Consider the following 986,122-nt stretch of genomic DNA (forward strand, 5'->3'; position numbering starts at 1 on the left):
CCTCTGACCCACTCACTACCATCCAAAACAAAATCTCTACTATTACCTCGCAGGCACTTCACCAGGATATCATCAATAAGAAGGAACATTCTTTCCTTAATAACCCACATCCTAGGACACCGGTGATATACACCTTACCGAAAATTCATAAAAATGCCTCTACACCACCTGGCCGACCAATAGTATCTGGTTGTGGCTCTGTGCTCGAACCCTTGGGCAAATACATTGATTCCATCCTCAAGGTTTTTGTCCCCTTAACGGATACCTTTGTCAAAGACAGTACCCATTTAATCAATATCGTAGAGGATCTACCGTTTGACCTAGAGTTAGATCTTATGGCAAGCCTAGACATTGAATCGTTGTACACCAACATTCCCCAGTCTGACGCACTCAGAGTCATAGAAGATTTACTGAACACAAGACCAAGGCCTACACGTATTCCAACTAATTTCATAATTGAGCTTCTAGACGTAGCCTTGACTAACAACTATTTTTTGTACAAAAACACTTATTATCTACAGACAAAAGGAGTCTCTATGGGTTCTTGTTTTGCCCCTAATTTTGCTGTCCTTTATGTTTATCATCTGGAAAAAACTATCATTTTATCGACTCAAACCACTTCATTACTAACATCATTCTATGGCGAAGGTACATAGATGATATTCTTTTGCTATGGCGCGGCACCCAAGATGCCCCAGTTGCCTTTGTTACTTGGCTTAACAATTCCCAACCACATTTGACCTTTACTTCAGACATCCGTAAGAATGACCTCCCCTTTCTGGACCTCACCCTGCACGTTGAAGATGGTACCATTGGTACTACTCTATACCGGAAACCCACAGAACGGAACACTCTCCTTCTGTATTCCAGCTTTCACCCACGTGGCCTACGCGATGGATTACCATATGGACAATTCCTTCGGATCCGACGTCATTGTAAATGGCGTAAGGATTATTTTCGGGAGGCTGCTATCCTCTCTCAAAAATTAACCAACCGTGGCTATCCTAAACATTTGGTTAAGAGAGCTCTCAAGCGGGCCTAGTATAGTCATAGAGATGTTATCTTGGCACCGACTATCAGACGTAGCAAAACACGGATTCCTTTTGTCTCAACCTTTAGTCCATCGAGCAATAAAGTTGGGAGAATAATCAAAAGAAATTGGACACTGCTCCGTACCTTCCATCACTTCGCAGATCCCCCGTTACTTCCATATAAAAGGGGTGACAACCTCTCGGATAAATTGGTCCATGCCATCACTTGGCCATCTAGAGAAAAACATGACCAATCAGTGACTACCTTGTGGGGTCTCCCCCTGTAATAGGTCATTTTAAATGTCAGAATTGTAATGTTTGTGATCTTACATTTAACACCAAAGTATTTGTCACACCGGACCATACTTATCCACTCAAACAATTTTCTAACTGTCGTACCAACAATGTGATTTATGTTATTCGCTGCCCCTGTAATTTATTTTACATCGGTCAGACCACACAGATGATTAAACAACGCATTTCACAACATAAGAGCCGCATCAGATGCAATGTCACCACCGCACCTCTGGTAACACACTACAGAGACTGTAACCATTCCGAGAATGACATGACATGGCAAGTCATAGACCGACCACAACTACCTATACGTGGCGGCAATCTCCAACTCCTACTTAACAAATGTGAATGTAGATGGATCACTCGCTGTAACTCTGTGACACATGGTCTAAATTCCCTTGATGAGTGGAACGCAGCTATTACGTACACTTAGATAATGGTCCTTTCAAGTTATTCCATTCATCTTGTATATTACTGTTCTCCTTCCCTCCTTCGCCTCTATCCCTCCCCCTGCCTTATATGGAATCCATGAGTATGTTTGGCACTCTGTGTTATTTGAAATTATTGCAACTTCGCTGACCTCATGTTTAATGTTTCTTAGAAGATGGTTCCTTTATTGACCTTTCATGCATCCTTTTTTTCCCTTCCCCCCCTTCCTTTGTCTCTTCCCTTTCCCCTTTCATCCTCCCCTCCTTCCCCTTGTCAACCGTCATAGCCAATGTTACTACAGCCCTAGGCTTATTGTGAATTGTTCGCTTATTTTGTAATTCGCTTTGTCATAATGAAGTACATTATTGTGTTTGTTCGTCAATCATTGTCGATGCCTGGGTATGATGTTTTCATATCTATATATTTTATTCTCCCCTTTTTCAATTTTTCATTGACAATGTTGTACTATTTATAATATGTTTAAGGATATAAGTCTCCAAATATCGCATTTCCGTCTCTTCTTGGCCGGCCATCTATCTAAGGCCATCCACGCTTTCAATATTCCCCCTGGGGTACCGACGTGGTGTCTACCCCCTCTAGTTGTTAATCCCATTTCCTCTCACGTGACACCGGCTACCGCTGGTTATACTCCTATCTCCACGCCCCCAGCCAAAGACGCTTCATTCGTCTCCCTTGCAACCAACACACCGGACTTATCCCGGCTTTTGCTTCCCCGGATAATTTAACTGAAGCCTGTTGCCCGATACTTGGATTTACTTCCAGTTGGTAAGCGTTTCTCTGACACCCTTCTTGATCAAGTAGCGCTTACCTTAAAACGCACGCGTCTGCCCGGCGCTTTTCGTGATACTTTTGGGTTGCTAACGGTGCCCATTCCTTGTCCCCTTGTTATTTCAGAGAGCCGCTGTTTTTCAGAGATTTAACCACAGCACGTACTTTAACTACAGCACGTACTTACAGTCCTTCTTTCCTTCATTGGTAAGCACCCTCCTATGTACCTTGGCCTCCCTGTCGCCTTTGTATTTGGGTATACCATTAATCCATTGCCGTTTGCTCTTTAGAATCATTCTAATCACGCCCAGATGCCTCCTCCTCGCTGAGACTGATCCAGCGCTTTTTCTCCTTCGTTGACATCAGGTATTTCCTGCCCTAGTTGTCCCCCATTTTAGAATCCATTCCTCTGGGTCCTTCCACTTATTTTTCCTTTCTTTCCTTTTCCTCTTACCTTTTAGAAGTACCTATTGATGCATATGTAACCGTAGTCCTGATGATGAACTCAAGTTAACGAGTTTGAAACGCCGTCGACTCCACAACGTTATTTGCGGCTGTGAAAAGGGTCATGCAAATATCATGAAAATAATGTTGCAATGATCAATGTTTTGTAAATATTGTGCCTGACCCTTATTGTTCATTTATCCTGCGCCGCCTCACGTTGCTCCTGCACCTTTGTGTCTCTGCGCCGTTTTCACTCAACACTTCACTCCCAGTGTTCACATGGTTGTTATGGTTACTGTAATTTAGTTTTGTTTCTGTACTTCTATCTACAAATAACAACCTTTAATCTCTTCTTGGTCTCCCTTGTCCTGTTTGTTATGATTAAGTTAAATTTTCTAATGGTCCTTTTTACATGATTGACCAGTTGAGACATTGTTCTTCTGTTGGCACCGCCCCACAACACCGCCAGCCAGGCGGTTTACTCATAATGTGGTGGTCGGAATGCCGCTGACTTGGCGGCGCACTTCCGCCCACCGAAATGGCAGTCCGGTGGTCGTACCGACAAATCCAGAATCAAGGCCAAATTGTGATGTGAATTGAACGTCCTCCCATTGTCAGTAAGGTAATTGCCCCGTCATTGCTACGTCCCTTCTGCCCTCTGCGCCATGAAACCGCTCGGTGTACGTGCGCTTAAGAAATTCCTTTAACATAACATAACAACATAACACATAACATGGTGCAAGAGTGAGCTAGGGAGGGTCTATTTGCCCTTTGGACCCACTGGTCTCTCATTTCAGTTCAGGTGAGAAATGCTACTGCATGAGAACTTTAGGACTATCCATGGCTAAAACTGTGTGATTGCTGGTGGCCCAGTCACCAGCTACAATTGCTGTGATCACAGTAGGCCTGCCCAGTTGAGGGCTATAACTACTGAGATTGCTGTGTGTCGTTAAGGGGGCTACAAGTGCTGTGATTAATGTAGACCCAACCAGAATTGCACTTAACACTGGTCCGATCAGAACCGCAACCGTCATGACCACCCTTGGCTCAATCCAGACTGTGTCTGTCTCAACCCAAAAATGATTGCATCATTGCAACTTTGGGAGACCGTTGCTGCATGCCTGACGCAGCACCACAGGCTCCAGAGCTTGAGGTTGGGCTAGCGCACTGACAGAAGTAACCTGCGCTCTGCCTCCCACGCAGCCCTTTGAGTTTTGGCTCGCCATACCCCACACAGAAGACATATGGGAGGACCACGACTTCAAAGAGAGGTGAACAAGACCTCAGAATGTACCACCTGTATCAAGAGGGGGTAGGACTAAAAGACTGAGTGCACATTTGACTGTAGATCTAGAAGCTGCACCTATGCTTGATTGACACTATCTATTGACATCTAAATAATGGGAGGTGACAAAATTAGTGGGTCCACTGGGGAGGGAGCAGTGTTGGGATTGGGGAGGGTGGGGTGCTTTGAAGAAGAAAAGCAGTCAAGGACACTGCCTTGTAGTATTATTGAGATTTTACAGTAGTTAGCACAACTGTGTGAATAAAGTAATTTGGACCTGATGTACAATATATCCATTTGGAAAAAGTGGCCACAAATTGAGCATTGTCTTTTGTGAATGGAATAGTATATTATGGGCTGACCTATGTATAAAGAGTTAAGTTCACAAAATACAGAATCATAGAATTGTGACTCACTACTATCAAATACCACCACGAGGATGGTGGCCTGCTGGGGTCAGCAGACCAATATGTAATTTTAATAAAGAAAACTTTTTTTGAATGCAGCCTACATTTCTTCAAGGAAGTGGGACTGTATTTACATAGAAAGATTTGCAATTTCTGTTAAAGTTTGCTTCAGAGTTGGCCTTTCCACCTTGAAACTTTTTTTTGCATTCACAAAGGGGAAAGGTCTCAAGAGGACCCCATCCATTTTGGGAATGTGTTACCAACCGAGCTCAAGGGCTGTAAACTTTCCAATGCTTTGTGACTGGATTATGGTTGCAAAACTGATACATTCCCTAATGAATCACTGTTAGGAAGGGACGTCCTAAACATGAACCTTCCAAATAGCAATTTGTTGTAGGTTGCAAAACTAATTTTTCAATTTGCTAACCTGTCACTAAATCGCAAAATTGGTTTAGTACAGAACAATTTTTCAGGTGCAAACTTTGTAATTTCGTGAATCGCAGGCTTTGCAACCACAAAATTGCTTTGTATATCAGGACATTTCTTCTTTGAAAACCAAACACTTGGCTGTACACTGAAATTAATTGCGTCTGTTGGCTGACTGTTGAGTGCGGAACTTGAGCACCCCACACTACCTCACTGAGAAACCTGTGACTGCTTGCCCTCTGTACCATGAGATTCAGATGCAGAAATGCAATGTAGTTGGTACAGTTTGCAGAACCATCAGAGGCCACGTCCCAGGACATCAGTGAACAAAACAACCTCAACCCCCAAAATTGAGGCCTATTAGCCTCCACCTGCTCTCCTGCCCCCCAAAAGGGTTCTGATCAGGCGCAGCCGGTCCATTGTGGCTGAGGGGCCACGCCCTCCACCTTTTGCCCCTCACAAACAGTATCTGTCAGGCTACACAAAGGTCAGCCTGACAGACACTGTTTAGTTTCAGTTCAAGCAGCCAGGAGCCAGACATGTGCAAAATGAGCAGGCTCCTGGCTGCCTGAGCTGAACTTTGCTGGGCTGAAGATGTCACAGCTCCTGTGGGCGTGACATCCTCAGCTTAGCAAAGGTCCATGAGGCCCTCCTCTCAGTGACGAGGGGTACAGTCACTGATTGCCTCGCACCTGGGCGCTTCAATTTTAATCTCTGAAGCGCCCAGGGTCGAGTGTCAATCAGTGACACTTTATCACAGAGTGGGGTGGGGTCAGCAGTCTCACTGATCCCATCCCACTCTGTGACCTCATGTCAGCCAATGAGGGAAGGCAGAAGTCCCAAGCCTCCTAGAACCTCTGAGGCAGAGCTGGCTGCAGGTAAGTGTGCTTTTTTTATTTTAAATTAATGTTTGGTGCGTGCGTGTATGTATGAATGTTTGGTAAAGAGTGTTGTGAATGGATGTGTTGGTGTGTGTGCACGTGTGTAAATGCATGGCTGTGGGTGTTATGTGTATGTATGCGTGTTTGTGTCCCGCCCCCCTCCCTCCAAAACTTACCGACCGCCACTGGTTCTGCTAAAGAAAGATGAAAAGAAAGGAGATATCTATGGCAACCCGTATATTCTGCGCAGACTATTGGTCAGTTAAAGGATTATACATTTGTTATATATTCTCATTCTGAACTACAAAAATACTGATTCTGAGCTATGCATTTTTTAATGTAACTTACATTAAATTGATTGTAATATCTTTTTGGGAATAAATTACTAAATGCTTTTTGATGTGTCTAGTTTCACACTACAGATTCTGGCTCTATTCTTCAAGTCTACAACCATATTATCTCTTTCATATAAAATAGCAAGACATCAAGGTTTTAAGTGGTTAGCGTGAAGGGCGATGGTATGGCCATGTATTATAAGGAATAAAATATTCTCTATGGCATGGTAAAAGAGTATTACAAGTCATCTTCGTGCTCCATGACTTTATAAAGGAATTCAGCTTTCAGATGATTCATTACTCTGTAGGGCCACAGAACTCCTCCTTAGGTTGCAATAGCCTTACAATATATGGCAGAAGCAATTTTATTTCATATATAATACCTGAATGACTGTAAAACTGCCTTCTTGATACTTAGGGCTTGATTTCGAGTTTGGCAGTGTGGCGCCTGGTCCACCCCGCCGCCACACTGCCAAAGCCGTAGTGGGGCCACCTGCCAGATTAGGAGTTTCCTCCTGGTGGGCTTTTTTTTTTACGTTCCCACAGCAGTGCCTCTAAAAATGGGCACCGCAATGGGAACACCAAAACAGTTCCTGCACGGCATGGACTGTTAAGTGCTTCTTAACTTAACAGTTAAGACTGTTTCTCCCCCCCATAAATATGTTCTCAAGTGGATGAAAGATTATCGTGACTGCTAGATTTTCCACCAGTAGATAATCCTCCAGGTTAGAGTTATGTGTGCATTGATGGAGCAGGTAAAACAAAATTTTGTATACCTCTTCTAATTTGCATGGAATTAATTATATAATCATATTAAAAATTCATTTACCTAACCTGTTTGAAGTGGAAGTGTTACTAATCAACCTTTACACCTTGATAAACATAAATACACGTGGGACTAAATTGCTAATTGCATGGCAAAGTTAAATAATTAACAATGGTACGCAAACTATCATTAGATTGTGTTAAAATAGTGAAATTGCATGGTTTGTATTGCTTGGTGATTGTCCTGTGGCTTAAAGTTATTCTGTGGTAAGTATTATCGCTTTAAATGTTGCTGCAGCCCGGAAAATACTAATATTATTGGGATTAGTGTGGGTTTTAAACATTAGAACTTTAATTTCTACATTTTAATTGCTGTTATGTTTATTTTTGCTTAAGTTAACATTCGGGCCTACTAGGCCGCAGTACTCAAGATGGCGTTCTCTGAAGCAGATGCCACCATGTGCCACCTGTCAATAGGACCCTTTACCTTGAGAAGATACATTTGCCGTTCTCGCCTGAGAAAACAGAAAATTAACTTTTGATTCGTGGCCCTTTGTGCCAAGTCACCATGGAGAACCAGTTTGCACTGGGAAAAGTGTAATGAACTATTGATAACCCCGAACTGTCCAATCAGAACATTTAGTTTTCCCCTAAGGTTGTCATATCATGTATGAAGTAAGGCGGAAAAAGGGTATAAAGAGCCCTCATCGGACATTATTGTGGGTGCGTGCGTTTGGAGTAGCGGTTGCAGTTAGTGTCGCAGTTGGCGTTGAATTGGGGAAATAACTTTGAGGTTGCGTTTGTCTTTGGGTTAAAATTTTCTTTGAGAAGGAGTTCTTGTTGGGTGGTGGTTCCGCTTTCAACAATCCAAATTTTATTCTATGCAATCAGTCTGAGTGTGGGATTGATCTGTACTGCAGATTGATGTATGGACTTTGCTGAATTTCTGAACTTTATTACGCCGCATCCTGTAATTTGCGAGGGAGTCTTCACCTGAGAATGCAGATAACTCCCTATTTGATCTGAAGCTATCGTCACCTATCTATGGGTAAATGATTTACTGTATTTTTCGAAAATCCATGTCTAAGAGCAATTCCTAAATGTTTATCTTCTTTTTAATAAATCTAAAATTTTAATAACGAGCTCTAATCTGTAAATGCAAGATTTAAAAGTTTGATTAATGTTTAGATAAACAATATTGAAATAATAAGAAACAAGTTTGTGGTTCTTAATTAATTAATGAAAATATATTTTTTTTCCTAGGCTTTAAATGTGTTTTAGCTGGTTCTAATTCACCATCAACCAGTCCAACTAGTTGATCCACCGACCAAACAGTGGAGTGCCTTGATGATAAAGTCAGGATTTTGGAAATTGTATAAAATGTGTACATAAAAGTAGTAAGAAGTTAATCCTGATAGGTAATAAGGTACCCACTTGTCCAGCAGCCCCTTTCTCCTGTGAACAGATTCAAGTGAGAGTGAATGAATGTAGAGTGAATTGGTGTTATGGGCCCCACCAATGAATGTATGAATTGACCTTTTGTGAATAAGAATCTGTGACATAAGGAGAATATGTAAAATGTACCCCTTTGCGCTGGATCAGTGTGCACAAGAATTCTATGAATGTTGTGGAATACCAAGCACAGACAGGTGATGTTTGTATCTGTCAAAAAAAGAGTGAATTTACAAAAAATCTAAGGCGTACGCGTATAAGCTATACAGGTAATGTTTTAGTTCATAAAAAAAGTGTAAATTTACATCTAGACATTTAGGAAACCATTAGGACTCGCTATTTGAAATGTGTGTGTTGAGGGCGTCCCTTCCAAATACATTTTCCTTATGGCATCTGTTAGTGTTTTGCTTCCAAATTCCAGTCACATAACATTCATATTTCACCACCAACTCAAAGGAGGTGGTAACCCATTCACAGACTGGATGGGGTGCCTTTGTGAATGTTGATTAAAAACGTGTTTTAGGAGTAGGTAGTGGTTCATGACCCCAGCGTCTAATCCTAAAAAAGTTTTGTGTAACTTTTCATTTTTTATAAAGTATCCCATTTGACTTTAGGATTAAAAAAAATAGTTGCTTTCAGAGTAACAGTAATCTGCTGACCTCAGCAGGCAACTATCCCAGTGATTGTGGCCAATCACAGTGGGTCGCAATTTGCAACCAATCTCATGCGTATTAATGAGACCAACTGCAATTTGGTATTTTAAGAACTGACCTATTAGTAGATAGGTCGGTTTGTAAAATATATCAGTGCATTGGGTAGAAGCTAGTGCGCAAAATGCGACCACTTTACTGAATCCATTTTAATACATTCCAAATAAGAAGTCGCAAACTGTAAATAGTTATTAGTCACAATTTAGGATTTCTTTACTTTAAATCTCAGTGGCCCTAACCTTCAATCTATTCCAGGGTGCCAAAGAGCTGATAACATAGTTGAGTACCAAGATTCAGAAGGCTGTGGGTTTGCACATATCTTCCGCAGCATCCACACCCCGGAACGTCCACTCCTTCAGTGGAACCTCGGAGTCTAAATGGCACAATACACAAGATGATGGACGGAATGTTGCACATTGGCAAAACATTCACCCCCAGTCACAGATCTGGGTTTAATCCATCGTTATTTTGCTCACCACGCCACCCCAGTTCAGACATGGCCATATGCAAATCAGTCTTGACCCTGTGCCTCATAGGAACAGTCCAGCCCGAAACCGGTCCTAGGATGCTTGGTTCCAGTCCAGGGAGGACCTGGCTTGGCAGTTCTGACTGGACTGTTCTCATGAGGCACAGGGTCAAGACTGATTTGCATATGGCTGGGTTCAAACTGGTATGGCATGGTGAGCAGAAAAACGATGGATTTAGGCCCAGATCTCTGTACTGGGGTGAATGTATGACATTGTTCTGCATTCTGTCCATCAACTGTTGTTTTTGCATTTAAAAATGGCACCCCAAATGGTTTTGTTTTCTTACTTGCCAGACAGTCGTTTAGGGACTTAAATGTATGTTTCACAGTTAATATTTAATTGTAGACCTACATCCATGTTGGCTTTTGATAGCAGTCCTGTTTGCAATTTTGCAACAAAATAAGTCCTGTTTGGCTAGCCAAATTTTTAGAAGTTTCGATTAATTGATGTTGCTTGATTGAGGGTCACAATATGTTCTTTTGCTTTCAGTCTTTTCACCACACACCTCCTGTTTCAGCCCAGTGGGGCTCGGTTCACCCACGGGGGAAGCTGGGAAGCTCTCTGAGTTACACCATGGAAATGTCAGGATGCCTCAGAGATAAGCAAACATTCCTTAGATGCCTGATAGCACAGAGCGCCCTCATGGACCTCTGACGTGACACAGCAGCAGGAGCACCGCGAGACACCAAGCTGACTTGTGAGCAGGTTGGAGCAAGCGTTGGTAAAGCCAATCGTTCTGGCTTCTGTGTACTGAAAGGGTTTTAGCTAGCATCCGCAAGAACACAGAAAAGTGAGTAGAGATGAGTCCACCTTGGTCTGACTCAAACACACGGACACTGAGCAGCACGACAAGGACCAGCGCCTTTACCACGCATGCCGTTACTCCGCAATCTTTACAATGAATACGTCTTTACCACGCATTCCTTTACCATGCATACCATTACAACATGGAAAGCAATGGATTTGGAGCGGTGTAATTTACTATTCCAACTCCAGTCTGCGCAACAGTACAAAAACCGTTGGACTTTAAAGTCCAACGCCGCTTTCCCCAAGGCATGTAGTTGTAAAGATATACGTGGTAAAGGAATGCGTGGTAAAGTTGCATTTATTGTAATGCCTGCGTTGTAATGGCAGCTCGTGGTTTGCACCACGTTGTAAATGCCATGTCCCCTGCACACCATTATCCTCTGGGCAAATCTGTGATGAACTATATGCTTTACACAGCTGCCTGCAGGATGCGCATTGATCCCCTGCGCTATCTTTCCAGGATTCCGAGCCATAACCTTCAGGATGCCTCCTTCTCTGCGGTTGTCCATTAACCCTCTGAGCTCTCTCACCAGTGATAGCATGCACATATATAACAGTGGTGCCTACATTAGCCCCATGAGTTATCCTGCCTTCCAGAAGATGTGCGTCGCCAAGCGACAAGTAGAAGGAGCCAATAAGAGTTTTGTTAGGTAACTGTGAAGGGTCCTGAGGGATCAGAGCCCTGAGAGTGAAAAAAGACTACAGATGTTCAGAAAGGTCCAAGCCCAGATTTTGATGGCATCCACTCACAATAAAAAATTGGTAGCCAGCCACCGGCCTCCGTCCCCCAAAAACAATAAAATCCGAGTACAAGTAACACTGACTGTTATTGTAATTTGGGGTCGCTTGGGGCTGCTTCTTCAGAGAGGCTTCAATGCAGCTTATCATAACCGCCCTCAGTAGCATCTCTAAAGCTGAAATGCTTCCAAAGCTGATTTAGCCGCACATCTGTGCTGCAGCTGTTTCAGTCCATTACCTCAGCACCGCATGAGTAGATGCTGCCCTCTACAGGTAGGGAACATCAATACAAATGGCCCTAGTGAACACAATGTTAAATCAGTTTTGTAACAGCACCTGTATAATTAATTCAAAAACAATTTTGCATAAGTTTAGCACATTTATTCACACAGAACACGTATTCTCATGTTCGTTTTAAATGCAAAAAAATGCATGTTCAAGAAATTCAAACATTTGTTTTCAGAATGGTGCCCCAGTGAGAAGGGAAAGGTAAGTGCAGCATTGTGCAGACGTGAGGGTACGTGAGAGAGGGAGGGCACTGAGCAATATGCACATCAAACTCATATAAGATGCCAATCTAGCCTACAACACATGGCCAATCCGTTCATAACACCATGTTAAATAGACACTTGGAGGGCCTAATACTGTTGTCCACAATGGTAAATGGAATGTGTAGCTGTCGACGTTTCGACCCTGGAGGGTAAATGTAGACAGCTGCAGTTCTTACAAAAGGTTCTTCATCAGGACCAAATATGGGACACCCTAGAACCACCAGGAGCATATGGTGGTTAGTAGAGAATGGATGGGCCCTTGGGCTACAAGGACAGGAAGGGACCTGGAATTGTGTTTGTAGAAGCACAGTAATTTATTTAAGATCTTAGGCTCGATCTTAGGCTTAGGAGAGCGACTAGCATCCGTCTCAGTTTACAGGTAGAACTGAGCACCTTCGTTTCCCATCATTCCAGGCTTAAAGAGGACCATTAAGACGCCCTAATGTATCCACAGCAAGAGCAGTCAATAGTGCAGCACATGCAGTGACACCAGGGACCAGGGAGGTCAGGGGCCCACTACACTGTAATTATAACTTTATGTTACTACCTAGCCAGGGGGAAAAGGTCCCACTTTCATTGCATTAGGGTCAGGACACACTTGCTAAGCCAATGAGTCTGCCCTTGCTTGAAGGTCATGCCCGGCTAACTTTGGATGGGGGGGTTTGGTTGGGTGAACAAAGCATTTATCATGTGACATTGGGGACCAGAGGGGTGAGGAGAGAGAACCAGGAGGATGAGGAGGAAGGCCATACAGAGGTGGAGGGCCAGATATATTTTTTTGTTTTCATATTTTTCAAATCTCCAATAATGGTATTGTATTCTCTCAGTTATAAGAACAGTAATTAATATTTGTACACCAGTTTAAAAAACATAGCTCAGACGATTTTTGTGACACTCTCAGTTGTGCATTGGACTGGAGAGCTAAAATTGTGGTTCCGCATGCAGTATTCTGAACATCCAACAGTTTCCTTCCAGCTTCCATAATAATGAGCAAAATGTGGGCCTCATAGGTGACATCAGTTTATGATCCTGAAATTTAATTTTAAATTCTAGCATTCCTGAGTCAGTTCTTCGCCCTTCAATGGCAACTAAATTGAGTACCATTAAACTAGGTGGGATCATCCAGATTGGAATAGTGCACCCAGGTTTCTGCATTATTTCATCATCATCAAAAGTATCTTTATTCGGATATTAAAACATCCATAAAAGAACAATATATTTACACATTTCAAATACAATAATGTGAACAATTCATCTTTAAATATTTAAAAAAAACATATCTGATGGACCATTCCAGGATATCAGTAGCAAAATTGGGCACAGGATTTAAACTAAATTCCAAATTCAAAAAATGTTTTTTTTTTTTTTTTTTATAAAGTGCAGTGAGATGACATCTGTACAGGTAGGGGATACCAACCTTATGACAGTGAATAAAATACAAGATCGTAGTTTACATAAGATCAATCACGTTAAAAATAAGCCGTAGCCTAATTAAAACAAGCTTCTTATAACATCCCAAGTACTGTAAACATTGCAGTTCAACATTTGTGTAAACTCCATGAATCATCTCCTGTTCTGTGTACAATGTAAAACTATCATACGGGGGGGCCTTTTAATCCGGATGCCTACAGCGCCCGGCAATCAAACTCACTTACACCTCCCTTCTAGATTTCCTCAGTTTCACGGCTAGTCTTAAAAAATTTACAGTACAGAACAATGTGAAGGGTTCCACGGCCAGTTTTAAGTATAAGAGGGCTACTCTAACCTGGGTAAATTTATTCGCTCTTAGGATGGTTTTTAAAAAAAGAGCCCGCGGATATTCATAAAAAGGACAAAAGAATACAAAATGTAGGGTATCCTGTGGAGATCCCAGATCGCAGCCACAGGGACCCTTTATACCAATTTCTTTCGTGTACCCCGCAGGAACTGCTAAAATATGATGTAAAAGATCCAGTCTGAATCTGGTCATTAAAAATCTATCATTTTTGTTATAGATCAGTGCCAGGTAGGGTTCGAGACCTACAACAGATTTAGTTAATATATGAGATCTCACTGACCCTTTTAGAATTTCACTATCTTCCCGGGCACAGGCTATCCGCCTCATGTATTCTGCTTTTAACGTGACCTTTAGCTGCGGTGTTAGTGCCAATGGTTCCCTGAAGTATTTTGCACAACCCAGCCACTCCAGTTTATCCTGAACATATTTAAGCCATGGGATCTTATGACCTTTGTCCCTGTTAATGCAGTCTGTTATTATTTCTCTGCTTAGGCTTGCTTCGGGGTTGGTCCAGATTTTAATCCAACACAGTAACGGCCTAAAACTTAATCTGTCAGAGATATACGGGATCCCTAGCTCCTCGTGAATAATATGGGCCGGTGTGCTTTGGGGAACCTGCAAGATCCTCCTAAGGAACTTGTTTTCCTCTAGTTGTATAGAGTCCACATTTCTAAATCCCCAAACCTCACTCCCATACATAATTTTAGAACAACAAATTGAGTTATATAAATTCAATATTTCCAGCACTGACCATCTACCTAATCTCGTGGCACGATTCATGATTGAGCCCATAATGCTCACGTGCTGTTTGCATTTTTCAGTGGTTAGTGCACTAAAATTGAGATGTTTGTCGAAGGTAATCCCTAAATAATTGAAGACCTCGACCTTCTCTAATTTGTGTCCCCCAATTTTAAAAGTAAAATTCTTGGTCGGTCTTTTTCCTACTTCCATAATATAGGATTTTGTGAGGTTAGGGGATAAATCTAGATTTGCCATAAACTCGCAGAAGCCATCAATAAGAGATTGCAGACCCCTCCCTGTACGCGAGAGGAGTACTGCATCATCTGCATACAATAAGACCGGGATACTTCTATTTGCAACTCTCGGGCAATCAACTCCCAGTGTGCGCAGAGCATTGTCCAAACCATTTATGTATAATGTAAATAAAAAAGGCGCCAGGATGCAACCTTGTCTCACACCCCCTGTACAAGAAAAGTGGTCGGTTAGATTCCCCTCGTTACTATACCGGACCTGGGCTGTGGTGCTAAAGTGCAATGATTTTAAAATGAATAACAAGCTCGAATCTACCCCTAGCATCTCCAGAATCTCCCATAATTTCCCTGCATTATTTCGATTGCACTTTTTTAAGTACACTTGCATAATAACTTTTGCTGCACCTTATGAGTAAAACACATCTGCACATAATGAGCAGTGTAAAAATTAAAAGCTCGCAACACTTAGGGCCTCATTACGATTGCGGGCGGAAAGTTTCCACCCAACACATTCTCAGATTCGGAAACAAACCGACTCGTGGTCGTCGGTTCCGCCCAACCGATTATGATGCAACCGAACACTGGTCGGTCAGAGTCCCTTTGTTCCTTTTGGGAGCCTGTGTTCAAACTGACAGCACAGGTTTGTATGGGGAAATGGTGTGTGTGTGTAAAACTCTGCACCCTGTGGCAGGCACCCCATGGTGCCAGCCACACAGTGCAGGGTTTTAAAGGGGAGTCCCTTAGGTACCCCTCGGCCCCCAACCGGAGGCCACAGGATGAAGGGGGCCCTGCTACGGGCCCCCAAAGTCACTTTCTGACAGCCTTTTCATGTCAGACAGGCCGACTCGGAAAGGCTGTTGGAAATAGACATCATAATCGGTCGGAAACGCTGTACGTATAGCTGCCTGATGCAGTTCCGACCGACATGACTTCTCTGAGAGCCAGTCAGAACCGATTCGGAAGGACTGCAAGGTTTACAATCCAACCGGGAACATTGTAATCGGTCAGAGTCGGAACGGTTCTGACATGGTGTAGGACATTCCGACAGTCGGGTGAGGGCTTTCTGCCCAACATCGTAATGAGGCCATAAGTATCACATTTCAAGAAGTTATTAAATGTTGCCACATCAGACTCTACTTTCAAACCTGTACTGAAATATGCAGTATGACTTACATTTGAACTTTTCAGTCCTCCAACACCTTTTGTCATCTTTTTCATCTTGTGAGATGATCTATCAACTTCAAATCATACTATAAAACCCTCAGCAATCATGGTTCACCCCCCCTGCACATACCTTCTCTTGTCTATGTCCAGTCACCTCCAGAGACGTTTTAAGGCATGGGCAAAGTGGGCTCTGGCCCAAGGCCCCAGCCTTTCAGGGGCCCCCGACAGAGCCAGCTCGGCTCTGCAGAAAGTCATGCCTGATGACCTTGAATCATTTTTAAACATTGATTGAAATACCATTTTCCTTTAATTTATTTTTAATGTGGGTGATTTGTGAGAGTCTATTGCAGAGAAACGCTGTGTTTGTTTCATGAAACATCCATAAAAATGTTTCTTTTAGATCAAAACAGGACCTGACATAATGAGAAATTGGAGGGTGTCACAGCGATTATTTGCAGTAATGTTAGTGAGCTGCTGCTGTTACAGTATTGAAAACACACATCACTATCCCTGAATATTACATGTAAACACATTTAGAATTTGGATGAGTGTGACCTGGTCAAACAGGGCATGAAAGAGCTGAAATTGGATCATAAATTTAAAACTGTTCCAAACAGGGGGCCCCCAAAATAGGTTTGGTCCAGGGCCCCTAAAATTCTTGAGCTGTCCCTGGTCACTGCTATATCCACACAGGCCAGATTTACCCAACTTAGGATACATTCTTCTGCCAACTGCTGAGGCAATCTCTTCTACAACAATTTACCTCTCCTATATAGGACAACAATTTACCTCTCCTATATAGGACAACAATTTACCTATCCTATATAGGACTACAATGTACCTCTCCGGTAGGTTTACCAGATAAGCTTGACATTTGAACAATTTTCTTGCCTCCTTACAGTTACCCACACCCTTGGCTTCATTATTTATTTTACTAAACAAGATCTCATCTTTGTTGCTTAAAGAGGCAGCATTTTTAAAAAGTTCAGTTCAAATTACTCAGTGCTGGGTTGACAACGGACACTCCCAGTGAATAACTAATTATCGGTGACTATAGACAAGATCATTCTGAAATATCTCTATAGAAAATGTTATCATTACTAATAATTTCCATTGTCAAGGGAGATTTTTAATTGAGTAGAACTTTGATTTCTCTTGACCTACTTTAACTAGCACTAGCAAAGTCAATATGTTTGGGCTCAATGTGCTAAACATGCAGTGTTGGCACTTGGTTTTAAAGTGCTCAGCGTACATCGTTAGCACATCAGGGTCATACAGATGAGAGGGAACCATCGGAGAGGGCTATAGTTGTAAAGTAGTCCCCTTTAAGTTCAGAACAAGTACTCAATTGGAGGTGGAAGGACACATTCAAAAGCTAATGGCATTGTGTGAAAGACTAATACTCCATTGAGTCAAGTCAAGACATGTTTAACAACAAGTCTCCAGCCAATGGGTGAAAGACACTGGTTGAAAAAAGTCAGTGGTTGAAAGAGGCAGATCCAAATTCCACTCTTTGAAAACTGACAGCAATAGGCTGTTATTGTTAGGTAGCTTGTGAGTAGATAGTCAACTTGTTGGAAAGGTGCATTTTGCCTTCTTTGCTGAACACTTTTTTGCTGGCTCTAAGACTTTGCACACTTGACTCTTTCCAACCAGTGGTAAAATGCATGTAATTGTCCTTCTAAGCATAGTTAAATGGGTGCACACCAAATTGGCACATTTGAATTGACTTGTAAGTCCCAAGTATGTGGTACTACATGTACCTAGGAGCCATACATTAAATACTATAAGTGGGCTGCAGCACTCATTGTGCCACCCACTACAGTATCACTGTAAAACATGTCTCATGATAGTCTCTGCAACCTGTATATGCATTTCCACCTGGCAAATTAAACATTCTGACAGACACAAACCTTCCTTTTTAATACCTGTAAGTCAACTCTAAGTATGATCCTAAATGACCATATGGCAGCGTGCATGGCATTTAAAAAGTAGGACATGTATATGAAGGTTTACATGTCTTGGTAGTGAAAAGCCGAATGAGTCATTTTTCACCTTGGCAAGGCTAACCCTCCTATAGGAAAACACTAGGCTACATTATATCAATGTATAATGCTTAACTTCCATTTGGGAGCAACTAGAACCATGATTCAAGGACTTACGTTAATGGAAATTTAAAATCCAACTTCATTGTTAAGTCGTATTTTACATTACTATTTTAGAAATGACACTTTTAGAAAGTTGTCATTTCTCTGCTTAAGACAACTGTGCCTTTCTGTCAGTGTCCAATGTCACCCTGACTGTTAATGGCTCTCCTATGGTGTTATGTGTATTGCTCCCAGACCGTGGTCTAAAGGCTTGGGAGTGAAGAGCGTTCTTCTCCATGAGCAAGATGGCCCAAGGACTGTGGGTGATGGGAGACTTCAACTGCATCATGGACTATGGGATAGATACTACAAGGCTTTCCAAAGGATGCGGAAGACCCGGGCTGCAATCGGGGAGCTGGGTCGGTTACATGTAATCAAGGATGTCTGGAGGACACTATACCCTAATCTAGCGGGTTACACGTACTATTCTGCTCCTCATAAGCTCCACTCTAGAATTGACATGGCTTGGACGTCAGATAAAATCCTATGGTCCAGTACTATGGAAATCTGTCCGAGAGTCACCTCTGATCACAATCCCATTCTCCTCTCATTTAAGATCTCTTCTGAAAATAAAAGTCCTAGATCATTCTCCTTTCCCAGGTATCTTTTAACTGAAGAAGATTTTGTGACTCAGACTAGGGAACATCTTAAGGAATTTTTCAAAATAAACATAGGGTCAGCCCCCCCCTATAGTGGTGTGGGACACATTCAAGGCAACTATCAGGGGTTCACCCAACAAGACATCTGGAGGCAAAATAAGAAACGGACTAAGGCAATGAAAGCAACTATTACAGCTATATGTACAATAGAAAATCAACATTTAGAGGCAGTCACTAGAGGTCTTCAAAATATAGAAGAACTGGGCCACACCCTAGTCGATCTCAGATCAGAGCTGAAGAGGACATTTAGGGAGAGAAGTATAATGAAACTAATTAGTATCGACTTTCTCAATATGAGTGTGGTAAAACAATAAATACGATTCTAGCATTCAAGGTCGCAGCTGATAGGGATAAGACCACTATAAAGATGATCAAGGGGTCTAATAATAAACTATACGAGCGCCCGCATCAGATAATGGAACAATTTGCGGCTTATTACCAAGAGCTGTATACTCCAGAGACTCAGCCAAAACGAGAGGACATACTCAAATATATACAAGACAGGTGTCTGATAAGTTTGGAGGATAAAACAACTCACTCTCTGGCAAGAGATATTACAGTAGAAGAAATAAAACTTGCAATTAGCTCTCTACCAACAGGCAAAGCATCGGGTGATGACACCGTACCTCTGGAATTTTATAAGATCTTTATAGATGATCTGCTTCTACCATTCAGTCAGGTCATAAGATCTATTGGAGAAGAGGGTAGGGCCCCCGACTCATGGAATGTGACACAAATTGTCTTTTTCCTAAAAAAAAAAAACACTGCGGATGAGTGTGGGTCGTATTGACCTATATCACTCATTATTGCCGACGCAAACATTTTTGCTAAGATTCTTGCGAATCGTTTATCTCCAGTATTACCTAGCCTGGTGTCGCCTCATCAACATGGTTTCATCCAAGGGAGGGACACTACTGCACATGTAAATACGACTGTCACTGCCTTCGATGTGGCAAAGGTAGATCAATCCCACTTGGTATGATTCTGTTAGACGCTGAAAAGGCGTTCGACCGAGTGGGGTGGGACTTTCTGTGGGTCATACTAATAGCTTTTGGCATCAAAGGGCAATTTAGGACCTGGATACAAGCCTTATATGGCAAACCTTGTGCTAAAATAATGTATGCTGGACTGCAGTCCACCATCTTTCCGATTCTTCGGGGCACCCGTCAAGGATGCCCCTTATCACCACTCTTATTTGCCCTCTATATAGAGCCTTTTGTCTCGGCTTTGCAAAACCAGCAGCTAATTTACCCCTTTATGTCAGGAGAAAACTCTCTTAAAGTCATTGCATATGCTGATGACATTGCAGTGTTCTCAACGGATCCGGGGGTGCGCTGCAAGTGATAACAAAAGAAGCATGGGAGTTTGGGGCGATCTCTGGGTATAAACTAAACATCAATAAAACCCAAGTTCTCCTTAATCATGAATCTACGATCCCAATGCAGGGGGTGTGCTCGGCTGCTACATATTTGGGAGTTAAGATGGCCGCACAGATCGATAGGATAGTTCCTCTAAATTACGAAACACTGCTGAAAGAGACAGCCAAGTCACTTAAGAATTGACACAAACTACCTATAGGTATTATTGGGCGTATAAATATTATAAAAATGAAGATACTGCCTACATTTCTCTACTTGTTCAGGTCTATCCCACTGCGGGTGACCACTTCCTTCTTTGCGGCTAGAGGGGATCCTCAGTAGCTTCATATGGGGCTACAAGAAGGCGCGAAAAGCATTAGATTTGCTGAAACTTCCCTTCAATCAAGGCGGTTTTGATTTCTCTGATTTTAAAATTTATTTTTGGACAGCTTTTTTTGGCCGTCTTTGCAGCCTTATCAATCCTGTGAGTAGTACTTTCTTTCATAAATGTATGTTGGGGGGAGAGAGTAATCTGTTTCTGTTCAGAACTAATGATCCAAACTACTACAAAAGGATCAAATTCAAGACTGCTCGAGATAGTATATTTATATGGCTCGCTATTTCACTTAAGTACAATGTGTCACTTTTACATGATAAATTTCCCCTCTGGTACAATCCGGGCCTGCCAGGGATATTCCATGATCCTCTGGGTAAACTTTGGATTAGCCATGGGGTAGTATGCTTAGGTGACCTCTATGATCATAGCAGCTTTATTACTTTTGGGAAAATGCAGACATTTTATAAATTACCAGATAATATGCAGATCAAATATATGCAGATTCGCGATTATTTTATTTAGCACTTAAATTTGACAAACATTTCTGATTTCGACATATGGAACTGTTTACATGCTACTAATGAAAAATCTTTGATCTGCAGAGCGTATAAAAGCCTTTGCATTCACAGATTGGACGATTGTCTAAGAATAGCTGACCGCTGGACTGGAATCATGGGTACACCGGTCTCGGCTAATAATATATATCACACACTCTTAGCACAATAGTTAAAGCAGTACATTCTTCCAATTTGCGAATGCAGCAGTTCGGTACAATATGTCTATTATATTGTACGCCAGATCGGATAGCAAAGTGGTCACCTAACAACCATGTCAGTGACCGGACAAAATACCCCAGATGCGGTCTTTTTGCGGCGGACATAAAACATATATTCGTTACATGTCCAGAACTCTTCATATTCTGGCAGAAGGTGGCCAAAATTCTATCTCAAAAGTTGGGGATTGAAGTACCCTTAACGACCATGGCAATAATGATGGGAAGAAGGAACTCGGGATCTGCTACTGAAGATTTATTAATTATTTTGCTGGTTGCTGCAAGACTGACAATAGCCCGGGTCTGGATCTCACCCAAATCTCCTACGGTAATGGATTGGTGGACATTACTTAGACAAATATATGATATGGAACAAGCGTTATCTAAATCAAAGGGAGCTTGCTCTATACGTAAATTTAATATGATCTGGGGATCATTGTTCTAAATTCTAATCAATGATATTTGAAATGTACTCGGTTCTCTCCCTTTTTTTTCTTTCTCTTCCTCATTTTACAAGTAAATAATCTAATTTTATATTGTAATCATTTCTCAGAGATGTCTATGTGCTGATTATGTTGATTCAATTTATTTTTATTGTTTTCTTTCTCTCTTGTGTTGACAAATAAAAATGTATTAAAAAAAAAGACATCCTTTGTGCCCTTTCTTTATGCCAACTGCCTTTTCCACCAAGTAAGCACTTCATATGTCAGCAGAACAACCTGCTGAGCACCTGCCACACGTGTGCCAGCTGGGCAGTGCAGTGTAAAACTCTACATTCAAAGATACACTCTCTTCTTCTTGAAAGCCAAGGAGCTAAGTGAACATGCAGCAGGCTCCAGGGAGACTTGTTCAGAGCCATAACAGGTACTCTAAGTGCAATAAGTATGCCCTGACGTGGGCCTCACAATCACTGTGCCATAAGACTTAAGCTGTACCCTACTGATGATTTCCAAAGTAGGCTAAAACTAGTCTGAATTGTTTATGCTGCAGTCTAATGAGGAGAGAGAGAGGCTGTTCAGGTTGAACTGTTCCCATTGGAGCGGGAGCCTGATTTTTTTTTTTTTAAATATCTTTATTTAAATTTTCAACAATTTCGCAATACAGACCAAGCAATCATAGTCCAATTCTGCACTGATATACAATGTTCTTGTCACTGCGACAATGTTAGCATAGTTATGACTCATTTTATTTATCAAGTGCATCGCATAATGGTATCAGCTGTTCCCCGTCAGTGGAAATGTAATAATGATTTGGTATGAGTATGCAGTACCCGCATATACCGTCACATCCAATTGAGGGGTAGGACACTCTTATCTTATATATCTGCTGTTTGTCATTATTAATATTTGTGCAAATATGTCTATCAATATTTATATATATGCTGCATGTACGGTACAATTTCTGTAGAACGATAATCAAGAAAGCATATATTTTAGCAGGGTAATTAACATCGTTGGTTTGCCGGATGTCTACATCGTCCGTCCTAAAATAACTCATAACCAATAATTATAAAGAAAAATAAAGCAAACTGTGAGAAGCCAAATGTAAAGTATTGTGTGCCATGCAGGTGAAGTCACATTGGGGGCCATGCTTAACTCGTCATGTATAGGTTGTTATCCCTAGTGTATGTACAGTTGTGTGGTGTCCAGTGTGACCCTTGTTAGGGGTCACGTCTATGTTGTAATATAAAGGAAAGTGGAGTCGTTACCCGCCCCTGCAGCCCTTCCCAAGGGTGTCCCGTCTACGCTGTCCTCCCGGCCCCCCCGGGCATTCTCTTCAAACCTCTTCACCCACTGGCCGCGCCTGGGGAGTGCTTGTTTCCCCATTCGCCCGCGTGAAAGCTTTCAACATGTCATCCCAGACTTGTGCGATAGGGAACTTACGGAGCCCCGCTGTTTCTTCTCTGTGAAGATTGGTGCTCTCCGCTTGCGCCCAGTTTGCTACAGATTTTAGCCAGTAGGATACCTCTGGTGGGTCCCTGTGCCTCCATCGTTTAGTTATTAATCGTTTTGCGGTGACGAGGCCTAAATCGCAGAATCTGGAGCTCACTGTGTTAGTTTTGGTACGTTTATAGAACCCCAGGATGCAAACCTCCCATGTGCGTGGTAGTTCAGCGTTGGTGCTGCGGGTTAGAATTTCCGTTATTGCACGCCAGTAGGTATGCAGCAGGGAGCAGGACCACAACATATGTAGCAAATCAGCGCCTAATAAATGGCATCTCGGACAGGCCGAGGTTGTGATGTTAAAGTATCTGTTGATCTTGTCTGGCGAAAGGTACGCTCTGTGTAAGATATATGTTTGTGTAAGCTTAAAGTGTGAATTACGCGGTATGTGCGTGGCGCTAGCTAAGACACATTCCCAATCTTTGTCTGTCCAGGGTTAACCTCTGTCCTCAGCCCAGTTCGCCCTAAGTTTCTGCAGCGGGTTCGATACATGTGTTAGGAGGGCCTGCACTGGCCAATGAATCACATGTGTTTCCTCCCCCATCACATGTAGATACTGTAGCAGCTGATGCGTTTGCAGTTCGGTCGACAGATCCCCCCATGTTCGTGTTAATGTCTGTGTGATGGCTGCGTACAGGAGAAACTGTCCTGCCGGCAAGCCGGTGTCTTCTGAAAGGGATGCAAAGGGCAATAAGACACCATCCGCATATAGATGTCCCAAGGTCTCCACTCCCGCCTCCGTCCAGGCCGCCAGCTCTATGTCGGTCACGGCTTCTCTGCTTTGGGGTGTGCCCACCAACGGCAATATCGGAGCGTAAGGGACAGTGCCTTTTGTGAGCTGAAGACTCCTACGGTAGCATCTGTAAGCCACCTCAAGGTGTATCTGTGTCGGGCGGGGAGAGCTCGCCAGTGGGTGAAATAGGCCACAGATTTGTGTCTGTGTCCATGAGTGTGCCTCCGTAGCGGTATCCGCTAGGTTCTTACCGCTGAGCCACTTCGCGATGCACTGCAACTGTGCGGCCAAAAATTATAAATCTAGATGGGGGACCGCTAACCCCCCTCATTCCGGTGGTGCGTATAGTTTCTGCAGTGCTATCCTGGGCCGTCCCGTGTTCCAGATTAGGCCTCTGACCAACCCCTCCAGCTCCCGGAACAGCCGCACCAGGACATATACTGGCAAGTTTGCAAAATAATACAAAAGTCTGGGCAACACTATCATTTTAGTGAGGGTGACACGGCTCATTACGTTTAGCAACAGAGTTTTCCAGAATTGCATCTGCGCCCGTATAGAAGTAATGGCGCACACCAAGTTGCCTTCCAGTATGTCCACAGGGGACCTGTAAATGCATATGCCCAGATATCTGAACAATGTCGGTGCCTGGCGAGCGCCGATCCATTGATTGTTATCCCAATCATGTGCACGTTTTCGTTAAAAGGATAAGCGCCCAACTTGGCCCAGTTCACCTTAAGTCCCGAGATTTCCTCGAACCTGCGGAATATATCGGATACCGCCAGCGGTATCTCCTGCAGATCTTTCATATACAACAACAGGTCATCGGCATACAGGGGCACCGTATGAAGCCCATCCTCCAGAGGTATGCCCCGGTCTTCTCCGCCCTCTCTTAGCATGTTTGCCAAGGGCTCCATGGCGAGGGAGAAGAGCAGCGGAGGCAACGGGCACCCCTGTCTAGTTCCACGCCTGACCCTGACTGCATCCGATACGAGTCTGCCTGTGCGAACGCGTACTGTGGGACGCTGATACAATAACTGTATCATTTGTAAGTACCCATCTCCTAGCTCATATTTACGCAGCACTGCTGCAAGGTAAGGCCACTCCACTGAGTCAAAGGCCTTCTCCAGGTCGAGTACTAGGCAGCCAGATCGTGGCCACCGCTTTGCTGCATATTTCTGAACTCTGAACAACCTGCGGATGTTAAGGGAGGTATTCCTGGCCGGGACAAAGTCGTTTTGGTCTCCATGAACCAGGGCCGGCACGAACGGGGACAGACACCTGGCCAGGGTGGAAGCCAGGATTTTGTAATCCATGTTTAACAAGGCCAGTGGGCGATAAGAGGCTAACTGTACAGGGTCTCTACCTGGTTTCAGGAGGGAGACTAGCGTGGCCTCATTTTGTGTTCGTGCGAGAGTGGAGTCCTCCAGGGATGCCGCATACACTCGCAGCAGCTCTGGTATTAATATATCAGAGTATGCTTTAAAACATTCGGCCGGCAGTCCATCTGGACCCGGTGATTTGCCGTTCGATAGCGAGAAAATACCCTTGCGCAGTTCGTCTGGTAGCAGAGGGGCCCCCAGTTCGTCCTGCTGATGCTCCGCCAGGCTCGGCAACGTCAGTGGCAAGAGAAACTCCTGTATATCTGTGTCCGAGGCCCGCAAGCAAGACTGATACAGTGCAGCATAGTGCTCTACAAATGCCTTGTGTATACCTGCCTGTGTATGGACCATGACGCCATGTACGGTTCCTATAGACATCACAGGCGCAGTGATTGTGTCTTGCCATATTAGCCATGATAACAGCTTGCCAGGCTTGTCTCCCGTGTGATGGGTGCGCGCCGAGTGTGCTGCGTAGTTCAGATTTCGAAGGTGGTCTGGTATGTTCCTCTTTGGCTCGCATTAGAGACCCGTCTCCGCTCTCTGTGGCCTCCCGCTCTCCCTGAAGCAAAGTGTTTTCGATTCGTGTGAGTTCAGTCTCTATTTGCTTTCGCATACCTGCCCGCATTCCAAGACATTCGCCTCTTACCACTACTTTGAACGCGTCCCATTCTACTTGGGGCGTCGTAGCAGTACCAGCGTTTTCTTCAAAGTAGTGTGCTATTTGTGTGGCCAGCAGATTCCGGAAGGGCGCATCCAATAGCATGTCTGGTTGCATCCGCCAGGTCGGAATCGGCGACTGGGGGGGTTCCCACTGCATTTCTAATAAGTGTGGATTGTGATCTGAATGCGTTCTACCTAAATAATAGACCGCAGACATGTGTGGAAGCAATTCCTCGGAGAGCAAGTACCTGTCCAGTTGCGCATGCAGAACGTAAGCACCAGAATAATAAGAATACACCCTATCTTGAGGGTAGCGGTGCCTCCAAACATCTCTGAGGCGCCAATGTTCCGCCCAGGTGTTCAGCGCCTTCATGGCAGTGTGCGTGGCTGTGCCCGGCAGGGGGGGGGAAAGAGCGATCCAGTGTGGCATCGAGTACACTATTATAGTCTCCCCCCAGCAGCAGGGGTATGTCATGCCATGGCACCAGGATACGCGACAGCTCATCAAAGAAAACAGCCTGGTCAGTGTTGGGAGCATACAATGATGCAATCACAACCTATTTGCCATCCAGTGTGCCCCTCACCACCACATATCTTCCCTCTGTGTCTGTCAATGATTGTGTGACCGCGAAGGGGACCCTAGGCCGCACCCAGACTAGTGCCCCTCGGGCATATGCGGAGTATCCCGTAGCATATAATTGACCTCGCCAACGACGATGTAAGGGCTGTATTTCTGCTGCAGCCAAGTGTGTCTCTTGCAAAAGAGCTATCTGTATATGATGCCGCCTGAGGTATGAGTACACCTGATACCTGCGGGATGGTGTGTGCATGCCTCGCACGTTCCATGTGCCAACTCTAACTGTAGTCATAGTTTCTATAGTACACAGACTTCTTGTCTATCCTCTTCCACCCATCAGGATCCCACCGCATTTGTGTCCTTGTGAAACCCTGCTTTCCCTGCATGAGACCCCATAGCAATGTGTGTCGAATAGGAGCAGAGTGTGTTAAAAGACTTCTCACAGCAAACCAACAAAACAACATAAACTTTGAAATAATGCCAAAAGGGCGATAATGCAACAGGCAATCGTCCAAACCCTCAGCAGAGGTAATAGTCAAAACGACCTGGGGGTGTGTGCTACGCGTCGAATACCAATGATATATTATATACGTGTCTCAGGTTCCAGAGGCCCCCCATCTACAGGCTGAGTACTATGTAATGTGTGCCAGCTGTATGTTCGGACCCGGGGTCTCCAGTCAAGGCAGTGGCCTATTCTAGCGCCAACATATACATGACAGAGCTGGAGGTCAAACCCCTCCCTCTCCTCTAGTGGCCCGTCCGCATCTCCCACCCCGCACCCAAAGTGACGATCAACCTGTGACCCCCCACACGGACACACCCTCGACAATTAAATACTCCTGCATATACCGCACAGTACCTCCACTTGAAGACCAAACAAATGTAGTGTCTCACAGTGTTCATATGATGTGATCTGCTGTCTGTGGAGTGACATCCGGCTGCTCAGTTGAGTCCTGTGAGGTGTGCAGCCCATATGTCAGTTCATCATCATCTCCGGACAGGCCATGCTGACTCGTGATTGACACTCCCTCAGCCCCCAGAGAGCCACTGATCTCCGTCACCGCATGCAAGGCATCCTGCTGTCCACTGAGAATCAGATCCGCATGTGGTCCCATCGCCGCGAGAGCGGCGACCGGGTCCCCGGCAATCTTCTCTCTCTCCTGCGACGGCGGGAGGGGCCCCTCAGTTTGGGCATGGTGGCCGCCACAAGGTCGCCTCGGGGTTGCGCGGTCGTGAAGGTGTCCAGCCAGTCCTCTGCTTCCACAGGCGTGGCAAAGAAGTGCGTTTTGTCATTTGCCACTACTCGCAATCGCGCCGGGAAGAGCAGGGAGAATTTCAAGTTATGCTGCCGCAGTCGAGTCGCCTCTTCACCGCCTTGAAGGAGTATCGTTGCCGCTGTACTTGGATGGTGTAATCCGGAAAAAACATTATTTTGTGGTTGTCTATCTGGGTATCTGGCAGCTTCCTGGTTTCCTGCAGGATGGAGTCATGGTCCCGATAGTTGAGAAGCCTGAGGAGCATAGGTCGTGGGTTAGATCCCGCGGGGGGGGGGGGGGGGGACGCAGGCACTCTATGAGCCTGCTCAATCACGAACTGGGGCGAAAGGGTCCCCTCCGGCAGGAGATCTTTGAGCCATTTTTCCATGTGTGGCATAGGGTCTTTACCCTCCCAGCGTTCCGGAATTCCCACTATGCGTACATTATTTCTTTGTGCGTGCCCTTCAGTGTCCTCAACTCCATCCTCCAAGAACCCCACACGGTTGAGCAGATCTTGGACTCGCTTGTCCGTCAGGGCTACCTGCGGTTTGTTGTCGGTAAGTGAAGATTCCAGGACCGTGGTGCGATCAGTTATTTTCCGGTGGACTGCGTGAAGGTGAGTAAGGTCAATCGCCAGCTTATCTATCTTAGATTCCAAGGAGGTGCGGGTCTGGTTGATGTTTTCCTCCAGCCGCTCCATTGCCACAAGCATTGCGTCTAATTTATTCGCCATTTGATCTGTGATTCCGTGCTTCGCCATCTTGTCCACCTTCGCCTTAGCCAGATTCTGTGGGGTCTGTGTTCCCCCCGCGCCAGCCCACGCCTGCGTGCCTCCCGACATGTGCCCTCCTCTCCGCGCTTCGATGCCGCTTCGTATGTCGCTGGGTCAGCGGGCGATGCCTCCGGAACGTGCAGTGTACAGTAGGGCTGTCTACGGGGACAGGGCAGCACTGACACCCACAGCAGTCACCTCCTAGCCTCCAATCGTTGGAACAGGGCAACGCCGTCTCTCCCAGGCGTGCCAGCTACGGCTGGATTGCCGTCTCGACCATTAATGCTACGTCTTGCCCTTGATGACGGTACCAACGCATGTCCTAGTGGGCAGGTCGCTTTGCCCACGTCGATGGTGCAAGTCGTCTCCCTCGTTTTTGTTAACTGGATTTCCCAGCAAGCCACCTCCTGGAGGCATTATTTGCAGTCTTGTGCAGCGTGCCGCAGCTATGCAAGTCCATGCCAAAATCAATTGTGAACCCCCCTGCCTGGGCCACAGCACACGTCCACAGTATGGACCTAGAGGGGGCACATCGATCGTCCACATCCAGAGCGACAGTTCCTATAGCACTGCAGGCCCGTAGCAGGCAGCTACTCGGCAGGAGGGCCCCCTGCCATCAGGGCACTTGGTAGACACGGAGGCAGACAGGGGTTACCAGCTTCAGGACGCTCCCCAGGATCGCGCACGGGAGAGGCCAAGTAGGTCACCGCCGCTCCCGGTTCACCAGCAGAGGGCCGGGCATCCCCAAGCGCATCACGGCAGCCGCCGCAAGCGGAGCAGCCCCGGCTTTAAGGACGGAAGGGGCAGAAGAGGTTCACTCCTCACTCGCGCCTCCTTGACGGCCACAGCACAGGCGGACCAGGTGCATCATTCCGCCTTCGTGACGCTCCTGCCGCCTCCCGGCCTCACGGGTGCGGGGACCAGGTCACCACGGGCAGCACCAGCGGTCACTCCTGGTAACAGCAGATGTTGGAGGGGGGCAGATACATATGGCAAAGCGGGCGTTGGCTGACCCGTACTGACCGTCAAAGGCCGATCTCATCTCCGCCCGGGTCGGCGACCTCACGGGCCGCAGGGACCCCGCCGCTTCGTATCTTCACTCCACTGCAACGAAGAGTGGATGGCTTTATTCTGTGGAGGCGGGGGCGAACACACAGCACAATGGGGTCCCATTCACTCAGCAGCCCCGAGCAGCAGCTATCAGCGGGCAGCGGAAACCCCGTCCGCGGGTTCGCGCTAGTCCTTGTGCAACTGCGCCATGTTCTGTGGCCTGGTGGGTGGAGCCAGACCACGGGCTCCCGTAGCTGTAGTGAGCGCTGCCGAGTCCGAGCAGCGGACGGCACCATGAGCCGACGTCGGCACCATGGGGCTCCGATAAGTTCTGGACGGTGGCCCCACATTCAGGGCAGCGGTGCTTACACTCTCTGTTCGGCCGTTACCATCCCCAGCGGCTACATGCAGAGATATTAGCATGTTTAGGGGAGCCTCGTACTGAGCTCTACCTAAACACGTCCTCTCGATCATAGCCACACCCCCTTGGAGCAGGAGCCTGATTACGACTTTGGCTGTGTGGGAGCGGGCTTTGGCAGTCCCACGGCGGTGCCATGCCAAGGTTCATATGTGAGCCTTAGCAAGGAAGTGCTTTGGACATGCCAAAGCCCGTTCCTGCAAGGCACGGACAGGAGCAGTCCATGCCGTACAGGAACCTGGTGCATGCACACTGTGGTGGCACAACATGTATCCCCCCCTGCATGCAACCAATGGCCCTGAGGCAATAGGGCCCCCTTAGTTTCCTCACTGCCACAGTTTTCATGGCTGGCTCACTGCTGTGAAAACTGTGGCTGTGAGGAAACTCAGAATATGCTTGGCGGTGTGTCAGTTGCACCGCCAGCATCTTGCTGGGCCAGACCGCCGTGCCACCGCCGAGGGATCATGGATTCCCAGTGGTTGCAGCTATCCTGTGGTGGTGAGACATCCGCACTCGTAATGCGGCAGTTGGACCACCAGTACAACGGTTCCCGCCACACCACCGCAATGTTGGTGTTCCGATGGACCGTCAAATTCGTAATCAGCCCCTAAGTCTGATTTACATTTAGCTGATCTCTGTGTGGAGTAACATAGTGGACAAAAAACAATAGGCTGGAATGCGACCTGAATAATTATAAGTGGGTGAAATTAATCCATGCATTCTAGCCATCACTTCTTTGTTTCTCTAAGCCAATTAAGTGGCCTCTATGACGTCAGATCCTTGGTCCACCCAATTGAAACCATTATAGACGGATATTGAAAACAGGGCGGTCCAAGAGAGAAAAACTTAAAAATGTCCCTCATGCCCTTGCATAAAACGTCTAGAGCAAGGGGAACATTGCATATGTGAAACCAGAAGCTGGAGCCATGCTTTAGAGGTGTGTCCCTGGGAATCACCATAGGTGAATGTAGTTACGCAGTAGTGACGTCGGCACCATGATGCTTTGGGGTGGCTTAAAAGCCTTCCACCCCCAATGATTAGTCACTGCGTCTAGAAACGCAATACATATAACTATTTGAACAGAAATGTTTCCTCTTTAAGGCACAATCTAATTTGATTATAAGTACGAACATTATTGGCATTACACTTTATTCTGTTGTCATATGTAGGTTCCTATACTGCAAAGATATTGGTGCTCGCTTAGGACGTATCCGCCTTCTTACCTATCGCCTGTAATGCCTCGGTTGGCCAAAGGACGCTTTCTTTGTAATTTCCAAGGTTAACATGTGGGTTCACTGTTGTAATGCAGATGTGCAAGCATCCGAGTGAGGGCGGTGGTACCCAGCTGCATTCCAGGATGTATTTGCCGTTTCCCAGAATTGGACGCCTCGCACCTCGTGCCCAATCGATGCCCAGGTGTGGGGAACGGAAGTGAGCCAGCACAGGTCGCAGTGTTTACAAATATTAAAATACATAAAAGGGGGCGGAGGTTTCGAAGGGTGTGATGCGGCTGGGGCCGGTGCTGAGCGCCTGGAACGACAGAGCGATCCTTCCGCTCATCATCTGCGCTGAGCGGCCGCCCCCACCCTCCCGATGCCGCCGCTGAGCCCCGCCCAGGAAGCACAGACAGCCGCCGAACTCTCTACCCGAGGCCGGCTCCTCCGCGTCTCCGAGGCCGCGCAGCCAGAGCGCCTGGACCCCGTCATGTCTCCTCGCAGCCCGGCCCCTGCTCGCCCCTAGAGCCGCGCCGGCCTCTTGGAAGGAAGCGCGCCGGACCCGGAGGAGGGGCACCGTGCCCGCCGCGGACGCACCTCAACGCAGGGGTCAAGGCGTTGAAGACCCAAGGGGGGCAAGTTTCTTGCTCTGTTTTTTCCTCGCCATCTAGGAGTCATCATGGCGAGCGACTCCCCGGCTCGCAGCCTGGATGAGATCGACCTGTCTGCGCTCAGGGTAAGGACTGTCACTTGCTGCTGCTGGAAGCCACCAATGCTATGTGCATTGTCTGTATTCACTGTGCGCCAGGCGCATCCCAGCCCTGCACCTGCTATGTATATAAATATATTCTGTGCTCGGTCCCGGCTGCAGGAATATATTGTAGCCCATATAGGCGTGTTACATATTTTAATGAATCGATTCTTATGTGCTGTGTTTTTTTAATCAATGCTGCCTCAGCTTTGAGGCATCGAGCGTTCCTATGCAACCCTGTCACTTGTTCATTGTGCCTGCTGCTTCTGTTTGCAACGCTCTCTTGTCTCCGAATCCTTGCTTCTGATAATACAGAGGTTGGTGTGTGTATTTTTATCCCGCATGCTGCTGCACGCCGGGGTTTGCAGCCTCGGTGTGCCCTGCAGCCTGTCACCGCTCGCTGCCATGGCTGATTAGCGTTTGCCTTTCCTCCAGTCAATGGCTCGCTGTCTCCTTTCCGTCTCCCTGTGAATTTTTCGGTGCCTCGGCAACCTGGGGGGGAAATCTTCCCCCATTCATTGCGGCACGAGGCCAGGTGGAGCGGTGCTATGTGAGTGACTGGCGGTGCTATGGGAGTGACTGGCTGTGGAAGGGGTTCACGGTGGCCGTTTTTTGTGTGCGTCTCAGACGTTTGACATTTCGTGGCACGCCAGGGTCATCCGCCACAAAGCTGCCTCGAGAGATCAGAGTGCCCGGACTCCGCCGCGAGCCGGGCCAGCTGCTGTAACACTAGATAAAACAGCACATGTCTTGCTGGAGAGTCCATTTTGATGCTGCATTCATATCAAATTAAAACCGCACGAGCCGGGCTCCTTCAGAAATAAAGACCCCCGCTGCCGGGGGAGGGTGGGCGCTGTTCTCCTACCCATCAGCCACGTCGCTGGCCCTTTTGGTGCTCTGCTAAAAAAAAAAAACACTCTTCAATTTCTATATTTTTCTGTGTTATCCTGTGATTTAAATATATTTTCAATAGAAGCTGAATAGTGTTCCGGGGTGGCCTAGTTATAAATAGAACCTTAATGCAGCCCCCACCCGAGTTAATTTAATTTTCATTGACATTTAAATCCATTGTTGAATTTTCCTCCATCCTTTCAAATATCAAGCATGTGTTTTTATTTTTTTTTCATTTATTTAGTGAAACTTGCTTTGCTTTTGTGTTTTTATTTCAATTTAACGTGTTTTATATCATTCCCCATAAAAGGCTCTGGGTGGGGCTCCCCATAGGCTCATGTGAAGTCCGCGTCTCAGTCAGACTCCGGGGAAAACAGCAGCTGAGATTGAATGAAACCCTCATGCATGCTTTGTGACAGCCGGGCAGCTCCCTGAAAGCCACAGGCGTGATTCAAGCCTGCCCCCTGCACCCCTTCAGAGGTGCCATCCGATCGCCATCCCTTGCGGCGCATGTGCCACTCAGCGGTGTGTGGGCTGCTTGGCTTTCTGATATTTTATCAATGGTTTCCTGCCGCAGGTCACATTTCTGACTTTTATTAGCGAATTTGATTTTTACTAGTATTTTCCTGGCCCGCGCCCTCGTTTAGAGGGAGCTCCCTGCCCGAGGTAAACTTCGATGAAAGACTGCACAAATCTCTCTCTTGGGCCATAAATTAATCTAATGTGTCGATTTGACTGAATCCTTCCACGGCGTCTGATTCACAAATCGATACCAAATTTGCTGCCTGGGCGGAAAACATGGCCGTGTTGAGTAATTTCATAACATTTCTAACCTGACTTTAATTTGGAAAGCAGAAAATTGAGCACACAGTTGTACAGCAGTGTGTGTGTGTGTGTGTGTGTGTGTGTGTGTGTGTGTGTGTGTGGGTGGGTAAACGTCAAACTGCTGGTGACGAGTGAGTGCGATAACAATCTGAGAAGCAGGTGATAACATCGATACACACCTTTTCCCGAGTACTAGGCGTTAATGTAAAAACATTGGTGCATTCTGGGAATTGTAGTCTTGGTTCTGGCCAATTGTACCAGTTGGACTAACACACTTGAAAAACAGTCATTTGTGAAAGGAAACCCCAGGCCGGTGTTGCTGATGACATGGAGTCACACGGTACCCACTTCTACTGGTATTAGAAACCTGTTCATTTTGTCTGCACCCTCTTGGGTTAAGTGATGGGATGTTGCATGGAGTACCAGGGTCAGACACCAGAGGATGCTATAAAATGTCCTAAGAAGTTGCTGCTTCTTAAAAGCCTCTAGGACGTTGGAAGAGTCATTCTTGCAGGTTCCTGGGCTCTTCTCCAATCCTTCTGGCCTTAAATCTTTTGATGCAAAAAGCAACAATTGATGGACAGAATGCAGAACAATGTCGTACATTCACCCTAGTTCAGAGATCTGGGCCTAAATCCATCGTTTTTTTGCTCACCATGCCATTCCAGTTTGGACCCAGCCATATGCAAATCAGTCTTGACCCTGCACCCAATGGGAACAGTCCAGCCCGAACTGCCAGGCCAGGTCCACCCTGGACTGGAAGCAAGCTTCCTAGGACCGGTTTCGGGGTTTCACCCCTCTTCAGCCAGGATAGCTTGACTCCAGTGGCATGGAGAGCACGGTACCCACGTCTGGGCATACCTGTCCCACTCGGGGTGACAAATGCAAAAAACAACAATCGTTGGACAGAATGCAGAACAATGTCATACGTTCACCCCAGTACAGAGATCTAGGCATAAATCCATCCAAACTTGGGTGGCATGGTGAGCAAAATAATGATGGATTTAACCCAGATCTCTTGACTGGGGGTGAATGTTTTGATTTGTTCTGCATTCCGTCCATCAATTGTGTGTCTTTTGCTTTCTCGCGCAAAGTGCGCCAGGTATGCCCAGACGTGGGTCCTGGGCTCACTGAGCCACTGGAATCAAGGTATCCTGGCTGAAGAGGGGTAAATCCCCGAAACCGGTCCTAGGATGCTTGTTTCCGGTCCAGGGAGGACCTGGATTGGCAGTTCGGGCTGGACTGTTCCCATGCGGCACAGGGTCAAGACTGATTTGCATATGGCCAGGTCTAAACTTGGGTGGGATGGTGAGCAAAAGAATGATGGATTTAACCCAGAGCTCTTGACTGGGGGTGAATGTTTTGATTTGTTCTGCATTCCGTCCATCATTTGTGTGTCTTTGCTTAAATCTTTTGATGGCACTGCTGTCCAGCAATCCTCTTATCAAGCATATATTGCACCCCTGTCCTTTGGCATTATTAGGGTTTAGCTCTGCTAATAACATAGCTGATGAGTCTTAAAAAAACATTTCATTTGGAAACCTCTTTCTGCAAAAAAAACAATTACAACCACTGAATATACTGGTTCTTTAATGTTGTCATTAAAATTAATTTATCCAAACAGTGCTGGACTTGGTAAGCTAAATGGGCACTACATGCCAAGGCTCAGAAGTATTAAGGTTTTGCATCTGGTAAATGTGGCGCTGTTCAGCTCTCTGTCATCCATCCAACGCAGAAACGTGCCTTGCAACACTGCATGAACTACTAGTGAATATGCCACTAAGTGTTGAAATACTTACATAGATGAGTGATTGGTAAAATATAAAGAGTGCTTCCCGTATAAATTACTTTTTTTAGTAGACGGTCTTGGGCATGTGAGCTAACTTGATTTGCCAGCATTACACGCTGTTTGGACCCTGCTGAAGCCCAGGATGGAAACCAGGTCTTCTGGCTCACATCATAGCCAATAGACTATGGACCATATACATGAACACATTTTCCCATAGACACAGAATAGGCAAAACCCTGTGATGCATCTGGCCCTATATTTCCTGCTGATTACACCATGTCCAAATGCTTTGCCTCGTGTCAGCATAGACAGTCAAAAAATGCATTGATCAAGAACTATATCCTTTTTCTAGTCCCTTGTTAAAAACCCATATTAGAACTTTGTAATGTTGGGAGCCCCATTGAAGACAATGGAGTGCTCCGGGCTTCTAATGGCCGGTAGAAGCCCAGAGCATAGACATTCTAATGTTTGTTCACAGCTGTTGCTGTGAACAAAGGCTTCACAGAGCCGAGGGTATTTCATCCCCTCGGGCTCTGTGAGGCCCTTGTTTTACAAATTAGAACATTCTGACCTCTAGGGGTGGAATGTTCTACTTTCCTTAGAGCCCTCCATAGCAGGCTCCTTTTTTTTATTTTAAGGGCCCTCTCCTTCAGCTCGGGCCTTTAACGCTGGAGCAGTCCTTCAGCGGCCGGTAGAGGCTATATTAGGTACTCTTCATTGTTGATAGTAACTATCTACAACGCTTCTTCCCCGGGATCTTTCCTGTGGGCATGCAGCTTGTCAGAGGCCTCTGTGATATTGAAATTGAAGACCGTTTCTTGACTGTGGGAAACAGTGGCAGGTAGTTTCTTTGGTAGATTATTAAGAAGGTTTCCGGGTAGTGTTTCAAGAAGCAAGAGAATCTATCCAAAAACTGGCGTTTTTGAATGTGTGTAATACATACCAGAAGGAACAGTTGATCGAACACCATGTGCACTTCCGAAAACTTGTTTTCAAACAGCTTTCTCAGAAAAGGCTTGGCTTGTTCACGCGTAGGCCAGGCTGCGCTGCTGCACATGTTGCACAGTAAGGAGCTATTGTCACTCCTAAAATATCCCAGTCATTAAGGTAAGCGGGAAACTGCTAAAAATAATTTGGCGTTGCAGTACGTAATAGCTGATGATTGCTGCTAATTTGCAATATGTTTTTTCAGATTATCTTTTTCTAGGTATATTGGGGCCTGCTACTCACCTCCCAAACACTGATGGTTTGAGACATAGAAGACCCAGCAGTAGAACTGGGTTGAAAGCAAAACATTCTGTTCACTCAAATGAACCTTTAGATGGTCTCTGGATGACCGCATAGCTTGGCATCGTGCTCCTAGCAGACTATGCTTAGGAGCACTGTTGAGCAAAGAGAACAACCCTGCTTTATTCTTGATGGCACTTTTTTGCCTTTTTTGTTATTTTGCACCTAGGGGGAGGCATATAGCACATGTGCCCATTCGTACATTTGCTCCATCCAATAAGCAAACCAATGCGGAAGCAATGATTAATGGCATTTTTAATGGGTCCTTCCAAAACTGCAGCGTCATCAGTGCAAATTATGTAATCTGGAAATGTTGGTGCAAAATTAAAGTCAGTGGTGCCATCCATCGGTTGCAAAGGAAAGCCTGTTGTTAAAATTATCTAGTCGGTGTGTATCGGCATGCCCCATAAGAGAACCTGAAGGGATATGAAGACGACTTATTCGCCCTACTAGGAGTGCCACTCACTTTCACTTGCCCATTCACAGTGTAGGGAGGGACCCCACAATACTAATGTTAGCCTGGATCTTTTTATCTAATCAGATATCCCTTTCTATCCATTTTCTAAAACATGGGTGTCTGAAGAAGGTCCTCTGGGGCAGATCTATGCCAAATTATCACACTGTTGTTACACAGAGGTATTGGAAAGCCTCCACAGCCCCTTTGTGAGTCATGTTATGAGTGTGCGTTTAGATCCCTACCATTGGTAGATGAAAATATTGTCCCTCAACCACAATTAGTGGCATACTTTATAACTTACATCCTGACATTGGTTCTGTCATGATAGGCTCAACCACCAACAATGAGAGCACTTAAGATTTTGCCTTAGGGATTTGAGGTAACTGTTGCTGGAAATACAAATGTCTGGGAGAAAAAGTCAATATTTCATTGCTTCTTTTTTTTAATAGAAAAAGATTAAAAATATATGGGTGGGAAAGGGAAATTAGTATCCCACCATGCCAATCTTTAGTCGACATGGTACCAGCAAGATTACAGAGACGTGAATGACTGAGACATCTGTCCATTGACTAATGTGTGACTAAAGGGAAATGTTCTCTCTCCTCAACTAAGGGGTCTTTCGCCCCTGCGTGTAGGAAAAAGACTGAGAACAGACATTGAGTGAAAATCTTTGTTTGTGTTTGTGTTGCTTTGCTTGTATATGTATTGACAGTCAATATGAGACAGATATGGATCGTTTAGTCCGGATGAAAGCCTTCTAAAATCTTAGGCTTTCAAGAAGGCTGAAACATGTTGACTAGGATGTTGGGATATTAATTTCTCTTTCACATTCATATGTTTAGTCTTGTCTGACTAAGGAAATCCCCAAATCAATAAAAGTTTGACTTCTATTCAAGATACTTTTATTTCCAGTAGCACAGGTTCCTCAGAACTCTCACACAAAATATTAAGTGCTCACATTCGAGTGGTTAATCCCATCCCAACAGAACCAATGTCGGGAGATGGAGCCCAGTGATGAAGCAAGCCACTAATTATGGGTGAGGGCCGCTACTTGCAACAACCAATTGCTGTGATCTAAACATAGACTCATAACAAGCCTCGGCATTGGGCTGTAGAAGCTCAGCTATACTTTTGTGTCACTATCATATTCCACGGAAGAAGTATTAGCAAGCAAATTTCCTCCCTCCCCTTCTTTTGATTATGCACAAACTGTCAGACTAGCCATCAACGTAGAAATAAGCTCTATTTAGACTAATTTTATTAATTATTTTTTTGATATCTAGAAACTTTGTCAGCCCCTGTCATATAGTGCCAAGAGCAACCCTTTGGGGGATGGGCTTGCCCTTTACAAATTCATATGTTTTTATATAAATAAACGCTGGATAATACTTTCTTTCAATTCCATTGCGGTAGTTAGAACACCTAGATCTTCTGTCTTTATCGTTTTATTTTCAGTAATTATTTTATTTGTATTGATTGTCTTTTAACGAATGGGGTGCTTCCTCTAAAAGACCCAATATGCACATTGACTCTGGATACTGGCAGAGGCCAATGTGCTATTGCTGTTAAACGTTCGCACATAACCTTTTGGACGAACTTGGATTCCATTTTACTGGCTACCGCTGATACCTGAAATTGATACACTTTTTTAATATGTCTGTCCTTGTATTCTTTGGTGAATTCAGCTTGTCAAACCTCTACCAGAAAGCCATAATCTAGTAAATTAATCTCATAATTGATATTTTCCAAGTTTAGTTACAGAAATATTTTTTGGGATTGTTATGTTTACTGCTAATATCCTTAGTAGGCTACTACAGCTTTTTATTTTCTATAAATAAAACACATTGCATAATCTCATAATTGCAACTGCCATTAATTCCACCCTTTCCTTGAGGATTAACAGGGTTGAGCAAGAATTGCTGTTGTTTAACGTCATGAAATTCCAGTTACACGAATGTCTTAGGGTTTCGTGTAATCCAGGAGCGTTTTCACATATCTCTGGGAGGGTTGCATTTGTTCTAAATGTTCAAGATAGCCATACACTGGTCAATGAGTTCCTTATGAAACCATTGTGCAAAAATGTATGCTATATGGATATCCTGAAAATCTGGCTTGGATCCGGTCCTCCTATGCTAAGTTGGATAACCCTACTCCACAGTGTAGTACTAAGACTAGATTTTATTTTAATTGATTTCTATTGTGCAAGGGACTATTGCCTGCTAGTGGGGATTGATCTGTTCAGCAAGAAATGGTCACAACATAGCAGGTAGTCAAGGAAACTGTTAGGCTTTTTTTCTGATGGTTACGTGTTCGGGGTCTTGAGTTCGGCATGCTGTACTGGAGTGTTCAGCCTGGACTTTGACCAGAACAAGCCAAGAACTCTCTTGTTCACATCAGTATGGGAATCAAGCTTAATTATGTAGTCAGTCACGCAACAGCAATTGTGTGCACTAAAATATCAGATTAACGTTTTAATTTTATTTTACTCTCTTAAGTACAGTTTCTAGCCTGGAAACATTTGACTTTTTTTCCTGCTTCTGTCACTTGACCATCAACAGGTTTGGATACAGTACCACTACAGTAGTGGAGATGTTATTGATTTTGTATTTAACTTTTTAAAGTTTTTGCCACCCCCCCCCCCTTAATACCAGCACCAATAATGAAGATCATGGTGATCATTTTGTTATACTAAATGTTGTGCACCAGCATCCTTTCCTTGTTCACACTTGGTAAATATCTTTAACAGTACAAAATAGAAAGGTACTAAGCGTATAATCTAGAATACAGCCTTGGTCATCTCTCTCTGCACCATGGCTATTTATGTCATGTGTTGCAGGGGTGACATGTTGTAATATTTGACAGAAGAGTCTCCTGCATTTGCTTGTTTGGCATTGGGACTGAAAGCTTGTTTGACGCTTTAGGGTTCTGCATTGTTCCTGAGGGCCAGAATGTGTATGGTAGCTGAATGGTTAGTGGATGTGAGCTCTCTTGGTGAGGTGGATTGGTGCATAAATATATTCATCCCAAACAGGTTGTCTTGTGTTGAAGGATTACTAGTAGCTTGGTTCTTGCTTTCCTTTGTGAGTTGAGGTTTGTTTAAAGGAAATTGGTTTTTAGCCATAAAAGCATTTCTATTGTGCACAATGGTTAGTGGATAACACAAGTACTCATTTTAATTCATTGCTAAATTTTGGAGCTCCCGCAACTGGGAACTAGTTTGCGATAGATGGTCATCCAACCTGATAGTGCCTTCAAATCACATACTAAGTTCCATGCACATTAAGTCTCATGTGCACCAATGCCACACAAGTTTAAATTGAATAACTACACAATTTGCATAAATTATAATTACTGCTCCCGGTTTTATGGTATTTATTTTTTTCACATTTCTGTCTGTATTTATCCATATTTATTATGGGTTTGAAAAAAATAAAGCTGAAACTGGTATATTTCCGCATTTATTCAACCAATAAATATGCAATCACGCTTGAATGCCTGCCAGGTTTCAGGGATATGAGCACCTGCAGAAGATAAATTAATGCACTTATATGAAAGTATGCACATTTCAGTATCAGCCTAGTGCATATCTACTGCTGTTTAAGCCTCTTTACTAAAATTCCTTTTATTTTTAACCCCCTTACCTATCATTCCACACAGCTATTGGCCTGACAGTCAGGGCAAAGTGTATTTAGAATCACTCAAAGCACCCAATTTCCTTTTTTGTCCACATTTAAAAATAAATACAGACAAGAAATTAAATGGTTTTCTGTCTGTATTTATCTGTAAAAATCAATAAAAACGGAAAACAGGGAGCCTTAATTATAAATATCAGCATGGAATGTGCGCACCAAATGTGATCATGCTTATGTGCATTTTTAAATGTTTATCCTTGAATTTCAGTTGATCAACAATAATTCTCTGCACATCTTGAGAATAGCTAAGCGGGGTGAGGGAGGGGACCATATACTCTACAAGATTTTAAATAGAATATTTTCTGTCTTAGCATCCAGAGAGATATTCTCTAGATAACTCTACTTTCTCTTATCACTTCGAACACCTCAATAGAAAACTTGTTATTGTTAAGATATTGTCTGCACTTCTGTAATCTATCAGGCAGTGGGAAGTGAGTACTTTTTAATTTACCTAATAAACACATTGCCCTATCCTTCAATCATGATGGTGAAAGGTGGGGGACAAGATTTACGTCTCATCGTTTCTCTTTCAAGTATTACATTGTTATTTAGTGATTATTGGGATTGGAGCCAGACCTTTACTTGACAATATGTTCTATTTTTGGCTTGTTACTTATTGTTCCAATCTCCTTTTATTCAACACATTGCAGACATTTATAAGTTATGTTTGTAATTGAACTGGGGATCACTGGTTCCTTCATTCAATTGCCACATACATTGCAATTGTAAGTTCAAGGTGTTCTCCCATGCTAGATAAATCAAGGCACATAATAGTAAGTTAAGTAAACAAAGTTAGAAGGAAGGTGTTTGTTTTAAGATACTGGTGAGGTGACCGTGTAGCAAAGAACTCTCTATAGGGAATTTGCTTCACAACAAGAAGTTTCTCTGATAAGATGCCATATAAGTTCCTGCAATTGTGAGGGGAGGGTTATGGATACTTCAATAACTATTACTATACCTTGAAGCACAAGCAACTTCCAATACAATGGTGACCTTTTGGCTGATATTGCATGATTTATGGGATATATGACAACCAAACAATACACTGTTTAGAATTCAAGGTTTCTGCATGATGACTTTGCTTGCTGTCAGTGAATATTCTCAAAAATCCTCTGCAGTGAGAGTGAAGCAAGTAAATGCACATTAAAAGGGGCAGTCTTAACCAACAGGGTCAGGAGTTCAGTAGACCTATAGTTACACAATAGAGAGTGAGAGTCTGCTAGCCCAAAGCAATGTACAAAAGGGATTACTTTGTAGGCTCCAGTCCTAATTAGTGGAATGGTATTCAGTGCTTCTGTTACAGCGAAGAAGGGAAACTGAACTGTGACAGTAAAGTTTTGTCATGTATGGAGATATCAATGCAGCAACCTCAGATCTTTTGTGCGAGTTAGCTGCAGGGGGGGGGGAGCTGCGCGGGGGAGATGAGGTTTGACTTATTCTGAATATTGAGGGATCACAAGGTGTAAAGTCTGTACGAGTCATTTTGGTTATAAGTACCAATCATTCATTTAGTGTAATAAGCAGTCGAGCCACCACTGACTCTCTTGCACTCCGGAACATTAGATGAGGGTGGAGCAAGGGAGAGGAATTGAATATAACACAATTCATAAAATCCCTCCAGATTTAATATATATTCAACAATCCAAGGTTCCACGCCGCACTAGGGAGCCCAATCTCAGGGCAAATTTGTCAATAATAAACTGGAGCCCAATTCTCTTTAAAAGATGTATAAAAAATATATCCTTTATTTATTAAATCAAAATGAAGATCTCATGGCAGCATTTTTCCTGCCGACACGTTCCGAGCTCAGAACTGGCCCTTCTACAGGGGCTTACGGACTGCCACTCCTACAAAAGTGGAATCAAGTATTCTACTAACATTCAGCTGTCCCGTAGACATCTGCTTGCTGCCCTTGAGGCTTCTCAGCATGATTGCCAAAGGGGAATCTATCCACTGGATATAACTGCCCCTTTAGAAATCAGTTACCATCCCCTCTGAGGTGTCCGTAAGGTCACAACCGCAATTGCTCTCCGTTGATACCATTGCAAATCACAATTGGGCGGTTATGAAACATTTCATGTTAAATTTGGACATCCTGGTTCCATATTACGTAAAGTGATTAACACGGTCTCCTTAAGAGCTCATATCTATACTTCTGGGACACATGCAGTTACATTGCCAATTTACAAGAAAGGCTTCCTGAATTATATGCCCAGTTCACTACTGAATGTACCAGGAAACATGTGTACAAAGTTCTACTTTAAGAAGGTACTTGTGTAAATGCAGAAAAAGTCCATCCTGAGTGATGCTCAAGCTGAGTACAGGAACAGTGCCTGAACAATAGATAATCCGGTCTGCTCTTTATTTTAGCAAAGTATTCCAGGCTATACACATCACCTTCATAGATTAAAAAAACTTGTTCAATTTGGTCAACAGTGAAACTTTGTGGGCGAAGTAAAATAGTCTAGATATGGCCATGGACTTATGCAAGAACCTCATGCTGGTATGTCAGCAGTCACGGACTGTAATAAGATGGGTGATCTAGTACATTCACTTTACATCCCTGCAAGTGTTGGGCAAGTTTCCTAATTAAATATCCCGAGCTGTCTTTGGGACTGACGTTTAATTATCCAAGTATGAGCGGAGTGCCTCCATCTATCATCCTGCTCATTGATGGCACTCTCTTTACTTTGAATGAAGTCTCCATGTCTGTGCTTCTGGAGGCTTTCTCCCAGCATTATATAGTGGTAAAGGTCTAACTGTAAATGTTGGGGAGACCAATTTTATGATTGGTTGTTTTAGAAATGGGGTCTCTAGTTGGCAATGGTCTACACCCTGTCCAAGTACAGACGCACACTCTAGTCAGGGTAAATGCACTACACACTAAAAGTTTACCTGTGCTCACCCTCGGGTAGCTGGGTCCAAACTGGGGTGGCGTAGTGGGCAAAAGAACGATGGATTTAACCCAGATCTTTTTTGTTCTGGGGGAGAATGTTTGCATTGTCAGCATTCCGTCCATCATTTGTTTGCTGTAACACTTTTTGCCCTAAGTGGGATGGGTATGCCCAGATGTGGGTCCCTTGCTCACTGTGCCACTGGATTCAAGCTAGCCTGGCTGAAGAAGGGTGACCTACCCTGAAACCGGTCCCAGGATGCTTGTTTCCGGTCCAGGGAGGACCCAGCCTGGCAGTTCGGTCTGGACTGTTCCCATGGGGCACAGGGACAAGACTGAATTGCATATGGCTGGGTCCAAACTGGGGTGGCGTAGTGGGCAAAAGAATGATGGATTTAACCCAGATCTTTTGACTGGGTGAGAATGTTTGCATTGTTAGCATTCCGTCCATCATTTGTTTGCTGTAACACCCTCGGGTAGCTTGGCACGGACCAGTCAGGCTAAACTAAAGAGGTACTGTGTTAAGAATTTGTGCACAAACTCACACCGCAACACAGTGAAAACACCACAAAAGTATTCCATACCAGTCTAGAAAAATAGCCAATATTTATCCGAGTAAAACTTGATAAAAATCCAACATACACAGGTCAAGATATGAATCCTTAAATATTAAATGAAGTTATAGCAGTTAGAAAAAATAGCTCTAGCTGGGGATAGTTGGTCGCGCGTGATAGATCCACAAGGTCAGTCCGACCGCTAAGGAGCGCGGGCTGGCTACAGGAGTAGAGTGGACCCCAGTACAGTATCTAAGATGCTTTACAAAGTCAAAGATGGTGCAATGTGCATAGGTGAAGTGGAGCAAAAGCAGATGATTCATTGGTTCCTTACTGCTATGCAGGTCACTGTCACTCGGGGACGATGCAGTGCACAAAGGAGGTTAGATGACAATGTAGCAAAGTGACGTGTCAGTTCCTGGAGGTGGTACATGGTTGTTAAGCCGCTAACGCCAAGGGGGTAGCAGGGAAGGTGATGTGTCTGTTGCAGGTGTGAGACCTTGGGTCCTGAAGACAATTTGGTGTTGATGGTGCATCGATGCCACAGCACGGTGCATCGATTCCACGGCATTGATGTGGAACCACCAGGCCACAGGCGCGGCGTCGGAGCTGTGCGTCCCGAACTTCGGTGAAGCGGTGCTCGAGATTCACCCTGCTGCGGTACTTCGGAGGCACTGCGGCATCATTAGGGCTTGCATTGTAAGTTGGTGTCATTGCGTTCCGTACTCAGCGAGCGGGGACCAAAGTTTTTAGGTAGATGACTGCAATGCATTATATTAGCAGGGATGCACTGGCTCCGAAGTGACAATTGGAGTTGATGCATCGATTTTCTTAGTTGCAGCACCAGACTCCCCTCCAAGGGTCCAGGACTGGGTTTGGCACCACTTGGCAGGTCAGGACTCCCAGCAGAGGAGCACAGGTGTTGGCAGTAAGATGCATGTGTTGTCTTTGGCCATGGGACTTCCAACTGGAGCAAAGCTCAACTCCAACCCTTGGAGAAACTTTGGAGCGCAGGATGTAGAGAGCAAAGTCCAGTCCTCCCACTTCCAGGCAAGAAGTAGCAGACAGCAGGCCAACATTGCAAAGCAAGTATCAAAGTGGCTGTCCCTCCTGGCAGTCCAACAGCTCTTCTTCCTGGCAGAATGTCCTCAGTCCAGAAGTGTTTCTTCTGTTATGGTGTCAGAGGCCCAGTACTCATGCCCAAATGGTTGAAGTAAGAAAATGCCAACTTTCTAAAGTAGCATTTTAAGACCTGCAATTAAAAAAAACTATTTCACTTAAAGGTGTGTTTTTATACTGTGAGTTCAGAGACATCAAACTCCAAGTATGTAGTGTGCAAAATCCCTTGGAAATGTCCTGCACTTCATAATAAATATAGTGAAAAAAACGCAAAATGTGGATTGTGTCAACAATTGCTTTGCACGTACCTCACGGGTGAAGTGTCGCTACACATGCACACCGTGGTGCTTTACTAATGCGAAACACATTAATAAAAGTAGTGTTTACAGACTAACTATCGGGATCGGAGCATGTGAATCCAAATTCCGGCTTCTCTTTCAGTTTCTAGACTATTCGACTCACTCTCCTGCGTCTTGGTTATCCCCCAAACACTGGGAGGCAATGAAGTTTGCCAAGGGGGCGGGGGGGCAGGGGGGCTTCGGGGGTACATGAAAATGTATTCATTGCCTAGTTGTCAAAGGTCGCACGGTGCTATTAGTTAAAAGTCTGCAGATTTCATTAAGATATTAAGAGTACTTTACTCGCATCTATGAGAAAATCGACATTAACTAAACAAAACACCAGAATGCGTGTCAGTTTTAACAGTGTTTTAGACAGTACTGGTTGCTTAGTTTCATTGCATTAATTTTTGTATTTACTCTTTTACACAGCATCCAAAGTAGGTTATCTAAGCCCAAAGCCCTGAGTTGTTAAATGACCCATAGAAGGGAGGATTTTAATGTTGAGCAAATGTGTCCAAATGTAATTTTGGTAGTGCCATGGAATGATCGGCCAATGAGGTACTCGATGAGCAGGTATTTAACTACACGTTCAAAACGTACGTTATTGTGGCTGTTGTTTGTTTGTACACAACCACCTCCCTGAATGTGTTTATTATCACAGAGCTTCATCTACCAGACAGTGCTCACAGAGGGGTGACTAAAGCACAAAGCATAATGTATTCATTTATCCTGAGTGTGAAGGCACCCGGAAGGCTTAGGTGCCTGCCCGGAGAGGCTAGTGATCGCAGCGCTTCTACAGACTCTGCCGTGCTCCTCTGCACCAGCAGGGCACAGCTCAGAATCTGCCGCTTCTACTAAGAATAGGTGAGGCGGATGAGGTTGGGGCATGCGGGTGTTGGCGGCAGATTTCCAGGTTATTGAAAGTGATGATTCTGATGTGAGGCAATGGAGACTGACTTTGTCTGTACCAGTCGATTTCTCTACCATCTACCGGGCTCACTGTCATGTATCCATTCATCTCTTTATTAGAGGTGCGCGAGCCAATATATTTATTAACAGGTAGAGCCAGCCGGAGATGAACCAAGCGTATACGATACAGTGGGCGAGCCGTGAAAATGATCAGCATATTAATCCTACAGTAAACATGATGTAAATGTGCGATAATGTCTCTTCAGAATTAAAAAAAGTGCATTTCTTAAGCGCACCACCTCCAGTACACAAGATTATAGCACTGAATTGAGAGGAAGTTATAAAAAGTGCTCGTTTTAAGCATGAGTTAAAACACTGCCGCTCTTCCCACTGACAACAATGCCATTTGTGAACTAAGAGGCGACAGTTGCCATGCATACCCCGAATGTTGCCTAGAGTCTTATTATATTTAGAGTAACATTAAAATCTAGTTAATTAAACACAAGAAGTTTTTGTACGGCACGCATCTTGAACTCGCATATTTCAAGGTGGCAATAATAAAGATGAAAACGGAAGTGCCGGCAGGCAAGAAAACACGAACGGGAGTGGGGGGGCGGTGGGGGGAGGGTGAGAAGTCAGACTGAGGGAGGGGGCGGTGGGGTGGGGAGACAGGGAAGAAAATAGTGTTAGGAGTAAATGGGCCAATAGCTGTGGAAGGATACAAATGATGAATGAGTCGGGAGTAACAAGCCTCAAACCAATCGGAAGGCAGCATTTAAGACAAAAGCCAATGGGCATAGAGTGGGCGGAGCTTCCATGAAGCTTCCACACTACAGTATAGAGTGCATGTCTACAAAGCGAAGGCAGCGCATTCGCGCTGCAATGCTAGGCAAGACCTAAAAGAAAATAGTGTCAAGAGTAAAGGGGCCAATAGCCCTGGAAGGATACAAATGATGAATGAGGAGGGACTAACAAGCCTCAAACCAATCGCCAATGGGCAGAGAGTGGGCGGAGCTTCCAGAAAGCTTCCACACTACAGTATCTACTGCATGCCTCGCAAAGCGATGGCAGAGCATTCGCGCTGCAACACTAGGCAAGACCTAAAAAGTATAGTGGAGGGGCTGAAAAATCTTTTTGAAAATAGTTTGATTTACACAGAGTAGACATCAGAAAGCCTGGCTATTCGAAGGTTACAGATAAGAGGAAAAAAAGATCAGATGTAGCGTTTTTGAAATGTGCTGTACTTTGAGAGAGGGCAGAGCTGTAAAATGTGATCTGTGTGGAGGGAGGAAAGCAGGGAGGTCAGAATGCTAACTAGACGGGACTTGAAATTGGGTGATCTATAGTGAAATATACAGTGTTGAGAGAAGGTATTAGGGTGCAGAATTTTATATACAGCAGAAGTGTAGGAGTAGGAAAATTGGACTTGAATCAGAGATTTTTGGTGGAAAACATTGCAAGAGGGATGCTGAAAAACAAATTGGAGGTGGCAACGTAACTAAAAGATGAGAAAGAAGCTGGTGAACATAAGATGTGGTTGTCGAAGTTTCAGTTTCTTCGGCTGAGAGAAAAGTCATAGTAAAACCGAATTGCAGAGAGTATATTTCTTATGAACAATGTTGCATATGAAATTTTAGAAGAGATGGTTGCATGAACATTACAGAGTTGTGGAAGTTGTCTGAACAGAAAAATAGGAAAAGTGGATTCGAAGCAAGGGATGGTTTTGAACTTGAGTGTGTTGCATTGTGAATAAGATGCGATTAGGAAGCGAGTTATGCAAATGGGAAGAATGAAAAGCTGACTTTGAGATAGATCAGCACAAATGTAAACCATTCTTAATAAAGCTACTTGATGTAGTGCAGCATTCTGTGTCAGCTTTGGTAATGTTTTGATAGAGTTGATAACGCTGAAGCAAGAGGATGAGAGAAAGGACCTGATATCCCCTGGTGTAGAAGGGGACATCAACATGCATCTCAATACGTCAGTGATTGAAACATCAATGCAGAACATTTGTTTAGAGCACCTGGTAATGAAGTTCCTAGATTCTGCTCTGCTGTCACTTTGTTTGAAGTGGAAGCATTTAAGGTGTGATCTGAAAATGTGTGAGATTATACTGTAGAGAGGCATTCCACATCATGGCACCGATAGCCGACATGTAGGTGTACCTGTATTATTGTCTGACATCACTTGTTTCAGTATGAGGGTCTCCATATTCTTGAAGCTTCATTTGTTGGTATTGGGAACCTTTTATTTCAGGGTGCATGTGTGCACTGAACCAAGGCACATGGATCTTGCTGTGGCCTTGACTGAAATCCAGTGAAGAGGTTTCATTGCTTTAGAGGCCACATAGGGGTCCTAATGTGGTAACCATTATCAGGACCAGGAAATGATCTGGAAATTCTGTGTCATGTCATGACTGGCGTTGACTGGTAAATGTCTTGCAAATGTGTGTAGTAATTACAAAATGTTAGCAAATCCCTATAGGGACCATGATGATTTTCTGGCCCTTGAGTTAAGTAAGACCAGGGCCTCATGATTACCAATCTGATTTCTTATTCTAAAATGCAAGTCTGTACAAATACTTTTTATGTGCCTTATCATTATCACCCTAATAAATGTGATAAGCCCTTAGTCATATTCAAATTACCCCTCTTCGCCTAACACTTGCACATATGTAATATATTATAATAAAGAGCTGAATGTAAGGAATTAAATCTGAAATTAAAAATGTTGAAAGTTTAGCGTTCTTCACCTGCTTTGACTAGGTGTTCAGAATTTGGATGTACAGATCAGCAATCTTTCTGTTTTCAGGGGGTTTAAGTGAAATTGCAGTGATTAATCCGGTACTGAATATATTTGAGAATTTGATTCGGGAACATGAGACGTGCTGTTGTTACTGTACTTGGCGTTTGCATAGTAATGATGATCAACAACTTCAGCAGTGGTTAGTCTTAGAAGAAGTAAGTTCACGGGTATTTAAAGGATGGGATTGAAGTATGACAACAGAATTAAAGTGTGCAAAAACAAACCTGGATAAATACTTAACACAGGGGGTAACTTTGTTACTGCCGGTAGTTCCTCTTGCACTTCCTTAAAACTCTCATTCTTGAAGTAACACTGAAGGCTTCTGTGTATTATGTCCTACTTATGCACAGGCCTCCAAATGTGCCTTCTGTATTATTTTCAATTTTAGATATTTATTTTCACTTGCCAACGACTACCCAGTTACACTTTTTTTGTATTTTCAGGACGTATTAAGTAATAACTAATTTTTCCCCAAAAATCACCAAACATTGTAAAGTCGAAAAATCAACAAATCTGATCCCATAGCATGTGCACGCCAAATTTGTTAAATATGTTTAAGCCCTCATTGGCCTGCAACCTGTCTCTTAGCGCTGGGAAGCCCTAGGGCAGCTGCGCGCTCTACAACTCCAAAATAATAATAGTCGATTTATTTTCAATCCCTACTTGAATATTGCACGAATGCAGTTGCACGGTTTAGCACATTGTTTCCCATACTTTCTAGTTCACTAAAATATTGCAAACTTTTGTATCGATGCTTAGTTAATTTCCTGTTGAGGTGACTATTTTCTCTTATGCCTGCAGGTGTATTTTTTTTTCTTGAAACTGTTTCATTGGCCTGTGTGGTAGCATTCCTGGTGATACCGTGGCCACTGTATCATGTGTTAAACTTGGATCCAACTTTCCACAAACTTTCATGTGGATACATGCCCTTCCCCGGCTACAGTGATTGGTCCTTGATACACTGTTTCAGGTAGTAGAGCTTGGGAACTGCAATGAGCATGGATTCGGACATAGAAAAACGACTGCTCAAACTTCTGGAGCTGCACAAAAACATAGTGAAAACTTAAAGCAGAAGAAGTGATAAGCACTTGGTGCGTGGACATTAGTGATTGTTAGAATACACTCTAGACTGAGATGAAACTAAAAATCAAAGAAAAACTTATAGATACACGATTGCACCTCTTTGTTGAAATATTTGCACTACACATTCATTCCTAATTTTAGGACAGCTGTATTAAAAATGAACTCCTCTGCTTTACAGTTTTTTTAGCAGTGGCAGGCCTTCTTCAGAGTGGGTAGCACAGGGCAAATAGTTCTGATGTGAGAGCCTATGACTCCATCTGCCATAACAGCTTATATCTAGGGCCAGATGTACGACTATTTCTGCGTGCGCCAATGGGTTTTAGACCCGTTTGCATCTGCAAAAAATCTATGGCCCATGTACTAACCCAATTTTGCTAGTCGCTATTTAAATAGCAACTTGCAAAATAGGGTTAGCGACTTGCTATTAGGAAGGCGCATGCCAAGGGCGTCCCTTCCTAATAGCGAGTCTCTACCCTATGTAGGAATGTCTTGCAACCGCAATTGCGGTGGCAACACACTTGCGGTTTACCACCCTCTTCAAGAGGGTGGGAAAGCACTTGCAAACGGGAAGGGGGTCACCAGGGGGCGCTTCCTCTTTGGGAATGCATGCGAAAATATATTTTAGGGACAGGCTTCCTTCAAGGAAAGTGGGCTGCATTAAAAAAAAATAAAAAAAAAAAAAAAAAAAAAACCAGCTTTATTTAAAAGCGGCCCCAGACATGGAGGTCTGCTGATCCCAGCAGGCCACCATCCCTAGGAGGTCCAGCCATTCCCAATGGGGTTGCAAATTGCGACTGCCTCATTAATATTCATGAGGCATGCAACTTGCGACTCCATGTGGAATCGCAAACCGTGTCTCAGACACTCTTGTACATTGGAAATTGCAACTCGCAAATTGCTGAGTCACAATTCCCAATGGTCGTACATCTGGCCCCTATTTGGGCAAAACACAACTTGGGACAGAGAAGGGTTAAGTATGTTATTTGTGTTTTGAGTACACCAGTTCCTTCAGTTCTGTATAGCTCTGTTGCAGGGATTCTGCTGATACACAGAACTATGCGAAGAACCCCAGGACCTCAGTGAATTGTGGTGTACCAGAAACTCACCTCAGAACCCAGAACCCAGTATCCGGCTAGCATAAGTGTCCCATTCGTTATCCGAGATTTAGCTCGGCGGTCCCAATGTGTAGACAACCCAGAACAAGCGACTCAGTACATACTCAGGAATGGTGGGAATCGGAAATACCTGTTCGTATATTATTCTCACATCAGTCCACAACAATAATCAACAGAGACACGTTGTAAATAAAAGGGGTTTATTTTTATAGACCACGTGTCCTAAGATGCAGTACTTTGGCTAATACAAGCAGACAAATGATTAATATCAAAACCAGCAACATAGTTACAATACCATAGAATATAAAAGGGGTGATCATATTATAATGACAGTGGATACTACCACCTTCCCTTTACTAAGAAGCTAATATTATTATTATGCTAATAGAAGGTCTCTTAGGCTTGAATAGGGGACCCCATACCTCAAAGATCAGCTTAGTGAAATCACATCACAGGAGCATCAGGAGACTTCTCGCAGGAAGGCTCGTCTTCGGTCTGAATAATAAACATGATGTCTGTGATACTAAAAGCACTAATTTTCAGGCATTTGCAGCTGCGCGTGTGTTATGGCTAAATAGTGGGCCGATCAACCTAGAGTGAAAAACATGCATTGTGTAATACCCCAGACTGTTTGTCACACCATGTACAGACCAAGGTCGCTGCGCAGAGCTTGGGATAGTAACAACAGATCGCGCTTGTGTGAAGCAAGTCTCGAGTCAACAGTCTGTTTTAAGAAATAACATGTAAACGCAGTGCCGTGTGCAAAAGTAAAAAGATGGCTTTCTAACATCTAACGTGGTTATGCTAACTTAACAATGCCTGTACGTATTCAGAGAGAACTCACTACACGCCCCCTTGATCGAAGCACTATTTAGTAGGCAAGAAAAGAGAGAACGCAGAGTTCAGTTTCGTCAGAGCAGAACAAGGCGTAACCAATCCAAAGGTTCAGAATGAGTTAAAGTCTGAAACGAAAAAAATTGAAAAGCAACAGGGGAAACTGTGTAGTCCGGAAAAAAAAATATAATCAATTATATAAAAAAAAACTCAAAACCACCATCCGGGAGAAAGCAAAAAGTGTATATGCCGCGGCAGGGTGCTGTCCAGGAGCGACAGGCGCCAAGGACGATAGTTCAGTCAATCCATGAATGTATATGCAGCATATGTGGCAACCGCTTCCAACAAAAAATCATTTGCAGGGCCAGCGAAAGTCTCAGCCATCCAATCCATCAACGAGAAGGAACACACGTGTTCTTCAATCAGCGGAGCTTCCAGCACGATCAGAGGGCACCCGGAATGTTCCTCCAAATAGCTCATAGCCAAGAAGTTGTAGGCAGCTGTAGAGATGTCCCAATTACCCAGGATCCCATGTGCTGCTCCACAAGCCATTATCCGGACACCAGAACAGGTCAACTCGTGAGACACTAAGGGCCTCATTAGTCGATCGAAATCCGGCACCGGAGACACCAGGCTGGTCAAGCACAAATCCAAAGGCCATTCAAAGGGGCAATCCAGGCAGTGAAGCACAGGCTGCACGCAGGTGAAGTAGCAATACCGGAAGGATAATCCATATGCCAGGCTTAATGTCGCCAACGGCAGAGTTCCATAAAAGTCAAGCATCCTATCCCGAAGAAGCTGCAGGCGGGACAGGTGCACGAGTGGCACAGATGGAGCAGCCATTTCGAAGTATGAAAAGGAAAAGCAGCACACCTGCCACTAGCGCCAGAAGTAGCGGAACACCTCCAAAGATGCTCGAGAAAAGGGAATGAAAAAAGCCCGGAACCACACCAAAAATAGTTTGGAAAGAGGTCACGAGACCCGAGCCCACAAGTTTAAAAAAATGAACCAGGCCGGTCGTGGACGAGGCATTGAAAATAGTTTGGATCAAAGAGCCGAAATGTAGGGGGAGGTCAGTATTCAGAAGCGCCTGTACCTCTGTGCGCGTATTAGCAACGTGAAGGTCGAATGTTTCACGAGAGGAAGTCAAAGACACCTCTTTTTGGGACAATAAGGCTCTTATTCTGCTCAACTTGTTGAACTCTGCTTTCAAGGTTGGAATCGAAGGCCAGATAGAAACATCCAGCCGCCCATGCGGGGGTGGAAAGAGAACATTATTGCAGCAGACAACTTTCTGCGAGACAGTTACTATGTATGGGATTCCCACTAACATCCCACAGCAAGCTTCATTATTCAAAATTAAATAACTACCGTTAGCAAGCAGCGTGAAAGAAGGGGTAATCACAGGCACTGGGATACCCCGCAGAACGCAGGCCAAATTCGGGGCTTGTACATTGCACGCGCCGTGTAATTGAATGTGCCTACAAACCAAGGAATGGTCTGGTGACGTGGTGCATTCCTCGCCTTTCAAATAAACCTCAGTTCCGTCCCTAGTACATCTATACGTAAAGGGGAGGGACCAAACCTCGTGTATGAAAGCGGTGCCTAGCGGTTCATATCTACCTAAAGCATAATGTTTCATACAAGACGTAAACTTAAAAAGCGCAAAAGGGAGAGTTATCAATCCGTGTGCTAGCCACGTAGCCGAATTGATCTCCGCTACTGAGAAGGGCAATGGCTCTAATTTTTCAATATGTAACAATGAATATGTAGCATCCTTCATGGACATAAAGCGCTGCTTGTCAGTAAGGTTAAAGGGAAGGAATAACGATGTAGTGTTCAAATAGTCCCAAGGGACCCTCCCTGCCTTTAACGTCTGCAATGTCCACGCAAACTGCATAACAGAACGCAATTGGTCTTGACCATGATATAACACAGACATATCATCATGCACAATATCAACAACTGACGAAACAATATTATCTAATGTATAAATCCTAGAAGAGAGAGTGCTAATGCTATTATCTATAACGGCTAAAACCTTCTCCATGTTTGCTTGGTCAATAGCTCTCAATCTGGAAGCCGCCTCAATCTGTGACAACTTCCAGACTTCGTTGTAAATAGCATACGCCCACCTTTTGGTTCTGCCGCCCACAGGACCCATAACAAAATCATTCAAATCTATTCTGTCATGTAATTGTGATAAGTGATCCTTGACAGACGCCAAAGTGGAATGTCGCAGCCAAGATTGACATAACTTGCCCACAGAGTATGTAGTGACAGTATGTGACGACTCAAACCGAGGGTCTACACGTTCTTGAGTATACCCCGGTTTCAGTCCCAGGAAACGTCGTTGACAGATATCTGAACTGCTTTGCCAAATTAACCAACCCTCACTATTAACTTTCGAAATATTGAAAGATGTATTTGAAACTAAGGAGTGCAAAGCAGCAAGGGACAGATCTGTGTGGTTATCCCAATTGGGATAAGCGCCCAGATCCGGCACAGAAGGTGATTTTAATTGTTTAGAAGTGGCCAATCCAAAACAGGTGGTTTGGAAGATGGATGAATTCAAAAATAAAATATGATTTGGTATAAGACAGGCACGATGTAAAGCCTCTGTACCCTGTACCTGCCACGGCTTGGAACCCCAAACCGACTTTAGATCAATAGTAGCCTTCCATACATCATAACCTTTGATTGACAACTCGTCCATAAAGGACGTGGAATAAAGCAACTTTGTGTGTGTCAGTCTAACCTTTGTGGCAGACTCAGGCAGCACCTTAAAATAAAACGCTGCCGGGTTGGAAACACTGAAATTGGTAAAATATGAGTACTTGTTAACAAGTGTTTGTGAACTTCCGAATTCGGGAGTAGGACAGTGTTCCCATTGGGTAAAATTTACAAAATTTCTAAATGTATTTGCTTTGTGCAGGAAATGATTGCCATAATGTTGAAAACAATACTGTTCCGCATAATTAGCCGCATTTTCGTATAAATCTTCAGCATCAAAAGCGGCATAATATTTCAAATCAGAAAACAGTGATTCAATGGCGTGTACATCCCAATCATCAGAACGTATGTTCTGCCTAACCACATCACCCATAGAAACACGAAATACATTAGGTACATTAATGACCTCTGTAGGCCCATGAATTTGGAATTTAACAGCATCCCATGCGATTCCATCCAAGACTGGCCAGGCAGTAATATTCACAAAAGTCTGGTCCCTCTTCATGATGTGGGACGAGGAGTGGGGGGCCAAAGTTCCATTGATAAGTCTAATTGTCGATCTCTCCCTCAGATAGTGGCCATCCACAAGACGAAAAAAAACTATTACAAATCCAATGGACATAAACAAAAAAACACTGAAAAGCAACAGCCAAATGTATGTCCAAGGGGCAATCAAAAAATGTCTCTTAAACCAGCTGAAAAAAACTGCAATGTTCGATGGGGGGCTTGAGGGCAATGAGTTAGTGTCAAAGGAGAAACGGGACTGTCCAAGCGCCGTAGATTGTAAAACAGGTGAGGGACCACGTGTAGGATAAGCATACTCCGTCTCTTCAGGCAAACCACCAGCCGATGGTATCAACAAGGGATCAGTAACCGATTGCATCTCGATGGCAACATCAGGCAAGGTGTTAGAAGCAAGAGTCAACATTGAATTTCTTTGCATCGTCTGGCATGAAACTGCTGGAGTCACACTAAGAAGTATCGGCCACTCGCTGAAGTTTGACATTGTCAATAGAGATGTACCTGTTTTCTTTGCGACCAGGAAGTGGAGGTAAAATGACTGTTCTTGTACCCTGCACTCCAAGCACTGGAACTGGTGCACGATAAGAGGGGCCGAACTCCTTCTTGTTCTCCACCTTCTCACGGACCAGATCACCAACTCGGGGTAGCCAGCCGACTACCGGAATCTGAACTTCAGCTTCAGATGTGGAGGGCATGTGTTCCTTCGATAGAGTGTCTCTGGCTTCTTGCAGAGTCTGTAAAACAGCACAGTGATCATCTACGTCAAAGGGTGCGGTCGACGCCGCCATGTCTAGACCATCAAGGTCTGGTACAAACATTCTGATTCCGAAGAGCATCATGTACGGGGTCCGCCCACCCAGAGACCTTCTAGGGAGATTATTAAGTGCACGTTGGACGTTATACAAATGGGCTAGCCAGTTTCGGCCTGTGCCTAAAACACGGGCTGTCAATGATTGCTTTAAGTCACGGTTCATTCGCTCCACCACACTATTACCCTCAGGTCGGTAGGGGGACGAAAATTTGACTAGGACCCCCAAATTTCTCATAGCCTCCTTGTAAGCCTTAGAGGCAAACGCAGGGCCCTGATCAGAATGGAAGGTACCACACGCAAAAGTTCCCACAAAGACACGCAAATCTCTGATGACAGTCCGCGAGTCAGCACTCCTTTGTGGCCATACCCACAGAAAACGTGTGCACGAATCCACTGCAACCAAGATGTACTTGTACGCAGTATCAGAAGAAAAAGGACCGCAGTGATCCAAATAAACACAACCAAATGGTTTATTGGATATGTACAACTGTGTTTGTGATGGGCGCGCAACAGTAGAAGGTTTAATCTGCTGGCAAATGTCACAATCGAGAACATAAGCGCGCGCCTGTTTATATAAACCGAACCACCAGTAACGTTGTTGTAGCAGAGATATAGTGGCTGACACTCCGGCGTGGGCTGACGCCAACCCCTCATGAGCAGCCAGAATCAGTGCGGGTCTGCAGTCCGCGTTGGGAATAATTCTGTCACCAACGTCGTTAATCCTCACTAATGGGACATTATCAGGACTTAAATGGTAAATGTAACGAGAAGGAAAACCCTTCGGGTAATCGCCTCCCTTTTCTGTAGCAGCAATAGCTGCCAAGATGTCATCATCAATCTTACTCTTTGATCTGGTTACTGCTGCCACTAAGTATGTAGCCACTGCTGTTTTTGCTGCCTCGTCAGCCAAGCCGTTGCCGACAGCATGGACACCAAGTCGTTGGTGACCAAGAGTGTGAATTACATTCACGAGTGGGAGACGTTCTTTAAAGTCTGCCACTCGAACCCAAAGCGTTTTATGCTTAATTGTGCCACCTTTTGTGTCTCGATAATCATTCTGAGACCAGAAGTGTAAATTGTCATTATAGGACTGGACACAGTAGAAAGAATCACTCACAATTAGAGTAGTGACTCGGGGATCGGCAAACTCCAGTGCAAGCACTAGAGCCCGAAGCTCCGCCAATTGCGCGGTACAATCGCCCAATGACTGCGTATGCACTGCATCAGATTGGAATTCACCATTTACGAAAGTACCTACGACAATTGCGCAAGCCGCTGAGTAGGCGTGCTTTGATCCAATTGCGGGCTGCGCAGACCCGTCAGTGTATATGACACAATGGTATTCTTCGAGCGGGCGCAAAGACAGAGGAGCCGGATGAACGAATTCATACTGCAAGAACTCTTGAGTCTGTAATGAGGCATCAAAGATGTAGGTGACGTCTGGCGACGTCAGTGTTGTGGCCCATTGTATCCACCGAGGATGCAAAGCTTTAGAATTTGGTACACTTGCCTTTGTCACCGCTTCTAAGGCGGGATAGGGTGTTACAACCAGAATCTGTTTCCCATGTGACAGTGCGCGTTCTTTAAGGATCGCCATCTGTACAGCAGTCAGAACTTTTTCGACCGCGGAAAAACGTAATTCAGCAGAGGTGTACAAGTGGGATTTGTACGCAATGGGGACTGTATCGCCCTCATTAAACGTCAAATACGTGAAACCCACGGCCCCTGGCACTATTCTTATTACCAGGTTGGTGCGGTTATCACGTGTCAGCAGATATTGTGAAGCAAGAAGGTCAGCCTGTAAAGACTGTAAAATTTTAGAATGTTCCAGCTGCCAGCTAGACTTCGAAAATGTGGGTTGTACCAAGGCGTAAAGCGGCTTGATACGCTGGGCATAATCAGGAATGTACGTACGGCCGAAATTCAGAAAGCCCAGTAGAGATTGTAATTTCTTTAGTGTCGTTGGCGCACTCAAGCATGCGCACTTCTCCAGAAAGTGGGGAGCTAACCCCTTTCCTTCATTATTGAGCTCGTAGCCCAAAAACAACACTGTATATTCCGCGATGTGAGACTTCGCAAAATTGAATTTGTAGCCATAGTCAGCAAAACTCACTACAATATTGTCGACTCGAGACAGATGCGGCAACAGCTCGTCATCCGTGAGGTAGATATCGTCAACATAGGAGTATGCCTCGGGGTCTATTCTTTCTAAGAGGGAAACCACGCGAGCGGAAAAGACGCCAGGGCTATTTTTGTAGCCCATGGCTAATCTCGTAAACTGTTTTTGTTTACCGCCCGAAGTAAACGCTGTCCACTGGCTACTCAGTGTGGACAGGTTATGGCTAAAAAAGCCATTGGAAATGTCAAGTGTCGTTTTAAATCGTTTACGCACGAGACTGTCGACTAGAGCCGAGCTATGGGTATTTTGTACCGCGCAGGTCCGGCAATGGGAGTTTAGGTGCCGGTAATCCAAAACTAAACGGTACGAGCCGTCAGGCTTCGTCACAGTGAATAAAGGGTTATTCATAGGGGACACACATGTTTCAATTACTCCCTGATATTCCAATTGTTCAAGGATCGCCGCGACGTGAGGTCTAGCCTCACGACGCATGGGATATTGGGGCTGAGGCTGGGGCATAGACCGCAATGGAATCTCATGGCAGGGGGACAACCGGTCCCAACCCACCTGAGTACGATATACCGCTGGCGCAAGCGCCAGCGCCCACTCACCAGCGTACATTTCAGCTTGGTCCTTAGGCACCGTGTGCGCAAAGGACGGGAGGATTTTCTCCTCCCCTCTAGGAGCTTCCAAAATGAAGGCCGGGGGCCAATCTGCCTCCGCTAGGAGGATATCATAGGTGGTGGTCAGATTATCCCAAAAAATCCCTTTTATAGTACGTTGTATGTCACCCTCTATTAATAAGACTATTTCATAAAGTCTATCAGGGGGAGCCACTCTGGTGTCAGCTGTTTCAACAGTAACCAATACATCAGTTGCTGTCGCCGCCAGAAATGGACGCAGAGCTTGACGGACTATGGTAATTTCCGCTGCGCTGTCTAGTAGCGTCAGCGCCCATGTCCGGTTCTGAAGCTGTGTCCGCACTATCTGAGGCATATGTTGCCGTCAGAGCCGCCACTTTCTTCTTCTGAAACGGGGGTCTTTGTCGAGCAAACTCGTCCTGCTTGCCTTTACCCTCAGTCTGTCGGGGTTGGTCACGCTGTTGTGGAGCACCCCGACCTTTGCCACCGCCTCCGCCACCAGACTGTGTAGCCGATGTTTCCTGTGAAGAACGAGGAGAACGCGGTTCAGAAACCTGAAATCTATCAGGAGACTTAATAGTAGCACGATCTCGCAGATCATAAGTGCGTTCACTACTTGACTGTACGGGAGAGGCAGGCCGAGAGCCCTGTTTCTGCTGCTGCTTGCCCTGTTGTTTAAACGGCCACTTTTGTTTTGGAAAAAAGGGTCGTTCATCCTTACCAGAAGTTCCTGCCTTACCCTGCTGCTTAGAATCGGGATTCTTGATCACAGGCTTAACTCCTAAAGAGCTACGACCCAAATCACGATATGCTTCTGCTATTATTTTAGCAAATTCCTGCGGCTTGTCCTCTTCAGCAACCTTCTTCAGTTCATTACGAACCTGAAAGTGCAACGCATCACCCTTAAGGTTTCCCATTATCATGGTAGCCACCAGGCCAAAATCTCCGAGGAGCCGCATCCCCAATTCTATCGCAGACTCCGCTCCATGGTCCTCCTGAACCTGTTTAATTATGGAGGGCAGCTGTAACATAGACGGAGTGCCAAAGCACTGCGCGTACGTCGCAGCAAAAATCTTACCCCAGGATACACAATCATCTATATGGGGAACTAAGTCTTTAGGCAAACTAATGGTGAGGATCCTGTGTTTTTCCACAGGAGTTGTATGCGGATAAACCGCCTCTATTTGGTCAAATTTTTCAGCAAGCCAAAAAGGATAATCATCCCTTGTGAGGGGGCGCTTGCCCACAACAGAATTGACCATAACAGGACTAATGACCACCGCGTGACGATCACTAGGTTGTCCCGCACTAACAGGCGCCCCCGCCTGTACAGTGCGCGACACATACTGCACTAACGCCCTATATACTGTTATAAGGGCAGTGTGTAGTACACGCAATTCATCCACCGTCACCGTGAGGTAACGGGGATGAGGCGTAAATCCGGCTAGTACCGGCCAAGTGGCCCCCGCAATTGATAAAGGGCCCATTCTCGGCGGTATAACCACATGGGGAAGGGCGCCATTAAACCAAATCTGATGTTGCCAAGCAGATATTGGTATCTCCTGTGTCCTATAAGGCGCATAGGCGGCAGGCACGGCAGTGGCAGTGTAAGAATGAAATGTATTATCATTACCACTGACTGCCGGAATCGTCACCCAAGAGTAGAACAACTCAAAGGGGTGAGCCGCATCGGCTCCCACCACAAAGATGACGTCCATGCCCGCGTCCGGCACCCCATACTGCGTCAAGTGACGTTTCAGGGCCGCACGGCTATGCGCCGCAATATTAATTGCCATAAGGACAAGCTACACTTCAAGTATTCAGTAGCACAAGGGTTCAATAACCTTTTTAATAATCAAGCTTGAAGGAACCTATATCAATAGAACTAGGTAGGTTTGAAATCCGTCAGACTTGTTATCCGGAAACAAGAATGAGGGTGCTGTGGACTAAATGTAAGCACTACTAAGGCGTTTCAACTCATAGACCAAACGTTAGGTGCGCCATGTTGCAGGGATTCTGCTGATACACAGAACTATGCGAAGAACCCCAGGACCTCAGTGAATTGTGGTGTACCAGAAACTCACCTCAGAACCCAGAACCCAGTATCCGGCTAGCATAAGTGTCCCATTCGTTATCCGAGATTTAGCTCGGCGGTCCCAATGTGTAGACAACCCAGAACAAGCGACTCAGTACATACTCAGGAATGGTGGGAATCGGAAATACCTGTTCGTATATTATTCTCACATCAGTCCACAACAATAATCAACAGAGACACGTTGTAAATAAAAGGGGTTTATTTTTATAGACCACGTGTCCTAAGATGCAGTACTTTGGCTAATACAAGCAGACAAATGATTAATATCAAAACCAGCAACATAGTTACAATACCATAGAATATAAAAGGGGTGATCATATTATAATGACAGTGGATACTACCACCTTCCCTTTACTAAGAAGCTAATATTATTATTATGCTAATAGAAGGTCTCTTAGGCTTGAATAGGGGACCCCATACCTCAAAGATCAGCTTAGTGAAATCACATCACAGGAGCATCAGGAGACTTCTCGCAGGAAGGCTCGTCTTCGGTCTGAATAATAAACATGATGTCTGTGATACTAAAAGCACTAATTTTCAGGCATTTGCAGCTGCGCGTGTGTTATGGCTAAATAGTGGGCCGATCAACCTAGAGTGAAAAACATGCATTGTGTAATACCCCAGACTGTTTGTCACACCATGTACAGACCAAGGTCGCTGCGCAGAGCTTGGGATAGTAACAACAGATCGCGCTTGTGTGAAGCAAGTCTCGAGTCAACAGTCTGTTTTAAGAAATAACATGTAAACGCAGTGCCGTGTGCAAAAGTAAAAAGATGGCTTTCTAACATCTAACGTGGTTATGCTAACTTAACAATGCCTGTACGTATTCAGAGAGAACTCACTACAGCTCTGCAACATAATATATAAGCAACAAAACAACAGAAAACAACCATCTCTTCATCAAATATATCCAAGCAGGAGTGATTTAGGGTTTTCTACGCTTTTTTAAAACCAAGTAAATTGCTATTTTTATTTCAGTTTGTAAGGCGGGAAATCCCAAAATCCTGGTGTAGGATATCTTAAAGAGCATTGATCTGAGGATTCTTTGCTAAAATGGGGGAAATGCTAAATTTGAGTTGATTCTCTGTATAAAAGGATCAATTAAGAGAAGAATTGTAGCAATTTTAGCAAGCCTTCAGTTCCAATTTTATTCTGCAGAAGAGAGCAATGTGTACACTCTAGGGGCATTTAAATTAGATCCTTTGCTTGACCACCAGCCAGTGACAGGTTATGCAAGCTTCAGAGATCTGATCATGTTTTCGATGTTAAACTCCTTGACCAGTAAAGTTTTGCGTTCGCTTCGAGATCCCACAAGCGTATGCACAAAACCCAAGGACCAGGGTGGTGGTAGTAATCTAATTTAGATATAACCTAGATTACAGCAACACCCCATGTCTTTTCCAGGGGAAGAAATGTTTTTAAAAGATGGTAGGTAAGACTGCAGAAACTTACCACTATCTTGACCTGGGTGGAAAGCGGGGCTTTATGTTCTAGGATAATTACCCAAGATTTTCAATCGTCAGCTGTTTTTTGTGGAGGGCATATGGAATGTGGCCAAGCACATCACCTTTTATTTTTTTTTATTTTTTTAATCTCTTGGACCATAGTTTGAGCATATTTTAACCAAGACCGAGCTACACAATTCTCAGTCTCTCTGGTTCATTACAAACACACAATGCAAACAGTTAGTGAAAACACGAAATGGACATTGACAGTACATTGCACATATGCATTTTCTGTACATAAGTGTCCAACTAAAACACTTTTTTGTTCTCATTAAGTGCCTTCATTTTTTATTGTTCTGTGTGTTTGTAATGTATCAAGCTTATTGTAAATATGTCATTATTGTATTTTTTTTAAAATGTGTTTATTAAACAGCAGGCACATACAAATCATACATCGCCCCCAAGCACAGGGGAAACAAAGCATTGAATACAATAGTTCAGTGCAAGCCGACTTTTCCTTAGTGTTCCAACAGAAAGTAAACCTTGAACCTCAAGAAAACAAGCCTCCACCGACCCCCCCCCCCCCCCCCCCCCCGAACCGAAGCCCGGCATGGTTGCATAGAATTATTACATCTTCAGACAGTACATTGCTATTATAACATTTCTATTTATCAAGCTTCATAGTCCTTTCACACCTTAGTACTAGGAACGTACAGCGCGTCACTGCAAGTCTGGATTCCCAAGGAGATACCCTGTCAGTGGGGCAAGCACATCACCTCAATGAGAGATGTGTTGCCTATGCGCAAAAGCTCAGTTTTTATGGCATTCATCTGTAGATGATTGAGGTCCATCGATTGTTTGCCAAAAGATTATATTGTATTTCCTTTTAATCTCCACCACCAAAGATTGTCCCAACATAGTCTGTTGCTGTTAATAAGGCAGATTCCGTTTTTCCACTGAATTAAAACTTGTCTACCAAGATGTATGTTATCTTTCTCCTAATAGCTGGAGAAGGTGTATAGCATCTATGTCTCCAAAATATTGCCCAAGCCCCAGTAATATAAGAGGTCCATAGTTGCTTTGTATAATGGTGATCCCAGCCAATACCAGGCTATGTTTTCAGTTTTCCAAAGATTAGAAACCACCAGTACTTGCAATAAAAAGCCGTGTGCTGATGTAGTGATGGTGGGCGCTGTGACCATAAAAATGGCTGCTACACAAAGAGCCTCTGGATATCAAGACATACGATTAGGAAGGAGGGCTTTCACTTCCTTATGCGGCATGTAGTTCTGAAACAACTGCCCAAGATCATTCAGATCCCCGCAAGAGAGTTAGATTCCTGGTTTTATCCAGAAGATGGAGTCTCAGGTAGTTGCATGAATCTGCTCCACTTTTTCAGAGAGCGAGCGACAGCAAGTCTGTCACAAAATTCATTTGCACTGGGAAAAGTATTTGCTATGCATGCTATGCATGCAAACTGTGGTGAAATTTGCAAAAATTATGAGTTCGCAAAAACATTTTTGTTTCTGTCGATGCTATCAAACTGGCCTTTTCAAACATTTTTCACGTTTCAACCTATTTTTTAAATTAAAAACTGGTTTACCTATTAACACTCGTTCTCGAGTGCAAGTGCACCCTAGCTTTTAAATGTAACCCGCCATCCTACTCTCTGCATTCCACATTATCACAAAGTCTATTGGTTTAAGCAGTTTGTGATTTCAGCCAATTAGAGTGGCTGCCCTTTGACCCATTAGCATTGGCGTCTGTATTTCGAACATTCTTGTCCTTATTAATAGTTAAGGGAGCCTGCATGCCCCATGTTTTTTGTAAAATAGACCCATATGATCTAAGCCTTAGCCTTTAAATTTTTCCTAATCATCTAAAGAATTCTAAATGGATATGTATTGTGGTAGCCATGCAAAAGAGTTCTTACTGTGAAACTTAAACTACATCAGATTTAAAAAGAGGCTATTTACAAGGCTGCTGGCCAAATAGTACATAATCTCTGCCATTTAACCAGCGGCTGGCAAATTGGTATATAATCACTGCTGTTTAGCTGGCCATGGGCTCAATAGTAGAGATGATGTACAATCTGACCGGCAGCCGGATAAATATTGTGTATGAAGTTTTGTTTAGCTGCCCATGAAGAAAAAAGGGTGTCCTGGCAATGGCAGAGTGGTGGCCATCTTGTAATGGGGATGCAACATGTATGAAGTATTTGAAAATAGGGGACTATACAAATGTACAATAGTTTCTACAAAAGTTAAGTTCATGGATTAAGCTAAACTGCTTATAGATGAAAATGGTAAAATCAATTTTGAATAACATTTATGATTGATATTTAAATAAAAAAATGCAGGAATCAAACGTCTGTTTTAGGAGCTTCAAAATATAGCACACAGATATTTTGCGCTTCAGTCTAGGAGTATCTAGCTGTGCAAAGAATGAGTATGGATTTAAAGCATGTTACATAGCCCTTTTATTTACTCATGGAAATATATTGGTTTTTTTTTAATGTTCATGGTCCTCCTTTTGATGCTTTTTGAGGGCTGGGCTCTTCTGAGGCTTATGGATGGCCTTGTGCTAGCTGTAGGCTTCTTTTCAAAGGGGATTGTGCTTGCTTAGTATTTCAAACCTAGCAAAACAAAAGCAGTTGGCAAGCGGGAGCAAAAAGGGAATTCAGACACATAGGTTGTATCTGGGCCACGCAGGGAGGGATAGTTATAGTAGACAATTAGTGCTTGGGGGCACAGGGCTTTGGTACACTTGCAGGAGGTAAATTGAGTAAGACACAGTAATGGGACTTCTGTGGAATGGGGAAGTGAAAGTTGGAGGCGAGTAAGTAATGCCTTAGGGTAGTTCACTCAGCTGCCTTCTGAATAAACACACCTTTGCATACCATTCATCCAGCAACGTGGGTATTGACATAGTTATTGGTCTCATGTCATGAGTGGCCATTTACCTACCCTGATATTTTAGTAACATTCACAATGTATCTTGGGAATGGTAATTTAGATTTTGTTTTAATGCTAAGCAGTGTTTAAAGTGGGAAAGGTTATGTGTCTCCTGAGCCCTCATTTCTGTCCTTGACCGCGCTGTCTGTAATCAAGAAATCTGGAAGGCAATACAAAAAATAAATTGAATGGCAAGCTTGAAGTCTGTACCTAACTAAAGTCTTTGTGGAGGGGTCTGGAGAAGGAAGCAATTGGAGGAGGGTGATGGCCAGAAGGACAAGGGCCAGGAGGTGGACCACCAGAAGGGCTAGGATTACCAGAGCCACAAGGATTAGGACAAGAAGAACTAGGTCCATGGAGACCTAATTCAAGGTTACCAAGGTGCTGATAGTTAAGGAGAAATAGGGCTAGGGAAAATAGGACTAGGGATACAGGAACAGGATAAGGAAGGCGGGGGAGAGCCCGGAGTATGTAGAACTTGGGAATCTGGACCCAGTGGACAAGGGCCTGAAGGAAAAAGGACGGACCAAGGATAGGAGGAACAGATGCCTTGGACCATAAGAAGGAGGAGGGCTAGAACTCCTATGTACACAGGTCAGGACCAGAGGGACAAGGATAACCAAAGCAAGAAGAAGGAGAAGCATACCCATGTAGACAGACCAAAGAGGACCAGTACCAGGAGACCAGTGGAAAGAAGGATCCAACACTAGAGCCAAAACCATAGAGATCAGATAAAAGTGGACCAAGAGGACAGAAGCTATTGGACCAGGGCTGAGGAGACCACAACTGAAAAGGACTAAGACTAGCAGGTCCACGACTCCTTCGATCAGAATGAACCAGGAAAGCTATAAAGAATTAGGAAGTCCAGCCCAGTGGGACTAGAGTCAGAAAGTCTATGAGGAGCAGCCTCTTGGGGATCCTAAACCAGGGTTGCCAGGTCTACATGAACCTGGGTGACATGCAGCATGGGAACTAGGATGACCAGTGCCACAGAGATGAGGAAGACTAGAAGAAGAAGGACCATTACTAGGAGGACCATGGTCAGATGAACAGCATCAAGGTAGAACAGGCAAATCGGGAGACAAGGTGGACTAGTAGGACCAGGACGGGGCAGATGGACTGGGGAACAATGCATATATCGGTTTGCAAAATATTTCATTTGGAAAATGTATGTGTGGAATTTGTCACCACTTTTTACAAATGAAATGATAATAATCGGAATCCTAATTTTTATAAGGAGATGTGCCAATTTTATTCACTCCTGGTTTGCAGTTCTACCTTGCATAAGTACCTTTTGAAATCTGCATAAGGCAAGATACAATTTAAGCTGTTTAGACAGGAGCCAGGGAAATGCTGAAGTTCATTTGATGCTGGCCAAGTTGTGAACACTGCCTCATATTTAGCAAGCCTCTTAGTAAATAATGAAGTTTCTTTTCAAGTTATTTGCAAGTCCACCGAAAATATAGTACATCAATTCTATTTTTTAGCCACCTGATAGGTGGTAAATATTGCAATTTCTTAGCTACTGGTCAAATAATATATAATTTCTGCTATTTATCCAGCAGCCAAATAAACAATGACGTTTATGTGCTATTTTCATGGCTGCTGGTGTGATTGTACAAAAAATCTGCCATTTTGCTAGCAGCCAGGTAAATATTGAAGTGTTCTTGTTATTCATACTGCTGCCACCTAAACAATGCAGAATCTCTTCTATTTAGCCAGTGGCCAGGTAAATAGCAGAGAAAACTCACTGTTTACCTAGTGGACAGGTAAATAGCTGCTACCTTAAGAGTCCAAACGCCAGTAACTCTGCTAAACAGTTGTGAACCTTTTAGTACATCTAGGCATTCAGACATTTCAATATATTAAGATGTATTAGGTATTTAGTGTAAAATTGAAGATCAACCATTTAATAATGTGAGATATTTTTCCTAAGTCAATTTTAGTGAACATCTGTCTTAATGTTCACCCTCCCGACGGATGGTGTTTTTGTATTTCAATTATGTTGTTTCTTCAGCAAGGTTCTTTTAATGTAATTACTTGGTTTCTTTAAGTTACATAATTTACTTTTCAGAGGTTTTTTTTAAGTCCAAAACCACATGCATGAGTGAGCTCAAGTGGCACTCACTCATACTATTTATTATATGAAAAGATGCTTCCCCTCTGTATATTCATTGCTGAGGGGTTCAGCCAGTGCAGTCCCCAACCTTTGTTTGGGATTGACTGCACCCCTATTTTCAGAGCAGCTTTGAGCTTGGCCAACAACCCTCAAAGTTCTAGTTGTACTAGTTCATACTTGCAACCTAAGGCCAGACAGTGTATCCCCTGATAACATTGACTCTGTGCTTTCTAGTTAGTCATCACTTTGCATATAGGGAGGAGGAATCCTTTTTACAGAACCTGCCTATGTGCTTCGAATAAACCAGTACAAGTTCTGAATTAGGGACCCTTTTTGAAACCCACCTTAAACTGGTGATCATGTTGAGAGCTAAATGAAGTTGTAGTGGGCATACACTGCCCAACAGTGCACCCACTATTCACTATATTTAATAGAGAAGTCAAAAGTGTTCTGTACTCTATTTTCTTAGCCACGGCCAAAGTGATTTTCCTGGTATACTGATCAGCTGAAAACCATGTTGCAGCAGCTGTGCATTGTGCTATGATCAGTGCTTAATTTGAGCCTGTGGTTTCCCGTACTTGGCACCATCACTTAATTGTCAACATCGGTACTTATGACCGTCTGCCATCTGGTGGCGCTATTTGTCTAAATTAGACATGAACACAACAACAGTTGTTTATTAGCTCAATCTACATTAAAATTGACAAATCCTTGCCGCCAACCTATCCTTATAGCTTTGGGGGCTTCGAATAGCCTGAATTGTTACACTTGTAGGGTGTGATGTGTTGGTCCTGTCATTGATGGCGCTGGAAGAGGCAACGGGTGGAGTGGCCTCCTGACGAGGGCTCTGGCACTTAATTTTTTGGACAAATGAAGCACTAGCTAGAATGTAATTTACAAGTTGCATATAGGTATTGTAGCAATCTGTTTTTTGCGTCTGACTAAATGAGGGTGGACATAAGTTAACTAAAACTCTCAAATCAAATGACCACAAATGTGATTTGTATTGAAACGATTGCCTATGATGTCTTCATAACGTCTTCCCTATGAGTTGTGTTACTGGGTATATTTAAAGATTGTTGAGCAATGGAAATGGTCAAGCAGCTACACTGGTAGCAAATCTTTGACCTCTTCAAGGGACTTCATTTAAATGGCTTAGACAGTTTCACTGTTAGTGATTCGTGCCTGTCGATTCTTTGGTTGGATCTTCTACCAGATGACTCTCGTTTTCCACCGTCCACACACGTGCTTTTTATGGGCGAGCATTCTGAATTCGATTGTAAAATGTGACCATTAAATCCTAGCCCTAGATTTGTAGTTTGAACTTGATGAAAAATATTATGGCTGGTATAGTGTTAATTTGTGAAAGAAAGGGTGCTAGTGCCTGAAGCCATGCTTAGACATCTGCTGTCGGTGCAATTAAATGTTGGTGCTTCGAAAGCTAAGGCTGGTTGTTTTTTAATCCACTACCAGACACTCCCTGCCCCTTTTACTCTCACTTGCAGGTTCCTGCTTTCTCCCTATGAGACAGTTTCGCTGTCGTCCTCTTCCACTGTCTTTCTGATCTGTGTATTTTCCCTCTCTTGCGCTCATTAAATAATTGAACGAAGATGTGCCAGTGGACCCCACCGGCAACCGTCGGATCAAATTAAGCATTGTGGCTTGATCATCCAGGTGCTGATGCTACATACCGCCATCACAATGGCGAGAGAATGATGGGCTTTTTCCATTTGGGAGGCTCCTGCAGGTATAGTGAGAACCTGTCCTGGGGCATGAGATTCAGCTACATAAATTACACCATCTTTGTGGGACATAGTGGTATATTTGTCAATTAATGTGGTTACTGGAAATGTACCACATCTAGAATAAGTGTATAAATGGTATCCATATTAGAAGTGCCCCCAATGTGATTGGATTTTTCTCCCTATATGTCAGTGGCATGTTTTGTCCATTTCCCTGGAAGACCGCGGTGGGTTATGTGGCCGTCCTGCACAGAATTGGTGCGACTAAAATTGCTGGTGGTCTTGAAATATAAATAGCTTTTTCTCGCAGCATTGCAACTGCTCAATGGTATTTTCTACGTTGGTACTTAATCATCTCTGCCATAGGGAAAGTTGCTTTTCCCCTTTCTTAACATAGAGAGGTGGGGTGATGGGACTTGCATCATAAGATGGCAGAAGTTAGTTTACTTGATGAAAAGAAAAAAAGCGATAGGTGAAAAGCTTGAATTAATTTAGACCAAGCATAATTATTTGTGGCTGCATTCCATTCCATCTTATTTACCCACTAGGCCATCCCAGACAGGAACTAACTATATGCCTAATAGCCCTGGCCAGTAGGAACAGCCTGGCACAAACTGCCAGGCCAGGCCGTCTTCAAGGGGAATCGCAAGCAACGCAAGGCTAGTTTCGGCCTCTTTGTCCTCTTCAGTGACATCAACTTTCTGGCACACAACTAACTGACCATGGAACCTGTTATGCCCAAGTTCTTAGACTGCCAGTCCCATCCCTCTGTTCCAGGGTGATTCATGATTAGTAAACCTGCAACCTGTAAATAGCTTAGCAGGTATTTTACAACCCCTCGTGAGTATTGCAGTGGAATACACTCTGTAGTACTCCACTGTTTTAACCTAAGATGTGTGCTTTATATGTGCACAAATAAATACCAAGGGCCCCTCTCTGGGTTTTCCTTGTCATCTGTTTCTGTATACATCATACCAAAAAGCCTGCCATCTCAAGAGTTCCTCTCTTTTGGAACTCAGGCCTCCTCCAGCCATATAGACTTGGTGTCCTAAGATGGGGCACTAGAGCACTTTTACATAGTATACAGAGACTTGATTTCATCAAAATCTGAGGCGAGAGAGGAAGTGACATCACACACCCTTTGCTTGAAAAACTCCACAGAAAGTGAAGCCATACAGTCTTCAATACGTTGATGGACACATCAGGCATACATACTTTCAAAACACCAAATGGAATAAAAGCAACGTGTTCCATTTTGCTATTTGGGGAATATAAACCGCAACGTGGCGGTAGCAAGTGCACCCATTCGCAACTGGCTCCAGATACTGCTGTAGAAAATGTCAGTCATAACTGTAGTCTGTTGGGCAGTTGCATATAAGCGTAAATTACAATGGCATCTCTGCCTTAGGGTGCTACAGCTGATACTGCAACTTGACCAACTTAAGCCACATTCAAATCTATCTGATGCACTTTGGTCATGTAAACTGCAGAGCAATGGATGTCCCTGATCAATTCTGCAGTCAGTGTCAACAAATGCACAAAACATCATTGTGCTTCTTTCTAGGCCTCCCCTACAGACCTCTTTAGTCATCTGTTATCAGATGGTCATTTGTGAACAATACCAATACTTGCCACAGGCTTTGGGCAGTGGCGGTTTCTCTGTGTGGGCGTCGGGGCTCCGCCCCAGGTAATTTCCCAGTTAATTAATTTAACAAGTTTCCTTTGATTTAAAAAATAAATAAATACCAGTACGTTTCTTTTTTATTAAGAAAATAAAAAAACGCAAAGAAAAAGAACACATCGCCGCAAACTTTAACATGGGGCACTGTCGTCAGTCTGCTGCCTCCCACTGTCAATACCCCCGCGCTGCACCACCTGCTATGTCTTTGCCGGCTGAGAACCTCACAGCCCTGAAGGCTGTGACGCCATCAGCAGGCAAAGACATAGCCTGGAGGCCCAGTCTCCACCCCCTGATGGCGTGGAGATTAAGTTAGCCCCGGGCGTTTTTTACACAAGCCCGGGATTGCTAACATCTCCACGTCAATCAGAGAGTGGAGGAGACAGGAGAGTGTGAGATTCACCCCCACCCCCTCCCAACTCGTCACAGGGCGTGGTGAGAAGTGAACCACCTGTCCCTGTGACGAGTGGATAGGACCCTCTGCGCAGACTCGGAGTAGTTCTTCCCGCGCATGTAGCAGCAGCCGCCATTTTCGGGACGGACTGTGTCGTGTCAGGAGCGGTGGAGACTGACTAGTGAGTCAAGGTCGGGGCCTTTGAAAAAAGAAAGCGGACCGGTCGTGCTCTGTAGCAGCAGCCAGCCTAGTCCACCATCCATCCATTTGGTTGCACTTGCAGGAGGTTGCTGTCAGGAGGACCGAGAGTGAGACGTGTGTGAACTCGGGCAGGTAGGGCCTACCGGACCGTTCTCTAGACTCCCATATGTGGACGCCATGGCTCGTGCTAATGACATCAGAGATTAATCTAAGCCTACCCATGGGGAGCAGGGCGGAAGAACCAGCACAGAGCATACGAATCACCGCGGGGTATGAGAAGGAGACTGTGAGCGATGCTAGCACGCTGCATTACAGAGACATTTATGAGGCCTTCCTTCCCGCGCGAAACGTAATTAAATACAGCTGCGAGGTTTCGCTAGCATGGAATCCAGCCTAATTGAGGGTTCTCACTGGTAACCTACAGTAACATTCTATACATTTTTGTTTAGGGAGTATTTTAACGTTTGTATGAGGCATATTATGTTACATTTGTTTCCAGGAATTTAGACATAAGTATGTTGTGAGCAGTAACATATTGTATTTCACAAGTAGCGCGTTTGTGTGCATGTTTGCTTTTCAACCCTCCTCCTTCGCTTGAGTGTCTGTTTTTTGGTCGCGTTCCGTTGGAAGCCTCTGCTAGGTAATCTTTTTAAGTCTGGCAAAACAAGTCGGTTTCTATGGGTGAGCCTAGGGGCATTGTCGTTATCGGTATGAAGTGACTTGGCGGCTGCCTTGACTCCTAAAGCAAATTGATACATCTAGATGTGACATCGTTTCGAATTCAACTAGGAGTCCTACAAGAGTAACATAAAACAGAGCCGGACTCAGACAGAAAATTGGGCGGGGCACCAAAAACAAAGTAGTCCTTTCTAGCGAATCCGATATCTAAAAAAAAAGTAGTCCACATTTGCAACTGAAGCCAGTTTTGAACTTGTAGCTGTATATGTGTTTTTCCAAGATATCTGTAATTGCATTCACATGTGCTTGCTGCAGGCAATGTTTGTGGTATTACCAAATAACAATTCAGCCACAAGACTATTAAAACAGGCAACCCACAAACAGCCAATGAAACGGCCAGCCCATCTGGCGCTGACAGAGTTCGCTATAGGCCAGTCCGACTGTGACATACAATGAAACCCACACTGGAACTTTTAGATGCATCAAAACCTTTTACAATCAGGTTTTAAATCCATTCATGCTGTGGTAGGAATGTACATCTGTGTTTGGGTCCCATAGCCTTCACAAACGTTCTTGAAATAATTGTTTTACAAGATATTGCAATCCAAAGCAACTTGAATTGAAGTCTGTTTAGTAGAGATGGCCCATTTCTGTTCATTACACATTGTTTTAGACCACTGTCTGCGGTGAGCATGAGCATTGATTCACTAAAATGTCTGGGGTAACGGAAGTGATATCATATACCCTTTGACCCTAATGATGTCAAAGGAAGTGACAACACAGGACCTTTGACTCTGAATCTTCCTAGGGAGTGATGTCACATGACATTAATCCTGATGACATCACATTAATTAACATTTCTGAAATTCCAAAATATTTGCATGATTAATGTAACAACACACCACAAACAAATGTCTGTTTTGACTGTCATCTATATAAAGGTGTGGACATGATATGTCAAGAGAGCAGGCACCTGAATTGTAGTAATCAGGTGGGTGTTTCTCTCCTTTTGAGAAACATTGGAAAAAATGGGCACTAATAGTGAATTTTAAAGCACAATTTTCACATAATTTTAAACTTTCTCCCATAGTAGCCTGTGAAATTAAATTTTAGAAATGTATGCTATTTCATTGTTGTGCCTGTTTTAAGACCACTTATTGCACACCTACATGATTTTCGATGAGTTTCCATTTTGTGAACCTGTGCTGTAAATACAAACCTTTTTTCCTCGTCATCTACCCTTCTGCGTGCAATCATTCCACTTGGTCAGTAGGCAGATCCAACCTATTTATGCAACATTGTTAAAATTAATTGTGGTTTATTGCAATTTAGAATGGTTTATTCATGAGGCCTTGGAACTGATGATAGTTTTAGGGGAGGCAGTGGCCTGTTTCTGTTAAGCACAATGGCTTCCGAAAGTCTTGAAAATCCACCATTTGGCTGCTAATTTTTCAAAATTTTCTCGGGGGGGGAACCCCCCCGAACCCTCCGTAGGTGGTTCGGGCTCGCTCGCTGCGCTCGCTCGCGCGCCATTCGACAACAAAAATTTTCAGCCCCACCACTTTAAAATCTCACCAGCCGCCACTGGCTTTGGGTCAGCCCATCGCTTACCATTAGTTTGGCTTTCTTGTCAATCTTATTTGCATGCTTCTTGTTTGAGTGGCTTTCCTTCATGTTCTTGTGGTTGTCCATCCTCTGGGGCATACCGTCCTTGCAATCCTTTCAATTGGATGACTTGTATCCTTCCACTTATATGCAGGGACCTATCTTTTTTCCTGCTGTTCTCAGCAACCATTGGGAATGCAGGTTTTTTCTTGCTGTCTTTCCACTCTTTCCTTTATTCTGCTTTCCTCTTCATACTCCCCTTGCTATCCATGTTGCTCTCCAATCTTTCTTTCTTTTTAAAAACTTTATTCGGCAGCATTGTGGCAGCCATAAAAGTTAGTCACGAAAAGAAAATAAGAACGTTATGTATCATAACAATTTAAATTTAACCAATACAGAAAATGCCTCCGCTAGAGAGAGAAAATATCTTGTACAGTTCCAAATTGCAGCAGCATATCTCATCAGTGGATCGAAGTTCGTGCCCATATGCAGCCTTTAAAAATGCGCCTACATTAAAAGACACTTCATCATTATGTAAGAGTAATAAGATTCTAAGAGTGGGTCTCCATTGATTTAGGCCATATCAGTACTTCTTTAAAATAGGGGTTAAAAACAACTTGGAATATTGTGAATAAAACTTACAGAAAAAGATAAAATGAAGCATAGTCTGTTTAGAAGCATCATCACACGGGCAAGATATGGAATCAAGATGCTGTGTATAGCCCAGGGGAAAGCACAACCGGTACTTAACGGTGCCTGATTTAAAACGAAATAAGCGTGAACGTTCCCAGTCCATAGATTATTAGTGATGTTATCAGTGTCGTATAAGCCCAAATATTTTATGACCGTTGGACTTGTCTGGAGACTCCTGAGCCACTGGGACTCCAAGCTGGAAAAATCCTCTGTCACGCTTCTTTTACTTGGTGAAACACAGGTCAAGCGAGCCCGGAAAAAGGATTCCATCCCTATACGACTATACACGGTCTTAACATAACCAATCCAGCTGATTTGCAAACCTTTATCAAGGGAAAGGTTAGGGCAGGCTCAGGGATTTTCCATATTGATAACCAGACCAGGACTGGCTGGACGAGGATCAAATCTTCCTAGTATCGCAGCCCCAGTTTCATATGATTGATGTAATTGGCTGCAGAGATGTGAAGTGCAAGCAGTCTCCTTAGAAATCTGTTTTTCTTCTTTCTGGATTACCTTACAGTCGGAAATACCCCATAACTCTGCACCGCACATAGCCATTGAATGGCACTGGGGTTTATACATTTTTAATAATACGTCTAGGAATCCACCACCCTGGTTTTGGAGAAGAGACCATAGGGACCCATTGGCTAAAGAATATTTAATTGTACGACGAGAGATGTTGAAAGACCATGACCTTTGGGCAGACAAATACTGAGGTAAGGTGTGGAGCTTGTACTGGTCAGAGTGTTTGGGCCAATTGACAGGGGCCTGCACTTGGGGCCACAAGACATGACATGGGACTTGGCAAAAATGGTTTGGAGGTCAAGGGAGACCAGGAAGTTGGTACAGGCGTGTACTAGGGGACGCAGTGCCCTAGGTGTACGTGCTATGAGCACTGTGTCATCGCGTACAAGAGGGCTGGAAGTAGGTTAGCGCTAATTACTGGGAAATCCTGAGTTGCATCTAGGAGTGAGGGATGGAAATCATTCACATACAGAATAAATAAAAGAGGGGCTAACGCACACCGAATTTTTATTTCTCCTGTGACTTTTGCCTGTTGACTAATGCAGACTCAAGCCTTCGTTTCCTCATGGTAAAGGGCCAATAGATGGACCAAAACTGTATCAAGCACATATGAAATAAGAATGAGTCATAATTTCTCCCTGTCTACAAAGTGTCTCTCTCTTTTTCTCTTTCTCTCTTTATCTCTTTATCTCTTTCTCTCTTTCTCTCTTTCTCTCTTTCTCTCTTTCTCTCTTTCTCTCTTTCTCTCTTTCTCTCTTTCTCTCTTTCTCTCTTTTTCTCTTTTTCTCTTTTTCTCTTTTTCTCTTTCTCTCTTTCTCTCTTTCTCTCTTTTTTCTTTCAATCTTTTTTTTCTCTCTTTTTTTTCTCTCTCTTTTTTTTCTTTCAATCTTTTTTTTCTCTCTCTTTTTTTTTTTTTCTCTCTCTCTTTTTTCTCTCTCTCCCCCTTATTTCCATTTTGGATTGGATAACTAAAAGAAAATATATGCTGCAATGGCTGTCGCACCATGCCACGTACCTGGTGACACATACGCCATCATTCTTTGGCCTTTCTTTTTTCTTTTTTGCGAATAATGAAAAATATTGACGTATAGGTTTTTGATCTGTGTTTCTACCTGCGGTTTTATTTTGTGTTATCTTCTAGCCATAATGGTAGCGTCCAGACAAAGAAGCCAAGACAGATTGTCACATTGGCTAAGTCCATTTCCCCTAAGGGTAAGAACTCTGGATCCATCACAACTCATCCCATAGTGTAATGGAACTTGACACTGTGTAGGTCTTGAAAATCTTTCTGGCAGAGAGCGAGACATAGTATGTTGCAATACTACATGGGGGTTATTCATAGTCGGTGAACAAACTTTACAGGTGCAGTGAACAGGGAAAATTGACCACACCCCTTCAGCATCATGGCTACCACCCTATTCTGCACTTGGTAATTCGAGCAGCAGCAAGTGTAGCTCTGATCATCATGTGTCAAGGATCTCTGGCACCAGTGTGTAAGCAATGCTTTTAAAGGAAGCTTCCTACCTCTTGATCAATGCCAGTGACAGGCTGTCTATCACCACACCACTTGGCGATGTAAGTTCTCTACATTTCATGGAGTTAAAGGCCCGCCATCTTAAAAAGGGTTTTTAATACCTTCACTGGAAATCCTCATTCTGAGATGGCCACCATTTATCCTTGCAACTGCTCATAGTTTTCATCACCGGGGTGTGTGGAGAACTGCTGCCTTTCACTGTTAGCTGCTCTTTGCTTCCTGGAAGCATACCACAGTTGTAGAGCACATAAGGGTGGTGTTCGGTGTCTCCTGCCTATTGCTGCATGCTGAAAGACCTTGCCAGCCGCCTCCAGTAGGAAACTGTGCAATACTCCTGTGTGCTTGTTCAAAATTTGAAAATCCCCTCAAGCAAGCAATGGCTGAAGGAAGCTGACCCAAACAAGTCAAGGACTGGAAATGCATTTTATTTATATTGTTATCAAATGTTCTTGGCTGCATTGAACCTAAACAAGGGCATGCAAAACTGAAACGAAGATCTACATATTGTGTGCATAAAAAAAGACAAGACACCCAAAGAAGGTGTTAATTGATGCAATAGGAGTAGTTCAGCAGACAAAAGAACAGGACCTATCTTCAAACCTTATGGAACATGGAGTGTCCTTTTCTCTATATTGTGGGGTGGTCTCTGATTATAGAGCGTTGTGCACGGCTGATGCTACCAGAGCTGTCCAGGACCTTCGATACTTTTGTACACCAGTCTCCTAACCAAGTTTCTCAATTTTGCAGCTCTCTGCAGACTGCTTTAGTTGTCTGTTGCTGGCAGCAGTGCGATCAATCCCGCTTACAGTGGGCTTCAAATTTACCCATGATTCAATGACTTTATCTATTTTCCTTTGCTGCTGCTGATTTGATGGCTTCGGTTCCTAATATTGTTTGTCCCGTCTCTGAAGCATTTAGACCATACCCTTGTTCTTGATAGGTTGAATGTGTCCTTGCAGTGCTATCGGAGAATATAGTTTTTTCTTATTTTGCCACAATTTGCTATTTTGCTCTGCATTTAAATGCATGCCCTGCTTTTCTCTCTCCTTCTTTCCCTTTCCCTGTCCCTTCCTATATGAGCTTGAATTCTCTCTCTATCTCTCTCTCTCTCTCTCTCTCTCTTTGTCTTTGTCTTTGTCTTTCTCTTTCTCCCCCCCCCCCCCTCCCCTGTCTCTCTGTTCTGAACCAAGGCATCTTTTTTCTCATCTTTTGATACTGAGAACTGCTATGCTTTGGTGTTCCGCTCTTTTCCCCGCTGGTGTCTTTCTCTTTGGCTTTTCTCTAGTTTCCCCCCCCCCCCCCCCCCCCCCCCCCCCGTCATTCTGCCTCGAATTGTCCTGATTAGTTTTATCGGGTCCAGATGCTTTTAAAATTGCACAGGCAGTGGCTAAGCCAATAGTGGTGGCCAGCCATCTTGGAAGTGTATTTTTATAATTCCAAGATGGCCACCAAGTTGTGCTTCTGAAACTGCATTTTTCTGGCCAAATATTATTCTCCATACTTGCTCTAAAACAGTCACGTTGAATCTACACGTAATACGACAGTCATCTTTGAAGAATAGAGAATACACTTTGAAGATGGCTGTCTACTGCAGTATCTGCTCAATTTGACCGGGATTATGAAAGCCAATCACAGTAAAGAACAAGCATTACCAGAGAGAGGCTGATGGGTATCAAAGGGAGTAGCCTGGGTGCGCTCACAAGAGGTTCAATCACTGTAACATACAAGCAATTCTACTCAATGTCCAGAAGGAGCTATGCCTTTTCAAAAGAAAACCTTTTTTATTTACATACAGAAAATACTGCACTTAAAATAAAAAACATAAACATTTCACAGGTTTTACAAGCTTATCGGGTCCCAGGCGGAATATGTATGTAGTAAGGTTCTTAATGCAGTTATAATTTAAGACCCTCATACCTGTGTTGCACAATGAGGACAGTTAGACTCAGTGGCATAAAGAAACTTGAGGGGCCCCCTGTAAAGTGCATAGAATGGGCACCCCATGCTCCAGACCCAGTCAGGAGCTCTCTGGCCCACCCGTGCACAGTGCCAGAGAGGGCCCCCTGGAGCTCAGGGGCCCCCCTTCACCGCGAGGGCTATTGTTACGCAACTTGATTGACAGCTAGTTTCAGAAACTGTTTGTATTTGTCTTTTAATATGGCTTTTGTTTACAAATCAGTACACTGGGGGAAAATGCCATAAAGATGCTAAAGCCATTTACCCTTTCTATGTGTCTGACATTTGCTCTACTTTGAAATCTCCAAAAATAATTCACCCAAAAACCTACCACTCAACTCTTTGTAGATATGACACATTTCTTCATGCAAAGCAGGTCAGCAAGTTCCCTTGCTGTGTTGAGAGAAACAATAGTAAACCTGGGACTTGGGAGTACATGTAACCGGGATCCGATGCTATGCATCTTGGGCGCCGAACGCATTTCAAGGGAGAACCGTTATGGGCCCAACTAGTCTCAAAGTTAAACATAATGTGGGGGAACCGGGGATTACTAGTACTGGCGTATGTGACCTAGTGCACCAAAGTTCTTTCAAACATGTTCACTCACAGTCTGTGTTTACAAAACTGGGACCACTCCTGGGATAGGGGCTACTACTGGGCCAACTAGGTTACTCCTTGCCATTGGGCAACAAGGCATTTAGGGTTGTCCACCAACTAACATCATAGCGCAATTCCTCTTCTTCCACAAGGGCTAGAATGTGAATCAGCCGCCCAGTCTAGTGTTGCACACCGTTTAATAGAGACTGAAATTTATGGAAATCCCACATATCCAAAGGATTTGATTATTCTTGCAAATAGGGTATCTGAGATTGAAAGCACAAGTGTACTGCTGCCGATTGATAGTCACCAACCTGGGTTCATAGACCTAGCTCATTGACGAACTAGGCTTGCGGTTAACATAAGGCCCTCTGCTAACCTGATCAGGAATACTTGGACTGGCACAACTGCCAGTCCTGGCATGATAGCAAGGCTCAGCCCCAGTAAGAGGGCAGTCCATCAGTACCATATGGCATAGAAAGACTGAGGAATGTATTACATTGCTTCCACCTGAAGTTACAATACCATTCTAGATGCTGGAAAAAGGTTTTTGTTTTCTCCCAAAAGTACGGTCTCAGAGCTTTCCTGAAGAAGGTGAAATGAGTAGTCGCATAAAATTTGATCAAATATTTTATTATGATGAGCCAGTTTGGGTAATATTTTTGGGGGAGGAATTGAATCTGAATTGTAGAGACTGTTTCCCTGCCGGGTGTACTGTGGGAGGAGCTCAGGTTTTCTTCTGGGTCTATCTTTGGTTTTGAATTTTTTTGTCTTTTGTGTGAGTATGAGATGACCGACACATGACAAGACCTACAATACCATGTTAAAATTAATCCTTGTTTAGAGATGGTATGGTCAATTTGTTGGGTGAAAGGAAGGTCTTTGAGATACTATGGGGGATTTGTTGGTCCAATGAAGTTCTTGGCTAGAGTTTTCAGTCTGTGACTCACAATCTCTAGAAATAATTAAAAAAGCGGACCATATTATTCTTGGGTGTCCTGCGTAAACAGTTATCTGCACTGGTGTAAGTTGCACCCAGAGAGTACACACCTATAACCTGTCTATATATAAGCCTGCTTAGGAAAGGATCTGAATAGATTAATTCCTGAATGAGTCTACGATGAACCTTCACACTGCACTAGTCCAGTCAGATACTTTGTGATACTAGTATTAAAAGAGACTAAGAGTAGAAGCGATGGAAAAGTTGAAACCATTGATCCAAAACTGTTGTGTGGCTGTCCAAGAGAATAAATGGGCCAACTGATCAATAGCCTAGCCAGACAGATGGAATATCAGTGACCGCTGTAGCCACATGCTGGAAGGTAGCATGCATAGGCTTTGGCACAAGGACTTAACTTATTTTATTGGGATGTGACATATGTTTTTTCACGTCTGCTGAAACACTTGTGAAACAAAGATATTTGAATCATTATTTGCCTCCATTGTAAGCCCCTGCAGTCAGGATAGACCCAGGCTACTGCCCCACCCCATTCTGAGCCAGGTGAAGATTTGTGAGGTGTTTTTATTCATTTTAGCAACACGTAGGTACACACCATTCCTATCATCCAATTTGGCGTTTATGATGACCCCATAGTGTAATATTTTAACACCAGTGTGACATAGTGGATTCCATTACTAGACAGGCATGTTAAAAAAAGAAATGTTGATACTTCTTGAGACTCTGTAGTAAGATTATTTCTGAAGAAGTGTCCAAGGAGAATGTCATATGCCATATATTGATGTTGTGAGGTAGGCAGAAGGATGCCCTTTATAACCCTGTACTTTTGTCTGACAAGGATTGTTGTTTTCTTTTTCTCCTAAAACATTTTTATAGTATTTCTCTTTAGCCAGACTAGTTGCAATAACTCAAGCAATCCTTCTTTCACGTTGGAGGGCAGTGCCATCCAAAAGGTTCAGTCCTCTTTGTGATACACGGGGACAGGCTCTGAGTCCTACAACGGTCGAACTCACTACCAGCAGGAAGATGCAGTTCCATTCTACTTTGGTGGAATGACTCCTGGGGAGTGAAGGGATCCATGAATCAACCACTGCTTTGATGACCACTACAGTTCATAGTTGGTGCAGCGGAATTGGATGCTCCAACGTCTGGCAAACACGTCCAAGAGGACTAAACTCAACACTGTATTCATGATGTCAAGTAGTTGTGTATCTGTTAAGAGTATTTGTCAGAAATTAAACCAGGCCTAGTTCCTAAACTGAATGTTACTTGTGTAGCTCAGAAACTTTTTGATAATACTCTGGTCTAATACATTTGAAGTGAGAGATGGTTTAACCCTGCAGTACCGCTACAGCTGTAGCATTCAATGGCCTGGAGTCCAGATTATTATTGCATTGTTGTCTCCAAATCTTTCTTCAGGGACTCCAGATGTGAAGCTTCAGAAAAGGAGGCCTTTACAATTTTACCGGCAAAAGGGTGTAAAAACTGAGGCCGTTTTTGCTAATGTCTCCCCCAAGGAATTGCACCTCATGAAAAGTCTGTTGATTTGACTGAACCCAGAATTAAGATGGTCTTCTCGTTGGACTCTGATGACAACGTAAATGTCTTCCAAGGTCTAGATGAACGTACTTTAAATATTAGATGGTGCGGAACAAAAATAGATTGACATGTAATAGCAAAACTTTTGTCCAAAAGAAGTTAAGCAGATACAAATATCTCAGTCAAGCAGATACAAATATCTCAGTCAATGTTTTCTTGGTAGAACAAGTAGTATATGAAGAAACCTAGAAGCAGTGTCACATATATATAATTTGTTTTTGCCCGTCCATTTTCATTTTAGCTTGCAAGCTCTTTGTGTCATTACTTATTTATACTTTTTTTTTTTTTTTTTTAGCTCAAGACTTTAACAAGCATTTGCTTGAGCCTGATATCTAAATTTCTTTCTGGGGCGAGAATGTCTAGAGCTCGGGTGCAAGACGTTTGGTGTTTATTAGTTTATCTACTTGACACATAGGGAGGTCTGACTACACCGAGAGACCGCTCTTCTGTTGTAATGAAATTGCATTGAAACGGGTATCAAAGTTTCAGAAAACCTGCCACTAATACACCATGACAGGAGAGCACCATGCTTTAAAAGCTGCTGTGCTCTCACCTCATGAATACTTTAGGCCCTGCTCTGACACACCCAGCTGCTGGAACAGGCATTGCACGTGAGCCTGATGCATGCTGGTTAGGAACTGGTGAACAAAGTATCGAAAGGAGATATTCATGCACTCCTAGGTAATAGCCGGCTCTAAAGTGTGGATCTTGGTGTCCCTTGTTTGTGGGAAAGAGGATTCTATTGGAGGCATTAGACGGGGGATTGCATCCCGGTGAAAAAATAAATATCGGAGGTTCATGGTGTTATCCCCAATATAACTAAAACGAAAAAAATTCAATGTGTAGAGACATTACGAGTTGGAATAGCTACACCACAGTGGGCAATATTAACCTTTGCCATTTTTGGGAGTAGTGATAATGCATAAATGCTGCTTACATTGTTCAGGTTTTTTTTCCATGGTTACCCATGAATGCAGAGAGATGTTATCTGCAGAGATTACGTTTAAGGTGAACATAATGGCTAAAGGTAATGTCATGGTGTGAACTGGCACACAGCTTCAGGCATAGCACTCTGATCAATTTCTTAGTTTATATTTGATCATCAGTTAATAAGGTGTGCATAGTCCACAATCTGTATAAAGTTATTGTCAAGCATTATGGAAAAGATGGGTGAAGTGATACTGTGGTTGACAAAATTATGTACCATATGTCCCACTAATTGGTTACGGCAAGGGCCCCATTTTTCAAGAGTCTACGAATTTAAACTAATTTAACATGAGTGTGGTTGAATTCTAATCTCCAAACAGAGTGAAATTCCCCGAGTGATTTCCATCAAGTGATTAAAATGATTCTCCTCAATTCATCTGGTCTGTTGGCCAAAACAAAGGCTTACTTTGTGCAAAAAGGAAAGACTGACAATATTTTGAGATCAATGGTTTCTGAGTGCGGATTCAGTGAGGAAAGGGGAATAAAGACCTCAAGTCTTTGCCGGCCTTCTACCTCCGGTTCTCATCAAGATGAAAAATATTATATTTGCAGGTCTTTATCTTTCTTCTCACAGACCAGTTCATTAGTGGGTGGCAAAGAAGAACTTGAATATTTATAAACTTGTAAATTTTGATAGCAAGTTGAGGAAATATGAATTTTGTGACCAGTTATGTCCCCTATCGTAGACCCCAACGGCTCCATGTGCATGCTATAAGTACATGTATGTTCCCTCCTACTCCAGTTTTGAAGACGCAAATATATGTGCGTCCACCGTCAACATGTCCTCTTTCAGATCCGCCATGAATGGGTCAGATAGTCCATTCCTAAGTATGAAAAGCAACCGACTTTATGTGGTTCACTTTCCACATTTTACAGATTCAGGCGAGTAGGCCCTGAATTCTGTCATCAAGCCTTTTCCTGCCTTCTGCCTCTGAAAGCTCCAGTCTGAGCCTGCATTTGTATCCATGAACTTTGTCCTACTCCCTGCGCGGCTAACGGTGCCTGATCCAGCATATTGCCTGCCAAAAACTGTATTTCACCTTCAAGATTATCTACTCCGCTCCTCATCCGATGCATTCCTGTCTAGCAGTTTAGGTAAACATTCCTTCAGCTACCGTGCAAAGGGGCCAGGCCTCGCTGTCCTCATGCAAGTAATTCATAGCTCCGTTACCATGGAATATTCCTACCCCCTCGCATCTCATGTAGACACTTAGACGCTTGTACACGCACTAACAGTCAGTATAGAATAGATTCTATCCTAGAGACCTTTCCTTTTGGATAACCCAGTTCTTTAAACATAGGATATTAGATATGATTTGGGATTAGGTTGACATAACCCCCAGACTTCTGTCTCCACATGTAGAGCTAAATGTCAAGTCTCCTTCACCCTCTAGTTGCACGTCAATCACACGTCATGCGGCTGCGCGCGCATCTCTGCCAAATATTTCTGCTGACATTGCAGGATTCTTTTATGGATCCACCTACTCGTGACATCATGTATAATGACGTTTATTAAATTACGCCCATATGACTGCCTCTATTAGTTACGTATGCACAGTTTATCTGTATTATCAGCTGTTACGCCTCTTGCATCTGTTTCACTGTAATGCATTTTCTATAAAACTGCTTATCTGTCAATAATATATGCCCCTTCCTTCCTGAACTTTCGTGGTGATGGAATAGAAGGCCCACAATTCGAATTGTATTCCTTTGTATAGGAATAAAGCCTTTTAAAACCTCTAATACCACGGATTCTGCCTCTTATATTTACTGAGTTATTCTTAATAGACTTTACCGCATAAAAATAGTACCGGTAATTAAATATTTACCACATAAATTGGCGCCCGAACAGGGACACTTTCTCATCTCACGCGCCGGAGGTGCGTTGCAGGCCCGGTCTCCTGCTACAGCTGAACGGACAAAAACGCGTACCCGCAGGATTTCCTGTATCTCCCTCCGGCCAAGCGGGGGCGACTGAGGCTGCGATCAACACCCAGACGAGGCGGTGAGAAGTGCGAAGTATCCCGACCAGAGCCTAGCTGAGAGAGCAAGATCCGAGGTATACAGAGGCCCACCAGGTTCCGAAGTTCCGAGTCCAGTCGAGTCGAGTCCAGTCCGGTCCAGTTTCAGTTCCGCTCCGAGGCCTTCCGTTCCGAGCTACCCGGTGAGTACCATTACCGGGGAGGCATTTTACGCGCACATAGTCTGTGCCGGTCAAGACGGGTTTGGGTACACAAATCCGGTCTGCACTGTTTCAGCAGTGTATCTGTACTGTTTAGCAGTATATATAGTATGCCTTGCATATAAATAAGTATTATCTAGTGTCAGTATTATGTCAGTAACTAGTTTTCTATTAGTTATCATTGTTCGTTAAAACTGTTAAATGTTAAATGTTTTAATACGTTCTATACATTGTGGTTTGAATGACTGTTCATTATTGTGTTTATTTGTATTAAGTGTGTTTAAGATTAAGTAACCAGATCTAAAAATGCCGCTCTTTTCGAAATTAAGACAGATCAAAACTAGAAAAGGGGTACTCGAAGAAGCTGTTCCCATTCCACCTAGGGACACTCCAGGATACTTTATGTATCATAAGCATGGCCTAGATGCCGTATTATTTCTTGATTTATGGGTGGACTACACCAAAGAATTACCAGAGAGTCAGAGATGGCCCGCAGCGGGGACCTGGGATGCAGATTGCATCATGAGAGTAGAAGAAGAATTATGGAAAAAGAAAGCCAGACAGTCACAGAAAGATGCCATTGAATTATGGCGTAAAGAATCATACAGACGTACAGAAAAAGCACTCAGACAGGAAGAGAAAGGTAGAGAAAATTCAAATAAAACTCGAGAAAATCTATTACTTGAGGAAGGTACCCGAGTAAACTCAGAACAAGTAGATAGACAAAGAAACACTCTTATGAATGGTATGTATCCTCTTTTGGCCGAAGGGTTACCTAAGGCTATCCCGGAAATACCAAAAGACTTAACTCCTCCATTGTTCCCGATAAAAACACATCCCAAAACAGCAAAGGACGTTTTCCTTTCCTCCTATTTAGATGACGTAGCTCCTGAGTATGCTAATACCATACCACACATACCGCTTGCCGATGGTGTTCAACACCAAGAGCATCCGTCTGTATCCCCGCAACTACAAACTCCTACACAAGCTCCCACAGGTCCGTCCGTTTCTACAGTTTTTCCCGCATCCACAATCTCTATCCTACGTCCAACGAATCCTTTCGTGCCTAGCACCTCAGATGGTGCTACAGGAGGTACGACAGACATGTTTGCCACCCCGCCTCGAAATAAACAGACCCTTAGAGATTTAGCACTCCAACGTACACCCCAACTAGCGACATCCGACATGTTTAAAGAACAGCTTGTGGATTGTAGATACGACCCAGTACCAGGTAGACAGGATAAATTGCTCATATCATCACTACGTATAAGACGAGCTACATTATATTTAATGACAATACCAGGAATGGGTGAACACCTAGACGAAATATATCGCTTTGTCCAAACAGGGCGAGGTCCAGAAAGTATTAACGAAGCTATGGAATACCAGAAAGTGGATGTCCAAAGACAACTACTACGTTTTTTCATAAATTGTGTAATTAGGAATCAAGACAGGCCCGGGGCAGATCACGATACCATGCAAAGACTTGTCAAATGGGGTCAGAACATATCAGAAGAGAAACATGATAGACAGGCGTGTATAATCGCCATGTGTCGAAAGATCCGCAAGGAAGTAGAACGAATACATAAAGAAAGACGAGAAACAGACAGAGTAGAATCAGAAGAGGAGGAGGAGCAAGAATCAGAACAATTAGAAACGATAGCTTATGTAGGTAGAGGAAGACCCCATAATAATACTAGAGGCTTTAATGATCAGATACGTCCACTACGTCCAGAATATAATAGACATTTTCCAAACCCTATGTTAAATACAAAGTCCCCCGAACATCTATTCCAAGCCGCTGATAAATTACTCCGAGATCGAAGGGGGTACCATATGCTCGATTCCATGGACGAACAAGAATTAGCCAGGTCAGCAGTACAATGGGCTGACAGTCCCAGCGACTACAATGATGATGTACTTGCACACACGTTTCTGAATCTTGACCCATACGAACAGCGTTTAGCTAGTATATACATGATTCAACACCTCCTTATATTATATAAAAGCCAACACTCCGATCCAGGACCCTTACCTGACATATTGACAGAACTGCTCACGAATATATGGAGAGGGTCAGGTACTGATTTGATCAAAGAAATTCTAGAATTCCGAAACCAATATTTAAATTTCGTATGCCCAGAACACGTTCCAGTTCCCATCATAGGAAGAAAAATGTATCACATAGATAGACAGAACCCGTTACGCGAAGTACACCCAATCAGAGGTGACGGTAATAACTTTACACGCGTGTTTGTGTACACGCCTATAACTAAACTGGAATTATTAGAAATGAAGAAAGTAGTACCCAGCCATGACCAGGACCCAGCAGGTTTCCACCGCGAGATAAAGGACATGTTACTCATGGGAGAGTATACCTACCCCGACATTATGAAAATATTAAAAGTTCTATTACCCGCCGGTGTTTATGAGAAACTCAAAGAAAAGGAATGGGAGGTGGGAGACCAAAAGATAGATTGGACAGCATTGGAAAACGAAGAAAGGGCCCGAGCTGCAGGAGCAGGACTTGGGGAAAAGACTACAGCACTAGCAGGACTACTAGTGCAGGTACTGCCACGTTTATTAACTACGAAAAAGGAAGACTGGGGTGCAATCTCAGCCTGTAAACAAAAGCCAGATGAAGACACTAGTGATTTCTATTCCCGATTTGAAAAATGTTTTGGTATAAATAGTGGTATAAAAGCCAGTAGTGAGTCATATCCACATCTGTTTGTGACAAAATTAGTTGAAAATTCTCTGCTACAAGTCAAAAATAGAGTATTGAAATTCGAAAGTACCTGGCAAGGTAATACCCCATCACAGATGTTACAGATGTTACAATATCATCACAATAGAATTAGAGAAGAACAAGAACACGAACAAAGACGTATGAAAGATACAAAAATGAAAATGCTTGTTGCACAGTCAGTTCCAGCTGATGGTCATCAAAAGGGTAATTCCGCAGGTCCTACGAAAGGGACATGCAACTATTGTAAACAACAAGGTCATTATATACACGATTGTCCAGTCCTGAAACATAATATTGCTACAGGTAGAACCCAGGAGAGACCACGTCCACCTAGACAGGATCAGAATCAACAACAAATCTCTCCGCATGCACAACCTAGGTTAGCTCCGCAACAACTAGCTCCGCAACAGGGAGCTCCACAACAGACCATAGCACCACCACCAGCGCAGCCTATTGCTGCAACACAAGCAACAACACAACAGATGTATCAGTATGCACAAGCAGATTATCCCGATTATCAGCGATATACATGACATAGCCTAGAGAGGGAAGTTGGCTTACCTCTTATTGAGGTTCCTGTAGACCAAGAGGGACCTTATGTACATAGTGAACTATTAGGGGAAGACAGAAAGTTTTTACTTGATACAGGGGCAAGCAGAACGACTATACGACGCAGTGAAGTTCCAGGGGCACCCCTCTCAGGCTCACAAAATATTTCCCTTGGATTCTCAGGAAAACCTATAATAAATGACGTAACACAACCTCTTCCACTCACGATTGGTCCATTGACACGTACTACAGATTTATTGCTTACTAAATCATGTCCAGAAAACTTGCTAGGTATAAAAACATTGAAAGCTCTAGGAGCTATAATATGTTGTTCTCCGGAAGGAGTACGACTATTTCTACGTGACTTCAAAGGTCACTACGTGTCCAGAGACATGGATCACCGACTGCAGAATTTACCTACACATTTATGGGCACAAGGCCCCACTGATGTTGGTTGCATGAATATTACACCATATCGTGTCACACTAAAAACAGGAGTAATACTACCACGAATACGACAATACAAGTTACCACCCGATGCTGTTGTGGCTTTGCTGCAAATCATTGACGAGCTCATTGCACAAGGAGTGGTTGTCGAAACCGACTCCAATGTATGTAATTCCCCGATAATTCCGATTCTTAAAAGAACGGATCCAGAAGTACCACCAGTATATCGATTAGTTATTGATCTGCGCGAATTAAATAAATGTATTGTACCACAATACCCTGTGGTCCCAGATATCTCTTCATTACTAACAGCTATTGACTCAGAAGCAACGTTCTTCACTGTAATTGACCTCAAAAATGCTTTCTTTAGCGTCCCAATCGATCCGGAAAGTCAATACTTGTTCGGGTTCAGTTTAAATGGACGAAGTTTTAAATTCACACGCGCACCTCAAGGATTTACAGAAAGCCCCAGCATCTATAGCCAAGCACTGAAACGAGAACTTGACAGTATCCACATGCCAGTTAACACTGCCTTGCTTCAATATGTCGATGATCTGCTGATCACCGCCCGAAGCGAACTTGAATGTGAAACTGCGTCACTGACGGTTTTAAAATTTTTGGCTAACAAGGGACACAAGGTGTCCCCTTCTAAGCTGCAATTCTGTGTCCAGCGAGTTGTTTACCTTGGGCACTCGCTGTCCAAGGAGGGAAGGCAGCTTACACCCGACCGCATCCAGTTAATCGCTAACATGCCACCACCCAAGACACAAAAGGAGGTGCGGGCATTCATAGGCCTCACTTCATACTGTAGGCAGTGGATCCCTCAATATGCATTTCTAGTAAAACCACTCATCCAGTTGACAACACAGGAGGCAGCCACATTAACTGTCCTCCCTTGGACTCAAGAACATACACACGCCTTTGAAAGCTTAAAGAAAGCTTTATGCCAAGCACCTGTTTTAGCAACACCATGTTACAGTAAACAGTTTACACTCTTTGTTACAGAACGCGAAGGTACTGCCTTGTCAGTACTCACTCAGGAACAAGCAGGATCACACAAACCATGTGCTTATTTCTCTAGTACATTAGATCCAGTAGCTCAGGCTCTTCCTGCGTGCCTGAAATCGGTGGCAGCAACAGCTTTAGCAATCAGACAAAGCGATGCCATAGTGTTAGGACATCAATTGACAGTACAAGTACCACATGCAGTAGAGGTTCTCCTGAACCGCACACAAACACAACACTTGACTATAGCGAGACTCACTGGTTACGAACTGACATTGTTTCAGCCACACATAGAAATCAGACGTTGCAATACGTTAAACCCTGCCACACTGTTACCAGTGGGCGGAACAGATCCATTGGCACATGATTGTGTCGAAGTCATTACTATCACGACGAAACCCAGACAAGACTTGACAGATATCCCTTTGTCAGATCCAGACTTGACATTGTATGTAGATGGGTCATGTATGAGAACAAGTACAGGAGAGTTAGTGGCCGCTTACGCAGTCACAACAGACACTGAAGTCATTGAAACAAATCGTATTAACACTTTGTCAGCTCAAGCAGCAGAGCTCATTGCTCTGACACAAGCCTGTATTCAAGCCACAAATAAGAAAGTCAATATATACACAGATTCACGTTATGCATTCGGAGTCGTCCATGACTTCGGCGTACTGTGGCGAGAGAGAGGTTATTTAACTTCTCACGGTGCCCACATCCAACACGGACCCCTCATTCAAGCTCTATTAGACGCGATTCATCTACCTACTGCAATATCGATTATGAAATGCAAAGCCCATACAAAAGTTACCGATATCATTTCTCAGGGTAATGACCTAGCTGACAGAACAGCTAAACAGACTGCTCAGAATCAGACTCTCACAACTGACATGACAAAGACAATAGTTCAGACACTAACACATTGCATGACAGTTAAGGATCCCGCCCTTGATGTAATTGACATACAGACACATGCTACACCAGAAGAAATAAAGAAATGGACTGAATTAGGAGGGATCCAAACGGATCAAGGATGGATGACGAAGGAAAAATCTATATGGTTTCTTCCCGACTCTATGGTTCAAGTCATCATTAATACAATACATAGTCCAGCGCACGTAGGAGAAAAAGCTATGCTAGACAGCATTCAACACATTTGGTTCAACAAACACTTGCGAGCAGCAGCTAAACAAAAAGTTCGTACCTGTAGGATATGTTGTCAGTTTAATCCAGGTAAAAGCATCCCCGTAGAGCAGGGTGGATTTCAACCTCCCGATCATGCTTTTGAAGTCCTCCAGATGGATTATATCCAGATGGAACGATGTCGAGGATTCAAATATGTTCTCGTAGTTGTCTGTGCTCTTTCCCGTTGGACAGAAGCATACCCGGTTTCAGATTACACTGCTCCGACTACTGCCAAACAGTTAGTTCGAGAATTCTTCCCACGATACGGTTTACCACGTGTTGTCTACTCAGATAACGGCCAGCCGTTCTCATCCGAACTAATGAAACACGTTTCCCTTTTGTTAGGCTACCAATGGAAATTCCACTGTGTCCGGCATCCCGAGGCCGCAGGTCTCGTGGAACGCCATAATCAAACTCTGAAAATTAGATTGTCCAAAATATGTAGGGAAAAAGGTGTCGATTGGATAGTAGCCTTACCAGTTGCACTCTTTTACATGAGAATGGTAGCACATTCTCGAACAGGGCTATCCTCGTACGAGGTGATCTTCGGTAGACCACCAAATATGTGGGGGACGCCTATACCTCGCAAAATAACTGATGTCGACTGTAATATGCTGACAGATTACCTGGCTTCCTTGATGTCTGCACTACAATCTTGTCGTTCACAGGTAGCCGCAGCTTTTCCCGATAATACTGAGGTGAAGCCCCATGACGTGGTTCCTGGTGACCTGGTTTTGGTCAGGAATTTCGACCGGAAGACCCAACTGGATCCTAGGTGGAAGTCGCCTAAGTTGGTTCTACTGACTACAAGGACTGCCGTGAAGATTGAGGGTCGCAAAGGGTGGTTGCACTCGAGTCATATCAAGAAATTTTATGGACTACCATCCAGTGTAAATACTCAACCCTGTATTCCCTCACAGACAGACTCAAAGCTCCCCTTGGTTGAGCAATCAAAACCAGAACTGTACAAACTGAAATTGAGGTCTAGCAAGTCAGACAATTTGATTGTTTAAGTCCTCTCCGAGGTGAATCGGTTGAATTTGTCTCTGACATGTATCCTCTAGACCGGAATAGAGAAAGAAATCAACAGATGCAGCTGAAAAAGCATGCGTATTGTAAATCACTTCGTAGTCACTGCACAGTAACATTATTAATTTTGTTTTTTCTGAGTCTTCTGATCATTATTTTCAGCATACTATTGCATATGTATTACCCTATTCTTAAGCGTGCTTACAACATAACTGCAGAACATTCTTTTAGCGAATTACCTCCGCATGAGTTGTCCTATAGATTTGCGCTGCGCAACAACACATTCATTAGTATGTTACATCATTCCCATCAGACCAGCAATGCCACAAATTGTTGGATATGTGGCCGACTCCCTCCCTATCAGAACTATAAGGGAGTTTTGCCCCTCTTTCCCTATCCGTTCACACACAATGGCTCCTGTGGAGCATGGTTTAGTTTGATTAATTCCCTAGATTCAAATTCCGCAGTTTATCAAGACAACTGGGTATGGGGAAACCTGAACCTAGTTTTGCTTAAAGTCTGCTACCCTAACAAGGAGGGACTTCCCAAAAGAACAGGAACTGATCTAGAAAATGAAGTATATGGATTAGGTAATTTTACACTTAACCTCATGATCCTGAACGTTGAATCTGAAGCTACACCAATCTTGCCCGCCATGTCAGTATTCCCAGTAAAAGGGGAATTATGTATAAGAAAGAATGGTTCCATACACATGGGCCATAGTAAATGCACCACTGTAATAAAATTCAGTGATCAAGGCAAGTCTACATTTAGAGCTTCCCATCATTCCTATTTCATATGTGGCCAGACCGCATATATATGTCTACCTTTAGATTGGGATGGTACATGTTACATAGCATTCCTTCTGCCACCTGTTTTCCTAGCTCCTCCTGATTATCATAGAAATACTCATTTAGTACACAATAGACAACAGAGAGATCTCCCAATTGTTGAGTACACTGAAACAGCATGGGAAAAATACACAGATTTCAATAAAGGATTCTTTCCCTATATAGGTACAGTCACTAATAGTAAGCTGATACGTAGATTAACCAGAACCCTTGAAGCAGTAGTGAACGAGACTATTTCCGCCTTAGGCAATTTAACAGAAGAACAGTCTGCTATGCGGATTGTTGTGCTTCAAAATCGTCTTGTCCTTGACGTCATCCTGGCCGATAGGGGCGGAGCTTGTAGGGTCATCGGATCAAGTTGCTGCATTTTCATACCAGAAAATTCGCCGTCAGTATATAAAGCCATAACCCGCCTTCATAAGATTATAAGCCAGATACACCAGAGTCCAGGCACCTGGACTTTGTCCGGTTGGTTCTGGGGCGTGTTGTCAGCCTGGGGATGGAGAATCCTATCCTTCCTAGGTATTGGCTTTCTCATACTATTCAGTTGCTGTTTATGTCTACAATGTGGGCCAGCGATTTGTGGTCTGTGTGCCACATCGTGTATCCCACATCCAAGTTTTCGTTCAAGATCTCGGAAGAAGAAAGAAGAACAAATGATGCTATATGAACAGATCGATGGATTGATGAAGATCGAGATCTCCTGAGGGCCCGTAGGGGACAAGGAGGGAATGAGGAAATATGAATTTTGTGACCAGTTATATCCCCTATCGTAGACCCCAACGGCTCCATGTGCATGCTATAAGTACATGTATGTTCCCTCCTACTCCAGTTTTGAAGACGCAAATATATGTGCGTCCACCGTCAACATGTCCTCTTTCAGATCCGCCATGAATGGGTCAGATAGTCCATTCCTAAGTATGAAAGGCCACCGACTTTATGTGGTTCACTTTCCACATTTTACAGATTCAGGCGAGTAGGCCCTGAATTCTGTCATCAAGCCTTTTCCTGCCTTCTGCCTCTGAAAGCTCCAGTCTGAGCCTGCATTTGTATCCATGAACTTTGTCCTACTCCCTGCGCGGCTAACGGTGCCTGATCCAGCATATTGCCTGCCAAAAACTGTATTTCACCTTCAAGATTATCTACTCCGCTCCTCATCCGATGCATTCCTGTCTAGCAGTTTAGGTAAACATTCCTTCAGCTACCGTGCAAAGGGGCCAGGCCTCGCTGTCCTCATGCAAGTAATTCATAGCTCCGTTACCATGGAATATTCCTACCCCCTCGCATCTCATGTAGACACTTAGACGCTTGTACACGCACTAACAGTCAGTATAGAATAGATTCTATCCTAGAGACCTTTCCTTTTGGATAACCCAGTTCTTTAAACATAGGATATTAGATATGATTTGGGATTAGGTTGACATAACCCCCAGACTTCTGTCTCCACATGTAGAGCTAAATGTCAAGTCTCCTTCACCCTCTAGTTGCACGTCAATCACACGTCATGCGGCTGCGCGCGCATCTCTGCCAAATATTTCTGCTGACATTGCAGGATTCTTTTATGGATCCACCTACTCGTGACATCATGTATAATGACGTTTATTAAATTACGCCCATATGACTGCCTCTATTAGTTACGTATGCACAGTTTATCTGTATTATCAGCTGTTACGCCTCTTGCATCTGTTTCACTGTAGTGCATTTTCTATAAAACTGCTTATCTGTCAATAATATATGCCCCTTCCTTCCTGAACTTTCGTGGTGATGGAATAGAAGGCCCACAATTCGAATTGTATTCCTTTGTATAGGAATAAAGCCTTTTAAAACCTCTAATACCACGGATTCTGCCTCTTATATTTACTGAGTTATTCTTAATAGACTTTACCGCATAAAAATAGTACCGGTAATTAAATATTTACCACAAAGTGGAACCACTTGTCCTCCATTTCCCAAGGCACAAAACCGAAAAAGGCCTTGAATATTGAGTTGAAATGGAAGATAGGCACTCTAGGCTAGTTGAGTAGTTTACATTTATAGTCCATTCATGATACAAGAGTAAGATTTCTTTCCCAAACAAACCTGTAATAAAGCAGGAGAGTATCAGATTCGCACAACACCGGTTTGCCCGACTAGGACGATGGCGCTTATGATGGAGACAACCTTCCAAGCTCTTCCCTTAAATTGATCCAAGCAAGTGGTAGGTGAAAGACGCTTGATGACATCAGAAGTGTCCACTACAAGAAGGCAGAACAAGAAACTGCCAGTGTGTCCGGCTGAACAGGGGCAACATAGTTTTTTTAAAATTTTCTGCATGCCTACATGCACCCTTCGTGGTCGCCTTTCTTGGGAGATGATGTCCTAATGACAAGGGGACTCATTTCAGTCTTGCTAGGCATCTGTCAAGGTACAAATCATTTACCCAGCATTGCAAACATACCTCTTAAGTGGCCAATATGACTTGTGCTGTGTAGCAAAATGCCCATAGAAGGATTGGCTCAAAAGAGGGAGAACCATATCGGGCCTAAGAGGGGAAAAAAATCCCTATTTGAATTTTTATTTTTCTCGTAGATCAATAAATTGGACATTTAAAGCCAATAACGTAGATCTAGCTTTCACCATCACTCTCTTCTTCTCCTCAAGGTTGAATCCGGATGTTTCTGCAGATCCTCTTTGTCTTGAGATGTCTTCACATATTCATAAGATGCAGCCTGAGTTGGGTCCAGATGTGATTGGTTGTTCAGCATATTGTGGTGATGGTGTAATTTCTGAACTTCCAAGCTGAGGGTCAGGACAGCCTGACTCCCACATTTCATGGCAGATTAACTTTATTGCAATGTTTATAAGAAAGAGATTTGTTCCATTCTTTGAATTCTTTAGTTGCTACCAAAGCCTTACTCAGTGGTTATGTAAACTCCTAAATATATTGCGAAGTGCTGTATGAGTTTTTCATGCCAGTGAAAGTAAATGTGACCCAATTACACGAGCATGGCTATACATAGCTCATTCATTCAGTCATTCATTACGACTCTGGAAAGCACAAATTCCATATTATTACCATTTTTTTTAAGTTTAAAGAGAAGTTTATTGGATATAAAAAGGAAATATAACAATTCGAAATACATCATATAATGTAATATAAAACCAAAATTGATTATAAAACAAGAAAGGTGAAAAAGAAAAGATGAGAAAGAAAGAATGGAAGGGAGAGACGGGAAAAAGGGGAGGATCATACGGTAAACACTGGTATCCTAGCTACCATATTATTACCATAATACAGCGTAACCAACAATAGAAAAAACTGCCTACTTTCTCAGAGTGCAGTTTACACTGACTTTACTGAGGAAAACAACTTTTATAAAAGTCAAGAGGTTTATTTACTGTGAGTTTTACTTCATTGCATTAATTAACCCCTTATATCCTGGTTCTAGTCAATAACTTCTAACCCTGCACAATTCCTTATACTATGGCCAAAGTTATTAAACTATTACGCAATGCAGCAAGAGGACTTGCGCTGTATTGTGTCACATGGGGAGCAGAAATGCACGCTATGTACTAAGGTAGGCTGGACTCCTGCTCTCTCTCGCTTGTGGGTGCCTAGCGCTAACGCAGGCGTCCTCACGTCATATCACTAGGGTGCCGGCGCTCAGGATAGTTTTTGTGAAGGAAGGATATCTTCCTGCACAAAAAGTATTCTTTGAGGCTGTCTACCTGTGTATATGTGCAGCACACATGCAAAGACGAAGTAACGTGAACGAAAGAAATTTCTCTCACTAACAGCCTCGGGTAAGTGCACCATTTTGGTGCAAAGCTAGGTTTACAGATTCAAGAAAATCTGGGCTTGTGTTAAAATCCATGGTGGATGCATTGAAACATCCATGCTCCATCCATGGAACTCCCCCCCCCCCCCCCCCTCCACCCCAGCACACGGAACTGAAGGGCTGCGCTTTGCGTGACGTAGTAAATCCCAAAATACATTTTGTGTCATCTGTCAAAAAAGTGACCTAATCCTCCGCAAAATGTTAGCAAATCTAGGCCTAGGTATGTTGATGAAGAAAGGTTTATTTTGAGTGCGAAATTGACCTGTACAAGCGGACTTGTATGTCACCTGATCAGATCTTGCAGCCTTATTCCCTGCCGCAGACCGATGCATTTGAAGTATCGATCAGCCTCCAAGAACCAGGAAGCTGTCTGGTTTTAGGTTTCATGCTGCGCGCGCCAAGTCCAGAAGGGCGCGTGGCCTCAGCCGAGGGGATTCCCGGAACCCAACCCTTTTAAAATGGTGTCTACGGCGAAATTTAGCCACGTTGTCTGCAGTCCTGTCTCCAGGTGGGGGTAAAAAAAACACAAATCAGGCTCCCCATTCACAATGGGCACGGAACGAGCACTTCTGCGGCCTGCGAGATACGGCACGCGCACGCAGAGTGTGCAAACGTAATTAATGCAATGCGCTTTTCAGCTATTTACAGGCAGGCGCACCTGTCAAAAGGAACGGATGCTGCACTTTTATGGACATGATTGGTGCGGCGGAGGGAGGGAGGGAGGGGGCAAGAATAGGAATGAGATGGAGGAGCCAGGGAGACGTAATTGGACAACAAATCAGAGTTGCTTTTTGTAAACCGACAAGAGGAAGCCGGTGCAGAATTCCGACGGGTGGCGTCGTCAATCTCTGACAGGAACCTGGCATCTCTTCCCTCCATTTGCATGTAAGAGCTTCTGCTTAAATAGTCCGCCTTTTAGTGCAGTCCATTCGTCATGATCTGTGTGGCTTCGAAGACTATTTTTCATTTTGGGTTTCTTTGTGTTTTCATGGAATGTGGCACTAGCGGCGGAAATGCTCCCCTTGGACATTAATCGGCAGGTCTGGTTCGAATGCGTCAATGTTTATATTCCAGAGCTTGCTGCTGTGCTGCCTGAGAAATATGCCACTAACTCACCCCGCTGTGTGAGCAACGGCAATTGCTGTACCCCATAGATAGCAGTGGGCGCTAGCAGATAGCAGTGGGCGCTAGCAGATAGCAGTGGGCGCTAGTTAGCGACTGGTCCTAGTTAGCGACGAGCCCTAGATACCATGGGCCCTAGATACCATTGGCCCTAGATACCATTGGGCGCAAGATAGCAATGGGCGCAAGATAGCATTGGGCGCAAGATAGCATTGGGCGCAAGATAGCATTGGGCGCAAGATAGCATTGGGCGCAAGATAGCATTGGGCGCAAGATAGCAATGGGCGCTAGTAGATAGCATTGGGCGCTAGCAGATAGCAATGGGCGCTAGTAGATAGCATTGGGCGCTAGCAGATAGCAGTGGGCGCTAGTTAGCGACGAGCCCTAGATACCATGGGCCCTAGATAGCAATGGGCCCTAGATAGCAATGGGCCCTGGATAGCACTGGTGATGGATAGCAATGGGCCCAAATTCACTTTGGTGATGGATAGCAATTCACTTTGGTGATGGATACCAATGGGCCTTAGCTCACACTGGTGATGGCTAGCAATGGAGGGGCTCCTCTGCTAAGGCGGGGGAGAGTCACCCCACTGCGTTGCAGTTGCTGTGGCAGCATGGGGGCGGGGCTGCTCTGCTTGCAGGGGAGTAGTGGTGGGCACACTGAAGTGCGCATGATGCTTTGGCCAGCCGTCACAGGGTTGACCAAACTGTCATGCTCACTTAGCATGTTTTCCCACTCAGGCTGGATTACAGCCTGGGTGAAGAACAAGCCCAGGTCCCCAGTCCCCATCTGAGCACCAAATTACAGAGCTCAGACCAATTGCAGCGCTGCATTGCAGTGTTGTGATTGGCTCAGGGGAGCCTGGCTGTTTCCTTGTCGGCCGACGGAGTAGAGATGACATGGGAGATGAGCAGCGAGGAGGTAAGTGTATTTTTCTTTTTTTTACACCCCTTGCCCCCCCGCCACCCCAGATCCGTTCTGGCTGCCACTGGCCCTAGATAGCACTGGTGACAGCAAGCACTGGTGAGAGATAGCAATGGACCTGAGGTAGCAATGATAGCTAGAAATGGGCACTAGATGGCACTGGTGACAGATGGCACTGGTGATAGCAATGGACCCTAGATCGCAATGGTAATGGATACCAATGGGCCCTAAATAGCACTTATGACAGATAGCATTGGTGATAGATAGCAATGGACCGTAGGTAGCACTGGTGATAGACCGCAGTGAGCAATTGACAGTACTGGGTTTCACTGCATTTCCAGAGTAGGACCGGCAACCTTTTAATGACGCCTGCGTAGCTGGACAAATTTGACATGGTGTAGCAGTGTGAACTGAGGTTCCCTGAGGATGCTTTACATAGTTCAGTTAAAATTCCTCTGCAAACTCCTCTGTTGGACACCAGGCTGCAAGGAACTATTTTGGCTGTGCTCTGCTCCTTCCAAATCCCCTAATCCTGGAACTCTTCTGAACTCCCATTGGAGAGTACCTTGATACATACGTTCCAAATGGGTGAGGGGGGGTGAAGTCAATCCAGGGCACTCCAGGATTGGGAAATGGAAAAGGAGCATGGTGTGAGAAAACAGTAGTCTGCTGCCGCTCCTTTTCCTGCAGAGCTGCTGTCAAGTTCCCACTGCAAATCAGGGTCCCTTTTTAGGTCGAGCCTGGGCAGCTCATGCGCTGCTCTGCGAGCCATGTTGTATTGAGTTAGGGATTTGAAGCCTCGCCCACTCTCCACCCATATTTGTAATTGGCTTGTGTCATTGCCCTTCGTAAATACTGGCTTTTGATTTGTTAATAGGCTTGTTAATCCCTCCTCAGTACCACCTTGTCTTTATTTGAAACCACCCATGGCGACTGGCCCTTTTACTTCTGTTGCAACACCGTTTGCTTTAATTAGTCTGTAAGCACTATTCTGTAGTAGGGGATCTGTGTGTATAGTCATAATCTAGTGAATAGTCCCGCCCATTGCGTGGACCCCGGAGCAATAAAAAATAATCTCTAAAGGTGACAAATCATGCAGACCTGCATACACCTTTAAGAGAGAATTTAATTTAAAGACAGATAATGCAGCCTATACCCACAGGCTACACTGTCCAGTACTTCAACTAGAATTCCACCAACATCCACAAACAGCACTGCCTGTCCAGCTTTTCTCCACATAGGAAAAAACCCTGCCTCTACCAGCAAAAGCCTCTGGAATGATAGAGAGGAAGGAGTGGACAGACAAGCCCCATAGGCTGCCATTATGTGGCTTAGAACAGGATACTGTGCCTTTAAGAAAACTTTCCAGAACTTTCCCCAGTATCCCAGAATGCCCAGCAGGTCCCATTTACTTTCAGTTCTTTTTTCCGGCTCCTGCTAGCAGGACCCTGGAGCATTGAGCTCTCCCCTTTTCAAGGGTTTATTGTAGTTTTTGTCAATTGTTGTCACTTTTTCAAGTGCTTAGTGGCTGGTACTGTCAACATGCCTGGCTTGTTCGACAAGTGCCCGGAATGTGGTAGAAAAAAAGGCTAAAACAGATCCACACGAGGTGTGTATAGGTTGCCTTCCCCAGTCCCACGTGCCTGAAGACTGTGATATCTGCCACTCGTTCTCAGCCAGGACCCTGAGGGACAGAATGAAGATCAGGCTTCAAGTCCTGGAGGAGAGGAGGCTGAAGGCACCAGGTGGGTCTGGAGGGGCTGATTTGGCCCATACTGAGGCCTCTGGGGGGCTCCCCAGGGGCAGGAAGACCAGTAAGCGTCCCCACTCCCCGGCGGCGTCGAGGAGGATGACTACCATCTGTTCGCCGTCTCCCCAGGGCTCTGGGGAGAAGCGGCGTCGACGGTCGACGTCGAGGGACCTGAACAGGCCGCCGTCGACTACATCGGCATCTTCGGCGACGACGTCGCCGTCCAGCAGTCGGCGTCGAGATCGGACCCGGCGTCGGCGCTCGCCGTCGAGGGGAGATCGCCGTCGGTGAAGAAGAGACGGTCGACGTCGCCGTCGTCGAGACGATCGACGTCGAGACGATCGCCGCCGAGGCGCAGATCGCCGTCGAGGCGCAGATCGCCGTCGAGGCGAAGATCGCCGTCGAGGAAGAGAGTCATCGGGATCGGTGTACTCTGTGGTGTATACGCCTCCTCGGATGCCTACGTCACCGCCTCCTCCACCACCACCGCCAACACCACCGCCGCCACCACCACCGCCTCCACCGCCACCACTGCCTCCACATCCGCAGCCACTGCCTCCGCCGTCCCCACCTCGGTCGTTACCACGCACTCCATTGGGGCTGCCGGCGGTTCCCCCGCGGTCGGTTTCCCTTCCGAGGTGCCCGACTCCGCCGCAGGGGACTCCGAAGCCGCAACGCCCGCGGTCGCCGGGACCGGCTAGACCGGCGGGCAGACCGAAGCCGAAGAGGTCGCGCTCCTGCTCTCTCAGGAGGAGAAGATCACGGAGCCATGGACGGTCATCGTCGGACTCAGGACGACGCTGTAGGAGGCACAGGTCCAGGTCGCACACGCGATCCTCGACCAGAGACTTTTCCCCGACGCTGTCGGACTCGCCGGGGACTAGGGTGTCTCCGGTGGACGATTTGGTCTCTTTCCAAGAGGTGCTGTTGAGAGGGGCAGCAAAGTTGGGTATCACGGTGACAGTTCCAACACCCACGACGTCCGTGATATTCGAGACACTTCATAAGAAACATCTGTCTCGCCCTCTACTGCCCCTTGTACCAGGTCTGGTGGAACCCGCGTTGGAGCTGTTCCTCACTCCCGTGGTGACGAAGGCCGCCCCCTCCAGGCTCATGAAAAAGTATAGGGCCCCGGAGTCTGACCCTACCTTTTTGAGGGTGGAGCCGAAGCCGGATTCGGTCATCGTGACGGCAGCGAGGAAACAGCATGCGACCGCCCCTTCATCGATGGTCCCGCCTGACAAAGAAAGCCGCTGGCTGGATTCTGCGGGCAGGAAGGTGTGTGGGACCGCCGCCACCACCATGAAGGTGGCGAGTGCAGGGGCTTTGTTGGGCCGTTACGACCGGGCCCTGTGGGAGTCCCTGCAGCAGTATGCGGACCTGCTTCCCCGGGACAGGAAGGAGGACTTCTTGGAAACCGTGCGCGAAGGCATGCTGGTTTCTAATCAGGTGATCGGCGCGGCGGCGGTTGTCTCCTTGTTGGCCGCCCACGCCTACTGTCATGGCGTCCACCAGAGGCGGCATTCGTGGCTGCGCCTGACGTCCCTCAAACCAGAGGCGCAGCACAGAGTGGCCAACCTGCCCTTCTCGGGGGAAACCCTGTTCGGAAAACATGCGGATGATGAGATGGCCCGCATGAAGGCGGAGGCGGAAACCCTGACGGCCGTCGGGTTGGAGAAGGCCGAGAAGAAGAAGCGCTCATTCCAGAGGCGGTTCGGGTCTTCGGGCAGAGGGCGTGGGCAGGGTTCGGGACAGCAGCAGCACCAACAGCAGCAGTTCCGGAAGCCCTTCCAGAAACGCCAGAGGGGTAGAGGAGGCCAGCAGGCGACTACCACTACCAAGGGCCCGGCCGGGTCTCGGCCCTGAGCGGCTACTTCCCCCTCAACCGTTACCCACTCCAGTGGGGGGAAGCATTCAACTTTTTCCGGCAGAGTGGAGAAAAATTACTCCGGACAAGTGGGTGCTGAATATTGTTTGCAATGGATACAGTCTTCGGTTTATCAGCCCGCCTCCAGCGATTCCACCGGTCAGCTCTCAGTTCCAGCTGAGAGAGCTCCAGGCGGAGGCAGACATCTTGTTGAGAAAAAAGGCGGTAGAAGAGGTACCTCTGTCTCAAAGGGGAAGAGGTCTGTACTCTCGGTTCTTCCTTGTTCGCAAGAAGGACAAGAACGAGTTCAGGCCCATTCTGGATTTGCGACAGGCAAACAAATGGATTCGCAGAGAGAAGTTTTGCATGCTATCGTTGCACCAGATTTACCCTCAGCTGCAACGGGGAGACTGGCTCTGTGCCATAGATCTACAGGATGCGTACTTCCATGTGCCCATAGCACGGAAGCACAGGAAGTTCCTGCGATTCCAAGCCGGCGCCAATCACTATCAATACACAGTACTGCCATTCGGGCTAAAGTCTGCGCCCAGGACCTTTTCGAAGTGCATGGCGATGGTGGCGGCACATCTGCGAAGGAACAAGGTGTTTGTCTACCCGTATCTGGACGATTGGCTGATCAAGGCTTCATCCTTCTCGGAAGCGCAAGATCACTTCCGATGGACGTGCGCTCTCTTGCACAAGCTGGGGTTACACGTCAACATGTCCAAATCGGTCCCGACTCCGGTCCAGTGCATACAGTACCTGGGAGCCTCCATCGATACGCGGTCAGCAAGCGTGTCTCCTTCGGAGGAGAGACGGTTATCACTCCTTCGGAAGGCTCAGGACCTCAGGACTGCTCCATCGACGACAGTGAGGAAGGTGTCTTCTCTACTGGGATCGATGGCCTCCTGTATCTTCCTCACGCCTCACGCACGGCTACACATGAGACCACTGCAGGAGTGCTTGGAGGATCAGTGGGATCAGAAGTTAGGCTCTTGGGACGACAAGATACGACTGTCGCTGCATGCTCTTCAGTCTCTGAAGTGGTGGTGTTCGGCGGAAAACCTCCTCAAGGGGGTTCCCTTCCACAAGGACATTCCCACGACGAGTGTCGTGACGGATGCGTCTCTCCAGGGCTGGGGAGCGCATTCCGGGGACTTGCAGATTCAAGGAAAGTGGTCTCCTTTGGAATCGACGTACCACATCAATTTAATGGAACTCAGATCTGTCTTCCTGGCACTGAAGGCCTTCCTTCCGTCCTTCCAGACCAACTCGCTGCTGATACAGACGGACAATACAACCACGATGTATTACCTCAACAAGCAGGGGTGGTCGAGATTGCGCACTCTGTCGCAGGAGGCGCAGGCGATCTGGCACTGGCTGCTGGCCCGAGGACTGACGATTACGGCCACGCATCTGCCAGGGGTGCAGAATGCTCAGGCGGACGCCTTGAGCAGGCTGATTCAGGAAAACCACGAATGGGTCATAAACGACGAAGTACTAGGAGAAGTCTTCGCAAGGTGGGGGACTCCAGACGTAGATCTGTTAGCCACCGCCGAAAACAGCAAATGCCGAGACTTCGCATCCAGGTACTACCAGCGGGGGACGCTGGGGAATGCGCTATGGATCGATTGGTCGAACAGCTTTCTGTACGCTTTTCCACCGATTCCCCTGATTCCGGCAGTGCTCATCAAGCTGTCCCAGTCCAGGGCGCGGATGATCCTGATCGCCCCGGAGTGGCCCAGGCAGTGGTGGTTCACGGACCTACTTCACCGGTCTCTCCTTCCTCACATGCGGTTGCTGTGCAGGCCGGACCTTCTCACGAAGTTCGGGGGGGCGGATGGTGCACCCCAACCTCTCGTCTTTGAGTTTGGCGGCATGGCTCCTGAAATAGTGCAATATGGCCATCTGAATCTACCAGACGATTGTATGGACATACTGAAGGAGTCTAAATGACCTTCCACTAGGACATCCTATGCTTACAAGTGGAAGAGGTTCTGTATCTGGTGTAAGTCCAAGAACTTTGATCCGACGACATGTAAGGAAGATGTCATCCTTCCGTACCTTTTACATCTGGCGCAGTCTGGCCTTAATTTCCATTCCATTAAGGTTCATCTGGCTGCTTTGTCTGCTTACAGGAAATGCCCTTCACAGACTTCCTTCTTTCAGATCCCTGTGGTCAAGGATTTTTTGGAAGGCTTGAAGAAAGTGTTTCCTCCCGTCAGACTTCCCTCACCTTCCTGGGACTTGAATGTGGTGCTGTCCAGACTGATGAAGGGCCTTTTAAACCCATTCACAAGGCTTCATTGCAGCACCTATCCTGGAAGGCGGCGTTCCTAGTGGCCATTACATCGGCCCGCAGGGTGAGTGAAATTCAGGCATTATGTTATCAAGAACCTTATACTGTATTTCATGCTGCTAAGGTTGTGATGCGTACTCACCCTAAATTTCTTCCTAAGGTTATCTCTAACTTTCATGTCAACCAGACCATAACTTTACCTACGTTCTTTCAGAATCCCTCTTCGCCAGCGGAAAGGTCTCTCCATTCCCTGGATGTTCGGAGGGTGTTGAAATTTTATCTGGATAAGACCAAGGATATTCGTAGGTCTGACCAATTGTTTGTTAATTATGGATCAGTCAGGACTGGTCTTGCGACCTCTAAGCAGTCCATTTCTCGGTGGATTGTGTCCTGCATACAATTGTGTTATCGAAAGGCTAATAAGACCTTAGGGGGTAAACCTAAGGCTCATTCCACCAGGGGCAAAGCTGCCACGACGGCTTTGCTGCGTAATGTGCCTATTGCGGAAATCTGCAAGGCGGCCACTTGGAAGTCGGTCCATACCTTTGCTGCGCATTACTGTCTGGACTCGGATGCCAGGGCAGATGCTCAGGTTGGGCAGGCTTCGCTGCGAAATTTGTTCGCACAGTAGTGGTTTTGTCTTGTTGTTCTCCACCGCTGTTGTTGTGTGGGGATGGGCTTGCCATTCTATTCACTAGATTATGACTATACACAGAGATCCCCTACTACAGAAGGAGTAGTTTCTTTTCTGTAACTCCAGTTCTGTAGTAGGGGTATCTCTGTTATAGTCATAAGCGCCCGCCCTCCTCCCCGGTGGAGAGATAATTATTCATATGTAGAATGCTACAGGTCTGGCGTGCTACGCCTTCAAAAAGAACTGAAAGTAAATGGGACCTGCTGGGCATTCTGGGATACTGGGGAAAGTTCTGGAAATCTGGAAAATTTTCTTAAAGGCACAGTATCCTGTTCTAAGCCACATAATGGCAGCCTATGGGGCTTGTCTGTCCACTCCTTCCTCTCTATCATTCCAGAGGATTTTGCTGGTAGAGGCAGGGTTTTTTCCTATGTGGAGAAAAGCTGGACAGGCAGTGCTGTTTGTGGATGTTGGTGGAATTCTAGTTGAAGTACTGGACAGTGTAGCCTGTGGGTATAGGCTGCATTATCTGTCTTTAAATTAAATTCTCTCTTAAAGGTGTATGCAGGTCTGCATGATTTGTCACCTTTAGAGATTATTTTTTATTGCTCCGGGGTCCACGCACATGGGCGGGACTATTCACTAGATTATGACTATCACAGAGATACCCCTACTACAGAACTGGAGTTACAGAAAAGAAACTACTCCTTTGCTTTAATGGGTTTTACCCTACTGCAGGCACAACGTGCTTTCCTTGCATTCAGCGCGCAACGCATGCTTTCACTTTTCAAGCAGCCGGGACAATGGCGGCCGCAACTTTGCAAGGACCTAGTTCTCTCATTTACAAGCGTTTGAGCTATGCCAAAAGCTTAAACTCTCGCAAATGCGAGACCTATGGCATTGCAATTTTTTTTTTTCCTCAAAGCCCTGATGCCACACTTTCACGTGCATGAAGGCCGCTCCCCTTTCTTTAGAAGAGCCGTGTTTTAAGGAAAGGTGTGCAGCTGCTATTAAAGTGAAACCGCGGCATGGGGGCTTTTACAAAAAAAAAATAGTTTGACGATAAGATGCCTTTTTTTTAAAAGCCACTATGCCACGTTTACATTTTAATAGCTGCCGCACACCTTTTGTGTGAGAAAGCTTTTTTAAAGAAAGGGGTGCAGCCTTCATGCACGTGAAAGTGCAGCATGAGGGCTTTAACAACAAATAAAATATTTGCAGTGCCATAGGTCTCGCATTTGCAAGAGTTTAAGCAGTTGGCATTTACAATGCCAATGGCTCGAGCTCTTGTAAATGCAAGACCTATTGCATTGCAAATGCTTGTTAGACTTGGTTACAGACTTCTTTAGCTCTGCAGAAGAGCTAATGTTATCAACTCCAACAAATACACAGAAATTAACTTTGGGTCCGAATTCTTAAGCCAATAGCTTGTTTGGGTGAGGCCGCCTTTGACAAATGTTTGTGAAGTGTCATTTATATTTTGAATCGGTCCACAAAATGTCATTAATGTATACATTTTTCATATTCCTTTTTTCATAGGTGATTGGCTAAAAAAAGTAATTCCACACAGTGTCTACTACTACACCAAGCTCAGATGCAGTTCTCAAAACTGCACACTGCAGTGGAAAATAGCTTTCAGCTTTTGAAGGCCATGGCTATCCTTGGAATCCTACCTGATTTTCTTCCAGTTGTGTTAAAGGCCAATCGTCCCACATAAAAGATGAGCCTCTCAACACTGATCAAAGGAAGCTTACTATCGTAAATATTATATGGAACCACCTATACATAATGAGTGACAATTTTGATGCTCGCTACATAAAATTTCAGTGCTTCAATTATTATCGTGGAAATTTCCAGTCAGCTCTACCCTGCTACTAATATCTATGACAAAGTACAGGGCGAGAAACGCATGTTGGCTGATCCAATCTCTCTTGAAACAAAAGATTCAAACTCTAAAATACGTCGGAATATGAAAAACTAGGCAACCATTTCTTTCCGAATTTTAAGCAACCATGTAACATTTGGTAATTATACTCTTCTGTAGAGGTACACTGATGACCTATTTCTACAATCCCACATACTCCCACTTGCAGGGTCATGTAAGATGGATGCCACATCAACTTCTTAATGCAATGGCCATCTTCATGGTGGTGTGGGTGGGGAATAACTTAGTCAATGAACAACATTTGGTTCTGAGGGTATCCACTCATCTAAGATGGCTGCCACGTCAGCGATGTGATGCAGCGGCTATCTTAGAAAAGGGATACCTCTTGTCTTTACTCATGGAGATATCCCTTATCTGTGCAATGCTTATGGGAACTTACCTTGTCTGCCCCATACTTCCAAGACACAAAAGTATTACTCCTTCTGAGTCCCACATTCATGCCACACTTTGCACTGTGGTGACGGAGTGCCTGCTGCTAACCTCCTCCACCAGCAGTATCTCCGCTTACGTGTATATTCTGAAAGCAATTCCCTCCCTTTAGATGGCCACGGAGTCAATTTCGTGACAAATTGACCATCTTAAATGAGGGGATTTAATTTATTTTTCAGTCCTCATTTAGGATGAAGTCCTCACTACTCACTGGTGCAAATCAGCATATCAACTGTCTTCAGTTTGGAGCAATAAACAATTTCAGTCCACTAAACAACCAAGCATCAACTGAATAAAGTGAGCGAGAAAACAGCAACTTCTCTAGAGATGAGGAATAAAGTTGTGAGCCTCACCAAAGGATGAGGCATGTGCATAAACCGCAAAAGTAAATGGCAGAAAGGCCAGACCAATGAATGGAAATCAAAGGAGTTAAGATAAAGAGCTAGAGCGCTAACTTAAGTCACCAAATACACTTCCCCAGCGCCTCTCTGCTCGACCAAAAATGATTTAGTATCTATCTCTCTACTATACATCAGCTAGACCTTGCATGTGACAAATAGTTTGTGTGTCTGTTGTCAGCTAAAGTAGTAAATGAGCTACATGAAAACCAATCTGTATCAGGGTGTATGTTAGACCTAAACATCTAAGGAGGGCTCAGTGTGGAAGGTATTTTAAAGTGCAGACTCCATTACAGTTTTCACGGTGGTCAGCCAACTGATGACCATACAATACACAGGAAAGACTTCACTGCTGACCTGGCTGCCAGATAAGTAACAGTGGCTGTATTATTTGGTCAGTGGCCAAATGAATAGTGTTACAAAAGGGGGTGGTGATGGACGGAGCATCAGAACCAAACGCTCACACCCAGTCAACAGATCTGGGTTTGATCCATCACTGTTCTTTAGCCCACTCTGCCACCCCAGTTCAGACATGGCCATATGCAAATCAGTCTGACCCTGTGCCTCATGGGAACAGTCCAGCCCGAACTGCCAAGCCATGGCACAGGGTCAGACTGATTTGCATATGGGGTGGCAGAGTGGGCTAAAGAACGGTGATGGATCAAACCCAGATCTGTTGACTGGGTGTGAGTGTTTGATTGGTTCTGATGCTCCGTCCATCACCACCCCCTTTTGTACCGCTTTGTTCGCCATAAGTTGGCAGGGTATGCTCAGACGCAAGTCCCTTGCTCACTTTGCCACTGGATTCAAGCAAGCCTGGCTGAAGACAGCTGAAATGCCATAAACCGGTCCTAGGAAGCTTGTTTCCGGTCCAGGGAAGGCATGGCTTGGCAGTTCGGGCTGGACTGTTCCCATGAGGCACAGGGTCAGACTCATTTGCATATGGTCATGTCTGAACTGGGGTGGCAGAGTGGGCTGAAGAACGGTGATGGATCAAACCCAGATCTGTTGACTGGGTGTGAGTGTTTGATTGGTTCTGATGCTCCGTCCATCACCACCCCCTTTCATACCGCAAATGAATAGTGTGACGGAGGATTTCTTGATTTCTTTTTGATTTGTTTAAATTTTTTAAATTAAATACAGTTTATCATCCATAATAAGCGAAACAAACATTGACTTACCCTAAAGGTTTGGCCTTGATGTTCACATGTTTCCATCTGTTAGCACATTAAAGCCAGTTTTATTGGTTTTTCCCTATTGTCTTTTTTTTATTTGCTAACTTTGCTTTTAAGGAATCTGGTAAATTTTATTGATAAAGAGTGTAAACGTTTAGGCATATTTTCAGGGCCCTAGTCCAGACATCTTCAGACAGTGGTTTGAATTCTAGTAGGGCGAACGCTGCCTGATATTTGATGTAAGGAGAAAAGAAATCTATTCACTTGAATGAACTCCAAAAATCAACCATCTAAAATCAGTTCAGAATGCGGGGCGCACTATATGCAAAATCATTATAATAAAAGACATGTTCTGAAAAGAACTACCTGAACTTTGGGCATGTATGAAATGGTCTGACGTGCAGCTCAATAAGAAGTTGATAGGAGATGCATGTCCAAGCCTCACGCTCTCTCCACGTTACTTAGAAATGTAGCACGTTCTAACTGCACACAGCAGGTGGGTGAGTGTAATACCATGGAACAGAATTAACCTGGGCTTTTACACAGCTCCACATAATTCACAATCACCACAAAACTAGACATTTTACAGAATCCACCTTGAGTTGTCCTGGTGTGACACATTATAATTTTGTAGACATGCTGATCATAAGTAGAGCATGTGTAGAACCAGGAGATTGTAATTAAGAGTTTGGCATTTAATTACAGTATACCGATAGATTGCACTAGCTATGCAGTGAAACTGGTGGTTCGGCATGTAATGACGTACCAAATGCCACGAATATTTAGATGAAGCTAATCTCATTCATGTGTGACTTGATGTGAACAAGGCTCCTGAGGCTTGAGACGGGAGTGTGCACGATTGTTTTCTGGCATTTCGCTTTTTTTAAAACAACTTTCTCAAAATCTATAGCGCGTCGTTTTTATAACTTACCTTCTCTCTGCATTGTTGGGGAATTGCGGGAGGCATTGAGCTTCAGCGGGTGGTGGGCAAGGCACTAGGCTGTAGCTCTCCCGGGGCGGCTGGAGTGTTTCCGCCATCTTGGAGGGAGTGTAAGGTTAGCGGTACAGTTGTGGTTGCCTTGATTGCCCAGGACTGCTTAAATGCAGGCACAGCTGCGACCGCGCAGCGGGCGCACCTAAGGCAAGCCCGTCTGCGCCGGTCCATCGCCAGTAGCCAGGACACCTGCATATCTTTCTGCGGATTCTATAAGGTACTCGTGGGAAGAGCTCCTGGCTTTGGCATCCAATTGCCCTTCTCTACCTTGGTCCTCTCAGGATCGATCCTTCCACTGAGCAATCAGGCTGGCCCCAGTGGAGAGGGTCCCATGCCCACCAGGCCACAAGGAGTATAAGTTCCTCAGCCTGAACTGCCGCTCACTGGCGAAACATCATGCCGAGGTGCATGACCTCTTAGCTGACGAGTCCCCTGATGCCCTATTCCTAACAGAGAATTGGCTTACCCAAGACTCAGTGGCAGAGCCTTGGTTGGCTCTTCCTCAAGGCTATGTGTTAGAGACCATTAATAGAGGGGGGGAGAGGGGGTGGTATTGCAGTAGTTGTTAAGGAAGCTTATACCTTCAGCCTGTGTAAGGAGAGCATAGTGGACTGCGAAAGAGCTTAATTCAAAATCAGGTTAAACCACAACATTTATAGTATCTGGCCTCCTAATCTATAGGCTCCCCCGGCCCTCGAGTGGTTTTAGGGAAGACCTACTGAGTAAAGTGGAACAATTTGCCAGTAAGGCGGCAAATTTTACTATTCTAGCAGATCTCAATCTCCACCTTGAGAATGATGGGAAAGCTGAGATTGTCAGCTTCTTGGCTGATTTAGAGGCCTTCCAGCTGATGCAACACGTTCGCGAGGGTACACACGTGGCCGTCCATTTGTTGGACCCGATTTTTTTTTTTCCAACCTTAATCCTATAAAAATCTACCCGCCAGTCCTGCAGTCCTGGACTGACCACTTTTTTGTTTCATTCTCTCTGCAGTTGCAGGGCAAAGCTGATATGATTTGCCCAGCCCAAGTTCTCAAACACCTCTTTCACAAGTTGGACTTGGATCTCTTCTCTGCCTGGCTATCTGGGCATAGGCCTCAGCTACCACCAGACGTGGATGCGGCAAATTCGTGTTTCCAAGAATGGCTGACAGCTTGCCTGGATAGCTGTATCCCGGCCAAACGGGGAGGAAAGGGGCGAGGGCCATCTAATCCGTGGTTCAATGATTCACTAACCCTAGCAAAGAAGAGCTGCAAGCAACTAGAGCATGCCTGGAGACGCTCTTACGATGCGGTAGCAAAGTCAGAATACAGGCGGCTGTTAAGCAGTACCATAAGGGCATTCGGAGAGCACGAGCGGAGTTTGTGGCCGATAAAATCTTGGTCAGCCCTAATCCCGCTAAGACTCTCTTCTCCCTGCTTAAAGGTATGAAGAGCGCGGGTGTCACTAGGGTTTCTCCCATCGCCTCCAACCATCAGTGCGATGAGCTGGCGCAGTATTTTGTTAACAAAGTAGAGCAGATCTATCTGGTTCTACCAAAGGCGGCTTTCTCTAAGGAGGGGGAGGCGCCAGGAGGGGGAAGACCTTGGGGGGGCAATAGCTTGTCATCATTCCCTCCCTTGACGCCCTCGGAATTTGAGGCCCTGTGTTTAAAAATTAAATCTGGCTCCCCGGCCGACCCTGTGACACCTGCCCACTTTCGCCAGTTTCACACACTGATCTCTCCTGAGAGCTTAGACCTGGCCAACTTGTCTTTGATGTCAGCCTTTGTACCACGGGCGTGGAAATACACTGAAGTCATCCCATTGTTAAAAAAAACCCTCTCTGGGCCCGGCCGTACCCAGCAACTATCGGCCCATTTCCCAGCTGCCTTTTCTGGCTAAGATGGTGGAATCACACGTGAATTCTATTCTATCTAAATTCATTGAGCAGAATGCCATTCTTGATCCATCACAACATGGTTTCCGACCTCGGCATAGTACTGAGTCCGCGTTATTGGTAGTGTCGGGAGCCATTAGGGGCAGTTTGGATGTAGGGAACTCCACAGCCTTGGTCCTTTTGGACTTCAGTGCCGAGTTTGATACCATGTCCCACAAGATACTTCTCAAACGCCTTCAGGAAATTGGGATCAGGGATTTGGCCTTGGATTGGATCCGGTCTTTTCGAGAGGAGAGGTCCTTCCAGGTTTTAGTACCACCTTTTTACTCTCAGGAGCTTGCTTTGCATCAGGGGGTGCCGCAGGGCTGAATATTAAGCCCACGCTTGTTCAAACTATATGTTAGACCCCTGGCGGAGGTGGCAAAGGGCAGGGGGGCTGTCCTTTGTGTCGTATACCAACCTGGGTAAGTTTTTGGAGGCTCTCCTGGCCATCTCCGATTGGATGGCGGCTAACTGCTTACAGTTAAATGCCAGAAAATCGGAGATTCTGCTGTTTGGGAAGGACCGAGAGTTATGGTCTGAGCAGTGCTGGCCGGATCGCCTCAAACCCGCCACTCTCCCTAAGGAGGTTGTGAAGAACTTGGGCGTGTGGTTTGATAATGGCTTGACTTTCGATGAACAAACGAAAGCCGTCGCTGGGGTCTGTTTCGGGCTCCTGCGAAGCCTGAAACCTTTGCTCGGCTTCTTCCCTCCCAAGGTGCGCCAGACCATAGTCCAGGTGTCCGTTCTGTCCAGACTGGACTACGGAAATTCCCTCTACTTGGGCGCTAATAAGGCTAGCATCAAGCGCCTGCAGAGGGTTCAGAATGCGGCGGCATGGATTCTGGTTGCACTGCCTAGATCCTGCTCAGTGGCGCATGTGCTCCCCAAACTCCACTGGCTGCCTGTCGAAGCGTATTCAGTAAAAGGCGCTGTGCATTTCACATAAGATCTTGACACCCCAGGCTCCATCGGGGCTATCCCATTTGTTGGAGCCCTATGTGCCTGGGCGTTCGTTGAGATCTGCTGACCTTGCACTGGTCTGCACTCCAAGTCTGGAGAGCGAGGGCCGGGGGCGCTCTTTCCGCTGTATTGCGGCGAAACTTTGGAACCCGCTCCCGGCTCATATTAGAGCTACTCCAAACCATCTGGCATTTCGAAAGGCCTTAAAGATATGGCTTTTTCCTACCTTTGCTGTTTAATCACTCTGTTGCTCTCCCAGGCTCTTGTCTTCGGTCACTGGTTGCACTGGGACGCATCGTCGCTGAGGCGGCCATGCGCGTTACAAATCCGAAGTAAATAAAATAAATAAATAAATGGTAAATGTAGTTGCCAAACTTGATTCTTAGAAATTTGAAGATTCAAGATCCTCCTCGCTGGTGTGGACCCGTAATGCTAAATGTGCCTGCATTTGTTGAAAGACTCATGCAGGCGGACAGGGTGTAGCACTTTAAGACATGGTGCACCTTTCTGGTGTGGGCCTGGTTCACATGTATTCATCTACCTTCACCAATAGTACACATCTGCTAAAAAACCGTGGAATAGAATGGCATTCTTGATGGAAAAGATTGACTCAAGCATTCATATTGCTTGCTGCAGCCTCAGTGGGTCTTCCTACGTTGGATGGCTATGCTCAGACATGGGCTTCGCTTCACTGTGGAGGACAATGAGTATGACCCAGAAGTAGGCGTTTGTGTCTTGCTACTCAAAGTGGAAAAGGTCTATCAGTTTCCAGCCCTTCTTTTGAAGGGAGGACCAATGGTTATTGGCAGATGGTGGTCCTGCAATTGCTCAGTTGAGCTACACATTTGAGGCAATTCATGCTGTGCAGAGGAATTACTATGGATTGACTGGAAGCAAGTATCTCCATCCATTTAATAAAAATTTGGAGTCTGTTTTGACACTCGCTTCAGAGCTTGTTGGTCGCTGCTGTCCTGACAGGACACTTGAGAGAAAGATATAAGACAATACATTTGAATGTATGTGTTACACACTTCTAGTAGTCCTTAAACATTCATTGGAGTCAGAATTTAGAAGTCACACATTAATTACACTTGTTTCCTGGCTTTTTACATTCTGCTGGACCATGACTAACATTTGGTACCTTCAGGCCTAGAAAATGCCACCACTCCATTTCCAAGGGCTTTTTGCTCCTTGCAGGTGTGCAGAGCGGCCTTGTGTTTCTCACAGTTGTGCAGTCTGTTCTAAAGAATCTACTCCACTGTGAGAAGTAGAGACAATTTATGATATTGTGGCTGAGTGTATAATTGCAGTTGTCAGTTTTGCTATCCACATAAAACGGATATTTAATCCTTGCCTTTGAATTTCCCCCCAAAAGGTTATCCAATTGGCAAAATATAAGATTGGTGAAAGTAATAAACTGGGGTTTAGTGGTTATAGGATAAAATGTGCATTTATTCATCTGATTCTATCTTCTGTGCAATAGGAAAGAGTGTAGCCATTTTACAGGGATATATTTTTCCTTCAGCCCGCATTCCAGTTTGCGGATAAGAATTTTGTGTTCTGTAGCGTGAAAAATCATTTCTGAACCATAACCTATTTCTGTGCTTGCTTTTATGCCCGTATAAACCCGATCATTTTCCTACTGTGACACTATCACTAAATTGCACGTGAATAAACATTGTGGGTCCTATTCAATATGAAGTTTGTGGAGAATGAGGTTATGTACAAATAGAAACACCCACCCACAAAGATGTAAGCCGATTGCTTTTAACAAACTACACTGTTACTACAGCCATAAAGGTCCTTAAACAGTAGTATCTATGATCCAGTCCAACCTTGGAGTAAGTTTAGTACCCCACATGGCCACTCAGATATTCCAACACACTCCCATAGAAAACAGTGTAGCAGACTAGTTAAAATAACACCCAATAGGAAATAATGTTGCAAAAATGAAATGATTTCTATTTTAAAATAAAAATGATATATACTTTTGTTTTATTTATATGTGTATATATATATGTGTGTGTGTGTATATTTGTTTTATGCTCACACAGAGTATAGAGTAGCGCAAGAAGAACAAATGAAATAGGAACAGAAGGTGGGGAGACTCCAGGTGTTTGGACGAGAACCCTCACTCACCCAAGGGTGACCTGCTTCATCATTGGGTCCCTCCACACACTGGGACCGCAAGGTACCCAGTGTGGATTACAACTTTCCTGCCGGAAAGGAGCAGGAGTGTTTTTTAAAGAGCACGCCTCTGTGTTTAATCCCTCTAGGGTAAAAGTGAGGGGCAGAGTGCAACAGAAAAAGTGGCTTAAACCTATCTCAATGATAACAAAACAACTTTATTTTTATGTCCTAATGGATAGAGGTGAAAAGCATAGTGAGACAGCGTTATGGATATGTACCCTGTATATGGTCAACATGTTTCTGCCATATGTGACTTAGATGTTCTAGGCATTCTTCAGAATGTAGTGTCACTCTGCTACATAAACGTGTGGAAATAATATCACAATATACTCAAGCCTATATCTTGACCAACAGGGCACAGTGGCAACGCATTGATGAGTAGGTCAAATGGCCCCAAGAGCAATGTGTAAGGTCCAACTCTACCTTCTACAGAGTCTCTTCACATGTAGAGCTCTCTTACGTGTGGGGAACAGGGGTCCATGTAGACTCAGGAGGGAGTGTGTATATATACATTTAATTAATTTATATTATTATTTCTATTAGATGTAATGGTTAATTTAATATTAAAATACAAATAAATTGAACGTTTCTTTAAAATGATTTAATAGACAAAACGTATTAAAGAAATTCTTAACAATTCATTATATTGGGATATATTACTTGATACACATTTATTTTAATTTGCTATAACATTTTATATCATTCTAATTTTATAATAAATATATACAATTATTTTATATTATTTTATATTAAAATAGTTACTTTTTATGAAAGAATAATAAACTTGAATACTTTTCCAATACTTTCCTATAGGGAGATCTCTGCTCTGTGTGGAAAGTTATGAATAGTAACTTTACATTCATAGAAACTAGTGTAGGAGCCTCTACCAGAGCATGGAGAGGCGTATCTCTGTGCCTAAGAGGAACTTTACACTCAAATGGTGACTACTAAAAACATGCAAAGTTACTACATGTGTAAAATCATGTTTGTGAATGGGCAACTGTGACTACAACCACTATAGGTATAGAAGGTTGGCATGCTGTACATTGATGAGTGTGCAAAATCCAGAATGCAGAATTTATCTGCATATGAGGCATTCTGTGTACTTTTAATGAGGCCAGTAGTGTAGTTAGATGCACGTTTTTCAGTATGCCAAATAACGACTAGAGAAAATAAGGCTAAATCCACTTTTTAAAAAAAAATTATGTGAGGTCCTTTCTGAATGCACAGTGCCCCTGAAATGAATTATATTCTGTTTGAAAAAGCCTGGAAGACAAAATACATATCACTATATTTGCATTTGACGAGTATTGCTGATTATTTTATAGCGGCATAAAATATGCTTTGATGAAGTCATTATGCCTTTGGTTTAATAATGTTACTGCTAGAATCCATTCTCTCAGCTTACCGCCAAAAATCATTAGTATTGATGATCTAATTTGCAGTTCCTCTTCAAAGGAAATGTGCTTCTATTGCTTAGTGGCTCATCACAGACCTACAAATTTATAGAAATAGGATGCAGTTGTACAGTCACAAATACAGAGGCTTCCACTCAACAGGAATGAACTTTAAGACCTACGCAGAAGAGAGGAGGTCATTACTATGCAAAGGCTCAAACTTCGCCATTTAAATGGCCTCACATCTAGCAAGCACAAATGATCTGAATCATGCTGTTCAGTAATTCTGCAGAAGCTGTTAACTTCTCAAGCAAATTTTCTCAATTGGTTTCTTTTAATTTTGTGATTGTGTATACTGTCATCTACTGCAAATGAATCAATTTATACTGAGAAATCAAATATTTGAAAATGGGTTTTATATTTTATATGAAATTAAAAGCAAACAACAAGATACTAAACTTGAGTAATCAAAAGTTAATTTGTACATAGCTTAACAAACATTCTTTTTGTACACAACCACATAAGACATCCCCTCTAATATGGGCAAAGAGAAATAATACAAACAAAAAGAAAGAAGGCTTGGATAATATGAAGATGGCAGGAAAGGGCAATGAACAGGTGATACTTCTGCCTTTAGTTAAACTAAGGGCCATACAGATTAACTTTTTTACTCCATCCTTTTTTGTTGTTAAAATTTTACATATTACTTTCAAATACTTTCTAAAAATCTCAAAGACCTGTAACATCCCAGGCCATCTCCTCCGCTGGTACCATTCGTAAACCATGTCTCTCTAAGTTAACTTCAATCCTGGTACTGCTTCTCATGTGGGTTTCCTATCCCTGTTGGATCATCATCAGTGAATTGTTTAATCTCTTCACATACATCGATACATCTGGAAGTGCCCATGTTCTGGCTGCATGCTGCAATACAAATGGAAAAGCTTCATAAACCCACTAAATGTTTGTATACAATTGAGCATATGCTTCTCTTAAATGGTAGGATTGGTTATAATTTGGCTTTGTACTCTTTGGAAAAAAAACAGTACAGATCATTGTCACCAGCACTTATTTAATAAACAGATAAAGAATACTTTCTCCTGGTCTCAGGATCCACCTTGTGTTCTCAGTTGTCCTCTCCTTCTTGTTTTTAATTCCTAATCGGCCCTGATATTACAATTGCTTTAACCGTCTCTTGTTGCCCTTTGTGCCAGTTGTGCTTTATCTCCCGATTATCCGCTCGCTGTGTGAATTGCAAAGGCCTGTACCAATTTTTTCCCCAACAAACCGCTAAATACTAATTTTAAAAGCTGCTTTGGGTTCAGGATATTTAATAACACTTCACTATTCATGTGGTGCTGTATGCATAATGTAGACCTATAGGACACAGATTGCCCCAGAGCAGTGTTTTATAACCCCATGCATCGCCGATAGCTGATTACGACTCCCTACGGCCTTGCTGTTAGGTGGTGGCAATCCATGCATTGTAAAGAAGCAAACGAAGATCTATTTGAAAGGAATGCTAATGCAGACTGGATCTGCAAGGGTCTTCTGAAAGAATTATCATTCGGGGGGGTTATACTCGCTACTGAAGAGCAAAGACGCAACTCCAAAGAGGCTTGAGAGACTATGTGTATTCTATACGGAGGAACTTCATATAGAGTATTTTGGTGGTGTCCAGTTCAAAACAGATTATAGAGGTCAGGTTGTGCTTGGAAGATGTAAACCTACCATTCAATTATTTGTTAGGTATTTTTGCATAAGGTCCATTTACAATTTAGCACTTGGAGATGTAAAGATTTTGGCCTCCATCTTGCTGTTATTGTTGAATTATTGTAGCATAGATTAGGTCCTGGTTCTTGATGTTGCATGGTTTGCAATTTAGCCTCTAGACCACATATCCTTCCATATTAATACACGTGTTGTTTATGATCAAAAGTGCATTAATGATCCGGGCATTCAGGTACCTGTTATTCAATTTGTACTCCCCCACCTTGCCACCCAAAAGTTCCTTCACCAAGTCTTGTCTGACCTAGGAAGAGCAGTAAAATGGCGTGTTGCACTGTGGCATTAACCACACTCACACAATCTCTCCAGCTTTCAATGGTCTCTGCAGATACATTGGAGAACTTCAAATCATTTATCCTCTGCATCAGCTCTGGCAAACCTGATGTCTGTGCAATGCTTCCTTCCTCTAGAGCACGGACACTGGCCATCAAGGAGCAAGTTAGAAAATAGCAGTTGTGGGCAATTAGTCCCCTCCTAATGTTTTTCCCAATTTATTTTATTTTTCAATAGCTTATGTGTGACAAGTCATTTTGCAAATATATCTTCTTCCTCACTTAGTGAAGGTGCAGAATTGTTAAGAAGGGTATGTCTGTTTATGTTCTCTACACTGATTTTCTTATGTAAAAACATGTTATGCACCCCGTACTTCTTTATTATGTTCTATTTAGAAGTCTGTTTTGCCAACATAGCAGCATGAGGGTAGAAGCAAATCAGGACAGGGAAGAAAGCATGAGCTAGATTACAGAGTGTAATAAGCTGAAGCAGAAATATAGTGTGAGGATAGGTTCTCCAAAATGCCCAGGTACATGGGAAACTGTGCTCTTAACAAGAGCAAAGCAAGCTGTTCCTGGTCGCCAACGTTCTATAGACCAAGTCCGCAGCCCAAAGTGGAACTCAATGAAGTGCTTTAATTCTTTGATTCTTCAGATACACATGGGCGAGCATTCCTAGGCTTAACTCAGACAGCAATGTGAATTGAATCTAGGAGCAGTGCAACACATTATATATATATATACATATGCATTTACTGAAAATGCAAAAAATTTAAGTAACGTTACAATTCAGTATGCTAATAAGATTTTAGCTTTTGTTTTAAAAGAAATCACAAATTCACTGAAAAATCAAGGATCAAATTGACATTATAGTTTGGTGTTAAAATGAGATAAGAACCAATATTTAAAACATGGAAAAACACTGAAGTTTGTCAGTTACAGTTTAGTGAACTAACTATAACTTAAACCTTGGTCATGTACTGCTTATGACCTTACATATAATATCACTCATGACATGAGTAAAGTTCTAGCTTTTTGCCACACTTGGTTTAATTCAGTTCTGCAATTTTTTTTGTATCGGAGAGAAAACTTTCTTATAAGAATTCATGCAGGAAATTACACTTTTGGGACTCCTCCCCTTATTCTTGGCGCGGTTTGATAGACCTTCACAAAAACTCCCATGAAGTGGCCAGAGTAGATAAACCTTTTTGGAAAGGTTTGTGCAAATTTGTTAAAGTGCACCAAAGTTAAACAAACCATGTCTTTTGTATAGAAACTATAACATAACTATAACTACACATTGGCAAGTGCCACTTTAATAAATGTATATAGTTCCACAGCATATCTCCAGCTACAACAAAGCGCTCACACTCCTTCAATCAGCAACGCCTTTCAACCTCCTGATATTCTTCAAGGCTCAAAACCACTTTCAGTGCTCTATCACCTTTTAAAACATGCGGCGAACCATAGACATAGGAACATACTCTTATGGTCCGCTGTAACATGTTTTGCATTTTTCTGATTTTTTGAAGTTCTTTATGCCATTTCATAAACCATATACAATTGAATTAAATTGACAATGAAGGGAAAGAAATCACAAAATGTCTTTTCTGTCTATCACCTCTAAATACAAGTGTGACAGTAATTCTTACATGATAAACGTTAATTGAACGCCATGTGGCTATTTATTCACTCCTTATTAATTCAAGACAGAGTAAATATAAAAGTAAAATATTAAACCAAAATATAATGTAATAGCAGCCAAGTGGCAGCTGTTACAAAGCTGAAAAGCAGAGCACATAAATAGGATATATGTGACTCCTACCAAAAAAGGAGACACATAAACAAGCATTTAACATGCATCCGTTCATCTCTAAATGTTGTACTAGGGAAACTAATCAAAAACACGTGATAATAGTGAAATGTATGTATCATTTGGCAAGCTACTGTTGCATCTGGTGAAGTGCCAATACAAGGGAAAGTATGCATGATCCAGCAAGACTCACAATCCATATTTATTTGGTTGTTTTTCAAGAACCAAGGGATGCAGGTCTGCTGCTATAGGTTTTGCAGAATAAACAATGGTGAGGGAATGCTGGGAAAGTGAACACTGGATCCGTGTATAAGACTTATTTGTAGTTTTTAGGGAGGAGCCGAGTCTGTGTTGCTCAGGATTGGAATTAGTTTCCCTCACTGTCAAAATGCAATGGTAAATTACTCCAGGGACACTGCCCTCAAACACTGAGGCCTCAAACCCCTTTCTTAATAGGTTCTCAATTTAACAGGTAAAACGAAGATCTTCACCAGAAGAGTTGTATGTCATCTTGAAGAACTAGACTGCTTGTGTGATAATTGACTTGTAAACTTAGAAAGTATCTCTATGGAAACCATACTTCCCAAAAATGTAATGTGCAGTACTTAATAGAGGTTACACATTCTGCATATTGTGTAGTATCTAGAAGTAACATTCAGGTATACAAGGGGTCAAAGGTAATGTTAGACCACTGTCCTAGGACAGCAATTAATCAATCAAACATCATTTGTAAAGTACAGTACGGTCACCCCTAGGGGTATATGGGGCTGTGTCTCTGTCAAAGAGCCAGGTCTTGAGTCTCTTTCTGAAGTCTAACAACGAGGGGGAGTACAGAGCTGGGGGAAAGGCCATTCCAGGTCTTGGCAGCGATGTAGAAGGAGCAACCACCAGTGCTACAGATGCTGGGGTATGTGTGAGGGTGAGTGAAGAGGAGCAAAGGTGTCTAGCGGGTTGGTGGAAGTTCAGTCAATGGTTGAGGTAGGCAGGTCATAGGTTGTGGAGGGCGTTGCATGTGTGCATGAAGATCCTGAACTGGCATATTTTCTGAATGGGGAACCAATCGAGGTCTCTCCGGTAGGGGCAATGCAAGATCATTCAGGATGAGTCTGACTGCAGTCTTTTGTATGGTTTGTAGTGTGAGAAGGTGGGTGGAGATGCTGGCATAAAGGGCGTTGCCGTCGTCTAGGTGGCTGGTGACGAGGGCCTGAGTGACGGTCTTTGTGGTGTTAGTTGGGATCCATCTTAAGATTCTGTGGCGCATGTGAAGTGTAGATATTGAATAGGTTGGGGCTGAAGGATGATCCTTGTAGCACACCACAAATGATGTCTTTGGGTGTGGAAATGAAGGGAGACAGTCAGATTCTCTGTGTGTGTCCTTTAAGGAAGGAGGCGATCCACTTGTGGGCATCTTGCTGTATGCCTATGTTGTAGACTCTTTTGATGAGGGTGTTGTGGGAGACTGTTGAACACTGCGGAGAGGTAAAGGAGGATCAGAGCCACAGTTTATCCATGGTCTGAGTGTGCTGACGTTGTCTGTGGCAACCATCACCGCGGTCTCAGTGCTGTGGTTGGCATGGAATCCTGATTGAGAGACGTCCAGTAGGTGGTTTTGTTCCAGGTATTTGGTGAGCTGGTGGTTGATGGTTTCCTCGAGAACTTGGGCTGGGTAGGGGAGCAGGGAGACTGGATGATAATTTTTGAGATTATTGGGGTCAGCAGAGGCTTTCTTAAGAAGGGGTCTGACATCCGTGTGTTTCCATCTATCCGGGAAGGTTGCTGTAGAGATGGAGGTGTTGAGGATGCTGGTGAGTTGTGTACTGATTGAGTTCGCTGCAAGGTTGTAGAGGTGGTGGGGGCAGGGGTTGGTGGGCGGCCCGGAATAGATGAAAGACACGATGGCTGAGGTGGTTAGGGCGGGAGCGGTGACCAGGTGATGATGGTTTGCCTGGTGTTCGCTGGTTGGCTGAGGTCGTCTGGGTTGAGGGTGGTGGGTTGAATGTTGAAATTGTTGTAGATGTTGGTGAAGTTGGACAGCATCCCATTAGGCATTTTAATTTTGTAAAAATGCGCTAGGAAAAATGAGAATATAAGGTGCAGTTGGTAGAACTATTAATGTTAAATGGGCAGTATCATGCTTTATTACTTTAGCTGAACACCTGTGACAGCCGCACAAAAGCATGTAAGGCTTACACAAATATGTGCACACACTATTGCAATACTAAACTTATGTTGAATAAATAGCAAAGGCGAATCGTAAATCATCTGTCTCTCCTGTAGGCTGAACAACCATAGTTATGAAACTTCTGCAATAGCTCCTGGCGAAGGGTACCAGTGATAAGTGATAGAAGAGGGAAGAGCTTACTGTGATTTTGAAGACTAGCGTTTATAGGGTGTTGCTATAAGGTACTCCAATATCTTTTTCAAATTTTATCAGATGGGAGATCCCCTTAGTGTCATTAAAGGAAAAATGAAAAGAAATAATCTAGATCATTTTTAGAGTTAACAATTTGAAGCATAGTAGCCAAGGATCTATTACCAGAATAAAATGTTGCAATATCAACCAAATATATTTACTCCAGAATATCGACAGCCACTATATTGTCAAGGTAAACCCAATTCATTTTTTTTGTTTTTTTACCTGCACAGCTATATACCCGGATTTTGTTTTTTATTATACATATATGTTCAACGTTTTTAATTATGATGAGAATATTAAATGTATAGTTTCCTATATAGATTTATCTTTATGATAATGTGGAAGTCCTTATTCAACATTTTTAAAATAAATATTCTAACATAGAGCCAGAGCTGAGTATTAAAGTTGAAAAGGTTGAATACAAAGAATGGTGTAGAAACATACTGCCCGTTCCACCTTGAAAGGGCTCTCTGTCCTTTCGCAGAGATCAGGTTACCCGACCCTTGTGTGATGAGGGTGGCTCATATGGGATGTTTATGTATCCAATTCAATGTCAATTAAAATTCAAAGCCACTTGAACAAAAGGAGGCTAAAGTTGGTGGTCCAATGCTTCGTGCTTGTATAGCACTTGGGATAATTGCATGGTTTTGTGCACTAATAGAGTACATTGCCCTCTAACTTGGAACTTGAGCAAAAACAATGTAGACAATCGGGTTTCGAAATTGTGCGTCTACAGTGATGTTTCACCTAGCACGGTTTCCATTTCAAACCATACAAGCATTCTGGAGAATATCATCTCATCCTGAGGCTTGATGAAAGAAGTCCTCTCATACTCACAAAATGCTGGTGCCACCTTCGAGGAACATCATTTGCTACATAATTGCTCGTTAGAACAGTGACACATTCATTTTTTTTTTTGTGTTCAGAATATTTTATTGAATTTTTTGATCATATACAACTAAAGAAAAAAGACAACACATAAAATATTATGATTCAGCAATAATACCTAGATAACATTGTATATCGTAACCAAAGTCATAGAAAAAATTATATTAGGTAATGAATACATATTCAAAAGATACATAAAGGAAGAAGGGGGAGGGAGGGGACAAATATAACAACTAACGCATAAGATGCAAACAGAGCTACAATATGTCATAATAAGAATAATCCCGTTGAGTACAAATCTGAATTGAAACAGTGACACATTCTAAGCAAAGAAAAATTATTTTAGTGAAAGAATTTAATTAACTCAAAGATCTGTTTAGTTTCCTGTCACATAATGTGTCACTGTTGAAGGACATTGATGTCAACTTTCACAGAGAGATATCATCTTTCACTTTAAGTATTTAGGGCATGGGCCTATAGTGCATTTTAAGTTACTTTTCATTGTAAAGGTGTTGATGGAGCATTGCTAATGTAAAAACCAAAGGAAATGATGGACGGAGTGTTGAACATTGCAAGCACTCACCCCCAGTCAACTGATCTGGATTAATCCATCATCGTTCTTTAGCTCACTCTGCCACCCCAGTTCAGACATGGCCATATGCAAATCAGTCTGACCCTGTGCCTCATGGGAACAGTCCAGCCCGAACTGCCAAGCCATGTCTTCCCTGGACCGGTTGCTGGCATTTCAGCCGTCTTCAGCCAGGCTTGCTTGAATCCAGTGGCAAAGTGAACAAGGGACTCACGTCTGAGCATTCCCTGCCAACTTATGGCGTACAAAGCAAAAACCAAGAAATTTCTAAGGTATCCACTCAAAACTCTAACCTAAGATAATTGCTTTAAAAAATGTACTAGTGATCCATTCTTCATACTTCCAATATTAAAGAAATATTTGACTTCTCCCTCACTGCTCTTCTATACTCCTTAATGATATCATTGTTTTTGTCTGGTATCAAACGACTGGAGCGGGTTCTCTCCACTACCCCCCTTCCATACTCCACTTTATTCGTCTTTGAATTCTTCCCTTGCCTAGTTTCTCCTCATTTGAATCTCCTCAATCCCACATATTGATTTTCTTAACCTCCTCACCACGGCACTCTTTTTATCCAAGCCTGTTTTCCCAGTGTGTCCTTGTGTCCTCCATACCGGTTTTATTTGTAGGGTCTTGGCAGAAATAGAAAAAGCCTTCCATGGCACTAAACTTATTTTACTTACTTTATGATGCCAGTGTGGAGACTTTCCATGTAGGAATCGAAAATACTGATCAATAGGTAAAAAGAATTACTTGGCCGTGCACGCCATTGGTGGTGGGGGGAGGTAAGGGCTATGGACTGACAAGTAGTAAATGTGTAATAAATAAAAATATTCCTATAACACTTCCGCTGAGTGACACTACATGAAAAAGGGTAAGCTATATGTTACATATACTGATACAATTGTCCTCTTTTTACATCCAGCATTAATGAATGGGATTTTGTATAGTAGACACTACATATAAAGCCACTTATAGATGCTATCATCCGGCTGGGACATAAACCCAGTCCACGTTTAAAGAGAACGATGTTCAGGGCTTATCAAGTTACACGGCGCAGGGAGAGACGATTGAAGTGGACACGGCTCACCTTGACGAAAGTGTGACTATAGGGAGCTGTCCTCGCTCCCCGGCCAGTTCAAGTTTAGATTTTATATGAACTCGGTTCCACTTTGGAGAGCAAGGCGCTCTACCTCAAAGTGTTCGGAGTAAGTTACTCAACAAGGTTGTTTTCCCTCTGTCCCTGAATAAAGGTGGTAGGGTGAGTACCTTTGGGGTCATTCAGTAATGAAGTCCTGATGAAAGCTGGGCAATTTGACTTCTCCGGCTGAAACATGTCGACATCTTTTGCAGAGTGGAGTGGTTAGTAACTCATTACAGGTTTTCTAGACCACCATCCACAGGTCCAGAAGTGACCACTTTGTATTCTGGACAGGGTACCTGATATTAAAACTAGAATAGGAACTCCCTGGAGACAGTTTTTAAATTCACTATTTCTGCTTCTATTTTCACTTGTGATCCCCACGTTATTTGTTGTGGTTTGTTGTATTGTCTTCCCCCTCCCTATTGCTCCACCTCCAGCGTTGGTCGGCGCGGGGGTGTTATCAGCCCTATGATGAAGCATGACATAGATTTCTGTGTGAGAGGACAGTTTTAACACCTGTGTGTGATTTCCCCCAGTCTTCTAACTTTTAGCATTCACTTTATACACAGTCCCTCTTCTATGTTGTGGTTTCATAGTTGCTGACGGAGGTCGAAGTGGGACTTGATCCTCCTGCCCCTCTTTTCTGTGAGTTATATACTTATCAAGTTACCGACAAGCCTCTAAAGCTGCAGGGACCATGGGAGAACTGGCCACTTCCAAGAGAGGAGGAGCGTGTCCTCCTTCGTCTGTTGAAAATCTGTTTATCCCTACATTATATTGCTTATCGTTGATTCGGGAAAGAAGCAGGTTCTACCTTTAGGTGAGGAAATTGGTGAAACCTCTTGTTACCTTTGTTGTACCTGCATTGGATTCTTAGAGAGGCAAAATATTGTTTTCAATCTATGATATGTGGATAGAAAACTGGGCAATTTTCACTGTTTCCACATCAGCCTGAGACAGCTTGGGAAAAAAAATTGGAATACAAGCAGAATGTCCTGCAGACCAAGACTCCTTAATTCCATGCACGAGGTGATGCATGGGATGAGGAATTATTGCGCTGTCCAGCACTGTCAGGGTCCTTGATGGTAAATACATATGGTCAATTACACTGGACGCCTTTGATAGTGCTCTTCAAAGCAACTTCCTGAGCAGGAGAACTTGTGTGTGCTGCCTGCCTGCTACAGCCCTAAGAGGACCCTGCAGGCAGGTGTGGCACAAAGACTTCCCTGCCTGAGAAGGTCCTTTGATGTGCGTTGACAGGGGTCCCAGTAATTTATTTACTCTAATGCAGTTAGGATTAAGTTAAATAAATCGTGCTGGCACCCTAAAGTGCTTTTGGCTTTGGCCTTTTTTGTCCACCTGTGGAGCAGTGGCTCGGCCCCAATTCTTATCCATGGGAAGATGAAAAAAAAATAAAAACAAGCATATTTTGTTTGTTTTGAGATCTGCCTGATGTTTTTGCCCATCCCTATTGGATACTACTTGCCAGGCCTGCTGCATTGCTTCTAGCAAATGCCCAGTCTTTATTCTGTACTTTTGCCCTATTGATATGTTCATGGCACTAATCAATAATCCAGTAGTAAATAAAACCCTAAATGACAGTTACCTTCTCCTTGGCTGATTGTGCTGGTACCCAGTGAATTTAAGATGCCAATGACTCGGACCAATCCTGGAGAGTAGGACTAACACAGACCACAGTCTTAACTTGTAAATTATAATCTGCTCCAGACATAGACAGGCACATGGACAGAGCCTGCCTTCATCTTGGACCTGGATGATGGAGGATAGCCAATGTAGCCCCTCTGCCCTGATTTTGCCAAACCCATCTATGGTATCTGATACAGTTGATCGCATGATTTTGTTTGACCATCTTTCAGAGAGGACCAACGGGACCACGCATTTTGCGCATGTCTGTTCGACTCTCTCGTTAATAAGAAGTTTATATTGCATCTTTTAAGTTTGTCATCAAGGAAGCTAGCTATGGGGTACCACATAGATGTGTATTCTCCACTCTATTTTCAGTGGGCATCATGTACCCCCTTTTCATCATCATCGATCGCTCTGAATGGCTGAGGGCACCCGGTGCATGGAAAAGCTCTTCAGTCAAAGGATCCGCGAAACCTGAATGTCTTCTGTTCTACCTGAGGACCATCAATATGTGGCTTAGGGCACACACCCAATAATTAAACCATCTGCGCAATGGGGCTCAGCACTCTACTGAGGTCTGTGATCCAGCACTCTCATCTTTGCCTATCGGTTAATACTTCAGATCAGACGATATGGTAAGGAGCTAAGGGTTTTCCCTTCGAAAGAATGCTTAGTGGCTATGGTCACCACGCAGTGCTTAATTTGTAAAAAGTGCCTGGGCCCTCATCACGAGGCGACTTCAGCTTGCACCACCCATTGCCCCTGACACCACTCTCAATGACCTCAACACAACAACTAACTGTCACACTCCTATGATGGTGACAATTCTGACTAATCCAGTGCCCCAAAGCTAGAAGAATGGCTTGGACGGAAGGTATTAGTCATTTTTAACTTGCATTGAAATAATAAACAACTGTTGCTGTGCTTATCTAAACTAGACAAATAGCACCACCATGTGGCGCACTGCCATAAGTGGTGGTGCTGACAATTTGGTGCCGAGCACCGGACACCACCGGCTCAAATTAAGCACTGCTCAACAGCACAACCAACCTGGCTTTTATCACCTGTGGCAGCTGTTTCCCTGTGTGTTTGTGCTCCTCTGCCACATATGAACCATACGAAAGGGCGTCCTCAGACCTCAGGTTTTCTTAGTCTTCATTAAGTGTTAGCACCTAAAAGGATCAAAGGTAATGTAGTCTGCCGGGGCCATGTTAACGACCACTGTTAATCCAAATAAAACTGCTGCACTATGTCCAGATCAGACAACCAAGGTCAACTCATGCCTTCCTTACCACACCACATGCAAAGATTGCACACCGGGATAACACATCTTTCCATTTCCTGATTTATACACTCTGGGATGTCCTTTACTTCTGCAACATCTCACATTTCGTGCTATCCTAGACAATTTGCACCCTTTCTTTTCTGGTAGGATTTGGTGACAGAAACCAGGAGGCTTCAATCCACAAACCAGCATTTCAAGCACCATTTCCACAGAAAATCTGTCCCTACTGTGTGGCATCAGGACCCTAGGGGACTCAGACCTGTGAGGCATGACGTCATTCCGCCAGAAATGTTGAGGTCAAACCTGGGAGCTCTCGGTCGAAGGAGGAGCATCAGGTCCGCAATCGCCTTCATTTGACACTTTATAAAAATGTAAAGGCGTGGGTATATCTGTACATATTAATGAACTGGTAAAGGTAATCTGTTCCGTGCACCTCTCCCCATTTTATGCATGTATCATGGTAATACGTTTAAATCCAGGCAAGGGGGAAAATACGTTTCAGTAATTGTATATACATTTTAAAAAACAGTCGGATGTACAGATATATTTCCAAATAAAAGGTTACAAAAAGAATTTGCAATAAATAAATCATAAATGTTTCCCAAATAGGCACCCGCACGCTTTGGCAGCATACCAATAGGTGTCATTACACACGGTCCACACTGCTTTTATATGTCAGTCCAAACTGTTATTACATGCATGAATACATACATAGACTCTCTGAGGCCTGAAGGCAGTTTCCAAAGTGCTGGGCTGACTTGAACAGTGTGATCTTTGGCAGGCGCGCCTGACGCCCGTGACAGATGCTGTCCACAGCAGCTGCATGCCAGTCCCTTAAAATGGGCCTGCTCTGGTAGTTTCTGTTGTAGGGGATGGCAGAGGTATGTGGTGGCGTTTACATGTAGATTAATAAAACCTTGTAATACACTGGAGCCTACATTTTTTCCCTCCAAAGCAGTGAGTCATTCATGTGACTGTGAGAGGTTTCAGTGGACGAGAGAAAACAGTGGGCGCACAGAAAGCAAATATGTGTAATTCATGATGAGAAATTCCCCGACTTGTGCAGAATTCAGGAGAAGAAAGCTCCCCGTGAAAATCCTACACAAGGGGAAATGACGCTATGCCAGAACACACTGCCATATTCACGTGCCAGGTAATAGACTATCAGGGTTCCCTTTCCTAAAAATGAAATACCCCGAGTATTAATACCGGTATATGCCAGGGCACTTCATATGTTTGCCTGAGCGTTGCACAAATATTTCAGAGTGCTACTTAACATATGGTGCTGAGCATGCCAGCATGGCAGAGCTGGTCTCCAAACAAACGCTGCTCACTGCGGTAGTGGGTAGTGGGTAAAGGAATGGTGCAGAGTCCATTTTCTCCCTAGGTTTCGGACCGCACTGACCCAGTCATTTAGGAAACGACAACTCAAGATAATATCAATGATAGTGGTCACCTTGCCCCAGTAAATTACTGTTACCAAGACCGTGTTTGCTTTAAATCCCCCCCACCAGTGTGTGATGCTTCATTGCTAGCATTCTCTGCTTCCCACACCCCCTCCCTCATCAGCACCGGGGTGGGTTCTCACAACAAGGTTAAAGCAATATATTTCCTATAATACTTTGCATATAGCACAGCAAGCTTATGTGCTTTTTAGGTCAAGCCTGGGCAGCGCATGCGCTGCTCTGCGAGGCATGCTGTATTCAGGTATGGACTTGAAGCTTCGCCCACTCTCCGCCCATATTTTTCATTGGCTTGTATCATCGTCCCCTGTAAAATGTGTTTTTTAATTGGTCAATCAGTTTAGTAGTCCCTCCTTAGTACCGCCTTGTCTTATTTTGTAACCTCTCCTGAGGACACCCCCTTTTATCAGTGCTGTTACTCTCTAGGCTTTGATTACAGCCTCCGAGAACTATTTTCTCAAATAGCTTTGTCCAGGAAGGACACTTTTTCTCCTAAAGCTTTAAAAACTTTATTCCACGGGCACCAAACGCATTTGCACTGCAATAGGTCTCGCATTTGCGAGAGTTTAAGCTATGGGCATTGTAAATGACAATGCCTTTTATCTATTTAAAAACAACACTTAAAGGGCATTGTCATTAACAATGCCAATAGCTCAAACTCTCGTAAATGGGAGACCTTATTGCTTTGGAAATGCTTTTTTCAGGAATGCTTGAGGTCTAGACCCAGGAATAATACAATATTCATAAAGAAACCTTCAAGTTGCTGTATTTAAACCTTCGAGTTACTGTACTTTATCTCTTTCCGACATTCTCTTTTAACCATGGCCACGTTTACGGGATGTTTATGGTGACTTTTAAGCCACCAGACTTGTTACTGTTTTGCTGGCAAAACACTCAAAGCCCAGCTTCCTGTTCCCCCTACAGCATCTTTTAGCGTTTCAGTGTCCCCAGGTTGTCTGAGCCCATTTTAGACTGTCGCCATGTTTTTGCCCAGCGCACTCAGCTAACTATTTCTTATGATGCGCGCAGAACCAAGAGTCCCTGGCATGCAAGGCACTGTTAGATAAAAAGCAAGGACGGACTTAAGGTGCTACACTCAAAATAATTCTATTTTTTTTTTTAATACTCACAGCCTGGTAACACTTGTCAGCCATGCTTTTGCTCTGTTTAATGTTTAGTCATTTTTTTATTTTATTTCAAAGTATTTTATTAGTTTTATACAAAAGAAAAAGAATACAATAGCGTTCTGCCAGAAGTAATATGTATGCATTGGTTACATGTACTTTATGGTAAGATATCTGTTTTAGCTAATCCCCTCTTACATAGGCTTGCCTTGAAATCTAGGCAAAGGCTAATAGAAAGAGAGAGACAGGAAAAAAAGAGGTAAGAGTAAGGTATGAGAGAGGTTCTGTAGCCCTGAGTCTAATAGGGGTTTTAGTCCTGTGACAAAGCGGACACCTCACCAGTTGACCTATGGCGGGAGAGGTGGTCAAATCAGACAGTCCAACAGCCCCCCCCCCCCGATGTCCCTTCGGCCCGAGATGTTAACCTCTGATTCGCTCTGTCCTCCCCCATAGGGGAGGGGAGGAGGGAGCCAGACTGTCTTCAAGGGGGTTCGTAAGAGTCGAAGTACGCATCGAGTGACCTCCACATCCCCTGGTCTCCAGGGCGAGTTCTGCAACGCAATGTTATCCGCGCCTCTGAGGTACGTCACCCAGTTGAGCCAGCCCTTGTATGAGTTCTTAGTCGTGTCCTTCCAATTGGTGAGGACCGTTTTCACTGCCTAATATGTTAAGAAAGTTATATATGGCAAGAAAACGGCATCCTCGCAGATTGCAAGCTGTAGAAGTAGCGCAGTGGGGGCAATGATGCACAGTATAAAAATATTGACTATTTATATCAAACTGCGTCCCGCTGGCTCCTTTTATAACCTGTGTAACTATTGCCTAATTCCATATTTTTCTTTTCATCGACACTGCAAGGTTGAAAGTCTCTTTTGGCCCGGTAGGCACTGTAGTCCTTGTGCTAATGCCTTCTGCCTAGATCTCTGTACATCCTTCCTGCCACAGTAAACCCCTGTGAAGACAACTCTTCCCTTCAAGGAGCATTACAAGCTTCCAAGGCGCTTGAGTATCATAAGGAGAGTTTACTTTGCAGTTTCAGTGCACCTTATTATAAAACCTGCCTCCGGAATATTTGTCTAGCAGAAGATTCCCAGAAAACAGACCGCCACTCCGCTTAGGGGTTACCAGTCTGCACAAGAGCAGCAGGCCCACCCCTGCATATTTACTAAGTTACACCCATTTCGTGTGTAACGTCTTTCGTCGATCCCGACTTTCCCTCAACTGCACTCTGCGTGCTGAGACAAGTAGGTACATCTTTAAGAGAAATGCTAAACCATGAATCCGTGTCAAAAGTGCCTTCGGCTAAAAACAAATGCCCCAAAAAAAAATCGCAACTGTCTGAAGGTGTCGACCATGATATGGAACCAATTCTAAATATTTTAAATACAGAGCCCAATAACAAATTATACTGGCCTCACACCCTCCCAGCACAGAGTACCCCTAACATAAACCTATTTTTAGTTTGCAAGATTACCAACCTTGGCACTGATTACAGATGTTTTGCTGTTACCCAACTTAATGGTTCTCGTTTTATCAGCTGGAGAAGGCTGAAAGTCTGAGTGGGCCCATCTGAATGTGAACCTGGGGTTGCACAGTGAAACAGTGGCCCCTGAAGTAAGCTGTAAGGGTGCAGCTACCACTGGTACTGAACTTATAGGGGCACCGGGGCCCAGGGTGGGGCCCCCTGTAGTCAAATTATAGCTAGTTTTACCCCTAAGAGGAATAAGAAGGCATTCCCATGCTTAATTAATACAAAAGGAAAGTTTGTGAACAGCCAAAAGTAGTAAACTTACTCCAAAGTGCAGTTTATGAATCAGGTGAGAATGCCCACGAGATGAAGATTTAAGTGAGGTTTACTTATGATTGGGTATGTTATTTAAATATCAGCACAGTTGGGGAAACAGCCACCACAACGCGGGCATCACATCGCGATGCCCTTACAACGTGGTCGTTACAATGACCGCGTTGTTACCACGCACTGCCATTACTACGCAAGTCATTACATCGTTTTGCGGTAGATGGTGTGCTAACATTAGAAATAGTATAGTTTACTATTCCAACACCTTCCATACTGTTGCGTAGGCTGGAGTTGGAATAGTAAATTTTACATTTCTAATGTCGGCACGCCATCTACTGCAAGTCGATGTAATGACTTGCGTAGTAATGGCTTTGCGTGTTAACGATGCGGTCATTGTAACGACCGCGTTGTTATGGAACACGTTGTGATGACTCTCGTTGTAACAAGTCATATTCAGCACAGTGTAACCTCATGTTCAGTCAGCCTCTCGCTAGTGTACAGAAAACATTCTCAACTGGTAATTCCTAATTCTTAAATATTCTTGTTGCAGGGTTTATAGGCTTGCCTCCTCGGGTACGGATTGCTTTAAGGGCACCCCAAAACTTCTTATTTTCTCCAGTACAACAGGAATTAAATGAGTGGACTTCAACAGCCGGGCTCACCCTCAGTAGATCAGAAATCATACCAAGTTTGCACATAAGCTATAGGCCTTGCAATTCCTTGAAAAATAAGTCTACAGCTGTTTGGCACTTGGGCAGAGGCATAGAACAAATTTGTGATACGGCCAATCAGAAGCGCATTTCAACAGAGGAACGGTCGGAACAATGCAGGCAGAGCCACGCGTGTTCCAACTTCGCAATCGCTACCATGCTTGCCTTAACCACGCATTTGCCTTAACCATGCATATGCGTGGTTAAGGCAGTGCACGGTGTAGCTGCTGGCTGGCGGAAGCAGGAAGCATGAATGATCAGGAAAGGAGGCGACGCGGTGAGGTAAGTGGAGCTGGGGCTGAGTTTCGGGGAGGGTTGCAGTAGTTTTCAGGGATGGTGGGGTCTGGGTAGTTTTCAGGGATGGTGGGGTCTTGGTCGTTTTTAAGGCTTAGGGGAGGGCATGGTAGTTTTTAGGGCTTAGGGGAGGGCATGGCAGTTTTTAGGGCTCAGGGGGTGGGTTGGGGTAGTTTTTAGGGCTTTAGGGAGGGAGGGGTAGTCTTTAGGACTGGAGCAGAGAAGCTTTTAGGGCTCGAGGGACTGGCTTTCAGGTGGGAGGGGCTAGTTTTAGAACTCTGGGCGGGGACAGGGGTCGGGAGGTTAAGACTTATCTGTCAAGTCTTAACCACGGATATGTCTTTACCATACATGCCTTAACAACACATTTGTGGTTAAGGCATATTCGTCGTTAAGGCTTGCATTGTTGAGACTGCGTGGAACCGGCATGCGTGGTGCCATCACACAACCCAATCAAATCAGACCTTGTTAGCACTAGATTCAGAATTAGACATTTTGCAGTTTTATATAACAAAGACTTGACCCAAAGCTATTGGAGTGCTTTACATGAGCACAGGTTACATCACACATTCATTTTTGGTAGGCACAGAGATTAAGTGGTTTGCTCAGAATCACAGGGTGTGTAACTGACACCTAGTTCCCCAGTTCCAAAGCTGGAAACTCTGGCTCTTACGCCACATCCTCTTCCCATTATCAGTAGATGTCAGATCAATAATAGCCACAACAAGAATACAACTTTAACCTCCTAGGTAGCAGATTTCAGGGCAAGGTTCAGGGGTATACATCTCTGATCAAATCCTGTGAATGGGTGATCACCGCCCAGGCCTTTTGTCTACATAGTTCAGGCCAGATTTCTTTAGTTGTTGATCCCAGACCCGATCCCACCCCCTTCAGATCACACATTGGAAATGTATAGCTCAGTATGTGATTGGGCCTCATCCACAGGAGATATCAGATATGGGGCACTACAAGCCAGGTCGTAGGTCGAGTCGCATCAGCTGCAAATATCTTGCCTCATGAATTGTAAATTCTGCAGATCTCAAACCATGGGTCATTGCTGATTTTGAGCTGATCGAGTCGCCAATGCAGGCCTATCAGCCTCTTAATCATCGATTACTCTGAGATTCATGGTTCCATTGTTTTTGTAGGTAGCCAGGACCAAAATAATAAACAAACCAACAAAAGTTTGACTGGGAGTATGGGAAATAATAATACATCTATTCTCTGCTCTTGTTCAGTTCTACAATTTGCCAGCAGTCCATTATTTCCCACCTTGCCACATGGGCCTCTTCTCACCAATGTTCTGGCTGGCTGTTGTTCAATAGCTCTAATTAATGACTGGGACTATTTTTCTACTCTGCACAGGTCTCTGTGTCTGCAGCCCGGACACAGCTGAGACGCCACTGCAGCGGAGACCAAGGCTTTTTTGCAGGCCCTTTGGTCCTGAAGAGGCCACTCATGAACCCCTGCTCTGCTTGTACACACCATGTGCATATATATGAGCACAAGCTGATCAAAAGCACTGTAAATGTCACCTTGATATTTAGAGAGTGCTGGAATATAAAGTTTTTGTTTCTTGGGAGAACAGATGACCATGGATGGGCTACCACTGATCAGTAAGGTGCGGACATTGCCTTAAACTCTAAAGGACACACCCATCCTGCTCTAAAGGCAGCGACCGAGCTGCAGTCCATGCTGGAATGACTGGTGCTTCTATTTACAGTCCACTACAACAAACCACAAAGTGATAGAAATAATCTTAGCTGCTGCAATCACTCCGGCCACATCCCAGCCCATTGGTTTGGACCACTATGTTGCTCTTGAAGGAGACCAGCCACTTACAAGTCAACAATATCCCTGCTCCAATAGGAACCACCCAGCGCAAACCGTCAGGCTGGGTCCACTCAAGATTGGGAACCCCAGTCCAGTTTCAGCCCACTTAGGCCTCATCAGTGAAGCAAAGCCTGGTTTTTACGGCACAGTGAACAGATGACCCACTTCACAATAAGGACACCTCCTGCAACAAACAACAAAGTGATGAAACAAATGCTTGAATTAATCTCAGCCACTAGTGAACTTTAAGGGCCACATTCCAGTCCATTGCTTTTTCCCCCACTGTGAGCCTCAAGGTAGAGGCAAGCCATATGTAAATCAGCATGGATCTGGCTCAAATAGGAACAAAGTCGCAACCAAATTTCTAGATCAGGTCCCCTCCAGAAGACAACATGAGCAACATTAGATCTTTTTCAGTCTACTTAGGACTCATCGCTGTGGTACATCTTGTTTCCCCTGGCACAGTGAGCTCTGGCCCTGTGCCACAAGGCTCTATTTACACCTCTCATTTGAGGCCTCAGTAGGACGGAAATGGTCTGTTGGTTTCTCTGTTCCTGTATGGAGGGGGCTTTGTCTGGAAGTTTGGGCTGGACATTTCCTACTGGAACTGGACCAAGATTGTTTTGCATGTGGCAAGCCTCTTTCTCAAATCAGATAGTGAGTGAAACCTAATGGGTTGGAATGAAGCCAGAAGCGCTTGTTGTTGGCCGACATTAATTCAAGCATTCTTCCATCACACTGCTGGTTATTCCTATTGGCTGGCCAGCATGGGCTGCAAGCAGCCTATTCTCCTGTAGCTGTTAGTTCGCTAGCACTGGTTCGCAGAGTGACTCTGCAGCTGACGCAACAAGCATATCAAAGCCATGACCCATATTTCTATGTATTAAATACCATAACTAGGGTTATGGAGTCCATAGAGAAATAGTTGATGCTGGCACTGAAGTGAGGAAATCTGATAATGTTTTCAGCATCTGATGCGTATATTCATCAAAAGCAATTCCTGGCCACTTGGGCTAATTATATTTTGTGGGCAGTTCTTGATAGTTGGAATATAATTTGTATATGAGAGTAAAATAGCCTAAACTGTTGAATAGTTTAGACTAATATTTTACGATCATACCTCCTAATCTACCTCATTTATCTGTTTATTACTGCATACTACATGCATACAATAACAGTATTGGATGTCTTTGTTGGATCAATAATTCCTGCAACCATTCATGAAATTTCAACAAATTTACATCATATAATAAGATATTAATGTTCCTGTGATAGCAGCCACAGTTTTGATTACAACCTGAAATTAATAGTTCTATCAGTGTATCGAATTTACAAATGCCCTGTAAAATAGTACACTACTTTGGAGGGCTCTTAATCTGTTTTCCTGAAAGATAATTGAGCAATCATTGATTTTCATCACCTTAATTTCCAACTATCCTGCATGATATTACTACAGCGAATCGCTTCTCATTACACATGCAGCTCAGGTGCAGCTCGGGGTGCCTTCACGATTCAGTGCTTTGGAAGTCATTCTGAAAAATTAAATAGTAAGGGATTTCAAATTCTATTTCTATGCCAAGAACTCGAAAGAACATTTCTCAATTATTCAATCCTGCTCCAAGTTTTGCAAAATGCAGCATTGTACTGACCTCAAATATGTTAAGTTAGATGAAAACAGGTGTGCTGTGCGGTTGAAGGGGAGCTTTAATTTTGAGAATATTAGTGTTATGAGTTTTCAGTGGGGAAGGGAACCTCGTCTGTCCATCTGAACCTGGTTAACAGTAAGACTTCTGCTTCAATTTCTTTTCCAGTGTGGTTTTCGGTAGCAGGTGGAATTTGCAGATACGGTGGGACCTGCACCCCATGATTTTGTTGTGTAGTGTGCATTAGAACATTGCAATAATGCACGCCATTAATGACAATGGGGTAGCAGCAGGCTATTAACATTGGTCTAGGCCTGCTGCTTCAATATTTCCATAGTCTTATAGCCCGCAGTAGCAGGCTATACCGGCCAATAAAGGTCCGCTCCAGCTTTGGAGGCCCGAGTCGAAGGCAAGTGCTTTTTGCAAGGAAGAGGACCTTTAATGGTTGATATTGCCTGCTATGGAGGGCTATAAGTCTATTAGAACGTTCCGCCCCTAGAGGGCAGAATGTTTGAATTTATGAAACAAAGGCCTCATGGAGCCTGAAGGGGCTGAAATCCTCTCGGCTCCGTGAGACCTTTGTTCACAGCAACAGCTTTGAACGACAAACATTGGGATGTTAGAGCTGTGGGCTTTTACGGCCATTGGAAGCCCGGAGCACTCCATTGTCTTCAATTGAGCTCCCAACGTTCCAGCGTTCTAACGAACAGCCTCTACCTGTCTCTCGACTCTCCTAAAGCTATGTGGCGTTGTGCAAGGGTAACAGTGGCTGTGCTGCGCTCGAGGGAAATGAGCAGATGCTTCCCCTTCTCGTCATGCTTCTTCATGCGTCGCAGAGTCATGAAAAGTGGGATGGTGAAGCCTCGCCAGCCCATGCCTGCCCCTTGGCACGCAAATGGAAGCAATTTGGCAGAGCCAAGAGGTAAGCTGAGGCTCCGGATGCCTCCCACTCACTTCTTCCACAGCTGGTGCTCTTCCTGCCGCGCTGCTTTTGCAGCGCCTGCTGTTCATTCAAGTCAGTTGGGGCATTGCCTCGCACTAACTGAGCAGTAACTAATAGGAGCTGTAAAAGTGGCGAGATGAAAGTATCGGTGATGGGAGTGGTCAACCCCGGAGCCAGCGTTGGTCTGAGGAATGCAACCTCTTGTGTTCAATACATGGAGCAGGATTTGGGTGAGCCCTGTTCAGACCGTTGGATTACTTGGTGACCTTCATCAGCCATTGGCTTGAAATCAGTGCTTAATTTGAGCCGGTGCTCATAGAGCGAACTCGACCCAAAGGTATTGGAGCGCTTTTCATAAGCACCAGTTAAGGACTTATTCATTTTTTGTAGGCATGGAGAGGATAAGTGATTTGCACAAAATCACAGAATGTTGAGCCCTAGCTGATACTCAAACCTGATTGCCCAGCTCCAAAGTCAGCAACTCTGGCCATTACGCCACATCCTCTCCCTTGTAGGGTTTCATGGTTAGTAGTTAGTTCAGTTATAGGCGGCGCTAATTGGAGCAATGGGCCACGGCAGGCTGCCTCTCGATGAGAGTCCCGGCGCCTATTTTTTTCAAAAATTCACCACTGCTGGAAATGTTGCCAATCCCATCTTGGATCAGCCCATAGGAGCATTTAGTTTCACTATCATATTATTGGCTGCTTGTGTGTATTCTTCCATCTGCTAGAAGTGCACGAAGGACTATTTTACATATGAAAAGTACACTTAATCATCACATTTTTCTTACATTCATTTAGTCATCTCATACGTGCATCATACAAAATGCAATTTTTTATGTCTCGCCTGACCCAGCGCATGTGCTGGTCTGGCGAGACTTATTGAGAGGGCTCCAAAAAGTGTTACCAGGCCAGCCTAGAGCTACAGTGCATGAGCGCGTGCGCCTCGTTTTACCGCGATTACTTTCACTTTCGGCCGCCTTGATGTTTGATCGCGATCGGATCGCGATCACTTTCACTTTTGCGGCCCCACGGCCGCTTTGCATAGCCAATAGGTCTCGCTTTTGGGACCTTATAAGTATTTAGTTACGCAACTGTTGCATGGCTAAACAGTTATAAGGTCCCAAAGGCGAGACCTATTGGCTATGCCAATGCTTGTTTTTTTGTGCTATTTGTTTCACTGCAAGCCTTTGTGATTCACTTTAAGTCAAAACAAATTAATTTCGGGACGACTTAGGATGTTCTTCTAGGAACGCCACTTTAGCGTCCGTAGCAACTGTATTCTGCTGGGGAGTTGCTGCTGACGAGATTCAGCACACCCGTCCGCATTCCTGCTAAAATAGAAATTCATTGTGCCCAACAGCTTTGGCAAAGCCAATCGTTCGGACTAATTTTATAAATGAAACCCAAACCTATTGGCTTTGCCAAGGCTTTTTTTGTTATTGTTTGTTCTCATAGCTTTCATTCCTGGTGCAGCTGCTATGCCAGCCTTTTAACTCCCACTCGTGCTCTCGGTCATCACCCTTGGCTTGAATGCTGGAGCGGGCCTTTAATGACTTATAAAGCCCACAAGGTTACTGTAAGTGTAAGTACAATGTACGAGTGGCATGGATTAAAAGGATTCTTTAGAATGACTCTTTAGAAATGCCCTAAAAGTTAAATAATAAAGTTGATGTGCTACTAGGATTAATGAATAGTGCTGGTGTAAAGAAATCACTTTTCTGCTTCCACTTAAAAAAGAGTTAGGTATGTACCCAATTACTAACATGCAACAACATTGCCTTTAATTTATTTTAAAGTACTCCATTTAATGTACTTGATTTATATTTGCTGTAAAGAATCAACACCACTAATCGAGTCTGAACTGAAAGACCTGATGAATATAAAGAGAGGCATTAAGGATTCCCAAAATCGTTTCCATCCAAAGGCCGACAGAATTAATTGTATTGTAATTGCATGTATAGAGCGCATACTACCCCTGACGAGGCGTGGAAGCGCTTTTCGGCAAGTAGCACACTACTCCAGAACCCAAGAAGGATTAGTGGTGAATTAGTATTGGGAGATATGAAATTAATAGTAGAACCCAATCGCTTTTGTCATTTCCAAAACCAATGCAACGGTGGCTTGGTAACACTGGCGCACACTTATATTATCAAACAAAAGGTTATGTTATAGACTTTTATCTCAATTGCGGTGCTCCAAAGGAAGGGTGGTCGCCTAACACCCTTTCAACTTTTGGCATTTACCAAAAAGATATAGTGATCTGAACTAAGCCTGGGTATAATTTCCCTTGCACTGTTATAATATTGCATAATGTTGGTAATTTCATATTGCGCTATTACTCCACATCATGTAATAACGCGCCGTTAACAGAAAAAAAATTAGTGAGTGTGCGTGGGAACATCACGAACAACCAGAATGGGAAGAGATGCATTTTCCAACACATCTGCTTTTGCGCTTTTTTTTTTGTGTGGCAAATATAGGCTTCTGTTGAATGGCTACAAGGATGCATTTTGCATTCAACAATAGTGGCAAATGCTTGTTCTGCTTTTCACATCGTTTCATGTCCTTTTTTGGAAATTTTTGGATAATTACGCAAAAACAAATTACACGACTTTTGCACACCTCTAATTTGAACCTTATTGTAACGGGAAGGTATTGCAACTGGAACAGATGTAAAGCATATCGCGATGTGTGTATGAGCCTGGACCAGTTTTAGATTTTGAAATTAAGCAAAGTTTAGGTATGTAAAAATAATTGTCAATAAGGTGTATATCTAAACAACCAGTTTACACTATAGATACTGACTACCATTAAAGAAACAGGGCCCTGACCTGAAATGCCCTGGGGGATGAGAGGTCATTATAACCTTAAGTTGAATGAGACCATAAAACTCTTATTTGTGTGACCAAGTTAGATCAATTAAAAATGTTCACACTAGTATTAGAACAAATTTATGGTTGTGTCACAGCTAAAATATTATTAGCATAGGTGACAACCGTGCATAAATGGTAATGTTTTTATGTGATTTTGGTACTCCGGTTCAATAGTTTTAAACTGTTTCAAATCTAACTAGAATGGGGGGCATCCATTTCACAAAGCTCTGGGTCCTGGGGCAAACCAGGTAAATGAGAACGTTGCCCCGAGACCTGATCTTGGGTGGCACATAATCTGCCGTATCCCTTCGAAGATTTCTGGAAGAGACAAAACCTCTCAGAAAGAAACATTAACTAAAAGTAAAAACTAAAATGTATTACCATTTTATGTTTTTGCTTCTCGCACTGCTAGAAAACAGCGGGGCAGCGCTCCTCCCCCATAGCGGAGGAGCCACCACTGGGATAATGGATTGTGAGGTGTGCTTAGAACAATGGTTAGTTTACAAAATACTGTGTTTTAAGACCTTCAAAATGGAGACAAGTGTGCGCGCGTGTCAGTGGCATAGCAAGGGGGGGGCAGGGCGGTCTGCCCAGGCGGCGTGGGTTTTGTGGGAAGCACCCCCCGTTCTTAGCTGCGGCTGTTGCAGGAATTGCCAGCACCGCCCCCCCCCCCCCGCTCTTACATGCGGCCGCCGTGGGCAGCAGAAGCAGGGACCGCCATGGGTGGCACAAGTTCTAGCTATGCCACAAAGGTAGGTGGAGCGGGTGTGTGGTGTGTTTGTCTGAGTAAGTATTTAAAAATCCCAGGTGAAATCCGACAGACACCTTATCGTACCCCACGGAAAGATCCTGGACCCAACTATTTATGAAATAGAACATTTATTCGGGGGTGTAACACCCCCCTGAAGCAGCGCCCCGCACTCATAGCATACAAGCCCATCCACGTTGAGGTAGTCTGGATGCCATCCATTGGTTAGTCAATTAACCGTTTGAGCTGCAGTTTTTTAGCGCGAGACATGTGGCGCTGATGACCGCACCCAGTCCTGCTCCTTTGGCTCCACGTCTGAGCAGGAGGCTGGGGAAAAACCACTGCTCTCGTGAATGGTCCATTTAACTGGTGGACATTCCCCTACATGGACTATCTCTACCTGTCTGGGAGGCATGGCTCAGACCCCTTCATCAGTGTTGGGTCCTTTTCACAAATCTCATTTTTATAACTCTAACAGAGCACCCCAATGTTCAGTTCCAGGCTTTGTGAGTCCTCCTGGGAGAGAACTACTATACTGGAAGTGTCTCATTCCTTTTTTGTGAGAGCAGAGTTCATTGTAAAGGGGGGGAAAAAAGTTTTCTTTCTAGGATGTTTTTAGGTCGAGCCTGGGCAGCGCATGCGCTGCAGTGAGGCATGCAGTATGAAGTATGGCTTTCCGCCCATATTTTTAATTGGCTTGTGTCATTGTCCTTCTTAAACGCTGGCTTCCGAGTTGTTATGAGGCTTGTTAGTCTCTCCTTGGTACCGCCTTGTCTGCGTTTGTTACCTCGCATAACAACTGGACCTTTTACTTGTCTTGTTACACAGTCTGGTTTATCTTGGCTGTGAGCACTATTTTGTTTATTGATTTGCTCCCTCTTTTATTTTCTTTTATTAATGGCGGTCCGCTAAACTGTAGCGCCCGTGTTACTTTCTTTATTTAAGCAGCACAGTCCACTTTAAGTATAGCGGCCGCGTTTACTTATTATTATTTTTTTGTTTACTAGCGCCCATGCGGCGCTTTCACATTCATGGAGGCCGCGCCCCTTTCTTTAGAGAAGCTGCATCTAATAAAGTGCATGGCCGCTATTAAAGTGAAAGCGCAGCATGAGTGCTTTTACAAAAACAAAAAATCTCTGTCAACTAGACAAACAGATGCTTTTTTGTCAAAGCGCGCCCCTTGCCGCGGTTTACCTTTAATGTCGGTCATGCTCCTTTCTTTAGATGCAGCTTGTCTAAAGAAAGGGGCGCGGCCTCCATGAATGTGAAAGCGCAGCATAGACGCTAGTAATTTGTAATGGAATAGGTCTTGCATTTGCCAGAGTTTAAGCTAATGGATTGCCAATACTCACAAATGCGAGACCTATTGCATTGCAAATGCTTGTTAAAGTAGGTAATCTGGGTACATTCCTCGAGCATGCCAACACATCACGAATTAAGGGACTATGACATAGATGTAGGACTCGGGTAAAACATATTGCCCTTCCTCCTTTAATTTCTCTAAATTATCTTCGTTTTAATTAGTGACCAGAAATTACTTTCATGTTTTGTCTTTTTTTTTTTACCTCATGCAGGATAGTGAATTTTGTACCCACTTGTTTTCTCACCATCACTACAGCTCCCAATGCCCTTTAACGCTGCCAAAAACATGGTATAAAGAAAAAGTTAATTGTCCATTTAAAGTTTATATTTAGGCTGAAGTCGCGGTTCCTGATCTAGAGTGGACAGAAGCATTCCTTGGATGTGTCTTGGTTTAAGCCGGGGTGGGGGAAGAGGAGGGGTGGGCTTCATGGGCACGCCAAGAGGCAAGTGAAATTGCTCGGGTTTGTGAAAGCCGGGACCTGACGCGTTGCTGAATACCTCGCATTCCAGTGACGTTTCTATGGCTCTGTTGATTGTGGAGTGCTATCCAGCAGCTTCATGAGGAATGCAGCGCCGTCCGCGTGGCCCCAGGTTCGCACGAGCTGTAGGTGGACTCGCCATACGTAAACAACAAAACCCGGAAGGAACGCGGGGATGAAACATCCTCTTAACAGTGGCAATGAAAGTGTGCTGAATTCCATTCATTGATTAATAATTAAGTCATCTCTCTGCGGTCCTTAAAGTGATGAGTTGTGTGTATTTTTTTTTTTTTTAACTCCATCGCATTGAGCCGGTGTTTTACAACTTTCTTTGTTTTGTCTAATACACTCCGGTTTCGCAGTTCAGTTGGATGTACCACCGACGAGAATCTAGCTCTGTCCTGTGTGACTGGGGATTTTCATTGTAGAACTTGTAGGCTTGAATTTACAATATGGAAAGAAAAGCTACTGGTACCAGAATGCAGAGGGAGAAACAATGATTGGATTGGCGACTCACACCGGACAAGGGGAAGCACTGATAGCGTGGCAGCGATGCAATGTATTTTTAAACTCCATTTACAAAGAAAAAGTGAGGAAAAACCCATGGTTGACTGTCTGCTTTCGAGGTGGATTGCAAAAAGGACTCTTTTGCTCAGGTGCAATGTAGGCATTTAATATAAGAGTGTTCTTTCGAGTTAAAGGAGTTAACTTTTCATGAATCAATTAAAATAGTTATTTTTACTGTATATTGAATTAATAATTAACTGTTATTGTTGTCAGCTCTAAATTAGCCGGACAGTGGCACCTTGTGGCAGACTACCCCAAGCGCCAGTGTTGAAAAGTAAGTGCGGGTGCTGAGCACTGGAAACCACCGGCTCAAATTAAGCACTGATAAATAACTTTATTTCAATAGCTGTGAGAATTGTAGTAGTGCATAATAATAATTATAATTGTAGCAGTGCAGGGAAGGTTAGGTTTTGCAGTTAGCCTGGTTTTGTAAACTTTGCAGACTTTTAGCAAAGTTAATAACTTGTGTGCATTGTCTTTGTTCTTGTTCAGTGAATGTCAATAAACCCTTATTCTCACTGCCCTATTGGGCAGGGAGAAAAAACCTCTGGTCTCACTGATAGCACGCAGGTGCAGATCTACTGACTAATCAAATAACAAAAATATCCTACGCCAAATATAAATGAATCTGCAGCAATAATAAAAAAAAAAAAAAAGTTTAAAGGGGCAAGAAAGGCTGTGCTTGCAGCTGGTTAGCGTGGTTGATTTACCTTGCAGTATGGCTTAATTTGTGCTGGTGCTTGCAGGTGTTGGGCACTAGCACTCAGTTTTGAAACCAGGACCTAATTTTCTTCATCAGTATTGGCCCAGATGAAGAAAGGGAAGATAGAAAATGGGCTAAGGAAAATGGTGACAAAGGGAGATAACGGGGATGAAAAAGAAACCAGAAGAGTGGCATAAAGAGACAGGTCGTGTAGGGTGGAGGAAGAAAGAGGCATGAGGTGGAATCCAGACTAGGTAGCCTTGTTTTCTGGAAGGCCCGTCATTCAGTCGCTCTGGTGGTGTACTCCTTAGAAGTACTTTAGCACCCTGCACTTTTTTCTTTTTCAATAAATTAAACCATGCATGTCGCTCTGTGATCCTGCGATGCGGATGGAGGAGGCGGTACAGTCTGTTCTGAGACTTTCGTGGCCTGTTAATTGCTCTCTTGATGAATGTGACATGATCTGTTTTTGTGCTGTGTTGGTAACATTTGATTAGAGATTTAAAACTTAGGTTTTTCGTATTCGCTTTTTAATGCAACATACTGATCTCAAATAGTTATCATTTTGTAATTTGATTGAAACTGTCTCAGTGATTGGTTACCGTGAACATACAGTGGAACCCTGCTTAATTAATGGAATGCAGATTAAGGTGCTGGCTGTTTCCTTGGTGCTCTATCATTTTTGTTTATTTTTTTATTATCAATCTTATATTTATAACTAAATTTTCGACTTCTTCATCAAAGTTTTTTTTGTATATATTTTTATTGTTGAACAAATCGACATTACAGATCACTTTTCAACATGAGCAGGGGATCATATACCATTCAAATTTCCAATCTGGGTTACAGAAGCGCAAATCACATTAAGCAATACATGATTATCAGGGGGTTACTAGAGTCTCATCCTCATTTAGGGAAACTGGTGGGGCACAAATATTTCCTCTATAGGTGTTCCAAGGCCCCCAAACTTTGTTCGATTTTTCCATGAACATGCACTAATCCAAATCCTCCTTCCATTTCACAAACTCTGGGGTTTTTTGCCCCCCCCCCCCCAAGCTTGTGCTATGTTCCTTTTAGCCACCATGACGGCCAGTGTTACCCATTGCTTCGCATAAGAGGTAAGGTCCGTAGGCTCCCAAATGTCCAGGAGGCTCCTACGTGCTACGGGTTGTAAATCGAATGCAAGTACCTCTCGGAGTGTGCGATGCAGAGCACACCAGTATGTTTGTATGCGATCACTTTCCCGTATAATATGTATGAACGTACCCCCTCCCCACAACCACGTCTACACTCTCCACAATCTGCTCTACCCATGCGGACCAGGCCCGGCCCAGTAATATAAATTCTGTGTAGAATTTTCTATTGCACTAAATGCAGCCTTGTTTGGATCGCCACTTCCCTAGGGGAGGCGACTGCCTCTCGCCAGTCCTCTTCATCTAGTTCCAGGCCGTCTTTAACCCATCCGTCCTTCAGGGTCTGGAGTGGGTCATCCATATTGTTTATTAGCTTTTTGTAGATTAGAGAAATAGCTTTCTCAGGAAGGTGACCGTCAAGTATTCTATCTTCGAGGGGGGATGCGTCAGGAAGGAAGAACTCACTTGTTATGTGGATGCGAAGTGAGTGCCGGACTTGTAGATACCTATAGTACTCGGTGTCCGCCAGGCTATACTGCCGTTGAAGGGAAGCGAAGGAAAGGACCTCGCCTTTGACCCAGAGGTTCTTGACCTGGGAAATACCAATTGGATCCCATTTGTCAAACCCTTGAGTTTGCCAAAGGTTCCCCAGACGTTCGGAGTTCCAAAGGGGCGTTACCGACATGAGCCTACGGTCCCATCCCAGGTGTTTGTTAACCTCATGCCATACTTGGACTGTGTGTGCCGTCGGATCAGTGAGTGGGTATTTACGAGGTTTAGAATAGAGTGCCCTAAGATAGTCTTCCCCCGGGAGGAGCCATCTATCCATGGCGTATCCTGGATCATCCGGACGACCATACATCCCCTGATTTATCGCGGTCAGATGGGCCGCCCAATAATATTTCCTAATGTCTGGAAGACTGATGCCACTGTCATACTAGTTGAGGGCGAGTTTAGCCAGGGCGATCCGAGGTTTGCCATCCCACAAGAGATCTTTGTAAGGTTTCTACCTCTTTAAAAAATGATTTGGGGACTGGATCCATGGAATTCTGATGGGCATAGAGGAAACTGGGCAGAGCCATCATTTTAAAAAGGACAGCTTTGCCCAATAAGGAGGGAGGCAAGGACTTCCAGTGCTTTACATCATTTCTTAACCTCTGAATTGGTGGTAAGAGATTCAGAGTAAAGCGGAGTGCTGAGTCTGATGTGGTGAATATGCCGAGGTAACGAAAGCCATCTGAAGCTATCTGTATCTGGCAGCCTTTTGGAAGGACTGGCGGCTTACCCTGCAGGACATAAAGCACGGATTTAGACCAGTTTATGGTAAATCCGGAGTATCTGCCAAATATTGCAAGGATGTCAAGTAGGCAAATCAAAGAGGCCTTCGGGGAAGTGAGCTACAACAGAACGTCATCTGCATACAATGATATCCTATCTTCCCTGTCTGGGGACCATCGCATACCACGGATCATGGGGTCTCTGTGGATGCACGCCGCCAGGGGTTCCAGTGCCAAGGCAAAGAGAAGCGGTGATAGGGGGCACACCTCAGGCGTTCCACGGCTGAGTTCAAACACCGCTGACTTACGATTGTTTACTACAACTTGGGCCAGGGGTTTGGAATATAGCAGCCAGACCCAGCTCACAAATTGGTGTCCAAATCCCAGTTTGTGCAATAGCGCAAAGAGATACGGCCACTCCACCATGTCAAATGCCATGGTGACGTCTAGTGACACCAGGACTTCCATGCTCCAAGATGGTTGTAGCTCTGTCTAACACTCCGTGCAGCCTGCGCAGGTTTAAGGCAGTGTTGCGGTGCGGCATAAAACCAGATTGGTCAGGGTGAACCAGAGTGTCTATTACTTTTACAAGGTGCCTAGCCAATATTTTGGCCAGGATCTTGGGCTCTGCATTAAGTAGCGTTATCGGTCTATATGACATGCAACAGGTTTTGGGTTTACCTTCTTTATGGATGACCAATATGTTAGCAATTCTCTGATCCATAGGAAGTGTTCCTTTCTCTCTGCTATCTGCAAACATTGAAAGAATGGAGGAGCTATTTTTTCTGGTCTCAGCTTGTAGAGCTCGATCAGAATGCCGTTAGGGCCTGAAGCTTTCCCGGATTTAATCAATCGTATCGCCTGAGTCACCTCGTCAGTTGAGGGATCAGACTCAAGGTACTCACGATTTTCATCGGACAGGGTGGGTAGCGCAATATCGCGAAGCAGGGCAACATTATCTTCCTCCGTGTAGCGCCCCTCCGTTTTGTAGACTTTCTGATAGTGATCTGCAAATTGGTCGGTTATGCGTTGTGGGTCTGTGATCGGATCAGTGCCGTCCCCATCTAGCTCGGGTACCAGGCGGGCTGCCCACTCCTTCCTATCCAGCCATGCTATCAATTTCCCTGCTTTGTCACCATGTTCATAGAGTCTACTCTGCGTTTCCCGCCCCAACGCCCTGGCTCTATCTGTTGCTATACCTTTAAATTCTTCTTGCTTTAGGCTTAGGAGGTGCACCTTCTCAGGTGTCACCCCATGTTCCAGTTCTTCCTCCAGTTTAAGCACTTCATCCTCTACTGTCCCCAAGTCTTTTTGCGTATCTTTTTTCCTGCCCGTAAAAAGGGAGATGGCCTCCCCACGAATAACCGATTTGTATGCTTCCCTCAGCGTCTGGGTTGATTGCACCGTTCCCACATTTTCCGGGAAATAATAATCTGTGGACTGGGCTATCGTCTTACGAATGTCAGGATCCCGTTAGTACCACAGGTTAATGGGAGCAATTCTCCCTGCATTAGCGCAGCCCAGGACCATGTGCATCCAAACCGGGTAGTGGTGCGAAATGCCTCTGCCCAAATGGCAGACATCCCAGATATCACCCACCTGCGTCACCGGACTAAGACATAATCGATACGGGATAGAGTTTGATGAGCACCGGACCGAAAGGTGTACTGGTCCCTGTCTGGGTTATGTAGCCTCCAACTATCTTCCAGTCCCGCAGCCTCAAAAAAGTTAGATAGCCACTGCTGTGCGGGTCTGATGTCTCGCGGGGGGTGACGGTCCAGGGCTCCGGACACCACTGCGTTGAAATCTCCCCCTACAATGAGAAGGCCTGGCGGGAAGGACAACAGCTCTGTATTCATCAAAGTTAAATATATATTCGTAAAAGAAAGGGATTGGTCGTAAACCTGAAGCAACGGGTAATTCACAAACATTTCCAACTTGCGCACTTCCCAATTTCTCAATTCTATAAAATTCCATTTCCTGACCCAGGTTATACCCCAAATACCACACTTCCTTCTCAATGTCCAAGATGGGTGTAACGACCATTGTGGGCCACGCTTTGCACATTTCTTGTGAATAACCACATATCAATAACTATGCCATTTATTTTTTTAATTATAAAGTTTTGTATAACACGTACATGACCTCAAAAGGTATCAGAGTGCTTCACATCATGGAAGGGAAGAACATAGTAAGAGGGGAGATTACAAGAGGGTAACAGAGAATGCCTTTCTTTCTAAGGAGACTGGTAACCTCTGGTGTTTATCTTTGGGTAATGCCATCACCGCCTACTAATTATATTTGCACTGCAATATGTGTTGCTTATCCTGAGTTCCTGAGAGGGAATGGGGAATAACGTGTAATACTTTTATTTTCAATTAGGAATTCTACAGGCTATTTCGCTTTTTGCACGAATTTAGGCAGGCCGATTCCTCCAAGTATCACCTGGGGCAAACGGTTCATTAAAAATCTCTTGATTGTGTGCAGTTTGTAGATTAAAACTGGACACTAACAGTGTTCATGCCTGATTTCGTATTTAGTGTGGCCCTTCTGATGAGGCCGGATGTGGGCAATAGCACAGGGCATTCCAAAGAAAGGCTCATGATGGACACATTTGACTGGTTGAGTTCCATGTTATTATGAATGAATGCATTGATAAATATATTGTGTCTATCACGCCTGAGCAGAGCCTTACTTTCCTAGTGGTTGTGTGGTACTCACTCCCTTCTGCCACTGCATCCGAGCTAGGGCTTGAATGCCACTAAAAAGGATGGTCGGCAGTAATTTATTTATAAAGTTTTGTATAGCGTGAACATGTCCTGTGAGGGTATCAAAGAGCTTTACAGGGGGGAGGAGTGAAACACCAGTAAAGACACAGTAATAAAACGCAGATACAACATAAATACAATAATGGAAGAATAACAAATTGAAGGACGAGACCTCCCTTGGAGATCAGAAGGATAGTAGTCCTGATCAACAAATAAGAATACACACTTTTGATCAGTGTATCCTAGCATGTGCATGGACATCTGTATAGACCTACTTGAGAAAGCCCACTTAGCTGGCCTGTGGATGACAATGATCCATGGCCTAGCGTTGATCTACAAACTCCCATTGAGGTCATGACCCATGTTGACCAATCACATTATGTGAGAAAGTGCCATCTCTCTTGCATGGTATGCCCCCACTTTTTGCTGAAATGCTGAATGTACTTTGACTGAGTGTGCCCTGGACTCCTGCCAATCAGGTGCCCAGGGCCTATGTTCCTTCCCTAAACAAACACCTCAAAACAAAATTGGCAAGCCCTTGGTAAATGGTACCCTAGGTACCCAGGGCCTTGTGACCAGGGAAGGCCTCTGAGGGCTGCAGCACTCATTGTGCCACCCTTAGAGGCCCTGTACCCTAACACCCACACACTGCCCTGGCAGACTGAGTGTCTGGGTACAAGACAAAACAGAGAGTCGACATGGCACACATCCCTGTGTGCCATGCCCACAAACTACACTGCCCTGGCATACATCAGCCACCCCACTAGCTGGGTGCCCTATGCCAGTGGTGTGGGCACAGAGGCAGGAGCCCTGTGCCCCTACAGTACCCAGGTCCATTCCTGGGCCCTGTAAGTGCAGTGCTGCCATTTAAGAGTACATGGTGCTGGGAGCTTGTCAAACACGAACTCCACAGCACCATAATGGCAGCACTGAAGCCTGAGAAGTTTGGTATCAAACTGCTCAGCACATTAAATCCACACTGATGCCAGTGTGGGATTTAATGTACCAAGCACCACAGAGGGCATCTTAGAGAGGCCCCCTGAAACGTAACCCACAATCCACGTCTGGTCTGAGACTGCCTAGGCTGCCACACAGCAGACAGGTTGCTGGACCCCTGGGTAGGAGAGCCCCTGCTCTCCTGGGCCTGCAACAATGCACATCCTGGGCGAGGTGCTAAATCTCCTCCCCCAGGATGGGCAGGGGGAAGCTTCAAAAGCATGCTGCCTCTGTGAGCTTCCCCAGGCCACTGCAAACCCCCACTCTGGCGGGAAGCTTGACCGGAAACCCCAAATAAGGACAGGGGATGTGCCAGCCTGCCAACCCCACCCCTCAGGTGGTGGAGGCGAGGTTAAGCACATCCCCAGGCTCTCGCCATCTTGAAGATGGGAAGCCCTACCCAATCAGGACTAGGCTACTGCCCCCTCCCCCAGGAGAGAGGCAGGATAGGGGGTGTACCCACCCCAGGACAGGGACCCATTGGTCCCTGCCCTTCACCTACCTGTAACGCCCCTAAATCTAGTATTTAGGGGCACCCTGAACCTTCCTTCCCCAGATTCCAGATTCCAAAAGAGCTAGAAGAAAGAAGACCTGCCCTGCAGCTGCTAAAAAGAGGAAGACACAAACTGCTTTTGCCCCAGCCCTACCGGCCTGTCGACCCTCGAACCTGCTCCTGCTCCAAACCGCCATCTCTTGTGGCCAGCAACCTCACAAACCTCAGAGGACCTGGCTACCTTTTGACTCTAAGCCCCTGGGACTCCCATGAGTAGAGGCTCTTCTCAAAATCTACTTCTAATCCCTGGCAGCAGCCCGGAACCGCGAACCCAGCACACTCTGCACCAGCCAAGCCTTGCCTGTGCCGGAGTGAACAAAGACCACGAGGACGACCCCACGGCGACTGTGACCCCGAGTCCGGCACCCAAGGACCTCCCTCGACACTCCTGAAGAAGCCTGCAGCCTCAGAACAAGGTGCCCCCCCCCCAACCGCGATCAACAGAGGGTAAGATTTCCCGACACCAAAAGGCACCCCTGCACCCTGCGCCCCCCTGTGCCCAATCCCGGGGTACCTACCTATCCTCCAACTACCCAACTTACCTCTCGAAGTGGTGGTGGCACCTGAAGAATCCTTGTCCCCGAGCTTGTAGTCTTTTTCTAAACCGGAGATTTCCCATTGAAATCAATTGAGCGCCCGAAGGCTCAAAAGCACCCTGCACCCAGCCGCCCCAGTGGCCCTGGCAGTGCAACCTCTACACCTATCTACTTCCCCACTTGCCCTGAGTAAGTGACCAGAAGCCCAGCTCCCACAGCCGCGTGGCCGCCGTGTGGCCTGCTAGTCAGCAGCCACCAACCAAGGCCCTCCTATCCCTCATAGGATAACATTGGGCCTAACTCTCTCTGCACCCAGCCGCACTAGTGGTGAACCAACTGTACCTACCTGACCCTGGGGGTCCCCTGAGTCTATGCCCAGAACCTCAACTCTGCCAGTCGAGTACTTACCTTTAAACCGATAACTCAATTTTCTTCATAGGTTAACATTGACTGGCTTTTTCCTGAAATTTCTTCTGTGGACTTTTCAAATCTTAAAATATTCACCAAAAATCAGCCGAGTAACAAACGAAAAAACTCACCTGCTTTTAGGTGAGCTCCCAGTGCTGGATCTTGGTGCCCAGCACTGACTTAAAATACTTACAACTGTACTTACCAATAACCCAATTTTCTCCCATAGGAAATCATTGACTGTTTTTCTGTGAAATTTCTTCTAAGTGTCAATTTCTGCAAACTTTAAATATTCTTTAAAAATCGTATAACTTCTGAAAACGTAATTGCTTACCTGTTTTGGCTAAAGGTCCCAGTACTGAGTCTAGGTACCCAGTCCTGGATTACAAAAGTAACGAGAACATACTATACCTGCAACTTGAATTTTCTTCCATAGGCAATCATTGACTGTTTTCTATGAAATATTTTCTGTCAACTTTTAAAATAGCAAAATATTGTCTAAAAATCATCACGGTAATTAAGTCGACTTTTATCACTTGATTCAAAGTACTGACCTAGGCCTGAATCTAGGATCCAGTCCTGGAATTCCAAAAGTAATCCTAAAAGTAATCTGTGGCAAATAACTTGAAACTTCCATTGAACTCAATGCATTATTGTGTTTAAAATAGTGTTGCCTATTGCAACCACTTGTAACTGTTTATAAAAGTCTATTGCATATTGCAAAAGTATTTATATAAAGCATCTCATTCTGAGAAAGTGTATTTTAATTCCAATTGTTGGTTCTAAAATAAAACAAGCATATATTTTTTTATATATAAACCATTAGCCTAGAGTTCAGTTATTGAGTGTGTGAGACCATTTGCTGACTGAGTGTGTAGAACAAATGCTTTACACTGTCCTCTGATACTGCCTTACTGCTCGACCAAGCTACCACTTTAGAGAGTAGGTTATATCTAACTTTAGCCTCTGCCAAACCTCTGGGGGACTGTGGGCTCTGTACACCCTGTACCTATTTGGGAACAGTATATACAGAGCAACTTTCTCACACATTACCCTAGTTGCATCCCAAAATGTCTACTTACAGCTCCATTATAAGCAACCCCTTCTATTCCTCTTTGAATCCCACTTCCTGACTAGCCACCAGAAACCTTTCCAGTTCTTTATCCAGATCATTCGAAATTGGGCCAAAAAAGCCATATTTTCAACCTCCTCTAAACTTCTTTACGTAGGCAAACCCGATTCCTCGAAGCATCCTTGCTAAGGCACCTTCATCTCCTCAGGCCTCAGTAATAGACAATTTCACAGGTAGTATCCATATCTTTCTGAAATATAAATATTTTGCAGTTTTCTCCACCCTAGTTATTTGTTAAACGGCACAACTTGTTCATAACTCCAACTGTGCAGCACACACGTACCGCCTTGAAAACGTCACTAGCATTTATTTAATCATTTAGAGCTTGTATGTAGTCCTGTGTGTCACTCCGTTATCCTGGGTCCTGAGGGTCTCTATAACCCGGCAACTTCATGCAAGGAATGGGGAATCTTTGAGCCGAGGGATATTGGATGTGAACCATGTATGGTATTCTTAAACCACATCTCCTCTTTTGTTCAGGGTTCCATTGAAAGAACATCTAAACCGCTCACTTTTCTGAAGTTGTAGTGTGGTTCAGCTTTCAGAGTTGGGGCATTTTCACATTATGTAACTTATACTCCCTGGGATCTAGTGGCATGTTTGTCTCTTAATGGTTTGCTGGTTGATAAAGTGTACAGTTTCTGACCGAAGATGTTGAACTGGGGCACGTTGTGATGCTAGATTTAGGGTCAGCGGCCTAGGATTTGTGAAACCTCAAAGGACCTTGAGCATGATTTTCAGATTCAACTGAAGGCACTTGAGTACTTTAATGGCATGTTTGATGTGGTCATGCATACAACGTTATAAGCAAATACTGACTGCTGGTTCTATTGCCTTTCTAGTAAGTTTTATTAGTGAGACCCGAGTCGTTGATGGTGCTATTGTCATGACCGCACCATGACAAAGGCACTGGTCAGTTCCACTTGGTAGTAAATTTGGAACAGAGAGAGCTGCAGATATTGACACTGTTGACCACTGGGTTGATTTGAGGAGCAATTAATAGTTTTGGTGAGCTTGTTAACGGGGCTCGAAGGCCTGGGGGCATTCTCCTCTTTCTGCAATCTCTCTACTGGTCTCTCCGTGGCCGTTTTTATGTATTAGAACCCTCCGAGTTCCCTGGTCTAATTTCTAATCAAAATTGGATTGGAGTGTCTTCATTGAACATCATTAGGAAGTTTACCTGTTGCTGCTCAAAACGTTTTGCCTCCGGGTGCAAGTGGATGTAAGAGAAGACGGGGATGGGGTGGTGTCTCATCTTTGAGGTATCTCACATGAAACTGGCCATGTGGTCAACTCCAGTTCCCTAGTCCTGATTTGATATTTGGTTGCAGGTGGCAAGAAATTATTAAATCCATGGCACAGCAGTTGCAAATATTGCATTTGTTATTCCGGCCTTTGTAGAAAATTATGAGGTGAGCAGTGCTGGAAGGTGGAGGGGGTGAAGAGTACTCAAGCAGTTTTCTTGTTTTTATCCATGGCAAATGTGATTTCATAATTTCCCGCAGACTGAACCATGAATCATGCTCATGAAGGAGATGGTTTATCTTCAGATGGTTTTGCGGTTGTCTCATAACTTCCTGTTCCACAATGCCGCTAGAGCAGAGATCATAGAGTGCTTGTCATTGGCCATGGCCTACAACTCTTCAGATGTGTTAAGAGGGAATCCATTATGGTGTGTTTCAAATAGCTTGGGTGACCTCCCCTCAGTTGGACTGGCCATTTGTCAAGTTTGTGTTCTCTGTCAAAGGAGAGGGAAACAATTGTTTGAAGCATTCAACCCAGCATGGAATGGGTACTTTTGTTGTGATGTCCAGTTTCATCACATCGTCAGACTGAAAGTGTCTCCATGTGGTAAAAGTATACTGCCCCCTTGTGGATTAGAGGAAGGGTAGTGTTTTTGTTAACAGATTTAGAAGATTCATTCATTTTGGTAGTTTTGGACTTGAGGAACTCAAGTGGGTCTTAAGGGTTTTGAAAAATATGGGTTTCTCCTTAGGGCATTTGAGTTAGACGTTTCCTTGAACATCTTGAAAATGTTCTCAATTTGGTGGTAGCCCTCACGTATTTAGCAAAGTAGTCGTTTTTGCTCTCTATATGGCTATGTGCTATTTTTCCCCACAGTCCCTGCTTGCATTCCAGGTTCCTGTTGGCACCTTTCAGCACTGCTAATTCCCCTTTCTAATGGGATGGAGAACAAAGCATTAGCACAATGTATCCAAGCATGTACAGCATCTGCTCTAAGCTATTCTCACACACACAGATGAATGAAAGCCTCTCTGAAGTACCCATTTCTTCCTGTGATGGTAGCTTCATTGATATCCAAGGATAATCATGCAGGACGTAATGTCCAATCAAAATTCACTTTATTGCAAACTATCACTGATCAAAAACAAGCCGTAGAGCCCAAAAAAAGATAAAACGGAGTGAACATCCTACTAGTGATTTAGGGGCCTACAGTAGAGATTTCTTGATGGGAGCAATTAACGCCCATTGGTTTAGAAAAATATTGAAGGGAAGGTCTGTGTCAATTACATTCTTTAATGGTGCAAGGCTCTCCAACAGGCAGAGACTGGATCTGCTGCATATAGCACGTGACAGAAGTTAAGGCTGATGAGCAAAGTTAATATAACCCTTTGGCCCTAATTACAATGTTGGTCGGAGTTGCCTCTGACCGACATCGCTGCGGATTGGGGACCGACCGACCGACCTAAGGTCAGCAGTTCCGACCCCACAATGAGGATGCGATTGCACATGGTGTGGTCACAAACTCCCATTTTACAATGCGAGATTTTGCGGCGGGCCGAACCCACCTGCAGCAGAAGCTCCCATTGAAAAATGGAAGTTTTTAAACATCCCTGCACCGTGTGGCAGGCACCTCATGGTACCATAGGTGCCCCCCAGGGCCATATGTGGAGGGTCAGGGGGAGAGGGGCCCTGCTTGGGGTCCCCAAAGTCACTTTCTGACAGCCTTTCCATGTCGGAAAGGCCGGCATGTAAAGGCTGCCGGAAACCGATATCATTATCCTGATGGCGGAAACCCGTCCTTAAGGGATTATGAGGTCTTTCCGACTGACTGACTGGTTCCTTGAGCCCGTCCGAATGTGTCAGTCGGTCCCTCGGACTGCTGCCTCCGACTACACACTTCGTAATGCATCGGTCGGACCACAGCAGTAGATGCGGTTCGGACCATAACCAACAAGCCGTCGATTGCTAGCCGACCGCATTGTAATGAGGCCATTAGAGTTTCACGTTGAGTACAGTTCTCTTATATGGGAGATTCTTATACCTGAGCCAGAGAAGATGAGGGCCTGCCGGATAATCTTGTTCTCGAAGCCTGAGTTTGGAGAAAATGTTTGGCTGGGTTCTGCGGTTGTATGGAGGACCCCCTATCGACTCAGCAGTATATCCAGGTCAGATTTATAGGGTCTTTAAGGCTGTAATGAGTACCTCTAAGTGGGAAGAAATTGCTCGGATGTGTGCCCTAACTGATTGTGCCCTGGCAGTCTGGTACATCACTTATAACTCCCCACCCTAGGGGGTCATTACAATTTCAAACCTTTCAAAATGATGCTGACTCTGTCGACCCCAAGCTCTGGCTGGAAAACATTTTCTTCAAATACCCTTGTTTTTACAAATCCCTCACCAAGGGTTCCTTACCAGCTAATCTTAAAGTGTAAAGATTATTTTGACGTTTTGCGAGGCCAGTGACTGCTTGGGTTAACTTCGTTTCAGGGTACCATTTTCCAATGGACCCACCAATGAAGATTGTACCCTCTTTTAGAATCCTACTGAAATGGCCTGTGTAAACCTTTTCAACAATTCAACCTATCCTAGACTTTTATTGGGCCATAGAATTTATCTTTATTACAGAACTCTGATCCTAAACCCAAATGAATTATCTACTTAATCCATATTCTGACTTCTCCTATTTCCACACATTTTATCAGAAATAGCTAAGGTAATAACATTTTACACTTTTTATGGACTTTTTTCGGACCTTAAGTTTATTTTCTCTTAAACATGTCAGTAGCAGCTGATGTTGTGTTTGAATGGCCGGGCAGAGAGGGGTCAGGGAGGACAAAATAGAAAACCTATCTGCAGCCAGCCGCCTCGCGCTCTTCTGCTCCTCTTCTCGCAGGCACAGGATCCCAGACTCCACGGCGGCCAATCCTGAGGCTGCTCTCATGTCTTGAGAGCCTCATCAGGACTGGCCTGATTGCTGTGGATTTCCACTCCCAGGGAGACTGGGAGCCTGTGCCTGCTCTCTCCAACCCGGCAACGCAGCTCGTGTTGGAGAGCGCTTCAGTGCGCATGACAGTTTGGCCGGCCTGAGACGGCGGGCCAAACCGCCATGCGCACTGATCCTAGTGCACCACCACTCCTCCTGCGCCTGTCGTCCCCCATGGTCCCGCCCCCAAAGATTCGGCAGGAATGGAAAAATAAAACAATAGTAACAAGTGTTTATTATCTTTTTATTTGTCCTCTCCTGACGTTCTGGGGCAGTTGGCGGAGGGGTGGGCGGGGGGGGCGCCATAGAGGAAGAGCCGCGGCTGAAGCATGTTGCATTGTTTTTCTGTGTTTTGTTAATCCACCGACATTGCTGGCAGGGTTTTGCCTTGAGGTCATCTACACACCAAAGAGAAAGTCTTGGAAAATCATGGACAACCTTTAGTAAACTTCCATTTGTGACTAGCTTGAGTTGGGTCTAACAAAAATCCTGTGCACTCATACAATATTATAGTACATCATGTTGACGTGTCTTGAAAGTGAATGGGAACAATCCAGTGTTGATGTCTTTCATTCTTTTAATTAGTCATCATATAAACCGAACACAGCCAGCCGACACGTGTTTCATCAGAGAAACAGTAATCTCTGACTCTTCAGGGCTGGGAATGAAACCGAAGTAACCTGAGAACAAGGCATACAGAATAATAACGTCTCAAAACCAAAATCTTCCCATGATGTGACAAATGAGCATCACCCAACACTTATGGAAACCACGAAACAATTAAATGAAAAGAAAAACACACCAATAAGTGCAATGAGGAACCCCTGAACAAATGACAACTCATATAAAAAAAATCTATATAAAAATATCCATCCAACAATCTGTGAAAAGAAAAAGGAAGATAAGAAGACAAAATTCAAAACACCCTAACTTAGTGAAGATTTTACCAAACGTAATTAAAAGTGACCACCCTAGCTAAAAAATAAGGAGTAGACAAAAAAACATGAGCATAACTCGGACTAAACATAATTAGGCAATCTATAATAAAACAAGGCAGGTCGTGTAGAAGTCAATAAAAAAGAAGCCAATTGATCTATCTGGCAGAAAAAACCAAGTGAATCCTGGAATAAATAGATACCTTAATAGCTGTATCCAAAATATGTAGCATTCCCAAGTCGGTGAAAATTCCAACCCGGTGGGGTATGATAAACCACTTGATAAGTACAGAAGGGCGAAGAGTTCAACTGGCACTCTTGTCAGTAAGAGGTAAACTTAAGCTGCGGTATTGTTCTAAAAATCTGAAAACCACACAGAAGTGCCAATATGAATAAAAGTCAAAAAATGCTCCTACAGGAGTATCAAAAACACAGCAAATTATCTTAGTCCATGTAAATCATCTCAAAATTGTAAATAAAAACCTCACCTATTCAGAGTAATAGTAACAGTCTCGACGCCAGTACGGGCCCACAAAGGGAAAATCTTCCCAAATCACACAATTACCTAATGAATGTGACAAGAAAAAATATAAAACAAAAACTATTGAGCTCATATACACGTGTAGCGTGTAACCAAGAATCCGCGTATTAAGCAATAACGGTAGAGACTTGCGTATCCAAAAGGAAATGTTCCATAAAAGTCCTATTGAAACACGTGTGTGTGTTTCAAATTAATCTGTAAAATAAAGCACAAGGCAAGGGAAAAAAAATAAAGAAAATTGTATGAATAAGGTGTCACCAGCGAAACCAACTATGTTCAACAGCGTCCTAACGTATCAAAAAGCGGGGTGTCAGGAGCCGAAGCATAATGTGGGACTTACTATAATCACAAGGCAGTCCTGGCGTATACAATTCAAACGGGAGTAAAGAAGAAAGAAATTTCAGACGTTTGCATTGTTTTTCTGTGTTTTGTTGATCCACCGCCATTGCTGGCAGGGTTTAGCCTTGAGGTCATCTACACACCAAAGAGAAAGTCTTGGAAAATCATGGACAACCTTTAGTAAACTTCCACTTGTGAATAGCTTGAGTTGGGTGTTGTGAAAGCTTAATTAGAGCAGATTGGACATGTTCCTCAATACATCTTCCCCATGGCCACCTGTGGGTGACAAACTTATATTACTCACGCGCTGATTTATAAACCAAACCTGCACTGCAGGTGCCTAAAAGTGTCTTCAACCTGCAAATGTGGCAGAGTACACATTTTGCTTCTGGTGCCAGTGGTAAGACAGCCTCATCTCAGGGCATCCCTTATTTTTAAAGGAATGTTGCGTTCATGCGCAAAGGGACATGTGGCAAAAATGGCCCCATGCAGACCACCACTCTTGCAGGTCATGAGCAGAGGGGTGCAGAATTACATTTCTGCTCCTCAATTAGGGAAATGCCTATCATGTATTGCTTTAGCAGGCCAGTGTCCTTTATGGCCTGTAAATGTCAATGCTGCTACTTCTTGAGCGAGGGGCGGCTCCTCTGACTGAACCACGTGGCTCGTGAAAGCGAATCCTTTTCGAGCAGCTGCTGAGTGTCCCTGCTCTAAACTGCAAGCGGAGCAGGCTATGAAATGCAAGCCCGACCCTGCTCACACCATTAGGTTCAGGAATTATACCTACATTTGTGTTTTTCCCTTGCACACGTCTGCACGTATTTATTTTAATCTGGTCCAAAGCCTCTGTCATATCTCTTTCTGCTAGCATGAACGTGGCTGTTGCAGGGGCTCATATATATTTTTGATGGGTTTGTATATAAATAACTACATTTAAGGTGATTTTCTCGAAATTTTGCGGATCATTTTAAGCTAGTATAAAGGGCCTCATCCGGCATTTGTTTGATACATATTTGTGTTCTTTGCTAGCATGTAACTCTAAACCTTTGTTACCACTTTAATATATGCACAATTGTTTATTTCTCGGCCATTTGGCTATTCTTTTTATTTGAGCTGTGTTTTCAGAGCACTTCCGGTTGGGCCACCACTATAGCTTTTTTAATGATGCGCACATATCACATCTCAGCTAACGGCTAGATCGCTCGATCTCGAAGCTGGAGAACCGGGTTCGAGTCTCGGCAGGGACGCTCAACATCCTTTGATTCTGGGCAAATGACTTAATCTCCCTGTGCCTAACAAAATGAACTCTGTAAAGCAACTGGTGCTCATGTAAAGCTCTCTGATAACTTCGGGTCGAGTCTGCGCTGTATAACAACACCCCCCCACCCCCCCCCCCCCATCCCCACCCACAAAAAGGTATAATAACCGAAAAGAGGTGGGTAATCCAACAACACAGAATATTTTCTGCTGTCATCCCCCGATTGTCGGTGCAACCCAGCCCACTATACTGTAAATGCACAGTTTAGAATAATAGCTTTATCTCTCCTGAGTTAACTGTTATTTTTTCATAACATGCTTACTTCACTCTCTGCTGTGAGCAATACAGGACCCAATGAAATACATTTATTGAACTGGGCAGTGGGCGGAGGACTAGATGTAAAAGAGTCATGCAACCATGTTTATCAGGTTGCGTGACGGAGCAACGCATTCCGTTGCAACACATGCCTTTACCATGCATTACCTTTCAATGTATTTTCTAACAACGAATATGCCTTTACCATGCATGCTTTCACAACAAACTTTGTTGTAAAAGCATGAATGTTAAAGCCATAGGCGTAGTAAAGGTTTTCCTTGACCCCTCCCTGAGCCCTAAAACTGGTTTATCAACAAAGGTAGGGACAGAGGGGTAAGTTTAATGAGGTCCAGTGTACATACCCCATCAAGGATGTGGCAAGAAAAGGTACAGAGTTCCTCTAAAGAAAACAAGAAAAAGAAGGATGTACTGTCATGTGTCAAAGGTATCAGATGGGCCTGGCTGTAAGCAAAGCAGGTCTAAAGAAGGGGAGAGTCCCTTGTTGGAACTAGGGCTCTCACACACCCAGCAAGCTAGGTGTCATGCTTCATCATTTGAGCCTACCCCTCGTCAGGTCGGCGCTGCAATACCTGACGGGCACCCAATATTGGGGCTCTTTGGCGGGGATCTTTTGTTCCTGCTGATGGGTGCAGTGGGGGTAAGAGGCCCTAGCGTGTATAGATGTGAGTAAAAAATGAAGTGAATATAAAATAGGTTCTGTTAGTCCACAAATACACTTTTATTATAGTGGTAAACAGCCTAAATAAAAAATGGTTGAGGTGGGTATTAAAACTAGGAATAATGAAATTAGTTGTGTATGCCCTACTCTCAATGAGATCTACATGTTTCGTGCCATAGAACTGGTTCCCATCGCGATGGCCCCCTGGTCCGAGCCCTTTTTACAAAACCCAACCCCTGCCCTGTGCCCTAAAAGTGGACCAGTGCACGATTTCCCCCCCCCCCCCCCAAGACCTTTTTAAAAAATAAACTAAAACTGCCCCCCTGCTGCCTTAAGCCCTAAAACTATCGCCCCCCTGCCCCAGGCCAAATCCCTTTTACTTGGCTCACAATGAGGCTGAGGCATCTCTTCGTGCGCGGTGCAGTTCGTAAAGAGAATGTGGAAGGGTCTCTCCATTTCCTTTAACGATGCATATGGCCGTACCGCACGCCTTCACCTTTACCACGCATGTGCCCTTAACACCACTGCTATGCATTGTCGTGGATTTTCTAGGAATCCCCAGGACCTGCGCGTCTTGGATGACCTAAACTGAGGGCTTGGTGTCCCAGCCTCTTCCGGACACCCCCACAGGATATATCAGCCGTTAGACCAGCTAGCTCCACAGTGCCACTGCAACCCCCGTGCATTCTACAGTGGTGTTGGTAGTTTCTGGCAACCACTGAACATGACAGCCCTCATTCCTCAGGGTCTTGGAAAACAGTACAGTACTTTTCGCTCAGTCACTCGTGCTCACTTGTTCTCAGAAAATACACAGGAGGGCGATTAGGACGTTTCAATAAGTATTTATTGGTCCAGTGTCTGTCTTGTGTAAAACATATTTGCGGCGACAGAAGCATACGAAAGAGATTGCCAATACCAATATACTAAATAGTAGATACATTTCTACCATAGTGCTAATAAGATGAACGTAAGCAGTTCAGATGAAAACAGTAGCACTTTCATATTTCTAAAATGCGCACCCTAAGTAATATGCCTAAATGGACCTAGCCTAGATCTATATGTGTAGCATGTATATGCGTGTGTATGTAGCCAAGAAACCCCTAGGGAAGAACCGACTCCCTCACCTGATGGTTGATGAATGAAGGAGCCCATCTCTGCTTGGAGGATGACACCCTGCAAGGGATGTCAGACTGCTGCGTGTCGAAGATTCAGCACACAGGACCCCGGGTCAGCTTGGAAGGAATTCTCCTCTAATTTGCAGGGGGAAATAAGGGTCTTATGTACTAGAGTGGTCACTCCAGGGTTTCTTTTAGAATCAATATGTTTTGGAAACAGTCATAAATGTTTGTCCAAACAAATGCGATCATGCACAGCTGGCTGTTGACCAAGGATGAAAAAAAGTGGTGACCCTTATACAAAATAATTATTCTGTGCCTGAGGACATGTTTATGTACGTCAGGTACAGGGATTATGATAGAATGATGAGCCTGGTGTCGAAGAGACAGGAGCAAGCTACTAGGTAAAAGGTCACCTGTTTAGAATCGTTATTGTTGTGTGCATGGGAAAAATGTATGTAATAGTGGTATACATGACGGGACTAGCTTAAAAGACATGACAGCATATGCCCTTACCATGCATACTGTTGCAACGTTAATTCGTTGTAAAGGCATGCGGATTAAAGGCATATACATTGTAAAAATACGTGGTAAAGGCTATGCATGGTAAAGGTGAATGCGTTGCAATGCATGCAAGGTAACAGCTGCGTTGTTATTGCGGTTTCCCCTTTTATTATTGATTGAAATGCATTTATATTGCATTGTCGATTAATAGTATGTTGTCTGTTCCAGGATATAAAACACAGTAGTCAGATGTCATATAACACTTTTTGATTATAATCACATTTGGGAGTCTTGTTCATTCTCTGATATATTGGAGCTTCAGACCACATCCATCCCAATCATGTTTTCTTTCTTTCCTCAGGATCCTGCAGGCATTTTTGAACTGGTGGAATTAGTCGGAAATGGCACTTACGGGCAAGTCTATAAGGTAAGCCTCTCTGAGATGCAATATAAGCTGTATTTAATTCCGATCTCTACAGAGTTGGATATTCTCATTGAAAAGTTATCTAAATGTACATTTACTATGTCCCTTTGATATTTCCTTTGACTCTTAGAATGAGTCCTTTAAGTCTGCTCTTTAAATGTTGTTAATCTGCCTTTCTGACTTTAATAACTCACTTGTTCCTTGTGGAAGTGCTGGAATACACTCTTGGTTTAGTTTTTGATGTGCAATTTGTGTGCCAGGAACTGGAATTGCCTCACAAGGTGGAGTTCACAGTGAATTGCTTGGTTGTTTCGCGGTGTACGAAATTATGATCCCTCAGTGAAGATGTAAAGTTTGTCACTTTTACAAACGTACTCTCCAGGACAAATTTAGTGTAAAGCTTTTTTCTTTTTTCATTTGCGGTAGATTTTTCCTGCAATTTTGTTAGGTTGTTTTCCTACTAAATCTAATTTTTGAAGGATTTTCCATCCATTATTTGTTCTTTAGAATGTCAAAAAGTCTGTGAAGTAGACTGAGTTGGGAATAAACTTTGCCAATTTTTTCCCACTATGCACATTTCATGCCCCCCAAGTTTCCAGGGCGCTTTTTTCACTCATTTGTTCTTGAAGACAGCAATGCAATACGGAGTAGAATTAAAAAAACACGAGGCCCAGCCTGAGTCACTTATTGGCATTAACAAATTTTCAAAATGCACCTTACAGATGACCCTCATGGGATGTTACTGTATGAATGTATCCCTATGATCTGTATTCCTCATTTGAAGAGATGAGAACCAAAACCAAGATGTACATTTTTGGGGGTCATGTATTTCCTCCAGAGAACCACAAGCGACAATTGTGCATTTAATTGTGTGTAACAATAGACACATTTAAGTCTTGTACCAACCTGTGGGCTCCTATATTGACACTGGTGTGTAATACTTCAGCTAGAGGACATCTGCCCTTTTCTTGGACAGAGAGCGTCATGGTCCTGATTTTTAAAAAGGGGCCGCAAAGTGTTACCGCCTAATACCCCTCCTGGACTCTTTGGCTAAACTAATGAGCAGAGTCCTACTAGAGAAGCTGGAATACTGGGTGATAGAAAATCAGATCCTAACAGACTCCCTAAGTGGGTTTAGAAAGGATGTGAGCACTACGGAACAATGTGTCGCCCTCCACCTACACATTAGAAAATACACCTTGGCTAAAGAGGGATATATCCAATTATGCTTTGCTGACCTGTGCAGCACATATGATTTAGTAAACCACACTAAGATGTGGCACCCATCGACCAAGATGGGTGCCCCTATTGAAATCATTACTTTCCTGTCACAGTTATATGCACAGTTAACTACACGGGTATGTTATGGGCTAAGGGTAGAAGTTACTCCACATTTCAAAGCAACACAAGAGATCCATCCTTGCCCCACATTATACTTTAATGGGGTGGACGAATCCCTGCAAATGATTATGGCAGGTGCCCTCAAAGTTGGGTAACGCCCAACTCCGGTCCTCCTGTATGCAGACGATGCCATATTGAACTAGAACTGCCAATGGCCTCCAGCTTTTGATCTACTGCTTCGTCTTGTAAATGGAGGACAGGGACATGAACATCAACCTAAAGAAAGCATTTACCATGACATAGGGCAATGGGAAATGGACCCCATTAGGGAGAAGCACTTGCCGAAACAGAAAGTTTTAGTTACTTAGGGGCTCACTTCTCTCATAATGGACAATGGTGTACACATCTGAAAGCATCAAAACTGAAATTCATAAGATCCTCGGAGCCCGTTTAGATCCATAACCAACATTGGGAATAAGCCAATTAGAGAGCTCTTGGTCCTATTTAAAGTAAATGTATACCCAGTGTTAACTATGGGGCCCTCATTGTGGGAATCGACAAAGTGCCCCCTCTTATAGACACCGGTACATCTCTTCCAATGTGAATTGCTGCCAGTGCCTTATTCAACCTCCTCTTAAATAGCCCACAGTGAATTGGCAGTTCCTTATTTAGAGGATGCATTGCATATATCTCAATCACCCTCTGGCATAGTATATGGAGCAAAGTTGGCCCTAAATTCACCAGAGAAGTGATAGCAGACTGCCTTGCGATGACGTACAGATAGACAATTCCATGGCTGGCCTACGTGGACAGTCTTTTAAAGAAAGTGGATTGGAACATGAGTATTGAGGAACCTGCTAGTGTGTTGCAATACAGTAAGAAATATCTAAAAGCTATCCTCATGGGGGAAAAGGATTGCCGATAGGGAATCTAGAGTGCCTCAAATCTACAGTGTCAATATATCTCTCAGGACCTGTGCAACCAAGTGTTCAGAGTTATCTTATTCTAGTATCGAACATCCAACACAGATTTTATCTTACTAGATTGCGAATTGGCACTTTGCACTTTATGGTTGCCTTTCCCAAAGTGGAATTTTGCTCCCAAAAGCTACCCAAGCGATAAGTTAAACCAGTCCATGTAGCACTTTATTTTTTTTTTGTAATTTTACAGGAACCTGAGGAAACCATTACTATGACCAATGTTTTAACAGGAAAGATTTATTTATTACAAAGATGCTTTTAACTTCATTCATAATCTTGATAATGTGGTTTTATGTTATAGACTAGGTTTACATCTCGCAAGCCATTTGCAGAAGGAAACCCCTTTTCACACCTAGATGCTTTAACATATGAGGTAGAATAATGAGGATATCCGATTTTTAAACAATCTGTTGCCACCGACTATTATTTCAGTTTTTATTATTCCCCATTGTTATTATTTTACTCTTAATTAAACATCCAAAGCTTATTGAAGATGAGTAATGAGGGTTGTAGATCTGTATCACCATAGAAGAGTCATTTTGATGGATGGGGATAACACTAGGTAAATAACCTTTACCTATTTGATATTACATGACAATGACTTTTCTTCTGCTGGCTACTGACCATTACATTTAAATTTGCACTTGTTCATCTAAACGGAGAATGTTTGGCGACTAATTTGTATGAAGTTTATCTTCCTATTTGAAATTTGTCAATGTTCTGTTACTTACTCATATTAATTTTATCTGTGTCTCTTTTATGGATATTTTTATCCGAATGAAGATTTGTTTGACCTTGTTTGAGATGAGAACCAAAACCAAGGATGTCAATGTTTGGGGGTCATGCATTTCCTCCAGGGGAACCACAAGAGACAATTTTGCATCTATTTGCAATAATGCTTCATATAATATAGAATGCATGTACTTCTTATTCTTGTAGCACAAGACACAAATAATGGCAGTGAACTTAAAAAAATAAAACCTGCTGCTATTGTTACATTTCCTCTTTTGTGATGTACTGTTTAGACAGTGAGAGATCAAAAGTCTATATACCAGAAGGAATACTAACCAGCAGAATCTTTTTAACCTTTTATATTAGGCAGCAAAATAACCATAAAAACATAAACCCTTTATAATCGGTAGTGAGGTTCATCCGGGACATTGATAGTTGTGTATGCGGCATTGTATTTCGTTCTAAAGGTGAATCGAGTTTTTTGTGATTGGAGAAGTTCTTTGGAAAATCTACATGGGTATCACTCTAAAACACACAAACCTCTATTTCAGAGGGTGATTTCATCAACCGTTTAGAAACTAGCCTTTTAGCTGAAAGGTTACATTCTGGTCTCTCCCTTGAAATTCAACCATTTCAGAAGTTGTATTGGGCTTGGAACATCAAGTATAAAAGGCAAACGTGAAATAGGAACACAAATCATAGAGTACACAAACCCCTTTTTTGTTCTTTCTGTTTTTTCATAGGAATTATTCCCTACCTCAATTTCCCTGGTGTTTTTTGCTAAAGTTTTCATAGGAATCTCAGATATGATTTTCATCTCGTTTTAAGGGAAATCTATGGAAACAATGGTGCATCTTTTTAGCTGAGCTAGGACCTCCTAAAGAGTTGCCATGACTCCATACTTACAGCACACCCTTATATGAGAAGTATGTGAGATTTTGGTCTGTAGCAGAGTGAGGTACTCCAGGATGTCTTGGCACACAATTCTCCCTATTATCCCGGGTGAATAACTAGTATTTCCCTGCTTGGTGTCTTGCACATATGTTCTGTGTTTACGTGCTTTAGGAATTATCTCCATAGACTTCATCTGGGAGTCCCGTGCCAGCCGTACACCACCCAATGACATTGTAGGTCACTCTTTCTTTCACCACTTCATTTATAGGACCATTCTCCTTTTTGAGATTTTAATAGCAAACTGTTTCTTGAGATTATCCATTACATTAACACACTGCAATGATCTAAAACTGCATCCTTTTTCTTAGCTTGATATAATAACCTATTTTCCCATTGTTCATAAATAACGCAACAAATGCTCTGTTTCAGGCAAATGTATCATCCTGTTGAAATAAGCATGCATTATTTATGCATGCAGCGGAGCTCGTGGTTAGCGGAGCAGAATTTGTCACTGGGCTGTTGAGACCTGTTGCTGTCACTTTGATAACGTTGAGTGCTCATGGGTCGCTGCTTTTCATGTCCTTAACCTGTCTAGTATACATGTAGTTACCAGACTTAAGGTGATGCATTTGAGGAACTTCATACAAAGAATATGTCAGCAACACAAGTTTTTAATCTGTAAGCAAACCTTTCCCTTATATACAATTAGAGACACCAAACTAAATGTTATGGGATGAAAAAACCCACATTTTGTTAACATTGGAGTTATTAAAGAATTTATTTAAGTTACAGATTGTGATTTTTGTTCTTCTTTTCAGATTTTGTAGATCTAAGAATACTGTCTGAAAATGGTAAATGTTGTAAAAAAAAAAAAAACTTTGTACCAAATCAACCACATATGCTGATTTTAAACATAAAAAGAGTAATAAACTAAATGTGAGAAACTGAACATTCTCCCAAATCCTCATTTTCTTTTCTATTTCAGCAACAATAAATCCAATAGTAATATTCAGTTGTAGTTAAAATTTATTTAGACTTCACTGGGCAGGAGTCACAGCTATACAACTGAAGTAAAGACAGTGAGGACTTTAAGAAGTATTGGAGGAAACTTCTCCTAGGTTAAAATAAATCCCGAGACTGCCAACTTTGGGAGAAAACCTTTTGGATTTTTTAAATGCAGAATCTAAAATTGTTTACTTACTGTAAATGAGGTCATTATATTCTTTAGGTTTGCTACACTTTCAAACCTTGAAATATTTGTGATTTAGAAAAATTCCTAACTTGAGATAGGACATTTTTGTGACCATTCTTTGGAGTAATTCATAGTAGGTAAAAAGGATGTCATAAGACACAACCTTGTTTATCTGAGGATTATCAGTTAAAATACTAATTCATACTATGTGTTATACAGCTGAAAATGCAAGGATTTAGAATTAGACTAACACAGGTTACTAAGGATACCTTCGATAAATAAATGTACTCATGAACCCTATGGCCTAAGAATAGATGTTTGCATTTGGTTTTGTTTGACCTAAACCAGTGCTTAATTTGTAAAATATTAGGTGCCAGGGCCCTCATCAGGAGGTCACTGCAGCCTACACCACTCATTGCCCCTGCTAGTGCGACCAATGATCACACCAAACCAGCTACTAACCATCACACTCCTGCAAGTGTGACAGTTCAGACTATGCCAGGCCCCCAAAGCTATAAGATTAGCAATACGGCAGGTATTGGTACTTTTTAATGTATATTGAATTGGTAACAACTGTTGTTGTGTTCACTCTAAATCAAACAAACAGCCCGGCATGTGGCAGATGGCCATAAGTGCTGGTGCTGAGCACTGGAAACCACTGGCTCAAATTAAGCACTGACCATGACTGATTGATGAACAAGTTGTAGCTGCTAAAGCACTTTGAATGATGTCCAACCCTGCCTAAGCTTTTATGATAGCGTTGATGCTTTCAGTCTCGTATTTATTTATATATTTATTCAATGGCTTCATATAGCGCATTTTCCATCAGATCGGTATCGAGGTGCTTTGCAGAGAACAATGAGAGGTACAAAAATATAGGTATAATAGTGCAACAAGCCATATGTCGGTTTACCAGTCGATACCAAAGGGAAATAACACATAACCGCATCGTGAAGCAATTATGGGTGTGGGAAGGGAACCAGGAAGAGGAAAGAAGAGAAATCAAAGGCACGCAGGAGTAAACTATATCAGCGGGCAAGAGGAGGAGATCTTCACAATCTGGTTCCAAGAGCTGTGAGTAGAAGGCCTGCCCTAAGGCTAGTAAGAAAGGACTCATTGTACAGTAGTCCTGTTCTCTCATGCATTAGCCCATATTTTGATTAAACCTCGGCCCGTCATCTCCATAGTAGCTGCCTCCATAATGCTTCACCCACTTAGTGGCTAAAATTAAGAATTAAGTAGTCAAATTCAATAAGAACCCTTGTGTAGCAATACAAGTGTTCCATAACAGATATGCAGCCTGTCACTTGTCCCATTGTAATGCAGATATTGTACACTCTTTCCATTTTGGTGATCTTCATCTTCCAGATCCCTTCCTTTTCTGTCCTTGTGTATGTATCTTAAAATCATTCCTTTGCAATTGTGGCATTGAAATTTGGTTCCCAGCTCCAAATCCCTTCCTCATTCTTTTATTATTTGCTAGCATTTTCTTCTTCTCGCCTGAGGTACTTGGCCCATGGCAGACCTTGCGTTGAATTGAAAGCAGAATCTTCACCATCGGCTCCTGGGCAGTGCCCAATATGAATGAGCTGAAACAAACCAACCAGGAAGGTTCTGAATGTGCCACTTTTATTTGGATGCAATCATTTCACCAGCACTTTAAAACTAAGTCTAGCAAAACGGATCTCATCCAAAGGATGTTTGATGACCAGTCTTCTGGGTGAAACATTTTTACAGATTTTACTGAAGTCTAGTAAATCATATCGTTCAATAGTTCCTGATCTCATTAATGACCTAGATGGCACTAGACATGCCTTCACTACCTCTCCACAACTTCCTGATCTCATTAATTGCCAAGCAAATAATTCCAGTTGGATTTGTCTGGTTTCACCTTTTAGGTAAACATCACTGCTGAGGCGTCTTTCACACCATTAATCTGGCAAGATGGCTCAGCAAGTTAAGTGATTGCTGCTATGCTAAATTGAGTGTATGGGTTTGAATCGTGACCGGTTCAAGTCAGTCTTTCTTGAGTACTGTTTAGTTAGGTTATTATTGACTTCTATTTCCTTGCAGTGCTTGGAAATGGCAAACACTGTGATGTCAAGGGAGATATAAGAACTTGTTATTAACTCTTCCTGTTGTCCACCCCCACTGCGATCCTCACCACCATTGCATTGTTGTGTTTAATTGCACGCATTCCCCTAACCATACAGAAGGAACACTTTGAATGCTACAAGCCTCTAGACTGCTCTTATTTATGGAGTAGGACTGGACAATCCCTGTGCCAACCCCCCCTAACCTTTCCTAGTGCTAGCCTGCTGATTGTTGGTAGTCATGACATCATCTTTCAGGTTTCTTTTTTGTTTAAACTTTTATTGAAGTTCAGAGCTATTTACTATTAGTATTACTCTGCAGTGTTTTTTCAATTTATTTCACCAATCCAAATATTCCTACTGAAAAAACAATTACATAGACTTATGTTCACATGCTAGTTTCCACAATATTGTTTGCTACCCAGGCCCAGAATAACTTGTGTTTATGGTTGTTCACTTGAACGCAATGCTCTTGTAAACATTTGGAGTGTAATACATGGTGTGCATCTGTCCTTAATGTAATCACAATAGATTTAGTTTCTACCAAAATTTAACCCACTGTCATTGTAAGCCTATCAATGCGTTGTAAATCCAAAGTCGAGCTCTCCGGTCTGTCATATCCTCCCCTTCTGGCTTTGTTTACTCTATTTGTAATTACTATGGTATTATTGCAGCAGCGGCATGTGAAAGATGGTCGCCTGTCTTGGGAAATAACAAATAATGTTTTTTCAGTGGTTATTGCTCCATCATGTGAGTCACTGTTGATCAAATGAGGAGAAACCAATATAACATTTCTAGAGAGTGACATATTATAATAGACTATTCATCAGCATGTGAAATTACCAGGGATTAGCTTTGTTTTGAGCCACCCACAACCCATAGATTGATGAAACAATCCTCTCAGTAGCTCATGTCCTTACTGGATATTCTAGGAAAGTGTCTAGCTGAGACAGGCTGCTATGTTGCATTTTTCAGTCATGCAACCCCTGATTGTTACTGGCTTTTGGCAACTTCACAATTGCAAAACGAGTTGTTACACCATCGTGTTTGTCTTTCGAGTCGCAATTGTCTGTGGTTTTATGAAGTTAAAAATTGTGTATAAAGGACCCTGATAATAAGATGATTGAAAAAGATTGGTTTCCTGCTTTTCTTTGATTGCTAGTGGTAAAGTTGCTAGAATGATTGAAAAACTTTGGCTGTCATTTCAAACCTAGTGCTAATCCCTCACATTTTAGATAAACTGGGACTACATAAAACGAAATAGCAATCTCAGCAATTGTTCTACACAACCATTGCTAGTTAAGAACTGGAACAAATCATGCGGACAAACTGCACAAAATCTGACTTTGCATATAGGGCAAAAACACATGAGGTTAGCCTAGTATCCATCTTTCTGAGGTCTGAAGCTCAGATTGCTGCACAAATTGTGCACCTGTAAAATAAATCGCCACACAATATCTGTAGTTACTGTGTGCTCCCAGTATTTTGGTGAACTTCAAATAATCTGCTTTCTGTAAATGAGAGTGCATCTCCCAGTTGTATATGTTGTTGTGCCATAGGGTACAATGTTGCGTGGAGCATGAATGATTAGTTATGGTTGGAGTTAAACTTGTCATATATGCCAACATTCTTTCAAGCTGAATGGGTATGGATGGCTGAGGCAAATGGTGCATATTCACTATTAACTATTACCAATTACAGTAGGATAATAGGTGCTGTAAATTCTGTCACATAGTCCAGCAAAAAGATTAAAGGTACTAGTCCTAGAAATTTCCATGCAGAAGTGAACCATACTGCCATAATCTAAACCTGATTCATGGTTTGGTTGCATGGCTAAGTCAAAAGCTTATCATATTAGTATTTGATATAGGTGAAGATCCACTGCACAAAGTGATGAAAAGATGAAGAACCCAATGGCGAGAGAACAAATTGTATAAAATCTATTCCTAAAAAAATAGTATCCCAAGTGGGTTTCAGTTTTTTTTAAATGGCTGTAGAATTAGTGTTATTGACTTTAACTTAAATTTGTATTGAACTGCAAACTTTTATGATTCTTTCTATGAATCGAATAAAGTTAAATTGAATTGACTTTAACTAAATGTTATTGTATGCATTAGTTCAAGACTAGACTCAATAGGAAAATGTCTCAAAAAGGACTGCCTTCATGGCAGTCTTAATATGTATAGAGTTAGGCAAGAATGGAACCTGTATTGCTGGCAGAAAACTGAACCCTCTCAATAATATTATTGCCATAATTAGTTATTTAAGACTGTAGAGGTTCTTCCAATCGAGAGTTGACACTCAGAGCATCTGAACATTGTAGTCTGTTTAGGTGCTTTCAGTCTGTAAGCTCCTATGTTTGGTAGAAAGTTCTAGTGCAAAAATCCATCCCAGAAGCAAATTTTGTATTCTTCATTTAGAAACTCTCAATGAATTTATTCTCCTGGGTTTCATGTAAGGGTTAAAAAGATCAATGAAGCTCGGGCACTTCTGTTGAGTGCTCGCCTGGCTACCAGAGTGGCTAGACAACTGGAGTGGACACAGAGCAAAGACTTGGTACAAAGAGTACCCCAAATACTCTGGAGCAGGGATTCCAGGGATTCCAGGTGCTCTAAATAGGTTGGCCGCCACTTACATTGTTTTCACCAGTGTGGCGGAAAAAAGTAAGATCAGTTTGTGCACATGTTGGGAGCCCAAATTTTACAGAAGCTCTGGAACCTTATGAAAGACCTTCCTTAAGTGCTAGAGGCAGAAATGCAGGTGTCTGATGCTGAAAATACAAACTTTTGCCCCAATGTGTAGGATATCTTTGCCCCCATTTTATTCAGTGTACTAATTTTCTCCTATTGTTCCATAGTTTGCTGAATTCTGATTTTCTTTCTTGTTAGTTTCTACCAATTATTATCTATGTTGAGATTCCATGGCTATTATTTCAGAAGACACTAAATCGTAATTCGGAGACGTGATGTAACACAGCAACCGTTTGTACTTTGAATCATATTATGATTCCATAACATTGTACACGCCCTAGAACCTCACAACAGACCCTTCTTTAGCAGTGTGGACAGAACAGTGATGTGACATTAAAATACAGTCTTGGACACTATTGCAGAGGGGTGCTTTGTTTATATTGTACTGAATGACCATATTATTCACTATTACCATGAACAATTGAGGTCACATCATGGAAACAGTAGGGCCACCAGAGCCTGGTTTTCTTACCTTTATGTATTTGTATTGTATAGCAGCTTTGAAAGAAATTATACAGGTTAAATGAGATACCATATCTTAACCACATCAACATCCAGGTCGAACGATAGCACTCACAAATATGTTCCGGAGAGTGGCTGGCAATGAAACCTGATCTCTTGCAGTACACTCCCCAGAACTAGGCAAAAACTTTGTTCCCAACGTATATCACCCTAAACACACTTCGTGGGACAACTAACAAATCACTACCCACAGATGTAGGTTCCAAATAGGGCACTTTATGGCAACGCACAATCCTTCGTATATGATGCACACACCCCAGTTCAGAAGAGGTTCACAACATCCTCCTCTTTTACAGATATTCACTAAAAACTCCCCAGGGCACACAAACTGGTAGAACACACTTTAAGAGCCAGATGGAAGATTCTAATGCGCCTAATGCTTGTTATGGCCTTTCCGGTTCAGTCCCACCGCTGGCACACAGAGCCCACCACTCATTGCCTATGTTTGTGTATTGCCTAGTAGAACACCAAAAGTGCCACCAAGTAGCAACTGGGTTTAGCACCCAGTGATGCTGTTCCCCTCAATATATGAGAGCCAGTAATGCTAACTAAAGCTAATCTGTCAGATGTGAATGCGACCTAAATATATCTGTGACCTTGTGCCCACCCCTTGTAAAAATGATTCTTTGTTAGTAAAATTTAGGGAAAACGAATGCTAAGTCCTGCAAACTCCCTGCCAAACCTAGCGAGTAGCCATGACCGCAATGAAAGCTGATCAAATGTAGCAAGAGGACTAGAAACTCCCTAGTTTACCATTTCCCAGGAACCGGGCCTTGATCTTGACATGTCACGCAAAGGATGAGGTGGTTTGGGGGACTTTAGTATTCCAAGAGTTCTGTGCTCTATTTGCTCAAATGTAATCACATTTTGGCTAGTGTAGGAGACGAATGAATCACATGCTTGCATCATTGTGGGATACCCCACATATTCTGGCTTGTGAATTTTATAAACCACATACGTTTATTTTGTAATCACAATTCCCAAATTACCTCCCACGCCAACTTCATGAATGCACAATTTACAATTAATAATTGATGACTGTGCCCTCCTTCTCAGTAACGATATTGGTCAATTCTTGAAAGACTTGTAGAAGACTATCTCACAGAAACCAGGAGCATTGTGGAGGCAAAGTCACCTCTAATCTAACATGAAGAAGGCTTTATAGGGACACTGATCTTCCGCTCCAGAGACGATGGTGATATCAAGCCAGGATCCCATTGAAAGAGCGCCTACAACTGGATTGCACCAGACATGGAGCTGCCTATGTGTTTACTGGCTGGGGTGCAATGATTGCTATCCAAGCTCTTACCGAACTCGATTAAAAGTAATCCTGTTTCCCAAGAGAAAGCTGAGAGTTGCTAGGAAGAGACATGGGAGATCTGAAGACATCATCCAGGTGGAGAAAACAGAAAGTTATCTCCTTGAGGTAGCACATCTGGGTGGTATCATGAACAAGGCACATAGGCATGAATGCAATCAGGATATGTATAGAGGCATATGCTATATGGTAACTGTACAAGATGGAGCATGAGCTGCAGACAGCGCAGCTCGGAAACACGGAGCTGTGATTCCTGCGCTGTGTTTACAAGTTGCGCTGCCCACTGCTCATGTAGAAACTTGAAGCATTTCCAAGTTAACTTAGGAGTATGTCCAGAAACTGGCGCACAGCTCCGTTCTGCACCTGCACATACACCCACACAGCCCAGATGTAATTCTGCCACTGAACCCCCTCCCCCCCAATCCAGAGAACAGTGCTGCCCCCCCCCCCCCCCCCCGAGATGGAATCCAGGAAAGAAGTGAATGTCCAAGTATTTTTCATGTCTTAACAGAAATGTATACAAACCATTAGCACTAGGGTGAGGTGCCACTGTGCCCTTTTCTTTTGCACTGTTGTGTTAACCCATGAACGGTTGCTTGCACATTAGAACATTTCTGTTCTACATCTACTGAGGTAACATCATAATTGGGATCTCTTCATACTTAAGTATTTGTCCTGTGTCTCATCTGAAGGGTCGACCCTGAACCTTGGGCTTGTGTGTCCAGTCTCGTTGTTTCTGATTCAGATACCACTTTGTGCACACTTTTCCCCACAGCTTGTCTCTTCTGCAGACTCTGGAATTTCTGCCTGAGGCACTTTATTTGCAGCTTTGGAAACCAGCTGAAGGGCGTACAGCAGTGCCGGCATGTAGAAACATGTCTTACACACTGCAAGAAGCTTCTTATGTTATGGTGTCAGTAGTTTAGCGTGGGTGGGGAATGTCTCTTCTGTGGAAGTACGGGTTGCGCCACCCCAGCTCAATGGCAGCATTCATTCATGGACACATGCCACAGCAAGACACGTCAAAACACATAAATGCTTCCATGTAATCAAGTCAATGATACTCTTATCCGGCTAAAAAAGCATTTGAATGCACACAGTGAAATATGCAACAGGTGCAATATACAAATGGATGGCTCTGACAAGTCAAATGCAACATTTTTGAAAAAGGTTATTCTAAAATATCCTTTGAGGATCAGTTAGTTGCAGTTGTCTATAAAGGCTTTTGTGTGATTGAAAGATCTGCAGGTAATATTTTGAGATCACAAACTCCACAGCTGAAATTATTGCATAATGACATTTCAGGCTGAGTGAAGGCACCTTTCAAAATCCTAAATTGTGATATTTAAAATATGCATTAGCAATCTTAGGAAAACAGAAGCCACTGCATTTTACCTGTATCAATGTATATATTATTTTATCCTAATCTTTTTTGTGGCACTTTAAATTGTCAAGCCCCACTAACTCCACAGGCCAGTGTTCAAGTGTGTAGTCATGGTCGCGACAGTGCATTCGCTGCATAGTACTGTAGTAACATTTTTTGGTATATTTGTGTTGGCTTTCTGTAAGGCGAGTTATTTTATAACGTACTATGTTGAAACCGCCTTAAAAATTAATTTTTAGCTTTTGAGGCATATTTTAAAAATATTCTATATGATCTTATTTCATTGAAAGATTCCACAGTTGTCAAGCACCCTTCCATTTTCAAAACGCTTAGGGTCGTAATTTCTAAATCTTGAGACACAGAATCACATTTGATGGTTTTTTTACCACTATAAATGCCACTTACATTTTCCTTTGTCATATGAGATTGTATCAAGAATGTTCTCAAGAGAAATTGGGTAAGAGGGCATTAAAATGTTTTGAATTCGTAAAAGGTTACAACTTTCTGGATATTCTCAAACATTTTCCAACTCACTTAAGTTTTAGGGTAAAGAAATGAGGCCGTGAGTATGGGAACCTGTTGGTTAACTGCTCCAGGAACCTCCACATTTTGAAGCAGTGCAGGGGAAGACATTTCTGAATCTTGGGCAGTATTATACAATTCATGATTTAAAAAAAAAATGTTTTATAACTGAGTCAAGCTCAGACAATTTTCTTATATTTAGCAGGTAGGGCTGCTATAAAGTTTTGTTTTAACACTGTAGTGTAGCCTGTTCCTGCTGAGGGTCATCCCGATGAGAAATTGGTGCTAATTCGGTGAAAGGACAAAGATTTTTAACATCCGCAATAGTAAGCAACTGGCATGGGGACACAAAAACTCAGATTGGGTGTACTAGAAAGCCTAAACGTTATATTTCTATGTACCAAACCCATGTGGGCGGGTAAACTGTTGCTGAACCCTAAAATGGGCTTGCAACTAGATATCACATCACAATTTGGATCTTTTGTGGGTGTCCCTTCCAAATTGGGATTCACTCTCTTATGTATAAATAGCTGGCAACCAGAATTCCCATTGCAAACCTTTGAAAAGTTTGCGACTTTCTAGCCGAGGCGGTAATCTATTTGCAAAAGGGAAGGGATCCTCTTTGAACCTCTTTCGCTTTAGAATTTGAGATACTACTTTCAGGAGGAGTAGGCAGTGGTCCAGAGGACAACTGGCAACTCTCACTGAAAAAAAGATCTCTGTTTGAAGCAGCCCTGTTTCCTTTAGGAAAATCAGTCTGCTTAAAAAAGCCTGTTTCTTAAAAGCAGTCACAGGAATTGTGTGGTCTGTTGACCGCTGCCAGCCACCAGCCCTATAATTTTTGCCAATCGCAGAGAGTCTAATTTCAACCTAATTAATATTAATAAGGAATGTTGGACTGCTACCCTTTCCAATTCCTTATTCTGCAAATGGTCTTATTAGTACATAGGTTGGTTCACAAAATAATATTCAGTTCACATAAAGATTGCTGACAAATTTTGACTGAAGCTTGTGACCTGAATACTAGTACAACGGACATTAAGTTATTGGTACGGGAGTAAAACCTAATGGCACTGTGATTATTACCAATGACTTATTCACTGGTTAATTGTGAAACCTGGAATACACTTTGTTTATTGCAAAGCAAATGCATACCTTTGCCTCATCTACTTTGCTTGTGTAGGACTAGTATGGTCTGCGCCTTACCTTTCCTATTACCCCCCACAACTTGCTTGTTTTATAAACCTTTAAGGGAAAGACAAAAGTGGTTGAGACAACATTGGGGTTCAAATAGTTGAGTTCCTTGTTTTTATTTATTGTTAATGACTCTGAGGAGATATCACACCAATCAAAAATATTGTCGGTAATGAAATTCTGACCATTAAATATTTGGCCACCGAACCGCTGTAGGATGGGAATAATTACAAAAGGGGACTGTAAAACCTCCCCATAAAGGTGGGATGAATCTCAGCCTTGTATTAATGCACATTTAATTCCTCCCCCATTGTTAAATAGGCAGTCCACATTTGATTGACAGTCAGGATAAATCTCCTCTTGATCTTGGGGCTTAAGCCTCTGTTGGATGTTGTTATTGGCACATTCCACCCTACAGGAAACTGGTATCTCCTACTTGGGGCCAACTTTACTGTTGAGCGTGACTGTGTCTTAGGGCCAGTAGACCATCCTGCCTGCATCCCCATGTCTATGTACTGCATGGGGAGGTCAACCTGAGGCAGAATGTGCAATTTCAATCAGACAACACCTTGCATCAGTCTGATGAAACTGCATGCACCATCTTACTTTGGGAAACTGGGTAGCCGGGACAGCCCCAACCTGCCACACAGCAATCACCCGGCCTTTCGCCTGCACCAATTGTTGCAACCTTTCCTTTACAAACCATAATCCCATAACGGGCCCAACACCGGTACAAAATATAATTTAGGACAGTTTTCACATTTGTGCATGTACTGGAGCAAATCATTACTCCACTGTGCAACAATAGAGATTTCAAGGGTCTCTCCAGTGTGGAGAGAAAGCTGTTCTCTTTACCCAGTCCTGCATTACTAAAAATCATTACCCAGAATTCCAGAATGTACTTTTGTTTGATGATATGTGTTCGGTTTTGAGAACTGTATAACAGCCTTCACTGGATAACCCTTTTAATAGCGACAACCACATCTCAACATATAATCAAATCATGGTTAACTGTGCGGCTGATTAAGAGTGCAGCGGTCTTCTGATCGCTGCACTCACAGTGGCGCAGCAGTGGCGGTCCACCATCTGCCGGAATAAGGCTTTCAAAGTCGTACCAGCAGTGGAACGCCTCCTGCGCCAGGAAGCTGCCATTAACTGGCGGTGGCTCGGCGGAGGGCCAATGTAGTAAGCTGAGTGTGACAGGGGTGCCCCGCTGAGTATATTACGTGTTCCCTCGATCGCCAGCCATTTCAAGGCAGGCTTCCTGCCATGAAAAGTTTGGCGGTGGAGGAACAAATGGGGTCCTATTGGTCCCCCATCCCCCCTGCCATGGAGATGCATTCAGGGGGGCACAACATGTGCACCCCCACTTCCAGCATGACACGGACATCACCGTCTGTGCCGTGCGGGAACGTTTTTGCTGCTCCCATTGCGTCACCTGTTATTCTGGCACCTCCATAGGAAATGCAAAATGATCGTCCACCTGCATTAGTTGAATTAGGCCGGTGGTCCTTGTGCGGCTTTTTCGCAGCCGTGCCGGCGGAGAGCTGTCGCAACTGCGTCAAAGCCGTAATCGGGTCCTGTGTATCTTGCTCACTGCAGGATAAGTATTACTCCAGAATTTCTTTTTTGCTGCGTGCCTCTCAGTCATCCTTCTTTGGACAGTGTAATTGGTCCCAAGCTCTGATGTAGAGCGTCCGCGACAGGATTGTGCGATGTACACAATAACAATGCTATTATCATTATATGCATTGTACTAAGTAATGATAGCTGTGAGCAATCAGGTGCTCATTCTCAAACTTTTATGTATCTTGACTTAGCTTGTTCCATCCTGAAGCACATCCCATTATGATTAACATGATCACTGCCTCATAAGATGATAGTATTTTTAATGGAACGTATGAATGATCTTTCGGCTCTAAAGCGAGGGGTTGCTCATTTCTAAATTCTGCCTTTGAGTAATGTTGCACGTTGAATGGATCTCCAATCCCTCTCCCACCTACATTGCAATTTTCATGTCTTCTTTTACCAGAATGTGATCCTTTTTCTTGCAACCCACCTTCTTGCCATTTATTTCTCAGTGTTCACATTTTCAAATCCAAACATTTGCTGTGAAAACAATAATCTAACTGGATGTTCAAACGGCCATCTTCAAAGCAAAGGTTTAAAGAGCATGAAGTAGATTTTGACTCCCATGTAAAGGGCCATTCAGAGCAGGGTAAAAAGCTTGTCCTCCTACCCAGTCTTACATCATTCACCATCAGCAATAAGAGTTCTGGATTTTTTTTTTTATGACGTCAGGCTGGGTTGTAGACAGCGGCGGCTCCTCCGCAATGGCAAAGGATGTCTCCCTACTGCCTGGCTCAGAGCAGGCAGATGAAAAATAAAACTATGTTCTACGTTAGTTTTATTTTTCATTTGCTGTCTCTGAACGAGCTTGTGCTGGGAGAGTCGGGCAGGTCAAGGGAGGAGGAGTGCTATATGCACTCCTTAGGTGCGCATATGTGTTTGGCCGGCCGTCTCAGGCCAGCCAAAAACACATGTGCGCTTCGGTTTCTCCAGCCCGGCGGCATTGAATAGCTGGGCTGGAGAAACCCCACAGACTCCCTGGTCTGAGCGGAGCGTCTTTCCAGCCCATTCAGGCCAATCACTGTGCTGCTGTCATCGCATGAGAGCAGCACAGGGATTGGATGGAAGTGTGTCCCAGGGGCTACTGGGACCAGGAAGGGACAGGAGGCACGACGAGGGAGGCTGTTGGTGGATTTAGGTGAGTTCTTGTTTTACTATATATTACACCCGCGTCACTGCCATCTGCCCCACCACCCTTTGTTTGTGGCGGGCACCACTGATTGTAGAACCTATTGTGACCTCATTCACTGGCTGGCCCTTTAAATATGGGTGTGGTGAAGTAGGGGGGAGTGAAGTTGTGAGCTTCCCGTGGTGGACAAATTGAAGATCTGTTTTGTTCTAGAAAATTATGAAGGTTTCAGCGTGACCACACAGAAAATGTGACCCTCGAGTAGGGGCGGGCGGAATTTGCGTAGTCTCGCTCCGCAAAGCTCCGCGAAACAGTAAAAAATCTCAGTGAGAACGCAAAAATTCCCCGCGAGCACGCAAAAATTCTGCGAACACGTGGAATTACTTGTTTGCGATGCTTTTTTCCTGTTCGCAAACGCTGTTTGCGTGCTCGGGGGAAATATCTCACAAGCATGCATTTTGAAAGAGCGAACAACTAAAAAATCCCGCTAAGCCGCAGATCGCGTTCTCCGCGCAACGCCAAATTACCCAAATTCTGCAAGCGGAACGGAATTTACCGCCCAGGCCTACCCTCGAGCACTAGCAAACCCCATTTCGCTTAAACGTAATTAGGCATACGTTTGCAAAATTTTAATGGAATTTCGTAAAACTTCGTAAGAAAAAAATACCGAATTTCACACACTTAGTCACATATAAAAACCTAAAGGTTTGCACAAGGTGTATGATTTAAAAAAAAATGTTTTTGCATGAATGGGAAGCAGTAAAATACTTTGTTGAAAAGCAGACCCAGGTCATGTAACACACAAGTTAACTAATCCTGGCTGTTAAGTACCCTGTATTCTGAGACTTGCTTTTCATCTTTTAATGTATACGTTCAAAAATGTCAACATGCAAAGTGATGTTTCTTGAAAAGCCATGACTGCCTCATGAACTAATACTTATATTCTAAAATGTATCCGCTTTCCAGTGATGCTCACCTTCCTGCAAAACCAATGGGTTGTCTCACTTCTTCTATGAAAAGCACACTTAGGAACCACTATCTTTAATAATCTCAAAATAGAGAAATTACTACCCAAACTCCCAAGTAGCACAAACCTCTGAAGGTCAACCTGATTAAAGTACACCTTTCTTTAAAATGCAGTTGTGTGATGTCTGAATTCTGACATCTCACCTAATGTTTAAATATGTGAATTGTGAGTTAAAGGGCTCTTGATTTACAATTTAAAACCAGACTGGAAACCATTGCAGTTTGTATATGAACCCACACATCTTTTTTTTGTTTATGTTCTTTTCTTTGACCCTGCAGACAGTAACCATCTCTAGTGGAGACAACGGTCTTGTGCAATACTGCAAGAAGTTGTGTTTTTAACAGAAGTAGTTTGCTTCACATACCTTCAGCATGTATGGACCTGATCGGGATGCTCGCTGTAGGAATCATTTTATTGGATTCATGCCAAGCCACACACTCGTAGTCCAATCACATTTCAGAAAAATACACACATTCACAAAAAAGTGTGTTTGATGTTTTTGGTTTATTGGTGGTTGTCATTCTGCTGGGGGGAGAAAAGGGAGGGACCTGTAGAGGAAACAAAATGCAAGGGCAGTAATCAGTAATCACAATCTTGAAATCCTGCCCGAACAGTAACACTGAAATGCCTTTCTGCACACGCCATGCAATTATTTTTATTCAGACAGTCACAGGCCATAGCAACAAGGTGTTTACTGCTGATGAACAAAGCATCTTATTTAATTGCTAAAAATAAAACGTAGAACAATTAAGATAGGAAAGACATACTCCCTGGCTTTGATCTGGCTTTGGGGTTTCAGATTACCACACTATGCATGCGGGGATTCCTAGTACATACAATGCTTAATTTGAGCCAGTGGTTTCCGTTTCCGGACCTTAATTGTCAACAGCAGCTCCTATGACAGTCTGCCACATGATGGTGCTGTTGGTCTAATTAGAGATGAGCACAACAACTGTTGTTTTTTAATTCATCAAATATTGAAATGACTAATACGTGCCACCCAAGCCATTTTTAAAGGTTTGGTGGCCTGAAATTGTATGATTTGTCACAATTGTAGGGGTGTGATGGTCAGAATTTGTATTGGTGTTGTCTTTGGACGTGCAGGTAGGGGTATTGGGTGGTGCAAGCTCCATTGGCCTCCTAATAAGCCCTGGCACTTACATTTTTATTAATTAAGCATAATGGGAGAAATCAAAGCAAATGTTCAAAGCCTGGATGATGCGGTAGGCTCTGCCTTAGTTCATCCAACAGCGATTAATCATTCCATGGATACCTCTCAATCTCTGGAATCCTAGAGAAATCAAGGGGTTTTAGACCCCATTAAAATCAGTGGAGGTGAAACATTTTTTACAGGAGGAGAAGGTTGTCTGGACGGATGATCCCACTGAGGTCCATCAGAGGGGTTTAGCTTATTTCAAGAAGTGAAGATGGGTCCAAGGAGGATGGTACTTCCACACGAGTGTGACCATGGCATCAAACCTGAATCTGACTCCTTTTCAGAAAAAGTACGAACAGCCCAAGATAATTGACATTTAAATAAGGCATTTTGTTTTTACAAAATCCCCACTATGTTGTATTTACTGCTTGAACTTTGCATCATTTTCTTCAGTATATTTGTGTTTGTATGGAGAAAAACCTGTCGTTTCCCAATTTTATTCTTTGTCATTTGCTTACAAGTGATTTTTTTTTTTTTTTGCTATTGAATGTTTACGATAATGCCTCATTTCCCCCACATGGTGACAGATGAAGATTTTGTTCAATGGACAGTGTAGTAGTTTTGATAACTTTTTAACATTTTCATGACTTATTTGCAAAATAATCCTTTGGCTGATGTGTTGTACTACTATGAATTTTCCTACTCCAAACTGAGTTACTTCTGACTTCAGAGCCTATGCTCTAGATGGCTTATGTGTCTTGACCCCGTTAAATATTTACTTTGTACGATTTAATTAACTGGAGAGAGTTCAGTCTATTACATGATCATTTTCCTGTAGTTATTATTATGGAAGCGGGCGGCATTACTCTTTAATCACTTACACCAGGCGGTACTAACTAATTGTGCTAAATTCTTGTGAAATAATATGTTCCTTTGGTAGCGACATTATTGCGTAGAAATTGGTTCAGACATGGAGTTTGATCCACAAAACACTTCCTCTTAAGTAAGCACAACAGGATGCATAAATCCTTTTAAATTCATACATTTTCTAACACACACTGAAGAATCGGAGGAAGCCAGCTGATTTTGGGGATTTTAATCAGTTGATTTTAGAAAATAAATAAATGTGTCCTCATGTAACGCAACTGGTGCTATGTAAAGCGCTCTGATACCCGATACCGGATCAAGTTCACGCTATATAACACTCCGTAAAAGAAAAAAACTAAAAAAAAAAAACACATCATATTTTCATGCTTCTCCAGGAGACACATTCAACAAAATGAATGAAAGATACCCAGTATACTTGTCCCAGACAAAAGGCCTGCAAGTAATTGCCAATTCAGTTCCTTGGCCGAATAAATATGGTTGAAAGTAACCATTTGCTGTATTTCTTTTCAAAAGATCACTCTTTGCCTTTATTTGCAGTATTCTATGACCTGGACTAAAACGGGTAGGATTAGAGGAAGTCATTTATATTTTAGATGCTTCCTTGAAATTAATGATAAAGTAATCCATTTTAAAGTGGTCTTGCCTAAAAGATGGTCGTTATTTGGAACCCAAGATATTTGGGATCAAGATAATCGGAGTAGTTGGGTGAGTGAAAAGTTTCTCTTGGATTGTATTTTACTATTTTACCTTTTGGAGTTAACATATTAATGATATTTTGCTTCAATTAGTTGAACTTTTGGATGTTGTAGGATCTTGGCATGGACTTTCTGTAGACCAAAAACTGTATAAGTTTTCTCAGCTGGGAATAGAATCTCTCAAGTATATTACTGAGCTGCAAATTTTAAGAAAACCAATCTGTTTCTACTTTGTTTTTATTTTTAGAACCTTTTCCAGTACTGGAGTGTTAAATGTGTAAAAGTGTATGTGTTACACCTGACAGCCTTAGGGTGGTTGTCCCCTATCTTTTTGCCTTCCTCCTCCACTGTTTCTGATCTCATGTTTTCTGGTATTAGGACTCTGTGCACTTTACCACTGCTAAAGTGTTTGCTCTGTCTTCCCTAAACATGGTAATTTTGGTTCATCCCCAATTAGTATATTTAAATTACTTATAAATCCCTAGTAAAGTGCACTACATGGGCCCAAGGGCATATAAATTAAATGCTACTAGTTGTCCTGCAGCACTTGTTGTGCCACACATTTAAGTAGCCCTCTAACCATGGCTCAGGCCTGCCATTGCAGAGCCTGTGTGTGCAGTTTACACTGCCATTTCGACCTGGCAAAATAAACCTTTTGCCAGGCACACACCTTCCCTATTTATATATATGAGTTACCCCTAATGTAGGCCCATGATAACCCAGAGGGCAGGGTGCAATGTATTTAAAAGGCAGGACATGTACTTTAAAATGTTGCATGTCCTGGTAGTGATGAAAAACACTTACAAATGTTTTTCCCTACTACAAGGCCTATCCCTCCCATAGGATAACATTGAGATTAACTTATTACATTTTATACGTGTAATTCTAAATTCTGAAGCAATAGGCTTTTCGAGTTTGATGTCTCTGGAATTACAATTTAAAATCCAAATTGATGGTGAAGTCTGATTTTAAATTGCAGTTCGGAAAATGCCACTTTTAGAATGTTAAGCAAGAAGAGTAGAATGTTAGCATTTTCTTACTTTAGCCATCTAGTCCCTGCTGCCTGTCCCTGATCACATGCCCGGTATGGGTGACAGTTGGGTTTTGTGTATTCCCCCTAGACAGACACACACAAGGCGAGCTTAGGTGCGACTTGATGGGCTATCCTGGCAGGATGGGAGGGAGGAGCTGGACCCAGCGCATACTGCAGGAGGGCTGCATACCCTCCTGTAATGAGTCTGGAGCCAGGGCAGGAAGGGAGTACCCCTGTGCACTGCAAAGGCATGTCTTTGAAGTCTCCCCACTTCAAAGGCACAACTGGGTATAAGTACTGGACCTCAGCACCACCACTTTAGTACAGTTTTGGACCTGTGAAGACTCTGCCAGGAAGAAGGACTGTTGTGCTGCTGAAAAGACTGACACTCCGCTGTACTGCTGCTTTGCTGCCTCCTGCTTTGCTGTGATACCTGCTGCCCTCCTGCCTGGGTGAGAAGGACTGGACCTGCATTACTTGAGCCCAGAGTGACTACAAAGGCTATCTGGCTTGCCTCCTGATTTGAAGTGTCTCAGGGACTTAAAGACTTCCAACCTGCCTCTGTACCTAGTCCTACCCCCTTGGAAGTGGGCCTAAGTTGCGGAACCAACTCAACGTCTGCTGATGACGCACCTCCGAGCAAAACCAACATATCTCCTCGGATGAGCAGTGCATCTTTGAGCAGAAGCACTGCATCACCGCTGTTGAATGGATTGGACCTTTCGCAAAAGACTCCCATCGCTGCAGCATCCCGCATCTGGGGCTCACTCATCACCTTCAGAACCGTAGCTGCCGATGCACTACCCGCCCCAAGCTCGCCTCACCCGCCTCACATGCCTCATCAATGGCAGCCTCGATGATGATACTGGATTCCTGCATTGCAGCCTCACCGCTCAGCGGAACCAACGCATTGCCCCTGCTGCGTCTCACACCCTAGACACCAACGTTCGCATTGCAAGCCTTCTCGACGGATCCTCTAAAACAATGCATCAGGACCTTGTGCTGCAGCCTCACTGCACTTCTGAATTGACGCATTACCTCGGCTGGGCAACGCATTTCTGATTCAGATCCACACAAGCAATCCGCAAACAGGATTAAGGTGCTTTGGTCTGGCAGGCCCAATGGGGTGCAAAACACAGGACAGGGCCCCCCCCCCCCCCTGTTCTCCGCACGTACACTCTTGCAAACCCTGCACATCACAATCGGATGGTTGGCATATGTACCTTTGGCTTAAAGCCCAGGAGAGATGCGGAAAATTCCCTGACTGTTGTAGGTTCCATCGACTAATCTACTGAACAACAGGACAACTGGTGTGGGATCACATACCGGTGTCCATTGTGTTTTTCACACACTTTTGTACATATTCACTCTCTGCAGTAGCTGAAATGTGATCCTGAGGAAGGCCATGACACTTTTATAGATCTATAGTCCGAAACATGTTGATCATTTCTGAATGCAGCTGTCTAACGCTGGCAGCTACACTACAAGCTATCTGTTTTGAATCCTGTCACACGGTAGTAGAATAAAGTTTGCCTTAGCTATCCTTGTAGGCAGTTCTAAAGCATTAAATCACTATTCACTATAGCACTGCACCTCACCTTAAACACACCAAGTTCATGTTCATGTTTTAGGACCATCCTCTTTCACAAAAAACATCCCTGAGCTCCTCCCTCGCAGTGAAGGGGTTGTAGCCCACGTCACGACTAGGCTGTGGATGCAAGGAGGCACCCCTATGATGAAGCATGACACCTCTGGTGTGTGAACGGATCCCCTCCATAGCTTGGTAGGCACAATCCACACGCCCAATAGGACCCGTGGGCTCTTTTTATGTGTTTTGCATTGATTAAGTGGGGAGTCTGCCCATGCAGGTCCTTTAAATCTCCTCATAGCCCCCCCTTGTGTGAATCTCGGGCCTAATGGGGTCCCTGTAACCGGCCTGTGCTCAATCTCGGTCAGCCTGCACTTTTGACTTTGTCCCGGTCTGGCGCAACCAGGTATCCCACATAGTGCTTTTTGCTTTTTTATGCGCTATATTTCCGCAGACATTTTAAAATTCAATATCTCAATTTCTATGGATTGGATTTTTGTCGTTTTGGTCTTGCTTTATTTATTAAGTTCTATCTCTCTAACCCTTTACCAAATCTTTTTGTGTTGTGTTTGCACTGTTTTACAGTTTGGAGTTTTGCTCAAATATTTTACACATTGCTTCTGAGTTAAGCCTGAGTGCTGTGTACTAAGCCAACAGAAGGTGGTTAATTTAGGGTTTGCCTGCTTCTTTCCCTGACTAGGATTGTGGTTGCTGCTTGACTAGGGCTCATACTCCAGTGAACCTACAACCCAATTTCTAACAGCATGAAAATAAGGATATGCTTTTCAGTACTGCAAATGTTTATATAATGTGTTGTTAAAAATGTAATTGTTGAATATCACACATTTTATATCTCTTTCGTCTGTAAAGGTTATTATAAGCCACATAAACTATTAATAAAAATTTGGGGAGTTAGTGATAAAATAGATTTTTGGATATTCATTTTGTTCATCCAATGAGAAGAGTACCTTTTCTTGCTCTTGGGTAAATGCTCTGATGTGAACATAAAGTCTGTTGTTGTGTTGCTTGGAAGCTGGCATTCAGCAAAGGTTATCTTTACTTTATTGTACGTGCCTCTAAGTGAAACAACTGTGTTTGGGAAGAACTGTGGATGCCAAAAGGAGGATGTTACACTTTTCCAGACTCTGATACAAGAGGTTTCAAATTAGCAATTGTCATGGGTTTGCATAATGTTAACAACCTAATGTTGCATAGCCTGTTTGAGATCTGGTGATAAAATGGTTTGAAAAAAATCATCTCAATTTGCACTACTCTTTATAGACATTATTTATAAATAAGTAAAGTTTCATATCTTCACTTAATGTAACCTATGGTAGTGGGACATTACATTTTGCATCACCTTTAGGATGCAACTAAAGCTCATCTCAACATCAAACATGTAAACAAACTGCTTCCCAGTACTCAATATCTCACTCTTTATTAGATATTGATCAAACTAGTTTTCATCCCTCTACAGCACAGAAACCACCTTAATGCCTGTCTACGATGACCTTAAATAATTGTCAGATCAAGGCAGTTCTGCAACACTGGTTCTGTTGGACCTTTCTGCTGCATTTGATATCCTGTCTTTCCCCTACACTGATCCCTAGTCTCTTTCAAATAGACTAGACAGCTTGCTCAGAGATACCTCTTTTCTTTTGGCTAGATCTCAAACTCTCTCTTGCACCATCCTGCTCTTTTTCTGTTCCCATTTCCAGAGAAGTCTCCCAGGGTTTATCTTTACGCCCCACGCTGTTTAACAGATACGTCTCTTCTTTGGCCTCCTTAGTTCACTCTTTTGGCTTTATCATCCTGTCCTATAGGCATGATTCTTAAATCATCATGAACATCTCGGCCAAACCTCTGCCATTCAGGATGCTTTTCAGACATGTAGGTCATCCGTCGAGGACTGGATGAACAGCAACTATTTAGAACTGAACAGTGATAAAACAGATTTATTTTTGGTAAATAGCCCTCACCTGGGTCTTCAGCCTTGTGACTCCCTGAATTAGGCTCCCCTCCCCTCCACTTTGTTACTGCTGCTCAATCTTTCTCCTATCAAGTTAACTAAGTGGCAGCAATCCGCGTGCCCTTGCAAAGAATGTCTTGCTTCTTTCACTCTCTGCTTGCAGGGCAGTAGCAGCGGCGTTATACACAGGTTTGCGCCGTGGGGCGCGACTGGGGGTGTCAGGGGGAAGCCGACAGACGACGGAATACGTATAATTAAATAAATAAATAGCACCTATTCCATCATCTGTCGGCTTCCCTCCCCTGCAGCGCCCTGCCGTTCCCACTGCCCTTACTTGTGCTTGCTGCCGCTGGGCAGTAGTTCATGCCTTGATCGCGGTCAGGCTAGATCCTGGGCTGTCCTACCTACCCAATGCACCACCTGCTAATCATTCAAAACATAGCAGCATGCATGATTCTCAATCTTTTGTCCGGCACCTCTATCACTTCTCACCACAGGGAACTCCACTGGCTACTTATTCAAAAGGCCTCATTTTCAAATCTCCTAAACTGGTTTATAAAACCATTTGCAACTCACGGAGGGTCTATCTTAAATGTAAGTTAATTCGCTATTGACCTTAAAGTTCTTGCTGTTCACCATCCGAGCATCTACTGGTGGATCTACGCTTTCAGTGCTGCGGGTCAGGCTGGTCAGGTGTATTCTACTACTAAAATGTGGAACTTTATACCTAAAGAAATGAAAATCATCTCCTACTGCAATATGCTTGAAACAGTAGCTTAACACAAAGCTCTTCGTCCTTTATTGAGTGTTACAGCCTAAGTCTGTCCTTTCTTTCTAGAACCGCGGTGTCTGTTTACCAGGTGAAGTCACGCTTTATAAACTGAGTAACATATCCTATCTTCTCTACCCTTGTTACTGGAGTAATTCGAAGCTTCACCGGGTCCATGTATCACTGGCTCTAGCCCTTATTCTACCCCTGACCCCCTTAAAGTCTATCTCAGTGCTTACCCATCTATGTCTCATTCAACTATTCTATGGATCACCGTTCTTTTTAGTTACTGTAAAAGGTGAACCTGTTACATATAAGTGATCCCTTTTAGTTGTAAAGTGCCAGTAGGACACTGGATGCTACACCGCTGTATAAAAACAAATATTCGGTGCCTTTGACCGGTTCTGCTGTCTTTGAGGTGGATTAGCTGGTGAGGTTTCTTTTACCAGTCTTCTTTGACTTGGATGAGAAACTGAGGGTTTTAATAATGTCATAATGCTGGTTAGTCTTTGCACCTCTATGCTATTGTGTAAGACATGTTTCATCTTTGTATAAGCATCACATAAAAGGATCTGTGAAAAAAGGTCTTGCATCAAAAAATGAATGGTGTTTTTAGGCTGTTGATAAGCGCACTTGAAACCATTCTATTAAAATTGTGACATTGTTAGACTGTTTGTGATAATACATAGGTGTCAATATATGTATCGTAGAAAGCAGACTTCCCCCACCTGTGGATATTGGATTAACATTGGTGGTTTTGTGCGGACAGACCACGCACAGTATGGTGTGTGCGTTACAGAGTAGGATACTGTGCTTCGGGGTCTTCCGAAGAAGGGGATATTTCTTAGGACCCTATCCCATTTGTGTGGGAAATGTACGTTTATAGGATCCAACAAAGTGGAGGTGCAGGTCTCTGAGTCTTCTCCTGTGTGTCAGGTGTGTGTCACCTATCCATGTTATCGAACACCAACATGTATGGTCTACACCTGCATTTTCCTAGTTTTTAATAGTAACAATGGCTGTGATTTGGTTAATGTGTGGTTGTTTTGGATTGATTTGTGCATCTTAATGTGGAGTCTAGAATCTGGTTAACAGATCATTTTCACCATAATTGTCAATGAACAGGACCTTGTTTTTAGTGCTCTACCTCAAGCCGAAGTCCCCTCATTCTTTGTCGACCTGCTCTCGTATAGCTAATATGCAGAGTCCCCATTGCAATATATAAAATTGTGGTGATGGAAGATGTTTTGGTGTGCATCTGAAGAGCTCATTTTTTCCCAAATCGTTTTGATTTGTATCAAGAATCTGTAAAAATACATTAAAGGTTTCCATTAAGGACCAAAATCTTCTCACTCTACCTCAATTTCCATCTCATTAGCTGATACTGTCACACAGCATTTGCAGGCTGGGCACACCTGGTATCTCACACAGCCTTTCTCCACATAAAGGGACTTTCAATCAAACATGGGACATTAGTTTTAGCCCAGATGGCCTTCTAGGTGCATCAGAAGGGAGCCACCCATTTAGTGCCTGTCCTGACACCACTGATTTCTCTTAATTTGATAGTTGAGAAGAATCTCTTTGCATACGACAGTGAAGAACATTCTTGCCGCATTAACTTCTAACACTGCAAAAATTCCTTCAGAGAGAACCAGAAAAACGTTTCAATTCTTTCTATACATAAGAGTAGAACATTAGCGTGTGATGCTGCACGCTGTTACTTAAATTTTCAATTCCAACCGCTCACAATTACCAACAATACCTCAATTTATTATATTTTGACAATTTTCACCACATTTAAACTAAGGGCGGGTGAATAATTCGTATCGCCGAATGAGTTTGCGGAGTTTTGCCCATTCCATGTTCCCGAAAACCTCTGCCAACTGCTGCATTTTTTCTCACACGTAGCTCACCAACGTTAAGTTGGCAAAGGAGAATTTGGCGAGATTTCTCAACACGGGCGGTCGAAGCCGATCATGACCGTTCATGGTGAATAGGCTGCTGCTCGAGTAGAAAAAAGCTAAACGAGCGGCAGAAAGAAGCGTCGCCCTTTGGTGCATTGCATGGTGCCGTTCATACTTATTTTACAGTGTGGAACAAGGTCCCAACGCTAAAAAGTTGCTCATGCCAAATGCGGAACTCTGTGGAATCTCGCTGAGTTTTTATGCAAGTCTGAGAGTTCCACCCACCCCTAATCTAAACAAATGACATATATTTGTAATGTTGATTGCTGACCACGCCCCGATTTTAGCATTTGCGTGTATACCCGTACAATGCCTGTAGGTGCTTGCCTCATTCCTTCAAATTGGCACCATATGCAATTGTATTTTTTTGTATGTTTTCAATGATTGCAGAGTGCACATACATTCTAAATGCAATGTATTTCATATAAATGCCACTGAGCTTCAGCCAAAGTATTTCTACACCATTTTATCTGTACTTGCTGAAGCTTCATGGTTTGAAGCACCTACTAAGCCTGAAAATGTGTTATTTATTTATTTCCATTTGATTGCTGTATTGCGCAATATAAATTATATGATGTAAAGGTTCTAAAGTTTTAGTTCACAATAGATGTCCTTTGGTTAGAGTTGGGTGTACTATAACGATGCTAGTTGGTCACACTATAGAAAACATGATGGTACTAATGCCAAATATGCGGCCAATACATTTAAATGTACGCGTAATGAGTCAGATCACTGTGGAGTAATGGTGGATCTCAGGCCTGCATGCTATGACCTTAATCCATTCCACTTTGTACATCACTTTACGATGAGGAACCAAAGATCACCGCAGAGCTTTGCATCGCACTGCGGGCCGCACGGGTATTTATGCACTAAGTCCCTTTAACAATGTGTGCAAAATGAAACCGTTAATACCTCAAACCAGTTGGAAGGTCTAATTGAACAAGGTTTTAATGGGAGTCGAGCATCTGCTAGATGCCTGTTTCTACTACTGGTTTCCTGGATTTTTTTCAATTTGGAATGTAAATTAAGGCAAGCGAAGCTCATCCTTTTTCTCCAGCGTGTAGCTGTGATCCCCGGGGATTTCATGCAGATCAGTCTGTAAATATCCGCAAAAGCCCTGGGTCTGCCTCGGGGTTTGAATGAGCCCGAGAGCCTTGCTTTTCTAGCTTCTCTTCCATTGGCAGTAGATGCTTATTGCTGGGACTCTGAGTGTCACTGTCGGTAGCCAATTTGGATATATAGTTTCCATCTTCTTTGCCGGAACCTCAGGCATAAAAACCACTGCCATGCCCTACTTGTTTCCTCCTTTCTTGTTATGTTTCCTCCACCTCTCTTCTTTTCCCTCTCAGTGCTGTGAACTGGCTTTAGTTCAGCATAGCACAGTGGCGGGTGGTGACCCTCAACAATGGAGAGGCATTGAGGAGACTAAGAGCCAAGCAAACCCAGTGGGGGCCAAAAAGATAAAAAATAAATAAAAAATGCTCTTGCACACGTTCCGCGGTCCTCCGTCCTTTTCTTCTTTCTCCGCGCGAAGGCACCTCACGGAGCCTCAGGCAACCAGATTCTGCAAATCCCGACGCTGCTCTCATGCTGCAGATGAGCAGCATGACCGTAGTGTCAAGACTGGTTGGAGCGGGCTGCCTCGACGCTCCAGCAGGCACAGGAAGCTTGTGCCTGCTCTCCACCCAGCTGTCCAAGACAGCTAGGTGGAGAGCTTTACACTACGCATGTCAGGCTGGCCGTCAGAAGACGGCCGTCCAAAGTGACATGCGCAGTGTAAACTGGTGCAGTGAGCCCCGCTCCACTTCCTTCTCGCTCCCTTGTACCCAGCTTCCCTCCTTCACTCGTCACTTTTCCCTGCCTCCTTTATCCCCAGTGCTTTGAAGCAGCTTACAGAATTGATTAACATTATTAAATGGCATGTGGGAAACAGTTAACATAAGGGGGTATACTACAGAAAGCGCAAATACAGTGGATCAAAGACTACATTTGTAATTATGATGTCTCCCAATAAGATGGAATTTATTTTATAGAAAAGTTACTGAAGTGCTCTTAATGATGGACAGCATGCCTTGGTCACACGGTCAACTTGGGATCAAAAAAGAACCATCAGAACCAAGATGCATCTAACATACGCAGCCGTGCCCCACCGCTCTTACCTGCACGGGCCGCCGCTGAACATAAGTAAGAATACACAGGGATTGCAGAAATTTTGCAGTAGTAAGTTTAGGGCGCGACGTGGGTATTTGGGGAGTTGCATGCATTGCTATTGAGAAGAGAACATGCAAAACGTGTAATTCTGTACATATTCACAAAACTTCTCATTGTATGGTAAATCTACACCAAATTGGCCAAAAGTGTTGGCTAAGCGTGGAAAAAAAGAAAAAAATCTGTTTTCTGGTGGTATAGGGATTATTCCACCTTTATGGGAGTGCTGCCACCTTTAGAACTAGAGAAACAGATTCATGTCTCACCTTCGGTTCATGTCCTTTCTGGGGAAATCCTTAATCTCCCTGGGCCTTATCAAAATGTATCTGACATTGTGTAGTGTAATCTGCTGTAATGTAAGACACTCTTGTGCATTTGGCCCTATTCACTACAAAAAATGAAGAAAAAGAAATACTGCTGAAGGAAAAAAAGAAAAAAACTGAAGACAAAAATAACGTTTATCTTGTCTTTCTACTGACCCAACAGCCTCCTTTTAAAGGAAAATCTAAAGTTTTCATAGATTTCTGTAGAAACACCATGGCATTTTTGTGAATTCTAAAAACAATAGTTACTTTTCAAAAATGGGGGGGGCTCAAGCCAAAGGGAGTAGCCAGAAAAATAAAATAGCCCCCCCTTTCAACCAAAGCAGTTATGGCAACAAGCAAGTCATCACGGCCCTCCTTGTTCCTTTCATCCACGCTTCCATTCATTCTTCCTTTTGCCCACCTGCTGATGTCAACCATTTCCCCTTCACATTCTGTCATTCATTCAATCTTTCATTCATCCATCATTCATTCTGTCACCATACCGTCCGTCCATCAGTCCATCCATCTATATCCAAACCTATCTATCCATCTTCAAACCTATCCATCAATTCTTCCATCCACCCTTTCACTCAGTTATCCATTCTTTCACGTATTCACGCTCATCATCCATCCTTTCAATCATCCATCCTTTTGTTCCTTCATCCACCCTTTCACTCCATCCATCCACCCATCGACTGATTCATCAATCCCTCCTCGATCCATCCATTTACCCTTTCACTATTTCATCCAATCACATTTGTCATTTATCCTCCCATTCACTTATCTGTACATCTATTCACCCTGTCACTCATCCATTCACCCTTTCATCCAGCCATCCATCTACCCTCCCTTTTATTCATCCACCCTTTTGCTCATCCATCCACCCTTTTGCTCATCCATCCACCCTTTTGCTCATCCATCCACCCTTTTGCTCATCCATCCACCCTTTTGCTCATCCATCCACCCTTTTGCTCATCCATCCACCCTTTTGCTCATCCATCCACCCTTTTGCTCATCCATCCACCCTTTTGCTCATCCATCCACCCTTTTGCTCATCCATCCACCCTTTTGCTCATCCATCCACCCTTTTGCTCATCCATCCACCCTTTTGCTCATCCATCCACCCTTTTGCTCATCCATCCACCCTTTTGCTCATCCATCCACCCTTTTGCTCATCCATCCACCCTTTCGCTCATCCATCCACCCTTTGACCTATCCATCCACTCATGCATCCATTTACCCTTTCATTCATTCATCCATCCTTTCACTCACTAACCATCCTTTTACCCCTTCATCCATCCATTCATCCTTTGACTCTTTCATTCATTCATCCATCTACCCAACCACCTACCCTCCTTTTCACTCATCCATTCACCCTTCCACTCTGTCCATCCTTTCACTCCATCCATTCATCCATCCATTTTGCCTTTTTCTCATCCATCCACCCTTTTTATCGTACTCCATCCACCTTTTCACTCATCCATCCACCCTTTCACTCATCCACCCACCCTTCCTCCTTTTCACCCATCTACCCTTTCACTCATTCATCCATGCATCTGACCATCCAGCCTCAGCCTTTCACTCATTCACACATCCATCTACTCTTTCACTCGCCCATCCATCAGCCACAAATCCGTTCTTTCACTCACTCACCCTTCCGCCCTTTCACGTTGATTATGAGCCTTTGTCTGCGGAGTTGCAGACAGAAGAGGTCCATTGTGAACCCCACCCCAGCTGTAGCTGCTAAAGCGGGGGTTGACAACGCCTTTTCCTTTTGTGAGTCAACCCTGTGTAATAAACTCTGACATGATATAAGTGTAATCCGTCATGAGTCTGAGAATCGAATATACTCTCTTGTATGGTGACACAATGCATGTTTTCAAAACAATTTCACGTTGACACAATACAGCCGTGTGTTGATGTATTTTACTTCAGATAGGATTGGCAAATGTTTTATTCATTTGTATAGGAGTATATATGTAGCACACTCCTAGCCCTACTTGTGCAATGGAGTGCAAAGTCCACATATTCACATATCTCTCAACGCCTCCGCATTTGGCAGGCGGCACAGGCTTGGCGCTGAGGAGCGGGGAGAGGTGGTTACACCCGCTCACCCAGCACCATCCTTTGTTCACCCACCTTACTGCTGAGTGTGGCCGGTCCCAGGGTTCCTTGGCTGAAAGCAGGAGATGTTGTATTCCTATTTTGGGCATTTGTGATGGTGCAATAAGGCAGCTTCCTGCAGTGGCCTTAATATAGAACTGGCTTTGCTGTGTGATCTGAAGGTTGGTTGAGTAGGGCAAGCTAGTCCATCGGTTCCAGTTGCTCAGAGTTTTGGAGGATGGCTTGTTCCTCTTAACCAGAACGGCTGATAACTAGTCTTTCATTCCGGGTGGCTAGGCACTTATCGCTGTGTAGGTGACAAAAGAGTGTGTGTTTTGGAATGAAAGGGGAGGGGCATAACACCAAGACAGAAAGTGACGTGTTGTCTAGCAAGAGAATCAGGGAGAAAATATTTGTTTTTACAGCTTTGTGCAACTGAGGGATCTGGTGGTGTCTACTTGCTGCTTCCTCCTGCTTATAATCCCCAGAACCCCCTGAGGGGTAAAAACACATAACTAGCCACTCCCTACTAGTAATTTCAGATAATGGCAGCTAAAAGGCTTCATCATTAACATGAAAGGATTATTGTTGTGTACATATGTGGCTGAAATGCCTTTCAACTTGTTCATTGTTTTTTTTTTTTTTTTTTAGTGTTCATGCTGCATCTAAGCCAGTTCTGTACAGTACATAAGAGGTTTTACCAAGACCCTATTTTATGCTATCTAGTGTAGCCAACATGGAAGCGTAGTAGGTCAGAAACAGTCTTCCTAGGGGTTCGAGTCATGGTATACTACAAGGTCGCAATACAAATTAGTACAGTGCTGGTTGCTGCATCTTCAGTGATGAGTTTTCAACTCACTGAGCCACCCTCCCCGCTATATACCTTGAAACTGTTTCATTTTTTCAGAGATTGACAATTACATTTCAATACAATATTGGCACCTCACAAAGCCATGCCTTTAAGTCAGTTGCAGATTGGCATTGCGAACCAGGCATAAGAATGGTTTCCCATGAACCATAAACCACTTGGGTTGACCTTTTGACGTCACTAGCTAGTACTCTGTGGACTTTGTAAGTATGTGGGTATGTTTTATAAATTACAGAACTGCAGATAACAAGGTGTATTTGTGGAGTACAGGTTCACCTGCTAAGGGGACTCGTGGTCAGATAATTGTTGTCCAGCTCAATGGTACTCATTTTATCAGACTCGAGTGGGTGAAATGCGGATTGAACCTTCTGTGATTGATTCAGGGGTTTAACGCAGGGCCTTGCTACTCCTGCCATGTAGGGGAACCCTAACCTTTTAGTAGTTCCCCAGCCCTTCATGGGGTCCCCATTGAGCACAAGACCATCATCTGTGACATATTGGAGACCAGAAGAGGCCCCTCTTCACACTCTGCAGGGGTGGGGCATCATTTTGGGTTTCACCACAGGATCAACCCTTTCTGTCCCTGGAACCACATTCAGATGTCTGCCATGGATACAGAGCCACTGGGCCACCAGATCTGGAAAATATGTGGATTACATTTTAACTAATTACAGTTTGCGGGAGGTGGAATTAAAGTGATTTGCTCAGTCCCCTGATCTTTTGGTCAAGTGCCAAAGTTGGGACTAGATCACATATCCTGGATATATGACAGAATTGATGGACAGGGCATGTCTTTTTTCTGTTTCTACTAAATGCTCCACTAGGTAGTCTGTTCTTTTTTAGATTTGAGAAACCTAAAGAAAGGACTTATTAAAGGCAAAGAGCATGCTCCTTACGTTGTTGTGCTGTCAATCGGTGTAGAGGAACATGGGATGTGTTTGAGAGCAGGATGTTAAATCTTTATTTCTAATTTAAATTATCTGTGGAAAGGCCACAAGGAAAAGCTCCCCATTAAGATTATGGGACCGAGAAACTGCAAGATCCTTCACAATATCAAATCCATAGGAAAGCACTGACTTTCTGGCAAAGAAAGGGTTGTATATTCACGGTGATTGAGCCTCATATAACCATAATGCCTTTTGGTTTGGGATTCTATCGTTTTGGAACATCCGGGTTAAGTCTGGAGATGCTGAGCCTGTGTGCCATGCGAAGTGGTAAGATGTCGCTTTAGACCTGCAAAGGGCCATAAGGGAAGAAGGAAAATTGGATGCATTTTCACCTGATTTATTAATTTGTTTATATAAATGTCCTTTCACGTATATTGTGCCTTATTTTATAAATACCAGGGTTGATCCCGTTTTTTACTATTTCTGATTTTTTCAGATATATGAACCTAGTTACAGGGAGAGGAAGACTTTTGTCCTGGATTAACATATAGCAATTAGCTAAACCAGGATTGAAACCCAGGTCTTGAGGGTTCTGTCGAAAGTGTATACAGCTGTCCCGGTATGCAGGTCCAGTGTTGTGCAAAGCTTTGGGAGACATCTTTTTATCTCCTGTACATTCTTGAAGTACAAGACCTTGAAAAAGATTAAAAAGATCTTTGCAGAACAGGAATAGAGAAGGTTTCACAACTTTGTCTACCACTAGTTACAACCTTTTTTTATGGCCCATTCACTTGATTTTCAAAAAGTGTTTCGACATTTTATACTATCTGTAATGCTTTCCTGTGCCTTATACCCAAATGCTTTTGAGGGCTTGGATTTGGAAAAGAACCACAACTGTGATGTCATCAGCTATATTAGTCTTACATAATGGTGAATTTAAACAGGACATCAAAAATCAATTAGTGACTGTAATTATTGATAGATAGTGAATGCACTGTGTGATAAGCTTGTGTAAACTCTTTCCTTGATTGCTTCTTCTGCCTGTGTCCTTTCCTACTGAGGTTTACCTTCACATTCTATCATCTGTGAAATTATTCTAACCACTGTTTGCTTCAACTACTGAAATCTATATCCCTTTTCCAACTGAGCTCCTGCAGGACCGCACCGCTTTCTCTCCTTAATTAAAGTTGATGTAAATACTTAATACCCTTTAGTGTGAGAAGCTTAAACTAGTACTGCCCAAATCTCTTTAATTATTTAAATGGACTGTGTTCACTTTTCGTTTATCCGCTGTGCCCTGTTCCAGAGACTGCATTAACTCCTTTTTCGGAAATAAATTGTTTATTTCCATCTGCCAGTTCAACTGAGGAGAGCCCACAAGAAACAGGGCAGCAGCACCCTAGTCATTGTAGAGCTGCAGATGTGTAATACAGGGCCCTTAGGAGTACATTAAGTATAATCGCTGACATGCACTGCACATCTGTGCAGATAACACCCTTTTATTGCCAGCTACGAATATAGTGCATCTCACCTTGGAAAGGTCCAAAGTGATTTAAAGTTTTTTTTCCATGATTCTTCCCACTCCTTTGCTTGCGTATCCAAAGACTGCCAATACATGTGTGTGGTACTTACGCCTACTACCCCCCTTGTCTGGTCCCTACTGCATTCACTGGGAAACCGTCTTTACACCGCGACTCGAACCACGTTGTGCCTTAACAGCGTCGTCCAAGCCACAGATGCGACTTTACAACACATTCCTTTACTACGCAAGTCATTACAATGACTTGCCTCAAGGAAAAGATTGTTGGATTGATGTTGGACTTTAAGTCCAACACTTTCCCTGCTGTTGCACAGACTGGAGGTGGAATAGTAAATTATACTTTTCCAAAGTCTGGCGCTTTCCCTACGGCAAGTCGTTGTAACGACTTGCGTGGTAACAGAATGCGTTGTAAAGATGCATTCGTCGTTCGGACTGCCTTATTAAGGCAGGCGTGAATAAAGCGGTCTACCATTGGCCGCCCGGGTTAGGCTCATGGTATCTATAAAGGCGCATTACTCTCACACTATGTATGCACATGTAACTTTGCCTTGGACACCCTTGCTTACCCTGCTATATGCTTTCTGTATACCCTGTGAAAATCAATAAAGTATTTTGAAAAAAGCAACAACAAAAAAAGCTGCGTGGTTCCGACTTACAACCGCATTCGATTGGACGCAAAGGTTTAAATCGGGCTGGTCTCAGTCTTTCCAGTTGTGAATGTATTTCCGGCAAGTCAGGGAAATAAATGCCACTCCGCAAAGTCCTTAACGGTCCACTGATGGCTGAACTCCCCACAAAGAGTGCACTGCCTCACAGGGTGAAAGAAGCAGTGGGATGTGCAAGAGGTGTACAGAAGCAGTAGTTCAGGAGCTGTAGATCCTGTATCAGGTCTACAACAACAGTGAGTCAGTAGCTGTAGTGACTGCACTAAGCAGTAACCGGCATGCTGTGCGCAAGAAGCACGCCTAGGAACAGTGCAACAGCGCACCCTGAATCAGTTTCCGAAACATTGTCACCAGCAATGCAACCTGTATTGTGTGTGCAGAAATAATGGGAAAGAAGCAGTAATTCCTCCATCAGGTATATGTTCATTAAGACAACAGAAGTAATACATGAAGGTGGTTACATAAACATTGACCAGAGTGTCCCTGTCTACACCAGCAGTACAGTGTAACAACAGCAGTAAACTGCACCATGTGTGCAGAAACTGAGAAGTCATACCTCTTGGAACAAGTAATAGAAAGAGACAGCAACAGAACTATCTCTTCTCGACTTGCACAACTAATGCATATACAACAAATTAACCTGCTCAAGACTAAGGCTCTTCTTTACTAAAGTTTTGTGTGCAAAGTGATGCAGAACATTGTGTCCGTTTGCTAACAATTTTAAGGGCTGGCATGCACAGCGCCAAAGTGTGTAGAGCAGCGGTTCTTAACCTGTGGTGGGGGAGTCTACAAAGTCTACTCAGGGAGTCTGTGACTGCTTGGAAAAGTAAATAACATGAGCAGATTAATAAAGTGTGTACAAATAAAGAAGCAAAATGTAAAATTATAAATGTTAAAATGTTATATAAATGTATAGGAATTTGAAAATGGAGGCTAAAAAGGAAGTTGGTGTCCTCCAATCGATTCATGAGACAGTGCAAGTGCATCAAACCGAATATAGCATGAAGGATGAGGGACCTCAATTGAATTTAAAAAAGCTCCAACCTTCCCATTAATATTCAAATATTTGTTTGTGAATTAAATAAAATATTTCATCATTTATGTGTTGTTTTGTGGTTCAAATCATTGAAATTGCTTAGGCTGGGGTTCCCGGCTTCCAGTAATTACTCTGTAGGGGTCACCGGATTTCTATATTTATTCAGTGGGGGTCCCTGGATTACAGTAATGATGATTGAGTGTCCACAGATGTCAAGAACTGCTGGAGTAGAGCTATGCGAGTGCCCGTGCAACCTTTAGAAAATAAGAGCCTAACGGAAAGATCAGCCACACTACCAGCTCAAAACATTGTGATATTAGAATCCTCCTACACAGAGGGCTTACGTCTTCTAGGACAAACTCCTTCAATCCTTGATGCCTGTTGACCACGTGAGATTAAACTCACTAAGGTCCCGGCTCATCTTCCCAGTGCTCCAATCATGACTAATCTCACTGAATGTACTACAGAGCAAAGCTCACACTATTGAAGGAACATCTCTGGACTCCCAGGTAGATAAAAACCGAAAACCCATGGGTGCACACAAATAACCCTGCAAAGAACCTTCCGATGCGACTTGCGCTCCTTTTAAGGTGATGACTATCCAAAGAACTGAGTTTTCCAATACCGACCGAAGCCGGATTTGGTTAATCGAGGCATGCTCTCAGAGGGAAGAGATGTGCCTCTCTTAGGTACGGCCGGACTGAGAATGCAAACCAGCCCTGGCAATTCAGTCGGACCTGCCCCGGGGGAGGGGGCGGTGTGTTGGTGGGAAACACTGCTACTGCTTTTGTTACAGTTGACCGATATTGGAGCACTGCTGCAAAACCTGCCCCCAGTAACCTAAAAGGCGCCCACCGTTCCAAAACAGTCTCCCTCCCTTCCGGCCCACTGGGAAAATACCCGGTGCCCGCTACGGCCAACCCGGCCCTGCTCTTGGGTGACCATTCTTATTGCTATTGTTTATTGACATCTGAACATATCCGCCTTAGTCAGTTGTGAGTTTAAATCTGAGGCCAGAGGGTTGTACTGTGATTGTAATGTGTCATTCCATTGGGTATTCATGTCTATTGCTCAGCAGATGTGCTAGTTTGAGCTTGGAGCCATGGGCTCAATGACTGCATTGTAGTATTGCCAGGCTCTCACTGATGTCATTAACCCTCATTAAAACCCACACTATCTACAGTTCTTACTTAAAATATTAAACAGGAGCCTTGTGAAGCAGCGTGTGGTGAAGCATGTGTTGTGTCCCCATTATGCACTTATTTGTAAAGGAAGAATGTGGAATAATTTTCAGCAGATTTACAGTTTGGAGGAGGAACGATGGATACAGTAATAAAAAAAAGTGATTTTCATTGACGAAGCGTCAAAACAAGCACTGTGTCTGAATTTCTAAAGTACTAAAGGCAAGCCAACAGCTGGTCATCACACCTGAATCCAGACACATAATAAATCTTTGAAAGTTGTCAATGGCTGTATATAATCACAATGTATATATTTTCCGGGACTGCAAAGTTTTTCATGGGAGCCCATGCTTGAGGTTCTCAATACGAAGTCTACCTATTCTTGATTCCACCTCCGTACACTCCCTGTCTCCCTTTCGCACTCTTGCTTGTTTTTTTAAATTTCCGTTTACCCCATTTAGCTCTTTTCCTATCCTTCTTTTTCACCTATTTTCTCCCTTTTCCATCTTTACCTCTTTTGACATGGATTTAAATCTCATGATGAAAAATGAATCTGTGTTCCCAAAAATTAGTGAGTGTCAGTGCCAACCACTGCCACAACTGAAGAACTGGTGCGCTGTGAATCAGTCTGTTTATTTATTTTATTTGAAAAGTTTTATATAGCTCGAACGTGACCCTCGCGTGTATCATAGCACTTTACAAGTGAACGAAGGCAAAAACATATAAAGCAATAAACGTAGTCCATACACATACAGGGTAAGAGAACAGTGTGCTCATAGAAAGGAATTCTGAAGGACTATTCTAGAAATTTGTTCATAAATAAAAGTTTGACATCTTTCATGAAAGGGATTATTCCTATTTCAGGGGGGGAGTTACAACATTGAGGGGCAATGCCAGAGAAAGCTCTATTGTAGGTTTTCTTCCTGAAGAATCTCTGTGGTTTTAGCAGTAGGGTGCTGGAGAGTTTTGACGATCTTGAGCCACCCGAAAGTTCAAGCTTCTTCGCGAGATAGTTTGGGATATTGAAGTATAGAACTTTGTGAGTCATGCATGCAATTTTCAGTTTCTTGCTTCATCGGGGAGCCGGTTGAGGGATTTCAAGTCCTGGGTGATGCGATTTGTTCCTTTTTGATCCCATGGCATACGCAGACCGAGACAACAAAAGGGAGAGTCTGTGCGGTACTGACTTGGATAGAAACAGAGAACTGAAAGAACTTACCAGTGATTCTATAAAATGCAGAGATAGTGAGTGATTACATGTGAAGGGGAAAGGAGAAGTAGATAGTGAGTGAGTATTGGAGAGAATGCACTAGACTGAGAAACTGAGAGAGAGAGAGGCGGTTAACGTATTAAGAAAACTATGGAAGAGTGAGCGAAAATGAGGGTCAGAAGGACTAAAAGCAAGTGTTTGTAAGAAAGACCTATTACACTAAAGTAAGTCGGAAGGAACTACCTGGAAAAAGGGGAGAGGGGATGGAAACATGCACACAGTAATGCATGCCCAGGCATCCTGTGGCGAAGCAAGTGATATGCATTCAGTTAGCAGGAGGTGACTTGTATGCAAGCACCTTGTGTCCCTATAACTGATGGCAGACATCCTGTGGCCTCATTGCTTGGCCTTATGTTGCCATTCAAACGGATGGGAGGCGGGCTGTGGCCTAGTAACTGATGTTCGGACATAACTTTGAAAGGCAACCTGCTGGGCAGGCATTCTTTGGCACATATTTTGTGGCACTGTAACTGAGAAACTGTGCATTCTGCCCAAAGTAGCTTCTTCCCATTCTGCCCAGGGTAGCTTCTACCCATTCTGCCCAGGGTAGCTTCTTTCCCATTCTGCCCAGAGTAGCTTCTTTCTCATTCTGCCCAGAGTAGCTTCTTTCTCATTCTGCCCAGAGTAGCTTCTTTCTCATTCTGCCCAGAGTAGCTTCTTTCTCATTCTGCCCAGAGTAGCTTCTTTCTCATTCTGCCCAGAGTAGCTTCTTTCTCATTCTGCCCAGAGTAGCTTCTTTCTCATTCTGCCCAGAGTAGCTTCTTTCTCACTCTGCCCAGAGTAGCTTCTTTCTCACTCTGCCCAGAGTAGCTTCTTTCTCATTCTGCCCAGAGTAGCTTCATGTCAGATATTCTGTGGCACTGTAATGCATGAAAGTGCCCACAAAAAAATATGCTTGTCCTAAGATAAAGGTAAATAACCTGCGTTCCTCTTTATTTGGGTGTTTATTTAAGCACATATTTAACACGTTTTATATAAATCTATCACCAGCAAATGGTCTATCAGTGCTGCTTTTCCAATAATAATTCATTGCCTTATTTCCTTTTTTTATGCAAACTTCCCAATAGCTTTCTTGGCAGTGTGTGCTTTGAAGGAGAGATGGGGGGTCAAGGGTGAAACCAAGGGATTTAGCAATCCGGGTCAGGCATGCAAAAAGAGGACTCTGTCTTGGTCTGGTTGAGGTTCAGGTAGGCACCGGCTATTTATTTCTGATGGACGCAGGTGTTGAGCAGTGGCGACTGTAAAAATATGGTAGGGCTCTCCGGCACCAATCTAACCATATACTGCTCCCCCGGGTGTGCACCTCTCTCCCTGAATAGTGTCCACGTGCAGGAAAGGGAAGGACTTCCTTTTTGCTCAGTGGATATCTATGCAACCAATCCTGGAGCTACTCTCATGCTGAGAGCAGCTCCAGGATTGGTGGTAGCAGGCTAATCCAGTGCTCATGTTGAGACTGGGGGCCTGTGCCAGCAGTGCACTGGCTGTTTTACAGCCATGGAATTTCTGGGTTTACAGTGCGCATGTCGGGATGGCCGTAGCAATAGAGCCGGCCAACCCAGCAGGGGCACTGCTGTGGCAGCTGTATTCCTGCATTTGCAGGATGCAGCCCTGCCCTCGTACTACGTCATTTAAGTAAAATGACATTGACATGCCATTTTTCTTATTCGTGTGTGCCTGCTGCGTTTGCAGTAAACGGGGTGACGCTCCTCTGCTCCAACGAAGAGCCGCCCCTGGTTTTGAGTAGGTGGATGTGATGAGTGTAAAGATCTTGCAGTAGATTTGCATGTTTCCGACGTATTGATGTTTCATGATGCTGCTACCTGTAAAGAGGGACAAGGCGTTTTAGAAAGTGTTTGAAAAGGGGGGGCAGGATGAAGCTCTGGGATTCTGTACTTGAGAAGAGTACTTTTCGGAATATTGAGGTTCTCATCTGGATGAACAGGTTGCGGTTGGTGAGGTAGGAAATGGACTGTTACAGGACTTTCTCCAAAGACCCCTTTGGAATAAAGAATATGGAGAGTTTTAAGTGGATTAAGTAACTTTACTCATCTTTGAAGAACTCCTGTTAATGCACATAAATGGCACACACAAAATCTGATTGGTGCAATCTTTGAAAGCGTGTTATTCCTCATGGTATGTGAGATACAGATAGCCAGTGCTTGTGCCTTATTTCAGGTTGCCATGGTTTCTCTCGGAGCCCAAAACAATTGTGTGGCTCCTCGTTGTATTTATTTGTTTACATGTGAACAACAAAGGCAGATTCTAATGGCGACGTTGATCTCTTTATTTGTGGAGAAATAATGTTGTGTGTGCTAAGGTTGGTATCAAAGTACTGGATAATTTTGTGAACGTTCCATCCATGCGTTATCAAAATCTGTGACTTTTGAGTATTCAATTCAATTCAAAAAAATCTTTATTTCGGTTATTTGCTAACCATAAAAGACATACATAAAATATACAATTCATTATCACAAATACACCAACCATTTCATCATAAGAAAGTGCAATAAGAGAGTGCTTACAAAGTATGGACACAAACGAGGGACATGGTTTCACTGGTCCAGGCAGTTTCTCAATCTAATACATAGTTTTAAAAATTCCTTAATTTGGAGAATACTGTCACTGTGCAAAAGCTGCAAGTACAAAAGTGCCGGTCTGGTTTGTTTGAAACCAAGTTTTTTTAAAAGAGTCACTAAATATAATTTGCGTGGAAATTCATAAAATTTGCATAAAAAGATAAAATGCAGCATATCCTGCGGAGACTTTCCGTCGCAGCCGCAGGGCGCTGCCAATTTATTAAAAATGTCACACTTAGGTCGGATAAGCAGGTGATGGAACTGATTGAACCTAAATCTGGTCAGTAAAAATTTCTCATGTGAAGACAAAGACCCTTCCAAATATGGTTCGATGGCCGCAGTAGTCTTAAGCATAACAAACTTTCTCACACTTGGTTTCTGAAGCTCCACATCTTCTCTCGTAGTCCTCTTGTCCATCAAAAATGTTTTGAGTACATTTGGGGAAAAGTTACTGAAAATGCACAACTTGCACTTTAGTATGTATAGTTTGAATGGCTGGAGTAGAAGGGTGAGAACCCCAGCGCTACATAAAATTTACAGCCGGCTCACTGGGGATCACACACCTCACTACACAGCTGCACAAAAGCGTGCCCACAAACACTCCATGGGTAGGAGTGAGTATGTGGAACATTGGTTGAGAGTGCATCAAACTTAAATTAGAGGGACAAGGCGTTTTAGAAAGTGTTTGAAAAGGGGGGGCAGGATGAAGCTCTGGGATTCTGTACTTGAGAAGAGTACTTTTCGGAATATTGAGGTTCTCATCTGGATGAACAGGTTGCGGTTGGTGAGGTAGGAAATGGACTGTTACAGGACTTTCTCCAAAGACCCCTTTGGAATAAAGAATATGGAGAGTTTTAAGTGGATTAAGTAACTTTACTCATCTTTGAAGAACTCCTGTTAATGCACATAAATGGCACACACAAAATCTGATTGGTGCAATCTTTGAAAGCGTGTTATTCCTCATGGTATGTGAGATACAGATAGCCAGTGCTTGTGCCTTATTTCAGGTTGCCATGGTTTCTCTCGGAGCCCAAAACAATTGTGTGGCTCCTCGTTGTATTTATTTGTTTACATGTGAACAACAAAGGCAGATTCTAATGGCGACATTGATCTCTTTATTTGTGGAGAAATAATGTTGTGTGTGCTAAGGTTGGTATCAAAGTACTGGATAATTTTGTGAACGTTCCATCCATGCGTTATCAAAATCTGTGACTTTTGAGTATTCAATTCAATTCAAAAAAATCTTTATTTCGGTTATTTGCTAACCATAAAAGACATACATAAAATATACAATTCATTATCACAAATACACCAACCATTTCATCATAAGAAAGTGCAATAAGAGAGTGCTTACAAAGTATGGACACAAACGAGGGACATGGTTTCACTGGTCCAGGCAGTTTCTCAATCTAATACATAGTTTTAAAAATTCCTTAATTTGGAGAATACTGTCACTGTGCAAAAGCTGCAAGTACAAAAGTGCCGGTCTGGTTTGTTTGAAACCAAGTTTTTTTAAAAGAGTCACTAAATATAATTTGCGTGGAAATTCATAAAATTTGCATAAAAAGATAAAATGCAGCATATCCTGCGGAGACTTTCCGTCGCAGCCGCAGGGCGCTGCCAATTTATTAAAAATGTCACACTTAGGTCGGATAAGCAGGTGATGGAACTGATTGAACCTAAATCTGGTCAGTAAAAATTTCTCATGTGAAGACAAAGACCCTTCCAAATATGGTTCGATGGCCGCAGTAGTCTTAAGCATAACAAACTTTCTCACACTTGGTTTCTGAAGCTCCACATCTTCTCTCGTAGTCCTCTTGTCCATCAAAAATGTTTTGAGTACATTTGGGGAAAAGTTACTGAAAATGCACAACTTGCACTTTAGTATGTATAGTTTGAATGGCTGGAGTAGAAGGGTGAGAACCCCAGCGCTACATAAAATTTACAGCCGGCTCACTGGGGATCACACACCTCACTACACAGCTGCACAAAAGCGTGCCCACAAACACTCCATGGGTAGGAGTGAGTATGTGGAACATTGGTTGAGAGTGCATCAAACTTAAATTAGATTTTTATAAACCAGTATTTATATAAATCCTTGAAGTGACATTATTTAACATGTCCAAATCTCTGTGCTATTCTAGAAATTGCATCTGTCATGTCCATGCTTTCTAGAATTTTAGTTCCTTAAGATCAACATAGCATAAAGAGCAAAGAATGTTAAGTAATGGATAAACATTGGATTTCCACAGAATGGGCCGAACTTCTTCAACGCTTCCGACAAAACACGGCAGAAACCTTACCACACCCAGAGCTACCAGTGCCCAGGGGAGGTTCCGCCCAGGTCTCTCCCATTGAGATCCCCACAGAGACACCAGCACCACAGAGCCCCCCAAACACACAGATACCCCCGTCAACCCCCACAGGGATGGAGCCACCCTGAACGGGACAAACCCCGTAAGTCCCACATCATAGCCACCAAAACCAAACACCCGCCTGCCCACATGCAACACCCCCCACCCAACCACTTATACCCAGTTCAACCCAAAGTTAGTAACCAGTTGACTCCACCGGCAGTTCTACAAACCGGAATTAATATAGGAAGGACAATCTCATATGGGAGGAAATGACTCTCCCCGTAATGCCAACAGCCGATATCTGACTAGCAGCTTACACCCACGCTAGCATGTTCTCATATATCTTGGAACTGAACGTGTAATTGCTGATGAATGATAACATGCAATGAATATGTATTGTAAAAAACTCAATAAAATGGTTAACAAAAAACAAAAATAAATTGGAAAGGATGCAGAACTTCAATGTGCCAGCATTAGTTGTACTGAATTTATTATTTCTTGCATTGATCCATCGATTAATCAAGGAGGATTTGTAGAGCACTGCTTATCACCTGTGAGGGTATCTGGGCCTGGGCGGGGAGGGGGCTGCTCCGGGCTATCTGTTGAATAGCCAAGTTTTCAGCTTCTTTCTGAACTCCTGCAGGGTTGGGCCAGTTCAGAGTTGGAGAGGGATGTCGTTCGAGAGTTTTGCGGCCCTATGGGGGGAAGGTGCAGCCACTGCTTCTGAGGATTCAAGCAGTGTGGGCAAGGTAAAGGGATGAGGAGCATAGTTGTCTGGTGGGTAGGTGCAAGTTTACTCTGTGGTTGAGGTAAGCTGATCCGTTGTTGTGGAGGACTTTGTAGGTGCGGGTAAGGAGTTTGAACTGGCACAGTTTGTGGCAGTGCTTTGAGGTGGGGTGTTATGTGGGTTCGTCTTGGGAGGTTGAGTACAAGCTTTGCTGCTGCATTATGTATGGTCTGGAGCCTGTTTTCACCAAATGCGTGGGGCTCCCTATGTATAGGGTGTTGCCGTAATCCAGGTGGCTGGTGAAAAGGGCTTGGGTGATGGTGCTTCTTGTGTCGGTGGGGAACCACTTGAATATTTTCTTCAGCATGCGGAGGATGTGAAAGCATGCAGAGGCGATTACATTTACATGTTTTTTCATTGATAACTAGCTGTCTAGTATGATGGCCAGTTTTTAATGTGGTATGTGGCTGTGGGCGGGGGTGGAGTTTGGTTCGCCACCAGGCATCATTCATGTTCATGTTGTGTGATCTGGCCAGGGCAACTAGCAGGGCCGTGTAGGTTCTGAAGAGCGTAGTGCTTAAGGGTGATCTTTGGGGGACGCCCCAGACCATGTTCTTGTTTGTCGAGGAGTATGGTGGGAGGTGGATGCTCTGGGTTCTTCCTGTGAGAAAGGAAGCGATCCACTTGAGGGCTTTCTTGTGCGTATGCATCTGGAGGAGCCCATGTAGGAGGGTGTAGTGAGACACATTATTGAATGCTGCGGAGAGGTTGAGGAGGATTAGGGCATCGGTTTCTCCCTAGTCCATGAGGGTGCAATAAGGGCTGTTTCCGTGCTGTGGTTAGTTTGCAATTCTGGCTGCGAGGGGTCCAGGAGTTTGTTGGTTTCCAGTTGGTTGGTGAGCTGGTTGTTTATTGCTCTTTCCAGGACTTTGGCTAGAAAGGCGAGTAGGGAGATTAGATGGTCGTTTTTGAGACCTTGCGCGTCTCCAGACGTTTTTGGGAGGTTTGACCTCTGCTTGCTTCCAGGTAGCTGGGAAGCATGCAGAGGAGATAGAGGTGTCGAGGTTAGTGGTGAACCCTTGGCTGATGGAGTTGATACCCTTGCTGACAGGGGTGTCTCCATGCTCCAGAGTGTATGGAGCTCATGATAGTGGCTGTGGTCTAGGTTGGGAGGGTGTCCCATGCAGTGATAGTTACTGGGTAATGGTCCTTGTTGGTGGGGAGTGTTTTGATGCTGCCTAGGGGTGGATGGGAGTCAAAGTGTTCTTAGATGATTACGATTTTGTTGTGAAAATAATCTGCAAGGGAGTCGCAGAGGTCCGGGGGGAAAGCGGGGTGTTCTGTGTTGCTGTCGGGTTAGAGAATTCCTTGACAATGGAGAAGAGTTTCTTGCTGCGGTTGGAGCTGGCTTCAAGGCAGGTGTTGAGGGCATCTTTCTTGGCAGTCTTTAGTTGAGTGTGCTAGTTGTTTAAACTAGTTTGAATTTGACTCAGGAGGGAGTCTTGCTGGTGCACCTTATCCTTTCTAATTTGTTTAAGTTATGTTTTGAGTTTAGGAGTTCGTCTGTGTTCCAGTTGGTATGGTGTTGATGGGGAGGGGGTTTCAGTTGGGTTTGGAAGGTTTAAGGGGTGCAACTTTGTCAGCGCAGTTAGGAATGCAGCTGTTGAAGTTTTGGATGGCTTCACCTGGGTTGGAGAGGGGTGTGGCGGTGAAGTATTGAGGTTGTGATTCCAGTGGTCCTCTGTTACCATGCTCCAGCTTCTGGGGTGGTTCTGCAGTGGTTGCTAGTAGAGCTGGTCGGGGAGGAGATGTAGTGTACTACTAAGTGGTTGGACCAGATGACCTCGCTGGTGTGGAAGTATCTGGCCCTGTTGCTGGCCTAAAAGCAGGGACGTAGAACAGACCTAAAATATTGGCAATAGAAGCCTTCTCATTTCTGCTGTTTCCAATTCTCCTCCCATACCCTCCAGAGAGCAGCATGCCCTGTTGCAAGGATGAAAGTGGCACATGCTTGAACACTGTTATTTTCAGAGACAGTGAAGAATTTCAGTTCTTCATGCAAAATTGCTTTTTGCCCGGGGTAGCACTCATACACTGATTATTACCTGCCAATTGTACTATGGCGCTGCAGCCAAATTGTACCCTACAGCTGCTGCCGCATGTCGTCTTATGAAAGTGCTATCCATTACTGTGTGAATTATGCATTATACGATCATATTTGTCTCTCAAAAATCTTACAATTGGACTACTAAAATAGATCTGTGCCTGTTTGAGTTTTCTTATGGCCAAACGGAAATAGCTCACAAGCAGTGCTTTAAATGGGCCGGTACTCACCGGTACTGAGTACCGGCACTTCTTATTTTTTTCACCCTGAGTACCGGCACTTCTCTACGGCCGTGGAGAGTACCGGTACTCATGGAAGGTAAGCGCATTGGCCTCTAGTGGGAGTGGCCTGTCTATTTAACTGCCAAATCACTTTTATAGCCCTGAGCTGAGCCCCAGCTGAACTATTCAGCGTGGGCTCATTTGCATGATATCGGGCGTTCGCCCTCATGCTGTGTTGCAAGGAATCGAGGCAGCCAGTGGGAGCACAATGAAGAAAGCCATGTGAGGTTAAAAGGGCATTAATCCCACCTGATTCTTTTGTGTGAATGTCTGTTTATGTGTGTCTGCCTGCCTGCTTGTGTGTGCGTGTTTTTTTTTTTTGATTTCAAAAGAATTTATTATTTTAAAGGAACAGATAAAAACGTAAAATACAAGTACAAGTGATACAAATGATATCAGCTGGAGCATACAATATGGAATAATCTGTATATAACAGAAAATCAATTAAATTATAGAAAACATCCAATAAGAACTGGAGGAAGTAATTATCAAAAGTATCACCATCAGATATTACTTTAGGGAAGGAAGGAAAGAAAAGAAAAAAGCAAAGAGAGAAAAGAAAAATAGAATAAGGCTGAGGAAAGACAAGAAGAAGAAAAAAGGAGAGAGAAGGATTTCCAAAGGATTCACCCAACAACCAAGAGCGTATTAGCCAGACCAATCAAAAGGGGTACTGTTCCACCGAACCCTCCGAAGCCCTTTCCATATACGTATCTAGAGTAGGGGTGGGCGGAATTAACCTTCGCAAATTATCGCGAGAATGTTTAAAATTATCGCAAACAAGCAGAAATATCGCGAAGATGCGGAAGTTTTTTTCCGGCATGTTCGCGAGATTTTCTGCATGGTTGCGGGTCGCCAACTTACCCATGTGGTTGCTTGCGGGCGCGGCCATCTTGTTTTGAGTTGTTCTCGCGGTGCATGATCGCGAGAAGAAAGACGTGATCGCGCGACGCATGACGTCACTGCGGGCGCGAACTGTCGCGAGACAGCGCAAATGGCTAAAAACAATACAACATCTCATGGAGAACGCGACCGGATCAAGAAAACTTGTCGGCGAACGCAGGGATTCAGGTAAGGCGATCGCGCGCGCGCGAGAATGTATTATTTTACAGCGCGAGCAAGAAACAAATTATCGCCAAGCTGCGGAAACCGGAATTTTTGACATTTTCGCGCTCTCCGCGGAACGCAAAAATGTCAAATTATCGCAATTTCCGCGAACGGAACGAAATTTTTGCCCAGGCCTAATCTAGAGCCTTCCATACACCATTAGAGATAGAAGGAGAGATATGGGCATTATCAACTGAAATATGAGCACTCCTTAAAAAGGAAACCCACGCCCACCAAGTATGATAAGAGACTGAGGAGAAAGATTTCCAATCCATGAGGATTACTTTGACAGCAATAGTTAGTAAAAGATCCAATAATTGTACCTCCATGGAATCTAACGGCAAAGGGACCGAGGCCGCCAACGGGCCTAACAGAATTAATGGGAAAGAGAGTTGAAACTTGATATTAAAGATAATCATTAGATGTTTATGAATTAAACCCCAAAAGGGTTGAAGAAGAGAGCAGTCAAAAAACATATGTTGAAAATCGCCTGGTGCAAGATCACAGCTCCAGCAGAGATTGTCTTCTTTTAAACCTAGCGAGAATAAACGAGTGGGGGTCCAGTGGAGAAGATTAATAGAAAAGAACTTAGATTGTATTAATGAAGGGGCAATTTTATTACGAAGAGAAAATTTCCCAATATCTTGCCAAGTGTCTGAAGAAATATGGTCGGTAACCCCATGATCAAAGTGATGCAGCCATTTTTGCTGTGTAACAGTCTGTGAAGGAAGTATAGGAGACGACAAAAATTTATAAATCCTAGAAGCCACATGACCAGACCTAATCCATAATTGAAAAAGCGTAATCAAAGAGGAGGAAGGATGCAGGTGTACCTTAGCAAGTGCTACCTTAATCTTAAGAAAGGTATAAAAATCTAGATTAGATAAAGAAAATTGTTGAGCCAGATTAGAAAAAGGGAGAGGATGATTGTTAGAATCATAAAGATGTTTGACAAGAGAGATACCTTTCCCAGCCCAGTAAGACACCAAGTCTGAATCAATGTTGATTTTAAATTTGGAATTCCGCCAAATAGATGACCAAGTGGTTTTTTGCAGTGGGACCGCCAATCTCTTATCAACCTTGCGTATCGCCGCAATAGTGTCTAGAATAATGGATCTAGAGAATGGAATAGAAAGGGTATTTGTGGTTAAAAAAGCGACGGTCGGAAGAGGGGAGGCCAGTTCCTGTTCAATTAACAACCAAGCTGGAACATGAGTAGAGGGAGAGGAAAGCCACAGTGCACCCTGAGAGGCCAGAAAGGCAGATTGATATTTCTCCCAATCAGGAAGATTGCATCCTCCCATAACATACGACCTCCGCAAGAATTTATATGCAATTCTAGCCCTTTTGTTACTCCATAAGAATTTGGAAGTTAGTAGATCCAAATCATGAAAAAAGGTATCAGATAGCTTTACCGGCAGCATAGAAGAAACTAAATTAACAATGGGTGTTATCATCATTTTAAGAGTTTGAAGTCGGCCCCACCACGAAATATGCTTCGGAGACCAATTGTCTAAAAGACTTCGTACCTTAAGAATAGTTTGAGATTCGTTATAAGTAACCGTAGCATAAAGGGTGGAACAAAAATAAATACCCAAATATTTTAATTGCTTGGATTGCCACTTAAAACCCGCCGAGCCCATGTGAGAGGAGAAGCAATAAGCATTTAGAGGGAACATTTCTGTCTTATCTTTGTTCAGGGTATAACCTGAAACTTTTGAGAAAACCGAGATCGTATCAGAAATGGCAGGGATGGCCAGAGCAATATCATTCGAGAAGATGAGGACATCATCAGCGTACGCAGCTGTTTTTAGCGGATGAGAACCAAAAGAGAACCCCTTAATGTCAGGATGTACATCAATCATTCTGAGAAGAGGATCAATGGACAACAAGAATAAGAGAGGAGACAAGGGGCACCCTTGTCTAGTCCCCTGGCGAAGATTAAAAAAGGATGACGTAGCTCCATTCACTCGTATGTTAGCTCTAGGTCGGGAGTAGAGAGACATAACCATTCGAATAAAGGGTTCACCAAGGTTGTGTGCACATAGAACAGCTCGTAAAAAAGGCCAAGAAACCTTATCAAAGGCCTTTTCAGCATCCAGGGCCAAGGCCGCCGCCGGAAGATTGGATCGCTTAGCAGCACCTAGAATATGACAGAAAGTACGGATATTATCCCGTGCAAGACGCCCCTTAACAAACCCTGTTTGCGAAGGGTGAACTAATTGCGGAATAAAGGACTCTAAACGCTTAGCCAAAATTTTAGCAAAAATCTTAGCCTCCATGTTGAGAAGGGAAATAGGACGAAAATTTTTGGGGTCTGAATGAGCTTTCCCCTCTTTGGGGATTACAACAATAGTAGCATCAGCAGCAGAGCCAGCGACAGAGCCTTCTTTAATAAAGGCGTCAAAAAGGGATTGAAGTTTCGGCACAAGCACAGATATGAAGGTTTTATAAAACAAAATAGGATAACCATCAGGGCCTGGAGCTTTACCAGAACGAGTAGCTTTAATTGCAGCAATGATTTCGTCAGATGTAATCGGACCATTCAGCGAGTTATTATCTTCCTCCGGTATCACTTTCAGAGGGACTGACTTCAAAAACTCCTGGCATTGTTCAAAGGAAGCTTGAGTTGAAGGGGTATATAACTTATTATAGAAATCGCGGAAAACCTCAATTTCCTCAGTTTGAAATTTTTTCTTACCAGACTGGTCAGTAATAGAAGAAATTTGGGAGGACTTACAAGAGGATTCCTGGAACTTTAATGTGGCAGCAAGAATTTTACCCGCACGATTTTTTAAGAGCAACTTCTTAGATTTCTGAGCCTGGAGACCAATATGAGCTCTCTTGGTGACTATAGTATTGTACTTATACTTTAAATTCTTAATAGACTGGAGACAGGCCTTATCCTGAGAATGACGAAAAAGGGACTCTTGACGTTTAATATCATCTGCTAAATCTGTGAGCTCCTTTTTAATCGCTGCATTCCTCCTTGACATACACTTAATGACCTGACCACGGAAAGTGCATTTAAAAGAATCCCAGAGAACCACAGGAGAGCTAACTGAACCAACATTTTCAAGAAAAAACGTCTCAATGTCATTGGAAAACTCTCGAACCTGGGAATCGTCATATAGCACTTCTGTATTTAGTCTCCACGAACGAGATCTTGCCCTAGGGGCAAAAGACATAAGAGTGAAAGTCACCGCGGCATGATCTGAAACCAAGATAGGATGAATAAGCGGAGAAGAAGAGGATTGAACAAGAGAAGAGTGAACCAAAAGATAATCAATGCGTGAAAAGGACGAGTGAGGGGAAGAAAAAATGGAAAAATCACTGCCCGTAGGATTATGAAGACGCCAGACATCCTGAAGATGGATCAGAGAACACATATTAATCAGATGTTTATGTGCTTGAGGTGGTCGAAAATGAAAGGCAGAGTTCCTATCCAGAATAGGATCCATTGGTAAATTAAAGTCTCCACCTACAATAAGATTTCCAGAATGAGGTGTATCATTAAGCTTTTTAGTTATTGCCTTCCAAAAAAACGGGTCATCCTTGTTAGGGGCGTAGATATTCATGACAAAGAGATCGGCATTACCATCGGACATCTTAGAGAGCAACCACCGACCCTCTGTATCCTGCTCAGAAGAGACAATAGACAACCCAGAGTGTTTAGAAACTAAGGTAATTACCCCATTCCTTTTACCATGAGCATCTGAACAGGCAACATCAGAAACCCATTCTTTCTTCAGAAATAACGCCTCCTTTGCAGAGACCTTTGTCTCTTGAAAAAGGACTAGATCCGAAGAAAGAGATTTGCAATAGTCTAAAATCTTCGACCTTTTAACTGGGTGATTTAACCCTTTAACATTAAGGGAAAGAATGTTCAAACCAGCCATAGAATCAAAAATAGAAGGAAAAGATATTTCATGTATGATATATGAACTACAACATCGATGAAAGCCCGCCACCACACATTAACAACCCCCCCGGAATGAAGGGAATCCAAAGAGGAAATCCAAAGAGAAAAGAAGAAAGAAAAGGAAGAAGAAAGTAAGAAAATAAGCAGAGAGAGAAAAAAAAGGGCCCAAAAGGCAGGTCTGAAAAAGACCAAATTCATACAAGGGGGAACATGGAAAAATGAGCAAGGGGACCAACCAGAGGAATAAAAAACATCAGCATAAATAGTCCCAACACAATACATAGCTGAATATATGTATATAAAAGTAAGAACTGTCTAAACAATATGAACTATAGTTAATTATAGTATACTGGCATCAGTAAGCAATAAAATCCATAGCGGCATCACATTGAACCAAATTGATAAATACGAAACAGCTAAGACGTATCATAAAAATTGAGAAAGCAGAAAAGAGGAGAGAAAACAAGAACGAAACCAAGAGCTGGTGAAAAGTGAGCGAAGATCTAATAATAATATCAGGTAGAGCAAAAAACGAAGCAGGCATCATGAAGAAGAAAAGAGCAAGAAAAAGAAATTAGAAAATACATTCCAAAGCATATTATATGGTACATTATGAGAAACAGTAATTGAGACATAGTAGAGAATAGTATGTAATAAACATCTCAATGCATCAAACAATGAAGCCCCAGGGCAGAAAAATAAGAGAATAATACTATACATAGATATATAGAGAATCTATAAATAAGCTACAAATAATTATCAACAAATATATAGAACCGGATACCTTCAAATAGCTAACAGAGAGGAGAATCACATAATTATATGAATATAGAAATAGAAAAATATAAGTCTACCAATTACAAGACAACTATAGAAATCCGACATAGTCGAAAAATATAATCAATAATTAAATGAGCTAGTCAAACAGTGAACTAGCTGTGAAAAAAAAAAAGTAAACCACAAATTATATAGAGGAGGCATATTAAGACTAATTGTAGCAGAACATAAACATCTAGTACGCACCTGCAACTCAGATTGAACGCAAACTAAACATCAATACTATCAAAGAACAGTGATATGTTCCATATAACCAAGACGACAAAAGACTACCATAGACAAAAAAAAGACAAAAAACAAGGAGAGAAAAAACCACGTCTCACCTGAAATTTGACGACAAGAAAGAAGTCATACAACGGACTAAGAAACAGGTCAGGACCTACTACGGCGAGGGACAAACTGGGAAGGAGAGGGATGCGGAGGACGACACGCAAGCAGGAAAGAAAACAAAACATCAAGAGATGTTATCACCAAATATTGGAAGAATCACACAATGAAACTAACGACCAGAAAGACCACTAAGTCATAACGAATAGGAAGGAAACACCAAAAGACGACAACGACACAACGAAACCCATGGACATGAAAACCACCACACAGATCTAAAAGCACCTAAGCTTAAGAGATCTGGCAAAGAGAAGAAGACATATCAGAATATAATCCTCATCAGGTGCCAGAAGAACCAGGCACGAGCGAGGCCTCCGTTTGAAGATCCATCTGTAGCTCCATCTGATTATCCAAAAACGAGGCCAAGTCAGCAGGTTCATCGAAGATTCTGGAACGGCCTTTGAAAGTAATTCGGAATTTTGAAGGGCCCGCAAAAGAAAAGGGGATATTCATCTCAGATAAGCGTTTCCGAAGATTAAGAAAGCCCTTCCTCCGAATTACTGTGTCTCTGGCAAAGTCTTGAGAGATGGAAATGCGATGACCATTCCACGAGACAACTCTAACCTTCCGCATATGGGGCAAAATTTGCTCTGTGTGCTGATGTCGCAGAGGTTTAAAAATTATTGCTCTAGGTTGAGTAGCGGACTTAGGGCGAAAGGTAGGGACACGATGTGCACGTTCCAGCTCAAAATCCCTTTGAAAAGAAATTTGCAGCGTAGAGGGAATCCATTGATAAAGGAAATCAATCAAGGAAGGTGCATCCTTCTCCACCTCTTCAGGAAGACCAAAAATACGCAGATTAGATCTGCGATTACGATCTTCTTGCTCAGTGAGATCTTTCCGCAGTGCCGCCATTGAGCGCTCTAACTGACAGAGAGATCTAGATTGCTTTTGCACGGCATCTTCAGCGCCACTAATACGTGCTTCTGTGCCTGAAACACGAAGGGAAAGGGCCTTAAAATCAATCCTAATGGCTAACACCTCCACTTGCAGTAAATCTGTGTTAGTCTTAGTAGACTGCGCAATCTCATGTACTTCATTAAGGCGCGATAGGATAGTCTCAAGAGTGGAATTAGGGTCCTTCAAGACAGACTCAGGTGTAGGGGAAACCTGCTTGGACCTCTTGAGGGACGCTTTAGAGTCTTTTGCATCTTTAGCATTTGTTGACGGGCCCATATTAGCAGCCATAGAGCACACCCCCACAACAAGCGCAAAATATACCCTTCCGGCAACAACACGGAAAGGAAGGTTGTATAAAAACACACTAAGGAAAAAGGAAAAGAGCAAAGTACTAAATGCGGCTTTCAACGACAGGACAAGGAACCACCTATGAAAGTAGTAAGCCCTGCAGGCACCAAAGGATTCCGACCGACCTCAAAAATAGCTTCGAAGGCATAAAAGACCAAAGCTAAGAAACCCCTTGCAAAGGCCTTGTCGGCGTTCTGAGGAAAAGAAATCCCCCAAAAAAATGCTCAAAAACGGCAGCAATGCAGCAGGAAGCTTGAAAAAAAACCAAATAGACTTAGAAACGTCACCAGCTCATGGTTATTTTCAGTTCCGACCAGTCCGCTGAGGTGAGGAAATATCTGCGTCAGTGAGGAGACAAAATGGCGGCCGCTCGCAGAATCACCGAGCGCCACCACCAGACGTCCAAGACACGGTCACCGGCATCACAAAAGAACAGGAAACCTCCTCAAAGTCTGCACGACAGCATCGTAGGCAAGATACCACCTTCTGGCGTAAAGGGGGCCATCCGCAGCGGCATCAAAACCTCCGTCGGCCGTTGCTCAGCACAGAGCTCAAGCGCAGACCGCCATCTCGCAGCGGCGCGCAAGCCACGCCCCCCTGTGTGTGCGTGTTTTTGAGAGAAATATTACAAAATAAGGGTGTGTTAAAATATCACTGTTTAACTTTCAATTTGTATAACTAATTAACCTGATTGGTTTATAGAAAGACATTTCTCGTATGTGCTACAACTAGTATATAAGCCAATAAACTTCACGTCTTGCCTTTAACCCTGCCCCTAGCCCCGCCCACTCGCCACATTTAAATGAGTACCTGCACTATTTTTTTTCCCATTTAAAGCACTGCTCACAAGTCAGTGTAAAAGAACATGTTGAGTAAAAGAATTGTTAGTAACTGGTTGGCTCAAGACTTGAGTATTCTCCATATCAAAACAAGGAGTGCAATTTTTCAGTGCAATACCAATAAAAAGACCATAAAAGCAGGAATGCTTTCTTTTCTCTAGTATTGTTTTCCAAAAAAATTCTCAACGATTTCAACACATTAAATGACCAAGCCAAAAGTCGATGAATCAGGAAAAGTGTTAAAGGAAAAAAAATCATATGATGTTCCTTCAGCTTCCATTGAATCAATGCAAGCTTCATTGTGGAACAATATATTAACAAACATTCCTATACAACAAAATCGTGAATTATATCACTTCCAGAACATTTCTGCAACTTGGTATTAGCTCTGATAATATGCATTAGTACTTTGATATAAATGGAAGCATAAAATGTATGTTTAAAATCTGGATTTAGTTTTCTCCTTAAAGTCTAGTTGTGACCACACTAGTCACCTGTAAAAAAAAAAAAAACATGAAGTAGCTGCTCTACTGTACTATGTTATTACACTCAAGTAGTGGTGCACCATGCCTACTGGGAGAGAAAGCAGATGATGCGAAAGGAACATTGCATTGGAAAAAAATGACAAAGACTATTTAAAGAATGAAATTGAGAACTACATTTTTTTTTAGCTCGTATTAACTATTTTTCTTTGAAATGGAACAGTCGTAAACAGGCAGGAGACATTTATGGCAGTATATTAGTCATTGCACTGCTAGACTTTACTTCCAGGGATGCAGAAATCTATCTGAATGTTAACATATTTTGAACCACATCAGTTTTGTAATGATGACTTAAACTGCACTTCTTAATCTGTTTCATATTTTTAAAAAAAGCCAAAACCAAAGAGATAGACTTTTGGGGGACAGAGCAATGGTATGACCATGTTTTATAAGGATTAAAATGCCAGCTGTCATATGTTAAAAGGCTATTGCAAGGCATCCAGGACTGTGACCTTATAAAATAAGTCTGGCATTGTTCCTTGATATGGTCACAGCACTCTGTGGCTTGTCACTTTGTAATTGTTTGCTGATCCCATGCCGCAGTCAGATTACACAGAAAACAAGCGGGTCCTTACTCACACGTTCCATTTGACATGGTGTTATGTCACGATGCCGATTTTACTTCGTGTGCCCTGGAGAATTGCTTTATTTTATCATTACTGTACAGCATGGAATAAAGTTTTCATGAAGATCTGCAGAGAGTACTGCTGTATGGTTGTGGTGTAGGACATCGCTTGAGTCGTGGCTCCACCCTACAATCCAAAATGGTAATAAATAGCATTTTACTCTGCTCATCTAATATATTTATACATAATGCTCAAAATAATCTGTATTGTTTGAGCTGAAATTTTGTTATCGTTTTTTTTTTTTTTACTATTCAGCTGTGGATAAAACAATTTACGTTATTTTGGCCTTGCTGTGTACAAAAACTGCTTTCGTAAAAGATGTTAAAATATTGGCAGTGATAAACCAGCTATCCAGTATCTATGTTAACACAGCTCTCCCTGTACTGCAATGAAATTGAACTGTAATAACATATTTTCAGTAAAATGTAGAAGTTGTAACCATTGCAACGGAATCTGAAGTGTCATATCCACTGTGTGGCGACGAGGGTGAAAATGATGGGATGTGGTGTGCGAAAAACACAAAACCCCTTATGTTTGATAACTGAGGAGTGAACTGTAAATCTGTCTTTATAGACTTGCTGCCAAGCCGCCATTTTCATCAAGTACTGCTGTGAGAGGCACAGCTGACATGAGGTTGGCATCCTGCTGCCAGTGGAGGAGCAGCTGTTACACTTATTCCTTTATACGGCAGAGGGGGTGGGTGTGTACACATGGGAATCTGTTTCACAACGTAACAATGGTTTCTGAAAGCTGTACAAGCCCCCGCCCCCTCCCAAGCATTTATGAGATACCAACGCTCCGCTCAAGGTGAAGAAAATCTATATCTCACCTTTAGCGGGGGCCAAAAGACATCTCTGATCCTAAACGGATTTGAATTCTATAAAATAAAATAAACACTTCTCATTGGCTTTAGGGAACTGGGGAGACCGCGCAAAATGAGAAGTGTAGATGATGTTTGAATGATGGATTCAGTTATTATCTCTTTTCCCTTTTTTTAGTAATTCTAAATTGGAGTGTGCATTGAGGGGTTATCAAACATTTGCTCCCGGGCCTACATTGGCTTAGTAGAGAGCAGAATGTGCTCTAGCACAAGAGCGGAAGGCGATGGTCCCAATCTTCGTACAGATGCTACTATAGATCATTGGCGACGTGGACTCTTCAGAATTCGTGGACAGAATTTTTATTTGACATGTATGCAATTGACCTTTGTTCCTTATATTAGCATCGAAAACCCCTTCATGCTATTTTTTTCCTATTTGCAGATACTTGTTATTGACAAGACCTAGACGAACCAAAATCCCTTATTTTGCAATCTAGGTATTTTTATATTTTATTGGTTTGTAAAGCTCTGGTTTGTGACTGAAGCCATTTGGCAGAACTGATAAGTGGAGGGCCCAGCCCCCTTCCCTTCCCTGGTAGCAGACGATCGATCTGGAAACGCTTGGGGCCCCGGCCGTTTGAGGTCAGAGGCGTGGCAAGGATACCATAGGCTCTGGTACAAGCTAAAACGCATGATCCCCGACTGTTTGAGTAGTAAAAGCATCAATGATCAGGGTCAAAATGGGCTCCGGTGCCACTGCACCTGCTGCACCAAGTGTAGATACGCCGCTGAGGTCTATTCTTTGCAGCTGTAGGTGTTTCTATGTCGCGACACTCGAGTCACGCACTGTAACCTTCTGCTGAAAGCCTGTAAGATCTGCCTGCTCGGCTTTCCACCCCAAAGCAGAACACTGCTCAGTGGATTTAATAAGCAGAGCGCGTGAACGCGGCTCCTAGCAGCTTCAGCCATTCATGTGAGTGAAACCCATCGAAAGTAGGTCACATAAAAAAATTAAAAAAATGAATTAGGCCTCGCATCATGAGCTCGACGCGTTCCCCATTCACAGCGGTGCGGGCAAAGCGACGCGCCTTTATAATAATTTTAAATTAAGAGCATTTTGCAATATATTGGTAATTATTTATGAAGACGCACTTATCGCTTAACGCTTGGGTGAGCCTTTGCACCCTCGTTTTATATCTGTAACAGATTGATGGCTCCGCAAATGGCAGGCGATGGGCACAGTGCTGCCAGCTGATGCTGTTCCGTGCCAGGCCCCGCGAGAGGCTTGCCCCTGACGTTGCCTGAAATATTTTCCGCTTTCTTCCGGTGCGGTCGGTGTACAACACCGGATTATGTCACAGAAAGCTGCACGTGTTTGTGCACGGCGGGATCCGTGCTTCAGTGGTGGCCCACGGTTTGGCGTCTTTGCAGCGCGGATGCTTTTTAAGAACTAATATGAAAATGCTATTTACAGCTAATCACGTTCAGCGTCTGTAGATTAATATTTGCTTGACGTTCGTGCCAGTATGTCAGTGTTGTTTTTTTCCATTATATTTAAAAATAATTTATTAAACGTGGTTACATATACTTCTGGTTTAACAATGTACCTCTAAAATTGAATGTGTAATCATCTTTCGTATTTTGAGCTTAAGCTGTCTTTGGTATGTTGCGCTCACGACCTACTCTATAAAGACTAGGGGTGGGCGGAATTTGCGAAATCCACTTTCGCAAATTATCGCGAAAATGTTTAAAATTATCGCAAACAAGCGGAAATATCGCGAAGATGCAGAAGTTTTTTTCCGGCATGTTCGCAAGATTTTCTGCATGGTTGCGGGTCGCCAACTTACCCATGTGGTTGCTCGTGGGCGCGGCCATCTTGTTTTCAGTTGTCTCGCGGTGCATGATCGCGCGACGCATGACGTCACTGCGGGCGCAAACTGTCGCGAGACAGCGCAAATGGCTAAAAACAATACAACATCTCATGGAGAACGCGACCGGATCAAGAAAACGTGTCGGCGAACGCAGGGATTTAGGTAAGGCGATCGCGCGAGAATGTATTATTTTATAGCGCAAGCAAGAAACAAATTATCGCCAAGCTGCGGAATGCGGAAATTTTGACATTTTCGCGCTTTCCGCGGAACGCAAAAATGTCAAATTATCACAATTTCCGCGAACGGAACGAAATTTTTGCCCAGGCCTAATAAAGACCTGAAATCAACGGAATTAGTCCTTTTTGGTCTGGCTGTGGAGAGCTTCCGCTTTTGTCAGGACTATCGTTAACACTTTAATGCATACAAACAATAGGCTTTCGCACTTCCCTGCTGAAACAATAAATATCCCGTTAGCTCTCATGCTATCAGCTGCTTGCATGTATCTATTTATTGCACTCCACCAGGAACTGTTTCCTATCTTAAAAGTACATTCAGTCATCACATGTGCAATATTCATCATATACAAGCATGCTATACACAAATCAACATTTCAAAATTTTTACCCCATTGCAGTGCTGAATTTGTGGGGAAAAAAAAGTGCCAGGGCCCTTGTCAGGATGCCACTGCAGCTTGTTCCATCCATTGCCCCTGCCAGCGCTGTGATGACAGTACCAGCATGGGAAACAAATGGGGTAACCCGAAAAAAGTCCATGGACCTGGGTAACGATGGGTATGGGAAACAAATGGTCCTAGACTAATTAATCTTACAGATGAGTTGTACACTAAGATTCGAAAAACATATTAGAGATGCAAATTGCTTAGCCTACAGTCATGAATGCATATACAGTTCATACAATCGTCAATCTTCGTTTTCCCAGGGTACTGGATTAACTCTGACCCACCACATCCAGATCCAGCAACAGTGCAGCTGCAAAAAAGCAGTCCGTGACTGCACGGAGGAGTCTAGTGTCACTGCATCCGTGATTTCTGGTCGGCAGGATTTTGGAAACATGTGGTTGGGACATCTTGGGGACCCAGGAAAGAAGCTTCTTTTCCTCGGTCTCATCGTTAACTTAAGCCAGTTGTCTTGTGTTGTATAATGAATATAATTGAATCTCCCTCGGATGTCCTTTTGGAGTCTTTTTTCCTTTTATCTTATCTATCTCATACATGAGCACACCCCTTTGCCTTCTCCTCCCTTTGGAGCATCCTTTCCATTCCTATTACTAAATCCAGCGATTTGTGTTGCGTTATGAGTATTTGAAGAATAAAAATAAAAAAGTTGAATTTTCGTTGGGTGCTTTTGCGTTTTTGAGAGTGCGCTTATATATATTCCTGTATGAACTGTATATGCATTCATGACAGTATGCTAAGCAAATTGCATCTCGAATATGTTTTTTTAATCTTAAATAGTGTACAACTCATCTGTAAGATTAATTAGTTTAGGACCATTTGTTTCCCATACCGATCATAACCCAGGTCCAAGGACTTTTTTTGGGTTACCCCATTATCTTATAATGGTGATGACAGTACCAACACAAATATTAACCATCATGCTCTTGCAAGTGTGACAATTCACACTATTCTAAGCCCTCGAGGCAATAAGAATGGCTTGGGTGGCAGGTGTTAGTCAATTTTAATGTATATTGAAATAATAAACAGCTGTTTTTATGCTCATACCTAAAATAGGCAGACAGTGCCACATTGTGGCAGACTGACATGAACCCGGGTGCGGACAATTAAGTGCTGGTGCTGAGCACCAGAAACCACCACCACAAATTAAGAACTGCTCCATCCTCCATTTTTCTACTCTTTTTGTCAGTGGTTGAGAATGATGAGCCTGACTCTGAGATGTCAGTTCAATTACTTTTACATGGTGATATACTGACCGCTATATGGCTGCCCCAAAATGTCAGTTTCATGAGACTTTGACTGGCCATCTACTATCCAACGCTCACAGCAGTTCCCTCTCATCCTGCCGCTGGGCCTACGCAGCTTTTCATGGTGTCTGCTTGCTCCTTTTTCTCTTCCCACTGGGCTTCTGTGGCTCTTCTTCGCAAGCAACTGCTCCTTTCATCCTACAGTTGTCTTTAGGACTTCTCTTCCAATTGGCCTCCACGAAGTCTGTCTTGCGAGACTCCAGCAGGCCATCTAGCTTTCATCATGCCCAGCGGCTCAATGTCATTCTGCCAATGGTCCACGGTTGCCTTTAAGTGCGCCCGGTGTCTCCTTTTCATGCTGTGCCATTGCCATCTTCAAGGTCCCCAGTGCTTCAGATTGTCTCCCTATCATAAGATAACATTCTACAAAATAAATATTTGATACTTTTGTGATGAGTTTTTGGCATACAGCAGACATCTAGTTTGTGTTCAGGCAAATTTTAATATATGTGGATGCTATGCTGTTAGTCAACAATATGTTTACAATTGGATTATGTCATAGATGTATTTATGGAGGGAGACTTCTTTTTGAGTGAGTATGGCCTCCAGGATTTCCATGTAAAGGTTGAAAAACATCTGAGTGAGTAGTGGCTTCTCAGGCTGGAGAGGTGGGTAGCCCCAAGACTCTGGACGAATAAATGTCTAAGGGTAAAGCGAGGAATCGTTTTAGGTTGAATTTATTGATGGCCTAGCAGGAGAAGAGAGTTGCTAGCAGGTCCTTTGGTGCAGTGAAGTTTACACCCCCTGACTGTTCTTTGAGTATTCAAAGGCAGGGGTCTGCATTGATGCCGTAAAGGCAGAAGCCAGTCTGTGTCAGGTGGAGCAGTCGGTGATCTCAAGTTGCTGTTGGACCTCGACAGTGTCCCACAGGTGGGGACTGTTGTAGATGAAAAGCCTCTCAGGATCAAAATGAGGCTTACCCAAGAGGTGTCTGATCCGGAACTGTCTTTATTTCAAGCGTGAAGGTACTCAATAAAAGTGAAGTTATGAGGATGTCTGGACTCCTCCCTTTGATTTTTCTGAGAGAAATGTCAATGCAAAAAAAAATCCCTTGGTTTACGTTTTTCTACTTTAAGTTTTTTTTATTGGTCAACATTGCCATCGATGGGTTCTGGTGAGCTCAAACTATGAGACAGAAGGCACAGTGTTTTGGGAATATCACCACAACTCTGAGATGGCAATATTGGATCATATTACATAGGTACCTATTATAAGTTTTTATCATATATATATATATATATATATATATATATATATATATATAGTTTATTTTGGCCGAGTACGCTTCAGAAATCTGTTTTCTTCGAATTACATCTAACAGTGGCCACTAATTGAAATGTTTTTTTTAAATATCTATATTTTTTTTTAACTTTCATGAATAAATTCTTGTTGAAACAATGGAGAGGGCTAGTGGATTTATGTGATTCTGCGGCTGCCATGTTTACAGAATAATTACGGATTTACTTCATTTGTCGCATAATTTGAAGATTAAAAAAAAAACAGTTTCTGGATCACACGGATGAAAGTAATCGGACAGAGAACGTACTGCACAATGTGTCTCCCACCCTACATAATATAGATGATACCTCATAGTTTACTTCTCCATACTGAAGAAACCCAGTATCCCCGACAATGGTCTGTAGAGTGGTTAAATGGTTGTGGTTATGCTAATGATGCCCATATCTCACAGGTAACATTTTCCATATTTCAACGTTGCCCGTGAAATATGGGACTATGGGTTTCAATAGCTTTGCATTTTGTGCAAAAGCACACAAACTTGTAATATACAATGTGTTGACTAATCATTATTTAAAGTATTTTAAATGCAGTGTAGTTGCAATGGTATGAAGGAACCAGTGGAATTTCAAGAATGGTATCCCATCCCATATTAAATCTGTCAGTCTGCCTCCGGTGTCACTACACTATTTTGTACAATATTTACCACTTCATGAATATTTACTATTTAAAATCTTCAAAATATTATCTCATCTTTGTAACATTTATGCCCTGACAAAGTCACTGTGTTATTTCCAAGTGACGAAACACGTTGGCTGGCAAGAACCTGTTCCACGAGAGAGAATTCAAGATTAAAAGATTTTTTTTTTCCTGACTCACAGGTCTCTTTACTTGTTATGACTGGGTGTTCTCACAACTCTAACGGAAACAGAAAAAAACATTTTGTATTCTCAAAAGGTAGAATATATCAATTATTTAGAGTAGTAAGTGCAGGGAATGGTATAGTTTGCTGATGTTTTTCAAGTGACAAGGAATACATTGATACAGAGTTGATCATAAGTGGGTATTCAAACTATGCATTATCTAGCTCTATCCAGCCTTGGCAAAAAAAAACATCACTGGAATTTAATCCTCTCACTATTCTCTGCATTGAAATCTTGGGTGTAATAACCGTATAGCGCATGTTATGTTAAATGTATTTGCATAGCACATTCCCAGTATTTGTATGGCCCCAAACGCTTTTGGAAAATTGGCGGCCTTTGCAGTTTTAGACTCTTCTTTACCAGCGTCAAACAAGTCTGTGTTTAGTTCTGTATAATCTGCTGGGATTGTAAGTGGATCTCCTGCTGTTTTCCAACATATCCACAATCGCACCAAAATCACTTCCATTAAACCACAAACAACCTACTTACTGCACGAACTACCCAGGTTGACCTAGAAACAGTCCATTCAGTTTCCTTGATTTTCAAATATTTCTTTGGATACCCTCTGAAAGCCACAGTGTAAAACCTACTGACAGACCTTGTAATGCCTTTTTTCTTTTAATAAAACCTTATTTTACAGATCCAAGTAAGTGTGAATCCCTAATGTTCCTTTCATGCACTTTCATTGCATGCTCTGTATTACACACACCCTTAAAAATTTCTTCTTTGAAAATCAGCACTTTGAAAACAGGCCTGAAAAGAAAACCTGTGACATACTCAACATTTAGAAAAAAAGATTTCTGAGAAATGTGATTATATAATGAGGGAGCGGAAAATGTAAAAGCACAAATAGGTTGTGGGGAAAGAGGATAAAAGAAGTGCAGTGGGCAACCTTCATTAGAAAAGAATAGGGAATAAAGGAAAGGAAATAAAACAAAAAGAAAGCATGACTTTAAATTCAAATGTAGTGAAGGAAATAGGGAATTAAGGTTGCATGGTAGTAAGATTAAAAAAGGGAAAAAATAAGACACAAAAGTCGAAAAAGATGCAAGGGAAATCACAGCAAGGAACACACTACTTTTAAAATAAAAACATACAAATTGTGAAAAGATAAAGTCTAAGCAAAAAGCAAGTACAAAAATAGAAGTAAAAATTGTATAGTAAAACAAATGTTGGGTAAAAGAAAATCGAATTCATGAGGTGCGTTTATATCTGTGGACAGCCCTTTTCATTGTTCATTTGCTCTTGTTAGTGCGCATTGTGGTAATTCACCAACTGGCTTTTCTTTACAGTTTTACTGAAAACAGAATTGAAAAGAATCACATGTAAGTACGGAAGCCATAATAACACCGCTTCCATGTTCTAATGAGTAATTGTAGATCTATAGTTCACTGTTCCATCCAGGTTCCTTGCCACTGAGGCAATTAATGGGCATTTGTGAGTGCTAAAATATTCCTTTTTGTACCTTTAATCAAACCCCCTTTCCTGCCTGTAGCAGAGGCCGCCCATCCCTGGGGGATGGCGCTTGCCAATTAGAAGCTGCTATCGCTACATGACAAATGGGTTGATCAAGCAGAATGATGGGTGCAATCTTGGGTTTGAAAAAAAGGTAATTGTTTTCCTATCGTGGCAAACCACGCTTTACAGTATGTTTAAAGGAGAGAACTGGATTAAATCATTTTCCAATTACAGCATTACCGGCCTTGGGTCAGGAGATCTCCAACATGTTCTTTATTCACAGTTTTTTTTTTCTCCCAGGTATTTTTTAATTAACAAATTCTTTTTCTTCATGTAAAGAACTCAGTTGCTGTTTGAATGGGAGAGTGTGTTGGGGGGGATTTTGCAATGTGTTTGTTGTCTGCCATTTCAATACCTTTTGTCTTCTGTGTAAATTGATTTTATTTTCCTTTACACAGGCCTTGTTTTTGTTGTTTGTAAAATCATGTTAAATTGTGTCAAGGAGAGGGATGCTTTATCAAACAAGCATTTGCAATGCAATAGGTCTCACATTTACGAGAGTTTGAGATTGGCATTGTAAATGACAATGCCTTTTATTTATGTGTTGTTTTTAAAACCGATAAATAGAAGGCATTGTTATTTACAATGTAAATAGCTTAAACTCCCGCAAATGCGAGACCTAATGCATTGCAAATGCATTCGGCGCCCGAGCTATACATTTTTTTAAAAAGCATTAGGAGAGAGCTGTTGCAGGCAGGGCAAAGCTATTTGAGAAAATAGTGCTTGGAAGCTGTAATTAAAGCCTACAGAGTAACAACACACATAACAGTCGGTGTTGCCATGGGAGGTTACAAAATGAGACAAGGCGGTACTAAGGAGGGACTACTAAGCCTATTGACCAATGAACAGCCACAGTTTACAGTGGACAGTAACACAAGCCAATGAAAAATATGGGCGGACAGTAGGCACAGCTTCAAGTCACTACCTGAATGCAGCATGCTTCAGACAGCACATGCGCTGCCCAGGCTCGACCGAAAGTAAGAGAGAAAGCACTTTTCGTGTTCTGAGTATGCACAATGATTTGAGTTCTCTGTTGCCCTAGAGGTTGGTGTGTCCTGAACAGGTGTTCTACTTTACACGCGGTCAACAAAACATGGAAAGAAAAAAAGAAAACGCACACATTCTCTTTCTCTTTTCCAGCCCACCCCCACCATACCATCATTGTTTCTAAAATGTTGAACTCTATATACACTATTGTCTTGTATGCTGTGGTGTCCCAGCCACCATACCCCTCCCCCTGCAGCACAAATTACCAACAAAGCACCCTTTCATCCCCATGTGGGTCTTTTATACTCTTTCACAATGAGTAATGTATGTGTCATTCCGCTGCAGAACAAATAATAACCACCCTTCACACATGAGAGAACCCGGGTTTTGTGTCCTGCCGGCTAGTACTTGTCACTGAGAACACCGGTTGCATGGGTACCCAAGTCTCTACCTGGCATGCGCTGTATCTGTAAAAATGAGGTATGACTAAGTATACTTTCTAGTCTAAATTGGGTAATCCAATGAAAATCGTTAGAATTGTACAATGTTTCTGGTAATATACAATGTTTTTATTCCATGTTCCTCTGCTATCACACTTCAATGTTTGAAGATGAATTAGAATTCAGATTGTGTAAGATGATAACTGAAGTCCTATGTCGATTGTAAGTCAGGGTTGGCTTTTGTACAGGTGGTACAGTTAAGTCTAACCGTTGTCCCCATAGACACAACCACCTTTATTCACCTCCAACTCTTTTATATCAGTTTTCATCATATTGTTGTATTTGTTTTACTCCTCAAACCAAAAGCTGGTATCTCCAAACACCACACTTGAAAATGCTGAGGTCACATTGCCAGTCTTGTACAATAAGAGTACTATTACTACTAAATAAATTAATAACAACGATGTATTATTTTAGATAGCGCTTAATGCCATCGTTATTTTGTATTTCTAAATATTGTATATTATATTTTACTCTGACCCACAATAATGGAACTTAACTTGAAAAGGAGGAGTTTGCATATCCTTGAGGCAAACCCACGACCTGCAGGTTGCTCTAAGTCTTAGAAGTAAGTGGTGAACTTGCAAAACCATCTTTGCCAGCACTGGAGGTATGTAGGAAGATCTACACTACATATACCCTACAACCAGGGTTGGAAGACCTTCACTGCTGTGCAGTAAGACTCCATTCAAAGACATGACTCCAGAGAGTTCCAATGACTTGGTTCCATGACAAACAAGTGCTCAAATTTAGGATGATCTCTTGTTGATATTAGGAGTCCAGCAGGACAGTCCATCTTTAGACATTTACTGTCATTGTAGACTCTGGGTAAGCTGCACAAATTGCACAGAATGATGCTAATTGTTCAACAGCGCTAAATTAAGCAGAGCTTCTTTGCTGTCTTCTTTCATTTAATTACTTTATAATGCCAATTTGCAATTAGTCTTTAGCTGTGATTTTTTTTTAAAATAGATTATATGTATAAAAAGTCAGAGTATGTCAAATACATCCACTCTTGGGAAACAAAATTGTGGCCCAAAATGTGCCAATGCTAATTACCATCAACCAGTTATGCACCACTTAATACAATTCAGCAGTGGGCACAATGCCACTCTTGCTAGGTATTTCTCGGATTTCAAAATAGATGAACTAATGCAAATGTATGTAATTTAGCTCCTAATTAGTTACTTTTGATCTATCTGGGAACTTTAAGGAATCCAGTGCCATGCAAAATCTATGAAGGAAAGTGATTTGTTTTAGTGTCTACGCTCATTGTAATAAAAGCAAGTGGTATTATGTCATTGAACTCACCAGGGGTTGTATATGGTTTCATAGAAAAATGATTTCATTATGAAGAAACCATTTCATCTAAACTGTTTAATGGAAATTTCCATCATGAATGCCATTTATTAGAATGTCTTTTTGGTCGAAAGTGGCCTTTGAATACTTATTTTTTTAAGTGTAAATGCAATGGTTAGGGGTCTTATTTCCATAAACAGTTTTGCCGGGGATAGTTATTTCAGTGCTTTACTTCAGGGTACATTATCTCATATTTATACAGTGTCAAACAATTACTTTTGAAGCTTTTAATTCACTGACCCATAACCACCTATAAACGCCATCCATTGCTGACCCCTCATAACCCCTAAGCACCATCAGTTCCTGTCCCCTAAACCCCCTCACTACACCCAAACTACACTCATGCCTGAATCCTAAAAGCCCCTTCTACCCCAATAATCCACCTTACCTGAACCATAAAATCACTCTCTACTCGTAACTCCACCCATTCATGAACCCTAAAAACCCTTTGCTACAACTAAACCCCTCGTATTCCATACCCCTTAAAATACCTCTGCACACCCAAAGTCCATAGATACCTGACCCCTAAAAACCCTCACTGCTCTTAAACACTAGCCATCTATGACCCATAAGAACTCCTCATCACCCTAAGCTACTTATCCCTGACCCCTAATAGCCCATTGTTACATTTAAATTCTACCCATCCATGAATCCTTAAAACCACTCAACACTCTTACACTCCACCCATCCCTTAAACCTGAAAACACCTTACACATCTCTCTTCCTTGATCCCTAAAAACCCACTACACTCCATCCATCGCGGAACTCCTTTATATGCCTGAACTCCAGTTCTTCTGGCTGCCTGAAACCCCTTATCAGCCTAAACATTACCTATCCCTGAACCCAAAAACCCCACAGTAGTCCTAAACTCCACCCAAGTTTTATGTTAATTTGGGGGTTTCCTTAAAATTATCTTCCCTTTAAAATGTTTACCTACATTTTTGATTTATTTGTATTCCCCCAATTTTTTTTTCCTTAAAATTAGTTTTCCCATCAGTTGGTTTTCTCCAATGTGGTTTCTCAGTTTTCGTTTTCCATTGTTTTACACACATCACCCACCGGTGCATCGTTTCAATAGCTGTGCAACCTAATCTAAACAATTATACTCAAAACCACCATGCTTGGTCTTGCACCATGTCCATCTACTAATGCTATTCAACACGATGAGGAGGTTCATAGACTGAATACCATTACATTGGTTTACTCATAAAGCCTATTATTTCCAGCACTATGTAATGGTGGAATTGTGGCAGAATGTGCTATGTAAATTATTAGAATATTATTCTCTCTAATTGAGTGGTTTGCTTAGAATTTGAATCGGTTTATACATTCTCCAATTTTTAGGATAATGAATGTACTCTTTCATGGCAAAGGCATGCCCACCGCATTTCTTAAAACTTTCCTACAAGAACCACTTGTAAACACTTCCACCATTTTTCTGTGTTTAGCATCCTCATGACTACTGAGATTCTCATGTGATGAAGTATAGGCAAACAAAACTTTCTTTGTGATCTCATGATAAGGGGGACCCTTTGCCAGCCACCACTTCTTCCCCAATGTTCTCTTACACCATGGCTCTCTACGAAGTGTCATGCAATCAGTCTTAGTCAGGTGTTCGCCACAAGGCACCACACAGTTACCTCATGTCAGGGTGTTATTAAAAGGATTACATTTATTGATCTTCTATGCAAGCTTGCTTCAACGTTCAGTGTCACTGGGCTTTACCACCAGGCATAGTTAGAGTTATTGTTCATGCAGTCTTTCCCTAGAACCACAAATTACTTTCATATTTTCACTATACTAATTCACCTCTAATCCTTTATGGGTTCCGGAGTAGCGTTTTACTCAAAGAAAAAGTGATTTGATGCCTCGTCAGGGGTAGTAAGTGATATATAAATGCAATTACAAAACAATAGAATACAAACTAACTCCCTTCAGATGTGCCCAGAAACTATGCTACTCAGATACTTTGCGGTTTTAGCCACCTTCCTAACTAGATTTGCATATAAACAATCCAGTGACATTGATGAGGGATATCTACTGGGTCCGTGTGAGCACTGTCCCATTCAAAGAGAAACCAAGTCTATGAAGGTGTCAGTACTGCACCCAGACAACGTTCCACGTGAGTTGGCTGCTTATAGCGGTTTTGTGTTTTTAATTTTATAGGAAAAGATGCCACGGTCTAAGTTGAAATGGAACCCGCTGCCCACAGGGGAGCAAAGGCCATCCATCCAACCGCAAAAGCTCATAATGTGGCCCTGGTGCCTCCTGACACTTCCCCCTATCTCCTTCATTGATTTATCTCCTCCCTAATAAAGCGAAATCCCTGTACCTTTCTGAACCTACTCCTAATCTCCATCCCCCTCAAGCAAGCAGATACTGTCCTAACTCCCTGAGGGCTATTTTACTCACAGCTCTCACTCATCACAGAAGAGCAGCTAGAAGGGGCCACAAATGCTTTGTATTCAATAATGTTATTTTTGTCGACTGACCTTAAAAGTGAAAAATACATATACATATATTTAAAAGGAGTAATGTATACAAATTCATAAATTTCAATAAAATAATACATTAAAACATAATCGTGGTTTGAAAGTAATATACAAAAACTTGTAATGATAAAAACCGTAATTTACACAATGGAGCAGAGCACCCCAGTCCTTCTGCCATCCCAGCTACACTCATGAGCTTTAGGTTGCTAATCAGTGGCCAGTAATAAGGGGGGTCTGGTCTGAACTGATTGTTGGAATAACTAGTCCAGATTCTGCATTTCTTCTGATTCCCCACATGTGGCCCAAGATTTTAGCAATTGCACAAGAAAACAAAGGTCTTGCATCCGTTCTAAGAATACGTAGTGCCACCCTGTGCTCTCTAGTCCCCAACTGTTTACATACGGGAGTAAGCCATTTACTTCTCGGGATAGAGTATGCTGGGCCACATATGTCATTTACAGAGTACCTTGAATCCTTAGAAACGCTGCAGATGAGGAGTATGCATTATCAGTGGGAGTGTGCAAATAAAATATTGTATTACGCAACAATGCCCTGTAGATTTTGAATATTGACCTACCAGTAGTCTGCAAATTTACCTGCTTTTTCTGTTTACACCGTGCTGCTCCCCCCCCCCCCCCACACTAACATTTTCTTCTTGAGTGCCCATTGGTACTGAAATGGGTGTTCCCTTTGGGGGGGGTAAACATTAATGGAAATTTAAGGCCAAATTACTTTTGGTGATCTACATTTTTTTGCTCAAACGGACAATAGTTCTGATTTGAACATGAAAGTTTCCAGGAAGACCACTTATTTCATGAGAACTATGGAAGCTTCATGAGAAAAATATTTTCAGCTTTACAAGCCTCTAAGTGAAGGCAAGAGAGATGACTGTAAAAGAAGCAGTTTTGTGATGATGAATGAGGAAGTCCCCCTGGGGCATTGTTTTCTGGTGCCCTCCATTGTCATTGTACAGTGGGGAAAAAAGCCTTCAAATCTTCCTGCGGTGTCATGCTGTTCCACTCCACTTCCATGCATAGGGCGTACCTGATTTGCTTCAATGTGATGGTACTATAAACCCATAAATGGGTTCTCACATTTTTTCCAAAAACCTGATAAAAGTACAGAATTATTTACTGTGTCAAATCCAGTCCATCACATTTCAATTGGAAATATAAATTGAAGGGACACCAACAACCTATTCTGATCATTTTGTTTTGATGCTTATTTTCTCATCCCCAGAATTGGCAAATCGAAAGGCACTGCAACACTAAACCAACACCAGCTCTCCTGCACAGTTATTGATTTTCTGTCTAGACGGATATGCTTGCTATTGGAAAATTCTGCAGAAAATGAGTTAGAGACAATATTATTGACTAGTTGAGAAACACAACTTCTTAGAAGCAGCAGCAGCAGGGCCCATAATTTATTCTTGAAGAAGCTTGATTGAATATGTGGAATTTTCTCCTTTAATAGTAATTGACACCTGCTGAAGAGAAAATCCTAGAGCAGGTCACTATTGACATATGATTTATGTTTAACTTTCACTGCAATGACGTGTATCAGTATGTCTTCTGGGGAAGCCCTGACCTGTTCTGATCTATTTTCTTCGCTGAGAACATGGGCTTTGACCACGTCAGAACCCCACACTATCATGATACAAAAGTTTAATGCCACCACTTAGCTGTCAGTGCCATGCATCTCACTATTCGTGCTGAAAGTGGCCCAGAAGGAGAGAAAAAGCAGTTACTTCCAAGCGTTAGAGTAGTAGATAGAGGTGTGACAAGCTAGAACTATTTTTTCCAACTTCCACAAAGATCTCTGGAAAACTTGAAAAGTTTGACAGCTTTTTTTTTTTTTTTTTTAAACATGAAAAGCATGACTTTAGTAAGAATTTTTGTTTCAAAAGGTGAACTTGTGGAGAGGCATTATGAATACAGCCCCCAGTGAATAGTAAAGATCCTCAAAATATAAACCTGCAGAAAGTCTGCATACATTTTGCTTTCGATTAAAGTGAAAATGATCCTGCGGTGAGGTGAAAAATTTCCCAAAGGCAATGTTGAACCACAAAACTTACTTTTCAGACAGCATTGGAGCTTTGTAAAATTTCGCCAACTGGAAAAAAGCCTTTCATGCTCAGTCACAGGCTGTATGTAAGGGGGTGAATGGAGATGTTGGTGGACCGCTATACCATGGATAGGTGAAAATCAAGTGACATAATAAATTAGTTCTAGTAAGGTTCTTCTGGCGAACCACAAAATAGTCTAAATTTAATGGAATGGGCTTGTAAGAGAAGTAGCACTGTAAAACTTTTACCTCTATAGCAAGCTGTGCACATATGGGCATTCTCAATCTATACATCCAAGCACTGGAACAAAACCCATCTTCAAATTGACACATTCTGTTTCAGTGCCTTAGATGGGGGGCGGCGAGGCACTCTTTTTGGAGGTGGTGGAGGTGGGCAAGTAGTCTGTCAACTACCACTCCCCCACGTGAACAAGTCGTCGGTCGGCTGGCAACCCCGCTCTCTTACCTGCACCCGGTGTCAAACTCTGGGATCACCCCGGGTGGCAATAGGTCTAGCTACGCCACTGTCCTGTTTCATGCAATCTCTAAAAGATACTCATCTTGTCTCACCCCGCAGCTGCTCGCCCTAATGCACATGGGAGTTTTACAGTGTCTGAGATTATTGTGAAAAATAAAACCAGTAATGTACTAAAAATAATTTTGAGTGTGTGTCACAGGTTAAAATGTGAGTCTTGCAAGAGAGCTAACTCAGTGCCTGGGACAGCCAAGATGGAAGACCATTCCATACACGATGAGCTTTATCGAGAAACCCTGCCTAACCAAAGAAGAGTGTAAAATCCTACGTCATAACCAAGGTGGGCAGACTAAGGAAGAGGGGCAGTATTGTTTAGCATTTTGCTGCAGACATCAAGAATTTCCTCGTGCTGTCAGTAATACTTTCACTATCCCTGCAATAAATGTCCATCCATACTATGAGGAATAGTCGTTTATAGTAACTAAGGCTACTTGTGTATAGCCGACAGGTCCAATACTCGGATGCACCACAGTTGCAAATGTTACTTTTTTAATACATTCCTACAATATAACTAAGATACTATAGTATATAAAAATCGCAAGAGCTTCCTTGATTTGTGCAGGACACAATGCTAAGATTTCTGAGCCAGTGCTTAATTTGTAAAATATATATTCATAAGCCCAACGTTTTGTATAGGTGCCTTTTCAGAGCGGGCTAGTTTACCTTGAAAACCAAAGTTGCCTAGCTTTGATTTGCACTTTGTTCCTCTTTTCTTCATTCACCTTACTCCTCCTCTCGTTTCATAGACTTGTAGCCCGCTGCCGAGGGCTATACTGGTTGTAAAGACCCTGAAACTGAGTTATAGGCCAGAACCACAGGCGAAGGTCTATAAAGAGAAGGAGGGCCTCTACCAACTGATATAGCCCTCGGCAAAAAGGCTATAAGGCCAATAGAACATTCCACCCACTTAGAGTAGGATGTTCTAAATTAATAAAAAGGGAGAAAGACAAAGACAAACATTGGAATGTTGGAGCTGAAGGTTTATAAGTCCAGAGCTACTCCATTGTGTTCAATAGAGCGCCCAACATTCCAATGTTCTAATATAGCCTTTGAGCCTGCCTGAGCAGGCTCTACCGGCCATTAAAGGCCCGCTCCCCAAGTTAAAGGCCCGAGCTGAAGGCAAGGGCCTTTAACAAGGGAGTGGACCTTTAATGGCCGATATAGCCTGCTCCGGCAGGCTCTAAAGCTATTAGAACGAGCTATTAGAACGTTCCGCCCCTAGAGGGCAGCATGTTCTAAATAGTAAAACAATCCCCTTGGGCTCCATGAGGCCTTTGTTCACAGCAACAGCTGTGAACAAAGGCAAACATTGGAATGTTGATGCTCCGGCTTTCTACCGGGCATTAGAAAGCCAGAGCTCGCCATTGTCTTCAATGGAGCGCTCAACATTCCAGTGTTCTAATATCTTTTTTTTCATCCATGCTTTCTTCCTTTCTCACCATTTTCTGATCTGTCTCTTCCTTCTTCTTTCTCTCTTTCCTTGACCCCGTTCTCAAAAAACAACTGCTGGTGTCACCTCTGCGATGGTGGTACAGATGAAGCACATGTTCACAGAAGTGAACTGTACAAAGCTTTTCAATCCTCAAGGCAGGTATCACTTTGTCATTTGTAGAGCCTGCCTTCTACATAAAGAAATTTGGAATGAGTGACCTTAAACAGCAGCCTTAAGTTCATTCATCCCAGCAGCGACCCTGGCTACATTGTTGAATGAAATGGCAGCTTTCCAGAAAAGCTAAGAGGAATTGTTTCACAAACCCCATACCTCCAGTAGGAAGAATTGGAGGAAGCTTATGAAAAGTAGTTTTATTGGAAGTTAAAAAAAGATAACCACTGTTGCTGATTCATGTTTGAGGTTAATCTGAACCACAAAAGTCTTCTGAGCCAGGGTGATTAACTCAAGGGAAGGGGTATTTTTTGTAACTGTGACTGTTAAAACCACACAAGCTTCCTGTTTGAGTGAAAGTTGCTTTCAAATTTAGGATGTTTCTTTTTGATCATAAGTTCAGATTATTTTTGATGCATAATGGAACCCAAACCCTGAAGCTCTCGTCAGGAGTGCCCTGGTGGCTGAGACATTATTGGCTCCAAGAAGTTAGGGATGTCCCGGGGATTGGTGTTTGTTGGGTCTGATAAATAACTCTCATCGCAGGTTTTCGCCATCCAAATGGAGAATAAAATGCAGATGTTGTGGTTTTGAACCAAAATGATAGTCATGGAGTTCCTCAAGCATATTTTACCTGTTAAATTTCAGGAGATTTCCAAGCAGAAATTTGAGTCCATGGGTTGCAAAACTCAGACAAACATATAATGGAGACACCTGCACAAACAGGCGTTTGTGCACGGGATGTAATGCATTGGGCCGCTCATAAAGAGGGCCTTAAAATGTAGAACCTGTTTGGAGAGTTGTGACCTTTTTCTGTTACTACTGTTTCAGGCATTGGTAATGTTTGTGGATTTTCGGCAAAAGTATGTCATTTGTTACGTTTTATTATGCTTCATTTTTTAGGTCTTTGTTAGTCAAGACCTTTCAAATTACAAACATTATATGTATTATATTTTTATTGGAGCTTTCAGACAAGCCTTTTCATCCATTGGTCTGTAGGCTCTTCATTCATTGGTCTATTCATTAACATTTTCTTATAGGAACTTTCAGTCAAGCCTCTTCATCCATTGGTCCTTAACCTCTTTATTCATTGGTCTGTTCATTAACATTTTCCTGCCAATCAGCATAGGGCAGTGGGTCAGTCCTACTCAGACACTAGCCAACTGCACAGTGGAGAGAGGGCATTTTACCCTTTCCCAATGAGCACATACTGACAGACATTTCCTAGAAAGCCGAGGGACCGGCAGCTTCCCCTGCAATGAATTTCTACAAAAACCATAACAAAACAAACCTTGACAAATCCAAAAGGCTGACAGCCAATGTCAGACCTATTGACTTAGGCACTGCTTGTTTTTAGATGGAACTGCGTTCTTGGACAGGTGACGATTAAATGCTTTACATCTGTACCTGCCAGAAATGATTCCGGGACATAATGGGCCTATTGCCCTCCTCATGGGAAGATAAAAAAAAGATAACTAGTTAGTATGCAGAGCAAAGAGGGGTTGACTGACTGATTCTGCACTTAATATGGAATCCATAGATTCAGGGCTGTGAAATGATCCCATGTCATGAGGATTATAAAAGAGAAACTAGTGTGGTCAATTTATGCACATTACGTTTTTCCTTGCGTTGTGTCATCTAAAGTAAATAACTCATGGAAGTTATGCCAGTGAATAGCATCCACACAGCGAAAGATGCCTATCACATGATGTAAAACAGTCTATCTGAATGGGACCATGGGAAATGCCCCAAACCTAAATGATATTGCAAAAGGTGATCACTTGCTAAAATAACTTTGATATCACTCCAAGTATCTAGCAGTGTTCCTGGGCATGATATAACTTACTTCCTATTACTTTAGCCTTAGGCATCATTTGAGCAGTTGTGAAAGCAAAAACATATGCATGACCTGTTCTCTAAATCATATACTTCACATTTGGTAATAGCCCCAGTAGGACCAAATGTGGTTATCCTAGTAGGATTTAAGTGGCTTTGTAAGTTTTTGTTATATCCATCTGCCCCTTCAAATTTAAAATGAGTTTGCCTGCTATATATCTCTACTTAAGGAAAACTATGTCCTGCTATTCGCTTCTGTCTTTTGCAGTGATCTATTTATAGAACAATGCAACCAAGATTTCAATCAATTCTCCTTCTTTTTTTCTAAAGTCACTGATTGGCATGTTGTTGTCGCCCACATGAAATGTGCCTATTTTGTGATCTGCTAAGGTTTTCTTATGAAGCCTACTCCTTTATGTCACATGCAGTTTGATTGTGTATCTTTTGTATAAGAGCTCAGCGGAGAGCTGTTTATTTCCTAATCCAGTTTTTCTTCCTTGTTGGTGGTGGTTCCACTGGGTCTGTTTGGAGCACACTGTCTAAAGAGATTTCTTTTTTTAATATCATCAAGGAGTTGTAAATAGTTACAATGTAATAAGTGCTCATTGCCTCTGTGAGGTTCTCATGTTCACTTGTAAATACAAAACTTGGTGTGGTACCCCTGAGAATCTGCAGTCTGCCTAGTCAGCTGATACCCAGGTTGTTTACAGGGACCCCTGTGAGATGCCAACTGTGCTTGACCTAATCTCAAGGCAATTCCAAGAATTGGACGAGGATGGCTCACTCACGTAATGTGACATGCTTCGTCATTTTCCCTCCTCGTCCCACCCAGGTAAGATGAACACTACCAGGGTGGACTCTACCTCAGAATGGGGCTTTAATGAGGGAGTGCTTTCAGGACAGTGACTGGGTCCAGTTTGTGAGTTTAAAAAGCCTTAGGATAAACCACTAAAGTATCCTTTCATTTGGTGGTATCCAAGGTTAATAAAAAAAATTACCAGAGGGTAAATACCCTACACTTAGTAAGTGCGGAGTGTACATAGATGCACCGGATGGCTGTTTGTAGGGGCACAATAGGAGACGAGTGGGAGCTATTTTGTGTCAGAAAATGATATCACTGAACATAGGGAAATAAAGACACTTTTTTACCACAGTTTTTGCCTTTTTTTTTAACTAGTAGTCCATTTTTCTATATTTGTGGTTTAGCATACAAGCAGTTTGTGGTGATTACAGATATATAACTCACTGGTGAACCCGAAAAGCTAGACAATATTACAATGTCAGCCTGGGGGCATTTGTTTCACAAATATATTTTTTAAATTAAGAAAATTAGTATGAAAAAATGCACATTTATGACAATTTTGTCTTCTATGATTTACAAAACTGATATACTTTTATGTCCATCGGACCCTTGTTGTCGCAGGAATGTGTAGTGCTTGGTTGTCCAAAAGCTTGTGATGCCTGGAGGCAACAACTGAGCTTGCAGCACCTACTGATTTTTCCATTGTGTATTGACCAGGGAGCAAATGAGATTGTAAAATCTAATGAATGAAAAGTATGAAGGAAACCTATGTATTTCTGAAATGCACATGCAAGACACAGAAGTTAGGATGAGTGGGTATTTCTATACCTTTGAGCTAGGGTTATCAGAACTATCTAATGATTCACAGGGCATATTGCAAAATGTTTTTCTTGTTTGCGCACTGGCTTATATTCAGAAGCCAACTATGGAAAGAAACCCAATGGAAAATGACCAATATTCTGCTATTCTGTGCTCTCAAACGTCTCCCAATAAAATCGGTACCAGACTTGCGTGGTTTGGCCTAGTGTCCACGGCTGGAAAATCCCCAACACACAAGGTGCATGTATCAAATTTTCTCCTTCAAAATCATTCTTCTTTGGCGATATATATATAGCCATGGAAATTTAGCCTAGGTACAACGTCCACCAAGAGAAACCTACCAAACACAGACTTTTCTAAAGACTAAACATCCAGGGGACTACAGAGTGGTCTGGCTTGTGTAGATCCCACTAACATTGCTTATTCCTTATTCATAATGCCCTTCAAACTCCTCTTTTTGTGAGAGCAAGTTCAAGAATCTGCAAACAACCACAAAACTATTATCACCCAGCGTTCTGCACTTCCTTCTACTAAAAATGGTACCCCACTTTCATGCATGACCGACAGCTTTTCCTGCTGTGAACTCAACGTGGAGTAATCACATTTTGCCAATTTAAATCCACTCTTTTTTTGCGATGTGGGTAGCTGTGAATTTTGGCACCTTCCTTGCCCCGCATCCAGGAAAACCTACTGAATCTCGACACACTGAAAACTAGACATGCAGGGGAGTCCAGAGCCGTCTGTCTTGCATGGATCTCAAAGTCTTTTCTTACTCATAATCCCCTGCAAACCTCAAACTTTGGCTAAAGATACACATTTCTATTAAGTTTCTGGGCAGGAACGTTCTGGCAGCTATGGGGATCTACATAATTCTTACTACACGGAATTTCCACACAAATGGTACCAATGTAAGGGGAAAGGATTATTGAGCGTCACGAAGAACAGTGAAAATGGAAGAATTCCCTGTGAAGAACCCATAGCATTTCGTATTTTTGCTGTTTTGCATGATCTCCTCTCTAAAAAAAGCTGTATCAAAGTTGGTATACACCATAAAAGCTTAATTTTAAGGCATGTCAATTTTAGGTCTCGCTTACATGCAGCCTTAGCAATTTGTAAACAAAGACCTATAGTCTTCAGTAAAATGTACAGAGAGTGGGATTTCAGACAACCCATTTCTAATGATTGGATGGTTTTCTTGTCTAATCCTTGCTCCTCATTCTGCGGCTTTCCGTCTTATTTGTGTTTGTCTCACCCTACTGCATTACCTCTTTACATAGTTTTTGATTGGATGGCTTCCTCAAAATATTCACTGGCACAAAGTGAAAGTGTTGTCCACCAGCATGCACTAATATTCAATTTAACAAGGGGATTGTCGCTGAAAAACCGAAATAGAAAGGGGTGTGTGTGTGTGTGTGTGTGTGTGTGTCTGTCTGTCTCTGATTTTTCTCATGGATCTCTTACTCTATATGGCCAAACACTACAATGATTATTTCTCACATAATTGTTCAATTCTCATAGCTGGCTGTGCAGTGTAGATAAAAATATCAAGGTCAGGCACACTGCAACTTTTCGTTAATCCAATATACTGAGAAAAGGCTAATAAGGTGCCAAAGGATATTGTATTTTTTAAATCTAATATTTCTCTATTAAATACTAAACACCTCTTAAAATTTCAATTAGAGTTAACATTTTCATCAGTAAAATGTTCTCACACCTGATCAGTATATTCATACTAGTAACTCTCATAAAGGTTTTACGAGCTTCTGTCAAATTCTTAAAATAATTCAATACTATCCATGGTGCAATGTATGTGATGTGATATGCCATCTGTTGAGTACAAAATTGTTCAGGTTCTTCATTCTTTCAAAGTCTGCTCTGTGCTCTGTGGCAAGGTTTGCAAGGGTGAAAAACATAATCCTAGTGTATTGAAATGATATTGTGAGTCCAAATATCTTTGTCACCTACAATCACTTAATTGTGAACTAAAAGGAAAAAGGTACACCCAAGAGGTGTTCCCCCATTTCCTTTTGAAAGATCATGTAAGTGCTTTGCTACAGCTCATCACATTGCCATGTATTAGAGAGGTGGCAATCTGCAGTTTCTCCATCTCTGTATTTTCATTGCTTCAGAGTGAGTTTTGCCTCATGAACATTGACCGGTCAGGATTGCTGTGAATTCTTGCAGCCAAACTCTGTTCTGACTGATGCACCTGGTCCATCACTAACAAGTGATCATGGTGCAGACTTAAAATATTTGATGTAAGGCAGCACAGTAATGCCTAATATGGTGGCTGCATGGGCTATGCCCGTGTACTACTCAGGGAATACTATCTTGCCACAAAATGTGTGTGTGTTTGGGGAACCTTCTAACATAAATCCTGATTTGCGTTCAATAGTAAATCCCACTCCAACTTGTTGTGCTGGGTTTGCTTCACTTTTATGACACAAACTAATAAAAAAAGTTAGTAAATATGCAAAGACTCCATCTGTGGTGTAGTGTGGCCAAAAATAGATCTGCTACCACAAGAAGCCTTCCAGAAGGGGCATTTTAAGAGGGCTGAATGTGAATATTGCTGCTTATTGAGTGAATGTACTCGAAGGCTAGAATGAACTCTGGTAAGAATGCCATTTCAATGAGTAAAATAGCATTCCAGGGGCCATATTATGGTAAAAGCTAATTTTCATGGTTTGCGCCAGGTGCACCTTTAAAATGGTGCGCCGGGTGCTAACAGTGAAAAAGCACTCTATTACCATGAATGCATTGCCCCCAGGGCAGCCACGATCTTGTGCTGCCCTGGGGGCAGCGCATTCAGATGAAAACCGGAACAGCTGCTTTACATCCGCTCTTTTTTCGCTGTGCAGGCAGCACCTGCCTGCATTTTTGAAGGGGATTAGAGATCTCCTGCACCCGCCTGCACGGGGATGTCTGAGGGGTCCGTGGGATCCCCTTTCCCCCTGCCAGAGGACTGTCATCAGGAGGTGCTCTCGCAGTGAGCCACCTTTAATATGGTGCACTGTGAGTGCGCCTCTTGAGGGCTTCTTTGCCTCTGCGCCTAGATCTGTAATACGGCGCGGACCCAGAGGCAATGGGATTCCCTTATTTGCACGGGGCATGCTCCCATGGAAATGAGGGAACGCCCCCTGCAGATAGCGCTGGCGCTTTATGTGCACCAGCGCTATCTGTTTTACAAAAGGGGCCGCACAAGCATCTGTGGCCCCTTCTGTAATAGCATCTGTGGCCCCTTCTGTAATACCAGAGTGCCTGGGGGGTGCACAAAGAGTGCACAAACACGCGTTACGCCCCCGGGGCACTCACTATAATATGCCCCTGTATTTTAACACAGTTGTGGTGCTCAAAACAGAAACAAACAAAAAAAGAAAGTTGTGCATGTTGAACAACTCAACAAATAGACTCAGTGAGAGTTAGATCAGAAGGAGTTATTTGTGTATTTACAGAAACATAAACAGAGAAATGTAGCCTTTGGTACCTCCTTCTCCCGGCAAAATGATGCCAGATGGGCCGGGCATAGTTCGCTGTCCTTTAGAGACCGCAGTGCTGCTGCCTATATTGTTCTAATTGGTGTGAGCTACAGCCCTCGAGAGTGAGTGTGTGCAGAACCAGGCCTTCCTCATTATGGACTCTCTCTAACCACAACAACACAACAAGTGCAGATAGGTAATGTGTGCCATCTGCACGAATTGTTCATTTCCTCTCATTCTCTATCACAACCACAATAATAGAGTTAAATGTTTGTTTTTATGAAGAAGTTCTGTCTGCAAATGCTGCAGTGCCAGCAGAGAACACTCACTGGAGTTCTCCTACGCACTCACTGCTTGCTCTAGTAGGAACCAGACACATGTGGTAGAGAGAAGTGTGAAGAGTATCTGTCCTGGCCCTCTTGTGCTTTATTCTCTAGACCATCACTGCCCCGTATTACTTGGCTTTCCTATGCCATGGGCTCACCGATTAACTAGTGAAATAGGAACTTTCATATGGGAGAGAAATGCAGACCTAGTCACTGTGAGGGAACACATCTCCCCATAACTAATGTTATTGTCGCGGAGCTAGCCGGCAGCGATGGCGGACGCGTGAGTGCGGAGCTCCTCGCTGTAACCCTCACAAGATCCGCCCAATGATCCTGCCCAACGGTGCTGCCTAGTGGGGAACAAAGGGGAATCCTCCCTCCTCGGAGCGGTGTTGCCGGTGGGGCCCCCCCGACAAGATAGGGGTCGAGTGTGCTGATGTGGGGGCCGAGGCTGTGACTTGTGGGCGGGCCCGGCATCCCCGGCCTCTCCTGGAGACGTCCCCGACGTGCGTGCTGCGACGTGCGGCAGCGAGCCCGGCAGTGGACCCGATCCCACGGGCCTTCATCTGGACCCCCCCGCCGGAGGTCGAATCAGCGGAGCGGACGGCTCCGACGGACGGTGCCCAGCCCTGAGACCCTTGCAGCGGCATCCACTGGACCAGGTACGGGCAGGGACGGACGTCCTGGGTTCGGTGGCGAGGCAGTGCCCTGAGGCGTGGGTGGACTTGAAGACGGCTGTGGAGAGCCCGGACGGAAAATTCCCTGGAGCGTCCCGGGGACAGTGTGGCGGTCAGGCTGATCTGAGGGCCTGCTGAGCGGGGTGACCGACGGTGGGCGCGGGGACAGCGCCTGGCACCGGTATCTGGAGGTGCGGTGGGCGCATTGGCCCCTCTTCTCCCCCCCCCCCCCCCCCCCCCCCCATGGCTGGAGGATCCTTACTGGCGAGTCTGCTGGGCGCCCCGGGAGGCGTGAAGGGCCTGGAGTAGCCCCCTCGGGCGCGCATTCGCCTGCCTTTCTGGAAGTGCCTGAAGGTTGTACGGCGTGCCGGGGTCGGGTGCGTTTGCCGCTGTGGTGCAACCTGACGTGGATGGGGTCTGCCTGCGGGGATCGCCTCTCCTGACAGCGCCGACCTGGCCCGGGAGGTGGGGCCTGTTCGAGAGGTGGCTGACGAGGTGCGCCGGAGTCCTATAGCCCCTAGTGTCAGTTGGAGGAGCCCGGACCTGGGGTAGTGCTTAACCTGGACGGCAGCCATGGTGAAAACTGATAAGACACAGCCCAAACTTTCCTTCGACCCCCGCAGGGCAAAGGGGCCGGCCGCGGAGAAGGCCGAGGCGGCGGCGGGCGGCTCTGCCACGGGGGGCCCCGCGGAAGCGGATATCCGAGAGATGCTGGTGGCGATGGAGAGGGGCATCCAGGGCAGTCTCACTACAATCGACGCCAAGCTTGACGCGCTTACTTACCGAATGGACCGCATGTCGGAGCGTGTAGATAAGAATTCGGAGCGCCTCGACACGACGGAAAAAAGGGTGTCCCAAGTGGAGGACGCGCAGACGGAGTGTGATGCGGATAGGAAGCAAATGAGCAGGCTGTTGCAGGTCATCCAGGACAAAGCGGAGGATTTGGAGGCCCGCTCGAGGAGATCTAATATCCGTATCACGGGGGTCGCGGAGACGACGCAGACCGGGAGGATGGAACTCTTTGTGGAGAAGCTTCTGCGTGGCCTGCTGGGGGAGGACGTGTTCTCTCCCATGTTTGTTGTCGAAAGAGCGCACCGCTCGCTGGGGCCTCGCCCGAAACCTGTGGCCCCAGCGAGGCCCATAATTGCAAAACTGTTGAATTACAGGGACCGCGATGTGGCCCTGCGGGTGGCCAGAGAGAAGGGCGCGCTCCAATATGAAGGCATGGACATATCCATATTCCCCGACTTCACGGCTAGGGTGCAGGAAGAGCGCAGACAATTTGCTCCATATAAAAAACAGCTTAGGGAGCTGGGCCTGGACTACGCGATGCTCTACCCTGCGTGACTGCGGATCAACAGACCGGGCCGTTCCCACTTTTTTACCGACCCCAAGGAGCTGCATCGGTCCTTGAAGGACTGGTCGAAGGAGCAGCGGGGAGGTCAGCTGCGCCAAAATGACGCCCCGGAGGAGTCCTCCCGCCTGGAGGAGCAGGACTAGCCCGAGATGAACTGTCGGACTTTGGGCACGACGGGGCAGATTGCTTTTGCTCAGCGGGCGGGGGGGTGATTGATGGCCTGGCGGCGGAGGGGACTTTGGAGTTACCCGCCTAGCTGAGTTTGGCGTAGACATACATGGAGACACTGCAGCAGCCTCTTGGTGAGACCTTTCTGACATATTGGGTGGGTGGGTGTCTGGAGGCCCTGTGGCGCGCTTTTAAGGTGCGGCAATACGTTGAGCCCACTCAGAGACTGGCATGAGTGATCCGACTCCTGGGGACCTTGGGAGCCCTTCCCCCCCCCCCCCCCCTCCCGGGACGAGGTATGTTATTTGCTCCCCTGACCCTGATGTGAGTTTCCCCGGGTGGGGGGCTGGCGGGCGGGGGGGCCCCGGCGGACTTGTGCTGCGTAGCATCTGGCCTGGTTCCTCTGGGGGGTGCCCTGAGTCCTTCCCCGGTCCCCCGGGGGTAGTGCGGGTGGGGCAGCACACGTTGGGTGGTGTACGAGGGCGAGGCGGGGAGAGTACGCGACTGCCCAGAGGCGCTATCTAATTGGGAGTTCCCGGCGCCTAGCTCTCTCTGCCCCCACGCTGCGGCTATCGGTGGCCCCCAGTTGGGGCTACTCTGGGAAATGTTCTTGAGTGATGTTTGTGGTTTCGAGGGGTGGGGGGTGGGATTGGGGTCCTGTCTGGCCAGGTTGGGGGAGGTCGGCTGTGGGAGGGGGGGGGGGAAGTATTTAGGGGGGGGTTTGAAAAGTGGGGAGGTTGGGCACACTGCGCGCTGCGAGACCTATGTATTGGTTGGTTCCTGGCATACTGGCAGGGGAGGTATGAGAGCGGCCCAGTCGGCGATCTCATGTGTGAAACTCCTTCTGCTGGCACGAATGTTGAGTGGATGTTGCGATGGCTGCCCCCAATGTAGTGACTGGTGACGGTAATCCTGGCACTCTAAGAGCACTGACGTGGAATGTACGAGGACTGAATGACTTCCGTAAGCTCCGGAAAGTGCTGAACTATTTCCGCAGACACCACATTGACCTAGCCTTAATACAGGAGACGCACCTTCCCACAGGGAGTAAAATGCTTTCGGCACGCGGCTTGGCGGGCAACAGCGTGGCGTCTGGCTTTACAACACACTCCCGGGGGGTGATCACGTGGGTGAACCCGACCTCTAAATTGAAGCTCACGGTGCTTGAGGCTGATCCACACGGGCGTTACTTACTCGCTAGGTGTACAGGGCAGGGTCACGACCTAGTGGTGGTTAACGTGTACGGCCCAAATTTTGACGACCCAGAGTTCTACTGTACGCTGGCCGCACTTTGTAGGCAGTACGAGCATGCAAGAATGGTGTGGGGGGGCGACTTCAATTTTATATTCAACCCGTCGCTGGACCGATCATCGGGGTCGGTGAGGCGCCCGGCGACTGCGGCCGTGCGCATGCAGGCGGAGATGACTAGGCTTGACTTGGTTGATGCCTGGAGACACGGTCATTCGGGGAGGGGAGGCTTCACGCACTACTCCGCACATCACGACGTGCACACCCGAATCGATTACTGGTTGGTGTCGCGTTCCCTACTGGCGGCGTGTAAGGGGTGCATAGTGCTCCCCCGTACGCTCTCGGATCACTCCCCCCCCCTCCTCCTAACCTCTCCGATTAGGCGGATTCCGCCGTTCACCTGGCGCCTGCCGCCATATTCGTTGCTGGACGAGGTCTTCAGGGGGGACCTGGCGGAGGACATCGCATCCTTCTTTGATCAGAACCTGGGCTCGGTACAGAGTTTCCACACGCTTTGGGATTCCTTCAAAGCATACATACGCGGCACAGCTATGTCCAAGCACTCTAGTGTCCTTAAGTGTATCCGGCAGCGCATGCGGACCATTGAAACGCAGTTGACACAGCTTGAAGGGCAGTTACTGCGATCCCCAGCAACCGGGGTCAAAGAAAGAATTCGCGAGTTGGTCTCAGAATACAATAGCGAGGCAGACAGAGAGGTGCAACACATGGGCAAATACGCAACCGCCCGTACATATGGGGAGGGTGAGCGCCCGGGCTCCTTGCTGGCACAGTTACTGCGTAATCGTAGACTGCCCCTGGTGGTTGAGGAGCTGGTCTCCCCTGCAGGCGTAGTGCTCACGGACCAAGAGGAGATTGTGGCTGAATTCAGAGCGTTTTATGCAGACCTCTACTCCTCTAAGTCGTCACGGATGGAGGAGGAAATAGATGATTATCTCAGCTACATCAAAATGCCCTTCTTGTCGAACTCGCAAAGGGAGTTTTTGATGCTGCCTATACAACCCGACGAGATACGGGAGGCACTGAGGGGCATGCGGACGAGTAGTGCGCCGGGTGCGGACGGGTTGACGGTGGCCTTCTACAAAGCATTCCAGGAAGTGCTCCTGCCCCACCTGATCGCGCTCTTCGATGAGATATGCCAGGAGGGGTGTATGCCTGATACCATGAGAGAGGCACTTCTGGTTGCGGTCCTGAAGCCCGGGAGACCTCCTAATGTATGTGGGTCATACCGGCCCCTTTCTCTGCTCAACGTAGACGCTAAGCTGTATGCTAAGGTCTTGGCCACGCGCCTGGCACTCTTGGTCCCGGAGCTGGTTGCCCCGGAGCAGGCGGGCTTCATCCCATCGAGGAACCTCACATACAACATCCATACGGTACTGGGGGCCATGCAACATGTACGTCCGGATTGCAAGGCTCTGGCGCTTTTCCTGGACATGGAAAAAGCATTTGACTCCGTAGAATGGCCATTCATGGTGCGTGTACTCCGTAAGTTGGGGCTGGGCGAGCCCTTCCTGCAGATGCTGGGGGCTTTGTACTATCGCCCCACTGCTAGGCTGCGGATTGGGGATCGTGTCACGGATGCATTCGACATCGGCAGGAGAACTAGGCAGGGCTGCCCCCTCTCCGCTCCTATACGCCCTGGTGGCGGGGCCCTTGGCTTGCGCTATCAGGGAATACCATAGACATGAGGGCATCAGCTTTCCCACTTATAAGATCGGCATCTCAACCTATGCTGACGACACGCTGCTGTATGTCCGGGACCCGGAGGTGAATCTCCCTTCCATCCTCAGGGAGGTGGTCCGGTTCGGGGCGCTGGTCCGGTTCGGGGCGCTGTCGGGCCTTCGGGTTAACTGGAGTAAGTCGTTGGCGTAACCCTTTGTCGCCGGTGACACAGCCGTTTCCCATGGAGTACCCCCTGCAGTGGACCACTGACTCGATAAGGTACTTGGGGATTCAGCTGCACAGGGACCCGGAGGTGCTCCTTCGGGAAAATTACGGAGTGGCATGCACCAAGTTAGTTGAGTATGTGGAGGCGTGGAATAGGCTGCCCCTGACGTTGCTGGGCAGAATAGCCATCATGAAAATGGTGGTCTTGCCGCGGTTCCTGTTCCTGTTTAATAATATCCCGGTTGTGTTATCTAAGGCCTTTTTCAAGCAGCTCAACCAAACGCTTACTGCCCTGGCCTGGGGGGGCAAGCAGCCCAGAGTCCGATGGGAGGTGCTGACGCTGCCGTACGAACAAGGGGGACTGGGGGCTCCGGACCTGGAAAGGTACTACAGAACAGCGCAGGCGGCGCATCTGCATACATGGATTCATGCTGATCCGGGGGTCCCCCATGTGATCCTGGAGAAACTGTTTGCAGACCCGCTCCCCTTACCGGCTGTTGCCCTTCAGCAGGTAGATCGCAGGGTGGGCAGTCTTGACTCCCTTAAGGCCACGACGCACGCCTGGTGGGAGTTGGCGAAGGCCCGGGGCTGTGCGATTTTGTACTCCCCGCTGCTACCAGTGGAGTGGGCGGTGTGGCTCCCCCCGCTGAGAGAAAAGGGTGTGTTACGGGCGCTGAACGCTCTGGGCATCTCAAGGTTGGAGGACCTGTTCGTTAATGGGGTGGCCAGGGTGTGGGACCAGCTCGGATCGGCGCCGCCGGCTCCCACGCCACTGCAGCGTTTTCAGTTCCACAGAGTGCGGGCTGCGCTCTCTACCTTGTTGGGGCCGGGAATGGTGGAACCTCCGGAGGTTCTGGAACTCACTTATGTAATAAAGACCGCGGCGTCTGCCAAGCTGGTCGTGACGCTCAAAAAGCTGGGGGACCAGTGTGTGCCACACCGGTGCGAAGCGGTGAGAACTGCATGGCAGACGGACCTGGACATGGAGATCACAGACGATATGTGGAGGTACTGCTGCGCCAGCACTAAGACGGTGTCCTTGAACGGCCGGCACAGATTGGTGCATTTTAAATTCTTGCAGCGTGTATATTATATCCCGCAGCGGTTACATAGGTATGGGCTGCGCCCAACTGCGGAGTGTGAGCGCTGCCACCATCCGGAGGCGGATTTCATGCATATGGCTTGGAGCTGCCCGGGGGTTGCCAGGTTCTGGGCGGGGGTGTTCAGGGAGCTCAGTAAGATACTGCAGGTTGAGATTCCTCCTAGCCCGCTTTGGCGTTGCTGGGGTACTCTCGACCCCTCCGACCGGCGTTGCGTCGCCTGGAGGACATTGCTCTGTTGATCGCCAGGAGAGTGGTGGCGCTTTGCTGGATGAGAGGACCTCTGCCTACTGTGAAGCGATGGGCCAGCGACCTGTTGTATTGTAGTACGCAGGCGGAGATATATAGTGAACTACTACCACCCAAAAGCCGCCCCAAGAATTTTTGGGGGCTGTATAAAGCGTCGTTGAAGACCGGAGACCCTGCAGTGGATAGTCAGGGGGGGACACTGAATGTGGAGCTCAGTGGAGGTGTGACGGCGGCCGGGGATGCCGAGCATGGCCGGGAAGCCGGGGAGGAGCGCCCAGGAGGCACTCAGTAGCACAGAATGGTGGAGAGCGCTGAATGCGGAGAGTGTGGACGGACGAACCCATGATTTGGCTAGGGTCGGGCTCCCGTTGGTACCACATTAAGGGTGAGTGTGCTGCCAGAGGGAATGTAGACTGACTGCGGGAGGGCACTTTGCCTGGGTTTGCCAGGATGGCGGGATGGCAGATGCGGGTAACATCACAGAGACATGGGGGTAAGGCGGTGCGTGTGTGCTGGGGGGGTGGGAGGGGGGTTAGGGGTATGGTTGGAGCTTGCAGGGGCTAGGCCGGCGGTCTGTGCCCTAGTGGGTGCGTGTGTGGCCACAAGATCTACTGCCACACTATCCTAGGGCGGGAGGTCCACCGTGGTCCTGTCTGCGGTTGGGGCACTGCTTGGGTGCTACTAACGTATTGAAGATGGCAACACCGCCGGTCCTCCGGGATGTCGGCTAAATGGCTGTGTAAGAGTGATCCCAACTACCTGCACGAGGGGTTTCCCCCCTGTGTTGTGATATGCCCGGAGGGCGACTGTACCTGTATTGCTGCTTTGTGTTAATAAAGACTTGTTGAAAACTTAAAAAAAAAAAACGAATGTTATTGTCAGCAGTCACAATGGACCTAGCGAGGCCAGGTAGCCAAACAATACAAGATACATGCACATGAATAAGATGTTGACTTTTTTGATATCGATCAAGCAATAGAAAAACAACAACAATATAACATACTGACCCAACAGGGACCCGTAGTGTCATGCTACACCGCATATCACATATACTGTCGAACCACATTGCTCTGCTATTCATACACCCACAACCACGTCTATCGCATATCTCTACTTTCATTGTCATATATTAATCTATGGAGGCCGCTGAGATGGGTTCCAGAAATATCCCACGGTATTCTGCCCACCTCTTCCAAATCTTGGGGTGTTTCTGCTGGCAACCTCTTGCTTTAAAGATTGGCAATTCTAACCCCATACAAAAATCAAGACCCTTTTACCACACGCCAACCAGTGGTGGGGACGCATTCTTCTATACCCTTGCAATGTCGCGCTTTGCCAATGTAAGGCCCAAAAGTAATAAATTATGTTTATAAATGTTACCCCTGATGTCATCAGTGATGTGGAGCAGGGCCAGGCGAGGTGTGTATGGGATGTCCCACCCGAGAACCTCTGACAGACATGCGAAAACCCCCGCCAGAACTTAGAATGTGTGGTGCACTGCCACACCGTGTGTATAAGAGTACCATCCGACATTTGGCACCGCAGTCAAAGTGGAGATGCAATCAGTCCGGCTCGCCAGAGCTTATATCTGGTGTAATATACTCTATGAAGATACTTAAATTGAATATATCGTAGTTGTGCTGCAATAGCCGCAGCTCTTGGGGCTTCCAGAGCCTCTGCCAAGTCTTCATCATCTAGTGGGCCGACATCTTACTGCCACGCCGCTCGTGTTTTATCAAGTGTAGTGGGGCTGTTTGTTGTTAATGTTCGGTAAATCTTGGTAATTTTATGTTCCCCAAGGTCCCCCAGAAATACTTTTAGCTTCGATGGGGCTGAAGTCCAGCATGGTACCCTGGTGTGCGAGATATGGGGAAAAGGCATGGCGGAACTGAAGGTATTTATAGAATTGCGATCTATGCATTGTATATTCTTGTTGCAATTCTTGAAAGGACCTCAGGGTCTGACCATGAAGGGCATCCCCCACCCTAGAAATACCTATGGCCTCCAAGCCGTAGAACCCAGATAGCCCAGCCAGAGAAGGGAGGAGACCATTGTACCTAAAGGAGTCTCTTTTGTTAACCTGCCCCACCATCCCATTTGTTGCAATGATCTCTTCCAAATCTTAAATACCGTGACGGTAGCTGGAGGCAGCGCTTTCAGGGCTGAGCCATATATATATAATCATATGGAGTAACATATTACCCATCTGCAGATGTTAAATTGCGTTAGCGGGATCTATCCTGTCACCTTACCACCAATCATTCAGGATAAGCTGATGTGAGGCCGCATAATATGCTTGGACATCTGGTGTCGCTATGCCTCTACAGTAAGTGGATTGGAAGCATGTTCTCAGTGCCACCCGAGCTGCACCACCTCCCCAGAGGAAATGGCGGAGAGTTGAATTGAGTTGTCTAAACCAGACGGGTGGGATTGGGTATGGGTGATTTTGAAGCTGATATAATAAACGAGGTAGTGAGACCATCTTGAAGATGGCGGATCTGCCAGTTAGGGAGAGCGGCAGGTGGGACCAGGAACGGGTTTGTTCCTTGATCTACGTTCACAACGGGGCTAGATTCTTTTTCCAAGATGTAAGTTGGGAGGACAACAAAAAGATCCCAAGATACTTAAATCCCTTGCGCACTGTCGTCACTTGCGTGCCCATTCGCCCACGTGGCCTCTGCGCTGTAGATGCCACAGATAAGATTTGCACGTATTCAAATAGAGACCAGATGCCTCTCCAAAGATTTGCATATTTCGGAGTCGTCGGGGCCCAGACCTGCCTGGTCGCGTTTGGAAGAATAGGACATCATCCGCATAGAGTGCAATGCGGTCGGAAGTCTCTCTGGACCACTCAAAGCCATATATCTGCGTATCCATCCGCACCCAGGCTGAAAGGGGCTGCATGGCCAACTCGAAGAGGTATGAAGAGATGGGGCAGCCCTGATGGGTTCCTCGCCTAATAGAGAAAGCTGGTGATGTAGAGTCTGCCACCCGGACTGAGGCCGTGATGCCAGTATATAGGAGTTGGATGTTTTTGAGGAGACTGGGGCCGAAATTTGATCTGCTCAGAAATGCAAATAAGTAAGTCCTATCTCCCCACTCTTTCATTGTAGAAACCATCACAGGATCTGAAATACCATTGATTCTCCACTCGGTATATCTAGGCTTGCACTTAGCAGACTACAGGAGCATGAGACAATATACTCAAGACAATTAGCCTGCTGACTGGACTACAGCTAATTTCTTCCCCTGGGTTGGTCTGCCCAGTGCTCACCTGCATGACTGGCCTACTTAGTATTCCGCGCCCATTCTCTGTGCTATGTTGCCTGCCAGGGATGCAGCCAGCGGCCCATTCAGTGCAATTCTGCAACCATGAGAGATCACCCACTAGTAGATCACGACGGGCTTAGCTCCCATCTATCTCTTTGACCCCCACCAAATCTGGTTTCCCTCTAGGGCCCTCCATTCCCAGGCTACTGTCTTCCCCGGGATTGCACAGATGACCAGCACACACTTCTCCCACAATCCCTTGCCAACTCTACGGATTCATTGTCATTTATAATATTCTTCCTCTGGCAGGCTTTTGAGACACCCATTCTCCCAACTAGCCAATCAGATGCACACTGGTAGCCAGGCCCTGTGCACACAAATCGGTCCATCCACCTCGGTTGGTGGTAGGGGTCATCTAACACTAAAGGCCCTATTATAAACATAAATGGTACTGACGCTTACGCGCACCTTCCTTCGTGTGCATTACAACCATGCTGGGTACCAAGTCTTTGCTGTACTCCCTCACCTTGATGGTTCCATACATGAGGAAGGCCTATCTTTTTCCGCCATTGAAAGAAGGACAGTACCTGAGTTTGACTGCTCCTCAGTAACAACCAGTGGTTCATTTGCGCTGCTGGCTGTAGATGGTGGGCTCCAGCACTCCTCTTTGAAGACCAGGTTTTACTATTCATCATCAAAATTCTACTCAGAGGAACTGACAAAAAGTAATAACATCGAGGAAGAAAAACACCTTTTATATCTATGCACACGCGGTCTCTAGTGCAAAACGCCTGTACCCATCAGGACCGCTACAGCCATGCTCCAATGTAGGAAAGAGCCCACGATGCATCTCTTTGAAGAACATTGCATCACGATGCAGTAATAGACTCCTTCTGCCCTCAGAACCCAGCTACCTCGTCATTGATTTGTTCACTTCATCTTTCCCTTTGACCCTGTCCAGCGCTCTACTGCCTTTTGACTAGTTTTGCACCATACAAACACATAGATAAGCATACATACCAGGACACGGCGACCAGGGGAGAAAGCCGGGATGAAAAAACCTGCCAGAGTGATGTAAAGAGAAGTATAGAGTGGTGAGGGAAGGTATTTGATGGAATCTAGACAACCTGGACCACTTTGGCCCTTTCACATATTATTATTATTTATCTTTTTTCCCATTTTTCTTCTTTCTTTATTCTTCTTCGTAACATTATTTTTCTTTTTCCCCGTTTTTTCTTTCTTTATTCTTCTTCGTATTATTATTATTATTATTATTATTATTATTATTTCCCCCCGTTTTTTCTTTCTTTATTCTTCTTCGTAACATTATTATTATTATTATGATTATGATGGTGTTATTATTCTTGTTGATAATGGTTCTTAAAAAAAATGTAAACACATTTTGTAGTGGTAAAAATGATGGGAGAACATGCAGTGAGTGTTCTCATGCCTTGGTCCCTTAAAGTGAGCTGCCTGATTATGGCACACTTCACTCTTACTGTCTTATTCCTTCCCTAGTCATGGTAGGGGAATGCTGCCAGGTTTTTTTCTGGTTGGAAGGAAACCATAAAGCAACTGCAAAGAAATATTGACACCTACTTCTCTTCTGAGCTGACTGGAAGCAAAGTAAATGGACAAATGGAACGTTTTCTGAGCACCCAGCCAGAAAATGGATTTCCTGTTGAGAAACAGCTGCGCGAGCACCTATTATTTTTAATATGGAAGCATGCTCTAGGAAGGCGGCAGACCCTCTTGGTGTTCACTCCTTGGACATAGTTTAGAACTAAAGGATTTGTGCTCAATATGCCTCAGTGTACAGCCAAGGAGTGGGAAAACAGGAAGCCTCTCAGCTTCCTTGCCAACAAAAACATGTTGTCTGTGCTACTTTATCAAATGTTGATTTTGTGACTGCGCTGATTATTAGCATTTTTAATTTGCCAGCAAGGGTGGGTTTTCGAGGGGCGGTACAGCTAGGTCTCTGCATGATATGTCTGCTGAAATTCCCTGGTAGGCGCTTATGGACTGGTTCCTTGCTTGGTAGACTGGCCTGTGACAGATAAGCCAATGGCAGCTGCTAGGCACATCATTAAATAAAGAGGTTAATGTGAATTTTATTTCATTTTAATGTCAATCTCATTTTAATGTCAATCTCTGGTGGTAATACCTCAATAGGACCTTTGGGCTTGATTGTGAGTGGGTCAGTGTATTCGGATCCATGTGTAAAGCCCTGATTGCGACAGTGTCTGAATTGCGAGTTGTGAGATGCGTAATGTATCCAATAATTATCAGATGCGTTAAATACCTCAACCTTTGTTACATTTTTGGAAGGTCAAACCTGCCGAAGTTTAACAGGGCAAATGCGTTGAGTGTTTATCTTACCATGTGGATTTTGGCTTGTTAAACACCAAAATGCACAACTCTTAATAGGCGCTATTTATCACATCCAATAAAATATCATACTCCAGGGAATCAATTGAGGTGTGGTAAATAGCAGTAGCAGCTACTACCGGGGGCGGGTTATCCTGGGCTGGACGAAAAATGTTTGACAACTAGCAAGCCAGGGGTTGGTGGGTCTTTCCTGAATTTCAGCAGGTTTTTCTGCAGCAAGTAGTTGGATCTGTGTGAACCATACCACTCTGGACACCCCGGTGTGTCTACGTTTAAAATAAATATTGGTTTGGTAGGCTTCATAGGTGTCGGATGACCCTAAGCAAAAAATACCACAGCTAACCACATCGTCAAGAGCGTGACATTCCAAGGAAAAATCTTGACCTTTCCACATATCAGTTTGTGGCCTTTCCTGTCATGGGTAACAGCCCCCCCCCCCACACACACACAGGTTTCTTTGTCATTAGAAGTGTGTGAAAGCTGGGTGGTAGGAAGTTTGTCGATACCCATAGATTCCAGAACTTTTCCTCTCGGAAATGTGAGGAAAAAATAATATTTTAGTCAAAGTTTCACAAAAATGTGGGACCCCTATTTGCCATATCACCTTGGACTCCCGTTTCCGAAATGTCTGTGTTTGGTAGATTGTCCTGGCTGCTTGCCAACTCTAGGCCCAATACAGTAGCTGCCCACATTCCCAGGAAGGTGGAATTTCAAAGAAAGAATCTTGATCCCTCCACCTTTTATTTTGGGGCATTTCCTATCGTTGATGATATGCCCACCTACATAAGTGGGGTACCATTTTTATCAGAAAATGAGGGAACACAGGAGGACATTTGTTATCTATTGAACTACTCTCCATTTATTGCTTACAAATGTTAGTCAGTGTGCAACTAAGCAAAACTTAGGACATTATGGGCAACTCAAATCCCGCCGGCTTTGAAGTTTTGACATTTGTTTACTTTGATGGTTGAGATGTATCCAGTGCAAGGACCTTAGATCATTTTTATCATCTGCTGATGTGAATAGTGCCATCCCTCCCTTGTCTTCATCCCCTCCTGCGATCACTTCACAATCTATACTACCTTTACTGCTGATATGCATCATCACTGATTTTCATATTGTCTTTGTGTCATATTTCTTCAGGCGGCTTAGCAACTGCAAGCAAAGAAACCTACATCTTTCTGACGAGGTATATTCATCTCTATGTTACTATACTGGGGTCTTAGTGGTAAACTGTATATTTTAGTGCAGTAGTTATATTCCAGGACTCTTCCATTGACAACTTGGAATGTTGTCTTATCCACTGAGATAGTCCATTGGGTGAAGTTGAGATGGGTGGGTAGCAGATTTGTGAGGCACAGTGGTACTAGAACTGAGCATGGAAATCTGACCATGGGCCTCCAACCACTCACCTTTGTTGAAGGAACCTTTAAAAATAAAAATAAAAGATTTGTTTGTTGAAGTCTACAGCCAAGCAGCTCAGGAGACAAAATAATTAGTGTGAAAAAAGCTGCTGTCATGCCTATTCATGGAGAAGAAGATAGGTGTTGCAGGCTGTGTGTGCCTAAGTCCTTTCAACCAACTTAAAACTGGGCTCTGAGAAAATGACAAGTGGCTTGGTTTAGTCATGCAGGGTGAAGCAAGGTCTGGGCAAGCTTTGGTGCGTGGATGATGGGGTCTAGCTGTAGTTCCGGGTGTGTGGCAGGTCAGTTGAGGGAATTTGTGGCAGCCGGTTCTCAGTGACTGTGATTAGGGTGTACAGTAACACCTCCGGCATGGGAGCCAAGGGAGGAATTTTGATCGGGAATGGTGGTAGGTGCATTGATGGTGAGTGATACCAGTAGGAAACTTGGTGGTTAATTATGCGATGAAACATTAGTTCATTTTTGAGGCTAGGTTTCTCCAGGTGGGAATGTAATAATATAGTATTTCTACTATTACTGCATTATGTTCTTTACATTGATGGTTTCTTCTTGTGCTGTTTAATTTACAAATACCAACTGGTATGCAGGGGGTTTCTCCTTAGAAAAATAAAATCCTTGTTTTCTTTACATGACAGATGTTATGCCTTTTCCATCCACATTCTCGTCAGGTAATCTGAGATGTAAGGAATGCAACTGAACTTCCCACTACAAAACAGCTATTTTTAGTTTTGACTTTACAGTGCGTCTACCACCAGACCTAATGTGATCAGCCTAAAAAATAGCTTTAAGGAGTACAGTGGAGAAGTTCTTTGGAGCACGTGTTTTGATTGGTAGAAACTTGTGTGCTTCCACAGAAAAAGTGCTTTCCCTCCGCAGAGCTGTGAATATTTTATTTGCTTATTAAGCTGACAGAGCCGGCAACAGTATTCCTGCCAATAGAAGTGGAGCTTGGCCGTTCAGGGTCACACACATGGCACTGTCATGCTATTAAAGTGTATTGCTGTTTTACAGTACCAGCACCCTCCAATTCCCATCATTAACTCTAAACTGCAGAGTGGCAGAATGTTCTAATAGCCTTATAGCCCTTCGTAGCAGGGCTATACCGGCTATTAAAGTCCCGCTCCCTTGTTAAAGGCCATTGCCTTCGGCTCGGGCCTTTAACCCTGGAGCGGGCCTTTAATAGCACAGCCTGCTACGGCGGGCTATAAGGCTATATTAGAGTCTACTGCAAGTTACTTTGTTACGAAAAGTCTTACAGATTACCATTGTAGTCCAGGATTTTGGTGTTTGTTACCCCTTCTGACAATTCATGGGAATAGAAGATTTGAACCGTGAGGCTCCTTGTTAAGCCCATTTAAGAAGATTGTAGTTTGCTTTGCCAACAGTAATCTTGCATCCATTTATACATTTATCACTGTATCCCTGGCGATGCCGTCTGAGGAAGCTCAGGGTCAGCACAATAGGCCTGAGTTGGTTATAGTGAAAAGCCAATGATGATAGCTATAGGGCTGATTTCTGTGCAGGGAAATGTTATGCCAGATGGCATAGGTCTGAGCTGTTTATCATTATGCAAAGTTTTGAACGCCTCGTCAGGTTTTGTTAGCCCTATATAAATGCAGGTATAATTAATAAGACTTATTTTTACAAAAGTAGATTTTTTTTTTTGTTGTTGTGCAGTTTTATGTTGCGCTAACTCGACCCGAAGTTATTGGAGCGCTTTACATGACCATCAGTTACATTTTGTATCAGTATTTCCAGTGTTTTTACATTTTTCTGCATAGCATTGCCTTCCAACATAAATTATCCCTGGTTAAGCAGCACGTTGTGCTGGGCAAAGCAAGTGTGTGTTTAAAATAAAAAAAAAACTATTTGGTGCAGTCACACTGCTTTTGACCTTCCAGTCTTTGCAGAGCGAGAGCTGGACTCCTGCGATATGTCAGTCAGCGCGGATGTAATCTGATCGGCAGAGGCCGTAATTCGCCTTCTCTGCTGCTCCACTCCGCATTGTTGGCAGGGAGCACGGTGTTACAGAGCCGGGGCCCAGCTGAAGCAGGCACGCGGGGCTCCGCGAGGCTGTCAGCATCCAGAGAGTAATTGAAGCCCCGCGAACAAAGGCCTTTCTCTCCGAGCTGCTATTTTGCTGTTCCTGCTACTCAAAGCAAGGGCCTGGAACGCAGCGTGCTGCGTGCTAAAAGGCATAGCTGTTGGGTACAATTTAAAAGGCTCCTGGTCACTATAGAGGCAGTCCGCCATCAGTTTAGGAACTATTTTCATTATTTCTGCATAGCGAATTAGCTGAAGTGTATCAGAATTTTAGCACCATGTTTGCTGCTTGGGCAAACACTTTAACGTTATTTTTTCAAATTTTTGGATTGTAGAACGATTTTTAATTTTGTTTTTTAGGTATTTGATGTAGCACTAACCGGGCTCTAAGGAGCAGCAAAAGTATACGTGAATTTCACTTACAACCAAATTGCATTTTGGGTGTTTCTGCCTATTCCACTTTTTTTGAACTCCTCCATATTGCAGAGGGCTCTGCGTGTGCCTTTGCAGCCCATTCTCTAATGTGCAACGAGAATACACGTTTTTTGCACCCATTCAGTGTGAAGGGGCCATCCCTCATGTGCTTGAGGGCGGGCCAATGCAAATAAGGGCATACCTTTGCTGATGTGCCATTTTACAGAAGCTGGTGCACTGGCAAAAAAGTAACTGTGCCCTAATTAGGCAGTAGCAGCTGCTGCTTTAGTAAAGTGTGTGTGTGGGGGGGGGGGGGGGGGTAGCTCTTGGGGTTGGGTTTTAAAAATAAAATAAAAAGACTTACCTGCCACTGTGCTCCCGCTGCCAGCCTCCTCGTTGCTCCTCTCATCCCGGAAGTGAAATTGGCCTCACTGCACGGGCTTCCCACCCAATCCAGACGCTGCTTTCGTGCTATACCTAGCATGATAGGAGCGCCTGGATTGGCCTGAGCGGGCTGGTTTAATGCTCGCTCAGGCGCAGGGAGCCTGTGGCTTTTCTCCAACCAGACTGTACAGCACAGCTGGGCTGGAGAAACCTATGTGCGCATGCTGCACTCGGCTAGCATACTTCACGTCCGTATGGCGGTGTCCAGACTCTAATGAAAATACCCATAGCATACTTGAAAGTGACGTATTTTGGAAAGCACGAAGTGAGATTTTCGCACTGACACCATCGAAACAGAAACCCTTTGTGGTCCGGAATTATCACCACAGACTGAGAGTTTACAAACACGGAGAAATTAGCCTTGAGAAAGTCGTGGGACTACATTCCTTACGCGACGAAACACGTTTTGGCTGTTGGGAACTATTGTGAAGGCCTTTTGAATAAAAAGAAAAAGAGAGAAGATTGGACTTACAATTCATTGTTACATGTTGCTTGTGGTGATTTGTTTTAACCAACGCGAATACCTTGAAACTTTTAATTTACGTGTGCTGGGGAATAAGTTGAATATATGCTAGCTGACGCTTTCTTTTGTGGAGTTTGTGGTTCTCCGCACCTTACAGCACCATCATAATAATTGGATGATAGGAGATTAATGTGTGAATCTTTTCAGTGGCGCCGAAATACCTATACCCAATACCACGTGCCCATTTTTAAAAAAATGTGCGCATGTCTGTTTGGCTGACCTAAGACGGCCGGCCAAACTGACATGAGCACTCATAAGTGGCTACCACTCCTCCCTGCTGCTGACGAGATGCTCGTCAGCATGGCCCCGTCCCCGCGCTAACCTCGGCTCGGCTGGCAATAAGGTATGGTTATAATATCATTTTATTTTTCAGTGGGGCGATGCTCCTCGGAGCAGCCCCTACTTAAAAGGGTGCCCTTTAGCCAGTTGAGTTGCAGGAAAGGTCCCAGGAACCCCTTACGGAACCCGTAAAGGAGGTGCAGTATTGGTCTATGCGGGTGGTTCTAGCAGTTATAACGACTGGGAATGAACAATTAGGATCAGTGGGAAGAGTTTTTGGAACCTAATTTATAAACAGGTGCAATTAGTCCTTGATGTGCCCATGCAAGATGATGACATAGCATCGTTTTGGTGAAGACTTTATTGTGAAAGTCCAGTAGTGATGCTCTTCGTGTGAAATATGCATGTGATTCTCTTATTCAAGGTGTCCATATCCTAAACAAATAAAGACAAATTCAGATAAAATGGGAACTAGAGTTGGGTGAGCCGCTGAAAGCTCGAGCCACCATCGACCCCGAAGTCTGGTTCTGGCTTAGCTCGAGGTCCTGTTGGGTTCTCAACCCAAAACGAGTGCCAACTTTGACATCGCTTCTGCCTGCCACCCTCGCTCTACCCTTATGTACAAAGATTTGAAGTAAAAAGGACAGAGAAATAGATACCCATTTAGTGGCTGATTTGTACAAAGTGAAACCAGAACACCAGGATTAATCACAGCTTACTTTAACCAAATAGTGTGATCTTAGGCAAATATTTTATTTTACTGATCCTCCTATTTCTACACCATCACATATGAAGGCACCTTCAAGTATGTGAGCATCACACTAGCTGTACAACACCCTATTGTGTTTGATTTAGTAGACTATAGTGTTGCTCTGGCACACATAAAGGTTCATAAGACAACTGTCTTGTACCATAGTTCACTAATGCACTGTCGCCAGAGAGGGTCAGGAATGGTTCTGCACCAAGATACCTACGGGTGAACGTGTGCTTTACAAATACACGTTATGTTATGTTCTAACTTCATTTTTAAATTATCACTTTTAAATATGTACTTCTTAGTACAGTATTACAGTGTCACATATTAATGCAAAAACTTCCACCTGCTAATCAAATATCATTTTTTGAATTTTGAAGGTACTTGATAATATTGTACATAATGTTTGTTGTATGATTTACAGGGCAAATATTTTCAGGGCTTGGCTCATGCATTTCCTCTAAGAGCCAAGCCATACCCATGGCTCGGTTTGGGTTCAGCTCACCCTGTTAGTTGGCTCGCCCACCTTTAATAGGAAAACAGCAATCGGACCACAACACACGTGGAGGGCTTTCATGGGGGGTTTCCTAGCGTTCTTGCACTCACGGTTGCTTCTGGAATTAGTACTTTATCTTATATTTTATTGTGGTTGTTAGTCTGACAGAAAGACCTGATGAATTTTATACTCATTACTGGTGTTTTCTGAGCCTTTGAGTTCTTGAGTCTGAATCCCAACTTCTTCCACACTTGTAATGTTAGTAAATCGAGTGCCATTTAGTTTTGCCATTTAATTTTACAGTCGTAACACATATTCATGATCTAACTTAGTGCACATGTGGTATAAAATGCTATATCGAATTCAAAACAAGCTAATATTTGCAATTGCACCTGGTTCTTACAGAGCATAACTTTTTAGTGAGTGTAAGAGGTGGAATCTTCCGCTGAAGAAGTAAAATGTGTAGATATGCTGCAAATAACCCTTCCCATCTAAGTTCTTGATAGATAATGTTAAAGGTTTTTGGTCGTTTATTTAATTTGTACATATTGTAAGTGTTATTCAGTTTTCACGCTACTAAAAATATTCTTTAACTAAAACCGGAATCCGAACCTAACCAGAATGTGTAGTAGTTGGTATATTTGATCTACATAACCCTATATTAATTGTATGTAAAATATACTGAACATGTGGTTTAATGTGTCTCTTTTGCTAAAACAATGGCTTTTTATTGATATCTAATGGCGTTTAGACCCAAACCATCAATCACTATATATACAAATGATGGCTCTTTTGCAACCCAGTTTGCTGCTTGACTCCATCTTTGACCAACTACCAAGCCATTGCTGCAAGATGTTTGTTGGGGGAAGAATAACCTCTTCCAGCTGCTGTGGTTTCATTCCCTCTGCTATGCTGATCCCTGAATTTTTCATAGCCTTAGCAGACATCATTATCTGCACAATAAAAGGATGTTAGATCTCCGATTGTGATTTCTGGGATGCTTAGCCGTAATCTTTCTACTTTGTTCACATCGTTTGTATTTCATTGACTTTGTTTGGTGTGGTACGCCATAAAAGAGTTAGTTGTGTCCATCCACATTACTGGTAACACTCTGCTTAGACCCATTTCTTGGGTTAAGTTAGAGTGGGAAAAGTACTTTTTACAGAAGGTTAAGACTCTGTTCATGCTGATCTCATTTAATCAATTAGTAAACATTGTATTCACACGACTAATTGGTAAAAGGTTTTGTGAGACCAGAATGTGACTATACAAGAAGATGTGCGTTTGAGAGTCAAAATGAACCAAGAGCTGGATTGAAAAGAGACACGGATTAAGAGAAGGTAGATTTTGGAGTTTCTTCTCCTTGACGCATTCACCTCCATTGGGTTTGGTTACGTTTACAGAGAACATGCTAACTTAACTGGCTGTGGACTGCGAAATAGGGACTTTATCATCGATCCCTGATGGCTGTCCTCTTTCAAAGTTTGAAGACCAATGAGGAATAAAGGATTTTCTTAACTGGTGCACTGTCCAAGCCTTTCAGACACGTTGCTGAAACATAAGGATTCAGGATGGATTGCGTTTTGCTAATCCAGGCTCAAGAATCATAGATTCTTATGGCAGACGGTGTAACTGCTGAATGGCCATTATACATGGCCTATAGAGGTCAACACAGCATTGAATAGCTGTTGATTTTGATATTGGTTGTACAGGTTTCAATGCATAGAACATCTCACCTTCAGGCCTCTCTGTCTTTAAATTCAGCAGAGTGACATGTTGATATGTTATTTTGGAATACAATAGTACAATAAATCAATGCAAATTGCAAGCATTATCTGCATTTATCTAGTTAAATCTGACAACCACTCTATAAAGAATTCAACCCACTGTCAAAATATTTTTCAGCATTGAAATCTAAATTATGGAAGCTAGTGGTAGCATCTTCACCTAATAGACAGCAAATACATTGTTGTGGTTGTATTGTACACTATTTGACACTAATAAAAATAAAATACATATCTTTACTGTGCTTTAAAAAGCAAAGGAAATGGTAATTTTCAATAAACTACTCTATTGTACAGATGATCAGAATCCTAGGCCATTCAGCTTTTGTTTTATTGGACAAGGAACATTGTATATGTAATTATGTAATTTGGTTGCATGGATAAAAATTATATGATGACATACATGACCCGCATTATCCTAACTATTTCTGCATGATCTAAACTCACTTTGATCATGACATCTTCCTGCTACGGGCACAAAATATGCAGCAGCAGCTCCTCTGCCATGGCGGAGGAGTGTCACCCTGCCCCCCCCCCCCCCAGCAGCCTCAAAACCTGAAAAATAAGATGATAATAAAACAGGTTTGTTATCGTTTTATTTTTCAAGTTCTAAGGGTGAGTCTTGGGGGGCGGAGCCATCGCGGCAGCAGTCACGGAGGAGAAGTGCTGGGGACTGCTGTCAGTGCGCATGTGGGTTTGGCTGGCCATCTTAGGACGGCCAAACCGACATACGCACTGAGATGTCTCCAACCCGAGGTGCATTGCTGGCTTGGAGGCTGCAGGCACAGGCTCCCAGTCTCTCTGGGAGCGCAAATCCACGGTGCTCGGGCCAAACCGGACGCTGATCTCATGCTGCCAGCAGCATGAGAGCAGCATCTGGATTGGCTGCAGGGGAGTCTGGGAGCCTGTGCTGCAGTGGAGCCAGAGAGGAGCAGAAGAGTGGTAATGCGGGTGGCAAGTCCTTTTTTTGTTTGGGTTTTATTTTTATTTTCTAGTCGTCCCCGCCCACCTCGCCACTCTGCCCTGACACCAGTCGCTACTGAAAATATGTGAGTCATTTCTAGCGTTTATTGATAAATTATGTATACTGAGTTGAGGATGTCTAATATAAACCTATTCTCAGAAAAGAGATAAAGTCACAGTGGAATCATTCCCATATAAGCCTGTGTTTTAGTACGAAAGAAGGTCTTAATTCGTCCCAACAAGATATCGTAGTGTTTTTATGGTAGAGGTTGGTAACCCGGCCTCTCTTCAGAATCTCCTTTCTTTGACTAGCCTATATAACTAAGAAACATCTGTAAACTTACCGCTCTGAGTAATTTAAATAGTAAATCCATGGAAATAGAAATTGTTCTTCAGAAAGTATTGTAACTGTTGTTTTTCATCTCTGGGTGTCATGTCAGATAAATGTCACCACATCAGTGAGATAAGGAGTCATCAAATAGCTGACTCTGTGTCTGTGCAGTGGCAACATTGGGACCAATGCACCTCTATCACACACAACACATGGGTCCATGAATACTACTGTTCTTCATCTGTGCAGCAGGGTAGCATCAACATGTTCCTCACATTCTGCATTAACACCTGCATCAGCAGGACAACATATAGATAATATTGGTAGCATTAACTCTACATTCTTTGACCCTGTAGTGTCCTCCAAACCCCAATTAAGGTTTAGCATACTCCAGTTTTCTGCTTTATTTCCTACGTTTGTTGCTATAATTTCCTCAAAGTATGGCTGCAGATTTACGTGACCAATACATTTCAGGTGTTTGTGCCCTATCTCACCTCAACATCCAACCCAGTTTTGATAGCAAACCTCATGATGCATGTTTTTAACGTGGTCTGCTCTGCAAATTTGTGACATTATGGCCATTTGAAAGTAATGAAGTGAGACTAAAATGAGTACAAAAATTAGATTTGTTTTTCATCTTTCGACATCAGAGATTGTAAAAAGAGGTGTCCATTTCCATGTAATTTGTTCCAGAAGTTTGTGAACGTTTTCTCATTCTCTCACTACCAATTCATAATTCTTCCTAGGTTACACTATTTTTACAGTCCCACTCTAAGTCCCATTTTAGCTCCAAATCCAATTGTTGGAAGATCTTTCAGTGATCTCAGTCATGTTCCACCTGTCCTCAATTAATTCCTGACAATGGAATTTTCTTTCTCCCATGAAATCCACTATCTTGACACCTTTGCTCAAACTGCTTTCTCCTGACCAACAGACCTGAGTAACTCTCAAACTACAATCACCATACCCTGCCCAGAAGGTCTCATGGAGCTTGCTGTGCCTTTTGAAGGTACCATCCTTTGTGAGGCAAAAGGACACCTAATAGATTATTTCCAGGTTTGGTGATGGAATCCTTCTGGTATCTCTTATAAATGACCTAAAAAAGAGAAGAGGATATTGGCAAAATTAATGTCTAAATATTTTATTGGTGGTGTTGTAGAAGGCTCTCCTGGAATTCCTTATGGTGGGTTCCAAATCCCTCGCACATTTTCCAACTTCTTTATTTGTCCTCAAAATATCTGAGAGCTGATCATATCTAATACTATTAAACAAATCTTGCAACATACAGACTGATCTTAGAGATAGGTTTAGCTTCCTCGTCAGGGCTGGTGTTTTGATGCATTAGGATCATTATGTGTGCCATTACTGGGGTGTGATTTCATCACAAGCATGTGAATTCTGGATGTTTGGCCTTGTTTTTTTTCCCCTTTAGCCCCCGACCGATCTTACTTGCCAAATATTTTGGATTATGTAGGTAAAATTTGGTGGAAGTCTACGCTGCCAGAATGTAGACCTGACATGACCACAATTATTAGATCTTGCTATGCATTCAGTGGTTCTTGATGGCTTGTTGCACTCAGAGTTTCTGTGAAGCACATCTACTCATCCCTGATAGAAACATTTCAGCACTTTGTTCACACATGACATTTGAAGACTTCAGCTATGAACTAGGTGCCGGATCTAGACCTGGAAAAGAGGGATATACTGTTGTCATTATGGCTATGCTTTCATAGGAACATCTAAGCTCAAAAGAATTAGGAGCACCTCATCATTTCAACACCTCATGTACAGTCTGTGATACCTTTTCCCTCTTCCTGGCATTAAGAGACCACACCGTGGTACTAATTTCATTATTTACTAATTTATCTATTGGAGTTTTTTTTTTAAAAGCCACCCATCACCAAGGTCGTTTATAGAGCACAAGCTGAAAGACACTAAGGGAATTTTCATCCACTTAAGAATTGCTGTGATCTCTCATCATTGAAATTCAGTAAAAAACAAAATTGGATGGTTCAGTCTTAAGAAGTTTCCTGAAATTATGTCGATTGGCATTGACCTTCTCGCTAGGGTCTGAGGCATTGGGTTCCCTGACTTCTAAGGATCTTTCTCTGTTTATGTTCGCTGGATGTTCATTGATTCATTATCCGGGTGGTGCTATATTTTGCAAGTAGCCATAATGTTTTTTCCAGTGGACTTTGTGGATAATGCAGAATTCTTTTAGATTTGTACCTGGTCTTCACTGGGAATCCGTGAAACCCACACTTGGAGATACAAACTACAACTGGGACCCTGTGCCATGCAAAAACCGTGTAACACAAATAAACTTAATAGTTTAATCTTTATGCGTTTTTCCTAGGTTGATTAACAAACCGCTGTCTGCTCTGTGCAAAATTGGGCGAGTCAGTGAGTGCATACTAACGGTAGGAAAGCGCAGGTTAAAGGAATACTTCACTCTAGGCTTTGTTCGCCTATTGTCAATGGGAAAAGCCACAAGACCATCCCTGGTTTGGTCAAATTGTACACTCCTCGTTTCAGGCCTTTAAGTCCTACATTATATGATTGTTTAATATCTAGTGGTAGTTCTTTTCAGAATAAAGGTTGAGCAGTGAAAGAAGTGTCCAGCCTTGCAGTGGATACATTGAACCAGTCTTGCCTTTCTGCTCTTCGAGGGTTCGATTTACAAGTCGATTACAATTCCAAGAGTCCAGTGGAAATACCACATGCCCGGAGTCTTTCACCCAGTTACCCACCTTCTAAAAGCATGCAGATTTTCTGATTAATATAACTACTGTGGAATGAGGAATAACCAAGGGAATCCAGACCAGATGTTTTGACATTTCTAAGGGCGCGGTCATGGTCCCACTTGTAATCCCCAGTCACCAGGGACATGATAATGAGACCCCAAGAGTGTACTTTGTGAGTTTAAATTAAAAGTGGGACACGGTTTCCCTTTATATGATTATGTGTATTGGATTTTGGACAGGACCCTATTCTCATCTGTGGGTATTCTGGGTACCAGTGCTTAACTTGTAAAATAATAAGTGACAGGGCTCTCATCAGGAGACTACTGCAGCTTGCACCACCCAATGCCCCTGACACCTCTGCCAATGACATCAACACAACTACTAACTGTCACACTCGTAGGAGTGCGACAATTCAGACAATCCCAAGCCCACAAAACTTTAAAATTGGCTTGGGCGGCAGGTATAATTTATTTTTAACGTGACTTTAATACTGAACAACTGTTGCTGTGCTTATCTAAACTAGACAACTCGCACCACCATGTGGCACACTGCCATAGGTGCCAGTGTTGACCATTAGTTGCGGGTGCCTAGCCCCAGAAACCACCGGCTCAAATTAAGCACTGCTGGGTACAGATGCGTTGTCGACCTTTTCCGGCCGCTGAGAGTGTATTCTTCAATACCTCAACAAATGTATTATTTTCTCGCTCTGGCCATCTAATAAAATACATTTTTGGGAGCTTAAAACCCCCTTATGTAATTGCCTCTGAGTTACAGGTGCAGGCCATTTCCTTGGATGTACGCTTTGGTAGATATTTAATTGTTGCTCTACTCTGAAGGAAACACGAGAATGTAATAATTATAACTGTCAGGATGTACTTTATCTTACACTGCTTGATGGCACTAACTTGAGTTAAAAAAAAAATATCTATTTTTAAACCCTGCTGCTGTGGTAACTCTTACTACAGCTTCAAGCTTCACGTTCGACTGCAAGCTCTTAACATTTTCAAAGTCTCGATAACACTGAATTTATCGAGCCACTCATTTTACACCGCAAATGGCTCTCTAGCAATTTAAATTATTATTTCAATTACTTTAAACAGTTACTTTGAAACAGGTACTTACCAGGCCACAAAACACTCTCCTGGACAGCTCCTCAAAACCTACCACAGACCTTCCATCATTTTGTCTCCTTACATTAGAGAGTGAATATGTTGCAGTGTTACTTATTCCATAAACTGTAAGCTTAACTGATATTTCATGTCTATTGGAAATGTGATATTTTTCCATATGTGACTTAGAGCAGTGGATTTTGTTACTGACGTTTGATGTCTGCCCTTGGCGCTATGGTTGCAGTCAGCCTGAGGCTCAAAGTGCTCTCTCATGACTGTGCAAAGTCTCAATATAAATTAAGTTTTCCAAACCAAATTTAGTTTTCATTCTAGTATCCATTAGAAATAAATTTGTCCCAAGAAAGTGACGTGAATAAATATCAGGATAAAAGTCTACCGGCCTTTAAAATCAGCAAACCACATCTGAAAGCAGAATGGTTAGGCAGCTTAAATTGTTTTAAAAGAAGAAATTTGTGACATCTGTAATTTGTAAATTATTTGCAGTAGACACTGTGAACAAAATGTTATCTAAGCATAAGTGCCTCTCAGAACTTGAAAAGAAGCTGACAAAGAGGTGACAGTGACTGTTTTACAACATCACCCAAGTGATGGAAATGAGAAAGGGGTGGAGCTTCCAAAGGGCAGGCCACCCTAGATTGAGCATAGGAATTTACACCTGTTCCTGCAAAAAGTTACTTTTTTCCTTCTCAAGAGGATTTCCACGTTCTTAATGCAATGTTAACTGATCTTCTCTTAAAGGAGCAGGTATTGTCTTTTTTTGTTCAAATGTAAAGTGGGGTTTAGATTCTGGAGTAATTTATCACAGTGTCTTCCTTTAATCTCTCCATGTTATTGTTGTAGGTACACATCATTCCTAAGGAGCATTAAGTCAGTTCACTGTTTCAGTACTGCCCATCTGAGGCCTTTGAAGAGCTTCTGGTGTTTAATAAAGATGTGAGATGAGTTTTTGGTCATTGGTAGCTTTGTTGCCACAGTATGTTTTTATTCTGTTGACTGGAGAGAAATGTCTTTTCAAGCTCCCAGGCTGCTGCAATTTGGTTATCAGACTTTATGGCCCACTGGTTATCAACAGTACAGTGTGTGCTATCTCTCTTAATAAAGTATTTAGTCCTACCTCCATGGAAGTAGTGAATAACTTCTGTACTTTTAGATATATGTAATCTTTGGTAAACTATTAACTTGTTCAGATTACTTCTCTGTATCTTTATTTTATAAGACCTTATTAAAAGTTCTGCAGAAAGCTGTTGGAGTTGCATATGCTTCATTGAGTCGGAGAGGTAGAGGTGCTAAGGATCCTCCTTGAGAATTGCAAATTTTGCCTTTGGCCAGGAAGACTATTTCATTCTGACCCACAGGTAAGGAATCTTTCATTCTCATTGGGTGTTGACCTCACGCTCTGGCTTCAAATCCAGCATTGCTTCCTTCCCTGTGCTCTATCCCACTAGTCTTTGATGCAGAGGGATGTGGGTGCCCCTTTCGCTTGCGCATGCACAGTAGATATTGTTCTCAGGGTTGATTTGACACCCACTCTCTGAAACCTAGCACCCACACTGGAGAGGGCTTGAGCATCATTGATGCTTGTGGTAAGTCATCACCAATTCATGTAGCAGGAAATGACTTGTGTACAAAATAGAATAAACCCCATTACACAAAGTAGGAAAGCACTTGAGTGAAGGACACAGCAGCAAATCCATCCTGCATTGGGTGCCTTCCGTCTGTAGCCTTGATGAGACCTCACACCAGGCTCACTGAGGGATGGAGAATTCTGGCATGTTATCAAATGTGAGTGGTACATTATACTATGATAAGCACCCCACTTAAAGGAGAATTAAACCTTTTTTACACTAACATTGTCAACAATAGCTATTGTGGTTGACACATACATCTGATCAATTGAAGAAAAATAGGGTTTTAAAAAAACTTAATTTTAAAAGGCCTAGAAATTCATGAGGTCATCAAAAATATACCACTTTTATTAATACATCTCTTCATATCAAACTTTAAAACACAAAATGGGGTTTACTTATTTATAATAATCATAGCATCTCATACATTTCTTGTTAAGCTACAGTACTTTATATGGTCTGAGGGCACAAGACGTATAATTTTATACCCCCAGATATACTGAAATTGGTTCTTTGTGGCTAGTCTTTGCTTACATGGTATTTGTATAAATGTGACTGACAGTATTCCTTTTTTGGGCATTTGATTACTAATACGTTCAGGGATACTATGATCTGTTCCGGGTGGGGAACTCTTTTGGAATGTTTCAGAGAGTTCCTAAGTGCTGGATCCTTAAAACCTTTAAAAAATGTTTGATTCTATAATGGTCTAAAACCTATTCTTGTGCTGACTAGACTACAAAATTCAGACCAGTGAGCTCACTGACTCGCCTAAAACCAATGAGTGCTCAGAACATCTGAGAGGTGACTGTTGACATGTTTCAACTAGTTGAAATAGTTGCAGGTAGGGTATGATGCAGAAGCAACGCTGTAAGGGTTCATCTTTATTGGATAGAAGAAAGAACTTGCACCATAATACATTATGCCTGCATGGCTGATCTCGGTCTCCACATGATGTATTGTATTGTATTATAGTATATTATAATTATTGTTATTATTATATTATATTATACAGTGCTTCGTCACCTCTTCTGTGGGTCTTATTCAGCTTACATTAGGATATAAATAAACCATAACATTCTGCAAAAGGTTCTGCCAAATTATTTTTACAACTCTTTTGAAAAGGAGTAACCTTCATTCTCAGAAGACACTTCTATGTGGGATGCCCCCTATCTGTGGGTCATATACAGATGCTTAACCTTCAGAAACCTCCATACCTGCAGCTCCTTGTTCCTAATCACCACCACCAAATTGTGCAGCCAAGAGTCCGACATTGCTCTCCTACTTAGAGATCATGGTCTTCTTAGCCACCACCATAGAGAACTTATATTCAGGTTAATATCCATAGAAGTCCTCTGTCCCAAGGTTGTCCTGACATCTAATTTATGAACAGGTATTTGGAAATGATTGGGCTTTGCAAATTATCTAACCCTGGAATTCCTAGATCTCTTTAGTTTCTGATACAATGAAGGCTTTCTTCTTAACTTCACTTTAGTCTTACACCCTCTTTCTGAACTCTAATTCAGTTTTGTGGGAGAAATCACTACAATTGTGATTTTAGTAAATATTATAATAACAAACTGTCTGTGGTGGTTGTGAAATGTATGCATTGCATTTTGCGATACCTGTGCATTACTTAACTTTACTCTTCATTTGACCACTTGCAAACGTACACTGCATTTCATGCCTACCAGAGAGAGTTTTGTATTTGGTATTGAATTGTTTACAAAAATATATTCAATACTGTTGGATCTGGCCCCCTCTGCAGGATCACCCTAAACGTTTAGCCTTTTGCCCTCCACTTTTCCTGAAATTCATTTTTGTTGGCTTTAGGACTCTGTGCACTTTCCTACTGTTGATCAGTGCGAACATACTTGTGCTGACTCCCCTAACAATTGTAGAATTGGCTTCTACCCAATTGGCACATTTAATATACTTGTAAGTCCCTAGTAAAGTTGTACCCCAGGCCTATAACTTTACTGCTACTAGTGGGCCTGTAGACTGTGGCGGCCGGCATGGATCGCAGGTGGCAGGGCGGGTGTGGGGTGGATGGGTGGGTGGGGGGTTGTGGGCTATGTGGAAAAACAAAATAACCACTTACCTTGCAGATGGGTCCTGCGTCTCTGCTCCTGCTCTTCTAGTCTTGACTCAAGCAACAGGAAGCACTGCCAAGCTTCCCTGACCAATCACAATGCTGCAATGCTGTGTTGTGATTGGTCTGAGCGTCCTGGTTTCACACTCAGCCAGGGAATGGGGGGCTGGGCATGTTCTCAATGCAGTCTGTAGTGCAATCTGCATGGAGAATTGGAGAACGTGTACATGACTGGTTTGGGCAGCATGAGAACGCTGGCCAAAGAGTCATGTGCACTTAGGAGTGGGCTAACCACTCCTTCCCTGCCCTGCTCCGAGAGCAGGGCAGCCCTACCCACTCACCCACAAACTAAGCAGCACAGAAACATAAAATGATAATAACTTAGTTATCATTTTATGTTTCCTTTACGTTGCACTGCTTAACAGCAGTGTGGCGATGCTCCTCTGCCATAGCGAAGGAGCCGCCACTGCCTGTAGCACTGATTGTGCCATCCACTTAGTAGTCCTGTAAAACATGCCTCAGGCTTGCCATTTCAGCCTTTGTGCACAGTTTTAAACTGCCATTTCAACCCGGCAAAATAAAACATTTAGCAGGCCTAAACCATCCTTTTTAATACATATAAGTTACCCCTGGATAGTCACTAAACTATCCATAGGAATGGCGCAGTGTATTTAGAAATCTGGACATGTACTTTAAAGTTTTACTAGTCTCGTAGTGAAAAACATGTAAATTCATTCTTCAACATTGTAAAGCCTACCTCTCTCATAGGATAGCTTTGGGGTAACTTATTACATTTAATAAGTGAAATCTTTCAATTTGGAGCAGGTAGGAATGTTGAGTTTGGTGTCTAAAGAATTGTAGTTTAAAGTTCTCTTTAATGGTAAAGTCAGATATTATGTCATAATTCATAAAACACCCCTTTTAGAAAGTTGGCATTTTCCTGTGTTAAACATTAGGTGCTTGCAGCCTACCCCATGGTCACCTGAGTAGGTGTAAATGGCAGTTTTTCATTGTGTATTGCTCACAGACATTGAGTAAAATGGAGGTTATGTGTTGGCACAATGGGCCACTCTGACTTAACAAGGGTTGGATCTGTCACTTGCCACACTAGCACATCACAAAGTTTCTGCCTGAACACACTCACAAAGGGGTTGTCCCTAATCTTTGTGTCCCCAGACAAGCTGGGGCCAGGCCAGGGTGTTAGGAAATGCTTTACACCCCTGAAGGGGGAGGTGGAAATCTCAAGAACCTTCTCCTACTTCAACATGGGCACCGGGTATCTTCAGTACACATCTGAACCTGTGGAAGACTCAGGAGAAGGTCTGCTGTACTGCTTTGCTGCGAAAAGGACTGCCACTCTGCCACCCTGTTGTGCTGCTCTGATACTGTCCTGCTTGAGTGAGAAGGACTGGACATGCATCTGGAACCAAAGACTGCCAGAGTAACTTTAAGGATTAGTTGGCTAGCCTCGTGATCAGAGCCTTGGGGACAGAACAGGCTCCAGCAGCCTTGTACCTAGCAGCTGGGATCTGCCAGCTATGAGTTCTGCCCTCCCAAGTGGTGCCATCCCAGGATTAGATCCTTGGAAGTGGGCCTGAAGGTGCTCTGCCAGCCAAGCTGTGGCTTCAGCAGAACCAACGCAGCATGGCACATTGCCTCACAAAACTTTGCATCAGAGCCGCTGCGTGATGCATCCCAGATGCTGGACTTCTCATGGCAGCCTGCAGCCTCATTGGAACCACCACTGCACTATGCATCCTCGACGCAAGTCTTCGCATCAGAAGCCCTCGTCGATAACGTAAGACTCCCCATCGCAAGCCCCACAACTTCTTCAGAACCAGCCAGTGGGTGTGACGCATCTTAGACGCATATATTAGGGGCATATATTTTTCTGGATATATTACCAAATTTAAAAATATCAAGTGGGGGAAGTTGTTTTTGTTGATTATTATTGTGTTTTCCCTGGTAGTTTTCTCCTTGAATTGTTTCTCTCAGGGACCCTCTCATGTGTTTTACTGCACCTTAGACGCAGGACTTCACATTGCAAGCCCCTCGTCAATGGAATACTCAAAAATGATGCAGGATCTCACATTGCAGGCTCGCAGCTTCCAAAACCCATTGCTGTGTGACGCATGTACACACAAGGAGCTTCCATCACATTGGCTGCACAAGGCACCCTGGACACGGAATCTTTCAACGCTCCGTAATAAGGATTTAAGGTATTCTTTTTAGTGGGTCTAATGTGGCACCTGTTTCCGGCTCATGCTCCATTGCGGTCGGCCTGAACTTGTGACTTTGTTCCGGTCCAGCTGGACCAGGTAACCATGGTTGGTGTTTTGTGGCGATGTTTTCACCTAAATCTTTAAAATTGCATATCCTTAGTGATCCTGATTGGATTTTTGTCCTTTTGGACTAATTCAATTTTACTCGATATTTCTTAATTAGTGTGTGAATATTCTTGTATTTCACTTCATTACTTTGTAAATTACTGCATACATACTTTACACATTGCCTTTATGTTAAGCCTGACACTCTGTGCCAAGCTACCAGAGAGTGTGGCACAGGTTAATTTTGTGTTGGCTTGTGATTTTATTCTGACAAGGATTGTGGTTGCTGCGCTTGTGTAGGGTTTCAACCCCGTCAAACAGTAACCCAATTTCTAACAGATGCATATTGCCTTTGGCAAAGTTTTGTGGCTGTGGAGTATCCTGTTCCTTGGGTGGCTGTTTCTATTTGAATGATTGTCTATTGTACAAAATTGTCTCTCCTGTTAAATCTCTTGAATGCATAATGTTGTGTAACATTAACATGGATCTTCTGCCCTAACCTATGTATAAATGAGACACTGACAAGTTGTTGGTCACAGATATCAGCATATTCCCTGTGTGTTTTGTTATATCATTTGGATCCTTGGGTTAAAGGAATATCAACACTGCGTCTTTAAATGCAAATATTTGCTGGCTGATGCCAGCAGGTCTTATACAATTGTCGCTGTTTTATTTTGGTTAATGACATCAGCAAGGCAAAGTATGGGTTTCCAAGTGTTAAATTACTGCTTGCAGGAACACAATTCCAAATCAATGAATGTCTTTAAATAGCTCCCCATTATTAGCCTCCTATCTGTGTTTGACATCATGGTTTTTACTCCAGTGCATAAGGTGTGAAAGTCTTTCTGGAGGGTACATTGTGATAAGGTTTTTAAAGACGTTTACTTAATCCATCAAATGCTCTATCAATGTCAGCTTGGTGTATTATCTATGATTATATTTTTAACCTACCAACTAAAGCAAAAGCTTAGAGTGAGGGACTGCAGAGGATTATTGCAAGAAAAATAGTTTTCTATATGTCACATTCCCTTAGGGCTGCTGAGAAACTGCAAAGTATTATGGGAAGAATCAGTTCATTATAATATAAAATATTCCTCTTCTCTTTAGTACGATTTGTGATAGTCGGCTCGCTGCCATGTAGGAGTAGATTCTCAAGAATCTGTGCAGGACCACGATTCATAAAGGCGCAGTAGAATATCCTAACGTATAAAAAATATATCCTTGAATAAAAAGTTCAGTACTTAAATGTAGAGTGTAAAATATTGTATCGCAAATGTCAAATTGGACTGATCATGTGTAATTCAGTACTACTAAATTGTTGCACTACATATCATACATGTGTCAATTTTTGTGTGCATTTCTGGGTTTCAGTATATCTGAGCCTTATTCCTAGTACACTATATTTTTGCAATCAAGTATTTAGGAACTTCAAGGGTCAATGATTTAGATTAGAATGGTGGTAGAAAGGGACCCGGATTTCACATATTCCATTAGTGTTAATTGCTTTCTTGCTATGCTGGTGTGTACCTCCTCTTTGGCATTTTTGTATTTTGGTTCACCACCTCTGTTGACAAGATCTTTAAGCTTTTTGTTTCTTGTTTGCTACAAGCCGATATGGAAGCCAAATGTTGCACGCATTAATCTGTTTATTTATATAATATTTGTTGAAGGCCAAAGTGTTGCACCAGCTCACTCTAGACCAATGTTGAAATCTGGATGGTGAACATTTCTTCTTGGGTATTCGTTGTTTTGGGACCCATGAGTTGCAGTCCTAGGTTAAATATTTGCTATTATATGGACCACTGGCAAAATGTCTCATGATCATCAATCTTCTCAATTCAGAACACCTTTACATGGTTCATACGTGACAACATCAAAGCTTGGTTTTAAGGATCAGTCACTGTCCAGGGAGGAGAATGAGACAGATTTTATATATTAAATCAAATTTGGCCTTCACAGAAACAATTTTACATTTGTCAATGCTAAGAAGTCTTTAAAACCATCAGGCAGTTGCCAAAGTAGGGATCCAACAATTAGATGTGTGTGTGTATGTGTATGTGCATGTATGTGTGTGTGTATATATATATATATATATATATATATATATATATATATATATATTCACTTAAAAAACCATAGGTTTCACACACGTTATAGTTAGGAATTAGCATTTAAAAAACCTTGCAAATTCACTTAAAAAAACCATAGGTTTCACATAAGTTATAGTTAGCTGTACATTTCACTCGTAAAAAACCAATGAAATTCCACGTTATAGTTAGATCAGGTAACTATAACTTGCGCGACCGCAATGCACAATGTGTCATTTCAGATGTCATCATTGATGTCATGAGTGATGTCACTGACCATGTCATAAGTGATGTAATATGTGACGTCAGCAGCAGTTTATTGTGGGCGCGCAAGTTATAGTTACCTGATCTAACTATAACGTGGAATTTCATTGGTTTTTTACGAGTGAAATGTACAGCTAACTATAACTTGTGTGAAACCTATGGTTTTTTAAGTGAATATATATATATATATATATATATATATATATATATATATATATAATATATATATATATATTCTTACATTTTCAATCTTTGCATGACGGCTTGGTGCTCCAGTTACGGATGGTGCGTGTCCACCGGCAGGATCGCGCCGGTCAATTTATGCTCCAAAAGTTCGCACAGAGTGCGGAGAACGCCGCACTCAGAGGTAGCTTTCTGCAATTAATTTATTCCTTTGTCGGACAGGTTACAAAAACACCACACGCATTACGGTCTCCTCCTGAGACCTTGACCCGTGACCAAGGTCTCAGTAGGAGACCGAAACGCGTCCGACAAAGGAATAAATTAATAGCAGAAAGCTACCTGTGAGTGCGTTCTTCTCACTCTGTGCGAACTTTTGGAGTATATATATATTTAATTTATTTACGCATGTGAGCTTTTTTAAAAAAAAAAAAGGTACATTTACGTATTGTATTCCACCTAGAGAATGCTGTGGTGGTCTACTCAACTTTGTAAAACCCCTTCACTTAGCTAACTGAATCCCACAGTACTCTCTCTCTGGTGAAAACTCATCTCACAATGGAATGGAAGGGGGAATTAACTGTCACTTGCTTTTTTTTTTTGGCTGATCTCTTGGGTACTCTGTGGACTGTATGATGCCTTCCTGCTTAGGTTAATTGGTCATACGCAGATGACCAATTTGTCTACAAAGAGAGATGAATACTGCACAGCAAATATATTAACCATAAACATTTCAAAGGCTCAAGTTGCAAATATTCAGTAGAGGGACTATAAATCACATCCTGGATACTAAATAACCATTGCCTGGGGTTAATGATAGATCACTATAAAGTAATTTTATTTGGCAACAACCTCTCCTGGGTGCCCATTGTGATAAAGTTAAGCAAAGCAATTACACAGGACCCGCAGCCCCTGCTGTGCGTGGGCCCCCAAGCTCCAGGAGGCCCCTTCAGCACAGCACTCTGGTTGGAGAGCTCCTAATTGAGTCCGGAGGGGCCCCTCCACGTACCTTGCAGGGGGGGGGGGGGGGGCCCTCAAGTTTTGTTATGCCAGTGGCCGTCTGTACTCTGGTTATGTTTAATGTTACATTTGGTGGCTGTTCACTGATACCCTTACTCCACCTTCCTGTGGTCAAATGGTGCTCCCAGCCCTTTTTTCATGGCCCTTAATTTCATTTTTAAAATTTTAACAATGCTCAATGTGAGAGGGTAAGTGCAGGAACTGGGCACTCTTAATCCGCATAAGTTCCTGAATAGAAGCCCTAGCCCTCAAGCTTGGCCTTCGGTCTCTTAACATCGAAGCTGAACTGTTGTTGATTACGTTTTCAGGCTAATAAATTTGTTGGAGTCAATTGTGGGTCTTTGCACGTTTGCATGTTTTTTTTTTTTTTTTTTAATAAGGCATGTAAACCATGAAAGTAAATAAACGTATGACTGAAGAAGATGCACTATTTTCATAAAAAGGAACCCCAATATGTTAGTCAAATAGAATGAGGAAGTAGAGAATCTGACATTAGTAAAAAAACAAAATGGCGCTCTTAGTCATCTAGGACCACACCTAGCCAGAGGAAGCTCAAAATTAGTTATTCTTCTAACTTTCATTTTGTGTGCCTCCATTTCCTTTCTGATGAAAGAAAATTTAACAGGTTGTTCAGTTCCATCTTCTATTTGCTACCTGTTGACTCAGTTTGTCTCCTTAGATTTACCATTAAAGTCACTTATCTGCATACCTGAAATGGCATAGGGAATGTATCACTGCCTGATTTGCTTTCACACAACAGGTGCTATCTGATCACAAGCCACTTCATCATTCAGGTGCAGGCTGCCTCAGTGTGAGAATCAGCTTTTACGTCCCCTCTGGAAGCCTGGGGTCAGCTAACAGCCTTCAGGCTAGGGCCCCTATGATTCGCCGCACTAGAGCTGGGGGGGGGGGCGTGCCTTCTCCTATTTAAGTCCATCTGCATGGAATAAGCTCCACCTCGAGTTACGCTCAGTGGATGCTATCTCAGTGTTAAAAAAAAAAAAAGTTGATAACCTGGCTTTTTAAGCAATAATAGATCGAGTTTACTCTTCAAGGTTGCCAATGAGCACAGCGCCGGGATACTCCTTGGAGTAGCCGTGCGCCATGAAAGTCGCATTTAGTTAATTAATATGCAATTTACCGTAAACCATTTCAAGTTGTTTACTGTACATTCATTGACATTTGCTTCAAGACAAAAAAAACAACTGTTTTGTAACTAGAGTGACACACTCCTGTTGATGTAATAAAGTGCTAGGTGCTACTTTGCAGGCTGCTAATAGCTCAAGTTTTTAAATCCTGAATTCTTTTGTTATGATAGGCTTTGCACATTGAAACTAAATCAACAAAAAGCTCAAGTACAGGTGTAAATTCCCTGATTAACAGAATCCCATCAGCCGACATTTCCTCCTAGGGATTTGATTTACTTCTGATAAAGCGACTTTGTGTGTTTATTGAAGTTATTACCCAACCAGGGTTGATTAAAAAAAAAAGAGGATCTGGCCCTTTGGCTAGTAAAATGCTCTTGAACTACAAAGTTGGATGAACATTAACTAATGCTTTGAAGGCTGTGTAAGTCCTTCCATGTGATGAGGAAGGAATTGCTCCACCTCCATAATTTTGGGGTGAAGAAAAAGGGATTTCTACATGTACAAGGATGTATTCCCTGCCTTTGAGAAAAATATTAAAATAACAATGCGCTTTAGCACTATTTTGTCTTGTACTTCTGCTGATTGTCCGTTGTGTAGACCATCCACTGAGGTAGACACAGTAGACTTGGAAAAGGTTGGGAAATCAATGATTTGGCTAAATTTGCATGACCTGCTCATTGTGATCTATACGTACCTGAAAATGCATAATTCAAGGGAAACTGCAGACGTTAGTCTGCCATGAGCAGTTTTACACACCCTATGTGAATCCAGCATCAGAAGAACCAATTTAAGAAAATAAGAAATGTTTACTCTACTCTAGGGAGTCTTTTATGCTTCAAATTCTCTTTTCAATGTTGTGTGACCCCTTGGAATGGAAAATCTCTTAAAGTTTAAAATAAATAATACATTGCACTTTGTTCAGTCACTCACAGTTGAAATGCTTTATGTGGTAAAGGGTTAGGTAAAGCTGTAATTATTAGCCATGGTAACAAATTGCTACATTGCAGATACATTTTGTGCAGTGCAGCAGTGCAAGAATAAAATCAAGAGCTCAAGCTAAAAAACACTATTTTCCAGATTCCGGTCACCAAGGTTTGATTTCTAAGTTGAAATAAACGTTATTCAGTTACTAGCTGTGGTACTTCCTGTGTGCAGTACTCTGCCTTAGTCAGTATCCTCATAAATACTGCTTCACTTTTAATATATTAAATGTTATTTTTCAAACGACAAAAATCAAGCCAGTCCTGCACATTCCAATGTCCATACAGAAATGCTACTCTCATTTGCCCTATCTGCAAACAGAACATTTGATGACGAGATTCCAAAGACTGGGAATTCTCAGGACCACAGGTCAAATAGCATTTTGCCAAAAATGTGCTGATCTTTGTGAGATCATTTATTACAATCTGGCACTCTATGATCCTTTGTTTTAGAAGATTAAGGCAGCTGCCTATGTGGCCTTAATGCAGCACCACCACAGAGCCTGTGGTGGTGATTAGGTCACAGATAGCTGAACCAGGATGTGCAAGTTACTTGTCTATCTTTGCTATAAAATTATGTGCATTTTCACTTTGAGAAGAAAATCTCAAATCCACACACACACCATCTCATAGACCCACACAGACACTCACACACCCACTCACAGGCCCACTAACACTCGCACTCCTAGATCCCCTGTGGATCTTCAAATCCATCGATAAGGCTGAGCCATAGATAAAGGATTTAATTGAGATGTGCCATAATGTAGCCATAGGTCCACAAACATGCCCCCACTCAGGATATGTGAATGAAAGGGTATGTAGTTCCTGATGGAAGAAAGAAAATGAAGAGGTTGGAGGGGAGCCTGTAGAGTCAGATTGGAGGATCTGATCCCTCAGGAGCAACGGCCCTCACACACCCCAAGAGGTGTCATGCTTCATCAGTGGGCTGCTACTCGTTCGGCTGGTGCTGCAATGCCCAACGGGCCCCTCTGGGGGGCTCCTTGCTGGAGTTCTTTTGTTTTTTCCGATGTGTGATAATGTGAGAGTGGTGTAGAAGTGAAGTAAAAATAACTAAGGAACATATAATAACTAAGGAATACTCAAAGCAGTTTTAATAACTGGGATCCCCTGACCTCTTCCTTTTCTTTCACTGATCAGGAACTGCATACCCTTTGATTCACACATTTTTTATTTGTTCCTTCTGTGTAAGGGGAGTCTGTGTACCCACTATAATTTGCAGGAATGTCACAGTTGTGAATTTTCTTCTTGAAGAAGCAGTGCATAAAACAATCTGTTCTATAGCTGGCAAAGAAGTGACGTTTTCTTTTCACACTTTCAAGTCTCAAAACAAAAAGAAATGCAATTCTAACCAAACCACACATGAAGCAAATGTAACTTTCCTTCAGTATTGATACCATGCAGTCTAGGAAAGACAAAAGGAATTACACTTTCCTGGATGAAAAAAAGTCACTTCCACTTCAGTGCATATCAAAATAATGTTTGCATACTACCAGTGTTTTCTGCTTTTGTAAAAGTTATTTTAGTTTGCTTACCTTCGGGAGGGGCATTTATCTTTGTGTACCTTATTTAAACCTGGGTGCACATGAAACACCTTTGTAAAATTCATATTAACAGAATCAGGATCTGTGAACATTCACATTTGTAGATTGTCAGAGTTGTAAATTCAGGGTTAGTAGTGGGAAATTGTACGTTGCTGAGCGAAGCAGTTGGGTGTCTGATGATATGGTAGTCAGTCCCCACTAAGTGTATCTTTGATGTCGCCCCACATTCTCCTAGTGTTGCATGCAGTTTGTACACCTACACATAATCGACAAAAGGCAAATACATAAGTGTGTAAATGGGATGAGAAAAACATCTAAACAACCCCACATTTTCTGAGATTGAGTGAGAGTGGATTCATTCATCTAACAATGTATACTCCGGAGCAAAGAAAATGAAAATAACATCCGACATGCACTTTAACCCCAAGTATAAATCTGCTTATATTTCATGTTTTAAAAATAAATCATTTTAGAGTTTGTCGTTCACATGCGAATGTACAGTTTTCATAAATTTCTTACAGAGGCATTACAAGTTTGGTGAATCCTGGGGAAAAGATAATTTTATTAAAGTCTTAGAACAGAAATGATGATTTTCAAGCTTATTCTTTACTTTGTGGCACCTGTAATGTTATTCATGGGGAGAATTTTTTGGGGTATTGGGGAGTCTAGTAATGGCACCAAGAAGGCCAATTAGTGACAATAGAACTATTGTTTTCACAAAGTCAAAATTGTTATTACCAAGGAATTAATAAAGAGATGCAATTCACCCTAGAGATTCTTCAATATACCAGAGCTGCTAATTGTCTTGTAATATTTAAAAGAGGAAACATGTGCCTTGCATAAAGCATGTCTGAGCTTTCCATTTTAATAATTTTGTTTACACTGCTCACTGCCCTTCCCAGACAGATGTTAAAATCAGTAGAAAAAGCGGGTTGACAATTTGCAGTAATCCCTGTACAGGGATCACAGAATTTGTGGATACTTAACTCTGTGCAGATTCTCTGGATGTGGGGTGACTTCAACTCCAAGGTATCTAGTAGAATGTGCTGCCCATCTGAAGGTCATTTCTGATTAGAGTGTCTGCACTTCTTCATAGGAGAGCTGGAATTTAGGCTGTAAATCTCTGGTCAGGGCCATGTGGTCTGTAGGTGAATTCTGTGTTGTCATAAATATTTGTGTTGCTAGAGTCTCAGGACCTACCTGGAGAGCAGCCGCTTTATGCAACAAGATTTGTTCTCCTCTTTTATGAGAGTTGCTCTTCGGCAGTACAAACTGCGTATAAATTGTACTTGTCTGTTTTTCCCGGACTTTACTGACTGTAATTCCCAGGTAAAGAGGAAGTCTAAATCCAGCCTCCACTATGTGTGGACTGGGTGAAGTCCTTTTTCTACCATTCTGCGCCCAAATCTCTTTGACTTAGTGAGTGGTAGCCGAGGTCTTTTGGGAACCATGTTCTCACTTATCAGCCCACCTGTCCAGCATGCATCCTGCGTTGGGCCCCAATACTTCTGCTGCATTTCTGGGTCATATGTCATTTCTAGGTTCTGCTAGGGGGAACCCCCACTACTCCCATGGAGGTATGCCAAGGTCACTTACCACAGTCCAGTGTATCACATGGACAGAGTACCACCCACACACCTTTATCCCTTGTGGACAACCACATTTGGCTTAGTGTATTGCACTACTTTCCTAGTGTGAGGAGTGCTTTGAAGGCATCAACAATCTTATAGCAGCTCTGCAGCCGGTGGGTCAGCTCTGATCTGTCCCGCTTCAGGCCCTCTCAGTCACAGAGCTCCGCTTCATCTTCAAGCCCTGAGCCTGCACAACTCCTGGAGGGTAAGCTCAATCCCTGTTACATGATTTTCCTGGCAGTGAATTGTATTGGCCAGTTCACTCTTTTCATCCTGAAGGTTATGTGCCCACACCACCACTGGCCCTCCTTTCCTCTGATCTTCCCCAGACTCCATAGGCTTTCTACAGTTCACTGCTTCCCCTTCTCACCTTACCTATGGTATTCACCGCCCCCTGGTCTTACAGATGTGGCTTTTCTCCAGGTTGCTCTGAAACCATGCCCTCATTTCAGCTGCTGCGTTCGCCCCGGCTGACTAGCAATCCTCTTCCATAGCTTTCATTGTAGGCCCAACATCTTCTCTCTTATTCTCTCTGTAGCCGTTTCCACCACCTACAATCTCCCCACAGCCCCAAACACTATTGTGGCAGGGGCCTGTGATCGTGTGGTCAGCTCCGGTGTGGCGCTTTGAAGGAAAGCAGCCCCATGCAGTTTTCAGCTGCATCTGCAGATCTGCCTCCTCTCCTCCAGTCATCTCAGTCAATTTAGTACCATAACAGCCCGGCATTCAGGCATATTGGGGAAGTCACCACTGGAGTACGGGTTAGTCATGACCTTGCCTCCAATTTGCTATTTTAAAAGTGTAGGGCCACATGTGATAAAATGTGGAAATTGCAATTACCTAATACGATTTTCTGAGCATCGCAATTAGGTCATCGCAATTTCCAATGTATGAAACTCCATGAGTTTCATATACCGATTCCTAGGGGGGTCGCAAATTGACCTACCTCATTAATATTAATGAGGTAGATTGCAATTTGCGACCCCCCATAGGAATAGCTAAGATCACGAGGATGGTGGCCTGCTGGGGTCAGCAGACCACCATGTCCGTGATTGCATTTAAATAAAGCAATCTTTTTTTTCAAATGCAGCACATTTTCCTTAAAGGAAAACTGGTTGCAGTTTTAATAAAAAAAGAAAAGATTTCTTTTAATTTTTTTAAGAGCAGGCGGTGGTCCCTAGGACCACTGCCTTCTCTTAAGAAACGTTTTTACAGCCATTTTCAAAGGGGATGGGGTCCCTTGGGAACCCCTTCCCATTTGTGAATGGGTTACCACCTACTAGAAGTGGGTGGGAAAATGCGAAAGTTTTGCGACTGCTTTCACGGTCACAAAACATTCAGTCATACCATTAGGATTTGCGATTTGGAAGGGACGCCCTAAACCAGCCCCTTACAAATACCGAATCGCGAGCCCATTTTGCAGTTCAGTGACAGGTTACCGAACCACAAAATGGGTTTGATGCATGTAAAAAGCCTTTTTTGCATTTGAAAACAGGCTGATTCTGTAAATTGGCCCCTTTGTGAACCCAAAATTGATTGATACATGTGGCCTTTAGAGTCTGGGATGAACTAAATTCCCTCTTTAACAGATTCAATTGGGTTCACCCCTTTTGTCTGTGATAGTGCTGCAAGGACACTCTTTCAGGTGCTTTGTTCGTAACAAGAATCCACATGTTAATCTATAGTCAACTTCCACATAATTGTAAACTGACAAAATGTATGCTAACGCAGTTTTTGAATTGGAAGAGAGCTTTAAAGGCAAGACTTCTAAAGTAAATAGCTTAAATGAACCAGGAGACTGAAGAATTTGATCTGTTGACTTGAGAGTCCTGGGAGGAACTTGGAGATTAGTTCTGCTCCATAAATACACCTAGGCAAATGCATGCAATCTTGTGAGCATTAAAAATGTATGCCTGCCTCCACCTCCAGCCATTGTAGTCGGTCTCTTGCCATTTGACCTATGTTAAGTCTGAACTAGATATTTTCTGAATTCTTTTGGCTCCTAGGGACCTCAGATAAAGCACATTTCAATATTTCATCAAAGAATTAACAATGACGATGATCAAAATTAGTTGAAATCCTGAGAGGACCAGACACATGATCGGATGCATGATTGAGTGACTAGCTACATGCATGATTGAGTGACTAGCTACATGCATGATTGAGTGACTAGCTACTTTTATGCCATTCAGTATATGCTCGAGGGGCTCTTGGCACTAGTCAGAAGTAGAAAAGGTTGGTTTGCAATTGGTTCCTGAATGATGAAAAGGAAGTGTCTGGTGGCTTAGTGGACTAATGCATCCACTGTATGGACCTGTGTTCGACCTCATGGTCACTGGTTCAAATCCAGGTGGGTCCACTCAGCCTTTCATCCTTCTGGTGTCGATAAAATGAGTACCTTTGAGTTTGGTAACAATAAACATCTGTTATTCAGTGCCAAGATGCCCTTTCTGGGTGAACGCGCGCTTGACAAATACATGTTATGTTATGTTAGTGTGTGCCAGCAGAAAGGGCCCTGAAACAAAGAAGGCTGTGCCTCTTCTCCATGGTCGGTCTGCCAACTAAAGTGAGCTCACTGTTGTGAGCTTTGGGGACCGCTACAAGGGGTATATGCATAAATCAGCACTATCAAGTAGGAAGGTGGAGGTGGCATGCCTTGAATGTACTTCCAAACCAGGCAAAACATAACACGACAGAAGGACACAAGCACTCTTTATCTATTTATCCATCCACAGATGGTTTTCTCAGATGACCCCCAAGTCTTTTACTTGGCTCATGCCTAGGGAATAGGACCAGAAATAGCTGCTGAAAGTAAAAATGAAAGGTGTTGACTCATTTATACGTACTGATAATTGGAATAACATCTGTTTTAGAAATATCCTGCTGCAGCAAGCTCTGTGCCATCCATAAATCTCTGTTGTAGAGGGAAACGGAGACTGTCATAATTTGGCTGACCACTGTTGACCTCCCTCCACTATCCTTTGCAATCCAAATACCAGACTAACATGGCCACTGCTCAAATTAATTTCATATTTCCCTAGACTAATTCACCACTAATCCTTTTTTGGTACGGAGTAGCGTGCTACTCGCCGAAAACCGATTCACCAACTCATCAGGGGTAGAAAGTGCTATTTAAATGCAAACCTTTTCTCTCTTCTATCCCTCCACTCCCTCCTCAATCCAAATAACAGACTAACATATCCACTGCTCAAATTAATTTCATATTTCACTATACTAATTCACCATTAATCCTTTATGGGTTCTGGAGGTGCATGCTACTCCTCGAAAAAGCGCTTCAACGCCTCTTCAGGGGTAGTAAGTGCTATATAAATGCAATTACAATACCATATAATAACTTTATGGTCACTTGTAATTCTTTTTTGAAATTGAATCATCCTAAAACGGTAGGTTCAACTTTATGAGAAAATAAGGGAATTATATAATATACATTTATATGTTTTCTCTGAAAGGTATAACACTTTTGTTAAGATATTTTTTCATTGCTTTTTCTATAACAATATGTCACTTTATCAGTAGGTTTAGTCACAATGCGACTTGTGATATCATAAAATCTATATTATAAATATAAACAGAACACAAAGATAGAATGCAAACGTTACTGCCTGAATCTAAACTGTAATCCTTTTCTGTCTTATTCTGACCATTATGGTTTATGTATCTATCCCATTTGTTATGTGTACCACCATGCATTTCAATCATTCTCATGTTGTACAGCATTATTACCTTTTTATTCTATTTCAGCATGTATTGATGCAAGGCTCATTCACTCTGGGCCTTCCTTTGTTATTTTGTTTGTTCCTATGGTACATGATTTCATCTCTGTGATTCTTTAGTCCTCTTATCCTTATTTTTCGTGTTAGTTTGGATTGCTTCTGTCCCCTTTGTTCTCTGTGAACGATTCTCTGTGTGACCTATACGCCACTCTGTTATTACATTTGTATGTATGCGTTTCTAGTTCAATGTGCTCTATCATTGTAGGCCTATGAATTTGCACAGTATTTTTTCTTTTTCTTCCACATCTTCTGCAAGCTTATCTCTTTTCACCAATTAAGTGACTTTATTCCACTACTGCCCATTCTGTCGTGTCTTTTCTCCAGCTGCTAATGAATCCCACTGATGTATGGACATTTGCCTTTTAGCTAATGTCCTCAATGCAACAAATTTCCTTTTCATAGTTTTTTTTTGTGTGTTTTGGAACAAACTTAGTAAACAATATTTCTGTGTTACTGGTGAGCCTACCAGGGCATTACTGCACTCGTTGTTCCAACTCAGTCCAGTAAAGTTTGTGTTCTGAGGCACTCGTCATATACAAAACACTTGCTTATCTTATACAACATCTATAGTAGTATATCTTGCTTATTTGAAGTGGGGCTAGATAGGGGATATGCACGTAATAACATTGTACCAGTTTGAACATAGCATATTTGTTTTACTTCCTGGCATGCTTTGTCCCATTCTGACTTGTCTCTGTGAAAGCCTCATCGCCATTTTTGCCTCACCTGGTTCTAGCTACCTTAGTATTTGTACTTTTAGTAATTCCTAGTGCCTGTAATGGGGCTGGCCAAGCAGGGGTGTTCCTGCTGGACCATTCCCATTTGATTGCGACCGCGGTCATCTGATTGGGATAATAAACGGGCGGGGTTGCGCTAGAGGAGTTCCATGCTAGACTCCAACCTTGTGTGTGCATCCCGATTCCAGCACTGCCCACACAGCAAGGCTCAGCTGCATGTCCCGGCCACTGAGCTCACGGGCCCCTGGAGAAACGACGATGCCCTCTAATTTTATGCGACCAGCAGTCTGAACTCCACCAGTACCAGCATCGTCCTCCTGGTTTGTGTGGTCTCCGGTGCCTTTTGAAGTGTAAGCGTGATCCCTCTGGTGTCTTGTGCAAATTCCGTCTATTGCGAGAATTGACCTGGTCCCAGTCCAACATTTCTTGCGCTCTGCGAATGTGATAAAGTTATAACATTGTTGCCCAGCCTTTAATTGTCTGGTCATGATGAACAGAAATCTTCTCCAGGTCTTGTAACCAAGAGGTCTGGGTCTGAGTTTATAATTCCATCTTTGACTCTACCCCAGAATCACTTAAATCTGGAATAACAGCTTCTGCTCCCTGTGCCTGAAAACTCTAAATATGTGTAAATATAATGGTGATAATGATTGCTGCAGTGACATAGTGAGTTCTATCATTTGCCTTCTCTTCAGGGACTGATAGGAGTTATTAACTAACTCCTCAAACATCATCTAAAATATGTGTATTGTTAGCACTTAATCAAATCCTAGTTTCTGTAATCACGTTTAAACGAATAAATTAGATTTAAAAATGTCAAATATTTTCCGCAATAAAGCACTGTCGTGCATCATGGTCCAGATATGCACTATATTGAACACAGAAAACAGAAACATGAAAAAATTGTGGGCAGAGTGTCTTTGAAAGAGGCCGGATAGGCCCTCATTCACCCCTACAGTCACATAATATAAGAGCCGGTGCCTGCTATGCCTCTGTGCTCACTTAAAAGTCACTCATGAAATCACTGGAGACGTTTCTCTGCTAACACCATCCTCCCAGCTCACTGCAGAAGGCATTACAGCAGAAAACGACTGCACGCCGCTCCTTGTTGAGCCCAGCGTTCCATCAAAGTTGACTCTTAAGGGTAAGTATTTCATTGTAATGATAAGTGGAGGACTAAATTGAAAGTGCCACTCACCGTCAGCGGAAGATTGACAGCTGAGGCCCAACTTTAGTGAAGTCAGCTAACTGGCATGTCACAGACTGACACTGTTTTGCTCAGGTGGCAGAGCACAATCCCCATCTATTCAGGTAAGAAACAGAAGCCCAGAAAGGCTAAAGCAATGCTGACTGCAATCTGATCCAACAACAAAAAACTAACCACAGCACCGATTAGTGGATTCACAAAAATACGCAGAATTGTGCAGGGAAATCTATGCAAATTGTAGGTCCGAGAGTAAACGATCACCTAAAAGGCAGACCATCCATAGAGATATCAAAAGGCGGATTTGCACTCTTGTGTATAAGCCAGTACTACCCAGCAATGCATTGTGGTATACATAGTGCAAGCAGTGGTGGCTGATACAAGTAATAAGTGGTGAGGCGGGTGTGGTGCAGGTGCGGGGGAGGATGCGGCAAGGGTATGGGGGTGAGGGGAGAGGGCGTGGGGGTTTAATACTAAGTAAAAAAGACTTGCCTTATGCTGCTAGCCACCTCAGTGCTTCTCTGCTCCCAGCTCAGGCTGACAGAGTCCCCACCCAATCCCGATGCTGCTCTCACGCTATATATACCAAGCATGAGCGCAGCATGGGGATTGGCCTGAGCGGGATGCTTTGACATTCAGGGACAGGAAGCTGGGCCTTTTCTCCACCCTGCTGTGCAGCACAGCTCGGGTGGAGAAACCGAAGTCCGCATGTCAGCATAACACAGCCAGCCAAACTGGCATGCTCACTTAAGTGCACCTACCACTACTCCTCCCAGTCCCTGCCCTGTTAACCTGGCCCCGCCCGCTGTATGCTCATGTCAGCTGCCAGACAACGACAAATAAAGTTATAATTGAGTTGTTTTATTATCATTTTATTTTTTGTGTTCTGACGTTTTGCGGGGGGGGGGGGGGGGGGGCGACGCTCCTCCGCCATAGCGGAGGAGCCGCTGCAGAGTGCAGGGTACGTGTTTAATTCACACTTCACATATATTTGTTAAAATACATCTAAAATTACACATCCTTAAATACATTGAAACGCCTCTTAAAACACACATTTTTATAAAACCCTCCATCAATTATGTCAGAGTGAGTTATTATGCTAAAACTCATTTAAAAAAGAAGAAAAAAATGCCTTCACTCTTTGCATAAATTTCCCAATGGCAACGGCAATATCTAAATGGCTCATTTCAGTCACCAAAAGTACTGCCTGGGTCCTATTTTTAATCTCATATTAACTAAATATCGGTCTTAAAAACATAATTCGAATATCAAGAAACTTCTGGCAATCCATTAAGATATGTAACAGGTCACATGAGGTGCCCAAAGTGCAAATACATCTTCCCGTCTTATCGCTCATTGAGCGTTTTACCACATTAAACAATTAAAATGGCTGGAGACTTGAAAAATGATCAAAGTTGTAAATCTGTAATTTTACAGTCCAGATATTACTGGCCTGGTTGTCAAAGTCATTTGCACTACAAAAGTGATCTTATGTGCACAATTCACATAAGGTACAAGCGTAAATTCCCAGCTGGTATTTACACTCGCAAAGTATTAATCTCGTGTAAACTGGCGCCTGTTTTGAACAATTATTACTAGTGAAAATATCTGAACATGGAGGGAGTGGGCATTTAAGGGCATAGATATTTTGAAAATGACATAGGCACACACAAGCCAGTAGTTTGTTGTCAGTCACAGACTTTTGCAAGGCACATTCCCTCACACAGCACTGTCCAATCTATTCTTTTCGTGGGCAAGGGCAAGAGTAAATACAGAAGCAGAAGCAGATGGATGCTACTTTGTTGATCTGATAGCTCATGGACTGCCATACTACAATATTTTTTACCACCTGGACTGGTGAAGAATTCATCTCATTAGCAGAGGGCCACAGATGAGGGCCCCAGAGGTGGGGGTTGGTTGCCCACAAGCAGAAACTCTGCCTTGTTCCCATTCAACTTTTGTGAATTTCCATTCATCGAAAATGAAACTTGGGCAAGACAGCTGTTAAGAGATTCTGTCTTGTGGTTATCCTGAAATGATAAGGATACCACAATTTGTATATCATCTGCATACGAGAACAATGTCAGTCCGTAGGATTCTACAATGTCTGCTAAAAGTCTTACATACAGGTTAAAAAGTAGGGTGCTCAATGTCGAGCCCTGTGGCATCCCGGCAGCTAGGGGGTGAGCGTTCGACCTATGATGACCTGAATGCACCTGAAAGCTGTGGTCTTGTAAGAAGGAGCTCAGCCACGTTAAGGTTGTGCTCTGCACACTCATATCTCTTAACCTGGTGTATAATGTGGAATGGCTCTCAGTGTAGAAAGTGGCCCTAAGATCCAAAGGGATCTGTGCCGCAGCACCCCGTGTATCTATGGGCCACTCAAATATTCAATGGCTGATTCCATACTATGGTCAGGCCTCTAGCCTGATTGCGAAGAATATAATAGACCATTTGATTGAATATAGGATGAGCTTCATTTAAATCCTCTCCTCCGGGGAAAAAGCTCTGGGCTTTGGATTAATCATGGCTCTATGACAGCCTACATCAATCTTTGTCGTACAAAAATAGTAGGTCCACACTCCAATTCATAAGTAATCAAAACCACTTCTAAATCCCAAAGATAGTGGTGCAAACTTTAGCGATCAGGTGAATTCCCTTTGGAAATGCACCCCAGATTGTAATGCATTTATTAGCACCTCTCAAAGTTGTGTTACTTCTGACCTATATTCGAATTAGTTTTAATTCAGTTTACATCACATTCAAAGCGCATCCTCATCCACACATCTTTGAACAAAATCTGAAGACAGAGATATTTAAGTCCGGAATCTAGGTAGTTCAATTCCCACAAGGCTCCATGAAAAACATTTTCAGGGCTGAGAATATGTTCTTCTTGAGTTTAGAAAAAACAGGAAAACTGTTTTTGTTCAGTCACTTTATGTAATCATGCCTAGCTTCAGGAAAACTGTTTTTGTTCAGTCACTTTATGTAATCATGCCTAGCTTTCCCTTCACCTTGCTGTTCTCTCTGAAATGTCTCCCTCTAACATACAAATGAGAAAATGCTTCTAATTCACAATTACAAATTCTTAATCTAGCCAACTATGTTCCTCTACTAGTCTTCATTTGTTTTTCTCCCTTACTTACTAGTATCCAGTGCTCAAATCTTTGTAGATTCTGTGCACAGGTACTAAGGGCCTTAGAGTATTGATAATGGTTAAGACGTTTTGCATAAACACACCTCTCAGACAGTCAGAAGCCCCTGAACACAGCTCAGATGTACAGTAACATGACTTTTGGTAGCCAATGGCAAATGGGATGAATGGAAGCTCAACCTACCAACACTCCTTAACGTAAAATTTGTGAATTCCCTCAGTTGAGTGATGAATTGGTTTTTGACAGTTGGCTATTCCCTTACTTGTTTGAGTCAGTGATTCTTGAATTCGAGGTGTGATTGCAATTGTGAACGGTTACTGGGGATTATAAGAGGTTTTCTTACAAGATAATATAAACCTTTTTCTGAATCATGATATTGAGGGGAAAAGGGAAGAACGTGTGAGCATTGTATGCGAAAACGCATCATCTGTAGTTATGCCTGGACCCATAGTTTGCAGCAAGTGACATAAAATGTATTGTTGCTGCCTTGCACATCCTGCATGAATTGATCATCTCAAATTTTTAAATTTCAATAAAACTGAATGTTAAAAAGATGCTACACCATGGAATTCATTTCATGGCACCATGCCCATGGACCTTGCACAATAGGGAGACCACCACACAGCCTGTCGCAGACTGCCAGTGTCTCCAATCAGACATTTCTGTTGCAAATCTTTGTTGTCAGGGATAGTAATCTAGTTGCTTGAATAGATCAACCAAGGTTGTATCTTCAAGAATACAGTAAGCTTTCATTTAAGAGCGCCATACTGAAAACATGGTGTAGTGACAAAAAGGCGGGTGTGGCGCTTCTTATCCGGAATGTCAGTAACAGGGGAGTTGACCGGTCTGTACTGGTGAAAAGGAGGGGAAAGAGTTACCCTATTTTGGAATCAACCAGCAGGCAGGATTGGGAGCCGTTTGACAGGGTGAGGGGGTGCTGGCTGTTCCTCTTCCTCTTGCATGTTGTCCCTGACTTTATGGAACAGCCAAAAAGATTTTGTGGAACCTTTACCTAGAAACAATGAATGTTTGAATGTTATCAATCTATATTGCTTGTTTTGGGTTGTACCACTTTTCTTAATCTTTTAGTTGTTTATTTTTTAGTTTTGTTTTGAGCCGACTAGGCAAATGGAGTGGCAGAGCACTTTACAAGAAGCAAGGTAATACTATTGGATATGTAAATCAACTGGATAAAATCTACAAAAAAAATCAATGCACACTCGCATATATATCAGTGGCGACGGTAGATTTTGTAGCAGTCGTTCAGAAATCTAAATCATAAACCGGATGCAGATTCCAAACAAGAGCACATTGGTTGGTTCAGGTGGGGAATCGTGTTATGAATTAAATCTGAGTTTTGTTAGTATTTGGCAATGCTTCACAGCCATACGGAATGTGTATTATAGCCATTCTCGTTCTAATAAAACTTTCAACCTCGAAACATGCCTACTGCAGACAGTTGTATTCGACATAATTTGCAATTAAAGTGTCTGAGCACCGATAAATTCACTTGAATGAATGAAAGGTGTTGGTTTGACGGTGGAAGGAGGGAATTCCTGGAAATGCACAGCCTTGAATTGTCAGGGTGTTGTTGATAGCTTAGGTCTTTGATAATGATCTTCTGTGAAGAAAAGACAATTAAGCCTTGATTTGCACAATTCCAGGCGCTGCACCTCTAATGACTCTTCCTGGCCCGAAAAAAAACAGGTCCTATTTCTTTTCAAATGTTAAGTGGGTGTTTATTGCAGTGCATTATTGGTTTGATGTTGCTTTATTACTGTCTCGTTGTGCAAAGAGGTGTGTGCTAATGCGGTTTTGCTTAGGAGGATATATGTTTCTTTTTGAAAATGTGGGCCCATTACTTGATAAATAAACTTGGTTCAAAAATGTCTCCATCGAGAGTTTTTAAAGATTCTTTTTGTTCTTCTATCATTGACCAATTTAGCCTTTATTTTGTGTTCTGTATTTGCAATTCCAAAAGGGAAGAACTGTAATGTCTTGTAAAGTAATGTAACTGGTGCTCATGAAAAACACTACAATACCTTCAGGTCAAATTCGGGCTATATAAAACTGGAAAAAAACAGGTCTATAAACATGTTAGATATCGCGTTCCATCAATTACTTGCACCTGAAGTTTGTGTCAACTTCAGTAGTGTTTTTGGGGTGAATTGCATTGAGCAGTTACTGTTTCATAGTTTAATGTGTCTGTTTTTGGAAAAGTGAGGCGTTGCATTGAGTAAGTAGGCTAGGCGGAATATTTTTTAGGTCGAGTTTAGCGAGATCTTTATTAAGAAAGATCCCATGTGGTCAATTCTCTTGTGAGACCATCTGCATTTAGATCAACATAAGATGGGTCTCACGCTATTTCAGGGAGGGTGTGACATTGTTTGGTCAATCTCAGACCAACAGTTACTGTGGTGTCATCATAGCAGTTGTGCCGCATAATGACATAAACATGGTGCAACATTTATTTGGTATACTGGTTGGCTTCATTTGTTTGTACAAATACCTCTTTTAGTGGTTTAGTGGTCAGTGAAACAGCAAACCACTTTCTCTTGTCTGGGAAAGCAATTGGAATAGCCTTACTCTTTTGCTGCATTTTGATTATTCTATTCATGCCCAATTGTCTCTTGATGTTCAGTGGCATGGCAGTGCCAGGCCACTATAGGACAGGGAAGGATCACGTAGTCCAGCAAGCATCATCTCCTGTGCACATGTTTTCAGACTTTGTTTTTCTACTTCTCAGGACTTTGTCAATCAAACAACAGCATAGATTACAATTGTCCCCATATTAAGCAGGACACCTTCTGTCCCTCTTTGTTTTTCAGCCAATAGAACATTGCATTCTGGAACCTGAATTTCTGTTGTTATCACTGTAACACTGAACAACTGAGACTGGCTGAAGGTTTCACACATGACACTGGGCCACTAGGTAGCTTATCATCTAATGTCAATGAGGTTGGGTAGTCTAGGTTGTCACAAGTTCTTTATCTATTAAAGTTATGACAAGAATCCCCGGTGATAAAACTTATTTACTGTCTATTTCTCCAAAATATATGTATTCTTGTTTAGCTTAGTAAAGAATAAATCTTCTTGTACTTTTTCTTAAATAATTATGCACCTAATCGTTTTTTAATGTGGAGAGAAGAGCTCAACTTTGTCTACCACTAAATGCCTCTGGTCCTAACGTGTGTACGATACACCTGCGGATACTGCATGAAGTTTAAATTAAAATGTATTGATGAAAGCTGATGCTTTAGGAGGTGGTCAGAACAATAGATAACTTCAGTTTCAATTGGAAAATGAATATGACACTTAATAATAAAGGTCGTTTATAAACGATGCATGGTTTAAGAAAGACGTGTAACTATCCTACTGATGTTATATACTGTTGATCTTTCTCCGAATTTGAGCAATTTTTTTAAAAATTATTTTTATTTAGAAACGAATTTGAGCGATTTGATTCAAATGGTCTTCAATGAAGGTGAGCCAGGACTTGCAGCCACTATCATTGGTTTAACCGAGGTTCTTATTAAGATTTTAGCCTTATCCGTATCTGGGTGTCAATCAAGGGTAACTATGGCCTGCAATGCTTCCCGTGGCATTCATTTTCATTCCCTCTAGTGTAGACGCTCTTGAAGACAGCAGCTGGAGCAGAAGGTTGTGATGGTGAAAGAGTCATGCTTTACTTTCTGTAGCTACTATTCTTTTCCCTTCCACAAACACCTCTGCAGCAAATTTCTTGTTGGAATGCAAACATAGGTTGTATGGTGGGGGTACTCTGTGATGTCATCTGCAGTCAGAGAAGTATACAGAGTCTCATCTGGTCCCCCTATTATTATAGTAAATCAACATTTGGCTTCCTTATGGGGGGTTTAAAAGCCTATGGAAGTTGAATGTATTCAAGGAATGCACTCTGTTCAGTTTTTAATGGCATTGTTCAACTCCCAGCTACTACTTGATAAAAACAATTTAAGTCCAACAACAAATATATTCCCCACTTGCATTAAACAGCTGTTTGCTCAGCATCCTCTTTGTGAAAAGCCAGTTAGAATCCAGTGCTTCACAAACTGTGTTCACGGTTTGCTTCACCACACTTTCTGTAAACTCATAAGGATAGCCCATTTCCTGAACAGTGTCATTGTGATTTCATCTTGTGATTGGCCATTCTTGCTGATTACATCACAACCTTTGGTGAACAAAGTAGACTACAGTAATCTTGGATCATGCTGGTGTTATGCATTTCGGTAAAATTATATAGCGCAATCTTCACTCCAAAGCTACTGAGTGCTGTACAGTTGAGGTGGAAAGACAGTGCTGCAGAGATGGGATGAATGAAGAAAGTGTACATGAGTAGTAGACTGTAAAAGAGATTATTGATGAGGCTGTATGAGACCCAGAAGCCATAGGGTCTTGACGTATGTGGAGTGAGGGAAGGAAGGGATGGTCATTTCATATCATTTGATGTTGTGGAAGTCAGACTGTGAGTGTTTGGAGAGCAGGGTCTGAGGTGATTTCCTGAAGCAGAGGTTGGGAGATTGATGTTAATAATGTTACAGGCAAATGAATCACATTTGTTGGGAAAAGTTTATTTCCACATATAGTTAAACCTTTGCTTCCGACATGCATGCTTACCAATAGTTATTTACACTCGTACTATCCTGACTAATATTCTAAACTTTACAAAACTGTACTTTATGTAACCTCGCCACTTCTGTAATGTAAGTGTCTCACACGCTACTACACACATCTAAAGTACTAGGGCAATAAGACTATAGGTTCCCAAGCTGACAGGAAAGGGACACTTGGAGCTACTTTTTCACAACACAGGAAGTCATGAAATGCAGCATTACACATAACAGGAAGTCCTTGGATGCAACATGTCTTCCTCTGTGTTTGTGTTTCTGTCTACAACTAAACATTCATTATAAATCTTGCTCCTTAAATGGAATATAGGAAAGTTATATATAGTGGTGTGTTCCCCTTCTGTACACTGTAGACAGAAAAAATAAATTGATCACACCATCCTAATATGATGAGGTTGAAAGTGAATGTTCATGTGGGACACCCCACTGTCTCCTTAGCACATCTCTGAGCCTACCTCTCTCATTTGAAAGTGAGCATTTAGTATACCGGTGTACCCGGCTAAATCCACTGGCGCACTGCCAGTGTTCTGAAGCACAGCTGAACAGTTTCCCTGGTTTTGTAATAGGATAAACAAGACTATTTATCCCATAATTTAAAGGAAAAACCTTGACTGGAGTAGCTAGTCACAAGTGGACCTGGGAAACTTGGTATGGTTGCCGAAAGTCTCCTATTGGCTGCATCCGAATGGTGGCAATTCTCACCCCCATCAGCCACCTTCTCCTATTCCCTAAAGAACAAAAGTTTGATGAGGCTGCCACTATTGTACTGGTGTGTTTTCACACTCCTTTATGGACATTATGGACTGTTTATAGCCCCCAAAGTTCAGCTGGAAACCCACTAAAAGTAGCTTTCCTTGCTTGCCACTATGTGATGTCGGCTCTTCACCAGTTACCATGTAGTGGGAGCCATTAGCGTGTGACAGACGGTGGCATCATGAGAGTTGCCAGATCTGACTTCTGAAGACTAAAATTGAGGCTGGCATCTTAGGAAGTTGTGTTTTTGTAGCAAAGCACTTGTCAAATACAAAGTTAAAATAAAACCAACATGGACCTTTCACCTTGTTTTTGATTTTGAAAAAGTCAGCCTTTGTTGTTATCACAAAGAATAACTCAGTGCAGCTCCTGCATTAATCTCCCTACCTTTTTCCTTGTGTTTGCAAAGTGGGCAGCTACATGTTATTTCAGATAAGGGTTTGTATCATGCAGCAAGCACTAAAATAGTAAATACATTTTTTCATATTCCTTCAAAACATTTTATATTGCGTTAGAATACATATATTTTGTACCAATTTTTAAGATGGGTACAAACCTTATATCATACTTTCTCTGGATGTTTTCTTATAAAGTGAAGCGTGCACAGGCGTGGTGTTAGTCTAGCCCCATATCACCACCCATTTGTAAAGAGGACAACATAATTCTCTTCAAAACAAGTGAACGACTATAAAAGGTTTTATATAAAAACGTGTAATACCATATTTTATTCAGTATTTTTTAATTATACCAGGTATTACATTTCCTCCAATGAATTGTTAATCTTATTATAGACCTTAGTAGGATGAATGGTTAAGTCAACCCTCTGAGCATTTCTATGGTTACTCAGCAATTATTACTTGGTAAAGTACTTACTAACAAGAGCAATTATATGCTTCTGTTGGTGTAGGTCACATCTCTTTCTGGGGCATGCCCTTTCAAGAGACATTGCTTGCTTGGGACTCTATTGTGTATTCCGCATTTTATGTGCCCAGTGGTTGCGTTTGAATTTGTGGATTAGATTCCAAATATATTAAGACATACCACGAATAACGCCAATTTGTTAAAAAATTGTGGAATTCTTTAATCGTGGAGATTCAGAAACACTAGTCCTACTGGAAGTTATACCCGCATTAATAAGACCCTAAATTGAACATTTTTATCACACATGCATATAACATAAGTAATTTAAGAAGAACATTAAACAGGGTCTTTTGGCATAGATCTGCTTGCTTTTTATCCTGATCACTCGCATATTAACAGCCCCTGGGGAATATGGCTAGTGACCCTCAAGAATCCTACCACCTTTGAGGAACCTCAAACTAGAGGCACTGTGACCATCAATGAGACCATCTCTCTGGTATAAATTGTTAAAGATGATCTGGGACCTGGAGCTCATTTCATCACAACAAAAACTCACTCATTTTCTTCTCTTTCGTTTGAGACATCTCCCTTCAGCCATTGCATGTTCATATTTTGTGTCAGCCCCTAGAAGTATTGAGTAATTTTTCGTATGCCAGTGGTGTTTGTTAAAAAAAGCCCCTGTCCAGCATCACAGATGTGATTCAAAATGAAACCAGACAGTAGCTGAACAGAGTGGTATTTAAAGCAGTATTCTTAAATTATTTAAAACGAAAGGTGGCATTGAGAAAACAAGCCGCATTTCACATGCCTTTGCTTTCCCACTAGCATCTTTGAAATGCTTTGTGTGGGTAAATGACAGCTGAAAGCTTGGCACCCCCTTCCTGGGCATCAAGTGTTGGTGGAAAGTTTTAAAGTACTGAACACCAACAAAGGGCCTCACTGGTGATTGATTGCATGTTGAAAGGCAGCATGTATACCCACCCCATCTCATGGAAATGTACAACTTGGTCCACCAAAGGATCATAAGGCAAAAGAAATGTGGAAATTTATAGATCCGTTGGTGTCCAGGGATCACTTTGAGCTCTAGCTTGAGAACAGAACCTATCTGCATATACTTCAGAAACATTCTATGGACTGGACTTTAGCGTGGAGTTGTGTGTTGAAAACCTGTGACTAGACTGAGTGTAAGTGAGGAATACTGACCAGAGATTCTCACCTCTCCTGATTGGTTTCTAAATGGCCTTGAGTCTTTCCTTGACTTGTACACCCAGCCAAAGAGGCTAACTCTCAGTAGTGCCTGCAAGGCAAAGTTTGTTGTACTACACATTTCTGAAATTGATTAACATTTTGCACACAAATGATATTAACACACAAAGATAGTTGTGCTAAGCAAATATAATGGAAGGAGAGATGTGGAAAGCAAAAGTAAGATGTTATCGCATGCTTCAGATGTACATTAAAGCAAGCAACACAAAGTTTGCCCGTAAAATTGACGAAGTAATGAGGACAAACCATTTTGATACAATGAAGATGGTGAGTGTTAACCCACGTTCTCATGGTTTTACAAAAGATGCAGCATAATTTAACTCCCTGAAGGTTCTTGAAAGCTGTGCCACTGTATTTAAATAGATCCAAGTAAAATATGTTATGTAGAGTCAATCAATAAGGCATGGTATTGTGAAAGAGCTTTAATGGCTCAGCCACCCCGTGGCAATCAATGCTGTGCTGCTAAAAGCATAAAACATTGCTAATTAAATTTATGGTTTTAATATTTCTTTCTGCATCCTCATTCTGCTCTTTCTGTATTGATTGGAAAAGTTATTTATGTGTCACAGTACTGCCTAAGACTCTGTTCTAATTAAGACTCAAAGAAAAGGAGTAGGCGTGGGCACAACATTACACTTTTCATAATTTATTTTTATATCTTTCAAAGTTAAACCATGTGGGGAATATTTGAGCAACCAATGTATGTAAATGCTGTACCACAAGGGTTGCAACCATCTAAATTGCTACACAACAGTGGAACACAGTACTTCCATGGGTGTACAGAAAGAGGAAATAGGCAGAGGTCTTTAAATCACAGCTTCTCAACCATGAGGGACTCGAGGCGCTGGGGAAGGGGTGGCTCAGTTCAGTGCTGGGGTCATCGGAAGAGCCAGGTCTTAAGGTCCTTCCTGAACTGGAGCAGTGTAGGAACATGCCGAATGTTGAGGGAGAGGTCGTTCCAGGCCTTGACTGCGCTGTAAGAGAAGGACTTTCCTCCCATTCTGGTCTTGTAGATGTGATGGATGGTGGCCGGAGAGAGGTCAGCTGATCACAGGTGTCTCTTGGGTGTGTGGAAGGAGAGGCGTTAGTTTAGGTATGCTGGTCTAATGTGGAGGCTTTGTATGCGTGAGTGAGGAGTTTGAAGGTCATTCTTCTTTCGATGGGGAGCCCATGGAGATCGCAGAGGTTTTAGGTGATGTGATTGTGCTGGGGGATGTCTAAGACCAGTCTGGCTGCGGCGTTCTGGACGGTGTGGTGTTTGCAAAGTAATTTCTTGTTGATTCCGGCATAAAGAGCATTGCCATAGTCGAGTGTGCTACTGATGATGGCGTGCATGATCGTTTTTCTGGATTCCGATGGGATTCATCTGAACATTTTTCGGAGCATGCGGAGGCTGTTGAAGCATTTCTTTACTCTCAATCATCCAAGGCAAAACTAACATAAGTTTCTGAAACATAATTAAAATATCAGACCGTTCTATTATCAACTTAATGATTGGTTTATCAGCCTAGAAGAATGGAAGATGGTACTGAATCTCCTGGATCTGACCACATTAGCTGAATGTTCCATACAGAAGTCAACAGCAAGCACATAACACAATGACCGACCAGTTAGTCTGAAAGTGCCACTTTTTAATGCTATTGCATGCTTAAAGATTAGCAAAAACCAAAGGAAATGATGGACGGAGTGTTGAACATTGCAAGCACTCACCCCAAGTCAACTGGGGGTGAGTGCTTGCAATGTTCAACACTCCGTCCATCATTTCCTTTGGTTTTTGCTTTGTTCGCCATAAGTTGGCAGGGTATGCTCAGACGTGAGTCCCTTGCTCACTTTGCCACTGGATTCAAGCAAGCCTGGCTGAAGACGGCTGAAATGCCAGAAACCGGTCCTAGGAAGCTTGTTTCCGGTCCAGGGAAGACATGGCTTGGCAGTTCGGGCTGGACTGTTCCCATGAGGCACAGGGTCAGACTGATTTGCATATGGCCATGTCTGAACTGGGGTGGCAGAGTGGGCTAAAGAACGGTGATGGATTAAACCCAGATCAGTTGACTGGGGGTGAGTGCTTGCAATGTTCAACACTCTGTCCATCATTTCCTTTGGTTTTTGCTTGAAGATTAGCCATGTATATTAATAATATTATTATTATTGATCAATTATCACAGAAAGTTTGCTTGAGAACTCAGTGTTCTAGTATCCTAGGAACATTGACATTGATGCTACACTGACCTATTTCTCTTCTTTTGATATGTAGTGTAACCTTCAATTTGGAACTATTAGGTTCATGTGTTATGTTTTAAGTAAAATAGGTCTGAAGTTTACACTGTTTGAAATCAACTGCAAGAAGTATTTTTTACAAGACCAGTTCATTGAATAAACCCAAAACAGCTTTGAGAGTGCAAGTGTTAGGTGTGCTAAGTAGATAATGTGCAGGTGACATCAGAATTGTTTCTTTAATATTGATCAATTGGGTAAGGGAGAATCCATTCAAAAGTTAAAACAAATATTTCTAAGGTTATGGCTGAAGTCATGGTAAAATCATGCAAGCGATGAGTGACTGACAAGGGCTAAAGTACAGGAAATTGAATTTAGGAGGAGTATAGCAATGTTGTTAATGCAAAGATGCAGTTAACTCCATGATTAGGATGAAGCAAGATGGACAGTTTTGTAAATTGCTCATTCTTTTGATGCATTGATTGTGTGCTACACACACAGGAAATGTAGCAATTGGTGTAATTTTCAGTTATATCAGATTTTAATGTTTTAAGAGATGCCTTCACCGACGGCAAGTAATCAATAAGAATTCATTGACATTGATGAAGTGTGCAAATCAAGGGTATCAAATGCTGTAGTATACAAGGTGGCTCGAAGTTAGATTTTCAGTATTACCACTAATTAAGTAAATGTGTTTAATTTGGGTTTATTGTTCGCCGATATCCTGAGACTCCGACATTGATCTGGTGCTCCATGACCACCACTGTATACCCCTGCAATGAAGTCCATTGCAGAGGAATATAAAGGATTTCATGTGCGTCCCAATTGTATTTAAGAGACAGGAAGCTAATAAAGTCTCCATTAGGAGATTAAGGTTTCTTCCCTAATGGTATTTAAAATAATTTGAAAGATATCTACAAATGAGTGGGCTAGAAGATCTTTTAGAATAGGGAATAGTAGGGGAAATTTAGAATTTTGGTAGAAATTATAGTTGTATTTTCAGGCACTTGATCTTAAGTCTGTATTCTTTCTTTGTTTTGTTTCCTATTTTGGTATACTGATTTTTCATGAAGGTATAAATAAGGACATTGAATTTATTCTACTGAAAGTAAATGTGTGCATATTTTAGTTTCTAATTTGGCCATTTGCAATCTCCTGCTGTGATTGGTAATCTATATTTGGTTCTAAAAGATGTTGTGTTAATTTCAATAGAATGTCAATGGCTGTCCTTTCCAAAACTGTTCTTCTAAGTCTTCTCTTGGCTCAGAGATAGAGCCTGCCACTCTAGTTAATCTCTTTTAACTCCAGATCGGAGTTTAACCTGGAGTAAGAAAAAGAACTCCTGGAGAAACCCCAGATTCTCAGAAGAAGAAACTGAATACAGTAAAAAACAAAGCCTCTGAGATTCCAGGCATCAAACCAAGGCAGACTACAGGATCCAAGGAGCTAAAAAGATTACCTAAAGAGCACAGAATGCTTCCAGGGTGAACAACTGATACAATGAAATGGTGACGCACTGAATAAAGCACTGAGTCATTTATATAAGAAAAAAGGAAGAATGCTTCAAACCTTGAAGCACTTTCCAGCCAACGACTAAATCCAGGCAAAAAAGGGAAAAATACTTTCCCATAAAACAGAATCATGGCCCGGAATCAAAATAAATATATTCCTATATATAATTGTGCCTGGTAATTAAAAAAAAAATATCGCCAGGCTTACCTTCCATGTGGAAACAAGTGTGTGCCAGTGTGTGCCAGTCAGAACCAAGACAGGCCTCAGAACGTGGCATCTTCTGCACCAAAGTCCAGGCAGTGAAAATGGTGAAGATGCATTGCTTTAGTGTCCTCTGTTGGAGCGGACATCAACCAGAGGAATGGCCAGCATAACAGTCCCAAGACTGGGAAAACTAACAGTGAGCCAAGACAGGCCCCACGGGCTAAAAGAGGAGCAACCTTTGATTTTTTTTAGAGAGCACGAGTCTCCATCCTGCATGAGAGCATTCCGGAGGATATTTTTCTGGACGAGAATAAGTGCTTTATTTGTGTAGAACAATTTACCTTCTCATGTTGAAAGAATTTTTTGCCTAAAACCTATACCTGAATATTATAAGTACGCGGGCGTGGTATCTCTAAAGTATGATTTTTCTGTTAATTCCAATGCCACCTATTATACTCTGGTGTCATAATGATGTTTAATTACTTTCTCTACTGTTTACGGTTGGGTGGTATCCCTGCCCTACAACTTTCTTCCCCAACCTTTCATGAGTATTTAGTTTCTATGAAAACTCAAAGTAGTAATGGCACAAGAATTTAAAGTGATTTAGTTAAATTGATTTTCTGGTGCTTTCCCAATACCCTGTAAAAATTCAGGTTTAAAAACACTTAGCTGGCACCACAATGCTAGGCTTATGGAAGGCTCAGATCAGATTATGTAAGCATCTGTTCAGGACCTGACCTAGGATCATGCAGACTGCTGAAAGGGCTTTCCCATCAGTTTCTCTAGACAGTGGAGGAATTGTGAGGAGAGATCTGATTCAAGCATTGCTGCACTTGGCTTCTACATTTCTTAGGTCTGTACAGTGGCAGCTATGACCTGATTTCTCAGGCTGTCAAGGTAGGTTGCTGGATCGCTGCATAATGAGTATGAAGCAGCACTGTTTGAGCCCCATGGGGAGGGAGGAGAATGGTGGAAAGACACCAGGCCTACTTGCCTGATACATGGTGGTATTTTGAAACAATACCAGGCTGTATTTATGTTTGGGCAGATGATGGCAGAATTTGCAGCGTGTATGCCATTACGGCAGAGAGGACGAAGAACTTGAGGTCTTCAGAGACTGCAGGACACTACGCACCTCATTCTGAAGGTCTCAGATTTTCTGAACCAGCTGGCAATGGCAGTTACCAGCCAGATTGGCAAGTGACTGCAAATTCCCTAATGGCATAGTAATATGCAAGTGAAATTACACACCCACCAGAATTAGGCAGTGACTATTTTACTAGGTCGAAAATGTCCATAGAAAATTTCCTGATAATAAGAAATTACCTTAGGAAAAAACGTGATAAACTGGAGTTCACTGTAATTCCACATTCAATAAGGGAAACTGGGAATTCCACGGTAAGTCCACATCTCGACATTGCAATTTCGCACAATATGGTAATTTCTGGTGGAAATTACTGCATCAGAAAGCCTCATGTGTTTAGAATGAAAGTGTCAGTATTTTTTAAATGTTTGTATGGGTAAAAGACACAAGGGAGTGTGGCAAGATATCAGTAAGTATGTTGTTTTTTGGTGGGAGGGCTATGAGAGCAAAACTTGTTAGGCAATAAAGTGTGACGTAAAGCAATGTATGGATTGCAGATTACTCTTATTGCAACACTCTGCACTTCTGTACTGAAAGGAATGTGTTACATGATAAGGTTAGGGCATTACAAAATATCATGGATGTCTTCAGCATCTTAAGGAATTTGTTGTCCAAAACAATTTTAACCCATCACTTTGCACTATATTTACTGACTGTTCTCTTTATAACCACTTCCTTCAAGATATGTTCCCGTCTTAAGTTGTGCTATTCTTCAAATGCAGGGCCATGCATTGACATATTTTCTCCCATTGATGGGTGCTTCATTTGGGCTCATTTCCAAATTTTGTCTAAACTGTTCAAAAGAGCTACTAAATATACATTTATTGTGTACACGGGAATCATATGGTGGGAGATATCAGTTTTTTGTGCCAATGGGTAGTGTGACACAAATGTAATTTCTGCCACAGTTCTTGTTTTGCAATTTTCTGCTGATTTCTCATTCTTTTCCAGATATCTCGGATGACATTTAAATTAGCCTGCGCAAGGATGAATAGCATTATTTGTAATTTTTTTTACCTGTTGGAATCTAATTTTTCCAATGTATCTTCCTTTCATTAAGTGATTATGTTTTGGGCAAATCAATAATATTCTTTATTATTGAATTAGCAGAAACATTTATCTGATTATTTCAATATGTGCAAACACCTTTTCAATGGAATTGGATTAACAGTCCAAGTGCCAAGAGTCTTGATTACAATTTGTTTACATCAAAAATGTAGTTGCAGGCATAAATCTTTAGATTGGTATTTAGGAACACTGCTATATGGGTGTGGTGTTCACACTTGTTAAGGGTTAAAGATAGAAGGGAAAGGGTATATGATGGGGGAACTGTCATGCAAAACGCTCAACATTGTAAAGTTTGGGGTCTTCACAAACATAATGCAGGATACTTTGCTCCCTGGAAATATACCTGAAATTATTTCTGTCAATAGCAAAATTAAATGCACTTGGACATTGGTCATGGGAAAGGATCACTTGTCAGCTAAAGAGGTGAGGTTTCTTCAAAGGGAAACATATATTCCTTAGGAAAATAATGTAAGTGTGCATTGGTACAAATCTACCACATTAGCTTATGTGCATTTTCCATCCAGTGAACAATATGAAACAGCCAGCTTCGTGGAGAAAATGTATGTCTGGAACCTGAATAATTGAATAGATTTTCAAGCTCCTCCGTCAAAATTAGTTTGGATCTTAACAACGTGTTCATAACTGCGTATATGGTACCCTAATTGTCTTTTTTTCCTTGCCTGTTGCTTTACTTCTGCAATGCACTGGTCCATTCCCTTTATATTTCATAAGACGTCAATTGATGGGATTCTTTTGGGAGCCAGTATTTTCAATTTTTATCTTCTTTGTTGTTCACAGTGTATTTTATCATTTTGTCTTCAGGGACTGTTTTCTCTCATGCATTCCTGTTTGCCAGATATTTATTTACTGCCAACTACATTGATTCACTGCTTATTTGCTAAAAAGTTATTCTCATTTGCTACTTTCTAACTTCGCTATTGAGTACTTGTATCATAAATCAACTTGACTGTGTGTCTTGTTGGTGCCACTGTTGGCATGGGTATTTTCTGACCATTTTTCCATTTCATAAGCATGCCACATCTGCTTCTATCGCTGCTGTGGGGATAGCTTTTCAGAGGCATAGTAGTTTCTAACTTCATTTTATCCCCATGATGCTCATGAATTTTGCATTACCTTTGAGGCCCAAGTACTACTCAACAATACATGGTTCTTCTAACTACGCAATATCACCTGATTTAGTGCACGTGAGATTCTGTTGATGAGCTTACTGTCCCACTTATCGTTTTGCACCACCTGTTTCATTTTAAGTCTGATAAAGCTGTAAAAAGTAAATTTCCCATTGGATTAAGTACAGTTGATGCCTACTACATGAACTTCCAATTTGCTGACTGGATAAAACATAAAATATCAATACATTGCTGTTGATTTAATGCAATGTCAACATTATGAATCCTAATTAGTCTCAAGCCGGTAGTTATGTTGTCAACAATGTAATTTTTGACTGTAGAATTGTGTAATTAAAAGATATTTAATGAAGATTTTCAGCAGCTTGGTGCTTGCTTTATCTGTTTTGGTGAGATAGTACATCAGCTGGGATGTTCCAAATGTCATGATAAAATTGTCATTTTTCTTTCAGAAACTTAAGTTTATTATAACTACCAATTTGGATTTTTATGTCACTCACAAGTCACATTTAGTGAATTCAAGGCAGTAAACATTTTAAATCCTATGTGTTCCATTAGCTTTTTAATAGTGACAAATGTACATTTACCTAAATGAACTTGTTAAAATCTATGCATGAATTATTGAAGAGAGCGTAGTTCTTGAATTAAGCAGCAACTTACAACCTTATGTTTTTTAACAAATGTTAAATCTACGAACTGCAGGTCCTCCATTAATGCAGTATTTCTTGCTTATGAATATAAATAAATATTTCTAATGCCCTGGAAATTTGCATTGTTTGTGGAAAGAAGTTTTCAAAGATCAGGTTCCTAAATTCACCAAATTTACCCCAACGTTCCAGCTGGACATATGCAGAACTTCTCTACCAGTGGTGAAGGCTCAGTCATCATAATATTTTGTGGTTGTCATTCAGTATGAACTAACACTGAATGAAATGTAGCTCTGTTTATTGCTTTTGAGCACCATTGCTTTTCTAAGTTATTTTTGTCTATGACACCAAACTGCGATAAAGAATTATTATAGTGTGTTGCACAATGTGCTTTGTAAGGTCAATATAATTTTATTACACTTGTTTGAACGTCTACAAGTTAAGACTTGGATTGTCTTTACCTGTCCATGTTTCAGAAGATTTCTGCATCAAGACACTGGATCTTTTGAAAATGCCCTAGTAGCTCAATATATCGATAAACTGAACATGATGTGAAGTAAACAATTTAACTTTTTCAACATAACTCATCAGAAATTTGTAATCAAACCCCAAGGCAATATTGTCGATACCTATACACAATCACACCCAATTGGTATCTCCACATTAACAATTTCAATGGTCCTTTTCCTTGAATTCATAGTGTCTTGAATATTTAATTCCTCTTGTGTGTTTCGGCTCTCCAACATTTTATTTGGAACTTTTGAATTTTAGACTGCATAAAAGACCCTGACTGTAGGATCTGGCAAGCCTCTAAATACTGAACCACCCAGTAATAATTTAGTCCTCACTGTTTTCCCTATATTATTGTATTGTATTGTATCGGGCACTTGTAAAGTGCACTGTCGCCCAAAGGGTATCCTGGCACTGTTGAACATGTGCTCAGGTCAGCCGTGGATGGACAGAACGGCCCTTAGTAGACTGATCGAGGCGAGCCGATAAAATTCATTCTCTAGGAAAGAGCCAGGTTTTGACTCTTTTCCTAAATGGCATCAGATCGTCTAACTGTCTGATATTGGTGGGAAGTGTATTCCAGAGCTTTGCTGCCGCAATGCTAAAAGCTCTCCCACCTGATGTTGTCTTTCTGAATTTGGGCACCTTGACCAAATTGGCCAAAGATGAATGTAAACTCCGGGTGGGGACATACCATGCAAATTTGTACTGCATGGGTTTGGGTCCAACACCATGCAGAGCTTTGAACACTAAGCAGAGAGATTTAAACTTTATCCTCTCTGACACTTGAAGTCAGTGTAGCTCTGTCAGCGCTTGTGATGCAGATGAATATCTTGGTCTTGCTAAAGCCAGTTTGGCCGCCGTCGTCTGGACCCTCTGCAGTCTTTCAATTAGGTACTTTGGAGACTCTAGCAGCAGTGCGTTACAGTAGTCAAGTCTACTCAAGATAACGCTTCTAACGACCAGTGCTCTGGCCTGTGATGGTAGCATTGGTAGGAACTTTCGGAGCGCCTTGATGAGAGCAAAGCAGCAACCAGCAGATTTGTTCATCTGGGTTTCAAGGCTCAGTTTATCATTGAATATAACTCCTAAATTACGCACGTCTCTGAAGATCTCAGAGGACTATCTGTCGGTATAGGCCAAAAGTCATCTAGTAGTGGACGAGGAACTTTACCTGCTGCGCAGCACAAGATCTGTCTTGTCTGCATTAAATTGAAGAGAGATTTCTCTTAGCCAGCCAGAGGCGTCCTTCATACAGATGTGGAAATCTTCCAGTGAGGTGAAATGGTCTCCCTCCAATGACAAGATAAGCTGCGTGTCATCGGCATAATTAATAAGGCTAACCTTATGAGCTGTAATGTCAGTCAGCAATGGTCTCAAATATATGTTAAATAGTATAGGGCTGATAGCAGATCCCTGAGGAACACCGTATGGGTTGTTAGTGAACTCAGATTGGAACGGTGAGATAGCCACTGCCTGTCTCCTCTTGATAGGTACGATTGGAACAATTTCCATGCTGTACTCACTATCCCTACATCCTTGAGCCTGGCCAGTAGTATCTCATGGTTAACCGTATCGAAAGCGGCGGACAGGTCAAGCAGAATCAGTATTGCTGATTTCCCCCTGTCCGTCCGCATTCAAATGTCATCCAGTACGGCTACCAGAGCAGTCTCTGTACCATGGCCAGGACGGAAGCCAAATTGCACATCCTCCAATATCTCGTTAGTTTCCAAGAACTGGGAGATTGCTTTACTGACCACCCGCTCTATGATCTTTATTGGGTAAGGCAGCAGGGAGATCGGTCTATAATTCTTGGGGCAGCCTGGATCCAGTGTTGCTTTTTTCAGCAAAGGTGTCTCTACCGCTTGTTTCCAACAGTCCGGTACTGACCTGCTGGACAGTGATTGAATACAGATTTGTCTGGTAGTTGGGAATAGCTCTGTACTCCGCTCTTTCCATATTCTATGTGGCAGTGGATCCAACGGTGAGCCTGAGGAGATACCTAGTGCTATTCTTGCAAAATCCTCCACCGAAGGGCGTTCAAAGTGATCAAACAAGTTGGGGTTTTTCCTCATACTTTCTATTTCCTTTTCCTGAGGTGCTTTTGTTGCCTCTACCTTGTCGCTTCCCTCGGTGCATGGATTACTTGGCCCCAGACCCCCAAGAATAGAGGTGATCTTTTCCTCGAAAAAAGTCGCAAGGTTGTTACAAAGATCCTGTGAAGGCTGTATCTTATTTTTGGTGCACTCTGGATTGGCAATGTTCCCCACTATTTTAAAGATGCTTCTGGCACTATTTGAGGACTTTAAAATCAGGTCTGCAAAGTACTCTGCTTTAGTTCTACCAATTTCTTTTTATAGTGAGCTATTGCCTCTTTCCAGGCGGTTTTGTCTTCCTCTGACTAGCCCTTCCTCCATTTTCTCTCTGCTGACTTACAGCTCATCTTTAGAGATCTAAGTAATTCGTGGTACCACGGTGCGGAAGGTCTGCCCTTTTTCTTATGATTCTTTAGAGGAGCAACCAAGCCTAGTCTAGTTACTACATGTTCATAGAAGGTCTCATAATTTTCCTCTACCTGCCTATCTCCATCAAATATTTCCTCCATAGGAAATACCGGGCAAAGCTTCGCTTTTTGCAACAGTCCCTTCCAGTCCCTGACTTGGCATTTCTTAGAGCCGGTAGTACTGGTAATGTTTTTTTTCGGGTTGTTATCAGGTAGTGGTCAGACCACTTGACCAGCAAGGTCTCTGTCCTTCCCACAGCTTGTTCTTCGGCAAAGATTAGGTCCAATGTGTGCCCTCCCTTATGCGTGGGTTCAGTGATTTGTTGAGTTAGGTTCAAGTTCTTACAAGAGTTGATAAGACCGTTCTAGTTTGAGTCCAGACTCCTGTTACACCATAGGTTAAAATCCCCCATGATGAATAATCTGGTATGGGTGAGTGCCATATTAGTGAACACATCGGTAATTGTCTGCAGCTGTGCATTGCTAACTGCTCCAGGAGGTCTATAGCACAGTATTCCCGTAAGCAGTTGTCCCTTATGGTCATTTTGGGAGCTACCCAGCATTTCTATACCATTGACTTCGTCAACATTTATAGGCACGAAATCCCATATCTCCTTAAAAATAATCCCTCCCTCCCTTTGAGCCGTGGCTTGTGGAATACTTTTATATCCTGGTGGACAGGCTAATCCCAGCTCCAGGTCTGATCCTGGATGTGTCCATGTCTCAGTCATGAATAGGACATCTAAATCATGTGTTTCCAGTAGTAGTTGGATCTGCAGCCAGTGTTTGGGCAGAGATCTAACTTTATCAAACCACATGCCAGGGTATCTCTACTATCCAGATTAGGCTTTAGTTCAGCTGTCTCTACAAGCTAGGCGTACCCTCCCACCCTCCTGTATCCCTTGAGTCCTGCGGCTTCTCACTAGTGTGGGTATGTCTCTTTTCCTCCACCTCTTTTCTCACCGATCGGGTAGCATGGCTGGGGCTGTGCGCGGTAAGTGCGCGGACGGGCGCAGACGGGCTTGCCTTTGGAGCGCCCGCTGCGCGGCCATGCTTTTGAAGCCGCAGTCCCTCCGCATCTAGAGCGCTAACCGGAAGTTCCTATGGGCTACCGGTGCTCACCGGAAGTGAGGAGGACTGTACCGAGCCCCAGGGGGGGAGAGAGATTTTCGTTGCTGCTTTTCAAACAGTAAGCAAATGACAGTATTTTGAAATAGACGCTAGTGCAAAATGCCAGTAAACTAAAAATCGGCGCAGTTATACATTTACACAATTTTAAACATTTAAAAAGGAAGCATCAGTGCGGGCAAGTGTGATCAAATTCAAGATTATTGTTCCAAGTGCCTTGCCTTTCATCCTTTCTAATTCCCAGACTACCTCTCTGAAGTGCCAGTGCTCAATACCAAAAAGTGTAAAGGCCTATTCATATCTGTGGGTGTTGGATATGCATTAACAATACATATGAGCCTGGCCTTTGAGCAAAGGCAGATAATTAAATTGGGCACTGTTGTTTTCCCTACATTTGTGAACAATGTTTAAGTGTTTAGGAAAAATTTGCAACTTTATTACTGCCTGTAGTTTGTAGTTATGTTGTATTTATAATGGTCTTAAAGCTGTGAGGTATCCAGTCAATTTTAATTTGATATTATCTTTGCTTGACTTTAACTTCATTTTGGCAGCAACACTTTTGGTTCTTCACAAAAAAAATGTTTTTAAAGGTTATTTACAAGTTGGCAGATATCTGGCATTTGCTAAAAATTGTGGTTGTCCTGTTTACCAAACAATGGGTTCCCCCAATGCATTTAGAGGTGTGGTAAATAGATGGGTTTCCACTGTTGTAACTTCAGGCTCTGCTAGTGGAAATGCTTGAGCCAACAGACCTTCTGGTGACAGTTGTGGTTGCCCAACCCTATTTTCGGAGTGTGCAACCAATTTCCCACCACCACCATGAGAGACATTGAAATCTACCACTTTTCACAAACATTATTTGAAATACAAAAAAATAGTGCTGAACAGGCAAAAAGGCGAGGCATGTGCTCAACATTTAACTCTGCCTTCAGTGCATCTTCTGCACTGCCACGTGAATTTAAGAGGGAAAGATACTGCTAAGTAGGTGAAAATCTCTCAGTAGGGCAGGCAGTCCTCTGCTGAAGCATTCGAGACTAGGAACCCTCCTACAAGACCTGGCAGGTTGACTGACTATTTAGCCAGGCCTCATTGACATTGTTGTTCTTTTAAGGGCTGGTCCTGACTTTATGAAGAAATGGGAATGAACCTTTATATGGAAAAGTCAAAGTTCGCATTGTTTTCCTCATGTTGCATATTATATTTTGTGATGACTAAAATGTGTTGTTGAATGGAACCTACATATGCTATAAGAATGTTTCTGATAAGTATTTGAGGTTGCTTCTTGGTAGAATTTTGTGGATGGGACAAAATTGTCTGAACCTGATCCATGGGACATCTTTAACCCCTTGTGTGCCCATGACGAGCTGGACTCGTCATGGGCCGCGGTTGCGCTGTGCCCATGACGCGTCCAGCTCGTCATGAACCCCGCCTGCTAATGCAACGGCCGGCACAGGGTGGGGAAAGGGCGTGGCACACAAGGGGTTAATCCAGTCGTTTTATCAGAAGTACAAAGTATGTAAGAGATAATGGCTGCCCACTACTGCACTGGATTTGATATTTTGCATCTATTCTAGATAAGATTGTTTTGTTGGTTCTGGACATGAGGTTTTGCTGTTGGTGATTTTTTAACTTTGAGTGCCCTTTCTGTAGGGTGTCTTTATTTTTCTTTTGTAAGGGTACCAGTTTCTTGAGGGTTTCTTTGGGGATGTAGTAACCTTGAACTCAAGTTGAGGAATACATTATTTAAGTAAGTAACATTTTATTGTAAAATGAATTAAAATCATTGAAATTAAAAAAACAAGTTCATACGAACATACAGCAGCAAACCATTATTAGTTTAAAAAAATTCCTAAAAAAATGTGTACAATAGAATATCAAAATGAAGTAGTGACATACCATAACGGTCATGATTTCAAATCTCATGGGCTGCAGTTTAATGTCAAATATTTAAAAAAATCTACTGAATTTACATAAGACTTGTATTAAAGGGTAAATGCAATTCCTAAAAACATATGGAATAATTAAACGTGTAACAAGAGAAGACAGTCTAAAAGGGCTATTGAAGTCTTAGTTTGAACTGTTTTGGAACTATCGCCACTGTTACTGGGGAATAGAGCTTAGATGTCTAGAATATGAGGAATGCACAGTACAAGTGGCAAAAATAGGGACAGTAGTTACCTCTAGAACAATGGAGTAGTAAGGAGTGGCAAACAAGGCAGTGAAAAGCGTAATACCTAAAAAGAAAGGAAGATGGTAGGCAAGGCGAAGGAGGCAGGGGCAAGGAGATGGCGAAGGGGACGCTGAGGGAGCAATAAACAGATGGATCATTGGAGGAATTGTAGGTGTTTGATGGAAGAGTGTTACTGAAAAAAACAGGAAGTGCACACATTCATTCCACATAAGTGAGAAAGAAAAGTGTTTGTTTACATGCACTTTTTTAGAATAACTTTATTAACTTTTTCTATGCAATATAAATTGAAAGAATTGTGGAAAGATTTTCTGAATATTTTTGAGGTTAGGATTCCTCGTATCAATTTTCCATCAGGAGCAAGTTTTTATCAGTTTTAAATGATTGTATAATGTGGCTGTTAGATTCTGCATTTTTTTCAGGTTAGGGTATAACAGTTTTACTCTTATGATTAGGCCTGGGCTAAAATTTCGTGCCGTTCGCGGAAATTGCGATAATTTGACATGTTCGCATTCCGCGGAAAGCGCGAAAATGTCAAATTCCGCAGCTTAGCGATAATTTGGTTCTTGCTCGCGCAAGTCATACATTCTCGCGCGCGCGCGATCGCCTTACCTGAATCTCTGCGTTCGCCGACAAGTTTTCTTGATCCGGTCGCGTTCTCCATGAGATGTTGTATTGTTTTTAGCCATTTGCGCTGTCTCGCGACAGTTCGCGCCCGCAGTGACGTCATGCGTCGCGCGATCACGTCTTTCTTCTCGCGATCATGCACCGCGAGACAACTGAAGATGGCCGCGCCCGCGAGCAACCACATGGGTAAGTTGGCGAGCCGCAACCATGCAGAAAATCTCGCGAACATGCGGGAAAAAACTTCCGCATCTTCGCGATATTTCCGCGTGTTTGCGATAATTTTTAACATTTTCGCGATAATTTGCGAAAGTGGATTTCGCAAATTCTGCCCACCCCTACTTATGATCTTATGTAGTCTGATAGGCCTTCCATCTGTACTCATGGGTTCCAGTGACAGTTTGTATTTGGAAACTTTTTGCCAAATCTACACATGACCACCGTGAATGCACGGGCATCCTCGGGTTTATTATAGTAAAACAAAATTAATTCAAAGATAGCCATCTTTAAATGCATTTTGTAATATTTTAAGACACCCCATCATAGATCGTTGCCATGCGTACACCCATAGGAGCCATCAAGGGGAGGAAAAAGTACTGGAAAAGTCGATGGGTATAACGGTCGAGACCCATTGATTTTAAAATGGGTTCTGTTTCGAAACTAGACTTACATGAGCAAACAGAATAATTTACCAGTGGAAAACCAGTTTCCCAAATCAGAAAACTTGATTTCGAGCGCATAAATCAGTTGATTGATACTAAGTTTGTATGTGAGTAAATATACGCTTATGAGAATGTGATGGGCATTCCAGAGTTGGAATACCCTGTAGGTCTGTGCACACTTTTCCAAACTTTTCCTAAATGCAAATCATTGTTGACTTACTCCTGTCAATGAAAGGTGTAACTCCCTTTTCAGGGAATGAGTGGCAAGGAAAAAAGAATTGGTTGAGGATGCACGGCGGGGAAAATATTTTCCCATGTGGAAAAATGTTTAGTTGCACTTTGTGAATCAGATTTTTAAAGTGTCATATTCACACATTTCAAAATGGAATTCACAAACTTTTCCAGGATTATGCCAGGATAGCTGCGACTGTGCAGCTGTGCAGGCATAATCTGGAAAGATTCTGTAAATTGCTGTTCAGTGATAGAAAAGACAGCTGCCATGAAAGATTTGGATGTTTGTTCAAGGTGAAGCATTCCTCATCTAGATAGGACATGCATTACATTTGTGCACTTCCTGAGTAAAGTGCAGCAATATATGTGTAATAAGTGTTTTGCATAAGAGGGTCTTATGCCACCAAGGAGAATATGACTGGTTTGCTGAATGTAATCTATGGCGTTGCCTGCAAGTGAATAAACCGCATTCTAAAAATGTTTCTAAGAATATTTTTTTGTATTCACAAATATCTTTGTACTCTTTTCCACAAAAGCACTTTTTCTCCGGTCCAGCTTCGTAACTGGTCATAGTTGGAAGGCGATGTTTCTGATTCTGCATTCCTAGCTCTTTGCATATGTTGATTTATACTCATGTAAAGGCCGTTCTCGTCTCATAGCTATTCATAAACTACTTTTATCCAGATGTTTTACTTTCAGTGAAATGTGCTGTTTTATGGCACTAACTTGTATTTCTCTGCCTCTAGTATTTCGGCAATAAATCATGCTGGGATGCATTAGTGCACTTGGAAATACATTGGTTAAATTCACTTCAACAGCCTGTTAATGACTACAAAATAGCCACATAATGCAGAAACATAAAATCACAGGCTGTTCCTTGAAGGAATTTGTTTTTGTTTTCATGTGCTTCTTGTACACTTTGATAATGAAGATGATGGAGAATGGAATGTACTTTAGCCATGGTCTTCAGGAACATCAAACGAGCTTCTGTGTGAAATACTCCAGTTTAAGAACAGAAAACAACTATTCCCGGAGGAGCAGGGTAGTTTGTGGAGGAAGGGAGCTGCAGCAGGTATTATGTGGTAATTGTGGTCAAGATGAGAGATGGAAACCTTAGTTACTTCAAAACAGTGATCTGTAAAAAGCTTTTGGGATTAACCTGTTGGTGTCTCCAATTTACTGGTCTGCATAAACTATTGCAAATGTTGGATTTATTGTTTGTGCTACACCATCCACTGGAAGTCGATAAAGATGGCCTCTAGCATCCTCTGTAGGATCAGGCCTTATTTGTTTGTGAAAGTGGTCCTGATAGTACCCTCCTCCCACTGAAGCTTGGGTGCGCTTGGCTTTTTGACTCACCGTTGTCTTTCCTAGAGGCATCCAGACCTTGCCTAGCGAAGAGGGGACAACGCGCTTCTCCCACCCTGTCGCTTCTGCCCACTGGACGGCTTCAGGGAGGAGGGTCATTCTGCTGGAATGCTCACATCTGCAGTCTATTGCCTTAAAAATTGGTGCAGCCCATGCCACGACTCTAAAGATTATGCCCCTTTAAATTACATTGCTGGTGTGATCAACATCACTGTTCAGGTGAAAGTCTACTAATTGATATATGAACTTAGTGGGGGACCGCCACTAAACTCCCATTAGTATGCTTCATGGGTTGCAGGTACAAAACACATTGTCCTAGATAATATCTTGCTCATCTCAAAAGCTTTCTCCATTCAATAGCTAGGTTCATTCTTCAAGAAGGAAATCCGATAATATCTCCCCAATACTTAAATATCTACATTGACCGCCCATTGAGGCAAGATTGAGATTTAAAATAGCTGCTTGTTATTTGTCCAAACCAATTAACGTACATCACCAATTTGCAAACCTTCTCTGGTGGACCCTGTAGGCTCGGGAGAAGTCTCTCCACTTGCAAAGAATATTATTTAAAACATTTCTGACCGGAAATCACTTGTTAAAAGGAGAAGTAATAAACTTATTGGTGTTAAACTGAAGTCTTCCAGATGTAGCTTAGAAAACAGAAATAGAGAACATGCAATATTTGTCACAACAGCAAAATAAAGGGTAATTTAGAAATTTGGAAAATTAGTACTATCATTTGAAATGTCTGCCAATAATTAAGATCACATGTTTAAATCTAACAGGTCACATAGGCCATGGTGTAGGATCCGGACGTAATAGGAAATGTTGAAAGGTGCAAATGGATGCCATTCTTTATTTAACGGCTGTTTTCATGCCATTGTAAGTGCTGTAAAAACAGGTGTTATTGTGTATAAATCTTAGAACTAGGAATCTCTTTTGGCTGTGCTGGGACAAGAACCAGTGGCCTATTAATTACATGAGTTGTCAGTATATGCTTAACCCACTGAGCAATCTTGCCTTATCTGTCTGATAGGACAGAATATTTCTCCACACTAACCGGTGTAGGTATGACAACACGCACCTCCAGAGATGAATAGCAATACTGAAAAGGGGGTGGGGAAATTCATGATGGGATGAAATCAGTTCTTAGCCAGGTACAGGGTACAGTGTGGAGACAAGCAATAGGTAAAACATGATCTGCAAATATTTAAGCCACTGTACATTTTTATAAAAGCAGAGCCTCTGATATCTTTATCTGTCCTAAATATGTACCTGATTAACTTTCTCCAAGTGTATGCATGTAGTTTGGTACTATTTGTCTCCAGCAGTATAACTATAAAATAGGATGCAAAGAAAATTTCAGAAAATTTGTGCATCCATTTTTATTAATTGTGTTAACTTCAAGCAAATATGCCTTCTCCGCCTGAAGGTTTTCCTTTGAATAGTCATTCTACAGCTAGAAAACCATGCCTGCCCTGACGTGGAATGTGTTGTATTTTTACTCAAGATATTTTCCTGTTGATGGAATGAATAGGGAGCCATATTTAATTCTGTCATTTATAGGGAAATTTGTTTCGTAATCAAGATAGTTTCACAATGGTTAATTTGTCACATCACTTGCTTGGTCTGCTTCACAAACATTATGTATTCTATCTACACCACCAGTAATCCACTTCATCACAAATACCCTCAATTATTTTGAATTGGAGTTTGCAGTTTGCTGTGCAGGCTACTTTCTTGTTGGCTTTTGAGTCCCAGGTGTTTACCAAGTACAAAAAGTAATTGTGTCCTGTCAAGGGGAGAGGAGTGGGCCTAACGGCTAGGGCGGTCGACCTCGAACCTGGGGAACTGGGTTCGAGTCTCGGCAATGACACTGAACATCCTGTGATTCTGGGCAAATCACTTAATCTCCCAGTGCCTAACAAAAATGAATGTGTCCCCTCATGTAACGTAACTGGTGCTATGTAAAGCGCTCTGATACCCGATTCGGGTCAAGTTCGCGCTATATAAAACTTTATTTAAAAAAAAGTTGACCTATCTTTTACTCAGTAGATGACTCATTCATTAATCATTATTCGGTTTAAATAGCCATAAAAGATGCTCATTATACAATACAACATATTAAGTGGATACAATCAAGAAGTAATCATTCCCTTGTAACCCCCGTATCAGTCATAATGGATAAAACTTTGCATTAAAAATACATAGCCGATTTCTCAATTTAGATACTAAAAACTATTCTGTAGTTTGCCATCATGTAAGGAATATGAGTTCAGAGCAGGAAATAATAAAGTGCTACTGCAAAAAGGTGCATGTACATACTAAGGCAGCGCATAAAATTTAAAACCTTTGGGGTATAAACAGCACCTATAAAAGTAAAAATGTAATGCCTTTTCCCTTTTGTATTAGATTGACAGCAAATAAGTATCTACTTACACTAAAAACAATTTTCTGTGATGTATCGGTTTTAAAAATCTTTATAGCTCCTGAAGGTGACCTAATTTCCACATTTCGACAGATGGGCTTGATCCATTTTGTCCGGAATGGCATACGCTGGACCGAAAAATAGTAAGTGGTAGTCATTTTTCTACTGCGTTCAGTTGGCATAGAGGGCAGTAGACCTCACGATCAGCACTATTTTTGCGTGACCATTTTGCTGTATTGTAGTTAACCTGCAACACGTTAAAACTGAACTTCATGTATAAGGACTTGGCTAATAGCGGTTGTACTTCGTCCAGATATTGCTCAAAGAAGGGGAGTGCTTTTATTAACAGGAACTGCGATGTTAGCCTACCTACATCTGAACTGTGGTGGATAATATTTTGCATGAACGACCAAAATGTATTTTTCAAGATCTATTTTGGAAGCGATGTTAATAAATTCGGTGCATCTTAATGGTGGTTTCATCCTAGTTTACAGAACCACGATCACATGTGCCTAACCCACTGGAGGCCGACATGCTGGTTAAGTCTTAAAATTTCAATCAGCCCCTCTTTACAGTTTGTGAGTTATGTTATGTTAAAAAAGACTTATAGAGCGCACGTTCACCAACGGTTTCTTGGCGCTTGAGCAGAGACGAATGTAGAGCAATCACAGTGAGGAACAGTCAATTAATTGTAGGCCAGGGTAAAGAGCCATGTTTTGAGGGATTTCCTGAATTTTGAGTAAGGGGAGGTAAGGCGCAGTTCGGGTGGGAGGGAGTTCCAGAACTGAGAAGCTAAAGTCGAAAATCTTAGACCGCCATGTTTTTTCCTTTTAAAAGTGCAGGGGGTCAAGAGGTTCATATTGGAGGAATGAAGCTCTCGAGAGGGGACATATCGCTGAATTTTGGTGACGATAAAAGCTGGTCCATGGGATGAAAGGGCTTGATAGATCATACAGCCAAGTTTGAAGAGACAGCGTTGAGTGACGGGGAGCCAGTGAAGGTAACGGTTTAACGTGGTGGGATATAGGCTGGCTATAAACAAGCCTGGCTGCTTGGTTCTGTACTAGTTGTAGGCGGCGGGATTGGTAGGCTGGGATGCCGGAGTACAAGGAGTTAGCATAATCGATGCGAGATACGACAAGGGCAAGGATCACTTGGGTGAGCGCCTCCGTGGAAAGAAATCTGCTAATTTTACGAATTCTTCTTAAATGGAAGAAGCACAGACAGACCCAGAATAGCAACGTTCTCAATATAGCCTGATGGTCTATGTGCTTTATATTAATCATGGATGTGCGTACAGGGATCATGGGTGTGTAGATGACTAATTTTTCAGCATTAGTTCATGAAAGAAATCTAGTTATCCCTCCAAGAGCTAGTCAAAGGTTAGTTCGGAGATTGTCCAAGTAGCTGTTGTGTCACTACCATTATTGGTGCGCTGCCTAATTGCGAGTTCTATTCCAGGGCAAGAGTTTTATATTGGAATTTTTGATTGAGCACTAGTTAGACAATCATGTACATATTGGTGGCCCAATTGCTCCTAAATCTCATAGAATCTTGCAAGGGCTATGTCGTTTGTGCTTCAGGTGGTCCCTAGCAGGATTACCTTAGGAGAGAAAATTGACTCCCAATGTTCCCCACTTGAGCACAACACCGTGCACAAACTATTTCCATACTAATTGCTGAATGGGTGACTAAGTTCCCTTTTATTTGTTTCGAAGGTAGGCAAGAAAGCTTACCACTGAAAGATTTCAGCATTAAGCCAGATCTGAGGAAATGCTAGATATACCAATTTGAAAATAAATTTCAATTTTATTATACAGTTTCTTTTTTTACACCTTTGTCGAGATGTTGTACAGAAACATACTATATTTTTTAATTTTCCAGTACAATCAAGAATGTTCATTTTTATCAAATGAACATATTTGGTTTTGTATGATTCGTTAAGTCGAAAAAGACAGTCATTAATAAAATGTGGAACTACACAGAATAGTGGATCAATATATTTGATTAAACTATGCACCAATGTATTACCTGGTTAGCAAAAGTGATTTTCTCTGTTGATCTTAGCCATCAAAGGGTCCGAAATGTAGTCTAATTATGTGACTTGTGGGAAATGCTATCAAGGTCAGGAGAGCCAAATGGTGAGGCAGAAGGTTCATAGCATGTACGGCCAGACTCTGGAATTCATGCCATTGTCAATCAAGAAAGACTCAAACCTGCTTGCTTTATGTAAATCTTTAAAAACCTGGCTATTCAACCTATAGGCTGTTCAACCTATAGATTGTATGGAGCTCCTCATTTTTTTCACCTCAGTGCTGTTTCAGGCTCTTTGTCATTGTTCCTCCGCCTCCTCTCCCTCTCTCGTACTCCTTTTACTGAGTCTTAGTGCCTAGACACCTTTGGGTATTAGAGCATTCTACAAATCTAAATTTCATGAATTTAACCCAGATCTTTTGACTGGGGGAGAATGTTTGCATTGTCAGCATTCCGTCCATCATTTGTTTGCTGTAACACTTTTTGCCCTAAGTGCGCCAGGTATGCCCAGACATGGGTCCTGGTCTCACTGTGCCTCTGGAATCAAGCTATCCTGGCTGAAGTGGGGTGAAACCCCGAAACCGGTCCTATGATGCTTGTTTCCGGTCCAGGGAGGACGTGGCTTGGCAGTTCGGGCTGGACTGTTCCCATGAGGCACAGGGTCAAGACTGATTTGCATATGGCCAGGTCTAAACTGGGGTGGCATGGTGAGCAAAAGAATGATGGATTTAACCCAGATCTCTTGATTGGGGTTGAATGTTTTGATTTGTTCTGCATTCCATCCATCAATTGTGTTTCTTTTGCTTCCTGTCCATAAAATGCTTGGCGTTAGAAGCTGAACAGCCTGGTACTAATAGTGATTTTGTCTCTACCAAAGGAAATGTTGATGCTGGGAACTTTCCCTCAAGGTGCTAAAATTGTACACACAAACAGTTGATAAATGTGTTGTTCTGTTGTACCCATATTGCTGGTTTGTATCATTCGGTCTTTGAACCTCAAACATCATAGTTTGCGTGAACTATTACTTATTTTGGAGGAGCACATGTTTTAGTAAAATTTTAGGGAGAAGTCACAAAGGCATTTGTGAGTGTTGGCCCACTTAATCATAAACTTCTTTGAGAATGGCCCTGAGGTGTCCAACGTCCAATTAGCAAAAGTGCAAAGTGGCCACAGTCCTTTCTGTTTATAATACTTGTATATGAATATTCTCTGAACATTACATTTTATTACTATTTAAGGTGTTCTGGGGCCAATTCACAAAGGCATATGAGTAGGTGAAGCCCTAGATGAGTACTGCTTTACAGATAGGGACCAGATTCTCAGAGACATTTTTATGTAAGTAAAGTGCCACATTTCATCTTGGAGTTAGATCTCCATCTTATGAAATACCCAGAACATAAACAGGAAATACATTGGCTCATTAAGGTTCTGAAATAATTTGTAAGAGCTGTAAGTAATGTACTTTTTCTTTCAACTGTATGTTCTTCTCAGCTCTTTTTTTCAAAGCATAATTGCCGCCTGTCATAGTCACTTCTCACAATTTGTGATTTCTTTATCTGCCTTAATTTAATTAAAGCAAAGAACCAGAAATACATGTTTTGAACTGGTCACTAATGTCGCACTCCATTTGCAGTAACAAAGCCCTGATTTCCTAGGAGGAAAATTGTCTGTCAAATTCACCTGAAAAATAATTGAAGTTTGTGATGAATGCATTGTGTATCTTTTGGCAAATGCAGGCTTTTATTTTCTAAATCTTTACAATTTTGTATAGAGACAAAATGTACTGTGCATAAAAGCATAAATTATGATGTGATTGCATGCTGAACATTTTTACCTTGTTTAAATGTATGGTTTTAATTAGAAGGGCAGTCTGCTCGTGATTTTAGATTTGCTCTTAAAGGAAACCACTGTGCATACAGGACAACTGCTAAACACCAACCAATCCTGAGATCAGTTTGAGATGTCAGGTTGTAGATGCTGTGGAAAGATGGGAGCAGGGCCTAGCTATGACTAGTGTAGCAGGTAGAATGGTCCTCACTGCAAATCATGTGACATGTACACTGCACCCCAATTATGGGGTGCAACAGCCACTCTGTTTGCTTGCATTATGCAACTGGGTGGCATCTCCCTTTGCTCTCCAGTCATGTTAGTCCATAAGGTTGATGTTTCTGAGGTTTTGTTTAGCATGGTTTCTGCTGCAATACAGATATCTAGGGTGTAATCACGGGTAGTGAATATTTTGTGCGTTGAAATGATCAGTTGTCTCTCTGTAAACCAGGTAAAACTCGTTGAGCTGATTTAGAACTTAAGTTTTGAGATGCTACAAGCACCTAAACAAACAAGAGGGTGGTTGAAGTCTGCAAAAGGGGTTCCAATGGTCTCTACAAATAGAAGTAGTGTGATCTTGCATTAACACTGACCATATGTCCAGTTAAGAGATAATCAGGTCTTAATCTTTGGGCACACTTTTATAAAATAACAAATCATAACCAACAATTCCACCAAGCAGACCGCATCAAACCTGAAGTGCAACTGCAGATCTACCAAGACCGGTCTTCAGTGGTGGTCAGTAATTTTACCAGGGTGGGAGGACAGACACGCACACATAAACCCCACTCATACCCATTCATTCACACTCGCACCCATTCACAACACTCACTTACAAATACACATACATTCATGAATGCACGAACGCACCAAACAAAAAAAGAAAACACATAAAACTCACCTCAACAGCAGCTCTCCAACAGGGAAGCCTCGAAGGACTCAGGAGGATTTGGCTTCTGCCTTCCCTCACTGGCTGACCTTAGGTCCTTAGGTAAGCCAAAGAGGGAAGGCAGCAGTCCCAATCTCATCACAGAGTGGGATGGGGTTAGTGAGACTGCTGACCCCGCCTCATTCTGTGACCAGGTGTCACTGATGGACACTCAGCCCTGGGCACTTCAGGGCTTGAAACTGAAGCACCCAGGTCCAAGGCAATCGGTGATGCTCCCCTTCATCATGAGTGGACGACTTTTTGCCAATCTGAGGAGTGCACGCCCACAGGGCTGTGACATCATCAGCCTGGCAAAGTTCAGCTCAGGCATTCAGCCAGGAGCCAGCGCATTTATCGCATATCTCCTCCTGGCTGCCTGACCTGAACCAGAAGAGTGTCTATCAGGCTGACCTCTGGTCAGCCTGATGTACTCTTCTTGCCTGGAAAAAGGTGGGAGGCCTGGCCCCTCCGCCCGTACGGATGGGCTGCTACTGCCAGTCTTGAAGGTTAACATGCTTCTGATTATAGATCCTTAGAAAAGATGGGTCGTGGTTGTTGTTATATCTGCTGATAGTCTAGTGTATCAAAAAGGGCCCCCTGTAAATATTTAGGTACTCCTAGATCAGGGAAATTAACTCATGAAAAAACAACATACCTAGGCAGCAATGGATATAAATACATAAATCTAAATTCACATAATACCTAAAGATTGAATCAGTGTACTCATGCAAAGATAAAAATGTCAATCATTTTATTTATTTTGAATAAAAATGTAGCTTTGTGTACATAAATGTACTACATACAGATTACATATAACATAAACACAATGACATAAATCCATCATCTTGACAAATACTAGTACAAAAAAGATAAATACATAACAACATGTATAATACAACAAAAATTGGCTTGAAAAATAAGTTGAAGAGTAATTTTCAGAAGAACGGTGTAATTTTCCCCGTTCTTCTGAAAATTACTCTTCAATTTATTTGATAGTCCATCACATTGCCAGGTAGTAGATGCCAGTTAAGAATTGAAAATACATTTCTATTCCAGGATTGAGAATTCTGCTTCATTAGCCAATCAATTTTAATCATTGCTCAGTCCCCAGAATCGTTCATCGAAAGATGAATGTGCACTTGTGACTTATTTACTTATTAGAGTTTCAAATTAGCTTTCTGACAAGAGCCTATTCTTTGTAATGTGCTATCCTACCCATGTCAATCTTAGCAGACGTCTAGAGCCATAGAAAATAGTAATTTTTTTCTCAAAGTTAAAATGACTTGTACAGTACACAGGTAGCCTGAAAGACCGTGCACTGCAAAACACTTGCCTCCCTCCTATGGATGGAATCCAGATAACCATTGCGGATAATCAGGTTATCCCTAAAACATTGTCAAGAGCAAAAAGGCAAGCCTAGAGAAAAAAAGAAAAGAAAAAAAATCAAATGTATATTTTAAGAGGTAAAATACTTAAATTTTTCTGTAGAAGAACTTGAGGCAAATTCGTTTTTACATACAAGCATTGTGGGACAAATTAATATTATTGTAATTGTAACTGTATTTATATAGTGTTTACTACCAATGACGAGACATTAAAGTGCTTTCCAGTGAGTAGCACACTACTCCAGAACCCAAAGGTGGATTAGTAAGGAGAAATATAAATTGTTACTGGGAGCGGTGGACATCTGAGACTGTAAATTGGATGAATAGGGTAGAGAATGAATAGAGGACGGAAGAGTTTAGAAAGGATTACTGGGGGTTCATTTTCTAAGAGGCTTAGGATGAGTAAGTGACCCTGTTAATTGGATGAATAGGATAAAGGATGGATAGAGGAGGGAAGGGTTTGGAAAGAGTTGTTTGGGAGTTCATAGTAGTAAAAGAGGAGAGTGTGAAGTTGGGGGATATTTTGGAAGAGGAATTAATTAGTATTATTTGTTTTTTATTTAATTATTTTTATTTATGTTTTCATGACTTTTTAATATGTATGTATAGATATATTTAATTCATAATTAATCTGTACATTTGTACAAAGACATTCACATTTCTTAATATATGCATATAATCAAAGTATAAATGTTGACAAACACATATTATGCACCATTTGTGTCTTGTGCATACTATTGCTATGCATTTGTGTTTTGGATATGCTGATCTTGTATCAAAGAGCCAGCTCTTGAGTGATCTTCTGAAGATAAGATGGTTATCTGTGGATCTTATGTTTGGCAGTAAAGAATTCCATAATTTGACTGCTTGAACAGCGAAATATGTTACTCCCTTGTTTTTTTCTTTTATGCTGGGATCTTAAGACCGGGCACTAATCTGGAGTAGAGGTTTCTTTGAATGTATTTTGTGATTCTTTCTGACGATAATTGGTCTTGTTCCATTTATTGCTTTGTGAGTGGTACAACGCAGCTTGAAAGTGGATCTTCTAACAACCTGTAACCAATGTAGGGCCCCAAGGCAGGGGCGATATGGACTTGTGACTTTAAATGTAGGAGTAGCCTGGCATCAAAGTTTTGAATTTGTTGTATTCTTTTCATAGTTGATAGGGGTGATCCATGGTAGAGGCCACTGGCATAATCAAGTTTAGACAGTACAATAGAGATAGTAGGTTGGACCCTGTGTGGAAATCCTGAATGGGAGAAGATGTGTTGCAGAGTTTTCATTGTAATGAAGCTTTATCTTACTAACGTATCCTCTTGGGCATCCATTGAAAGCTTGGAGTCCATTGTCATTCCTAGGTTTCTTACTTCCTGGGATACTTTAGGAGGTGGTCCCAGATTGTCAGCAAGTGTAGCAGGTTTGCTGTAGTCTGGAGGTGGAAGACGACTGACTGTGGCAAGCCTGCCTTCAACATCCAATCGTTGAGTTAGGGGAAGACTGGAACCCCTGAACTCCACAGAGGATGTTCAACCACCGCCATCACCTTGGTGAGCACCCTAGGGGCACTGGTAAGGCGGAAGGGGAGCAGGGCAAACAAAGTGCTCTTTGCCCACTGTGAATTGCAGGTAACATCTCTAGGCAGGCAGAACGGAGATGTGGAAATATGCATCCTGCAAGTCCAATACTACCATCCAGACTCCCAGATCCAGGGCAGTCAAAACTTTGTGCGAGCGTGAGCATATTTAATTTCTCTTTTTTCAGGTAGAGATTTTGAAGGCGCATGTGTAGGAGAGGACGAAGCCCTCTTTCCTTCTTGGGCATCAGACAGTAGCAGGAATACTGACCACAAGCTACTTTTGATGTAAGCACCCACTCTATGGCTCCCTTGGCCAGGAGAGCCAGAATTCCTAAGAGAGCAAGGAGAGATGGTACTCCGTTAGTCAGTTCTAAATGGATGGCATGGGTGGGGTAGAGGCCGCAAAGGGTAGGGCATAGCCCCCTTGAACAATATGAAAACCCAACAGACTGATGCTACTGACTGCCAGTGGTGAGGGTGATGGCCTATCCTGCCCCCCTCCCACTGGATGCTCCTGATGGTTGGAGGGCGAACTAAAGGGGTTCGGAAGCTGTGGCTGCCAAGGAGGTGGTGGACAGGCCCGACCTATGGCTTCCTGTCCCATATGGCCTATGGGACCCTAATCCTCACCCACAAAAAGACTAGGGAGCCCGTTGGCCATTGTGGCTGGGATGGTATTGACACGGTTGATGCCCCCTTCCATGGCTACGAAAGTGGGGGAAGGTGGACTGAGGTTGACAAGGAGCCATAGACAAGCTCAAGGACCTGACTGTAGCTCTGCTGTCCTTAAAGCGCTCCAGCACTGAGTCAGCCCTCTCTCCTAAAAGATGAGAGCCATTAAAAGGCATGTCCATAAGCAAAGCTTTGACATCCTCTGAAAAGCCAGTGGTTCTCAGTCAGGTGTGGCACTGCAAGGTCACTGATGATGAAATGTCTCTACCCAGTGAGTAGATCACGTCCAGTCCGCATAGTATGGTGAACTTTGCTGCATCCCTCCCATCAGCAATAGTTTGGGAGAGCATGGTTTGGGCCTTCTCCAAGACCATAGGCAGCACTTGTGCAACCAAATCCCAGATCGTATGAGAATATCATCTGAAAAGGCACTCTGTGTTCACGGACTGCAGTGCAAGGCTGGTGGGGGACAACCTTTTCTTACCAAAGGTATCCAGCCTCTTGGAGTCCCTGTCCAGTGGAGTTGTTAGGAACGCGTGTGGATTGAGTCTAGAAGTGGAGGTTTAGACCATCATGCTCTCTGGGGTGGGGTGCTGGGTAGGGAAACTGGGGTCCCCAGCACCGTGGTGATGGTGGTGGGTGATTGTTGTATGCACAGGAACTCCTGTGCAGGGATTGGACTAGACCTGAGTAGGATGTTGGGAAGGACTGCATGAAAGAGAAGTAAAGGTTCGGAAGGGGTGACTCCCCTCTGAAGCACCTCTGTCAAGACTTTTATCTTAACTGCCACTGAGGGTAAGGTCAAAGACCTCAAATGCCCATTCTTCCACCATAGCAAAAGAGGCTCCCTCCCTTGAAGCAAGGTAGAAGGAGAGCGCAAGCCAGTGTTAGAGGAGGTGTCTAACCCACTAGCCTTACCCAATTCCTCATACCATACTATTTGTCCTCCATGTCATCTATAAGATGCTGGTATCCATAGGGTAGTTAGACCCTTCCCATTCATCTTCCTTTCCAGGCCTGTCAAAGGCAAAAGGCCGATCTGTAGAGCATGGTCCTCATTGGCAACAGAACTGACATCGGACGTGGCCCGTTCGGCTCCATGTTGGAGTCAGGAATGACAATGGAGATGGCGCCATTGTGCATAAGTGCTGAGGAATCACTCTCATACTACTGCTTTGCTGTCTGACATTTCACAAATATGTTTGTGTGCTGAAATGAGCCATAACATCAACAACCACAAGAGTATACTGCTGTTCTTTGAATATGACACTAGCTCATGGAACGGCTAATAATTTAAAAGAAGGCAAGAACGTCCCCTTGGTTTTTAAAGCAATGTTTTCATACTGAACCCATATACAGAATACAGTAACCATTTAGGATGGGTATCAGAGTGAGACAATCAAAGACCCAGGAATGAGGGGTGATGGAGGGCCCTATGGGTACAAATAGAAATGCTACTTTATTTTCAACTATTAGGAAAGTGGTAGCTAAAATGGGAATCAACTCTTCCACTGGGAAAACAACTGTGCTCCTGGGCACTGCTGTCCATTAGTTATGTTAGGGCTTATGAATTTTACATTCAGACCCTAAGCAGATGAACAGATGCACAGATATTTTGGGAACATGTTGAAATTTCTATGCCAGCGGTCAATTTTGCAGAGTGTATAAAATGGTGCCAACTGGGAAATAAATGACTCAGTGCTTTAGAAAATGTGCTGCATAAACAAACAAGAATCTGCACAACCTGATTCAAAATTCCCTGCTGAAACCAGAGCTGTGAATCACCTTTTAATGTAATGTTTTCTTTCCTTCAGGATATTTTTTCCTGTAGCGACGACATACCAATGTGACATTGTGCTCGCCCTGTTCTCTAATTGTACCCGCCAATCGGTGTGATTCAGCATATTCAATTCTCTTGTTTGCTATTATCAACTTATGGATAGCTTTGTTCACATTCCTGTTTTATCCTTCCAACATCAAATCGTTGAGACTCACGTACTGGTCTTTTACTTGGGTCATGAGATGGCTGTGGTAGTCCTCGCTATTATTTAGCACCACATTTGCGTGCTTCATTTCTGCTGGTGCTTGGCACTAGAACTCCTGTTTGGTTTCTGGGACTTCTTTTTCATCATAAGACTTTAACCCAGAGCTAGAAAGACAGAAACAATAGACAGAAGAAAGAAGACAAAGATAGGTACACGCGACAAATTAAAGAAGCAGGGATGAAAATTAACTTGGAAGAGTGAGATAGAGGAAATGTAGGGTGGTGGATGAAAGAGGAATGAGGTGGAATCAAGGGTAAGCAACTTTGGAATTCCGCAACCTGAGCACCTTGGAGCAATGGCGGTGGGCTCCCAAGGAAAATGTTGCGCCCCTACAGTTTTTTTAATTGTAATCTAAGAACTGAATGTTTAACCCAATATTATAAATGTAACAAACTGAATTGAACAATAGGCACTGTTCGGTGTGCAGTTAATAGATTTGTTCCTGATCTGCAATTTTTTTAACGCCACTCTGACGTACTTTTAAGAAATGCAACTTTTCAAAAGTCTTATGAAGTTAAAATATAATGCTAATAAGTAGTCCTGTTAAATATGTACTGCTTTGTGATCTAAATCAAGCAGTAGAACAAATAACATTGATACAGATTTTACCACTTGATGTGAACTCATAGCAGCCAATGAGGACATTAGGAATATCAAGCCTATATTTTGGGATAGGAGTGGACTCGGGCTGATGATACATATATGCTGTGATCAGTCCACCAGTCACTGCTGCACAGCAAACTTTCAATTAATGGTCCCCTCTGTTTGATATATGTAGTGTTGCTCTAAGCATCTCTTTCTTGGGAAGAAATTTGTGAACTAGAGTTGAGGATTTGTTTGAGAGGATGGGCCCTCGATGATAGTAGAGACCTGTACATGAGAGTGGATTAACTTTTTTAGGTCATGTGTGGATTAGTTTAGGAGGTCTGTTGGTGTTGGTTGAATGCTGAATTTTAGGGTAGCTGTGTGGCTTACGTAGTTTGATTAGGGTTTAGGGGTAGAGCTGTAAATAAAGTTAATGTTATGATGTTTGAATTGTTAATGTCAACATCTTTCATGTTCTAAATATATGTTTAGCTTTATGTCGGTTGGGTTATGGAAGTCTTAGTAGCCTCATTGTTTTGTCAGGATAGACCTGTTGCAAACTTGATGCAATTTTAAATTGGTATCCATCAAAATGGCAGGCTCATAAACCATGCTGTGTTTATTTATAACAATGCTGCAGTTACATAATGGTGCCACCAATGCTCCACACAAACTTTTTCGCATCGTGAAATACCTACTAGAGACTTTGGCAACTGGACTCACCTTGGAAACATCTCTTGCACGGTGTAAGTACTTGGCAAAATTCTTTCAAAGGAAAAATCAAAAAATTTAAGACACAATCAGCTGATTTCCCCCCCCCCCCCTCCCCCCGCGATGATACTGAGAGGCTTATGGAAAATTTGTCAGTTATTAACTTACTCATGCTGAGTGTATTCCCAGCTTTAAAAACTGAGAGCCTCTCAGATAGTCTGAGCAAAATTAAATTGGGCTCATGTAAGGATGTGGTTCCTCCCCGCATCTTGGAAAAGGAACAGAGGTGATTCTTCCTACCCTGCTCAAAATGGCAAATCTTTCTTTAACCTCGGACACGGCCCCAGTGGCGTGTAAACATGCCATGGTGAAAGCACGATGAGAAAAACAAACTTGGATCCATTTGATCCAGCAAATTACCAACCAATATCTCTCTTGCCAGGGATAAGTAAAGTATTGGAAATATACTAATCAGTCACTCTCCAAATTCCTAGAGAACCATGATATTTTACACCCTAGGCAGACAGGACTTTGTCCTTATCATGGCACCGAGTCTCCTCTATTGGCAGAGGTAGAAGAGGTTAAAAGGCTACTGGATCGGGGTGGTTCGGCAGCAATTACCCTCCTAGACCTCAGTTCAGCTTTTGATATTCTCTTAGAGAGATTAAAAAGTGCTGGAATTGTGGAATCTGCCTTAGCCTGGCTTATGTCCTTCCTGGAAGATGGGACTTTCCAGATTTTTGAGGTAGACTGTACTTCAGAGAGCCTTTCCCTCAAATGTGGAGTCCCCCATCACTCGTCGTTGAGCCCTACTCTCTTTAATTTATACATGAGACCTTTTGCTGAAGTTGTCCTCCCATTTGAAATTTCTTTTTTTTATGTTTGAAAGCTTTATTAGAGAAAAATAAGTAATACAATAAGGTGACATCAGCCAATATGAGAACAAAGGTATGAGATGGGACAAAGAAAGTAGAATCAGCCAATATCACAGTGAAAGACAAAGCATTTTAAATGGTGGGGAGGGAAGGAGGGGGGGGAAGGGAGGAGAGAAGAAAACAAAAACATGGTATTGATCTTAGAGGATGGGTAAGCAATAATAGGAAATACAGTCAATGGCAATCAAAAAGTACAGTAAAAGGCAACATATGAATAATTGCATGAATGAAAAAAAAAAAATATGAAGAAGGTCAATATAAAGCTAAATAATAACAATATTGAGACTGAAAAATATCATGAAAAACTGCAGGCAAGAGTACATGAGTTCAGGGGGGCTTGAAATTATCTGAAGATAGTGGAGAGTAACACTTTTTGGCGGATTGATCAAGGTATAGAGTGAGAGGTAGCCAGTAAAATTCAACATTTCGGGAGGGTTTACAGGAGGAGGCAAAAGCAACATCAAGTCTGTGTGAGTGACATACAAGATTCCACCAACAATTGAGAGACAATTTGTTCAGAGATTTCCAATTAGAGACAATATGTTGTAATGCCAGAGCCAGCATAAGATCAAAAAGACCGCGAGAATGTGGGGGGAGGACTAAATCCTCTGAAAGGCTACCAAGAAATACTAAAGGAGGAGAAAATTGAATAGAGAGGTTGAAAATGCGAGAAAGGCGAGAGAATATCTGAAACCAGAAAATACGAGTTGAAGGGCAGAAGAAGAAGAGGTGGAAAAGATCCGCAGAAGAGGCATTACAGGTCCAACAGTTAGATACAGCATCAGGTTGAAAGCGGGAGATAGAAAAAGGAGAAAGGTAAAGTCTGTGGTAAAAGAAAAATAAGGATTGAGTGAGAGAAGCAGTACGGGAAATCTTCAAGGACCGAGCCCATATTTTGTCCCAGAGAGAAGTCGGCCATGAAGAAAGTAAGTCTGTCTCCCAGGACAATTCTAATTTTGATTTGAGACGAACTGGATTGGGGGCTGAAAAGTACCGGTAAATGATGGAAGCTTTAGGAGTTGTAGAAAGGACAGTGAGTAGAGAGGAAGATGAGGCAGGTAGGTCCTCAGAGGGGAGAGAATAATAACGATCTAGAATGGTTTCCATAAGGATGGGGAACCTCTTTGCAAAAGAAGGAGGGCAGTGGAATTGAGACCGAAATGCAGGAAATGAGCAAGGGGATGACCCATCAAAAAGATGACGTATCCAAATGATACCTTTCGCTCTCCATGAGGGCCATGCAATAGGTCGATTGTTAATTAATAAAAGTGAATTGTACCATATAGGCAATAGTAGAAAGGATTCCTGCGTTACTGAGGAAGGTGAAACTAAAGGGCGCAGAAGAGAAGAAGTATGCTTGAATAAAAGGGGATTAAGGCATGGGGCTTTAGAGGTAAAACGAATTACTTCTTGGAAAGAGTACGGAAGCAGTAATTCCTGTTCAACAGAAAGCCAGAGGGGAGAAAAAGGGGAGGGTTCCTGAGATAACCAGCGGGAAGCCTGTCGAAGGGAAAAGGACTTGTGATAGAGGCGAAAGTCTGGAAAGTTGGTACCACCATTAAGTTTAGATTTACGTAAGTTGGAAAGCGATATGCGGGCTTTTTTTTGCTTCCAAAGAAATTTGGACAACGTAGAGTCAATGCGGCGGAAATAAGAGTTTGGGATACGAAGTGGGAGCATGGATAATAAATAGATCAAAATGGGGGCAATCATCATTCTGATGGAATCAAGACGGCCCCACCAGGAAAGAAATAGTGGATTCCAAGAGGTGAGTAATGAGTCTATCCTAGATATGACTGCATTCATGTTGAGTTGAATGGAGGAGGATATAGAGCTAGAAAAAAGAACGCCGAGATATTTAATTTTTGTAGAATTCCAAGCGAAGCCAGTAGCCGTGAAAAAGTGGGGGAGACAAAGTGTGGTTAAAGGAAGAATCTCTGTTTTGTCCGAGTTTATTTTGTAACCGGAGACCAAGGAGAATTGCTGAAATTCGTTTAGTAATGCGGGGACTGAGGTAGGCGGGTCAGAAATAAATAAAAGAATATCGTCAGCATATGCAGACAATTTAAGATGACGTTTACCGTACGGGAAGCCAGAGATGAATGGATTACTGCGTATGGAGGTAAGGAAAGGTTCAAGCGCTAAAATAAATAAAAGAGGTGATAAGGGACAGCCCTGACGAACACCCCGTTGAAGTGTGAATGGGGAAGTGAGTTGACCATTAACGAGAACAGACGCTTTGGGCATAGAATATATCAAAGAAATATAAGATATGAATTTAGGGTTAAAGCCGTGCCATTTTAAGGAAGCCAGAAGAAAAGACCAGTCAACCCGGTCGAAGGCTTTCTCAGCATCTACTGAAATGGCTGCAAGGGGAATCGATAGTGAAGGGGCTTTACTTAAAACATTAAGAAAGAGTCTAGAATTGTCCGAGGTCAAGCGGCCCCTAACAAAGCCGCATTGTTCTTTCCCTATAAGATGTGGTAGGAGCGGGTCAAGGCGAAGAGCTAATAGTTTCGCAAAAATTTTATAGTCAACATTAACTAGAGATATAGGTCGATAATTTTTACAGAACTTAGGATCTCTACCATCTTTAGGGATAAGGCATATGGTAGCGTCCTGAAAAGAGCCTTGGGCTGATCCAGTAGAACAAAAAGACTGAAATAGAGATAAAAGGTGGGGTAAAAGAAGGTCTGAGAAATGTAGGTAGAATTCAACTGGGAAGCCGTCCGGTCCTGGGGTTTTCCCCTTAGTGAGGGAGGATAGAGCAGAGGACAGTTCCGAAATCGTGAGGTCAGAGTCAACAGCCGAAATATTAAGGTGGGAAGTATCTGGTTGAGGTATGTTGTCAAAGTAGGATTGAATAAGGTCTGGGGTGGGAGGGTTTTCCGGAGTATATAGAGTTTTATAAAAAGAGTGGAATTGTTCCAAAATTTCTGCATTGGTATGAAGAAGTACATTAGAGGGGGAATAAATAGAATCAATATTAGTACGTTCTTTACGAGATTTTAAATAATTAGCTAACAATTTACCTGATTTATTTCTACCTCCATAAAATCGCGCGCTGCTCCGGAGAAGAAAAGAGGAGGCAGAGTCTGTGGTAAGTTTGTTAAAGGCAATCTTAGCCTTAAGCAATTCAGGAGACATAATCTTATCAGAGGAAGTATAGAATTGATGTTCCAGAGATTTAATATGAGCAAGGGTGACTTTACGTTTTTGAAGGAATTTTTTCTTCTTTTTAGAGACAAAATCAATAATAAAACCTCGGGCTGTGGCCTTGAAGGAATCCCAAAGAATATGAGGTAGGGTATCAGGCGTAGAGTTAAGATGAAAAAATTCAGAAGCAAAAGCACGAAAAGAGGAGGAAAAAAGAGGATCAGTAAGAAGAGAAGGGTTGAAGCGCCAGCGAGAAGATTTAGGAGTAGGAGGAAGAAGGTCAAAAACAGTAGTAATAGGAGCATGGTCAGAGATAACAATTGGTTCAATAGAAGAAGAAATAAGGTGTTGAGAAAGAGATGAAGAGAGAAAGATATAGTCTAAGCGGGAGAAGGAAGCATGAGGAGGAGAGAAGAAGGAGAAATCCATAACATCTGGGTGAATGAGTCTCCATGAGTCTACAAGATGAGTTTGGGTAATAGTGTCAAGGAATTGTTTATGTGGTTTATGAGGGGAGAAACGAACAGAGGATCTTCGGTCTAAAAATGGGTCAATGATCTGGTTACAATCTCCACCCAATAGAAAAGCATCATCTTTATGTTGAATACATTTTGCTGTGATGGAGGGCCAAAAAGAGGAGTCAAAACATGTGGGACCGTAAACATTGAATATCGTAAGTGAGATATTGTTAATTAGTAGTTTAGCTAAGACCCAGCGTCCCTCATCATCCTTTTCTTCTAGAACTACTTTACACTGGAGTCGCTTATGAATCAAAATGGCTACTCCATTCTTTTTTTGAGAAGCAGGAGAAAATAAAACAGTTCCAACCCATAGTCGCTTTAGCTTTAAAGATTCGATGTCAGATAGGTGAGTTTCTTGAATAAGGACGATGTCTGGATTGTAAGAGGAAAGGTGGGAGAGTACTCTTTGCCTTTTGATAGGGTGATTAAATCCTTTTACATTCCATGAAACAACTTTGAAGGTGAAAGCTTACTAAACTGATCTAAATCAAGAATTGCAAAAGCATACTGTACATGTAATAATAATTCAAACTGTATAGAAGTATTAACCATAAAACTCTTCAAAAAGGAAGAAGGAAGAACAGGTAGAAAAGGAAGAAGAAAAAGGAAAAGGGAGGAGGAGAGGGATGGGAAAAGGGAAAGGAGATCAGTGGGGAAGGAAGAAGGAAGAAAAGAGAGAATGCATAGAAGACAGTACAAATCCAGAAGGATGACTGTATTAAACATACCTGAAAGAGAAAAAATACACATAGGGAAGGTGGGGAGGTGGTGATGCTTTACAAGACGCACGGACCAGGATCAGGAGGAGAACCACATCGAGACCGCACAAAAGGAACATGGAATGGGACAAGGTGTTGAGAGGAGTATCCGATACATATCCGTCTGGGGAGGAAAAAAGGGAAAAATGTTAACAAACATAACATGTAGACGTAAAAATTGAAGTCTAGAGAGTAGAAAAGAAAATAGAGGGATATATAGGAGATGCCAGAAACAAATAAAGAAGAGAAGAGATACGAAAAGAGAGTGTAAGAACTGAGATGAAAAGTAAGGAGAATATACGAAGTCAAAGACAAGCCATTAGGAAGACAAACAAGTTAAACAATAAAAGTCCAATTTCAGCCACTGGTCGAAGCAGAAGAGGAGGCGTCCATCCCTTCTCCACTGTGTAGAAGAAGAAAGTTCCTTAATTCTCCAGGTTCCTGAAATGACCAAGTCTTTTCTCGATAGGTGACTCTGAAAGTACAAGGATGAAACAAGCCATATCTTGCTCCCAAGGCGCGCAGAGAGGGACGCATAGCCAGAAATTCTTTACGTCTGGAGGCGGTGACATTAGAGACATCTTGAGAAAAATATACTCGTTGACCTTGCCAAGACACTTGTTTTTTACTCCTCGCGGCTGAGAGAATCAATAAAAGATCTGTGTATTTCAGAAATAAAATAATGACTCCACGAGGTTTTGAAGAGGAGCCCGTTCTGGCACCTAGTCTATGGGCTCTTTGTATACTAATGGAGGTGGAAGGTGGTAGGTCCAGAAGTTTCGACAAGAAAGTGGTGAAGAAAGTTACTGGATTATCCCCCTCAAGATTTTCCGGCAAATTGTAAATACGGAGGTTATTCCTCCTATTTCGATTTTCCAAATCCTCTGTATGCTTTTGGAGTGAGAGGACCGTTTTTTCTAAAGAGTCTATACGTTGTGTGTTGGACTGAACTTCAGGGAGGTGCTGTTCAACAGTAGAGAGACGGGCATCCATATTATCCCATTTATCTTTTAAAAGCTGCATATCTGTACTCGTCTTTTCAATAAATGGGCGCAGCGCACGCAATTCCTCTAGAATTTGGTCAATAGAAGAATGAGAAGGATTGTCTTCTGGTGTAGGAGAATTTTGCTTGAGGCGCTTGCCCGCCGGAGCGGGTGGGGAAGACTTACTGGTGTTAGTATGAGCCAATGATGATTTTGGAGTCGTCATTTTCGCAGATACAGTGGCTCTATTTGTACCAGATGAAGATGCACCTGAAGCACTCCTCGATGGTATGAAGACAAATTTAGGTTTGCGTAAGTTGACCATAGAAAGGAATGAACGTGCGACAATATAGGCTCAATTCCCTGTGAGAAGACTTAAAGGTGCATGTGAAATGTTCCAGAAATATCTCCAAAGAAAGGGAGAAGCACCCAGACGTAACTCAGTGGGAAAGGCGACAGAGAATTAGAGTATGCTAAAATAACGAGTACAAAAAGGGGAGAATGGCTAAAATGGAAGCACAGGAAGGAGCATCCTGAAGTAGCTGAGGCGCAGGAGAAACAGGCAAAAAGTCTCAGAGAACGTTGTTATCATAGCGCCATGAGGAGGAAATTTAGGATAAAAAGTATTTCAGAGCAGCGAGCATGTTAGAGCGGGAAACATCCAGTTGTCAGGGGTGAAGCGCCGTAAAACTGCGTATTTGGACGTTTCCTCTAATGTGGAGGAGGAGAGAAAAAACGGAGTAAAGGTGTCTTGTACAATATATATAAATCTCACCCTTGAGGTGAAGTCGGTGTCTGAAAGTTCATTAGTGTCCAGTGGCACATCGTGTGGTGACAGCTCGTATCAGCAGAGGCTCAGATGCTCGAAAGAACTTCAAAATGGCGGCTCTGTGAGGGGCAGGGAATTCATCACGGAAAGGGGCGAAAACGGCTCCACCAGTGATGAAAAGCTGCTCCGCCGATTCCGCTAGTGTTCCGCCGACCAAGTCCGGCAACGGTGCTCAGTAGCGGTCCCGTTTACATCGGGAAAAAACGCCGTGAGGTGTTCGATGCGGCGGAGCTCCGTACCTAGCCGGCCATCTTGCGCGGCATCCAAGCCACGCCCCCCCCATTTGAAATTTCTATTATCTCGTATGCGGACAATACGCAGCTGGTCTTTTCGCTAACCCAGACAGATGGTTCCACTTTCCCCTCTCTAGGTCCGTGTCTAAAGAACCTTACTATTTGGGTGAAGAGTTTGTGTCTTATATTATACGGGGACAAAATAGAGCGTATTCTTCTGGGCAAAAACCCTGGCCAAGTTTTACATCTGGATTGGCCAAGCTACTCTGGTCCTTCTCCAAATCCAGCCATAAGGAGCTTTGGGGTGTGGTTGGATTAGTCTCTCAAATTTGACTCTCAAGCCATAAAACTAGCTGCTATTTGCTACAGTACGTTGAGGTTGTTGCACAAGGTCCTTCCCCTTCTCCCTTTCACCTAAAAAAAGAAAGGCAGTCCAGGTGCTCATCGTCTCTTGCCTGGAGTATGGCAATTCAGGGTTCTTCTCTTTCCCCTCTTCTTTTTAATCTTTATATCCGACCTCTTGTTTCTTCTCTTCTCGAGCTGGGGGTTTCCGTGTATAACTACGCTGATGACCTCCAGCTTGTTTTCGATCTTTCATCCCCTCTTCTTTCCCTTCCTAAATTTTGCTCTACTCTAGTTTTCATCTCGCAGTGGATGAGCTCCAATCATTTGAAGCTCAATCCGGATAAAACGGAGCTTATCCTCACCGGTGGCCCTTCCAACCCCTGGTCCCCTGTTCATTGGCCTCTTTCTTTTGGTCCTCCCCCGGTACCTGTCCCTTCTGTCCGGACCTTGGGCATTAAGATCAGCCATGACCTGTCCATGCACTCACAAATTAGTTCTGTTGTTTCTTCATGTTTTCTTTCCCTTCGTATCATTCGCAAGATTTCTCGGTTGATGCGCTTAAAACTATAGTCATCGCTTTAATCATCTCCCGCCTTGACTATGGGAATGGCCTGTATGTTGGCATCCCGGCCTATGAAACCCGCCGTCTTCAGGCCATCCAAAATCAGGCGGCCCGACTTATTCTTCGTTTACCCAAATGTTCTCATACCACTCCTGCTCTCAGGTCTCTTCACTGGCTCCCTGTACATTTCAGATCTTTTTTAAACTCGCCTGCCTGGCCTTCCTGGCTCACCATCGTTCCGCCCCACAGTTCATTAATTCCCTCATCACTTCTCATGCCCCTGCTCGCACTCTTCGTTCCTCATCACTGTCTTTGCTTCACATTCCCCGTTTTCGTAAATCTCGTACCGGGGGCACTCGCTTCTCGGTTCTGGCCCCTCGGCTTTGGAACAGCCTCCCTCTTGCTATCCATTCCATCCCCATCTACCTTCACTTCCGCAAGGCTCTTAAAACTTTTCTTTTTTCTCAGGCTTTTCCTGGCTAGTCCTTCTGGGTTTTTTCTGTGAGTATGTATGAGCCCCCAGCGCCAGGAAGCCGCTTTGGCCGCAGTGCGCTTTATCAAATTCCTCTTTTCATTTCATTTCATTTCATTTCAATTCACTCTACCTGGGAGCACCCAACGCAATGGTAAAGAAACTGCAGGTGGTACAGAACTCTGCCACATGAATCCTGTATAAAATAACAAGAAATCAATCTGTACAGCAAGCTTCTCCACTGGCTTCTGGTGGCAGAGAGGATTAAATTCATTGATCTCGGTCATTGCTTTCCCCCTAAAGACCTGAAGGATTGCTGCGATCCGCTCATAGCCCATCTGGCCAAGATCCCGACTTTCAGGAGAGAAATATTTGGAGGTAGATCTTTTGCTTATAATGTAGCAAAACTGTGGAATAGCCTCTCCCCTCTTCATTCGGTTGATAATGAACTTTCCTCCTGAAATCAATGAAATTTGGCTCTTCCAGAATCTGCCTTTGTAAATTCCTTTCTGTGCTGCACTAAAAGCCCTGGGATGCCTACTGGTAGGCATGGGTTATGCAAGTGCGTATAGAATAGAATCCATCAAGAAGCCAGTTATTGCAGGATACGGAGACCCAGTCCTCCATCCTAGGGATAAAATTGAAAGGGCACACATGGAGGGAAGTTAAGTACTCTCTGACTCTGAGGGATGTCCCAAAGGGATCACATAACCCCTTGAAGAGCTAATGAATACAAATATTGATTTAGCTGTAGCCTTCATAAGATCCCTGGGCTGGGTCCTCAGCCTGTGATATCCGAGAATCCGGGCTAGGGGGCTGCAAACCCAGTGCCAGGTTTCTGTGTGACACCACAAACCTCTGTCAAATCTGGTGGGCCAATGGTGGTCTTTTTTTTTGGGGTTCTACAAATCATAGGACTTTAAAGCTTCCCATGGGTTCATGGTTCATGGCCATGAAGCTTTCCACAGGTTCGCATACCCCACTATATGGTCTGCAAACTCTAAACATATTTAAACAAAAAATAGGCAGGCCCTGGCAAAGGGAGTTTGCTGCTAATATTGGGTTGACTACATGGCCTGATCGAAGGCCAATACTTGTAGCCAAGCTGCTCTGCACACTGCCGAAGGCAGGTTGTAAAACTGCTAGCTATGGTAGTTCATTGAAAAAAACTGAAAAAAACTAAAGTTCAATTGAAGCCATAGTACGCTTTGGTTATGTTATCACATCTAAATGTAGGCTTTAACAAAATAAATCACAGAAATTGCAGAAGTCCACTGAGAAAGAAGCATTAAAAGTTCAGTTATGGTTACAAATTCACAAGTTCTGCTTAGGACTTCATTTCGTCACTTGCACAACATCTGTGCAAACCATAACTCGCAAAGCAAATGAAAGGCTTACATTGTATGCATTTTTGTTAGCCAAAACGTATGCACCTTGCATTGCATGCTATCACACACCATTGTTGTAGCTCTAATATAGATACTTCTTTTTGCACCAAGTAAATCTGGTATACAACCAGCATCCTGCAGCACCTGTGTGGCCCTATATTATCTGGTGCTATTCTGGCATGATTACAGAAGGGGCAAGGATTTTTGATGCTTGAATCCATTTAAGTAGCCTTTAAGATTAATTGATGACAAGCTACACTCACTTGTAGGGGGCCTTCTAGTTAGTCACTTACTGCTGCTTTTCTAGAATCAGTGCTTGGAAGGCGCTTTATATAAAGAGATACATTCTCTGCACACCCTCTCTGTCTTCATGTGAGAAGTGCATGATGTCCTCCTGTACCGGATTACAATATCTTCCATCAAAAATGTAATTGTGTATTTTCAGATTAGGCACACAGGACTGAAAATTGTGTCTCGTGATGTTGCTTTTCTGTGTTATCTTTGAACAGAATTCCCAGCAGCCCTGCTTCAAAGTATCACACTTCTACATTTTTTATAACAAAAAGCCAGATATTTTCCTTTTTACTGCCTATTTCTTTATCAGCAGCAATTTTTTCGTTTATCTCACAGACAAATGGGCTTCTCCTTGCTCTAACATGGGTCATGCTGTGATCCTATCTTGCATCTTAAATTCCTTTTCCTGAAAATATAGCAGTCCTTTTGGCAACTGAAGGTAACTTGTAGTTCATATTGGTCTGCTGCAAGACCATGCTGTTTATTTTATTTTACTGTCGTAAAATATATGGCAAACTAGAAGCAGCAGAGGTATTTTGCTCAAGCTACTGTAACTATGTCAAATTCATGGCGTGAGGTATCCAGTTTACACCAATGCGTGTTAAGTTTACACATGCCTGGAAGTCTGCAATCTGGGTATAAAAAATTGTCTCTAATTTTCTTATTACTGTCTAGTTGTGACAACAGTGGTCACCTATAATAATGAAATTAAATTGCTGCTCAACTGGAAAAGCACTTTACAGTTGTTATACAATCAGAATGCCTGCTGCCTAGGCCTGGGCGGAGTTTTCAAAAGTGACATAAAAAACTCTGGCAAGCTACGCAGAGTTCTGCAAGCGACTAAGTGCGTTACCTCGCGCCGTTCGCACTTTTTTTAGCGCCAGGTGTTTGTCCCGTGCTGTAAAATTAGCGCAAACTGCATTACGCTCAGCACAAGAGGGTGCTGTAGAAGTTCTACTCGAGCAGCAGCTTCCTCAACGGGAACGTAAGGTTTCTCAACACTAGCAGAGCGAGGTTCACCGCCCAGGCATACTGCTGCCTAAGCCAGTACCCTGTCAAGAGCTGGTCAAGGAGCAGAATCACACCTACTATTTACACATTGAAAATGAGAACTAGCTCTTCTGAACTTCTTCCCTGAAATGAACAAAGAATAGCAGAAAGGAGGCATATATGGTATTTTTACACAGCTACAGTTCATTGTCATCATAGGAAGCTAGATTGTTTCCTGCATGTTACCGCACTTTATGAACTTTGGCTCATTTAGAAATGTATTTACATTAAAACCCATATAGTATGTTTTTTCTTCAAATATCTGTATATTGGTGTTACATTTTACACTGTACGTTCTACATCCATGTTACATATTTTCGACCATTGCTCATATTAAGCTTTTGGAGAAAGGTAGTGGTATAACCATATGCTGTATGGAATAAAACATCCTCTGCAGAATTTTGAAAGGATCTTCCAAGTCACCTCAACATTACTTGTTCTAAACAAACTCCTTGGTGACCTTAAACATCTATAAAATGCATGGCAGAGGGTACTTTAACCATGTACAGTAATGCTGCAGAGCATGCCGCATACTTTTCCATTCTTTGCAAAACATGATGCATAATGTCCCTTTTTGTGCAACATAATTATAATCTTGCTGCATAATTTACTCAACCTGGCACATAACCTGGGCATGTGATGCAGCTTGATTCCAGAGGTCCTGGACTTGGACTATCTAGTGGACCTTTTAATTTTTTTTTTTTTTTTACATAGGTATGAAATGCAAAATATAGCAATAAAATGTCAAGTACAAACAATTGAACTAGGTATATGTTCATGCCATGTCAACAAGATGCAATTTCTCCCTTTTGGAGCTGAGATCACTTCTGAGCTAATTTATAAAGTTGCTGTTAGTAATTCTCCAGTGTCATATAAATAGATGTATGAGAGCTCTTATGATGTGGAGTTACCTATGCCATTGCTTATCTCTCTCTCTCTCTCTCTCTCTCTCGGTAAGAAGGCATTGTGCTCCTTACATTACTAAAGTATGAGTCAGATTGTTAGCAGTGACTTCCAAGAGTTTCTTAAGAGGATTTCATGACATCTCATGCTTCAGAGCAGTGTGGGTGGAGTAAAACCCAGGTACCACCAGAGCAACTGGTAAGTTCCCAATGTATATGGGGATCTTTTGGCATTTCAAGAAACTTCTCAAGATGTCACACATTCTACAAGAGATAGAAAACCTGATAGTCTGTGTTTGTGTTACCACACTACTTTCAACCCTTTTTTTTAAAGACTAGTCCTTTTCATTGGATCTTGAAGTCCCTACCTCTTAGGACTGTTTGTTTTATCATGTCCCCATCATTGCGGAGAATGAATGGCCATATATCAGTCTATTTCTTCCTTTAATAATTGAATGAGTTGGTAGTATTCCAGGGTATATAGTAAGCATTCAGATGCTAAAGCACATATAAATATGTTCACAAGTTAATCCCAAATATTCTGCATTTGATCGAACCACAGGGATCCAGAATTGTTGATTTAAATCCAGAAGCAATGCTTTTATTGACATTTAGTTTTCACCCTAAGGGATGGCCATACTAGCTGCTGCTCTTCAGTTGTGGTCATAGATGTGGCAAGATTTCAACAATGGCAGCATAATTCACATAAAGGACACAATCCTGAATTCCATTACAGATCCTCTGTGAGAAGTTGGCCTGGTATATGATGTTCACTAATTAAAGTGACCACCTTGTACCATGCCAAGCAACCCTTATGGTGTGGTTGTAAGTCAACCTTTTCGGACCAGCTGCCCTAGTGGTAGCGTAGGCTAAGCAGTCTTTGAGGCTAAACTCGTTTAGGCATGTAAAGCAAGCTGTTTTACCATATGTAACCCCCCTTTATACCAATGAAAGGACACCACACAGATATATATTCAAAATATATGTGTATTTATTACTCAAAGTATCCCCTAGACTCTTTATGAGCACAGGAGCACAAATCGTTAAACAAGAAAGTATTACAATATACAGAAGTTGCACTTTATATGGATAGGCCCTGGTGGCCGCTCAAACCATATACTAAAATAGTGGTATAAGTACCACGAACAGGAAAGGGAGAAGGCCTAGGGCCTCTAGAATCGCTGGGCCTACAAGGAGCTAACTTCAGTTAGTGACCAGGAGGTCCACGGGTCGCTTGTGCAGTGAGGAAAGTTACACGCGGGCTCCCATAGGTTTTCAATGGGTGCGTAAAAGTTCAAAAGTTACTGCTAGAAGGGTCTTCTGTTTGGACTACGAAATCAAGACTTCAAACCTAGACACTAGAGATGTTACTCTACACTTGGGCACCGGAGTGCCAGCTTTACCTCACCCACAGAAAGCGGGTGCATAGGTCTCGAAGTGCGTCTGGTTTCGTCTATCTGTTCAATGGAGCCTGACGACCAAGATGCTGCAGGCGGTCGGTCCAGAAGAGATGCGGTGGATCCATGGGTGGATCGGAAGTGTAGAAGACCTGTAAGCAGAGGGGACAGTGCTCACAGTCACTAGCCAGTGACCAGCGTGGCACCAGGTAGGTACCAGGCGATGTCGGGTGCAAACAGGTGAGGAGGTGTAGCTTGTCTCTGCAGCCACGTGGTCCCTGAAGGTCGACGACGTCCAGGAGTCGGTTCACGAGCTGTCCCACGCAGACTCTCGCTGTCGGCGGTGTCGGCGACTCAGAAGAAGCAAACAAGCCTTGGCAAAAGCAGGAGTCGCAGGAATCAAAGAAAGCTGTTCGCTCTGACCAGCAAGGTCAGAGGGGCTGCTCCTTTGGAAGGAAGCAGGGGCCAGTCGGGAGCAACCAGACCAGTGTCGTAGTTTTCAAAAAGGATCACCAAGATGGCCACTAGCCAACGGGCCAGGGTCCGGTTAGGCGCGTCGTGTCGCACAGTGCAGAGGGGCCCCACGCAGATCGTGGAGATGCTGGAGGGCTCACCTTTGGTGCAGATGCTGCTCGGATGTTGGGCTTCTCAGGACCCAAAGCACAACTCTGAGGGAGCCTCTGTTGTCGCGCTTGCAGCTTGTCGAGTGTCTTCCAAGATGGCTGGCTCCACGTGTCTCGGTGCCTCCACGGGTTCCTTCTTTGCAGGGACTGTGGATCGGGCTGGGAGAGGTCTGGAGGTCCAGTTCTTGTCGGTCTCTGGGCTCGGGCTCCGGCGGGAGGCGGCGGCAAAGCAGACGTCGATTTGCTGGTTGGTGCTTGCGTTAGCAAGATGGTCACTCCCTGACCATAGGGGAGATTTCCTTCAGTCTTCTGTGCAGCAGAACGTCGAAGTTCCCGTCTTCTTAGTTTCAAGTTGATTCCAGGATGTCTGAAGTCTTAGGACACAGCTCCTACCTTTAAGCGGATTCTAGGGGCCGGACTACCTGCTAGGTCCCTCCCTAAGGGTGGGACCAGGAAGGGGGTGGTTACACCCCCAATCCTTTGTCCAGCTCGCCCCAGGTCTGGGGCTGGTGTGCCCCAGGACCGGTTTGAACTGGCATATGCACCGAGGCTCCTTGTGAGCCTCAGGCATGTCTGATTCCATTCAAGCCCTACCTGACCAATACACAAAATCCTGTCTGGGGTGGTGCTCGCACCTCCCCTGGCAGGAAACCCTTTGTCCACGTCTCCCAAGCTGTAAGGACTTCCAGCAGCAGGAGGGCAGACTTGTGTCGGTGGTGGCAGCGTCCATTTTGTGGAGCTGAGGCTATGTCTGATTTTACCCGGGTTTCAGGATCTGTACATGTCGTGTCCCTCTAGAAGGGTGGAACCCCGTCGCCAGAACTGGCGAGGGGTTAGTATTCCAATTCGTATGACACCTTACTCGACATGTTTTGATAAAGCCAAACCAAAGATAGCATTCAACCGCGAGGTTCATAATGCACTTAAGAGTATATGGTATGGCGATATCTGGAAACGGTAGAAGGAAGTTGTTCCGACCACTGCAGACAGGCTCAGCTCATGCCAGAGCACCATCTCACATGAAACCAAGCACTCTGCCTTCAGGATTGTCAAGGCCTGCCATAGGAGTGACTTATAGGTTAACATGTGTCCCATTTAAGGTTAGGTAGAGGTATACTACACCTAAGTAAGAGGTGGATACACCAACTTACCCCAGCTGAGTGATCAGCCAGTTGTGTCAAATTGTTAGGCCAGGCCAGGGGTGGCACAATACATGCTTCAGCCCCTGGTAGGCCTTAGATACACCAATGCCCTAGGTACCTAGTGTACACTGATACAGGGGGCTCACAGGGTTATCCAATTCCAATTGGTTATGCACCTAAAGTGCATAGTGTCAATTTAATAGAGAGAACAGCAGGCTGGGGGTCTGATTAGCAGGCCCACAGCCTCAATATGTCAAAAACCAGTGAAGCAAAAAGCAAAAATTTGGGGTGACCATAGGATAGCAGACCCTACTCTCCTACATCCTCTGATTGGGATTTTCAGTGTACTATCAAAGCAAATCCTGAAATATACTTTCATTTACACGGCTAGCATTAGGAAGCCAATAAAAACAGCCTTGTGCCAGGCTGTATTGGACAAGAATTAGTGTTGGTGGGATTTTACATTTGGAAAGTGTATTTACAAATTCAGATATTCCACCAATATAATGTAATGGCCAAGTTTGTAGTATTAACATTGTGCACTCTTCTTTTGAAGGCAACATCTATAAAGAAGTGAACACCAACAAACCTGCAGAATTGGGGTTTCACATGCCACTTTCTTGGAAATAGGGCTGCACTGTGGGAACCAAAAACAGCCCTGGCAAAAATGTTCAAACCCAGTGCTCCATTTGCCTCCTGCAATCTCTCATTTTCCAACTATCCATGTTGTCCTTCTCTGTCTGATTATCTCATTCTCCCTCTCTCTCTCCCTCTTGAAAGCTCCATGCCTGCTGGGGAAAGTGAAAGTGACTAAGGCACTAGGACCTAGGCTTTTCAACCCATCCTCTAAGGGATTCAGTGAACCAGGAAAATGCCCTGTGGAATAAAAGGCCTCTCTGGCCCTGTTTGCAAACACATGCAAATTTAATGAAGAGCAAGTGTTTGCCCAAAGTAGGCATTAGGAAGGTGCTTTTCCATATTGAAGTTTGAGGATATATATATATATATATATATATATATATATATATATATTATAAATCCAAAGATGCGGCACTCAGGAAAGAGATTTTCAAAAGTTAATTTATTTAGCAACACAGCTCCACCAACGCGTTTCAGCCAACAAGGCCTTGATCACGGTCGTGATCAAGGCCTTGTTGGCTGAAACGCGTTGGTGGAGCTGTGTTGCTAAATAAATTAACTTTTGAAAATCTCTTTCCTGAGTGCCGCATCTTTGGATTTATAATTGACTTTGGGGCCTGGATCCGGCCCGTATGCAGAGCACCCGCTGCCAGTGTGCCCCGGAACTTTGGGTCCCTTTGTTTGGCGATATATATATATATATATATATATATATATATATATATATATATATTCATTCATTTGGCAATATACATTTCTGCATCATTCCAAAAACTGAATGGTCCACTTGGTGTAAAATTGACAGGGTTACCTTTTCATCATTGTGGTAGTGCTGGAATTATTTGTGAAGCTCATAAAAGTCAGACCTCTACTCTAAACACAGAAGTACACCTACAGGAGTTTATTTTCATGATTTATCTGTCCCTGGCTTTAAAAATCACTCTCATTGCGAAAAAGTTTTTTTTTTAGGTATCCTTTCTCACTGGGTATTTCTAATACTTTAGACCATATTAAAACGATTTTTTGCAGCCGTTGTTTATTTCTTTTACTAGGAAAGTCTCCCTTTTAGTTTGGAATATCTCATATGTGATTGTGTCTTTGTGTAATAGACAGAGGTTTCAAGGAATGCATACTCGATGCATCAAGACTGGAAAGAATGTAAACAGTCATAAATTTACTGAATGTAGATGGAAACGGAGTGCACTTGAAACGATTTATGGGTTTTTCCCTTGGAGTGTTATGGTGGTTGCCACATCTCTAGTCTTACATGGCCCAAAAAACTGTTAGCATCCACATTCTTGTTTGCTGTGGTTTTTATAGTAGAGTGTTCAGACACTGCATTCTTACAGATAAAACGCACTGCAATCTTTTATTTATGTTACATATTTGTGAAATGTACGTCATATAAATGCATTATTTATCCAGCTTGTATTTATCTTGAGAAAGTTTACTTTTGAAATGTCTAAATTATTTTCTGTTTATGGATCTTGAATGGAGGTCATACAAAGTTTGCTGAGTTATGACATGCTTTGTTATGCCTTAGTTCATAAAACTGTGAAGTATTTTCACATACAGCAAGCCCTGCCAGCTCTAGGTTCATGCTCGGTATCTGCCACAGTTTTGGGCTGACTGGTGTAGTTGAAGCAAAAAGAAAAGATGATGGGTGGAATACTGAACAAATCAAATATTCACCCCAGTCACAGATCTGGGTTTAATCCATTGTTTCTTTGCTCACCACATCACCCCAGTTTGCATCCAGCCATATGCAAATCAGCCTTGCCCCTGCTCCCAATGGGAGCAGTCCAGCCTGATCTGCCAGACCAAGTCCGCCCTGGCCCAGAAAGAAGCATCCTGGGACCGGTTTGGGGTGTCACCCCTCATCAGCCAGGCTAGCTTGAATCCAGTGGCACAGTGAGCATGACCCACGTCTGGGATTACTCTTCCCTCTTCGGGCGGCAAAAGCAAAAAGAACAGATGAAGGACGGAATGCTGAACCAATCAAACATTCACCCCCAGTCACAGATCTGGGTTTAATTCATCGTTTTTTGGACTGAAAAGGCATGGTGAGCAAAAAGAAGATGGACTTGGGCCCATACCTCTATACTGAGGTGAACGTTTGACATTGTTCAGCATTCCACCCTTCAATTGTTCTTTTTTTCTTAAGTAGTTAAAGATGCGCTATTTTACCACCTTAGGCAGTGGTAAATGAGTGCTTATGAAGAGGACTGTAAAGGAATGTGCTATTTTTGACTGAAAACGTAGCAGCATTTGTTAAAATATGTGCAGTAATCAACTGAGATAATGCAATAACAGGCACAGAGCAACGTAACAATTCAATTAAGATGTAACAGGGCACATTACAACAAAACATTAAAAACAGAATACAACACAAGAAGTACTTAACATAGCAAAATCACATTGCAATAATAGGGCACACAAACACCGATGCACAGAACAGAATACCACCAACACAACAAAATGCACACAACAAACGTGCACAAACATTCTCAACACACACACAAACACCACCTTAATCCTCTTTACTCAATATGGTGGTAAAAGGTGTTTTGAGTATGTATGTATGTATGTATGTATGTATGTATGTTTGTTCTTATATAGCGCTCGACTTACCCTTGGGCATCTCGGCGCTTGCATTGGGAACCCGTCCTGGCTTTTTCCCTGTGAGTTAACCCGTACTGGGCATCCCCAAGGTGAAAGCCAGCCATCCCGCCGCGGGGGGGGGGGGGGCCGTAGTGGAGATTAAGCAAGCTATTGCCCAGAGTTGCAGAGTGTGAACCCATGATTCGAGTAGGCACCGAAGTGAGAATTATCGAGTCCGTGGACACTTGGGCTCAGACCCTGCCGCGTCGGCAATTGAACCCTGGTCCCGGGTCTGACCTCTGCTTCAGGGTATGCCTTCTCTAACCAGTGAGCCACACTTCTCCACAAGTGAGTGAGCACTATGTTAACTTACCACCCAGGACATAAAATGATACAAGTCAAAAAAGTTTTGTGACATGGCCCTGAATGTTTTAAAATGTTTTGGACTGCAATGGAAATAAGGAAAAAGGACATACATGTGTGAATCTCTTTTTAACTTTGACCTGTCTCCTAAAACCAAAACTTGAAGATATTTGTGGATGGCTTGTGTAGACCCATCTCTGCCGCCCCTTTGAAGGTGGGTGCGGGGATACACTAATGAATAAGGATCAACACACTAGCACCAGCTAAACTGCATCACTATACGCTAATACTGCAAATTATCCTGAAGACTTGACTCCTGGGTCTGCACTCATCTAAGCCAGAATTAAGATATCTGGATTTCAGATTCCATCAATATGGACATGTTTATATTGCATTGTGAGAGATGCAAGGTCTGATCCACAGAAGAGTTGTATATCTCTATAACATGTACCTATGCAAAACGTTGATTTACAACTATCCTCGTTTACATCATAGCCTGAGGCATGAACCCATGAAATTTACAATTCTCATATAATTGGTAGTTTACTCTTTTGCATCTCACAACCATTAATCATTCGTAATGTGGAAAATCTGCAAGGCTGTAATAGATAGCGTATATAATATTTATTATTTTTCCTTATAAAAAATGGATTTTCGTGTGCCAGCTTCCTTTCGTCCCCTATGACATAACCAGCATTTGCAAAGCCATTAGGTTTGGCATTGGCAGGCATGCAATGATTTCTTATTAAATTACCTGTTTTTTTTCAAAATGTGCAATGTGCAAGACAAATTTAGGAACAGTATAAAAGTAATGAAGTGTCCCAGTAGCCCGCACACAGCACACTCCTAGAACTGAAGTGTACTCCTTTTCAGGCAAGATTACACACATGATCAGGCAAAATGCTATCAATTACAGTGCAAGAAAGCTAGCCGAGGAAGTGGGCTCGCATATTGCTTAATTCTGAGTGGTAGGAGGAGGACAGATGTGCATGACATTTGAATAGGTCAGTGGATGAGGAAAGCTAGTTGTTTGTTTATTTTTGGGAAAATATGAGACTGATAATGCAGCTAAAGCTGTCTCTAAGACAGACGTAATGGTGAACATTCAGTGAGCAGAATCCTGCACTTTCAGCACAACTTACCCTTGGGTTATCCAGGTGTAAATTTAGAAGTTCAAGGAAATGTGTGCATGACATTTATATGGATATCCCCTTTTAAAGTACCTACTTACCCTCCAATCTCATTCCTGGCATATCAAACACTTATTTCATGAAACTGGATCAGGAATTTCTCTGTGGGATATTCCCTTTTTTATATGTATAAGTTTGATTTACTTGTGTAAAATGTGTTAAGAAGTGAGGCCTAAGAATGTGCATTCCTAAAGATGTAGGTTTGATGAGAAAAGGCCTCACCTTCTTTTGTAACTGTTCCGATACTAGAAATGATAACTTCAAAAATGTCACACTTTATTAAATATAGTTCAAGGATTTCACAATCTAAATAAAAATACTTAATTCCATAGTCATTCAATGGAGCCACATGAGACAAGGTTAGTCCTAAACCTTATGCTAGATAACAATAACATGGTTTCCAATGGGTCTACATAGTTGGTAGACTATCAAAATATTGTCTGGTGAGACTTAACAAAAGCCATCCTAAGATTATATTTATGCATAGGGAAATAAGTCCTTGTTTTGTTGTTGGCTTGGATTGTTTATTGGGTTCTACTAACACAATACTTTGTTATTATTCAAAGGGATATCGGCCCTTAGAATTTCATTCCATAGCTGTCTCAAACTCACTTCCAAGATGTTAAACATATTTTCCCTGTACGCTTTGTAATGACACAAGAGTGTCAGTCAATTGATAGACTTGGAGAAGTAGCTAAAGTAGCAGTAATCAAGAGCCCAGTGGCTGTAGGTGCCGTTGTGAACTGTGGGTAATAAAAATGAAGATCATACAAGTTAACTAAAAAACCATTAGTGAGAACCAAAAGCACTGCAAGAACAAAAAAGGACAAGTTAAATTGCTGAACATATGTAGTTCTATGAAGGACTAGTCTAAAAAGGAGCTCAATGACCATTGATCTGGAAATGCTCTAAACTGATGGCATTTCAGGGCTTTATGAAGATGTAAGAAAGCGGGGAACTGTGTAATGCGGAGCGAAGATTTTTATGTGCAAACGAGATGGAAGAGAAATCCTGTCATTTTGTCATCTGGGGATGTCCAGGTGCAGTTCAGCCCTGCTCCAGCTCATTGTGGTCAAGCCAGAGATTTCTTGCCAAATAGAAAGTTTTCAAAGAAAAATGCCTTGTAAGTCAGACCGACGAGTTGGACAGTAATCCTCTAATGCAGAGGCGGCCGTTGAAATTTGATTGGCTGCAGAATGAAGCATATTTAGTTTTGATATGATGCAGCAAGTGCTGAGATGACAGCCGTGCCTCCGTCTACTGTTTACAAGTTCCCAGACAGAAGAGTGGAAGTCAGTACCAGACTATTCTTCAATGTAGTGAAATAATGGAAGTATGATGAAACCAGTGAACTGAAGTGCAGTCTTTGGTTCAGGAACGATCTACAGTGAAACTCAAAGATGAAACTAATGAGGGGAATGGAGTCGATGCGAAGAGTCGCAAGAGTGGAGATCCATCAGGATATAGAAGGTGCACAGGTGGACCGAGAGCTAAGCAGACACTCCATTTTAATGTAATTCATTTTGAAAAAGTGAGACCACATCAAGTCAAAAGAATGCCAGCGAGGCATCCCTCTATCTCAAGAGCTGATCACCCAGTGGTGACATATTGGTCTTGTCCAGCTCTTTTTTTAAACAAAAAGAACAGAAAAATGTTTGAGCTGTGTGGTATCCCAAGGGCCAAAGAACTAAATCATCCTCCCAAGACAAGCATATCAAAGAAATGTTGATGATCTTACGTATCAAATATATTTATTCTGGAATGTTCTCATTCTTCAAGCCAGAAACCAAGTCTGAAATTTAGGGTGGTGCCCAAATGTTCCCCAGATAATCATTCTATGCGCAACAAAATACAGAACTGCAATAAAAAATGGTAAAATATGTATAACTCTAACTTCGGCCTCAACAGTGCATTTCTGTCTGGTATAAAGTGTGCTAATTTTAAGCATGCCAGACCAACAGCCCGCAGAATACTCTTGCATGCAAAATGTGTTATATATGTATGTATGTGGTATTTATATAATGCAAACCTATCCAAAAGGCAGCAGAGCAACCTAGCAGAAAAGCAAACAAATGAAAAATTGCCAATTCATTTTCTGCCAACTTTAGTTGTCATCAACAAAATAAAATACCCTCTTTGTTGATATCCTTCCTTTTGTGGCAAATATAGGGCTCTCTTTGATGTCCTCTGGTCCTCATTTGTTACTCCCATTATACTCCCTGTGATTTCCTTCCACGAGAAGAGCTCATATTCTGTAATGTTACTCGGAGGTAAATTGTCAATCTTTGACAGCCAATCAGATTATTGAAGTTCTCAAGCAATTCTCATAACATCCAAGAACAGCAAGCCTGGTGGGGAAATCAACTATCCCAGCTAATCAGTTTAGTGTCTGTATTCTAAATAGGTTCTCCGACACGAGTTTTTGAACCGGTCTTGAACCCTCAATTTATACATGAAATGAACCACTTAGTCCAAGCAGCATATTTTGTTATTTATCTGTCTCAAAAACGACTGAATTAAATGCCATTAAACCACAAAGAGGGCTGATTCACCTGAAGTTTTAACTTCATGCCATGATGATGTGATTTCATTCTGCAGTATTCCCAGCTGCATAGAGCAGAAATCCCCATGGGACTTGAATGGGAAATGATGCATTTAATTCCCCTCAAATAATTGTGCCACATTGACCTAAACTGCACACAATTTGATGTGATTGAAAAAAACTGGATGTGTACTCTGTGCTGTGGTCATTAACAACATCCCTGCCTTCCGTGGAACCTGTGTCCAGTTTGTGTCCTTTGACCATGCACTGTGCCAAGTACAGCGGTGTATTGGTACACAATGACCAGTCTTCCACTGTACATGGAGCACACTGTAACTATGCTGTTGTGAGGTTACATAGGTGGCATCCCCAGCCACAAACCACTCCATTTCACATGTTCACGTTTAAAGTTGACATCTTTTTAAATGGTGACTTTTAGCGCATATTCGCTTGCATGCCTGTGTTGCTCGAATCAAATTTTCTTAAACAGAGGACAAGAGGCTTTTGGGAAAATGGGAACAGTTTATCATTAAACAGTTCGGCTGGGAGAACAGTTACAGGCACTAAGTCTGAGGACTGTCTCAATTTACATCGGGTTTGAGGTCTCTTTATATACAATATCAGAACAAGCAATACATGTTTCCAGTCTCCCATATATCTGGTGAGGAATAGTGAAGTCCTAAATTAATGGGCAACTGCTACATCAGGTGGGTCTTGACCTGCGTGGACACATTGTGGATAGTGGTGAATGTGTCCAGATGTTAGGCATGGGGAGCGAATGATCACTACATGTGCTAGGCCCGGATTGGTTATGTGTTCCTTACTAATGTAGCATCAGACCCTTATAGAGTTTTTAGGAGCATGTTCCTTCTCTGGTCACGTGTGCTTTATTGGTGCAATCCCCCCTGACCATTGTAATGTTGCTGCACATATCTGTGGAATTGATCAACAGTTTCCTTCTCTAGTCTTTTCCTGCCAGCTATGCACCCTCCCACCTGTGACCCATCAATCAGTAATCCCGGTCCTATGTCTCAGGGCCTGCCTGACTACATACTTGCATGTAGAGGTAGATGTGGTGTTCAGAACGGGCACATCTATTAGGGACGACAGTTCATTTTTGTCAACAAAAGCATCGATATCCATATTCACACTCGTATGGAATAAAGTTCTCATAAAAAGGTATGCTTACATGTACACTTAGTAGGCACATTATCAGGCCTTGGTACATCCTGTACAAAGACTAACTTCAATGGGCAAAATGTTGTTGTTTTTTTGGCTACTGCTCTGGGTAAGTAGAATCAACAATGACAGCCAGACCAGAACTTCGGCATAGAGAGAATGGGTCAAGTTTATTATATAAACTGCACCAAGCCTTTTTCGATGGGACTGTCGAGGTCACCCCATGCCAGAATTATAGCCTAGTTGAATCCCGTTACCATCCTAGGAAGGACAGCGGCCTGTTCCGCACGAAGGATGGCTGCGAGATGACACACAGCCATAGGTAAATGGGTAGTTAGAACACTCTAAGGTATTCTGGAAGACTTGCACCCCCTAGTTTACTAGAATGGAAAGCACTAAGTAGGAGCACCATTGTATGCATGCATATAATCCGTGCAATTGCACAGTGGTTGAACTATTTATTCTTTTTACCATTCTTTCAACGCTGGTAACATTGTTTTGCTCCATTCTCCTAACCATTGCAGTGCATGTATTTTATGCACAAATCCAATTGCTTCGATAAATGTTTGAAATGCCAATTTGAGTATTTCTTGGGCCTCTCTTTGTACATGCCTGAGATAACAATGAAAGGGTAGATCTGTTTACACGCTTTAATTTGGGAACCAGAGTTGTCATGTTCTGAGGTTGCATATACATCCGGTACCATGTCATAATAGAGGTCCACATGGTCACTGTGAGCTAGCCAGGTCTTAGGTCAACATATACTGATGGAATGCCAGGACTCGGTGCCACATAGTTTTGACGTTTATGTTGCCCAAACTCAGTCTTACTGAAATAGTAGGAACTGTAAGAGAATGCCTGGTGACCTGCCATGCCCATTTGGTACAGTTCAGTGGCATAACGCAAAATGATTGGGCCCTCCTGCAGAATATGATGAGGGCCCCTGTGTCATGTTTATCAAACAGATTTTCATAGGCTACCATCTGAATGGGCGCCCCCTGAATGATTTGAAGCCCCTTTGAGGGTTTGAGGCCCCCTGCACATGCTGCAAGAGCCTCGATTATGACCCGGTAGAGGCTACTGACCAGCTCATTAAGCACAAAGAACAGCCAAGTGCCACAGGCCATGCTGTTTACCAGTTCCCACTACGCTGCATCAAGTATCCATCTCTAATACAGGGTTGGCAAATGGAAAGGAGCTATAAAGCTAGTGTGTCTTCTCTTGCAGACATCGAGGAGCAGAGAGGGAGATCACTGCTAACCCCTAAAACAATGTTATACTCTTTGGGACAAACATTAGTTACAAGGTCACAGGACGGTAAGAAGGCTTGCACAATTCCAACATGCAGCACATATTGAATTTGGGACTGCTCCTTTAAGTCATATGCCTCATACATAAATTTCAAGGAATTAATAAAGAGACTGGTTGCCTGAAGTACTTCCTGACATAAGCCTTGTCTGAAAATACAGCATTTCCACCAACGCTGCTCTGTACAAACCAGTGTAGAGAGGGCCACCATTAACTTCCAGTTCAACCATGCTATGAGGAAATTGATGTGAACCATTTAAACAAGACACTGGGTCCATTTGTAACTGGATCCAGCACTAAACATTTGTGAATTTATCCGTGATTAGATTTTATTTCTAGACGAAAACGATGCCACTATGTAGGAATGATTCTTTTATCCTGTGATCCCTGCTCCTCATATCCACCCGTTATTTTTCTTGGAGGTTTTTTTGGCATTTTGATCTTCTGTAATTGTTAATGTGATTATTGATGGGGCTTATGCTGGCATTACACTTGTGTTTTAAAGAATCTCTGATCAGAGCTTATTTTATTACAGGTTTGTCTAGTGCATATTTATATGTGACCAATACCTCAGGGTCACTGGAGAGCAGACCATGCTGGATGACTGAATACATCACAATATGTGCAGGAACTTGAATATGGACACAATACAGATGGAAGCCAACTGCGCTTCAGCTCACTATATAAAATTAATCATAAAGGCTCCACCGCACTGTTTTAAATGAGGTTGTACAACCAAAGGAACCCTTTGAGAAGATCTAACTGATCCTATGGGCTTGACAGTTCTCTAAAGATATTCAACCTTGCTATCATAAACAATGATGGAAGGTCCAGTCTTTCAAGGGATGCAGCATATAGCCCCTCCTCCCTCCCAACATGGGTGTTCCTTTTTGTTTTCTTTTTTTCTTTTATTAATTTTTAAATGCTACTATTGTTCAGCCTGTATGGGCGACTGGGACCCTAAAACACAGTTTCTTCTTCCCAAAAATATGTAAGCCCCTTTTTGTAGAAGCAGCACTGCACACATCACATCTTGGAAGCATGTGGTGTCTTTAGATAATGCACCAGTTCACAAGTTACTGATCTAGTGTATGTGCTGCACACATTACAATTTCTACTAAAATTGCTGCAGGGACCCATTATGCACCTATGCACAGACACAAGGCGGGCTCATAGAAGGTCCCTGATGTTAAGACGGCAGTAATACTGACTGCTTATCTTTTTTCGCAAGACCATCAAATATTCCTGGGGTGCAGGGCAGATTATAGTGATAAAGTGGTGCAGTGCAAGTTTTACAGCAACTATTTGCATATTGAAAAAATAACATTTGTGCCATATTGTGCAAAGATTTTAAAATGTTACTTTTTGCATTGGTCATCAATAAAATAACTTGTTTTAAACTTGCAAGTCAATGCTAAAGTGTATGAAAATTACAGTGCACAGTCATTGTACTAAATGCAGCCTGGCCTCAGGTCCTGCAAAAAGTCTGTGCCCTTGTAGCACACAATCTGTATGGTACACCTTTTCAAATAGATCCCATCAAGTTTCCCTGGAATTGACTGGGGAAAGGCCAAACACTATATATAGTAATGTCAAGTCCTTTCAAGAGCACAGAAAATCAATTGAGCTCAAGCTTAAATAACAGGGTGCAGGGGAGGTGGGTAAGCCATCAGTAATGCACTGCTAGGGCTGTGGTTGGCATCTTCAACTCCTCTAAAATGTTGTTTATAACCTCTGTTGGAAATTGTCTGGTTTCGCCTTTTCATAGGAAATTTTTCAATTTACCAGTTCAGGAATAAGTTAAGTGTTTCTTGATGTTGGTTGCCAAAGTGATTCTTTGTGTAGCTCATGTTATTTTTAGCTGACACAGGAAAGGACCCCTGCTGTGCCTCATATCTTGTACCTTACAAAATGGCAGGCGTTACGTATACCAAAGAATAGCACGGGAATGCATATTGTGTGCGTGGAGGGTTTTAGCGGCTACAATCAAACTGACTTTTTCAGTTTCAGAAAGTACGCAAATGCTCTGTGGAGGAGTAGACAGTAGGACCTTATAGGAGCCTACAGCCAATACCCCTCCCTGGTACCTGGATAGACACTGGACAACTAATGATTTATCCAGCATTGATATGATTACCATGTTTTGTACAGTACATAAAGAAACCTTACACTATTGTATTCAGAAACTAAATAATTAAAATCCATGTACACTCTTCTACCTTGTAATACAATTTGCAATGTTTTGGCCTTTTAATGGAAAGAAAGGGCACCTATGGACCAGGAATATTCCTCGTTATCACGCAGTCTCTTTCCCTGCAGGGAATTACAACAACGCAGTCATTACAATGACCGCGTTGTAATTCCGCATACCATTACCCCGCAAGTCGTAACAACGACTTGCGGGGGGGTGGGGGGGGCGCTGGATGTTGGAATAGTATAATTTACTATTCCAATTCCAGTCTGTGCAGACAGTAGGGAAGGTGTTGGATTTTTAATCCAACACTTTCTCCCCCCCTCGGCAAGTCGTTGTTCCGACTTGCGGAGTAATGGTATGCGGAATTACAACGCGGTCGTTGGAACGGCCGCGTTGTAATTACCTGTGGGGAAAATGTTTCGTGGTAAACGTTGTTCACCATGGACCAGGGTCTGTGACTGGTTCATTATGTATTAAAAAGGAATGCCTAATGTTTTGCTTCAGAAATGGAAAGGAATGGACTCTGCTATATACCAAATACATATTTTTCTTTTTATCATTTATTTCAGGTACTACCTAGCTTGCAAACAAAACATTAGCCTTTACATTAAATAAATGCATGCTAAACATTCCCTCAAGATAAAAAAAGAGAAGTACTCAAAGCCTGGAAATTATAGTGCCTATGCACATCGAATTTCTCAAACTGAATGACAAGACCTGCCCTCTATGCCCTCTTTGAAGTAGACTGAGTTACATCATCATTCCAACATCACACACATTATCCATGTCACTATTCAATATTTTTAAGGTTGAAACTAAATTAAGCAATCTTAAGAAGTTGATTGCACACTTTTGTGTTTTAGTACATCATCAGTATGTTTACCGCAGTGAATAAGTTCCCTTTATCTCACTCCTCATAATTTCAATGAAGCGAGGAGCCGCTGCAGTTGGTAGGGCAAGTAATCTGAGTACCGACAAGGAAAAGGTGCTTCTTACTTAATCATAGTGCTATCACAGAGAGCTGTTTCTGCTCGAATTTTGTTGACAGGATCCTAGTGACACGATAATCGTAAATTTGGATATTAAGAGATCCAAATAAGGGGGCAAGTGATTCCATATAGCCCTCTGTTTCATTAGCTCTCTTTTGACATATGTATTGAATACCAAGCTTAATTTCCACAAGTTTTCTTTAACTGTCTGACCCTCAACAAAATCCCAGTATTTACATTTAATGATAGTATTTGAATTATCTGCTCCGGGTCAGACCAGGCAAGTTTTTCTAGGTTGTCCAACATGATGCTAGAGTGCTGGATCCATGCCAGATTTTCAGTATGGCAATGTAATTAAGTTAAATTAAGATTAGATCTTGGAAAATTGCTATTGTGTTTATAGACTAAATTCTAGAATAGACCCAGCCATCCCTTTGTTGAACACCCATGTACCATTTAGATAGACCAAGGCATGTAAGTGAATTGTGAATATGCTTAACCTAAGGTGTACTAAGAATATTACCATGATTCAACAAGTCCTTTATTGTGTCGGGGACTTTTAATGCCAACAGGCCTGGACACAATTCTAAAATGTAAAGATTATGCATTAATTCCACCTTATATAAAGCACTCTTTACTCCTAGCTCAAGGTGTGGAGGAAGTAAGCGACAGATTTTGCTATGTGCCCTAAATATTGATATAACTCACTGAAGGCTAGAGATCTATGTCGGTAACACCCCACATGTCAGCACCAAACAAGAATGAACTTTTGATTGATATCAATTTAGATGGAGACAGGACTCACTCCCAATCTGAATTGATATGCAGGCAGAGGTCTGTTAAGAAGCTCATCAAAATAGACTTGTTTTCTATTTTTTATTTGGGAGGACTGATCTACATTTCTGTCATATGTCTACTGAAGATGACCGATGGAGTAAATGAAGTCAGGGTTCAAACAGCTGATTTGAAAGAGTAATTTTCAAACAACCAATTTTCCCACCAACAATATTGTCCCTTTGTTACCTCATTTATGGATTTAATGTTTTTCAAGAGATGGTACACTTCACGGATCAAAAAAAGCTGGTGGAAAGCACTTTGACCTCATCATTTAATTTTACAAACCCATCTAGGTCCTTCCAAAAATAATAAAGTGTGTTGCGACCAAAACACAGCCTTGTCAGGCCAGCTTGGCCATCTCCGTGCATTGCATATCACACACTTGCTCTATTATCTAAATAACTTAAGGATGGCTTGTGGCTATTTCCTGGTCCCCTTCCCTTCCCTTCCCCATCAATCAATACTTCTCAGAGAACTAGCTGATCCACATTGTCAAAGGCACTCTAGAAATTTGAAAACGATGACTATATTTGCCTTTCCCCAAAACTAACTTTATCCATCATCATGGTTGCAAGCTTAACACTTTTTAGTCCACTGTACTCCATAATCTCCTAAATCCTTGCTTGGGAGTTGCTGATTACATTGTTACTATCAAACACTATCAAAACAATAAGTTAATCTACTCGGTTGCCCTTTGTCAAAAACTTTTTGGAGACTTTGCAAAAGATAAACTGGTTGAGAGTTGCTAATGAATCTCTCACACCAGGTATTGGGAAGATCTCTAACCAACTAAACTCCTGTCTAAAGGAGGTTACAGACTGGATGTCTGCCAGTAGGCTAAAACTGAACGTCAATACGACGGAAGTACTAGTCGTTGGAAACAACCCCTCAATGAGGAAGGAACATTTGTGGCCAGACCACCTTGGTGATCTTCCCCAACCTGCCCTAGCAGTCAAAAGGCTGGGATTTTGGGTTGATAACAAACCCTCCATGGAAAACCAGGCCAGAAAACTTGCTGGAATCTGTTTTGGAATTCTGAGAACTCTTAAGAAAACTGCTACAGTGGCTACCACCCTCCTCGAGGAGAGTGATGTTGTAGGGACTGATTAACTCCAGGCTAGATTATGGAATCTTCCTTTACATGGGTAGCTCCAAGTCTGTGATAAAGACTACAAGTTGTCTAGAATGTGGAAGCTCAGATTCATAAAAGAAATCCCCAAACATCTGTCAGGTTAACTGGCTTTAGCAGCCCTGCACTGGCTTCCAGTGCTGAGAATAATCAATTTTAAGGCACTGTGCCTCCCTCCTTGGGCCATTCACAGGAGAGGCCCACTGCTTATACAGCAACAGAAGCATGCTTAGGAACAGTGCAACAGCACAACCTGTAACTGTTTGCGAAGAAGTGTGGCGAAGTGTGGCTCAATGGTTAGAGTGGCAGACCTCGATGCAGAGCACTGGTCCGGGGCCAGGGTTCGATTCCCGACGCGGCAGGGTCTCGGGCTATAAAAATTCCGCGGACCTGATATTCTCGCATCAGTGCCTATTCTAATCATGGGTCCCACGCTGCAACTCTGGGCAATAGCTTGCTTAGTCTCCACAACGGCCCCAACAGCGCTGGGATGCCTGGCTTCACCATGGGGGTGCCCAGGAGTGGACACTTCACACGGATAGCCAGGAAGGGTTCCTACAGCGGTATGAGTACAGCGCGGAGATACCCCCAGGGGTGATTCGGCGCTATATAAGCACATACACATTTACATTTACATATGTTATCAGCAAAGCAGGCATCATTGGGGGTACAGAAATAATCAGAAAGAAGCAGTAATTCCTCCATCAGGCATGTATTTGTTAAGACAACAGCAGTGCTACCGTAAGAGAGTTGCATAAACTGACCAAAGTGGCAGTGTAAAAACAGAAGTGATACCTCTTGGAACAAACATCAACCTAAATTGTAAGAGTATGTATGCTTCTATTTGTATATGTAATGTCCCAGATTAATTGATTTACTCTGGTGTGATTTAGCTGCACTGTATATACTTATCTATGTTGTGAACATTTACTGTTATAAAGTGCTCTGATACCTTTAGGTCTAGCTAGCACTATATAAAACTCTCATATTAATAAATACATACATCCCCAGGAGGTCTCTATCGTCCAGGAATCTAAGGTTAACAAGACAAAGTGCGGGGTCGCTTTTTCGCCCACCTTGCCCCCAAACCTTTTGAAAAGTCCCCACGGTCCTCAGAATGAACCAATCCGGATCCAGTTTCAGGAAACCACTGAAAACCTATCTATTTTAGTTTCTCTTTAGTTATTTTTATGTACCTCTAGCGATCCAACAGATGTTTGGTCTTTTGGGCTGGAAGGCCCAGTTGGATAGCTATGCGCTATATAAAAACTCCACAATAGAATAGAATCATGGGTGACCTGTTGTCCATTTTGAAATTTGCTGCTAACAATTGGAGCTTCAAGCCAAGAAGATGGGATATATCTGAATTTCAAAACTGTGTTCAATAAAATTGGTAAGCTGAGTAACACCTGAGGTAAATACATTTTACTATTTTTAGGCCATGCTTGGACTCCATCTTGCGTTCTTCGTCACTTAACTATCTGATTTAAGATTCTCGATGCCTTGTTACCTATGGTGAGTGTAAATCTTGCACTTGCTATACACTTTCTTGCAGGAAAAACAAAGTTACTCTAAAGTGCTTTGAACATCATTGTTTGTGAAAAGGTGGGTTGTATGTTGTGGTCGCATGGCCAAAGCATGGCCTAACCACTCTGCTCTTCCATCTCTGGTTTGCAGTGACATCCTCACAGAGAGAGCATAAGCCCTATAAACACTACTCCCACGTTCTAAATCTTGGCTGCTTCCCCAAAAGATGGTAAATTAGGAGCTGTGCTATATTTCTTTCTCACTCTTTCCCTTTTCCACTCTCTATTTTCTCTCTTCTCTCAATCATATCTCCTACTTCTTCAATACCACTGGTTTTGCTTCTCCCTTTTCTTGCTTTACCATCTTTATTTTACCCACATCCCCCCCGAGGGCTCCCTATCTTTCTCATTAACAGTTTTCATCTTTCATGAGATGCTTTCTTCCATCCATCACTGCACATCCTTTCCTCTCACTATATGTCTCTATTCATTTTATGTTCACCTCACTCTGTGTTTCAACTCCTTATCTTTTTTTTATCTTTCTTTGCTTTCATTCTCAAACTACATTCCTTTTAGAGAGTCTCAGTTTCTCCTCATTTGGCATTTCACCCCCTATTTTAGGGAAAGAGGGGCATTTAGGGTTGAGTAGAGGGTGGCGTTCCAGCTCTTTTAAATACAATTTATACTTGTACAAAAGGCTAAGAAAATAACTAAAAAGATTAACCAAATTTGAATCTATGCAGGGCCAACCCATCTTTCACCCTTCCAAATTGAATAATTTAAATATTCATAAAATAGACCCTAGATAAAAGTTTTATTTACAATTCTCAGAAATGCTAAGAACTGTGGTATAAAGAGCTTTATAATGTGTGTGAATCTGCAAGCCCTCTATTAAGGACCCTCTTTTGTTTCTTTATTATGGAGGAAATGACCTAGCTGCTCAACTGCAATAACTTATTACAGCTTTGATGATGGAATGCCTGCAGCCAGACACAGCAGCCAATTAACGCCGCAGTTTAATCAGCAAAAACAAAACCTGACTTTTCCTTCTTTTGTTCTGTTTTTCTAGATGTGCAGAAAGGTGATAAAATGTTTATATTTTGCACTTTATGTAATTACATGAAATATAGAAACTCTCTCAATGTTTTTACACATTCTGAGCGGCAGCTTATTTTTTAAATCTGACTTTTATTAAACTAATTATAATATATTTTTGCAACAAATAGGTATCTGCTTTTTGGTGTGTTTGTTTCTGCACTAGAAATTCTTTTCTTATTCATGTTTGCGAACATCCTATCTCTTTCATATGAAAAACACAAAGGGGTAAAGTAAAGTTGTTGGAAGGGATCTTACCATACATTATAAGGAATAAAGTACCCTCTGCCAAACATCATAGTAGAGCTTGCGGTTATATATATATATATATATATATATAATATATATATATATATTTATTTATTTATTTTGTTTCTACATTTTTGTCTAGATTTATCCATATTTATTGATTTTTGTAAGGAGATTAAGTAGTGGCTAGTATTGTTTTAACATTTATTTAACCAGTAAATGTGCGGTCATTCTTTGATGTTATGTTGGTTTTTACAACATTAAATATGAAAAATAATACACACACATGCAAATAGTAGAATTATAGTACAAATATATATAGAAATATGCAATTATTTAAGGAAATCTCTTCCAGTTTTTTAACTTTCCAGGTTGTCAAACTTCTCAGCTTTCGTATGGAATTCATGAATGACAGTATGGAAAGCCATCCAAAAAAAGCTCAATTTGCTGTATTTTTTTGCTTTGGAAAACAAATGCAAGAAACAAGTTATTTTTTGCCTGCATTTTTCTGCAAAACACTGAAAAGTGGGAGCCTTAATTAAAAGGCTATTGCAAGTTCGCTCAGAGTTCCATGACCTCTAAAGGAAGTAGGCCTTTGTCATGGAACTCCTTGGTGACCTCCAATATCCTGGCATGGACGGTAGGTGTAATGTTATCGCCTATATAAATAAACAAGGTATTAGTAATAAAAAACACCTAGTTCACTACGCCCATCACCTACTTGCAGACCATAGTCGTAACTGTGGATATTATCAGAAAGCAGGAAAATGGTATACTCCTGTTATATATGTTGGTTTTATATGTGGGCTTAATCAGGACAGCTATTTATGCCTGTCATCAAAATTGGAAACAATGTTGTCTGTGTCCTGGAGGTCTTTCCAATATCAATTTCACCCATATGACTGGGCAGATATCAGTGCTTGTTCAATTTCTTCCAGTTCGCTTCCAAAAGAATGCCCTAAAGGGGGCATTTTCTACCATCACACGTGGAAACAGGACTGGCTATTACCTTGGACTCAACTTGACTTTAGTCATTTTTATGTGCAACTTGCTGAAGAAACTTAATGGTAACACTATTCCGATTGGATTAGGGATTCCCTTCAATTACCTAGTTTGTTAAATTTCAGCATTGCCATGTAAGAAGAACAAACATTTAAGTCATTAGGCTATATATAATGCACCTGCCAACACTATGAATACACAACCTGCTTACAGTGTTTTCCTCTAGTCATACACATGAATACATGAGCAAGAATCATTATGTACCTCTTCAGGGCTGGCAAGCTTGGTTCCGAGTGTGCTGTACCCATAATGTCTGTTTTTTCAGGATTTGTGCAGTAGCGTTTATCAGGTTTTTAGGTCTCGCTGAGGCCAGCGCATGCGCTGGCTCGGAGAGCCATTTTGTAGTTGGGATTTTTAAAGTGCTGCCTGTGGCCTAAAGCTTGAGTGCACGTGAGCATGCACGCGCGCACCCGCCAATCACCGATGCGCGCGCACCACTCGTGTGCTTGCCACACAGTGCTCCCGTCCAAGCGATCGCAATCACTTTCGCTTTGATCGCGATCGCTATTACTTTCATTTTCACGGCCGCGCGGCCGTTACTTTTACGGCCGTGCGGCCGAATGCTTGTTTCTTTTCTTTGCATGGTGGCATGAGAAGGCTCTCCTCTTTAAATATTGTCACGCACCCGCCCAGCGATTGTGTTATTGCATGTATAGTAACGTTTTCATTTTTACGTTTCCCATATATCTTTTTATCGATGTAGCAGCAGTTATTTTCAGGCGGCAAACAGGAAGCCGCCATTTAGATTTCTGGGTTCGTTTTGGTGAACAATTTTAACTTTTCTTATCGTCGAGCACAGTGCTCGCTGGCCCCTCCTCCTGGTCTTGGCTTCTCAGCATAGTCGTGGAATTCGCATCCCGCCGAAGCTCCACCTCCCCTGCAGGCGGCTTCAGGTAAACAACGCTCAGCTCTATTTACAATCACTTGACTGGGCAATATTTGTGATAGGGGCAGCAAGTGTTTTTCAGGAGTGCAGGCAAGTTCCCCTCTATATATACTGAGCCTCGAGCACAGAGCGCGCTGGCCCCTCCTCCCGGTCTGGAATTCGAATCTGCCAAAGCCTCACCTCCCTGGCCCCTCCCGCTGGCTGCTTCCAGTTTGATGCACCTTGTTCGCTTTTACCATTTGTGACTACAGGCATAAGTGGAATAGTTCAGCTTTCAAGCTTTTAGAGTGATTCTTTAATGCCCTGCTTCACTCCAGTCAGCCTTATGTCACCAGCTCGAAGGTCCCAAAATGTGGAGTGAGGTATGAGCCGCAGCAAGCAAGTCACCCTTCGCTGCGAGCATGTTTATTTCTTTATGTCCGTTTCACATCTTTAATGAGCAATCAGTGTAAAGGTTGCTGTGGAACAGCCTTAAATAAAAAGTAATTGTTGAAACTTTAATGAGACTTTTCTCTTGAAAATGGCTAACATTCAGGGGGAGGCGCAGAGAGAAGCGTGGGCAAGAATGCTGCTCTTCAGTGGCTTTTGGGAGCTACACCAGATCTTACTCATGTCTAAATTGATTTGACAGCTTGTGTACCCAAACTCGCCATTCACCAGCATCAATGTTATTAACAATAGCATGCGTCATCCAATATAATCTGTGTTGGAGCTAGTTAAAAGTTTGCAACAAGACAACTGAAAAGGAGCCAGCTCTTTTTTATTATTAGAATTCTGCATTCTTTTGTTATTTTTTTTATTTTCCACATGAATTTTTGGTAAAATGTTTGAAATTCAAATGTGGCTGCCTCTTTTAATAATAGTCAGTCAAAAACTTTCACCAAAACGCAAAGTGTTGGTATCTCCATGAAAGCTGCCTCCAGGAAATCTGCTACCCTAACGAATGTGCCACCTCCCCAAAATCACTGATCCCACCCCCACTGTACTCAGGATCACAGTTCCCACACTTTTTTCATGCACTTTAACCACTTCTCTCTATTAACGCATTAAAACATCCAAAGCTAGAAGAGCAGGCTCTTACTCATCCACACGGAACTGCTTCGGAGTCTCCACACAACCTCGTGTCTGTTTCTTCTGACCCCATCCACCAGTGCCCGTTTCTTCTCCCCCTCCCAGCAGCCTGTGCTGTTTTATTTGTTCACTTCCATTTCATTGTTGTTACATAGGGACAAGTTCACTCGGGGAAATGGTAGGATCAGCCAGAGTATTCATCACAGTGCAATCAAAGAAAAAGAATTGGAAGAAAAATAAACACCAGTGTTCAGACTGAGGCATAGTATCCCCCTTCTGGTCATGTCTCCTCTAGTGGACTGCTACTAAAAATGCTGAATTGTACTTTATTTTTGTTTACGTTTCCTAACCTCTCGCAAACAACTTCTGATGAATGTCCTGCTGAAAACAATGCGAGCATGTGACTCTGACTAATTCTGTGTTTGCCTGAACGGCAGCTATTCCCTGTCACTTGGATGCCTGCTTAGCTACTCCAAGTGTGCTGTGTGAGCCACTGGTACCACAAGCCATGGCTGAAGCCAGCAGATAACTGGTGCTTCTGAGTTGTACCTAGCATTCTGCAGTCATGCGGATACTCCAGTTGGTGAGTGAGTTCAACTACCTCCTTAATGAGCCCCCTTCAACTCCGAACCATCAGCTGTCATGCATCTCTGAACTGTGCTCAAGCCATGGCATGGGTCCGAGCTGCTACTAACATACTCGTAGATCCTGGCAGGCAAGACATTAATGTACATGCCAACATATTGCTTCTACTCCAAACAAAGACATCCATTTTTAACTGCCAAGAGTTTATTCTATATGCAACACGTTCAGACAACGCTAGCTTTTTAACAATACATTTGAATCAGGGACTTGTAGTACTGCTTTTAATATTGTTGTATATGGTATAAAAATCATAACGTGATAAATAGTGGTTGGTGAAACACTGGCTCATTGAAGATGTGGTGTGCGACATGGATCAACTTCACAATTAAGGTACAATGCCTTCAAATCTGTATGAAGGTGTAGTAAAATGACTAAACAGCTACGTGAAGTGCTTGTCGAGCTGTTTGGCTCACGAGTTGCGTTCTTGTTATTTAAAATAATTTCAATAATCGGGCCAGCAGGGTGAGTGAAACTTGTTACCAGGTCCTGCACTTTACCAAAAGCTGGTTGCTTTTGTGATTAGTTCTGTGTAGTTAGCGTTGATTATCCACACAGTTTCTTCATTCCACACAATTCAACTCCACACATTTCCAATTCACACCACAAAATTCGACACCAAACCACGTAATTCAACTCAACACAATTACCCAACACACCACATATATCCAATCCACACCACAAAATTCCACATCATGCCACAAAATTAAACACACCACATAATTAAACTCCACTACATACCACTCCACAACACAAAATACCATTCCACATAGTTGCACTACATAACACACATCCCACTCCACATAATTCCAGTACACTCAATAGCACATAATTATCATCCACATATTAACACTGCTCACCATACCACATAATTACACTACACAAATTCACTTCACACCACACAATTGCAAAGCTAACAATTCCAATCCAACCCACGTAATTCCACTACACGCCACATACACACACTCTATAACATATAGTTAAAAAACATTCATTTACAACGCCAATAGCTCTAACTCAAGCAAATGCAAAACATTGTATTTCCAATGCTTGTTGAATAGGGTCGTTCAGTTGTACATACTGTCTTCTTGGTTATATATAAGGTAACAAAAATGCTTATAACACTTTTTTATTATAACTTTTCAACATGCTGCACAGCAGCCATGCTGCTCTACAACATAGCTTAAAGACATTGGCAAAACCAATAGCTCTGGATAAACACTTATAAGGCCCCAGAGGCGAGACCTATTGGCTATGCCAATGCTTGTTCTCATTGTGATCGGAAAAAACGTTATTCATAATTAGTGGTCACAATTTTTGTAGGATTTGTTTTTTCATTTCCTTCTGTTGTGCATATTTGTTTTTTAAAAAACATTGTTGCTGTATATCCATATTTATTTTTTGGGTCAGTGGTAAAAAAAAATGAAGTCACAGCCTTATGTAGTCTCAGATATATTCAAGTAGCCGATATAGGCTCACTCTTCGATGTATGTATGTTTTAATGCGCTCTGTAGTCCATCATGGGTCACTAGTAACAACATGGAAATGCACTCAAAATGTCTGTATTGTTCCATTTTTTAAAATATAGACAATTTCTATCCAGGCAATTGAATGTCATGTAGAGGACTCCAAATATGCCAGGTGTTATCAGACAGGCTTTTTTGCATACATTGCTACTACAACTTTGCAAGTTTTGAACCTGGGAAAAATGCTCTTTCCTTTAACGATAATGGCTCACCATTGACTTTATCACATCTGACACGATTGATACCGCCATATTTAAACTGTGATTTTTAGTTGCTGAATTGACAAAAGAGATGTCGGCTGCATGTTAAAATATTAAGACATATTCTAACCTTATTCCCTTGGGTTACAGTTCAGTTCTTTACTCTTTATTTCAGTAAAATACCATAAAAGAAGCACACACAAAAAAATCTGTAATATTTACAATTAAAATAAACTTTGTAATCTTGGGCACATTATAGCCAGCATCTGGGAATGTAGTAGTATTGATTAACCAGTTTGAGTGTGCTGCCTACTATTCTGGATTTTAATATTACAGAAGAGGCAATGACAACTGGGTTAGGTCAGGCTGGCCATTGAAAAACTTTTTTTTGTTTCCTTAATAGCTTTGGCTCTGTTCGCCTCAAAAATGGTGGGCGGGTAGTTCGAAAAGGGGATATTGTCCAATTGACCTCTCCTAGATTCTTTGCTCCTCAATATGAAGAGAACAGAAATGCAGCAAACTCACGATTGTAATGGACCTTGTGTCATGGAGGTACCTTTGCGGAATTAATATATTCAAAGCCAGATCTTAAAATCTCTTGATTCTTGGCATGACTCATCCTCCGATTTTTGTCCATGGCCTATTGTCATCCTTTCAGCTACCACTTGCCTGTGCAAGCATTCTTTAGATCTTAAGTAACCCTCCGAGATTGTCTAAACTTCCTCTGTGCTAATGTATTTCAAAACATTGTATTTTACAAACCATTTGGATTCCTTGATGTCAGCCTAAGTGTGTGCTCCACAGTGCCGTGACTTATTAACTGAGATATTTTACAGCTTTACATCACATCACATTTTGATGGCTAGTTGTGAACAGTTTTTCTGCATTGTTATTGTGTAATTCAGTGGTGTTTAATTCTTATCAATCACCAACACTTCCCAAAAGTAGACACACTGATGGCATGATGAGTAGCAGTGTGGCATTGTTTAACCTGCCTACCTCAATCATTGACTGAACTTCCACTGTCCCACTAGACACCTGCACTCCTCTTCATTCGCCCTTGCACACACTCCTGGCATCCAACGCAGCGGTGGCCGCTCCTTCTCCGCCATCACTGCCAAGACCTGGAATGACCTTCCCCCCCCCCCCCCCCCCAGCTCCGTACAGCCCCCTTGCTGGCGGACATCAGAAAGAGACTCAAGACCAGGCTCTTCGACAGAGACCCCGCACCCAGATACCCCTAGGGGGGACATTGTTGCACTTTACAAATGCTGTTTGTTTGATTTATTGAACTGTGAACTCCACAACTAGTGTTCGGTTACAACAGATTAGGGGCCAAATGTGTAACACAATTGCTAGCAGTATCTGCAGCCCGACTCTCATAAGTGTGCTTCTCTTCAGCAAGTCCTTTCAGGTCTCAGGTCCCCATAACTAGCAGAATGACACAGGAAGTAAAAATCAGATTTTCCCCAGTACTATGGAGAATGACAAATACATGTTGAATCACAATTGTGCCTGACAGGAATCTCATTGGGCCCGTCACAATGTGTTGCTGGTCCCAATCATTTTGTGTTCTGTCCCAGTCATTTTGTGCTCTGCCAGGAGTAGGAAATCTGTCATCTGCTCTGAAGTTTATTTTGCTAAAGAATCTAAAGTGGTTTGGCCAAGTCGTTTTCTTGGACCTGCGAGTACGGGCTAATGCTATGTCTGATCCATCCAAAGGTTTATTGTTGTAGATTCCCTTCTTTGTTCCATGGTCAACACATGCATCCTGGCCAAAGAAAATAGCTGGGTGTGGCTGGATGCGTTATGAAAAATAATGCTGAAAATTGCAACCAAATACATAAAATATTTAGAGAAACTGAGTGTATTGGGCTCTTTCTCAAAGACCCTTGGGACACTGTGGATCAAATAAACTGTTGCATCAACCTAAACAGCCTACGGTTTAAGAAATATGCCCAAAGGGTTGGAAAGTGCCTACGTGCATCAACATTCAGATCATGATGAGCTATATGTAATGTGATCTGCTGCAAGGATCTCTTGAGCTTTTGGTAGTTTAGCTAGAATAATGTTACCACCTGCAATTTTCATATAAATCTCAGTGGAAGCCAAGACTCAAGCATGCCCCTCTTTGACAACTGCCTCTCAGGTTAGACTTGTTTTCCAGCTACACTTAGGGCCTCATTACGTGTTTGTCAGATGGGATACTCGAACACAAACATGGCAGATATCCCGTCCGCCAAATTACAAGTTCCATAGGATATAATGTGTTGTTTATGCAGTTCACAACTTATTCCAACCCTTCAATATATATGGATTCCAACACTCACTAGCCAGACCTCCAATGTCTTGGAGATGTTGTGGTTACAGATCAAAGGTGACCGCACACAACTTCGGTGGTCTTGCTCACATATTGTATCCTCCTGGAGTCACCTCTGTCACTCTTATGGATGTGATAGAGCTGGAAGAGAAATTACACTAGCCCCACTACCTTGCTCTTCAGATTATCACCACTGCACTAGTGGTACATGAGATATCAATGATGCCACTCAAGTACGTATTAACTGCAAATAGTGTGCAAAATGCCACTATATGCGCCCGATTTTGACCCTGATGATTATGTTAGGGGCACCAATTGACCTAAACTCGATGAGCTGTGGCCAGACTTTCCATGCTCCATCAGAACAAATCCATTGTTGGGACAGGAATGTCACCTGCTTGGTAGACTGGCATGTAACCCTTCCCTCAGTGCCTGACTGCCTATGAAACTGGTATCCTGACTTTTATTTTGGTCCTAGCATGACACTCACCTGGCGTGCACTCGGAGGTCCAGAGCAGTCCCTGATAAGGTGAGGTCTAGGACCTGTCCTATGTCATGCTAGGCACACCAAGCATGCCCTCATATTGGGAAATAACCTAGTGTCCTTGTTCTAGGTATCACACATAGAGCAATGGGAACAGCATAGTATGTTTTTGAATTTATAGAGTGACCAGATCTTAAGCTCTGCGTCAGTGCGTGCGTGCTCTACTGACAGCTCTTATGTGAAAGGTCTTCTGTTGTGTGAAACCTAGAACCTTGTGCTGATATCTTGTGTGCGTGTGGTGTGTGTGTGTAGTTCATGTATGGAAGTAGAACTGTCTGCGTTGTGTGAATCTGAGTTGCTACATTTTAAAAAAGCACTTTCACACTACTATTAGTTCATTTACCAATCCATTTTGTATTGCTAAATAAAATAGTGCACTTTTGAAGGTGCATGCTGAAAGGTTTCCTGCTCCTACAAATGGAGGCGTCCTCCCCATCACCACATCTTTTCTTTTTTTTTGGTTTGGTAGCCATGCTGCTGTGCTATGCATGCTGGACAGCACGGATAAAAAACAATAGCTAAGCCAATAGATCTTATAAACAAGACCTATTGGCTTTGCCAATACCTGTTATTTTTCTCTACATAGGTTTATAAGCATCTTTCAGTCACTATCCATGTTGCTGTCCGCCAACCCCATGCTGCTTTCACTCCTGTCCCCACCCCCATTCCTTTGGAGTCCATTACATTCATACCCGTTGCTGTTACCTCACTTCCTTTGCTTCTTTTGCAATCGGTAACCAAAAAGGAAACAAATAAAGCATCTGCCTCATTTTATTGCCACAAGTGTGTGTGGTGCACCCGCCCACAAAATGGTGCAGGCAGCCATGTCAACGTCTTTTGTCTTTTTTAAATTTATTTTAGCCATGCAGGACAGCATCCTTGTTGCGATGCAGCATGGCTAAAAAAACATTGAGAAAGTCTAAAGTTTTCAAAGGCGAGACCTGTTGGCTTTGCCAGTCCCTGTTCTTTCTGTAATTGGCTAATTCATGTTTCCGCCTCTGGATTGCCACACTGTACTGCTCAAAGCTTCATGTTCACCTTCCTGTTTGTAGAGCAATATATTTTTGAACACTTAGTCATAAGCCTTATTGAATCATTGAGCGACAAAGTGCAATGCCTCTTGCGACAGTGCTTCCGCTGGGTACTCGTGAGACTAAGCTACCGCTGTGCCGTGAGCATCCCCTCCCACGGCAGTACTTAGCTGGATGGAAACATCAGTCAAAAGCCATGAAAAGGAAGCCATTATCTTTTTGAGTGCACTGGTTCAATGGAATATGCTTCTTTCACTCCACGGAGGACCTTAAGTGTACAACAGTATCAACAACATATTTCCTTCATGTTTTATCTGCTTGTGTGTTGTGCAGGCATGAGCGATGCAGTGGTTGAGCACATTGTAGACTGTATGATGTCTTCTCTTTCTGATGCATTTCTTAAAATAAACAAGTGTTGTCCACTATGGAGTAAAACAACAGCTGCACTTGAATATGTCCTACTATTGCCTCAAAATACTTTCCCTTCTTCAGGGCCTAGCAAGTACAAAATTTAAAGTTAGATTGTGAAAACTTTCACCAATGCCAGGCAATTTTTCAGTAAAGATTGGGAAATTTGTCCAGCTGCCTGGTAGTTTCGTCCCCTTCTTTAAATGAGCCTTGCAATGAGGATTTTGCGGAGAAAACAAAATTGCCCTGGTCGGTCCTAAAAAGGTTGTTTTGGCCTGGGACGTCTAAGCATACATGCCAACCCTCCCTATATAGATGGGAGACTACTGATTTGAAGGCTAGGCTTCCGCCTCCTGATTCGTCCATGCACAAACCTGATTCCTCAGCGGGTTTCAGATAGCAAGGGCTGGTCTTGTGTGACTCGGATCATCCTGTGGAAGAGGTGTGGTGCAGCGGCCGGGGCAACTGACGCCAGAACCCGGGGGCTCACGGTTCGATCCCCGGTGCCGGTGACAGATCAGCCCAGCACCATGTGACTCTGGGCAAGAGCTCGCTTGATCTTCCCGATGGCCCCCAGCGCCTTGACACCTTCGGGTAATTGTTCGCCCTTTACAAAATACTGGACTGCCAGTAACCTGCTCCTGCAAGCAAGTGCACAACAGTTTTGTCACTGTTTCTCTGCCTGCCGTAGCGATTTCTCTGTGCTCCTGACCGGTAGGGAAAAAACGTATATTTGAATTTCTGATATCCGATTCTGCAGCCGCACACTTGCAAGGCGCATACACGCCTACAGACCCAATGCCAGCCGCTATGGAAGTCAATGGGAGGAATACATTCTCCCGATTTATTTTTTCAAAAAAAAATATCCCACTTTCCTCTTCCAAAATGTTGGCATGTATGGTAGAAGTAAATGCAAAATTGGCCAATGGACATGTAAAATTGAACAGAATCAGTGCCCATTGGGCGCCAGGGCACTTCTGCAGTGGTTCGCACCAATTTTATAGTGACTTTGCACCGGTGCCAATGGAAAAAGGAACTTTTGTAGAAGCCAGAGGGTGCTTACCAATTGTGTGGCTCAACTACCACCAGTGATCCAGAAAAATGGTGACAACTCTTGGTAACACCTTTTTAGAGAACTGTGCAAGAACCACTATGAACCCGTGTTTAAGTTGTGCCGGTGGTTGCAGATGGCCGGCACCCTCACCCTTTTTTATTGACCATGACATAGTTCTCATAATTCAAATTGGTCCCAGAGACTCTGAGCAAATAAAAGTAAGACCAAAAAGAGAGGGACAGGGATATGTAAACACTAACAAGGGGAGAAAGCAGGGATGGAAAAGAACATGCAGGAATGAGATGGAGACAGGAAGTGAAGGGTGGTGGAAGAAAAAAGCATTGGTTCAATTCACACAAGGCAGCCCTGCCAGCCGGCTACTAAGAAATACTTTGAACCCGTGTTTATTTTATATGCTTTTTAAAATCAAGAACCAGCCTTAAAAGTCTGCACGAAATGCAATGCAAATGGTCACTGTAATTTCTTTTTCTCTTTGCAGGGTCGCCATGTTAAAACAGGACAGCTCGCCGCTATTAAGGTTATGGATGTCACAGGGGTAAAGTATTTTTTTTCCTTTCAACCTTAGCATGCCTTCATTAATAATGAAACACGCGGGGGAGCAGCTTATAAAAGAAATATATGTGAAAGACGCCTCCTTTGTCTCACGGCTGCAAAAAAATATTAATTTCACGAGAAGTGTTTAGTATGTTTAGACCCTATGCATTAATTCTGACCACAGTGCATGCAGAGGGAATCTATCGCGATTTTTAGATGCCCTGAGAATTTATTGAATTGTTTTTCTGCAGCTAAAAATGAAATGCAGTCAGAGATGTTCTTTAATGTGTAGAGATGGGAGTCTGCAATTAAAGGCCCGCTTGGATGAAACATGGATATATAAAATAATTTGGTACTTTCTCATGAAATATTACCTCAAATACTAGCCAGAATGTTCATGCTTCATATCTCATATGATGCTCTACTCTGGAGAACAGAGTGCATTGTGAACAGGGACTTGACTTGCTCTCCTGTTTGCAGCTATTGACAACAGATGCTGTCTGCATGCATTTAATACCAGGGTTCTCAATGAGTTGTTTGGAATCAACATCCTGCCTGTGAAATAACAAAATGTGAACATAAACGACAAACTAGACTCATTTAGCAATACAATCGGTCAGCACCTTTGCTAATTTGCTTAAAAAAGAACTCTCTTTGCATCACAATTTTCCAACAGAACAAGCTAGGCCATTGTAGAGTTCTAGCTCTAGTAACGGGGGTATTTAGTAGCTATCTTTGGTTTACTCGCACATCCGGTGGGTGGGTGCAATTGAAATATGAACAAGTTCAATGGTCTGGGCAATCCACATGTTAATGGTGACCTAACTAAGGGTCTCGCCATTATACCTCTGCATTAAAGGAGTCGATCAAATGGTCCAGCTTCACGTTGAACCCTATACTCAACAATACCCTTGTGAGCCGATATGTGCGGTGAGGCAGTCATTGCTCGGTGAAGTTAGGCGAGAGTAAGGGCTTAGACAGCAGCACATCAGCACTGTTGCATAATGAGGCCCTGTGTGTAGTTGGGAAAGATGCAGACTAGGGACTTGTATTGATGCTGGACCAATGCCCCGAGACCAGGCTCTCGGGCTCTTTATTACTTTTTCACGTTAAATGCGAGCCATACTATACTGGTCTACTTAACGGGGTGATACAACCTGCGACCCCTTACTTGTGAGGTCTGCATGGAACAGTACATGCAGCCTGGGGCAAAATAACATTCCTCCTTAACCCACACAAATTTAAAACAAAATAAAAACACAATGGAAAACATTGGACATAAATCACCACGAATGCAGAGTCATGATACATGTTTCAAAACATATGCTGCAGTTCAAATTCACTCCCTGGAGGGTGGTACCTAACGAAGAGTAAACATAATATCCTTATGTCATAATGAAGTCCTTGAGTCTTGTGGACACAGCCAGGCGAGCTCTCAAATTATATCTGGTCACTTCTTGACGACCATTTTCAAGACTTACCCCCTCCATCACATTTGTCGGCGCAGGAGAACCTCCCACCCAGACCACTCTCTGCATGAGCCCCTAGACATTGACTCCAGCCTCAGATGGTTGGGCACTCACCCTACAAGGGTCCACCTCAAAAGGCAATAAGAACTTACTCCCAGAATGCCAATTTCTTTTTTTTTTTTTTTTTTTTTTTTAACCAGCACCCTTTCAATAAATTGAAACTGCCTCCTCGGAGCATGTCTTTTCCTGGACATTTTGTCATTTTTCACCTGAACTCACAATAAGGTAGTTGGATGGTGCATCTACACTACTCACCAAATATATCATGAGAGGGTAGAGGGACAGACGCACACATGTATTTGGACGAGAACCCTCACTCACCCTAAGGTGATATGCTTCATTATTAGGTTCCCTCTTGCACACTGGGACCGCAAGGTGCGCAGTGTGGGCTACAACTCCCCCGCAGGAGAGGAGCGTAAGGTGTTTTATGTAATCCAATGCAGGTTAGAGCGAGGGGCAGAGTGCAAAAAATCAAAACTATCTCCTGGTTGATGAAGTCAATCCTTTATTAGTGTTCTCAGTGGATAGATTAAAAACAGCTAACTGATAATAGGGATAGGGATTTCTTTATTTGGAGAGGAAGCCACATTTTGAGACCCTGCCTTGTATACTAAGGAGAAATGATGCTCTTGCAGTTGAAGTATCCACTTTTCAATTCTGGGTGGTGGTGTTGAGGATGACCCTGAAAAACAACGATATTAAAGGTTTGTGATCGGTGTGAATCGTAAAAGGCTGGCCATAGAGATCTAGGTGGAAGTGGGGACATCCCCAATGGACAGCAATCGCTTCTTTTTTGATGTGTATCTCTATTCAGTTTCAGTTAGAGCTCTGCTTGCATAGGCTATGGAAGCCCATCCTCTGTCATCCTATTTCTGAGACACAACCGCTCCAAGGCCAGAAGGGCTGGCATCCACTGATAATCCGTAGTCATGGCAAGGATCAAAATATGCTAACGTAGTGTGTTCAGACAACGCTTGCTTCGGTGCTACTAACGCATCCTCTTGTGGTGTCCCCCACTCCCACACAGCACTGGTCTTGGTCAGTTCTCTCAGGGGAGTGGTCAGAGCAGTGAGGTTTTAAATAAATTGGCCACAGTAATTGACCATCCCCAGGAAACTGCGAACGCCGCTGATGGTTGTCAAGGAAGGGTGATTGATTCTCCTGTGCCTTCCCAGAGACTGGTATAACCCCATGTTCTGCGAAGCGGTAGCCAAAAAACACACTTCAGATTGGAGGAAGGTGCACTTCTCTTGATGAACACTGAGTCAATTTTCGTGCAGCTTCTGAAACATCACTCGTACCCGGTCGAGATGTTCAACTGAGGGGCATGCACCAGAATATTGTCGCTGACATTAATGAGCCCAACCATTCCGGCCAAAACTCCTCTTAATTGTGTCCTGAAACACTTCCGCGGCAATAGAAATGCAGAAACTCTGGCGTTTAGATCTTTTCAAACTGACGTAAGTGGAGAAAGTGTTAATTGCTCGTGACTCAGGATCCACCATCAACTGATGATATCCTGCCCGCAGACCTATCGTAGAGAACCATCTCGATCCACTCACTTACACTATGATGTCATCGATGGTGGGTGTCAAATTGCACTCTTTCTGTATCGCCATATTGGCTCGCCGCATGTCCACACAAATTATGACTTCCCCAGGCTGTCTGGGTTTACGAGCCACGACGATCGGTGACACCCATGGGGCTGGGCCATCTACCTTTTCCATTATGTCAACCAGCTTAAGCTTCTGTAGCTCCTTCTCCACTTTCGGGCACAGATGAAAGGCCACCCGGCGATGGTTTAACTGTGATTAGTTAGGAAAGACACTGACCAGGGACTCCTATTGATGCTGGACAAATGCCCCGAGAACAGGCTTTTTATTACTTTTTCACGTTGCGTGCGGGCCATACCATACTGGCCTATGTAACAGAGTGACACAACCTGCGACCCCTTACTTGTGTTGTCTTCGGCAGCCTCCAGCAACATAACAAGCACCAACCACTGGAAAAGGCTGAAAAGAGCTAAGGTATCCTGCCTCAGATCATCATAGATTGACAAGACTCTGCAAGAGCGAAAGAAATATCAAACAAAATTCAACAGCAGCACTTAACATACAGCTAAAAAAATCAAGGTTATGATCTGAGAAGATAAGTTTTTTCTAAGAGTTCATGAAAGCTCATGACAATAGAAAGGTGGATTTAATTCTTTAGAAGGATATGCTGAAGGGGCTAAGCTTATAACGAGGAGGGAAGCTGACGTGGAAGAGGTTAGGCGCTCCATAAAGTTATTTAAAGAATAATTTGGGGCAGAAGGTGTCCTAAGGAGCCTGAATAGCTTTTAAGACGCTCGTGTAAGTGTACACAGGTGTTTAGGCAAAGCTATAGGTGCCAGCTGGTGCAGATGGAGATGAAGAAAGTTTTGTGTGCATTACCATACACACCAAAGGTCTAGAGAGCAGATACTTGTGGGGATTCTATCCAACAAAGCCACAGCGTCCCATGCATAATACTGCAAAGAGCTGGTAATCGTTTTTAAAATTTTGCAGATGAGAACCCAGGGCCCAAACACCTCATTCCTAACCACTGTCTACAGCCAATTACCTGTTCACAGAGGTGTCTGCCCAGTGTGCCTGTTCATCCATTTGATGGATTGTAGTAACTGCCGCCAGCACAGATCTGGAATCCTCATAAGCTGCGGAAGCGCATGGTGGGTGCGCACAATACAGCAAGGCCCGAGTCCTTAGGTCCTCAAGGGTAGCCAACTTTAGCTGCATTGCAGAATTATGCTGGTCACCAAATAACCAGTCTCCAATTGGGCCCAACTGGGTCGCCCAGTAGTATAGCCTAAGGTCTGGTACTCCCAATGCACCATCATACATAGACTGAGTGCATTTACGAAAGGCAAGCTTCCCCGCCAAACAGGTACTTAGTTGCCATTTGCTGCAGCTCGCTGAAGAAAATAGGCAGAAGGATATAGGGCTAGCTTTGTAGCACAAATAAATATGTGGGTGAATAAACATCTTATAAAGCCCTGCTCTGCCCGTCATTGAGAGGGGCAGCTGAGACCAAGCCTCCAATTCCCTTCAAGAGTGGTGCAGCAAATATGAAATATTAAGGTCCCAGGCCTCACGCTGATCATGACAGGTGGTCATTTCCAAATATTGAAAATCAAATGTGTCCACCTGTAGGTAAGACCTAAGGATATTCTGCAGAGCTGGGCTCACGCAGGATATATATATGGATTTTTCCCAGTTCGCTGCTGCTCTGAGACTTCTTCATTCACCTAAAACCTCTGCATCGCTCTCAACAGTGAATCTTATAGCTCTCTGACTTGTTCTCTCCTGGGTGCATTACTAATGAGGCCAACAAGACCTTTCTGAATTTTTAGCTGTCCCGGCAACGTGGTATGCCCATTACAGCATTAGTGATCAGGGTCTGTGTTATGACATTTGAGGAAGGCCACGCAAAGCGTGTGTCCACTTCTATTGGTTGACCGTTTGCTATTGCTACCCTGCGGAACAGGGACTCGGTCACTGATTTTTTTTATTTGCTTTGAGGGACCTGTGCTGCTGCTGTGTAATGGAACTTCAGTTCCCAGAAGATCTAGTGGCACAATGTCCGATTCCCTGGCCTTGAAATTGGGGCCAGGTTAATGCATTGTAATGTAGAACCCTCAAGGTTTTCTCAAAGAAATTAAGTGTTGAAAAAAAAAAATATTGAAAATGAGTAGGAAAAAGTGGCCGATTCTGACATTTTCATCTAATTTTTTGCCACGACGGCTGATTTACAAAAGCAATATACCATCATGTCCGCTAGACACATCGGGTTGCAGGGATGTCTAGGGTTTGTAGGTTCTCCAAGAACCCTAGGCACCCAGAGATGATAACTGAGTTGCAACGTGCAATGGTTTTTCATTGTGTACATAGTGAGTATAGACCAATTCATGTGGTGAAATATTTAGAATGAAAAATGGATGTCAAGGAAACCTATGTATTTCTGAAATGAGCACAAGATATGGCATTTAGGATCAGTGGCTGTTTGTACAACTCTGAATTTGTGGGTACAATTACCAGCATATGATTTAGAGGGTATTTTTCAATATGTCTCATTTATTACACACTGGCTTGGATTTAGAAGGCTCAAATGCAGTGAAATCCAAATGGTAATAACACATGGTCTGCTATTTTATACTGCCACATATCTTCTGATAAAAATGGTACCTCACTTGTTTGGATAGGCATAGGGCCCGCGATAGGAAACTGTCAAAAACACTACATGGATGTATCACATTTTTCCACTGAAAACAGACCCTTTTTTTCAATGGGGGTAACTGTGGATTTTGGATCCTTGCTTGGCACTTGCTGTTTTTTTTTTTTGCCAGTATCCCTTGCAAACCCCAAGGTTTGACTGAAAAACACATTTTCCTCACATAACTATGATTAAATCTGCTAGGAATCACAAATTTCCATCCACCCAGCATTCCTCCTAGTCTCCCGATAAAAAATGGTACCTCAGTTTTGTGGGCAGGTCAAGTGCCTGCAACAGGAAACCTCCCAAAACACAACATGGATACATCACATTTTTCCACTCAAAACGTGCCACTTTTGTTACAGGGGGCTGATATTGCGGCACTGCAGCAAAACCGCCCCCAGTAACAAAACCGTCCACTCATGGGTTCAAAATCGGGCAGCACCCCTCCGGCCCACTGGGGAAATACCCGGTACCCGCTACGGCCAATCCGGCCCTGGTTCAGGAAGGCATGACTTGTGTGGCTCTCACTAGGTCATTTTACCCAAAATCCCTTGCAAACTTAAAACTTTGGTAAAAATCTCAATTTTTTTTCTCACATTTTTTTTTACGGAAAGTTATTGATTCTGCAATAAGTCACAGGTTTACTGCCACTCTGAGTTCCCACATGTCCTCGATAAGAACAGTACCCAAGAAACAACAAAAAATGCCCAAATGCGCTACTTTGATAGATAGGCAATAGAGGTAGCTGTGGTATTTGGGATTGTACTGTGGCGCCATCTATGCATACCTATGAACCACAGCCATTAAAATGAGGGGATTCCAGGGTGGTGTACTCTGCATGGATCCCATGTGTATTTCTTGCCCCACAATGCCCTGCAGACATCAAACATTGCCTGAAATAATGCATTTTCGTTTTTTGTCTGTGATTGAAACTTCAGGAATCCACAAAGTTCCCTGCACCCACCATAACCCCCCGATATAAGTGATGTGCCACTTGTGTGGCTGAGCCTAGTGCCAGAGACAGGAATGGATCAAACCAAGGGCAATGGGAGCCATTATGAGTGGACTCCCATTGACCTCGGTTTGATGCGTTCCTGTTATAGTTATATAACTAATTGTAATTGACGAGTTACCGTGATTTATATATTAAAAATCATATCTGTAATCCCTCATTTTAGTCTTTTTCAGAAATATTTATACAAACATATAAATAATACTGTAAATCGATGAAATATGAGCCCATTACCAGTTATCTTACATGTGTAAACTATGTATTAAAATTAATGGCAAAATGCAAGAAAATATGCACATCAATTCTTATAGTTATAAATGATCAAAACAGTTTAAAATGGTCTGCTGAAAGGATGATTAATACTAATTTAGGTATTTATTTAATTAGTAGTTTTGTCGCTGCCGGACGCCATATTGCCCGCTGCGATAGGAGTACTGTAGCTCCTGTGAACAGTATTTCCCACTGAAGTGCCGCCTGCATCTACTCTCGCTGTTTCAGCGTAGGATGCTTGGATCCTGTTGTATGATGTTCCTACCCATGCCTATCAGCCGCATGCTCTTATGTAGCACTCTCCTATCCTGGCAGCATGCCTTGCTTGCTGGATGGAGGAGCTGCCAGAGCCATGATTAGTTGTTAACCCACAGCAGTGCAGAGGATGCTGGAAGAAGGAGGAAACGCCGAGCTGGTCCGTAGACCTGTGGTTCTGTGGGAACAGCAGGGGAAGTAACAAGGCTGCCAGAGGATGGGAGGAGGTACCAGGCCTGCTTCCCGATAAGTCTGTTGTCTCTAACGGCTGCGGAGGCCATATTCTTTTTTTTTTTCTTTTTTTTATGTCTGTCACCTTCATTCAGCAGAAGCTTTTGCTGTTGCCTTCATTTCGTGGAAAACATTTCTGTGCGCCAATCTGCCTTTGACCCTACATCGCAGGGAGAAGAAGCTTTCTTCAATTGTCCAACTACAAGGAGTGGGAGCTGAGCCGCTGCACACTATGTTCAACTTTTATCCCGCCACCTCCCTTTTTGTTTCTTTTTGGGAATGTGATGACGTCTCACGTATGTGCATAGTCACCTGCATTTTTCTACATTCCCTTTAACTTAGCATTATATTGGTGCATATTTGTGACTCATTACGGACTCACTATTTTGTTGCTCCTGGTTGCTGCCATTTACTAGGGGTGTTTAAACTGTTGCACATCCACTTCTAGCAGGGTGTAATGGCTGGTGATAAATCCAGGACTAATAATCCCAGAAACCCAGGAACGCTAATTGAACATGAAACATCCATATCCCCATCTCCTGCTATCCTGACTCACCTCAGCATGCCCCTCTTGAGAAGCGTTTTGATGCAGTTATTAATGGAGTCGACCAACTGTGGGTGGGGGAATCCTCTCAGACAAGACAAGACAAAGAACTAGTAAGTGAGGAGAAGGTGGTACGAATCCTGGACCCTGGGAGAATGTATTTGAGATACATAATGTCTGTACAGGTACCATTAATGTGGCTGACAAAGCTACACCATCTTCTGATGATGCATCTGCGATCTCAGCAACACTTTCACTTCCTGTAGCTTAAAGACTTAAATTCCCTGGCGATATCTCCTTTGCTACCCAGTCAAGGGATCAGTGTCCCAGGTACTGCTGAAGCGGAAGTTGAAGCTGAGCTCTCCACACCCCTTCTCACTTAGCCACACAAAGGTTTCCAATCCACCCTACCATGGTATCCCAGAGCAGTACACGGTTGAGAGTACTACGGAGCCTCCCGACACAGTCACTCTGGGCAATAATGAATCTTTGCCCACAACAGCAGTCAGTGTACTGGCCTCAGAGAGCAAGCTATTACTCCAACCCTCTTATCTATAGTCCTCCAGAGGGGTGGGAAGCAGATGCCGGCAGTGGGCCTAGATCAACCAGATATTGCTAATCCTCACTTGTAGAGGTGTAATAGAAATACCCATTCCTTACTCGCAAGATGTAGCCTGCCTAATATTACGAGCTGTGGCCTTGAAGAGATAGGCAGCTGTAACTCAAGACTCAAAGGGCAATATATATTTTGTGTAAATTTGAAGCTCAGGAAACAGAAATTTGCATGTGCCACCAAATCAGGTTGACTTGAATTCAAATTTTTCTGGAAGCTATGGCACTTATGCATTAAAATCAGTGTTCCCTGCAGTAAGCGGTGCAACTGGGCAGTCGCCATCCGAGTCGGCTTGTGCACCTCCCAAGGAGAGTAGGGGAGTAGCTATTGACGCAGACAAGGTTACATAGTGTAGTACGCCTCCTAAAACTATATGCACCCCCTTTCCATCCAAGATGGAAGAATCCGAGGATAACTCAACTTATTGCTCAACCTCTACTAATACAAAATCTATGCTCAAGCCTATATTAAAGGAAATTTGGATAGTTAAAAGCAACCAGGTGGCGCAAGTTGACAAGTTTGAGAATCAAAGTATCCTCCATTGAGCAAAAGTTCAGGGAATTTTTGGACTCCTATAAAACAAACAAAACTAAGATACAGACTTTGGGGGGGGTTTGTCAACTCAGGTGGAAAAGAAAACCGAAGCTATGTTTGATCAAATCAAAATCCTTAAACAGAATAGTGAGGACCTTGAAAATCGCTCTCCAGATCCAATCTGCATATTGTAGGACTGCCAGAGGGTTCAGAAACGACAGCCGACATGGACCGTTCAGATGCAGCTATGATTAAATGGCTTGTCAAACTTATTTTAACTCATGGTTTGGGCCTCTCTTGAGACAGCTAGCAAAGTTCTATATATCTACTTTTGATTGCAAGTGCACATAGGGTTCCGACAGGGCCATATAAGGCAGGGAACAGGCCACGTGGTATCATCATGTATTTTCAGGACTTTAATGTCAAAGAAAGAATACTTTCAATTACCAAGGAACACAGGAGATTCTTTGTGGCAGAGGGTTACAATTTCTCTATTTTTCTTAATTTGGCTAAGGGGCATCTTTCCCAAATTTAAGGCTTTGTCTGTCCCAGTCTTTCATAGGGAGCTCGTCTCTGAAAATCAACTGGCAAGGATCCTTTGTTATATTTTCAGAACCAGAGTAAGCTAGGTGCCTTTTAGATGTTGAATGTAATGCACATTGATTACGCTGGCATTTATACATGACAATCAGGATCTTCACTAGGTTTGGGGGTGAGGGTCACTTTGATGATTTCTGAGGGATGGGAGATACTACTCCAGTATTGTCTGGATGTCATGCTTGACATCTCAAGAACAGGGTGGGTGTCCATCCCGAGACAGTGCTGAGCTTGAGGTCACTTGGGGACCTAGAGGAGCGTGGGGAGGTTGGGAGAGGGAAGAAGAGGGGAGGGAGGAGAAGGGGGGTGAAGGTGGTTGGGGAGATGGGGAGGGAAAAGGGGAGAGGGACGGGAGGAGAGTGCTGGGGGTCAAGGAGGGTGGAGGATAAAGGGGGAAAAAGGGAGTAAAGAGTGTACAGATGCTTCACATTTGAGAAATTAGACAGGAGTAACAGAAGGTTTAAAAGGGGAGAAGGTTAACATTATATCATGAAACGTAAATAGGTTAAAAGGGAGAAAGAAGGCTGAGATTTTCAGAAGCTTGTCATATGAAACCGGATATTGTAGTTTTTCAAGAAACGCATCTCACCAAAAAATAGTCTGATAGTCGTTGTATATCAAAATGTTGCCAAAGTTATATTGCTCCTAGAATATACGATCTCGTAAGTGCCATGTACTTCTCAGGCCAACAGGGAGTCTACTATTATGTTTAATAAATCTCTGAGGGCCCTTCGACCTAAAATCATGTGGGAAGGTGGGCTAGAGTCAAAATACTTGGTAAACAAAGCAAAAGCCATTTTGTTCTGGTATATATATATATATATATATATATATATATATATATATATATATTACCTTCTGGCGGTCGCCAGTAGGTAGTTATAGTTAGGACCCTGTTTCCATAGGAAATCCGCAACATTCTATTTGGAATAACTTTGGCGCCGGTCGACGAATCTTCGCGAAATTTTCGAAATAGGTGGGGCGCTACGCTCCGCTCCTACCCTGAAAGTCTCGGGGGGATTCGTCAAGCAGGGGCCGAGAAAAAAGGGGGGTACCAAAACGCGTTTTCCCCATGCATTTTTCCATAGGACCTTTAGACACAGCTACAGCCCGAACGGCTGAACAGAATTACTTGAAATTTGGCAGAGAGGTAGCCATAAGGTCAAGGAAGTGCCTTTTGCAGGTCTGGTGTAAATCTGTTCAGTATTTCCTGAGAAAATAGCATTTAAAAGCATATATATATGTGGGCGGAGCCTAACCACACATCTCATCCTGAGATCTGATTGGCTGTCAGCACTTCATCCAAGAAGTGTTGGCAGCCATCTTGGGACCAATATACATGATAGCACCTCATTAAAAAGCATTGCAGTTAATAGAAGGTTTTAAGACTTTAGTTACATTATAAATCATTTGTTGATGGTACCATACTCATTTTAGGAATTGTGGTATGTTCTAAGGTGATTTCACCATGTGAAAAAGCCTTCTGCTGGGATATCATGATTGAGAGAAAAATATGTTCTCATGCTTTTACCACAGAGGTTTGGATGGTGATCTATAGGCTAAACTGAGAGCTTATTTTCTGTAAATTCACATTATCTTTCTCAGTCATGTGAGAATGAAGTCTGACATTCTCAGTAAAACATGTACATCCAACAAGGGCAGAGACTGTCAGTTGATTCCTTTGTGTTCTACTGCAGCTTCCCAGAGTGTTCCAAAGAACTACTAGAGCGCTAACAGTCCTACTTATGATAAACGTATGGCACACCTGAAGCCATCTTGCTTGGATTAAAGTGGTAACTCTTAAAACATTTAATTTAAAAAGGAACAAAATGAGGGGGTTCATTTTTCCATAAAAAGTATGATTAGTGCTGCAGAAAGAAAAATTAGGGCACATTTTGAGTGACTTCTCAAATCCTCTTCTATTTCATTAAAAAATTCTGACATGCAGACTGAAACATGCACTTTCAATACCAGCAGCAGTTTTCCCTGGTGAGCAGTAGCTTTACTACAGTGATCTAATGAGCAAAAAGAGTGCTAACATTCTGAATTTATGGCAAATGTGTGACACATCTGAATGCCTTCTTGATGGAATCAAAGTAAAAAACTGAAAGTATTTCCTACTGAGGAGACTGCAGTAAATGAGGAAATTAGGAAACTTCATAACAAATAAGTCTCCCAAGATGGCCACCAGAGACAAAAGAGCCCAAATGTAGCCCAAATATCACCCAGATGTAGCCCAAGTATAGCCCAATGACAGAATGTCCCAGAATGTTCTTAAAAACAACTAGAGCGCTTACTGTCTTCATTATGACAAAAGTATGGCACACCTGAAGCCATCTTGATTGGAATAAACTGGTAACACTTAAAACATTTAATTTAAAAAGGAACACAATGAGGAGGTTCATTTTGCCATAGAAATTATGATTAATGCTGAAGAAAGAAAATGAGGGCACATTTTGAGTGACTTCTCAAATCCTCCTCTATTTCATTAAAAAATTCTGACATGCAGACTGAAACATGCACTTTTAATACCAGGAGCAGACTTCCATGGTGCAGTAGTTTTACTACAGTGATCTAATGAGCAACTAGAGTGCTAACATTCAGAATTTATGGCAAATGTGTGACATATCTGAATACCTTCATGATGGAATCAAAGTAAAAAACTGAAAGCATTTCCTACTGAGGAGACTGCAGTAAATGAGGAAATTAGAAAACTTCATAACAAATAAATCTCCCAAGATGGCCACCGGAGACAAAAGAGCCCAAATGTAGCCCAAAATCACCCAGATGTAGCCCAAATATAGCCCAATGACAGAAGTGTGCAAAACACTTATTATTTTGTGTTTTTGCAGTGTTATATAGTGCAGACTTGTCAGGTATTGGAGTGCTTTACATGAGCATTGGTTACATCACACAAGAACAAATTCATTTTGGTTGTAGACATGGGGAGACTAAGTGATTAGACCAGAATCACAGAATGTCGAGCTGAAGCAGAAACTTCAACCTGGTTTCCCAGTTGCAAAGTCTGCAGTTCTGGAAGTAACACCACATCCTCTCCCCTAAGTGCAACATTTAATCAAGTGGTCAACTGGATAAAAAAACATAAAGATAACAAATAATTTAAAAGTGCTTTGTCGCTATTTGAAAACTCAGAAAATGTCCTTATTTTAGTCTTTTAGAGCACTAACCATAATTTTGATGCCAATAAGACCCTCTCATATATGTAATTTCTAAAGGAAATGCTCTAGGTATTACAGTTTTGATTACATCAAGATGATGTCAGGCGTTCCACACTTTTGTAATAAATATAGAATGTTAGCAATCTAGTTGTTCATTAGGATACTGTTGAGAGGCAGAGGCCAGGGGCACGGACTCTGAAAATTGAAGGCAGGTAGGAGGGTGCAAAGGCAACAATTTAACCACACTGAGCAGGCAGGAAGGGCCGTGGAAGCACAACAGACTATGGAGGGCAGTGGAAAGGGGGGCAGGGGCAACAAACCAACAATACAGGACTTGCAAGAGAGGCTGTTGGAGGGAAGATCTATTACGGGTCAAGGAAGCTAGGGGCGGTCCCCAGATCCCCGGGAGCCACCACAGAACTGAGCAGGAGAGTGAGTCAGGGACAAAAGGGGCACCTTAATTTGAGCCGGGGTGCCTAGGAACGCTTGCTCCAAAAATGAAGAAAACAGACATATGAGACATGGAATTGGAGGCAGAATACAATGGCAGTTTAATGAGAAGATGCAACTTCAAAGAAACCGCAGAATAGAGACATAAAGTACAAAATACAGAATCCAGATAATCATACAGCTGTCATAATATTCTCTGTATCTCAATTAATGTACTGACAGAGAGAGAGAGAAAACACATCTATAAATGCATCATGAGAAACAAGTTACACCAAGGAAAATGTTACCTAGGAACACTCACGTTTACTCTTAGAGCAAGCATTCCTGCAATTACAATACAAAATCTTTTAAATGCAAAAGTAAAGAGAACAATGGTTAAACATAACATGACATTTCATATAGGTAAAATAGAATAAGATACTTCAAGCAAAGCAGAGCAAGACATTTTAAGCAAAGGAAGACAAGAGCTCCCAGCTCTTGGGGAAAACCTGCACTGCCTGTTAACCTACATACAGACGGCGAGGTAGTCCGTCGATATCTGTGGGTGCTCCCTTTTTATATCATTTTGTGGGCTCCTTTGCACGCTACATCTACCTACGTATGCTACCCAAAAGCTTCGTCTGCAGATTTTACCAGACATTTCGTCATTTACCCACTTAATGCTGACAATGGACTGGGTGAAAAGGTCAGTCTCTCAGGCCAATCGCTTATCGTAAGTTCCATAGAGCAAGCAGAAAATAATGGGTATTGTACGGGAATTCAATATATTCATGTATAAAATCTCCTCAGTTCTCCTAACTTGACGCTCTGCGGTTGCCACTTCCTTAAAAGCGGGAAACCTGCCCAGGAAGCAAGTACCAGTCCAGGATGCAGCCTACTGTATGTCGACAGCTTCAGGGGGATGTTGAACTTTGATACCGAGCACGGAGCACTCGGGTAGGGTGGGGGCTACTAGTTTGGATCAGAAGGCCTCGCAGACCTGCCTTCAGACTGCTATACACTAAAATTGCAGAGCTATGGTCAATTTAACAAAGAGGCCTACATATTGAACAGAAGGGCCTACACAGGGGTTTTATGCTGGCTGAGTGGTAAGGATGTCTCAGGATAATTATATAGCAACACAGGACCCGCTGGTCAATTTAATACGGCCTACAAATGCAGCTGGCAGGGCAAGGACAAGGGTCTCATACTTCAGGTGTGGACAGAACGGGTCAGGGGCCCCCTGTGATACAAAATCTACCCTCCTTCAAGGCTGTGGCAATGTAATAGACCATTGTGGGCAGAAGGAAGAGGCAATGGTAGTACAACCATACATGCCAACAGACCCGATTCAGCTAGGAAACGTCCAATGTTTTTAAGCTCAAATGGGCTTTATTTGATCTGTCTCCTGTCTACAATATCCTCTTTTTCAATGTAACTCAAAGGGGAAAATCAATACCCCAGTTTTTTTTCAAAATCTCCCTCTTACCAAGTTCAAAATGTTCGCAAGTATGGTACATTGGATCATGGAAGGAAATGGGATAGGGACATGGACTTGGATAACAGAGGACAGGAGGCACATGGAGAGGTGCACCAAACTGACCCTGCAGGGCAGGCATCAGGGTTTGCAGCAGCACAATACACCACACAGGGCATGCAGGACGGGAGTGCAGCACAACAATCCATAGAAAGCAAGAGGGAGGGGACAGGACCATGCACATGGACAACAGAGAACAGAGGGGCAAGAGGCAATGGTAGCTAGCTGACCATAATGTACAGACAGGAGAGAAAGCTGCAGCATAACAGACCATAAAGGGCAGGAGGGACGGATCAGGGGCATTACAATGGAACAGACAAGCCAGGAGGGAGGGAGTAGGGCTGGGGGCAAGGGGGCAGGGCAGGAGCAGCAAGATAGCCATGGAGGTCAGGCAGGATGGGCACTAGAAGCAAGACACACCATGAAGAGCAACAGTGAGACTGTGATGGCATACACACAGACCATGGAGGGAAGGTGGGAGGAGGTCAGGGGCAGCTAACTGACCACACAGGGAAGGTGGGAGGGGCCATGGCAGCACAGAAGACCATGCATGGCAAGTGGGAGGGTTAGTGGCAGCACAATGGCTATGATGGGCAAGAAGGAGGGTGGAGGGGCATGCACAAAGGACGATGGAGGATAGAAGGGAGGGTCAGGACCTGTGCACAGACAAAGTTCAGGGGAAGGGACCTCACAACAGACCACACGGGGCAGGCAGGAGGAGCAGTTGCAGCACAACAGACCAGGGAGGGCAGAAGGGTGTGGCAGTACAATGGACCATGTAGGACAGGAGGAAGAGGATAGGGGCATGGCATGTGGACAGGCAGGGTGGAGGTGGCAGGGACAGGTTACAGTCATCTGACAATGCTAGGCAGGTGGGAGGGGAGTGGCAGCTCAACAGAACACTCAGAGTAGATAGGAGTGGCAGGTCCATGGGACATGGTGGGCAAAAAGGATGGAGCAGGGGCATGCACAAAGACATCGGAGGGCAGGGGGAAGGAGAATAGGGGCAGCAAGCTAAGCACAGAGTTTAAGCAGGAGGTCAATGATGGGGCATAGAATTGGGCAATGGAGGGCAGGAGGAGTGGACTGGTACATCATACTAAATTGAGGGCAGTGGCAGCACATCAGTGGATTAGGCACGGTAGGGCATCAGACATGTCAGAGCTTCACTAGTGGTGTAAATACATTCCACGTGGATTCATTGCATGCATAGTCGCCTTTTAATGAATATCACGCAAATCGTCATGGTGATAGGTACGTACGGTTTGTCCAGCATGTCCTAGGTGTGTCTATAAATATATATTTTTTTAAAATAATAAAAAACAGTGGCCGGCCCTGGGGATTGGGGTCAAAAAAATATAATTAGGAGACTGGCCCTGGGGGATGGGGTCATCAGGGCCAATACATTAGAATAAGAAGGGGAACCAAACAGCCCCCCTTCTTAAAAAACTAAAATAAAGAAAAGACTGGCATCGTGCCGGAGGCCATGCCCCCTCCGTGCAGCACTCTGCAAACGCGCCCCCAACAGGCATCTCCAGTATGCGCCAGGGAGCTGCGCTGCAGCCAGGTGTTCTGAGGCCAAGCCCCTTTTTACACCTCTCTGCAACGCAGCTCTGTGGCGCTTACTGGAGGTACCTAGTGGTCTAGTTTGACCCTAGGGACCCTTAGGATTCAGGGGGACTTAATCTCTCAACTTAGAACAGCCACAGGGCGCGTTTACACAGTGGTGAAGGGAGGGGACGGGGCCTGAGGTGACGTGTGCAAACACGCACTATGGCACGTTTTAAATTGGGGATATAATTTCCCTTCAATACTGAGGGCCCCTGGGGGCTAACTAGCCCACCAAGTGCTTCCAGTAAGCGCCACTGAGCTGCATTGCAGAGAGGTGGTCCAGGCCGTGCCACTTTTTACACCTCTCTGCAACGCAGCTCTGTGGCACTTACTGGAGGTACCTAGTGGGCTAGTTGGACCCTAGGGACCCTCAGGATTCAAATGAACTTAATCTCCCAACTAAAAATGGACACAGGGCGTGTTTACACAGTGGTGAAGGGAGGGGACGGGGCCTGAGTTAACGTGTGCAAAAACGCCCTGTGGCCTGTTTTAAGAGGTAGTTTTAATCCCCATGCCCTATTATACACTAGAGGCTTACAGAGGAGGTCATGCTAATCACAGGGGGACCCCAACGCATAATGTTCCCTAGTGTATGTAGGTGTTTTCACTGTATTCTAAGTGTCTTTTAACATAGCACTGGCTCTAGGACTGGTTAGTCAGACTCAGTTACCACCAGTATCCGTCTGAAAAAGTTGAGGGTACAGGATGATTTTGCAACAAGGCTTCTTTCTGCTCTTCTTTTTGTTCTTTCTGCACGTTATCCTTCTTCCTGCACTTATCTTCGTATTTGAGGACTTCTGTTGCTTCTTTCTGCACTTCTTTTGTTTCTTTCTGTGCATTTTTTCTTCTTTCTTCACATGTCCTATCTCTGTAGGCATAGTTAGAAATTAGCATTTAAAAAACCTTTGAAATTCACAGAAAAAACCATAGGTTTCAGGCACGTTATAGTTAGGAATTAGCATTTAAAAAACCTCAGAAATTCACTGAAAAAACCATAGGTTTCAGGGGTGTTATAGTTAGCTGGACTTTTCACTTGTACAAAACCATTGAAATTCCCCCGTTATAGTTAGTTCAGCTAACTATAACTCGCGCGCCCGCAATGCACTGCTGATGACGTCACATATTACATCACTCATGACATGGTCAGTGACATCACTCATGACATCACTGATGACATCTCAAATGACATCACTGATGACATCACTGATGACATCATCCTTGTGATAGAGTGGCAGACCTCCTCTCACCCTAATATAACCTTTGATACACACATTCAAAAATAGAGACTAAAATTTTCAAAACAATGGACATACCAATACCAGTTACAACAACCTCTTCAGTAATTCTAAGATCCACATACACATCCACTCATTCACCAACAGTCCTATACAGTCACTCATACATGTATTCACTCATCATATGTACTCATACACCTATACATCCTGTTACACAATGCCACTCATCCATAGAGTTACTCACACACATAGTCACTCATGCTAATAAAGAATCAAACATACATTTACTTGCATATACAGTTATACACACACCACCATACTTACTTCTACGGAAACTTACACATACTTAGTCTTTTAAACAATCACTTATAGAAACACATACTTATTCATACAGGAACTCTTTCAATCTCTCACTCTCACATATACTCACATATATACACCAATAGTCACATATACTAGTTTAAAACATATGTAGTTACTCATAAAGACACTATTGAGACAGTCATTCACTCACTAACACACCCATACACACACTCATCCACCCATACAGTCCTGCACACATGCTGTGTTCAACACATACAAACAGTGAGTCACTCATTCATGCACCTATGCACTATGTAATACCCCCCACCGAACCATGCAGACACTCAGACTGATACTCAAAAAAACAACTAATAACCTATATAGACACCCATGTAGCTACTCACCAACCCATGCAGCCACTTGTACACAAAGTGAGAGACTGATACAGATATTTACATATTTAAACATTACTCACTAAGCCATGTATTCACTATGATACACTTAATCAGTCAGTTACACAATCAATTTTTCAAAAACAAATCATCCATTTAGACACTTATATACCCATTTATTCTTCCATCGACCTTGAGATATACATATTTAAAACATATTTAATTTTCAGAAAAACACACATTCACTGGATGATGTCATCAGTGATGTCATCAGTGATGTCATTTGAGATGTCATCAGTGAAGTCATGAGTGATGTCACTGACCATGTCATGAGTGATGTAATATGTGACGTCATCAGCAGTGCATTGCGGGCGCGCGAGTTATAGTTAGCTGAACTAACTATAACGGGGGAATTTCAATGGTTTTGTACAAGTGAAAAGTCCAGCTAACTATAACACCCCTGAAACCTATGGTTTTTTCAGTGAATATATATATATATATGCACCGAACAATCCAGATCCACACTTTTTCACTAACATGATGATTGAACTGAGTGATGTTAGTTTACCCATCACCCATCATTATAATGGGCAATTTTAACTGTGTTCTGAACCCAGCGCTTGACACGACCAATAACTCGCACACAGCTCGGCTGGTTATGACCCAAACTAGCATTTTAGATATGATGGCTAATATGAGTCTGCTTAATATATGGAGAGAGCAAAACTCCGACCTTCGGAATGATACTTTTTTTCTAGGCCTCATAGGCAATATTCTTGTATTGATTTTTGTTAGACCAGTGCTTCAATCTCCTTGAACTGCAAGGTTGAAATTCTGCTTCTGCTCCATTCAGATCATTCTGCCAGTGAATTAAAGTAGACAGGGAATTGCCGTACTAATACTAACCCATTTCGATCTTTCTTCCCCAAGTATATGTTAGACCATTATGATTACATCAAGCACTTGTGCTTATTTACGCAGGAATTCCTTTCGATTAATCAAGGCTCAGCCCATCCCTCTGTGAATACTTTGAAAGCTTATATGAGGGTAATTTCTCAATAATTCATTACTCCAATCTCTAGAGCAGATAGCAAAGATGAGAGAGCTCTTAGGGGCCAATTGAACAACTTAATTCAACTACACATGGTACAGGTCTCCGCCCGGTCAGCAGCTGCTGAAGTGACACACTTACAAATTATGGGCTTGCAAGGCCACATTTTTGCCATAATAATGGCTTGCATAAACAAAAAGCCGTTCACGCACAAGATCTGAATGGAAAATAAATTAGGGAAACTGCTGGCCTGTTTGTGCCAGGCTGACAGGCCAAAAACTGCAATTTAAAGAAATGTAATACTCGAAAGGCAAGGTCTGCGCTCTTCAATCCGAGATCCCCTTTACTGTTATGGCCTATTATTCTAAGCTGTACCAGGAGGATCTGGATTGTAGCACTGCCAATATCAAAGACTACCTGTCCCCTATAGATTTACCTAAACTCGCTACAAGCAATAAGGATGCAGGAAATCTGCTTTTCCGCCCAAATATGGGGAGTGGTGGAAAGAGGTAATGGAAGTATAAGAATTGGAATGCCAAATAGTGAAGTGTAGAGGATCTATGGTGAAATAACATTGTTATCTGGGGGCATTTGAAAGATTATCTTGCATCAGTGTTGAGATTGTCATCTTCTCTGTTTAAGCTGATCGTTTGTGGTGTAATGATTTCTTTGAACATTGTCAATTGATGTAATTGATTGAAATATGGTGTATATAATGAATTTATGTTCTGCTGGTCTATTTAATATTTTATTCTCAACTATATTTATAAGATCAATATTTGACATTCTGTAATTTGTTACTTTTTGTACTCTCAATAAAAAGTTAGTATTTTTATTTAGTGCAGAAAGACCTAGGGTGCCAGACCATTTTCCATAGGAGAAATTTCATAAATCACTGTTGAGAGTCAATACATTGATATAAGCAGAACATTAAAAATTAGTTGCTTTATAAATGAACGTTCTGTGTATGGTAAGTTCTTTCCCAAAATAAAATAACATTTACATACAAAACACACAGTAAGAATCCTTAAAATATCCGCAAATAGAATCTACATTTTGTCTGGAAAAGGAGGCAGACTGGAGTAAAATGATTCCAGAATCTTTTTACAGTTGTCATGTAGAGATGTCACTGGAATAGTAGGTTTCTCAATTCCCATTTAGATGTTAAATTTGATGCAATTCTCCTGGTCACAGGGAGAATGGAATTCCAGATACTGGAAGCACTTCCTGAGAAGGATTGGGTCAGTGTTTTTGTCTTCTTTATAGCTGGAATTTTGAGATGATGCATTTTACAGTTCCTTGATTGGTGCTGCTGTTCTCAAGTCGGATAATTCAAGCTGTACTCTCTAGTGCCTTAAGAGTAATTTATGAAGTTGCTTGTTTCAAAAGGAGGCTGTTTCACATACATCAGAATGCTCTTGAGCAGTGTGGTTGCTGCATGTAAAGACACTTTGTGTGAAGAGAAGTGGATTTGGGGGAATTCTGCTAGTAAAGAGTTACTGTAAACCAGCCATAACAGAACTAAAGACTAAACTGCTTGATTTGATATAGTTCTGCATACTTCACATCTGCCATTTCTAAGAGGTACAAATAACGGGTGTTACTATTACCCATTTTAATGACATACAATGTATTGACCTCAGACCTTCCAGGATTCAAACTCATGACCTGTAAATCATTGCACAAGGAGTTGTGTGTGTAACTCATTCTGATGGTGATATCGGTTCCTTAAAGTTACCAAGGCTCTCAGTTTTTGTTAACAAGCAGAGGAAGCTGTCTAAGAAATAAAAAGGTCTTGGGTATACATAATTCAATTCAGTACTGGATGTAAATATTATTATAAGATAGTTGTCAAAATATTGATCTCCCAATATAAAGCATTTGTTTTTTATGTATAGCGAAAATGCATCACCCACCTCAGTATTTATTACTTATGGTTTTCAGGTGTGAACAAAAATTGATTCTGGCAAAACCTTAATAATTTCTTGCTCATGAATTTCGTTAAAAGCATACAAACATAACCAAAAGAATTATTAGGACATCTTAAGAGATGCCTGGGTATTTTTCATTAGATTTGTTTTTAAATTTATTAACCAGATTAACCACTTCGTTGCTAGGCCTTTTCCCCTCCTGTGCTAAGCCTTTTTTGGGGTAGTGCGCAATTAGGCCCCTGTAACTTTTTGACCACATTAGGTATCCACGCCAAATTTGCATCCTTTTCTTCCAACATCATTGGGGTTTCTAAAGGTACCCAGGGTTTGTGGATTCTCCTAGAGGGTTCCCAGAAATTAGTCAAAATACAGCAACATTTTGTTTTTTTTGTGAAAAATGGGAAAAACTGGCTGCAAATGAAAGCATCTGGGTTTTTCTCTGCAAATGATATCAAAAAAGGGTTTGTGGGGTTGAAATCACAATTTCTCCAGCTTTTAGGGAATGACAGATTTTTGTCAGAAATCCAACATTTGTTACACAGTTTTGACATTTTTCTGGGACATACCCTATTTTTGCTATTTTTTGTGCTTTCAACCTCCTTCCAGTTATTGGTAGAAATGGGTACAAAAGCAATAATGGATCCTGGAAAGCTATACATTTCTGAAATGTAGACAAAATTCTGAATTCAGCAAGGGGTCATTTGTGTAGATCCATCAAGGTTTCTTTATAGAAACTAACAGTTACATATAGGAAAAATTAAAAATTAGTTAAAAAAAGCAGCCTTTTGAGTCAACGTTTTCACCTGTAACTTCTTCTAATTATGACATCTCTTTGAAAGCAATGTACCGTTACATCCGCTGGACCTTCCTGGTTGTGGGGATATTTAGGACTTGTAGGTTCACCAAGAGCCCAACGAACCCAGAGTAAAAAACTGAGCAGCATTTTGTTATGGGTTTTTTTTTTTTGTTCCGGGTATATAGCAATTATTGTGGGAAAATGTATACATGGAAAAATTGGTATGAAAGACACCTATGTATTTCTGAAATGGGAACAAATTACAGAGTTTACAAACAGTGCATATTTGCACATTTTCGAAATTGGGAATACTCATACTAGCATGAGAATTATTGGTCATTTTTCAAAATGACTTTTTTTTTACACAATGTCTTTCATTTGGAAGGGAGAAATGCATCAAAAATCAATAGGTAATAACAGTTGCTTTACAAATATGAACTACCCTAAGTCTCCCGATAAAAATGGTACCTCACTTGTGTGGGTAGGCATAGTGCCCACGACAGGAAGTGGCTCAAAACCTAAGGTGAACACACCACATTTTCACAATGAAAATCTACACATTTTTTGCGAAGAGTCTAGCTGTAGTTTTTGAACCCTAGCTCTGCCGGCACCTAGGGAAACCTAGCAAACCTATAAATTTTTGAAAACTAGACACCCAGGGGAATCCAGGATGGGGTGACTTGAGTGCCTCCCACCATGGTCTGTTACCCAGAATCCCTTGCAAACATAAAAAATTGACAAAAAAAACACATTTTCCCCACATTTCTGTGATGGAAAGTGCTGGAATCTGCGTGGATCCACAATTTTCCACCCACCCCGCATTCCCCAAAGTCCTACGAGAAAAATGGTACCTCACTTGTGCGGGTCGGCCTAGTGCCCGTGACAGGAAACGGCACAAAACGCAACGTGGTCACACCTCAATTTTGCAGTGAAAAATGCCCCTTTTTTGGCAAAGTGCCTAGCTGTAGTTTTTTAACCCTAGCCCTGCCGGCACCTAGGGAAACCTAGCAAACCTATATATGTTTGAAAACTAGACACCCAGTGGAATCCAGGATGGGGTGACTTGAGTGCCTCCCACCATGGTCTGTTACCCAGAATCCCTTGCAAACATAAAAAATTGACAAAAAAAACACATTTTCCCCACATTTCTGTGATGGAAAGTGCTGGAATCTGTGTGGATCCACAATTTTCCACCCACCCCGCATTCCCCAAAGTCCTACGAGAAAAATGGTACCTCACTTGTGCGGGTCGGCCTAGTGCCCGCGACAGGAAACGGCACAAAACGCAACGTGGTCACACCTCAATTTTGCAGTGAAAAATGCCCCTTTTTTGGCAAAGTGCCTAGCTGTAGTTTTTTAACCCTAGCCCTGCCGGCACCTAGGGAAACCTAGCAAACCTATATATGTTTGAAAACTAGACACCCAGTGGAATCCAGGATGGGGTGACTTGAGTGCCTCCCACCATGGTCTGTTACCCAGAATCCCTTGCAAACGTAAAAAATTGACAAAAAAAACACATTTTCCCCACATTTCTGTGATGGAAAGTTCTGAAATCTGCGTGGATCCACAAATTTCCACCCACCCCGCGTTCCCCAAAGTCCTACGAGAAAAATGGTACCTCACGTGTGCGGGTCGGCCTAATGCCCGCGACAGGAAACTGCACAAAACGCAACGTGGTCACACCTCAATATTGCAGTGAAAAATGCCCCTTTTTTGGCAAAGTGACTAGCTGTAGTTTTTGAACCCTAGTTCTGCCGGCACATAGGGAAACCTACTAAACCCATACATTTCTGAAAACTAGACACCCGGCGGCTTCCAGGGAGGTATGGCTTGCGTGGATGCCCCAACGTTTCCTTACCCAGAATCCCCTGCAAACCTCAATTTCAGCTGAAAAAATCACTTTTTTCACACATTTTGGTGTGGGAAAGTTGTGGCATCTCCGGGCTCACACAAATTTACCACCACCCAGCGTTCCCCCAGGTCTCCTGGTAAAAATGGTGCCTCACTTGTGTGGGAGGCCCAAGTACCCGCGGCAGGCAAGGGCTCAAAACGTTGTGAGGCGAAATCAACATTGCCTATCAAAAAAATGTTTGGGCCCTTGCCTGTCGCGGGTACTTGGGCCTCCCACACAAGTGAGGCACCATTTTTACCGGGAGATCTGGTGGAACACTGGGTGGTGGTAAATTTGTGTGAGCCCGGTGATGCCACAACTTTCCCACACCAAAATGTGTGAAAAAAGTGATTTTTTTCAGCAAAAATTGAGGTTTGCAGGGGATTCTGGGTAAGGAAACGTTGGGGGATCCATGCAAGCCATACCTCCCTGGAAGCCGCCGGGTGTCTAGTCTTCAGAAATGTGTGGGTTTGGTAGGTTTCCCTAGATGGCCACCGAGCACCGGGCCAAAAACCCAAGTGACCCCCCTTGCAAAACCAGGTGGTTTTGCGATAGGCCATTTTGATGTCGCCTCACTACGTTTTGGGCCCTTGCTTGCCGCGGGTACTTAGGCCTCCCACACAAGTGAGGCACCATTTTTACCGGGAGACCTGGGGGAACGCTGGGTGGTGGTAAATTTGTGTGAGCCCGGTGATGCCACAACTTTCCAACACCATAATGTGTGAAAAAAGTGATTTTTTTTCCAGCTAAAATTGAGGTTTGCAGGGGATTCTGGGTAAGGAAACGTTGGGGGATCCACGCAAGCCATACCTCCCTGGAAGCCGCCGGGTGTCTAGTTTTCAGAAATGTATGGGTTTGGTAGGTTTCCCTAGATGGCCGCCAAGCACCGGGCCAAAAACCCAAGTGACCCCCCCTTGCAAAACCAGATTGTTTAGACATAATTATTGGTTTGTTTCTACAGCGTGAGAATTTTGGAACAATATTGGAATGCAAATGTGACAGACATTTTGAGGTTTGCAGGACATTGGGGATAAAAAAACTTTTTGAATTCACAAGAGACATCACCATGAACTCCCAAGGGTTTTCGACAATATCTACAGTTGGTGGGTTATTCTTACATCGAAAGTACACCTTGGCAGAGAAACTAAAGACAAAGATTCCTGCAAAACCATCTATTCCTCAAACACACACACCTACTGGTTGGATTTGGCACGAGGGCGAGTCATGGTTCAGTGTATTAAATTTTATTAACAAGAGATTTCACAAAAATGAAATGCACTGTCAATAATTAAATTCACAAAAAACCAAACCAATGACTCGCAGCTCGTGAGCTGTAAAGCCACGTCAAGGCACCAACCACTTTACAGGCCATTCACACACCTTTCATACGTGATACAAACAAGACCATTCGCACCACCAGGCACAAAAGCAACGCATTACAAAATTCACAAAAAGGGACAAGGTACACCCTGCTTCAGAAAGACAAATATTACTGCACAGCCATCTAATCCTCAAGCCCACACACATACTGGTTGGATTTGGCATGAGGGTGAGTGATGGTTCAGTATATACAATTGTATTAGCAAGTGATTTCACAAAACTGAAAAGCACTGTTAATAATTGAAAGGGCGAGAAACTGAACCATTGACTCACAACTCGTGAGCTGTAAAGCCACGACAAGGCACCAACCTCTTTACAGGCCATTCATACACCTTTCATACGTGTGAGACATACAAAACCATTCACACCGCCAGCCACGGGCCCATCACATAACAAAACTCACACCAGCACACAGCGCCATTCAAGGGCCCATCACTTTCACACGCCCACATTCCTGACACAGCAACTACACAAGCTGATGGATTGCGTGGAGTGGCACACAGCTAGCAGTGTGTGTAGTGACCTGTTTTAAGAGGTAGTTTTAATCCCCATGCCCTATTATACACTAGAGGCTTACAGAGGAGGTCATGCTAATCACAGGGGGACCCCAACGCATAATGTTCCCTAGTGTATGTAGGTGTTTTCACTGTATTCTAAGTGTCTTTTAACATAGCACTGGCTCTAGGACTGGTTAGTCAGACTCAGTTACCACCAGTATCCGTCTGAAAAAGTTGAGGGTACAGGATGATTTTGCAACAAGGCTTCTTTCTGCTCTTCTTTTTGTTCTTTCTGCACGTTATCCTTCTTCCTGCACTTATCTTCGTATTTGAGGACTTCTGTTGCTTCTTTCTGCACTTCTTTTGTTTCTTTCTGTGCATTTTTTCTTCTTTCTTCACATGTCCTATCTCTGTAGGCATAGTTAGAAATTAGCATTTAAAAAACCTTTGAAATTCACAGAAAAAACCATAGGTTTCAGGCACGTTATAGTTAGGAATTAGCATTTAAAAAACCTCAGAAATTCACTGAAAAAACCATAGGTTTCAGGGGTGTTATAGTTAGCTGGACTTTTCACTTGTACAAAACCATTGAAATTCCCCCGTTATAGTTAGTTCAGCTAACTATAACTCGCGCGCCCGCAATGCACTGCTGATGACGTCACATATTACATCACTCATGACATGGTCAGTGACATCACTCATGACATCACTGATGACATCTCAAATGACATCACTGATGACATCACTGATGACATCATCCTTGTGATAGAGTGGCAGACCTCCTCTCACCCTAATATAACCTTTGATACACACATTCAAAAATAGAGACTAAAATTTTCAAAACAATGGACATACCAATACCAGTTACAACAACCTCTTCAGTAATTCTAAGATCCACATACACATCCACTCATTCACCAACAGTCCTATACAGTCACTCATACATGTATTCACTCATCATATGTACTCATACACCTATACATCCTGTTACACAATGCCACTCATCCATAGAGTTACTCACACACATAGTCACTCATGCTAATAAAGAATCAAACATACATTTACTTGCATATACAGTTATACACACACCACCATACTTACTTCTACGGAAACTTACACATACTTAGTCTTTTAAACAATCACTTATAGAAACACATACTTATTCATACAGGAACTCTTTCAATCTCTCACTCTCACATATACTCACATATATACACCAATAGTCACATATACTAGTTTAAAACATATGTAGTTACTCATAAAGACACTATTGAGACAGTCATTCACTCACTAACACACCCATACACACACTCATCCACCCATACAGTCCTGCACACATGCTGTGTTCAACACATACAAACAGTGAGTCACTCATTCATGCACCTATGCACTATGTAATACCCCCCACCGAACCATGCAGACACTCAGACTGATACTCAAAAAAACAACTAATAACCTATATAGACACCCATGTAGCTACTCACCAACCCATGCAGCCACTTGTACACAAAGTGAGAGACTGATACAGATATTTACATATTTAAACATTACTCACTAAGCCATGTATTCACTATGATACACTTAATCAGTCAGTTACACAATCAATTTTTCAAAAACAAATCATCCATTTAGACACTTATATACCCATTTATTCTTCCATCGACCTTGAGATATACATATTTAAAACATATTTAATTTTCAGAAAAACACACATTCACTGGATGATGTCATCAGTGATGTCATCAGTGATGTCATTTGAGATGTCATCAGTGAAGTCATGAGTGATGTCACTGACCATGTCATGAGTGATGTAATATGTGACGTCATCAGCAGTGCATTGCGGGCGCGCGAGTTATAGTTAGCTGAACTAACTATAACGGGGGAATTTCAATGGTTTTGTACAAGTGAAAAGTCCAGCTAACTATAACACCCCTGAAACCTATGGTTTTTTCAGTGAATATATATATATATATGCACCGAACAATCCAGATCCACACTTTTTCACTAACATGATGATTGAACTGAGTGATGTTAGTTTACCCATCACCCATCATTATAATGGGCAATTTTAACTGTGTTCTGAACCCAGCGCTTGACACGACCAATAACTCGCACACAGCTCGGCTGGTTATGACCCAAACTAGCATTTTAGATATGATGGCTAATATGAGTCTGCTTAATATATGGAGAGAGCAAAACTCCGACCTTCGGAATGATACTTTTTTTCTAGGCCTCATAGGCAATATTCTTGTATTGATTTTTGTTAGACCAGTGCTTCAATCTCCTTGAACTGCAAGGTTGAAATTCTGCTTCTGCTCCATTCAGATCATTCTGCCAGTGAATTAAAGTAGACAGGGAATTGCCGTACTAATACTAACCCATTTCGATCTTTCTTCCCCAAGTATATGTTAGACCATTATGATTACATCAAGCACTTGTGCTTATTTACGCAGGAATTCCTTTCGATTAATCAAGGCTCAGCCCATCCCTCTGTGAATACTTTGAAAGCTTATATGAGGGTAATTTCTCAATAATTCATTACTCCAATCTCTAGAGCAGATAGCAAAGATGAGAGAGCTCTTAGGGGCCAATTGAACAACTTAATTCAACTACACATGGTACAGGTCTCCGCCCGGTCAGCAGCTGCTGAAGTGACACACTTACAAATTATGGGCTTGCAAGGCCACATTTTTGCCATAATAATGGCTTGCATAAACAAAAAGCCGTTCACGCACAAGATCTGAATGGAAAATAAATTAGGGAAACTGCTGGCCTGTTTGTGCCAGGCTGACAGGCCAAAAACTGCAATTTAAAGAAATGTAATACTCGAAAGGCAAGGTCTGCGCTCTTCAATCCGAGATCCCCTTTACTGTTATGGCCTATTATTCTAAGCTGTACCAGGAGGATCTGGATTGTAGCACTGCCAATATCAAAGACTACCTGTCCCCTATAGATTTACCTAAACTCGCTACAAGCAATAAGGATGCAGGAAATCTGCTTTTCCGCCCAAATATGGGGAGTGGTGGAAAGAGGTAATGGAAGTATAAGAATTGGAATGCCAAATAGTGAAGTGTAGAGGATCTATGGTGAAATAACATTGTTATCTGGGGGCATTTGAAAGATTATCTTGCATCAGTGTTGAGATTGTCATCTTCTCTGTTTAAGCTGATCGTTTGTGGTGTAATGATTTCTTTGAACATTGTCAATTGATGTAATTGATTGAAATATGGTGTATATAATGAATTTATGTTCTGCTGGTCTATTTAATATTTTATTCTCAACTATATTTATAAGATCAATATTTGACATTCTGTAATTTGTTACTTTTTGTACTCTCAATAAAAAGTTAGTATTTTTATTTAGTGCAGAAAGACCTAGGGTGCCAGACCATTTTCCATAGGAGAAATTTCATAAATCACTGTTGAGAGTCAATACATTGATATAAGCAGAACATTAAAAATTAGTTGCTTTATAAATGAACGTTCTGTGTATGGTAAGTTCTTTCCCAAAATAAAATAACATTTACATACAAAACACACAGTAAGAATCCTTAAAATATCCGCAAATAGAATCTACATTTTGTCTGGAAAAGGAGGCAGACTGGAGTAAAATGATTCCAGAATCTTTTTACAGTTGTCATGTAGAGATGTCACTGGAATAGTAGGTTTCTCAATTCCCATTTAGATGTTAAATTTGATGCAATTCTCCTGGTCACAGGGAGAATGGAATTCCAGATACTGGAAGCACTTCCTGAGAAGGATTGGGTCAGTGTTTTTGTCTTCTTTATAGCTGGAATTTTGAGATGATGCATTTTACAGTTCCTTGATTGGTGCTGCTGTTCTCAAGTCGGATAATTCAAGCTGTACTCTCTAGTGCCTTAAGAGTAATTTATGAAGTTGCTTGTTTCAAAAGGAGGCTGTTTCACATACATCAGAATGCTCTTGAGCAGTGTGGTTGCTGCATGTAAAGACACTTTGTGTGAAGAGAAGTGGATTTGGGGGAATTCTGCTAGTAAAGAGTTACTGTAAACCAGCCATAACAGAACTAAAGACTAAACTGCTTGATTTGATATAGTTCTGCATACTTCACATCTGCCATTTCTAAGAGGTACAAATAACGGGTGTTACTATTACCCATTTTAATGACATACAATGTATTGACCTCAGACCTTCCAGGATTCAAACTCATGACCTGTAAATCATTGCACAAGGAGTTGTGTGTGTAACTCATTCTGATGGTGATATCGGTTCCTTAAAGTTACCAAGGCTCTCAGTTTTTGTTAACAAGCAGAGGAAGCTGTCTAAGAAATAAAAAGGTCTTGGGTATACATAATTCAATTCAGTACTGGATGTAAATATTATTATAAGATAGTTGTCAAAATATTGATCTCCCAATATAAAGCATTTGTTTTTTATGTATAGCGAAAATGCATCACCCACCTCAGTATTTATTACTTATGGTTTTCAGGTGTGAACAAAAATTGATTCTGGCAAAACCTTAATAATTTCTTGCTCATGAATTTCGTTAAAAGCATACAAACATAACCAAAAGAATTATTAGGACATCTTAAGAGATGCCTGGGTATTTTTCATTAGATTTGTTTTTAAATTTATTAACCAGATTAACCACTTCGTTGCTAGGCCTTTTCCCCTCCTGTGCTAAGCCTTTTTTGGGGTAGTGCGCAATTAGGCCCCTGTAACTTTTTGACCACATTAGGTATCCACGCCAAATTTGCATCCTTTTCTTCCAACATCATTGGGGTTTCTAAAGGTACCCAGGGTTTGTGGATTCTCCTAGAGGGTTCCCAGAAATTAGTCAAAATACAGCAACATTTTGTTTTTTTTGTGAAAAATGGGAAAAACTGGCTGCAAATGAAAGCATCTGGGTTTTTCTCTGCAAATGATATCAAAAAAGGGTTTGTGGGGTTGAAATCACAATTTCTCCAGCTTTTAGGGAATGACAGATTTTTGTCAGAAATCCAACATTTGTTACACAGTTTTGACATTTTTCTGGGACATACCCTATTTTTGCTATTTTTTGTGCTTTCAACCTCCTTCCAGTTATTGGTAGAAATGGGTACAAAAGCAATAATGGATCCTGGAAAGCTATACATTTCTGAAATGTAGACAAAATTCTGAATTCAGCAAGGGGTCATTTGTGTAGATCCATCAAGGTTTCTTTATAGAAACTAACAGTTACATATAGGAAAAATTAAAAATTAGTTAAAAAAAGCAGCCTTTTGAGTCAACGTTTTCACCTGTAACTTCTTCTAATTATGACATCTCTTTGAAAGCAATGTACCGTTACATCCGCTGGACCTTCCTGGTTGTGGGGATATTTAGGACTTGTAGGTTCACCAAGAGCCCAACGAACCCAGAGTAAAAAACTGAGCAGCATTTTGTTATGGGTTTTTTTTTTTTGTTCCGGGTATATAGCAATTATTGTGGGAAAATGTATACATGGAAAAATTGGTATGAAAGACACCTATGTATTTCTGAAATGGGAACAAATTACAGAGTTTACAAACAGTGCATATTTGCACATTTTCGAAATTGGGAATACTCATACTAGCATGAGAATTATTGGTCATTTTTCAAAATGACTTTTTTTTTACACAATGTCTTTCATTTGGAAGGGAGAAATGCATCAAAAATCAATAGGTAATAACAGTTGCTTTACAAATATGAACTACCCTAAGTCTCCCGATAAAAATGGTACCTCACTTGTGTGGGTAGGCATAGTGCCCACGACAGGAAGTGGCTCAAAACCTAAGGCGAACACACCACATTTTCACAATGAAAATCTACACATTTTTTGCGAAGAGTCTAGCTGTAGTTTTTGAACCCTAGCTCTGCCGGCACCTAGGGAAACCTAGCAAACCTATAAATTTTTGAAAACTAGACACCCAGGGGAATCCAGGATGGGGTGACTTGAGTGCCTCCCACCATGGTCTGTTACCCAGAATCCCTTGCAAACATAAAAAATTGACAAAAAAAACACATTTTCCCCACATTTCTGTGATGGAAAGTGCTGGAATCTGCGTGGATCCACAATTTTCCACCCACCCCGCATTCCCCAAAGTCCTACGAGAAAAATGGTACCTCACTTGTGCGGGTCGGCCTAGTGCCCGTGACAGGAAACGGCACAAAACGCAACGTGGTCACACCTCAATTTTGCAGTGAAAAATGCCCCTTTTTTGGCAAAGTGCCTAGCTGTAGTTTTTTAACCCTAGCCCTGCCGGCACCTAGGGAAACCTAGCAAACCTATATATGTTTGAAAACTAGACACCCAGTGGAATCCAGGATGGGGTGACTTGAGTGCCTCCCACCATGGTCTGTTACCCAGAATCCCTTGCAAACATAAAAAATTGACAAAAAAAACACATTTTCCCCACATTTCTGTGATGGAAAGTGCTGGAATCTGTGTGGATCCACAATTTTCCACCCACCCCGCATTCCCCAAAGTCCTACGAGAAAAATGGTACCTCACTTGTGCGGGTCGGCCTAGTGCCCGCGACAGGAAACGGCACAAAACGCAACGTGGTCACACCTCAATTTTGCAGTGAAAAATGCCCCTTTTTTGGCAAAGTGCCTAGCTGTAGTTTTTTAACCCTAGCCCTGCCGGCACCTAGGGAAACCTAGCAAACCTATATATGTTTGAAAACTAGACACCCAGTGGAATCCAGGATGGGGTGACTTGAGTGCCTCCCACCATGGTCTGTTACCCAGAATCCCTTGCAAACGTAAAAAATTGACAAAAAAAACACATTTTCCCCACATTTCTGTGATGGAAAGTTCTGAAATCTGCGTGGATCCACAAATTTCCACCCACCCCGCGTTCCCCAAAGTCCTACGAGAAAAATGGTACCTCACGTGTGCGGGTCGGCCTAATGCCCGCGACAGGAAACTGCACAAAACGCAACGTGGTCACACCTCAATATTGCAGTGAAAAATGCCCCTTTTTTGGCAAAGTGACTAGCTGTAGTTTTTGAACCCTAGTTCTGCCGGCACATAGGGAAACCTACTAAACCCATACATTTCTGAAAACTAGACACCCGGCGGCTTCCAGGGAGGTATGGCTTGCGTGGATGCCCCAACGTTTCCTTACCCAGAATCCCCTGCAAACCTCAATTTCAGCTGAAAAAATCACTTTTTTCACACATTTTGGTGTGGGAAAGTTGTGGCATCTCCGGGCTCACACAAATTTACCACCACCCAGCGTTCCCCCAGGTCTCCTGGTAAAAATGGTGCCTCACTTGTGTGGGAGGCCCAAGTACCCGCGGCAGGCAAGGGCTCAAAACGTTGAGGCGAAATCAACATTGCCTATCAAAAAAATGTTTGGGCCCTTGCCTGTCGCGGGTACTTGGGCCTCCCACACAAGTGAGGCACCATTTTTACCGGGAGATCTGGTGGAACACTGGGTGGTGGTAAATTTGTGTGAGCCCGGTGATGCCACAACTTTCCCACACCAAAATGTGTGAAAAAAGTGATTTTTTTCAGCAAAAATTGAGGTTTGCAGGGGATTCTGGGTAAGGAAACGTTGGGGGATCCATGCAAGCCATACCTCCCTGGAAGCCGCCGGGTGTCTAGTCTTCAGAAATGTGTGGGTTTGGTAGGTTTCCCTAGATGGCCACCGAGCACCGGGCCAAAAACCCAAGTGACCCCCCTTGCAAAACCAGGTGGTTTTGCGATAGGCCATTTTGATGTCGCCTCACTACGTTTTGGGCCCTTGCTTGCCGCGGGTACTTAGGCCTCCCACACAAGTGAGGCACCATTTTTACCGGGAGACCTGGGGGAACGCTGGGTGGTGGTAAATTTGTGTGAGCCCGGTGATGCCACAACTTTCCAACACCATAATGTGTGAAAAAAGTGATTTTTTTTTTCCAGCTAAAATTGAGGTTTGCAGGGGATTCTGGGTAAGGAAACGTTGGGGGATCCACGCAAGCCATACCTCCCTGGAAGCCGCCGGGTGTCTAGTTTTCAGAAATGTATGGGTTTGGTAGGTTTCCCTAGATGGCCGCCAAGCACCGGGCCAAAAACCCAAGTGACCCCCCCTTGCAAAACCAGATTGTTTAGACATAATTATTGGTTTGTTTCTACAGCGTGAGAATTTTGGAACAATATTGGAATGCAAATGTGACAGACATTTTGAGGTTTGCAGGACATTGGGGATAAAAAAACTTTTTGAATTCACAAGAGACATCACCATGAACTCCCAAGGGTTTTCGACAATATCTACAGTTGGTGGGTTATTCTTACATCGAAAGTACACCTTGGCAGAGAAACTAAAGACAAAGATTCCTGCAAAACCATCTATTCCTCAAACACACACACCTACTGGTTGGATTTGGCACGAGGGCGAGTCATGGTTCAGTGTATTAAATTTTATTAACAAGAGATTTCACAAAAATGAAATGCACTGTCAATAATTAAATTCACAAAAAACCAAACCAATGACTCGCAGCTCGTGAGCTGTAAAGCCACGTCAAGGCACCAACCACTTTACAGGCCATTCACACACCTTTCATACGTGATACAAACAAGACCATTCGCACCACCAGGCACAAAAGCAACGCATTACAAAATTCACAAAAAGGGACAAGGTACACCCTGCTTCAGAAAGACAAATATTACTGCACAGCCATCTAATCCTCAAGCCCACACACATACTGGTTGGATTTGGCATGAGGGTGAGTGATGGTTCAGTATATACAATTGTATTAGCAAGTGATTTCACAAAACTGAAAAGCACTGTTAATAATTGAAAGGGCGAGAAACTGAACCATTGACTCACAACTCGTGAGCTGTAAAGCCACGACAAGGCACCAACCTCTTTACAGGCCATTCATACACCTTTCATACGTGTGAGACATACAAAACCATTCACACCGCCAGCCACGGGCCCATCACATAACAAAACTCACACCAGCACACAGCGCCATTCAAGGGCCCATCACTTTCACACGCCCACATTCCTGACACAGCAACTACACAAGCTGATGGATTGCGTGGAGTGGCACACAGCTAGCAGTGTGTGTAGTGACCAGCAGCAAGTCACTACTCACACACAGCCAGCCGAGCGCCAGTCCACACACACCGCTAGCAGAGCGCCAGTCCACGCACACCGCTAGCCAAACACCAGTCCACGCACACCGCTAGCCAAGCGCCAGTCCAGGCACACCGCCAGCCAATCGCCAGTCCAGGCACACCGGCAGCCAAGCACCAGTCCACGCACACCGCCAGTCCACGCACACCGCCAGCCAAGTACCAGTCCACGCACACCGCCAGCCAAGCACCATTCCATGCACACCGCCAGCCAAGCTCCAGTCCACGCACACCACCAGCCAAGCACCAGTCCACGCACACCGACAGTCCACGCACACCGCCAGCCAAGTACCAGTCCACGCACACCGCCAGCCAAGCACCATTCCACGCACACCGCCAGCCAAGCTCCAGTCCACGCACACCACCATCCAAGCACCAGTCCACGCACACCGCCAGTCCACGCACACCGCCAGCCAAGTACCAGTCCACGCACACCAACAGCCAAGCGCCAGCCTACACACACCGCCATCACATTTAGGATTTTTTTAGACAAAAATAAAAACACAAACAAATCGCAAATAGGTACAAATCTACAAACACAAAATCAGCAACTAAATACATTGCACTATCGCCAACCTTGAAACAGAATCAAATTTTCAAAAGAATACAGACCAGGCAGTGCACTTTACCACTCATGAATGCTCCCAAAAATTCTTTTGCGTTTGGTACGCTCTAAAACAAGCAGGGACACACAGCCCAGGTTTAGAAGGACAGTCGGAGCAGTACATACGAATCTCCTTCCGCGTACCTCTTCGCCAACATACTCTACATCTCCTACTGGGAAAATCTTTTGAGGGTGTGGGAGGAATGTGATCAGGAAAGTGGCGATCTCTCAATCTAGCAACATCCTCCACCACTCCAACTCTAGGAACACTTGCCTGTTCCACTACAACAAGGCTGCCTATTACAGACTCCTGAAACTTAGCAAAAGCCATCTTTGACTCAGGGCAAGAATCCTGGAACACAACAAAAGCATTAAAGATTGCCAAGTGGAAAAGATGGATAGCCAACTTCTTGTACCAAATGTAAGCCTTACGAAGAGCAGCGTAAGGTTCCAACCTCTGATCTACTCTGTCAACACCACCCATGTGCCGATTATAGTCTAAAATGCACACAGGTTTGCGCACTTCAGCGACCTGACCCCAAACAGTCACAGGTGCAGTGCTTTCATCATGGATGGTAGTCAGCATGTAGACATCTCTCCTGTCTGAAAACTTCACAGCAAGAAGCTCCTCGCAACGCACTGCACTTTCCCCGCACAAGCTTTTGACAAACAAGTCCTTTTGGGAAACCTTTACGGTTAGAGCGGATTGTGCCACAAGCAACAGTGTCCACTTTGGCCAATTCCCTGAACAACCGCACACCAGTGTAGAAGTTATCTACATATAAATGGTGGCCTTTGTTAAAAAATCCTCTACCAAGTTCCCAAACAATTTTCTCAGTCACTCCAAAAGTGGACAGACAACCAGGGGGGTTAATTCTGGATTCCTTACCGGTGTACACCCTGAAATTAGAGACATATCCAGTCCTACTGTCACACAGCATATACAGCTTAATTCTATAGCGTGCCCTCTTACTAGGAATGTATTGCCTAAAAACCAAGCGGCCCTTGAACAACACCAAAAACTCATCCACTGCAATTTCTTTCCCAGGAGCATAGATCTCAGAAAATCGATCAACAAAGTGATCAAGGACAGGCCTAATCTTAAAAAGACGGTCACACTCAGGGTGATCTTGTGGCAACGCTAAACCATTATCAACAAAATGCATCATCCGAAGCAGAAGCAAATACCTGTCGCGACTCATGACTGCCGGAAAAATAGCAGTTGCCATCAAGGGACGAGTAGACCAATATGAAGACATTGATGGCTTCCTTAGCAAGCCCATCAAAAAAGTTAAACCCAAGAACTTCTTCATCTCTTCAAGATTTGTGGGAGTCCACCGGGTAGCTCCAGAGTGTGGCTTAAGACTGGCACAGTTGTCCCTCAAAAACTGTTCGACATACAAATTAGTCTGCTCAACAATCTCTGCCAAAAACACATCGTCCATAAACAGCTGAAAAAAATTTATCGGCAAAACATTTTCAGTATTAACTCTACACCCTGGAACACCAGTAAAGTCTGGCAATGCCGGCTGCACCATGCCAGGGGCAACCCAGAGGTCATCACTTTCAAAAGGAAACCTTGCAGCCCCAGCCTGCAGCCCAGATGCCTCTTGCCGCACTACACCAACGGGAAGCCTTGCAGCCGCAGGCTGCAGCCCAGAAGTCTCTTGCCGCACTACAACGGGAAGCCTTGCAGCCCCAGGCTGCAGCCCAGATACCTCTTGCCGCACTACAACGGGAAGCCTTGCAGCCCCAGGCTGCAGCCCAGATGCCTCTTGCCGCACTATTGGCACATCAGTCTCCCCCTCTAACACAGGCACTTCATCCGCACTAAGAGTATCTTCATCATCCGATGACTCCATATGGAGAGAAAACTCACTGCCAGAATCGTCCCCTGCCTCCTCTGCCTCAGATGCAGAGTCAGTCTCTGAACCATGGTCAGAGGAAGACTCAAAAAGCAAACCAACAACCTGCTGAGCAGTAATCCTGCGGCTAGCCATTATACTTACTAAGATAAAAGACTGCACAAACAAGTCAACAACAACCAACAATGTGCAAACCAAGTAAGTAAAGAAATGTGTACCTTTATCACAAAGATCAATGTACTCAAAAACTATAGAATTCAATTACAAGAGACAGCTACACTCACCAGAACCTACTCTGCAGTGACACAGCAAAAACCAACGATATCCAACTAGAAAGAAGAAAAAAAAACAAATTACTCACAAGACAACAAAATACACATCGAGCACAAATGCAAAAAGTTTTTGACACTCAAAAAACAAACATACTGCTATTATTACACCATTTGCAAAAACAAATTCATGCAGAGAAATCAAACACATTTACATTGTACAAAAAAAACGTCTCTTACCAAACTACACAAACAGCAGGACCACCAGTAACGAAACCGCAAACTGGAAAGAGCAAAAGCCTTCACCTAGAACAAAAAAGTAAAAAAAAAAAAACAATTCCAATTGCAGTTCACAAAAAATATAACAATAAACATTTTAACATGCTATGTTACTACCCAAATGGTAAATCGGGTTGTGTGCCAGGTGGGGCAGAAAACAGCAGGAAAAAAAAACAGGCTAATCATATTATAAAAAATTGCCCCCTGGAAGCGACCCTTGCCCAAGGGGTCTCTTCCATTTTTATTTAAACTAATTCCCTGGTGTCTAGTAGGCTTTTCTGCCCACCCCTGGGACCAGAAACGGCTACACAAAAGACCGATCTACCCCCGGGGGGGGGCAGAAAAGTCTTAATAAAAATTTGGGCCCCCAGGAAGCGACCCTTGCCCAAGGGGTTGCTTCCTTAATTCTAAAAACAGACATCCCTGGTGTCTAGCGGGCTTTTCTGACCCCCCTGGGAGCAGAAACGGATAGAAAGACGACCGATCTGCCCCCAGGGGGGGGCAAAAAGTCTTAACATTTATTTTGCCCCCAGGAAGCGACCCTTGCCCAAGTGGTCGCTTCCTTACTGCTGAAAAAGACATCCCTGGTGTCTAGTGGGGCATCCCTGCTCCACGATCGCGACGCTGTGCGTGATCGTGAAGCAGGAATGCCCAGCATTGAGACATCAGGGGAGAGGAAATACTCTTTCCTCTCCCCCGATGCCTCAATACTTGCAAAAATGCACCCGCGGCCCCACCGGAGAAGAAAACTCACCTGCTCCTCGCTGGGACGCCTGGAAGCAATGGCTTCCAGGCGTCCCAGCGCTTCCTGATGATGTCAGCGTGCGCTGTGCGCGCTGAAGTCATGGGGAAGCGTGGGGGGGGCTCGGGGGTGGCAGCGGAAACGTTTCCGCTGCCATCCCCCTCTGTGGGGGCAAGATCGATGCCCTAGGGGGGGGAGCGCCAGCGCTTCCCCCAGGGGCTGTGCTCATGACGGAGCGGTTCCGCCATAAGCACAGCTCAACCGATGCTCATGACGGAAGCGCTCCGTCATGAGCATCGAAGGGGCTAAACCATGTAAAAATTAATCAACAATAATTCATTCAAAATGACAATCTCATTCTATTTCGGTAATACATTTAGGCCACTGCCCACATACATCTGGGCACTAGGAGTCACTTCATATATCCACCATGCATACATTGTTGACAGCCAATCAATCCAAAACGTGCTTGTCCTACAGTAGCCAGCAAAGAGAGCAATTCATTTGAATTGCTTAAAAGGAGTAATAACTATACTAAACAAACCATAAGACTGTGCCAAATAGAGTAAAAGTCATCAATGTTGTTTCAGATGAACTGTCTCTAGACAATATTTTTGATGTTCAATGTATCAGTAATAAATTGTGCCTACAATCACTGACTAAAATTGTGGCTACAACTCATTTTATGAAGCACATTGAGTTCTTCTTTGGAACACTACTAGAAACTTGTCCAGGCATATCAAAAATAGAGGCAATCATAAATTCACCTCCCATTGGATAACAACTTAATTGAAACATGAGAATGATGCACAGCCTAGGTTTCCATAATCTCTCCATGAGAGTGCCGAAGCAGCTAACATAAAAAAAAACTGTTAGCATAAAAGATTGTTAAATAAAGAGACCAATTTTCACAAATTTTCATACCAACTCCATGGCAAGGAATTGAATAATCCATTGCATGGACTTATTATGTTTTCAAGTGAGTGAATCCGGAAATACCCATGTGTAAAACTGCAACCTGGCAGTATGTGCATGGTCGTCAGTAAGAGTAGCTGGCTCAACAAATTAAATACCAAAGGCTGTGAAACGTGACTGCCTTTGAAAGCGGGTCTTGACGTTCTATCATATGTACCATACCTTTGTTTCGAAAGTGTAAAATTAAGTCAACATTGAAAATGTTCACTACTTTAAAGTTGAGTTGTATTTGTAGGGGTAATAATTTTTGGAAAATTAGAATTTCAAAATGCCATTATTTCGGGCTTTAATATATTTATTGGTACCATGAGGAGATTCCCCTGCCCCACTGTGCCCTTGATGCTCCTCCACACTTCTGCCCATGCTGCTACTCCACCCATGCTACTACTCTGTATTTGTCTGTTTTTTTGTGCTCACATCTACTTTGCCTTTCTGCTAGTACCTAGTTCACAAGACTCTGCAGTTTTAGGTTGTGCATTGCTGCCAGACAGTGAGATAGAGGAAGCCTTGGTGTGGCCAGTATGGGCCATTCTGGCTGGATGGCTGGAGCAGGGCTGTACCCAGCCCCAATTTCACTTCAGAGTCTTTGCATACAACAAACACAAAGGAACCTGGCACCAGGCCCTGCATGCCTTTTGTCACCCCAGGCAGTTTAGAGCCTTAACCAGGGAAGGGTTAAGATTTTTTCAGAATCCGTTATGGGTGTAGGACAGGACATCCCCCACACAAAGGCAGTCAACAGGTATAAACATTGGACAGAGCCACTCATCAGACCACTTCCGGACCTGTGGAAGATTCAGAAGGACTGCCCTGCTGCTTGAGGGACTGCCTTGCCGTCTGAGAAGAAAGACTGGACCTGCTTGCCTTCATCCCAGGACTACCATAGTTAATCCAAAGGCAAGCTGGCTAGCCTTTTCTGAGAGCTACAGAGACACTACTACCTTGAAGAGGCTCCTGCAACTGACCAGATTATCAGCACCAACTGGACCTGCCTGAACCTGCTTGAGTACTGCTGCTGGCATCCGCTGGAGGGAAATCTTGTACCCACAGGTCCTGGACCCTTGGCTGGCAACAGTGTGAGTGCCCCCTGAAAGAAAAGATGAAAATGCTGACTTTTCGACCTCAAACTGCCCTATACACACCAAGACTCTACCATCCGCGTTGACCCTGAATCTCCGGTGAGCCCTGCTCTATGTGTCAACAATGACCATCAGCGGAGACCGGCAATGCCACATCTGCACTTCACTCTACAGCAATTACAGCCCTGCTATCACCAACCAAAGCACCAGCAACCAAAGCACCAGAAACTGCTGTTAGAGACGTCCAACCAGCTCTTTGTGCTACAGCGATGACCACCCATGATGCCTGTTATACTCTTCGCGCTAGAGCAATGACCATCCACAACGCTTGACTTGCTCCTCCCAGCCCCCTCCAATGTGAAGGGACTTGAGAAGGTAAGTCTTCAGTGGAACTAACCTGGACCCTTTATCTGACCTGCACTCCATCACGGATGGTCTGAACTTGCCACTTTTCCCCAGTCTGTTGTGACCAGAAACCCACAAGGGGTGCTTTGTGCTGTTTGGCACTATTTTCACTAAAATATTAAATAATCATATCTCCACTTCTATTGTTTGGCTTTTGTTTGTTTTGGTATCCTATTATTTATTCAAATGTATTCCATTTTGCTAAAATGGTTTAAGATATTTCTTATGTTTTCACTGTTTTCTGTTTGTGGGCTGAATACATAATTTGCACATTGCTTTTAAGCTAATCCTGACTGCTTTTGTGCCAAGCTACCAGAGGGTTATGAGCCGATTAATTTTGTGACTTTTGTGGTTCAATCTGACATGTAATGTTGTTGTTGCCTGAGTGAGGCGTCCACCCCTCTCAACTAACAGCCCAATTTCTCACAATGTATAAAGCCAATTCTGCCCCATCAATCATTAGACATGATAGTCATCAGGGTGATATTATGGATATATTATCTTACCTCTCAGAACCATGGAAATAACATTTATGCAGGAGAGATACACCATTGGTAACTCTGCTATGCCAATCTGACCAATCAATATAGGCACATAAAGCAAGGAATCAATAGGTATCATTAACTTGACAACTGCCTGGTAAAAAAGAAGTTTTCTACTAAAATTTATCTCAAACACACTCTGACCAGTGAAAGTATTGCACCAAATGGGCTTTAAAATCAGTACGGAAAAATCTGATCTACATCCCAGTAAGGAAAAGGATATATGGGATCTATAATATATACAGGAGTGCATATGCTGAAAACCGTTCCACTTTGTTAGATGTCATGATCTTAAAGGGAGGATAATACTGAAACTCATAACAGGAAGAGATTTCTTAGAACCACAACCCAAGATTACCATTACAACAGATGCATCCCTGACAAGATGGGCCACCTCTCTTCAAGGATTAACAGCCCTCTATAGATGAAGGGTTAGAGGTTCTTCTCTCAGCATAAACATATACAAATTAGGGTTGACAATTCAACAGAAAGGTACTGCATTTGGAGCAGAGGGTAGGCTTCCACGCTGCTATCAAACCAGGAACATGTCATATTGCGATGAAAGGAATAATACTTAAGACACAATAAGTATCAAGGGAAAAAACAGTATGAACTTCTTGAGGACCTGGAATCTAGATTCACTTGAATGAGTGTATTATATGGTGTATTTAAAAATCAAATCGTACATGTACTCTTTGGCACAACAGACAAAAATGTGCAACAAAGTACCACAGAAAAGTTTGAAACTGTATTAGCTATATGTTTGCACTACCCCATCTTTACATTTCATAAACAAGTGATCGGGATGCTATGCAGTCCTTTAATTTTGATGATTCTTGCTACTGCAACATGGGCACGTCATTCAACAGATGGAGATATTGGAACCAGCTTGCAAGAAACCTCACATCCATGCGAGCATGTTAACAGTGAAACTAGAAAAGATCGCATACAAAAGTCAAGCTCATGAACATTAGAGTCAAGATCCTCAGAACATAAATCTTGGATATCTAAATCAATTCATAGCATACATGTGAGTTCTAAGAGAGGAGTGAAAGCTTTAGAAGGGAACACATTTGTAATCTGGAGTCTGTACAGTCATATGCCACCCACTTATTGTATGTTGAAAGACATTTTAGTATACATTCTACATAAAAGAGAAAAGTGGACTCTGTGACTTTGTTCATGTACAAGAGGATTCAACCCATGTCTTTCTGTTTAGGATGTAAGTGATCACAGCACTTCTAGGAGACTTAAGGAAAATGCTTAAAACCTGTAGGGAGGCAGTCCCATTGTGGCACTGCAACATATGCTAACCAGGTGGACAAGTCCTTCCTTTGAGCCATTTATTAGATCCAACACCAGTACAGATACTTGGAATGTGATATGCCTAAATATTATCTCTTTTCATGGACTGGGTAAATTGCAGGTCTTAACCATAAAGGAACCATTTCTATAATGTGACCCGGGTCTTTTGCCCACGCCCTCAATTACATACCCAAGGCTGAATCAATTGTCCTTGTTAATCAGTCAAATAAAGTTCCTTTTTCCTTCAATAATCCACAGGATTGTTACAGGCATTTAATGTCAGGTGAATGTTAATGTGTTGCAGAAGACACACAATTTATGGACGGAATGCAGAACAAATCAAAAATTCACCCCCGGTCAAGAGATCTGGGTTTAATCCATCAGGCATTTCGGGCTGGACTGTTCCCATGCGGCACAGGGTCAGACTGATTTGCATATGGCCATGTCTGAACGGGTGTGGTGGAGTGAGCTAAAGAATGATGATGGATTAAACCCAGATCAGTTGACTGGGGGGGGGGGGGGGGAGTGTTTGATTTGCTCAAACGCTCCGAGCATCATCTCCTTTGGTATCGAATGTTAATGTGTTGCCTAGACAAGGAAAACAGGAAACTCTAAATAAGAGATCTTCTATCTCAAAGTCAGGTATATCTAGATGAAGTTCACAGTGCGCATAATCTTCTTATAACCTAGTGGGCATGAACATAAAATACAAGGAGCCTCAGGGAAAACTTTATTAAAGCACTAGGGACAAAGTAATTTTTATATCAAATATTGAATGAGGACAGATGTGTGTGAAAATGGGTAGCATATGAGGGCCTACGTTGACATGCCAATGACAACTTGTGCTCTTTACTTAGACATCCTTCCGAAAAGCCAATTGTTGAGGTACCCTGGCTGGATGGATGACGTAGGTCTCAGCCCTTGAGTATGCACACATGTTTATGTGTGGTGAATGCAGAATTATCCACCTTTAATGGTCAGTGAGACAACTAGAGAAATTGTATGCTTCCTGACAAGTGCTCCGAGATGCACACTGAAGTAGCAAAGTCTCCAGGAAGAGATGAGAAGGCTCCGGTGCGAAATAGGCTACCCTGCTCAAAGTACTTGATGTGGTAGTTGTTCTAAAGGAAGTCACTCATTGTACTGTCCTCCAAGCATGTACCGTATTACCCTGAATTGCCAAGTTATGGAGTTAATGTGCCGTTAGGAAAGATGGTACCCGGCTTGACTCTTGATCCAAAGGAAGAGTTAGGGTTTACTGGTTAGGAGAGCCTGGATACAGGTAAGCAGGAACAAGTCAAGAGAAGGAGTGGGTGAACTATGTTAGAAGACTATGAGGTCCTCAAGAGGCAGATTCCAAAGCACAAGATGTGGCATGCCAAACATGTTGTATGTGGCAAATTATTTTCAGTTCTCAAAGCAAAATCTCCAAAAATACAAATAGAGAAATTCCAAAGAGGCACTCCCAAAACCGAAATATTTAATACAGCAAGTTTTATGTGGGGAAGTTCTGGAAAGTAAACAAGAGAATTTTAAAAAAGGAGGTGGGACATATTTTAAATAAATAACTTTTGTAGAAAAGACAGGATTATTTTTAAAGTAGAAAGGCAATTGTTTTTTTTTATATTTTCATTGCATGTTGCTATCACAAATATTTTCTTGTAGAGCTGAACTTTGTCTTGCAAAGTTTGGGCCAGAGCTTACATGCCTAATTGAAAGGGCATGTGGTTACAGAATAGGAAGTATTTTAGTTTGATGTATGGGGCAACCTACTACTAATCTGTTTTGATGCACTGTTGTCAAGGCTTTTACTTCTGAGAGAGGTGAATTGGTGTCTAGAGACACAAATATTGACTCCGTTAATGACCCACCAATTTTGACCCTCCAAGGGTTAGCTTAAGAATTTAGTTTTTTCCATGATGAGGTTAATGTGAGTTTTACTTCCAATGTGGTGAAGCAGGCGATTGCAATGTCAGTCAGGAGAAACCCCGAGTTGGGAATAGGGGAGAAAGGTAGGCAGCAGCCTTGGTGAAGAACTGATATCAGAAAACCTTCTTGGTAAGTGAACTTTGAAGCTCCACTAGTGACAAGTGATTCACTCCCTTGAGGAAAAAGAACTATATAACAACGATTGAATTATGAGACTGCAGCCATGCATCATTTTTCATTTCTAAAACCTTGCATTAGATGACGGTTCTGCAAAGTTAGTCCTGGAGGGCTGTGTCCATATTCCCATTTAGGTAAATGTAGTTATCTTCGAAATCTGGCATTGATCCGGCACCCCAGGACCGACTTTGGAGAACCCTGCATTAAATGAGTTAAAGTTCAAGATCCCAATGGAAAAGTGCTTAGAAACTGGCACATCCCACAGGAGCTCAGAGTCAACTTTAGACAAAAGCACCTTATGACTAAGGCAATCAATGCAATTAGAGCTTAAGGTAACAACAGTCATGTTTGCTTTAGATTTGTCATTTCCAACTTTGCATGCCTATCCACTACAAAGGGATTGGCAGTGGACAAAACAAATATATTTGCTATCCCAGTAAGGACAAAATCACAGCAAGGTTTAACCTAGGATGTCACTTCTTTTGGGGGGGGTGGGGGGGCTAATGCTTACAAACATTCTGATAGAGTTCAAAGGCTATATTTTTATATCCTGCATTTTTTCTACCCTTCCAACGACTCCATCTGGTAACAATTTTGAGAAGCACTGGGCGCAATATGAAATGAGGCCCCCCTGGTGCTGACATGCTGGACTGTTATTTCACTTGGAATGGTGCTCTGAATTAATTGAGTATTTTAGAGCGTATACGGCATCATTATATGAGGCTGACAAATAGTGAGCATCATGCACGGTATCCTTTGAGGGCCATAATGGTCTAGTGTACAGTGTTTAATGATCAAGATGCCAGCCTGTGCCTGTTTAAATATATGTGAACAGCTTTTTGTGTGCTGAGAGAGGGAAAAGAGAGCTTTTCTATCGAAATAGCAGAATACTAAATTGCGAAACATGGATATTGTCTACATTATGCAAAATTATCTGGTATTTGGCGGTTCCGGAAGAACATTTTTGACGGTGTATACCACACGATCAATTTTTCATGACATGACTTTCTTTCTCCAGACCTTTATCCAGCCCTCATTAAATAGTGTGCCAAATAATTTTCTCCACTGATGCTATAAAGGAATCTTAACGTAAAGTTCCACATGCACTGCTTTTCCCATTACTTTTGTATTAAAGGTCAGCACACATATTTATATTGTTGTTTCATCTGTTTTAAAGTCTAACCTACAGAGTTAGCTGTCTATTGGCTACAGGCCTGATGGGGCCCATTCACAAAGGTAAATCTACACATGCAGATTTACTGCAAGTAAATGTACTCTTACACTTTTGACTAACTTTGCTACTTTTTGCTTGTCACCATTTACAAGAGTAAAGTTTCTCAAATGTTTAGACTTGCATCTCCCCATGCCTACAATACAGTGTAGAGTAAGTAAAAATGTTAAATATAGCCATTCGTATAGAAAAGCATAGAGAAAAGTTTATTGAACTTTCAAAAAAAATAGCTGATATATTTTTAAGTCAATATTAATGCTAATTAGTTTATATATTTATTTTATATGTAGACCCATATAATACACCGTTACACCAGTCAGAACTTCATTTTAAATTAAAAATGTAAATATGTTCAATATATTAAATTAAAAGAAAATTATTTTACTTAAGTATAAATTTAGAAACAAAACCCCAGCTAAAGTTATTATTATTTTTTTTTAATATGTTTTTAAAATATATATATTTTTTTTACAGTACTTCATATGGGGTTTTATTTAAAGGCTATACCTTTATTATTTTATGTGGAAGGGTGTTGCAGTAGCAGTGGTTGGCCTTAGAATTACTCCAGCCTTGAGCTAAAGTACACTAATGCATGTTTTGGGTCTTTTTTGGTTGTAAAAACTATAAAATGGAAATCTGCGAATAGCAATGAGCTTGCTCTTTGTGGATGGTGCATGTTGCTCCGTAAACCCCTCCCTAAAGTCCTCCTTACTCCTCCCTTAGCCCCTTCCCTTTAGTAGAACATAGTTCCCATTTTCTAGCCACTCACCTCTGCTCTTCCTTTCCTACTAAAACATATACTTGCGTGTGCAGAGATCTCCACACATAAAAGATATGAGAGGCAGAGCTGTAGACCTCTGCACATAGGCATGTGAATAAATGTACTGTAAAATACAATTTGTGAATAGGCCCCATTGTATCCACAGCCCATTCTTAGTGTCCAAGATGTGCATACAGTGGGTTTGGTCCTACGCCCTGGCTAATGATTCAGTGGCTTGTTTGGCAAATAACATTCTGCCCGGCATGCATGTGGATGGCTAACATTTTTGGAATAGATTTTCATAAAACAAAGGAAATCCCATTGTAATCTGTGCATCGTATGTGCGCAGGCACACATGCAGAAAAGCGTGCATGACCTTCAGCCATCTTAGAATGCTTTTTCTTATGCTCGCTGAAAAAGCTTTCAAAGATGTCTGCTGAGGATTCACTCCTGGGCAGCAACTTTACAATTTGTTTTCTTCTTAAATCCCAGAAACCATTGGCAAAATCAATAGGCCTGCACCCTGATGTCACAAGTGAGGCTTGTTTGTTTTGCCAATACTTATGTGTTTTAATTGATTTTTTAAACTGTGCCCTACAATATTAGTAGTTCTACCACTAATACTTTAAAATGGTCAGATTGCATGTCACAGTCAAAATTAGAGGTCGGTGCCTAATGATTGCAGGGTAGAATGCAGAACTTATAACCACGCATAAGGTTTGATTCTTCTTGCTTTTGAAACAGAGGAATTCAAAGGTGCAAGTATGCCACAACTCTTCCACCTCTCTCCTTATAGTGCAAACCCCTTTTTTAAGGATGAGTGTTATTGGTTCATTATCCAAAAGCACACATCTGTTTCAGCAGCTGGATACCCTCTTGTGGTTCCTTCTTATGTATTTAAGTGTCACCTCAGTGGAGATATTTTTATGATCGTAGCAAAAAGATGTGCCTCTAATTTAATCTAATTATGTTGCCACTCATCAATCTCTTTCATGTCTTCGATATTAACAGCTGGGTTTCCAAAATATATATGTGTACATTGATATGTGTCAAGTCACTAAAATGCTAATTGGTTTGCAATGGGACCAATGTTATGCTAGCAATTTTCCTCAATGATCAGTCAGTGGAGAAGGGTTCTTGCTGAACACAGGTTATTTTAAGAAAGTAAACTTGGCGCATTTTGTTTGATGCCCATCATCATCTCTCTTCTTCTGTAATTTACTGTGTACAATTAAAAGATCCTTACTAGTCCAGATACAAATATTATCAAATTTTCACAAAGTCTGTTTGATGTTGTCATAGAGTAAATGTTAGGTAGAAGCCTAGTTCAAAGCTGGCATGCCTGAATTTCAAATCGGTGTTCACATACAGATCTAGACAATGTTACAGGACAATAAATAGGTCTTCATTGGTCAAGAGAAGAGCACTGCCTAAGGCATAGTGCCTCCTTTTGTGTTAAGGTAGCCAGCGGCAGTCCCTTGAATGTGTATGGTGGTGAGACAGAGTAGTTTGAAGGCAACCCTTATGTTTAACACTGCTAAAGTCATTCATTTGTGTTTTCAGTGAAGGTAATTGAGTTATAGATGTTCTTCTCCGCTATCAATCACTAAGCTACAACATTTTTTATTACCACAGCATAAGACGTTTTATATTTGGGCAGGCACAGATAGTGGGAATGAGTTCCTTTTATTAACATGTTTTCTTCTCACTGTATAAACTTTGTAAAAAATTGGAAGTACTTCACCTATATTCTAAGAAATCAAAATATAGTCCATATCATTTGACAAAGGATGCCACAACGCAAGGAGGGGTCCAGGACTACAAGGCCCATCAAGCCCTGCTGCTCTGGGAGGCAGAGGGCAGTCACCAGTGCACCACTCAGGTGCATTTAAGCCTGCCATTCACCCTACAGCGCAGGACGCACCTGGACTTCTGCGCCCACACAAGACCGGACAGGGCCAGACCTCTGTCATCTTCCATCTATTTCAAGAATCACTCAGACACTTCCCAAGTAATTGGAGAAGAGGGAACGCAAGTCAACTATTTCTTGTCCCATTACTTCTTCCACCTACCAGGGCACAACAAACAAAAGCTCAATCATGAGTTTCTTGTCATCTGAGGTAGGGGCACTCATGGAGGAAATTACCTCAGTTGAGGAAGAACTTGGTTTGTATTTTGCTGCAGAATCCATAAACCTGAATTATATTTTGTTTTAATTGTTTGGAAGAGCAGGTGGCTAAGTTAAACACAGAGAAGGGGCTACTGTGCACTGCCCACAGGAAGATGCTGGAGGCCTAGTCATTAAATCTCCTCCTGATCTAGGTCCACCAACATCAAAATGTAAAAGGAGGGAGCAGTCACGAAAGTTACCCAAGCTCTCCGGCGAAGTGAATAAATTGAAAGGCCACAAAGTGGAAGAAGAGCCATGATAGAGTTTGTATTCAACTGGAATCCACAAATCTTTGGGCTTTGTTAGACCGCTTGTTCGCGAGGATTGAGGCCTTGATTAACCCCCATTTGGACAAATGTTTATCCAGGTTGACATTGGCCCAGAAAATGGTTACAAACCTTATGCGGGTGGGGAAACACTGACCTCACCAATCTGGACCCAACTACATCATGCCACCCAGACTTGGATCAAATTGTGAGCGGGAGGGAAATGCAGGATGGGTGGACATGGCTCGCCCCACTGTCCAATCATTGGAACATGACCTGCATGGTTTGCGCTGCGCATTAGCCCCCTCATATTCAAGGACCGGGTTTATCATGTGAGGTGTCAGGGCTGCAGGTGAATATGACAAGTGAGCACGTGCCTGGGGCCTGCAGGCAAGGTGAACGAAGGCCTCCCTTGGGAACTAACATTTTTAATTTAACTCCTGAGGCAACTCCTTATGTAGTGGTTCTAGGTAATCTTCCGTGTCTACAGGACAGAATGTCAGAATATTTTATCCAGCTAAAGAATAAGGGCACTCACTGGTTGAGTAGCCGCATGTGGGCAGACATGTCGATCAGCCATTTAATCATCATTGCCCGATGAATACCCTGGATTGGTCAGACCCACAAAAGGTCATCTCTTCCACGTATGGGCATCACCTTTCTGCAGCCCATAACAAGCTTTTACCTTTTGACTTGATTTATCCCCTCTCCCTGGGCCTGTGAATTATCGCTGCGCAGCAAAGGCATCCAATCGTGTGGTTTCTAACATAGACCCGCCTCCTCAGGATGCTCATTGATCACCCCTGGACGTCGTACAATTCAGACTTGAAATCATTTTGAACCTTGATTTGTTTGGCAGACTTTGAGTGCTAGGGCCCAGCCAGTAATTGGATGACTCTTTCTCAGTTGTTTGCCCTTTTCTACTAAATCTTTTTTTAAGACTCCTATGTGTGGCCTACATTTTTTAAGTTAGAATAACGCAGGCCTAAATCCCAAGAAAAGGGACTGAGTGGCTAAAATTAATTTCCACTTTTGATGTTATTGCTCTTCAAGAGACATGGGACACCAGCAGCTCCTTTGTATTGGGTTTGTTTCCAGGCTTTTCGATATCTACATTTATTCCATGCAAGCACCAGCACCTACAGATTGAGTCATCAAACCTGCAGGCGGTGGCCTTACAGCTACCAGACAGGTGTGCACTACTAGTAGTTGATTTTTATAATGATAATTCTGTCTCGGCTTCCTCAGAGCACCTAGTCCCCCTACGCAGATTTTTAGGCACCCAACAATTGAAAAACTTGTCTCACTGTTTAAAGTTTAATTGGGGATTTTGATCTGCATCCATAGTCGGATTATTGTTACCTTTTTCAGTCACAACGTGCATCCATGCAGGACAGTAAGTTCCACCTTGAGCCTTTAAGTTTGGGGGACCTTTTAAATGCGTGTGTTTCTGAATTTTCTTTGCTTTGCACATTTTAAATTTTAGAATTGCAGGGATTAAGCTCCCTCCCTCCAACCCTCATGGGTAGGAGCTGTCAGAAAGTGATTGATTATATTTCGGTCTCCGGTAATCTGTTCAGTGATATAGAGAAAGTCAGGGTCCATCTGGAGGGTTTTAGTGGTCATAACCTATTTATTTGAGGCTGCGGTGACCTAATCTGTATATCAGAGGTCCAATGCTTTTGACATAAAATCAAGTGATCAAGGAAAAAAAAATGGTCAAAAATAGTGCCTGTGGTTTTCCAATGACTGAAGGGCTCATCTAACCCCTTGGCTTGGAAAACTTAAGGGCCTTTTATGCAGTTGCAGAGGTGGTCTACTCTATGCTCGCAGGTAGTGTAGTTCCTATATCCCTGATAGGCTCTGCGCATTGGAATAATATACACTATAGATTTGACACAGGACTGAGGACAGTATGTCTCTATCGAGTACATTAAACTTAATTACTTGTGTGTGCCAGCTAACTCAGAGGTCACTAGAAACTTCTCGAATAAACAAGAAGGGATTAGTTTCTGACAACCGCATAAACATGACAACTTTGTTTCCCTTAGAGTCGGAGCAATCTCAGAACCGTGGAAACAATAGATAACAGTTTCCCTTAGTCAATCGTGCATGCTTAGTTTCTACAGAGTTGCATAGAAATAGAGAGACGGGCGTTTCAATAAAAAGGGTTTATTGAACAGTCTTATTTCTCGTGCAAGAGATATGCATCACAGTCCTAGACAACAGAACCATGTCGGCAGCATACAATAGTGTAGGTATAAAATGAGGCTACAATCGTAAGACAGGCTGCGAAGTACAATATGTACAGAATTAGCAGTAAGATAAAATAACACTGCAATAGCATGGTTTGTAGCTATGACCTATATTACTTAAAATACATACATAAATAACACAGGTTAAAATGTGAATACTCATCTGATGCTTCTAAATAGTTCTACTCCAGTGTACCTAACGTAAGTGTAGTACGAGGTAAGAAGTAGGTGTTGTTTTCCAAGGTATAGCTAGCTATAGTTTAGTTTTGCCAAGAGTTGCCAAAAGTTTCTCTAAGTTCTAGTCTGCCCCATACCTTAGAATGTGCAAGGTTGGAATCTCTTTCTGGGACTCGCTATCTAACACCCTGCAAGGGGAGTCAGAAACACCGGAGCTGGATTCTCTGCGAGGAGGATGACAGCGTCTGGTCAGTGCATCGGGCCGGAACTCGATCTCCTTCCGAACTTGCCGTGGCGAACCGCAAGTAGGCTGTCGAACTGGACCGTACCGGAACCATGGTTTGCCAGGGCAAGTGCAGGTATAGTTATACCTTGAAGGTGTTTAGGAATGCCCGTATTGATGTAAAAGTCGGGCATCGGAACGTCATGAATGAACCCCTAAGGAATAGATGTTCATGCATAATAAATGAGTTCTTGGAGAAATCAATATCCAAGCAAGGGAAATTCCTAAAGGCTTAAGAGTCTGGTTTTCAAAGAACTCGTTGTGACATGGATTGACGGATGTAGGAGACCATGCCTGTATTTGGTTAGCATGGACAATGCCTAAATAAGGGCTGGATTTTCAATGCCTAAATAAGGGCAATATGAATTGTACCTACATAAGGGCATAAATCGGGAAACCTATATATGGAATCTAAATCTATACACAACAACAATTCCCACCCACATGGATTCCCCTAAAATCAGAGGTGGTTTGATTAAAAATTGCTCCAGGCCACACAGATTACTTTGAAAAGCACTGAATAAAAATCCCATGGATAAACAACTGATTGCTAGCTGTAGACAGGTTAAAAAGCCTGGATACATAAGAGGAAGAAAGGGGTTAAGGCTAAAGCTTGGCAGGATTTACTCGCAGCCTCTTCACAAAACAACAGTGCAATTTTGGGGGGGAAGTAATTAACCACCCCTTTTTTTAATAATGATCAGGGTCTAATTTCTACCCACATTCTATTTTGTTGATATTATAACCCCAAGTGGTGTTTCAGCCTTGATTGTGGGTCAGGAAGAGGCAAATAAAAATGCCTTCATGGCCCTTTCTAGTAATAAAGCCCCAGGCCCATGTGGGATCCAAACCGATCTCTTCTTGGGTGACTCTGTATATTGGACCCTGATCTTGCCTCACTGTATCAATGCAATGAAAGGTCTAGCAAAGTTCTCGTCTACCTCAATTATTGTCCCTAGCTTTAAAAAGGGTGATATTACTACCGCCCCATCTCCCTAATAGATTCAGTAGCTAATGAAGTGGGGAGATTAGAATCCTCTTTGACCTACAGTTTGGCTTCTGACCTGGTCTCAGTACCAGCGATCATTGTTAAACCTGCACCTGATCATTAGTAAATATGCAAATACAGGTTCAGTTTGCCTTCACCTTGCATTCATGGACTTGATATCTGCCTTCGATAGAGTGAATAGAGCTAAGCTATAGGCAAATATGTTATCAATGAGGTGGATGGCATCATTGTGTATTTGCAACATTATATGTCCTTTAAGATGTGCTACAATAGTGATGGATCTTGTACAAAATATTTAAAAATCGGGCGTAGTGTGCGACAGGGTTGCATTTTGGCTCCATTTCTTTACACGCCATATATTAATAAGCTGAAATGTGCCTTATTGTCAAATGCAGATCCTCTGCGGGCGGGGGCACATTTTATACCTACACTATTGTATGCTGCCGACACAGTTCTGTTGTCTAGGACTGTGATGGGACTTCAGTGTTTAATAGATTCATTGGTCACCTTTATTGCAGACTTGGACTTGTCTACCAACCTGAGCAAGTTATTTGTTATGATAAGCGGTCCCAAGACCATGAAATCAAGACAATTTTCATCTAATGCTCATATGTTGGAGAGGGTTTCCTCTTTCCTATATCTGGGGGTCACTTTTGATCGCGCTAGTATGTGGTCCACACTTTTGGCAAATGAGAGAATTATTCTACTGAGGATAATAGGAGACATTTTGGGGTTTACATCTAGGTTGGGTAAAAAACTTCCAGAGGTCATGTTAAAAATTATTTCTGGCTAAATGGATCTCAATCGCTATGTATGGAGAGGATGTGTGGGGTTACACAAGTTTGTTTACTTCAGGCTAGAGCAGACAAATTCTGTAGAAGACTGTTGGGTGTTCCTCACTATATACCCCCTGCATTGTTCAGCTGGCGCGAAGCTTACCCTACCTGAGCGATGTCATAGGCTTGCGTCCTCTTATTAGGTAAATTAATATCTGGACTAGACCTGAATGTAAGTTTGATATGCTGGTACTGAAAGATTGTCTTTTTCTGGCTGGATACCATCTGAACGCATGGTTGAGTTATGTAAGTCACTGTTGCTCTCAACTAGGGAGAAGGGAGCTTTTTGACAATCCAGAGACGATCATGAAAGCTGACCTGCCATGGACCTCCTAGGTGGAGATGTTCCATGAGGAAACAGAAGGAGTTAACCAAACCTACATTTAGCAGATGAGCCTCTGTATGGAACTATATCTTGGGCTGGTTTTAAATGCTTACCACTGATTTTTATTCACCCATCTCAGGCTTGATATGTTTCATCGTATTTTATGGCATTTTAATTTTACTGAGCCAAATAGAGAGCCTGGTCGCAGTGAATGCTCTGCCAATGCTTGTTTTGAAATAAAAGAGATGCACCTCACGTACATATATAACCTGGTTTTATAGGGTCAACAGAAGTTATTCAGTGCACCAGACTGCATCAGTGATGGTGAACTCCAGTAAGAGGATTCTCAGGGTGCAAATTGTCAAGTGGTGGCAACTACAGTGCTACCTGCACAATTCTTAGGTTTGAGTTGGGCTCCTATGGGTGTTCGGTCTCACAATGCAAATATTTCCCCAATGTTCCTTGTTCCTCACTTCCAGTCATAAAAAGCGTGTTTCAGTAAGTGAAAGATCACCACCTGACATTAAACAAATTACAAGTTAGTGTTGACTGCACTTGTCATATTTTGCCTAGATGCCTTTATGTATCTGGCTTAGCACATCACCACCGCTGCTCTGTGTTGACTCTTCTAGGTGCTCTCATCCACGGACACTCAAGCACACACCTCACAACCAACATGCTACACACACATTTCAGTTGAAAACATAACCGCTTGAAACATGCTGTCCAGTTCAAATCCGTTTGTAGGTTTCGAGTGTAAGCCAATAAACACGGGGGTGTTGAGTAAAACCGAAACCAAACTCTTGCTGGCCGGGCCAATTAGGGAGAAGAGGAAGGAATAAACAGCTTTTCAACCAGTTAAGAGTGGCGCTACTCATTTATACTTTCTCAAGAGTGTTCTAGTTTCCGCATTTAAACAGTGAGAAACTGGAGCTGCAGAAACCGAGGCAGAAAAAAACTCTATACGCCCACTTACCTAAAGTTAAACAATTCTTTGCATGTTTATAAATCCAAAACTTGTACCTTGAAAGGCATATTTGTACTGGTTGTGATTTACACCATGCGGCCTGCTCCTGTTTCACTTCCCTCTCGCCCACTGCACCCACAGTCTAATTAGAGGGCGCCTTAGGCCATACACTGCAGGGGGCACCAGGCAAGTAATTCATGAATTTGTTGTGTGATTAAAAACATAAAACAATCGTTAGGTTGCTGGAAAACGTGATGGATGTTATTTTTGACCCCTGTGTTTCATTGCTGCAACTATGGCGCCTGAAAGTGATCAGAAAGGCTGACTTAGTGAAGCACGAGCTCTGTTGTGCTAGCTACTTAGTGGGGTAAAGCTGTCAGTCAAACCTCTGGGCTCCACGTTAAGAAGATCTTATTGATTGCTTTTATGGGACAGTAGTTCAAATCTTGTTGCCTCTGCAATTTTTCAGGATGACCTAGCCTGACAAGGTGGGCAGGGTAATTTCAGCTTTTAAATTAAGTTGCCTTGAATTTCAAAAGTAAGTTTGTTTGCTTATGTTCCTCTTTAAGTGGCATCCCATGTGTTCCTGCAGCAAGAGATTTTCTGTTCTTTTATTTCTGACTTGTCACAAAGATTAGGAAACAGAGCCTGGGAAGTCTGTAAGGCTTGTCTCTGCAAACAGCAGTAAAGAATGTGATGTGAACCTGGCTTGAATGACCATAGACAAACGAGGCGGCGTTCTTAAGAAGAAAGGGGGCCCGATGCTGCCTCCTAACAAAGAAAAGAACCCCACGCTGCCTCTGCTCGTCATTGCGCAAATCCTCTGCTGCTGCACCACCAGAAAAGAGGGAGGAGTAACAGCGATAGTAGGCAGGGTAATGGAAAGGAAAAAACATGCAGCCCACAAACACGCTTGAAATGCCTGCAGCCACAAGGAGATTGGGTAAAGATTGGAGGACAAACAAAACAAACATAGCACAAGTGCTGTGCAGACAAAACCAAATAAAATGTTCCACAAAAGCGGATGAAAAGGAGTCATTGGGTCCTTGGACACGGATAAGAAGAACACAAGTAGAAAACAGGAAATAGTATGCTGCATTTAATAGAAATGGAGAAAAAGTAAGTGGCAAGCACATGAACAAAGGAAAAGTAAGGGCAGGATGTAAGCCCCTTTTAAGATACAGTAGATTTCACAAGCGCAGCGCAAGCAAAACCTAAAGATGAAGGTCTTTCCTGTATAAGGTATCACTTTTAAAAATATCGATCACTTCTACTTCATGACTCAACGCTTACTTAGTGAAATTAAATTTCATCTGGCCTCCGCCATGAATTTTTACTCTACAGCTACAACTTAGTGGTTTCTGCTAAAACTGTCTTGCTGCTAGCAGTATTAATTAGATTCCTAGGTGTTGTCAAATGTCACCTGCCCAACAGAAGTCTTTTTTTCGGTGTTCATTCATTGGACCTCATGAGTTTCATTATTCCGTGGATTGTACCTGGCTCTCCCACCCATCAAGGATCACTAAGCACTTGAGTCGTTTTTACATATTTTTCAACCTATTTTTTATGCATGTGCATACCGTGGCTGACATCTTTAATTTTTCTGCTGCACTGCTCACTGCCACTTCGTGCCCTGGAGGACAGGGATGCTTTGACGTTCTTTCTTAAATAATTCAATACCCAGGCAAAAAAAATACAGGAGTGCTAGAAATTCCGTTAATACACCAACTAAGGACCTTTATGCAAATGCCAATAAAACCAAATGTTTTTAATAAAATGAATCCAGCTGAACCACTGTTAGTTATGCACTGTAAAACCTTTGTTCCTTTATAGTATGTTGGATTTGATGTCCCCGTTTCTTCATTTGACCCATCAATCCTGTACTTATTGAATTGACATGCAGTGGAGCGAGTACTATGTAGAAAAGGCACTGCCAATATGTTAATGGAAAAATAATTGTTTATTGGGGAATCCTATTTTTAACAATAAGGTTGTAATGGTACAATATTTCTCAGAAATTCATCTCACTAGATACCTTCAAAACCCAAAACTATTAGGGTCTGCAAACACAGTGATATGCACAAATATTTGCACTACTCTCTATAATGTGGCTAAATTTTTAATTGTTTAGTATCCTGTTTCAAATTAAACCTTTGGCGATATCCTTGGTCAATTTCAGTGTTCTTGTTTCAGCAAAATAAGTGCAGACTTCACTAAAAATGTTTCACTAATTTAGCTGAGCGGTAAGCAAACGGTGAATATCTGAGTCTTTTTCATCGCCAAAATGTTTTTTCTCCTGGCAATTGTACAAGAAAAATATGTGTGTTTTTGCTACTTTTCACATTTCGAGTTGATTGGGACAAAATGTACACCATATACACGTCTTGTTTTTTTTTTTTTAATAATGTCATTTTAGTGAGTCTGCTGATTATAGGAGCTAAAATAGTATTTTTTTTCTTTAATATGGCTTACAATTGTGTGCTTTCTTGTTAGGATGAAGAAGAAGAGATCAAGCAAGAAATCAACATGCTTAAGAAGTATTCCCACCATCGGAATATTGCCACATACTATGGTGCTTTTATCAAAAAGAACCCTCCAGGAATGGATGACCAACTCTGGGTAGGCATTTACTTCAATTATGTATGTCAAGGTTGTAGTCCAGTCACCACTTTGGCAGTAATTACCATTATTTCATAGCTTAGTTTCTGTAATAATTTTTTTTAGATTATACTCACACAGATGCCTGACAGGAGTAGGCATAGAATAACAAGCAGCCTTGTTTACCCTCCCAAGGACACAATCAGAGCAGAGAGAGCCAAGTAGGGACTGTAGAAAATAGTCTGTCTTCCTTAGCTGACATTTCGTCTCTTCATAAAATGCACATTGTGAGGTTCTATATGTTGAAATAGACCTTGCAAAACTTGGAGAGAAAAAACAAAGTTGGTAAACATCATTATTTTTTAAGTGGGAGAGACCTTTATGTTCTTTTTTGTTCCAAGCTTTTTGTTTTATTTATTTCTGCATCTGCTGTACATAACCCATTTCCATGATTTTCCATTTAATGTTAAATTTAGCAATGTTATACATTTCTGTCAGAAATCGTGTGCATAGCAGGAAGCGGAATAAGAATAAAATGCTGGATTAGCTGGGTTTTTTAAGAAGGTGTTGATGTGCGTCTGATGAGTGAAGAGAAAGGACAAGGAATATGACAACATACAATACTTATATGATAACATACAATACTTATATGGTAAACATTTTTCACAATTGTGTTCCCAAGCTACTTTACGAGGTGCTCAGTTTGACAAGGATTGGTGTTTTAAACCAGTGGTTCTTAACCTTTTGACTTCTGTGGCCCCTCACTTAATAATTACTGGAAGCTCAGGACCCCCAATGAATCCTTGCTGGAATCCGGAGACTTTCACTGAGTCATTACTGGATGCCGGGAACCGTGGCCTAAGCATTTTTCATTAATTGAACCACAAAACAATTACACAAAAATTCAAGAGACCAGCATTCATCAATAAAACACACACATGATGAAATATTTTTTGAATCCCAAATATAAAAATAATCAAATTATTATAATAGTAAGGACACTCTACATATTATATTCTGTTTTATGCACCTGTACTGCTCCCACAAATCAATCTGAGGCTAAAAACTTAATTTGTACCCTACAGTTTCAAATTCCTTCACATTAACAGAATTTAAAAAAAAAAAAACATTTTTACATGTTGCTTCTTTATTTATACACACTTTATTAATATGTTCATATTATTTTATTTTCTGAGCAGCAGTAGCTGAACCCCCTCCCATCCCTTCCTCCTCTCCCAGTAGGCTTTGCAGACTTTCATGGGGTTAAGGTTAAGGCACAATGTTTAGGGAGCTGATCATTGGAGTGCATTGATTGTCCATCACTGTGGTGTCTGAAAATTGGAAGGTGGGATTTCAGAGTTATTTTGAACAGTAGGAGGGAAAATATGGCTCTCAGGCTGTCAATGATTTCTTATATTGGGAGTGCTGTCAGATGCTGAATGACTGCATTTTGGAAGTAAATAATGGGAGATTATGGTTAAGAATTGTTTATAATTAAGGAAGCACATGTTTCTTGCAAAGATGTAGCTGGAAAATCTTTCTGGGAGGAAAGTAGATGTTCTTTAAATAATTGTGAGAGTACAGCCAGGAATTTGCACGTGCCCTTGTTCGTCAAATTTCCTTATAGCATCCGGTCAGTAGAATGAGGTTAGTTTCTGTCTGTTGAAAGGGTGCATGTAATGATGACTTTGTCCAGGGGAGAGCGTGATTAAGTTTTTCACATGATTGGAGCAATGATTACATTCTCAGCAGTGTGGACCAGGAGGAGGGCTTTCAGCACCTGATACCTGCCCGGTTTAGCTGTGGCGGATAGGATTGTTTTCTTATAAATAATGAGATTCCAACAACACGCATGCCATGAATGTAAATAATTGTAGTGGGGGAAGAGTCCACAGTTTTGCTTCAAGGTATGATGGAGCGCCATAAAGTTCCAGAGAATCCGACCCAAAATGGTAAACTGGTTTATGTGAGGAATGCAGGTTTCACTCTTAGTAGTTTAGCATACATAGGAGGCCTTCCAGAGATGAAATGTGGTGTATGTGCAACAGCTAGTCAAAATACAATACAGTTAAAAAATAAAGAATGTTAGGGGTTAAAATTAGTTCAAAAGAAAGGTATTTAAAAAGAAAAATGTCACAATAAAGAAGAAAATTGGCTATATAGATCAAAAGTTATGAAGATAACAAGAACAGCCCTGTTGGAAAGCATAGATAATAGACAGAGTTTCCTAGGAGGGAATACAATAACATGGAGAAAATGTCAAGGGACTCCATTCAGTTCACCTGGCATTGGGTACCTTCTGTAATCAAACTGTGAATGAACAAGGACAGTTAGACGTTTGTGGTTGGTACAATTGATCGTTTTTATCCTCTGAATGTTCTGGGGGTGAGAAATCTTTAAGGGTAATGATTGGAAGCTACAGCTTCCTGGATATCTACAACTTTAGTGTAGAGTAGACACTCACTTTGTAGCCTTGAACTACCCACCAAAATGCACCAGGCTGAAAAAACTTTAAGGCCGAAGCCACCCATTTCACTTCTTTTTCTAGGTATACTTGGAAAGTTTATTCACACATTCTGGGACCACTTCTACCTTGATGAAATACCCATAAATGTTCAGAACTGGTCAGTTTAACTACAATTCTGTTTCCCAGTTGCAGCAAGATTCCCACTATTATGCATTCAAATGCTATAAAAATTAGAAGACCCATCAGGTCTGCTGGGATACTTTTCAGCAGGTAGTAGATTTCTTTGTCTCTGTCTCTCCTGCAACCTTTAGTCGTAGGATGACCATCATCTCTGGTTCCCCCTCTATCTTTGCCCTGTTAATGTTATTAAAGACCTTAGCCACATAGTTGTTATTCCTCGGTCCATTTTCTGTAACCATTCATTGGAAATGGGTCTTGTCCCCGGTATTGGGAACACACACTTGATAGTACCACAGAAGTGGTCTTCTTTAGGTCTGGCGTTAGTCAAGAACTTTTGTTTTTCCCCAAAAATATTTTTTTTAAATACATGCAAAAAAATATAGACATACTGGGGTTTTCAGCCAGAGCTCTTCTGTAATTGGTGTGTTGTAGTGCCATTCTTTTTTTGTTTCCGCCCACCTCAACTTGCAACATGGGGAAATGGTCCAGCCCACTGGGTCACATCTGTGCGGATGATGGCATTTTGTCCTAGTACAATGTCACCGTCCACTCCAAATAGCACCAGAGGATAGTGAAACAATGTATGATTTATTTTAATTTTTTTAATCAAAACTTCCTTTTCTGTGATGGGTGTGTTTCATTTAAAAGAAGCCCTTTTTCAGTAAAAACCCTAATATTCCTTGCCTGTGGCCGGTTCAAATGCACCACCTTGCTTTAATCCCACTGTCCCTGCACTAGTGCACTTATGCAGTGCTTAATTTGAGCCTGCTGTTCCCGGTGCTCAGTACTGGCACTTAATCATCAACACCAGCGCTTTCCATGCACACCAGTTAAGGGAACATTAATTTACGCGGAGATTAAGTGATTTGTCCAGAATCACAGGATGTTGAGCGACGCCACGACTCGAACCTCGTTCCCCAGCTCCGAAGTCAGCAGCTCTTGCCATTACGCCACATCCTCCCCCAACTTTATTGGTTCGTAGTTGGTGTTGTTTTAGGCAGCGCTCACAGGAGAAATGGGCTGGTGCAAGCTGCCTCCTGACGAGAGCCCCAGTACTTATTTTGTTTATTTACAAATTAATCACTGCAGTTATGTCTCCACAAGGAATTGTGACTCAAGGCAGTTACATCCATTTGAAGGGGAGAGCACTGTAGGGACACACTCAACAATAAGATAATATCAAGCAGCTCCAAGCAACAAGCACTGCGTTCAGCATGAAAATAAGTCTGGATGATCCTTGGAGTAGATGGTAAATAGAGTGACGGGGCTGTTAAAATGGCTGCCATGAGAGAGAGGGAGAGAGAGAGAGAGAGAGAGAGAGACTTCAAGACTTGAGGCAGTAGCCATATTCTTATCTTCATGCCACTCGCTGCTCAGCCAGGCATTGTTGCCCAAGTTCCTGAAGAGCTTTGGTGTGTCATCCTTCTTGAAATTACCTATTGTTATGTTATTGTCATAACAGTTCCTGAAAGTTGTTAAAATTGCTCAGCTTTGTCACCCCTATGCATGTAAAGCAGGTCAAACGTAAGATTTGTGCTCACTTTCTCGGTGTATTCATCTGTCAGGGCTTTTCTCAATAAGACAGTCTTTATTCATCTGCAAGGACTTTAGAATGCACTTTTTCTGAGACCTGTGTTTCTAATAAAATTTGCTATCTCTGGAAAAGAAACTGCTGTGGTTTTAATTTACATATCACCCTTAAACTTGCAGACAGTAGGGGACTTTTTGTATCTAGGTTAGCGAATTACTGTGTTCAGGAAAATGCACTACTCCAAAGTTGCCCAGCGAGACAGACCATTCTATTTTCAACTTGCAGTGGGGGAAATGCATGTTCAAATCTATATGCTTGTTTTGAGCGTCAAACAAACGTTGCCTTGGCACAATTTTAACTACGTTGTTTACAAGGAAATGCTTTTTCTAATGATCTGATTTGTCTCCCTGCTGACAGCTAACATATGTGCGTACTTTGGGGCAGAGGGGTTACCAATGCATCAGTATGCCACGGACAAACCATTGGCTTTGCCAATGCTTGTTTGTTAATTGTTCGCCATGGAGCTCTTCTGGGTGACAAAGAATAGGTGGGTGCCCTCCCTTAGTGCTTGGAGTCTAGGTATTCTTTTCAGTCCCCATCTATTCTTTGCCCCTCATATGAAATAACTTAATCCTACTTGCTTTCTTTGCAAATTGCTTTTCTTTTCTCCCTTTTGATAAAATCGGTAGTCCAATTCCTCATCATTTCTCATTTGGATTACTGTAATTCCCTCCATTTTGTCCAATTTGCCACTCAGACCTCTAAATGTTAAATGGTCGATGCTTACAAACCCCCCCACATAATTCAATACTTGCATTTAAAGTACAAACCAGTGGAACTTTAAAACTGATAAATGAGATCCTTCATGGTATACCATTGTGATTTAAAGTTATTTTAATTCAACACAGGTTTATAGCTATACATGGAACTCATTAATATTCTCCATACCGAGTCACCAGCTTCTAATTTGAATCTACATCAAAATCTGTAAGGATCTCCAGATTGACTTGTATAAATGTATGAAATGTTAAAGTTTGACTTTTTTAATAAGAAAACAATTGTTATTTTACAGAGTAGATACTTTTATAAAGCCATCTAATATTTTTTTGTTGCTATCTTTCAAGACCATATAGGACATTTCTTTAGAAATGTATGAAATGATTGAAAGAGATGGAAAGAGCCACTGAATTATATTAAATAAACAACAGTCCTTCACACAAATGGAGCTATTTTACATATGGATGCAACCTTTTGTTAGCGAAAGTGATCCCAGAAGATAGGCTGTGTCTTCCTGAGCATGATGGATAACACCTTACCTGAGTCAATAGTTACTGGTGGCCCATTTTTTCAAATATAAGCTATTGCTGGACACAATCGACACATAATAAATAGACGTGTCAATATTGTTCAAACCTTTTAAAAATAATTCTTCCACTCTAACCATGTATGGAGTTATTGTAATAGACTGAGAAAGCACATGAGTAGTGGGAAAAATGAAAGGGATATTTGCCAGGCAGTCCCTGTCCATTCTAAGCTGGCATGCATTGAAAAATATGTGTTTCTACATTTTTTCTCAGTGAATTTAAATTACAATTTCCATGGTTCTAATTTGTATATATTATAGGTGATGGGTTCATAAATCTATTTTTGTTAATTGTGGAGAACCCAATTTATATCTGGAAAACATGTTTTTCCTCTACCTGCAATCACAAATCCAAACATTTATGTGCTGTAAATGTACACCTATATTAATATTTCAAAATAGCATATTCTCCTGAATTTGTTAATCCTAAGTATCAGCAAAATCATAATTGATTGTAGGCTTTGCCGTTTCAATGGGGCTCAAAATCATTGCATCTTAAAAAGAAAACCTAAAAAAAAAAAAATTGATTGCATGCAGCACAAGAGTAGGGGGGCAGAACTCAGAGTTTCATTCTGTGGAATTCTGTGGAGATACCTAAAAACATGATTCCGCAGTCTTCCACGAGTGGCAGAATTTTGGCACACTGTGCTTCTAGTGCTAATTATTAGCACAGGGAGCTTGTTCCATGGGGTAAAATCAGAGCGAACGCGAGCACGCGGTGTGCTAAAGAGTGCTGCTTCTTTGCTGCCACTAGAGTAGATTTTCTACTCAAGCAGCAGCATTCTCACTGCGAGTAGCAGTTTTCTCAACACGAATAGTAAGGACTTGCCACGTTGAGAAATCTCGCCGGGAGGCATTCTAGTCCTCGAAAATCGAGCTAGGGGACACAAATTCTCATTCGCCAACTTAACTTCACTGCAAAACTCCACGACCTCCGCCAGCAGAGCAGAATCGTTCACCCACCTCTACTCAAAGGGATATTCACAATAGGAGGTGGAGAGCAATTCCTTGCGTAGGTATAGCACATTCCAACTCACATTAATGGCATACATGTTCATCTTCATAGTCAGTAAATCACAATAGGACCTTTGAGTCATCTAATTATTGGATTAACAAAGTTAGTTGAATGAACGTGTATGAAGATCCAAAGTCACCAACTTGCAGTAAAAATATAGACATTGTAAAATAAACATTTAGGTGAATTGTCTGTTTCAATGCTGTTGTTAGTGCGTGAATTCCTAAAAATCTTATGTCCAGTTTAAACCATGACATTCTTGGAGTATTTAAGAAAGAGCTTGTGCCTGTTTCTTGCCCTTAACTGCGCCCTCAGGGCAGCAGTGGGCGTGGCGGACACTGGAAGGTAAAAATTACTATTCTATCTCCAGTCCTAGATTATTTGGGGAAAGATCAACTTTCCCTCAAATATTCCAAGAGGCTTATTTAGTATTTTAGCTCCAGTTCTGGAATATGTTCTTCCAAAAGTATACATTTTGAATGGCAGAAATTGCTGCCCTGAGGGCGCCGTTCAGGGCAAAACATTAGGAATACCTCAAAGAGCACCAACAGGAAGTGGTCCTTTATTATAATAAGCATCTATTGTACTTAAAAGCAAGCATAACAGAAGAGAAACTGAAAGTGACATTTTAGATGGAGTGTTCTAAGAACTGTGAATTTATCAGCTCCAAATATGCTTAGAAACTTCTAGTTGTCTTTGTCTTGAAATAAACTGCTCTCCTGTGGCCTGCACTGCTGCAAACCAGGATTTTATGTTCAGTCCCAGTAGAGGCACTTTAATGTAGTTATGTCATCCATCATCAAGCCCACGGGGTTGCTTCAAAGATATGAAATCCACACCATTGCAAGGCAATTTAGACCACACTGTGATCGTACGTTGATCCCTTTGCTGTAGGTAGTTTTTAAAACTGGGTGTAACTAACTCACATGATCAGTTATTCATTGTTTAGGTTCCTCTTTTGAATGAGCTTACCTTATTTATGTATTTGTGTTTCAATGTGTTCATACTTTGAAAGGCAATAGAGCATTTATACTACCACTTGGTCAAATTCATTGATGCTACTTCATTGTGAGTCTCTGCTCATTGAATTGCGAATGCTTCAGACATCAGATGTGGCTACCCCATGTTCCCAATACCAGAGATTCCCACTAATACGTAAGTTTCTGGTTGAATTTTGAATGGGTACAAGGTTGCCGTCACAAGCACGTTTATCTCTGTGACTTAGTATGAAACACATTTATGGTGTTTATGGATAGATTGAACATAAGTTGTACTCATCACAGGGAAATAATAACACAATTTTTCAAGCTCTACATCTAAAAACATACATAAGGCAACCTCTTTGGAAAGTTTGTCTGTCTACTAAGACAACATCTACACTCTGCAGCCTTCAAAAACTGGTTGTTCGAAAATGGTATCTCGACACACTTGACAGTATTGCAGATCCAGTGTTGGAGTTAGATTCATGAAACATTTGCCTCCCAGAAACTCGAATTAGAGACAGCTAGACAACAATTTTTAAAATCCCTATAACATAAATTTAAAAAACTCTGATTATCTAATGCTTGTTAGCAGCAGAGCCTCTTTTGAAGGATCGAATATTGTTAAGAGTTTAGATAATTATATTTTAATGTAAAATTACAAATGTATTTGGGCAATTTCCTATGAAGCATTCAATACATGAACACATAAGAGTTGAAGAATCAAGCCTCAGCAATTTCAAAAGAACTAGTTTTACAATCACCCATTACATTTGACTTTTGCTTACTTAATTGTAAACAAACATTGCTCTGACCCTATTGCAACACTGAAAAGCCAATTTTCACTAGGAGTCTTATCGGGGGTCACCAGGTGCAGTGTGATATTTAATAAAACTGGGATGAAGATGAAAAAGATGCAAAATTGTACAGTGCAATAAATGATGATCTTTAAGTTAGCTTTTAAGTCACCCATGGCCTGGTTTAGGGTTTGCTGGCAACGATGACCATCACAAATGTGATGTATATCCCAGCCACCAGATTACAAGTGCATTATATCGCATGGCATTTGTAATAAGGTGGAGAGATATCCAACACATTTGTGACTGAGTACCCTCAAACCAAACTCTAAATTAAACCCCACGTTATTGGCTATAACTTAAAGCTTAAAAGCTAATACTTCACAATTCCAGTTGATTGAGATCGGAAAATAAGATAAAACTGTTGTTCTGGATTCTAATAATCAAATTAAATTTGAGTCACTATCTAAAAAATCCTGGCTAGGTTCATCAAAAATGCTTTGCGTCTGTGAGCTAGCTCCCTGAAATAAATCTAAACACACACAGCATGCCAAATAAATCTTTTCCAGTCTCACCGACAAGACTGAACTCCGCACCCCCAAAAAAATATAACCGTTTTGTTTGACCTCTAAATTTGGCTTATATAATCTTATGCAAACTTAGAATTACTTTATTTCTACCAATGTATACCTTAGACACTGGATACATTTCAATAAACCTATTTGTGTCAAACCATCCATTCTAACCTTATTGCTTGGAACATTAGTTCACTTAGGCAATCAATATGTTTAATTAAACATTTACTCTCTAGTGACCTACATTCCCTTCCGCCATCCAGAGCCTAAAAACTCAATTCGATAGATTGCAAGGGCATTACTTTTTCATGATACACATTTACTAATGGAAGGATAGATTGATCCAAAATAGTACATGAAATCATGATACATCCAGAACATTACCAAACTGTTCAAGAGGTGTTGCCAACTCACAGCTGGAGAAGATCATATCAAGATAACAAGATACTTAGGGATTTTTTCATTTTCAAGTTTACTCCCTGAGAGCTACCATGTACATTTAGTTCTCTGTTCCCCAAAAATCAACACTTTAGTTTTGTCCGTTTTGCAGTTTAGTTTATTTTAAACACAATATGCCTGTAAAGCATACAGCTAATGCTGAGGACCCAGAGAATATAGTCCAGGAGGACTAGGTCAGCAGCATAAAATAACAATTAGTATAGAAACTGCTGCTAACAACTTTCTTTTTCAGTTCTGCCTGCTCCAGCAGTGCTCCCTTAAGCCTCCACCTAGGCTATAAGTTGCCCATACCTGGTGTGGTCGGGAACCCTCGGCCGTTAGTCACTCCCTCCCTTCTTTGAGCTTAAAGTAGTCCCAGACTATGTAAGTTTTGCATTCTGGTTTATTTACTGGTTCAGGACTTTAGTCTTTGGTACAAGTATGAGTACTAAATAGTCAATAGGTAATCAATAGTGGGTGACAACAACACAGGTGTGGGGTCCTCCACGTCAGACTCCTTGTCTCTCTCTCCCTCTCTCTCTGCTCCCAGCTCCGTTTCGTAGTAGGCGAGCGTGGACCCAAAATAAAACAAAGAGAACAATACTGGGTTTAGGCTTCTATAATCCTGAAGCAAAAAAAGGGGGGGGGGGGGGGGCAAGTGTACCGTCACCAGTCCCTAGTGTTTTGTGCCTAATGTGTGGGGGAGGAACAAGTGGTGACTTTTAGTGATGTCCCCTTAGACGAGCCCACAATCCCTGAACAAGCCCCGAGTGTGCTGCGGGTACTTGCCTGCTTCCACGACCCTCCTGGGCTGTGGTGTTGGGAGTCCAAGGCTCCTTCTCGTCGGGGAGTGCAGTGGTCCCGGGGGCAGTGCTCCTGGAGCTGTTTTCCCTCGTTGTCTCCCTGGTGCTTGGCTCTTGGTTGGCTTCTCCCTCCGTTCTCCTCGTGGTCTGGTTCCTCCGTTCCTCTTGTCCTTCTCCGATCGCGATCCTCCTGAACACCATTTCACCCGTGTTTCGAGACTTTCATCCGTCTCGTTCGCGCGTTCTCACCCAGACGCTAGAGCGTCAACTCCACTTCCGGTTTGCGCGTCGGCCATCTTGGATTGGTCGGCGCCGCTCTCGAGGGGGACCTCGTCACACCTGGCCTCTTCAGTTCTACCTCCATTACCCCTTTACAGTGGTCTGAAATACAGCTGGTCTAATCTCTGTAGCGTCAATTTTGCTACATGCAGTTGCATAGAAAAAAACAAGCTGCACCTTGCTACAATCTGGAAAACTTGTATAATTATACTGTTTACGATACCTTTCTTTCCAGACTTCTATGCCCTTGCCTCATTTCATGAAAATAATCCATAGCTAATCCCCTATAGGATTTCACTCATTTGAGGGGGACACAGGAAGCTAAACCTGTCCTGGTTTAGTAAAATCACCCACCAATTGTATCTGTGCTTCAGGATCATACATTATGGGTCTATAATATAAGTATCCGGAGGGGCACTCTTGTGCCACTATACATCTACTTTTCCCACAGACATCATACTTCACTATTTGCAATCTGCATATCTTTGAAAGAATAACAGCTCTATCTCGATATGCTGCAAATACACATACACATAGTTTTGCCCAGTTCAGCCCTTCTCTCATAGTTTTGATGTTTGTTTTCCTTGTAATAATAATAATATTGTTGTCACTGAAATACTGAAAGAAAAAGACAGTTACTTTGATTGCTTAGCCTTCTAACTTTTATGGTTAAGATTTATGTTGTAGCCAGATAAAACATACATTCTCAGTACTTGTCACAAAAGCTTTTTGATCATCTTTCTCCTTTCTCATTCATTACCGAACTTTACTTGAATTAATCCACTTTACCTTGTTCCCTTCTTCTCCTATGACTTAATCCTCTCTCACTCTGCCAGTACATTTCTAACAATATTTCAAAAAACCTTTGGAATTAATTTTTCATTTTTTGTCTCCGCTGCTTCTCGGCATGGGTTATTCCAAGCATTTGTTGATCTTAAATTCTAAAGTTGCCCCCTGTACCTCTTTTAGACATAAGTTGCTCTTCAAGAAAAATGAAAGTGTACCCCTTATCTTTGACAGTTGTGATATTTTCATTATAGATTATTTTGGGCTCACAAAAATTGGAAGCTGATGTGACCATGGCTCAAACTTACAAAGTCTTTGCGTTGCCACTGCATCATGCAAAGTGGAGCAAGCCACCTTGCGTGGCTCTGTGTGGCTTTTTAAATCTGGAGTAAAGCTACACCTTCCAAGGTGAGACATGACAAGGAGAAATATGTTTATTTCTCCTCATTTCTTTCCTCTTTCTATGTGTGCTGCATTTTGCAGCATAAGAAGGAAAAAGCTTCAGAGGATTGTTTTTGTGCTGGAAGGTGTTCCTTCAGGTATAAAAACAATCCTGGCTGTAACAGAGACACCCTTGCACCATGGTGCAGCGGTGCCTGGGTTGATGCTCGGCTGCACTGAGTGCGCTAGCACGGAGAGAGAGCAGGAATGTACCATATCTTTGTGAACCCCCCCCCCAGTGTATTAATTGCTGGCTTTGGACCCTGGAGATCGAGGTGGAATTTCACTCTCAGCAATTTGTGTGGTTTTGGTCAAATCGCTATTTTCGTACCGGATTGTGTATTGTCTGGTGCATGTATCCCTTTCTTATCAGATGCTGGTTTCTGTAACTTGGCCATCACCTTACCCCACAAATGTCATATTATGAAGCATATGTGCTGGTGATGCTCCTGCTTTAGTAGCATTTTCTATAAAGTGCTCTAGTAATTCATGGCATAAAGACCTTATTGTGCAGATTGTCCAAAACAGACTTGTATTTGTTTTCAGAGATATGGTTTCCTAAAACAATAAGGCTGAGTATGGAGGAAGGGGACTGATGTACACTGCTTGTTCCCTGCATAGACATGTCTTATTACAGAACTGAGTTAATAGCATCGGATTTGATGGCTTCTGTTCTTTAATTGTTCCAAAGAATTGACTTGCTGTAAAATTTCCCAACATTACACGTGGCTCCATGGAGACGAAGGACTCAATTCAAAATACCAAGCATCAAAAAGGCAGAAATTTCCTCCCTTGGGATTTCTCATATGAATATATAATGTATGACTTTGAGGGTTTGCAGCATCGCCAAAAATAAGAAGTCAGGAAGTGAAGCAAGCACATGTGTGGATATAAGGCAAGATGATCTATGTAATATCAAAATGTTGCATGATATGGCTTTTAATCACCCAGTATCTACCAAACGTCACAGATGCAAACCTCTTGTCACCTCGCCTTCTTTCCATAACACCTTTCTGTGCAGACTAAAAGCTGTGGAAAAACCTGGCAAACTGCTGAGATGCATGAGTATGAATGCTGGAGATTTATGAAATCTAACAGATTGTAAATATAGAGTAGAGGATTTTTTGGGTGGGGGTTCTTCTTGTTGAATGTTTTCCTACGCTCTCAAGAGTTATTTATAAACTGCATTGTTTCACAATGTTTTACTACAAGTCTCTATGAAAGAATGATCCTTAAATCATGGCAATAACATTTGTTTAGACAAGGATTAAGCACATACTGAAACAATATGACAGTAAAGGTGAAATTGAAGCTTCCATTTCCTCAATCATTGAAAAACTGCATAGTTGCTGTAATCTTAGGCTCTTCATTTAAAAAAAGATAGTTTAATACTAGCAATTTTATTTTATATTTATGTGTTTTAAGGACAATTTGGAACATAGTATGAAAAATAGGAGAAAATGTTAATAAACACACAAAAAGAAAAATCTTATAAACCTATCTGTATTCGGTTTATTTTCCAATCAAGCGCCACTGTTGGCAGCTTCAGAACACCCTGAAGTACAGTAGAGATCACATGTAGAACACAAACATAAAAGTTAATATTAAACCAGAATTCCATTGTCCTAAACAATGTACAACGCAGTACAGGTATTCTTCATGTATCCTTTCACCTAAAATAGTACCACAAAACACATTTTGCAAAATATAATGCAAAATACACCGACCATTTCAAATGTCTAATTTATTGTAGCAATGTTAAGTCAAGGGCGCAATTGGGTATTTATCTATTCCTGATCAGACATATTTTGGAAGTACAGATTTAATAAATAGTCTAATCGCAGGGAATATTGTTTTACATGCAGTTATGCAGCATTCACTCTTACACAGAGCACTTTGACCCTGGTTATGGTCGGGCCAGAATAGAGTGCTATATTTAGTGCACCCAATCTATTCTGACACCCTAGGGAACGGAATTTATCAGGTGCGATAATAGCACCCAATTAGAATTCTTTTCCTAAAATGTGGAATAAGATTGCGGATTTTGGGCATTTTTCCCCTGGTAGATTTCAGCAAATTTGAACTGCTTATCATAAATGTACCCAGTAAAAATTGCATGCGATGGTTATTATTGAACAAATAGTATTTGTGTTATTTGTGGTACGAGTAGTTAAGGAACAATTAATTGGGTTGACTGTAATCTGTGGCTTAGAAGCGGAGTTCCATGAGGCACTTTATAGATCCAGTAAATGCAACTCGACCATTCAAACTGTAATATTGTAGATGCCGGTGCTCTGCAGCTGTCACATAAAGAATGGCTTTAAATGCCTATCCATCGCACAAACAACGACGTACAATATATCCATTTGATAGGGCACCCATATATAACATCTTCCCGGCTACCGTGACATGTTTCCCTGGTGCTCCATATCTCAGGTTTGTGTTGACAGTGGTACTCTAAATTGAGAGCACTTACTTTAAACATGTTCATAATAATAAATGACTGTATGTTAGTTGGTGTCACCAAAATTAGTTATAATCTGTAACACTACCATTTGTTTGAGAAGTAACATCTTCAATGGCCAAATGTAAAACCTCTGTAGGATTAAACTAGCAATGTTTTGCAAGTGGTTTAATCAGGTATTCACTTTGAATACAGATCAGTTTTGGAAGGTTATTTTCAACTAATATCTAAACTTTATGAGGGATTTGAAAATAGAATGCTATTGATCCACACTCAATAGTTGTCAAGTTCAATGGCCAGAACCTATTGATGTGCAGGCTAGCCCCGAGCACAACAGTGTTATGCGCCTACGCTTTCTCTTTATGTATCATTGATCTAAAAGTTGTAAAAACAAATTGAAACTGAATAAGATGCAGTTATTCCAGTAGCCATTGATCCGAAACACTTTTCTGAAGGCAATGGTTTGATTAAAATGGTGGACAAGTTTCGATTGCAGTCTTGCTTTGAACTCATGAGCGCATGCTTGTATCGCCCCATTTTTTGGTCAAAAGAGCTGGAATCTTAAGGTTGTTTTGGTTCACTTTGCAGGTTAGCATAGCATGACAGTTTAAAACTGTGAACGTAGGCAAGCTCGTAAGAGAGCCAACTGACCATGGCAGCCATGTTTGTTAGGGATCTCATCACTAATGTGCATGAACATGTACAAATGCAATAAAAGTGGGGTTGAGAGGCAAAATCAATCCAGAGCTTCAACCTCTAACTGTCATTGTGCAGGGTACACCTGAAAGGGAGAACTTTCACTTAGGTTTACTGGTACTATTTAAATATTAGCACCAATCAAGGCCCCGCTGTCTTTGACATCCATACATGCACATGACCTAGGCTCACCGCAATGGTGTCTTGTAGTAATTCCCATAACCAAACATTTTCTGCATAATATCCATGTGTATATATGCACAGAAAGAATTCCCCTACGCATGAGTAGAGTTGGAAAGATGATTCCAGTGCACATTTGTAGTCTCTCTGCATCATGAACTAGAAACTGGGTACTTGCCACTGGAGAAGATAAATAGATTCCTACACTGTACACTGTGAATGTGGCTGAAGGATACCAGCGAACAAATAGTACTTCATTAAATTTCTTATGCATTTACATGCAGAGTTATGTAGAGGCCATGTTATATTTTAGCAGAATATGGGTATACCTTACCTGAATTGTATACTTTTTTAAAATAATAATTCAGTGTCGGACTGGCCAATAAGGTAATCGGCCAGTCTCGATGGGCCTGTTTTTTTGGGCTGTTTGTGGGCCTGTTTTATGGTCTGATGGGTCATTTCATACTATTGCCACAAACATTGCCTGTATCAAGCACAAATGCATGCAGTCTCCTTTACCTTGCACAACACCTATACAATGTGTCTTTAGCTACCATATTTGCAAATGTGGACCACTTTTTTTAGCTATCTGATTCGATAATGGGTTCCGCTTTTATTTGGACCTATTTTGTGCCCCAGTCTGATCCTGTATGGCCTTAAGCAATAAGCTGCTGACAAACATGTATTTGAATATGACTTTAAAGCATAAAGGTAAGTGTGTGCAAAACCCATCATCTCCAGGGAGAGCCATATAGCCAGCAGATCTTTCATAACTTTCATAAGTGATAGAGGATTATAAGTAGGTCTCCCCCTGTCAAAATTTCCAGGAAGCAAGCACCAGCTGCCCTTTTCACAAAATAATGGAAAGGCAAGTATAGAGACATACACTGCTGCGTGTACCATTTTCCCTTTTTACCGGGTGTACTATTGGTGACATTGTGTGACTTTGTCTTACATAGGCATTCTCCCAGTATGGACCTTTGTACACATGTACCGAATCCCATTCGGAGCCTTTCCTAACGAGATCGTAATCGGCCCCTAGGTTGCAATGTTGCTGACAAGCAACATGTTCAGGGAAGTGTTATCAACAGAGCTCAAGAAGGAGAAGATGAGTGTTTAGGAGTCTGGTGGCTAAAACGCTGGTCCTACTGATTGTTAAGGATCACTCAGTTTCATGATGTAAGAGGTTCATGCTCATTAGGGTTTTTCCACTATTGCCATATGCTCGTGCTTGTTTCTTGGTAAACAAATAGTAAATGGACGAACAACTACTTTTGAAATAAATAGGCTTGAGAATGGAGTCTATAGCACAAAAAAAGATGGAGGCGAGTAAAAGGGCTGCCTCAGTCTTAAGGCTGACTACAATGTTTCTGAAATTACTTTTACAGCAAGAGCAATGTCATCCAATAGAACTGATTTTCTCTCAACCCCCCTCTGTTGTTAGTCTATGTGGCTCAGGGCAGGCACCATATATGTGAGTTCAGCAAGACTATTCTGGTCATTCTCGTTGTGAGCACTGGACAAGGCTGCATTATTAAGCAGTATCCAGAGTTATAAAATGACCAAGTATTTGCATACACAGTCAATAGAAAATGCCTTTCACAATTCACTATATAAAAACTGACATATACAGTAGACAATTGTCTCCATTATCCACCATGTATTCGTGTTTGGATGTGCAGTAAATCGAGAAAATTAGTTCACTAGACCAGCAACCATTGTTGATCATCCTATTATACTTGTTCTTTTATGGTATGCCAAGCAAGATTAAAAAACTATTTCTATAGCTCCTCCATTTCTCTAACAAAAGGCAACTTCACAGCACTTGAAACCTATTTGGTGGGATTGTCCTACATTTAAGTATGTTATCTGTAGAGCAATGTAGTAGTCCGTAAGGATTTAACCCATGACTCCTTGATAGGCTTTCAGAAAATTATGTTCAAGTGTTTTAAACCCAGTTATAATTTTGTTTGAAGCATAATCTTCCTTAATGTAAAAGGCACACAAAAGCACACCTCTGTATTTTGTGTAATACCCCTGCTCCTGTGTTCAGTGTGTGAAGATCTCCATTGCATTTTATTACTTGAGCCTCTATTCCTTTTTTGATTGAAATTGTTTAATTAAGTGTTATTACAGAAGTACCCATCTTCTATATGACTGTGTGGCAAGAAGAGCATTCTGAGGTATGAGAACATGTTCTTTGCTAATGGGGTACAAAGTTAACTAATGCTTCAGCGTTTCCAAAATATTTTCACTTGTAAGCATTGTCTTGTTAGGTGTTGCAAACACAGGTTTTCAAGTGAGCAAGACCACTCCGGTTCCAGAGAAAGGGTATATCCTTTCTCCTTAATAGGGAGGGGGCTGAGAGAGAAACTGTTTTGCTCAGAGGCATATTACCTGTTGCGACACTAAATTGTGCACCTCCTGGTCTAGAGGTATGCCGGCAGTGTTGCATAGGTCAGTAAAAAAATATAACTAAGTGATAATATGATACCTTTAGGCATATTCTTTGTTATTTTAACTAGCTGGTTAGAGATGCGTGATGATCAATCTCAGAAGTTTATAATTTATTCACTCTAACAATTGTTATTTCTGAGTCAATCAAAATTATGATGCTGATTGTTATTCACACATTTTGCTTAAGATTAACACAATAAATACTAATTATTATAAAATTCAAAGGTTTGTGTGTGTACTGGTTCTAAGAGTTTGGGTGGCACTTTCCCTTTACTCAGTAAGATTCTCTGACAGGTTTTATGGATTACAAACACCTCTATAACTCTGGGACAACTTTATGGGTGAATGGTAAAAAAAAAAAATATCTGTTTTGTTTACTTCTGAAAACCGGCAGGCCTTCTTGGGAGCTGGTGAAATCTAACAAGTGTGATCCCCAACGAAATTTGACATCATGACATAATGGTACTAATTTGAGATGTAGATTCGTGTTGATCATTGTATTGTTTTCATGGTACTTAACTACATATAAAGATGTCTGGGATCCCACATAAGAACTTCATACCACAAAAGTTATTTATTTGAAAAGAGAGAGGTGTAATGTGATACTTTATTTTGGTCTCTAAAGATCTTTTGAATTAGGCGCATTCTTGATTTAGTTCTGATGATCCCAAGAGACCCTATAAATGAATTTGATACATAGGAAGTTCTTCTACAGAATATTCTGGCCTGTCCAAGTTGAGAATATTGAATCCATTGTGTTGAAAACAGTAGCCATGCAAATGTATATGTTAAAGTTATTGCCTCATTCCCAGACCTCCATAAATCCAGGTCCATGCAGAAGCGGGATTGTGCACTCAAATTGGTATTCCAAGTAGCAAGGCAGCTATCAGACAATTAAAGTTTTTCTCTGCATAATTTTCAGCATGTAAGAGCCTGATGACTTTTTCACCCCCACACCAGTGCGGCAGCGCAGTATAACTACATTATCATCCATTCCAAGGTGTGGTTTGCATAAAGGTGTATTTATACTACACCCCATTGCATAGTCGTTTACCTGGCGCTGTGTTAGCGTGGCAAATAACAGGGCTATTATAATAAGTGCTTTAGTCTTTCCAAATGTCATTTTCTGTGCAGTATGTTCTTGTTTTATGTTAGTTTTAAGATTCAAAAATGTATTTGATGAAGGGCTTTACACTGGTTCAGCACATTCACCCTTTTTGGGCATAAATATGATTTATTAAGTGGTCTTGTTTTGCAATTGAATTTTTTTTTGGGGGAGGAAACATCAGATGTTGTTTTGCATCCTCCGGTTATTTTTCTTCACTAATCTTAGTTTTTCTGCTGCATGAGTCAGTTTGAAAGGTTCTTGAAATGCTTTTACCTACAGGGGTTCTGTCAATATCAATGAATCACATTTTCCAAAGTGAGCAAAGTGCCTGTTAAAGTAGTTTGGCATTGGTGTTTAGTTTTTACCTTCCAGTTTAAGTATATCTGTCCTTCTTTCAAATTCCTTTTCTTTTGGAAAGAAAAGTTATGTAGACATTTGGGTTTTTCATCCTGGTATAATACACTTTATATCAGTGTGCTATTTGTATCCAAGTCATTTAAAGTATGCAACTTTTATTTCACTTTGTTATCCACCACACAAGTTTCTCTTGACAACGTTCACACTCATGCCTTCCTATGATTATCTCTATAACCTAAGGCAAGCACTTTAGGTGGTTCCCAGTACTAGATCAGTAGTTCCTAAACTAATGGAGTCCTTCCCATTGGTATAGCATGACAATTATTGTTTAAAACTAAAATCTAATTGCTTCCAAGACTAATGTTCTCTGCTCAGGCTGCATAAACTCTCTCTCTCTCTGCCAATGTCCTGCCTGTCGGTAAGGAGTCAGAGAAACGCAGGTCTTAAACGTTTTGTGCCTTCTAAATAAGCACCATCGCCCTCTTTTCTCCTCATGCTCCATCATAATAATGTCTTTCAGCATCCAGCCTATTGCCTCCCTTTCTTCAACTCTATCATCCACTCCTACTCACAAACACGAATTCCTACCTTCCCAGACTTCCATTTTTCTTTTCTTCCTTTCCACCGCTCCTTTCTTTTCCCTCTCATTTATCTTCATGTTGCGTTTCCATTTCCAACTCCTTTTTAGATCGAGCCGATGCACTGCATGCTCTGTCTCTTCAAGACTTGCTGTATTCACTCAGTTGACTTGCAACCCGCCCATTGCCTTTTTTCTCGTCCCTTCAATGCTTGCTTGCTAGTGTTGATCCCTCCTCTTTGTCCCTCCCTTTTTGTGTTTTGTTTCCTCCCACAGAGAACTGCCCAATTATCATTAATGATATGGTTCTGTGTTGGTATTCATTTTGGGGACTATTATTTTATTTGATTCCTGCTCATGTCACTATCTTCTGTGGTTCAGTTTTAGCACCTGTCCTTGATCTCCCCGTCCTATTCAAATACCAAGATGAAATGTCAGATGCTTCAGACGCTATTTTCGAAATCGCCTGTTTTATTTTCTCTGACTTCAAAGTGTGAGGATTTCCCCCAAACCCCTCTCACCTTCGCTGCTTGTTGCTTTAGCGAGCCTCGGTTACCATTCCTTCAGCAGCCCAACCTTGCAGCACAGTTAAGGGCAAGGCTTGGGCAACTCCTGTCGCATTTTCTCTGATGCTTTTTTTATATTATATAATGTGAACTTGAGCGACCTGAAGGTGTACATGCTTTACATGAGTGCTAGTTACATTACACAATGTCAGATACATTTTTGGGGGCATTTTTATAGATCGCAAACTCAACTGACCCAAAGGTATTGAATAGCTTTACAAAGAGGCAGTTACATTGCACAAAGGTCAGGTTAATTTTTTTTGTTTTTAGATGCGCGGAGATTAAGTGATGCTGATTCTGCCCCTGTTTATTCTTTATTTTCCCTCTCCCTGACAAATGGGAGCAGCATTCGTCCTTCCCACCTCCTCCCATGTCACTGCATTTATGGACCACTGCCTCTTCCTGTCGTCCTCCTCCTCGCAGAGTTCTAATTTCAAAGCACATTCACGGCAGATCCCCAGGGTCTGTGAGGCATTTTATTATTCTATAATGTGAACTCGAGCGACCCGAAGGTGTTCGAGCGCTTTACATGCACGCTAGTTACATTACACAAGGTAAGATTAATTTTGGGAGCATTTTTATAGATCGCAAACTCAACTGACCTGAAGGCATTGGAGTGCTTTACAGAAGCACCGGTTACATTACACAAGGTCAGGTTATTTGGTTTGTTTTTAGGTGTGTGGAGACTAAGTGCATGCCTGCCAACCTGAAAAAAAATCTCACCTTGTGGGAAGGGGGTGGGGCCTTTTGGAGGAAGAGGAGCCTCGTGCCGAGAAGTGCCTAAGAGGCACTTTTGCCCCCAAAAACAAAAAAGCTTGCTACAGCTGGTGCGATTTCCTGGGGTGTTTTCACACCCCTTAATGGATGTCTGCAGTTCAAAGCCTCAGAAAATGAGCTGGAAATCTACTATTTACAATAATGTTTAGCTCATTTTCACCGTGTGACCGTGTGATGGGAGCTGATATCATCCCTGTTTATTCATTATTTCCCCCTTACCTGATAAATGGGATCATTTTGTTGTTGCTATGTCCAGTGCTCCTATACCCAGGGGGCTTGTTGTTAAACGGATGGTGCGAGCAGTCTTATTGTCACCATGACCAAAAGTTGTCATAACTCCTCTAAACAAATATTGCTATAGTTTACGGCTAAACAGGCAGTCACAAATGCAGTTATCTTGCAGGCACTAGGGGTATCATTTGAATGGCTCAGCAGGTGCAGTGGCACCGGGCCCAAAAATTGTCAGAACTCCTTTAAACACATAATGTTGCTATTACATCAATTAATTCTATTATTTCCCTCCTTCATTTCATTTTCAAAAATGTTGCTATTACTTACCCACACTACACCACTAGTATACAGCACAATATATTGCATTTTGTACATAAACAAGTCGTCACAGTTTAACCCCTTCAGCGCTGCGCGGATTCCCCCGCGGTGCTGAAGGGTTCGAGCGCGGGCGGGGCCATGACGGAACGGTTCCGTCATGAGCACAGCTCAACCGATGCTCATGACGGAACCGTTCCGTCATGAGCATGGAAGGGGTTAACAGACTTTCTGTAACTGATATTGTACAACTATTCAGCAAGCTACAACTTACAACAAAAAAACTGCTTATTATTAATCACATAGGCGAAAACTAATTAATTGACCAATGCTTGTTCTTGATCAGGATTACACTGAGACGCACTCTGCATGTTGAACATGGCACATATTTGATGCCCAACACCATGAAGCTTGTTGAGGGCTGTGCTCATGTCATGTGCCTTTGAAGCGAGACCCCAGGCTGTAAAAATTAGCTTTTTTTATTTCCAATAATTTTTATTGGCATATTAGGGTATACAACACAAAAAGAAGTAAAAAGAAGACAAATACAGGTAGTCATTATACATTTTAAACTCAGTATGAGTGTAAATGGGTATAACCATTAACATATATATTGTCAAATAAAACGTGTGTAGACATAGTTAATAGTATGCTCCATAATAATGTGCTTTTGATGCAGAATTGTGTCTGGGAGGAAAAGAAAGATATCATGTGATTTCATATTTCATGCAAGAAAACAACAAAAATGAAATCCTGCTGTAGTCCAATAAGGATGAAGCAAAAAACTGGATCCTCATGGCCTGCTTTGATCAGAAAAACACTTTAGGTGATTGACTGAATATTAGCCTATGGTATTGTGCACACAGGATTAGTTTCTGACTAATATGTTTAGATTTACGTACATCCGATGTGGTGGTTGGCTGTGTTTGACTATTCTTTGTTTACAACAAAAACTTACTGCGAGGTAGAAACTGTGTACATTTTTGGTTCCCATCCTTCAGTTATCAGTGGCATTGCACGGGAGCTTTCCTGTGTTTCCCCCATGTTCCAGGATCCTTTATTCCATATTTTGTGCCTTAGATGTGAAAAAAAAAAATGGCGCGACCACCCATATTAAAATATGAGAGGGCTGCTTTGCAAGCAAGTTGTAAAAACATTATTTTTTCATGATTCACCAAAAGGGATACATTTCCGATGTGTAGGCTTAGTCAGGGCTTTAAGTGTGCCGGGTCCTACCGGTGCTCAGCACTGGCAGTTCTTAAAAGCAGGTGCCAAGACAGGCCCCAAACGGCCTTCCATTTTTACCTTCAGGGTGGAGGGGGGAGACGCGGGGGTAGAGAGATTTTAAAAGTACCACCCATCACTGCTTTTGACCTAGCTTCAAAGTAACTCATTTTTCAGTTTTGTATAGTGCAACATTGTAGCAATCATGAGCTCCAGTTACATTACACAAGGACCTATTCATTTTTTGAATCACAGGATGTTGAGCCGACGTGAGGCTCGAACCTGCTTTCTCAGCTCGAAAGTCGTTATCCACAACCTCGCCCACAAGAACGGAAGCATTTTCAATATTATATGCAACAAAGTCATAGTTGTTGCTTATTTATCTTATGCAATTTACAACCATTGACAAAACCAATAGTCCTGGATTGTTGTAGGTGTAATGGTACTTGTTGTATTATATGTCTGGATGAATGGAGAGAAGCAGCAAAATACCAGTGGTGCAGAACACTACGCGAGGTACAGATTTTTAGCTTAAGTTTTTAAGCCACGCCCTTGACTACATCGGCCACGCCCCTATAGGAGACCCTCCAGTTTTTTCATCCCACTTAAAGCCTTGGGCTTAGTCCTAGGTAAGCCAGAGACGTAGGTGTTTTTCCTGATTCTCAGTGGTCAATGGCAAATTGCTTAGAATTTTAACATTTTCATAAATTTCCTGGCCTTAACCAAACACGCCTCGCCAGGGGTAGTAAGCGCTATATAAATGCAGTTTAAGCGTGTGAATCCTCAACATCACCTATGCCAACAGTATGTCTTGCTTGACAAGGAAGTTACTTTTCCATGTGGTGATTTCCTTCCCCCACACCCTCCTAAGGAATGGAGATGTAACAAGTCCTTTTCTACACTTTAAGCAACACTTATGGCTAGGTCCTAAAATTGTGGGAAAGGCATTGCAAATGGGTGTGATTCTGTGACTATCCACAAAGTTATGATCCTGGGCGTCTCGTGGAATGGCCACGCCTCTTAAACTCCTCTAGGAACATCCAATGATCCACTTCTTGTAGTCCCTCACCACTGTAGACCAATCAACGCATGTCCAAATGTTTCAGTGCTTCATATTCTGATGACATCATGGCGCTCTTTCAGGTGCTTGGTGGCAAGTGTGTGTCTTGAAGTTTAGTCTATACAGAGATGTGCTTTAAATATGGTGCAGGGAACTCTTAGCTGTGCATAGCTTAAATTGCTGAGAAGTGTGCGAATAGATGCTGTTGTACATGTGTGCAGGCTTTCTGCATTTCGAAGTTGCATGTGTAGGTTTATGAAAAAATCTGCATATTTGGACTTTATGAATTGTGAGCCAGATTCTACGTGCTTGATTGCTTTATTTTCAGCATGTAAAATACCCTTGTGCATTAAAAAGATTCTATCTAGTTGTACACTTTTTGGGAATTCACACAACCTTCCCAGTGTACCCCTGGTATTGTTATGACTGTTTGAGATGGACTTTGCATAATGCAGAATTATACACACACTGTACAATTCCACATTAGGGAAAGGTCAAAGTCGCACAAGGACTGCCTGCCGTATTACGAGTAGAACTCATGTATGACGGTCCTTTGCCTTTCTCGTGGCGGTGCCTGGAAAATAGGCACCACAATGGGAACGAAAAAAAAGTTCCAGCACGACATGGACGGTGATGTCCATGCTGTGCTGGAACTTTGGGGGAATACAGACAGGGGGGCACATTTTGTGCTCCCCTGAATGTATCCCTATGGCAGAGGTGGGGACCCGGTAGGGGCCGCCTTTGTTCCTCCACCACCAGCCTTTTCACGGCACGGCTCCCGCCATGAAATGGCTGGCGGTGGCGTAACTTGTAATATGCTCATCGGGCCTGTGCCAGTCCAGCTGAGCATTTTGCATTGTGGCGCAGTTCCGCCCCCACCAGGGAATGACTGTTTCCTGGTGCAGCTGGTGGTCTTCCGCCGCAATGACTTTTCGAGTTGTAATGCGGCAGATGGACCACCGCCACCGTGAACCCAGTGGTCTTATGACCGCCAGACTCATAATTAGTCCCTTAATCTCCCTGTGCCTCTCTGTAATGCGACTGGTGCTAGTGTGAAGCGCTCTCATACCTTTGTGTCAAGTTTGCGCTATATAAAACTAAAACAAAAAAAAATTAGAGAGGAGTTTTTAAATGCTCACAAAATGCAGTGCTTACTGGATTTTGCAAATTTACTCTACTAACTACAACTTGTAACAGTCACTACGCTCCCCTTGCCCACTAAATACCCCTTGCCTGGCAGTTACTTCCACACTTCTATACACTGTTGTGGTGTAAGTTGCTTATGAGTAAATGGATTTACGAATGCTACGTATCCTTTTGAGAATACCAAGAAGGCATAAAACCAGCCGCCTTCCGCAGTAAAGGTATGTTGACGAACGAAAATCTCCTTGTGAATTGGGCGTACATGATTTATGGAACCCCCTGCATTCCTGGTTAGCCGCTTCCATTTCTGCACAATTCTTGAAAAAGGCATAAACTGCTATCTGATAGCAAAGGAATGCTTTATTGATATTACCGCAAAAGTTGATGGCGAACTCAGGCGGGAGCAGTTACAATAAATATTATTCTCTCATAGATAGAAGGAAAGGTGCTGCCAGATAGTGTTATCACCTGCTTTCTCTTGGACTTGGTTTATTCAATCTTTTTGAATTATTTACGTTCAAGGATAGGCAAAAACAAGCATTGTTCTAAAAATGACTCTTATGTACAATTGTATTCTTTTTACATTGTATAGTTCCATTATTAGAAGTAATATAACTGGACATGTTGGGCATATTTGTGTTATGCTGTATGAATGTATATGGTATTTCTATAGCAAGCATAAAGCCAACGAGTGATGGAAGAGGTAGCTGGGGTGTGGACTGTTAATACATTGTGATGTAGTATTCTTTAAAGCGGTGAATCTGCAACTCTTTCCTATAATGGAGCAGCTTTAGGGTGTTCCTAATTGATACAGGGATGTTGTTCCATATCCTGGGTGTGTTGATGGAAAACACCTGCTTTCTTCTTTTTTTTAATTTTTTTTGCGGCGCTGAATCTAAGTCTGGTGGTGTCCTGGCTGCAGGTGTGCTGAGAACCACCAGAGGTGGTGAGCTTGTCTGCAAGATAAGTGGGGGTGCTTGTCATGATGGCTTTGTAAATGATGCAGCTGATTTTAAAGATGGAGCAGACAAGCAGGGAGAGACAATGCACTTTCACCAGGATGAGGGTGATGTGATTACATTTCTACAGGGCCTTGATGAGATGTGCTCAGAGATCCCGGGGTGGAGTCGGGGATGCCATGAAGCAGGGCATTACAATCATCCATAAATCAGAGTAGGAGTTTGAACAACAGTTCTTAAGCCGCTTTCTGGAAGATGCAGCATCACTTCTTCTTAGAAGAGAGCTAGCACCAGGACAACTTTGTTTTTTTTGGCACTGTGTTTCTTGAGAGTGAGGTTAGTATCCACGGTGTATCACAAGCTCCTTGACATTTAGTGAAAGTTGGGATTCAAAGCAGTCAAGGTTCATATCGGGGAGTTAGGTGTGTACTTTTTCTTAATTCTGTCTTTCCTAGGCTGAGCTTCAGGTAGATGCCTAATATCCGGGTCTGATTGACATTCAGGTAGCATTTAAGACATTAGATGTCTGAAGCAGAGGAGACTTTCAAGCAGAGTTATGCATCATCAGCATTTTGGTGAATATCTATGAGTAGAGAACCAAATGGCTCCATGTAGAAGTTGAAGAAGACAAAATACACTATGAAATCATGGGGGACTCCACATGTGATGGGGGATCTTTTGGGATCTGGTAGTACCTGACAACTTTCCAACTATAGTCCTCTTGGGTCATCTCCTGGCAGCTCCCTTCCCAATGTGTCTTGTTCTAATGTGCTGATACTGCAAGTGCCAGCACATTAAGCCCAGACCTATTGCCTCTGTTGTCAATATTCATAGTTTGAAGCTATACTTACTTACCTCCCTCTGCTTGTAACATAGTTCATTCAAAAGTTTAGTCGTTTAGTAAAGTAGATCCCTTGTCTCAACGTTTGCGAACATTCCAGAACTGTTGCTCCTTTTTCTCTATGCTTTTCTGTGTAGGCACCATTCACATTTTGCTTTGTGTCTATTGCTGTGTACATTATGTGTTTCTTCTGGATGTGAATCTCTCTGCTAATGACACCTCAAGCATCCTATATTATTTATAGTACTTTGAATGATTTTTAAATCTACTGAACATGTGCATCTCAACAGGATTATGAATATGTTGTTTATGAGGGGCAATTGTCCCATTTCCTTTTTCATTGTATTTATTCTTAGACAGTCATTAACAGAATATAGTTAGTCGTAATATATTAATCTTCCAGTGTAGGGGTAGTCCTTTAGGGGTATTTATTGGGATGCTAAAAAAGAATTGTTCAGAGGAAAACCATTTAATCCCTATGGTAGTTCATCTCTTTCAGACATAACGTATTTTGCTTATCTATCAAAAATGATTCTTTCTGTTTTTAAACTTTATTGCTGCCTCTACTCAATGGAAGATAGTGATCAATAATTTGAAACCTTTTTTTTATATACTTGTGGAAAACCCTTTCTAAAATGTCTTGCAATTGTAGAGAATGATACAGTTTGCCTGATCTGTATTCCTTAAACTTCTCTTTGACATGCATGGACAATATGGTAGCTTTCTCAAGGGCATTGTTCTGTATCAAACTTAACAAGTTAGTTGAAGTTAATACAGTTTAGGCAAGGATAAAATCCGTTCCATTTCCCTGTCCAAATCTGTCGCTGCATTGTTTAAATCTGCTTTAGAAATTTTCCAAAAAATCGTATTTTATTAACAATCATAATTCCTCTTTTATCATATCCTCCTGCAGGGGATCTGTAATAGGAAGTTATCTTTGTTTCTTTATTATTTTTTTTTACTACTGCTCCTGACAGAGATGAACATAGTTTGTACAAATACGATATATTCTTCAGATTTCCTTTTTATGAACAGTAAGTTTACTTTTTTCAGTGTTGTAGCCTACTTTTATGTTTTTTCAAAGTGTTTCATCATCATAGAGTTGTGCCATAAATTGGTTAACTGAAAATGTTTTGGGAATGTTGAGCCTTCTGACATTATGCTTTTTATTCTGATAATCTGACTGTATGATAAACCCTGAATTAATCTGAGTCTGAAAATTGAGGATGAACAGAAATGAGTTTCTGTTTCGTTTATGATACACATGATTCATTTTCCTTATTGACAACTTTACTTGTATGTTTACGTGATGTATTTCTAATTTTCTAAAATGTAAAGAAAATTTGAATTGTTTGATCATTCATCCTCTAATTGTTGACAAAATACCCGCAGTTCTTCTTGAGTACCTTTTCAAATTCTGAACATATCACCTGTATAACATACACTGTGCAATTCCTAATGTGTATTTTTAGTTTTGTTGTTAATACCTTCATCTTATATATTTCCCTATCAAGCCCTCTCCTACAAGCCTATGGCCATATCCGCAAACGGAAGGTGTTCTACATTTGCAAATACAAAATAGCAATGGTATAGTAGAAAGTGTAACCATTCTAGAAGAAATACCTTGTTGGCTTTGACTTGGTTTGCCTTAGTAAGATCCAAGGGTAATTTATAATGTATAGATGTTGCACTTCGAAATTAATGAGCATTTGCTCAACTATAATGTGTTAACTTTGGTATAGCTGCTAAGTTGTTGTGATATGAAATTTATTCCTGCAGTCTTCCTCGAGAATTATTATGATCTTTATGAATTTTAAGCATCAAACAAAATGCTGATATAATCACATTGTCAGAAGAGTTTTTTATGACACAGCCATTGTCCATGGCATACTCAATATCAGTACAAGTATATTTTTAAAGTCAAGTGAAATATTATTTTGTAATATCTTATGTGTATTACTTCACTTATTTGGCAAATGGCCTCTTTGTGAAAGCCAATAGTATTCATAATTTCAAGTGATCCACTGTAATAGGCTTGCTAGAGAAGTGTATTAAAGTTCTTTGCAATTTCATTTATAACTTTCAACTCTTGTATCTTAATATTTTTATGCTAAAATTGTTTTCATCAGAGTATAGTGATGCGATTCAATATCACCATTTTTTATAAAATCAAATTTTAGGCTAATTATCCGTGGGCAGAAAATAATCTCTGGAAACACTCTTTATATTGTTTATCAATTTCTGAACCTTGTGTACGCACGTTTAAAGAAAACGTTTTCAATCAGATTTTTCTCATGAATTTGGTTACATCAATTTTCAGCTTGAATTCATTTTTACATTTTGTAGGAATAAACAAGACTTTTTTAATACATTGATTTCCTGTGAAATCAGACAAAAATATTATATCAGGCAGTCTTGTATGCCTCCTTGAAAAATATTTGATCTGCCTTAGGTGTTGAACCGGTTTTATTTCACTTTTAGGTCCACTGGGTCAATGTGAAGCCATATTGAGGCCTAGAACCTATTAAGCAGGCCTGTGTCACTTTGTGATCTGTTTAAATCCTTCACTCCCACTGTTGGCCTATAACTTGGAATTGGCTGAATTTTCTCTCAGACATTAAGTGGACTTTCTTGCATGTCAAATATTATCACTGGGCTATTACATTTGCCTGAAGGAGAGAATAGGAAAGTTCCTGTTTTGATGAACTAATGATGAATCTCTGGGTCGGCCCCCCACCACTAAAAAGGAGTGAATTGGATTGATTGGAGGTAGCCCTAATCAAAATATGAACACAACTTGAAAAAATTCTACCCCACCTGCAATATCATCATAGAGAAACATTTTAAATCAACCAAGGACAACTGAGCTACCTTCATATATAATTTTGGTTCACTGCCTCGCTGCAGAGTAAATGGTTATTAGCAGGGGCAAGTGGGGAAAGGAAAACAGGATTGTGGGATTTTTCTTTTGAAGTATGAAAGTTTCTAGAAATGATAAATAAGTGCTGTATTATTTCGATCAATGTTATTGGAATACTAAACAAACAAAAGTATGGAGGGCTTAATAGGTGGTTGGTTCATTTTCGCCACTGGTGTTATTTCTTCAAGAAACGCATTTAAAAATCAATTCCCCTAAGCTTTTCCTCCCCAGAGTATTTTCTCACGTGTTCTATGCATCAGCTGGGCTGGCCAAAAGACAGGTAGCTATTTACTTTTCCCGTGGGAATTTGGTCAAGTCCGGAGAGACCCTTTCGGAAGGTGGATCTGGGTCATGGTCAAATTAAATAGCACGACATTAAACTTTGTAAATTACTACGGCCCAGTAATAGACGATACCACAGTGCTATTGAAAGTCAGTGAGCTACTTAGGGGGACACCGGGGCAGATAATTTTAGGAGGGGATTTAAATTTCGTTCAAGATTTGAAGAAAGACACCTCTAACAAAAACAAGAAGCAGTTAAACAGTTAAAGCCAAAAGCCCCAAAAAATCCTAGATGCTTTAAAACAGGAGCATCTTTTGTTAGAACCCTGGTGCCAAATTAACCCGATTAATTGTAAATATACATGTTATTCCCGCCAATTTCAAATGGCTTCCTATATTGATTTTTTTCTACTATCGCGTTCTTTGAAATATATAAATACAGAAATAGGGGCAAATTCATTTTCTGACCACTCCCTTGTAAAACTAGAGTTGGAGATCGAGGAGGGAAGGAGGACAAGATCTAGGTGGCAGATGGATCATCTCCTCCTTCAGGACCCCCAATGGATAGCTGATGTAAAAGAATGGATACTGGAATACTTTAGGATTAATGAAGGTACGGCAGTTTGGGGGTGTTCAAGGCAGCCTTGCATGGGCAAATGATCGCTTTTTCAGCCGCCCAGTATAAACAAAGGCGTGAAAAAATAGCCAAACTTCAGCAGTCTGTGGATAGTGCCTTGCGCCAGAGAAATACTCCATCACAGGGGGTGGGGGAAACAGGGGGTCAGCTTGAGAGGGCGAAACAGGCACTTGGGGAATTAGTTCTAATTGAAGAAATAAATAGTTCTAGGACGTAGCAACAACGTGTGTACGAGGAAAGCCAGATGGTTGGTAAAATGCTAGCCGGGGCAACTAAAACCAAACCGGAAACCGCCTTGATTTCCGAGATCATTGATCCTAAGACCAGTGAAATGATAACTGATAAGGACGGCATAGCCGAAGTCTTTATGGAACATTATCAGCAGCTATGCGCCACTAGATATGAGGCAAGATTGGACCTAATCCAGGAATATTTTGAAGGGATAAATCTTCAGAGTTTGTCAGATTTGCTCGTGGAACAAATCCAACTTGACATATCAGAAACAGAAGTTTAAACAGTTCTGAAATCTATTGCTGGGGCAAAGGCCTGTGGAACTGATGGGCTGCTGATAGAATTTCATAAAACATTTTCTCAGGAATGGACTCCCTTCTTGGCGAAGCTGTTTAATAATATTAAGTCGGGAGGCTGTGTCCCCTCAAGTTTGAAAGAATCTATAATTTGCAGCTTTGTGAAAAAGGGAAAAAACCACAAAGACGTCAATTCCTATAGACCGATCAGTCTCTTAAATGGCGACTATAAGATTCTAATGAAAGTTTGGGCCCAACGCTTCACCCCCATAGCCCAGGAACTGATTTATAGTGATCAGTCCGGGTTTGTTGCAGGGAGGTCTATGTCCTCGAATACCGGGTTCTTAATTCAGGCTCATGACTGGTTTAAAAACAATAAAACCCCAACGCTCATCATGATGGTGGACGTCGAAAAGGCGTTTGACCTGGTTAACTGGGACGCACTTTTCATTGGTCTGGACAAATTTCGTGCCTCTGTCCAGGTCACCAATATGTTGAGGAACATCTATCAGGGTGCCCAGGCTCAGGTGGTGATAAATGCCAATCAAATAGGGACAGTAAACATTAATCGTGGGACCAGACAAGGGGGTCCGATGTCCCCCTTACTGTTCACCTTTTTCATTGAGCCCTTGGCCATAAGAATCCACGAAAATCCGGAAATTAAAGCTCCAATACCGGGGATGGTGAAACTAAAACTATTTGCAGATGATATTGTTTTATATCTAAGTCCTGAGAGCCTGAACCTGGACCGGGCTCTAACAGAATTCAGCCAATTTGAATTGATTGGGGGGGGTGCAAAATAAATCAAAACAAAACCGAGATTTTAACATTGAATGTCGACTGTAATTTTCTCCCCTCCAATCTCAAATCCCAGGCTTTGAAAGCGGAACCAATACGATATCTGGGAATATACGTCTCCAACCACTACGAACAGCTATTCAGCTTAAACTATCTAGCAATGCGGAATAAAATCAAAGTATTGCTCGATAAGTGGTCATTTTGCCCCCTAACTTTAATAGGCCGTGTAGCTCTAATAAAAATGTCTATTCTTCCCTTATTAGTATTCCTTTTTATAAATGTACCTTTGAAAATCAATACCAATTATTTTAAAGAGCTGGAGTCCATGTTTAGGGAATTTGTCTAGAGTAAGAATGCCTCTAGGGTCAAGCTAACAATATTACAGCTAGAATGCAATCAGGGTGGTTTAGCATTGCCAAACATTCTGACTTATTGTGAGGCAGCGATTTTAGATCTTAAAGGTCGTCTACAGGAATCAAATCGATTATTTGACAATTTTCTCTTTGACAAAATGGTCAGGAATCTGGTTCGCAAATTCCGCTATTTCTAAAAACATCTAAATTGCCGAAGAAGACCAGATATAAGACGGTCCAGGACTTCGCCTTTAGATTGCAATCCTTTTTTAAACAAGCCGGCTCTTCCGGATTCCACTTTTTAAAGATAGCGGAATGTAAAAATCTGGGTCTTCAAATACACTCTAGTCGTCTTAAAAGTTGGAATTATTGTGGTTTAGAAGAACTGGGCCACTTTGTTATGAATAATAAAGTAATTTCTTGGCAAGAGGTCCAAAATAGGTATGGTGAACGCAATAAGCTCGGCTTTTTGAGTATCTGCAGATTGTAAATTTTGTAAATGGATATAATCTATCATTAAGTGGTGCCCCAACAAAGCAGGTGAGCGCTTTATACCGAGCCAAATTAAGGGGGGTTGGCAACTGGTACTCTCAGCTGAGAAAATGTAACAAGTCCCCGTTGGTTGAGAAATTCTTAGGAAGAGTAACACGGGAAACTAACTGTTCTTTTTCTAGCCAGGAATGGCAGTCAATAGCCCAATTAGGGAGTAAGGCATTAAGAGCTGCCAATTTTAAAAGGATGGCTTTTCTATCTCGGGGGCTGGCATACTATACTCCTAAAACTCTTTAAAAGATATCCGGAAGTGGAGAAAAGATGTTTTCAATGTCAGGCCTAAGGTGAAGGGGCTTGGCTTCACACATTCTTCGCGTGCCCAAAACCAGAGTTATTCTGTGTTAAGATCTTCTCTGCTAGAAGCCAGGTAATTCAGAAGTGGCTTGATCCAGAGGCTGAGGTAGCCCTCTTCGGTGTTTCTAGCGTAAGGACAGATCTGACAAAAGCAGAAGAAACCTTCACTGTGATTTGTTCCCTTGTTGCTCATTCTCTAATCTTCAGAATTGGAGGCCTGAAGACATACCTTCCTACTCTAAATGGTTAAACAAAATGAAACAAACCATGATGTTTGAAGAAGCATATGTTAGGACGGTAGGCGCTACAAGAAAGTTTACTGCTGTTTGGAGTTTCTTTAAGAATTTTGAAATCATGGTGGGAATATAAATTTTATAGATTTTGCACCTGAGAGTTCTACAGCACATTGCACTTTTTGGCACGCTTGATATGCACTTTAAAAAAGGCATGACAGCACTTTAACACTGCAGCATTTCTGCAGGTAAATCTTTGTATATTTGTGAATGGTTGAGATACTGTTTAAAGTAGTGCCCTAAAATCAAGGATATGGTTAAACTATAGTTGGACTACGATTTTGGCTATCCTTGTTTTTATGTTGATTTTACGTAATGTATAGGTCCCCAAATAATTTTAGTGTGATTATATATGATCACTGTAGCACTCCAGCACTTTAGAATATTAAGCAAGATCTGTTCAATTATAAATAATTTAAGATACAGCCAAATTACTGTTGCAATATGCTGTCCGTCCATGTGCAGGTATTTAATCCATGTTGGTTCCATTTGAATAATGATTGAGTTTTCTTGATCGAAAAGTGTTAGTTAAATTTCCTGTTGATTACTGTGTATATCATGCTGTTTTGCTCTGCTCAATACATTTTTTTTTTTTTAAAAGTAAATGGTATTCGTACCCCAGTAAGACATTTCATTTTGCTTTTTGACACTTTTGTTGTATATCTAAACCATTTATAGCCAAACCGATCAAATGATCCACATGCCCCCAAAAATGTTTCTTTAGTTTCCATTGCCTATTTTTTTCCCCCTTTTTTTATTCATTATGTGTGCTTTAATGGACCTTTAAGTTGAACTACAATATTAGAATGAAGGCTCCCAGTTTTCAGTTTTTACTGATTTTTTTCAGATAAATACAGACAGAAAACAATACGTGTGTATTTATTTTTAAAACGGAAAAATACAGAAAATTGTGTTTCTTGTGAATGAGTCTCCATGCTGTTCTGCATGAATTCAAGGCCAACAGCTGAACTGGTAGTGACCATTGGGAGCTATAAAACCAGATAAAAAATTTCTTAAATAGCAGCGTATGTTAACATATATTTGTATATAATGATAATATTTACATGCGGGTCTATTGTTTTGATATATTTGGGTGCGTAATTTACTAAAACGCAAAAGGCATCAAAGTGTGAGTGCATGTTTAAATGTGGAAATCTACCATTTTAGAACCACATTTATTCTCAAACCAAAAACATAAACAGGATAAATACCAATAAGTTGGCCAAAAACTAAATATGGATAAGTGCAGATGGTAATGTTAAAAAAACAAATATCATTAAACCGGGAGCCCTTGAAGTAATTAGTTATTATTGAACATGAAACCGGATTTGCAGCTGCTAAAGAGTTGCTTCTTTTCCTGTACATATCCATCTAAACCCATTTTATGCAGGTAAACCTAGTTGGAGCAGTATTAGCATCTGAGACATGGCAACAAATTACAGAACATGTAACTTTTGTTGATTTCTCAAATTATAACATTTATTTACATTTCACATACGTGTAATGGTTATAAAACCCATCATGTACATGCTGTCCTTCTGTGGATGAATCACATATGTGCACGTCTTGTTGATTTGACTACAGCCTGAATCATAGACCTTGCGAGCCAGCACTTTGCACGATCTTAAGTTGATATGTTCCGCGGTAGGGTTAACAACCAATCTATCCATAAATAGACCTGTATGTTAGTGTTAGAACCTTTGCCTACTGATCATCGAAAGAGCGTCCATACATGAAATCTACCCCCAAAAGATGTACCTTTATAGCTAATCTTGTATACAGTACTTAAATACTCACAGAATAGCATTGGTTTTGAATGTGTTTATTTCCATATAGGGCATGATAGCATATCTTAATTATCAGCTACACAGCTTAACTTACATATGACACATCATGCAGTCATGACAGATGTGAAAAAAGAGTAGACAGACTCTTCAATATTATAGCGAGCTTGATATTTCCAAGCAAAATACATTCAGCCAAACATGTTCACATCACAGAATAAATGCATAATTTCTTGTGTCTAGAGATGGGACATGATGTAATGAATGCTAATCATTTCTGTAGGGCTGTATGTGACTGTTCCCAGAGAGAGTAAAATACTGTTTTTCTCATTCATGAACATGATTGCTATCTGTTAAAAATGCACCAGGAAGGAATATTTAAATGATTACCACTGTGGTTTAGTATTGCAAATAGAATGCAACATGTCTGTTGCTGCTGCAGTCAAAGAAGACACTCTGCATGTTTTAGGAATATGGTTTGCTTGAGAAGCAGAATCAGTTGAAAGAAAGAATAGCGCCTTAGTCTTCGACACCACTCAAGTTCCTTTTTGAGACTTTGTAAAATTATTTTTTAATTATACAGACTAATTCATAATGCATAAAGTATTTAATACGTGCACATTATGCTCGGTTATGAAGATTATCAACACATTCCATATGTAAGTGTAAGAAAATGATATCAAATAGTATATCAATCAACAGATGGTATGAGAATTATGACATTTCTTAATAATCAACAGTAGCATAAGCACGGTCAGTAGACCTTGAGACAATTGTAGGTTCAAAAGGTAGGTGAAATGCTGAAACAGTATAACTGTATGTACTTCTATTGTATTGTATTCTATGGCCGTCCATGACATCATACTTGTGACTATTTTCTGTGCTGCAATTCGAGCCTAACCAGTGATCAGATTCATTCAGTGAGGACTGCAACACCAGTTCCCTATATGTTGTATGGTACTGTAATTGATGAGATACCCAAAGTAGAAATGATGAAGTTTGCTTCTGTATTCTCTTGACAGCTGGTGATGGAGTTTTGCGGTGCGGGATCTGTCACAGATCTGATTAAGAACACAAAAGGGAACACCCTCAAGGAAGAGTGGATCGCATATATATGCAGAGAAATTTTACGGGTATGTACAAGTTATGTAGAGTTTCTTCTAAAATTGAATGCATTGACGACCAAGAGAAGTGGTTTCTTTTCCTGTATAAGCCAATCAAAATGTAGTTTGAAATGCAGTGATTATAAAATGTGTATGTTGTAGCTAATTTTGTCAGATGGGCTCTCTAGAGGCATATCAAATGCACCCATGTTCAACTTTTTCATTTTTATTATATGTGTCCGAAATTGGATTGGGATGTAACCATAGTAAGATAATGCTTGGAAGATCTCCAATTAATAAAAAAAGGGGGGGTTCTACACCCAGACTATTGAATTAAATGTCAATCTACTGCTGCAGTGCCACTCATTAAGCATGCTGACCAAATCTTACAGTAATGGATTTACAAGTAATTATGGAAAAATTATATTTTAACAGTTCTCCTTTCTCAGTTAATTAGCGACTTCTAACAGAAAATAGTGTTACCTTGTTTTTGGGATGCTGGACTTATTTAAGTCGCACTGCAAATGTGGCCAACTTGGCCATTCTGACATTGAATGTTCAATCTTGCGTTAGCTGGAATCAGTCGGCTTGTCCAAGTATAGCTCATGCCAGAGTACTCCCTCTGGATGAATCACAGCCACATTATTGAAATAATGTTGGGCTTCACCAAACAATAAATCCTGTGTGCTTTTCTCGTACACAAATAAATTTTTGAGATCCAGTGACCATCGTAAGTATGGAGAAATCATTAAATAACTTTTAGTTTGTTTCTCAGTCATTATTCATTAGGTTGTTTTTTCTTTAGACATGCCACTAGAAATATGCTTGATATGGTAAAACAGAGAAGCCAGTAAAGAAAACATGGCTGAGTGGATTTTTGGCTATAGGATCGAGTGAACAACCATTGTCATACTTACTTCAGGAATGGAGTATAACTGCTAATTGATATCTGTTTTATGGCATCCTATATTTTCACAAATTCAGTATTCGCAGGAATCATTTGAGTCAGCTGGTGCATTGCCAGACCAAGGTTTAGAGTTTTTTTTATTTTACCCAAATCTCTTTACTATGTCTTTACATTACAATGATTTATTGTAAGGGACATATCGTTTCGAAAATTAAAACTATAGTGAAAAGTAGAGCAGGCCATCAAATCAAAAAACTGTTCAAAATTCCCACATACGGTAATGTGCAATCTTTTTTTAATTCTTGTCTGCGTATGTGAATAAGTACTGTGGACTAATTTTGTGTGTGACCCCTTCAGCCAGTTCTGCCATAGCAAGAAAATGTTTCTTTCTGGGATGTGTAATTTTGCTTTTACCATTATAACTATATGCTTAAAAGTCTCAGTTTGAATTAAGTTTTGAGGATTTAATACTCACATAATACTTGTTACACATGTTGGAATCCTCATGAACCTACAATGACTTGTGCTCTTTTTAACACAGAGATATAAGCTGTCCTTACTATGTTAGAGAGTCACGTTAGGACCTGGGTGTGGCATGAAGGCACTTTGAAGAGGAGAACCTCCATTTAAGTGCCACGTATTTCCAGCTAGACATTCAATATCTGTCTGCATATTGTTGATGTACGGTCCCAGGCACCAGATGTCTTTTCAGGATGATGCATTGTAGTAAAATGTGTTTTTTCAAATTTAGGAATAGAGAAGGTTTGGTCATCAATGAGGACACCACACAAGGTTCTATATAGATATTAAGGAACATTGGTGACAGTTTTTAAGATGAGGACACTGAGGGCACCACAAGAAAATATATTCAGGATGCCATATGAATGTGTTGGTGTGTGTCAATCAAAATTTGCTTGTAAGAAGAAAACCTGGGCAGAGGTACCTAACCCTTTTGTGGCAGCAAAATCTGTGGCTTTCAAAATTACAGCATTTGTGATCTCAAAAGGGCTGTTTCTAATATAGAAAATCAATTTTATGAGTCCGAAAAGTTTTTTCGGTTCATAAAATGGGGTTTGCAACCTGTACTGAATTGAAATTTGGAAGTGGTTTGAAAGTAGTTTCTTTCAAATTGCGATTCCGTAACCTATGTATCAATGGTTGTAAACAATTTACCTGTTACCGTTTCCTCAAAGGAGGGCTAACTGCCCTTTGAGAATCAAGTTGGGATCGTCAGGGGGGATTTTCTAAAATACTCCAGTCTGCTCCTAATTACGTTTCAAAAAGTAAACTTTTATTTTTTTTAAAGCCCCACCCCTTCCCCTCCTGATGTTTTCCCTAACGGAATTGTTTATTTTTTTTAAATACCATTGGTTCCTGTAAGGAACTCCTACTGCTTTAAAAAAGTAAAATATCCTTTTTGGGAATGCAAATACTGTGGTGGTGTGCTACTGCTCCTAGCAGGCCAAAATCCCTGTCTTTGCAGCCAGTCACAAGGAGTTGCAAATTGCACCCTGTCTAATGAATATAAATTAAGCAGGTCTCTCTGCGACCCCCCCCCCCCCTCCCCCTATGATTTTGCAATCTGACCGAATAGTACATAGTTTGGTTCGCCAAATCATATTCCATTTGTGAAAAGCCAGTCTGCAATTTGCAACCATTTTTAAGTATGGAATATTTGTGCACCTGGTCCTATGGCACTAGTGACCTGAAAGAATGTATTAGTTGTTTAGATTTGCCAAAACTGATGCACATCTCTGTAGTGTCTTGCGATGTTTTATGATGGAACCCTTTGGGCTCCTAATGGACTCCGTAGAGCTGTGATGTAGGTGTCAGAGCGCAATTCCATGAAAGCTTGTTTTAGAATGCTGAGTTCCCAGTTACAACCAGCAGAATAAAGACGTATAATACTATGCTCTGTGAGTGGTGTAGTCATTGGCAGGTACCCAGGCTGAGGAAGACGCTATGAACTCTACCTAGTTTCCCTCATTGACTGAAAGTGAGATGGTGGCTATGCATCTCTTTCCGTCATTTTGTCGTTCATGTACTCGCAATGCAGTCGAAGCAAATTAAATGAATGCAAACATTGAAAATAAACAGAGCCAGCTTGCTACATTGATTTGCTGCTCTGAAATAACACTGTAGTGTGAGAATGAAATCTCTCAGGAAACACATATGAGACAAGTGCCCTGTCTATGGCTGCCTCATCAAGGAACTTGGTTGAATAGAACACTTCACTGTATAGACCCCAATTCTGCTCTGTATTACAGTAGAGACCTCAGAGAATGTATAACACATGTCAAGCCACCATCTGGCGCCTAATGTTCATAGTGTGCAAACAGTACATACAGCGCTACACTTTAGAGAGCCCTGCTTTATTGTGTTTTCACCATCTTTGAACTCATGAAAGAAATGCTAAAAATTCCATCAGCTGCCAATTGCATCGTATCCTCCAACTCTCAATGTGAGACATTGACTACATTTTTTATCAGCAAGATGGAACTAATACATAGCACATTCTATCCGGAGAAGTCTTCCTCCAGCATAGGGAGAGTCCCCTCCCGAACGCTGCGATTCACTCCCTTCATGTCCTTCCGCCCATATCCTTCAAAGACATGGAGTCCCTGTCGGTTAAGGTAAAGTCAGGTTCTCCTTGCGATCCTTTGAAACCTAACCTCTTCAGAAAATTCCTCCACTGCCTCCTACCGGAGGGCCGGGAGTTGATCAACAGGTCACTATTATTGGCAGCGATCCCCAAGTCCTGGAAACATGCTAAAGTATTTCCCTTGTTCAAATAAAACCGACGCTAGACGCGTCCCAGTCGGAAACCTTCGACCAATATATCTGCTCCCGTATCTTGCTAAAATCATGGAGTCCTATGTCAACACCATCTTGACTCAATATCTGGAAGAAAATTCAATCCTGGATATGTCACAAAACGGTTACCGCCCCAGACACAGCACCGAATCTGCACTACTTGCTGTCACTGAGCAATTACGAGACGCCTTGGATGAGGGCAGAACCTCAGCTCTGATCCTGCTGGATCTGAGCGTAGCCTTTGACATAGTCTCCCATAAGATCCTGGTACACCAGGCTAGAGGAAATCGGTGTCATTGACAGGGCCCTCGCCTGGTTCTCGTCCTTCTTGGCCGATCGGTCTTTCCAGGTCTCTGCTCCCCTTTTACCTCCTGTGCCCACCCTCGGCTGTGGTGTGCCTCAGGTGTCGGCCCTGAGCCCCACTCTATTCAATATTTACATACGTCCTCTGGCCCTCATGGCCAAAGCCCGAAACATCGCTCTGGTATCATATGCTGATGATACGCAACTGGTGTTCACCTTCTCAAGCAATTCCAACCAGGATCATGTTCCCTATTCCTTCATGCATGCACCTGCATTGATGGGCAGGTAGAAGAACAGGAAACGCACAAGACTGGAGAGAAGTAAAATGTTAGCTGGGCAATATAGTCACGTGTGTGCCCTCCTATCCTGGCTGGCCTCCAAAAGAGACAGAAACTGAGCTAGAACCGCACATTCACACACTCGCCTTCTATCTCTCTCTCAATATGAGGATTTTTTGGAAGGAAACAGTAAAATACGTGCTTTCAATATATATATATATATATATATATATATATATATATATATATATATATATATATATATATATACACTATTTAGCCTTTCTAACTTAACACATATCCTCGCTGTTATTGTATTTTTACATTTGTGTGTGCATGGAAGAAGCATATGCCTATGTAATATTCTTACATATAGCCACACATGCAGAAATCCCAGCCCCAAGCATAGAAGCTCAATAGTGCCCAGTTACATGCACTGGGGACGGATGCTTAGATGATTCTGTGTGTTTGGAGGAGTTCACGAGTAAGCGTTCTACAAACATCACCCACACATAGCTACTCAAGCTCCAGTTTTTATGAAAAGACGGCATTTGTTTGTGTGGCTACTGAATGTGTTTTCTATTTGTGCACCTCAAACACATACACCGACACTCAGACGTTTCTTAGGTGCAAACCCACTCATGCTCAAACATCCCCACCGCCCCATACTAACCTTCTTGCCCAGAATTAGTTATTCCTGCCACACAAATCCATCCACCACACACTTAGATGTTGTGTATTTGGGGCAATCTGTCTATATCAAGTGTTCGATATGCACACATTGATTGTCTCACATGTGTGATAACATTAAAATCCCAGACACTCCAAAATCTGTGCACCCACAGATCACTCAGCCAGAGATGTACATGTCCACACATAGGTCATTACCAAGACATTAATTTGCACAGTGTTAGCCACCCACAAGCATTTTCATGAGTTACTAATCTAAAATACTCTGAGTAGACATGGGCTGAATTATCCCTAGGCACCTAGAATTCATATAGGAGCATCCTGCACACCAAAGCATCACAAGTCCCCCCTGAACTCTGGACTCAGATATGAAACTGGTAGCCAATGAGCAGACTACTGTGGGAAATGTGTTGTATAAAGGTACTGACGGAAGAAAACCTTGAGGCCAGGATAGCAGCGTAAGACTTTGGTTTATCCCACCATGCATACAAGGTAAATAATCTTCATAAATACATTTAAGTAGCATTACCCAAATCATGTACCTGTAAAAGAAGCTTTGATCTTATTCAGCATATTCTGCTCCTCAATTGCAAGTGTGGGATGTGGCATCTATTAAAAGGAGACTCAACTAATAATTATCTTCCTAACATCTGTTTTTTAATCATTCAGTATTCCTTGTCATGGGGCATTTTCATGATAATTTAAACATCAAACAAATTGCATGATCAATACCTTTACATGAGTCTCCAGTTCCTTCATTGCTGGCTGTGATTCCTTCCTTGTGTCACAATTTATCTTGAGAGAGAAAATCCTACAGAACAATCTAACTGGGGAAAAGATACAAAAACATTTCCACGTGTTCTTAAGTGTTATAGATACTGACAAAATCAGCTCATTAACATGTGATCAATGTTTAATGTGCAAAAAGAATAAACTTCTCTCCATTAATAGTTATGCCTCAAGTTTGTGAAACTTGGTTAATCGATTCTTTGATATAGTATCTGTGAGGACTTTCAGGGGGGCCCAAGGGCACCCAAGGTTTACTTGACTTCAATTGTGACAGTTGAGGTCATATACTGCTGTATCCGTACTGTTGTTGCCACAAATTGAACACCAAGCATGCCCTTTCAGTACTTAACTCCCAGGGTAGAAACAGCAGAACAGTCTGAGGCTCATTCATGGAAGTGACATAGGTTGGAAACTCAGACCACAATAACACATAATAACACTCAATAAATCATTGTCCTGTCAACGTGTTCACTTTAAAAAAGGAATGGTTCCTTCTTACAGAGAGTTGAATACCAGGCAAGGAATCACCAGTGTATATACAATTTACTGTTGGCAAAAAGTATACTAAGCAGTAATCACCAATACAATACGGACAGTGTTTTAAAATTCCACGTAGAAAGGGCCTAGCAGATATGCAAAGAGGAAGGTCAAGCCTAAATGCTTTGGCAGGTTAGCTTAAAATCAATAATGGAGGCCTACTGCTTTTAGTAATACAAATGGCATGTTATAACACTAGCTTATTGGCATTATCAAAATTGTATATGCCATACATTATTAAAAACCAAAATGAACACTTCAACAGAAAAATACATTTCGACTTACCTCTCAACTCAAGGCATGAGGGATCCATCACTTTTACTCGACCAAAGCCCTGGAAATTCTTAAAAGCAAACCTGGTTGCTCCTGGGATAACTACACTTTTTCCCCAGGAAACATAGGGTGCCATTCTACAATAGGATTTGGGGCTCAAGAGGGACTGTCTCTGCTCCTGGCAGCCCCCTGATCATAAGAAACTCTTTGTGGTGTCACTGCCCTACTGTACAACCACAACAAAGACTATGTCCCAAAGCCTTATGGGGGCTACTTCACCCCGTGGCCTTTGCTTTGATGTGGCAGCCTCAGCTGGTATCACTCTGTTTCTTTCCTTTCACTATTGATGTTCCTGCCTTGGTATTCTTAAGTGTGGGTGATGTTTTCCTTCAAGACGCCTACTCATTTTTGCACAGACTAAGCAGCAGGTTCTTGGGCTGTGTAGTCTTCTCCCATGCACAGATTTCTCCTGCTTGTGCCAGGTGGTAAGTTACTGTGTCTTCCACTCCCCCTTTCACTGCTCCTTTTAAACTCAAAGAGCATGGACACTGCCTCTAAACTAGGGGTTTCCTTATCTTCACAAAGCAGGGCCACTCGGCTCAGGCCTGGGGGCTCCTCTGGCAGAAAATATCACTTCAGTCACCGACCACTAAAGGAGTAAAACAAATATATAGTACTGTGGTATTAAGTTCCCCATGGGGGGCACTCACCACCTCAGTCTCTACATAAGTGAAAAATATGTGACCCTGGTTTCAAAGGTGTGGCTGGTCCCTCTGCCTTCTCAAGCACCCACTTCCGTTGCCAAGGTGCTGCTCTACTAAGGTGGCAATATCTGAGACTCTGGTGTGTGGATTTACTCAGGGCTTTTGCTGCCATGCTCTAAGTGGGTGGGTTCCAGTCACTAGAGTCCCCCCCCCCCCCCTCCAGGAACTTTCGGCTTTCCAAAATATGTTGGCCTTTATCTTTCTTAAACTGCTGGGCTTTCTTTTTCTAGAAAGTGTCCCATTGCAGGGCACTCTGAAAGCAGACATTCCACAGCAGGGTGGTCTTTTCTATTGAGATAGATTAAGCTCTTTAGTAGTGTTAGGACTGAGGGGGGTGTGTAAATTCTGCTCCGCTGACAATGTTCAAAGAATTTTGCCCACTCCACATTCCACTTGGAATGCGGACTTCTAGCAAACTCCACTAACCGGCCACATGGCAGAGGTTTTTCTCACACGCCTCCCGATGTGATTTCTCAACATGGATGGTCGCAACAGGTCATGACCTTTCGTGTTGAGAAAGCTGCTGCTCGAGTAGAAAATCTACCTCGAGCGGCAGAAAGAAGCTGTGCCCTCTGGCGCGCCATGTGGCGCTCTTCGTGCTGATGTTACAGAGTGGAACAAGCTCCCAGTGCTAGAAATCAGCACAAGCAGGGAAAGCGTTATAACTCAGTGGAATTCCACGGGGTGAAACTCCACAGGGTGAAACTCCGCGAGTTGCACCCACCCCTAGTTAGGACCAATAGTACTTGCACACCTCCTTATTTAAGAGATAGCTGGACAGTGTTTCGCTCTGAGAGATGTAGTCCTGCAATCCCCTTTTCTAGAAGTCAGTTACACCTTTTCTCCAAGAAACCTACAGCTGTCCTAGCTAGGTGCTTGCCCAGACTGTCTCTACTTGGAAGTAAGTCAGCAATAAGAGATTCTGGCCCTGGCATTCATGTAAGTTCCATCCACCTTGCTGGGTGAATGCTATCACTCATCCATGAAACTACTCTCATACACTGACCTGGGTTTTTATCCAGTATAAATATATATTTTTTTTAACTCTTTTTATTAACATTGCTCAAAAGACCATACTTTACAGGAATCACATGCATTGGTATACAGTGCGGTTGATACAGTACATCAGTAGTAGTATTTACGAGTGAAAAGAAACTAGAACACATGAAAAGGTTTCCCCCGGGTAGACCTTCATACAATGTTAAATTCGTGTAGCAAGTGTCGTGGCCCGGGTCCTCTCTACCAACCGCCTCTCCGCCCCCTTCGGCTGTTTCATATCAATCTCCCACGCACATCCCTCTGTATCTTCGCAAGGGTGCCCATATTCTTTCCCTTTTTTTAACACACCACCTACTCTTATACACTGTTTCTTCAGCCCGCTGGCACCAGTCAAGGTCTCGCCCCCTCTGTTCCAGTTTCGGAGACCGAGACGCCCCCAACTCCTGGCAATGTTTCGCTTAGCGATCCCAGCTGCAAGGGCCAGCCATATTCCAGCATATCTGGACCAATCATAGTCTCCTTTAATCATTAATAGAAGCCATTTTGTGTCCATTGGAACTGTCACTCCTACCACCCTGGACATAATGTCTGTGACCTTCTGCCAGTACTCGACAATCTCCGGACACTCCCATAAAATATATAGGAAGGTTCCCTCCCGCTGACATCCCCTAACCCAAAATGCTGTAGGGGTCCTGCTCCAGGTGTATAGGTGCGTGCAGGGATAATAGATACGGTGTAATATCTTAAGTTGTACCAGCCTAAATCTGGAGCGAACCGCAATCTCTCTTGGGCTTTGAATTGCCTCCTGCCACTCCTCATCATCTATACTTCCCAGGTCTTTAACCCATGCCTCTCGGAGGGCCGTCAGAGGGTCTAGTACATTGTTTATCAATTTACGGTAAATCGTGGAGATTGCCTTCTAGGGAATGGGGTCAAGTAGCAGCCTATCCTCTAATTGGGAATAGTCCGGAACAGAAGCGTCACTTGGGATGTGGGTGCGTAGTGCATGCATTAATCTCAAGTGATGGTAAATTATATTCCCACTGAAGTTCCTCCAAAGTGAGGGGAGTATACCCCTTCTAGACATCCCCCAAGTACTCGATGCCTATCAATTTCCACCCTCTGAAGCCCGTTAGGACAGCCACTTAATGGAGTGGTTCACCCACCCACAGTGGAGTTCAACAGGTCAGTTTCCCCATCCAGACAAGTAGTTTATTAGCCTCTCTCCAGCCCTGTACTACCACTTTAGTGTGTACCGGCCACTCTGGTCGTGATTTTTGGGAGTATAGAAGGGGCTCACAGTTCCCTCCCGGCATGACTGCTCTATAGCCCAGCTCCTCAATGCCCGCGTATACCCAGTCATTTATGATCTGGAGCTGTGAGGCCCAGTAGTATAGCCTGATGTCAGGGACCACCAGGTCACCATTGTACACTCCTTTCTGTAGCTTGTGAAGGGCAATTCTGGGAGAACCACCCTGCCACAACAACGTTCCGACCTCCTTCACTATCTGTTTAAAGACTGTCGGAGGGACAGGGTACGGGGTGTTTTGGAGAACATAGAGAAGACGCAGCAATGCCATCATTTTAAATAGGGATGTCCTTCCCATGAGTGAAAGCGGAAGGGTACGCCAATGACTGACATCAGAACTAAGTCAGCCCATCTGGGGCCCGAGGTTCTTCTCCAAAAATGCTTTCTGGTCCCATGTAACATGAATACCTAAGTATTTGAAGCCCTCCGACACGACTAGAGCCGGACACCTCATTGGAACCCTGGAGCGGGGGGGGGGGGATAAATCACTGACTTGGACCAATTAATATTGTAGCCTGAGTAGCTGCCAAATAGATCAAAGATGTGGAGCACTCGCACCATTGAGTGATAAGGACTTGCAAGGTATAAGACTATATCATCGGCATGGAGCGAAATACGCTCATCCAACCCGGCACCACTATACCCCAGATCGGATCTTTCCTGATCCAGTGTGCCAGCGGCTCCAGTGCAAGGGCGAACAGTAGCGGGGACAGGGTACAACCCTGTCTAGTGCCTCTCCGCAGTTGAAAGGATCTTGACAGCGCCCCATGAACTTGCTTTCGAGCCGTAGGTGTCTCATCTCTTACCCAACTACAAATGTTGGGACCAAAACCTAACCTATGGAGCACCATAAACAAGTGGGGCCACTTGATACTATCGAACGCCATTGACGCATCCAGCGCCATCAATGCCGTCTGTTGGGTTGCAGGATCGCTCGTCATGTGGAGCATACCATATAGTCTCCAAAGATTGTGCCGAGTGCTTCTGCAGGGCATAAAGCCCGATTGATCCAATGGACCAAGTCCGCAATAACTGACACCAGACTGTCTGCTAGGGTCTTGGCCAGAACTTTGGCTATCCAGTATAAATATGAGGTTTGCAGATAACAATGTGTATTTCACTGATTCACCTCTAGGACCAGTTGCAGGCATTTTCCAACATTTTATTTATTCCCCTAGTCTGGTCAAGGCACATTCTGTGTCATCTAGTGTGAGCAGGAAAAAGGGGTGATGAACAAACTCTAGAACAGTGAATCCAAAAACTAAGACATAAAAGCTTCCTTACTTGGTTACCTCTCAGGCAGTTAAGTATATCACTTCAGGAGGGACAAGGAAGCAAGTAGGAGGCAAGGACCATCACTACACTTCAAAAGGGCATATTTCCCTCCTTCCTTTTACAGAAGCCTAGTCCAGTTCAAAGGACATCAGGAATGTTCCAACAGACTACATGCCTGCCTCTCAGGCTTGCTCAAATCTTCATCTTATGTAACACTCACACATAGGAGACCCCAAATGAATTCCTTTTTCCCATAAAGTAAAACACTAGAAATACACCCCATTAACACCCAAATAAACACATGCTACATGTACAGTGCACATGTACTCTTTGCAACCTACACAGTGCTCCTTATCCTAGCTTTCCTCATTTGTCCTTAGCTTAAACATTGGGTGCTACAGGTTGTAGCTCTTAAGCCCATTTATACAGAGTTTGCTGTGGGTGGGAATTCATTATGGAATTCACTTCACAGCAGGGTTCCAAATGACATCTAGCAAAAAAACTAGTTTTCACAGATTAGAAACCATTACCAATATCAATTAGTGACTCCTTAGTATCAATTGTTTGCCACTATCTCAGCTGTGATTGAAATCAGGTAAAGATGACAATGTGTATGTTAAAGAGAAGATAACCTGGCCCTGCTGTTTTCTTCTGAACAGAACACATTCAGAATGAAAACTGTACTGATATTCTTGATAATTTGAATATGCAGTTTCAAGAGCATTTCATGGTGTACTGTGAGGCACGGGACCAGTCCAGAAGGATTCGGTTTCATAGCTGTGTTTAATTGTGAGACCCTGATGAGAGAGAGAGCCCATGTCTTTGCAGTCAGGAATCAGTATGTTACTTTAATTATATAGTGTGAGATTAGTACAGAATTATTAGTATTACACTAGAATTATTATCAGCAGTCATGTATCGACCTCGGTGGTGTATTTATTTACCCAAAATCTGTATCATTGTTAATCAGCACTTTATTTTCTTCACACAAAAAGATTGAGAGAGAACAGGCCTAGTTGCGTTCTCCCAAAGTAATATCTATACACAAAGGGGCAACTAGGAGAAAAGAAAAAGAGGACAAATGCTTAGAAATCATACTGGGAAACCCAAAGATTTTGGAGTAAGCGTCTCACACACTGCATAGTGGCATGCTTCATAATCGGTGCCTATCCACACCCTGGTTAGGTAGTACATCCAGGGCAGACTCAACCATAAATGGAATTTCCTATATAAAGTATCTATCAGGGATCCAGTTGGGAAAAGAATATTAAAAATGATTTGAGGTATAGCAAAAAATTATTTCTCTTTATTAATAGGGTACCATGGGCATGATTAAAAACAAGTGCATTTCTCCATTGCCCCTGATTGATGCCAACATGTTTTGTTCCTCGCAACAAGCCCATATGGGTCTGGGGCTTTCGTCAGGGCTGATTATATATGTGTCTCTGCCTATCTATGCATGCATACCATGCACATTTAATTCGGCATAAGGCTCTCACCTGAAACGGGTCCTTCTAATTCAGAGGTACCTAAGCATAAAAAAAGAGAGAGAAGAAACCAAATACCACTTGTTCCCCGCCCGGGTAACACTCCTCTGTGCTGCTGTGGGATCCGGCAAGGTCTCTCTGCATGCCCGCTCCTGTGGGCAGACGTTGCAGTCTGTGGCAGCCTTTCACTCCCCCCCCCCCCCCCCCAGAGGCACACAAGGAGTGAGATGGCTTATCATGGCTGGGGGTAGCATAAAGGCGTTCCTTTCCCCCTTGTTTTTGCACATGAGGGGAGTCGAGGATGAGTTTCCAGACCCCTGAAAAGGAGCATGCCTGGGAGAGCAGGTCCATGGGCGGATGGATGAGACAGGGGAAGGGGCCCCAAGAATGCCCCTTCCCAGGAGTCAAAAGTAGTTCTTGCACCAACCCGCAGGCCACAGGGGGCAATTACAGGACGAGTCAGCTGGGCTCCATGTGCTCCATGCAAGGAAAAACGGATTGATCGACAAAGTTGAAAATGCCATATCTCTGGCGTCGTTGGGCCAGTTTTGATGATCTTGGGCTCATGTTACTCCTGGTTTTGAGCTCTAGTCACCAGGGGCAGTTGCAATAACTCCTCACCACCAAAGTGGTGCAGCCCTCAAGGAGCTGGTTCTTCTGGCTCCCTGCATCAGCTCTCCTTCTGATCTTGGTTTCTTTGCAAAAGTCCAAGGATTTCCCCCTACTGGTCCTCAGGGGGCGTAAAGGGGGCTAGCCCCACTGGCCCTTGGGGAGACCCTATGGTCCGGGGGTCAACTGGGCAGAGTCCTTAGTCCTTTGTGGGCATCAGGGGGTTCCTCCTTCCATTTCTCCATGGTAGTACCAGGCTCCAGCAGCAAAGCGCAGCAAAATCCACAGGCATCTCCCCCTTGTGCAAGAGTTTTTAAAGGGGAGAGGAAGGTTTCAGAAGGCAGGCACCACTGGCAAATCCTAGGGAGCCACCTTATCTCTCCACCCCTGACCAAACCTCCTGCACAGCATGCTGGGACAGTTCAAAATAGCATCATCCAGGAATCACTGGTCAAATCTTCTCCTGAGGTCTCAGTAGTAGCGTATCACTTTCAGGTATGGCAGAATCCGTCAATCCTGAATGATAAAAGCATATATTGTTCTAAGACAAGGGCTGTTACACAAAATACAGATGCCATTAAAGTCAAGTCCTGATCTTATGCACTGCTCGGTCTTCCTAGACTAATATTTTCTGCAATTCAATCTCTTAAACCCCTTAATCATACAGCAGCTGCACACTGTTCTAGCTCAGTGTCCCACACATAACTTACAATGAATGCCCATCTTCACCTGCCTCTTCTTTAGAACTATAACCTCTTCTAACTTTTTGAAAGCTTCTCAGTCCTCATTTTCAGCAATCCCTTCTGTTCAGTACCAAGACATCACATGCCGCTTCTCCGTCACATCCCACTGCCAACCTGTGGCGCTTACTGTATTTGTAACTGCTTAGGGATTCAGAGGCATCCTGTATATAGGATAGTTGGCTGGAAATGAAATCCCTAAAAGAGTGCACTTGAAATAGACATATCACACCCAAGGGAGTTTTGTAGAGCATCTTATTTGGCAATTCCGAGGTAGATTGGGAACTATCAGGAAATGCTGCAGTGAGAAGTTCATCACTCTGCACTACACTATACTTGCAAAGGACTAGTGGAAGAGCCCAACACAAATGAGGACATGATTTGACACTTGCTGTTTGGTGCCACTTCATTCTCAAGACTGTCCCTAATTCAAGCACATAGTTCTTGGTCATCTGTTTGTACCCATCCCTGTTTCATCCCAGTTTAGTTTCAAATTTGTGAGGTATACTTCCCAGAAATTGCAGCAAATAAATCCTTTGAGGAAACCTTTCTGAACTAGACTTTCATTCAACAAACCTTGTAGCAGAGACTACATGGATGTGTCCATTTTCAGTAGTCTCTTTGATGTCTGTGACTAGATCGAGGGATCCCCTTACTTAGAGGTCTCAGGCTATGTTGGAAAGCCCTTGTCTGCCTCATGTCCAGGCTCTCTCTAACAGTCTTTTTTTACTATACCAAATGTTTTAAATGGTGAACCAAGTTCAATTGGGCCAGCCTTGAAAGTCAGGATGGTATGGGGCAGCTCAAAATAGTTTAGAATGGGTTACATTGAAAAGTTTAACAAAGGAAATATTGGGCTTAATAGCACTGCCCAAACAACATGGAGGACAGCTGATGAGGACAACTATCGATTGTAGACATATTTAAAATGGCCTTGTATGGTAGACTCTCATTACAAGTAGTTCAGGAACAGAGCCTGCATTCTCCACCTCTGAAGTCACTGACACCGAGAGTAGTGGTAACTGGTGATGGGAACATCTAAAGCTTCTTAAGAAATTGCAGATAATGCTAAATGCGGCAGCCCAACTGCTATATGGCATTCCCAAGTATCAGTCGGCATCTTTGGAACTCAAAGAGTTCATTGGTTAAAGCAGCGTATCACCTTTAAAGCCTTGTGCATTGCCTTCAAAGCTCTTCATAGCTCAGGCTCTGAATTTTTTCAATGCAGTTGTTCTTGGTACATCCCTTCTAGGCCACTGTGTGCATCTGCAACCAAAAATATAGCTGTTCCCAATTTCAAAAAATCCTCCTGGCGAGGTAGACGTTTTGTCATCTGCAAGGCCAAGTTGTGGAATACCCTTCCTTTCAAACTAAATGGAATGACAAATCTTTCAATTCAGGAAAGCTCTAAAAGCCTGGTTATTCAGTAAATCGTTAGACATGCTGAACAGCTCTCCTCTCACTAACCTAATTATTTACATTGATCTAGCAATAGCCAGTGTCAAGATGCTTCGGGGTATCCAAGCACTTCATAAATATAATTTTAATTTCATGTCAAATGGCCATTATGAGTTGGATCCTTAGGGTTTTCAAAGAATCAGGAATTAGACGATGAATTGATAATTCCAGGCAGTCTCCTGGAAATTTCTCATTTGGCACGGACTTTGACCAAGAGATTTCTGCATATTTCAGCAGCCAAAATCTCCACACCAAAGTAAATACATCACTATTTTTGTGGTTCTCATAATTCTGATTGGGCCAGTAACTGCAGTTCCATCAGCCTCATTGGAACTTAGTGTACACGCGTAATGAGGGACTCGTTGAAAGATATCACTTTTGCAGTGACTGCATTCAACATGATATCATCGCAAACATATGGTGATACAAATATGTGAATGTGGGGAAGAGAGATCTCAGGAAACTTGAAACTCCAGGATTTTTACATACAATTACAAGGAAAAATACAGATCCGTCCAGTAATTATAAATCAAATGAACCTTTCTATCTTAAGTGTTTAGGGAGCATGATAGATCCCATATTATCACCTGTATTACAATACATTACATTAATATTTCAGTCACTACATCACAAGGTCAGCATAACAGTCAATAGGGTTAGATAGATGATGGGGATATAAAATTATTATTATACTCACCTGGAGGATTTAGGCAAAATACTAAATGCAGTATACTTGTAGATAAACATTATTAGATGTTGGAAAATGTCTCTCTCTGAAGGGTCACCCCAAACTTTTTGCCTTTCTCCTCCTCTTTTTGCTGAACTTATTTTGTTGACCTCAAGACTCTGAGTACTTTCCCACTGCTAATCAATGCTAAATCGCATATGATTCTTCCCTAAACATGTGTGTACTTCGTGTATCCCTGATTGGCATATCTGATGTACTGGTAAGTTCCTTGTAAAGTTGTATACCAGATACCCAGGGCCTGTACCTCAAATGCTACTTGTGGACTGCAGCACTGATTGTGCCACCCACAGAAGTTGCCTTTCAAATCTGCCTCAGGCCTGCCCCTGAAGTGCCTGGGTGTGCAGTTTACTGCCACTACGATGTGGAATTTAAAACTACTTGCCAATCCTTTTATTACATATACATTTCTCCTAAGGTAGGCCTTAAGTAACCCTAAGGGCAGGGTGCTATGCAAGTAAATTAAAGTACTGTTATGTTTTGCACGTCCTGATAGTGACAAACAGCTTATTTTGTTTTTCACTATACCCAGACCTCTCATAGGCCGGCATTGGGACTTCCTTAATACCTCTTTAAGCTATATTTCTTGATCAGACAGGAGTAGCTTTTTCATGTTTGATATATTTGGAATAGTAATCCTAAATCCTCATTATTGGTGAAGTTGTATTTACCATTACTGTTTAGAAATGCCACTTTTAGTAAGTGGACATTTCTCTGCATTCTCTGCTCAATGTTTCCGACAGCCTGTCTCAAATACACGTCTGGAGTGGGTGACAGCTACACTTTGTACATTCCTTCTAGACAGCCACAAACATAGGAAGGTGAGGCTCATCTGCATTCCTAGCACTCATCTGGGTTCATCTTCATTCTGATGGGTTTTTCTGAGCAGGGAGAAATGGAAGGGGTTGGCACACTTCTATAGGTACCTGTCCACACCCAACACTGATCTACCCCCCACAGATAGCCTAGCGGACAGGATTGGGTTGACCGGTATCCTTGTGCACTTAAGATAGATGCTTTGAAGTCACCCTCTACATCAAAGTCACTATTGGGTATAAGTACTGGGTCTCTGACCCCCTAAAATCAGACACTTCTGAATCTTGAACTGACCCTCTGCCAGAAGGACTGCTGTACTGCGTAAATTACTCAACTGAACTGCTTTTCCGGAAGGGCTGCTTTTCTGCTTGTTGCCTGCTGCTCCCCGACTCTGCTGAAGGGGATCTGGACTCTGCCTTCCCTCCAAGTGGTCTCCAAGAACTTGCTGGCTTGCCTCCTGTTTTCTGAAAACTCAGGGACACAAGCCTTCCTGCAGTTCTGCTGGTGCTGCTGGACTCTGCCTACTGTGAGCCCTACCCTTGCCTGAGGTGCCCTCTCCAAGTTCTGGTTCTCAGAAGTGAGTTCTTTAACTGTTTTGCTACAAAACCGATGCATCATCACCTTTGCGTTGATCGGAACCGACACATCGCCCTTCTACGTAGAAGCTTTTTGACAACAGGGGATTCACAGCCTGCGCAGCTTGACTTTGTCCCTCTGTACGGCTCGATGACGACGCATTGTCTTCATTTCAATGAGGCTCGACGACACTGCAGTGACCTGACTGCATGGAAAGATCGACGCATCCTGCTCTCAGCGTCAACGCCGTGCTCCATCTAAGGTGCCCTCCATCGCAATCAGCCAGGACTTTGGATTTGTACTGGTCCCTCATGACCTCAAGTACCCTTTTGACAGCTAGTGACTTCACAACACTCCTTTTACATGTAATCTTTAAAAATCCATATCACGACTTCTACTGATTGGATGTTTGTCGTTTTGGTCTTATTTTGCTCAGATAAATATTCTATATTTCTCTGTGTGCAGTCTTTTTGTGGTACATTCATTGTGCTACTGTGTGTGTGTGTGTGTGTGTGTGTTTTGCACAAATACTTTACACATTGCCTCTTATATAAGCCTGTCTGCTCTGTGTCAAGCTACCAGAGGGTGAGCTCAAGTTATCTTTTAGTGTGTATTTAGCTTACCCTGACTAGAGGGGTAGTTCCTGCCTGGCCTGGGTAAATACCTTAGGCAACCAGGAATCCCATTTCTAGCAATAGTTTTATTGAACTGGACACTTACACCTAATTAGGGTGGGCAAATTATTTAGGGGTAAACAGTTCCTTGTGCTGTAGAACGTATTTACTTGGAAAAGACGGAATTAGTATAAAAGATATGCAACTTTGTATTTTGTGATATAGGGGACAACCATGATTCGTAGCAAAACCTTCCTAGCAGCGGCGAGAGCTGAAAAATCTGGAATTCTGGATTAGACTAAAGACAAAATTTGACTTGCACTTTATCATAAACTATCTCAACAGGAATTTACCAGATCATTGGCTAAAGGCCTTGATGAGACAAGTGCTATTGATAGACAGGCCCTTTTGGAACATTCTACGAAAAGTGAAGAAAGAGGGAGTTAATTAGGTAGTTGCTAATTTAGTTAAGGACACTGGTCAAATTCACACAGTTTTTCCTTGTGTTAGTCTGAGTTTTATAGACGGCACAACAGTGAAGTTAGGATCAGTCTGAACCACTGTTAGTTATTCCTAATGCTTGCCTTATGTTAGGTTTACAGACATTGTGCTGGTGCAGACTGGGACCACCTACATGCAATCAGCCTTGGTTCCTTTTAAAAGTGGTAATCCAGCCTGAAGCACTTCACTGCATCCTATCCGAAGCAATCACCGTAGAAATGGTCCTTTCATGTTGGGCCTCATCAGTGACCTGCTGGAAGGTGTAAAGATGCACAGTGACAATCAGACACACATCTAGGCATGATACTTGGGAGGAATCACATCATCCTATTCAAATTGTCTCGGCCCTGCCCGCAGACTGAACAGCAAGGTCATGTACCCAGTGCTTAATTTGAGCCAGTGGTTTCCGGTGCTTGGCATCTGCACCTAAGTTGTCGACACCGACACTTTTTACAGTCTGCCTAATGGTGGCACTGTTTGTCTAATTTAAAGAAGAGCACAACAGCAGTTGTTTATTCATTCAATATACATTATAAATGACTAATACCTGCCGCCCAAGCCATTCTTATAGCTTTGGGGGCCTGGAATAGTCTGAATTGTCACACTTGGAGCAGTGTGATGCTTAGTAGCTGTGTTAGTAATGTCATTGCCACTGCAGGCAGGGGCAATGGGGTATGCGAGCTGTATGGACTCCTGACTAGGGCCCAGGCACTTATGTTTAGAAATTAAGCGCTGCATGTACCACTTAAATGGAGAAAGGATACAAAAAGAATATGATTCGGGCTCCCAGTTTTATGGTATTTATTTTTTGGACATTTCCATCTGTATTCATCCATATTTATTTTTTGCTACTTTTATATGTATTTATCCATATTTATTTTGGGTTTTGTGAAAACATGAATCCGAACTTAGTATATTTCCACATTTATTTAACTGGTAAATATGCAGTCATGCTTGAATGCCTGCCAGGTTTCAATGCTATGAACACCCGCAGATGATAAATCAATGCACTTGTGTGAAAATATGCACATTTCTGTATCACCCTTGTGCATATCTACTGCTGTTTAAGCCTCTTTACTAAAATTAATTTCATTTTTAACCCCTTTACCTGTCAATCGTCACAGCTATTGGCCTGGTAGTCATGGCAAACAGTATTTAGAATCACTCAAAAAGCAACCCAATTCATGTTATCCACATTTCAAAAAAATCACGACAAGAATTTTTTTTTCTGTATGTATTTATCTGTAAAAATCAGTAAAGGAGCCTTAAATAGGATGTATGCATCTCTTCAATTCTCTCTACCCCTCCTCCTCACTGCCCCTCCCCTCATTGACTGCACCTGGTTTAGGCTAATCAGCTTAGATCACACAACTGGTAGTTCTCAGGGAGGGTCAGTGGAAAAAGCTACTTTTTCTTGAAATTTGAATTGCTTAACTCAAGGTTCGCCACTCTATCCAATGCACCGAGATAGCATAAGAGAAAGGAAAAAAAAATGGAATTCCTAGGGAATTCTTTGCACATCTGCAACAGTTAGAAATTCTTACATTTCACAGGTGTAAAACTTAAAAGTTAGCTAACTATTTATGAACTTGGCCTTCAAAACATACCTAAGTGTAAACTCTGTATGACTAGTTTTCGATAAAGGTTGCACCATATTTTTAGGTTCCATGGTGGTTGAAGACACATACAATAAATTATTATCTATTCAAAATATATTCAGAGTCACGCATAAAAGTTAACAATTGTAGGCTTCAAATAGAACCAGTATACTATGTTACAAGAAAAATCGTTTTAGGTGCCTTACTTCATTTGGGAATGGACCAAGAACTACAACTCCCACAAAGCATTAAAATGGTAAATAAACCCCAGAAGGCCAGCAATGTGTCCACGGTCACATGGCGCCGTCTGATAACCTTACTAAATGGATTTTATAGTTGTGTGTGCAATTCCAGGGTGCATTTGAAAACTCGGTTCATTTAGTAAATTCTTCATGTTATTACATTTTAATTGTGTACATGTGTTTATACAGTGCAGAAATACTGAGAAAAGCATGACCGTGTCTCTTGAAGATGGTGATCCATTTCAAAACTCGTGCAATCGTTATTAAATCAGTAAACCTACCAAACTAAACATTTAGGTTTGGGAAACCTAAATAATGGTGTGTAGAAATCTTGCTGACCACATCATGTCAACTAACTAATTAAACTATGTTCAATAGATCTAAGCAGTTTAAAGGTAATTCCTAAATGCTCTGCAATAGACGGCATTTCATCCTTTTGTGAACTGTGCCTTTTGGCATATGTGGACGGACACCCAATAAATAATGTATACAGAGTGGCACTGGATAGAAATGTTAAGGGTTATTTAGAGTGGGACTCTGCACAGGTTTAAATTCACTGGCAAAGTTTTGCCAAGTTATATATTTTCACCTAACACGGAATTTTGTGAAATTGCCCACTTTGCCTTCGACCCAGCAAAGATTGTGTCTGCATTGTAAGACACATTAGAGAGATCCTTTTCATTCGAATTCCACTCATACAAGTTGCAAAAAGTAGAATGAAGAAAATTCTCTCTGCAAATTCAACTTTTTGTATCTTTTCTATGCTCAGTGGAACATTGCAGCAGAAGGACACCTTTTTCTGCAAAGTATATCTTACACAGAGCTACTTTGTGTTACATAAAGATCTGTTAGACATACCCAGCGGCGGCTGGTACAGAATGGGGGTGGCGGGAGGACTGGTGAGGATTTGTTTGGGGGGAGGTGAAAGAAAACCAAATCTACTTACCTCCTCTGCAGGGTGTCATCTCTTCTCCGGCGTCATCTTTCCTCCGGTAGTAGGAAGCAACCACGCTCCCCTAAGCCAATCACAACACTGCTGTCACCATGACAGCACCGTCATGATTGCATTGGCGGCCTGCATGGATCTGGGGTGGTCGGGCTAGGGGGTAAGGAGGTATAATAAAAAAGAAAGAAAAATTCACTTACCCCCTCGCCGCTCTGTCCCACGTCAGCTCTCGTCTGCCGAAAAGGAAGCAGTCAGCCTCCCCTGAGCCAATCACAATGCGATAATGTAGCGTTGTGATTGGCTCTCCTAAACCAATCACAACGCTGCAATGCAGCACTGTGATTGATCTGAGCGTCGTGGTTCGGCGCTCGGACGGGGACTGGAGGCGTGGGCATGTTCTCCATTCAGGCTGTAATGCAGCTTGCATGGAGAACATGCTAAAGTGTGCATGACTGTTTGGACAGCACGAGAGGGCGAGTCAAAGCATCATGCACACTTTATTGTGCTCCCAACTCCTCCCCTGCACTGTCAGCAGAGCAGCCCCGCCCTCGTGCTGCAGGGAAGAATAAAATGATAATAGCATTGCGTTATTATCATTTTATTTTTCCTTTTACTGCTGCACAGCAGCATTGGGCGACGCTCCTCCGCCTTAGCGGAGGAGCCACCACTGCATGATTGGTCTGAGCACTGTGGTTCGGCGCTCAGTCAGTGGGAACCAGGGTGTGCTCTCAACCCAAGCTATGCGTTATAGCACGGTGGAAAACATGCTAAGTGCGCATGACTGTTTGCTGGACCCAATACAGTGCATGACCCACTCCTCCCCTTGCTGACTGTGAGACAGCCCTGCCCGCACCACCTCATAAAACTGCTCCAGTGAGGAAAAATAAAATGATATTAACATGTTATCATTTTATTTTTGCTTTTTTCCACTGCTGAAAACCAATGGGTCGATGCTTCTCCCCCTTAGTGGAGGAGCCGCCACTGTACATACATTGATGCAAAATTTAGGATTTTTACAATGAGTTTGCAAATCTAAAACTTCACAAACCTTTCAAAGTTTCAACATTTCCAGAAGATCATCGTGAAGCTACCAAATCAAAAGGCTCACAACTTCATACATTACTAATTTAGAGAAACATTTTAAATCTCTTGCCAAAAATGTTAATCTATGTAACATTTTTCAGGTGTAAATATTTTATATTCCTATAGTTAAAAGTGCACCCAGCCTTGTTCGATTTGCTGCCTTTCGGAGAGGCTGTTCTCCTTGTCTTCTGCTATCCCTGCTTCGTGGAAAGGAAAACTCTGCAGTCATTGTGATCCCGATAAAGCTTCAGAGGAGCGTTTCAATAACCTTCAACCAAAGCAGATTTACTATGCATCCCAGTCTCCCTCCAACCTCTGCATTGTCCATAAAACACAGGCGTCAAAGTGCTCGAGCCTATCAGCTTCTGCTCAAGCATGAGCTGCTTGTGATGGATTTGAGCTGTGCAGGTCTCAAGGTGATGCAGGCAATTTACCCAAAGTGAATGACCCATTAGCACTCTGGAGTCTCTAAAAGCAGCTTTGACTGTTGTATTAACCTACTGTGCTTATTCTGTTCAGTAGACTGCTCAGTAAATATGAATATCCTTGTTTTGGTTAGGTGCACATCTCCATTACAATAAAGGCAAGCTTTGTTAATATATATAATGGATGTTCTGTAAGCATCTATATAAGGAGGGAAAACTTAAGTACTCACGAGCGCCCAGTAGCTGCCCCGTTAAGTCTACCACTGGCTAGGGGTACATATACCAAAGTCATTGTGAACTCTGTGTCTGAGTTTATGAGGATTAGAAGCTTGATAGTGTCCCACTTAGCAATGGGGAAATGTTCATTCAGGTCTCATTTTCCCTGGTAATTTCTCTTTGCTCTCATAGATTTCAGTAAGTTTTAGTATTGAGGTGAAATGCACAGGATCCGCATATTTACCGCCGATCTTGCACTGCCAGTGAAGCCGCTATTACTGGCCCCATTAGGTACCGGGGCACTTGGAATTGCCCCTAAGTAGGAAAGGGCTAGACTTAAAAAGAAAGTGTACTAATTAGCACTCTTGATGTTTAACGATCTCATGAAATGGCATTACATGACCATTGCCCCTTAGCTTGAACAGAAGTGACATTGCAGGAAGCAATATGAAAAATGCCTTGACTAGTCTCAACTATGCGGTCTCCAGGGAGAGAAGTAGGTTACTGTACCAGAGGCGGCTTTGACGAAAGTGTGACTACAAGCCCTTCTACCCCTGGCTTTGACCATGATGCAGTAATATAGTATCTACAGAAACACGGACTAATCACTAGAACCATATGTATACAGTGCGCATTAGGTGTGCATGGTTTGTGTCCTTATTACAGGATTCACTAGGAGTGGTACACGCGAGGCTGGACCCCGTGGAGTCCTGATGAAGAGCTATTAGGGGAACAGCCCGAAACATAAAACACATTACTGAGACAACCAGACTCATTAATGGTCAGGTTCCTTCTCAGTTAATGACCCCTCTTTTTTAACCATACCAACTAGGGGCGGGAATAAAAGAGTGACCAACTACTTAAGTAATTTTAGATTTTCTTTCCCTTCCCACTCCACATCACTGCACTACACATATTCTACAATAAAGAGTGCTCCAACGTAATTAGCAAGTCGTAGCACGCCCCAATCCATACAGGATTGAGAGGAACCCCAATGATGAACTCTGGTGGGTGAGGGGTCTCTAGAAAAAAAGTATTTTTTCTAGACATGGCATTACAACAAATTCTTGCTGTATCCTATCTAATTCCCTAAGGGCAGGTTTTCTTCGATATACTCTATTTTTGCTTAGCTACTTAACTAGTCTCAAACCTGGTCCCTACTTCTTCCAACTCTAAAAGGTTGAGGGCTGCGCTGTGCCAGATCCTCAGCGTTACTTTGTCTATATGCCTGTTTTCAAAACTTTGAACAGTGTGATCATTTCCTCTAGACTGAAACATTCCTTACAGTATCTTTGATTCAGTAGATTTCATCTTAGTTCTTCACTGCCATCAGGTGCAAAGCTTTGACGCATAGGGTGTCAATGCAATATGAGGTGGTCTACCTATGGAAACCACATAGCCCCTATAAGCAGAAAATTTGCCACCTTGACAAAGAGGGAGGGGGAAAAATACACTTCAGCCAGGACAGGGAAATATTTACATCTACACCATACTACTTACTGATTTGATGAACGAAGCTATTTCATGTACCTTTGCCTTTTAATAAATGAATTATTAAACCTACCATATAGCAAAATGTAGACCTGAATGAACTCTGTAACACATGGGCAATTTAATCAGGTTTAAGGACTTCATATGGGTAAGTACACAACGCATCTATGTATGTCCGCTACAACGAAGGAGAAGCTAAGTGCATAAGGTTTCTTTTGCATGAAGAGGGGTTAATGATTACTGCTCATGATAATTCCCTGAATAGTGAGGCTTCCACTGTGGACTCTTTCCTTGATAACACTTATAAAAATTAAGACCTTCTAAAAGATATTTTTAGATATGTAATGCTATTTTTTTATATACGGCCCAAGATTGACTAGTCAAATGCAGGATGGAGGTCTTCAGAAATACACCTTACAAGTCATTGCCAATAACGGTGTCCTTATCTGGTCTTCTCTGTCCAATTGGCCATGACTGAAAGTCTAAGGCTCAGTCACTTTCCATAGTAACATGTAAAGACCTTACTAGGGAACTGATTGGATCACCATGATTTGGGGCGTGACCGCCTAGCTGTGGATGTCAAGAACACTTAAAAAACGCAGAACAAGTTAGTGAAAGTGGGAAGGAGCACTTGTGCTGTTAGTAGTATTAAGATCACAGATTAGGAATCAAGTGTAATGGACAGGTGAGAGGATATGGCAACTGCATAAAAAAATCATTCGAGTTGGTAGGAAGAATGAGGATCCAATTAGCCTGGGATGATTTTGATTGATTAGCTGCATTTAAGTAAAGTATGTCCAAGAGCAGGAAACTGAAAATGGGAGGCAAACGCCAAGAAAAGAGGAGGGTCCAATAAACTTTAGGCACGGGAAGTAAACAGGACTGTAAACTGAGTGCTCGCAGAGAGCACTGAAATGTTCCTAAGCTCATGACTCGGGAGTCAGTGCTTGTGCAAACCAAAATTAAGCCAATCGAATTAAAGAATTCTGGCAAAGCAATACCTTGGAAAAACTATAGTAAGTAAAACCATGGTCGTGCAGTCTTGCCAACATGTCCACCTAGTCTAGATGTTAGCCTCTTTTACCTGGCGCAAACAATGGCAGTGAAGCATGTGCATGCCAAAGAGGCACAAGATTCTCCCTTCAACCATCAGAAACACCACAATCTCTTCCTTTACCTCTCAGTTATTACTTATAAGATCCTGCAGCTCATAGATATTTGTATCGGACATGAGCGGATGCTACCGGACGGGATGGTGAGGCAGGTAAGGCAGGGGGGAACAAAAAAAACACAAACAAAAAAAAGCACTTACCTGGGTACGGCCGGCCGCCGCCTCTCCTACGCCTTCTTCATTGTCTTCCTGTCTCGAGTCTCGGCAGCAGGAAGCACTTGGACTCCCAGGCTCCTCTGAGCCAATCATGACGCTGCTTTCACCATGACAGTAGCGTCGTGATTTGTCTGAGTGCCATGGTCCGGCACTCAGGCGAGGACTGGGAGCCTGTGTATGTTCTCCACCCAGACTGTACAATACAGCCAGTGCAGAACATGGAAAGTGTGCATGACTGTTTGGCTGGCCCAAGGCGGCCAGCCAAACAGTCATGCACACTTAGAGTACCACTACTCCTCCTCCTGCTCTGGCCAGCCCCATCCCACCCTGCATGATACTGAGCCATCGCAGTAGGAAAAATAAAATGATACTAACGTTGCGTTATCATTTTATTTTTCCTTTTGAACTGCTTGAAGAACAGGGGGCGACTCTCCTCCGCCTTACCGGAGGAACCGCCACTGGTAGGGGACTGAAAGAGGTAATGTGCTGCGAACGGGATTTGATGGGCCTATTGGAGGTGTCCTGGTGAAATTTTCAAATAGACAGGGCTGTCACAAAAAGGTTAATTTTAAGATCAGAGCATTTTTAAAGTGTTGTTATGATCTAATGAAAACCCTTGCTAGGGCATTAACTGCTGGTATTCTTTGCCCTTAATTTAATCCAATTAATTTGCCTATTATGTTTGTTTTTGATACCATGGTTTGCTTTTCACAAAAACGAATTGATAAGCAATGGCAGACATTTATACTTCTCGAAGAGTATGTCTACTTATATTTCGTTTTTCCCGCTGTGACTAAGTGCATGTTTTTTCATTGGGGCCCAGAACATGTTTTATTTGTTTGCTGAGTTTTTTTGAGGTTTGTAATAACATGAAATTAAAAATAACTACTAGGTTCTGAACCCTTTTACTGGGGAAGAAAATAGATTGTAGGCCTTGTGAAGTGCAATAAATGAATGTGTTGGCTGTTAAATTTTTCTACGTTTGCCCATTTTGGCATAGGCTCCACTTGTTGAAGGATATGAAAGAGTTACTCTGTGGTGTATGTTTGGGTAGAGAGTCCCTCATCTGCTCTGAAGTGGAAGTGCGTGTCAACCATATACACCTCTCCACCTTAGAAGATTAGTTGTTGGTATTGCTACAAAATTGACTAGGATGGGTGCCTTGCATTGAAAAACTCTTGTCTTCACCTTTACAGAAATGGTAACAATTCAAAGTGGGAGAGTCCTAATTATTATTAGAACTTTAACAACCAAAAAAGTGTCCTGTCTTGTGCTCAGGAGCTAGGCATTCACTCTTGGATATGGGGGCCTCTCTGTAGTCAAAGGGAAAGAAACTGTTCATAAAGAATTCATTATTTTGTAGCAAACAATTGTGGTCCCAATTGATGTAATTCCCCCCCCCCCCCCCCCCAAAAAAAAAGAGAATGATTCATTGAAAAGTAGTGTACGATTTACTGACTGTTTTTCTATTTCATTACCATCTCCAGGGTTTGAGTCACCTTCACCAGCATAAAGTGATTCATCGAGACATTAAGGGGCAGAATGTGTTGCTGACAGAAAATGCAGAAGTGAAACTAGGTAAGAACCACTCAGAATTGTAATTAAAATTGATGGATGGCGTCAGCCATGACGTGTACCACCACTGAGGTCATCCTCTGATCTAATGTGTGGCTTTTCTCAAACTCACATAAAATATGCAACTTTGACAGGAAAATGGAATATCTTTATGCAGTCTGACAAGGGCGCGCACACAAATATATATATGTGTGTGTGTGTATATCTATCTATCATGTGATCAAGACCGCACGACGGCGATCAAAACGCGTCAAGGACGTAAGGCGGATGTCTTTTGTATTGATTGATTTGCAAATGACACCTGAATAAAAGTTGAAGGTTGGAAAACATCCTACCTGCGTTGAGAGGTCTGTTCCTGCTATGTGGAAGCAGCAATCTGATTTTGGCCAGGACGGTACGATATATATATATATATATATATATATATATATATATATATATATATATATATATATATATATATATATATATATATATATATATATATATATATATATATATATATATTGTATATATATGTATATCCACACACTTCCCCATATATCTTTACTCTCTGTTACTTTAAATCTCCAACCCTTGCAGGGCGGCCTCGGCATGTAGGAACGGACACCTGCTAACATCAATGACAGGCTGCACTTATTCAAAGCTCATAAATAGAAGCCAAAATGAGTTGGATCTGTTGCATTATCAACAAATAAAGCATATTCTTAAACACAGACATTGGGCGTATGGCATTTATGCTGCCGGTGGTGGAGCAGCGTGTGACTGATATAATGTGTATATATATATATTACCTACCGCCAGTAGGTAGTTTTATTTAGGATCTAGTTTCCATAGGAAGAATTTTTTTTTCATTTGCCAATAACTTTGGCCTTGTCAGACGAATCCTGCCAAAATGTTAAAATATAGTTTGCCGCTCACTTAAGCTGCTGTCTAGAAAGTTTTGGGGTGATACGTCAAGCGGAGGCCTAAAAAAAAGGGGGGGGTCCCAAAATGCGTTTTCACCATGTTAATTTCCATAGTAACTTTAGACACGGCTACAGCCTGAACTGCTGAACGGAATTACACCAAAATTGGCAGAAAGGTAGCATTTGGTCCAGAAAGCGACCTTTTTTTTTAAAATGATGTAAATCGGTTTAGTAGTTGCTGAGGTATTTAAATACTTTTCTAGGTGTATATATATATTGGGACACGAAGGATTTGTGACCCCTTCCGATCTCTTGCTTAGATCTGATTGGCTGCCAACACTTCAAACCAGGAAGTGTTGGCAGCCATCTTATTACTCAGGTGAACCGAGTCACAGCAAAAACATGTACAAAAATACAAAGAAAAGGGGGCAGGGTACAAATACCCTGGCCCCCTCTGGCTATTGGCAGGGCTCAAAAACAATTTTTTTTTACATTTTCGGGGGGAATCTCGTTGGATCCGTGAATCTGCCGAAAATAAATGAAAAAAACAAACAAAGTGCGGCTCCCGCAATCTGTTAATTATCGGCCCCCGGGTAGGCCAGGTCCCAGGGGCATTATGCAAAAATGGATGGAGGGGCGCATGGGCTCCCCTTCCTGCGGTTTATTATGCGTCAGGCCCACCACCTCCATGGGGCTTCTTTAAACATTATTGCGGGGGAAGCCCCTGGGGACCACCACCTCCCTAGGGCTTATTTTTTTTTTATAAATAAGGGGCCTCTCGGACCCCTTCATCCCTGGGGACCGCCACCTCCCCGGGGCTTTCTGCTAAATCAATGCAGTGGGCCAAATGGACTCCCCCCACCCTGCAGCCCCGGGGGCTGCCACTTTCACAGGGCTATAATTTGAAAAATTGTGGTCTGGCCGTGCAGACCCCCTGCAGCCCCGGGGACCACCTACTCCCGGGGCTTTTTTTTTTTTACATTGAGTGCAAGATGGAGTGCACCCCCCGGGGCAAAATTAGGAAAGGTGGGGGCCGCACGGCCCCCCTCCTGGAGCCATAGATGGCCCTGGGGATCACCTCCCCCACAGGGCTAGCATTACCGGTCCTTCCAAGCCATAGCAAACGCTGCTCCTGTTTTCAGCAAGCTTGCTGAAAGCGGAGCCGAATTGCTTTTGGACAAAGGGAGCTGCATGTAAAGCAGCTCCCTCTGAGCGAAAGCAATGCCGACTCCCGCAAAACATGCGGAGCTAGCAGGGACAGTGCAGCCCCCAACTAAGTGTCTGGGTGCCCTGGGTGGGACCAAGGCTCCCACTAAAGAGCCCAGACCCCAGGGGATAAGGTCCCTGAGGACCCCTCCCTTTTACTTTAAAAAAAAAAAAATGTCCGGGCCCCGGCGGATGGGGTCACCGGGGCCGAAATTGCGGCCCCCCCTCCCTGAATGAATAAAAAAAAGACCAAGTTGCGGGAGGCCCACCCCCTTTCTCCACCACTCTGCAAAAGCGTCTCCTGGTGCACTTCTGGTTGGGAGATGAAGTCCCCTTGGATGCTGAGGGTCCTTGGGGCCAACAAGCCCTCCTGTTACCTCCAGTAGCTCCCATAGAGCATGATTGCTGAGAGGACTTCGGAGGCCATGCCTCCTTTCTCAACCACTCTGCAAACGCGCCTCCTGGTGAACTGCTGGTTGGGGGATTAAGTCCCCTTGGCTCTAGAGGGTCCTTGTGGACGATCAAGCCCTCCTGTTACCTAATGCAAGTCCCATACAGTGGATTTGCCGAGAGGTGTTCATAGACCATGCCCCCTTTCACCACCAGACTGCAAATGAACCTCCTGGCACACTGCTGGTTGGGGGATGATATCCTTTTGGATGCTGAGGGTTCTTGTAAGCCCAGAAGAGCTACTGGTACCTCCAGTTAGTCTGACACAGCAGGATTCCTGTGAGCTAGTTGGAGGCCCCTCCCCCTTTTTTTACCACTTTGCAAACATGACTATTAGTTAAAAAAAAAAATAGAAATTCACTTAAAAAACAAAGGCTACAGGGAAGTTATAGTTAGGCAATAGAATAAAAAAAAAACTTAGAAATTCACTGACAAATATTTACAGGGACATTATAGTTAGGCTCAGATTTTACTCATAGAAAACAAGTGAAATTCAGCAGTTCTAGTTACCTGAGCTAACTATAACATATGCCTCTGCAATGCACTACCTATGACCTCACATATTACATCACTCATGACATCGTCAGTGACATCACTGATGCCAACTCAAATGACATCACTGATTTAATCACCCATTCACTCACTTGTACAGCCATTCACTTACCCATACAGCCACTCATACAACCAGTCACTCACCCATACAGCTACTCACATAGCCATACAGCTACTTATACACCCAACACTTATTTACCTACAAGGTCACTCACTCACCTATACAAACATTCACACACTCACTCACCCACACAACCACTTACATACCCATTAACACATCCATGCAATTACTCATACAGCCGCTCACTCACCCATACAGCCACTTACACACTCACTCATTTAACCATTCAGACACCCACTCTCTTACCTATAATCACTACACACCTACTTACCCACCCATAGAGCCACTCACACTGACCCATACAGCTGCTTACACACAGAGTCACTCACTCATACAACGATTCAGACACTCACTCACCAATACAGCCACTCAGACAGCATCTCACTCACCCACACCGCTACACACACACACCCACTAATACACCCATACAGCCACTTACGCATCCATACATGCAAGTCTACAATCACACCGCCACTTACATAATATATGTTAGAAGTAGTATCACTGAGTAGTAGTGCACCCAGATTACTAATTTATCTTTTGTAGTAGGTTAGTATATATGTTTAACACTCACAAACAGTTAAAAACACAGAACAGCAAATACCTGGTTCTTACTATGCTTCAATTTGCTTCTTACCCCCAATTTTGCTTTCTTCAAGCGTTCATAGTAGGTGTTGGGGGGGTTGTAGTGATACCTCTATGAATGACTCACAGGGTTAGCTTTTTTATATGAGCTTGGTTGACTAAAACATATCTGTTCACAAACAAAGCAATACATTAACACCTGCTGGAGTGTTGACAATGTTGTATTATGAACTTTCAATATCAGTGTAATCCACCGTGGCTTTTTTCCTTTGCTGACTTTGTGAATTGCCTCTTTCTGAAGTACAACAAGTTTAACATTTTGACTTTTCCCAAAATGGTGTTATTGGTTATTTCCACAAAAGAATGAGTTTTCCCTTTCCTGACGATTAGCATGTATGTTTTTTTAACAATATGCTTTATGTGGTCCTTGGCGTAAAGGACAATTTTGTACAATCTCATAAGCTTTTAGTAGATGGCTTTGATGTGAAGATGTTTATCTTCTGAGTGTGTCTGATCACCAAGGATTGGTCTGATGTCTATTCACATTTTAATAGTTCCTGGCTCCCGGTGATCACTTGGAGACTAAGAGTCAAATTAGTTGTCCAGAGGTACAGGTGAGCAACAGACTGACTACCCCAATTAGCTCTAACCCCAAATCTTAAATCTTTTACATCCTCATCTTAAGCTTATCTGGCTGCTTATCTTCAGCCCTATTCACTTGTGTTCCATGCCAACTGTATACCTCTTACATGCCCTTCTGTCCAGCCTTAGTTTCACACTTTGCTTTCTCTGCCCTCTTTCTCACTCCTGATGCCCTACATGTCGTTAATCGAACAGCTCTGATAAGGTGTGTTTCACCGTGTCTTGGAACTCTTAGCTCTTACACGTCATATGAAAGTTAGGCTCCACTGCTGCACATGATCTCCACTCCATGACTTGCTCATACCTGGATATATTTGTCTGTTTTCCCATGAAAGCATATGTTAGTTTGATGAACCCTCCCACACCTTATTGGTGCAACTTCCACCCTGCACTGTAAAGCCACTATGGAGCAGTTTCAATGAGAAGAGCAGGGTTCTCCAATGTCGTTCCTGGAGGGCCGGATCCATGCCAGATGTTTAAGATAGCTACATTTATCTAGATGTGGATATGCTAAAAATCTGACATGGATTCGGCCCTTCAGGACCGACATTTGAGAGCCCTGGAGTAGAGCTGAAAGCCACTGTGTATTCTGCAAGCTTTCCAATGAAGTTTTCCCCAAAAAGTCTATTTATACCATCTTCACAGCAAACAACAACAAATAGAAGAGTTTCTAACATAGTCGTTATAAGTAAATTACGAACTATGTGGGAGCATGGAAATTCAACTGCGTTCAACATAGCAGATTTTTTTTTAACCAATTACTTTTATGTTCAATAAGAAATTAGAAGGGACTCTATCAAGATCAGCCTGCAAATCTAGTAAATGGGTTTGAGGGTAACTGCACCTACACTAGTGTAGGCACTAATCGACTTCGAATATTAGGCAGTATTTAACCAAGTAGGAAAGCTGAGTAGGTTCCAAGGGAGCTTTCCAGAAAGACAAAGTGACAAGTGGTGATAGATGCTGCTGTGTGCTTTCCTCTGACAGCATGCGTGAAATTGTATGGGTGCAGTGTCCAAGCCAGTTATCTGTGTGATACCAAACAAGTGAGAAACTGAGATGCTCCGAGATGCAGGACTAGTATAGCTGAGCTGAGCATGAGAGCAAAACTAGGTCCTAATGAGCACAAGTACAAGTGCTACAAAGGAACATCGCATAGACACTGAAGGTGAATAACACACTTGTGAAGAAAGGGAGATCAATTGAAGTAGAAAGAAGTTTATTTAAGATAGATAACAGCAACCCCCAACAGCTGCCACCTAACACACAGCTGTCCTGTCTCCGTAACTCCACAGACTGGCCTCACGTAGTAGAACTCCTGTTGCCAAGCTACAGCTGCTGGGCGACCATTTGGTGACATCACCAAATAGGAATACATAAGATCACAACATATCCTCTTTCCATAACAATTAATAACACTAAAAACCTAAATTCAAAAACGAATATAATCTCGTAATTTCTCAGGAGTAGTTGTCCTCCTTGTGCTATGCCTTGAGCTTCTATAAGTTTTATCACAGTAATTGTTGTGTTTGTTCTCTACACCACCTCTGGGGTTAGATGCAGTTGTGCCTCCAGGTGCTGAACACACACTCCCTTCCACTTTGTTCCCTTTCAACCATTCACAAACCTCCGTCTCATTGCATTTGGTTACCCGATTAACATTCCACCACTTGCCATCTGAGGGTTTCAGAAAAACCCCATTGACTACCAGAACCTTTTTTGGATCGGATAATTTAGAATTTCCCTTTCCATGAAAAGAATCAGATTTTACTCTCACATACATACCCACACAAAATAATCTTGGTTTCTTGAACAGATTATCATTATGTTTCCATACATAGGAGTCTTGATATTTCTCAATTTTTGTTCTAACTTCACGCTCATTTATTACCCTCCTGCCACCTCTACCCACCCGTTACAGAATGAGGTGTTATCCTGTAATTCCATAACATGTTTTTTAAATCACTCTTCCAACACCCGTGGTTTTGGAAAGTCATCTGGATACATTCACCAATCACACGATTAAAACGTTCAATTAAACCGTTTCCCCTGGGATGATAGACAGGAGTTTTAGAGTGTCTTATACCCCATCTTTTGAGAAACTCAAAAAACTCACCAGATGTAAATTGTGAACCATTATCTGTGAGAATCTCCGCAGGGCAACCTTCCCTTCGATATATCTCTTCACAAAATTCAATTATATTAGTGGCTTTAACTTCTCTGACATGTTACTTCCGGCCATTTAGAAAAATAATCCATCAATACAATAGCATATCTGTTACCAATTCCCAATATTTCAAATGGACCGCAAATATCCATTGCTAGTCTTTCCGATGCACGTTCCGGCCACTTAGAATGGTGGATGGGACTTTCTTGTACTGTATGAGTTTTATCACTACGTGAACACGCCACACAATCTCTTACAAATCTTTCAATTTGTCTATCCATTCCTGGCCACCAGAAATCATTCCTTGCTTTCCTTATCATTGCAGTCATTCCACCATGCCCTTCATGTAATAGATCAATCAACTTTGGTCTAAGGGAACTGGGAACTACCAACTTGTCACTCCTCCTCAGTATACAATTCACGACCGCTAATTCACTCCAAACTTCCTTGTACTGTAACAAATTCTCTTGAAGTTTCCACCCTTCAATACTGGGTAAGCATTCAATTAGTTTTTTCATGAGAATATCTTCTAACATGGCTTCTCTCCATTCATCTTCGCTGATAGCTTGACACACATCTGATAATTTAACAACAACCCAATCATCCATCTCATGATCAATTTCATCGTTGTCTGGTTTGTTCACAGGAAGACGTGATAAACAATCAGCATTAATGTTCCTTACACCAGGAACATACTTCAAACTAAAATTAAATTCCTGTAAACGATAAATCCATTTTGCTATGCGGGGAGAAGCTTTTCCTGCACCAGATGTGGAAAACAAATCGATTAATGGTTGATGATCTGTGTGCAATTCGAAACTTGTTCCCCAAACAAAGTTCCGAAAATGTTGTACCCCCCACCAACACGCTAATGCTTCCTTCTCTATTGCGGAATAAGTGCTTTCCGCAACCTTCAGTGTGCGTGACGCGAAAGCTATCGCCCGCTCCTTGCCATTAAACATTTGCATTAAAACCGCTCCAATTCCATAACCACTAGCGTCTGTCACTATTATACTCTTGTCATTAGAATTAAAAGGCTTTAAGGCAATAGCATTTGTGACTGCTTTTTTGACTTCTTCAAATGTCCGCTGACAATTTTCAGACCACTCAAAACTTATTCTTTTCTTCATAAGTTCTCGCAAAGGAGAGACATATGTAGAAAAGTTGTGAATAAATCTTGAGTAATACTCTGCTAACCCTAGAAATGATCTTAGTTGATCTTTGTCACATGGAACAGGGGAATTTTCTAGGTCTTCAACAAGTTTAAATTTAGGTTTGACTCCCTCTGGTGACAACGTGTGACCAAGATATTCTACTTCCGTTTTACAAAATTTGCACTTCTGTAGACTTATAGTTAATCCTGCTTGTTCTAATTTGCTTAATACATTCTCTAAGATTTTGTCGTGATCACATTTATTTCCACTCCAAACCAATATATCATCCTGAAAGACTAATACGTTTGGATTGTCACCTAGTATGTTTTGCATGACCCTTTGAAATACTGCTGATGCCGAAGCTAATCCGAACGGCATGCGCACAAATTGAAATGCTCCTTCCGGTGTAATGAAGGATGTTAGATGCTTGGACTCAGATTGCAACAATATTTGATGGTATGCACTCGACAAATCCAATGTGGAGAAAATGTTACCATTTTCAATAGTTGATAGCATTTCGTTTGTGTGGTAAAGGGTGACGATCTACCCATATGCACTGATTTTGATCTCTTAAGTCCACACACATGCGGATACTGCTATTGGGTTTGCGTGCGATAACAATTGGACTTGACCAATCTGAGGCTTCAATAGGTTTGATGATCCCTTCTTTACATAACCTGTTCAGCTCCTCTTTAAGAGGACCTCTTAGAGCCAATGGAACATTCCTTACCTTATGTACTCTAGGAATGGTTCCCTCTTTCAGAATAATACGATGTCTAAATTTTTTCAAGCACCCTAATTCTTTTTTAAATAAATTTGGGAATTTAGATTTCCAAACTTCGGTATCAAATGATTCAGTTAACAAAACTTGGGCCGGATGGTTGGGATTTAGAATAATATCTAACTTTTTCTGCTCCCTCCACCCTAATAAGGATTTTCCTTTCTCTACAACGTATATTTTGGCTTCTGTTTCCCTGTCCTGAAATTTGATTTTAGAAGAAAAATATCCTAAAACTGGTAACCTCTGACCACAATATCCTACTGGATTAACATCAGTAGGTGATAGTGTTTTGGAACCTAACTTTTCCCAAACTTGCTTGTCGATCAAAGTAAAAGGGGAACATGAATCTGCCCATATAGGAATCTTTGTGTTATCTATTGTGAGGTTACATTTTGGTGGAATGTAACTGTCATCACTTTTTGCGTTAACTTCATCTATAACATATATTTCTACCTCACTTTCTTCTGAACTTTCAGCGGAAATATCTCTAATTACATTCACCTTTGTATTAGGTTGAACAATATTAGACGCTTTACATACTCTAGAAAAATTGCCTATTTTCCTACATTTATAACATCTAGTCTTCGCAGCCGGACAATGAATGGCATCCGCAGAATGTCTGTTGCTTCCACACCTATAACATACTTTATTTGAATAAAAAGGTTGTTTCTTTTTGTCATTTTTGTTCTCAAGACTTTTGCTACTTTTGTTTCCTGCAACTACTTAACAAACCTTCGAGTCATTTGATTCACTTTGTGTGGGACTGGAATTTGTTAATTCTTTAACATATTGTGATGTGTTTTCAATGTGTTTTGAAATTTGTATAGCTTTGTCCAAAGTGGGATCCGTTAAGTCTAATAGTTTTTCTTGAATCTATTTGTTGCACGTAGCATTGATTAATTGGTCTCTTATAATCTCGTCACGTAAATCTTTAAATTTACAAGAAATGGCTAATTTTCTTAGTGCGGCTACATATTATTCAATTTTTTCTCCTTGTGCCTGTTTACGTGAAAAAAAATGATGTCTTTCAACCACAATGTACAATTTTTTTCTGTAATTTTCCTCTAACATAGCTATAGCAATTTCATAGACGTCTTCATCTTCTTCATCATCACAGTTAACATTGCCTCTTTCAATAGACAATGGTTTAGGAAGCGTTTTTAGAACATTCCTCCCTTCGACCCCAAGATGATGCTTTAAAATTGCTAATTTCCTGCTAGCCACATAAACTTCTGCGCCAATAGCTTCCAGATACGTGATGAAGGATTCCTTCCAATCCTCCCAAACCATACAAGGTGCACCAGGTTCTTGTAGAAAGGTAGGGGGAGGCACAATAGTTTGATTTGCCATGTTGCTGGTTCACTATATAAAGTCAGAAGAGTAACTAACTGTAGTTGTCTAAATATAGTGAATTATTTTCTATTTTACTTTTTTGCTTCAATTTCAAAGAATAATGCTTGGATAAGAGGCTCACCTTCTCTGTCTTCGTTTCCTTGAGAAATCCGCTATCATAGCGTTTTCCTTTCTGCAATACGCGTTGTTCCGATGATTTGGTAACTAGGTAACACCCAAAATGGCGGCACGCACAACGTGACCTTATGCAAGGTCACGTTTCGTTCGCGCACTACACGCATGCGTGTTGGGTGATGCACAATGCCGTTCTAGGAAAACTTCGTGAAGAAACCGAAATGGTCGCATGTCCTACCAACCGACAACCGATGTTCCACAACGCGCAATCAACGGTAACTCTGAGACGATGTTTACTTACAAAGTTCTCCTAACTTCAGATGCAAAATTTGTACTGTTGTCGTTCAATTGCTTCCCCTTATGAGTTAGTGGACCATCCTCAACAAAATAGAAGTCGCGTAGATCACACGACGACACCGACAATAACATCAAAACGTGTGTCCCTCGCCTTGTGCGCGAATGCTGTCCAACTCCAATTGTTTCCTCCTTCACTGGTACACACTTAGAAGTAGCTTCGGCAAAAGTGCACCGGCAGACCAAGTCTCACGTAAATTTTATAAAACAGTTTCAAGGCAGTCATCAAAAGTTCTAGGGACAGTCTGTATAAATCCCGAATCCAAAGTTGATTTGCTGACACTTTCACACAAAGATGTGATGATTTATTGATGTTTATTTTCTTTCCTTGGGGTTCTCCAATGACCTTATTCCAGATCAAAATGCTGTGTAATCTTCAAGAAGTTCTTGCACTCCCTTTCTTCCTTAATTCAGCCATCCCATCCTCGTCGCCAATTTTGAAGAAAGGGGGATCAATTGAAGTAGAAAGAAGTTTATTTAAGATAGATAACAGCAACCCCAACAGCTGCCACCTAACACACAGCTGTCCTGTCTACGTGACTCCACAGACTGGCCTCACGTAGTAGAACTCCTGTTGCCAAGCTACAGCTGCTGGGCGACCATTTGGTGACATCACCAAATAGGAATACATAAGATCACAACATACACCAGTGAAGAAACATCATTCAAAACTAGGCAAATAGACCTCAGAATCATGAAGCAGAGAAACTAAAACCAGTGAGCCAACAGATTGAAAACTAAGGTGAACTGTAACGGGGATCAGAGAAAGTAAGTCAACAAAAGACCTATAGGGTTTGCAAGAAGCCTGGTAAACGCACCAAACATGAATAAAAAAAATTAAGGGCTAGAGAGATACTCAGGAAAGCAGGCACAGAGAATCAACGGAGATTGTTGAGGCAAAACCACTGCATCAGGAATGTGCAGTTTCAGGATGCAATCACAAAAGTTACTGCACAGAGGTGAGGAGAGCATCAGCGATGTACAGATTAATTGACCGGGAAATAACCACTAGTCTGGAGCTGTAATAAGCCAAACTAGGAGAAAAGTGTCCAAGTACCCAATATCTATTTACACAACACATTGAGAAGGTAGTGGAAGCCAACACAAGTTGCAGACCTGAAACTGCAATGAGGTGCAGCCGTCAGACGAGAATAAAGAATTAGAAATAAGACCCAATGGTGCTTCAAACAGCTATTGAACAGAGGAATCAAAGCATCATCAACCTCCTGCAGGGAATTGGCACGGATTTTCAGTCAGTTTTGATGTATGTCCATGGCGCAAACTAAAAACAAGGGACCGTATCTCACAAAGTGACAACTGGCAGTGGCCACAGTTTTAGGCTGGCTGGTGTCTTAAACGTATGAGCTGGAGCAGTGATATTTTACCACCTTAAAAAGTGACAGCAGCTGATTGTCACTAGAACTTTCAAGGCATGTACTTCTTTTTGCTGGAAATACAGCTGCATTTGTTGGAGTATGTAATGTATGCAACGGTAAACCAAGCACAGTAACATACAAAAAAGCAACCTAACCCCACAATTAAATCATAACCTGGAATGTCAAAACATAACAGTCAAAACAGAATGCAATGTAAAAACTGCAGTACATCAAAACAAAATCACATTGCAGTGATGTACTACAAAATGAGAAAGGTACAAAAACACAGACCACATCAGCAGCACAACACAATACTAAGCACTCAAAGTCAATCTTAACATTTCTGAATTATTAGAGATTCAGGTGTTTCTTTATTCCTTTTTCATCCTGTGGTTCATCAGATGTAGCTACAAGGACATGCAGTCAAGAACAAAAGTCAGCACATGTTTCGTCATACGGCGTATATACCTTCGAGTTCCTCAGGGCTTCAAATTTGTACTGTCTGGAGTAAATTCAAGAAGTTAGCAATGCCTATTGTAATTACAATCATCAGTCTTTTCCTGCAATTTCCATCAGCGTGCACAACATCCTGTCGCGATATGAAAGCAACACATGTACCAGTTCCAGTTAGCCAATTCTATCCGGTCTATCTTAGTATCGTGTTGGCGAGTACTCCGAGCAACCAGTAATGGCGTGGACCCATACTTGTTGCACAGAGTACGACGAAACGTGTTGAGTGTTTTGTTCTTGACTGCTTGTCCTTGTATCTGTTTGATGAACCACGGGATGAAAATGGAATAAAGAAAAACTTGAAACCCTCATACTTAAGAACTTTGATGATTGACTTTTTTGTTCATGATTACATTTATCCCCATGTGGGGATTATGTTTTGAGTTTACTTGGTGCCATCCTTTGTTCTAGAACATTACCAGATATTATTAATAGCATATTACTGGTCCCCCACACTCGATGAGTGCCCTTCATAGCCTGGCTACCTCCTCTTTTGTTTTTGAGCACAACACAATAGTATATAACAAATGTTCTGGTCACACATTACCCCCTCCAGACTCTTGTTTTCATAATACAATGGTAAAAGATGTTCAGAGCTAGCACTACTTTAATAGCAGCAGTTAGAAATTTGTTGTGATCTGGCTCAAGATAGCCACTCTCCGGCCCATTGTCTGATTAGGGTGCTAGATCAGACTGGCTTTGGCAGACTTTGGAAATACACACTCAGTGCAGATTTGCATGTGTTCTTTCTGGGTACTTCAACAATGCATCAGACGTTTTACTGGGGTCTAAGTTTCAGACCTGTAGTTACTATTGGCTTTCTACAAAATATCCTCGGATTTGTAGTTTCTGACTGCTCAATTATAACAGATGGCTTTTTGAAGAATGAGGATTCTGGTTCTAGATGCTACACTGGAACCAGAACAGCACATTCTGGGAGCTATACTGCTTTCATCTTGTGAATGTTGAATAACACTGTTAAGTGGTCAAGGGCTTTTTCCCCCCAAGATGGGGTCGAGACAGGAGGGATCTCGTTGAGCTCCTGAGGGTCGGGATCACCACTAGTGAAAATCCCTGTGTTACCCTGCCATCTCACCCCATCCTTATCCTCCTGCATTACCTCTCTCTTCAGGGTCTAGAGAGACATCGCCGATGAGCCCAACAGCCAAATTGAAGTGAGGTGGAGCAGCCGAAGCTCCCTCAAGCAACGACTCCACTTCTTCTCTGAGGAGCCCTGAAAGCTACCACAAGGTCCAGTTCCATCTTGCAGCGACGCAACAGCGTGCGGCCGAGGAGAGGAGGGCTACGAGACCAGACAGCCTGTCTGGAGAAACTGCACCGCAGCAGTGAAGCCTGCACCCGCCATTCTTTTGCCCCGACGATTTGACGGTGAGAGGGGTGGCGGGCGGTGACGCGGGCGTCCCCACTGAGAACCGGGGATCCTGAGATGCAACCACCGCAAGCTTTGGGGGTGAAAGTTTTTGCCTCTGAAGTGCGGTAAAAAACGCGGGTTGCTGGACCTGGGCTGCCTGATTTCATAATGGCGGCTGTCAGACAGGCACGGGGTGCCGGTCCGGGCTGCCTGACCCCTTAATGGAAGCTATCACCGCCTCACTTCATTATCGCGAGGCAGTAATGAGTGGAGGATCTCCACAGATACAACATCCACTGGTGGCCCCAAACAGCAGGTATTGCTGAGTCCCTGTATCTTCGCCCTCAGGCTTGCACGCCCGACTTAGAGTTGGTCCATTGAACACCATGGACTCTCAGCACTAAGTCAAACAGTACAAAGATGGCTGCCGATCTGAAGCTGGACAAGAAGCTCCCGCGGCTGGGACCTTTAGCATTTAAATGTCCCGCTGATACCCGCCATCCACCTACCTTTTAACGAACAGCGCCTCAAGACTCGTTCTCATTTTTGCTGAGGCTAATTTATCTTGTGGAAATATGGATTTTTCTGGTCAGTTATGTCCCCTATCTTGGACCCCAACGGTTTCATGTATAAATCACAAGTACATGTATGTTCCCTCCAGTTCCAGTTATGAAGACGCAAACACATGTGTGTCCACCGCCAACATGTCCTCTTTCAGATTCGCCATGAATGGGCCGGATATTCCATTCCTAAGTACGAAAGGCCACCGGCTTTATATGGTTCACTTATGCCATTTTACAGTCCAGGCAAGTAGGCCCTGATTCTGCCATCAAGCTTTTCCTGCCTTCTGCCTCTGAAAGCTCCAGTCTGAGCTCGCATCTGTATCCATGAACTTTGTCCTCATTCTCTGCGCAGCTAACGGTGCCTGACATCAGCCTGTTGCCTGCCAAAAACTGTATTTCACCTTCGAAATTATCTGCTCCGCTCCCTACCCAATGCATTCCTGTCTAGTAGTTTAAGTAAACATTCTTCCAGCTACCGAGCAAAGGGCCCGGCTTCTCTGTCTTTATGCAAGTAATTCATAGCCCTGTCACTAAGGAAGATTCCTGCCCTCGCATCTAGTGTAGACACTTAGACGCTTGTACACGCACTAACAGTCAGTATAGTCAGTATAGAATAAGATTCTACTCCAAGAAGGCCTCTCTTTTGGATAACACAGTTCTTTAAACATAGGATGTTAGATATGATTTGGGATTAGGTTGACTTGACTCTCCAGACTTCTGTCGCCACATGTAGAGCTAAATGTCAAGTCCCCTTCACCCCCTAGTTGCACGTCAATCACACGTCATGCTGCTGCGCGCGCATTTCTGCCAAGTATTTCTGCTGACATTGCGAAATTCTTTCATGGAACCACCCTATTATGACATCATACCTGATGACGTTCTTTAGTTACGCCCAGTTACACCCACTTTTGCTACGCATGTATGTTTTATCTTTACTATCAATTGTTACGCCTCCTCCATTTGTTTCACTGTAATGCCTATTGTATAAAAATGATTACCTATCAATAAAGTACGGTCTTCACTTCCTGAACCTTCGTGGTGATGGAATCTGGAGCTCATCGATTTAAATTGATTATGGAATAAAGCCCGTTCCGAACCTCTAATACCACGGATTCTGCCTCTTATTTTACTGAGCTATTGTTATAGATTTTCTGCATCAAATTAAGTCCCGGTAATTAAATTATTTACCACATGAATGGCGCCCGAACAGGGACACTTTCTCATCTCACGCGCCGGCGGTGCGTTGCAGGCCCGGTCTCCTGTCACAGCTGGACGGACAACAACGCGTACCCACAGGATTTCCTGTATTTCCCTCCTGCCGAGCGGGGGTAACTGAGGCTGCGATCAACACCCAGACGAGGCGGTGAGAAGTGCGAAGTATCCCGACCAGAGCCTAGCTGAGAGAGCAAGATCCGAGGTATACAGAGGCCCACCAGTTTCCGAAGTTTCCGAAGTTCCCAGTCGAGTCCAGTCCGGTTCAAGTTCAGTTCAGTTCCGAGGCCTTCCGTTCCGAGCTACCCGGTGAGTACCATTATCGGGGAGGCGTTCTGACGTGCACATAGGTTGTGCCGGTCAAGAAGGGTTTGGGTACACAAATCCGGTCTGCACTGTTTCAGCAGTGTATCTGTACTGTTTAGCAGTATATCAAGTATGTCTAGTATATAATTCAGATTTACCTAGTTAGTATCGAGTATTATGCTTAGTGACTAGTTCCCTAAATGACCATCATTGTCTATTTTGTTTAAATGTTAAATGTTAAAATGTTTTAAATACGTTCTGTATATTGTGGTGTGAATGACTGTTCATTATTGTGTTTTATGGTATTTAACGTGTTCAAAATTAGGTATCAGATCAGATCAGTTCTCAATATGCCGCTCTTTTCGAAATTAAGACAGATCACAACTAGAAAAGGGGTACTCGAAGAAGCTGTTCCCATTCCTCCTAGGGACACTCCAGGGTACTTCATGTATCATAAACATGGCCTAGACGCCATATTATTTCTTGATCTATGGGTAGACTACACCAAGGAATTACCAGAAAGTCAGAGGTGGCCCGCAGCTGGGACCTGGGATGCAGATTGCATTGTGAAAGTAGAAGAAGAATTATGGAAAAGGAAAGCTAGACAGTCACAGAAGGATGCCATTGAATTATGGCGTAAAGAATCGTATAGACGTACAGAAAAAGCACGTAGACAGGAAGAGAAGAGTAAGGAGAATTCAAATAAAGTTCGAGAAAGTGTATTAATTGAAGAAGGTACTCGAGTAAAGTCAGAACAAACAGACAGACAAAGAAATGCCCTCGTGAATGGTATGTATCCTCTTCTGGCCGAAGGACTACCTAAGGCTACTCCGGAAATACCAAAAGACTTGCCACCCCCATTGTTTCCGATAAAAGTACATCCCAAAGGGCATCCCAGATCCGCAGAAGATGTTTTTCTTTCCTCTTATTTAGACGACGCAGCTCCCGAGTATGCTAATGCTGCGCCACATAGACCGTCTGCCGAGGGGATTCAACGCCAAGACCCTCCTTCGTCTGTACCTCTGCAACAGCAAACTCCGACACAAGTTCCGGCAAGCACATCTGTTTCTACATCTGCATCCACACCTATGGTTGCTATATCACGTTCAACGAATCCTTTCGCATCCAGCACCCCAGGTGGTGCTACCGGAGGTACATCAAGCATTTTTTCTACGCCACCCAGAACAAATAAACTTTCCTTTCAAGAAATAGCCCACCAACGTACGCCCAAACTAGTAACTCCCAGCACGCTCAAGGAACTTCTAATAGACTGTAGATATGACCCTGTGCCCGGAAAAGGGGACGAAATGATGCTGGCATCATTACGTATCCGACGAGCTGCAATATATTTAGGGAAGCTACCAGGAATGACTGCCCATTTAGAAGATATATATCATTTTGTTCAATCAGGGCGAGATCCTGAGAGTATTAACAGAGCCATGGAGTACCAAAAGGTGGAAATACAGGGGGAACTGTTACGTTTCCTCATAAACTGTGCGATCAGAAATCAAGATCAACCAGGGGTAAATCCGGAAGAAATGCAGATTCTTACCACATGGGGTAAGAATATATCAGAGGGGAGACATGATAAACGATCATGCATAGTAGCTATGAGCCGAAAGATCCGCAAAGAAATAGAACGAATACACGAGGAAAGATTAGCAGTAGACGAACCAGAACAAACCGAGGACGAGGAAGAATTAGAACTGCCCACAGGACAGTTAGAAACTATGGCCTATGTAGGTAGAGGAAGATCTTGCAATAATACTAGATGCTTTACTGATCCGATATGTCCGATACGTCCAGATAATAACAGAAAATTCCAAACTCCTATAATAAATATAAGGTCCCCCGAACATTCATTCCAAGCCGCTGACAAATTACTCCGAGAACGAAGGGGTTATCATATACTCGATTCTATGGACGAACAAGAATTAGCCAGGTCAGCCGTTCACTGGGTTGATAGTCCTGGAAAATATGGTGATGATACACTAGCACATACGTTTTTGAACCTCGCCCCAGATGAACAGCGTTTAGCTGGTATCTACATGATTCAACAACTCCTTATATTATATAAAAGCCAACACTCCGATCCTGGCCCCTTACCTGATATATTGACTGAATTACTCACGAATAAATGGAGAGGGTCCGGTACTAAGTTAATTAGAGAAATACTAGAATCTAGAAGGCAGTACATTCTTTTTGTATGTCCCGAACATGTCTCACTGCCCATCAAGGAAAGAACGACGTATTACATGGATAGACAGAATCCCTTACGCGAAGTGCACCCGATAAAGGGTGATGACAATGAGTTTAAACGTGTGTTTGTATACACACCCATATCTAAAATAGAACTATTAGAAATGAAGAAAGTGGTACCCAGTCATGATAAAGACCCAGCGGGTTTCCATCGTGAAATTAAAGATATGTTACTCATGGGAGAATATACCTACCCCGACATTATGACAATATTGAAGGTATTAATGCCTGCGGGCATTTACGAAAAACTCAAGGAAAAGGATTGGGAGGTGGGAGACCAGAAGATAGATTGGACAGCATTAGAAAACGAAGAAAAAGCTCGAGGTCCAGGTTCAGGGCTCGGGGACAAGATCAAAGCGCTACCAGGTTTACTAGTACAGGTACTGCCACGTTTATTAACTACGAAAAAGGAAGACTGGGGTGCAATATCAGCCTGTAAACAGAAATCAGATGAAGACACTAGTGATTTCTATTCCCGATTTGAGAAATGTTTTGGTATAAATAGTGGAATAAAAGCAAGTAGCGAGTCGTATCCACATCTGTTTGTGACAAAGTTAGTTGAAAATGCCTTGCCCCAAGTTAAGAATAGAGTATTGAAGTTCGAGAGTACCTGGCAAGGTAACACTCCGTCACAAATGTTACAAATGCTACAGTACCATCACAATAGAATTAGAGAAGAACAAGAACATGAACATAGACGCATGAAAGACACGAAAATGAAAATGCTAGTTTCCCAGACAGTGCCAGCTGACGGTCATAAGAAGGGTATAACACAGTCCAGTGTTTCAATAGGTCCTGTTAAAGGGACGTGCAACTATTGTAAACAGCCAGGTCATTATGTACACGATTGTCCCGTTTTAAAACATAATATTGCCATAGGTAACGCAAAAGAAAGACCACGGCCACCTAGACAGGATCAGAACCAACAAGGAGCTCCGCAGCATGCACAGTCCATGCCAGCTCCGCAACAGTCTATGCCAGCTCCACCACCGCAGCCTATTGCTGCTACACAAACAACGACCCGACAGATGTATCAGACCGCACAGTATGACTATCCTGATTATCAACGATACTCATGAAACAGCCTAGAGAGGGAAGTTGGCTTACCCCTTATTGAGGTCCCTGTAGATCAAGAAGGACCTTATGTACACAGTGAACTGTTAGGTCAAGATAGAAAATTCTTACTTGATACAGGGGCAAGTCGAACAACAATAAAACGTAGTGAAGTTCCAGGGGCACCCCTCTCAGGCACACAGAATATTTCCCTTGGTTTTTCAGGAAAACCTATCATTAATGAAGTATCACAGCCTCTTCCACTTACGATTGGTCCCTAGACACGAACTACAGATTTATTACTTACTAAATCATGTCCAGAAAACTTGTTAGGCATAAAAACTTTGAAAGCTCTAGGAGCTATTATATGTTGTTCTCCGGAAGGAGTAAGATTATTTTTACGTGATTTCAAAGGGCACTACGTGTCCCGAGACATGGATCACCGACTACAGACTTTACCGACACATTTATGGGCACAAGGCCCTACAGATGTTGGTTGCATGAACATTACACCATATCGAGTCACACTAAAGGCAGGAGTGGTACTTCCACGAATGCGACAATACAAGTTACCGCCAGATGCTGTAGTGGCTTTACTACAAATCATTGACGAGCTTATTACCCAAGGAGTGGTTGTGGAAACTGACTCCAATGTATGTAATTCACCGATAATTCCGATTCTTAAACGAACCGATCCAACAGCCCCGCCAGTATATCGATTGGTTATTGATCTGCGCGAATTAAATAAATGCATAGTACCACAATACCCCGTAGTCCCAGACATTTCTTCATTACTAACAGCCATTGATTCTGAAGCAACATTCTTTACTGTAATTGATCTCAAAAATGCCTTTTTCAGCGTCCCAATAGATCCGGAAAGCCAATACTTGTTCGGATTTAGTTTAAATGGACGAAGCTTTAAATTCACACGCGCACCTCAAGGATTTACAGAAAGCCCCAGCATTTATAGCCAAGCACTGAAACGAGAACTCGACAGTATCCACATGCCAGTCAACACTGCCCTGCTTCAATATGTCGATGATCTGCTGATCACCGCTAGAAGCGAACCTGAATGTGAGAAAGCCTCACTGACGGTATTACAATTTTTGGCCGAAAAGGGGCACAAGGTGTCCCCTTCTAAGCTGCAATTCTGTGTCCAGCGAGTTGTTTACCTTGGTCACTCGCTGTCCAAGGAGGGAAGGCAGCTTACATCAGATCGCATCCAGCTAATTGCTAATATGCCAATACCCAAGACACAAAAGGAGGTGCGGGCTTTCATAGGCCTCACTTCATATTGTAGGCAGTGGATCCCTCAGTATGCATTTCTAGCAAAACCACTCATTCAATTGACAACACAGGAGGCAGCCACATCGACTGTTCTCCCTTGGACTCAGGAACATACACATGCCTTTGAAAGCTTAAAGAAAGCTTTATGCCAAGCACCTGTTTTAGCAACACCATGTTACAATAAACAGTTTACACTCTTCGTTACAGAACGCGAAGGTACTGCCTTGTCAGTACTCACACAGGAACAAGCAGGATCACACAAACCATGTGCTTATTTTTCTAGTACATTAGATCCCGTAGCTCAGGCTTTGCCTGCGTGCCTAAAATCAGTGGCAGCAACAGCTTTAGCAATCAGACAAAGCGATGCCATAGTATTAGGACATCCATTGACAGTACAAGTACCACATGCAGTAGAGGTTCTCTTGAACCGCACACAAACACAACACTTGACTATAGCACGACTTACTGGTTACGAATTAACATTGTTTCAGCCACATATAGAAATCAGACGTTGTAGTACATTGAATCCTGCCACACTGTTACCTGTAAATGGAACAGACCCACTAGCACATGATTGTATTGAAGTTATCACTATCACGACGAAACCCAGACAAGATTTGACAGACGTCCCATTGTCAGACCCAGACCTGACGTTGTATGTAGATGGTTCATGTATGAGAACAGGTACAGGAGAGCTAGTGGCCGCTTACGCAGTCACAACAGACACTGAAATCATTGAAACAAATTGCATAAATACCTTGTCCGCTCAAGCAGCAGAGCTCATCGCTCTGACACAAGCCTGTATTCAAGCCACAAATAAAAAAGTCAACATATACACTGATTCACGTTATGCATTCGGAGTTGTACATGACTTCGGCGTGCTGTGGCGAGAGAGAGGTTATTTAACTTCTCACGGTGCCCACATTCAGCACGGACCCCTTATTCATGCCTTATTAGATGCAATACATCTACCAACTGCAATATCAATTATGAAATGTAAAGCTCATACGAAAGTTACTGATATCATTTCTCAAGGCAATGATCTAGCTGACAGAACAGCTAAACAGACTGCTCAAACTCAAACATCCGACATGACAAAGACAATAGTCCCGACACCAACACATTGCATGATGGTTAAGGATCCCGCTCTTGACGTAATCGACATACAGACACATGCTACACCAGACGAAATAAAGAAATGGACTGAATTAGGAGGGATCCAAACGGATCAAGGATGGATGACGAAGGAAAAATCTGTGTGGTTCCTTCCTGATTCAATGGTCCAAGTCGTTATTAACACTGTACATAGTCCAGCACATCTAGGAGAAAAAGCCATGCTAGACAGCATCCAACACATTTGGTTCAACAAACATTTACGAGCAGCAGCTAAACAAAAAGTCCGTACCTGTATGATCTGTTGTCAGTTTAACCCAGGTAAAAGCATTCCCGTAGAACAGGGTGGATTTCAGCCTCCTGATCACCCTTTTGAAGTCCTCCAGATGGATTATATCCAGATGGAACGATGTCGGGGATTCAAATATGTTCTCGTAGTTGTCTGTGCTCTTTCCCGTTGGACAGAGGCATACCCGGTTTCAGATTACACTGCCCCGACTACTGCCAAACAGTTAGTTCGAGAATTCTTCCCACGGTACGGTTTACCACGTGTTGTCTACTCAGATAACGGCCAGCCGTTCTCATCCGAATTAATGAAACACGTTTCACTTTTGTTAGGCTATCAGTGGAAGTTTCACTGTGTCCGACACCCCGAGGCAGCAGGTCTCGTGGAACGACATAACCAGACCCTGAAAATTAGATTGTCCAAAATTTGTAGAGAGAAAGGTGTCGACTGGGTAGTAGCCTTACCCGTTGCACTCTTTTACATGAGAATGGTAGCACACTAGTCCAGGGGGTCCAGGGGGTGAGAGATGTCACCCGATTGGCAGGGGGTTGGAACCATTGGTCTGCGTGGGTTGGGGAATCTTGGCCAATGGTGGGGTTGGGGGGGGCGATTGGAGGGTAGGGGTTGGGGGGTGGTGGTGGTGGGGAAAATAAAAAAAAATAAAAAAAAAAAGAAAAGAGAATGGTAGCACACTCTCGAACAGGGCTATCCCCTTATGAGGTGATCTTCGGTAGACCACCAAATATGTGGGGGACGCCTATCCCACGCAAAATAACTGATATTGACTGTAATATGCTGACAGATTACTTGGCTTCCTTGATGTCTGCACTACAATCTTGTCGTTCACAGGTAGCTGCAGCCTTTCCCGACAACACCGAGGTGAAACCCCATGACGTAATTCCAGGGGATTTGGTTTTAGTGAGGAACTTTGATCGGAAGTCTCAGCTGGATCCTAGGTGGAAATCACCTCAGCTCGTACTGCTAACGACGAGGACAGCCGTAAAGATCGAAGGACGAAAAGGCTGGATACATTCAAGTCATATCAAGAAATTTCATGGACTACCGTCAGATGTAAACGACACACCTTGCGTGTCTTCCCCGATTGACTCTAAACTTCCTTTGGTTGAACTGAATAGCCATGAACAATACAAACTAAAACTTAGGTCTAACCAGTCAGGCAATTTGATTGTTTAAGTCCTCTCCAAGGTGAAGCGGTCGAATTTGTCTCTGACATGTATCCCTTAGACCTGTATAGAGAAAGAAACAAAAGGATAAAATTGAAACGACATGCGTACTGTAAATCACTGCGTAGTCATTGCACAGTGACGTTATTAATTTTGTTTTTCTTAAGTCTTTTAGTAATTACTGCAAGTATATTGTTGCACACATATTATCCTATTTCTAGACATGTTTACAATGTTACTGCTGAACATTCTTTTAGTGAATTACCTCCGCATGAGTTGTCTTATAGATTTGCGCTGCGCAATAACACTTTTATTAGTATGTTACATCATTCCCATCAGGTTAGCAATGCTACAAATTGTTGGATATGTGGCCGACTCCCTCCCTATCAGAACTATAAAGGAATTCTACCTCTCTTTCCATACCCGTTCACACACAACGGCTCCTGTGGAGCATGGTTTAGTTTAATTAATTACCTAGATTCGAATTCTGCAGTTTACCAGAAAAACTGGGTATAGGGAAATCTGAACTTAGTTTTACTCAAAGTCTGCCACCCCAACAAGGAGGGACTTCCCAAAAGAACAGGAACTGATCTAGAAAATGAAGTATATGGATTAGGTAATTTTACGCTCAATCTCATGATCTTGAATGTCGAATCCGAAGCTACTCCAATTTTGCCCGCCATGTCAGTATTTCCAGTAAAAGGTGAATTATGTGTAAGAAAGAATGGTTCCATACATATGGGCCATAGTAGATGCACCACTGTAATAGAATTTAGTGATCAAGGCAAGTCTACATTTAGAGCTTCCCGCCATTCCTACTTCATATGTGGTCAGACGGCATACATACGTTTGCCACCAGATTGGGATGGTACCTGCTACATCGGATTCCTTTTGCCACCTGTTTTCCTAGCTCCTCCTGATTATCACAGAAATACTCATTTAGTACATAATAGAGAAAGGAGAGATCTCCCAATAGTCGATTACACTGAGACAGCATGGGAAAAATACACAGATTTCAATAAAGGTCTCTTTCCCTATATAGGTACAGTTACCAATAGTAAGCTGATACGTAGATTAACCAGAACCCTTGAAGCACTAGTGAACGAAACTATTTCCGCCTTAGGCAATTTAACAGAAGAGCAGTCTGCTATGCGGATTGTTGTGCTTCAAAATCGTCTTGTCCTTGACGTCATCCTGGCCGATAGGGGCGGAGCTTGTAGGGTCATCGGATCAAGTTGTTGCATTTTCATACCAGAAAATTCGCCATCTGTATATAAAGCCATAACTCGCCTTCATAAGATTGTAAGCCAGATACACCAGAACCCAGGCACCTGGACTTGGTCCGGTTGGTTTTGGAGTGTATTATCTACCTTTGGATGGAAGGTCCTATCCTTCCTAGGTATTGGCTTCCTCATATTATTCAGTTGCTGTCTATGTCTACAATGTGGACCAGCGATCTGTGGTCTGTGTGCCACATCGTGTATTCCACCACCAAGATTTCATTCATCACGGAAGAAGAAAGAAGAACAAATGATGCTATATGAACAGATCGATGGATTAATGAAGATTGATATCTCTTGACGGGCAAGTAGGGGACAAGGAGGGAATGTGGAAATATGGATTTTTCTGGTCAGTTATGTCCCCTATCTTGGACCCCAACGGTTTCATGTATAAATCACAAGTACATGTATGTTCCCTCCAGTTCCAGTTATGAAGACGCAAACACATGTGTGTCCACCGCCAACATGTCCTCTTTCAGATTCGCCATGAATGGGACGGATATTCCATTCTTAAGTACGAAAGGCCACCGACTTTATATGGTTCACTTATGCCATTTTACAGTCCAGGCAAGTAGGCCCTGATTCTGCCATCAAGCTTTTCCTGCCTTCTGCCTCTGAAAGCTCCAGTCTGAGCTCGCATCTGTATCCATGAACTTTGTCCTCATTCTCTGCGCAGCTAACGGTGCCTGACATCAGCCTGTTGCCTGCCAAAAACTGTATTTCACCTTCGAAATTATCTGCTCCGCTCCCTACCCAATGCATTCCTGTCTAGTAGTTTAAGTAAACATTCTTCCAGCTACCGAGCAAAGGGCCCGGCTTCTCTGTCTTTATGCAAGTAATTCATAGCCCTGTCACTAAGGAAGATTCCTGCCCTCGCATCTAGTGTAGACACTTAGACGCTTGTACACGCACTAACAGTCAGTATAGTCAGTATAGAATAAGATTCTACTCCAAGAAGGCCTCTCTTTTGGATAACACAGTTCTTTAAACATAGGATGTTAGATATGATTTGGGATTAGGTTGACTTGACTCTCCAGACTTCTGTCGCCACATGTAGAGCTAAATGTCAAGTCCCCTTCACCCCCTAGTTGCACGTCAATCACACGTCATGCTGCTGCGCGCGCATTTCTGCCAAGTATTTCTGCTGACATTGCGAAATTCTTTCATGGAACCACCCTATTATGACATCATACCTGATGACGTTCTTTAGTTACGCCCAGTTACACCCACTTTTGCTACGCATGTATGTTTTATCTTTACTATCAATTGTTACGCCTCCTCCATTTGTTTCACTGTAATGCCTATTGTATAAAAATGATTACCTATCAATAAAGTACGGTCTTCACTTCCTGAACCTTCGTGGTGATGGAATCTGGAGCTCATCGATTTAAATTGATTATGGAATAAAGCCCGTTCCGAACCTCTAATACCACGGATTCTGCCTCTTATTTTACTGAGCTATTGTTATAGATTTTCCGCATCAAATTAAGTCCCGGTAATTAAATTATTTACCACAATCTTCAAGAGAAGAGCAAGAGGGATATAGGAGACGCCCCGCCTGATCCCAAAATGGCGGCCATTTCTCCTGCTTGTTGCTATAATACAGCAATACTCTCCTACTCCTCGGGAGGCGAGCGGTCACTGGCTCTGGCCTCTAGCTGTCCCATTGCTCAGCAAACACCCCCCTTCAAGCGAATGATATCATTGGGACCGGCCTAATGTAACACCAATGTCAGAATTCCCTTGCCTGACCTCAAGACGGCTCCCACTGTAGTCCCTACCACGTTGTGCCACTACTCTGGGACATAAACTGAACTTCAACCTGACCTTAAACCTATCCCCCATCATGATAAACCGTCAGGACTTCGACCTTGTCATTCTCTCCTCCGGAAGTGGAGGCCTAACTTTCTGGCTGATGCCCGGTGGAGCTACTGGAAAGCTAAAGAGGAGATGGGTCGTGGTCTTCCCCTCGGCTGTCACCTACCCAGCCGGTCCTTGGATAGACCTTCCTTAGTCTCTGTCTTACCTCCCTCCTTCCCCTTCACCCTACCCCTCTATGCTCCATTCATCCTGTCCTCTATGAGCTCTAAATGTTGTTCTGTGGAGACCTAGCTATTTGACTGATGCCCGGTGGAGCTACCCGATTGACTTCCCCCTCGGCCGTCACCTACCCCGTCGGACTTTGGGCAGATTTTTCCCTTTGTCTCTTCATTGTATCTTCCCCCCTACCTTGTTCCACTTACCCTTCTACACTCAAAGATCTTTATATGTTTCCTGCAACTGATGTAACCTGCAACTGATGTAATTTTGGAACTCTGTGGAATTCATATAAAGCGCTCTGATACCTTAGGGTCTAATCTGTTTTTATTCCTGGACGCTGAGACCTGAGCAACATGGCTGATGCCGGGTGGAGCTGCTAGACAGCTAAAAAGGAGATTGGCCCTGGTATCCCCCTCGACCGTCACCTACCCAGCCAGACATTGGACATAGCTCCCCCTGGTCTCCCTGCTTTTTGCTCCTTCCTCCTCCCCCGCCCTCCCACGAAATATCGCAACATGATTTTTTTAACTGTACTTTGCTATGCTCTTGTAACCGATGTAACTTGTAACGCAATAATCCTAAATGTAAAGCGCTCTGATACCCCTTGGGGTCTGGTTCGCGCTATGTAAAACATTAAACAAAACAAAACAAAAGGTGTCAGCGTAGTACTTCCTTTGACTTCAGTCTAGACTGGTGACGCTCTGGTGCCCTCTGTAGGCCACAGGCATGGACTGCAACTAAATCTGGTAGATCATCACTGACAATTTGCCAGGCAATGCGCAAAAGATTTCATGGATTTTATACTAGGATGGACAGATCATGGCACTCTTCTTTTCAACAGGCTCTCTAGCTAGAAGACACCCAAAGCTACCTTAGAAAACAATAAATATGTGGAATAAAATTGTCAAAAACTATTGGTTTCATCGCAGATTAACTGTGTAATAAAGAATGACAATTTACAATGCAGGGAATTCTTCCTCTTTGAAACTAATCATCTGGTGTTGTTGTGGAGAGACCTTGTTATGACACAGAATCAACATACATGCCCTGGATAACTTCACTGATTGATTGCTGTCCTGTTCTGGTGGATGGGAAATAATTTACCCTGAGAAACTAATCAGAAAATGTATCTTTCTACCCGTTAAGGGGCCATTTCTCACCAGTATACCCACCTGGGCAGCAAGGAAAAATAGATAGCTCTCATACCAAACAATACAAGAGGAGAATCAATATGATGTCCCTAATGTTGACACCATGTTCTTGGTAACTTACCACTTGCCCTACCACCACAATTCCTAAGTGAACTACCTTATCCTTCATGCGCTGCTTCTGACAATCTGAGCTCCAAACCTCTCAACAGCGAAATGATGATAAGAATTTCTCTAGAGTGTGATGGGAAGCCAACGCAAGGACAAATGAGTCGAGTCAGAGGGTACTTTGGATTGGTTTACTGAATCAGAAGTGAATAAGTCAAAGTGAGATCAGACCGAATAGGAGTCCGAAACAGGAGCCAAGGGCACTCCCCTTGTGAAGGAATGAGAGCATGACAGGAACTAGAACAAGGTCATTGCAAAGGCCCTCATTATGGTGGTGGTCGGTTGGACTGCTGACCGCCATCGTATCGGGTTGGAGACTGTCCGACAATAAGTCAGCGGTCCCACCTGCTCTATTAAAATATGACCACCAGCACAACAGTCGGAAAGTGCTTTTTTTTTTTACTGCGGCTTTGGCTGCAGCCCAGGAAAATGGCCACAGTACAAAAAGCACTTTGTGCAGATCCATGCACCATGTGGTGCCTGGCACACAGTGCATGGATATGTGGGGGGCACCACGTGTACCCCCCAGGCATCTTAGCAGTGGGCCAAAGGGGACAGGGTCCTGCTTGGGGGCTCCCAAGGTCCGTTTCTGTCTGCGTTTTCATGGAGCTCGGACCACTATGAAAAAAGGGAAACCCTAATCCCTACGGTGGTGCATGTGCAGGCACCGCCTCCATTGTAGGGGTAGAACTCCGACCGCCACCCCGATGGGATCCTTGATCCTGTCGGAGTCAGTAGTCTTTCCCCCCCGACCACCGTGGTCTGACCGCCTGCATCCTAATGTGGCGGTTGGATGGATGGCCTGGATGTCGGTGAGACTGACACCGACAGCCTGTCAGTGGTGGTCCCACTGACATCCCAATGAGACCCATAGCCTGAACACGTAAAAAGTCAAGACAGGAAAGCAGGAGCAGTTCTGGCCAATTTAAGCATTCTAGCAGGTCATCGGTCATATGTTGGAAGCTGCAGAGACACTGCCCTTCTGTGGATGCATCTTTCCTTGATTGCTGATAGGTGTTAGGTGCACTGGGTGGGTGCTTGAGAGACATACTGGGTCCTCACCTCACTTGCAAGTGGCTTCTATCTTCCTGCATGATGTTGGTGTTTTCTGTAGCCCCTTTCAGTTTGTCTTTCACCAACCACAATGGCCTCCCTGGTACTCTTCCCCCTCCTGCAGTCTCCTGATGCCAAATTTTTCCCTGTGACAAAACTGTGCGGGTCAAGGTTTGTTTTTGCCACCTGGAATGGGGTGGGGGATTTTGTCCTCACCTGCTGCACATCACCCTGCGCTCGCCTGCTGCGCATCACCCTGCACTCGCCTGCTGCGCATCACCCTGCACTCGCCTGCTGCGCATCACCCTGCACTCGCCTGCTGCGCATCACCCTGCACTCGCCTGCTGCGCATCACCCTGCGCTCGCCTGCTGCGCATCACCCTGCGCTCGCCTGCTGCGCATCACCCTGCGCTCGCCTGCTGCGCATCGCCCTGCGCTCGCCTGCTGCGCATCGCCCTGCGCTCGCCTGCTGCCCATCGCCCTGCGCTCGCCTGCTGCCCATCGCCCTGCGCTCGCCTGCTGCCCATCGCCCTGCGCTCGCCTGCTGCCCATCGCCCTGCGCTCGCCTGCTGCCCATCGCCCTGCGCTCGCCTGCTGCCCATCGCCCTGCGCTCGCCTGCTGCCCATCGCCCTGCGCTCGCCTGCTGCCCATCGCGTGCTGCCCATCGCCCTGCGCTCACGTGCTGCCCATCGCCCTGCGCTCGCCTGCTGCCCATCGCGTGCTGCCCATCGCCCTGCGCTCACGTTCTGCCCATCGCCCTGCGCTCACGTTCTGCCCATCGCCCTGCGCTCACCTGCTGCACATCATCCATCACCCTGCTCTCACCTGCTGCACATCATCCATCACCCTGCGCTCACCTGCTGCACATCATCCATCATCCATCACCCTGCGCTCACCTGCTGCACATCACCATGCCCGTCCTAATTGAACATTACCTTGAGCCCAACTACTGCACATCACCCTGTTCTCCACTAGTGCATATTACCCTTTCGCACTTCTTGCACATGGTTATGTATTGGTGCTTGGAGTATATTATTGCCACTGTTTGATGTTTTTGTGCGTAAGTGCATGTTTGCAGGTTGACCTTACCCGGAAATATAGGTATATTGTTTTTGTGAGCTCTGGGTGTCCCCTGTGTTGTGTGCTTCCAAACCACGCTAATTAAACACCAGCAGCCTGTACACTAGCCATGGGAAGCTCCAACACAACATGACTTAGCATAACACAACATAACGTGTATTTATAAAGCGGTCTTTCACGCTCGGGTCTCACAGATATGTAACGTTATCAAATGTAATGGTACTCATTTTATCGACCTAGGAAGGGTGAGAGGCTGAGTGGACCTGCCAAAGTTTTTAAAGAAAGTGGCCTATCGACGTTGGCATGCAGTCTGCTTCCATAAGAGTCGGCTGCTCATCAGCGACCCCTGCAGGCTGCAACCTTCATATTTTACGGTGGGCTGCAAGAATGAGTGCAAAACCCACGTCCCTGATTTCTCAGGGATGCTTTGGCTATGACCAGGGGGAAGTCAAAAATAAGCTGGTTAAATTGTGCTTGTGCTAAAACCATCTTTAGGAGCATGGAGGTAAAATATAGCTCACCTTGGAATATTATTTTATGGCGCCTCGTTAACACCTCTTGTTTACATAATCACCCAAGACAAATAAAGTGAAATCAGTATTTTGGGTACTTGTCCTTCTGTGCCAAATTTAGCCCGCATTACATCTGCACTTCTAGCTATTAGCAGCTTCGAGTGAAGCCAGGGAGCCCTAGCAGCGCCAGCAGGCTGTCAAGAACAGATTGATTCACACTTCAGAGAATGGGAAAGGAATTGAAATTCCAGACAAAGACTGGCAGAGTACAGAATTTTCTTCAAAGAATTCTAAATGTGTCCCTATTTCTTAAAAGTTTCAAATATGTAAAAAAAATTGAAACGATGGCATGCTCAATAGTTCTCCTTCCTGTGAGAAGAATTTATAAGCACAGTAGCATGCCTATGTGTAAGAAGACTTGGTAAATATATAAAAAGCATATTTATTGAAATCATGTAGAGCTCAGCAGGGTTTCTTGGCGCTATTCCCAAGTAAAGGGTGTATGATTTCTTCTACATCTGGTTAGTGTATGCAACATTTTTGTCGCATGTGAATTTGGTGTATTGCCCTTTAATTACGTTGACCTACTTCTTTGCGCTTTACGTTGTTCCTGAAGTAATTTCACTAATGTTTGTTTCAGTGGACTTTGGTGTCAGTGCTCAACTCGACCGTACTGTCGGCAGAAGAAACACCTTCATTGGAACGCCATATTGGATGGCGCCAGAAGTCATTGCCTGCGATGAAAATCCTGATGCCACATATGACTTTAAGGTACAGTAATTGGTCCATTGGAATTTCAGTACCCAGATCAAATTTCACATGTCATTGGCGCTTGTGAGTAAAGGTGTTAAAATGGTCCATCAACCACTGTAAAAATATATATTCACTTTAGTCCAAATACATTTCTGATGAATATTTCTAACCGCAGATTCTTCACCTTTAGAATATTTCCCAGGTGCCAGACTGGATCTGAAAATATTCCTAGCAGTGTTTGGTGGGATGTGCAAATTCACGTTGACTTTGTTCCTCCGCAGAAGTGACAGGGCAGTGCCACACATAAAGCCCTCCCACAGCAGAGTGATGTCAGTTCCTTTCTTTCTGTGCCTTCATACCCGAATTGAGAGCCCCGCCCCCATTCCTTGGTTGCCATTTTCTTCCAGCATCATTCCAGTTTGCAATGGAACCATGGCCCACCTGAAGACTACAGGTTCACATTTAGTTTTTCTTATCGGAAACAGATGTTGGTGAGGGATCCACACAATGTCTGCCTCTGGTGCTGGAGCTCTAATGTATTTCCTACAGCCTTTCCACACGTGGAGTTGAAAAAGATTGAGGCATTCAAGGAACGGATGCTCACTTCTTCCAGCTTGGTGCTGCTTTCAGTCAATGTAGTCTGCCTGCTAGGCCGTTACCTGCATGTCCTTTGGGATATGGCCAGTGAGATCTTGCCCGGTGGTTCCATAGGTGATCTGGGCCTCTTTGGCTCAATCTATTCAGAATGGCTAAGATGCCAACGAATATTTAATTCAGGCTGGCCTGGAAAGTACTGGCTTCCTGCTATGTGGGGTGGACACTACTGTGATGCTCCTCCATCATGTGTTGATCAGGTCCACTGGGTTTGGAGATGCTCTTTTATGGTTCTCACCGTCTAACAACTTCTTATGTTTTAAGACAATCGGAACGACAGCACGTTTCTTGGGCCTTTCTAACCCTACTCAGGTTTTTGCAGCACTTCTGACTCTTTTGAGCTGATACTAGGGTTTGGCATATAGGGACTGCCAGACCCTGCCTTCATCACGGCAGTCACCCCAGTCCTTTTCGTGGTCATGGCCAGGTATTCAGCAGATATCATGATGGCCACCCACGACAATGCTCCACCCAGACCTCCACCTCTCCACTCAGTCCTCCGCCCCTCCATTTCTTTCCACCCCACCCAATCTTCCTCCTGCATTGGAGCAGCTTTCGGAGGAGCATCTTTCCATGTTGGCACAAGAGGTGCAGGCTTTATTGGGCTAACTGGGGTTAACGAAAGGGTGATGGTCTTGTAACTAGGAACAGGTGCCTACTCCCGCTATTTCCTTGTGCTGAAGGAGGACAGAGATCCTATTTTTGATCTGAGCACACTGTGCCTTCCTTCAGAGGATAAGTTCAAAATAATCACGTTGGACCATGTTCTGTCTGCCATGGATCAAGATGACTGGGTGGTTTGCTTGGATCTTTTAGATGCATATTTGCATGTGCCCGTCCTGCAGTTTTAGCATTTTCAGCTTATTGAGCGCCCTTTTTGACTTATAATCGTCATGTGTGTGGTCACAAAAGTGATAGCATTGGTTTCGCTGCACCTTGGGTATACAGGTTTAACTCTATCTAAATGACTGGCTATTGAAGACATGTTCACCACAATCAGTCGTAGACCACTTCTGGATGATGGCGAATCTCCGAACATAATGAGGTTCTCTGCCAGTGAGCCAATGTTGCATCTGATTCCTGCCCAGAGATTTTCATTTATTTGGGCCATTCTTGATACGGTGCTGTTTAGGGCCTTTCGTCTGCTGCAGCGAGTCCAGGACACACTATGATCTCGGTGTTTCAACCTTGGTGCTCTTTCCTTGTAAGAACAGCTTTGAGACTTCTGGGTCTTTTGGCCACATGCATCCTGGTATTGGCCACGTGGCATATGCAAGTTCTGCAATGGTTTCAGAGGAGACTGCACACAGTCCACAGTGGTGGCTATTAGACTGCAATACCACCAGCGTCAGACCCTTCTCCCTTCTCCATCCAGAGTTGATGGTGGTGACGGATACGTCCATGCTGGTTTGGGGTGGCCATCAGAGGTCTATGTTGGAAACGCGGCTCCTTATCATTTTGTTGAAGATACAGGGGAAGGCTAGTGTAGGTTTCATGGATCACACAGCCTTCATGTGGTATTGCAAAACATAGGACAGAGTGGGGTCCCAAACAGTTTTCCAGGAGGCGCTACGCTCTAAAGTTGACTGGAGCATCAAGGCATTTTACTGACCGAGAACCACCTGGTGGGATCTTTAAATGCCAGGGAGGGCAGGCTCAGCTGACATTGTCATGTGGATAATGAATGGTGGCTATATCCTGAGGTGGCATGGGGTATTCCATCTAGAGGGCAAGAACCCTGGCTAGTTCTGTTCGTCACAGTTTAGAACACACAATTTCCAAACCTTTTTGCATTGGAGTTCCCAAGAATGCTTTCTCTAGGTGATGCATTCAGCCTGAAGTGGGGAACAGGACATCTGGCCACCTGTCTGCCACTGCTTCCTACCCATGCTCTGAAGAAGATCAGAAATGACTGGGCCCAAGTTGTCCGAGTAGCTCCAAAATGGGTCAGGAGAGTTTGGTAGCTGGAACTTCTGGGGATAAGAATTTGTTCTCCAATCAGGCCTCATCTGCGGGAAGATCTTCTGTGGCAGCTGCAGGGCAGGGTTCTGAACCCAAACTTGTGCAATGTATACCTGCATGCATAGCGATTGCGCAGTTAACTGCTTTCGATCTACCATCAGAGGATGTGGATGTCATCCTCACTTTCAGAACACGGACCCTTTACAAGACAAATTGACAGATGTGTTACTGTTTATTTTGTCTCTACCCCAGCAAGGACTTGCTGTTAGCTGCACCTTCTGATTCTTAATACTGCCTTTCTCATTGTAATCCCTTCAACTTGTCATGTGAGTGAGCTTCAAGTTCTGTCCGTGCAGACCCCTGACACCATCGTTTTTTCAGTCAAGCTGATTTTGAGGACCAATGTGGCCTTTTTACCAAATGTTGTGATGCTGTTTCACCGTTAGGCAGTCCATCACTCTCCCAACGTTCTTTGCTGTGTCTGGCCCCTCGAAAGAGGAGGAGGGACTCGAATGATTGGACTGGAAGCAGTTCATTCGTGATTAAAAATTGGCAGGTTAGCAGATTCAGGTTCCTTTCCATGTTCTTCGAACAATATAACTTTCATGCCTCTTAAACACCTCACACTTTATTTTCTGCTTTTCTTATTATTGTTTAGGACTGTAAGGTACACTGTATTGCTTAGACTGACTGGATCAGTGCACACATTTTTTTTTATGTCTGGCCAGCCTGAAGACCGCTTTTGTCAAATATAGGTATCTTGCAAACCTCATGTTTTCCAAAAGACTCGCAAGAAAAATACATGCATATATGAGGCTTTTGGTCAACACTGTTTATCCATTGGGCTGTTGAAATCTCACTCAAACTATGCTCCACAGCACATTGTATTAAACACTTGAACAGCCCACTTCAGCCACTAGATACCTTCACTTTGAGTGACTGTGTTTTTCTTGTGCATATGCATATGTCCACCTAAGAACATAGTATCCCAATGATAGCCAAAGATGCTTGTTACCAGTGACTGTGGGTGGATAAATGAATTCAGAACACTCACCTTTTCTAAGAGCGCTAAGCCTGACCCGACAGTTTACTCTTGAGCTTCCCTCAGAAATTGTATCGTCATTCATTGCTCTTAATCTAGGCGCCTGCTCTCCAGATACCAACACTCCCATGCATGTGTTATAATGCAAGTACTGGCCAAGTTGTACACGGCATTTCAAAGTCTGGAGCTGCTGGATTTTACAATGCAACACTGGGACGATGAGCATTGGTGAAGGGGAAGAGACAAAGGTTCAGCACGGGCTGGGTTGTGATGCAAGTGTGGCTGGCTGGCACCTAGCATGCAAAAACACCTCGAACGCGGTGACTGATGCGCCCTGCATCAGATCAGATCTGGTGTTAAGTGTCACCCTAAAAAATGCAGGGGAGAGGTAGACCTGCCCCCACATTATTCAACTGGTAGCCCTTGAACAAGTCATGGCTGAGCTGAAAAGCACTTGCTGAGGTGGACATCCCAGCACAGCTTATGACTGCAGTTGGTTCTGTGTCTGCTCAGAGACAGAGCTTCACAGTGGCTGCAGGTGTGGGCTGCCGAGCCTCCCCCCCCAAAAAAAACAAACGTTGGCAAAGCCAAAAAACATTGGCAAATAGTAAAGAAAAAGAAAAACAGCACTACATATCAAAATGCTGTGACTCTCATTGAAGAGAACCAGTGGCTGACGTGTGCTGCCGCAGTGGCCCATGCTGTATGCTGAAGTAGGTTTAAGCAATGTATAAATGAGACATGAACAGACCAATAGATGAAGAGGGTTGACCAAAAGCCTCTGTATTTATCGATATATGAATGTAAATTTTTATAGTGTTTTTTTGGGGAAACCGTGAGGCTGGAGAGACAACTAATGCCATCTATCTCTAGACCAACCTAAAAATGATTCTTTTATTGGCCTGTAGAATAGCTAGAGTTAGTATTTATATTACTGAAATATCTACGCATGTAGATACCGTCCTCCAATCGTATAATGTAATGGGTAGATTAGAATTCATATTTAAAAAAGATATATAGCAGAGTTAGATATCTTCCCATTGGCCTGTAGAATGGCTCGCACTAGGATATATATAAAAGTAACATATATAGCACAGTTAAATGTTATCTTTCTTTTGGTATCTAGAGAGGCTAGAACTAGGACATATATATTCGATCATGCATTATGCCACAATCTTAATAAATGTATCCTCCTATTGATATGCCCAGTTGCTGATTTTATTTTTATCTTTGCTTTTTTACAGATGAGGCTTGCAAAGTAGCCTTTTTCCTGAAAATGTCTGGAAATAAATTTAACAAAAAACAAGTTATCTGTTTTTATTTAAAAAACCCAATGAAAATAAGCCACGATTTATCGAGGTGTAAATCAAACTTGGATATGTTGTGTACGCTCTTGTGCTGTGGTGGAACGTCCATGCCACCCTTGCTAACCTCACACATGCCTACACATTGACTCGGTTAGGGGAGGCAGAGCAGTGGCCACGGATCTGCAATGAAAACCCATGTAAACCCGCAATATAATGCGTCCCCATATTTCTGTCCTGTCTATCTAGGTTTTGCAGGATGCCTATAGGAAAGGGTGCCAAGTGCTATTGAAATACTTGCAAAGGAGTTAAATACGTATACATTGTGCATAAAACCTCACTACCTTTCCATATCTGGCTCTCCCTTACAGCAGACATTTATTTTGCCTGGTTACCAGTGGCATTTAATTTATGTCCACAATTAGCTGCAAAGCAGCATCTGTAAACCCTGCTGTGCAAATTGGCTCTGCAGTCCAAATCTTCTGTCTTTGCTTGTCTAAAATGGAAGCACAGTGGGCTGGATGAATGCTACTCAGCTATGATTGTTTAAACCCTCTAATTAGGCTCTCGTTCTGTACTGTGCCCACTGAGAGGGCTGCCAGCAGTGTGAGCTGAAGCTGCTGGCCTATGAGAACCTCCAGTGAAGGTGACTTGTAGAAGACCAGCCAATCAAGCTCTTCATTGTGCATTTTAATGCAAGTGAATATTCATATCTCTTAAGCCATACAGCAAATTGGATCTTTTGGAATGTTCAGTCTTTCTATAGCAGGAAGTGGCTGCCCACCAGGGTAGACAAGATACAGGAAATACTGTAAGAAAATGGGCTGCGTTTAGACTCAGTAGAAATTTGTTTTCACCAGGTGAACAGTTAGTAATTACGTTTGCAGTGATAGATATTCTAATGTACCCTGCCACGAGTGATTTGTACTACTAGGACTAATAACTAGAGAGAACTGTGTACCATTCACCATCCTTTGCTCTGGCATCCGTGGAGAAGTGTTGCAGGGGATTCATTATTGAACACACGTAAATCCTTCACTTTCCGCCTAACTCTGTTATTTACTTTCTCTTCGATTCATTGAGTCTCCTTTTTAGGTTTCGCCTACACAGCACTTGCACTGTGCTTGTGAAATCTATTGTATTCAATATATCTTAAAAGGGGCTTACATCCCAACTTCACTTCTGATTGGTCTATGTGCTTGCCACTTTACTTTTCCTCTTTTTTTTTATTGGTTGCAAGCATTCTATTTCCTGTTGTTCCATGTGCGCTTCACTTCTCAGTCTCCTGTGTCCCATGTACTTATTCTCATCCAGCAGCTTTGATGGGAACTTGCATGTATTTAAAGCGTGCTTTCTGACAGTTTTTTTCTTACTCCAAAGTCTTTTATTTAAACTGTTTGTGTTAGAACGCATTTCAAGCGTGCTTGTGAACAGACGCCAAGTTCTAGCCGTAATGCCACATCCTTTGTTCTGCCCCTTCTCTCGATTTTCATTACCTGCTCCTGGCTTCCTCCGGAATGCAAACACACAACACATTTCAGATACCTTGAGTTTAGTTTGATTATCGATTTCATTTTTCGAAAGAAGCCCTGGTCAGTGCAGTGTATTGACGCGTTTGGGTGGAGAAGTGTGGCTCAATGATTAGAGCGGCAGACCCTGATGCAGAGGTCTAGCCCGGGACCAGGGTTCAATTGCCCGCCTCGGCGGGTCTTGGGCTCAAAAATTCCACGGACCTGATAATTCTCGCCTCGGTGCCATTCCAATCATGGAGTCCCACTCTGCAACTCTGGGCAATAGCTTGCTTAATCTCCACAACGGCCCCCACAACGCTAAGGATGCCTGGCCTCCACCTTGGGGGTGCCCAGGAGTGGACGCCTCACAGGGAAAGCCAGGATGGGTTCCACATCGGTATTCGTACAAGCGCCTTGAGACCCTTGCGGGTGAGTAGTGCGCTATACAAGTATCAATTTACATTTACATTGATTCAACTTGCACACTTCTGTGAGAATCATTGGCGTACAGTCTCAGGTCAGTGTTCCTAAATGTGTACACTGCAACTCCTCTCCCAACAGTGCCAGTAAAAATCTCCTATACCTGACAGCCTACCCGTATGATCTTCACCACACATACCTGGTTTCACTTTCCACCAACAAAGGGGTTCCTTGCAGATCTCTCATGCCATCTGCTGGGCTGAGTCAACTCCGCACGGTTTCACTTTTGTTTAGTCACTCCCTTCCGAATTGCTCATAACTTCTTTACAGATAACCGTGCTTTTACCCCTATACAGCCTTAAACTCCCCTCTTTCCAGAGATCTGGACACAGGGAATGTCTGTGCTGAAGTCCCCCATATGGGCTCCTGAGTGCCCATCTCTCCAGTCTCTCTTCAGACCTGTCCCGTACAAGAATCTGCTGGCCCGGCCTCAGTGGGGTTTGGTGTCCACCCTGGTACTGCACCCCTTGAACCCCATCAAGATCCTCTTTTAAGTCAGTGTCTCTCAATATCCCTCTTCCCTTTTTAGGTTTCACATGCACTGCACAGTCTTATCTCCGAAGGACTGCATGGGTACATCAGTCCCGCCTCTCCGCTGCCCCCGCAAGCGTTACACACCTGACTCTTAAAAGGCAGCAGGGCCGCACATTGTTACTGCACCTAAATACTTGCATCATTACTATTATACTGTATATATAGCTAGATTTGATGGGAGGGACTGGATTAAATATGTGAGATGTGTTACTTGATTAGCTGACTTCCTACATATGTCTTGGTCATGTCCGGCGCTTACAACGTTCTTGCAGGACGTTTTTCATGGTGTGGCAGCTGTCCTGGATGTCACCATTGATCCCTCGCCCAAAGCTGGACATTTGGGCGAGCTTAATGTTGTGCACACTGCTCATTGTCAGCAGTGCTGGCAGAAGCTATACCCCAAGGCTTGCAGTGTTAATATATTCACACTGCTCATTTTCAGCAGTGCTGGCAGTAGCTATACCCCAAGGTTTGCAGTGTTAATATAGGCACACTGCTCATTGTCAGCAGTGCTGGCAGTAGCTATACCACAAGGCTTGCAGTGTTCATATAGGCACACTGCTCATTGTCGGCAGTGCTGGCAGTAGCTATACCCCAAGGCTTGCAGTGTTAATATATGCACACTGCTCATTGTCAGCAGTGCTGGCAGTAGCTATACCCCAAGGCTTGCAGTGTTAATATAGGCACACTGCTCATTGTCAGCAGTGCTGGCAGTAGCTATACCACAAGGCTTGCAGTGTTAATATAGGCACACTGCTCATTGTCAGCAGTGCTAGCAGTAGCTATACCCCAAGGTTTGCAGTGTTAATATAGGCACACTGCTCATTGTCGGCAGTGCTGGCAGTAGCAATACTCCAAGGCTTGCAGTGTTAATATATGCACACTGCTCATTGTCAGCAGTGCTGGCAGTAGCTATACCCCAAGGCTTGCAGTGTTAATATATGCACACTGCTCATTGTCAGCAGTGCTGGCAGTAGCTATACCCCAAGGCTTGCAGTGTTAATATAGGCACACTGCTCATTTTCAGCAGTGCTGCCAGTAGCTATACCTCAAGGCTTGGTGTGAAATATATGCACACTGCTCATTGTCGTTACAACAAACAAATGATGGACGGAATGCTGACAATGCAGACATTCTCCCCCAGTCAAGAGATCTGGGTTAAATCCATCGTTCTTTTGCCCACCACGCCACCCCAGTTCAGACATGGCCATATGCAAATCAGTCTTGACCCTGTGCCTCATGGGAACAGTCCAGCCCGAACTGCCAAGCCATGTCTTCCCTGGACCGGAATCAAGCATCCTAGGACCGGTTTCTGGCTATCAGCCGTCATCAGCCAGGATAGCTTGACTCCAGTGGCGTAGTGAGCACGGGTCCCACGTCTGGGAATACCCATCCCACTTAGGGCGAAAAGCGTTACAACAAACAAATGATGGACAGAATGCTGACAATGCAGACATTCTCCCCCAGTCAAGAGATCTGGGTTAAATCCATCGTTCTTTTGCCCACCACGCCACCCCAGTTCAGACATGGCCATATGCAAATCAGTCTTGACCCTGTGCCTCATGGGAACAGTCCAGCCCGAACTGCCAAGCCATGTCTTTCCTGGACCGGAATCAAGCATCCTAGGACCGGTTTCTGGCTATCAGCCATCATCAGCCAGGATAGCTTGACTCCAGTGGCGTAGTGAGCACGGGTCCCACGTCTGGGAATACCCATCCCACTTAGGGCGAAAAGCGTTACAACAAACAAATGATGGACGGAATGCTGACAATGCAGACATTCTCCCCCAGTCAAGAGATCTGGGTTAAATCCATCGTTCTTTTGCCCACCACGCCACCCCAGTTCAGACATGGCCATATGCAAATCAGTCTTGACCCTGTGCCTCATGGGAACAGTCCAGCCCGAACTGCCAAGCCATGTCTTCCCTGGACCGGAATCAAGCATCCTAGGACCGGTTTCTGGCTATCAGCCGTCATCAGCCAGGATAGCTTGACTCCAGTGGCGTAGTGAGCACGGGTCCCACGTCTGGGAATACCCATCCCACTTAGGGCGAAAAGCGTACAACAAACAAATGATGGATGGAATGCTGACAATGCAGACATTCTCCCCCAGTCAAGAGATCTGGGTTAAATCCATCGTTCTTTTGCCCACCACGCCACCCCAGTTCAGACATGGCCATATGCAAATCAGTCTTGACCCTGTGCCTCATGGGAACAGTCCAGCCCGAACTGCCAAGCCATGTCTTCCCTGGACCGGAATCAAGCATCCTAGGACAGAAAGGAAACAATCATGTTCAGAGAGTAAATGTCATCGCTTTGACTCTGGGAATTTGTTTACCTTGCTCTTTCCAGCATCTCAAAAAATCATATTTAAAGATTGAGGAATTCAATGCTTTACCACAATTGTTGTGTGGGAAATGTGGAACTCCTACCCCTTCTGCATTGGTTACCCCACACACCTGTCTTGCAGGTAAAGAGCATCACTAAATATTAAAATCACCACCCCATAAAATACAATATTTAGAATTAACAGGAAGCAACAGTGCTTCCAAACCTGCATCAAGAGCATGAATTACAGCACTACGGGAAGAGTCAAAGAATAATAGAAATTGAGCACCACCAAATCTGAGCACCCTTAAATGGTAACCATAGAAGTACATAGGGGGGTGAAACAGACACCGACTTTCTGGTGGTAACAAGTTTGATATTAGAATCGCTAAGCTTCCTTTTGCCTGCCCTGCTGGGGCTGGTATTGTGCTGAGGAAGTGGGAAGAGAATCCTTCAACATGAATTAGGTCCACACACCAAGGTTCCCGAATGCAAATTACGTCAGAAACACGGGTAGTGTGAGGCCAATCTGGAGAATTCATCTTATTTAGTTCCAGATAGTTTCTCTTTAACCTGGCCCATGACATCCCCTTAGCTGGACTTCTGGGGCCACCCACACATAGGAAAGGTTTTTAACCATGGATTACTCCCACAACCCATAAGACCAATCAAACAGTAATTGCGGGTGGTTTGATCACTCGTGTACCCAGGCTTCCATGCTTTTAAGAACTGCTCTGCATAGTTCCCCCAGGGACTACACAGTTATCAAGCATTTACTTAAGAATTAAAACCAGGTCCTTGCTGCCAGGAAGAAGGTGTTACATTAGGAGGCATGGACAAATCTGCTGCTGGCTGCTGAGATCAAAGATATGACCTTGTTTTGAAGCACGGTAAATGCCCATTTTTAAGAAATGATTATTTTGCCAAATTTACATCCTTTGTTCCTTGTGAAGCATTGGTCACCCACTTCTCAGGCATTTAAAATTCTTATCAGGAAAATGTTTGGCCAGCAATGGATGGGAGGAAGTTGTGTAGCCACTATCTTCCCTTACATGTCACCTTGGAGGAGGTTTATGTTGCATTAGAACAGAGTGCAGACGGGAAGCTGCCTGTACCAGATGGGGTACCAGTTGATGCATTCAAAGGATCGGGGAAATTATGGAGTGCCCCATCCTGATTTGGATACTTAACTCGGCCGCCGAAGGTACGATTCACTCTTGTTGGGCTGTTTCAGTTATAGTAAATATCTTCAAGAATGGGGATAAATCTGACCCTAAATATTACCTTCCCATTTCCCTCTTGGACTCATCAGCTAAACTGATGGGCAAGGTAGTTTTACCGTGGTTTGGAGGAGTGGCCAGTTGATAAATCTATCTCATCGGAGGTACAGTTTGGTTTTAGGAGAGGCCTGGGGACAGTGAATCTCGATCTGCTTACTGGGAAGCACTCTAATGCTAAGACTGAGTTTCTTTACTTATGTTTTGCTGACTTGAGCAGCGCTTTTGATTTAGTAGACCACTCAAGCCTACCCTGAGTTCCATTGGCGCCCCGGAGGACATAGCTTGTTTCCTGGCACGGCTGTATGAAAATCTGTAAGCCAAGTTCCGGAATGGCCCTAATGGGGAATGTTCCACTCCATTTAGAATTAAGAGGGGAATCGGACAGGGTTGGGTGTTGACACTTTTTATGTTTTCCCTTTTTATTGATGAGGTTGGTGGGGCTCCTCAGGCTCTGCAGGCTGACACAACTACCATCGCCGCACGTCCAGTTCCTATGTTGTACGCCGAGGACTCGCATGTAATGGCACATGGTCCGAAAGGATTTTAAATGCTTGATTGAAGATAAGTCGGATTTTGAATATTTAAGTTCTCTAATAAACTTGGATTGAAATATTGAAAATGCTGTCCACTGCCATGTTTGGAGGAGGGCTGTGGGAACATGCACCTAGTAATCCCCTTCAGATCGATGAGAATTCCTTTCTTAAGCACCTGTTATGTTTACCAGCCTTTGCGTCATCTTTCACTGTGCATAAGGAGGATGGGTTGCAATTTTTAGAAGATTCCCTTTTATTGAAACCTTTAGTACTTTTGTTTTCTATCTGGGCAAAAGCTAAAACATGTTTTACCAAAGCTGCTTATTTAGATTGCTTAGCTCTAGATCTTATTTTGAAAATACCCTGGCTTTCCTATATTAATGATATTTTTAAATCATTATTTAACATATCTATATTGCACGACCTTCATAGAACATTAACACTTGATAATAGTGTAATTAAGGCTTCTTTCTTAAATTATAGACAGGAATGAAGAAAGTCCACAACTGATGTGTATATATCGAAATACCTGCAGGAGGGATGTCAATACTATTTGTCCTGGGTGACTAATATCCAGCAGCGTTTTGTTTTAACTAGGTTGTGACTGGCTACAGTACACCATTTAGTCGCCTTCCCCGAAATGAAGAAACAATCACCAGATATGATCCCTTGCCCTTCTGACGGCCTATCAAAACAAAGCACTCAGCACATTATACTAATTTGGGGGTTTTATGAGGACTTAAGGAGAGATTGTCTTTAATCCAATTTTTCTTGGACAGAGTTTTAGGGACTATAATATAGTTTTACGCTATTTTTTTGCACTTAGATCCCATACTGTATGCTTTAATACTGCACTCCTAATATGGAGGCACTATATCTCAGGAAAAGCACTACATTCAGTAAATAATCCGACGGGGGGGGGGGGACGGATGTCTATCTATCTATCTATCTATCTATCTATCTATCTATCTATCTATCTATCTATCTATCTATCTATCTATCTATCTATCTATCTATCTATCTATCTATCGTTATAAAGGGGCCATACAAAGCTACAGGAGGCCTAGCTTGCCATTGTTCTGCCCTCGCACTGATTTAAAAACAGGGTTTTCATCCTCGTTTTACTGTTTGTCAATCATCTCAGGATTAGAAAAATATTCTGGGACGCCCAGCTATAACATGGTCTGTTAATGTAAGTGAGCCATAGAATTTTTAATGAATTATTCAGCTCCAGGTAGTCTTTTGATAGTAATCTTGAAAAGGCCATCCCTGGTGAGAGACAAATTTTAAGCTATAGTAATAGATGGGCTAATCGTATAGTGTCTGATATATAAATGACCCCTAATTCAGCGTGACAGATGAGGGAGCACTGCTCGCTGGTACAGAACGTGGTCGGAGTAAAAAGAAATGTTCGTTATTTGAAGAGCTCCTGGGGTGACCTCATGTGCTCGCCCCATAGAGAGTACTGAAAGGTATTTACTACTATACAACTGTAGCATCACCTTCAAAGGTCTGTGACCAAGTTTAGTGGTAAAACGAGAAATCGTCTCGGTCATCAAACATCCTTACAGATTGATGTGATGTAATATTTATCAATGTTCCCACTGCAATGAAGTGTCACACGTAATTCCCAAATAGTTAAATATGGTGACCCTACGAACCTCTACCTCACCATTAAAATGTGTCTTAGATTGCAAATTTATTGGTTCGCTTGTCATGATAAATGATTTGCTAATATGCACATTTAACTCTAAATTACTCATAAAAGTTTTGAATGCATCTAATAAAATCTGAAGGGCGTTTGTGGTTCTGGCTAGAAGTACAGTGTCATCAGTGTATAGCAGAATTAGTATTGGGTGTTTTCCAGCCTGGGGCACAAATAAAGGTTCCTAGAACAGTAACATGGAATAAAAAGTGAAAAGGAGCTAAGATATAGCCTTTCGGTGCATCACACTCCGAGCTCTCTGAGGCTGTACATTCTCCATTAGGACTGTATCTGGTTCTGACTATGGTAGCTAAGTGTAATTTTAACAGAAGTCAAATAAGGGCCTCTTCCACTCCCATGGTTTCTAACATGTTCCAAAGTTTTGAAAAATGTACATTGTCAAAGGCACAGGAGAGGCCCATAAAAGCCGTATGTAATGTACTTCCCCTGGCCTTGACATACTTCCATATTATTAAGGAGAGATTAAGGGACTGTTCTACTGTGCCAATAACCGGCCGAAAGCCATATTGGACCTCTGATAAACATAGTTTTCTTTAGCCCAGTCCTCCAGTCTTGTGAGCAGAATTTGTCCCAAAATCTTAGATGTTGAATCAAGGAGGGAGATTTCTCTGTGACAATTGGGGCTCTTTCTATACCCCTTTTGTTTTATAAATGGGGACCATTCCTGCCTCCCCCATGATGTTATTGGGGCTCCTTGAATTACTGCATGCAAGATGTTGGTGATAATTGGGGCCCCAAGAGTAATATTTGTTCTACAAATATCCACTGACACAGCCCCTAAATGAGATGCCTTGATTGCATGGGCTACTTCATTGACTTTATTTCAACTTCTGAAGTTGAAGAGCATCACAGAATTTATATTTGGATTTTCAATCTTTTCAACTAGATTACACTTGTTCCTGCCTGAATTAAAGACCTCAGCAAAGTGGCTATCCATCTTTCAGCTGGAATATGATTCTTGATTCTGAATTTGGTATTGTCTGCCAAATAAATGTGATTTATAATATCCAGGGTCACTGGAATTATGCGCCAGAGGAGGACCAAATTTTGCAGCAGAGTTGACTAAATTATGTGGGAATAAAAGACAAATTATGTGGTATAATGTGGAACAGATAGTATTACTTAATTAGTTTGTCATTTTTACACCTGGAAACCGTGTCTGAGAAGGAGTTCACCTTAATTAGAACCAATTTAACATTCCAAATACAGCAATAGGAAACTAAAGGATAACTGGCCAACCTTTATGAAAAGCCTTCCAGTGTGTAAAAACCTGAGTTGCCATAAATTTTGTAATTTTTGAACCGCTTGAGCTACAAACAATTTTTTGGGTTAAAATCTGCAGATTATGCTGTAGAGGATGGATTATGTGGTAAATCCATAATAATGCGAGAATTGCCATGGCTGCTTAAATCGCATAATTCCAGTGGCCCTGATAATAATAATAATCTCTTGGTATCCCTGTTTAATGTTTGAGACCCTCCCATGCTGTATTTGTATCTCATTTTTGAGAATCTCGAAGACAATTTTATAAGTGGCATGGTTGTCACTTAGGTGCCTCTAAAAGCTGTGTATGAGCTGCTGAACATGTGAAGTTAAACCGTCTCTGTAATGGTATATATCCTTTTTGCGGTTCTTAATGGTAAGCATACGCAAGTCCTCCTGACTAATCAATTTACAATAGAGCTAGGGTCAGCTTCCTGTGTCAGGCAGGTAATATTAGAATCAAGTTTACTCATGACAAGATCTTTGAATTACAAGGAGGCATCAATTCTATACCACTTGATTCACACATCCGTATTCTCTTCATAAGCCAATTCACCCTTCTGCACATGATCAAGGTCTGGTATTAATATTCGACGAAGGCTCAAACGTAAAAGCTTATGGTCGCTGCTCCAATTTGCAATGATCTTGAATTTGATAAATAGGGTGCTAACATCCAAATTTATCTGGGTAAAGTCTATAGTACTTCCTTGATGGGAGCCTGTAAAAGTGGAGATGTCCATGACATCTTCTGAACCTAAGTCACATGCTAACACTAAATTATACAGTGAAGATGTTTTATCCACTTCCCCATGTATGTCCAGAGACTCTCTCACTGCAACATTTGAGTCAAAGTGGACTCCATCCATCATATGCAAGTGTCAGTTTGGCAACCCCTACCTACTCCCTGGCACATATTCTACTTCCTTTCAACTTTCAAAGTAAGCCCACAAGGAGGATGAAAGCCTTTTGGATAGAGTTCAAGGGATTTCCTTCCCTGGCATTTACCAGGCAGCAACTCTGGCCTTCTCAGAGGCTTTTATGTCCCACTGCAGACTGCATCTGCGGGCCCCCAAATGCTTCCTTTGTTCAAGTAGTGTTTGGTGTGGTGATTATTTACTGTGGTTGGTATGAGTCAATGTTTACATTTGCTGCAGTCAAAACTGGCATAGTTTTACTCACTTTAAGGCTGGACGTAGTACTCTATGTATCCTTATTGATAGGTCTGTTTCCTGTGCTCCAGGCCTTACCTGTTGATCAAGAGCACTATAACACAAGAGGGTCTATTGAGGCAGGACAGGACCAGTTATACCAGGACATGAGAGAGGAGTTAAAAATATAACCACTCTGACTCAGAAGGCATTAACTACTCTTTTTGTGTCTTGGAGAATGTGCAACAGAGACATGAAGTAGACTGGTAAATGTGGCCTGTATATCTGCCTACATCTCATGATATTTGGGGAATGCTGTTAGTATTATTGTGCAAATTTTGTCAGATGTTAACAGATGTTAATTGACCTTTTCTCTCTATATGTGCCTTTGGCCTTTAATCACATGACAGACAATTGAAAGTGTATAATGCCTTCCATAGAGTCCAATTATGCTTAGTAAATGTGCATACAACTTTATTTATTTGCAGACAATTGTTCAGTATCCTCGTGCTCAGATTTTCTGAAAGCGTTACTTTACTTCTAAAAATGCCAATGCGTAAACAGGTCTGGGACTTCAAGCATAACACAAGCCTGCTTTGAGTAACAGTCTCATGGCTTTGAGACATCCATCTATGACTGCACTGCATGAACTGATACCATCACTTCATTTGACAGATAGTGTTCAGACGTTCTAAAATATCACTCACTCAACAAGATATGCCCAGAGGATTTCATCTGGACTGACCGTTATGATTGATCACTTAAACTTATCTTAGCCGATCGGAAAACGAGAATGTGTGGAATGCCTAACACAGCTAGGAACATCAGGTCACATTCATGGTAGACTGACCAAGGCTTGCTTGTCAAATTGAAAACCAAAGTTATTTGTAAGTGTTATAGTTCTGCAAACACTTCAGTGTCAAGCTAAGTATTGTTTGAATTTCTTTTCCAGAGTGATTTGTGGTCTTTGGGAATCACAGCCATTGAAATGGCCGAAGGCGCTCCCCGTAAGTATTCAAGTGTACTTTTGGTGTACAATTCATCTAATTGCATGATAACCGCACCAAACTTTGGTTGGAGTGGCTTGATCTCAAGGTATATACTCAGTGCTATTGGGTGGATGTTAGAGAAGGGCACAAAATAAAGTATTTTATAGACTTAATGGTAGATCATGGATATTTGGTGTTCTTTAATCATTGCCCTGCTGCTCTTCCTTTGAGAAAAGGTATGCTAGGCCCCCAAATGACTGGAAATGCTAATATAGTTAGCAGTGAAAGTTAGATACTCCCAGTGTAGCAAGTTGAAAGTTAGAAGGAGCTTTCTTGGTTCTAAACATAGAGGTGTAGTGAAACATATTTAATGGTACATGTGTCCCCCTTATCTTCCGAATAGGAAATGTAAAGTGAACCCAACAGTAAATACCACTCTGGCAGCAGCAGAAGTAGGTTATTTTAACTCTCGCACATACAGTTGCGGTCTAATCTATGGATTTCCTGACATGAGCAATGTAAGCAGAGAAGCGGATGTAGCCAGGAATTTGTTTAGGGTGTTGATTAGGGGCCTAATGCTGGAGCCTCAGTTATCCTCAGGTAACCTCTCGCCAATCTTCTCAAAGGTCTTTTGAAGTCCTTTCATCCCCTTAGATTGCTTCTTCTGACCACCCCCTGTTTCCCACAGCTGTCATGGACAATCTGTTTAAACTCAGTGACTCTTAGCTGCTCTCGCAAACCTTTCTGGGTCTCAAAGATCCTCATTTGGACAACATACACCATCAGTCAGCTTCTAAATACCCTTGGGCAATTCAAAGAGATTCTCAAACTAGCACTCGACTTAACATAAGCTTGTTGCCCACCAATCTTCCTGGTACTCATTCAGCCTGCACTAATGCTGCTGAAATAACCATTAGAAGCCCCCATCAGGCACTAAGATCCTCAATTGAGCCTGTAAACTACATGTTTCGTGTTCAAAGTCTGTCAAATCCACTCACCTGGCCCTCAGTACTAATCCTAAACATTTTACACAAAAGGATTCTGGAATTATACAATTGCCACAGGAGTGTTGCATAGCACAGACTTGTTCTCCAGAATCGCTTCATAGAATGCATCGCTAATTTTAGGAAGCATTGTATTGAACACAGTGGACAAAATGGTGCATAAACCACATGATTGTAATACATTATCTCTCATATATTCACTCGTTCCATCTCTTGAGTGCATCTCACAGGTGAGCAAGCACCTATATAACAGGCAGCTTGTTAATGGATTTGGGATGTTTTTATGCAAAATACAGGGAGTTGTTGAAGATAATACAATTTCACAGATAGGATTCCACTTCCTTTTATAAGATGCTATACTTTGTTCTCTATTTTCCATGTTAAAGTAATATAATAGTAATATACACAGTTGCCAAAGAATGTCCACAGAGTGTTTGAAAGTCCAGGTTGTGTGGTGCAGTGGGCAAAAGCTCTACTGTATAATTTCCGCAAATTCTTTTTTTAGGTTTTGTTAGGGCTGCTTATGAAGCACATATTTTGCCACTTTAGCTATAGCAAGCAGGATCCCATATTACGCACATTTGGTTCTCTTTCTGAGAAGAGCTTGAGAAGAGAAGGTTTAAGCTTTTTTTAAGAGAACCACATTCCAGATTTGGGCTGCAAGTATACAGGAAGATAAGCCACCCTACATTTATGTTTTCTTAATACCCAAGTGCAGTATGACTTTGTGTAGCTGCCTTTGTAGGGTGTAGCCAATAAATCTTTTATAGGGGGAACCCTGGGCTTTGATGCTGACATGTCTCGTGCAATGTACATTAAGTGTCATTCTCTCAAAGACCCAGAGTTAATGCATTGTGTGAGGAGATGAGTCCACATGGCGCCACCATTTCAAATGCGGTGGGGTTTTTCCTTCAGAATTTGCCCAACTTTGCATCTGACACGTTGGAATGACCAACTAAGCATTGTTAGCTAGGACTAATCTAGCTGACACAACTCTTATTATTGTTTTGGCCCAGTGTGAAAAACTCGCCTCTAAAAATAGTTTCTTGATAGTTTATAAATGTTAAGTCTTGCATTGACAATGCTAGACGCCTCTGGAGCCAGTGTAAGTTGTGAACTTTGTTAATTTACACATGTATGCTCTTGTGAATTAAAGTTTGAGGGATACATTCCAATATACACATTTGTTACAAAGAATGCTGGCTTTTAGTGATGTTTTCTTTTGGTCAAAGTTCGCTGTCCTAAAACAATACACAATTTCTCAATTGGTGTTTTTAACAACTAGCTTATGTGACGTCAGGTTCAAAGTGAGATTTCTCATTCAAATTCATAGTTTTGAGGACTCATTTCAGACTATGGGTCCTACAGCTTTGAAACTTTTACAATGGTGTTCTCTCTGTGGCACCAATTATTTTTACTCTTTGAGTGTAAAGAATGAAAACACTGACTCAGCTCCATTTCAGGAAGCTTTCTCATACAGGGGGATGATGTCTCATCAGATGATGTAATGCATGACTGGAAGCCGTTTTCAACAAGGGTGAAAATATTACAATCATTCATGTTTTCCTGGACCCATGGAGACCTAAGAAGTCTGGAAAATCAGTGGAGACTTTTCTTTCTTTGACAAGATGTTGACCTATGCACTATTTTGTTCACTGTAGGCATTGTTTGTGTTTATACGTAAGGCTGTACAAGGCTATGTTTCACCACAATGTCAATGTTCAAGTTGGTCTTCTACAACTTTCACTTGTCTTGTCTTCCAAAGCCAAGCAATTGGGAGCTTTATTGTAGAATACTTAAATGCTCTCTTTCTTGATTTGTTTATCATGGCGAACACATACAAGACACCATTAAACATTAATGTGTACCCTAGATCAAACTGAAGAATATCTGGAGATTCCTCTCTCATTGGGGAATTAAGGTATACACAGAAACACAGGAATTATACGATTGTGCGGCCGTGGCAATTTTTTCATACCTGTAGATTTGCCGCATTCGCCACATGATCCATCATCTGACGCATAATCTGCAGATTTTAACAAAAAAATATTTTTTAGCCCAAATGGTTCAGAGTTAGTAAAAACACAGTGACAAGTGTTGCAGCGCAGTGGGAGGTCCTTTGCAACGGTTGACTGATTAGCTTTCTGTAGCTTATTGCCATATTTGGGTGCTAAACTTGTACTAATGAGGCACAACTAATGCCCAGGGAATGTTGCCAAGTGTAAAAATGACAAAATAATGAAGTAATAATATCAGAATGTGCCATATTACGCCACATAATTTGTCTTTTCTTGCTGCATGATTTACTAATCCATGGCTCATATTTTTGATCCTCCCCTACCATATAATTCTAGTGGTCCTGGGTATACAGAAAAAGAAAAGGCCTATATACTGCATCTGAGCTCCAAACTAACCCAGATACCCATTTTACACATATAGAGATGACAAATGTCTCTCTATGATAGCCTAGCCCACTGTTTCTTTAGCTTGGTTAAGCAGCTTGAGGTGATTTGTGATACAGTATTCAATACGTTGCACTTCAAAACAGGTAGAATGATAACATGCTTTCCAGACAAAGGATATTCTAAAACTATTAAGAATATATTACTAGACAATACTATTATGAGAATAAAATAATACCAGAATTGGGTCCAAAATACAAACTAGACCTAAGCTGTTATTAAAGCTTCATAATAAGGAATTATTCATTGATACTAAAATAATGGTTGGAAAGAATACCTCCCAAACTTCCTGTCTATCTTTGTCCAGGGTTCGGGGTATGTTGGTACCTGGGGCTTTACCAGAAGAAAAAGGTCCACTGAAACATCCTCCAAGGACTCCCTCTTTTAGAAATATTGAAATCACCTCAAATGAGTGCATACATATAGCAGCATCCTCTAAGAGGCTGGCTTGGTAGCTGTTCTTGGTCAACTTTGAGCTTTTTGTAGTTTCTGTATGAATATTCAGAGGCCAGAGGTATCCAAAAAGATGCAACTTTCTCAAACTGATAGGTTATGTCATGCAGTAGACATCTGCATTTTGAGAGAAAGGCAGCTATTGAATTCCTCATGCTATAGTCCCTGGTATCTAATGAACAATTGTTATTCTGAGAAATTAGCATGATATTGTAATCTTGATTCTTATACCTGTGTGGATATAATATTGCGTGGGCTACACTAAGAAAGAAATAAGAGACACCTTTCTAGAAAATAGGAAGGATTCAAGGGTATTCATTGAAAAGAATAAATCAACTGCCTCCCAATATATGTCATATAGCACCAATACGCTTACTAGTAATTACCTTTCGCAGGTTGCCTTTGGGCAACATCGATATGTTCTAACGAGGTTTAGATGTGGCATCGTACATTTTCTTGTAGCCTTTCCTACTATGCGGTTACACCCGCCTGCAGATTATGTATGTCCTTGTGTCTAAGTAAGCAGAGCACATTCCACTTTATGTTGCTGTGTACATTTTATAAGAATCTAAGGCGGTTTTATTTAAAGCCATTATTTATTACCCATAATATTAGGTCATGTAAGGAGGCTATGATTTTTATGATGAGATTAGGAGACCCTTTGACTAGCTATAGTGTTGCACTGAACATTCTGAAAGCAATTGATGAGAGGAAAATAATAAGACTATAGGTGTAATGAATTTGAATGTCCGGTCCTATAAATGATCATTTTGCGTGGGGTTATCATATTTTGTTTTAAAACTGTTATGGTTGATATATATGTATGTGTTTTAATGTTTTAGCATGATGTAATGGTCCTTTTAACGATTGTGCTTTTATGGCTATCGGTTGATAGTCGAATAAAAATAATGAAAGAAAGAGTGGGCTACACTATTCACTACCTTAACACCTTCTCATATATATTGTCGGTCAATATTCAATAGGCTTCTTGAGATAGACATTTGCCACTGAAAGTCTACAAATGGCAGTGACTGACAAAACAAAGGTCTGCGTGAGGGAAGACCCAATTGTCAATTGCCTAATTCGCGTAGCTAACGGATTAGAGGCTGATGGGGGCTATTGGGTGTGTCTATGCTGAATGACTATTGGCCTACGATGTTTTATTGCTTTCTCCTCACAGCAATGACAATATGGAAACCAGGCTGGTAGCAAGGAAGCAACTGAACTGGACACCTACTCAAACCACTCTTAAACCATCCTTATTTAGACTGTGCTAGTCGGTGTGCCTAGAGGGGAGGAGTCTTTTTCCTGGCATCTTCTCAGCCCAAACAAGGTCATTGAGGAAACAAAACCTAATGCAGTGTCAGGCTTCTAATTTAACATATTAGATGATTGCTGAACATTCTGAAACTGTATTGTGAGAGGGGCTTTTAATTCTTTTTATTTCTCAATAAGATGCAGCCCAGTGTCACTGAGAATGTTTCTTTGAGAATATAGAGTTGCACTGACTCTTCCCTTCTTCTAGAATTGAGCAGAAGAGGAATCCTTGACAAGGGATGTGATTAGTGGCTATTATTTTTGATGGCATTGTCTCCGGCAAAGATTCTTAGACTCTTCATTCATACATCTACCCTGAAGTAATCTTCAGAAGATGGGTGTCTCCACAGTTATGGTACACATTTTCACTAGTCACTGTTTAACTGCTTGGGTTTCAACATTCATGTCTGAATCCAATTGCTGCTGCAAAACTATCTTTCCACAATATCTATTTAGTTTAAGTTATCTTAAACTAATATATCAATAATTAATCTTTAATGGAAATGTCACTTTCAGCAATGTCAAGTTGACATTTTAAATACCATTATAAATAATGGGCATTTCATTTAATTTCTGTCAAAATGCTTTACGGTATCTGTATTTTCATCAATTATTCATCCCTTCAGAGGAATAGCCCAACATGATTCAAACTATTTGCACTGATATCACTGCTAATAACCTTCTTTCTCTTTGTCCTGAACTTTTCCCTGCACATCTCTGTTTAATATTTAAGGATTTCTCTACAGCCCTTTTTAAGCACAAATCTGGATTCCAGTGTTCACCAGAGGAATACTATGAGCTGCTACTTATGCCTGGCGTAGTTCCTCATAAATAAAAGGTGGTGCAGTTTGTTCCAGATATTAATCCACTTGTGCGGACTAACGAATGGCATATTTCAGTGCTACCAGTGGGAGAAATGTCTGTGTGATTTCCTAGGCAGAGCTGGCATCCTGGACCCTGACCAGGCTGTATTTTGTGCTGGTCTCAGCATCAAGGTATTGTTCTTGGTCGTCCTTCTTGATCTCAGCTTGGAGGATGATTCGGGGGGTATTTGTGCCCTGTCAATCACTCCATCATCTATGGTCGCCTTTATGAGGACTGTCCTGGTTAAAATCCTTACTCACTAACCATTCCCATCCATGGCTCTAATACTTTTCTTGACTCTTTGATCTTGAGAGATTGCAGCATCCCTTGTGTTCCATCCTGTCCCCTCACCTCTTGAACATTCCTGCTGAGTCACTGGCCAAACTCACCCGCTTCCAAAGTTGTTCTTCTTCATGTTCACTAATAACTCCTAGCTCATTTTTACACAGTATTGGGTGGTCTTTTCATCTTTGCATGTTGAGCATCTGGGTGTGAATGGGTAGCCACTTTCTTAAATTTTACATAGTTAATATGGAGGTGTTGGTGCAGTGGTTGGTGGTAGCAAGGCCCATTGATTGGACACCTACTGGCCCAGTAAGGTGAATTTACTGGGTGCTCAAATCTCTTCATTATAACAATATTCTTTCTTCAATAGTTGCATACATTTCTACCATTTCTCAATGCTAGTTTGAATTGACTACGCACGGCCTCAACTCGTGGATCCAGGTTGTGCTATGTCAATTCTATTTGTGGTTACTCAAATATCTCATGCTGAGGCTTCTGGTTGTTCATAACCAGGCAGCTTTCCTTGTTGCTAGAAAATTTGTGTAGTCCCATACATTTCTTTTTGGCTGCCTTGCACTGTTTACATGATTGCAAGTGAATAACTTTGAAAACACTGTGCCACATTCACTTTGCCAGGTAAGGACACATCTCATGCTTCATTCATAGTTGCTTTTCTTCTTTCCTCCTGCCACATCACATAGGTCTTAGATTGTTAAACCTATAGTTGTGCCCATAATCACAAGGGCATATCTAGGAGTCTTCAGGTTTTGGTTCCTTCATGGAACTCTCTTCCAGCATTGCTGTGTTATCTACTGCTCCTGTTCTTTATAATTTCTGGAAGATGTGGTTATTTTTGCACACTTTAAACACTAAATAGGCTACATTCCTAACCCATGTGCCAAGGAATATTGTTTAGTTAAAATATCACTTTATAAAATTATCATAACACAAAATCAATTAACACAAAAACATGCTTTGATGCCTTGTCTCAGTCTAAGCATATCTCAAGACCCAGGAGTACAAAAGATTTTGGATGATAGTTTTTTTCTAAACCCATGATGTTCCAAAATGTCAGGCTCTATTGCTTTGATATGTAATAGATGTTTTTCTAATGAATGGCACCATTATCATCTTGGCGTCATCCAAGGCATGACTTCGTTGGACTACTTGCCTACATACTTAATGAAAGCGTTCAGTCATGATGACGAGATAATGTAGAGATGCACTGATACATTTCCTTACTTGTTGGCAGTCGTATGCTTGTATCCAAGACATTAATCTCCAATAGCAAACACAAGGAGATGATGGACGGAGCGCTGAAACATTTTTCAGACACAAACCCCCAGTCACAGATCTGGGTTGAATCAATCATACTTCTTTAGCCACCTCAGTTCAGACCCAGCTATACGCATATCAGTCTTGACCCTGTGCCTCATGGGAAAAGTCCAGCCCGAACTGCCAAGCCAGGTCTTCCCTGAACCAGAAACAAGCATCCTGAGACCGGATTCTGGGTAAAACCGTTCATCAGCCAGGCTAGCTTGAAACCAGTGGCAAAGTGAGCAAGGGACCCACGTCTGGGCATACCCTGCCAACTTAAGGCAAACAAAGCAAACATAAGGAGATGATAGACGGAGAACTGCAACTTTTCAGACACTCGCCCCCAGTCACAGATCTCGGTTGAATCTATCATCATTCTTTAGCTCACTTCGCCACCTCAGTTCAGACCCAGCTATACGCAAATCAGTCTTGACCCTGTGCCTCATGGGAACAGTTCTGCCCGAACTGCCAAGCCAGGTCTGCATAAACCTGAGTCCATCTATTTAGGACAATTACAAAGCAGGCCTGGCCATTTGAAGTTTCATGTGACCTGTGTGTCCAATGAGGATATTATTTTTGTCCTTTGTCTATTACAGTTTTCATAAATAGATGCAGTGAGAGCAGCCCTTAGTAATTAAGTATAGATACACCTAGAAAAGAGCATGTCAGTTCAAATTTAAAAAGTTACACCCAATTCTGCTGCAGGATTACAATGACCTAAACAGGCTCAATTCTTATACAGCCAAGCTTTGAGTATTCCACACACCTCCTGTGCCTGTCAGAGGCACTGCAAGGGAACCAGGTAGTAACCAGTGAAGTAAGGCAAGAACCCTTCAAACACAAAGGCAAACACCTAAAAAGTTACAAAATACATTTAATGAAAAATAGTCCTATAACTTTGATACTGCATACCTTCATATACGTCCCATTATGCAAATGTAAAAAAAAATGCAATTAATGTAAAAGGTCATATATTTTTAGACATTGCCTACACCACAGATATATCAAATTGTACAAAAGTAAAACAAATTTTTTTAAAAAAGTGAAATCACTATATTTTGCAGACACTTATAAAATATATATTATGAAAATGTAACTAAAAGACAATACAATTATGTAAATCAATGAACTGTAGAGCAAGACACTACTCTGAACACACAAATAGAAGCATCATAACACATTGCCTGACCCAAACAGTGACACGCAATGGCACACACACCGCAGCTCCACACTGTCTTGCAGCACAAGGGGAAAGGGCATGACATATGGTGTGAGCTCTATGTGCCTTCCAGTAGCAATTTTTTAAGGGTAAGTATTATTTTTCTCAGGTGATTCGTTTCCTTACTCATTTTAATTGATAGTTTTACATAGCAAAAACATAGATGTCCGCCTACACTATGTAGAACTAAATTTGTCAGTTTTACGCCTATATCACACCAATAAACTTGCCAGTAGTAATTTACCATCATATTAGAGTAGTACACTTCACCGCCCTCATGTAAGGATGGGGGTGCACTCCTCCTACTAGATGTAAATCTCTGCCCGGAGTTGCTAAATTCAATTTAGACAGACCTTACCTGGCTAATCACAAGCAGAAATCTTACCTTTCTCAATTGGGCCCTATGTTTCCAGAGTAAAGGGAAATAGCTGAAAGCAGTAAGTAGCCTTATGCATTCTCACACCTATTTGTAATTCCAGTGCACTAATTTTGCACACGGAAATGATACTTTGTGATCCTTGATGGAAAATTACCAAGCTAGAATGAAAGTTCCTTTATGTAATGGGATACTACCATCGAGGTTGGTGTTACTGTACCAATCTCCAATTTTGGGCCTTTTCCATCATCAAAATTTGACCTAAAATGGTCTCTGGAAATCCCCATGCTAGTTCTGCACACAGTGTTTCTTCATGCTGCATTACTGCTTCACTGAGAAGTCTGGTTTAAGCCTAGTCTAAGGGGCTTATTGCCAGTCTGGCGGTCCACAGACGGCCAGCCTCGTGAGGGGGTGGTGGTCTTTCCAATCACCCTATTATGACCAGGGCAGTCGGGCCGCCCTGGGACCATCGCAACAGCCTGGGATACGAGATCACTGGCGGTGGCGACGCGGTCTTGAGGCCGCAGTATGCTTGGCAGTGCCGCTGCAGCCCCGCCAAGGATATTACGAGTTTCCTTACAGCCACACTTTTCATGGCGGTGTGACCTCCATGAAAGTGTGGTGGTCAGGAAACAATGGTGGCCCTACAGGCCCCACATGTGCCCCTGCCCCATTGGGTGCATGCAGGGGGGGGCACATGTTGTGCCCCCATGTGGGCATGAACCCCAGTACCTGCACAGCATGGACTGCAGCAGTCCATGCCGGTACTTATTTTGGCGTTACCACTGCAGTGCCTATTTTATAAGCACTGCGGTGGGAACGCCAAAGAACAACCCTCTAGACAGGAAAAAAACTCCTTATCTGGCGGTCGGGTCAAAAATGGGTTTGGTGGTGCAGGAGCGGGGCGGTCCTGCACCACCAAACACCTAATACGGCCCTAAATCTGAATTAGTTAATCCGGCCACTCAAAATCAGCAGCTTATTTGCAGCGTCCACTACTGAGTTGCTGTTTCTCACAATCTGTGCCACAGTGGTCTCCTTCTCATGCAAAATTATCTGCTTCCATGCCAATCAACTGTGCCAGAAATCCTCATGATGTACAAGAAGCATTAGTGAGCATTGATAAATGTTGAAATTACCATGAGTCTGACACCTCTTTTGTCTTTTCCTTGTAGCGCTCTGTGACATGCATCCAATGAGGGCCTTGTTTCTCATCCCCCGGAACTCTGCTCCAAGATTAAAATCCAAGAAATGGTAAACCATGTTTTCAAAATTTATTATTTCACACACTCCATTGCACATCTGTATGCATACACGTGATTACACTGGATTGCACTACTGCAGATTGTCACCGTCATTACTAGTGGCTAGTGCACTTCTATACAAACATTCCTGAATTAGTTGTGTTTGTACTGAGGCCAATTCAAGTTTGCACTGGCCTTTGCACACACTTTGATAAGTGTACTCGATTAGTGCAAGTATTATTGCAAATTTTTTCCCGCATGAAGGCATTATCATGAAGTCCAGCCATGGGTTTTGAAGTTTGAATGGATCCTTTTTTACTAATAATTCATGAGAGTTAAAATAAAACAGTTCCTTCATTTTACCATTTCTTTTTAAGAAAGACATTTCAAGGGCAAAGAAAAAGGTATTTTAAGATATTAAAATACATTTATTCAACATGCAGTCACTTGAATCCAGATGTGGCATCCATTCGCTTTAGAAGGAATCACATTTTTATTAAAAAAGTATTTAGTCATTTCTGACATGGCCATTTCTTTTGGAGGATTAGCCATGGAAGTAATTGAACTGGATTCAAAATTGGATTAAGGTTGAAATATAGTCAAAACAAATTAGACAGCCTTCTGAAGGAAAGCAGAACACTGTAAGAATTCTGAAATAAAGTGCTCGGCTGTCTCCATAATTCATGCAAGCTGACCTTCAGTCTGTGTAAAACTGTTCCAGTGGAAATGGGTAGACTGTATGTTGGGAAAAGCAGTGAATGCTAATTAAATCCCTGTAATGATAGATGTTAGAAACAGGAAAGTTAGGTTAAATGTACATTAAACTCTTGCACAGGTTTTCATTTTAAAATGGTCAATTGAAATTTCAATTACGTTGGTGTAATTTGTGTATTTTCTTGATTTTTGCGTTTATATTTATGCACATTGTGTAATCTCTGGGTCGCTCGGGTAAAAAAAAATCATGATGCTGCACCACCGAAACAAGGAATGTGAGTGGTTCTTTACTGCACTTCAGTTATTATTAGTTTTTTTTATTTTTTTATTTTTTTACAGTGAAGTGTCTCCTTATATCAAGTTTGGACGCAAGGAGGCACTTTATGCTTAAAACACCCCCCCCCCAAAAAAAACCACCAAATGCCATATTTGCATTTCGCATAATTTTATGTAATTTTCTAAACATTTGCGTAGTTAAGAACGGGAATTTATGTGAATTTTGCAGATTCCTGATTAGGCGGTTTAAAGATTTTTCTTATTTCTCCTACTTTGACCACCATATTACTTAACGTTGCAGCGCACCTACAGTTATGACGACTGACCATTGTAGAAACCATTGTTGTACTATAGAACTAGGGATAAACACATATTTTCTGTCGGGCAGTAGGTGCAAATATAGTTAGTGCCCTGGTTGATTGGTCCAAATGCTGTTTTGCACTGTACAGTTGAGGTGCAAATTGGCTTTTTTTTTTGTTTTTTTTTGGCAGAGTTTTATATAGCGCGAACTTGACCCGAATCGGGTATCAGAGCGCTTTATATAGCACCAGTTACGTTACATGAGGACACACATTCATTTTTTTGCGGTTTTTTTGTCAGGAACGGGGAAATTAAGTGATTTGCCCAGAATCACAGGACTCAAACCCAGGTCCCCAGATTCGAGGTCGACCGCCATAGCCGTTAGGCCAACTCCTCTCCTCCTTTGTACTTAAAGTCTAATTTTACTTCAATGACCAAATCAGTTTGATATCATTGTAGGTGTGAGGCATCCTATATGGAGAAGTAAAAAGGGGAGCAACTCCAATCAACTGTTGTGATAAAGGTCTGGGGAGTAGCTTAGTCAGTAAGACTGTGGGGGGGTGAGCTTTAAATTTACCGTCAATTGCGCAGGCATATCGTGTTAATCTTTATATGAGAATCCGCGCATCAGGGGGCTTAAGGCAGGGACCGCTGGTGTTCAAGAGCATGAGGGGCGTTTCCCTGCTAAAAATGGGGAGGGGAAGGAAATTCAAGCAGCCCAGCTCATGATAAATCAGCCTAGTGTTTTTTTGGGTGAGGGATTTGTGGTAGGCTTGGAGAGCCCCGCGAATGTGTAGAGCGAGGAACGCCTTCGCCCTGCAGGTACATGCCAGGGCTGTGGCATCACATTGATGGGCATGGGAAGTGTCAGGCATAAGGAATATGCTCAAATTTGAGCATTTAAATCTGTGGACCAGTACGCTGTCAGAAAAAAAGCATTTTAGTAAATGGCCGGGGCGTAGCAGCCGATAAGGGAAATAAATGGGTAGGTGGTAACCACTTAAGTGTGGACTCCTCCTCCTTCACTCTCACCCACTGGTGGTTTGATTTTTGATGCTATGGGGCAGGCTGGAGGAGGAGTGTGGCATCCAGTAACTCTGACTTTTTTTTTACTCCTGAAGTCCTGAAGAGCAGGTTGTATCGTTGCTGAGGAAAAGCTGTCGTGGAGGACGAGCTTCTAGAGAGCAACTCTTTCAGCTGAGCCGGCTTAGACGCCTGTGACTGCAACGCTTTGCTACACTAAGAGTCAAGTGCGGAAAGGGTTGTGCTTGGCTCAGAGCAATAGAACGATGGGCACTAGGGCATCACAGGCACGTGATTCCCACCCCCATGTCTGAGACCCCGCAGCCCCTGTTTTCTCAGTGGCTCCCCCAATTTGGTTTGACATGGCATTATGGCATTCTTGAGTATGGGTACTTGAAGACGTTTAACCTAATGCTAAAAGCTAAACCACTGGTTTCTTGGGTATGAGCTATTACTATGGGGTTCTTTGTCATGGCAGTCTTCATTTTCAAATTGACTCACCTATACCCTCTATGGATACATAAGCTACAAAATGAGAAAAATACACTCCATTCACAAAGGAAAACTGGAAGTAAATGTATTTATGAACGTAGTAGGCAATTGTGTTATATGTTATTTAACTTAGCCACACTTTTTAGAACTTTGAGCACACACAGAGAGGTATGCAAGGCATAGTCAGGGAATACAAATGATCAACTTCACGACGAATTATAAATGTCACCACTCTTGCTCTTATGCAGCTCCGTGCTCCTGTGTAAACCGGACATATTTTAGAAATATGTTTTATGCAAAAGCAAGAAAATAGTAGTAGGCTCATTTTTCAACGACCCATCTCTGCATAAGAGAAAATAACATTTGGAAAATTCAGGAAAAAATATTGCGTTGCCATTAACAGTCCCTGAAGGCGACATGAGGCTTGGCTTGTGGTTAAAGTACATTTTCTTTACGTGAAGATCATTTTCTGTAAACCGCTTAAGCCTAGCAGAATGTGCACACACATACAAGAGAACTCAGTCAATTAAAAACAATTCATATATTGCAAAAGGAACTTTTTTCTGAATTGTATGTGCTCCTTTGTGAATTGTCCCTTGCAAGTGGGACACTGAAATGTTTGATACTCTCTATGGTTATTTAGTTCTTTGTATCTTTTCAACTCTCCAAATGTACTCAACTAGTACACATTTTTTTTAACAAATATTCGGTCAATGCACTGTTATTTCAGGTCTAAAAAGTTCCAGTCCTTCATTGAAAGCTGTCTTGTGAAGAATCATGGCCAGAGACCTGCAACGGAGCAACTGATGAAACATCCCTTTATACGTGACCAGCCGAATGAAAGGCAAGTTCGCATTCAGCTTAAGGACCACATTGATCGAACTAAGAAGAAACGAGGCGAGAAGGGTGAGTATGAGAGAGGAGGGTTTTTAGTATAATATTAAAGAGGCTGGTATGACTTACATTGCACTAATTTCTTATCATTGTGTACACATTAGTATAAACCTTAGTTAGGAATTTTCAGGTAAAGCACGTCTTTGGGAGGATGGTATAGTGATGGAGAGGACATGGAGGAGGTGATGATCATTCTTAATTTGACAAGATTGAGAGAGAGAGATGTATTTCAGAAAGGACTTTACCTGCAAATAAAAACAAACATGTGCAATGCAATAGGTATCGCATTTGTTAGAGCTAGAGCTGTTGCCGTTGAAAATAACAATGTTTTTTACTTTTTTTTTATTTGCAGTGGAGTTATATTTGCATAGCACCATTGCCAATGGTATGAACAAGAAAAAGTAAAAAAAAATAGTCATTTTCAACGCCAACCGCTCTAACTTTAATAAATGCAAGACCTATTGCATTGGAAATGCAATTGGTGTCTTATTTGTTGGAGTTATTGGCATTATAAATGCCAATGTATTTTACCTAGCCATGTTGCAGTACCATATATGGCCAAAAGAGGTCTCATGGAACCTCTTTTGACTACATATAGTGCTGCATCCTGCAAAGTTGGAGTTATTGGCATTATAAATGGCAATGTTTTTTACCTAGCCATGTTGCAGGCTGAAGGACCATATGCGGTCAAGAGAGGTCCCACTGGACCTCTTTTGACCATATATAGTGTTGTACCCTGCAGAAGCTATAGTAAATCCACCCTACCCATAATGCATTGCATGCAATTCAGTACCACAAGTACATTCAAATAGCTATGTCCATATATAGAATTAGTGCTTAGATATGTGACAAAATAATTATTATATTAATTACGGATTGGATTGTACTCTGTGTGGAGCTGACGAAGGGAAATTTATAGAAGGTCTCATATAAATGTGAGATGCACTAGTGAGTGAAGTAACCATGCCAGCCTTGCTTAGGACCAAGTGTTTGACCTGCCTGAAGCTCTTTAACAAAATAGTGTTCTGAGGCTTTAATTAAAACATAGTGAGTAACAACACATGTAACAAGGGTTGTCCTAATGGGAGGTTACATGAAGAGACAAAGCTGTACTAAGGAGGGAATACTAAACCTATTGACCAATGAACAAAGGACAGGAGCCAATTAAAAAGATAGGCGGAAAGTGGGTGGAGCTTTAAGCCCATATCTTGAATACAGCATGTCTCAAAGAGACCGCGCAAGGGCTGCCTAGGCAAGACCTCATTAATAAGTTGTTTTAAGGTGTGCCCACATGTTGCAGTTAAATGACCAGAAGCTAGTGTTTAGAAGGTGAGGAGACAACAATGATTATTTTTCAATACCCAATTTATACCGATATTATTTCCAACTGAAATCTTTGGATAATGGTCTTGTTTGCAGGAGCTCCTTCCATCAATTAGTCTTGTGCCTCAACATTGTTATATTGGTTAGAAAAAGCAAACAAAACATTAACATCAGTAGGACATTTTTGTAAGGTAGTACTAAAAATGCAAATTTGTGGTCCGAAAACTCACAACAGAAGATTTGTTAATGTGTTCATGCATTATGTATCACCCCGGAGTGTAAAACTGAAATGCCTAAACGGAAAATTAGAGATATAATAAAAGAGGAAAGTATGGAGCTTGGAGACGTTCAGAGAAGCCCTAGTAAAAAAAAAATACATCTTGGCTGGCAGTTGCATGTCCATCCCTCACTTCTTCCAGATCGGTGGAGGTTGTCAAAGGATGGAATATTCATATTAACAGTAGTATTTCTACGATTAATAAATAATTTGAATATTTGAGTGGCAGGAATTGTTGCAGTGACCCACTCTGATTACCCACATGCTGGATCCAAACATTGGTAGATATGGTATATACAAAGATACCAAAGCACTCCATGGAAGTCGAAAGAAAGTCACTCCATAAAGTAAGGATTCTTGTAGATATGTCAAATCTGTAGGCTATTGTAGACAGAAGCCAAGTACTGTTCCTCATCTGTACATACATATTGAAAACAGCAGAAAACAGCTGGCACGTGTTTCGTCACATAGTAACTTCTTCAAGGCTTGGTAAGGAATGATACCTTGGTGAGCAAGTAGAGAGTTGAGGGATCTGGAAAACCAAAGTCTGGTAGTCAAATAGAACAGAAGCCATATAAGATGATGCCCCTATACATCAGTGATCAATGGATGAGTTCCTGCATCACTGTTGGCAATTAAGGAGACAGTGTAGTATCGTGAACATGGTCTGAAAGTAATGGAAAGCCACTGGTAGCCTATGTTCCAATGTACAGAATTAGGTCACTCTCTCCTACAAACAGCTGCAGTAAAATCATCCGGCTGTGGACCATAAATAGAAGTCAGTGTTCAAAACAAATGTGTTACTTAAGTGAAACAGTAGTGGGTAATCAGTAAATAGAAACAGCAGTGGTTCATACGTTTAGCTGCACCCACGGACCATAAGAAGCATACACCTGTCACACCTTGGATTGAGATAAAAAAAAGAGATGAGGCAGAGACCATGATAAGTTCCTGCTTACAGAAGTAGTATTGGCGTGTGTAGTCACGGCGTCCCGGAAGTAAGGATGCATAAACCTCGAAACATTGAAGGGCTAAATCATCCCTGATATCAGCCTTTGGCTTAGAGGTTGTTTATGGATGTAGTAATAGCAGGGCATATATATTTACCTGTTAGTATATTACAAGCCGCACCACAATTTGAAAAAACTTTGTAAGACATAATATTATATAATATATGCTTTGGTAACAGGATTATCATGCTAGAAGGGAATTAAAATGAGATGTAGAGAACACTGTCCTCTTGCTGAAGAGGGCATTGCAGTGTAGCTTGAAAACACCAAGAGCATCACTTGACCAACCATCATTTCAGCTATGTTGTGTTTAGTTGGAAAGCCTAGTTTAACCCCCACACTACTTTGGATCAGAACCCCACACTGTATTTTCATTAAACCTTGCAGCATCGCCATTGGGTTTTAGATCAGAGAACTGTAGAATTTTATTCTGGTACTATCCTATTTACTGTCACCTTGTTCTATCAATTTTACATCCTGAAAAAATTATGCTTTGTGTGACCAGAAAAAGATGGCTGACAAAATGTTGAAATGCGGATTTTTATTTTCCACCCTGCAGTGCTGAAAATGCCTGCTCAATTTATAGTAAAGCTGTTTCCCTCAGCAGTACATGGACAAATGTTTTTTTTTTTTGCATTGTAAATAAAAATGTCATCGTATTCTTAAAGCAAACTACTTCCCTTTATGTGCCCCTAAAATGTTGTTATCTTATCCTTGGTAAGTAAGTGGGTGCATTCGCATGTGGTTAACAGGATAATGGTTTATAAAGCCCGAGAGTTGTGCTGTTCAAAAGCTCAGAAGAATTGCTCTATTTGTACATTTGTATTCCTGAGGAGTGTAGATGTCTAATGCAGCTGTTGCACAAGAAGGATGGACTGTGGGACAGTGTTCAGCTTCATGTGAGGGTGTTGTGCAGCTGTTGTGCAGAGATGAATGTGTTCATTGAAGGCAACTGTGGCCATGTGTGAGTATAGGTGATGTGCATGAGACTCAGAGATGTGCTACAATCATGATCAGTGAGAAAGTTACATCTGTCAATTGGTGCCTCAGTTCTTTCAAGAGTTGTTCTCTGGATGAGGCAATTTTGTGGATGGTTTTGTGTTTCCATTTCATTGGACTTCATGGCCATGTGTGGTTTTCCCCAGTATGTTTTCTGGAGCAAATGTATACTTAGGAAAATCATTAGTATATTATTTAAAGAAGCGCTTTGTCTGCTTCTCAATCTCAAACTTGCATTCCCAGTTTCTGAAATGTAATAGTTTGCATAAATCTAAAAATCTGTTAATATGCATTGGCTCCTACAGATGAAACTGAATATGAATATAGTGGAAGTGAAGAAGAAGAGGAAGAGAATGATTCTGGAGAGCCAAGGTACACATTTTGTTTCCTCTCCTTGTCTGATCTGTAATGGTCTAAAATGTGTTCATGGAGTACAGTCTAAATGTCAAAAAATCAATTTTCTGCTATTGAAGCATAAAGCCTGAAGCACCATGGTAAAGACTATACCCTCAAAAGCAAACTTGCAAAACAATAATTCAGATATTAGAACTGAATATGGCATCATTGGATCAGAGCAGCCATCGTCTACCTCTCCTCTTACTGCAACCTCATTTCCTTTACTATGCATCTTACTCTATCTCCACTTCTCTTTACATCACCTCTTTCTCTCCTCTCCTCTTCTCTTCTCTTCTCTCTCTCCTCTACCTGTCTTCTGCACCCACCCATTACAATTATGGAAAGCTGGAGTCACTATCAAGCCAGAGAATTATACACACAAAGAAGAGGGTAAGGCAGGGGACATAATTAGTAAGTAAATTATCGGATGTCATCATTGGAATGGAGAAAATCCAGGAAACAGTGCTCACCTTTTCCTTGTACAGTGAGAAAGGTAGTTATAAAAGGTGATTTTTATTTTTACTTTAAGTATTCGGCAAGTAAAGCCACAATTTACATTGTTATCTGCATAGGTATTATTTTAATATTATGCGCAAGTCCAATAAATATATATATATTTTTTAAAACACCCTTATTGTGTCTTTCCTTCAAAAGGCTTGGTTAAATCTTGGATGGCATGTCAAATATTATTGTGGCCAGATTTTTTAAAAATCTATATTCAAACACAAAAAATTATTTTTTTTATTTGTGTTCAAACCTACTTTTGGTAGTATTTGGGCAGCCTGAGCTTTCAGCTGTTTTGTGTGCCTCTTTTTGGGAATGTTTAACATATTCAATTATTGTTTTGGTTCATGAGGGCTTGGCTTGAATTATGTAAAAACAGGTAATAAATCAGTTGTTCCTAACATAGGTCCAAAAAATGCCTTACGCAATTCCACAAAAAGCATTAAGGTAGCTCTGAGCAGCCAAGGGGAATTGGAATCAAAGTGAATTTATTTTTTGTTCCACTATATGTCCAAACTAAAATAAATATAAACCAGGGGTGGCAAAGGCTGCTACGAGTATGTAGAATTTGTCACTTGTGGAATTACATTTGTTACCTACAAATCACCCTCGTACTTCTGATTCCATCAAAACAATCTGTTGTGACTCCTTTCATGTCTCGGGATGAGATTATCCTTACATTATATGTACTGCCCATTACCAGGATTTTCATTTAGTTATATCTAAGACCCAACCGCAGTATATGCACAGTATCACCATGGACCCCAGCCGGGGTTCACTTGGGACTGACGGGGAATATCATTCATCCACAAATCCTTTTTTTGTTTCCTTTAAAAAGGTTTCCTTCTAGTGGCATATATTATGGTTGGATACAAGTTGATCCTTTGGTAGTACACAAGCGTGACTTGGAGAAGTTTGGTTGTTGTCTTCAATTTAATATTTTGAAGGCTGTCCCCCATTTGTTCATCTTTTTAGTCCTGAGGAAGACCTGCTGTTCTGCGTAGTTATTAACACATAACCATAGGGTCGAAACATCAACGGCATTGTTTCATGTCCTGTGTCAGCTATTCTAAAACAGAAAACAAAGACAAAGGATAGTTTGAACCTTGATTCAAGGGCATCAGACATTTTATGTTTTTATCTGTTTTATGTTTTATATGTTTGTGTACTGTCATGTTTTTTTCAATTACTGTGTTTTTTCCATTTGTTTTCACAAGTTGAAACACATGTTTTCTCTTTTGTTGATAGGGGATGATTAATAAATCTTGTAAATTGAACAAATGGATCGTTTCTCAACCCTTTGTTACAGATGTTGCATGTTCAACATCTTTCACAATTCTCTTTGAAGAATTGTGTTATCCAACAAAACTCTTTGTAGTTTAAAACTGCATACCAAGGTTCTGAGGGACACAGGGCTACCCAGTTATATTTAATTCTGTAGACGACAATAGCCTGGTCTCTGAGCTCAGGAAGCAGGATGTAGCCAACAGTTGGCCACTTAGCAGGAATAAGCAAGCTGTAAGGGGGATGGGAAGTTGGCAGAACCACACACATCCTTCACACTACTATTTCAGCTTGGAGATACCAAATGGGGCTACTGTGATGTGATCCCATTCACTCTCGGGCCCACCTAGAGTCTCCTTTTCCATTTTAAGGAGATGGAAACCCTTTTCTTGGAGTTGAAAGAGTGGAGAGACCTCATCTAAATAAGGGAGTGTGTTAGATAGAGACAGACCCCATCTAATGGAAGAACGGGTTAGCAGCTATCTTCACTCAAGCCAGTCTGGTTTCTGGCCCAGTTTTAGCTCAGACGGTGCTTACCGTGGTGGCAGACTTTATCATAGGTACGTTAGCTGTCGGAAAAAAGGCAATGTTAGATATTTCTGTTGCCTTTAACACAGTACCCCATGCTGCACTCCTTACCCACCTTCAGTCGATTGAGATTGAGGGCCTAGCACTGGAATGGTTGACTTCCTACCTGAAGGGACAAGAGGTCTGGATCCCTCCTTTTTCATCTGGGTCTCAGGAATTGTGAGTGAAAGTTCCACAGGGCTCTGCCCTGAGCACCACATTACTCAACACTTACCTTACATCACTGGTCCTACTTGCTGAAGCTCTGGGAGCAGAAATATCATATGCTGATGGCACCCAGCTACTTTTCTCTTGGGAGAGGAACTCTGGTTTCCTGGGGGGAAAGATTAGTGTATGTCTGACAGTGTTTTTAAGTGGCTTGCCCAAAATCAGCTCAAATGCAATGCAGAAAAGTTAGAGCTGCTTTTCTTTGGCATGGAGACCCCTGAAACTTGGCAGAATTTTTGCCTTTGGGTACAATCCGCCCCTGCCCACCCGCCACCCGACCCCCTCCCCCCCCCCGTCCCCCGTCCCCAGGCAGCAGGCAAATTTAGTAAAATAATTTGGGCAATAAATTTGATGATTGTCTTTCCTGTGCACCACAGGTCAATACGGTGGTTGGGACGTGCTTTGGCCTACTGCAATTTTTAAGGAAATTCCTACACTTTCTCTCGCTGTCAGATAGGAAAGTAGTTATACAGGCCGTAATAATATCAAGGCTGGAATTTGGCAGTGTCTTGTATTTGGGCTCCTTGAATATTTGTCCAACAGAGTTCCAATATGCTGCAGCCTGCACTCTCCTATGCCTTTGAGAGCACATGTGTCCCTGCACCTTAGAGAACTTCACTGGCTCCCAGTTAAAAAGAGGATTTTATTTAAGACTCTTGTCATAGTCCACAGAGCCCTCCATCAGTCAGGTGCAGAGCACCTAATGGCTAGGATCAGCTTGTATGCCCTCTCTAGGAGTCCACGTTCGGCCAATGCTTTCTTAGACAAAATCTCTGGGATTAGGCATTCTAGGTCCAGTGGTAGGTCCTTCTAATTTGTAGGTCCTATAGCCTGGAACAATTTGCAGCATGAGCTGCGAACTATCCTAGACACTGCTCAGTTTAGAAAGAAGCAGGAAACGTGGCTTTTAAATCAGGTTTAACAGTCTGCTTCTACTGGACAGCTAATTGGAGTTTCTGGCCTAGTAGTCAAGAATGAGCTGTGGCGATTCCGGAGGACCAAATGGAAAGAAAGCTATCTACATCTAATGGTGAGGTGAAAAACTACCTACCACTCAGAGGTCCTACGGGGACTGTACCCGCAGGTTTAGAGGCCAACCTAATGTTTGTAAGAACGCGCCTCATCAGTTACAGCGGGATACTAGACACACGTAGTATTGTGTCTGCTCCAAATAGAAGCCCAGTGGTAGACCTACCCGCACCACTGCAACCGGCGTGGTAGGTAGTTTTTCACCTCACCATTAGGTGTAGGTAGCTTTCTTTCCATTTGGTCCTGAGGAATCGCCACAGATCATTCTTGACTACTAGGCGAGAAACATGTTGACCATCTAGGAGTAGAGCGCTTTTTTGACACATAATAGCCAGATAGTCGCCTCTCCTAATCCTTATTTTAACCAGGCTGGAATCCTTCAAGAATAAAGTTTATGGGGAGGAGCCAAGATGGCGACCGAGACGGCAGCGTAGACTCCCGGCTCCGTGAACCTCCGCATCCCGCACGGATATCCTGCCTGAGATCCTCAACCTGTGCTACGTGGTCGTGTTTCTGAAGGAGAGGGGCTCCCGACTGTGTGACTCCGAGGTTTCTAGCCGTGCTATCGCCGGAGAAAACTGCATCGGAACTTTACGGCCTGTGCGACCCTGGAGCCGGGACATAGAGTAGACGCCGTGGCTGGGTGGCAGTGCGACAACAGCGGCCGGTGGTGACTGGGTGGAGTCGGCCCACCGGAGCGGTGCCAAACTCGGCCTACATTTCAGCGTGGTCGCTTCTACTGCCCAGTGTAGCTGACCGAGTGCATGACCGGGGGTGCAAATCTTAGATCCTCCGGTGACTGCCCCTGCCTTGCTGGTGAGCTGCCCGGCCGCCGTCCGAATCCTGCCCCGATCATTGCAGACCGCCCCCGGATTTCTACGGGAGCTGGTCCGTGGTGGGGACGACTGTTGCCCGTGACCACGGATAGTTTTTTGCCTGCCCCCGGAACCCGGTCACCCGCGACGTGGCCATCGCGACGCTTGTCCCGGGGTCCCGGCCCCGGTGAGGGTCGGGCATACTTGGCGGCCATCTTGGGTCGATGAAGCCTACCATCCTGTCCGCTGGGCCGCAGCGGGCCTGTGAGCGTACGATTATTGGGAGTGTGGCGGCGAGATCACAGAGAGCTGAGCTGGGGTACGGCGACCTCCTCGAGGCTCTTGGTACTCTTCACTCCTCCTTGGTTCATGGTTTCGTGATCTTGGGGGGTAAGCTCGATGGTGTGGCGTCGGAGTTGGGGCAGTGGCGGCCCGCCTGTCCGCACGAACACAGAGTCTACCCACACTGCGCGCAGGAGGACGCTGTGGCGGCCACCCCTGAGGTTAGTACACGACTGGACGCCCCGGCCAGTGTGCTACAGTGTGTTCGACCTTCTGAGGGCCTGATCTGTCCCGGAGGCGTTGGACCTGAGTGGGATGTGGTGGCCTCATCCCGTGCATGCCCTCCTGCGACCCAGAGACAACTCCAGCAACTAATGTCTGCTTTGGCTGCTTCTGCCTTCCTGAACCTTGCGTGCAGTGCAGATCCTGGGGCAGCACTGGGAAGCCTGTTTCCTCACGCGGCGGACTGTGTTGATGCTCAGAGACTTCCACCCCGCCTGTGTGCGTCGCTTCTCTGTCGTTGTTGGACATTCCTCTGCCTAGAAACATTGGGTATGGTGCTGGGTCGAGGGGTTGGCATGGGCAGAATTCCACAGAGTGGTCAGGGATGAGGCTGGCCCCTCGGGGGTGGTCGCCTAGTGGACGGGCGGGCTTGGGGTGATGTGCTCTCCTGACATGGCTACTGGCACAATAGGTGCATATTGCTCCCCATCGTGGTTTGAGAAGATTGTTTTTGTGCTGTTCCTTGTTCACTTTAGGGGAACCTCACCGTGCGGGAGGGAGAAGCCGGGGGTCTGTTAGGAAGGCCCTCCTCCAGTTTATAAATACTTTCTCTACCCCCCCGTCTGGTGGGGGTCCTTTCCTACTTCTTTTTCCCTATTCTCCTACATTTCGGGTCTGGTTCCAGGGCGACAGGCACACTGCTGGGGGGGGGGCCGTACTCATCTGCAGAGGTGCAGGGTGGGGGGTTGGGGGAGGGGATTCTGTATTCTTTCATCTTTTTTCCATGGCCTCCTTTTTCTTCTCTGATTCTTTTTGTTTTTCATTTTTTGGGATCAGCATGATACACCCCCCTTTGCTATGCCTCGTTGCTGTTCCATGTGTTCACAACTTCAGGGGTGTTCTTGGGGAGTTCTGGCGGGGGACTGCGGGCGCAACTGTATACTATGTTTTTTCCCATCCTGATGTTCTTGTGTTTGCGCCATTGACCGAATAGATTGCTGTAAATCGCTAACGTTCATTACTCTGCATAACCGTGATCGTTGTTTTTTAAAATTGTTTGTCACCTGATCTTTCTGCTTTGTTTCATCATAAAATGAAAACCTCTTTCTCCTGGTGCCCTACTCACGCTGTTCACAGTATTAGCAGTACGATTTTGCTCCCCGAAGTGCTGCCTGTGTTTATACTCGTCGTTATTGCTATGATTGCTTAGCGGCCGGCCCTGGGGGGTTGTAGGCCCTTACTTGTTCTTATTGAACTGTTAATAAAGGTTTTCACAAAAAAAAAAAAAAAAAAAAAAAAGAATAAAGTTTATTTAGAGGATTCCCTCCCCTGTTTTATCTTGCACATCCACCATTACATCTACACGTACTAGGCCCCTAAACTCTCTTACTGTGTTCTGTGACCCACTGAGGAACTTCGTACTCATTTCTTGTAGTATATCAGGGCACATACGTTGGACTTTCCAAAAGCCCACTGTCCCTAATCGTTGATTGATCACATTACTATGTTGCCTTAAGATGAGCGTACCAGCAGGTGGCGCTAGAGTACATAATTTTTGCTTAGTAACAACCACAGCAATGTTTCATATAAGCAGTAAGTTGTCTGGGAAATTTTCAGCTCTACTGTAATTAATCAGTGACAAAATGCTTAGTCTGAAAAAAATATGAAGAACAAATGTTACTTGAGTGTTTTTTTTAATTTGTTTTTCAAGTATTATTTTTTTTTTACTACAAATATGTATATTGTATCAAGTTATGTTCACTCTGTATAATAAGTGTTTAAGAAAATAATACATGTGCTGTCTTACTATTTACTGTTTACTAGAGGTGATATATTTCTATGCAGTGCCCTAACTTTTAAGGAACATGTCCTTTCTTTGTAACTCTTTCCAATGTCTCAAACTTTCCCGTCTGTTCCATGCAATTCTCCCTTTTAAACTTCCAGGCTTATGTTCCGTGCCCTGGCACTTTTCTGTTTCCAACACAAAGGGCTCTTTGAAATCCAAAATACTATCGGTAAAGAACAGAGCGGCAGCATGGGCAATTCACATAGAATCATGGCCCGGAGACTCTATTGACTCATTAACTTTGAGCTTGTCCTGAGTTTTGAGCTCAGTATCCCCCACCCTCCAATATAAAATAGAATATCAAAAGCTCACAGAGGACCGATTGAGTGACATATAGTATATAAGTGGAGACACTGATTTACAGTATTATTATCAGCGCTTGGAAACGGCAGAAGGTAAGTATTGTAAATGTATTTATATAGCCCTTACTACCCCTGAGAAGGCGTTGAAGCGCTTAAGTTTGAGGCGCTATATAGAATACAAGTTATCAATATTGATGTGCTTGGAAATAGAAAAGGGCATTTCTAATTTTTTATTTTGTATTTAAATGGCTGATAAATATTGCAATCGTGGTCAAAAAACGATGCTATATTTTTTCTCGTGTAGAAACTACTGTTGTATATCCTCAGAGTGTTGCTTTGTGCAATTTGAGGGGAGGTTCTGTTCCTTTTGTTTATACTGTATTAATTTACAAGCCACATTGTACATATAAAAACTTCGACCTGGTATAATGACAGGAGAAGGACAATGTTCAGGAATGAGTTTGAAGTGACCTTTGACCCCTGGCACAATTGATAGGCCCACCCTTTAAAGAGCCTGAGATGGGTCAATGGTTTTTAATGTGTCTCTTTTTAAATTGTTCTCACTCCATGTTTGTATTTTTAATTTCCAGCTCCATCCTAAACCTGCCTGGGGAGTCGACACTGCGGCGGGACTTCTTCCGGCTGCAGCTGGCCAACAAAGAGCGCTCCGAGGCGCTGCGGCGACAGCAACTGGAACAGCAGCAGCGCGAGAATGAGGAGCACAAGAGACAGCTCCTGGCCGAGAGGCAGAAACGCATCGAGGAGCAGAAGGAGCAGAGGCGGCGGCTGGAGGAGGTAAGGCTGAGGTGGCAGGACTAGCGCCTCGCGAAGGAACCTTGGCTTCTAGGCGCACGTGCACAATCCAGATTCTGTGTATATAAAAAGTTTGCCACTCAACAAATCTATAATGAAAAAATTATTGAGCGTCGCCTTTTTCTTTATTTAATGCATTTACCTTGTAAAACTGAACTTAAAAAAAAAAAAAAATCTGAGTTTTTTTTAATGTATATATTTTATGTTGAAGGAATAATATTTATAGCAGAAATGTTGTACATCAGACTATTCGCCATACATAAGATCACACCCGTGTCCGTTAACAAGGAGCGAAGTGACTGAGCGGACGGATTTTTATTTTATGCTATATTTTTCGATAATGCACTAGTAGTCCCTAAAGAGTGGCAAACACTTTACGAAAAAGGAGTTAATAAAGATGGATACAAACGTGTCTGATATCAGAAGGTGCAAGAGATATTACATAAGAGGGGTGGTAGATGGGAGTGATATGGATTTGTGGTCTGCAATAGTAGCTGTTATGTCGACGATTTTAACAGCAGAAACATACTTACAGGTTAAAATATTTCTATGTCTAAACAGAAACACAGAAGCATACTTATACTGTTAAAATAGTTTTGTGAGATGGTTTTCATCATTTTTCGCAAAGTAACTGGGAGGTGACTCTTGCAAATAACTTCTCCCTCAGATTTGGATGAATGTATGACTTTACAACGCATTCCGTTGTAACGCATGCCTTTACCACGCATGTGTTACAACGCGAATGCCATCACCACGAATATCCTTTACCACGAAAATGCCTTTAACACGCATACTTTTACAACGATTTTCGTTGTTAAATTATGCATGTTAATGGCATTTTCTTGTTAAAGGATATCGCACTTATTATCTACTCTTTACATTTTTCCCTTGCGGGACACCACCCCCTCATTCCCCCTTACCTCTCCTCGATCTTCCTTGTTGACGTTCCACGTCGTTAAGAGGAAGCGGAAGTGTCCTTCGGTTTTCCCATAACGACGTGGATTGCCTCCAGATCTCTCTTTAACTGACGGAATCGGGTACGTTTTTTTTTATATTTTATTTTTGGGGGTCCCCCCCCAAGCCCTTTTTTTTAATCCCACGTTTTTTAGCACACATGCCTTTACTACGAATTTCGTAGTAAAGGTATGCGTGGTAAAGGCTTTTCGTTGTAACCACGCATGCGTTGTAATGCATGCGTGGTTATGGTTAATGCGCGGAAATGGCCACGTTGTAGTGGCCGTTTCCCGCTATTTGGATCGCACCAAATCTGTTTAACCCTTGAAAGGGGGACTAGAGGAGGGGAAAGAACCTGTAACAGATACAACTGGGAGCAGAGGGGTAAATATCTATCCATCAAACTACATCTCAAGCAAGTCCAGCTGGTTTCTCAGTTAAGAGTGAAGAGAGACACAGAGCACAGCACCCGGGTAACAAAATATTTTTACTCCATGTCCTATGCTCCTAAAGGGAGGGAAGGCGACATTCACAAATCTGTTTGAACTGAGGGATCTTAACAAAACCTAATGTTTGATTCAGGCCCAGGTGTATCTCAGTCGTGTAAGGAAGAAATGTGAAAGTCAGATCTGCTGGTTAGGAGGGGACTGTATACCTTGTGTAGGGCGGGATCCTTTGCTCACCCTGTAGGAGAGGCGAGCAGCCTGAGCTTATGAATAAAGAAACATGTTGTTAGAGCATCCCCAGAATAGTGTAACCAGTACTGCAAATTCAGGTAAATAAGCATAACATTTACTCTGAAAGGCGGCTAAGCAGCTCTAGGCCAGAAGAAATGTGATCACATCACCACCTTCTTGATGGCACGCCACATGTTTCACTCTTTAGTCTGCACCATTAAAAAAAAAACAAATCTGCATTATTTACAAAGCCATCACGACCAGTACCCAGCTTATCTTGTGGACAAGCTTGCAATCTCTGGTGGCTCTTGACACACACGCAGCCAGGACTAGAGATCAAAAAGGAATAAGAAGTCAATGTGGCTTTTCCATCAATGCACCCGAATTCTGGAACCACATCCCCGTATCCATCAGAACCTTCCAATACCTCCCATCACTCATTGTTTGCATGGCCATTTAGCTGTTTGACCAGAGGGCAGTTGGACTGAAGAAAGACTATTCTTTCAGTTTGAATTTCTCAATGTGTCCTCTTTTTGTTTGTTCCATTAACACTGGCAACAAAGCGTACCACCAGGTATAAAACTAATGGATAAAGAAGTTTGACTGGTTTGACACATCTCAGGACTCACACCTAGTACTTAAGAACTATACGTAGATAACTTTTCCACCACTCAATACTTTAAGAAGACAGACGCTTCTGGTCCTACACAATCTAACGGCCTTGTTATTTAAACTGACTCTATAATTAAAGACCCAGTGTTATGGCGCTGGGTAGTTACTACTAGACTAAATGTAGCTCTCACATTGGTTCCAGGTCTAGTTGCATCACCCACAAGGCCCTGTATGGTCAGGCACCCAAATACATCAATTAACGCCTGGTGAAATACGTCCCAGGCCGCACTCTAAGGTCTGCCACGGAGGGCCTACTAAAATGTCCATGGTTTAATTACACCACTAGAGGTGGGCAAGCTTTCTCGATCCTCATCCCACAACTCTGGAATAGGCTGCCAGGCCATCTCCGCTCCGAAAGAGCCCTTGTACCATTCAGGAAGAAACTGAAGACGTTACTCTTCACAGACGCCTGGGCAGTGCATCCACTACTTAGAGACTACACTCACTTCTGGGACTATAGCTACTCTTCTCGTAGCGCTTAAAGACCTGCCGGTATTAAGCGCTCTATAAATCACAATTAACAATAACAATAGGCTCCTTGTTTTTCGGAACCCTAAAATGAATGGTTATTTAAGACCAACTTAACAAACTCTCCTTTGCTCAACCTCTACCATAACCAAATACGTTGATTCTGGGATTCAGACACGATTTTCACTGCAGATTTTAGTGCAAATCAGAGCACGTTGGTTCTGGAAGGATGTAGCTCTTCTGCTGTTCTCCAGACACGGAAGTTGGCCGAACAAGTACTTTTGTGTTAGCAAGCAACTACCCAATGTGACATTATGATGGTCTGTGTTAAGAGATTACATTTTTTGAACCAGCACTTCAAGCCTATACCAGCACTGGCAGCATCACTTGTACAATTGATTCTAAACCGATATGAAATTACAGAAGCATTTACAGAACTCTCTGTGGTTAATGCTTCCATTGAACAATACTAAAGCATCGGAAAGGAATTGTTCGACTGAGATCTAGGTAAATGGCATCAACATATATTTGCAATTCCACGGATTGTCCCATATGTTGCGGGTAGACACACAAAATCTGTGCTACAGGGCTAGGATGCTTGACCTCAAATTGAGTTCAATTTCATTCTTCTGGAGAAGGGGCTACCAATAGATTTTCTTGGACTTTGCTACTGCGTTGATCTTTATGTTGGCATTCTTTATTTTCCGGAAAGACTGTCGGTGCTACAAGGATCAGTGCATCTATCCAGTAATATGGGCTTTTTGACACTGTTTCACCTGTCAACATAATACTGAACTAAGACCCACGGCCAACCCAAAACAAATGCAAATGCCCTCGCCAATATCCCATTCGTTTGAATGGGATGAGTTTTTAAATTCATCTCCCAGTCCATTGACTTGACTGCCAATGATGATTGTTTCATATGTACCATTGCATCTTTTTTTTAAGAACCACAACATCATGCTTCCCCTGTTTCTCTTTACAAAAATGACCTCACTATGCAAATATGCATTGCAATATCATAGCACTGTTCTACATCTTGGTTAGCTTTTGAGATTATTGCCCTCCCAAGGACAACTTTCCCACAGTACTACAGATTTATTTCTAGCACTCAAAGAAATTGATCCTAACCACTTGTGCAATGAGGTGCTGTACCTAGAAAATGCTAGATACTGTATCACATCAAATAACAGATATACATATCAATGTTTTTATCTTCAACTTTACTCCTAGACATGCGGGCGATAGAAGATGAGTTTTGAACCTGTGGTTTTAAGCTTTTTGCAAAATATCAAGAGATTGTCTTTGAGGTGTCATTCCAGGGTTACAATGCAAGGCCCAGAAAGGCCTGCTTGACAGTTTTCATTTACTCTGAAGAAGGGTTTTCTAAGCATAGCATTTTGTTATGATTGATTGAGACTCTTTGGCCCCAGACGTACTTAGTTTTTAGTATAGGTGACATTTATGTGTAATGCATGGTATTTTGAAGGTTACTTGTGCTCCAACAGGAAGCCAGGAAAGCTGGTGTCATGTAGTCTGCTTTTCTAGCATTTGTGTCCAGTTTTCCTGCTGCATTCAATAGGGCCTTAATGGGAATGATTGTTGATTTACAGCAACCAACTAACATAGAGTTGTAGCTGTCAATCGAAGAGAGTACCAGATTTTTCACCGATGCCCTGAAGTAGTCCTCTGGGATGGAATTTTGAATTGTATTCAGCAGATATAGTTTGCGTGTTAATTTCTTAGAAATTTATTAATATGGTCTTAGGAGCTGATTGAAATACCCAGTGATTTAGCTGTGAATACACGTTTAGGGGACATTCTTAGGGGCGCAAGCATTTTCATAAACATTTGCATTGTCAGTTATTTTTTGTATTGAAGAATTAATAATTTATTCTTGTTAGGGTTACGTTTCAGCAAGAAAGCAGATGTTCAACCAGTAGTGCCTTGAATGAACATTTTCAGGTTGTAGAATTCTGAGGGGTTGGAGATTCAGAGATAGAGCTGAATATTGTCTGCATAATGGTGAAGTGTCATTTATTTTCTCTTCTTAATTAGTTGTTAAGGATTTCATGTAAAGGTTATGTTGGTGTGGTCTCAGTGATGATCCTTATAAAATCCCACATCTTCAAGTATAAGTAGATGATCTGAATGAGGTAAATGAGCTCTGTTATGCAATAAAGAAAGCGGAGAAGTCTGTCTTCTTTGCCCATTTTGATGGACAGGATGTTGTGCAATGTTGTGTGGCATTGATAGAATCTATAGATTTTATTTTCCTTCTGAAACTGATAGGGTTACTTGAGCAACTCCACTTTTGATGAATACGACAACAGAGGCCAAATAATCATTTGCCTCATGGTATATACTGGGGGATTATATGGTCAAAAATAGTGTATTAACCTACACTAGCTGCACGAATAAGGGAAGTTAATGCACTCTGCATTCAAGAAAAACTATAGAATGTATTCACAAGAGCTAGATAATAGAACTCCATCAGCATCTTGCAGTCAATGGAAGCAGATCTGCACACTGAATTTGCAAACAACTTCAGCATTATTTGTCTCCCAGATACCTAGCTCAATGATGAATGGTCCTTAGAAGGATTCCGCCACCATTTATTCCCAAGCATCTATGCAAAATCCAAAGACAGTCTGACTGGTGTCCTTTCCTGATATGTGTTGAGTGACTTGGAAGATAGCGTGAACCTCGCACTGTCTACCCTAGTACTCGGGTGCAGTAATTACATTTCAGTTCACTATAAGGTCTGTGGGAAAGTGTCTTCCTGATTAAAGCTCACGTTCCTCCCACAAAATCATTGTTTAAACTATTACAATTAACACTGATGTCCTTAACAAATCAACTGCCCTCTAAATATAATAGTAGGATCCTTATTCTTCAAGCAGATATTAATACTCTTTACTGTCTCAGTTTGTTATGATACTCACGTGATTAGATAGTGGATGAGCTGTGGTCTAAAACTGCACATGCTATCCCAGTGCTGAGTATGGGGGACTCCCCTGTTTGTTGACTTTCATGGCCAAGATTTGCGAGTTTCGAATGGTCACTGTAGAGGGCACCAAGTGATTAATTTTACTCATCAGTCATTTGAAAGTAGTAAAGTGCTTGATTAGAGTTTTGTGGGTCTTCTTTTTATTAAATTTAGTCTTGACTGCTTGATTGTCCTAATTAAGCGTGGTGAACAACATCAGCTGCTCCCTTACAATTTTTCCACAACACATGCTACAGACTGTGCCGTTCTCTCAATGGATCCAGCGCTTTAAATAGACATAACATTCTAATGTTGCACTTCTCCTAGACATAACATTCTAATGTAGCACTTCTCAAACTTTGGGTCGCAGGCCGGTTTTTGGTGGGTCGCGAATGTCCAAGCAATAGATAAAGATGTCTTTAAACTGTGTATTTATCTTGTAACATTCACTTCCCTTCAAAGAGAGAGCTCAACTGTCAGGCTATGTCTCTGACAAATTGCTGTTTACTTTTTAACATGGTGATTGGTCTATACAAACCACTCTCACTTTGTAGTTAAAGGAAGAAAAGTAAATTGAACTATGTGACAATCTTGCTGGAATACAGGGAGTATGAAAGAAAAGCCCATAGGATGCCAAAATGTAAATACCTGTACATATTCTTCAGTTAGGAAAGAGTGGGGAGGAATCACTTTTGTTGTTATTCTAAAGTTCTTAAGTGTGATGGAAATAAAGATCCTAGTAGGATCAAAACAAATCAAGACACTTTACAAGGTGATGCACAAACGATAAAGGTTCACTGAAACCCGATTTCCACACATTATCATTTGTGTGCAATATAGTTTTATTGGTAAAATTGTATGTCTGTGCAAATTTAGTGGCCATTTCAATGGAAAAAATGTTGTCTGAAAATGTCAGTGGGCACCACACTATGTTTTAGTTACATTAAAAGATCACCCACTTCGTGTCCATTAAAGCTAGGTGGGTCGCAATAATTTGTTCTAAAAAGTGGGTTGTGGTTCTAAAAAGTTTGGGATGCACTGTTCTAATGGCAGAGTTCCAGACCACTGCCATTCCATATGTTTATCAATTTAAAACACTGGTTAGTTCTGTAGTTCTTTTAAAACACCCATCGGGTTCCAAGTCTGAAAAACGTCAAAGAGACTGAAGGAGTAGACTTGAATAACCAAGATAAAAATAGGTGGAAGATCCGTTCTAATTGTGTTTATTGAAAAGTTCCATAGTAGACTGCATAAGATGTTGTTATATAGAGGAGACCTAGCAACCACTTACAAAAATCGTAAAAGTGCTAGCATTTGCTTGGCCTTTGTAATGCAGCTAGGCATTATTGCCAGGTCACTGATTAAGAACAGTGCCCTGCCATGATTATCATGTATTTCTTAGCTTCTATGTGGGCAGCATTGGTGCCAGCCGTACCAATTTGTGGAATGGAATGAAGTTGAATTTATAAAGTGCACTAAACCAGAGGGTATCTTAGCTCACCCGAGGGTAATTTAGGAGGAAGGCTGTGGCTTTTTGCCAGCCCTACTGCCTATTGATTATCGGTTTGTTTTCTATAGCTCTTTGAAAGGTCTGCTTCTACAAGTGGTACCAGTTGTCTCTGAGCCAATTTATTTGTCATGCTGCTCTGTCTTTCAAAACATCGACCTGGCCTGGTCCAGCTGACACAGACTCTGACAATTGCCCAGTCTGGTCTCTCCAGGATCCAGGCACTCGCCACTGCTCGCCAGAGGTACAAAGCACTTCACTCAATGAGCTATATGTGTGCCGACAGCGAAGGTGGTGTTATGCTGTCAGCAATGCTTCTTAGAGAGACATGCAACTTCTTTGCGATTTAAACTAGTGTGACAAAAGAATGGTTAACCAAAGTGGTTTTGGAGAGCTGTGGTCGTGGTAAACGAATGCCTGACCAAAGTGGTTTTGGTGAGCTCTAGTCTTAGCTGTTCTGCACTTGATACTCATGAAGTGTTTATCATTTGACACACTCACACCACGACTGGGTAGAATGTATTGGTTCATGGGTTGGATGACCTCGTTCTATACCGGCTAGTGCTCTCCAGATGAATGCGTTATCATTTACTACTTTCTCAAAATTTTTCTCTTTCTCGCCACAACATTTTCTTCTTTCCCTTGACTCTTTATGCCTTTCTCTACCTGCAATTTATTTCATTCTCTCTCTACAAATTGTGTTTCTCACACTTCCTCTCTCCTTCAGTTGTCCTTTACCTCTGACCTCCTTTCTCTTTTTCACCGTTGTCTTCCACTCTCCTCTCCCCACAGTTCTCTTCCTGCTTCAAATGCTTTCCTTTCTTCCTTCTCTTCTAACACTTTTACTTGTCTACCCAATCTCCTAATTCCTAGTCCTTTTTTCTCCATCCCTTTCTTCTGCCCTCTCATCTTTGCCCTCTATCCATTTAAATTGATCTCACTCTTGCTGGTCCCTACTTTCCTCCTTTGTGTCTTTACGGCTTTCTTCGTCCTTATCTTTCCGCTCTGTGTCTTTCCCTCTTTTGCTCTGGTTGATGTTTGATACGGAAGAATAAGTGCTGGTCCCCAAAAATAAGTATTGGTGGCCCACACTGGCAACTAGCGGTTCAAATTAAAACTGCCTCCCCCCGCCCCTCCCCAATGGCGATGTCCTCTGCACCATTTCCCTTACATGGTCTTTTACTGTGATGTAATCTTCAGGTGAAAGTTCATGCAATGCAACTTCCCATGAGCGTACTTGCAACCTGAAAAATTCTACCCCTTATCAGTCCACTGAATGTTGGCAAATATGTGACAGGGGCACTTAGCAGACTTTCTCACTTTCTTTTTAATTGTTTTTCATTAATGTGTAATTATATAGTATTGATTTTAATTAAGACTCCCAGTTTTCAGTTTTTACTTATTTTTACAGATAAATGCAGACGGAAAGCAATGCGTTTCCTGTCTTTATTTATTTTTTTAAGTGGAAAAATACTCAAAATTGTGGTTCTTGTGAGAGTCTCCATGTTCTCCAACAACTTAGTAGATAGACAGCATGTGGCGCTACAAAAACAGGATGAGAGTTCCTTAAATACTGGCATATGTCCGCATATATTTGTATTGTAACACTAATATAGAACTGTGGGTGGAGTGTATTGTAATGTGCGGCTGCTTAATTTGCTAAAACGCGACAGGCATCCACATATCAGTGCACGTTTGAGAGTTAAATAAATGTGGAAATATACCATTTTATGACTCCATTTATTCTCAAAACACAAAATAAATCTGGATAAATACCAATAAGATGGCCAAAAAATAAATATGGATAAATACAGACAGAAATGTAAAGCCTGCTTGCATAGGAGGCTTCTGAGTCAGCCAAAAGTTGTTAGAGTGCTGCCCAACAAGAGGAAGATCATATTCTCCTAATTGTATTTTTCATCAAGAATGTTATTTTGAATGTGCGATTAAAAAAAACAATTAGTTTGAGAACAGAATTCAAGCAGCTGACACCTAGTGCAGAAGAAGAAAGGACCCATATTGCACAGCCATGCTGTTTTTTCCTAGCATTGCATTATATTTTTGTGTTAACTCCCTGGAACATGCACAAGAAAAGTACACAGGAACACTGAAATTATGTCTTTTTATAGATTTCTCAGATTTGCAGACCAGTGTGAGACGCATAGAACAGAAGAGATTACTCTGAGGGAGTCAGAAGTCATGCTTTGGAAAGACAAAGCAGAATGCGAATGGACGAGCCAGCAAGGAGGCAAGAAAACGCTCCATCAAAGTGAAGAAAATGGCAGCCCCACTTAGAAGCCTAAATTTAGGCTGTAAAAAATTGTCTTAGTTTTCCTTTCAATTGCTGGTAGCAGAAGAAACACAAAGAGCCATCTGAATAATTTAAAATCTCTTTGTGGCATTATTTATTATAAACGCAAGGTAGGACCATGTATGGGTTAAAAAAGCGCTTTTTGGCTCCTATATTTCGTGCTTTATTGGCCATCTGTGGTATAGAAAAGTTGGCAACCAGGCATGCCCTGAGATTGCAAGTGGCCTGTCAGTGTTTTAACAAATGTTATATAAAAGCCTGACCTGAGTATGAAAGGAAGTTAGCCATGCCCCTTGAAAATCTAGAATATAGCACATTCATATTGACTTCCGATAAAAACCTTTTGTTATATTCTCAATAATTATTTTTTTGATAGGGAAAACAAAACTATGAATTCTTTCTGCCCTCTTAGTGTGTCCAATCCAAAATCTCTACTCAAAGAGGAAATGGAGGAAAGACCCACATCAGGCCCTTGGGCTACTACCATGGCAGTGCATTGATTGCCCAAGCTTGAATCTCCCTCTCCTAGGCACAGAACTTTGAAACCTTCTCCTTGCTCTGGGAAGCAACCAGATTCATTACTGGAAGACCCCACCAGAGTCAAGCGAGAAAACACCCTCTGATCCAGTGGAAAATCCCTTGAAGAAGGAATCTCCCAGCTGAGCAAATCGCCATCACATTGGCTGACCGCTGAATGTGAATAGCCCACAGAGAGAGCAGAGACTCCTGAGCCCATGAAAACAATTTGTGAAAAACTTTTCCCCCCGTCGGCTGGAACAGGTCCCTGCTGTCTGTTCTCATAGGCCTTTGCATCGACATTTTCTGTCCTGACCATTGCTGCGTTTTCCTTTAACTGGGCCCTGAACATGAGAAGAGGCCTTCTTATGGCCTCCAACACTCTCCAATGTGAGGTATGGTTTGCCTTGGTGCCAGTCCAACAACCCTGTGCCTGCAAAGTGTCCCCCTCCAGGTGCCCAGCCTGACAAATTGACAAATTGGTGTCTGTAGTGAGAATAACAAGATCCGGAGGATTTACCTCTATCCCATGCACTAGGTTTATTGGATCGAACCACGATCGCCAAGTCCTGTGACGCTAGATCCCAATCGCCCAGAATCCAAATGGCCAACTTGTGAAAATGGTACAGAGCCCATGGGACCAGAAAGATTGTAGACGCCATGCCTTAACCAAGTTTCCACCCTCAGATTGCTGTGTACCAACAGACTCCTGGCATAACCTTGCAGCTTGACCATTCAGGTTTCTGGTAAACAAACTTTACACTGCAGAGTCTGAAAATGTGCCCCAATGAATACCAGAACTTGAGATGGATCTAAGGAAGACTTCTCTCAATTGTTGAGAAGCCCATGAGAACGCTGAACCCCCTCTATATGGGGCAAGAAAAGCTCTGGCAAGGGAGTCTACACCAACCTGTTGTCTAGATACGGGTGCACAAACATTGCCTTTGCATGTAGAATTTCCACCAATGGAGCCAGTACTTTGGGGAACATCCTCAGTGATGATTTGAGCTGGAAAGGAAGGACCCGAAACTGATAATGGGTGTCCTCTAGGGCAAACCTCAGAATGTTTTTGATGAGCGTATTGAACGGAAACATGGAGATAAGCACCCTCCAATTCTATAGATGCCGATCAATCTCCTGGTCTTACCAATGGGATAATTGACTGCAGTGATATCATTCCAAAATTGAGTCTGGATCCAAGTATTGACCTACTTTAAATCCAGCAGCGGCCTGTGTGCAGGTGAAACCTTTTGTGCAAGGAAAAAACTGGAATAGGCCCCTAAGCCTCGTTCTCCTGCAGGAACCTATATTATCGCCTTCTTTTGGAGCAGTAGCACATCCACCCCCTGGATCAGAGCAAGATGGTTTGAATCCCTTGTTGGAAGATGAGTCACCCTTGCATGGAAGAGGCTCTTCGAATTCCACCACATATCCCTCGTTGACGACACAGAGAACCTGCCTGTGATGTCTTGATGCCAAATCTCCACAAAGTGAATAAGTCTCTCTCCAACCGGGAATCCACTATAATTGTCAGGAGCATGTCTGGACTGGCCCCTTCTTTTTGAAATCTTTCTTTGGTGAAAATTACCTTGGTTGATACTTCTGCTTGTGGGAAGAGTACCCCTTGAATTCCTTCCGAGCAGAAGACTTGGATCTCTTATCCCAGAATGTCTTGTTTTTCCGACCTTCCCCTATATGGCAGAGTATATTTTCTGTACTTAAAGGCTTTCGAAATCATGGAATCCAGCTGATCGCCTAACAACATATTCCCTTTAAAAGTAATGTTCATCAAGGCAGATTTCTCCTCTGCTTCCGTATTCCAATCCCTCATCCAGAGGTGGCATGTGGCAGCCACCAATGAACCTGAGGACTTTGCAGTTGTCTCAACTATACTTGATGAAAAATTTGCCAATAAGCTGGACAGCTGCTCCATACCAGAAAACCGTTCAGATCACATCCTGGATTGCCATTGCCAACGGATCAAAATCTTTAACTACAGACTGTGCTATACGCTGGCTTTTAGAGCAAGATTCTCAGCAACAAATGCCTTCAGCCCCACATCAACCTTTTTTTCTGAAGGATGAGTTGGGGTATAGTCCTCGTGAATATTGGTGTCCTTCCAAATACACTGCCAGTAGCGAGTCCTTGACATTATGAGGAAAAACCTCCTCACCCTCCAGCTTATAAAGTTTCTGAAAGAACCTTGGAACTGAAACGTTATCCACCTCCTTCCATTCAGACATCACCATATCCTTGATTGCACCATGTAATGGTATTGCCATGGTACAGGGTTTGGAGTACTGTGAGGATAAATCCTCCTCATTAGCTATACGAAAAGGAGGAAATCCCAGATTCTGGAGCACCCGAGACAGTGTCTCACATCTCTCTTCGAAGATATTTGCCGGAAGACATAGAGGGCCGCTTTGAGTCTGAAGACGAAGATTCCTGAGATTCATGAGCCCGAGGCGATCTGCCCACCTTCTTCTTATTGGAAGCCTCCAACGCCTTGGCCACTGAGCCTCAATCATATCTTATACCTTGGACTGCAACAGTAAAGGAGGTAATGGATCAGCTGAAGTACCGCTCCTAGTCGGCACTTTCGCTGGAATCTGGTGGTCGTCATCTGAGGAAGAATAAATAACATGCTTCCTCTTCAAAGTACGCTTGCTAGACATCCTTCCGCAATGAGGTTCAGAAACAAAAAACCCAGCAGAACGTACCCTTCCAGAGATAAGTGCCCAATATTCACCCAATAACATATATTGTACCACCATTAATCCAATGAAGGACCCTGAAACTAGAAGCATCAAACCCTCCAATCAGCAATTGCCAATAATCCACATCAGTGCATGAAAAATATGTCCCAATGGGACCTTACATGTTATGTTATATATCACTTATAAAGTGCACGTACACCAGATTGGTTTCATGGCGCTACTCTAAAGGATACTATAGTCCTGGACGTGACTCATATGCCTGTCTAAATAGCCATGTTCTGGCAGGGTTCACCGCTCCCTCTGTGCCTTCCGCAATGGCAGCACTTGCCATGAGTGTAGAATGACAAGAATCTACCCTCCGTTCCTGGAAGCAGTTGCCCAGCCGCAATGGAACCACCTGACTCCATCAAGGCATCCCTATGCCGATGCAAGTCTCCACTGAACCGCAGCAGAGTGCACTCGAACAGTGCGGCTCCACATCAGAACTACTGCCAATGAGGTGATTCTCTGAAATAATTGATGCACTCCGCCTAATCCTGCATCGGCTCGTCCTCCTTTGAAGAGTCGCTTTCTTCACTCGCACACAACCATGGCACTTTCTGAACCCTAAAAACTCCAACACCACGACTGTCCACGAGGTGCCGCCATCGCTGACAGGGATTGTAGTGAGGAGACACCAGAAAAGCAGGAGGTGTGGTGTGGTGGGGAGGGTCTTTTATACGTTTTATTCTTTTTAATTAAGTGGGATTGGCATCTGGGGAGGCATCACATGTTAAGGGCTGCAAGCGATGGAATGGACGAGGTAATGCTCATTCTGCTACAATATTTGGATATTGAGAACAGAAGAGGGCCAAGGATGTCCTGCAGGGCTCACTTTAGTGCTGGTGGCGCCCAGTGCGACAATGCTTGTTGGCGCCTCCCAATGACATTCTTCTCCACGGATTTACTCTGCATGGTACACATGATTTGCAGCATAAACCCCCTGGGCTACCTTATTATAAGTCAGAACTTCCACTAGACAAAACTCCATCTATCTCCATCAGCTCCATTAATCAGTTACCTTGACATTTTTATTATTGCCGGAAAATTGCTGGAGGCAAGAATCGTTGCAGCAGGTGCATTTAATCCTATAATATCTTTGATAAAGTCAGCTCACAGTGCGGTGCCACCGGTTGCACTGCCTTAGAACTGGCCCTGATGTTGTGGTTCCCTTATTTACTACATTTCTTGACCATGTGCGAAGTCAAATCTCAAGCAAAACGTGCTCTCAAGAGCATGGGATTTGAGGCAAAACAGGGGCTATTTGGTTATTGCATTTTAAATTAGTGGGGTGCAGTTCCCGCCCTGCCTATTTACTATGCCATATCCCACTAACCCTAACTAAGGACTGTCCAGAACTCCACCATGCTCTATGCAGACGAAGTACAAGGACCAGAAATGCAACAAGTGAAAACATAGTTTGAGATACCATCTTCCCCCATTATCACCAAACTAACCATAAAGTATTTCTCTGTTTCTTTCTTTTTCATTCTAAGTTTCTCCCTGGGTACAAGAACTACAGCTGAGATATTGAAATTTGATAATTTATGGGGTCCCCTATAGCGCAGTGTCTTCTATTGTGCTTTTACTTATGGCTTTCCATGGCCGGGGGCTGCTGTCCCATTGTCTCAGAACAAACCAATCAAAAAAGCAGGTGAATTTGAGGGAAGAGCTGGGGCTGCTGGGAAATTAGACATGTGCGCAATGTGGTTCTTGTTTTGCTCGTTTAGTATTCAGTATCCCAGGAGCCTCTGCTCTTCCCTCCTAAGCAGCGGCTGCCCATTGCTTCACCACTCTCTGTTGATAAAGCACTTGGCAATGAAATACCTTTAGGTTTGAAGCAGAGTGGAAGACACCGCACAGTGGCACTGCATTTACACGAGTGCCCAGCATCCGGGACTTCAATATTTATATGAATGTCCAACCAGCGGAATAGAGATGATGGTTGAGATATGAGCTGAGTGGGCATGGTGCTGTGATGCAGGAGGCAAAGGCCTGGGGGCAATTACTGGAAATAGAGAAAGCTGCTGCAAGAGGGAGGTGCTCAGTAATAATAGAGGAAAGTTAAGATGGAGCATACAGGAGCAGTGGGGAGCTGGCAAACAGGAGAGGGGGGGGGGGTGCAAGGAAGCAACTAGACACAGAGGAGGAAGAAGAAAAGCCATGCGCTCCAATGGAGTACAAAAAAAGTCCAATGTCACCCAAACATGAAAATAGTTCACTGACATCAGCAGTGGAAGAAAACACACCCATTCACAGCACTGTGAGACCGAAATGTTACCAGGTGGGACAAATAGGGAGGAAAGTCTTTGAAAGAGGAACAGGAAGTGAGAGAGATCGCAAAGCCAGCCAATCATGAGCACGGGGCTGTCCCCAAGCCCATGCTGTATGTAAAGGAAACAGTAGGTCTGCTTAGTATTCAGCTATAAGACGAGATCTAAAATGCTGCCTTTATCGTTTATGTAGATTTGTGTGCGTCGTCCATAGTGAGTGAGAAAATGAATCACTGTAGGTGCCGGGAACTTCTAAGTAGCCTGATCCTACAGTCATGATATTAGTGTGAGTCATTAAAAATAACAAGGCACAGAAGATCCTGTAAAACGCGGTGAGGAGCGCAGATATTCCCTCCCCCTTGGATGTGGCACCACGGAACATTGAGTCAGGCAATAGTACAATTATACATAGTCGCTGGTCGGACTAGGTGCCCCCTTGAACGGTAGAGCCCCATCTGCACACTGCATGCCCATACTGTGCCTACTTTCCGTCTTTCTCGCCTTGTACTCCTCTCTGCTGCGCATTTTCTCTGCTGCGTCAGCCATCTTGAATGTTGACATTTTTGTACCTCTGCAGGAATAGTTATGGCTTATTTTAAGAGCCATAATGATCTCCCCTACACATTGTATCTCTTCCCTTTCTCACTTCATGCCTCCCTCCCCCCACGTGCTGCCCTTTGAAGTCCTATTTCCAAGCTTCTGCGAGTCTCCAAGGGTTTTTTTTTGCGGCAGCTCTGCCTTCAGATGGCTCCCTTGAGAATTTAAATTTCAGGTTTTGTGTTGCAATCAACGCACATTCTGAATGCCATTTAAGATAACAAAAATGCATTTTGTCTAATCATTCATAAAGGCTAAATGCACTAAAATGTCTGCCTAATGCCTTATTCATGTGCTGAGGCTTGGTGTGCTTCCAGGAGGCATACATTTCAAAGATTGAACTGACACACAAAAGGAGGTGCTCCAGCCAGACACTGGAGGTATTTTTTGACAACTATTAAGATGCTCAGTTATAGGAACATTCCAGGAATTCACTGATCTTCCGTGAATCAGGGCTTTGACGTTCAGTCATTTCCCATGGTCAATTGAACGTGTAGAGGCGCGCGTCACTTTTTCTTTAAAAAACAGAGAATGTGCCAATTCAGGCCTACAAATTGAAATATGATACAAAGGCAACACAACAGGCGGCAACCTGGATATTCAGCATAGGTTTCTCAAATAACGTGCAAACATAACTGATATTTACTTATGCCAGTGGTGTAGCTTGTGTGTCTTGGATGCTAGAACTCTGGTTAATTTGTAGAAACATAAGTGCCGGGGCTCTCGACAGGAGGCAGCTTGCTCTAGCCCATTTCTCCTGTTAGCACGGCCTAAAACAGAACCAACTATTAGCCATGAAAGGAGGATGTGGTGTAATGGCCAGAGCTGCCGACTTCGGAGGTGGGGAACCATGTTTGAGTCTCGGCGTTGGCTCAACATCCTGTGATTCTGGGGAAAACACTTCTTCTCCGCCTAAAATGAATGTGTCATTAACTGGTGCTCATGAAAAGTGCCAGTGTTGATGATTAAGTGTCGATGCTGAGCACCAGAAACCACTGGCTCAAATTAAGCCCTGGCACTAGAGTAATGAAAAAAATGAGCCGCTGCACTGATGAAAGCTCCCCCCCTGACTTATGCATCTAAACCTAAAGGGAATGCAAGGTGTGCAGAAATTACCCACTATGTAGGTGAAATGTGCTGATTAAAGTGCCGTTGATCTAAACATGAGGGCTGTAAAAGATCATGGAAAACTTGAAACCAGGGGCTGTATTATTCATAATGCACTTGCCATGTATTCCCACTTTATGCACCCCTGTGTAACTATGGTATTACAGAAAGCGTTGCAGATGTTTGCGTAGTCCCTTTTGTAAACAGATAGCACTGGTGCATATGTAGCACCAGCCCTATCTTGAGAGCGTGCACCCTCATTTGCATGGGGGGGGCCTCATTCAATGAAGGGAATAATTTTGCCTCTGTGCCCGCACCATATTACAGACAACAGTTGGAGGCAGCCTGGCACAAAGTGTCGGGGCTCTGCCAGTGGGCCCATGGAGGGCAGCCCTCTGGAAGTTGTAAGGTGAGTCCCTTGTTCCACCCAGACAATTCCCTGCAGGTGGGTGGAGTCACTCACTGCCCCTGCGTGCAGGGGGATCTGGCACCTCTTTAAAGAGCAGGCGGTTGCGGTGTGCCCTGTGAAACATGGAGTCGCTTGTAAGCAGCCGCTCTGTATTCCACTAAATGATCTCCCTCCAGGGCAGGCACAGCTTAGAGGCTGTCATGAGGGGCGGCATATTCATGATAGCTGCACAATCCCAGTCTGCACCAGGCACACCTTTTGAAAGCGCCCCATGGCACAAACTGGCACAGTATGTATAATACGGGTCCAGAAAAGCGACAAAGCTATTGAGTACTAGCCAAGGTCATTTTACTTATCCTGCCCTTCAGCTTACTATAGAGTTGAGTACCTATTCAACAAAATGCCAGGGACCGGGCACGTGACATCATGCGTGCTCTGACCCCGTTTGCATCACGGGGTTCACAACTTGTTCTGTTCATAGCCAATCTGCATCCTTCTGTTTGCTGATGCAGTATAGGGGAGAGTGGACACTACAAAAAGTGAATAGAGTTTTCAAAACTGTTTGTTTTTTATATCGTGTCACTGCCTTTTTGACCCGGCGACCAAAGTTAGCCAGCACAGGCCAAACACTACACCTTGCTAGCCCTGAATGACACTGATTCACATACGTATCAGTAAACTGATTTATACATTTGTTTTTACACACTTTTCAGTGCTTGTCCATGGAAATATTAATTTACACTATACCAGCTGTAAACTTGTGATCTGTAATTTACACAATAATGCATACATTACAAAAAGCGTGAATTAGTTTGTAAAACTAGGTGGTCACTGACGAGTTTCCAAGAAGTAGCCTGGTAAAACCAGTGCATATTGATTGACAACCCATTGAAGGGATTCACAAATGTAGTGGCAATTAGCTGAACATATAATATTTTTTTATGGGACTATTGTAAGTAGTTCAGAAAGTGTGGAGCAGTGCAACATTTGGTCCAGTTTCTAAGTTGTTCTTTAGAGCTAGGCAAGCATGTTTCCTTTATGTATATTTTTCACATTGAGATCAGAAAAATGGGCTTGCACACTTACTGTTAGTGAAACTATCCATATTCTCAGCTTCCTGTTGATGTGGCACAGACAACCCAACATCAGTGCAAGAGAACTTTCCTTACTGGCTCTGGAGTTGTTTGTTACTTTTAATCTATGCAAACCAAAGTGAAGTCCAGCCTCTTTTTCTCACTATACAACTTTCTTGGTGGATATCCTACTTGTCCATTTTAAAACCATCAACAATATAAATCTAATGTATAACTGAATGATAATGACTGATTCTATGCAATACATCGGTTCTATTCAGCTTGGGTGACTTATAAGTTCACATACAGCTCAATAACAAGCTGCTAGAGGTCACTAATAAGCTGAATTTGCTGTCATGCAGGTGAACCCACTAGGAAAGACTCTAACATTGAGAGATCAGAGATACTGTCACCAAGAACAAGATTAAACAGTCATGTGTAAATGGAAACAAGTTATCAAAACACATAATAAAAATTTCATTATAGCAGCAAACTAAGTTAGCAAACTTTGAGAACAGGAAGAGATGTGAAAACATTCATTAAGTTGACAGTTTTGCAAAATTTAAAACATACAGGATGGTGAATTTTCCCACAACATCTCTCGCGTTGTTTGCCACATTCTTGATGAAAACGGGAAGACGGAAATGTCTACTGCAAAACCACCTGTAGAATAAATAGATGTGCATACTCCCTCTCAAACCAGATGTAGCATCCAGAATGAGAGATTTAGTCAAGCTTAGCTTAAAAAGATGGATCTATTGAGATACCCAGTCCTACCCCCTGCTCACCAAACAAACATTTGCAATGCAAACGGTCTCGCAGTACTGAAAGTTTGTTCTATTGGCGTAGCATTATAATTTACAACACCAATAGGGCCTAAATGTTCCCCCTCCAGATAACAACATGAATGGATGATGCATTTGTAACGCCCTGAACGTCTCAGGATCGTTTAACAGACACGATAATGAGAACGCAACCTCTTGTGAAGGTTTAGTTATTTTAATGAAGGCAAAAATAATACAAGGAATAAACAAAGGTTATAGTCACTGGAATCCTCCAGGCTAAGTACGTTACCAGCCCACAGCACGGATGGTCCTAACCGTCCTCTGCATATACGCCGATCCCGGCGTATGCCAACAGAGGGCAGAAATGAAATGGCCGACAATGCCAATCGGTAGGCTGTGAGGGGCACGAAGAGTGTTGGGGAGAATCGAGGAGTCAGGGAAACACCCAGCCGGGGTCTCTACCTGAAGGGAGCAGCCGCTCAACCTCTTCCTCAGACTGCACCGGGACGCGGAGTCACCTCCTGGTGATGCGTCACCGATACCCCAATCACAAGCAAAGAAGACTGAACCGAGAGCAGCCGCTCGATCGATCCCGTGGACTTCCGAGTCTGTAACGCGGCAAACACCTCCTGGTGTGCGTTACAGCTGGCAGTCCCTGTATCTCTGGTCGGGCTGGGAGTTACGACTCCAACCAGCAAAAGCGCCACTGCGCTTTGACTCAGCCGAGTCAAAAAGCGAAGCTCAATGGTTATCCGGTAGAGCTTCCGGGTCCTTCACAGGTGACGATGGGGCAAGACACGGCCCAGGGAGTAACGACTCGACCTACCTCCGTTCTTGCCTTACTGGAGCACCACTCCGGAACACTGCTCTTCACTAAGCAGGTACGTCGGTGTAAACACAATATCCGACAGCGTTGTACCTCCCGGTTCCTCCCTTTATAGGGCGTGTTTTCCTTGAGTTATGTAACAGCTCTCCTGTTTACATAAGGGCGTGTTTTCCTTGAGTTATGTAACAGCTCTCCTGTTTACATAAGGGCGTGTTTTCCTTGAGTTATGTAACAGCTCTCCTGTTTACATAAGGGCGTGTTTTCCTCCCCTCGCATGACAGGAATTCTTGACAGTACATCCTCCCTCTCAGCGGCTCCCCACGGGTCCAGCGCTGGCAGGAAAACGCCGATGGAACAAGGAGACCAAGCGCAGAGCATGAACCCCTTCAGCCGGTTCCCATGACTGCTCCTCCGGGCCATAGCCTTTCCACGCAACCAGGTACCACAGCTTCCCCCTGCGCCATTTGGACGCCCGTATGCCCGACACTTCATACTCCACCTCCGACTCCACGCATACCGGCCTGGGTGTCCCAGACGGCTTGGAGGGTGCTGGTTTGAGCAATGATACATGAAAGACAGGGTGTATCCGCAATGACTGGGGCAAGCACACCTTCACGTTCACGGGACCCATACACTTGGTAATTCGATAGGGGCCCATGTACTTGGGATGGAACACACTGTTCTTTCGAAACTTCATGTTTCTTGTGGATATCCAGACGTAGTCTCCAGTGCGGTACAGTGGCCCGGGCCTTCTCTTCCTGTCTGCCGCAGCCTTGTATCTTCTCTTGGCCTCTATTAGGACAGCCCTTGAGCGCATCAACGTGTCTTTTATGTGTGCCACCCTGTCCGCTGTGGCGGGAATCCGGTCCTCTCTGAACGGATGTAGAAATGGCAAGAACCTGGGATGTTGGCCATAGTTGCTATAGAACGGAGATGACTGTGTGGAGCTGTGAGTGGCGTTGTTATAGGCTATCTCTGCAACCCATAGCAAGTCGACCCATTCTTCCCTGCCCTGGTCCACAAAACATCGCAGATACTGTTTGAGCGTTTGGTTCAGGCGCTCGGTTTGGCCGTCTGTTTGAGGGTGGTAGCTGGTGGACAGGGCGGTCTTAACATGCAGCGCAGTGCACCAAGTCTTCCAGAATTGCGCAGTAAACTGCGACCCCCGGTCCGACACGATCACCCCAGGTAATCCATGCAGTCGTACCACATTCTTTAGGAGTAGTGACGCCAATTCCCCGGCCGTAGGGACTCTCTTGCAGGGGATGAAGTGCCCCATTTTCGTCAAGTAATCCACCACCACCAGTATTGCCGTCATCCCCTGGTCTACCGGTAGGCCCACCACGAAGTCCAGAGATATGCTATCCCATGGTCTATCCGGGGAAGTGGATGTAAGAGCCCTTGGGTTCGGCCATGGTCGGCCTTCATGGTAGCACACGTAGGACACTCCTGTCCCCACCTCCTGACATCCACTCTCATGGTTGGCCACCAGAAATGCCGTCCCATGCTAGCCACCGTTTTTTCAAAGCCCAAATGACCTGCGCACGGAGAGTCATGGCACCAGATGAATGCTTGTTTCCTTAGCCTAGGCGTGGGTATCAATAGGCACCTGCCCTTCAGGGGTATCCCGTCCTTCAGCTGCCATTCTCTGTGACTGAGGAGCCACCTCCGCCATGCGAATGACCTGATCCCTCTCTTTATTCCCCTCAGGAAAGTATCCGGTTGGATAACCCCCAATACCATCCTCGGGGAAATGATGGAATGCTCGGTCGCAGGCAATGGTTCCTTAACTGCAGATTGACGGGACAGGGCGTCAGCCTTCCGGTTTTCCGTCCCCGGCCGATATGTGATGCGGAAGTTGAACCCCGCAAAGAAGATCATCCACCGCAGCTGTCTGGGAGAAAGGTGTCTTGTGGCCGTCATGAACTGTAGGTTCCGATGGTCCGTGTACACCGATACCACATGTCTTGCCCCCATCAACCAATGCCTCCATTCGGTGAAGGCGTCCTTGATTGCGAGAAGCTCCTTCTCCGCAATATGGTAGTTGCGTTCGGCGTCGTTGAGTTTGCGGGACATGTACGCAACGGGATGAAGCACCCCTGTGTCGTGGTTGCGTTGGGACAAGATAGCCCCCAGCGCCACATCCGATGCGTCCGCTTCCACCACGTAGGGGAGATCCGGATTGGGGTGAGCCAACACCGGCGCCTTACCAAAGGCGCTTTTCAGGGCCTCAAAGGCTGTGTTCGCTTCAGGGGACCAGACAAACTCCTTGGACTTCCTCAGTAGCTGTGTGATTGGGGCCACCAATCCTGAAAATCCATCTATAAACCGCCTGTAAAAGTTGGCGAAGCCAATGAAACTTTGGACGTCCTTCACGCTTTGGGGCACCGGCCATTCTTTCACCGCCTTGATCTTTCGTTCTGCCATCTCCTGTCCCTCTGGACTCAGCATCACTCCGAGGAATTCCACGGATGTGACGTGGAAGTCACACTTGCTGAGTTTACAAAACAGCATGTTTTCCCTCAGCTATTGGAGCACAGCTTTGACGTGGTGTACGTGCTCCTCCACACTGGACGAATAGATGAGGATGTCATCGATATATACGATATACGTAGATATCCAACTCCTCTCTGAATACCTCATTCAAAAAGTACTGAAAGGCTGCCGGGGCGTTGCACAGACCGAACGGCATGACGAGGTACTCAAAAAGGCCGAACCTGGTCTTAAAGGCGGTCTTCCACTCGTCTCCGTCCCTCATGCGCACCAGATGGTATGCCCCTTTCAAATCCAACTTGGTGTAGATACGAGCTTTCTTGACCTGTTCCAGAAGTACACTGATGAGAGGCAAGGGGTACCGATTCTTTACGGTTATCGCATTCAATGCCCTAAAGTCCACACAGGCTCTCAGCTCCCCATTAGCCTTCGGGATGAAGAAGAGTGGCGAGGCGGCCGGAGACTTGGACGGGCGGAGGAATCCTAGCTTGAGGAGTTTATCCAGGTACCCCCGGAGATGCACGTTTTCAGGCTCCGTCAGGGCATACAGCCTGCCGCTGGGAACGCTGGCCCCTGGCACCAGGTCGATCTGGCAGTCAAACTGTCTATGTGGTGGTAGCACTTCCGCCTTCACCTCATCAAATACATCCTCAAAACTGTGATAAGCCTGGGGGAGAGCCACATCTTTTTCTGCCGCTGTAGCCACCGTCTGACTCCCGCTCTCATCTGCGTCAAGGGATTCCGTTCTTATTCCACAATGCAGGATGCAATACGGTGACGTCAGTTCGATGCGATGTGTTGGCCAATCCCCAGAGGGGTTGTGTTTCTGTAGCCACGGCAATCCCAATATGACGCCATATTGGGGCGCTCGGATGATGTTAAAATCGATTTGTTCCAAATGGTTCCTCCCACATCTCATCGGAAGGACCCCCGTGTGCTGCCCGATGGGCCCCGACACCAATCGCCTTCCGTCTACAGCATAGACGTCTTCGGGTACAGCTTTGGGAAGAAGCACTAGCCCTAGCCTGCATGCCTCGTTGTGGTCCATGAACATGCCAGTGGCCCCTGAATCCACCATGGCCACAACGGGTATCCACTGGTCATGCACTCCCACGTGCACCGTGAGAAACAGGTGTCGTTGTCCCTTAGTGACCGAGTTGGAAAGTGAAGGGATGGATGAGTGACTCCGAGATGCCCCTTCTTTGGTCTGGGAGTCCTCTAGTTTTCCGCCGGTACGTCCACCACGGCTGTTACCGACCGGTTGGCCCGATAACGGACGTCTTCGGTTTGGCAGGGCATTCACGTACGTAGTGGCCTTTTTTGCCACAATATAGGCACAATCCTTGTTTACGGCGTGACTCTTTCTCCGTGGCTGTGAGGCTCGCTCGTATTGCGCCGATGTCCATGGGTTCTCCCTTGGATGCGGTGGCAGTTTCAGGACTTCCCACTGTCACATAGGATGGAAGGGATTTTCCTTTTCTCCCATGATCCACCTTTCTTTCACTTAGCCTATGTTCCAGCCGTAATACCAGGTTGATAAGGCCCTCACATGTCTTGGGTTGTGGGTCAATATGAGCCACGGCGTCCTTGAGCTCATCGCACAGCCCGTGATGGAAGAGCGCCGTCTGTTTAGCAACAGGCCACTTGGTTTCCGCAACCAGCCTTCGGAACGCGTTGAGATACTGCACCAGGTCGTTGGATCCCTGTCTCAACTCAAGCATTTCACGGTCCGCCGTGTACGAGTCAGCCCTTCTGTCGAAGACCTTCAGGAATTCCTCGCGAAAAGCACCCCAATCACATAAGATGGGGTCGTCCCTGCTCACCAGAGGTACGGCCCATTGTGCCGCGTTTCCAGCCAAATAGGATATAAGGAAAGCCACACGAGCCTGACTCGTGGGGAACGCCCTTGGTTTGCATGATAAATGTAGCGCCACTTGTGTGAGGAATACCTGCACTGTGTTAGGATCCCCACTGTACCTCTCTGGTGTTGCCAAGGGGACGGCTACCGGCATTTCCAATACTACCGCAGGGGTCTGGTTCGTGAGGGAGGTGCTGGGCGTGAGCGGGTCCAATTGGATAGCATCCAGTCTGGCTTTTACATCGGCTGTTTCTTGCCTGGAGGCAGCCAATTCAATTTGCACGGTCGCTAAAGCAGCCAGCACATCATCAAGTGTTGCCATGTCTGTTATCGACCGGGAGACAGTTAGTGTTATTAAGGTCGGATATTTTGTAACGCCCTGAACGTCTCAGGATCGTTTAACAGACACGATAATGAGAACGCAACCTCTTGTGAAGGTTTAGTTATTTTAATGAAGGCAAAAATAATACAAGGAATAAACAAAGGTTATAGTCACTGGAATCCTCCAGGCTAAGTACGTTACCAGCCCACAGCACGGATGGTCCTAACCGTCCTCTGCATATACGCCGATCCCGGCGTATGCCAACAGAGGGCAGAAATGAAATGGCCGACAATGCCAATCGGTAGGCTGTGAGGGGCACGAAGAGTGTTGGGGAGAATCGAGGAGTCAGGGAAACACCCAGCCGGGGTCTCTACCTGAAGGGAGCAGCCGCTCAACCTCTTCCTCAGACTGCACCGGGACGCGGAGTCACCTCCTGGTGATGCGTCACCGATACCCCAATCACAAGCAAAGAAGACTGAACCGAGAGCAGCCGCTCGATCGATCCCGTGGACTTCCGAGTCTGTAACGCGGCAAACACCTCCTGGTGTGCGTTACAGCTGGCAGTCCCTGTATCTCTGGTCGGGCTGGGAGTTACGACTCCAACCAGCAAAAGCGCCACTGCGCTTTGACTCAGCCGAGTCAAAAAGCGAAGCTCAATGGTTATCCGGTAGAGCTTCCGGGTCCTTCACAGGTGACGATGGGGCAAGACACGGCCCAGGGAGTAACGACTCGACCTACCTCCGTTCTTGCCTTACTGGAGCACCACTCCGGAACACTGCTCTTCACTAAGCAGGTACGTCGGTGTAAACACAATATCCGACAGCGTTGTACCTCCCGGTTCCTCCCTTTATAGGGCGTGTTTTCCTTGAGTTATGTAACAGCTCTCCTGTTTACATAAGGGCGTGTTTTCCTTGAGTTATGTAACAGCTCTCCTGTTTACATAAGGGCGTGTTTTCCTCCCCTCGCATGACAGGAATTCTTGACAGCATTTGCGTGTGAGAGCGAGGATTCAGGAGATTGCCAGAGCTGGCCAACCAAAAGAATCACTTGGTGATGTCCTCTGGGAGAGAACCAAGCACCGAAAGGTGGGACAAATGCACAATATTAACCAACGAGAGAGAAACATTTTAAAAACCAGTCCAACTAACCAACCAAAGGCGGTGGGTGGGTCAAAAGTCCCCGATAGCCCATATACCGAATACATTACATCGCAGCGCCGCACAATGGCCGCCCAGGCTCGACCTTAAAATTTTAATTAAGAAGCAATCCTATTTGAAATATGAGGGGGAAAAGAAGGGAGGGAATAAAACACAGGAGTCAGTCATCAGTATGAGCAAGTTCATTCATGGGTTCTTCGTGCACTTGGACGTTGGGACTTGATTAGCAGATTGAGAAAAGGTTGCACCGTAGTAATGAAGGGTGTGCATGCCTTATGTGTATATTATGTGCCAGAAAGGTTTCATGATGTACCAAACTCAAGGACTGATGTAGCATTGATATGCCCTCAAACCAACTGGGAACTGGCAGAGAACCCCATGACGCCGAGAAGCAGGATGGTAGCAGCAAGGTGCGATCAGAGGTAACCTCAAACAAGCAGAATAACCGATCGAGAACCCTGATGCCTGGGCTGAAAGGACCCGAGGAGCTTGAAGTAAAGCAAAACAAAGTAAAAGAACAAGAGGCCAAGTGATGAACTAAACAGCAAGCAGATATCCACATAAAAAATGATCATTGCCTGGCAGCTACCTACAGGACTGATGGGTTTAAATGCTTGTGCTGCCTATGTCAACCCATCAGTGAACACCTACTCCTGAAGTGGTATTTCATAACTGGTTAGCAGTGTTCCCTGAACTCCACTGCACAGTCTTCCAGACTCTCCAATTATTTTACATGCTGTACCTGCATGCAGGGGCGACTCAATTGGGGAAGTGCGGCCAAGACTACTTCTTGTTCTGTGCTGCGTGAGTCTTACCTTGAGTGGTGATAGGATGTGGTCAATTGTTTTAAAGTCTGTCTACCAGATGGCAAATGTGGAAAATGTGCATAATGGTCTCAGTGGCAACCGGTAATTCTCACATTTGCACTCCTCCAATCGCTTCCCTTCCTACAGTCCTATGCTAGTGACAGGCAGGGTCGGACTGGGAAAAAAATAGGCCCGGGCACCAAAATAAAAGTGGCCCCAAGTGGCAAAACAGATAGCCAAAATAAAGTGGTAATAACAAGGAAATCAACAGTAAAAGCCGGCACACCCGGCCATAAAACTGGCCCACACACTGGTCTGTCAGACCAGTCCACCGGGCACTAACTTATTGCCCTATAGGCCAGTCCGACCCTGATCACAGGAACTTAGCCAAGGTGCACACTGTGTGTGAAAGGTTTGATATTAGATGCATCTAGGTTTTATAGCCAGGTGATGGCTTCCAATTAAAATGTCAGCACCTGCTTCACCTCTTGTCCAGCATTAAACCTATAAATAAATCCTTCATATTTTCTTTTTCTCCCAAAAAGATGGACAGTGGAGAATTCCACCGAGAGCTTGGCTCTGGGGCTTAAAGAAAATTCTGTAATGCACACAAACTACAGTATTGTATGTGCACCTCATTCAGAAAAGTTGGGGTAATTCAGAGGAAAATAAGACAAGCAAGGAAGCAGATTTAAAGCAAGCTGCTCTGCAACTGAAATGACTCCTAGATCAACCCTAACACTTGTCACAGGTAGGCTACAGAATGACCATCAAGGAGTGAATAAATGTATTCGCTGGTGTGTAACTTAAGCTAGCTCACTGTTAACAGCTCTGCAGCATGGTTGCCATTAACGGTGGAAAATCCAAGATTATGGCTATTTGTCCAAGATGTCTGGACTCAAAGGTCGACCTGACTGGTGGGACTTTACAGCATTCCGGTACCTGAATTAATTAAATTGATGAAGGCCACATTGATAGAGATGGTACAGGGTGTGTCACACTTAACTTTCAAGGACAGTGTGTAAGGAAATGCCTCTTTTTGATGTTCACCCCCACATGTTTGTGCTGATGCTGCTGTTTTTTTTTACTCTGAGATTTTACTGAGGCCTGCTAACCAGACCCCAGTGCCAGTGTTCTAACTCTATGCAAAAGCTATTTTAAATTGGATACACCCAATTGGCACCAGTACTAACTTAATTACAGGTCCCTAGTATATGGTACCCAGGGCATGTAAGACAGAGTGCTAACCCAGGGCTGCAGCACGGTCTGTGCCACCCTGCATGTGAAAAGGACAAAATGGCCCCAGCCTACCACTGCAGACTGAAAGGGCAATGTTTACCCTGCTATTTTAACTTTGCCATTATACCTTAACACAAAGTACCCACTTCCCTTAAGGATATATGCGTGTCTCCCCTAAGGACGGCCGATGGAGCCCTATGGTTGGGAGCTATATATTATTAAGTAGGACATACAGTTTTTGATATTGTCTTAACAGCAACACTTCCAAATTGTTGTGTTGCTGTGGAAAGGTTAGTAGCCCCATTGGCTAACACAAGGTAACCTTGCTAACCTCTGAATGGGACTACCCAACAAGGCTGAGTAAGATATCAAATTAGTTGTGGCATTAAATCCAACCTGATGTCCAGGTCAAATTGATGTCCAGGTTGAATTGAAAGACCCTATTAAAGGTTGCAACTTTTAGAATGTTGTCACTGCACTCCAGCTAATCCAGTAGCCTCACAAAACCCCTGACGCAAAAACAGATTTCTGACAGCCATCTGTGAACGACTCACAGGAACAAAGTCAGTTCCCGCAGAGCGAGGTGAGACCTCCTCTCCCAGGATGGACCTCTGAAAGGTCTACAGCGACAACACCCCTGAACGGGATGCCTCTGGTTCCTGCAACCAATTAGAATACAGAGCCAGAGAGAGGGAAAACCTGTCCCCAAACTGGTATTCCCGTGGGCGTGTAACCCACCGGTAGCCACAACTCTAGGTTGGGCTCCTGTGCTCCTGACCGGCCCAGGAAGGGTCATGCCAGTTTGAAAGGGGCAAGAATAGGGCACTCTGGGATAACTAGATGCCACACATTGCAGGAAACGTGTCACTAGGAAGGAGGGGACCCAGGAGCCCATTGACTAGTGACCATGTGGTCCTTTTCTGGGATAAATATGGCCCCCTGCCCCACAGATCATGCTGGATTCGGAGAGAGGACCAAAGAAGGACAGCCCTCCTGCCCTTGAAACTGCACAAAGAAAGGCTGAACACCTCCTGCACTGTGGGCTGGCGGAGTTTGGACTTGCCTGCGGCTTCTAGCTCAGGTAAAAAGTTAATTCCTAGCCCCAACCCACAGCCACTTCAAGGATCATTTGGCTGATCCCCCTGGAACCAGCTCCAGGGGCACAATGAATGAATGAATGTAGCATTTATAGAGCACAACGCCACTCAAGAGAGCATCCTGGTGCTAACTTGGACGCAAGCTAAACCTGTACAACAACAGAACACCCAAAGACCCAGCAAGACGACTCAAAAAACAGAAGGTAGGGGATCCCACCCAACTAAATTAATGAAAAACAAAAGTATCTGGTGCAAGAAAAAGCCACGTTTCAGACTCTTTTTTAAGCTGGCTTCATTATCTATAAACTGAAGAGGACCTGGAAGTTAATGCCATAAGTTAACACCTAAAACCATAAAGGGCTTGCTACCGGGGGATTTAAGTCTGAAAGGTGGAGGTCTTAGAAGGTTGTCATTAGAGGATCTCAGCATCCTCTGTGTCCTGTAGTGACAGAACTGGGCAGTGAGATATTTTGAACCAGGAGCATGAAATGCTCTGAACACCAGAGTGAGGTTCTTAAATATGACCCTCTTGTGAAGCAGTAGCCAGTGCAGTCTTCTGAATGCTCCGGAGGCTGAACTGTGTTTGGGGCATTTGAGCAGCAGTCTGGCAGCCGCATGTTGGACCATCTGAAATTTGCCAAGCAACTGCTTTGAACTCCCTGCATAAAGGCTGTTACAGAAGTCAATCATAGATGTTATTAAGCAAAGGCAACTGTTTTCTTTGCGGCTAAAGGAAGGAAGTCAAAGATTATTTTTTTAAAGATTTGATCAATAAAAACACACATACCAGCTACTGATAGAGCTTGTGGGTGGAAGAAAAGAATGGTGTCAAATTTGACTCCCAGTTTGCTGAAGGACAAAAGCTGAAACAGCCCAAAACAACAAGTTGGTAGCCACCACAGATGTTTTGCTGCTACCATTTGCCGGGGGTACAAGAGGACAAATCCAAGATAACCAAAAGTTGCACCCATGTCTGCCGGACGCAGGAGTGCTATCAAAGTCTGGGTTTGTCGTACTCAAGTGATGCCAGCCCCCACTAAATTCTTTCATCCCAACCGCAGTGTAAGGAGACCAGTAGCCCAGCATTGGCTGGCCTACTACTGCAATGAACAGGACTTCGAGGGACCCCAACCTCTGTGTCCAAAGTCAGCCCATGTCACCTGTTAACCGAGGGACAACCACAAAGACACCCCCATCAACCACACCTCAACCAAAGCATCATTTGAGCATCTCATGCCTGTATCTTTAGCCTCAGGACCATTCCATTGATGTCTATGGTGCTCGTCCTGTAAAGTTTGGAACTTGCTTTAAAAATGCTGTGGTGGCCAGGTAACTGTCCAAAGTATCCTTTCTGGCTCCCTAAACCTAGCCGCCCTAGACCCTGCTGGATTTGGTCACCCAATATGGGCCGGAGTATGCACACTAGCTCTTTCAAACATTTGAAAAGGTTACAAACGTTTTGTTAACCAATGCTTGTTTGCTGTTGCATTTAAATGTGATAAAAAACCTCTAACATGCATCTCTGGAACCCTCCGGTGGATTTTGATGATCAAGCTCTCTAATAATTCATTAAAATATGCACTTTTTTATATATTGTTGTCGTCTCTTTCTTGTTTGACTTTCTTATTTCGTTGTTTGGTGCTGTTAAATGTTTTACACTAAGTTCCTTTGCCAAGCCTTACTGCTCGCAGCCACAGCTACCCAGGGTTAAGGTAAGGTTAAGTAAACAATACTGATTTGCATATAGCTGGGTCTGAACTGAAGTGGCGAAGTGAGCTAAAGAATGATGATGGATTCAACCCAGATCTGTGACTGGGGATGAGTGTGTGAAAGTTTCAGCGCTCCGTCCATCAGCTCCTTGTGTTTGCTTAGTTTGCCCTAAGTTGGCGGGGTATGCCCAGACATGGGTCTCTTGCTCAGTTTGCCACTGGATTCAAGCTAGCCTGGCTTGTGAAGGGTTTTACCCAGAAACCAGTCCCAGGATGCTTGTTTCCGGTCCAGGGAAGACCGGTCTTGGCAGTTCGGGCCGGACTATCCCCATGAGGCACAGGATCAAGACTGATTTGCATAAGACTGGGTCTGAACTGAGGTGGCGAAGTGAGCTAAAGAATGATGATGGATTCAACCCAGATCTATGACTGGGGGTGAGTGTGTGAAAGGTTTCAGCGCTCCGCCTTTCATCTCTTTGGGTTTGCTTTGTTCACCCTCGGTTGGCAGGGTATGCACAGACGTGGGTCCCTTGCTCACTTTGCCACTGGATTCATGCTAGCCTGACTGATGGCGTGTGTTACCCAGAAACTGGTCCCAGGATGCTTGTTTCCAATTCAGGGAAGACCTGGCTTGGCAGTTCGGGCTGGACTGTTCCCATGAGGCACAGGGTCAAGGCTGATTTGCATATAACATGGTCTGAACTGAAGTGGCAAGGGGAGCTAAAGAATGATGGACTCAACCCAGATTTGTGACTGGTGGTGAGTGTGTGAAAAGTTTCAGTGCTCCGTCCATCAGCTCCTTGTGTTGGCTAAGTAAACGATACTAACTGGACCCAGAATGGTATTTGCGAATGTACTCCGTGATAAAAGGCCCATAGGCATATCATATAGTACACCCAAGTCCTCACGCAGAGGCTCTGTTGTGACTTAGACCCTGGCAGTATATGAAGCCCGGCAACGTCATCTGTAGAGGTTTGTGGGGCGGTGCAGTTACATTGGCTTTGTACGACGAAGCACTCATTTTTGCTTTCAATGTTGGTTCTTCCCTGTTCCATTCATGTAGTTATTGTAAGGGCTGACCAAGGGATGGCTTCTCTATTTTAATACTGATAATTCTTCTTTTGTATACCAGGTTTCGTGCTATGAACTAGGATGCTTCTTCAGGTCTGCTATCTCTGACATTTTATGGTGGAATTGAATTGACCGGTCCCATCAGTTTGCCAGTGTCAAAGAGTTGATGAGGCTGGGGTTAAACTCCTTGTGGTATTCTCTGCAGATGGTGTGCTGGGGTGATAGACTTTGGTGACAAGAGCCTTTAACTCCATCTTGCAGATGGAGGATGAGAAGAGGGCACGCATTAGTGGTTAAGCACTAGCTCATTTTGAGTGGAATCCTTTTCCCAGTCTTGCACTTTGTAGGCTTTGGTCTTTTGGAAGGCTTTTTAGAAAACTTTACTTATGGCCAACAGGAGCCAGGCTGTCGGGGTTTGTGTGCAGGGCCGGACTGGCCTTAACGGGCACCGGGCATTTCCCTGGTGGGCCAGAAGGGTGGTGCCGGTTTTGGACTGGTGGGGTCCATATTTATTACTGGGGTGGGTGCTGCAAAATCGCCCCTTGTAACAAATGTGCAGCAGCAGTATTACCCAACCCCCCCCCCCCCCCCTTATCGGGCCGGTAGGACGTAATTGCCAGGGTTGGTTTGCGATTCCAGCCCTAATTGTGTGCAACATCTTTACTTGATAATCAATCCTACTGTATTCTTTGCGGTCTTTCGGTTCTTGTCGGTAGTCTGGTTGCAATGAGAACGTGTTTTTAAGAAGAGTTTGTTAGCGCTTGTCTTGTTTTATATTTTGTCATTGAATGTTGGTTGTTTTTACTTATTTTTTTTTGTTTGCGAGAATTTGAATGATAGCCATGTGTATCTTATTGCATTTTCCATGTTTCTGATTGTACATTTCAGTTATTTGCAATAAACTGTAAATGCACTCGAAATAATAAAAATGGCTAAAGAGAAGACACGTCAAATGGTTTATGTACACTCAGGAAGGAAAAGGCGCGGGTTCTTCATAAACTAGACCGCCAACATTTTCATCAATGGATGACTAACGGTTTAGGATAATTTCCCCTGCTACTAGTGACTAATGCAACAAATGAGATTCTGGTTTCTTCAGTGTAAACAACGCTCTCTTGTTTGCCTTCCAGCTGTCGCGTCATCTGGTCTGTGGGTGTTTTTATGGACCTTAATTGTGCCATCCATGTCTACTTTCTCTTCCTTTTGCTACTGCAAAATGTGTTGATATTTCATCTGTTTGCCATCTTATTTGTATAAAGTAGATATAGTGCATAAAAAATAAGGTGTAAAGAAAATGTAAAACTATGTTAATAAACCCCGCTGCCATCTGTTACTATTACAAATACCAATTCATATCAACTTTGTAGGCATGGAAAGTGACACTTCGTGGCCAAAGTTGTTACTGAAAGACGAAATGGTACATTAGTATATTATATATGTTATATATTAAGTAAACGTGGTCAGGGTTGCTTCTGATTGTTTCGTGTATCTTCTTATACAGACTGGTGTGTTTTGTTTATAGTATTTCTTCCCTTTTTGGAGGGAGTCTTCTTTACAGCCCAGACGGCTTTGAATAAAACGTTTATTTGATAACTTTGCACGAGGAAAAAAAATCTATTTTTTCCTTCTCTGCACCTGGGCTTGGCTGCAGTGCAGAGCCAGCCTTCTCTGAGTTTCCACTTCTCTTTATGTTGACATGTTTCGAGCCCTAGTTCATGGCCACTCATCCTGCACCTGGTGTGTATCAGTCTATATGGCTTATCACTGACAGAGGTGATGTAATTTTCTGGGTTTTTACATCCTGTGCAGTCATTTACAACAACATACCTTGACCGTCCTCTCCAGCTGATCTTGCCTGTGAATGACCTACTCTCATCCTCTGGCTTGATCCAGTTTCCGGAGTTTCACCTCCTCCTCAGCTCGGATAGTTAAAACTTTGCAGAACATATTAAATCATCTTTTTGAAAAGAGGCGAGGGTCGCCAGTGCTTTACAAAAATAATTGGGTGCACTGGAATGGCATGCCAAGTGTATTGTTTATATTGCAGTTATGTGTTCATGATGCTTAAATTGTCACTCAGCACCCAACTTCCGGTGACGGCAAATACTGAATTTGGTGGGAGCTGTGGTAATCAGTATGGTAAGGGAAACTGCTAAAGTTTCTTTCAGCTCCATTCTGCTTGTCACATTTAAACTAATATTTGGGCACAGTGGTGTGGTGGCTCTCCCCTGCTTGGCACTGAGCTCCAGAATCCTCGGTAGTTTGCTCTCATTCCAGAAAAAATCGATGCAGCTTCAATTTGATAAAATTACAATAATTTCCCCCATACATGTCTCTGGCTTGAAAGAGAAAACAGCAGCACCTCAAAAACATCAGTGTTGAGAGTGAGACCTATCAAACCGATGTGCGTGAGCTGCACATGCCATCACCATAGTGAGTTGACCCAACACTTCGGATGGGCAGTGAGTTCGATCTATTAGTAAATGTATTGCTACAAAAGCCACTAAAGAAAGGTAGCAAGCACTTTTTAAGGAAGTAGCGGCTAGACCAATGGGTCTGGCCTTGTCAGTTCCGCAATCAGTATTTTTTTTATTTAATTGCAACCATATGCAGCATTTGCACACATATGCAGTGTACCAAGAACGTTGGCAAAAATATAAAAAAATACAATAAAAACTAAACAGCGGCCCTGGCTACGAAGCACACTTTTTTCACTGGCAATACACACGTGTTTAGGGAAAATGCCAATATTTACAGCCTTCAGTGGTCACAAGTCAATGAAAGTGGACACCTCACTGGAGTGTTCAATTGTATGTATTAATGCTCTAAATTGAATTGCATGAATTTAAATACTGCAGTTAATAACGCATTAGGTGGTTATTTTTTGTGTTGTACTGCCATCTGCTGGCCAAGTTTGGTAATAGCAACTATAGCTTGGACATAACATTATAGTCCTGAAATCCTAGGTTAGGCAAGTCAGGCTGGATCGAAAGACTGGCGAACCTCGGTACACTGCCATCATGTTTCTGTGGCACTATTGTGTGAGCCTCCAGTTGCTAAATGCAGGTTATGAAATATTGTAAGGTCGAGTCTGGGCAGCGCATGCGCTGCGAGGCATGCTGTATTCAAGTATGGACTTGAAGCCCCGCCCACTCTAACTTGTGTCTTTGTCCTTCGTAAATGCTGGCTTCTGATTCGTTAATAGACCTGTTAGTCCCTCCTTAGCAATGCCTTGTCTTCATTTGTAACCTCCCATGCGGACTGGCCCTTTTTTCTTCGGTTGTTACACAGTACGTCTTTAGTCTGTAAACTTATTTAGTCTGTAAGCACTATTTTCATTAATTAGTTCTCCTACTGCAGGCATCACATGCTTTCCTGCAACATTCAGCACGCTTTCAATTTCCAAGCTGCCCAGAACAAGGGCGACCACTTCTTTGAAATGCAGTAGGTCTCGCATTTACAGTAGTTTGACCTATTGGCATTGTAAATGACAAAGCCTTTTATTTGTGTTAATTATCAAAACAGATTAAAAAAAAGGCATTGTCATTTACAATGCCAATAGCTCAAACTCTCGCAAATGCGGGACCTATTGCATTGCAAATGCTTGTTTCTCTTATGGTTGTTTTGTTTAAAATTATTATAAGAATTGTTGTGCCGTTTTGTGTGTAAGGAGATGTCAGGATTGTTTGTAGCAGGCACATATTCCAACTCCCTGCAACTTTTTGCAGGGCAACATTTTCAAGAGACATTTTTGCACACATCCAATAACTTGCATTGGGTTCAACTCGAGAATAGCGCTATGTTTATTTAGGAGAACGGGATCTTCAATTTGCTCTGCTGCTGAAGATAGTGTCACACTCATGCACCATGCTCTGTCCCACTGTGACACTAGGCCCGCCAATCCTACCAATTCAGTTCCGGAGTTGGAATTGCGTTACACCTCCAAGCGGAAGTGATGTCACAATGGCCAGAGAAGTAGGCTCTTGACTCTGGCCCCTCTACTTCCCCATTACCTTTACAGCACCGTTCAACAGGAATAAAAAATTGGCGAACATTCGCGCCAAGAATTTTCAATTCTGTTAAGGACACAGAGGTGAGGATTATGCTTCTCTTTCTATTTAATGCCACTCACAGCAGCCAATGAAAACTTTGCATTATGTAAATAAAACTACATTTCCCATAATGCACATGTAATACATCACATCCTGTAAGACCCCATAAGAGCCACCATAACCGGAACTCATCCTTTTTCTTTGCTCGAACAGTAAACGTCCTTAAGTCCATACAACTGCCTCCAACGTGGAAGAACCCAAAACAACTGGAACATAAAGTCTTCTGAACCAGAAGTACTCTCAATCCATCTTCTCAGAACCTGGAAGAATGAAAGACAGGAAAAAACCTGTAACTTCTGTGTTGATAGAATATAAACACAAACAGGTGGGTAAGCATTACAATACTGTAATCCAACCGGGTGGGATAATCCTCGCCTCCGTGTCCTTAAAAGAATTAAAAATTCTTGGCGCGAATGGCAGCTAATTTTTTATTCTATTACAGGACCGGAGGCTTCGTATTATGCTAGTTTAACGCTGATGAAACACTACAGAGGAAATATCACCCACCGGTTTATAATAAAACTGTTTAAAGGTAGACTCAGAAGACCAATCAGCAGAATGCATGATATCCTGAACAGTAGAACCCAACATAAATGTCTAAGAGGCCATGGCGCCCCGAACAGAGTGCGCCCCAAATACTTGGATATCAATACCCGCCTCTTGCATAACATATTTCAACCATCTGGCTATGGTAGCCGCAGTAACAGGTCTGTAAAGTTTCTGCAAAGCAATTAATAATTGCACCACACCATCAGGTCGAATAGGCCTGGTACATTCTTCTTAAGCCTTGAGAGACTGAACTACACAAAGTTTCATGTTGTCAGGAAAAGCATGATATTCCACACTACGTGACATAGTTTTTGTCCTAGAAGTGATGTTGAAAGAAACTCCTTCAGGAGTAAATACTCTACCTGTAATGTCCAGAGCTTTAACATCCGAAGAACATCTACAGGCAGACAGACATAACAGCATGGCTAATTTGGATGAAAGTTGTTTCCTTGTCAACATATCATTGCTTGGCCATTGATTGAATAGGGAAAGAACTAGCGAGACATCCCACAAGGAAGAATACTTCGGCTTGGGCGGATTTGCTACTCTGATACCTTTCAAGAGTTTACATACTAATGGATGCATCCCTATTGGTTTGCTCTCAATTTGGGAATGGCAAGCCGAAATGGCCGAACGGAAATTGTTGATAGAATGGTATGCCAACCCCTCAGAAGCTTTTTTGGACAAAAAATGTACAACATAGGGTAAGTCTGCCCCCACGGGATCCACGTGTTGTTCCACGCACCAACGAACCCAACATTTCCAGGCTGGAGAATACCTTTTCTTGGTTGAGGGGGCCCAAGCTTGGTTGATAAAATCTGAAGCTTGTTCCGAAAAACCTGGCATTTGCCAACGTTGCCGGAAAGTCTCCAGGCCATCAGGGACAACTGCACCAATAGTAACATCGGATGCATCTCTCCATGAGGGCCCTGGAGCATCATTGAGTACCACGGAATCATCCTGGGGGAGTCGCAGCTTGCCTCTAGTAGTATTGGGAACCAAGGCTGCAACTTCCACAGAGGAGTCACTAGGATCACCTCCGCCCTCTGGCGCATTATCTGTGTGAACACCCGGGGAATCAGAATGAAGGGGGAAAAGCATAATTCAGTGTCAGGGACCAATTCTGGGAAAAAGCGTCTGTCGCCAGAGCTAACGGATCCGGCCTCCAGCTGAAAAACCTGGTCATTTGACGATTCAATCTGGAGGCAAACAGGTCGATTTCGCAATGCCCCCAGATCGCCTGTAACCACTGAACTATCTGGGGTTGGAGTTGCCAATCGCTGTAATCCTTGATATCGGGAGTTCCAGTCCGCCACTACATTCGACTGGCCCGGAATATACTTGGCTATGACCGAGATCTGGTGACTCAGGCAATAATGCCAAAAGTCCTTCACTAGCTCTACTAGAATGGAGGACCTCGTGCCTCCCAGCTTGTTGATGTAACAAACCGCTGAGATGTTGTCCATCCGCACGAGAATGCAACACAAGACTCATTTGGGTGACAAAGTCCTGATCGCGAACGATCCTGAAAGAAGTTCTAGGCAATTGATGTGGAGATCTAGTTCACGTAGGGACCAACGCTCTCCTGTGGAAATATTTCCGCAGCGAGCTCCCCAGCCCCAACGGGTGGTGTTGGACTCTATAACGACCTCTGGCAAGGAGCCGAAAATGGCCCTGCCGGTCCATGCCTACACGTGGGCAAGCCACCACTGGATCTCCTCTCGTACCTCTTGGGAAAGAGGAACTAGGTCTGTGTAAGAGAGGCCCTTCTGCAGGTGCCGAATCTTTAGCCTCTTGAGGGCTCGATTATGGAGTGGCCCTGGAAAAATCACCTGAATGGAGGATGCGAGGAGGCTCCCTATCCTGGCAATTACTCTGAGTGAGACCATCTGTTTGGATAACAGGCAGCACAGCTCCTTTTTGATATACCGAAGTTTGGAACGTGGAAGACTCAACTGAGCTGTTTGAGAGTTTATGACAAAGCCCCAGAAAGACTATCGTCTGGGAAGGACACAGAACCGATTTGGATTCGTTGATCACAAAACCCTGGTTTTGTAACGTAGCAATGGTCATGCGTAAATGCTGAACTGCCAGAGTCGGAGACTGCGCCATTATGAGAATGTCGTCTAAGTAAACTATCATGCGAACACCCTGTTCCCTGAGATACGCTATCACTGGCTTCAACACCTTGGTGAAGCACCACGTGCCAAGGAAAGTCCGAAAGGAAGGACCAAATATTCGTACCATCGGTTCCGCCATTGGAATAGCAGGAACGGATGATGGGGAGGAAAAATGGGAATAGACAGATAGGCGTCTTTCAGGTCCAGACGGACCAGCCAGTCCCCTTGTTTCAGGAGATCCGCCAATAGATGGATGCCCTCCATCTTGAAGTGTTTGTAGGTCATATAATGATTGAAATCTTTTAAATTGAGTACCAACCTGTAACCTCAGGCTTTCTTCTACACCAGAAAAATGTTGCTGCAGAAACTGCGAGGGCCCTCGTCGCAATACGCTATTGCGCGTTTCTGCAGCAATTCTTCGAGTTCGGAATCTATAAAATCGCACTCTAGTTGGGAAAAAGAAAGCTGCCTGGGTAGCCTGTCCTGACAAGGGTCTGAAAGAAGTTGAGATGAAATTGTCTGCAATATCCAATCATCCTGAGATAGCTGAACCCAATCGTGATAGAAAAACTGAGTACGACCCCCTCAAAGGTAGTAGGAATTGGTCTGGAGCACTTACCCAAAGAGTCAGGGGCCTGGAAGCCTCCACGATACAATCCTCTGTTGAAACGCCTCTTGTTAAAGCACTGTCTGGTGGGGTAAAAGGTTCCGCCACGGGTGGAATCCCACTCTCCCCTGCCACGACCGAAGTTACCTCTCTGAGGACCTTGGTAGGATTGTCAGCCAAACGAGCATCCTCGGCCTCGTCCGGCCCTGTTGAAAACACCAGCCTGAAAGACTCTTGTAATGCCCGACTGAGCATTATCAAGAGTCGTGAAGGTGCCCACATACTTGGCAACGTCTTTGACTAAACGGTCCCCGAACAGGTTTCCGTCTGCCAAGGGACCCGGTTCTGCTGCGGCCAATTCTGTGAGATTGGAGTCCATGCGCATAAGGATTGATTTGCGCCGCTCAGTGGAGATGGCACAGTTAGCGTCACCCAAGAGACATATGGCGCGTTGTGTCCATCCTGCCAGGACATGGGGATCCACTGCAGCACCAGATTCCTGTGCTTCCAGAGCCATTTCCAAAATCTTAGCTAGAGGGCCAACCACATCCAAGAGCTTGCGTTGGCACCCTCGCCAGGCGCGATCGATGCCCTTCTTGGGATCTTTCGCACACTTTTTTAGGAAGGTTAAAAGGCTGGATTCTATTTCCGGGGTTTCTGCCACTTTATCAGAAATATCCAGTCTAGGACACTCTGAGCGATGCGTGTTCCACACCTCCTTGTCAAAACGTTTCCGAAGGTTTTCGTGCAAATACGCAGCAACCTCAGGGGCAGGTAACCAGGCAGATGACCTGGGGTGAACTATATCAGCAGGGTTAAAAGTGAAGGGAGTGGGTATAGCCTGCGGTGTTTACACATTTTTTGACTTCTTGGTCCTCTTCTTAGGGGAAGATTTGTCCGGGGTGTCAGTTCCTGGAGTATCCGTGTCTGTGTCAGTGTCTGGGTTCTTAGATTTGTCGGTGTCTGGAGGGGAAGTGAAGAGAGAGAGTAAGAATGAGGCCAGGGTTTCAGTCGGGGAGCGCCCTTGGGAGAATCTGTCGGGGCAGTGAAAGCATGCCATTTCAGGAATTTTTCAAGCTGTTTCGTTATAGGTTTTAAGGCAGTAGCTAGCGCCTGCTGCACAGTCCCAGGAACTGCTTTCTCAAGGGCCTTGTTGACCGACTCCTAGACCGAGGCGTCCAGGGCCTCAACAATGTTGTCTTCTAGGGAAGGGGTTGCCACTTCCTCCTCATATAAATTATCATCCTCTTCATAAGTGACCCAATCCTCCATAGTGGGGAAACATTTGTATATATATCTGCTCATGAGGTGAGACACTGAGAGGAGTAAAGGGGAGCCAACCCACAGCACAGAAATCACAAATGGTACCTAGCTCCTCAGCACAGGCTGTAGCACTATTATTGCAGCTCTCAGGGCGTAGATGGACCCAAAGAGCAACATTCTTAAGGAGGTGTGCTCCCTCCGGGCCCAAAACAGTTTTTCCTGCCAGCCAGGCTTAGAGGATGCTGCTCGGTGGAAATTGAGGCGAATACACTATTTCTAGGGGAAAAAACGGGTTGTAGCGATGTGTGTAGCCCAATCCTAATAGGAAATAGCCCAATTGGGCTACGCACGTCGAAACGAGGAAAAAAACCGAAAGGGAGCGCTCCTTGCACGTTCGGCCGATGAGGGGGATCTCAGCGCGGTAGAATTGACACATGCAAGACTGCTGTGGGCAGTCCGGTACCAGACACTCCCAGACTGGAGCGCACAGAAAGAACCGCTGCGCAGTCGCTAAACCGTGAAGATCCTTCTGCTGCGGCGGGAAATTCAAAGATGCTTTTGGCCGGGAAAAGCACCGGCACGAAAGTGTATGCCTCCCCGAAGACAGCGGGAGTGCTGGGCTTGTCCAGAACCCCCGCGCGAGGATCGCGCTCCTCAGAAGGCAAAGCTGGTAGTCAATAAGCACTGGATTAGGCAAAGCAAGCGGAGGTACGCGCTAGCATGGCATTCAAAGCAAACATAGCGTCGCATGCCTAATCAGCATAAATTGCACATTTTTTAATGCAAAAGAAGCGTAACAATAAAAATGCACTTAACTTCCTGCGTGAGCAGCAAAGAAAGAGGATGAGTTCCGGTTATGGTGGATCTTACAGGATGTGATGTGTTACATGTGCATCATGGGAAATGTAGTTCTATTTACATAATGCAAAGTTTTCATTGGCTTCTGTGGGTGCCATTAAATAGAAAGAGAAGCATAATACGAAGCCTCCGGTCCTGTAATAGAATCGGAATCACATCTCTGGAAATGTAGCCCGCCTCACGACCAGAGCTGCCCACTTTGGAGCTAGTGAATCAGGTTTGAGTCCAGGCAGGGTCGGCTCAACAACCTGTGATTCTGTGCAAATCATTTCATCTCCCTGTTCCTACACCAACAAATATTCGGATTCGTGTAACTTTATCAGGTTCTCCTGTTAAGCGCTCCGGTGCCCTTGGGCTGAATTAGCGCTATATAAAACAGCAACAAACAAAAAAAAATATATATATATAAATCTCAAACAAGAGTTGTCAAAAATGATGAAAAAATAATTCAAAGTTGACATGACAGATCATGCATGTACATGAAATTAAAATGGAAAATGTGCTCTGCTGACAGTGCCTGCCTGCACGGAATCGGATTTTCAAGCTAGGAGTGATAAGATCACATTGTACATTGGTTGCTTCAGGAAAGTGATGGAAGGTTGGCGTGCAGAGGCCCTGGTGCGGTTGACACCGCTGTAGTGTATTAGTGTCAGGTTGACGCTGTTAGCTGCTATCCTCGTAAACTGTCTGTTCTTCAGGACTCAGCGTCTGTGGTCCGAATCAGAGGTCAGCAGTGTGCACCACCGTGCATAGCATTGTCATGTATCCAGGGCCACAGGAATTATGCGGCAGAGGAGGCCAAAACTATGTGGCAGGGTTGAGTAAATTATGCAAAAAGAAAAGGCAATTTATGCTCCGTAGTGTGGCCCATTTCGCTATAGTTTTACTTCATTATTTTATCACTTTTACACTGTTTGGGTTTTGATCGAACCTCGTTAGTATCAGTTTAAAACCAGCAACAGAAAGGTGACCCATCAACCTTTTATAAGGGCCTTCCACTGCGGCGCAGCACGTGCCTCTGCATTTCTAGAAGCTTTTGAACCGTTTGAGCAAGAAACATTTTTTTTGTTAAAATCTGCAGATTATGCAGCAGATGACGGATTATGTGGCAAATGCAGGAAGTCTATAATTATGAGAAAACAACCCACGGCCACACAATTGCATGATTACAGTGGCCCTGCATATACCTTACCAAATGTGCGTGGCTGTACACAGAATGACTTCTCACTAAATGACAGAAAGCAGACGATAAGGGGTGACCATATACTGAGACTTACTGTGATGCTTAATTAATGCTTGCAGCAGACATGGGCATTTTTAATTAGTTGAATGTAACATTTTATATTTCAGTGATGTGAATAAATGTTCTGAACGTTCACCTTGTTACCATACTGCGGTGCAAAATGTTTACAACAAATACCACATAATTAAACCATGTGGTGTACATTTGTGAATTTTGCTTTAAGTGAAATATGGGAAATGTCACCAGCATAAAGGGATAGCATAAAAGGGCTCTCGACAGCTATTTAAGACTGAAACGGTCACGTCTGGCACACGTTAGGGCGGTGTGGTGGGGGTGGGGGATGGTGGAAGTTGACAGACAACGGGTTAGGTAATATTAAATAAATAAAACCACTTGCTTTGCGCTTGCCGACTGGGCAACATGGCGATGTGGCGAACGCAAGGTAAGTGGTTTTACTTATTTATTTAATATTAGTTAACCCATAGTCAGTTGACTTCCACCACCCCCTAACTCACCCTGCCCTTACCTAGGCGAGCCGCCACTGGACTTTAACATTTTGATATTAACGAGGAGTGAAATGGGTAGTTTGTGACTTGTGCTAATCCTTGCATTTTTGTAAATTGAGGTCCATCCGGGACTGGTCATATGGGATCCATAGTCATCCCTTGGAAGGTTGGTGAACGCTTGGCAATTTGCAGGGCCCGGACAAGCTGTGGAGTTGTAAGCCGTTCCAGCCTCAAAAATAGACCCGCGTAAGCAACACAGAATTTATTTTGAGGCACCTACATGATTTACTGTTGCAGAGAAATAATGCTCCTTGGTACTGGGCTAGAGATTGAAATACTGGAATATTTTATAAGTTCCTCCTCAGACCTGTTTTTTAATACAGTATGGGTTTTTTTTAACAACATATGTGGAAAATTGTACTGTAAAGATAATCATTTAGTCCAATTCATAAAATGAAAATTCACAGGGCGATTACATCCTCTTTGCAGACTCCCCTGCGGAGAGACTTGCATACATGCTGTGCCTACGCAGAACAGTACAGAGCTTGTATTAGAATGTTTCCCATTCCCAGGGGCTCCCAGCACTGAGAGGAAGTTACATTTTCTTGATCATTCTGAAGGAAATTAAACTAGTTCTGGTCACCAAGTTATTCCAGTGTTTTAAGATATGCTCAGGCTAAGCTGTTATTAATGTGCCTCACATGAAATAGGTGTGTTGCAAGTGACTAGTGAAGTGACCATAATTGTTTACAGGAATAAGAGTTGCAGCATCAGCGTTGACTTTGGGAAAGTAAAGTTTAATCTGCCAAAAAAAGGTGGGGTTGTTTCTCCGCCTCTGGGGTACAATTGGTCTTCGACGGGTGCAGTAGATAGTTGCCGTGCACCCGGTGAAGACTTTTCCCAAGTATTACCCAAAGCATGATGGGAAACAACCCACACCAGGTATGGAGACACTAACAGTGCACACCCATTGTGGGGTTAAATTATACTTCATAGCAATTGGTGTTGAAAGGTTCACCAGCAGGGACTGCCATTGGCAAAACAGCTACCTTTGTGAGATGTGGTGTTGCAAGGGGGGTCCAGAGGGGCAGTCCGCCCCAGGCAATACAGGTTTTGGTCGTGTAGGCCTCCCCCTGCTCTTACCTACGGCCATCACGGGGCACCAAACATCAAGGACCGCCACAAGCGGCAAACGGTCTAGCTACGCCACTGCTTTGTGAAGAAACCTCTGGCGTTCTGCTGGAACAGTCTAAGTACGGCAGCGTTTCCACTGATTATTTTGTGGAGGTAAACTATCACCTCAATGACAGGTGGGAAGTGTGTGACCCAAACTCTACATCAGACCATTCGTCTTGAGACCACCTGTGAGTTTTAAAATTCAATAGCCTCCCTGTCCTTAGTGATCAAGCGCCCCCCCCCCACTTTCCATGGATCCACCCTCCTTTCACAGCTTTTATTTATTTATTGAATTTTAATTTGCAGGCAAGTCTTCCATCTTCATTAATAATGAGGCATCTTATGTTGCAAAACCCCTAGATAGAGCCAGACGCTCTGTTTGCCTGAAGCATTTTTAAAAAATACTTTAAATACTTTTTAATACTTTTTATACATCCTCTGGCCAAAATGAAAGAAGTTTTCCTGAATTTTGATCCCAGGCCTCACTCAGATTTTTCACAAGCCTGATGGACCATACTATTGTTTTCAAATAGGTCCCCCATGTCATTAATGGACAGCCCTAGCTCATTTTTACAGTCTTACTATATCAATAGTGATCAGCATTAGCAATTTTCACCAGTGCAGTAAAATCTTCAGTACGGCTGTGTAAGTTCTTCTCAGCTGGGCTTCTCTTTCAAGACACTATACCCGCTTCTTTGATAAGCTTACACTGGCACAGTACTAGGCAGTTTCTGCATGACTCCTGCACTTTAAATTCAAGGGTGTGGTCTCATTTCATCGGGCCTCCTGCATTTTCAGTGGACAATATAGGAATCACTACATTACGAATAAGTAATTGCATAAGTTATACAATTTATATAGTGCGATCACGATCTAAGAGGTTGCGTGACCCTTGTGATAGACATAACAAAATATCCCAGCTCATTGTATGTGTTATATTAAAACTTAACGGCGTTTGTTTATGTTCATTATAATTTCTTGAAACATCAGAGTGCAGAAACTGAGAGACCCAAGCGCCACCATGTTTACCACTGACATAACATTCTCATTTCACACTTTCCCCAGGTAACTGAATCAGCTCAAAATGGAACCCACTTAATCCCTCCTATATGTCAAACACTCATGTTTGATGTCGGCTTCATAGTCCTGTTGTCTCCTGCAGTGGCGTAGCGTGGGCAGGGTCACAGGGGCGGTGGCCCTCTGCGCTAAATTCCTTAGAGGTGCAAAATTTTAAAAGAAAAAAAAATCGTACAAGTAGCTTTCTCTGATTATTGAGGAAGTGTTAACAGTCCACGGGTTAGAGGGGGCCAATACTTGCTTTGACCTGAGCTTGCAACCCACGCTACTACGCTGGTTCCCTGTGAATGGGAGCAAACACCACTGCATTCAGTGCCCTCTCCCCCTGCAGGCAGTGTTGCTAGCCACTAATTCTTGCATTCTTGCCACGTCCTCCAGGTCTACACACACCACAGCATGACCATGTCAGTCCCCTCCTGGTTCGCCTGAACCTCTGCACGAACACTGTTTTGTTCTGCACACAGGGGTGTTGCAACAGGTGCAAAACCTCTGGGCCACCCTGCAAAGGACTTGCTGTGTAAAAGTCATCATAATATACAAATTACAACCCCCACTGTGGCCCTACTAGGGTAAGCAGAGGATGCTCCTAAACTGATGAGGAGACGTGCTGCTATACTGGTGCGACCAGCATAGCGCCAAGTGGCCAAGGACCCATACCCACAGGGCAAGAAAGGATGCAATGATGTAGCATGCTGAATGCTGGAATAGATGTGAATTTATACCCAGAAATAAATAGAATCCAAGATAAATGGGACCGGTCAGGACACAATCGCTTTTAATTTGATCAAGTGAGGGGAAAACGGTTTACCAAATCAGGGAAGGAACAAATAGAATCTGAGGGAAGGGCAACAGAGACCACAACCAAAAACTTGATGGTATTAGTGAAAGGTAAATCTTAAGTTCTTTCCTGCAAATGGTAGGGCTTGTTTTTGAAGTTGAAGGGTAGGCAGCAAGGAATTCAATGATTTAGATCTCACTGTGGCTAGAGAAAGGCCTCCTATTCTACCCTTTTTTAATTAAAAAATGTTTTTAAACAAAAATGTGTTTAGATCTTAAGGCACGTAAAGGTCTGTACCAAGTGAATAAAGATGCCATACAAGTTTGTTGACTTCTTTAAATTGTCTTGTGAGAGAGACAATACATTGAAAAATGCATGCTTCTAAAGTAGAGGTCAGTAAGCAGGAAGCAGAGACAGACTGATGTGTGCTGGGATGATGGGCTGCACTATGCACTTTATATTTCAAATAACATAGTCTTGCATTACCATTGACGCACACATAACTGGGAATCACTGATGTACCCATAGGAGAAGCAGGATACTGTAGGCTGTACTCGATGCATGACAAGAAGACCATGATCCTCGCGCCTTTTGGAATAATTTAAATAATTATTATGATAAAAAAGGGCTGTCCACTTGCAACAGTTTGTGCTTTGAAACCTCATGGGGTAGTGTCTACGGTGCATCACTACTTTGGACCATTGACCCCTTGTGATCACGCTAGTCCATATCCGCACAATCCATATAGGGGTTTCACAGGCATCTTTGACTCCTACTGTAATACTACAGTGCCTTGAGAGCACAAACAGGCATGCATGCCTATTTCACCCTGGGATGTTTTGTATGATATGACTCCTGGTGTTAGTTAAACGACAAATTGAGACACATCACAATGCAACACTGACATCATTTGGCGTTGTGACTGCAAGTGTTTGTTCTTTTGGCACTGACAGTGCTACAGCATATCTACTACAAGACGTGCTCCAACAGTAACGTGGCACTTCAGAGTTGAGAGTATGATTACAAGCATCTTGGTTCATCCACATTCCATAATGAAGCATATACTTGCGCTTACCACTGATATAGTCTTTGACCCCCAAGAGCTTGTTGTAGTCTCTCTCTTAGAAGCAATATCCAGAAGGACAGTGCCACACAGTCTACGGTAGTGTAAGAAAGTTTAGAAAGTGGAGAATGTGAATATCTCTCATAAATTTGTCATTCGTTGTTCCTCTGCTGGAACACTATTAATACCCCAAAACTCCATGAATTATACAGTTTAAATTTCAAAAACATGTTCCATATGATTGCCCTCCAGCACATCTACTTCTCAGACAACTTTGTCAGCTATACAGCTGGAGGAGCATATAATGTCAAGCATATTATAATATAGCCTTATAGCCCGCCGATGCAGGCTTTACCGGCCATTAAAAGCCTGCTTCAGCGTTATCTGTGAGGGACTTTGACAAGGGAGCAGGCCTTTAATGGCTAGTAGAGCCCGCTATGGATGGCTCTGAGGCTAGTACAACATTCCGCCCTAGAGGGCAGAATGTTTCAAACTGTAAAACAAAGGCCTCACAGAGCCTAAGGGGGTTGAAATCCCCTCTGACTCCGTTAGGCCTTTGTTCACAGAAACAGCTGTAAACAAATATGGGAATGTTGATGCTCCGGGCTTCTTCCAGGCATTAGAAGCCTGGAGCACTCCATTGTCTTCAATGAAGCGCTCAACATTCCAGTGTTTCTAATAAGCCATCTTACTTTCCAATTGGCAATCTTTCCATTTGTAGATCAATCTGCAGTCTGCTTAGCACTAAGTTGCTTTACTTTTTTGTACCTTTATCGATAATAAGATATGATTGGCAAGAGCACCTCTGACCACAAAATGCAGGGCTGTTTATGGTTTAGGAAATATATAGCTGTGCTGCGTGCAAACTAATCGTAGGCTTGATGTACTGAAAGAGTGGTCTCAAAAAGTGGTCACAAATTGCACACCAACGTTTTGCAAGCAATCTTTAATTTTGCAATGTGACCTATGTACTATTAAGTCACATCACAAAATATCCAGTCACAAGCCTCAGTGACTTATCAGGCTAATGAACATTAATTAGACGGGTCAGTGTTTTGTGACCCCCGTTCATTGGCTGCAAACACAGGAATGATGGCCGGCAAGGAACTGCAGAGCGCTTTTTAAGCAGCCGCCCTTCTTCCCTAAACAACCTAGTACTCTTTAACAAAAAAAACAAATTAGGAAAATACATGGGGAGCAGGCAGATGTTACATACCATACCAAGGTGCAATTACAAGGGGCAGACTCTTTCATGCCCCTTCTTAATAACAATTCAATTAATTTTGCGAGGTTGGAAATTATTTTCCAGCTCACAATATGGTTTCAGTGCATACCGAAAAGTCATTTTGCGGTTAAAAACAGTTACACTGCTAACTCAGGATTTGTGACCACAAAATTAGCTGATACACAAGCTCCAAATGGTAACTATGTGTTTAACAGGTACATGTCACACTAATCAGCCTTTTTAGGGCTGGTTAAACAGCCTTTGTTGTTTACTGCCATTTGTAACCATTTCTCAAAAATATACATAGTGGGATTTGGCCCTGTTCAGAGGAGAATATCGCCTGTCCTGCTATTCGCTGTGTGGTGCATCAATCCACTTCCTATGGGACAGTTTGCATTGCAGTGTATGAGGGACTATTTTACATCTAAAACATACACTCAAACCAACATAATTTTTGTCACATTCAGTTCTTCCATTTTCTTTATTTCAAGATGCCATGCCTCGGGTAGATCATGACACCTGTCTTGTAAGAAAATGGAGGACCTGAAATTTGTAATTTACACTTTTGAGTAAGTTGGAACTTTTGCATATATTCACTGCTTTCCAGGATATATAAACTGCACTTTTTTAGTAACCTACCCTTTCGTGATTAGTCCAGTAATACACATGGTCAACCACTGGTTCTGCAACACCCTCTTATAGAAAATAATTGAGATAGGGACTTACTTCAAAAGTGAGGTTACTACAAAAGTCCAGTTTGTGTACAACACTTTTTAGTAAGTTTTATAATACTACTGTAGTACAACAAAACTGTAGTTAATCAGCCCAGTGTGTCTTTTCTTGACACAATAATTTTCCCTGTTTCTTTCTTATCGGATACTCCTCTTGAATTTAGCATTCTGTGTTCATTTCATGTAAAGCAATCAATATTTTTCTAAGGAAAGCTACCATTGACTTGAGTTGTTATGGACTACAAAAAGAATGTTATTAGTGGTGGCAAGCCTTCAGCTTCTACATTTTGTCACAAGTATACAGCTACCTTTCTATGTCTGTTTCCTGGTCTGTTAATCTTATATTGCAAGACAGAAAACAATAAGGACCATCTTGTTGTATGACTGGCATTAAGATATTTCATGGAGCAATAGTAAAAATGATTCTTGTGGTCTGTCCAAACATTTATCATGTGCATTGCTACCTCTAAATAGTTTCCACCTTTGTGCAAAAATGTGTTTAATTGCCAAAACCTTTCTATTCCAGATTGTATATTTCCTTTTGATATAAAATAATATTTGTGAGTCGAAAGCCACTGTATTAACTGCTTCAGGCATCGGGTCTCTTTGTGATAATACTGCTCCAATGGTGTGTGAAGAGAAATCTGTTTCTGCAATATAAGCAATTGGGGACCTGGGTGTCATAAAATGGGTGCCAATGTGAATGCAGTCTTTTGTTTAAAGGCCTTAAGTTCTTCTCTCCCTGAAAGAGATGGTCTCACTGGAATAGTAAAATGATGGGTTGCATTGCAGTAGGGAAGTCCTTGATAAAGTGCTGGTAAAAGTTGGCAAAACAGAGGAATTACTGCATCTCTTTAACAAATATAGGACACGGCCCACCAAGAACTTCCTTCACTTTAGAATTGTCCATACTAACTCCCTTTCAGAAATATGGCGCCCTGAAAATGTAACTTGTTAGACATCAAAGAAACCTCTTCCAGCTTTCAGATGCAGGCTGCATATTTGAAATCTCTTGAGTAATTTCTTTACCCATGGACAATGTTGTGAGATAAATCAGACAAAATGATAAGTAAACAAGTTTAAAGGTATCTAATATGTCTCTGAATATGTTGTTGACAAAGTGCTGGAATGCTGCAGAAGCATTACACAAACCAAAGTGCACAATGTTGTTCCAAATTATCAGAGTAGATAGGATGTCATACAAGTAAACAAGATCAAAAGTATCTAATATGTCTCTGAAGACATCGCTTTCAAATTGCATTGCTGGAAGGCAGCAGGAGCATTATACCAACCAAATGGCATGACTAAATATTGGAAATTGCCATAGCAAGTTTTGAATGCTGTATTCCATTCATCCCATCGTAAAACCAAATTATAAGCTTCTTGAAGTTCAGTTCTTGGCATGTCTGACACATTTGTGTTGAACAGAATTGAAAGGCTAAAACTAGCAATTCCTGGTGGTAAAAGTATTCCACTGGCGATAGTGTATGTCAGGCCTGTGATGCCCATTTGGATAGGAGATGAAAAATTTAGATGCTCCTATTGGTGATGTTGCGTGTCTCTAATGAATTGTTTTTATAAATTCTCTTTAGGTTATTGTCGCCAAAATTCCACCTCTTTGATTGTTTGACTGTAAATCTTTACATGAGGAATCTGGGTTCCTGGAACTAGATCAATGGCACAATCCTACTCCAGATGAGTGGCTGGAGTATCTGCGCACTGTTTGCTAAAACCTATTTGAATACATGATAGACTGACAAAACTATCCCCTAAGGGTCTCTCCTCGACTGATTTAGCTCCACATTAATTCTTTTAAGTACTACACAGGTTAATGGTTGCATTATATTTATATTCATACATGGTCTACAATGAGCTTTATGCTAGGGCAAAGAGAACATAATGGATCTGTTGATTTTGCAAACAATTGTTTATAAATGGGGTGATACAGGAATTGTGGTTCCCTGAGATAATGGAGCTATGATGGTCGTGAATTTTCTGATCCGATGATTGGGAACCACTTTGTGAACTGACTTTGGAAGTTTTACATGCTGCAAATTAAATCTTATGGTTGCTCTCAATATTGTTATCTGTCCTGATGATGACCTTTGAAATCGCTGAGATTGAAACGCCGTTTATGTTCCCCTTTGGCAAATCTAGATGAAACATATATTGCACTATGTTCTTGATATATTACAGACAAACTTTTGGATTCTTATCTTTCTGCCATTATGTGCTTTTTGTTTACACTGTGATATGTTGTATATGTTTGTTTAGTGTAACTTTGTGAGCACCAATTACCTGTTTATGTATTGGACTCTGTATTGTATTTTTTGGTTTGTTGTATAAAGAACAACTCAAATAATAACTTTTCTGCAAAATTCTGTTGTGGTTAACTTGTTTTATTGTATACATTTTAAGGACTGTATGCAAGGACGGATGTATGAACCATTTTGCAATCACAAGCACTGCAGTGCGGAGTTCGCAACTGTAAAAAGGTTTTGGCCATATACCAACTCCACTTTAGTAGATGGTAAAGTTTTACCAACTCCTAAAATGGCTACTCAACTAGATATTGACTCAGTATTTGGAAGGGGTATATTGTGGGTGTGCCTGAAAAATACCAAATTAGTATCAGATGTACCAATTTTCTGTGACCAGGATTCACATCACAAATCATTAATAAGTTACTGACTTCCACATTGGGGTGGTAACTTATTCACATAAGAAATGCAATTCCCCTTTGTTAATAGTTGGAAAAGTTTAAGGGCCAGTAAGCAGTGGCCCAGAGGAACACTGCAAAATCTCACAAACGTTGAATAAAAAAAAAAAGATTTTTTCAAAGCCGCCTAAATTTCATTAAGGAAATTAGTCTGCTTAAAAAAAATCTTTATAAAAAATAATTAACAGACATTAACAGAGGACCTATGCAGGCTACTATCCCTGTGAAAACAACCAATCGCAGTGAGTTTCAATTTGTGAATTAACTTATAATTATTAATGACTATAACCAATTCTAATTTGAAATTTTGTGAACCAACTTATTAGTACATAGGTCGTGCCACAGAATTAATTAATGATCTAAAAAAGAATGGCCGCAAATTGTGACCAGTAGATTCATACATCTAGCCCTGGATAGACTACTCCATCAGGAATAAAACCCAAGTAGTTCAGAAAAGGTAATATGGGTTTCATTGATTGTGAGTTGAAGAAGGCTTTTCTTAGGCAGGGACCTTCTATTCGGGCTCCTTGCTAAAAAAAACTGCATAGTTTAATGACTGACCAATTTACTTTTGTGTAGTACAGCTGCCACAGACGTTTGTATGTCTACTGATATTTTAATTTGCCCTTTCTTTTGTCTATAGCAACAGAGAAGAGAAAAAGAAGTGAGAAAGCAACAGGAGAGAGACCAGCGGCGGCGCTATGAGGAGCAGATCCGTCGAGAGGAGGAGCGGAGACGTGCAGAACATGAGAAGGTAGCGTGAAGATTGTGAAACAAAGTGGGCTGCTTGGTAGTTTTGGTGCGCGTTGCTTGCGTCTGTGTATCCTGCCTACTAGTGGCTAGTGTCTAGGTGCCTAATATTAAAACCTCTTGTGCTGGATCATGTAAGAAAACTGTATTGTTGTTTTATATATATATATATATATATATATATATATATATATATATATATATATTTTTTTTTTTACTGTTTTTATTAAACAAGAAAAAGAGTTAGGTCATCGCATACAGTTAGTCATTAATTGCAGCAGTGTCACATTTTCGCAAGGCATGCAGTTACATAGCATATGATATCGCGTGTGGTAGGACAAGATGTTAACTACCTTTACATATCAAGGTGTCAACGGTTTGACAAGGGTGGGGACATCTGGGGGCTCACAAATATTGCCACAATAAACATTCCACTTAGTCCAGATCGCTATCCATTTTCATGGGCAGCCACGTGCTACATATACCATCTTCTCCCTTACCATACACCAGTCCATATCCGCCTTCCAGGCATTCAGCGTTGGTGGTACCGCCGCTCCCCACAGACGGGCAATGTTCCGCTTGGCTACCATCTGACTAAGGGTTGCCCAGTTTTTGCCTTTAGTGTTAAGGTCCGTGGGCTCCCAGACATTTAGCAGACATCTCTTGGCTTCAGGCCGAATTACCACTCCCCAGACTGCGCTCATACATTCGTGCACTTTTCTCCAGTAGTCTTGAATTAACGCACACTCCCAAATAATATGTCAAAAGGAACCTTCGAAGCCACATTGTTTTCCACACAGCCCTTCCTCAATCCTTCACATCAACACTAGCCTAGGGCCAGAGAGATAGACTTGATGTAAAATCTTTAACTGGACAAGCCTCAGTTTAGATGAAATAGAGACCTCCCTAGGAGAGGACAGTTCCTCCTGCCATTCCTCATCGTCTAACTCAAGGCCATCCCGCCCCCATTTCTCCCTCAATAATATTAAGGGTCCGGAGTGTTATGTATGAGCTTTTTGTATGCGAGGGAGATGGCTTTGTCTGGCAAGTACCCATCCAGCAATCTATCTTCTAGAAGAGAGGACTCTGGAGGGGAGGAACCCACAGGGATGTTAGATTGGAGGGAATGTCTGACTTGTACATATCTAAAATATTCTGAGTCTGCTAGCTCATGTGTCTGTTGGAGTGAAGCGAATGAGACCACCCTGCTTGTTCCCCAGAGATCCCCGATGCGGGAGAGCCCAATTAGGTCCCACTTTTCAAAGCCCTTGGTTCGCCCAAGTGTACCCAAGCACTCAGTGGCAGGAGCTTTTGGCCCATCCTAAGCTATGATTAACCGTGTGCCAGAGCTGGACTGAATGTTGTGTGGGCCCTGTCAGTAAATATTTGTTGGGCCCTGAATAGAGTACCCATTTGTCCATCCTGTAACCCGGGTCGTCCCCACCGCGGTAGGTGCAATGGTTGATGGCTGAAAGATGTGCCGCCCAGTAATATTTTATGTCAGAGAGTGCTATACCTCCGTCATACCAACCGAGTGTTAGCTTGTGAAGTGCAATGCGTGGTTTACCATCCCACAGTAGATTTCTTTGGGTACTTTCGATGTCTTTAAAGAACCTGGGTGGAACTGGGTCTGGGAAGTTCTGGAGGGCATAGAGGAAATGCGGCAATGTCGTCATTTTAAAAAGCGCTGCTCGTCCCAGTGAAGATATTGGTAGCGGCTTCCAGGTAGTAGTGTCTCGCTTGAACCTCTGTAGGGTTGGGAGGAGATTGCGCTCGTAACGGAGTTTAGCGTCGGTTGTGATGAAAATACCCAGGTATTTAAATCCGTCTGTTGCTATCAGGATCAGGTAGTCTCTAGGCAGGGGGGGGGGGGGGGGATCTCCGTGCAAGACATATAACAGCGACTTGCTGCAATTAATACTGTATGCCGAGTTTCTCCCGAAATTTGTGAAAATATCTAGGACCACCCGTATTGACTTCCGGGGGGGTGGGGGGGGCAAGATATAGGATGATGTCGTCTGCATAGATTGAGATTCGATCCTCACATCCCTCAGCCCACTTAAGTCCCCTGATAGAAGGATCCCACTGTATCCAGGCTGCTAGTGGCTCGAGGGACAGGGCGAAGAGTAGGGCGAGAGGGGGCATCCCTGTCTCGTCCCTGTACCGAGAATGAACAATTCTGAGATTTTATTGTTTACCACCATTTCAGCCAACTGTTCTGCGTAAAGGAACCGCACCCATCCGATAAAGTTGGGGCCGAAGCCCAACTTTTTGAGGACCGTCATCAGATACGCCCATTCGAGCGTGTCAAACGCCATCGTGGTGTCTAGCGAGACCACTATTGCGTCTTCCTGGATGGTGGCCTGTCGCCCCAATACTCCATGAAGTCTTCACAAATTGAGCGAGGTATTACGGTGTGGCAAGAAGCCAGATTGGTCGGGGTGGACCAGTTTGTCTATTACCTGCCTTAGCAGGTTGGCCAATAGCTTAGCAAGGATTTTGGGCTCTGCATTTAGTAGGGAAATAGGTCTATAGGAGGTGCACTCATCTTTCGGCTTTGCTTCCTTAGGTATGGCTACCAGTGTGGCGATACCTTGAATTGTATTGATGTTGTGTTGTCACCATGGTATAGTTAAGAGAGGAACAGTATAAAATGAGACTGCAAATTATATTGTATTAATATAATGTAGGATTGTTATGTGATAGAGACCTGAATATCCTTTCATCACACATCACCGAAAGCCCCTGTTACATTGTGACATTTTGCGATGTTATATAAACTTCTATTTGATGAGAAGACATATTTTTTGTGATATGGCCACATGTATGTTCTTGTTACTATGAATACTATGAAGGGGGCATACTTCTCAAATTTTGCCTTAAACAATGGGTTTAGTGAAGAGCTGCACTACCATATTTATTGCATGTAGACAGGCAGACTTTGCCTTGCCCACACTTCAGGCTTATGTGCAGTGCTGGCAAATTGAAGGTTGTTTTAACATTCCAGAAAATTCTCTTTGCTTGAACTACCGGGATATGTAACTTTTATTTGCACAGATGAAAAACCTTGTTGAACTATAGAACCACAGAAGATCGACTGTGTTGTGATGCCACAATTAGATAAAGCTAATTTGAATCAGAAAATTGTTTCTATAGAATAGGCCACAATGTAAGGTCCTTTCTCTAATGGATGCTCTCTCTCACCCAAGCACAGTTCCCCCGCTCCTCAATCCGTACATTTGTGGCCATTGGTCTGACATGCCCTATAACTCAAGCTGTCAAGTGGCAGTCCTATATTTTTTGATGAAAGTATCATGAGCTGTGGTTCATCCTGGGATTGAACCTGTCTTTGATTTAATTGATTTTTTGTTTCCAGAAGAACAAATATTAATTTAGAGTTATGAGTCAATTTTGTGATCTATAGGATGACAAACTGAGGCTCTCTGACACCTCAGTGAATCTAACTTTGAGCAATTCATTAGCTGAGTTTTTTTTTCTTTTTCTCAGGAACTAACTCATATAAGAGAGTATATATTATATATACATACATATACACACACACACACACACACACACACACACACACTCACTCACTCACTCACTCACTCACTCACTCACTCACTCACTCACTCACTCACTCACTCACTCACTCTATGCTGGCCAGTTTAGGAAATGGCTCATAAAATGCAAAACCCCCACATTGATTGCATTTGCCAGGCTTCACAAAAGATTAAACAAACTCCATTGTTTTGAATCTGTGAAGTTTCAACAGCCCCTTTTCTCCTCAAAATTATGAAGGTGCAATCCTGTTACTGGTAGCCAAGCCTCGCAGTTCTTTTAATTCTATTTTGGATACTAATTTGTTTGTCTTCACTAATCTCTTTTAAATAATTTGTTCACCTCCACTTCTCTCTTTCTCTCTTTTTCTTGCATCCCTGACGCCAATGTCTCCAGGAATATATCAGGCGACAGTTAGAGGAGGAGCAGAGGCAGTTAGAGATCCTGCAGCAACAGTTACTGCAGGAACAGGCTCTACTTCTGGTAATGGGGAAGCACGGTCACAGCTTTCCCGCTCTGGTTGTATATGTTGTGTTTGTGCATGCACACTGAGAGCCCTGTCCATATTGCAAATCACAGTACTGTAAATTAGTTGAAAAACAGGCCAGTTTATTTGTACCATTCTGCCATCACAAACAGTATTGTGATTAACTTACTTATGTCTGTTTTGACATCAAGTTAATTTCAAGAATAATCAGATAATGAATTAAAAACCTCTTGAAAGCCCTCACATGTTCCTAATAAACATTGTCTGATTGATTTAAGTACAACTTGTTTAAGTACAGATTATCAAAACCTCAAAACAAAACCTCCTGCAAGGTTGATACCTTTCCTTGGCTAGTGTGTATTTGTGCTACGGAGGGACACTTTGTGATCTTGGATGCTAGCAAGAAACATTACTACTATCCTCATAATATAAATATATATGACCCTTGCATGAGTACATTCCATTTCTATCCTTGTTTGAAGAAAACTGTACTGTTTTCATCTATTGAGCATGGTATTCTCCCTTCTCATAAATGCTTAGCACAGGCTAAATTGCAATATGGACAGGACCCTGAAAGTCTTGTGTGCTGTGGGAGTTAGTAGTGTCAGTGGAAAATGTGTCCTCGATAATGGATTCAATAGGAAATGCAATTAATAACTCTTTATTGAAAGGTTAGCTATTTATATTATGCAGTAGATGTGATTATTAAAATAATTAGTTACACATCCTCAACATTCAGAGAATGAGTTACATTGGTCTTTTTCCTTTAAGAGCAAAACATGTTCATGGAGTTCGTTTACCTGGACCTTGTTACTGAATTTGATTAAAGCCTTGGATATTAAAACAGTTATTGATTGCTTATCTCTGCCCATGTTATTGTTATTGTTAGTGTAAGGGAATTTTCAATTTTTGAATAACAATTAGCCAATGGTTTATTCTAGTGGGAAATATTCCATAACATTTAACATTATGAATTGAGAAAGTTATAATTCAGATGTGCATTTTTTCTTCTCAGTGATTTGCATGATTGTCTATTAAAAGAATAGTAGTAAACCCCACTTCTTTAGAAGTGCTCAAACATTTAGTGTATTTCAGGCATTCAGTGTAATTGTCTGTGTTTTACCAGTTTCAATTAACTTGCACCACTGAAGTTCCAATTATGTTTCATTGCCAAATGTTATCCACAAAAGTGTAAGATAACATGATATCAGTGAAGATATTTCTTCTTTGCTGCCTTGGTTTGGCTGCAAGGCATATGATCCAAACAGAAATGAATGCTAAAAAGAGGTTTAAGAAAGTTTTTAAATTCTCTCAAGAAGGAACATTTAGTTACAAAAATCATAATTTTACTCCAAACTCAAAGAAAAATCAGACAAAATTCTCTCATAAGTGGTGAATTTTCCACTCATGAAATAAACCTGCTCCAAAATCATGAAAGTAATTTAAGAAATTTAAAAAGGTGGCATTAATTTAAAGTAATTTATAAAGCTATTTTCAAAAGTTGTCCTTGTTTGATTAAATAAAATATAAATGTTCCAGATCACTTTTCAGCAACAGCTGAATAACCTGCTTAAACATTGTTGGATTTTATTTGAAACAATTATTGAAGCCAAAATTGCACCTCTTTTTCAACAACAAACAATAATTATATAGGAAGTATGGCAATATTTTAAGTTTTCTGTCATATAGTGCGAACATTTAAATAAACAGTGGTGTATTTAAGAAAACATCTTAAAATTCAGAAATTGTGTATACCACAAGTTAGAAATTGTAAGTAACAAAATAATTACACATATTTGGGAGTTTAAAACTGTGTTATTGTAAATGTCAATGAAGTTGTTGAGATTAAACCTCACTTTGTGGCAAAGTAGTTGCCACAGCATTCACCAGGAATTAGGCCTGTTCTGGCATGCAAGTTTCGCTTGTGTCTGCATAAAGTGATGTTTTCTCTCCTGGGATAATAATTGGCAAAATCCACTGTTGCCCTTTTTGGGCAAGATGATACAGACTCCCTTATGCAAGCAATGGATGAAACAATATATTCTGGTTCAAGCAGTTGTTCTCTGGGGCAGTTTTTTTATTTTTCAAATGGAAATATCATTAATGCAAGATATCTGAAATATTTTGGTATAAATGCTTTAGTGTGTTCCATTGACCAAAAATATTTACTTTATTTTCTTCCCATATACAATTAATTTTATCATCTTCTCAAATATACTATGGTATTCATTGGTGAGTTCTGATTAAAATATACATGTCTATACAGTTTGTTACATCACAAATGATTACCTTGTTGCTCTGTGCTAAATAATCATTAAATTAAATGAATTCAATTTATCTACTGTATTTTAAAGTTAATACTCTAAAACTGTATGGTTTCTTTTGATTCTCACTACGGAGTATACACAAATTCCATAGCAGTGTTATTCTTGCACATGAATCACTTTGTTGTCATTTCACTGAAAACTACAAGGTATACGTTTTTGAGCTGACTTTGTTTTTAGCACCCAAGGTGACAGGAATATAACTTTGATATTTGCTAATTGAGGAAGAGACAGTTGTGTAATTATGTTCTTCATAATAATATCAGCATCGAGGACACTGTTTAGTGAAGTACCAGCTACCTTTAATGTGACTGCACTGGGACTTGGGCATGAATTTCCAAGACTAATGCAAGCTTTACTCATAGAAAAAAACCTTTGTTAGTAAACTTGCTAAAAAATCATGACCAAATCACACCTGTGTACCAGACACTGTATGTTCTTGCTGATTCACAGATTTAGTTTCTGCCAGCCCCCAAAGCATATATATTACTGTAACATCAATGGATATGACTTGTCTTGGTCCAGTATAAAGGATGTTTACCTACAGAGTTCAAAATAGATATCTAGAAACTTGTAATTTTCATGTTATACCTTCATGAAATGGATTGAACTTCCACACTGACATGTTTGGCTTCTTAAAGTAATTGCTGCTACAATATTCTTCTACAGCATTCCATGGCTTGGAATATACCTTTTAAATTCTGCCTTATTCCTGTTTCAGGAATACAAGCGAAAACAGTTAGAAGAGCAAAGACAAGCAGAAAGGTTGCAAAGGCAGCTACAGCAGGAACGCGACTATTTAGTCTCTCTTCAGCAACAGCAGCAGCAACAAAGACAACAGGAGCAAATAACTGCAGAGAAAAAGCCGCTCTACTATTACAAGGAGGGTTTAAATGTCTCAGATAAACCATCCTGGGCCAAAGAGGTAGGATACAATATTGGATGTTGAATGAAAGATGACAATGTTTTTTGCATGTTTTTGAATTGCAAGCATATTCCTTGCTCGCCTCAAGAAATTGTACGTACATTCAACTAAAGGCATGACTAAAATTATTACTTGAAATACAGAGCTGTCATTATAATGCTATCCATAGTAAATCACTTATGTTTTGACAATATTCATTTGCATTTAATCATAATATTTGCTTTCAGTGTCACCAGGTTCGTTAGAGAATTACAGGCAGAACATCTATCCATTACAGGACCATACATTGACGAGTCCCATGGAACTGAATAAAGAAGTATGCAAAGTTAGATATACACCCTAAGTCGGCTTATCCTGGTGCTTTGTTTTACAGCCTGTTTGATCCACTAAACTGATCCTCTGCCACTGCTGTGCAAATGCCAACTACCGAAAGTGATACACTAAATGATCTTATTAGTGCCCAGATATAAGGAGTTGGTAAAGTACTATCCGCAGGTGACTGCAGTTGAGATTCTAAATATGTAGTTATGCTCAAAAGTACAGCCACCAATCCTGTAGCCCAAATGAAATATCTCACAAACAGGACTCCAGCAGAGAACATTTCTTTCAACCAAGTGCTTTTGAAATTTCAAAAACAATTCATGTCTTTATTTAGTTCAATAATTACTGGCCAGCAAAAACATATAAAATTAAAACAATCTCAGCAATAAACAAAAAGAGAAATGTTCGTAGCACTCTACAACACCCTGCTTCAAACACCAGGTATTTTCTTCCTCAGGAAATTACGGATCCAGTCTAGATTACAGAGCTGGTTGCATCACAGATTATTTAACATGAATTCAAATAAATGATCTAATTAATAGTAATAAAATCCATTCATAGAGTTGCTTAATATAGATTATATAATTAAATAAGTAGTCTTTAGCAAATATAGGAATGAATACATGCTTCATTATTACAGAGTCTAAAATATCTGGTAAGCCAGAGTGTACATAGAAAACACAAACATCTTCAATGTGAAATTAAACAGCAATACAAACAAGTATATTCATATTACTAATTATTTGAATTCTCATTGCCAATGAGCACTACTGAACTCCTGCTGCCTTTGCCATGAAATGTTGAATTTATTAACCACAGGCTACACAACGGAAACACTGAGATGGGCTTGGGACAATTTACATAGGAGGGCAAACATGCAGATACTGTACGCTTCTTCAATACCTTTGGCGAACAACCCACAAATGCCACATCTGGAGGATCTGGGAGCCATTGCGAGAGCTCATAGACTGGGCATTCGCACATATGCGGACCTTTACCGCGAGGAGGGATTTTTGGAGCCTCCGGACTTTATGGACATACCACCCCCTCTTTCTCTGACACACTAGATCATCGCACACGGGTGGTCTGCTGCCAGGTGCATAGCACATTTCCAGACCCCCCACCAACCTTACAGGCCTTAGAAAACATACTTACCACTCCCTCAACGAATAAGCTCATCACTAGACTCTATTCCACTATGCAAACACACTATCCGATAGCCGCTCCAAATCGCATGGAGCAATGGAATGCTGAACTGCACCCGCCAATGACAGAGGAGGAGTGGAGGTTCTGCTGTGCTCAACTCAAACAGCTCTCCCCAAGTTATAAGCTCAGGTTAATCCACTTTAAATTTCTCAACCAATACAACAGGACACCCATCCAGTTATTGCGCATGGGCATTCGGCCCACTGCGGAGTGCTGGAGATGTCACACAGATCAAGCCACTTTCTTGTACCTGGCCTGGGACTGTCCCAAGATAGCGGAATACTGGACAGCGATCTTTTCAACAATAAGTGAGATACTTATGATATGCATAGAGCCTGGGGCACTGATGGGCTTGCTAGGGTATGTCAAGAATATCCTGTGGAGGTCCGTAGACTTTCAGCTATGCTATTATTGCTAGCAAAACGAAGGATTGCCATGAAGTGGGGCAGTCCGTCTCCTCCTAAGCTAAATGACTGGGTTCTAGACGTTATGTTCTGTCTGGAACATCTCACTGGATTTGGGGAATTAATGCCTCTTGTGTCTAGGCCAAAGGATATTTGGGGCCCATTTGTAAACTGGCTGAGGGCGGTAAACCAAGATGTTACAGACCCCAGGGGGGGAATTGACGATCTCACAATGCCTTCTGCTATATAGCTTCAATATGTATACACCTGTACAGTTATCATCCATGGTTGAATTAACTGTTGATAATTGTGTATGTGCAGTTCAACTCTTATGATGAACCCCTGCTACTACAGGACTATTTGGTTGTATACAACCGTCACACTTGGTAATTACTCTGTCTATGAATGCTTCATACATAAAATTCTATGACTTCTCTTTTTGACCTGGCAGTAAAATAAAAGTAAAAAAACCAAAATGTATTAACCACAGGCTAACAAATGTATTTTCTTAAACATTTCATTGTCAAGAACTATGCTCGATAAACTCTGTCTAGTCTTCAAATGGGCTAACTTTTTAAAGCTTGGGGGCTAGGCAGATGACAAAAGAATCAAAATATTTATTAGCAAGTAGTAGATGGACAACTCAGACAAAACAGAATCAACCAAACCGAATGCATGTGGGCAATTGTCTTGTTTTATAAATTAAAATCAAATCAAAGTTCTTCCACAGTGTTTGATACATTTTGAAAAAGAAGCTTGTCAGCAGCAAAAAAATCAGACACTTGATAGACACTTTTTATAGTGTTGCAAACGATGCACAGCTATTTCTGTCTACATACAGTTCTTTGCCGTCACCTGAAATCAGATAAGTTGCTTGGCTGGCTAGATAATTCTCAAAACATTACATTTTAAATGTAATATAATCATCAAGCACTGTGTTCTAGTTTCACACAAAAGGATCTGGTCGTTAATGCCCAGAACTGTAAACATTGAGATCTAAAGGTGTTAACCTTGTGTTCTATGGCTATTTATAAGGTCCAAATTACAATTATTGATCAAAATACTGGATAGTGCCTCTGTTTACAATCAGTCACAGTTTGTGTTGATCAGGTGCCAGTATTTGTTGACTGCAGTTCCTATTTCTTGAAATTCAATTGTAAGAGTAATATTCAAACATTAGGAGTTGTCTCAAAGTCAGGCTTGTATATCTTAGTAGAGTTGAGATGCGGTTTAAAGAAATATCTCTTTATTTGCTGACCTCTCAAATGTATATCGTTCAATAAGCTGGTACATTGTCCCTTTTCCATCCATCTGTACCACATTAATTTGTGTTCTTGTGCAAATAATTCAGATGTTCTACTATTACATTTAACAAGAACTACTTCACCATATAGGGTTCTCATTGTAAGGGAAAAAGAAAACTAGAGGAATCATGTAATACAGAATTCTGTTTATTTTAGTATTCTCCTACTAGGTTAGGTTATTTCGTATTTTCAATAACTGATGTAAAAAGACTAATTCTATTTGGCTGCATTTTAAAGTAAGCCCTATGGTCATTTGAATTAAAACACCTGCAAATATTAGCAAAACATTCTTTCTACCATTCCAAACTATCAGAATATCATCTGTGAGCTACAGCTAAAGATTTACTGATGATGTTCTTACATTCTGTTCTTTTCTGGGAGGCATGTAATTGCATTCATTTGCCTTATATGCTTGTCTTCATCAGATCATTACATTAGCCTTTTTTTTCTTGATGCTCCTGTTTCATTCATTTCAAGCTCAAGACCTTGATAGCCAGAACTCTTTTGAAAAGTTCTGTCTTCATTCTTCTAATTAAGCACATTTTGACCCATTCTCAATTTACTCTATCGAGGTGAGGTTTTGAAATGTAGTTGTTACATATGTTAACCAATTTATCAGCCAGGGTTTCGTCCTGTATGGATGCAGACACTGTGTACATGTGGAACAAATTGTTTCTGACCGCTTATAGTAAGACTATTTATGTTATGTTGCATCTCAGAAGTATTTTAAACCGTTTACCATGGGGCCCTGCTGATTATTCTTGTTGTACTGATTGGTGTGGCTCTTTACTTCTTTTCATCCATTTGGATGTAGCCAGGTACTTGCTGTATGTTTGCTGCATAGTGTCCAGAGATCAATTCTGTTATCAGTTATTTTTAACATATGTAAAGGGATGGTGGCGGTTATGATGGCTAAGTGGGGGGAAGTGGAGGTTTCTTCAGAAGTATGCCAGAGACACCCAATTATATCTTTGGATGCGATTTGAAGCCAGTATCTTTCACCTCAGAATTGATCAATTGTCACAGGAAGCCTACTCAAGCGTTTCATGTCTTAGGTGACTATACTTACAAAAGATGGCATGGATCTGGCATGAATTTGGCTTCCTGAAAGATATACATTTATCACCTGATAAACATGTAGCAACGAGTGTAATAACAGCCATCTCTTCTAAGATGAATAAAACCATTTCTTCCATCTGAATGTTTTGGTTCTGTTGTAGCATCTCTTATATTTTCACATACAGGCGGCAGATTACAGCTTTTATTTGCTTACCCAAATCTGTCCCTTTTTCCAAAACTTGATTTCTACTCAGCCACACGTCTACTAATTGCTGTAAGGTAATTTGATTGTATATCTTCAATAGTGAGGATCTAGCATTATCAAACTACATGGTACAGTGTATTTAGGAGGTGTAACTTTAATCTTAATTACCCTATTGGCACTCAAACAACTAGGAAATGTGTAGCTTTGCATTTTGACAGCCTCAAAGTTTGAAAATGCCAAACATATTCGGTAGAAGCACCCTGCCTATAGAACTTTCCATTCCTTTTCCCATTATTTCTTATTTAAAATAATTAAATACATTTCTGTTCACCTTAGCCTTTGGATAAATATTCAGAACTGTCCTGTTGTGTGCATCTCTCTTTACATGTTTATCTACATGTTATTAATAAGGCTTTTTCTGCTATGCACTCAAATAGGTTATGGGGTGGAAGTACTATGATGTATAGTACAGCATTTAGTGTTATTGGCATGGGATAGTACACAGACATTTTTATTGTATACCTGGTCAATTTACTTTTTGTAAGTTTTTGCTTTATGCGGAATATTGTTAAGCTCTCTGCAATTTACCAGGCAAAATGCACCACTAATCAAAAATTAACAATGAAAATAATTTGAGATTTTTCCTGCCTGGAAACATATACGTTACCCAGCTCTCCAGGCCGATTGCATGTTCTCCTTCAAGGCATGCTGCTAATGACAACTGCAATTTACATTGGTCATGGCAAGTGTTGCAAGAGATGATAATTTGAAGTCTAGAAGCTCTATTATTCTGATTTCAGATGATATTGCAGTTTAGAGTTTGTCAAATGTCCTTGCTGGAAACAGTAATCTTTATAATATCCAACAGAAGTGGCATAAATCCTTTAAGACTAAGTAGACAGAGGCCCCTGCAAGCTGCTTGTGTGTCATGTGGATTCTGTGCAGTTACAATCGCTATGAATAAGACTTGTGTTAATGGACTCCATCTCCAACCTTAGATGGAATAACTGACCTAACTCTACATCTCAAGCATTCTCTTTAATAATTTACAAATGTCCAAAGGATTTCCATCCTTCCATAAGTGAGAACCCTGTGTTCCTATCTACCATTGTAGTAATTTGCCATTTTATCTCCAGTTTACTTTGAATGGGTGAACCATATTTTCCATCTTTTCACAATTGACATGACGTTGTCCAATAGCCTCTCCATGTATTGGTAATCCAAGTATAAAAGGTATTCAAAGGCAATCTTCATGGAGGGGGAGGTTCTTATGAGATTTCATCTAGAACTTTGTAACGGCTGCTGTGGATCCAATAACATAATCCAAATGGACATTGCAAAGCAAGAATGCATCTTTATGCATTGTCTACAGGACTGTGTATATATATATTTGTACACTGTAAAGTTTTATCTATAGACCTTTTGTAGATGCTTTCCTACACAGTTTTAACCTGTCACAAACCACCTTTGCAGCTCTTTAAGAATTTGCAGAGAACAGTATAAATCGGATGTTGTATTGTGTGTCAGTAGATAGGACCCTTATGTATATAGTATAGTGATTTTCTATACATTAGTGCATTAAAATAGGGCATTAGAATCTTTTCTTATAACTTAATTTCAATCAAGTCCTGGCAGGTGTGTGGGTACCTATACATTCATGAAAACATATATGTGCTGCCAATGTGTCTCATTTGATTGAATTAAGTATCATTGCTCAGTGCTAAGGAGACACTATTTCTTGAAAATTGGTACATTCTACTTTTTGCAGCATTGAGTCGAGGTAAGGATTTCTTAATCATTATGTTTCTCACTTCTCCCACAAAGATATATTACTTGATACATAAAGCCAAACATAGGGCCTCTGTCCTAACAAAGGTAGCTCAAAAATGGTCTTCCTTACATTAACTGTAACATGTACAAGTCCGCCTCAGATTTGAGCGCTTTTCAACCCATACCTGCCTATAGCTTTCATATAATATATAATAATAAATATATATACATTTGTATTAATAAGACAGTTGATATGTAGGCTCACTCAGTGAGGGTAGAGAATATTCAAATTGCTCTCTAGTCTCACTCCAAGACTATATATTTCACTCTCTCTTTGAGGGAACCACAAGGAGCAGGTCTATGCCTAAACCTGTGTTTTGCCTGAGATCCCGTACTTTTAACAAAATAATCGTAGACATTTCGGATGTTGAAACATAAAATACTTAAGCATGATTATGATTCATTCTTTTTGTGTATGATGAATACAGTTAAAAAATGTTATGATTCTTTAGGTATGTCATCTACTTTTCTGTCCAAAGTATTGCGGACGAGGCTTTACCTAGCTTAACTAGCACCTTTTTTATTTATTTGAGAAGCACATGTATATGCAAATCTAAACTATTTTTTATGTTTAAATATAGTTTGTGACATCTGTTGAAATGGGAAGGCAGCGGTCACAAAATGTGAATAGGAATACACTACACCATGACATACCAAGCTGAACAAATCTGTTGGATTTAGTTAAATTTTGATATATTTAGTTAGATAAAAAACACAATATTTGTTTTGTTGCTTTAGAGGCGCCATATTTAATGGTGAACAACCTTTCATCTGAAAGGAACATAGGAAGACAAACGTTCTGCAAGGTACCTTGTGACATTAATTTCAAGGAAAAGGTCAAATCAATTTCCAACTGCCAAGAAAATGTAAGGCATTGTAGAACGACGGGTGGTGCAAAGAGACTCTAAGAGCAAATGAGCATTTTTTAAATACATAAAAGTAACACTCAGAAATGAGAAAATCTAGCAAATATATAAACCTGCCCACATAATATAGATAAGGTTGTGTGAACAGTTAATAGAATGAATGGGATACCATAAATGAAAATAAAATGGAAACTTGTTACAAATTAGACAACTGCTATAGAAAAATGAATTGTGGTACTAATTGCGATCACATCCTATACATAGTGTCCTTTGTCATTGTTTTGTTTCAGTTTGTTTTCTGTTGTAATAGTTTCATTTTGTGTGATCCTCCTCCCAGGTACAACAGCGGTCTCTTAGTAATTCTCCTGTTCTTCCTCATAAGGATCAGCATTCTTCTGTTATCAAACAAGTGCCATTGTTAACGAAGGAGGCATCTGCAAATCAGACATTCATCAGTAAGCCTTTTTCCAACCCTCCCAAATGGCAGCCAAACAGTAGACCAAAGTCACAGATTGAGCAGGTATCTGGCCTGCGGAAAGTGACTGATTTTCGCTCAGCAGTCGACATACCAACAATTTGCATCTCTCAAGCTGAACTGCAAAATGAACAGCGATCCCTCCAAGAAAAAGATGCTCTAGATGCCGAAATAAGATTCATTCTCCAGATGCAATTACAAGGACGTGAAGCTGGGAAAAAAAATGTGACCTGTATAAAGGGATCCCGGTCACAAGGATGTAGTCCAGACAAGGAAACAGAATCCCGAAAGGTTAGAAGTTTTTCTGGTACAGATTTAGCAGAAAAAATATGTAATTCCCCAATTAGTAAGCCAAATGTTCACCAAAATGGGATCTGTAAAAACCAGGATAAGTCATGTTCTCTGTCACTCACTGAAACTAGTAAGTCCCCAACAAGGTTTATGGAAGCTAGTGTTTTAGGACCCTCTCATCCTGAGCAAGGTTTTAGAAAAATGAAGTATTGTACTGATATTCAAAGAAGTGTGGCTGCACCTGACATTTTCCATTTTCCGGAGCCATGTGAGCAGCACCAGTTGAAACAATTAGAAGAGAGAGACCACAGTCACTCTCCATGCGGTTGTTCCCCACTCCGCACTCACTTGGACAATTCACCCTTCTATCCGGTCTCTTCTGACAGGACTTCCTTTCATTCTATAGCTCCGATCAATAACCATGTAATTAAGACATCGGAAGCTTTCCTTGATCATTTGTCCACTCCATATGATTCAAGAACATTAATGCATTCTCCTTTTCCTATGGATCTCCTTTCTTCTCAGGCTCCTCCTTGCAATGACATTTCTCTACACATTCCTAGTCACACACATACTTATCCTTCCAATGTATTGCCTGAGTCTTCTAGTTCACAATCTAGTAGACTCAGTCCCCAGCATGTGCCAGTCTTTCCACTCCCAGAAGAGTCCGGTCTTTGCAATGTGACGAAGATGAATCTTGCAACAAGGACACAGATTTCGGAAGCTGGCCCACCATTAACACAGCAAGCCCAGTATGATAGGCAATCGATTGATGACAGAGTGACTGTTCAAGTCAAACCACATAAATATGAGTCAGAGGATAACCATATCACATCCAAGAAGGAGCCCCTTTTAGATACACATCATCCCTACTTGCATTCTATAATCTCAGAGCATATAAGTTGTCCTATTGACAAATCTGTAAATATGCATTGTCATTCACCTATTGAAAGAATAGAGGTTGACTGTAATGAACAGAAAGATTGTAACAGCAGGAAAAAGCATGCTGCTGTATGCCAAAATAACATTTTTTGTCCAGATGCAATTATAAGGACGAGAACCTGCAAAAATAATGTGACATCCATAAATGGATTTCAGTCACAAAAATGTAGCCCAGACAAGGAAACAGAATCCCAAGAGGTTAGAAGTTTTTCTGGAACTGATCTAACAGAAAAAATAAGATGTCATTCCCCAATTTGTAAACCAAATATTCACCAAAATAGGAATCCTAAAAACCCAGAGAAGTCATGTTCTCTGGCAGTCACTGAAACTAGTAAGTACCCAACAAGTTTTATGGAAGCCAGTGTTTTAGGACTCTCTTATCCTGAGCACGTTTGTAGAAAAATTAAGTTTGATTCTGATATCCAGGGAAGACGTGTGACTGCACCTGACATTTTCCAGTATTCCAAGCCATCTGAGCAGCACCTGTTGAAACAATTACAAGAAAGAAACAACAATCACTCTCCATGCTGTCGTTCTCCACTCAGCACTCACTTGAACAATTCACCCTTGTGTCCTGTCTCTTCTGATAGCACTTCCTTTCATTCTACAGCTCCATTCAATACTAACATCATTAAGCCATCAGAAGCTTTCCTTGATCCTTTGTCTACTCCGTATGATTCAAAAATGTTAAGGAATTCTCCTTTTCCTATGGATCTCTGTTCTTCTCAGGCTCCTCCTTGCAATGCCTCCTATGACTTTTCTCTACACATTTCTAGTCACACACATACTAATCCTTCCAATGTATTGCCTGAGTCTTCTAGTTCATATTCAAGTAGACTTGGTCCCCAGCACGTGCCAGTCTTTCAACTCCCAGAAGAGTCAGGTCTTTGCAATGTGAATAAGATGGATCTTGCATCAGTGACACAGGTTTCAGAAGCAGGGCCACCATTAACACAGCAATTCATTGATGACCGAGTGAGAGTTCAAGTCCAACCACATGAATATGACTCAAAGGGTAAACATATCTCATCTAGAATGGAACCCCTGTTACATACAGATCATCCCTCCTTGCATGCTTCAATCTCAAAGCCTATAAGTTATCCTTTTGACAATTCTGCAAATATGAGTTGTCACTCACCTTTTAAAAGAATAGATGTTGAATATGATTAACAGGAACATTTTAACAGAAGAAAGCATGAGAAATGGGATTTTCAATTGAAGACTATCTTCGTTACAAGAGAGGGGGACAACAGATGACGCAGATCTAGGATCTTCTTTTCCAGATCATCTCATTCAACAAAAGCAGCTTAATTCAAATCCATAGATGTGCTACGTGAATGTAAACAATTATGCGCAAGCAGCTGTACAAAGTAGTGATAGTCTTATGAAGCGTCAGGAAACAGAGTTAGATCCCATTCTCGGTTGGGTTTCTCTACAGTCCATTTTTATCTAAATGCACCATGCTATTTGCATCGATCTGAAGTTTTTAAATATATGCCTTATTTCACTTCTCTGAATTTAAAATGATTTTCAGCCATCTGGTCTAGTTCTACCTCATGCATATCCTTCATCCTCAAAATCTTGGTCTGATCTGTCATAACGGCTACTTTTCCCACTGACCTCCTCCAGTGCATTTCTGCCTTAAATGTCGATGAGCCTCAACATTTCTCATGTCTTTTCCCCTCTGTTTTCTGATCACTGAGCAAAAGTAATCCCCCTCCGTTTACTAGCAGACTGAAAATAATGTGTCTTCAGTTGACCCAGAAATGACATGTAGTCTGTATGAACCACATCCACTTAGGAGTAGTCAGTACATAAAGTATTTATTTACAAACTGTTCTTTTGCAAGGTTTGGGTATATTGACGTGCATGACAACAAGAAGAGGTGTTTGGTGGCCTGCAAGTAAAGCAACTGATAAGCAGATCTGTTACATTAGTATGTTTGATGTGCTTTGTTCATATTTTACTAACTATTTTGGCAGTTCCTGAAACTACATTTTAACACACATTATTTTTTTCATGCTTGCGATTGTATATTCTAACAAAACGGCAGTAACAGAATTACTAACTTAGCATATATATAGATATTTATATATATGTATGTGTATGTATAGCATCATAATCATGACAAATTCCCTCCTTCAAGTGCAATAAATGTGATCTGCTACAATGAACATGAATTCAACTAGACTTGAAAGTAACAGGAAATGACCCTGCATATGGTTGCGGCAATGATATGACAAGCTAAGCTAGCTCATTGTTTTCTATGAATGTTAATAAATAGCCTTGTTTTTTTTTTGTTTTGTTTTTTTAAGGAAAAAATAAAAAGAGGTACAGCTTTATCTCTTGGCATGTAACCAGTGGTTTGTGCCATTTAAATTACTGTTGAAAATAAGTTATGACAGTCAGTCAATCAAGATGTGCTCTGATTTCAAGAATGAGGATCATAACCTGCGTTTGATGTGTTACTGTAGAAAGGTTGCCATTTTGCAGGACCCAGAGCATTTTATAAATAACTTATTCTCTTGATTAAAGTCTTGCAATATTTTTCCCTCAAGGACAAACATGCAATATCATGGGTGAAACTGCTGGTGTTTCTCACCAAGGAGAGCAGAAAGGTGCATGGTGCAAAGCTTGTATTAATACCGTACACTGATAATTACTTGGTGCTGCATCTCAGTCCATTGTTCTTTTTCCCTCCATGGCACCTGACACAGGAGCCAGCCATGTGCAAATCAGTCTTGGTCCTGCTCCAATAGGAACAGCCGAACCCAAACAGCCAGGATAGCTTCACACTGAACGGGAACACATACATCCCCAGATGGGTTTCAGCCTATTTGGGCCTCTTCAGTATGGGTAATTTGAGTCCTTTAGCAAAGTGAGCATGGGACCCACATCAGGGCATAACCGTCTCACTGAGTAGAGCACAATTGTGGGTGGATTGCTTGAATGAATCTCAGCCACTGATAATTAGTCAGGCTGCATCCTAGTTTATCCATTGTTTTCTCACAATGCCTTTTCAGACAGAAACCAGAAATATGCAAGTCAGTCTTGGTCCTGCTGCAATGGGAAGAGTCCAGCCTGAACTGCCAGCCACAGTTTTCTGATAAGCAGTACACTGGTACTCTTAGACTCTTTGGATAGATGTGGACAAGCAGTCAGACTAGCTCAAAGAAGGTGGTGTGAGATTGATTCAGGGAACGGGTCAACACAGTTTTTACTTGCAATAAAGATCTGAATGTTCAGTTAGAGTTGTGAGTTTTTGTGAAAACATCCATATTAATGTCTCATAAATATATATAAATAAATGCACAAAATAAATGAGATCAAATTGCGAAAGCACAGATCAAAGACCCAAAAACAATGATGCAGTTATAATAGTGATGTCCAGTGCCACCATAGATCTAAGTACAACATACCATTCACTATTTTTAATGGCTATTAAGAAGTGAACAATTTCTAATTACAGGATCTGAACAACAGAACTGTTCTGAAAAATAAAATGGTACAATGCAGTTGCTATGAAATTGTTGGATAGGTCAAACAATTCTCACAAAATTATATTTGTGATTACATCCTGATTGCAAACACAATGCTTCAAGATAGAGGATTGCATTCATTTTGCCAAAACATATGTACTTTTTATTGTATTTGTAAATCTGTCATTCACGATCCTAGTCATTGTGATCACCAAAAATTGCTGTAATAAACTACCTTAGGTGGTAAAAGACAAAACAGTGATCAAGTATGTAGGAGATACCACAAAGTATCTTTGCAAAGGAGCTGAGGTGTCTCAAAGAGTGGTTGCGAAGAATAGCTATCTACTGGCTTAGGGTTAAATAGTAGTCACTAGGAATATTGGATAACTTGTGACCTAGGATCTTACTGAATCCCAATCACCCTGACCGACAAAGATGTTGTGTGAGTCTCTAGTAAACAAAAGCTCTTCCTAGCTTGCAGAAGTCCATGAGGTACTTCAATTCTGCATGCAAAGGCTGGTCAAAAACAATAATGATGATTTCTTGTGGCAGCCATCTGCTGAGGGAGGAAGAACTCCTACAAATGCTGTGTCCATGCCACTGGACTCCTTAGACTGACGGGACGTTCCAGTCAGGTCAGTGAATCACAAGTAGCAGGGCAGGATAGCAGAGGTTTAGCAGCTTCTACAGGAATGCTCACAGCAGAAAACAAAGGATCAGTACTCAGCTACATGTTCTGGAAGCATAATGACAAAGCCCTTCAGGCCTCATCGATGTTGTTGAGATCTTTCCCAGGCTGGAGGTGTGCTCTAGGCTACCCTTAAAATTCTTGGCATTGGACAGCAGCCGTCATACAGCAGCAGGGCTCTAGTCTGATGGTAAAGCATGTTTATTTTTCACAGACCTGTTCAGGAGCAAAGGAGGAGGAGAGAAATAAGGGAGGGGTGCATCTGTCTTTGATCTCTTTGGGCAGCTACTATACTCAGTCTAGCAAACACCATTTCCCTGAACTTAAAGATGTTCATGATCAGCTATCATGATTAGTGATTCACAAGAGATCTTAGGTATTCTCCGTTAGCAAACATTTCCACAGAACAAAACTTGAAAAAACAAACACAAAGTAATTTGGCTGGCCATTAATCATTCTTTAGAAACTTATGAGCTTAAATCTCACCCTTCTGTGCACCTATTGGACCCCAAAACACTGACTTTTACTCTGATTCCAAAACACTATACTGCTAACGCTCACCAGAATCTGTGCTGAAGAGGTAGAGCTGGTCTACAAACAAAAGACTACAGGGTCTCCCAAACTCAGAGTACACTAAGATTGTTAATCGAGTGAACCAGACTTGCATTTTCATTATTTAGATGGTTTCTCTTGACTAGGGACTTCAAAAACCCATGTCTCCTAAACATGCAGTGGAAGGGAACATTTCAGGAATGGTACAGCTGCACATATGATCAGGGACTTTGCTGTATGAAAATGGTATTCATCACAAACATTTATATAGTTCGTTAATTTTGTGCACTATGGGTTACTCATAGAATCTAAAAATTCCATATGTGCACAGCCTGTGCTACTGTCATATTCATTTCCTGTGTTTAGCTTGGTGATGGACGGTGATTAGCTTCAAAATTTTGTTCAAAGATAGGCAGTGATGTAAACTCCCATTCACCAATTAGATTTAACATTATGTTTCGTAATATGTTGAACTTGTGCAGTCTTTATATGACCCTTGTGGGCTTGGCATCGCTAGTAAAAAAAATGGAAAATAAGACATGCAGGAGGCAAGGCACAGAATTACATGGGTAGGTGGCAAGTGTTGTAAAATCCCCTAACTCAAGAATGGACATTTTCTGTATAAATTCATTGTGGGAGTTGACAGTTCTGGAAGAATGATGATTTGATTTTAATACAGATCCTGAGCCAAAGAAGGGCTAATGTACAATGTATAGGACCTTAAAGTCTGTAATCCTGGATATACCTAGCCAACTTAAGGACTGCAACCAGAAAATTAGAAATAGATCATATGTGCTCCATATGCACAGTCCATGCATCTATGGACAAGAGCAATTCCTTATAATTTGTAGTTAGTTAATATATGACCACATCATTTGCAGGCATGGAGGTAAAGTGACCACCTTTGAATATATACCATTTAGAGATCTTATTAAAAAAAACTGTTAAGGTTAATCACCTGTAAAATGGAATCCTGTAAATACCTTAAAAATACTTTAAAAAGTAAGATTTAGAAGGACACTATTTCAAGCAGGTGTCATTGTTTTTGAGAGGAGATCACAGGAACAGGTGTCATTAGGCATTAATTATTTCATTCTGATGTGATAACCTCTTGTTGAAAGGGAAGGCAGAGTAAGAAATACCAAGACAACATAGAGAGTTGCAAAGCATCATAAATAGGAGGAACGAAATCAGATTAAAAGGTAACTGAAAGGAGTGTTTGACCCATCTCGGCCTTTAACTCTGTTGCCACCTGAAATTTGTAGGGGATCAAAATGTAATGATTAAAGTTAAAAAGGTCTCCAATGACTCTAATGGTTTCTAAGATCATAAAGAATGGAAACTATGGCGAGTTCTGTAGATGAAATTCATTTATTGCACAATTACTTGAAATCATTACAAAAATAACACCTCATGATAAAAGAAAAAATCTCAACAATCAAATGTTTCGATGCACATTAATAATACATTAATAAATACCATAAAAAGGTGAATCAAATATTTACATCAAAAATCCATAAGGGGTGTGATGTTTTACCCCTTTACTTAGTCACCATGCTAGAAGGGGGGACAGTGCATCGGGTTGCTCTTCAGTGGCTAATTGGGCATTATACGCTAAGAAGGGTTCTGATCTGAACTCATTCTGTTACAATTGTCAATCAGATGATTGAGCTATTGCAGCCTTCATAAATTTCATGGAGCAAGCAGCCAGTTGTACAGATTTCCCTCTCAAGAATGTCTTCCCGGCAGGTCCAAATGATCAAGATGCGCCAAATTGGTTGAAGCCAAAATTTCCCTAGTGGGGCCAACCCCCCGCAGATGCATAGCACATGGGTCAATGATTCCTCTGCATTGGCGCATAGGCAGCATCACTTGTCCTTCACCTCCAGGTTCCTCCATCCATACCAATAGGACTTCAGCAGGACTAGACTAAAACACAGGCTGATTAACTCCTGTTTAATTGTACTGTTAAGGGGCAAGGAAAGGTAGGATGGCAGAGACCCTAGCTCTTAAAGTGTTGAGGCCAGACTACCATGACACAGGTTTATCATTGCTTGTGCATTTAGATCTACCGATGTTGACCTAGCTTGTTTAGCCAGTAGCATAGCCACCACATAAGCAGGCAGCCCGCTTGACCATACTGGTCGTGCTTCCATGGACTCCAAAGTGTTAAAAACTTGTGAGGTTAGTCCAAACTTTAGCTTTTGCCAGTCTTACGTTTGCTCTAGGGCATTGTTGCCCTCTATAAAGGACCGATGTTGGTACAAAATAGCATTTTACAATGATTAATTTAGAAAGATAAATGCTAAAGAAATAACATGAACCTTATGCTATTAATGGGTGGATAGCCAATGTGTTATAGCTGTGTGGTGCATTATTGTTCGGGGTTAAGACTGCGCAGTTATTGTTGGTGATCAAGACATTTCTACGGTTAGAGGCTTTAAACTCATTAAGATTTATAGCTGGGTTCTCAATATTTTCTAGGCATACTGGATAAGGACCATTAGTGGCATTGATGCAGATATATTCATACACACTTTTATTTGAGATACGTGAAGATATCTTATTGCTCATTTCTTTTGAAGGGATTGTGTCTGATGATATCCTAAGATGCAATTTTTAGTCTGCCTTTAGGTGTAAACTTTTTCATTTTACTAACTAGGTGAAAGTATTGATTTTCTATAGATGTATAATTTTTAATATTTAACTGGAAAACCTTTGAAATACTTTTAACACCCAAAACGCTCACCCTCAGTGATTCCAGTGGAAACAGTATGCTTTACAAACATCACATCAAAGAGTTTCTTCGATATGCCCTTAGATTTTCCCGGTATTGTTAAGACTAGGAATGCTCATGGTGGAAATATGTTGAGAATAAGAGAAGTATGGTATAATGGACCTCATGATTGGTCAAGAATAGCACTCTTCTCTTCTCAGGTATTAGTCAAAATATAGCATTGTAAACAGTGTTAGGATGTTTGTTACTGTATTACAACTGTAAAGGGTGACTATGCTATTGATATTGCACTCTGTCAGTGGCACTTTAGGCTGGTATTAATGGTCTGTTACTCGTGTTTCTTCCATGTGTTGCCAGTATTCCATTGTTCTAATGCTCTGCACGATTGTGAGGCAAAGTAAGCTTGAAGCTTTTGAAGTACAATCGCAAAGGTAATCCTATGTGCATAGATTAACATACCTGAATGAAATTCAGCAACTCCTGAAAGAGATGTCCACCTAGTTGTGGGAATGTGTGTCCCCAGCCCCTGAATCAGGGTGTGGGGACACCCTGAACTTGAAATATTCCTGTAAAGTTACCATAAGTATTTTAAGTGTACACTTGCCAAAAGTAGTACTACATTGCACAGGCGGTAATTCCAACCATGTAAATTGAAAAGAACCGAGAAACAGTCATGGTCTCACATGAAAAACATTACTACTGGAAGCACATAAAAAAAAAGCGCATACCCTAAACTCTGCCTTCTTCCCCTTGTACTGTGAGACGTTGTGGAGCCATGTCATTTTGTTTTTGTGTGTGCGCGCGCTTGGGACATGTAGTATGTTAGGATGTACCGTATTTCTACACGTTACCCAAAATTCATAAGGGTACCCGACCACCACCAGGGAGGCCCATCGTGTCAGGGATTGGGTCCGTCCTGGAACCCCTTTCGCGATTTTGCGACCACTTCTTTCGACCATTGGTGCAAAAGACCCCAACATTTCTACTTGACACAAGGATGTACTTAACATCATAGAACTTCATAACAACGAGGGCCCCACTTTGGACGCTTGGATCACCTTGGACGTAGAGGCCCTCTACACTAATATTCCCCAAAAGGGCCACTCCAAAGGTTGTAGAAGAAGTTTTCCGCTCACATGAATGGGACTCACCAACACCCATATCATTTGTCATGGAATGTGCAGACATCGCCCTCACCGAAAAGTATTTTTAATTTGAAGACCAAATTTAGCACCAAATACAGGGCACTTCGATGGGGAGCACCTTCGCTCCCAGCCTGGTATGCCTCTTTATGGCTCACTTTGAACCCAGAGCGTACACCTCCCACCCTTCCGATCTGAAGCCACCGACATCATCTGCGGCGTACCCCAGGGCTCATCCCTCAGTCCAACGCTGTTCAACGTCTACATGGCCCCCCTCGCACAAGTGGCCCGCCAGCACGACCTCAACATCATCTCCTACGCCGACAACACCCAGCTCATCCTCTCCCTCACCAAGGACCCGCACACCGCCAAAACCAACCTCCACGAGGGAATGAAGGCCGTCGCCGAATGGATGAGGAGTAGACGACTAAAACTGAAAGACGGAGGTCCTCATCTTTGGACGGACCCCCTCAGCCTGAGACGACTCCTGGTGGCCGACCGTGCTGGGAACAGCACCGATACCCACTGACCATGCACGCAACCTGGGAATCCTCCTCGACTCCTCCCTCTCCATGTCAAAGCAGGTCAACGCCATCTCCTCCTCCTGCTTCAACACCCTCCGCATGCTCCTCAGGATCTACAAGTGGATCCCTACCGAAACAAGAAGAACGGTGACACAGGCCCTAGTCAGCAGCAGGCTGGACTCCGGCAACGCACTCTATGCAGGAATCCTGGCCAAACAGCTGCGACGACTGCAAAGCATCCAAAACTCCTCCGCCCGACTGATCCTCAACGTCCCTCGCTGCAACCACATCATCCCGCACCTGAGACCTTCACTGGCTCTCCATCGACAAGAGGATCACCTTCAAGCTCCTCACCCACGCACACAAAGCACTCCACAACACCGGACCAGCCTACCTTAACAACAGACTCAGCTTCTACACCCCCACCCGCCAGCTCCGCTCTGCCAGCCTCCCCCTCGCCGCGGTGCCCCACATCCAACGAACGACCTCCGGCGGCAGATCCTTCTCCTTCCTCGCCGCCAAGACCTGGAACACCCTCCCTACCCACCTTCGGCAGACCCAAGACCTGCTCACCTTCAGAAGACTCCTCAACGCCTGGCTCTTCGAGCAGTAGCGGCCCCCCTCCCCTCAGCACATTGAGACCCTCACAGTAGGTAGTGCGCTCTACAAATAATTGATTGATTGATTGATTGATTGAAGCTAAGCATATCTTGGCCAACACCAACATCTATAAAGACAACATTATTCTATGGCGTTGTTATATAGATGACATTCTGATCTTTTGGAAAGGGGACCTGGATTCCATACCCCTCTTTGTGTCATGGGTGAACAGCCTCAACCCTTTCCTACGCTTTACTGCCAACACATTGGTAATTGAATTACCTTTCCTGGACCTACTAATAAATAGGTGAGACACAGGCTTAACCACGAAAACCTACAAAAAGCCTACTGACAGCCATAGTCCCCTCCTCTTCCGCAGCTTTCTTCCCAAAGCACTGCATAACAACTTACCTTACGGACAATACTTAAGACTCAGACATAATTGCAGCAAATTGGAGGACTTCAATGCACAGGCCCAAAAACTCACTACCGATCTAACCAGAAGGGAATACCCTATGGGATCTGTCAAAACAGCCTGCAAAAGGGCACGTAATACCAACAGGGAGGTACTCCTCAAATCCAATGAAAAAACCACCACCAATCAAATAACATGCGTGACAACCTACACTCCGGAATCTAACATGATTAAAAAGATCATAAAAAAACATTGTAAATTGTTGGCCATAGGTGACTGTCCGGTACCACAACCCAGATTTGCCTTTAAGAGAACCAACAACCTAAAGAATCTCTTAATCAGAACCAGACCAAGGAGAGAATCCCTTACCACCAACCGACTCTGGAACTTACCACCGGTCATGGGCCATTTCCCATGTGGGCAATGTATAGTGTGCCCACTGACAAAAGCCAGCAAATCTATCGCACTATCAGGGAACCTTACTTGGGTACAAAAAACACACACAAATTGCAATACATGTAACTGTATTTATCTTATCAAATGTCCATGCCAACTCATGTATGTTGGTATGACAACTTGCCCCGTTAAGATCAGAATCTCCAAACACCGCAGCAACATCAGGTGCAGGAGGGACAATACTAAGATGTGTACCCATTTTACAGAAAAGAATCACACTGCCAATGACATGAGTTGGTCTGTTCTTGAATCCTACACCACAATCAGCAAAGAAGCCCTTTTCAGAAAGGAACAAAAATGGATCTTTAAAATTTCTAGCACTGCCAATGGCCTTAACGATGAAATCCCTTGGGTGTCACTGAATAACACGTAAATAACCTAATACCGGTGGCCAGTTGCAGAATCATTAAAAAATAACAATTCTTAATTAATTTGTGGTTCACCTTAACCACCAATATATCCCCCATTCTGATGGGCCTCTGACTAGGCTTGACTTCTTATTCTGACATACTCTTATTACACTTCATGTAGCAATTTACCACCAATTGCATTTTTTCAAGCGCTACACTCCCTGTGTCCCATAGCGCTCATTGTCAATCACGACTTTGTCTTCTACAATTGAGCAAAGAACTACTCTGTCGAATATATTTGTTTTAATCTGCCCTTTATTCATTTTTTAGGGAATAATGATCATGAACAACTATCGAGTCTACTCCCGCGGTCTTGGCCGCACGTACATCCCAGTATCAATAAAGTTTTGATTTAGGGTTCGAAGTACACCCAAGATGGCCGACCTCCGTGTGGTCTAGTCTTCCACCGACCCATCGGAAGATACTTCCGCTACTTTAGTTTCCTCGGCGCCACTGCTCTCCACGGGAGCCTGAGCCAGGGTAGGAGCACAGCTAGTTGCGCGCTCCCTTCATGTGAGTTATCTCTTCCAGCCTGCATTCAAACACCGGTAAGAGCGCGTACTAACAGATCGCTGTTCTTCCATGCTATCCTAGGCATTGTTCTGTTTATTTATTTTTCAGGGTGAGCAACGAATCGCTCACAAGGCAACCCCGTCTACCCACGACCCCACAACTGGGGGTGAGTAGCTACCACGCATGCTTGCCGCCGTGCTTCGCCGTTGCCTACACCACAATTTAATAGCCACGCGCAACTACAACACTCGCTCCCTTTGTACAAGGTCTACGTACAACGCACTTTTTTCACCGCACTTGCTGTCGTGGATAGATGTTATTGACCACCACGGCGATTCACTTTGCACTTGTTGGTTCTTACGATCATGAAAGAACGCTGTCTGAGGCTCCCTGATTTTAATTACGCCCTTACTTTAAATACCCCCTTGCACCCAGTAGTCCACGTTCTGCGCACCTCGTAGACCCCCTTTTCCTTGCATGAACACCCTGACACCATTAAGAATATTGTTGTCTGCCGTACCATGCGAGATGAATTACTTCAAATTGTTGTGATTTTCTTGTTTTGTCGTATTTAATTTCTTTCAGGTCTCTTCTTTCCAGGTCCTGCTGGTGATGTACTGAATTTTTATTACATTGGCAGTGTAGTAGTGTAAGAGTTTTTGAGCACTTTCTCTCTGAGACAACGGTCCTGAAGAATTGCCGAGTGACCCGCTAGGGGCAGTAGGCAAGACATATGTCGACCACACTCATGTACAATACCCTGTGGATCATTAACTATCCAGACAGGGCCCACACATTTTAATTAGGTTAGCACACCTTGTGAATAAAAATAATCCCTAAAGGCAGTGCTAGACCTATTTTAGATCACTCTGCACACTCACTCACTACACAGTTCACTCACCCTCACACACCAAACAGCTGTCTCTTAAAAGTTCTCCGGCAAAGAGCCCCTTCACGTGAGCCCCTCTGGCATTGCAGCGCCGGCCCGACGAGGAGCACAGCCCAATGATGAAGCATGACACCTTGCTAGGTGTGTGAGGGCATTCAATAAGAGACTTGTCCTTTTCCTTTCCCACCCCCCCCCTTGAGGAACTGCACACACAGTTGTCTTTCGTAATCCTTGGAGCATTGTGCAGGACCTCGTATCAAAAGCTCTAGGTTCTTCTCTTGGTTATAAGTATGTTACGAGGTGGGCGTGTATAATAGTGTTAGATATTATGAATTAATTATATCTTTGTAAATCCCTATGTATATGCATCTGTTACTTCCACATTTATATAATGTGATTTGTACAAGTGTTTGCAGTCTCTACACTTTTATTAGTTTTTAATTTTTTATTTAATTTACTTTATTTTTTTATATTTCTATAAAGTGATATATATATAGGTGTGTGTAACGTCTAAATGTATAAGAACAATTTTGTACATCAATTTTATTTGTTTTAATTTTATTAAAGTGGCTTATATATGTGTCTACAATATCCAAAGCTATAGAACCCTTTTTCCTCTTGTTTATTTCCTCCTTTCCTTTTAGGCTTTGTGCTGATAGTGTTATTCCCTACCACGATTTGTTTCTTTGTGTGATTCCCTTGAAGTACTTGTGAGTGGCATTGTGTGGTGCATGACTTACTCCAGAGCTTGGCTCAAGTAGATTTTGGCCTGTTTGGGCCTTGGTACTACCGGAGTAGATGCAGATGTACCTTTGGTGAACTGCAACTGACTTACTCTTTTAAAGGTGTGTTTTAGTGTTTGTGTGTCCCTCCTTGAGTTACCCATTACTCTTTCCACTTTCCAGTAGGTAGCCTCCATTTTCCAATCTCTTCCCCTTGCCACTTTCATATTCACAACAAAAACTGATAACTTTATGCATCAAGTTTGAAGCACTTTTGTTGGAGAACTCTGATCATAAGATACATGACTGAATTAGGTGAAGATCTCTACCCAAATCTTTATGAAAGAAGGAATGTTTTGTTTGTAAATGTCTTCTGCTATCCATCAACCTGGCTTCTGGGTACTAGCAGTTAGACCAGTAATTGAGGAAGAGACCCGTGAAAACGTATTTTACAAAAATCCAGATTCTCATCATTTTGCACAATAGTGGTGCAGAGGGAACTTGTCTGAGTTGTAGGGGCAGCTCATTCCTTCTTTGCTACTAGTACCATGAATGATCTTCTGTGCGAGCACTGGACTCTGTGGATCTGAATGTGTAGGGTATTGGATCTCAGCGGGTTGCCAAATGTAATAAAATGTTGTGTATATATAAAGGACCTTATTTGTGGTAGGCTTGATATGCTAGGGGCAAGCTTCAAATTCGATCCTGTTAACTTCAGGGAGCCAGTGAAGGTGTCTGAGATGCAGTGACATGGAACTTGATGCAGAAGATTCAGAAGGGCCTCAGTGTTTTGTGTAAAAGGCATTTGCAGAGGCTCATATGCAGAGAATTGGATTTATCTAATCTGGATGTGAATAAGGCATGTCTAACAGTCTTACCTGCTGATTTGGGAATACTCCCTTAGATTATTTTAGGTACTCTTATCAGAGCAAAACAGAAGGGCAGTTCCTGATGTGACTTGGTGATTGAAGGAAAAGTCAGCGTCAGATTTGACTCTCAGCCAGGTTCATGAGCACTTTCCTCCGGGTCCGGTCTGGTCAAGTCAGAGAGCCAGCAGGAGTCTCTTCAGATGGAGAGATCTCCTGTTAGGATTTCAATTCTGTCTGAATTTAATTTCAGACATTAGATTTGTATCCAATTAATGAATGCTATCATGCATTGATTAAATGCTGACTTCACATTGCTTACATTTTCAATAAGAGAGATAAAATGTGAGTGTTGTCATTGTATGTAAAAGGATACAGCTGAGATTTTTCACTGGCAAAATATTATTTTGGGACATTTTTGATCTAGCAATTTATAGAATTTATAGTATATTTTGTAGTTGTTTGATAATTTTTAAGGCACTAGTACTAGTTCATTTCAAGCCAACACAACTTCTTTTAGCTAAGTGTTATTCTTCTGGGAACCACCAGGATGGATGGCATGTGTTCCATTGGCTACTACCTTTAGTGCGAGCACAGATATCCTTGGCAATACTAATCCAAGAGTTAAAGGACTATGTGTCATTATTGTTGTGGAACACAGCCACGTCTTTACCTAGAGCTTTTTGGAGTCTGTCCTATGGAACCCAGTGCCATGGCCATGTAATATTTTCCACAGTGCATGGGGCGTGGGGGGCTTTCTAGGTGGAGTGGACTGTAAGCTAACTGGTATCGCCCCAAATTAAAGTAATGGCATTGGAGCAGGAAAGTGATTTAGGATTCGTAGGGAAGAGATTGATTATATGGCTGTGGTGTGGGTAAAAGTATAGACTAACTGTTTTAGACTAAGGGCCAATAGCTCCTCTTTAAGTTAGACTGCTTGTGAGTCCGATAGATTATCGATATCGATATTAAAATCTCCCACTATTGAGAAGTTTACATATTTCAATAAAAACCGGTAACTGCTTTTCTAAGGCAAACTGAAACCTACTGAGTAACCAGGTGATCTTTAAGCTAACACATCTAAAAGAGAGGAAATGTGACTTATTCTAAGCAAAAACACCTTTCCCTCTGTGTAAATATTGTTACAGATGTTTGAGGTTAAAAAGGAAAAGCTTGACTGAAAAATGATGGCAAGTTCACCTTGTACGTTAATAGGGTGGTTGGGTGTGCACTAGAATATCCTGAGGGAATCGCTGATGCAATGTTTGTGCTGAGACTTCATTAAGCCATGTTCCAGTTCTGAACACAACATCAGCGCTATGTATTCAAATAAAGTCAAAAACATTCAGGTCAAGGGCGTAACACAGGCCCCAGCGCTGCAGGGGGCACCCCACCCCTCAGGTGCCCCTCATCCATTCCAGGGGCCCCCATTCAGCCCAAGGCCGATGAACATCTATGAGATATGGCAGACTCTGGGGTCCCTCTTCACATTCTGCGGGGGGCATCATTTTACATTATGCCTCTGGTTCAGGCAATATTTCGCTACAGAAAGTGCCTTTAAAAGGAATAGTGCCAAGGGTGATCTTGTCTACCTATTACTGATTACTATGATGCATTGATCTAATACTGACCTTGTACTGCTTACATTTTCAGTAAGAGAGATAACAATTTGAATATTGTCATTAAATATATTCACTGCTCCTCACCCAGAAAGCTCTGTTCAACTTCTGGCTACCTGAACTAGTCGCACATATTCAAAAGGTATAGACATAGAGGAAGATGCATAGGAGTCTAGACACCAAGGCTTTCAAATGCCTTCAATCCATCCTTAATATCCAAAAAACACCTGTTAGGATTTAGAAAACTCTTGAAGAAAGGCGTTCTGTCTCACCTCATCACAACATAAGTGTCACAATCGAAGAACACCAAACTCCAAACACCTCATCTCTTGCCTCTTCACTCACCTGTACATTGTCACTTCTTTTAGAGCTCTGAAATAACCAACAGTTACGATGCAGCACTAAACAAAGCTCGTAATCTAGTATAAATCTGAAAAAATGGCAGATGAAATTAACATTATACATTGCAGGAACTAAATTTCAAAGTTGGAGTAGTGGTTTAAAACAATGTGCTAAACATAGGCAAGTGTTTAGACTTTGGGGAAGATGTAGAACAGTGTTATGGTCCAAAGTTTATCATCATGGTTAACCAAGTGAACTCATTGAACACAGTCAATTAGCAATTGAGAAAATAACAGTCAGTATTAGGGATAACATCGGGTTGTTTTCTGGCCATAGAGGCACAGAGTACAAGACCGCTTGCTTATGAAGAAACAAATTTGGGTGTTGTGTTCCTATTAAATTTCGCTTCTACGTATGAAGTTATGAAGAGGGGCATATTTCAATTAAACTCATGTGATCTTAATTAGCTCTTATGGCATTCTAGTTCATTTGCTGACCCTGAGGAACAACACATTAATCATCTGTTATAAAATTTCGACACATGAAATACTTGGAGAATGAGTGGAAGGTAAATGTTGCAAAGAATTCTCAGTCAAACATATTTGGAGCTAGAGAAAACTGCAGCTATATATCCTAATACAAATCTGCTTTAACGCATGTTGCTTCTACTTCCAGCTTGAATAACATGTATTTTTGTGATTTTTTTTTTATTTTTTATTGCGAACACTAACCTTTGTGTGAAAAATTGAACAATATGCATGTCAACAAACTGAATGTGGGTTACTTGCATGGACTTGTAATGGACTATTACATCCCTTTCTGGTAATTACTAATGGGTTAGGTGCTGAATTGACCTTTGTGAAATTCCTGTTTGACATATGTTGAGGTTGTGGTTTGTATGATTCTACTACTCATGATTTTCTTCTGACGATGTCAATGTCAACTTTTCCAATGAAGGTCCTGTGGTACAGAAAGACCATTCTTTAGAATGTAATCACACTCAGCCATTGTATATGTTGTTGAAATCACTACTTTTGGAGAGCCTGTGTTCTCTACTGGGTAACAGTATAAAGTACTTTGATAAGATTGTTCCTATTATGGTATTGTTCATCACTAGACCTATTCTATTTTCACAAGGTCCATATGTATATCGGATTATCAATTTGACTAATAAGTGTGAGTGATCAATCACACAAAAAACTCTAAATTTGTATGGATCTTTGAGCCTAGTCAAGAAAAGACCCATAATCAAATTTTGTATATAAAATTACGGACTAATTGGCAACATATTAAATGGCTGTAGTGCGTAAGGCTATGGGTGGTTATTCAGGTCTTCTGGTGTATATTGATTTATCTTGTTTTCCTCAGGTAGAGGATCGATCCAGGCTGAATAGACAGAGTTCTCCAGCAATGCCTCATAAAGCAGCCAATAGGATATCTGATCCGAACTTGCCTCCTCGGTCGGAGTCTTTCAGTATTGGTGGGCTCCAGCCTGCACGGACACCTCCAATGCACAGGACAGTGGATCAACAGGTATGACCGTCTTCGAAAACATTGTATCAACAACATGAAAGGGAAAGCTAAATTAATTTCATATCGCATAAAATTTCCTCCTTCGTGATTGGCTTCAAGTGGAAGGTAATAATAAAACGTTTCTTTGCAAAAGGGAGGGATGCTAGAAAAGTGTGAGTGAGATATTTTCTTGGTCATTATTCGAACGAATTCACCATTGTTCTGCACTTGCTATAAAATTGGAAGACTGTTGCACCAAAAGTTCAATGTTGAAGCCTTGTGGATGGAGATGGCCACTGTGTGAGGCCAGAAGCAGTGCTTAATTTGAGTTGCTGGTTGCAGGTAGGGCCCACTACCACTTATTTTGGGGACCAGCAGTTATTTTTTTTTCAATAGACTGAGCCAAACGAGGAAGAAAAAAACACAAAAGGAAGAGAGAAGAGGTAAGAGAGAGACAGAAAAACTGTGAAAGAGGGAGAACAGCAGGGATGAAGAAGCACCTTCAAGAGAGAGAGATAAAGAGGCAGGGAGTGTCTGGTGGTGGATTAAAGAGGCATGAGGTGGAATCAAGACTGTAGAGCCTTGGTAATTGGCACATCAATTTTCTATAACACCAGCTGTGAGCTTCTGAGTAAAACTTTAGGACTCAGCACTTATTCTTTTACACATCAAGCACTGGGCAGGAATGACTGTTACCCTATTAAGCAGGTCAAGTTAGTGATCCACTCTTCCCTCCCTATTTCGGGCCTTTGTGACCCTTTCTCATCTCGGAGGTGCACGGACTTACCACACTCTTTTGGTCTCCTATCGACGGGCAACATAACCCTAATTCTGTGGGGGCCACAGCTCTTCAATTGCAACTCCTCTGGACTGCCTGGGACTTTGTAGCCAGAGGATGACTTGCAATGTCTTTGCCTCCATCTCTAGATCTCCTTTCATAACAAATGTCAGGGTAGCAAAGGGCAGATTAGGGTGGCATTTGTTTTAGGCAGTGCTTCAGGGAAGTAGGATGTCATGTATTGTTTCATTGTTTTGTCAGTGCTTCTGTTGAAATGCCCCCTGAAAGATGGTCTCATTCACCTATCCACCCTATGAAACAATTCTCAGTTGACCACAGCTCTACTTGGCATCTGACAGTCTTCAGCCACATATAATGGGAAACAAAACCAGGGCTTAATTTGTGCTAGTGTTTTCTGGTGCTCAGCGCCAGTACTTGTTTATAAACACCAGCACATAATTAGGAGAAGACATCAAATGGTGGCGCAGTATGTATTTTTGATCAATGTTCATTATTGGAGCATTAATCTGGTTAATACAGCTTTTAAAAAAATGATACAAATTGAAATAAAATCTACAGTTAAAATGTGACGTTGATTGTGCCAACCACAATGGACTGGTGAGTAATTCATTGGCCCTGGTACTTAATGTTTTGCAAATTAAGCACTGGACAAAACTCATGTAGGCAATGTGCTGAGAACCCCTTTCTATCTTGCCTCTTAACAGTTTTCCTTTCGGCTGTCCATCCGGTCACACAGTCCCACCCAATGCTTTCTCCTTTTAACCTTAGGCCCGGAGCCTTTTCTGCCTCTAAGAACCTCCAAACATCAACAAGTATATTCATTATGGGGCAACCCAGTATCCTTCGGAACATGGGTAATAATTAGAGTCAAAGAACAATGGTTCCATTAAAGTAAACGTTTGCATACTTTATTGAGCACATGAGTAAAGCAGAAAACTCTTACATTAGAAAAACATTAATTTGATTACTGTTGGATCTATGTTATCTAAAACTATAGATCTACTATATACACTCAGTTGGTGAAGACTTGGGGCCTGATTACGAGTTTGGAGGTCCAACCCCATGAACACCACGTCTGCGACCACTAGGAGACTGCAGCGCTAATGGTCTGCAGTCCATCATATTATGAGTTTACCCTGGGTCCGGCGGTGTGGCTGCGGAGATGTTTCAGCAGTGGTGAGTACTTTTCCATATGTATCGATGCCTGTGTGAACATTTCAACTGCATATGTGTCGAATGCACACATATGCATGATACATGTGGAAAAATACCACATACCTATTGCAGGTGTCTGACCCATATGTGGCAAGTACTGGCAATGGGTATATGGTACAAAGAGGACTTACCTGTATTTCACCACAAATGGTGTTGGATTCTTCAGAGTGAAGAATCTGCTATGAATGGGGCCCTGGAGAAAGGGATCCACGGTGAATGCTAATGGGAATAACAGGAAAGTAATGAGTATGCTCCCCAAATCCTTTGTTTCCTCATACTTGAAGCTGCCTGCCCCACCGCTGCGGTGGAACTCCTCAGTACCACCCTATGGCAGCTGCTTTTCCCCGACTGCAACTGCGGCACTTGGCTGGCAGTCGACAGTTAAGCTGCGGTCTCCGCAAAGCCAATCCGTCCATCTCGGAATACCGTAGTTGGGCCGTCGAGCTCGCAGGGGTTAGACCAAGGCCGCGGGTACAGCGGTCCACGGACTGCCAAACTCTTAATAGGACCCCTGGTCTTAATTGTCATATCATTATCATCTTCACTTAATAGTTTTCTATCTGGCCTGATATTAAGGCCAGCTTCTGCTGAATGTCACATCTTTTACTAGCTTTTTCAACTGTCCATCTTCGTTAATCTTTATCTTAATTTTTATGTCATGATTTATCTGTCCACCTGCTTCTCCTGTTTTTAAGTTTCCATTATGACAAGGCACCTCCCCCTCCCTTCTCCATTGTCATGATGATTGTTACCTGCTATTTTGGCGTGGAAAAAAGTCCTCAATGATCGTCTTGCTCATACTCTGTGTGGTGCAGGATGAAATGAAACAATAATTAGAGAGACAATGGAAAACAGTAATTAACTACTGTACGTGCAGATATGACGCATTATTTCGCATGCCATTACTTCGCATGCCATTACTACACGGTTATTACTTAGCAATAACCGTTACTATGTACGTTTTTAGTTCGCATACCATTACTTTGAAGTGATAATGTATATGAAGCAAAAACTTGCCTAGTAATAAAAATGGTATGCGGAATAACGTGTCCTATTAAAAAAAAGACATTTAACCCCTTTCTTACACTACACTACCCTACACTACTGAAACACCACTACACTACCCTAAATCACTACCCCCTGCATGAACATACACATTCCCCCACTCCGGTCCCTACACTCATTCACTACCCATCACAACCCCCAACACTACACTAACTACTAAAACAGTAACCTACACTACACTAACACCACAACACTACCCTAAACCCTAAAACAATACCCACAGCACGACCCTGCCCTGTGCCCCAGTCCTGTCCCTACTCCCAAACACTTCCCTGCAGGACCCCGACACAACCCTTAACACTACAACAGTACCCTACACTACACAAACACTACAACACTACCCTAAACCCTAAAACACTACCCCCAGCACAACCCTACCCCCAGTCTGTCCCGTTCACTTAAACACTACCCTGCATGACCCCCTGACACGACCCTAAACCCTAAAACACTAGCCTACACTACACAAACATTACTACACTACCCTTAATCCTAAAACACTACCCCTAGCACGACCATGCCCCTGCCCCCAGTCAATCCCCTACACTGAAACACTACCCTACATAACCCGCCGACACTACCCTACACTACACAACACAACACTACACTAATCCCTAAAATACTAACCCCTGCACGACCCTCCCCATCCCCCACTCCTGTACCTACACACAAACACTACCCTACATGACCCACAACACTACCCTTAAGCTAAAAACACTACGCCTCAAACACAAACCCTACAAAATTAAACAGTCCCTCTTACCTCTCTCTCCTCGGTGGGTGCCCGGAGCCCCGCCTTCGATGCTGTTGTCACCTGTTCTCCTTCCACCACGCCGTCTTTCTGGCATTCTCCTCACTGCAATTCGTCATTGCTGCCTCCTCGACTCCCGTCATCCATACATGCATTACTACGCATGCGTTGTAACAGCGCATGCGAAGTAATAACATGCGTAGTAAAGGCGAAGCGTTATTAAAGCGCGTAGTAATGGTACGCGGTGTAATGACCGCGTACAATAGGATGTTTACCAATAAATGCACCAGATTAAAAACTAATCGGTCCGAAAATGTATTGCAAGACAATATTATTTTTAAATTACCACATTTTGGCATCCTGCACTCTGCACGGGTTTTAAGCTCTCTCTTATTTCTGTACATAGCAAGTTGTGTTCTTTTTCAACACAAGATAGCCTGACTGCAATGCACTGGCATTTTTCTGTCCTTAATACTCATTTAATATACTTCTTAGAATGCATCTAGATGAGCTATTTCTCTGGCATCATTTACGGTTTTGGCATTTACTGTAAACTGGAAGCATAAAAAACTAATTTCCACATCACTGCTGAAGTTGTCCAATTCACTTATATGCTGTTTTTTAAATAGATGTAATATCTTGGAAACACACATTCATTTTGACAAAAAATGATGATGGAATATAAACACTTTTGCAAAATCTTCAGGTCACTAACCTACTGAATGTCACATTCCATATTGCAAACACGAAATGTCCACCACAAATCGATCAGGGTCGTACACACTCCAATGCAGTCATCTATCACTGTAAATAGATGCAGTTACACTTATTTCAAATATAGTGAATTCAGAATCAGGTATGGGGGAATCAAATTGCACAACGCCATTGCGTATACATTATATAAGATCTAAGATCTTCCTTAAAAGTATTTACATTTATTTATGCGTTTGGACTCTTAATGCATCCGATTCTTACTGTAACTTCTTGATTGTACTTTGAAACTGCATGAAAATAATAATTTCATTTTTGCTGGTTGGGAAATTGAAAAATAGTCTTGACATTTAGAAGCTATTCACTTCATTTGATGGGACAGATCTGGCCTTCAGATAGTGTCAGGCCCATGTGAAAATAAATTAAGGCATCCTGGAAGGGCGCTGTTTCATTTCTTTGTTAGTAGAGTCAAAGTTATGTCTCTGTAACATCAAAGAATAGCAATGGAAAATAAAATAGGGGAATCACATCTTTTGGTTTGTTCTTATGTGCCCCAGTCTTTCATTTATTTAATTCTAGGAAAGTAGTCTTTGATTTAAATAAAGGTAGGCGTCCTGAAGGGGAGTTGTCATATTTTATTTATTCGAGACACGGAATTATGTCTCTGTAACATCAAAGTGAAACAATGGCAAATTAAAAAGGGGAGTCACATCTGCAGTTTGTTCCTGCATGCCCAAATCTTTCATTTATTTATTTTTTGTGAAAAACATTATGTTTTTTAAATGTCCCGTTACCCAAAACATTTGCGGTAATGGGCTCACTTTTTCAGTGCACACTTTTCACTGTACCCCTCCACTTGCCTTACTAATCCCTACATCCCCAACATTTGCAAATCAGAAAAAATATTATCAATTTATATGTAGACAATGTAAATAAATGTGGTTTAAGTAATATTCTGCAAAATATTTGTTGCGTCTTTTAAAATCATGAAGTGTGTGAGTGATTTTAACTCTGCTTATAGGCACTAAGATAAAGGGCCAGATTGATCAAGGTAAATTGCTATCGCAAACGCTGAAATTCACAGAATTTCCGCGTTTTTGATCGCAATTCAGCTGTGTGCAATGCAGGTAAGTAAAAGCCCACTCGCAAAATAAGGAATCGCAAAATTTGTGATTCCCTATTTTGTGCAAGCATTTAGAGAATCGCAATTTGCGATTCACTAAATGCTATTCTGGAAGACATCGCAAATTGTGATTTTGCTGTAATGAATCGCAAATTACCACCAACTTCAGATTGGTGGTAAATTGCGATTTTCTTTAAAAATGCAATTTTATGCATTTTTCAAAGTGCCATGTGACGCAGATACACGCCCTTTGGGCATGTATGTGTGCCACATGTGCCTACCTGCACATTTCAGGGGTGCAACATTGTGTTCTTTAGGAACCCTTGCAGCCCTGAAATTCTGTGTACCTATTAGGTACTCCCAAATTGCGCACAATATTCCCATTCATTCCTATGGGCCTCTTGACCCATAGGAATGAATGGGAAGCCATTCCTTATTTGCAACTCTTAATTTGTGAGTCACAAATAAGGAATGCGTAGGAATCGCTAAATATTAGCAGATTCCTACCTACATAGCAGTTTGCGAGTCTTTAATAGCGATTCGCAAAAAACGCTATTAAGGACTGGCAAACTTGTACTTTGATACACGTACCCCTTGTTCACATGTAAATTATAAAATCCCTTCATGTCATTTACATTGTACAAATGGTTTCAAAATGTTATTTAAAATATTAAAACAATTTTTGACATGTGAACATGACTTGTAAACTTAAAAAACTATTTAGGTCAGAGAGGAAGAATTCATTTTTGCTTCCTTCCTTTCTCAGTGTAGTGAACTCACCTTTTAACATAGAGCACCCCTGGAACCATTAAGTGAAATGCAAATTGAGGGAACCATCTGCAACATAAGATAAAAAAAAAAACCCTATTAATGAACGGTCAATCTTCATCAGAGATTAGAGTCTTCCCCACCACTTACAATGCTATACAGAGTTGACTCTTATTGAAAGTCTGGAAAATTTCTTTTGAAAATTGCAATCTGTGTTTTTCACATTTTTGATTTAATAATACAATTTCCTAGGGTTTATATTTTGGGTTATCCATCAAATCCATTTTTCAAATGCCTGTCTCTGGTCTGTAGGGGCACATATCTCGTATACTGCACACATTTTTAGCGGTCCAGTCTTCAGCCTGATTAAAAAAAAAAAAAAAAAAAGCAAGGCAATTGTCTTTCACTAGAGAAGGCCAACCTCACAGGACTGAAATCACGATTTACTGAGGAACCGTTGCATGTAGGCCTACACGTTTGTGGACATTCAAGATTTTCTCCTGTCAAGGGCAGGGGTAAAAATCCCTTTCCAAGGTGGGAAAAGATAGTGATCACCAGCCAAAATTGGAGAGGCCCTGTGGGAAGTGATCCTGCACATGGAAAAATGTTTTCCTCTGCTAGAAAAATAAGAGAAAAGCTAGCCTGTGCATTTGCAATTGTCTCTGATTATTTTCCAGCATGCAACAATATACACACATATGTGAGAGTTTGCAAACCTATTCCAGGATTACACTTGGAATTTTTTGACTGCCTTAAGTTTAACTGCAAAACTTGGGTGAGTTGCGAGAACTCCTAAAATCAGTAAAATAATACTCAAGCAGGGGTCACCAACCTCTGGGAGAAGATTTAGCAATTTATTTAAGAACGAGCGCCTTACTGGTTAAAGGTCCAAGTATGTCCGAGAAGAGTGACATATTTTGCTTTATTCCACAGCTTCCTGTTCTGGTGTCTGTTAAAACCCAAGGGTCATCTTTGTCTGGATCTCAGTCATTGCATGAACAACCAGCCAAGGGATTATCTGGCTTTCAAGATGGTCTAATCTCTCATCGGCCCGAGCTGCCACGACAAAACTCTGACCCAACCTCTGAAAATCCTCCTCTCCCTCCTCGCATTGAAAAATTTGATCGAAGTTCGTGGCTCCGTCAAGAGGAAGATATGCCCCCAAAGGTAAAATTTGAACTGAAACATCTTCCGCTCATTGGTATTTTTCAGCATTGAATGAACTTGTTACGCGTTTTTAAGGAAATGTCTTGCTGCATACATATGAAAAGGTAGGCATTACCTAAATCAGTACTAATAAGCAATATTGTAAGTTTTTCTAGCCTGTCAGCTAAGTTACTGTTCAGATTTTTCATTTAGAAGAATTATTGGAAATGCAGTTTTTTACAAACATATGATTGAAGAATATGTAATACCTTAATATTGAAAAAGATCATTTAATGTTCTATTTTACATAAAAAAATGACCACCAGTCTCAAAAAGGATTCACTGTCCGTCTGATCAATTTAAAATCCTGTCATTGGTGGTGGAATGTTTAGATTGTGTTCAGATGTTCCGACATCTATCGTGTTTTCTCCTTCTAGTAAGATGAGTCTTTTTTCTAAATATACAGTTGGTACCAGATAAAACATGTTTTCCGTCACTCAACAAATGTGTGAACTGGGCATTAAATTAAGGGTTTTTTGCATCTTATTATTTGAATTTCATGACTCTATTTTTTTTTCTTATTAAACGTAATACTTCTTTAAATGTTCACTTTCTATTCCCACTTATGTTATTTTAATTTTTTTTATAAAGCACACGTACACCAATTGGTGTTATAGCGCTACAAAGAGAGGGACTGAAGCCCAAGGGATTTACTTGTAGGCTTGTCTAAACAGCCAGGTTTTAAGGAGATTCCTCAAGCTCAGGAGGTCAGTGCAGGAGCGGATTTCAGCAGGGAGAGGATTCCAATATCTAGGAGCTAGGACGGCAAACGCTTCAGTTTAAAAGAGAGAGTGGACAGAAGGACCTTGTGGGCCGAGCGTAGGTTGCGCATAGGTGTGTGCTTTTGGATAAGGCTGTCCATAAATTTGAGGCTACTTCCGTTAAAGGACTTTAAGATAAGGCAGCATACCTTAAAGGCGCATCGCTGTGAGATAGGGAGCCACTGCAGCTTCCTCATGAGGGGGGATAACATGTTGCTGCCTAGATTGCTGAAAAATCAGTCTTGCTGCCTGGTTCTGTACACATTGTAGTCTTTTGGCTAGGTAAAGTGGGATGCCGAAGTATAGGGAATTGGTGTAGTCAATGTGGGACATAACCATTACAAGGACCATTTGGATCAGAGCTTCCTGCGTGAGAAATCTTCTGATCCTTCTAATTTTCCTCAGTTGGAAGAAGCAAGTTTATATCACTGACCCTATTTGGGACTTCATAGTGAGAGAACAATTGATTGTTACCCCAAGACCTTTGGCTGGGGTAGAAGGAGGAGGGTGTTGGGCCCCATTCTTTTGGCCAAAAGTGTGGGCTCCAAGGATTCAAAACTTCTAGGAACCTTTCTTCATGATGAGGATGGTTGGAAAACACTGCTTTGCAATTTCAGAGCTCTCAAATTCACCACAAGTACATCATTTTGACCAGCTTTATTCTTTGCAGTTTATGAATTCAAGTCCTTAAGTTCAAATTGGATATAAAGGACTACAAAATCCCAGAATGTGAAAAATACCTGTATGAGGAGATCTACTCTGGCAGGTATCTGGGAAATTTGAGAGCTTTTAATTTTTAAAAAGTGTAAGGCCTTGGTTGTAGCATGATCTAGCCAAATATGGCTGCTGTCATTGTAAACTCCAAGCGATCACTTTAATATGAACTCAACGTTATTGGTCTCCTCTGCACATGTATGGATGGGATGCAATACATACACATTTTAATCACTGAGCTGGCAAGAGTGCATAAGAACCCAAGAGGATTGAACAGAAAATGGACCTTTGTTGGAATGAAACAAAGCTCCATTCACCATGATTTTAGATTCATTCATATAAATTGCTATGGAAACAAGTGCAATAGTTGCCAGGTACAGGCCTACTATAAGATTTGTTTCTGGGTAGGCAGATATAAAGTGAACTCAATTACTAGTGTTCTAACTCAAGCTTGCATACAACAACGACAATTGTACCTTAAGAATGGCTCTTTTGGGGGGGCATGGCCAGCAGTATGGCGGGGTAGCTGTGCTCGCTGCGAGCTTCGCCGGCCCTAATCACATCCTGACACTAATCCTGATCCTAGACGCCAATAATTATAGCAAACCTGCCTGGAAGGTGTCCGGACGACGTGGCGAGCTGTACAACCCAGGAGCTGCGGTTTTTGGCAGAGAATGAGGCCGTGTAGGACTGCGGAACTGGTGGGCAGGCTCGCAAGATGGCGCCTTGCTGGAGTTGAATATGGGGTCTTCCTCTGCCAGCGAAGACCTCAGACGGCACTGAGCGGCTGAGATGGTGTAGATGCCGCTGAATGATGAAGTGATGGACCCCTGATCATTAATGTACCACGGGGGCAGTTGGAGATTCCGCACTCTGGAGGTGAGATCAGCCATCAACCCTGCGACGTTGGTGGAGGGTGCTTTGCGATAACTCTTCCCCAGGACTGAATGCTGTGATCCCCAGTGGGAGCTCTGGGCAGTAGTGGGCCGCGCTGGCACTGTGAGGGACTTTGGATGCTGCGGTGCCCAGACCTGCCAAGCCCCAGGAACTAAACGATGCCCCTCCGGGGCAAACATGAGTGGTGGTGCGCGGCCCTTCGGAGGCCACGTCCGGCGGTAGAGAGAGCTACGAGCTACGGCCTGGTGAGGCCTTCTGGGGAGGAGGGCGAGCCCCCCCTACATATCCCGTCTACAGCCGGGTAGCCCCGGGGACCTTCTTGTCACCCATTAATGGGGAATAGAGTGATATTGGGCCTGGGCTCCTGAGCAGTGTTAAAGGCCGCAGCAGTGTTTTGAGGGGCCCGATGTCGCAGCAGGCTTCCTTTCCCCCCCATACCCACCCTCCTGATGATTTTGCTTATGTTGATTTGGCCCGATGGTGCGTGAGTCCTGGAGTGAGGTGCAATTCCTTTGATCCCCTGCTCTGTGGCTATCAACAATCTGACTCTGTGCCTCTGTAGTGTGGTCTCCTGCCGCTGCTGGATATACCCGACTGCGAGACTGTGGGACTTGCACTTGTGACATAAACGTGAGCCTATAGCGGCAGTGTGGAGAATCAGTGGGAGACTAGGGGCACATAATAATAGCTGCTGTGTGTGGTGGAACCAAGGAGCCGGCCCCTACAACATTTGAGGGGCCTGTATGCGGGCTCTGCCTCTTCCCCCTTCGTGGACCCTTCAGCACACTGCACTCACATCGAGGTGAGAGGCGTGGAAGTAAGAAGAGACGTGGGCTTTGCTGCCCTCTTTGACGCTCCGATAGGGCGGTGGGGCCACTGCTACTTATCCATTACTCTGCTGGACTGATTGTTACCACACGCACTGCCGTAAGAGCTATAACACGACAGAGTGATGGCCCTGGGAGAGTCACAGGCAGGGAGTCAGAGGGTACAACTATAGGGGACGGAGCCTGGTCAAGAAGACTTATCAGTAGATTGTGCAAGATGGCCAGAGACAAAGAACCTAAGTTGACGAGGCAGAGAAAACTGGACCGCTTCGCTAAAGATATTCCTCCACCGGTGGGTGCGGAGGGGGGTCTTGCTCCCCCTTCAGATAACGCAGCCATATTACAAGCGATCCATACCTCCAGAGAGATCTTAGAGGGGAAGTTGCCGGAGATATGCTCTGAGGTTACACTAATACTCCACGATCTGAGAAAAGTCTCGGAGAGAGTCAATGAGGCAGAATAACGCATCTCAGAACTTGAAGATACCTCAAATACCACACTGAGGGACGTGATGGGACTCTTAGCCTCCATGAAAGAGGTGGCCTGGAGAGTCGACTATGTCGAAAACATGGCCCCCCAGGAACAAACTTCGCTTTATTGACTCTCCAGAAAATGTGGAAGGAACAGATCCAGACCAATTTCTCTTGACCTTTTTAAGAGATGACCTGCCGACTACCCAGTTCTCTCTGCTTCAACATAGAGAGTATAAAAATAGGGTGAACCCAATACACCCTTGGAGGCTTGGAGAAAAAATAGTAACAGGTAAAGAATGCCTACAAGGGATTTTATTTCAACAAAGACTAATGATTAGTTATTCTAAAATTCCTTTAGGAGTGAATCTAATTAGAACATACACCCAATTTGTCATCTGACAACATCAATCAATGAGCATGAAAAGCACAGAAAAAAAGCAGAAAACACGGGGATATCTTTTTGTTGAAAATACAAAATTGTTTATATAAATAAATCAAGTTAAAAGGAGTACAAATGAACACTCAATTCAGCAATAAATCATGAAAAAGGTAAAAACAAAATAATCCTACAATTCATGAAAAAACATCTATTCCAATGAAATCAGCAATGACATAGCTCTTAATGAGAATAATGGTCACTTGAATGTAGTGAATATTTCGGAAATAGATGGAAAAGTCGGCGTTTCGGTCTTTACAGGCGTTAGTCCATCAGACCATCTTCAGGACAATGGATATTGCAAATAACGAAAGACCCCTATACAAATACAATACAATAAGTCAGAACAATGTAAACATCATTGCACTGTAAACTTATACTGCAAAAATATAACAAGATACCCGTGTGAAACCAGAATAATTTCTGTAGTGACAGCCCAATTGTACCAGCTTTTAATACAGTGTTATAGTTTGTACACTTTCAGGTGAAAACAACATGCTTCAGACCTATCACTACCTTAAGTTAAAAGAAGGGGAGATGCTCTATGAAGGAGCTATGCTTACTTTATAATCAAGTTCGACACGATTAATTTTGCTCGTTGAGATATAGTTAGCGCCGTTTGTATAAATTGCAGGGCTATCGCTATAGAATCAAAACATATAAAGAGGCAATTAGACTAAAGAAATGTTAACTTCACATATAGATAGTCTTATGGCAATGAATTGTGACACAACATACCTAATCAATAGATCAAGGTCAAGTCTGATTGATAGCAGTAATTTGAAAGTCAGTCCAAATCACTCACGTCCGTTTTAGAGAGAGATGAACATCATAGAGAGAGCACATCGAATGCCTAATATCCGCTGGGAGTTCCCACTAGGCCCTTGACCACTCGCTTCTTGAATTTTCAGGATAGAGATTTAATCCTACATGAGCGGAGGAAGAATGGGGAGGTGAACTTCGAAAATACACGAGTGATGGTGTTTCCAGACTACTCCCGGGACGTGCAAAGGCGAACTTTCAACCCTGTCAAAGCGAAACTCCGCACACTTGGGATCCAGTATATGTTATTGTTCCCTGCCAAACTCATTCATTTTTCAAGGCTCCACGACGTTCTTTCAGACTCCGGAGGAGGCATGGTTGTGGATCGAGGAACACCCCTTGTGCAACGCACAACACCCCAAACTCCAGGATCGTACACAGAAAAGAGGATGAACTCCAGTCAGGAACGGCCTCTGGAAAAACGGCAGAGGCGTATACTGAAGGTTCAGAACACAGCCAGAGGGACACCAGGGGAGATCCCTGAAGCCCAGAGAAGACGAGTCGCAAAGATCGGATTCAGATGAGGATACTGCACATGGCACAACGCCTGCGGAGATCAAGTGATAACATTAATTCTGACCATTCAGAAAGAGATGTATAAGCGGATGCAGATAGTGAACACCCACTGCTCGATGCTGAGACGCAGCAACCACAGCCGCCCAGTACTGGCGAAGAGGAACGAGTTGCGGGGCCGGACGGCCGATAAGAGACAGTAAGAGAACTCCAGGACATGTTGGACTTTGCAAAAACTTGGCCTGCCGAAGGGAAGTATACTGTGTATAGCCACTATTACTTGTTGTAGGTAATTTAAGTGGGGGGGACAGGGAGGATTATAGACCTCTTAGCGGTTTACCCATGCCAGTGTTTTCATGTTGACGAATTGGGGGGTGGCGTAGGTGCCTGAAGAGTGTAGGGAGGGGGGCATGTTAATTGTGGGCAAATGTTTTGGGATGTGTTTAATGCAAAGGGGGGGGGGGTGAATGTTTTTTTCTGTTCATTCGCATGGATACCGAGACTGGGGGGGCGGGACAGACGAGGGCACTCCTTGGGTAGAGGGCTGGACATGTGATGACTCAATAGACGTGTTCCAATGGCTGAGGAAAGGTTCACAGAATTGACGTGGAATGTCAATGGGTTAGGCAATAAAATCAAACAAGGTCTGGTTTCCAATTATCTTAAGACTCAAACCCGACATAATATTTTTATAGGAGACACATCTGCTGGATTCAAGTTGTTCTTTCCTGGGGAGAGGATATTACACCACCCTAGCGCATGCGGGCTTTACTAAAGGTTCGAGAGGAGTGGCAGTTCTCAAAAAAAGTCTCCCCCGTTTTGTGTTGCTCAACAATGGGTGGACCCAGATGGGACTTACGTAGCAGTGCAGGGCATCTGGAACCATAAGTTGTTTTTCCTTATTAGTGCCTACGTTCCTCCTCGACTGCAGCAACGCACATTAGATAAACTGACAAAGCTCTTACTGCAATCCCGGCCTGCCACAAATATTATGGGGTGGATTTTAACGATATGCTTGAACCTTCAGTCGATCGAACACAGACACGACCGGGACCCCATGGTCCCACACCATTGGCAAAGTTCCAAGAAAACCTCGTATTGACCAATTTATGGCGTTGACACCATCCAACCAGGCAGGTCTATTCCTATTTCCCGGGTCTCACAGGGTGTTCTTGAGACTGGACTACCTCTTTGCTCCGACAGGAGAGATCCTAAATGTGGAGAAAGTAGAATACTTGGCTAGGGACATTTTGGACCATTCACTGTTTCTGTTGTCGGTGGGAGGGAGGGGTGGCAATCAGGTAGTGAATTAGAGATTGAGCTCTTGGGCCTTGAAAGATAAGAGTTGTGAAAGAACTCCGGGTGGATTCAAAGCTTTATTTTAAAGAAAACACCGACTGTGTACAATCGGCGGTCATTTTATGGGAGGCTTACAAGAAGGTACTCGGGGATAGGGCACAGAATATTCTCGCACATAAAAAACGAGACACCCAAGAGATGGCTGCCCTAGAAGGCAAACTGTTACGGCTAGAAAGAAAGGGTAACTCTGCACCAAATAGCATACATTGCGTCAACTTGAAATAACCAGAAGGGAATATCAGGCGCTGGCAACTTGGGAGATACAGGCCCAGCAACTGGCAGTCCAGCACCGGCTGTATGAAACAGGTGATAGGGCAGGAAAACTGCACACGTGGTTGAGCAGGGAGGAAATGAAGGCGAGATGGGTACTGTCCATCCGAGAACATCGACACACATACACTACACCTACAGAAATTGCTGGGGCTTTTGCCCGATATTACAAAGACCTCAACAAGTGAGGCGCAAATCACCCAATACTTAGATACAATTACTTTGCCCTCGCTCTCCCACGAGGATAGAGATAGACTAGAGGAGGGCCTAACTCTTGAAGAAGTGATGAAGGCCATCGCCCGCCAAATGTTGGAGAAAACCCCGGGCCCAAATGGACTTCGGGGAGAATTTTTTTAATTAAATAGTAACCTACTGGCCCCACACTTACTGCAGATGTTCCTGACATCAGAAGAACAAGAAAATCTACCACAAGATCTCCGACTGGCCACTGAAGTGGTAATTTACAAAATAGGGAAGCCACCAGAAGACTGTGGGTCCTATCGGCCCATATCGTTGCTCAACATCGAAACGAAGATCCTGGCAACTATTCTTGCAATGTGCCTCTTGACAGTCATTGCCCCTCTGATACATAGGGACCAAACCGGTTTTATGCCAAAACGAGCCATGCATTTTAACCTACGGCAACTGGCTAATTGGATGAACACGGTTCAGGGCCGAGATAGCCCCCACCTGCTCCTTTCACTCTTCGCTGAGAAGGCGTTCAATACCATTCATTGGCCCTTTATGAGATACGCCCTAGAAAGATTTGGATTTGGTCCTACGTTTAGGGAATAGTTGACACTTCTCTATAATGCACCCGAGGCCAGAGTCAATGGGGCGATGTCCATGAGTTGGCCGATTCAACGAGGCACTAGGCAGCATTGTCCCTTGGCTCCCCTACTATTTGCCCTCATATTGGAACCCCTGGCCTGTGTAATTCGAACCAGCCAAGGACTGGGTGGTTTCATTGATGAATCCCGCTATTTAGAGTCTGAAAGTATATCATTGTATGCCGATGATATTTTACTATATGTTACGGACCTAGCCGAGACACTAACCAAAATTCTGCAAATCTTTGAGGAATATGGCCACCACGCGGGATATAAGATTAATTGGAATAAATACACATTATAACCGGAGGCAGGGGTAATGGAACCTCAGGCCTACCCAAGTTGCCTACGATTATCCTTGGAAGGGTTCCCATACCTTGGCCTTTATATTACTACTAACATAACAAGCAACTTATACCACAATGTTAGACGTATCCTTTTAAATTTTCAGGAAGATGTTAAGAGGGGGAGGAAACTTCCTCTAACAATCATGGGGCGGGCTGCTATGTATAAAATGATCACACTCCCACAGTTGCTGTATATTTTGCAAAACTCCTACTGCAAAATTCCAGAGAATGTGTTCACAACCCTCAATAGCGAAATGCGATTGCTTCTGTGGGACGGGGTCCAACCACGTATAGCGTTACAAACCCTACTGCGCAACCCATACAATGGAGGCCTGGCCCTACCAGATATTAAAGCCTACTATAGGGTGGCACATCTTATTGTAATTAATGAGTGGAATCACGCACCAAGAGACCATCCCACCAACTTTCTGGAGCGTTTGCAATTCAGAGACCACACACAATTACATTACCTCTACGGCGGTAAACGCTGTAGTCAACTCCTCCCAGCTACCCAACGAACAGTGAAGGCATGGAAAAGTGCCGAGAAACAAATAAAATGGGATAAGAAACCTACAAGGGAAACCCCATTATGGGAGGGAACCAGATTGATGGAAATTGATGGAAATTGGGAAACTGAGAGGCTTTAGACAGTGGGATTTAATAGGAATCGCCAAATTAGGCGATGTTATCGAGAAAGGCACATTGGCCCCATTCACCTCGCTTCAAGACACTTATCAACTTCACAAGACTCAATCCTATGCTTACCTTCGACTGCAACATGCCTGGCAAGCTGAAGGATTGGATGCAGAGACGGTGCCGGAGTATGCCCCATTAGAAGGCAGGCTCCTACAAGAAGAGATCCCGAGTCAAGCCATCTCGTTAACATATAAAGCATTAATTAACAATATGCCTGACAAACTAGGCCCACTTAGAGCTAAATGGGAACTCACTACTGGCCCGCTAGAGGACGTTGACTGGGAAGCCGCCCTTATACACCCACGTGCTAGTGGCGATTAAATTAAGACTGCAGCCTATTCAATATAAAATCCTACACAGGACCTACTTTGATAGAGCGCGACTGCACACCATGGGTAGGGCAGACAACCCGGATTACCCTAGATTCCACACAGAACGTCGTACATTTATACACACCCTCTGGGAATGCAACAGGATTCAAATGTATTGGAACAAGGTGGTAAAAGAATTTCACCATATACTAGGGGCCCAAATTGAAATGGAACCTCGTTACCTCCTACTGGGAATCCCCAACATATGTTGGTTAACTTGGGATTGGTAGTAGCTAAGAGGTACATAGCTAGATATTGGGGTGTTCACCAACTCCCTACACTAAAGGAATGGAGGAACTGCCTAAATCTGTATATAGTTACGGAGAAAGTGACATATGCGGCAAGGGGTTGTCCCCAAAGTTTAGAAAGATATGGACTCCATGGATGCAATAATATGGTTTAAAAATAGGATCAGAGGGGGAGGGACAGGACCTGATACTGAGAGAATCGGGAAAAGAGCCTTGAAACTTGTATTACCTGACCTATTGTTGACAATGAAGGTTGACCCTGATGTGATCCTCAGCACATGTACATATGTAACACTGCAAATTCGTCCCGTGCTCTCTTTCAGAGGAAGTGATGTTATATTTTCTGTCTTACGCCGACTGTCAATCCCCATTGATCACTTGGTGTTGTGTATTCATGATTTTATTGTTTATATGTTTTAATTATCAAAAGCAAATAAAAATATTCACAAAAGAGCCATTCTTTTTTTTAAAAATCAATCTGTAGACCGAAATCCAGAGCTTAGGTCATGAAAGAAAGATGCCTAAAAGTCAGACAAACATGGACTACTGAACTTGCTAGTGAAATAAACTGTAGTAAACAGGTAGTGAGTGGACACAATAGATGCATACCTTGGTGAAAAAGGTAGTTTTTGGTTCTCTAGACAGGTTTGCATGTATCAAGGTAATCACCGGGTGCCATTTTCAAGCACCATAGTGTGCTGCAGGACATGGGTTGATATCAGAGTTGATTTCATCGGCATGCAAGCAAGGGACCCTACCTACAGCCAAGCAAAGCACAGAATAACGATACACTTCACCATCCACTCACTTATCTGCACCAATGATTATGCCCACACCATGCTCAAATAGGCAGTCTAATGTGCCCCTTCAGTTACGTCAGGCATTAGCCAAGCAGGTGGTGGTGTGGGAAGACAACACCAAGTGGGGGCTTTGTTGAATTTTGAACCAGCTGGCAGATCTTCATCTTCAGATACTGTACAATTTTTGTCTCATATTTGATGAACTGTGCAACACAGATGTTAAATAGGGGGTAGGTACTGTGATCACCAGTCTACTCCCTCACAAAGCCAAAGTTTGTTAGGCGATAGTCCATTTGGAGTGTATGAACTTTTAAGTTAGCACTGTCTCAAGAAAAAGAGATCATCTACAACATAGACAGCAGCGTTTTTTGCAAAACCCATCCTGGATTCCTTCAAACAAGGTTGGAAAAGAGACCATATAATGGGGTGGCGTGCATTGTGCAATCACCTTCCTTAGAGGTGTTCAAACTCCCCTTTATGAATGTAACGATTAACAAGGTGATCTCTGTATGAAAAGTGTGGCAATTAAAACTTATATGGTGCTATGCAAGAAATCTGATAGGTGTGCATAACGGAGTCAATGCAACATTAAGTATACCAAGATGACACTGAGAGAGAGGAGAGCTCAAAGAAAAACTCACTGATATGGAATAAGGTCAATAAAAAGGCAAGGTCCTAATCCAGGTTTTGGGACAATGACTGCTAGAATTTGTAAATAGTGATTTTTTTTTTCTACAGATGTTGATGCATAGAGTGCTCCAGAGGATCTGTGGAATGCAAACCATCTGTAATTATTTATTAAGTTCTTCCTGAAACTTTGCAAATCAAAACGGTTATTCAGCAATAGATATTGCCATGACACAGCAAAAGGAAGACTACAGGTTAACAGAGCAGCAATGTGAATAATGACAATATGAAAGGATTTATTAGTCTAGAGAACTTGCTGAAAAGCCTGCAAGACAAGACTACATTGTGATAGATTCGACCATGTTCATCCTACTTAGAAGCAGGAAAGAGGGGCAAAGTACTATAAAATAATGGATTAATGAATGGCAAAATGGTACTTGTAGATCATTCAGAGGAAAGATAGCAGCAGAATGAAAATGCCTGATCATGAGACCTACCCTTTAACTCATTTGTGGTCATTGCTCATAATTGGAATTTTTTGGACGGCCATGCACAATAGAAATCTAGCAGCCTGTAATTAAAAATGTTGTATAACAATATACAATCATGAAAGGTATCTCTAACCTACTTGTTTCTTCTTCAAGTTATGTATAACCAAGTGCATCCATAACTTGATATTCTAATGAATGTCATGGTAATAAAAATATGTAAGATTGTGTTATATAGATATTTCAGCTGCATGTCCATGGCTCGACCTTGGTAAGCTCTTGTGTAGTATGACTGACCGTTCAATTTATTGAATGCCGCATTATATTCAGAGCTGCCGACTTTGGAACCATGGAACCAGATTTGAGTCTTGGCATCGGCTCAATATCCTGTGATTCTGGACAAATCACTTAATCTCCCTGTGCCTACAAAAACATTGTTACCTTGTGTAATGTAAACTAGAGCTCATATAAAGTGTTCAAGCACCTTCAGGTCGTGTTTGCTCAACATAAAACTGCAAAAAAATACATCTATTGAGGACTAGAAATGGTGCCCCCAGGTTGGATTTATCTATGTTTATACAGAAGACTTGATTTAGAATTAATGTATAACATGTACTACACTAAGAGAACCCTGTTGATAGTCTCCCATGGAAAGTTGACTATAATGGCCCTCAGATCACACAGCTCAGACTAATTAATTATTCATGCACTCAGAGTGTTAATGTGCTATTTTATATTTGACACATAACGAGCAGAAATATTTGGCTTAGGATGGCAGCATTGTGCTTGACTCAGAAAACATCCATTGCTACACTGCTGATGCTGTTGCTGAAGACATTACAGGAAAGGCGATTGTACCTGGTTCAAAAATAACAGCCTTTTAGTTACACAGCACCCTGCCCATAAAGCTACCTAGGGCCTACCTTAAGGGTGATGTTTGTCTAATAAAAGGGGAGTTTAAGGTTTGGCAAGTGATTTTAAATGCCAAGTCAAAGTGGCAGTAAACTGCACACACAGGCCTTGCAATGGCAGGCCTGAGACAGGTTTTAAAGGCATCTTATGTGGGTGGTACAATCAGTGCAGGAGGCCCACTAGTGGCAATTAGATTACAGGCCTTGGGTATATGGTATACCACTTTACAAGGGACTTATAAGCAAACGATATAAGCCAGTTTGGTATACATCAATGGTTCCATGTTTAGGGGTGAAGCACATGCACTTTAGCACTGGTTAGCAGTGGTAAAGTGCTCAGAGTCCTCAGGCCAACAAAAATATACAGCAAAAGCAGGAGGGAAGCGGGCAATAATTTAAGGGTATGACCACCTTAAGGATGACCGGTGTAGCATGTGTCTCCCCCCCAGCTAAAAGTGGGGAGATCGACCCAACTGCTAGGGAGTTCTCATCACTAAGGCGGAAGAACCTGGATAGACCATCAGCTTTGGCGTGGTCTACCCCTGGTCTGTGTTCAACCCTGAAGTCCTTACACTGTAGGGAAATGGACCACCTCAACAACTTTGAATTCTCACACCTCATTTGCATGAGCCACCTGCGGGGCATGTGTTCAGTCTGAATCAGGAAGTGAGTACCAAACAGGTATGGCCTCAACGTCTTCAGTGGCCAGACCACAGCAAAAGCTTCTCTTTCATTGGCACTCCACCTTTGTTCCCTGGGGAGTAACCTCCCGGAGATGAAGGCTACAGGTTGGTCTAGGCCCTCTTCATTTAGCTGTGATAATACTGCCTCTATGCCATGTTCTAAGGCATCTGTGTGAATGATAAACTCCTGGAAGAAGTCAGGGACCAGGAGTACAGGGGCTTGCACATGGCCTGCTTCATCAAGTCAAATACGTTTTGGCATGCCTCTATCCAAATCATATTCCTGGGCTGCTTCTTAAATGTCAGCTCTGCTAAAGGGGCAACATGGTGCCATATTCCCTGACACACCTCCTGTAGTTACTCAGTGAGGCCCAAGAATGCTCTGACCTCAGTCTGAGTTTTGGGGGGGCTCCCAGGCCATGATAGTCTCTATCATGGCCTGGAGGGGCTTCACCTTACCCCTGCCCACCACATGTCGCAAGTACACCACAGACCCCTGCCCTATCTGGCACTTACTGTCCTTGATAGTCACGCCTGCCTGTTGCAGAGCCTGAAGCACTTCCTGGAGGTGAAAGAGGTGGTCCTTCCAGCTGCTACTGTAGACAGCTATGTCAATTCAGATAGGCAGCTGAGAAGGCCTCCATACCAGCAAGGACCTGGTTCAACATCCTCTGGAAGGTGGCAGGGGCATTTTTGTCCAAATGGCATCACACAAAATTGGTAGTGACCCTCCGGAGTCGAGAAGGCTGACCTCTCCTTGGCACATTCGGTTAGGGTGATCTGCCAGTACCCTGATTCAAAGGTATTTAAGTACTGGGCAGACCCTAAGCGCCAAACAGCTCATCAGCCTGGGGGTGGGGGGAGGAGCTTCTGTCTCTGGCACGGAGTTTGGCCCTCTATAGTCCACACAGGACCTCAGGTACCCGGTGGGGCAGCTTTTGGTGCAGAACCACAGGACAGGCTACCACTCCCCTTATCTGACAACCTGTAAGATTTATACTTAACAGGGATGTTGTCGCTTGTGTCTACATCATGGGTTCACAGGTGGGTAGTCCCAGGAATAAGGGAGGACAGAGGAGAGTACTGTCCCAACACTTGGTGGCAGTCTCTCTGCTGTAAAGAAGTTAGACTGGGGGGGAAGGAGTACTCCCTCCACAGACCCATCTTTCTCTTTGGTGTTTCAGAGGTCAGGGAGAGGTTCACTCTCCTCCTCCTCTTCTCATTCTATCACTAAGAGCATGGTGAGCTCAGACCTCTCAAAGTGGGTTTTGAGGTGCTTGATATGGAGCCCCCTGTTGGGTTGCCTGGCGGTCTTGAGGTCCACCAGGTAGGTGGCCTTAACCTTCATCTCAGTCACCTCATAGGGCCCAGTTCAATGGTCCTGGATTGTCCTGGGTTCCACAGGTTCCGTAGCCCACACTTTCTGAACAGGCTACAATCCAGCAGTGGTAGGATTTTGGTCATACCACTCTTTTATCACAGCCTGACTGACTTCTAAGTTGTCCTAAGTTTGCGTCCACACTTGGCAATTTGTGCTCCTGAAGGCCAGCATGTAGCTCACTACATCCTGGAGAATCTTACTGGGAGCTTGCTCCCATCCTTCCTTGACCAAACACAGATGTCCTCTGAAAGGGTACCCATACAGAAGCTCAAAGGGGCTTAAGCCCACTTGCTTTTGTGGTAAGATCCATGTAGGCAAACAGGCATGAGGATGTATCACTTATTCCTCAGGGTCTCTGGTTGGCCTCTTAGCGTGCCCTTATGGCTCTTGTTGAATCTCTTAACAAGCAGATTTGCTTGTGGGTGGTAAGGTGTGGATAACGTGTAGGCTACCCCACACTACTTCCACATTGACTGCATGTATGCAGATATGAAGGTTGTGCCCCTGTCAGACACAGCTTCCTTGGGGAAATCCACTTGGGTAAAAATCCCATCCAGGGCCTTTCCCACTACAGGTGCAGTCATGGTTCTCAGAGGGATTTCCTCTGGGTAGCTAGTAGCATGTTCCACTAGAACCAGGATAAACCTGTCGCCTGATGCAGTCTGGGGAGCCATAGGACCAAAATGGGTGCGCCAATGACAGGCAAGGAAAAAAGGGAGCCTCTCAGGCTCTGCCCTGTCTTCCTGCTGGCCTGGCATGTCACACAAGTCCTACAGAATGCATCTGAGGAACTCTTGATTGTTGGCCAATAAAAGTGTGGGGGGGAAGCCTTGCAAAGGTCTTGTCTTGGCCCTGGTGTCCTGCCAGGGGAATTTCACGAGCCAGCTCCAGTAGGAAGGCCCTGTAGCATTGGGAGACCACTAGGGCCATTGTTGTCCTATTCACAGGAGTCTTAGGCACACTGAAAAGAAGGTTGTCCTCCCAGTAAATGTTATAAATTCCAGAGGCTTCATCTGTTGCTTGGTTCTTCAGCCTGTTGCCTCATGCTCTCAAGTACTGGACACTCCCTATATTCCATACAGAACTCTTCCTTGGTGGGTCCTTCTACGTGCCATCCAGCAAGTGTAGGCAGGCCACCATGGGAAGCAATGCCCTTCTCAGTGTACTCTGGGATGGCAACTGCAGGAGAACTATTCCATCTCACGGGGAATACATGCAGGTGCTGGGTTCCCACTCCTCTGCCGTTCTCCTTCTTAGCAGCTGGCTAGGCCATTATTCCAGCCTTCAGCCCTTTTTGACTCCCGTCCTGGGCTGCCATGGACTTTGTTGAAGCACAGATCCAGTCAGGTAAACCTTGAGATCTACTTCCTTTCCTTCCAGGTAGTGTGCTCAAGGTCATTACCAAGCAAACAGTCCACAGGCATGGCAGGCCTCACAGCAATCATTTGAAGGCCTAAAACCCCGGTGCCCCACCCCACTCAAAGGGGGAACATGGGCCACTGGGTAGTGACCCTCTCTGCTGTCAGCTACCACAACTTGGTGGAATGCATTGGTAATCTCCTGCTCTGGGGACAACAGCTGACTCCTTACAATAGTCCTGCTGACAACTGTATCCTCAGAGCCTCAAAACCTTGCCCATTGATGGTGACCCATTGCCTATACATTAAAATATTTGAGGGCAAATGGATCTTAGGAACCATATTGCTGTCACCCAGGGACACTAGGGTAACCCCAATGAACTCCCCCCCCATTAACTTGTACAAACTCCTCCCCTAGCACTACATTACCCACCACTGTAGTCTTTCCCCCAGTGGGAGGTGGTGATCTTTTTGGGCACTTTGGATCCCCTTTGTAGAGTCCACAATCAAAGCACTCATAGCTCTTGGGAGTTTTCGGCTGCTGACATTTGTCAGGGTAGTTTTTCTTCTGGTGACCAGATTGGGAAGGAGAACCAGACCCTTTCCCCTGTGAGTTGTTTTGGGGGTCTTTAGAGAACTGTTTTTTCATCTCCCCCTCCTTCTGGTTGGAACCCTGATCACCCTTTTGGGAGTCCCTCCAGATGCCTCTTGGACACTCTGGCACTGACCCAGATTTCTGCATCTTCAGCAAGCTTCCTGGGATCAATATTCTTACTATCAACCAGGTGTTGGAGCAGCTCTGGGAAACAAATATCAAGCATGAGCAGGCTCCTTTAGAATTGAGTTGTACAGCCCTAAATAATCTTCAACCATGCTGCCCCTCACCCAGCTCTTCAGTGCCTTGCTTGCATAATCCGGGAAATCCGCCCAGGTTTGTGATGAGATATTGTGGCTGGCCCTGAATCAGAGCCTATATATTTTTGTTTTTGCATTATATGTTTCAGAGGTCAGTCCAAACTCATTGACTAAGATGACCTTCATAGCAGTGTAGCATGTCTGTCCCTCCCCACTGTGGGCATGTACCTCAAACTTAAACTGCTACCCCTGAACTCCTACGAGACCTTGTGTGCTCTTAGAGCCACTTCATAGGCTGCAAACCATTTGTCGATATCCTCTCCCACCACATAACTGGGCACCAGATGCTTGGGTATCCAGACTCTGGACTCACCACTGGACACTGCAGGTATGCTCCCACCATTGCTGTTGCTGGACCCCACTTGTGGGACTCTAATCTTCAGCTCTTTGAGGCTGAGCTCATGGGTTAATTTCCTCACCTCCATGGTCAGCCTCCTTTCTTCCCGACCCTGCTCTAATTGAGAAAGCTCCAGCTTTAAATTCCTCTCCTCCCTCCTCTTTACTAGCTCCTCTGGGGACAGGTTTTTTTTAATGGCGACACTGCTCCCTGCTCTGGAAATCACTGCGGCCTCCAGCACAGTGTTGGCTCCCTTGACAGGCAGCCCCAGAGCCATATCAGACTCCAGAATCAGGCCATGCTTCTCCTCAGTAATTTCCTGCTTCTCCGCTTGATTGTCATCACCTGCAACCTGGGTCTGTGCCCAGGCTCTCAAGGTTTTCACAGCTCCACCTTCTTGGTGAAGCGTCTTGTAGAATTGCAAATCCTTGTAGAAATCTATCAGCTGAGGCACAGTGTAGACCTCTAGCCTGGCCAGCTCAAAATCAGTTCCTGCAGGTGCAGGTGCTGCTTCTTCAGAGTGAGACCTCATTTAGCAGAAGAAAATCAAAAGGCCAATCGGAGAGAATAAAACAAAAAAAATCAAAATGGTCTTAGTATAGAAGACAGAAAGTAGTCTATAACTACACATTTTTTTCCTCTTATTAGGTTAGGGTTATGATGGAAATGGTGTGTGGTGAGTGGTATTCACAATTATCCACCTTGTGCCTGATCTGCAGGAGAAAGGTTAGTTAGGGCTCTCAGGAGAATCTATGATTTGTTAGTTCTCCATGCTTACGTCTGGTGATTTTTGCCACTCACCAGAAAGTTAATGTTGTGTACATTGTGGACCTCTGTGTATGAGTCGTGGATGTTTGGCATTGAGCTCAATGTTTGTGAAAAGGCCCACCACATTTAAAAAGGAGATGTATTTGAACCACCTCATTAAAGGTTATTTTTATGTGCTGCATGCAATCCTATCAGGAGATGGTTGTTGGCCAATCACACCTGTTACCTTTCAGCAGTGTATGTTGATTTGTTAGACTGCAACTTTTCTCCCAAAATTAATTTGACCATTTCTTTCAGGTGCCTCAACGGACAACATCTATATCCCCTGCACTAGCACGAAAGAACTCTCCAGGAAATGGCAGTGCCCTCGGAAGCAGGTTAGGAACGCAGCCAGTACGAGCAAGGTACACATTTTGGCATTAACCTTCATTTTGATCAGATACAATGACATAACACTAATGGAAGCAAGAAAGTGGCATCGTAAATGTTTTTTTGGGAATGGATTAGTCAGTGAAGCACAGTGTTACTAAAGAGCTACTGGGAAGATACTATTTACAAAGAAGTTTATGTATGTATTGTCTTGCAGTTGGTGCAGTATGGCTTTGTAGTTCGTTTTCTTCAGGAAACTCTTTAACACCCTTATTTTATTAGGTTTTCTTCTTTCCTCATACTTCACCATCAGGTCCCTCAAACCACTAGACACTTGCTGCACCACTATACTTATAGGAGGAAACATTGGATTTTACAATACAAAACACTTTTCTCTGTGGTGAAAAAAGAATCTGTGTGGGAGATCTGGTGGGTCAGGTGTACACACACAATATACCTGCAAAGTATTGATATTAGTCACACCTGGTGCAAGTTTATGTAAACAACAGCTATATTTTTCCAAGTACCAAGAGGCCACACCATTGGGGGTGTATGCTATAGGAGGAAGGGAGCTTGCATTCAACCGGGAGGGACACAATGATGCCGGCGATGGGAAGGGAGACGCAATGCCAATCAAGGGATGGAGGATGCTGCTGGTGTAAGCAGAGGGCGGTCTGGGTTACTGGTTGTTACGGGGTACAGGCGAACCTGATGCAGTATGTTCCTGATGCAAGATGTAGTTGCACTGCAGTGCTCCTCCATTGTCTAGTCCAGGGGTCCCACGAAGGCATGGATGACAGACCAGGGATGGGGCAGAAATGGTGGGAGATAGGAGGACTTTATTTTGGAACATGAAAGAAGCTCCAACTTGAAAACCTAAACAGAATTGTGAACAAATACAGCCGGCGTCACAGGATTTGTTTGCTAATATTTAGAACCACATGCAAGGTCAATAAACAGCATATGTCAAAATCGCAATATTGAATGCTGTTATCCCAATCTACTCTGTGTATGCTGTCTTTGTGTTTCACCTGGATGATACACAATGTTTGTTACTCTCTGGCTAGAGTGCTAAATTAACTTTTGAAACGTTAGCAGCGACTATTACTTAGTAGAAGTGTACTTCTTTTATTCACATAGGTAGAGGTAAAGCTGAGTGGGCCCTGTAAAAGGCTCACTGTGACCATGTGAGTGAGTGTTGTCCATCTTTCATTTCCACAGTGCTATGGAAATGAAAGATGAACAACATCGCTAGGTACAGTCAGAGTGCAAATGGCATCGCACAAAATTTGGCACCCAGTTAAATGACATCGGTTGCACCTCCTTTATGCTGGCATTGATTCTGGCTGTAAAAAATCAAATGAGGCTTTGGCAGCAACTGAAGCCAAGCCTCATTTACATTTGCTTGTTTTTGGAGGGAAGCGTTCACTGCCCCTCTCTGCTATAAAAAAAATAAAAAATTGGCCCTTTCCTTCCACTACTCCTCTCCCCAACATACCCGTACATACATTTACTGCATGTTGACATCGGGTGGTAAGTATCTGTGGTCAAACCAAATGTAATACTGCATTTTGTGTGGTTGTAGGACATGAAAAATAAGTGATAACGGTAAAATGGCATGTGATTTTACTGTGGCCCTAGTACCATGCAGCTCGTAACCAGGACCCATGTGTGCACTTGCAGTTTTGCCATCCTCACAAGGCAGCTCATTTGTAGACACAATCTTGTCAAGTAATTGGAAAGTATGGTCTTTTCTTTAGGTACAATGGGGTAGTTAGAAAGAATTCCAGGAGAGGACTCCACCCTAATTGTTGAGAACTGTTGTGTAAAGAGGGGACACAGTGCTAATATATCAGTCATATATTTGTACACAGTTCTACTCCCATGTATCCATTACTAATATTACAGTATAATCACAATTGGATAGAAATTTAAACTGTTTTGTGACAGATTTATCACTTAAGTCTGGTGTCTTAACAGTAATCCTGATCTTCGGAGAACGGAGCCTTTCCTTGAACCTCCCATCCAGAGGACAAGCAGTGGAAGTTCGTCTAGTTCTAGTACCCCAAGCTCCCAGCCAAGTTCTCAAGCAGGGTCTCAGCCTGGATCTCAAGCAGGGTCCAGTGAGCGCAATAGAGTGACAGGTGAGGTGTTTCTCAAATCCTACTGATTGAATATAAATGTTGTCTCTGTTTTTAGTAGATTTATCTACATGCATGGTTAAACCCAATTCTGCTGATCGTGTGAGCTCTGCGGCGCTCTGCGCTTTTTCACTCAGCTTAGTCCTATGAATGTCATATAATGTTCAATGGGAATTAGGCATTAGTGTCATTCCATGTTAATGATGCCATTTACACAACCATCTATTTGGTGTATGTGGTAATGGCTTTGAACCCATATAATTTCAGTGGGCTACACAAGAGAATTGATCCACTCCCATAGATCTGTAGCAATTTTTAATTGAATGATATTTGATAAGATTAACAGCTTGTGGATCCAATAAGCAACAATGTACTTGTTGGAGCCACATTGTCGATGTGCACATCAGTTAACATAATTTAAAATGTATTTTTGTGTTGCCAAACCCTTTGCTAGACTACCAAAATGCTTTAATTTACATAACAAACTACTTTAAAAAGCTACCAAAAAGCTTTGAATCCAAGATTATGCATGGATGCCACTTTTGGAGTGATCTCTCCCTGCTATTGTTTTTAAACATGCTTATTAAGGGGATTATCCCTGAAAGGTAGGTCTAGCAGCTATCTATTAATTTCTTATGTGATAAGAAATGAAAATATCAGTCTTGGTTGGTTTTCAGCTGTAACACCCATACCTGAAGGTTCACCCGTACCACCCCATGAACCAGCAAAGCTGAAACAAGAAGATAGCAGGGACATGACCCGCCCTAGTCGACCTGCTGTGAGTATAATAAAAAAATAACAAAATTAAGTAATAATTTGAGAAAAGCAATGCATATGCTTACTAGTCATATGGTAAATGAGGACAAATTGCGCCAAGAGGTGCAAAATTTTAAAATATTCACAGTTGACATAAGGTGTTGAATTCTTTTCATAAATAATTTTCTGAGGTACACATTTCTAATGTAGAAAAATGAAACAAATAGATTTTCCAACATCATGTCCACCAATGAAGAAATAAGGGAACAAAGTACAATTTTTCCTGGTTGTAACCGGTCTGTTTTTTAGCTATATTGTATGAAAATTCCATTAATGTCGAGTCATAGGTAAACATGTGGACTTTGCAAATTCACTCCATCCCTGGGACTGTCTGAAAGTGGCAAGTACTTGCACACCATATTATGGAAGGGAGGAGAAACAGGAAGGGGAAAGAAAGGTACAGGAGCTCTTCAAACAGCAGGGGAGTGAAGGCCAAACCAGAGTTGTGTGTACTGGGGCAAGGAACCTGGCATCCCCTGTAGATGGGGGGGGGGGAATACAGGATGCTATCAACAAAAGGCCAGTACCAGAATGTTGGAATACATGACTTTCAGAATATGTTAAGCTACTAGCAGAAAGTAGTCAGCTTGCCCTGCTTCACAGTGGTGATGGGTTTGTTGAAACCAAATGCTGACTAGGATACAAACATGGAAAAGCTGGACTTAAAAAATCAGGATTCTTGCAGCAACACAGTAACCCGAGACAGACCAACAATATGAGACTAATGAAAGTGGCAGATAAGGAAGGAAACTAAAAAGGAACTGAAAAAGATTAGTACAATGAAAGTGAGGGAATGCAAGTTGGGTGGACGAACTAGTGAGGGAAGAAAGGCGAATGCTATCATGAGATATTACCAAGCAGAGAGCAATATTCAGAGTGAAGTTAAATGTGCTCTGTCACTGATAACTCAAAGTGATAACTACACCTTGAACTCCTTCCTTTCACCTTGAACTCCTTCTGCCCTTATGGTCTAATTTTTCTCACCTGCCATTGCCATCTCTTTCAGAGATTCCAACCTAGACATTGGCGATAACGGGTAACTCTAGTGTTTGGTCAGTAAGTTAAGACTTTCTCTGACAATGTCAGCATGTGTCTGTGGTGAACGTGTGAAATGTAGCCAAAAGCAAACTTTTGGCAAGATGTGTGCCCCTTCTTTTAAATATAGCATATAAAAATTGCCCTACATAGTTGAAAAATATTAAAATATTTATGATAAATAATCATGTTCTTTAAGGTTCAAGTTGCAATATTGTGTCTGCCATATGATTTTACTGTGTTTCCCACATTTTTTAATTCTCCTCTGGCTTGAAGAGTGGCTTTAGAGTGTTTATCAGTGAGGGTGCAGGTGATGCGGAGTCTGTACTTAAATGCAAAATGTATAACTAAGTTTTAACACTTTTAAAATAAACAAATTGTGCTGGGAATTTGCCCAAATAAGTTATCCTTTATCTCAAGATTCCCTTAATAACTCTTGCTGAGACTTTGTTGTTAAAATACTCCATTCATATCTTACATGTACATCCATTCAATAAACAAATTTTATTTTATATTTATGAATGCAACCTAAGGCATCAAAAAGTGAAATCTAACTAAGGGGCAATATATCTATATCCATTTATTCTTCATGGACTAATGGTTCTATGTGACACAAACTGTGGTTAGTTCATCATGTTTCATTGAAAATTAAACTCATAATCCTGGTTTTGACTCGTTAACTACAGTTACATTAATATATGGTAATTAGTTAACGCAATTGAAAATATATCACTGATAAATTAAGTCTTAGACTATGGCGCAGGGCAAAGAAAGTCATTTACTACCTCTACCTTAACCCTTACACTTAAACTATTTTTATTATATGTCACTAAATCTTTCCTTGCCCTGTGCCATAGTTTCTGTCTTAATTTAAAAGTGATAGATTTTCAAGTGTGTTAATTAATCACCCTATATTAAGTTAGCAGTGGTTAATTTTACTTGATTAATAATTCACAATCAAATTCTTATCTTAACCTTACACCTAGTCATTTAAATAAAACTATGATTTCATTAATAAATATCTAGCCTTAATTGTTAGTTTAATTTTCTTCCTTTTGATATATGTATTTAAGTTAATGAAAGGTATACTTAATAACTTAAATCTGTAATATTTGTCTTTCCATTATATTAAATGTTATACTTTATTAGGTAACCTCAAACCCACCTTTTCATTTTACATTGCATTTAATAACTTCCTATTAAAAATCTTAACACACTATATTTGAATGTAATCAGTAATTAATTTAATTTGTTTAATTAAGATTGTCCTTTTCAATGTGGCAACTTTATTTTTATTAAAGTAACTAACTGCATTTCTTATACTTACCTAAGACAATGTAGGTGCAGATAATGTTGTGATCACCTCAATGTGCAAACCACAATATAATTGTCAAGTAGCAAAGTTGAGGGATCGCTACACAAATGTTTCCTAATTTTGTACTGTGCTTTAATTAGTATAGACTTCAGATAAACATAGTAGCAGGCAACTTGGGATCTTTATCATTTATCGATCATTTGTTTTGTTTCAGACAAACCAACAGTATGCAACAGTACTCAATTCAGTGCTGTTTCACTCCTGGCCTTATTGTGTTTTGTAGATAGTACTACTTCACAGTACCTAGAGACTTCTACAATTCAAAACAGAAACAAAAAATAACTGTAATTCATTTTCTAATCCTCCCAAAGGATAGTCACATAATCCTTGATCATCCTTGATTTTTTCTTTTCTCTTTTTGGCTAAAGTCTCTAATGAACTGCGTGCTGGCCTAAACGTTCCATACAGAGTATAGAGATATGAGGGAGAAGCCTACTATAGATAGATGTCTACACCATGTCAGATTTTATACAGCAGTTATGCATGGGCTGTAGAAGAGCTCAGCATCATGCCAGACTACCTAATTTCAACCTTTTTCCAAAATCAATTAAAAACTAGTTTAATTGTTTATTAATATGTTCTGGCTCTGACTTCCATTCAGATTGTCCCTGATATGCAAAAAACATGGTTATTGCAAGGCGATAAACGTGCTGTGAGTTTGGACAAGATCAGACCTGGATCCCAAGGCTCATATGCTTAATACAAGCACACTTAGCTATGTATTTCACTTAAACTGCTCACCCGAGATGAATTTTTTGTGTACATTTAGGCAAACCCTACAATTAATTTTCCTATGAATTTAGTTCAGTTTTTATCAAACGGATACATGGTTATTCTTATATTTGCTCAACTAGTTTGTGTTGCTTGATTGAAGGTTTTCTCCTACTGTGCTGATGCAATAGAATCTTGCAATAGATCTAAATCAAACACATAAATACACCAGACCCCATCTCTTGCATTCATGTTCTAGAACGTTGACTATTTCTGTCTGCATCATTAGTGGAATAATGTCATTGCAGTTGACAAATATATGAATTGTAGAAGAGATTATTGCTTAGACCCCAAGTACCTGGAAGGATGAAAGGTTTTTCAAGCAGTACAGAGAAGATCTACCTAAAAATCATTGAGGACAGAGGCAAGAGCAAACGTGGCTAGTGTGTAAGAGAGGGGCATATTAGAGTATAAAGAGCATAATCTAATGGTGTTGAGGTGTTGTTTTGGTGGAGGTAGGTGTATGAGACACTATTTTTGAGAGTTAGAGCTCCAGTTATAGTTTGGTAGACGGGGTACTCTGTTGCAACCACAACAGAGTAAGTACCCTTCTTGCCAAATCCTCACTCCTTCCACCTCATCTAGATATGGGCAAACCTTAAGTACTCTTACAAGAGATAAGCCGAGATGATTGTTGGGCCACCAGTCATCTCTAAATTTGGAAAGCGGAATACCCTAGGGATGATGGAGGCAATGTCCTCTGCCATCCCAATGGACTCTACTGCATCCACAGGCTTAAAATCAGGCTGTTATTCTTTATTTGAAGAGGGTGAGAATAACATAAGCTGTCTTCTGTTAGTGGTGTTTTGGATTAATGTTATAAAGGGATAAAATAGATTCTTTCAGAACTTCAACCCCCAATCTCTACATTAGATACCGATCACATCAACATTACCATAACTTCAACAAGGTGTATGTACTATTCTAACTCATGTCCTAGACTACGTAAATATACAAGGGCATTTGTGAAGAGAAGTTAGTTGAAGGTGTGAGGTTGTTCTACGTCAACATAACTTGATTTTATATCAATACTTGTGAAAGAGATGAAAACTGTGCTATCACAATGCATGTATTATGCTTTTCTCTTAAATGTTTTTGTTAAAATGCTAAACTAAGGTCAATTAACTAACACATTTAATTTAATTTGTAACTGTCTGTGCCTTTCATCTGCCTTTCTGCTGTCCTGGTTTTTTCCTCTGATGCTGATTAATATTCTCTCACACACAGAGCTATAAGAAAGCAATAGATGAGGTTAGTGATGTCTTTTTTTGATTGATCCTGCTTATGTAAGGTTGACTAGTTAGAGCTTAACGTCAATTCATATTATTTCACTGTTGGCATCAAAAAAGAAGTCATCATATTTCAAAATCAAAAATCATTGCACTCAGACTTTTTTTTAATGTATGTGTCCTCCATGAGATCTACATTACATTTTCATTCTCCTCCTAATGTTAACCTTCATAGCATATTTATATCATACTTATATAAAGGCCTCAAAAATAGATTTGCTGATGTTTAATGAATGTTATCAGTGGAGAATAGGTTCTCAGGGTATTTTGGATGTGACTATGAACTTCAGTGAGTAAGAACGTATTGAAGCATGTTATTATTTCATGATAGTTTTCAAATACATATTGACCATTAAAAAGTGTTTAATATTTTTATTCAGGGTGTTTTTGTCTTCTGTATCCATGGTATACGTTTCTGAGTTATATTTTCTGCAGATGTTTGGAATAATTGTTAAAAGAAACATGCCCATGCATCATAGCAATTAGGAAACTCTAGATTTTTTTCTATGTTGAAAATATTTGAAAAGAAAAGTATAGAAAATAGTTTGAGAATGTATAATGGTTGCATAGTTTAAACTTTATGCTTAAGGACTTGACAATCATAATCAAGCAATTTAAAAAAATGTATTTGGTGTTTGTTTGTGCACATAGTTTAGGTTATTGTCCAGCCTTCAAAATTCAAGAAGCTGTTGTATTTTAAAGTTTAGTATTAACAACATGCTCATTATTAGATTTAATCAGTAAGACAAATAGGCTTCTGAGAAGTTTTACCTCCAATGGTTAGCACACACAAGAGTCATATAAACAGTGAATTTACTACATCTTATTCTATAATGTTGGCAGAACCACTTAAACCTCACTCATTTTGGTGTCTGTTTTTATGTTCTTTCTTACCGTCTATGCTTATCCATACCATGTTAAGCAATTTGCATGTGTTACTTCCTTTGCATTATCTTCCCACCCAGTTACTCATCATTAAAAATTACTTCTCAATGTTCCTAAGAAGCCCAGCAGTCACAAAGGAAATGATGGCTACCTTTCTAGCAGTCTAACTAGACTCATAGCTGGTGCAGATATCTCCTTTCAAAGTCTTTTCCACAGTCTCCTGCAGACTGCACTCAAAAATCTCTTCTTCTGACCAATTGTTGGTTGTTTTTTCGAAAGAGCTAGTGCATTTTGTTTTTCAGACATAATATCCCCCGTCCGGTGCAAATCCTTGCATTGTCTTAGTAACATGTTCAGTTCATGGAACGAATATCGTACCTTAGCAGTCATTCTCTTTAAAATGGTATGTCATATAGTATTTCCCATGAGGTGAAGAATTAGTTCATTACATCATCCCACTGTAAGTTTCATACTTCCATTTTGATAAATTGATGGCTGATTTTCAGTGGAAGAACTGCAAATAGCTGTTACTGTAAATAGGGTTTGAATCGCAGGGCACAAAATAAATCCCCTTCAAATCTCGTTTAGAAGCACAAGATTTGGCTTAATATGTGTGTCTAGAAACTATTGTTTTCATATCTTCTTTAATGTGCTTCTTTAAAGATGGATTTCCACACACAAGTCTTGAATCTTTATTTTTCTGTTACAGTGATTTGACAAAATATCTCAAAGGAGAATAGAGAAATGATAGTCCACAGATTTCTGTCATCCAGAATATTCTCACAATAGTCATTGAGATTTTCTGCTGAAACTTGGTGCCCTTTATCTAGATTTATATGGTCACAAAAAAAACCTCTTCCTTCTATAACACAAGTAATATAAGCCACAACGGTGACTCCCAGGGCACATTCAGATTTTGTTATGCTAGCCAAATGTTCAGATATGTAAAATTGTGTTCTGCACATAAGAAAATGATGTTCAGTGAGGTTTTGTATCTTTGAGATCATTGCATCTCTCTCATTATGTTTGTATAACCCAGAAAACATGTGCACTGCCCCATACTACTACTTTATTTTCAATGAATACTTGGGGAACACAAAGTACATTCAAAACATTTTGTAGAAAATCAATTTTTATAGAATATATATTAGATGCCACACAGAACCCTGTAATATGGATGTGAAAGGATGAGGCAATAAGATCACATCTTTACATTTGAAATGGTGTTGTTTACACATCTGACTCAATGATATTATTCACGAAATCAATGATGCCATCAGTGATATAAATGTGGATGTCTTTGGTTGTCATGCTTTGAATTAGCAGTATGTCACCCAAATTCATATGAATAGTAGTGTTATAATGCATGTCATATCTCCGTGACATCTCACATATTGGGCATAGCTTTAATCTTCTACACTTGCCCAAATGTGATATACGATTTTACAATAAAGTACAAAACTTGTGTGTGAAATCTGTTTCTCTGTCTTAGTTGTGAATATAAGTTTTTATTTAGATTCAACCCCTCGTTCAAAAGTTACACATTTAGTTTGTTTTCAGATGTCTTATCAGTAGGATTTTTTTCAAATACTGTTGATACCATTTATATCCTTACTCCAAAGTTTAGAGGAACTTTGTTGGTTTGTAAGGTAGATACAACTAAAGTGTCATTATTTAGGTGACTGTCTTTTCTCATGGAACTTGCAACTACAAAGCCTACCAAGCCATGGAACTAATTCACACACATTTGTGCTGAACCTTGAAAGAGTAACTAGTTTCCTTCCTTGGGCGGTTGAAGATTTTGATGATCCAGCAAAAAAATTTGTAGATTCCATTTAAATTCATACCTTTATCCTGGCCTAAAATGTAATCAAAGGGATCCACCCACGGGTACAAGAGATCACTCGATTACTCAATATGTATCCCACGGTCGTGGAGAATACACATTATTTGTTTAAATACCCCTCACACACCAAAAGGGCCCTTGGTGTCATGCTTCATCATAGGGGTCTTCCTGCCCCTCTACGGGACAGGGCGTGCTACGACCTACGTATACGCGGGAGCACTGTTGTTTGTGAGACAGCTATGTGTGATGCGGGGGTGTGAGAGGAAGGGTCAGGAGTGAATAAGGAGTGAATTAAAAAATACCTGGCTCTCAGGTCTAGGAAAACTTATTCTGCCGGTCGAGCTGGTATTATTAAAAGGTGGGGTAAGGAGGGTGTAAGCCTCAATGAGCTATATCTCCTAGTGGTGTCGACATGTTTCGAAGCTTCCCCATGCTTCTTCGTCAGGACCTTAAGGATCCCTTCCTGTCACTAACTGCGTTGTGTTTATAACAAAGATTGTGAGAAAAAAATAATAAATGATATGTAAAAGGAAGTAAATAGCCTCCACGGAATCAATGCCTTAATAGGTCTTACATAGTCCTATTAACCTAGAGGGAATAAAAGGCGTATTAGTTAAGTAAGAAGTAACTCAATCCATTGTGTGAGTACGGTGATCTGTAAAAAAAGGTGAAGAGTACTGGTCTCTTTAACGCTATCCGTAACGTTATCACGTGATCTGTGATGAAGGCACTGTGTGATAGATGGACATACAACATTAAACATAACACACACACAACAGAAAGCACACACTCTATTCAAAAAGGGGGACTAGTTCAATGTATATCCATGCCAGAGTAAAAAATCCCCACAAAAGTATGGACATACTTGCTAACAGGAGGTAAGTAACCTCATGAGCTCGTGAACCGAGTGGTGGGCGTGCCAAGTAGGCTACCTGCATGAAGAGAGGAACATGAGAGGAAAATGTGGGCCAACGATTAAAATATTAGCGTTGTCAAAAAGTTACCTATTTCCCACTGAAACGCCGTACTTACGACTCCAGGGATCAGTGTCCCGCCAGATCAACCACCCCGGTCAGCTCCGTCGATGGAACTGAATCGGAGGGTGCCCGGTTTAAATAGCCGTATCAATTAGTGTAATTGCGCGAAAGAAGTGAATGCCCAATGCGCGCTGATTCTGCACACGGAGACCCGGAAACGGAAGTAGACCGTCCGGGTCATTCCGACCGAGTGACTGAACCAGGACTGAAGGGGGAAGTACCCCAGGTGAAGGACCAGGGTGTCTTAATCCACTGCCTGTATAAAAAATTCCAGATGGAACTAAAACGGAGTAGATGCTATAGTTGTCTACCTGTCTAGGCTCCCTGATGGAGGGGCAGGAAGACCCCTATGATGAAGCATGACACCAAGGGCCCTTTTGGTGTGTGAGGGGTATTTAAACAAATAATGTGTATTCTCCACGACCGTGGGATACATATTGAGTAATCGAGTGATCTCTTGTACCCGTGGGTGGATCCCTTTGTTTATGTACAATTGACTGGGAGCAAGTATCCACCTCCACCACTCGCTGAGTGGTACCTCTCTACTCCTCTCCTTGTTTTTCTTTTTCTAAAATGTAATCCCCTAAATTATACAATATTTATTCACTTTTACATCTTACAGTGTTCAAAATATCTTTGGCAGTTAAATGTGGGGAATCTGCAGTAATAGAAATGAACTGGACAATGCTGTTTGATTTTCTATGATTTACTAGTGACCTATATTTGGCTATCACACTTCCAGAATAGCAGCCTACTGTGGAAAGCTAGAAGTGAGGACTGGGCTGGAAACCAAAATTGGCCTGTCAAAAATGTTCAAACCAGCCCCCATACTGAAGGAGGCCTGACTTGAATGGAGTCATAAGGTATTCATAGTTGGGACAAGGCAGCCCATCCAATTTTGAAAACAGCCCGCGAGCCTGCTGCCAACTTGGAAATGTCAGACAGGCTTTTTCACCAGACCAGCCCTGATGCAATCCAATGAATCTCAGTATTCACATCTCTCTGATAAAGCTGGCAGTGCTTTAGTTATTTTTTCATTATTTGAATAGGATATGCATAATACAGTGCTTTACTTTGGATGCATTCATTTCAAACTGCCAGCACACATTTCCTTAATAAAATACTGAAAAATTAATTCAATATCTTATTGTTCTGCATTTCAAGTACCTGTCAAATCTCTTTGCATTTGAAGTATTATTGGTATTGCCATTTATACCTCCTTAAGCATTTATACCCAGTAGAGAGGTAACAGTGACACCAGAGCTCATTGTTTCTTATTGTTAGCTCCCCCCCATCTGACCTTCTATAAGAGTTCCTCCAGTTTCTGTTGTCAGGAGGAAGATTATCATCTCACCAGAGTAGGTGGTGATCCTTACTGCACTAATTGCTGGCATTGTCAATGGTGCTTAGTGCATGTGATCTGGCATGTTGTCCCTATGAAAAGTCCTTATTGTAGTAGTGTGAAATAGTGCTGTTAAACTGTGCCTCTGGCAGACAAAATGTCATTTCTTGCAGTGCACTTGGCCTCCAATTAAATCCCACGACTTGGAGGAACTTGCATATAATGTCACCTTCTATTAAATCTCCCTCTCTCAGCAGATACATCATAATGTTTCTCTGGTAGTTCTACTGGCACATTTTATGAAGTATAAATGAGTCTGGGCCCTAAACAAGCTCCTGAAATATAGTAAACTACATCCAGTTTACACCAGAAATGCTCAGTGAAAAAAGAGGTGATTAGAAGCTCAAGGTTTTTTTAGAAGGTGTAGTTGTGCATGATACCGTATGGCCTATAATTTGGAGTCTGAGTCTGAGTTTGAGTTTGGGTTACTCCATCACAAGCATAATGGATACCCAGTTCATCGTATTAAAAGTGCCATTGGTTGTAAACCACTTGTAATACTGCAGATGGGATATCTGTCACGTTTGTGATGAGGTAACTATTCCGCCGAACTCTAAAGCAGGCCTTTAGATTTATATTTTTTATTGGCTCAGCTCTGGGGATTAAATGAATGTTAGCTGTTCAGCACTCATTTACATTGTGTTGTCTTTGAACTTTGGCTCAGTAGTGTTGCAAACCACCAGTTTTGTGAGGTTAAACAAATTAATAGTTATATATTCTAAGCATTTTGAAACTTTATTCCTTGATGTACTAAGCATTTTTTGTTAGCTGTGGGCGTAATATTATCTGCTGTTAAAGTAGAACCCATTACTTTTTGAAAATCCTGAGGTGTTGAGCAAAAACAGCATTTACCCAGACAAATTGATTTATTTATTAAATGTATGTGCATGGAGCATACCCAGCTATTTGGGCAGTAAAGCCCTTTGGTTAACATGGATTACAACAATTGATTAAACACTGTTGGATAAGTGTTTGATTACAAATAGTGTAAAAGTGTCTGCCTAATTGATGACATTTTGTAAAGGCTTCAGGACTATCCGTGCCAACATGAAGCAAGTAGCACTTGAATCAAAGTTTCATAAGCAGAGCTCTTATTATTATTATTAATGAACTCATAAGTGTGTTCTCCACTCTACACAAAGTGACAATAGCTCTGTTGAATACTGCAGTGAAAGAGTCAGAAGTCACAGTGGTGAAGGTCAAACTTTATTACAGGTTATAACACCAGGATGGTTATTCCTGACCAGCCAGCTTCTAAATGGTAAACTTCAGAACTCCCACACCAGAAAGAACGCATTGAACATTCATATTACACTCTTAAAGGCATAACATATATCTTTCTTCTCCCAATTAAACAAAATTTAGAGTACACTATGTACAAAGGAAAACAAAAGCGAATAAAAACAAAAAAAATACTAAGTGCATGGCAATCAAATATGCCGAGCACCCTCCATAAAGAATTAGGTAATACTAAAATTGCATGAGAAAATACTGGAGAATTAAATTATAGGCGAAGAACAGAAAGGCGAGCAGTGAGAACAGAGAACCACTTCCTGACATAATCAAGAAAAGATGATTGGATCCTCCTGGTTCGATCACTATGCTCCCTCCTTACAACGTCTTATTCAGCAGTACCCCCATCTCCTCTGTGCACTCCTCGATCCCCATCTCTATGCGCGTTCTCTACCTCCTTATGTTCACATTGTCCTACATCAACATGAATCTGCTGCATTCTTCCTCTCACTACTGATCATTATCCTCTTCCCTACACACACACCACTCATTTGGAACACTACCACTTGCCTCCAATTCCACTTCAACATAAAATAGTTGGTTCTTACATCTTTGATCCTATATGGCTCCTGAAATTTCATGAAACCTCCCCCTACACAGCCGACTTCATCTTCAGCCGATCCCCCCCAGACACCCATCTCCAGTACTCACTTGCTCTTGCATATTTGTCTCCCAAACCCTGAAACATTTCAGTCATCCACACTGGCACTAGTTTGGCCCTCTTATCCTGACTGCAGAGTCCTCTCAGTAACAATATTTAATCCTACACTTCTCCCAAAAATTCTTCACTTCATGCTGAATGGGTACTGCATTCTGCTTCATCATAATCTTATGGAACTAGATTCTGAGCTGGCTGCTTCATCACTATCTTATGGAACTAGATTCTGAGCTGGCTGCTTCATCACCATCTTATGGAACTAGATTCTGAGCTGGCTGCTTCATCACTATCTTATGGAACTAGATTCTGAGCTGGACCGCCTCCCCATCCCAACTCGTCTCTAAATAACCTATTTGGGATCTTGAACAATGTCATCAATCGTGGTGTCTTCTACAATCATAACTTGATTTGGGGCCTTGGGATTAATGCTGATATGCAAATCATATGCATCAATTGGGATTGATTCTGTTAAACAGTTTCCTGGGGGGAGGGGGGCACAATACATCATGAAGTAAAATTAGGTTGGTTTGTGAGATGAAGGATGGGAAAGCCCTCTAGCATTAGATATTCAGATAAAATATCAGCCACCATTAGACATAGGAAAATCAATTAATTGTGCAGTTGCCTGAATATTACTTATAGATTTTAAGCTTTTCTCACATCAGAACTTTCTAAAGAAGTAATCATTAATATATTTAGCTATTTCTCTGAGGCAAAGAATCGCCAGCAATATCTCAGATCCAGCAAAATGGTAATCTAGACTGATCATTTAGACATTTATTGCCACAAATCAACGCCTTCCAACAAAACAATACATAACTGTTAAGTGAATGGAAAAGTTTTCAAATATAATACACATTTGAAGCAGTAGATATCTGCAGAGAAAAAGAGATAAATTAATATTAATGAGTGGCATTTATCCTGACACTAATTAGAACGAGGTTAATGTACAGTGAACCATGTAAAAACATTTACTTTTGAGGGCAAGGTAATTTACATGAGGAGCATGGAAAACCCATAAAAGAAGCAACATTCTTCTCTGTGTTTAAACCTCAGTACAATCACACTAGGTACCAGCTAAAGATGGTTTGACTTTTTATTGCATAATGGCATTACTTTGCTGCCCATACATGTTAACCACAAAGGACTTAAGAGCTGCATCCACAATTTTAATAAATAAAACACGTGTTTCTTTGCAGAATGGAATTAATGTGAATTAATAGTATACTACAACGGACGTGTTCTTCAATATTCACAGGCATATTTTGGAAACACTGCACTGTTTTGTGAATGAAGCTTAAATAAAGAGCAGTGCCACAGAACATAAATGTTCATAACTATTCCAGGAATGCAATATTAGCATTAACAAGCAGCTGACAACTAATTATTGAAATAAGGTTCTGTCCTAATAGCGCAAACAGCATGCTAAGATTCTGACTGATCATGAGGAATACAGTACAGCGCAAATCATAGTCCCTGATAAAGATGTATATAACAAGCAGCAGTTGGTTGCCTGGATGTCTGTCTGTGCAGTTGTAAAATATATTTAAACTTTAGAGTTCACTTTATTCAAGCAATCACCCTTGATCTGCAAAACATGAACTCACTTTTAAGTTAACATTTGTTTTGACAGTCTTGCCATTATAGACTATTTAAATCTCTTATAAAGAGTATGCTATTTGTTTTGTGGTTCACTGAAAAGAATATGGCCATATGGAATATGTGGTATTTAGTTTTTTTCAACAAGTTTCTTTCTCCCAATCCTTTAACTCTGACCGAATGCACCGATGGGCTCCATTGGTTACAAATATAGGCAGAAGTGGTAAGCTTGCTAAATAAATTGCTGTGTTGTTCATGTGCATGGTGTGTGTCAAGAACATTTCCCTTGAATAGTTTTGGTTACGCTGAACTATTTAACAGTGAGATATCACTAAATGTGTTTTAGATGGATGCTGTACACCTGTGAGTGTGAATAATAAAGTTGTTTAATAATTTGAATTCCCACCCACAGACCACCATATAGCTTCAGGAAACTAAGTTCAAATATAAACTCAAAATATGCATTCCGATGAAAAGCATACATGGGTATTATTTTGTTTAATATAATATTCATGAGGAAGCAGAAACATTGCCCATGCAAAATTTCACCATCTCACTCCATTTCTTTTCACTTATTTGGCTTTAACGCTTTATATAATATATATTTATAGTGTCTAAATAATTTCAAAGCAAAAGACAATAAGATAATTCATACAAATGTTTCTATGTTATAATCCACCCTGAAAATGTAATGCATACTTGATGAATCTATACAGAATTCATCACTATTTAAATCAAATCACATTTTGTAATCAATATTTGCAAAGTTCTACCTAGGAAAGTAGTAATAACACAGGAGTATTCCATTACATTATTATTCACATAAAGTGTATTTTATTTGCAGAAGAGTGCATTAATGCAGCCATCACTAATTTTATAAGTTAGAAAACTGACAAAATAATCAGGTATTACTTTTTATGCAAAACTGCTTATATAATAGTTCTGATTCCTTTTGCTGTAATAGTTTAATAATGCAATTTGTGTTCAATTTACCCTCTAATTTAAAATTAAGCATTCATTTAGCATATCATTTTTTTGTGAAGTGTTTTAAAATAATTGGGTTGGCTTGGGTAAAGTGGTTCCAGTTCAAGGGGATCCACATGAGCTTCAATTGATTTATTTAAATATAACAGATATTAAAATTGATTTGCTCGTCATGTATTTATGATGTTCCTCACGTGTCTGATGTCAACACAGTTTTCCACTCAGTATGATATTGACTAAACTCTAACTCTTCAACAAAATAAACATTTTTGTGTAATTGTTTATAAATATGTTTGCTATGTTCTGTAAAGGAAGAGAACTTTACTGCTATACTTTACATTACGTGTGTTTACATTTTTGTGTAGTTGTTTATAAATATGTTGGCTATGTTCTTTGAAGGAAGAGAACTTCACTGTTATGCTTAACATTATGTGAGTGAACAGTTTTGTGTAGCGGTTTATAAATATGTTGGCTGTGTTCTTTAAAGGAAGAAAACTTTGCTGTTGTGCTATACTGTATGTGTGTGAACATTTGCTGCATATATTGTTGTACGTTCATCACTGATTTGTGATTTTGTTAGAACACCACACAGCTGTGTTCTTTTGGTTCAGTAGCCTGTGATATAGCATATGTTGGCATGTGAAGCATGTTCTTATTTAATTATTATTCATAAAAGTATACATTTACTTCTGTAGGATTTGACTGCATTAGCCAAAGAGTTAAGGGAACTACGTATTGAGGAACCTAGTCGCCCTATGAAGAAAGTGAATGATTACTCTTCCTCGAGTGAGGAATCGGAGAGCAGTGAAGAAGAAGATGCAGAAAACGAGTTGCATGATGGAACTGTTCCCGTTAGTGACATTCCAAGACTCATGTAAGACCCATTACATTCAAGTTAGGATGTCACAATTCTAGAGTCCGTTGCAGTTGGTTTATTTCAGCACAACATACTTTGCTATGATTTGCTTATGTTTTGTTCTTCCAACTTTCTTGATTGTGCTTATTTGAGAATTAGTTGATAAGAGTTAGAGATGCCCAACAATTTAACAGGTAGCAAAATATATGCTGATTTGCAGGCACTGAAATAAAGCTCAATGGGAAACATGGCACATGAAAAAGCACATTTAGGCTTTCAAATCTAAGCAAATGGAAAAATGTAATCTTTTTGTAACTGAATTCTTTATGAGTGACAGTCTCTTTCCAATGTGTGGTCATGCTTTGCATTTTGAGATGGGGCCACTGTGCCTGTTTGAGGAGCAGTACCAAAGATGTTAATATAGTAAATGTAAAGTTCTGCAATATGACCGATAGTACTTTGTCCCTCTATATCATGCATGTTTATTCTTCTGCAAGGTTCATAAAACGGCTATATCTCTGAGTTGATAAACCATGCCTTGACTGAAGCAGAGGAAAATAACATGTACTCCAATTCAATTGCATGGACCTTGATATTAATTAAGGATAATTTCCCTTTTGGGTAACATTGTGAATGTTGACCAGCATCTAGACTGGTACATTTTACCAGTACATCTTGGGTGGGATTCCTGCTAGTGGCAAGGGATCATTACTGTTTATCTTTAGTACAGATACACCCCTTCCTTGTCTTTATGCAAAGAAAGAAGTGATTGTTAAAATAATTTAGGATCTTTTACTTTTCTTTTTGTCACCTGCAACAAAGATGCAAAGAGTTTGAAACTTAGACACAACCCAGCAGATTGTATCACAATGTCCACACAGCACTCCTAAAGACTTTGTCACTCAGAAATTGTAAAGTTAAAACTAAGTAACTTTTTCTTTTTGACATACATCATTAAAAATTATTTAAACAGAAAACTTTGATTTTTCCTGAAGAAAACACTATTTAAAAGATGTTAAGGTTACAAACAAAACTTAAAAAACTGAAATTGCTCAGATTAGTTGTATGCGCTGTAACTCCTCTCCCAAATGCTCTGCTTATGATCGTGCATGATTTAGATAATATCGCAGGTGCCAGCTAACATTGATTGCTTCAAGCAGGACATGAGAAAACAGCAAACTATTCTCACTGCCTTGTAGAGTATCCTCACACCACTGAGTGTGATCTGTAAGAGAGCAGACCTTCTCTAGATAAGTGCTCAAGTGAGATGATTGTTCATTCAGAATTTCAATAGCTAAAATGAGATGGGGTGTAATATTATTTGTGGTACTTTTTGTAAGGTCTCTCAAGATGCTCTGTCCCTCCCTGGGAATTGATCTCTGAATATTATATGTAAGCGCTTGGAATAGTGCCCACAGAAAAACAACTCATAATTCCATACCATCTTGAACCAAAACCTAATGCTAAATTAAGTCTAATAACATAAAGCCAAAACTATAATTCAGCTCTCAATCTAGTGGTCAGTATCAAGACGCCATAATGCAGAGTTAGTTACTGCTTTAAGATTACTCGGATGCACAACCTTTTCTTACTCAGCCTTTATTAGCCCAATCTCCAAGTTCCATCTTGGTGGTAGACCCTCCTCCATTGTCATTATGTAGTTGAGTGAATTTGGAAGACCTCCAGTTGTGCGTAAGGGATCATCAGATTGGTGAGGTATTTCAGGGCATGATTATGCTTTTCCTTAAGAATTAGGCACTCGGTTTTGCTTCTGATCATATGCTTCTCCAGCAGCTATTGAAGCACTGGTAAGCTCATGTTAAATCTTTGATCCAGAGAGGAGGCATGATGCATAGTTTTGTGGACTGTGGATCGTTTGCATCATTTTGACTGTGAGGTCTGTAGTACCACCATTGCATGAATTAATCATGGAGACAATTATTGCTTAGACGAGTATTATGCGGTGATGAATTAGCAACACAAAGTTAAAGGAGCCATCACAGGAAATAGAAGTGGAAGAGCTCATCTCATTACATACAATCTGATGCTCGAACACTAGTTCAAAGGCACAGGTCACCTTTTTTAGATAGTGGGTCTAAAAAGTGGTATTTCAAGAGTGTATTCTTTGAACATGGCTGGTGACAGCAATGTCACAGTACCATGCCATACTGAACTTTAGAGGTTTCAGGGAAGTATATTTCCTGGTGGGTATAGTTAGAAAACAGTGAGTATATCAGTTGTAGGACTATCCCTTTTCCACTTGGTCATTCCAGACTGTTGAGGAGAATGGAGTGATCCACTGTAACAAAAGAAACTGAGGGGTCATTGTAGATCAATACATATTCATGGACTGGACATTGAACATTCAGCAATCCCCTCTTTGTTATAGGATGATTTCATATCCTCTGTGAGGGCAAAAGCCAAATGATATATCACTAATGAGATTGTTGAATTCAAGCTAAATGTAGAGTTTTTAGATGATCATAATTTAAAACCTCCATCCGGTGTATGGAAGGTTGAAGACCAGATAGAAATACACCAATATCTCTAGATCCATAGTCTGCCTTTTGCAGTGGCTTGATGGCATACCTGGGTTTACTTCAGAATGTAACATGCATAGCAGGCAGCATTAATGAACTTGTGATGAGTCATTTAATGGTCTGTTGGCTTAAATTAATGTAGTTATTTTATTTTATAGCATCTAAGGGTTCATATTGCTTCCAGGCTTAGAACATTGAGTTGCTATTTAAACTGCTCCATGGCATTCTGAGATCAAGCCTTTGCTATATAAATACATCCTAAAAAAAAAATGTAATACTTATATTAATTTCTAATATGAACCTTTTTCTCATCATAAGGGCATTATGACTATTTGTCTACATGCCCGGTGCATACTTTGGGTGCAATAATATTCATTTGTTGTTAGCCTTGGGAAAATGCTGTGATTCATTAGATTCATTGCTTTTTCCTGGCAATCTCTTCAGAAAAGACCTAGAATAACTGGAAACTATCTAAGGCAGTATTAGAGAAAGTTGTTCTGTCCTTGGCTGTTCCCTTAAAAACTTGAAGGCAACTGGTCACATAGAAATACAATATTCTATGAAACATGGAGATCGACAGAGCCATGGTGTTCTGATCTTTGAGACATTTCTCCCCACATCCACAAAGACTTGTCTTACATTTGACTTTTCTGCAGCTACCTGACTCCAATGTTATCCTTGTCTCCCTGGTAGTCCAGAAATGTAATAATGTATTCCAGTCACTCCAGACATATCCCATAAATGATTGCCTGTCTTCAAATTATGATCTTTATAGGACCCTGGTCCAGTGAGAGTTTTGCAGGCCCTAATTGTTTTTACCATTCCTCCTCTCTTTCAGAATATTATGTCTGGATTGTCTATTAGGCGTTTGAGGAAATATCTGGCCAGTTTTCCCTGTTAGCCTATTATTTATCGCTGGATCAACTAGTGCAGCATCAAAATATACTCACAGAATGAGAACATATTATGAACAATTTATAAAATAATAAAGGCATTGCATGTTACTTTATTTAGTGGGACAAGCTTTACTCAGTTTCCAGTTTCTTACCTTTTGAGAAATGTCATATTGTGCCTAGTCTTTCTTTACCATTGTACTTTCTTTCACTGACAGTTTAGCTCTGCGGCATTTACATGCATTTCCTGCATGCCCTGTTAAAACAACCTTATTCTATCTTCTTAATGTCCTTCATTGACTCATGTTGTCCACTTATTCTGGAACACACTTCAATGAATCAATGCCTTTAACTAGTATTGCTGTTACTTGCATGTCCCTCCCCCTCTTGCATATTAGATCCTCAGCCGAATATACTACTATTGAGTGTGTCCTTAATAGAAGTGTGTACTGTAGTATCATGAAACAGGATTTTTGTGACTTCCTCTAAAGTTTTGGTATCCAGTTATGGAAGCCCTGACTTCCATAGTTGTTTACAAAAATGGCAAGTTTAAATGTTAAACTGAATTTCTATGAGGAGATGTTCAGTAATTTAAATACACATATGCAGAGCAAAAGGGAATGTCTACACATAAAAACAATGGCAAATTGCCCCCAATACTGAAGAAGCAAGCTTCTACATACATGCACAATACAGCATCAATTTGAATTGTAGATGTCTAGTAGTTTGCCTGTGAGATCACTAGTACCAATCATTGTTAAATTGACTGAGGCCTTTTAATCCACACACTTTCCATGAAACATTGTAGTTATCGGGTGTATATTTAAGGTCCGTTTTGGTCATTTATAAATACAAAATCTAAAAGGTCATCCAAACAGAAGTTAAAAAAATGTTTAATTTTGAAATATTGCTTGTGAGAAGAGCTACAACTTTGTTTTATTCTATTGGCAGACCAACTGGAACGTCTGGTAACAGTGAGCTATATAGTCTAGGGACACCACCTGGTCTCGAGACGTCCCAAACAGACACATTTAACAGCATTTCAAGGGAAGGCACTTTAATGATCAGGGAGGTAAGTGTATCATAAGAGTTTTTGCTCATTGATAAACTTCAGTCATTATTTACTAATGTTATCATGCTGTCTGATTAGGATAGCAGTAAGTTTTGTGAACTTTGGGCAAATGAGTACTGCACTTTAATAGGTGACTAATTAGTACTAATGATTACTGCTGTGAATGCTGTTAATGGGAAATACTGCGTCATCCTATACCTTTTATACAACTGATGTAGTCTTCTGTTAATAATGAAATGTGTGTTTACCAAGCAAACATCCCAAAGATATAGCACTCAAACCTTCCTCTCTTTCCTTGATCTCTCGTTCATACCAATGTCTTTGCTGCCTCCTACTTCTTCCATCATGTAAAGCAACATGGAGGGGGGATTTGGAATCAGAGTGCCAAAGTGGGGAAGCAACAGGAGGGTGCAGGGAAGGAAGATGTGGGAAGGCAGAAACAATAACGGTGCACGGGTGGGGGTAAACAAACAGCGGGAGAGAGGAATGTGGAAAAGCAAATGGACAACAAAGAGCACAATGTATAGCTGGGGGGGGGTAAGCACAGGTGTGAGAAACCAATGTGGGAGAGAAGCACACAAGCACATCACTGAGGAGGGAATGGTGAAAAACACAGGCAGAGAAGGAGCAAGACAAGTGCAGCTAGGGGAGTAGATGAGGAGGCAGCAGGAAAACATATGCGGCTCTTGGAGTGCTTAAAAAAACTAGCATGAGGCAAACGCATGAAAAGGAAGAAATAATCACATAAACTAACAAATACAAAGCACGTAAATGAGAGTAACAGAAAACCCACCAGTAAACAATGGGTGGGCTCTAAGCCCACTGTAAGCTGGCAATTTGTCTTGCAACAGAGTGCATGCACTCTCTAGTAGGCGGGACCTAAATATATCATTGGGGAGATTGCAGCTGTCCACTTGACCATTGTTGCTCCCATCACTGGAACCTTCCGCTGTACGAAGGGATCAAACCTCCTTTGAGCTATTGGTATCCTATTAATGGTTTGCAAACAGTATTACATATACTTGCAAGGTTGATCCCCATTTCACGTTCCTTCCTTCTTGTGAATCACAATATGTCACAAACTGGATATTGCGATTTGCAAATCTATTTACAAATTCCAATATCCTTTAATACATTGTGTTTCTGCTTTATGCATTTGCCAGGCCTGGCATTTTGTGTATTGCTGTCTTTGTGAATGGCAGAAGCTTTTTTAAATCAGGTCCCTATTTTTATTTTTTTATTGTGTTTATGAGACCGCTTGAACAAGAATATACAAGCCCAAAAGCTAGGCAACAGATAGCATATGCATGCAAATAATAAAATACGAGCAGTTTTTCCATGTACAACAGTATAAGTCAGAACTCCCCCGACAATCCCCCCCTTCCCAGCACTTAGTATAATATAATTGATCCAAAAGGCCGTACACACCGAGCATATACAGACAAGTCTCAGAAATAGTCCCAGGGCCTCGAGCTCAGAGAGCGCACTCATAACACATCTTAATTCCTGTAAATCGGGGTTTCCCAGTCGATATCCTGTAAGAGGGGTCCAAAAGTCCTTGGGGCGTGAGGCCTCAGGCAGTTCCTCTGAGTATATCCCCAGCTGCACCTTGCAGTAAATCAGATCACGAATCCAGTGTTTCAGTGTTGGTATAGTTTTAGCCCTCCAGCACTGTGCCACCGTCCGTTTAGCAAACAATGTCGAGACCGCTACCAGTTTTCGGTTGCAAGGGATTTAACCCACCCCAACAGGCAAACAGCAGGCTTGCATAACACTGGCTCCATCACCACGTCAGTAAGCATTTCCGTAGCCCGTGTCCAAAAAGCATGTATTCCAGCACCGACTCACCCGGGAAGACCAATTTGGAGATAAGAGGCTGGAGTCTGCTGGCTATCATTTTTGCCAAAATGTTGGCGTCGATGTTGATGATAGACAAAGGCCGGTACGAATCGCACCTATTAGGCACTTTGTCAGGCTTAAGTAGCGTAACAAGTAGTGCCTCCCTCAGAGAAGGTGGCAACGTTCCAGAGTCATACACCTCTGCAAAAACGTCCAGCAGCCGCGGTGCAAGTTCTTCTGCATATGCCTTGTAGAACTCACTGGGGAGACCATCAAGGCCTGCAGCTTTGCACGTGGCGAGGGACATTATGGTCATTTTGACATCCTCAATGTCAAATGGCTGCGTGAGAGATCACGCTGCGCCAATGACAGCCATCCCAGCGCAATGTCATCTAGGTAGGTATTAATATCAGTTGTCGTCACCTGCTCATGACCTTCGTACAGCATGGAGTAAAAATACAGCACCACTCTACTAATGTCGGGTGGAGTGTAATGTGGGACGCCCTCCACATCCAGAATCTGGGTAATACAGTCCTGACTCCGGGGCTCTACCACTTTTTGAGCCAGAGACCGGCGGGGCCTGCCCCCCTCGCCATAATAGCGAGCTCGGCTTCGTTGCGACCTGTGTGCCAGCTCCTGGTCCACCGTTTCATTATGTTCAGTAACCAGGTCGCGGATCGCAGAAAGCTTATCCGGGGTAGGACAACACGCATAATCACGTTCCAACGTGGTAATCTCCGCAGCCAGCTTACCGATACGCCGGCGCAGGTCCCTCAACACTCCAGCCTGTGTGTCCTATACATACCCCCCTGATGGTTACTTTAAATGCGTCCCATAGGACACCAGCGCTCACCACAGTACCCTTGCTTTCCCTCAAAATATTATGAATCACCTCACCAATTGTGCACTTAAACACTGGATCTGTCAGAGAGGACTGCTGTAGGTGCGACCTGAAGGGGGCCGCTCAGTCTGGCACCAGTAGCTCCAGAGCGACAGGAGAATGGTTGAATAACGTCTTGGCCAAGTGACTCACATTCACTACCCACAAACACACCCTCTCTGAAGCAAGCCAATAGTCCAGGCGTGACCATGTCCCATGCACCGTGGAAATAAAGGTGCTTTCTCGTGCCTCCGGGTGCCTCAAACACCTAACATCCTAAAAATTGCCAGCATCAATCATTCCCAGTATAGCGTCTGATGCTTGTCTATGCCGCACGGTCCCTCTCACCGATCTGTTCACATTTGCATCCAGGCAAGTGTTAAAGTCCCCTCCCCACAGAATCGCCACTGAGGGGTACTTGGAGATTCGGCGCCAGACATCCACAAAGAACGAATGGTCATCAATATTCGGATTAAACACATTCACTAGGAGGACCTCTACACCACCAAGCTTGCCATGTACCATTGCCACTGTGCCATGTACATCCGTCTCGGAGTGAAGGACGTTAAGGGAACCCATTTTTTCACCAAAATCAGCACCCCCACTGGAATAGGAAGAAAAGGAGGAGGCCACCACCACCCCGGCCCAAGGAGCGCCTATACCTTTCTCAGAGAGCTTAGTGAGATGGGTTTCTTGCAAAAAGGCCACTTGTACACCCAACCTGTCCAGATGGGCATAGACGGAGCATATTTTCTAGGGACTATTACATTCCATGTAAGGAACTTAATGCTACCAGCAGGGCGTGTCGTGGATAAAAATTAGATATTGTTTGAAGTCCAGCCCGGCTATCCACATGAACTTATAAGAGAGCGACCAGTCAGCGTAACTATCTCGCCCTGCACCATATTCAGTGCAGCAAGAAGTGCCCACCCAACTCTTCCCCCCCACCCACTTCAGCATGCCCAACTTGCCAAAGCCATCCCATCCCTAGGCAAACAACCCCCAACATAAACATCCCAAACATTTTCATAGCGTGGGGTATTCCCATACAGGGGGGGCAATAGAGTGCTACTATCCTCCTACTATGCAGGAGGTGGCTGATCAGAACTAATATACATGCTAGGATCGAACAAGTAGACATTAGGTGTTATTGCATCACAGTCAACCATCAGTTACAAACTAATAACGACCATTATGCCTACACACAGAAAACACCTAAGTTGGCCTGCACGGAGGCTACTTGGGCAGCAGCCCTAGACACGCAGTACAGATAGTTCAGGGATCTCCTTAATCCATCTCAGGCTGGTCTTCGTGGCGCGGCATTTCAACTTCTTAGCGTGCTCCATTGCCGCCTTAGGTGTGGTGAAAATTTTGGAGTCCCCCTCCGGACCCACCCGCAGGCGCGCCGGGTACAGTATGGCATATGGAATGTCTTCTGAGTGGAGGAGATACTTCACACTGCCAAACTCCCGATGTGCAGATTGGATTGCGACTGTAAAGTCCGGGAAAAAGGACAGAGAGTTACCCTGGTGATCAGTGGTGCCCTTTTCCCTTGCCAGTCGCAGTATGGTATCGCGGTCCCTATAGTTCAGGACGCAGGCGATGATGGGACGGCACTGGACTCGCCGCCAGGGAACGGTGGGCTCGTTCAACTATAAAAATGGAGGACAGATTCTCAGGGCCGAAGAGATCTTTTACCAGAGACTCTATGAAGGTTTCCATCCTGCTAGTATTCGTGGACTTCGGAAGGCCCATTATTCTGATGTTATTCCGGCGTGAGCGGGCTTCTGTGCCAATTGTGCAGACATGTGGTCTAGTCTATAAATCATAGCTGACACAGTCCCCTCAATGGATGGAAGGCTCTTCTGAATAGCCATCAGTGTGGTTTCCAATGAGGATGAGCCCTCTCCTGGAGTCTCCGCCTCTGAGTCAGATGCCGCTTACTGCTGGGACTTGCCTGACTTTCACGCCTCGTATGTGAGGCAAGGTTGAGTCTTATCTGTTTTCCCCATGGTAGAGGGTGGACGTAGCAGTTGGGAAAGAGCGGTGCACGCAATGAGCACTCTGTCAAAGGCCCCTCCAGAGATCACTCATCAGCAGACTGCAGCGCCAGGCACCAGACTCCCGGCAGGCCATCCAGCCCCATAGCCCCAGAGCCCATCGCCACAGGGCCCGCAGCCCACACGTCAAATAGGCAGATCCGCTTTGGGGGTGGGCGTGTGGCGTAACCGCACGGCTGTCACAGGTGGAGTGCACGTGCAGGCATACAGACATCCAACACCGATGCTCAGGGGGAGTGCCCAGAAGTAGGTCAGACAATGCAGTAGTGTAGTCTCAGACATACCCCAGTTCGCACCGTCCCAGCAATCCGCGATACCAAGAGAAGTAGATGGGGGCGAAGCGCTAGATGCAGACTAGGCGGTATACAGTCACTCCGGCATGCAGCAACGTAAACGCCAGCAGATGCACAAGAGGCATCAACCACAGGGCCACGGGCCGATATATTCTGAAGCAAATGTCAACCAATCCCATTTCAGCAAAACGGGAAGGATGCACAGGGCCCCTAGACCTAGTCCCAGTCTGCTACCACGGGAGCGCTATCACAATTATGTAGGAGGAGCCCGGGCCAAGTAGACAGTCACACCACCCGAGGGTACGAACACCCAATGTCTCAGCAGGCCTCCCCAGCATAAGGGCAATGACGGGGGTAAAGCTCCGCAGCTCAGTTTGGGCGTGCGGCGCACATGGCGGTGTGTAGCAGTGGTATCACAGCCCAGGGACAACTGGTGGGACCTCAGGCCGACGGGAAACTACAGCGCAGGTACGGACACTTCTCACTCCCCTCATCAATGCACATGGGTCCCAATGTCCGTAGCTGCAGCTCCTCCCGACCTCGATGGTGACAGACTGCTCTGGCCCCCGCTGCTACTGCGCACCAGCACACAGCCTCAGCCCGCAGGCCCCGGCCCGAGCCTGCACCCGCTGCAGCAGACACCAGCCCAGCAGACACAGCGATATCGTGATCTGGCCTCTCCACCTCTCCTCCCAGGCTCCGCCGTCTCACACCATGCCTCAAAGATGTGCGGCCCTCCACCTGGGACCTGCAGCCTGCAGCAGCTCGGCGCCCCCTTTTGCTCCTGCGGCTCCAACAACTCACAGCGTTGGCATCACACAGGCAGCTCACCACTCACCCCTCCAGTGCCAGGCTATGCCGCCTCCTAAGGCACAGGCATCCACGGGAGCACAGTAACCGCTAGTTCTCTGCAGCTGCCGCCATTTTGCCACAGCGCTGCGGGGCCCGGTCGAGTTTGAGATGTGGACTTTGGAGCAGCCACCAGGAATCCAAATGCCACCAGTGAAGGCAGGTGCGCACCCCAACTCCGGTCACACAATTTCAGCGCTGTGATGCAAGGAATTCAGGCAGATACTGGTCGGATTATAGATCAGCCGGGCAGAGCCTCACTAGGGTGCGGCCATTTTACCATGCGCCCTCTAGCGCCCCCAAATCAGGGCCCTTTATTTCACATTTTAGTACATGAACATATATTATTAAGGTTTTGTCATTACAGTTGTACTGTATGGTGTCAATCTCAGTGCCCATTTGTAGTTTGAGTAAAACTCACTCAGACTGTCATGAGTATTGCCACTGGCTCACTTTATCCTGTGATATGATGATCTTAGCTCATTTTTCAGTGAGCGAGTTTTTCCCTTAGAGAACATTTTTGCAGCATTGCACTTGAGTGTGCATTTGCATCCCTGAAATCCATTATTTACTAGTTTTACAGCATGGCTTGCTCTCTTGACTCCCATTGCTCTGATCTAATTGCTATGCCATTGACTTTTATTCATCCTCACTTCTAAATTATCTGTTATTTTAAACCAATGAAGTTAAGTATCCCTCAGCAATGTGGGTGATCTAATAGGAACAAAAAAGAGATATGAGTTAATAAAAGAATTCCTGTATGGACCATTCATGTTGCGACCAATTTTGAATCATTTGTTTTTCATCTGTATTCCTGCAATGCAGCTTTTTGCATATTAGAGAAACAACAAAAGAGATTATTCATTTAAAGTACCACTTTCCTTTCTGTATATGTTTTTGTATTTATTATGGGTACTTGATGCAGTGCAGGTCCTGCTTCAAGGAGCAGCAATGTGCCATGAACAGAACATGACTTTTGCACGAGTAATTCAAAAATGAGCTGCGGTACATAAAGCACTAGTCCTTGCATGAGAAACAGTTGATTACAGAAAATGTGACTAAAGGAGAAGGGGGTATTGGAATTTGTAATTATGATGGGTGCTATGGAGTGTTGTTGGAACATGTAATTGGATCAGTAATTCTACTGACACCTACAGTAATCTGTCCAGAATCAGTGTTGTCACAGCCACTGGAATGACCAGTATATGTCTGCAATGGTAGTTGTACAAAAAGCTACCGTTCATGGAGAGAAAGAAGACCGAGGTGTTGGTTGCCTAATTTGAGGGCATTGCAGAAATAACGTTTAGGAAAACTGTATACCTCAGATCTGCATGAATTCATTTCTCCACCTGCTGTTCACAATTGTTATGTCGAACTACCAATCAAGTAATGTAGACTTGACAGCAATGTTGATATAGCTTTAAAACGTATTCCATGTTATCATTTCCCTCAAAAAATCATCCCACCTATTTTCAAAGATGATAACATTCTCCTAATCAACCTATTTCAAAACTCTCTTCTGCATTGTGTGTACCTAGCACAAATCAACACCTTCTAACATGAGTTAGGCCACACCTTGATCTGATCATCAAAGAATGTATTTTCGTCTATTAGAATCAAATCTGTGAGGCCAGCCATTATCCACACCTTTCACCTTTACTCTACAAACTTTATAGCAAACCTTTTGATCAAATTGAAGATTTATTTTCATATTATTTCTCATATGAATCTTGTATTTATTTTGTTCTACTGAGTTTTTCATTCCACCTGCATCAAAATTGACTAAAAGTCACATTTTTGGTCTAGTAGCTGGTTTCCTCATCTTTTTAGCTGCCCAAAGTCTCTAATCGAACCCTTAGCACTGAAGAAACACATAGCAAATTGAGTATTGCACTCATCCAATTAATTAAAAAAGGGTTCAATACAGTTCAGAACATCTGTGATACTTGACACTAAAAATATCAGGAAAATATGATAACAGTTCCTGGAAAATCCTAAGAAACCAATGACACATAGCTACACAAGGTGCACAGTCACCATAGAGCAAAATGTGCTTTTTTTTCTTTTTTGTGGCCAAGTGCAAAGCTTAATTTTTTCAGGAATTGCAGGGTTTGCAAGAAACAACATTGAGGATATAAAGAATCCAGAGAAAGGGGCTAATTATTCATTTAACATTAAAGTTAGTAGGTAATACCCTGTTGCATGTTTACTTGTATCACTTGCTATTGGCTCTTCAATTTAAGTAAATTATGAGGACTAATGTGTCGTAACACTGCAACTGCATATGTTTGGTCATCAGTTTCCATCTATATTTTGTTGGTGGTATCTGGGCACAGACGTACTATGCTATCATGCAATTTTGCTCTGTCAACAATGCACTACAACTATCATATGTAATGCTTTTACTGTACAACTACAAATGGGCTACAGTGAGGAAAATACATTGTAGTCTGAATATGACTCATTTTTTTACCATTTGTGTACAGATATAAGTGAGCCCCAAGAAGATTAGGGTTCAGGCCAAAGTAGATTTAAAAGTAGTCTAGAGGTGAAATGGGTAATAACTAACCACTTTAAAACTGAACTGTGGGGGGCGTGGCTTGGGCAAGCATGGAGTGAGACATGTGTCATCGAGTCTCCGCTCCGACGCTTCCCGAATACGCTGTTTTCCCGGCCACCGGGACCGTCATGTCTTCTGTGGAGCCCTGAGACCTCTGGGGATCTTTGCTGCCAGCATTTGCCGCTGCGGAGGCCGCCCAGGAATCCTGTTTGGCGGTGATCTCGATCGGCGACGATCCGCCCTGCTCCTGCCGCCATTTTGCCTGCAAGCTGCGATGGAGCCTCGGGCGATATCTGACGCCTTCCTTCGCCGCCCTGCTGTGGCGCTTGTGCTCCGGAGGGGTTTGGAGACTCCGGACCATTCCTGCACTGTATGGAAGCTTGTGTGTAGCCAGCTCTCCCCATCTGCGCCCTGATGCTTGTGGAAGACAGCAGTGACGGCACCCGTGGCCTGCTGAGCCTCGCCGCGAGGGTGAGCGGCACCATCGCCAGGCCCTGCGGACAGAAAGGACATCGCTGTGCTGCTCTGAGACAGGTGGTACCGGGACGGGGGGTGGGTGCAGCATTGCAGGCGTGGGCAGCCTGGGAGGTTTCCAGTGTGTTCCTCGGCGCTGACGCCACCATCTTGTCTTTCTCTGCGGCCTGCGCTCCCCCGGCCCCGACGCTGGTGCCCCTGCCTGCTGCCTGACCCTCGGCTGTGGACGAGGACTTGCCTGGGGACTCACGCTGTGGTTCCCTCCCCTCTGCTTGCTCGCCTTTGCCTCTCCTGCCCTCCGGGCCCCACTTTACTACGTATTCACACAACAAGGAGCTATAGAGGGAAAAGAACCAGCCAGGTCGCCCTCCACTCAATAGTTAATAGAAATACAAAAAGACCTGGTCTGTAAGGCACCTCTCTTAAGGCCAAAAGATATAAAGCGGAGGTGGGGATTCACAAAGTTTAATTCCCATATACGCCTCTCTTTTCCATAACGAGGTAGTAACCTCCCGCTTTTTTGCCTTCAATTTAAAATAAAAGCCGTTTTTGACAGATGGCAGTCACCACACTTTGTTAACCCTGACCAACGTACAGGAGGGTTAAATGTGAAAGGTGCATAAAGTTTTGAGCATCACAATCAGAAACAGAGCAAAAAAATGTGAAAAGGCAAGGTGACCCCTCACGTGCACACCACCAATCGAGCTCGCTGGTTGGTACTCACCAGCTGTGCCCACTTTTATCATCATTGGTAGCCATCTTGCCTTAATAATATATAAAATATAATAAATATAGTGTCCAAAACAAAAAACAATAAGTGCTGTGAAAGAAGTGGTGAATAAATCACATCCCACGATGCGACCATGTGAAGCTAAAATTGAAATAAGGTGCACTTTACTCGATGTCAACTTTATTATTCACTGTGCACTTATTCAAATAAAAAATCGGTTGCCTATCATGCATACCGCTTTATACTGCACCAACATGTTTCATTGCCACAATAATTTTTAGGGCAATTTCTTCAGGGCAAACAGGGTCACCTGGCACCAGTACTGGACACTTAAATAACTTTTTCTGGGGACCTAAATGAACCACCGTTCTTCATACCAGCTCTGTCCTTTAGGTCACACAAAAGACTCCATCTGTGAGTCCTCTCAGTGGATTTAAAATTCAGCTGTAATGTCAATCTCCCGGGGCCTCACGGAGCACTTCCTCTCAACCGCTTATGTCTTTTGGCCTTAAGAGAGGTGCCTTACAGACCAGGTCTTTTTGTATTTCTACCCACTTTGCTACGTACCTGCTCTTTGTGGCCTTTGGGGACCCTCTGGTTCCTGCGGGGAACCGCTCTGAGTCCAGTGAGACCGTGCTTCCTCCCAGTGACTTTCTCCTTGGCCCCTGCCTGGCCCACCCAGCCTCATCTCAGCCTTATGATCTCCACACTGCTTTGGGCCTGCACTCTGCCTTGGGAGTGACCTTTATCCTGCTGATTCTGCTTGGCTGCTCCCTGGTTGCCTCACATCGCCCTCAGGGGCTGCCACTGCCTGTGCTTGTTTATCACCTTGCCGCCCCTACGCACCTGTGAGCTACTGGCCCCTGATCTCGCCCTGGGAGCCGAGGACCACGCTGTCTGTGTACGCACCCTCTACTGCCTAGCTGGCCTTCCCCAGGTCCTTGCTTGCCCGCTCCCTGGCTTAACTGTGGTTCTCCCCCTGAGACAGGTCTCCCAGCATCTCCGTCCTTTGCAGATATGCCTCCTAAGCACAGGGGCGCTAAGGATCCTGACGCTGCAGCCTCCCGGGAGAACCCGGTGACCTCCTTGTAGTCTAAGACGCTTCCCAACACGCAGGAGGATCCTGCTTCTTCCTTGGCGTCCTCTGGGGTGCCTTCCTCCGGGGTGCCCATCACCCAGGCTTATATGTCGTCATTTCTGCAGGAAATCAAGACTGAGACTGGCTCCCTCCGCCAGGACTTCAAGGTTGGGCTGCAGGACATTCGCAGGGAGGTTACTGAAATTGGCGATAGGGTTGATGGCCTCGAACGAACAATGGACGCTAGGACGGAGGACGTAGATGGTCTCTGGAAGAAGGTGTCTGAACTTGAGGACCAGAATATCACCATTCAGCTGAAGCAGGAGGACCTGGAGAACCGCAGTAGGCGGAACAATCTCCGCATCAGAGGTGTTCCATTTGGAACAGAGGGGCCGAACATATCGTCATACACAGCGGACCTCCTTCATGCCATTCGTGAAGGCGAGGGCTCTTCCCCGCCTATGCTCGATAGGGCCCATCGGCTATCTGGTCCTCGCAACTGCCCTAACATTGTCCCAGACATCATTACGCGGGTTCACTTCTTTGCTGACAAGGTAGCTATCCTCCGGGGGAGGGAGTTCAAACTGTCTCCTACAATAGACTCTCAATCCAGATCTTCCAGGACCTCGCACCTTCTACGCTTAGGCAGAGGAAGAGCTTAAAGCCTGTGAGGGACAAACTAAGATCTTGCGATTAAATGTCAGTGGGGCCACCCTTTTGCTTTGATGTTCTCTTGGGAAGGTAAAAGACAGTCTCCTATCCCTGCAGGAGGCGCAGCGTCTCCTCCATCTTCCTGCTGACCCTGAGAGCAATGACCTTCTGCCCCCTGGTACACGTCTTATGGGCTCCCTTCGGCCGGAGTGGTCCACTATTCCTCCTCCTCACTCCAGGCGCCTCTCCAGAGATCTTGAATCTTCTCTACCTAAGCAGGAGGCCATCAATCAAGTTCGTTCCCTGAGTGCCTCTCCGTCCCTCACGAACTAGCTGTCTTCGACATTGCGATGTCTGACTGTGCTTTCACCTTGTGCCTTACCCTTGGGGTCCCCTAACTAGGACCCAGTTGCTGGACTTCAGTGTGCTTCTCTTCCATCCATGCACGGGATGCTGCCAGCGGAGGCTCTCCGCCTCGTGTGTGCCTGACACCCCCCCTCTTTGGAGTCCTATAGGAGAGTGACTTCTCCGAGATGGTCCCCCTTTGGGACCCCAGACTGTCCCGAATAAACTCTACATTGCATTGGCTCAGTTGGCCTGTTTATCTTTCATGTCTTCTTTTTTCTCTATTTCTTCTTTTTTGTTTTTTCTTTTCTCTGCTCTCTCCGGATGCGCCTTCCCTGTTGTTTGAATGGCAATATTGCACTTGGATCGCAGGGAGGACCTATTGGCCACTGTGTGGGGTCGGTTGGGCCTTTGCCCCTATGCCTGCCTTGTGTTAGCTGCGGCTGCCCTCGTCACTCTGCCTCCACCCCTCTCATACGTGACTCGGGGGGGGGCATGGATCTCCCAGGTCTGGGGTCTATCTCCTTTCATTTCTTGGGTCTGTCCCTGGCTGGTCTGATTTCTCGCTCCTTCCTGCACATTGTTGGTGCTGAAGCGCGCTGCCCCCCCCTCTCTTACATTACGACCCACACTGTCACTTTCCTTTCCCTTAATGTAAAGGGCCTCAACTCTCCCTCTAAGCGTCGGCAGGTCTGGCGATCTCTCCCAGCACGATCCTGATGTGGTATTTCTCCAGGAGACTCATTTGCTTTCCTCTAACACTCACCTTATGTCCCACCACAAATATCCCACCCAGTTTTGGGCGAGTTCCCCAACCAAGGCTGGGGGGGTGGCACTTCTTTTTAAGCCTGGCTGGCGAGCGACCTCCTCCCAATGCATAGCTGACGATGACGGGAGATTTCTCAAAATTGATATGGTTTGTGGTCGGGGCTCATGCACTTCCCCAATCAGAAACAGGATGTATATTTGCGACAGCAGTTAGGGACGTTATTACATTCGGTCTCTACCCCTACTGTCCTTGGAGGCGATTTTAATCTAGTCTGTGATCCTGAGTGGGACCGCACGGCACAGGCGCACCATATCTCAGGGGCAATGTCAGGGCAATTGAAAAACGCCATTACTGACCTTGGCTTGGTTGATGCCTGGAGATATCTCCACCCGGATTCCCGGGATTATTCCTTTTATTCCCATGTCCATCATTCTTATTCGCAGATTGATCACTTCTTCCTCTCACTTCCCCTGGCTCGTGACCTTTGTACGGCGGATATCTCGGACAGCTCTGTCGCTGATCATGCGCATGTTTTGCTTACGCTAAGACTTCCCACACTTCGAGATGACCCCCTCCCACGGTTGCGGTTGCCTCCCCAAGCATTCTCCTAATACTCTTGACGATACGCCTGAGGATCTTCGCTGGGATCCCTTCAAGGCTACTGTTCGGGGGGGGGTCATCACCTCTATATCTATTGCTCAGACCTGTGAGGCCCGTTTGATCGAGACCACTCTTTCCCGCGATATTAAAGGTCTGGAACGTGCAGACCATGCCTCTCCTTCTCTTGCCAATAAACGCCGACTGGCTGCCCTGCGCGGCCAACTACGCTTGCAACATACTAATAAGGCTGAATGGCTCCTTATCAATCTTAAACAGAAATTCTACATCAGGGGCGATAAAGTTGGAGCGTGTTTAGCATGCCGCTTGCGAGCTCAGGTTGCTCGCTCTCACATCTCCAAGCTCAAGCGTCCTGATGGTTCTTGGGCCACCTCGAAGGACAAGGGATGTACCCTCATGGCCTTCTAAAAGGATCTTTAAGCCCATGCTCTTTGCCCCCCGGAGGCGGTTGAGAAGTTTCTTGATGCCTGCCCCTGGGACCCTATTGACCCTTACTTCAAGGGGTTACTTGATGAACCTATCACTCATGGGGAGCTTGCTAAGGCACTGAGCAGCTCCCGACGGGCAAGACGCCGGGTCCTGACGGTCTTCCGCTTACTTTTTACCGGGTCTTTTACCCGCAACTACGGGACCATCTACTCCATCTCTTTAATAGTTTCACGGATCGTACGGGCCTCTCTCCTATGATGAATGAAGCAGAGATTGTCCTGGTCCCTAAGCCTGGAAAGGATCCGACCCTGGCGGCTTCCTTCCGCCTCATTGCCTTGTTAAATACGGATGCCAAACTCTTCACAAAAATTTTTGCGAATCGGTTGGAACCCCACCTTCCGGGGCTTATTGACCCTGACCAGGTGGGTTTTATTCGGCACCGTCAGGGCGCTGATAATATCTGGCGCATTGCCCACCTGGTGGAAAAGTCGTGCATCAGAGACATCCCTGCTTGTTTGGTCTCTCTTGACCCCGAGAAGGCGTTCAGCCGCGTGGACTGGGGCTTACTTCGAGCGGTTCTGCGGAAGATTGGCCTGGGACCGGGCTTTATTTCCAAATTGATGGACTCTCATGCCAAGCCTACTACTCGTATAAGTTTTAACGGCTCTACCACCACCCCTTTCTCTATTCACCGGGGCGCACTGCAGGGGTGCCCACTTTCTCCCCTTCTTTATGCGCGCGCTGTCGAGCCCCTTGCTGTAGCTATATCCGACGTCATCGGTATATCCAAGGCATTCGAATGGGGGGGTCGGAACATAAGGCTTCTTTTTTTGCTGATGACTTGTTGCTATCTCTAACCTCTCCGTTGCCTTCCCTACCTGCAGTGGCCGAGCTCTTAGACTCCTTTGAGGCTGCTTCGGGTTATCGCATTAATCTGGAGAAATCCCATGCTCTTAATCTCACGCTACCGGCACCGAAGGTCCAGCACTTACGGGGCCTGCTCCCAGTGCAGTGGACTGATGAGTCGATTCGGTACCTGGGCTTAGACTTAACCCCTACACTCTCTTCTTGGACCTCCTCAAATTGGCCTAGATTCCGCAACTCTGTTCGTGAGGAAATGCGACGGTGGGAAGGTCTTCCTTTGGCATGGTTGTGCCGTCTTCATGCTGTTAAGATGTCCCTTCTCCCTAAAATCCTCTATTTGTTCCAATCTCTCCCCACCCATATCCCGCATGCAGATATTCAAGCCTTGCAAAGTGAATTTACCAAGTTCTTTTGGGGGAAATCGCATCCCCGCTTCTCCCACAGGATACTCCTACTCCCCAGATCAGGGGGGGGGGGGCTGGCCTGGCCTGGCCTGGCCTGTCCTAATCTGCTGGAATATTATTGGGCCTGCCACCTCCGTTTCATATCGGAGTGGATCGTTCCTGAAAGTGAAAAGCATTGGTTCCATATGGACCGAGCGGTGGCTTGTAGACCGCTCTGGGATCTCGCCTGGCTTCCGTGGGAGGTGCGCCCACGCAGTGCATATTTGGCGATGCCAACGAGAATGATCTTGGAGATATGGGATATGTTGGCACTCTCCCAAGGTCTCACAACTTCCCCTCTCCTAACACCCCGTTCACATGCAATCCTGTGTTCCCCCCCTGCTCTTCAACATCGATCCTTTGAGGCTTGGACTATAGATGGTCGCCATGTCCTCCAGGACTTCTTTCAGGGCTCTGCTCTTTGCTCTTTTGATCAATGTAAACAGTTCTTCTGCCTAACTGACAAGGAGCACTTACAGTACTGCCAAGTACGTCACTGGCTGTCTTCTCCCGTGTATTCCCGGGAAGTGACTCGGCAACTCACCACCTTTGAATCCCTGGTCCGTATGCTCGACAGATCTAAAGGCCTCATTTCTAAAACCTATTCGGTTCTTCAGCACTATGGGCATCTACCACTCCATGGTTATCAAACTCGCTGGGCCGCTGATATGGCTGCTGATGTTGCCCCGGAGGAATGGGACCGCTTATGGAAGGACATTCCTAAGGTGTACCGTAGCATTCCTCAGCGGGAATCTGCCTATAAACTAATGATGCCGTGGTATTATACTCCTACTCGCCTTCACCAGATGTTCCCGGGCACTTCTCTGATCTGTTGGAGATGTCAGACTGATCGAGGGGATTTTTTGCATATTTGGTGGTCTTGCTCGGAGCTCACTGTGTTCTAGAAGGAGGTCCTCAGCCACATTAGGGAGGTGGTGGGTTTCCTGATCCCTACTGCCCCATCCCTGGTGCTCCTGGGCATTCGAACCAACACGCTAAAAGCCATGACCTTGGCCCACTGGCACCTCATCCTTCACTTACTGGGTGCAGTGTGACAGACAATTGCCTTCTGCTGGAAGTGGCCCCACCCCCGCCTATTGCTGAATGGTTTCTCCGACTATGGAACGTCCTCTCCCTAGAGTTGCTTACTGCCCGTCTTACCCATACTGACACACGCTTTGATCGCATATGGCATCCTCTCATGCACCACCTTACTAAAACTGAGCACTCCTATCCGATGCCTCCTAGACTGCGGGCTCTACAATTGTTTGACGATCCTTTGGAAACTTATTCTAGAGGCAGGAAGCCAGACCCCTCAGAGTAATCCGCAATGCCTGCTGGACAGGCCCCCTAACCCCTGGGATCCCCGTCCTCCACTCTAGTACTTGGCCTTGGTCCCTCCCCTACCCCCCGGCACATCCGCTTCCCTTCGCCCCTCTCTTACTTCTCTTTGTTACCTTTTGTTTTCTTTCCTCTGTCTTTTTCTGTTCTATAATGGTTCGTATGTTGTTTGCCACAAACTGTAATGGTGATACTGCAATGTGACCTGTGCCTTACTAGTGGGCGGGGGCCCTGTTCTGCCTAACTTTTGTTAATTTTGAGTCCTTATTTGCTTCCCTACATATAGCCGGGACCCTTTGAGGATAGTCAAACTCGTCCTTACTGGACCTTGGCCCCTTGGTCCCCTTCACGGCCTCTCCCTGAGAAGTGCAGGAGAACCCTCCTCATAAGACTTACTTTTAAATCCTGGACTCTTGCTTTGTCCCAATTCCATTAGTGATGTCACTTCTTGAAGTTCCCACCCTCCCCTATCCCTTATGTCAGGCCCTCAAATTGTGGGCTTTGCTTTCCTTGATATTTATTTGATATCCCCCGCCCCTCCGCTTCTGTTCAATAAACAGATATTAAACAAAACTGAACTGTTCCATGTGGGTGCAAGGCTAGTGTAGGTTACTCTAGGCCCCTCATATATGTTCTGGTGGTTACAGATTTGTCAAAAAGGATGTTTCAGGTGCTTTTGAGCAAGAATGGAATCAAGGGCCAACTGTGAATAAAGCAGATGATTGTTTTGGTTCATCCTACTGTTTAAAAGTTAGTTTGATAATTAAGATAATTCTGGGTTACAGATTGTTCCAGAGTAAGTTGAGAGTAAGCCACAGGCCATATCAGCAGTGCTCCGTGAAGATAGATTGTTGCCTCAACTATTGGTCATTACATTAACCGACTTTGCTTTTAAGCCTCTGGTGCAACATGCTTATAAGATAAAAAGCCATGTCACTTAAATTCATTAAAAAAACAAAATGACAAAACTTCTGCAGGGCAGCAAGAGAAACATATTAGGATGCCTCCCTGCTGAAAGACTTTCCTTAACATTAAGCAGGAAAAGAAGCTAGAATGCTTAACCTAACCCAACATTCTTAAAGCATGAGTTGTACATTCTCAGTTCTGGATTGCAGTTCAGAAATACTAGTTGGTTAGTTGCTTTCTCAGAATCTGATAACAGTCGTCACCAGTTAGATTCCCATGCTGGATTCCTTTGTCCTCTTACAAGTCACATCTGATGAGCATGTCTAATCTGTCTTTTTCTTGAGCTCAAGTGAGATCTTATTTTAGGAGGCCTCTCGCGGTTACAAATGCTCTTCTGTCCTTCAAGTGTGGCACTTTAATTTTGTATTTAACAGTTTTCTCTTTTTGCTTACCTGCATAGAACAGGTTGCAAATCAGCGTGGTGTGAGTCATTCACATGCCTTAGAGTTATCATAGTTTTCTCTTGTGTTCAAGTACTTCTGTTTTTGGCTTTGGAAGGTAGAGGGTGTAGATGGGGAGTAATTTATGGTCCACACTTTCATTACCCACATGACTAGTGCATGCTTAGTTCAGTACTCATTGCAAGTTTTGAAGTATATGCGAGTGGCGCAAAATGTCAAGGAATAATACTATATTAAGGACTTCTCACACAGAGTCGTGAAAAACATGTCTGCTTTAAAACTTGTAGCTAGCAATTCCAGTCACACCAGTGATTATAACCCCAAAAGCTTAAAAGCTGTTTACTCATAACGTAAAACCAAACAACTGGTTGAACAATGTAGTGTCAAAAAACAACTCAGCAGCACAACAACCTAGCACCTCTAAAGTACAGCCAAACAGGACACCACAACAACATGACACAACAAAAACAAAAGATTAGCAGCACAAAATTGCCCCAACACATTACACAAGACTACAATAAGTGCAGTCTACCACCCATCCACCTTAACTAGCAACTGACTTGGAATAAATTGGCATTCGTTATTGTACAATGCATTACACCATTCACAATTTTCTAATTCAAACTTAAAAACGTGCATTGTGTTATTTCATAAATTAACCATGGTCTCCACGTGGCAAGTTACAGACCTCCTGTATTCTTTGGGCGAAGTAATCTGGCTACCCAAACAGTTGTGTCTGTAACATGCTCCTTGTACCTCAACAGCAGCCCATAAGTTTTAACTTTATTGGCTGAAACCTAGTAGGGTCATATTTGCAAATTTTAATGATCTGTTAATTATGTCATTAAACACATAAATAGCGTGTTGATGTGGAGGCACTTCTTTGACCTGCCAGCAAGGCTTTGGCAAGGCCTTATGTATAATGCCTATTTGAACAGGATCATGTAGTATCTGTAAATGTAATGGGTAATCATATTCACCTAACATGTAGCTGGTCCAGTTATCTGCTAATGACAGTTGTGTATTTTGCTCTCTCATTCATTATACCTGCGTTTGTACTTTGGCTGTGCTGTCATCTCCTAGTCTGTTCTAACATTTCTTGATTCCTTCATAATTCTGCCATCCATCATGACCTATTGCCTTCTGTTTCCCCTATGTAACCTTTAATAATGTGGTAATATTTCAATTTTTGCTTGTCAGCTTTGCTTGTGGGAAAAGGTTACATGCATCCATCTCTTTCTTGCTTTGGGAAATGGGTGACTTGCTTCTATCGACTATTCTCTCCTTTCCTTCTGTCTCTGCAGACTACTGGTGACAAAAAGCGCTCTGGCCATGCTGATAGCAATGGCTTTGCAGGCCACATCAATCTTCCTGATCTGGTCCAGCAAAGCCACTCGCCAGGGGGCACACCAACTGAAGCCCTGGGGCGAGTTTCAACGCTTGCTCAAGATGAGGAGTCTGTGGAAGAAGTAGGTGGTGGTCTTTACAGTTAAATTAGACTCTTGATGTATGCAGTTTTTAATGGGGCTTTTCTTATCTAATTGTTTGTACACTATTTTCACCTAATAAATTAACAATGGTTGGTAAGGTGGTATGCCAATCAAGTGCGTATAGTGCATGACGGCCTTCTTTTCTGTCTATCTCTGTGTGTGTGTGTGTGTGTGTGTGTGTGTGTGCGCGTATATATATATATATATATATATATATATATATATATATATATATATATATATATATATATATATATATATATATATATATATATATAATTCATCCAAAAATACAATTGATTAATACTTGAATTTAACAAAATCATGTATGCGTAAGAGATAGTGAACAGTCACTTAAAGCTGTCCGAAGAGGAGTTGAGTAATAGTACACCCTTTCATATTGTGAATGTGCCTAATCTCAAGATTTTCAATCTCTGTGGCATGTGATCTATAGAGGAACATTCTTGCCCACTCAGTGGAGTTCAGGTTTTCCCCTTTCCTTTCTCCCCCATTGACGAGACTCATATGAACAAATAGTGAAACAATGCATATCCCCAAGGCACAAGCAGATCTATGTCACTTGGAAGAATGCGTGAATCAGTGTACAGCCTGTAAAATGAACATAAAGTATGAGTCTTGTTCCCCTTTAGTAGCCAAAGGGGGCTTGGTATTGGCATATAATGGAAAAGCCCAATCCCTTCAAAATCAAGGACAGGAAAGGGTTGTCTTGTGACACTGCTTTCAATTGTTCAGGAATCGTGCCCTATGTAGCTCTGCATGCTTGATCATAGCTCTTTATGCTCTACATAGCTTTGCATGTTGGATCATAAGATTGACTCAATGGCTGGAAAATCAACTGGCTATGAATACCACTACTGTACCCTGAAAGTAAGGCCTTCTCCTGCACTTCTACCCTATGCATTCTCCATGCTAGACAACATGTGGTATAGTGTAGGGAGGAAGCAACAGAAGCGGAGACAGAGTTCCACAGAAACTTTAATGATTTGTACCCAAACATCAAATGTGACCATTTTCCAGAAGTTAATTTACTGGCTATGCCCCATGATAAAATACAATGGTCTCCAACAACTTTATTCTTCACAACAGCAAACCAAACCAGCTATCTGAACAGTTGCAGCTTCTTTTCAGTGTCCACAAGGCATGCCACAATATTTAATCTAGCTATATGCTTCTGCTGGGCATTCCATCACACAAAGTGTGGGTTTATGATACAACGGCTTTCAGATCTGACTTCATAAGCCTAGTCTACTAACATAGAATTGTGATACACAGTGCAACTAGACTTCCCAGGAGCAATTTCTCAACATACTGAGTAAACAAGGTTAAAGATCGGGTTTCAAAACTCCTGCCCATTCTGTAGTACGGCGGCTTGCTTCAAGAGGTCTTCCCAGGTATGGCCTAAGACCAAACCACTGTCAAATTAATCCTTCTTCGAAGCGAATGACCTGCCTTCACCATGGAGAATATGAACTATGCCATACATGACATGACTATGTGAAGGATTAGCCACAATTTATGTGCAATCACAATATCACACTGCAGGAATGCAAAACAAAAGGGGAAATGTACATGTACATCTAGTAATATGGTACACTTAACTAAGCATTTCAAGTACCACAGTAGAGCTGTTATGTAGGGTCTATCTGCTACAAACAACATAAGTGAAGATCTTTTCAGTGGATCACCCTCATGAAAATCAGATATGACAGCCCAGGTCATGAGCATCCAAGACTTAAAACTTGTGATACTCGGTTGTAACTTCAAGACCCTAAGGGTGACAAAGACTTATAAATATAGATGCATGCAGCTGCTCAACGCATTGAGAGCTAGCTTAAACAAGTAAGGCTTTCAGAGTCAATATCATCATTAATCAGTATCCAACCCTTTTTCACCTGCAGAAATTCAGAGGTGGTTTTATTCTGACTTGCCACTTCATGCTTGTGCTGCGTTCAACATATTTATTCCCAACCAACCGAACCTCTCAGAAACACAAGTTTACTATGTACCTAAATTGTATTCTAGTCTTAACAACCTTTCAGGGGCATTCCTTTGACATGTGACAAACTCTACCACAACCTCCCCCTTTACACAGAACCTGGCTTGAGATGAGACAATCTTTTCTCCAGGGTCTTGAGCACTGAAGATGTCAAATCTTGGCACATGTTTAACAATTTCTTGTGACCTCCCACAAAGCAACTTCTATGAGCATACAATGCACTGTCAGGAGTGGTGTTGGGGTTACTCCAGAAGAAATGAATGGCTAGCAGGGAAAAGCTGAGATAAGGAATGTCCTGGGATAAAGTTGTGTATCATTTTTAATGCTTCGTTCACAGACTCAAGAATTGATCGCTTTGACTACAAAACGTTCACATTAAGTACACCATGTAAATACATTTTTGGTTGATCATTTATTTTTTTCTGAAACTTTTTTTCATGTGTGTGTTTGTTTGTATACATATAGAGAAATGGTAAACAAAAATAGTAAGCTCACAGAAAGTCATAACATTGTTACTGCAATCTTATCACTGCCCAGATATCCTCTATGTGTGATCCCACATATACATATATAAACATCGCAGATATATACTGTATTCACGGACAGATTAAAATATACATATCTTTGACATATTTTGGTGGTTTAAGCAATTATGCACCGTTCTGCTCTGACTCTTTTAAGGCTGTATAAATATTTGCATTGTTCTTAAAATGAACTAGGTAAGTAATTTAATAGTTTAGCAATCTTTATCAGAATGATCAATTCTATATATTCTGAACTAATCCTATATTAAAATACAATGTAAAATACACAAATTACATGTCAGAATACAATATATAAGAAGAGGCAGTAGCTAGCATAAACCCACTTTAATTAAAGTAATGTAACTGCACTTTGTCCATATCACACTGGCCTGACATTTTTGACTCTTCAGTCTAATTTTTCAGTTTATATTACTATAGGCATTGTCATTTGGCATAAGGTCATAGCATCTTGGTGATCCAACAGGCCAAAGTTACAGATAAAGGGAGTTAATATCTTGCCCCGGCTCCTGATGCAATGTCAAGTGTATTCATTTTTCAGCTGCATCTTGACAGCAGATACATTTGTTTGCTCTTGCAGAAGAATGACCTAAGCCCCACCGGGCAGTGAGATCATAAAAATAAACATACAAAGTCATATGTTTCATATGCAGAGAGCATGAAAGAGCGCACGCCATTTGTTCCAAAAATAGATTCTGATCCAAGTCATCTTTAGTCTCCAAATGTTCATTTGGGACCGTATCGCGAAGTAAGCACTGGAAGTACTAATTTAATACAGGTCTGTGACCAGGTTGTGGTCTGACTAATGACTTATTAATTTGGGATATTTGTATAGAGCTGGTTGGACCCGAAAGTATCAGAGCACTTCACAACAGTAAATTTTCACATCAAAGATAACAAGTCTATAAATAAATATATCAAACTCGGTCATAAGCTTAAAAGTTATCTCTTCTCAACCTTGTCTCAGAAAGAGCACCAGATGTGTGGAATATGGGATCCTGCTTGCTATATCTAAAGTGGTCAAGTGTGTGCTTCATAAGCAGCCCTAACAAAACCTAAAAGAGATTATACAGTTGATCAGCTGCAGTGGCTGTATTTTACCGGCTTCGACAGTGGTAAATGGTTATTTGTTACTGGAAATGTAAAGGAATGTGCTGCTAGCAGAATTTGTTGACACCCTATGGTAGACCATAGAATATAACAAACAAACATATCACAAAGCAACCTAACACCACAACTAAAATGTAGAAGGCACAGCACAGGAATACGTTCAAATCAGAACGGAACACAACACAATGAAAAACACTCCACGACAAACCATGTAACACACCACCGCCACAAAAAAAGCAGCTCAACAAGTATGTACAAATATTCTTGTCATATCTTACTACCACTACCCTGAGGGTAGGTTTGTGGTGGTGGAGGGGCGGTTGTATGGCCAGGATGTAGTATTGTGTAGTCTCTATGCTCCTAATGTGGATCAGGCGCGCTTCTTTGCTGGCCTGACGGGATCATTGGCTCATTTTCTGGCGGGCCCCATTCTACTGGGAGGGGACTTCAACTCGATAACGGATGTTATACTAGATAGGTCGCATCCACCCTTGGCCGACTCACCGGTGCGCCGGCTAGCGGCGCACAGGGCGGACTGGCAGGAGAGGTGGGGCCTGGTTGATGTATGGCGGGAGCAGCACCCGGATGATAGGTACTACTCTTTCTTCTCCGCTCTACATGCCCTGCATGTCAGGATAGACTCCATTCTGTGTAGTGGTGACCTGGCCCCCAAAATGACCCACACGGAGTATTTAACTAGAACGATCTCCGATCATAATCCGCTGTTGCTGATGGTGCAATGGCAGAGGCCGAGGTCCGCAGTTCCGACGTGGAGGCTGCGACCTGAGGCGTTAGAAGATCCGGTGTTTAGTGCTGCAGTCCAGCAGGGCATCGAACTCTACTTTAGGGAGAATGAGGGCTCAACCGCCACGAGGGCGATGGAATGGGATGCAATGAAGGTGGTGACCAGAGGTGTTTGTTTGGGCCGGTTCTCGAATGTGCGGACGACAGTCCTGGCTGACCTGGCGAAGGCGGAGGGGGTGCTGCGGGACTTGGAGCGGGACAGGCCTGAGCGACCGGAATTACACGATAGGCTGCTTGAGGCGAAGGAGGTAGTTGCGACTGCAACGGAACGGCTGAGGTGCTTTGATTATAAGCTGTATGCGACCAAAATGCATGCGGAGAGAGATAAGGTGGGAACGCTTCTAGCCCGGCTTGCAAACCCGGAACCTAGGGGTTGTCCGGTCATGAGCATTAGAGTGGAGACAGGGGAGGTGGTATACACACACACGGCGGTGCTAAAGCGCTTCCGGTCGTACTATACGGGCCTGTATAAGAGCCAGCTGGGGGCGGGGGGCCGCCCAATGGCTGACTACCTGGAGACTGTCCAGCTCCCTAGGTTGGAGGCTGAGACCGCGAACGAACTGGGCGGACCCGTCACGCTCCTGGAAATCCGGGTGGCTATTAAGCAAATGGCTCGAAACAAAACACCGGGGATAGATGGCCTGCCGATCGAATTCTATGCGCAGTATGTAGACGTGTTGGCGCCCAGGCTCCTACTGGTCTATGCCGAGGCTCTAACGCTCGGACGCCTGCCCCAATCGATGAGGGAAGCACTAGTGGTCCCGCTATTGAAGCCGGGCAGAGACGCTTCTGATGTGACATCGTATAGACCATTGTCTATGCTGGCGGTCGACTATAAAATTTTGAGCCGTATCCTGGCCACTAGATTGTTGCCCTACATGACCCGGCTGGTACACGAGGACCAAGCTGGATTTATCCCCACTAGGAGCACGGCCCTGAATATTCGGCGCCTGGTCCGCATATTGGATAATGGTTGGGGCCCTACCCAGAAGCCGGCAGTATTATCCGTGGATATTGAAAAGGCCTTTGACAGCCTAGAGTGGAGCTACCTTGCTGCGGTGCTGGAGAAGATGGGCCTAGGGGATGGTTTTGGGCGGTGGACGAAGGTCCTTTACTCCTCTGCTACGGCCAGAGTCCGCCTAGGATCGGTGGTTTCCTCAGCGTATCAGGTGTGCAGGGGCACGAGACAAGGCTGTTCGTTGTCTCCCCTGCTGTTTGCCCTGGCAATGGAGCCTTTGGCAATGCGGGCGAGGACGGGGTTGATGTATGGTGGGATCAGGTGTGGGGGGGTGACGCATTATATCTCCTTGTACGCGGATGATCTCTTGCTGTACCTCGAGAATTCGGAAGAGGCTCTGGAAGGGGCGGTGGAATTGCTGTCGGGCTTTGGAGGGCTCTCGGGCCTCAAGGTGAATTGGAACAAAACTTGTGTCTTCCCACTACGGGCGGAAGTACCGTACCCCCCGCTTACGATGGAGGTGGTTTGGGAGGCCACGTGCTTCACCTACTTGGGAGTCCGGATCTACCGCAGCGTCGGGGACCTGCTAGAAGGTAATATAGGGCATAGTGTGAGGGCCCTGAAGGGATGTATGGCCTTTTGGGCCGCTCTACCGCTATCGGTGCTGGGCCGGGTGGCACTTTTGAAGATGGTGGCCTTGCCGCGGCTGCTTTACTACTTCCGCACCCTGCCGATCTGGATTCCCCAGCGGATTTTTGCAGAGTTGAGGACGATGATTGTGGGCTTCCTATTGGGAGGGGTGCGGCGGCGGGTGGCGTTGGCCACTCTGGTGAGACCTAAACTCGATGGTGGCTTAGCGGCCCCTGACTTTGAATTATACTACCTGGCAGCACAGTTACAGGTCCTAACGCAAAATATTGCAAGAGCATTTCGAGGCCCGGAGCATGAGAGGGAGACTGGTATCCAGAGACACATTTTGTCTTACATAGTCCTGCAACAGAAGCTAGACGTGAGAGACCTCTCCATAGAGGAGAGAACCCTCCGACAGTGCTGGCACAGGAGCATGAAGAGAGTGAAAATCACACGGCCCTATGCGCCGGAGATCCCATTGGGAGTGCTGACAGCGTTACCGCACGGCGGTGACTGGTCCCCGCTGGCGGAGTGGGAGGAGCTGGGGCTGCAGATGGTGGGAGACCTATTTGTTGACGGGGCGCTCGCCCCCTTTGAGGTATTACAGGAACAGTTTGGTCTCCCCGAAGGGAGTTACCTCCTACACGCGGCGGTGAGCGCAGCGATACAAAAGCACTGGAAGGAGGGACTGGCGGAACCCGCCGTGGCCCTGACCTGCCAGTATGTGGTGATGGCGGCGGGAAGAGTGAAGGCGGTGACCTGCCTCCACTCCAGACTGCTGCGAGAAGGTATAGAGCCGCTTACAGCTCTTAAGGAGAAATGGGAGGGCAGCATAGGCAAACACATCCCGGACACAGTGTGGAGTCATATCATACGGAGAACGTGGAGGGGGAGTAGGAATGCCCGCTTTCAGCAGGTACACTTCTTCGTGATGCATAGGGCCTATCTGACCCCGGGAAGGATTCGGAGGCATTTTAAGGTGCAGGATGCGGCATGCCCGAGATGTCTAGTCATTGGAGCGGAGTTCGACCACCTCTTATGGGGGTGCCCCAGACTGGGGACATACTGGGCGGAGGTAGGGGAGCTTTTGAATGCAGTCACCGACCGGGAGGTGGAGTTTGACATGGCGGCCTGCTTACTGCTCTGGTTTCCTCACACGGCGAAGACGAAAGTGACGAGTACATTTATAGACTTAGGTCTCATGCTGGCCCAGAGAGAAATTACATGGCACTGGAAATCCCGGGGGGGTCCGTCATATGGGAGATGGCTGGCTGAGCTGCTGAAGTGGGCTGGCTGTGAGAGTGTGATTAGAAGGCGACAGGCGACCAGGGCAAGAAATGAGAAGCGATTGGAATGGGTGAGGGCATGGGAGCTGATAGTACAGGCTGTGAAGGATTACCGGCTGGAGAGTGCATAGCGGGATGGCCCGGAGGGCGGGGTTCCATGAGGCCAGTGAGATACATGCAAGGTAGACAGCAGTGAAACCAATGCACCAAATTTCATGGTCGGGACCCATGCCAGCAGTAGTTGGGGGGTGGGCAGGGGGGGGGGAGTTTCTGGGATGTTGTAGCTGGGTGATGATGGTTCACAGGGGATTGAGGCGAAGGGGTAAAAAAGCAGATATTATAATGAGCTGTTGACCTGCTCGTCTGTGCAATGATCGAGATGACATTCAGAATCTTTACATTAATGTGCCGCCCGGCCTCCGGGATGTGGGCTAAATGGCTGTGTATATTGTTGTGACGAGGGGTGGGCTCTGAGGTATCATGTGTACTTAGGTTGACGTCACAGAGTTCTCATTCTTAATTCTGCAATAAAAACACGTTTAAAAAAAAAAATATATATCTTACTACCACTAGAAATAGTTTTTTTATTATAGGGTGGTAAAAGGTGTTTACACCAGGCACTGTCTTACTTACCACGAAGGACATGTAATAATGCCATTATAAAATGTCTCAGCTCAAATGTTGATCTAGAATCTCCTTGGCACGTGCCAGGAGTGGTGAAATCACTTGTTGTGCATGCACCTGGTTCCCTGTCAAGAAGATTATGTACAATGAAATTGATGGGTTTAGTAGCACACATGGTTACAGTCTTACTGTATTTCCTGAGAGGTACAATTTTGCATGAGTAATTGAGACGTGAATCAATATAACATAGTTTAGACCTAATAGACAATAGCATAAAGCTTAAGCATTGAAACAAGGACATGAGCTACTGTCTAGATCTACATGTCAACCTCAAAGTGTAAACATAACAAAGACCCTGCCCAAACACTTCTTCCAGCCTACTGCAACAACATCAATACATACAATATATATCAGTTGACAAGATATTGATGTAATTATCGTCCTTAATGTACAATTGATTATCTTTATGAAGATTCATAGTACTTCTCACCAAACACCGAGGGTTGGGTGAGGCCAAACAAAAGAGTCTGAGAAAAAGCACCTCAGTAGAAAAAAGGTAAATAAGGTTTTTTGTTGCATTTCATAGTCTGAGGTTCCAACCAGCAGGGTATAAGACAGACTAATCCATTTGTAATGAGGTACGCAGTGAGGTGAAGCCAAGCTGAAACACTAATTTAGAGTAAGTGTCTAACTTCCAGTTTTTATTGTTAGAACAGTATGTAATTATACAACTTGGAGCTTTTTGCTTTTAAATACAGGATGGGCCTCTGTGTAGGTGGTTAGACATGGACCGTGCCTATTGATTTGCCTTTAAACCTATAGCCTGTATTTTACTATGATTTAGAGGGAGAGTAATGGTTGGCTCCAATATGGACTTTGGTGAGCCCTGTCCTGCAGGAAAAAAGACACACAAACAACTTCACCTTCAAGTTACACAGCTGTTGTCATCCAATCCCACTGTTGTTCTATGCAGCAAACAGACTGAAGATGATTATTGTTTTCAGTGCTTCCATTACTTCATAGCTTGCTGGTATTAAAGATACACAGAGATTCACCACACTATGCACACTATCATCTGCAGAACATTTTTTGGCTTGTTAAATAGTTCCCAGTATACAGTCTGTGGCTCACATAACATTGCGGTCAATGCAGGGTGAATGCATGAGCACCACACTTCTGCTCTGGAGCACAGCTACTCATGAAATTTAAAAACCTATTTAAACATGTATTTACAAAGCTGCTAGGTTTGACTTTTCTATAATACACATGTAAAGAGGCACACAATATCCATGCACACATTGATATGGAAGTAGCATGTATACACAAACAACATAACTGCAGACATACACAGAACATACGCATATATACGGCCCAACACAAAACACATACAGACCACATACAAATAGGCTAATATTTAAGTGTGGATGGACAGACAGACAATAAAAAGGAAAAAGGGCTTGGAAAATTTATGCAGACTTAATTTCCACTTGACTTTTAGGCTCCCTGGCAGTGGAATTTAAATTTGTTTTGAGGTGGATATCAATTGGTAAGTCTGGTCTTGAGCCACCAACAATTCACAACATACCAGGACAGTTCATCCAATGTTGCCGTTTTATAATTAATTTAAATGAAGAGTCATTACAATTTGGCAACCAATGGAACATATTTCTCATTTAAGTAAGTAGTTGATACCACGCTTCTCTGAGATGCCCTTTTGTTGATTGCGTTACAGTTTGGCATGGGAAGTGGAACCAAATCTTCGTTCACCCCATTTGTTGACCCGAGAGCTTATCAGACCTCACCAACCGATGAGGATGATGATGATGATGAAGATGAAGATGGCGAATCCTCAGCAAGAGGTATGACTTAAGCTGTTGTTTGCATACAGAGGTTTTGGACACATTGAAAATATATATGAAATTTGAGGTTCTATCTCCCCTTTGCAAAACTATTATAAACTCTGCATGAGTCAGTGATGTCTGCGATTGTCTCTGTTGTTTTTATTGTGTATAGTGTTGTTATTGATCATCAGGACTGAAGTAGTGCCCGGTTCTGCCAGGATTCATTTTTAAACGAGCATGCTTGCCATATGCTCTTATATGTGGATGATGCTGTCTTGATTTGTCTGAAAAATATCTATGGAATCACCAGCACTTACCACTGTATTCTAGCACATTAATGTATCTTGGATGTAAAATCAACCTATTTGATTTTGAATTGCCGTAGTGGCACATAGCAGAGCTGATGAATTTCCTCGCAGTGATGTCATCTTGGCATCAAAATCACGGATAACATCATTAATATCTGGGTAGCAAATTTCCAATAATTCTAGATACAGCTGCAAGACAACATTAGGTCGTGGAAGACTTGGTAAGCTTACCTTTATCTTAAGTATCAGTATACCCAATGTGATGGTCTTGCAGCGAATTCTGTTTTCCTTTCCGGAACATTGTTAATGATGCCATGCATGCATATTGATACATTCTTGTTTTGTATGAAGTAATTATTTGGCATAATACTACTTCTGAAGTAACATGAGAAACATATCATGAAGCTAGAGGCAGAGCAGCCATACCCAATCTGAGATGCTGTTACACCTTATATGATCTTTCCATTCTGGTTTACACGACTAATGGTGCCAGCATCACATAGAGCATTATGATGGCCAAGCGCCCCCCTTCACTTCCACAGGGAATGTAATCGACTTTGTAGATTTGGGTATCCCACGTTCTTTTAAAGATCTTCTTTAGAACATTTCCAATGTATTTTTAAGTCTGGGTCAAGCAGAACAGACACTTGTAATGCATTCAATTGGGTGATCATATCCCAAGAAGAGAAAATCCACCATTTCCACCTACACTGAAATCTTTGACTCAAGGCTTTGCAATATCAGCAGGCATGCTTGATACTGAAGATGAGTTTGCAGGCATAGAACATGACTACGGGGCAGAGGTACTGCATGGTATAGCCCCTGCAGGTGGTGTATTTATTAGTTGATATATATATATATATATATCAGTTCAGTTGCATCCCTGGCAGGGCAGCCTCCTCATAGCCCCCGCGCAACAACACAAACACGGACCACCTTCTGTAGTGCAAAGAGTTTTATTTGCTCAACTGCTCGATGTCGTCATAACGTTTTGGCTCTCCCTGAGCCTTGATCACATGACAACAAGTGAAAATACATCACTTCCTTAAATAGGAAGAACCTTGCATAGCACGTGATATCTTTAGAGCATGGAAAAGGAAGACAGACTTGTGTTTGGTGTGCTAATACAAACCAAACTGACATTTGCGTTGTAACTCTTGTTATATATACAAAAACACATTTACTGATTGGATAAATACCCGCAAAAATGTCCGTTTTTTATAAAATAGTATCTGATCAAATACCGGGATAAATCCCCCATAATGCTCCAAATAAACTTCCTGAGACCTTTATTTTAGTACCCATCTAACTGCAGCTCCCTGCAATTGTGCGCAAGTATGAGGTAGTAAGCTGAGTGCAAAAAATGTGCTAATAAATTAACATAAAATTCAATAATTTAACACTCAATCATAATGCATTAAAAATTGTTATACATGACAACCTATAAAACCCAATAAAAATACGTATGTAAACATTGGCAATTTTGTTAAAAACAACTCAGTGCAATGAAAGTGCTAGTTGGGAAAGATGGCCATGGCTGATCCCAGCTGCCAAAATCTTATTGTTTAACCTTTGACCTGACTTCCCAATCTGTGATACAGAATGAAATATTTTTGAACAATCACAGTTAATACTTATAGTGATGGAAAAGTCCGTCATCCTGGACTTGCAGTAATTAAAGAAATTAAATTAATTAAAGAAGTTGGGCGAGTGCATTCGATATGGTGGTTAAGTATGATTCCCTATGACAGCAGCCCAAGGAAACATGTATTGGTGCTGTGGTATGTGTTCCTTCGCAATCTTTTTAATAAGAAGCTGGCTTAGATTATCCCAAAGATTGGTGACTTATTTATTCCTTTAAAACAATAAATAAGTTACAAAAAGGTAAAATAATTTCCCACTTTAAAATAACCTCTTAATAAAAACCACAAATGGATTATTGTAGTCCCAATCCTTGGGCCAGACTTCTATTGCATTACTACTAATGATTGCACTCTGTCAGTTCCAATAAATATATAAATATATAAATAAATAAATAAATAAATAAATATATATTCTGAGAAGGGTTTAATGTAAAATAGTGTGCAGATCTTCCGTGACATTAAGACCACTGGGGGATTTCGAGTTCAGCTGGAGTATATATCTAGTTTCCATCTGTCTTAATCTAGCTTCACGGTTTCCCCCACGTCTGCTAGGTGGCACCGAGTCAATGACAAAAAAAGTTAGGTCTTTGTTATTGCTACGGTGTACCTCCTTGAAGTGTCGTGCCACAGGGTAGGTATTGTCCTGATTTGTGATGGCCCTCAGATGCTGAAGGATACGTTTATGTACCTCCAGCTTGGTGCTTCCCACATACCTAAGTGCACAAGTGCATTGAAGCACATATATGGCGTATTCAGTTTTACAAGTTAAAACCTTCTCTATGTTGTATTTTTTGTCACTGAACCCATCTTTAAAATACTTAGTGTTGACCCCATGTGTGCAAGCTTTGCACGTTTTGCATCTAAAAAAACCTCCATTGGATTGGAGCCAACCAGTTTTTTCCATTACCTCCGGATTGGTATCGACAATGTGGTCTTTTAAAGAGGATGCCCGACTGAAAGTTATAGTAGCTCTACGGGGTAAGGTTGGACCCAAAATGGGATCACTTAGTAAGATAGACCAATTGCGATTAAATATGCGATATAGATCAGCGTGTTGTTTACTGTATCCCGTTATGATCCTAAACACATTTTGAGGTTCAGATTCGGATTGGCTAGAAGACTGAATGACCATAGTGGTGTCATATTTATTGAGTAGCTCCTGTCTAGATTTCTTTAGAGATCTGCCAATGGCCCCCTCAATAGTTTTAATGGAGTAACCCCGTTGCAAGAATCTGAGTTTACTGGATTCTTGGGCCGCTTCTAATTCAATTTGGTTACTGCAGACCCTTCGAATCCGAAGCATCTCACCATAAGGTATGCTCATGATGAGATGTTGAGGGTGTGCGCTCGCTGCGTGCAGGATAGTATTGCCAGCTGTTTTCTTTCTGTAAAGTTTAGTTTCAATGATCCCATTGTGGATATATACTTCAGTATCCAAAAATGTAACATTAGTCTGGCTAAGATTCACCGTAAAATTGAGATTGTAATCATTGGTATTGATATATATATATCCATCAGGATACTCCGCTACATGCCCACCATTCCATGGTAAAGATGAATGGGCACGGACCAAAGAATGCGTGCAAATTTGTTTTTATTTATCTACCAGTCAGCCATTACGCATTTCAGCCCTTGCAGGACTTGATCACATGACGCTGCTGTGTTGTTAATCTACCATTTTTAAAGTGACAGGTGCTCCAAAAAAAACAATCGTAGATATTGACAACAGACTAAATGGTTTGCCTCCGACTAACAATAATGTTGCGGTAAAATAAATTATGACATTTACATTATTGCTGTCATAAAGTCTAATTGCAATTTTGATAAAATGCTTAAATGCATTGTGATTAAAGCCATTTTACATCAAGATAACAGTACATGTTAATAATACAGGCTTAAAATGCCATTTATCCCATGAAATCCAATTAATTCAAATTAGGGTTCGATGATGTGTACATCAACTGTTTAATTCTACTATATTTTAGCGTAGTTGCTATTTCCCTCACTTGACGGTTTGCAAATTTATCAGCTTAGTGCTAACTATGTATTTGAATCTGATTTTCGTATGCGTTGGCTGTTAATGAATAACTTCTTTTAAAGACATGTAAACAGATCCTCCGTAGTGTTAAGTCCTCCCGGGCATTTGGAATCGGGTTCCAATATATATTGGGTCTCCAATTTCCTCAGAACTCCCTCCCTTTTGCCCCCTCTTCTATTTAATGGCGGCACATCAATCAAATAGTATTTGAGATGTTCTAGATTGTTGCTGTGCCTCTTCTTGAAGTGACAGGCAACAGGATACCCCGGGTCCTGATTGGTGATCGCCCGTATGTGCTTGAGTATCCGTTTGTGGGACTGTAGCTTGGTGCTACCAACATAATGTTGTCCACAAGGGCACTCCAGCACATATATAACATGGTCTGTCTTGCATGTCAATAATTTATTGATCTTGCAGTCTATATCACTAAAAAACATTGTGTATGCCATTTTGTTTTCCCCGAACTGGCATGCCCTGCAGGTTTTGCATTTAAAAAAAACCTTTTCTTTGTAATAACCAGGTAATGCCATCTACTGTCTCAGGGCTACTTTTGACAAGGGAATTAATCATTGATGGTGCTCTTCTGTACTTGATGGAGAAGTTTTTCGTAAGAAGGTGGCTAATCGCAGGATCATTTAAAACTAAAGGCCAGTTGTGTCTAATGATCCTTCTCAGTACTTTATCCTGTTTGTTAAAAGCTAGTATCATTCTTACTTGATTGTCATTTTGTTTGCTGGCTTTGGAAAAAGGTTGGCCAACCTTGTTTGTCACAGTTTCGATGTTGGTTAACAGTTCTGATCTATCTAAACTTTTTGGTTTGGTGATGGCAGATTCTACAGTTTCTCTTGAGTACCATTGTGCTATAAATCTTAGTTTACTCATCTGTTGGGCCATCTCTAAGTCCAGACTGTTGCTACAAAATCTTTTCAGCCTAAGCATTTCTCCATAAGGTATACTCTCTATTAAATGCCTGGGATGAAAGCTTGTAGCGTGTAGCACAGAATTGCCCGCTGTTTCTTTACGGTGTAACTTTAGTTTCAATGTTGTTGTTTTCAATGTAGATCTGCACATCTAAAACGTTTTTTTTCACTCACTGTGGCTGTGAAGTTCAAATTGATTTCATTGTTATTAATGATTGACACAAATTCAAGTGCACTTACCTTGGTGCCATTCCACACCACAAATAGGTCGTCTATAAAACGCAACCAAATCATTAGATTGTCCTTCATTATTGTCCCATGTGTGCCCCTTAGAACCAGCTCAGAAAGTGCTGGTGTTGAGGGTGCAGAGGTGGGACAGCTGGTGCATCCATCAAGTGAGATTGTCTGTTCAGCACAGAGTTATTTACTCAAAGAAAGATAGGCAAGGTCCTTGTTGACACTGATGATTTATCATTAATTTATCATTAATTGTAGCTGATGCTTTACTTTTTCAGCCCAGTTTACCAATGAGCTGCTGAGACAACAAGAGGCCAAAGAAGAGAGGAAAATATCTGTGGTAAATGTGAACCCTACAAACATTCGCCCACACAGCGACACTCCAGAGATTCGGAAATATAAGAAGCGGTTTAATTCTGAGATCCTCTGTGCAGCGTTATGGGGTAATTACATACTGTTTAACATTTTGCACTTCTGTTTTGAAATAATTGCTGCTATGTTAATTGCAATGTTCAAAGAAGTACTTTGTGTTTCTATACTGGCAACAGCAATGAAGCAGGAAAGGAATATTCATCTCTTTCACAATGGCTCTCTCCCTTGGTTGTGGATGCAAGATCCAGGATTTCCTACTGAGTTTACCATTTATTTATTTAATAGCTTTATATAGCGCTTATTCACTGAAATTGCCTATGGGCACTTTAAACTTAAAGATGTTGTACAGTAGTAGATTGGACAATGAATGCTTGCAACCTGAGATACTGGTTATTGAGTGAAGGACCAAATCCTGTAGCAATAAAGTAATAAGTAGATCATAGATTTTGTTGCAAATTCCTTGAATATAATCAAATCAGTCCAAACAATCGTTTTTCAAATTAGAGTTTGTACTCAAAGGGACCCATTAAAGGCGTGGATGCTTTCTGTCTGTTATTTCCTCTCTCCCTCTGTCTTCTCTTCCTTAACTATTAGTAAGTCTGGTTGTGGTGGAAATTCTCCTGATGACAATAAATTGGAGAGTAACATGCAGGAATCTGTTTTCACCACCTTAGATTCTTGCATGTGTTTGCTTTCAGCATTCTCCTGGTAAAGTACTCCAGATACGCTCAGTTACTGTAGCATCTTGTAATCCTGATACAACACCCAAGACCGGCTGCATCAGAATTCCTTGTCACTCGGATTGAGCCATCATGTGTTACATATCTGTGTGAAAATTAACCCAGCACCATGTGTAAACAGTATATCCCTTTACTGTTTTTTGCTCTGAATTCTAACACATCATCCATAATGAAGCCCAGAGTGTTTTCACGATGAGTAATTTAACATCCTTAGGTCTGCGTTAAACAAGACCTTTTGGTTTTACTAGCATTTTAAGTAGAATATACTTACTTATAGGAGCGTTCAGCTAGCCCTCTTCATTCATTAGTCTGCTGTTGTCTCATTTACATATTTCTTCTGCCCATTACAGTACACAGCATGGGGCAGTGGTCAGCACACTTCAGCCAGTGACTGACTTCCTTCTGAATGAGGTCATTCTGCTCTTTCAGAAGGAACACATCCACACGCAAAGTGGATATCATGAGGTGTTTGAGTTGTTGATTACGTTTTTAGGCACAGTGAGTAGAGAGTTACCTTTTGGGAAGCTCAAAAAACATCCAAACTTGATGAAGGCAATCATGGAGCTGTGAACTGTTCCATTTTTTGTTGTATTTGCTCTCTGATTTAATTTTTTCAGGCTACTCTTTAGTGAGTGTTGCGTAAACTGAGAAGTTCTCTGAATCTGATACGCTATGAAATTTCTCTGGCATTTTTGTTTGCTTTTTAAAAATCAATCCCACAGGATTTAGTTTTTACCTAAACTCCCTTTGGCCAAGCAGGGAATAGCTGTGCAAGCATTGAATCAAACTTATATTATATTTGTGGGTTTGATCAGCACACGCGCCACCTGGTGAAATATAGACACTAGATACGTTGAAAAAGTGGTTTGTACTTGTTGATAGATGCACTGTTGCCCACTTTTTGGATGATATCCCTGCCCATCATGAAAGATTAATTGACGGTGATACTAGCCTAATACTTTAATGTGTCAACACAGGACACCAGACTTTAAAATGGAAACTCCTTGTACTACAATGTGTAGGAGCTTGCCCAGAAACTTGACAAAAGTAAACAAATTGTGCGATCCTGTTGTCCCACCCTGATACTGGATTTTTTTGTTGTTGTGAATAATGTATTAAAGTTCCAACTACTTTTTTCCATGTTTGGATTTTTTGATAGTGAATGTTGCTCAAAGTTTAGGTCTCTGAATAGGTGTGTAGTCTGGTTTCCAGATGTTTCAGTATATTGCATTGCGTAAGTTTTGATTTTTCAGAAATAGGAAAAATGTGTGCTAATAAAAAGAACACATCCATATTAAAACACAATGAAATGTCTAAATGCATAGGAACTGTTCCCTGAATCCTACTAATCTGCTATAAAATCATTATATTTGAATATGTAAGGAAAGTTGCCTTTATTCAGTGTGACCTAAAATAGAATCAATGTCCACGAAGACTGAAACCATGCTAGATGTTCACTTCAACCACTGGCTAAGTAATTGATTCCTATTTAGAGTCTCTTGCATATAATCGTATCCGGTGTGAAAATCTGATCTGAATTCAGCCCTCTCAGATGAACATTTGTCTTTTCTGCTCAAAATGTTTCAGACTGTTTGCAAGAAATTCCAAGCTGACCCCAGCGCTCCAGCTCCTCAACATTTGTAATCCATATTTACTGCTGAGCCATACTGTAATATAACATTTCATTGATATAACTTGGGTATAAATCATGATTTAAAAACACTGTAATTTGCTTTGTGCTATCGGTTGATTTGCAGGTGTGAACCTCCTAGTGGGCACAGAGAATGGACTGATGTTGCTGGACAGAAGCGGGCAAGGGAAGGTCTATAATCTGATCAACAGAAGGCGATTTCAACAGATGGATGTTCTAGAGGGACTCAATGTCCTAGTGACAATATCAGGTATGTTTGGCAGTGGTTTAGAGTCAGATGAAGGTTATGTTTGCATTTCCTTGCGCTGGAACATTATTAAAGTGAGCAAAGAGGTCAGGGGTTTATAATTGATGACATTTGTATTTGCTGGTCAGAGAACACGAATATGTTTTTCATTACCTAATGAAAGTTTCTGTGTACTTATCATGCCCAGTTTTGTGGTTTGTAAATACAACTCAGACCTTACTGTCCTCTTGGCCGAACAGCTAAAAAATTCTGTTTGGGTTCACTTTATTTTTTGTTTGTTAAATTATTTCTGTTGGGGATCTACATTTGTGACAAAGATTCTTGTGAGAGGGTAACGATGACCTTGACAACAATGATTATACTTGCATATAATACACAGTATACCTTCAGGCTTGGTTAGGCAAACTTTATGAATACATTAATACAATTGGTTGGACTTGGTGGTTGATTTCAGAATGATTTGACTATTTAACCTGCAAACTACACTCAGTTCTCTGCAACATAATACAACTGCATAGCTTCCATAAGTAAAAACCGATGTGTGAGTCCAGAGTACGCAATCATTGTATATACTCCTTTATTGATTGAGCAGAATAAGGTGTTGGAAGAGATGGGAATGATGCGGAAGTTACATCTTTGGGTTATCTCGAAAGATAAAACAACTTGCTTCAACCGTGGAAACTTCCTATGGTAAACAATTGATCTGGCCCTGCCTTGAGGGTGAGTGGTAATCCAGAGGAGCAAAACATTGTACAAGGCGATCCGTTCTTCTTGCTTTTAACCATTTGGCATCCCTGTTTCCCTCATGGAGTAATAGTGGTGGTGGAGTAGTTTGTGACCAGGGAGAGTTTTTTTAGTTTCATTAGTTTTTTAATCTTATCTTTATTTTGATGCTATCATAAACTTGGTTGTGGATCAAGTACTGTTTGATACAAGAATAAAAATGTGGGACAGGCACCCACAGGGCCTGGAAGGGATTGAACGAGTTGACCATAGCAGAATATTGATTACTATTTCATCACCTCTGATGCCAGCTAATGTCACCCACAGCACCACTAGAAGTTGAGCACTTGTTGTTAGCACTGCCCACTCCTACATCACATCCAGATTTTGCTATGGAGTAATACTTTGTAGCAGGTGAATGCCATTTCTAATGCTTTAGGCTGTAGGTTTGATTCAACCAGCCATTGGTGCAAATGGAGACAACAATAAGATGATAGTCGGGAGTGAGGGGAGTTCATATCCCACCTCCAGTGCTCCCTCGGGTAGCCTCCTATTAGGCAGCACCACTACCACTAATAGAAATGTTGTAGTGAAAGGTATAGATACCATCCTGAGCAGGATCTTATTTTTAGTGATTTTGGTGCCTGACATTTCTGATTTAATGCTGCCTCAGTGTACCACTGAATAGCATGACTGAGTGAGTACAGAATAACGAAGCTGGCTGAATTTTACTGCACCCACTGTTTCATTTGCACCATGTTCTTGAGGCAAGTGCTCCAATTGCCAGGTGAAGAGGAGAAGCTCCCACCAGACACTGGCAAAAGAGACAGAAATATATATACAATGATAGGTCAATAGTATATGGAGCTCTGTTGCTGTGCCAGAGTCAAAACTAGTAATTAACCAAGGGAGTTGTGGGCAGCAGTATCCCACTAGTTGCTAGGGTCACTGACTGTGCTGACAATAACAAGGATCAGGTGCCCCTCTGAAACTTGTATTGCACATGGTGATATTGAAAGCCAGACTAAGGGCCTAATTACAAGTTTGGGGGTCCATAGGACTGCCAAACTCATAGTGGTGGTGCAGTGGCAGTCAGGGACTGCTGCAGCAGCTGTCCGACCCCTAAGAGTACGGCAGTCGGACCTCCATTGGACCACCTCAACCACCAGGATCCACGCGGCAGTCTTGAGGCCGCAGTATGCTTCGTGGTGCTGCTGCGGCACTGCCAAGCAGCTTATGAGTTTCCTTACCACAGCTGTCTCATGGTGGTTCTCACGCCAAGAAAATGCTGGTTTTGAGGAAATGAAAGGGGCCTCCTATTGCCCCCATGCATAGGGGTGCATGCAGGGAGGGGTGCATTTTGTGCCTCCCTGTGTGCTTGCTCCCCTGTTCCTGCATGGCATGGACTGCACAGTCCAAGGCGTGCAGGAACGTGCATTGGCGGTCTTGCGGCGGTGTAGTTTCAAGCCTCACATATGAGCGTTTGTACTGCACCCACCGCCACAGGACCACCACACCGCCTGCCCGCCAGACCACAAAATGACTCGTAATCTTGCAGGCGGGTGGTGGTGAAGTTTGGCGGTGTGGGAGCATGGTAGGGACATCTCGGTTTGCTCCCACAGTGCCAGACTCATAATTAGGCCCTAAGTCATAAACACCACCGCTGTGAACATCACTGTTGAGTCACACAGCTGATGGTAATAGGAATTCCCTGTACTGCTTGGTGCTGTTAGTGCATGATGCCATTACTTCATCAGTACTGTAGCGACACACTGTAGAGAAAAGCATAGTAGCAAGAAAGCCAACAACCCACATTCAGGTGTTTCAGTCAAGCCAAGGGGCAGGCCAAATAAACAATCAGCAGCACAACAGTATGGGGCGCAATAGTGGCAATCCAGACCGTCCCATCCAATATCTTCTTCCAACCATTCTATGAAGTCAAGGGATAGGGGTGGGGCACAAAGAGTGAAAGGGCTGGTGGTTTTCCAAGGTCTTTCTATTCTTGTGTCTACCTCCACATCCTCATATGTATGGCTAGGCTGGGTCTGAAGAGGAGGAGTTAGATGGAAGAGTCTTCCAGCCTGTCTCACTCCTGACCCACTCAATTCAGGAAGAAACTAGATGGCAACAAGGAAAGAGGAAGGAGGAGACTACTCAACGAGTCCTTGGTGAGGTTGCAGCTTCATACATCAGTTTTGTTCTATGGATGCAAACGTGTACATGGAAGCCACTAACATTCAGAAGTAGGGATCTGGTCTTAAACTAGCTTGTCTCTGTTTTTGAATGGTGTTATTTGTCATATGAACATGTGTCATAGGACATGGTCCCTTTTCACATTCTAAAGGGGCATTAAAAAGACAAGCAGCTATTTCCTCCTGGTTTCCAGAAATCTGTGCCCTCTAAGAAAGTGGCAAGTAAACAGCCACTGCATACCTATTCAGCCATTGTGTTTACTTTTACACAATCATACAGCGTGCTTGGCGGCAGCGGCATTTAGAGAACTGTGGCTTATACTCCTATGCTCCACTCCAGCTCGGATGTGCAGTGTTTTCAAGGAAAGCTCAGGTACTCATCTTTCCCTGAAAGGGACTGGTCGTCTTCCTATTTACTGTGAAAAACATTATTAATGCAGAAAACTTGTTGATTGTTACCATAGCAAGGCAAGACAGTCTATACAGATATTAAATTGTTCTTTATAAAGTGCTTCATACCACAAGTTACTTTTTTAGCTGTGTAAATGGTGTTCTTATAACTTACTTTCTGGTGCCTTCAGGACTGAAACGCATAACCACTAGATCAGAGTTGATGTCAGCAATGAGAATTTGACTCACTGACCCATCCTATAGACTATGCATGCTTTTTTACCATGATTTAATATGTACATATGTTCTTTGGATGTCTTTGATGATCATTAGATTTAGATTAAAAGTCTCTAGACATTTTTAATTATTTTGTAGTTTTGATTTGATTTATAACAAAACTGGCATCTGTCTAGACAACAAAAGGCCTTGCTTCTGTAAGTGATGGGAATATTCAGCAACAACTACAGATGAACATCTTGCATCTCAGGAGAATTGTCACTAAGGTTCAACACTATGTCCAGACAGTTCATATCACTTAGTATCTTCTCCTTGAATTGTTGGCAAGTAGACAGTGAACAGGTGTGATGGTGTCAATAATGACCATCATGCAGGAAAAGCTTAGAGTGAAGAGATGCTGGTTTTGATGAATGACAAAACCATGGTCTACCATTTCTGTGTAACCCCCATCATGAAGAGCCAGATCTCCACACCTAGTGGAACCCAGCTGACACAAATGTACATGATGACCACATTTTCCAGTTCCAGAAACTGGGAAGAAACTTCTGAAATGCAAGTTATCACAGAATGCTGGAGTCCTCTTGACCTGTTTGTAGGATGTGGTCCACCTAAAGAGCAGATGCACAACATGCATCTGAATAATGACTCACTTGCAAGAAAACTCGAAACACTTCACCCTAGTAGATATGAAGGATGTATGAAGGCATCCGCATGACATGACCACAGGTTGATCAACTTTAGTGGCCTGCAAGAAAATGACTTCTACTGGGGCATTCACTTAATTTCTCAATATGTTTTAACTATTATAAACTGACCAATATATCATGCCCAGCATGGGCACTACAAATACTAGACCCCAGCCCTTTTTAGCATACCAGCAGCCTGCTGCAACAAACTCTGATTTTGTCGGCAACAAGGTGACCTCCATATACTGCAGTGTTGTCCTTCAACCGGACCCCGTCTCCCTTGCAACTTGACTAGCCCTTGCACCTAAATAACAGATCCTGACATCATGGCTTGCCATCACTAATAGTGAGACTGCCACCTCCATGAAGTCCATCCAATTCAAAGCCCCATCGGACCCATGTCTACACCAAGCTCCCACCTTCCCTGATGTCTTGAAACATGCTACAGTCATGACCCTGCTCATGAAACCCTCTGCAGACCCAGCCTTTCATGCTAACTGTAGACCTATCTCCCTTCTACCCTACCCAGCCAAAGTCCTAGAGAATATCATCAACAGACACCTCACTTACCACCTTGTCAACCATCCTATCCTCAACATACCACAGTTCAGCTTCAGGCCCAACCACAGCTCCATAAAGGCACTTCTTGATGCCTCAGACAACATCCACATGATCTGGAAAGAGGAGAGGCTGTGGCACTCATTCTCCTTGACCCCTCTGCAGGTTTCAACATGGCCTCACACCCTATCTTCATCAGTTGACCACACAAGATTGGCTTCTGAGGACCCACCCTCTGATGGACTGCTCCTTCATCAAAAACAGAATACAAGCTGTCAGCTTGGTGCTGTACTCCTCATCAGCCTGCAAACTCATCTGTGGAGTGCCTCAAAGTTCTTCTACCAGATCTACTCTTTGCAATGGAAATATGACACTGCTGGCCATCATCCACGCACATGACTTCAACATCCTCTCCTTTGATAATAACACACAACTCATACTTTCCCTCTCAGACAAGACTTCAAGACAAGACCTCCACACAAGGGACAAGTTCACCACCTGTATGACTGAAGAAGTCGAGCTATCTCAATCTCAACCCTATCAAGACAGAAGTATTGATATCCAGAACTGCAGCTGGTGGTCAGCCCACCTTGGATGCACACTCACCCCCAGCACTCACGTCAGGAAACTCAGGATTATCATTGACATCAAACTGGACATGACTACACAAGTCAACGCTGTCACAGGATCTTTTTCCAACACCCTGAAGATGTTAAGTGCTCCTAATCAACACAAGAAAAACCGTCACCCACACCCTCATCACCAGCAAGCTGGATTACGGGAATACCCTCTACACAAGACATCAAACAACTCACCAGAAGACTACAAACCGTCCAGAAGGCAGCAATCAGACTCATCTTCAACCTCCCATTCAGGACTCACATCACACCACACCTCAGGTAGCTCCACTGGCTCCCAATACACAAACGCACACAGTCCAAAATCCTCACCCACACATTCAGGGCACTACACAACATAGGCCCCTCCTACCTGAACAGTCACATTTCCTTCCACCTACCACCCAGATACCCCGCCTTTCTGTACACCTACTCCCACGCACACACACAAACTGATCTATAGTCTGGCCCTTCTTTTATATCACTCCTAAAACTTGGAGCAACCTCCCACTACACATCAGAGCCTCCTCTTCACTTCTTGAGTTCCACATGAAGCTAAAGACCTACCTCTGTGAATAATACCTCCACCCTAGGCACAGCTTGGCCAGCATACCTGCTCAGCACCAGGATAAATTCCCAGGTGAATACACCACAATAGTCATCTTGGAAGCAAATGGTATTCAGACAGAATATCAAGTTGTAAATATCATGAAACAGAAATATCGACAGCAAGAATATTGCGCTCCAGAATATCAAATTTAACGTAAGAGATATTGTTTTAAAAAATATAGAAGTCATTAATATCGTTTGCAAAAATATAGTTTAAAACCTTTTTTTTTTAATTAGTGTTATGAATTTTAGTTTATATTTTAAATGTAGATGATATATGTTTTTTGGTATAAGTATTGTTGGTTTTTTGATGTATGTGTTACATTTTTTGTAGTTATCAATTTTATTTTAATTAAAATTGGTGTTTTTTTAGTTATATAGAGGATTGTGGGTTTATAGGGGAATAGGGTGGGAAGTAATTTAATTATAATAAATTAATAATTATTTTTTTATTGATATTGATTAAATTGAGATTTTATAGTGTTAACTATAGGAACTATTATATTTGTGATTAATTGGTTGTTAATTACTTGGTAATTAATTATGTTAAAAAATTAGGTGTGGGTTGCAGTGTTTATAGGGGTAAAGGGTGGAAAGTAATGTATTTTTAATGAATAAATAATTTGTTAATTTATATTAATTGATTGAAAATTAGTTATGGAAATTGTGTAATTACTTTTGATTGTGGGGTTTATATAGGGAAAACGGTGGGAAGTAATTTATGTTTAATAATTAGTTATTTAATTAAAAATGTAATATAGAAATTGTGTAATTAAATTTAGGTGTGGGGTTTTTTGTGGGTAAAGGTAATTTGTTCAATTAATTATTAGTTGGTCAATAATAATTAATTAATTGATATTTAGTTAGGGTAATTGTTTTTTGTGTGGGTTTTACTTTTATGGGGTAAAGGTGGGGAGTACATTATTTTTACTTACTTTATAATTAGTTGTTAAATACTATTAGATTTTTAATTGAAAATAGGTTTTAATTGTGTAATTAATTTTTTACAGTTTAATTTTATCTGTGGGTTGTGGGGATTATAGGGGCAAAGTGTGAAGAAGTTCATTCTTATGAGTTTTGATTTGTTTTTTAATGATTAATTCTTTAATTGGTAATAAAAGATGTGAAATATGGGAATACATTTTTTTTTAATTACGAGTGGGTTGTGAGTTGGGTGGTGTTATAGGGTAGGAAATAAACTAAATTTATGTACTGATGTTGTTTCTAAATAATTTTTAATTAGAAATATTTATTTGTTTGAATTTTTTTTCTTCATTTGTTTAATATATTTGTAGGTATGTCATATGTATTGTATTTAAGATTTTTTTAAACATTTTAATATTAAATAACATTTACATATTTTTTACATTTTTGTTTTTAAAATATTTTTACTGGCAATATTTTGTTTTTAATTTTGAACTGACTGGAGTGAAAATATTAATTCTTACCCCTCCGCAATCCAACACTTTCCCTACTGATAGGAGTGAGAAAAGTAAATGTTAAACCTATTGGAGTGGGAATAGTAATTTTGACCCCTCTGCTATCCAACACTTTCCCTACTGTTGCACTGACTGGAGTGGGAAGTTGAAGTTAAATATTTTAAAATAATAGTTTAATGTTTTAATTTATAATAGAATGTTTTTTAATATTTTGTTATTGGTGTATATATATATAATCTCACTGGTAGATGAGGTAGATTGTTTGTGCCTCGAACGGATGCAATCTCTGCATCAGAGAAAGTAGGCAAACTATCAACAAAGACCAGATCAACAAAGCGCAGGGAAAGACGGCAGGCAAGACAAAGAAGAATCAAGCAACAAAAAGCAACAGAAACTACAACCGAGGAAAAACTGGAAACATTAAGTCAAACTACACAATCCAGTAACCAAACAGTTATAAATGTGACTGATGTCGTTCTAAATAAAGCTGCTAACTCTAGGGCTATCCTATTGTCCGAAAAGTTTGTTTTATTATGCGGGCACAAGAATGGATGTATACAGAAGTGTGCGCAAACTGAAACTAAAAAAATACTTCCAGACACAAAAAATGAAAACAGATACAGTAGCTAGGGAAGAAATACAGCACACAATTAATCCTGTCCTGTTAAAGGATACAATTGACATCTTCCATGAACAGGTTGTCACAAGTATAAAGCACCTTAACCACAAGATTAACAACAAAACTAAACACAAAAGATATAAACAAGAGTTACAATATCATCTGCTCATGGCCAAATTGCAAAAAAACAAGGAATTAGTAATTCGCAATGCTGATAAAGGGGGAAACCTAGTCCTTAGGAGCAAAAATGAATATGTCAAGGAGGCTATGAGTCAATTAATAGACACTGACTGTTACTGTCGCAGTGACCAACTGATACTGAGGAAAGTGTATAATGAGTACAAAATCAAGTTGATAGTCTGGAAAGATGTGAGTCTACTATCATCAGATTAATATAAATTCCTGAAAAACGACAATCCCGTTTTTCCAATTTTGTACTTTATACCTAAAATAAACAAAAATCCCCTACAACCACCAGGAAGGCCTATCATTTCGGCCCACAAAAGACTACTTGAAAATACATCAAAATATGTAGACTTTTATCTGCAGGAACATGTCTAACAATTGGCCTCGTACATCAGAGACACGGGATTTTGTATCAAAAATGTTGAATTTTGCCTGGAAAGATGACTATTTATTAATCTCCTTGGACGTAACGTCACTATATACATCTATAAAACATGTAGATGGACTAAGAGCTTTGCAATATTACCTAGCAAGGAGAGGAACTGATTGTATAAAACATAATGCCATGCTATCTGATATGGTAGAATTGTGTTTGCGTAACAATATCTTTATGTTCCAAAATGCCCTCTATCAACAACTGAGGGGCGTGGCAATGGGGGCCAGCTTCTCCCCTAGTTATGCCTGCCTCCACATGGGGTGGTGGGAGGAGCTGGTCCTTCTAAAGGAGCATATACAGTATGACAAAAACAATATAAAGGTATGGGGGGTTTTATTGACAACCTTTTTTTGATTTGGCAAGGAACAAGGGCTGAGGCAGAGGAGTTTATTGATATCCTTAACATTAATCAACTAAACCTTCAATTTACAGCATCTATCAGTAGGGACAGTATTAACTTCCTAGATGTTCAGGTTTTTATTAGAGATGGGAAGCTGGAAACAAGACTTCATCGTAAACCAACAGCCGGAAATGTGGTGCTCCATGCTGGAAGCGCCCATCCTCAACACTTAATCCAAAGCATATTTGAGGCTGTGATGAAGACCTTAAGACAGCCCAAGCCAACTGTAAGTCCAGATTCATGGAAAGGGGATATACAAAAAATGGATGGATAACGCAATTGCTAAAAGCAATTTAGTCCCCAGGGAAGCCCTCCTCCTTAACCAGACAAAGATAAATAAATCGAGAGAACAGGATGTAGTAACTTTCAGATTTGTGCTAAGATGCAATAAACAAGAGAGAAATATCCGAAACATCAGAAAAAGAAATTGGCCTCTAGTGTTTGGTGGCCCAATTATAGGACATCTACTCCCCAACAGACCATTGATAACATGAATGAAGGATGCCCTGGTTCAAAACGATCTGAGCGTTCCAACCAGAGGCACACGGCTTAGTCAAAGAAAGGGATTTCATAAGTGCAAAGTATGCAAAGCTTGCCAACACGGAGTCAGTACAACTGCATATAAAATGCCATTTAATACACAAGTAAGGCCCATCGACAAAGCCCTGTCATGTAAATCTGATTATGGGTTCTATGTGCTGGAGTTCCCTTGCGGCCTACGAGATGTAGGAAGTACTATTCTTCAAGAACACAAGAGGATACTCCAACACATCAGGGCGATTAGAAACAGAGACCAAGCCTATCCGGTAGCCCGCCTCATAAGTGAGGTACATGATAGAGATTCTACAAATGTAAAATATTTTTTAATAGACTCCATCCCCCCCAACAAAAGAGGAAATAGAAAGAAAGCTCTTAGACAACTGGAAACGAGATACATTTTAAATCTCGACACTAAGTATCCGGAGGGGCTCAATGCAACGGTGGAATTACACACATGCCTGTAGGGCAAAGTAGAAAATAATCTCTAAAACAGAAACTATAAAATTTGGTTTAACTGTACATTTTCATCAATTTGAACATTAGTCAATATAGGACCTGTAATTAGATCCGCTAACAAATTCCCACTTGTTCTTAATTTTCACGGGTTGGAGAGGTTTTTAACAAAAAAAAGTTTTTTAGATATTTATACAATAAGCACTAAACACTTTATGGTTTATAAAATGCACTAGCACATGTCACTTTCAGTCATAAGGTTTACATATTTTGTAAGGTTTATTATAAATACTGTCCAAAGTTAAAACAAACAAACTTGTGCATGGTTAACAAGTTTACTTTTGGTACAATAGGAGGTATTCGACCAGGATGTACTTCAATCGACAGTCATGAATATTTACTGCTACAAACTAGATTTTACTGACGGTTTTATCCTATTCAGTATTGTAATAATGCGATGGTTTTTTACAGTTTTTATGAAAAGGTTTTTAACTTATGCAACATTGGGTATTTACACCAATATTGTTTTAAATATAAGTATTTACAAAAATCTTTTGCCAATTGTTATTTAACCATTAAGTCTGTTATTTATTTCTATGTAAAGCCTTACTACCTGAATGCACTGGTCACTTTAAATAACCAAAAAATGGTTTAAAAGATACCTCCCATCCGTGATGTGCATCATGTGATCAAGACCCAAGTCTGGTCGAAACGCGTCATGGCTGCTGAGGGTTTTTGATTGAGCTGAAATAAAACATTAAGATCTGCAACAATTTTGTGATCCGTGCTCCATTTACTGCGAGAAATCGGCATTGGAAATGGAGTGCAATTGAGATATTTATATATATATTACCTACTGGCGGTCGCCAGTAGGTAGTTATAGTTAGGACCTATTTTCCATAGGAAATCCGCAACATTCTATTCCCAGTAAGTGTGGCGCCGGTTGACGAATCTTCGCGAAATTTTCAACTTTTGGCCAGCTCCGGTCCGCTCCCATCCTGAAAGTTTCATGGTGATTCGTCAAGCTGGGGCTGAGAAAAAAGGGGGGTCCCAAAACGCGTTTTCCCCATGCAATTTCCCATAGGACCTGTTGACGCAGCTACAGCCCGAACTGCTGAACGGAAATACACCAAATTTGGCAGAAAGGTAGACCTTGGCTCAGAGTCGTGCTTTTTGCTTAAATGGTGTAAATCCGTTCAGTAGTTCCTGAGAAAATCAAAAGTAAAATCACATATATATCTGGACGGAGCCTAACCACACATCTCATCGTGAGATCTGATTGGCTGTCAGCACTTCATCCAAGAAGTGTTGGCAGCCATCTTGGGACCAATATACATGATAGCACCTCATTAAAAAGCATTGCAGTTAATAGAAGGTTTTAAGACTTTAGTTACATTATAAATCATTTGTTGATGGTACCATACTCATTTTAGGAATTGTGGTATGTTCTGCCTTCTGCTGGGATATCATGAATCATGTTTGAGAGAAAACTGTTTTCACATGCTTTTCCCACAGAGGTTTGGAAGGTGATCCATAAGCTAAACTGAGAGCATATTTTCTGTAAATTCACATTATCTTTCTTAGTCATGTGAGAATGAAGTCTGGCATTCTCAGTAAAACATGTACATCCAACAAGGGCAGAGACTGTCAGTTTATTCCTTTGTGTTCTACTGCAGCTTCCCAGAGTGTTCCAAAGAACAACTAGAGCGCTAACACTCCTACTTATGATACACGTATGGCACACCTGAAGCCATCTTGATTGGAATAAAGTGGTAACTCTTAAAACATTTAATTTAAAAAGGAACAAAATGAGGGGGTTCATTTTGCCATAGAATGTATGATTAGTGCTGCAGAAAGAAAAATTAGGGCACATTTTGAGTGACTTCTCAAATCCTCTTCTATTTCATTAAAGAATTCTGACATGCAGACTGAAACATGCACTTTCAATACCAGCAGCAGACTTCCCTGGTGAGTAGTAGCTTTACTACAGTGATCTAATGAGCAACTAGAGTGCTAACATTCTGAATTTATGGCAAATGTGTGACACACCTGAATGCCTTCTTCATTGAATCAAAGTAAAAAACTGACAGTATGCCTACTGAGGAGACTGTAGTAAATGAGGAAATTAGGAAACTTCATAACAAGTCTCCCAAGATGGCCACCAGAGACAAAAGAGCCCAAATGTAGCACAAATATCACCGAGATGTAGCCCAAGTATAGCCCAATGACAGAAATCCCAGAGTGTTTTAAAGAACAACTAGAGCGCTAACAGTCTTACTTATGACAAAAGTATGGCACACCTGAAACCATCTTGATTGGAATAAAGTGGTAACACTTAAAACATTTAATTTGCAAAGGAACACAATGAGGAGGTTCATTTTGACATAGAAATTATGATTAGTGCTGCAGAAAGAAATATTAGGGCACATTTTGACTTCTCAAATCCTCTTCTATTTCATTAAAGAATTCTGACATGCAGACTGAAACATGCACTTTGAATACCAGCAGCAGACTTCCCTGGTGAGCAGTAGCTTTACTACAGTGATTTAATGAGGAACTAGAGTGCTACCATTCAGAATTTATGGCAAATGTGTCACATCTGAATGCCTTCTTGATGGAACCAAAGTAAACAAGCATTGAAAATGCAATAGGTCTCGCCCTCGTTTAAGTTAAAGTAATTCTGTTTGTAATTAGGTGGCTTTTTAGCTTTGCTTTTATTAGTGTTTTTCAAAATTTCATGTACATAACATGCATATATGTATATGTATGCATGCATTTATATTTGTATTTATATAGATATGCAGATTATATATGTTTATATATGTATGTATGTATATATATACACATACATATATATAAATGCATATATGTGGAAATGTGTGCTCGTAGAGAGAGGTAGAGGTGTAGAGGTAGAGACATAGAGGTAGAGAGGTAGACAGTAGTAGAGAGAGAGGTAGAGAAGTAGAGAGTAGAGAGAGAGTAGTTGAGAGAGTAGCAGAGAGTGAGTAGTAGAGAGTGAGTAGTAGAGAGTGAGTAGTAGAGAGTGAGTAGTAGAGAGTGAGTAGTAGAGAGTGAGTAGTAGAGAGTGAGTAGTAGAGAGTGAGTAGTAGAGAGTGAGTAGTAGAGAGTGAGTAGTAGAGAGTGAGAAGTAGAGGGTAGTAGAGAGTAGAGTAGTAGAGAGTAGTAGAGGGTGAGTATTAGAGAGTAAGTAGTAGAGAGTGAGTAGTAGAGAATGAGTAGTAGAGAGTGTAGTAGAGTGTGTAGTAGAGAGTGTGTAGTAGAGAGTGTGTAGTAGAGAGTGTGTAGTAGAGAGTGTGTAGTAGAGAGTGTGTAGTAGAGAGTGTGTAGTAGAGAGTGTGTGTAGTAGAGAGTGTGTAGTAGAGAGTGTGTAGTAGAGAGTGTGTAGTAGAGAGTGTGTGTAGTAGAGAGTGTGTGTAGTAGAGAGTGTGTAGTAGAGAGTGTGTGTAGTAGAGAGTGTGTGTAGTAGAGAGTGTGTGTAGTAGAGAGTGTGTGTAGTAGAGAGTGTGTGTAGTAGAGAGTGTGTGTAGTAGAGAGTGTGTGTAGTAGAGAGTGTGTGTAGTAGAGAGTGTGTGTAGTAGAGAGAGTGTGTAGTAGAGTGTGTAGTAGAGTGTGTAGTAGAGTGTGTAGTAGAGTGTGTAGTAGAGAGTAGTAGAGAGTGAGGAGTAGTAGAGAGTGAGGAGTAGTAGAGAGTGAGGAGTAGAGAGTGAGTAGTAGAGAGTGAGTAGTAGAGAGTGAGTAGTAGAGAGTGAGTAGTTTAAATTCAAAGGAACACAATGAGGAGGTTAATTTTGCCATAGAAATTATGTTTAGTGCGGAAAAAAGAAAAATTAGGGCTTTACTATAGTGATCTAATAAGTAACTAGAGTGCTACCATTCCGATTTTATGGCAAATGTGTGACACATCTGAATGCCTTCTTGATGGAATGAAAGTAAAAAACCTGAAAGTATTTCCTACTGAGGAGACTGTTGTAAATGAGGAAATTAGGACACTTCAAAACAAATAAGTCTCCCAAGATGGCCACCAGAGACAAAAGAGCCAAATGTAGCACAAATATCACCGAGATGTATCCCAAGTATAGCCCAATGACAGAATGTCCCAGAGTGTTTTAAAGAACAACTAGAGCGCTAACAGTCTTACTTATGACAAAAGTATGGCACGCCTGATGCCATCTTGATTGGAATAAAGTGGTAACACTTAAAACATTTAATTTGCAAAGGAACAAAATGAGGGGGTTCATTTTGCCATAGAAATTATGATTAGTGCTACAGAAAGAAAGATTAGGGCACATTTTGCCTTCTCAAATCCTCTTCCATTTCATTAAAAAATTCTGACATGCAGACTGACACATGCACTTTGAATACCAGCAGCAGACGTCCCTGGTGAGCAGTAGCTATACTACAGTGATCTAATGAGCAACTAGAGTGCTACCATTCAGAATTTATGGAAAATGTGTGACACATCTGAATGCCTTCTTGATGGAATCAAAGTAAACCAGCATTGAAAATGCAATAGGTCTCGCTCTCGTTTAAGTTAAAGCAATTCTGTTTGTAATTAGGTGGCTTTTTAGCTTTGCTTGCATTAGTGTTTTTCAAACTTTCATGTACATACCATGCATATGTATGCATATATGTATATGTTTGCATGCATTATATAAATGCATATATATATATGTGTATATGTGTGCATGTACAGAGAGGAAGAGAGGTAGAGGTTTATAGGTAGAGGTGTAGAGGTAGAGAGGTAGAGAGTAGTAGATAGAGAGGTAGAGAGCGAGTAATAGAGAGTAGAGAGAGTAGTAGAGAGTAGTAGAGAAAGTATCAGAGAGTGAGTAGTAGAGAGTATTAGAGAGTGAGTATTAGAGAGTGAGTAGTAGAGTGAGTAGTAGAAAGTAGCAGAGAGTGAGTAGCAGAGAGTGAGTAGCAGAGAGTAGTAGAGAGTGAGTAGCAGAGAGTGAGTAGCAGAGAGAGCGTATTAGAGAGTAGTAGAGAGTGAGTAGCAGAGAGAGCGTATTAGAGTAGTAGAGAGTGAGTAGCAGAGAGTAGTAGAGAGAGAGTAGCAGAGTAGTAGAGAGAGTAGTAGAGAGAGTAGTAGAGAGAGTAGTAGAGAGAGAGTAGTAGAGAGAGAGTAGTAGAGAGAGAGTAGTAGAGAGAGAGTAGTAGAGAGAGAGTAGTAGAGAGAGAGAGTAGTAGAGAGAGAGAGTAGTAGAGAGAGAGAGTAGTAGAGAGAGAGAGTAGTAGAGAGAGTGAGTAGTAGAGAGAGTGAGTAGTAGAGAGAGTGAGTAGTAGAGAGTGAGTAGTAGTGAGTACTAGAGAGTAGTAGAGAGCGAGTAGCAGAGAGCAAGTAGTAGAAAGTGTGTAGTAGAGAGTGAGTAGTGGAGTGTGAGTAGTGGAGAGTGAGTAGTGGAGAGTGAGTAGTGGAGAGTGAGTAGTGGAGAGTGAGTAGTGGAGAGTGAGTAGTGGAGAGTGAGTAGTGGAGAGTGAGTAGTGGAGAGTGAGTAGTGGAGAGTGAGTAGTGGAGAGTGAGTAGTGGAGAGTGAGTAGTGGAGAGTGAGTAGTAGAGAGCGAGTAGTAGAGTAGTAGAGAGAGAGTAGTAGAGAGAGAGTAGTAGAGAGAGAGTAGTAGAGAGAGAGTAGTAGAGAGAGAGTAGTAGAGAGAGAGTAGTAGAGAGAGAGTAGTAGAGAGTAGTAGTAGAGAGTAGTAGGAGAGAGTAGTAGGAGAGAGTAGTAGGAGAGAGTAGTAGGAGAGAGTAGTAGGAGAGAGTAGTAGAGAGTGAGTGAGTAGTAGTGAGTGAGTAGTAGTAAGTGAGTAGTAGTGAGTAGTAGAGAGTGAGTGGTAGAGAGCAGCAGAGAGTAGTAGAGAGTGAATAGTAGAGAGTAGTAGAGAGAGAGTGTAGTAGAGAGTGAGTAGTAGAGAGTAGTAGCGAGTGAGTAGTAGAGAGTAGTAGCGAGTGAGTAGTAGAGAGTAGTAGCGAGTGAGTAGTAGAGTAGTAGCGAGTGAGTAGTAGAGTAGTAGAGAGTGAGTAGTAGAGTAGTAGCGAGTGAGTAGTAGAGTAGTAGCGAGTGAGTAGTAGAGAGTAGTAGCGAGTGAGTAGTAGAGTAGTAGCGAGTGAGTAGTAGAGTAGTAGAGAGTGAGTAGTAGAGTAGTAGAGAGTGAGTAGTAGAGTAGTAGAGTGAGTAGTAGAGAGTAGTAGAGAGTGAGTAGTAGTAGAGAGTGAGTAGTAGAGCGTGAGTAGTAGAGAGTGAGTAGTAGAGAGTGAGTAGTAGAGCGTGAGTAGTAGAGCGTGAGTAGTAGAGCGTGAGTAGTAGAGAGTGAGTAGTAGAGAGTGAGCAGTAGAGAGTGAGTAGTAGAGAGTGAGTAGTAGAGAGTGAGTAGTAGAGAGCAGTAGAGAGTGAGTAGTAGAGAGCAGTAGAGAGAGAGTAGTAGAGAGAGAGTAGTAGAGAGTCAGTAGTAGAGTAGTAGAGAGTAGTCAGTCAGTGTCAGTCTGTCAGTCAGTCAGTGTCAGTCTGTCAGTCAGTCAGTGTCAGTCTGTCAGTGTCAGTCACTCGGTGTCAGTCACTCGGTGTCAGTCAATCGGTGTCAGTCACTCGGTGTCAGTCACTCGGTGTCAGTCAATCGGTGTCAGTCAATCGGTGTCAGTCAATCGGTGTCAGTCAATCGGTGTCAGTCAATCGGTGTCAGTCAATCGGTGTCAGTCAATCGGTGTCAGTCAATCGGTGTCAGTCAATCGGTGTCAGTCAATCGGTGTCAGTCAGTGTCAGCTAGAGCAGCTCTGCTGACCTGGTTCTCTGGCTCTACAGCAGCTCTGCTGACCTGGTTCTCTCTCTCTAAAGCAGCTCTGCTGACCTGGTTTCTCTGGCTCTACAGCACGTCTGCTGACCTGGTTCTCTGGCTCTAGAGCAGCTCTGCTGACCTAGTTCTTATGCTACAGAGCAGCTCTGCTGATCTAGTTCTCTGGCTCTACAACAGCTCTGCTGACCCGGTTCTCTGGCTCTAAAGCAGCTCCGCTGACCCAGTTCTATGGCTCTGAAGCAGTACTGCTGACATGGTTCTCTGGCTCTAGAGCAGCTCTGCTGACCTGGTTCTCTCCCTCTAAAGCAGCTCTACTGACCTGGTTTCTCTGGCTCTGCAGCAGCTCTGCTGACCTGGTTCTCTGGCTCTAGAGCAGCTCTGTTGACCTGGTTCTTAGGCTCTAGAGCAGCTCTACTGACCTGGTTCTCTGGCTCTAAAGCAGCTCTGCTGACCTGGTTCTATGGCTCTAAAGCAGCTCTGCTGATTTGGTTCTCTGGCTCTAAAGCAGCTCTGCTAACCTGGTTCTCTGGCTCTAAAGCAGCTCTGCTGACCTGGTTTCTCTGGCTCTACAGCAGCTCTGCTGACCTGGTTTCTCTGGCTCTACAGCAGCTCTGCTGACCTGGTTTCTCTGGCTCTACAGCAGCTCTGCTGACCTGGTTCTTATGCTCTAGAGCAGCTCTGCTGACCTGGTTCTCTGGCTCTACAGCAGCTCTGCTGACCTGGTTTTCTGCACTCACGATGCACGCACCCGACTTCGCGAAAATATATTTAAAAATAATATAAGTTTATTATAAGTACAAATATATTATTTTGATGAATATCTTACATAATCTCTTGTCTTAATATGTATATTAAAGACACATACATATCATTTTGGAACATAATTTTTTTTTGCCTCAGCACGTATATGATGTCACGCGGGACCCGCAACCGTGCAAACATCTCGTACCGTAATGCGCATGTGTCGTGAATGCGCAGGAGCAGGAGTCGCAGACTGGTCGCATACCAATCGCGCATATCACGTGATATTAAATGTATATGATGTAACTGAAAAACACGCAGCCTTCGCACACCATACGCGGATCCTTCATGACTTTTCTAAAATGGCGGCTAGAATGCGCGCCCCCACCGTGATGTGTACACAAGTGCGCGACTCCGAAAAAAATTTGATTTTTTTTCAAAGAAAATAATATAAATATATTAAAATAAAAAATTAAAACAAGAAAATTAATCAATATTTCAGTTTTAATTTAAAAAAAAGTTTTTTGCAATTTTCAGAAAAATATATAATGTTATTTAATGAATAAAATATTTATAAATAAACAGTTAAAAAACTGTAGAAAATAAGTACAAAAAATAGATATAACTACTATCACACTTAAAAGTTAGCATTTAAAAAACCTTAGAAATTCACAGAAAAAAACATAGGTTTCAGGGGTGTTATAGTTAGCTGCCCATTTCACTCATACAAAACCATAGAAAATCCTGCGTTATAATTAGTTCTGCTAACTATAACTCACGTGCCCGCAATGCACTGCTTATGATGTCACATATTGCATCATTCATGACCTGGTCAGTGACATCACTGATGACATCACTGATGACATCTCAAATTTTCATTGTAACTTCAACTGGAGTCTGTGCCCTTGTTTGGCCCGCTGCGGTCATTCACTGGGATTCTGGTTTTATATATATGACCTTCAGGCGTGCATACTCTATGCGCAGTGAATTAGTGAGAAATAGCCCAGAAACTGACATTACCACCAGTTGGTTATCTCCCCGCAAGGGTTTTTTTAGATGTAGCTCATGCCGAGCATGTAAGGTGGGCATTAATACCACCTCCTACGTAACACCTTTTTCTGACACTCCTATAGCTCTGAAGGCCAACTACACATGTAGAACGGAATTTGCTATCTACGTACTTAAATGTAGTTGCAATCTCTGCTACGTGGGCAGTACCAAACTGCAGGCGTATGTGCGCATTTTGCAACATCTCAGGGCTATAGTGAACTCTGACCAATCCTATCCAGTGGCCTGACACTTTAAAACTGTACATAATAACAATCTCAGCTTTTTGCAGTATTTTGTTATCGATGCCGTGGCACCAAATAAAAAGGGAGGTAACAGAGAAAAAACATTACGTCAGTTAGAGTCACGCTACATAGTAAATCTTGATAGCAAATCCCCTGCCGGTTTGAACATTGGTGAAGATCTTTATAATTTCCTATGATCTAATGTCACAGACATGAACACATCTAATTAGACATTGAGTCCCGGAAAATTAACCTACTTACTCTGTTCAATATACAAGTAACTGTATTATAGATATTATTCAATTGAATGGTTCGGAATATATTGATCCCGGGAAGTATCCACCTGTCAGGGGGTGTTCCTCATAGGAACTGGTTTGCTGTCTATTGTTATGTAATGTTCTGATGGTTCTTAGAAGATTAGAGCTCTTTGTTCTCTTATTTATGTGTATTTTTTTCCCCTTTTGTGTAGTCTTCTCATTTCCATTCCACCTATGTATTTTCACTTTCTCTTTTTTCTTCTTCTTTCTTTTTTATATATTCTATTCGACTAGGTCAATATTTGGATTAATAATCTATGCTTCACTCTCATATATAGATAGGTTTAAGTTTAAGCCTTCATATTAAATACAGATTGTAGCTATTATTACATGTCGAGAGAATTAGATTGCTCCTTTTTTCTATCCCCTTTTTCAGCTTTAGGCCATATAGTGATACTATTAAGGTATATAATTTATGATTATGGCTGCTAATCCCCCAATTAGTTAACTTAAGGCAAGCATAAGTAAGCATGCTAGAGCACGAAAGCACTTTTGGCACTGTTGTAATTTTAGGCACATTTTTGCACTTTGAACAGTACTGTTCTGTTTTTATGGATGTACATTTTTCCCCTATTATATCATAGTACAATTGTGTACCACACTATAAGTACATAGGTATAGGTTGTTACTATTTGAAATACCCGCTTTAGGCTATGAATACAGTAGGTTGAGTGTATTCGTACTCAGAAGGTTTTAACAACTAAAATGAAGAGGTATTGGTACCTGATAGCCACAAACTGCACTAGAATAAGGCGGTATTCATTTATGCATTTGTTACCTTATGTATACCAGCTGGTATTTGAACCGGTCTTCATTCCATTCTATGCTGTTTTTTGCACATTATTTGCCAGTTTACACATATGCGTTTCTTTGCACAATAGTAGGAATTGTTACTACATCAGATTTGTGAATCTTTATGTCCTGCATATTTTTGATGCACTGTAAAATTTTGACGCATTAGGTTATGTGCTCTTTTGGCTCATATACATTGTGAAACGAGCATGTATCGGTTCTTTTAATAGTATGAATTGATACGGTTTAATTGTATATAATTATGATTGATTAATGTACCTTTTGCGTTTCTGACTAGGAAATGTAGAAAGGAAAAAAATGCTTTATCAATACTGTTTCTATATTTGTGACTATGACGATGCGCGTCACGCATTTGTGCCTACACTGTGCCTTTAAATTTAGTTCAAGCCTCCCCATTTGTTAAGTGAACAAGGACACAGCCCAGTGTCCGAAACGCGTCTGAGGCAGCACCTTTTTGTACACATGAAATAAACAAAATCCTGGCAACAGCAGAGCAAAGTGTTCGTGTTCCTTTCTTCGGTGCGATGATGCACTAGGGAAAAGCGGGATTGATATATATATATATATATACACATACTATTTTGTACAACTTTATTTTTGACATCAATATTTCTTTTCTCAATATTTGTTTACTTACCTGTTTAAGTATAGGGGGTCGCTATTTTTTTATTATATATTTTTACCTCGATATTTTTTACATATATATTTTTGACGTCGATATTCTATAAGTGAACCGAAGCAAATATTCAGAATTTAATGTGAAGTATGTATAAATTAGATCCACACAAGAAGGGAGCACCAACTACTTATTGAAAACTTTGTTCAATGACATGCGTATCTTTAAGAAACATGCAAGAGATGTGCAAGCAGCTTCTGCTAAAGTTCTGAAGTTCTCCCCAGAAAGATGATAGTTCTGAAGCTCAAGTAAAAAGTATGTCAGTAGTCCTATTTTTACATTCAGAGATAGATCCTCATCTGTTTGAACTGCCACAGTTCTCTTTCAATACTTTGATATGTACATCAGTACCAGGGGTAAGTGACTGTCCTTAACCAAGCTAATTGCTAAGTTGTAAGAGTTGTAGACTATGATTTTCAAATTCTGTCCACATTGGTTAAAATACGTACATTGTATGCACTTGTTTGTTTTCTTGAAGTAGACTTTCTCAGAGAACCCTTACAACAACTAGTATGGTGCCAAAATCTCAAAGAAATCATCTGCACTTCTTGGTTTGTGACACACCTATGATCTTTGATATGTCACAAACCTTAGGATATGATTTTTCCATCCTCATCAGTTCCACAGACTAGTTCACGTTTTAATATGTCCTTTTCCATTTCTTATTTTTTGTGTACTTTTTGGACAGTGTTTTTTTATATACTCCATTGTCTCATGGAGCTCGTAATGAAATGTAAAGTCACTATCACCTTTTCTGTCCAAATCAGTTTCATAAATTGATTCACAAGAGCACCTTTCATTACCTGTATCTTCTTTGAGTCTTTAATATTCTATCCATCAAATGAAATGTCATATTTAAATACTATAAAGCATTGTATGACCTCTGTATCATAAAGATTAAATATTGACAGTCATGAACCAAGCTTTCCTCATTGTGGAACCTGAATTTGAATGTAAAGAGTTAACAATTTTCTTTGCCAAATCAGTGATGCAAATGCCTTACAAAGAGATAGCCAATGAAAGCCAGATCGCTAGGAGTCTGGTGATTATCTGAATATTGGTGAATGGGATATTCCCCAATACTGATGCAAGTACGAATGACAGTGTAATATTTTGCCCAGCCATACATCTTTAAGGCTTTCATTCAAACAGAAATGTGTGGAACTTGGAACTAAGTGACACAGTGCAGCTCCATGTTCACAATTTAATGGATTAAGCAGTCATATTCTTTGTAAAGTGTCACAATAGTTTACTCTGGTCACCTGCTGTATTGCATGAGCTTGCGTAAGAAAATAATTCTCAGGATAAACTATGAAACAAAGATAACATTTTATTTAGGGGAAAGATCTAGTTCCATTTGATGTGCACTTTGTGGTTTACGTCATAGGTTCTATCAGTCAATGTGAAGCACAAGGATCATTATTGAAAGTGTTTAAGGTTTTGATGTGGTATGGTTTGACTTACTTGAAGAAATATTTGTCACAAGACATTGTTACAAAACTTTTCAAAGAAAGTTTTCAAGAAGCATTTGAATAGTCCTAGAGAACAAACTCATAAGTTAATGGATAATTTGGCCAAAAGGAGTACGTTTGTTGAAGGCGAATCATGCAATTTAAAGCTGTGACATCTTGTCGGCCACTGATATTTTAAAGAATATTTTTTTCTTTTTCTGTAGTTTATTTATTCATTTGAGAGTTTTGTATAGCACTAGCTAGCTAGACCCATCGGTATCAGAGCGTTTTACAACAGTAAATGTTTGCATCAAAGATAACCAGTCTATAAGAGCATTATTAAAGCTGTTGATCTGGTACAGGAATTGGGAAATGTGCTTAAGCCTCATATAGAAGCACATTGTATTCTAAGCAATTCGTATATCTAGGGAGAGGGAGCCGTTATTACATCAACCATTAAAGGGAACTTTATATGACTATACTTGGCTTTATGGACTTTGGGTGCAACTAATTGATTTTAAAATATTGCTGCATTAGAGGATTTCCAGACATACCTACAGATCCTTAGACAATAGACTTAACATTGTATAAGCCAAGTTTTTTCCAAGTTGAACCCCAATTGTCAGATTCTCAAACGTTGAAAATGTGTCCAGTCGGTGCTAGCACTTGTAATTTGATTGAATAAAGAATAGAAAGTTTGATGGCTAGATGTATTACACCTTTGAGCTGAGAGAAAACCAGTGGCTTCCATTGGGAACACTTGTTTTGCAACAGATGTAATTACAGCAGCTGTGGAGACTTTCCTGGTACTTCATTTGTGAAGAGAGCAGTGTCCTTATAATGCTTTTGATGATGGAGCAAGAATAACTTGAAAATGGCATGGTATTTTTCAGCCAAAGTGGGCATATCATGCATACACTGACAAAGTACTTTAGCAATGGATCCACAGGATTCCTAGTACTGAATTTTATGATCAAATCAGGATTGTATTTTTATTCTGTTTTTTTTATTGAAGTAATATTTTTATATAAATAATTTTCTTTTAATTATGTTAATGTTCATTTTTTATAATTGTTAATTTATAGTGTTTTAAATTACTCTTTAATTTTATTTTTCATTCTATTATTCATGTTTATTTAATGCTTTTCTTTATTTACATATCATGTTTATTAGGTTTTCCTATTTTTATCTTCTGTTTTAAGTTAAAACATTTAGTTACATATTTTCTAAATATGTATGTATTTTTAATATGAAACTTCTTAAAACGTAATATATTTTATCTACATGAATGTAATGTTAAATAATTTAGTATCAATGTACTTACCTATTTAATAACAATATTTTGGTACTATATATTTCTGTAGTCCATACTCTTACGTAAAGTACAAAAATACGGAAAGTAGATATTTGTGTCCTCAATATTGTTGCGATATTTGCTTTGGTGATTTTATGTCATAGATGGTTATAAGATAACATAATTATGTGCATTGTGAATTTACAGCAAGTTGTTCCCTTTACGGACTTGTGTGAAAGATAATTGTACTATGTGTTGGAAGCAGAATTTAAGACTTGGACAGTTGTGAATACGACATGTTATTGGTTCCTGGTCAAAGTGTTATTTGAATGGGAGCCTCAGCCCCCTATGTAATCAAGTAGAACAAACTGCAATTCATTGTGTACTGTTTTGTGAAACTGTAGTAGGTGAAACCCACTTTGACAATTCTAGCTGGGAAATTCTAAACAGGAAAACTCAACAGCAGCACAGTATGCCTGCAGTGATTCGCAAAGGCAGCAGGCTTACTCATCACTTATAGAACATGGGCAGCACACAGCAACATAAGTATTCACCACAGCAGTGTCCATGCGGCTGTGCATCCTTGGCAATATTGCTTTTATATTAAAGGGGAGATGAGGGTGTCACTAATCTTTATTTGTGGGCAGCCGCAGTCTAGGTAAAGTCTGCACAGATTCGCATTTATTATTAGAAAACAAAAAGGAGACCTATATACCTGACTACCCCAGAGGCATTTACAAGGCCAAACAATGTAGGCATCACTTCTTTATGTAGCTATTGCACCCCAAAACTTTAGTAATGGTGTTCCCATACGGGACATGAATAAAGCGTTTGAGTTAGGCTACGTACAGCAAATTAGGGCGTCCCCTATCCTTTCGATAGGGGTGTACTAGATAAGCATGTTGGGGTGTCCCATTTGATTAGAAGCTCCTGAAATTAAACATCTCAAAAGGAAATAATTAAAGAGAAGCAGTGTAAAAGAAGCTCCTTCACATAGAAAAAAACTGTATAACCGGAACAGCTGCACCGTAAGTTAAAGTGACTTAAATGTAAATCATGCCTAATTAATCTGCACATCTCCTAATTTAAAAGTGGCTGCCTTTTTATAACAATGAATTTTAAACAGGATTCATAACGGAGTATTTTTTGTAAAGAACAAAATAAATTCCAAGAGTAATGTTGCTGAAAATGGCAGTAAAGGTACAAAGATGGATTTACAATCAAATGTTGCTGATTTCATGGTTTGTAAGTAATTGAATATAAATTTGTTTGTGTAAAATGCTTCAAATGTAGAGTCGCTTTTAGATTTTGTAATGTCTGGCTATTAAGCGTCAGTCCATTTTAAGTTCAACATTGAAATATTGGAATATAACTATTAGCTGAGAGATGTCAAGTGACTTCAATGGCAGATAGCGTCACAGGAAGGGACAACATAACTCAAGCTTGATGAGCTTATTCATTTCAACAACTATTTTAATGTGCTGCTACATACGTTGATCTTCTGTTTCCTTAACAGGAAAAAAAAACAAATTGCGGGTATACTACCTTTCATGGTTACGTAATAGAATATTACATAATGACCCAGAAGTTGAAAAGAAACAGGGGTGGATTACTGTTGGAGACTTGGAAGGCTGTGTACACTATAAAGTTGGTAAGTGTTTTAATTATTTTTGTTTGTTTTTTTAAATGAATTTGCCTTGTAATGTGCTGTATTAGTTCTGGAATGGCACATGCTTCCTGAAGTTGCATTGTTACTAGATGCTTCATTGTTAGGACAGATCACAACTTCGGAACAATGGAAGATGTTGTGGATGTAATGCCTATAGTTTCCATTGACAGTGGTGATCAGGGGAACTACAGTACAAATTTTTTAGGAACAAGTTACTTACCTTGGAATGCATGATCAAAGAAATAAAATGAGAATACACAGTGAATTAGGAGGCCTGTATTAAACAGCTGCAAAAAGGGCTGAACATGCTAAGACACAGGAGGTTCTTGGATGCCATAATTACCATATGCCCTGTTGACCCATATATTCTCCTCTTCATGTAAAGAGTTGGCATTCATCTTTTCAAGCAGCACTTCATTTCAATAAAAGTTTGCTATTGCTGATGAAAGTGGCTTGTGTCACCCAATAACTGTTTGAAACACACTATAATTTATAGGTATCTCTTAGTGTAATTCTAAAGCTTTAATCATCAAAGAGCCTACGCTTATTACCAAACCTTTGCCATCTTAGTTTAACCATTTGTCAGGCAATTTCAATAACTGCCCTGAGTATCTCCTACACGGCCGGAGTACCCACCAATGATTACACCACACTCTGAGCTTAGTAATATACTTCTTTATTCTTCTGCGTGTAACTGCGACCTCAACATTTTGAAGCAACCTTCACTGCAATACACTCTAGCCATTATGTCATAGCTCTATGGAGTTCATTAGGAACCAAAAGGGTTCCGTCATTTTTAACTCGCAAGACGCTACATCTCCCCCTCTGTTAAATGAAAACTTACCAATTTTACCAAATATATACACATACATACATTTAAATCTCTTGATGCTGTAATTGTGCGCCCTGAACTTGTTGTGGGAGGTTGAGGCATGCCAACATCAGGATCCAAGATCTGCTGTGATGGGGAAGCAGCAGTCACTGGTGCTTTAGTATCAGTCCCTCCTTCACCATGGAGATCTGGTGAACAATGAATCAAAAGCTGAAAGTGAGAAGTATCTCTGGTAATAGACTTCCCAGGCTACTGTGCAATCTCCATGAGTCTTTTGGTCAACACTACTTCAAAAGGTTCTGCATCAAAGGGAGCATCCAGTTTTCTTTTCTGCATCTGAGGTGCGAGCACCCTGTCACCTCTCTGGAAGAGGAATCTTTTTGCATTTCGTCTTCGGTCAGCATAGGACTTCATCTTTTATTTCTGAACAAAGCCTCTCATATGAGTTGCATTCTCATCTCTTTCTCTCCAATTGGTACACTGAGGTATCTTGGTTGTCATTGCTTTTATGAACATCAATGTTGCTGGACTTTCACCGTAGGTCGAGTGAGGTGTTGAACGGTAAGCTCTTAATTTAGTGTTTAACACAGTTTGTAAATTGAGCTTCTCAAGGGTAGCATGATGCACAGCTTTCTTTAGCGTGCTCATAAATCTTTCAACCAGGAGTGGTCAATTGATGCTTTATATTCAGATGCTCTAAGGAGTCTTTGAATTTGAGACTATTAAAAGACGGGCCATTGTCAGACTTTAGTATGGCTAGAACACCCCATATCGCAAAGATGCCATCCAGTCTCTCAATGACTCGGTCTTGAGTGGTGGATGAGAGATCCTCAATTAATGGAAATCACAATTATTTGTCCACAATCACTATCAGGTGATGTCCATTGTCAAATGGACCGGAAAAAGTCAATGGCTTACTCTCCCAGGCATGTTTCGGAAGAGCTGAGATGTTCAGAGTGTGTTGAGTAACATTTGTAGAAAGGAAGTTGTATAGATGACAGGCCCTTAATGCCTTCTCAAATTGTTAATCGAGATATTGAAATCAGACTTGGTCTCTGAGAACTCATTCCTCTATGTCCTTCTTGGGCCACTTCAATTATTTTCTGCCACAGACTCTCCGGAATCCGTATTCCCGACCCTTGCAATACAACTCCTTCTTGATTAATGGACATTTCATCCTTGGCATTTCTGTGTTTCTCATATTCACTCTCACTGGTGAAAGTTCAAGTGTGCTGGTTACACGGCTGATGTGTAATTATATCTTTCAATGTTAGCATGTCACTGTCGTGGCTCGTGGCAGTGACAATTTGGGCTAATGAAATGGCAGCTGGTGTGTTTGATTTTACAGCGAAGTTGATATAAGCTTCGGCTGACTTGGATGGAGTGCCATGAGCTTAACTGGGGACACTAGAAAATTATTCAGCAGGGTTCAGATCCTGGATGGTGCCCGGTGTTATAAGAGTACTCTTGTTAATTGGAGTCTCCAACATTCTATGCAAGAAGGCATCTTGGCCTTTGGATTGCTAAATATTGTTAGTAAAGCTTGATGATCAGTTACCAGCGTAAAAGGCTTTCCGTACAGGAATACATGGAAGTGTTCACACGCCCATACGACTGCTAAACTATTTTTTCAGGCTGTGAGTAAGCTCATTCTGATTGGGACAAACACCTACTTCCATATTTCATAATATGACTGCTAGCATTTGAGTGTCCGCTGTGTTGTGCAGGGATAGCACCTAACTCTAATGAGCTAGCATCAACAACAACAACCTCTGTATAACATTTCAGATCGAAATAAGCCATTTAGTAGCGTTCTCAATGGCTTGTTTGATTTTCTTAAAACTGTTTTCGCATTCATGTGACCACTGAAATGAAACATCCTTTTTTGTCAACTCTGTCAATTGTGCACTTTCAGTGGCAAAGTCTCTTACATATCTAGAACAGCAGCTGGCCATGCCAAGAAAGGAGCTCAACATTGAAACATCTTGTGGAGGATTATCATTTGACCTTGCTTGTCCTTCAGCAGGATCAGCTGCCATACCCCCATCAGAAAATATATGGGCATTTTATTTTTACTTTGTCTAATGGAACTCACATTTATCGGCATTTGAAGTCAAACCTGCATCAGCCAGTAAATGACATACTTGCGTGAGAGCCTGATCGTTCTCCTTTTGGGTAGCTCTGAAAACCAACATGTCATCACTATAATTGAATGCATTCTTGATAGGCTGTGTGATACATCAAATGACATCTTGGAAAAGTTCTGGAGCTGATGGCACACCAGAGCATAGTCTTTTTTGATCAAAACGGACCCTATGTGTAGCAAAAGTTGTAATGTGCCTGCAGTTTTCTTTGAACTCCAGCTGATGATAACCTTTATTCAAATCAAAGTGAGAGAAAACCTTAGCACCATTTAATTGTGTTATCATATCTGCAATGTGTGGGCATGTATGTCGTTCAATTGCCTTATGCATATCAATCCATATGTGTACCGCTCCTTCACTATCCTTTACAATACAATGATATCATACTTAAGTAATGGTTCAAGTCCTTTTTTAATAGCATCTTGTAAATGAAAATCAATTTGCCTAAGTCTTTGAGCAACAGGATGGATGTCCTCATTAATATGCAACTTTACTTTCATAGTCTTAAGTTTTCCCAAACCACAGAACAACAAAGGGAACTGACTTACTATTTCCTGGTGAACATTCATGTTGTAGTTCACTTACAAATCAGCAGCTGTGCTGAAGCGGAGTAGACGGGCACTTGATGCTGTTCCTTGAAGGACATGGATGGGTGCTTGCACCTTCGTTTCCTTGTGTTTCATCGTCACCACAAATGAACCTTGACTTTTTTAAGGGTGCTGATGCAGCCCATGTATACACTTTGATTTTCGACGGCATAAGTTGTGGTAAGGGATGCGATTCATTATATTTTTCCTTGGGCATAATGTTTATTGATGCAAAAGATGCAAAAGAAACAATTGATGGACTGAATGCTGGACAATGCAAACATTCACCCCCAGTCACAAGGATCTGGGTTAAATCCATCATTATTTTGCTCACCACACCACCCCAGTTTGGACCCAGACAAATGCAATGGAGTCTTGACCCTGTTCCTTGTGGGAACAGTCAAGCCTGAACTGCCAAGCCAGGTCCTCCCAAGCATCCTGGGATCGGTTTCAGGCCATCACTCTTTATCAGCCAGGCTTGCTTGAATCCAGTGGTGTAGTGAGCACTGGACCCAGGTCTGGGCATACCCTTCCCACTTAGGGCGACATATGCAAAAGAAACAATAAATGGACGGAATGCTGGACAATGCAAACATTCACCCCCAGTCACCAGGATCTGGGTTAAATCCATCATTATTTTGCTCACCACCACACCACCCCAGTTTGGACCCAGCCATATGTAAATCAGTCTTGACCCTGTTCCTTGTGGGAACAGTCCAGCCTGAACTGCCAAACCAGGTCCTCCCTGAACCGGAAATAAGCATCCTGGGACAGGTTTCAGGGCATCACCCTTCATGAGCCAGGCTAAGTGGAATCTCTCAGCATTCACCGTCTGAATGTATTGGACAAGCATCCAACAATGACCCTGAGACGTATGGCTTCTTCATCATTGAATTAATTGAACTTACAGTGTTTGAGTGTGTCAAGTCTTTCTAAATATTAATCTGTGGTTTCATCAACTTTTTGTCATTCTTCACTGAAAATATATCTTTTGTTGTCAATATTGGGTTTCGGATAGAACTTGAGAATCAAGGTTTCTTAAATCTGACGGTATGTGATTTCGTCATCAGTTTGTGGCATTTTCTATATGACTTCCTTTACTCCAGCGCAAGCAAGATTTTTGAGGTATTTGATTATCTTTGTTATTAGCCTCTTCAAGTGCATCAATGAAATCTTCAAATGTCTCTATCTACGTACTCCATCGATCGACAACATTTTGCTTTCTGGCAGTATCGAGGACGGATGTGGCTGTCTTTCGACCATTGTTTCTACCTTATTGTCTGTGAGACCATGTGATATACTGGCCAATAGATCATCCATGATAATAACTGGAAACATGGTTGTCTTCTTGGTCTCCATTGGAACAACAACCTGCCACTATTCCGAAACTCTCACTGACTTTCACTCTTCAAAGACCTGTCGAGTTGTGCTTCCCACTCAGGGTCTTTGCTAGCTCGTGTCTTCGGGTATGGACAGCTCAGTAAGCACAAACCCAAGTACTTCTCCTTGGGCTGCTCTTCCCAGTGCTGAAGTATAAAGACCCTCTCTAATTACTTCTGGTAAGCAGAAAAACGTTTCATCTTAGTCGCTTTGCTTTTGACATCTATGTGCACTTGCTTCTACTTGGTAGATCTCTGCCTCACAGCACTTATATTAGCAGCCTTATCTTGCGCTTGGATGTTGCTTTGTACTTTTTAACACCGAGTTAATCTTTGCTTGGCAGGACTTGTAATCCCAGTGTAGGGTTCTATGTTGCATAGTAGTGTGGTACCTTTACATATGGCCTGGCAAACAGCTTTGTGACCAACGATGTGTAGATTCTGTGTAAAGGCCTTCATTTTAAACTGCTTCACAGCGGCTGGAACTTCGCTTTGACTCCACATGCATTCAGTGTCAATTCTGTACTTCAACAGCCCACTTTGCACACATGAGCAGTTTGCATGGACCTTGGGAAACTCTCTGAGAGAACACTGTCTATCTTCAGGTTACTTAGCCCATCCTCTTCACCATTTGTTGGTCTTCCCATCCGGGGTACCCGGCAATGACTACGCCCCACATGGAGCTTAGAAATACAGTTCTTTATTCTTCTGCGTGTAAATGTGAACTCAACATTCTAAAGCACCATTCACTGCAATACACCATAGCCGTTACATCATAGCTTTGCATAGTTCATTAAGAACTGTAGTGTAGTTCCTATATCCCTGATAGGGTCTGCGCATTGGAATAACATACACTATAGATTTGACATAGGACTAAGGTCAGTATGTCTCGATCGAGTATATTAAACTTAATTACTTGTGTGTGCCAGCTAACTCGGAGGTCACTAGAAACTTCTCGAATAAACAAGACAGGATTAGTCTCTGACCACATAAACATGACAACTTTGTTTCCTTTTAGAATCGGAACAGTCTCAGAATCGTGGAAACAATAGATAACAGTTTCACTCAGTCAATCGTGCATGCTTCGTTTCTACAGAGTTGCACAGAAATAGACGGGTGTTTCAATAAAAGGGTTTATTCAACAGTCTTATTTCTCATGCAAGAGATATGAATTGCTACAGATGTAAGACAGACTGCAAAGTACAATATGTATGAGGTTAGCAGTAAGATAAAATAATACTGCAATAGCATGGTTTGTAGCTATGACATATACATTCATAAATAACCTAAGCTAAAATGTGATACTCATCTGATGCTTCTAAATTGTTCTACCCCAGTGTACCTAACCTAAGTGCAGTACGAGGTTTGAAGTAGGTGCCATTTCTAAAGTATAGCTAGCTATATTTTAGTTTAGCCACGAGTTGCCAAAAGTTTCTCTAAGTTCTAATCAGCTCCATACCTTAGAATGAGAGAGGTTGGAATCTCTTTTCTGGACTCGATAGTCTAACCCCCCCTGCAAGAGAAGTCAGAGAGCACTGGAGCTGGATTCTCTGCGAGGAGGATGGCAGCGTCAGGTCAGTGCATCAGGCTGGAACTCGATCTCCTTCCAAACTTGCCATGGCGAACCGCGTAGTCTGAGTTGGATCGAATCCTCCGGGAACCGCAATTTGCCAGGGCAAGTGCTGGTGTATTTATACCTTGAAGGTGTCTAGGAATGCCAGTATTGACGGAAAAGTCGGGCAGAGGAACGTCATGAATGAACCCCTAAGGAATAGATGTTCATGCATACTTTTTTTTTTTTTTTTTGCGAAAACTTTTATTGTACATAAAAATCAATACAAACATGGGCCTACAACCACCAGGGCCGGCCGCTAATATGTACATGATCAACAACATCAGGGCAGCAACAGGCCCCCTGGGGCCCAGCCGAATTAACGAGTTACTGAGTACACCACAGAGATTATCAGGATACATAGATTTTAAAAATACAAACAAAGAAAAATAAAATAACACCAAAAAACAAGGCGGAAACCATCGAAAAAGGGGGCGTCTAACCACATCCGGGGAACTGCACAATACAAACTCCACCCGCAGGTGGACAATGAGGATGAGCAAGAGGGAGGTGGGGGCGACGGGAGAACCACAACCGTCTACAGGTAAAATGTAATAGTCCGGGAACCTCAGGATCAGGGGGACAAGGCAGCATCAGATGTGTCCACGAGGGGGGGCGTGCAGATGTTCCCTCGGTACGCGTTCCACTGACCCAAGATTCTACCCCACGCCCCCGGCTTACCCCGAGACACATACACAGTCTTCTCTCTGCACATGCACCAATCCATGCTCTCCTTCCATACCGACACGGTGGGAGGCCGTCGGGAACCCCAACGCTGTGCAATGTCCCTCTTAGCAATCATGTTCCCAAGGGCCGCCCACCGAGCCTGAGCCGCATTGTAGTCATTAGGCTCCCACACGTTCAACAAACATCGGCGAGCCTCGGGCAACAAAGCGACCCCAGTGACGCATTCCATGACAGCATGCACCCGGCGCCAATACTCCGCTACCTCACAGTACTCCCATAGAACATGGAGAAAAGTGGCGCTGAGCCCACAGCCGCGCCTACAGAGCCCGTCTTCAGAAAAACCCATCAAAACTAAACGAGGGCCCGTCACGTAGACACGGTGGAGAATTTTAAGCTGGACAAGACGGAGACGCGCGGGTATGGCCACTTCCTTAGGGGAGGACAGCGCAGACTGCCAGTCCTCATCGTCCAGTTCCACACCATCCCCGGTCCACGCCTCCCGAAGGCGCACGAGGAGATCCGCCCGCACGTTTATTAGTTTTTTATAGATAAGGGAAATAGTACTGTCGGGCAAGTGACCGTCAAGTATGCGGTCCTCGAGTGGCGAAGACACAGGGACTGCAGTCCCAGCCCCGAAGGCCGAGAGCAAGGCGTGCCGAACCTGGACGTACCGAAAGAACTCCCGCTCACTCAATTCGTACTCACTCTGCAACGCAGCAAAGGATTTAACCGCACCCTTCACCCAAAGGTCACCTACTCTACTGATGCCAATCGTGTCCCAACGCTCGAAGCCCTTCGTCGTCCAGAGGCTTCCCAATCTTTCAGACGCAAACAGAGGTGTCGCACCCGTCAAACGCTCATTCCAGCCCATGGCCACATTCGCAGCCCTCCACACGCGCACCGCAATCTTAGTGGGACCGGTTAAGTTCCTCCCAGCCGATCGAGAGTAAAGCGCTCTGTTAAAGTTGCCGCCAGGCAACACAAATCTATCCATTTCGAAAGCCGGATTCGGACCAGGTGCGTACGTTGCATGGTTAATAGCAGATAGCTGGGAGGCCCAATAGTACCTCCTGATGTCCGGGAGCGCAATGCCCCCGTCATACCAGGGGAGAGTCAGTTTTGCAAGAGCAATACGTGCACGACCATCCCAAACAAGCCTCCTCTGTAAGCTCTCCACCTCCCGGAAGTAGGCCGCCGGAATAATATCAAAGGAGTTCTGAAGTGCGTAAAGGAATCGGGGAAGAGACATCATTTTAAAAAGCGCCGCACGACCGAGGGGAGACAAGGGAAGCTTACACCAACGGGCCACGTCTAACCTCAATCTCCGGAGTGGAGAGAGGAGATTATGCTCGTAGCGGATCGCCGGGTCCAATGAGACGTACACCCCCAGGTACGTAAAGCCGGAGTGGGACGCCTTAATAGGAAAACGAGAAGGCAAGAGAGGAAAGTCACCGGATATAGCATAGACACAAGATTTGGACCAGTTAATAATCAAACCAGAGTTCTTGCCGAAGGAAGTAAGGATGTCAAAGAGCACATTGAGTGACTGACGTGGTGAGGTGAGGTACAAAAGAATGTCATCCGCGTACAACGAAACTCGATCCTCGAAGCCAGGGGCCCACCGGATCCCTCTTATCGACGGTTCCCAACGAAGCCAAGCAGCGAGCGGCTCCAAAGCCAGAGCGAAGAGCAGGGGAGACAACGGACACCCCTGCCTAGTGCCTCTCCCAAGAACGAAGGGCCGGGAAACCCTTCCATTAACGACAACCTGAGCCAACGGAGCAGCGTATAAGAGTTTAACCCAACTAATAAATCCCGCCCCGAGTCCAAACTTTGCCAGGGCGGCCCAAAGATACGGCCATTCTCTCGTATCAAAGGCCACCGTGGCGTCCAAGGAAACCAAGATGGCCGGCTCTGAGAGATATTCCGCCCTTGCAAGTACGCCATGTAGGCGCCGCAAGTTAAGGGCCGTATTCCAGTGCGGGATAAAACCGGATTGGTCCGGATGCACCAGGTCACAGATAACAGTAAGCAGGCGATTAGCAAGAACCTTGGCAAGGATTTTCGGCTCCGCGTTCAACAGAGAAATAGGCCTGTACGAGGTGCAACGGTCCCAAGGCTTACCGTCCTTGGGAATCACGACTATAGTGGCCAAGCGCTGGTCAGCAGGGAGAGAACCAAGTTCAAGTGACTCCGAAAACATACGACGGAGAAATGGCGCAATTTTATCCGGTTGCAGTTTGTAAAGTTCAATAGGGAGTCCGTTGGGGCCCATAGTCTTGCCTGAGCGAAGGGAACGAATAACGGTAGCAATCTCGTCGACCGACAACGGGGCATCTAACTGCTCACGCTCATCCAGCGACAGGCAGGGCAAAGCAATATCCTTCAACAAGTGACGGGAGTCAGCCTCATCCCTATCAGACACCGGGGAGTACACAGCACGGAAGTAATCAGCGAAACACTCCACAATCTCACCAGGGTCAGTCACACTCACTCCCTCCACTCGATTCACTCTCTCCTTCTTATCAAGCCAAGCAATCAATTTACCCGCCTTATCCCCAGCATCATACAGTCTACCCTGCTTTTCCCTATACATTGTTCGAGCAGCCTCCGTAACAAGGGATTTATATTCGAATTGCTTCAGGCTGAGAGCGTGGAGCCCGTCCTGAGTGACAGCCGTCTCCAAGGCAGCCTCCAATCCCGATATCTCGGCCTCCAACGCAACCACCTCCCCGTTCTTAGCTTTCTTGGCCTCCACGATCAGGGATAGGGCGTGTCCTCGGAGAACCGTTTTGAAAGCCTCCCACAAGGACATAGAGGACAAGACGGACCCCTCATTCTCAAGAAAATACTGGTCAAGCGACTTAATGAGACCCTTGCGGATCTTGGGGTCACGCAGGTACCAGGGGTTAATGGGGGCGACCCGCCCGGCGGATCGCATCCCAGTATCGAAGAGGAGCCACAATGGGGAATGATCGGAAATGGCCCGGGCCAGGTGCTTAACCTCCCGGACCCGGGTGGTCTGGGCCGCTGGCATAAGAAAGTAATCTAGTCTGGAGAGACTCCCGTGGGCCCCGGAGTGAAATGTGTACTGACTCTGTGTCGGATGTATCAACCTCCAGCAGTCCACTAGGCCAAAAGTGTCCAAGAACCCGCCGAGCCACGCCTGGGCGGCAGAGAGGGCTCTGGGAGGGTAACGATCCAACTCGCCAGAAATCACGGAATTAAAATCCCCACCCACAAGCAAGAGACTATCAGGAAGTTCAAGTAACATACGACCCACATCAGAGAAAGTGGAGGTCTGGAGGCCCGGGGGAACATAGACCGAGACCAATGAAAGAGTCTGACCCTCCCACCGTCCAGTCAAGGACGCATAGCGCCCTCTATCATCAAGAGTAACTTTGTCAATCTCAAGCGGGAGGGAAGATCGCAGTAAGATGCCCACCCCTCTGGATCCAGTGGTGAAGCCAGAATGCGCAACCAATCGGTAGCCACCCCTGTTCATGGCATGACATACATTACCCACCAAGTGCGTCTCTTGAAGGAATACCACATCAGGGGCCAATCGGCGCAAAAATTGCAACACCACCCCACGTTTGATACGGTCCCCCAATCCGTTGACGTTCCAAGACACGAGTTTCAACCCGTCCCCCCCCCCCATCCCAACACAAGAAGCTGGAGTCCCCGGGCACGCAGCCAGACACCTAAAACTGAAAGGAAACAAACACACCGCCTTGAAAAGAAAAAACACACAACCCAACAACCCTTGTCCCCCTCCCACCCCCACGCCATTACAACTCCCCCCCCACCCTGCACCCCTGCGGACTATACAGCCCCCCCAACTTGCAGTGTGCCTGTCGCCCTAACAATCCCATGCTACAAAAAGACCCTAGAGGAGGGAAGGGACCCGTCCCCGCCCGCATCCAAACAGCACATTAATAGACAAAATATACAATTGAAGTAGAACCTGGCTGGGCGCAGAAGGAAGTGTCAAAGTAGAGGACCAAGAATCATTCCTGCGGAGGCCCTCTGCCCTCAGCACCGCCAGTACGCCCAGATCGTTCGCCCCGGTCCGGCAGGGAGTCTAACCAGTCACTCACAATATCAGGGCGTTCAAAAAAGATAGTCCGATCTTCATATTCCACACGAAGCCTGGCAGGGAAAAGCATAGAATATTTAAGTTCCAAATCTCGAAGACGGCGCTTCACCCCCTGAAAGCCCATTCTCTGTTTCTGAACGAGTTGGGTGAAGTCCGGAAAGAAGTTAACGGAGGCATTCTCATAGTTAACTGGGCCGTGTACCCTCGAGGCCTGCAGGATCGCATCCCGGTCTCTGTAGTGAAAAAGTTTTGCAATAATAGGCCTCGGGGGAGCTCCTGGTCGAGGCCTACCGCCCGGGACACGATGAGCACGCTCCACGGCAAAGAACTTGCTCAGGCCTGAAGGAGCAAGATGATTAAGGATAAGATCTTCGACCATGAGGTCCACCGGACGATTGTCGAGAGTCTCCGGCACACCTATGACGCGGATATTATTGCGTCGTGCCCGACCCTCGAAATCCTCCAGCCGGCGGGACATCGTGTCGTTCGCCGACTTTAGATCGCCAAGAGTTGCCTGGAGGTCTGATACATCCGTGACAAGAGTGGATGTCCTCAAGTCCAGCGATTGAACCCTCTCGTTAGTCTTAGAGAGATCCGCCCGAATTAGCGTGACATCAATGGCAACCGTGTCAATTTTATGGGCCAGAGCCTCGTACTGCAGGGCGATGGTCTCCCTTATGCCGTTGATGGCACCCATAACGTCCTGCAGCGACAACTCCGTGGGCACGGACGGGCCACCACCAGAGTCCTCCACGGCGGCACTTGCTGGCCCGGGGGATCCTTTACTCAGGGTATAACGATCCATGATGTTACTCTGGACTGGTCCCCCGCGGTGGGATGTCTTGGTCCTCTGTTTCTCGGGATCCCCCTTGCCCGCCATGTTAAGCGATGCCCACCGGAGGGGTCCGCCAGGACCGATAGCAAAGGGGTGCCAGCAGAGCAGACTCCGACTGTCCGAGAGCCCGCTCGGAAAAGTGGAGAAAAAGGGCACAAATCAGTCCAGTACAAAGGCCGGAGGACACCCCAGTCGCGCGTAGCAGCTCCTCAATCAGGCCATGCAGAAGTGCAAAAGCGAAACCGAAAGTGGGGGCGCGGTCATTGGCAAGGCTCCGATGCCGTTGTTGTTCAACTACTCCCCGGCCCCACAGTTCACCAAAGCACCGGGCACAGCTTCCAGGAGGGCCTCCAAAATGCAAGACGCTATATTTCAGGTCTCCCTGGTCCGATTTTTGTTCTGAAAAGAGTTATGGATTCAGCCAAGGTTCATCTTCCAGAATCCGTTCACAAATCCAGGATAATGTCAGGATAAGTTGCGAGGAGCGGCAAGGGTCCGGGGAGCCCTGTGCCTACGCGTCCATCTTGGTTGCGCGCTAGGCTCCTCCCCCCCTGTTCATGCATACTTAATGAGTTCTTGGAGAAATCAATATTCAAGCTGAGGGAAATTCATAAAGGCTTAAGGGTCTGGTTTTCCAAGAATTTGTTGTGACGTGGATGGACGGATGTAGGTGGCCATGCCTGTATTTGGTTTGTACGGACAATGTCTAAATAAGGGCCGGATTTCTATGTCCAAATAAGGGCAATGTTAATTGTACCTATATAAGGGCATAAATCGTGAAACCTATATACGGAATATAAATCTGCACACAACAGAACCAAAAGGGTTTGGGTCATTGTTAACTCGCAAGACTCTCCATCCTGTATTGAGTAACACTGCATTCATCTAAAACCTTCAAATCACAATGAGCACCAAGTAATGTTATGAAGAGACTTGTCCACAAAGAGGTCATGTCCTCCAACATTCATAGAGCTGTAGAAAAAGAGAAACGGCAATGAATTATATAATAAACATTGTGCATCTTTTCAAAAAGAAAGCTCGGCCATCAAGGCATCTACTTATTGGTTTGTGGTACTAAAGGTCAATAATATCTTGGTTGTGTCTAAATAAAGGCTCCTATTTACCAACTGCTGACATCTATTTAACAGATATTGATCTCCGGTAGGATATACAATGTGGTTATAGTAAGATCTATGCTCAGGGTTAGTCAACTAACCAAAACAATACTCACCAATGCAAAGTATCAAGTTAGGTTCCCATCTGGCCTCTAACTGGTGAAATGATAACATAAAAGTAGCTATTTCCTACTCACTTACACACTCCTTCATATATATTACTTAAACATAAGCTTTAGCTATCTACTGTCAATGACCTTTTGTTCTCAGTACAATGCAAAGAGAAGAATTTGGATCTGCCCTTTGCTCTTAATTTGATGTTTTAGTTTATCCAATACTCTATTCCTTATCCAATGCCTTTCTTCCCTATTCTTATGTTTGTCCTAACCTGGAGTGTTGCTACTTCACATTGCTTCTGATTTGAGGAGTTTTATTCTTCCACTGCTCACTTTAGGTGACTTATTTCTTTTTTATTTGAGCACTCCAAAGATGCAAGTCTTCTTTACTTCCTTTATCCACTGGCTGCTGGTTCTTCATCTCAACATGTTTTTCATTCTTTTTTAAATAATCTGTTTTTTCAATGGGCCCCTGTACCCCAGTTGCTCTCTTTGCCTCCACCACCCTCTCTCAGCTGTTTCTCCACGTTGCCCAACCCCATCATTCTCCATCCTGCTCTTCTTTTTATTTTTAATTTTGAGTGCAATTTTTTTGTGGCCTGGCAGCAGGGTGTTACTTTGTCTCTCATTTATTTTTTTGTGCACCTGTACTCTTTTAAATAAAAAAAGAAGTTTAAAAAAATGTGCTGGTGCTTCACAATTAATGCATACATATGTATAAACATGATGGCCATCTCGGAAGGGTTTTACTAAAAAAAAAAAAAGAAATCAGATCAGTATGGCTGCCATGTACATGCATGGGCATACATCTAGAAACACCTGTTGACAATATTTGCACATTACAGGCTGTGCTCTTAGATGAACCTACCAATTTCTATTACCCGTGTTGACTGACAAATTTGAGCAAAGAGAATGCATGGTCTATGGATATATAGTGATTTTCCACATTGACTTTTAGGAAAAGAGTAAAATCAGGAATCCTGTAAAGTGGGATCCTGCTATCTTTTAGCATCACTCCTGCATCTAGATGTGATTTAGTTGGTGGTATCGCGCTTAATGATTTAATGAAAATGGTCGAACACATAATAGAAAGAGGACTAATGAGTGAATATATGTAATTGCAGAAAGCAACTATTAATTGAAAAACACAATTTTATGGTTATAATAATTTCTAGTCAGGTTGATTTCTTTGACAATCTGTAGATCTAATGTAACTTGATGGAGAACAATTCATTTTGAGTAAGGCTGTGTCTGTCTATGTAGTAGTTGTTTAAGCCACGTCATATTTTACTATATGCTGGTGTTTGTCTTCTTGTAGCTGACATTGATGCCTTGTTTGTCAGGTTCAAACATTGTTTAGCACTTCCAGTCTTTTCATTCAATCTTCATCAATGCCATTTAAAGGATACCATCTCTTAATTTGTGTAAAAGGTCTAATTTCCTCCAGCAATATTGAATGCGCTTTAATTAGTTTACTCAGCTATTACCAGTACATTGCACATTGTTGACAACATGCTGCCTACATCAGTCTCTGACAGTAAATGAGGCTTTATGGCAATCTCGTAAAAACCTAAGTACACTCAATGGTTTTTTCACTTAGGCTAGAATACATTTTAGATCTCATATGATTCTGGTCTTCAAAACTTGACATGCTCCAACTATAAGCTTAATTTTGTCAATAAAGGTTTTATAATGCAATTAATTGTTGGTTCTACTTTTTTTTTTTTAATTAATATAGTTCACTAAAATGCGTTTTACCTGTTTCTACAGTTTGACTTTTTATTGTTACTTAGCTTTGTTTCCTTTCTCTATCACACAATTATTGATTTCTGAATAACCTCTAAAATGTATAGAGCTGCTCATATACCAAGGATCTTCAGAAATATTTTATTTACTGTTAGGAGCAAATATTCCAAGAATAAATATGTGAAACATATTTCACAGACCATCCCTCAAAGCCCCATCTTGTCACGCCTGTTTTTCATCATCAATATGCAGCTATCGGGGGCTTATTTTCCCATGTGAAAACAGGTTATAGAATAAAGAGAGAGGCGGACACGTCGGGTGGAAATGGATCGCTCTGCTCTCATCTCTTCCTGTTTGGCAAATGTTTGTTGGTGGATGGTCACAGACTTTCTTAAACAGATTGTTCAAGAGATTGTTTTTACCAATGTCCCAGAGTTATGCACTGACTACTGAAAATGATCAACGATCATGGACGCCAACCCCATTGCCACCTTGCTAAGGTCTAATCAGGCTTTGCTCCTGAACCCTATGAGGATATTGGAATTTCAGGACTCCGCAGTAGCTAATATCTATTTTTTTCCACCTCACTGTACTTTCGTAAATCCTCCAGTTCTCTTACTGTTCATCCGCCCCCATTTACACATGACCGTCCATAGTGCTATTTTTCTATCTTGACTTCACTACAAATCTATCTTGGTGCTTCCGAGTGAACTTTACTTATCTGCAATAAATTCAAAATGTTGCAGCTTGCCTCTGGTAGCCCTTATCAAATGGGACCAATTTTTCTAGCATTTTTACATTCCTTCATTGGCTCCCAATGTGCAAGAGGGTGTTATTCTGCACATAAATCTGTACCAGCACATATCTGAATTCAAAACAGATATGGTGATCTAACACAATTCTAAAATAGCCTTGGGTTCACCCAATATGGCGCTAGTGCAAGTCTTTTTGATAACGTGATCAGAATGGACCTTCTCTATGAATAAAGCCAGGCACTGCAACTCTCTTACTTTTTCTGTTCAGGGAATCTTTATTGCTGAAGTTTAAAAAAACATTAAACATTTTTTGTTTCTTAAGCTGCAAATGCAGGATATACAATTTGTGTTGATTGTGCTGTTGGTTTGATTGTAGCTCCAATTTAGTGATCATGCACTCTGAGAATAATAAAAAGCCAATAGCTTTAGTTTATTAAAATCAAATGTTGGGCAATGAATTATATAAGGAATTACATGTTCTTGGTTCAGAAAGATGTTCCTCCTTTTGTCAAAATTCTTCTGACAAAGTAAATACGTTCTTGTTTAGCGCAACTGCCACCCCAAGGGTATCCTGGCGCTATGACCTTCACAGTTCATCAGATCTAACACACTACATTGCTCTTGGAAAGAGGTGGGTCTTTAAATCTCTTTTAAAGGAGGTTAGATCTTGCTTACTCCTCAGCGACAGGGGGAGGGTGTTCCACAATTTAGCGGCTGCAAAGCTGAAAGCACGGCCGCCCATCCTCACTCTGTTGATCTTAGGAACTTTTACCAAAAACGCCGAGGAGGATCTCAAAGGTCTGGCAGCCTGATACCAGGAGAAAAGATTTTGGAGCGGCAAAGGTCCTAGCCCGTGCACAGCCGTGAAAACAAGGCACGAGGCCTTAAAGAGGATCCGCTGCTGAACAGGCAGCCAATGGAGATCAAATAGTGCCGCCGAAGACGACGCAGAGCGTGAACGAGCTAGGGCCAATTTGGCTGCCATGTTTTGAATCCTCTGCAAATTAGATACCAGAGTGTTAGGAGCCCCCAGAAGCAGTGCGTTACAGTAGTCTAACCTACTGAGGATGGTACTACGCACCACTTCTGCTCGTGCTCCCAAGGGAAGTATCGGCAAGATTTTACGTAAGGCTCGAAGCAAGCCCATACACGTTGCCGTGGTCCTGTTTACATAGGCATCGAGCTGCAGACTAGGCCCAAACCTGACCCCCAAATTGCGAGCCGACTCGGCGGCAGTCACTGTGCCCAAGATAGAAGCCGGCCAAAAATCCTCTGGCAGCGGGCGGGGGGGCCGATCCAAGGAGCAGTGGAGAACCTCGGTTTTTGACCCATTAAATTGGAGCGAATTAAGCCGGAGCCATTCTGCTGTTGCCGACATGCACTGGTGAAAGGTGTCCCTCAGAACCGCCTCCTTGCCCTCAAAGGAGAAAATCAGTTGAGTGTCATCGGCATAGTTGATGACTGAAATGCCTAATTACTTTATCAAACTGATTAGGGGTCGGAGGTAGATATTGAAAAGGATCGGGCTAATCTCAGACCCCTGAGGCACACCCTGCTTCACCTGGCGTACGGCTGAGCGAAAAGGTGGCAATGCCACTGCTTGTTGTCTATTGCAGAGGTAGGATGTTAACCAGCTTAGGGCCGAACCAACTACGCCCGCTCTCTGAAGGCGGTCCAATAGGACAGCATGATCCACCGTATCGAACGCGGCCGACATGTCAAGCAGCACTAAAAATGCTGCCTTACCCGTGTCGACACGCGTTCGTAGATCATCCAATACGGTGATCAAAGCGGTCTCAGTCCCATGGGCCGGCCTAAATCCAAATTGGGCTGCATCCAGACATGAGCTGGTTTCTAGGAAGTTGGATAAAGTTCTTGTGACTAGCTTCTCTATGACTTTTATAGGGAATGGTAACAACGAGATGGGCCTATAATTAGGCCGGGCATAGAGGGTCTAAAGAAGCCTTTTTTAGCAGAGGTGTCACTACTGCCAACTTCCAGCTGTCTGGAACCACGGCTGTCGCCAGTGACTGGCAGCAGATGGTATACAGCGGGGGCAGCAGCTCTGCCTGGAGCGCTTTCCAGATCTTATGTGGCAAAGGGTCAAGTGGAGAGCCCGAGGATACACCATTAGCCAATGCATAAAATTCCTCCAAGGAAGGGGTGGGAAAACAGGACAATTGAAGTTGCCCCACTTTAACCTCGATCCCCTCAGCACCCGAAAGATAAAGGGGTTCTGGTGGAGAGAGCCTTGCCGAGGCCGGCTGGCCCAAAGTCGAAAGGCCGGTTAGGATTGTCTTAATTTTTTCCTCGAACGCAGAGGCCAAAGAGTCGCACAGTTCCTGAGATGCTACAGTGAGTGGTACTGCACAGGCTGGATTAGCCAAATTATTCACCAGATTGAAAAGGGTCTGTACTTTATTAGAGGCCTTAGCCAGGGAAACTTCCAAAAACTTCGCTTTGGCCAGCCTTAGATGGACTTTTTATTCCTGCAAGGCCTGTTTATAAGCCACACGGTCCGGTTCCCCGTATGCTCTCCTCCAAGCGCGCTCTGCCTGTTTACAGCGAAGTTTTTGCTGACTAAGATCGCTAGTGAACCAGGCATTAACTCTCATGGGTTTGTCCTTCACCCTCCTTAGGGGGACCAGTTCATCTAAGGATGTCAAAATTTGCTGACTAAGGGCAGCATAGCTCTTATCCACAGTATCCCCCACAGAGAATGCTTTGGGCAGTAGTGTAGGTAGACTTGACCCCCTTAACAGGCGAGACCATTGCCTACTGAATTTAGGCCTATCCGGACCACCTTCACTTCGCAGTCGTCCCGGCAAAAAGATAGACATGAGGACCAGAGCATGGTCAGTCCAGCATTGATCCATGACCCTATTAACTACAACCAGGTCCTTGTCAGCGAATACCAAGTCCAGTGTGTGCCCCTTCGCATGAGTGGGAGACTGCACCAGCTGCTCTAGCTGTATATTACTACACGCTTGGCAGACTTCTCTAAAGGCCAGATCTTGCGGGCCAGAGGACCATAGATTAAAGTCGCCCAGCACTATGAACTTAGCATGGGAGTTAGATAGATCATAGATGAGATCAATAAATTGCTGGAAGGACGAAGCGGTTCTGGAAGGCGGTCTGTAGCAGAGAAGACCTGCTAATACTGTACCACCCCGAGCCGTTAGGGAGAAGCCCATGAGCTCAAACCCTATCACTTCTTTTACTTCAAGCTGTGAAAGGGAGAGCGTGTCCCTACAGATGAATCCCACTCCGCCACCCCTCCCCGAAGTTCGGGGGATATGTCTTATGAAGTAGCCCGGTGGGCAAGCCCAACCGAGCTCCACTCCACTGTCCGTTCTAGTCCAGGTCTCGGTTATGAATAAGATATCCAATTTGGAGGACTTGCCTAGCAAGGCGATCTCATCATGATGTTTAACAAGAGAGCGAACGTTGAGCAGACCACAAAGAAGAGTGGTCTGAGTAGGTGACCGCGTGGTAAGTTGAATATCTGGAGCCGTGAGACAATTCAAAGCGCACAATTCCTCCCGAGTATATACCAAGTGCGGAGTAGCCGCCATTGTCGAACCGGGAGCAACCGGGACGCGAACGGGCGCAAACGGGCTTACCTCTGGCGCACCTCCGGTGCGCCCGCTGCGCGCCTGCTCACCCATTCCAATTAGTAGTATTACGCCACGCGTGGTCCGCCTAGTAGAGCCGCTGGACCCAACCAATATGGCGCCTGAAGTGTCCCAAAGCCTTCACTCACCCACCCAAGATGGCGGTCGGAGCGCCGCAAGCCAGGAACCCACACTGACTAAATCCCGCCGAATGCGGGTGCAACACCAATTACAATGCAGGTAAGCCTGACTATCCCCCAAGTAGCAAGCGCCTAGTGGCTGGCAAAGAATTTAAGGCAACACGAGCAGCGCAGATTTAAAAGCAAGTGCCCAGTGAACGAGAAATAATTAAAATGACAATGCGCGCGATGACAGAAAGGTCTGCCTATCTTACCGGAAGAGCGGTTTAAATAGCTCTCCAATACGCGTGGTCCGCCTAGTAGAGCCGCTGGACCCAACCAATATGGCGCCTGAAGTGTCCCAAAGCCTTCACTCACCCACCCAAGATGGCGGTCGGAGCGCAGCAAGCCAGGAAACCCCACTGACTAAATCCCGCCGAATGCGGGTACAACACCAATTACAATGCAGGTAAGCCTGACTATCCCCCAAGTAGCAAGCGCCTAGCGGCTGGCAAAGAATTTAAGGCAACACGAGCAGCGCAGATTTAAAAGCAACTGCCCAATGAACGAGAAATAATTAAAATGACAATGTGCGCGATGACAGAAAGGTCAAAGTAAGTCATGTTATGACATGTGGTAGTGCTTTCCTATAGATAGCCCGTCCACAGGTTTCAATTGTGCTTTGGTACATTTTGATATTTGTCATAAGCATCAGGAGAGTTAAGCAACAAAAGGTGTTAGTGGTTGAGGGAAGGGGAAACCCTACTCAAGCAGCAACTTCAATTCTTGTCAGAATGAAACACAAGCAACCCCAAATTAACCTGTGCTCAACCCTCTGGTAGCTTGGCCCAAAGCAGTCAGGCTTAACATAGAGGCAATATGTTAAGTATTTATGCAGCACACAAACATTAATAAAGTGAAAACACAACACAGGAAAATTCCACATCCATTTAGTAAATTAAAGTAAAATGTAATAAATTATTTGAAATCAAAATGACACAAATCCAATCAGTTGAACCGGAAATATGCAATTTTAAAGATTTAAGAAAAATATTTCCTAAATGCGCAAAACGGCAACTGTGGTTATCAGGTTGCACCAGACAGGGACAAAGTCTAAAGTCCAGGCCGAACGCGATCAAGCACGGGCCAGACACAGGGACCAAGATAGGGTCACTGAACAAAGTACATTAAAACCTGGTTTGCGGAGCGTTGCGATATCCCATGTTGAGGATGCGTTGCGCAGCTGTGGTTCTGAAAAAACTGAGAGTCTGCCATGCAAAGTCCTGCATTGTCATCGAGGACATCGATGAGGGGCTTGCGATTCAAAGCCTTTCCTCGAAGATGCATCGCACATCGGCAGCTATGAGGAAGTTGCGGGGTTGCAATGTAAAGTACTGTCTCATCTTTAAGGATGCTATCATCGAGGGGCCTGCGATTTGAAGGCCTGCGTCGCAGATGATGTGTGCAGCGGCAGTTCTGAGGAAGCTGCAGGCTGCGATGGGAGGTCCTGCATCGGGAATTCTATGGTTCCAATGTGAGGAGGTGTCACGCTGCATTTGTTCTGCTCACAGGACCACAGCTGGCCTGTCAGAGCACTTCAGGCCCACCTCTAAGTGTCCAGGACTGGGGAGGCACTACTTGATGGGTAGGACTCATAGAAGACAGAGTCCAGGTGCTGGGTTCAAGGTGGTTGGAGCCTTTTCTGTCCCTCAGGCTCTGATCAAGAGGACAGCCCTTAGAGTTCTCTGATGGTCCTGGGTTCAAGATACAGGTCCAGTCAATTTCACCCAGGCATCAGAGTAGCAGTCCTTCTTGCAAAGCAGCACAGCAGTCCTTCGGAGTCATCCACAGGTCCAAATGTGTACTGAAGTGTTGGGTCTAAGGATCCAATATTTATACCTCATGCCCACTTTAAAAGAGGAAAAAAGTCCTGGTGGTTTTCACCCCCAGAGGTGTGTGAAATTTCCTGCCTCTTTGCCCTGGCCCCAATCTGTCTGGGATCACAAAAGACTAGTGTCAAACCCTTTGAGTGTGTTCAATCAGAGCCTTTGTGATGTTTAAGTGTGGTAGCTGAAAGCTTCTCTCCCACATCAAGTCCCAGATGTTGCATTCTGCCCACACCTCCTCCACCTTTGTCTGGGAGCCATACACAGAGGCCAACTGCCAGCTTCCCCTAGTCATGTGATCCAGGAAACAGGCTTCAAGCACCAAGTGGTTGGGACAAGAAAATGCCATCTTTCCAAAAGTGGCATTTCCAGAATGGTCACTTACAACCCTGCTTTTCCATTAAAGAGGGTTTTAAATGACAATTCATTAGACATCAAACTCTAAATTCCTATCTGCTTTCAATTGAAAGCAAGCACGTATTAAATGCAAAAAGGTAACCCAATGTTATCCTATGGGAGAAGTAGGTCTTGCAGTAGAGAAAACTGAATTTAGGTGTTTTTCATTCTCAGGACATGTAAAACATAAAATTACATTTTCATATTTTTAAATACACTGCAGCTTCCCCTATGGGCTATTTAGAGCCTACACTAGGGGTGACTTTGATATATAAAAATGGAAAGTTTGGACCTTGCATAAGGTTTATTTTGCCAGGTGGACTTGGCAGTTTACAACAGTATACATTGACCTCAATTGCAGGCCTGGGACATGTTTAAAAGGCTACATAAATGGGTGGCACAGTAAGTGCTGCAGGCCCACTAGTAGAATATAATTTACAGGCCCTGGGTACATGTAGTATCAGTATACTAGAGTCTTACAAGTATATTAAATGTGCCGTTTTGGTGTAAGCCAATTCTACCATGTTTAAGGGAGAAAGCACAGACACTTTAGCACTGGTTAGCAGTGGTAAAGTACACAGAGTCCTAAAAAACAAAAAGTTGTTCAGAAAACAGGAGAGTGAAGGCAAGTAGCTTGGGGATGACCCTGCAGAAAGGGCCAAGTCCAACACTTATTTTTTGTCAAATAATGCCATTTGGAAAGTGGATTTTTCTTTTTTAAATCACTCTGATGGTGATAGTGCTCAACATAAAGCATACTTAATTCTGCCCTATGGTTATAGATTTTAATGGATAGTGTTCACCAGGAATAAAAGCTAAATCACTAAATATTCTCTGTAAAGCATGTCTTCGATTTAAAAACTTACCTGTTGGTTCTCTCACTTTATTTACAGTGAAATATGAAAGGATTAAGTTTCTTGTGATTGCCCTGAAGAACTCTGTAGAAATATATGCCTGGGCGCCAAAGCCGTATCACAAATTCATGGCTTTTAAGGTACAAACTTGTCTGCATTGCATAATTGTTGGACTACATGTGGCCTGCAAAAAAATGAAATATTGTTCTTTGCATTTTCAGTTTCCTTCTAAATGTTTAAGAATAAAATAATATTTGTAAAATGATGACTTTACTTATATACTTGCCACATAAAGAAAATGCCACAAGACCTGCAAAATGATATACATAATTTAATTCATTGGTCTATTGTAATGCTTTCCTGTTGAAACTGAGAAATAAGCTAATTATAATTAGGAGGCAAATAACATCTGCAGCAAGCTGTTGCTTTTCCCCCATATTTATAAGTACGTGGTGGTCAAATAACATCTGCTCCTACTTTTTAAAATTCTTGTGGTTTGTTCATAAAGAAAATGTTTAATGACGGCAGAACAGTTGTGTTGTTGTCTTTGTATACCCCAAGAGATCTAAACATTAATTGAGGTTATATTTAAAGTCTTTTGCAGAACTTCAACATAAGCCATTACTTTGTGATTTGACTGTGGAAGAGGGTCAGAGGTTAAAGGTTATTTTTGGGTCCAGTACTGGTTTCCATGTGATTGATGTGGATTCTGGAAGCTCTTATGATATCTACATACCATCTCACGTAAGTACTTATTCTTTCAAGTTTGTTTACTTAATTCCAGATTCACTATTAGTTTTGCTTTTGTGCCCTGATCGGAGTTTCCTTTTTTAATTCAGGTTTCCACACATAAAGCCAATGTAATACTTAAGGAGCTTACAGTATTTGTGACATCTTTCAGTTTCAGCACTTACACAAACAGAGAACATAATGTATGCATATCATTCATAGTGTTATGGTAATATTTTGTGTCACTAGTGAGATCCTTAATGTAGATTGGAAGGTTCTATGTTACATTCATTGGTGGCCATGAGCTTTGTATTTGGTAGGTGAGCCATAGTTTGCATGGCAGGTGTGTGAGCTATTGTTTGTGGAGCTCACCATAACTGGAGAATTCCAAGGCAGTTTTTAGTATTTTGTCATTAAAATTGCAATTTAATTGTGTTTTCAAATATTTCGATTTTGAAAATTAATAGTATCCACAGTGGTGTTGCCATTGATGTCATTGGTAGTTTCTGATGCGATCTGATCAGTGATTTCATTAATGTTGTCATTTGAGCGGTAATCAGTAATATCATGAGTAGTGCCTTATGGTAGTGTGAATTATGGTTTGTGTACCAGACTATGAACATTATTTACAATTATAATTGTGTTTATAAAGCACAGCAACTACCCATGAGAATTTCCTGGTGCTGAACAGGGTTCTTGGAAATACTTGCTGGCAGGAATTAGAAATTCTATGAGTATAGTGTGATCTTAAGAGCTTTTCTAAGGGCTTCATGGTCAGCATTTAGGTGTAAGGAGAGAGGTAGAAAATTCCAGAGCTTAGATACCGGGTAGGAGAAAGAGCGACTACTTCCTCTTTGGTATAGTATCTGAGTAACTGAGAGTTAAATAATAGAGAGGGTTTAAGAGTTCTTAGAGGTTTGTGAATGGTAACTCTGTGCATAGATAGATGAGGCAAGTGCTGTGAATCGGGTAGAGGGCTATACATAAAGTTTTGAAAATAATGCTTTTAGAAAGGGGGAGATAATAAAGAGAGGTCCTCAAAGTAGAGCTGTGGGAGTCCCAAGGAAGGTGTAAGAGAGAGCGCCAAAATTTGAATGTGTTGGAGACAAGAAAGCAATCAAAGTGATAATCCAAGATAGAGTGCCTTTGAGTAGTCCAGCCTTGATAAAATCAGGGCTTGCTTCACCGTAGGAAGTAGCAGAAGAGAATGGACACATTTTTCGAAGAAGATATAAATGATAAAATCAATTTGCTGACAGTTTGCTAACTTGAGTGGATAGTGTGAGATTTTGTTCAAACTTGAAGCCCAGGTTTCTGATTTGAGTCACAAGATTGGGAGGTGGGCCCAGCGAATCGTGCTGTTGATCAGAGGACCATGTGGAGCACTCCCTACCCAAGCAGTAGTTCTTTGTAGTCTGCATTGATTTTCAATATGTTGTTTTTCATCCATTTACAATCACTGGAAAGTAATATTGAAACATGTGCTGCTTGAAGAGTAAAGAGTTGTGTGGATTAAAGGAATTTGCATATTATCTGCATTGCTCATAAATGAGAGACTGAAGGAGCAAATTAAACTATGTAGGAGAGGAACATATGCAAACAGGCACGCACACACACACACACACCCACACACACCCACACCTTCTAACACCTGCAGCGCAAACCTTTAGCCATACACCTCATCAATTTCTTGCAGGGAAAGGCCACCGACCAGGTGTTAAGCTCAACAACCAAGCTCCAGCCATTCAGTCATGTGTGCAGGGCCATGAAAACTTAAAAGCATCCGTAGAGGCTAGAACATAATGAAGGGTTTATAGGACCTCAAATGGGTCCTGTAATTATTGAATCTGAGTTTGGGTCCATACATATTGCTCGGAAAACTACATTTTTTTTTTTGGTAGCCTGATGTGTCCCTTTGAAATTCCTCACTCTCTCAATGAACCTGGGGTCAGATGATGCTCATCTTGATGCCCTGATAGTAGTTTCCATTTGATTTTGCCAACAAAGATATCAAGCCTGCACCAGGCAGTGGTAGCCACAAAACAAAATTTGCTGTCATAGCTAGCTAATTAGCACTCAGATTCACTCAGGTTTGAGTCCATGAATCCTTATAGGATAATGCAAGAAATTGTTCCTGTTCATCAAATTACCAGTTATGGTATATAAACGTATTTGTCTGATTAACCCTCAAAAAATGCTCAACACCTTTACAACAAATATCTCTCTAATCAAAAAAGGCTGTGTTCTGCGGAAAGTTCCAGTGTTATGCCTAGTTTGGAGTATTTCCTTTCGGAAATGTTTAGTGTAGAAGCAAGCCAGCTTCACTAAAGATAGTTAAATGGGATAATCAAATTTTGGTTCCCTTCCCGTAACTCAATTAGAGAAACTTGACATCCCACAATATGGTCAGATGTGCAAGTGGCTGGCAAGGATGTGGAATGGGCAAAGTTAAGGTATAAGCTAAATAATAGAATCTGAGACTTAACCATAGCTACTCACTGTGTGTGTGTGTGTGTGTATGTGTATATATATATATATATATCATCCACCACGCTTACACTGTCAAGCAAGCAACGAGCCACGCTGATCCAAGGTTCTCAATTCTGATTTATTACGGGCACAAAAAGACGCGTTTCGAGCTCAACAGCTCTTGGTCACATATATATGTGTGTGTGTATATATATCTAGCTGGTTAAGTAAAATAGTTTTTTTTAAATGTTTTAAGTGTAAGGCGTGTCAACATGGAGTGAATTGCACACAGTTTACTACTATTTTTGATAAAAACCATTAAGGTTAAAGGACACCTAACCTGTAGATCCAACTTTGTGGTATATTGGCTACAATGCCCCTGTAAGAAGGTTTATATAGGTAGTACCACTTTGCCGGTTTTTAAACGTATTCTGCAGCATAGAAGAGCTATAGTCAATAAGGATAGGACTTATTCTATTGCTAGACACTTTGAAAAACATCATCAAAGTAATCCTGAAGGTCTACAGTATAGTTGTATAGCGGAAATCCCTAAGAAAAAAAAGAGGAGGGGATAGGGAGAAAGAACTCCGTAAATTGGAGACCTATTATATACTAGAATTTGACTGTAAAGAACCACATGGTTTGAATGTAGATGAGGATCTGTTCACTTGCCTTTAAGAAAAAGTAAGGACAATTAAAAGTAAGAATTGGGTGTCCCTGTAAGAAAAATTAAGTCATTGTCGAAATAGTAAAGTGCTGTTAACACATGTTTCTTTTTCATTGTTTGTTTTAAAAAGAAAAAAATCTAGTCAAAAGTAAGTTAAGAGAGGGACACTAACAAAGGAGTAATATAACTAGTTTTTCTAGGATTTTTAAAGGTAAGGCGGACATGTACCTTAGTACAAGCATTTTTGATGAACTTTTTTTATCTAGTACTGAAAAATAGTTTCCCAAATTTTATGTGAAAGTTAAAATGGGTTTACATAAAGCACTAGCACTTTATTAATTCGAAGATTGTTTACATAAGCTCTTGCACTTTGCAATAGAATGTTTATAGAAAAGATAGTCACGTGAAAGAAACGTAGGCTATAGTACTAATGAACATGAATGTCGCTTTATTTTTATGCTTTGGATCTCCCTTGGAAGTTGTAATACGCACTTGCACTTTATGGAAAGTAATTAAGGTTTAATAGAATTAATTACTGATAAGGGTTTGTTTAACAAAGTTAATGATGTGAAAAAATGTTCGTTTTGGAGCACTTGCTTGAAATGATACGCATTAGAGAAACCACTCCAAGATGGCAACACTTCTTTTACGAAAGAAAAGAAGTTGTGTTGCTATCTGAGTAGTCCCTTCTTACTGTCTGAAATGTTTTTAAACTATCGGAAATGAAAACACTATGTCGTGAGCAAGGTAGCGTGAAGCTATCGAAACGCGTAGATAGGTGTCTCGTCAAAATAAAAGAGACCCATTTTTGAAGAATCCCTTGGTGTGCTGCATGATTATTTACAAAGGATAATCGGATAACTGACATATATATATATATATATATATATATATATATATATATATATATATATATATATATCTACTGGCGGTCGCCAGTAGTAGATAGTTATAGTTAGGACCGTGTTTCCATAGGAAATCCGCAACATTCTATTTGGAATAACTTTGGCGCCGGTTGACGAATCCTCGCGAAATTTTCAAAATAGGTGGGGCGCTCCGCTCCTACCCTGAAAGTCTCGGGGGCATTCGTCAAGCGGGGGCTGAGAAAAAAGGGGGGTCCCAAAACGCGTTTTCCCCATGCAATTTTCCATAGGGACCTTTAGTCCAAGGTACAGCCCGAACGGCTGAACAGAATTACTTGAAATTTGGCAGAGAGGTAGTCCTCAGCTCAGGGAAGTGCCTTTTGCAGGTCTGGTGTCAATCTGTTCAGTAGTTCCTGAGAAAATCAAAAGTAAAATCATATATATATGTGGGCGGAGCCTAACCACACATCTCATACTGAGATCTGATTGGCTGTCAGCACTTCATCCAAGAAGTGTTGGCAGCCATCTTGGGACCAATATACATGATAGCACCTCATTAAAAAGCATTGCAGTTAATAGAAGGTTTTAAGACTTTAGTTACATTATAAATCATTTGTTGATGGTACCATACTCATTTTAGGAATTGTGGTATGTTCTAAGGTGATTTCACCATGTGAAAAAGCCTTCTGCTGGGATATCATGATTGAGAGAAAAATATTTTCTCATGCTTTTCCCACAGAGGTTTGGAAGGTGATCTATAAGCTAAACTGAGAGCTTATTTTCTGTAAATTCACATTATCTTTCTCAGTCATGTGAGAATGAAGTCTGACATTCTCAGTAAAACATGTACATCCAACAAGGGCAGAGACTGTCAGTTGATTCCTTTGTGTTCTACTGCAGCTTCCCAGAGTGTTCCAAAGAACAACTAGAGCGCTAACAGTCCTACTTATGATAAACGTATGTCACACCTGAAGCCATCTTGCTTGGATTAAAGTGGTAACTCTTAAAACATTTAATTTAAAAAGGAACAAAATGAGGGGGTTCATTTTTCCATAAAAAGTATGATTAGTGCTGCAGAAAGAAAAATTAGGGCACATTTTGAGTGACTTCTCAAATCCTCTTCTATTTCATTAAAAAATTCTGAGATGCAGACTGAAACATGCACTTTCAATTCCAGCAGCAGTTTTCCCTGGTGAGCAGTAGCTTTACTACAGTGATCTAATGAGCAAAAAGAGTGCTAACATTCTGAATTTATGGCAAATGTGTGACACATCTGAATGCCTTCTTGATGTAATCAAAGTAAAAAACTGAAAGTATTTCCTACTGAGGAGACTGCAGTAAATGGGGAAATTAGGAAACTTCATAACAAATAAGTCTCCCAAGATGGCCACCAGAGACAAAAGAGCCCAAATGTAGCCCAAATATCACCCAGATGTAGCCCAAGTATAGCCCAATGACAGAATGTCCCAGAGTGTTCTTAAAAACAACTAGAGCGCTTACTGTCTTCATTATGACAAAAGTATGGCACACCTGAAGCCATCTTGATTGGAATAAACTGGTAACACTTAAAACATTTAATTTAAAAAGGAACACAATGAGGGGGTTCATTTTGCCATAGAAATTATGATTAATGCTGAAGAAAGAAAATGAGGGCACATTTTGAGTGACTTCTCAAATCCTCTTCTATTTCATTAATAAATTCTGACATGCAGACTGAAACATGCACTTTTAATACCAGGAGCAGACTTCCATGGTAAACAGTAGTTTTACTACAGTGATCTAATGAGCAACTAGAGTGCTAACTTTCAGAATTTATGGCAAATGTGTGACATATCTGAATACCTTCATGATGGAATCAAAGTAAAAAACTGAAAGCATTTCCTACTGAGGAGACTGCAGTACATGAGAAAATTAGGAAACTTCATAACAAATAAATCTCCCAAGATGGCCACCGGAGACAAAAGAGCCCAAATGTAGCCCAAAATCACCCAGATGTAGCCCAAATATAGACCAATGACAGAAGTGTGCAAAACACTTATTATTTTGTGTTTTTGCAGTGTTATATAGTGCAGACTTGTCAGGTATTGGAGTGCTTTACATGAGCATTGGTTACATCACACAAGAACAAATTCATTTTGGTAGTAGACATGGGGAGACTAAGTGATTTGACCAGAATCACAGAATGTCGAGCTGAAGTAGAAACTCCAACCTGGTTCCCCAGTTCCAAAGTCTGCAGTTCTGGAAGTAACACCACATCCTCTCCCCTAAGTGCAACATTTAATCAAGTGGTCAACTGGATAAAAAAACATAAAGATAACAAATAATTTAAAAGTGCTTTGTCGCTATTTGAAAACTCAGAAAATATGTCCTTATTTTAGTCTTTTAGAGCACTAACCATAATTTTGATGCCAATAAGACCCTCTCATATATGTAATTTCTAAAGGAAATGCTCTAGGTATTACAGTTTTGATTACATCAAGATGACGTCAGGCGTTCCACACTTTTGTAATAAATATAGAATGTTAGCAATCTAGTTGTTCATTAGGATACTGTTGAGAGGCAGAGGCCAGGGGCACAGACTCTGAAAATTGAAGGCAGGTAGGAGGGTGCAAAGGCAACAATTTAACCACACTGAGCAGGCAGGAAGGGCCGTGTCAGCACAACAGACTATGGAGGGCAGTGGAAAGGGGGGGCAGGGGCAACAAACCAACAATACAGGACTTGCAAGAGAGGCTGTGGCAATGTAATAGACCATTGTGGGCAGAAGGAAGAGGCAATGGTAGTACAACCATACATGCCAACAGACCCGATTCAGCCAGGAAACGTCCAATGTTTTTAAGCTCAAATGGGCTTCATTTGATCTGTCTCCTGTCTACAATCTCCTCTTTTTCAATGTAACTCAAAGGGGAAAATCAATACCCCAGTTGTTTTTCAAAATCTCCCTCTTACCAAGCTCAAAATGTTCGCAAGTATGGTACATTGGATCATGGAAGGAAATGGGGTAGGGACATGGACTTGGATAACAGAGGACAGGAGGGACATGGAGAGGTGCACCAAACTGACCCTGCAGGGCAGGCATCAGGGTTTGCAGCAGCACAATACACCACACAGGGCATGCGGGACGGGAGTGCAGCACAACAATCCATAGAAAGCAAGAGGGAGGGGACCGGACCATGCACATGGACAACAGAGAACAGAGGGGCAAGAGGCAATGGTAGCTAGCTGACCATAATGGACAGACAGGAGAGAAAGCTGCAGCATAACAGACCATAAAGGGCAGGAGGGACGGATCAGGGGCATTACAATGGAACAGACAAGCCAGGAGGGAGGGAGTAGGGGTCTGCACATGTAAACAGAGGGCTGGGGGCAAGGGGGCAGGGCAGGAGCAGCAAGATAGCCATGGAGGTCAGGCAGGATGGGCAGTAGAAGCAAGACACACCATGAAGAGCAACAGTGAGACTGTGATGGCATACACACAGACCATGGAGGGAAGGTGGGAGGGGGTCAGGGGCAGCTAACTGACCACACAGGGAAGGTGGGAGGGGCCATGGCAGCACAGAAGACCATGCATGGCAAGTGGGAGGGTTAGTGGCAGCACAATGGCTATATTGGGCAAGAAGGAGGGTGCAGGGGCATGCACAAAGGACGATGGAGGATAGAAGGGAGGGTCAGGACCTGTGCACAGACAAGAAAGTTCAGGGGAAGGGGCCTCACAATAGACCGTACGGGGCAGGCAGGAGGAGCAGTTGCACCACAACAGACCAGGGAGGGCAGAAGAGTGTGGCAGTACAATGGACCATGTAGGACAGGAGGAAGAGGATAGGAGCATGGCATGTGGACAGGCAGGGTGGAGGTGGCAGGGACAGGTTACAGTCATCTGACAATGCTAGGCAGGTGGGAGGGGAGTGGCAGCTCAACAGAACACTCAGAGTAGATAGGAGTGGCAGGTCCATGGAACATGGTGGGCAAAAAGGATGGAGCAGGGGCATGCACAAAGACATCGGAGGGCAGGGGGAAGGAGAATAGGGGCAGCTAGCTAAGCACAGAGTTTAAGCAGGAGGTCAATGATGGGGCATAGAATTGGGCAATGGAGGGCAGGATGAGTGGACTGGTACATCATACTAAATTGAGGGCAGTGGCAGCACATCAGACCATGCATGGCAGGAGGGAGGAGGCTAGTCCATGGATTCACACAACAGAGGATAGGGAGGAGGGGGATGGGGCAGCAAGCTAACTGTTCAGAGAAGGCTGGTATTAGGAACTTTGTTTTTAAAACGTGTGTCTGTGCGAACTACTTAAAATATGAACAAGTATGCAGCATAATCTCACTTTTATTCAGGAAGAAGAGGACGTTTGTGACTGTGACTCCGGGCTCACTTGGCAGAAACACCCCCTGACCCTCCACCCCCTATCGCAAAATGTAATGCCCGTGAAAAGGGTAGGTGAACACAGTGTTATATAGAACATAGTCCTGAGAGCACGATTGAAAATGAAATCTAGATATAGTGTATGGTATAAACTATGCACCAAAAAGTGTGATATAAGATGAACCGGGCATGAAATATAATATGCAATACATTGTGCGCAATGACAGATTCATTGGAGGGCGCGAGATAGCACAGGCATTAGCGCGTGCTATGCGATATGCGCCTTGGAGTGTAATATGCACAGGGCAGTGTTGTGTAACCTAACTAGTCTCTAAAGTTGTAATATAAAATATGTGCTGGGGAGTGTAACGTTGCATATGCACTGTGACAAAGATATGGATCCCAGATTGTAATATGTATGGCATAGCACTGTGCGTTATAACATAGGCATCGAGGAAGGCACGTTAGATGGGGCAATATAACCCGTGCGAAGGCAAGTGTGGCATGACATATTCACGGGGTGGTGTTACAGTGCACATGGGCTAGAGAGTGTCATAGCATATGCACTAGCTGGTGGAATACAACACAGAGGTGTGTGGCACTCGGCAGGCAATGGTGGGTGTAACACAGCATTGGGCTCTGCCAGGAGCGCACTGTGACTCTCAAGTGATGTTCGTCCCCTTTCCAGAGAGTAAAATAAAAAGGATTACACATCCGGCAGTGGATGTGTGTTTTATTAACCGTGAGGGGGGTTTCTTACATTGCTTTGGTCGAATTTTTGTCGAATCCCCTTTGAATGGCTTGGTGTGCATGTGTATTAAATGTGCCCGTCAATAGCTACCCATGTTTGTATAAATAAACGACAAGGGTGTCTACCGGGATTAGGCACGGTAGGGCATCAGACATGTCAGAGCTTCACTAGTGGTGTAAATACATTCCACGTGGATTCATTGTATGCATAGTCGCCTTTTAATGAATATCACGCAAATCGTCATGGTGATAGGTACGTACGGTTTGTCCAGCATGTCCTAGGTGTGTCTATAAATATATATTTTTTTAAAATAATAAAAAACAGTGGCCGGCCCTGGGGATTGGGGTCAAAAAAATATAATTAGGAGACAGGCCCTGGGGGATGGGGTCATCGGGGCCAATAAATTAGAATAAGAAGGGGAACCACACAGCCCCCCTTCTTAATAAATTAAAATAAATAAAAGACCGGCATCTTGCCGGAGGCCACGCCCCCTCCTTGCAGCACTCTACAAACGCGCCCCCTGGAGAGTTGTAAGTTGGGGAATTAATTCCTCTTCAATACTGAGGGTCCCTGAGGGCCAACTAGCCCAACAGGCATCTCCAGTATGCGCCAGGGAGCTGCGCTGCAGACGGGTGTTCTGAGGCCAAGCCCCTTTTTACACCTCTCTGCAACGCAGCTCTGTGACGCTTACTGGAGGTACCTAGTGGTCTAGTTTGACCCTAGGGACCCTTAGGATTCAAGGGGACTTAATCTCTCAACTTAGAACAGCCACAGGACGCGTTTACACAGTGGTGAAGGGAGGGGACGGGGCCTGAGGTGACGTGTGCAAACACGCACTATGGCACGTTTTAAATTGGGGATATAATTTCCCTTCAATACTGAGGGCCCCTGGGGGCTAACTAGCCCACCAAGTGCTTCCAGTAAGCGCCACTGAGCTGCATTGCAGAGAGGTGGTCCAGGCCGTGCCACTTTTTACACCTCTCTGCAACGCAGCTCTGTGGTACTTACTGGAGGTACCTAGTGGGCTAGTTGGACCGTAGGGACCCTCAGGAGTCAAATGAACTTAATCTCCCAACTAAAAACGGACACAGGGTGTGTTTACACAGTGGTGAAGGGAGGGGACGGGGCCTGACTTAACGTGTGCAAAAACGCCCTGTGGTCTGTTTTAAGAGGTAGTTTTAACCCCCCTGCCCTATTATATACTAGGGGCTTACAGAGGAGGTCATGCTAATCACAGGGGGACCCCAACGCATAATGTTCCCTAGTGTATCTAGGTGTTTTCACTGTATTCTAAGTGTCTTTTAACATAGCACTGGCTCTAGGACTGGTTAGTCAGACTCAGTTAACACCAGTATCCGTCTGAAAAAGTTGAGGGTACAGGATGATTTTGCAACAAGGATTCTTTCTGCTCTTCTTTTTGTTCTTTCTGCACGTTATCCTTCTTCCTGCACTTTTCTTCGTCTTTGAGGACTTCTGTTGCTTTTTCTGCACTTCTTGTTTTTCTTTCTGTGCATTTTTTCTTCTTTCTTCACATGTCCTATCTCTGTAGGGATAGTTAGAAATTAGCATTTAAAAAACCTTTGAAATTCACAGAAAAAAACATAGGTTTCAGGCACGTTATAGTTAGGAATTAGCATTTAAAAAACCTCAGAAATTCACCAAAAAAACCATAGGTTTCAGGGGTGTTATAGTTAGCTGGACTTTTCACTTGTACAAAACCATTGAAATTCCCCTGTTATAGTTAGTTCAGCTAACTATAACTCGCGCGCCCGCAATGCACTGCTGATGACGTCACATATTACATCACTCATGACATGGTCAGTGACATCACTCATGACATCACTGATGACATCTCAAATTACATCACTGATGACATCACTGATGACATCATCCTTGTGATAGAGTGGCAGACCTCCTCTCACCCTAATATAACCTTTGATGCACACATTCAAAAATAGAGACTAAAATTTTCAAAACAATGGACATACCAATACCAGTTACAACAACCTCTTCAGTAATTCTAAGATCTACATACACATCCACTCATTCACCAACAGTCCTATACAGTCACTCATACATGTACTCACTCATCATATGTACTCATACACCTATACATCCTGTTACACAATGCCACTCATCCATAGAGTTACTCACACACATAGTCACTCATGCTAATAAAGAATCAAACATACATTTACTTGCATATACAGTTATACATACACCACCACACTTACTTCTACGGAAACTTACACATACTTAGTCTTTTAAACAATCACTTATAGAAACACATACTTATTCATACAGGAACTCTTTCAATCTCTCACTCTCACATATACTCACTTATATACACCAATAGTCACATATACTAGTTTAAAACATATGTAGTTACTCATAAAGACACTATTGAGACAGTCATTCACTCACTAACACACCCTTACACACACTCATCCACCCATACAGTCATGCACACATGCTGTCTTCAACACATACAAACAGTGAGTCACTCGTTCATGCACCTATGCACTACGTAATACCCCCAACCGAACCATGCAGACACTCAGACTGATACTCAAAAAACCAACTAATAACCTATATAGACACCCATGTAGCTACTCACCAACCCATGCAGCCACTTATACACAAAGTGAGAGACTGATACAGATATTTACATATTTAAACATTACTCACTAAGCCATGTATTCACTGATACACTTAATCAGTCAGTTACACAATCAATTTTTCAAAAACAAATCATCCATTTAGACACTTATATACCCATTTATTCTTCCATCATTGTTTAGATATACATATATAAAACATATTTAATTTTCAGAAAAACAGACATTCACTGGATGATGTCCTCAGTGATGTCATCAGTGATGTCATTTCAGATGTCATCAGTGATGTCATGAGTGATGTCACTGACCATGTCATGAGTGATGTAATATGTGACGTCATCAGCAGTGCATTGCGGGCGCGCGAGTTATAGTTAGCTGAACTAACTATAACGGGGGAATTTCAATGGTTTTGTACAAGTGAAAAGTCCAGCTAACTATAACACCCCTGAAACCTATGGTTTTTTTCAGTGAATTTCTGAAGTTTTTTTAAATGCTGATTCCTAACTATAACGTGCCTGAAACCTATGGTTTTTTCTGTGAATATATATATATATATATATATATATATATATATATATATATATATATATATATATATTAAACTTCTATCTGAGAAAGCTCCCACAGTGGTGAAAACATTTCAAGTTAAAAGGACCAACGTGATAAAGCCTGCTTACACATGATGAAGTTACTTAAAAATCAATTACTCATAAATACCCGGACCACACCAACCACCACTGGCGACTTTAAGTTGATATCATCCTTCTGCTAGTTTAATGAGTCTCATATACTCCTATGTATAAATAGCACACAGATTTATGAGGACCCAGGTTTCTAATATGCGCATATTAATTCATACTGTCTTAATAGTTAAAGTTCTAATATTTCTATGGAGCCCTATTCTCAAAAAATGATGAAGCCAAAGTTATTCACTCCTGTTTATTAAGACCAGAACGATGAGGTGCCCAGGACATCTGCTTTAATGTCATAGAAATATGTGAAACAATTACTCTCTCTGTGACCTCCTCATATAGTTGAAGGAGAGGACCACCCACAAACCCCACAAGACGCCAATTATTTAATGGTACTTGGTGGCTGCTAATTGAAGTCTGCTTTTCATGCTGTTTGTCACTGTCGTAAGTATTGCATGACTGAGTTTACTAGATGTTTTCAGAAATGCAAAACGTTGTTCCTTACTGTTAATTTTTAATTTCTGATAGCTTTATCAATCGACATCTATGGATTGATCATAATTTTTGTCATCTAACATAACAGTCCATGTGCAAGTGTACTAGCAAGTTCTGAAGATCTGCAGTGCTTGAAGACTACACTTAAAGATTATAGGGTGATTGCATAGATAGATACATACATTTGCAATTGGTCCTATTTTTTCCAGAAATTTGTGTCAGCTAGGGAAATGTTCATTACAACTGCTATCATCCCACAAACTTTGATTGCAGATTAGTCTTCTACACCACCACCACAATCTGTGAACTCAGGAGAGGTTGACACCTATTGGCATTTTACAATTGTATCACCCAATTAGACTGTTGTAGCATTTTGTCACTACTTAGCTCCTACCATATGCACGATCACCAAGGATCTAGCCCTGTCAGCATTGTATGATATAAAGATGGATGTGGATGGTGTCAGTGTCTGTAAATTAAAAATGTTGGATTTGTTGTCTACCTTTGAAACTATCGGCCAACCACTCCTTCTATACTGCCTGGCCCAGGCTGGAATTCAAAGCAAAAGACACACAATTCAAAAGCATGCTACATTCAATGATTTATCATAGAAAGAACAAACTATGGCTCTCTCCTCTTACAATGTTCTACCTAGAACAGTCCGCTAGAGACCCTTCAAGGTTCTGCCATTTCCTAATGCTTCTCAACTACTCTAAATATTATCTGACAACTGTGCTTCCTGCCTGTATATCAAAGAAACACAACTTATCAGTCTGAAATATTTGTCTTCAGTATGGTCGGTCTTTTCCTGGTGCCCCTGTCATGCAATGATAAGATGATGGATGTCTGTAATTCGGACCAGGATGCAGATCCTTCTTAATAAATTTAACTCACAACTTTCTGTATAGGGGATGGTGTCATCAGAGCCAGCTGTTGCAAAAGATCAGGCCCAGCATCCTAATCATAATGTGTATGGCTTAAGGCCTTGCTCTCTTGGTTTTGCAGGAGCATTCCAGGAACCTCGGAAGATTATGACAAGCGGGCCCTGAAGTAGGGGCGCTGAGCGCAGAGTATGGAGATTTTTAAAGAAAAGACTAGGATTATTTATAACGCATAATATATCATCTGAGTTCAAATAAAAACCTGAAATTCCTTGTACTAAAGTTTTTCAGTGAAAAAAATAGTTTCAAATAAATGCAGTGCTGGGCAGTGATAAAATGTTCAGGGTTTATTTCTTTAATTGTTTTATGCAGCTCACATGTAATATATTGTACCATTGTGACTGGATCTTGTGTTTTTTTTATGGTAGATTCAAGGTAATGTGACACCTCATGCCATTGTAATCCTGCCAAAAACAGATGGTATGGAAATGCTGGTGTGTTATGAAGATGAAGGAGTGTATGTTAACACATATGGTCGGATAACTAAAGACGTGGTGCTTCAGTGGGGAGAAATGCCCACCTCTGTTGGTATGTCATTTTTAAATAAATACGTTTTAAAATTGCCTTTATTAATAGTTCTCCTTTTATGTTTAGTGATTTCATTGTGTGCTGATAAGATTTTGTTACCTGTTGGCACATTTCATAAAATCATTTTGTTTTCACAGCCTATATCCATTCCAATCAAATAATGGGCTGGGGAGAAAAAGCTATTGAAATCCGCTCCGTGGAAACAGGACACTTGGATGGCGTATTTATGCATAAGCGAGCGCAACGATTAAAATTTTTATGTGAGAGGAACGATAAGGTAAGCAAATTTGAGCACTGTACTATTAAATAATTATTGAAATATATAATTGAGGTCCTGTACCAAAATCTCACACATGTTCATTCGCTCTTGCATGTGTGCAGACTTACAAATATCTTGATTTAGGAAATCCTCATCAGTCACCTCTTTTTCAAAGTATTCTTTGAAAACGTTTGTGAAATCTAAAGTAGTCACATCAATGGTATTTTGCATTCAGAATTGCACATAGCACATATTTAAGTCCAATGTCCACAAATCCACTTCTTTAAACATCCTCACCAAGTTTAGGATTGTTCCATTACAACCCTAGAAAGACGTTTATCCCTGCACTTGACAGTAGTACACTGCTGACCATTTCCAGGGGATATGGGTCAGGAAAATAACGTTGGAAGCGCTCACAAGTTATCCACAGTAATAGGCCCTTCAGCTCATTTGACATCCCTGACCTAGAATTCACTCATGTGCAATATTATGCCATTGTGGGGTAATATTGCAAGTTACTAAATGGATTTACAAGTCTAAGTACACCTTATATAAATGCCTTGCCATTGTAAATCTAGTCATTCGCTCCAACGTCCATGCTCAAATGGCTTTGTGAATTTGGCTCATTGTGTATTAATTGTATTGTGTATCTGATATCAAGTTTGATAGTTATTTTGAATAACACCATAAGCCTTTCTAGAGGGAAAGCAGTCTTAGCAATTGATGATTGATTTTTAGGAGAGACTAATTTAATAGATTAAGACTACCGGCGGAGGTCACTCGGATATTTAAGTTCTAATTGGTTCTAAGCAGTGAAACAGATTGCCCATCCAATTGCATAGGATCCAGACTTTGCTAAGCTGATTGGCAACATTTACTTATTTTTGGTTATCTGTGCAGTAGGGACAGAAGGGCATTTAAGTGCCGAGATGCTCCTCTCAGGTTATTTTATCCTTTAGAAACAGTAAATTAAAAAATGCCTCATTTTCAGTCATCCTACTTTTACAAGTTATGGTGACTGTATTTTGAGAGCATTTCCATGACTGTGTGATTACTATCTATGAAATTTAAACTCACAGGTATCCTCCTATGAATAGTGGACTAAGTGTGTATGCATTTCAATGCAGGCTGATGTGCCTAAATTCCAAAAGAAAAGCACAGACTGGAAATTAACAATGAGCTCAAGCAAATTAATAGTACAGCACCACCTTTAGTATATTTGTTAAATAATACTTGTTTTAAAGGTCATCTTAAATTAGTAAGTATGAAAGTAGTTTTATAATTGTAGTGCAAAAATTAATTATACCTTGATCTTCTGATCAGACTCTCATTGAAGACAATGGGTTATATTATACCAGCTGAATAGGGTGATGTGCTTCCTTTTTTTCATATCATTTAATAAGTATTTGATTAGGAATGGACTTGAGTGAAATCATATTAGACATTGGTAAGTAGTGGAAATTGTAATTGTAGCAGCAACAGCTGGCTAACTAAACCTAAATCTCACCTGCGTGATAAAGGTTACAATGAGGGAAGTGGACTGTGCATTATTTTAATTCTCTGCATTTCTTGTGTATCACTGTGGTGATTGTTTCTCCATTAAGCGTTTGCTTCTGGCTGAGTAGGAGATAGTTGTTAGTTAGTTCTTCTTTCCAGCTCATAACTGGAGAAAGCTATCCAATGTGAAAAATGTTCCCTGTTGTGCAGTGGGCATGATGAGGTGACTTGTCTGCAGTGTCAACATTGTGGTCAGTGCCAGTAATGGAATTAGTGCAAACGTTTTTGTACTTTTTTCAGGGGAAGGAAAACATTTACTTGTGTGCAGAGCTTCCTGGGGATATGATGGAAATGCTGCATTATGTTGTTCTTATGTTGGACTTTGTAAAACATCATCATTGACTTCCTGAAGAGTGTGCCCTGCATCAGTGACATCACCTCTACATAGTTGGTTTGTGATACCCTCATTGTACACCATCACGCAAAAGGCTTAACCCTGTAGTTTCTCCAAAATGCTAACCTGAATGATGCAGAAGAACATTCTACATTACAAATGTAAATGTAAATGTCAAGGTACTTATAGAGCGCACTGTCACCAGACGGCCACCTTGCGGTGTCGCCTTTTGCGGTTTCCTGGCGCTGATACTCATACCGCTGTGGAACCCCTCCTGGCTTTCCCTGTGAAGTGTCCACTCCTGGGCTCCCCCAGGGTGAATCCAGGCATCCTTAGCGCTGTTGGGGCCGGTGTGGAGGCTAAGCAAGCTATTGCCCAGAGTTGCAGCGTGGGGCCTGTGATTAGAATAGGCACCGAGGCGAGAATAGACAGGTCCGAGGAAATTGAGCCCGAACCCCGCCGAGGCGGGAATCGAACCCTGGTCCCTGGCCAGAACTCTGCTTCAGGGTCTGCCACTCTAACCATTGAGCCACACTCCTCCACTACAAGGCCCAAACCTGATGCAACATTCTGATTCTTGATCCCCTTAACTAAAGAAGAAGTTTTACATCTTCTTATTTCTTGCAACAAATCTTGCTTTCGCCTCTCATTACTGCCCACCTGTCATCACCAGGTTCATCATCTTATCTGACATATGCTCAAAGGATATCAAGCCTCTGCTGAAGAAACTAAATGTGGACCGTACAAACTTTGAAAACTTTAGATATATTACCAAAGTATGTTTCATGGGTAATCAGAGCAACAGGGCAGCCTTCTGCCAGCTCTCTGTATGCCTCTAGTAAAGCACCCTTCTATTGGGACCCCAAACTTGGTTCCTCCTCTGACACCACACCAACACAGTTGAATTGCTGCCTGGAACCAGAACATTCACAAGACTCCTACTTGACCTTTCGGAGGTATTTTGTCAAAGCACTTACTGCCCACTTTTCCAATCATCACCCCCAAACTTGAATCGGGTGTCCTACAAGGGTCTATTATTTCATCATTACTTTTCAGTGCCTCCTTGAATCCTCTTCCAGACACCATCACAACATTCATTCTCTCCTTTTACAACACAATAGATCACAACCATATGAACCATAAAGCTATAAAAATTCATTTAGACTGCTTGGTGCTTTCATGCTAGCAGTAGGAAAATGGATGCCCTGCCACTACCTGAAACTTGTACAACACAATCACAAAATCATGGAAAATTGTGCAACTTCAACCTTTTCGCCTGGAGGCCTAAAATAACTTGGAGCACCCCTTATTTTTATACCAACAAGGTCAGAAACACAGAATAGGCATGGATACTGAACTCCCACTGCCTCGTGTAAATGAGCAATGCAGTCTTCCACATACGGGGACCCCGAGATGTTTCCCTTTCCCATTCGTCCTTCAACAGGTCAATGCTACCATCACATTGGCATGTGTCTAAGTATACCACACCAATGAAATACACTTCAAACTTCACTTCAAACTGCAGCTTTTCTTCTATGCAGAGTGCAGTGGCTTGAAATAAAAGCTACTAGATCCCTTCTTCATATACAAATAAAGGGGCCATATACCACAGCCTTCATTTTATCTTTGGTCTATCATCCAGGAAGGGCACTTCAGGTTGAAAGAGACACTTCCATGAATATTGCTAGACACTGAAATTCTTCATAGACAGCCAACATTTGATACTTACTCCCAAACCAAATAAGAAACCTCTTAAATCACATACAAATCCAGAGAGCAATGAAGATGTGATTGTCTCCCCTTTCATGTAAAAACCAGTATCTGGCTGCTGTGATATGATGGGAGCACCCTTCTGACCCTAGTGTGTCAACATACATGCTGACTATCCTAACAATGCACCCATGCCCTGGCGTGCAGCAAAGTGAAAAAGGATTGCATACTAAATATGGGCTGCCCTTGTGGTAGTAACATAATTTACAAATGTCAATACAGTATGCAATAGTGTCTGTCTGGGATGGTGTTCCAGGAAAGTCATCAAGTATAACCTATCAGGATATTGGTTTCTATAATGTGTGGACTGTTTTCATCATTCTCTGGAAACAGCCCCCAACTTAAAACTGGTTATCTGCTTCAACCACAACATGGGTCTCATTATGGCTCACCAGCCTGTTCCCCTGCTGGGAGAACACGCTGTAAGAATCTATCTCCACAATCAATCCCTACAACTGGCCCCCTGCTGATAGACCTTTTTGGCCTGTTGTACTTGAAACACATCAGTAGATGGATCCCCAACACAGTCACCTATCAGCAGACCCTTGAAAGGACTGTAAATTGACAGCCACAATCTGTAGTAAAGCAAAATTCTTGGAGCTTTAAAAAACAGCATCTAATTAAATATATAAATTAACATGAAATCATATATAAAAACAGCATATTTGTAAAGAGACTCGCAGTGTTGTGGACGGAACCTGTTACTACTATAAGGAACCTTTGTGCCACAGACTGTATAGACTAACACACCTGGATGCACACACAGACACATACTACATTCAAAATATACATTGCGAAACTAACCTCTTTTATGAAATGAAAAATTCACACAATTATTAATGCTGTAAAGAAAGTAGAAGGATCATTTCAGTTCATTAAATCGAATGTTTTACAGAAGTAAAAATAAAATATATATTGAATATTTTTATTATAATTATTAGCACAATTTCCAATGAAAACATGAATAATTGTTGATGGGTTTTTGTGATATTGACTGTAAAATATGGAATAATTTGTGCCTGAGTAAACTTTATCTTCATTTTCCAGGTGTTTTTTGCCTCTGTTCGATCTGGAGGAAGCAGCCAAGTTTTCTTCATGACTCTCAATAGAAACTCTATGATGAACTGGTAACAGCCCACCACTTAGCACTTTCCTTTATGGCATTATTTCTAAAGACTTTTGAACTCGTGGACTAACGCTGAAGAAGCAGTTCTGTACGGACTTGTGAAAACGCACACAGCTCCTTTGAAATGAAACGCAGTGCATTTAACTCAGTGGGTTGGGACACTGCTGCGGAGAAGGCGTGCCTGGAATCCCACGCAACACTGGACAAGAGGAAAATGCAACTACTTCTGAACTGGGAATACAATCGTTTGAGGCCTACTGGTTAAGCTGTGTTATAGTGGCTTGTGAAATTTTACATTTTCTTTGTCTCTTACTTTGTAAGAATGGGGAAGGAATTTGTCTTGAAAAAATGAGCCAGTCGTTAATTCTGTCTACCTGATCTAGCATTAAATATAGGTTGAAAAATTAGCAATTTAAAACGGTGAGACAGCACAATAAATGTACCTTTTATCTCTGAGCTGAAGGCCATAACTGTATAGCTGGGTAATTTTAACATTTTTAGCCTTCACCGACTTAAATGTTGCCTTTTGCCAGCAACTGCATAATGAGATTTTTTTAAGAACAACATAATGGTTTCCTCTACTTTTTGGGAAACTTGTTTTTAAGTGGCTAGCCTACTAGCCTTAGACTGAAGCCAATCAATACCATTTTAGTAAATCTGTCATTCCATATGTTATATGGATATTAACATATAGGTGTGTGTTGATATGGAAAGTAGTGCAATTTCTAGAGCTTCTCTTAATGATATAGGCTCCCATTGGCATACTGCTGACACCCCAACCGGTCAGGTTACAGTAAAGGTTCAAACATACAAAAAAGTGAAAATAACAGAACTGGGGTGTGCAACAATGGCAAATAAAAGCACAGAGCCAGGTGAACTATAGGGCTAACAAAAGGACATCCCTAGTGTGGCAAGAATACATTCTGTGTGTAAGACAATGCTATGGTAAACATGGCAACTTAATGTGGTAACTTCCAACATTTGCTATCTCAGGGCCAAAATGGTGCCTGCCTTCCACAGAATTACTGCACGCTACATCATCTGGGTGACTTTGGTGCTATAGAACTGGGCTGACACAGTGTGGGGGACAGGAAATCACACATTACCAATATTTTGTAGCATGATTTGGCAGAGCTTAAGAAAGAATGCTTCGAATGACAAAATAAATTATAAAGTTGCCTTCTAAAACATTGATGGCATAGGTCAGGAGTGGTAAGAACCTGCACATAAGGACAGAATTTTCGACATTGCTTGTGCCTTTTCCAAGTATGCTGGTGCAAGTTTGGCAGTGTGTTCATCCGCCATAAAAATACGCCTATCAAGACGTTAGGTCTTTTGAGAGTTAACCTTCATGAAAACTTTATTTTGACCAGCAAGGAGAAGAAGTGTAGACACCCAAAATTACCCAACATACAGTGAATAACCACATCTTTGCAGAGTTATGATGTATTTAGTTAAGTGTGTCCTTAGAAATTCTTTACCCCAAATGGTTTCACTTTTTTCTAGAGCTACAAGCATGGCTGCCTGTGGTAATAGGGTGTTGCATACAAATCTGTGTTGCGCTTCCTGTTTTTAACCTACCTCGTTTTTTATTGTTTGTTTATGTTTTGCTGTTAAGGCAGCTGTGTTACCACTCCAGATCCAGAGCAAGCTATTGTGGCAATTTAGGTTGTATGGGAAATAATACATTTATTTAAAAATAATTCCTTGTAAGCACATTAAATAAGGTGCAGCTGTACATCAATTAAAATATTTGCATATAATTGGAAAGACAAAGGAACACAATTGTAACGTTTAAATGAGAGATGGAGCGGGGACATATTGGACATTCATAACTACACCACAGACATTTCAGTCATTTTCTGACGGGATATTTCAATTAGCAATAACTAGATAAAGATTTTAGCAATCTTTGTTATTGTTAGAAACTATTCATCTCTCTGACTGCACAATGTTATTGCCATAATGTCTTTTTAATGCTTCCGTGATTATCTTTTAGGTAGATGCTTCTTTCATTATGTTGCAAACAGGTAGTTCTTTATTAAAGCAACACGTTCTAAATACACAGCTTTAAATCATTTTCTATTGTGGGTTTTTGGGTACAGTCAAACAATAAAAGGGAATCATTGTGTTTAAACATAAGGTAGTTTGTGAATGTATTTTTTAAGACAGGGACACTTCGGAAGAATTCACATTAAGCAAATATTGCAGTCTTGTTTACAGTATGTACATTAACATAAACAAAGCATTTCTGGTGCCAACAAAAATAAAACACAAAATGTAAAGTTCATATTTTTGGCTTTTATATTTTTGTACAGCGAGTAAATGTTCTATATGTTAACTATATTTATTAGCATTAACATATTTCAAGTGTGGTTGATTAGCATGCACATATTTGCAGCTGAAATTTTTAAGGGAAGCCGAAAGTTTACATCAAGACATAGGTTTGTCCTGTTGGTTCAGTTTAAAAATTATAAAAATGTAGTTTCATTCTTTTTACTGTTTTAAATAAGAATGTTGTTTTAAGATGCCTCCATGATTACCCTTTGAATTTTGAAACACTTCTAATGTGTTATGTCTGAAACATCCTGAAAACACTTCCAGCATTTCCTTTGTAGATCTTTATAAAGGAGCTTCACCAACATTCACAAGATGGCTAGTGCTCACCCCACTTGACCGAAGCACCGATGCTGACATCTAAGCTCGATCACCCTGACCATAGAGTAACTAGCTGTTTCTAATTGATATTATTTTTTCTATTATTCCAGTCTACCCAACCTCATCTATGGATGCTTTTTTTTTACACTCCTGATGGGTGCATAACTGAAGGACCATCCTAGTTCTTAGATACTTACTCAGTAACACCGATAATGTTATTTCAGTTCTTCCCGATTCTCAGATTTGAAGGCTCTAAAATGCACAATTTTTAATTTAGCATCATACATACTCTGCCATACCTAATTTCAATGAGTTATATTTTGTTATATTTTGACTCTTGATGAAATGGTAACAAAATTATCTTGCACGTTATAATGATCGTAATAAGAAAAGAAAAAGAGTTGTGGTCACCCTGCGAGCCAGACGGTAAACTTCATGTCCAGGCAGGAGGCTAGCATTATGCATAAGTCTTTTGTTGTCACCTCCTTGCTTGCAGCACTTTAAAGTAAAGCCATACTTAAAATTCCAGAACCAGAATGTTTGTTTAGGTGTTATTTATGAAGTGTTTATGTAAATGTATTCTTATATACGGTTATTTTAGGTAATTGTTTATTGCAATAGTGAATATAAATACTTTATTAATTAGTCCCGATTTATGGTATAATTTTTAAGCCTAGGTGGGTAACTACGCTCCGACAGCATAGTTTACATAGTTTTGCCAACTCTACGTTCTGCTGCGAACGCGGAGCTTTGGCAAAACTACGACTCCATGGCGGAGCCTAGTTAGCCGGCCCCTGCCAAAGGAATTACAAAGTCCTAAAAAAGGCACTTACCTTTAGCAGCTGCCTCCTCCTCGCCATGGCCACTCTCCTTCCTCCTCCTCGCCATCCTTCTTCTCTGATAACCCCTACGTTGTAAGTCTCGCGAGTTCGCATCCAAAAGATGCTTCTGCAGTGTCCTTTTCACAAGGTCAAGGCACCTTTAGAGCGTTTCAATCCGCAACTGGATTTATCCTCAAAGAAGTGGCGGCAGATCTTACCAAGCAAGGGGAAGGGCGCAGTTTGCCCAAGGATCCCAAGTTAAATATGAAGAAAGTTTTTGGTTCTACCCCGGAGTTACAGATGTATGTGAACAAGTGTAGGGTATTAACAAAAGATCTATGGGTCCTTCATAAGGTGCAAGGGTGCACAATGGAGGTCAGGGAAAAAAACTATACAGTTGAAGGAACCAAGGCAGATAGTAATTCAGGAAAAACTTGGATCAGAAATTGGTTTTGGCCGAGGTACAGGAGATGTTGAAGAAAGGAGCTATAGAGAGAGTTTCAGAAGAGAAAGTGACTTTTGTGAGTACAATATTTTTGGTCAAGAAGAAGGCAAGGACTGGCGGCCCATCATAAATTTGAGAGAACTGAATTGGTATTTGATTTGCAGCCACTTCAAGAGGAGGGTATCCATCTGCTGAGGGATATTTTGCAGAGGAACAATTGGATGGTCAAATTGAACCTCAAAAATGCTTACTTTACCATTCCAATGGCTTACTTGGAAGAACTAGAACATGGAATTTTCTCACATTTTGCAACAAAAATGGCAACTTTTTTTAATAACGAAGTAATGAGTCTTAGAGTATTTTGGCCATGAGATTAACTACCCTTTATTATTTCAAATGATTTATTTAGCTAAAACAAACCAAATCAAACTATTACCCTGTCCTATGAATTGTATTCTCAATTTGTTAGGGGGTCCTTGTTACTCACATGTGGTTCATCAACAGCTCCATCTCATAGTAGCATGCCTATAGGATGGACTATACCAATTAGATTTTTTTTTACTGGATTTTTCAGTAACACACCTATATCACACAGAGTTTTTAGTTCTTTATAGTGTCCAACAACCACATTCTGGATAAAAACTATAATCAAAGAGAGCAGAGAGGTATGAAAAGAGAAGCCTTAACTGATGCAGTTAATTATCCATAAGATGCTTCTGCAGTGGCCTTTTCTAAACATGGCCATTAATATCGGGGTGTTTGGAAATACATGTGGAAATTGGATTTGAGGTTACTATTACTCAACCTGGCAAGAGTGGCTGTGCAATAAAATTGGAAACTCACAGTACCTGAAACAGCATGTGATGTAACAAGATCTTGAATCTATGAATGTCACCACCAAAGATTCGTTGGTGACTTGAAATCAAATAACCATGATAACAAAAGAGGATTATAAGTATGACAGATTTTTCTATAATCAATCAGTCAATCAAACTGTGCTTATATAGCTTGACTTATCACACCTAAGGGTATCCAGGCGATGGGTTGAGGGTCTCAGTTGAAGAGCCAGGTCTTTAGTCCCTTATAATGTATAAGGAACTATCAAAACTCTTTACAACAGTGTTTTCCAAACTCGGTCGGGTTACGATCCGATTTATGGTGGGTTGTGAAAGCCTAAGCAATAAATGAAGATGCCTTTAAATTCTGTATTCATCTTATTGCATTTTCTGCGTTTCAAAGGACCGAGGTCAAATCAAGTCAGGCTTGGTCGTCTGACAAACAGCTGATGTTTTTTGTTTTTCCACATGGGGATTGTTGTTTACAAAGTCCTCTCACTTTACAGTCAGAGTGAGCAACGTAAAGTGAATTATGTGACAATCTTTCTGGGGTACAGGCAGTGTGAAAGGAAAGGCTGTAGGTTGTCATTTTTTTAAACACACAACAGAATGTATATACCTTTATGTGAACTGTACACATTCAGACGTTAGGAAAGCAAAAATGCAGCAAATCTGTTTTGTAATTCTGAAGTGTGATGGAAACAAGGATTGTATTAGGATCAAAACAAATCAAGGCAGTTTAGGTGGTGGTGCACAAATTATAAATTCGTAGTGAAACCCAATTTGCACCCATTATCATTTGTTTGTAGTATAGTAATAGTGAAGTTGTATGTCTTTGCAAATTTATTGGCAATTTCAAAGGAAAATATGCCATCTGTAAATGACAGTGCGCTACCATGCGATGCTTTAATTTCATTAAAAAATCTCATGGCCCGTGTCCATTAACGTTTGGTGGGCCACAAAAGATGGCTGTACACAAAATTGGGTCACGTTGTAGAAAGGTTTTGAAGCACTGCCTTACAGTATGTATGTCAGCCTGCAAGACAAGGAAAAGGATGTATATCATTTCATGCAAAAATGATTTCATGGAATACCAATACTGAGACACTATTTCACCTAAACTGTTTAATGGGAACTTGCAATATGAATGGCATTTACCATTTCATATAAATAAATTCAAACAATGTTTCTTCTTTTTATTGGCTTTTGCATGTCTATTTTTTAAGGTGTAAATGTAGTGAGTTGTAGGTCTTACTTTCAGAAGCTCTGTCTCAAGAATTTATTTCAATGTGTTATTTCAGGGGACAATATATCATATTGATATATTTTATAGTGACAAGCAATTACTCAGGATGATTTTAAATGTACTGACCCCCCACCACTTCTAAACACCATCCATGACCCTCTCAAAACATTTAAACACCAACAAGCCCTGCTCTCTAAAACCCCACACCATACCTAACTACTTCATCCCTAAAGCTTTATCTCCACCCTTCCCAGAACCCTCAAATCTCTTTCTACTCTTAAACTTCACCCATCTCTGAACCTGAGAAACCCCACTACACCTATCCCTGACCCCTAAACGCCACCTGCCCCTAAACTGTAATAGCTCTTTACACACCAATATCAAGGTCCACACCAACCCTATAGACTGCCCATCCCTGTGACCTAAAATAAACCTCTCACTGCTGCTAAACACCACTTATCCTTGACCCCTAAAAACACATTTCTAGATCTAAACTCCACCCACCCCAGAATTCTGAAAAGCCCTCACCACCCTATATTCCACCCTATACTGAACCCTGAAACCCTTTCTGCCTATACATTCTACCATCCCTGAAAACCACTCCCAACCCATGAAATCCTCTCATTCCTGAACCCTAAAAAACCTTCACTACCCATGTAATGTGACATTACCTGGATGGATTCAGTAAGGGAATATGAGAAAACGCCACACAAAGAAAGAATAGCTGGTCTTGAGTTCTTTAATATATGGGATAAAATACTCCCTCTCGTATATTATAACAACATAACAAGTCACCAAGGAGTTCTGTTAGTCTATAGAGGAATGAGGCTGAAGAAAAGCAGATCACTGAAAGTAGTGGCTGTTCAGAAAGGGTTGAACTGAAGAAGTTAATCAAATACAAGCCCCAATCAAGAAACTTGCATGACTGATTTTCCAAACTTATTGGATAGAGCCCAAGATCTTCAACCTAGGTCTGCTAAGTGTGAATTATGAATGTAATGTATGTATGTATGTATGGCGTACTTGTATAGCGCAGACTGTCACCCGAAGGGTATCCTGGCGCTTCAGACAGTTATACCAACACCACACAGAGTAGTTGAAGAAATTTAATCAGACCTAGGGAAGAGAAATGTTTTGAGTTCCCTCTTAAAAGAGAAAAAGTCTCTGGAGCTTCTTAGCGACAAGGGGAGAGTATTCCATTGTTTAGCGGCCACAAATCCAAAAGCTCGCCCACCCATCCGAGCTCTCATTACCTTAGGGATTACCACAAAATGTGCTGAGAGCGACCGACGGGAGCGAGTGGGTACATACCACTGGAACAATTCTTGCAACGGAACCGGTCCTTGTCCATGTAATCCTCTGAACACTAAGCAAAGTGCTTTAAAGATAACTCGTTGCGGGACAGGTAGCCAATGGAGATCGGCTAGTGCCCTGGAAGAAGAGTCGGAACGGCGCCGGGACAAGGCCAACTTGGCCGCCATATTCTGCACACGTTGCAATTTAGCCACCAAATTGGCTGGGGCTCCCAGAAGCAGTGCGTTGCAGTAATCCAACCTACTCAGTATGGTGCAACGCACTACTTCTGGCCGAACATAGGTTGGCAGCAACGGCAAGATCTTCCACAGCATACGGAGCAGCATCATACAAGTGGCTACAGTTTTATTTACAAAAAGGTCCAGTTGAAGATTGGGCCCAAGCACTACACCCAGATTCCTGGCAGAGGCTGCTGCCAAAGGAGCATCCGAAAAAGAGGCGGGCCAAAAGTCAGGAGGCAGCGGCCGGGGGACCCGATCCAACGAGCAGTGTAATACCTCTGTTTTAGAGCCGTTGAACTGCAGAGAGTTCTGCCTCAACCATTCCGCAGTTGACGCCATACACTGATGGAAGGTCTCCAAAGGCACCGCATCTTTGCCCTCGATGGAAAAAATGAGCTGTGTATCATCGGCATAGTTAATAACCGAGATGCCGAATGATTTAATCAGACTCACTAGAGGGCAAAGGTAGAGGTTGAACAAAATAGGGCTGATGGCAGACCCTTGCGGAACACCCTGCTTAACTGCTTTGATCTCCGACTGGAAAGGTGGCAGGGCCACTACCTGCTGCCTATCACCCAGATAGGAAACCAGCCAGTCACGGGCCAAGCCCTTCACCCCTGCATCCTCAAGTCTTCTGACCAAGATGTCGTGGTTGACCGTGTCGAATGCGGCCGACATGTCGAGCAGCACTAAAAAGGCTGCTCGACCAGTGTCGGCCCGTGAACGAAGATCGTCTAAGGCGGTCACCAGGGCAGACTCCGTGCCGTGTGCAGGTCTGAAGCCAAATTGAGACATGTCCAGGCAGAGATTGGTCTCCAAAAAACTGGATAAGTGCCTAGTAACCAGTTTCTCCAGAATCTTAATGGGAAAAGGGAGCAGCGATATAGGTCTATAATTCGCTGGGCAGGTGGAATCCAGGGTCTCCTTCAGTAAAGGTGAGACCACTGCCAGTTTCCAACACTCCGGGACACGTGCCAAGGAAAGGGACTGACAGCAAATAGCATGCAACGGAGGAAAGAGCTCCGCCTGGAATACTTTCCAGTATTTATGTGGCAATGGGTCTAGCGGGGAGCCGGAGGATACACTATTAGCCACCAAGCAGAATTCCTCAAAAGATGGGAGGGGAAAACTATCCATCAATACCCGTTTGCCAGCTACCCTTTCCCTTACTGTAACAGTCACTGATAAGGGGCCCTGTGCAGGCTGAGTAACAGGTGTAGTCGTTAAAGCAAGCTTATTTAGAATCAGGGCGATCTTATCCTCAAAAGCCTGCGCCAGAGAAGTACACAGAGCTTGGGAGGCAGGGATATCGTTTGCAGCGGAGGCAGGTCGGGCAAGGTCCCCAACAATCTTAAACAAGGCCTGCGTTTTATTCGATGCATTTACGAGTGAATCCTCCAGGAATCGTGCTTTTGCAGCTTTGATGTGTATTTTATAGGTCGATAAGGCCTGTTTAAAGAGAACTTTCTCAGGGTCTAGATAATTTTTTCTCCATGCTCGCTCCGCACGTCTACAACCGAGCTTCAGTTGTGATAGCTCAGCGGTAAACCAGGGCATAGCAATCCTAGATCTATCTCTAATTTTGCGTAGAGGGGCCAGCCCATCTAGGGAATTAATGATTTTTCGGCTGAGGCACTCATAGCTTGCATCCACACTGTCTCCTAAGGAAATATCACCACCCAACAAGGATGGTAGGCAAGGTTGCTTAAGCAACTTTGACAACTGCCTACCCATCCTAGTCCTGGTGCCGATACCTCCGCTCCCAGTTGATACCGTGGGGAGTACAACGGAGAAGAGGACCAAGGCATGATCCGTCCAACATTGAGGGAGGATGTCACGAACTACCACCTGCCCAGGATCTGCAAAGATCAGGTCGAGAGTATTGCCCTTAGAGTGAGTCTGTGAGTGAACCAACTGCTGCAGGTGAATATCACTGCAGGACTGAACCAGCTCCGAGAGCGCAGACCTTGTAGGGCCATCAGGACAAAGATTGAAGTCTCCCAAAATCAGAGTCCTGGCATGGGTGTAATCTACAGAGAAACTCTTGTCAGCTCTTTATGTTGCAACTGAAACAAAATGGGCTAAGAGACCATGTGAAAATGATTCTAGTCTTTCCAATAAATAAAAAACAAGACCGAAATGAATGACATTTCTCAGAGATAGCCTGGGATTGCACATAATGAATTTAACTCACATTGCTAATGGATTCACCAAATGTCATAATATCTTGAAACATAAGAAAATGCATTCTTAGATGTGCAAATGATACCCAGAATAGACGGAGAGATCTAAACTCCTATCCTATCTAAAACTGAGAGGAAGAAGTGTGGTAAGAAACCTCAACAGGATAGGCCTCTGGGATAATATTTAGCCACTAGACTTTTCGAAGGTTTAGGTATGGTATGTGGTCCAGTGCCTTGTATGCATGTGTTAGGAGTTTGACTTGGCAGCATTTCTGCAATGACAGCCTGTGGGGGTCCCTGAGGTGAGGAGTGATATAGGTGCGTTGGGGAAGATCCAAGATGAGTCTGGTGGTGGCATTCTGGATGGTCTGAAGACAGTGGAGGAGGTGCTTGGGGATTTCGGTGTAGAAAACATTGCCATAGTCAAGTCTGCTGGTGATTAGGCTTTGAGTGATGGTATGCCTGGTGCTCCAAAGGAAGATTGTTTTAAAGGAAGCAGAAGGAGGTGACTGCTTTGACATGAGTGGCCATTTTGAGTTTGTCATCTAACATAATCCCCAGTTTGTGTACATTTTTGATGGGATACGGGACATGCCCAAGCTATTATGGCCACCAGGTGGAGTCTGCGAGGAGTTTTTGTTCTCAAAGATTATGACTTCAGTCTTATTCATCATGTTAAATTTTAGGCATTTGGTTCTCATCCACTCTGCTATCTGGATCTTCCACTCTGTGAAATTGGTTCTGGTTGTGGGGGATTTGTCTGCACCATCCCAGTTTGTGCTGCCAGTGCAAATATGGGGAGTATGATACTTTTTATCTAGCAGGAAAAGGACCAGATAGGCCCTAGAGTGGTCCTGATATTAGACAATGCCTATATTTGGATTGGAGACAAACTTTATTTATGAGTCAGACTTCATCTTTAATATACGTCTTTCTCAACATTCTCACTACTTCTGAATTCTCTTATATTAGGATGTCTTGCTGAAACTATACAAATGAAACTGTTTAGTGATTAGAGTGAAAGGGAGGTTAGGTGTTGTAGATATGGTTCACTCTATTTGGGAAACAGTTTGCCAAGACATGGGGGTGTAGTCTAAATTGCAGCTCTTGCCCTCCGGTAGAGCATAAACTGTACAAATGATGATTGCCAAATGTAATTGCCTTTTTGTTGTGCGCCCCTTAAATTAATGTTGACGATTGGTGCAATCCTAAATATCTTGAACAAAATTGTATGGCAAGGATTAGTGGGCTTGAGGTCAAAAATACTAAAATCATAATTATTCTACTTATATTTCCAGTGGACACAGCAAACCGCATTCCCCCGGGGGTTAACATAAAACTAAGATGGCTACATTTTGGAAATGCCATCGGGGGAGGTTGTGCACAGTCCAACTTACTCTGCTTTACGACTGACAAATGAACAAACTATAACATAATTTGAACAGTTTTGCAGTATGGGGTAAGTTGCAGGGAATCCTCCACGTAAACCTCCACATTCATTTCCAAGCACCCAAATGGAGCAAAAAGGAATTGCAAACTGGATTAAAGGATTTCAATTGGTTGGAAATCATAACTACAAGTATTCTCTTCATAAAGGCTTGTGGCCTGACTTGGAGGATGGCAGGCGTTATTCTGTTCCACAAAGGCAGGGATGTACTCTGCTTCCCTAGGGCACAGCCTGCCATATTTAGAGTTTCTCCAAGACAGGCAGAGTCATTTGTGCCTTCAGAGGAGCCGTAGTCAAGGCAACTCTCTGAAGGCACCAACTTTTTGCTGTGTGGATGCTATGTCCACTGTGCCTATACAGCAAAGTTCTGTTTATTTTTTTTAATGTTTTTGAGAAACAAAAAATTAAATATCCCTCGTAGTTTTCTCTTAGTGTATGGGTGTCATTAATTTGTTTTCCTGTCCTGGACCTCTAGGCTTTCCCTAGCAGTCCCAAAATGAGGAGAGATTCTGCTCTCATCAGAGGTAATTCCTTTTCCGTTTAAGGTACTTTGATCAGTGGCCCAATGGCGGAGCCAGCAGATTCTCTTGTGGCACAAAGATTGAAGGTCCCTTGAGACTAAATAGATCCGGGGTACCAGAAGTTTGGAGAGAGGGGACTCCAACATGGTTTCGGCAGAATACCTTGCCCACCAAACTATGAATCAGGCCTTTAATTTGGGACTGACCTAATACTGAAAATGTGGGTGAACAGGAGAGAATATCCTCGGCAATGTATGCAGATATGGTCAATAAAATAGTCCTAGAGCCCCATGTCGTTGAATCTCAAATCTAAATGGAAAACAGGGCTATATATCTTCTTCATAGGGACAGCATGGGTCCTAGGGCTAGTGAGCCCAAAGTAGGGGAGGAGGGAACTGAGGTTAAATATTTATCATATTGAATTGATAAATATTTAACCTCAGTTCCCTCCTCCCCTAGTTTGGGCTTACTAGCCCTAGGACCCATGCTGTCCCTATGAAGACACATAGATGGATACTGAATACCCAATAAATTATCTAAAGATGTGTTATACACAAGGGGAGAAAGCTGGAGATATAAACTGAGACGTGTGGGCATCACACATGCTCTATATGGAATGAACAAGCCTTCTCGACTTTGGGAGCAAACTTTAAAACAATAGGCAACACATTGGGAGGAAAGAGAGGAACTCATGTAGATGTATGCTCTTTCCAAGTTGTTTGTGGATTGTTGATGGTGCGATTTATGACTGCAATATAATCATACTTAGGTCATGAGACTAAGACAGTACCCCAACATACTACCAGTAACTTTCTGACCTGGCCAAGTCAGCCTCCCACAAAATGGTTTTCTGCAGATGGCATGCTTTGGAATCAACTATTACTCTCTGGTGAACCTTCCTTGATAGCAAGGTGGCCAAAGACCATAGCACCACACAGATAGGAGAAGTATATCCGTCCCTACTAATGTTGAGCCACATACAATTGCCTATGCATGCTCCTTGCATTATAAATGGTTCATCTTACACAATACGACCTTCTTGGTTTACTATTAGGAGTATGCGACCCTAATGCATACTATGACATGGTTATCTCTGGTGGGGCTTTTGGAGGCCAGCCGTGTTTTTGTGCACTTGAAGAGAAGATGGACAGATAGCTTTCGCAATATTTAAAAACTATCTGTGTTTATGATTGTCTAAGTCACTGATACATGTATGGGTATATGAAGACTGTGTAACCTGTCAAATCAAACAATGATTAATGTAAATGTAAAGATGTTTTAAAATGGGTGTTTCCTATTGGAGTTGTCTACACTAACACACAGCTCCTGCTCGTACGATATTCTTTTAGTTTATAAAGCTTTATTAAATATCATAATCAAAGTAAAACATCAGTACAGAGAATATAAAAAAAAAAAGACAAAGGCAATGTGGTGGAACAATATATAGAGGAGAATCAATTATACTCTGAAAAGATGCCAATGAAAAGGTAGGGCATATACTTAGGGAAAAAGCATTTTAAGGTTTTGATTAGTGGGTAGGGAGGGCAGAGAAGAGGAGAGGAGGGGAGGGGGAAATGCAACCAATGTACAAGATAAGCATCAAATAAGTACCGTGAGCTAGCAAATGAACAAATACATTAGATAGAACTATATGTAGAACATGAACAATGAGAAATAAAAACAGCAGATTAAGGGGCATGTTGAGAGAGAAAATTAGTTCGTGGCAACCATAACAAATGCTTTTTGATCAGAAGGGGAACAGTGGTAGCAAAAGCACGATCCAGCCGATGGTGGTGACACAATAAATTCCACCATGCATTATATGAGATCTTCGAGGTGTCTTTCCAGTTGGACGTAATTATCTGTAAAGAAATGGCTATATACAAATCTATAAACTTACGTACATTAATAGAAACATTCCATATAGGAGCCATACCACCCAAAAAGATATGGACGATCTCAAATGTGTGGTCGGTAGCTAAGATATCATTCAGTTTAGACCAAATACGGGACCAAAGGGACTTAACCAACGGGCAGTGGAAAAACATATGAAAAAGGTCACTATTGTCAGAGGGGCAAGACCAACATTTCTTAGAGTCAGTTAATTTGAACCTATAAAGATCAGAGGGAGTGAAAAAAAGTTTATTATAAAAAAAATACAAGGTCTGTGTGGTGCTAGCAGAACGTGAAGCAGTATGTAGCTTTGACCATAAGGAATTCCAAACTTGAAGGGGAAACTCTTGGGCTAGATCCGTTTCCCAGGACAGTTCAAGTTTGGACTTTGTTCTCTCTACAGGGGAACAGGAAAGTAGCTTGTAAATAGCAGCAGCTTTAAGGGGAATAGAGAAGTCCGGTAGCGGGAAAATGGTTGAGTCAGTGTTGGAGAGTGAGGCGCCCTGAGAGATAAAGAGATCTAAAGAATTTTTGAGCAAGGGATATTGGGAGGAGTGGGCATTGGAAAGATGGAAAGAGGTACGTATATCAGAGAAATCGCGCAAGGAATTATTGCTAAATAAGGAATCGAAGGTGATAATACCTTTATCTATCCATTCTTTCCAAAAAAGAGCTCTGTGATTAATCTTAATGGATTTATTATACCAAATTGGGATTGAGGAATGAAACTTCAACGGCGAGAGGGAAGAGCGAAAGACAGAAAGAGCAAGTGCCTTAGAGTGTCTAAAGATAGGAGTAAGGAGGCGTTGTGTAGGATGAGACAGTCGTGAAGCCGTAGCAAATGTGAAAGGAGAAAGCTGCGCAAGCTCTATAGCGCTCCAGGCTGTCAAAGGGGGATCAAACAGATCAGATAGGAAAGGCCAGATCTGTTTTAGTGTAAAAGCCGAGTGAAATCGAACAATGTTGGGAAAGTTAACACCACCTAGATCTTTAGGTTGTTGAAGACGGGAAAGAGAAATCCTCGCCTTACGTTTATTCCATAACAATGTAGTGAAAATACGGTTTATAGTTTTGAAGAAATGGAGTGGAAGGGAGATTGGAAGCATTGAGAGATAAAAATTAACAATCGGAAGAAGCATCATTTTAATAGTGGCGAGCCTCCCCCACCAGGATAGGAAAAGGGGGGACCAACGCTCTATAAGGGAAGAGAGCTTTTTAACTATATCTTGTTGATTAAGCTTAACAGTCTCTCTAATAGAGCTAGCATATAGGATACCCAGACATTTAATATTCCCTGAGTTCCATTCAAAGCCTGAGCCCTGAAACATATGAGGAAGGCAAAATTTGTTAAGTGGCAAAACCTCAGATTTATCAATATTCAGTTTGTACCCGGAAACAAGAGAATATTCTTGTAGCAGAGAAAAGAGCGTGGGCAAAGAAGTGGACGGGTTAGAAATATAAAGCAAAATATCATCCGCATAGGCCGTGAACTTAATATCAATGTTTCGAAATATGAAGCCAGTATAGGATGATGAACGACGAATTTTTTCCAAAAAGGGTTCTAACGTAAGAATAAAAAGAAGAGGGGAGAGAGGGCAGCCTTGTCTTGTGCCTCTATGCAAAGAAAAATAAGAGGATTGAGAACCATTGACCCAAATAGAAGTGGAGGGAGCAGAATATAACAGTTTAACAAGATGGATGAAGGGGGGACTAAATCCATGCCACCGCAAAGCACCAAACATGAAGTCCCAACAAACTCTGTCAAATGCCTTTTCGGCATCTAAGGTAATAGCAGCGATAGGGGAGTCCATCTTTGAGGCCAAATGAATAATATTAAGAAAGGTTCTCGAGTTGTCAGTAATGGATCTACCTTTAACAAAGCCAGATTGATAAATGTTGGTGAGATCAGGGATAACTTTATTAATACGAGATGCCAAAACTTTAGCGTAAATTTTACAGTCTGTGTTGATTAAAGAAATGGGTCGATAATTTTTGCAGAGGGAGGGATCTTTATCTTTTTTAGGGATTAAGCATAGCATAGCCTGAGTAAAAGAACCTTGGGACTTCCCTAGAACAACAAATGAGTTAATCAAAGAAAATAAATGTTGTAACAAAATATCTTTAAAGTGGAAATAAAACCGAACCGTGAAGCCATCAGGGCCCGGGGTTTTGTCTTTGGGAAGAAGAGTAATAGCACGAAGTAATTCTTTTTCAGAGAGAGGGGCGTCCAGTAATGAGAGGTCCACAAGACTATCCGAGGACTTAGGGAGAGATTGAAAGAAGGATTCAATTTGAGAAGGTGAGGGAACGGATTCAGGTGTATAAAGCGTGGAGTAATATTGGACAAAACAATCGAGAATTTTATCGTCGGAATGTTGAGGATTTCCGTGTGAATCAGTAATAGTTGTTATTTTAGATTTTTGTTTTTTAATTTTTAGATAATTAGCAAGAGACTTACCAGCCTTATTTCGTCCCCCATACATCTTAGAATGAAAATTGAGAAGAATATTACTCGCAGAGTCCCAAGAGTGTTTATTGTATTGTAACTTTGCCTTAATGAGTGAAGAGAGCACTTCTGAAGAATTAGTGGTATAGTAGAGGTGCTCTAAGTCTTTAATTTGCTTAAGAATTTGGGCCGACTTTGATAGAGCAGTTCTCCTTTTCCGTGAGACGAAAGCAATAATGAAGCCTCTGGCAGCAGCCTTGAAGGAATCCCAAATAGAGTGAAAGTGAGGGGTAGAATGGAGATTATTTGTAAAAAATTACTGCGCAAAAGATATAAATTGCTCAACAAACTGTGAGTCAAGGAGGAGCAAATTATTAAAGCGCCAACGCCTGGAGGTGGGGGTAGGTGAGGGAAAGTCTAGATCAGTAATAACCGGAGCATGGTCAGATATAATAATTGAGCCTATTTCTGAGTTGGTCATAAATTGGCAAGAGTGTTGTGTGAGAAAAATATAATCTATACGGGAATGTGAAGAGTGTACTGGGGAGAAAAAAGAAAATTCTAAAGTATCGGGATGAGAAAGTCTCCATGAGTCAATAAGACCTCGAGAGGAGATGGCGTTAAAAAAGGACTTTTGCATTCTATTAGGTACATATCTGGTATGTGATTTACGATCTAAAAATGGGTCCATGAGTTGGTTGCAGTCACCACCCACCACCAGATTATCACTTGCATGAGAAGAAAGGAGCTTAGAAAAGTCCCTCCAAAAAGATAAATCAACACCATTCGGGCCATAAACACTGCAGAAGGAAAATTGTGAATTGTTAACAGTGACATCTAGAAATAGCCACCTACCACAAGTGTCATGGAATTCATTGTGCAGCTGAACAGATAATGACTTATGAAACAAAATAAGAACACCATTTTTGCCATTTACTGCTGGAGAACAGAATGCCTCTCCCACCCATTGTCTACGCAGCGAGGACAAGTCTTGAGAGTTAAGGTGAGTTTCTTGTAACAGTGCAACATGACATTTCAACCTTGCTAAGTGAGATAAAACACGTTGTTTTTTAACAGGATTGCGAACGCCCTTAACATTCCAAGAGATAATACGAAGACCATTCATTCCCGAGAATGAGGTAAAGATAAGCAGAAAGGGATATGAAGTTTAAGACCGCGTAGAAAAGGAGAAATAAGCTGAAAATAGAAGACACCCAAGTAGAAAACAGAGTAAATAGCAAAAGGCAGAGAGAATAAAGTAGGCCACCACCAAAAATACAGTGGTAAAAGAGTATAAAAACAGAGAGGTACCATAGTCAGAAAAAAGAGAAAAGGAAATATGATGTGTGTCAAATAGTAAAGAGGTTGCCAAAAGCATAGAAATGACAGGGATGAAAAGGAAAGAGGAAGGGGAAGACACATAGCAAAAAGGGGAAAAAGCGAAGAGGAGAAAGGGGAAAATAGAGAAGAGGATGCAGGGGTACAGAAACCCCCAAAAGGTATCCAAAGGAGGGTGACGAAAAGCCAACAAGCTTTAGCCACAGAAGGCAAATAAACGAAAAACATTACTGTGAGAGGGGGGCGACGAAAAACAAAACAGCCGCACTAAAAGGAGCATGTAGGATAACAGACTACCACAGAGATCGAAAGAACTAAAAGACATAAGACTATAAACTGGAAAACTAGAACAATATAACAATCAAATATAACAGGTGAAGGAATTACCAAACATCTAGGGAAGGAAACAGCAACAGAAAAGGGTAAACACCAAGAACAGCAGGATGGGACATAGGGTGACCTTGACAAGAACGTCACATAAGGGAATCCTGCAAAACAAGGGAAAAACAAGGGATGAGCTAAGAAAAGACTAAATAATACAGGAATTATACAGCAATGAACAGAATATTTTCGAAGAACAAAATAGTCCTAGGCTTTAAGAGAAAAAAAAAAAAAAAAACAACTAGGATTTGCTCAGTTCCATAAGCTCTCCCTTATGAGTATGGATGAACTTCCGCAAGTCAGCAGGATCATCAAAACTAAAAGTTCTCTCCTTGTAGGTCACTTTGAAAAAACAAGGGTGTATTAAACCGTAGCGTGCATTCATAGATCTCAAGGCCGGTCTAAGGTCCAAAAATTCCTTTCGACGAGAGGCCGTAGGCTTGGAAACATCCTGAGAGAAAAATATCTTGTGCCCTGACCAAATCATTTGCTTATGCTGCTTGGAGGCCTGGAGAATTGACATAAGATCTGAGTAGAGGAGGAAATATGCTATGATTCCACGAGGTTTAGATGCAGAAGATGCATTCCGAGGCCCCAAACGATGAGCGCGCTGTATGTTAAAGTCTGAGGATTTCGGGAGGCCAACAATTTGAAGGACTTGAGATTTAAGGAATTGAATCATATCAGACCCCTCCGAACCCTCCGGAATACCATAAATGCGCAGGTTGTTGCGCCTATTGCGGTTTTCCAAATCCTCCGCCACCTTCTTAAGCTGGTCGACTTCCTTGGTGAGAGTGTCAACTTTAGTAACAACATCCTGTGCATCGCTGATCCTCTGCTCCACCTCAGAAAGTCTTGTATCCAAACTAGACCACTTGTCGTCTAACCTCTGAAGCGTGGCAGCAGTGTCTGTCATGAAAGGACGAATGAGGCGCAACTCCTCCATAATATCCTCAAGGGTGAGAGGCAGCGGAGACTTAACTGGGGAAGGCGGATCTTTTTTGGTGCGTTTGACAGAAGGAGTACTTGAGTCCTTCCTTCCCCCAGCGGAGCCACCCTGAGGTTTGGTTGGATGTGCGCCCTCCATGCTGACGGTGTCGCAAACAGGTATGACAGAAAAACACAGTGGCAGAATGCAGGCAGGACAGCGATGATAATGCGTAGCAAGAGCAAGAGGAGGCGTAGCAAAAATTGAAAGTGACCGAAAACAACACAGCAAAAGGTACAGAGTCTCCGGAAACACAGCTGGCTCCCTCTGATGTGGTTGCTAAGAGATGCAGTCCGAAGGGGCCACAAAAGCAGCAGAAGAGACCAACCACTAGCGATTGCTGGCACAAAAAGATGGCATAAGGTGTACCAATGCAGCCACCTCCGTAATACCATAAGAGAACAGCATAGGACTAACCAGTAAACTCAGTGGCATCAAAAATAGGAAAAAAAACGTTGAAGGAAAAACAAAATGGCGGCCGCCATCTGAGGAGAGCAGAAATTGCACAATTAAAGTGGTAAAAAGACAGCATTTTGATCAGAAAAACCTGCCAAAATAGTCTCCACAGTTTCCGATGCTCGAATCCATCCTTGGAGCGAAGCTCCGTTGCCTTAGTGAGGCGCCTTCACACTTGAGTCGGCATATTTCGAGAGGAGCTCCTCACCCGGCGGCCATCTTGAATCGCCGCGCTGCGCGCTCCTCGTACGATATTCTTTAGGAAAAAAAGTCATAGATTAAATTGAATAACTTGTTCGCTTTCACTTGACCAATTACGAATGGTTTCGACTGGATTTAGTTATGGCATTTGAGATTTTGACTATACATTGTCAGTGTATTAAAAGAAAGGGAATTTAGCAAGTTTTAAAAGGAAATAATAAACAATACTAATAGCAATAACATTTCCAAGATATAACTGGAAAGCACTGGAATTATTTCCATAAAAGGTCTATGTATGCCCAAGACCCCATATGCGGGGAATAAACATTGGTAACTGGTCAGCTGAGGTTTCTCCTAGGTTATTTTTTACCATAACATCTATAGTTTTTTTTGCAACATTTTATTACTTTTTTTTATCTGTTGTCTTGTTTCCATTTTCCAAGTATTCAATGCCTCAGACTTCAATTTTAGGAATTTTGTACAAAAGCTTTCTGTGGAATAATGGCCATGCAGAGAGTCAGAATTAGTCTTTGCTTGTTGAGTGGATACTGCTTAAATCTTTTTTTTTTTTTTAGATCTGATATGTGCAGCAAAGTGTTTTCTAAAAATACACAGAGCGTACTTTAAGAGCACTACTTTCATCCTTCCCCTTTATATACAGCCTATTACAGACATTGGCTTGAAACTTTTCCAATCGCATCCAGAGGAGTTTTTGCTGTCACCTTTTGCTATTTGCTTCTTTGGGAATTCCCTTCCACCTCCAATGGAGTGCATGCATTTGAATGCACAGGGGACTAGCTCACATCTCCTCGCCTCTTCCTCTGTGGGCGCCTCGTTTTATGCAGGCACAAAACAGCTTTTCATTAGGGCCACATACCAATATTTTTTTGCACTGCACCAGGGTCTGACTGGGATAGAATATAGGCCCGGGCACCAAACTAAAAGTGGCCCTCATTAGTGAATTATAAAGCTAACCAGCATTGGCATAGCCAATAGGTCTCGCCTTTGGGACCTTATAAGTGTTTAGCCATGCAACAGTTGCATAACTAAATACGTATAAGGTCCCAAAAGCGAGACCTATTGGCTATGCAAAGCGGCCGTGCGGCCACAAAAGTGAAAGTGATCGCGATCAAACATCAAAGCGGCCGTAAAACCGAAAGTAATCGCGGTAAAGCGCGGCGCGCGCACCTGCGCACGTGCACTGTAGGTCTAGGCTGGCCTGGTAGCACTTTTTGGAGCCCTCTCAATAAGTTTCGCCAGACCAGCGCATGCGCTGGGTCAGGCGAGACCTAAAAAGGAGGCCCGTGTTTTTAAATTGGGACAGTTTTGAACTTCTAAAGACATGCTGTTTAAATGTTTTGCAAGTTATGGAAGACTGCATGGATTTGACCTTGTTACAGGCAATGTTTGTTTTAAAATGAGTGAAATTAACAGTAAAAACCGGCCAAGCAGACCATAAAACAGGCCCGCAAAGAGCCCAAAAAACTGCCCACAGAAGGACCTGAAAGGTCAGCCCATCGGGCACTGTCTGATTGCCCTATAGGACAGCCCGACCCTGCACTGCATACAATGCAGCTTCCGGCAGGAACAAACATGTGCAAATCATCCTTGCTCCTGCTCCAACTGGAACAGCCAAGCCTGAACTGCCTGGCCATATCTTCTCTCAAAAGGAATGCCAAGACTTATTTGCATGTGGCTGGTTTTTAAATAGAGTGAAACTTTAGACAATAAACAATCGGGTGGAGTGCTGTCTGACTGACCTCCAGTGGCTGAGATTAACTCAAGCATTCTATTCCACACTTTGTTGTTTGTTACACGATAAATCTAAAGCTTTGTACATGGGCAAAAAATTGTGTGGCATATAAATACCAAATTACAAGACCTGCGTGCAGGTGATAGTTCTGCTGTCGTTTCACTCTATTTGCAAGGTCTCTCTCTGTCTCCTGAGCAATTGCTCTTCCTATCATACCTGCAAACAGTATGGGCTGGGCTGGCGGTGCGCGGGGGGGGGTTACGGACGACGCGGAGGTGGGAGGGAAATGGGCAACGAAGACCACATAGAAAAAATTGAGAAAAAAGAACTTACCTGCCACCCAACACCCTTCTGCTCCGTGTCCTCGCTGCAGTGCCCTGAATATACGCTCCCAGAGAGATTGGGAGCCTGTGCTTGCAGTTTCCAACCCCGTAATGCAGCTTGGTAGGAGGCAGCTAAGTGCGCATGTCTGTTCGGCCATCCTGAGATGGCTGGCTAAACTGACATGAGCACTGATAGCAGTGCCCACCACTCCCTCTCGTCACTGCCCTCACGATGGCCCCACCCCAAGACGTGCCAGCCCTTAGAACCTGAAAAATAAAATGATGATGAACCTGTTTCATTGTCATTTTATTTTACAAGTTTTGATGCTGTCAGGTGGGGCGACGCTTCCCTGCCATAGTGGAGGAGCCACCACTGCCTGCAAAACTGGTGTGACTGGAGCTTTAGCTCTGCTGCCTTTAAAGACCTGTGCTTTATTTGGGCAGGTACTGTCCGGTACGGAGTACCTGCACTTCTTCAATTTGAAAGGGAGAGCACCTGCATGTCTTGATACTGCTGCACAAAATGCAATTGGGAGAGTACCAGCACTTCTCAGAACCAAACAGGCACTTTAAAGAGTAGGTGCCTGCACTTCTATTTAAAGCACTGTTAAAGACTACCTGCAAGACGTGTAACCTGGGTGATAGCTGTGCTGCGTTACATGGCACCCCTATGATGCAGCGTGCTATTTCTACCCCCAAAAAAATGCTGTTCACCACCCCACCTTGTGGCCTGGAGCACTATTTCAATGCTACAATACAATATAAACCTGTGCATGCCAGCCTTTAAATTCGTCAATCCATTGAACCTAAGCCTGTTGGCTTTATCAATGCTTATTTGTCTTCCCAAAGGCCTTTTAGGTGAGACATTAATATAAACATCAATTTTTTGTGAAATACATTTCTCCAAAACGCGGTGCTGCCCTTACTTTCTTCTGTAAAAGACGTTCCCAGCACTGGGCATTTTACAAATAAATAAAAAAAGATTAAAGAACAGCACAGAGCGAGGTTGCCAAGTGACGCATTTGGCGTTTTGTTTTTCAGTGATTCAAAAGCGTTAGTGAAAGGGCAAAACAATATCGTGAGACAGGAGTTGGATATTGCTCCAGGCAGGCAGAAAGCCCCTGCACCGCAGGGATGCTTCCGCGCTGATTAGAGAGGGGCCCGAACCGGAAGTTCACTTTCTACTCCAGTAAAGAGTGCGCCTTTGAAGTCGGTGAGCACCCTTTGGCTTGGAGACATCTGGTCTACTTCGAGGCCCGGCTGGGCATATATTGTCCTCGGAGACAATGGGCCCCCTGCGGCTTCAGCCCTGGGGGATATGGAAGCCCACGCCAAGCTACGCTGTTATTTACACAAATCTACCTTCCTTGTCCCGTCAGAGAGGAAAACACGCAATCATGTTCTCAATGATGTTGGACAATTTCTGGGATATTTTACATGTCATGTTTTATGTTATGAAGACATAAAAGTGAACGTTCCTTGTGTTAGGGTCTCTGTAGGTTGGACACAAACCCTAATAATTAAAAGATTTTGTTATTTTCGTATAATAACAAGCATTGGCAAAGGTAATCGATCTAGGCTACTGGCTTTGGCAGTGATTTTTAAGCATGCACTCCACCAACATGGCTGCTGTGCAGCATGGCTTAAACGAATAGAAATAAAAGTGCTGTGGCACATTCGTTGCATCATTTTGTAGGTGGGGCCAACATGGGTGACCACACCTTCAAAATGAGGAGAGTGTTTTTTGCTTTAAATTTAGCAATCCGGGATGGATTAGTAAATAAAAAGTTGAACGAAATGTGCTTTTTTGATATAGTGCTAATGTGCCTTTAAATTAAGCAAACGGGAGTAGGTTGGGAGCGTCCGGGGATAAGGCAACACGGAGAGTGGGAAGGGCAGTAGAGAAAGATGCGGTTGGGTGGAGAGAAGAACAAGCCAGAGGTGATGGGGAAGGAAACACATGGACAAAGGAGGGCAGGGGATGAGGAAGCCTACTGACCGTGGAGGAAAGCAGGGTGGGTATATGAGGAACCACACGGACAATGGGCGATTTGAAAAGCTATGGGTGGCACATGGACACAAGAGGGCGGGCAGGGATAGGGAAGCACAAAGCCAATGGAGGGTGGGTTGAGATGGGGAGGCAAACAGACATCATTTTTCATCTCATCATGAATATGATTTTCATAATAACTGTTGATCTATAACTATATAAAACAGCCAACATGTGTTAAGCGACAGTAATTTTTTCAGGGCTTAATTTAGATTGTTGCACGCCTTAGCTGAAAAGGCATATCCGAGCCCTAAAGATATTTAATGGGGCAAGGGCAAAAAAAAAAAATGCAGAATTTAAGCGAAGGTGTTCCACAATCCAAATTAGAGCCCTGAAGAAGTGACTCTGTTGTGAAACACCCGTTTGCTGTTTTGTATAGCTAAGTATCAACAGCTATTATGAAAGTCATTTTTATCATAAGGTGAAAAATTATGTCATCTACATGAAAATTAATATATTATTTTGAATCAGTGATGGGGTGAATTGTTTGTGACACCTTATTGTGGACCTATCAGACAGTATTAAGAGGTGTGGTGCAGCGGCCAGGGTGCCTGACTCTGGACCACAGGGTTCACGGTTCGACCCCCAGCACCGGCAGCAGGTTAGCCCAGCACCATGTGACTCTGGGCAGTAGCTCGCTAAATCTTCCCGACGGCCCCCAGCGCCGGGACACCTCTCTGGAGGTAGCTGTGCGCTTTACAAATACTGGTACTTCATTTCATTCCATAAAAAGAATACATCAGTGTTTTTTTTTCCAAAGGAGACCCAAAACTGGTTAACATACAGACCAGAGGGGGGGCGTGGTTTGGACGCCGAAGGAGATGGCGGCTCGGTGATTCTCTCTGCCCGTGCGACACACAAATGAGGGCAGAGGAACGGGCCTCACCGCTCCTTACCAGCAACGGAGGGCGGAAGATGTGAGCGGAAGGTGAGGAGGCCTGAGAGGAGAAATTTGGAGGCGTTTTGCTGCCGGGAAGCGGCCCGGCCACGGCCTTGAGCGATCCGACCGATGCCTGTGAGGACTTCGGCAGACTACGGGACCGCGTGACGGGAGAGGTGTCGGCGGTTGGGCGGTCGTCGATGTGGAGCGAGGTCAGGTGTGAGGACTAACGGATCTCAGCCGTTGTAGGTGCTGGAGCGCACTTATGGTGATATGGAGGAGTTGCGCAGCGCGATGAACAGTCGTTGATGTATGTCGCATTGACAAAATGGCGGATGCCGCGACATGAAGGAGAGCCCTCGTGCTTCTGATGTGGAGTCTGTGGGCCGCTTGAGTATTTCGAGCTATTTGCGTTCCGCGAGGGATGTGTGCCTACCCGGATGATGTGGGCTGTGGAGCTGTGGGACCGACTCTTCTACCTTCATTACGGCCTGTGTACAAATGACTATGGCGTGTATGCCATTGTGGCGGAGCGCATGGAATATACGGCTCCCTCCAGTGTGAGCTCGGCTTACTGGATGAATCCGGAGCTCTACTTCTTGTCCGTGACTGGGTTGCTCTGAGCCTGCACGACTTCCTGGCCACTGGTGATCTCGCCTGCGATCTATGGCCTGGCGCCAGGGGCCCGATACGTGGTGGTGCGGCCATTTCCTGTCCATCTACATTGGTCTCTATATCGTGATCAGCGCCATGTTCTGGGTTCCTCCAATCACATTGCTTGAAGACGGGAAGACGCCATTTTAGACGGCAGAGTGTACGATGATCAAAAGTCACTCCACTGGAGCAGGCTGATGTAATTTGATACTTTTTATCTGGCAGAGGTGTCTTCTCGACGGTCTACCATGGCGGATGGCAAAGAATCGATGAAGAGCACGAAGAGGCTCAAATCTGACCAATCAAATCCTAGTTCACCCAGCAAAGGGGCGAAGGGTAATCCCGATTCGACGGAGCTGATTCTCAATAAGCTGGAGGAAGTTAGGGAACTGGCTAAGGCTACTAAAGATGAGGTGGCGGCTATCAGGCAGGATAACCGTGAAACCAATGCAAAATTGGTGGAGGCAGAGTCGAGGATCAGCAGGCTTGAGGATCTCGAGGTGAAGTCGTGTGCAGCCATCACCCGCTTATGCATTTCATCGGAACACACTATGCGGAAACTGGCGGAGTTGGAGGACAGGAACAGGCGGGGGAACCTACGCATTTTTGGCCTTCCGGAGGGGTCGGAGGATCAGCATGCTAGTTGCGGGGCTTTCCTGGAGTCTTGGTTCTCCCAGGCTACTAATCTGTCCTTCCACCATCCACTGGAGTTCGATAGGGCCCATAGAGTACCAGGCCAGATAAATAAAAACCAGAAAGGGCCCAGAGCAATTGTGTGCAAGCCATTACGTTATCAACACGTGGAACAGATTCTTGGTTTCATGAGGAAAAACAATCATATTTTATGGAAATCAGCCAAGGTGTACATTTCGCAGGACTACAGTAAAGAGACGGTGGAACTTAGGAAAGCGTTCTTGGCGCTGCGACCAATGCTAAAGAAAAGGGGCTTTCAATATGGGTTCGCTGGTCCTGCAAAGTACCGTGTTTTGATCCAAGGGTCCCCTCATTTCTTCTCTGACCCGTTGAAACTGAAACGCATGCTGGAGGGCCCGAATGATCAGGACATGGACACGAGCGCCTCGGTGGGAGCGGCGGCACATGCCTCAACCTCAGGTTATGGGTGAACATAGCTTTGTTCGTTCTAATGCTGCCAAAGGCATACTTCCTGTCTCCGGGCTTTCTCCAAAACAGTGTTTTTGGTAGTACGCAGTGGATGATAAACAGGATATTTAACCATGTGTGATGTTTTAGGATTATAGCTTTCTGTATAGAGGAGCTTCAGTTTACTGGGCCAACATAGTTAACGGTCATGCATAATGTTTTACAGGTATATTACGGGGGTTGGTAGGGTTTGTCGGGGGCTTTAAACTACTGGTCCGGATGGATTGATGAGGTGCAGGTGGGATATGCTGGTGGGGGGGTGTTGTTGCCTAATGGGTTTTATCAGGCCTTAATATAAGGGGGTTAGTTCCTCAGGTCCATGGTGCTTTCTCTCAGTCTAAATGTTGCACGGGGGAGTTCCGACGCATTCTCCTTCCAGTCACCATGTCTATCTCGTTCAGTTGGGGTGGGGAGGGTGGGGGGCAGGGGGCTTGTTGGGTAGGGGTATGTGTTTTTTGTCTCTTACTTTTATTGTTGTTTATTCCGGCTTGCGTGGTACTCGTCTTTTTGCTTCTTGTGGGTGTGGGTGGTACTGGGATTTACTGTGGATACGATCACACCGTGAAATATGTGTTTGTTGTGATGTTGTTGCAACCTTCTGATGATAAATAGCTCATTTGGCTCGCCGGTGGGAACATGTAATTTAGATAGACTAAAGGTGCTGTCGTTTAACGTTAAGGGCCTGAACCAGCCTGTGAAGAGACAGAAGATATTAGATTATGTTAAAAGATTGAAGGGTGATATCGTCTTGCTCCAGGAGACGAAGCTTGAGGCAAAGCAGTTTTACCACATGAGAAATAAATTCTATAATGAGGTGGTGGGTGCAGAGGCTGTAAATAAAAAGAATGGTGTCCTGATACTTGTGGCAAAGAAATCGAAGGTGGAGGTCTTGTCGTCTGAAGTTAGTGCAGATGGTAGATGGGTCACGGCCAAGATGAGTAAGGATAATACGGAGTTCTATGTCACCAGCGTGTACGCACCCAACACTAGCGATCTGGTCTTTTGGGACAAACTAAATAAACACCTTGAAACTATTCCGGATACTGCGTTGCACATAGTAGCTGGGGATTTCAATCTCCCTATAGATGCAATTCTGGATAGGGATTCACGCTGTGTCTATAAATCTACGAAAGCCCATAAAGCTTTTCTTGGTATGTGTAAGCGTTTCCACTTGTTAGACACATGGAGACTCCAGAACCCCACGGAGAGAGATTATACTTTCTATTCTTCACCACATGACTCATACTCACGGATTGACTTCCTCTTTATCACACAAAATGGCGTTTCTAGATTGGATTCTACAACCATTGAACCCAGGGTATTATCGGATCATTCATGCATTTCCTTAACACTCACTAATGTTAAACCATCCTCGCGTCAGACAGCTTGGAGGCTGAATGATGAAATACTAGCTAGTGACAAGCACCGGGCCACAGTACAGGAGGCTATAACATCATATCTTCAGATTAACAAACAAGGGGACACGTCCGATCTCATTAGGTGGGAGGCTCTGAAAAGTACTATAAGGGGTGTGTGTATCAAACTTAGGTCAGAAATGAATAAATCTTACAATGAGAAGTTGGAGACTTTGGAGTTGGACATTAGGAACTTAGAGATCAAACATCTAAAAGATAGGGATCAGATGTCTCTTGCTGCATTGGCGAATAAAAAATATGAGTATAATAAAATAGTTAGCGAGAGGGCGGGAGTTTGGCTAGACAAGGGCAGGAGATTTAAGCTTTGTGAATCTAATAAGGCAGGTAAGTCCCTCGCCTCATACTTGAAGTTCAAGGTCCAGAAGAACTCGATTAGTGTCATTAAGGATGCTTCTGGGCACTCGTACTCGGACCCTGATAAAATAACGGAGGTGTTTAAAGTTTTCTATGAGGACCTCTACGCCAAAAATGAGGCGGTAGAGGAACCTAAAATTAAGGAATACTTAGATGCGTGTGATCTCCCACAGCTTTCGGAGGAGGATCGGATCAATCTGAATGGGCCAATTAGCTCTGTAGAAATAGAGGCTGCGATTAAACGTTTAAAGGTTGGGAAAGCCCCTGGCCCTGACGGATTTACGGCAAAATTTTATAAAACTTTCCCCTCCCTTTTGTTTGACCCCCTCCTCCAACTATTCAAAGGTATTAATGATTCTGGCGAAGTGAGAGGTACTTTGGCTGAGGCCATAATTGCGGTACTTCCTAAAGATGGGAAAGACCCCTCGCTACCGAAAAATTATAGACCGATCTCATTGATTAATATTGACTGCAAGCTCCTGGCCATGATACTTTCTGCTCGCCTGCAGGGGGTTCTCCCAAAGCTGATTCACCCATCTCAAGCCGGATTCCTTAAGAACCGTTTGTCCAGTGACAACACAAGAATTCTGGCGCATGTATTGGAAAAGGCGAAGCTCTTAGACACGCCGACTGCGGCGATAACACTGGATGCTGAAAAAGCATTCGATAAGGTGGATTGGTCCTTTCTGCGAGCTGTTCTCTGTAAGTTCAATCTAGGAGAGTCATTCACTAAACTGGTAATGTCCCTCTACTGTTGCCCGTCTGCACGTGTTAGAGCTGGTGGCTCCTTTTCCTCTCCCTTCCACTTAAAACAAGGTATGAGGCAGGGTTGCCCCCTGTCTCCTTCACTCTTTCTGTTGGCGATTGAGCCGTTCTTATACCATATACGGCATGATCCGCATATAGCCGGTATACCATTTGGTGATTGCACCATAAAACTAACGGCCTACGCGGATGATGTCCTGATAATGTCGGAAAGAGCGGACGAAGCAATCCCGGCTCTCATGGCTGACATTGAAGATTTTTCCAGAGTATCTGGTTACAAACTTAACAAAGATAAAACGGAGGTCAAACTTTTGAACAGTGTGGGGGATAAGGGGATTATTGGAGATTCCGGGCTTACGTGGCAACCTCGGTGCTTTAAGTATCTTGGGCTGGATTTTGACAAAGATCTGATTTCCACGCTGAAAGTAAATGAAGATTTGACCTTGAAAAAGATTTCTACACTGCTTGATGGTTGGTCTCCGAAGTTTCTCTCTTGGTGGGGTAGAGCAGAGACGCTTAAAATGATGTCGACTCCGTTGGTAAATTATTTGGCGAGCATGCTCCCTATGACGTTCTCTAATGCTTTTCTTACTAAAGTGGATCAGGTGTTTGGGAACTTTCTGTGGCAGGGTAAGAAGGCCAGAGTCTCTCTGAAGAAGTTACAATTAGCAAAGGATAAAGGTGGACTCGGTCTCCCCTCCTTCAGGAGCTATCAGACGGCGTTTCTGTGCAAACAGGGCGCACAGTGGCTGTTGAAATCCCCTACTTACACACCATTGTGGATAAATATAGAGGAGTCTTTGGTAGATCACGTGCCTTTGGAGGCCCTCCTTACGATGAACCTGTCACACCTTCCTCACTCTAAGTACATCATGCTTAATACTAGAAGGGCCTTACTTAGACTCGATCAATCACATAAAACAAACCTGACAGTCGCAAGGTCCTCGTATATGTCCCTGTGGAGGAATGCACATATTAAGATTAAGGGTAGTACTATATTTTGGGAGTCTTGGTCCAAAAAGGGCATTAACTTGGTGAAGGACTTGTATGAGGATGGGGATCCTCTGCCATTCTCGACCTTACAGAGCAGGTATGATCTTGGTCCGATGGATTTTTATGACTTTCTTAAACTTAAATCGGTTCTGACAGCAAACAGCTTCTCTCCATATGTCCCTTGGCTTATACAGCAGATCCCACGACTAATACACGATGGTCACTTTGTGTCGAAAGTATATAAATTGTTGTTGCCCCTACCCATGAAAAAACATAAAAGAGTGGAAAGCGTTTGGGAAGCGGAGCCAAATCTATCAGGCATATCCTTTGACTGGGAGGCGATTCATAGGTTAGCCCTTACACACAAAGTCTCACCCATTCTATTTCAGACGAAGTATATGCTTCTCAACAGGGCATATTGGACTCCTGACAGGTTATTCAAATGTAAATTAAGAGATTCGCCTGTGTGCTGGAACTGTCAGCTAGGCACCGGGGATCTTGCGCATATGCTTTTCTCCTGTTCTTCATTAAAGGATTATTGGGGGAGAGTATTTGATTGCATTTCCCATGTCTTTAAGATAAAACCTGTACAGGAATTTGTGTACGTCATTCTGGGGGCACTGGACCCACAAATAACATCTGACCAAGATCGCCAATTGATGGACTTAATGTTAACAATGGCATGTAAAGTGATTCTTTGCAAATGGAAAAATGCGTCTGAAGTGAGCTTTAAAATCTGGCAGGAGTGGTTGTCTTTCCTGAGGGGGTCTAGTAATCCGGCGCTTCAGGCTTCTACCTGGAGCCCTTCAAACAAAAGGCTTTGGAGATCATTGGATGCATCCTCCTTTCATTACGAACCACCCTGAGAGGTATACTTTGTCTGTCCCTCTGCGTGGGGTTGTGGTTGGGTGAAGTGTGACTGACCCATCGGGTCCCGGGGCGCTGCGCGCCACACATGAAGCAATGTAATGGGAATGTACCTGTATTTGTTGATGCGAGCTGGAATGGGGTTTTATTCTTCATTTATTGTCTTGTCACTCATTTATTTTTTCGTATTTGTACATATGACATGACTATTTTGATCTTGGTACACGGAAGAGTTATTGTATTGTCTCTGTTTCCTTAATAAAAAATATTTGAAATTAAAAAAAAACATACAGACCAGAGGTACACTGCATTTGTAATATATATATAAATTAGCAATATATCCACAAAATTCCGTAATCCATAAGAAATCTTCTCTTTATTATTTCTTTACATCTGCACAACAAAAGCCAGCCAACACGCTTCGACCAAATACAAATGGACTTCTTAAGGACACAGAAGTAGTGGAGATTCTATTGGAATATTCGACTTAATAAAGTTCTATTTGTTTCATCCGATATCGGTTTCGATCATGAATTTTATATGAGTATTCCTGAAATTATCAATCCAAGAAGGAAAAAAGGGGTCATGAGATAAACATCTCGTTCATAATATGATTCTGTGTTCAGGTGTGTCCTGTATTCTGAACATATATAGGGGAAAGGGCATGTCCACCCCACATCAAGCACTATGGTTGGTGCAAAATGTAGACCCGAAACACTCCTCAAGGTGCAAAGGAACACAATAGACGGTTATTTGACAATTGTTTATTTCTCAGATTATTTAATTCACATTAAATGCACATATAAAAATGCACAGGCTGGGTAACCAGTGATCTGATATAAGAGCGCTGGCCACTGTTCCCATTACCCATTATAGTAATCTTATTTCAGGTTACACTAGTTTGCCAATCATCTCACAAGGAAGGGTCAAAATATTGGAGTGCGCTGAACGATTGGTATCCAATAGATACAGATTTACCAAAGGTTTTTATTCTCACACAGCATAGCAATAAAAAGCTGCACAAACAGCAGTGGTGTGTTAACTTTCATGCACGAAAGCGGTTTAGTGCCAAAGGGTAACACTTGTGCATCACCCATGTCTCTTTGCACCAATCATCCTGTTAATGTATACAAGTTAGACATGTCTGTAAAAGACCAGCACAAGACATATTGGTTTTGGTGCAAAGGCAGATCTACTAAACTACTGTGATCTTGCTTTGCACCCAAATCCTACAACTTGGTGTTGACAAATGCAAGTAAGGGGGTCAAGTTGTATATCACCTGATACGCCAACCTTTAAAATGTACATCCTACACGTTCGCCTACTGTGCGGCGGTCTACTCGTAGAAACTGGTGCTTGAGGTAATACTCCCAGTACCCATCCTAGGCTAGACACCGTTGTCTCACCTTTATTTATTTGATAAGTTTTATATAGTGCTGGCTACACCCGGAGGTATCAGAGCGCTTTACATAAGGAAGAACATTGTTTCAGAACATAGTTACACAGTTACATAAGTTGCTGGAGCACAGTTACATGAGTTACAAAAGCATAGCATAAGCATAAGGATAAACAAAGCAGGCAGGGGGAGAGAAATTCAGAGGAGAGAGGAAAGGAATAGGGGAGGTAGACAAAGAATGAAGGAGGGAAGAGGTGGGGGAGGGGGAAGGAGACACAGCGTGGAGACGAGTAAGTGTCTGACGTCTGGCTGGGTAGGTGACGGCTCCCAGGGGTAAAGGGATCATTCCCGGTCCTCCGTTATGTGTGATTCCCTTGTCGTGGTGGACTCTCTCAGCGGGGTCTCAGACTCCAGGGCATAAATGCTGGATCCCTCCCCAACAAGGGGGGAGGGGGTAGGAAACCCAGTGGAAACAGTGTCCAATGTCCGGCTAGGTAGGAGACGGCTCCCAGCGGTAAGGGGATCTTCCCCAGTTCTCCGCTATGTGTGACTCCCTTGTTGCTGTGGACTCCCGGAGAGAGGTCTCTGAGACTCCAGGGCATAAATGCAGGATCCATCCCCAACAAGGGGAGTAAGAGTGCTTCGGACAAGGGCATACTTTTGGAGGAGTTTTTAGGGACAGTCGGGCTGGTAGAGAAAGACCCTCACTGTAGAAGGGGAAATGCGAGTTGGGTCATTGGTTCAGTAGCCTGACTGCTGCCCCTATGCAGCCAATGTTGATGGTAGTATGTGAAGTTCAGTAAATTAATGTGTTTTGGGCGCCATTTTGATCTACACTGTAGAAGCTAAAGAGCCGGATGGGGGATATGCTCGAGGTCTGGTCGAGGTCCACTGCAGTGAAAGGCTGGCATCACGCAAAACAGCCATATTTTGTGTGAGTGCCACCCATGATGTCATCAATGATGTCATCAACTTTGGCACTGCACTACTTTCTGTTCTTTGCTCAACGCTTCAAGTTTTGGAGGCAGCGTAATGTTGCATGAAGGACAGTAAATCTGGGACATGGGTTGCTCTGCAAGAGCTGCACAGATGGTAGAGTGTTAATAAGGATTCTGGACATGCCTCCACATATTATATGTTGTAAAAACGCAACAACTTACAGCTGTGTCTTCTTGAAAAACAAACTTGATCTGCTTAGAAATAAATGCTGGAATTTCAGACTTCTAAAGATTTTCTGTAAGAGCCAGGTGTTACAGCAGCTTCCCTGCAGCACGGGAACACATTGTGGAGAGCGGGTGGATGCAGGGGTTGGGCTGTGTCTGTTTGGATAGTTATAGGCAGTGTCTAATTTGTAAAAATACAAAAATAAGTGCCATATGTGACAAGTAGTTGGGCTTAGGATCTCTGTATCAATGGCAGCGCCTAGACACCTTGGTGTATTTGTGTGCTTTAGAAATATCTTCAACATAACTTGTCAGGGGGCCACTGCGTCATGCACCACCTATTGTCCCTGCCAGCACTGCCAGTGAGAGTACTAACAACACTACTAACCCTCACACTCCTACAAGTGTGACAATTCAGACTATTCCTGCCCGAGCTATAAAAATTGCTTGTGTGGCAGGTAGAAGTCATTTTAAATGTATATTGAATCAATAAACAGTTGTTGTACCCATCTACTCTAAATTAGACAGACAGTGCCACTATGTGGCTAACTGTCATAAGCGCCAGTGTTGACAATTAAGTGCTGGTGCCGAGCACCAGAAACTGCAGGCTCAAATTAAGCACTGGTTATAGGGATAATTCTGGAGTATTCACATAATTGCATCTACAGACACTTACAGAGATATTGTAAGGAGCTATTGTTAGGGGTATGCCAAAAAGTATAAAGGGAATACAATTCTAGGTAGACAAATGTATTGAGACTAATCGTCAGTGGAGGGTTGTGTGAATATTTTTAAGCTCACCGGCCAGTGAGCAGATTCCTTGTTTTGAGCCTCTAATCTTTGAAGACTCAGGAGCATTTGTACAAGGAGTTAACACCACCAGAACATCACTATTTTGATGTTCTGTTGACGTTAACTCCTTCGCCTTAATTACAAGATGGCGTTAAGCCACTTTTTGTGGCTTAACGCCGCCTTGTAAATAATGCCCCTATTCACGCAGCACTTAGCGTGAAAGGGGCGTGCAATGGGTGTTGCAGTGGGCGTTCTACCGCAACACCCACTGCTTTTTGACGTTTGCCCTTATTTGCAAGGCATGGGGCAGTGTCAAAAACAAGACCAGGAAATACCTGTCTTAAACAGCCAATATGAGGAGAAATGTTTTATTTCTCCCCGTAAATTGCTCTTTCTATGTGCGCTGCATTCTGCGGCACACATAGAAATGGCAAATTGCCTTTACAGACTGTTTATGTGCAGGAAGGTGTCTCCTCTTCCTGCACATAAACAATTGCCCCTGCAGCGCAGGCACCTTTGCAACATGAAGCAAGGGTGCCTGCCCTGGCGCTAGGGGAAACTCAGGGGTGCACCGTATTTTTGTAAATATGGTGCATCCCTGCATTTAAAAAATTTCGGAGCACAGTGTTACCAATTTTGGAGTAGCACCGCGCTCTGACATTCTGTTGTAATTGTCCCCCCTCAGTTTAAATGTGTTGAACGTGGCCTCCTTGCAGGGTCACCTCCAAACATTTTGCCTTCACCCCCCTTGTTTTTTGAACTTGTTTTTGCCTGCTTTTATGACTCTGTGCACTTTACCATTGCTGACCAGTGCAAAGTGCTTGTGCTCTCCCCCTTAAACATGGTAAAACTGGCTTAAACCTGATTGGTACATTTAACTTACTTCTAACTCCCTCGTATAATATACTACAGGTGCCCAGGGCCTGTAAATTAAACACGGCTAGTGAATAGCAGCAGTCATTGTGCCATCCACCAAAAGTAGCCTTTTAAAATAGCTCAGGCCTGGCACTGCAGTCTGTTGTGCGGTTTTAAACTGCCAATTCTACCTTGCAAAATAAACCTTTTGCCAGGCCTAACCCTTCCTTTATAATATGTATAATCCACCCAAAATGTAGGCCCTAAACAGCCCATAGGACAAGGTGCATTGTATTTAAAAAGAAGGATGTGTTTTTAAGTTTTACGTTTCCTGGTAGTGAAAACCCCCTAAATTCATCATCATCACCTTAATTCGAAAGTCTAAGACAATCATAAATGTATAAATCACACAAAAACAGAACATATATAAAAAGAAGGAATGTATGAAAGTGTTCCGCATGTGTTTAATGACTTGCGTGCTGAATAAATGCTTGCTAAATACACCTTTCATTCTATTGCTGGCACTGTGAAGGTACAGCACGATTCAGGCTTCGTACTAAAGGACATTTCCCAAAAATAAGTAAAGTGACATATGCTTATAATAATAAACATCTGATTTAAGAAAGCATCTTACTCCAAAGCACATATCCACATTTGGTAACAATTGTAGAAATTAAAGTGCTACTCTGCATTGGGTAAATTTATATTCCCTTATAAGTGGTAACAAATATCGTGTTATAAAAACACCATAACATTTACAGAGCATTATAAAGCGTAAGGTCGTTTGGGCAGAACTACCGTCACAAGGGCACACACTTGCGTCCAATTTGCTAAATTGCCCCAAAGGGAAGCATAGAAGATAGCTAATTGTACCATAACAAAGACCTCTTCCAGCTACCACTTACCAAGAACAAATAAGGCTCCATATATCCAAATAAGGCTCTTTAATACAGTGTTTTACGTTGCAAGGAGCTTACTTATTTTGACATTTTCCCTCCAATGCCGCTTGCGTTAGAAAAATATAAGCTAGACATCCATTTTATCCCTCTTGCACACACATAATAGATTTTCAAACAGAGAAGACCTACTCAACTCCACCATGTTCTGTTTGCCATATGTTAGCTAAGGTGTTTTCATTTCATTTTCACATAGCAGGTAATCCTTTTTTATGTCCTGGTTTAAAGTGGCATGGTGATTATTCCATATAGAAAGTCATAACAAAAGGGGGACATGTGTACTGTAATCCTCAATAAATGATTAGCCAAGTTCTTTATGACAAGTAAAATACTACTGTAAAGCCTATCTCTCCCATTGGATAACATTGGCTTACCTTATCACATGTAATAACTGCTAACTTTTGAATGGGGGCAGGTAGCAATATCATGTTCAGACTCAAATCAATTGTAATTTGAATGCTCTTTAATGGTAAAGTTGAATTTTAGATTACAATTCCACCTTTAGAAAGTTTGCTTTTTCCTTTCCTAAACTGTCTGAGGCCTTCTGGGAGTTTCAGGCTGCTTGGGCCTGTTAATTGCCCCTCATTCGAACTGTGTATTTGCCCAAATAAAGAATAGGACATGGGAATGGATGGGAGAGGTCCATCTTGCAGGGTGTGAGGGGCTGACCTCTTCTTTGACACAATTACATTTCAAAAGACTGCCTCCAACACACTTTCAAAGGTAGTTGACACCAGCAAAGGAAGTTGTCAACCTGGACCACTTTGAGCATGGGCAGCAGGGGAAGGAAGGAACTTTTTCAAACTTGATGTAGGGGTGGACCTTATGTTTTCCTCACTTTAAACAGTGGCACTAGGTATAAATATTAGACCTGCTCAGCCGCTCATCAGTACACTCCTGGACCTGTGGAAGATTTCAGAAGGACTGCCTTGTACTTCAGAGGACTCAAGTGCTGCTTAAAGGCCTTCACTGGTTATCAGAAGACTTCCCTGCTGCTACCAGAAGACTGGCCTGCGTTGGTCTTCCGTGCACCGCCCTGCTGCTTGAGGCATACTACTTAAGGAGGGAGGGAGTACAATCTTTATGAACCCAGGACTACCACAGTGGCTCAAAGAGTCAGCTGGCTGACCTCCTATTCTGAGCTACTGGGATGTGACAAGCTGCAGAGGCTTCCCTGCAACTGCCCAGCTGGGCTGCTGACACTGGCTCTGCTTGGACCTGCCACGATCTGCTTAGGCCTGCAAATGGACCTGCCTGAGCCCTGCTGGAGGGAGTTCCCGATTCCCAAGGTGTGCATCGCCATCTCCTAGAACCTTGGCTGGAATCAATTGAGGTCCTCCTGTGAATTCCAAAGTTTTGAAGTCTGCGTGCTGAACTTTGGTAAGGTACCTTTTTCAACTGGACTAATCTGGTCTCTATATCGTCCCGCAGTCCATCGTGGTTGACCTGAACATGTGACTTTGTCCCGGTCTAGAGTGACCAGATATCCACAGTTAGTGCTTTCTGCTTTTTGGTACTGTTTTTACTTAATCCTTTAAAATTGCATATATCCGGTTCTACGGATTGGATTTGTGGGTAAAATGTTTCCTATATTTCTAAATTGGTTTGGGATTTTTCTTATGTTGTGTTTTCACTTTATTGTTGTTTGTGGTCTGCATAAATACTTTACACAGCCTCCAAGTTAAGTGTTACAGTTTTTGTGGCAAACTACAAGTGGGTTAAGCGCAGGTTAATTTAGTGAGTTATATGGTTCAAATACTTTGGTAGTTGCTTGAGAAGGCTTAACGCCCCTGTCAACTAATATCCCAATTTCGAACAAAATGATCTAAACCAGTGGTTCTTAACCTGTGGTCGAGGCCCCCTGGAAATCCGTGAATCCTGCTCGGGGGGGTCGGTGACTGCATAGAAAATTAAATATTAACAAATTAATCAAGTGCATATACATAAAGAGACAAAATGTGAAACGGAAAATGTTACAATGTTCTATAAATGTGAAGGTGTTTGAAATTGGAGGCTAGAAATTAAGTGGCATATTTACAAATAAAGTGGCGAAGCATGGCGTTAAGCCAAGAAGACTAACGTCACACTCTGTCACTTTAGAAACACAGAGCTGCACCATATTTACAACAATATGGTACAGTCCTGCGTTTCTCCCTGCGCTGGTGCTAAATTTAGCTGCCTAGCGCCAATGCAGACAACCTTGCACCATAGTGCAAGGGTGCCTGCCTTGAGGGGAGTGATTGTTAATGTGCAGGAAGGTGCCCCTTTCTGCACATAAACAATCTGAAATGGTGTTTTTGTAACTTCTATGTGTGCTGCTTAATGCAGCACACCTAGAAGTTGCAATACGTTATTGTTTTTAAATGATTTTTCCTGCACATAAACAATCAAAGGCGTTTTGCTGTTTCTATGTGTGCTGCACAATGCAGCACTCATGAAAACAGCAAAAACAAGGAGAAATTAAATGTTTTCCCTCATTGCACCAGGGTAAGACCAGCTTAATTTTGGCACTGTCCCGTGTTTATGCCACCCTTGTAAATATGGGGCAGTGTCAAAATCATTGGGTGTTGCGATGGAACGCCCACAGCAACACCCATTGCCCTCCCCTTTCGCGCTAGGTATAGCATGAAAGGGGGACTTATTTAGAAGGCAGCGTTAAGCCACATTAAGTGGCCTAACCCTGCCTTGTAAATAAGGTGAAGCCCGTATCGCCGCCACCACATCTTTAAAAGTGACGTTGTGGTGGCGATAGGGGCTTGTAAATATACCCTTAAGTGGGTATCTTCAGATTAACTTGTGGGAGCAGAGCAAGTGCATCAAATGGAATGTAGTATGGACAATGGATGACATCAATTTAATCTTGAAATTCCAACCTTCTTATAAAAACTTAGATTTTTTAAATATTTGTTTTTGAATTAAATTAAATATTTCATCATTTATATATTTGATGAATGCTTGCTTTTTTTATTTTTTGTGTATTGTTTTGCAGTTCAAATCATCGAAAATGCTTAGGCTGGGTCCTCCGCTTCCAGTAATGACTCCATGTGGTCCGTGGATTCCAATAATAATTCAGTATGTGTCCCCATCTTAATAAAATCAATATCTATGAGGTTTTGGAGAACTTGGAATCAAATATCATATCAAGACCATGTAACCAACAGAAAGGAGATCCATAGGAACCCAAGTCACCTTATTCAATCCCATAAAAAGGCTTAAACAAATGCTTAATTTAGCTCTGTATGCTACAAGAGAAGTAACATTGGAACATCCCATAAATCCAACACTATTGATGGTTTTAACTTACTCAGCCACTGTGACGTTTTTAAATAAAAGTTTAAATGCAGTTGGGAGATTACTTTTTCACTTCAGTTATTTGAGGTGCCCATGTATTTGCACTATCCTGCTAAAATCAGGATAAAAACATATTTGTTACTACATATGCCTTCAGCATGTCCAAAGCACATAATATTCCGAGCAAGTTTCAGGAAATGTTCAAAAAACATGCTAAACTTTCTGCTTCTTTCCATTTTTTAAACTATCTTGACTGAATCACTGTACTTGGGATATTTTTCTATGCTGTACCTAAACTGTGTGTTTCAGTGCTTTGAGCCGCCAAAGGGAATCCATTTGGGGACTACAGTGTGGGATGGTAGTGAAATTAGGGAAGCATACACTGTCCAAATTCTCCATTGTCTTTTCATCTTTTTGTCATTGAAACTTAATGTTTAACACACCATCACTTAAGCTCACAGACCGAGTTCTTCAAAAAGAGTCAGCCAACAGAATCACAATATGTATTGATGAAAATCATTATTTGGCATACTAAGTCTAAATACTGGTCATTGGCAGAAGGCAACCTTTCAAGTTTGTAAGGAAAGCACATTAGCTGTATCTTGAAGTCACAAATATCCAGTCAATATAAAGGAATAGCTTTAGTAGAAGCTGGCTTATAAGACCTGCAGCCTCACCTCATATAGGAAACAGGTAGGATACTCCTGTCCAATGGACTTGACATAGGGATATTGAAATTCTGATAGAAGAGATAGCTGGCCTATAATGAATATTCAAATCTCGTCACCATCCTTCACTCAATTTACAGCCCAAATTTTAATAATCCCTTCTCTTGCCACAGGAATGGTTTTGCTGGCTAAGACTGAAGGCCCATATATATACCTGGTGATCGGACTATTCTCCTACCCTCAATTGATAAGGCTTAAGTGGCAGTGATAAATTGGCTTGCAGGCTATGCAAGCATCTTGCCATCATTAAAGAAGCATCTGCAATGCAATAGGTCTCGCATTTACGAGAGTTTGAGCTATAGGCATTGTAAGTTGCAATGCCTTTTATTTATGTGTTTTGAAAACCTGCAAGCAGAGTGCAAACATGCACTTTGTACTTGTACTATTACATTGCAAATGCTTGTTATAAACATGCAGTGAGTGGAGTGACACTGATTCCGAGTCAGCGGCTTAGTAGGGTAATGTCCTGCACTGCAAGCAGCAGGGCCGCAGTTCATTCCTTTTTCAAAGTCCTACGGCTCGGACACTGGGATTTCTTCATCTGACTACAAGAGAAGTAACATTGGAACATCCCATAAATCCAACACTATTGATGGTTTTAACTTACTCAGCCACTGTGACGTTTTTAAATAAAAGTTTAAATGCAGTTGGGAGATTACTTTTTAACTTCAGTTATTTGAGGTGCCCATGTATTTGCACTATCCTGCTAAAATCAGGATAAAAACATATTTGTTACTACATATGCCTTCAGCATGTCCAAAGCACATAATATTCCGAGCAAGTTTCAGGAAATGTTCAAAAAACATGCTAAACTTTCTGCTTCTTTCCATTTTTTAAACTATCTTGACTGAATCACTGTACTTGGGATATTTTTCTATGCTGTACCTAAACTGTGTGTTTCAGTGCTTTGAGCCGCCAAAGGGAATCCATTTGGGGACTACAGTGTGGGATGGTAGTGAAATTAGGGAAGCATACACTGTCCAAATTCTCCATTGTCTTTTCATCTTTTTGTCATTGAAACTTAATGTTTAACACACCATCACTTAAGCTCACAGACCGAGTTCTTCAAAAAGAGTCAGCCAACAGAATCACAATATGTATTGATGAAAATCATTATTTGGCATACTAAGTCTAAATACTGGTCATTGGCAGAAGGCAACCTTTCAAGTTTGTAAGGAAAGCACATTAGCTGTATCTTGAAGTCACAAATATCCAGTCAATATAAAGGAATAGCTTTAGTAGAAGCTGGCTTATAAGACCTGCAGCCTCACCTCATATAGGAAACAGGTAGGATACTCCTGTCCAATGGACTTGACATAGGGATATTGAAATTCTGATAGAAGAGATAGCTGGCCTATAATGAATATTCAAAACTCGTCACCATCCTTCACTCAATTTACAGCCCAAATTTTAATAATCCCTTCTCTTGCCACAGGAATGGTTTTGCTGGCTAAGACTGAAGGCCCATATATATACCTGGTGATCGGACTATTCTCCTACCCTCAATTGATAAGGCTTAAGTGGCAGTGATAAATTGGCTTGCAGGCTATGCAAGCATCTTGCCATCATTAAAGAAGCATCTGCAATGCAATAGGTCTCGCATTTAAGAGAGTTTGAGCTATAGGCATTGTAAGTTGCAATGCCTTTTATTTATGTGTTTTGAAAACCTGCAAGCAGAGTGCAAACATGCACTTTGTACTTGTACTATTACATTGCAAATGCTTGTTATAAACATGCAGTGAGTGGAGTGACACTGATTCCGAGTCAGCGGCTTAGTAGGGTAATGTCCTGCACTGCAAGCAGCAGGGCCGCAGTTCATTCCTTTTTCAAAGTCCTACGGCTCGGACACTGGGATTTCTTCATCTGACTAAGGGGCTTTGCCGCTTCCCTTACTTGCACAACCCCCCTGGGTCTGGGATCATCACCACAGGAAAGGACATCTCTTATTTAATAACACAGCCTCCTATGGGATTTCTACCAGGGCTCTCCGAGCTTGGTGCAGTAATCGGAAGCACTTGCATATGGATGGGACTGGCCCTCGGATACAGAAGTATGTCGGCTATTTTAGGCTCTCACCACTCTAATGATAGGAACATCCTTGCAAGTCTGCACTTGAACACTGAACAGATAGCAGAGGGGAGGTATCTCTCATGTCATGGAGGGTGAAGGGCGTTTCCCAGCTCACCAAACGTCTTATCTGTGGTCCTACAATGAATATGTTTAGAAATACACATAACTCCTAGGTGCTGAAAGGGGCAGCTTACAATCTGATGCGCACCAAGAAAAGAAAACAATGACAAAACCAATAGTTTGCATGTTTGTACATATTAAAGGGTTTCGCAAGCGTCAGAAGCGCATGCAGGACAGTAACAATGTCGGCAGCAGTTCAGTGTTTCCTCTCAGAAAGAAATGGTACTGCAAGGAAACCACCACACACACATGCGTGCACACACATACGTGCGCGCACATATACACACACATGCACACATACACACTCACGTACATGTGCACACATAGATAGTGTGCACACACACAGTCACCTGCAAACCCTCATGTACGCACCACCCCATACAGAATCTACAGAACTTACATCAAAAATGGCAAGAGGTCACACAAGCAGAACACTTCCCTGGGGCTACATGCCAAACCAAAAAGATTTTGGGATTGGTCAATGAATTCTGTAACCCTACCAGCACCTCAATAAATGTAACACTCCCAGGTCAGCTTGTAGGCCACACCATCAAGCAAGCTGCAAACCTTGAAGCATACTTCCTATCAAACGCAATCATTGTCCTCTTGCAGCCTTCCTCGCTACACCAGGTTCCCTTTAGATCTAAGTGCATACTGTGCTCATTTAACCTTCTAATATAACAAGAAACCACCAACCTGATTGGTGCCACAGATATTGGTTGGTTCACAAGCCGGTCCTTGCCTGGCAAACTCTTTCACATCAATCCTGCTTGAGTTCTCTGCTGCCCTACAGGTGAGAAAGAGGCCATCATTTCCTCCCCAGACCTTCACCTGGTCAATTCCCATGTGACCTGAAAGCAACATATAGTAAACCTAATCTAGAGTAGCACAGACTATAGGGTAATCCCGCTAAATTACAGTAAAATCGCAATGGACTCTTCTTGGGTAAACTCATTGAAAAGGCTGCATCTGTCCAGATGCAAACATTCATTCAACAAAAGAAGCTACCCTCAGACAGGCAAAATGGATTCAGACGAGGAAGAAGCCTGGAGACAGCCCTGTCCACTGTTTAGGATGCACATCCGTTCCACAAAATGTATGAGTGAAATGGTTCAGGCAGCTGCTGTCCACAATCTTAGAACGGAACCTCCTAGTGACTTCAAGTGAGCAAAAGTATATAACATTAATGGAGTGCAAAAGGGGCGAGATACATTACAAAAAAGAAAATCTCTTGACAACAGAAGTTCTCCATGAAAAACAAATTGTTGTTATCATTAATGGGCCTGTGGATCCGTGAAAATATTCAAGAATATTGATGAGGGTGAAACCCTGTCCCACACCAGGGGTCACGCGGCAGGGAGAAACTGGATGTCATCTCCTGCATAGATTGTTGCCAGAAATGAAAATAAAGAGTTTGTGCTTTGTGAGAGGGGTTTGTACTGCTACTGCATGCGCTGTGGCTGTGCGAGCAAAACGTGCACTAATGGTGCTTTCCCTGTGCCTGGCCTATGTGAGGGAAGCCTCCGCTGCTGCGTCCTCAATGGTACCTTTCCTGTGTGGAGGGAAGCTTGCACTGCTAACTGCATGGTCCCTGTCCTGTTAGGGGAGAAGCTTGTCCCAATACCTGCACGGTGCCTGTCCTGCATGAAGGAAGCTTGCACTGCCACCTGCATGATGCCTGTCCTGTGTCTATGGAAACACGCGTGTGCATCCATCCATCCACCTATGGTCCCGCCTATCACACAGTCTCTTCCAAATAGGCAGCGTGAATTGCTGGCCCTGGATTGTGATTGGTTCAGTTTGTTGTGTAGCCGATGTCGGAAGAGTGTTCACTATTTCTTTTATTCTTCAACCACCATCAAGCTAGAGTACCGAGACAGAACAATAATCAGTATTGAAAGTAGATGGGGAGTTGTGTATTCCGATCCATGCACGAGTGCTGTTTTAAATGTGCACCTTACATTTTCTTTACTATTTTTTTTGCCAATCAGTGCATTTTAATGTAAATTAGGTTTGACCAGCATTGTTGATGTTAGTGGACCTACTTTCGACATTGATAGCTGTAGAGTGAAGTGCAATATGCATCACGGCACCAGCCTCCAAATGCTTTTTAAAAAAAAAGAAAAAGATAAAGGCATGCAAGCAGTGTGCACATTGCTGCTCGTTTCTGAAGCAATACTCCATGGGAGTTGCCTTCTGAGAAAAAGGCGGGACATGGACAAGCATTAGCCATTTGCAGGCTACCATTTTTGTTTGGTGCAGACAGACGCTAATCCAAATCAGTGGGAGGAGTCCGACTCCACAAAGTACATACAACAGATCGCCTGACAGCGCAAGCCCTGTAGGCTCGACCTAAGAATGAACTGGAATGTTATGATGATTGATATCATCTTTATTCTAAAGTCCCTGGTTACACTCTTCAACTTTATTGGTATAAACACATGCTTCATCTCAACTTAGCCTTGATTTCTGAGCAAATAGTTAGTGAAGAAGGAAATGTTGTTTAACACCCCATGCGTGCCAATCTTAGAAGCCCATTAGATATCTCATCTCCTGGTTCAAGTGCTAAATTGTCAAGCTTCTGGTTATCTGTCAAAATGGCTGGTGTTCAATTGATTTATCAGAAACTAGCTGCTTTTTGGGGCACTTTTAAACAGGTATATTTTATATATATATATATATCAAACAATCAAACGTATCTTCCTGGTTAAACACTCCCGGATTCTGGAAATGCTCAAAATTCAGAGCATGCGAACATGGCCAAAACTCAACAACATTCAAAATGGGAAAATTGAGTACATACAAGATCCCATCACATGTGAATCATCCGAGTATGTAGAGTATGTATTAGAATGGCCCTGTGAGAAACAATTGTGGGAAGCACAATTAACAAATTAAAATTAAGAATTTTACAACATACACGGGCCATAGTGAATAAAGATTTCACCTACCTGATGGCCAAACATTTCAGTGACTGACCTGAACCTTAGACAAACAGAATCTCAACTCATCTTAGCCATTGGTACTGAAAATCCATGTGGACACAATCTGGATGCAGAGTTGCACATACATCTATAAAAACTGATAGTCAATCTATAAACAAGAATTCTGGGATGGCAATTCTCATTCCTTTTCTCTCTCCTTGGAAAATAATGTCTCTCTCACTCTGAACTTCGCAACATAGATAAAAGAACTTTAATGGGACAAACTAGAATTTGAATTATGTCATGATGCCTCACTTTCCCCTTTCCCTCGTCTTTTAAAAATGTGATTGAGACTTAAATAGATCAGAATATGATAGGGAATGTCTCTCAACATAATAGGCTAAGGAAGTCCTGATTGAAATTGGCAAAAATGGGGTCTCCGTCTATAAAATAATTTGTTGACATCGTATTATAATGTGGTATAGGATTTGATGAATGTACTTTACAATTAATTGAATTACAAAAAGGAGAATGTTGCTGACTTTCATCTAAATTGAATGTACTGATGCACAGATTACTTTTATAACATGGGGATTCTCTCGTGCAACAACAAAAGCAGAGAAATTAACTTGAATGTATTGAGGTAATTGAGGAGATATGAGAATATCTTCTCTTAATTTAACCTACAATACACAGATACACATGTCACTTTATGATAGGGAATAACTTTACGTACTGATATATATATATATATATATATATATATATATATATATATATATATATATATGATTGAGGTTTCGCTCATCTTGTAATCTACCAACAAATGAAATGAGAATGATTTATACTATCTTAACCTAGAGTATATAGATGCATAGGTCCCTTTACTAAATATGAACTTTCCATGAACTGACAGATGTACATATATTCAACAATCCTTTTAAATTGATAGGAACTCATATGCATTGAGGCACCCTTTTCTCACTTTTTTTTATATAGATACATTCTTCACCTATACCAATTATATACACACCCTATTTATTCGATATGGAGGGCTCTTATGAATTAACAGATGTTCATATACATTGTTTTAAAAAATTTGACTTTACTTACATTAGATTGATCTATTCTCCCATCATGCACAGATGCATAAGTCATCTTACTGTTATAGAAACCCCTCCTTAAATAGATATGTATGCATATATAAATCAGATGATTCCTTATTCTGTTGGTTAATCACCCTGATTGAGATAATTGTCTTGACTGTATATGAAAAAGAGACTCCAATAACACTGTTTTATTGCATAAATCAGGAATTCATACTTTGTTGAGAGTAAGCAATGTCTGCACCTGCACTTTGTCAAACACAAATTAATTCATTGTACTTTACAAGTAATATGTAAAAATTACCGACAACATTTGCCAGTCCTGCATATGAGGATTAGCAGTCTAGTAACTGAAAAGCAGTAGAAAGTAACAAGGGATTAAGCACTTGAGCACTTTAAATGATGCTCTAGACAAAGGGACTCTATGGTCCAGTAGAAGGCTGGGAGCCGAAACGCGTAGACCGTCCATAACCTTCTGATTTGCACTATGGTGTGCTAAATAAACACTTTCAAATAAATTCACCTTCTTGTTTTGGTGCAGTGAATTCCCTAGCCATGTGGAGGAGATTGTTTGAGATATATATATATATATATATATATATATATATATATATATATATAGATATATACTCTTTTGGGGTTAGCCATCTCTACCTTCAGAAACTGATGCTGCAGTATACACCTAGGCAGCATAAACAGGAGATACCTTGTAAACCACCAGGAGCCTGGGGTGATGAGCAAATATTTGCATCCGTGACTGCTAAAGGTCTATTTTATAATTGACACCCTCATTTATACTTGATTCAAATATGGTAAACTTGGGAAAAATATGAAGAATAAATGGGCTTGGCGGTGGTTGTATGCCTAAAGTAAGTAGTCAAAAAAACTGTTATTGGAAAGTGAAGTCTTTGACTGCAATGGCTGCTCAATCTGTGGTTCTGCCCGGACAGGAACAGCTGCAGCTGTACCATGAGCAAACTGGTCAGCTTTTTGGATTAATGCCACTCGAAGCTGTAGATGTCGTTTTCTGTCTGACACTCCGCTATGCCTATTTCACCTGTGTTTTCCTGTATCAGGTGCCCCTTCCAGTGGGCTCTGGGTATCTGCCTGGCTTCACCGTCACACGCTGCCCTGGATTATGAACTGTTGATGGGTCCGTTGATGTCCCCTAACCAGAACTGTTCCTTGGGTATGCGGCTTGTGTACAATCCATCTTTGGGGCCAGTGGCAGACACGGCATCATACGCAGGTGCACACCGTCTCTTGGATCTCTTTTTCATTGAAGTTAATACCGACACTCCGTGGATGGTCCTGGCAACCACTGGATATGAGGAACACGTCTGCTCATTTCAGTTGCTCAATTGAATGGCCGCACTTTTCGATTTGGAAGGTTCTGATGCCTTACTTGAGTTGATGGCGTTCCACTTGGCCGTATACATTCTGGGCCCTGATGACATGCAGTAATTGGATATATTTTTGTGTATAAAAGATTCTCCTGTCAGCTTATAAGGCCGTCTTCAGGACGCTCACCTCTAAAGATTTGATATCATGAGGTCTAGGTAGCCATTGCCGTTTTCACTAGGTTAGCATGAGCCCGAGCCAGACTGTCCTCTGCTTTGAGCACATTACTAGACAAACATATTTTTGCTTTGTGCCGCACTGCAATTTTCACACAGAATATACTGTTGTTTTGCATTCTGCTCTTTCCTGGGGCCTGGTCTGAACACTGCAGACAAGGTTGAACAACAATGCCCCTTGTTACTCTGTTCTAGTCAGTCCCAGCACCTGGACAAAACGCGCAGATGCAGCTGCTGTTTGGGAACATGTACTTTGGTCATATAAACGGGGGGCCACAGTCCGTCGGAGAGGTATCTTTACTGAAGAGGGCATGACAGCACCTATGATGTAGATCTTCTATCTATAGACTGAGTTATGGGGTCTCCTGCTAAACACCGATATAGCTTATAACATATAATCAAGGGAGAAGGGTTAGATCTCACTGTCTTATATAATAACAGCATCTTTTATGATTTACAGACTACATGCTATGTTGACCGTATTTGTGTTAGCCATTTTTCTACTTGTTGTGGCACATATACTGCGTACTAGAGCATGTTAGTTAAAATAAAGATTTTAAACTTTTTAAAGGGTGTGTCCTGTAACTGCGATTCCTGAGAGGGTTGGGAGTGTTGTATTCTGGGGTGTCTAACCACTTGTTCCTCTGTGAGTGAGTTGGAGGGCAAGTGAGACACTATAGCTAGTCGGTTCCCGGGCTCATGGATACTCAGGTTGTAGGATGACTCAGCCCCTGCCCTCTTAGGTTCCATGATCCCATGAATAGTTCTGTGATGCTGCAGAATCCCTGAAGCACAAGGGTAATAAGGTTTTTAGTACATTCCACCCACTGAGGGTAAAATGTGTGTCCCAAGGACGAGTCTGGCTGCGGCATTCTGCATGGTTTGGAGTTTGTGTAGAAGAGTTCTGTTGATTCCGGCGTAGAGGGCATTGCCGTAGTCCAGTCTGCTGGTTATGAGTGTTTGGGTGACGGTCCTTCTGCAGTCGGGGGCGGATCCATTTGAAGGTCTTACAGGATGCGAAGGCAGTTGAAAAGAGTGAAAGCAACGACGTTGATCTGGCGGTCCACTGAGAGGGAGGTGTCAAGAATGATGCCGAGGTTCCGCGTGTTGAATGTTGCAACAGAAGGCCTACACCAGCATTTATTGGCCATGAGCTACTCCATTGTTAACGGAGCCCTCAACATTTCCATGTTCTAATAGAGATTTTAAAACTTTTGCCCTGTTAAAGTATACATTCTCAACATTAGTACTGGTATAAGCGAACCTTTGGGGAATCACATCCTTCTGCAAGATATATAGGTGGCAATTACGATCCTGTAAAAAATGTCCCCGTCCGACTCGTATCCGGTCTTTTTACCGTACGAATCGTACAAGTGCCGTACAAACTGCCAAGTACGATTCGCATGGGAAAAAGTCCGTACGAATCGCATCGGGAATAATTCCCCACACGTCCTCGGGTCGGAAAAAGTGTCCGACACATCCCCGGACGATTTACCGTACAAACGTGAAACGGGAAGTCCGAGCGCGGAAGTACGATCCATCCCGTACGTCCGATGTTACAACCGCATGGAAAATGCACCGTACGGACCGAACTCCTATAGCAATCATGGAGACATGTGCCCGCAGACGCGCCCAACACCCCCAGCCCCCGTGAGTACGCGCTGAACCCCCCCCAGCCCCCGTGAGTAGGCGCCGACCCCCCTGTGTACGTACGAGTCGTACCCCCCGTTTATGCATGGAGCGTACCCCCCCGTGTATGCATGGAGCGTACCCCCCGTGTATGTATGGAGTGTACCCCCCGTGTATGTATGGAGCGTACCCCCGTGTATATATGGAGCGTACCCCCCGTGTATGTATGGAGCGTACCCCCAGCGCATAGCGCTGGGGGTACGCACCGTACATACACGGGGGTACGACTCATACGTACACGGGGGGTACGCTCCATACATACACGGGGGGGTACGCTCCATACATACACGGGGGTACGCACCGTCCATACACGGGGGTACGACTCGTACGTACACGGGGGGTACTCTCCATACATACACGGGGGGTACGCTCCATACATACACGGGGGGTATGCACCGTACATACACGGGGGTACGACTCGTACATACACGGGGGGTACGCTCCATACATACACGGGGGTACGCTCCATACTTACACGGGGGGTACGCACTGTACATACAGGGGGGTACGCACTGTACATACACGGGGGTACGCTCCATACATACACGGGGGTACGACTCGTACGTACACGGGGGGGTCAGCGCCTACTCACGGGGGCTGGGGGGGTACGGCGCATACTCACGAGGGCTGGGGGGGGGTACGGCGCGTACCGGGCCCCCAATTCCACTCGCATCACGGCGTACTTCGCTTTTCCGGCACTTTTTGGGTGCCGTAAAAATATTGCCGTCCGGACCGCTGTCGGTTCGAATCGTACTTCCTGGTTCGTGAAACGCTGCCTGAGAGCATCCCGACGTCACGTCGGCGCTTTCCCCGGATCACATTTGTATGTATCTTTTCGTCGGTCGGTGTTTTGTACGACTCGTACGGAAATGGTGTTTCCGTGCGAATCGTACTTGCATGTTTGTAAAGTTTTACAACCGGGTACGAGTCGGACGGAAAAAGCATTCCGTCCGACGGTTCGTACCCGGTTTTTACAGGATCGTAATTGGCACCATAATGTCCCTGGTCTAGGGAACAGTAGGGTAAACTGCTATCTTTTGAGAAATAGGTTGTACTGCTGAATAACAACACCAACAATATTGTGGTACAAGAAAACGAGGGAAAAATATTGAAAGGCAAGTGCATATAGGGAAGTATAGATTTACTATTCCTAACTTCACAACTACATACTTTAAAGTTGTATTGCATATGTACATATGTGTGGAGTTAGATATAGAAAATCTATTACCTACCTGTTGGTATGGTTTATTTATTTTTCTTCCTCAATATTCTGTCCCGCTGATATTGTGGGTTCGGTATTCAGGGTTCACACTGGATAATGGAAAGGAGTTTATAAGGAGTATAAGGAGTAAATAAGTAGAGATTTGCATGACCGGATATAGAAAAAAGCCATCAATACATGGGAATATCATATCAAAAGTGAATCTTTAAGCGGCAACAAAATGATGATTTATTGCAGTATGCCATCAATTTGCCTTACTTCTTTAACCTTCAAAACTATAGGTTGGTATACCAGACTGCCATCAATATGCATAGCTCCAACAAAACTAATACGGCAGAAAATATAAAGGGACCTCAGACAGTTCTAGTAAAAGATAAAATACAGGCATAATAAAGGTGATAAACAATCCAGGGCCTTGGTCCATATACACAAACCGGTAGCATATTCCAGGATTAGAGATAATGTGAACAGAAATACAGGTGGTGGTGTACTCTGCTGTAACTTATATTCTCATAGATCGCCATGTGGAAGAAGTCTGGAAGCCATTCCCCATATGGAAGCCTAGCTAGAGACATCCTGTCTCTAAGAATGCATACTTTGCCCTTTAAAGAGGAAGATATCCACCTTCACCAATGCGAAGTGACCCCAGAGATATCTGAGACATCATGTTGCAATGCCATTCGAATTGAGAGTTGAAATATCTGGCCGCTGATGTCAGACATATGCTGCAGACCAGTAGCGGTCGAGATTTGGATGCACCACAGTAAATGAAATAGATCCTGGTTTTGGTCCGACTGCATCTCTATTGTAATGAGTCCCAGCAAAGGTCAGTCCTTAAGAGTGTGCAAGGAGTCCAATACCAATTTTGCAACGTTTTAAAGTAGTTAAACTTAAGTCTCATCTCGCTTCACCTCTAATTGTGGGTTTCAAGGAGTGTTAACCATTCCACCTCCGTGTAGCCATTCATGCAATAGGTTGGCCAAATCACTGTGTTTTAGGCCCAGTAGCACTAGAAAACAAGCATTTACAATGCAATGGTCTCGGCATTGGTAAAGTTAGAGCTATTGGCATTGCTCATGACATTATTGTTGTTTATGTTTTTGTTTTTCAAACATTTAAAGAAACGGCATTGTCATGAGCAATGCCAATAGCTCTAACTTTACCAAATGCTGAGACCGTTGCATCGTAAATGCTTGTTTATTCTTCTAATGTTGTTAAAAAGAGTGTGTTTGGGCAGATATACATTTTTGTCAGTAAAGCCAACCCCCAACCACTGAAGTTTTCTTAAATCCTGAGTTTGTGCTACTCCAGACCAAATCCTCTTAAAATATACTGCCCACCAGTATGGATGGAATGTGATTCCTACACTTTGTAATCCTCGTCGGCTTATGCAACATTCCCTATACAATTATTTACATACGTATATGATTCATTGTCTCTGTATAATGTGTGCGTGATGTAAAGTACTGCGAGTCTGTACACTGATATAAGTAGTGCTATACAACAAAAGTAATGCATATGAGAGAGAGCCAAATTTCGGGGGGGGGGGGCTGAAAAAGATTTCGGGGGGGGGGGGGGGGCTAAGTCTTCCAGCCATAGGTAGAGTGGCTGTAAGAAGGGGCGAAAACGCAACAAAAGCCTCATTAACGAGTCTTTTAAAGACCTGTGAAGTACCCGGGTCCGTCTGCAATTAGACGCACGCCAGCCCGCGAGGCTGTCTCAGCCGGGCTGACACACATGACGGGGGGGGGGGGGGGGGGGGCTGAAGCCCGGTGAGCCCAATGGGTGTTGTGCGCCTGCTATGAACACAGAAGTGTCGGACAGCGTGTGGCAATCCACGGAAGGCCAAATGTCTAAACGAACAATCACGGCCGCCAAGCCCACTCTCAAAAGCAAAGGTAGTCTCGGTAGGGATCGAAAGTATTTACACAAGGCTCCCGTTTATGAGCGTCTCTCACGAGCTGCAAAATGTTATACATAAAACAAGTTATACAGTGGAACGAAATCACTGAAGAGTAAAGTAAAATAAACACTCTCTCACAAGGGATTTCTGATATCAGTCTTCCCCCCTCCCTCTGCCCTCCCGTACCCAGCAGTGTCTCTCAGATCTACCCATTCCTCTCCAACGTGCAGCGTACCACTCACTCCCAGCTCTCCGCCCTCTCTGCCTTCATTCTCCCCTCCCGTACCCTGCAGTCTCTGTCGCCGGTCTCCAGTCGCCTCCTCCCCGCAGCGCCCCGCCCTCCCCGTCAGCCGGTTGGTGGAGGAGGCGGGCCCGGCATGTTCGAGGGATGATGCTGGGCTCCGGACAGCAGCAGGTTCCCGCTGCATCACCTGGTCTGGAGGAACCGACCCCTGGAGCTGGAGAAAGAGCTCAGCGCGCGGCAGGTGGGTGAGCGCGAGGGGAGGGCGGGGCGCGGCCATAAGGCATGTGTGTGTGGGGGGGTGGGGTGGAGACGGGGAAATACTTGGGAGGGTGAGTGAAAGCAAATCTGGAGCCGCAGCCTGGGCTGGGGATGGGGGCGGCGCTGCGTCTCTCCTCCCCTTGTTCCCGATGGGGGGGTTGGGGACCTCACACACCGGGATGCCGAATCCTTTCGGAGGCTTGCACCCACCTTGTACAACGGGAGTAAAACCTACAGGAACAAATAAATACAAAAATGCTACTTTGTAACCAGCCTCAGCTTGAATGTAAAAAGTTTCTTGGAGTCTCCACAAACTTTTTCCTCGGTCACGTCCTGGGCCCCTGTGACGCTTAGAAGGAGGAGTTTAGCGCGGTTTGCGGGGAGGGGCGCCGCTGGGGCTGGGAAAGCAGGGAATGCTCCGAGTGGGGGTTGGGGGTGGTTTGTCCGGAGTAGGTGCTCCAAGTGCCCGATGAATGGCGGCTGTGTTGTTTGGAGCTGGAGTTAGGAGACTGTGGTACGGTCTGGTCCGGTGTGACCAAAACCGGCGGCGCGCGGTTTGAAGAGCCCTCTGGTGGATCGTCCCACAGCCTGCAACCCAGGAGATTAGTTTAAACTAGTCCTTAAAAGGTCAAGGAAGGGCCCGGGGGAGGCCAGAACAAGCACACCGCTGCCTTTCTCCGAGGCAGGCAGAGCAGAAATGCCTCGAAGAAACGCAGCGTTGTTTTCGGATTTGGGGCGTGTTTTGCTGTTGTCTCCTCCCTGAGACTTCTCGCAAAAAACACGCCCCCAGATCCGAAAAGGACGGGGCATAATCGGAGTGACTGGACCTCTTCTTCAGTGGCTGGCCAGCATTTAAGAGGCCAGCCAATGGAGAACAGGAGAGAAGAGGGGCGGGTGCAAGCCCCTCTTCTTAAAGTCATTAAATCTCGCGAGCGAGACTGCGCAAGCGAAGCCATCGCTAGCCGAGACCTAAAAAGGATGGATATAATAACACTAAATGAATCAAAGATTAAATCCTGTCTTGGCTCCAGTTAAAAATATAGACTAATATAGTTGACGAGGGTAAGCTCTGAGATGTGGTTCTTCTCTGGCTATTAAGTTGTGGGCCAACAGATTCCCATCTAGAGCAAATTCATTACAGAAGGGCAGGAAACATATTGCCATGCCTTTCCTCAGGAATATTATGTCTAGTCCTTTAGAGGTACGAGAGGCTGGAAAATCGAAGTGGGTCAAGAATCGTTCCTCAGTTATTGATCACATTGGTACAAACCACTAAAAAAGAGGTAAATTGGTCTATGATAATCTGAGTGATGCTGTCTATTGGAACCAGCTCCCCACCCATCTGAGACAATGCCCTGACCACCTTCAATTTAGAAAGCTCCTCAAAACGGTTTTGTTCTAATGTATTCCCTCATTCGGCCTACTGTTGCATGCCCACAGCGCAGAGATACCCCATCGGGGTTGACTCAGGTGCTCTACAAAACACATAAATAAATAAATAAATATATAGTGTCCTGATCACTGTATGCAGTGACGGTCTCTGACTGGGCCTCTCTCTATTTCAGTTGAGCTGCTAGTAGGCATTGGGCAAAATAAAATGAAAATGTTAGAAATATATTCTTGTAGGGTTTCTTTTCTATGTGGAGTAGATCTTTGACATTTCAGAAATTCACAAGAATTCTCAGGTATTGTCCTGAAAGTGTATAACTACTTCCAGAAATAACTTCATTGCTTTTCCTTCAGTGAAAACCCCATGTTTTGACATTTTGTTTCTTTGGTGAGCATTCTAATATTACCTCCACAGATATTCTTTTTTCCCTGTGGAGAAACAACTTCCCCAACTCTGCCATGAAATATGAATGTTTTTCCTTCTCTTTCCTATCTTCAAAAGTCATTTGGAATTACCTTTAAAAGTAGTAATTCCAGTGTTTGCAGAGTGGGAAACTCCATGATCTTAGGTTCACATTGTGCTTTTTGTGTTCAAAATATTTTATTGAATTTTGTTCAAATACAACTAAAAAGATAGACAGCACATAAAATATTATGATTAAGCAATAATACCTAAATAACATTATATATCGTAAGCAAAATCATAGAAAAAATTATCTTAGGTAATGAGAAAATACATAATCAAAAAATACCAAAAGGGAGAATAGAAGGAGGGGAAGGGAAGGTACAAATATACCAATTGACGTAGAAAATGCAAACAGAGCTACTATATGCCATTATAAAACTGATCATATTAAGTACAAATTTGAATTAAAATTATTCATACAGCATTAAATGGATAAATATTCATCAACAGGTAACCAAAAAGATTGATAAGAAAAAAAATTATGAGTGATCCCTTTCATAGATAATTGAGCACCTCTTCTGGAAAGAATAACCCATGACCACCAAGCATGAACAGATAATACAGAGACATCTTTCCAACAAAACGTAAGGGATTTTAAAGCAGCCGAAATAAGAAAATCAAAAAGTTTACTCTCTAAATCATGTATGTTTTGTGGAAGAATGGCAGATTTACAGATTATTAACTGATAGGAAAGATCAAGTTGAAATTTAAAAATCTTCTTAATGATATCCCAGACTTCAGACCAAAATTTAAAAACCAAAGGACAATCAAAAAGCATGTGTTGTAATGAGCCAGGGTGTGATTTACAATGCCAACAATCAGGAGAGGGGAGAAGTTTAGCTTGGAACAAACGTGATGGAGTCCATATACGATTATACAGGATATAAGAATTAGTTTGGTAGATTGAAACAGGCAACCACCCAGATATACTATTAAGCCAAATATCTTTCCATGTGTCAGTGGACAAGGAAAGTGAAAGTTCATTATTCCAAAACGTGGAAATCATCTCTATATTGCTACCTAGAGTATCAGATAATTTTTTATATAAAATAGACACCCCATGAGATGATTTTGAAACTGTTTGAATATAAATTGCTAAGTCAACTGTAACAGTAGAGGGGATGACATTAGGAAAAGAGTCTAAAATTGAATTGTACAAATATTGATACTTAATAAGATCAGATTTAAATAAACCAAAACTTGTTTGCAACGTTTCAAAAGAAATAAACGTATTATTAGAATAGACATCTTTAAGATAAAAAATGCCAGCCTTAATCCATGAAAACCAGAAATTAACATTCCTATTCAATTTAATAACATTACTATACCATAAAGATAATTCAACAGTGTTATTCATGGGAAAAAGAAAAATTAAGTCAAGATCATTAAATAACATTTTAGTGGATTTAATAATAACTGACTTTTGAATAAATGGGGCATTATTATGCATGGACACCAAAGAAGGTAAAGGAAATGGATTCGTAATTGATTTCTCAATACGGAGCCACGTAGGAGAATTATTTAAAAAGGAGCAATTAAACCATAATGAACTTTGTTTTAAGATAAAAGCTTTATGATAAAGAAAAAAGTCCGGGATACCAAATCCAGCATTACGTTTAGGAACTTTAAATTTTTTATATGCAATACGAGGAGGTTTGTTGTTCCATAAAAACTTTGACAAAAGTTTATCAACATCTTTATAAAACTTTAATGGAAATTGAGTAGGAACCATGGCAAGGGTATAGAATATTTTAGGAGCTATAGTCATTTTAAAGAATCCATCCTACCCCACCATGAAAGATGTAATGCTGACCATTTAGATGTTTTGTCTTTAATATAGTTTAGGATGAAATCACAATTTAGATTGTCGATTTTATGGAAGAGGAAAATAAAATTCCAAGATATTTTATCTTATTCTTTTGCCAAATAATTTCCTGCATGGGGAGCATATCAGGAGTGCAATAGACATTTAGGGGGAAAAATTCAGTTTTATTAGTATTTAAAGTGTATCCAGAAACTGCAGAATACCTTGTAATAATATCCATTAATGAGGGAAAAGAAGATATAGGGTCACTAACAAATAAAAGCACATCATCCGCATAGGCAAGGGTTTTAACAGTAACATCCTTAATAGTGATTCCTTTGATACGGTCACAATTTCTGATTAGGTTAAGAAAAGGTTCAATGCCAATTAAAAATAAGAGGGGAGAAAGAGGACAACCTTGTCTTGTACCTCTAAAAAGTGAAAATTGAGTTGAAATTTGGCCATTAATAAATAGACGAGCAGTAGGGGCAGAATATAAAGCTGAAATCATACAAATAAAGGTATCTCCAAAATTAAATGAGGACAACGTATGGAATAAAAACTGCCAATGAAGTTTATCGAATGCTTTTTCAGCATATAAGGCTAAAATTCCAGATGGCATCGATAACGTGGGACTTTGTTCAATAATATGTAGCAAAGTTCTTGTGTTATTAGCAAAGTATCTATTCTTCATAAAACCAGATTGGTCAGGCTGTATAATAGAATCTAATATGGGGCCCAATCTAGTAGCAAGAATTTTAGCATATAATTTACAGTCTTGGTTAATTAAAGATATGGGACGATAATTAGACACTCTGGTGGGATCTTTATCTGGTTTTGGAAGTACTATAATTAAAGCTTCTGTAAAAGAACCAGAAGTAGTTCCAGTGGATCCAAAAAACGTAAAAAGTTGATGCAAAAATGGTAAAAGGTGTAACTGAAATTCTTTGTAGAATTCCGCAGGGATCCCATCAGGACCCGGAGATTTGTTCTTTTTAAGAGATTTTATAGCCGATAGGATTTCATCTTTGGTAATAGGAGCATCAAGTCTAGTTTGATTAGATTGTGAAATCTTCGGTAATTTACATGATTTTAAAAAGGAGTCCAATAAGGAAACCTCCAGAAAATCTGGTTTATTATATAATGCCGAGTAGAAATTAATAAATTCATTAACAATTTCATTGTGAGAGAGAGCAATATTACCATGAGGACCAAGAATTGAGTTGATTTGAGTTTTATCTTTTTTTATGCACAAATAATTAGCTAATAGTTTACCAGATCTATTGGCATTAAAACTAAATCTAGCTTTAGCATTAGAAATTTGAATACCTGCCCTTTTACTGAGGATTGAATTAAATCCATAGCGCAATTTTTGTAGTTTAAATTTATATTGAGGATTGTTGGATGTAATAAAAAGTCGTTCAAATTTCGCAATTTGTTTTTGTAGGTTTTTCACAGTAGCATGAAAGGTTTTATTTTCATGGGCCATAATAGATATGGTGACGCCCCTAATATAAGCTTTGAAAGCATCCCATCTATTTATCATAGAAGTAGACCCTTCAGGATTAAGTATAAAATATTCTTGAATAGCAGCTAAAAGCTTGGGCTTGTTATACTCATTCAAAATTACACCGGTGTTCATTCGCCATCTAGATTGTTTAGTAAAAGTTGACTCCAAGTTCAAAACCAAAGAAATCATCGCATGGTCTGAAATATCAATGTTACCAATATGAGGAGCAGTTATTGAACCAATTAGGTGCCTGGAAACCAATAAACAATCAATTCTAGAATGGGAATTATGAGGGTTTGAAAAGAATGTGTAACATTTTTCTGTAGGAAAATGTAACCTCCAAATGTCAACTAATTTAGTGGTTTGAATAAATGATTTAAAAGCAAAATATACCTTAGAAGGGCGAAACTTGGTAAGAGATGATCTATCTAACAAGGGGTCAAAGATAACATTAAAATCACCTCCGACAATTAAAGGAACATTACCAATCTTTAGAACCTCTGTTGTAAGATTAGACCAAAAAATATGATCATCTGCGGTAGGACCATAAACATTTAATAAATATAGAACTGAGTCATGAACTTTAATTTTAACGAGTATATATCTACCATCCTTATCAGATGATTTACTCAAAATTTGACATTGTAATTTTTTTGCAAAGAGAATAGCTACACCATTTTTTTACCATTGGCAGGAGAAGAGACAATAGCATCAACCCATTTTTTCTGCATATAATCTAAAATTTTATCATCTATATGAGTCTCTTGTATAAAACAAACATCAGCTTTGCAACAACCAAGGTAATCTAAATTTTTTGCACGCTTAACTGGATGGCACAATCCTTTAACATTTAATGAAATTACTTTAATATCATGGATATTAGCCATAACAGAAGAAAAGAGAAAGGAATACAAGAAGTGAAGGATAAAAGAGGATCAAGAAAATGAGAAACAGGTAGCTCCATAGACAGAAGAAGGAAAGGAAAAAATGAAAAAACATAGAAAAAACGACAAACAGAAGACATAAATGTGAAATGTGAAATGCACACACGCTGTACAAGCATGACCGAAACCGCTGGAGCCCAATAAAGAGAAACTTCATCACTGTGTCAGAAGAAAAAACATAACTGGCAAAAATCAAGTAGCAGAGTCATTGGTATCCATAGAGTGCAGAGACTGCTGATCCAAAAAATGCTTCAAATCTTCTGGACGTTGAAAAGATTTCGAAAAATTATCCTTCCAAATGCGCATCGTCGATGGATCAAAAAGACCATATTTATAGCCTAAACTGCGAAGTTGAGGGCGAAGAGCCGTAAATTCTTTGCGAATTGAAACAGTTTCTTTGGCATAGTCTTGATGAATAAATATTTTATTCCCATTAACCATCAAAGAAGGGATTTCTCTAGCTGCTTTTCTGATTAAAACCAAATGGTGGTGTCGAAGAACTTTGAAAATCATTTGTCGCGGTTTTGTATGTTGAGGATTCCTGTGTGAGGGAGTCCTGTGGGCTTTATCAATATCAAACTTTTCGGAGAATTTAATTTGTAGAAGACCAGGTAATAAATTCTCCAAATATAATCTACAGTTATCCCCCTCAACATTTTCAGGAAGATTAAATATGCGTAAATTATATTGTCTGTTACGATTCTCCAAATCCAATAATGTTGAGCACATAGGAGAAATTTTTGCCACCAGTGGGGTAAATGAGTCAAGTTTGACCTTATTATCGTTTATTTTGATGGAATTATCTGATATTTTCATTGAAAGGCTGGCCATATCTTTACGCACATTTTTTACTTCAGAGGCAATGGTATCTGTATTGACTCGAAGTGCCTGAATTTCCTCCAATATTAAAGACAGCGAAGGTTCAGAAGACTCCACTACCTTTGATTTAGCAGGAGGAGGTGAAATTTGCTGCCTCCTTTTATTAACAGAACTCTTATTCTCCATTTTAAGGTAAAAAGAGTCAAAAATATAAATGCAGACACAAAATGACGAAGGAGGAAATGAGAGCTGTGGAAAACACCAAGGAATGACTGGTGCAGCAGCTAAAATGGGCTGGGGGAGTGGTTAGGCCCAAGCCAGGCCCTTTCCTAGAAGCTTGCTCCGCCCCCTTGACTGAAAGCCTGGCTGTACCTGAAAGCTGTGCAGGGAGCAGGAACCAGGCAGCGAAAAAACCCACTTCCGCCGTGTAGAAAAGCTTGAATTTGCTCCACAGTGCAGGTAAGAGCTTTGTAATCACAGCGACCTCCTCCAGGGCAGTTTACTGACAGGAATCGGCGTTAAAATCGGCAAAAACGGGCCGAAAACGCGCGTAGACTTTCACGCGGCGGCCATCTTGGATCACGCGCTCGCGCGTCTCCCACATTGTGCTTTAAGTTCAAATTACTTAAATACAAAAAAAACTTTACTAATTTTGGCCCATGTATGCCTTGCATTTGTGGATCCAATTGTCCTAGCCAATGCAATCATCCATCAAGGAAAGAGGGAAAGGTACTTATCCAAAAGACCTGCATTGCAGACATTAACTTTTGGATTATTTTGAGTGCAGCCTCTAACTTTTTCTGATTCTAGTAAGGGCCATGCATTGCACCACAACAGAGATAACTGCAAGCAGAGTGAAGGAAACTCACTCGGTACATGCACTTTCAAATAGAAGTTCACTCAAACAAGTGACATTGCGAAAAATGTATCAAGTTGTCACTCAACACAGTTCAGCAACCAAAGCATGTAGTGATGCATTGCATGAGGAGGACAGTGACATATATACTACATCTGCTTCTTCTGCTCTCTTCCCTTGCACTGGAGCAAAATCAGGCTGCCCAGTGCCACGCATACACTTTTGCACCACAGTGCAAAGGTGTCTATACGATGTCTAGCATAGGTGTTGTGCTGGAAGGTTTTTCATTCCAGTACTGAATACTATGTCTAGACAAACTTTAAACATTTTCCAACTTTGGATATGAACTGTACAGTGTAGAACACATACAAAGTCAGAAAAGATTGGAAAAGTTATAACATTTCTCCTTTTTAACACTGCCTTAAAGAGACATTAGTTTTTGGTACAAAGCCACCCGTTGTACGCCACCTTGGCAGTAAGCAATGAGAAGCAGAGCTAATGCTAGTTTGTTATGTTAGGGCCACTTTCCAGTACAAATAAAGTTTTATGCTGGAAGGATAAATCCTGAATAAACATTTTATGCTACCTTTGCATTGCTTTTGTGATACAAACCAAGCGCAAAATGTTAGTAAATCTGTCCCTGTGTCTATGCAGTTAATCTAGTCTCCAAAACATGAACATCCTGGTTCATTGCAGGGGCATTCCAGAAAGCAGAGCTAGCAATGGCTCTGCCATTAGGAAACCTGCAGCCGCCTGACCTGGAAATGAGGTGTGTGAACCGTGAATGTCATGTTTCCACCTTCCTCTCAATAAATCCCAAAGAAAATAGGAATTGGCAAAGCTGATTGGTATGGTGTTAGCAAGCTTCAGAGGTTTTATTTTTGCAAACATATGCAATAGACATTAAAAGAGTATAAGTAAGGAACAGTAAAAACTATATAAATATCTACAAATGGAGTTCAGATGTTTGCAAAAACAGTAAATAAAAAATAACACATAACATTAATTTATTACAAAGCAAATGAAAGAGACATTGACGTACCAGCCCTAGCACTGAAGTGGACTCTTTTCTACCTAGATTGGCACACGTGGAAGAGAAATGATGTCATTCACAGTATAGGGAACCAATGGCATTCTCCCTGTGCTGTAGATTGTTATTGGCCATAAGCAAAAAGTGAATGGCACTTGAACAGACCAATAGATTAAGAGGACAGACCAAAAGATCCTCTATGTGTACTTATCTGTGTGTGTGTGTGTGTGTGTGTGTGTGTGTGTGTGTGTGTGTGTATATATATATATATATATATATATATATATATATATATATTTCCCCCCCAAACATGAGGTTGAGACATAGTTAAATCTGTCTGTAGACCTAGCTTTTTAACCTAAGCTTTTATTCATGTACTTTTTTGTGTAGTGCTGATTTGCCCACTTGCACATTCAAGATGTTTAAGAATAAGCAGAAGGAAATGTCAATAAAGCCAGGGACGGAGCCAATTAAACGCCAAAGTTCGATGTGGCTGACAATATGGATATTTCAGAGCAGCAACCTTCGGTTTAACCCAAAGCCCTCTGGAACAAACAGATGCATCTACAGACCTTCCCTGAGCATGAAAAATACAGTATTTAATGGGAGCACTTGAGGCAGTTAAGTTCCAGAAAATAACACCTATGTCTTTACAGCTTTTATTCATGATCCCGCCTCGATGGAGGCACATTGCTGAGCACAGTGATTTAGTAAACCTTCGAACTCTTGCAAATCAGGCACACTCCGCTGCCCATATCCGGAGTGTTTAAGTAAACACCTTACACCTGAAGTATAAGGGTGTTGTCAGAGTGTTTATTGCAGAGCAGAACCATAAACCAGCAACTGCCTGCAGCGTTCTCTTTCAATGAGATTGTGAATGGAATTACTTCACTAGAGAAAGTGGCCACAAATCAGAACACTTGCTGCACCATCAACAAGAGCTGATGTAAATAGCACTACAGTTGTTTCGGAAACAAATGTAAAATATGGAACTATGGCCCTGCAAACCATAAAGTATTCAAAACAGTGTATATGTGAACACTTAGGGCATATTTGCAAGATCCTGTCGGCACAGGAACTTCACTTTTAACGAAATTGCTGTTGCGATTGGGACTTTGCCTTACTTAATGTGGCTTAACTCCGCCTTGGATATAAGTCTCCCTTTCAACCTATACTTAGCGTGAAAGGGGTGGGCAATGGGTGTTGGGGTGGGCGTTCCGCTGCAACTCCCATTGATTTTTACGCTGCCTCCTATTTGCAAGGGTGGCGTATATAGGAAGCAGCGCCAAAAATTAAGATCAGGGAAAACCTGGACTTAACATGATGAAATGAGAAGAAATGCTTTATTTCTCCTCGTGTTTGCTTTTTCTATGTGTGCTACATTGTGCAGCACACATAGAAACAGCAAAACGCCATGAATGATTGTTTACTTGCAGGCAGGTGACCCTTCCTGCACATAAACGATCATAAAAAAATGACAATTTGCAACTTCTATGTTTGCTGCACAATGCAGCACACACAGAAGTTTCAAATCACCATTTGTGATTGTTTATGTGCAGGAAAGAACACCTTCCTGCACATAAACAATCATCCCCTCAACGCAGGTACCCTAGCACCTTAATTTAGCGGCAGTGAAAATGCAGGGATGTGCCGTATCTTTGAAAATATGGCTCATCCCTGCATTTTCCGAATGGTGGAGTATGGCGTTAGCATTTTGTGCTTAATGCCACTCTCCACCATTCCCTTGTAAATATGCTCCTTATTGTATAAAGCTAGTGCAATTGTCTAATGACTCTACGTCACTCCATTCAATTTCACTCCATTCTATGACACTCCATTCTACGCCAAGACACTGTACCCCACGACACCATGACACCACAACTTTCTATGCCACTCCACTGTACGCCACTCCACTGTACGCCACTCCACAACAACCTACACATCGATACTGTACGATTCAAACTGTACTTCACTCTATAGTACTCCACTGTTCTATGCCACTGTACAACACTCTGCTCCACTCTATGCCACTCTACTCAACTCCCTCTATGCCACTCCACTCCAATGTACTCCACTATAGTCTATTAAAAACTACTCCACTCTACCCCACTACTTCACACCACTCTATACTACTCTAAGCCACTCAACTCTTCGACACTCAATGCCACTCCACTCTACCACATTCTACTCTACTCTATGCCACTCCACAACTCTCCACTCCACTCTACAACTCTCTACTCCACTCTACTCTGCAACACTTTCCAACACTCTTCAACATGCCACATTACTCCACTGTACGGCATGCCACGCCACTCTGACACTCCACTCTATGCTACACCACTCCACTCGAGTCCACTGCACTCTACTCCACTGTACAACACTATACCCCACTCTACGGACCTCCCTCTGTCACTCCACCCTGCTTTACTCCACTGTACTCTGACACACTACTCCACTACGTGATATGACACTCCATGCCACTCCACTCTACCACGCTCTATAACACTGTACCCTATGCCACTCTATTCTACTACACTCTACTCCACTCTATACCCCTACACCCTATGCCACTCTACTACACTGTATGACATTCTACTAAAATCCACTTCACTCCTCTATGACACACCACACCACTGTATTACGCGCCAATCCACTCTGACAGTCGTTCATTCTACTCTGTGACATTCAACTTGACCACACTCAACTTTAGGACACTCTACTCCACTGTATGTCACTCCATTCTACAACACTCTACTCCTCTATATGCCACTCTGCAACACTCTGCTTGATGGCACTCCACTCAACGACACTGCACTGTATTAAACTCCACCTTAGAACACTCCACTTCATTCCACTCTGACACTCCACTTTACTCTACAACATGCCACTTCACTCTATACCACTTCACTCTAAACTGTACTCCATTATATTTCCCTCCACTCTACACCAGTCTACAACACTGCACTCAACTGTATGACACTCCACTGTACTCTACAACACAGCACTTCACTGTACGCCACTCACTCTAGAAGACTGTAATTGAATGTATGCCCCTCTACTGTACGCCTCTCTACCATACAATACGCTACTCTACGATACTTCACTCTATGACACTGCACTGTATGACACTATGCTCCACTCTACTGTACAACACTTCACTCAAAAACACTCCACTCTTTAACACTGTACTCCACTCCATGCCACTCCACTCTAAGCCACTCCACTCTATGCCATACTACAAGACTGTACTTGATGACACTTCATGAGAGTCCAGTCGACGACACTTCACTGTACGATACGGCACTCTGCAACATTTCACTCTACTGTACTCTACGATATGCCACACCACTCTGTGGCATTCCACTCTACATCACTCTGCTCCACTGTACTCCACTCTATAAAACGTTATGACACTCCAGTCTATGACATGCCACTCTACACCATTCTACTGCACCGCACGCTTCTCTACTTTATGCCATTTTACACTACTCCACTCTTCGGCCCTTCACTTTACGACACTCTACTCCCTCTGTCACTTTACGACACTCTACTACACTGTGCGACACTCTATGCAACTCCCCCCGCGTCACGCTACTTTACTGTACTCTAAGACACACTCCTGTACTCTACTCCACTCTTCTTCACTACTCCACTATATGCCTCTCAGCTGTAACACAGTGTGCAACACTAACTCTATGGCACCCCAGTCCACTTTACCCCACGAGACGCCACTCCACTCTACAACACCCTACTCCGCACTATGAGCCTGCACTGTACACCAATCTTCTCTACTATACAACACTGTACAACAAGCCACTCTGACACACCACTTCACTCTACTGTACAACTTGCTACTCCACTCTACACTACTGCTCTCTACCACACTTTGCCACTGTAATACTCCTACACTCTAAGCCACTCCACAACACTGTACAAAATGCCACACCATTCCACTTTGACAGTCCATGCCCCTGAATGCCACTCCATGACACACCACTCAACTCAGTGACATGCCACTACAGTGTATGCCATTCCACTCTACACACCTCCACTCTAAAACACTCTACCACAGGCCAACCTGTGACACACCACTCCACTCCACGACGCACCGCGTCACTCCACTCTATTACACTTCACTGCACTCTACGCTATGTCACTCCATTGTACTCCATCCTGCTCCACTCTGCAACACTCCACTCTGATACTCCACTCTAGGACACTCTCCTCCACTGTACTCTACAGCACTCCACTTCACGACACTACACTCAACGACACATCGCTCAACAATTTGAAACACATTTTGAATAAAAACCATTGAAACTTCAAAAGGTATAGTTATACGCTAAATTTACATTTTAAGTCCAGACGAGAGCAAAGCACCAAACCCGCCTCCTGCCACACCTAGGATGGGTGCTTGCTGGGGAGCCTGCAGAGGTACGTAGAGGAGAGAGAAGAAGAGCACCATATCTACTAAGATGCAGCACTGTTCTGCTCTCTCCCTGCGCTGGTGCACTTTTGGTTACCATGCACCAACACAGATACCCTTGCGACATAGTGAAGAGTGCGTCTGCTGTGGAAAGTATAGGTTTACTAATGGAAGGGGTCTAATACAGTACAAAACTAGGCTTTAACCCGTTAACGCGGTGTAAATTCTGCCTCGGTGCGGGTGATTTAATGCGCAGGCGGGGCTGCATCGGCCACAGACGTGCGCAGCACTACTGAGGTAGTGCTTGCGACGGCCGTTGTCCGACGCGCTCATGTGAGCGGTTAAGGCATTTTCTACTTTTTTGCTATACAATGCAGCACACACACACACACAGTGGGCGAGACAAAATTAAAAAATTTCTAACGCCTGCCTCGAGATGGAGGGTTTTCGTGCAATGTAAAGCAAGGCAGCATGTTGCGTGGCTTTGTGGTATTTTGGAATACAATCAAACACAAATCGCGATTTGAGTTGGACTGCAAATCCCACGCAACACTTTGCATCTAGACGTCTGCACTCGCTAGATAGAATGCACCCTTACTTATTCTCTCACCAAGTATTCATGCACATTTGCTCATCCAAGCCATTTATTCATACTAATTCAGCCGTGACCTGTACTCTGGACTCACTGCCTTACCAAGCACCCAGTCATGGTAGCTCACCTAAGCCCAGCACTCACTCACACCAACACTCATGCATTGTTCACACTCTCAGCAAGTTTAAAGTCAGCAAGTTAATAGGAGATGGAGCAGAGTTGTGTACAGTTAAGGCATTGTGATGTAGTGTTCTTTAAAGATTGTTTATAGTCATTCAACAGCAAACTCTGTAGATGTTTAGATGTTTTGATCTTAATGAAAGTTGTATGGGTGTTCCACTTTAATTTGCGCACTTGGGATGCACAGCCAGTAACTCCAGATCAATGCCTGACTCAAAATTAAGAATCACAGTAGAAGTAAATAAATATGTTAAAACAATAATCTATTTTAACACACAAGCGTGATTAGTATTAACCAGGCCCTATTTGGAGAGGGAGGAGACAAGATAGGTGTGATGTTCTATTGGCTAAATGAACACACAACACCAGGCAGGGACAGGAGATTAGAAAACAAATGGGTAGGACCTTCAAAATAGAAATGCAGCAACCAAACCCCTGTCTTCAATTACTGTCTTATTCCAGGGGCTCCTTCACCCTCCTCCTTATTTTCTCTGAATTTCAAATGTAAAAGTTAGTACAAGCATTGGCAAAGCCAAAAGGTCTCACCTTTTGGAGCTGTTGGCTGTGCAAGTGCTGTTTGGTGATGTTTTGCCAAATTGGACAGAGCATCAGGCAAGATAAAAAAGGCACATTGCTGTCATTTTGTAGGCACACATGGATGATGACATATGCACACGCATAAAGCACCAGGTATGCATGCGTTTGGGAAATGATACAGTGCCATTTTTTTTAAATTTACTGATGTGAAATAGATCAGTAAATAAAAATATGAAATTGCAATGGTATGAAAGCACTTTTAGTAAGGCAGAGGTGAGCAATAGAGGAGTGAGTGTGTGAATAAAAAATAAATTGGGTGTGATAGATGAAGAAAATCAGCAGACGACAGAGAGAATAACACAGGGACCCGAGGGAGAAGCACACATGGAAGATAGTTTAACAGCCTAATACAGCAATAAGGGACAGAGATATGACCAGGTAACCTTTGCAAAGGGCCTTCCACTGCTGGGGGACACATTTAATTTAATTTGAAGGTTATTTTAGAGAGTCAAATGCACTCCGTTACTCTAATGAAAGGCTTCCCATTTCCCTTGATGTCATCAAAAGACAGTCGGGCCGATACACAAAGACAAGTACGAGTACATGAAAGAGTACTGCCACTGTGGATTAGCCCCAAGACACCTAAGATTGTAATAATCAGGGAATACAAAAAACCAAAAAGAGGGAGTGAAGAGGTGATACTCAAGAGAGCGATGGAGGTAGATACGTCCTCCTCTGGTCAATGTATAGAAAACAAAAGGATCCACCCTCAAACTGATGTATAACAGTGTCCTCCCAGACTATATGTGTTTCCTACAGTTGTGGAAAGCACACAGCTTTGTTAAATTACCCCTCAGAAACCAAAAGGACCCTTGGTGTCATGCTTCATCATAGGGGTCTATCCGCCCCGCTGTGGGATGGGGCGTGCTACAACCTACGGTTGGGGAAATATCTCCTTTGAGAACAAATTACATAAAGTAGTATACCTATTGGGTACGGTATGTTGCACATGTTTATTTGGCATGCTTACCACGTAGTAGTGACTACATGTAAATACACTTTTCTTGGTACTTTTTTGTCATTTCTTTGTATCATATTTGTTTATTTATTTGCAGAGTTTTATATAGCGCTGGCTAGACCCAGAGGTATCAGAGCGCTTTACAAGAGGATCAGTGAGATACAGTTTACAAAAATTAGTTCAGTTACAGTTGCAAGTATAGGCATGAAAGAAAAACATGAGATTACACAACAATAAAAGATTAGCGCGTAGCATAGCCAAGACACACATCTTATGGGGAATGGAAGGTGGAGGGGGAAAGGAATGCAGATGGGGAAGGTAATTTAAGGGTAACAAAGCAGTCAGAGTGAAAGACAGACCAGAACCTTGAAGAACCGTTAAAAACAATGTCCGATGTCAGGCTGGGTAGGTGAGGCAGAGGGGGTGAACCAGAGCCAGACTCCTCTATAGCTGCACATGACAGCTCCACCGGGCAACCGCCAATGGTAGGCGGGCTCCGCGGTAAGTACAAACAGTTACTGTTATTCGCCCATGAGGCATCATCATAGTTCAATCGAGGGCTTCGGTCACTGGTTTAACTGGGAAGCGCCATCAACCTCGTCATCCAGCTAGCTCCAAGAGAGGAGAGGTGGAAGAGACAGTTATCAGACCTAAGGGGGCTCACTCCCACAACCAAAAGCCCACTGCTGAGCGCTATCAGTGTTTGATGGCCTATGGGGAAGGCAAACGATCCCCTCACTCTTTACATCATTATCTGCTGCACTGCGGAGCTAGATGTTGCTGAGGGACTTTCAAGCAGCACCCCTTTCAATTAGAAGATCTTCAGCAACGTGCCAGCCACCATTTTGGGGTCAGGCATGGCCAGGCATGGATCGTGGATATTAGTAAGGCAGTCTCCTCAGAGAGGGGCCAAGAGAATACGGAGAGTCCTTTCATCCACCAATCGCATGTATTCCCACCCCAAAAGCAGCACAGGTGGATGGTCTATTGTGGGTCAGTCAACCATACGAGGTGCTGCGCAGTGCCACAAACTCACCAACTTATTAAAGGCGGGTGATCTCAGGGAGTCTCAGCTGCCAGTGTCGCTCACAAGGATTGGTCAGGATAAGGGGCCCAAGGGGTGGTGTGCACAGCGCATCGCTGTACGGCTCCTCATCTGCACGGCCATGATAAGCGAGAGGATACACCAGCAAAAGCATATCAGCATACTTAAAACTACAAATAATAGTCTGGTGTTCTTCTGAAGATACTACAGCTGCCTCCAGGGTGCAGGCGAACTCCAATAGCTCCAGAGCTACCTGTTGGAGACACCTGGTCTGGCGTCTCCCAGTGCCACTCACATTAAAATGTTGTCGGCATAAGTGAGCAGCAGTTGGGAGGCGTCCAGGAAGACTCCGCGCTCGTTCTAGCACAGCTCACTAACAGCCGGGGAGGCAGAGGCCATGTCGGGTCAGCAACGGTGGAGAGGGAGCCCCAACCACTGCGTAAGGAGAATGGCTGCGGGCAGAATCTATACAAACTATATTGTGAGTGTAGAAGGGATCTTTTTGGTCCTGATGAAGAAGCCAGGGGATGGCTTCGAAACTGGTTGACATAGGAGGGCCTGCTCATTATAGCAGAGTACCTCCAACCTATTCCCCACTTTTAACAATACCAGCTCAAAGGAATATTAAAGTTTTTTAATCCATAGAGCCAGGTAGTTTTTTAATTCATAATCACACTTTCACTCACTCCTGACCCTTCCACTCACTTTCCTACACTACACATAGCCTTGTTGTTTTTTTCAAAACAAAAAAGTGCTTCTGCGTAACTGTAGGTTGTAGCACTCTCCGTCCTGCAGCGGGGCGGGAAGACCCCTATGATGAAGAATGACACCAAGGGTTCTTTTGGTGTGTGAGGGGTATTTTAACAAAGCTGTGTGCTTTCCACAACTGTAGGAAACGCATATAGTCTGGGAGGACACGGTTATACATCAGTTTGAGGGTGGATCCTTTTGTTTTCTATATATTCAGGGAATAGTCGTATATAATACCAATAGAAAGGGATGTGCTCTTCTACTTCCCATACTCATAAATGCTTTTGTAAGTTGGCCTTATGGGGCATACGTACAAGAAACTCAGGAATGCGCTGTATTTACAAAAATACAGGGCACCCCTATGTTTTCCCTAGTGCTGGTACTACAGAAGCTGCCTAATGAGAGCGCAGGCGACCTAGCACCATTTTGCAAGGGTGCCCACACTGCAGGGGGAACACCTTTCTGCACATAAACAAACTTAACAGGCGATTTGCTCTATTGATGTGTGCTGCAGAATGCAACATATGTGGAAAGAGCAAAATACGAGCAGTAATAAAAAAAAAAATCCTCATATTACCTGTTTAAGACCAGGTATTTTCTGGTCTTACTTTTGACACTGCCCCATTCCTTGTAAATATGGGGCAGCGTCAAAAAGCAATGGGTGTTGCGGCAGAACGCCCACTGCAGCACCCATTGCCTGCCCCGTTCACTCCAAGTGCTTCGTGAAAAGGGACATTATTTACAAGGCGGCGTTAAGTCACATTAAGTGGCTTAATTTTGCCTTGTAAATAAGGCGAATGACTTAACGCTACCAGAACGTCACAAAAAGTGACGTTCTGGTGGCGTTAATTCCTTGTAAATATGCCCCTATGTTTCCAGAGCTATTGCAGACCGCTGTATATGATGAAATGTTCCACTTGGCTTAATGAAATGGATGCAAACCATGAATATAGACTTCCAGAACACAAATGCAAATGAAAGGACGGTACAGGAAGCAATGCACCTTAGCCACATAAAGCGTTGTTGCAAACAAGAGAGCCTGAAAACCCTTACTGGCTGTAGAAGGATTATTCTCCTATGCCTGGGTCAGATGAGCAGGAGGATACTTAGAAACTTTTCAGACACTCACCCCCAGTCATATATCTAGGTAGAAACCATCCTCGTTCTTTAGCTCACTTCGGCTCCCCAGTTCAGAGCTGTTAGCCTGAAACCGGTCTCAGGATGCTTGTTTCCAGCCCAGGGAAGACATGGCTTGGCAGTTCGGGCTGGACTGTTCATATGAGGCACAGGGTCAAGACTGTTTTGCATATAGCTTTGTCTCAACTGGGGTGACAAAGTGAGCTAAAGAATGATGATGGATTCAGCCCAGATCTGTGACTGGGGGTGAGTGTCTGAAAGGTTTTGGCGCTCCGTCCATCATCTCCTTGTGTTTATTTAGATGGTGGCACCAATTCTAATCAGCTGGTTAAGTGATTGCTGGAGTCTTTGGCTCAACAATATAGATGGGCTGTGGCCAATCGTAGAGAATTGCCATGGATCACATTCCAAGCTGGAAAAAAGTGTAAAGAAAACTTCTGTTTATTAGTGTAAACCTCCCTCCTCCTACCAAGACTGACCATTTCAAAGAATGGATATTGCAGACTCCCTGAAGAAGTAACTTGCTAAAAGAGAACTGTTTAATAACCAACCTTTGATCACAATGTAACGTGTGGCCCTTTTGCCACTGAGACGTACATGTTTAGTTCGTGGGGCGCGATTTAACAAAAAAAAGCATTAAACTCAAACCTGAGTGAAGTTTTAATTGAGGCAAGAACCTGTGTTTATGTTCACGGTTTATTTACAACTAAAGGTGTATTTTCTATTTGAACTGTGTAACGAATGTGCGGCCACACCCTTTGTTCCACTTATAAAGCATCTCATTTTAGAGTGTAGCAAAAACATGCCCAGTTTCTTTTCGTGTCTTGTGTTTGAAGGTACAGGAAGCTAAGTCTATGTAAATAAGGGTGTAACTGGCGATGGTAGTTCTAAAGAACACAAGCATTCAACATTTTAACAGCGGGGTGCTATTGTCTCCCAAAAACTATACATATTTTGCAAAAGCTTCGTCCGGTCTAATTGTGTTAGGAGCAGAACTTTAAAGCTAAACTTCGCTATGGGAAACACAACAGCAGCTTTGCATGGATAACAAACGGGAGAAGCCCCACCATGCAAAGGCTTATTTATTTTTTGTATACATATTGCTATATTTAATGACTAACAGAATACAGAACCTAAGGCAACTCTTTTTTTTATTTATATTGAAAAAATGCAGAATCCACATACTAAAACAACTCAATAAAATGGGCACAATAACATTTATAGAAAAGGGTGTCTCATCAACATATAAGTTTATTTTGCTAAAAAGTCTCAGAATTCAATTACCTCCACGCTTTTATCAAGATAACTGAAGACTACTATTAACAAGCCACAAAAAGATTTAACTAATGGAAATCCATCTGAATGTATTGTTCACTGTTTGTATATAGTAGTGTTACCTTTTGTGAGAGATTCTCTAGGGGCTGCATTTTATTTCTGTACCTTGCTTGTTTGTGTGGGTGTTTATGATGCGAATGCAGATATGAAAGTAGTATGAAAGCGTGGAGGTGATTTTAGCAGGAAATATATTCCAATGTTAAAAGGAAGTTTCCTTTTCCTGTGTGTATATCTAAGTGAATGATGAGACTTATTTCAAAATAGACATATATGTTGATGAGACACCCTTTTATATAAATGTTCTTGTTCCCCTTTCATTGAGTTGTTTTTGTATATAGATTCAGATTTTTTTCAATATAAATAAAAAAGTGTTGCCTTAGGTTCTGTATTCTGATACAAATATTCCCTGCCTTAGGAGCGCACATTATTTCACAGGGGGCCATTTTCTCTTGACATATATTCAATGACTAAACATTTACATTGATGTACCAAGAAATAATCACTTAAATTGTTTTTAGGTCTCGCCTGACCCAGCGCATGCGCTGGTCTGGCGAGACTTTTTGTGAGGGCTCCAAAAAGTGCTACCACTGTAGTCTAGAGCTACAGTGCATGTGCGCAGGCGCGCGCGCCTCACTTTCGCGGCTGCACGGCCGCTTTGATGTTTGAACGCGATTGCGATCACTTTCGCGGCTGCATGGCCGCTTTGATGTTCTCCGTGAACCCGTTTTTTTACCTCCTGTTTATCACTTCTATGTAGCAATGGTGGCACCCGTGCACCGCCATTACTACAGAGCAATAATAAACAGAAACAAGCATTGGCATAGCCAATAGGTCTCGCTTTTGGGACCTTATAAGTATTTAGTTATGCAACTGCACTTATAAGGTCCCAAAAGCGAGACCTATTGGCTATGCCAATGCCTGTTCTGATTATTGCTGCAATCCTAAAGTGGTGTGCCCAGGAGTTTGGTTTTGATTATTTGATTAATATATTTTGAAAATGTCATTCCTACAAGCCCATGGGAAGAAGTTCTCTGCTGTTCTAACACATAACATTAGTAGTTTTTGATTTGCATAAATATGTTATGCTAGGTTGTGTTGCTTTATGTTATGTTTGTCTTATCTTATGTTGAGTTCATTCCTAGTAAAGTGGTTTAAGCAGCATAAACCCACCACAAAGTGCAGCGTGGAACAGTAGAAGTGGAAAGAAAGGACCATGTGAGGAAAGGAGGAAAAGAGGAGAGACAATGTGAAAAGAGCCTTACTAATTAAAAAAAGATCCTCCCCAAACAGCTCGTATCTTACTAGTGAGTAGAGCAATGGTGCATTATGGGTAACCAACCCAAAGTGTCTTGTCAGCTGAACTGGCAGGTGGGAGCAGATGTGGCACGATATGAAGCAAGTCAAAGAGGGGAAAATTGCTTATCCAAGGAATCTAGCTTAGTCGAGAGTATTGCAACTTTGATAATGCTTTCTAGATTTTAAAGTTCCTATAATCTAAAGTTCTCTTTTTTTAAATTATTTTGATTACATTTTAGGACCGTACCATAGAGCAACTCGCCCAGCCCTCCCCCCTCTCTGCGATCATTCTCTTGCCACCCCACTTATACCTCCATTTGCTCTGCTTCTCAGTACACAGGTGTCACTGATCGTGTGGAATTAGAACCTACTTTTGAATCGATTTGGTGTAAAGATAACAGGATACAGCTCTGAAGAAGTCTTGGAGCACTCCCTATAAGACAAAACACGTGTTGGCTACAGAAACATGAAAAGAGTCCAACATGAGACAAAACTAATAAAGAAAAGAAAGATTTCCCGAGCACGGGCAAATCACTTGTTTCAGTGTCCTTAATTGACTGTTTGATTTAATTTGTACACTCAAATCAGCGTGTGCTAGAGATTTGTGTTGTCACCCCACTGCCTTGACATGATCCTCTGATTTCATTGTGCATTACAACATTACCAGAACATACACTTCCAGTCATTTCCTGGCAGTCTGCCTTTCAATGGGTGAATAGCAGTGAATGAATGAAGTACATTTGGATTATAAGATTGCATTATAAAGTTCCTGCCCTTTGCATTCACTTTCCTTCACTACTACTGATCGAATAGTTTATTGAGATCCTCAGATCGGGAAGATGATCGAAGCAACTGTCTAAAGAAATGCGTTTTCCCATTTCATTACGAATAGTCCATTCGCTAACAGTGGACTTGATAATAGTTTCATTCTTGCGATAGCAGAATTAGCATCGCGCGACCTATCACCCACTATGACATCACAGGGCGGACTCTTTGTCCCAACCGTAGCCATCCATCAGCCTCCCTTTTGCTGCTCATGACTACGCTTATTGCTGATTTTAATGATGTTACTTAGAGTACTGTTTACATTCTGCTTCTATCCCTGCCTTCTTGACCACTGAGGTCGCAAGAGCAGCCAAGAGTGCTACACCGACTACACTTGAATGACGTCCATGACTGACTACACTTGAATGACGTCCATGACCGACTACACTTGAATGACGTCCATGATTCTTCATTTGTTTGGGAACAATCCCATTTCATTGGTCTCTAACCCCAGCCTGAGTATACCATTCAAGACCTTCCCTCTGCTTTAGTAGAATTGCTTCCAGCTGTGGATTGCTTCAAACCCTTTGCAACAAACTTCCCACACTCCTGTGTGCCATGCACTCAAATCCATTTTATTCACCTTTGTGGGTGCCTTAAAGGCCTCATGCAGTTCAGAATCAATTTAGAGCCAGTATGTCTTGTTACTTCTATATTACAGAAATGTGAGACTAAATTAGTTGCCTTGAATGAATGCTTGATTATTGTAGCTCCTAAACAGCTATGTTTTCTTGCTCACACCGAAATTTGCAACATTAAATTACTGTCTCCGATCTCTGTTTTGGAATGCATACGCAGGGTTGGGCAGAACTCACGGAGCTTCAGTCCGTGAAACTCTGCCGCGCTACATAGAAACTCTGCGAGATTCTGCAGAGTTCTGACAACTGGTGGGAATTGGTACATCTCACTGCTCGCACTGATCTTTAGCGCCGGAAGCTTGGTCTGCACTTCAAAATCTCTTACAAGCGTAATGCGGAGTGGGTAAACTCTGCAAACTTCGCCAGCAGAGCGGAATTTATTGCCCACCTCTACTCGTACCTGAGGTGAGATTTATCAAAAGTGCTGCTTCTGTAAAAACGTTGCTCGTATGTTGATACGTCTGAAGGCCATATTCTCAGAAGCTCAACTCTACACCTGCTACTTGTACACAAGCCTGATTTTAGAAGTTTCTGCAGTCAGGTATGAATGACTGCTTCACCTCCCTTGGAGAGCTCAATTCCTTAACAGATGCTGTAGGATCCCTTGCTTCATTTTTTAGTTATGTTTCAGGTGTGTTGTTATGTTGCTTTGTGCATGTTACAATGGTGTATGCATATATATATATATTCACTGAAAAAACCATAGGTTTCACACATGTTATAGTTAGTGGAAATTTTACTGATAAAAAACCAATGAAATTGCCCCGTTATAGTTAGCGCAGGCAACTATAACTCACGCGACCGCAATCCTCTGCTGATGCTAATACTGTATTTAGACACTTATTTGCCCATGTCTTCTGCCATACATTTTTAGCTATACATATATTACAAATATTTTTTTTTCATAAAGACACATATGTCATCAGCAGAGGATTGCGGTCGCGTGAGTTATAGTTGCCTGCGCTAACTATAACGGGGCAATTTCATTGGTTTTTTATCAGTAAAATTTCCACTAACTATAACATGTGTGAAACCTATGGTTTTTTCAGTGAATTTGCAAGGTTTTTTAAATGCTAATTCCTAACTATAACGTGTGTGAAACCTATGGTTTTTTCAGTGAATTAGTACGGTTTTTTAAATGCTAAGTTTTTTTCCCTTATAATAAGCCCTGTACATTTGGTGGCCTACGGCCACCAAAAGCACAGGGGGTGGGGTAAGTGTGGATAGTGTTTTTTTCCATTGTAATAAGCCCAGCACATTTGGTGGCCTTCGGCCACCAAAAGCACAGGGGGTGGGGTAAGTGTGGATAGTGTTTTTTTTATTTTTATTTTTTTACCGTACGCTTACCGTAAGCGTACGGTAAGCGTACCCCGCGAAATTGCGGAAAAAAAAATAAAACCGTTTTTGCACTTGGGGGATGTTTGGGGACTCCCTCAACATGACTATGTGGGAGGGAGTTGTCAAAACAGCCCCTTTACATGTTTTTGGGCTTCCGATTTTAAAAATCTCTCTCAGTGCGAGAGACAAAATGGCGGCCGCCGCTTCCTGGTTTCGGCCGATTCGAATGTTTACTAAGATCTAAGAGCCAATCAGAATCGCGCTCGCGCACGCCACCGTACGCTTACCGTAAGCGTACGGTAAGCGTACCGTAAGCTGGCTCAGATATATATATTGATTTAAAGGCTATTTTCTCAGAATCTACTGAACAGATTTACACCAAACCTACAAAAGGCACTTCCTTGACCTAGGGACTACCTCTCTGCCAAATTTTGAGTCATTCTCTTCAGCCATTCGGGCTGTAGCTCGTTCTAAAGGTCCTATGGAAAAATGCATGGGAAAAACGCGTTTTGGGACCCCCCTTTTATCTCAGCCCCCGCTTGACGAATCCCCCCGAGACTTTCAGGGTAGGAGCGGAGCGTAGCGCCCCACCTATTTTGAGAAATTCGCGAGGATTCGTCGACCGGCGCCAAAGTTATTCAAAATAGAATGTTGAGGTTTTCCTATGGAAACGTGGTCCTAACTATAACTACCTACTGGCTATCGCCAGTAGGTAATATATATATACACACACATATATATATACACAAAAGCAGCAAATGCGTTTACAGTTCCCATGACAGCACGGCTCCAACTATTCAACATTTTAAGACACTAGTGAACCCAAACTTGTGGCAGAAACCCGAGGCCATATTAAATTACTTGAAGTTCTAATTTAAGACTGGCTTGTGCCTCATTTGTTGTCTGACTAGTGTTTTAAATATGTTCAGAGTAGAAGCAGTGGTACTTTACCACTGTGCACCGTGGTGAATTGTAGTTTGTCACTGGAACAACCAAAGTACAATGGCATAACGTGAGGCAAAATACCAACACAATAAAATATAACACCATGACATAGCGAAACAACAAAATAATGTATCAGAAAAGCACCACAGCATATCACTACCACAAAAAAGCAACATAACAAATATACACAAACATTCTGGCCACACATTATCAACTCACAAATCAGCTTTCATTATACAATGGTAAATGCTGTTTGCACCATTTACTGTCTTATTTATCATCAAGGACATGTAATAGTGTCAGTCAAAAATGTTTTGTGCTACAGTCAGCATCTGCAGTGCTCCTTTTAGGTGATGTAGCCTCTTATATTATAGTATGATAGTTTTTAAGCCCAAATAGATTGTTCCAACTGGCAGTGATAATACAGCTGCCACAAATCCTTGCTTTATAGGGAAGAGCAATCTAATGACATTTTACAATGTATGAAAGGTAAACACAAGTTCACAAAAAAAATCAGGAAAGCAAGAACTATAAATCTCTAGTGTAAATACACATCTTGATTGCATTACATTAAGTCTGAAAGGGAAATTCATCTTTGGTAAAACAGGAAACATTCATTTTGTTAGTAGCATTCATTTTAATTGGATTTTGTAGTGTGTGTAGGGGATATGCTAGTGTGGTAAGTACATGAAAGAAATGAAAGATTTCTAAGCAGCAGATTTACATTTTTCACAGGGTTTTTGTTACGAAAGTGCCACACACCAATGCACGCGAAACTTTATTTGTGCTGGAAAATAGCTCTAAAATAATGCAGAGTGGACCTAGTGCTGCTTTGCATTGCTTTGCTTCAAGGGGGGGGTACCATGGGTTATAAATGGGTGTTGCTATAAAACCACTGATGTTTTTTATCGTAAAGCCCTATCCTTCGTCCGTGCTTGGAAGAGATAGCTAAATGGACGAATGACTCCTTTTTTAAACTAAACGGGGAAAAAACAGAGATGATGATTCTGGGGAATCGGTCACCCATCGACTTTAATACAATGTGGCCGACTACATTGGGTCCTGTTCCAACTCCCAAGCACCAGATAAAAAGCCTGGGTATCTGGCTAGACCAAGACCTGACTTTCAAGACCCAGGCACGTAACTTAAAAGACACGAAACTGATGGACGGAATGCAGAACAAATCAAAACATTTACCCCCTGTCAAGAGATCTGGGTTAAATCCATCATTCTTTTGCTCACCATGCCACCCCAGTTTAGACCTGGCCATGTGCAAAGCAGTCTTGACCCTGTGTCTCATGGGAACAGTCCAGACTGAACTGCCAAGCAAGGTCTTCCCTGGACCGGAAACAAGCATCCTAGGACTGGTTTTGGGGTTTCACCTCTCTTCAGCCAGGATAGCTTGATTCCAGTGGCACAGTGAGCCCTGGACCCACGTCTGGGCATACCTGGCACACTTAGGGCGAGAAAGCAAAAGACACACAATTGATGGATGGAATGCAGAACAAATCAAAACATTCACCCCCAGTCAAGAGATCTGGGTTAAATCCATCATCCTTTTGCTCACCATGTCACCCCAGCTTAGACCTGGCCATATGCAAATCAGTCTTGACCCTGTGCCTCATGGGAACAGTCCAGCCCGAACTGCCAAGCCAGGTCTTCCCTGGACTGGAAACAAGCATCCTAGGACCGGTTTCGGGGTTTCACCCCTCTTCAGCCAGGATAGCTTGATTCCAGTGGCACAGTGAGCCGAGGACCCACGTCTGGGCATACCTGGAGCACTTAGGGCGAGAAAGCAAAAGACACACAATTGATGGACGGAATGCAGAACAAATCAAAACATTCACCCCCCCTTCAAGAGAACTGGGTTAAATCCATCACTCTTTTGCTCACCATGCCACCCCAGTTTAGACCTGGCCATGTGCAAGTCAGTCTTGACCCTGTGCCTCATGGGAACAGTCCAGCCCGAACTGAAAAGCCAGGTCTTCCCCGGAACGGAAAACAGCATCCTAGGGCTGGTTTCGGGGATTCACCCCTCTTCAGCCAGGATAGCTTGATTCCAGTGGCACAATGAGCCCAGGACCCACGTCCGGGCATACTCGGCGCACTTAGGGCGAGAAAACAAAAGACACACAATTGATGGAGGGAATGCAGAACAAATCAAAACATTCACCCCCAGTCAAGAGATCTGGGTTAACTCCATCCTTCTTTTGCTCACCATGCCACCCCAGTTTAGACCTGGCCATATTCAAATCAGTCTTGACCCTGTGCCTCATGGAAACAGTCCAGTCCTAACTGCCAAGCCAGGTCTTCCCTGGACCGGAAACAAGCATCCTAGGACCGGTTTCGAGTTTTACCCCTCTTCAGCCAGGATAGCTTGATTCCAGTGGCACAGTGAGCCCAGGACCCATGTCTGGGCATACCTGGTGCACTTAAGGTGAGAAAGCAAAAGACACACAATTGATGGACGGAAGGAAGAACAAATCAAAACATTCACCCCCAGTCAGGAGATCTGGGTTAAATCCATCATTCTTTTGCTCAACATGCCACCCCAGTTTAGACCTGGCCATATGCAAATCAGTCTTGACCCGTAACGTGGCAGCCTTGTGCTATGGTATCTTGAGGATGCTCCAAAAATACTCCCTCTCTTCCCTTTTCAGGCTAGGAAACTCATGGTTCAGGCTCTTATTCTGTCACGTCTGGATTACGAGAATGCCCTTTATTTAGGGGCCCCATGCGCAACCCTTTCCAAACTTCAGATGGTACAGAATTGTTCAGCCAGAATTCTTGTGAATATTCTGAAAAACCAATCGGCAAAACCTGCTTTGAAATCTCTCCACTGGCTCCCTATCAGGGAGAGAGTCAATTTCAAGGCGATGTGTATTGCGCACAAGTTGTTAGCCGGAAAGGGTCTGGCCATTAATCATTCAATTATTTGTCCCTACCGTGCCAACAGACGCCTTCTTTCAGACGACATGCACCTTGCCACTGTTCCTAGGATTAGGAAAGCCAGAAGTGGATGGCGTATGTTCTCTTACAATGCATCCAAGCTTTGGAATTCCCTTCCTCTTCATTTACGAAAAGAACCTAACCATCTTGCCTTCTGTAAACTATTTAAAATCTGGCTATTCCCCTAGTCTGGTGGCCACTCTACTTTTTCCTGCTATCAGCACTGGGATGCCTTCGGGTAGCCATGCGCCTAATAAATGTATTTTTCATTTCAACTACTATTGTTTGTTGACACAGCTTTTCAACAACAAATAATGACTGCTTGAGTATGGGGTTAAATTGGAGTAATGTGTTTATATCTCCAAATTTTTCCAACTTTGCCTGCATGCTGCACTTTACAGTGCACATACAGAGTGGGAAACGTTCTAAACTACGTATAAGCATAGCATTTTGAACTGATATTGTAACCTTCCAGTACAAAACCTGTGAGTTACTGCATGCACACAAGTGTGATTTGGTGTGTTAATATTGATATAATCAATGCCAATGTTTCTAATGATACACTCGCATATAAGAACAAAATCGCATCACTATTATCAAATTTGCCTGACGTAAACTCTTTATCAACCCCGACTCAGAAATACATGGTCAGACAGGTTCTGAAACCTAGGCCTGGAATTACTGGTTGACAGGTCACAGGTGAGATGGAATGTAGCCGGCAGGAAAACGCACAAACAGTAAACTCAGCGCCACGCAGAGACTAAAATATTCAAGGTAGGCTTTCCCCTGTAAAATGCTGCATAAAACCCACACTATGATATTTATGGTTTTGTCACTGTGGTACGCATCATCAGCAAGCGTCGAGCAGAGTCTGTAATGTGTCAAAATTCCTGTGCATTAGCAGCTCAGGCATAGGAAATGCATTGGCTGTGGTACAAGAGGATAAGCCACACAAAACAGTTTAGCAAGCTCAACTACACCATGGACGTGATTATTTTTCAGTTGGGAGTTGTGAGGAGACCCCTACCACGTAGGCAGCGCAGGAGAAGGGAGCGTGTTTTTCGGTAAATGGACTTCCCTCATTGACCTCAAGGGGGATGAGGTCATCACATACTACTGACTGAGGAGGGAGTCCATAATATAACTGCTGAACCGGATGGGGCCAAGGCTCCAACCACCAACTGCCAGACCCACCAACATCCCTCCGCAGGTCAAGCTGAGGGTAGTTCTCCACATGCTGGCATCTGGTTCATCCCAGGTCACAACAGTCAGAGTGGCAATAATATTCCAGCCATCTTTTTCTGCCTTCCTACCCTCTGTCCTGGATGCCATCATCTGCCTAACATCCCGTACCACCTCTTTCCTAAGACACATCCACCGCAGCTGGAGACCAAGCAAGGTTTCTATGCCATTTCGGGATTCCCACATGTGCTAGGTGCTATGGATTGCACACATGTGCAATTGGTACCCCCTACAGCAACATCACACCTGTACAGGAACCGTCAGCACATTTACCTTATCAACATCCATGCCATTGTTGACCATCGGGGGATGTTCATCAATGTGCTGGCAAAATACCCAGGAAGTGTGCATGATGCCTACATCTTCATGCACTGCATCATCAATGAGAGCTTCCAGAATGGGTGATATGGGGATGGACTACTTGTTGGTAAGTAAATCTGAAGTAGATAACAGAACTACAGTAAGAAATGTATGACCAAATAGCCATCTCCGTGTCTGCCCATGGAGATAGGGCCATAGCTATGAGGGGTGTGCCTCATTCATGCATCATGCATCATGGTACACGTGTAATGCAAACCCCCAAGTCACACATGTTAAGACCCTCAAAGCCACGTTGTGTCCCTTTGAATGGCATAAAGTTACAGCGCAATGCAACACTGGGCTAAATGCAGAATACCATCACTGTGTGCAAGGGAGGAGTTCCATGGGCATTGTGGGGGGTGTCTCGATGAAACTCTCATGGTTCATGAGGGATGTCATGTATCCAACACCAGGCAAACTTTGAAATGTGACAAATGAATTGGTCTCCCAGGTGATGTATAACAAGGAAAAAAACAGAACTGATTCAAATCACTCCCACTTCCTATGTGTGCTGCATTCTGTGGAACACATACATAGACGATCAGGGCTCTGAGGGTCCATCATGTGCAATGCAGGCAAAGGTCACCATGCTCAGTGGTGTGAGAACAAGTACTGTGGAAATGAGCAAGTGTGTCACACATGGCAGTTGCCTTATATGATGACCAAAGTTACTGGACCAACACAGTAAGAAGTATGTGGAAAGGCAACGTGTGGTCTGCCGTGTAAGTGTAGGCCCCAGATATGTGTAAATGTCAATGCTGGATAACATTGTGACATCAACAGTACAAAACACACATATGTCTCAGCAATAGTGACAATCTATGTAGATACAAACACATAGGTTGACCACAGCATTGACTGATTAGGACTGACAAGTATCCCAAAAGAAAAGCATATGAACCAGTAATGTGACACTCACTAAGTCAAACACAATGCAGCTGAACATGTTATACATCAGTCATTAACAATGAATAAATTCCAACCTGGACAAGGCGCCACAGTGTACTCAGGATACCAATCTCAACATACATTTGCGACAGAAATGAGTAAAAAATAAAGGCATGGTAATACACAATCCCCTACAGGGTTGAGTTATACGCATACATGTGAAAAACCAATGTATTGTGTTTACTTTTGGAATAGAAAGTTCCTTGTAACAACATCAATGTGTCCCACATAAAGATGGCCCATAATGCAATACATATGTGTCAATCAAAGTGCACCATGACAACTTTTCTGGCAAAAACAGTAGTTGAATGCTGACAATAAATAGCATAACAATCCATGTAACATGTTTCAATTGCACCAAGTGTATGCACCAAAGTCACATGGTAAAGTAATTGAACTATGAAACAGCTGTGCCAATGTCATGTAGGCCACAAACAATATCCGTGGTTTAACATGGACATATGTTGGCAATGCCCCAAGGGAAGACCTAATAAACACTTATCGGATCAATTATCTGTCACTGCCCACATGTAGTGATTGCACAAGAGTGATCAGGAGCAACTCTAAATACCCATCACAGTAAGCTACTGGATAAACATGAAAGTCATGATGTAGAAGTGTACAATGTATCAGGCGTTGCTCATCATTTGCTGTCACGCAGAGAGCTGGAACAGACATGTATATACCTATAGCCAACTATATAAGTAACACGTATTGTGAAATACCGTAAGAATTGTGTTTGAGCGCAAAATGTACTATTCCCCTTCCAGTCAGTGCAACTGTAGGGAAAGCGTTGGGCTCAAGATGGATGGAAATTAATATTCTCACTCTGTGTGTGCAATAGTAGGGAAAGTGTTGGAATGTGGAGGGGTAAAATGTACTATTCCCACTCCAGTCACTGCAGCAGTTGGGAAAGGGTTGGATGCAGGAGGGGTAACAATTTGCTATTCCCACTTCAGTCAGTGCAACAGTAGGGAAAGTGTTGGATTGCGGAGGGGTAACACTTTACTATTCCCACTCCAGTCTGTGCAACAGTAGGGACATTGCTGGACTCAGGAGGGGTAACATTTACTATTCCCACACAGGTCCAGTGAGAAACTGGCCAAGAGGCACAGACAAATGTTACTGGGCACTTTTCTACCAGAAATTGGTGAAGTCCACATTTTCCTCCTCTGATGTGTGTTGTGCCTCCCATGTGGTTGGTGGTGTTTTTGTGGAAGGCATCTGAGGCACACACACATCAAGGGCAGCATATTTGGCTCCCCTATCCCTGCCAGCATGTGTCTGTGCCAACAAGGAAGGCAGCACAGTGCTGAAAAGGGCATGATGACTTGCCAACAAGGCAACAACATCACTGTGTAAGGCACCCATTGTTGCAATAGGGGTCCTGCTTGCGCTCCATAGATTGGAGGATGGTACGGATTGCCCCCAGCTGGGTGGCTACCTCACTGGTGTCACATTGGCAGGGCTGTTGTTGTTGCCTCTGCCTTATGACTCCAGAAATGTCAGTCAGGGACTGCTCGATTCTGTGGAGTGAAGGGCAGGTGCCTTTGAGTGCCTTGGAGATGTCCTTATTGGGACTAAGGCACCTACGAACTTCCTCTAGGGTGCCTGCAATGGTCTCCATCCACACCCACAGCGCTGCTGCTGGACTCCTACTGCTCACCATTGAAAGTCAACTTGGGGGTCCTCGGAGTCCAGAGCCGGGTTTGGGTAGGCAGATGGGGCAAGTCCTGTGGAAGGCGGTTCCTCGGGAGACCCAGCGACTCTGTCATCCCTTGCAGTGACCGGAGAAGGCGTTCCAATGGAGTCTAGGAGTTGCTGGAAATTGTCATCGTCCATGGGGGCAGGATTTCATCACCAGAAGGTTAGTTATTCTCATTCAGGACAGGCTGGTAGTCAGGAGGTATTGTTTCTCACTCTGCCATGAAATTGTAATATGTTACTGGTGACCTATGCTAGATGTTGACATGAGTAATTTTGGCTGATATTCAGATTTTATTAAGATTCACATTCTATTCTACATTGATGTGTATGACATATGTAACTGGTAGGAATTGAGGGCAAGCTGCATTGTAGTAGCCTGTCAGATGGCAATATCTCTACATTGTTCACATGGCCAATGTTTGACAAGGGTAAGTTTTTGTTTTATACCACACATTGCAAAAACAGCTTACTTGCTGGCCTGCCGGTGTGGATAAGTTGATGTAAGGTCCACATCTGACTTGGTTATTGGCTTTTTTTCATGATGGCTGTTAGATCTGGGGGTCTCTGGTTGGCAGGGTAGGTACCACTGTCCAAGTAGGGACCCTTGCTTCTAGTCAGGGAAAGGGGGATACACTGTTAAGATAACCCCTGCTCACCCTCTAGGTAGCTTGGCCTGAGCAGTCTAGGCTATCAAAGGCAATGTGTAAAGTATTTGTACCAACACTCACAGTAACACAGTGAAAACACCACAAATGGACTCCACACCGGTGTAGATAAATAAAGTATTTTTATATAAACTACACAAGACCAAAACGACAAAAATCCAACATACACAGTTCAAGAATATGGTTTCAAAAAGAGTTGTTAGCTTAGCGACAAAATCATTCACCTTAGCGTCAATTTTAGCCAACAGTACCTGCTGATGCGATAAAAAGTTCTTAGCGGCGCTCAGGCGTCGAAAAACAAGCAACCGCGTCAGTCCTGAGACCCTGGGGAGGCGAGGCGACAACCCTGCTGCACGCAGCGGGCGTGGGCATCGAATCCGGTCTGTAGGGGGAGTGAGGCGATGCTTGTATGGATTCCAAGGCGTAGCTTTTCCGGTAGAAATTTACTCGCTAAGGCACGATGCAACAAAATTCGGCCCGCTAACGAGCGGGGCGACAATTTCACCAGCGATGATCTGGGTTGGCCCTGCGACGATATTCGCAGCGAAAAAATTTGGCACGCTAATGAGCGGTGCGATGATTTTGGCTGGTTCTGCGACGATGTTCGCAGCGATCAAATCCTGCACGCTAACGAGCGGTGCGATGATCTTGGCGGACTCTGCGACGATCTCACCCAGCGGCAGCAGGCTCTGCGACGATATTCGCAGCGATCAAATTCTGCCCGCTAACGAGCGGAGCGGGGATCTGGGCTGGCTCTGCGACGATGTCCGCAGCGACGAAATTCGGCACGCTAACGAGCGATGCGATGATTTCTCCAGCGATGATCCGGCTCAGCGGCAGCAGGCTCTGCGACGATGTTCGCAGCGATAAAATTTTGCCCGCTAACAAGCGGAGCGACGGAAATTTTCTCGTTAAGCCGGCTGTGCGTGAAAAAGTGTAGATCCTTTGATTCTTTCTTCTTTTTCAGCTTCCCAGCAGGCACAACTTCCAGAGGCCCCACAATTGGATCAAGCACTCTAGGAAGGGCAGAACTCACTCAGCAGAGTTCAGGGGGAAGCTGGGGGTGAAGTCCTTTTGTTCCTGGGACTTCTTAACAGGAGGCCAGCTCTTCTCAGGCCCTTGGAGATCTTTTCAAGCAAGGGGACACAGCAACAGCAAAGTCCTTCCCCTCTCCTTGGCAGCAAAGCAACTGCAGGTCAGCCCACAAACACACAGCAGGACAGTCCTTCCTCTTCAGTCTTCCAGCTTTCTCCTTGGCAGAGGTTCCTTCTTGATTCCAGGATGATCTAAAGTTTAGGTGTCTGGGGTCCTCGTCTTATACCCCTCCAAGTCTTTGTCTCTCTTTGTTTCAGTGGGGGGATTCCTCTGCTCAAACCGGTTCCTGGGTGTGCTCTGCCCTGGAGCACCTGGTTCCTTTCAGAGTGAGGGGCAGGGTCATTAGACGCTCAGCAGGAGGTGGAGCCTTCTTTGTGCTGGCAGAGGCAGAGTCCTCAGCCTGGCCAGCAGGGGATGGAGCCGGCATTGTGCTGGCAGAGGCAGCCCTACTCAAACCCAGGGGCTACTCCTCCCACCCATCTAAAGCAGATCTCCCTATTCACCCTGCTGCTGACTCATCCAGACTCCTGGAGCCACCTAGCCCATCACATGACACCAGTCAGCCAACCAGCACACAGGCACACAGGAAGGTTAAACAGGAGAATAGCTACTTTCTAAAAAGTGCTATTCTCACACAGTGAATTTAAGAACCATCTTGCTAAAAAGATGTATAATTAAATTCTGAACACAGAGATACCAAACTTGGATTTTCTATCGTGCCTTTAGGGGAAGATAGGCATGTAAATAGCCTCCCCCATTATGTCCTATGGGCAAGATAGCCTCTCAGCAGTGAAAAACGAAAATGGCTGTAATTCACTACCAGGGCATGTTACACACCTCAGTACATGCCCTACCTTTCAGATACACTGCACCCAGCCCAGGGGGGTACCTAGGGCCACCATAGGGATGCCTTACATGTACAGAAAGGGAAGAGCCTTACATGTACAGAAAGCTAGAGACATGAAGATCAAACAGCCCATCTTGAAGAGCGAGCGCTCCCTAATGGGGAGCCAGTGGAGAGTCTTAAGCAGGGGGGTGGTGTGACTAGATTTGGGGAGTCTATAAATGAGGCGAGCAGTGGTTGCACTGGCCAGGTCGACATGGCAGTCCTGGACTGCACATAGGCACTGCAAGCAGGCCTAAGACATCATTTTAGAGCTACTCCTGTGGGTGGCACAATCAGTGCTGCAGCCCACTAGTAGCATTTGAATCACCAGCCCTGGCACACTCAGTGCACTTTACTAGGGGCTAACAGGTGAAACAAATACACCAATCATGGATAACCAATCAATATAACAATTTACCTAGGGAGCACTTGCACTTTGACACTGAACAGCAGTGGCAAAGTGCCCAAAGCATCTAAACCAGCAAAAACGAAATCCAGCATAGCATCAAAAATACAGGAGGTAGAGGCAAAAAGTCAGGGGTAACCACGCCAAAAGATGCCAGGTCTAACAATGGCTATACTGAATAGAATTTCACTAATTGGCACCCCTACTGTGTACATTGCACCAAGTCACCAGGTTGTCTGCATTCCCTCTGTTCACTACTCAGCCCATAGCTCCTATGAAAGTGTTGTGGTTTTGATCATATACTAGTATTGATACTGCATTATGAAGTTGAAGTTGAAAGGGATTTGTATAGCGCTCTACTACCAAACGGTTTCTTGGCGCTGCGAAAGGAAACTGAAACTGAGGAAAGAAGAGGGGTGAGAACTTAAGAAGAATAAGCAGAGGAGAAAAGATGGGTTTTCAGAGCTACTCGAAAGTCCAAATAGGAGGGAATAGATCTAATTGCCAGGGGGAGTGTGTTCCAGAAGAGGGGGGAAAGTGTCGAAAACCTGGAGCCACCCGATTTCTTCTTGCGGAATCGGGGGACAAGGAGAAGGAATTGAGTGGAGGAGCGAAGATTTCTGGCAGGAACATATACATTGATCTTAGATCTAATGAATGCAGGGGCAGTGCCAGCTAGAGACATGAAGATCAAACAGCCCATCTTGAAGAGCGAGCGCTCCCTAATGGGGAGCCAGTGGAGAGTCTTAAGCAGGGGGGTGGTGTGACTAGATTTGGGGAGTCTATAAATGAGGCGAGCCGCTTGATTTTGGATAAGCTGCAGGCGACGGCTCTCGTAGGCAGGGATGCCCACATACAGGGCGTTGCCATAATCTAGGCGAGATAGGATCATAGCCAAGACAATGATTTTGAGGGGTTCGACCATGAAGAAGCGCAAGACTTTCCGGATGGTTCTTAAGGCCAGAAAGCAAGAGGAGACTGTCGAGCTTATCTGGGACGCAGAGAGAGGTCCTGGCTGATTTCGAAGCCCAGAGTTTTAACAGAGGGAGACGGGGGGAACCAAGGATGGAGGGCCAGAAAGCAGGGGACCAGGGATTGGAGGGACCACCAATGAGAACCAACTCTGTCTTATCGGGATTCAATTTTAATTGATTGAGGTTCATCCAGTTGTAAATAAAAGTAAGAGTGGAGTGGACCCTGGAGACTGAATCAGGAGAGGAGGAGAGGTTGAAGATGTGCTGGAGGTCGTCAGCGTAGTTGAACGCCGTGACCTCGATATCCTAAAGAGCAGCAATGAGGGGGTGTATGCAAAGATTGAATAAGAGGGGGGAGAGGGAGGAGCCTTGGGGTACCCCGCAAGAAACAGAGCGGGTGGGTGTAAGAAAGCCTCCCAGATGAACCGCCTGAGTACGGCCTGCTAAAAAAGAGGTAAGCCAGGTCAAGGCCGACCCCCGTAGGCTGGCGACCCTGACACGGTCTAGGAGGATGGAGTGGTCGACCGTGTCAAAGGCGGCGGAGAGATCGAGAAGGACTAAGGCCTGGGGGGAATTGGTGTCGGCACTGCGTCTGAGCTCATCAACCACTGAGAGGACGACAGATTCCGTAGAATGTGCAGGCCGAAAACCGGCCTGGTAGCCCGCCAGGAGATGATGGGCCTCAATGTAGGTGGAGAGTGAGGAGGTGATATGGCTCTCCAGGATCTTGCCCAGGAGTGGGAGGAGCGAAATAGGTCTAAAGTTGGAGGGGGCAGTAGGATCGGCACCGTTTTTTTTATAATAGGAATTACCGTGGCTGCTTTGAAAACATCAGGTACAATTCCTGAGGTGATAGAGGTGTTAAGCAGGGTAATAGGGGGGGCTGGACAATAGGAGAAGATCTCCCTTAGGATATGTGCCAGACAAACATCAGCGGGGGAGCCAGTTTTGACTTTTCCCAGGAGAGTACAGAAGGCCATTATGCCTTTCACACAGTACATGACCCCAGTCTGTATTGTTGTGGTGTCTTTCATGCACATTGTACTATCATATGGCCAAGGGATCATATTTCACATGCATCAACACAACTCTACACAGCTAGCAACCCTGATACACTGCAGTAATGTATGAGGGCATGTACTTACCATGATTTTCCTATTTGTGTATACTCATGGACTAGCATTACACAAACAATTTTCACCATAGTTCACTTCTGTAGGCACTGTGTACCAAATCTGAGGAGATACGCCCAGTAAAACATGTAAGATTACTACCACTGATGCTCACACTATTTCATCATGGCCAGAGTTGGTTAGGTGCACACACATTGCTTATCTCAGCTCCGCCAACTTCTACCTGCACACAGTTCCTCTGGCAATCCTCTAGTGGTCCCTGGGACTCCACTTTCTGTCACAAACTGATGGTCTTGTTGCTCCTCAAAGCCAGCACTGTACTGTCAGGGAACTCCTGCCACCAGCCCTGCTGGGTTGACTGATGCCACCTGCTCTTCCAAGGAGTCCAGCTCCAACTGGTCCTCAGGTCCTCCTCCTCCAGTATGCATGGCTGCTGTTAGGTTGTTGGCCAGTTTCTCCTTGGTCCTGCGCTTATAATCATGGCAGCGCTTCTTGCACTCTGGCACTGTCCTTTTAGTTTGCCCTACATTGTTAATCTTCTCCACTATGAACTTCCAAATGCCTGCCTTCTTCCCTAATGGCAATTTGCAGGAGACAAAGAGTTGAAGTTCATGCTTTGTCACCTCTTCCCCTGGGGGTCTGTCTGGACAGCCTGGCTGGTGTTAGGGTAGTTGGGGTTGTTGCCCTGACCATCTCTCCCTTTTGAGGTGTAGGTAATATTTTGTTTCTCCAAATGTGTCACTTTTTGAGGGATTTTTGACGCATGACACACTTCAATGTGACGCTAAGATGAATTGCATTGCTTTACATGCCACAAAGCAGCCTAGCATCACTTTGGCTGCACATGCATCACTTTTCTCTGCAGCAGCCATCCCACGGATGCGTAATTATTTTTGACACACCATGGGACCTCATGTCATGGTGATCTGTACCGTAAAAATTGAGAATCCATGGCATTTGAAACTGTCGTACTGCAGCGCAGCTTTTTCTGACGCATCACTGCCTTACCTCAGCGATGCATCTGTTCTCATAAATGAGGACCATAGTCTTCAGGTCTAAACTTAGACTTGAGGTGTAAAGTTAGACTTCAGGTGTAAAGTTAGACTTCAGGTGTAAAGTTAGACTCGAGGTGTAAAGTTAGACTTGAGGTGTAAAATTAGATTTGAGGTGTAAAGTTAGACTTTAGGTCTAAACTTTAACTTTACGCCTAAAGTCTGACTTCAGGTCTAAGTTTACCTTTGTGAATCAGGCCCTTTGTTTCCTTGCCACGTTGCTTGCATACCCCTCTTTGTCTTAACCAAGGGCAAATCAGTCTCACAAACCAACATCCATTTCCCTTTGAGTTGTACATTGTATGCAATAATGTGCATGAATGGTACAAGCACCATTAAGTAAATCCTATAAAGAACCGGCAGGGGTATATATAAATTACCTCTTTCTATCTGTAGAGGTATAATGAGATCCATATTCTGCCGTGCAAAATTTGGTCAGAGGCTCTAACAACATGCCAAATTATATCACATCGCAGAAATACAGAGGCATTGGCTGAGCAATAACCCCCCTCCCTGCACCCCACTCCCCTCCTCACTACAAAGGTTACGTGTTGACCCTCAATGTATATTGCTTCGTTTAATAGTGTGTAGTTTTCAATTCTTAACAAATAGGAATTTTGGGCTGTATCATATAAAGTGAGCACTGGAAGAGCAGTGGTAGGTTACAACATTAGACAATGATAAAGAACTTTAAAGGATTATGCTTTAGTTTGGAAATCTAGCAGAATTTGTTCACATCTCTAAAGTAACTACAGCTCACAGCATAGGATTACACCATAATGAAACCAATGTAACAACACAATAAAAAGGGTAACAGGTCACAGCATCACAGTAGAATAAAGCAACAAAAAACACACCATCATAAAAGGCAACACATCACCACCACAACAAAACTAAAACACAACAACATAGCACATAGCATAAAAACAGAGCAGCAAAAACAGCACGGGCCACTACACTAATGAACACATTAATGCACTTAAACAACAGAATAATGACAAAAGCATAAAGCCGCACAGCTAATATGCCAGCACAGTACACTACATTAAGACAACAACACACATTTACAACAGCACTCCAAAGTGCTACAAAGCAACAAAACCAACCAAAAAGCAAAACTTCAGTACAGCTTAATAACACCACACCAGAAAACAAAACAATAACTGTGTGCTGACATGTCATTCTATGTTGGTATATTATTGTATTGTGTTTTTGTGCTGTTGTGGTGGTGTTGGTATGCTGTGCTGTGTTGGTGTGTTGTATTTTGAGTTGTCATTAATTTTTTTAGTGCATTTTGGTGGTGTATTGTACAGTGTTGAATATTTGTGTTATTATTGTTGAAATGCTGTGTTACTGTGTGATGTGTTGCTGTGCTATATTGTTGCTTTGCGGTACATTAATGTAGGATGGTGTTTTAGTATTGCTATACCTCAGCTACACTCTGTTGGCTTACATATGCACAAATACTCCAATCTCCCGTTGCCACCTCTACAAATTTGCATTGATAATAAATACAGCGGTAAAAAGAGTGTTTTTTACAAAGCACTGACAAACCTACCCCACGAACAAGTAATAGTACCAGCCAAAAATATTTTGTGACGTTAAAAATACAACCCAGAGGTGATAGTAAGAACAACTTTGAGGAGTTAATTTTTAACCCCAGGCTTTTCTGCTTCTTTTCATCTTTTATGATGCACCAATTCAAGGAGAACTTTCACCTAGCAATAACAAGCAACTGGCATTTACAGGCCCAGGAGCAAACCAAACCTGCTCCTGCCAACAGATTCACAGGTACTGCTGAAGAGACCTCAAGCATTTTCATCAATTAGAAATATTGATCTCTTAATACCTATATAGCCTATTGGACTGCAGACCTTTCTTATAAAAGAGAAGACATATTTAAAACAATGTTTCTGAGCAGAGGAAAAAAAGAGTAAACAGAATGAGGAAATAAAGGAGAAGGAAGTAGGACCAAGAAGAAAAACATGAAGAAGAAGAAACAATAGGAAGAGGAGGAAAGGTGAAGAAAGAATGATATAGTGGAGATGGAGGCTATAAGGTGAGTCAGATGGGATTGCTATAATCTTTTTCTTTATGAGAACCGAATGTAACTAAGGACAGAGGGGTGCACGACCGCTATATAACATTTTAACATGCAATGCCGACAGCTATTGATCTATTTCACATAGAATGAACACAACGGAATGTAAATCATTACTAATCCGACAACAACCGTCCAAGATCCATGAGATAAAGTGGAATCGGAATATTCAACATTTATCTCATCCTTGAAAAATGAGGGAATACTGGGGTGATTTTAGACAATTCAATTGTCACAATTGTGTTTTCTTTGCTTGATTTATAGGTTGAGCCTCCCACACAGTGCAGCTGTCTGGTTGTGAAAGACATATAATGGGCTTACCAAAAACATAGCTGTCTTTATGGAGTTTCATTTATGTCCAGCAAACACATCTCTCCAGTTGCCATAAAACCAACCAAATACCTCATTAAAGTTACCAAAATGCCTACAAGTTGCAAATATGCCCAGTTAGCATGTTATCAGTTACCTTCATGGCCAAAAACACATGTATGCTTGCTGGGCATAATGATAACTGTCTGCACTGTTGCAAGTGGGTATAAAAGTACACTGTGTTTGCAGCACAACTGAATAATGGAACAATTTGTGATTTATTTTTGGGACAATAGAGAAAGTGGCCATAGTGTGGGCATAATAGAAACTGATTGTGTTGTGATAACTGAGTATTGGAACTTGTACCTTCTGATTGGATGAGGCAATTTCCCAGCCAAGCAAAACCTACCACTCCCGTCAGGGGCGGGTGATTACACATCCTGTATAACTTGCGCTCACACTGGTGTAGCATGGCACTGAGCAGTCAGACTTATTACAGAGGCAATGTGTAAAGCATTGGCACAGCACTAATTCACAAGAATTACTTGGAGCATCACAAAAGAGACTTCACATGGGATGTGTGTAATAAAAGTTTATATTCAACACACACTTAATAATCAACATAACATGAACATCGTATACTTCTGGGCATAAATTACATTGGGAATTCAGAGTTTGGGTAATTTTATTTTGTAAGTCCTCAAGCGTCTGGTACGCTAAATAAATTGCACAATAAAATTGTAGTATGTGCAAATTATTTTTGCTACTGTAATCGAGAGAGTATTTTTATGTTTTATGTTTTAATTGTACCTTTTATGGCTGGCGCAGTCGAAATAAAGGACTTTGATTGATACCTTGGGAATTATATCTAGCAGCACCAGGCCCAGCCGTGTTAGAATGACATCAGCGATATGCATACATGGGAAAGAGTCGATCCTACACTCCCCCAGCACCCTTATGTGGGGCCATACGTTCTCCACTCCAACAAATATTATAAATCAACACCACACAGTTAGACCATGCACCCTGGGTTTAAACTATGTCAAAATGATGTAGGTATACAGAATTATACCATGTTTTAGCAGCACCACGGGTCAAGGCCATTGCGGGTAAAATCGAAGTCAAATGTAATACTTTCCTAACATGAAATCAATGTACTTGGCAGACCACTGGCCATTGTCATGAATCACAGGTGGTTCACGCACTGTCACTCCCACACAAACACACTCACTCCACACCGCCACGTGGTGCAACTGATATCAGGCAGGAGAGTACAGAACATGCTTGCACACATAGAGAGCATTCTGGCCAAATCTACCTGTTTCCTGTTACCTGTTTCCTGCTGCCCGTTGAGCTGAGACCGCAAGTTCCCCGCTGCCGTTGCCCCTCTCCATCGCGGCGGAGCAGCAAGGGGACTACAGATCCCAGGAGCCTTTGAGGCAGGAGCCAATCACCGAGGTCGCGCCAGGTGGCGTATAAAAGGCAGCCCGACCTGCTGGCGAGTGGGAGAGCATTCTGGCCAAATCTACCTGTTTCCTGCTGCCCGTTGAGCTGAGACCGCAAGTTCCCCGCTGCCGTTGCCCCTCTCCATCGCGGCGGAGCAGCGAGGGGACTACAGATCCCAGGAGCCTATGAGGCAGGAGCCAATCACCGAGGTCGCGCCAGGTGGCGTATAAAAGGCAGCCCGACCTGCTGGCGAGTGGGAGAGCATTCTGGCCAAATCTACCTGTTTCCTGCTGCCCGTTGAGCTGAGACCGCAAGTTCCCCGCTGCCGTTGCCCCTCTCCATCGCGGCGGAGCAGCGAGGGGACTACAGATCCCAGGAGCCTTTGAGGCAGGAGCCAATCACCGAGGTCGCGCCAGGTGGCGTATAAAAGGCAGCCCGACCTGCTGGCGAGTGGGAGAGCATTCTGGCCAAATCAACCTTTTCCTGCTGCCCGTTGAGCTGAGACCGCAAGTTCCCCGCTGCCGTTGCCCCTCTCCATCGCGGCGGAGCAGCGAGGGGACTACAGATCCCAGGAGCCTTTGAGGCAGGAGCCAATCACCGAGGTCGCGCCAGGTGGCGTATAAAAGGCAGCCTGACCTGCTGGCGAGTGGGAGAGCATTCTGGCCAAATCTGCCTGTTTCCTGCTGCCCGTTGAGCTGAGACCGCAAGTTCCCTGCTGCCGTTGCCCCTCTCCATCGCGGCGGAGCAGCGAGGGGACTACAGATCCCAGGAGCCTTTGAGGCAGGAGCCAATCACCGAGGTCGCGCCAGGTGGCGTATAAAAGGCAGCCCGACCTGCTGGCGAGTGGGAGAGCATTCTGGCCAAATCTGCCTGTTTCCTGCTGCCCGTTGAGCTGAGACCGCAAGTTCCCTGCTGCCGTTGCCCCTCTCCATCGCGGCGGAGCAGCGAGGGGACTATAGATCCCAGGAGCCTTTGAGGCAGGAGCCAATCACCGAGGTCACGCCAGGTGGCGTATAAAAGGCAGCCCGACCTGCTGGCGAGTGGGAGAGCATTCTGGCCAAATCTACCTGTTTCCTGCTGCCCGTTGAGCTGAGACCGCAAGTTCCCCGCTGCCGTTGCCCCTCTCCATCGCGGCGGAGCAGCGAGGGGACTACAGATCCCAGGAGTCTTTGAGGCAGGAGCCAATCACCGAGGTCGCGCCAGGTGGCGTATAAAAGACAGCCCGAACTACCGCCTCGCGGGACGCGCGCGGGCGGCGCCGGGCAGAGGGCGGGCCGTCTGTGGCCGTCAGGGGTCGACCGGGGTCGGATCGGCTTACCCTCTGACATCGTGATCACGGAACTATAAGGTACTGTGCTTATTGTTGAGTAATTCTCTGAGACATGGGCAAGAGGAACAATCTGGAGGGCGAGTCTGAGCTCACCAGCACATTACCCGCCAAGAATAAGATGAGGAAGATCAAATCTAAGAAAAATCGCCAGCATGCGGGGGGAAATTGTGTAATGGATCGCATTGATGACATTATTGAAGAATGTGGGGAGCTGCTCAATGCCCCCCCTACGTCTGCTGTAGGTGGGAGGAGGGAGGTTACTAGAGATTCTGTTGTGGTTCCGGATATGTTTCTCACAAAAAAGGGTGGAGAGGAACAGAATAATGGGGTGACTGGCAAAGAGCCCGCTTGTAGTGCTCCTGTTGTTTTGTCGGATAAGGGGCATGTTTCTCTTCTTGAGATTTCACCTGTCTCTAACCAATCACCTGATATTGTTTGCAGTAATAGGTTTTCAGTTTTGGGTGAAATTGACACTGACACTTGTAGATCTGCCCTGCCTTCTCTTGTCCCCTTAGTTTTAAATTCGGGTACATCTGCACCTGAGGGTAGTTGTACCATAAACGTTTCTGAAGGCCTTACTGCTATAGAACCATGTAATACTGACATGAAATCTCTACTGGTGGTAGTGAAAAATCTTTGCTCCCTGATAGAGTCTATGCAAACCAAAATCGAAATCTTAACGGTTACTGTCAAAAAGCTCGAGGAATCTAACTCGGGCTCTGGTATTTATTCTAAAAACGATTCTTCTATGTCTAGAGGGGGTTTGACCAAGGCCCTTCCAATAGTGGCAGCTAGGCACAGTGTGCTCCCTAATATTTGTGGAAAGAATTTACCCCAAGACAGTCACTTACTGAGTAAACAGTCTAGATTTTCAGACTCATCAACGGTTGATCAATCTTTTGATTGTACCCCGACTAACGATGGACGAGTTGTTAGAGCACCCTCTGGTATCTATCAGGCTAAGAAGCATGTGGGAGGTCCTCCTTTTGAAAACGTGAGATCTGGTACTAACCCTAGAGGTAGCACTTATCAAGGAGCCCAAAAATATGGATCACATACTCGCACTTCTTATTCACATAAAATGTATATGGTGAATGTCCCTAGGTTGTCTCCTGGGTACGACTATGAAAGCAGTGAATCCTTGATTAATAAGGTTATTCACTGGATTAGATATGTGAGGGGCTGCCGCTCAGTGATTAGAGCTGATATTGCTGGAGTTAGAAGGATTTCTCAGGGTGGAAGTGAGGTGGATTATATAGAGGTTGGTTTTATTGATCCTACCATTGCAGGGAATTTAATTAATCTCGAGTTTAGAAGCTGTTCCCCGGATTGTTCTGCAATCCAAATGAGGTCCACTCCCCTTCGGTTACCACGCCCAGATGACCTTTGCAGCCAGCTTGTGGGAGAGTCATGTTTAGAACAAATTGATTGACTGCGCAATAAAATCGCTGTAGATGTCCCCCCAGTTTGTCCTTCGCTGTCTAGCAAAACCCAAAATATTGATTCTGAGTTGGATATTGCTGTCAGTACAGAAATCCATGGTCTTTCAGCAGAATTGGAGAGGATAACTCAATTGAGTAGTATCTCGGAGGTCCATCAGGAAGGTAGTGTAATTCATTCAGAGTTTGGGACGCTTTTATCCTGGAACATTGCAGGTTTAAAATCTAAGATGAAGGACCCTAACTGGGCATTGTTTATTAATTCTTATGATGTTTGTTTATTTCAGGAGACCTGGCTCCTTGAGGCTCAGTATTTTTAAGGTTTTTTGAACTTCAATGTTCTGGCAGTTAAGGGCAAAAAAGGGCGCCCTTCCTGCGGTCTTACTGTTTGTATTAGGCAGGTTCTTGGCACTATTGTCAAGGAGCTTCCTACTCTACATTCGGATATCCAGCTTCTTAGCCTTAAGTTTAAAAGTGGAAAATCGCTGGATATCTATAATGTTTATGCTAGAAGTACTGGTGGAAAGGAGTCTGATACAATAGCTCACCTGGACGAACTTATGTTTCTTTACTCTCAGCACTCCTATGTAATTATAGGAGGAGATATTACCTTTGAACCCTTACTTGCTGCTGATTGGAGTGTTTCGGAGGAAGAGGATAGTCTATGGGGTGTTCCAAAACTAGATCTCGAACCTGTCACTCGTTGGTCTGAACTGGCAATCCAGATCAACGCCCTTTGTCTGAACAAAGGGCTTCGTGCAACTAATGGCAGGTCTGAGCAAGACAAATTAGGGTCCAATACTTTCAAGAGTGGCTTACGTGCTAGCAGAATTGATTATATTCTGCTATCACTTGATCTATGGGATGTCTTGAGAGGTATGGTGGTTATAGATAGATTGGAGAGTGACCACAATCCTCTCTCTTTATCTACCTTGTTTTGGGTGAACCCTACTGCCCCTTGTGATTTTTCTCCTCAGACTCATCAAGATGTAGCCATCGCAAATGATATGCCCCACGTTAGATGGGCCAAGGTAGCTCAAAGTCAAGAAAGTCTTACTCGTATTTTTAGTAGTTTAAAGCTTGCCATCCGGGATCTAGGGGCAGAATATAACCAGTGTGCTTTGGAATCATCTTGCATGTCTGGAATAACGATCCATGATTCTTTCTTTTTAGAACTCAGAGATATTTTTGTAAGGCCTTGCAAACTATCTATGTATAAGCATGATCCTTCGCCACGATGGTACACTGCAGAGTGTAGAGATGTTCGCGCGAACCTGGGTATCGCCCTGAAAACTGGTGATAGTCTCAAAGTTCGCTCTGCTAGATATGCTTATAAGCAAGCAATCTTAAAATCTAAGCGAGCGTGGGACTACCAAAGATGGCAGGATCTTAGGGAAGCAGGTGCCCAAAAGGACACGAGATGTTTTTGGTCCGTCCTTAAGTGGGGGAGTGGGGGTAATCCTGACAAACCCCAAAACTGGGTTTCGCAAGAAGCATGGGTTAAGCATTTTGAGTCCCTCTATGCTAAAGGAGAGGATTTGTGCGTTACCCCTGAGTATCAATTTACCTTTTACAAGGAAGAAGCCTTCACCTTGGGTGATGTTGTTAACGCCCTAAAACTTCTGGTTCCAGGAAGGGCCCCTGGGATGGATGGAATCCCGCTGATATTTTCTTGTGTAATAGCGAATCCTGGGGAAACTATATCCTAATTTTAGCTAACTTGATTGCCAGAGGTGCCACGATTACCACCTCCTGGAAAGGCGCCAAAATTGTTTTGGTGTTCAAGAAAGAGGACAAGTCCCTCCCCGCTAATTATCGACCAATCAGCCTGATTGATACCATACAAAAAATTCTAGGCAGGCTGATCTTGAACAAAGTGTTGGATTGGACTTTTGAAAATTCAATCCTCTCTCATTTACAAGCAGGTTTTAGAGCCCGAATAAGCACCATTGATCAGGTGTTGCACTTTGCTATGCTTTACTGGAAGGTCGTATTCTTGTGGGGAGGCAGCCTATATGCTGCCTTTATTGATCTTAGGGCAGCATTTGATCTTGTCCCTCAGGCATCTCTATGGGCTGTCTTAGATAAAATGGGTATGCCACCTGCTCTAATTTCCCTAATTGCTAGACTTCATGTGGACAACTTTGCACAGATTAGGTGGGGTGGTGTAGGACAAGTGACTAGTCAGTTCCCTATCCAGAAGGGGGTTAGGCAAGGCTGTGTTCTTGCGCCAACCTTATTCTCTATGTATATCAACTATGTGGCCAAACTATTAATTGATGCAAACGTAGATGCCCCCACATTGGCAGGTGCTAAAATTCCTATTTTATTGTTTGCCGACGATTGTCTTATTATAGCCAAAACCCCGAGTGGTTTACAGAACTCCTTAGGTATTTTTGAGGACTTCTGTTCAGCCCGTGGGCTTGAAATAAATGTTTTAAAATCAAAATTCATGACTTTTAACCAGTCTAAATCTTTCAAGGGCAAAATATATATGAATAATCTGCCATTGGACCAGGTTCAAGATTTTATTTATCTAGGTATCTGTATCCAACACGATTTGGGATGGAAAAAGCAAGTAGATTTGGCAACCCTCAAACATTCTCAACTCTCTGGTGCGCTGAGTAAAGAACATATCCAATCTCTGACTAACCTATTGACCCTGCACTCCGTGTGTATGATGGAAAAGTGGTTGGTGCCGCGCTCTATGGAGTTGAGTTATGGGGATTTGATAACTTACACAAAATGTCTACCTCTGAAAATAGATTTTTTACGAAATCTTACCAAATTACCTCAGAGTACTCCTTTGTGCCCTTTGTTTTATGACTTAGGAATGAGACCAATAGCATTAATTGCCTCGTTTCGCCCAAAATTGTATTGGCGGCGCTTATGGGTCACTCCAGAACTTAGGCTCTTTGCTCTTGGTCTTATGGACATTATTACATTGGACACCTTCCACAAAGTAAAGTGGCTCCGCAGGATATATGAGTCGCTTAAGGACTTGGGCCTAAAAGTCTTGTGGGAGGATCCACTAAATGCTAGGTTCCCGCCTAAGAAAGTACTGAAGGCTTTGTATTGGGAAATGGTGGCTATTCGTGTCTACAGAAGTACAGCCCCGCTCTCATTAACTGGTGTATTTTTCGACTTTAAGGATACGACCTCTCTGGCAACCTTTTGGGATGACATTACAAATCCTCTGTATAGGAAGCTTTACTTCCAATTCAGAGTTGGCAGTCTCCCAGTAAGAGAGTTTTCATCCAGATGGGCCTCGAATAATATGCTCAATTGCCCGGGCTGTACCGCACCTATTGAATCTGTCAACCATTTCTTGTTTCAATGCCCATCTTATGCAATTCTGTGCCGGACCTGGTTAAAATCAATGTGTCGACAGGTGGGCACGAGGAATGCCAAGGTGGCAGTGAGAATTTTGCGTTCTACTGAAATTCCATTCATTTACATATCTGTTGCTAAATTTCTTGGAAGGGCTTGGGTGATTAGGAGCAAAATGTTGGTTGGGTAAATCATTCTAAACCCTGAAATATCAATCTTTCTGCACATACCTTTTATTTATTGTTTTAAACTATTTTAACATGTTTTTTCTATTCTGTATTCATATACATTTTTGTACGCTTTTATGACAATTGTCGAATAAAGCTAACTTGACTTGACTTGGCTTGCACACATACGCACCTATTACCCTAATGCGGTGCCACTCATATCCAGTGGGTCAATTGATATCACGCTGCAGACCCCGTGGTCCCAAGCCTCCCTCCACCCTCCAACTCACCCAACTAACCTATACCCCCGTGATTGGAGATGCCCCATCAACTCCCAGGCACTAGGTCGTGCTTGCCTGGAGTCACTCTTTGTCAGGGCCCCAGGGAAGCAAGTGGGGGTATTTAGCAAGGACAATTAGGAGTCAGTTGGCAAAAAGGGTTTGGCAGCCATTGAAAAAGTTTGCTCTTAGGATGCGGAGCAGTAACTGCCTAAGGGCAATAGTTGGTCATAGGAAAGTAGCCCACAAGGGCCGCAAAACACAGGGGGGGGTCACACAATATCTAGACCCACTCCTGATCATTCTCTGAAGCGTTCCTCAAGCCCCGGCAATCACCACTCTCACCACTCAGGCAGGCTGTGTGAGGAGGGGGCAGTTTGTCCTCCACAATGAGGGCCGGAAAGGAACAAGTGAGGAGTGAAGAGTGAATCAAGGTATAAGGGCCTCTCGAAAGGAAGGGGCTCCCTTTAAGGTACACGTTGATCGGAGTCACACCCAGGCAATCCAGGCCCAACGTCTGGTGCGCAATGATATGAGACACACCAGACCATCTTGGTCACACAACGAAGAGCAATATCAGCACCTCCCTCAGAAGGAGGCACAACATCTGCTGCACTGTGATATTGGTCACACTAGACAATCTGGGCACGTCTGGTGCACGATGACACGAGTCGCACTAGTCTGGTCACACACAACAAAGACTTGCAATTCCTTACATCCCTGAAAATGAGGCACAACATCTGGTGCACATTGATATTTCTCACACCAAACAATTTGGGCACAGACACATAGGTGCAAGTTCAGCAATGCCTCCTCAGGTAGAATAAACCACCTCCGAGGCCTGCAACCTGTGAATCGGAAATTGCATGCAATGAGCATGCAGTCGGCATATCATAGGAGAGAAATGCGGCATGATCGATGAAGTGGGTCACATTGGATTCTGCAACCGGTGAATCTGCTCACCACCAACAAAACGCTTATGCCTGCTGAAGTCCCCATGATGAGGTGGGCTCACACCTTCGATGCGGGCAAGATTTTGAGCTCTGCATGAGGCAATCCAGTCTCCAAGCACTTCTCTGAGAGGTGGATTCCAGTCGGCGATGTGGGCACTTGCGAGGGCACCACTCTCCAGATGTCACAGGTAGATGGTGAGAGTCCCTCATAGGAGATCTTTGGTGTCCCTGAGACCTTGAAGAAAAGGGGCAAGCTTGACAAGCCATTGGCGAGCACACTTCAGGGTGCCACTATTCAGACGGGGCATGCGGTCCCTCTCAATGTCAGTAATCCTCCTTGTGCACAACAGAGTTCTTCTCGCACTGTGCACCACGCAGTTCCAGATTCTCCGGTCACGCATGCCCACAAGTGCATCTCACCGTTTTCTGAAGTGTGGCACCAGTAGTTATACTACATTGTATCTTTGAAGTTGAGGGTAGTTCAAAGGGTCTCTCTTTCAACCACAGATGTCTCCCCTAAATGTCAGTCCTGTCTGCCATGAGGCCTTGGAATGCGGATCCTAATCTTTAGTGCAGCCATGATCTGGATCCAGTAGCAAAGTGTCAAAACCTCTCTCTCCAATCTCTCCATCTAGGCCCGCAAATGGCAGAGGTCTGTCATTACAATTGCAGTATGTTATAGCTGTCGCTGGGGAATGCCCAGATGTCTCCCCCAAGCTCCATTGTGGACTGGAGCCAAGCACAAAGGCACACAAGAGAGTTTTAGAGCATAGAAATGCCCTTGTTCTAATAGTGGCATTTTTGCACAGGTCATGGCAAAGCCACATTAACCACTGGAAAGGGCTTGTTGCTGCAATTCTGATGATATCAAACATGATGAGGCTGCACCATTGTAATCTAGGATCTCAGCCCGTAGTACCAGTCGGCAGGGTGGACATGTAATCAGCGGCACTATCTGTGCCTGTGTGCTCAACAGCCTGCAATAGCAAGTTGGACACAGGTTTAGGCGTACCATTGGTGCAATGCTCACCCCAGACTGTCCTGGCAGGCTGGTTGCTTATTGGGACATACCAACGGTACACCACAAACCCAAGTCTGCAATGGCAGGCTGGTCAAGTATTTGGAAATACTAGCAGTACATCACGCACCACAGTCTGCAGTGGCAGACTGGTCATGTATTAGGGAATACCAGCGGTGCACCACTCACCGCAGTCTACAGTTTCAGGCTGGTCATGAATTTGGGAATACCAGCGAGGCACCATGCATTTTAGATAAGCAGCACTTCCTAACATGAGTAGGAATGATACGCATACATTTCCCGCTGCATCTACAGTGGGAAAGTGCCCCAATCCCTATGGCCACTACAAGAGATTCAGCAAAACCCAGGAGGAAAAATGTGAAATCCTTAGGAAATGCTACCTGAAAAGTTCAGGTCTAACACTGAGGATGATGACAACTGGCCATGATGTGTTAAATGGGCATAATAGAAAGTGTCCTTGATGTGCTACATGTTCATTATGAAAAATAGTTGTGATAGCTGCCTGCAATATGGTAACTGTTAGAAATGAGGGTCTCTAGTTGGCAATGGTTTGCACCTTTGTCCAGGTAGGGACCCTTCTTCCAAGCCAGGGTAAGGAGGATACACTTCTAAAATAACCCCTGCTCACCCCCTTGGTAGCTTGGCACAAGCAGACAGACTTATCTCAGAGGCAGTGTGTGAAGCACTACAAATGGACACCACACCAGTTTAGAAAAATAGCAAATCTTTATCTAAACCAACAAGACCAAATACGATAAAAAACCCAGCATACAATACTGAAAACATAGGTACTTTGTAAGATAACCTTTAAATTGCAGAAATATCTCCAAATCACAGTTCTTCCGAGTTGGTAGCTCCGTCCGTGGCTACCGCGATGCTGAAAACGACAGTCTAACAGTTCCAGCCAACCGCGTCGGTAAGGGTCAGCTGTAGCATCGACAGACTCGTAGACAGTACCTTTCCCATTGTGGCTCATCCCGTAGGTACGAGTTGGTTGGGGCAACCGTCGCGGTGTGAAGTGGAAGTGGTGCAGCATGTGATGCCCTCACAGCACGGTGCAGGCAGCGGCTCGGTGACGGTCGTCCAACAGCATCGGTGAGGCAAAGGCTTACGAAGGCGGAGTGAGGTGGTGCTTGATGCGGTGCTGGCAGGTTACAGTGCAGGCCAAGGATCCAGTCGATGTTCAGGCAGGCAGCAACGGTGTCAGCGACATCCGGGCAGAATGAAGTGCGGCATTGCGTAGTGCGGTGCCCACAGGACGCGGTGCATGCAACGGCTCGGTGACAGTCGCCCAGCGATGTCGGTGAGACCAGGGATGCGGTGTGAAGTGTGGCGGTGCCTTCTGCTGTGCCTTCAAGACACGGAACCAGCGATGGACTTGGTGACGGGGTCGGCTGCTCTTCTCCTCTGCAGCGGCTGAAACAAGCGCTTCCAGAGACGGTCACCAGAAGGATGGTGATGTCTTTGCTGTTCCTGAGACTTCTTGACTTCTTGAACAGAGGGCAAGCTCCACCTCAAGCCCTTGGAGATACTTTGTCAAGCAGGATACACACACAGTTCTTATCCTTGGCAGAAACAGCTACTGCAGCCCAACCCCAGATAGCACAAAGCAAAGGGGCTGTACTTCTCCTTCAGCTTCTTCCAGCTGTTCTCCTTGGCAGAGGTTTCTCTTGAATGCCAAAAGTGATCTAAAGTTCAGGGGTCTGGGCCCCAACAGTTATAGTCCATTTCTCTTTGTTCTGTGGTGTCAGAGAGGCTCTGTGCTCAGTCAAAACCATTTCTGTCCTCTCTGGGGCAGCTTCCTGGCAGGAGGTGGAGACAGCATTGTCTACGGTAGACCAGGCCCATTCAGGTGTAAAGAAAATCTCCTCACCCTACTCTAAATGCGACCCAGGTCTATTCAGCCTAGCCCTAACTCACCCTGGAAAGGCAGGACACACCTCACCCCCCAAGTGGCTGTCTGAACAGAATGCATATTCCCAGCCCCTGTAACTCCGAGGCCAGACAGTCAATACACAAACAAGGAAATCAATTATGCCAATCATGATAACAATTTACTGAGGGAGCACTTGGACTTTGGCACTGAACAGCAGTGGCAAAGTGCCCAAAGAATCCAGACCAGCAAAAAGGAAGTCCAATACACAGTAAAAACACAGGAGGCAAAAGCAAAAAATACAGGGGAAACCCACAACAAGGATGTCATGTCTAACACGTGTCCCCTCCAGCTGAAATGTGGGGAGAACTACCCACCCTCTTGTGAGTTCTTTTCACTAAGGCGGAAAAATCTGGACTGACCATCAGCATTGGCATGTTCTGTACCAGTGCGGTGTTCCACCATTAAGACCATCCTCGGTAGGGAAATGGACCACCTCAACAACTTTAGGTTCTCACCACTCATCTGCATCAACAATCTGAGGGGCCTGTGGTTGGTCTGAACCCAGAAGTGAGTACCAAACAAGTAGGGCCTCAGCTTCTTCAGTGCCCAGACCACAGCAAAAGCCTCACGCTCAATCGCACTCCACCTCTGTTTCCAGGGAAGTAACATTCTACTAATGAAAGCTATGGGTTTGTCTAGGCTCTCCTCATTTAATTGTGAGAGCACAGCTCCCACACCATGCTCTGAAGCATCTGTCTGCACCATGAATTCCTGGGAGAAGTTGGGTGCCTTGAGCACAGTCGCCATGCACATGGCAGTCTTCAGGGCATCAAAATCTTTCTGGCAGGCGTCAGTCCAGTTCACCTTCCTGGGCTGCTTCTTGGAAGTCACCTCAGTCACGGGGGCAGCAATGGTGCCATATCCATTGACAAATTTCCTGTAATACTCGGTGAGGCCTTAAAAGGGGGGGGGGGGGTTCCCAAGCCAGAATGGCATCAATCTTCAATTGTAGGGGCGCCATCTGGTTGCTCCCTTCCTGTAGTCCCACGTACACCATCTATCCCTGCCCGATCTTGCACTTACAGGCCTTGGCCATGAGGCCTGCCCTCTTGAGAATAACAAGAGTTTGTGGACTCAACCTCTGTGCACTGTTGCTGAAGAGAAGTTACAAACAACTAAATAATCAAGCTTAACCATGCTCAAGTTCAAAAAATGAAATACATTTTATCCAACGGCCAACTGAAAACATTATGTACAGTGTTCACAAATCGAAATTAAATTGGCAACATAGTTCAGATAAATTTTCAATATTGGTTTGAAAATTATTTTTAAAAAACAAATACAGAGAAGATTCATTATAAATCCAAAAGCTTTCGTCGTGCCCAATGCATTTCGGGCCGTTATAGGCCCTTCCTCAGGGGTTTGAACTCTAAAAATATGAACAAAATGTACAAACAATATAATGAATGTGGATGGTGAAACATCATCATTCACAAGGCAACAAACATGAAACAATGACCACAAGTTAATGAAAGTCTGCACTGCATGATACACTTTTAAATAAAAAGAGAAAAAAAGAAAAACGAAACACAGACCCTCCACCTTCGTGAAATAATGGGGACGAAATACTCCATATACAAATACAATCACAAGTGTATTTAGAAGTCCGTGTTCTCGCCAACTCAATCACTTCATTGGGGTATCCTCTATTTAAAAACATTTGCTGTTGAGAATCCAAATGTTTTTCCAAACTACTTTGTTTGGAACAAATCCTTTTGATCCGCAAGAACTGGGAAAGTGGTAAATTCTGTTTAAGGTTTCTAGGATGAAAACTCCGAAAGTGAAGAGCACTGTTGACATCAGCGGTCTTTCTGTGTACTTTTTATATCGTGCGCTGCAGTTTGTGTCCTTACAGAAGTTTGTTTTATGTCGACAGGGTTCGTGTTGGTCTGCCTTTTGGCCATACGAATTTGTTTAGAGAGGTACGTTGTTGGTGTTTGTTCACGAGGGTATCATCACAGTTTGATCGTTTTCCAATGAGCGGTCTGAAACAGTGTGCATCTGTGGTTTTTCAGATCAGAAGGTTCCTAATCTTTGCATTTCTCAAGTTGCAGAAAATTCAAAAAGGAAAACGTTCACCAATAGTATGTGTTTGCGTAATGGTCTGCACTATACTAGTAGTATACACAAATTACTGTATGTAAGGTGCAAATGCATGTCCGTATCCTCACAGCTGTCACCAATGTTAGAAATGAGGTTCTCTAGTTGCCAATGGTTTGCACCTTTTTCCAAGTAGGGACCCTTCTTCCTAGTCAGGGTAAGGGGGGATACACTTCTAAAATAACCCCTGCTCACCCCCTTGGTAGCTTGGCACGAGCAGAAACGGCTTATCTCAGAGACAGTGTGTGAAACATTTGTGCATACATACAGTAACACAGTGAAAACACTACAAATGGACACCACACCAGTTCAGAAAAATATCAAATCTTTATCTAAATCAACAAGACCAAATACGATAAAAAGCCAACATACATTACTGGAAAAATAGGTACTTTGTAAGATAACCTTTAAATTGCAGAAATATCTCAAAATCACAGTTCTTCCTAGCTGATAGCTCCGTCCGGGGCTACAGTGATGCTGAAAATGACAGAGTCTAACAGTTCCAGCAGACCGCATTGGTACGGGTCAGTTATAGCGTCAACAGACTCATAGACAGAACCTTTCTTGTTGTGGCCGATCCCGTAGGTACGTGTCGGTCGAAGCAACCATTGCGGTTGCGGTGTTAAGTGGAAGCAGTGCAGCATGTGGTGCCCTCACAGTGCGGTGCAGGCAACTGCTCGGTGACGGTCGTCCAACTGCATTGGTGAGACCAAGGCTTACGATGCAGAGAGAGGCAGTGCTCGATGCGGTGCTGGCAGGTCACGGTGCAGGCAACAGATCCGGTCAATTTTCAGGCAGGCAGTTCCAGCTGGGTCAGCTGTAGTGTCGACAGACTTGTATAGACGGTACCTTTCTCGTTGCAGCCAATCCTATAGGTATGAGTTGGTTGGGGAAACCATTGCAGTTGTCAAGTGAAGTGAAAGTGATGCAGCGTGCGGTACCCTCACGTCACAGTGCAGGCAGCGGCTCGGTGACAGGTGTCCAATGGCATCAGTGAGGCCAAGGCTTACGATGCGGAGTGAGGCAGTGCTCGATGCGGTGCGGCAGGTCACGGAGCCAGTCAATGTTCAGGAGGGCAGCGACAGTGTTGGTGATGTCCGGGCAGAGTGAAGCAAGGTAGTGCGCAGTGGGGTACCCACAGGAAGCAGTGCAAGCAGTGGCACAGTGATGGTCACCCAGTGGCATCAGTGAGACCAGGGATGCGGTGCGAAGTGCGGTGGTGCCTTCTGCAGTGCCTTCAAGACACAGAACCAGCAACGGACTCGGTGACAGGGTCGGCTGCTCTTCTTCTCTGTGGTGACTGAAACCAGTGGTTCCCAGAAGGATGGTGCCCAGAAAGATGGTGAAGTCTTTGCTGTTCCTGTGACTTCTTGAACGAGGTCAAGCTCCACCTCAAGCCCTTGGAGATACTTTGTCAAGCAGGATACACACACAGTTTCTCTCCTTGGCAGAAACAGCTACTGTAGGCCCCTGTCACTCCCAGGCCAGACAGTCAATACACAAACCTAGCAGAGGCACAGTGGATGGCTAAGCAAGAAAATACCCACTTTCTAAAAGTGGTATTTTCAAACCCAGAATGTGAATGTCATCCAAAAATATGCATCTTTATATTCTGAGTTCAGGCATACGAAACTTTACCTTCCTATCTAGTCCCCATGGAAAGTTATATGTATAAGATGTTATAAATAAACTCCAATTCTTTTCTATAGGAAAGATAGCCTTTCAATAATGAAAAACGAAATACAGGGGAAACCCACGCCAAGGATGCCAGGTCTAACAGTTAATATCATAATGTATACCGGATGACAGGATTTGAAAGGGCTCCTAAGGCATCCCTGAGGTTGCTGTTAATCCTTCATCACGAAGTGAGGCTTTTGACCTTACTCTCATCTTAAGTTGCATTAGAATTTAGTGTTTCTCAGCCACAGCTATGTTTATCATCTTGTCATTGCCCTAAGTCACATGCTTAGAGATTGGAGAGTTTAAGCTCACACTTTAGTTGAAGATGCACAAATCTAGGTCTATCAATAGAACACAGATGGACTATGTGTACGGTGTGAGAGGGTATTTATGCGGTGGCAAGTTTGAAAAACCCTATTGGTCTTAGGCATTACTGGGGTCGAGCATTATATCCACATGATTCCACCCCAAAAAGCATTCAACCTACATTTTTGCCATATGATTTTGCTTAAAACAAACCTGTGGGTGACCTTAATAAGTGTAGAAAAGGGTGTTCATTAGACTCATAGCACTCTCCTGATTTCTAACTGGGTTGTTGTAACTTTCGTTAGCCTGACAAGCACGCTTAAGGAATAGTGGGGATATTTTGCTCTCCATCATAGAAAGAGTCATTGCTGAAGGCAGAATAAACTTAGCATTGCGATGTAATAAAATCAACTTCCCTGGCAGGTTACTCAAGGTCTGAGGACAATCAGCAAATCTTATGAAATGCAATGAGACTGTCTGTGTTGGTTCCTTCCAACATTCAATGTCCTCATCTTATAGGCTGGATGCTCCACCACCATGCGGAACCACTAGTGTGTCAATCAACAAGATGCTCAGACAGGTGCTTGTACAGGGCTCATACTTCTGATCTTGGTGGGGGAAATGTGTAGGGGGACAGGGCTGTCCCATAGAAAAGGGGCATCCTGGGTCAAAAGCGCTCATCACCTGGCCTGCCTCTCTAGTATATGCCGTTTACCCACCATATGTACTGGGTCCCCGAAGGCGCCACTCTAATCAATCCGACCCTGCCACAAGTGTCCACATCTGACAGTGTCCATCTGCCTCACCTGCTTTGCTGTGACTCTTGAATGAGAAGCTGCCTGTCGCAATGCCACACTCTGCTTTGGCGCTGACATTGTGGGAGATTCACTCAATACCTACTCTGCATCTTCCACACACAAGTGTGGCACAATCTGTACATCCACCCAGCCCAACATACTGAATTGCCCACTCCAGACACTAGGGGCGGCCATCCCAAGAGTCAACGGTTCTTCGCAAGAGCTGTACTACACCGGGGTGAGTTCAATATTGAAGAAAGTAGGTGAAGTGCCAAAGCTGCACCTGGCCTCACAATGCCATATGCAGCCCCTTCCACCACTGCAGCAGTTCGTCCAGAGGCTGTCTATCCCTGCCACATCCACACAAGCCTGTGGGGGGGGTGCAGTATGATCCTCACGAGGGTGGCACATCATGGCACTATGTAGCCCAGGTGGAAGAGTGAGCAGAGCTAACTGGGTATTCTAACTAAGTTTCTTGCAGTGCCTCAGTTCACATGCTAAGAGAGTCTCACTGCACCCAAAGCTGCCGCCGAGCAGAAATCCAAATCCAGCCAACTCGAATATCTAAGAACTAGAGTGTGCAAAAAGATCCTACACCGCAAACCTGCCTGATTTTGGAATTCATTACGCTACCTTACCCCTTTCTAGGTGAGAAGGTGAGATTTTCTACTGCAACTAATTTTAGGCTGCCAGCATGTGGAAACAGAGATAATCTCTGGGGCACAGATGAAGTTGATCCATCCCACAAATTAAAAGGATGTGCAGCCCATAACTTGGGCCCTCACCTCTGTAAACCAACAACCAGCAGGGATACCAACTGTGCCTGCCTTTTCCCCCTGTGAAGTAATATGTGTTCCACAGTATTGCTAGGCCTGGGATCTGCATTTGTCCTTGGCACCACAATGCCCAGCTGTTGCTATTCCCTCCCACACCTAGGGCACAGATGGGAAGGAGAGACATAGCACCTTGTCCAACTAGAAGCAAAACACAGAATCATGTTTGCTTCCCTCACTTTTCAAAGTTTGTCGCAAACACTTGGTCCGAGATGAGCAACAATGTATAGAAATGGGAATACCTAACACAATCGAAAACAAAGAACCCAGTCTTTTTCATGCTAAAAAGCTGCACGGTGATTTACCCACCGTGGTGAACATCTAGAAACAACCACCATTAAAAATTACCATGTGTTGCATGAGCATACTGAAAGAAAATCAATACAAAATCACCATGTGTTGCACAACCATTTCTAGTGGAATTGTGCTGCAAACGCATGCATGGAAAAGGTGCTATATCTCTGGATAAATAATTCTCAAAGGGCTCACAGTCCAAATACGATTTTCAGAACACAAGCTCTTTTTGGTGCATCAATGCATAATTATATAACAAATATGGGCACGAGATTTTAGGACATGTCTGCAGGCTCATACGCAGTCTGAAAACTTCTAGAACCTTTCGTCTAGGTCGCACGGGATTTTGAAATCTCGGCGGCCATCTTGGATTACAAAACCTGTTTGAAGGCGTGTCCTTGCAGCCTTGGCAATCGGCTCGACATGGGGAGCCTTCTGTTTGCCTTCTCAGCTTACCGAAGGATCGCTCCAGTTGTCCAGTCCAGACGCAAACATCCAGTCCAGAGAGTCTTCAGTGTCACCCACCATACACCTGCCAGAAGGTACCTAATACCGAAAGGAGGCAAGATCAGGACAACCACTGAAAACAAAAGATAAATTAAATTGAACACAAACTCAGCAAAAGCAGAACAGCTACTCTACAAAGTCAAGGTTAACAGTCAGGTCGTATAAAAGTCCACGGAGATCTAGAATTCCTTTTGACGAGTGTGTACAGAAACATTGAAGCGAATTTTGACCTATAACCCTTGAGACATAGTGGCGAATGTTGTTGCAAACCCTGAAACTTTGAGGTGAACGTGAGAGCCAGCTTCGGAGGCATTGTTGTGAACATTGTTGCAACCCTAGGAACATTGAGGGGTGAATTAGAGAGCCAATCTCAGAGACATTTTTGAAAACATAGTTTAACTGTGTATTAGAGTATTATTAATTCTGTATTTTCAAGATGCACATGCCTGACTGACAGGAGATTGAAAGAATTCGTCGAATATACAATCGAGGAATCAAGACTAATGCTCGAAGTGCGAGTGTAAAATGCTTTAGTTATGCAAGAACAGATTACTGATAATATGTTTATCGTTCCAGGCAACCACACATGAGGAGGAGAGAGAAGGTTCAGTGTGAAAAAACGCGACATCTAAGCTATCAGAGAATAAGAGTAAAGGAACTCACTTCTCTTGTTTGTCTTCTCCATCCCATTACCCCTTTCCCCTTGGCGCTGCCTCGAGGAGGGTGTTGGTTTCACCCACTGTGGAGGACGCAGTTGGGCATTGGTGGATATGCTACGTGCATTGCTCCCGCTGGGATCGCAGGTTAGTCAATGTTATGCTATGGAATTTAGTATATCGTTTGACTCGCCCGCGAAAGGGCATCTTGGCGCTTAGATAGCAGTACAAAAAGCTCTGTGCCGTTAAAACAGCCAGGTCTTCAGATGTTTTTTGAAGCTTGAAAGTGGAGCTGGTTCCAATGGAGTGGGGCAAGGTGTGAAAAAGAACGACCACCGTATTTTAAAGTTCGAATAGGTTGTCGTTGAAGTAGAAGCTGATTACTGTATCTAAGGTTTCTTTGAGGACAGTAGGGACTAGTCTATCCTGCAGATATTGTGGTCCCCTGTCTGACCTCGCTTTGAAGGTCAGACAGAGTAGTTTAAAGATTGCTCTTTTCTTTATAGGCAACCAGTGCAGGGGCCTCAGGAGAGGGACAGACGGAGTGACTGGTGGCTGTTTAATCACCAGACGGGCAGCCGTGTTTTGCACTACCTGTAGTTTAGATATAAGAGATTTGTTGGATGCTACAAGTAGCGCATTACCATAGTCGAGGCGACTAATTATGAGTGCCTGGACTAGGGTCTTCTGGGAGACTCAATCTGTTTAAATCTTTGTCACCAACCTGGGCATGTCACCCAGCACTACAACTTAACTCATATTGGCCCCTGTCAAAGAAAACACCATGACTGCATCCTTTAACACATGCTCGCTGGAACTTGTGGAATGAAAAGTAATCAATGGACTGCACACGATTGGGAGTGGTAAAACCTTGCTCCCATTCAAAAGGTGTTTCACTCCAAACTGAATGTGTTCTAGTATACTTCAAAACAGATGCAATTCACCTGTCACTCCTAAGATTTTTCCAAGCCACAGAGATGAAGGTCCAAAAGTAGTCACCAGAATCATTACCATCATTGAAGGAGAGGAGGGTCAGCACCGGCATGTAGGGTGCCCTCCCTCACGGCCAAGTTTCTACCAAAGATACCCCATTGGGCTGACCATAGGAAGACACTGCAGTGCCTGATCACCAAGAAGAGGCAAGTGAGCCACATGTCCACATCAGTGAAACTGACAATTATTCCTTTGCAGAAGACGAGAAGAGAAAAACCTGCCATGTCCACTAAATGATGCCAGAAAATATCACAAAGACTCATACCATTGACTGTGAGTTACACACCTTGGCATCCATGCCAACAACGGCAATGGTTGCCTCGTACAGGAGGCTGAAGATGTTCACCCAATCCTAGCATCTCACAGATCCACATGATATGATGTCCTTTTCATTACCATCACACAATCCCCCTCAATGTGTAAGAGAAGAATCAACTCATCATGGAAGCACCACCACATATCCATGGACATGCGTCAGCCACGAAGAATTTAAAAGTTGAATTTATAGCTGTTCCCATTAAAGTTTGCAACTGTTACATCTCGCCTATGACATTACTGTGCTGAATATCTCACAGCAAACGTGTCCTGCTGCCACCATCAGCTAAACAAAGATCCAGATATCCATGTTGCAAGTGTAGATGAACAGGCCAACACCACCCTGCCAGTTCCTATCAGAAATTCATCAACTATACTACCTATGGAGCGATTCATGATTGGACTGGAATCCTCTCACTACAGTGCTGAAAGTACAGGATCATCCTATCCACTCAAAACCACTGCATGTTCAATCTGCTAATCCAATCGGTGTCCTGATCGAGTTTTCAGCACACCTTGAACATAACCAACCTGTTATTCCTTCAGTGACTTGGCAGTTGCTCATCTGCCGTTTTGTAGTAGCCCACATACAGCACACACATGTTTCCCCAACACTGCCCACATGTAGTCCTGCAGTGACAAGTTCAAGATACCTCCTTAAGTGAAAGATAGATTTGGCTCTGTTCGACAGAGGGGTACCAGATTCAGAGGTGGCCCTGAGCACTTGTAGTTCAATCAATCAAACAATCACGTGTTTGGTAAGCACAACTACTCACTCATAAGGGTCTCAAGGCGCTGGGGGGGGTGGGGTGGGGGGGGTGCAGGTTCCAGTCCATCAAGGTCTGTCAAAGAGCCACGTTTTGAGGTTTCACATGAAGATGGGAGTGATGTTGTCCATCTGGGGTGGAGCAGTAGGGTGTTCCAGGCTCTGGCCACGAGGAAAGAGAAGGAGCGCCCTCCAAATCTTGTCTTTCTGGTGCGGGGGACCATGGCGTAGGAGAGCTGGACTGATCGTAGGGTCCTTTGGGGTGGGTGGAATTTGAGTTGGCTGTTCAGGTATGCTGGTCCGGTGTTGTGGAGGGCTTGTGTGCGTGGGTGAGAATCTTAAAGGTGATTCTAGCCTTGATGGGGAGCCAGTGGAGTGTGTGCAGGTTCTGGGAGATGTGGCAGTGTCTTGGCAGGTTGAGGACCAGTCTTGCCGCGGCATTCTGGATGTTTTGTAGCTTGCGGGTGAGTTCGGCTTAGAGTGCATTGCCGTAGTCGAGTCTGCTGGTGACGAGGGCGTGAGTGACAGTCTTTTTTTGTGCTCGAGGGGGATCCATGCGAAGATCTTACGTAGGAGACAGAGGGTGTGGAAGCAGGAGTATGCAACGCAGTTGATCTGGCTGTCTATTTTGTGCTCGGAGTCCAAGATGATTCCAAAGTTGCGTGTGTGGTCCATTGGGGTGGGTGGGCTTCCGTGGCCGGGGGTCCCCAGGTGTCATTCCAGGCGTCGGGGTTTGGGCCCATGATGAGTACTTCTGTTTTGTCGGTGTTGAGTTGTAGACAGCTGCTTTTCATCCATTTGGCAACATCTGCCATGCCTTCTTAAAAGTTGTGTTTGGCTGCGTTGGGTTTGTTGGATATGGAGAGGATGAATTGAGTGTCGTCTGCGTATGAAACACTGTTGAGTCTGTTGGTTGTTACGATGGGGGCGAGCGGAGCCATGTAGAGCGTGGGGCTGAGGGAGGACCCATGGGACTCCGCCGGTGGTTGGTGTAGGGTCCGAGAGGAAAGGAGGGAGTCTGACCTGCTGTGCTCTGCCGGGGAGGAAATAGTGGATCCAGTCGAGGGCCTTGTACCTGATCCCTGCATTGTGGGGTCTGCATGTTAGGGTGCGGTGGGAGACTGTGCTGAAGATGCTGAGAGGTTGAGGAGAATGAGGGCTACTGTTTCTCCTCTGTCCAGTAGGGTGCGGATGTCGTCTGTTGCCGTGAGGAGGGTGGTTTCTGTGCTGTGTTTTTTTCCAAAGCCGGATTGGGAGGAGTTGAGGATGTTGTGCCCTGCGATGAAGGTGGTGAGTTGGCTATTGATGGCTTTCTCAATGACTTTCGCTGGGAACGAGAGCAGGGAGATGGGTCTGTAGCATTTGAGGTCGGTGTGGTCAGCCGATGGCTTCTTCAGGAGGGGGTTGATCTCGCTGTGTTTCCAGTCGTCCGGGAAGGAGGCGTTCTCCAGGGAGTGGTTGATGGTGTGGCGGAGCATGGGTGCGATGGTGCCGGCGACTCTGTTGAAGATGTGGTGAGGCAGAGGACAGTGGGGGCCCCGGAGTGGATTGACTTCATCGTCTTCAGTGTGTCTTCCGTGGTGAGGGCTGTCCAGTTGTAAATCGTTGGCTTCAGGGTGTCAGGGGTTGAACAAGCAGGCATACAAGGCCCTGCGTATAACTGGATCAAATCATTCCTTGAAGACAGAACGCAGGCAGTTCGTCTCGGCACCTTCACCGCACCCAGGATGGTCTCCTGCGGGGTCCCTCAGGGATAGTCCCTCTCCTCTCTTTTCTTTAATCTTTACCTCAGACCCCTCATCAGCTCTCTAAAACACATGAAGGTTACGACCTTCAACTAAGCAGACGATCTTCAACTCGTCTACACGTTAAACGGACCAAACTCAGCCTCCGAAATCCAAGCTATCATGCTCCACATCCAGCGCTGGATGAACTCTAACCATCTTAAACTTAATCCCGGCAAAACTGAATTAATCTTGCCGGGAACTAGCGCAATCATGTGGGGCCCCCATTTCTGGCCTGCTGATCTTGGACCACCCCCCACTCCTTCCCCTACAGTGAAAAGCCTTGGAGTGATACTGAACTCCGATCTCTCGCTTAGAGGTCAGGTGGGTTTGGTGGTTTCCTCATGCGTCTTCCAGCTGAGGAAAATCAGGAAAATTGCTCACCTACTTACCCCTTCGGCCCTTATTCAGGCAGTCATAGCTTTAGTGTTATCGCGCCTTGACTTTTCCAACTCCATTTACTTTGGCCTGCCCATGTTTCTGCTCAAACATCTTCAAATGGTACAGAACCAGGCAGCCAGACTAATATTCAAGCAACCCAAATGGCACTCTGACAGCTCTCTGCTGGCTAAACTACACTGGCTCCCAGTCGCACAACGTGCAGCTTTTAAAACCGAGTGCCTACTCTTTAAAGCTCTGCACTGTAGGAGCCCCAAATTTCTCAGTAGCCGTATTGTGAAATACACCCCACGTCGTAACCTACGGTCTGGCAACCTCATGCTGCTTGCCACTCCGACTATCAAACTCAAACGCCAGGGGGGGTGTAAATTCTTGTACCTTGCACCCGGCTTTTGGAACTCGCTGCCCCTGGACATCAGAACGCAGGACAACATTATGGGTTTCAGAAAAGCCCTTAAAATACAGCTGTTTGCGCTTTCATACAACTAGCCTACCCGACGCATCACTCTGTTACAATTAGCGCCATGAAACCTTCTGGTGTACGTGCGCTTTATAAATTTCTTTTAACATAACATAACATAACAGGGGCGGCTGGTGAGAGTTCAGTGTGTTGGTTGTCTTCGTCGAATTTGTTGTAAATGTTCTTGATTTTGTGTTGGAAGAAAGTGCTGAGTTTGTTGCAGAGGTCTTGTGAGGGAGGAATGTCATTAGACTCGCTCGTGGGTTGGGCGAACTCCTTGATGATGCTGAAGTGTTCTTTGCTGTTGTGTGCGTGTGTGGACTTGGACTTCAGAGAGTCAAGCAGCACACCAATTGAAAGCATGCTTCACAATGGGATCATCCTGACTCCTCTAACTCACCTGAAGTTCCGTTTGAACTTCTGGACAATAACCATGAACTCTAGAAAGACGTCAGCAGAGTGTACCAACTCTGAACTCTCCAAGCATCATTCTATCATGAATAACATCAAAGATGCGGGACCCCTCTACATCAGTGTTCATGCACTGACACAGTACCATTTTAAACTATCCACTTGAGCAATGACGTTCTTTCACAACCAACCTTTTTTTAATTGGCATCCTCTACTGTCCTGGTGTTTGACCCTGAGACTAATGAACTTACAGTGGTGTCCTGTATGTTTTGTCTTTCCCTGTTAGACTTATACATCTCAATGGTTTTCAGGATAAATGTAGTGTCCAGAAGGGCATGTCACAGCACAGCGCCCTATGCAAGAGGACTGTTACTCACTCATGCACACCGCCACACCAGTGGCATAGCTAGAGCTTTGGATGCCCTGGGTGTTCCATTCATTGCTGCCCAGTGCCGTAAGAGTGGAGGGCTAGGGAAAGACGCAGGCGAGCCGAGGGGTGCGGGGAGGTGTGGCTGGCAGCCAAGAATGGGCAGGCAGGGGAACAAATGAAAAACCAAAACTTACCTTCCACTCGTGGCTCACGAACGCCCCAATATAGTGAAGCCGGGGAAGACCCCCCCCCCCAGATATGCCACTGCCCCACACCCTATCCCTACACGGAAGTTACTGGTCAGTTGCCTTTGGTAATAAAAGGGAGTTTGCACACATGCCCTCACTCCAGTCCCCAACTATGTAAGTGTTTGTCTTTGCTTACCTCCAACGACACTTCAGGACGCGGAGAATATCTCAAGCCAGTGTTGACTTCATGGCTAGAAAATGGGAGAAAGGACCCCCATTGGAAAGATGGGCGCTGGTTGAGAGCAGCTGCATTGTAATAATTGATTTTTCAGAAACTGCAAACAGAAGTACTCCAAAAAGACCTAAAAATGGAAGAGCTATAAATTGCAACTACTGCCACTGGCTGACTCTTGACTCTTTGGTGCCCCCGATGTTGCCCTTTCTACCCCTATTTCACCCCTATTTCAGGTTACATGAAGACAGTAGCAAGAACAGATACAAAATTGGGCTCTAAGAACATTGAGGCATATTTACAAGCCCCCTGTGACACCGATGCATCGCCGGGGCAGTGTGGTGCTACATATTTACAAGTACACGTAAAGCCACCTTGAAAGGGGTGGTCCGTGGTTGTTGCTGTGGCTGTTCCCACGCGACACCCATGGATTCTGCTGTATCCCCATATTTACAACGTTTCGTAAACCTGGGAATGCATCAGATTCATAGGGGGGCATAAGGAGGCGCACCAAGGAGAAATACTTTTATTTCTCATTCTTTGCTATTTCTATGCCAGCTGCATTCTGCAGCACACATAGAAATAGGAAAACACCTCTTGTGATTGTTTTTCTGCAGGAAGGTGTCCCTTCCTGCACAAAAACAATCATCCCCGCAAAACAGGCACCCTTGCACCATGGCACAGGCTGCCTGGGTTTGAGAATGGCATCCAATTGTATGCCAGCGCAGGAGAGAGCTCAGGGATACCTCATATTGTTTTAAATATGACGCATCCCTTTGCTTCGGAAGCAATGCAGCGTTGCCAAATGACTTACAGCACCGCACTGTGTTACTTCCTTGTAAATATGGCTCCCTGTTTATTTTTTTTAATTTGCAACTCACTGCACATTCCCTATATACTAGGCTGCAAAGAAGATACTATTGAGGACATAAGTGCAGTACTATGAGTCATCCCTGTCAAGTCATCAGTGGTCTGGGGAGACTGCATGTTAATTAATTGAAATAAATCAAGTTATAAAAGGTAGGGTGGAATTAATTGAAAAAGAAAAATGGGTTAAAGGGTAAAGGGGTAAGTTAAATGAAGTGAAGCGGTACAGTTGGTAGTGACCCATGCCTTGAATTATAATTTTTCAAAATTGATTTAACTAAAGGAAGTTCCTAGATTAAACTCGGCATTCCGCAAAACAATGTCCAGAGGTTTATGAAAATATATATTTAAATAGATGGTGACCAAAACACATTAAAAAACTCATGCGCAATTTTCCTTCCTAAAGCCTGAATGCCAAAACAATCTACAATCTTGAGATATAAAAGACTAGCCTAACTACAGCCTGCAATCACAGCTCCCAACAATCTATTGAAATCAACCACTGGACTGATAATGTAGCTCTAACATGCCTCTATTTTACTGTCTACTTCAAACTTCACTACAATTAAAATTCCAAACTTGACCAATGACAGAAACCTGCAAATGAAATATATCAACTGCATGATATTAAAACCTAAGGCCAAATTTGTTAAACAGGACTCATCTACTTCCATACCCTTGTATTGCATTGCATTGCAGCATTTGTGTAGTGCTTATTACCCCTATGTGGGGCGCATCTGTATAGAGTTTACTACCCCAATGTGGAAGTAGCATGCTGCACCATGTATAGTGTGTGGTTGGAAGAATGTTGTCTTTGTTTTGATCCTATCAGTGGCGGCTCCTCCGCTAAGGCGGAGGAGCGTCGTCCCACTGCTAATTCAGCAGTGCACAAAAGAAAAAGAAAATGATAATAACATAATGTTATTATTATTTTATTTTTCTTTGTAGAGCTCGAGCCAGGTAGCGGCAGGGCTGGATTCCGTGACGCCAAACAGAGTAAGGAGTGGTTTGCACTCCTCTAACTGCACTTTAGTGCTCTTTAGGGCTGGCCAAACTGTCATGCGCACTTGGTCTGTGGAGAACATACACAGCCTCCCCAGGCACAGACTAAGTGTGACTCTCAGACCAATCACAACGCTGCTCCTGCAGAGCCTGGGTACTTCTGGTAGATCATGAGGAAGAGGACAGAGGAGAGATGTGCAGCAGCATGTGGGCGAAGGAAAAGTTAAGCTACTTTTTTCATAATCTTTTTTTTGTAATCCCCTCCGCCTCACCACCTCGTTCCGAGGCGGCTGCCACAGGTCCTATGTGGGAAGTGTTTCCATGTCATGCATGATGACCGCCGAGGTGCAATTATCATGTTTTGGGAAGCAACAGGTAATGTTAATGTTATGTTAATGTTAATAAAAATTTGTATAACGCACGTACGCTGGGTGGCTTCATGGCGCTAAGGCTCGGAAAGCTGTCAGAGAAAACATAGAAGCTAGCCCTGTGCAAATAGCCACGTTTTCAGGGATTTCCTGAAATGCAGGAGGTCTGTGCAAGATCGTATTTCCAGCGGGAAGGAGTTCCACAGTTTGGGGGCAAGGGTGGCAAATCTGCAGCCTCCTTCACGTACCCGTTTGAATGCCGGGACAGAGAGAAGTGAGAGATGGGCAGACCTGAGATTGCGTAAGGGGGTATGCCTAAGTATCAAACTGTTAATAAACTCAGGACTGATGCCATGCAGGGATTTAAAAATGAGGCACCCTGTTTTAAAGGCACAGCGCTGAGAGATGGGAAGCCAATGCAATTTCTTCAACAGAGGGGTTGCTGATTGCCATTTAGGTTGTCGGTAGACCAGTCCGGCTGCATGGTTATGGACCATCTGCAATCGTCTCAGTAGGTAAAGTGGCATGCCTAAGTACACAGACTTGGCATAGTCCAGGTGAGATAGAACTGTGGCTATCATGACCTGAGTCAGAGCATCATGAGTGAGGAGGCGATGTATTTTCCTAGTTTTACGCATTTGGAAAAAACATTTGGATACAACCGCACCAACCTGAGTTTTCAGAGAGAGATCACTGTCAAGAGAGACTCCTAAGGTTTTAGCCGATGTAGAGGGAAGGGTAGGGGGACCAAGCTCAGGTGGCCAATAGTGAGGGCCCCAGTATTTATGGCTGTCCCCGGTAAGAACTATCTCTGTTTTACCAGGGTTTAATTTGAGATGGTTAAGGTCCATCCAGTTCTGGATGTATAGCATGGTAGCCTGGAAGTCAGTTACAGAGCTATGCGAGTTGTCGACTCTGAGGATAAGCTGCAGGTCGTCTGCATAGTTGAAGACCAACACATTTCTGTCTTTGAGAGACTGGATCAGGGGCGCCATATAGAGGTTAAACAGGTGAGGGGAGAGGGACGAGCCCTGAGGGACCCCACAGGTGGTGTTGCGTGAAGGCGCCAGAAACTGTCCCTGACGAACAGCCTGTGAGCGGTCCTCCAAAAAAGAGGTGAGCCAATGAGCTGCTGTCCCTTGAACACCAGCCTGTCTGACACGGTCAGCTAAGGTAGAATGGTCGACCGTGTCAAAGGCTGCGGAGAGATCCAACAGGACCAGTGCCTGGGGGAGCTTCTATCAGCGCTGTCTCGGAGGGTGTCCAAGACCGCTAGGATCACGGATTCAGTAGCGTGAGCTGGCCGAAAGCCAGCCTGATGAGGATCCAGATATTTCGAGGCCTCTAAAAAATTAGAGAGGCATTTAGCTACATGGCCCTCTAGCACCTTAGCCAAGAAAGGGAGCAGGGAGATCGGGCGATAGTTGGATAGGAGCGCGGGGTCAGCTCCAGATTTCTTCAAGAGGAGTACCACTACTGCTTTCTTAAAGGCCAGAGAGACTATACCCGACGATATAGATTCATTCAGTAAGGCAAGTGCAGGGCCAGAATGGATTGTGAGGCAGTCCTTCAGTATATGAGGGGGGCAACAATCAGACGGAGCGCCTGATTTGATTTTAACTAGCAGGTCTTGAAAAATCTCATTGCTAATAGTGGGAAAGCAGCTAAGGGTGCTAATGTTTTTATGTACCTCAGAGCGGTCAGGTGGGTAAGGTTGGTTAGGAATACTGGCCTTTATAGTGGTAATTTTATCTTTGAAATATTCATTTAATGAGTTACATAGAGCTTGGGAGGGCATAGCCTTCAAAAGAATTCGCTCAGGGTTAGATAGTTCGTCAATAATGGCGAAGACTTATTTAGAATTTTTATTAGAATTAAGAATATGTGTGGAGAAGTGGGCGGCTTTGGCGACGAGGATGCTTTTCTTGTAGTCTTTCCGGGCAGAGATATATACTAATTTTTTTCCAGGGGAGTATTTCAGACGCCACTGCCTCTCCAGTTGGCGTAATGCTAATTTCTGGGTCTTGAGGTCATTGGAGAACCATCTTTGTGCGTCCGCACGACGTGCAAGTTTGACTTTTTTTAAGGGCGCATGCTTATTGCTGGCATCCTGTAGCCATTTGGAGACGTTCATCTCCATGGAATTAACATCATTACCAATAGATGGAACTGACTTAGATAGTGTGTCAAAAAAATCTTCTTTATTGATGGAGTTCCATCTCCAAGCGAGACCTCCTTCGGCCACATTGATTTTTCCAATGGGTATTTGTGCCAAAGTGAATTTTAGCATGTTGTGGTCAGACCAGATACAAGGCATGATTGTAGGAGTAGAAATAGACAGACCACTCGCCCAAATCTGGTTAAGGATCAAGTCCCTTCAGGTGGGTAGGGGATAAAACCTGCTGAGAGAAGTTTAGATTTCTCAGGAGATCAGACATCTCAGCAGATTGTGGCCCCTCCTGGGGGTCATTATACCAATAATTAAAGTCACCCACAAGGAGGACCCTGGCATGCTCAATCACAAGTTTGGCTATCTGTTCACTGAGTGATAACGGAAAGCTAGACATCTGATTAGGTGGCCTGTATAATAAAACACAGACAAAAGAGTCATTGGCTGATTCCAATTTTATTACTATGTTTTCGGTCTCTTTTAGAGAGAGACACGTCAGGGAGCAGAACCTAAGATTAGTGTGGATGATGGCTGCAACCCCCCCTCCTGATTTGCCAGCTGGCCGATTGGCATAGATAATATATTAGTCAGGGGGAAGTGCTGCCAACACATCTGGGGCAGTGTCGTCGGTTAGCCAGGTTTCGGTCAATAGCAGAATACTAGGTTTGTCGGTAAGCAAAAGAAGGAAGATGTCCAGTTGATGTTTAACCAGGGAGCGCGTATTAAGATAGTATATTGATATGGGCGCCTCCCTGGGTTTGGCCTGACTTCGGGAACTGTGGTTAGAAACAGTAGGGGTCTGTAATTCAGGACCAATTAATAATGTAGAGGTCATGGGCAACTATAGGAGACAGGATTTTTTGTGTGGGGCACCAATGGATAGAGTGCATACTGTTCACAGTAGCCGGTGAGTACGTGATCAATTGGGCATGACAACTGGCCCCTGGGCCCAGAGGGGAGCGGACGGGCGCAGATGGGCTTGCCTTTGGCGCGCCTCTGCCGCGCCCGCTGCGTGCTGCATTTTGCTTCCGTTACCCGCCCTCAGCTCCACCCTCTCGCAGCGTGATTGGCTGCTACCGGGGAGTCACTCTGAGCACTAGGGGAGCCGAAACCAGCAGAACTAACGCGTGAGAGCGAGTGAACAAGTAAGTATCAGTGCAGATTCAAGTGCCAAATACAATTTTTTTTAAGTTTCTGAGTTTTAAAAAGCAATTTTCAAAGCAGTCACAATACGTTTCTAGCAGACCAAAGGTTGCGTTTCAGTTCTAGCAGCAAGAAAAGCCTAAGAAAGCCTAGGAAAGGTAGCAGTGTGATGGAACATGAAGTGTAATAGGAAGACACACAGTTTTATGATTTGCTGGTAGCTTTAAACAGCTCTGCAGATCCCTTTATGGTATTTCATAAGATATAGTATGTGAAACCAAAATGTATCTGGAAAGAAATGAACAGTCAGTACAAAGTCATGGAGACAGCAAAGAGCAAAGGTTATTTGCCCAGTCTTATATGGGTGTGGCCATCCATAGAAATAAGCGTAACAAGCTAAATCATCTACTTTCTTACATTTGGAAGGCCATCCTTCTCAGGGACTTAAAAGCATCAGTTTCAAAGTTGAGCATTTTAGCAGGAAATCTGTGGCCAGTAACTAATTAATTTCTTTGATTCATGACACGTGGCCTCCTATTGGTGCATAAATTAGATAATGCAGCTTTTACGTGCCTGTTCCTTGTATTCTTTCAGTTCATGAAAGGGAGTGGAAATACCCCACATCTTGCACCTATTCAACAGAACGGGTAAGACAAACATGCTGATAATTGATGAACGATATCAATAGGAGGCTTTTTAAGTGTTATATGTAATTACTTGAAAATGTTTCATATAAAATTTAAAATATAAAACTTCTAGAAACCAAGAGAGTGAAATGATTTATATAAAAAGTGACGGGTGGAATGCTAGAATTAGTCTCAGCCACTGCCAATTACTCTCAGCCGCATCCCAGACCTTTGTTGTTATGCACACCATGCCACCTCAGTTTGGACTCAGCAAATCAGTCTTGGCCGTGCTCCAATGGGACTAGTCCAGCCCAAACTGTCAGGCCAACCCCTCTCTAAACAGAAACACAAGCATCCCAGGACCTCAATGATTTGCCCAGTTAAAACCTTCTAATTTTAGGACCAGTCTTATGTATTCAGGTACAAACATTTGATTCTATCAATAAACAGAAAACGTGCAGTGATTTTCAATACACAGGGAAAAATGCAATTTTGCCTCCGGAGTACATCCCCTTTGCTGTTATTTCTTGGCACTGCTTGGTGGCTACTTGGCTGCCATCCTAACTTTCCTTAGATAAAATGTCTGCCCTGGCAGTAACATTAAATGCTTAGGTACAGTCACCTACAAGCAGGCTCAGCTTCATTTTTGTAGATTAGGCCTAATAGGCCTGTGTCCATTTCTATCATAAGTTGAGTTGCAGGCTCCATATGTAGAAAAAGGCCCCATAATGGATCAATGGTTGATTTATTTTCAGGACAGAAAATTAAAATAGGGACCCCACTGTGTTCAAGGAACCTCTGGACACATAAGACAAGGCTAGCGAGGATCAAAGTGCAGTCTGTGCTTTCTTGCACATTCCTGATGACTGATGCCAAAGTTTCTGCTGAGATCTGGAACAAGAGGACTGATGAGATGGCATAATGCTGGGAACAAGACGTCATTTGAGATGATGCACATGATTGAACCACCAGCTAATTATTCATGCTAAACAGCTTTTATTAGCAAGCTGAACATTAGACATAGTATTCCCTACAAGGATAAGTATTTAAAAGCTTCTCCCCTCACAGAGCTAGAGACGTGACAGGACGGTGCATGCAGACCATGCTTAAATTCTCCATTATTTGCTGGGCTTTGGGAGCATGTATATTTAAGGGGGGGGGGGGGGGTTCTCAGGCAGGAGTTTGCTCCTTTTTCTAAAGAAAATGCCAAGGTCTGATGCCTACTTGGCTGCAGCCTCACCTGTCCTACCAGCCTCAATGCTGCTTATTAGCTCAATCTGTCCTGATCTAGATTTATCGAGAGTGGAAAGCCAAGTAAAAGAAACAAAACACAAGGCAACCCAACTTCTTTAATTCACCCAGCATTTGGAACTTCCATCTGCCAACTACCCCTCCCAACTTTTGATCCTAAGAGATCAGCTCTTCTTTGGCCTAGATACCTCTGGGAGTCTCCCAGCTGTAATCTTACCTACTTAGCATTGTGACTATACTGAGATGCGTAAACGTTGATGGCGGCTCGATAATAAGCTCCGGCTCACCCGTCTTATCGACGAGGTTTTAAAAACCGAAACTACAGACATTTTAGACTTCCTGTCTATAGCACCACTTACCTAACCCAAGGAGAGCAGCTGGGTGATTTTTCTGCTGAATCCAACAATTCTGGACATCTTTGAGCTGCAGTTTCCCTCTTTCCGAGACTTCCCTCAGCATGTTTCAGGATTCCTGTAAGGGAGGCAGAGTTCAGCTTCAGGAAAGGGTGCGGTTTCAGCATTGGTCTCCTCCCAAAGCTAGTCTTAGCTGCTGCACCGGTTTGAAATACTTTTCTTTTATTTTACTCTAATTCTGACTATTCTGCTTGGGTTTATTAATTTATTTCACAAAAATGGAAAATAAATCTGCAGCAAATAGATGCAAACAGACTGTTTCTCCTCCTCCTTTAAAGTCAAAAATGGTTGATTCATCAGAACCCCCCCTTGTTACTATTCTGGAGTAATTAGAAACTGTCAGGTCAAACACAGATAATATTGCCACAGAGATTAAACATTTACGGAAGGACATGGCTAGTCTTTCAATGAAGGTTGCCGATAATGAGATCAAGCTGCATGATGTTATTACTAAAACAGATAATTTATTGCCAATGGTTAAAAATATCCCCTTCATAAATACAAGATTGTTCGAATCGGAGAACAGGAATAGGCAATACAATCTACGCATTTTTTATTTGCCTGAAGATATTGAAGGCAATGACTGCAGGCTCTATTTAGAAAATCTGCTACCTAATTTATTGAATGTGAAATTGATAAAGCACATTGTATTCCGTCACACCGTAAACCAGGTCAAACCAAGCCCAGGCAAGTCATCTTCAAAGTTTTGGGTCACCACCACCTCGTTCTTATTAGGAAGGCATCACGTGAAATTCCTTCCCTATTGTCTATGGTTTGAAGATTTTCATCCACCAAGACTTCGCCAAAGACACAGTGGCGATTAGAAGAGACTTTGCAGCGATGAGACCGCGACTAACAGACACTGGTTTCAAACACGGACTCTTCGATCCATCCATAATGCGTATTTGGAAAGGTGACATCTCCAAATCTTTTCATCATCCGGTGGACCACCTTTTTGGACAACCACTCTCCTCATTCTATAGATACACATGACTCCCCTACCTGAAGTTGTTCTCTTAGTACATTCACTTTCTGATTTACTACTGCTTATATGACTTGCAGATATATGTAATGTTTAATTATTAATACTCCCTTTGTTATTATGATAGCCCTATTTGTACGGGTAGGCTATCCTCATCTGTTACTTCTTCTTTGATGCACGTGTGTGTCTCTTTACTATATATGTACGTCCCTTCCTATCTGTATACATATATGTTTTTTACTTTTCTGTCCTCTATGTCTATTGGCTACTCCTCTGGCTTTTTCTACTATTTCTGTTGTCTATATATCTCCTCCACTCTTTTTCCATCCTCCCTCCTTTTACCTTATAAACTATGAACAGTTGTTCTAAAGTTAAGATTGTTTCACTCAATGTCAAAGGTTTACGTCATCCAGTTAAAAGAATGAAGATTTTTGATTATTTACATAGGCAAAAAGCTCATATTTGTTTGTTACAAGAAACTCACGTTGATGACACTATTTTAAAATACATGCAAAAGAACTGGGTTGGACAGATTATTTCATCTCCTGCACAAGGTAATAAAAATGGTTTGGCTATTCTATTCTTTAAAACTCTTCAACTATAAATCTTAGATAAAAAATCTGATTCGGATGGTAGATTCCTCTTGGCCAAAGTTAAAATTGGAAATATGATTTTACACCTAATTAATATTTTGGACCAACAGCAGGTGACCCTAATTAATGGTCTAATGTTACTTCTGAGATTTTTAAACTTGGGAAAGTTTCCTTAATTTTGGGGGGCAATTTTAATTTTAATTATTGACCCTCTTTTAGAGAGACTATCTTCCATTAAATATGCTCCTCCTAAAGCATTTCATTCTCTCAGAAATTTATTTAAAACACCAAATTGGTTGACATCTGGAGACTACATTTTCCCACTCAAAAAGAATTCAACTTTTTCTCCAATCCACATAACTCTCACTCACAATTAGATTATTTTTTAGTATCTAGAGATTTAGTCAAAGCTGTAACTCGACCTGTTATCGGTAATATTGAAATCTCAGACCATGCAATAATCTCGCTTCATATACAACCAGGTAATCTCTCAATTTCACATTCCCGTTGGCGCATGAATGTTGATTTTGTTCTACAGGATACTCACAAAGGTACCATTTTAAAAGCTATTCTTGAATAATTTTTGCATAACCTCGAAGATGTTACCTCCCCTATTGTCAAATGGGATGCCTTTAAAGCTTATTTAAGAGGAAATGTTATTTCTATATTGGCACACGAAAATAAATAGTTTAACACAAAATTGTAATACCTTGAAAAACAGATTGTAAAATTCGAATGATTGTTTATCTCTTCTCAAAATCTTGTTTTTAGAACTACATTGCAAAAATTTAGATACGAATATAATTCTTTGTTGAGTAAGAGAGCTGGTATACAGATTTGCAAACGAAAAAGCTAAATTTGCTTTTAATGCCAGCAAATCAGGTAAACTCTTAGCCAATTACAGGTTAGGCCGCCCCCCACACCGCGCAGCACCACCTGTGTGTCTGTGTCCACTTGACCACTGCTGTTCGTAGTTCAAGGCCAGTGGGAGGCCGTAAGTGTTCTGCGCTTGTTCTGCCCCCTTCTACCTGTCAGCCTCATTGCTTTTTCTTGTGCCTGATCCTGTATTGTTTTGATCACTTCTGTATCGTTTTTGCCCCGTCTCTGTTGTTGCACCGTTATTCTGTTTTTCCCCTTTCTTTGCCTTCTGTATCCCGCTTCCGTTCCCGCTGCTGCGTCCCCTGCGGCCCCGCACCCGCCACCCTGCACGCCCATTCGCTGCCCCGCTCCCGCCTCCCAGCTGCTCCTCCCTCCTACCTCCCCTTACATGGCGGCCGCTGCGCGGTAAGGAGTGCGACCCCTGACCCTGTTCACAGGTTAGGCTGCCCCCACACCGCGCAGCACCACCTGTGCGTCTGTGTCCACTTGACCGCTGCTGCTCGTAGTTCGAGGCCAGTGGGAGGCCGTAAGTGTTCTGCGCTTGTTCTGCCCCCTTCTGCCTGTCAGCCTCATTGCTTTTTCTTGTGCCTGATCATGTATTGTTTTTATCACTTCTGTATCGTTTTTGCCCCTGTCTCAGTTGTTGCACCGTTATTCAGTTTTTTCCCCTTTCTTTGCCTTCTGTATCCCGCTTCCGTTCCCGTTGCGTCCCCTGTGGCCCCGCCCCCTGCGCACCAATTAGCTATCCTGCTCCCGCCTACCAGCTGCTCCTCCCTCCTACCTCCCCTTTTCTGGTGGCCGCTGCGCGGCTGCGCGTAGCGGGCACGCCAATGGCAAGCCCGTCTGCGCCCGGACCGCGCCCAGCGCCAGGACCCCTGGGCCTGGGGAATGCCACGACCCCGCTACAACTCCAGCACCCTCCACGCACTCAATGCCGGACGTTCACGCACCTGCTGCCTGGCCTCCCCGAAGCGCACCCAAGGACCCTTTTCCTGCCGGAACTGCAGCTTCACCAGCATCCAGCCCGCCAACCCACCGACCAGGAAAGAACCCAACTACCTCAGATGCATTCTTCTCAATACCCACTCTGCCCACAAACACGCCGTTGAACTCTGGGACCTACTCGACTCAACCACCACAGACGTTGCCTTCCTGACGGAGACCTGGCTGAACTCCTCCTCAGCACCCAACATCGCCTTAGCCCTCCCGAAAGGCTACAAGATCACCCACAGGGACCGCACCAACGGAGTAAGAGGAGGAATCGCCATCGTCCACAGGAACACTCTCAGAGTCTCCATCAACACCGACAACACCCTCAGCACCGCGGAACACCTGCACTTCCAGATCCACAACGACCCCAACACTACTATCAGAGGAACCATCATCTACAGACCCCCGGACCCCGACCACAGTTCAGCGACTCCATCGCCGACTTCGTCAGCACACACACCCTCGCCTCCGCAGACTACATCCTCCTCGGGGACCTGAACTTCCATCTCGAGAACAACAACGCCACCAACTCCACCACCTTGATCGACAACCTAGCCAACCTCAGACTCAGTCAACTCGTCACAACACCCACCCGCTCCACCGGCCACACGCTTGACCCCATCTTTTACGCTAGCCCCCACATCTCCTTCAACCACACTACCGAACTCCACTGGCCCGACCATCGCTGCATCCACTTCACCTTCCGGAAACCCATCACGCACCACCGCACCCAACAGATGCCCCGCCGCTACTGGAGCAAAGTCACTGAAGAATAACTAACCACCACCCTCGCCCAGTGCCCACCCGCCGACCCCACCGACCCCAACACCGCTGCCCGCAACCTAAGACAGGGGATTGACGACTGCGCCAACACCCTCGCCCCGTTCAAGAAACCCTCCAACAGCCACACCAGCAAGAAAGCCAGCTGGTTCACTGAAGACCTCCAGGCCTCCAAGCAAACCTGCCCAAAGCTAGAGAAGAACTGGCTCCGTGAACGAACACCGGACACCTACGCAGCCCACAAGAACGCCACCCGCAGACACCATTACCTCATCAGATCCGCCAAAAGGGCCTCCTTTAAAAACCACCTAGACAACAACGCACACAACAGCAAAGAGCTCTTCAACATCGTGAAGGAACTCTCCAACCCCAGCTCCAACACCAACGACATCCCACCTTCACAAGACCAGTGCGACTCGCTGGCCACCTTCTTCCATCGCAAGATCGTAGACATCCACAACAGCTTCAACGCCACGACCGCCCCGACAACCAGTGAGACCTCCACCCCCATGACCACCACCCGCACCAACCGCCTGCTCTCCTGGACTAACATAAACGATGACGACACCATCAAGATCATGAACACCATCCACACCGGATCTCCGTCAGACTAATGCCCACACCAAATCTTCAACAAAGCCAGCACCGCCATCGCACCCCATCTCTGGCAAGCCATCAACATCTCCTTCGAGACAGCTACCTTCGTGGAGAGCTGGAAGCACGCCGAGATCAACACCTTACTCAAGAAACCCAAGGCGGACCCCAAGGACCTCAAGAACTTCCGGCCCATCTCGCTGCTCCCGTTCCCGGTGAAGGTCATCGAGAAGACCGTCAACAAACAACTGACCCGCTACCTCAAGGAGAACAGCACCCTGGACCCGTCTTAGTCCAGGTTCCGCAGCAACCACAGCACCGAAACTGCCCTCATTGCCGCCACCGATGACATTAGGACCCTGCCAGACAACTGAGAAACCGCGGCCCTCATCCTCCTGGGCCTGTCAGCTGCCTTCGACACGGTCTGCCACCGCACACTACGCACACGCCTCTACGACACCTAGATCCAAGGGAAGGCCCTGGACTGGACCACCTCCTTCCTTTCCGGCAGATCACAGAGCATCCGCCTCCCCTCTTCTGCTCTGAAGCCACCGAGATCATCTGCGGCGTACCCCAGGGCTCATTCCTCAGCCCAAAGCTGTTTAACATCCACATGGCGCAGCTCGCCCATGTCGCCCGACTACACGACCCCAACAGCATCTCTTACGCTGATGACACCCAGCTGATCCTCTCCCTCACCAAGGACCCCCACACCACCAAAACCAACCTCCACGAAGGAATGAAGGCCGTCGCCGAATGGATGAGGAACAGCCGACTGAAGCTGAACTCGGACAAGATGGAGGTCCTCATCCTTGGATCCACCCCTTCGGCCTGGGATGACTCCTGGTGGCTGACCGCACTGGAAACAGCTCCAACACCCACCGACCACACACACAATGGAGGGATCATCCTCAACTCCACCCTTTCCATGACTAAGCAGGTCAACGCCGTCTCTTCCTCTTGTTTCAACACCCTCTGCATGCTCCGCAAGATCTACAAGTGGATCCCCACCAAAACAAGAAGAACGGTCACCTAGGCCCTCGTCAGCAGCAGGTTTTACTACGGAAATGCCCTCTACGCAGGAGCCTCGGCAAAACTCCTGAAACCGCTTCAACGCATCCAGATCGCCTCTGCACGCCTGATCCTCGGTATCCCTCGCCGCAGCCACATCACACCCCACCTGAGAGACCTGCACTGGCTCCCCATCAACAAGAGGATAAACTTCAAACTCCTCACCCACACACACAAGGCACTCCACAACACCGGACCAGCGTACCTCAACAGACGACTTCGCTTCTACACCTCCACCCACCAGCTCCGCTCCGCCGACCTCACCCTCGCCACACTCCCCCGCATCCAAAGAGCGACCTCCGGTGGCAGATCGTTCTTCTACCTCGCCGCCAAGACCTGGAACACCCTCCCCATCCACCTATGTCAGACCCAAGACCTGCTGACCTTCAGAAGACTCCTCAAGACCTGGCTCTTTGAGCAGAAGCAGCATTCCCCACCCCCCAGCGCCTTGAGACCCTCACGGGTAAGTAGTGCGCTTTACAAATGATTGATTGATTGATCGATTGATTGAATTATCTCCATATCAAGAAAGATAAACACCAAATTCATGCTCTACATAGACATAATGATACTGTTGCTGTATCTTCCCCAGACATTATAGAAGAATTTCTTAAATTCTATTCTTCCCTATACAGTAACCCAAACCTTTTAGATTCTCAAATTATTGATAACATTTTAACATCAGCTAATTAACTTCAACTATCCCAGTCTGATAAATCCAAGTTAGACAACCCTATTACAACAGATGAACTTTTATTAGCTATCCTATCGCTTAACCCCTTGGATGCGGGTGAAATTTTCTAGCAGTGCGGGGAAATTGCACGCGTGCATGAATCGGACGGCTCCCGGCCGTCCGATGAACACGCCACGTGTAGCGTCGGACGACTGGGGGCCGTCCGACGCATCCAAAGGGTTAAACCGCAAAAATCACCTGGCCCTGATGGTATTCCTGCAGAATTTTATAAAAAATTTGCTGACGCCCTCATTCCTCACCTACACAATCTATTTACTACGTTTGCTCAATCTGGTGTGCTTAGTGGCTCTTTAACAGAGGCATTAATCATAGTCTTACCTAAACCAGATAAAGACCATACCAAAGTTTCAAATTATCGTCCTCTAATCAACCAGGACTGTAAAATGTATGCAAAAATCCTTGCTACCAGATTAGCTAGAGTTTTATCATCCCTTATTCATTTGGATCAATCTGGATTTTTATCAAAACGTTTCTCTGTCAATAACACCAGACTCCTTTTTCATGTCATTGATTAAGGCCTCTACTCCCCCTGCTGGCTTATTAGCCTTAGATGCAGAGAAAGCATTTGATAAGGGTCACTGGCAATTTCTTTTTCAATTTTGATAATAGCTTTATAAAAATGATATTGACTTTATATGGCTCCCCTTCAGCATGATTATTTATTAATGGTCAATTTTCAAATCCCTTTTTTCTTTATAGAGGAACCAGACAAGGTTGCCCATTGTCGCCCCTTCTGTTTTTTACTGGCAATTGAACCTTTTCTTTCACACATTCGATACTCTCTCGACATTCAAGGAACTATGTTAGCTGATATCAGCATTAAAACGTCTGCGTATGCAGATGACGTCTTATTATATCTCAGCAATCCAGGTACTTTACCAGCACTTTTAGATGTCATACATAGTAATTCCATTGTTTCCGGTTACACTCTGAATACTCATTTTCCCCCTAAATGTACATTGTACACATTCAGTACTTGATGATACTAAAATTATCGGGCAGAGAGAGCAAATTTAATATTTAGGTATACTCCTTTCACTTCCTTTATCTGCTTACCAAAATTACAGGAAAAGTCTGTCAATGGTCCATTCTACATTTATGGTGGTGGGGGAAACTTGAAACCATTAAAAATTGTATTAGCCCCAATTATTTTCTATACCTTATTGATGATTCCTATTCAATTACCTCTTTCAGTTTACAGAAAAGTTGAAAAGCTTATTTCTAAATTTATATGGAATAAGGATAACCCTCAATCAATGAGTGGTTTATAGAGCGCGCTACTCACCGTGAGGGTCTCAAGGGGCTGGGGGGGGTAGAGCAGCTCCGGGTCAGTCGAAGAGCCAGGTCTTGAGGTCTTTCTTGAACGTGTGGAGGGTTGGGGAGTGTCTGATGCTGAACGGGAGCTAGTTCCAGGTTTTGGCTACGATGTAGGAGAAAGCTCTCCCGCCCGTTCTGCTTCTGTGGATGTGGGGGACCTCTGCTAGGGCGAGGTCGGCAGAGCGGAGGTTCCTCTTGGGTGCGTGGAAACATACTCGGTTGTTGAGGTATTTTGGTCCGATGTTGTTGAGGGATTTGTAGGCGTGGGTGAGGAGTGTGTAGGTGACCCTCTTCTTGATGGGGAGCCAGTGGAGGTCTCACAGGTGTTGGGTCATATGTTCGTGGTGCGGTGTCCCTAGGACGAGCCTGGCGGCAGCGTTCTGGATGGTTTGGAGCTTGCGTAGAAGAGTTTTGTTGATTCCGGCGTAGAGGGCGTTGCCGTAGTCAAGTCTGCTGGTGATGAGTGCATGGGTGTCGGTCTTTCTGCAGTCCGGGGGATCCATTTGAAAGTCTTACGGAGGATGCAGAAGCAGTTGAAGCTGGTGGAGGAGACGGCATTGATCTGGTGGTTCATGGAGAGCAAGGAGTCGAGGATTATTCCGAGGTTCTGAGTGTGGTCTGTCGGGGTGGGTGGGCTCCCGAGGGCGGAGGGCCACCAGGTGTTTTTCCAGGCAGAGGTGCAGGGTCCGAGGATGAGGACCTTGGTCTTCTCGGAGTTGAGCTTTGGGTAGCTGTCCTTCATCCAGGCTGCTACGTTTCTCATTCCTTCCTGGAAGCTGAGTCTGGTGGTTTCTGGGTCCTTGGTGAGGGAAAGGATGAGTTGGGTGTCGTCAGCATAGGATACGATGCTAAGCCCATGCTGTCTGACGATGGCGGCGATGGGGGCCATGTAGATGTTGAAGAGCGCCGGGCTTAGTGAAGATCCTTGGGGTACTCCGCAGATTATGTCAGTGGGGGCAGAGAGGAAGAGGGGAGAGTCTGACCCTCTGGGTTCTGCCGGGGAGGAAGGATTGGATCCAGTCATAGGCGGACCCTTGTATTCCTGCGTTGTGGAGTCTGGCGGCTAGTGTGCGGTGTGAGACGGTGTTGAAGGCTGCGGAGAGGTCTAAGAGGATGAGGGCTGCGGTGTGTCCCTGGTCGAGCAGCATGCGGATGTCGTCCGTGGCAGCGAGGAGGGCGGTCTGCTGTGGTTGCTGTGGAAGCCGGATAGGGAGGTGTCCAGGATGGAGTTTTCTTCGATGAAGGTGGTCAGCTGGGTGTTCACGAGTCTTTCGGTGACTTTAGCTGTGAAAGGGAGGAGAGAAATAGGCCGGTAGTTCTTCAGGTCAGTAGGGTTGGCCGTTGGTTTCTTGAGGAGGGGTTTCACCTCTACGCATTTCCAGTCGTCAGGGCAGGTGCCGGATGTGAGGGAGGAGTTGATAGTATGTCCTAGTTCGGGAGCGATGGCAGTGGCAGCCCTGTGGAAGATGTGAGGGGGGCAGGGGTCCGTTGGGGCTCCTGAGCGTGTCTTTTTCATGGTTGAGGAGATGAGCTCGACGGACGCGGTGGCCCAGGAGGTGATGGCCGGCTTCTCGGCGGTGGTGGGTGGTGTGGTGCTGTCTTCTGCGGGCTCGCTGAAATAGTCGTAGAGAGCCTTGATCTTCAGGTGGAAGTAGGAGCTGAGTTTGTCGCAGAGTTCCTGGGAGAGTGCGATGTCGGTGGCTTCGCAGGAAGTCTTTGCGAACTGCTGAATGACGTTGAACAGCTCCTTCATGTTGGATGAGTTAGTCTTGACTTTATCACTGATGAAGGTTCTTTTGGTGTCCCTTATACGCTGGTGGTAGTCCTTCATGGCAATCCTGTAGTTGTTTCATGCATCCATGGTCTTCTGGTTTCGCCACGTTTTCTCCAAACATCTGCAGGTGCGTCTGGCTTCTTGGAGTACGGTAGTGAACCAGGCGGCCTTTGGCGGGTGTTGTTTGGCAGTGTGTCAGAGAGGTGCCAGCTTGTCAGCGCAGCAGGAGACCCAGTGGTGGAATTCTCTGGCTGCAGAGTATGTGTCGGTGGTGGTCCTGGGGGGGGGGTCTTGGAGGAGGGTGGAGTTCAGGTGTTCCTCTGTGACCTTACTCCAGTTCCGTTGAGGCGGGCACGGGGCAGGCTTGGGTGCGGTGGTGGTGCTGAAAGTGAAATGGACGCAGTAGTGGTCTGTCCAAGTGGGCTGGGTGGTGTGGCTGAAGCGGATGTTAGATCCTTCCGCAAAGATGGGGTCGAGGGTGTGCCCAGCCCTGTGGGTGGGAGTGTTGATGAGCTGTTTCAGTTCTAGGTTGGCGAGGTTCTCGAGGAGGGCGGTGGAATCGAGGTCCTGGTTGTTCTTGAGGTGGAAATTCAAGTCCCCGAGCAGGATGTACTCAGTGGAGGTGATGGCGTGGGGTGCCGCGAGCTCAGCGATGGTGGTTGCAGGCTGGGCGCAGGGTCCTGGTGGTCTGTAGATGAGTGTACTGCGTAGCGTGGTCCGGGGGCTGGTCTGGATCTGGCTCTTATTGGTTATGCTAAACTTAAGCTATGTAAACTGCATGGAGGATTTGGTATACCTGACTTTTTTCAATACCACAAGGCATTTATTTTAAAACAGGGCTCACTTTGTTTCTCATGCTTGAACCCTAATTATTCCCCTAAATGGTTAATGATTGAACATTATCTAATATCGCCATTTCCTCTCCCATCACTTCTATCCATGTCTAATTCGAATAAACTCTTGAAATCCTCCCCCATCATTGCATCAACTCAACTGATTATTACTGACTTTGTTGCTTCCTTTTCATCACATATATCAGATTCTACAATGATTCCCCTTTGGCATAATCCTAAATTGAAATATAATCGCACAATTGCATTTTGGAAATTATGGATTTCAGCTGGTATTTTCTTTCTCCAGAATATATATGAAGATACTGCTCTACTATCTTTTCCTGAAATACAAGCCAGATACATGTTACCCAATACCAAAGCAAATAAATACGAACTTCTCTGTAACACGTTGCTTAATACCTTTTCAATTGGGCTACCCCAAATTACGACTCCAGAATCAATAAATTGTATCAAAGCGTTTACTTCTTCCCAACATACTGTTTCCAAATTCTATACATAATTTCATAATAAAACTGCTACTAACCTTACCTTTTTATCCAATTTCGGGAATACAGAACTGTCCTTGAATCTCTGGCAAAAAGAATGGAGTCAAATCTGGTCTATTAATATCTCAGGTTGGTTTCCTGTATCATTATCCCAAACTAATGCCTTTATTTTGTTTAACTGTTTATGGACCCCCTATAAATGATTTAAAGCTAAACTTATAGACTCTCCACTTTCTTGGAACTGCAAATGTTATGATGGTACCTTGAAACATATGCTTTTTGAATGTAATATAATAGCTCAATTTTGGAAAAATGTTTGGGATATTATTGTTAAAATACTTCCTATTTCTGACACTCTTACCTACAACATGCTTATTGGTAAATCCTATGTTTTATCATCCACTTTACTGAAACCTCAATCTAAACTTTTTAATCTCCTTATTTCTATTACTATTAAATCCATTACTTCCAATTGGAAATCATCAGAAACAATATCAATCCATGCATGGTGGTCATATATTATTTTCATTAGATCTGGTGCTCAGTTATCGTATAAAGGACCATTAAAAAATACTTCGTCTTTTCAACAGTTATGGAAACCAATTGAGGATTATATTAAAATGTATTTATAGATTGTTTCATAACACTATTGCTTCGGTTCACAGTTGTGTATAACCATTGTTTTGTGGAGTAGCCCTGTATGTTTCCTTTTTTTCAACTGTTATAATTTAACTAATTTTATGACAATGATAACATTTTTGGTATATAGATACTGTTAAGATAACATTTTATTAATTGTACTATTTTGCTGCATATACCAACACTGTATCCTTTTTTGTTTGTCATGTCTATATTTAAAAAATCCTAATAAAATATTTTGAACTCAGCATTGTGACTATTCTGTCCCAGCTGTGACCTACATCTTTCCCACGTCTAACTCTGCCTCACTATTTTCTCCTCTGAAGATTCCTCTCCACCTTCGCTTTTCAAAAGCAATCTTTCTTGTATGGAATGTCAAATCCTCCTCAGCTATTCAATAATCTCAGCTCTCTGCCTGTCCTTCATTGGCCACCAACATCAGCCATGTGTCTTTAGAACACAGTTTCCATTGGCAAGATAAGGGAAAATTATATCAAATGTCCTCGACAAAGGGGTGATGTTTAGTAACATCAACTTATAAATGGGCTTGTGACTCTTCAGCACCGGTCCTGCCAGCTTCATCGCTGCCCTCACTTCTCAGCTTTCTGCTTTCACCTAACCTCCCCACCAGCTTCAGCACAATAAAGGGGAGCATTTCCATCCCGCTTGCACCCCAGACTTGCTGTGGCCACCTCAACTTCAGGCTTATCTTTCCTGTCCACATTTAACCTTGGTTTGATAAGCCTTCCTCCAATGCCACCAGTGTTAGCCGTTTTCCTGGTGTTTGGTACCCAACCATCTTCTTTTGCCACCTTAACATAGCTGCAACTCTTCCCAAAGGCAAGAGTCCAAATGGATTCCCAAACATCTGCTTGTGCAGCTGTTTCTGTATCTCTGCTTACTGTGCAGATATCAGAACAAGGGAGACAATTCCTCTCCCATTCCTCTCCCATGAGCAAATCCAAAAGATTCCAGTGTTTCATGTTGTACACACCATGGGAATGCTGCCCTTCCTTCCACGGCCAAAACCTTGAGCTACTGTGCAGACCATAGGAACCAGCATCTCCCTGTAGCTGCCTATAAGCCCTTTCAGCCAAAAAACTGCAGTGTCTATGAGCGATGCTAAGTTCCATCGCACTGACTGGTCATGTCAGTTGAAGGTCATCAAGGGCACTCTACAAGTCCAAGTGACATTCAAAAAAGCTGGACTACCACCCAGCAAATTCTGTGAATGAGCACAAATTATGAAAATTATGTTTTCCACTCATTTCCAAGGCTTAGCATGAGCCACATTCCTTCACCATACTCAGCTGTCTCTGGTTAATTGGTTGCTCTTGTCTGACCTACTGGTATGACTTTAACTTCCAGTAGACATTAGGGCCCGCAAGAGCAGCTGTACATCTCAGGAGGGAGGGAGGCTCAGCATGCATTATGGTGCCTCAGACCTACCAATGAATGCATGATTTTAGCCACTAGCCACAGTGGCCCAAACATCACACTAGAATTTTGATCTCCTACAGTGCAAAGAAATAGCTAGAGTTAACGATAAGTATGTGTTTTAGAAGTGACTCTCCACACAACCTGTCATGTCAATCGTCATTCTATAAAATATTGTGGTGGAAGGCAGTCAGATCCAGAACGGTATTCTAGAGAACACCAGATCATTGGCAGCTTTTCCGTGTGCTCAACCAGGGCTGGAAATTCACCCTTTAGCAGAGGAGTCACTGCTATTCTGACAAAGTATTGTCAAATATCCCTTTGAAGTAGTTTGTGCTGAAGTCAATTGCCTCCCAAGCTCTAACAAGAAAGTAGGACTTTTAAACTAATTTGGTAGGCTCTGCCTTTCCTGAAATCTGTGTTCATTTGGCATGTTCCCCATTCCTGAGTTGGATGAGTTTGGAGTGCTCTGCCCACATTACAGCTCAGATTTACAAAGATTTTGCTTTGGGGTTGCATCACTTTTACAATGCAGCCTCGATGAAAACTCCTTTTTGGTATTTACAAAGCTGCGCAAAGGTCAATTTGTGTGGTTTTGTAAGGAAAAGTAACATAACGCAGCACATTGTCCTGTTTTGCAGTGCTTTGCATTGAGTAGGCCTTGGATGATGCATGGGCATCCCGTGCATCCACCCATGGCATTTGATGCAAACCCATATTTACAAAGACATAGAGACATCGGAATGGTGTGTCCATCTGAGGCTGGCATAACGAGGAGAAGTAACTTTAGTTCTCCACGTAATTTCCTCTTTGCTTGTGTGCTGCTTCTGCAGCACACATACTTAGAGGAAATAGCTTTGAAGCATAGTTTTTGTGCAGGAAGGAGCCCCTTTCTGCAGGAAAACTATCCTGATTACAACACAGACATCCCTCCACTATAGCGCAAAGGTTTCTGCATTGGCACTAGGCAGCCCAACATGCGCTAGTGCAGGGATCGCAGAATTGCTCAATTTCTTCAAAGAAATGTTGCAGTTCTGCTCTCTCTCGGTGATGTAAAGTAGCTCAGCAACTTTGTTTTCAATGCTGCGTTGTGCAGCTTCTTTTTAAATATGCCCCTAAATGTATTAGGCTATCTGAAGGTTCTGTCAACAACTAATGTAATTTTTATTAATTTATTTAACAGGCATACGGAGGACTGAAATGCTGATAAATAAGATGGCAACCAAAACCACAAGAAAGAAAAGTAGCAGCAGAAGATCAAATGCAAAGTTACATTTCTGAAAAGATAAAGTCAATACTCAATATATATATTTTCTAAGTAAACACTCCTGGTGCAGCACAAAGTTGACCACTCTTTACATGTTACAAATTGTGAAAGAAAATGTTAACAAATACATGAGATGAATGTGCACTTCACATTTGTTTCTCACTTGATTCTATGATAAACACAAATCTTTTACTGATATTACTATTAAAGTGTACCTTTATTGCAGAATTAGAGAATCTACTTATGTGTTTACCCATGCTAATATAGATGTTTCAATTAAGTTTTGATGAATATATAACCATCCTCGTTTAATTGAGAATGTACTTACTCTGCAGAGGTAATGTGTGCGATAACATATGAATAACTTTCCATAACTTGAAACTGTGATTAAAACTATCATATATGTAGAATGTGGTATTTCTATTAACAAAAAGGTTCATGTAATGTGTTTTCTAATGTTACACGTATATGCATTTAAATGTAGTTCTCACTCATACTTATACTAGACCAAATCTAAATGTTTACTGTATGAACCCTTTCGCTGCTAGGCCTCCCCCCCTGTGCTAAACCTTTTTTAGGCTATTTGGGATAGTTCACTGTAACTTTTTGTCCACATAAGGTATCCATTCCACATTTGGGTCCTTTTCTTCCAACATCCTGAGGATTTTAAAGATACCCAGGGTTTGTGGATTCCCTTGGAGGGGACCCCGAAATTAGCCAAAATCCAACAACATTTTGTTTTTTTGGGAAGAATGGGGAAAAGTACTTCAGAAGAAAGTGTCTGTTTTTTCCCCTGCAAATGGTATCAACAAAAGTGTTTGTGGTGCTGAAATCACTAACTTTCCAGCTTTCAGAGACAGGCAGACTTTTGTCAGAAAACCAACATTTTCTACATAGTTTTGGCATTTTACTGGGACATAGTCTATTTTTACTATTTTTGTGCTTTCAACCTCTTTCCAGTTAGTGGTAGAAATGGGTGTGAAATCAATAATAGTTCCCGGTAAGCTATACATTTCAGAAAAGTAGACAAAATTCAGAATTCAGCAAGGGGTTATTTGTGTAGATCCTTCAAGGTTTTTCTATAGAAACTAACAATTGAAATAAAACAATATTAAAATTGAGTTAAAAAAAACAGCTGTTTGTGCCAAACTTCTTCTAACTATGGCAGATATTCTAAAGCAATATACAACTATATCTGCTGGACCCTTATGGTTGTGGTGATATATAGGATTTGTAGGTTCATTAAGAACCCGAGGTACCCAGAGCCAATAACTGAGCTGTGCCTTGCAATGAGTTTTCCTTGTGTTTCGGGTATATAGTAATTCATTTGGTAAAATCTAAAGAGTGAAACAGGTATCAAGGACACCCATGTATTTCCAAAATGAGAACAAAATATAGAGTTTAGAAGCAGTAGCTATTTGCACATCTCCGAAATTGTGGGTACCCATACTAGCATGTGAATTATAGGACTTTTTTGAGGTCTCGGCTGGCGATAGCAGCCCGCATGCGCTGCTCTCGGCATCCGAGAGCTTCCTGAAATCAATACGGTCGAGGAATGGGACTTGAAGCCCCGCCCCCTCTTCCCATTGGCTCGAGCCATAACTTAAGCTAAACGCAGGCTTCTCATTGTAAAGGAGGCTTCTTAGTCCCTCCTTGTTGCCGCCCTGTCCACTTTTGGCCCGCCCACCGGGATTTTATCTTTTACTGGCGGCCTTAGACTATGGCCTTTAATTACTGGGTAAGCACTATTTGTTTCCCCTTCCGTCTGTCTCTCCCCCCGAGCAGACCCTTCTCTCTGTCTCTCTCAGAGACACAGCTGCTCCTTTTCTCCCTTGTACCCTTCGCTCGCACCATCGCCCCCTTGGATCGTCATTCGCTCCACAGGGATGTAACCTTCTCTCCACTTTTGATTCCTTCCCTGGTGTTCTTCTACTCCCTGTTTCTCTGCTCTCATATTTCTGTTTCTTTTGTTTCTCTAACAATGTTCGCCATCCCGCCTCAGCCAGGCTCCCGAGTTGTGCTCTTTTCGTGCCATAGCACCGCGCACCCAGCCTGTGCCTGTCACACCCACCGCTGCGGCCATTGTCCCCCAGCTCTGTGTCCGGCTTACCCTTGCCCATTGTCCACCCTTCCATTGGCACGGGGGCCCGGGCCAGGCCGTCCCTTTTTTCCCATTGCTTCCCCGTCAAGGGAGGGCCTGTCATCTGCAGCCCTCGGCCCACCGCCCCTCTTCTTCAGCTGTCGGGTGTGCGTGTGCCCTGCCATCAGCAATTATGGAAAACATCATAATTAGCTCATACAGCTAGGGGACTCCGGGGCCTGCCCCCTCCCCAGCACTTAGCATCCCACATAAATTAAAGAACAGTTGTTGTTTAAACCAACAATGGATTTACAGTGGGAAAGGGGAGTCTGGGCCCAGTGAGGGACTGGTGGCCCTCTCGTCCTCGGACTTGGGGTTAAGTTAGTACACTATTATAATCACCATGCGTTTTATCGACTTCAGAAGGATGAACCAGTGAGTGGTCCCTGGGAGGATTCAAGCGTGTCACTAGAGGTTTCGCGGCGACCCAGAGAGCTACCACATGGCGACCCAAGTGCAGGGCTGGTTCTTTCCCTCTATTACCCAGGAATATCAGTCTCAGTCACTTCGTTCACCTTTAGCCGCCCGCAGATCACGCCTATCTCTCTTACCTCAACTCCCATGCTCACTCTTGCCCCAATCCTCTGCGCCTCTCCCTTTGTATCTGCATGCTCCCTCTGCCCTGTGTTTCTCAGCCCTGATTTCTCCTCCCGATCTGTTACTCGTCTGCTCCTCCCAGCTCTCCTCTGTTTCACCTGTGCATGTGCACTCCTGGCCAACGCCCTATCTTTGATGTTCAGCCACAGAGACACGAGGTACTGCATTCCACGTCCTTAAGAAAGAGAATTAATAGGAAGAAATGGTCTGCGTAGAAAAGACCCTTAGATTTCATGAGGAGCTTCGGCCACCATAACATGGTACCCTCAGTGGATAAAGTGGATAAAAACATCTGGAACTGTGAGCCTGCTTGCAATGGAGGAGGGGACGGGACGTGGCTTAAAAGAACAAATTATTCTCTGGCTATTCTGTTGTCCTTTTGCCATCTGCTAAATTAGAATAAAATGTAATGCACACACCTTAAATAAAAAACATAAGTGCAAGCTAAATTAATCGATAAGAAATGCACTTGTGTGTTATGAAAGCTCCATTGGGTAATGCGATAACTGCAGATGTCTGTGTGTGTAACTAGACAGTCACATAACTGTTTTGTGATTGGTGCAGTTGGGCACTGTGACATGCATCCATAGTGCTATGAGGACCCACCAGAGACTGAAAGCCCTCTGACTATGCAACTTATTACTCTAAAAGTGTACGCACATAGACTGCCACAAAATGTACAAAAAGATTTAGGGGCAAATTTTCAAAAAGTGAAGTAATGTAGTGCAGCAACCCAAGTGGCTGTGTTGTGTCAAAGGGAGGCTGCAGAACAGCAACATATCTTAGGATATGGTGCTATTTCTCCTTCCTACTGCACTGGCACACATTTGGCTGCCTTGCGCCACCCACACACCCATAGTGCAAGGGTGTGTGTCTCATACCCAGAGCTTTAAGTGGGATGAAAAAACTGAGGGGTCTCTCAAAGGCCAATGTAATTAAGGGCATGGCTTAAAAACACGTCTGCTTAAAATCTGTGCTTGGCATAGTGTGCCGCCTGGCTGTTTCTGTCAGTGCATCCAGATATATGATACAACAAGTAACATCATACCTACAGGTCAGGACTATTTGCTTTGTCAATAGTTGTTAGAAATAAGCAGCAACTATGGCTAGTATATAATATTGAAAAAGCTTCCACTTAAAGCCCTGGTGACACCACGACAATGTTGCTGCTCCTGAGTTTCAAAAAGGGACAGGAAATCTGAGAGAAAACGACTCTCTTTAAAGGATTTCCTCTCTTTAAAGGGTTTCCCTTCCCGTACAACGCTCACCTGGCATGACATCATGCCATAACTTCTCCACTAGTGAGAAGTGAGCAGTGTGAGCACACCAGGTGCGCAACGCCAATTGGGCTCAAAGGGCTTCAGCCCCACGCCACTCCCCGTCGTTTGTATCAGCCCAGCTGAGACAGCTTCCCGGGCACACACGCAGCTGCAGTACTTCACAGGTCTTTAAAAGACCATTTACATGCTAATGAGGCTGTGTTGTGTTTTCACCCCTGCTTAGAGCCCCTGCATCTCCACTCTGCCTATTGCTGGAAGAATTAGCCCTCCCCCCAAAATTTTATTAGTCCCCCCCCCCCCCCGAAATTTGGTTCTAGTTGCGCCTCTGGAGCACACACACATCGATGTGTCACTGCAGTCCAGAAAATAAGCATTAAAAATGCAATAGTTCTCGCCTTTCATTAAGTTAAAGCCATTTGCTTTGCTATACAATATCATTAACTGAGCAAATGGGTTTAACTTAATCAAAGGCAAGACTTTTTGCATTTTGAATGCTTGTTTAACATTGTCTTACATTTGGAAGGCAGAAATGCATAGAAAGTCAATAGATAATAACAGTTGACCCTAGCTCAGCCAGCACCTGAGGAAACCTAACAAACGTGTACATTTAATAAAACTAGGCACCCAGGGAAATCCAGGATGGAGTGACTTGTGTGGCTCTCATTGGAATCCCTTGCAAAACTCAAACTTTGTCCAAAAAAACTACGTTTCCTCATACTTGTGTGATATAAAGTTCTGTAATCTGTGTGGATCCACAAACTTCCACCCACCCAGAATTCCCCAAAGTCACCTGTGTGGTCAGGCCAAGTGCCCGTGGCAGGGAAGGGCCCAAAACATATTGTGCAGACATCGAAATTACCTATAACAAAACAACCTGGTTATGCAAAGCGGGGCAACTGCATTTTTGGGCCTGGACTCGGCGGCCATCTAGGGAAACCTACCAAACCCAGACATTTCTGAAAACTAGACACCCGGGGGAGTCCAGGGAGTCATGGCTTGTGTCGATCCCCCAAAGTTTGCAAACACAGAATCCCCTGCAAACCTCAGATTTAGCTGAAAAAATCTAATTTTCATCACATCCCTGGGAGGCCCCCCCCCAGGGCTGGTAAAAAGCACCACTACCGCTTTTGTTACTGGGGGACGATATTGCAACACAGATGCAAAACCGTCCCCCAGTGACAAAACAGGCCCCCACAGCCAGAAAACCAGCTCCCACCCCTCTGGGCAGTGCCCTCTACGGCCAAAAGCGGAATCTGCAAGCACCATCCATACACACAGCCAGCCAAGCACCAGTCTATGTACATCACCAGCCAAGCGCCACTTCATGCACACCACCAGGCAAGCACCAATCTATACACCCTATCATCAAGTGCAAGTCCACCCACACCATTAGCCAAGTGAAGGTCCACACACACGGCCAGCAAAATGCCAGCCATAGGTCACACAGACCATCTGCCAAACTCCAGGTTACACAAACACAAACACTCTCTGGTTTCTAGTGATGTTCTGCCCCCGAAATATCACTGAAACAGCCATAATGTGTGCTTAGAAAAAGGGAGCGACTCTTGCCTATGGGGCTTCTCACTGGCATGCTCATAAATATATCCCCTGGAGGGGCAGATAAGGGGCTATTGCCCTAATCTGCTTTTCGGGGGGGGGGGGCAGAAATACTTTGTTGGGGGTGAGGGCATTAGCTCATACCCTTACATATAAAAAAACAATCCCCAAAATCTAGTAGGCTTTCTGCCCCCCCTTGTAAAATAAAAAATGTAAAATGTAAATCCGTATTTGTAAAGCGCGAACTACTCACCCTTACGGGTTTCAAGGCGCTGGGGGCCGTTGTGGAAATTAAGTGAGCTATTGCCCAGAGTCACATGGTTGTGTTATGTTATGTTACCACAACTTGTATAGCGCAACAGCTGCCCCAGCAAAGGGGCGTCCCAGGGCTGACAGCAGAGCAACAGAACACGTGCGGGTGGAACAGATAATAGGACTACGGTGCAGGAAAAAGGTGAGTTTTAATGGCCTTCCTGAATTCTAGGTAGTTGTTAAGGCCACGGATGTGAGCAGGAAGTGAGTTCCTACTGTGAAAGGAGCGGCCTCCAGCATGGACTCTCCGTGTCTGGGGGACCACCACCAGTGAGCGGAGATGTCGTGAGGGAACATATGGGGAGAGGATGTTGGCCAGAATACTAGGAGTGGTAAATTTCAAGGCTTTGAAAGAAATGCATAGAGCCTTGAATTCAATTCGCCTGGCCACGGGCAACCAGTGAAGACGATAAATGGCGTCAGACACCGGGCAGGACCTGCGCAAACCAAGAAGGGTTCTTGCCGCCGCGTTCTGTGCCCTTTGTAGCCTCATAATTTCAGCCTTATTGGACCCCAGATACAGAGAGCAGGCATAGTCCAGTCTTGACATTATAGATGCCTGAATGATGACCTGTCGTGTGGGTGCATCAAAGAAACCCAATAGGGGTCTAAGCCCCCGCAGTAGTCCGAAGCAGGTCCCTGCCACCTTTTTGTTTTGAACTTGGAAGCTGAGGGACGAGTCCAGCCACACCCCCAGATTTTTCACAACCTGCTTGGGAGGAGGGGCACTATCAAGGCTTGTGGGCGACCAGAGTTCCCTCCACTGACCATGGTCCTTCCCACCAGCAATACCTCCGACTTGCTGGCATTCAGCTGGAGACAGTTGGTGGTCATCCACTCGGCGACTGCTGCTAGATTGCCCTGAAACTTGAGGGCGCCCCGCTTGGCGTCGTTCGAGAGCGCCACCACCAACTGTGTATCGTCGGCGTAGGAGACCATGGTCAGTTCTCTGCTCTTGGCTACTGCAACCAGGGGTTGGACGTAGAGATTAAATAACAGGGGGCTGAGGGAGGAGCCCTGTGCCACCCCTTGTTTGATGGGGTGTTCGCCTGAGGCATACGAGGGGACTGTTACCACGAACGACCTCTGTGCAGTATGGCATGGGACACTGTGTCAAACACGGCACTGAGGTCCAACAGAATCAGTTCCAATGTTGGCCCAGCGTCCAGTGCTGACCAGAGATGTTCTGTCACAGCCAGGAGAGCGGACTCTGTGCTGTGACCTGGTTGGAAGCCATTCTGGGAGGGATCCAGCGTGTTGTTCATAGTCAGGAAGTCCGGCAAGAGGGAGTTGACATATACCTCCGTGATCTTTGCCGCCCAAGGGAGCAAGGAAATAGGGCGGTAGTTCTCCGGTTTAGCCGGGTCCAGAGATGGTTTTTTGAGCAGGTGTATCACCTTGGCCTGTTTCCATGCCCTGGGCACGGTTGCCATGGCGAGGTACCCGTTTATCACCTGGAGGATATGATTACAGGAAGCACTTTCCTAAATTGGTCTGGTTTGAGAGGGTCTGCAGGGGATCCTGACTTAATTTTACTGCACAATGGTAGCAACTGGTCAGCAGGGATTGGCGGAAAGGCATCTAAAGTATTAGCCTTTTGACAACACCGTGTCACCTGCACGTTACTATGTGCAGTCGGAAAAGACCTATAGATGTTGTCCACCTTCCTAAGAAAGAAGGAGGCAAGGTCCTCACACTGCTCATTGGACTTGATAGTCGACCCAGCGGTGGCCTGCTGAGATTTAAGGCTAGAGAGTATCGAGAAAACGCTCTTCGCTGGATTGTCACCCTCGCGGATATGATTGGCATAGTATGTTGAGCTAAGCTGCCGCCGGAGCCGGGGATCGAACCTTGAGCCCTGTGCTCCGAAGTCAGCTGCCCTTGCCGCTGTACCACACCTCTCCACTCCTCACCTCTCCACTCATCACCTCTCCTTGGGGGCAAGCCAGGGACTATTGCCCCCATCTGCCTCTTGGGGGGAGAAAGACTGTGAATTTTTTTCTATGTTGGGTACCACCACCCCTATATACATACAAAAAAATCCCTGGTGCCTTGTGTGCTTTCTGCCCCCCCCCTCGCCATGGGGCCAGATTGTGACAGAAAGGCTGTGGCATTTTTTTGGGGGGGTGGGGGCATTGGCATGCCCTCCTGGGGCAACCCCCAAGCAGGGATCCACTAGGGAGGGGTTCCATTGGAAAGACGAGATGCTCCCCCTTCCAATGATACCACCCCTGTGTTTCTACATGCTCCGGGGCCTATCGGCTCATTTCAGTTTCGGTTTCTCTAAAATGACATCAGTGCGATGTGCACACTGATAGTCATTTCAGAGAAACCAAGGAAACAGCCTTGGCAGCTGGGAAGCTCTTCCCCAGCTCCTGAGGCTGTTGGGGGGAAAAGGAAATCCGCCGCACCAGAGGGATTTCCAGTGCCATGTGCTCGGAGGGCCAGGAGCTGTCTGACGCACATGAGCACTGTTATGTCGGATGGTTCCCGGCCGTCCGACCCACAGAAGGGGCTAATGCAATGCACTAGAATTGTATATTCATTTATGTTTAAACGTGCACTTGCATATTAAATTTGCACCATTGAATTAATGATAAAAATTTTACTTAACAAAGTAGACCTATATTTCACTGTGAGATGGACTAAGCCACGCCCTATTTACAACACTAAGTTAGCATAACCGAGATCATAGTTAACAAGCACGCTTGTTGTTTCTGCTGCGCTGCACACGACACTGTTGTTATGTGTTATTCATTTTGTAAAATGCTGATTCGTCTTTGCCCTACAGAATAACAAACGGTTGTTATACATTCTTAACCGTGAAATGTGCCCTTGGTCTGTACATCATGCAAAGAACGCGTCTGGGTCACTAGAAGGTACAGAGTGTTGTGTTTAGATTGATCGTAGACACTTGTTAGACATATCATGCGTACAGCTGCCAATGTTTGAAGGACGAGCGTCTTTAATATTGCAGAACAGTTTGGTTTTAGAGGCATTCGAACAAGAAGAGCTGGTGTATGCTGTGAGAGCTGATCTTTTGATGTGATTCTACTAAGCTGATCTATACGGTATGGGGTCCCCCCTGTTAGCCTAAGAGACCTTCTAATAGTCTAATAATAATAAAGTATTAGATTATAGTAAAAGGAGTGTGGCCGTATACCACTGTCATTAACCCCTTCAACGCTGCGCGGATTCCCCCGCGGTGCTGAAGGGTTCGAGCGCGGGCGGGGCCATGACGGAACGGTTCCGTCATGAGCACAGCTCAACCGATGCTCATGACGGAATCGTTCCGTCATGAGCATGGAAGGGGTTAATAGTATGATTGCTCCTTTCATTATATATGGTATTGTAATAATGCTCATGATTCTGATCTGTATTGTTAGTCTGCTAGTGTTAGCCAAAGTACTGCATCTTAGGACGCGAGGTTTATAAAATAAACTCTTTAAACTTTACCGTGTCTGTATTATTCCGTTGTGGACTAATAAATAAGTACGAACAGGTATTTCAGATTCCCACCACTCCTGAGAAATATATAAGTCGCTTGTTCTGGTTTGTCTATACATTGGGACCACCTAGCTAGATCTAGGTTAACGAATGAGATACTAAGCTGGTCGGATAAGGGGTTCTGGGTTCTGAGGAGGATTTTCTGGTACAACACAATTCTCTGAGGTCCTGGTCTCCTGCGCATAGTTCTGTGCAAAAGCAGAATCCCTGCAACATGGCGCACCTAACGTTTGGTCTTAACGTCTGAGACGCTTTAGTAGTGCTGATTTTAGTCCACAACAACCCTCGCTTTTGTTTCTGGAAAACTTGAGTGACGGTTTAACCTACCTAGGTTTAGACTAAAGGTTCTATAAAGCTTGAAAATTAAAAAGGTTATAATTTTTGAGCCCAAGTGCTACTGAGTAAAATCGTTGTCAATCTTTAAGGAGTCCTAATGGCGGTTAATATTCCCGCTCATAGTAGGGTTCCTCTGCGCACTCATCTGAGGGCGTATGGGGTACCTGGTTTTTGTGGTCAGTGCTGATACCACCTACCCGTATGAGTTGTTTTACTCATGGGTGACCTTTGCGGAGGTGGATGCAGACGATAATTTGTTCCACGAATATACAGCCTCGGCTGTACCTGCGGCTTATGCCCCATATCGGACTCTGGAAATTCCTATTACTGCCTGGCAGCATACAATTTGGTTTAATGGCGCCCTCCCCCATTAGGTCGTACCGGCGAGAATGGGCCCGTTATCAATTGCGGGAGCTACATGGCCGGTACTGGCCGGATATACTCCACACCCCCGCTACCTGACGGTGGGAGTGGGTGATTTGCGAACACTACACACTGCCCTGATTACGGTCCATAGGGCTTTGGTGCAGTATGTGTCACGCACGGTTCAGGTGGGAACACCTGCGGTTGCTGGACACGGGGCGGATCACCATCACGCGGTGGTGATAAGCCCTGTTATGGTTAACGCGGTTGTCGGCAAGCGCCCGCTCAGTAAGGATGAATTTCCTTACTGGCTTGCTGAAAAATTTGATCAATTAGAAGCCGTGTTTCCAAACACTACACCTGTGGATAAACACAGGATACTCACCATTACTTTGCCCAAAGACCTGGTCCCTGAGCTTGTTGATTGTGACAATTGGGGCAAGATCTTTGCGGCGACATATTCGAAGTGATACGGCACTCCGTCTATGGCTGTACTACCCTCCGTTATCAAGAAAGTTCAAGAAAGTCATGGTGCGGAGGCAGCTATTGAGTTGGGAATGAGGTTTGTCGACAGTTTCGATGTGGTTTGTTCCATGGTAATGGGCAACCTCAAAGGAGATGCCATGCAGTTCCAAGTAGGCAATATGCTGGAGCTTCTGGCTGATGAAGACAAGCCTCGGCAATTCGCAAAAATTATTGCGAAAGCCTACAGGATGGTTGGACGTAGTGCCTTAGGTGTAAAGCCCACCATCAAAATTCCAGATGTAGTATAACAAACTAAGGTGAGTTCGTCTACAAAGGACGAAAAGCCCAACTTTCCTAAACAAAGCTGGCGAGCCAAAAAACAAGAGAAGCAGCAACAGAAACAAGTTTCTCGTCCTGCCTCACCAGTTCAGTCGTATAGTGAACGCACTTATGATTTGCGCGATCGTACTCGTATTAAGTCACCTGATTTCAGGTTTCTGAACAACGCTCTCCTCGTTCTTCACAGGAATCATCGACTTCACACTCTGGTGGTGGAGAGCGTGGAAGAGGACGGGGCACTCAGGGTCGTGACCAGCCCCGCCAGACTGACGGTAAAGGCAAGCAGGAAGACGCTGCCAGACCACGTCCACCGTTTCGGAAAAAGAAAGTTGCTGCTATCTCCGCGAGATATGCCTCAGATGGTCAGGACACAGCTTCGGAACCTGACATGGGCACTAACGCTGCTAGACAGCGCGGCGGAAGTTACAGTAGTGCGGGAAGCATTGCGTCCATTTCTGGAGGCGACAGCAACTGACATTTATGTCACAGTCGAAACTGCTGATACTCGTGTGGCCCCCCCAGAAAGATTATTTTAAATAGTCCTTAATATTGAGGGTGACATACAACGCAAAATTAAAGCGGTTTTTGGGACAATCTTACCACCACATATGATATTCTTTTGGCGGAGAAAGATTGGCCTCCGGCTTTCATTTTAGACGCCCCTAGGGGAGAGGAAGTTATACTTCCTTCCTTTGGGCACGCAGTGCCCACGGAGGAGTCTACTAGGTTGGCCGGGGAGTGGGCGCAGGTGCTTGCGCCTGCGTTATATCGTAATCAGGTTGGCTGGGATAAATGTTCTCCCAATCACGAGATTCCATTGCGATCCGATCCCCAGCCTCAACCCCAATATCCCATGCGCCGCGAGGCTAGACCTCACGTCGCGTCCATCCTTGAGCAATTGGAATATCAAGGAGTAATTGAGACATGTGTGTCACCCATGAATAATCCTTTATTCACTGTTACGAAGCCTGACGGATCGTACCGCCTAGTTTTGGATTACCGGCATTTAAACTCACATTGCCAGACGTGTACGGTACAGAATACTCATAGTTCGGCTCTCGTAGATAGTCTTGTGAGAAAACGTTTCAAAACTACACTTGACCTATCCAATGGCTTTTATTGCCATAATCTGTCCCCTCTTAGTTATGAGTGGACAGCATTTACCTCGGGTGGTAAACAAAAATTGTTCAAGAGGCTCCCGATGGGATACAAAAACAGTCCTGGAGTTTTTGCCGCTCGCGTGGTCTCTCTCTTAGAGATGGTAGACCCGGAAGCGTACTCGTATGTCGACGATATCTATCTGACAGACGACGAGTTGCTTCCACACCTTGCTCGTGTGGATAACATGGTGACTATGTTTGCAGACTTCGGTTACAAGTTTAACTTTAAGAAGTCGCACATTGCTGAATTTACAGTGTTGTTCTTGGGGTACGAACTCAATAATGAAGGTCGAGGCTTGGCACCGCAGTTCTTTGAGAAATGCGCAAACCTTCGTATCCCTACATCACTGAAAAAATTACAATCCTTGCTGGGTTTTCTGAATTTCGGTCGATCCTACATTCCTGATTATGCCCAGCGTATCAAGACACTTTATGCCTTGATACAACCAACTTATACCAGATCGTGCTGGCTGCCAGAGCACTCGTTGGCATTATATACTTTGCAAACTGATCTTCTTACAGCTAAATATCTAAAAACTCGTGACAACCACACCAACCTGGCCATTAGAATCGTTCCAGGCGCGGAAGGTTTCACGTACTTAACGTTCAATGAGGGTGACACAGTCCCCATTGCTTACAAATCTCATCTGTACACTTCGGCCGAGCTACGATTTTCCACTGTTGAAAAGTATTGACAGCAGTTCAGATGGCGATCCTGAAAGAACGAGCGCTATCACAAGGAAAACGCATGCTGGTGGTAACACCGTTTCCTGCTCTTGAAGCAGTCACTAAGGCTAGTGTACCAAATTCTAAGGCTTTGCATCCAAGGTGGATACAATGGGCGACCTCCTTGGCTTCGCCTGACGTCGAATACATCTTTGACGCAGCGTTGCAGACTCAAGAGAGCTTAGAGTATGAATTCGTTCATCCAGCTCCACAGTCATTGCGCCCTATCGAGGAATACCATTGTGTCATATACACTGACGGGTCGGCGCAACCCGCAACTGGATCAAGGCACGCTTATTCAGCGGCTTGCGCAATTGTAGTCGGTACTTTCGTGAATGGAGAGTTCAAATCTGATGCAGTGCATACGCAGTCATTGGGTGATTGTACCGCGCAACTAGCGGAGCTACGTGCTCTGGTGCTTGCACTTGAGTTTGCTGATCACAGAGTCACTACTCTTATAGTGAGCGACTCTTACTACTGTGTTCAATCTTACAACGACAATATACTTTTTTGGATTATGAATGGTTTTCGTGACTCCAAAGGTTGCTCAGTAAAGCATAAGACAATTTGGGCTCGAGTGTCAGAACTCAAAGGGAGTTTGCCACTTGTGGATGTAATTCACACTCTTGGTCACCAACGAGTTAGTGTCCATGCTGTCGGTAACAGTTTGGCTGACGAGGCAGCTAAAACAGCAGTGGCAACATATTTAGTAGCAGCAGTTACAAGATCAAAATCAAAGATAGATGCAGACATCTTAGCAGCTATTGCGGCAACAGAGACAGGGAAAAACTTCCCTAGAGGTTTCCCTTCTCGATACCATTATCACTTAAGTCCTGATAACGTCCCATTAGTGAGGATTAACGACGTTGGTGATAGATTAATCCCCAACGCGGACTGCAGACCAAATCTGATAACAGCTGCTCACGAAGGTGTTGCGTCTGCGCACGCTGGAGTGTCAGCGACTGTCTCTCTTTTGCAGCAACGTTACTGGTGGTACGGTTTGTATAAACAAGCGCGGGCTTATGTACTTAATTGTGACATTTGCCAGCAGATCAAACCTTCTTCTGTTGCACGTCCACCTCCAACGCAGCTGCATATATCTAATCAACCACTAGCGTGTGTTTATTTAGATCACTGCGGTCCTTTTACCTCTGATACTGCGTACAAGTACATCTTGGTTGCAGTGGATTCGTGCACACGTTTTCTGTGGGTGTGGCCACAAAGGAGTGCTGATGCCAGGACTGTCATCAAAGCATTGCGTGTCTTTATAGGGAGTTTTGCGTGTGGTACCCTTCACTCTGATCAGGGCCCGGTGTTCGCCTCTAAGGCTTACAAAGAGGCTATGAGAAGTTTGGGGGTCCAAGTCAAATTTTCGTCTCCATACCGGCCTGGGGGCAATAGTGTTGTGGAACGGATGAACCGTGACCTAAAGCAATCGTCGACAGCCAAGGTGTTAGGTACAGGCCGGAACTGGCTTGCCCACTTGTATGACGTCCAACGTGCACTTAATAATCCCCCTAGAAGGTCTCTGGGTGGGAGGACCCCTTACATGATGCTCTTTGGAGTGAGAATGTTTGTTCCGGACCTTGATGGTCTAGACATGGCGGCGGCTGCCGCCCCTTTTGACCTGGATGACCACTGTGCTGTATTGCAGAATCTACAAGAAGCAAGAGACACTCTGGCAAAAGAACACGTGCCCTCTGCATCAGAAGAAGCGCTCCTGATTCCGGTGGTCGGCTGGCTACCTCGAGTTGGTGATCTGGTCCGTGAGAAGGTGGAGAACAAGAAGGAGTTTGGCCCCTCTTATCGTGCACCAGTCCCAGTGCTTGGAGTATTGGGTACACGTACAGTTGTTTTACCACCACTTCCTGGTCGCAAAGAAAAAAGGTACATTTCAATTGAAAATGTCAAGCTACACAGGGTGGCCGATTCTCCATAGTATGACACCTTATGAGACTTATACATTGGTTCCTAAAATTGCTAAATGATATATTATTTGAAGTCTTGATGAATAAACCATCCTTACTTAGTAGGCTTGTTCTCACTAAAAAAAACAATTAGATATATTTACCTCATGTGTGCTTTTAATACATTAATTGGCTCTAACAGTTTAGATGTGAGAGGAGATACAATTTGAAGTTTCAATTATACTAAAACGAATTATTATTTATGTAATGTGGGCACTAATGTTTCATGCAAAAAGAACAGTTGATGGACAGAATGCAGAACAATGTCATACATTCACCCCGGTACAGAGATCTGGGCCTAAAACCATCGTTTTTTGCTCACCATGCCATTCCAGTTTGAAAACTGAAAACAAGCATCCTACGACTGGTGTCGGGCTTTCAGCCCTTATCAGCCAGGATAGCTTGACTCCAGTGGCATGGAGAGCATGGGACCCACGTCTGGGCATACCCGTCCCAGTCGGTGTGACAAATGCAAAAAGAACAGTTAATGTACAGAATGCAGAACAATGTCATACATTCACCCCAGTACAGAGATCTGGCCTAAAACCATTGTTTTTTGCTCACCATTCCATTCCAGTTTGGACCCAGCCATATGCAAATCGGTCTTGACCCTGGGCCCAATGGGAACAGTCCAGCACGAACTGCCAGGCCAGGTCCTCCCTGGACTGGAAACAAGCATCCTAGGACCGGTTTCGGGCTTTCAGCCCTCATCAGCCAGGATAGCTTGACTCCAGTGGCATGGAGAGCACGGGACCCACATCTGAGCATATCCGTCCCAGTCAGGGTGACAAATGCAAAAAGAACAGTCGATGGACAGAATGCAGACCAATGTCATACATTCGCCCCGGTACAGAGATCTGGGCCTAAAACCATCGTTTTTTTGCTCACCATACCATGTTTCATACATTGCATTGAAATATAGTCCTTGGACATACTTATACATATACATTTCAGAATTTACTGTATGCCACATATGAGATGAAGCTAATGTACTGACAGTTTATATTCATGTGTGCTTAAATGCATATGAGCATATTAAATGTTTACCATTGAATTGATGTCTGAATTTGACTTTAATAGGCCTAATTTCTGTTGAATAAAAGACTGTCTCCTATTTTATGCTACTGTGATTTTTCTTGCAGATGCATTTCTCATGCATTGTTAGTTGAAGAATAAATACATTACTGTACTGGAGAGAGCCTGAGAAGAAGACCTTGGCGAAAATAACATGGAGAGAGCCAGAAGGTTAACCGGAAGGCCTATTCAGCAATGTTTCAACCTGGGCTGAGTGTAAGAAGACAATGTCTTTCCCATGTCCAGGGTGAGATCTTTTACCAATGTTGCAGTCTTCAACATGAGAATGTACATGTATAATGGTACTCCTCATGATGCATACAGAGGGGTTTTGCCCAGGAGAGTCCTGTATGTTATAACTTAGGGGTCTATTAGGTTGGCGGGCAGATCGCCCGCCATTTACCACCGCCCGCCTACCATTTCCCTCCCGCCAAATTACGATGGTGGTGGGGACACCGGCAGACAGAAATACCGTCCGCCAGTTTTCCACCGGTCGGACAGGCGACTGGGCGGAAAAGGGCTCCAATATGGTGGCGGTGTCTGCAAGACACCGCCATCCATATTATGATGGGCGGCGGTGCAGGGCTCTCCATGGTGGAGACCCCGTCATAGAAAGCCAGGCCGAGTTCACTTTCGGGGGCCCGTTGCAGGCCCCCAGGGGTTGGGGGGCACGTGGGGGTACCCATGATACCCCCTCCATTTGCATGCACAATGTGGCAGGCACCGGATATATTGCATTGTGGAGGGTGCTGCTTACAGCACTTCCCGCCACAATGCAACAAATGCGGGATGCCACCGCCACCGTGGTGGTGGCATCCTAATTCCCATGGTGGGACCGCCGCACCTGTGGTGGCCGGTCCACTTTCCTGGTACGGTGCGCCATCGTAATAGGCCCCTTAGTGTTCACACATTCTGGGACCGGAGATCTCTTTTGAACACTTTTAGAGTCTTTCCAGACCCTTTAGGCATTCTTTCCTTTGGATTTTGAGAGGAATTAGACCTCACATTGTTGCTGATTCTTTTTTTGGGCCTTATGACTCTGAGCACTTTACCACTGCTGACCAGTGCTTAAGTGCATGTGCTTCTCCCCTAAACATGATGACATCGGTGTACACCTGATTGGCATATTTGTTGTATTGGTAAGTTCCTTGGAAAGTGGTATACCATATACTCTGGGCCTGTACATCGAATGCTACTAGTGGGCCTGCAGCTCTCATTGGCCACCTAAACAAACAGCCTTTCAAACCTGTCTCAGGCCAGTCACTGCAGTGTTTGTGTGTGCAGTTTACTTCCATTTTGACTTGCCATTTAAAACAACTGGCCAAGTGTTAAACTCCCCTTTTTATTACATTTAAGTCACCCCTAAAGTAGGTCCCAAGTAACCCTAAGGGCAGGGTGCTGTGTAAGGAAAAGGTAGGACATGTACCTTTATGTTTTTCATGTCCGGGTAGTGACAAACAGCCTACTTCATTTTTTACTACTTTAGATCTACCCCTCTCATTGACCAGCATTGGGAATTCCTTAATACACTTTTATGCTGTAATTCTTGATCACAGAGGAGTTGCTTTTTCATAATTGATATGTTTGGAATGGTAATGATAAATCCTCCTTACTGGTGCAGTTGGATTTAAAATTACTATTTCAGAAATGCCACTTTTAGAAAGTGCAATACGAAAAAACAGTGGGAACCCCAATATACCCTTGTAGGCTTGGGAATTGCAAGTAATAGGGAATTGTGCCTACATGGGAATTAATTTAGAGTACTCAGTAAAACTAATTATGAAAATGTATCTATGGTTGAGTCCCGATTGGTGATGCACATGCCATAATTGTCCTCGTGGAGACGGACAATTAGGGAGAGCAGATCTAAAGGCAGCCCCATCTCCTTCAGGACCTCTCACAATTTGTTCCTAGATACCATGTTGAAGGCGGCTTTTAAATCCACACAAAAAAACAATGGATTTAGGCCCAGATCTCTGTATTGGGGTGAGTGTTTGGCATTGTTCAACATTCTGTCCATCATTTGTACTTTTTGCATTTGTTGCCCTAAGTGGGACGGGTATGCCCAGACGTGGGTCCCATGCTCACCCTGCCACCGGAGGCAGGCTATTCTGGCTGATAAGGGGTGATATCCTGAAACCGGTTCTAGGATGCTTGCTTCTGGTCTGGGGTGGACCTAGCCTGGCAGTTCGGGCTAGACTGTTCCCTTGGGGAGCAGGGTCAAGACTAATTTGTATTTGGCTGGATCCAAACTGGAACGGAGTGGTGAGCAAAAAACAATGGTTTTAGGCCCAGATTTCTGTACTGGGGGTGGGTGCTTGACATTGTTCAGCACTCCGTATATGATTTGTTCTTTTTGCACTTTATAAAGTAGACATTTCTCTGTACTTAGTGATCGTTGTGCCTGACAGCCTGTTCCAAATGGATATCTGGGGTGGGTGACAACTACACTTTGTGCATTCCCTAGGGACAGCCACAAACAGAGAAAGGTGAGGCTTGTCTGCATTCTGAGTACTCATCTGTATACTGAGCACTCATCTACATTCATCTGCATTTGGATGGGTCTTTCTGGGCAGGGAGGAATGGGAGGGGCTGACACTTAAACTTCAATAGGTAGTGTGCTGTCCACACACAAAGGAGTACTTACCCCCCACAGATAGCCTGGCAGACAGGACTGGGTTGAAACGGATCCTTGTGCACTTCAGAGAGTTCTTTTGAAGTCATTCCCTACATCAAAGGCACTTTTGGGGATAAGTACTGGTCTCTGACCCCCTAAAATAAGACACTCTTGGATCTTGATCTGGACATCTGTCAGAAGGACTGCTGTGCTGCCCAAAGGACTCACCTGGACTGCTTTTCTGGAAGGACTGCTTTTCGGCTTGTTGCCCTGCTGCTCACTGACACTCCTGGAAGGAGAGTTGGACTCTGCCTTCCCTCCAAGTAATCTTTAAAAGCTTGCTGGTTTGCCTCCTGTTTTCTGAAGTCTAATGGACAGTAAAGACTTACTGCAACTCTGCTGGTGTTGCTGGACTTTGCTGTCTGTGAGTCCTGCCCTTTCTTGAGGTTGTCCCTCCATGTTTGGGCCTCAGAAGTGGATTCTGCATCTGTTTTCTTCAAGAACCAATGCATTACATCGACTGTGTGGGAATTTCTGCTGCATCGCCCTTTGACACAGAGGTAGCCCAACAACAGTTCTTCCACAGCCTGCGCAGCTGAACTACGACAGTCTTTGCAGCTTGGTGACAACACATTGCATTCTCTTCAATGTAGCTCGACGACGATGCAGGACCCCCTTTGCGCAGCTCTATGATGGCGCAGTAGGCTCTCAACGTCAATGTGTGTATTCCTCTCTTGATGCTGTTTTAGTTCCCCATTTGAACATCTGTAATCTGCACATGGAATTATGTAGTCTGTTTCCTCTTTTTTAAGTTCAGAAAAGTTTTATTGAAATAAGAAATGCTCAAACATTACATAATAAGATATAAAGCAAGAAAATAAAAATAAGCAAAAATGAGTAAATAGCATTTTAAGTAATAACAATAACATATGCTGTAATATGAAACATCAGAGATTGAGAATAAATAGAAGCAAAAACTGGCAATTGGCATGAAATAAAGTATTAAAAAGGAATATGAAATACGCAATATAATCAATAGCAAAGTTGAAGAAAAAAGAAAGAACGAGAGGGAAGTACCTTGTTTAGAAGGAACAGGAAATCATGGAGGTTTAGAAACTTCTTGCTGTATCGGGGTGAAAGACAGAGACGTACAAGCACTTAAGTCAAAAAAGTCTGTAACTGGGCTCCACAGTTCTCTTCGCTTAACAGCTAAGGTTAAGGGATGAACAAATGTAGTATCTAGTCTATGGTTGTAGCAAACAGCGTACCACCAAGCCTTATAAGATAATTTGCTGAAATCCTTCCAGTTTTTGGTGATTTGCTGAAATGCCACAGCTAATAGCTAATCAATTATCCTAATGTTATAAGTGCAAAGCTCCCAGATGGGAGATAGGCTTCCTAAAAAAATATGAGCTAGAGAAAAGGGGTGAATGGAGGAAAAAATCATATTAATTTGAGACCAAACCCGCTTCCAAAAATTAAGAACAAAATGACAATCAAAAAGCATGAGTGGTGAGAACAGTAAACGGTTATAAATAAAAAATAGTGTTTGAGTAGTATTTGCTGCCCTGGAGGATCTATGAATTTTCAACCACAATTTGTCCCATAATACAGTGGGCCATGAGGTTTCAAAATCTTTTTCCCAATGTTCCTCTGTACTGGTTTTAATACGGGGATAGGACAAAGTGTGAAGAAAAGCATATATCTTTGAAGCTCTAGATTGGGTAAGGAGTAAAGAATTCAGCGAGGGCGTATCGGACGACGTGGAGATTGATGAGGAAGGTGTAGCAAGATGGACCTCGTAGGCGTGCTGTAATGCGTGTGACAACAATGAATATTTGGTTCGAAAAGCGAGAGGAAGATTGAAAGAAGTGGCGACTAAATCAAAAGGAATAATCTGAGCATGGTGGAATAGTTGCCTCACCCAAATAAGACCACGTGTTCTCCAAGGCTTCCAAAAAATTGGCTTATTGTTAATTAAAATGGACGTATTATGCCAAATAGGTTGGTCAAAAAACGTTGAATCAGGTAAACAAGGAAAGATTTGGAGGTATGTTTAAGAATAGGAGTTGAAATAGATTGAGGTCTACGAGAGAACATAAGGTATTCTATGAATGAAAAAGGAGAAATGAAAGACTGTTCTAAGGTCAACCAAAGAGGAGATGATAATGAGACATCTTTGATCCAATGAGAAACTTGGTGTAACAGGAAGGATTTATGGTACAAGGAAAAGTTTGGAAAATTCACCCCACCCTCCTTCTTAGAGCGCATTAGCTTAGATAAAGACATACGAGATTTTTTATGACCCCATAAAAAGGAAGAGAGAATAGAGTTAATCTTCTTGAAATATTTTAAGGGAATAGCAAGTGGTATGTTGGATATTGTGAATAAAACAATGGGAGAGAGCATCATTTTTATTGTGTCTAATCGTCCCCACCATGACAAGTAGAGAGGATGCCATTTGCTAGTAAGAGTAGTTAATTTTTGTATACACTCTTCCATAGATTTAGTGATCGTACCCGAAAGAGAGGAATGAAAATGAAGGCCTAGATACTTAATAAAGTTAGGGCTCCAAGTAAAACCTGAAGCAGAGAAGTCATCCTTGAAAGTCACTTTAGTGAGTGGTAAGATTTTGCATTTGTCTTTATTTAGTTTGTAGCCCGATACGTGAGCAAAAGAATGAACTTCGTCTAAGAATGCTGGAAGGGAGGTGGCTGGGTGGGATATAAATAATAAGACATCGTCCGCATAAGCTGCCATTTTGATGTTGGAATCATGAAAACTAAAACCATGTATATTGTCATTTTGACGAATTCGCAGAAAGAAGGGTTCTAAGGCCAGATTAAACAAAAAGGGTGAGAGTGGGCAACCCTGTCTAACCCCTCTTCCTAATGAAAAATAAGAAGATAAGCCTCCATTAGCCGATATAGCAGCTCTAGGACAAGAATAAAGAAAGGAAATCAAGGAAGAAATGTTTGGTCCAAAACCAAACCACTTCAGAGTTTGAAACAAATAAGGCCATTCAACTCGGTCAAAAGCTTTTTCCGCGTCCAAAGCTATGGCTGCAAGGGAATGAGGGTGATGTGAAGTCTTAGAGAGAATGTAAAAAAATAATCTGGTGTTATCCGATAACAGTCTGCCTTTAACAAAGCCGGATTGTTCTTTCCCTAAAAGCTCGGGTAATAAAGACTCTAGACGCAATGCCAATGCCTTAGAAAAAACTTTGTAGTCAACGTTTACTAGAGAAATAGGGCGGTAATTTTTACAATACTGTGGATCTTTACCCGGTTTTGGGATAATACAAATAAGGGCATCGGAGAAGGAGGAAGAGGCAGAACCAGTTTGAAGAAAGTTAGAGAGAAGCAAGTGCAATTTGGGGATTAGCAAATTTGAAAAACGGGAAAAGAACTCGACAGTAAAGCCATCCGGTCCAGGAGCTTTATCATGTTTGAGAGCGTGAAGAGCCTGAAGGAGATCCCTGTGAATAAGATCAGATTCTAAGGAAGAGAGGTCTGGAGGGGGTATCAAAAGGACTAGAAATGGTGGAGAGAAATTGGGAGATGGATTGTTCAGACGAAGTTGCTTCGGAGGAATACAATGTTTCATAAAAATGTAAGAATTCTTGTAAGATGTCTTCACTTTTGTGTTTCAGCAAGCCATCCCGACGATAGACAGACTCAATATTAACTTTATTATGTCTGATCTTTAGATAATTAGCCAGCAACTTACCAGCCTTGTTCTGTCCACCATAGAACTTGGCGCTGGATTTTAAGAGAAAATTAGAGGCGTTAAATGTGGAATCTTTGTTAAATTGAAGTTTGGCAGAAATGAGGTCGTTTAGGCAATCTTTTGATTTAGAAGTATAATATAAGTGCTCTAAATGTTTAATTTTGGAAAGAATAGCATCAGTGTCGTGTTGGGCTTTCTTCCGCTTACGAGAGACATAATTGATAATGAAGTCCCTGGCTGACGCTTTGAAAGCATCCCAGACTACAGGGAATGGAACTTCGCCTGTATGATTAAACAAAAAATATTCATGAAAAAAGGACGTGAAAGAAGAAACAAATTGTGCATCAAGGAGGAGAGCGTTATTAAAACGCCATTTTTTGAAGGAAGTAGGCTTCTGCAATACATCCAATGTAATAGAGACTGGAGCGTGATCCGAAATTAAAATGGAGCCAATATCAGAAGAAACAAGGGACTGAGTAAGGCGATGTGAGAGAAAAAAGTAATCTAGTCGAGATTGAGTGTGATGAGGGGGTGAGAAAAAAGAGTATTCTCGTAAGGTGGGGTTGCAGAGTCACCAGGCGTCAGCAAGTTTGAATTGTGCAATGAGTTGAGTGAAAAATTTTTGTGATTTGTGAGGGATGTAAGCGGTAGCTGAGTGCCTATCCAAAAAGGGGTCAAAAACTTCGTTGCAATCACCTACTAGAATGAAATTATCAACATAAAGTTGAGTGATTAGCGGAGCTAAGGAGGACCAAAAAGAGGCGTCTCGACATGTGGAAGCGTACACGTTTAAAATGGAAATAGGAACATTATCAAGATTAAAATTAACTAACACCCATCTACCTGAAACATCAGCGATATGCGTTACTAACTGGATTGGAAGAGATTTTTTAAATAAAATCAAAACGCCATTACGTTTACCGTCACCTGGAGAAAAATATACATCACCCACCCAACCCCTTCTTAATTTAACAGATTCAGCTTCCGATAGATGTGATTCCTGCAAACAAGCTATATCTGCATTAAGTTTGGCCAAATGGGATAACACTCTCTGTCTTTTAATTGGCGAATGTAAACCTCTAACATTCCAAGACAATATTTTCAAAGTCATTGATCAATATTAGAAAAACATATCAATATAGTAATATAGGGAAAAGCATAAAAATAAAAAAAAATAAAGATATTAAAAGCATATATGTATGTTAATAAGAGACAGCAAAGATAGAGAAGAATATTTACATAATGAGTCACGAAGTGAAAACCAGTTTCATGATGAGGAAAAAGAGAGGAAATAAAAGCAAGGAGCAATAGTATAAACAAGAGCAAGAGCGAAGAAAAATGAAAGGACTGGAACAAGAAGAAAAAAAGAGCTAAAGAGCATAAAGAAGAAAGACAGATAAATGAGAGAACAATAAAACAAAAGAGGAAGAAGAGTAAACGTACATATTGTCGAAAACAAACAAGAGGAAAGGAGGGTGGAGGCCACATAGAGCAATGACGAGTCATAAGCTCCCAAGGGAAGGCAGGGAAGGAGGACAACCGCAACGAACTCCAGGGGCATGAAGGTGAATGGTGATATGGAGGAAGAAATCTATACGGAGGGGAAGAAAGAATTAATGTTAAATACGGAGAAGACATACAATTGACAAAGAAACAAGCAATTGGAAAAACTGTGTAAGCATAACAATCATGAAAGACCAATCAGGAACAAAGCGCATAGGCAATAACATGAAACAGGTAAATGCAATCAAATATTAAGAACTAGATGAAGCAGCAATATCCATACTGGTAGCGTTGTGAGAATATAGAAAGCTCTTCAATTTCAGCGGATCGTCATAAGTAGTAGTCTTGTTATTGAAAGTCACCTTGAAGAGGCAGGGGTGAAAAAGACCATATCTCGCTCCCATAGATCGGAGCTGTGGTCTAAGTGAAAGGAAGTCTTTACGCCGATCTGCAGTGGATTTTGCATAATCCTGTGAGAAGAAAAGCTGATTACCAGACCAGGTGAGTCGAGGATGTGCCCTGGCAGCAGACAAGACGGTGAGTAAATCGGTATATTCCAAAAAATAGAGTATAACACCCCTCGGCTTTTTTGCTTGAGTGGTAGAAAAACCAGTAGGAGGAGGACCTAAACGATGAGCCCTTTGTATGTTAAGATTGGTGGTATCCGGTAGCTGGAGAATCTTCGGTAAGAAGGATTTTAAAAATGCTAAGGCATCAGATCCCTCTGAATTTTCCGCCAGGCCGTAAATGCGGAGATTATTTCTCCTACTTCTGTTTTCCAAGTTCTCAATTTGTTTGTGGAGTGCAGACACTTGAACACACAAAGGATCAACCCTGGCAACAGAGGAAGCAAGAGTGTCTACTTGGTGTTCTAAAAGGGTTACACGACCATCAATATTTGACCACTTGTCGGAAAGCATCTGAAGAGTAGATTTAGTTTCCTCAAGAGTAGTTTTAGTGTCTTCAATAAAAGGGCGTAAAGACTTAATTTCTTCCAAAAGGATATCCATAGTTACTGATGAAGTTTGTTTGGGAGGAGACGGAGGGTCCTTTTTTAGTCTTTTGGTGGAAGCCTTAATGACGCCACTAGAATGCGGAGCTGAGGCAGAGGGAGAACCTTTAGCCGAGGGGTCAGAGGAGTCATCCATCTCCAGACACCTATACCTAGACCCCGTTTGAAGAAGAAATTTACGTGGAGTTGGGGAAGGCTTGCGTAACTCCTTATATAATCTGCCCATAGATGGAATAGTAAAAATAAAAATGACAAAATGAGGAAAAAAGATAGCAGCAAAAAATGACAGCGGCATCCAAAAGCGTGAAAAAGTCAATACTGTGGCAATAAAGTTGAAAGAGCCAGGGCTAAATGAAGCAGTAATTCGCAAAGAGCACAATTAGAAACCCTATAACACTGCAAAGCTGCGAAGAATAGGGCTCAATCAGGAGCATCAGCAAAATGGCGATCTCAGGTACAGTGAACTCCACATATATTTATGATATAAACATGTGACATAGGACTAAGACCTAGCGAACTGGCCATATCTGGTGGAGTAGAGAACAAAGAGTCTTCAAAATAATGCTCACACATAATTTAGCGACACTGTGAAGAAAAAGGGTGAGCCATAAGGAACAAAAGCCCCGAGTTGCGTAAAAAAACGCTCTGAAAAAAAAAAAAACTTCATTCAGAAGTGAAGAGGGCACATCAAGGCGTACAGCAGGCTATCAAAATGTAAAAAAGTCAGGTTAGACCTCTATTACTTCCATTAAGCGGGAAGTTCTGTACCTGAGGCTTCGTTCGCGCTGAAATATGAAGCTCCGTCAGCGCTGTGCTAAAATGGCGGAAACTACGAGTAAAATCACTTCGTGACCTTCGACGAAGATAAGAACCAACCACAGGTAAATACGAGGTCTCAAAGACAGCTCCGCTGTGCCTCGGCCGTTCCGAAGGCAGAATTCATAGTTTCTCCGTGCTGAAGAGACGCCGGGAGGCTCGTCGCGGTCTCTCCTCACCGCGTTGCCCGGGAGAGCTACGAAGAAGCCGCCATTGCTCGCGGGCGCTAGCCACGCCCCCCCCCCCCCTGTTTCCTCTTTAAAGTGCTCTTCTACTTTATGGGCTTGGTCCAAGCTACAAATATACCCCAAATAAAGTAAATCAATTTAAACTACAGTGGTGGGGCTGGAGATGTTTGAACCGTAAGATTTCTTACCACAATTGGAAAGAAAGGGGATCAGAACTTTCAACACCCCCAAAAACAAATAAAGATAGCCAAACCAAATATAGCAAACTATACAAAAACAGTAAAGGCAGAAAGGAATTCAAAGAGGAGTTTGCTGTGCCATCAGGTTGGTGCAGGACTTCCACTGAAGATCAGATATGCCACAGATTAGAACATGAATGAATTTGAGAACACAGATGAGAGGAACATAAGTGAAGATATTCAAATAGCATCGTTGGGGTAGTCCACAAGACAGCAAAATCGCGATGACAGAGGCATTCTTTCTTTTTGTATTCTTAGTTTCTTTTATTAATTTCTCGGCACTATACATGCACATTTTGCAATACAGCCAATTGGGTTTTGCCCACACTTCGGACTTCTTCAGGGCGTGGTATTGCTGGATAGTCCCCCCTCTGGGGGTGTCCTAGTGCTGATATAAAGATCCACTTCAAAGTTAGGTCCAGATCTTAACACATATTATAAATCACTTGAATAGTATCCCCGTGGTATTCAGGACCAATTCAAGAGCACGTCTGTGTTGCGCTTTGCTTAGGAGTGCCGTGTACAGCCATCAAAGATTCTACTTTTGCCCTGTTGCGTCAAAAGGTGCAACAGGGCAAAGGAATGGCTGGATAGTCCCCACAGTGGGGACTATCCAGCCATACCATGCTCTGAAGAAGCACGTAGTGTGGGCGAAACTCGTTGGCTGTATTGCAAAATGTGCATGTATAGTGGCGAGAAATTAATAAAAGAAACTAAGAATACAAAAAGAATGAATGCCTCTGTCATCATGATTTCGCTCTCTTGTGGACTACCCCAAAGATACTATTTGAATATCTTCACTTATGTGCCTCTCTTATCTATGTTCACATGTTGTTATATTAAGGACCATTAATGGTGGCTGGTTCCCAGAGGTGTGCATTATTTGGAGATTCAATATTAAGTAGCTGTGGTTTCTAGTACATTTAAAAACACAGGTAGTGGTGCGGCATTCTGGACACCCTGCCACATAATAGTTATTTAGTTTATGAATACATTTGTGTGGAAGTGAAGTTACGCCTTGTAAGGCGTATCATGAGATGCAGAACAAGAAATCACCAAAAAATAAATTGTTAAAGGAACGATAACTGAGATCTAAGATCTGTTAAACTGTTTATCACCCCTCATAGTGTGGACAGCAATGCACTGTTGATTCAGGGTGGAGCTTGCATTAGAGCAGGGTTCTCTAAAGTCAGTCCTGGAGGGCTGGATCCTTGCTAGATTTTTAAAATAACTACATTTATCTAAATGGGGATATCCTAAAAATCTGGCTTGGGTCCGGCCTTCCAGGACCACCTTTGGAAAACTCTGCGTTAAATGAAGGGTGCTCCACCATTGTTTCCATTAGTCTATGGGCAGAGCCACTGAAATTATGCGGTCATGTGGCCACAGTTTCTTTGCCATAATTCATTATCTGCTGCATAATCTGCAGATTTTAACAAAAAAGCATTGTTTCTAGCTTGAACGGTTCAAAAGTTACTAAAAAACGCAACAGCACGTGTTGCCGCGCAGTGGAAGTCTATTGCCAAAACTTGACTGGTCACCTTTCTGTTGCTTATTGCTATATTTTGGTGTTTAACTGGTAATTTACCTTTTCTTGCCACATAATTTGCCCAGCCCTGCCACATAATTTGGTTCTCCCCTACCACAAAATACCAGTGGCACTGTCACTTGCACTGTCACACTAATTTCATCTCCCACCACTGATGACCTCTCAGGTCGAGTCTTACCTTATGAATGCGCATCACTCAGCACTTTAATGGCAGCTGGTTCTAGCTTTGGGAACAGGAATTCAAAGTGTAGCTTTACAGCAATTGTAAAATAAAAATATGAATTCTGAAATATTTGCAGGCAAATAATTTGGAATGCATTGAAAATCTAACTCCATATTTTGCAAAACACTCCTCTTCAAAATGTACCGATTATTTTTTATTTTATGTCGCCAGTAAGTGAACTAACAGACTATTCCAATAAGAAATAGTTTTTTTCTATGTAGATAAGATAAACACATATTCATTTACATTTTGTAGTCAATATTTCGCTAGCTCGGCATTTAAGGGGTACGGGCATTTTCCTCTTGTATATGTAGAGCATTACTCTGTTCCTTCTCCTGCCCTAGCATTCCCATTGTTTACAAAATATGGGGGCAGATTTACAAGCCTCTTGCGCCGCCGGTGCATCACGTTGCGTGAAGCACCGGTGGCGCAGCCTGTTGAATGATATTTACAAGCACAGGTAAAGTCACCCTGCGTGACTTAACCTGTGCTTGTAAATATCGCCCCTGTTCACGCAACACTTTGCGTGTTAGGGGCGTGACATGGGTGTTGCTGTGGGTATTCCCACGCAACACCCATGTCCACTGATGCATTTCCCAATTTACGTGAAATCGTAAATCTGGAAATGCTACGCCGAGGTGCAACGAGGGGAAATTTGTCATTTCTCCTCGTTTTTTTCCTCTTTCAATGCGTGCTTCATTCTACAGCACACATTGGAAGAGGAACTCACCTCATTTTATTGTTTTTGTGCAGGAAGGTACCCCTTCCTGCACAAAAACAATCTCCCCACGATGCAGGCATCCTTGCACCATGATGCAAGGGTGCCTGCGCTGGCGCATGGCAGCAGTTTGTGCGCCAGCGCAAGGGGAAGCACAGAGATGCAACATAGGGGCAGATTTACAAGCCCCTTGCGCCACTTTTGCGTCACTTTCCCCATGTTAAAAGTGACGCAAAAGTGGCGCAAGGGGCTTGTAAATCTGCCTCTTAATGTTGTAAAATATGTTGCATCCCTGTGCTTCGAAACTAACGCAGCTGCGCGCAGCAAAATGACTTGCGGCACTGCGCTGCGTTAGTTTCTTGTAGATCTGCCCCATGGAATTGACGCTCAGGTTGATAAAGTGACTTGCCGAGTATCACACCTGCCAGCCTAGTTGGAAAGCGAATTGAACACTGTAGCGCCTACGTCAACACTTCGCAAAACCTTCCACACGTGCACCTTATGAAATGAAATATTGGTTTTATTTTTTTTTCCAGTCGTATTTTTCGTTTTTTTGTGTGATAAATACTCAACCCCCTCCCCCCAAAAAGCCAATGGGCTTGTTTATACACAGCAAGATGGCTCAGTGAGTTGAACGTTAGC

General features: G+C 42.9%; 2 protein-coding genes across 15 annotated transcripts; both read left to right on the plus strand.

Moving 5' to 3' along the window:
- The first annotated feature begins 31,371 nt into the window (after nt 1-31,371).
- Nucleotides 31,372-818,456, plus strand: TNIK (TRAF2 and NCK interacting kinase). Of its 12 annotated transcripts, none has more exons than XM_085635448.1 (34): nt 31,372-31,818; nt 164,293-164,358; nt 380,941-380,997; nt 439,111-439,236; nt 475,288-475,398; nt 502,668-502,758; nt 533,586-533,716; nt 550,415-550,469; nt 560,924-561,002; nt 564,528-564,703; nt 568,606-568,672; nt 576,366-576,570; nt 628,931-629,041; nt 632,992-633,078; nt 636,128-636,331; nt 643,864-644,292; nt 662,557-662,721; nt 670,063-670,296; nt 688,465-688,571; nt 690,517-690,680; nt 691,355-691,455; nt 695,902-695,925; nt 706,363-706,541; nt 710,908-711,028; nt 729,923-730,087; nt 739,812-739,938; nt 745,345-745,509; nt 747,936-748,079; nt 773,072-773,206; nt 796,040-796,140; nt 796,595-796,744; nt 810,961-811,120; nt 811,258-811,397; nt 816,088-818,456. In XM_085635448.1, the coding sequence occupies exons 1-34, from the start codon at nt 31,762-31,764 to the stop codon at nt 816,169-816,171; spliced, it is 4,518 nt and encodes a 1,505-aa protein (XP_085491574.1). In that variant the 5' UTR covers nt 31,372-31,761; the 3' UTR covers nt 816,172-818,456. The 12 variants fall into 12 exon arrangements, with proteins under 12 accessions (XP_085491574.1, XP_085491576.1, XP_085491578.1 ...); XM_085635450.1 differs by having other exon boundaries at nt 643,909-644,292; XM_085635452.1 differs by lacking the exon at nt 729,923-730,087.
- Nucleotides 818,457-909,128: 90,672 nt separating this feature from the next.
- LOC146786037 (uncharacterized) lies at nt 909,129-958,195 on the plus strand. 3 transcript variants are annotated; one of them, XM_085635462.1, is made up of 5 exons: nt 909,148-909,447; nt 928,810-929,036; nt 940,952-941,004; nt 953,790-953,849; nt 956,980-957,470. In XM_085635462.1, exons 1-4 carry the CDS (start codon nt 909,434-909,436, stop codon nt 953,799-953,801), a joined length of 306 nt encoding a protein of 101 aa, XP_085491588.1. In that variant the 5' UTR covers nt 909,148-909,433; the 3' UTR covers nt 953,802-953,849; nt 956,980-957,470. The 3 variants fall into 3 exon arrangements, 2 of the variants coding, with proteins under 2 accessions (XP_085491587.1, XP_085491588.1); XM_085635461.1 differs by lacking the exon at nt 940,952-941,004 and having other exon boundaries at nt 909,129-909,447; nt 956,980-958,195; XR_014970840.1 differs by lacking the exons at nt 928,810-929,036; nt 940,952-941,004 and having other exon boundaries at nt 909,149-909,447; nt 956,980-958,195.
- The last annotated feature ends 27,927 nt before the right edge of the window (nt 958,196-986,122 follow it).

The sequence above is a fragment of the Triturus cristatus genome, chromosome 11 (genome assembly GCF_964204655.1).
Source record: "Triturus cristatus chromosome 11, aTriCri1.1, whole genome shotgun sequence".
Taxonomy (NCBI): domain Eukaryota; kingdom Metazoa; phylum Chordata; class Amphibia; order Caudata; family Salamandridae; genus Triturus; species Triturus cristatus.

What these genes read in the sequence shown, in the direction of transcription:
- LOC146786037 (XM_085635461.1), top strand. An exon ending in TGCTCCCGCTGGGATCGCAG is followed by an intron (nt 929,037 to 953,789) that starts GTTAGTCAATGT and finishes TCGGGAATACAG; the next exon opens with AACTGTCCTTGAATCTCTGG. An exon ending in CTGGTCTATTAATATCTCAG is followed by an intron (nt 953,850 to 956,979) that starts GTTGGTTTCCTG and finishes TTTATTTAACAG; the next exon opens with GCATACGGAGGACTGAAATG.
- TNIK (XM_085635448.1), top strand. Translation starts at nt 31,762, where the DNA reads ATGGCGAGCGACTCCCCGGCTCGCAGCCTGGATGAGATCGACCTGTCT. An exon ending in GAAGAAACGAGGCGAGAAGG is followed by an intron (nt 564,704 to 568,605) that starts GTGAGTATGAGA and finishes TGGCTCCTACAG; the next exon opens with ATGAAACTGAATATGAATAT. An exon ending in AATGATTCTGGAGAGCCAAG is followed by an intron (nt 568,673 to 576,365) that starts GTACACATTTTG and finishes TTTAATTTCCAG; the next exon opens with CTCCATCCTAAACCTGCCTG.